This window comes from Gymnogyps californianus, chromosome 14 (assembly GCF_018139145.2).
Source record: "Gymnogyps californianus isolate 813 chromosome 14, ASM1813914v2, whole genome shotgun sequence".
Lineage (NCBI taxonomy): Eukaryota > Metazoa > Chordata > Aves > Accipitriformes > Cathartidae > Gymnogyps > Gymnogyps californianus.
This window is the reverse complement of record NC_059484.1, coordinates 3,822,225-4,828,632: the sequence shown is the minus strand read 5'-3', so window position 1 is coordinate 4,828,632 and position 1,006,408 is coordinate 3,822,225. Positions and strand designations below refer to the sequence as shown.

At 38.2% G+C, this 1,006,408-nt stretch overlaps 6 protein-coding genes and 1 long non-coding RNA gene across 15 annotated transcripts; 3 read left to right on the top strand and 4 right to left on the bottom strand.

Annotated features, from left to right (window-relative positions):
* Positions 1-5,819: 5,819 nt before the first annotated feature.
* Positions 5,820-31,751, bottom strand: PANK3 (pantothenate kinase 3). Of its 2 annotated transcripts, XM_050905135.1 has the most exons (7): positions 31,636-31,751; positions 21,641-21,993; positions 19,547-19,800; positions 18,724-18,900; positions 16,990-17,113; positions 13,709-13,834; positions 5,820-12,315 (listed from the first exon to the last, which is right to left on the bottom strand). In XM_050905135.1, the coding sequence occupies exons 1-7, from the start codon at positions 31,661-31,663 to the stop codon at positions 12,265-12,267; spliced, it is 1,113 nt and encodes a 370-aa protein (XP_050761092.1). In that variant the 5' UTR covers positions 31,664-31,751; the 3' UTR covers positions 5,820-12,264. The 2 variants fall into 2 exon arrangements, with proteins under 2 accessions (XP_050761092.1, XP_050761093.1); XM_050905136.1 differs by lacking the exon at positions 18,724-18,900.
* An 8,055-nt stretch (positions 31,752-39,806) lies between these two features.
* Positions 39,807-576,901, bottom strand: SLIT3 (slit guidance ligand 3). 3 transcript variants are annotated; one of them, XM_050905039.1, is made up of 37 exons: positions 576,203-576,901; positions 548,718-548,789; positions 544,708-544,779; positions 519,518-519,589; positions 300,611-300,682; positions 274,847-274,918; positions 253,317-253,388; positions 247,924-248,087; positions 231,017-231,158; positions 214,442-214,513; positions 208,245-208,316; positions 197,911-197,982; positions 185,842-185,985; positions 182,996-183,159; positions 169,120-169,270; positions 167,838-167,912; positions 158,515-158,658; positions 155,213-155,356; positions 149,537-149,700; positions 148,632-148,634; positions 147,222-147,354; positions 137,694-137,762; positions 136,511-136,582; positions 136,256-136,327; positions 129,560-129,631; positions 124,174-124,337; positions 119,802-119,926; positions 102,565-102,662; positions 95,669-95,808; positions 82,356-82,449; positions 76,852-76,989; positions 68,589-68,829; positions 66,073-66,203; positions 49,154-49,308; positions 46,747-47,032; positions 44,337-44,545; positions 39,807-43,211 (listed from the first exon to the last, which is right to left on the bottom strand). In XM_050905039.1, exons 1-37 carry the CDS (start codon positions 576,385-576,387, stop codon positions 42,973-42,975), a joined length of 4,566 nt encoding a protein of 1,521 aa, XP_050760996.1. In that variant the 5' UTR covers positions 576,388-576,901; the 3' UTR covers positions 39,807-42,972. The 3 variants fall into 3 exon arrangements, with proteins under 3 accessions (XP_050760996.1, XP_050760995.1, XP_050760994.1); XM_050905038.1 differs by lacking the exon at positions 148,632-148,634 and adding an exon at positions 120,151-120,172 and having other exon boundaries at positions 119,802-119,925; XM_050905037.1 differs by lacking the exon at positions 148,632-148,634 and having other exon boundaries at positions 576,203-576,455; positions 576,782-576,901.
* Positions 576,902-639,757: 62,856 nt separating this feature from the next.
* Positions 639,758-653,449, bottom strand: LOC127022080 (uncharacterized). 2 transcript variants are annotated; one of them, XR_007767299.1, is made up of 4 exons: positions 653,187-653,449; positions 652,223-652,366; positions 643,803-643,901; positions 639,758-640,651 (listed from the first exon to the last, which is right to left on the bottom strand). It is a non-coding gene; the product is annotated as an uncharacterized LOC127022080 (long non-coding RNA). The 2 variants fall into 2 exon arrangements; XR_007767300.1 differs by lacking the exon at positions 643,803-643,901.
* A 5,215-nt stretch (positions 653,450-658,664) lies between these two features.
* On the top strand, positions 658,665-682,450 carry SPDL1 (spindle apparatus coiled-coil protein 1). 4 transcript variants are annotated; one of them, XM_050905180.1, is made up of 14 exons: positions 659,112-659,154; positions 659,789-659,872; positions 660,680-660,727; positions 662,606-662,781; positions 665,000-665,176; positions 665,493-665,687; positions 666,584-666,733; positions 667,395-667,493; positions 668,367-668,477; positions 671,111-671,251; positions 672,813-672,922; positions 674,077-674,264; positions 675,227-675,572; positions 681,566-682,450. In XM_050905180.1, exons 4-14 carry the CDS (start codon positions 662,623-662,625, stop codon positions 681,714-681,716), a joined length of 1,827 nt encoding a protein of 608 aa, XP_050761137.1. In that variant the 5' UTR covers positions 659,112-659,154; positions 659,789-659,872; positions 660,680-660,727; positions 662,606-662,622; the 3' UTR covers positions 681,717-682,450. The 4 variants fall into 4 exon arrangements, with proteins under 4 accessions (XP_050761135.1, XP_050761136.1, XP_050761137.1 ...); XM_050905177.1 differs by lacking the exon at positions 681,566-682,450 and having other exon boundaries at positions 675,227-675,777; XM_050905178.1 differs by lacking the exons at positions 659,112-659,154; positions 659,789-659,872; positions 681,566-682,450 and adding an exon at positions 658,665-658,721 and having other exon boundaries at positions 675,227-675,777.
* Positions 682,451-696,813: 14,363 nt separating this feature from the next.
* Positions 696,814-899,295, top strand: DOCK2 (dedicator of cytokinesis 2). Its single transcript, XM_050905599.1, has 52 exons — positions 696,814-696,877; positions 697,541-697,624; positions 700,622-700,662; positions 701,989-702,044; positions 702,203-702,299; positions 703,929-704,077; positions 706,177-706,312; positions 708,532-708,686; positions 709,325-709,406; positions 709,867-710,002; positions 710,581-710,656; positions 711,656-711,732; positions 712,068-712,193; positions 713,050-713,174; positions 716,267-716,365; positions 717,830-717,902; positions 717,978-718,081; positions 720,402-720,585; positions 720,688-720,785; positions 722,115-722,204; positions 722,460-722,560; positions 725,305-725,439; positions 729,461-729,569; positions 738,161-738,231; positions 738,906-739,012; positions 755,493-755,641; positions 768,099-768,194; positions 817,429-817,527; positions 819,210-819,304; positions 835,968-836,046; positions 846,335-846,435; positions 846,537-846,595; positions 851,083-851,231; positions 860,327-860,412; positions 867,386-867,542; positions 868,707-868,747; positions 870,227-870,317; positions 871,407-871,526; positions 873,286-873,375; positions 874,721-874,825; positions 877,031-877,172; positions 878,866-878,947; positions 881,965-882,049; positions 883,594-883,680; positions 884,012-884,188; positions 885,537-885,620; positions 889,883-890,020; positions 892,278-892,405; positions 894,133-894,313; positions 895,809-895,929; positions 896,984-897,126; positions 898,504-899,295. The coding sequence occupies exons 1-52, from the start codon at positions 696,814-696,816 to the stop codon at positions 898,576-898,578; spliced, it is 5,535 nt and encodes a 1,844-aa protein (XP_050761556.1). The 3' UTR covers positions 898,579-899,295.
* Positions 775,839-784,657, bottom strand: INSYN2B (inhibitory synaptic factor family member 2B). Its single transcript, XM_050905184.1, has 3 exons — positions 783,321-784,657; positions 780,337-780,411; positions 775,839-776,019 (listed from the first exon to the last, which is right to left on the bottom strand). The coding sequence occupies exons 1-3, from the start codon at positions 784,640-784,642 to the stop codon at positions 775,839-775,841; spliced, it is 1,578 nt and encodes a 525-aa protein (XP_050761141.1). The 5' UTR covers positions 784,643-784,657.
* A 12,405-nt stretch (positions 899,296-911,700) lies between the features above and the next one.
* Positions 911,701-913,868, top strand: FOXI1 (forkhead box I1). 2 transcript variants are annotated; one of them, XM_050905519.1, is made up of 2 exons: positions 911,701-912,271; positions 913,585-913,868. In XM_050905519.1, the coding sequence occupies exons 1-2, from the start codon at positions 911,701-911,703 to the stop codon at positions 913,857-913,859; spliced, it is 846 nt and encodes a 281-aa protein (XP_050761476.1). In that variant the 3' UTR covers positions 913,860-913,868. The 2 variants fall into 2 exon arrangements, with proteins under 2 accessions (XP_050761476.1, XP_050761475.1); XM_050905518.1 differs by having other exon boundaries at positions 911,701-912,274; positions 913,306-913,868.
* Positions 913,869-1,006,408: the final 92,540 nt, after the last annotated feature.

The window sequence follows — 1,006,408 nt, the reverse complement described above, 5'->3', positions numbered from 1 at the left end:
TTGGAAAAGACCTTTAAGATCATCGAGTCCAACCGTAAACCTAACACTGCCAAGTCCACCGCTAAACCATGTCCCTAAGTGCCACATCTACATGATACAAAACCACACGGGGTGAGCACCTAGTGTCACTGTCATGGGCTACAGGCAAGAGGGCACTCCCACCCGTCCTGATCAACCGTATCCAGCTGTAGGTAGGGGAAATCACCACAGAGGCAGCGCCTATAGAGCCATGGGTGGGAAATGAGGCGTTACTTTTGTGTCAAGATTAATTTTGGGTTTGTTAGTTGATACAGAGGAAATGGACACAGAGCCGAAGCGAAACCACAGCTAGTGAACTGTTACCAAATAGCTTAAAATTAATACTACATTAATTTCCCAGGCTGGAACATGCTGTGGAGTGTTTTGTAACCATATCTGTGTGCTAAGGGAGCCTCCCGCATACTGCAATGTTTGCCTAAAGCTCCTCTCTTGCTCTGGCAGCGGAGCTGTTTGCATTGGCAACTCTCTGCCCCCCTTCCCCATGCAAGGTCCCAGTGTGAGGGAGAAGAGCAGCTGAAAATGGAGAACTTGAAATCACACACCTTTTACGAGATCCCCCGAGCTCCCATTCTCACCCCATCAGAGCAAAGAGCAGCAGTATTTGGTGTGAAAGACGCTTATAACATCTACAATACATTCCTGGTGGAAGCTGGAACTGATTTTTTAAAACTATGCCGTAGCAGAACTTAATATCTATTTGTCTGAAGGTTTTTTTACTCCATCCTTCTCCATGTCATCAGTTTTCCTGTGGTAGCAGAATCAAACCCTAATCCTCAAAGGATGTGAGAACTGAAGGACTGAGGTGTTTTCCTGTCTCATGTAGGTCTCAGTTTGAGCTGACAAACAAATACCCATAAAATGCCAGAGACAGCTGGGGTGTTAACTCAGAGGTAGTAACGGATTAATTGAGAAAAGCTGAAACAGCTATGGCTTCCAGCTGTCAGCCCTACACCTCACGCAAATGATGGCTAAAGAGGCTGGAAGGCTTCTGAACTGATCCCATTTATAAGTTTATAAGCAAAAGGTCTCACACTGTTGAAATTCATCACCTTTCCCGGCAGATCAGAAACTGATGTGAAGCCTCAGCCTAGTGCAGGACCTCTGGCCAGAAGGCCCTGCCTGCGAGTCACCCACACCGACACCTGTGAGAGAATGCATTTGGGAAGGGCAGGCAGGTAATGGAAAGCAGACTGGTTTCCAGAGGATGGTGAATGGTGGCTTTCAAAAACTGGCTGCCATTAAATACCTCAAACTGAAAGATTAATCAATTTCAATTTTAAAATAAATAAATTCAATGGCCAGAAAAGAGATCGGATTATTAGATGTTGAACACTTGCAGTTCCCCTGGTACCAACTTACAAAGTATGGAGTCTTACTGACCATGGGGTTTTTTTGTTTGTTTGGGTTGTGGCTTTTCCCCCCTTATCCTTTCCAGTAAGAACAGTTGTGCTCTACTCTTGGGGTATTTGTGCACACCATTAGTTCAGCAACATGCCTTTCATGAAAGGTAAATCCTTTACTAATATCTCTGCTTCACCAGGGACAAACAACTAACAGCAACGTACTTGGTGGGAAGAAGGAAAAGAGGCATCCATGAGCAGGTTTGTGTTGTCCAGCACTAACCTTGTCACAAGTCCCAGAGTTGGCTTCAAAACAGCAATTCAGCATTCACCATACCCTGTGTGCAGCTCTCCAACAGTGACCTGAAAAGTCTTTCTTAAGAAGTAATGTCTTTTCCTCTTAGTTTTAAATTACTGATGTAAATCCTTGTACTTCCTACACATTCCCTGGGAAATCTGTCTACTGTCAAATGACATCAATAACTCTCCACAGATAGCAAACCAGCAAAAGCCTGTGATATAAAAAGTGCATAAACTGATTACATCAGAGACAACTCGATAATTTGCATATCTGGACACATCTGGGTTATGAAAGACTCACAACCTTTTATGCATTTAATACAGCCCCTTCAGAAAAGTGAGAACACTGTATTACTCACAGATGGCAGGCTGATCTCCAAGCTAATAAGCAGCCACAAAGCTGTAGATTTTGGTTAAGACTTTAAATCAGATTCTCCCATTGTAGAGTGTTCCTTAAGTGAAACATAATTCCATGGAAATTAAATGCAGAACGGAGCAAAGCCTCTCAGCTTCCCCGTAGAAGAGGTTACACTTCTCCAGTGTATCCATCAGCCTGAAACGCTGAAACAAAACATCCTTTCTAGTAAGAAAAGTTACAGACAGGTAGGTGATAGGACTGCTAGGGATTGTCCTGGAAAGAGGTATATCTACCCAAAATGAGAAAATGCAGAATGCTCTGGTTCCTGTTGTCATGAGCGGACTATAGGGACGCATGGCCTCTGGCAGGACTTTGCCAGGGAATTCAAGAGATGAGCTATAATAAATTGATCATAACAGAAAAGCGATAAGAGGCTGTAAACTCAAAACAAAGTCAAATACTGCAGATGACAGTTCTGGAGTTAACAGCTAGCGACTGCTTCCAGGTCAGCGACACTGACTTAGAGTACTTTTTAAAAGCAGCAAACAGTTTGCTGCAGCGACTTCCTCCAGTGACACCTCTCTCCCCCACATCTCTAATACCACCGATTTGGATATTAGCTCTTCGCATTTACTGTGCAAAGCACCTCTCCTTGCATTCCCTTGCCAGCAACACCTGCTCCCTTGCTGCTTCCAGGCTTGCATTCCTCTGCTGCCACCAGTCTCTGATAACCAGTCCCTGGCCAAAACTCAGGGCCATTCGCCTTGATACGCCTCACCCCGATATATTGGTCTCCTTCAACAGAACCATGCCGTGATCCCTAGCAACAAAATACACAGAAAAGGCTATGGTAGTCAGTACCTTCTTTGCCTCAGGTTCTCACTTCTAAGGTCTGCCCTCAGGCTTTCAGCTCCTTGAGCCCAGGAGCAGAAGTGGTGGGAGTGAGGCATTCCCCACGGGAGAGGAAAACAGTTAAGGAGCCCTGGAGCTGGCTGGGCACACATGATGCCATGGGACCAGACAGGCTCTGTCCGAGGGTGAGGACAGAGCTGACCACTGGCAGGTCACAGCCTCCAAGCAAGGTTCCTGATGGCAGAAGACAGACAAATATCGTACCCATCCTCAGGAAGGTGTACGTGGGGTACTACAGGCTGGTCAGCCTCACCCCAGTGCCCGGGAAGGCTACGGAGCAAGTCTTACTGGAAGATATATCCAGGCACACAAAGCACAAAGCATTGATTAAGAACAGCATGGCTTTACCAAGGGCAAATTGTGCCTGACCAACCTGATAGCTTTCTGTGATGACTGGCTCTGTAGCTAACGGAGGAGCATCGGATGTTGTTTATCCTGACTTTAGCAAGGCCTTTGACATCATCTCTCAGTTAACTTAGAGCCAAATTGGTGAAATACAGAATGAATAGATGGACAACAGGGTAGATGGAAAATTGGCTGAACAGCCAGACTCAAAGTGTTATGACAAACAGTACAGAAACTACTCAAAATTTAATTTGCAAGTCATTTCTTACGTGCTTACTCTGCCTTAAAATCACATGGGCTGCAGGCCCTTTACCTTTCAGGACTTGCAGGGTTTGGAGTTTGGTTATGAATCTTCACTCTGTATTTCCTCCCCCTCAGTTGTTGGAAAGTATTTTATCATCTGCTTGAAATACGCTGTCCTTTTGGGTCCCTCTTCCTTTGGGGTTTCATCATGCAAAAATCTGCTAGAACACTTCCTCTAGTCATTGCTCAATGTGTAAGCTGTTTTAGGGCAAAGAAACGATGTGTAAATCTCCTTTATAATTATGTAAAGAAAAACAATGCAGAATGCTGCAATAAACCATGGCCAAAGGCTTCTCTCAGTCAACACTGCTCAGCCAGAATCTAAAGGCTTGAGAGGATAGCATTCGTACACCACGGAGGTATCTGTCCCCACGTTAAAAATTTGCCAAGTTGCTCATCAACTCAAACATGTTTCTGAGACCTTAAGCACTCTCAGTGCACACATTTCCTTTCTGTAGGGCATAGCTTTATGTCCTTCCCAAGAAAGGCACCTTTAGGAACTGAAGAGCTTTGTTATGTCCTTGGAAGAGAAATTTTTACATACAGAAAGTTGATACTGCTTCTTCCGTAACTGCTTATGACCCTGCCATAACAGAGCTGCTCTCATCATTCCCTTCCTGCCTCCAGCTTCCAGGGCCCCCACTAGGAGACTGGGCCAGCCACACAGTTACTGCAGCCTCCTGGAGGCAATTTGCCCCGTGACCCTGTAAGGTTACAAAGGAACCACCATTGCCAAAATAACTCTGAACTACATACTTACAGGTTGCATAAAAATTGCCTGCAGACATGGAGCAACACCGATTGCTCTGTAGCCCTAATGATGCACCTCCCCGAGGCACAGATGCTTGTGGCGCAGCAGACGCCGTGCTGAGTCCCCAGGGAGCGGTGCTGCGTCTGCTCCCTCCAGACTGGAAACAGGAGAGCGTGGTCGACCACCCCGGTACCTCCCATGCACTGTGCACAAGGTGACTGCTGCTACTTTTCTGTGCTATAGCCTGAAATGGCAGAAAGTGGATATACTTTTTGAACATCTGTTGATGGACAGAAATGCCTTTAGAGCAGGGGGGTTTCACTCTGGGACAAAAGGCAAACTTCAATTTTAATCTCTAGTTCTAAAAAGAGGGAAGTTACAAGGATTATTATATTAGAGGTTTGCATTTCTGAGTCCAATAAAAATTCAAATACAGCTGGCTGAACAGTCTTACAGTAAGAGGAAGTCACTTGTTTCATACAAACTTTTAAATCAGATCCACAGATAAGACAGAACTAAATGAAGCTCACACAGCTTACCCCGTCCCCTGAGCTTGCACACAGGCTGCACCAGGAAGCAGTTAAGGACCCCAGCTGCAATGCAAACCAGCCTCCACAAAAGGCTACTACAGTTCACTCAAAGAAAGAAGACATATTTCTGCATTAAAAAAAAAAAATGGCAAACCAAACAAATCAACACCCCATAAACTTGCAAAGGAACTTGTATTTCTTGCAAGCTCATTTCCCCTAGGTAAAAAGAATCACTGTAGTGCAGAGCTCCTCTTTGCCAGACTTGATGGAGATACAACACAGAACAGAATTTTCAGGGTTTCATTTTTGGCAGTTTAAAGCAAAGATTTGTAGTTTGGATGGCTAAAATATTTGTACAGTGAACCTGAAGAACAGTCTCTGACACAGCAAGCTTGTCACAAGATGCATTGCCAGCATGCTGTTGTGGCATAGACTTCATTCCTGACAACTTCTTGCCCGTTCGGCATCCAGTCAGAACAACTTCAGGACAATGTAATTTGGCTTTCCCAAAACATAAGCAAAGAACAATTCCAACTGCAGTTTACATATAATGTGCACTTTATACATAAAGTATTTTATTCAACAAAAAAGTATCACTCTGAGTCACCTGTATGCATGAATCAGCATATGCTCTCAATTTGGAAGGCAAAAACTTACGGTAGCTTCACAGCATGCTTTCTACTTCAAGACTCCAAAACTAACGTTCTTTAGGACATCAAATGTTTTTAAAAACGGGACCTGAATTTAAGAACTGTGAAATATAAGCCTTTATTAAAGGACAGGAAGGAAAAAAAGCACGAAAACCATACCAGTCATGTTTCCTTAGTATAAAATGTTACACAACAACCCCCAGTATCAAGTATCACAGCAATTTATGATGCTAAAGGAAAAAAACACACCCAGAAATCCCTCCCCCACAACCCACAAATGTAAGCAAACAATGAACAATCTCAAATTATTTATTAGGAAAAGACAAAGTACTGTTTCAACATTCATACAGAACAAATGGTAATAAAACCAGGAAAATAAACTGTAAAAAGTAGGTCCATCACAGAGGAGTTGGGTTGTGACAAAGTAAATGAAATCCAAAATTCATTCATGCAAACAAGCAGTAAAGAATTATTTACAGTTTTGATGGGATGAATTACAGCATTGGCCATATTTGCGCCCCAATCAAATTACTCAGTGACATATTAAAGGGATCTAATCTGTACATTCAATAATGAGAATCTATAAAAAGAAAAATAATTTAAACAATTTACAAGAGCTGTATTACAGATGGCATAAAGGTATCATTTACAAGAGCTGTATTAACAGGTGACACAAAGGTATTAATCAGTAATTTATGAATAAAAATTTGTAGCACATTTTTACATCACATCTTCAGTGTCTGAACAGTAAACAAGAAAGTGGAGACATAACATGAGTGCAATGTAATAGAATAAGGCAACTTAACGAAATGGCTCTTCGGAGAACTTCCATCCTACAAGGGTTTACGATTTATAAATTTGCCTGTCCATTTTGCTAACTAACCAAAACAAATATTTGAAGACAGCAATTGGTGATTAGAAGGCCTGCATGTGACGAGACAGTAGATGGAAAATTAAATACTTGTTTGTTAAAATGCCAAAACTCAGGAATGTAAAAAAGCACAGATTATCAAAAGCCCTCTATATCCTATCTCTATAACATCAACACACTAATTTTCGTGTTCTAGATGTCATAATTTAATGTCTCAAAATACTAATTCACTAGTCTTATGATTAAATTCTTTTGTAATGCACAATCTGAAACTAATATACCTCCTCCCAAAGCTTGTATTTACAACGTTCTTAAACTGATGCTAGAAGAATTGTGAAATAGTAGCGATTTATAGCCAAGATTAGCAACTGACACACCGTATTCCAGTTTGTTTTACAGGCAAGACTAATTAACACATTTAGCTTTTAAAATTATTTTACATGGGTACTTTTGCATTTTCAACAACTTCCCCAAATGCTTACAGTAATGGCTAATTTTCTTGAAGTTTTAGCAGAGAACAAATGCCAATCGTGTTCTACTTGATACTATTCGTTTAAACAGGTACAATGACAAAACAAGATGAAGGATAACACTGAAATCCAGCAATGAAGTCATCCATATCATAATGCACAACGGGAATGTTATGGGCCTTACAGAAAGCAGCACAGGAAGCCAAACCTGCCAATGACTCGCCACATTAACAAACACAGTCCACATACTCTAGAAAAAACAAAAGGGAAACTTGAAATAAGGCCAAAAAATATTTGCAAATGATAAATTTTAAGTCTGTCAGAAGGACCAGGCCATAAATATTTTATTTACAACTTCTATTTAGAATCTTTATTTTCAACAAATGATTTAGCACCAGCAGGAATATGCAAAGTAGCATTACTGTGTTCCCCACGCCGAAGACCTTGAGGCCAAATCTTGCTCATTAGTTTAAAACAGTCCCTGTTTAAGAGAATCATCTACTCAAGTAACTAAAGTGAGCAGGATTTGGCACTCATTTATGCAAACCTAGACTGCTCAAACATATTCCATTAGCACATTAATAATTACAAATATATTACAGCATCTTTTGAGATGTTGTCAGAAAGTGTGTTTTTAAGAATACTTAATATGCTTTACATGGGTGAAGTAAACAAAACTAATAAAACAGGCTTCTTTGCAGACTTCTTTTAAACTTAAAGAATTAGTAATTATCACAGATGACAGAATACTGGCGATGTAGTTCGGAATATATCAGTAAAATTTAAAGAACGTAAGCAGGGAATTATCCCTCTATATTACGATAAAGCATTTTATCTCCCATGGTCATGTCTGAGGACTTAGTTCACCCATTTTATCCACAACGATTGTAAGTCTGCCCCCTCTCACTGTGCGTTAATGGGAAATGGAAAAATTAATACAACCAAAACAGTAACTGTGTGTGTCAAGTGTGTTCCTAGCTCTGCACCGTGACCTACAGGTCTTGTCAAATAGTTCTAATCTGACCCACAGATTTTTGTTCACTTTTTAACCTAAGCAAAGCTCTATTACATATTACATGTTTTTTAAGCCTACATAATCCAAAAAAAGGATGTAGAAAGCCCTGTCACTAGGAAAACACTGACAAGGGAAAGAACTAGTCTCGTTATGTGTGCAAATGGACTCAGGATAAAAAGCTGACCACAACTAGCTCAACAGAACTGCACTGACCTTCATCTCCATTCTGAACAAAACTAAACTGTTTCCTCAGGATTATAGCCATCTAGTATCCAGAATGTGAATAGTGAAAGTGATATTTAAAAATAGGTTGAATGTAAATTTAGGCATTAATGTAAGTTAATGACTGAATGCATAAGACATCATCTAGTCTAAGAAGCAGAGAGTTGCTCTAGATAAAAGACACTTTAATTAGTTCGAAATGTTAAAATCCCACTGCTATTCTGAAACATTTAGAAACGAGAAGTTACTGCAACTTATCTGGAAGTAGGTATTTCCTGAAGACCTATACTGGATAGAGACAGAGCGTTAGTATTACAACCCTTAAGGGCAATATAATCACCTTGCATGTATACTACCAACAACTAAAATTCAAGTAGGAACCTCACAGTACTACTGAAAGAATATTTAATCTGTTATGAGAAGCCAGAATGGAACTTTTGTTCTTAATATACAGGCTGAGAGTAAGTGGGACAGCATCTTCTCATATTCTTTCCAAGCTGTAACTCTCAAATTATGAATGGAGGTGTTGGCAGAATCACACAGGTGCTTGCTTGCAGAACACTACAGAGAGAGAGGGAAAGATCTTCAAAAGGCAGGTCAGACATCTGAGCACTTTTGAAAATCTCAACCAAACTATAAGACAAAGAAAGTGTATCAGTGCTGCTTCTCTCTGAACTGTTAAATTTATTGAGGCTTTACTAAAGAATGAAAAAGTGTTTATACTTAAACCTCTGCTAGCTTCAGTAAAGGACACTGAGAATGTATTCTTCCCAGCTTGCTAAACATTCAAAGTGTATTGTAGAAAAAGTTCCCTTCTCGTTCAAATTGCAGTTACCCTAAGCGAACTAGAAAGGTGAAAGTGGTTAAGTTTAATAGTCATACCAACTTGGAATAGCTTCATCTAAAAATGAACTTCTTTGGCCAGAAGTAATCTATACTTATCTGACTAAAAACTTGCATGATTTCTAGGGAGATACTGATACAATAAAACTGTGCGTAATACTTAAAAACACCAAGCTGGAGGAATGAGACCAAGAAATGCAAAAGCATCACCCCAAGATAAGGGCTACAGGGACAGGAAGCCAGAAACCTGATGCTCTTTTCCTGGCATCTCTAGCTCCACTGGATTGAAGGGATCATCTCCATGGCCAATAAAGTTATCTGCCATTTCTCTAGTAAGCAACACTGGTTAGGAAACCTCATGGATAAAGTCCCAGTACCAGCAAAATTGGCATTATATGAAAAAATTAAAAGGCACTCACATGGCTGATTGAGCTGGAAATGATTACACATTCAAAATGAGCTTTACATTTTACTTTGGAAGTATCATCACACAACTTTTCTCTAGAGAAGTGGTACCACTTGAGAAGACAACAGTAGCCCTGAGAAAACCCTGAATTTTCTCTACTGTAGTACATTACATTGAATCAATTCACTCTAAAGCTGCTTCAACCAGTTAGCTTTGAGGAAAAGAAATGGCAAGGGTGAAAGCAAAAACAGAGAAGATGAGGAAAAAGCAGGTTACTTCAGTGATCTGTATAGAAGAAACAAGCCTTTTCAACCTATTTAGAAGAGAATTTAGATGAAAAGACTTTAAGGCTTATCTTGCAACTATTTGTGATGCCTAGCATTTCTACTGGTGGTAGAGTCAATCTCTGGAGACTCTAGTAACAAGTTCTAAGCTGAGAGAAAATGAGATGAAACCCAAAGATGTGGCTTAAATACAGGACCCCTGGGCTTTACAGTAGGGCTTGAAAACTTCTCTGGTTGCTCTTGTAATGAAGTAACAATTGTGCTGATAAAACTTGCAAAAGGAAGTCACTTCTTTAAGAAGCTCAAGGGAAGTAAAATAGAGGTAGGGCACACTTTTTGATTCTCACAGTAGTTTCTATACAGTACAGCTATTCAAGAATTACTCCATTGATTTATTCTGTAACTCTGTACAGTTTACTTTAAAAACGTATCTTAGGTCATACCAACTTCAAATGGTTTAAATTAACCATGGTCATTAGGTAATCATCTTCTACATGTGCTTCTGGTTAAATATACAAGTAACTTCCAACTACTGCTTCAAAGCAGCTCTCTTTCAGTATCACAAAATGAGCAGTGAAGCAGGAATAAATATGGTCCAAAGGAACTGTTTCTCATCAAGCTGTAGTATGCGTCTTAAAGTACCTCACTTTGCAAGAAAAATACACAGTTGGTTTGCAAAACTTTCAGGAGGCTGTCAAAACGTTCAGAAAATTAAGTTTTTATGACGTTTTATAACCAAATAAAGGTTACTTTCTATAGTCAATTGTAACTTAAAAGGAACAGTATACAGCATTTATAAAGACATTCTATAAAAACCATACTCATTTTCTGAAGTGCGCTGATTTAGCATTCGATCAGTTGAACTGTGAGTGTAATTTTTGTTTGGTTTTTCATGTCTAAAATGAAACATCAAAGCAAGCACAATGGAAATGTAGTATGACTACCAGGAAAAGCAACACTAAATGGAACTGCATTTGTGATTGGCATTGGGCTTAATTAATTGGCTACTCTAAGTTACTGTACTCTTAAAGGACCACAGAAAATTTAAAAAAAAAAAACATATGATGTTAGTATGGGGCTTTGAATTTTAAGAAGAGAAAGAGAAGACTGAAAATAGCACACAGAGGTTTCTAACACACTAGGTGGATGTGTTTGTGAATACAACACAGCCATGCTGTGGAATACTTGAGCAATCAGTTTTAAAAATACCTTAAAACCCAAGATATGAATGTGTTCTAGTCTGGTTGCTCCTCATGCACTTATAGGAAATATTTAACATTAAAACGATATCATAAAATCGGGTAGCTCTTTAGTCCACAAAGAGTCATATAGCTAATGACTGTATAATATTCTTAGAAGTTTAAGATCTCATGCCCTGGCTTCAGGACTAAACTTACTACAATGATCATAACTGTAAATTTTAAAAGCATACAGAAAAACCCAAAGATCAGTTCCAGAGTACGGATTTTATCCCAAGGCCACAATTTGATGAATGGTTCCATATTGCAAGTGCACTAAGTATTGGTTCGTTTGGTGCTGCAATACAAACTCTGATGCTGTCCTCAACTTTCAAAAACAAACTTCCAAATCCAAAAGCAAGCTAACAACCTTTCATTTTCAACATCTAATTAGATTCTGATCAACTCATAAAATTAAGGAGAAATCACATTTTCAAATTAGTAGGATGGGGCAGAAATTTTCCAAACCTCCACAGAAATGAGCCAAAGCATCAGAATTATGAGGTCCCATATTTAGTCTACTTTACAAGGATTTCTTCAATTCTCTCAGGCTTTGTGGTACCTTTATAAATAATGATGCATGATGTCAGAATTTATAAAAGAAACTAAAAAAACCCAGAAGGCATTTTGGAAGTCATGTCCTCAAAACAAAAAACCAACCCCCAAAACTTGCCTTCATTAATCATTAAATTCTTTTCCAAATCCAACCAAAGACAGAGGGAATCTTCCCAAAATACCAGCTGCATCTTCAAATAAATGAAGAGGGCAACTGAATATCTTCACAAAACCTTCCAAACATCAACTGCTTAATCTGCTACTTTGGCTGATTTTTTGTGTTTCTATTCTTCCCACTGAAAATTAAAGCATTAATATTATTTCCATTACACATAAAAATAAAATAATTACTATTCTTACTGTGGGAAGCAATTGCCTACAGTTTCCTCATCTTGTAAATAGTACCTTACTGTTTTTAAAGTTGTTTTCTCTAAGTACACATGGGAAATTGTGCTCATAATATAACTACTGAAAATAATTTTTCATTCATCAATTTTATACAAAACTGAGGGGCCTAAAGCCTCAGGAGTAAACTTGCTATATTTTCAGGCTGAGCACTTAAAGGTTTGGCATTCCTTCTTCTGGAAGCTTGTTTTCAGAGGATGTATTGCATATTAAAAGTTCAATACTGGCTACATGTACCAAAGAACATAAACGATATCCCCAGAGTGAACCCCTTCCTTACAATGGCAATATTCAGTAGCTAATCACTTCTTAAAAACAGTTACAGAAAATCTGCTATTTTCTTCTCCCCTCCCCAGATTTAGTTCCCATTGCCATAAACAAGTGTCATTCAGGTGGAAAATAGTTCAGTGTAGTGACATCTGGTATCTCAACTGAAATTTGGCAGCCCAAGAAGAGCACCAACAGCTCCAAAGTATCCCTGTTCAAAACAAACAAAAAATATTTCAGTCAAGTGGGGTATTAAATTCTGCACTAATCACATTTCAATGACAAAGCAGCATCTGGTGGACCAATGTTACAGAAAGAACACTGTACACTTAATATATAATCTTTCATAATAATTTTTTAAAGCTTTGTGAAACAAACATTCTATCCTTCTCATCTAGATTAACTTTAGAAGATTTCACCCCAAGCCTCCCCATACACTGAAGGACTTCTAAGACATGTATCAGTGACTCCTAAAGCACAGAAATCAGGTTTGGTTTGTTTTTCCTAGACGAGCTGCATATTTTGTTTGCCAAAGGACCTTCGATATCCATAGAAACACTATTCCTAAGGTACAAGTCAAAAATTTTTTAAACTAACTGCAGCTCACATTTTTAAAGAATTAGGTCTAAGCTGCAACACCATTTTTTGGACTGTGTACTTACCTGCATACAAAGAACCACGTTCTCCTGTTGGATTACTTTTCCCCTCTGAGGAAGTGAGATGTTCCACCCCCCCATAACTATGAAATACAGAAGTGTTTGGAATCTACACTTGACCAAATGCAAGAATTTAAAATTTATCCAAGAAAAATCTGAAGGGGTAGAGCTAACAAGGAACCATTCTGCTATTACTGCAGACACTAGCAACAGGACAGGCTACTGTCAGTCTCAGGATAAACAATCAAGGAAAAAAGTTGTGAGAATCAACTGAAGGGGAATAGAGGTAATGCTGTAATATTTGCAGACCAACAAATTGAGGACAAAAATTGCCAGCCCACTGCCAAGAAGCTACAAGTCTCCCAACTGTTGCACCTGTAATTAATACTGGTTGCCTATATTTTAACCAGAACAGTTCAACTCTCTCAGCATTACATGCTGATCCAGATTGCAGAAGCTGCCCAAAAGCAGGTTCGTCTCAGAGCATAAAAATCACTACAACTTTAAGGTGTATCTGTGGTTGTATGAAAGCAGTCCTTGTTAAAAGCAGTCTCGACTTTCAGGATGTTGCTCAAGCTCAGCTGAGAACAATACAAGTATTTCAAAGGCCCACGCTTTAGATCTCTCTGTAATCTTTTGAAACACAATACTTACTATTGTTTCCACCCAAAACCAAGGAAAGACTGTTGAACCTTAGTGCAGAGCTTAACATTTTCTTGTCCCTCTCCAATGATCTATAGTGTGAACTGAGACACCCCAAAGTGACTGAAGTACTTCCCTGGCAGAGCGCGCTGTCCCCGGAGAACCAATACAGTATGACAAACGTCCTCTTATTTTCAGTGTTTACTGAGTACTTGGAGTCTCAGGATATCACACGAGAGCTACTCAATACATGCATTTTTGATTTATGGTAAAACAATACATATGGATAAATGAATCACAGCGTACCTCATGTTCTAGGAACAAGGCCTTCAGCTGGCCTTTTGACCAGTAATCCAGTGCATATGCAAGAAGCTTCATTGACAAAGTATTCACACGTAAAAAATTGCCAACAAACACAACTCTGTTTATTTTCTAAAAAGAAGAGAAAAACAGCAAAGGATTAAGTCTTTTCACTGTTTAACACAGCTTTGAAAAATTAAGCTATGAAAGAACAGACTGTCTCAAGCAAGAAAAAACAAAAAACAAACAACCCACAATTAAAACATAGTTCCAAAATTTAAAACACAGCATACTTGGGGAAAAGGAAAAACTGTGCAACCCTCAAGAATTAAAGGACTTAATTTACAGAGAAATAGCATCTGTGTTTCAAATTAAGTGAGCATTTTCAGTAAGCCAAAGAAACAGCCCAGCTAAAAGTGAAATTAAATGAAAAATACTTATATTTGGTAGAGAAGACTCAATGCCTTCATAGCCCTGTACAATGCTGCTTGATCCATATGCAACAAGGCAGCACTGTAAAGAAGCCGAAGACAGTAAGACATAACAGATGTTCCTTTTATCTTCAGACCTCAATATACCTCAGCATAACATTAGACTAAGACTTAAATACTAGAAGTGAGCTGTGAATTTTGATCAAATGTAAAAAAGTGAAAATCATTTAATTTTCCCCATTCACTGAAATAAATCCAACATTAAGTGGAAGCAACATTAAACACTGGTTTAATGGTATGAGAGCAAGAACCAAAGAAAATTTAATTGTGTTTGTGCTTAACATAGTGCTTAAGTAAGTGCTTAATTATGTTAGATGAATACTCGTATCCAAGTTGTTACAAAAACTAGTATGACAATTCAACCTGTAGTCAAATGACTAACATGCAACTGTTTTTCACCTTCTTGATTAGTTCACAGTGAAGACAAAGTAAACACACTGTTAAGGCACCCAAACATAATTCTGCTCTGTAGCAGGAAGCCAAAATAATTAAATCCATTTTGTCTTTATACATCAGTACAAGATATTAGTTTGTGCATCCTTATTAACTAGTTCTTATGATTTGTAGTTCTGTGACATAGTTGGAATTAGACCAAAAAAACTTGGAATAAAGCTAATTTGTGCAGTTTATGAATTCTGATTTGTACTCATTTACCCCCACCCTTAAATATAAATTGCATACATTTGCCTCAGACTCAGACTATTAGTATGCACTTTCAACTTAACCCTCATTTTAACTCTTTTGTTATCAAGCTTTGCCATAAAGCAAAAAAGCCAAAATTAACTTAATACCCACAAAATTAACTTTCTTCTCCAAGACAGACATGAGAGAAAGACAGAGAAGGAAATTGAGGGAGAACTTGCAATACTAAAAGCAGAAAAATATATTAGTCTGGCTCCTAAGCAAAAGGAAGGTTACTGCAGCTAACAAGGTTGTTGGTATTTCTAGGACTATCATGTCCATAGATTTTAAGCAGAGTGCTAAATACAGTTACCTTTAGTCTTCTCTAAGAAAGCTGTTACTAAGCCTCACTTTATCCGAAGTTTGTTGATAACGAATGAGGAGATCCCTGGCGCTCAGACACCCATACCTTCTATGCCTAAATTCAGTATTCTTCCCTAGGTTCTTGACTGTCCATGCTAATCATATTGAAACTGAACGCACACTGGTTCTGTTTAGCAGAGCTTTGAGAAATAGAGGATGGCAGGAAACCATCTCTGTATCAACCAGTAAGACAGGTGTCAAACCAATTTCTCCAGAGTTGGTAAAAATTAAAAATAATGCTTAACTAGAAGCAAGGCTTTCTATGAGCTTTAATCAGAGAATAATTTCAGCTTGAAGAAACTGCTGGAGGCCATCAGGTCCTACGCACTGCTTAAAGCAGGTCTTTCAGCAACTTAAAATGTTGAAGTTGCTCAAATCACATGTTTTGAAACTCTCCAAAGACAGAGTCTCTACAGTCTCTCTCCGAGTCCATGTTTCAGGGCTTAACCACTCGCATTGTGAGCATCTTTCTTCCCTTATACCAATCAGAATTGCCTTAGCTACAAGTTGCATCCACTGCTTCCCGTCCTTCTGCTGTGTATGGCTGTACCTGGCAGTGTCTTCCCTGTAAACCTCTCTAGATAGTGACAACCATTCCAGGCTTCAGCTTCTTCTTCAGGCTTAACTCGGATCCTTCAGTGTCTGCTCATACGTTAGGTGCTCCAGGACAGGGCCCTGTCTTGGCAATCTGTCTGTTAGACTAGTTATAGTTTGTCAGTGCTTCTCTTTTGGTGATGGTGGTGGTTGGGGAGGAGGGGGAAAGAGGTCATGCCCAAAGTATCACCTCCTCTGACCTGCTGGCTATGTCCTTGCTAATGCATCTCAGTACAAGGTCAGCCTTCACCACTGCACATGTACGCTGCTGATTAACGTTCAGTTCAACTTGTCTGACAGCACCCTCCTCTCTTCTGCAATGCCACTCCCTAGCCAGTCTGTATCCCACCTTTTGCTTTTACCATGAGGATACTATCCTGCAAGATCAACGAGCTATTCTGGGCTCCTTATGCCATTGGGACCACCTCCCACAAGATCTTGCTTCCTAAATCCCCCCCAAACCAGAATCCTGTTCTACTCAAGTCCATCTAGAGTCTCCATTCTGTTCCTTGCCTTCTTCACTTTCCTCAGGATCTTAAACTCTACTATTTCAAGGCTGTCACCGAAATCCCTGACCAGTTCTTCACTCATGAACAGCAGGTCCAGCATCATGCTCGCCTAGTCAGCCTGCCTAGCACTTGTGTCAGAAATTGTCCCCAGCACACTGAGAAGTATGGATTGCTTATGATCTGCCATGTTACCCTTCCAACAGAGGTCAGGATAGTCCCTCATAAGAACCAGGACTTACAGGTCCTCTTGTATCCCATGCTGCACGTGTTTGTGTACTGAGACTTAAGTTGGGCCCACAATTATCCTGTTTTCGCAAGGGGACTTCAAGTCTTTTCATCACAACATCCTGTGCTCCCCTACTCCCTCACTTATCTGCAGCCTTTGGGCTCCATTCCCTAAGAAAGCTAGTGTGAAGCCCTCCTCATCAGGTTACCCTCCCCACTGGCAAAGATATCCTTGTCTCACTTCTCCAAAGACAGTCAAAAATATTCTGAACCAATTCCTAGTTCTTTAATACTACATGAATTTCTTTGTTTCATTTGAGAATGTACTAAAAGGTTTAAAATGATACATCATTTTAGCAGTCATTTAATCTGAAACCAAATAATAGACCTATAGATAGATCATTTCCTTGTCAGAAGTTTTTACCTCATTAACTGCACACATCCGGGCAATAGACCCAATGTTATTGGTGATGGTGACCAATATTGCTCTTGCAAGATCTTCTTTACTAACAGACTCTCTCTTCTCTTTGTAGATCATATTCCCAAAACTAGAAGAGGAAAAATTTCCATTAAGTACAAAGTGATTCATGTGCATTTCAAGTAATTTCAGAATGTAAGTTCTGTTATAGCGTAAAAATTAAGTCTCATGTTTGTTCTTGAGGAGCTCCCTTTTTAAGTCTGTATTAAATACAGCAATTTGACAACTGACACCACAACGTGTGTATTTATTCCTTCACAGGAAACAGCCAATCTTGTTACAATAACGACCCCCAACAAAATATTTTTCTTTAGATTGTTGACTTCCATGAAGAAGCATCTACAGCAAAAAGTAGTCTTATTCTTAGGCAAGACTACTCTGCAAATCTAGTCACTGTAAATTAAGTCTCACTGGTGAATCCTCCAACTCCTCATGCTTGCTTCCTCACTCACAATATCTATCCAATGCTCTATTCTCAAAGTACAAGTAAACCAGAGATGAGTTGAATGGTTTCATGATGGAACACAATCCTCTGAAACAGAAAATAAGCAGCTGACAGACTGCAATTTAGGTTGTATAAATGAAGAGTTCTTAGATTAGAAGGACATTTCTGTTACTATACAAAGCAGATAATTTCTTATGAATTATAAAAAAGAAAAAACAGGACAAGAATCCATAGCTATGCATGACGTTTTACCACTATGGACTCTGTGCCATATCTAAGTCAGTTTGGAGAGCCAGAATCCTGATTATTCTAAAACCCAAATAGTCATTAAAGATCCTAAGGGTCTTAAAAAGTAAATGAGAACAAAATGTACCTATATACAGAGCGAGTTAAGATGTATTGACTAAAAGTGTAAAGTTTGCACATATTAAAACCTCTCAGCATATGCTCTCTCACAAGGCTTGGACTCAGCTGGCTGGAGAGGGAGAAGAATTACGTTACTGTGAATTAAGACCTCTTACCACTGAATAAGAGCAAAGATTTAATGAACTCTTATGTACATATTAGTTTCACTCCCAAAGTTTATTCTTCTTACCCTTAAGAGTAGAGAAGCTGTAACATCATGAATAATCTTCCCCAATGGAAATAAAACTTGCAGCTATGACAAAAATCCTCTGTCATTGGCAGTAAAATACATTCATTCTCATGGTGCAAACTGTTTATATTCAACAGCCTTCATAAGTGAGAAAAGTAGTTAAAACATTATGCCAGGTGCCTGTACTGACAACCACGTATAAAAAAAAAAAAGCAGTCTTTCCAAAAAGATGAAGAGGTACTACTGTAAGAGCAACACAAATGCCATCTTCCACTCACCTTCCCTCTGGACAACAGCCCTACTAAAAGATTCTAGGAAGTCAAAAAGTAAATTGGTTTTGTTTTTCCTCTGCACTTTGTTCTTGCCACTCCTGTGATCACCTCACGTTCTCTGTGACTCATGTAAAGCTGATTGTGAGATACCACATTAGGTTTCTTCAATACCTAGCTAGCAGGCACCTGCAGTTCCATGTGGCTTTAAATCTTCAGGAAAACAGAGTATATATACTTTTAGGATAAAAACGTAACTCGACTACAATAAAAGTTTGCAAAAAGCAGTTTTCACTGTATTAGTAGTTTAAGTCTTGTTTTTGAAGCCCGCCAAACCAGCAAAACAACGAACAAAAAGATCTCTTGCTTACCTGGATGCTACAGCCCATCCTGGCAAGCCAAATCTTTCATAGTCTCCTCCATAAATATCTCGAACCAGCTTGTCGGCGTGTGTGCTGTCTCCTTTGGATGCCATTTCCAGAGCTTCTTCAAAACTTTCACAGCCCGTCAACAAACTGCATAAACCAAGAAAGGTCCCTCCACCTAGACTAAGAAGAAAGAAAACTAGTTGCTTTTAAATAGTATTTCCTCACATCAAAGATTCTTATGTCTGACTAACAAAATAAACAAATAAAGCCCTCCAACTTAGATACGAAGCTGTCTGCTTTCTTGCTCAAGGTTCACTACACAAACAGCTGTCAATCAATTTAACATTTATATGTCACTTACAAGAAGCTAACCATACAGTAAGAGCTAATAAATAGTTACAAACTCTCAAAATGTAAGCTGGAAGACTTAATAGACAAAATCCCTAAATACCCACATCATGTCACTGACTCTGATCCTTGATCATTTACTGTAAAACGTGTGGACATATTTATTCTCATGGAGCAACAGAGACACAGGTTCACTGGACACAATATCAAAACTTAAGACAAAACCTATAAAACTCTCACTACGGAGCACTTCTAGCACTCATCGATTGATAAATAAGATACTAGCTAAATCTCCTCAATAACAGAACTATGGGAATGGGCTTCAATGAATGCAGCTGTAAATTAAAGATAAAATACTTTTCCATACTACAGAATGAGGGAAGGGATAGGTGGGGGGAGTCAGGGAGAGGAACCACTTTGAAAACAGAAGGCTCATTGTTCCATAGAGTAACAAGCTCAATTTAGGTTTTTAAGCTACCTTGTTCCAGTTACTCTTTTATAGTTGTCTTTGGAATGGACTGATAAAATACTGACTCCTGAACCAATGTTAACAACCAGCAATGGGTATGGATCATCCAGGTTAAAAGGCATCTTTTGGCATCTCTCAGGATCTGAGGCATTTTCAAAATAATAGCACTCTGCCTGGCCATTGAAGCTGACAGAATCTATATACAATAAGCCTTTGACAAGGCAGTCAAGCTCATCCAGTTTGTGCAGCTGGAGGTTTCCAATCTGTGTTAAAAAAGAAAAAAGACACTGTCAACATGTTCTAACATTGCTTAAACATGCTACAAATTTATGACTATATTTGTACTGCCTAACTTTAAGAAGGTACCTCAAGCGACTAATTCAGGAGCTTCAATCCCACTATAAAGCCAACAAAGAATTCAGAGGTAAACTCTGACATCAATTAGCAAATTACTCTGACTACAGATCTAGATCTCAGACTTGAATCAAGAACAGACAGGCAGTATAAATATCTGCTTTTGTAAGCCCAAAGATAACTTTTGAGATACTCAGACATTAATCCATTGAAAAATTAGCAACATTTTTCATTAATCTAAATCAACAAAAGGTCACCAAATACCCTAGAGGCCCCACTCATGTGATCTTGGTGAAACTCACACATCTGCATATCTTTTCAAGGTTTGTGGGTTTCCTCCCCCATCTTAGAAGTCAAACAGTCATTTCTAAGATGTCAGCAGTTAAAAACTTAAGATAAAAACCTCAATGGCATTGTACTAACTGTCCTTGCAACTTTATTAACACTCCAAGGATCATAAGAAAACCACAGGTCAGAAATTCTACAGGACTAGGCTCGTTACAGTTCTTCCTCGGTTTTGCACGACATTTAAGCTGCCATTCTCTCATAAAGCAGAAAAACAATTTAACAGGTGCTGTGGATTCCAGGAAGGCTGTAATTTCACACCATACTTAATCCAATTGAACTCTGGGCTTTCACAAAAAGAGTGATCATGCTCTCTCCCTTACTGCAGCAAGGAGTTCCAACAGTTAAAGAGTCCAATTAGGCAGCTAATCCAAGAAAACACACTCAAAAGTCTATCTCTGAATGAGGTGAGCTCACGTGTAGAAAGCAGCCTGCAGTTAGATTACAAAGTTGCACAATCAGACCAGACTGCACACTGCTGACTGACATCAGTACCAGATCACAGCACTGCCAGTCCCCTCCTCTTCCCCCAGGTCCCTTCAGCTTTTCTTGCCATGGCACAACTGTGAAGCTTCACTGTTGAGCTGATCAGGGAACTGTTCCAACATAAAAGATTTCCGTGCCGTTTTAGATAATGAATTGGTTCTGCTGTACAAATTGTGACCCTACCCACAAACAGTGTACCAGCTCAATGCAAGACTGGCACAGGAATGGAAATACAAGCAGATTTTTGAAACCAAACATTTTGTGCTATTGAAAGTCTTCTTGCCTCTAGAAGCACAAGAGTTCTGCAGCCACTTTAAAACTAGGACATGTGCACACTGGATACTGTGATAAGATTCTCAGTTAGTAACAACTATCTTCATATAGAAACTGCATCTAAACAAATGATCAATTTTGATTGTCAAGGGAAGAGTCAAAACACCTCAGGAAAATCCCAAACCGCTCTGCAGTTGAAAAAAGACTGTCTTTGAGATACATGTTTTGTCACGGATCTCTAAACAATGCACTGGACTAAATGAGGGTAATTTCCCCCCACAAACATTGAAAACCTATCATCAAAGACTGCTTAGGAAAGAAAATCCAAAGTGACTCAAGCACCTCAGCAGTTTAAGCACGTTTCCCATCAGAGAAAACACAGATTCGAAAATGGTTAACTTCCACAAAGGTGTCCTGCATTTCACTGCATTAATGGAAGTGTCTAATTAGCTGTTAGCATTAGATCTTCATGTTTATTATGATGTCAGAAAGCATTTCTAGATTATCATACTTGAGACTGAAAAACAAATTAATAATTAATAATCTTTGAGCATTCCACAGTTTTTCAAAACACTGCTTATTTTAACCCATCATCAGCAATGCTTTTAGCATCAGCTTCAGTACAAGGAAAGACAGGCTACCTACTGTGCGAAAGTCTTCTTCAAACTTGTAAGCGCCACCACCGGTGGCACAGAGCACCGTATGTAGTGTTGAGAAGTTTTTATTTCTTCCCATTTGGATAAAAGTAGGCAAATCATGAGTTGGGAATCGAATAAAGTGCAAGTTTCCTCTTCGAGCAAAAATCGTTAAGTCTTTCAGCTCAAGGTGGACATCTCGAATGCCAGTGGATCCATAGGCTACATTGGAAGTCAGATATTTGCGGATGCTCTTCAAGCTTTCAACTTCCTCCTGCTCCTCCTCTGCAGTGATATCAATAGGTTCAAAATATGCAAGTTTCACCAAAGTTCCCCCAATGTCCATGCCAAACCAGGGAAAAGCTGTGAAGATACAAGAGTTGATTGATCAGCTTTGTTAAGGAGCAAAAGCAATACATGTAACTTAATACTAAACCAACGCTATACTTTTCAACAAGACAGACATTAACAAAAATCCTCACAGGAACAAAGAATTAGTACTCATTTCCATTACATGATCTTAAATATCCCTCTGGCTGCAGGTAAAAATGGAAAAATGAGCAACTCTATTTACACATTTAAATGCTGTCACATGTGCTCAGAAAGCCCAACTAAAAACTCCCCAAACCATATCATATCTTTCATACCAACTCATAAACAAAATTCAACCACTTTTTCTTTTTTTTTTTTTTGAGAACAAAGGATTAAAATAACCTTCACTCCTGAAATAATAGTTTTGACATAGTTTAGCACAAAGACTGCAATGCACACTTGTGAGAAAGCAGGTTATACATTATAGCTGACAACAGCAGCAGGACAGGTATTCCTCCTCTAACAGCTATCTTTTGCTGACATAGCATGTTTTGTTTGAGAGGGGAGCATTAATTTATTTGCATGTATTTTAAAAATTGACACCATTAAGATGCCCAATTTATGGAGCTGAAGAGAGCTGTTCATATATCCCTTGAAGTTAAAGGGCTAACAAAAAGTACTATCAAGAAGTACATGCAAGATAGAAAATTAATATTACTGAACTCAGGTTCCTTTTTTCTTTTTTTTGCATCTTGGATAGGAATGGGGAATTTCTGTACTACAAAACAACACTACTAAACCACAAGTATTTTGTCTTTGTCAGTTTTGTGGGATGACTGCAACTCCTAACAGGGATTCTATGGTTTATGTCATCTAGGACCATGATTGGAATATGTCTGTATCAATAAATCCTCCTAACCATGTACGGTGAAACAGATACTCGGCAACCCTACAGCAAAGACAACATCTTCATCTGAGAGTTTCCCCCCTGTCATCTCCCAGAAACAGTGTTTAAAACTTAATTTGTAAGTTTAAGATCCTGAACATCCAACTGGGAAGCTGGTATTTTTATTTCCTAAATGACACTATAACTTGCTGGGTTGTTTTTTGTGTTTTTTGGGGTTTTTTTTAATATTCTGTAGAGTTCCACTTTATTTCTTCAGATGCAATTCATATGTTATAGAAGCATGAAACTCAGGAACAAAACCAAAAAGATGTTAACATGTTCATCATGAGTAAGATGTAATTATGTTGGATTTACATTACCAGTGGGATCCACCCTTGAAAAGAATGGCCTACCATAATATTCTAATGTATTTAGTTAAGGCTGGCTGTGTGCCAGTTCATTTATAACATGAGTGCAAAAGTTAAAAAGAAAAGAAGCTTAAAAATTGCCTCAACTTTCAGGAATGGCTGTCCGGAGAACATTGTCAGATATTAACAAAAAAGATTGAGTCAGTAACCTTGCTCATCTTGAAAAACAAAATTTAAACACAAGGATAAATTCTGTGAGTAAAATCTAGCTCCAAGTGGGAATAAAGAAGTTCTATAAACCTGACATCTGTTCTATAAAGCTGAGATCTAAGCATAAGACTAAGCATAAAGTCACATACGAACTGACTTTACAACTGCATACCCAACTTCTTTGCACTGTGACTCTGGACATAAGAAAATTTGTCATCTTACTGTTTGACCACAATTAAATAATGATTTATTAAGCAATCTCACTAAGTTTCAGGCTCTTGCCATAAACAATGTCACAAGACCAAAACTGAAGAAGGGAAGTTGATTCACCCAGCAGACCAGAAAGTGCCTGTAGGAGTCAATCCAACCCATTCAGAATTTAACTAGGACACAGCAAGCCAAGTACTACCTAAAATATTTGGGATTCTTCCTGCTCAGTGGACCTACTGAATAACTAGGATCTAGTCTTCCACAACAAGAAAGAGGGGGAAACAGCTGAAAGTTCAAGCGATGAGCTTAAGAAAGATTTGGTGCAAGTCATGCCTGTTTGTCAGAAGATCTACTGCATCCCATGTTAAATGATCCAAAATGCTTTTGCAAATATAGCATTAGTCACATCTCTAAAAATCTTAAGGTTTATCAATCTTGTATACCAAGTAAAAAACAGGAACAGTTGAACTGTAAAGAAGTTTATTCCCTAATCAAATGAGAACATATTTTACGCTGAAAAATGGGATCATGCTGTACAATATCCATTTTCTGGGTTAACAGAGTAATCTTAATAGCAACTTAAGGATTTTGAGACTGAAGAAATAGGTCAGTTTTCACCTCTCTGACAAACCCCCAAGAAGTTTCACATTTTTCTATTGAAAATTTGTCAAGATTTGGCTGGTAAGTACACTGCTCAAGTTTCATTTGCAAGGTGGAGGAGTTCTGACAAGCAACTGGGCCCACGTACTGTTAACTTACTCCTTATACCAGCAACCCAGAAGAAGATATTACACAAGGATTCCTGTGTATGTAAGCCACTCTCGATTTATTTATATACAGGTCTAGCCAGGAAACTTAAAGCCATTTTGTTTTCCAAACACAGAACGGCATACACATACGTATATATGACAAGCACACAATCAGTTGAACTGTAGCTGCGATTTTGGGACTGCAAGGATACAAGATTTATCCATGCTTGAGCTACCTTTAAATATTAGAAATACACTGAAATACACAGAGTTAGAACATAATTGTACGTGGACACAACATGGAAACCTTGTGAACTCTCCTCCTATTGCTGCAGCCTTCAAATCAGTTTGCTTTGGGTGGATCTTGGCTCAGGATCCATCCTATCTGGATGCAGGGGGAATGGAGAAAACAGGAACCCATGTCAAAACACCAGTTCCTCTTCCAATTACTCAAAAAGTTGCTTCATTTGCAGGGTTAAAATAAGGCAATAGAGAGATTCAGGATGGAGGACTACATAGAAAATATACTATGGAGAGCACACTCGAGTTTCCTACAAGACTTGCCCTCCAGAGGGCAGCCACGCTAATCGTGGCAATGGCTGAAGATGACACACCTACTTTAAGTCATGCCATACATACATGGAGCCTGTGCATTACTTTACACCACGTATATGAGCACTCTGCTTAAGGTGATGTTGCTACTCTTTGAGGCACATTCGAAGCACAAGACTTTTCACTCTTACGTATGGTATCTGCAGCATATATACCAGCATCTGTAGCTGGTATAGTCTCTCAAATCCACAAACAATTTAATTCTGAGGCAGTCTTGTATTTGAAAGCTGTCTTGAAACAAGACAAAAATAGCACGGTGCGTACCTTGGGCTGAGAATATATAAATGATTCTATAAGAAGTATTTTTATACTCATAACTGTGGGTCATGCGTCTTTGAGTGAGAGATTTAGAAGCAGAATGACAGCAGCACAATCTTTTGAAAAAAATACCCCCATACATCAGCTTGATCCTTACGGCAGTCATAGTTAAAGAAACGTGCCTGGATGAGACCAATACCAATTGTACAACCTTCGTTCCAAGCCTATAGCTCTGCAAATACCAGGTTTGAGGACTTGTGCAACTCTAACCATCAATCTGCAGCTTCAATTCATAAGAAGAGTCAACGCACCTGCATTAAAACTGGACTTTTTCTGCAGCTCTATGGGGATTTGGGTCATTAAAAGATTTTTCTCAGCTCTTCCTCTTTATAGCTGTTCTTATTCCTAGGAAGACTCTACAAAAAGTGATGCACAGCTCAGAAATATTCCTTGCTGAGAATTTAACTGCTATTCACAGAACAAATCCAGTGCCCTGTCTTTTCAAAGTTCAGCTGCTCTCTGCAGAGGTCAGCTGCAATTTGAAAAAAAGAAAAGCAGGGATCAAGCTTTTTACTCAACAAGCCCAATTGCCTTGGATAGACTATATGAAACTGCTTCAAAAACATGCATTCTGCTTTTAGGAAGTCAAGCCAGGCTCTATTTAAGAATACGTAAAATACGTATTTTTACTATCTGACAAGAGACAAATATGCAAAGTAGAACACAAACTAGGAAGTCAAAACCCATATGGTTTAATGTGATACTTCACACCAAATTGAACCGTCTCCAACAGGACAGCAAGAAGAGTATCATAATATCCAACCTCCGTAATTCCAAATCCAGATGTTCTTTTGCTCCCCAGCTCTGCCAATAGCCACTGTAGTCCCTACGTAGACACAGCAACCCAGAACCTTTGCTATAAAGCAACAGATTGTTCCGTAAATGCCGTGAACACAGCTTTGAGAGGCAACCTGCTCAGAGTTAAAAAAATAATGATGTTTAAGAGGATTCCCTAGAACTGCTTCCTGCAATGCAGAAAAGCACTTCCCGCATGGGAAGAGTGCTGTCACAAGGTGCTGTGGTCAAGTAATGATGTAGCAATTCTGCCTAGTAAGGAAACCCATGCTGATGGCTGTCAGTTGTTTTCTAAATTATTCTTTAGAGCTACACAGGGAGGCCTCATTCTCTTGTGTTTGCACTTCTCAAGTTCCTGGCGTACATAGTTTCTGGCAGCAATCTTAAGGTTACTTATATCTTATCATATAAGGTCTTTATATACCAAAAGGAAATAATTACAGTAAAAAGTCTCTCTCATGTCAATACAAGCACAAAGGTTGAAGTGTTTTCCTTTTCTATGGGTTCTGCTTCAGCAGAGCAGAAGACCTTCAAAGTTCTCGACCCAGACCACATACTAGTATTTTTACTTTGTACACCCGTTTTGGATCCAAAGCTGCAGGAAGTACACACTCAAAGACTTAACTACTTCCCTCTTATTCAGTCAAGCATAAGATTCTTCAGTTTAACGCTCTATTTGTATTTAGCTTTTAAAGACTGAGAAACAGATTACTGGTAAACTCCTTCCTATGAATGTCATGACACATTTGAAACACAAGCACCTTTAAAATACTTCCTTCTCACTGTAAGATAAAATAACAGTCTGGGTCAACCCTGCATTAAATTAACAAGAACTAACCTTCGAAGAAAAGAAGCTACCTCCTAATTCAAGCAGGGAGCTTTGCACCATAAAAAAAAAAAATTCACAGCTGTCAGTGACAGAGGAAACAGGCTATCAGATTTTGTGTCATCTTTCTAAGAAAGCTTACGTGTTATTAAGATGTAAGACTGTTGCACTTCAAGTCCAAATGTGGCTTGAGGAACAATTGCCAAAGCATGCTGCAGTTCATGATTCTATATTGGCTTAAAATACAAGAAAGGAAATGATCATGAAATCACATGAAAACTCAAGTTTACTTCTGCCAGCACTGCAACAGTTCTTTATGAAAGCATGCAGATTATCAGTTCTGATGCACAAAACTTATCTTCTAATTCAGCTCAGTAGGTAGCCTCTGATAACAAAACTAACCTTGATCCCATTCTTATCTCATTACTGACAAGACAAATTAACTATGTAAGTTATACTGAACTATTACACAGTTAGTGTTTATAAACACAGAAACTGACACTAAATGTATCTTGCAGTTTCTCCAAATGCATCATCCTCTATGCATACGCATACATTCTTATTCTTCCAGTATTTCCCTAAAACACGTGCATACAGCAGACTAAAAATTAATGGTAAACTCTAACACCTAAATCAGCTAGCAGTCTAAGGTAGCTAACACGTCCAATAGGACAAGTTAAGAGAAAATACATCAAAGGTTGTTGAACTGCTAAATCAAGTGGGATTAACCTGATGGCTAGGCAGCAAAGTGCCTTTGCTGTACCCATGTTACATGGATGCGTGCCTATGAGCCTCTACAGAGCAAAACTGCACATCCAGTGTCATTAGCCCTTGAGACTCTGGAGAGTTTCTCTACCTAACTAGTTTTGTAACAGGTTTTTGGTTCAAATATCCCAAGTCCAGCTCAAAATAGAATTAACACCCGAATTAAATGTATCTGACATGCACTGTCACATCCTCCCATATCCCTCAGGGGAAAACTTCACCATCAAGCTCTGTAAACTCACCACACTTTCCCACTCAGCCACCTCTAACCACACTACAGAAAGGCCACGTTTACCAGTCGGAAGACAGGTGGTAACAGGCAATTACTGTAACTGGTAATTAGGTACTGTAAACTTCATTAGGTTTATCACACCTACAAGTGGATACCATGTAAAGCTAATACAAGACAAAATATCGCTGCTTTCATCTTCTCCCTCCTTGTTCATTCTGTTAATTTTGTCGACATTTCAGCAGCAATCTCTTTGGGGATAGGTGTTTTTTATTATAGTGAGATACAGCATAGAGGCATAATCTAACATTTACAGATGCAAACACAGTATAAACTGTGCCTGGCAGTATCAACCCATTATTAGAAATACATTTTTCAACTGCAGTGAAATGAGAGCCTGTAATTATTAGCCTGCTATGGGCTAATAATCAGCTTTCAAGGACTAATAAGAAAATGCTAGGATACCACAAGGCTAAGCAGCAAGTTCTATGAACAGAAAAATCAATTTAAAAGAGATTCGCCGGCAACCTGAATGGATTTTGCATCAATTTTACTACACAAATCCTGCATGGTATCACTGTGTCCACAATGACTACATGTGTCCATAGAACCACATTAGAGAAAATAAACTTAAGATTTTCATCTTTTCTTTATATTGATACAGCATTTTGCAAATCTCTGCTATGCACTTTCATACATTAATGTGTCTCAATTCGCCTCAAGGGAAACGCAGGCATTTGTTCTCAAACTATTTTTAATAAACAATTAAAAGAAACAAACTGTAAAAAGTAACATACACTGTGTACTAAATGTTAGAAGTCTTTGCCCTTCCTTCAGCAGTCCATTACACTCCAAAGCCAAGATGAAGGACTGCACCTCCCCTGAAGAGCACAGCACGCTGGCACTTTCCTCCTCTCAGGTGCCTCGCCTTCCCTCACCAACCTGAAGAGGTCTCTCTGAATGAGTAGCTCCTCAATTCCCTTTAGACAGATATCACACAGTAGCAGTTCTGCAAGACCCTTTGCTCTCACATTTATCATCTCCACCCCCAAATGACCTTTGGAAGTTTCTCTTACGAGAGCCAGTCATTCTTCCCCATAGGCATTTCCTCAAGAAGAGCTATCACACAACTGCTGGTTGGAAGGGTCCTCTGGAGGTCATCTAGTTCAACCTCTCAGTCACACTAGCAGGAAAATCGCGAACACTAGATGAGGTCACCTACAGCTTTGTCCAGCCAAGACTTTAAGACCTCTGAAGTTTTTCAAGAATCCTCCAAGGATGGAGACTCTACAACCTCTCCAGCTTCCACTGCTACAGTAAGTACTTAGTACAAGGTTTTCCTAATTTGAATTTCTGTTATCCTCCTCTAAAATGCCTACCACCTCCCATTATCTGCAAAAGAAATTTAAATGGCCCTTTATTAGCGTCTTTCAAGACAGCCAATCTCAGAAGCCATGTTCCATAAATTCAGCTACATTTCTCACAGTTTTTACAACAACAAAGGAGCAACAGCACTAGCCAGGTGAAGATTTGAAAGGAAGGACCACACAAGCATGTCTAGGCAGTGTATCCACATCAGAAATTCTGAACTTGTTAGGTGTCTCCATTTTACCCTCACCTCTCTTATGACAGACATGGCACTTAGTCAGTGCAATCATGCCTTCTTTCATGATGCTAAACGTCACAGATAAAAGTACAGGCAGGCTAAAGCAATCTTCTCAATTCCACTTTGCAAGCTCTTACAACAGACTAACGACCTCTTGTTAAATAATGATTAACCATTTTTCCCCTGTATCAAATTTGGCTCCAGCACAAATGATTAAACACTCACTTCACCTAAGAAATGTATAACCACTCAGCAATTGTATTGAAAAGTGTCTACAACTGTCTTAGCCAAAAAATTTGTAACTAGACAGTCTAAAAGTGGTATTGTGAGTCCAACTCAGCTTTCAGGTCAATTTGAGCATATAAGCCAAATCGACAGCAGTATTTGGGCACCAAAGCCCTCAAACATCAATGGACTTTTCCCTTTTCAGTGCTTTTGTGGATCTGCTCCTCTTCAAACATCCAGCTGCTCTCCCACTTCAGTCAGTGTGACTAACCAGGAGCAGAGATCTGCAAAATGAGTCTAAAGTTCATTGCCTATGAAACTAAGTGCTATCATCTTTCAAAAAGCCACTGGCTTCAAAATGTGTTAAAGAGTCAAGATGAAATAAACAACGTAGTTTGACACTGTATTCTTCCCCTCCACTGCTTATGCAGTTTCAATTGTTTCTGATTCCCATCAGAAAACCAACATCCAAGTTCAGGTTCAAGAACTGGAAGAGTGCAACTACAAATTTAGCATATTTAAGCAGTTAAAACTTCTTGATAACATTTGGCAGTTATTTAAACATCAGGTTTAAATCCACCACTACAGAAAACAAGTCTTTGAGGCCCAGCAGAGACACTCCTGAAATTAGCAGGTTTCTGCAGTAGAAGCAGCCATACTCTCATCATTTTAAATTACCAAACCACTATAACATCTTACTGCCAATTACTGCTTCAGAGTCTTGATATCTTTCCTTAAATATTGTACTAGGGAAAAAAATGCTGTCAACTGTACTTTTCATAAACATGACTACAGTCAATTCAGCAATTTCCACACACTGGTACTAATAGGTGATGGCTAATTGTGTGCTACAAGATGCATGTTTAGGGTTTCCTTAACACACCGCAAGAAACAAAGTATTTTCACAGCCAAACTCAATTTCATGTTTATAGCTATTTCTAGAGCTACACTAATACTTCCTGTGTTAAATACATTTGGTGATTTTCTTCTTGTTGGGCAGCTCAAACAACGTATTTAAAATACACGCTTTCAAAAGACTCTCTTAGTTGTATGCTCTTCATTAGACAGGCATGTCATATGACTGAGAAGCTCTTTAGGACTAGCCATCTTTTCCATACAGTAACTCACCCTGAAAAGAAGTCTTTAAGTACGATGACAAAGAAAAAATAGCCCAACTCAGTGGAGTAATACTTGCATCCCTTTCAGCTCAGGTACACCTGTGTAAGTTTGACAGGTGTGTTGACTTGCACAGCTGTGTATCTGTTACACCGGGAAAGTACCACTTGTATGTAGACTAACTTTACTCAATCCAACTCTCTCTTCCCACAAAAAAGAACCGGTAGTCTGAGACATTTTCTTTGCATTCACCAGAGTGTGAACCATGTTTGTGCCCTCCAAAACAACTATGGTACTCCAAAATAATAAATACTAAGAAATATTATTACAGCTGTGCTTACTAAAAGGGAGCATTTAGCATATTCTAATGAAAGACTTGTACCCAAATATTAACAAATATTCTCTCTCAAAAAAATAAAAAGTTGATTAGCCCTTAAAAAACAAAACTGTGGCAACTGCAGCTGCCTGCGCAGGTGTGTAGTACACTGATTAAGTGCCATCTTCATCAAACACAGCACCCCACCCCAAAAAAGTGACTATATTACTTTCTATTCAAAGAGAAACCCTTCCAACGCAAACACGGGTCTGTAAGATCACCTGAACCCTGAAACCTCCGTTAAGAGGGACGCGCAGGAGCGAGAAGGCTCTCGCCAGGCAGCTTCCAAATTCCTAGATCAGAACAACCGGCCGAACCAGCCCCCGATGTCCCCGCGCCCCGCCATGGCGGTTACGGACGCCGCCTCCCCCCGGCCCGCGCGGCGGCAGCCCGCGGCCTTACACGGCTTCTTGGCATCCTTGATCTTCATGGTGCGGCGGCCCGGTTCGCCTGCCGGCTGGGGCGGGCAGGGGTGGCTCTCCTGCTCCTCGCCTGATGGGGCGGGAAGCGGCGGCGGCAGCTCCTCGGGGCCGGCCCTCGGTCTCCTGATCCGCGGCCGGTGGGCGGCGGGCGCCCGCCTCCTCGGGAGCGGCGCTGGCAGCGCCCACCGCTACGGCCGCGGCCCGGGCAAGGGCTCGTCCAGCGGCGGCATCGGCTTTCGGGCTGGGGCGGGGAGACGGGGCGGGAGGCGGCGTGGAGCGGCCCTCACGCCCGGCCCGGCGCGGCGGCTGCGTACCGCTGCGAGGTGCCGAGCATCAGCCCCGGGGCCGCCGCCTCGCGCCGCGGGCGGGTGGGGGGTGGGGGCGGCAGCGCTTCCCGGCGCCTCGGGGCACGGCAGCGGCCGGGGAGAGCGGCCCAGGGCGGCCCCTGGGGGCGGAGGCGCGGGAGAGGCCCCGCTCGGGCGCGGCCGGCGCGCAGGGGCTGCCCGCCGCCGCCGCCGCCGCCGCGGCCCCTCTCGGCAGGAGGGCGGCCCCGGCCCTCTGCGGAGGCCCCGGCCGAGACGGACGCGGCGGGCCGGCGCGGACCCCCTCCGGCACAAGATGGCGGCCGGCAGCGGGGAGCGCCGACCGCGCCACACAATGGGGCCGAGGCAGCGCAGCGGCTCCTGCGCGCCCGCTCCGCCGCTGCCGCAGCGCTGCCCCCCGCCCCGTCACGGGGCGGCGCGAGGCGCGCCGGGAGCCGCAGTCCGGCCCAGCCCGCGCCGCCGCGCTCTGCCTACGGCTCCCGGCGTGCCACGCGGCGCCCTCCGCCCGCCGGTCACCCCATGGCCCCGCCGCCAATCGGGAGGCGCCACCGCCTGGCGGGGGGCGGGGCGCGGGCGGCTCGCGCGGGCCGGGGGGAGCTGGAGCGAGCGGGCGGGCGGGCGGAGGGTTCCTGTCAGTGCCGGGGCGTCCGTGGGGTCCCGCTGCCGCCGCCCCTCTGCCGCCTCTCCGCCGGGCGGGCCGCAGCCACCGGGCCACGCCGGTTACGTTGGTCGTGTGGAAGCGGGACGCGCAAGAGGGGGCCCCCAAAGAGGGGACAGGACAAGAGGGGCCTGCGCTGCCGTGGCAGCTGCCTCTGTGGAACCGGGATGTCAGACTGAGCCGGTGCCACCCCGGAGTTCGCCCTCTGCGTGGCTCCTGAGGTATAAGTACCACATGAACGCTCTTTGACAGTAAATAAAGAAGGAAGCTGAAGTTTGTTTTTCATTCCCCCTGACTGTGAGTGGAAGTGCTCACACAATTACACACCAGAAGCAGTTTAGGAAATTGCTCCTATTATTTGCTGGTGCCTGGACTCCATAACTACACGAATAACTTTAGTCCTCAGGAAGTTCTTCCTCACACGGTGCAAGGATAGGCTGACATTTAATGCCCTGTCACGAGGGTTGTGGAGAGTTTCTCCTTACTGTGGGCACTGGAGGGAAGCCTGCTGACCGTGGCAAGACATGGCGACGTTTCTGACCTACTGCTCACAGCTCTGAGTTTTCCAGCAAGAACTCTTAATGGAGCAGCCAGCCATTTTTTTCCCCTCTCCTTTGTGATAAAGTGCCAGGTAATTCTAGATCAATTACTGTGATCTAGGATGGATCTAAAAGCTATGGTCCAGAAGGAGTATTTGGGCATCAGCTCTGTCTTGGAAGCTGAAATTTCCTGATGTGTCTGGAGTTTTGCTTCGGCAAAAGTCTCTGTTGAAGCCACCCTTCACACACCGAGGAAAGAGTAAATCCTCAACTTCCTGGGCAGGTGGTTTACTCACGAACCTATTGTGTAGAAACAGGAACCACTGTCTCTTCATCCTCCATTCCCCTGCTGCCCATAAACAGGTATCAAAAAACCTTTTACCCCATACCAAGTGACCTTTGCTTAGTCCTGATCACTACCTTCCTTCAGGAAAGGATTTTGGATGTTGGATCCCAGAAGAGGACAGTGTTCGCTTACAGCCTTACTACAAGGGAAGATTTCAGATGTAGACCTGTCCTCAGTTCCTGCTCAGGTTCCTGCAGAGCTTTGCTTCCCATGCTGGCCAACTTTGTGCACTACAAGGGAGCCCAGATGCCTCATTTTGGGGTTCTGTGTCTGCTTTGAGCACTGGTATTTTGCTGGGTATCATTCTAAAACCTGTCATAAAAGGATTTCTTCTTAAGTTTCATCCAGAATCTTACATTTAAAAAGCTGAAATTCTCATGTGGATGCCGTCTCCCATTTATCATGTTTCCTTTCTGAAATGGCTGTATTTGGAAAACTCACTCTGAAGTCTTCTTAATGTTTACTTCTTGGCCTTTAAAGGAAGTTAAGAGTGTATTAACAAGGCTGCAGAACTTCTCTTTTCCTGTAAGCTGCATGTAATTGTGGAAATTCCCATGTGTTATTCTTAAAGAGAGGAAATTTTGGTGTGGCTTTGTGGTTTTTCACTGCAATGTAGTTTACTACTGAATTTTTAAACACAAGCATTTACATACATGTTAGGGAATACAAGAATTTAGCTGCTACCTGGAAGTTAACTTGTGCCCGTTCATAAATATACACTGTGATTGTAAGATAGAGTCTTTAATTTCCTGCCCGTCACCAGACTGTGCAGTGTGGAATGTTTTGTGTAAAATGAGCTATCCGGTGTCGCGCAGACATTTCTGGTGGGGTTGGGGAAAACAGATCTGCAGTGAGATTTTTCAGTACCTTAATCATGAGGCATTTTTTCCAGTGCCTGCACTCTGACTATGATTCCTACACACCTTCTAACTCTAGAGGAAATGAAATACCATCTCTGGGAAGTGCCAGTAATAAACATATACATGCAACCCAGAAAAACAAGAAAAACATAGTCTACAGCCTGTCAGCTGTCCCATTCCTGCTGTCTTGAAACAGGCAGAAAACTTCCTGACCCAGCCTTTCACTGAGGAAATTATAATTCTCCCTTTCCAGCAATGCAGACTCAGTGATTGCTTTCCTATCCTCTGACTTTGGTCAGGGACAAAAATAGATATTTTGTGCATGGGTTTCTTCGGAGCAAGTTCTGAATTTGAATACACTGGATGCCCACTTTAAGGTATTTTATCAAGCAAACCCTCTTAATCCAGCTCCCCATGTAAAAAATGGGAATAAATAAAGGGCTCTGTGATAATTAATGAACTGAGGGCTGTTCAATTAAAAACAAGATCAGCAAATCTGAAAGTTCGGTTTAAGTACTGCTTCACAAGAAGGTGAAATGCTTTACCTGAACGTCATCAGCTAAGACAGAATGTGTAAAAAAACAAGCCAAGCTCAACTCCTAGCTATCTTTAGTCTATCTCAGAGTAGAGGTTTAGCTCAAACTAGAAGTTTAACACAGGCCTGTGAGAGGCTCAGAACATTCCTTAATTTGCAGATCAAGTTGATTTACAGGTTACGAGCACTTTTAGATTGGAGTTATTTGTACGTCAGCCAGCACACTGCTTTGAATATACCATAAATTAGAATAAATAATTCTAAAGGTGAATGTATGATTGGCTATATAAATATAAATGTGTATATATATATTTATGTAACGAATTCCAAGCGATAGTTGTTAACGACTATCCTGAAGTACTATACAGTGTCTGTGTGGGATGAAACCACATGAGAGGATTCTATATGAATGATATACCTGAAGGCGAGGACTTTTTTTTTAAAACCAGTATTACTTACAAAGATGTTTTGGGGTGAGTCAAAAATTGTTTTATTGCTATATTAGAATCTCATTTATTTATTGGTAGGACCAACTTGATCTATCTGGATTTTAGTGCCTTAAACCATACTTTGGTATTTACCTCAACATAGTTAAAAAAGAAAAAAAAAGTGTTAAAAAAAACCCCACCACCCCAACAATTCAAAGAGTGCTTTACCCAGAAGAAACTACGGCAGTTTAAGGGATGTAAAATATGCTGGCATATAATGAAGGAAGTTTAAGCTCCTCTATAGTAACTGCCTGTTGTTCATGCCCTTATCACATGCTAGGTGAAAGCATGATAGTATCTCATGTGCTGCAAAGTCCCAACGTAAATTACCTTGTGGTATTTGGTTCCTGTAATCTTGCTCTGCATGCAAAGTGTCTAAGGCAGGGCTGAGTCATTTGCTTGTCATTAACAACCCTTCTCCGTGGAGGACCTTCAGTTGCTTGTCACTTCACAAAAATTCAGTTTCCATAAGTGAAAATTTCATGTTTATTGTCTGCCTTGTGCTATTTCTTCTGCCGTATTTTTAAGTTTCAGCTGAAACGGTTTCCAAGGATGAGGCTAGGGAATAGCCCTGCGCTGGACCAAAGCCTCTTGCCATTTTGCCAGGGTGGTGAAATCTGTACCTAAGTTCTGGCTTTTTCTGTCTTTGCAGAAATTCACCCCTGCGCTAGTGCAGGATCTGGGTCTCAGCACTGGAGACAAGGTGGTGGGGCAGGAAAAAGGTGCCAATGCAGGAGCATGGGAAGCAGCGCACGGCCGGCAGCCTGGAGTGGTGCAGGGTCCACGTTCACCCGTCCTCTGCAGGTGAGGCACGGCAGAGGAGCTGCCTGGTTAAATGCTGCTGGTGGAAGATCAGCTGGAAGTCTGGACCACGGAAAATATAATGGACTGATTCCCTGTGAGTTTTGAGCTATCGCCTGAGCACAAAAGCCATTGATACTGTGGGACTCATTTAACCCTCTTTCCTCCCTTCCACACATCTCTGAGGCAGGATGTGTACTCTTCCTCCCCAGGTAAGACACAATAGTTGTAAAAGATTATTTTTATGGAAAAGGAGTGATCCTTGTGCCATGGGGACAAGAGTCGTAGACAGTAGGAGAAGGCAGTGTCATCCCCAGACTACCCTGAGCATCACTCCCTGGGAAAGGAGAAGGTCAAGAGATCATGTAGGAACAAGATGCAAAGCTATGCAAGTCTCACAGCAACTTCTGTTCCTCCTGCTTGTGAGACTATGGGATGCCCCTACGTGTCATGGTATAAGTTTAAGCTTCCTTATACTAGTAAGTACTGCTTGTATCGCCTGTGTGCTCCGTTACATGCCTGAGGACTTTCTTGCTGCCTGCAGGGCTCTCTGAGGGCTGAAGGTGCTCGGAGGAACAGCTGTGCTTTCTTGCATAGACAAGAGGTATCACGGGCTGCAGGGGTGTGCACCTACCAGCTCGGAGTAGAGCCCTGCTGGGTAATAAACTCTGCAGGCATGCAGTGCTTATGCCTCAGCATGTGTGAGCAAACAGCTGCAGAATTAGGGTAGAAATAGCAGAATCAGTTGTTACTCCATAAGGTGCTAGCACTGAAGTAACGGTGGTACCATCAACAGCAGCCTCGTGATGCTGCTGTCATGACACTGTCCTGAGGCTGCCGCCATGCATAGGCACCAGCTGCCCCTTGTGCCAGCACACGGAGCCATCGTCCTGCTGCAGAGGGATGGTGCCAAAGAAGTGTTGGACACCCTCAGGTCTCACACACGCCCTCCTGGGGCTCAGCAGGGTCATCCTCCTGCTGCTGGTTCCTGCAGATACCTGGAGTAAACTGCAGGTCCTGACCGCAGTGACCCCATGCCAAGTTGCAGCTCATGGGGACAGCAGGGGCTCCTTTCCTCACAGGACCAATGTGAACAACACTAGGAAGTTGATGGCACAGGATCAGTGCCATCAGATCTGAGAAATTATGTAAAACTCCCCAAAAAATCTGTGTATCACATATACATACGCTCCTATGAGGAGCGGCTGAGGACTTTAGGCTTGTCTCGTTTGGAGAGAAGGAGGCTGAGGGGTGACCTCATTGTTCTCTACGGCTTCCTGAGGAGGGGACGTGGAGAGGGAGGTGCTGCTCTCTTCTCCTTGGTATCCCGTGATAGGACGCGTGGGAATGGTTCAAAGCTGTGCCAGGGGAGGTTTAGACTGGACATTAGGAAGCATTTCTTTACGGAGAGGGTGGTCAAACACTGGAAGAGGCTTCCTCGAGAGGTGGTCGATGCCCCAAGCCTGTCACTGTTTTAAGAGGCATTTGGACAACGCCCTTAACAACATGCTTTAACTTGGTCAGCCCTGAATTGCTCAGGCAGTTGGACTAGATGATCGTTGTAGGTCCCTTCCAACTGAAATATTCTATTCTATTCTATTCTATTCTATTCTATTCTATTCCACTCCACTCCACTCCACTCCACTCCACTCCACCCCACCCCACCCCATCCCATCGCACTCAGACACGCCGCTGAGCGGAGCGGGACGGGCGGCGCCCTGCGGCGCCACCTGCTGGCGGGCCCCGCGCAGCGCCGCGCCCCGCGCCGGAGCGGGTTTTGGCGGGAGGGGGGGGGCGGCTGCCCTGGTCGTGGCGTTTGTCCGCGCTCTCTTTGCGTTTTAAATAACCATACCTGCGGGTGAGGAGACAAACGACCGCAAGCCCGGCAGCGGGAGGGGGACAGAGCAGCCTCAGCTGGGGGAAGTGACTTGCCTGGGGACCCCGGCACGGGGGTCACCAGTGGCCACCCCAGCAGGGCCTGCGGCAGTGCCAGGGCATCAGGGTCAGGGCCCGGCGTGGGGCAGAGACGTGCGGTGGCAGCACGAGTGTGGGTCAGCGCTGGGTCTTGGCTAGCAGAGCTGAAGCGTGCAGGTGTGCGCTGTAGAACCTGAAGGCTCCTACCAGTACCATCTCTGGGCTCTCATCCTGCTTCAGCGGTGGGGCCCAAGGGCCGGTTTGGGGCACCTCATTTGACGTTCACCTCGGCTGTCCTCGAAAGCTATAGGGCACATCCTGGAAAACATTCTGGCTCAGCTCACGCACAGAACGATACTGGACTTGCCACCCAGTGATCCAGTCTGACATCTCTCTGGGCTGATGGGATTACTCAAGAGCACCTTGGGCTTGGCAAAACTAAGCCAATTCTGCCTGTCTAGCCCACTGAACTGTGAGGCTGTCTTATGTAAGCTGAAGTAGGAATTGGCAGGTAACTTGTAAAAGAGGTCACAGAGACCAGAAGTGACAGGACATCCAGAGGACAACGCAAAACCCACAGCCAAACACCCTGCAAACAGCAACACCATTTAACTATTCCCTGCCAACTAGAAAAAACAAAGGAATGCGGGATAGACAGTTTCTCAGCATTGTTTGCCTCAGACCAATGGCTAAAAAGCAATACTTAGAGCACTGCAAGCAGAAGCACAAACGAGCATTTTATCCTTGGGCTGCGGTTACTTGAGCGCTCATCAAGGAACCCATGTGCTGCAAAGCCACGAGCAATACTAAATAACTGTTGTGCAAACCGGTTACTTCGGCCGGTACCTAGAAATTTTTGAACAGTTCCCGCTAGCTTTTTTAGTGGGCTCAGCTGGGTTTGCTTTAGGTGAAAATGCTACCATCTGCTACAATTATATAATTAACCTTCATAGTTCAGGCTTAACGATGCTCATTAAGGCTGAGTGTTTTTATTGGCTGAGTGCTGTCACCAGTTTTGCATGGAATGGCAAAGCCAACTCTAAGGGCTGTAGTTGGAAGCATAATTAGCAATATGTGAGCGTTACACAGGGGCATGGGTGAGGGATGGCTGAGGACTAGGTGGGAGCTTTGTTTTATTCTATGCTAAGGCTGGAATGCAATGAACAGAAGAGGTCTGTTACATCTGGGTCCCTAATAATAATCAGCTACAGAGGTGTGGCAGCAAATTTGGAATATATGTGTGTCAGGACATCACAAGATCCCTGTCATCCGCTGTTGGCTGTGTGACTTCCATTTCCTCAGTCAGACCTCCTCTGACCCCAATTCCCAATATTTCTTCATTTATTCTATCACTAGTTAATGAGTGTGTTTTTGCTGCAGGCCTTTCTCAAACAATTAAAAAAAAGCAGCAAATAAAGTATTTAATTGAAGAAAATACCCAGGCTCAAAAACTATGTGGCTTAATTCATCTGTGCGTGTAAGACTCCTAAAAGATTAGGTTGTGATGCCATAAAAATATGTAACCGCTGTTCATGCTGCGTTTAACTGCAGCCATCCTCTGACTAGATTTGTCCAAGAGGAACGTGCGTAGTTCCCCCATCATTTTCCGTGAGCTACCTCACGTACTTTAAAAGGTCAGACTCAACACCTCAAATACACATAGAAATAATCTGCATCACAAGGTATGTTACAATCTTCCATAACCCAACAATTTATTTAAACTTACATCACAATGAGAATCTATTAATAAAATACATCAGTTCACACCAGTCTGCATTGCCATTTTTTAAGGGTAAGCATCTTTCTTCACTTTATATTAAAACTTTATAGAGGTAAAAACTACTGCATTGTACCCACAGTTCTTGAAATCTATCGTAACATTAGGCAGGTTACAGAGGAACTTTCAGAGCTAATTACACTTCAGTTAACCTCACATTTTTGGCACATCTGAATGCTTTTTATTTTCTTAACATAAAATAATTCTATAGCAAGTCAGAGAATCATCGACATAAAGCATCACTATCCAATGGCAAGTGCTGCCTAAAAGCATACAAAAAATTGCATCATTTGGTTACAAAATAGATATTCTTAGTTCTTTATCCCAACACTTAACATTGAAGTGCCGTGACAGAAAAGGGCCAGGAACAGGGCCAGCCTTGCTGAGTTGTTGCTGGTCACTTTGCTGCAAGGCTTCGCATAAATAAATCCCAGAGTGATGTGTTAACAAGATGTTGATGGCTTTTGCCTTGCCAGTCAAGGCCATTCCTTTTAAAGCGCCCTTCAGCAGGTGCGAGGCCATGAGTAAATGTCACCGTCTTTCTCATACGCTTTGCGGCTCAAGGGACAAAGTGAACACGGGTTTGGGTGGTGTTCAAGAGGGGCCATGTTTCTGCAGGCCTTGGCAGTTTAGTGGCTACAAACTGTGCAGTAGAGCACACGGAGGCCTTGTCAGCCACTGTTCAGTCTGGATTTCTTCTGCCTGGCACCATAGCAGCTGCTTCTTTAGAAATTAAAGTGTTCTAAGCAGGAATCAAACATTAATGGTAGCGGTGCGCCAGGCACATATTTGCCCAAGTGTCTGCAGTTACTTGCATGAATTTTTAAAACCTGTAGGTTGTGGGTTTGGGTGAGTTTTGTTGTATACCACAAACTCCAGCTGCTATGAGCTTCTGACGTTATATTCAAAATAAAAAGCAGCCCATAGTACTTGCAACCAGGGTTAGTTTTTCCCTGGCTCTTGAGCTGTACTGTTTCAATCAGGGCTTGGCACATTAACTAGTGATTGTGTTATGTTTCACTGATTGCAGGCTCCACATACTGATATTTATCTTGTGAGACGGCTATTATATTGGTTATGTCCCTTCTGCTCAAGTTGCTCTGGTAGTAACAAAGAAATATGAATGAACTGCTGCAGTTAAGGAGAGATTGACGTAGCAGAAGAATGCTAAGCATGTTAGAGCTTTCTGGTTGCACGATAGCTAGATGGTCACTTTTCTTTAATGGGAAATAAACATTTATACTTGTCATGGCAGAGTTGCATTCTGTCCATCTTTCCAAAGCCCCAGTCAAACAAAAGCCCCATTTTCTTGATTCAACTTTCCTACTCATCCTTTGCCGAAGCCCCTGATCTGAAATCTTTTTGGTGAGACCAGTGAGCATTCCCAAAAGGAGCTTACGGCTGCTAGGAATCATCTCTGACTTTACCTCTCTTAGAGAAAGAGAAATTGAAGAAAGGACCATAATACTTGCTATATTAGGGAAAGAAAGAAATTACACTGATAGTGGAACAGTTGTTGATGGGGATGTCTGAAACTTATAGTAAGAGAAACTTCAAGGTATCCATGGTACTCTTTGCACGTACTTACTGACCCTGAAAAGTAGCCCTGCCAAAAACCCTCCAAAAGTCAAACTCACTCCCAGAGTCAATTTTGCCTCACATTCACAGTGAGAATTTATCCCTGCATTAATTTCCATTTCCTATTCAGCATTTGCTCTGAACACAGCTAAAGTTAATGGGAGTCCTTTGGGAGACACAAGTGCAGGATATGAAGCGGCGCAGATGGAAAAGCTTTGGCTGAACTGGTCAATCTGCACCAAAACAGGATGGGATGGAGCTGTGACGTCTCTCCTTGTGCAGAGAAGAGAGTGCTGCTAAGGTGGACAAATGTCGGCTGAATACCTTCACATGGATATAGTGCAACTTCTGCTCATTTAAAAAGCTGTGGAAAAGTAGCCAACTGCTCGGTACCAGAGTGTGGATGAACAGGCAGCTACAGCCCAGCTTACACCCATGGCTCCAGCGACAGTGGGAGTAAAAGCCATTACGTTGCAGGTACGTTCTGGCACCTGCAATATTTTCATGCTCTTTACAACCTTTGCAAGTTAAAGTGTCGAGGCGTGACAAACTATGTAGCAGTGCATTCCTTATATTTCATATACAAAAAAGGGCTCAAGGCTGGGAGCAAGAAGGCACAAACTTGGGAAATAACATAGCTGAGGAGTTTACGCAAAAGTACTATGTCATTTATTAGGCATTACTTAGCACTTATTTCACATTTTGCCCCCAAATTTCCCAAAGCAACATATATTTCCCCACTTGCTTTCCCTTCGTCCCCTTCTTTTGGATAAAGCTGCCTGTGCTCTATAGATACAGTTGCTGAAGAATATAATGTGAACACAGATAAATACAACATACACAGCAAAAAATGTATTATAGTATTACAATAGTCAAATAATGTAGTTAGCCTCAAGCTACGGCAGTGCCTACGTGCTACGGGGAACCAGTTCAAGAATAGCAAGCGGAGCCACTGTACAGGAACAAAACAGCGTCAGCAGTGTTAGGCAGAGCAAGGGACCGAGGGGGAGGCTTTCTCAGGGCGCCTGAGCAGGCGAGATGGCTGTCAGTCATGGGGATCTGCTCTCTTAGGAGACCCGCCCAGAGCCTCGGAGATTTCTTCAGCCCGTATCAGTTCTGCGGCAGGTCCTTGGAACACCTTTACATTTGTTCATTGTGCATACATATAAAGTCACCTCCACATTTCTCCTGTTAGGCTATGTTTTCTTTATATATTTTTTTTTAACTTTTAACTTTTGAATTTTTTTTTCTTACAACTGTTAAAAAAGTTTCATGGTAAAAATAACTCACTATATGATACATATACCCAAAGTGGTGCGATACTTTATATAATAAAAGATGAAAATAGTCACTTTCCATAATAAAAATAAGTTCTATTTTTTGTTTATTTTACAATATACTTAATAATTCTTTTCTTCTTCTTCACTCTGAAAGTAAATAGGTCCCGTTTTGATAGCGCTTCTGAGTCGATTAAAGTGGCAAGAGACTGGAGAATGGCTTATAAGCATTTTGAGCAGCCGCATTCCACATGTCTCTCCAGTTCTTCTGTGAAGGTGGAGCCATCCACGCACTGGAAGAAGTATTTCCGCCTTTTGCTCCGGAGAGGAACGCAGCACTGCCCGTTGCCGCAGCCGCCGCGGCATTCCAGGCGGGGTACTTTGGAGGCAGTGGCACATGACATGTAGCCCTGCTGCTTACGGACTACTTCTCGAATTATCTCTCCTTGGCAGAGATTCTCTGGTAAGACAACCGAGATGTAAAGGGAAAAAAAAAAAAAGTAACTACTTTGCCAGATATTCCCCAAACATCAGCAAACAGCCCTGTACTTGTAATGATACTCAAGGCAAACAGATGGCATGAGAAGGACCTTAATCTTTTATTGCTTTGTACCTGCCATCAAAACAGAGCTTGTGTTACACAAATGTGTAATATCCGGCACAAGGCAGAGGCCAAGCAGGCCTGCTGGCTTTGATCAGCAGTTCTGGAAGTGCTTTAATGAATGCTGAGTGTTGAATCCTGCAACACTCCTGCAAGCTATGAATTAGTTTTACTATGTCTGCTTCTCAGGATCAAAGGTCAGCCTGCTCTGCATGACATTAGCAATCTGGGATACCTGAAAATGTCTGTGCTGTTCTGCAGTCACTTTGCAGCAGCCAGATACATTTTGGTGAGGCTGTATATGTGTATAATTTGGAAAGTCTGTGCTTCATTCACAGGAAAGGCACAACCTAAATAAAAATAATACAAGCCAGCTCCTTCCTTCTGTACAGGAACAAAAAAAGGCAGAAGGTATGAAGTTAGAACTCACTGAGTTTCCAGTGAGTCTTCTCAGGTCAGGGCAGAAGAGTTGGGCCCCCACCCTAGTAGGAAAGTCCAGCATCATCTGTGGGATTCCCCAGGAAAGCCACTCAGCTGCATCAGAGGAAGCAAGCTGAGAACCTTTACTGCCACTTCAGATGAGCAGTCCCTCCTGCCTTCCAGTCCCTGCTCATGTCATCTACAAAAGCCCTTGGTACGCAGGGTAAGACCTCCTTTCCCAGCACGGCAATTAACTGATCACTGCTTGCTGAGGGTAAACCTCACAACAACCTCTCCTTTAAACATCCCACCAGAATCCCGGGAGCAGCAAACCTTGAGGATTCAGGAGACAGAGAATAAAACTCTTCACTACAGATGTCCCCCCTTCCATATGTTTGGATAGCAGCTGTCCTCCCTGTATTGCTCTGCCGAGGCTGACTTAGCTTTACCTTCTACTATTTGCCATTTACCCCCAAGTACGAGTCACATGGAAGAGAGGTAAAAACAAAGGTGTAAACCAGAAATGCAGCAGATGAGCATCCTGGGCCCTGTGGCCAAGCGTACCTCTGTCACAATGTTCTCCACTATAGTTAGGATCGCATTCGCAGTAGGGTTCCCCATGCTCGGATATTTTACACTGCCCATGGTTGCATTTCAAAATCCTGCAGGGATTTGAGGAATTGTTCTTCTTGTCACAGTACAGGCCTGTGTAGCCCTCCATGCACTTACAGGTGTAAGCAACGTTGGCCACCATGCACTTACCATGCAGGCACCTGGAGAAAGAGAAGCATTTAGAGCTGGCCTGGGTTAGACGTGAAAGTTCCTTTTCCCAGGGATGTTTGGTTTTGGCATTTCTGCCTATTTAATTCCAGGATACTAATCCAAAAACAGCAGTTCAGTGTCAAACACTCTGAAGAAACTGTGAGTTTTCAGTGACTACTGGATAACGTTCAAATAATAGATTTAGAATTTATGATCCTAAGTGATCTCTTTGAAAAACATGAGGCTCTGCCGTGAGCATGGACCAACGCTTGGCATCCCCGCAAGACAGCTCATATATACAGCATCAGCACGTGGAACTACGTGCCAACAATCAAGCTGCATGCCCAGGCTTTCTAGGCAGAATTACTCTACAAATAATATCAGGTGATGAAAAACAGTGTGATAAATGAAGGTGCTTGTGGAAAATCTATGCACAGACTTAGTGACGGGCAGTTGTAGTTGAAGGGTTCCCTGGCTCATGTGGTTTGCAATGAGCTTTGGTATTTCTGAGGAATACCACAGGGAGGGGTGTTGATGCTTAGCAGGTTCTCTGACACCATCCCCACTTCTGGGACAGGGACAGACTTGAAATGGACTGAGGACAGGGAAGAAAGCAACACTGTCCAGCCAAGGAAAAACTGCTCAGGGCTTATAAACCTTTGCTATATCAGGTCCTACTTGACATAAACCCGTGTCTTTCTGGTACTTTAAAATTGTTCCCTGCTTATGTTGAATCCTTGTACATTTCATTTTTAAGCTTTGAACTAAAAAGCACAAATAATAAAAGCAGTTTCAGTCAGGTCAAGACATGCAAAGTACTGTAATAAAGGGAGTCACAGTCTACATAAAGCAGCATTTTCTGCCCCACTAACCAAAGGGGTGCTTGGATAGCAACTCTTGTTATCATCAACTGCCTGTTCTTTACAGTTGCATTTCCTCACTGAGATTAATCTGTGTGTGTTGGAGCAGACACCTGCCAGCAGGGCACCGTACTCCCCTGGACACAAAGGGCTTGGCTTTAAGGAAACAACCTCAAAAGGCTGAAGTGATGTAATGAAAGGTGGGACAGTATGCGAGCATTAAAAATACACACAGCTACTTTCCTTAGCAAGGGGGCTATGTTCACGATTGCATCACCCTCCTTGGATTATGAGCGAAACAATCCCTCATCACGTAAACATCTGGAAATCCCTTATTTTTCTCTGTCCAACAACAACAGCTTCATGTTGACGTTGGAAATTCAAGGAAACATTTGAGTCTCTGAGTGTTTCTTCACTTGGGTCTTCATACCTTTGGTCTGTAAACTGTCAGGTGCTTCTCAACACCTTCCAGGGTTCAGAGCTTTGCAGAATTAGACCCAGAAGCAAGTTTAAATGGTACCTCTGCCAAGTTAAATTTCTGCCCTTAAGAGTGATTATTCACTGTGTCAATTTACCTGTCAAAAGTATGTGCTTGTGAAAAGCCCCTTCCACAGATAGCTCAACCGAAGTAGCTTCTAAAACAAAAGTACTTCCATCTGCTTATGAAACAGCACTGAACTATGCAGACTGCTGGTCTGCGTTGGACTGTTTCCTTGTGTACTTGCCATAAGTAAGCTATTCATCCAGTGTTTCTGATGGAGATGTGGTTATTGAGCCTTTGAACTGTGAATGCTTTACACTCATGCTTCCTTGGCATGCAACTGCATGCTATCCTTTAAACTTGCACTTTAAAGGGGTGTTTCAGAATGTAATATTTAAGTTAGCTATTTGGGAAATTTAAAAGTGTTCACATTGGAGCACATAATCGTCTTCAGGGAGTTAGTTTGAATACTGGGTCCAATGCTGCTGTGAGCATATCCCTAAAATGTGTACCTCCTGCTCACAGGTAGCTCTGCTCTGGTTAAGTGCAGGCGCTCACCACCTCAGAGGTAAGCCATACCCATTAACAGGAGTTTTCATATTTTAGTGTGTCGAGTCACAGCTGAAAGTATGACCTGCAGTATTAACACCTTAGCTCCTCCAGGACAAAGAGCTCATGTGGAGAGTGAGCAACCTCAGAACCAGAAGTGGAAATTGAGAGTTGCCATGGATGCTGACTCACAACTGTCAGTAATTTCATGTGGGAACCCAGCACCTCCAAAAATAGTCAGATGTGGTTTTACAAGATGAAATGTGAAATATGCATTAGCTGTAAAGCTTCTGCCCTCCCATCAGCATTCCTTCGAGCTTACTTGTGGTTAAGACATGGGTCTCCAATCTCCTGGTCACACAGGGGGCCCGACCAGCCTGGGTGACATTCACAAATCACACTTGTTTTCTCTAGGGACCGGCAAATACCGTGCTTGCAGATGTTACAGGATTTGCAGCCAGGAAGGACTCCTAGTGACTGCTGTGGTAAATCCTTGAAATCCTGCAGCTCGTTATTGATGCGGACATCGTGAATACATCCATGAAAACCATTTGGTGTCTTATCTGCACCCTGGCGCAGTGAAGATAATCCAGTAGAGGTCGGGATCCCTTCAGATAAAAACAAAAAGGGAAGGTTTACTCACAGTTACAATGATAATACATAAATTAAAATTGCTAATGTTTCTTTTGTCACAGCCCCTTATAATCTTTAAAGAATTAATTTGCATAGGACTCTTGTAAGGTAGCACAGTCTCATTGTCCTCATTCTGGAAATGGAAAGAAACAAAAATAAAATCACTTGCCCAAGCTTATGTAAGAAGTATATGACAAAAAAAAGAAAAAAAGAAAAGCCCATGTTTTTTTGGCCGATGGCCATGCGTTCTTGTCCTTAGACAATGCTCCTTCTGTCTATAGTTTAATAGCAATTATCCTTCTGAAAGGTTTAAGAATGTCTTTACTTGCCAGCAAGTAGCTACCGCCTCCGGGATACAGCGAGATAGTTAGGCATTACTAGATCACAGCGTTAAGACAGGGGGTGGTAAGAGTGCACCCCATCAAAACTAGTGCAGGAGAACTCTAGAGACAGGGAACAGCACTTCAGGAGGTAAGGCCAAGTCTTTGTGGCGAGTACCCTCCATCTTGTTCAAGGGTTTGGAAGAGTTCACACGCTCAGATGGCCAGCAGATTCTTTTGGATGTTGTGTTACGCCCTCCCCACTGACATCTGCTTGGGCTGTATAGCTTCATTAGCATAGGCAAGTGCTTCCATTTTCAATCACGTAAGGCCTCTGAATTTGCTATCCATAAGTAACTCCACTGCTAAAGATGGTCTTAAAACAAAAACGGCGTCTTTGTTTAACCGTGCGTTAGGAGAAAAGTTGCTAGACCAGGTGATGTAGTTGAAGAGATGGACAAAATTGTGGACACGTGAAGGCTCAGGTCTGTCTTAAAGCTTAGGGTAGGTTAGGAACAATTGCTCTGGGGTAATTTAATCAATTACTTGATTACTAAACAGTCTGCAGTGGAAGGGCAGCTGGCATCCACGGGAATGCTACACGCAGAGAGGTGGCACATGCAGAACAGTGAGAGTTTAGAAAGAAGAAAGAAAAATTTTAATGGGCAATAAAAAAAGTCTCCACTGAGCCCATGGCTTCTGGTATCCAACAGTCCTTCATTTCAGGTCTCAGGTTTGTCCTGCGAATGCATTTTTGTAGGTACCTTTTGAGAATTAGCATTGATCCACAATGCTCATCCATTAACAAAACTTTTCCAAGTGATTACTTCCCAAGTTCCCTGTGTATAAATTGCTGTGGGGTTGGTATCTTTTATGCTGTGCTAGAGGGAGAAATTGTGATGGCCTCACCAGCAGATTATCTTTGATGCATAATGCTCTTTAATAGCCTGTGACATTCTTAATAGGAACCAATTATAAAAGTTCAGCTCTGTACAAAGCAAGATTAGCCAGTTTTCTGATTTACAAGGGCAATATTCAGGGTTCTTTTAGAAAAGTGTTATTAAAGGGGATTATTTACAAAAGGCTTGACCAGCACCAAGTGAAGTTGGTAAGAGTTTCTACTATTGGCTTCAATGAGCTCGTTAGAAAAAGCCCAAAGACCTTCTGAGTCTATTATTGTTCTGCTGACTTTTCTATTTAGAATAGGCTGACTAAAAATTGAAGAACTCCGTGTCACTGAAAGGGAGAGATTTCAACATTCAGTCCAGAATAGAGCTGGGCGGGGTTCTGGCAAAAACAAATCAATTGGGGAGAGCACAGCCTTCATTCTGTCTCTCATATCCAGACACCTCATCAGTGGGACACTCATTATTCTGGGCACCTGTTCCCCACCCCACTTGGCCTCTCCTTCCCCCAAAATTCAGTACTGAATGTGAAAAAACTTCTTAACTGAAGTTTGGTCAATTCTAATATCTTTCTAATACTGAAGCTCTAGCTTCAGTTTCCAATGAGAAAAATACTAGCCAAGAAGTTCTTAGTCAGCTTGTGTGTTAATATGGTTTGGAGGTTTTAATCTTTTTTTTCCCCCCAAAATTTTTAGACCTCTATAAGAGGTGTGGTTTCCAGGCTCTCTGTTCAGGGAAGCAACCTCTGGCAGAGGGGAAAGGCAAACTGCTAGTTTCCCCCGGCCCCGGCGAGTCCTCTCCATAGGATGGAAGATGATTTGCTTCTGAGAAGGCATGTTAAAATCTCCAAGTCCAGAGCAACTCACTATACCTCCAATGTAGAGGGGTGTGTTGAGGCTGACAGAAGACTGTTTCTGGAGTTTTCCTAGACTCTTGGGAGTCCCCTTGTCCACCACTAGGTTCAGAGTTTGATTCAGCATCACAAGCTCCACGCTATGAAACTGCCCATCGTTTACTGTTTCCACACTAGAAGTGAAAGAAAGAAAGAGAATTAGAAGATGACATTAACAATGAAAAGCCTCTGCTTCTGTGACATCCTACGTCCCGGTACGGCACCTTGCAGGGCACAGCTCCCACTCCATGCTCCTTTATGGTCACTGTGTTCTCAACATTTCCTCTAGCGTGAGCCTCCAAGGTACAAGTTTAAACACTGCTGATGCCTGTGCAGGCCGTACCTACACATATATAACACTTGAGAAGACAGCTAATCAGGATAGTAGCTACTATAGTTGGGTTTCCCAGGGCAGAAAAGCAAGGGTGTAGCTACATGATGTGTTGGCTTTGGTGACAAAATTACTTGAAATGCCCTGTTCTGTGCTCTCAGCCACAGCTTGCTGCCCCTCTGGCACACTGCTTCGTGCCCATGTTGCAAGCCAGATCACTGAAATGGTTTCTTCTTGTATGGTTAGTTTAAACTCCAATTATTTCACAGGGGCAGGGAGAGACTGCAGTTTGGGGCAAGAGGCAGCAGGGGCCTCTGAAACCAGCGTTTCCTCACAGCAGAAGTATCTTGTAACTACATGCTGAGGCATAAGGACAGGCTGAGTTTCTTAAAGCCAGAGGAGGAATTCAAGCGTTTTTGGCTTATAAATGACTGGGGTACTTTGTTCAATACAATGCAGTCCTACGTGAATGCAAGGAAAACTGACAAATTGCTACTCCTCTTTGAGAAACATTTAGGTATAGATTGAGGCTTGAGAATAAGACAGCCGCAATTCTGGCAGGGGGACAGGGAGCAGGTAGCCATCTGAGCAGACAAGATATTAAAGGCACCGTGTATTTATTGCTCAGGTGTTTTTAACACTGATTTTTCAAATCCATGAAGCCTGCACCGAGTCAGATAATTCAACAGCTCTTTGCTAGTCTGCACCACATACAATCTTCACTTTCATCTTCAGTTCAGTCTCCCAGAAATTAAAAGGTGCAGTGATACAATTCAGTTTGCATCACACTATCATTTTTTATTTTCAGGACAGCTTCAAGCTCTCAAGCCTTTATGCTGCATGTTGCAATTCTCTAAAACAATCCGATAGCTTCATGCACTCCTAAAAGCAGGGAGGGGCAAGGGTGGGATTACCTGCTCTTGAGCAAAGAGGGTTTCAAATTAGGCTGGTAGTTACGGACATGATGGGACTTTTCCATTGCTGTAGATGTAATTAAAAGGTGCAGCCTCTGTTCCATATGCATGCAAACACCAGTGCATAATGAGAATCTAATAGCAGGAGAGGTTACAGCCGAAATTAGACTGTGGGCTAAGTAAACTGCCCACATGTGCAGTGCTGCCAACACATCTTAAGCCTGGCCTGCGAGCACCCTTCTCCAAATTCCTGCTGGCAGGCTCGTTAGCTGGGTGGTGGTTGTGTTACATACAGATAAAGACAGAAAACACCAACTGTGGGATTTAGTCATCCTGAGATACTGCTTAGCCAACAACCTGGCTTTGGGATTGCTGCACAAGTGGTAAATACCATATTAAAATGTAAAAGTTTAGTTTTAAGAATGGGTTTCTGCTCATTCAAATGGCCCATAAGCTCAGCATCCTCTCTCAGTAAGTCACAAAGTCACAGGTCGGATTCCTTTCAGGTGTTTTGTAAAGCTGCAGTGCAGATGTCTCTGAGCTATTTACCCAGATTTTCTTTACTATCAGTGGAGAGGAACAGGCTCATTTCAGGAGTGACTCATCTCTAAGGATGAATCACCTTTTAGATGCGTCCACCTCTCAACCCAGATCACATGCTGCCCATCTTTAGCGCCCAATTCTGCATAACTGATGGGTAAGGCCATTGTAGCACGGAAATAGGACTTCAACTTCAGAAACAAATTACATGACTTGGAAATTACCAGAATTCAGTTGTTCTGGAAGAAGTTTCATTTTTATAGTGTTTTACAGTAGACCTGACATAACCAATTATACATGAGCAATGTCAGGCAGAAAGTCAGCACTGCAGGCGTTTCTGAGGATGTGCTTGTTTAAGAAGAGCGCACCACTGTTTCAGAACTGAGCTAATGTGCCTCTATAGTGCTGCTGTCCCCACAAGTTTTTGGGATGAATCATGAACACATATGCCTTTAAAAGTTTACATAAGATTACACAGGTTATAAGATGACAGCAGTATATGAGCGCCTTTACTGTGTGGCTTTACATAGACACGAGGTAAGTTAGTTCTGCCACAGAACAGCTCCCAGGAAAGCTCTGCTGGCTGAACTGCTCATCCCTGACCTACAGGAAAGCGGCTGGGCAGTGGTTGCTGCCCATCCTCAGGATGGCGAGAGAGCCCTGGGGAGCCAGGTCTCAAGAACCTGGAGCTGATGGTACTGTCTGAAGTGTTTTTAAGAAAAAAAAATACAGGCTTGACCTTGTACAAAAATCCAGATCCAGCTGATCCAGTAGACAGTCTGGCTCAAAATACAGTTATATCAGGGCCACTGCAAGGGCAGTGAGTTGTGTGGTGTGGCCTGGGATAAGAGGCCGAGGACTTATGCTAGACTCATTGCCAAAGGTGATGTAGTGCGTGCACCTCAGAAAAGCAAGCCTATCATCACTGTACCGGAACCCGCTGTATTGGGGCCCACACCTCTAGCAGACTACTTTATGGATTGACAACTCAAATAAGTTTGAAAACAGCTGGTCCAAACTTTCTGTTTAGATACTCTTGAATTCTGCTAAGTATCTGCCACATTACAAGAAATAGCTGTGTTACAGCAATGCGCCAACTGTGGGATCCCTGTGTACCCCCTGCGTATCTAACTGTTGTGTTGCGATGCTTAATTCATATGGGTAAAGTACTTAGACTTCCAGCTGAAAGGTGCGAGATAAATGGACATGCATAGTTGTAATTGTTAGTCTATGCGGAAGCGCCAATGAAAGGCAGAAGTATAGCCAAAACCCATCGGCTCTGATTGCTGAGCACTGAGGAGGTGGGATGGATGGCTGTACGACAGGGGACCTTTCCCTGGTGGGATCAATATCTGAAGCTAACGCACAAAACTACATTGTTATCTGAAGAAGGCCAAGCTATGGCCATTTGTCAGAGGACAACATTATCACGTCTGGCAGGGCTGGCTCTTCCCCGGGCCAGGATTTCACAGGCATTAATCACCTACTCCTTCACAGCGTGTGCTTTTTCCACATTATGCCTCGACTAACAGGCAAACAAAAGTCTGTGTGTCCTGGCGATGGAAGCAGCCACCCCAGGTGGTGCTCACGCCTTTCAGCATACCCAGGGCTGGTATTTTTGCTGGAAAGGGAGTGAGAGGTCCCTGTCTGTAGGTACACGTGGGTGAGAATTACTCAGTTCTGCCTCTTTCAGTTTTCAACTCTGAATTAAAATAATCTGTGCCTGGACTTTGAGAAACAAAGTAACTTACAGCCATCACCCAACACTGCAGTTTTGTAAAGCAGATGAAGTCAAAACAGGCAAAGCACTCATTTGCTTTTTGAGAAGACGCAAACATATGATAGAAAAGCTGAATGTGGACAGCCAGGATGGCAGAAAATCCCCAGCCAGGAGATACTTGTGTTAAAGCACTTATTGCTGTTGCTGACAGAAAGACGTTACGATGCCTTTGGATTTTGAGAGAGATGGAGACAACACTGGGGGAGAAACCAGTGGTGAGAGAAATGCTACATGAACTCTCCTCAGAGCCTCTTGTGTAGCTGGGCCTTTAGGAGACTCAGCAATCGTCTGAGACAGTTGGAGACAGTGGCTTGGCTGGAGATGAAGGGAGGAAAGCCACAGACGCTGAACAGTGCATCACAACGCAGCTCGCAGCACAAACTTGCTGCGCTCGGCTTTTTTTCAAGGGGCCTCTTCCTGACCCAGCTCTCTGCAAGGGTTTTATTAAAATCTTAATTGAATTCTTATTGGGGATCAGGTGGTCTTACAGAGCTCTGCCTTCTGAAACAGCCTGCAGTACGTAAATACCTGCCTCGGAGTCAGGGATTATTGTGTTCCCTCAGCAACGCCGCGCTGCAGCGCTGCCGTGCGCGGTGCCGGAGGGCGCGGGGCCGCCGGCTTTAAACCTGCCGGGCCGACACCGGCAGCGACGTGGCGAAGGCGAGCTGTGGGATTAGGACAGGGACGCTGAGGCGTAAACACCGTGGGGCTCGGGGAAGCCCGGCGGCAGAGGCGGCGGCGGCGGCGGCGGCGGGAGCGGCGGCCGGGCACCAGAGGGCGATGGCGCATCACCGACAGGACCGGGGAGGCCGGCGGCAGCGCAGCGGGGCTTGCGCCGGCCTCCCTGCTCCCCCGAGCCGGGAGGGATGCTTCCAGCTTCATTCACAACCGAGCACGGCACTCGCTTACTCACTCAGGATACTGAGTCAGAGGAGCTTTTATAAGCTGATACGGCAGGTTTATTTTGGCTTGCTGCTCAGAATTTATTTACTGAAACAGATCTCGCCCTGTCACACACCTGACAGCTGACTTGACATTACCCAACTCCTTCCTTTCTGCAAAGGTTTTCATGCTTTATGGTTAAATCAAAATAATATGTCTGAGCGAAGCAGGGGAGAGGGGAAAGGAACTGAAGGAAGAAGCCAAAGGGCTGCTAGATTTGAGCCAACTGCTTTTCTCGGGGGCACTAACAATCCAAGTCCCGGCTTTTGCGATTTTTCCAAGCTATTAAAAAAGACAGTCATGAACTTTTAGCCAACTCCCGACTGCAGTGTTTTGGGCCACCACCATTGGATATTATATAGTTTACAATATATTCTTGTTGAAAAAAGGGAAGAATTATGTTTGAAGTGTAAACATTTGAAGTGTAAGCAAGGATTTTCAGGAATTTAATAATTAAACCTGCTAAAAAGTAAGCAGTAAAAGGAACCAAAAGATCAGTTTTATACAACACAGAAAGATTCTTCAGGACCGGGGAAATGCTTCTTGTACTGCAATAAGCAGTCTGGTGAGGGCTCATCTCGTCAGACATTTCGTAGGCTGTATTCACAGTCTCTACAGGACCTTCACTTGAGTCTTGTTACAAACTTGATGCTGAGAAACCATTTCAGTTCCCTTCCAAGTGTAATCACTTCTGGTCCCTTAAGGTACGTATCTGGAGGGAAAGGAAGCAATGCACAGCCAAATGCTGAGGGTTGGCAGGAGGATTTCTCTAGATCAGCAGTGCAGTGAACAGATCCCAGTCGGAGCTGGCTGCCCCAGGAGCCCCCCGGGTGCTGAGGAGGGGTAGCTGCAGTCCCGCAGTGCCCTGCCACCCCAGCAAAGGGGACACACTTGCTGCTCCCCAACCAGCAGCACCCCTCACCTTTCTCTTCCCCATTACACTCTTCGTTTCATAGCCCAGGTTACATGTCTTGCACAATCCATTACATTGCTTTGATCAAGGTTACCCTCACTGAGAGCCGGCCGTGGCATCTGATCAGATTTGGCCAAAAAGAAGAGGAAAATCCTGGGCATGTGAGGAGAGCCCAGCTTCCAAAGCTCATGAGAAGGCCCTGGGTCCAGCACCTTCTGTTCCCTCTGTGCCCAGGTGGGAAGCTCGGAGCTGCCCTCACAGGGAAGGGAGGCCACTAGAGAGGGCTCTATGAAAGAGTCATTAAAATTTCGTATGGCAGGGAGCTGGCCTCGTCTGTTGGAGCAATTCCAGCAAGATGAGCCAACAGACCCATTGCACAGGGCACTGCACACAGGCCATGGACATGGCCTCTGCTGGGGGCTTAGATTCCAGAACACAAAGAAATGAAGGGAAAGGGATGTATATTAAACATAAAACCCCAGGGAATGTATGAAGGAACTGATTTCCACTCTCATTTTTCATCTATTTCTCTTCTCCCTCCTATATTTTCTTTCCCCTCTACTCCAGCCCCAAGCACACACAGATGTTATAAACACTGACTCCCCTTGCTCTAATACTCATGAGAGATTTAGAGCTGAGCCACTATAAATATGCCAGTGAACAGAAATGCATTAAAAGATTAAAGCATTCAATTTGAACTTGTAAAATTTGGGCTTTGGGGTTAGTTTTTTTCACTGACATGTAATATACCTTTAGTGTAGACAGCAGAAAACAGGAGGGCAGAGAAGTCAAAAACAAAAATAGCTTTAAGTATCACAGCAAACCATGTCTCTGAGGAAATGTATAACCATCAATTATGCAAATGAGGACATCAATTCATTAGCTACAGTCTCCAGCTTTTCCTGACCTCTGTCTTAATGGGGACATGCCTTATTTGGAGTGCAGAACAGAGCAAACGCAAGGATGGTGAGTGACTGGGGAGTGAAGGCCATGGGGAACACTGAACTTAGATAATCTTTGAAAACATTGGAAGTAGAAGGGAATAAGCAGAAATACACGTCCAAAAGAGCTTAAGGAGCTTACAACACGTGGGAAGAGCAGGCACCAGAGAAGAGGCACCAAAATCAAGAAACACAAGGTGAGAGCTGCAGGGAACCGCACTGAGATGTTAGCAATTTGGGAGCTGTGAAACTCATACTGTGCCAGGCTGACTTCAGGTATCAGTGGTGATGGTTTTTCACCTTTCCAAGCTACAGTTACCTCCTGCCCTTAGTTCCAGTTATAATCAGTCCTTGGCCTAAAATAGATCTAAACTTCTCCATGGCAACAAAGGCAAAATCATAATTGGAGTAGTATTTGTGCTACCTCTACAATAACACATCACGTCAAGCACTGTCATCTTCAGAAGCCAAATAAAAACCGCATGTTGAGAAAAAAGTATGAAAAATGCTAATGAAACACAAGACTAGGGAAATAAGAGGCGAGAGATATATTAAAGCAAGTTCACTTTCAGCTTAAAATACATTCTCTTTTGTTACATTCAATCCTGTTTTACATGACTCGAGCGTTAGGTCTCCTAGCCTGAGAGCACTTGACATTAAGATTTTTTTCCTTGATACCTCCATTTTCATTTGCTTGGTTTTATACCTTCTCTCCTACTTAGAACTCTGTAGACCACCCAACTAAACCATCTTTCTCTTCTTGGTGTTTACAGCCCTTAAACACTGGCAGCTGATTACCGTATCTCCCTTAATGATCGTTTGGCCAGGCTATGCATATCTAATTTCCAGTCATAATTCAATTCCTGCAGCACCCCTGCCAACAGTGAAAGTTACTGTATTACAGACCTTCTAAGGGAAAAGCAAGGACCTTTTTTATACGCCTGCAACATGCAATTAACACAATCCTGACCTCTTTCCCTAGATTATTCATAAAAGGGTCAGATTCATGGCCAGGGTAAACACTCCTTGTTTGCAGTGAATTCTCACAGTGTCCCTGACATGGGCAAGAGGTCCGACACCTCCCTGCAGCCCCACTGTTGGGGAGCTGAAGCTGCGCTGGTCTCCTGCAGTATCGCCACGTCTCTGCAGAGCTGAATACTTCATTCGACTACCCGCGAATTTGTTAAATGCAAGCGTAATGGCAGTAAAAATAGCTTGAATGAACTCTTCAAGTCCAAGGCCTCTCCTGAATGACAGATCACAGTGTTCCTGCCTTCCCATCTTACTCCACCAGAACGAGTTTGCACATCACAGCACACAGCGTATTGCGGTGCAATGAGCTATTGCATCTTGGTGTCTTTACTGTAACATGCATCATATAAAATAACAAACCCAGTAAATACCGAGTGTAAAAACAATCACATATAGATTCTGCAATGCTACTGGGACTCATTAAATCAGTTATCCTTAAAAAAAATGACACTGCAAACAGCACAGAGGAAGGCAGGCCCTGGCACAGCAGCAGGGCCAGTGACAGCACAGAGTGCCACATCCCCTTCGGGGCACTCTTCGCCTCCCCAGCGAAGAGGCGGCACCGTACGTGTACAGTTGTGGCACACACCAGGACGTGCTGCGGCACAGCCCCCCTGGCCCGCCAGGACTCGGAACAGAACAGGGTGCTTGGGTTAGCTTTTTAGCACCAGTATCAAACACTATTGAAAACAGCTCTGCCATTCAACTGGATATCAAATCTCAGGTTCTGATGAGGAAATCCATCCAGTGTCTTCACAGTCATTTCATCAGGGGGAATACTTTACACCATCTATCCCCTTTTCAGCTCTGGAAAATATGAAGGTATCTGCCATTTAGCAGCAGGGAGCAGGGCCACTACAGAATACAATTAAAAGGCTTCCAATTAGAATGACAGCGAATGATGGGTTTTATCTGAAATTGGAGGCTAAGCTCCAAGAAAAAAAAGCTGTGTCTATTTAGAAACCTGATGCACGGTCAGGAAATGAAATTGTTTCCACCTTATCTGTGAGAACATACCTACAGTTGTATGCCCCTCCTTCCACAAAAATAAACAAAATCCATTGCTATTTGACAACCAGGATAGCAGCTGCCATACCCACCTTTGCCAGCAGCGTCGGGGCATGCTGGCCAGTGCAGAGCTGTGGGTCACGTTTCTAATCAGGGAAGAAGCACTGAAATAATTGTGCACAGAACCATGCCGCACCTCCGTGATCACCCTCAGTGCCAGTTCTGCATGCACTTCTTCTAACAGAGGCTGCATCTATTGAATCCAGAGCCTGGCACTTGGTATAAACGGGATATAAATCTATCACACGTGGTAGACATCTAAACTCTGTGTTAGTCATCATGTTTACATGAAATTTACAGGCAGAAAAAAATAAACATGTTATATTAGCTTGCTACATGTTGTAAGGCAAAAACCTCACAATTCAAGACATGAGCCAGTCATTAGTGTATAGAAAGTTTATGAAGTCATTTTGACCATGCTTAGGTTTATTCCATCATTGTCTATTATGAGAATACTTCAACCTTCCTCTGATGTAATCAGTATTAACCAACTTCGGCAATCTACTACTGGACTAACGACCTATGGTATAGCAAGCAAATACCTTTGAAAATACATTTGCACACCTTTCTCCTAGTTACTCACTGGAAACAGAGTTCAGCGCAAGAGCACGTTTCCAACATGCAGAAACCAGACTGACTGCTCAGAAAGCGGACTAACATCAGCACTAGTTTACGAGGGCTCAGGAGCTGCCAGGACCACTCTCATGGTTTCACTGATGCTCTCACTAGAATAAACAGGGAGGCCATGTTACGGACAGACTAATGACTAAATCAGGTTATCTGCTGGGGTGGAAGAAATAGTTCTTATTTCACAATTGCTTTTGGTTTGGCTGGGCAGTTTTAAGGCTTGAACCGAACTGGCTAAAACTCAACCCAGCTACTGGCTTTAACAAACAGGGGGAAACCTTCATTTATAATGTGAGTTTCTGCATTTTCAGCAACAATTTTCTTTTGATGATAGAGCTATATTATTTTTAGTCATAGTCAAATCACTGTGGAGAACAATTTTGGCTTCACCATTCATTTTTACATAAACCCAAGACTACTTTGAACATGAAAACCAGCAAGTACCTGCAAGGCGCTGAGCTATGTCTAGAGTTCAGCAAACTTCCAAGAGCGGACATCGTCCTTCTTGATACTCTTGAAAATACATAATGGTATTAACTGAATGGTTAACACTCTCCACTGCAAAGTAAAATGTCATAACTGTGAAGGATTTGCTTTCCATCTTTAGGCGTAATCCTCTGAAGTGTCCAATACAGTCAGGAGAGAGAGGAGCTGCTTGGGGCCAGGATGCTGTGAAGTTAGACTCTAACTAGAGGCCGAACTCAGAGTATTTTAACACATTGATTCATTTTGGATGTTCCCCTCCCCCGCTTTTGTTTAGTTACAAACTATCTCTGTTTCATCACCTCTCATTTCTTCTTGGGATTAATATTGGCATCTTGCTGACTTCATTACATTTCTATTATTACTCTGTGCTGAAAGAAATCAGCATTATAATGTTATTGTACTAAAGTTCTATGTACATGTGTGTACTGCACTCCTCTGTTTTGCGTAACTCTTCCTAAAAGGCTGCTGATCAACAGAGCAACCAGCGGGGATGGACACAGCATATCTGCTCCAGCTCCCCTCCTGTCCCCTTCAGCTGGCAGAGAGCTGCCGGGAGATACAGGAGGAGCCGTGCAGAGGAGAGGTACGCAGTGGCTGAAGTAACAGGGTACACACCAGCTTATGGGCGGCTGTTTTAGAAAACAACATCAAATCAAGTTGCTTAACAAAATACACAGACTACTGACAATTTGCTTGTATGTTGCCTATACATTAAAGCCAGCACAGTCTGCTTAAAAAGTGATTTCGGAGGAGGAGGACTGTCTTTTGCCATCTGCTTGAAGTTGATTTGGGTCTGCAGCAGTATTCTGATTTTTTTAAAAAACAATGATAAAGGTGATAGTGATGGTGTAGATGGCCACATTTCTAATCAAAAGGATACAAATAACATCTCTGCTTTGACTTCAAGTGGTCATGATACAAGTTAGTTCAAAGAATGAGTTAAAATGGCATGAAACCCTTCGTGGCAGAGGAGCAGCTACTGAGTTTATTGCTTTCACAGACTGTGGCTTCACTTCTCCAAAGTTCAATGGTGAGCGCCGAGGGGAAGACAAAGCCAAGCATGCGCCTGCCTCAGTCACGGGTCTTCCGGCGAGTCAGCAGCCCGTGCACGCTGGCAGCACCCCTGTGCACTGGTGCAGCCCGACCTCTGTTGACAGGGGACATCTGAGTGCAACTTAGACCGCCAGCCCCAGATTTTGGGCCCTGAAGAAGGTGACCTGGCACTCAGAGAATGTAACTTCTATTTCTGTCACTACCACAGGGCAAGTGGCTTTCGATGACCTATTCCTAACTTCCTGTACCTGGCACACAGACACGCCAACGCTGACTTGCTTTGTGAAAGGTTTTGCCGCCTTCTGATAAAACACCTCACTCTGAAACACCCTACACATACGTGTAAGGTTAGAAATAAAGCTGTGGGTCTGCAGCACAGTGTTTCTGGGTACTCAGATATTACGCTGAAGAGAATGAGCTGGGCGGAGGTGAGGAGAGAGAGAGGAGAGATGAGAAACTATCATTCTTGCCAGAGATACTGAAGAGATTTACAAAGAAAAAGAAATAACTCACCTTAACAAGATTTTGCCTGCTAAGTCCTTAGGCAGCCTGAAGGACAAAACTTTACCCTTCTAAAGCTTCATCTCAGCAGAAGAAAGTTTCTGAATTTCATGAAAGCAAATATTTGATTCTGAGCCTAATGATAAAAGTTAGATGATATTTTAAGGTCTTGGCCTTACATTTTCACTGTCCTACTACACAAAAATCCAAGAAGAACTAGGGAAATGTGATGTTTGTAGCTTGACAAGAACTCACACACTTGGTTTTTTTTGTCCCATTTAAATACACCAGAGCCCTTTATAAAGGCAAAAAATAATTCATCTGTCCTTTGCCTTGGCTCATGCAAGATGTATAAATACATTCGAATTTTACAACTTTTACTGTGCAGGTCAGAAATTAATACCGGTTTCTTTCATTATATTTGATGCAAAATCCCTAGGGAGTACCTGAAAAAATAAGAGTGTGTGATAGAGAGAATAAAATGAATTGCAAATATGCAGAATTGTTAAGAGCTCAGCGATGTCTCATAGAAAACTCTGAAAAACACTCTATTTAGAGACCATCCAGAAGTATCAAACAGGAGTCCCACCAGGGACAGGCACAGCACAAGCTGCAGACTATGAAGGTATTAGGAAGAAAAGGACCAGTCATGCAGTGAGCTCTGCAAAGAGACTTTTGGTAAAAACTGGGTTTGACAAGCTCTAATAATGATCCTAAGAATAATTAATGCTTTCACTCCTCCAGCACATTCCTCCCTAGAAGGCAGTGAATTAATGGTGAAGCCTCCCAGGCTTTTTTGCGGATAAGCAATTGCAGCTAGAGAGAGGCGATTACACAAAAATCCCATCTCCCATATCTTTGGAAGATGTGGAAGTTCTTCCATCACCAAAGCAACTGTTCAACCTCAGCACCAGAAGAGCAGAGGAGAAGTCTATGAAATCCGAGTAGAGGACCAAAGTCCTTGACTACTACCGAGTTCAGTTCAGGAGCGGCATGGCCAGGGACCGGTTGTTGGACAACGGGTGCCGGTGGCCACACGGGCGGCTCCCCGGGCGCCAGCTGCCACGGGCAGAGGCTGAGCGACGTGGAACGGCACGGGCAGTTTGCGGATGCTGCCGGGGTAAGAGCCTTGTGCTGCTCCACAGCCTGGAGGGAGACGGGAGAAGGAACCTCACCCTCTGGAGACCCACAGCACATTTCTGAAACACTTTCTATTTTTTGTGCATTTCTGTACTTTTTGTGCACAGAGAACCAGATTTAATTTGTCATCCCGCAGTCATCACATGAGGCAGATACAGTAACAATTTCAGCTCCCTTATTTCAGGCCTTTTGCTTTAACCACAAGAACATCCCTCTATGCTATGTAAGAATTAGCCAGACCATGAGAACTACATGATACAATCTATAAGAAATATTTTTAATGATGTAGCATTTTTGAAAACAGATTATGCAAGGATACTTCTAAAAGGAATTATAACGTAGTTTGGGTGTAGGCTCTGCAGAAAGACAAATACAATTAATTCTTATGTTTTCCTAACTGTCTCCTTTTTCACTGCTGTCAGGAAGCCTGCATGAAAACATATGATTTTACACCAATGACGTCTGCATTTTGCTCTCTACCAGATATGACAGTCTGTATGCAACATGGCAATCTGGGAACTCTGGAGTTCATCACAATTTACATCACAAATTACATCAGTAGTTTGTGTCAAATTTCTATTTTCCATTTCTATTAGGAAGGATTAATTTAGCATCCAAATCAATATGACTGTGCAATAGCATAAAACCTATCAGAAAAAAAAATTACAAGTCAGGTCTTATCTCTGGTTCAAGGAACAGATGTAGGAAAAGAGACTGAAAATAGGAAGCTCTCCCTGTAGAATACAGTTAAACAGATACCAGTATCAATGGCTGAATGCTGAAACTACAGAATTAGACGGTCTTTGTTAATTCAAACTTTTAACAATTGGACCATGGTGGTAAATAAAAGCAGCACATTCCTCATCAGTTGGTATTTTTAAATTAAGGTAGGGTATCTGTGTAAAAGATTTACTTTATTTCAAGAACTCACTGTTGGCTCAGTACTAAGTACTGTCATGGCATGGAAGAGTAACTCTTACCAGTGCAGAAACCAGGAGGTCAATAAAGCACTCAGAAACAGATTTCTGTTCTCATTTGTGCATCTATGGAATAATTAAATAGAATAAAAGAAACAACAAATAGGAATCCTACTTCAAAAATGGATCTTCTGTAAGATGTTTACAATGACGTCCAGGAAACCGTTATTCTGCAGCTTACAGGTGAGGAGTTCCAATAACAGACCAGTCAGCTTTTCTTTTAAAAGGGCGAGTTCAATCATTGCATATTCATGCATTAACTTGTACTTCTTTCTAACTTGATGATAAATGACCATGTATTTTAGGTAGCCTTTTCCATTGGACATTTGCTGACCTTTATCTGACTAGAATGAAAGAAAAGTCCAATGTCAACTTTAACCTTTCTATCCAAACTTACCATAGGAATGAATACACGTAAAGCAAATCTGAATGTACAGCGAGTTAATCTTGCGCTTTTCCAGACTAACTTTGTACTGCAGTTCTACTTAAATCTGCTCAAAGGAGCAACTAAGATACAGGAACAAGTCCACTCCAACAGCCAGAGACAACCTGCCTTCACGGAGTAGATAAAGTGAATTGCTCTTTCCCGGCGTGCCTGCAATCCGCTATTACGCCATATCCCTGCCCTCAATCTCCTAGAATAGCTTTGCAAAGTGAGGCCACCCGCAGAACACACTACAAGAGTAAGCTCAGAGCACACACCCCACGGGTCTGGTACAAACCTTCATCCTGGCTGTACGCTAAGGGGCTGGGGGAGAGTTTTGCAATGTAACGCACTGCGTACTTCATCCTTCCAGCACCCTTCTGCTGAATGCTACTGAAAACTACCACCAAGTATGCCGTACTCGCTGCTGGCTTCCCAACCTGTCTGACGACGGGTTTTATCTTATCCCTACAGGATATTACCTGTATTAGCCAAGTACTTTGGTAATTTTACTCTTCTTAAGTACTATTAATAAATCTTATCATGGAGACTGTGATGAAGAATTACAGATGATGTGGCTTGCCAATGACTTCCCACATCCCATCATGGGAGTACCTGAAATAGCCACCAAAACATCTCAGTTACAACACAGGACCAGGTCAGTTATAGATTTCCTGCAGCTGTAGCTGGCACAGTTCCCACCAGGCAGTATTTTAAGGCCGCCTCCTCTTTTAGCAGACTCTTCTGAGGAGAAACAAGAGCCCAAGCACTGCTCATCTCTTCTGAGAAGTGGACCCCTTTGGAGGATAGCAGCACCTGATATTGCCTGTGCCAATTAATCTAATGGTCTTTCAACAGAGCTTCTCAAAGGCAAACAGTCCACTTCTGCTGAGATTGAAATTTAAATGAGGCATGTAAACAAGACAGCAAGGAGTAGGAGATAGAGAAGGCAAACTGTTTTACCAATGGTGAGGCTGAGATTTGAAGGTTTCAGGTTCTCCTAGTAACCTTATTTTTAATGAAAAATGAAAAATTGTAGAAGTTGCAGAAAACAGTTCCCCAAATTCTTAAGGTTTAGGTAAAATTCATCACACTGAATCAGCTATTCATTTCATCAAAACGCAAGTTAGGAGACAACGCAATTAAAAGTACAGATAAACTCATGGGAGCCAGTACCAGGTATAAAAGGACTTTCATCTCCCTGGAGAAAGCCTCTAAAACATCCAGAAGGTATTAGCGACACAACTTAGAAATTATGGCCAATGCCTGAATAATGGAAATGACTGACAATTGTCCAAGCTACTAAAGGAAATGCGGGATTTTCCATTACTTGGTGTTTTCCTGTCAAAACTCGGTGCCAAGCTGGAAGTCATGTGTTAGCCAAACAGAGCTTACGCCTTAGCTAAAAGTCAAACAGGATATATAGGGAGGTCAAACCAGATCCACTCACGCCTTTTACCCTTAAATCCTATGATTATAAGGAGAGAAGCAGGTTTCCTCCCCCTTCCTCAGCCCTTAAGGAAAACAAGTCTTTTAATCTATTTAGAGGCCTTTTTTGACATTCTTTAGCTGCAGTTTTTCTCAATCAACCTAATCTTTTCCCATCAAGCTCCATGCTAATCCCATTTTGCTCCACTCCCTAAACTAATAAAAGATTAGAGTGACATTTCAGAAAGGGCATCGTATTAAGCAGCTTCTCTCCCATCTCAACAGATCACACAGTACAAAATGCAGTGAACAGGCCATTAATCTTATGGTAATGAGGTGTCAGTCTGAATGGAGACCTCCTCCTTGATCAATATGAAGGGCGCAGGAATAATGAGGACACTGCCGCTCGCCATCTCTGGCAACTTTGCCAGAAGGCAGCAGATCCATAAAGTGTTGTTGTGATGGTGGCAACAGCTCTTGTCACCGCACCGCTCTGCCCTTGACAACGGAGAGCAAGCATCCACACCGATCTGTCACCCCCTGTGCTGCCCACACATAATGAGCTTTTCCCTATGTTCTAATTAGTGGCATAAAACTGTTTAACAACTTCAGCTTTGCTCTATCATGAAATCAATTAGGATTAGCAGCCACACACGGAGAAATTTTTCACACCTATCCAGCTGGTGAAAACCACTAACAAACTACTTTCTTCATTCCCACAGTGGAGAAGCCATTGCTCTTCCTGGTGACATGCCTGCATCGGTATTACCCAATTTGCTTTTATACAGAAAGAATTTTTTCATTTTCTTAAACAAGTCACCATTCCCCTTAAAGAAGACTCCCTGGAAGACTCAAGTTTTACCAAGTGCTGAGAAAACTTTCCAGAAAAAGTACAAGGCCTGTCCTGGCTAGCGATACTTGGTGGCATCCTTTCACTTGCTCTAATAGGATGCTCTTCCTTAAAGAGGGAGCTGGGCTGGGAAATCCAGCTCTTCTGCACACACAGTGCCATGAAACTGCACTGAACCCGAAAGGGCTCCATGCGGCCACAACTGCATGTTTACACAGAACAAACTGGAGCAACAGGGCTTAAAAAAAATCAGAAGGGAGTTAACCCTGGGAGAGGGCTGCTAAAGGAACAGTGGAAGACATGAGCAGCACATCTCTCTTTCCTACGGAAACATCTCTGTGCATGGTTTTCACTTTTACATTTGCTTTTCTTTCTTGAGACTAATGAAGAAAAACTGTGGGTTTGGTATCCCCAAAAGTCAAGTGTCTGAAGGTCAAATTGCCCTACAATTTACCTTTGTATTTTGTGCTTTTTCATGGTTTGTGTAGTTACTGCTAATATAGGTAAGAGTTCTTCCAAAAATATTCACCCTGTAGAGGAATTCAGCCCTTCTCCTCCTATTTGACACAGTGTAATCCTGTATTTGCACAGTCGCTGTTCTGTCTTGGTACAGTCAATTAATGCTAAATAGCAACATCAAAGAAACTGATTATTTGGAACTATTTTAAGGACAACATTCAGCAGAAACTAAATCTTTACAGTAGATGAGAAAACACATTTTTCTGCAATCACAGTAGGACACAGTATCACTGGTATTGCCAATAAATGCCAATTTTTAACCATGTGGCCTCTAGCTAAGTCTTTATTTGGGTTTTCTTATCTAATTACATACATAAAAGAGATACCTTGAAGTAAAATAAAAGGTTCTCCTCCCATGCACATTTCTTAGAAAGATCTTACCTCTCCATCTTTTTTGGAAATCAACTGTCTTGGTAAAGCTTAGCTATTTACCTGTATACTGTGGTAGGTGGAGAATTCAGTGTGTCGTAGATGAGCCTCACGTGTCCTTGGTACAACTCCAGAGCCAAAGGATCATTGTCTCCTTTGTATAATAAGATGCCATTGTCCTTGTCCGTTGCTACCTGTGAAACATTAATAAACAGGTAAGGTTGCTTGAGAATGATTAAAGAAGAAATAAACCTATATTAAAAATCAAACCAAATCATATATGCAATTCAAATATGATTTAATAAATCATATATATGAACAACGAGAGCAAGAGCCATGAGACACAAAAAGGTCTTAGTGACATTGAGTGGGCTCATACACAAACAGGTCGGCCTCCCACTAAGGGATGGCTCCCTTGTTTCAAATGAGAACTCGTTTTCAGGAGGTGAAAGCTGCAATTTATTTGATCCCTGTCAATAGACTGTTGCCGTATTTTTGGTGACACATGAATTTATTTCTCAGCTACTACCCCAGCTTGAAGTGGAGGTATAGAAAATCAACTCTGGCAGTAGGAGGAGTGTGTCACAACTACAAGCGAACAAATTCCAGCAGGCGCTGATCTGTTCACAGACTTTCTATGAACACAAAGAAGGAAGGAAGGACCTGTCCCCACATCTAGCATAACCATGAGGTATTCACTCAACCCGAGTTATTAGCAAGTCATGCTGATTTCAAATGGGACATTTAGAGAGTCAGGAAGAATGGAGTAGCCCTCGTCCCTCTAGCTTTGATGTACATCAAGGAAAAAAAAGATCTTGAACACTGAATCAAAAAACAAGGACTCTCCTTTCCCAGTCTCCAGCTCTCAAATATCCCTATAGTACAAAAGAAAAAAAAAAAAGAAGAGACAAAATAGGATTTTTGGATACAACCTGCCTGTTATTTTCACAGTACATATTTCTTGAGATTTCGTGCTTATTTTTTTATGATGGCTGTTAAATGCCAAAACTAAACAGTAAATTTAAAAATCTGTTTGCATTTTTATATATATTTAAATACTATCCTTTTGCCCTTAAAAGATTTTTTTTTTCTTGAACACTTTTTAATAAGATTTCCTCTATCTGTTCTTAATAATCAATGTTGTATTCTGATTTTAATTCACTAGTGATTAATTACCAGATGCAAGAATAATATTCAGCCTGGGAAACAAGAAGTGAGAACGTCATCTGCATGTGCTTTCTGTAATCATCAGTTTTATTCTTCAAGCTATGGCTGATGTAACGTGTTTTGTACACTTAAGAAGACAATGTCCAGATATTCAGCTTTAAACTTGACCTACAGTATTTGGAGCCTTTGGGGAGCCATATTTTAGAGTACCCATATTTTAGAATCTCTTTTGTGATATTAAATACAAGAGGATTTTGAAGAAAAACTGGAGTTTCAAACATACATGAACCAGCTTCATTTTCATATGAACTGTATACTCAAGCTATTAAAGAAAAGATAAATATTAATTACGGAATTTTTTCATTAGAATAAACTTTGCAGGAGCCACCCTTTAAAAATCTATTCCTAATGTGGAAATTCGGTCCTCTTTCCGATGTCTTGACATTGGTATTTTAATTACAACCAAAATCCATCAAGTAAGTCTAGAATATGATTTCCAACTGTGGAATACAATCTTTTCAAACTGAGAAAATAAATGCAATAAAATAAACATACAGGGATTATTTTTCTTCTCACATCTTTTGAAATGTTATGCTTCATTTGCAGGGTGAATCTAGCATAGAAATAATCCAGATTAACAATCAGTGGCCTAAGAAAGAGATGTATCATGTCATATATGTGCTCCACATATCTCTTTATTAGAAAACATATAAAGTTAGAAATTACTCCCTCATTTGCTTTGGAATATTAGGGGGAAAAAAAAAAAAAACAGTTTTATGCTTACTAGATTGTGAATGCAAATAACTTCCAAATCACTTAAATATCATATTGGACTAAGTATCCAAAATACCTTTGAGGCACAACCACAAAGATGACAGTAGTGGCACGGCACCTTTGATATCTATTTTCCATTGCCTTCTGAACCTTAGACCTCAAACCAAATTTAGGTGTAACTACAAGACTGTAACAAAATCCCAGGCCTTTTATCTACTGAATGTGCACAGTAAAAGAGTAAGCAAAATATTGTCTGGAAAGGCCATTTAAAGCAGCCTCTTTTAATAAGTGTCCTAATATTAAGCACTAATTTCTACAGGATGAAAGACAATGCTGTAAATCAGTAAGAAGACAGGGAGGTTTCCTGAATCATCTCTAGTTACATTGCCAGTCTGGGAATAAGAGAGTGGTGAGATTCTGGAAGCAGGGTATGTGCCCACAAAGGTACAGCGGTGCCTTAGTTGCTCCTTAACGTTTCAATAATTTTAGAGCAGACAACTGGCTCACAAGTTGACTCTAACTTTGTCAGCATCTTGGCCAACAGACCCCGCTCCTTCAGAATGAAAAAATATATACATGTACATGTATTATTGCTTAGAAGAGCACTGGGCTGGCGACTGATGTTCTGCGTGACATACCTGGAGGGAAATGTTTGCCTGAGGGCGAATTTTGGCTGATGGCAGCTCCACATAGGAATCCTTCCCAACAAAGTTGACTGTGATGAGCTTCTCGCACTTCTGCCCAGCAAAGCCAGCGAGGCAGCGGCAGACGGGCTCATGGTGCGCGACGATGCACTGGGCCCCATTCTGACACTCGTAGTTATCACATGGGCTCGTCTGGAGAAGCACCATCGGCGGAGGAGTTTCACAGAAAAGTCCACTGTAGAAGGTAAAGAAAAGAAAAAGCGGCCTCAATTATCACCATTTTTTTAAGGAAGGAAATATTTTCAGATGCTGACCTTATACTACTACTGTGGTATAGCAGCTCTGTGATTCAGCTACCATGTGCCTGCTTTACTGTGTGAAAGCTATACAGCGTAGTGCTGTACAGAAATCCCCACGCTGGGTCTGAACGAGCCAGTTCAAATACTGAAAGCAATTTGTACTGGACTTTGCACTGGTTATGTAGCTCTGCAAGGTACAGCAGTCTGTCTAAAACAGCTTCCATCCCACACTGTGCCATGCAGAGGTTCCCAGCAAAAACTGGGAGCCATTTAAGCCCAAACCTGAGATTTCCCCATCCTAGGCTTTGTGATTTGAGTCTACCTCTGCTGTTGTAAGTGGCAAGCGAGGGGAAAATCCTCTATTTTTAGTGTTTTTTAAAGCCTCCTCACTTGGTTTACTGCATATCAGAGAGCGTATCATCAACAGATGGGCAACTGCTAAAAAGTCTCTGAAGCGATGCACTGATACCACACTATTTGCTGGGCAGCTTCCCTGAATTGGTTGTTTGTAACAGCATCAGGATCATTAACTTTATTTTAGCTGAGTTTGTGGTTGGCAATGTCCTGGATCAGAAAAATGCAAAGGAAATGAAGCTCTCCCAGAATCAGAGGTAGCTGAAAAACAAATGCCAGGTCTGAGTACTTGTGAACTCGAATCATATTCAGATCTGGAGGAAAGCACTGTGGTTCAGTCTTAACTATGTAAGAGGCTGAGCAAAACCCACATGCGGGAACCTCTGCCCTCTGAGGCCTGGGCCACATCGCCCAGGAGCAGCGATGGCTCAGTCCCCAGGCTGCCTTCCTGGGCTCAGCATGGCTGCACGCCGCACAGGTTATTTGCTGGAATGACTCAGCTACACTGAAATATCGACACCAGCATAGACAGAGCAGGGAAAAGGGAGAAAGTGCAAAAAGCTGCAGTAATCTTTCACAGTGATGTCATGTGTCAGACTAAAATGCAAAAAGTAAATGAAAAATCTCTGCCCAGTATGCCCACTGGGCCTGTGCAATCAATGGGTACTGCAAAGGGACCGGGCCAGGCTCTCTGGCTGGCTGTACACGGTATGCCCCTGCACCTATACCCCAAATTTCTCATTAGAGCCACTGTCCAAACCCAACAAACCTGTTTTGTACTTATGAGAGAACATAAACTCTTTGCATCGAGTTCTGTGACTGCTTGAAAACGTGTAGACTGTAAAATGATGAAAAATTCATAGCTGGTGAGTAGGGAGCGCACGCCAGGCTGTGCTGCAGGGAATGCCGTGGGGATAGCTGCGGCGAGGGCTGTGGGCTCAGGCTCCTGCACCATCTCTCTGTGTTACACAGCGTTCGTCAGCACAGGGGCAGAGGGCTTTCCAGGAGAGGATTGTGGCAGACCCATTCACGCAGTGAATAACCCATCAGCCCAGTCCTGGAACAGTGAAATCCCACTTGTCCCACTAGGAATTTCCTGCCATTCAGGGAGCGCTTTGTGGAATAATAGCACTCTTACAAAAACAAAGCAAAAAAATGCCAAATGCCTCACTCCTCTCCAGTAAAGCAGGTGAGACTTGGAAGCTCAGTGAATTTCTAGGCAACCTTCCTAGATACAATTAGAATCGAAACCCAAGCCGTTACTCGGCAGTAAATAGTACCAATACAAGACATGCAGGAACAGCAAATAAAACAACCACAACATACTCAAGACCAATCTTCCTTAGCCACAGAGATCAGAACCTGCTGCCTCTGTAACAGAAGGAAATGGAGACGACTGCTTTCCATTTTCCCATGTGAAATTCTGCACAGAGCACGATGGCTCTATCTTTAGCGCTGTGTGGAATGAGAGCCCAAACCTCTCCCTGTCCCTGTTCTCCCAACACACACCAGTCTCTGGTCTGCCTCTGGGAAACACGAAAGAGAGAGAAATACACAACAAAATATGGATGGGCTAAAGCCTGAACTGCATCAAAAGCAACGGAGTTGCTCTGCTTTTCTATCATGTCTGAGAGAAGAGACAGAGGGGTTTACGTTACTACTTTTACAAAAGGCAAACTTCAAGAATGCCTTGAAAGATGCAAACATTTGAGATTTGCACCTGGGAGAAGGCCAGAAAAGCTCTCCTTTCCCCACAGCTGCTGTACAGCATGGAATACCCTAACCAGCTTCCTAACTTTGCCCAAATCTGTACGTTGGCCTTGTACATGGTAACGTGGGTATGGCAAACAAAAATGTGTTCCACAGGAATACGCATGAGGAGGGTGAAAAACACTGCTGGGGATTTCCAAGGCCTAAAGCACAGTGCTGCGCTAGCCCCTCGCCGCTGCCCTGTGAGCACACCCTGCAGGGACTGTCCTGCTCCAGCCCTGCTGTCACTCGGGGCTGGCTGTGCTCATGTACACAGACAGACAGATGTTTCCTTCCCAGCCAGAGCCACCTCTTGGTACTTTTCAGGATAAATTGCATTTCAACACTTTTCTCATGGCATTGCCCTAAACTTCTTTTATTCACCACAAGGACGCAGTGATGTTTCACAGCCAGCCTCCCCATGCCCGTCCCATTGCTACCTCGCTGCTCTAAGGGGCAGGGAGCTGTGGTTAACAGGGACCCCTTATCTTCCCTCACTGCCCGGGTGACACTTAGCGCTGTATGTGGGCACAGGCATAGGCTGCTAATACTATCAGCAAAGGGTTTGGGGTGGGGGGAGCAAACCACTCCCCAGCAGCCAAGTGGCAAATAACCTCTACCAGAAGAGCATCATCTTGCATAGCGACAAGCCAATCTATTCATTTAGACAAATGTATCTCAAAAACGTAGTCTGGCAGGCAATACTGCTGGCAATCAATAAACCCCATTTACTTTGCTCCAAGGAGTATTTGGAGGAGACGTACAGGGTCAGTACAGTGGGCAGCAGTGGAAATGGGAGCACGGCAGGCAGTACAGCACGGGGGAATAACTGCATATGGCTGCATTGGGTTTGCGTGGCAAGGTTTTGGTAGCGGGGGGGCTACAGGGGTGGCTTCTGTGAGAAGCTGCTAGAAGCTTCCCCCATGTCCGATACAGACCATGCCAGCCGGCTCCAAGATGGACCCGCCACTGGCCAAGGCCGAGCCCATCAGCGACGGTGGTAGTGCCTCTGGGATAACAGATTTAAGAAAGAGGAAAAGTTACTGTGCAGCAGCAATTGCAGCCGGCGAGAGGAGTGAGAAGATGTGAGAGGAACAACTCTGCAGACACCAAGGTCAGGAAAGAAGGAGGGGGAGGAGGTGCTCCAGGCGCCGGAGCAGAGATTCTCCTGCAGCCCGTGGTGATGAAGACCATGGTGAGGCAGGCTGTCCCCCTGCAGCCCATGGAGGTCCACGGTGGAGCAGATCTCCACCTGCAGCCCGTGGAGGACCCCACGCCAGAGCAGGGGGATGCCCGAAGGAGGCTGTGACCCCGTGGGAAGCCCGCGCTGGAGCAGGCTCCTGGCAGGACCTGTGGCCCCGTGGAGAGAGGAGCCCAGGCTGGAGCAGGTTTGCTGGCAGGGCTTGTGACCCCGCGGGGGACCCACGCTGGAGCAGTCTGTTCCTGAAGGACTGCACCCCGTGGGAGGGACCCACGCTGGAGCAGTTCGTGAAGAACTGCAGCCCGTGGGAAGGAGTCCCGTTGGAGAAGTTCGTGGGGGACTGTCTCCTGTGGGAGGGACCCCACGCTGGAGCAGGGGAAGAGTGTGAGGAGTCCTCCCCCTGAGGAGGAAGGAGCGGCAGAAACAATGTGTGACGAACTGACCGAAACCCCCATTCCCCGTCCCCCTGTGCCACTCGGGGCGAGGAAGTAGAGAACTCGGGAGTAAAGTTAAGCCCGGGAAGAAGGGAGGGGTGAGGGGAAGGTGTTTTAAGATTTAGTTTTTATTTCTCATTATCCTATTCTGATTTGATTGGCAATAAATTAAGTTAATTTCCCCAAGTTGAGTGTGTTTTGCCCATGATGATAATTGGTGAGTGATTTCTCCCTGTCCTTATCTTGACCCACGAGCCTTTCGTTTTATTTTCTCTCCCTTGTCCAGCTGAGGAAGGGAGTGATAGTGTCCAGCCAGGGTCAACCCTCCACAATGAGAAATGGTTTTCTTTGCTCAGTCTGATATGTTTCTCAAAGTAAATTTGTTCATGGGAACACTTCTTTGTGAACACATCTTAAACTACGAATTAGTTATAGACTAAGAGACTTTCCCTTCCTGAGCGAGACCCTTTGCTGCAGCTTCTTGGCAAACCCCATTCCTGGAGGGTGAGCGCTTCGGGGGGCATAGCACCATTGAGCAAAAGATGGTTTGGATTCCCCTTTCCAAGAAAACAAGGGAATATTAGAAAAATAGCAACAAGCTCATGGGGAGATAGATACACAGAGAGCAATTCTTGCCAATTTAAGGTAGTTACTGCAGCAGCTGCCTATCAGCACAGCAGTCAGACCCAGCCAGGGTTGATGAGCTGAGGACATACCAGCGCCACGTCCCCATTGCAAGCCAGGCATTAAAGTGGACTGTCCCATTGGAGCACTTTCCTGTTCAAAGCCTGGTTTCATTAAGTGTGCGATCTCTCTCTCCAGTGCAGGGCTTCGTGGCTGGCTGGCAAACATGTCAGGAGAGCCGGCAATGGGATCAAACTAGGATCGACCCCACAGATGGCTGTCACCCCTGGCCTGATGTCAGGTGTAATTGTTTTCCAGAGGTGACTAGCAGAAAGGAGCACTGCTAACCCAGCCCATTAGCTTCGTTCTACCTAATACCAATCATTTTGTTTTGTCTGTGAGCGACAAGTAGAAAGCAGAAGAAAAGTCAGTGTATATAATTCTAATTTCATGGAAGTTAAAAATAATAATAATAAAAAATCCACGCGACCCGCAACAGCCTCCACTAACAGAAAGCAAATGTTGCAAGAAGCCAGTGTGTCTGTGCTTGGTGCTGCTCTGAAAGATTCCCTGAGCTCCCAGTACGGCTCCTGCACAACCCTTCCTTGCTGTGAAACCCCTTCAGTGGGTGGCTTTACAAGTGCAGCTGTCCTGCTACTGGCATCTAGAAGTTACATTAGCAACAGTGTCTGTCAAGGCTTTTTCTTTTTTTATTTTAAAATATTTTTTAAAATATATTTTTAGAAATAATTAATACTATTTATTTCCCTGGTAGTGGAATGTGGAGCACAGCCTAACTTGCATAGCTTGGCCAAGTCCATTCTGCCTGGTATGATCTCATTTATTTAAATAATCACTGCTGCTCTTCTTGCAGCAAACTATCCCAGTGGGGAACTCTGAAGCATCTACACCATGGAGGAACAGTGCTTTCTATCAAGCTCAGCAGCCTTAATGTGAGCATCCCCACTAGAACAACATTTATCAGGACAACACTACTGTGAGGCTGATTGCTAGAGGGAAGGTTTGATAAGTTAGGTTTTATCCAATGGGGCTCACAAATTCTCAAAAATGTTTTCATCTGCAGGGGGTAAACAAATGTTATTTTGGGAAGAAAACACTGAAAACTTTTCAGGAAGAAAGTGTATTATGTAATTGCAAAAGGTTGCTGAATGATAAGGAAAGGTGCTGCGTGAAGCACATGAACAGTAAATAGGAAATGCTAAGATGGGAAAACAGGCGTGTGCGTGTTGGTACTATTGCTTTTTGGGGCTGTCATCAGAGGCGCGTCATTGTGCGCATGAGGCCCTACATATTTAAGAATTACCGGAATGCCATTTCTTCAACCATGCGAGGATGTAAGTTTTAACATCCTCATTAATGTGTGATTCCAAGTGGCTATGATGTACAGCATAGTGACAACCATAAAATCGTTATAGGTCTATGCATTTATTACAACAGCATAAGCTCCAGATGACTGGGAGGTCACTCTGCAAACTCACTGCTGGGAAATGATTCCTGATACTTAGCCAAAAAACTTTATTAATCGTCATCTTAGGTCTCCTAGTTACTTTTGTCAGACCACCCCTTGTGTTCTCTCCTTTTCATCAACACTTGCAGCCTTCAAATACTTGCAAAGTTTTCTCCTTGCCGCACAGCCCAGTGCCTGAGGCATGCTTCGTGAACAGTTGAGTCTATAGCCCTGAACATCAGAAGGCTGAACTCTGTCAATCAACATCTTTGCAATTGCAATCTTAAGAGGGGGAAAAAAAAAATCAGAACTCCCTTCAGAGCAGCAGGCCTTTAAACTACAAAAGGCTAGAGTCATGGAAAGAATAATGAGCAGATCATGTTTTGTTAGCAGAATTTTAATCCTGAAATCAAACAAGATCAGGGACTATTCCGCATGGAGAACACAAGGGGCTTCAGCTTGCTCTCCGCCTGGGCAGAGGGAGCCTGTTAGTGCCCACTGTGATGTTTTTCTCCTAAAAGACCCTTGCTCCCTTGCATCTTGCACAGGAAATTTAGGGAGGTGGCATGTACTAGTGCGAAAAAAAGAAAGCAGACAGGAGACCTCAAGTTAATCCTGGCTCTGCTGTTGACAGGCAGTGGGATTACTTTGCTTGCACAAGTCTACCTTGGGCTATGAAGTGCTGTCTAAGCTAGTAGTTGAGTTTTGGAGCTTTGTGTAGAAAGTTGTTTCCTCTTCTTGGAGGACTTTTAGTAGAATGAAACCCCCTCATCTGAGCGAGGGAGCAGGCTGGGCTGTTCCAGGTTCTGCTCTTGAAGTCGCTGGTGCGAGATCAGCCAACCCGTAGGGTTGCTGCTCCGCTCAACTGTGCCACAACTCAAAACATCTCTGCCAAACACTGTGACCCTGCCTTCTTGGGAAAAAAACCTGACATTCATCACTGCCTAGTACTGACATGCCTTAAAAATCAGGGGACCTGCAGCAGAACTCTCCCAGTCACTACCATCTGATGACAGGCTTGAGATACCCTTGACTCCAGATATGGCTTTGCAATCCCATTTCTCAACTCTAACAATAAGATAACATTGAGCATTTACAATTCCACTGTGGGATAGCCACTTGTTATCCTTACTAGTCACCAATTTGCAAGATCCCTAGGGCCATCAAAAGGATTGAAGCAGAGAATGAAACATGGCGAAAAGGGTATGAATTTGAAATTCAGAGGATATCTGATATCCTGTAAATAACAAGTCTGATTCTGTGAAACCACGGGCTGACATCATGTTATATATCAATGCCTATTCAGGGAAGGCTGTCTGCTTTGCAATAAAAATGTGTGTTGAGAGGGAAAAAACCCCAAAAACCAGCAAGGATGAAAGCAAGAAGAATGAAAACAGTTGCAGATACAAAGCAGAGAAAATGATTTATAAGTGTTCGTGCAATTTCTGCTCTGTCAAGACTGATCTTTTCAGGTACTCCTTCTTTGTCTCATGTGTGTATTTCAAACACAGAAAAGGTTTAGCTGGAAGGAAGCCAGTATCCAGCCTCAGGCAATGATTAGTGAATCCATTTGGAGCAGCACACTTATCTGTGACAGACAGAGAGATTTCCAGGAGTCAGATATATTGGCCGCTGTCAGAATCAGAGACTGGAAATTTACAGCCCAAATCGTACTGAGCCATCCACCAACAGGGACAGAGATACTGGCACAAAATCTTCAGACTCGTGTTTTCTTGCAGCCAGGTCTGAGGGTTCATATATGTAATTTTATTATCCTTTGCTCACTCTTGCGCACGCAGAGTTTATCTCCATATAATTTATGTGAGTGTATTACCTAGTGTTTTACCAGGAAAGGCTGGGGCAGGCAGGCCGGCAAACTAACACAGCACTGCACAGAAGGCAAATTGCTGTTTTCAAAGCAAGAATTGTCAACCCCCTGTATACAGTTAACTCGTTAAGACCTACTTCAGCTACAAGATTTGAAGCACTGAGCCATCCATTCACGTAGGAATGACAGATCGATACCACATCTAGAGGCTGATTAGCTCTGAGGATGAAAGCAATTAAAGAAAGTGCCCCAGCACTATGTACAGAAGCCAGTCCGAGGGGGGAGCTGACCCTCACGTACCTGAAACCCTGAGGACAGACGCAGGTGTAGCCATTGACTGCATCTACGCAGACAGCTCCATGGCGACACTTATGGCCCACACAGTCATCATCATCTATTTCACAGTGTTTTCCGCTGTAACCCGGCAAGCACTCACATCTGAAATACAAAGAGATCACTGTTAATAGCTTGTTTCAACATTCACAACAATAGCGCACACAGGCAGCCTAGCACCAATCTGTTTTGAGATGGAAAGGTGTTAGCAATTATTCCTGGAAACATCAAGCACAATTCCTGCCATCAGAAATGCTCAAGTCTCTCCTGTCTGTCTGCAGTTGAGGTTCTGCACTCTGCTTAAATTCAAGCCGAGCAAAGCAATACCATACTACTGCTTTTCCTCAGCCAAGTCTGTGGAGAAGGGTGATCAGATAGTGGTCTCCCAATTATGTTAAAGATGACAACATCTTCCCTAACCTTGCAGACTCAAAGGGCAATATTCTGCAAGGGCAGTTGCTCTGATGTCTCAGACTATGATTTTGCCAATCATAGCTGCACACTGCTGAGTGTCTGAGGTTGGCCCTGTGCAGCTCCACAGAGCACAGTAAGGTTCCACCTTCCAAATGGAAGCAATCTCCAAGCAAGCCATAAAACTCAGCAAATTTAAAGAAAATGACCATCAGTTTTGAGACCACTACCTGTTTGCCATTCATTTGCAAGACAGCAAACTATGCAAAGTTGTCTTTGAAGCCTGTCCTTTCCTGTGGTGATACTCAGGCGAAGCGTGTACCTGCTGCTATGGGGTAACACCATTCATAGGAGCAACACAATAGGATGCACCCAAACCTGCAGACATTGGCTTTTTTTTTTTATTTTATACAATTCTCAATTTTGTTCTACGAAGGCTGCATCAGCATTTCTATTATAAGCCTTGCAGAAGTTTATAACCTGACAATAGAAAATACATCCCAAAGTCTCTGACTTGGAACAGATCTTTTGGGATTGCTGAACAGCCCCTTTTTGAATCTATAGTATAGACAATGTTTAGTCATGAACACGCTTTAGTCCATAAAACACGTTTTAGTCCTCCCAGCTGGATGTTACTGCACATCTGGAAAACAAAAGGCGTATCACTTCAACCAAAACAAGGCAAGAGCTACAGTTAACTTCAGCAATAAAAAAAGAGGTCTGTGCTCTTGCTAGAGTCCCTTGTTTGGACCCAGTGTCCTTGCCACCGAGAGCTGGAAGAGGAGAGATGTTATGAAGTTGAGGGAGGCGGCATCAGGAGAGAAACTACTGCTCCACCAACCTATTCTGCTGGCTGCTTCCTCCTCCTCCCTGCCAGCACCCTGGCAGGGTAAGTGCAGGAGAAGGCTCCTTGTGGAAAACCTCTTCAGAGGAACTGGACACTTGGGGCCTGATGAGGAAAGATATTTCCGCTTTCCAGGCAGCAGTCATTGTGCTGAATTTGGTTCCGAGTGACAGTGTGGTTTGGCTCCTGGCTGCTCCCCAGCTCACGAGGGCAAGGCAGCGAGTTGGGTGAAACTTGCCAGAGTGCAACGGCAGGTCCTGTGTGTGCTAATGACCAGTGAATGGCTGCCACAGCATCAGGGCTTCAGTAACCACCTAGCTCAAGCACTGAGAAGAATGTGGCCTTCAGTCTCCATTTCAAAACATGGCTTGTGACTGGCTAAAAAAGGAGGAAACAGGGCAAAGCCTATTAACCTGCGGGCTGTAGGATGGATAACGTTATGTAGATGCATATACTTTCTTTCTCCATCCTCCCTACGGGAGAGGCCCCCATCATGACCCTCCGCAGCCACAGGATGGTTGATGTTCCAGCTCTGCATGCCTGAATGGCTTTTTTACACCTTGGTGGCTCAGGGAATACTGTGATTAACATAATGGAGATGACAAAACAGAGCAAAAAGTGTTCCTTCCCCAAACCATAAGAAGTGGGCAACATTTTTTGGCAACATTTTAGTCACACCTGCAAGCAAATAATGTCAATCAAAAGACTTTGTGGGGGGAATTGGCAGCATTTAATCCTGTTGCTTTTTATTGATCCCTGCAGTCCTAATATAAAGTGATGTAATAATGAACGATGTGCAGTTCCTTATTCAGGGCTGCCATGCATCAATTTTATGATGTGTATTGGCTATCTCAGTAATGACAGAACCACCACTTTTCTCTGCAGGGCTGCATTAAATCAGCATTTTAAGCTGTCAGGTAATAATTCCAAGCTTTAGAATAATAAAGTATATTTATACCATGCTCCAACATCAATACAGTGAATGGAAAAACATGCTCCTTTCCTGAAGTTATTTTTTTAGAAGTCATTTCATTGTGTTAAATGGTATTTTTTCGTTGATTTTTGTTTTGGTTTTTTTTCTGGCATACAGAAAGCTACTCTTCTTCTATAGTAACAGCACAATAAAGATGTGGAGGCTGGAAGTGAGGAAAGCCACCTGCAATTTTAGCTTAGAAAGCAAAGAGCTCTGTGCAGCCAAACACACACTGAAATTGTCCAGTTTGCTTCCAAGCTTGGCTTTCCCTTTAGAAACATGGAATTCTTTTTGGGTCAGTCATCTCTGAGCTCTTAGTGTGTCACAGCTAGGCTGAAGCTACCAAAAAACACATGCCCGGAGTGTAGCAGGTGAGAAAGTCAGCCACGAGTGCCTCACCCAGCCTCCTCCTAGAAACCCAAGGTCTCCCCCACCAGGGAATGATGGCATTTTAGCTACATCCCTATCCCACATAGTGCCAGCAAGTGACTGAGTATCAGTAAAAGTATGATGCAGTAAAGAAGGTACAAAGAAACTTTCATATTCAAATCCTGGTAAGAGAGTAATTTACGCGATTAGATCAGTTATCTCATTTCCCAGTGACTATCTGACACCAGTACAGTTGAAATCTTGTTTTCTGCTACAGCCTTGTAGAGATGGCAACATTCCCAGTATCAGAGAGAGCCTAAAAACATGTCTAGTGGTATTTAAAATGTTGGCCTATCCGAGGGGATTTGCATCTGCATGCACTCAATGTCTATTGTATTAAAGCCGTGAATCATGGCTTCTATTGCAGGGCCAGAATGGAATTTCCCTCCTCATATCAATAAATAACTTGGCTTCCTATTTTTTTTCCTGTCTTTGTCATCTTTTCCTCCCTCTGCAGAGCTGCAGACCGACTAGAGCTGAAGGCAGGACAGACAGACTGACTGGTGTGCTTGCTGCTACGATATTCTTCACTGGTGTGTCCTACTCACATGCCCAGGGCACAAACCTGACAAGTGGATGGTCAGCTCAGGAACAAGCCTGAATCCTGCCATTAATATTCTCCGCCTCTGTAAGCAGAGCGGAGGACTGGTGCATGAGCCTGACTCATTCGGCATGTGGCATTATACTGCACCATTACGTGCTAAGTATGGTACAGCAAAGGTCAGGAGATCAAACTGGTCAAGGCATCAGCACCAGCACAGGACCGGAGGTGGTTGTTTTCAATGAGACCCAGCAGCAACCACACATCACTGCAAAAGCTGCTGAGGGCTCTCAGCCCATTTCTGAATGGTTTGGTGCAATTAAAGTATGAAAGAAAAAGCAATACTTGGACAAATCTACGTTCAAGGCTGGGCAGGCTCCTTCATCTCTCAAGTCTGCCTGCTAGAAAGCAAAATGGGACAGAAGAAGTAAAGAAATTCTGGATTTTTGTGTAGCGTTCTATGAATAGTGGGAAGAATAATGCAACAAACAGTAGTAGAAAATACTTACAAGTAGTCATTTAGGCTCCCCTCAAGGGTTAGTGGCCTCACTGTGAAGAACACTTTTCTAGCAAGCAAGCAAGCAAAAGTACCTTATATACTCAAATTACTCGGGTGGCAGGTATGAAAATGCTTCCAGCAAGGGTAAAACCATTCAGGACCACAGCTGTCTCCATCCCTTCATACATTTAGCAACACAAGGTAATTTGCATGATGTAGCTACTGGATTAGCTGAATGATGGATGAACTAGGAATGAAAGCTGGAAAGTATGTCAGGGACTATTTATGTACCAGTACACACCTCCTTACCCAGTCCCTGTGCATCATTTCAGGAACTGTCCTAATCATTTAATAGTTTCATCTTCCTCAAGAGTTGGAAACATTTCTGTCTGGAGGTTTTTCACCCAAAAGAAAGACTTGAGATGTACAGACTGACTGTCTAGCACAGATTCAGCTGCCCTCGAGACAGCCAGCATCTCTAAAATTTTGGTTCACTTCCTTTTAACTATCCTGGAATGTTATGTGTATCAGTTTACACTATTCTGACATGCTGGTTGCTTCACAGGACACAATCTGACCCCAACTGCAAGTTACCAGGAAGACCAAAGAGTGCTACTGTCTCTCCCCTGTGACATGCTGGGTGTGCTGGGTGAGGGCATCCCTCGCCAGAACCCCAGTCCTCCCTCCCAGGAGGGAATCGGTGAGCACCCAGGATTGCATCGAGGCTGCGAAAACGGCCTTAGGTGAAAGTGCAGAACACAGCTCACACTGCACTGAACTCTCTTGAATTTGTCTTCCTTTCTTACTTCTTTGATTCAAAGATCTTTTCTTGACAAGCTTTCCATAGAGCTTGACTTTTCAATTGACTGTCTCTATTTGCTAAATTGCTCTGAAATTTCCTCTTCAGGCAAGTGATGAACACTGCTACTATGCACCTCTCAAAACACCCCAACCCCCAAATCTCCAGATGTTTTACTGCCATTTAAAACATGAGGCTTTATTTTGCCCCTGTGAAACAGTCAGTGTCATTCCCAACACGCAAATGCAAACACAGACTTCACAAAATCTGATGTGAGCTGAGCGAGGCTTGCCTGGGCAGCCAACGAAGAAGGTGGCTCCCGAGTGAGAGCCGTCCAGTTCAGCTGTTTCCTGCCGCTGCCCAGGCGAGGAAGTATGGGGAGAGGAGCCCCACTGTGGTCAAGGCCGGCATCTGCCAGTGCACCTCAAGACTGCCAGCCGTCCCGGAAGGCAACAGCTAAAGTGGGAATACAACAGAAAACTCCTGACCTGCAGCTTTATGCTCTGGCCACAAGTTTATCTTTCCCTTCTCAGTAGTTAGAATGGGGACTGGATTTTAAACACCGAGCCAGCACGGGCTGAGAGCTGACTTACATCTGTTAAGGCTCCTGTTATGCTGCTTGAATTGATGGATGCTCTAAGGAACACATAAGGAAACTGTCCTTAGTTTCTGATGCAGGATAAGATACTTTGCAGTAACGGTTCCAGAAGTACTCCTTTTGCCATGCTCTATTCCAGAATAATTTCTCTGCTCTGGGGGTACAACCATTATTTTCAAGTAAACCACAGAAAGCTAGAGAAGTATGTATGGTTGCATTAAAATTAAAATGTGACATGGTCTGAAGGATATATAGTCTTGTGCTATTTGCATTTAATTTTGATGATTTTGACCCCAAATTCATTGCTAGTTCAACCCTAGTCAAGCCAATGGATGGATCTGCCCAGTGTGTGGAGACCAACATACACACACGCTTACCTGGTTCCTTTGTCAAGGGGAAGACATTTGGACTCATGTTGGCACGGATTTAGATCAGGAACACAGTGGTTAATCACATCATCACACAGCTCACCTGAGGCAAAAGAAAAGCAATAAAGCTGTAACACAACTTGGATAATCCTGAAGCAGCTCCAGCCACGATGTTCAGGGATGGCAAATCTCCCTAAATGGAGACAGCTCAGTAGTTCAGCAGGAAGCGACAATATTGCTTGTGAGAGCACATGAGACTTCATTAAATTGGGCTCCGTTGACCTATACTGACTGTACTGTTTCTATCACGTGAATTTGAAAGGCTGGTATAAAAAGTACTGACATATAAACTCCACTTGAAGACAGACTAAGGATCAAATGGGCAGTTCCTGACCCAGAACCTCCTATATCAAAGCAAGAAAGTGACACAAAAGCAAAGTTGCTCATTAGACCATAACATTTTCACACTGAAACATATTTTAGCCGTAGTTAATACTCTACCAAAGAAGCTGATTGGACATCATTCTGGAAAAGAACAACAACCCACAAACCCTCCCCCCGCCCCCCAACCTCTGCAACTCTCAATAATAGGAACCAGCTTTAGGACTGCATGCAATTATAAAACATTCACTATTTATAAGAAAAGTACTAGCTCTATTGTGCTCACAGGAGATGATGTCTTTTCAGAAAAAAAATCCATCACGTATAAGCTCAGCTCAGCTGTTTCTAGGTATGGTGTGTTACATGCCATGCACCTCCCTGGATTTGTATAAATTTTAATAATTAATAGTTCTAGAATGTTCAAACCCAGACAGTTTATTTAAATACCACCCTTCTCTGAGTCCTAAATTATTAGGTCACACTTCAGTACCCCAGGATTTGAGATCCAGCCAAAGACCACAGAAATCTTTGCCTTCCCAAGAAACCAACAGAAACCTACCCCACACCTCCCAAAGCCTTGCAGGAAAAGCAAAGGTCAGGTACTCTCAACATGGAAACCCCCAAAAGCTCCAGTCCCAAAGTCCCCTACGCAGCTATATCAGAAGACCACATCTGCAGGGTTTCAAGGTTATGCATACTTTGTGTGCCTATACATGATACATACCATCACATGAGCAACAAGCCACGTGGACAGTGTGGGAAAAAAGATAACATGGGAGGCACTGGTGGGCTGGCAATGTTTTAGCAGTATGTTCATGAAGCTGCAGCTCCACCTGTCTTGGGAGAAACTCCATTTTCAAAAATCCTGACATTTCTAACTCTAGTGGCTACTGAGAAACACTTGAAAACACAAGCCAAGCAAACTACAAAGATCAAAATTCAGATGGAAAATGCACATCAGAACCGTCCATCTTTTATCAGTCTTGTGATCTGGCAGGGATGACTGAGAGCACAATTTTGAGGATGACTCTGGTGGTGACAGGTATGGTTTAAGTTGCTAACACCCCCAGCTCGCTCCTTCAGGTTATTTCTCCCACATCTCCAGCCTCCCTACAGTACAAGCTACATAGCTCTTTATTTGACTCTTCATATTAGAATGGAAGTATAATACCTATTTGCAAAAATTACTAGATTTTTTTTTTTGTTTCAAACATGGAACATCTAATATATCTGCTTTTGAGAGTTGTCAAGCATAAGTGAGAAAGTGGAGCAAGAATACAAGCCCTGGAGCCACGAGAGAGGGTACTACCAGCATAAACCCTGTACTCATGTGCCATACATACCGTCATGACCTTTAGTGGGCTGGGTTTGGCAATACCGGAAAAGTCTGGCATGGCAATCTGCAGTGGACAGTTTATTGTTCATAGTATTAGTTAAAAGACAACCAGTTCCATCTGGAGCCAAGGAATCCCAGGAAGCCACCACTTTTAGATACTACCAAGTCTTTTTACAGCCCCCTGGACAAATCTTGGGCAAATGTAATGAATGTATCCAGCTCAAGAAGGGCGACATGCCAATGAAATTGAGTGCTGCAAATCCATGGGAACCAGGGAAACAGATCATTCACTGGACTTGAGGTTTGCCATTGTACTTTGTTACTCCTCAAAAGCAACTAGAGACGTTCGAGTCTTACAAATATGAACATAGCTGTCATTGGGGACAGCTATTAACACATTTTTGAGGTGGCAGAACTGGAGATAGGTCTGCTTACTAAGCAATCTCCAAATCCACAGCCCACCAACCCTCCCAAATACTAACAAGCAAAGCGACTCCCTTGGCCTTTGGGCAGCAGGAACATGAGCAGGTCAGAACTTGCTACGATGCCTGGACAACTGCCAGTTCGTCGTCTTGGTATTCCTCATGTCCCTTGTGTGCTACGAATCTTATGTGAAAATAAACAGGAAAAAAAAGTAACTGGCTGGTGACATTAGAAGAACTCAATGATCTAAAGCTGGAAATATTTTTGGAAGACCATTTAATAACTGAATATAGTGTGGATAGATGCCTTCAACTATCCTTTCACTAAAAATGGTCAATACATACTTTTGAAGTTTCTATTTCTTTTTGTTGTTGTTTTGAAGAAAAGGAAACAGGCTTTAAAAAAATAAGAAAGAGTTTCATAAACTCGCAAAGGAAATCATAATTCTTCTTAAAGTATTCTTCTCAACAGTCTTGACAAGTGCTTAGAGATCCAGTGAAAATCTCCCCAAATGTCAAATATTATGACTCACTGTGTCATTCTGAAGGCACCACAATCAAAATGTAGGAGAATTCTAGGCTAGGTACCAAACATAGCATCCAAAAAAATTTATCATTTTTCATGCAAAACTTGGAACATTTAAGGATCCTTCCTGTTATTTTTCCCATCTATCACTCATTAGGGAGCTCGCTTGGGAATGCCTTGCAACTAGAGCAGCTTCATCTCAGGAAGAAAATTCTTCTTGATACATTATTTCAGGCTCCACCGCTGTTCACTAGATGTTGCAGAAAGCATGCCAGGGAATAAAACACTTTCTGAAAAGCAAACCCAAGGCACCAGCTACACAAAGACTTTCTCATATTTTATTCACTCAGAAAATATCTGGGCCAAAAAATCTGCCCCCAGACCTGGGAGTGCAGTATTCATTGGCCGCTTTAATGTCAGTATCAGAGGAAAAATCTGATCCTGTTTTTTTGGAGTGACACAGGGCTGCTTCTCTGTGCAGCAATTAAAGGTCTAGTCCAAATTTCTCATTGGATAGCTATGTGAACCTAAAAACAAACTGGACATTAATCTTAGGCCAACTTCTAGCAGCACTGATTCTCTTTGTGGAAGACATTTGATCATGCTAAAACAACAGAGAACTTCAGTGTAATGCTTTCCCAAATGTAGAAAACAATCCAAACTCCCCATTCTCCTCTCTCCTATGTATTCCCAAATAAGAGCTCCAATTTGGGTACACAAGGGTTTCTGAAGTGCTTATATAAAAGACAGGAAAATGACAACTATATTTCTTTTCTACTCAGTTAAGCATTTTTTTAATCCCAAATAATGTTTTTTGTTTCATCAAGGCACACTTACTCTCTTTCATCAAAGCCAAACAGAATAGATCAACATGCAATGCATCCCAATGAAGAACACGTTAAGACTATGTCAGATTTACAAGAGGAAAACCACTTATGCCATCAGATTTTACTTTTCGTAGTAGCCGGAGGCATTAGGACAATAATGTTCTGTGGTCTGTAGAACTGAGGTATGATATGAAGAGGGTACCTTTATAAAGATAGGCACATCCTCAGCTGTGTGGGCACTGCATTTCTTAAGGCCGGTGGTAATGTGCTGGTAATTAGTGCTTGTTTAGGAGAAGGAAGCATTAGACAGATGAAGGAAGCAGTCTGATCTGCCACAAAACCTGCAACTTTCAGACGGGAACCACGTTGTACTGACAGGTGGAACACTAACAGGTGGCTCTCCCATTGCTGCTGTCTCATGCATTTAAAAAAAAAAAAATTAAAAAGAGAGAGAAAAAAAAAATCCCGAAACAATAGAAAAGGTATTCTGCCCCTTTGAAACTACTTCCCTTGTCCCCTTCACCAGCATTGCTTGTTGCTTTTAAAAAAAGCACAGCAAAACATTTTTTTGTCTCATGCAACATTCTCCTGGTCTTATTTTTTCAGCAAGATCATGAATTTCATGGGGCTTTCCACATTCACTTTTCACAGAGCTCACTGCTTATGAAAAGCTGCCAAGAAACATGCTTAGGCTTTTCTGTAGCCTTCCACACGTCTCAGAACGAAGCCAAAACAACAATAGAGCAATAAAGACGACTTTTACACACAGTTTAATCATCATCTTTCTTTTTTCCGTTCTGTGCTGTCACGAGAGCTATTTATTTCAGGCCACATTAGACTTTTAGAACGAGGATCCAAGCTACGCTATTTCTCCTTAACCAGTAGAAGAGAGTTTGGATGCAGTAATAGTATTTTACTTATTTATCTGTAACTAAAACTGCAGTTCTGAAATGACAATCTAGACCACCAATTTGCAACCAATGAGTCTGATGATTGTTCCTGTGTTTCATAAGTCAGTTGGGTGATACTTTGTTCTCTCATTCAGAGTATTCATGAAATAATTGATAAAGCAACATAGAAAATATTCTCATCTTTAATGTGAGAGAAGCTTTTGTAAGGCCTGGAAGACTAAAAGCAAAAATGCTGTCAAGAATTTCACAATATTACTTGAGAAAAGGAAAGTGCTTACAGTGAAGAAAGGATGAAGAAAGCCTGGCCTTTATCCACAGAGAAAACTTTTACAGGCTGCACAGGGAGAAGATAAATATTTGAGTGGTTAAATAGTATGTTGCAATTTTCTGGACTTTGCCAGGTAAGTCAGAATGGAACTCTTCTCTTTACTGCTAATAAAAAATACTGTACTGTTTTTCTCATAAGAGATTACTCATTTTATATCTAATAACTTGTATCGGAAGAAATGTGTTTTGTATTTTGTTTTCCCCTTCTCTCTTTTCAGTTATTAAAAAGAAGTCAGTGCCAATTGGAAATTTCAGGAGAACACGGAACCTAAAAATGGTTGAGTGGAACAGACAGAGGATGTTCCTCCAAGAAAATAATTCAGTTAGGAATGTTGTTGATGTTTGATGAAAAAGATTTGAGGCTCATCTTAGAAAATAAAAAAAATGAATTTTTTACTTCCAAATTGTTTCAACTTGTAATGAAGAAAGGAGAAACTTGGTGAAAATCCTTCAGTAGCAAATGCACTCGGCTGCCATGTTAGATACCAAAACACAAAAGAAATTACCTGGAAGGCACTGTAGCAAAATCCTCTTTCTGCATTATTCATGAAGTTTGCTCTTGCTTGACAAACACTGCCCACAGTACTCAGTAGGCAAAGAACTAAAAGTTACTTTATGCTTTTTATTCTGTGTTAATGCTTTAAAAACTCATATCTGAGTTTTCACGTATCAGGTTTTGGCCTACTAAGTGGGAACCTGAAGTTAGACTCCACATTGAGATTCCCCAAGTGGCTTGTTTTTCAGAATTAAGGGGCAATTATCTCTAATCTTGAGGTTAAACAAAGGGATAACTGATTAAACAACAAGATCTGGGTAGAGAAATAATGATCCTTTCACTAATTCTGAATCTTGAAAAAGGAATATGTTCCAGTTCTATGCACTGCCAAAGTACAAAAAATCATATTCAACATCACAAATGCCACAACACCACAGTATGTAAAACATTAACTAAACCAGACCAATTTCCAGTGCTCTTACGAGGTGGTAACCTGCATATAGCATTATCCCTCAGAACCACTGTGTCTGGAATAGATCCTAATTTTGCTGGACCCCCTACATTTTTGAGCCATATTATTTCATATGGATGTTTTCCAATTATGTGATTTGTCTGGAATCTATTAGGGATCAGTTCAGTTATTCACACAATCTAGTGCATCCAGTCACATCTGAGATGCCATGCATTTTCTGAGACTTCCTTTCAGGGCGGGCAGATAGGACACCAGACACACTGTAGACTAATGCCGGTCTGAATGGGGGGATGGGGAATGGGGGTTGCGGTCCGTTCAATACACTTTGTCTCTGCCACTCCTTCCTCCTCACGCCGTTCCCCGGCTCTAGCATGGGCTCCCTCCCATGGGATACAGTCCTTCATGAACTTTTCCAACGTCGTTCCTTCTCACAGGCTGCAGTTCTTCAGGAACTGCTCCAGCATGGGTCCTTTCCATGGGATACAGTTCTTCAGGAACAGACTGAAGGGACACAGGTCCTACCAGAAAACCTGCTCCTACATGGGCTCCTCTCCATAGGCTGCAGCTCCTGCCAGGAGCCTGCTCCTTGCGTGGGCTCTCCGTGGGCTGCAGCTTCTTTCAGGGCATATCCGCCGGCTCTGGCATGGGGTTCTCCACAGGCTGCAGTGTGGGTATCTGCTCTGACGTGGTCTTTCATGGGCTGTAGCGGGACAACCTGCTTCACTGTGGTCTCCTCCATGGGCTGCAGGGGAATTTCTGGTCCAGCACCTGGAGCACGTCTTCCCCCTTCTTCTTCACTTCACTTGGCATTTGCATAGTTGCTTCTCTCACATTTTTTCATCAGTGTTGCTGATGGACTCAGCTTTGGGCAGTGGCAGGTCTGACAGGGGAGCAGCTCCTGATCTCTTCTCACAGAAGCCACCCTTACAGCCCCCCTGCTACCAAAACCTTGCCACGTAAACCCAATAGGGTCTTTGAACCAACAGAGGTCTTCGAAGAATACTCGATATGCAGAAAGATTTACTTATTTCCTACCGGCAGTTCTAACACGGCCATCACTGTGGTGTCGGAGTGCTGAATACACTGACTGTCCATAGGCGGTCCCTGCTCCCCCCAGCTTTATTAACTGTGCAGTATGCACCACCTGCCAGTAAGCAGGTAAGTAATGGGCTTGTGGTTAACTTCTAATCCTTTGATGTGTTTCTTCACAGACTGGATTTAATGAATCATGAATCCCTTCTGTGGATGACATTCACTCCATCCATCCTTTAAGACAGTAGTAGTTGAGATTACATTTTCTTAGAGATATACTGTGGTCCTGATGAACAAAGAGAAATTCTCCAGTGTATCTCGTTCCCCAAACATGATGCATTACATTTTACAAGTGGGAATCTGACCAGAAGAAATCCTGGAGCTGAGAGCTCCAACATGACAGAACACCCATACTGAGACTAAAGACAGGCTGCAGAACTGCCAGTTACTGTGCTATTTCCTTCTCCAGTCCCAGTACAATGAGATAAAGTCCAATCTGATAGCAATGACATGTGGTTCTCTTAATAAAACAGGGCTGGTGGGCCTAGGCTCTTGAACAAAGCTAAAAACTTCCAGCTCTTCCAGCACTTCTCATTCATAGTCATACAAGTGGGAAATGTGGGTGCCTTTTTATTTTTTGCACAGAAAGCAAACACACTTCACATTTGCCAAGTAACTAAAACTGAGAAACTTCCATGTAAGGCAGAACTCCTTCAAATAAAAGGAAGAAACTACACCAAACTTTGTCCCCAATTTTCTCTGTTTGTCTTGAGGAAATTATGGCTAAAGTTCCAAAGTTTTAGAAGAGGCTGATAGTTAAGTACTTGTTTAAGCCTTCAGCGTTTATTAGGCAGTCCAGATCCTCGTGGAACCACAAGGCTAAACCACGCTATCTAAAAAATTCCTGTTCCTGTATCAAACACGTAGTTAAAAACTTGCAAGGGGGAAAAAACAACCTATAGCGCAATGATCCACTTCAGCTTCACTCAGCTGTCACTGGTGCCCATCTCAGGGATTGTTGCAAATCAGCCTCACAATGATTAGTGATGGGAAACGGGCTGGAGAGCTCCAGCAAAGAGTGTCAGCCACAAGTCGCCACACAACTTCTTCCAGAGTTGTTTGGCTTGACTAAGTGCTTGGCTTTAGCCATGCAACATTACCACACTCAGATATGCCAGAAACAGGGACCATAATCACTAACAGTGAATAGCGTTCTGTCTAAAAGTAGCATAACTGCAACAATCTCAGATACCATCTACCACAGGACACCACAAGGTCCCCTAAGGTAAAATAGATCTTAGCCTTCTCTTCCAAACACATAAAACCAGAAATAGTTTCTAGCTTTTTTTTTTTTTTGAGATATTTTTTTTCTGTGATACAAACTGCTTGCAGCTTTTTCCCAGGGAAACAAACTATTTTAAAACACTTGCTCCCCCCTCTCCCCGCCATGGGATGCCATGTATTTTAGAAAACACCTATTTTCAGTAGTAGAAGCCACTAATTTTTTTTAGGTTTCAGAACAAAGAGGTGTGGCTATTTGCTGAGGCTTTTTAGGATCCTTAGCAAAAACTGAAATATTTCCTGGTTTTTTTGTGTGTAAGCACTACACATTTCTGCTTCTGGCTAAAATCAAACAGATAGGAGGAAGGAAAAGTCACAGCAAACAAACTAACCAAATAAACTAGCAAGTAAAGCATAAAACCATTCAAAGTACATAGTACGTGTTTGCTACAGCCCATTTGGTCCTTTATGTATGTTTGGACACCTCTTCAAATGAAAGCACAGAGGACAGTGAGACTGAGGAGGGGATCTCTTTTTGGAGATATGAAATTCTATATTTGAATCCAGAACTATAAGCAAAACAGTGACGGCTCTCAAGAAGGTCTATGACAGTAGTGAATAGAAAAAAGGAATGGAAGGGAAAAAATGTATGAATTTTGTCCTACATTTCTAAACCACACAGCTAGGGAGACAGCGGAATGTTTATATTGACAGCTAGAAATAAGCCATGTTAAAGCCAAGAAAAAAATTAGAAAAATACAAAAAAGAAAAGAACCAGGGTGACTGATCTAATTCATAGCTTCCTCTTTCAATGTTCCTATGTATGCTTCTTCTTGAAGAGGAGGAAAGTCTACAAAACTGTAAGGAGGAGCTGTAATCCATTAAGGGGTCCAACCAGGTTACAAACCAGCCCACAGACTGCTCAGGCTTTACAGCTCGCTGGACTTTGGGTACACCATTATCCTGGAGGAAGTATATGTTTATAATTTAGCTTTAGTATTAAAATAACCAGTTGGGGAGAGAAAAAATAAGACATCAGCTGACAATAAAAGCCATCAGGACTCTGCTACACAGAATGAGCATTGGTTTGGTTATGTACATACAGGCAACAAACTTTGAAAATATTGACTTTAAGAATGGTGAGGAAACCTGGTGGTGCAGGTAAGGGCTTGAATCTTTTCTATGGCAATCAGCTATCTGCCTACCCTCCCTCTCAGTTTTGTCTTCTTTAACTTATGTTTACCTATTTCATAGAATCCATTTCTATTTGTACATTGTTTTAAAGTTATTAGATGGAAAGGAACTAAGAAGGAGGTTATTGTGTGAGTGTGGGTTGTTTTTTGGCGTGTTTTTTTTGTTTTTTTTTTAATGGAAGTGAAATGGGGCTGGAGTGTGGGAAATTCCTTCCCTCAGCAGTCACTTAACAAATTGGCCATTTTTCATCTACTTTGCGTGGGGGAAAAGACTGTCAAAGAATTTTAAAGGAAAACACTGCAAAAAGGTATTAATTGAAGAAAGATCTTTGGCCTTCATTATTCCAACCAATGAAAGCAAAATTTATGCATCATTATTTGGGATACTGTTTCCTAAAAAGGCTATAACAAGTAAAACTAGACAGACAGAAGATAAAGCAGGAAAATACTAAGGTATGGAAAAAACCAAACCCTGGATACTGCAACTCTGTCAATAGTCAACATTTCCAACACATGCATTTTTAATTTGCATTTCATTTAGGAACATAAGATTTACTATCATGATTTAACCATTAGTCAACTAAACCAAGGGGGATCCTAAATATTTCTTACAGAACAACACACATACACGCTTTTGGATCTTCTTCCTCCCTGTATTCAGACTATTCTTTGTATTACAACATACTTTTATTTCATACATGCAGTATTTACTGCAATATCATTGCAGTCTTACCAGTATTATGGCAGCCAAGACCACAAGAGTGATGAGGGATTCAGACTACCTATTTCACAGCACAACCAGAGCCTGCCTGCCTCTACAGTCGAGAAAAGAAGGAATCTGCAATAGCTGAGCTGGGCATCTATAACCAACAGCCTGAATGGTACTCAAAACATCACAGACTATCAGTACAGAAACATTGAGTCTGATCTCCAGTGTAACATAGACCACTCTTGAATTAACTTGTGTTTTAACCACAGCATCTGCTGAGAAATCCAGTTTGCACCTAGAATCAACAACTCTTGTGTAATTACATTAATAAAAATGTATGGTCTGGATTTGTTCAGCCACAAAGGCCAGCCAATGAACCTTTTAAAGAAATTTCTATTCTCCATACAAGTATTTGTAGGAAAAAAAGGGGGGGGGGGGGCAAAAAAAAAAAAGCTTGCTCTGTCTGCCTACTCTTTGTTAAGCCAAATAAGATTTTTCTTGAGATCTTCACGATCTGTTCTCAATCCCTCAATGTTTTTTTTATGTTTCACTTCTAATCCTCTTTCCCATCTCTCAACTTGCTCCTTGAATTCTGAACAGCAGAACTAAGTATAGTATTTGGGCACAACACAAAGAGATATTACCTACATTTTCTGTCCTACTGGATACACCCTGCCTATGGATATCACTGCCCTTTTAGGCAAAGCACCACATTGAGAGCTCATTGTCCCCCAGAGTACTTCACAGAAAAACTACTTCCCTGGAAAGTACCCTCCATCATCCGTTCTTTGTTCATATAAATATAGACAAAATCCATACACTTGGCAACTCCAAAGCACACACAGTTTGCTAACACAATGTTTAGCACAGTCAGCACCTGAGAGGGAGTCAGGTACTTCAATGCACAATTCTGAGCACAGGAATAAGTATTCCTGACTCCTCCAGTGACCCGCTTTCTCTCTGAAATGTTAGCATTCAGTATTCTTAGCATATTCAACACAATATAAAAAAGTCATCTGCACCAACTTTTTTTTTTTTTTTTTTTAATAGCTACTGCTATAGTAGCTTCAGGTATTGCTTCAGTATAAAAAGGTTTCTTTAAAGAGAACATACACAGAGATGCCCTGGATGTCACAGGAGACTTCACTCAAACTCTTTGGTGAATAGACCCCTCTCTTTTCAGGTCAGGCACACAAATCGTTTCAAAGTGCTTCTTCATGACTTGCCTATGTGCTTCCATGGCATTTCCTTAGCTGCTGTTCATTCAGTCAAGCAACTTCAGATGATGTCCAATTTCTTGTGTTTGGATTCAACTCTTCGAGGACCCTCAAAACCATGGCTCAGATTTGCTTGGCTTGTATGTAACTTTTCTCTGGCTGATGGCTTCAACTCTTCCAGCCATTTTATGCTGTTCCCTGCCTTTCTGCTCTGAGAGGGCCAGGTGTACCTCTGAGGGATATTTCAGCTGAGCCAGCTGCATTGCAGTGAGTCCTTCCAGGTCACTGATCAGGTTTGATGAAATATCCCCCTCCAAAATGGAGGTAAAGCAGGTTAAGGCAATTTTTTTAATCACAGTTCACTAAACTCTTCCTATTTTTAAGCAACACGAACTATTGTAACCCTTCAGATTTCTAACTTAAGCAACACCCCTATTTTTGAAACCTTTTTCACTTATGATTCATATTATATTTTCCAGAAGTATTTCCTGCTCTTCTTCAAAAATTCAGTTTGTTTCAACTGTAGTCAAAGCTATTGCCTGCATTGTGATAGCAAATGCTTATTGTGTGGCATATACAATTGTGTGTATCCCACGTTGCAAGACTGGGATCTAGTATTTGACAAACTCTTGCTAATAACCATAAGCACAGCACAGACAATATTCAGGTAAAAAAAAAAAAAGCTGGAAGTTGATTAAAAATATTTCAAAACTGATTCTGAAGTATCATATCAGTTCTCTGGCCTCCATCCAGACTGCCATTTGAGAAGAAATCCCAATCTAGTTCTTTCCTACCTTTTTTGTCTGCAAAAAAAAATAATCTGCAATATGCCTGTGAAAAGGAAAGCACATTTGCATATATACTGAATTCAGTTCCGTACTAGATAGGTCTTTTCTTGGCTGGGCAAATATATTTCCTCTTGTAAATGTAAAGACTCTGCCTCCTTGTATAGAGTTTTGTTTGAAACCACCCAAGAATAGCTCACATAAATAGTGCACAAGTAAGCACAATGGGCTCAATATCCTACAAGCAAAACTCTTTACTCTGCTAAGCTGAAGTTTTTCAGTTTTTGGCAGAAAGATCATTTTAGAACTCCAATAAATGTACATTCAAGTCACAAGGCTTTTCTCAGCTAAAGATTTACATGGGCCTCCTTTGTATCAGCCACAAAAGTATTTTAAGAGTTTGGAAATTCTAGAAGCTTTCCTCCTGCCTTACTCAGCCACTCAAGCTTGATCCTCATTAAATCCCCTGACATGTAATATATTCCAGTGTACAAGAAGCCCTTCATTACTTCTCCATGCTTAGAAGGTAATAAACCCATTTCAAAGGATGGAAGTAGGAACTATTGCAGGTGTTTCCTTACCACTCCATGCCGAGCCAGGAAGGCCGTGCTAACGCAGTTCGAATGAGTCACTGGTATGCCCCAGTAATGACTTGAGAAAAAGCATTTTTAGATTCCAGTTAGGAGGGTTTCTGCTCCTGCAGAAGGTTTAGGAAGGAATTTATCTGAAATGCAGGATGGGCGCTGGAGATACTAATTCCATTTCTACCTCACTTACCAACTTCTGTCACTGTGGCCTTGGCAGGTGACTGCACATCTGCTGAGCTGGGCTAACTGCCATGGGTGCACACTGAAGACTACAACTGAGCCTACAGTTTCTTACACAGCCTTTGCTTCTTCACTTGTGAAATGGAGATAATGAATTTAAACAGCACATTGTCAGGCTCATTTTACTTAATAAATGCAGACCTCTGAGATCTCAGGTGAAAGCCATGCCCCAAAAGCTGTTTTCCTACCATAATTTAAACAGGAACTATTTATTTTCCAAGATTCAGAACAGATGTATATCAAACTCAGCTCAGTACTGGGCATATTTCTGAAATACATTTAGAGAATGTGCGTGCAGAAGTACAGATTTCTCTGACAGCCTAAACTTCACTATTTTTGAAAGCATTTTACAATGAGACATCAGTGTTTTGACTCAGAAAAGTGGCCATGTTTGTGAGCACGTGTACTGCAACATAAATGTCTTAAAAATAAGACATCCAGGTTGCTTTAAAATGGGACTAGATTCTTGGTTAACTATACGCTCATGGACAAAGTAAACATGCATTTGGACCCTTCTCTTCAGGCACTGAAGGGACTCCTCATGGATTCCTGTTCTTCTTTAGTTGTGGCCCTTTCTTACCTGTGTAATTAGGAGGGCAGAGACAGACATAGTTGTTGATCCCATCCACACATGTAGAGTTATTCTCGCAGTCATTATCTTCGCAGTCATCTGGGTTTATTTCACACCTCTCCCCCTCATACCCAAGGAGACAAGAACAGCTTTGGAGAAAGAAAAAAATTAATACAAGTTAGCATGGATCTGAAGGGGCAGGAGGTTTGAGGTATAAAACTGAAATCAGAACATATAAAAGTGAGTTGCTGGAGCCAAATTCACTGCTGCTGTGAAGTACAGAGCACTTTAACCCTATATGTTTGGTGAAGGATGCAGTCTGATGGTTCATGGGGTCATGTAATTAGTTACGTGAGACATAAAAGCATCAGCAGGAGACAGCCTCTGTCATGCTTTCCTTTGCTTTCTTTGTTGATAACTGTAGCCCTGAATTGAAGTAACCAACTCCAGGGCAGGAGAGTAAACACTTGTCACCGTATTCAAATCCTTGGCTTCTCTGTTAATGATTTTGTGAGTATGTGGATACTTGCCTACTGAGGACTGCACAATCATAGAGCAACTTGGCAGCTTTTAGATAGCTCGCTTTCTTTAAAGAAGAAGGGCTTGAATTTACAGACATGAACGTTTTCTTCTTATTACTACTTTGTCACTTGTCCAAACAAGAAATGGTTGGGAATGATTGCTTTTACAAGTGCAGTAAGGTTTCAGTACTTCTGCAGCTCCTCCAACATCTATTTGTAGAAGAGCTGATGATGTCTAGATAATTCAACTAAAAAACAAACAAACAATGTTACAGCTAGTAATGGTTCCGTGAGGATGTGGACATTATTGAAGAATAAGTGCACTGAATATTTTATCTCACAAGATTGTGATGTATGGTCCCTAGAGGGAGTGTAAGAAACTAAGTGGTTGAAGAATGACTTGAATTCTTTTTCATTCTCCGTTTCCTCTCTAGATCTAGAAGTTATGGTTGCTAAGAGAACCTTTATATTTTAAACTAGCTGTAAGTGATGAAGAGGTGGAGGCCACAGTTCCCTAAAAGAGAGTCTAAAAACATGTGCTAAGTGCTCCAGTTATTTCAGTGGCTTCTAAGAAGCCAGCAGTGATATTTGAAGCATCAGTTTTGAAGTGTCAGTATTGCTGGTTCACTAGTCACAGAAAGTGTGTGTGGAAGGGAAGGGTTGTTTCGAGTCCCAGTCCAAACTACACATTCACTCAGCTGTTCATTTCCTTTCCCATGCAAGTTCTGGTGGCAGAAAAGGAACTGAACAAATGTAAAGCACTACTGATTGATGAGGATGAAAAACAGAAAGCACCAGAGCAGTCAACACTAATTGCCATCCACTACTTTCTGAAACCAGGAGAATTTCCAATGCAGAGGTAGCTGCAGGGTACTTTTTTTCAGCTCATATGGACAAAGCAGACATGGGGTGGTTATCCTGCTTTATGTAGGTGTCATGGGGTTGAGGTGGCGAATGCCCTGGAGAAATGGGAGATCTTCAGAATCTGTGAAGAAAACTGCAGCACTTTTGGGCTGGTTGCTCTCAGCATGACATTTGCTTCTTTTCCTCCTGTGGGCCGCAGCCTGAGCAGAGTGCAGGGACTCCCAAGGGAGGGATGGCACAGAGCTCTGCGTCCACCTTCAGTAGGTCCGAGGTTGGACCCTGAGGATTAGGTTAGATTCTTCATGACATGTGCAACCTCAGAAACTAAGGGAATAACAAAGAGGAAGAAAAAAGGGTAGGGAATGTGTCTTGAGCCACCACAACAGTAAGATCTTCTAGATGGGTACAGAACAGGAATATAGGTCACATGCTAACAGTCATCTTCATTCAGTTCTGCAGGGACCATTCACAGGTCATGAGAGTTAGAAAACCTTCACCATGAATAACCAAAACCAAACTGCTCAAATAAATCCAATTTAGGACACAATAAATCAATAAGAAATATTTTCTTTTCCTGTCTCAAGCTCATTATTGCTAATAAAATATGTCCTCTTGCTGACCCTGCAATGATCCAGAGGATCACAGGAGGCAGATGAGAAAGAAGAGCTGGCACACCATCTTTTGTGGCAATGGAAGTGTCGGGGAGGGGGTTAAAGACATCTAATTAAATACAGTGACACATTCATCATGTCTCCTTTTTCGATTACAAAACCCCATTTTCAGGGGTTTATAACTCAGCCATAAAAATATGCTCCAGGCTGCAACTTGGCATCTGAGGTCTCAGTTTGGGAGCACAAATTTTTCTCCCCATTTAAAGAAAAGCAACAAGAGTGGCTTTGTGCTGGTTATTTTTATGTGAATGTAACACCATTTTCCTTCCACAAAAGGATTGGGACAGCTTGGATGTATGCAATTAAAAATGACATTATTAAATACTATCACAGTAATGGTTCAACTCAGTAGAGTTACCATTAGTAACAATACATACGGGATTGTTAACATACAATTGCTCAGTATTAGGACACATTCCATACTGAAGGAAATGTCAGCATAATTGATGACATTTGGCTACTGGTCCCTATGTATTATAGGGAGTCTTTACATTATTGCTTATGTATGATTCTTTATTTTGATTTGCATTCAAATGTGCCAAATATGAGGACTGAAATTAAAAGATAAAGCATACAATTTGGGACCCGGATTGAACCATATGTTGAAAAAGTTGCAGTTTGGGACTGTTTGTATGTATTTTCCCAGAAAAAGCTTAGAAGAAAAATGGAGTTTGCAAGAAAAGTTTGTAGAGTGACTGAAACGTCATCAAACTTGGGTTCCAGCTGACCAAGAGAGAAAATTAATTCCAGAGACAATGATGAAAACTTAGTACTGACTAAATAGTGAAGCAGTGTGAGACAGCACTTCATTTGGACCTTGGAAACAACAGAGCCATGCAGGAAAGAACTATTTCCTACGACGCTGTTTGCTATTCCTCCAGTTTAGGGATTTTCTGTTAGTGTTGTGTTTTCCTAAAAATAAAGGACTAAATAAAACCCCATTATCCTCACGAAGGTCCAAGAGAACACAGAACTTAATGACAACATTCTGGGGGTAAACTTTTGGAGCTGAAGTATACTGACAATTTTGTAAGTTTACGATATTCGAATTTTTTTTTTCATAAACTCTAATGAAACAGTTTAACATCTGTTTATTAAAATAGGCATACATACAGCGTATCACATTTCAAAAAATCAACTTTTAAATAGAGATAGTAAATTCTTTCACGAATATTACAGTTTCTTGGTAAAGGAGCTTTTTACATCTACATCCCAATGGAGTAGCCTGTAAGTCTGGAAGTGCAAAGTTTTTCCTTGAACTAGGCAGAATTAACACTAGGGAGTTAATCAGTTCCAGGATTTTACATTTATGAGGAAACTTTAAGTTTGTGGAAAATGCTAAAGAAAACGCTCTGGAAAACGGAGGGGGTTTTATATGGAGAAAAGTTAAAATAATCCAGAGACTTTGTTTCCCAGCACTGTAAGTTATCAAAGATCAGCTGGTTGCCTGTGGCTAACTGAAGCAGAGCTGACAGCTTTCCCTCCTTTGTCAAAGTCTCACTTACAGGCATGCTAAATGACCAGGACATGTCTGATTGACCACCTTTTTTATCAGCCTCAATAAGCACCTTTTTTTGGCAACCTTTTGTCAAAGACGACATAGATTAGATTAGAATGAGCAATTCAAATAGAGGAAGAACTTCACGTTTCTAATCCCCTGAGCCACACGATGTCACTTAACTATTCTTTAACACAGAAGTCATCCCTACCTGAAAAAAGAGAATGTGAAAATTACTCAGAATTGAAAAAGTGCAAGAATAAAAGATGCCAAGAAGGACTGAAGAACTCCAGCTGAACCTTTGCCCTTCAGCTGCCCCACCAGGACCTGCTATTACAACAAATCTGAGCATCTCAATCCCCTGCTGCTGCGAGCCCTTGTGGGTACCAGGCACAGGGGGCGAGTCAGGCTGGAATCTCATAACTATGAATTTCCTGTCTTTGCCTGGGGAACATCACCGCCTTAGCATTATTTAAAAGGTAGTTTTCTTGTCTAAGGCTACAGAAACTTGAGAGTTAAACTGCTTGGCATTTCATAGGGAGAGAGCTTTGGCTTAAGTTTCCTTTTTACAAGAGTAAAGATTTGACAAGTTTGGCAGCAGAGCTTGTGTATGAATATATTTCCCTAGGGAAGAGAATATACAGAAGATATAATTTCTTTTACAGGCCACACAACAGAAAAATCCAAGGAGGCCTCTCATGAAAATGTTTTTGACATCCGCTTCCTCACAGCATGTATTCTAAGGCAACGTTTTCCCATCTTGATGAACACAATTTATATGCACGTAACTCTGACTGCTGCCATCCACTGGAGAGGAGATTTCCCACCAAAAAAAGCCAAACCAACAAACCAAACAAATTCAATCTCAAAATGTTTCTTTATCTTCCCCATCACTGACTGTTCCATCCCCACCCCACATTTCTGTACGACATGCTAAAGCTCCACGCTCCTCTTCTCCAGAGCAGCTGGGGCTATGGACTGACTGAATTGAAAAACAGAGAGAGAAAATAGAGCAATGCATAAGCTGAACATCCAATTTTATGAAGCAAGATTTTGACGAGATATGGTTTTATGTGTCTTTTATTAGACCAACTGAAACTATATAAATAACCATAAAAGCAGAAACCTTCCCTAAAAAGCCTCAAATGTTGTTAAGCAACAAAACCACCCCTGTAGTTTTATAAAGGATCTCAAAAACGACGTTCATTTGGAACTGAAGCAAAGCCTCTGAAATTGTAAAATTCTTCATGAGAAAAATTCAGAAGTAGCTTTCATTTCAGGTCATTCAAAACTTTTTACTTTCTACCATAAAATAAAACAAAAATGCTAAAGAAAAATCTCATCCAAAATATAAGCTGAAGCCTTTCATTCTAGTATTATGGATATTATAAAATGTTTTACTAGCACATTTTTAGTATCAGCGAGATTTTTGAAAAATGACTACTGAGTGACAAAAACCAGATATTCTACTATGGTACAATTTTGCTTTGGCACAAGCTGGAAAAAGCTATCTAAACAGTATTACACGAGGGTGACCAGAAGGGAACCCAAACCGAAGACCACCAGACCTTTATTTCTCTCAAGCAGAAACTGAACCTGAACTTTTACTCCAAAAATTGCTGGGCCTGCTGAAATCTGAATGAAGAAGAGGTATATCAGATCAGAGTAGTGGTTTCACCAAAATCTAGGGGGTCTGTCAAGCAGCATGACCATTTGCACATGCTATGATCTGCAGACCCTCCTCATCCTCTTCCACCACCACGCACCGGCAACACCCTACAGGCGCATCTCTACCCAGGAGATGTGCTCTTCTGCTCTGCGCAGGGCCTTGTCACAGGTGCTCAAGCTGAGCGCTAAACTGCCCCTCATGGAGACGTGGCTATCTGTTGTACTCCTGTTCTCCCATGCTGGAAAGCCTCAGGTTGTTATTCGTAACAGAGCCTGACAGCGTCCCTTCGTCCCCATCAACCTGCACTTTTCCATTGTAGTATCATCAGTGCCCTTCTGTGTCCAGCATGTACTGGATCTGCTTCTGTAAGGGGGCAGTTCTTGAGGGTGGGCAGGCACAGAGACAGAGAGAAGCTTTGGGGCATTTCTTCTGTTTTCTGCTTCCCCATTCATCCCACCCACAGGGCAAAATGGAAGCTCTTCTGTGCCTCATTCCCACACGAGGGATTTGGGGAGTCTAAAAGAAGCCACAATGCTTTTCTGGAAATATAAAAGGCATCCTACCATTGGTAGGGGAACAGGAGGGGGGTGCTAACCCCCCACTGCACCTAAACTCCTGTCAGTCACCCAGACTTTCACCTGGCCCTTTCTATTTTGAAAAAAATCCTATTTTCTGACATAAGATGATATGGGTTTGCTGACTTGGTTAACAAACAGTTAACCTCAGTTGGAACAGTCTTAATCACAGCTGAAACCAAACTGGAATCAAACTGAAAAAATGTACTGGTTTGACTCCCTGCTTACACCATTTATAAACCTTGCAATTCTGTGTCTCTCTCCAGCTGTCATTGATAGGAAGCTATATATAGAAGACAAAGCAGCAGCCTCAGTAATGTATAAAAGCTTTCAGAAGTGAGGCTTTCATATATGCAATTGAAACAACAGCATGGTGTACTTTTGTACGTATTTTGTGCAAGAAATAGCGTAAATACTGAGGACCAAATCTATGAAAATTTCAGCAACTCTTTTCTAAAAAAAAATTTCTATCAACTTTAATGACAACTAGTGGCCAAAGCCTCAAACTTGTATTTTCTTAGCTGTAAAGTAGTGCCTGTAGCAGCACAAATCTCCCAGTTACCTCATGAAAATTTCTGGACTTCTCTTGGAGTATATCCACCTATGGTACATCTTTCTTATATGGGAAAACTGAAATCCGTAATGTCCAGCTGTAAAGGTTACTCTCTTGCAGGCACAATGCTCAAGACGTGGCAATCTCTCTGTTTTTTAATTGTTTCTTTAAAGCCTGTTTGTCTACAAGATTCTTCAATATGAAAACATTTTGCAGCTGGTTGTCCAGCAACAGATGCTTACTTTACAATTACAAAAAAGGGTATATGTGAGTTCGAAATGCCCCAAGGAAAATTAGCATACAGATAACACAATGCAGATCAGGGAGACCACTCAAAATAGCTCTTAAGAGTATATTCCATTATGAGAAAATAAGGAGGCCTGTTTCAGAGGAAACAATATGTCACACCAATGAAACCAGATTAATTATTTTGTATGGCAAATAGAAGTGTCACATGCAGCAGCTTTTATAAAGTAGCCATTATAGTTCATTAATGCAAAGTAGAAACACATTTAATTTTATCATCTCATTTTAAATGAACGTTGTGTTACTACCTGAATCCATCTTTATTTGCCTCAGTGAGGTGGCAGGTCCCTCCATTCTGACATGGATTTTGAATGCAAGAATTAATGGGCACACTGCAGTCTCGACCCTATTTGGGAAAATTCAAAAGAAACAAGGTTAGTAAGGCTCATGTCATGTGAATCAATGTCTCTTGCTCCCTCACCCTAAGCGTGGCACCATTTACAGGAGGTCTGTGGTCTTCAGATCCATCACATCACCTGATGTTCTTTATTGATGGTCAGATATATTTATCACTTAAGTGAGAATTTGGGCAGGGCAACTGTTCTGACCAACAGGACTGGTGGGTATCATGGCATCATTTCAGTTTCAAGATTTTAGTTAACTGTTTCATTTGACTGTTTTAAGGAAACAGCTGGTTTCAGCATTACTCTAACACACTTGAATCTCTAAAGTAAGTTACAATGAAAAGAATTAATCACGACCAAAGGTAAGCAGAAGGCCACACACAGTCAGCACAAGACCACATAGAGTCAGCACTCATTCAACCGCATCTACCAAGTGCTCAGTTAAACACTGCAACAGTACACCACACTCATTACTACGCATTGTCAAAACCTAAAGGGGAAAATGCATTTTTATCGTGGGAGCTGAGTTTGAATTTCTGTACAGAACACACCAATTTCTGTTTGAGATATCATCATTGAAGCAGTTCTCTTCTTAAAGATTGCCCTAAAACATACATCAGTTCCAAGTGAACTTCACTAGCTTGAACAACCTCCACTGTTACCAGCTGACTTTTTATTGGCTCTCCAAGGCATAGACATATTTTCTGATCATTATACTCTGCTGATTAAAACAAGCTATTTGTAAAATGGGCAAATACATCAAAGCGTTTGGTCTTGCTTTCCAGTTACTCACACAGTAGGGTGGAATAAAGACACCTGAAAGCCTCAATACTCAAGGGATCTGCGCAATCACAAGAAGTTCAAGAGACCGCTCTACTCTTCCTACCAAAGACCCCGTTAGCAGTGGCCCTCTGCCAGCTCATCTACTGGAAAGCTGATACATGACTGCAATCAAGATGAGAAAAATATCTCAGGAGATACATTAATTCAGTCAAGGTTGCTGGGTTTTTTTGCCTTGGTTTAAAAACCATTATTTACACTGTACTTCAGAGGAATAACAATGGTATATCTTTTTGTAAGTTTCTAAACAAAGAGGGCAGCTGCCAGCCCATGACATCGGTTGGTAACAGCTGTAACGTTTGTGTATGAGTATCGAACACTACCCTACCACTGCCAACTTCCCTTGCTGACAACACTTATCAGAAATCATTCCTTTCTCCACCAAATTTGCAACAGCTTCCAACCCTTTTCAGACTTTACATACCTGGTGTGATGTACTGGAGCAGGGGACTCTCCAATAGTTTCTATAGTCTCATTTTTTTATGATGGCCGTGTTGTCAAAATGAAGCATCTTGATGCTTCAGCCATATACTGCACATGAGCGCATCAACTGTTAGTTGTTTTTCCACATAGCTTTGAGACTTTGTTGTTCTCACTTAAGATATACTATTACATTAGAATGAAGAATGGACTTTGAGAAGCCTAACACTGTACTTGGCAGATACCTCACAATGATTTGCGTGCCTCAGGATGAATACAGTGGGGTTAGAAAAGCCATAGAAAAGGAGTACCAAAATGTTCAAGGAGATGGAGCAAGTACTTTAGAAGAAGATACTATAAAGACTAGGACTCTTTAGTCTGGGGAAAACTGATGGGAGCAATATGATTGAAGTTTACAAAATCATGGACATGGTGAATGCAGAATTTGTCACACACTAAATCCCTCAGCAGTAGAGGGACACTTACTGATGTCAGAAGATGAGCTTAATACAGATAAAAGAAAATACTTCTTCCAAAGTATGAGCTTCTGGGATGTTTTTGCCACAGGAGGTTGTGAAGTCAGATAGTATAAAAGACATTAGACAAATTTATGTACAATCGATCCAAACCAGATATGAAAGGCAACAGGCAGACATCAACATCCCTAGTTGGATGATGCTGGGTGCTGGGAGGACTGGAGAGGAGTGGTGGCCAGGCTTGTGTACTCTCCTCAAACAGTAAAGATTTGCTGCTGCCCCCATGACAGACAGAATGCTGCAGTAAATGCACTACAGACCCATTATGGCATTTCTCATGTTCTTATGTCAAAGTTGTTTGAAAGGCTTATTTGGCTCTCAACAAGGAAAACGTTCCCTACCTTTTTTCAAAAGAACCTAGTTGCTCCCTGAACCAAGACTACATGGTTTTGTGCATTATAAGGGAACAGATCTCTCAGGAAAACCACACCGGGATGGGTTTGATCAGTTTGTCTATGGCTGCATATCTGTTTGGGATATCTCGCTCTTGAGTGAAGAACAAATAGGCTGGTCACATCTTTCTAACCCTTGTTCATCATTGCCCACCTCTCTCTTACCTCCTACATTGATGAGGAGTTCATCAGCTCTTGACTGATGTGCCCATTTCCAGCAATGTGCCAGCCTGGAGGCGACAAGCTAGCAGGACAAGGACTGTGCTGGTTCTGTGACAGCTCAAGCTCCACTCATGCTTAAGTATTGTATAAATAATAGTAGCAATCTTAATTTGTCTCTGGAGTGCTTATCTTGAAATTGGTGCAGCCTCAGTTAAGCCTAATGAAGGCATTAAAAAACCCAAACCAGCTTATAAGTGTGAACTTTTCTACAGAGTTCATTTGATCCAGTCTGTCCACTCATGGTGCTAGGCTCTCCCATTCACATCCCATACAGTTCAGTCCTCCAAGTACTACTGAAATCTTCAGTATTTTGTCAGGTAGGACATACTGCCATCGAGCTGTGACAAGAACTGAGACACACAGTAATTATACTTTCGTCCAACACCACAGAGGAGCTTTGTTACAGAAATGGGAGATAAAGCTGTATTTCTTGAGGCTCTGCCCCAGCATTCCCCAGAGAGAGGAGAAGCAGCTTTGCATTTTAAAATTTGTGCAAATACAAGGAAACAGGAACATCCGTTGCCTTGGTTGAATCAGAAGAGAAACACTTCCAAAGAACAACAGACAGACCTGGCCAGCCCGCTGCCTCACTGTGAGTTCATTCCCCCAACACAGCAGTGCAGGCAGCATGCGAAGACCTCACCCAAGACCTGGCAGAGAGGGTTTCTGCTTCATCCATGCTGCGTTTGCCAAGCAGCCTGTCCTTCTCCATTTGAAATCCTGAGCCCCCAAATGTCTCAGGGAAGAACTGGGAAAGTGCCGAGGGAAGCTCATGCAGGTTTTATTTTGGCACCATGTGGTCCGCAGCACTTCACGGATGCGAGCCATGCAGCATTAACACTAATCCGCTGCCACCCTTCTGCAACACTGCCAGTGTTTTGTCCATCTGTGTTGTGAATCCTGTGTGTTTACTACGTTATCCAAGTGAAGCTGGAAGATGCCATCTTTTATATTTCTAAGATCACAAACACTTTTCCTGTGTCCCTGAAGAATTTTATAGATACTTCACTAACATCAGTTACTTCTGTTTCATATGAACTCTTCATCCCTGTATCACTAGAATGTTAAACCCTTTGCAGCTAAGCATAGCAAGAAAGAAAGCAGAAACCATAGCATCTGTTTTTCTGAAGGTTTTTGTCACAGTTGAACACTGTGTAAAACAGTCCCATCACTTCTACTGTAATTACTCAGATTATTTTGAATGTTCTTGTAAAAATTTAATAAAGATAAATGTTAAAATGAGAGCAAGGCATTTTCAGTCTCTCTCATTGGCACATGAAATTTCTCATGACTTAGACTCAGCTCTCATTTCTGTACTGAACATGGCTGAATTATTGGCTTCTTGGGCCTCAGGCACCATGGAAACTGATTAGTATGTGCTGCTGAATCACACTTAATTACAACACTAAGTTGCTATGTGGCTTTAGGAAAATTAGAGTCTCTCTGACTCAGTTTACTCACTGTAATGAATCGGCAAACAGCACTTAATCCTTTTCTGAGGATTATCTTCTCTGAGTTGACTTTATCAATGGCACACTGAGAGCCCACCAAACAAGTACAATTTCTCTAACACAGAAGACTATGAAAAACAAAGGATTCTGACAGGAGAGAAGCTGCAGAAATATTGGTACTAATAAATCTACAGCAAAGCAAGGCCATTTTATTTCTGTATAAGACTGTCACTACCCAGAAGAGCCTAAAGACATTCTAGAAACATCTTTCAAATGAATAATGCAATTCTCTAGTCTCAATTTACAGTAAGACTGTTCTTACTGGAAAAATGGAATTGCTGTCAAGCATCACTAAAATCAATTAACCTGTGAGTTGGGAAAAACTCTTTGAATTACACTCCCTGGAAATAACTATTGTTACAAAGGAGAATATTGTATATTTGCTTCAAGACTGAAGACCCTTTTAATGAAGTCTGAATCAGAAAAAGAGGTGCAGACTTTGTTTCAAGGACAGGCAAGAAGATAGGGCTGTCTCAGCAATTCACAGAAAGAGGATGAAGGTCCCTCTGTGTGCAATATTTTATTTCTAGAGCTTTTTTAGGCCGCAATAAATTTTTGTCTAGTCTGATAGGAAAGCATCAGATCCAAAACACTTTTATATAATTTCTCTCATTTTCTGTAGTAGAGGAAAGGATTAGGTGTTGAAACATAAAATTTCTGCAACTAATCGGAAGACATATATGTTTAGAGTCCGGCTGCCTTTTTAAATCTCAAGTACCTCAGCTAGTCCAGATTTTATCTTGGCTGCTCCAGCTCCATATTTCAGTGAATGAGAACAGAAACTATCCGCCATACTTAGAAAGTGTCAGTTCTTCATTTCATACTCAACAGTAATTAACCGTACTGGGCATTAGCGTATATACAAGCTGTTCCTCAGTACTGCTGTGCCAAATTCTAGCCTTTACAAGTATCCAATACTGGAAAACATTACATCATGATTAGTAAAACATCCAAGAACAAGTAGCAAAAACTAATAAGGACCTCAGCAGGAAGAACAAAGGATAATACGATAAAAAAGCACTCATTTGCTTTGACACTGTTTCAACCACTGCAATGATTTTTTTTTTAAATTATTTTTCACAAATTAGTATTGTCTATGGAGACTGAAAGCTTCATTCAAGATTGCATGGCAGAGATTTGACCTCTGTCCATTTTAATGTGATCCTTCACCCGTTTCTAACGGCAGTGGGCACAGATAAGAGGCAGCAGCATGGAGCTTGCCACAGGCACAAGGTAGAAACCTCCTGGTGTATAAAACTATCACTGCTGAGTGCAGTAGAAACATGATCCAGCCAGTGATGAAGACACCTGCAGACAGGCAGAAGTCTATCCAACTTCAATGGTTTGTGAATAGGGAGACTTCTTTCCAGCTAATTACAGCCTTCTTCAATGACTACAGTATTTTAAAGCATGCTGGAAAAATGAACTCTACAAAAGAAATACCAAAGTTTATTCGAGTTGTTAACAATATACAATGTGTTCATAATAAATTTTATTTAGATGGTATATGTAGAGAACAGATGGTAGCGTTCATGTGTTCAGTAAAAATACTAGACGAAGACAAATATAGTTGATAGAGACTTTAAATTAAGAACTAGGAAATGTTCATAAACAACTTAATTATCAAGCTCTAAATACAGCTAAAGCTTTTAGGAAAATCAGACAAAATTACCAGCTACAAAGACACTGTATTGCAAACCTAGTCCTTCACATTCCTCATAGTGGAAGTAATGCATCCACATCCAACTCTCAGTCTCACAAACGTTAATAAACTTGTCTTACGGGTGTCCTGGTCAGAAGTTAATAAGCAACCATCATATTAAGGGAAAAGGCTAAGTAAATCTTCCACTTCATGATAGGCTTGAAGGAAAATTCACAGAAAGATAAACTGAGAAGTACACTGTGTTCTATGAGTGGCTATTCAGGAATGTTATTCAAACTTAAAAGTATCTGCCAGCTTTAAATTTTTAACCTCCTAATGTTGTGAAATTAAGAAAAAATGGACACTTACAGCCACCAGGTATAGCTTTGCTCTGCTTCCACAGAGCTTGGGAAGTATTTTATTAAACACAGTTTTCTGAACAATTCTGATGTATGCCGATTGCTTGAGTGTTAAAACTACATCTGCATCTGCCAGTGGGACTCGTTCATATATTCAGACCTGCAAAGGTCTAATAGCAGAGTGAAGGGTTAAATGTGGTGTGTAAACAAGTCATGACTCCTGATGCTTCATATAAAAGAATGAGATAAGATGGGATAAGAGGGGGAAAAAACATCCAGAAATAATAGAAGACACAGACACTCAGCACCGAAAGAGAATTCACTTTGAACTCTTGAATGGATTTTTTACTTGAGTTTTGCTTCTTTCATGCTTAGTAAAGTGAGAACTATGATCAAAGGTTTTCCTGAAGTTATGTCATACAGCTATCCAATAAGGTATAAACTGATGCTACAGTCTTTTACCTAGTGGCATCTTTACCAGTGTCTTCTTTCACCATTTGAAACCTTTATCCTTCTGTCATAAATAGTCAAAATTGGAGAGTAAATTGAAATATTCCCAGGGCAGGAAGGGAAAGAGATGTCTCACGAACAAACTTTTATCACATAAACCTCAATTCCACTAGAAAATTAAGCTAGGAAATAAGAATGAGGTATTCAGCAGTTTCCCTGTAATAAATACGTTTAGCAGCCATAAATACAAAGGAGAAACAAGAAGAATTTTGCATAATTGACCAAGGAAACACGATGCCATGACTTCAGCTACACAGCCAATACACCCAGTTACAAGTTTGGCAGGAAAAATTCTCTCAAGTTCTATGCATGATTGTGTATTTCAGAGCCTTTCATTGCAAAGAAACCCAGTATTTGCTGTAATGAGATAATGAAAAGGAAAAGTTTTATGTGTACTGCAAATCTTAAAGCAAGTTATGAAAGTTAGTGTGCCATCGCACGCTAACTGCAGCATGAAGGACTTGATGGACACCTCAGTGATCGCTGCAAACACAGCTACTCAGCTTTGTGAAGGCAATACTTAGTTATCAAATAATTAGAGATGTTGCAAACTGGGTGAAGAATGAAACTAACTTTAAAATATAAAATTAATCTAAACTCTTTTGCAGGAAGAGTTAAAAAATACAGCATTGGGAATTATTGTTATTTCACCAATGGAACCATTTGAAACTGATTTCCTAATTGATTGCACTGATATTAAGATATATGTAGACAGCTTACACACTGATATCTATATACAGTAGTCTGAAGCTCTTCAGCAGATCCAGGTGATACTGTTTCCTTGTTTATACTCTTTCTGGCCATGGGCATAATGGCTAAGCCTCAATCTGGGAAAGATGTAGATGACGCTCATTGGCAAGGTCAAACAACTACAAGAGCTGGCAGGGTGTATGTTAGATCCATCTGCTTAGGCATATATACAAATTATTTGGCAAGGCATGGATAATATCACAGTAATTTTGGATCAGATTGCTTTTAGATTGCCAGGTGGAAGTTGAAAGATTTTGATCATATGTTGTTCACAAAAATGCTGTGACTCCTTCTGAATGCAGACCTTGCTACAGACATCCACGCCTTGGATGACTCTAGGTTAGGGTACTCACAGTGGTGATGAATTAACTATTTCTCTTTAGTCATCTGTCCCAACGGGGTAATAAAAATGTACCTTCTAAGGACTGCTGTTTACAAGCCAATTAATTTAACATGATAAAGTAATTAATTTCATCCATTTCTAATTTTGAAAAAAGTTTTAAAATAAATTTGAATTTACCTAGACAATTCTGATTTCTTTTTTTAGTTCAGTATCGTTTGTTTATACAGCTGTACTTACATTGACACAACAACACAACAAAAAAGTTGCCCACTGCTCACAAGCATCATGAGAAATACTATTTGCTAAATGGCATAGAAGCTAGGTTTTGAAAAGAAGATACATTGATATTGGTTTTGTTGCTACCCCCGCCGTCATTTAGCTGATTTAACTCCGTGAAAGTTGAAAATTTTCACGTGAAAACTTTCACAGTGTTAGTGTCTGAGGTAAAAATACAGATAATAGTTATTTATACCCCACCATCTTCAGCACTGTACAGTTATCTTCTATGCCAGTCTAACTTCATCTGCCACCTGATTAAACAATAATTGGGCATGGCAGCAGCACTTCTTAGTGACTTCCTTGTCCTTGTTAATAAATCACAATTGTCAATTTATAGCAAATTAGGCGAACTCTGCTCTCTTAAGCCTCATTTTATTTAAATCAGAAAGATTTATGATCCTCCAGGGTATAATACACCTTCCATTACCTCTGTAGCTAGTAATCAAGAATATGCCTGTCAAAGTCAAAGTGCAAGGATTCATCATATTATTTTTTAAAAACTCTGGTTCTTCTCCTATGAGTATGAAATTTAATTCTCAGTGGACATCTGAGGTTTATTTTGCAATTATATTCATTACCACGTAAATCCTGATTGTCCTTCTAAACCTCTCCTTACATAAGCACTTTGGGTTTCAATGATCTTTTGGGCTTTTAATCAATGACAGAAGATATGTCATTAATCTATCATGGAGTCAATTCACGTAGCACATATCTGAACTGAGTCCAGAGGTGCCAAACTGGATGGAGCAGGTGCTCTAGAGCTTCCAAGGTTACTTGATCAACTGGCTGATGCAGATCACTGTGGAATGCTTTGGGAGATGTAGAAGAAAATTAGGGACACCGAAAATAGTTGATTTTGCCCAGCATTGCCTCTGTACATAAAATCCAACCCAAAATATTTGATGTAAAAAGGACATTGAATATTTTCTATGTCTCTAATTCAACCAATATTCATGAATGAGAACAATGTTTTCAGTACCTTCAAAACACTTAAGGGCCTATTTATTTTAAAATACATGTTGCAGTAACAGTGACAACAAAACTTTCCTTCTCAGGCCATCAAAAGCCAGTGCCTCTTTTTTAATGTGAACACTGTAGAGAAAGTTATGAAGACTGGACATTTGTATAGCAAATACAATTCCTATTAATAAGAAATAAGAAATAAAAGAAAATATAATTGTTGTATTTTAAACTTATTGCTCAAGGCAATTAACCTATGCCTAACACTTAAGCTATTGAACGCAGCCTGCATAAGAGAAGAGGAACACATTACATGCAGGAACCCAATGAAACCTAACATGAGGCAGGGCGTATGTGATCAAAAAATCTCTCCAAAGAACTCACTAGATTTCTGAAATAAATAGAGCTAAAGATGCTGGAAGAGTCACAGTCCATTTGAAGAAACTTTTGCAGGTGTATCCCTGTCTTTTAAGGATGCAGGCTTTTGGTTTGGAACAGTTCTGTACTGACAAAAGGTCTCACACTGAAATACATGTCATATCAGCAAAAATGCCAGTATAATCTGTTTTGCTTGTGGAAGCTCTGTAAAGCTTCCCCTACAAGGCTTGCCAGTTCAGAGATACCAGCAATCCTTTCTGGCATAAACCAAGACTGTAATTTGATAGTGGGTTGAACTGTGACAGGTAACCCAGGCAGGCAGCAATGATTTGAGAATCAAACATGCAAATGAATTTTTCAGACTGCTAAAGAAACCAAACGTGCCCCTTATGATAATGAGCAAGAGCACAACATTTACTTCAGAGGCGCTCAGAAGTACGAGGAGGGGACCCCCGGGGGCCATGGAGGCAGGCATCTGCCCTGCACCAGCTCAGCATTGGAGCCTGACGCTCAGCAACAGAGTGCAGAGAGCTTTGGTGCAACTTCACCTGCAGTGTATGTGCACTTACCCCTACACAGTAATCTACTAATTCTCAAGCTAGTCTGGCATTATATCATTTCTATTAACAGGAGAGAGTTTACTCTCACATGATAAAGAAGGTTTTCTTTTCAGCTTAGCCTGCTTACAGCAACTTCACCAATTCCATCATCCCCAAAGGAAAGGGGAAAATAAGGCAATTAACTTCCTAGGACAATCTCTGTTCATGTTCTTGGACAACAAAAGAAACCCAAAAGCCGTATCGTCAAGTACAGTCAATGCCAAGAAAGCCTCGAGGATAATAGATGACAGACAATCACAAGAAAATCTAACAATAAGGATTTTCAGCTGTGACCAACTACTTCAACTGATTCAATTATGCGGAAATGGTGGGATGCAGAAAATTAAGAGCTGGTTAAACAGAACTTGATTAAGCAGAGTTATAGCAACCAGCAATCACCTGAAAGACAGACAAACCACAGAGGAAGAAAAATTATTATTTAGTGTAATAGGACCAGGCCAACATAAGAACAAGAGCCTGAAATTCAGACTAAACACCAATAAAAACTTCTCCTTTACCCTGGGAAAAGAAAGGTTGGAAGTCTGGTCTCTTAAGGCATTTAGGACTAGACCAGAAAAACAGTAGTAAAAACAAAGCAGGGGGTAATAACCCACATTGACAAAAGAATGAATATGATGGTGCCCACCTGTGGGTATGGCTTACTATTCACCTTAACTGCTCAGCTACTTCTCCTGATGCAGCACTGAACAAACATAGCAAATGCCTGAAGCTGCTCAACATCTGCTTTCTTGTTGGCCTAACAAAAATGGAAATACTTCTTCAGACTTGGCTTTATTGTTAAGAGCCCTCATTAGGGCATGACACAATACATTACTACGTTTTTTACAGGGCTTGCGGTGGGTGTATACATGCCTCACCACCTTTAGCCAGCAAATGTGGCGGTAATCCCTCCTTAAGCCTTTCATTTTTATGCTCTTCTAGATGTAAATCTCCATTTTCTTCAGACCTACTATAACAGAGAGGGCAAAAAGAAAGAAACACACGTCTGACTGATGCATGGTAAGTTTTATGGAATAAGCATAAACAGGAAAATATTGTGATTTCTGCAGTTTTTTTCTGCCCCAGGAGCATTATATGAAATTATAACCACCTACTGCTGACACTGGTGTTTGCCCTAAAAATTAATACATAAATATAGGTCTACTCATTTTACGTGGCCACCCATTACCTCTCATCCCTAAAGGCTTTCTGCTTTATTTTACTAAGAGTGGAAAATGCTTCTTCAACATTCGTTAATAAGTATTTTAAGTATGGTTAAAACAAACAAACAAAAAATAAACCATCCCAGATCACATAAACACACGCTCCAGGAGAATTTATTAGCATTAACGTTCAAGGCAGAATCACGTCACACAAACACTATTTTGCTGCACTGATTTCTTCATATGAAAACTTGGCATTGAGCTTACATTCCACTGCCCGTCCCCCCGACCCTGACACTGGGAGAGGAAAGAGGCCAAGACAGAGTAACATGTGAAGGCTGAGACGTTTGCTCTCCTGTCTCACGTGGATGAGGCCAGGCTGGTTTAAGAGTTCCTTCCAATTTCTCCTCCTTTTGCAATTCCAACTTGGGGATTTATTTATTTATGCACTGAATGATGTATATGGGGACTTATATGCATATGTTAATAGATCCAAAGAAACAAAAGCACAGAGTTGCATTTCCAAACAGTATTAGCCTAACAAACTAGGCACGGACTCTCACACAGCTGGCATGCATCAGCAGCCAAACTCTACACTCGGTTACATTCATATAACCCCACCCAAATCAGCATAACTGAGAAACTGGCCCATTGGAATAAACTTGCGCTGTCTCGGCCTTGAGCTGTAAGAGCTGGCCAGAATATCTGTACATGAGCAAACACTACCATATCTACGTTTTAAGATCAGTTCTGTGTTGAATACTCCTCCAACAGCCATTATTCTAGGACTCTGACAGATTATTCACGTAATGCTACAGAAGTACATCTACATGGCAAAGTGCAAATACAGCAAACTTCATTTGCCTGTGCTCCAAGCAAACGCAAGGCCATGCGCACCCTCGTGAGCGAATGACACAGTCAGTGCAGCACTGAGTCCATGCTAATGGTATGAAATCTGTGCTGATCTAACCTGCTTATTAGCCCTGTGCTGAGCAGTCACAGCTTCTGCTCAGCTACATTTATCTGCTCAAGTGCTGGCACATTAGTTATATCTGTGTAGAACATGTGATAGACATGAATCCCGCATATCCGAGAGACACTCTGCTCTGAGATTCTCAATTTCTAACCCTGTTTCCAGGGATGAAAACCTGGCGCAGGGGGCGGGGAGGAGGAAGAGCCAAATTCCTAGCAGAACTCTGGAGCCAGCTTCCTCACTAAATATCATTCTGGCTTCACTATAATGCCTCCCACCACAAGAGTCTGGCTGCAAAGAATACTGTCTCTCCAAAGCCCAAGAGCTTTACCCAGGATTTTTCCAATTGTATCTGTCATTCTGGATGACTGGTGAAATTGCTTGAACCCTCAAGATACTGCAGTGCTGCTAGAAAAGTCAGGACACTGCCTGAACTCAACAGGGAGGTGAATAGATTTGGATAAAAGTTACAGAGCAACTCTACCACAGGCACACATCAGCATCTGTTGCCTGAAGTGTGGGATATGTGCTATACTAATTTTACCTATCTTCACTTTCCCTTTCAGACAGCTTTCGGTAACAGCAGAACCCAGAGCTGACAAACATCCTGCATCCCAACAGCTCAGGCTCCCATTTATCTGAGCAATGAAAGAGGCTGTGGTGATGCCTAGGCAGGTACTGCCTTTCATATTTCAGGTTGGCGATGTTCTTTCATTTCAGATAAAACACAGACATATTTTAAACTCTCTTTCCCCAGTTCTACAAACAACTCTGTTTGGAAGAAAGGAAATTATTCTCCTTTATTTGTTGTTACCTCAGTTTTCAGAAAAAAAAGTATGAAAGACACAAAAATCAACCAAAAAATCCGAAAGGGCATTTTCAGAATACAGCAACGGCAAAATACACTGGGTGTTGGTTTCACTCACCTTAGTTTTTACTACAGCTATTCAAGTAAATCCTTTCTCAATGGCTTATTGATTGCAAGTTTGATTATTCTCTTGAATTCTAACACCCATAGACTCGATTTTACAATATCAATGGGAATACATAAAAGCCACACACTCTGCAGGATAAATGAATTAGTACGGTACCGTTATCTATTTACCAGCCACCAGCTGCACTCACACACACTTGCACTGCAGGTGGCCAGCAGCATTTAAAGCAGAAGAAAGCTTCATTTCTCTACTTGTAATCATACTTCACAATCTAAACCACACATACTATTTAAATAATCTTTCAAAGAATGCTATGGAGAAGAGAGGAAAAAAACCCGCTGGATAATTACACCTATGTCTGTGTTTAATATGAAAACATAGGTTTCATAACATTAAGAGACATTTCCTGCCAGCATTGGTGGCACCCTGGAGCTCAAGCTTGCTCAGCCTGCCAGTCGCCATAGGTGGCACTCTCACACCATCTCCCACTGTCTTTGGGGCTTTGTCCCCAAAGAGCAACCACAAAAGCACTGTTTCAACCATGGCTTATCTATAGCAAACACATTCATCACCCATTTTAAGGCAAGAGCAGCAGCAAAGATAGCTACCAGCACACAGCCTTCCCTGTTCCTAAGCGAGCAATCTATACTTCTGTCCTCATCAAACACAACCGCTCAGCCCACTGGCCTCTCAGCTCAGGTGGTCCATGAGCCATCTCACTTTCAAGTTTACTCAAACCCATCGTTTGGGTTACATTACACACTGCTAAAAGCCCCATAAGGTATACATTCAATAGCAAAAACATTTTTGTGATCATGAAAAATAAGAGATTCAGTCATCATCAATGTGATAGTGAAAGATACGACTATAGGCTTTTGCGACTACAGTTAACTGGTAGAAGTTCCTGATTCCATCAGGCACCAGTTTGGCAACTGGTAACTTAGGTGGCTTTCTGCTAGTTGGCCTATTGTTTTTTTTCTGAAGGCTAGCATGAGCAGAGGAACCCCAGAAAGCGGTCTGTAACTGTCTGTCCCTTTCCAGGGAACATTATAAAGCCGTCAGCTTATTTGAATGAGCTTACAATTGAAAAAAGGGTGGGTTTTTCACTTTATTGATGCACTCTTCCACACAGGATTTTTTCAAAATCTACATCAAACAAGGGAAAACAAATGCTGAGAGGGCAGATTTAGGGCAATTTATCAAGGTCTGGGAAATAGCTTCCAGATGGATAGAGCTGTTCGGTGCTGGCTGGTGAGAAGGAAGCAAGGTATTGTTATTGAATTAGCATGAATCTCTGGTGGAGAACTGCGTGGTAGATAGAGTGCTCCTTTCATATGGTTTGCATTTGGACCTGTCATATTTCATTTTTATTCAAAAACCTGTGGTAAAGACACGCAGTTCTTTTTTGCTTATTAAATTTCCACCAATTCTCCCTGTACTGTTATCCAGTCAGTATTTTTAAACTCTGCTGTAAGTGCCATGCCTGGGTCTGTTTGCTCTTTGCCATGCTTGGATGACAGCTTGGTGCTTACAAGCTCACAAGTGGTTTTAGGTTTTGCATTCACACACTGAATGTTACCTGAGAAAGTGTGTGAGAGAGGAGAAAAGCTGGATGCTCTGAGGTGTTTAAACTGAGTCACTTCAAGAGTTTATCAAAGCCCTTCTAAGTTAAAACGATGCATACTGAGGTCTAATGCACACTAGAAAGTGATTGCTAACATAACTAGAGGATTATTCTTGATTATTCTTGCTAATAAATCCTCCCTTTGTAAACATGTCTCCTAGCAGTATAAATGCATCTATGCTAGTGCATTTGCTAATACAGAAATATTGTAAAAACAAACAAACAAACAAACAAACAAAAAACGACCCCAAAAAAATCTAAGGGCAAAAAAAAGATACGCTCGTAACCAACAAATTTCTACTTTGAATAACCTGGATACCTGTTCCATGATACATGCTTTATAGAGTAAGACATACACAAAGATTTACGTATTTTCCTGCTAGTTTTGAAAGCGTTTAGTTTTCAAGTTATCCTAACAGTCACCTAGTCCCATCTGAAGAATTCAGCCTAGTTTATGTTAAACATCAAATTAAAATGAGCATTCTTTTATTAACCTGAGGAGATAAACAGCCACAGTTTCCCTCATTGCAAAGACAAATCAATTGTTACCAAGTAGTTAGTTTCAGTTAAATGAATTTTTGACAATGTGGTCTTTTAAGATCCTAGAAAAGTTGCTGGTTGATATGCCAACGAGTAGAAGGATTTTTAATGAGAGGAAATTTCCAGTGGCTTTTTCAATTATTTAGGAGAATTGTTATTATTCTTGAGTACTAGGCGTGGGGGCACCGGGGTGAAATAGAAGAAATGAGCTTTACATGTTCCCTTTTTCAATGTTTCAGGGATCCACCACAATTTGTTACCATCTGGGATGTACCCTAGGCAAACAGAGAAGGCAAATGGTGATATCATCAGAACCAACTAATTCCTAAATCCTACCTGAAATGTAAGACATGGATACTTGTGCTTACTTCCCACACGTATGTCTGGTTTTGCTCTTCTTTTTTTTCCCTATAGTTCTTATTACTCTGTGTTTTATGAGCATCTGCTTCAACTGACCAAGACTCTGTAGGAAATATCCAATGAGGCAAATAAAATCACTGTCTACAGGATGCAACCTACTTCTTTGGCCATAACATCCGATCCCCCCCAGGCTGTGAACAGATCATATGCCTCATTTATTACTTATACTTAATCCTTCAGCTACTGACTACTGAGCTAGGTTTCCAGTTATATCCACTCTGAAACAAACTCTTGGTAGCTGTAAGCTCTCATGATGCAGTGTTAACAATGGGAGTTATACATCACTAGTGAAGAAACTGCATTACTCAATGACACAATTTTCCGATTTTCAAATGTGTTATCAAGAAACTGACACTGCATGCTCACAATGCTTGGCATCTGCAGGATTTCACATTTGCAGATCACTCTATGGACATTAGTGCTCAGAAGTCAGAGACAGCTGAGCTAGTGCTTGTGTCTGATGAGTTACCACCTTTCTGCTAATCAGTCTGTGTAACATGGATGTAAACTAGCAGGTATCAACATTCTGTCACTGTGGACTAAACTGGCCCTTAATTCTCATCTGAACTGCCTCCTCTTTGGCCTGGCAGCCTATGAAATAGTTATCTTGTTGCCAGCAAAAGAAAAGAAATTAAAAGGAAGATAAGAATCATAGAATCATAGAATGGTTTGGGTTGGAAGGGACCTTAAAGATCACCTAGTTCCAACCCCCCTGCCATGGGCAGGGACACCTTCCACTAGACCAGGTTGCTCCAAGCCCCATCCAACCTGGCCTTCAACACTTCCAGGGAGGGGGCAGCCACAACTTCTCTGGGCAACCTGTTCCAGTGCCTCACCACCCTCACAGTGAAGAATTTATTCCTAATACCTAATCTAAATCTACCCTCTTTCAGTTTAAAACCGTTACCCCTTGTCTTATCACTACACTCCCTGATAAAGAGTCCCTCCCTGTCTTTCCTGTAGGCCCCCTTTAGGTACTGGAAGGCTGCTATAAGGTCCCCCCGGAGCCTTCTCTCCTCCAGGCTGAACAACCCCAACTCTCTCAGCCTGTCCTCATAGGGGAGGTGCTCCAGCCCTCTGATCATCTTTGTGGCCCTCCTCTGGACCTGCTCAAGCAGGTCCATGTCTTTCTTACACTGGGGGCCCCAGAGCTGAACGCAGTACTCCAGGTGGGGTCTCACCAGAGCAGAGTAGAGGGGCAGAATCACCTCCCTCGACCTGCTGGTCACGCTTCTTTTGATGCAGCCCAGGATACGGTTGGCTTTCTGGGCTGCGAGCGCACTTTGCCGGCTCATATTCAGTTTTTCACCCACTAATACCCCCAAGTCCCGTGCAGGGCTGCTCTCAATCCACTCATCACGCAGCCTGTATTTGTGCTTGGGGCCTGTATTTGTGCTTGGGTGCATATGGATGTCTACATCACAGAATCAGAGAATGCCCAAGGTTGGAAGCAACCTCTGGAGATTGTCTAGTCCAACCACCCTGCTCAAAGCAGGGTCAACTAGAGCAAGTTGCTCAGGATGATCTGTATAGTCACAGCACAGAGAGGAAGAAATGCCCTTCTGATTGTACAGGATAAAATTTGTAGCGGGCCACAGTTGAAAGGTCACACACAATCTGCTTGAGTAAGGGATCTTTTGAGCTCAGTTGCCTGTAAAATTGACTTCTCATGATACAACAATTAAGAAAACAGAAGGGATGGGGAACACTTTATTGCTTTTCGTGTAGTTCATTTGTAGTCATACCTTGAAGCCAAAAGGGCAAGTGCATTGATAAAACTCCACTGGATCGTTGTTGCATGTCCCATTGTTCTTACATGGATTGGAGAGGCAGGGGTTACACTTGGACACAACACTGATATCTACCGGCTCTGGAAAGGCAAAACACAGTGTATCAATAGAGAACTGGATTACAAAATTAATACTTCCCGTACTCACACATACATTTTTTCCTAATGCAGTATTCACCCTGTGTTGGCACAAACGCACATGCTGCGGGTGCAACTTTACACAACAGCATGGGATTCCCAGGGATCAGAGAGGTTTTAAGTACTTAAATCAAGCGCTAGGCAAGCCTCAATGATGCTTATATTCTCCTGGACATGCAAAAATCAGCTCTGAAAAAACATGTTGGGAATCTCCAGAGAGTGGGCTTATATATATGGCTTTCAGCAATTTTTCCTTCTCTCAGTGCTGGAAACTCTGCAACAGCAACCCTTAGGGAACTATAACATGACTTTTCTGTGGCTGGTAACAAGAATGAAAGTGCAGATGCAACAGCAGAAATAAAAAACATGCATAAGAAAGATTTAGTTAGAGGCTTATGGGAATATTTAGGTGCAAAGTGTTCTACCATCCTTAATTTTAACAGAGTTCAAAACTTATTTTCTTCCTGTTCTGCCCAGAAGAATGGTTATCAACGTTCAGCTATCTTGGCAAAATGCAACAAAGACAAATATGCAAAGATGCAAATGTATGCAGGTAAATACACGTTTATAATGTTTATAATAATACACATATTTAAACCATTTAATAAACCACATTTTTTAACAGAACTCTTCCAGAGAAGTAGTGATGTCTGTGGGTGAGCAGGAAAATGACCACAGACCAAAACAATACTAAGTACATTTGGGGTACCAAGTCAATCAATATTTTATTGTTGAGATTTTACAGAAAGCTAATTTAGGCAGTTATATTTACAGTTAAAGAAATCATGATTTTTGAAACAGCTACATTTCAAATATTTATGAGTTAACGGCTTTTACATGTAAAAAATAAAACCTAACACTTTAAAAACGCTTAAATTATATCAGACAGTAAAGATCCTAAAATAATTTTATTTCATTTTTAAGGAAATACATTTTAAAATAACTTAAAATTGGTCCTGTGCTAATCAGAAGTGGGCACAGAGCTTCTGTTATCGCGTGATAAATGATAAGAAGGAATAAATTGTGAAACATCCTGAAAGTGAAGAAAAGAAGCTTATAGTTGATGTTAGAGAGAACGAGGAGCTCTAGAAGGTTACCAAAACTAGGGATGAAAAAATCCCTTCTAGTCAAGGATTTGCTTTGGACCATCCTGTGTGAGACATAAACCTTCATTATTAACTTTGAGTACTTGCACAGCACCAACGGGGGGTAAGAACATGACAGAAATGCGTACCAAGGAGTCTCAGCTGAAAAGCACCTGCAATGTAAAGGCTATATCCTGATCCTATACTGATGGTGGTGTTATCAGGGCCACTGATTGCAGAGTGCAACATGCAATGGTCTGTTAACAGGGCACAGCTGATTGCAGAGTGCAACAGGCAATAACAAGGAAAAAATACACAAGAAGTAACAAATCCAAAAAATGAAATAAAAGACTGTTGTTGTCCTCTTCTATCTTTGCGTTTATGTCTAAATGCCATACACGTTTTTAACTTTGATTTAGGACAGCAAGAGGAAATAACATCTGAAATAACATCTGAATTTCTGGCACTGACAGGGGGTGGAATGTGACATATCTGAGCTACTTTTGTCTTGAAGGTAGAATATAAGAAGAATATACGAAGGAAGCTCCTCGGAGAGCTCATGAGACAGGCAGCAGTGCTGCTCTTCTAGATTTAGAGGTCACTAAGCCAGAATTTGTTCTATTATTTATTTATTTCATAATACACATGCGTACATTTTCCATTTATTCCTATGGCATAGATCAAAGCTAATCAGTGTAGGAGCTAATAAGAACAGTGTTAGTTCCTAGCAGTTAAGTAGTTCATTAGTTTGCCCTTGTGGATTTGATTTATAAATCCATATAGCAAAATGCCCTCAGCCCAGCACATTCCTTTCCTCTACTGCATAACTAGGAGGGCAATTTAATAAAAAGCAGAGCTGAGTTTGCATGACTTGCACATTATATTTATTTTCTTGGCTCTGCTGAGACATAACCTTCTGCTCAGTCACAGGCTGAAAACATAATTTTAACAAGAATAAGTTAAACTCGACTTTTTTTTAATGTAAAAGTTACTGGAGGTCACAGAGGACATCTATGCACTACCTTTATACCAAGCATCTCAAGGTACCAAGCGCAGCATGGGCTGACTTCCACAGCAAGGACTCAGGCTTTTAGGGGGGTGGGGGGCTCAGCCCACCCTGAGCTCCATGCTAGCAGTACTTGAGCTAGGACTGAATCTACACAGGCAGAAGTACAGACATATCCTTGGACACTCTGTGTCACCCCACAGACAGTCTCGTTCTTCTGCTGTCAGGCACGTCACAGCTACAGCTCAGCGATGAGAGGGCGATGCAGCTGCACGACAAACCGAGGCCGCACCGTACCCTGTCACAGGCCATGCACATGGCTCCAGCCCGAGGGTAAACCTGCACTTGACACTGTAATAAATCCTGTTGCTTTACCGTAAAAGAGCATCATCAATGTCCAGGCACAATAGCACGAGGCATTGGATCTTAAACTTGCACTTGGGAAATGGGTTCAGTTAGACTACCAAATCATGCATTGTTTTTCAAAATATATGTACTGTGATGAGAAAAGGTGACTTTTTCTAGGGCCTGGAGCTTCTTGGAGTATACTGCCACTCATCCAGACCATCAACGGTTTCTGCTTGTCCAAAGACCACCTCTGAATCAACACTTTTTTCTCCTTCTTCCTTATCTTCAGATAAAGCGAGCCATGGAGACAGTTGGGATAGTAGAAAGCCCACCAGCTTTCTAGTGGACCAAACTAATATTTACATTAAAAACATCCAGCTGTTTTTAATAGTCTGTATCACAGGTTTACTTATCTCTTGCCTAAGAGTTGCTTGCTTAGTTTTGAGAGAAAGTGAGCATAACTATTGATATATCACAGTTTCAGAATGAAGAAGTCATCTAGCTTCTCTTTCTGGATTAATTTTCAGACCCTGTTAATATGTAAATATGATCATTTCCTTTGTTTCACTTCATGTGAACAAGTACATTATTTGGTATTTTTGGTATTTAGGGTATATTTGTACTTCACACTTGAAAGACTATTATAAAGTCTGTAGTTCTGATAATTACAGTCAGAGTTCTGATAGTTTTGAGACTGACATTTCAAAGTAATTAAATTATAAGGTTACAGTTATTAAAAATATATTTGAAAGGACATAAAATTCAGCTCAGGCTTGGGAACCTGTGTTCTAAACCCACCTCAACACCATCATTTGTTTGTTCAGCAGTTTAATCCCAGCCTCTATAAAATCATGCTGCCAAGCAGTACTGTAAATGTGCATGGAACTCTGAGACATAAAAACAGGCTTTATGCCCTCATTTCCATTTCTAAGAGAGGCTACTGACCCATCTTTTCCACTATAAATACAGCTCCATCTTCATGTACTTGCTGGTAACCGAAGCGAACCTCCAAAACTTTTTTTACCATAAGAACACACAGGTATATCCTAATCTACATTCAGTAATAAGCTACTTACTTTAGCCACAAAAAAGTGCGCTCCTTATCGTTTGTCTAACTGCTCTCTAATGCAGCATACTCCTATCATTGACTACCGCTAATTGTTAATAGCTGCACCTCAACCCTCTCCTGAATGAATGTACACCGTATTCAGACATGAAATATTTTCTATAATCTACAGTTTCTGATACAGAGCTGATGAGGACAGTGTGCAGATCTTCAAATGAAAATGTATTTTTGGTAAATATTTGCTTTCTGGAAGAATTCTCAGTTTCTCAGTTTTCAAGTAGATGTACATAATAACTGAAGTGCTCTATATTTTTAAAATAACCCTTATTTTAGCAAAGTTTTCTGGGGTAGGTGGAAGGCCAAAACCAATTTATTTGCTCAAATAAGTTCTAACAACATCCTGTATGCTAACTTGCCATTATATAATCTGGTGTGAGCAACAGGAATACTAACTCGTCTGAGGTTTGCCGGTTTTTCTTCCAGTGGTGCAGTTAACTGCACTTTGTGGAAGAACACTTGAAAATGCAATTTGAATGCAATGTGATGGTTCAGAAAACGAAAGCCAAACACAACTCTCCCCCAAACTCACTTTAAAACCAAACAGCTTCCAAGAGTATAAAAATAAAGCACCGTATATCAGGAAAAGCAACAAGGCAGAACAGAGAGCCTCCCAGCTTGCTCCTACCTTTGCACTGGAAGTGGTGAGTCGGTGTTGTGAGCAGCAGCCTGTCCACCATGGTGTCCGGCCCGCTGCAGCGGGCTATCCCTGGCTCTTTGTACCCTGCCTTTACCCACTCGGAAAGCCAGCGGAGGTTGCAATCACAGTGCAAAGGGTTGGTACCTAGAGCCCTAGTGGTGTAAAACAATTAACAGCAGTTATTTCAGCTTGCAAGGCAAGATAACATCCCTGATCTCACTGAGGCACATTTTATTCTACACTTTTACAGGAATGCTTTACTTCAAAATGTGGGAAAGATCTTCTGAGTATTCAGGAACTCTTTTAGAGTTATCTCCTCCAGTATTCCCACTCTTTTTCTTTCTTCCCATCATTAGTTAGGGAGGTTGTATAAATACCTAACAACAAATCACTTCTTCAAACAATAAATCACTTTTCCAAACAACTGTTCTTGAGCAATGTCGCCAGACATATTGCTTTCATCAAATTTATCACATTGGTTTCCTTTATTTAAGTCTTTGGCCTTCATGAGCATATTCTAATAGTGAATTGTGTAATTTAGTTTGGATCTGATGACTCATGTTAATGTCTCCTCACTAGATGAAACATACACACAGAGGACACCCCTGTTTTCAAAACTGTAACCTGGTGTCTGCTAAGTTTGTTTATGGCTTTGAAAACGCATTTGCTGGTTAACCCATCACTTGAGTTAGGTCACATGGTTGAAGTAGATGCATTCACATAGTGCAATAATAATTCACAGAACTTTTTCATTATTCATGGAGATCTATCCACAATAAAACAAACCTTTTAACCTTAAATTTAGGTGGTGCCTTGACTCATTTATACTATTTTTTTCTCTTAAAGAAAGTGTCTTTTCAGACAATCAGTCAATTACAAACAAAGTCCAGACTTGAGAAAAGTCAGTTTGAAAACAATTAATTTTTGGAAGTGTGAAGAAATGCATGTTGGAAGTCTGAATTTAATTTGCTGAAAGTAAATGTAAGGCTTTAGCTGTACAACACCTGAATTGCCATGGGAAGAAAATTAACTAAACAAAGGTTAGCATAGGGAAGAGATATTAAAGAAACCAATAATTCAAATTGAGTTTTAGACTTCACTATTTCTGCATAAGTTATAAACTATTTTTTAAGATGGTATTTTAAACTCAAGCTTCTTTCAAATAAAAACATATCAGACAGGATATTAAGACAGAACCCTCAGTAAATTTGTTGATACATTTCTATTGAAGTGACTAATGAACCCACTGTGCCCTAGACAGATTCATAATGAGAGTTCATAGGTTCAAAGCCTGTCTAGGGCTCATTCATCAAAATTAAATGTGTACTGCAGCACAGTATTAAAAAATATCCATCCATTCCTTCTGTAAATCCATTGCTTACAATAGAAAAAAATACTGGGTTGACTTTTTGACCCTGTAACTGTGATCAACTGGCTCACTTGTCCAAGGTCAAACAAAATGTAGCAGTGAAAGTTGGACCGAGAAATTAACTTTAGCACTGAGCAACTGCCATATATAAAATGGGAGTGGGAGGACAACGGAACGCTAGTTACCGTGTTAATTAATCTTTATAAACTACATTAGAAATAAAGCTGCTCTACAGACACTAGAAATGATTACCAATAACATTGTTGTACAACTGCAGAAATTATCACATGTATCTTTCCGTTCTTCTGTTTGTGGTTTTGTTTGGGTTTTTTTATTCATTTCTAGGAACTATAGTGAATTCTTGTATTTTCATTCATAAGTTCTAACATACTCTCTCTATTTCTTTGCCCATTATAGCAAAATATTTCCAGAAGGTAAAAATATCTTGTGCTGTAATGAAATGCCACCAGCAGCACTTTCAAAATGTTGTGCAGATATTTCTGTTCAGACACTTTTTTTTTTTTTTGAGGCAACTTAGAATAAAGTCAATTAAAATAACTCTAGCCATGATAATGTAAAGAAACAGAGGAGAGGACAGCTTATTTTTATAGGTAACTAACATAAATTTGAGTAAAGATGAGATGATTCAACAGGATTAGGAATCTGAGCTGCTTATCAAAAATATGCCTGACAGAAATACCTGCTGTACACAGCATCCGTTACCAAGGGTTTCTTTGTGGAGTCCCTGGCATGCCGAGGGGTCAGTTTGTGCGTGGGCAGGAACTGAATCAGTTACAGAGCTGTGTGTATCAGTGAATGGTGAGGACAGCAAATGCAGGAACTGACCTAACTGAGAAGGTCTCAGTTCCACCCCAACGGATTTTGGGTCCTTTTTAACTATTAACGTGCGTGATCCTTCAGTAGCGCTGTAACATTTTTATCATTGCCCTGGACTAAACAAGTTAGTAGAGTCATGGCTTAAATAGACGATTACATGATTCAAGTAAATAAAGTAATAAATAGTAAACAAAAACAGTGTGCGTATACACCATATACAAACCTTCCTCTGTCTTTAGAGAGGTATATCAGCTACATAGTTTGTTGTGATAGTTACATTACAACAATATGATGTTTACAATGTAAAGGAAATTTGGTGAACATTTTCTTGTAGGCTTTAAACAGCTATGGAAAAAGTGATTGAAGCATCTAGATCTCAGTTTTGTTCCTCCAATTACAGACCCACTTAAAGCTATTACAAAAGATTCTGACTAAAATCAATAGTTTTGTCTATGCTACACAAATATTTCTTTGCAATTCTAAAGGTTAACTTGATACCCTCTCTCTTCCCCCTCCCCGCCAAACTGTACTGATGCAGAAGGCCCAGGCTGATCATCCTGCTCAACACCGCGGTAGTCAGCTTTCTCCAGCCATAATACCTATCCTACTCTTAGCCACACAGCTTGTAAATTTAACATAAAATTTTGTTCTCCTATGCATTATGAGTTTGATGAGTAGCAACGCTTTGTATCATTTTCAAAATTATTCCAAGCGCATGCTTTCTCCTTGAAGATCTATATATCAGGAAGAGCTCAAAATGAATTTATTTTCAATTATGTATGACTTCGTTTGAATAAGCACAGCTTTTTCTGGCACGTGAAGAGCAAAATCATTGTGGTTGCTAAAAGTTTCAGAATCCCCTTTAAGAAACTGGAGAGCACAATTGCACTGTAAAATTCAATTGTTCAGCTGTGCAAATTACACCCCAGACAGGTCTTATTTATTTTATGGATCCTATTTATTACTGTTCATTTGAGCTTTGTGTATTTTACATTTCTGGCAGCACATATATCTAAACAGATAGACTGCAGTGATTGTATTGGGCCAAAGGGGTTTTTATCACTCCCTAAGGTGAACAGTTTACCCAGGAAAATTGTGTCTGCACTTCATTTAAAGTAAACCCCGAGGAAAATCCAAACAAATGGGGCATGATATGTTTATCTCTTGAGTTCTAAAAATACCCTCAGAAGCCAGATTCCCAGTATGGAAGGTGTCACTGCACTTCCAAAAGGAGGTACAGGGCTTCAGCTCAGTCAGACTTTCATTCCAAAACAACATACAAAATGACTTGACTATACTGGGAACATGAAGAAGAAACACATTTTGTGCAAAACAAATATTTTCTCTGACTTAGATACCAAAGTGTAAGCTTGAAACAGCTGAAGTTGAAAATTGAAATAATTGAAATTATTTCTCAGCTGAAGTTGAAATTGTCTAAGTTGCTCACATATGATTTCTGTCCCTACCAATCTGAGATATCTTTATTTTTTATTGTCCGGAGAGAAACTGAGACAGAAAGCTGTTACACAGAAATAAACGGTCCAAGGACATATTTGCTATCCAGAAAATATATAAATATGAACTGAACCTTGTGTTCAGGTAAGTGTTCTGGAGGGCATGTTTAAGGTTGCAAAGAGAGAAACAGAGATATAAAACCTATGTTAAATGCACACATATCTTTTTGTATGTCTCAATGTGTGTATACATCAACATCAACTCACGTGCATAAGGGCAGCATCAGAGCAGAAAATATCCGTACCAACTTGTGAACTAGTCACTTCACAAAATGACCAAGACGTACCCAACACTCTGATTACTTGAGGACAGCAATCAAGCAACAGGCTACACAAAATGACTTTTCCTTTACATCTATTGTCTAATAATGTGAAGTATCACACATTATCTCAGTGAAAAAACATCTTCTGTTCATTCTTTTGGCGCTGTCCTGGTTTCAGCTGGGATAGAGTTAATTTTCTTCCTAGTAGCTGGTACGGTGCTGTGTTTTGGATTGAGTGTGAGAATGATGTTGATAACACTCTGATGTTTTAGTTGTTGCTAAGTAGCGCTTATCCCAAGTCAAGGACTTTTCAGCTTCTCATGCCCTGCCAGCAAGAAGGCTGGAGGGGCACAGGAAGCTGGGAGGGGACACAGCCAGGACAGCTGACCCAAACTGGCCAAAGGGATATTCCATACCATAGAACGTCATACCCAGTATATAAACTGGGAGGAAAGCTGGCCAGGGACCGCTGCTCGGGAACTGACTGGGCATCGGTTGGCGAGTGGTGAGCAATTGCATTGTGCATCACTTGTTTGATATATTCTAATTCTTTTATTATTATTATTATTATGGTCTTCCTTTTCTGTCCTATTAAACTGTCTTTATCTCAACCCATGAGTATTACCTTTTTTTTTTTTCCCCAGTTCTCTCCCCCATCCCACTGTGTGGGGGCAGTGAGCAAGCGGCTGCGTGGTGCTTAGTTGCCGGCTGGGGTTAAACCACGACAGGCACCAACTGTTACACTTCAAGTTTATTTTTTAACAATTGCAGCTATTTGTCTTTACAGTTCTTTCATCAACTGAACTGCATTTAAAAATATTCTGGACCTCCACCAATACAATAGTAATTTCCTGAAATATCTGAAATGTCTAATAATTTTTGCAAATTATGGAATGAAGTATTAATGCTGTAAAATGACCAATTTCCATATGATTAAATATATGTCTGAAGTAGTGATTCATCAACAAGTTCATATACTGACAACATTTCAGTATGCAGAACATATGACACTTATTAAGCAAAGAATTCACATTTGCTTAATATTTGCTCTTTGTGGGAGGTTTCCTGTCTCACTCTCAGACCATAACACACTCTGCATTTCACATAGACAACGCTGAAAGAAAGCCTTAAACACAAAGTCCACAGAAGAGGAAACTGTCACATTTGCTCATTTGTTTTTCCTTAAGAAAATATTTTGGTAACTAATAACAACAGGTTCTAGTATTTTTTTATTTCCTTTGAACAGATGCACTGTGAATGTCCAGAGCAGAATATGGAAAGCGAGCAGGAAAAACAGAAAAGCTATACAATCTTAAATTTCTAATAATATGTACTGTTTTATAAACCTGAAACTGTCAATCAAACAGATGAACGCAGACAGAAGTACTTACAGATGGGACAGGGATACCAGGTCGTTGAAAGAACCTTCAGGAACACTGGAAATATCGTTTCCATGGAGCGTCCTAGAAGAAGGGAGAAGCAGGAAGGTATCAAATCGCAGTATTTTATCTGCTCCCCACAAGTGAAGGAATTGGTGCTTAAGAAGGATATTTAATTTTGTTTCTTTGAGAGTTTCTATGAGCTTCACAACTCATGAGCTTCCTTGCTTTATTACTTCTACTTCTAGATGTTGGCATTTAAAATAATGATATAATTGGAATTGTTGGTGACTAACGTTTTAAATTAAAAAGGTGACATACTATTCATGCTATTAAAAGTGTATTGATGATAAGCAGACCCTCACATACAGACCTGTATTCTTTTATTTCTATAAAAGAATTCCCATTAGCCAGAAACACAGAAAAAACAGAACAGGGAAAATAGGAACCGTGAAAGTTAAATTTAATATTGACTTCACAGAGATCCTAGGAGAGAACAAGGGTCCATGAGGGCAAATATAGCTGCACTTTCACATTCTAGTTTCCCATTCTTACAGTAGGAAACACCTCTTCATGTAGTGTTTTTAAAATCCATTTGACAGATACATTTATGCTACCCAGGAAAATACTTGAAATTAGTTGTTTTAGGGCATTATTCACCCTGCGCAAAGAAACTAACATTTTTCTAGCAGGGTTTTCAGCATCCTTGCGAAAGAGTTCTCCACTGTTTCCAGGACAATTTAAGCAGCCACTTTATCTCTTTTCTAAAAATACATTTGCGTGTGTGTTACATAGGCAAGCATAAATGAAAGGATTTTTCTTGCAGCTTGTAGAGTGCAATACTTGTATTCAAAGTGGCAGACACAAGAGTAAAAATCATTATTTGTGATTACTTGTGGTTTTCATTGCAATTGCAACTGAAGGCCCTGCTACAAAGTAGAGCACCACCACGAGAGGCTGTGACAGACAAATAGAGAGGAAGAGCACTTCTTGCAGCCCCAAGGCTATGATCAGACAGGAAAACATGCAGCAACAAGTGAGCGTGCGGGAGGGCACAGGATGCTGGGGGTGACAATTGCATAAAAACTATTCAGAAAATGCTCCAGAGAAGATACACAATCATGTAAGATTTTATTTTATAAATAAATAAAATCAGCTATTCAGCTGCTGCATCCTCTGTCTCACTAGAAAATTATCTGGCAAAAAATAGCACAGAGAAAAATATTTATAGTTTATTCTAACTTTTCTAGTTTGCATGTCACTGAATACCAGTTTACTACTTCACTTAGTAACAGACAGTAAGAACTCGTAACGACCCAATAGGAGTCGATTCCACTGGATCTCACTAGCCGTTTCTTAAACCAAAGTTGGTAGAAAACTTGCAAAGGAAAAGGATATCAATATTTTAAAATTATATTTTCTTTTGCACTTCTCCCCAAGCTGGTTCAGTTATAGTAAACTGCTGTATTCTTTATGTCCACTTTCCCAGGTCCAGGAACGACTGTCAGTGCTCCAGACGTGGCAGAGAAGGGTGGAAAACAGAAACCTGCTGTGTGTCAGTTTTGTAGCAGCTCTTTCCCTCGAGTCATTTATTTTCTAATTTACCTGGTGATTTGCAGAACACAGTAATCACATCTTATTTTTTATTTCTGTGACTGTACAGATTCTTGAAACGGTGCACACTGAGTTTATTTAAAACAAACCAAACCTCTGGGCCCATGGAAATACACAATAATCCCAGATGAAAATAAAAGCATCTCTTTTTGCATCCTTTCTTCCCTAACACCACTAGAAGCTTCACCAGGATCTACATGATGCCTTATAACTCTTATGAATTCTACGTTTACGCACTGCCTTACACCAGCATATACACAGCAAGGAAAGCCAAACTTGCCAGGAGAAGACACACCTTTGTCCTGTCTCCCGTGAGGCTGGGCCCTACCATGGGGCTGTGAACCATGTGAGCGTAAGCAATGTTACCATGATCACGTTTCACAGCTGCTCACTGCAGCTGCAGTTTCTATCTTATTGTACTGCAAAGTTTTTCTACAGAGCATGAAACCCCAAAAACTACAGCAGAGTTATCCTGCTGGCATCTCTCTCCAGTTCTTGATGCCAGTATACCAAAAACTTCCCCTTCCAACATCCTGACTCTGAAATTTTCTTTTAAGCATACCTAGGTTTTGGCTATTAATAATAATACTTGGCATACATAAGGATGGATCTCCAAGCAATTAATCCGAACAGGAACAGGAAGGATATGAGCTCCCACACAGTAACTCCAGATAAAGCACACTCACTAATTCTATACAGAATGACCAACTGACTGAGACATACCCCACAGCTATTAAATAAAGAGTATTTTTGTTGGCATGAGGATGCAAGATAAGGCCTGGTCAACAACTTGTCATCCAAGTGTTCCCTCCTTCAATGGAACGAGCATATTTAAATAAGTAGCCACTCATAGTGAGCTTATCTTTTAAACTACTTGAAGATGTGCAAGACAATTCTCTCTGGACAGACAGCAGAACTTATATTTATCTTAATGTCATATCAGCTGTGTTTATTCTGTGAAGGGGTGCATTTTCTTTCTAGATGTCTTGCAAACTTCTTCCAAGAGAAGCTGAAGAATGACAAAGCCATTTAACTGTAAGAAGGTAAAACCATCAAAAATATAAAACCATTCGGAATGAATGGCTTGACTACGTATCTCAGACATTGAGGCATGTTTCATGGATGCAAAAGCCTGCATTTCAATAAAAAAAATCACATCAGCAACTTCATCACCCATGCAGCTAAACTGAAATGATAAATGCTAAAAAACTTAAAACCCACAATAATAAATAGTGGCAAGAGAATTCAACAGTGCAATAAAATCTTCTTCCTCTTGGGTCAACAACAGGAACACGTTTTTATACTGAAAATCCTTATAAGCAAATGGTCAAATACAATCTTGAACATTTGGACAGTTAAAGCACACACATTGACGTGTGTGTTCTCCCTCAAAAGCACAACTTCTAGGTATCCTCTTGTCTAAACATTGGTAAACAGCAGGGGTATGAATTTAAGGTGATGTGGATCTCCTCTCAGAGCACAGAGTAACAAAACACTTGAATTCTTGAAATAAAAACTTTCTTCTACATGTAATCTCACTAACTTATTACTTTGTCTTCAGGTAAGGAAATGAATTAAACATATCCTTTTGGGTTGGTTTTTTGGGGGTTGTTTTTTCTTTTACTAACTGTTCCCAAGTCCTGCCTCCTAGCCCATTGTCTCATAACATTAGGTTACCATAGACACAAAGGGGATGCTTTTTCAGTAAACAATGATCTGCCCTGTAAAGACAGAAATGTGGCTAAAAGCTTGGCTGAGCTTACAGAGCCACATCCCATCAAGGGCAAACACCTAGAATGAACCCCGAAGGATGCCAAACCCTGAAGGAACTAACACAACTCAGATGTCAGAGGAAGTGGGAAGCCACAGTGTCACTGCTCAATGCTCGTAACAGCAGCGCCTTTTGCAGAGTTACTGGCTAAGTACAAGTAGTCATTCTGATGAAAAAAAAAAGAAAAAGAAACAAAGCCAAATAATACTTCTGTTAGGTCAAAATCAGTGCAGCATCCAACAATGAAAGTATATTGCAAAAACTGGTTCCAAGGTTGTGCCTGAGGAGTATTAGCGGTACCTTTATCATCACACTTATTACTATGTTTGTATGAGCTTTGAACTGCAGGAAATATCCATAAGTTTTCAGTAAAACTAGAATATCTCATGTTAGTAGAATATTTTGTAGCTCATTTTATCATTTTTTTCATAAATATAACATGGAAAATTGTTTAGCGATCTGAGAAAGTATTTTTATTTCTGGACTTTGCCTCTTAATTCAATCAAGACAAAATGTCAGAAATTACAACATTGTCACACAATAAAAATAATCTTTAAAATTATCAGTTCAGGTCTACCAGAGAGTTCTAATATTTATAATTACTTTTTCTCAATCGCAGCTTTTTTAATCTGTTTACATTTAGCTTCTAAAAAGACGAGCTTTGGACAAAAAAAAAAACAAAAACGAACCAAAACCACAGTTTTTCACTGCAATAGCTTTGGTGCAAAAACCTACTGATATCAACTTTTGCTTATTAAAAAAATTCTTAAGACTTGATGTTGAAATTGCTCCCTAGCACACTTTGGCTGCCATTATGGATAAGCCATGTGAAGACTGAAGATTAAAGGCCTGATTGTGTAAACACTGACATATATTCAGGCTGAAACATAAACATATTGACTCTGCAGTTTTCTCAGTTGGGCTTGTGCTGAAAAGTGTAAGAGAGAGAGGACAGAACCAGGTATCTGTCAAAGATCAACTTCATCATACATCTATGATTATTCTGATTTTCAAATACATATTTATTTACTATAGAGAGGCAAAAAGTGAAGAAAACATAAGGAATTTGGAAGACACAGAAGCCTGTCTGAGAAGGGTCTGCTACCTTCAAAGGCATGCACAGCCAAAGGTAATGAGATCTCTATATTCTTTTTATAAAAAATAAAAAAAGTGGAAATTGTTTTGCTGATGTTTTCTCTTTTAAATTCCCCTGAGAATATGGATAATAAATGAAAATAACAGATTGCACACTGTCACTCGGAAGCCACTTTCTCTCTGGAGAATTGATTTTTAATAACACCACAGATGACACGTGGCAAAAGTTGTAGCTGATACCAGAGTTTTGTGGGCCATAATAAATCAAATCAATCTGGAGGCTTCCAAATGCATGGAGCAGAGGCAGAGATTCCCATTTAGGCTTCATTTCACTTGTGCTGCTCTGTGCGAGACAGGGAGGGCTTCTCCCTTGAAGGAGGAAGATATTTTTTCAATTCGATTAGCAGATCATTTAAAAAAGCCAAAAGATAACAGTTGTTATTAAAATATTACCCTTTGTTTCTGTCCATACGTGGCTTGTAAGAACAGAATTGAAAAGACAAATTGTAGCTATTGGAAAGAGTCAGGCATGGTATATCTACACTGTAATTCAGGGTAGAGAGTCCCACACTAGCTTTAATCAAGCTAGCTTGCATATCAGAAGCAGGCCAGAAGACAGCTCCATACGGAATAATTTATTTGGCCATGAAACAGAATATATTCATCTGTGGCTGAATTTCAGGACTCATGTAACAGCTCAAATGTGACCATCCTAGTGAGCTAGAAATCAGAGTCCCACGCCAAACTTAAAACAACAAATCCAAATCACGTCTCTTTCTTGGTTTTACTAATGAAAACTGGGAATCTAAAGCTGTCTTGTAAGTTAGGAGGCTGAAACCTAGATATCTATTTTACCACTCAAACCACAGTGAAAGAGCTCGGCCAAACAGCATTGCCTTATTGCTTCCACAGTTGCAGTACTGCCCATGGTGACACCTTAATTCCACACTTACACAGTCAGTGCACAGCAACCATTGCTCTTTAAATTCACAGAAACTTCTGCATGTGAATGACATCTAACTTTTTTAAAAAAGTAGAAAATACTAATGTGAAGTTTCAAAGCACTCAGGACATATCCTCAACTCCTCTGTCCTGATCTTTTAGTGTTCAAAGTTCTTTCTCCTTCAGCACACTGAATAATCTCTTCACAGATAAGCTATTTAATTTATTTGCTTTCAGTTTACTGTGCAAGTAATGATGACCCACTTGTGTTGCTGGGCTGTGGGGAGGAAGGTGGCTTCTCCACCCTGTCCTGACAGCTGCACATGGGGTCATGTGTCCCCACAAACAACCGAGCAAACCCAACTCAGAGTTTGTTTCTGAAGGGGCAGATGGGGAGCGAGAGACAGTAAATATGAGACTGAAGCAGGAGTCAGTCTAGCGGATGCCTAAGAAAAGCTGGGGGTGGCTGCTTGCTGCAAGGAACAGGCCCACAGCCCACACTCCGAGACGATATAAAGAAGATGACTTTCAGAAGAGATTGTAAGCAAAGTGTTCAATCCAGAAAGCTGCTGAAAACAGCTACACTGGAAAGAAACAGTGCAGAAAAGGATCTCCGAAGAAAGAAACCACACATGGACATCTCTGAGTGCACCACCAATCAACATGAGGTGACATTTCATTCACAACTTAAAGACATTTGAGACTGGCATCTCAGCATTACTGGCACCCAGCCACTGGCTTGACTTACTCATTGTTTTAATTGGGGACTTCTAACTTCCCTTCAGATTGCATTCTTTTGTGTAAAAACTTGCCTGCAGAAATCTAAATTAATAGAAAATATTCTAAAAATCACAAGTTTTCAGTAAAGACACTCTTGCTGAAGCATCCAATGGAAACTTACACTCCAAAATATGATCAAGTTTTTACAGACAAAGGGAAAAGTCCTTTCCTGTGGGGCACCCAAACATTGTTCAAGTAGAAGAGACAAACAGACTCTCTGCAGTCTCTTGGAGGCCTGTTTTCATGATAGTTCTTGTCCCTGAACTCTCAGAGAAAAGTCATTCATCCTGCAAATATGTAATTGCTTCTTTTCAAAGTTTAGCATGCACCTGCTCTAGTCATTACCGGACATATTGCACCTAAGTACAAGTACATTGAAGCTAATTGTGTGAAAATATTTATGACTACTGGATCAAGTGAAAGCCATCTGCTCATTAAAAACCTCCCTGCCATCAACAGCATTCTAATAAGCTGCAAGTCAGCTGCATCAAAGAAGTGGTACTTACAGCACTCGAAGAGACCTGAGCCCATTGAACGCGTGGACTGGAATGCACCGAAGTCTATTGTAACTCAAGATGCTGGGAGAATGAAAGAACAGAGTTACAACATTGTATTTTCTTTGATTATTTCACTACTCATTCAACCCCAAAGAAGCATGGAAAGCCATGTGCTTAAATAACAAGATACATACTAATTGTTCAACATCTAAGATGGTGTCTGAAAAGCAACTAAAACTGTTATCAAAACTTCGGACTACTTACAGTGTTGATAGTTGAGTCATGTTGCTGAAGGTGTAATTGGCCAATACGCTTATGCTGTTGTTGCTCAAATCGCTGAAGAAACACACACAGAAAATATCATTTATACGTATGAATTAGAAAAGTCTTTTTTTAAAGATTACATATCTGCACAGCAAAATGCTTGAAGCAATTGAAAAGTCACATATTATCAATTATTTTCTAACCAACTTTGAATAAGCTCTAAAAGCAAAGTACATCAGACTCCCCTAAAAAGCCTCAGACTTGGAAAAATTAAGGCATATTTCCAGCATATAGCATTCAAAACAAAATCATTAAATACAAGCAAAATTTTTGAAGAAGGATAAATTAATAAATGATACAAGCACGGGTGAATATTTACTGTACCAACTTGTTTTGCAATGTATTACAGGCATACCATTTCCATATGCTCTTTACACTGACAGCTACCAGAACAAAATTTCATTTTTCATTTAAAAAAAGTCTTTTAGGCTCAAACAGAACATTTTGTTTTGTTGTTGTTCTCCCTTGAAAAACAAAATTAGAGATGTTTCCAAATAAAACACTCTTTTAAAACAGAGGATTCCAGTTTTCCCTCCATGTTGTTTTTGTCTGAGGTTGTTCTGCCCATTTGACTTGAGTATCTACACAGCTGATTCAAACAGCATTTGAAAATTTCTGATAAATAGTTCAGCCAACAAATTTCACTCCTGTGTATTTCAGGGAGCAATTTACTGAACAAAGTCTAGTTGTGTCTCTATCTGTATGACTGTTCATAGCAGAAACTGCTATGCAAATTTTCATTGCCTTAGCATTATAAATGCTGCCTCACCTAGAACAAATTAATGCTGTCTCTTCTGTTAACGACCTTTATAGCTTTGCACAGATAAATCTGCCAAGTGAAACTGTAGCAGCCTGCGTGAGAGTTTAGTCCTCTTGCAGAGGCTGGAAGCTCCTGCAGAAGAAGGGTCTCTGGTGCTCTCAGTCACCTTACTCTTTCTCCACTCTTTATGAACACTTATTGGCAGCAGTGGCCACTGTGAAATTCTTTCCAAATTCACATTACAGAAGGTGTTTGGGGTTTGTGTTTTTTCCCCCCCAAATACTAATTCTTTATTTTCCACCTACAACATAGTGCAGAAAGAGTAATGCAATTTTCTTGACATTGAAACCACGTGTTTCTTACATCAGTGTCAGGTGTCTGAAGGTGGAGAGCCCCTTTGGCACAGCAGTCAGGTGGTTTCCTTCCAGGTATCTGAAAAAAGTCAGATTTGACAATTACACAAACATGTTAACAAGAACTCCTGTCACTCAATCTGCACCATGAATGAGGAAAAGATAAAGTCAGTCACTAAGGAAATTATCTTTGATTCATTGCTTTGAAACTATAACAGTTTCTCCTTTATAAGTGAATTATCCCACATGCAAAGCATGACAGTAGCTTATTGATTTATTTATTTTTTAAGACTTGGAAGCAAATAAAGGATCTCTGGCTTACAGCAAACAGAAATGACCATTTGGTTCTTCTATGACAGCAACTGAAGAAGGGGAGAAAAATTGTATCGCTTCTGCCCTGAACTTAAAGTTACCTTTAACAAGTTTCTATAAGAACGCTGAGTGCTGACTGACCCTGTTAGGGAAGTTTTTATCTTGTGCATGTAAGTTCCTTGTACAGCCAGAACTGGAATAGGAGCTGCACCGCCAGGTCTCTGTGGTGCAAAAAGTCTCACTCATTCCAGTGTCAACACAAAGATCCATGAGTTTGATGCCACATCCATTACAGCAATTCCTGCTATGGCATATACACCCTCCTTACCTTTCCTTTTCAAAGTATGCTGGTACAGGAGGAAAACTTGGTACAAATTGAAGACCAAAGACCAAGTTCTCTTTGAATACAGGCTCCTCCTACAAGCACTAAGTGTATTCAATAAAATAGCTTGTGTTTCCAGGGTGGAAGTTGTTTGAGACACCACTGAATGTGTCTCTATTCAGACATACGCACAGTAGGGCTAAAGTCTTTTGGGATAATCCTATGTCCTCATACAGGCATATAGTGCCTGTACTTTGCAGTTTTTCTCCACTGAAGAAACATGAACATTCAGTAATCAAGGGAAAAACCCTGAACAAACATAATACTCTCCAAAAGTTTGCCCAGAAGAGAGCATGGGTACTCAAGGCTCCACAGCTGACCTGTGGTAGCAATGGGATGTGGGGCTTTTCCTGTTTGTTACAAAATAACAGAGACAGAGCTGGAATTCTTTTCCTTAACCTTGGCTTTTGGGTGAAACTGCATCCCTGGAAGATCCCAAAGTAATAAGGTCCAATGGAAATTGACCACTGTGGTGCCATGACACTGTCAAGGTGATCCTCCAGACATCTGCCAGAAGCCATATCTACCTGGGAAACAAATCCAACCTTCTCAGAGAGTACTGTGTAGGAGGAAGGCATTTCTCCCTCCGCAGGTGAGGATAAAAGATGAAATGATACTTCCCTTCATTACAAGATACTTTGGGGGATTTTTCCTAAGGTAGACAGGAGGCAATGCAATTGATGTGGTATGTTTTGAAAGATAATCAAGCGTAGCCAGGAAATGCAGCCCACAGGCACCAGAACACTTAATGTGCTGCCTCTACTGCTGAAAATATAATCCGATAATCATGTTAAGAATTTTTATCCCACACATACAATTTCCTTTTCTTTGGCAACAGACCTCCTTATTCTGCATTTGCTATAGCAAACAACAATAATAATAGATTATTACTGTGCTATATGTTCCCTCTCTACATTAACTGTAACAACACAGAGATATTTGTGTAAACTAAATCCAAGAAAATTTTCCCACAAACTTTATTTTTACATCATTTAAAAATAAAATCTATAAACACTAACAGAATTTCTTATGTAATACATTTTATAACTGTCATATTCCCCCCCCCCCCCCCGCCCCCTTCTATTTCAGCATAATGCCTTCTCACCATTTTCTGCTGTTTCAGCTCTCTTTTCAACTAAACTACTCCAACTAAACTACCCAGCCTCATGGTTATCCATTCTGCCTGTGCACAGGGTCCCATCAAGGCAGAGTTACCTTCGAGCGTGTGGTGGAGCTGACCTAGCTTCTGCTAGGATTAGGCCGGACGAGCGGGACTACAGCCTTTTGAATTTTTAACCAACAGCAAAATCCTTCCTTAATGAAAAAAGCCTATTGAACAAAATAATCTCTCCATTCACAAAGATCACAAGCATGGAGTGACAGTGTTGCATAGTAAACAGTTAGCCCTTGCAAAGTAGTGACAGCTGCTCTGCTGACGCAGATTATCACAAACCAGAGTACGGGTTAGTTATGTCACATTTACACCTCCCATGGATATTCATATTCAGCAAGTGTAAAGTCACTTGCTTCATTTTGACTAAATTTGTTATACATTATTTTGAAAATGGAGTTCCTTGGTGAATTCACACCATAAATCGTTATGTAGAAGATCCTCAGAATTCAACCATGTGTTACTATTTAAACAGGGCAAATCATGTCTCATTTCCCCAGTCATGGTTTGCTATGGACGTAGCAAGCCGCTGGGAGTCAGCGCCTTCTCTTTCATCCCAGAAAGCTGCAAATCTTAAACCTATGCATAAGGGTAGGTTAAGGTTCCAGTCTTTATTCCAAATGTAAAATCCAAAGGATTTCCAAAGGAAATCAAAAGCAGGTCATGTATTATGTATTTGGAAGCTATATAGGATTTTCCTTTAGGAAAGGAGACTCAACTCTTGCAATGTGTTGAAAACTTCAGAAATATATTTTCAGGATATTCTCTTGTTGATCCCAATATGAAACAGCCTGCAATTTGAACAAACTGATGATGGCTAGCCAGGGTTTTTCCCCCATTTTGCTTTCTGGTGCAATCAAAAGTCAAGGGCCCACATTTTATCCAGTGCTTCATTATTCAGACTAACATAGACATGCAAACCCCTGGAGTTAAACTCCTACAGAAGATCTGCTTTGAATAGCTTTCGATTTGTACTGCAAGCAATTTGATGGTTATATAAATGTGCTAGCAGAAAGCTGCAATACTTATACCAGTGGTATAATTTCTGAACAAATACAATTTTACACTGAAAAATTACTGATAATATACTTTTTATGTATACATAAGAACAATTCACCACTGTTAAACCTTTCACCACATTATACAAAGAATGGCAGTATTTTCTAAGCAAAAGGCATTCATTTTGAAAGCACATTTAAGTACAATGAATTTGAAATAACCAGAGGTTTTAGGGCATAAGAGCATGCCAAGAATCAGGAGGATCTGAGATGCATCATTTGAAGAAACCAATTGCTGCAGGTGAGCTGTTGCCCACTGCGGGCCAGGCCTCCATCAGAGCAGGAAGGGGCTGCAGGGGCAGCAGCTCAGCACCTTGCGGGGCTGAAGATGATGTGTGGGGGCAGCAAGAGGGCTGGAAGCTGGACGTAGTGAATAACAGAATTATTCCTGAGGGTGAAGTGGCAGAGCCCAGTTACAAAACTCTGCGTATTTATGTATGCGTATATATAAATAAAAAAACATGGATGAAGTTACAGACCCCCTGCCCAAACAAAACAAAACAAGCCGTAACAGAGTGATGTGGAGGGAAGACTGTATTTTCAATTCTTTTCAATCCTTAGCCAAAGGAAGATGATGTACATGGCATCTGGTATGCAAAGAAATTCTGGCATGAATGAAAAAAAATGTATGTCTAATTTTAATGCTCAGAGTCAAGTTATTAATACACAGACAGTCAGAGTCAAGAGTGGGTGTCAGCTGCCTTAATATAGACACACTGACTAGTATCCAAAACAACCTCATTTGCTTCCTAAAGTCTCTAGACCCTGTAGTTTAAATATCAGATTGGAAATTGTTTTGCACCCCATGAATGCTGCTGGGAATCCTGAAGTCTCAATAACGACTTATAACCAACAAGCACTTACCAGAGCAAAAACTGAAAAAAACCCAAAAACATGTGTTCATGTTCTCATAAAGTGCCACCAACTACCTGCCAGGAAAGGCTTCTTCTAAAACATGACTGAGTGCTGGAGACAGGTAACTGTTTGGCCAGGATGGCTGGCACTGCAGAGCATGGCCATGCCTCGCTCTGTGCCTGCACCAACCGCGCCGGCTCTCGGAGCCCAGTGCCTGCAGCAGCCCCGGGGCTCATCCAGCACCTTCCACACACACTAACGTCACATATAAAACATTTAAAACTATGCATAAAAGATGACAGCTGTTCTTTTTCCAACTTGTCTATTTTTATACTGAAACCACTTGGACTGGAGGTGATACAACCAGCACAAGGTGCCAAAGCATCATGTAACGATTTGAATCACTTGGAACCTTTTTTGTACTGAAATGTCTATTCAGCCATAAAGTCAAGCTCACAGCAGCAATCTGTGCTAAGAGAAGAAACTAGAGAGAGAAATCAGTTCTCAGGCAGTAATTGAAAAGGCACAAAGCCTTTCCTTTAATTTCTTTAAATATTTCATATAGAATGTTACATTACAAAAAAAGATGACACTTGGTAATTTTATGCAGCTCTAAAATTAAGTTATAGTCTAAACATTTTAATGCAGATACCCAATATCCTAAAATTTTGAGGAAAGTTTCATCTCCTAAAAACGGTGGTCTAGAAGAGAATTGGACTGTGAAAGATGAAACATCCACAAAGCATGAATTTTAAGAGCTTCAATTACAGTTTCTCAAGAAGAAACAAAATCCAAGTATGGACATAGGTACAAATCTGGATCTTGAACTTTAAGTTTTGGCAAATTTGGACTCTGGATTTTGCTGCATTTGTATGTCAGACCACAATCTACAGGTTTGACACACAGAAACATGGCTGTGTTTGAGAGAAAAGTGAAGGCCCTAAAGTTAAATTTACCTTTAGTCTCTATTAGTGCCAAAGTCACCTTTCCGATATGTACTCAAACTTCATCAGTCATTGAACACATTATTTAATAATACTGATACTATTTACTTTTTCTAAACTATCAGATTTGAAATGCAGATTTAAGTCCTCTATTTCAGCTGTTACTAAAATATCCTTCTACAGAACTATCCATTCTCTCAATGGGAGAATTTTCCTCCACAGTGAATTAAGCAGGCTGTAAAACCTTGTACGACACAGGACTATGTAAGCCTAAGCTTTGATCTGAATTGTTTCTCTCCTTTATTATCAAAGGAAAATTCACTGAAGTCTGTGTTTAAGGGACAGTGTATAAAATAGTGCAGATTGCCAGACAAGCAAAAGCATTTGCATTCTCAAGCAGATGATTTTCATCAGATATCTCACTTCAGTGATATCCCTTTGATCAACAGCAATATAGGCATACTGAAAAATGGCACTAAATTGTTACAATATTCTACATGTATCATAACTAGCTGCTTAGAGCCTATTTATTGCAACAATTTGCATGGCTCAGGTACGAGCCACTATTTTTAGTCACAAGTCAAGAGAAATCACAAGTGCCTTGGAAGATGCAAAGGAGGGTTGAGATTGGTGGTAAATACCTCCAAGTAGATGTGGCAGCAAATGTATGGGAAGCAATTGTCAAAATCGACTTGGCAACTGGAGATTCAGCTGAATAAAGGTGCCATGCTAAGGCCAAGGCAGCGGCAGGCAGCAAACTAGAGGTGGGGAATAAAGAGCTAAAAGACAGTTCAATGGGATCCCTCTGCTAGTAAGCAGGTCAGCGGCTTGTGAAAACTCTTGTGCCAAGTACTGAGTGAGCTTGCAGGCTAAATGAACCTAACACGCAGAACAAAAAAACGGGAGAGAGAAGGTTTGTGAGGAGAGAAAGAGAAATGGCAAAAGTAATGCAAATATTAATATGTATTAATATAAATGGAAAAATAATCACTAACAAAGATGTATGGATGAAGGTTTTCCCAACAATCCTATCAGTGCTATCATATAGCTCAGCGTCATGACAACATTTGGAGTCTAGAGATGACATGATTAGTACATATTTATTCTAAAATACACGATGCTCATTATGTTACAGCTTATGCACATGCCGTCCACATAATTGCCTCCAATGTTTTTCCCCAGTGCAAAATATTATTTGCTGTAGGTCCATAAAAGCAGCTGGATGCTGTCAGATAAGACTTTATTAGAAATAGACTATACTTTTGTGAAAAAAAGAAAAAACTACTGTTCACACACTGAGGTAATATGGGAAAGGAAAAAGAGCATGGGAAACTTAGTTCAAACAGATTTGGGGGGAAAAAAAAAAAAAGAAGAAAAGGAAAGCCTAAAACACTAAGCAGCAGCGAGGCTAAGTTCCAAACTAGCTATTTGCATGAACATTTTACTTCTGAACATCTGGACTAGAAAACTGAGTATGTTCAAAAAAACCAAGGCTCCTCTTCAGAGCAAGCAACAGTGGGAAAAAATGTAGGCAGGATGTAAATATACAGCAAAGGAATTTGCAAGAAACAACATAATATTTCCCTGTTCCCAAGAAGCTGAAAGAAGGCTTGCCCATGACGACGGGGTTTTGTGAAGGAATAGCTGGGAAATAGAAATTTCTTGCATCATCATCCATTTAAAAAGCCAGGAGACTTAGTGATCTTTTCAACTCTATTCTAGATGGAAGTCTTCCCTGCCAAGGTAATCCCTCCTCCCAAGGGTGGTACAAACCAAACACAGGGATGTCTCCTGTCATTCCAAGCTCTAAATATGAAGGAGATAATGGTTTTCACATGTTTTGTCTATACACACATCCAAAACAGAAACTCAGGAAGAAAGTTGGAAGGAGCGAGCCTATGTCTCCAGTCCACCATGTAATAAAACATTGCTGGTGATCTTTTTTGCTGAGCTTAGGTACAGTGAAATTTGACCCAGCAAACGGTAACATTTTCCCTATGTGCCTGTGCAAGAGGTATGTTCATTTTTGCACATTGCTATTTAATACCTGTTACAATGAAATGATTCCTGTTTTAAGACTATTTTAAGACCTCTAAAAGAATTTAAAAGAACTTCTGAGAAGGCTATATTCAGCCGTAACAGACTGGTTTATCTAGATACATAGCAGTTCTTTTTCTTAAACCATGTTGTGTAAAAACACACTGCAGTTTAATAGAAAGCGCTGCAGCTAACGTGCCTTGTAAATCAAGACATCAATAATGGAAGTTTAATAATGTCAGACCGGCGCATTCATAAAAATTCCACTAACGTGCTCCCCTGCATCCTATCACTGTTCAGGCCTCCCGCAGGGAGGGAGCTGTGGGCTACCAGGACAAGAGGCTCTTTACGCGCTTGTCCTCCCCTTGCCATGACCTCTGTCCTTGGTGACCATGGTTTTGTGCGAGCGCCTGGTGGGAGCACGGAGACCCCAGCACACTGCCCAGAGGTCTCTGACAGGAGAGCGTGGAAGGGGAGAAAGGCAGCACGGGCTGCAGTAACAGGGGGGAAGGGTTTCTAATCTATCTGAGCACCTGTGACCGCCGTACCAGCGAGAAAGGTGAAGGCATCCCTGCCCTGGAGAGTGCTGTGGCTCTCTCCAGCTATGCAAAAGCCGTGATATCTTCTGCAGCAGGTAACTTATGTGCTTTCTGGTTTCAAGTGCTAAACAGATATCCACTGCTACTACAGAAACAAAACAGCTTTAAGAAGATACTCCAGCCTTAGGACACAGTTCAAGGGATCTAGGACTGCCCCAGGGAAATGAGGGTATTTTGGTGTTAGGAGTGTAAATAGATTGAACAAGGTAAATCCTTTTCGCTCTGTGCCCAGAAAGCTATTGGGTTCTCTCTGCCAAGTTTTAGCTGTCCTCAAAATGAGGCAAGAGGTGGCATTCCACAGGAGATGCTGTTTACCACAGCAGCAATGACAATTCGCAAACACAGAACAATAAAAATACTTAAATTCACACCAGCAACTTGGGACCTAGTTGATATAGTCCCTTCTAGATTATGGGCAACATCTTTATCTCAATCTGGAAGCAGAAGGAAGGCAAGTAAGACTGATTTTTTTTTTAATTATTTCTTTCATTCTTGTCACAGTTTCCAAAAACACATGAAATTTTTAGCTTCAGTACCTGCAGCTCATCTTTTGGTATAGATACAAATAAGGAGCTCAGTTTACGTTGGTTGAGAGTAGAGTGAGATCAGGACTGAATTTTGAGACAGCTGGGACAGATTCAAGGTTATATTTGCAGAACATGAAATATTCAGAGCCAGCCAGTCCATGGCTGACTGTGTTCTGCTGACACATTTCTGGATTGAAAGCAGAAAGCCGAACTAGAAGCTTGCACAGCCAAGAGGCTCCTACTGAAGAAGACAGTCACGTAAACCCCTATGAACCCAAACTGCTCAGTTCCAGGCTACTGCCTCATTTGCCAAGAAATAGCTTAAGCAATATAGCAGTTTTCAAGAATGTGAGATTAATTTCACTCTTTTTCTGAAAGTTATGTCATCAGTGTATCAGATAGTATCAGTAAAACTCAATATGCAAAATTTAAACATAAAAATTCCTCAGTGTGGCAGTGGAAATCACAGTAACATCTGTGATATCTTCTTGTTGGCAAGTCATATTTGAATGCAATGAAACCTGAACAAGAACAGAGCAGAAACCACCTTGCAGACTTTTTATCACTGATGGCAATATATAAGGGAATATAGGCCAGGACTTGGCTTTTAATTCAAACCACTATTAACCATGCCCTGGCTAACAGTGTTCCAAGGATGTGTTCATTAATGCAAAATTTCCATGTTAATTTGAGTTACCACATACACTTTTAGTACACTCCTCATTCAGCAACAAAGTCTTGTATTTGACTACAACACTGGTAAAAACAGTGCAAACCCCATTCTGCCACTGTGAAGGGAGTAAAAAGATGTGTATCTCATTCATCAGCTGCCTTGTTACTAAATAGTAAAAATAATACTAGATACTAAAAAATAGCAGAATCAGATTTTAATTTATTACAAAAGTCACTGAACATACTAACTCACTCAACCAATTACTTTCACATAGAAATGTTGATGAGATTGTAACAAGTTTCGGTAACGACTCACCTGGGTTAGATCTGAATAAGGACCTAAAGGGGAAAAGCTCAGTATTTCTATTGCCAACTGTCTAAGCCAAGCAGTTCCACCAGTGTATTTTCTTTCCATGGAAAGAACCAAAATCCAGTATAAAGTCATAGCGAGGGGTAGATGAAAAGACAACTAGAAAGATGGTTCTCAACTAGGATGAATTTACTTTACAATTTAATCTAATTATCTGTTATTTTAGCCATTTCATGAGGTTTGAAGAAAAGAATTCATTGTTTGTTTCCACCACTGGCTTTCATTTTCTTTTTTTTAATCTCCTCAGAGGATAATTAGCTTACAGCTGCGTAAGTCAGGAACATATTTTCATCACCCTTTCAAACTGCCTGTTGAGAGCTTAGGCTTCTCAGAAGCACTACAGGATTATTTGATACTAATATATTCATTTGTCCCCTACACACAGAATTAATGGGTACAAGGATAGACAAAACTCTGTTCCCATTACACAGCAATGTATTCAGTCAAGGGACAAGTAAGTATAGAAACAGCAGTCAAAACATATGGAAAGCACCAAAGCACAAAAAATAGTCACTAAAGTCAAAGGCAAAACCCCCAAGGACCTACAAAGCCTCACTATGATGTAATTTCATGAACTTCTCATGAAAGGAGCTATGTAAAAGGTAACTTACAGCTCAGTCACATCTTTGGGAATTCCTTTGGGCAATATCCGCAGCCCTTTGTTGCTGCAACGTACCACCGAATCCACACAGGTACACTGGGAAGGACAAGGAGGTGAAAGCAAGCAGCTGCTTTCATCATTACCTGCAGAGGGAGAGAAACGGAGTATTAGGAAGTTAGCTTTACAGCCCAAAGTCAGGCACTTTGAAGATAACTGCTCACAAGGACCAAGGAGGGACATCCCTGAATCCATGGTAACCATCACAATATTTTAAAGTAGATCCAATGCTTTGGATCAACCTACTTTCATGCAGGTTCTTTAGGCAACATGAACAACAGTTCAAAAACTGAATAGCAATATTTTTAAATAAATATTTTTTTCTAAGGAGGATCTACTTCCTTGTAATTTCGCTAATTACAGTAAAATCAGTTATGTGAATCCCAAATCCTCCCCCCACCCCCAATGTACTAGCTGAAATGGAGAACTTGACCAGAACATTGCCCTTAAATTCATCTAGACAGATGATATTCAGCACTTACACTGCTTTAGCAAGATTTTTTTTTAAATTCAGCTTTTAGATGTTAATTTTTTACTTTTTAAGGTCAGCCTGGCACTTCATTTATCATCTGAATTGTAAAACCTCATTGTTTTTGACAAGGATAACCAGGCAAACAACAAACTGAGCAGCATACTTCCAACTGCTGGCGATCCATCTGTGCACACAGAAAAATATCTACTTTCTCCAAAAATGGTTTCAAAGGTCCATAAACAACAGATTAAATCTTGTAATTGAAGAACAATAGGGTTTCTGCAGAAGAAACCAACTCTTTGAAGTTAAGAACATTAAAGCATGGGTTTTCCCCAAAAGCACCAGGCTTTGCAAAACGTAAGGCAAATGCATGCTCCAGTATCACGACATATCTGAAAGGAAACACTTAGTGGCACATTCTTTAGATGACAGTGAGAGGAACCACACAACTGTTTGTGAGTACAGGCAGCCTGAGCTGACCAGCACGGAGACACAGTGCTGCAACCCAAGAGCACACAGCCCGCTGTCATTATGTGCCGCTTTTTTTTTTTTTTTTTTTTGAAAACTGATCCAAGGACTAATTGAGACAGATCTGTTTCTTCTCTCTGCTGGATGTACCCATGAGCATTGAGATTAAAGAATAAGAGTGGAAGTCCTGATACAAGATAACAAAATCACCCATAAATGTACGGGTAGGGAATCATTTGTATTAAGAGGGATGGAGAAGCATGACCAGCCTACAGAAGAACAGGGAAGATGTTTTTCTTTGTCTCCCCAGCTGAGCTTAATGACTGGAAACAAAATTCAAAGTCTTTCATAAACCTGCAGAAAGAGCATGTGTCTTCAGCATATTCAATTTTCCCCTATGTTCTGTGTTTTACACCCTGCCACCATCTACCTTCCATTCACCACGGCTGTCTGAGTGACCGTATGATACAGAAAGCTCCCAAGCGTGGAATGTCATTTTGTGGACCAGGATTTTTTTTTTCTCCCAAACTAAAAGCGAATTATTCTTTAATGACTAAACTTGGGTCCCTTGAGCTCTGAGCCCAAGCACCTGGGCCTCTTGCCAGATTGCTCAACTAGGACAGGAATTAATTTCTACTCTAAGTAGGAAACTTCTATCACTCTTACAGTCTCTTTAGAGGTATGACTAACTGCAGCTCCAGCATATCTGGTCTTAACAGGCAATCACAGCCTACAAGTCAAGTTAGCCGTGCATTCATCAGTCAATTTTTCCCCTTACTATCTTCTCTAAAATCTGCTTGATCAGAAGACGAAGAACTACCTAGAGAATGAATGAAATGTCAGGCTATTTTTTTTTTTAAACCTATATGGGCCTGGCAAAGCATTAAGTATCACTGAGTCATTTCAAATAATATCTAAGTCTTTTTATTTCCCTGTATTCATACCTGTTATTGGTGAAACTGAACAGTATCGAAAACGAAAAGACTTTCCAAGTAAGCACTGTTCCCACTGGCTTCAGAGTGTTAACTAAGTGTGTGAATAAGGAAGTGGGAGGAAGGGCCAGGATTATACTAGGATTATATAAAGCAGAGCATTTGTCTATAATAAATTCATTCTTAGATTTAGGTGTAGATAGTAGAAATTCAGAAACTGGAAAACAAGAATCCAAATAAACTCCTGATAGGGAACAATGATCTTCAGCTCTAGATGGCTGCCTTCCTCATCACTAAACCGAAATGTTTACCATGCAGTATTGCTTGATAGGAAGGGAGGTCCTCACAGAGGTGCCAACATTATCATAAATGCCAAATCAAATTGGATTTTCTTACCATCGCAGGTGAAGTCCTGGACATCTACATCTTGGATTGGAATATCCTTTAAGAAAAAGGGTTTCAAGCAGCGTGGATTTCCACTGACAATTCTCTTCTTCCTCAACCATTTTCCCAGCCAGGCCAAATGGCAGTTACAATTAAAGGAGTTAGCCAGCAAATTACTGAAACGGAACAAGACAATTGCATTGCACATGAACATACAGAAATACTGAAATAACTACAAAAGATGATGGGTTCCAAGTACAGGCTCTTTCCTGCCATCTGTTTCTGTGAGATCCTCCTCTGTTCTATAGATCAGGGAAGTTCTACGCAGGTTTTATACTAGGACTAGGGTTGTAATTAAAATATATATATATGCATACATATATATGTTTATAAACCAAAGTACTTACTGCTACAGCTATTATTTAGACATACTTACATCACTACCAGGGCTGTATTTATAGTGGATTTCAACCCCAGCTACAGCTCACACCCAAGTCTAAACTCACCTCACACACTGCACCCACATCTGCATGATCTTCAATGTCATTACTTCGGGTAATGCCACGGAAAAGTTCAGCACTGCTAGCCCTTAGCACAGACCTCCATGTACCACTCCCTATGCGTACAGCCAAGCTGGCTTAGCACACTGTTCCTTGCCCCAGTATGCTCATGCTTTCCACTCGCCTCTGTTACAGTCTATACAAACCAGCGCCAAGTGGGAGCCAGTGGCGACCTGAATTTGGGTTTCCTACTGAAATAGTAAGGATAGCACTCTGTATGTACATATATAAATATATAAAGCAGCACTGTCAGCTTGAGCCACTTCTTATGAAGCTTTCTAAGGTCAGTATATCTGCAGTGAAAAGCATCTGCTCTACTGCCTTGTGAACTTTGTGAGGTCTGCATCAAATCTTGCTACAGCTCCCAAAATACCTTTCAAATACAGTTGCAGCCTAGCTGCAGTACTGTGGTGTGCAGTACCCAAAGCAACCATCTGACAGCCTCTGTGAGGGATGGATTCTTAACGTAGCTTGGGTTAGCAGCCTTTAAAAAAGGAAAGCCCTATCCATCCTGTTGTTAAGCCATGAAAACATAGATATATAGCAATTTCTCAGTGGAGCACCTGTAACGTAGATAGTCAGTATAGAAAGATACTATTCATTTCTGTTTCTTAATAGGTTGTGATCCTTTGAATGAAAGGAGTGTAAGGTGACAGTTATTTTAAGCAACCATCTTTCTAAGCTAACTAGAATTAGTGCTGAGAATCTTGGAAAAAAACTTTTTTCTGGAGTCCTGTACTGAAATGCCTATCCATAATTTGTGTGTAAGCTTTTTTATGACTAAACTTCAGATGAAGGAAAGAGGCTGATATCCCTGGTAAAAAAAGAAGGCTACCTATCTTACGTACAAGCACAGGGAGAATCAATAGCCTCAGTCTGAGGTTGCCTCACTGAAGAAAAATGAGCTGTCACAGCCCCATGTATGGAAAATGAAGTATCTAAACTAACACTGATGGAATTCTCACATCATATGTGAATATGTCCAAGAGTTATTATTTTGGTAGTACAGAAAAAAAGATGATAACGAAATTTCTTTAAAGCATAGCATATCTTAAAGACAAAAAAATTTAAGGCCTTAAAGAAACAGGCACTTCAAATGCAGGTGTAGTAGCTGAAGACCTTGTAAGTCTTCATTTGCAACATACTTTTACAAACCTAAACACGTAGTCAAAATCACATAAGGTTTTCAGCCAAGCAATTCCTTCAGAAAACAATAGTGCTGAAGACAAAAACATATGGCACAGTTGAGGTGTGGCAGCAAGAAAACAAACCCAAACCAATTCCTAAATTATATAAGTTCTAGGCCAACATCACATACCCACAATATGATTTACAGCTGCTCTCTGCATTGTAAAAAAGCATACTTCAAACGCTGCGCTAGCCTGGAGCTCTGGGTGTGTAATTACATGTGGATCTAGCACAGACTATTGCACATGGTGTAGAGGGAGAACTAGGGTGTGGGGGAGAAAACTCAGCATAATGTTCAATAATAAAAATACTCAACCTACTTCATGCTGACTAGGATTCAAAGGCAAGGCTAACTTGCTGTATAAAGGTGAGAAAACGAACAGGTTACATAGGAGCTTTCAGACAGAATGTGCAGAAAAGCACGGAAAGCATTACTCTAATTCTAGTTACTTTCCTTCTGAATTGTTTTCCATTTTCTTTAATCCATAATGGGACCACATGCAGGATGCCTTGTATATTTTCCATACTGACATACTTTGGCATGAACAGAGTGTTTAAACCAAATGTTTAAACCTCCAACGCTAAGTGAACCAATGCTTCAAAGGCCATTTGTTCCACTGATGGAAGAGAGTGAGATCATATTCACAGAACAACTTCTGTGACACAAATCCTCAGAATGAAATAATCCACAATTGGAAACAAACAGCAGGTGTACATAATCAGGTTTCTGGAAAACCAGCAGCTCTGAATGTAAAGAACATTTTGCACATCTAGAGAGCATCTTACCGGGCCGTATCAAAAACTTTCAGAAACATTCAAATATTCAATCTACAAAATGCTCCCATCAAAATAGTAATTATCGCTTTCTACAGAGGAGAGGCTGCTTTGACTTACTGTGTTACTGCTCACTAGCTGAGCAGCAGTAACTATCCACAAACCCTCGTTTTCTTCTTGGCAAACACAGGTTAACGTATGACCTAAAATGTACTAAGTCCTTGGATTAGAATTTGGATTATGCCTTTCTTAGGAACTAAGAAAGAAATAAGTTGTTACATATAAAATTAATGCATAAACAAATGTACTGTTTTGAAATTCAAATAACTCTGGGTAAAAAAAGACAAATTTATCTCGTCACGCATTACACACATCCTCCTGCCACTTTAGCAACACCTAAATTTTGTCCTTTGTCCAACTGTAGAGCAGTGATTTTTTGCTTTAATGTATTACGAAGTTCATACATGTCCCTACATACATGCTCTTTCCATGGCAAGACTGTGATGCAACTTTTGGAAAAAAATCTAAGATCAAGGCTCTCTATAAAGTATCATGTGGGACAAGAGATTCCCTACTTCACTTGAAAAGCAATTGAAAGTCTGGAAAGGCCAATTATTTGCAAAAACTTTATTTTGGAATCTGGCTATTCAGGTGGAGTTCTCAAATCACAAACAGTAATGTTGGGCAGACAAATTGTTATAAAAATTCTTAATTAGTAATCAGAGTTCCTACACGTAAGATAGTGATTTAACCACTCAAACAGAAACAAAGCAATCAAGCTTTTAGCAAAGATGTCATACTAACATTAAATTCAGAAGTGTTTACTTAAGGACATTGACATTTTTAAAATCTAGGGGGAATAGAAGTCTTGAGGAATGAAATATGCATATCCTACTACAAGTGTCTCTTAAAAATTGCAAAGAAGCCGTAGAATACTAACTATTTAAATGGATTCTAGTGACCTGTTAGAAAAATTTGGTGAAACACATCTGGATATTGTTGAAATTAAGCTGAAAATATCTCCTGGAATTCAGGTTAAGTTTATACTAGAATAGTTGCATGTCATTCTGATGAAGCAGTTATCATTCTAGCATTAGCTCCATGCAGCTATTATAGTAATAATTCATGGAAAACCAGTGCTGCTTGCAAATATGCTCACTTGACTGTGTAAGGACTGAAAGACACGACTGAACTCTGTATGCAGAAGTGCAAGCACACTTCAAATTAGGATGCTACAGTACCTAGTTTGACTAGTAACAAATAAAAAACTGCTATTTTTTTACCAATAACTTACAAAATAGATGTTCTTCCTCTATTGAAAACCATTAGTCAGGGCATTATTTTCAGAGCTGTCCGTGTTTTGATAATATCAATGAGGCTGACTCACAAAGAGTAATAACAAAAGGAGCAATATTTTTTAGTGCTGTAAATATGCCAAGATAAAAATGGAAATGTTAAACTTCGTATGAATTTCTGGCTCACATTAATAGATGCAAAAGTAAGTCATTACAATACCCGATTAACTCACAAAGTGTGGGTTGAACAGGAAAAGCAGTCATACTATCTATCTTCAGTATTGTTGTCATTTAATATATCCACCTACAATGGAGGACTGCTAGGAAATGAACACATCTGAATTTTGCATTTATATGTGAAATATCACTATGGCCTTAAATCAATGTCTAAAGAAATCAAAAGCACACTTTCTCCTGTCTGTAGATCAAGCACAGAGTGAAAAATATGTCAAAGAACAAACTTTTTCATCAAGACACAGCTAGGAACCTGCCATGACGGACACGATTATGAGTCAGTGCCAAAGCAATGCGTTCTAATTAGCAGCAGCTTTAATTGCTGTTGCTAGAAGTTGTAATAATCTTTATCCACAGCTGAAAAAAGAAGAAAATGGGCTATCTTCTAACAAAACATGACAAATATGCTTCTATGCAAACAAGGTAGGGACTTTATAGACTGATTCAGGGAGTCACAGCTATTAAAGGATCCACGGAAGGAAGCACGGAGACAATTCCACGAGAAGCAGGCAGGCATTGCTTGCAGCACAGTGAGAACAAGCTTTCAGCAAGTACCACTCGCTTTGACCAGTGACTTGAAAACAGTCAATAAAAATAATCTGGTTGTGTTTCTCTCTTTGTCCATCAATTTTGAGGAGGCTTTTGGGACTACAGAAAGTAAATGGAAGAAAAGTCTGGGTTCTTTATGCTGCATGGAGCTAATGCCAAAATGATAACTGATTTGGTGGTGAAAAGTTGTAACAACAAAATGAAAGCGTGAGCAACTAAACAGCTGAGATTCAACACTTCTTTCTTCCCCCAAACATGACGGAGAATGCTTTCAAAACCTGAAATGCAATAGCACCAATAGTATATTTTGACTGGACAATTAGGATTTATTTTCAGGGCAGTGTGAAGGGAATTAAGCAGACAACTTCCATTAACAGCAACATCAGGGTCCCCATTCACAGCTGGAAACAAAGAGCAGACTTTCTTTCCGTATATATCAGTCTGTACTTTATTAAAATGGACACACTACAAAAAGCATGTAAACATATTTAAGAAGCAAGGGAAAGACTTCAAAGAAGGGCTGAGAAATATAAGAGAACTGTCAGAAAAGCTTAGGCTGGGATTCTCAAATTCACATTCAATAGGACTTGTGTATTTTGTCCTCTTAGGCTCTTCTGAAAATCTAAGCATTAGCTAGTAGATTTCTTCTGATATTAACTAATTTAACTGAAATTCAAGAAAGTTGTTCTTACAAAATTAGAATCTACTGAAACTAAAGCAGCTGCAGGGAGCTAAAGTGTATGATAAGCTATGCACTTCTGGATCTGCAGAGACTGTTTTGCATGAACTCCTACTGTGCACTGCACTAGGCTATGACACGGCAAAACATACAGTCATCCTGCCTGAGGCTGGCAACCTCAAAGTTTTTTCAGCCACTCCAGCTGAAGCAATTCAAATGTTTTTCTAAATCATACCTTGAACCCTCCAAACCTGCGATTTCAGTAGAATGGGGTTTTCTTTCCCTAAATGAGGTTTTCCATATATGAACAATAAGTAGTTTGATTTTGAAACTCAAACATTGTCCTCTTAAAAGGAAAGTACGGAATAACAGCATCATGCCGTGTTCGTACCATAAAAAGATAACTTACATTGTAGACAAAGAGACTAATGTGCTGAAGGCTCCAGGGGTGATAGTGCTGATGTGATTGTCATACAGAGAAAGAAGCCTCACTGAGCTCAGTCCAGCAAAGGTGTCATTGTTTATACAGCTGATAGAGTTGCTCCTCAGCATCCTGCAAGGATTAAAAGAGGGAATTAGGAACTACTGGGAGAGGGTATAATTTCAGGATAGGAGGTCCTTTATCTAGGGCATCAACAGATGCTTTGGCAAGCACTGTACTCTGTTTTTACTGATTGCTGAAGTACAACACAGTCATAGAAGGGCTAGATTCATGTAAACATTGTCTCACGAATTTAAAACGCATTTCTTTCACACAACATTAGAGGCTGATGGGAGCTCCACATCTGATAGTAGTATGCAATTAAAATTATGACTGCTGGCAAACTTGAAATAAAAACTAAAGTCTTAATTTAGTAAATATCTGAGAGTAAGTGAAGATGTATTTCAGAGATCAATTGAGAAAGACTGCCAGAAATGTGTGACAATAACAATACTAGCTGCATTACTTCTATCATCAATTTTTTTTTGCAATCCACACTGCAAAAGTACGGAAGGAAACGGCATCCTCAGCAGAAATCAAGGAATAGCTTAGGAAAGATTTCCAGACCTAACACGAGCTCTGAAATGTCATTATAGTAATTAACTGACAAGACAGAAAGCAGTAACCATCCTATAAAATGGTCTTTGCTCAGTGCTTGTACCAGATGAATCAGTGCTGTGTTTTGGAAGATACATCTCTCTGAGTTGTTATGGTAACAATGAACTCAACGATAAAGCCCAATTAATCTGAAAGACTGTAGTATCTTGTTTCACTCCATAGCAAAAAAGGCTCATGTGTATTTGTTACACTGCATGCCAATCAACATCTGGGTCTGTAAATATCACCACACAGTTGTGATATTTGTACTTAGGTGAAAAATTATTCAGTAATTAAAGCATACTACCAAAAATCCACAAAATATATACAGCTCACGCTGCTGTTCCAGTGAATTGATCCTCCAAATTGAGGAGGGTTAACTCCTTGGTATCAAATTCATGCAGTGAACAATGAAAATTCAAACTCCATTAGAAGTCTGGATTTAAATCTCAGATTGGTATCCGCCAGTTGGGCGTTTAGATGCTACATCAATAGATACTTGAAAAACACCAAAGAGAGATTAGATACGGCTGGGAAGAAATTCACAGTGTAATCACAAACACCCAGTGTTTAAGATCTGAACATCACATTGCTTTTGTATTGCTGTTCTCTGTGTACAGTTACCATCAAAGGCACTATGGTCTCAATAGTTTTGGTATCGCAACTGGGGTGAAACTGCGTCAGAAAAGAGGCACAGGGCACAGAGACACACACCTTATATGTGGAGTACCAACCTGCCTGAAAGCTGGGTCCGGACTACAAGCTCTAAAATTAATAGGGTAGTAAATAAGGCCCTTAGTGGCTTAGTAGCAGTAGGAAACATTTTCTCAATTCTGTATGTAAAGTATCAGGCAGCAGTACTGCAAGACAGGATGACCAAATTTGGATGCCAATATATATTGCACAGCGATTTATTACATTTCAGGAAACATATAGTCTTCGAAAAACTGGACCATGACCCTGTCCAATGTGGTCTCTTTGTAAAAGATCACAATTTTAATGCTCAAAGAAAGTCAATTAGTGGATAGAAATATACGTCCCTCAAGCCAAAACCTTTGGTTTTGTATCATGGTTGACCATGCACTGTCTGCCCTTCCTGAAGGAAAACATATACTTACAGATCCTCATATCATGCTGTGTATATTTAGACTGCTTTATCAGCTAGGGGGAAATGCAGGTCAGGTCAGCAGGATAGCTTGAATGTTAAGCATCTTTTTATTAAAAACTGCTGAATTTTGTTTAGGAGCACTGCCACAGGCTGCTTTACAGTATAAAAATTAATTTAGTATCTACGGACAGTATTTTCAAATCCCTTAGTAAAATGCATACATTAAATTAAAGAACAGATTGCTGTAGCCCCAGAAAAAAAATGTTAAAGGAACAGCAGAAGAAAAGTTCCTTATTTGTCATTACAGGCCAAAGTCCTTGACATGAAACTTGAATTTCTTTTTACACTTGAGTAAAGACTGAAGTAATTGTGCTGTGATACTTTGCAACATAAGAAGTATTTGCTGCTAATGAATAAATAGCAGATTTTAAATTGCATTTTGATTCCTAGAGTCTATTTACTGACAGCATCCACCTAGTCAAGTGCTTTCTTTCTACAGCAGGGAAGACTATGCAAGAGAGGTATTTTTCACGTACAGATCATACATATCATCTGGCATGAGTCTTTGCTGTCACCAGAAGCCTAGTCCCTGACTGCTTCTCAGGATGGTGGATGGGGTGGATTAGACACCATCTTGAAATCTTGTCTGTGGTCTTTCTTCCAATATAACTTTTAACATGAAAATAAATTGTTAGGTACTATGAGTTTATGTATAAGTGTTAGTTCTCAGAAATAAATTACAAAGGTTGTCTAAGCGCAAACGTAATACCAAACTGATTTCTTATGCATTTGGGCTCTATGTCTCCTTCACACTCTCCCCAGCCACAGCCACATTAGTAGTATACCCACACATAATTTTTATGGTACTTGGCATGGGCAAGAAAGAGCATGCTGTGGCTAGTCCAAAGCCATGCCTGTGCTCGTGGACTACTACACCTGGTGCAGAGTGAGTGGCCAGCTACATTCTGTCAGCAGGACTTGTAACAGTTTGGTTATGCCTACCTTAAAGTTGCTTAGCTATACCTGTTTTGGTGGCAGCAATAACTTGAGTCTTTTTTCTCTCCCTACCTACTGATTTCATATAGTTTGTAGGATATTAAAAATCTTTTAGGCTCCTAGCCTACTCCGAGGTTTGGTTTAAGCAGACCAACAATTCCAGTTTGGGTGGAGGCGGAGTGGGAGGACGGACTAATAGATAGCAAACCTGTTCCTACATGCCTTGTTTCCATAGGAAATAACAAAATAATAAAAGTATTAAATGATTAAAAGTGCCCAAATTTGACCCATGTCAGGTTCACCATCATATTACTCCTGAAATTCTTGAAAATCTGTTTTTTCACGGAAATAGCAGATAAATCTCAAACCTACCCAGGACTAGAAATATATTGAAGACTTCATGACAGTGATAGAAGACCCTGCCTTAGAGCTTGTTGTCTAGTAACAGATATTTTAGCAGGCATTGCTCAACTTGAGCACTCCCACTCAACTTACAGAGGAACAGAGAAAGACAAGTCTTTGTACTTACAATGTCTTTAGCCCTGTCAGGCCTCTAAACATTCGTCCATGCACTGATTCCAGTTGATTCTCTGTCAGAATCAGTTCCTGCACTCCTGAAGCTCCGTCAAATGTGCCTTCTCGGATCTCCTTGATCTTATTGTTGCTTAGATTTCTGGAAGGACACCACCAGTCACAATAAGAAAATTACTAGTGTTTTATTCCAAACATACGTCATCACACTGGAAAGAGGACGACAGGAAGAATACGTGCCTTTTAGTGGTTATCTAGAGAGACATTCATTCAGCAAGGAGAGCATACAGAAGTTCAAAAGTATACCTACTGTACTTACAAATAGCTCCCCTTCACTCATCAAAACCACAATTATATCAGATATATCAAGAGTATTTAAATTAATGGAATTACCACCTCTTAAACCGCATGTCATTCTTGCTTGTAAGGGTCTCAGGGATACAATAAGGGGGGTTTCTAACATCTGATTTTTGTCCATGAAGTTATGGACCATGCTTGGGAGTGGATGCTCATCTGGCAAGAATCAGTTAACGTTACTACCATTGAAATAGGTACCACACATTGAAATATGGACCAATTTTATTTAGTGTACCAGGACCTTTACTCTTCTTAAACTCATCACTGGAGTAACATACCAAACTGTGTGACTGCATGTATCTAATACAAATTTTAATATTTGCACACATGAACTCCCAGGCACTTAAATTTAACACCATCACTCTAAATGAAATGAGTATCATTTAATTCTCAATTCACAGCTACTGCAACGTACAGCATTATTTTCTAAATATTTACTCTGCCTATACAGTCTCAAGATGTTTGCTTATAGATCAACATTGGAAAACTTCAATCTACAAAGTCAAATGAAGTTCTGATGAAATGCAAAATTAATCTTTTGAATATTTCATATTTGTGAAAAACCCAGTGAATAGAAAACTTCTGAATGACAAAATGCCATTAGAGATGCATAAAAATAAATGGCATTTAATTATTTAAAACATTTACATAAAAGGCCTTAAGCACAATAAAACCTTGGTCTTTAGTCCTTCGAGCATCTCCTATGATGCCCTGTATAGATTATGACGAACAATCCTGTTTGTTTAGGTTTATGACAGGAAACACTATTCTTTGTTTTACTGTCTACAACAAAAAAGAAAGTAAAAGATACGCTTTTGCTCCCAAGAAGATGCCAAATTCCAACACTAGTACTCATACTGAATAGCACATTGTTCCAGAAATGATCCCAGTACATACGCAGCATGAGTAATAGTTTCAAAATCCAATTCCAGGTGATATAAAACAAATGACAAGGTATCAGATTAACACCTGGGCTACTCTGCTCAGAAGAACAGGCAATCTTGTTGGGATAAAAGTTGACAGAAGACATGGCAACAGGACAGCTTGGCCTCAGATAGAAATAATGTGGGTCTTGCTCTTTGCAGAAGTCATCACTTAATAAAAAAAAAAAAAGTTGAGTCTTGGAGATATGTTTCATGTGGGAAACTTGAGTATGCTGGTTTATGTCTGCTGAACAACTGTCAGATAGTGGGCCCTACAGCATGTGGCCCATCACCTCTTGTGCATTCTGTGATCAGAAAGAATAGAAGTATGCCAGCAATCAGCCAAAAATAACATAAAAACATACAGAAATACTTACATGCAGATTTTCCTTTCCAGAAGTTTAGTACTTTGTGCTAACACTCACATGAAGAGTTTATGTTCAGTGTCAAAGCAAGTCAGGGAAGGATATTCTGACATATGCATTTAATTTTGGGGCTCAGCTATTTCTCTAGTGGAAATGTTTATAGCTCAGCATCTCTTTTGAATGCTGGCATAAACAAATGCTCCCAATGATCCCTTTCCTGGTAAAGATCATGCCATGATGCATATTTGCACAAAAATAAATGAATAAATAAGTAAATGTTTGTGGTGGGAAGGGAGGGTGAGTTACTATAATACACAAAGACTTTGACTTTCAATTCACAGATTGCAAACTGACCTATACTTGTAGTTACAAAGTTTTATTAGTTAGTTTTTACCATCTAAAAGATATTTAGCCACATATATTAAAACATGGGTGCAATTTTAACAGATTATTAGATCCTCAAGGCAAAAAAGAGCAAATATTGGAGAAAAAGGCTGGCCATAAGTCGCAAAGGAATTGGCACCTTTATACAATCCAAACCATCTGAATTTTAATTGCTGCCAAAGAACTTCTGTAGATAGGGAACTTCACCCATTTGAGTTAATAATGTCTCATCATTTCGACAACACAAAATTATCCAAAACTATGCTAGCAGTTTCAGCAGCAGCCAATTATATATACCTTTCCCATGCCAAAGATTTGAAAATCCAAGATTAAATGCTATGGCGAAATCAAAGTTGAAAGGCAGAGAAAAGACAAGCTTTACAATAATAAATAGGTAAAGATGACACTGCCCTGCAATCCTGCTTGGAGAATTGTCAAAGCAGATGTTCTGCCAACCTGGATTTCTTTATTTGTCTTCCTGAATTAAAGCTTCCCATATCAGAATGCAACAAAAAAAAATGGTAGATGACAGCACTCATTCACTTAAAAAAAAAAAAAATTGTATCCTCCTTAAAGTCTGACTTACTAGAAAAATAAACATGAGAAATTACATACTTTTCAGTCTAGAATTACCAGCAAAAATAATCAGCTGATATAAACCTTGAAAAATGAAAGCAGAGAAACTTTTGCCTGCTCTGCAACTCAGAGAGCTCTACTCCATCCTTCCCAGCATTAAAAGAATCTTTCATATATGATCATAGCACTTGACAAGGAATTTATTTTTTATCATAAAAAAATTTCTGACAGACTTTACAGCAAACTCCCATTACAGAAAAGCCCCATCCTCTTGCAACGCTAAGCTTCTATAAGGAATTCTTCTTGAAATAGCGGAAGACGGTAGAAAAGAAAATGAGTCTTGAGTATTTCCCAAGATACCTATGCCCTCTGGCAAGACCCAAATGGGAACCTATAGTCAACCTGGTCACTCAAGAAAGGTTATTGTTTCCGTAAGGACTCCTTGATTTACCCTGGTGATAGCATTTAATCCTATTTCCAGACTTTTATTTCGGGCAAGAGGTCAAAAGAAATTTTCAGAAAGCCTGGATTTACTTTATGTGGGGCTGTGAATAGGAAATGAACAAATCTAAGAAGCTATCAAGGTGACATTGTTCACACGGCTCACTTTTCAGTCAGATTTTATTTACTTTATGGCTAAAGTTTATACTAATATTATTTCTGTTGATCTTAGAACTTCAACACAGAACAAGCTGGATTCTATTCAGACTTAACAGAACCATTCATCCTGCTGTACCTGCTGGGTCAATTTTAAAATTCCAGCGTGCTATTCATCGCTGCGTTACCGACACACCTTCCCACAAGAACAACCACCAGAGTGCAGTCCAACTGCTAAGGCTCTGCTTGGTCTCATCCTGAGCCTTGCAGTTTTATCACACAAACAGCCTGTTCTGAGTGTGGGTTTCCCTAGAATATTTCTGTCTGTCGGTGATGTGTTTGGAATTTTGAAGTATATGTTAAGAGGAAAACCCCAATGATGTTGCATTCTTCTGGAGGATGCTGAGAACGTTTTACAGCTTTTACCAACAGTCTGGCTGGCTTTTATAGAGTGAGTTGTTCTCAGAAGCAGGATGGCACTGAAAGTCTTAAATACTACAGACAGACAGTGAAGTACACCCAGTGACACTCCTACATTCATTCAGAAGAGCAGACTGATGGCCTCACTGGAAAAAAAGGGAGGAAGATGATGAGCCCAAATGCCATGTACCACAACACTCTACACTATCATTTCCAGAAAATAAAGTCCGTTCCTATATAACAAGTGACAGATGACTGCAACCTCAATTGCCATGGCAAAATTTACGCTTAGGGGAAAGAACAGCAGGTAACAGCTGTTTCCAAGGACACAAATTAGTTTTACCTCCCCAAAAAAACTGAGATTCTGTTTTTGAAACTGACTTCTAGTCTGCAAACTTTATCATGATTCAATTTTATTTTGCATGTAAAATGTGTTAAATCCTGGGCTGACACTCCATACAATTCAATGTAGGAGAAGCATTTACAGACAAATTAAGCCTCCAAAGGCAATTATGTACTAGAGGTGGGGTTGGCCGTACCAGCTATTGCCAAGACAGCCTGACACTTCCTATTATAAGACCATATTTTATGTTCACTTTGTAACTTTGGCGAGATTTAACAGAATGAACAGTTAGATGTCCCTTTCAGGTTTTGAGGTAAATATTTCTTATTGTTCTTGTTCTCTGAGAGAAGAGGTCAGTCCCCTTTCTCCCCAGCAGTGCATGAAGTATGGCAGTTCACCTTTTTATTTTGAATGTGAGCTCATTGCCATTTTTTTCCCTGCAGAAACAGCTGCTGGGACCTCAGTGGGAATGGCCAGTCCCACTGATTTCCTGTAGGCACTGGGGAGTGGGCAGGCTCTGGAGCTGACATCTGGGAGCTGCAGCCTCTCCCTATGGGTCAGCATCCCATTTCAGCAAGCAAGGGTATCTCCGTGCTCCCACTGAGTTAGGTACCCAGAGTGTTTTGGAGCTTGAACCTGTCTGCCATGGCCAGAAGACCCCTCCACGCTCCCACTGCCGTGCACTGGAGGGTTTTTTCACTGATGAACAACTTGAGGTAGTCCCAGGGAGTCTTGGGGTCCCCAGTGTTTGCTTCATGTTGAATTTGGTAGTTGCTGCGAGCAAAGAACTGCTCCCTTCCTCAAAAGTCAAAATCTTACCTCTGTGCATGGTAGTGTCGCCTCTTACCCCTGCCTGATGTGAGATCTTGCTGTGTTGAGTGAGAAGATCTCCCACTGGCAACATACTCCTCTGTGAAAGGCAGAAGCTTCCAGCTCCCAAGGCTGGAGGGCAGCAGGTCCTGAAGCCTTTCTATCTCACAGGGGTAGGATACTCCCAAAAACTCAAGTCATGGAGCTGCTCCCACTCTTATGGAGCCCAGAAACGCACCCTTGTATTTCTCCTACACTTCAAGCAGATTCGAATTGTTTCTTTCTAACCACCCTGCAAAATACTAGCAACACAGTTCTTGGAGCCTGGAGTCACTGTAACGTGACTTTAGCTTTCAGAGACAAGTTGTCCCTTTACACTTGCAAGATCAGGCGAGGTAACATGGTAAGAATGCAATGAAAGCAACACAGAGTTCAGGGCATTTTGCAAAACCCACTGGAGAACCCCGTAAATTACTTCTGGATCGGGTTAGATCTGTCTACAGAAATCTACATCAACCTTTTTATTCTACTGTAAAAAGCATTAAACATAAAGATGGATTAAAATTTAGGTTATGAAAATAGCATTATGCATATGGGATTTTGCAGCTAATTATTGACATTGATGTTTTAAAAAAAAAGGCATATGCAGACATGTTAACCTTTTAAAAACCAGCAGGGTAATCTAAGCACTTTAATTCCTAAATAAAATGTGGCATAACTTTGCATTATGGATCTGTGACCTTTAAATTTCTATATCAAGAATTCAATTTTGTTTTGCATTAAAACATATTAAATCCTGGGCTGACGCATCATACAATAAGATTCAGCTTAGGAGGAATATTTACAGACAAATTACACCCTAAAAGCTAATTATATATTAGAGGTGGGGGTGGCAGCACCACCTATTGCAAAGGTGGTCTGACACTTCTCTTTTTTTTTTTTTTATGTTTACTTTATAACATTGGGAAGATTTAAAAGAATGAACTGTCAGATGTCCTTTTCATGTTTAGAGGTAGATACTTTTTAGTTTTTCTTTTTTTTAAAACAAAAGGAAGTTCACCTATTCCAGGAAATAAAGCTAACCACAAAATACCATTTTTCTCATATCTCAAAACTCTAATAATCTTTTTGTGGAAAGCCCAAAGCACTCAAATTCTGATTTCAAATTTGTTAATTGGTAACTACCATGTAGGTGTTTTATTCAAAGGCTACATCTTCCCTGTGAAAATCTGTTAGGATTTGGTGGAATTCTTAGTCTTTAACAAAGAGATTTAAGATTCCTGCCACAATCCAAGGAGACTGCAAGACATATTTTTTGGAAAATGTGAATTTTAGGAGCTAATTTTCCAGAGATTTTTTCACTTCAGATTCTTCTTCAGATGACATCTTCCAATGTCTCTCAAGAGAGTGCAGGACACTGAGCTACAGACTGTGCAAAGTTTGGGACTAGGCACATTTCTCTATCCAAGTATCTACTCTACCAACCCCAGGCAGTATTAAGAAGTAATGTCCTTGGCTGGATAGAGAGGGAGCCCCAGGGAGACCTGTGAAGGCTATAAAAACAGCTCAAGGCAATGCAGTGGAGTAACTGTGCGTGAGGGCTAGGAAGGGTGCCTGAGTGAGACGAGTAGGAGTTTTGTCAGTGGCTAGAGAGAGGTAGAGAGAAGAGGGACAGGATGCCGGCCTTACGCTGAAGCAAAACACGGTGAGAACAGAAACCGCACTGAATCAGGAGATGAGGAACCTAGCAAGGGATTGGGACAAAAGTCCAACTGAAAACTATTATGTGAATATATAATTAAAGACAATTTTCACATATACACACTGGAGCAACCCTAATATGTCAATGTCAAACGTATGACCACTTCCCTTTGGAATCTTACTAGAAAACCCAAGAGACTGTGATATGCCACAACACACACACAGACAACTGACGGAGCTTGAGTGACAAAAGAACAAATGTGAGCGTACACCTAGAATGCAAGTAAAATCTGAATCCTCCTTAAGGTCCAATTTACAGACCACCTCAGAGCATTTATGTAATAAACCAAAGCTACACTTAAGCATAATGTAAGATGAGGAGGCACCAAGATGAAATACCCGTCAAGAGGAAGGAAGAGCTAATTCCTCTAATCTCTGGAATTATGCTGGAGCGTACTAGCCACAGTGAAACCACGGTACTCTTCAAGTAGTTTCTTTGCAAATTTCCTTGACACTGATCTGTCACTAGTCTTAAACTGAAGTGAAGGACAATCAGAGGGCAGTAATTCAAACGCCCACTCAGATATCCAGATTCCAGATATTCAGATTCAATTCAGACGAAAGAGAATTACAGAGATTAAATAAAGAAAAAAAGAAAAAAAGGTGATTTAGGCTAATGGTCTGCCACTGCAAAGCTCTGAACTGTTTTCTTAAGCCCAGGAAGCAACGCAATTTCCAGAGATTCCTCCACCTGCTGTTTTCCTTTAACACTTGAACAGACAAAGAATATGATGAGACAGAGTCAATATTGCCTAACAAATAACAGTAAAATTTCTTGTCCCTTATACACACTGAAAAATGGGGGTTTGAGCAATATTCTTCCTCCTTAATTTAATAGCAGCAGTAAGCAGTAAGGCTTAATGAAGAGCACATGCATCACATTCCTGCCACGCACACAGAGCTGCTGCATTAGGACCATTAGCAGCAGCAATCCCATCCACTGGTATTTCCCTACATTTCCCTTCTTGCATGATGGAGAGAGGCCTATTATTAGCAGAAGGGTACTTAGTAAAGGCCAAATAACAACATAGAAGGAAAGGGGGGTGTGTTTGCTTGTTTGTTTTTTCCTGGTAACCCCTTCCCTTCACAAAATGGAACTAGAAGAATTAGAATAAAGAAGTCTAATCTGGCTTTTTAAGGATCAAGCTACTGAGTAAGGTTATGACTGAAATGTTGCTCCACTTATATGAAAAACCACCCTTTTTGGAAAATCTCTTTATTCAAATTGAGGTACTTCTTTACAACGTCAAGTAGAACACAAGAAATTAGCTCAACTACAAAGATTACCTAAAGAGCCTCTGCTTGGAGGCTGCCACTAAAAATCCATATGAGAGAGACTTTTTATGAGGTGTAAGGCACAACTTCTTTTTGCCATCTGTTTGAACTGCACCTGTACACCTCAGTTCTCATCACCTACCAAGAATAGAGCAGAAAGATTTTTTTGTTTCACAGGAAATAAACTCTTAAAAAAACCCTTGTAACTGTTTCATGCTGCATTTATGCATCACAATACAGCCCTGTTGAGGCATCCCTCCCACCTGAGTGGCTGATGGGAACAGGAAGGACAGCACCATAACTTGCCTACGGTAAGTTTTAAATAAGAGGAAAGAAATGATTCCAGCTATCACACCTCTCCAATTTTCAAAACATAAATCTTGAAGGTTTGATGAGGACAGATGCTTTCCAATTTGTGTGTACTTTTATATACCATGCATTTTTCATTCCCATTTACTATCTACTTACATAGAAAACAGAACACTTCAACAATGTCAACAACTTTTTCTAAGTGCACTGTAGCTACAACTTATGGATCATTCATAAAATACGAGGCTAATGTATATGATTAATTCCCCAAGCCTGGTGGCCTGTACTGGCACAAATACAATCCCCACTCCCAAACCTGCAGTGCTGCATCTGAAACTTTTGCGGAAATAAAACTGACATAAGAATCCCACTACAGTTGTCTCCAAAGCCCCTGAGATCTTACATGGATTCAAATGGCTAGGAAGCTCCAGATTGCAGAAACCACGTGAAATGAATGCAGAACAAAAAACCTGGTTGGTTGGTTTCCCAAAATTACTTTGACTCTAGCAATAAAATCTTACTAAAAGTAAACAGTTAGATGAGACATTAGCAATGGGGCCATAGGGTTAAAACTTTAAATAACTTCAGAAAGATCCATTTAGAAGACTATCATGAGGTATCTAACATATTATCCTCTTTCCAAAACACAGCTCTTTTTAAATATATACATTGTACAGTGCCAGGACTCAGGCTGTTAACAGAATTATACAGATATATTTGAATGACTGACCTCTAAATTAGCTAATTGATTCTCCTCTCTAAAACATCAATAACCAAAAGAAGCTGCCATCATCTATATCGTGTAATATTATTTTCCTTTGACTATTTGAAATAATCACACTAGTTGGAGTCGTACAATACATTCAAAAGACAAAGCCAAAATGCCAAACTGTAGCCATCTCTAACAATAAGCATACATCTGAATAAATTCCGGGACAGAATTCCCTTCAGTCTCCATGAGTTGAAGACTTTAAGAAATATAGCCTAAAGAATACTGAAATGTCAGCCTAGGGATCTTCATCTGACACTGTGGTTTAACTGGGCCTGTCCATCTAACAGGCAACTCATTCAGTTTCCTTACATTCACATTAAAAAAGCGATTTCTGCTACTGCAGTTCTAAACTACAAAAAAATCATCCCTTCCTCCTTCCTTATAATCCAAGGCAGCATGTATTCTAACAAGCAAGTGACTCAAACTTACATTTTTCTGAGGTTGGGCAATTTCTTGAAGAGTCCGATAGCTTCCAAAACAGAAATATCATTGTCATTCAAACGCCTGATAGGAACAAACAAAGAGACATTTAATACTTCACAAATGTCTATAGATATATCTCTGTGACATACAGGGCTGCCACACAGAGAACTATGACCTTTGTTAAGCAAGACACTATCTGCCATCTCTCTCAGACTCCTAGAGTGAAAAGAGTTTAGCTTTGACGGAAAGGGAACATAGAAGAGTATCTACAGTAAAAGCTTAGAATGCCTTTAAGAGTGTAATGCCAAAGGACAGTGTCAGAATGCCTTCTTCCAATGCACAGAATAAGGGATTATTAACCTTAACCATTACACAGCCTTGTTTGCGTGACTAAACCTCCCTCATGCATTCTGCTACAGAAGACATGCAAAGGGATCTGATTTCAGGTCCTTTCCCATCAAAGTCTACTGGTCTTCAAAATTAATGCAAAGGCCACTGTCTTGGCAGGCTTGGGATGCAAAATTCTTTCTCTGATTACATGTAGCTCCATTTTTCTATGTAGAGACTTTGCTGTGTTTCTGGATGTCTCTCATGTTTTTCTATCTTAACTTCAGATCAACAATTTTTATGAGGGTTTAAATAGAATACCTTAAGTACAATAAATAGACTACTAACACAAAAAGAGAATTGTGTTTGAAGGGGCTACTAATACAACAAAAGAACCAGATTCTTCAGTTACTAAGTAATAAACATGTTTTCTCATACTCTCTTTAGCAGTATATTATGTTCATAATTCTGAAGAATCTCTAAAAGCAAATAAATTTCATAAAATCACTGACAGCTTAAAAATACATTAGTTTTAGTGAGAGCTATTTCACCCAAGTGGTAGGCACTGCTCAGGTGGAATGAGCTCCTGATCACAGATTTAACTCAAAAAGGTTAATCCATTTCTTAAATAAAAATGACCAAATGCAAAGACAAAGGACTCAAAGCTAGAATGGAAAGGAACCATACAGCCTGGGCCACAGAACAGGTCAACACTTCAAGAAGACACAGAGAGGCAGCTGATGCACAGGGCCATGGCTCCTTTCTCATCCCCACAGTTGGCATGAATGCTAAGGAAATAAGAGAGTTGCGGTGCTCCTTTGAAATAAAATTGACTTCCCCTTTTTCACACAGGGATTAAAGTAGAAGGTGCCTTGAATCGGTCTGAGTCCCTTTTACAGCCTTTAAAAACTAGGAAAACCAACATGCCCTGCTGAGCACATCTTGGAGAGCCAGCACTTACAGGTCAGTAGTATATTCAGGAAGGTGACTGGGTAATCGGGTGAGTTTTTGGTTAGAGCAGTCTACAATTGTTCCCTCGCAGCGACACTTCTCAGGACAGACAAGGTCCATGAAACACTTCCCGGTGAATTTACTTCTGTAATCTTCTGACCCTGAAATAAAAGGAAAATATATTCCAGCAAACAGTTCCTGATAACTGCAGCAAGCAGATTTTATGGAACCTATTCTCAACACTGCCTCCTGTGAGCTCCCAGTTCCTGCACACAATTTTAATACTTGCCAAAGATTTTTGTTCAGCAATTTTTCAAATTAGTCCCAAGACTAGCCTCTGTTTTTTCACTCTTCCCTTGATAGATTAATTCCTTGTCTAACAAGACTACCTGTTAAGGGTTTTTTTTGAAGCACGTCTAATTAGCCGTTGGAGTCTGCTTCAAATGAGCTCCAGCAAAGTCACTTTTTCCCATTTGGAACTTAGTCCAGCAATAAGGAAAAAGGATCTCATGAAAGCAGGAGCTGTCTTGGTGCATTCAAATGACAAAAGATTTTTAAAGATGTCATTAAAAAGCCCAAAATTCTCAGACCTCAGCTATTAGAGTTATTTTTGAGAGCAATCTTTTATGAGAGAACCTTGTCAATTTTCCAACAATTAGATACCTTTATTAACCATGTTAAACAAACAGCAAAGGAAAGTAATGGCAGTTTAAATCATTTTCATTTTAATTAAGGAACGGGTAGACCATACTTAGTGAGAAGCATTCCCTAATGTACCATTATACCATGATTGCCAGACCTCTTTGACTAGGTTTTTGACCCGTTCTAATGAAATGCTTTTCCAATTAGGCTCAGTGAACTAATCTGTCCTTTTCAGGTTTGGTTTTTCTCTTTTAATAACAGCAGGTTGGAAATTTGATCTCTGTGCTTCAAGGAACCAGGAGTATTAATAAATGCGTATGTAAGCAAAGTGTTGCCAAGACCCCGCCGTGCAATACCTGCCCACTCACTTCATATTTCATAATGGAAGCACCAGAATTGTCTCAGGAACCTTGTGTAATGCCCAGTGATCATAACTACCAAGAAGTATTTTTTAACTTTTCCAGAGTTTTAAAAGTCAATTGCAAGGCTTTCTCAGGAATGATCTTTCAGTTTTAAGAACCTGAAAACATCAATAAAAACTTAAACCTGAGCTGAAATTTGTTTTTAGAGACTTGATGACATTCATCACCTGCTTCCCCTTCCCAGACTGATAAATACACCACTGCTCATTTTATGACCGCATGCTATTTTCTGTAAGAAAAAAGAAGTCACCTAAACCCACTATTATTTTAATTTATGTTACACATTACCTCCACAGGGTGATGCAGTGAAAGCAAGCAATTCTGCAGGCAATCTAACATTTTGATTCCACAGACACACTTTGGTTTAGTTTTGTAATTCCGAACTAGATTGTAAGAAACATCACATACAGCTTTGTACATTACCACTTCTGTGGTGCTAAATACTTTGCAGGTTATCATGCTTATTGTAAATTATACATCTAAAGTGAGACTTTGCTACTGTCTTTTAGCTTGACAGCACAGCACTTAAAATATTAGGACCACTGGGCATTTTAAAGTATTATAAAAATACAGTCCAAGCCTTTCCCCACACCACCATCATTTAAACTCTTTATCTTTTAAAAAAAAACTATCTGATTTCCAGTCCTAAAAATTCCAGGCTTGGTAGTCAGGCTAAAATGTCAAGTGACAAGCATATTATGGCTTGATTACAAGAACATACAGCTATTCTTTCTTAGGTCTATGAGACAGTACATCTGGTTGTTTATGATTCCTTGGAAATAATGCCAAAGTTGAACAGTTATCAGGACCAGAGTTTATTAAAACTGCTACAATTACAGTACGCCTTGAAAAATCCACCAAAATTTTTCAGTGATCAGAAAGTGTCTTGGAAATCCCCAAATTAACCCTTGAAGAAGCACTTCTAATATTCATTCCAAAAGCTTTCTTTGAAAGAATAATCACAAACATGATGAAGTTACATAGGGTAAAAATTTATTAAGTATAATTTTTAGTCTACTGATGGATGCAAGATTCATCTTCCTATGGGAAAAAAGAAAGGTGGGAAGTAAGTAGAATGTTTTACGAAGCAGAAAAAGGGGTATATAACATTAGAGGGTGACAATCAGTTTTTGGTTTTCTCTCAAGCTTTCTGGCAAAGTAAATAATGAATATTTACCACATTTTGACTTAGCAGCCTCACTCTTTTGATGGCGTACAACTTTCCACAGTGCATCAGCTATAAGAAGTTGATCTTGCCTGGGTGTCAGTCCACTGCCTCCATGCTTGCAACAAGGGAAAGCCCTCTCAGCTCAGCAGGAGAGGAAGGGAGCAAACATCACCTTCATACTTCTCTTTCTTTCTCTCTCTCTTTTTTTTCCTTTTCCTTTTTTTCCTTCTAAATGAGTTTAAATAAGAGTTACCCAGGTAAGCACTGAGTCAAAAGTAATCAATAGCATGTATATGCTTAGCAAGTACTCAGTCATCTGTTAGACTGTGAGACAGCAGGAATCACCTGCCAGAGACGAGATAAAATTTACTATTTGACATGAGCCTTGAGATCACTTGGACAGGTGGCTGCTCTATTAAGATATTCCCATCTGGGATACTAATGTGAAATTCAGCCATCTGCTTGCAGAACTATTTAAGTGCGTATATCCATTTCTACACACAGGGCTTTATCAGTACACTACTGCAGGGCTCTGAGTGAACATGACAGGACTCAAGAAGTACAATTAACCATCACATGCATATAGTACTTCTTGCACACTATAAAATCACCTGTGGAAAGCCATGGAAAAGAGATGCAAGACAGGCACAGAAGAAACACTTGGCTTCCTTTTACCATTCCAGACCAGCCATTTGGTCATTTTATTGTACCTGAAAGCATGTGTGCACTGTAGCCGAGAACTCTGTGAAGCTTGGCTGAATGTAAAACATGACCTGGGAGTTTCTAGTAATTTCCAAAATTAAAAAGAATTAAGTTTGCTGTAAAATGAGTAGCCAAGGCAACAGCAAGGCCCATGTTCAACTGAGGACAACTGTGTTTATCTGAATTGCTCGTTACTCTGATAACATTTTCATTTCACAACCTATGTGACACCACTATCAGGTACCAGGGTATTGCAACTCCTCAGTATCATAAAACAAACACACATGCCATTCTACAAAACAGCAATATTGAGATAAAGAAACACCACGTTTCCAAGTGCTCAAAAATTTTAGGTGCCTTTCTAATATCCACATGGAGAAATTAAGCAACAGAGACAAATAACTTTTTGTCCTATTCTTCTTTTTAAGCATTGTTTAGCAAACCTGATTTCAGTTTTTAAAACTTAGCTTTGCCCAAAGAACTTAAAAGGAATGCTGGATGATCTGTTCTGGAAAAAATCAAGCTGTCTCCACAGGGGCTTGAATACTGACCTGATACATTCATTCTAGAAAAGATGGATCCAGCTGCCTCAAATCTGCCACCAAAAATATGATCACAGAGATCACTTGGTCTAAAACTTGGACAAAAAAACAGGAATCCTGAGACTCACTTCATGTAACCACTAGATCACAATTCTCATAGGTTTTCAGGAAAAAAAGGAGGTACATTATTTGTCATAATTTCACATCGCTAGTATTAATTCTTATCAGTAATTACAGATAAAATCTAAGAATCTCAGATGTCCTTCTTCTGATGGCTCCACAGCAGATATGTAACAAATTTGCAAGATGAGGCAGTATTTCTGTATAAGAAAACTGTACGAGGCTCTCAAAGTCCTTTATGAATAAGTGTAATTATCTCTACTTTCCATAGGGGGGAAGTTAGGTAGAAGTATGTTAAAGGTCTTATCTAAGCTGTCAAAGCTAAAATGGCCCATTTGGGTATGCTGACTCAGCTTTGTGCTATGTAACTATTGGATAATACTGTTTTCATACAGGCCATGTTACCCATGTCATTTCAAGAGATAAAAGATAATGCTTTGAAGACCCTTCTGAAGTTCTTTTGCAGTATACTTCTTCATAATGAAATGCCAGCACATTAAGATTGCTCAGATCAGGTCCAAAGTTACATTAAGTCGCAGGCATCTTGTTACAGAAACGGCATCCAAAGTGTACCTCAAGTGGAAGGACTCACTAGACAGCTCAAATAGAGAGATGTAGCTTACATTATTTATAAGGTAAGAAGACAAAAATGATTTTTCGTCTCTGTAGGTATAGCTGAAATCACCCTTGAATCATATTAATCAACAGGATGCCTAACTTCTTCATTCTAAAAGCAATTAAACAGATTAATTACTTAGAAACGGTTATTCTGCATGCAAGCCCTCTGGAAAGTCTGTCGCAAACATCACTAGGGCCCCCCCTGCAGTGCCCGGGAGTCTGGTTAAGCAACACTTCACCTTTTTCATTTTTCCTGTGAGAAAAGGGGAATCTCTCACCTTTTGATGCTTCTGAAAACAGCAGAAGTATCCCAGCATGCCATGCGGCAGGGAGTATGCAGCCTTCCATGGTGCTTGACAGAACCATGTTCAATTTGTATTGTTCTACCACATGGTTAGATCAAGCACAAAGGAAAACCCCATGAACAGCCAGAGTCAGAGTTAGGCAGCGCCAAAGAGAGAAGAGCGTTGAGAGGAAGCAGCATGGAGAAGCACAAGCTGAAGGTTCACGGAGAGCTGCTCTCCACTCCACCCATGCAAAAAGGTGCTGGATACAAGAGGTCATCCTTTACGCTACAACTGCAGGAACACCCTGGAGCACAATGGCGGTTAGTGTACAAGAACAGAGCCCAGACGAATTCAGAGACAGAGCTAATATGATAGAAAACACTACCAAAGGACTGCAAACAGCTCCTTCAGGAAGGATGTGCAACTTCCACCACATATTGAATGCCCAATCTACGCTGCTCTTTATTAGCTACTTACTCTCTCCCGGTGTCTCCTTTCAGTATAAATGCCATTTTGGGTTGCTCCAAATGGCATTTATTTAAATGCAATCTCAGAAATACCACAGCTCATATTAATAACAGTAGGTTCTGAGCTGATGGCCAAGCTCTGGCATTAAATGCTCCCCAAGCTCCCTTTGAGCCTGACTTCAGCTCCCAGTGGCCTTTCATGCTGGTGACAATCTGTAATTACAGCTGCCTTTTTTTTTTTTTTTTTTATTTCAACTGCACTTCACAGCAAGGTAGCACACACATGCTACTACAGACGTATTAAGGCAAACAGGAATATTTTGTTATTCTGTTTCTCGGCATAATACTTGTTGGGTTTTGTACATCATTTGCTGATGGAAGTATTCTCTCTTTCCGACATCCTGGATTATTTCAAACAGCTTTACTTCTTGTTCTCATTCCTGCATCTTTGACATATGAAGTAGGGCATTCAGTTTTGGCTTGACTGCTCCTACTGAAATAAAACTCCCATTGACTTTAATGTCTGCAGAGCTACGCCAGTGAAGAGTGCTTTTGAAAGTCACATCTCAAATGTTCTTGCAGGCTTCACGAATGAGAGAGGAAGTGGCTGTCCTCTGCAACTGCTCAGAACATTTTGCTGGACTTCAGTGAAGGTCAATGCTTGTGCTTTTAAAAAAAAATATCACTTTCCTTAGTAAGGGGTTTGCATTGCCCAAAGAACAAAGTCAGCATCAAGCAGATTATTCACTGCCTACATGAAGAACAATGCAAGTACTTGAGCAGAGATGACAGATAATACAGCAAGGGGCTCTGCTTCACCATTTTGCTATGAACCAGCATTGTTATGCAGAAAGTCAACACACAATTACTTGGGAACTCCAGAAAATAAGTACAGTGTTAACTTAGTCACCTCATACTGTGGGTTTGTGTACAGCAATGAAAGTAAGACCATTTATCTTTACAATCTAAGAAAGAAACTAAAGCAGCTTTTTAGGGGAACCTAACACAATAAACCTTCAATCCCCACAAGCTGCCAAACTAGCCAGAGTCCTAACTGATACAAAAAATCAGATTATTAGTTTTCTTTTGTGACTCATGCAACATGGCACAGAGACGCATTAATTTCCTTCCACGATTCATTCAAATTATGCATAACCCTGGAATCCACACCTCGTTTATTTAGAAATTATACCTATAAGTAGCATTCCTGCCAATAATTTTGTATGGCTCTAGTGAAGAAGGATGCAGAGTTCCATATCCTTATTCCTATACTGGTTTAATAATGCAGCAATTCTGGCATGGGCTCTTCAGATAAATTCATCCACAGTACTTTGCTAAGCAATGAGAAGCAATAGTTCATAACTTCCAAAGGCTTTTATATTATATACTGATTTTCAGTATTAAGTGGAATATCTGTAATAAACTCAGTAATTTCAGTGTCAATGAACTCTTTCAGTCCTACTGGAAACAAATGCAGTCAGAGCCCTGCAAACGTCTTCCTGAGAAACCCCTAGAGAATATTTTGAACAAGTCTCTATTCCTCTGCTGCACTAATTAAACACCACTTACAATAACTGCCTAAGCTAATCATCAACTACAATGAACAACAGGTACCAGCACACAAAGAACAGTCTGCCAAAACCCTAATTTATGTCCCCCGAATACATGAGAGGCAAAATACTCCACAGGCACATTCTGGCCTTTCTGCTTGTTGCAGACTATTGCAAAAATGTGCAGGAACATAGCCTCCTCCTTTTTTTTTTTTTTTTTTTTTTTGACAGAACAGAAAAAAACAGGGAAGCACACTATTTTGTAAATTATATTTTAAAAAAATTTTCCATAAGCCTTTGGATGTACATAAGATCATTTTGGATGTACATAAGATCATCATTTGCAAAAAAAAAAAAAAAAAGTTGAAAAAGGAATGATCGTATCTCCAGATATTTGCCAGTTTTCATGAAAAACCCCACCCTTTAGATACATTCTACATCCAAGCAGCATTGTATGGTTTGCTCATAGTGTTAATTCACCTCTGTTAATCCAAGATCTGTTTGTTTATCGGTCACTGAATCTGCAGTTTGCTAAGAATTTGTATATAGGACCCTATTTTTAACTGTCCCATCAAGCTGTAACACCTCAGGAGACTGCCGCAGTCTCAGAATAGTCAGATGAAAATTTATTGTCCAATTGCAGGCTCCAACATTCTTGCACTGGTTTTAGCTGACTAGCTCTCTTCATGCCATTGCCTCTCCAATTATTTTCTTTATCCTATTCAAGTGACCGCTATACACACAAAAAAAGTGCTAACTTTGCATCTCTGGCAAGTGTTGCTCAGCTTAATCTCAACACATGCAATGGCAATGTAAGAGAAGAGAACAAATTTCGTCCCACCTTACTTTTTGAGGTATCTGAGTTACAAGAGTAATCACTCAGCTTTCTGCTATAGCTAACGAAGACACCTCCAGAGGACAACTCAGATCTCAAGTGAGGAATCTATATAGCTCTGTACTCTGCCTACATGGGGAATCCAGGACAACTATGTCATTTGGATGCCTAAGTGATATGGATGCATCTGTGACTCAGCATTCATTCTCCCTCTTTTCACTGCCTCTTTACTATAATTGCAAATAAGGATGTTGGCTGGTAACAGAGCAGTTCAGGCGTTCAGTTTTTTTGAAGACTACTTCAACGTAAAAATAAAATGAGGCACAGCCTTAAAATAAACTTTTTAACTGGGACATGTCAATTTACTGTCTTATTAAGAACCATACTGTCTGCCAAAGACCCACCTGCTCTATGTTAAGCTCATGCTTCCTTGAGTAAAATGGTTTCCATTCTGCCTGTTTTCCCCCTACTGCAGTGCAGGAAACTTTCACCATAGTGTTCATTATGAGCTAGTGAAGTGTTAGAGTAACTGACACAAATATTAACATAAAGATCTGAATTACTATCAAAGATGTACAGAAAAAGGAGGGCTATAATCAGTATACAGCACAGCCAAATTACTTTTTCAACAGGAACCTTTCTACTGTACAAGGGAATTTAGCTCCATCACTAGTAGTCATAGCAGTCGTGTTGTGTTCTCTAATGACTTCAACTTCAGAAAAATTTCATGCAAACCAAAGCTCAAATATACTCAGTTATGGTGTACGGTGAAGACTCCAGGTTCATAATTATGAATTCAGTCTAGGATTTAATCTGCAGGTGATTTGTTGCTGTTAAGGAACCTTCCATTCAGATAGAATTATTCTTATGCACAACAAACGCATATCCTCTGTTTTGCTATATTCAGAGTTCCTGAAGGTACTTGTGCTGAGTCTTTGTGTCTTTCAGGGGAAAAAAAAGTAGAACGCACAGCATTTAACTGACTAAAACCAAAAGAAAACACACAAAAAAACCCCACAGAAAGAAATCTGAATGCAGTTAATTTTCCAGTTGTCCAGATCATAGGCAATGTTTCATATTCCTTTCCCTCACTCCGCTCACGCAAAAGCCCTGGTGAGCAAAAGTGCTGGAGCTTGGCCTCAGACAAGATTTCCCACAAACGTGACCAGGCGTAGAGCATCCTGTGCAGGACTGCCAATCCCCATCACTGTCACCTCCAGCACGCACAAACCTACAAGCTGTCAGGGCTTGGTACCTGCTCAGGCAGGAGCTGCTGGAGACCAGCGTACTAAGGGCAGGCTTAATCACGAATCCCCGAGCACATGTCACTGCAGCACTGTAACAAGGCAGACAAGAGCAGGTGGGTATCAGTGCTTTTCATCAAACAGAAAATGCTAAGGGCAGGAATATGAGTATATAAGTCCGTAAATGACTATTTGCTTACTAAAAATGGAAGGAATTTGCAAAGTCATCATCAGAGTGATCGGCAAATTACGGGAACAACTGGACAGTGTTTTCATCAGATAAATTATGTAAGATCTGGATTAAATTCCCTTGCCTTTCATGACTTTTAAACACTGGTTGAGGAGTTACAATACGCTGCACCTTTCATTTTGAGAGCTCAAAGAGCTTAGTGATTACATGTCACTAAGAGCAGAGAAGGGGATAACCTAGGGAGACCAAGGGAGAAGAAACGTGTGAACTGCCACAGGGACCAGACAAAAAGCCCTGAAGTGCAGCCTGTGTTCTCCTGACTGGGAACCCTCCATCCATTGCAGTCCTATGCTTCTATGGCTGAAACAATGCAGGGAAGAGAGAAGGAAATTTCAGGCGATCACAAGTAATAGGAACTTTGTTCCAAAGTAGACAGGTAACCCAAGAAAGGTGAATATGTGTGAAGACAGAGACTGGAAAAGACACATAAAGATCAGGAGAAAAACTGCAATTAGTAAGAAGAGGTTTTATCAAATGCCTTTGAATATTATGAGTGAACAAACAACAACCACTTTACTATCTAATAACAGGGGATAACACAAGAGATACGACACCAGCCCTAAATATGCAAGCTCTGGATCCATATGTACCGCAGAGGCTGACTTTGATTTGGGTTGGGTTAACAAGAAGCAGTGTCCAAAAAGGAGAGAATTGTGCTGGCAGATGGTTCATTGTCCTCCTCCTATTATTCCCTGTGCTTTTGATTTGTACAGCACTATCTGGAACTGAAGCAACTAATTAAAATCAGTTAGATACAATGTATGCCCCAATGCAAGAGGAAGCACGAAGACAAGTTTACTTCATAATATTTCAAATAGTAATCTTATTTCTAAGATTCTTATTTCTAAGAATTAGAAGATAAAAAGCTTTCGTGATGTGATGCTCGTAGATATACATACGCTTTGATCATTATCAGAAATGGTTTGTGTCGGTACGGCAGGTGGAACTTCCATTGCTTTTGAAATACACAATATACTGAAAAACGCAAACATACCATAGGGGAAAAAAAGATATACAGCTGAATACAAGGGCAGCTCTCTGCAAAAGCTATTTCATACACAGTGTCACACAGCAATCAAGGATCCTGCCAACTCTTGAAGTGACAATAAGCTACCACAGAGACAACACAATCTGCTCATAGATTCATTTCCCTTCCTCTTAAAGCCCAGTGCTGCTTTAGAAAACAAAACTGCTGTGTAGTGAACTTAATCAAATGCTACTGGGCAGAAGATTTTTGTTGTTCTTTTTTCCTCCTATTCCTACGAAGAATGGGAGCCTCTGGTGACCTAAGGCTGGCAAGTACCGTTGGATCCTTAGGTGGTCATAGTGAGCAGATGCAGCCAAAAAGAAAACAATCATCAGAATTTTACTGTTGCCACTGAAAATGACAGTGTTTCCCTTTTCTAAACAGAAGAGAGAGAGAATTAGTCACAGCCTGTTCCACCAATTTCTTTTTCAAGAAAAACCTGTTTTAGTCTCAGATTCTATAGCTGTGGGGAGAGAGCTGAGCAAGGGGGAGGTTTTTTATTATTTTGGTGCATCGCATTAAATGGAAGGCAGAAAAACACAGGAAATAGTATCTATTGCAATCTGAGGCTTAAACGTATTTGATAGTATATTCAACAGCTTTGCCTGTCTCACAGCCCTGGGCAAAAACATGCCCCTTTCCCTGCTGTTCCTTCATTTCATGCTATAATGCTTCCAATTCTCCTTTTAAAAAGAATTATGTACATTATCTACCTGTTGCGCAGAATCTCCTTCCTATGGCCACTCATAACCTTTGCAGATGTTGCTCCATCATTATCAGTAAAAGCTGGAGTCATTTGGTTCAGGGAGGAAACGGCATCTGAGAAAAGTGCCTTGATGATGAATTAAAAAAAGAAGGCAAGTTCTTCTTGCTAAATACTATCTAAAAGGACGGTGGGGAGCTGGAATAAAAACTGAAGGAAACAATATGCAGAATGAAGTTTTCTAGATTAGATTTTTTTTTTTTTTTTTTACTATGCTGCACAGTTTTGTCTTCACGGTTTCATTTAATTAATCAAATACAGTTCTATTTAGCTCATCTGCATCTCTGAATGCGTCCTCTTGACATTACCTTCTTGATGTTCCTCTACCATTTCAGACTGATGAAACTTCAAACATCTCAGCTTTTCTTTGCTATTCCTGCTAACCACTCCTCTCCTATCCTTGTACAAAAAGCCCTTCCCTTTCTTCTCTTAATTTACTGAACAATTACATTCTTTTCTCATGCCAGGTCCTTCCTGACAGTCCCCTTCATGATACTGTGTAGAATCCAAATGAATGTGGAAAACACACAAGTTGCTTCAGGACAACCTCAGAATTTTATGACTTCAGAAATGGTCCTTTCCCTGACGTCAAAGTATTAAGCTCACCTAAGTTTAACTACTCATGAGTGTGATCCTGATGCTGGCTGAGTACCTCTATTCCCACAGAGCTCACACTTTATGTGCATCCTCACGACTTCTCAAAGGTCAAAGACCAGGTCAGGATAAAATCCCTCACATTGCTTCCTTAACCAACCCCTCATACTCACTGCATTTTCCCCCACAAAACCATCTTTCTGGCCATTGACATGTACTAAATCTATTAAATAAACTACATGAAAGTATCAGGATCCCGAAACAAGAATCCTTTGAGGAGAGAGATGCACATTTACAAAAGGATTTAAAATAAAAATTTTCTTCTCATACACTGAGCAAAAGATGTAAAAACTAGACAGGGAGAATCCCACAGCCAGCAAGGACACCGACAAGTTACTAAGCATTGCCATCCCAGTGGGACTGTGCAGGCTCATCCCTGGATAACACAAAGCACTGCTCAATAGTCTGACTTTGAATGATGAAGATTCATACCTCATGGACTTTTCTGCACAGAGACATGCTGCGTTAAATCCTGGGATGAAACATATTCCTCAAAATGAAAACGTGGAAAATTCCTGCTAAGTGCCAAGTCTGAAGCAGTCATGATTCAAAGGGACAACTTGAGCAGAACAGGTGCCAAGGATGTCTGTTCTCTGGATTGATTTACAAGCTAAGATTCTTCTAAACCATTAGACGTTCCCCCTGTCTCATGTGAGCAGACAGGGAGTTGAGTTCAATGTATCTCATCGCCATCTGGAAACTCTACAGGCAAGAATATCTTCTCTATTGAGCTTTTGAATAGAATTAGTTTTCATCCAGCTGAAATCTTTGTTCTGAAGCTGTACAATCCCTGCTCTCCTCCTTCATAAGTCAGGTTTATGCCTTTTCCATGTGGTTTTGATATACTCATAGAACTGGAGACCAAGGAAAAAACAGCCTAATGCCTCAAGGAAAGGACCCCCAAGATAAGAACTCACACAAAATATTATTCTCAACGTCACCAGGTACTGTGTTCTGCATTGTTGCTCTTCTTAGCTATGACCTTTCATAAATGATATCAGATGGTGTTTGCCTTATCCAATAGCCTGTACCATTGTTCAAGGCATGCATGCACATACATAACATTAATTTCTCTAGCCTATTAATAAAAGCAGAAGAAAATAACAATGGCAAATTGGGTACAGACTTATACTGATCTGTTTCTGCAGTCTGCCTTCCTTTCTAAATTATATTTATGCATTTTCATTTCCAGTTTCTTTAAATATGAGTATTACTGACTAATTATGTTGTTACTATGATGGACACAATCCAAAACCCTAGATAAGAGTATGTCATAATTTCAGTTCTGGTTATAAATTTTGTGGCTTGAGTTACAAGTGATTGAAGACTTTAACAAGCATGCCCAAGAAAACCTGACTGCAAATGAAGTTATCTTTATTTTATTTTCCCCATAAAGAGAAGGTTTAGCTCAGCATATTGCTCGCAGAGATACACAAAGCACAACGGCTTCTTTTGGGCTGCTGCCATTCAGTTTCATGCTGCATCCCCATCTAGAGTCATTAATCTTTTACCACCAGGAACACAATTAATCATGGTTTTGGGTTTTTTTTCAGAGGAAAAAGACAAAAATCATAGTAATTTATACAGAAAACACTGCAAGGTACTCCATCAATAACAGTCATTTTTCTTCTCAGTACACACTAATAGATTTGCTCACTGCAACCTGCTTGTCTTTACAGTATACAAAAATGCAGTAATCTAAAATACATATAACCAATAGAAAAAACACATGAAGAAGCAGTCTGCTTAGTTGTGCTGTATAAGGCAATAAATGTCCTTTTGCTGATAGCTGGACCATAAATGAAGAATGGATAGGGTTGAGAAAAAGGTGTTTATGTTACTTCGGAGGTTATTTTCAGGTGGAAACATTTTTCCATCTAGCTCACAACACAAAACCTTTGCCTAAACTATGATGCAAGTTTTGATTCAAAACTTACTAAAATCTTACCAAATTCGATGGCAGTTTTACCTGAATTAGTGCATGTTACTTGTGGATGTAAAAAAAAAAAAAAAAAAAAAAAAAGTCTATGAAAGTATGTGAATCGATGCCATCCCCTCACCCCCAGCTTCACTCACAGCCTAGGTCAGAAATGCCCGTTGCCAGTTGTATAAAAATCTCACTCATACTGTTCTCAGCCTTTTAGGTCTGAGAACTTACTTGAGCTCAGCTCTCATTAAGGTCAATAAGAGTTCTGCCTGAATACAAATGACAATCCATACACCTTCCACCCCTTCAAAATATAACATTTGCCACATGGATTCATACACATCTTCACTGTTTTCCTTAGACGTTTTATAACCTAGTAATTCTTTAAAATTAAATGTCACAAGCTTTTCTCTTTTTTCTTTTCTTTGTTTTTAAGAGACACACAGAAGACAGCTATAGACTGCCCTCTTTTTTTTTTTTCTTTTTTTTTTTAATCCATAAGGTAATTGGTTTTCTGGAGAACTAACTGAATTTTCCAAATTTAATTTTAAAAGATGCTCCATGATATCCATTATAGCAAACACTGTCCTGCAGATTCGATTAGTAGGCTCTCTGGACCTGCTTATTTCTGAATTGAAAGTGCAGTACAGCCTGGATAAATGAATTACCTGAGCAGCGGAACTTCTTGCTCTTGATCTGGCTGATTCGTTTGTTGGCAAGGCGACGCGGATTGCTGCATCGAGCGCCGCTGGTTTCTATCGGATTATCCTGCAGGTAATCAGCCAGCCACTTCAAATGGCAGTCGCACACAAATGGATTCTGAGCTAAATGTCTGCGAGAAGGATGGGATGTTTAATCAGAAGTGACCTGTGACACTGTACTCCATCACTGTTTTTCACCAACGCAAACCTGAAGAGTAGAGTAATTGAATAAGCTTCCAAAAACCCAGGCCTGGCGGAAACCACACAGAGCTGCACATGAATGGGAGAATTCTGTGAGCTATCACATTTCGTAGCTCATTAAGCCTGCTGCAAGTCCTTTCACAGAGGAAAAAAAAAATTAAGATAGCAAAGCCTGCTTTAAAGGACACAGACCTCCTGTCTATGAAGTCCAATGTTTTCTCCTGAGAGCCTGATATGCTGCCTTTTGAGAGAAATGGACCTTTTTAGATGCACCTGACCTGAAGATCATTTTGTATCCTGGTTTAAAAGAAATTTTATTGGCAAGCTCAGTTTCCTAGGGATCAAAATGCAAATTAGTAAAGTGCCTTGGATCTGTGGGCAAAGCCAGCAGTGATCCAGAGGTCTTTTCTCAAGAGTGAAATTAATATTTGCATATACTCATCATGCGTAATAGTATTTCCCTTATATGTATTTTTTCCTGGAGCAAAAATTTTTACTTTTGAGACTGAACTGTTTATGCAAGGTAGAACTTGACTCTATCGTTCACCAAAATTTGCACAACGTATTTCCCACACAATTCGAAACAGGTATTATAGCATTGATTTTAACTGGATATTTAGACTTTGTTAACAGAAATCTGCTGGAGTATCTTAGAGAGAAACAGCATTTCTCTGCTGCTGTTATAATTCATTCTGCTTGACAAAGTTGAGCACTATAACAGGAGGGTTTGTCAGGTCTTTCTCAGAGCCTGATTCTGATCTCAGTTAAGTTAACTTGCACCAGTCCCTCTAACTTTCGAGGGAGCAGGACACGACTCCCCAATAATTGCAAAGACAGTTTAAAAAAAGACAGATGTTCAAATTTGGTTTGGACAGAGGTGTAAAGTTATAGCCTCACGAGGACTCTGCTCTGTTACTGGTAGTGTGTTTTTTCTACCTGTAGAAACGTCTTTTCTTTTCTGTTTACAGTTATATTTATGAACTGTCACTTAACAAAATAAGTATAAAATACAACAGGGCAAGGGCTGTCAAAGAGTGGGAAGTGAAAGCATACATAGCAGAAAGTGCCTGAAGAAACTAAAGATTACTGTTGTAGTAGAGCCATTCCTGGTGTGAAAGGTCCAAAGAACAAACAAGCATATAGAGACAGGGTACGGGACTGGTTTTGTAGCTCTAGAAAAAAGGCAGAAAACGGCAGTCACTTGGAGTACTTAAAATGGGAGAATGAATCAAAACGTTTCATGAAACAGTGTCGCGGTGTGAGGCAACAAGTCCATTCTAAGTAACGGCCACCAGGAGTGCCAATAAAACCCCATGGAAACCAAGGAGAAATTTTTATACCTTAAGGGTGTTGCCTGTTGTTTAACTTGACAAATCTTATATACCTCTGTAAATGAACTTTCTCTGTTGCTCTTGTTTAAACGTATATCTATGTACATATATAGCATGTTGCAGCAGAAGAAAGCACAGTAGAGGTGGGTGGGCAGGACTGGGGGAGGGTTGTACATGATTATTCTAATGCGTTAATGGTTTGCGGCAATACATACTGACCAGATATCTGTTGGAAATTAAGGTTGTGCTTGTGGCTGCCTGAGGAGATAGCAGGTACCCTGCTGCTAGAAATCATCCCTGTTAGTTCATTTTTATATGAATTAAAACTTTTATAAAACTAATTTGGCCAATGCATTTCCAGTATCAAAATATATATGTGCATGTGTATATATAAATTTCCAGTACTATAGTATGTGTACGTATATATATAATGTGCATATATATTCCAGTATGTACATATATACATACACATACATATTTTAATACTGGAAATGGATATACTTATATACTACATAGACACAGAGCCTTATATCTATACATGCACACATAAATATATATAAACACACATACAAAATATAGGGTGAGGGGCTTCTTCCTTGTTTTTCATTTATATCAGGCTCCCAACTCCCGCTCTGAAGGAGTACTATTTACCTTATTATCTTACTACTCACAGCTTAGGATGAAACCTTCTTCTGTAAAATATTGAGTCATTTCTGTACTTTTGCTTCCAATTTTGCTTCTGATCCCTCTTCTCCTAATGCCTCCAATTCAAAGACTCTCAGAAAATGTTTAGTGGATTTTCTTAATGGATCAAATAATACAACGTATCATTTCCCTTTAGTGGAATGTCAGCTGAAATATGGTTTCAGAAGTCACGAACTGTACAGCAGGACTCAGACCCAGTTAGGAGAGATGCCAACTCACTAGCTCATTAAAAGCTGTTAGGCTATGGTTTTAATAGAATCTGCTGTTCATATATTGTGCAGCGTCAAATTTACGTATTATCTTCCCAACAAACAGTGTGAATGAATTACTCTGGGAGGTTAATACACTTATGACATTTATGTCACTATGGGCAGGCTGTATCGATAGCTGGCTGTGCTGAATTTATGCAATATTTCTTTTTCTTGCTCCTTTTATTTCTGTCAGAAAAGGAGGGGGTACTATGTTGGGGTCTCTTCCAAATTGTCTTAATGTCAGATGCAAAGCCTTTGCAAAGACAGGCAACATCTTTGGGGGAAAAAGACAGAGCTGTCATTTATGATATGCCTGCATACTCACAGAGTCTGGATCGATCGGAGTGGTGCAAAGAGGCCCTTGCTGATGGTCTGCAGTTTGTTGTCATAAAGAGATAGCAGTTTGAGATTATGCAGACCTTGGAACGTGTTTACCCTCAGGCAGTTGATCTTATTGGCATTGAGAAGCCTGAAAAGAGAGGAAAGGTTTATAATTCATTAATCTTGTAATAATCAAATAAAGATAGACTGAACTTTGGGGTTAAATCTAAAAAAATATTAACCCAGTCACCAAAGCCAACCCACATTTAAAAGTCTTCATTTGTCTGTTACATTAAAAAGCTGAAAAAAACCCAGTCAACATTAGTACTCTCATAGCTGGGGAATATACAGACATGTAACAGTGCTACCTATCTTAAAATACTTAAAAGATTTTTTTTTCCTTATGCTCAGCCCCCCCCCCCATTTGTTCAAAATTCTACACAAATATTTAAAGAAGTCTTCAGCTTAATATACATAGAAATGGCAAATACTCCCCACCTTGCTATTCCATGCACACACTCGTACACAAAATCCACAATGAGAAGAACCTTTTCTCCCAATTTTCTCTACCAGCAGCTGTCTTAAGTCTAACTGAAATTCTGGAAGTTTGACATCTTTTGATAAGCAGTGCAGGGTTAATTTGATCATGGAAGGAAAGAAAACGTGATTCTCCTCAGAGACAAGAAGAGAGAATTGTAGGGTCTGGACTAAAACTTACTGAAAGGCAAGCTCACTTCATACCTAAGGCTAGTCAAGCAGTGGACCAGGTTGCTCAGAGGAATTGTGCAGTCTCCATCGTTGGAGGTTTTCAAGACGATACCAGATAAAGCCATGAGCAACCTGCTCCGACCTAATAAGGTGGCTCTGCTTTGAGCAAGGGTTCTCCAGTCTCATCGGCTAGTGATCACCTGAGGTCCCTTCCAGCCTCCATTGTCCTAAAATTCTATGAGCCTACTCCATTCCAGTTACACCAGATGCCTGTGCAGTTGTGGAAAAGCAGCACAAAAGCAATTTACATCCTTTTTTTTTTTTTTTTTTTAATATATTTTGCACATCTACACAGCAGCCAGTTGGCAGAACTGATTAGTTCAGCCAGAAAATCTTGGACAGTACTTGTGCAAATTCTCTTAGATTATCCAGCCAGAGTTCTGTCAGGTGTAACAAGTATATACAATCCCAACAACAAGCTGGATCTCCTGAGACAATCAAACACAAGACCACTTACATTGTCATTGTCATCTGCATATGTAGTATTTTACACTTAGAAGGAAAATAGGCAGGAAATGACCTATTCTTCTCACAGAAGACAAAATCCACATCTTTTGACTACTATCAGCCTGAGAAAAATGGTACACTGCAAACAATACAAGCTGTTAACTCAGTTCTCTTGGTCACAAAATTCTTGCTACTTTGTCAATGAGTTTGAAAGGCTTAATACCGCAACATTCTGGCGCTCTCTGAGGCACCATACTAATACTAAGCCAGAAGACAAATGTGTTTATAGGTGTCCTGGCTGCGTGGTGCTTAGTTGCTGACTGGGGTTAAACCATGACAATAGGTAAAAAGGAAAAGACATCCTCCATTCCTCAGCAAGCAAATACACCATCTTAAACACACCTCTAACAGCACAGGAAGCTTCCATTTTCAACAAACTGCACATACGCCACTATAGACAACAGGGCAACCTATCAGGGAAGAAATGTACGCTTGTTAGCTGCACGTGATGCTTTTCTTTTGCTCCAAAAAATAACTTCAGAAGGCGCTTCCTCTGCGTAGCACCCTGCCTTTGCATTGCTGAAACCTTTGGAACATTGTACACTCATTACAGCTCTCTGCTCCTACTGTCATTTTGGCAGAGCCTCATTACTGCATTAAATGGCTACAGTAATTGTGATACATAAAAGATGGACGCATACTTGAGTAGAGCCCTTTTCTCAAGGAGAACAGGAATGCAGTCCCTTGGGATGAGAAGGCGTCAGAGCAGAACTCGCCTTTCTAGCCTACAGAAAAGTCAGTATCGATTTACCTGAATTTTCTTCTTTATATGTTGTGGAAAATTAAGTTTGACATTAGATAAGAGAAAGCCCCATAGATAGCAATGACGGATAAATGAGGTTAAATTTTTGCATGAACTAATAGCTAAAATAATTTTATGAAATCATAAGCAGCACTACTATGACCCCTCTGGAATCTGTATTTCTGTGACTGATAATTATGTGACACCTAATCCACACTCCTGTTGACTCCACCAGAAGTAACAGGGTAATTTTCATATTAGGCTGCAGGAACAGTTCCTCCCATGCATTCGACTTCTGAGATTTTGCTCCAACAGCAAACATTAATGTCATCTCCTACTACTTCCTTCTTATAGCCATTCATATGTCCCAGCCAAAGCAATCTTCATTCTCTCTTGGTTTTCGTGCATTATGCATTTCTCTTTCAAGCTTGCACATTATCTTTTCCATAAAGAACAGGTTAACAAGTTATTAGAAGGCAGAATCAGCTACTGAGTTTTGAACAATATCCCCAGACATGCACTTAAGCATTACAAATCCTTGGGTTTCTACCTCCCGTCCTTGTGCACTGGTCCCACATTGTTTTTAGGTAATGCACGTTAGCTTAGATTGGTCGTTCCATGACAGAGGCTTGGTACCTAAGTTATACAGGAAGAAAACTGCAAGCAAGTATGTACTTCAACTTATTTTGCTAGATGCTAATTTTTTCCTAATATTATAGTAATATTTTATGTTGCAAGCAGTACTTGTAACAAAGCACAAAGCAAAAATGAAAATAATCTCAGTAATAAGAGAATTTACAACTGAACTACAGTTGTATTTGTATATGTGGACAACCAACATGTCTTTCTTTTTGTGATGCTTAAGAAGTGCACACGCAGCAGAGCTGCATTGTGCAGATGCTATTCACTCCTCTGCAAAGAGTGAGCTTGAAGTCTAACCACCTTTGATCACACTTAATAAACCCTCAGAGCAAAGCTGACCTAGAACTGCAGTGAATACACAGGATTCGAATTCATTCTCTGATTAGTTTCTACAAAACATGCATGAAACCAATGCTGGAAATTAGAATTTACAATGTGACAAGTTTTCCTGGCATGAATTTTCAACGACTAGATTCATGGTGATATAATCTGTGACATTTCTGTAAGAGCCAAATACCAAAAATGAGAGAAACCGATCCTATATATAGCCACAAATACAGAGGCACACTCTCTCCTTTAAGCATCAGAGAAAGTCATTTGGAACTAGAAAGTGCTTGTGCAGACTGTTTAGAAGAGGGAATTCAGGTACTACACAGCTCTTCTGAGGTGATAACACCTCTTCCGTATATCACCTATGCAATATATGTGCAGTACCTAAATCTAAAGAGCACAGACAGTATGCTCAACAGTAATACAGATGTGGCCATACTCCGTGGATCATGAGATAGATTAATGTCCTATTTCTGATCAGAACCGGGGCGGGGGGGAAGTGAAAAACTGTGAGAAAGCAGAATAAATCATCCCTAAAAATTTTTTCCTCCTACTTACTGAGAGGTAGAGGATGACTTTCGGCCAGAAGCATTAAGGTTTATATTCCTTTCAAAACTCTCAGTTATTTTAAAATATCTCCTCTATGGATATTCCCCTATATAAATTCCAATTCTTTGCTTAATCTTTCTTCCCTATCACAGCTCCTCTAATGGCATCTAATTATTAATTAGGTATACAAGGTTGGCCTCACACGGAGTTAAAAGTGGTTATAAGAATTTTTTTTTTAAACTAACACAAAGGCAGATGAGAAAAACATATTCTAGGAAGCAGAAACACTGATCTTCCTTAAACACTGAACCATACTGTAAAACATATTAAGGGCTCCTTTCATTGGACTCACACCAAAAGAAGGGACAATATTATAAGCTGAGTCTTACTTTAGCAAGAGTTACATGGTATTTATTTTGCACCAATTTATCGTGAAAGTAAATTCCACTAATTTTCCTATTTTGTTATCAGCTTGATTGGATGAGATTTACACACGGCCTCCAGATGCGGTGCTGCATTCACAAGGAGGTTAAAAATACAAGTAGAACTAAACCCGCCTGCTACCCAGAGGTATGGTGGGTTATTAAGTCTCCATTTTCATCCCTCTGGATATGTTAAAAACATGAAGAAATCTCTTGCAAGCCTAGGACCACCACAGAATACAGGAGGATGGTTAAAGACCTTGTGGTTTACACGCCATTGAAAGCAATGAGCAGAGCAGAGCAGTATTACAATTCCATGAAACCATTTCCTGAAAAAGTGAATTTGTCCACACACATTGAAATAATAACGTGTTTCGGCTAAGCCCTTTGAACGAATGTGTACTGAATTGGCACTGTAATTGTATCAGATGCTCATAAGCACCATCTGCATAATTAAGATGGTCCCATAATTGAATTATATGCCCAAGCACAGTTTCAAGTGATTAACATTTAAATAACATTTTGAACTCCAAACCCAAAATGATTGAAAAAATTGTTTTCTAAGAGCAAATGGGGATGTTTATATGGCTTTTACCCTTAGCAATGTTTGTATTGTCAGCTCAGTGAAGTCAAGCAATCAAACTATCAGCAAATAACTACATAACTTGGAGAATGAAACAGCAGCCTAGTAACCTTAACACATGCTGGAGACTGCAAGTTGATTTCTGTTGCTACAGGATGGACCAGAAATCATCCTAGGTACATTAATGAGCCAAAAGGAAAGTGTCAGGGAGAAAAGCTGCACAGAGCCACTGGAAAAGTTCTCTTTCTTTTTCACTAGCTTTGTGTTTTGACAGCGACGACAACATGATGAGAATGAAAATGTTTGGCATCCCATGAACTGGCTGGCACATCCCACATGCCAGACTCCACTGGGGAAAACGAGAACTCACCAGAAAAAGGCAGATGTAAAATGCATAGGAGACTTGTATGGAAGAGAGGAGAACTAGGTACCAGTTTCGCATGGGTAACAGCAGAATACAAATTGAATACACATGACTTTTATAGAATATCAATAGTCAAAGGCTTCACCTACATTCAAAGGCACTATAGGGCAGCAAAGAAAAGACTCTTGGCAGAAAACATCCCTTAGGATACACAACACCTGTTACAAAAAGTCAAAAAACTTTTTGGCATGTTTTTTCCAGCATTTTCTCTTGAAATTTATAGGGAATCAAGCGTCATCTTGAACACAACTCATCACGGGAGAAGAGCTGAAGTGCCAATATGGAAGTATCTAGTCACATACTCCGTCATCCCAGCAGTCAATGACAAGCAACATCTAATGACGGAACTGTGTGTGCCCCTGCTTACTTATTGGCAAAATAATTATATTAGGTTCCAGGAACGTTTTAAAATGGCCTGGAGTGTAGGGGAGCAATGTGATTGCCTCTCGCTGTGTCAAGATATTTAGACATCTACTAAAATTTAAATTTTCTAATGTGATGACTGACCACTGAAGAGTCTGTCAGTGTTTCAATTGATAATAACCAGTGTGCAATCATCATCATGCTTGCTTGAACCAGCTTCAAGTGTTTCTCCATGTTCAGGAAACTGAATGATGGTGATGGTGATGACAAATTTATTCAACATAAATTAAAATGGAAAAGTCACGAGCTGATAATGAGTCAAGAAGGAAGCACAGAGCACAGTCCGACAGTCCTGTTTTGGAGAGATTTTAAAGCCCTCCTTTCATTTCTGATCCAAAAGACTGCAACTTCAGTTGAACACCATCCACAAAACAAGCCTGCGGTACTTGTGTTACTACCTGGAGAATTATAAGCATGTGTTGTCATAGCATCTGGACTTCTGTTATTCAAAATTCAATATTCTCTAACTTACGCCTGCAGATAAGGTCATAGCTGATTTTAGATAACCACATGATAATTCAGATGCACAACAGAACAAACACATTTTCTCAACTTCCTGCGCTATCAGGAAGTTAGTTTCTTGTGTAACAATAACTAGAAAGTTTCTGTCAGGTGAGTCCAGCTTGGAGCAGTGGCGTCAGAAGAGCTAATGAATTACACACTGACGCATGAACTAGCGGTTGTTTTGGGAAGCTGCATGCAGACAGGCTACAGAAGTGACACAGAAAAGGCAGATGCTGTTGCAGTCTTTCATTAGTGCTTGACTGTAATTGTATTTCTGTGTCTGGCAGATGCTGCTACCTCACTTTAACAGCAGTTATTGAGTTTAGTAATATTATCACAATAGCAGCCTAAATGCAGAAATCTGAAGGAAAAAAGCTTGAGGCAAATGGCTTGAAAACAATTCTAAAGCTATTAAACAGGTCTGTGCAGAGAGTATTCTGTTCTGGACTAGAAGGATGAGGGTTGCATAGTATCTCTGCTGTAGCCAGCAATATTTTGCTTAATCAAGGGAAAAGTTCATATGTGATTTTGCTAAGAATTTAGAATCTCAGAACCCAGAAATGACACAGGTTGCAAAGGACCTCCAGAGGTCATCTGGTCTGAACCCCACTCAAAGCATGACCAATTTATAGATATTTAATGCAGATATTTGCTTTATCTGAAAAATAATTATTTCACCAGATCACAGGATAATTCAGAATTGCAGGAAGCTTGAGAGGTTTCTTGTCCTGTTAGACTGCCCAAAACAGGGTGAGCTATAAAGGTCAGACCAGGTTGCTTGGAGTTTTATTCAGTTTGGTCTTTAAAATCTTCAAGGACAGAGAATGCACAACCTTCTGGGCAGCCTGCTCCACTGCTTGGCTTGTCATTGTGAAAATGTTTCCTCTTACTTCTAGTCAGGTGGTCTCTTTTTTTAATGCCTGTTGTCTCTTCTCCATGAAAAAAAATGAAGAATTCCATGGAACAATAAGATATTATACATTACTTAAAGCTCAGAAGATTGCTATAGGGAGGAGGAGAGACTACTGTGCTATAAAGGACTTGGAAATGGAAAACTGAAATTTCTTTACTCTGGCATTTATATAATGTTTGCATCACTGTTTAATGATTGTTATGTATATAACAATGTAATGTATACAATACAAAATATTGGAATTGATGTATATTCTTTAGAGTAATTATGTATTTCTCTTTTTTAAAATACTTTGTATGGGTTTGTGCTTCACTGGATTTTCTCTGACATTCTAACAAGCTCCAAAAGTATACAATAAATAATTGGTAGATCCTATTTTAAGCTCTTAAGTACTGGGATTCAATTTACAATTACAAATCAACACAAGCACTTCAAACTTGGCAAATTTGCCATGGAGATACTTTCCAAGCAACCTCACCAGAAGAGCCATGGGAGTACCAAGTATCTCACTACTCATCCAAGGAGAAACAATATAAAAAGCAGGTTAAAAAGGAGAATCACTCAAAGCAAAATTTGACTGGTTGAATTTTGGGAAAACTGATAATAGCAGTTTCTGAAAGTACACACATGACTTGTCACTTCATACAAGTCTATTTTAAATAAAGGTCAGTTGAAGTTGGAAATATTAGATCTAGTTCCAATTTTAACCCAGGTTAGATGATTGGATCTGGAAGTCTAATTTTTCACCACTTTTGAAGTTACTTTATCTGTCAATATGTCAAACTCCAGGCACCAATATGATTATTGGTCTTTTCCAACTACAATGTTGAGTTTTCCCTAATGATCAGACATTAGGAGAAAGAGAGGAAGGGTGTAAGCTTTTGGTTTCGTTTTATGAGAGAGAAATACAACAAACCTCTGATTTCGACATATATGTACCCCAGGAGTACGTCTATTTCTAGCAACATCAAAACAGAGTCCACTATAGGGATTCTTTCTTGTCCAGCAAGCCATGGGGATCTCAACCTTAAGATTCAGGATCAACACGCCTGAGCACTTGTATGATTAGTAACTATGCAAAGTAAATTTCCTCAAGGAAAAGGATTTATTGAAAACTGATACTTGCCAGACATTTGAAAAATGAGATTTCATCCCGCTATATTGTTTTGCTATCCAATCTCTTCAAACCATAGAGATTTTATGATACCTTCTTGTTCCAGGAAATAGAGCACTGTGAAGCACACAGTGTATAACTGTAATAAAAAGGCTCCCAGAATGTCTGTTTTAATATGGTTGCAGGGAGGAAAGTGTATTACTTAGGTATGAAAAATACTGGTTAACAAACTTGGTGCCCATTATCCACAGCTCACTGTCGTGAGCCACTCGACTCACTGTTTCACTGCAGACTGGCTCTGCATGTTTGCTCATTTGGGAGCAAGCAGAGCAACCGTCAGGTTCATCTGTCACAGGGCTGCTGAAAAAGCAAGAGCTGCGCAGTGTTATGTTGTGCCCCCTGTGCAGTGACTGGCAGACAGTTTGGCAAACTCAAGTGCTCCTGAAAGAGCTTGTCCACATTCCAGGAAAACTGAAAGACAGGTGAGAAGGACACTGAAATATATTCCAGTTTCTAGACAGACCAAGGTTAGTCTAAGGCCTCCTGGACAGGAGTTCAAACTGGCCACAGCTAATGGTTACTTGCAAACGTCCACCTTAAACTGAAACTCTTTCCATTCTTTCGATATTCAAATGCAAATTACATAAACAATGATAATTAATCAAATACTATTTCACAGCTTGGACAGATTGTTGCCCCAATGAAACGAAAGTTTGAGTTTACTGGGGGTGGAGTGGGGGGTGGGGGAATCAGACTCCAGTTATCCCTTTCTGGAAAACAGTACAGCTCTCTCAAATCCAAATTGACTTAAAATTCTCAGAAGACACTTGATCCAGCCTGCTGAAAAGAAGAATGTATGAGGATGGGGTACAGTAGCTACAGTAGCTTTCCAGCATCCTCTCTCCTGGCAACTTGAAACAGAGTAAGGAAAATGACATGGTCCAAGAAAAGCTTCTGTTCCACAGAACAGATGTGTAGTTGGACTTGTATAATAATGTTTGCTGCTGTGTTGGTTACAATTGCATATTTAGGAAGACATAAGATTCATGAAATCTACAATTTAACAGAAATCCAATTGTGATTATTTATGTGGGGAATGTTAACTACTTAAGATAGCTGATTATAATGAAGACTTCAGATGCAACATTTTAAATTAAACCAATAGGGTTTAAAAAAAAACCTAACAAAAACAACACCCCACACCAACAAAAAAACCTTATTATCTAACCATGCCTGGTTATTTTCTTGCCAAATATAATACAATATTGGCTTACCCACGTCTGTCTTACATGACAGAAATACAGAATTCTAATGCTAGCCAGGTGGTCTAAAACTTGTTCTGAATTCTTCATTTCCCATACACCAAAGTCAAATGGGGCAGTTTAAGATGCTGTCATGCCTGAGCTGAGCATTACTGTACCTAGCTACACTGTTTCTGACATCAGTGGTACCGTCTGCAGACGTAAGGCACTTACACAAAACAATTCTGCGAGAATGAAAGTGGAATAATCTGGGCCTATATTGTGACAGTATATTTAAACAGAAGGATAATGACATGTCTGAGAAACCCTGATGAGTCTTACCCAAAACAGTAAATAACAATATTATCTGCTATGTTATTTCATAGTAATTATTTTTTCCTTCTAAACACAATCTCGATTTTATACAGGACCCATGACTCCCTTTTTCTGATTGTGTCCTGCTTTACCATAACGCCAGTATATTTTCAAAAATGCTCCAGCTGAAGCTTAGGAAATTATACGGGCTACCAGGATAACTTAATCAGAGCGTTCTTATCCGTGTGTCTCCAGACTAATAAGCAGAAATCCAATGTAGAGCCCATTGAACGCTAAATTAGATCTAATCATAGGGCACTCTTCCAACTGTTCAACAGCAGGTCTAAAACCAATGAATGCCATTTATTTTTTTGGTATCCATTAAAATACTACACGCAATCCCATAATAGCTGCTTCAAAGCCACGGTCAGAAAAGTGTGAAGACATTTGTTTGCATTTAAAGCATGATAATTCAATGCTCTCCTTGCCAAAAGCTACTCTACACTGAAACACTTTCAAGAAGATCCTGAAAGGCTCCAGAGCCACAATACTCTGGGAATCCCATAACGGGGCAACCTACTTACATCTTCGCAGCTTGACAATGTTTAAGTGGTTGAAGTACAACACCTTTTAATGCTTCTCTGGCATATAGATTTTGCCCCCTTAACAAAAAGGCATCACTTGAGCTAATTCAGACTGGAAAATTACTGCATCTGGGCTTAAATATGTAATTCATTGAAAGCCTGCACTACATGCACACAAGGACTATAGTATAAAGGCGTTGAAACCTGCTTAATGCTTTATGGAAAAGTTCTAGACCCACATTTTTATAGGACACTGTGAGCCACGTGTTGAGTGATTTTATTTTTTTTTTTACTGGGAAAGATCCTATCCGTAGTGTCCTGGGTTAGATAGAGCAACTGTGTATCATTTTGAACTTGTAACCATAAAATTTTCAGAGGGAGGACTATGATAAAGCTCAGATTTTTTTAATATAGTTTCTTTCTCAGAGGACAGTGACAAGTTAAGTTTTTAGGTCTCCTTTTGCTTGCAGCATCTTCATTGTACCGAACACAACCTGAGTCTGACAATGACTAACATGCCGGTTATATCAACACGTACTGAGTCCCAGCTTCTAAGCACTTTCATGCTTATTGTTCTCACACATGGCAAACTACCTCCCCCCTAAATACACAGTCTTTTATTGCGCAGGCTGGCCGTGAAGACACTGAAGTACTAACTGGTGAGGTATGGGACAGGAGAGAGGAAAGGAGCTGCCAGAAAAAGTACATGCAAAAGGTGAAGACAAACTAATTGGCTGTGTGCAGGAGATGAACAGCTTCCCACCATCGCAGCTCAAGGATTGTCATAACCAAACCATATGCGCTCTTGCTTGTCCTTCTCTAGAATAGGGTGGTCCATGTTTGCAATTAAGATCTTATAGATAAATTACAAGTCTGAGTAGTCCTTCACTTAACACATAGAGCAATTTCAACTATTTAATATTTTAGTTCTTTGGCTTTGCTCATGGATTTCTAATCTAAATCTATGATTATTTTTATATAGCATATAAGTGCAGCAAAGATTGCAATCATAAAGTGACACATCCAATGGTAATCATGAACTTTTAGATACTTATTTCTGGTTATGTCAAGACAGTCAGAAAGGCTTAAAATAACACGTCTAAAAGAGCTACTTTTTATTTTATATTTTATATAATTTATTGTGTGGGGGTGGAGGGTTGTGTGTAATATAAGCCAGAATTGATTAATTTATCATGTATCATCTTTACTTTCTGAGTGCATCGTTCATGATGGTAATCAGAACGTTAGGAATACATATTAAACTCACTTCACTTCCACTCCCTCTACTGACTGGCTGAAACAGTAGCTGATTTCCTTCTCTTTGAAGGAGTTACTGGTTCCCAATGTGATTACGGAGACAAGAGTGAGTGAAATTTGCAATTTCACATTTGGCTTAGGAAATTTTTTATGCTACATTAATAAATACTGAAGAGTATATGATATATATCTTACCCCTGATCATGACTGTGTGTTAAACCACACATGGCATAAAATACTCAAATACACAACATATTCTGAAATAATTTCTCTTGCAACTAAGCCACATTTGGCATAACAAGAATATGGAACTGAGCATGGCTCGCAATGATAAGATCTTCCACATTGCCATTTTGCTTGCATGTGCAGGTACTTGCAACACAGTAGCCATCAAGGATCTAGAAATTCAACCACAAACGCTAAATGTGTAAAAACAATCAGATGGCATCCCCACCCACACATCAGCTGGTGACCAAATTTCCCTTCTTGGACTTCACTGAGTCTCTCATTTCCTCCCCACACTTAAATCCTCTGTGTCTATTACCCATTATACACACTGTGCTATAAAACTGTTGGCACCCTCCTTTTTTTTTTTTCCCCAGCCCTTGCCTCCCTCTTGCCTGACACAGAAACAACAGACTAGCACGTCCCAGTGAGTTTTCAGTGGAAAAGGTGATTATATTAATGTCAGAAGTTGAAAAAACAGTAAATCTAGCTAGTCTGTAAAATAAAGAAAAGGAAGGGATCATACTCACAGCAGCTGCAGAGACACAAGATCATCAAAAAGGCCCTGGGGAATCTCTGTGATCTTGTTTCCATAGAGCACTCTGAAAGATTCAGGAAGACAAAATAAATCTTAAGTAACAGACCAGTTTAGTGTCCTCCTACATCTCTCCATTATCATCTTTATTGATCTTGTGCACCATGCCCAGGATCTGTGGGCATTTCATTTAACTACTGATCTCATTTTCTTTTCAGAGAGCACATGGTATTAAATGAGTCGTTATGATTTAGGGTTCGTCTGGTGTTGGAAAGCGTTTTTAATGTAGAAACTGGACATCATCCAAAAACTGTATCTGAAATATTTTTCATTCTGTTGAGGGATTTTTTTCCACCCTTTTTAGAACTATTTTAACCACTGAAAGGCACACTGTCTGATGCAAAACCCCAGCATTCTGCTCAGTGATACTGAATTTAAAAGCCAGGGAGCACAAGCTGGTTGTAGATAAAATTTCATATAACTGAATCTCTTACGATATAATAATTGGCATGAAATGTGACACAGGCATCATTGGCTAAAATATTATGGCCTCACCAGCTGCTGTTACCATTTCAACTAGCTAATATAAAGAAATTTAGCCTGAACTGGAAATAGACGTATATTCAGAAACTCAAAAATAATTTAGGTATAGTTTAGTTATAAAAATCAGTAAAGATTTAATAACACAAATGAGAGTCACTGTATATATTTATTCAACCATAAATATATACCACTTGACATCCATGATTCAGTTTTAATATTAAAAATATTTCCTTTTTTAATGGAAAAATGCACATATAGTATCCTCAGAAATTGAACTAAAGGGAAAAACAGACAAAACCACCATTATGCTAAGACGTGTTACCTAGCGATCAGAGCAAAATCATATATGACAGGAACACCTGAATTTCAATCACAGCTAAACTATTTACTCATGTCATTTCTGCGAGTTGATAAAATTTGTCAAAACCAGAAAGTGAGTTAGGAGCTTATATGGGTCCTGGTAAAAGGGAAGAAGATTAGGCTCCCTCTGAAAATTTTACACCTTACCTAAACATTTTAATAGACTTCAAATTGGGAAAAATAGTATTTATGTAATTTCTATGCTCTACATAGGACACGGTAAATGGTTATAAACCAGCTCATGCCAAAACTTTGTTGCTTATGTCTCACTAAACTGGTTAATTCCCTAACTTTTTAATCTGGAATAATATGCTAGCAATGAATCAAATAGCCATGTGAGGCTTGGATGCTGGCTGAAATTCTGGCTCACCCTGTCTTTCAACATTTAAAATATTATGGTGAGTTGAACATACTGAAAAACAAACACTTAGGATGACGGACCATTTACAGTACCCTCTGGCCTTCCCAGAGTATCGCCACGTCAGTTTACTCTTCATCAGTCATTGGAAGTATATCACCTCTGTGGGAGAGTTCCCAGATCAGCTCATTTCTGAGCCTAAATAAAATGAATCTAAATAAAATAACACCACTTAGATATGAAAATCTAAACTTGAAACTTCATTTTTCATTACTTTTGTAGTTTAGCAGGAACTGAACTGCTACCCAAGAAATTAATGATCATCTAGCATTACATTTTCTCTAAACAAATGTAACATAATTTCTCTTTATCTATTGCAGAGTTAGGAGGTTGGCTTTTAATGTGCTGTTACAGTTAGTGTTTTTTGTGAGTAATGAATGCTAGGACCACTAAATTTTTCTAATTGTTTCCTAATTTCAGCTTCAGAAGACACACACAATTTCCTACTTCAACAAAATTTCGTGCAACGTACATAGATTTTTATATTCCACCCAAAACTAGACAGAAATGATGGCTGAACTTTGAAAGGTCTAGCAGGTCCATTTACATAGCAGTTTCAAAATATGAGGTAATATTCAAGTCACTGAATTTCACTGGGCTCTAAAACAACATCCGAATGGCTGACTCACAGACTTCTTTCTGAACAAAGTAACTGAGGTGAGCACCTGTATCGGGAATCAAAAGCAAAACCTCTGCAAATAAAATATTTACAAAAAGCTGAAATATTAAGTTAATACCCACAGAATCCAGTATATTTCCATTTCAGTTTCCACTTTTTCTAAACAACATTTCTTTAGCAAGTGCATCATCTGTATACAAAGTTTAGATTATAAGCTCTGTGATGTTAGATGAACGTCTTCGGTAGTTTTGTGAAGTAGCAGGATCATCAATGCTGATCAATAATGCATAATACTATAGCATATAAGAAAGAGTTCAGAAGCTAAGCTTTACAAAATGCCCATGGAAAGAAGTAAAAAAGATCCCCACTCCAGACTAAGGGTTATTCTGGCTGTAGAGGTAAAAATACTTATGTAAAGTAAAACTTTAAAGAAATCTCAACACTCACACCCAGTGCACTTGTTAGTTATGGTACTACTAAATGCAAATATCAAAATAAGACTCTTATTAGAGTAATTTTACATTTACTTTTAATTTAAGAGTCAGAAGGTCACAGTGTAGTGTTCCACTGAATTTTAAACCTTGGATGTGTTTATACATCCTCTTTTATTATTTTGAGCAAAATAAAACAGATTAAAATAGCTTATAAAATAAAACAAAGCTTCAATTTTTAGAAGCCATGACAAGAAAATAAGCATTTTCAAACCTAATTGGGCTTATGTGCATGTGGCACATTAACATTCGAACAAATTAACAGCTAAACAAAAGTCAGTATGAGAGCTCAGGCACTTGTCTCTAATTCATATTCATGTTCACCACTACACAGAGCCAAATTAGCTAATGCCATTGTCTGCCTGCCATGCCAGAGCTGAAGTCAAATGGTCCTACAGAAAGAAGCCAAGAGGAGGGGAGGGGAGATACATAATGCATTGCATCTCATTTCTTGAGTTCCTTATTTCCATTTACTCTAATAAAAAAGCACAGAAACTTTTACTTTCCTGAGAGTTCTCATTTTTTTCTGTTTAAGACAGGAAAGCAAACTCATACCAACAAATATGAATATTGGTCAGGTTCGTGATCCAAGATGCTTTTGTTCTGAATGTACCAACTGCTGCACTCCTAACAGTACTATGAATGAGTTAGCCTGCAGAAAAGCCTGGCCAGGTTAGGTACACTCCATTATTGCAGCCGCTTTCCTCTACGTCCTGTCATTCTGCCCATCTCACTAGCATGCACTGCAATGTTTCCAGAATAGCAGCTTTGGGGAAAAAAACAAACAAAACCAAACAAAAACCCCAAACAAAAAAACAATCACAGGAAACTCAGCCAAGTCAATTCAAGAACTTCATTTAAATCTCCAATGCTTTTACCAACAGAGACAAATTTTAGCACATTTGCCTATGGCATTGCAAGTTCTAAAAATGTGTGTTTACTTACATCCCTCACTTATGTTGCAGGACATGCAGGTGTCCTGGCTACTGTGCAAGCCTGGCACAGGAATACAATCCTCCTTCTATCCCCTAGCACCTGAAATTTTAGACCCAAAATATTTTTTATTAAAAATACACTAAAAAAATTAATATGTAATAAAAATAAAATCAGCTCAGTAATTGCTGCCAATAGACAGCGAATCAGTGAATCAGAATGACATTTAGTAGAACACAAAAAAATTACTAAGATTTTTATTGTGTGCTCCTGATTGTTCATTTGCTTCTCAACTTTGCTGGGAGACCAAGTCAGCCACAGGTCTGACAAATACCATTTACTGTCAGGTGGAGAAGATATTACCCTAAACATGATGTACATTTTGGGAGAAAGAGAAAAGTGAGCTATAGCTTAATTCTATATTCACAATGCTATCTTAAAAGTAGCAACTAGAGACTAAGCCAAAACTGACTGAGACACCAATAGGTATCCTTTTTCTTACTGTTCCTTTCTTTCTCTTCTCACCACACATGGGAGTCTCTTTTACAAAGATGGAAACCAGCCTGAATGGAGAAAACACTCATAAAGATGTGCAAACACATCAGACTTGCCAGTGCATGAATTTCATTCCTGTCTTTTCCACAAGGCAGGTATATCTAATACCAGAATGAGCAGAATTAGCAGTGTGAAGAATAATTTACTGTATTTTTAACTCAAGCAAACTTTTCTTAGATTTTTTGCAGGTGGCTTTCTAACATCAGCAAGTTGCTGTTATGGCTCAGGTGCAGCTGAGCCATCTGAGGGCTATATTCTTAGCGGCACGTAGAGCCATCAGCTTGCCAGCTCACAGCTAAATGCTTTCAGCATGGCCACAAACCACAAGCTGCAGTTCTTCAAAAGTACCTGGCAGATTGGCTCACAACTTGCAGCAGTTTTCAGGCTGCCATCAACCTTCCAAACAATGGGAAGGACAACACACATAAAGCACAGACCCCTGGCTGCACTGCAAGCATTGGAGGAGATCCCTGGAAGAAGCACTCTATTCAGCTGAAGAGTTATTATGGATCTGCAATAAGAAATTATACAAATATATAGAAGTCATAACGAGGTGTTAGGTTTCTTCAGCCTGATTCTGGCATCATATTTTAATATCCCCCCCCAAATGGATCTATTCCAAGACACAATTAAATATTAAATTTCCAGTTAAACAATTAATTCTTACTACTAAACTTCAGGTTTTGCAGATTAATCCAACTGATGTTCTAAGTAGTTAAAAATAAAGATTAAACAGTGAAAATAGTCACTGCATAGATTAATCTAAAAGCTTGGGACATACCAGACAAAGAAAGCATTGGAAGCACACATAGCAACAAGTATGTTACCTTGGGTGAGAATGTAATTAAGCATGTAACAAACCTTCAGTGGCAGGGTCTTGAAACATAAGTGTCTCACTGATTCTTCACAGTCTCTAGACATTCTGACCTCTTGAATAATTTTAAAATTAAGGAATTTGCAAAGAGTTTACCAACACACGGCCTTTCATATGCAGTGAAGTTTAGCATACACCCTTCTAGGGGTGTGAAACAACAATTGCTGTGTTGTCTTTATTTTACAGTTAGTCGGCCTACCTTACTTGCAAATGTAGTTGCAATTTAGCTGCTTCATTAAGTCAGATCCCAGAATACAGAGATTTTTCCCTGGAAGGTGACACAGAACTTTTTTGGGGCATGAAAGCCTAGCATAGAATCCCTTACTCTAGACCATATGGTTTCCAGCTAAGTGTTCCTCTATTTTGGCTTGGCTGAAACATTCTTACTGAAGTGTCAAATTTTGACTTTATGCAATGTCTTTTTCAGTCCTTAGAACGCTTTTAACTTTCCTTCAGACTGTGAAAACAATTCTTGCTAGGAAGAATTATATTTCCCAAGCTATGTGCAATGGCACAGGCTCAATAAGAACTCAAGTTTTCAAAAGAGGAGGAATTGATAGGGGTAAAAACAGCAATAAATTTCTAATATCTGAAAGACAGTTAGACATGTAATTTTTTTTTCCCTGCACTATTTCATATTTCTTCAGAACAAGTTAGACTAAATAAATCACAGTAAAACTATCCAAAGCAATTTGTTACCTTAAAATAAGTTTGGCAGTTATTGCAATAGACAGTGTTTTATTGCAGATTTCAAATCACCATGAATGACACCACATACATCATCACCCAGGAGATGATGGTCTAAATGGGACTGCTATGTCAAAATCTAAGCTGTCTCTTGTCTTTGTGCCCAGGCTGATCTAAGCTTTTAAATTGTTCACTAGCTTAATTCAGTATATGAACAAAAGCAAAGGAATTCTCGCTCTGCAGTGGTCTAAAATTTATTCATTCAGTTTAACACACTGAAGGCTTAGACTATTTTGTCATATCTCATAAAATGTCCCCAGACAGTCTGGATATGGCCTTCCAAACCTACATTTGTGGGAAGTTTACTGACCCCAAGAATAACATTTATCTTTGATACTATTAACAATAACCAAACGCTGATACAATCCTCTCACTGCTATTAGACAGATTTTGAGTTCATTAAATGAAAAATTAATTTACTTCAGAAAGTGCATGCAGCAATCTTGAAATACGAAACTATTAATAACTTAGCCCCCATGTTCTGTGCTGAGTTATTAACCACTCCAACTCCAGCAAAGTGCAATTCTAACTATGTAATGCAAACACCATGTACTACAAATAGAGCATTTCTCAAACTTTTGCTTAAAATTAAGATAACACATTCTTTTGCAGCAACCAATTTTGCCACACTTCTCAATGCAGGGGTACTATTTGCTCTCATGTTTATATGGAAAGAAGTATTGGATGGCAAGACTAATCCCTCCAACACAAAAGCCATGGCTACATTACCACGGCTCGCTCACATCTGTGCTGCTTACTGTTTTTTCAGATTCAAGTAATTCTAAATATTTGTTTGTCATCTTGGGTATTTCATATGGTCCCAGGTACTGCAGTATCACTACATCTCACAGCCTTCAATGTATACACCCCTGTATCATCTCTTCAAGATAGAGAAATAGTTCCACCTTTTCAAGAGGGGAGACTTTGGTATAGACTAGCAGTTTATTTGTCCAACAGCTGTCACTGAAATTATGCAACATGACTTCTTCCTCCCAAATCCCACAGTAGCATCTTTAAGACTAAAGACTCTTTCTCTGGCCTTCATCCACAACACCCTCCATTCTCCACAACAGCTTTATAGCAAGCTCTCCACAAGTCTGTTCTCTCAAAATCAGAGGCTGGGTCTTACTGTATCTTCAGTTTTGTCCAGAAACAGGTTTGAAGTTTGGTTCATACAAAAAATATGCTAAGGATCTAAACCCTAGTGCCTAAATACTGAAAGGGAACTTCAGACACTGTAACAGAATTAAATCCAAAGAACATACAGAGCCAGAGCTGACCAGTGACTCACAGTGCCACCTGCATGTGACACAACAAGGGGAAAAGGAAAAGCCAGAAAACTCTGGGAAGAATTAAAAACAGTTCTTAACAATTATTCTGGTTCCTTAATTGCTGTCACAACCAGGAAAAAAAAAAAGGTTATGTAAATGCCCAAATATTTCTAAGAAAAGCGGAGTAGAAATTCCTTGTTCCACACACGCATTATATGAATAGGGAACAAAATCCCACCGAAAAATGGGCATGGACAAAACAATTTTTTTTTTCCTGTATGTGGGGAATGGAGAAGCCTTGAGTCCTTACAAGAACAAGCTTGCCTTTCTTTTGATAAGGCAGAGAAAATCTAAGGTAGAAATGGCTTATTTAAAGTGTTAAGATTTTGTGACCTGTTTGACTCCCATAGGTGGATTTCTTGTTAGAGAAAATATATAGATTTAAAATAAAAACTTATAACTTGCTAGCATATGGATCACTTAGTACTTTTAAAAGATTTAAGTTTTATATATTTTAGGGGAAACTGCTTCTGTAATAAACATTCCTGTGTTTTGAAAACTATGATACACGATTTTTAATTCCATCTCTACATAGGTACAATAGGCAGAGTACTCTGAGAAACAGTTCTGCCTGGAAACACTAACCTAAGTTAACTTCAGAAGAAAGTAGAGTAGCAACCCACTATATATAGGCCTCCATTAGCCAGCCAGACTAACAATGTTGGCTGTCTTCCAGATAAGCACTTTCACTCTCTTAGACCCATAGGGAGCACTGCAATTGCATGCAAGCAGGGAGTAAAGGGAGGAGCAGAAAATGGAAATAATGCAGGGGGAAAAAAAGCAAGGATTTTAGGCAGTACAGTAGTACTTCATTTTTAATGGAAACAAACTTGCTTACTTTCATTTGTGCATTAATATTTTCCCCTCCTTTATTCTTAACGCAGCTAGCTGAAAAGTCCAGCTGCTCTGTGCACAGATTAAACCTCAATGGTCTCTCATTAAAATTTATGCCACCAATCACATTTGACTTACATATATGAAAAACAAAAGTTACTCTCAGCTGAGCTGAAGCATTGTATGCAGAGCAGCATTCCTTCAGGGCATGCAGCTGATGAAAGTTATTGGGGCCTCAGGCACCAAAAAGACTGAGCCACTTAAAAGAGAAAACACTAGCAAGCAAACTGTCTTACTTCATTTCTACCTCCTTGTTCTTTCCCCTTTGGCAGTTTCATTGGAAGGGCTGGCACTTCAAAGGAGTCATCTTCTCTTGCACGTACTTCTCTTTCTGCGGTTGACAGAACTGGACTGGTGGCTATAGCAGAGATCAGATGAAAGAAGATCCTCTACTTCTCAGAAGTAGAAACCTGGCGGAGGTTTCTTCAGAGAAACCCAGATTCTGCAGAACAGCAGATAATCTTGCTCCATAAAGACATCTAGGGCTCAGAAACTGAGACAACTACAGAAGTGACCAGCAGGGAAGAACCTGCCAGAGGTCTGGGTGACAGGTCATGAAGGATGAGGGAACTAACTCTTGCCTATCAGCCATAGGGAAAACATTTGTAAGACCTACCTGCAATGAACAGCAGGAGTAAAACCTTTCAAAAGAAAGTAAAAGCCAATGGCAAGCACAATGGACAACTGAATCTAGAGGAGGAGGCTGACAATTTCAAGGCTGGAGTCAATACTGTCCTAGAAACCAGTCTGCCGAAGACAGGAAAAAAAGACTCTGTGTTACAACAGCTTTGTATGCCTGCAGTAGAAGGAAACTGAGGCAGAGGCAAACACTGAACAAAGGAAAGACTGCTCAGAAGCAGTTCCCTTACTATAGCCCTGTATGTGCTGCATCTCATCTCTCTGCCTTCTCTCTTCCCCCTTGTAACCTCCTAGCATTAACTTAAGCACTATTTTACCCACTTGGATACAAACATATTTAAACATCATTTACTTAAAATATCGTTTTGGATGACTGGGCAGAGAATACACAGTCATTTCACTTGCTTCTGTGTGCAAGTCAAAACACTATAAATTTCTGCCCAGTTTATATTCTCATTTCCTCTCTGTCCACTCTGATGTGTTCTGTCCCACTCCTGAGGCCACCTGGGGGTATCTGAATTAGTTATAGCTAAAGCTGAATAACTTCTGAGTTGGGAAGTCAACGCCAGCAGAAATGTCTTGCCTGTCCAGCTTGCTCCTAGCCAGGAGGTTTGCCAAGACCAGAAAGCTGTAGCATTGCAGCATCAGCGGTAGTTTTATACTAAGCCAAAACTGTAGTGTTCAGTAAATGTCATTCTCTTACTGAATCGTTTCCAGACAGCATTGAGGGATTTGGCCATTTCCACAGCATGTTGAATAACACCGCCCTAACTATTCAACAAAGGCTAGAAACACTTAATATATATTTCTGGCATTCTCCCAGCTGGATTCAGCACACAAAAAAAGGCCCATCCTTCTGCATTCTGGCTCAGAAGTTTACTGCAACATATAAGTTTAGTACTGAATAACCTTCTAATATTAGCACTAGTCAACAAGTTATATAGGTGGTTAGAATTATCCAGTATTTAGAGAATAAAATTACAGCAGCTTTTAGAAATAAACTACACTCTTAAAAATCAAACTGTGTTATATGAATATCAATGAGCTAAATGTTTTAAAACTGTCTTTAAAATTAACGCAAGTAAATATCATTCCAGTTGAGCTTACCCTCTTCTCTCAACCTGGGGCTCTTTCTAACACTCTATTCTAGTTCATTCTCCATATGCAGCTTCTGACCTTGTATTGCTCCTTTTACCCATTAAAAGCGCCACTGTTTTAATAGTGCTGCGGGTAGCTAGGTTGAAATATAGCTGCATTTAAATTCAACTTGGTGCTAAAACAGTTTCTGTGTTCTATAAAGAGAAACGAAGGGTTGTCAAGAGGTCCTACCTTCCTTTTATCTTCTCTATGAAGTCATATTTTAGTCCCCTTCCTGCTTAATAAAGTAGTAATTACAGCTAAGAAATATGAACATTTTATTAAGAGCTTAGGTTCTTCCCGAACTAGTTTGAAAAAAACCCCAAAAAACAAATAAACCAAAAAACTCACAAGAGCGTGAAATCTCAGTTCTTTAATAGAGAAGAAAAATTCAGTATGGAAGTATTTCCCCTAAGTCCTCCCTGACTGACACCACCAAATAGTGTCTGAAGTATGACGAGGTTTTTGTGTGCCATGATGAGTTGGGGGGCATTGATTAGCCTGCAGGTGCACATGTACAGTAGACCAACTAATGGACTGATTTGAAGAAGTGAACAAGTCAGTAACCTTGGGGGAGTTCATCTATAAAAGAACTTACTAGAGGTGTGTAAACAGTTCCTTCTTCTAACCTTCACGACCAATTTTTCATTTATAAAAGATCAGATGCTTCACGCAAGTGGGCAATTGCACACAGAAACATAAGTTCTCCCAGGCAACACATTATCATTTTTATTTCTCTTACATGCAAGCTCTCCCCAAATGCTCATTCAGTTCTATTTTCTACTTACAATGAAATGAGAGATTTCAAGCCTTTGAATGCATCAGGCGCAATGTCAGATATTTGATTCTTGCTGATGTCTCTGTAAAGAGAAGGGAGGATTAAAAAAATATTTGTAAACAGGAATTTGATGAAAATATTTTAGCTGTAGTTTATTGGAAGGATATACTTGATACAAAAACAGAACTAAAAGATCATATTACCTCAGAGAAATTATGAACTATGTAAGGACATAGGCAAATTCAAGGAATGATCAGAAAACATCAGTCAGTATGACAGGCCATAGCCTCAATAAATCGGCAGCTCCGCTGTTAATAAGGTCTTTCGTTTCATGGACATTGAAACAAAGAGTTTTATGAAGAGCTTTGAAGAACAACAGTGAGGTAGCCCATTGAATAAAAATGGTTGATAAAACCATCTTAAGAACTATTAATAATGGAGATCGCATTGTGACTCTGTAGGGTGGCCCTCAAACATGAGGAGCAGCCTGTGATAAAGCATAAAGGTTGTCTGAATGTTTAAATGCAGGCATGGAAGGCTAACTTTATAACAGTACAGAAGACCATATTTTGATTATAAGTGAAATGATAGACAAGGTGAGGAGAGGTTCCAAGATAGCTGGAAAGTGCTGGCAGGACATGCATTAAGGAAGACGGTGGGATTAGCGGTGTCAGTATGGTGTAGGCACCAGGGGAATGGCTTCTGAGGCAGCAAGACTGTGTTTGTCTAAGAGAAGAAACGTTGTGGTAAATGAGATGTAAAGATGAACATATTCATAAATACCAGAAACACGTAGCATAGTCAAACAAAATTCCCATGAAAACCCTAGGAAATTCCACTAAGGGTTAGTCTCAATTTATATGAAACAATATCAATAATTCTTAGGATGATAAAATTCTGCTGAGGCAAGACTTTTCCCACACTATCTCTGTTTAATACCAATGGGAAAGGGGATGGGAAACAGACCGGGGGAAACAGCCCCCGATCGCAAAGCAGGCACCAGTGTCACTGAGGAGTTCGGCACTGTACCAGTGATGTTTGGTTTTTAATGGCCTAGAGAAAACAAGCAGCGCAAAATTCTACCATGATCTTGATCTGGTGAGGCAGGTGAGAAGAGGGTCGACACAGCACTGGCAGGTCTGCCTAGAGTTTTCAGGCACTAGGGAAAGCCTTTGAGCATCTGAACAGAAACCGTGGACCTTTGAAGCCAGCAGCACTGCGGGGAACACCCAGCACGTTGCAGACCCTGTCAGGGAGCCCCAGCAAGATTCCACCCTTTCAGCTATGATGTGAGTGGAATTCAGTTACAGCCTGCTCTCATTTTCAAGGGAAAGCGTGTTCCCAGTTTGGAAAATACCCTTCAATTTTAATCACAACCAACCAAGTACACAAAGATAAATATAGCCTATGCCACAATTTCTTTATACATGGAGCCAAATTTACTACACTTGGGACCCAGATGCTCAGAACTGGGTGCCTTATCATGACTGTCACTGCAATCCAATCTTTCTGTCAATCCGTTCAACCAGGTGCTTAGCTGCAGGCATAACTTTCAGCCACCTCATTGCATTCACTGACATTTGGTATCAGCTTGTATCAGTAGTATCAAATCTTTTCACTGATAGCTGAAGCTGGAGTAATATGGTATTTCGTGTACATCTTCACTGTTATTTCCACCAGGGCACATGCTAAGGATCCCAGTCAGACTCTAAATAAACATCACTTGAATGAGAACTCAGGAATCAGAAAGTAAGAAGGTTTTCCATTCTATCCATGTTTCAAGCTGCAAATTCTGTTGGTTAAACTTTTAATGAAGTCCTCTAACTGTTTTCAAATCTAGCCACATGAAGTGGGATTTTCTTTGGTCCTTTTATAAGGTTTGGTTCTTTTATAAGGCTCATGAAACAACTGCTCTGCAATCTACTGATGTTTTCTATTACAACATCCTGCCTACAAGGACAGCATTCAGTGAAGGTGTCCAGTTCTTCAGCTCAACTCACAGCAGCCGAATTTGTGACAGTGAAAGTAGGAATATTTATTTTTATACAGGTTTTTGTGAAACTTGTTTAGATTGCCTGGTAGCATTTGCTGCTTTTTATCTAGTAATTCATATGTAAGCAGAAGTCTGATGTGAATCTGTGCTATCTATTTATTGAGGAACATATTAAAACCTATTACAATGACATGAAATCGTGAGTTTGCAAAACAATGACAAGCATCTGAGAAGGGGCGTCTAGTTTTTGAAACAAGTATTTCAGCACTGTTTTATTGATTTGCTACATTTCAACATTCCCATCCTTTCTCTCTCCCCATGTCCGGACGCTAATGATTGTATAACTAATGGTGCCTGAACGTGCATAAATGCCATGCTGGGTGATGACACTCACTCACTTCATGCAGATGCACTACAATCAGCATTAGAAGATAATTAGACACATTATTTCCTTTCCATTAGAGCCCAAGCTCCACTGCTGTTGGATAAGGAGGCTCCATCTCCTTCTGACTTGACTGAGGCAAAGGGATTCAATTATGTCCTTATACTTTTGTTCCCTTCCTTTGGTCTGCTTTGGTAAGATCATCCTATTCTGTGCTCGATTTATATCAAGACAAAGAGACACAGGTTTTTCTAACCTGCACAACTAAGTCCATTTAGATCACATAAGGCTCATTTTCATAGTTTAGGGTATCTCTGAATCACTCAGTGGAAATGTGGCTCTTCAGCTGGAAATGTAATAAACTTATCAGGATTCCACCCAGGCAGGGAATACATCAGTCACCTCATACTGCTCTCCCTGCACCTCTGACAGCATGGTAGAGATCTTCTTTCAAAAGGTTGTTGAACACACCTTGGAGGGTGGCTGTGCTTATTTACCAGTTAGGGACATAAATTGTTTTTGACTTTGCACCAGGGGAGCGAGGATACCCTGTGAGTCACTATATAACATATGACTGTATGGCTTAAATGTCTTTACTGTAAAAGGTTTTGAAACAAAACAGATTTATTTTTAGATGCAGCCAAATGCAAAAGTATTAACAGCAGTGGACGAATATTCTCTTTGTTGACTAGCATTATTAGAAACAGATTACTTGATTATCTCTAACATGTAAAATGGACTGTTCTCATTTGACAAGAGTACTCAGCAAAAATCCACGTCATATATGGTTTAGTTTTTAGAAGCTGCTTAACAAAAGTAGCAATGCCACAGAGCTACTGGGAAGACTGCGAAATCTCAATGTGTCTTCTGTCAATATATGGTAAAATTAATTTGACAACTTGAAATGCCACTACAAGCATCAGCGCTAGAGAGGTACAACCACATCTTTCAAAGTGGCTCTATGTACTTGGCTCTTAGTCTTGTGCTACAAACTTGTTAGAAGCCTCAGAAAAGCAAAGACAAAATGGGAGGTAATGCCATAAACTTTGGAACTCGTAGGCTAGAAGTTACAGAACTATGGTACAAGCACAACTGCTATGTAAATTAATTTAAAATGGCATGTCTGGGCTTGGATACTTCATGCAATAATGACAACAACTTCTATCTCTGGAGATGGGATGTATCTCCTTCAAGCCCCTTAAACCTCTTCTAAAGCCCTTGAATAAATGAGCACAGAGCTAGGACCTGTTACATTCACCCCAAAATCAGGGGAACCATCATCCCAGATTATATCATTCAACTGCATACTTGAATCCTACAGGTGCCAAATCTTCCTTCTGAGGCAGATACATTTAGCTTCATATAACTAATTGTGTGAGAAGATGTAGGCAATTATGATGAAGTTCAAGACACAAAAGATTTCAACTCCTTTGCTAAAACCCAATCACCAAAATAACCTTCCCATCTTGGAAGCTATTGAAGAGATATTCTAAACAGCAAACTTCAGCTAGATGCAAACATAACACTTGAATTAATATACATACATCTTCTGCTATTATCTTAAACTATTAATATCAAGTCACATAAAGATTATCTTAGACAACCGTCTCTTACCTAAAAATTAATCTCAGTTATACAATTATTTAAGAAAAGGAAACTGCATAATCTTGTAGGAAATACTCAGTAAACAATCAAAATACTGAGCATTCTGCAAGTGAGCAGTCTACTACCCCTAACATTCTTGCATATTTAGTCACCAGGAGAAAAATACAATACAATTCACAATGTTATGCTAATACTATCGTCTGAATTATATACAATTATTATAAATAATAGTTAATAACAACAACAACAACAATAACAATAATAATAATGTTCTTCATTTGTACCCTGGTAGGGCATCAATTAATTAAATCAATAATCTTCATGCTATTGCACTGCTCATTGAAATCAAAGTGACAGAAATTAAGAAAGGCTGATGACTTCAGTGATATCAAACATGTCCTTCCTCTATAAGGAAAAGGATGGATAATTCTTTTGTTTTAAGAGGCAGTCTTTTGACTAAAGTATATTTTTGTGTTAACAATACTGGGAATGTTGCACACTGAAAAGATGATGTCAATAATCCCTTCAAATAGTGGAACAAATATCCTCAATTAAACTTTATGTAACAACAGTGATGCCCAATTTAGAGCCTCACTGTCCAGCAGGAATAAAACTTTAACAAGGAGACAGGTCAATAACCAAATGGTGAAACATCATGTTTGTTATGGGACATTCTGCAGCCTAACTATCTATCCCAAGTTCTTCCACAAAATGCTGTCACGTTAACTAAGCTTTCCTACAGATCATCTGGCACAGTAACTTATTATTTAACTATGAGTTCAGATCTCAATGAGTATGCCAATTATACTCCAGAAAGCTGTTAACACAACTTGCTAATGGAATTCTGCTGTGAAATTCTAACATTAATCATTTCACATAGTAAGTGCTGCATTGGGTTGAGCAGCTAGTCAAGTTAAAGAACATTTTTTTGGTCAACTCCCATAAAATCAGAGTTCACCAATCATGAAAAATGAAAGGACAGTAAAACATTGCCAAAATCTAAAATTAGTCATACCTCAGAAAGAACTAAGTTGTGACTTTAATAATGAAAAAGTTACAAGTTAGGTCACTGGAAAGGGATCCATCATTTTTCACTGAAATTACCATCTTGCTATCTAATACAGTACTTCTTTAAAAATACATACAGCCATATTGAAAGTGAGACAGAAGAATAGAGACTCTGTAAGATTGATGATTTGACCTGTTAAATATTAAGATCCATATTTACAGCTCTTCAGCTCTCGGAACGTGATAAGTTTGGACTGGCAAACACGGTAATTTTACCCTTAAATCCAAAGGTACAGCGCAAGCTCATTTCAGTTTCCAAAAGCATTAGCTATCTGTTAATCCAGTGTCTTCTGTGAAATGAGCGGACAGTTTCTTAATTCCAGTAAGTATTGTTCACATCAGAAAACAAGAACTGTAAAGGCACCTTTTCAGCAGTCTTAGCACTGACCTACAAAGCCTGAATGACTTCTGGAAGTTACTGGTCCAGTGGCAACCATCAACATCTTGGTACTATGGTGAAGCAGGAGTAACTTGTTTTACCATTGTCTGTATCATTCTACTATTGTCACAACTTCTCTCATATATCACTTAAAAATGAAAAGAAAGAGCAACCAAAGGGAATGCCCAGGTTATCTGCATAAGAGCTCTGCTACAAATCAGGATTTTTTTTTTTTAAATCCAAAGAGAAAACACAAGAGCTAATAAGAAAAGAATTGTCTGGGTATATACTGGTGATTAAGAAACAGAGAAAACAAACTCCAGCAGGTTTCTTTGTTTTCTTGTAAACAGTCAAACCATTTCAACATCAGGACATTGAATGCACTACAAAAAAATCCTAACTACTCTGCAAGAACATGCACTCCTGCTATAATGGGGTCAACTAAATTGAAGTGGTGCAAACAGATACCAGAATGAATGAGAAAAAAAATAGAACTTAAAATCTTTTCTGAGGAAGGAGATTTGAAGTTTGAACAGACTAACAACTAATTAGCTCACATCGTTTATAATAGGAAGTGAAATTAAGCATTATTAAGGATTTCATGCACTGTTAGGCATCCTGAACCAAATTCCATTGTTACTTACGCTTTGAAGAGATTATTTGTGCAATCCCCAGTGATTTCAACATAGAAATTGCCAATATGTTTCTAAAATAAAGATACTGAACTTGAGGCTAGAAGATTCATGATTGCTCTTGCATGTTGGTCTTATTAAAACTTACATTCTCTTAAGCTTCTTGTACTGGGTAAAAGCTCCAGGGGGAATGATTTTGATGAGGTTTTGTTCCAAACGTCTGAAAACAAACAAAGTAATATACATGTTAACTACACAATTATAGGACAGAAATAACATTAAACATGATAGCAAATTTTTATATAAATATAAAACAATTTATAGAGTTTTAATGTGAAACTGATTTTTCTTTTGAAGGCCACTAAATGGAGAAAATGTTGAGAAAATAACTTAGAAAATAAAATAATCTCATTGATTACACTAAATCTGTATAGAAAAAAGTCACAGGCTATAGAAATTGCACCTTTAAAGCTCATGGAATTAATAAAAAATAGTAGGTATATTTTATCACTGCTTAATCAAAGTTAAGGTGGAAAATACAGATGCTTTCCTTGACTAGCTGTTGTAAACAGAACATAGCCATCTAAACTAAAAGCTATGCTATGCTGTGACAGCTTAATAAACAGATTAAGAATACTATCAGAGCGACTCAGGAGCAACAATCTGTGGGAACATGCTGAAAAACAAAGTGGAATTCACTGCAATATGAATCCAGATTTTGGGGGGGGTGGGAGGGGTGTGTCTATGCTAAAGCAGAGCAAAAAAGGACTGTATCTTCCTATTTTAACTACCAAATACTGAAGGTGCTCTAAAATATAGTCCAGACTACATGAAAATGCTGTTGTTTTAATTTCTGAGATTTGGTTTGAAAGAAGTATTCTTTATGAAGTGTCATAAATGCATGTATCACTAACATAAAATGTAAGCAGCTTTAAGATACCTCATACAGTAACCACCAAGATTAATTTCTGTTCCTTCCCAGAAGTATTTTCAAGTCTTTGTCAACAAGTTCCCCGAATTCCTGCTAAAAGGACTATCTTCTCCTCAGATGAACCCTAAATATTCATCTCAATTAGAAATGTAAAAGTGGATCCTCATACAACAAATTCAAATGACCATGGCAGCTAAAATTCTACAATCAGAGTTGGAACTGAAAGCAAAATTTGATTTTACCTAGCTTTTACTTATTATTCAAACGTTGTCTCTTTTTTCCAAAAATGTCACAAAAAGAAACAGTTTCAATAGCAAAAATCTGTGGTTGGAAATGGTTTAGAATTGAAGTACAAAAACATACTGGAATGATGGAATGAATCACTCCAGTCATTTAGAGCTGCTGCAGCAATGCAGAGGGGAGAAAAAATTTTAAAACCAGGAACAGAGATAAAATGAGATGCAGGGAGAAGTAAATCATAGTTTTTAAAGGACTCGGGAATAATGTAGAGAAAATGTGTAAGGCCCATCAGCCTTCTATTGCACAGTGTATCCTTCTGTTGATCTGTGCTTTCAATAGACAAAGGAAAAATCCCCTTGAAAATAAGATATTTTGCCAGCTCAGTTATACTCTAAGAAGCTATTTGTCATGAATATTGTGATACTTGCACAGTCAACTTGTACAGTCAATGTGCATGCACTCTTTTATTTCTGTAGCAGTCTGTTTTAAAGGTTGTGATCAGAGTTAATTCTATTCCTTGTTTTGTGATTTGAATTAGTGTCTGAGATTTCCCTTGCAGTTGGTCTAAATATAAAGTGCTTCATTTCTGGCAAGTCCACAGTGAAATGCAAATTGCTGTAAGCTTCAGCACTCTACTATTGTTGGGTGTTTGTCACCAGAATTAGCAGTACACATACTCTTCCCATAAAGGCTTTTTGTCAGCTTGCCAGTTTGGTGTTTAACTCCTCCCAAGTATTTCTATGCAGACACTTCTAGGAACAAAAGAGGGCCATGCCTGTCCAATTCCCTTGCCTTGTGGATGGAAATTGGGGGTTCACATATGCTGCACATAGGTGCAGCATAGCAGTCCTTACAGGGAAACTCAAATATAGTGATGGGGGGAAACTCCGCGGTTTTTATAATCACTTAAAATTCCAAGGAAATTTTAGTGACTCAAGGGTAGAAATATACACAGAAATTTTGCCCCCCAAAGGGCAGAAAAATCCAGAATTGGAACAGTCACTGATCCCAAGTAATAAGAAAAAATGAAATTTCTAGAAAAAGTGGAGAGGAATACGGAAAAAGAGTTGTTTCAGAGAGCTACGTTCTGAAGCAGTACTGAATTCTTCACCCTTTCCTACAAAATTTGCAGCAGATGGCCTGTACAGAAATAGATGGACAAGGCTGTTGTCATCTGCTGCTATATTTTCACCTTAGCACCTTACAGTTTTTTATTGTATGAAGCTCTTCGTAAACAAAGGACTAAAGATGACACGTAACACATTATGCTTAGCGCACTACATTTTGCAGATGCTACCAGAGAAGCAACAAGCAGTACTGAGCGCTCTCATCAGGGTTTTTTTGTAGGTGGATTCCAACTTGGGCACAAAATGCAGCTGATCTTGGAGCATTAAATAAAGTGCAGCATTAAATAAGCAGGTATTTTAAAAGTATGAAGTACTAATCTGACTTCCATTTATTTTTCTCATAAATGTATGTTATAGATTGGCAGGCATAGGCTGAAAAACACAATGCAGTTACACAACTAAAATAGTAGAAAAGAAATTAATTGTATTAATACTTTGTGCTTTCACCTCATCTGACCTCATAAATGACATGTGAAGGACAGTACAGGATTAAAAATCTCTAGGAAACACTAGGTTTTGGCAGAAGGGGTATTGGCAATTTCAAGGTGATGAAGGCTTAATTATAAACCAGTGTTATTCATGATATAATGGGAAACTGCTGCTAAAGGTGCCATCTTTCAAATAAAGTGAAAAACAGAGTTCTTACCTAGTGGTGTAATTTTTTTCTCGAAAAAGTGAAAAGCTAATCTAAATTTCACAGCCATGTTTTATTTCAGAGAAAATTACATAGTTTACCTAGAACATGACCTCTGGAAAACTGAATTTTTCATGGTCTATCCCTGCATACTATGAAGTGCTGTCATACACTATAAAACCACTAGTGCTAGTGCAAAACAACATCAATGAGTTCATTTTTTTTGTGTATCACCAGAATATACTACAAAATAATTTTACAACACATTTGAGAACTCTGTACAAGAGACAGTTCTAAGGCTAAATTTTGATCATTTGAACTACTATCCGCCACATTTAAGATTTCTTACAACTTAATAAAATTTTCCTCGATTTGCCTCTGGTATTTCATAATAAGATCTATTTAAAAGACTCCACAAGTAGAATTCACAAAACTGATAAAATAAATTGGCCATGTTCAAACCTCTCAGGGGCTTTTGTTCCTCCTTTCAGTTACCCATTTCACTGTGCCATGTTGCCTGCTGCCAGCTGTACTGCTTAGATGAATTGAAGCATATCTCCCCCCTTCTGACATGCAGCAATGCTCTGTCTGCCTCTCGAAGCTTTATTTTAGAGTCTTTGACAACAGCATCAAAGGACAAGAACAATTTCCTTTCTCTTCTCTAATATATTATCAGAGATTGGAAAGTATGAGGGCCCAATGGATTCAGACGCATTTTTCTTGTAAAAACATGATGTTAGATAGGATAAAGTCCTCCTTCTTCCCACTCTCTTTAAATGACTTTGCAGCAATGAGAGCAAAAAGTAAACATATCGGAGAAAAAAAATAAAACAAACGGGGCAACTATGCAGTTAAATATGAAAACCTGTCCCAGAGTAAAGAATAAGCACTCAAATTCCCATGCTAATCCATCTCAGAGTTCAGAGGTGCAAATCTTTTCACCACCTCCTCATCTGGTGCCTGTACTGCTCACACCCAGGATGGCAAAACACAAAGGATAAAAAACTCTGCCTAATGCAGCCTTCGTAGAGCCAGCACACACTCTCAAGAGTGACGAAGCCATTCGTCTTGAAGAGTAATTCCCCCTGCAGAGTGGGGAAGACAGACATATTAATTTGGGTCTTAACTATCTCTCTCTCATTGAGGGAAAGAAAGAATTTGTTATTTGGTTCTCTAATGGAGCAGTTTGCTAGCAATTTTCCCATTTCAAACACCATCTCAGCTGCTAATGTGTAATGTTTTGTCAAGCTTACCTACCCATAACATAGACAAATCACTAGCTTGGAGAAAAAGAAAGAGGGAGTGAAGCATCAGTACTGATAATTCTTAGCTGTCAGATGAATAGAGCCTACAAATGAGACAGCCATGCTCTATTAACAGTGCCACCGAGCTCTTGCCTGAGACGTGTCAGAAACGTCCCTCTGCATTGGGCAGTCATGAACTTCCCTGCTGGGAGAGAGAGAAAGCGAGCGAATGAGCCAGATTGCTCCCTGCATCGTGTCGCTCTGCTCCCAGCGCCGGGGCTCTTTCGGGCTTGCATTACTCAGGCAGCCAATAACCAAAAGCAATCTCCGAGAGAGAGAAAGCATAAGATCAGATTAGTGTGCAGCAGTAACCTGTAGCACACTCACGTCGGGCAGGACGCACACAACCTGCGTGAAGGTTGTTGGGAAGGGCAAAACCCTTGCTTTTCTCCTGCCCTACAAGCAGGGCTTTGCAGGGAGCTGGTTAAGGACTGTTTGGGGGAAATAAGCAGCATGTGCATTCCCCACAGTGACAAAGCCCAGGGCTGGGGAGAACCATTTATATTAGGAAGGAGGAAACTTTTAGAGCACATAACAATCAAGAGAGAGACTGTTCCTCCTTGCCAAGGAGTGAGAACAACTGCATTATAAAAGCTGCTTGGACCATTATCTTACATTTATCTCATATTTTGGACTTACATATCTTATCGTACATTTTGGACTCTGATGAAGAAAAGTCCACAGATATTTTCAGTATTTAAGAGGAATAAATCATACTTAACATCTGGTCTTCTTACTACAAATATGGGCTAGATCTGATCCCTGTCCTGACCCCTTTCTTGCCTCTTCATTTGAAATATAAGCTTTATTCCTACCATGCACAACAGGTTCAGGTGGCTGCACTGAACTATTTACCCAAAGACAGCCCTGGATAGGGGCACCCTTGTGGGGAAGGAAGGAATCCTGCCCTGCAGTTATGCAGTCAGAATCTGCGACTTATTCTGCAGTGAAAAACGCAAAAGCCGCAGTCATCGCCCTTTACACGACAGCACTGCAGCACTGCACAGGGCACTTCTCTGCATAGTGCAAGGCAAAAAACCTGCAGTCCTGTTGCTTCAGAAAGTGTTTATGGACCTACATTACCAAGGAACTGCCTTTTTGTGGCTCTGTCTCTCACCCCTCAGTTCTCTGACAGGTAGAAAACAAAGTGCTTTGGGATGACATTCAGCTTTTTAAATATCTGTGTATACTGCTTGTTTTAACAGACAGTTAAAGTCTTCAACCTCTACCTCAGCCAAAGACTCTACTACCACTATAAAAACCCTAAATACATATGTTTCTCTAAGACTTTGATACTGCTGCCTTTCATCACAGTACCTGAATGACTTCCAAATAAAATTAATAATGTGTATTATAAATCCCTCTCCTTGAGTCTGCCTTTGGAACTGGAGAGCTGAGAGCCAGTAAACTGTCTGCCTATATTAATACAAGGTGACAACTAGAGTTTCCCTTCATAATCCGACGTTTGATGTTGATTTTTAGGGTCTAGCTGTCAAGCTCCTGCTATAGTTTTAAAAAGGACTGCTTCTTAACTATTCACCCAAGGGCAGATCTTCAACAGACAAAATCCTATCAAGAATGAAGTGACTTTTCAACATAAATCTACCTAGGAAGCTACACAGATAATTCTGCTCACCAAAAGACATCTTTCAGAATGAAACCAGATGTTTTGATACGTTCCCTGATACCATGGTGTTCATCTAAAAGTAGTGCTAGTGATATTAGATCTTCCAACGTACTACAGTGAATTTAATTTAAGCTGACACAACTCTGTAGTTGAGCAGTTGGTCAGGTATCTGCTGATAAATGCTGAATTTGTAACGGCAGTCACATTATGAATCCACCAGCTCTGTTGTAGTATGTTAATTTTGCATCAAATGCGGTACAGACAAACAGGAAGACACTAGAGAAATCTGTAGACTGGTATTTTGCAAAACAGTTTTTGACATAACACCAATGTCTTTATCAACATAACAGCCAGAATGCAGTAATATACTGCCAAACCTCAAGGTTTCTCCATCTACCACTGTGATACTCCACATTCCCAGGTGGAATTTTTGGTCCTTCTAATCACCTTTCATTGTTATTTCTCCTGCCAGTCTCATTCATTTATTTTCTTTGCTTCATCCTTGGAGTGAGGGTGCAGGCATCCACCGTGCATGCTGCTGGTGCCTGAGCCCCCTCTCACTGCAATGCCACAATTGCACAAACTGTTTGTGGGTTGTGCCCAGACATAAAAGCAGACACTTCAGGTGAGCTCCCCTGTGAGCCATCATCAGTGGGTACAACCAGTGAGGATGTTAAAGGTTAAACAGAAGCTGTTTTGGGGTAGAATACAAAATAATGTCTCCCTGCTCTTATTCTAGACTAGACAGAGATAATTTCCCATCTCAACAGACTTTATCGGGTCACATGGACTTGGGATCAGAGTTTGCAGGAAGAATTTTATCTGTGTACAGGCATGTGGCTGTGAACACAAATCTAGGAAAGAGAGAGTCATTACGTTGGAGAGATTTGGCAATTTCCAACTCCCTGCTGCTGAAATGCAGCCTAATTGCATAGTTCATTCAACCAGCACGCGTGTGTTCATATGCATTTGTGTTTCCGAGGTGTTGTGGTGTAAGCAAACACAGCAGAAACATGGATTCCACTCCTGGATTTTTGTGACACCCAGCGATTCCAGTCCCGACTCAGTGATTCCAGTTCAGAAGGCTCCAAGGAGACCAGCTACACAGAGGATGAGGTTCTTGCATTCACTTCACTGCTCTGAGGCTGACTCAACCTCAGACCTCTGCTGAGCACTTTTTGTTGTTATTTTTTGGATTGGGTTTTTTGGGGTTTGTTTTGGGTTTTGGTGGTTTTTTGTTGGTTTTGTTTTTTTTATCTGAAGCTTGAAGTCTATATTCGGGAGACACATGGAGTCTACAGTGCCTACTGGACAGCAATAGTTGGCCTATGGTTATGTTTCATAAATGTAAACAAGTAGGAATGTTTTTTAACAAACCAGACGCAGAATGTTTGCTTTACTGAGAGTAAGTTTTTGTTCTGTTAGGTCCCAGAAAGACTAACCCCTTAACATGTCACATTGCTATTTCATTATTACTTTAGTAGGTCAGTCCTGCCCACCCTCTATTGACTTCCAATTACTTCAAGAAACTTCCAGGCCAGATCACTTTCCAGATTTTCTAACAATGCAGTAACTAGCTCAGGGATCTGAGGATTTCAAGTTGGTTTGCATTATATTTGTCAAGTTGTAACACAAAAATATATTTTTAGACTTAGTGGAAATGGCATCAGTAAACTGAGAGAAAGGAAAAAAGGTAATTGTTTAATCTGTAATCTAGCTTATTGTGAAGAGCTCTATACATTCTGTAACATCTATTTTTAGGACACATTTACAAATACTGACAAGGAAAAGGTAACACACAAGAAATAAGTAGGAAAATTAAATAGCTTTCTGGTAGTTGAAGTTCTGCCACCTGTACTATTTTGTCAACAAAACAGATTCTATCATTTGAATATAAACATTCCTCAAAGCCTTTGTTCTTTACCTAATTTTTTTTAGCAAAATAAACAGAAGAACATATGTAAGCCAAAAGACAATTAGTATTTCATGCAGTAAAAAATCTGATTAGTATATTTTATTTCAAAATTACAATTCTATGCTATTTTATTTTCTGTGATTCCTTCTACACTTTCATAATCTGCCTTCAGGATGTATATACTCATTATACTTTACAATCTCCTCATTTTGCTTGGCAAAACAGGAGCTTTTGAGTGACATTTGTATTAGATAAAAAACATATATGCCTTTTTGTTCATACCATTCATTTTTATTAATAAGGCTAAATTTATGTTCCTGCTGGACTGAAGTGATGTCTCTGGAAAAAAAAGAACACACACAAAAAACCCCCAAACCAAAAAAAACCAACAACCCCAAACCTACAAACCTTGTAAGGTTACTAACTCCTACACAGCTTGCCTGAGTAAAATTCACCTCCACATACTTTTTTTTTTCCAAAGAAATCTCACAATTATAAAGAGGAGAGAAGGCAAAAAATGATACAGCCAAAATGAAAATTATCATGTGTATGAAATCCAGATTTATCAAAACAAAAACATCTTCTTATGCCTATAGATGACATTACACTTAATTTTACAAACAAAAGTAAAGATTTAAGAAATAAATCCTGTCTTGATCTTACAGCAGAAACTCCCTGCCGTTACTGGTTGTTTCTAAAACTGTGAAACACAGCTTCCTGTTTTCCTTAATCTGTCTCAGAACAGAAAACACCTTTATTCTTAACATATCCCATATGTTTATACTTTCTCTACTGACTCTCAATCTAAAATATTTTCTTTATTATTTATTATTTTTGTGTCTTGCCCTCATAGAAGGTTTTCTACATATTTTTGGCCTGACAATAGAAACCTGTTTTTTATATTGAATGCAAGGAGTGAATGACACAGTTTACCTAGTGAGATCCAGAAAATAGTAGTCAAATTCGACATGTGAAGCTGTCCAGAGCCAATTTACAGCAGTGAATGAAAATCATATTATATGATTCAACTACAGGAGCCAACCTGATTCCCTAGCCAGAGAACTTGCCACCAGAGGCAATTATGGAACATTTACTACAGTGTTCAAAAACACTGTGCTGGCTTCAGCTACAGTATTTACTGGAAGCCTGGGAAAATTATTATAATTTGCTTTTAGGAGGAAGAACAACGTTAAATGCAGAACCGTCATTCCTCTGTCCCCAAAGTTTATAGTTTCTACACACTTGCATTCTTGAAAAAAGAAAAACCTCTTGCCTTTAAAAAGCTGAGAACTTCAAAGCCAATTGTTAATATACATGAAATTGTTATGGTGCAGTTAATCTACAATTTATATACGAAAAAATTAATTTTATTACAATAAATAGAGTCACCAGTGCCCAATCTTTTTGTAATAGCTTTTCTGACTTCATTTTCATTGGTGGAAAATTGATTTTGAATATACCAGTAATTTAAATGCCTAGAATTTGTTGATCACCTTCCTCAAATCACAAAAGCTTCATCAAGATTCATAACTGAAGTCCCAGCTCTCCTATAATACACACTCCTACAGGTACTGAAGAACAGAGAAGGTAATTTCTTCCCAAGAGAATCACTGAAGTAACAAAAGCAACAAACTCGTCTGTCTACAGGTCTGTCTGTAACACTGCCCAACACAGTGGTACCCTCATGACAGCAATTCTCTAAATATTAAATTTGTCAGAAAAGCATTAAAGGTGGAACAAGTAGAACATTATATTTCAAAGTGATTCTCTTGCAGAAAAGCAAGTTTGTTTTTATTTTGACAGAACCACGAGAAAACCAACAGTTAAGTGCATTAGATTTTTCCTTAGTGCTCAAACTCTAGCATTTTTCCTAAGAGTAGAAATTATGCACCAAAATCAAGCACTACTCCTACCTACAAAAATATCAGTCACCAATTCAGCTATCAATAGCGAGAATGATAAACTAAACCAATGTAGAACAAGTGACTCAAAACTGACCTGAAGCCAAACCTAGATGCTGGTAGAAGGGCTGCCATCCTATTTTACTCTGCTCAGAAGCCAGATGGGAAGCTGTGGTTACCATTTCACCAGACACGGGTGCCTAAGCAGCACTTTTCCTTGAGGGACTGTCAAGCCTTTTTACTCTGTCTGGAGCAATTACATCAGCATTTAAACAAAAGGTCCTCATTTCTGATTTAGATACATGCTATCCAGCATTACTCTTGGTTTATACAATTATATTTCTCTTAATCTCACCAGACAGAGTGTACTGTAAAGGTTAAGTAACAGTGATAAAGCAAGTTTGATATGAAAAAGCACAGGCTTGAAATCTAAGATCAGTTTCAAGATCTAAGGATATAGTTTAGATTCTGGAGTTTAATTTATAAGTCTGCAGATGATTGGGACTTGGCTTTTCAAAGTAATTAGCGTTGCACAGCACAACGTGTTCAAAGCACAGCTCCTATTGACTTTTGCTGCAGCTGTGAGTCCTCAGCACTTCTGAATATCTGAGCTGAGTCAGCCAGAAACCAAGGATTACATCACTAGTGACCACCCATGAAAAGTTTGTGCAAGTCACTTGCCCAGAATCAATTAATAAAACCACTGGCAAGAAGAGATACAACCCAATTCTCTGAACAGCATTCATGAGATTATCTTCCCCACAGTTCCCATTTTAGAATTTTCCTGTTTCTGCAACAAATAAACAGATCCTATATACACAGGCTCCCTCACTACACAACCCTGATGCATCCCCAGACAACAAGAAACGAATCCAGTCTTTTAACAGCAACATGAGACTATGCTGTAATTAAAGTGCATACCACAACAAATATATACAAAAGCATTGAATGAAGACTGGAGCTACAAACATTAACTTCGGCATTTTCTAATTTTTTTTAACTTTTTAAAATAATATATTTAATTTAGTGGATTCAAAAACAAAAGCTGAAATAACTAATTCCATCACAAGGAAACTCACGTGTAACAAAAGTACACCACCCAGACCTCTGCATTGATGTCTAACTGGAACAGCAGCAGTTAAAACAGTAAATCCCTGTGTAGTCTAATAGTTAATCTCTGCGTAGATGGTCACTAGTGCACTGGCACAAAGATACGCAAATTGTTGTTGGGTTTCTCAAGTACATAGTGACAAGGCAGGAAGGCTCTGGAAGATACATGTGTTTTCTGGTCGGAAGAGACTCCTCGGCTCCATCTTCACCTGCGCCACTCTGTCCTGGCCCCGCAGCCTGCCCAGCCCCCATCCATGCCACCCAGTGTCCCAGCCCTCCTGCCACATCCCAAAGCCCATCCTGCAGAGCTTGTGTCCCAGGCTCACTCCCAGCAATCTCAGGCCTTATCACCAAATATTCCTCACTTTCTCAGACTCATAGCACTTTTATCAACTTGTCTTGATTTCCTTTCTTCCCAATCTTTCCCATCATACATTTTGTTGTTTCCTCATTTGAGTTCAGACCTCTTTTCCCAACAGTTTCCGTACTCGGCCCAGCTAGTCTTTATTCTCTCAGGTGTCTGTCCCAACCCACTATCCAGCCCTTAGCACTAGCAATTAATCAAATCCTTCTTTTACTCAATCTGAAGGTCCTTCAGAGAAGTAGCGCCCAGTGCCAGCACTGGTGCCAGTGGTTGCTGCTCCGGCAGCCCCGGAGCCTGCCTGCCTCCGGGCGCCACAGTGCGAGCACCCCCCCACCATGCACTCCGGACCAGACAGCAGCAGGAGGGCCAGCCTTTGGGGGGCTGTTCCCTGCTTTCACTCAGGAAGGTCTTACAGAAACTTTTACGCAACACAAAGGCAGAAGTAGTAGTTGCTGCACTATTGTTTTAAGGTGTACAAAATTCTCAGACAAAAGCTGTTCAGAATTAATATCCTAAAATACAGCCTTGCTCGCAGCAATAAATACAAAAATGAAGTAGATCAGTCTGAGACAGACAAACAGCATGAAAACTTCATTCTAAAGAAAGGACAGAGGAAAAGTGTAGTGAGGTGGGGAAAAGATTAATAGCGAGTTACTGATCACTCTCCCATACTGGGATGCATCAAGCGAACCTGGGAGGCAGCACGTTAAAGCAAATACTGTTTGAAACACCACAGACAGGGCTAGCAATGCCATTATTCCCAAGTGCCCCACATCTGCAAGTGCAGGAAAGCTGTCCTTTCCCTGGCATAAAACCAGCCAAACACTAATGATTGAGAACGGGCAGGCAGACAACACCAGAGCTCAGATCCATCCAGCCCAATGTCCTGAGCCAACAACAGCCCAAATCACATGCTGAGTGAAATGCGCTGTTGTGGCAAGCGTGTTTCTCCCAACATCCTTCCAAGCTCCCACAAGCTGCAGGGTAATGACTCTCACAGGCACAGCTGGTAGCTTTGGATTTAACAGGTCTCTACTATATCCTGGCTTTGCTGTCTTTATGGGCTGAGCTGTCATTCTGTCTGACAGGCACTGGTTGTGAGGCTGCAAACAAGTCTGATCAGAAAAACAGATTCTTTGGAGACTTTGTCTCCTACTAGTTTGTAGGTCATCCCTCCCTCCCTATATCCCTCCAAAGTCAAGTCCATTCTGCACTCACACTATGTTCCCTATTTATCTTGCACGCATTTCCTCTCACCTTTTCTAAATAAATGCAAACTTCTCCTTTTATTGTAGATGCTGTTCCAAGGTAGTGAAATGACTATATTGTTCATTTACCAGCAAACCATCAAGCCATATTTGTTTTGGTATTTCTTTTTCAGTAAATGCCTCCAGGTGCTTAATGACTTTTGTTTTCATCCAAGTATTCATGCAAAACTTTTCTGTGCTTATTCTCATGTGTTTCTCTATAACATACACTGTTCATTTCTCCTCTGAAAAACACAAGAGAACCACTTTGTAAGCAGAGAATCTTTTATAACATTCAACACACAGTCTGAATTCCTCAGCTTCCATTTCTTGTAACTCATTTTTCCTCAGTCAATTTGGCTGCTGATGTCAGCTCCCCACTGAACAAGAAGCTTTATAAAAAAATGAATTGCATTCTGTACATTCTAGCTACCTATTTTATGAAATTATGAAAAAGCAAGGCTGGGATACAGATTTCTAGCTTTCCTAAATTTCTTTATTTAATAATAAACATTCTTGCAACGAGAGCCTTCAGGATAATGCACCTTGGGAGAGGTGTAACAGAGTAACAAAACAGACTTCTAAGTCACATGTGGCAGAGGTCAGAAGCAAGGGAAAATTAGTGTCATATGATGCTTGTTTTATGTTCCGTGACAAGCGAGTTGCCTGTTTTGTGATTGGTTTTTATCAACAAAAACAAATTTAGGACTTGTTGGCAGCTTTGCCAGAGAAGGTTCTGCCTACCCATGTTAATGAAGAAAGGCAGGAAGGCTGAGTAAAAGATCTTTAATTAATACCGAAACACAGAGTGAAATGTAGGTCACCTTTAATAACCATGTTAGAGTAACAGCTGTGTGTTTCATTTTTGTAGAACAGTTTGTCAGTCAAGGGTTCTTATCGGATACAATTTGGCTTACAAAGAAATACTGAGTTAAGGGGAAATACAAGAACTAGAAAGCTGTAACTGAATGCAACTAATAACCAAGCAAAGGAACTTGGAAATGTCCAAAGTGGAACTGAGGAAGGCACAGCATTTTAATACTATCACATAAATATTATGAATGGACTACAGTCTATAGGAGGAAATGTATTTCAGTGGAATGAGTATTTACAATGCTAGATAGCAACAGCTGAATGAAAAATATATCATCTCAAGTAATATCCCTTAGGATTCTATGTAATAGCAACCCAGCCATGTCAGTACCCCATATTCCATAGGAGGAATCTCATCTCCAGTAAGAGTTAGATCTCTCAAACATGTTGAGGATCAGATCATAGGATTACAGAGTCCAGAAAAAAGTGTTCAGGCAGCACTACGACATAGCCACCGTTTATACAAAGGGTCTGACTAAATGCCAACCATGGGGGATAAATCCCAAGGGAAAAAAACCAACAGTGCTGCTGTGTGAGAGCAAGAGATGTGGGTTGCAGCGTGTAGAGGGAATTTACTTGGCCCCGTTGCTATAACATTACAGCAAAAGAGTATTATTCTGCCTATCATATCAAATCAAAAGACAGTCATTGTTCCATGTGTAGCTGGAACCAGACCTCTGGATGGATTTTATATTGAATAAGCCCAGAGCAGCCTCAGACAAACTGAATTTCTGAGCAGTGTGACAGACTTCTGCATAAACCAGAATGGCTATCTTGGTCAAAAGAATTTATGTTGCCATTTTTTCGGAAAAACACTGTGGCAGCTTCTTTCATCTTTCCACAAACGTTTTTCTATGTGACTATATCCTTTACTCTATGTGAGAATATACCCTTAGATATAAGGTTAATTGCTCTTTTTTACTAGTACTTTTACAAAATGAAAACACCATTTTACGAGTAGGAAGAACCATATGTAAGTGATGTCACTTGCTAAGACTTATTCTGATAGGATCATAGAATGATTGAATAGTTTGGGTTGGAAGGCACCTTTAAAGGTCATCTAGTCCAATCCCCCTGCAATGAGGAGGGACATCTTCAACTAGACCAGGTTGCTCAGAGCCCTGTCCAACCTGGCCTTGAATGTTTCCAGGGATGGGGCATCTACCACCTTTCTGGGCAACCTGTGCCAGTGCCTCACCACCCTCATCGTAAATAGATAGAACTACTTAAATTTCTTAATATATATATATTCCATAAAAATGAAATCTTCACAGGATAGATTCCCACCGAAAGTGAGCAATAAATGTTTTCACGAGGGTTACACTCTGAAGTTCTGCAGAAGTACTCCCACCTGAAGTGTCTGTGAATCACAAAGGATATGTGCAGGATTAGAGTGATATAAGAGGTTTATCTACAGACAAAGACTCAAATATGTACTGCCTAAAATGCAAGAAGTCTGACAGACCTCAATCATTAAACGGTGTGCTAAGAGCTTTATGTGGTGTTCTATTAATCTAGAAGGTTTATAACCTCCAGGTTATGAAAGTTTCTTAAAATGTTATATGCATCTTGACTCGCTACCTCATCATCTAACTTAAATCTCCAAGTCTTCCTTCACTTTCTGCTCTCCTAAGGAGATGATTTAAGTTGCTATGACGACAAGTTACAGGGGCTAGGTTTGTGGGCCGGAGCAACCAAAACGGAGACAGGACTTGGATACTCGATGCTATTACAACCACACTAAAGGTGAACAGTTTCACCTGCTTTCTCACACTGAGGTGCACTGCTGCCACGAGAGTGCCGGAGCACACCAATCTCAGTCTTCCTGCAGATATTACTCTTCGTGCGACTCTGGCACGGAGCCACAAAGATCGTCTGATTTCTGCTAGCATTTTCAACACTACAAAATAAAATTTTACAATTCTCCTAGCCCAACCCTAATTTGTGAGCAAGTCTGGATCAATTTCATCCTCTGTCTCTTATTATTGAACCATTCCAGCCACTCCTGAAAATCTGTACTCCATCTGACAGAACTGGAAACAGGACTAAACACTGAATATTCTTAGTATGCCAAACACAATTTATATATTCAGGATAATTTTAACTGACTTTCATGCACAGAAAAACAAGTATTACATGCATATTTTGTGTGCCACAATATACTGGAAATGAACACAACGAATACATTCTGAATTTTGTCAGGAGGCGAGCAAGCAGGTAATGGGCATTCAGAACAGCTTGCATAAGAGTTTATATTTCCTGTAAACATCTTTCCATGCTCTAGATACATTCTCAACAATGTTAAAGATGTTGTTTATTTTTTGCAATTACCAAGCTAATTTTTTCATTTCTAATATATCTTTTCTGTGGAGATGCACAATTGAGCATAAGCTACCTCTAAACTGTTGTGCTGAGATAGCAATCCAAACAAATTTGAGGTGAATCTTATATTATAAAAGCAACTGATAAAGTGACTTAGAGGAGTGGTGGTGTAGAGCAGATCACCAGCAAACAATGTAGCACATGATCTTCATTGGCCATAACTGTCACATTCCTGGCATATCACAGTGGGCCAGGCTACATATGAGCAATTCAACTTATGCTTTATCCTAGTGAATTTTGCTATGTAGCAGTATTTCTACAGCAACCAGAAGCTGAATGAGTCCAGTGACCATACAAATATTTGAATCCATGCTATGTAGACTGTAAAAGCTGGTTGGATGTCAGTAACCTCTGTACAACAAGCACCTAAATAGGAAAAGAATGGATCTGCATTTCCTATGGATTAATCAAAAGCAACTTGGTTTAATGTAACAGTATTTCGGGACCACAGTAGCATGAAGTCATGGACACAAAAATAGATTATTACAATTCCTAAAGGTAGTAAAGACAAACAAGGCCATAAAACCAGCATCTGATTTCACAACACAAAAAAGTCACAAAAGTGTTAAAAGAATTGGGAATAACAAAATGTGGGAGACAAGAAAGAGAAGGTAAAATCAGCAGGGACAATGTGTTCTGATGTCATACCTCGGTTCATTACAAATGCATCCTGCCAAGCTAACAAGAAATGCCTCCATCTCTTGGGGAACTCACCAACTAAAAATAAAACAATCCCATTTCAAAAAAAAAAGGACTGTGTATTTCTTTTTCCTGACTATATAACTGTAATCCCAGATTTGTGAGATGTAAACACAATCTGAACATAATGCGCCAAGAACTTCATCTTGCTTTGAGGTAGGGCAACTTCAAACAATATCTTAATTTACATTAAAGAATGGTTTGAGCCCTTAGATCAAAAGAACGAGAGCAAAGAGGACAACTACAATATACCTGATAACTGCTTAGAACAGTTTTCTAAACATGTGCCTTTTTTCCACACGGGAGGCTATGACATGGACTAAAAATGGAGAGACATGGAAAAGAATGGTGCATTACACTGGCACTTACATTTCCCAAATGTCCTCCGGTAGGTTAGCTGGAATTTCTGTTAAGCCTCTTCCTCGACAATCCACTACATTGTTGCTGCAGGTGCAGGCAGATGGGCAAGTGATGGAACTGGCACTGCACGACAGAGGTTCAGACTGGGAACCTGAGACATAATGAAAATATTAAACGTTAGTTTTGAAAAATGATCGACTGAGATTTTAACAACAAAATACATCAGCCTCTCAGTTTTCTAGATCCTTTTGCTATATTAAGTAATAATTTATTTGAATTCAGTGAATATAATATGCTACAAATCAACTGCAGAGAAAATGTGTAAAAGATTACTGTGTTCTTATTCTTCCTCAGTCTCCACTCTATCAATCTCTTTCCCTCATGAACACTTCTTTGGTCCTCTCCATGATCAGCCATATCAATTTATTCAAAGATTTAAAAAATAAGCCTTAAGATCAAGTAGTATTTCCAAAAGTTATCTTTGCCTAGAAGTTTCCATTACACAAACACTCCTTGAGTATTTTTACATACTGAGAGAAGACTGTCATCACGATGACTTATGTTTTTGAAATGAGGTAACATGTTATGGCATAAAGACTGGAAATATAAAACTAGTTTTTTCAAAATTATACAATGCAGTTAATGGAAACACAAAAGGAATTTAGAAAAATATGAGTTCAGACCTTCAAATCCTTGCTTAACCTAATAATTCCACTGAAAGACAAGAAGCTACTTACAGAGCAAAGGTTTAGCATGAGGACGTTGCTCTCTATATATTCTAGTCAATCCATTAGATTCAGGTTTAATTAAGCGTCATTAAGTTTTTTTGAAACTGTAGCAATTGTGTCAATTTTACTCAAATGGTTATGATTCTTACATTTAAAATTTTGATACATACATACACTTAGACACAGATAAAACGGTTTTGCTACACTAATTGAGGTTATCAAGATGCAGCAGTTATTGACTTATCTATGGTGAGTCATGTTTCCAAAGTACATGTAACACAAGAAACCTCAAGTATCTTTTTGACCAGACACAGAGGGCTGAATGTGAAGCCTTGTGTTGGTAAAAAGTGACAAAATCATAACAGAAACAGGAAAAACTGGTATTTTTCTAGATTACAGTAGATTATAATCACAAAACGTATTTGGTCTTTTGGCTGGAAAAATTAAAACATCATAATTGTCAAATCACAAATACATGTGAAAACATGGAAAACTATACACAGCTATACATTCTTTGGGTTTGTCTTGGAAAAGACCCATGATTGACACTGTCATAGATTATAACTGCAGGTGACAAAAAGTCCAAAAATATTTGTTTGCATCAATTTGCAATCCAATATCATTACGACAATTGGAATTTTATAACAATGCAACACTCTTATAAATTCTCTCTCATGATTTATGCCTACATACCCTCTGGTTTAGCCCTTAACTATGCAGAACAATGTCAACTTGTATTGCAAGCCTACATATGTTCCTATGTTCAAAGACTTGTAAACAGCAATGAAAAGTCAACATCAGAAAGACATTCAGTGGCACCTCTAAGTTTCATTATTTTGAAAGGCAGATACAGTTTGAAAAGATGTCAGCTGAAAACTTCCACAGGCTGACGTTACACTTGCAGAGGGAGCCCTCCTGGAAAGCAAAAGACAATTACTGCAAAATCATGCCTTCTGTTAGAGAAGTACTGAATTTTGATGTGAATTCGTTTCTGTTTGTCTGAATTTCCCCTTAGTTGAAGCAAGCGGTCATTCCCTTTAAATATTATTTTGTAGCCAGGGATGACAGAACTGCCTTATATTAAGGTATTGTGTCGAGTTTCAGGATAAGATCACCATTTCAACTGTGTATGAAATGTTGCCAAATCAAAGTATTGGGTTTGAAATTTTTTTAATTGGGTCATCCCCTGACTTTCTGTCAGGACAGCAGGAGAAAAATGTGGGTTTCATAGCCCTGTGTGTGTTTTAAATATAGCTTTCATTGTTGCTAATCAGAGCTGTGAGTAACTGTATTTTGTCAGACCAGACCTCAGAACTCCAATTCAGGCATCCAGAAATTAGATTTTCAGAGGTAGTGACCATCTTGGAAAAAATGGATCTCACAGGACATTTATGGCATGGGTAGGAGTCAAATTCATTCTTTATGACAGTGGGCAGCTGCTTTCATCATGAGATGATCCTAATGATCCTTTCTCTTTGCTAAAATATCCCGTCTCATTTATAGTCCACTTTCCAACTTCCATGACAGTTGCGGATAAGGATTTTACCAGCAGCAGTCTTTTATCTCAACACAGAGATGGTTTCAGTACTAGAGCAGCTTCACCCTACAGAATCAACTGGGCAAAAATCTCCTGTAAAAAAATATCTCAGATCTAAATCCTACCGCATATGGCCCAAGGAATCAAATTCATATTTATCAGGCAACCTGAACTTTGACTTGTTCCAGTTTCAAAATCTTATTAGATGTTGTCTTAACATAGTCTACATATATGACCACGTGTGTAATACAGTATTTAATTTGTAGCTGTTTGAACTAAACAACAACAACAAAAAATCTTCACTAGTTAAACATGTACATGTAAAACAGGCAGGACAAGCAGCTCTCTTGGGTCTGTCTTCTGGCTATAGAAATGCAGGGCAGACATACCATCATCATGAATTAATAGAATTTCTTCAAAATTAATGGAGCTCTGCCACATACCACCAACAGCACTACCAGCTCTGCCTTTCACAGAATCTAAGGTTTCTGTAAGATTTTAACTGTGACTACTTCCAAAAGTACCTTATATTGCCTCAAAACGCAGACAGGCCTCTGTTATGTTTGCATAAGAACAAGAGGTTTGTTCTTACAACCTGATTACATAAGTTTTACATTTTCTCTTTGTCTGCCTACCTTGTGGTGCAATGCCCAAAACAAAATGAAGAATGAGGGAAGTGCAAACAAGCTATTGCAAGCTTTTAGGGATAGGGAGAAATTATCAAACTGGGAAGAAACACTTCAGAGCAATTCTTGCTCTCTGGGAGGCAAAAAGAAAGCTGGCAGCAAGGTCAAATCTTCCACACACCCTTTATCATCACATGTCTGATGTGCTTTCTGAAGAGGCTTAGTAGTGAGGGGAAAATGCATTTTGCACAGTTATAACACTACAACATATCACTGTGGCTTAGAGAAGCAGTACTACACTCCCTTTTCATTAGGGCATAACATCAAAAAAACTGACGTATTGCCAGTTGGAGTTTTGAGAGTCTGTTCCTGACTCTACTGCATCTAAATCAGCAGTAGAAGATTCAGTGGAACTCAGCTCATCACCTCCACATTTTGTGTGACGCAGTATTGCAGAGTGCTCTACGCTAAAGGAATGGTTTGAAAGGAGGTTATTATATGAAGTGCTCTGAAAAGAGAGAGAAAAGACAGAAACACCAGTCTTCCTTGCACTAAAAGCAGGTAGCAACAGTAACAAGGTGATAATTAATATCATACTACAGTTAAATATGATGGAACTTTCCAGCAACTTTTTGAATGGAAAGGCCAAAAGGTAAATCAGAACATTATTTATGCTGCCACTAAGCCTTTCAGATCCTCTCCAAACACGTGATATATAGTTGACCAAAGCCAATAGGAGTCCTTTTATTTACCCTGAGTTTGGATCAAAAACCATTTACCTGTGATTTTCCACTAGGAAGGAGGAACTTCTATGTGAACATAGCATTTACTTGATTTATGGCTAGTGAGTAAACCAAATAACCAATTAGTTAACCAGGGAGGTACATGATGTCAAATAGAGAGAGAAAGCAACATAATGTCTTTATTCTTAGCACAGATGCAACTGAAACACGATGAAAAAATAACAGCTTAAGTAAGTAAAGTAAGAAGTAAAGAAAGAGGCTGTCTTTGTGCGGACTCTTTATTTTCCACATATAATGAGTGATCAGTTTTCTCATTTCACTTAAAATATGATGGAAAAAGGAGTATTCTTATAAACTTAATTTCTTGTTATAAGCTTGAATTCTCTGAGTGCCCCAAAATATCCAGGACTCCTGCCACTTTTGACTGACATTTTGTGCTTAGAGCAAAAATACTTTTGATTCCATGCTGAATACAGCCCTTTTATATTTGGTGAATTCCTTTCTTCTTCATGAGCAAAAGCAGATCTAGACTGTAGATTTCTGAAAACTTTAATGAAATAAGACGACTTTGTGCATGAATTGCTATCATTATTATCAAATGCTTTTGCTTATGTTTTTCCTTTGCAAAGAACAAAATACTGTGTTACACATGCACACTCAACAGACATCTAGCACATATTCCATCAGGTCTTAAACAGTCATCCGGTAAGGTAAAGTTTTCTTGAATAATGCTATAAACAGAATTTCAAATCTGATTTGGACTTAACTGCTTCAATTAAATGAGGATCTATTGTTATCTCCATAGCAGATCTACAGAATTAAAGCACAAAAAGATCCAAGAGAGTTTAATCAGTTTAATGTTTGTACAGTTGTGGGGAGCTGGTAAAGAAAGGACTGGTCAAGAAAGCAAGTCTAAGTAGGCTACAGAATTTAAAGTTCTTAAAATTTAAATTTGGGTATGATTTTCATAGGTATGCAGAGTATAAGCATACAGATAGATCAAGGGCCCCAAGGCAATGCAGCCTCTAAAGAAGGATATATGAACTCTAAAAATGAATTTTCCTTCTGCTGCCAATACTTCTTCAAAAGAAAAGATACAGGAAAAGTAAAAATACTTCAGGATTCCTGTTTGTGTCCTCACAAGTGCAGTAAACTCCTTATGGCATGGATGCAACCAAAGGAAATGGCCATAGACAAGCTGGTTGCATTTATATTGTTCCCCTTCTGAAGTTGTTCTTACTATCTGTCATCTTGTTATTTCAGATTTTTTCTGTTACACAGCAGCACTAGTTCACCATGTTAATTATATTTTTTTCTAAGACATAAAAATCATCAACTCAATGATACATTTTGCTATAAAAAAAACCCCACACTAACAAAACGCAGAAGCTAGGATAGCAACACGATTAACAAAAATTACTATGCTTTTTGTGCCTGATGTAATGGAATGACAGCCTCAATGATTATGGTCATTAATATCTGGCATGCCATTAGCCTGGACCACTTTATTTTACAGTCTCAGACTATGGGTTAGGGGGAGAGAGGAGACACCGGAGAGACTTAGGACCCAGCAGTTTACAGAGAAATTAAGTGCTTTTTTCAAATAAGCATCTCATTGGCCTCTAGCCTTTTAAAAGCAGCAAATAGACTGATATTACAATTAGACTAGAATGGTTGTGGTGTATAAATGAACAGTTTAAATGTCACAGGCATTTAAAGAAATTTTACAATGACTAAATAAACTAAATCTCATTTGCACTGACACCCAATTACAGCACACTAAGTAGTGTGCTTTATTACCTCCTCACCTATCCAATTGCCTTTGCAGCAGTTCTTTTCCACCAGCAAAATGTTAGTTATTTGTAAAAAATATTAATGGATTTTAAGGTAAATCTGACAGGATTTACTGGTTAAAATCTGTGGTGACTTTAAATCATTTTAAGTATAGCAGACATGAAATTATTGATCAATAAACAAAACACTACAAGTATTGCAGATCTGTGGAGATATTATGACCTTTTGTAGTTTAATTAAATAACCCATTGGAACTTCTTACAATGCTGGGACATCTGAAATCAATTCCTACTACATGAGCTATAGTTTTCACTAGACTCCCAGTAATACATTCTCAAAAAGATACCTAAGGCAGATGTATTGCTCCTGATTGGTGTTTGCATCCCAGTATTAAAATACACTTGAGTGTGCATAGTCCTGCAGAGAGATATGGGCAAGTCAACCACAACTGACTATCTGCAAAGTTAACATTCCTTATTGGTGGCAAGTATTCCACTAATGGAGAAAAATTTGAACAAATGTGTTTATTCTACAGGAATGTGCAGCAAATGGTTTATGCAAATATTTCCATCTATGGTTGTTCAACAGCTTTTCGCTGAACACAGCATTAAGTATTTATGATTAGTGATTTGAGCCCCTGATTGATGATGATAATACCATCAAGTTCCTCGTATGCAAAAATTTGCTAGTCATGAATATTCTTTATTTGATTCAAGTTCACTGTTTTGCTGAATGTTCCCAAACAGTAAATTTATCTGTTAAAAATTCATGGCACGTGAGCACAACTGTTCTGTAGGCAAAGTCAACACCAATTGGTCTACAAACAAATATTAAGGAATAAAAAGGAAATATCCAATTGCAGTGAAAGGAAGGTCTGGTGTAACGAACGAAGCCTACTTTATTCTACAAAAACCTACTTTGCATGTTTCAAAATATATCGGTAAAGTTACACCACTGTAAATCAGACCTTACTTCACATTGTCTTATCCTAAAAGCACTAATATTGCAATTATTTAATTAACAATAATAGCACCAAAATTGTATGGAATACTTATAAAAAAAATGGAAGAAAGCAGAACAAAGAAGCAGGCTCACCTGTAACAACTGAGGTTTAATAGGCAGATTTGTTCTTCTGAAGGATTAATAAAACAGAATCTGTGAGAACTCAACTCCTTTCAAAACTGACAAAGTTGTTTTTCTCTCAGGAAAATTTATTCCAGCTAAGTCTTCCATAGGAGGGATTGAAAAGTTAAGAGTTTGAACATCTCCTATGCCCTGTGCCCACTCTGAGCCTTTCTTTGAAGGTCTTTCTCCAGCCTTGTCAGCACAACAATTTTCTCCTAAAAGCGGCGAGAACTTAACTTTCTGAGTATTGAAACATAAGGAAGACTGTTAGCGTGTATTTGGTTCTCTGGGTTTGTATACTATTTCCTCTTCTAAAACAGGCTAAAGACTAAAAAAATAACGCTACTAGAAAGTCTTAAAAGATGTAGTGCTTCTGCAGTTCAAATGGCATCTATGCACAGTAATCTCATTAACGCCACAATTTGTATCAGCAGTCTGGAAGGTTCATATGAAGTGACATTTAAAAATAGGTCCAGAAATAATACAGTGAACTTATAAATATATTCAAGCACAAAAATGAAGAGGAAGATAAATTATTTAAGTGAAAGGATACCACCTGTACAAGGTTAAATGACAGATAATGGTCATGATCAATTGTAAGCCTATGAAGGGAGTATAGTTCTGGAATGGCCTTCTAAACAGGCTATCCATTAAAAAACCTGAATTGTTTCACAACGAAGTTTGATAAAGTTATGGAAGGGACAGGAATAGTTTAAGACTATGCTTTGAGTCCCTGGGGTTTGATTTGCTGGTATTTGAAAGGGAGTTGTAAACACGACTTGATTTTGTTTGATTGCACGTTTGTCTTTGCTTCTGCCTCCCCCGCCCCCCGCATCCTGCCGCAGCTAACACAGAACTTTCCCTGCCTTAGCACAAAAGCTGGTCTCTTCAGGAAGAGGAGGAAGATGGGATTCACTTCAATCAGAAGCATTACAGATTGACACAGCTATTCAGAGGTTGTTGGGCAGAATGCGACATATCTCCTGATAATGACACCCAAAGGGTCCAGCCTGGTCACGAGCTCACCCAATGGCCAGATCTGGAGTGAGGAAACACTTCTTTCCAGATGAGTGGGCAAGGACTGAAGAGCGAGGCATCATCCCCTTCCCTGAGCTGCCTCAGAATTCCTTGGACGAAATTCTTTGGCATTTGGGACATGCTAAGGAACGCAGGGCAATAGTGACCTTTCTTGCCTTCCTCCTGGGACAGGCTGAGGTGGTGGCCTTTGGTCTTTTGCAAGAGACCTCTGGTACATTCAAGCTCTTTATGGTATCTAGAATCTATAGAATAAAATTCTTACGGATCTTCTGACCTAAACGTGTTTGCCTGCAATTACAAGGAATTAATTCAATGAGCCAGGAGATCCCTTCAGTTTTGGTACAGGGTGTCCGTGCCCAGGTGCTGGCAGCAGGGCTGCAGGGTGGGCTCTGTGAGGAGAGGCCAGGCCTGCCCCGTGCCGGGCACAGCCAGTTCCACAGCAGCCCTGCTGCAGGACACAGCTCAGCCTGTCAGTGAAGCTGATAGTGCCTCTGTGGAAGTGGGTTTGAGAAAGGGCAAAACAGTGCCAGGCAGTAAGGAGTGAGGAAAAAAATGTGAGAAACAGCCCTGCAAGCAGCAAAGTCAGAGAATAAGGAGGGGAAGGAGGTGCTGGAGCAGATCTTGTTTTCTCCCCAGTTCTGTTGAGGAGGGGGGGGGGGTGAGAGCAGCTGGGCGGGCGCCTGGCAGCTGGCCATAGTCAAACCACCATAGTTTTAATGCAACTATATAACATCACTAAGTTTCATTGTCAATAAAACAGAAATTCACACGAACCTGACATTGATAGTATGCAACTTTGTATTTGCCACCTATTCATTTATGGAGTTCTGTAGTCATTTTATAAGCATGTCTATGCTTTTTAAAATTACTCTTATTAATTGAGTATCCATATATGTGTTGCCAATCACATACATGTATCAAACAGAAAAAGTCTACAGATTTCATATAAAGGCTTGGCCACATTCTCAAAGTCAACCCTGTTCCTTCATATTTAACACCACTGCTCTCTGTGAACTAGCTCAGAACAAGGCTGTGGTACTGATCCACAGCAGGACAGACCACCATGATGCATCTCCATTATATACCAAAATACTACCAACATACTAGGAATAAAACAAGCCACTGGTTTTGGACATTAACATAAAAACTAATCAGATCATTATTCTTACAGCAACAGTTCAAAAGCTCAGCGGCTCAATAATTATACCCCAACCCGTCATCATTAAATAAGCATTAAAGAGCTACACATACTGCCTTGGGGAAAAGAAAATTCCAGAAAAAAGGTAATTATACTGAAAAGGTAAGACATCATTTTTGGACAGTAAAACTAAATTTACTGTAATTTAAAGCCAATTTTCAGCTTTGGTCTTCAAAAAAATATTAAGTGCCTTAATAAATACATATTTATACCTCAGATTTGCAAGATGGTCCCCCAAATAAAAAACACCATATGTGGCATCTTATGTACGAAGCAATTCGAGAAGTAAATTCTTACAGTATGAAACAACATAACTGCTAGTGCGAGAGTATATTTAAATTTGTAATAAGAAACCTAATGGAAACAGAAAACAAACTCTGATAAACAGCGATTAGTATCTCCAAACCTCCTATAGGATTTCATTTGAAGAGCAAATGCATAGTATTGAAATGTTTCTTTAGACTAGGTGTCAATGTTAGTTTGTGGTAGCAAATTATAACAGGAGGTAAAAATTCTACCAGAGTTCCACAAAAATTATCTAAGACCAAATTTAAACCACAATTTTTACCAAAAGGCTTTAAAAGTCATACAATGCTGAAAGTCCTCCATAGACTCCATTGTAAGAGCACTTACTGGGTCTGCTGATGGTCACAAAAAGCATGAACCAACTTAACAGTGAGAAAAAAGATGTTATTCGTCTAATATGACTCACAGGCCACTCTTCTGTGAAGGCTAAAGCCCTGATAGAATTAAATCTGGCCAGGGATGTCAAGGGCAACAAGAAAAGCTTCTATAGGTATGTCGGTGATAAAAGGAAGACTAGAGAAAATGTGGGCCCCCTCTGGAAGGAAAGAGGAGACCTGGTTACCTGGGACATGGAAAAGGCTGAGGTACTCAACGACTTTTTTGCCTCAGTCTTCACCGGCAAGTGCTCCAGCCACACTGCCCAAGTCACAGAAGGCAAAGGCAGGGACTAGGAGAATGAAGAACTGCCCACCGTAGGAGAAGATCATGTTCAAGATCATCTAAGGAACCTGAAGGTGCATGAGTCCATGGGACCTGATGAGACGCATCTGCGGGTCCTGAGGGAACTGGTGGATGAAGTGGCTAAGCCACTATCCATCATATTTGAGAAGTCGTGGCAGTCTGGTGAAGTTCCCACTGACTGGAAAAGGGGAAACATAATGCCCATTTTTTAAAAAGGGAAAAAAGGAAGACCTGGGGAACTACAGGGCAGTCAGTCTCACCTCTGTGCCCGGCAAGATCATGGAGCAGATCCTCCTGGAAACTACGCTATGGCACATGAAAAATAAGGAGGTGATTGGTGACAGCCGACATGGCTTCACTAAGGGCAAATCATGCCTGACAAATTTGGTGGCCTTTTACAATGGGGTTACAGCATTGGTGGATAAGGGAAGAGCAATGGATGTCATCTACCTGGACTTGTGCAAAGCATTTGACACTGTCCCGCATGACATCCTTGTCTCTAAATTGGAGAGACATGGGTTTGATGGATGGACCACTCGGTGGATAAGGAATTGGCTGCATGGTCGCACTCAAAGAGTTGCGGTCAACGGCTCAATGTCCGAGTGGAAAGCAGTGACGAGTGAGGTTCCTCAGGGGTCAGTATCGGGACCGGTGCTGTTCAACATCTTTGTTGGCGACATGGACAGTGGGATTGAGGGCACCCTCAGCAAGTTTGCCGACGGCACCAAGCTGTGTGGTGCGGTCGACATACTGGAGGGAAGGGATGCCATCCAGAGGGGCCTTGAAAGGCTTGAGAGGTGGGCCTGTGCAAACCTCATGAAGTTCACCAAGGCCAAGTGCAAGGTCCTGCACATGGGTTGGGGCAATCCCAAGCACAAATACAGGCTGGGTGATGAGTGGATTGAGAGCAGCCCTGCAGAGAAGGACTTGGGGGTATTAGTGGGTGAAAAACTGAATATGAGCCAGCAATGTGTGCTAGCAGCCCAGAAAGCCAATCGCATCCTGGGCTGCATCAAAGGAAGTGTGGCTAGCAGGTTGAGGGAGGCTATTCTCCTCCTCTACTCTGCTCTCGTGAGACCCCACCTGGAGTACTGCGTTCAGCTCTGGGACCCCCAGTGTAAGAAAGACATGGACCTGCTTGAGCGGGTCCAGAGGAGGGCCACAAAGATGATCAGAGGGCTGGAGCACCTCCCCTATGAGGACAGGCTGAGAGAGTTGGGGTTGTTCAGCCTGGAGAAGAGAAGGCTCTGAGGAGACCTTATAGAGGCCTTCCAGTACCTAAAGGGTGCCTACAAGAAAACTGGAGAAGGGACTTTTTACAAGGGCATGTAGTGATAGGACAAGGGGGAATGGCTTCAAACTGAAAGATGGTAGATTTAGATTAGGTATTAGGAATAAATTCTTCACTGTGAGGGTGGTGAGATACTGGAACAGGTTGCCCAGAGAAGCTGTGGATGCCCCCTCCCTGGAAGTGTTGAAGGCCAGGTTGGATGGGGCTTTAAACAACCTGGTCTAGTGGAAGGTGTCCCTGCCCATGGCAGGGGGGTTGGAATTAGATGATCATGATCTTTAAGGTCCCTTCCAATCCAAACCATTCTACGATTCTATTCCATGATTCTATTCTTTTGGAAAGAGGTCAAAGTTAGATGAAATGGTTAAGCTCACTTCTAAAAGCAATGAAACAGCTGTATAATGAGGTTGTCCCGCACGAAAGTGACCATTCACATGCGCACACACACACAGAGCAAAAGGCCTCCTCCTCCCACTTTGTTTATCCAGCTTCCTGTGACCTTTAAAACTGAGGGCCATTAGCAGCCCTTCTCTGCATGAACTGGGATGGACTGAATGGGGAGAAACCACTCTGCTCCCTCAGGAGCAATAGCTATTGCCCAGCACTAGCAAAATCTGCATCATTAGCAAATAGTCCTCCCCCCTCTTTAGTTTCCAGGGAGCACCAATCTTCCGTGCTGGCAGTACCTTCATGTCCCATGTTGAAAGCAGCAGACCTGCTGCTAGTTATGCAGATCTACTATTGCACAGAGTCTTTTAAAGAGGAGCAGATGGGGGGGAGTTCCTTTCCCCACACACTTTTTGTTTGGCATCTTCTGAATGTTCTCATTACGATACTAAGCTTGAGGAGTGCTATTTTATTAGTTACTCATTGTTGGTTGTCTCCTCAAGAATATGCTATGAAGTTAGTATGAGAAAAATGGAGCACGACAATCTACTGAGTTTTGTGGTCTGGGCCAGAGAGTAACAGCTATGTTTTAAGACCGTTTGACCTCACCTAAACAAATAAATCTGCTTCCTCATTAGGGCTTCGAGTCTGCACTAAGCAGCAGGAAGCTAACATATTTTGCTCTTTATTATACCTCAGCTGCAGTCTCACTGTATGAATCAGAAACTCTAGATCGTCAACTGAGGTTTGGATCAATCCACTATTTTCTTAAAATTAGTATCAGTTTATTTAGCCAGAAATCACTAGACACTAGGCTCTGGTAATGATTTCTCTCTTGCATCAATTTCAGACTGAATTTTAACTTATTTAATCCAAATTATGCACCTTGATTTTCTTCAGGTTCTTGTAGATCCTCTGAATGGGAACTAAGGATCAAGAATCAGAGAAAATGGTTTCTAATGAAAAAGAGAATGATGTATGGATACAACTTCCTTCTCTACAATGCTTGTTTCATTATTAAAGAAAACTGTCTTAGAAAAGTGCTTAAAAATCACATATTTTACACTTAAACTTTGCTGAATTTCTTATCGCAAGACATACAGGACAAATCAGCTCCAAATTAACGTCAAGATTTTAGAATCTGGTGCTTCTTACATGAGAAAAGCATGAATTCATTAACTGTTAGAAATATCAATCTCTGGTCTATTCTAAGAAATCTCATCCAATCTTCATACTCCATTGTAAACGCTGTCCACTGTAAAATACCTCAAGCTACTGGCCAAAACTGTAACAAATCGTATCAACCTGCACCTTCAGAGTCAACACCAAGTCCTAACATACTGTCTCAGAATCGGCAGCAACAGTAGAAGAGAAAAATCAGCTTCCACCACCCACTGAAATCAACCCACAGTCTCCGCCTGCTTATCTACCAGAGAGTCTCCTCTGCAAGCAAGCAGTTGAGAACTGATGACAATTGAGCTGTACTGACAGTAGCTAGCTGAGGACAGCAGTGGCTGAAGTATGCTACACATCACAGTATGAGCTACAATGCTCCTGAATGCATCTGCTTTGTTCTTAGATATGCAGTTCAGGTGCATATTTATTTTCTCGTGTATACACTTAGGAAAAACAGAATGATTCATCATTGTAAAAAAATCCAAATGAGGTCACCCGGTGGGTCCTGCACAGAGCAGAAAAGACCAAGGTGCTGCTGATGGCATAACTTCATGAACCCACTCTGCTTCAGTTTGCAAAGCTTTACAGCCGCACTAACGTAGGTGAGAAAACACATTATGACATAACTGATCAATATGTAGATTAATTTCAACTTCAATAAGTAAAGAGCAGGTAGAAGAAAAATCAAAGCGCCATAATAAAACTTATATGAGAGGAAAATGAAATAAAATTACTATCCTAAGGAGGTCAGAGGAGGACAAGAGACAGACAAATAGGCAGAGAGAGAAAGAGTGTGTGTTTGAGACAGACAGAGTTAGAGAGACAGAGTTAGAGAAAGAGAAGCCAGTTCAACAGTGAAACATCTGAACATGGGAAGGAAGCTGAGTTTGATCCAAGCAAAGCCTGGAAGGCTCTAAGAGGTACTGAGCATAAGCTAGCACCCCCAGAGGCTTCTCTGCTAGCTAAGGGAATATAAAAATAAACAGCTCCCAAGGATCAGAGTACAGGTAGTATTTCAACTGACGTAAAGTCTTTGCTTAGTGTACTGTTTTCTCTTGTTACGGCAATGTGACAGTGAATTGCAAGGTTATGGTGGAGATAGAGGAGAAATACATCGTGCTCTCTATGTGTAGCACATCAACAGGGGCACTCATCCTCTGGTGCCACACAATTTCCCCTTCTACAACTTACTGTCTTGTAGGAGACTGTCTCACCAAACACATCCCAGAGCTCAATAAGCGGCTGTGCAGGAGGAAGAGTCTGTTTGGAGATTTCTTTGGGAACAGATGGCTTTAAGGCAAAGGCCCAGGAAGGCTGCTCTGTCAGGGGTGGCTCTGGAGCAGAGACTCTCCTACGAGGAGGGGACAGCTTGCTGAAGCAGCCAGCCAGAAGGCTCTGGTGGGTGACAGGACTGCCAGCAGTACTCAGCACTCTCCCCCGATGGTGAGGGGCCATCTAGTCCCAACCCTGCTCAGTTCTGTTAATGACCTTTCCCCTGCCTCCTCAGTAACACAAATCCAATTAGACATATTTGCAAACCTATCTTCAGGCAACTGCGCACTATTTAATCCTACACATTTACCTACAGTTCTGAGCCAAATGCTCATGGGCATGAACAACTGAAACCTGGAATAGCTTTTCCGCTGCTCACAATTTGCCTAGAAGTGCCGTCTAAATTAGCATTTTTATAATTTATGTGCACAAGCTGAACAACATTTTTGAAAGACTGACTCTCAGTTTACACAGGTATGACTCAGTTTACACAGATATATCTGCACATAACTCTGACTTCAGCAACATTATCTTGAGAGACCTAATGCTTATAAACATCACTGTACAGGACTGGTACCATAGTGCCCAGAGGAATCAAGCAATTTGGGTTCCAGTTATGGCACTTCCCTATCAGTGTTTCAGTTTTTCTTTTCCAACTTACACTATTCCTTGGTATGTAGCATTCAAAATTGGTTTCCAAAGGAACATTTGTCATAAAATTATAAAAAAGCTCTATTTTTGCATAGGGTTCAAAGAATAACCAGAAGTCAGTTTTTCAAGGATGTTTTTCTTTTTTCCCCAAATTATTTGATTCTACTCTTTCTGCTTTGAAGCATGCAACAGCACAAGTTTTGAACTGGAATGCTCTGATGAAGCCCATTTTACAGTGGAGGAAAAGCTGAGTTTTCTTTTGCTGTGATGATATTCCCATTGCCATAAAAACACAAGTGCTTGAAATGCTGAGCCTATACTTAAACAGAGTAGTTCACCACATTGTATTTCAGCTCTTCATAACTATGATGCAAAAGTGGCTTTCACTGCCAGCTTGAGGCTAGTTACAGTGATTCATATAAGCTTAAATTGTATAAAATTCCTTTGGAGAGGGACAAGTTCAGTTCACTATTCACCTCCTGTCCTAGTTTGACTTCATAGTCAAACACGAACAAATTATGCTGTAAAATCAGGAATAAGAACTGTAATAAGGCGCAGGAAAAATTTATATCCTCTTTAAACTAGCTGTCTATGTAGGTTTTTGTCAAATTAGCACGTACTAAGATGAGTTCTCTGCTAAATCCTCCACTAAAATGAGCTCTTCAAATGCATTTCTTTTTCAGTATATTTCATTTCCCAAATGAGGGTTAGGGGATACAGTTGATGGACTGTCTCACTGGAAGCTTCTTTCCTTTAATTTTTATTAATTTATGTTTTAAAAAAAGCAGGCTAATCTTGAGAGTTCTTTTATATGTTCTTGGTCCAACAGGCAACTGTTAAAAACCTTTTCTCTTTTGGAAGTCATAGTCTGCACAGAAAACTCCGTTTAGATGAGTTCTGTCCACGTTACATTTCTCATTCAGCAATTATTATCTCTTCTCCTGATTTAAACAACTCTCCTTCACTTCACTATATCATAAATCCAAATAGCTGAACTCATGCCCCATCTGAAGCTTCATTTCATAAGAAAAAAATGCTGTGGTTACCTCTTTGGTAAAATTAGATTCTGCTAACAGCTTAATTCATTTATCCATTTCTTTTATCCTTCCTCTCCCAAGACTGTTAGATTTCTAAACTTTTCTTTTAGTTAAACTTTTGATGTGATTTATCAGATATTCTGGGCATTATCAAATCTCCACAACTGCGTAGAAGCTGCTCAGCACTCTTGAAAATCATGTCACAAAGATCACTGGTGCACAACTTCATTTTCCATGTACGCATAACACTTCCTGCACCCCTCCAGGCCTGGGCATTAATCTACCATCCACGATATAAGTTAAGCAGATCAAACCCGTCTTCTCTAAGTACAACCATTTCTTTGTCATGTGTAAATGAAACTATAGAAAAAAGGCATTCCTATAAACATTTCTAGCACGAGCACTTGTACTGTATTTCCATCAGTCAACCCATGTACCAAGAGGATAAAGCTTTAGGGCTCACAGGCTGTGAGAGATAAAGAACACAATACCACAAGACTCACAGTCTATCAAGATTAGGACTCACATCGGCTTCGTAACAAGCTCCCTGTGTTACTTACCATTTGGCCTGCAAAACTATCTCCAAACTTATGTCTGGTACCTCCTTTTTTTTTTTCACAGCATACACACTGCCATGCCTCTCCGCCAGAATTCTTCCTTTCAGCCAAATTAAGAGATTTCTTTTTCCAATTTTTCTGTTTTTCTCTCTCTCTTGTTTTCTTTCTTTCTTTTTCTTCTTAAGAAAATGCATTTCTATCACAAAAGAGCCAAGTGCCATTCCAGAGACTTGATGAATAGGCCCAACATATAGACACATGGTTTGTGAGTTGGCCGCGTATCATCAGCCTCACTTATCAGTGTGGAAACTTGTAGAACAGCGAACTGCATTGGCTCCCTAAGAATCCTGTTTCAGTCCCTGGGATAAAATCGACTCCTCATGTTCTATAGTCCAGTCATTTATCAACAGACTCAGATTAGCATTTTCTATTTCCTTTCTTTTGTATTCCAGTCAGCTGTAGAGCTCTTCCCTTGAGAAATACCAAATTATCCACACTTAATTGATTTCTTATGTTGATATCATTGGCAATGCTAAAGTAGAAAAAATAATTTGAGAACTGAAATGTTAACTGGAATCCAATAATTCTTATAAAGCTGAAAAAATTAACAATTTGATCTACTCCCATACAGTTTAGCAATGACAAAAACAAAACAAGACTGCTACAGAATGGCATTCAAACACAACAGTAATTTTCCACTCACTGTTTTTATGCGAATATCAATATAAAACCATCAGCTGACAGATAAATGAGTAATTGGCATCATTACCAGAGCAGACAAAGTCCTTCTTCTGAACCTCCGCCACAAGAAAACCCCGCAGGTTTACAGGTGCCAAACAGAAGGTGAACTGCCCGATAGTGCGCCTCTGCCGCAGCCAGTCAGACAGCCAAGCCAGGTGGCAGTCGCAGTGCAGGAAGTTGGAGTGAAGCCGCCTACAAAAGACAGAACAACCCTGAAGTTATTAGTAGCTTTTTAAAAAGAAGACACAAACCAGAGCAATCAAGTACACATCTGCCTGGCTCTTCACTACAATTTAAGTCGGATCATTGCAGGTTATTGGTTACAGCTGAGTCAGGTCTTGACTGTCTACATTGCCATATAATGTACAAATGTCCGCATATAAATTAGTGCTATTATTTATAATGTCTTGGAAGAATGAAGTTAAATAATGACCCGCCTACAGGTAATCATGAGCTGGCTGTTCTAGAGGAAAGAACATGCAGAATTTAAGATTCCTCCAAGTAATCACTTTGCCTGTGATTTCATATCAGAAATAACTGCATGAATGTGATATCTTTGAGTGAATTCCAAGGATGGCTTGTATAAACACGAGGCCCAGGCTGAAAAACAGGATGATAGCTGATTTTCCCCTCTTCTCTCTCCTTTAGGGACAGAGAGACAGAGAGAAAGAAACCCCCCACACCAGAGGCTATTGATACCTTGTATGTTCCTGTGTTGCCTGTACAAATTCATCAATGCTCTTTTTACTGTGGCAATTTAACACAAGTATGCAGGTTCTAGACAGGAATTTTCAACTCATGACGAAGAAGGGGACCACGACAGGGTCGTGCCACACAGCAATGCTGGGGCCGTTCTTTGTAATGGAAGATCTAGCCACACAGCTCCCTTCCCAGCCTGCTTCATGCCTGGCACTAGAGACTTGCAGAAGCATTATCACATCGTGGGGGGAAGTCTGCAAAATGACGATGCATTCAGGGAGCGAATCTGGTAATTTTAATAGCTACCAAACTTTAGGTCAAAACAAAAGCCTAGGACATTAATTATTTCATTTCTTGTAATGAGTCTTACTTTTGCAGTGTTATACCAAAGCTGAAATGATAAAACAGATTGAAAATCCTGTCAGAAATGGTTAGACAAAGCATTATTCACTAATATTACAGGCATTCCATTTTAAAAACCCCACGCAATTGGTGTGCACAGGATTTAGCCTTGTCCATCCACCGAAGAAATTAACTGTCTATCTGTGAGATCTTCATATTGCACAGCAGCAGTGCAGGTCAGCAGTGGCGCCCAGGCTGACAGTCCCCAGATTTGTATGTCTGGGGTGGGCAGTCACAGTAAAAGACCACAAATCTGGAACTGAGAGTTTATCCTGTAGAGATGGAAGATGCTAGTCTCCTGGGAGCACTGTAAAACATAATTGTTTTCAAAGGATGGCTAGAAGACCTTGTGTTTAGGGATTATGAAACTATTTAATTGACACTGCAGTAAGTTAGATTTCTAGTAAAATGTTTTGTTATTATGAACCATTAATCTGCCTGGAACACTTTCTGTTGATTGGAAGAAGAAATAAATACATTTACAAAGAAAAGAGTACAAATATCATCTAGCCAGAAATCATCCTAAGTAAGACTTTGATCTAACTTAGAAAGTAAGCATTTCATTTAAATCCTCAAAGTATTATCCCTTCCCACCACAGAAGTCAACAATGATACTCAGAATCGTCTTCCTTCAGGAACTGAAACAGCTCATTCCATGCCATCCCCTGCATCCCCTGTGTGGATGTAGGCAGGCAGGAGTAATAAAACCGCAATTTCACAAAAAGGGGAAGCTTTCCAGTTCTGTGAGTTGTTTTTTTTTCCTCACTTAATTTGTATAGCTAGTTTCTGGGTTTTCCCATTTTAGTAGTGCAAACTGTCACCTCTTTGCCAGCTTGCCTGCCTCAGCAGAGCCCTACCTTGTCGCTTGTTCAAGTTTTTTGTGTGGATATTCTACAGTTTGCTTCTGAGAGGAGACCATTTAGACAGCCTACCCAGCTTAACAAAGCAGCCTATTAGAATATATTTTTGATAATTATATTAATGGATACAGCCACAGAAAGACTTTTAACCGTACTTCAAAAGCATAATACACCAATTCCCTGTGAACATGAAAAGCACTGAAGTGATTTGGTACATTTTCAGTTTACCCTTAAATAAAAAAATTAAAAGAAATTATGCAATTACCTATCTCAGCAGTCACTCACACATGCAGAGACAACAGGACACTTACCATTAAGCAAATAGGTATGGGGGACATGCTTTAACATAAATAAAGCTGTTTCAAGCAAAGGAAAGCAGATCAATAAAACCTAATTCCTGTCACTTCCAATCAAGGCTAAAAGATCAATGAAACTTAGCAACAGAAAAGACAGCTAAATAAAAAAGGTTAGCACAGAAGAGCTGATTTTTTTAAAGAATTCTTCAAGTGCTTCAAATCTTACTAGCACTTTTCTCTCTTTTTTTTTTTCTTTCCCCTGAGAGGTCATGTTCAAGTTGAATATGCTCTCTATTTTTCCTTCTCTGTTCTTCTTACATGAGCAGATTGTTTTGAAAGCCATGAAGAAAAAGCTATTTATCCACAGAACTATCACAGCAGATGCAGCTGCGGCACAAGCAGCCCCCCATGTCCTGCTAATGGATCTCACTAGTGTGTAAAAGAGACACATAGGGAAAACACTATCCACACCGCACTGGGCCTCAGCTGGATGGGAGAGGGCTTGTCCCTACTTAAGTAACATTCAGACCATGGGCTCCCTACAAGAGCTTCTAAAAAAACCCATGTCTAAGTGTGAAGCTATTTGAGAAGGTGTACAAACCGATGACCATTTTTTAAGAAAACAGTAGAGTCACCAAACTGTAATGAACATCATTCATGATCCATTTGGGCTGAATTTGCAACAACAACCAAGAGATTAAATATTAGATCTTATTCAGCCATTATGCCTCAGTTGGCTTTCTCCTTTCGTGCAAACTGTTCATTGAGGTTGTATATTAATGCAGGAGAAACAGGTTTTCAAGCGAAATAAAGCTCAGGAAACTAGAGAGAATATTAACATTTCCCCCCAAATAATATCTTTATATAAATATTTCACATGGGTGAACAAAAACTGATCAGTTTTACATGTGCTTAGGTGTATGGTAGTTGTTAGGGTATTACTATCCATTTACTCAAAACTTGGTTAAATCAAAACAGTATTAGCCTAAATTCTGAACAGAAGATATTCTGAAAATAGTAATATGTAGCTATGCAAATTTGTTTTGTTAACAATTATAATTAATAAAGTATTAATTGTGAAAAGTGCTAAAATGACTTGGGGATAGAGAAAGAAGTTTTAGTATGAAGGGGCAGCAGAAGAAATTATGAAATGCTATTTGATTCCTGTATTTATCTTACATTAATTGCTATTTTGATGACTTTTCTGCCTCTGTTGAAACAGATGGAAGGAAACAAGAAAACTAAACCATTTTACTGTATTTCCACCTGTCTATGTAGGATTTTTTAATTCCTATATTGAACTGCTAAGAAGGGTACTGCGTGTTATTTGGCAATCTTTGGAGACTGAAACACGCCACCTGATATTGATGAAACTACCTTTACAGAACATGAGGTGAATGAATACGAATGCAAGTTTGCAAAGGTGCCCTTTGAGCCAGAGACCCTAAATTAAATTTCCAGCAAATCCTTTTAGAGCGGGTCAGCATTCATGTTCTATAAAACGTGGCTCTCAGAATTCAATATAAAAGCTTCCCTTTATAAATCCTATTTATGACTTCCTTCCCTTTTTTTTTTTTTCCTTAATTACAGCAGAGGGGGATTAGTCAGTGTCAGTCTCCAGGGAGCTATATACAAAGCCATCTCCAAAATTAAACTAAAAAGAAAATGACAGAAGGCATTGAGCTCTGGTAACAGACAAGACTGACTAATCTGAAGAAGCCAGGCAAATTTTCTGGACCACTGTGACTGAATGAGAAAAGGCAAACTCCAGGAACCTTAACCCTACACCTTTATCTTTATCCATTCTCTTCTACAAGACAAACATCTAATTTCCATTTAATTACTTACATTAAGATCTATGAATGTCACCATTTAATGAAGAATGTAAATTTAAATCAGAGGTTATCTTATATAGATTGACATGAGTAAGAGCCATTTTACTTCAGTTCTGTTAACTTATTTAATACGATTTTACACAGGCATATGTAGCATCCTTGAAGTATTTTATTTTTTCAGTGCCATAGAAAACTTTCAGGCTAGCTACTATTTCCCTTTCTTTGCTTTTAGGACTAAGTACATCTTGGTTGAGTTTGAGATTTTGGAGGTAAAAAGAGAGAGACATTGTTTAAGCATGACTTTTCCTGAAGTTGTGTATTCCCTAAAAAAATTTAAAGGAATAATTTATGTAATGAAAATGTTTTTGGTAGGCTATGGCTAAATTATACAAATGCACACAGTCTAATTTCACAGTCTTTGTATTTTGGTCTACTAAAGCCAATCAGAGCTTTTCCGGTGGAATGGTGCCCAGCTATAGAAAAATGGATTTGACGTAACAGAAGCTTTTATAAAAAATGCATCAGAATCAGTGACATTTTGTTTCAGAAAGTATCTGGAAAAGCAGCTTTTTTCAAGTTCTTTAAAAAATTTCTTATTTCAGAAATTAGTATTCTAAATTTGAAAAGAAGAAATAGGATTTAAACACAGGAGATTAACAAAATTAAATACCTTGATCCATAAGAGCAGTTTTCATAATATTGGTGATGTTCCAGCTTGGAACACATTGCACATTATGGATTTTCCCATGGGAAAAAAAATGCCAGTTTCACCTCTTGGTAAATTCAAAATCTTGGTAAAACTGAATCTTACTTAACCCTGGGTAAATCCAGTGAACTCGCTGTCAGGGCCCTGAGGGCACCAGCCACCTTCACAACTCTGCCCAGCCCCACCAGGGGCTCCCAGGGCTCTCCTAGCCCTGCCGTGGCCCAGGACTCCAACAGAGCCCAGGCCGGGGCTCTCAGCCCCTGCCCAGCGACGCCACAGCAGTGCGGGTCTCCAGCCCTGCCTGGCCACGGGTCCCGTTCGGGCTGGTCCCCGCCCATGGGCTGATGTCCCGGCCTGGCCTCAGCTGTCCCCATCCCCACAGAGTGCCTGAGGCTGCCCCCGCTGCGGGGGGTCCCTGTGGGACAGGCCCAGCTGCAAGGCCCTGCCCTGCCCGCCACGGCCCTCACAGGGTCAGGCTTGTTCAGTGACCGTCTTCCTCAGGAGAGCAGGGTGCACTGTTCACATCAGGAAGACACTGAAATAAGATTATCACAAGATGACAAATATCCAAAGAGTTGGCTTACATCATCATTATTATTATTATATTCAAAGATATTACTCACAGAGTCCTGATCTTTGGCATGTGATTGAAACTGGTAACAGGAATGCGGGTGATGTTGTTATTGTTGAGAGTACTGTTAGGAGAAAAAAAAAAAAAGGAGAGAAAAGAGAATAATAGATTGATCAATTATTTATATTTCTTCACCAACACACTATTTACAGAAACAAGCTGCTAAAACTCTTGGTAATAAATCTGCCAGGCTGTGAGCAGTAAGACATGCTGACCGGTACCTCAGACAATTTGTGACATATCATGAAAGATATTGTTAGGGCAAAGCAACCAACAGCTGCATAAGAATGGATGAAGGTTACTATTTCCCATGTCCGAGTAGCAAGCAGTACAGGAGATGTACTGGAACGGAACCAGACTTTTTGGTTAAGCAGCCACTTTGTTTGAAAACCTGGTGCGACTTGAGTGGAGGAACATCAAACTCGCAGACCGCAATATGAAACCTTTGCGCTTAAAGTGCTCTCTCTCACACAAAAAGAGAGCTGTTGACTCTCACAGGCTTGTTAACACAGCCAGCTTACACAGACAGACAGCTCAAATTGCCCTTTTGAAAACACACGGACAGATGGGTACCCTTTCTTTGGTTTCCTTATGAAAAAATATATGGGTAGTGGAACGGACCGTAATAAAACATGTCATGACCCAGGCATGTAAGGACTTCTGGTGCTCTATCAAAGCAGAGCTTAAAGAGAAAATTATCTCAGCTGCTGGTAGGGACCCCCTTAGCGCTTCTTACGAAAAACGAACAGACTCGATTATCATCAGCTGAGTGTGCTGCTCCCATTTATGTAGCTCCTAATTATATCAATGACTCTCTAGCAAATTAGAAGCTATAAAGTTTATCAAGATGGCACAGGAAATGGAAAGCACTCCAACAGGGCATAATTGCCATGCTCCAAGTGCACCAAATCTGCAAATACAGTAGCCCAGTTTGTCATGAGAATTGATGGTGCTGGTGATGACTCCATGTCCCAGTGTGGCCAGTCCTGCTGCTGGCTGCAGCTGCCTATTTGAAATGTGTGGTGTCCACAGCACCATGGCACGGAGCAACCTCTGCTTTATACAAGGGGCACAGCACTCCACAGGATCACTTTGGTAGAAGAGAGTGCTTTTGTGCGTTTGTGTATGTGTTGAAGAAAATACCTGCTGAAGCAACCTAAAGGCACATTACCCTTCCCTGAACTACTTAGTTGTTCCAATATTATGTATTTACGTAGGACATTTAATCAAAAGCTCTTGAAGAGTTTTACAGAAGTTAACTAGCCCTCTTCGTCATCTGCCAATTTAAAAACATTTTTACAGTTCTGCCTAGAAATCCCTTGGCAAAACCATCATCTACAACATCAGCAGATTATAGCTGATTACACCCTATTAAGGCTGTTTTTCTGGTACACAGGAAGACACGTACGCATATTGGCAAAGCCAGGAGGTTGCAGGGTAACACGGCTATGCGCAGGCACACTCAGGAGAGGTGTGTGAGCAGGCTCTGACACTGGCAGCAGTGTGTTTGTGTTGCTGCTGCACTGCATCCCAGCAGGACAGAACATGACCACTTTATTAGTAGGATTGTAGCTGGTATTTCAGCGTAGTGCTGCACCAGATGGATGCACTATCGATCGGGAGCCAGCTTGGGGGCTGACATACCCATGACAGTAAACTGCACCAACAGAGGAAAATTACCCTTCCTTTCCAAATCTGTGAGCAGAGTGAGTTATGTCAGTAAAAGCAAAGTTTTGGAAGTCTGGAATCTGCATGTGAGATCTGTTGCCAGAGATCTGTGTCAGTCAAGTCACACACATTCACACACCAGGCTGATAAGAGCTGTAGGCCTTAGTACATCATAGCTTATAGTATAATATATAGTATTCATTCCAGATCCTCTGGAAAACCTGATGCTGCCAAAAATTGGACAAGAAACACATAGCTAAATATTGGGACCAATGGGTATACAAAATTACGGGTTTGTGTATTTGGTTTCTCTATATGCAAAGACTCAGATGCAGTCTATTATAAATTTACTGGATAAGATGAAGAGGGAAATACTGTCAACTTCAGAAGTAAACCTGAAAGTAAGCTTTTACAGCTATCAGCCATGTCATTTTGTCAGCTGTGCATCACAATCTGCACATGCCACTGCCTTACTGTGACTTCAGCGCTGGAATTGAACACAATGAGTATCAGTATACATCTGTAGGGCTGAAAAGCTCTACCTTTGAATTCCTGCTAATGTCATGATGACAACACAAATGTCCCACTGTGGCAGTTTATACAGTGCAAAATGAACCTCTCTGTCATATAACTGCTACTGCTTGATTACCTTATTTAGCCAGTGATGCAAACCAGTGTCTTTTGTGGACAGCCAAAACAAGCATGTACAACAATTTCAGAAAGTGAACAAAACCTCTTACAAGGTTGCATATGTATATACATCAATACACCCACTCCTCAATATCTATATTTATTTGCTATTTGTTGGGAAGTTCAAACAGGGCTCACAAATGGAATTTCTAATTGCACCACCATTTTTTTTCTGTAAACATAAAAATATAATTCACACTCTGCCTCAGTTGCCTGTTACATAAAAATGAGCTATGCACTTGGTTGGAAGATTTTAGGTGTACACTGATAAGTAAAAGCCACATGTAAAGTCAGCTCACAAAAATTAAATCACATACATAGCTGATGTCTGAATAGGTCACACATGCCACTATAGGAGTCAATGGAAGCCATAAGAATTCAAGGGAGACTTTCTATTGATTTCAAAAGGACGTGGATTGGATTCAGGCAGAACAGGACGTGACAGCAAACTTCCTTCTGCGCTGAGGGTACAGAACACATCCCTGTCTCCCAGTGAAATTCTTCATCTGGATGCGGAAAGGTCAGCCTTTACTGTCTGATTTGATGATTCAAAAATATTTTTAAATTTCTTAAAATATGTCTGTTTAACAGACAAAGCACTATTCCAATAACACAGTATTTCTACTCACAAAATATGAGATGAGAGTGGCTCAGGTTTTGCCCCTAATAAGCAAAGGTTTCCTATAATTCATCAACAAATATATAACTCTTCTTCTAAGAATCCTAAGTCAGTGCTGAATTAATGTACTCCTTAAACACAAATTTCAGGGATAACTCTAGCAGATAGCTATTGCGCAGATGACTTAGTAGCATACTATTTCATTGATATTTAAATGTTAACCATAATGAAGGCAATAAACCATCTAAGATAACAGCAATTATTTCAGAACAAAGAAGGCCAAACACTGCAAAGGACAGTAATTGACAGTGAACTGTCTGCATTACAGGCCAGTTGTAGCTGCAGGAATTTAACCCTGCAGCTCTGGTTGTGCAGAGCACACAGCTCCCACGCAGTAGGAACTCTTTGGCTTTTGAATGGGGACGTTTTCAGGTAGAGGTGTGCTCTAGAGGCATTCTGCAAAGCTTTCTGTCATGCACATGAAGCCTTCCCAGCAATGATTTTTATGAGTGTGTGTCCTGGCAGGGGTAAGCACACAATATAGTGGTATTTTTAAGACATGAAGGGAAAAAATAAATTCTGCTCCAGTCATCTGCTAGCTTCTCCAAGGCCCCAGTCTCATTTTGATCCGACTAAGATTCAAATCCACAGAAACAGATGCACAAACACCAGGAAGCTGTGAGAGACAGAAAAATTCCAGAATCTTCTGACTCCTCCAACATCATATGGGGAAACTTGTATTCTGCTGGGTTCTCCCCAGCCTCATACCTCCCACCTCTTCCAGAATCCAGTATAGCCTTGTCCCTTGAAAAAGCACTGTCCTCTCATTTAGAAGTCCTCTCCCTGTAAACTATTCACATCCAAAATGCTGAATCAGGAAACTGAGGTTATAGACAATATTATTTATGCCAGCAAACTTCCCACCTTGGGCCATGATCCTTGTCAGATCTTGCAAGCTAAGCAGAAGCAGACTGCAGCAGTCCTAAGGATCCTCCAAGGACTACTTCGAAGACGCATAACATGGGATCAGCAGTCTTTGAGGTGGTACATCCTCCACTGGTACGAACTGTCATAGTCCCATTGACTTCAATTTACAACCCCAGAGGAACTGCTCTACTAACTCACTCCTCTGCCAGTTGCCCAAACTTGTTAGAGGCAGGCATGGAACTGCTTCCTGCCTTCTGAAGAATAAAGCTGATTTATAGCCCCTACTAATCAGAATTTTTTTAAAGGAAAGAATGCTCACTCTGCAATCCTGTCATGATTTGAAAACAATTACCTATCTCCTTCCTCAAACTTTTTGTGCAAATTTAACTACATGCAGTTGCATTTCTGTTCTGACTTTCTCCAAATTCATGTACACCACTGTAGTTCCCTGACAAAGAGTTGTTAATTCCAGGCTCAATGGAATTACATTAAAATCATTAACCTGTAGAAATGACTGTCGTGTGTGTGGTTTTTTAAATAATATTTATGCATTATTCTTTACTCCTTTCCCCACCCTCTTGAATAGCAATACAGGTGTTCAGGACTAGATGAGAGAAAAAGATTATACTCCTAATGCTACAAGAAATCACACAACTTTTATGGAAGAGACTTTGGAAAAAAAAGAGAAGGATTTAAATTTTGAACCCTACTAATAATACAAGCATTTTATTTTAAAAACTCAGCAACTCTAAGCATCCTTTCATGTTCCTTGGACTAATTCAGAGAGCAGAAATCCCAGGCTGTCAGATCAATATTCAAACACTCTCAATTCTGTAAATCACAGAGTACACAGAGATTTTGTTTCTCTTACTTGGAATTCAATTAATGATATAATTAAGAGCATATAATGAATATCAGAATGCCTGGTGACTTATTAATCTGAAATAATAGTAATTTCATTACAACTTATCTACCCGCTCTGTTCCAGTTAAGTACTAGTTATGAACCAAAAGGATCTTCTGGCAATGATGTCAGAAAAAGTTATACAACATAACAGAATTATCTGAAATATTAACTATTTAATTTCTTCAATTAGTACTTCAATAAGTACATTGTAAAATAGTAACTGTCTTTATGTTTGCCAGTCACATTTCAAATGGGAAAATACATAGGAGGGTTGGGTTTTTTGTTAAACACATGTCTGATGATAATACCACCTGCTACATCTCAGCTGAAAAAAAGTTATGGTATCCTATTTTATCATTGGCAAAAGGAAAAACCGCTATGCAGATGTCCATTTTTCTAAGTACAAGGCATTTTCATATGTACATAGACTACTAGCTGTGCATCAGTACAATACCCACAGTGAAGCTTCTTGTTTACAATCTGAGTGGATTAAAATGAAAGGGGAAGGGGAGAACATGTCATATGCTGAAGACGTCCTTTGTTTTTTGACGGTAACAGAAACTGATTTTCTTTCACATTCCATTTCTGCAGCTGATTAGCACAAACAGCTAATCAAATTGAGAAATTATACGGTAGATTAAATTTTTGATTAACACTTTTCCCAAAGCCTTAATAAGCATCTACCATAGTTACTAAAGGTCTGCTGTGCTGGCCATTCAGGTTTTTGATACACGTCAGGCTGCTTTTGTGTCACATTTGGCTGATCACAGGACATTGCAGCATTTGCAAAATTCTCAGTTAGAAAGAAATATTCAGACCCATTTACTGAGAGGTAAATGGACAAAGAGATCTGAAAAGCCACCAGCTCATTTATGATATTGCTGATTTTGAATGCCTTTTACATTTGGGCACTAGAGATTCTTTACAGGCTTCTAACATACACGATTTGATAGCAGGAATCCTGCAAACAACACTCCTCATTTGGCAGCACATGCTTCTATGTGTCTATGGGCTACACTCTAAGTTAAACAATGACGTTCATTTCCTTTCCCTGCTCAAAACTCTCGCAACACACTGTGGAAAAAAGGTGCTGAGTTACCTCACTCTGTGATAAACCTATATTTTGAAAGTGAGACTTTGAAACGGAGCAGAAAAGCAAATGGACAAGGCTGGTGGGGAACAGCCGTATCAGGCACTGCAGCACTAACAAGTCTAACATTTCCTTCTGTCTCCTTCAATTACACCACTGCTTTATCACAGTGTGCTCCTTGCCTGTGTATGTAATCCGTGTGTTGTGTGTCCATAACACCATGTAATTGGGCCTAATGCAAGATTATTATCTATGTGCATGCAGTGGATAGCTACAAATGGTGCATCTGCAGGCTTGTAACATTCCCAAGAGTGAATTACTGTCATACTCCCCGATTACTGCTTCTCCCACAACTGCCATGGTTTCCAGGCTTCCTATCCCCAGTGCAACTATACATCCAGTAAATGAGACCAGAAAATTTATTAGACTTAACCAAGGCATCTCTAAGCATAATTAAGCCTCTCATGTAAATAGTTTTCTTGATAATGTTATTTCTGTTCAGAAGTGGGTGAGCTGATGCAAAAAAAGATTGAGTAGCTCACCCCAAGTTGCCAGTGGAGCTCAGAAGGGAACACAACGGTCCAGCCCTGGCAGTGACAGAAAGACAACTCCTCCAAGACCCCAAAGCTTTGGGTGGAAAGTGTTGGTAAATAAAAATACGTGAAGGAATCTTTTCACAGTGTACATGTGGACTGAAACTGTTGGATCCATGCAGCATTAGACATCTCCATCAGTATTGCTCATAAAGAAGAGGATCTTGGGGTCTGTCTGAAATACTAGAGATGAAACATGAATTTGGGTGACTGCATTAGCAGCAAAATTTAACACTAACAGTGACAGAACCTTAGACCTCTATGTTAGCAGATTCATATCACTTACTCTTAAACCTCTCTCCAACCATATAAAAAGCCATTGCAAAGGGAAAAGAAATTCTCTGTTCCTTTTATTCAGCAAGGGTTAAGCAAAGCAGTAACAGGTTTAAATTTCAGAAAGGGGAATTTTGATTCGATCCAGGGGAAAAGTTTCTCACAATAAGAACAGGAAAAACACAGAAAAGAGCTGTTACAGAACGTGCAGCCATCAGCAGCGGAAGCCAGTAATATAAGACTAAGCGAATCCCTGGACTCAATGGTCTTGCCTTAGGGTGGGACAATAGATGACAACTTCAGACCCCTGCCAGCCCTTACATACCACCTAATATAACTAACAGCAGGGACATTTTACCAATTCCAAAAAGTGAATCTAAATCTATTTTTAGTAATAAAACCAAGACTTGAATTTTATACACTGCCATAATTAACGTTTGTAATTAACTTTGCGATTGTAGGGTAAAAGGAGCTATATTTTCAATAGCTGTAAAGAGCTATTTTTCACACAGGTCAGAAGGAATTTGCATTAAATTAAATATTTACTGCTTCTCATGGGCTCTGAGGAAAAGGCAAAATGGCTTTGGCACACTATCCCTCAGCACTGAGCACAGTCCTCACCCTCGACTTTCAAGGCATCCAAGATTTGCTCATTAGGCAAGGTCCGAAACTCAATTGGATCTCTTCACAGTTTTGGTGAGTCCTGAGTGCCTCTTCTACTCAATCCTTTGATCTCCCCACAGACTGTTTAAGTCAAAGCCCACAACTACCGTGTGGGCATATAATGAAAGCAACTGATGCTGCACTGATTAATCCATTACTCTCAACTGTTAGAAAACATAATGATCTCACAAGGGGCCTTATTCACTGACATACAGCAGTAGAGCTCTGATCTGACACCTCAAATTAGCAGCAAAAGCAATAACAGCTGGGGTTTTGTCTCAATATTTGTACCTAACTCTAAAATGAGTTGACACTATACAAGTGCTATTTTTAAACACAATGTTAGCCCAGGCAAATAATCTTCTAAATAGTCTCCAGGTGACACGTAAAATCCACTGAAATAAATAAAAATAACTAGTTGCCAATTTGTGGTTTCTGTTCTAGTATTAGTCTTTTGCCGATGTGTTCACAAATGTTCTCATCACAGCAACATGAGAGGCTCTAGCATTGTTAACTTGGGAGGCTGACATCAGAAATATGACTACTCTCAAGGATACAGAGGAAAGAAAATGTTCTTTTTAGAAATGTATGACAAAATGAAATAAATAAGCTTAGCATCGAATTACGCACAAAACTGCCAGCAGTGTTTACTGCTACAATTGCCTGATTCTTCCCATTCTGTGGCTGATTTTAATTTGCATATAACTGTCAGATTTTAACTATTTAAGCTTATTATAAAGGCCAGATGTTTATGGCAGATTTTTTTTTTTTTCCCTTGAAGGACTGAGAATACTTTCAAAAACATCAGGCTTTGGGGAAACTGGGTTATTAGAGTAACAAATTCTTTGTTTAAAATGCCTGTTTTGTCACCTGGCAAGAACCAGGGTGATCACATTTGCCTATAGCGATAACTTTAGGGCATATTAACTTAAGTCCTGTAATTGCTACATTAACTCTCCCTGGAGACTGGCTGTACTTTGGCTGGAGTCTCTGGGACTGGCAAGTTCAGGATCTGAGGCTAAGAGCAGAGGAGAGGGAAAGACAGGACCCGCAGCTAAGAAAATGGCTGGGCAAGCTATCTGGGTAAAGAGATTGGGACTAGGAATCAGTGCAAATGGGTAAGAGAGATCAGAAAAAAATCGTACAGGCTTGTACAATCAAAGATTGTATTGTCGTATGTATACAAGCGGGAGCAAAATTAAGGATTCTGGTGACTTATGTCTGGTAACTGATGCTCAAACCTTTCTAGTGTTATCTTTAGCCCTGCATTTATGTTGTATGTGTACATATGCATCATTATGCCTGAATTTACCTACTTACACTGACACACAAATAAATAAAATATGCTAAAACAAGATAAATAAATAAAACAAGAAAATCGAATAAAAGAATAGAATAAAATAAAATTAGCTAAGCCAAGATAAGGTAAAAAAAAATATAATAAAGGTTATACAGAGAACGAGGGTACACAATTCATTCAGGTTGTGGACTTTGTTAGATGTTAAGTCAAGAATGTCATTCACATGGTCTTACATGAAACGCCTTACCACTTCCCCTTAAGGAAGTCTGCTCCTTCTATATACATGAAGACATATCTGTTTTCCCACATAATCAAATCACTTCTATTAGCCGTACAAAATACAGGTACCAGTTGCATCCCCCAATCCTTTCTAATGCCTATGCCTAGTGAGAGTTGAAAAAGCTTTTTAGAGAAATTTCAATCAGCTTTTCAATCTTTTACATGACATTCTAGTTCTATGCAGAAAATACAAATTCAATTAATCCTGAATGGAAATTTTAGTTATAAAAGCATTGGTGCAAAGACAAAAGAACGCAGGCTGAAATTATTCTGCTACCGCTTCATTTTTAAATTAAGGATTCTCCAATGAGTTATTTTTCTAAACTCAAAAATGGCACAAGAAACACTGCCTTTACTTTTTTTTGAATCAAGAAATTTTCTCAAGTCTTTGCCCAAAGGCTACACATTTTTCAGTACACTGTACTGGGGAACGACTGCTGTGGCTCTAAGTCCCAATTACAGCCATAATTTTCTGTAAGTATTTGGACTCAGAGAAAGAAAAGTATTTCTGTAAACGCTGAATAAATATTTTACATCACTAAGGTGGTTTTGATGTTTCTCTATGGTACCCAGTTTCCAGGGCTGATATTATTGCCTAGAACCACCGGGAACAAGTCCAATTATCATAATACCCAGACCAATGTCCACTGAAGTCAGTGCAAATCCTGTTGCTGATTTCAGCAGGGAGTCAATCTAGTCCCTGCAATCTATTTATTTAGGCGCAGATTTTCACAGGACCCACAGCGATCAAAAATACAATTGTATTCAATTTCAACTCACCTAAATTTTGTTTTGTAGATTCATTTGAAAATCTCTTGTTCAATGAATTAATATAATTAAATTAATAAATAGAATTGTATTACTTTAATATAAATTAATTGTGAAATAGATATGCTTTTAAAAATTATTATTTTTTTTAGGTTATACAGAGATCTCTTACTAAATATGGCTCTTGGTATTACCCAACTGCATGCATGTCAGGTACTGTAGTTTATGGATTCTGTGCTACTCCTGCCAAAATCAATGGAAACTGGATTGGGCTCTCGATGCATATAGAGGTCTGAAAGCCTACCAGAGTGTATTTATGGAAAGGATGAAAAAGAATTGAGACGACAGACTCAGATCATACAAACCTCAAGTTTGACGCATCAGTACTTCAGCAAAATAAAATGGTTTCTCAGGTTCCTGCCTGAACAGTTGTTTCTGTTTAGTCCTTTCTGAAGCTAAAACAGTCTTATAAACATAATCCAATTGAAACTAACGCAGTCCAACTCTATAATTTGAAAGGAGGAAGCAACTTTCGCCGTTTGTTCAGGCTGAACGCATTTAATGATGGAGATTTCCAAGGTAAAAGGTTTCAGCATTCAGCCAGCTGAGTGCCACGGTTTTCTTACAGGACTCTACCAAAAGAAACTCTAAAGAAACTGATTAAATTTGGATCAGAAAGAAACAGTATCATTCTTCAAAACCATGTTTTAATTTGTCCCATCCTGAGTACACTGCAACCTTAATGCTATAACCTTATGGTAAAAGCCTCTGTTTTGATAGACTTCCCTACCATAACAAACATAACCTTTTCGTACTTGTCGGTGTAACACACCGAGGAACAGAAAAGCCATTCCAAGTGGCAGATAGAAAATAGTTGTCTTTTCAGAGCTAGAGAAAGTGACAAAAAATGGACTTCTGCATCCATTGTAAGGGGTTATGTGACAATATTCAATCTCTTTGAGACGGTCATTGTGCCAGCCTGTTGCCACTTCATCAAGTGCCGCAATGCGGCACTGCCTGCGGGACTGCGGATTCCTGCAGGTCCCATGCTGACCGCTAGGACCGAAGGAGGGACGAGCTGGCAAACCCCATGTATGCAGCAGACAGCTGCTTGAGAAGCAGAAATATAACAATGAATAGAAATGGCACTGGCAGCAGTTTAGCCTGAGCGTCTGGGGTCAGTGTAAAAGGTTTTACAAAAGCCTTTTAGGAGGCAGGCGACTGGCACCCATGGAGAGTGGGCTGCCAGAACCCCTGGTTTCCATTTCCCTCCAATGGCAGACCTACCAGGTCCTGCAGGCAGAATGATGCCCCTATTCCTCCTGCCAGAGCAGCCCCGCTGATTTCAGGAGCCCAGTGTCCCAGCTGCCCCTCAGCTCCCAAGGCCATTGGCATTCCCACTGTGAGACGGCAGTGGGAAGAGATCTTTCATAGATCTCTCTCTCTCTCCCCCATAGCTCCGGCAATATGACAATGGGCACGGTGCAGCACGGAACCGCAAAGGCAATTCTCAACTTTTAGCAGCAGAGGAAGGAAAAGAAGCAAATCTTTTAAAGAGGGAACTTCACCTTTACTGTCAAAAGTGCCTCCCCAAAACACAAGAGACGCAGACCATATTGGTGGAATAATTTTATATTCTAACAGTATGTGATGCCCCTACCTGCAATTCATACATGCTGGAAATTAAGGCTAATACATAGGCTAATAGAAATCCACATGAATGAAATAGGGAATGTGTGATATACACATTCTGTGAATTTAGACTTGCATGTATGAACAGTTGTTATGGAAAAGTTACATTTATAGAGGAAAGAAATGTTTTGAAAGAACAAAGACAACACATAGTTCCTAGACAAGGGCAATTACGTGTTTCTTGGTGAAGCTGGAAAGGGATCTGCTTTCCATCAGGATTTTCTTTTAATAATACATTAGACAGCGCTTGTGTGCATCACACAAGAAAAAGGTCAATATGTTTAAAAACACCTATCTTTCAAATTTTTAAATTTCTCCCAAACACCACCTGCCCGTGAGAAGCAGCAATACCTGCTTATATTCATGCATGCGTATGCAATACAGCTAAGAAACCGTAACAATTTGAATAGCAAATACTCACAGTGTTTCATTTGCGTTCAGTCCACAGAGTGAAAAAGTGCAAAATAAAATATACACAGAAAAAAATTCGAAGCACTCATGATCTGTTCAGGAATATTCTACAAGCACAAGAAGTAGCTAAATAAAAGGAGTCAATTGTTCTCCATACGTGGCTGTTTCTCTGTAATATCTGCATGCATACAAAATAAAATATAACTGCCATTGTGGATGGTCTGTCCTAACTGTTTCAGCCTAAGTATTAGCTGAAGTGCTTCACCTGATTTCTAACGCCCTAGTTGTGGACGGGAAGACGGGGTGTCTCGCAGATAAAATGGACCCAACCCTTTTAAGACATCACTGAAATTGCCCAAGGAGCCAGTAAGAAGCTTGGGTGCTCGCGGACTGGACTATCCCCTCCCCAGAGCCCGCCCAGCCCGCAACCTGCTCTTGCACCAACGGGGGCTTCTCAGCGGCCTTCAAGCGTCGTCGCAGAGATGCTGCATTGCGGCAATTTATCGATCACAATAGCCAAGTCCAAAGCTGAAAGCCATGAACAAGATCTGCTTTCCCACCCTCCCTTCTCCCTACGAAGCACTTTTGGTGACAGACACAATCTAAGATTCTAATGGCAAAGGATGCAAAAGCAAATCTAAATTACCAATCTGGTGAACAAAGACCTTGTTCAGTATATGCTCCTACATCCCTTCATTACAGCCATCAACTTGTCTTCCACAATGTTCTCTTCTATTTTACCCTCAAATAAATCCCGATCTCAGCTACAGTCTGGCACTTGCAAACCACAGATACCTCATGCCACCTAGCACCACGAAGACAAGAGGGATGTGTGCAATTTTTAAAAATAAAGGGCACTACTGTTCATTGTTTCCTTCAATGGCTTTATGTAACCACCTCATTTGATGCTCTTTCAACTGACGAAGCTATTTTCTGAGGTATCTCTAAAATACTCAAGAGCAACATGGTATATCACAACAAAGGTTTCTGGATGACCGTACACTGTTTTAAAACATGTTTCTACGGATCTGTAGATGTCCTAAGCGTGGCCACCCATCACTCGTACATACTAAAACAATGCATTCGGATTGTTCACCCCAAAACAGAAACTTAAGAAATGTAATTCTGCTTCAAAAGTATCGAACCAGTTAACATGAAATTGTTTCATTTATGATAACTAAATTAACATAGAAATTGTGATTATATGGCTTCAAATTACTTTAAAATTGTTTCATACTTCCATTCTTAATGCAGCTCTTCTATTTTCCTTTTTCTTAAACACAGAACTGGATACACAACATAAAGAAAGTCTATTTTACACTGATCATATGCCTTTCTTTTTAAAGTTTTTAAAATAATTTTTCCTGATTTAACCATAACATACATGCTCTTTTCATCATATATACTTACACACATATATACTTAGATTACAGGCATAACCTTGTGAACAGCAGGAAAAGAAGACACTATTTGATTTTTAGATCAGAAGAAGCTTCTACCTATGCATTTTTTTCAGGTGCAGATGTAATTATCTATTTCACTTGCAAGCTAACTATCTACTTATTACTGTTTTGATTTCTAATTTACCATAGATACAATATTATTGTCCCAGCTAAAAATATCGGATAATGTTGATAATAAGTAATGCATAGTACCCTGATCCCAGCAGCTACAGTTTAAGGTTAAATATCTGACACAATGCTTGAAGTGGCAGACCAACAATTCTGGTATACAGAGGTCCCATCGTAATTTTACTCTCTCTTTCCAGAGAAACCAGGCTTTTGAGTCCTCTCTTGTATAAAGACTGACTACAGTGCAGAGCCTTTGTCTGTGTTGTTCTACCAGCACACCAGAGGGACAAAAGCAGCCTCTGAAAAAGACAAACCATTAATACCCCTATAGGTCATAAACAAAACCTTTAACTGCACACCAAAAAAAAGAAGGTAACCATTATGTGTTTTGAAACATTTTTTGAAATCATCATTTTTTTGCTGTTGTGGTGATTGACCCCAGAGCAAGCAGGAGTTCCTGCATTTACCACCAGTTTTGGACCCCAAACGGTGTCACAGAAGGGGTGAGGACGTCCTGGTATATTTGATATTGATACCACGGAAACCTGTGCCACACAGGCATGCAGCCTCCTCCCCCAGCCAAAGAGGCCTTATTAATCCCGATAGGATTACATCCAGCTACCGTAGTATCATCATCCAGCTGCTTTGGGGAGTCATATAAACAATTAATTGCGAATTATGGCATAAAATGATGACTCATCTACCTTGAACTTGTTACTTTCCCTCAGAACTCTGTCATCACCTCAACTTTATCTGCAAGGAGTTTTATTCCCATCATAGTCTTCAGCTCAGCTTTTGGTTAAGGTGTTGAGCCGCACGTCTGCATTAAATATACAGTTGAGTGTCCTCTGGATTAAGTCGTTCACATTCATTTGACTTTCAACAGTCAAAATGCTTGTTCTACATCTTTTATATTACTGATGAAGAAACTATATTAGTCAAAGGGGAGGGAGGGCAGGTCACAAGATGAGCAGAGCATGCAAATGAAACCATTAATATCATGGGAGAGAAGGTTTGCCAGAAATCTCTGTGTCTCCTGGAGTTTTGACTTTGGAGTCTCTCGGAGCAGGGACTGCCGCACCAATAAAGGGCTTACACTACACAAGCCATAAAACCGGGCTTCCTCAAAAAGCATATTGGTCAGTGATTCATGAAAATAGTAATTCTAACCCGGCACTGCTCTTATCTTGATAAGTTCTGCAGCCTGCATGGCTCCAGGCTATTCTTAAAGGGAAAAAAATCTCGAACCTAATGGGAGCAGGAAAGGAGAATGAGCACAGCATTCAACTACTACATATGCTCCAGGAGGGGAAAAATCCATCTTTTCTAAATATGTAATGTAATTAGGCATCCGCATTGAGGATTGATAGAAATGTTCATCAATTTTCTGGGACATGCCTGGAATACTGCAGGATTAGCAAAATCATTGATCAATGAATTTATGCAAATATATTCTCCCCATAAAAAGAGAGTTACATTAAATCTGTAACAGGCATCAGTGATTTTCAGAGGCCCTCTCTTGCCCGCTTTTATTTTATCTCAGCTGGTCTTTGATATAAAGCCTGTCACCACGGTGCCATCTGGATAGTGTTCCCTTCACTATGCTGCACTTCCAACCTCACATTTTGTAATATGTTATAGAACAGAGGTTATCTCAGATTTCATTTCCATATCTTGAGCAATGACACCAGATCTCCCACCGACATGTATCAGCAAATAAAAACATTTCTTATCAAGCAACCATGTAAGCACCCCATTGTTCCTCCAGCAATTCTTTATGCTAATTATGCATCTCATTTCACAAGGGTCCACTGGGGGTGCAGTATCTTTCTAAAAGTTCTCCAGAAAAAGGCATTTCTGTAGTTAATCTTATCGCCAACTGATTTATATAACAGAAACCTTGTAATAACAGCAGCCAGGTTCTTCAGGAGCATTTCTCCTTCCCTTAAAGACCTACAGCGATACAGGAGGCAGGAAGAATGGGAAGGGTATAAACCATAGGACAGTCTAATAAGTAATGGAGTAAACAAAAATGGAAATCATCATTTGTCCACTGATACCTCTGTTCTCTGGATGCACCATTTCTCAATTGACAAACCGATTTTTGTTCTTCCTGTGGCATAACTTGATTGCCTGTGATACAAGCTCAACACGGATACAAGCTCTCAGAAAACCCAAACTCCTTGTTTTTCACTTAATTTCACCTAACTGGTAGGTACTTCAATTACTCATATACTGCCAATGGTTACTCCCTTCAGTTTTGTTTTTATGACATGTATTATGCACATGCTGACTGATGAAATAACTAAAGATTTTAAATTCATTTTATTAATTTACATATATTTGAGCTAACATATACCCTTGGGTAAAAAAACAAAACAAAACAAAAAAAACAACCCAAAACCCACCAAACCCAACCATTTTAATTTTACTGTACTCAAGTATGAGTAAGCAAAACAGCTATGCACAACATTTTAAATAGAAATCTCATTTTCATTATTGTATTTAGGTATTTTGGTATCAGTTATAGGAACACAATTTACAGAGTTCAAATTTGATCCTGATTGCCTCCACCGATCATAATTTCCAGCAAAATAGAGGAGGAAATCACATTTATGTGGCATTTTCAGGCTTTCATTAAGCTATGACATCTCATATATTTAGAATTATGTCATGACTTTCACTCCCTGACTCTCCAGGTTGGGAAAGCAAATAAAAATCTTCTATCTAGTTAAGACATGCCCAGAATAGCATTTTGCAAATAAGTAAAACTGACTATATAACTGAGTGCTCAGCATACAGAAGACAACCCTAGGAACAATTAAATTCTGGCTGTAGCACAAAATAATGATTCATGTTCAGAAAAGTTCTTAAAAGTTTGCTAGGTCAAAAGGTAGTGTGTATTATAAGCACACTCATCCATGACATCTCTATCAAAAATTGTACCGATTACTAATTTTTTTTATGAAACAGAATCTTTTATAACATGAACGTATGAGATTAAAAAAAGGAAAGCATGAATAACCCTGTTCCACTTGTAAAATGCTTGCAGCGACTGGATGTGTCAGACAGGCGGATGCAGACCACAACTGGTCTGACAGATCGCGCTGTGTCCCACTGAACATGACTCGGCGCCGAAACAGAGTTCGAAAGAAACCGGTGTGTGGGACCTGTAGCTGTGTGCTTTTCTGGGCAGTTATCATGGAGCAGGAAGAAGAGTGAGGCACACATGTTTGGAGAGAAAAGGTTATATATACAAACACTGATAGAACAATTTTAATTTCTAAGACTCCTGTTTATTTTCACTTTAAGATTTCAAGGATGGAAGGGTGACGTGTTTTCATTTATGTTTACATTTTACAATCTGAAAAACTAACAATTTTTTTTTAAGATCAAATATTTAGGGCTCTTTTGGAATTGAAGTTACAACTTAAAATTGCGGTGAATATTTGGGTGACTGTACTTGCAATTCTTCAGTATTACTTGTGAGTGAATTATCACGACTTTTCACACTAAAGTTGAATGGTGGATTCCTGTGTGCATAGTTTGTTGCTACAGACTCAATGACAGAGTTCAGTGCTCATTCACTTCAAAAAGCAGGTGAAACTCAGGGAAGAGGATTTTCAGGCTCAGAGATATTATATGAAAGACCTACAACAATTAACATGACTAACAACAAACAAAACCCCAAATCATTCCGTACTAGCTCTGTACAGCAAGAACTCATTTGCCTTCTCTAATAGAATACTATCCACAGACCACCTAGGATTAGCTCTTGGTATGATAAAATCTTTTGGGGTTGGGAATGTTTTTTTACAGAAAATCTGCAATGAACAAAATGTGTTCAAGCTCCAGTCCTTCTGGCTATCATTATAAAGTAGAAGGAAAAACAGCTTTTACAATATAAACCAAGGTAAACACTCCACCTAAGTTGCCAACAGTGACTCGTAATTCTTTCTGTCCTGTCCACATGGCACAACTGCCATGTCACCACACAGTTCTCAAGCTACCCCACTGAGGCAAAACAATAATAAATAAATTAAAAGGGGTTTTTGCTAAATTAAGTTCTGTATCTTACTGAGAAATGGATCCTAAAAACACAAATATTGTTCAGCACTTCCAGTCTAATGACAATAGCATGTCCATTCACTCAATAGTTTATCCAGTTTGACTGAGCTTGTTGAACCACCTTGAAATTAATTCCTTTTATTCATGTACCCTAAGAGACTGAAGGTGAAATTCTGAGCTCTGAAAGAGTTTTATCTCCTATGCTTCATAATTTGGACATCTGGAAATAAAACTATGGACTAATTTCTAATCTACAAAGGATATGAACATCGTATTGCCACACACCATAAGAAATACTGGACAATTATTTTGAAGAATTCTTTGGGGGTTTTTTTGGTTTTGTTTTGTGAGGTTTTTTTAATAATCTTTAAACATGCTTACAGCTATACTAATACATATTTCTCAATAATACTGTTATTGCCAGATATTGCCACAGGACATAACTAAAAATTAACTGAGCAGAAAACCTTCACCTACTAAAAATGACACTTTAGTTAGTGAAAGTTTCACACCAATTTTCTTCAACTTTTCTGCGCATTTCTATTACAACAGGCCATAAGTTAGTTAATAACTTTTGCCACCCCTTTACAAATACATGCCCCTTTTACATTTTATTGCTGTTTCAGTGGTTGCACACACCTTTTTGTGTCTTGGAATGCAAGAACAAACCCACTGAAATATGCTTTATCGTCTTACGAAAAGGGGGAAAGGAAGTATGTCAACCAATCCCTATTTTATCAACAGATTAAAAACAAAACCTTTATGGGAAGCCATACAGAAAATCTGACACAAAAATGAACAAAACCAGCCCCAAAGCAAAACTACCAAGAAAGGATGTTTAAGTAAGCATGTCAGTTCTGCACATAATTTCTCAGACATTATTTTCACCTTGCTGCAGGAGCAAAGACAATCAACAGAAGGCACCAAAGCGCTTTATACTCAACATCTTTGTAGCTTTTTAACCCAAAACTCAGAGTCATCAGTAGCAGTTGGCACCTGCATTATGGCCTACATAGGTCAGAACATAGGACCAGGGACGCCTTTTGGGACATTCAAAACACGGAAGCTCATAAACAAAGAAGTGATCAAAAGACTGTGTTTGTATTGGGAGCTGCAGTGAGTGCCTTGGTCTGATCCAAGCTTCAGCTGAAGTTAGCAACTCATTGCACCAGATCAAGTACTGAAATTAGTCACAAATTTCAGTCTTGTTTTCATCTTTGCCTCTGTGCTATTTGTTGGTATAGGAACGTATTCATAACACAGAAAAAGAAAATAAAAGTAGTAAATGAAAACAGCTTTTTGATAAACAGAAATAAGTAACATGGACCATAGAGTGCTCTTCATTTTGAAGGATAACTGCACAACTTCCTTCTCTTCCTACATCTACCGAATCACCAAGCTCCTTGCACTCATGTTTTTTGAGGAATTCAAGGTGAATGAAAAGTGCAATCCAGAAACCAAAGTGCTTTTAAAGAAAGTGTTCTTAATTTGATTTTTTGAGTAATGCTAAGCATTTTGTCTCTGCCCTGAGTTATCTACAGAATTTAGAATTCTGTAGACAGGCGGATGTGCAGAGAAAAGATGCAGAAATGTAAACGTTTGATATGAGAAAGGTCACAACATTTCACTAATAAAGAAGAAATAAATTATTTGGTACCCTTGCAAACTGAGATAATTAGATTAATTTTTGCCAGAATCACGAAATATTTTCTACGTATTGCACTACAGGTTAAAATATATCTGCATAAAATACATAGTGGGTCTGAAATGATGAAATTTGGTTTCACTTGTTAATATTCTTTGATGGTTCAAATCGCTTTTTTCAACATTTATGACTGTTTTACAACTGAAGATATGATATTCTCTGGGGCATTAAGCAAATTTATTTTGATAGAGAGATTAAATGCTCAAACTTTCTTTGAAGAAAAACTTGGAAAAAAATTCAGATTAGGTTGGAAGTATAAAACTCACATTTCGTGAATGCAAGAAAAATACCTTTAGAAATAGATACTATCAATCTATTTTCTCATCTTTTAGAATTAAGATTGATTCTTCCTCTAGCAGTATGTCTGTGCTGAAAACTAAAAATGCATTAAAGAACTGCTTATGATGTATATTATATATCCTCCTCTTCTCCCACCCACAAATAACTGGCATAGAATTAACCAATTAAAAGCAGAGAGGTAAACAAACTAATTCAACATTTACTACATCCCGGGGAGAAGGAATGCATTCCCAGCAACTTTTTCAGAGCCTGCAGAACTCAGTATTTTACAAAAAAGGCTCCATTTATTGTCCAGCCTATTTTAGTGAAAGTTATAGCACAGTCTACTGTCAGTGGAGGACTGATTCACTCTCTGCGGATATGGAAAATCAGTCCGTAAAAAAAGAAAAAAAAAAAAAAGTCAATTTTATAGGAGTTCATGATTTTTTTCTTTTCTTCCTTTCTTTCACCACACAGTAGACTTTTCAATCTGACAGACAAGTAAAACTTTATAGTGGTAACACATTACTTCTCCTGAAAAGCACTATTAATATAGAATTCAAACAATACTCTTGATAACATAAGTTCCCAGATAAGAAACTCTGCAGATACCTACTGTTAGCTCAATATGAGCAACACACACTATCTGATCAATATCAATGTCCCAGCCTGGGAGAGAGAGGGGCCAAAGGTATCTCAGCTGACTGTGACAGACAGACACGCACAGCCACCGCTCCCAGATCCCTCAGAAAGCTGAACTCGCTTCTGCTGAAACTGATGGCAAAACTCCTTTGAGCATCAGTACAAGGTGGGCAGGGCCCTTCGGGAAGAATTCCCTGTATTATCACATGTGTATTCAAAAACACTGTGGTGCATGGCACAGCTCTGTCTATAAAGCCCGTTGTTCTGCCTGTTCTCAGAAGCCAAAGGCAATGTCTTGAGTCTGCTGAATCTCCAGGTGCCAGGACTGTGGGAGGCAGGTGCTTACTTCAACCATCTACCATTTGCTGTTTCATACCATGTAATTTAAGGGCAAGCTTTTCAGCAGTCTGAGCAGGCCATCCCTGCTGTATTTAAGTGTATACTGTTTCAGTCCTGGACCAGTATTAACTCCAGTTCAGATGTTGAGGGTTTGAATTTTGGAGGGGTCGTCCCCCCCAGCTCCCTCTCCATTTTGGCTTAGGACTGCGTGCTTTCACAAGTATTAACACTTTCAGCTTTGCAGTATTAACTTTCAGGTAACAGGAAAAGCTTTATATCAGTTCATATAATCAAAACCTATTCCAGAAAAGGTCTCTAAGTGAACAACCATTAGTAATAAGCAAATTATCTGCTCAGACACTGAGTTCTGGGTAATATCGGATTTTACATTACAATGACGGTGCTCTAAATCTAATGTGCTTTTCTCTGTTAGAGTCAGCTTTCACTGTCAAATCCTTTTTTTCTTTTTTTGGTCTGTGCTGCAGCTTTAACAGCCGATGTGCAAAGTTTGTGGCACATGAAGAGCACAACGTGGTGTTATTTCAGCCCTCAGAGAAGGATCCTCCCCAAAAGCCAATGACTGCACTGAACAAGCCTGCCAAACGCCCGTCTCTCCTCCCTCTTACATACCAAACACCTTTTAAACAGCTTTTTGTCTAGGGCAATTGTCAGGTATCTCATAATATTGTTCCCCACGAACCTGTTACCCATCCGCTACTCGACATTATGCAGACCTGGCCAGGTTTCTGGCTGCAGAGCATACGTCGGACGCACTTTGAATACTGCTGAACCCCATCTGTTCCACGCAGCAGCGAGCACGGCAATATCCCTGCTCCTCAGGAGCGGCAGCAGAGGAGTCGTCTATTGTGGTTTAATTAGCAGTAACCCCAGCCTGGGGGAAGTGTGAGATTTCACTTTGCTACCTACAGCACCGGTCTGAGGTGGGAAGGAAGGATATCAAGCCCCCAGATTCGCCTAGCACTGCAGCACGGGGAGAGCCACCCCCCCGCCGCCCCAGCACAGCACCAAGTCAACTCACAGGATCTCCAGGTCGCGCAGGGCTCGGAAGGCTCCATCTTCGATGCAGCTGATCTGGTTGTTGTCCAGTTGCCTGCAGAAAGGAAGGGAGAGGATGAAGGCTGGCCGGTACGGGCAGAGCTGCCTCGGAGCGCCAGGTTGGGGGCTTCCCCGTCACCGAGGTGTCCCTCCACCCCCTCGCAGCGCCTGCTCGCCACCCGGCGCAGGGCTGCTCAGCTGCCACGCTGCTCTGGCTCTGCTCGCTGCTGTCTGACAGCGCTGCACGCTACCGCACACTGAAGCCTGTCAGGTCTCAGTAAATATTAATTGCGCCTTTTTTTTTTTTTTTTTTTTTTTTAAAGGCAGAAGGGAGTAATTTCATTACATTAGGGCATCCAATCCATTATGAGCTTTTACCGTCATGTCACTGAAACAATTTCATTAAGCTAAAGGCCTGTAAATCATTGGAGGTCACTGTGCTGCCCTCCGTGACCTCCCAGAATGCCTTTTTTTCTTTTACTGGAAGTTGGAGTCCTCTGTCCTGACAGTACTAAATCTCCAGGCTTTATCTGCCCAAGAGCTGTGAGAGTGCATAGGGAATATACCAATTCCAAATTAGACTCAACTAATCTAATTTTATAGTCTTTTTATTATTCTAAGCACCAAATGTCTGTAGTGGTTCGATGCCTCTCTGCATTGTTACTGGTCCCATCTGGTAGCCCATTCTATTGAAAGATTTCTGACTAAATACAGATTCTGTCTAACTGCATCAGGGAGAGCAATCCAGTGACAGAAAGCATTATACACACATACACTTAAAACACTATTTTGCTATAAAATGTGTAATTTAATATTTGGATGGTGGAGTTCTCTCATTTGTCTCCCTGCATACACATGATTTAAATATATTTTACAATATACGTGGATACAGCAGTACAGCTACATCTGTCTCTTTTGCTTAGAAAATTAAAGTTGTAAGTTGTAATTTAAAATTCAGTGATTACATTTTCTGACATCTGATCCCTTAAATTTTACACTTGGAGAAATAAAATTATGTACCTACCCACGTGTAAGTACAATATCTGCATTTCATAAAAAAATAGGTGCAGGCTCCCGACTCTATATTATACTGTCCTTTGCACAGCATAAACTTTAGATTTGGTGAGGCAGGGACCATTTGTCCTGTGTGTGTAAAGTATCATGAACAAAGATACCAAGATTGCATTGCAGTTTGTGGTTGCTATTAAAAAATAATAAATATATATGTAGAGATAGCAAATATATTACACCCATGTATAATATATACTTTTACCAACTTGAATTATTTGCTGTACCTAATTTTTGGTCTAAATAGACATTTGTCACAAGTTTCTTATTATACAACAATAAAGCACAGACAGAGCAAATATAATCTTTATGCATCCCTTTAAAGATTGAGTCTGATCTACTAACATTGAGCATCTTGAATATGTATATATTTGATGACTATGGGAAACTTATCCTTCGTAATGTAGTCTGGTCTCGATGAACATCACGTTTTTTATGATTTAAAGTGCATGAAAAACCATACACACTATAAGGTCTACTAAAAAGCTTAGCAAGCATAAAGCCCAGCTAAGGTTTCTCATAGCTCTCATAACTTTGGAGAACATGCTGAATTTGGCAAAACATCAGCGATGTCTCCTATACTGACAGATACCGGGATGTACAATCATCCAAAATGGATTTTTCTGTAGCATAAGAGTTCATGCATAGTATATGCACATATGTATATAAGTATATACATACATGTTTGTTTATGTTCTCTCTGTTTCTCCCACCACCTAGCAAAGATGCTAAAAACTATATATTTTTGACTGCTGGGAGGACCAGTGGCTGCTAAGTGGCTTTTTCTGAGATCCCTGTTTAATTGTGTGGGTTGTTAAAAATTTGTTGCTTAAACAGAAAGGATGGTGTATTTCAGGAGGAATACACTTAAAATGAGTTAAATATAATGCTGGTTGCATGACTAAGTACCTTACACTTCAGTTGGCTTTATTAAGCATAAAGTTGGCACATGCTAGCATGACGAAGATAAAGCAGGCGCAACTTGAGAATCACCTCTCTCTTCTTCTATGGCAAGTACTATATATTGCCTATTTTTATTTGAGTTATACTATAATATTGATTTTTCTGCCAAACACACTAAAATAAGCAAATAAACCCAGTGTGCTAGTCACAAAGCCTTCTGATGAAAGGGCTTCATATGCGGTGTATTGGTTTTTTTTAAAAACGCTACTCTCATAGATTGACTTTTGTTGAAAAAGTGTAATGACAATCTTAATCATATTTCTATAGGTCCAGTAATGCTAGCGCTAACAACCAAGTTTAGTCCGTGTGATTAATCCACAGGACCACAGCAAAGGAAACCTCTAGATGCCCAGAAGACAGGCACTTACCGGGATAGTCAGTAAACAGGGAAAATATTCATTAGAGATACACCCTGATTCTGCGTGCCCCATAAACTAAATCTGCGCAGTCTCTGGGAGACATCCAAACGTTTAATGCTTCTTTGTAACAGAGCTCATGTCTCCTGATATCTGTCATGCCAAAACATTCACATCTGTGTTCAACTCTAAGCATGAGAATTTCTTCTCAAAAGGCACAGAATTATTAGTTGTCTTAAAATTAGGCATAACTATTTTTAAGACCCTTCACCTCCCCATTTATTTCCCTACGTGTAAAGATGGAAATTCTGTTTCTTTGCATCTGTACAGCACCCTGGTGAGTGGTTAAGCAGAGACTAGAGATTTGAGAGTTTAAAGTCTAAACATCTTCCTTCCAAGACAATGTGTTAGTTTAAAGTTTTGAGAAAACTTCAGGTAAAGCCTTACAGAAAGGCAAAGACAGGTGTTCAACACATACTTTTATACCCATGAAGACAAAATAAAAATCCTGTGATGTGGCTAGCAGCCAGATCACATACTCAAAGTGGATAAGCTGTGCATGCAGCTCTTCAATGCGCAGAACAGACATGCCTAACATTTGTTGAGAGGAACATCTCACCTGAATACAACTAATCATATGCAGAGAAAGTAAAAATTCAACTTGAAAACAAAGGAAAAAGATCAGCATTTCAGAACAGGTGGCACATACATTTCCTTGAGGAACATGCGACACTGCTCTCATTCCTTCATCGCCGCCTTCTGAATGGAGCACTCACACACACACGGAGCACTGCTACCTGAGACACAGATCAGCTGCTCCAGGCTTACAGGTAAATTTAAAAAATGGTTTCAGCCAGCAGAAGCATTTATTCAGATTTAAATGCCTTCTCTATTTGTCAGTGTTCATACCCTTTCTAGAAGATCTTTTTCTCCTCAATATTACAAACAGGATGTTATGCATGTAATGGTGTAATGTAATGGTGAAAAAGGGTCAGACAACACAAACTCAGATTTAAGACACAATTTTAAAATGGACAAAGTCACTTTTTATACCTCTGTTTACTCCTGCCTTTTGAAGGAATACAGCACTAAGCTCAGACTTTATCTAAAACTACCAAGTGATTCAACTGCCTCTGAAGAAAATAAGGGTTCTCATGCAGAAAAAGTGAGCCTCTATATTTAAAAGAGGCTAAAGGATGAAGGAAACCACAATAACCGAGCTGTGTGAAATAGCCATACAATACATATGGCACATTATAAGATCTCCAAGCCAAGGCACGAACAAATAAACACCGCCCAACTTTGAACTTCCAATTTTTTGCTAAGTTAGATATCTAACTTTTATTTGGGCGAAAATGTTTGGATTAAATGCCGAATCTCACATGCATTAGACACAAAGCACTGGACTTGGGCTCAGCGACGCTGTCAGAATGGTTCTTGCTCCAACGTCAGTGAGCTGAGATCCCAGCCTGGGAAACCCAGCAGCTCGTGTGTGATTGAATTACCCACCCTGACCTCACCTAAGAGGTTCCAGGGATCCGAGATCTCCGTGACAGGCAATTAGCAACCAGACAATACTAACAGATACAAAGAGCAATACCAGAAGATCTCAGAGAACAGAGCAAAACACTCGAGCAAGGAAAATATTGAATGGGTATATGGGATTTAGGTGAAGAGACAAATGCTTCTAAACAATGAGAGAATTTACAAAACTACTTGGAGAAAAAGGCATCTTTCATATGCTAGAGCTACAATACGTAATGCCATATGTGTTATTACAATCTGACTCTAACCATGACTCAATAGCTAGTCTCAGTTTTTATTAAAAAGCAGGAAAATTACGTGACTAAATTATATGCAACTGATTGATCATTGTCTATCTTTAAAATTGATGTTTTAAGGAAGAAAACTTAGACACAAATTACCTTCTATGAAATGAGAAAGAATGCTGCATCCTAATAGATTTGTATCACTGGACAGTCTATGGTTTGGCCAAGACACCACTTTAAGTGTTTAAAACACAATTCCCCTGACAGAATATAACTCCGGCTTATCCATTTAGATTTGTACATCATCTATCATACATGATAGTTAAATTTCAAACAACATTTGGAAGGAATAGGATTTTACAATGTTGATATTCTTTTGCCGTTTGAAATAATCCTCTAAATAGCGAGGCTTGCAGGTTTTGCTTACAACAATAAGGAATATTTAGTTTTCAAATGCATTTGAAAGATTAAAAAAACCAGCAAAAAAGCTGATATAATTTTTATCATGCTACTAGATTTAAGCTTTAAAAAACACCCAAAACTGTTCCAAAATATTAAAGAACTGAATTCATCCAGGGTGAAATTTTCCAAAACCAAAATAAGCTAATCTTTTACTAACATTAAAAGTTAGTTAATGTTTAAAACCCCACATTTATATTACTAGCAATGTTTCCTCACAGTACACCAAGTAACTTGATGCCAGATATAAGAGCTTTCAATATTTTTTCTGCAATTAGCCATACTCACATTCATGAAGAAGAGGTCCTTCAAGCATCAACATTTCACAATAATGAACTATATAATCACTGTTTTGTACTTTGTTTCAGTGAGGGATTTTTTTTCCACTTACAAACACTACCGAGGCCACTGCAGAGCTCAAGTGTTGATCTGTTTTTTGATTATACTGTGACAGTAGTTTAATTACTATAACCTCTTTCTATATTTTGTCCAGAATCTAGTTAAGTATTTGAAAAAAGCCTGTATTAACAAGTACTGTAATAAATACTTTTCAGATTTGTTTCTCATATTTTACATGTTTAGCATAAAAAGAAGTGTTAGAATAGTTGGATATTTAAGAAAGTTCTACTGTTACAGGTACGAAATTACTACTGTTATAGATATCTACTGTTATAGATTCAAGATTAAGCAAGAGACATTTCCTTGTTAATCAAAGACTTGCATATTCAACCAGAAGTATCCATATTAAAGGTATTGTATTACCAAAGTATTTAAAGGAATTTTCAATTGCCATTTCACAGGAAGGTAAATTCACTGTAACTTATTACAGAATTGTTGTTAGAAAAAATGGATTTGTTAATTACATCTCCAAAAGTACCTCTGGACAACATTTTTCCCAAACTTTTTCCATTGTTTTTCTAATACAAACTGCTGGGTCTATGCCATCACTTTCCTGTAAAGTTTACACCCTAGTACTGAAGCTCTTCACTAACCTGTAAGAATTAGACGCTCTATAACATTTATTGTCCAGCCTCCAAACCAGTCCTTATATAACTTTGAGAATGTTAAAATTTCAAAGGAAAGTGACACCAATACATCTACGTAAAATTTCTCACATATCAAACTAAACTCCTTATCCTTAAATTGATAAGGAAGCACCATAAATGGTAATAGTATTAAGTTTTTTTTATTACATTAACTCACAATTCAAAATGTTGCTGTCAAAAAATAGACATCTTATTAGCTTAATGAGAAACTTAAGTGGCAAACAAACATGTAGGCTACTCCTGCTTCTTCCCACAAGGACAAATACACACAAACCCAAGATTTCCTTTCAGTATCAGGGGGTTTAGAACAATTTTTTTTTTAACTCTCTCTGGTTGCTGATGTAACAAATAGTGCATACCAAGCACAGAAATGGCTGTCTCCATAGCAATTGGGGCAGGTTTTGCGGTTTCCCTAGTTACTCTTGACTGATAACCATCTGTTGTTCTCCTCTGCCATAGCCCCAAAGGGGAAAAGGGGAAGAAATGAGGAAGATAAAATGGGTGTTAGAGAATATGAAAGTTATTTACGAAAGTGGTTTTCACATTTTCAGAAGGTTTGCACTTACTTAAATCTTTATTTATTGTTATTTTCAGTTGACAAGTATCAAATACCACATGTAAAGTTCTAATTCCAAAATGTTACTAATCATTCACCTTATTAATAGAAAATCATACTAGGGAATCACATTAGGAATATTAATAGGAAATCATATCATTAGGGATGTTACTACAAAACTGTGGAAAATCTGAAACTAAGGCACTTATATAGACAAAAATATGCAGATATTTAATCTAAATAATTAGTAGAAATTTGTAATGTACAAAGAGCATGGGGTAGAGAAGATGCAGAAGGTTAGCATCCACCCAGCTGCTGCAGGTGGAATAGGATCACTACTTAACTGCTACTTTCCACCCCCGACGTGCAATAATGGCTGGAAGTTACCTCTGTTTACACGTTTGTGGCCATCACTTCCATCAAACCTCGAGGCCCTTCCTCCCCTTCAGTGTGCCTCTGTGGTGCTCTAAGGGAGACACAGGCACAGCGGGCCCGCAGGGACCAGCCTCCTTGTGCCCCCATCCCTCCTCGAGGACAGCAGCACTGCTGAACTTGCACCACGGGCAGCCCCTGATGGCCCTACTGCCCGAGGCATGCGTCAAGATGCGTACTATAAGCAAGGTCAATGTTTACATAGGCTTATGTACCATCATGGTATTACTTACACGGAACTAATAGCACATAAGTCATGCTCATTTTGAAGGAAAACCAAATAAGCCTCCACAGGCTAGCTGTTACGGCAGATCAATATAGCAGCACGCATCTGGGGTTTGGGTTGTTTCCTTGAAAATGATTCTGTGCGCATGTTCTGTGTAGTAACAAATTCATTACAGGACCAAAACTTAAAAAAGAAAGACACAGGATGCTTCATCCCTTAATATTAAAATCTGTATCAGCTGTCAGTTGTCAAAGACAGACAAGCTTTGTTTGGAGCTACCAGTATTTCTAAAACGTAGCTTCAGTAGGCCAGAGAAGGGCAAGAAACTCTATAGAGCGACGCAACAAGGCAGGGTTATTGCTCCGCTGGTTCTTAGCCACAGCGCAGGACAGGAGACACTCTGGACACAGATGACCCTACTGCTGCCGTGAGGACAGCACCGAAGGGCTTCCCTGGGGCTGCCCGCGTGCCCAGCTCCTGCCAGCGGGAGCTCAGGCAGCACAGGGCTGCACAGAGCTTACCAGGAAAAGGGGCTAGAGATGCCCACGTGTACCGCCAGGATAAAGGGCGGGATGTAGCAAAGCAAGGTGGTTATTTAACAGGGTTGCTTAGCGAAAATTGTGTTAATTCTGGTGTTTCATTGTTTACATATTTTTATTATTAATAATTTACTAAATTCAGCTTTGGGAGGAAAACTAGGGCTCTCATGCCTTTAAGAGGCTTAGACTTTTTCAGCAAACATGAAAATTACATGATAGAGGCTGTGGCAGAGAGCAAATGCAATAGACCTCGGCAATTAAGTGGAGGTAAACGCGCCGAAGGGCCAGACACCAGAAGCATCTATTTTACACAGTTAGGAAGATGACAGAGCAAAAAGGAATCTTGACATTCGATCTCCAGACATCTGTCCCCTTTGAAATCACATATTACATTAGATTAATCCTATCACCCGCAGTCATACAATGACTTATGTTTTCTAGCTCTTAAGACAAAATTAGGAGGAAATAATACCAAAACAGTAAATGTTGTGAATAAAGTCACAGCATAGAGTCAACCTTGTTACATGGCTGGTAAATTTCAGCAAACCAGTAAAAATTCTTGTGTTTTGGTGACTTTTTTTTTAATTAGAAAATTAATATTAATACCTAGTGGATGAATACCCAAACAATTAACATCTTGCACTTATGAACTGTAGTATGTTAGTATAACACACCAATAAATTTTTCAATTAGATCCTGGTTTATCACACTGTTTTACAAACACAAAATCGGCCAGTTAAAACTGGAGAGGGAAGAACAGTCTTGAATATCTGAGTGCCCCATTTTGGTTTGGAAGATTTTTTTTTTTTTTTAAAAACATGGTTATATTCAGTTCCTCAACATCCAAGAAGTGCTAAAATAATAATTAAACCCCACAGTCACTGGAGCATAGTTAATGAACACTACATATTTCAAGATGCTGCATTAGTTTTAAATCGCTCTGATACGGGTTTCCAGTACTGATCCTGCTTAGCACAGGCTCAGAAGCTTTTCTACAGGGTTCCAAAGAGCAAGCCATTTCATCTTTAATACAGCTGTGGGCTCCAATTTTAGGACGAGTAAGTGGTACTCTAGATGATGAAAGGTGGTGGGGGCTGCTTCCAGGTTTTTTGTTTGGTTTTACCTCTTTTCTCTTATACTGATCAGGCAACAGCAACTCACCTTTGAGACATGAAATCAAAATTATTCTAGTAATTTCTGCTGTAAAATTGGCCACTGAAAAATAACCAATGAAAATTAAGTGTTTTCAATTACTTTAAGAAAAGGAGCCATTTGGCTTAGCTACAGCTTTGTCTTGTTCACTGCCTACCTGTCTGGGCATTATCAAAGTCAGAGATTTTGTTTCTAACAAGAAATGCTCCTAAATGGCTGAGGTCCACATGCAGCTCCAAATTCTGACTCCTCACTCTGATTACATGTTTCTCTGCTTTGCAGGTATGTGACTTCTCAGGCCTACTGAAGAAGAGCAGCAGACCTAAGTACATCATATAACTATGCTCCTATGGCTGTTGCCCTCTTACTGATACAAAACAAGGTCAGCAATGGATACTATAAAAACATTTGAAATTTGTTTTCCAGTGGTTGTTTCAATGCACATGCAACATCCTGATCCTCTGTTTTTAAGAGTTTTTATATTTGTCATTTCTTAGCATCGCATCTCATTTTGCAAGGCAGATCTGTGGTTGAGTTGTCATCAATACTACGTAAGCATATGGGGAAGTATAGATGAGTTCGTGCTAAGGGTGGGAGAGAGACATTAGAATTCAGCCTGAAGCTTCTGAGCTTTTAAGGCATTTACATCAAACTTCATTCTCACTACTCAAGGCAATGAATTCAAGTTCCACATCCAAATTCCTACTGGAATTACTTCTTATGGTCTGACTCTATACTTCATTGCCCAAAATTTGCTTGTTCTCCTACGTGATTTCAAACAAATAAGTTAATATAGTATGTGCTTTGCTATTTCTGCATTACCCACTTATGCTACAAAAACTTTGATGAAAGGGTGGGTTCTTGCTGTGCACTTCTATACATTTACTTGTATTTGTGCTATGTTCGTAAAAATAGTACTCTGCACTTCTCTGGGCACTCTGTATGCTTATATATGTAACTTATGTAGTTACATAAGTACATTTGCTTACTCATATAAGTACTTACATATATACTTATATATGAGTAAGTAAACAACACTCCTGTTACTCTGAGAAGACTAGTAGAGGGTTCATATAAGCACTAAAATCTGCTATTTTGTTACTGTTACAAAGTGGGGTATCCTCGGCAAACACTCAGAGCGTAAAAAAGAAATCAGCATTTCTGAACCAGGGAAGATCCTTCAGTGCAAAACCAGTGACTGTCTGAGAGTGGCTTCAGGACTGGGAAGGTGCTGGGTTACCACCTTACCTGGGAGCTAGGAGACTAGTGACGTGAAAGCACCTTTGTCACAGAGACCCCAAAACATTCGGAAATCGTTTCTGTAGGGAAGGGGTAAGCCATGAGCAACTGCAGAATGGAAGACCTTTGACTGGAGGCTGCTCTGGGCCATATACTTGTATGCACTTAGCTTTAACTGCTGAACTTTCAACAAACAGCCTTCTCCAAACTTACAACCTTTCGATTCACAGATGTGAGTGTTGTCTTGTCCTATCTGCTATATGATGAGGTCCATGGGGGAGGAAGCTGCATTTCTGTGTGCATTCAGAGCCTCATGCAAGAGTCCTGAGCAGGCCAGCCTAAAGGTGACTTCTCATTATCAGCATTGCCGAAGTCCACTCATAGACATGAAATGTTTGTTGGGCAGTTATACGTGAATTTGAAGACCCATTTTTCTTCCTTTAGTAGATGTCCATATTCAACTTAATAATCTCATGACATATTTCATAAAGAAGATGTCACACAACCTATGCCTCTGTGACTTGTGTTCTCCTCTGCCATCCACTCTTTTGCCCAAGTCTACACCAGGTCTGGAACACTTGCAAAACTCACATATGTTGTCAATGAAATACCTGCACATAACAAATGAAAGCCTAACACTTAACAGGGTATCTACAGAACAAGAAGTTTCAGGAAAGAATAACTAGTTTCTAGACAGAAAAAAAGAACTTTAAAGAAAAGTAAATCAAAAGAAAACCCAGAAAAGATTGTAGGAAAGGAAAGCAAATAAATGACCTGATATATTAAATGGGAACCAAAAATAATGTTGCTCTTGGTTATCTGGGGACCGAGTAATTACATCAATTTTTAAATACTTTGAAAAGTGCTATGGAAATACACAGCAAACTGGATCACAGTTGACAAAAAAGCCATTTTGTTTTATTGTTTTCAAGCCAGCCAAATTCATGTCATCTGTGAAATATTTATCACCCAGGGTAAGGACAGCAATCCATCCTGCAGATTTACGTTTACAAGCATTTTGGAACAAATGTTCCTATTTGAACACCCACATGAACCATAAGCATCCAATATGTTTGGATAGCTACATCCAGTTTTTGTTAGCAGATCTTTAACTTTCTGAACAATGTTTTACCAAATCAATGTGGCACTACTATATATCCCGCAGGAACAGGGCACAGAGCATATGTGACAACTCTTCCGCATATTCACCAGGGAGTGTTTCTTTCCACCTACATGAAACCATAGGTCTATTTCTTTTAATTCATAAAAGCAAATGGCATCCATCTATTTTTGGCATTTATGTGATTGCTGTAGTATTTGAGTCCCTCACCCTTTAATACATTTATTCATTCACCCCGCAGATGCACAGCTGTCAGCAGCATAATGAAGTTTTACAAAATTTCAGGAACTGATTGCAACACTTCCAGTTCCACTAACCTACATCATTTTTAAATTAAAATATGCTTCCCTGGCCTCAGGACGTGTAAAGTACCAACCTAAAACATAGAACAGGGAGAGTTTATATCAAAAGTGCTGAACGCCACTCACTGCAATAGATAGTTATTGATAATGTTACTATTGTCACAAAGTACATTTATAAAGATATAGGTAAAACATGTATAACAGCACTAATGTTTTATTGAATTGCAGTACTTGAAAGTAAAAATATCATAAAGAATCCTATTGGTACCTGATATCCTCACATAAGCTTAGTTCTTGGGTAGAACTGAAAAGCAGCCTAACAGGTGCTGAAGTCTTTCTTTAAGCTTTCCTTGTGGATCACTGTTCGCTTGGAGAGATTAACTGCTGGACAAGGAATAACTTGACCCTCGATCTCAAACTTCACAGTTTAGAAATCCTAGTACCAAGCGACAACCATAATCTCCAAGACAACACGCACTGCAAAAACAGAACTATAGGTTACCTCCAAAACACTTTATTCCATCTTGCAGGCGACTTGAGTAAGGTAATTTAAAAGTCTGTATTTATAGATAAACGTAGGACTTCTAATGAACAGAAATGTGAAAGAATTATTCCATTTAAAACTGGTAAAAACAGCAGCATGAAAGAACTGCATCCCCAATTTAAAAAGAAAAAAGATAGATATAGATAGAAGATGGCTTATTATTAGAAATATGGTTAGTATTATTAACTAATTTTTACACCTTACATCTAACATCAACAGGAAATATTGCAGAGGCAGGTTTATATGCAGAATTTCCTAGAAGTTACAGATGTCAATATTTTCCTCTGCAAATTTCTAAGTTTGCCTTTTTTTAAGAAAAATATTTCATTTTGAAATTAATAACATCAATCTTCAGGTCATCTTAGACATTGTGATTTCTTAAATATAAACGGTTACATGTCTAAACTGTTCATACACACTTACTTACTAACCACTGAATAATGATTCTACAAGCCTTACAAACTTGAACCCATTAACAAAGAATCTTAAAAGTTAACTTAATCCATATGACTTTGAAATTTTCTTGCTAGGTGGTATTTTTTTATTAGTATTTTTTCCTGACATTAGTCCATAAATATATTCATAGCAGAGCCAGCTGCTTCCTCTGTCAGGATGGTCATAACAAAAAGGCAGTCATGTGCAAGAAAACTTTTACTTCCTAGTAGGATTAGGCAGCAAGTTTGGATCAAAAGAGCATACCAGTTACCTTACCTGACCCTTTAAACAAAATCTCAAACATCTAATTCATACTGAAATGTGACAGCACTTAAATAAAATGGCCAGAGAAAAGCCTTGCCCCAAAGTTTTCTTTCTTGCAATCAAAGCAACAAATCTTTTGTAAGTAGGTAAAGAGGATACCTGCACAATTGGCTTCACAGTACATTTCTCTCATCCTTCTCAGTCATTCTCCTGAGAGTGCTGCTTGCCTTACTTATTGGCAAGAGCTTGCTGCTTATCCCCCTCGCCTGAACATTAACCCTTAATTATGCTTTCCAGCTGCTCCACAAGAAGTGAGAGTGCCACATCTCTGAAAAGCAATGTGAGCTCAAGGCAGAGAGCTAAAAACCAAACAAAACCCCACCACCACCAAAACCCCCACCAAAATGGTTCAGATAACTGCAGTGAATCATTCCAGGCAAACCACTTGACCTCCTAAACCACCTTCCTTATAAGACTGGTTTTAAAAGCAGGACCTAATCAATAGCTGATGCTGCATATGACCTGAGCTTAAGCATATAAATGAAATACAAAATAAAGCAGGTTCAAGGGTGAAACTCATATACAGGGCTACTGAGGGGTCACAAAAGAAAGTAGAAGGAAGAAGAAAAAAGGAAAAAAAAAACCCAGCTCATTTCTAAAGCTAATTTTCGCACTAGAAAGATCCATTTCGCACCACACGTCACGACAAGCAGTTTTTAATGTGTATGAAAAAGAATAATGTTTTGCTGCACTGAGAAGTAGACTGGATGCAGTGACTCGTATGTTGTGCACCTGGAAATGTAGCAAGAACTGCTTATGGGGATCTTAATGCAAACTGTTTGCCTTGAGAAATCTTGTGTGCCACATCACAGTTTTATATAGCCTATTAGCTTACCTGTTTAAAGGAGTTAAATTCTAGGGTTTGGTGGGGGGTTTTTTTGGAAAAGCATCATTCTATATTCCAGTATTAACATATCATGACTGCCTTATAAGCAACTTCTGATTGGCAGAATATTGAGGCAGAATTATATAGGGAAATAATCTTGATCATTCTTGAAATTATCATGTTCCTTCAAAAGAACAATTAAGAAATCCTCACTTTCCCTACTAAAACAAGAGAAAGGAAGAAGAATTCCAAGCGTGAAAATTACACCTTGGACAAGCTGTGTATGCATATTATTGTAACACTACTGTACTACTGTTCAATGATTTGGAAAAATAACTCCAAAAAGGGCTTTAAAAAAACCACAAAAGACTGGAGCAGAGGTTACTTCCACATGAAGATAGAATTCTCTCATTTGTTTCTTTGACATTTATGGGACTACCAAAGGGTAAACAAAAGCAAAATTAGATCCCACAGGCTTTTGGTAGGAAAAAAGTGGAAGAAAATAATATTCAGTAGCAGAAATCAGTTGTACAAATGAGACCATCATCTAGCAGCGCTTTCCGACGTTGCTATCTCATAGTCACCCTATGCCATCTGGTCTTAAACAAAAGGGTTTTTATTCTTCCCTACCTCAAAGCTATTTTACTAAAGCCGTTCTCAGATTTGCACCTAGATCATCAACTTTATGCTATTTCTATTAATCTCATAACAGATATTTGAGTGCCTGAGGATTCCCTCTGTGCTTCACTTACAGTTAGATCCTTATTTTACATTGAAAGAAAACATTGCAGACCCAAGCACAAACACGATTTTTTAAAATAAAACGAGGATCCTCCACAGGATCTTAATATCCACGTAGGATTTACATGATCTGAGCTTCTTTTGAGGAAATTTTCAAATGATGCAGCAATTTAGCTGTTTAAAAGGACTGTATAACATCCTTTCCTGTATAAACACAGTGAACATATGTTCATATAAAACCAATTTATGATGAAAAGACTGTAAAATACAATTATACCATTACAGTTTAATTCTTTTTTCCTCCAAAAATATTTTCCTTTCAAGGCATAACAATTTTGGATTGAACTGAATTGCAGGTGGCTTCGTTTTCCTACGGCCACTTTACCTCATGGAGCCACCCAACTGCAAGATAGCGAAGCCATATAACAGACTGAATCACTGAATGAGAAACATAATCGTTCCCTTCTGTTCTCTAAATGTGGCAAGAAACTATACAGGCTTTGTCGTCGTCGTTGTTGGTTTAGATACCCGGTTCTGCTCTCGCACAGAAAGCTGCAGCTGAGTTGAGGACTGACAATAGCCAAGCAGCAGCCTGGCTGAGGTGGGGTCAAGAAGGGGGGACATCCATCTTATTTTGTGGTCAAGGAAGAGCGGTGCAGGAAATCTAGTCCCCCAATCAATTACTGAAATTAATTTTTGAGCCTAAGTCATTGTCTTCTGGAGAAAACAAGAATCCATCTACTTACCTGTTTTGCACCAGTGTTTTCATCACTTTTTTTTAACGAAGTTAGATTAAAAATAATAATTGTGTTATCCAGAAAAAGTGATGCAGTATTAATTAAGAACTGAGGAAGTTTTATTCACCTTAAAAGGTACAACAAATCCAGGAACACTGTTGCCTATTTACAAAACTTAATCCCAGTGAAATGGTAAAACAACTGGAGACTCCAGAGACCCACAGTATCTCTGCCTTGAAAGCCAAAAAGCACATTGGCTCTTCAAAACTGATTCTGAGCAGCAGGTCAGCACTCCCTGCAGATCCCTTCGCTGTAGGCAAGATCTCCATTTTGCACAGAACCGGTCCTGCCAGCCAAGTCCCACGGCAAAGCGTGGCATTGCCACGGAACAAGCAGGCACTGCCCGACTCCTGCTCTTGTGCCAAAAGACCCGTTTTCTCTCTGGCTAAAAGACATGTGTCGCACTGACTGAGAAGCCGAGCTGAAACACCGGCGGAGAAGCAGGGGGGGGGAAGAGAAGAAAAAAAAAAAGACGACTCAAGCTATGGTTTTAACTTTGTCCAGCTGGAAAGGTCAAGAGGAGAAGGCAAACTTTGTTCTGCTGGTGGACAGTATTTACAACCCCCATTTATTCATGGAGTCTGCACTAAAATGATATTGCTATGCTGTTTTGGCTAGAGACTGCATACGCTGACCCCTCCGTGCCCAGCACAGCACCGGAATAATTCCATACAAAAGGTTTGCATTAAATGTAATGAAGCAAATGACAAAATCAATAAACCTAGAATGGTGTGGCTATCATAAAAATGATGTAAATTCAGAGTTCACAGTGGTTATGAAGCTATTTAGAATTATAATTAAAACCAGTACTATCTTTTTTTCAGAATAAAAGCTCCTTTTGACAATCATAGATGAATGCTACAGGAAATTTTCAACAAATGTATTCAAAATCAAGGTATTGCACAAAGACAGCATAAATTACACAAAGATAAACTGTAGGCATAGGTTAGCCTAAAAAAGTACAAAATAAAGAAAATCTGATTTTCATACTTTTTCAACTGATGTCACATCCCATTTTAATCAAGTTTTATATCAAAAGGACAGTAAGAATACCACACAGCCTGTTTTTAAATCATGGTATTTTCTGGAGTTTGTTTCTGTCAAAGAGACTTTTGTAAGACTATTAAAACAGAAAAGGGCCAAATCTGCTATTCATTACTCTCTGTACAAAAGCAGTGCTGCAGCATGAGTGCTGCATCAAAATTTATCTATGCTTTATTAGGATAAAAGAATAATAAGCCCAGAAAGCACCGAGCAGAGCTCAGCGAAATAAGTAAGCAGGTAAGTAATCTCTGGAAATACCAATAGTCACCCTGACTTTTTGTAGCAGGTTTCAAACCCCAGATAACAGATCCCATTCAAACTCAGGGGTGAGGTTTTCCTTTATCAAGCTCTGGACATGGAACTTGTGGCCTCATTTAAAGATTAACACCAATGTCCCATTTAGGCAAGTGAATTATATACAACTTAAATCTCTAGATTCCCGAAACTGATTTTTTTAACTGCTTTTCACCTAATCAAAGAGAAAATACACTACAAATTTTAAAAGTGACCTTCAGGCCTGGGGTTCTCACACCCAAGTACTGAACTTTTTCAGTCTCCTGTGCAAATGGTTCACATCGCTGTGTCAGACGTGCTGTTTTCCTGACGGGACACAGCACATCCATGTCACTCTTCAAAACCCCCACTGATGACCAACTTACAGAGCTGCATTACTAATGGCTTTAGAAGAAGCCCTCTTAGGCAGTAGAAGGCAATAAATTATGCAAAATACAAAGCACAGGGAAGATCAGAACAGAATTTGAAGTAGATGGAAAGGACAACTTAGGCCTATGTGGTACACTTCATCTTTCTTGTCATCAGCATTAGGATTTTACCATATGACCAAGGGAAGTGCAGCCTTTAAATGATTGTTGAAATACATTTCCAGAAAAGGAAAAAAAAATTGGTATTTATGCTTGTCTTACGTCTACGAGAAATATTTAAAAATCTATGGTTTGCCCAAAAATTGATATTGAAAACAATATATATTGCAGTGGATACACTGAATACAGAAATTGGGTAAATCAGAATTATGTATAACCTTATTATGGACGTAGTCAGCTCTGATTCGCATCAGAAAAATGAAAATTTTAAAAATATTAAATGCCACCATATTAAATGCCACTAAACATACATCCTCTTCTACTAAATACTGCTGGCTTATGTACTTTTATTTTATAAGTAGGGCACACTTAAGAGATATTTCAGCTTTTCTTTATCTGACATTTTACTCAGGGGAGAGCAACCCTTACAGTGAGGAAATCTGTTTCTCAGGAGTGATGGTTCGGCTTTTAATGAGTTGTTGGTGACAGATCCCTTGTGGCCAGTCGAGCCCACAGCTACGGGCATCCATGAAACAAATACTTCCTGAAATGCAACTGGACAGGAGAACAGAGCAGATATCCACTCTACTTAATGCAGGTGTTTTCATAAAAAAAAGAATCAGCAGTGCATTTTCGATTTGTTAAATCATTCTCAAGTGAAGTACAAGTGGTAGTTGAGCACATTCAACAGATTTAAGATCATTCTGTGCTGGTTAGTCCACCTGGTGTTTTATTTATTAGCGAGTGACATGGGAAAGGGGATTACATATACCAAAATGTGTTTAAAAAATGCAGGTATAGTCTAATCACACCACCAAATATGACATACGTTTAAATACTTCATGAAATGGTTCTGGAACTTTCCAGTATTTATCACGTGTGTTGCAGAATTTGCAGGTTATTAGTCTGCACATGTTTCTGCCATTGCTTCCTGATGCATTTGGGACCATCCCAGGTTGTTCAGGAATAAAGCAAGGAAGCAGCATTCCCTTTAGCAGCTCTTCTCATAAAATACAGGAATATCCTGCAGGTTGGGACCAAACCTTGCAGTTCACCGTGTGAAGAGCTGACATAACACTACTGCTGAGCATTTGCAAAAATGTGCTATCAAGACTGAAATTATCTCACTAGCTAGCAAGATTACTGCTGAACTGGCATCTTTTAGGATCAGTGGACAATACAAAAATCCCACGAAACCTTCTTCCCAAGAAGGTAATCTTGAATAATGACTACTCCTTATGATGTTAAAAGAGACATATGCAAAAGTTTCAAGATTGTAATGACACTTGAAAAACACAATATTTCTTGACAATCACGATAAACTGGTAGGGAGCACAGCTATTCAGAAGGCACTGTCTATGTGTACCATATTCTAGAAAAATACAGAATTAACTCCTTATTCAAGACACTTTGCTCATCCTCAGCCATCCTGCACAAGGCTCTTCTGTGAGGGAAGGGATATAGGGGCAGCCTTCCCCACAGAGAGGGTGTGCACCCTTGTGCCCAAGATGCTGTACCTCTACAGACTGTTAGGAAGTACAGCTGGTGTACGCTTTGCCTGCGCTTCCCACTGCAGCACAAATAAAAAGAAAAAAGGCTATGCCTATTCACTGGAGGCAGAGAAGAAACTGTGATTAAAAGGATGTGGTTTCTGAATTAAATTTAAAGTTTTAATCTCCACATTCCTAACAGGTTTACTCTTGGCTATGGCTGCAGCAGCTATGATGTTCCTGATGGAAACAGACAGGGCGAGCAGTAAGGCACCTTCAGCTGGGGGCTAACGAAAATGCATTCTGCATTGTGTAGGGAACATGCACGTGCATTTCAATCAATCATATCTTTTTAATGAGTTAATTGTGAAATATATGCTTTTTGCATTTATTATAAGGGGTAGAACAGATGGCAAAAGCTCAAAGTAATATATTTATAAAATTAACTTATGCTGCAGGTGATGTTTCTCCATTGAAGGTGGTAAGTCGGTAACGTGTTATTTTAATGTTATAATAATGCTGCATTACAACGGAATTTCTAGGAAAGCAAATGTGCTGGCCACAGAGATCTCTCTTGAATTCATTATGGTCACTATCACAATGAATACCAATTACAGGAGATAGAAAGGAATACACTGTTGGAATACATTGAGTGCAGTGTGAATTTACGGATAAGGAGGGGGAAAATTATTTACAAATTTTTAAGGTTGAAGTAATACAATCTTTTCACCCCCTAAAGAGTGCAAAAGGCTTGTCTCTAACGAGTATTTTCAAATAGCTGACTGTTTCAATACCTCTGACCTGTTTTGCCAGCTCTGAGAACACCCAAAAATACCAGCTGAGATCAAAGCAACCTGAAATCTGTTCCATAATAGAAATTTATCCTTTCTTTAAATTTTCATGTATTCATATTTAAAATACACTGTGCCTTTCATGCACATCATCAAATACAGACACATATTGTTCATTCTATTGAAAGATACATAAGCAAATACACAAGCCAACATGTAATAACCAATTCTCCTCTAGCCATTTCATTGCTTTTATTTCAGACCAACCACTGACTTTAGTAGACTTATTCCAGATTTTTACGCCAAACCAGTGGAAAATCTGGCCAACTGTTTATCTTCCTCCTTTTGTTTTATTTTACTGTAAACTGAAGTAGTAACACTGAATACTGCACACAATTGTCAAGAAACTAAGGCCAGGAATTTCAGAGGGCTCTGGATAATAGCTTCCCTTAAGAACCCAGACTAAAGGAGTTAAGTTTTCTAGTGTAACATTTCATTAAGATATACTGCATATTTATGTACGGCAAATAATTCACAATCACTTGCTTTCTTTCTGCTAGTGAAATGGCTACACACAAATCAATCATTATTTCCTTGGGTTTATTCATTACTTTAACTTGACAAGTATGTTTAATTATTTCTATTCTATGGCTGAATGGCAAAAATTAGAAATATGCTCTGCAGTGCGGGTTGTGATGGATAAATAAATGACATAGAAACATTTTTATATTTTGTTTAGGTGAATGCAAAATACCTCTCAATGTAAAGAGCAAGTTCAGCTGTTTCCAAAACCTGAATGTGCAATCTAGATATTTAATTTTTGTAAAAGTCACATGGATCGATGCTAATAGTAGATGCATGCAGAAAAAGTAAGAGTATCTTCCAGGAAAAGCCATTTAACAAATAAGAAACTGAAACTAATAGTCACAAAAATATTTTACAGCACTCACACAGCTCTGATTTTTTACATTGCATAGGTAATGCAACCACTAGGAAAATAAATGTGTACTGACTTACAGAAGTGTTAAATGTTACATATGTGCTGATGTATTTCTGCATTTTTTTTAAAAATCTAAATGCTTAAAATTTCTTCCTCCAAAGGAACCTTTAGGGCTATAAAGAAGGATATTACCCACAATTTCCTAAGTGGTCCCAGGATGCAAGGAAAGCAGCTTGCAGGTCTAGTAATATGAGCTATTATCTTATGTGTGGCTGAGAAATATTTAGACAGAAATGCAATGAGCCAGTATTATCATGAGATGAACCTGTTAGCTTGTGTTCTTCTGAATCCCAATGCTACAAAATTCTATCTTATAGTCAAAGCCCACAAAAGGAAGAATACTGAAGATGAATATGCACAGAACTGAGTTCCAGTGAATCAAGAACAAGAAATGGCAGCAACTCCTCACAGAAAAAGCAGTCATTGTGTAATTTCACGTGGCCCTAGCTCTGTGTGGTGTTCAAACAGGGTGTCTACACTGTCAGGTTGGCTCCCCCTCTGCTCTGCTGCTCTGTCATTCTCCCCATGCATCCACACTGCATACGTATTCCTGTTTTCTTTTCAGTGAATCATTTAGTTTCCTTCGCTAGGAGATGTTGATTTGAAAGAGAGGACCATGCACAGCACAGCTTGAACCCTACAGACAGTATGGTCACGGGCCACTTCCTACCACCCAGCCCTGCTACCAGCACTTGCTCCTTGATGTGGGTCATGGAGGCTGCATTGACATAGACACTGACACCAAGTCGGTACACTCTGTATATAGGTGAGATGTACGTTTGCACTCTCACTGCTTACAGAAGAAGCTTTTCCTTCAGTCTGAAAGGTGCAAGATAGGAATGGCTGACAAAGGAGCAAAGGCTTAGGGAAACAGATAACCAGATTCTTGCCATCTTAGTCTCAGACAGATCTCTGCTTGCTGGTAAGTCCTGGGCTGTTGATTTTCCTTACTGCAATGATGCAAAACAAAGGAATAAACTTCTGTCAAGAGATGGCAAAACGACACAGGGCAGCAACCTGCCAGGAAGAGTAATTCTTTGAAATCTGTCCTGTGCATTTCTTTTGAGTGAACGATTCCTGCAACACAACAAGCCCGGATATCATCATGCCTCCAGGAATCACATTCCTACAATGCTTTGCAATCCCCACACAGCTCAATGGGTTATGTTCAGCTTCACAGACCTGAAGAGAGCACAGCGAGAGAAGGGCTGGGAGCATACTGCCAATAACCACAAGCAACACCTTAAAAGAACGGTTGCTGCTGTTACAGGATCTTTATTTGAGTCAACCTCTGCATATTCCTACTCTGAGAATCTGGCTGCCCTCAATAAGGTCGGCCGGGCAGGCTAATTCAACAGAAACTGCAGGAATGCCTCACCAGAGAAACACTTATCTGAATGCCAAGATGTGATACAAGCAGGGTAAACGTGCAGAAATCCAAGAAGTGGCTCTATATATTTTTATGATGGAAGGCCATGGCCGACAGTGCTGAGTTAGCCCAAAGCTCAACAAGACCCAAATCCATATACTTTAATTCTTGAAATAAATGTGCTTACTTGGGGCTAGATTCCTGCAAGAAAGATTTCCTGTTCTCTAAGTAATAAGTAACAGAAATTGAATACAGGTGTGCACTGCAAGCTGGCCCTCTCTTGCCCTTTCTTGTTTTAGGACTCTTTTAGGACCACTGAGTAGCATTTATGCATCTATTCTACAATACGTTCAAAGTGTCAGTTTACGCCAAATTCCCATATAAGTTCACTATTGGTAATGGACATTATGTGTTCATGAAACTTTCTAAAAGCTGTATAATTATTTCTATATTTTAATTAGAAATAGACTTACTAACTTATTCTTTGTGTGCAGATTCTTCCTTTGATTTTGTAGTCAAACAGCAGAAACCACTTCATATGAAAATAATTCACACAACAAAATTTCCCCCACTTGGGAGTTTTAAAACCTCATCTTGCCAGCCTCTGCTTTGGCTTTGTCTCGGGCAGAAACATTGGCCTCCCTGGCACTTAAAAGCTCTTCTTTAGCACTGCCCTTATGGGAGCCCATTTTCCTGGGCTCACTGTTCTGCTAAGAGAATAACAAAAGATAGAAAGTTTTTACCATTTAAAAAGAAAGGCATGGTGAAAAACATCCTGAAACGCTGCTTTCTATAACACTTTTTTTTCTTTCCTATCATTTTAACATTTGGTTTTTTTAAATGACCAAAATCGTATTGGTACCAAGCCAGTTCTGCAGTCCTGGTGCTCGAGGGACACCACCAAAGACTCTCATTGCTTAGCACATGCAGCAGCACCTCTTCCCTTAAATTCAGGAATATATATTTTTTTTTTAACACCAGTATGCTCCAACTGGACACAGCCTGCCACTTTGTGTTGCTTACTGCTATGGCCATGCTGAGATAGGGTAGTTCTCACAGGGTTTCCAAATAGCACCCACTGTAATTTATATTAAGCCCTTAGGCCGCGTATTTCAGAGCTTGTATCCAAGAGGAATTCATGCCCTGGCTTAGTCTATTGCATCAGCTTCTCTGCATTTTTTCCTGAGGGAAGCTTTTCAAGCTGATGTTAAAGACAGTATTCATCTGGAGACTTTCACATGGTCTAGCACTTGCTATGTCCCTATTATAATATCTACAGAGTTATTATTTTTGCCACGACGTTTGGACACTTTATGCAGAAACTGGAAGAATTTGAGGCCATGTTAAATGTCAAGCCATGAAAACAGAGACAATTCCATGCCAGCCTTTCCCTATATGAATTTTAAAGATAAACTGGAATGGGCTGGGGAGCGTGGGAGAATATGTAACTTTATTTCTTATGTTTAAAAAGTCTCCAAGATCCCTCAAAAACGTGCTTTATAAGGTGGAAGAACTCTGAGATAGTACAATAAATCTGCAAAGTGATAACCATAGAAACGGCCAACCCTGCTGCTATCACGTTAGTGCATATGTGTCAGAGAGTCACCGGGCGATTAGCAGTGCAGGTGTTTGAACAGCTGAATGGCACTGAAAGGCAAAGACTCATTCTCTTCCTCTAGGTGCTTGAACACTTGCGCTCATTGGCATGGTCATTTCTGTGACTCAGAAGGGAGCGATTTGGCTGCCAAATCTAGACTGAGAATGGGAATCGGCGTGCTTAAGCTGACTGCTTAAAGCTTTAAGAGCTCTAAATATTAACTTGGTTCAACTTGAATCACACCCTTATAGTTATTGCTGCAGAAATTTTAATGCGTTTCCAGCAGCATGTTGGCTCAAGATTTTGTCACGTTTTTCTCAGCAACTCATAGGCCACTAGTCTGTGTTTGGAAGCAACAGTCATCTGATCTAACAAACCACCCTGGGTACACAATTCATCCATTCCTTAGCAAGAAAAAACGACTAAAGATCTGAGTGAAAAGTCTGCTTCTCCTGCTATTTATCTAAACAATCAGTACTCGTGGCTCACATCAGCAAATCTATTAATTAGACTACTAAGCTTCGTACTCCTGCTGAGCCAGAGGTTGGACTAGAGGTCACTTCCAACCAGAATTATTTTATGATTCTGTGATAACTTCAGTATTCCTGAAAGACAGAAACAGTGGCTACAGGGAAGCACTTCTGATACTGTGTCTTTTACAGCAAATTAATAGATGCTGCCTAACTTGACAGTCACAATTTTTTGTTAAAGCTTTAGATCCCAACATTTATAGAGTTCCTGTAAGCACTCCATCCACCCATCCATCCATCCCTTGATATCGGCTCATGTAACAGTGAGTCTCTGGTTCCTTCTGCACTGACATTGGGTGCACAAATCAAAGAACACCTGTGATTTTTCTGACAGCTTGCCAGAGGTGAAATCAACTCTGAATGCAAACTTTGCTATTTTAAATGAAGTTAGACAGCTAACAGTGAATTATAGCTGGGAAAGTTAGATTTTCTGAAAAAAAACAACCATCTATTGTTCCTCTAGATTACACAAACTAAGTAAAGTTCATGCTAACATAACCAAAAAGCCACACTTCTGTCTAAAATCCATACTTCTGTCTAAACTTCTTCCCACTATAAACTATATTCTCTAGTATTTTCCTGTGTCTTAAAAACTAGACCTGCTCACACAGGTCCTCTGATGCTCCTCCACTGAAGAGGAACATTAGAGTACAGGCTCAGATGAGTTTAACTGGCTCCTCAAGATGTGTTTTCTCAGGCTGATATTCAGGTAAAAGAGCCTTCATACCTGAAAAGCTAGAGTCACTGTTGAATATACACAACGTAAGTAACAAACCATTGAAGAAACACAAGCTTAGTATGCTGAATGCCTGCAGAAACAGCCGTAAATGTTATATGACGTGTAAAAGTCTTCACATTCTGTCTATCCCAAAGTCTCCAAAGGAACCTAGCACAGTGCTCAGAGAGAGCAGGGGGCATGTCACAGCGCTGCTCCTGTGCCTATGTTTTCCAGTTTGAGGGAAGTCCTGCTTTGGTCTTTTGCAGTACTGTCTCCCTTGCACAAGGCCCAGTGATGTGATATTCCCTGCAACACAGCATCACCAGAGAAAGTACAGGAATTGTGTTTTGCCCTTGGATGCAGATGTGGTCATGCTCTGACTCATGTTGACTGCCCTTAACAGTTTCCATGCTGCCTATAGAAAAAAATTTCGTCTGGACGCTAAGGAGGTGGTTCATTGGGGCAAGAAATGAAAAGAGAGCACAGGTATGTTGCAAGACTGTTTATAGAAAAGTGCTTCTTTTTAGATCTCCTTTAGCTGATTCTTCTACTAAATAAACAAAAAAAAATCCACACTATTTACACTATGCTTACAATATTTAACATGATGGGGTATCAGATTTCAGCTACTGGTGTGGTAACAGTGCTAATACTACTGACTCTGAAATGGTGCTGAGAGTGGCTGCAGGTTTTCTCAGGAAATCCTGACTCTGCCAACTTGTTGGCTGTTATTTCCTTTTTCAATTCACCTTGTGTTAGCTCTAACAATGCCAATGGTGCGTTAGTGCGTGGGTGCGCACAAAAATGCACTTCTGGTACGTAACATGTAAGAGCCTCTAGCAGATCTGGAAATATAGAGCTGAAAGTCTTTATTTACACATATTTCAGACTGTATGTTATAGAAAATGGCTAGGACAGACGAACTTCATTAGCACAAACAGCAAAACCCGCTTTTCTCTCTTTAATGGCTTTTAAAAATTATTTTAATTTTCAATACAAACTGTCAAAGCATGCACAGTTAATTTCCCACATTATTTTTTCATTTTCTGATATTTGTGCTCAACTACTGTGCCTGTGTGCCACATTTTGCCATATTTACTTCCCACCCAAGTGGTGGGACAGAAAGTTTAATCTAAGTGAAATATTTTGATTGCACCCCCAAACTCTACCAGTTCTTTTCCTATGCATATCTTGCTTCAAGGCTTGGACTGTGATTTCACTGGATTTTGCAGGACAATACTGCAGGGAGGGGTAAAGTCTTTAAGTATACTTTTTTTCTTTGCTCAAAACTTGCCCAGCTGTGTTGCACAGTGTACATGCGGACCAAGTAGCACTTGAGGCCCTTGGTGATAACCTTCTGTACACAGCAGGGACCACAGCTCCCTTTGGTGTTGCACAGAGCTAACCATGTGGTACTCAAACGAATAGTAACAGCCAGATGTAACCTAGGGAGAATGTTTTTCACCACACATATTAATGAAGTTGTCACTTACAAGTTCTTCACATCAATGATTCCTCGAAAGGCCTTTCTAGGGATTCCTTTTATCTGGTTTTCACTCAGGTCTCTGAATAAGGGAAGAGAAAAAAAATACATTGTATTAACAAAGAGAAAACATTTCTCAAATCTACATGAGATAATGGAACATACACATGCTTGGGAAAGTAGATGTTTTTGGATTTGTTACACCACACGATGTTTTCGATTTTCTTTATCTCCTCTAGAGGTTTGTGGCATGAGCTGAAATGATTCTCCAACAAAAACCACCAGAATTCGTGATACAAATGACAGAACTTCCAGAAAACATCACCCAGTTGTGGTCATGACACTGGCACAATGCCATGATTCGCTGTCAGAGTACCTGCAGCCAAATCTTATGCCTTGAAATCGCAACCCTGTAGCGTAAATGTAATAGTCACCATGCTCCTGTTTGTTTACCAACTGCAAAAATACTTGGCTACCCCTGCTCAGATTACAACCCCTTATTTGAAATTAATATTCAGGAAAAACATGACAATCATGCTCTTGTGAGTTTCGTAAATTTAGTGAAAAGATCTTGATCCACTGCATTGTGTATCAATGGGAACAACAGAATTTTTAACCTTGTTTAAAAAAAAAAAAAATCAACAGCAATTCAAAATGTCTTTCTAGTACTTAAAACATTAGAAAATGTTTCCATTTAAATCATTACATCTACATTGCGAGTGCAGATAGAGCAACAAGCACTGCAGGTTACAGTTTTCTGTTACACAACCTGCATTCAGTTGCTTTTTCCTTTGATGCACTGTAAATATTTCCACTGGAATTTCCACTCTACCAGTGCCAATGGAGGCAGGAAGGAGGGCATCAAGAATGGGAGGGAAACGGACACAAAATCAGAAAGTTGGGATGTTTTCAGGCTACGGAAAGGCAGCACTCACAATGATTGCTTTGCTGGTGCCCTGTCAGCATGGAGAAGAGGGAGCGATTTTGGTTTAGGGTACAAAGTGGAGGGAAGAGAGAAGTGTAAGAAGATGAAAGGCAGGCAGAAGAGTGGGAAAGAAAAATGTAAGAAATAAGTAAATGGAGGAAATGGAGGACACAGGGATGGCTGGACAAAAGGACAAAGAAAGGAGATACCACGGCACAGGATATTACACAGTGCATCATTTGGTGTTACTGTGTCCCTATGTTATACAAGCCCAAGACTTTGTCCCGTTTTCAGAAAGAAACTCTGGCTTTCTAACGACTATTAAGACGGAATGGCAGTCATCTGTACTCACCACCAGATACTGTTTTCTGTAAGTACATTTTGTGTTGCAGCAAGCCTCCTTTCTAGTCTCCACCAAATTGGCTTTATCAAATGAGAGGCCAGAAATCAGAGCCTGTCACAAAAGCCCACATTGACATTGCGGGTCAAGACGTGTCACGCAGGGCTTTCTTCTGCTTTCCATCAGGCAGATAGAAAAAAAAAGGGGACTATGTCCTTGTCATGAGACTAATTCAATTTATACCAGTCATGCAGTCTACACTAAATTCTCAAAGTAGCCACAATTGTCCATTCAGGCCATCACAAACAAAAATGTGCTGCTGGGTACAAGTCTCTTTTTCAAGCCAGATTAAAATTCTTTGTGACCTTCACAATTTGTTTAACACTGATCCACACCCTGACCCTTCCTTCACCTCCCCTTTCTTTTGCCAGCAACAAAATATTAGTTCTTTAAAGACAGACCTTCAACCCAGACAAATGATCAGGCAACCCGGACAGAGAAGAGTTGAAAGTAAAGTGTATTTCAGACCTATAAGAAGGAAGTCTTTTGCTGAAGACTGATTTCATGACAGGGAGTCACTTCAGTGTGACAGTGAGGCACAGCAGAGCTACAGCCAATGGTAAAAGCATGACAAAATGGCTTAGAAAGGCAAAAATTAGTAAGATCTGAAAGCAAAAGACACGCAAAGCAAAACAAAAAGGGCTTGAAAAAGTAGAATTGTGTGATCAAATAAAACCACACTAAACTCACCAACACCTCAAGTTGCATTTGTGCAGCATTTTATTGTGCATTATTTCAAATCAGGTTTAAAAATAAATTAGGTTTTCAAGTATTTTTTTCTACTATTATTGTGGTCTAAAAGGGCTAATTTATATTTTTGCTTTCTGCTTTGTCTTTATGCTCAGCTCTCACTTGCAGTCAGGCAAAACCAGGGGACTGTAGGAAATTCATCCATTTTCTATGACAATCTTCTTGTAAATTGTATTAATTTTATTTTCTATTTAGGCATTCTCTAGCTAACAATACTGCCTCTCTAACTCTCCAGGATCATGGATTGATTTCATAAATATCTCTAGTGGTCTGAAGAACTGACAGCCTGCATGGCATTAGTGACGCAGCATGGAAGAACATGCACAAATGCATGCTTCATTTTCTGCAACTGCCTTCTCACAGTTATAATCATCCCTTTTTGAGATGGTGAGGAATAGTGTTCATCTCTGCTTCCTAACACTACGCCAAACTTTTGTTAAGCATCTTTCATAAGCAAGCAAACACCAACCAGGCTCAGCCTGTGCACTTCACAAAATCTGCTCTGAAGGAGCAGAAGGCTGTAACGAGCAACTTGTCTACATAGTTTATCTTAAAGATTCAGCTTTTCATTCCCTACGTCTCATAACAGACATAATGGGAAGCTCTCACTGACAGTATGTAAAATAAATACTAGTTATTAGTAGTAACTGCAGAAAAACAGATAAAACTAATGTGAGGCCAAAACAAAACCCTAAAAAAACAGACAGAAAAGAAGAATTGTGGTATTCAAGAAAAAAATAAACAACAAATCTGAAGAAAAATAAATGATGATGATTAATACATTTCCTATTTCTTAGACAGAGGTTTCAAGCCACCTATTTCTGTAATGGAAGACAAGTCCAATGCCTGGGTGCATGATGGATCCTAAGGAGGAAATCTGAAAAATTCCAGCTTTAGAGAAACATACACTTCCAAAAATCCTCACCCTAATAGACAATGTTAGAGAGCTGACCAAAAGCACTTGACCTAAGGACCAACTACAACGTGCTAGTACGTCAGCAGCACCCTCCTTCACAAAGGTTCCTCTATACAGAAAGCAGCAAGCCCAACAACAACGGAAACATGTTCATTTGCATCCTGATAAAACAGACATGTTGAGTTAAATGAATGTTTTTAGATTAAATTATTCTTCCTGCTATTTTGATAAATACAGGCAAGTTTCATCCAGTTTAATCTGCCACACAGCTTTCAAGCAGTGCAAATGCCACAGAGATTCTGCAAAGAGCCAGCCTCAGTAAAGTGCAGTCTCTCTTTGGAAGTGTCTCCCTGCCTCCTTCACACAGGGGTCCTGTCCGATGGAAACACACTTGAAAAGGTCTCGGCAGCAGGTCACAGAGGAACAAAACTAGGTGAAAAGCACAGCAGGCGACAATACTGGATAAGTTCAACCAACAGCTTCCACAGCCAGCAGTGTGTGGCGAATGCCTCTAAGGAAACAGCATTCTCTTTTCAGAGATGGGGAAACAGAGCCACAGAGATATTGAAGAACTTTGACTTCAAGTTTGCATAGACCAGAGATGCAGGAGCTAACAAAATCCAGCAGCTGTGGCTCACATGCCCTCACAGCACAGCAGACCACACATTAGTCTAACTCAGAGTCAAACAAGAGTTGGCACAAGTCAATAGATTTTTTAGTTTTTATTTTAATTTACCGAAAATGGTTTGGACACAGATTAACTCCCCCTACAACTCTAATATTGTTTTCCTGATCCTCAGATGTGAATTGCAAGAGCCTTACTGATAAAAGGATTGGAAAGGAAAAGAAACGCACCCAAAACTGCTGACGTCTTCTAAGTGCCTCTGCAGTCTTCGCCATAATGCTGGTTTTAGCTTCCTGCTTTAACGCTGATTATTGCATCCTAAGTGAAATTTCAACTATCTAATACAGCAATAAAATACATTAAGACTCTTTTTTTTTTATTTTGCCAGTGACAGAACATAAATCAGTTAATTGGAACACAGAACCTATGAATGTTCATAATATAAGAGTCTTCAATTGAACTACAGACCTAAAACATTAAAATAGCTACTTTAATACAACTTGCAAAGTTACAGTGGTACTGAAATGTATTGTATGAAAGATGTATTGTATGAAAACCAAAAAATCAACACTGATAGCATTATGTTTAGGTTGTCTCCCTTTTCAAAACCAAAAAAACCCCTTTGAGCATTTACGAGTTATTTTCCAGATGTTTTTTGGCATACAGATCCTAAAATTTAAAAAGACTATTTTTAAACAAAGAACTGCCTGAAAAACAGCTTGATTAAGAAGTATTTATTGTGGTTGAACACTACTCTTATTATTTCTCCCACTCAAATGGGCTACAAGAGAGATCACCATTCAGTGTTATCCAATAAAGAACTGGACTTGCCTTTAATGTCTAAAAAGTTTAATGCGAAGTCTTAAAGAACTAGTCATCAAGAGCAAATGCTTCACAGCCAAACATGTATCTTTCCCAGTATGTTACTGTATGTTGATCCCATAATAAAACTGTAAACTCACAGAGTTAACCATTAACACATAGAACCAACGTTCAGCTAAAACAAAGGAAAAATCCAGAATAACTAACCTGATTCCTTCAAATACCTTCTAGCTTATCCACAATTCAGTTGCTTCTTGGAATAAGAAAGGAGAGCTCACACACAACTCACTCTGTAGCAGCTGATACAAAACCATAAGACAAACACCGGTTGATTCAACTGTATATGGGGCTTGAGAGTGCAAAATAACCAATTGTTTCCCATCATCTCTTCCTGACACAATAATATCAGAAAGTTTATGTTGCTTGCTTGCTTTGCAAAATAAAACTAATGGAATGGTATGAATACTGATTTTAAGAAAGTGTCAGCTGCGACCAATGCTAAAAAATAAGCACTTTGCCCACTAGCTTCACTCCACCTACAGAATGTGCAGCTGAGAAAAATGAGAATTAGCTAATTCATGTTGGTAGCTTGTTTACATTTGCTTCCCAAATAGGATTTCAGGGTTAAAAACATTTCAGTCTTATGCATTTACCAAAATAAAATAAAATAAAAAGTTCTTGAGGTTTTGTGCACTATTAAAGTTTAGTGACTATTCTTCAACCCAACATTTCTTCACAACTGGACTAAAACGAGTCTGAACTACTCTGCAAAAGGTCACATATTTAACACAATCTGGTCACTGCAATTTGTCTCATTAGAATTAGTTTTAATTTGTAAAGCATGTTACACAAAATCTATCCTACAATGTTTTACTGAATTAAATAACACAATTAGGGAGTTAAAGAGTAACAGATGGGGGAAAATTAGAGAGTATAAGCCAAAGACAATAGGCATCTCTAAGTAACACGTACTAAAAGATAAGCAAGTCAGTGAAGTGGGGGATGATACAAGTCAGCTTTTTCATAGAGCAAGGGCTGGAGGGAAGATAACTTCTACAGTCAGTGAAGAGAGAGGGCCAAGGGACCAATGCTTACTAAGGGAAGAGTTTGCAAGACAAAATGGGGTAATATGCAAAGAGGTAGAAAGACCAAGGAAATCCATAGGGAAAAAAATAATTTTACTCCATTACATCTGCAACAATTCCAGCACAGAATATTAATATTCACGGTGTCTTTTTCTTTTAACTAAAGGCTTGACATTCCCAAGGAAGCTTTGTTGTCTCCCAGAGTTTCTATTATAATCCACAACAACTTGCAATGCCTCAAACCCTGCTTAACCTCAAGCATGGCATGACCGGGATCATAAAACCAGCAGCAGAACGGCTGCAGCACAGATTCCCTTCCAATTGCTACAATTTCTTCTTGCCCACCAATACAATGCCCCTTCAAAGACGTGAGCAATATTACAGTTAATCTGGTCACATCCTCCAATGCAGCTCCAGCCACTTATTCTCAAGAAGTAGTGCAGAAGGATGCAGATCTGTCTCCTTTGCAATAAGCGGGCACTTGTAAAGGCTGCCGTGCCTTACAAGTGTGTTAAGAAGACTGAGCCAAGAGACTAATCACCATGCTTGAGGTATGCAAGAAATGGATCCGAATTAATTGCGTGGCAAATGTATCTGGAGATATAGGTGCCAGTACACACAAGCTCAAGGATGCAGACATTGAAATCAGGTCAAAACAGACTCCGTAAATATATTCAACCACATTTTTTAGAATGTCTTGTATCACATTAAGCTAGCATTTGATTTACAGCAAAGAATAGAAGAAGAGTTTTTCCTGCTCTGTCAAAATTGCATGGCAGTTTTTTAACGGTTAAAATTAACATTTAACATTTTCAACAGCTAAATACTGTTCTTATCTAGGAGCTATTGTCCTAGTACTTCCAAAACTGTTCAATATTAGAGTTTTTCCTGTTCTATAGATGGATTAACAAATAACTGAGTTAGCTGTTGAGGACAATTCAGTAACTTTGAGTCTTGTAAATATGCAAGATAAATTCAAGATATTTATCATCTTCCAGGTGGGAAAAGCATTGACCAAATCAGCTCACTACAACAGTAATAAGAACAAGGCATGGCAAGCCTGACACTTACATCAGCACCTCTATACTCAGGAGGGGCCTTACGCACTCAGTGAAGCAATGGCTTCTCCTTTTCTGTATGTTCAGTGTAAAAGACGGTATTAACCATAAAGTAGCAGTTACAGCTCTCCGTCTAAAAGGAAAAATGGATAAGTCTTGTTGCCGATGGGCTACAAGGCAAGAGCTGAAGAACAATAGTATTGTATAGCATTACTGTGTGGAAACTTGGCATCACTGCTGATTTTCTAAAAGGAAAAAAATATCTTCCTGCTACTACTGCAATAAAGGTATAGATGTTGACAACATTCGAGTTCTACAAAACAAGAGCAGGTCCTACAAATGTTTTGTACCCTGAGCAATGCAAGGTGATTGTGTTTTTGCTAAATATAATATAGCTGGATATCAATTCATGCTCTGGGAAGCCGCTGAAAAACTCCTTCTACTTTTGTTTTGTTTTAAAGGAGGGAATTTAGCTCAAAAATTCCAATTAAACCAGTCCTCACTGCTTTCACGCAGTCACGCACTACTGCACAAGCACTACTGCTAAGCTTCCAGAAGATAAACACCACAATTTCTTTGTTGATCGAGTTTTACTGTGAGGTGATAGGTGGTAACTCTATACTTCAACATTCACTCAAAACTTCATGTAGTCTAATTAACCCAAGGAACATACACCTACTCTCATTCTGAAGAACAGGACACTGAACGCAGGCTGAGCTTAAAGACTGGGGAAGGGTGTTCGCTAAGCAATCAAGGAGGAAAAAGATCTCAGCAGTAGATAATTATTTTAGCATCATCATCTGCGTTCTCCAAGGCCAAATTAAAAACCATCTACTAATAAAGACCCTTCAAGGGATCCGACCTGCATGAACTTTGACAGATTCATGACTTCTGTCCTGACACAACTACAGGGATCACTCAGTACATGGTGAAGTCTTTCTAAATGTCTAAAAGAACAGAGGATACACATTTGTGCACGCTTCATAAGAGGTTTTTAAAAAATTTTTAGTCACTTCAAACAAAAATATCCTCACTCTGTTTCACTAAATTAGACACAGTGCTACAATATTTGGCTGTCAATGCGCCCAATACAAAACCAGAAAAAAATTAAATCTACCAAAATATCTGTTACAAGGTTAGTAAATATTTTTCTATTATTTTAAATGAACTGTAAAAATAATTTATGTGTCAATGCCCAATTAAAGGCAACATTTGTCTTTATGACTTTTACAATTCTTCCTCCCTCCTCCTGCCATTTCCAAAATGCCGAGCAAATAGTGATCAGAAAGCATTTAGGAGACTCTTATTTTAAAACCACCCATCTTGAGACAGATCAGAGTTTTCATTTTAGAAAGCAGCATCTGTTTTGTCTTTTGGAACACATGCACAAAAATTAAATTTTACCTCAATGTCTTTACCCTCAACTTTGGATATGTCCAGGAGCAGGAATTGGAAAGTAACTGACAGTGGACTCAGAGGAAACACTTGAAGAGAAGCACCCCTCTAGAAATACGATAAAGCTTCTAACTAATAAATGACAATAAGGTTTCTTTATTAGTAGTACTTAATATAGGTTTTTAGTGCTTTATAAAATGCTATCAATATAATTAATCCTTCCTTTTTATCGAGGGGACAATGAGACACAATGAGAGGCAGTATGTGACCAGAGCAAGGTACTCTAGCAGGATGCGGGAAGAGACAAAAAAACCCCTTGAAAGTCATATACATTAGGTATTCCATTTTATACAATTTATACACTAAGTCTTACCGCATGTGGTGAGATTGGCCTACCAGCAGAGAAACAGCATGCACAGTTCTGACAATGTATTTAAGAGAGATTCGTTTTGATAGAAAAATCTCTTTTACTGTGGAATTATCCAGTACTACTATACACGTGCAACTGGATCACTGACAAAACAAAGTGATCCCAATGTGATGATGTTCCTATGCAATACTAAATCTACCAATGCATTTCTATTACACTGTTCTCCGACCAAGTGAGATTACAACACAGAGGCACTAAAATGATTTAGTAGGAACAACATACATCTCAAAGACATAGGAGTGAAGCACTGACATCAGTGGAAAGAAATGATTCTCCCTGTGATTTTCCGTTTTTGTAAATATTTGCTTGCTGCTAAACAATGCGAATTCAAAAAGCTCTCTCGCTGCTTGTTAATGTTAATACTTTCTAAAGTGGAAATTCAGCTATATGGAGGCTCCTTTATTTTAAGCTAATTTTAAAAACCCACAAGTTTTATACTGTTAACTTGTTGTCTGTTTTTTACTTTTGTCTGTTGAGATGTATTGGAAAGAAATCCTATGCATTTGCAAATTCTAAAAATCAGGAGACAATATTACCGTCCTCTGATCTCCACAGACCAAAAATGAACCCCTGTTTAAGCCCAGCCTGATCACTTAGCAAAAAGATATTTGCAGTTTATTGGCTATATCTTTTACAAAATATGGTGAGCTTTTATTTTAGGAGATAAATATGTGAAATCATAAAGTCTGAAACATGAGCTAATAAACTGCACTGTCACTGGACAACTGATCAATGTCTGGAGGAAGACTTGCTCTTTAATGGTCTTTCTTGACCTAATTTTGCCTTTGTTAATGATGAGTATTTTATAGTAAAGAATTTTTTGCACTTTACTGATCTATTCAGAAAAATACCTCCCGGACCAGTTATATTCTGGTGCACCTAACCATCACACAGTAGAATGAAAACGATGCTCATAATAGTATTTATTTAATTCAGGCTGTGATCCTGTACTTTAGCTATGAAAACAGACTCTTTTCGTAGGAGTAAGTAGCAATTGCATGTGTAAAGATCTAGGCTTTATTTTTTACAAAGTTCTCCTGAAAGAGGCCAATTATTTAATTTGTTTGCATGATCACCATAGGCATTTCTGTGGCTATATAAAAGTAATAAAAATTATACAGAATCCATAGATAGTAAAAACAACTACAGTGACATTCCATTTATTCTAGTGAGGCAGAAATGAATTGCAAATTATTTGAATGCACTGCAGTGAGAAAAACAACATTCTGGTTATAGCTAAGCCCTGGTTATCAAGAGGCTATTATTCTGTGGTAAAAAGTGTATTAGTGTAAGAGGGGCACACTACTGCTTTAGCTGTAATAGAAGTTTTAAAAATAAATTATAATATTGGACCAGTAATCTCTATTGCAGTGATATTCAGTAGTCTGTACTCCATTAACAGCTACTGAAGCCCTAGACAAATGACAAAAGCGTTTTATGCATCTTGTCCCTTCCTTCTTTCATACTATTTCAGCTTCTATTTTTCTTCCACAACTTCACCTTTATATGTCTCTCCTGCTGTGAATCGTTTAGCCCCTGAAAGCCCCAGTGAAACACTGCAGATGTAAGAAGATACACTTCAGACTGGTTTGTAGCCTTAATTCATTTTTCTATGTGGATATGACATCTAGATTTATTAGACCAAGATGTAATACCACAAAGTGGTTAACTCTATTGGGGATATTCATGCAAGACGCAACTGTTTAAGTAATAGTAGCTTCTCCTTTTTACGGTAGGCTCCACAAACCCACAAGCTATTCAATTATTTCAGAGCAGGTCCACCCTGGCCATTACAGCTGAATGATACCTACAAACCTCATTCTGCTACCTTATCCACACATACAAGAAAAGATTCACTGAAGTATAACCAAATCATTTCTTTTTTTCAATGACTATCCAAGTAGGCAAAGCACCTTCAAGCATCCCACTCCACGCATAGAAAGTTTATCATTCAATAGTGCTACGCTTTAGAAAAAGGCATCTAAATAGAATAGAGGTGTTCTAAATACAGAAAATAAAAATAAAGTATACTAGTAGAACTAACATAACATAGATCTAAACCTAAGTTGCCTTTCAGCTAACGTGCACACAAAATGATAAATTCCTCCAAAAAAGAAGTTAAAGTTGTAATCATGCCACTCAGCCTATTGAGTGTTTTGTTATTTTAGTACTCTGGTAGATCACCTACCAAGGAGCTAAAAATTTATTGAAGACTAAGCTAAAGTCAAGACAATTCACAAGAATTAACAGTCTCCCTAGGACTTCATTGCCACTTACAAACAAGCCTGGCCTGAATAAGTTACAAGCTGAGTTAAGTTCCCTGAAGCCAACCAAACACTGTGTTACGAAAACCTCCTGATTCTACTTTAAAAACAAATTCATTTTTTATCCCCAAACACCCGAAATACTCATAGGGAGATGTGGGCATGTGTGAATTGTTTACAGTAACTCTCAAAGATTCTTGTGGCACATTTGGAGCTTTATTGCTGAAGACGACAAGGAAACAAGGGCACTACTCTGATTCATCAGCAAATGCCTTGCTTCAGCGATCTGCACGAGGATTTATTTGCATAAAGCCACTTCCAAAAATGAACTCGGCTTTCCTCCGACTCGCTGTCAAGCATGTTGCTGAATTTCAGATTGACAATGTCAGCTCAGAAAATTAAATTAAATGTAGAAAAGCTGACCGGGGAGAGGGAGGAGGGCCTCCTGCACAACAGACTCCAAAGAGAAGCAACAAGAAGTCTACACATTGCTGTTTCATTGTTGAAGCACTCTCAAATCAAAGAATATAAAATTCCAGAGTGATTTGATTTCATCACTGCTGGGAATGATGATGACTTTCTCTAAAGTCCACTACAGCTATGCGAGTCTCCAGGAGAAACTATGCCTGACAATAACATTTGACTTTCAATTATCCCAAAAGTTTCTTCAATTTATAACACCTCTGTTCAACTACTTTAGCAAGCTGTTGAAAAAACAATTAGCTAAGGGAGTGTCATGTGTCATATGACACAAATAGTTCTATCTTATCAAAAAATAAATTTAACTTCATTATAAAACTTGGAAAGTTTATATTCTGATATTATTTATTCACATCATTTCTTCCAGATGTACATACAGAAAACCAACAATCAAGAGGCAGAAACTAAGAGTCAGTCAAAAAAAATACAATTTCTGCATCGCAATTCCATACACAAAGGTTTTTGTTTGGTTCCAGAAAGTAATTCATAGTGGAATCTGTTTTTATCCAAGGTCAGATGCAATCACTCTCCCTTTCTTTGAAGAGTTAATTTCTGGAAAGACAACTCTAAATACTGGGGAACTATGTCTAACCCAGAAAGTGGTTTTCTAACTAAACCTATCCCACTCTGTTAAACTTGTATGATTATGATATAGATTATATACAGCTATAACACATATGGTTCCAATGTTGTTTCTAGCTTGCACTCTTTGTTCAGTCTTTCTAAATCATAGAACATAAGAATGATATAAAAGAAGAAAGGCAAAACCAAATACTAAATGGTAGGTTTGGGATGCATTACCAACACTTTACTAAAGACAATAATACAGCAGAAGTATAGTTTTACATCCATTAAATATTTTTAATTTTCACATGTAACACACATGCTTTGATTAGTAATATTACACAAGAGCCAAAGTATATTTCTCCATATATGAAGCATATTTGGAAGTATTAAACACACCAAAAATGTGTGTCTTCTGAAGAAAGGTTCTATATTAATACAAAAATAGAAACAAAACCAAGTATTTTCAGTAAATGCTGAGATTAGCTACTGGAAGACAAAATGCACTATAAGACAGAGGAGACTATTCCTTCAGCTTTTCCACCGTGCCTGGTAATTAGAAATATTTTAACCAAGTCAAAATCATACATCACAGGAAAATATCAGCGCCATTTTCCTGCAATAGCCCAGAACTACTGCTACTGATTATTTTAATAAGTTCTATACATTAATCCATATGCTACCTCCCTGTGGGTTTACATGATGATTTTGTTCAGTTCATATGGTAGACAGCATCTCTCACAGAGAAGTCAGCAAAGAATGGTCTGATTGAAATCTTCCATTCAGATACTGACCCCAGGTTATGGTCATGAGACATTCAATAATCACTGCATGCTCAGCAATGACTGCTGTTCAGCCCAGCACATCTGAGTTTTTAAAAATGAGAAGGCCCAAATGAACATGCTCTAATTCCCTCAGTTTTACCTCATCGCCTTTAAACCAACCCCGAGAAGTGTGAGAGGAGAGCAGGAAGGAGCCCAGTGCCGGCCAGTGAAGCCTGCAAGCAGGAATGCTCCACTCTCCACCTTCATTGAGGGCTTTGGCACACAACCGCTCACGTCTGGACCAGAGGTGTCGGTGTTTTTAGCAACACCACGGTGCCCCAACTAAATAAATGGTAGCATATTTACACAGAACAAGTTCTAAGCTGACTGAATAACCTATTAATATTGAATTAAGATTTTCTTTACCTTGCACGCGCCTCCTTTAGTTATCAAAGTCAGGTATTCTTTTAAAGCTGCAGTATTTACTTACAGAAACATTTTTCACCTTATTGTACTGAAGCCTTAAAATGTAGCTAAAAGGTAGGATGAAGTGGTATCAGGGCATTGCAACAGCACCTGAGGGAACTTGCTTCCTTCAAAGGCCATCTGCATGTTATAGAAATAACATCAATGCCACAAGGACAGCAGAGTTTGCTTGTCAGAGCAAAATAACAATGTGAATCTGTGACTGAGACCTATGATTACATTTCTAACAGGGGTAGGTTTCCATAGCAGTCAAAAGTCACCCAACTCATGTAGAAATCTCTCTCCCAGCTCTGTCTGAGAGGGTTTCAGCAGGGGCATGGCAGCATGGCCCCTGTGTGCTCCACCGCTTGCCCCTGCACCCATCGGGGTGGCTGCAGGCCATGCTGCTGGAAAAGGCTGAAGAGCAGTTGTCCTTCTGACCGAAACATACAATATATTAGAACTAGACACGCTCACGAGTGGCCAACAGATTTTAAAGGTAATTTTTAAGATTTCTTTAGGGTACTTTCTTCAAAAACAAAATAGGTGACCTATGACCCTTCACTATCACTGACAAACCCTTACTTGGCAAGTTTCTCATGCACGCTCGTTCTCTGGCGAGGCTGGAATAGTTCAGGCAACTCGGAAAATACCTACTTGACTGTGTCCAATCCCAATCCAAAAGAAAGCATTTCCAATGTGTTTGTAGGAATGAAGTCACAGAAGCCAAACAGATCCAAGGGGTTTTTTGTTTGTTTTTGTCTAACTTGATAAGCAAATCCTGCACAGGATGCTTAGGAGCTTTCTGCACTGGGAGTTTCTGTGCATCTGAGACTTCCACACTGCAGGCATCTTTGCTAAGATAACATAAAATTTCAGAGCACACAGTTAATGTTCAAATGGCAGAATATATTGATTCTCTGCCCATCCCCTAGTATCTTAAGTTTACCCAGAAGACTATTTTATTTAATTAACTTGGTGCTTTATTAATATAAATATTCCACTATTGATCATAAGAGAAGCTGACGCATGTTTGAGTCAGGCATACATCAGATCCATTTAATGGAGCTCCACTTAGAAGAGTAGTTGGCTCTAAATCAAGGTAAATGGTAGCAAGTGCTCCTTTGGGATGACAGGGCTTAGCTGAATCTATAACATTTTTACGGAGCTAGTTTTTTTAAAAGCAGAAAGCGTATGGAAATTAGATATGAAAATGGTCTCTCCTTGTACGTATCAATTAAGCATGTCAATACCTTAATTAAATTGCTCAACTTAATGAGGTTTATACCAATGAATATGTTTTATAGTTATAATAGCTTTTTTGGCTACTGTTCAAGATGTCAAATAAATTGTGAAAAGAGGATTAAAAAAGTAGTAATTGACATTCTGAACTGAAGCCAGTATTTTTTTCTCTCATTTTTTTCCTTCATTCATGTGATTTTGGAGAACATATAAATAATGAACCCTGTAATAGCTTTGCTTTTAAAAATGTCTTTCTTTTCCAGTTCTAATCCTTCTTATCAAATTCTCTGTCTAAGTAGCACACCATTTGAATTAAGAAGCACTTCAACCTAAATGATTATAGGCCTTTTTCCCCTTTGAGGCTCACTATTATGCCTTTCCTCCAAATAAAAAGGAAGCAAAACTTTTCTATTCAGACATGTAGTTACTATAAAGACTTCTGTATCAGACTATGGTAGCATAATGCCTCGAAGTGCATGGATCTTACCCCACCAGCAATGGGGACTTCTACTCCCATCCTGGACTTGCTTCAATTATGTATCCACCATCTCTGGCCAAACATAACCTTCCAAAATCTAGACCACAGCTGAAGAAGTTGTGCAGAATTGTCAGAAAATATATTTTGGAGAAGAAGCTCTTCCAGTCCTTTGATGCTTCACAGTGTTCTAACTTGATACGGCAAGCATCAATAAAATAAATTAAAAAAAACCAAATACTAATCTACTACTACTAAAACATATCTCCAAAAAGAAAATGATATTTAGTTTGCAAGCTGCCACCCCAGGTCTCGCTGGCCTCACTAGCTTCCCAGTGAAACGCACATTTAAGTAACACTGATGAGAAATACCTGCAGTATTGGAAACTCTAGAATAATGAATCCCAATTCTGCATTTTTGCCAGCTCAGAAGTACAAAAATATACAACACAACCTTACAAAAAGACAGAACCAAACCAAATGTCTCTTGCAGTCAGCAGGATGGACAATTCTCATCTAGGGGTTAAAGAAAAGCATTAGATGCTGCATTTCCTGGCATAATTCCTGGCTCCATCCTAAACGTACTTTTGCAACCTTGACAAAGTCATCATCTGTCTCAGTGACTCAGTTCTCCAGTATATGACAAGGAACACATGCCTTTATAGGTGAGAAATACCTGACTCACATGTAAAAATGCATATGTATTCTCAAGTGAGAAGTGTTACAAAAGTGCCTTCCCTGTAATTGCTAGCAGACCCCCCCCGGCAGGAGTGCAGGCGACCAGGCAACACAAAGCACTTTTTCCTGTGCCAAAAACAGACTAAGGAAAAAGTTCTGTTCACATGCGATTCTATCATTGCCTAGTAACAAATACAGGAAAACCTGAAGATAACAAAAATCATCCCGGGGAGCTTCACGTACAAACACCCTACGTAAAATAAGAGCATTTATTATTCCTTCATCTTTCCTTTCAGCTGAACAATTTACTGAATTTTATGAGAAAAATAATGTCCAGCTCGAGTCTTTGCATAATTTAAATATCAGGTTTCTATATTTTACACTCAAGCTGGGAGATTTTGCCTGTAAATACTTCAAGAAAGTATTTATTTTACAGTCATTCTATGATCTGTACTGGGTTTTGTAAAAACCTTTACTAAACTGTAACTAAAAGCCAAGTATGACTTGACAACGGGCATTCAGAACTAAGAAATGTAGCAGCTATATGCTTTTTCATGTCAACCAACGCCTTACTTCTGGTCGGCTTCCCCAGACTTTCCCCACTCTAAAGTTACCAATAGTATTTTAAATGATACACTTGAACAACAGTAAGAGACATGCATTGTGCTTTGACTTTATTTCTTATCCTTATTAAATGTTTCTCTGTAATGCCAATCTAATTTTTCTCCTTTGTCAAAACATTAAATCGATTTCTTTAGCTGAATTCCATGGCAGCATCTTCTGTGACAGTGAAGGATAAACTCCTTGATACAAATCAGTTTGTTAGGTTAAAAAAATCTTAAGAATGATGGCTGAAATGTCAGGAAAGAAGAGAAGGAATAATTTGTATAAGCCTCATCCTACCTCTCTCCACTATTCTTACAAATATTTAAGATCTGAACTGATTTTCAGTTGGTTAACACAAGCAGAATTTGCTGTCTTTATAGCAATGTTTCTCATATATCAAAGTACCATTATTTAGATAAAATAGAAAATAATTTCTTATTTGATTAGGGTACCCACTGTTTTCTTCATGTAGTTGAATTACAACCAATTGTTTTCTGTTGAAATGGCATTATTCCACTTAGAGCGTTCAATTACATTCTGAACATCACAGCTAATCATTTCAGTGTAGCTTTTTATCCCTTTACTGCCGTATTCAACAGGTAAGGCTAAAGAATATCCAAACACTAATTCGTCATACATTTCTACATTTATATGTAACAAACTGCATTTCAGGAAAAAATAACGCATTCCAGCCAGCTGATGGCCTAAAGATGTTATAATACAAAAAAGTCAAAGCTTTTCCGCTTGATTTATCTGCTGCAACCTCTCCATAAGCAAAGTCTCTTCCTTACAATACACGTGTGAATGTGTCTAGAGCTGCAACCGTTTTACACCTAACCAGAAATCAGAGATCAGTGTGTCAGAATTGGTGTCTTACACTGTTGCTTACTTTCAAGGTGAGTCTGCTTTCTCTGCAAATGAAGAGCAGCTTTCTGATATTCTGCTTGCCTAGTTAAATGCAAAATTTGACAGATGAGCAAAGTGTCATTAGATTTGTCAATAGCAGCAACAGTTTATGTGCTATGCTGTTGCTGGAGGCTTTCGGCTAGGGAATTGAAAAAATGACAACACTCACATACTATTTGTATATAATGCAATTCATGCTTTACAAAGGAAAAAAGTTCATTCTTTTCTTTAAGGGTTGACTTCAAGCCCTAATATACTATTTTAAATACTGCTTCCAAAACTCAGACCATGATGAATGTGTTCTTTTCTCAATATTCTGAATTGCAATTTTTTTTTCTGTGTCGGCACTTATGACATTAAATTGGTTTGTTATCTCATGGTACGTTCTTGAAATATCTCCCCTTTTTCATTTATGCCTAAATTTCATTCTCATGGTCATTGGTGAAACTGCAGACAAAAGGGTAATATTTTTAAATTAAATAAAAACTATTAGAGTTTTACTTTTGACTTCATTTAAAACTAAACTTCATTTCATGTAAAAAAGGCTGACAGATGTGACATCTCAATATATCGCTACTAGGAGACAGCAGTATCTACATGATTATCAGAACTTACTTTAATTTTTAGCTTTCCTAGGGAATGTCGGAATGCAAGAAACAGAATATAACAAATTGACAGGTTATATGTAACTTTTAAACAGGCATTTATTTCCCAAGTTTTTCATCCACTAAAAATGAAAAGTAGCACTAGTTTCAGCTTAAGCAATACTACGAAGCGAAGCTGAAACCTCCTGATAATTAGTGAAGTGTTCCACATTTATGAATAATGGGGGAGATTTGATTGATTATGAGAGAGTAAATTTAATTTTTCTGCATGGTATTTGCTCTAAGCCAACTATACAAGTTTGTTATAAAATATGCTGCGTTCTTCTTGGAAAAGGATGCACAGAGAGGTACATGTATTCAAAGAAAAGAAAAACACCTAATCAAAAGACCTTATGCAGAACCAAACCATCAGTCATCCTTAACAGGAAAGTCATATTAGACTATTTAAATGTTTGACTGATTATACCTAATCATTTGAGAGAAAGATTGATTTTTCCTCAGTGTTAATGAGACTGAAGTTTGGATAGCTGACTCCAAATCACAGAAACTACAGAATCAAAACTGGAATGCCCTAATGAGTAGATTTTCTCATTACTAAAGAAGCTGCTCAGGTTTAATTTTTTATTTTTTTTTTTTTAATAAAAAAATAAGTTACGGGGTTTTTTGACAATTCAAATGGCAGACATGACTGCAACATGAAGCTCAACTACTTAGATGTTACAATATTTTATGCTGGTATCTCAAAGGCAGTATTCTTGGCAAATGACAAATTGCAGGAAACTCACTTTTGCTGCAACACCAAAATACACTCTCCTTGGTGCAGAAGTGTTAGAAAATATTTTCTGAAGAAGTTCTTCCAGTCCCTTGATGCTTCACTGTACTCTAACTTGCAATTGCAAGCATCAGCAATATATTAAAAAAAATACTAATCCACCTTTATTAAAACATATCTTCAAAAAGAAAATGATACTCCATTTGCAAGCTGCCTCCCCAGGTCTCACTGGCCTCCCTGGCTTCCCAGTGTACCACTGCTCATACCACTCAACAACTTTGCTGCAGTAAACTTGAAATTAAGACCTCAGAATGGAACACTTCAATTTTATAAACAGAGAACACGGTTAATTTACTTTAAAACTAGGCTTACAACACATTCCAAAAGAAATAACTGTTCTTCAAATAAAACAGAACTACTGCTTTAATTAGTTATTACTTTAAGTTTTACAAGATGAAGAGGTATATTTTACTTAAATGCCAAATTATTATTAAAAACATACTTGCCAAGGGAAAATAATTAGAGAATATGTATCTTGTGAATACATTTATATTTAAAACAATAAAGATGTTTCTTCAAATCTAAGTGTGCTATTATACAGAAAAGAAAGTCACAGTAATATGCAGGTTGTTAGCATATAATGCTCTATTATTCTTTCACAACTAGTGTTCTGTAGGCTGAAACAGAAAACATATTACAAGTGTTGTCTAAAACTAAGAAAATATTTTAAATATGTAACAGTAAATACTAAATACTTTATTTTTAATCAAATCAGCTAAGATTAAATGAGCCAAGGATGCATACAGTCAATGTCTATCAGATAAGGGATTGACTTAATGCTTACTAATGTAAAAAGGAAGAAGATTACCCGGTATGCTCCACCTTTGTGGTGGGTCTGGTCACAGTTAGTATACGTCAAAGAGTTTCTCCATGTACAACATGGGTATAACTCTTGCCTACCTGTGCTAAAGTGAGGTCCATTCTGTCTTACCATCACAACAGTAGCACAGCACATCTAAAACTTGGATAGTGTTTCTTATTTTCCACTTCAAATGGGAACTTTTAGTATTTAAACCAGAGTCAGAAGTGTAAGCCCAGTACTACTCAGCTTGCATTAGAGCAGTATATATCAGGGTACCTTAAAATAAAACATGTCATTTTTTCAACATGCAATAAAGATGTTACAAAATACTAGACAGATACATCTAGTGGTTACCAGTCTTTTCATGAGCTCCTGGTTATGAGCAGAAAAGATTTCCTTAGATACCTTCAGCAGGCCTAAATTAAAAAAAGTTCAGCTCCTTCTGTGAGAGAAGGCATAAAAAAAGTGCACCTAATTAAAAAAAAAGGTCTTTATAGCAGGTTGACCTGCCACGTTCCACTTCAGTGGGGAATAAGAGGTCAGCATTTGCACTTCTTTCTGTCTCCTCACCCTTTCTTTCACAGTGCTTATAAATCAACCAACGCTAAAGCAGGCTGAACATTTTCTAAGGGCAAGGCTGTCTCCCACCCTGCGATCATAACACTAGAAACCTCCATATGTGCTAGGCCTAGTTTAAAGATGGTGTTCTTTAAGGTCCTGAGCTTTGTCATCTTACAGACAGCTCAGGCTTAGGCAGTTTCATTCAGCTCCACCGCACCCCAAGTCTGCTTTAAGCAGAAGCACATCACATCAGGAATGCTACAAAGCCTCCAAAAGAAAGAGGAAATGATCCCTGTGTCTCAGGAAAAGAGCTTTTCGGTGGTAGCTGCTGGAGAACAGAGGCCAGGCGAAGTTTGCTGCTTGGGTGGTGGCAGCTTTTCTTTTCTCTCTCCCTTTTGTTTTGAAAGGGAAAAATATGAGTCTGTAGGGGGTTCACAATTGCTTTTTCAGCTTGGTCTAATGACAAAAGTTGGCAAGCCTCATTTCCAAAAGCAAACTTTCTTTTCTCAAGGAAATGGATGATTTTCAGGTGACTTTACATTTAAAAATAAGATTTATCCAAAATGACCTTTAAAACTTCCATCCTTTTGCCAACATTGCCATGGCTCAATGAAATCTCAGTGGTCAACTTCTATTGTTTTTATTTGAAATCTGTTCTATTAAGAAAACAATGTACTTTCTAAAGTCTGAATGCCTACTATCTTTACGGTTTTAATTTGCTGACAATGCTGATTGTTTGTGTCTTCTAGTGATTTATCAAAAAATGATGATTTCATTCTAAATGACTATTGCATAGCAAGGATGGAAAGGAGGGCAAGAATAATCCATGTTTTTAGGTGAATTTGTTAGGACTATGCACTTACCTAGTACTTGAGGCTAAACAAATTTTTGCTGAAGGTATTTTCTCTAGGCAAATAATATCCAAGTGCAGGTAGGAGAGACAAACAATGAATAAAAGTCACTCAAATATGAAACTCATAACTTCATTTGTTCTCCATAATTTAAAAGCAGCTTACATTCTCATGCTTAAGTTAGGTCCTTATATCCTTTCAAGGAAAATTATACTGAAGAGTTATTAGTTAATATTCTTTGAAGTACATGCAGCTATACATATACACATTTTTAATAAACTGAAATTAAATAAGTGAAATTTCATGTTTTGGGACATGTTAATTAGAAATATTTCATTATATGAGAAATCAACAAGAACAACACCACCATACCCATGCCCTATATACATACAAAATCTCACTGTCACGTGAATAATAAATTAAGGGGAACAGAGAAGAAAATCAAGATAATTAAAAATTGTCTCAGGTTGAATCCAACTATGGTGACAGATAGGGAGTGCAATATTTTATTCTCAATGACCGCTATCATAGATTGAATGTCTGCAGCCTAGAATATGCACTTTTTTTTTCCTCCTGTACTTTCATCATGTATGAGCCAGCCCGATCATTGCCAATATCATTTTTAACTGAAGACATTGGGACTTCTCATTATAAGAAACTAAACAACGTTAAGGGGGCTCAGGAAGTCATAGAATGAAGAAGCTGATTTCACTTGCTTCTAAAGTTCTCTGGGCTGTAACCAGCCTCGCATCCCGCCACAGAGGAACAATAACAATAACTAAGAGAGCCACAGGGATGGCTTAGTCCCATCCCACACGCTCGGACAGTATCTATGTATTCCTCTCTGGTCACCTTTCCCTGCTTCCACCTCTTGTATACTTCTTTTTTATATTTGAGTTTTGTCAGGAATAACTTGTTCCTCCTTGCCACCTTTGCTTGAGTTCTTGCTCATTGGGGTGGACTAGTTGAGCTTGGAGAAGATGATCCTTGAATCAACACATTGTGCTTCTGGTACACTAAATGTCACCCAGAGCCAGTCTGAAACTTTTTGATTAACTGGAGTTTAAAACATTTTCATGTAAGGGCGCTCTAGAAACATTTTATTGTCTTTTATTTCTTGGTAATATCTCTTTATGACAGCAGTCAACTAAACTCCTTATGTGGTTAGGCAAACAGAGTTTGTCCTCTTTTCTGTAAAGAATTATAAATTTTGGCTTATGTTTTACCAATGAGAAGAGGGAGAAAAGGGAGAGGAGGGAAGAAGGAAAATGGAAAAAGTGGAACTTCAACACACTGTAAACTAAAAATATTTCCAAAGCGGTCTCGCTGTTGTTAGTATCACTGCTCCCTTTTATCTTACTGGAACCACGAATGCAGTGATAGTGCCAAGGTATATCCCAACACAGCATGGAGCAGGGGACGTGTTCTCATCTGTGTATATGCATCATTTACTGTACTCTGCACAAAGCATTACTGACTGCCCTTCATTACTGCTAATGGAATCTCAAGGTCAACAACCAGTCATAAATGTCCATTCTAAATAAAATGTATTGAAGACATGCTGCCCAATGTCTTTTACATAGGTTTCTGGTGAGACTAGCAGTGTCAGAAACCCAGGTGACCTTTCAAGATAAAAAACATTATCAACTGCATGGATTTAGATTTTAATCTGTTTCAATTAAGTGTACCCACTGAGATTATATATATCCTGTGGGCTATTCACAGTTTGTGACATGTTTCATCAATATTCATTTTCTCTCCCCCATGCTCATAGTATTTCTCCCACGTGGTGGTCTCCTATCATGCATATGTATGAGGCCTCTGCTGGGAGTACTGGTATTATAACAGTGCTGTAACACTCTTTGGCATTTTGTTATTAAAAAAAATATATCTTTTGTATGTTTAGTTTGCATGTCTCTCCCTTCTCACACAGAACAGCTGTAAGTCATTAAGAATAACCCCAAAATCCTCATCGGGCAGGATGAACAGCATTTTTCAATTCATAGATAAAGAAGGAAAAAAAAGACGATTTGACAAAGTAAAAAACCAACCAACCAACCCACCCACAAACAAACAAAAAGATCCCCCCCACCCCCAACTCTTCTGCTCAGAAAGCTGCTGCACTGGATCTGGATAGACTCAAGAGCATCAGCAGTGATACAGCAATGTGTCCTCTGCGCTAAGCAATATGGAAACTCATCCCAAGGTCCTAGCAAGCACTGATTTTGATGACACTCAAAATGAACTGCTGTCTCAAACATTTCATAACTTTTTGTTATCATAGACAGGAGCTGATTTTCTGGAAGAAGGAGAAGAAGGAAGAACTGAACAAAGTTACAGGTTGCCAGGATAGAACTGTATGTTGGTTTTCTCCACTGAAAATAAGTAATATGAAAATAAATTTTTGTATCAAATTGAAAGCGATACTGAGTACCTATCAGATCTTCCCTTCAAAAGGAAGGGCCTTTTAATAACAAGTTGGCTTTAAACTCTAAAGAAGGGAAGCAGAGAAGTGGGAAAGCACCAGACAATGGACCCTGTGATGGAGCACATGAGGCCATTACAGCAGACAGCCAGTTCAAGAACAAATGAAGAAGGGATATCTTACCAACGCCAGAACACAAGATTAGAAAAAAAGACAGGTTTACGAAAAACAACAAACAACAACAAAAAAACCCTCCAAAAAACCACCACCACCACAGAAAAAAAAAACCCACAACACCCAAAAAAGAGGCACATCCTAGAATTACATGGGAAAAAAACGAATGCTATCTGTACTTCTGATGGGATGGTCAGTCTAGCTGTAGGCCATTCATAGGCTGACACATTACTTTATGTATTTATAAAAAGGGCATGAGATTATACATGTAGAAGTTTCTATGCTCTGACCATAGGATAATGATACTTCTGGTATAGTTCTTATTGCCCATTTGAAAACCAAATAGCTATCTGCTAGCAGAGGTTGCAACACAGGGTGCGAGAATGCCATGAAACAGTGATACTAGCTGACAACATAGAAGAGGAAAGCTGTAAATGGACATTGAATTAAATATAATCTTGAATTGTTCCTGAATGCTCATCTGTCAAATTCCAGCCCTTCTGACAGAAGCTTTAACCAAACAAAATAACCTTTTTCTAGTCACTAGCTTCACTACTTATTTACCCCAAGGTCAGTTACTTCAGATAGAATAATGAAGGTCCAGTTCCAGAACACAGCAACTGGGAATTAGAGGCCCTAGCACATTTGTGCTACTCGATCTTTGATCACAGGTATAAATACTTGATTTTGTATGACACTAGTCACTTCTGCATGAACATACTGTATTCCTCTACGTTACATTCAGAAGTCTGACTAGTTTGGGTGATATTTAGAACATCAGCAATTGCATAAGGATTTATAACTTCCCCTAGAACATAAGTTATAGCACAGGGATTTACAACTTTCCCAAACAAGACTCAAACTGCTTTATTTATATTGCAGATCTGCAAAGTTCTTTTTAGTTCTTTTTTTTTTTTCCTCTTCAGTGTAAGAGAGAAACTTCTTTTGACAGCAGAATGTACTGGAAGATATAAAAATACTGAATTTAAAACTGTTTTGAAAACGTTGTTAAACATTTCATACATTGGATGGGAACAGGTTAACAAGAGAACACAGAAATGTTTTCATTTGGCTAAGTAATTTTTACAGAGCAAGAACTACAGTCATACTGTATATTACCAGTCTGTTTAGACCATAAGGGTTAATTTTACAGGGGTTTGTTGAAGCATATTGTTTGTTTCAAATGAGCTACATTAGCCAGATGCCAAGCTGATACAAGAAACAGCCATGCCAAATCTAATGAATTAGGAAAAAGAGAACCACACGAAGAAATTTTCACATGAAATCAGGTGATGACAGGAAAGAAAAATTAAGATATATTGAAATAAATAGAAAAAGTTCAACATTCAAGTTGTAGAGAGATTCTAAACATGAGGACTGATATATTGCTGCCTTTATCATACCTATGCATTTTACTCTAGTAAGTAAAAAATTATGTATTTTAACATGGAAGCACTGGGGCTTTAAATAAAGCCATATACCAGTAAATATTCCAGACAAAGGATTCATTTTCTGTTGAGGGATCAGAATAAATGACAAGATTAATTAAAATTTTAACATACCATTTCTTAGAACAAAATTTTGCATTTAACTACATTGATGCAAGCATTAACCACACAGCAAACAGGCCTGCAGAGGCTTCTTCAATAAAGGCAAGAAAAGAGCAGAAAAAGGATGCCTGGGCTCATTACAGATGCTAATGCCGTTTAATGACCAATTTTTTTTTAATTTTTTTTTTTAAACAAGGTAAAAGTGATGTAGGAGTCCAACCGTGTTTGCTAACAGAAGCTAAACGAACCGCAAAACGATAGAATTGTTGTGATGTGCATTATTAACCCAGTGCAAGATAAGCTTCTATCAAGAAAAGTATTAACGGTTCAGAAAAACTCACTACTCTTTCAGCTTGAGCTATCTGAAGTTATTTGCATTTTCAATCCCTTTTCATACAGATTAGTTAGCAGTGGATAAGTACCTGAAAGAAAATAGCCAGTGAAACAATACTGTATATATTGCAAGGAGCAATATACATTTTTTTCAAACGTTGACTGCACAGTCGTGCTTCTCTTTACATGAAGAGAGGTGGCTCTGCTGAATGTTACACTGACGTATTCTACTAGCTTGGGTTGATCTAATATGGGCTTTCTTGAATTAACAGCCCTGCTGCTAGTGTAGCAAAACTAAAAGGGACCATCATTACCACCACAGTAACCAATGCTTAGAATGAAATGCTAAGCAGCGGGATAAATGATACCGTTAACATATAACTTCCTCCTGCTTTCCAAGATGCAAGCCGAATTTAAACTGCCCCAAAATCACCAAAACTCAGTAATATGAGCCCTCCACTGTATGTTACAACATTATTAGATGGTGACAAGATGATTACAATTCAGGTCAGAATTGGATCAGCTCAGTAACACTAGCTCCCACATCTTCCCTCTCTACCTGTAACATATATGCATGTGTGAGCATACATAAACATAGTATTACATATTTCAAATACTATCACTAAAACACAGACCACATTTGATTAATTAGTTGCAGAAGCTCTAAAACACACCTATAACATATTCAAAATAAACATGGAACAGCTACATTTCATGAAGGAGTAACCATTATTTAGAAAAACTAACAGTCCATTACTAACTTTGCAGGTCTAAGCCTAAAGATGCTAAGAAAGTTCAAATAATTACTATCATCGGAGAATAACTTTTTAAATCAAGAATAATCATACCACATTATTGTAAGATTTCAGAGTAGATATAACTATGTCTATGTAAAAATTCAGCTCTGCTATACTGGAACCACTGGGTTATTCAGAATTTTGAATCGTGAACCATCCCCTTTGGAATCAGGTTTCATGTGTAAGAATCATTCAGTTTTTTTCAGATTTCTTTTGCATTTTACAATACCAAGCAACTAAAATAATACAGAATGGAAGGATGTCTGCAGCTGTAGTAGGACAAAAATGTATATCAGTTTGGCTCATGTACTGTACAACTACACCCAAAATGCTTTTAAAACGTATATGCATTTTGTAACTTGCAAATTTAGAAATCAACTAAAATATATTTGCCAGAATGAGGCGGCTTTTCCACAGAGTGGCTGATCTCCCAGCCTCTGACATTACCATAAAAGCCCTATGAAGTTAAGCAGTTGCACAGTGCTGTAGTTTGAAGAAACAATCTCTTCTCTGTATGTATGTGAACTTAGAAATATCTCATGGAAAACAGATAGCTCACACCTCAGCGTTAACCACTTAGTGTCTTTTGCAAGAATTGTTTCAAAAGCTAATACAAGGTCTGTACGAAGTTTCTCTGTTAAAGATTACATAACTTAGCAAAAGAAATGGCTTTGTCCTACATAACAGCACAGTATAGATGGTTTAGAAGATTCATTTGAAAATTCCAATGGAATCACTCTTTTCCGTTCTAGCAAATCCATACCACAAATGTCAGCCAACAATCGTACTGTAAAATGTTACCTGGTTTTCTGCAAAGGAGGCAGCCAAAATACCAATACACAGTGCAGAAGTCACTGCACTGAAATACCTTCTTAATCTGCAGTACCACAACACTGATAATGAAGTATATCATTTGTGGGTTTGATATTAGATGGAAGATAAAAGTAAATTGCAGCACACAAAAGGAAAAAAGATATCTTCCCAAGGAGTAGATGTTGTTTAAATTCAATACAGTAATAAAGAGTACTTGTGTAGCAAGCAGGCAAATCCCTAGTAAATATAACAAATGAATCACGACACAAGTCCATCTAATATACTCTCTCACATATCTCTTTATGCATGATCTTTCTGCTAAAACTCCATTGTGCTGATCTACTTTAATATTACCTTCTACTGAAACTACTGCCCTCAGCTGTGTCTTCCAGATAATTCTTAGGAATTGGGCACTTTGCTCATCTGCCTCTTTGCTGCTAAGGAATAAAACAGAAAACATTTTTAAAAGGTGATTCTAGAAATATTAAGGTTTAAGCATAATCAAAACCATACCCTTTAGTGTTTGAGAAGTCTGCCTGGGGATGTCATGAAGGAAAATACAAACACACCTTGTAGACCAAAGATGTGTGAGAAAATACATTAACCTGTTTTGGAAAATGAAGGGGCAAAGTTCCTAAAATAAATGGCTGCTCTTCCTCTGTAAAAGACCCTGTAAGTATTACATAGAAGCTACATTACAAAGAAGTCTATTGAAGGAGAAACTACTACCTTGCAAAAACTATGATCTTTACCCACGCTGACATCCTTTGCCCTAGTACGTTTTGCTCACAGAGAATGTGAAGAAGCTACTGAATGCAAATGAGATGGATAGAACAAAATGACCTCAAGTTCAAATCCTATAAAATACCTCTAGCTACGTTTTTACAAGCTCTTCTTCGAGATATGTTTAATTAAAATAAAAGCATGATATATGCTACTGTGCAAAGCTATTCTGATAACCAGCGTAGCTAAGAAATAACGACATAAAAGTTCCCCTTAAGACAGTTATTTTAGAAAGGCACACAGATTACTACATCTGCGGCTTGTGTCCAATTTATCATATGCCTACTAATTTTTCCAATGCTTGAAGTGTGTTTCAGGAAGAGTTTATGGAATAAGAAAGATAGGGCTTTTTTTCTAATCTCTGCTTCACTGGGAGACAGAAAAAGGTATTATTCATGATATCTTTTTGTTCGGAGGAAAATTTAAAAAGGAGAATCGGTACTTGAGCCTGCTGAACTTTAGCTGATGTTCAGTATGGTTTTAGTTAGAAAATACACATTTCTTATTTGCTTGTGAGTTTGCCAGGACAGGCTTGACATGACAAATTATGTATTTTCTAAAGAAAGTGGTTGCAGATAAGTAGTATGTGTGACACTAGATGTACCAGTATCTGCTCCTTATCCAAAGGCTGTGACAAAGTACATGGGAAAACGAAGGACCCTCAGCCTCCTTGTGGTGATAGCAAAGTACTTCACTGCCCAGATCCTAAACATTCAAGACACTTTTCTTTAATCTTTTTATTGAGGGGAAAATGGAGGAAGATGGATTATATTATCTATGTAAACCCTTCAATAGATGCTATTTTTGTAGACAGAAAATAAGTTGAAAACCAAGTAATTGTCATCTAAACCCTTCAACTTAGTAACATACTGCTTTGGGATGGTAAGCAAGCTCCTCTCTGGTTGGTAGGATGGAAACGGAGCAGAGCCACAGTCAATGTAAACCAGCAGGTTTTCCTCCAGCAGGGTTTGCAGGCCACAGGGCTCCTCTCCATCTTCTTTCCCTGCAGTGTGTTTTCAAGTCCTGACTTGGTCTTTCCTTTCCATATTTTGCATTCACTGGAGAGGAGAGGTTATTCTTTGCTGCTCCCTATGCCATCTGATTATTCTAGTCTCCTTACCTTCAGCATGCCTTCAGGAAATCAGACTGCAAATAACAGTTCCTTCACGAACACCACAAGAAGGATTGCTTTACGAGACTATTATGGATTGCCGACTATTAGGTATAGCTTTCCAAACAGGGGTGGCCCCTGACCCTCACAGCCCTGGCCACACAACAACCTCGCAGGGCTGTCACCACCTCCTGGCAGTAACTAATGTGCTGAAGTCACAGCTGGAGTTCACAGGTTTAAGCAGCCTCCTTTGCACAACATAATGATGTCCCACAGTAACTGTAGTGATGCATTTTTTAGAGGAATGCCTTTTAATACTATGAAAGACCATTGCAAAGGCATACATCTGAATAACTCCCGCTGAAACTTAACAAATACAGAGGTACTAATTAATAGCATACACAGTGCAGCCTACTGCCAACCTCAGCATTAAGAATCTTTCCTTTGTGCTTTGTCAAGATTTCCAGCTTGCTTTATGACAACTCTGACCTCCATAAATTTGCCACGACCACTGCACCTAGTTATGAGACAGGTAAGCAGATGTTTTTATGCATTAATTACTGTTGTGGTGAAGACGGACACAGAGTGAGGTTCATTTCTTCAACAGCAGCAGTGCTGCTCGCTGTTGCTGTCCCATCAGAGGTTACTACCCCTGCTGGAATGCCACCAAGGTGGTTCAGGTAAGCTCTCCCAGACCTGTGCCCATTGAAATGAGCCAAGTTAGCACTGCCATTATTTATACAGGTTAAGCTAACGGTGCTGAATCAGGCAATAGACAAATTCCATGAACACCTTAACCAGTGGACCCGAATGCACCCTAATGGGCATCTGGAAACAGACTTTGAGGTGAAGAGTAAGCAAGGGTCATAAGATTGCTACAAAATCAGGATATTTTTTTTTTTTTACAGAAATCTTAGGCCATCAGCAGGAGTTATACAGCTGGTGGCTGTCTGAACACAGAAGGACCATTCTTGAACTGGCAGGCCAAGCTTCCCACTCTTCATCAAGGCCACAAAGCAATAAAAATATTTACAGGAGGACTCCTTAGAAAAACAAGCCTTCAGGGCAGGAGATATGGATGACCGCTGATTAGCAGCATGTTACTACATGTCTTAGGCCAGAACATGACCACAACACATTTTTCTAAAAATAGCACTGAAAGGTGAAGAACAGACAGGTGTAAAGGGAACATAAAAATATTAGCAAGTATCCTTGCATTCATTACAAAGAGCTGGATACACAATCACAGACTAGAGAATCATCTCGGTCACAGGTGAGTTTGGAAGGAACCTCTGGAGATCATCTAGTTCAAACTCCCTTCTCAAAGTAGGGTCACCTAGCACAGGTTGCTCAGTTTTCAAATTGCTAAATTTTCTGTATTTCAAATTGTGCCCATTGCACCGGGCACCACTGGGAAGAGCCTGGCTCCCTCGTCATTACTCCCTCCCCCGCCATCGGGTATTTATACACACTGATAAAATCCCCCTCTGAGCCTTCTGTTCTCCAGTCCCAGCTCTAAGCCTCTCCTCTTAAGTCAGATGCTCCAGTCCATCATCTTTGTGGCCCTTTGCTGGACTCGCTGCAGTAAGTCCACGTCTCTCTTATACAGGGTCACCCAGAACCGGACCCAGCGCTCCTGATGTATAACACCAGTCCTTCCATCACCTGCAAGCTTGCTGCGGGTGCACTCTGTCCCACCTTCCAGTTCATTAACGGAGATGTTAAACAGTACTGGATCCAGTAATAACTCCTGGGGTACCACCACAGGCTGACCACTGCCAGACGGATTTTAGGCTGCTGGTCACACCCTTTGAGAGCCTGGCAGTTCAGCCAGTTTTCAAGTACCTCACTGTCCAGTTCTCTAGCCCATACTTCATTGGTTTGTCTGTAAGGATGTTATGGGAGACAGTGTTCTGTTACTGATAGGAACATCACTTAATTTTCCTGTGCTAGGCTCTTTGAACTTGGGGCAAAGTTTCATAAGCTACGATAAGAGCAAGGGCCAGCCCTCTGAGACGACGCTGAACACGGATGTGTGTTTTTAAATGGAACCAGAGGTTCCAGTTTCTCCCAACAACTAAAGGCCAAGATATCTTTGCTGTCCTCTAATCATACATTTCCTGCATGTATGGATGTCCATGTAGGCATCCAGCTCTACAGATCAAGAAAGCAACAGAGTGTTGATGCCCAAAAATTTATCGCATATGTTCTATCAGTGACCCTGCTATTCTTTGGGAATCCCCTTCTCTAAAAGCTAGATAAATTTCAGACACAATTTTCCAGTTTGTATGGCCTTAGGAAACATATTCTCTTAAAACCTCAAGCTCAATGCACTATAGTACACAAGCACAGTATGTGTATGGCACTTGTGCTACTAACCTTGCTCAAGCCTGTACTTAAACAAACATGCTGTAATTCAGAGATACTGACGCATATTCCGGGCAACATTCCAGGTCAGATTTTTCATTTTAGTTAGATTTTGTCTTAGTAATTTGAAAAGTTTTTCTTCCACCACTTCTGGTTGAGGCACGTCTCAATTTTAATCCCCAACTGTGCCACTGCCTCTACCAAAAAGACTTTGGAAAGTCACTAACCTTCTGCAAAATTATTAATAAAGTTTATATCCTATCAATATAAATACACATTTATACATCAATAAAAATGATATAATGGCTAGGTTACATCAATTAACTCAAAACAAGAATGTCTTCAAAGGCGCCAAGTATTCTTAAGGAAATGGAGGCTTCTAATACATGTTCTCAAATACTGTTGATCTTAAAGCCTGACAGATTATTGATATAAATTGCACGTAATTAGCCTTATTAAAATCTATCATACAATAAAGCTGTTATATGAAGGAACTCACTACATTAACTGTCTTTAGCACTCTTAAGTCATAACCCATACTTTTGCAGATTTCCTGGTCTGATACAACAATTTGACTATGTACAGTCCTGGGTCTTGCAGGAAGACAAGAATCTGTCCAGAGACAGTCTGTCAACAGTTTTATACCAGCTCCTTTCTGCTGCAAGGCAACATACCTGTATGGGACAGGATGCAAAGACTACTCCAGCAGAATAAAATTAGTTTTTAAGCACCTTCTATGCTCAATGATATCTGACAGAAGCCAAGAACATATACAATAAAATTTTGAGAGTTAATGCGCACTGAACAATGTGTGTATACATTATTAGAAATTAAGATACAAAAAGATTTTTCATGAGGAAAGGAATGCTGTCTCTCCCTCCCACATTTTGACAAATGAGGATCATTAGCTACCAAGAAATCAAGAGAAACCTCAGTTGTTACAATTATTTTCTTTGCTCCCGTGGGTATGACAGCTTCACACAGAACATCTCAAATATAGCAGTCAGTTTTCCATTCCCCGATATCTAAATGTAACACTATTTCAAAGATCACGTGTGAGCTTATTTATAACTAACCTGTGGCTTTTTATTTTTATTGATAAGATTCAAATAAAAAGAGGTTTATAACAAAGCCTGGTTACAAATTCCAGTTGCGCGCCACCTTTCCTGTCTTTTCCTTTTACGTTTACCCTCCATGTCTTCCCTTTCAAACAGGAGCAAGCACTCTTTCAGCCAAAGGAGAAGGCAAATGAAACTTTCCACTCTTCCCTTCTGTAGACAGCTTGGAAAGCAGGCGACTAGCATCAGACACTGTCTTCTGTTTGAGCGGGTTCAAAACCTGCTTTTCCCTATCAGAAGAGGGAGTCATTAACATCAAACTAGTGGCTACGCTGGGGAGAGCAGTCTCTTCTAGCCTCCCTCTTGAAGTTGTGCCATTGCCAGAAAGAAAAATAAACTTTCCAGAAAGAAGCAGGACGAGAGAGCAGCAGTTAAAAGAGTTGCCTGGAGGAAGGAAAACCTGGTTTGCCAATCCTTGCTGTAAAGCTATTTATATACTTTATCCATTGACATCGATGCAAAAGTAAAATGTGAAAGTGATCTCTTGGAGCAGAGAGTAGAAGCCGGTGGTTTGACAGGCACTGAATTTAGCCCTCATCTCCCTACTACCAGTATAATGATTTCATACAACTGACTTTGAAGATGAATTGCTTCTGATTCATGCCTGTGTGAAGTCAGAGTAAACCACTTAATTAGATTAACTGATCTAATAAGCAGGGAGCTGCACAAAGATCTTAAAGCTCCAGTTTTCCTCCCCCAGGGATATCCTTCACACACATACACAAAGGGACTTTTTACCATAATGACAAACAAATTCTCCCAAAGATGCACCCAAATCACCTCAGCAATAACCTCTCTAGAGGTCTTAAAATCCTTTAGCATCAATATTCAGGGTTAAAAAGTTAAAAGCCTAGCCAGTTACATGTATTTAAACATCAGATGTGTTTGATTGTAGGTGAAGTACATAGTCCATTCCTTTAAATTTAAACAAAAGACATTTCCTTCCCCTCCTTTCCCTGTTCCCTCTCCCTTTAAAGGGTAGGATAGGGCATACTGCTTTTTCCTGAAGAAGCACATCAGATTTCCTGTCTTAAACACACTCTATAATTAACAACCAGCAAATAATGAGTACCCAGGATATATAAGTCTATTAGAGTGCTGGCAGTGCTAAAGACTCATGCTGTTTCACTGTGGGCTCCACTTGAAGAGGTGATTTATGGAGGACATTTTTTCATTAAGTAATAGCAAATGGTTTCCACCCTCACAGTACCCCGCAATCTTCTGGGAACAGAACAGCGATATTGAGTCCTTTTCTGGAGAGGAACATTTCAAGGACTTTGGCTAGAACATAAAATGACAATCATTTACTCAAGGTCAGGAAAAAATAAGGGCAAATACAACCAGAGGTTAAGCATAAGGCGCTTGATTGCATAAAATCTGTCAGTTAGAGAAATAATACAGTTGCTTTCAAAACTACCAAGGGCTCTAACTATACCCTTGCAGGTAGGTAAGAAGAGGGCCAGATTGTCACCAGGTGTCTCAAATGATCATTGCTATTGCTACTTCTTCTGTAGTCATTATTACCCCTAAACAGCTAAGCTCTGATTTCCCTTAATTACTCTAAATACTTCTACCTGGAGTGAATCACACAGAAAGCTCCACTATAAAGTGACAAAGCTTTGAGTACTGCCTGTGTGCCAGCTAACACCACAATAATATTGGTACCTCATCATTTCAATTACCGCCTTCCTTCTCCCCTAGGAGTAACCGTACAGAAGAACAAAATATAATTACACTGGCACTCCTGCTATTGCACATCTACTTTCTCTGCAGTTCTCCAGTGCTATTTACTACAAGACTGTGCCTGCTAATAGGGATTTCTCCAGTGTACGGACATGCAAGAATCAAAATATCATAATTCTAATACCTTGCCTTCCTCGGCAACTAATTGAAGGCATTCAAATATCGTAATAATATTAAAATAAACTTTATGACATTCATGGGAATTGTTCTTCATATATCATGGATACAAACGCTCAATTATCAGTGACAGCACACCAAACCACTGGCAGAGGTAGGAAAAGTACATTGGAGTCTTGGCTCCCAAAGATCCAACACTGATTTTCTCAAGTGTTTTCTCCCCCTTGCATTAATTAAAAAACATTGCCTACATTGAAAGATCTCAGTTCAGGAGTCCAAATAAGTATGTACACCTACTAACACACCTTAATTTTCTGAGTTGCCAAGAACAGATTTTGCTGTGACCTGGTCCCACAAGACAGGAATACCAGGCAAAAAATCACCTCCATATATTAAATTCATTTAATACCCCTTTTGTGTTATAATACAGGTTTTTCTTATGAATCAGTACAGTCTTACAATAAAGTATGACAACAGGATAGAAAATCATAAGTTCCTATGTAATTCAAGGAGCGAGCTGAACACTGGAAAAGTATTTTATCTCAAACACCCACTGGAGCCTTGAAAGAACCTCCCTCCCTATAATACCACTGTACCATAGCAAAGGGGAGAATGAAAACAGTGTGCAGGCAACAGCAACACACAGAAGTACAGTTATATGGTTGTTCCTTGACCAAGGACAGGCACTTCTGCAGCACTCACTGGAAACACAGGCAAAGATACAGATTCATCCCACTCCTGAAAGCACCATAAATTGGAAAGCACTGCTGTAGTGATCTGTATTATACACACACAATTTTCTCTCAAATACATAACAGCTGGCTACGTGCTTACTTTTCCATTTAAATTGACTTTGTAATAGCCTGAAGATGAGAAGAAAGCAAGTACAGAGCCCAACAATTTGTTCAGTCATCGTCACTTTACTACTTCTCTTAATTTCTTTCCTTCAGTACCTCATATAATGGAGGAGATTTTGCAAAAACTACAGCTCCACTCTGGAACAAAAGCTGTTTTCTCAGAGTTCAGAAGAGCATGAATGCTTAGTTATAATAAAAGAGGTGCTCTGCTTTCTGAGCTTGGTGAAGAGGGTGAAATCGGAGGCGTTCCATATCTACGCTCACTTTGAGAGATGACAAGCAGTTCCCCGGGGGCTCTCTGAAACACATGGCAGGCAGGGCTCCTCACGTGGGGCATGCCTGGGGGTTGCCTGGGAGATACGATGAATACAATGAATATATGCATTTTGTGGATGTTCTGATCCCAAGAGCTCTTTGACCAGTTCTACACACTGGGCATCACCTCCTGCCTTCTGGATATGATAACATAATCCTCAGAGCAGAGAAGCACTCTGCCTGTCACTGCTATAGCTGGGATTTGCTGTTGAAATCCAACAGGCCCAAATCATACAAAACACTTAGACGGTTATTATAAATCTTACATGGCAAAACATGCTTTCCGTAATGTATCTGTGAAAACACTCCCAAACTCTTCAGTGAGAATCTTAATCTGTCTCTCTTAAAAACACAAAAACTGCTCTGTGTGCTCCCTAGGAAAAAAGGATCGTATTTGTTGTTGTCTTCTGCTCATTTTCCCATTTGAAAGGAGCCATATTTTCAGAAGTCCAATGGATTTTTCCAACTTCCACCTGCCCAACTTTCTCCTTAACACTACGAAATGCTCATGTTGAGGCATTTGATAGTTTGCAAAAAAGATATATATTTAAAGATATAAAAACTGTCCTGCAAAATAATCAGTTTGCAAAAGCAATTCCTTCAGTTTTAATACATTCATTAATATCCTGCCCTTCACAGTAATTTCTGTTATCTAAAACAGTCTGTACTGCTCAGAAAATCTCTCAAAAAGAAGCAAAAGAGTAGTTAGTACAACTACATACATTTATTTCATGGGAATCCATGCAGTACTCTTAATATTCCTTAAACTGGACAACTGGAGATACAAGCAAGAGTTCAGAGTCTGCACGTCTTCTCTTACACTCAGAACTGAATTCTATTAATCTTAATTACTTTAACTGATGATGTTTAAAGCTACAGTGTAGATTAGAGTGAAAGCTCAGATGTTTCAGTGGTGCTATATTGTAATGCTGTCTTTGGGTTTTAAAAAGAAGGAAGGATTTGGAGAATTCACTTTTAGTCTAAGTTTTCAAATACCCAAGAAGCCTGGATTACATCCTACCAGAAGAGTCTGCAATACTCATTTTACTTAGATAAACAGGGAGATCCCTGCTTACAAAAGCCAATGCCTTTCAAGATGAAGAGTTCCATTTATACTGTTACTATGGTATAACTACTCTTTCAAGATGAAGAGTTCCATTTATACTGTTACTATAGTATAACTACTATTTGTATTATTTAGTATAAATACTATAATTAACAGCCGAGTTAATAAATGCTATTTGTTAGCTTAATTATTAAAAAATGCAGCTTAACTAAAGTCTTGTGGAAAGTGTATTTCCATAGAGTTCCAATAAACAGTCTGTCTTCTCAACATCCACAGCTTAAGAATTTTCCTAATACTTAGCAATATTGCAAAGGGTAGAGAGGATGCAAAACATCATTTTGCAACTGCCACATAATTCTTCAGCACTATCACTCCCTTCCACTCAACTTGATTCTGCCTAATGTTAAAGAAGAAAAGAGCAAAACCATCCATTATCGCAGGCTTGGTTCAGCATCTCTATAATTTTAAGTACTTTTATGTGACACAAGTCCACGTACGAAAAAAGCTGGATTTGTTTCTATTTATGCTGATACATAAACATTTAAGGTCTTTTTCTCACTGTTACTCCCAAGACAAAGAAAACTAGGAGTTTGATTGGGATGTATCTTTAGTGAGTGTTACTTGATGAGAAATCACTAAACTATATTTGAATATTCACATAGGATGGAACAGTCCCTCCAAGCAGAATGACTGCGGGTCATTTCATAGTGGGACACTTACCTTGGTGGTAGGAGATGTGGTTTAAAATTTGCTCAGTCAAAGGGAGGTCTGATGTGCATGTCCCACTCCCTACAGTAGTGCCCTAGCCTTTTGCTTAAAAGGAAGAACTAGTCTGAAAAATTCTGCTAAAATGAAGTTGAATTCTCAAGTAGTTTCAAATGCCTGAATGAAGCTGGTGACTAAAAAGGCACTGTGGTGGAATATTGACATTGGTTGACACAACTGTACATGAGAAACAGTTGGAGCCAATCTAAGGAGGTTGTGTATCACTGATCAGGTATCAGCTTTGTAAGGTGAACGTCACTCAGCTTACAAAGATGTTTTTCCATAGAGCTGTTGACAGTGTAACATGACTATAGATGATGGACATATTTAACAGAAAATTGAGTTTCACATCAAATTACAAAAGAATATAATTGTATTATTTAGCAGCTACATGAATGACCTGTTTTGCTGCAAGATTATGCAATCTATTTAGTTTTCATGTATAGTATCTAAAGAAATAATTTACACAACACTACCTAATCAAGGACTCTGGTCAAGCAGAAGACACATTAAGTTTAGTACTTCCCAGTATCTCGGACATTTTTTAGCTGTCTGGATACTAAGAATCCATCAGGTAAATAGTACTGTTTGGAATGGGTAGGATTTGTCAATAAGGGAATCCAGCTCACCTTGGAGCAACGCTGGGCTTAGGCACTCTCATTTCAGGGAAATGAAAAGACAGAGCGTGATACTAAGTGCCAGGAGGAGCATGGTAAAGAAAATTATAAATTCTATCAGTGAACCAAGTAACAATATTGGAAATCATCACCATTGGTCTCTTTTTTCGGTATTCATCTGAGTATTACTGACCTGGGAAAGATTAGTACGAGCAAGGAGTTAAGACACAGCATCAAAAGCAAGCTGTTGATACAGCACTGACTGTCCTAGCTGACTAATGCAAACACTGTATATGAGCTACAGGAAATCAAGAGATTGGTCACAGGAAAAGGCTGAAGATGTGAGGCTTTCACTATATCAACACCACTGGCTTGCAAAAATCACAAAATAGGTTTTATTACTGTAATGGAACTAACTTGATATTCACCAGGGGCTACACCACTGAATCACCTGTACCACATTTCCAGCATGCTTAACAAGAGAACAGAAATAAATGACAGTGTCAGACACTTAGCTGGAGGTACAGGAATGGGTTGGTAAACTTGCAAACATTTGAACTGACCCTGAACAAGAAACAGCAAAACAAATGGTATTATTACACATAGTAAAACATGATCTGCAGCCTATGAACTCCTAGATTAAAAACTCAAACTGTTACAGTGAGAAAACCAAATAAATATTAATAGTTTGCTTTATCATATTAAAATCCACTGTAGCTTGCTCATTAACTACCAGCGGTCTAGTTATTTAATAGTGTTGCCTCGTCTATTTGTCATGCATTACAACATTTCTATGGTTTCATTTCCTCTTTACTGCCTTTAGGAAGGGACACAAAAAATTACTTAATAGTTTATGTCATTCTCTAAAAGTTGTCCATAGCTTAAGAACCAAAATCATGGTATTAAATCTATGCTGGATGATGGAACATTATTCTCAATATGTGCAAAGTTTATATTGAATGAAAGCTGTTGATATAAAAAATACAAACTGATGTCTCAAAGAAGTAAGTCTTAGTCTTGATCAAATCTATCAAGTTTTCTTTGTCATTTTAACTAAAATAAAGCTGTGTCTCAAAGTACTTAGATGCTTCTGGGACCCTTCAAAATATGTGACTTTGAAGGAAAATCTCTGCAAACCAGGTAAATAGACTGCAAATCCCATTGACACCTCACAGTCAACATACTTCCTCTTCCAAAAATACTCCAAAAGTCCCTCGTATACAAAAATCATGGAATGCCTTAATTCAGTGCTTAGCAATAAAGGAAAAGTTTTATGAAAATGAAACTGCTGAGATACCAGAAAGGATTAAGTAAGATTCTCAGTAATAAAAGGTTGCTTGATTCATTTCTTTGATTTCAGCATTTCAAGTTAAAAGTCTCTACTCTTCCAAAAAGTTTTGATTTCATATAAACAGTAGATTGTTAAATTGCCCTTTAACTTCATTTCTTTATATCACTCTGTTAACTTTCAGTGAAATCTCATTAGAGATGGATTTTCCAGCAGTACAATATGGTTCAAACATTCAGCCATGCAGCGTATTTAATACAAGAATCACCCTATTAAGCCAGATGATTAAAACATGTACGCATCCACTAGATTTTATGGCAAAGCTGCTTTAAGACCTGCAGCAAAACCAGCAATGGAGTGAGACAGAACAGTTTTAGAACATGCTTTAATGACTCCCCAGAAAGTAACCTTCTCCATACAACTGGCTGAGGCTGGGCAGCCTGAGAGGATACTTGTTGGCAGGGCTCTGACACTGGCTAACAGTGAAACAAAAGACAGCGATGCCTGTTCTGGAAACAGGCATATTCCCTACTCATTCATTACTTTGAAATTTAGGGAAGAGATGAATATAAAATTACTTCATTACTAATGAAAAGAAGAAAAAGGAAAAAAAAAGACAAAGGAAGATTTCAAATGAACACAACTATACTCGTTTCAGACATGCATAAGTTGAGAAAAAAGTTACACAAAAATAGCATATAATATTGTAATGCAAAATACTGCAGTAATGTTACACTGGGAACCCATGAGGTCAAGTACCACATTAGATAGGAGGACCTGCTCACTAAAGCCTTACTTCACCGGTGGAAAAATTCTTTTCCACACATTTACAGATCATAGAGCATACCAATAGCTGCAAAATGTTGCCATCAAGCTTGTCCATCTAATAGCCTTAAAAAACCAAAAAGGCTGGTTTCTCACAGAAATGAAAATTCCTCATGGAGATGGAAAGTTTATCCAAAAGTAGAGGGGAAATTAACTGATACATAGGAGTTGAAGTTCTGCACCAGTATCTACTAAGGATGACCACCTCTTCCTTGCAGAGTCCTGCTGGCCTGGGAAGAGCCAGTGAGAAGCAGACCAAGTTTCCCTCCAGGCTACAATCTTTACCCAACTCCCCCTCACGCAGTGGCAAGGCTGCTACATTCCCCTTGACTATCCTATAACACAGTCATGAGACGATAGCAATAAGATTACATGGTGCAAAACAGCCAGAAAAGTACATGACTTGGGGTGGGGATGGAGGAGGCCTTTACCAAGCCCCTGGCCCAGGAGCAGGAGTGACAGTCATCCTCTAGCTGCCTCCTGACAACAGCCTGTTTTTCAAACAAGCACAAAACCATGTGCTACTATTAAGGTGAAGAGATCCTGCTCTGAATGCTTTCTAATCCACAGTCTTGAGACATCCAAATACTGTTATCGAAGATAGCATTTTATAATTTATTTTAGGAATAATAAAAGCTACTATCTGTTTTTCAGAAAAGAGGGTTATTAAAAAAAAAAAATCACATTTTATATTCAGGACATAACAAATTGAATTCAGACTTTCAGCTGACTGGGTAAGCAGCGAGCTGTAGTGACTCCATTAAATAAAGTCCATTAAGTACCTCCTCGAACAAAAACACTCCTGGAAACACTGCTCTCTTGAATAAGCGTAAGGTAATACTTTGTGTTTGCATGCAGAAGTGCTATTTTCCTATTGGCAACAATACTACTGTAAAATTTTAAATGATTTTTTTTAAAAGCATTTTCAAAGGAGGTGTTTTTTTAAAAACTTATTTCCTAAAAGCCAAAGGTGGTGTCTGTTCATATTTAAAATAAAACTAAGCCAAAATAATGTGGAAAAATATGAAGACTAAAGGATGGTAAGAACTCATTCTACTTCCAATTACTTTTTGTGATACCGCTAAAATTTAATTCAGCAGGTGATATGATTCACACCTCAGAATCAAGGAGCTCCTTTTAACACAAGGATAATCTTTTGCTGAATGGAAAAGATTAAAACAAAATTAGTTTTCTGTATCAGCTACAAAGGTTGACAATATAAATACATGCATCAATGGATAAATCCAGTTCTCACAACAACAAAAATCCTCCATAAAAAGTCACATGTATTCATGTGTATTTTTTATTTTGCAGCTAACGAGAAATCTGATTATTAACCATCTATAACATTATGTAACACCTCTGATTTCCTGTGATCAAATATCTCTGAACATGATGAAATTTAAGTGATCCCAGTGGAAAACTTTTACCTTTCTCCCACTCTAGTGGATCATTCCAAAGTTTTCTTGTGTATTTTTAAAAGAAAAAATTAAATACCTTTTGTCATGATATTGTACCCACTGAAACTGTATTGTATATACTGAAACTAAAGCGGCGTACAAACACGGAAAAAAAGGAAAAAAGTCTTATTTTCATGCCACCAGAGTAAGGGTGATACAGCTGGTTTTGAACCTTGCTTTGCAACGCTTTTGCAAACTTAAAAAACATCATTGCTTTGAGGAAATAACTAGTATTGCACATGGGAGAAATGCAATGTGCATGTGGGCTTAGACTCTGCAGTGCAGCTCTTTGGGGTTGAAAGATACTGCAAGTAACTAGAAGGAAAAGAACTGCTTTATAAAAAGTTGCTGTAAACGTCTGAGCAAACATAGCATTGAATAAAAATGCAAAAGGACAAGAAAGAGAATGTGGGCCACTGTTCCTTTAAAACAGGACACAAAAGGACACATGCTACTTGTAGCATGTAATTTCAACATGAATATTAATGTATGTTTTGAGGGAAAAAATACAAGGAATCCCAAATAGCTCCAGAAGGACACATTTTTATCACTACGTACTAAAATAGGAAACTTCTTAATATATAAAAAGCATTTATGCAGGCCTTAAATAAGTAGGATGCACATAGTGTCTGGGGAAAACAGTGCAAATCAATCATGCTGTAAGACTATACTGCCTAAGTCTTAATACTCCAATAGCCTGGGAAGTGCTGAGCACCCTGCCTGATGCAGTTTGTTGTTGTTCTCAACTGAAAGTTACACACGAAGGGAAAAAGGTCACATATATGAATTTACTAGTATCAGTCACACTGCAGATGACATCACCAACACCCAGTCAGGCTCATTAGCGTACAGAGCTCTCATGTCATTTTTTAATTCTTAATATAATTTGTAGGAAGTGAATACAGTCCTTTAATGTCTTTGTTTTATGACTAATCAGTATTAGTTTATGTTAGAAAGACTGGAGCTTAAAGGTGTGAAATCAGAAGATATACTACTCATACTGCAAATTAAATCAGCCCTAGAATGCTGCTTCTGAGTTTTAGCAGAAATTAACTTTTAGAGCAAAGTTTGTGAGTAATTCTAATTAACTTCAAAACATTAACATCATATATGGTTCAGTATAAGCATCCAGCCCAGGAGCAACTAAAAGTATTGCACAAAATAATTGCAGCATGTTCATATTCTCATAAAAATATTTTAACATCAAGTCAATTTTGCTGAAAAGTTGAAGTTAAGAAGACTGAGCACAGGAATCAGGAAGATGTGACCTTACTCTTAAAGATTTAACTTTTTTTTATGTTGCCTTGGACAAACAATGTACCACCTATACCTTAGTTTAATCCTTCTCTAATAATGATCACATACATCAATCACAAATACTGTATGTTATACATATATGACATAAATACAGAGTAACAATTGTCAACACACTTCAAGAAACACAAAAGTATCATCAGCTTATGTAAAAAATTAATGCTATAGTAGCAGGGCAATCAACTACATTATTATTTTTAATTAAAACAGAAGATATTCAGTTTTGAGATAAAAAGTGTTCATTGTAAAGATATAAAAGTTGAGGATAGGTGCAAAAGTACCTGGAATTCTGAGACCTCCCGAATACTGTTTTTCTTTGATTCACTCTTAAATTTACATATACCTATGCTAACCCTTCTCAATTTCAGTGAAGAAAGAATTATACTTCAAGTTTTCCTCCCTTGAAATAAAAGACTTGCAGAACTGAATTACAACCCCCTGAAAACAGAGATTTAATAGAACCATCAAAGGACCACAGCTGCACTATTGGATACCACCCTAATTAATATTACATAATCCATACAACACATGTGATCAATTTAGAGGTCCCAGGCGGTTCTTAAGTGAATGAATGCAATTTGTAAGCTCTGATCTGTCACTTCCACTTAGAGCAGAAGTGTCTACATTTCGTATTACATTGTAATGCAGGCTGTAAGCCTGTATCAGAACTCCAATTACTCATATAATGATCAAGTTCCACGGACGTAATTAGGAAATGGGGAAGACAGGACCTGTAAAACCACGAGATGATGGCAGAGGAGAGGTAGGGAGAAAGGTAGGAAAAAAGTTAAAAAAGGGTCAAGTGTAACCTGCTTGGAAAGGCTACAGTTATTGGCCATTGGTTAGCACCGCGAGGAGGAATTTCTCAAAAGCTGCTTTACTTTAGCGTTATTTTGCATGAAGGGGAAAAATGTAGCAGCTTAAGCTGTATACTTTAAAGGAAAATTAGGTGCTGAATCTGGGAAAACTTCAACAGAAAGCTTTCTGCATGTCTTATTTCCTACTATTCTATTACAGCAGTTAAAAGGAAGTACAGTTTCAGTCCTTTAGCAATTCACCTAGTAAAAAGAAGAAATATGTATAAATTCAGTGCTGATTGGCTTTGATCAGGAAATGAACTTGCCTTACTAAAGCACAAGCAAGAGCTGCAGTTTTCACAGTAAATTTTATAAATTCCAAAATTTGAACTACTGAACTATAGTCCCATTTAGAAAGACTAAAAGGTTGCACTTAGTTAAGCTTGAAACCTGTCTCCATAGCAGAAATTGGAAAACTGAAATGTAATAGATCTGAGATCTTCCTAATAGGATAAGCTTCTCATTTTAAAAAAACCAGATACAACAGGAATGGCTTCATTTTGGCAAACTTCTTAATTAAAACAACAAAATAAGTGTTGAAGCACTTTTAAAACCTACTTAGAAATTTCCCCAAAAAATTATATGGAATGAAAGATTTGGAAATGTCTAAATTTCACAGAAAAGAAAGCTTACAAGCCATTTTTGCTAGTGAATCAAGTCCAAACACTACCACCAAGGAAATCTCTAGGACAATTACATTTTTTTCCCCAGCCAGACTTCACATTCAAGTAACATTGTTTTGAACTAAAGCCAGTTACAGCACAAGTCTGGGAAGGAAGGTTGCGGGCCGGCAACCCTGGCTCTGATACATGCACAAAAATCTCGTGTGCAGCTATTAACCTTTTTTTACAAAGTATAATACTTACTTTATAGGATGCTGAAACAATTAATGTAATTTAAAAATCATCTAGTATTGCCTACAGAACAGTAAATCTTATCCAGAACTAAAATAAATCAGATTTAACGTTTTAGAGTAAATATATATGAAAAAAGATACTATAATTACACTCACTAAATATGGCTCCAGATAATTATTATGCCGGCTTTCATTGAAAGAAAAAAATAAAAATGAAAGAAGGGAAGAAAACCATTTTAGGAAGGGGAGGGGAAAAGCCAGGGCAGTGATGTTAGCAATGTTCCATTATGTCCTTATTTAAATCTGTGGCAAAGATCCCATTGACTTCAATGAGAGTACGATTTGGCAGGAAATAGACAAGCAGAATTAAATAGTTTCAAAACAATTTTAATACACTGTTTTCCTTTCTTAACTCTGACGAGCCCGTTTCCTTTTTTTTTTTCCCCTTCTCTTTTTTTCTTGTTGTTGTTGCAGTTCCTGTACTTCAATAGAGAAAGTGGTTCTTCAGCAGCCTCTGATACGCTGGATTTTGTGCGGAGAAAACGCACCAAGGCCCATCATGCATGGAAGATCATAATAATCAAAGTAAAAATGTATTCAGTGACAGTGTGGTTAATATGAGTGAAGTGTAAGACTGGAAATGGAAATCTGCACAGTCTGACTGGTTAGCAACAACCACCACTCATAATGTTTATGCCAATCCAAATCGGAAAGCAAGAAGAGAGAAATAAAGGAAAAAAAATACAAGTGAAAAAACTGTGTGTTATGGAAGTATCAAACCTGCTGTGAAGTAAATAACTGAAATGATTACTAATCAGTCTAATATTTTTAAAAGCAGATCTTTCAGAGAGAAGGCATAGCATCGCACCAACGATTATACGTAACATGAATTCCAATATTTCAAATACAGAAAGATTTAGGATGGTTCGTTACTCTAGAAAATGGACATTAACTACTGTGGCAATGTAGATGGCAATAGGCAGCAATTGTAAAGAGAAAATGGTCAGAGAAACACTTCTCTTTTCCACTACCCTGAATTATTCATTAGAAAAATCCATCTCAAGGATGCACAAGATTTCCACAACACTGTCACAGATTTTAAATACTTTGTGTTATTCTGTGTAGTGAGTTACTTCACCACCCGGCCATCACAGGGTGCCGCAAGCAGCCGTCCCCACCGCCCCGGCCCGCAGGAGCTGTGCGTCCCCACCGCCAGGCCTGTGCAGCGCAAGCGCCTCACTCCGTTGTGCTCAGCTCTATTCCACAGCTAATCTTTTTACCATGAACTTAATCCAGTTAACGGCAAAGAATGGTGAAATGTCAGAGTAATTGGATAACAGCCTGAGATTCTGTAATTATTTCATTACGGCAGCAGACAGTGTTTAAAGCCGGGGACGCCCACCAGCACTGATGGGGCATGGCAGCCCTCGGCCACTCCCTGCCCACACTCCTGAGGGCGACTGGCAGAACAACACCAGCGGCCTCACAGAAATTAAAACCATATTTAGGACAAATTTAATTTGCATGACGTTTTTGTTAACTACAAGCCAAGTAGCTTACCTTACCAGCTTTGGGATACTACACAATATCCCAATAGACTTGTCTTTCCCTCACGTTTTCTACCACCTCTTCCAGCTCTGGTTCCTCAGCAGCCCTGGGACTCGCCAGTTCACCTTCCCTCCTTTTTGTCCCTTTGCTCTCAGCTGTATCCCCTCAACAAAGAGGAGAGGAATGCCCTGGCCACAGTGCCGGGAGCCAGCACCCTGCCGGGGGTCTGGCACCTGAGGGGACTGGGGTGGCGGTGGGGCCTCCCCAGGGAGAAGCAGCTCTGTGCAGGGACCCAGCTGCATCCGCAGGGACACAGCAGCCATGAGAGCGGCTGCAAAGCCTTTGGGCCCTGCTCTGCACCACCCAGTCTCTGCTGAGAAAGGGAAGCACGCTGCCCTGCGTGGTACTGCCACACGGCCGCTCAGCCTTTTGAGGAGATCAGTACAGGAGAGTAAAGGTGGCCTGGGCACAGCCAGGTACATGAGGTCCCACCTCAGACTCAGATACTTTTCCACAGCTCCTTGATCTGCCTACCAGTTTTGTCGGAAGTTCAGTTCTGGGGCAGATGGACACTGAGAGCGTTTAGGAATGGAAAACAACACTTCTATTGAGCAGAAGAAGAGTATTGTCTCAAATGTATAATAAAATACCCTGCAATATTTCCATGGCTATCACCTAATACTGACCAAAATGCTAACAGACGAAGTGCCCTGTCTCAGATCTCTACCAACACCTGCCTCTATGCCACATGCACAGGTACGCCAGAGGTGATAAAGCCAGATGAGTGGCGTCTGGTCCTCACTCGTGTGGACCAACAGTGACACCTGGGGGAGAGAGAGGCGGGAAGAGCAGAGCTTACTCCCTTTCCTCAGGTATCGGGAGCAGCTGAGCAGATCATCTGTAACCAACCACGCACTCTACACACCGGGCTTTTCACCCTTTGACGAATTCTAACTCATTTTTGAAAAGTAACTAACTTCTTAAATTTTAAGCTCTGGCTATCCATTCATTGCCAGTGGATCTGAGCATCTTGTGTGCAATTGCGGAGTGGCGTTGGCTTGCCGCGAGGAGCCAGTCAGGTCACCCACAACCGTTTCACACCCAAAATAAGAAAAGAACACAGATATTTGTATTCTTATGAGTGGCAATGCAAATTTTAAACGCTGCTTACTACAGGTGTAAGATCCTTTTCATGAAAACATTTATATTTCCTTAAAAGGAAATAAGGAGCCATGAGAAGAATTATAGTATCATTTTGGACTAAAATAATAAGATTTTACAAAGAAAGAATGAGATTTTTTTAAGTTTTTTTTTTTTTTTTATTTAAAACTGCCCATGAAAAACTCTGTAGTTTGTGTTAACTACAGAGTGAAAATGCAAACTTAATGGTGCACTCAACAAAGGAATAAATGACCTCCCACACTTTCTTCTTCCCTCCTCCCAATCTGCACCAGGTTCTCAACTCCCACACTTGACTTCTTGCCTCCCTTGGGAACAACCTGCCTCCCTGACCACAGTGTCACTATTTATTTTTTCATTCTTATCTTCAGGGCAAAGGGCTGGAGAGGGTTCCTGCCTGCACTGAATTATCCCCCCCCACTTTCCTCCACTGTAATGGAAGAAGTGAAAGCAGCTTCAGCGGACTTGGAGATGGGAATCTCGGCAGCATCCTCTCTCCACGGTGCTGTTGTGGTTGGTGCTGGCTGGGCGCCCTGGTGGGGCAGTGGCAGCTTCTGGGGCCTCGCACACATTAGAAATAAAACAGTGAATGAGCAGTTCCAGTTAGTCACTGGAGTTGCTTCACTCTGTGGGTGGCCCTAACAATAAGGTCTAATTCTCTGAAAATAAACTGTAGATCTTGAACAACTATTTCAGCATTCCAATGAATTGCAGAGATACCCGTGATAACGCATTGTCATCTCAAATGTTTATCCTGAGTTACTATAAATCTGATTAACAAAAATCATAGTGAATTGCTCAGTAGTAAGTTAACTTGACAACAGCAGTTTCCTTCTCTATGACTTGATTTGTTGTCCATAGCTCAAAGCTATGTTGCTTCAGAGGTTTTGCATAAAGCATTTAATTTTTTTTCTATTTTCAAGTGAATACCAAGTGGCTCTCAGGAGCCATTACTTTTTTCAACTCAAGCTCCTCTGGAGAATATTTTTGTACAAGCACTTAAGAGAAGTAGCTCATTGCAATCCTGTAACATTTTTGTTCCCTCCAACACCTACTTCCTCTCCCTTATATGACTATTCTGCTATTCCCTCTCTGCAGAAATACACTATTCTGCAACTCCAGACCATTGACTCTTTCTAGATGAACTCATGAGATCAACACTTCAGGGCAGGTTTATGGTGCTGCTCAAGTTGCATTACATGACATCAGAAGGGATTTGAGCAGAGCACTCCTCCAAGAGCAACAACCACAGCTACCAAACAGTGCTGCCACTCTTCCCTTCACAGCCGCATGAGCTGGACACAGAGGGGAGGTGAGCCTGACCACAGGTGCTTATGGCACACAGGGCTCGGGGAAAGGACAGGCCAATGGCATAGGACTGAATATGAGCAAGAGAAGTGTGAGGAGGAAGCTACCGAAAGATCGAAGCTTACATGCAATAGGAAGTACCTGACAGGTTGTGCTGCTTATTGCTGTAGCAGCAACGTGCAAAACCCTTTGCTCCTCCTGAAGATCATTCTTCTGTTTTAAGACTGCCTCTGCTATATACTTAAGGTTACGAAGCAGAAACCAATGCAGGTAGTTGAAAAGTTTCCCAGACAGAATTAGTGATTTTATTTTGCATGCAGTAATAGCAAGGAATCTCAAATCACTAACAAGAAAATTGACTATTTCTGAAGCATGACTCAAATTTGAATTACTGAACATGTTTCATGTAATCAGTGTAGAGGAGATAGAATAAGGAAATCTACTTGAACTAATGGATTGATATACCTGTAGAACTCAAATTTCAGATCTCATTTCGTCTTAGGAGAGGAGTATATCTCAGAAACAGTGACCGTGTGGTTACTCGTAGCAGCAAATCAAACTGTCACAGGCAAAACCAACACCTAACATACGCTCACATACAAGCAAGCAGACGTAATCTTGCTGCTCTCTACATCTCTTCTTGACAGCAACACTTCTCATGTACAGCAAGTATGAAATGCTGCTGCAGTCATGCTAACGGTACACAGTCATCTCAGTTAATATAGCCGAAAGCAAAGCTGAGTCCTTCCTCATGGAAACAGTCATAATGTTTTGCCGGTACATTAGGATATTTCCCACTTGAATGCAAGTAAAGGATACAGTCAACAAGTCAGAACAAAAGAAGATAGGAAGTATTTATGCCATGATAAGGACTGGAATACATGAATGAAATGCTGAAGCTGAATGGAACAACATCTGTCAGATGACAATCTTACAAGCTTCCTTACTAAATAAGGAAAGGACTGAACAACATTGTATAATAATCAGGACTGGAAATTCCAAGCACTATTACAACTTATCCACTCTCTGTAAGTTCAGAGTATAGTTTCACAAAACAGCTTATTAAAAGATATTTCCCTTTAATCATATATACAAGAGCCCATAAAGTGAGAGAAGTGTGGTGCAAACTTAGTGAATCAACCCCGCAAACCATAAAAGGGCATACTTTTTTGCACAGTTACATGCAAAATTTACAGCTCTTACAACAGCCAGATGACTTTTTAGTCATTCACACTCAGGATGTATTAGGACTGCACTAACTCACTAGGCTGATGTGTTGTAATTATTAGGGAGTCCCAAAAAGCTATTGGTCAGGGAACAACTGAAAGTCCTGAAAAATTTCATCGTTAATAATAAATGATTCAAATGCTATTGCATTATTAAAGCTAGGAAGAGTCATGGGATCAATAGAAAACCCTAATTATCAAATACTGAATCACTAAATTCATAACTAGTGAAAAACAAAGCTTTCTGCAGGCATGGATCACTCCATACACTCTAGGAATACACAAATTCAACAGCTTTTTGAAAAATTACATTTGTAAAGTAGAGCTGCATATAAAAAATAAACAAACAAAAAAAAGTATTAGGGCTCCCTGTTCCTACAGTTGATGATAAAATAAGGTTTGCCTTTAAAATGGTCACCCTGTTGTCAACAGGTTTTACAGTCTTGTCAGGGAAGAGTACTGCATATCTTGAATAGAAGACAAGCAATTCAAAGTCTTGGCCAGGTAGACCATGGGAGCCACAAATCCACTGGAACAAGATTCACTGGCAGACTTGTGGCCTCCTGGGTGGCCTACATCTACTTTACCAGCACTAGTAGACACTGCAGATAAGAAACTGTTATACAGTAGAGGAGAGACAGCACATGCATGCACATGTGTTTGCAGGTGTGCACAGGTCTAGTCTTAAGCCTTACATTTTCTTTAATTGAATGGGATGAATTTTCAAATACTTTCATGCACTTAGAAATTTAATTGGTTGTGAAATATTCTGAAGAGTTCAAAAGTGTTCTTTGATATAAATAAAATCATTTATTGTGAAAGATGTTGGCAGTATTGTATTTTATTTTTATACAACATGCTGGAAATGGTCTCTAACAAATTTTAGTGCAGATGGATCACTGTTCTAAAAGGATGAAATGGACAAGGGGAAAAATAAATATAAGTAGAGGCCAGAGCCTGATATAGCTGAAGTTAAAAAGAGAGACCTCATTTTTCTTTCCATCCTGAACATTACAGCTGTAACAGCTTTATTACTACAGCTTTATATATGTTTACATTTTTTGCTGATTGTTGGCATTACAGCCACATCTGGTATCGTTTTTCTTAACTTGCCTTATTACCATTTGTAACATGTTTCCCCTCACTCCCTGAGCCTCTCAAGGATCAATCTTGCCTTGCCATTCCACCCCGTCTTGCCCTCCTACCTTCTCCTCTAAGTGTCATACTTTCTAAGACCTTCTTTCAAGAGGTAATGACAACATGAACAAATCTTTTTCACTCCTTTTTTTTTTTTCCTTTTCTTTTTTTTTTTTTAAAGTAAGGAAGAATGCAAATAGAAGGGCTGATTTGACAGCCTGACTGTTTGGCTGTGCTAGCTCCACTCTCATAACCCTAATTCCAACTCCCACTCTGATCTGCTAGCCAAACAACATATTTAATTATACCATGCGGGTAGTACCAGGCCCAGGTAACTGTTTTGCTGGCAGCATTTTCCTAAACTGACCCTATGGCCAATATCTCAGCTTCCACAGCTTAAAATACATTTCAGGCTACACAGTACAAATTTATCACCTGGGAGACGCCCCGCTCCTTCATTCAGCACTGAGTTATGGGGAAGCTGCCATTCTCTGAAGCACGTCCACATCAAAGAAAAATTACAGGGCCACCTTTCCTTCTTCCGTGTTTCTAGTTTCAAGTAGTTAACAATCTGTGACATTTGCACACTAATTGAGAACATACAAAATAAATTTTTATCTTAAGTACAGTTTTAAAACCTGAGGGAATCTTCCTCTCCTGGTATTAATGAAAAATAAAGTTCTGGATTTTTTTTAGGGTTGGAGGATATAGTTTACTTACTGGCTAAAACAGAAAGAAACAAATTGTTTAAACTGTCTCTGTTAATCAGAAAATAATTGTTTTACACTAGCATTTACACAGGAAAATGAAACGAAATCTTATAGAGCAAAATGAAAAATACATAACTGCCAAAGGAATTGTCAGGAACAGAGCATGGGGAATGTTCCTATCAAGAAGGCAACAAATCTAAATTTGGAAAATTTTATTCTTCTACTGTCCTTATAGGCATCTAATAGATATTTATTCTGTTAAGGAAGAAGATATCTAGTTAAAGCCACTGTGTAGGAAAAAAAACCTGCTAATGCTCTCTAGCAAGACTACAGAAAATGGGGCACTTTCTTCTGGGATGGTTGTGGTATTGTCTAAAGAGAACTGTCACTTCGGGGTGGACTCGTAACTGTTGGAGAAGGTTGGATTTGGTGGCTAATGGATGAGATCATAGCATCAGCACATGAAATCAGTAATCCCATCACAAAACTAAGTATTTATATCACAGTGGAGGTTTGGAGCCGTGGTAAAGTGGAAGGACTCCACTGTGTGATAAGTACCAAGCAGAAGGACCCTGTTCCAAAGACATTCTCGTGTAAAGATGTACTCTGTCGAGGTAACAGTTACTGAGCCCACAGAGTTTTCGAAGGACTTGACTTCAATGCCAACCTCCCCCAGGAGCTGCCCATTATAGAAAATTTACTGAGTGAAGAGTAGGGCCATAAATTACAAAAAAAGTAAGTAACAACCGAAAGGTTAATAGTTTTGTTAATACATTTTGCTCTAGTCTATCACAGTGTTTAAAGGTCAATTAATATGAATATTTCTAGGGGCACTGAAAGACACAGGTGTGGCTTCTTACACAGATTTGCTAAAAATGGGTATGTTTGAGGAAGTCTTGAAAGGTGGAGAGAAGACAACTCCACCTGGGGAAGCCGCAGCTTCTCCTTGTGTTCACCTCACAGTCAATGCCTGCATATTTTTTTTTTTTCCCCCTCCAAAGTGTGGTAATTCCAATACAAGAAATTACAAATGGAGAGATCTTTTCAGCACAGATTTGTTGACATTTAATCCCATTTGGAGTCCACTACATAAAGTTTTAACTCTGACAATCTATTTACTCCTGCCACTTAGAGGCACTCATGGTCTTTGAAAAGATGTGTCAGAACAGGCAGGTGGTTTTTATTTCATTTTGACACGCAGGTTTTAAGAAAAAGAAATTATGAGAATGACATTGTCTCTGGTGGTATGCATGGTTTCTAAAGTTGGACACGTGGTGCCAAAGCATAACAGATTTCAAATAATGATGCTTTTTCTTCTTTATTATGCCTATTTGGTGAGAACTCAGCTCCAGCATTTTCTTTTCTCTCCACAAACTGTTATGGCTCTCTGATACCTATGAAGAAACATTCTTTTTGGCACACTATATTGAAAAAGAAGGTGTAAAAAGCACAGTAGTCACTTCACTTTCCAGTGCCAAGGTTTAAAAAAAAAGTATGTTTTAAGAAAATGGCAACTGTGCACCTATGAAAAAGTTTTGCACTGGAACAGGCCTTTCAGCTTTTCCTTCTGGATCAACAAATGTTTGTAGACTCCTATGACATCTTCAGCTCCCTGTTTTCTTCCTTGTACCTGCATACCTTTCACCCTAGCAGCACTGAAATGGGTGCAAGCTCAGGCTATCAGTTTTGCTGTGCACTGAAGTCACTCTAACTATGGCAGTGCTCATTTGCAACTGAGGCGTTTCACAGGAAATTGAATATTCAAAGGTTTGTTGTATAGAGTTTGATTTTGAGTATAATATGTATGTTTATAGATAGGTATTATATACACATTATATATAATACATGTTGTATGGTACCCTTGCTAAAATGATCAAGAAAAAACCCAAGCGAGTAGAAGCCCTGCATGATTAGCTATTTCACACAGCCTCCAAAAATCTTCAGTGCAGAAAAGGTGGTTCTATGTAGAACTAACAGAAATAATTTATTTTTGATTAACATTTTTGTTAACTGCCTTTTTATCCAAAATGTATTTTCTCTTTTCTAACTCCATAAGTTTTGTTTACACACAAAAATGAGAAATCATTGGCAGCTCTGCAAGAAAGTAATTATTTCGAATTAAGATAAAAATATGCACATAGCTGATCAAGAGGATGTATTTCCATTTCTCCTTTCTATCCTGTACTCATGTACCTGTAAACCTAGAGACCAATCAGTTCTCAAGAAAGCGAATAATTATTTTTTAAATAGCACATAAAATCACCAATACTGGGAACTCAAGTACCTCATTTTCTGCCTCTGTTGAATCAGGCAGCAAAGTCAGCCATACCATACAGGGGACACTGTGCAGTCCAGAAGCTGGAACTGGATGCTAAGACCAAGATACATACATTTGCAAGAAACATGTTCCATTTTTCAGGGTTCAAGTTTATGGCTTTCCTGTGACAGAAGGGAGATAGTATTAGGTTTTTTTAAATTGTTATAATTGACTGTGCTTTGGAGGGGCATTGGACTTCATGACCTCCAGAGGTCCTTTCCAGCCTAAATTATTCTATAAGTTCTAATTAAGATTGTTAGACATTTTTGTCCTCTTTCTAGCTTTCTAAATTTCAATACAAAAAACTGATGTAAACTCTAACCTAAAATAAACAAGGTCTAATTTTTGTGACAGTTTAAGGACAAAGGTAAGACAACGTTTCTAGACAGATAAAATATTATTCATGAAACCAATTCACACAGTCAGGAAAACAAGATAATTTGTCTGGCCTGAAGAAGGGTCTGCATTCTCCAAAGCCTATCTACTTCTTCCAGCTCTGCCAGTTAATCTAAAAATAACAAACTTAGGTGTGCCTTAAAAAACTCACAGAAGGGATTTATTTCCAAGATCACGCCTAAAGAAGCACAGCTGTACATGGCTGTGTTTTGCAGATCTGGGTCAGTACAATCTCAAAACACCAAAGACCAGATGCTTCAAAACACCAGTGACCCAGCCGCTAGCCCTGTTACCGGGAGTCAGCCCAGACTCGCCTGATCTTCCATTCAAATACTGAATGTGCAAGCTCTGCTTAGTTTGAAACATCAAAAAATCTCAGCTTAAATTGACATGGTTTCATAAGGCAGAAATTAAGAAGCAAATCAAGTGAAACTTTTGAAACAACTGAGGAAATAGGAAGACAGGCTTTTTTTTCTCTCTCTCTCTCTCCCCCCTCCCCCCAAACACACTACATTTGGAAAATTTAGAAAAGAAAATCAAGGGGTATTTAAAGAGGATTGCAGTGAGTACGCATATCAGTAAAAGAGGAAAAAGAATACAGAAGAGGACAACAGTTAGGACAGTTTTCTCTATGAGGTGTTTAATGTCCCCTGCCTCGGCACAGGCATCAACAGAGATGGGGGAACTACAGTACTACAGCTGAATGCAATCATTCAACTCGCAACGTAAAAATGTGCACAGTTCTGACCCCTTCAAACTTTTGTTCCTGTTGCTTTGCAGTAGATGTGCGGTTATATTTTTTGTTTTACTTTTAACCTCTTAATGAAAATAAAAAGTAAGAGTTACCCAAAAAACTGCAAAGACGCTTTTTAGAAAGTCCAGTTATCACGAAATCTAGAAAGCCATTGTGGCTTAGACTCACTGTGCCAACCCTATAAAAGGCAACAGGTGGTGTAAATAAAAAAAGCTTGGCCTCGGTTCCACATGCCTTCATCAGTTATTCTTATTTTCTGAATTAGTGTCTGGAGTTGGACAGATAAAGGCCTGGGACAGCAGACAATATAACTGGCTAGTGGTAATGACAGCTGTTATCCATATGCTGACAGAAGGAGGACTTTGTTTCTAGCAACTGGGACCAAAAATGTGGTTTTTTGTGAGTACCTAAGGATGGATAGGTAAGAATTAGCGGTCCACTGAATAGGAAGTTTCTTACAGTCCCCATGGCAAAATGAGATACTGTATACATTTTCATCAGGAATATAAAGGTTCTTTTTTTTTTGGGGGGGGGGGGGGGGGGAATATTTCCTCTTGTAGATTAAATGTTTTAAATATCTTAATATTTGTGCACCCAGGGGAATATGAATATTGTACTGACACAGTCCCAACCAATCATGCAATCTAAAGAGCATGCCAAGTCTGGAAGGCATATTGAGCATGTTCTCCGACAATGATATCATAAAGGTTCCCGCAATAGGAAACACATGGCACCAATTCCTCACATTCCCTAACCTGTATGCATGAAGCTTCATTCAACTCTGATCATTTCAGTGACAAAAATCAAAAGACTTCAGGACCTAAAATTAAGAAAACAACAAACTTGGGGCACCTGAATTTCACACACTAATCCTATATTGGGATACACATTTTTTCAAAAACCCAGGTGTATTCTCAACTGTTAAATAGCGTTAGCCTGAAATTCAGCATAACATTTTGAGTTCACTCCTGATGCAAAAATGTAAGGTGTGATCTGGAGTTGTTTATTACCAAGCGTGTCTCGGAAGGGATGACATTAAAGCAAACTCCTTTCTCCAATATAAACATACATATGTTCATTGAAATACTGAAAAATCTGGCAAAAGAATTCTATAAAAGCTAAGTTACCAGATGTAAGTGCTATTGTAGCTGCTACAGCTCTGTGGAAGCACTTAATCATGCTGAGAAATGATGCCTCTTCCCTATGAGCTGAAGTGCTATCTCCTTTGTCTTCCTGTGTGTTGTACACCCTCAGGAGCTATTCATCGTGTCTTCTGCTACTCATACTTGCTGCAGTTCGTATGCTTTCACATTCATCTTTGACAGAGTTCATGGGAATTGTGCTGTCAGTAGGGAGCCATACTAGATGAAGATTGAGACATATTTGAAATGGCAGAGAATGAATCCCTCACACCAAACTTTCTGTACCAAGGGTTTGCTACATCGTGTTTTAGAAAAGCATATTCAAAGAAAGCCATCCATGTCTATGAGATATAGAATTAGGGAATATAGGGGATGAAAAGTGTTTGCTGGCAAAAATTACGGATGAAAACAGCTTCCATGAACATGGTCGGAGAATAAAATTCTCTCTTCTCTTCCTGCTGAGAGAAATCACACATCTCTCAGAAAACTTTTAAAGCCATTTTTTGTCTCTGAAATTTACAAAATACCTTCAGTTCAGACAGCATTTTTTACTATTTTGACAACAAGATATCTGATACTTCCACAGGCATCTTATCCAAGTTGAGAAGAAAATTCTCAAGACAACTTACTTAGAGAAAGAAAACAGGGAATGCACCTTAGTTCACTAACACATAGATTTTACTTATTGATTTTCAGGAAGAAATTTCTACTTTACTTCAATGGAAGTCACAGTATCGTTATCCCCACTTTATACACGACATGAACAGAAACGCAGACAGATAAAGTGACTTATTCAGGAGAAAAACAGAAAAGAATAGACTAAGGATAAAACCCAAGCTGTTAAGAGTATTGGTTCAGCGTGCTGTCCCCAGGGAACATACCAACATCTTACAGATTAGAAGGGAATAAACAGCACTGGAAAAAAAAGAAGCAAGCCTAAACTTTCCACGCTGATATTTCAATCTTTTCTTTAACAAAGAAAAAAAAAAAATCTGGAAGTTTTACTTGAAATTTAACTGCAATTGGTTAGAGTGTATAAACTACTCTCATATGAAGTATCATACTGTGTCATTCTAAATAAAAGCTCACTTGATTATTAAAAACTTGTAAACAAAATGAAAGTCAAAACCAGAAAAATCACACAGCCAATGTATCTCAGAATAGTCACTATGATTTAAAAAAATGTGTCATACGGTTTCAGCTCCCCATATGTCACCTTCTATAGAAGGTCCAGACGTGCTGAGAACACAGCCGCTATTTCCCAACTGCTGAACATGCTTTGCAGATACACACACTTTTATGTCACAAAATAACGGTCTCTTCTTCAGTGACTATTATGATCCTGAGTAGCAAAATTTTTTTTCAATGCCAGAAAGATACAGCACAAGAGAGGACTAAACCAGAACTAACCAGCACAGTGAGCTGATCTGCAGCATCAGCAAATTGCAATGAAAAAGCTGATATCTGCAACAAATTAAAATCAAACAGGTGATCTCATGAAAACCTTTAAAACATTCTCAGATAGCTTGGAAACCTTTTAGATATGTATCAAACCTGTATTTTTTACATATTGAGATGTATGTATATGGAGTCACTTTTCTCCATCTGGCAGCCTCTTCTCAAAGGATTTGGAGGACTGGGCAAGCATGTGTGGCTCCACATGGGAAAGCTCACATTATGTCTGCCTTCAATTGTTTGGCTCTAGCCAGAGCTACAAATCCAAATGTGTACGTATATACACATACAAAAATATATATATACACGTTTTTATATAGATGCATATGAAATGATGTCTTTACAAAAGAAATTTAAAACCTTTTTTTCAAAAGCTCTTTTAAAAAAAAAAAAAATCTCTTTGCTCTTCCTTGCTATTAAGGAATACATGAGCAAAAAAAGTATGCATCTTTCCTTGAGGCACTTTAACAACTCCTCTTTCCTTTCCCTTTCCTCTCTTTTCCTTTAGTTTCTTCTTCAATGTTTTATGTGTAGTTTCCCATAAGAAAGAAATTACTATGAGACAAATGCTCACCTTCATATCTGGAAACATGTTAACAGGATGCTTGTTCTCTTAGCTGTGTCCCACTGGTGGATGCTGCAGCTCCAAGTATGTTATCACTGTAATTACAGTATTTATCCCGACAAGGAGCTTCCTTACTGCCAAATCAAAATGGTGCGTAAATAATAAATACTGGAGACTTCATCTTCTAGAGACAGAGTGATTTATGACCTGTTTTCTCACATGCCATGACCATGTTTTCTCACATTCTTTCACTTCAGAAACATTTGGCATGTGGTTTTACGTAACCTGACATTTTTCAAGGACTCTGTTTAACCCTTGCTTTGCTTGGTCGTATCTGACAAATAAAACATAGCTCAGGGCTTTCTACTTCGAGTAGTCATAGAAAATTGACTAAAATATATACTCCAGTCATCAAAAAAAATCTCTAATAGCAAAATAAAAATACCAACTCGGAGAAATTTCCTGTTCTTCAGCTGAGCTTCATAACATGAGGTGGTTTTGAGAATTATTTTTTTTTAAATGAGAAAGACCAAGATCATTCTTTAGTTCCTAAATACGTAAGAAAGATAAATAGCCCACACAAAGTTTCTCCTTTTAACAGGCAGTTTCACAGAAGAAAAAAGGAAGTCCAACTTTTGAAGACACTTTGGATGCAAACACAAAACTGTAGGCATCATTAACTCTGATGCATGAGACACACGTTAGTGCTTCAGCCGTAACAGCAGCTAATGACCCTGGATACTCTTCCTGAACCAATTGATGTTGGTTCTTAATAGACAGAGGCATAAGACCTGCTCAATTTCTCTTTAAAGTTTCTTGATGACAGATGGCATAGCCCTGGTTAACCACTGATCAATAAAGCATTTGAGGAGCCTCTTTTTTATACAATAACTATTTATCAAAATTGCCAAGTCATTTTAACACATTAATAACAGTGTGGAAGTATTCTAGGAAGCTCAGTTCTACCTGGCATGAGTGTTTCCTTTCTGTTGTTTAGAGATAAAACCCCAAGAACCCCAAGGCAAGGGAGTTTTCTGACTTTATTAATGATTCTAAGTTTTCTAGTGAATGACCAAAAAAATCCCACCTGAAAAATATTTAAAACAAAAGTAACTTATCAGGAACAAAAGATTTTCCCTTTCCCATATGTGATTCTTAAGTCAGAGACGCAAAGGCTAGGATTTGAACTCCCAGGTATAAGCTTCTCCAATGTCAAGACTGCAGTTTGCTCTTGTTACTGAACAACTTGAGAAGACAAATGTATGTTGTGGAATGAAAATGCGGCTTCTACTTCTTCACAAACTCTTCTCACACTCACTGATCATAAATTGCAAAGTTTAAGGGAACTAAGTGATGCACTAGACAATACAGTATTTAAAAGATACAAATGACATCTCCAAGTTGTTTTCCTCCCATCATTTTCAATGTGAGTAGAGTTTTTTGGAAAAACCTCAACCTGAAGTTTTAAAAATAATCACATTTATTTATTTGTTTGATCCAGCACAATTAAAATTTAGGTAAGGAAGTCACATATCAAATAAGGGAATACAATCAAAGCTAAAAAAAAATTACACTAGACACCATTATGTTGAATGAAGCCTTATGCAAGTTCTGAATGTACATTCACCAAATGAATGTACAAGAATAAGATGGCTGACACGAGCCCTTGTAAAGTCTGACCTGCTCCTCATAAAACAAGTACTTCAGGCACCAGTAGAGATCTATATCAACGACAAACTGGACCAAATGTGTTTCTCCAGGGATCTTGAGGGGACCACACCATGGAAAGGGCAACATATATTGTCCTGGTTAAAAACAATTTAGATACAGACAAGGCTTCATAATCACGAGCTTCTGATCCATAATACCAGAGGAACACTCAAGATCAGGATCTAGGAAAGGCTAGTTATTATGCAAACATCCCTCACAGGATCTTGCTGGCAGCTCAGTGTTAGTTGATATATCTGAGCATCTACAGAAAAATAATTAGATTTCACTGTCAACATATTCGGTCTGAAATGTTTCAATCAATTCCACTTCTAAGATGTGTCTTTCCATAACATTCAAATACAATGGAATTAAACCAATGCTTTATTTCCTTAATGATTTGTCTAGGTTTCATTTTGGATTTATTTAGCATGAGGAAGTCACGTAATTTATAGTCAGCATAACAACTTCCCGTGGCAAATTAAAGCATTGTTTCAAGACACGTTTACACCTTGACATTCACATTATCTATTCAGAGCATGTTGGATGAAAATGCCTGTCTATATCAAAAGATTTAGTAGGAAAGTACTTCTTTAAGGATTCAATTTATGTGTTTCTATGAAAGATTGCATTTTATATTCAGTCCTTGAAATACTGTAAGTACTGTATAGGCTATAGTTTCCATTCTGTAACTCCTAATATTAAATTAATATTTGTTTAGCAAAATGTCTTAAAGGTGTAAGAATTCTCAAGTCTATAGTTCAAGCCAGCAGTCTAAAGAAAGAGTAGAACTGCAGTATAGTAGTTGGTAAATTACTTAACTAACAATTTTAATCCCATGTCTAGCCTACTGCTCTCATGACAGTCATCAGTGGGTGTAATACAAGGAAAATAAAATTTCAATTGTACTTTTCAGCATTAACTTTTAAATTAAACCAAGACTTAAAAATAGATTTTTTTCTGTTTTCCTCTTAAATTTGCTGACGTCTTTAACTGAGACTAGCACTTTTCAAAGCAACACTAATGATTTTTTAAATATAGTGATGCAGTAATATATCTGTATGCTTTAGTTGTAGCTACCTGATTTATCAAAATTGTCTCTGTAACTATGCTATAGAATATTCCATTAACAATTAACTGGATTTAGCATTGTCATAGTTTAAAAATATAATTTGATGGGGAAAATTTGCACAGTTATGAGACTGAATCAGACAACTGATTATAACCAACACTAACAGAAGACAAGACAAACTCTCTTAAAATGGTTCATTATATCAGTAAGTGAATGATCATTTGCTGATGGCAAAAAATAAACTGCTTAGTAATCAGAACTCTGTTACGAAAAGCAGCACATTCATAGAATGTTTTCAGATAGTTCATCCATAAGAAAAGAGTAAAAAATCCTTCGTAATATGGACAAGTTTACAATGCATTAATAAAAAAAAAAAAAACAGTGCACAACTATTCTAGGTGGTTAGACCAAAACATCTAAGATTAAGTCAATGGAGCTATAAGTCTGCATAAAAAAAGTCACATAAAATTGTGGGATTTGCAGGGAGTGTTGCGAGCGACCTTGAACAATTAAACATAGCCTTGAAAGACAGAGAATGAGGGAGTAAGTGATGAAGCAGGTGCGCAGAAAAGAAGCTGAAGACTGAAATAATTTGGAACACAGATATGGGACCGAAGCCAGAAGACGTGTGTCTTGCTCAACAGCACCAATCAGAAGCTTAGCCACGGCGCGTGAACAGAAAGTATTAACTAATCAAGGAACAAGCCTGAGCGCGTGGACAGCTAGTGAATCTATATAAGCACAAACTTGTAAACAATAAAGGTCTTTGGTTTCACCTGCACCAGAGTCCGTGAATCAATCCCTACATAAAATCACTTACATTAGCCATATACCGAACAGGCCTAAGATGCAGGATAAAGGGGATGCAGAAGTCCATGTAATCACTGTCCAGTTTCTGGCTCCAGTAAAGAAGGATATCAGAACATGTAAATGTGACCAAACATCACTAGTCAAAGCATGGCTTTCCTCCTACTGGAAACATCATCTAAACATTGATGGGATAATGTTCTGACACCTTCAGAAGAACTTTTTCCTTAGACAGAGCCAGAAGTAGCTGCATCAGACTACAGGTAGGGTTAAAGACTATCTGTAGGAAAGACTAACCTCAGCCATCTTAACATAACTGGAGAGAAGACAAGACCCTAGAATCACCAGCTGGAAGCATTTTGACTTAGATTTGCCAAAGGTGGACAGATATTGATTCCCTCAGATTCCTAAGGAAACAGTTGCTTTCAAAAATTATAAAGGAATTGGAACAGGTGAAAAAAATCTAGAGCAGAAGCCACAGAAGCAGAAATAGAAGAACAGTCTGGGACGTACAGAGTCAGAAAAAGCTTTCGTGAGCTGAAACACCTGTCCCTTAGAGTGGCCCACAGCAGGTACCTAGAGAGGAGTATATGAACAGGGCACACATGCAGTGATACTTATCCAGCTAACACACATTTGCCAGTAAGAAACAAACACAGAAAATAAATAGTCCGTTGACATCAACACTTCATTTAATTAGATTTAAGAATAAAAAGGAATTAATGGAAACAAAGTAGATTATTTGGAAAGAATTCTGAAGAGAAAGCTCTCGGGAAGACACTTGAATATTCTTTGTTCAACTCTTTTCCTTGCTCTTAGTGCATTCCCCACAATCCTAAAAACAAGTAGTGAAAATCAGTATGTGCGAAGCACAGCTAAAATTTGCTTTAAAATACACTGAAAAACTAAGAGTTGGAGTTATTGTTCATTTTAAGGTGGATTTTGAGTTTATTCTCTATACCATCTTCAGTTTACTCAGAACTAACTTATGTCAGTGAAATAATACCAATGCCAAACGAAAATGGCTGGAACCTTGGCTTTGAAACATTTACGGCAATATGCAGCAACTGAAGCCATGCCAAAAGGTCTATCTTTTGCTTGGATAATTAATTCTGTTTACCACCCAGCCAAAATGAATTACCATATATTCATCCAGTGCAGAATATTTTCCTCTTCCTTTTTTGCACTGGTACAAATCATAAATTTATTTCCAAAGGGATCCAGATGCAAACCTTCAACATTTCTGTAGGCAAAATAAACTACGATGTATGTTCTTCTTGGCAAATACAACATGCAAAAGGTGCCTGGAGATATGCTATACTGATTATGAGATATTATTGAGAGGTTTTATTATCCTTTTAAACAATAAAACAAGAAAAGAAACCAACATAAAAGCAAGCAGTTCTGCGCCAGATGTAAGAATTTAATGCTATCCATCCCTGACTAGCATTTGGAACATGTGCTTCAAATATGAAACTTTTGTAAGTCTCCCCAGGTGAGCAGTTGATCTTATCTTGCAATTTCTGCTTCTTTTCAAACAGTGCACAGCACAATCTAGCAGCTGAGTCGTCCTAAGAACGTTAAAGCTAAAATAAAGGGGGGGATTTTTTTTCTTCGACACCATCGTCCTCAGGTAAACATTACATTCAGAAGAAAAATTTCATTGCGGTATCAACTCAGAATCTTAGCAGGGAACAAAAGAGTGTGGAATACTTTGGGGCTTGTCCTCCCCCCACCTCTTTCATTTTTAAGAGATCTTTCCTATGATCCTTCTTGCAGTTAGCATAAAATCTTTACTCAGTCTTAAAATCCCAGAATTTAAAAATACTTTTTGGTCACATATGGTGAAAAAGGTTTTCAAAGAGGTAGTAAAATGGTCAATCCAAAAGATTGCAGCCAAGCTCCTCTTCTTCAATAGGTCTGAATACATTTCTTGCAAACATCTAGTTCTAAAATTGGAGTTTTGAAATCTCTGAAGGAGACACATATACAAACATAACAACTTCCTACTGTATTTATGGTGACTTTAACATAAACAAAATGATATACAAACTCATGAAAAAAGAGCACTTCCTGGAAAAGTTTTTCAGATGGACAGTGTCTTTCCTTTATTAGATTCTCTTGCATAAAGTCTACCTTGAGGGAAGAAAAGCATCTGTAAAAAAAAGTTATTTTACAATCTCAGCTTATTATTTTCTTTGAAGTGGGCATGATGGAGACAGTTAAATGAAAGTAACCTATACATGAACAAGTAGCAAATCAGCTTTCACTTGTGATAAATAAATTATGAAGATGTTTGTTCTCCTCAGCTGACATCTGTAAAGGCTTAACTGCTAAAAGGTGCATTTAGCTCACTTCAGAGAAATCTGAAGTATCCTGCCACTAAATTCAGTTTTCCAACTGGTTCTTATTTACAGTAGAGTTATTAAATATTTATTATAGCAGAAAGCAAGTATTTTCAGTTGTCCTAACTCGATGTCTTTCAGTGAAGTAATAGGTTGTTTAGATTTTTTACATGAACCTACAATGTCATTGCCAAGAAAAGACACAAAAGGGCCTCCACCACTTGACAAGGCCTGTATACAAAAATACATTTGCCTGATTTTCTGACAATTTACTGGTTGACAGCTTGCTAAATGAGGAAGAGCAACATTACAATAATAGTTGACAGATGCTGTTTCCACTAACTTTCAAATTCCTTAAATCTTTCCAAAAACACATGCAGAAACTGATCTGCTTGTCTGTCGACTTTCAATTCCAAGCAGTGATGTTCTGATACCACTGGCCTATCAGTTTACATGGGGTATTTTTACATTATTCAAATGCACATGAACCACAAATGACAGAAAAAACATTCAGCAGAACTACTTGTATTTCTGCTTACAAAATATACTACTTCAAAGTGACACCTGTAGAAAGTTTCTAGAATCTAAGTTTAAAATATGAGCAGTGTTAAAATTACACTTGCCAAATAATCAAGTCTCTTCCATTTTCTGGCACCTAGTTATGAGAAAGACCACACCATCCCATTTGTCATTCTGTGCTGATTTGTATCTTCCTCGCTTTTTTTTTCGTTTTATATGGGCTAGCCATATTAGAACGAAGGGTAAAACCGCTACTGTTGAAGAACACCTAACCCAGCCAATAGGTCTAAAGCATTGGTGTTGATTTCTTATAAAATGAAGTGCCTTGTCTATTAGGTTTCGATTTCATAAATGCCATATGACACAGAAGTCATGCTCTTAATGCCATTTGCACAAGCTTGTTGGCAAAATCTACAATGTTTGCCTTCAGCAAAGATTTTTTTTTTTTTTCACTACTCATATGCTTTACCCTTTGAACTGGAATGCTAGTAGATTTTTCGCTATTTATTGGGAAGCTGTAAGCAAGAACGGATCCTAAACTGTATGCTCCAGCTTATGAGCTGTCGATGTCATTTCTTTCTAATGACTCACTGGAATTCAGTACAGAGAGATATAATTAATCTCATCTCAGCTACCTAAATGGTGGGCACTTAGTAAATAATACCAATTTTGGGGATCCTAAGCAAAACAAAAAGCCCTCCATTTTGAATCACATCTTTAACATAACACTGCAGTATTTGCTGGTTTTGAGAGTCGAGATCTGTAAAGATCTTAGTACTTTAACAGAGAAAGAGAAGATGCCAGACTCACTGTATCAAACTTAAGATGACCAGTGAAGCTGAAATGTCATGGGGAGACTGCCCTTAAATGCAGTTAATGCAGCACATTACTAAGAGAGAAAGAATGCACAGCAGCTGAACACATGGAGAGGGTGATCTTGATTAAAACCTCTCCACACAGCCAGTAGCGGTGTGAATTACTGTAGCATGGGATAGAGTAATTTTGAACTTTAGTTGCCTTCTCCTCAAGTCTAGGACATACACACCTACACTACATGATACTCTCTTTAAACAAACAGATGTTTTTCTCCACCTCGCTCACCGACTTGATTTTTCCTTCCACATTACCACCACATATAAAATCTCAGTAGTACCACACATGGAACTCACAGTCCAGGATAGGCAATTGTATCCCGGGGTGGAAGAGGGAATATCCTGTAGGAAACATACAGTATGGATGCTCTGATATTCAAAAAACAACGGACATTTATATAGATGTTCTCGACTGGCACATGAACCAGGACATGGGTTAACAAAAAAGTAAAAATACACTGGAAATATGTACAAACCTGATTGTTATTGTTATTCTCCACTGAGAATCACAGCACGAATATTTTCTCATCCCATCCATTACTAGATAAGTGGCAAAGAAAAAAAGCAAAAAAAATCAGAGGAGAAACCACAGGATTAAAAATATTTTTTCCTTGTTTCCCTCTTCTCATATTGATACTATAAGCACATGCATCACTGTGCTGCACTTCCTTTTCAGGCTATCCGAAATCCTTTCTTCTGGGGAAATATTAATCATGGCCCAAAGGTAAACAAGTTTTATAGGTAACGTAGCACCTTTGGGAAGGCAGGAAATAGTTTTTAATTTGATCTCTGGTATTCAGAGTTGGTGTGCAGTTGGCAGAAAATATCTCTGTGCTTACCTAAACAAGTAGTTCATAAAAAAAGGTCTGCAAGACTTAACACTCTATAGCCGCTCCACAGAACCCTTTTGAAGAGTAACATTTAGCAGCTGATCTGCTCCATCTGGCTCTACTGATGTTTCATGAGAAACTCTGAAGGATATTGTGGTCCCCCAGTTACTTTAATCATTGTTTAATTTCATTGGGCAAGACTTCAATGGCCTGACTACTGTAGGTAGGCAAATATTAATTTTTAAACATTATTCATATACTGGGGAGTGGGAGAGATTATGTACTGGTATCTTAAGCAGTTTACATGTTTCAGTCACCGACTTGTTTCTGTTCGAAGCAGTCAAGGAAGAACAAATAAAATTGTTTTAGGATAAATCTAGAAGCTCTACAGATACAGCATACACGATTGCTTAATGGCCAGTGCTACACAGTGTAAGATTTTGTAGTCTTCAACTTGCCATAAACCTCCAGTGCCAATGTCACACGCACTAAGAATGCCCTCCCGCGCCAGGACTCAGCCTGCTCTTCCGCATCATGAAACATGACTGTGCTGGTTTTGGCTGGGATAGAATCAATTTTCTTCATAGTAGCTAGCATGGGGCTATGTTTTGGACTTGTGCTGGAAACGGTGTTGATAATGCAGGGATGTTTTCATTACTGCTGAGCAGTGCTTACACAGCGTCAAGGCCTTTGCTGCTTCTCACCCCACCCCACCAGCGAGGAGGCTGGGGGGGCACAAGAAGTTGGGAGGGGACACAGCCAGGACAGCTGACCCCAACTGACCAAAGGGATATTCCAGACCATAGGACGTCATGCTCAGCATATAAAGCTGGGGGAAGAAGAAGGAAGGGAGGGGACAGAGTGATGGTGTTTGTCTTCCCAAGCAACTGTTACACGTGATGGAGCCCTGCTTTCCTGGAGATGGCTGAACACCTGCCTGCTGATGGGAAGTGCTGAATGAATTCCTTGTTTGGCTTTGCTTGTGTGCGCGGCTTTTGCTTTACCTATTAAACTGTCTTTATCTCAACCCATGAGTTTTCTCACTTGTACTCTTCCGATCCTCTCCCCCATCCCACTGGGGGGAAGTGAGGGAGCGGCTGTGGGGTGCTTAGTTGCTGGCTAGGGCTAAACCATGACAATGACGCTCAACAAATCCTGTATCAATCCATGCCACTCTGCTGAAAAATATTTCCTTAAGTGACAGCAGTGAAGGAAGGGAAGCTGACAATATGTACTTCCCACAACTGAACACAAAAGTTATTTTCAAACACCTAGTTTACGTGGGGATTTTTAAATTTCTGAGGCTTTAACCTTCTGAGAAATCTTTTGAGAGGAATAAAAGGCAGAGCAGAAGGTAACCTATAAGCATAGAAGGCTGATCTAGGACAGAAAACAGGTTTTCATATTTACTGTAAGTGACAGCTGGATGAATTACACAAATCATCTGTCTCTCTCCATTTCCTTCTACCCATCAGACTGTATTTATCCATCTCTTCTTCTGCATATCTTCAGCTTTAGAAAATACATACAGTACAGCTTAAATTATTAATTTTCTGTTCAGTTCCTTCTAACATCAGTTTCAGCTCATTGACCTGTATAACTCATTGATTTAACTAATGCATTATCTACAACATTATGTATTATTAACTAAGTTTGGTCTTTTAAAACATTTCCATGACAACGTATCAAAATAACATACTCACATTTGTCTGGCATATCAAATGATTTCTTCCTTTTCATATCATCCTCAGAAAAAGTAAATTAAATATAGATTGCTCTGTTCCTGTAGCAGTAGCCAGATTAGCAACTGATACCCTAATCTTGCCCTCCCTGAATAAACTGCAAGTCTTTCAGACCCTGTATTCCCTCTGCCATAGGTATTATTAATCAAAGTTTTCTGCCACATTGACATACACTAGTAAAAAATGTAAAATCCCTGAAGATATAAAATGCTCTCAACTTTCACCAATTCCAAAAAGAAAGGCAAGAAGCATTTCATGCAAAGACTAAATAAAAGGCTTTTTCAGAGTCACAACAAATACAGAAATGCACTGAACCACTGCCAGGAAAAACTGCAAACTCTTTGCCCTCTCTCACCTAACTCAAATGTCTCGTACCTCCAGGGAAGGGAATCCCAGCCAACATCATATTCTATGTTTTCTGCAAAGTCATCACTGAATCTAATGTGTAGGACTGTAACAGATTATAGAAGAAATGAGAACATCATTAGTAAAGCTATAAAAAGCTTGAGAAATTATGTGGGGTGATGCACTCTGGTAAAAACATGAAAGATAACTGGTGCAGTTTTAAAAACATAGCTGATATCTGTATCTTCACTGCCTACTCTTCCTTTCCTTTCTTGTATTAGAAAAGCTCCAACATTTTGTTCCACCAAAATAGTAATTTATGTCAGTTAAATGCTTGCATGGCCTTTAGGAACAGTAAGAAGAAGCTGAGGACATTCTGCCGTACTGTGAGAGGGAAGGAAGGATTGTGCCACTGCAGGGCTGGCACCTTCCAATAAAACCTGTGAGAGCTTCACTCATTAAACATTTGTTTTCCTAATCAAACCATTTGTTTTCATCAATCTTTTTTCTTGCTCTTTCAGGATTAATGTCAATAAACTTAAATTTCTTTGCAATTCTTATGGAAAAGCAAGCCAGAAGCTAGTGTGATTTTTAGAAAAGCCTTGCTCATTTATTTTCTGATACATTTCCTCATGCAGCAACTCTGGCAATATGAAATTAATACCATCCTCACTCTCCAAACAATCATCTCCTGCTGCTCTGTTTCGACCTTTCTCCGTTAAAAAAAGAAAAAAAGTAGTGCTTTTTCCCTTGGTTTCAGAATTTTAAGTCATAACTGAATAATTTTATTCCCTCTGAAATCACAGAGCAGATCAGCTGAGCTTCCAAAAGCTATGAGTACATAGCTAGGAGTCCCACAGCCTTTGGAAAGGAGATATCGGAGCAGGTTACTCACCTGAAATTTTCTTTTTAACTGTAAGATTGAAATAATGTTTACAGTCCAAAGGCCTTAAAGGAAAGCATGTAGAAACCATTAAGATCATTGAACTTCAATCTCTGCTGAAGATCAAAGTCATAATGCAATTCTTAAAATGTGGTAAGGCAAACCTGAAATCATCCTCTCTTTCACACAGGTAACAAGCTTGATAGGATATGGTGCCCTCTGCTGATCACTGAGTATCTCAGCCTAATAGTAACCATAACTGTCCCTGCTCCCTTAATTGTTTTTCCAGTTGCTTTAAGCATACAGGACATGAATTGGTGTCCTTTTAAAACAAGTTTTAATGGTCCAGATGCATGCTTCTGCATCACTCGGCTGCCACGGAGCCTTGTGCACCTTTCTGCTCTCGTAGTGAGAAAGCAAGAAAGACGGAGACAGCAGGCATCAGTCCTCCAGCGAGTCCCCACCAGTCCTCCTCACTTTCAGATGCTGCTGAGCCAAAGCAGATTAAAGCAGCCCAGTTCCAACTACCGGGACAGAGCAGCGCTGGCCTCCTGCAGCTACTTAGAGAAAGAACAACCCTGATTTGCTGTTGTAGTGCCACTTCTTTTCTGCCAGCAAAATGCTGGGGCTCCTTCCCTCGTAATGAACTCGAATGACGTCTCATTAAAGTACAGCACTCAGACTGCTGAGGACAACTGATCAAATGCAGGGCTCATAGTTTTCATCCACTACTGAAATCTGGACAGACTCATTACTCACAACCACTACTGTCACCCAGGGTGCGAATCAAAGCTAACAAAATCCGAAAGCCATAAACCAACATATTTTTAAGCCCTTACTCTACTCTACAGATAATTCTGCTTCCTGAGGCTAAACAACCAAAATGCAAACCACCATATTCACAGTATTAAACTGGCAATTTTTTCAGACCTCATGATCTACAATGACTGGACTCTTTCATTCTCAAGAACAAATGGTTCCATTGCAGTAGGTTATAAAGGGTCCTATCAGCCCTGACAACAAATAAATTTTCTGCTATATTTCATTTCTATATGCCCAGACTATCAAACAGAAAAAAATTGCCAATTACATTCCATAAATAATAGTTTTGATGCTGACATTGTTAAATGTTGAAAGCATTTCATCAAGTGCTTCAAATATTAAAAATTTAATCCATACATCATTTTGGCTGGAGCCTGTGAATGGCTCCATGGTCAAAAATTGGAACATCTCCTTTAAAATTACATTCTCAGAACAAATAATCGCGTTTATAAATTCTTGAGTATTTGTCTTCAGGCGTTTTCTAATTTGGATTAACATCTGTTCTTCACACAAATTCACAGTAACAATTTTAGTCTAAGAACACTTGCGTAAAGTGAACATCTCTAACTCTCAAATTAAGGCTTCTACAACATCTTGGTTGTGTTTAAGAAAGGTATTCCACATGTATCCTTTGTCATAGCCATTTTAAAGAAAAAGACTGTCGTATACTGTCTTGATCATTGGTAGAGTTAAAAATAGGATTCTAATATATTTTGGGTTCGCTTCTGTAACCAGAACACTTAAATATGCAGGATTATTGCATAACTATTTGTCTGTATCATAATAAATACACAATTTTGCCATTAGAAATCTCACTCTGAACAAAACACAATGTTTACCTACTTACACCGCCTGAAAAAATTGACAGTATGTGGAGTTTCAGAGAGAATGATTTGGCTTGCCGTGCCACAGAAAAAAACCCATGCCTCTTGCAGATAAGTATATGAGATTCATCTACAACAATGTGTATGCAAAACAGTACTTAGATTCATCTTCTATTATTTTAGGTTCTGTCAGTGAAGGAAGCAGCCTTGCTCTGTTAGATAAAGCTAACATCCTGTTCTCACCTTGCCTTTTCCAGCTCCCAACCATGAGATGCTGCTTATCCCACGAAACAAAGCTCATGGTTAATGTCTGATTCAAATCTAGCTACAGAAATAACTTGATAAAACCATCACAATACAATTTACATCAGTGGTTCATTCGGTTTTTTGTAAGCAGAATGCCACCCCCTTCCTCTCCAGCAATGGCAGAAGCTCAGCCTCAGCACACCTTTCGGGACATCAACACACTGAGAAGAAACGAAGCTCAGGTCATGCCGGACACATCTGTACTTATTTTTTGAGTCAGTGCTCAGACACTTCCCTTTCGTACATCACACATTTTGGAGCAAGCTAGGTCCAATGTACCATCATTCAAATGTAATATGATATTTTCACCACCCAGTTTGTTAAAGAAAGGCTCTGGGATAAATGAAAGGTAAAATCCTTGGAAAAATAAACTCAAGTCTGTAAAATATTAGCCAATGTTTTCATAACTTTTCCAGCAACTATAGCTTCTAATAGATCAATTGTGACTACATAAAGCTACATGGAGAAGCCTGAGTAACAGAGATGGACGTATTGCAACTTTTCCTATAACGCATAGATATCATATCCTCCAAACTTGCTGAAAAGTACTACTTTGGTTATAATTTATATTTTATATACTTGAAGGTGAACCACAATGGGAAACTTTCTATCAAGTTTTTCAGCTGTGTTATTTCAGGGAAATTTACTGACTCCTCTAGTTGTGAAGGTATGAAACAAACGCATAATTTTCCCATGTTAAAGCAACTAAAAGCATCTTTTTCATACTAGTGACTGAAATACACAGTTAAAACTGAAATATTTTTTAGGTAGTTCTCACAGAGAGCATAGGTTCACTGTTCACTATATATTCACTGCAGAAATAATCTAACTGCTGAAATAATCTAACATCTACAGCGATTACATTGTTACATGCTATTTGCGTTTACTTCTTTTTTTCCTAATTCAAATTATTTTTGCACCAAGAAAATGTTTATTCTCTGCCTGCCTTGCACTGTTGGCCATAGCTTTATCTTTTTCCTTCCCTTCCCCAAGTTACTATTTACACTCTGCACTATGTTTCCCATTATTACTATAAACATAGAATAGTGTTTTAACAAAAATAATTTAAATCAAGTCCATGCAGAGGGCCCACAAAAGATTTGAAAGAAAAATTGAACGAAGAAAGCTACGACTGACTGGATGGCTAAGCGTATTAGCAAAAATAAGGTCAGTTTCTCCGTCCTTTCAAAACCTGCAGTTACCTTCTTCCATCCCAGCTCTCAAGAGAGCTCTTCAGCTTGTGATGAGAAGTTCAAGAAGGAGAACATGAGGATTAAAGAGCCTGTTGCATGCAACAGTTATTGCTCACAAAACTGCTGGTCCCTGTTTATCTATTGAACAAAACCACAAACCATTTATTCTATAATTTAAATAAGAAATCACACTCTGAATATTATGCTTTGATTTCAATCATGTTTACAGTGCTCAAGCTGTGACAGCACTGTAAATACTGTCACAAGCACATGTGAACTGACATAAGCAAATCAACCATGCATTTAATATGGTTTCAGATCATACTCTATACATTACCTTGATGAAGCTGAAAGACCCTCTAAAGGAGACCAGCTTCTCTGTAAAAGCTGATGATTACCTTTACATTTAAAACCTTGCTGAAGATAGGCATTTCTGTAGAAAAGAATATCACTTTGGGGTTTTTTTGATTCCTAGAAAGTGAATATTCAGCAGCCGTCTGTTCAAATGTGGTGATTTCACATGGCATAGAGAAAACTCCCTGATTTTTGGGCCTCATTTACTTTTACACTAGGATCCCTCCACATTGCCAGAGAATTATGAAAGGGGCTTGGTGAGGAAACTCCTCCTTCTAGGTAACTGTCAGGGACAAAAAAGGACGAAAGACAAAGGTAACGAGGAGCTCTCAAGCCAACTAAAGTGCAGGTATTACTTTACAGTGCGTGGATCGTAACTACCGCTAGAAAAACCCTTTCCAAGTGGCACTAGTGAAATGAGTAACAGTCTTTCTCAGACTTCTAGATTTATTTAAAACTCTAGACTTAGAGATCAAAATGTTAAAACCTCTTCAGCTTTAACACACCCAGAATACAACAAATATAAACTTTGGAAGAAAAAGTTTGTAAAGATATTCAAAATAATTTACCGTTCCAGTTTAGCCCATGACCTCTTTTAATTCTGGCCAGCCTGAAGAATGATTTATTGCTATTTAAACAAGTTTCAATAGCTTAAAAATTTAGAATAGAATAGCCCAAAACTCCGTCTTACAGAGAAAATCTCTGCAAAGTGACATCTAGCATGAGGAAGACATCAGCCTACCCTGCTTCTTCTACTTCCTAGTAAGGGGAAAACCATAAAGCATAAACCACTTTGCTCTCCCCTCCTGCTGTAGAATCAGTCAAATAAACCTTCTGAATGCTAAAATGACATCCTAGCTTATGAAAATACACTGCAAACTATATTTCTTAAGCCCTTCATAGTATTTGTAGGGTACATCAGGAATGCCAAGTCACTTGCATTTGCTTCCCTCTTCAAAAACCCCGCGTGCTTCAGTGTGTTACCCAATTAATTACAGAAGACCAAGCAGGGGAGCAGAACAAAACCTGCTTGAAGGTTTTAATATTTTAGGCACTTTTGCTTGGCTTCTTTTGCCTTAAAAGAATTTAAGAAAAAAAGGAAACAAAAGATCTGCTTTTTCTATTAGAAATAGGTTTTGATTTTGCCTGGATAATAAGAATTTATAGTGTTGTTGAAAGGCCCTGGAGACAGTCATGGAGACTGAAGTCATTTATTTACTTGTAGAACAAGCACAAACTATACAAGCACCTGCCCCAGGAGCCCAGTTAAAAGCCCCTTGGACCTGATCTGGAGAGACAACTCGCAGAGGTGAAACAGGGTGCCTCGCTTCCCATTCCACCTGTGACTTCCCCCCGTGTCCCCCCCCCCTTTTTTTTAAGAAAGACAGAGTGTGTGAAAACTAAGTTTACCATCTAGCAACAGTTCAAAGAATTCTTCAGAAATGTGATTTGAAAGTCTGCCTACTTTGAATGAAGCATCAGACCTCCTTGAGGTCACTGATATGGCTTTAGGTCTTTGTTACTAAGCAAACAGATAACTTTGGAACCTTCAGAAAAATGGGGAAAAAAATAGAATATGAATTCACACAGACAGACAGCAAACCCAGAAATAATAGCTACATTCATGAGAATAGCAGTTACTATTTAGATTTATGGAGTGTGATGTACTAATGTGTATAATGAAGCAGACAATTTAATGACTCAGAGTGCTAAAAAGGGGGGGGAAATAAATCCACAGAAGTCACAAGATTGACTTTCAAGATTAATGGGGATAAGCCAAACATTCCAGATGTTCTAATCCAGTGTTCTTGTCTCTACGCTACAGAAAATCACCTTTTCCAACAAAAAACCACCGTCTTTCTTTCAACCTGTGCTTTTGTTCCCATTACCACTCATGAATAGTCAATTTTCAGCTATCTGCTTTTTCTTCCACTTATACAATCAAAATGAAGGAGCAAATGTACTTTGTATATAAAACATTTTAATAAAAGTCTCTCTGAAGACAAAATACTATATAGTAGAGGCATCCATAATATGTAATTTATCAAGATGAAGCAAAACAGTATTTTTTTTCATAATTGCTGTTTAAATTATACGAAAATACTAGTATCAGTTCTAAAACTGCCACTGTCACCATTTTTCTTCTGCTGTAAAAACAACAGTATCACAGCTAAGTACATGCTCTATTTACCGGACAAAATTTACTGTTCTAATTACTGGACCTGTTATAGCTAATGGAAAATAAGAGTTATTGGGTTTTGCTCTGAAGAGGAAAGCTGTTCAACAACAAGGTAACAGTAGGATATAAAAGAGACTGGGGAATCTGATGCGTCTATGACTTGCTGTTACTATGGAAATCAGTGATTATAACAAAATATTCACATTTTAATCGTGTTCCCTAGAGGACTGACATCCCTAAATTAATTCTGTTTTTAAATCCAAGATTTTGTTAATTTACTAATCCAATGTCAACCACAAAAAAGTCACCTAGAAAGTCACAGAAGAGCCATGCTTGTTCACGCATGCCCAACACACAAAGCTCACACTGAACAGCCAGTATCAAGTAGCACAGTTCCACTTCAGTTATTGCAAACCCATCACTAGCTTCCCTGAGCATCTGGACTCCAGCATATGAGTATGCTAAATTTGAGTTCCATTTTTTCAAAAAGAAAGGACTGTCCTCTATGTTAATACTAGTAATTTTAACTCTCAGAATAACGTGCTGTATTAGCTATGTCCAGGTTTTCTAAAGCACCTTTTTGAAAAGGATCGAATAACATACTGCATAAACTGTGCAATCACACTACAAGGTAGTCAAAACTCCCACACCTCAGCATTATCTACAAAGCAAACGTAAGTGTCCAGAACATGAATTGAACATAGGATACAGCAACTTGGAAGATTAAAAAGAAAGTAACCACTTCAAAACTTAATAGTTTCAAGAGATGCCTGCTTAGATTTGAGCTTCTGGGAGGCATGAAAATAAGTTCTTAATCACTGCCAAGACTATAGTTTTATTTTTGACAGAAATCTAAGAATTTGATTGCATGGCTACCTGCAAGGCCTGCATTACTCTCTCTAATTCAGTCTCTAAAATTCACTATGACGAACCTGAAACTCATCCCCTGTCATGTTTGGTCCTTTCGTAATACAAAAAAACAAAGTAAAAACTCTGGAGCTAAAAATAAGTTCTACGAAAAGGCTTTTTATAGAAAGAGCATGGTAAACAGGCTTATGTAGGAAGCACAATCTCAGAAGTGCTTTGAATATCACAGATGCACGTCTGTGATGAGCAGAGGCTGGTCGGTTTGCACTGAAGGAGCTTGACTGCTGCTGGAGACATCCTTTGGACAGAGGTCCTTAAGAGATGCCAGTCCTTAACACTGCCTTAAGAGACACCTAAATTTCAGACAGACCTTTAAGGAAAGGGCTTGGGTTTTTTTCCTTTTGTATTTTGTTTCTAAATTTGCAGTCAGAAGGCCAACCCTGTACTTTGCTATATTTTACTGACTCTTCCTTAATCAGGTATAGCAAGAAGACAGATCTCTGCATGACCTGCCACCATGTTCCTTGGGAGTAACAACTTTTCACAGGCCCACAGAGTGATTTATAATCAAAGCATGTTTTGGAGCTCCCCAAGAGTTGAGGAGAGCTTTTTCCAACAAATTGCAGAGGACCAAGTGGCTTGGCAAAGTCAATGGGTCAGGTCAGTGGTGTGGCACTTCCACAGCAGCTGTAATCACTGCCACATGAGAAGCAGCCGGTTGGAGGGAGGAGGACAACTTTTGTGATTTTATAGCTAATTATGCATGTGGTTACCACATTTGAAACTCCACTCAGCTTCCCACATAACGATCATTCCCTGCTACAGAAAGTCACACGCCAGCTTTAGGTCTCCTGCCTCTGTCTACCCCAGTCAGATGGAATCCGGTGACGATATGGAGCCAAGAATGTGCAAACAGCATGCCTGACTCTGCTTCTCATCTCTGCATTTCAACAGAGATGCTAAGAGATAAACAACTGTGCTCTGAAACGAGGACTATAACAAATACTTTGCAAGTACTTTATTATCCCCAATTAAATAAAAACCCCAATTCCATTTTTAAAAACCTTAAAATGCAAAATCCTGAATGGTGTTTTTCAGAAGAACAGTAAGAACAAGTTTAATAAGTCAGCTTCCAAATAAAATAAAGAAACCAGCCTTTATTAAATTATATGGAAGGGGGTCAGAGATTAAAAATCCTCTGCCTCTCATTATTAGACTTGAGATGACAGATTCATTCCAGAGCACAGAAGGAAATATATTATCCCAAAACAGGATATGAAGTTCAGTCCCAGTAGATTAGTCTCTGTTAAGTAAATTTATTGTCTAATCTTTTAACTCTCCCCCCAAACTGCTGCCCAAGATCCTCTTCCCTATCAGTATTAAATCCCCTTTCCTTCCCTCTACAACCCTACCCCCAAAGCTCCCCAACAACATTGCCCTCTGGTCTCATTCCCACTAGGACTTTGACGGTGCATGAACCTCATAGAAAAACAAGAAGTGATGGGAGTAAAAGGGAAAGGGCTTACAACTGCAATCAACCAACTAATAAAACCATGCTGTGCTCTGAATTGTTAGGCAGAAGAGAAAAGCAGGATAAATGTTTTGCTTGCTTTAAACAACAGCAGAAAGCCTGGTGGTGAGCTCTTTCTGTGTATTTGTGTGTGTGTGTGTGCCTAGTAACCACTTTGTAATTTGGATACAGACATTGAAGAAAACCTTCAAAAGAGCTGTATTAGTACGAGAGTACTTTCTGGGAAGAATTAAATGTACTATGTGAAGCTAGAAGGCACATCAAACAAAGAGCAACTCTATCCTCTTTTTGTTTACCAAGGCAGAAGCAATCTTCCATACAATGATACATTTCTAATACACTGTTTAGTCTAACTTTAGACTCCATGAAATTATTTGCAAAGACAGGGATTCCCAAAAAATTCCAGTAGAAAAAGGCAGTCTTGCCCTCATCCGCCCTTTCCCTCCCTTTAATCGCATGAAATATAATTGTATGATTTAATTGCATGAAAGAGACACGCTATGACAAAACCAAAGTAACAAGACGACAATGCACTTTCAGAATGGTGCAGCTAGAAATATTTCTATATGGGCTCTAAGATGGTTCTGTCACCAAGGAGGACAAATATTTCACAAAGATCACAAGTACAATACGCAATACCCCTAGAATCACTGATTGATTCAATTTGTAAGATTGCTTGTGTTTTCTTCCTTTAACAGTAAGTTAAAAAAATACTATCAGGTACCTAACCTCAGCCCTTTGCATTTTTTCATGTAGAAGAGCTGTGATGTACCATCTTTACGCATAGAAAAAATTGCAAAGAGCTTGGTTTCACCAACAGAGTGTGCTGTCAGTTCGTTATTAAATTGAGGGCAACACCATTAGGAGAGACTTTTTTATTGTTTTATCTGGAGATCTGTTGCAAATACTCGGTTCTATAATAAGATGTTTAAATAGCTATCTCCACTTAAAACAGTTGATTTTCACAGCATCTGCTACAAAATGGCATTCTTGGCTACGTCTTGCATCGCTGATGATGTACAGTCCTGAGCTGCACAACTGTTTCTTTGCAAATCCTTCTCTTATTTACTTTGGGGTTTTTCTGTTTCTCTTTAGACTCTGGATGGAGAAGGCATAGGAATCACAAACATCACATTTGGCGAGTCTTCACATTACTAATGGTTAAGATAACCATTCCTAGCCATAAAAGTATCCTTACTTAGACTATTTGTTCCTCAAATTGAATAATTCTAAGACAGTTACTCCCTCGACTTGCACCCTACTATTTCAGTTCACTGTATTTTCACAGTGTACAACATGCTGATTTTTATTACTGCAATTTATTTCTAAAACAATCACTGTGGAACAAGTTCAGGTTAAAAACAAATCATTCAAGGAAAGAACCCTACTCTATTTTCTGTATAGCTTTGGTTTTGTTTTAATCCCTAACTTCTTTTTAATGTTTCTACTGATCTTTAATAGATTTAATGTTATCTCAATGACAGACAGAGAAAGTGTTACTCATAGATTCATTTTCAATGAACTCAACACCACTGTCCAGAAAAAGAAAGCTCTGTATTCTTCTCACAGCACCTGAATGAAAATAAGAAGATATACATATAGCAAAGCCTGAAGGTCTCCAGCCAGAAGCCCGCATAACCCGTTATACATGTATTCAACTTCCCTTTCCTTGCAAATTCATTCTTCAAACAGTTATGCATTTGTAAGTAACCAAAAATACATTTGTTTCTTTCTATTGATATAAGCCACGCAGCAAGCAGCTTCCCTCTGTTTTGTGTACTCAAGCACCACTTTGAAAACAGGCTTCAAGTCATCTGGTGAAAGAGTATATGGGGCTACAAAGTAAACTGATCTACCAGACATCTGTAAATTACTCCCAATGCAATATACAGGAGACGCTTACATCTGCATAGAAATATTTATGGGGACATACAAAAAAGGCGTGCACACGCACCGAGCAAGCTCCAGTGCTGCTGGGGTGGATCAGCTGAGCAACTGGGTCAAGATCCTCTTAGCACATTTCTAATCTCCTCTGATAAGCCTTATGCTCAGTGGAACAAGCCACATAGGCTCTATCCACAGAAATCAATGGGTATTCAGAGCACTGGAAGAATTGAACACATCTACTGTTAAGGTAAATAAGATGACGTTAATACAAAACTAAAGCAAGCTACCCAACTGGGCCTTCCGGGGGAAGCATGCTAAGGACGGGGTCTATCCCTGTCCAGACATATCCAGCAGCACCACACAGTTCTGCCTGAACTAGAAAAAGGCTGAAATATTTCCTTTTGTCAGTTAAAAGAGGAATACTAAGAATTGTCTACAAAATTATATAAAAGGAAAAGATAAATCAGGACAGCAGTCCTAGTGCCTGCCTGACTCCCTCTGCACCTCCCAGAACCAAGTCCCCCAGTCCTAGTTCATGGCAGAATCTGTGAAATGAATCATCATTTCCATTAAACACAAGCAAATGAAACTAATTTTTCCTTGTATTATAATTATTTGGCTAAACTAATCATTTAATGCAAGAATTCTCAGATTACAAGGGCAGGAGAAAGGAGAACAAACGCTAACGCTACTTAAGTCAAAATTCAGGTGCATGACACGAACCAAAAACCCAGAAACCGAATGAGAGTCTATCCATAGATTTTAGACCAGAATGGACTACTGTGTTTGTGAAGTCTGATCTCTTCTATAACACAGACTAGGCTTATGTACTACTGATTTATACGAACTATTAATACTACAGCTTATCTATTCTGAGCCTTTAAAAAGGATATACATTCTATATTAAACACTAAACAATCATTCACACATGCAGGATAAACAGTGCATGATCACTGATATTTTTATCCTATATTAAACTGTACCCTCAAATGAGCATTGCACCACGGTTCAGAGGTGGCCAGAAATACAAACATCTAAACTATGGAAAGCTTTAGTCTAACCAGCTTGAATGGTCTCGCTCATGGGACTGGCTGCTTTCAAAGGTGATATTGATATCAGTAGTATTACGCTATCATTCAACCTAGCTGCCTGAAGTAAAGCCAAGGTCTTGATGCCATGTGAACACTACTAAAACTCAAATGGGATTTTCTGTGGAACGGTCCCCATCACCCCGAGAAAAAACACACACAAAGAAAAAACCAAAACAACCAAACCAAACTGCCACTCCAATGAAACTTCATTTTTAAATCACTCATTTTACCCTCTTCATTAGACAAAACTTGATTTTACTGCCTCCTCTTGATCTTCACCTATTGTACCAGACTGCAAAAGTGAGTGCAATTACAGCAAAAGTATTTAAGGTGACTCATTAACACACAGGAATGTGGCCCAAATATGACAAATTCTCCATTTAATCCCACTGGAAATTATGAGCGTACAAATAAGTAAAGAATTTCATCAGATTGTAACGCCTGGAGTTATTTATTGTTTCCCTACTCTTAAGCACAATCAATCACTGAATCAGATACTCGTTTGAATTTCAAATGACTGATATGTTCTAAATGATACATACTGCACCGCCCCAACAAAATGATCATGGTATAAAGTACAAAGTTTGCATGCTACGTGTAAGTGTTCAAACGTGCCATTCTAATGTTGTAATCTCCAGCGCAAGTGTTCCTTCTAATTGTGTGCCTGTGCATTTGATACACTGACTCAATCAGTCAGAACAGATAACCATCATGTATTTGAGTAATTCTTTAAACAAAATTTCACAAAACAGATGTGGACAACTTACGGAAAAAAGTGAAATTTATTTTGGAAGTATCAAAAACAAGTTATCATCCTACTAGGTTTGGATTAAAAAATTAAGAGTTCTAGTTTCATAATGAAAGCCAAACATACTGAGAAGGCAAGGCAGAAATCCTTACTGAGAAGGATTGCTTTAGAAATCAGTTTCCGAGTTCAGAAACTAATTAGTTCAGAAACTAATTTAAAACCTAGTGCATTATAAATCCAGATTTACTGGCCATTTCTCTGTTTCTCTCAGAATGAAAACGTGTCATTTCAGAAGGGTCACAACAAAATAAGCAAAGAAAAATGTAAGGAAATCTCTTCATACAATAAAAATGGAGTGACTAATGTGGATGACTCAGTTAATTGCATGACTTTCTACTAAGCGTATTCACAGGGACAGAAATAACACTAAATCACAAGGAATATATGGGAAAATTATTTTGGACCAGTAAAAAAAAGTTATGCCAGAACAAATGTCTGGGTCTTCAGAGCAGTATCTTCTTGTGCATACTGCAGCTAACAACGGCAGAAATAGGGTCTCTGTCTCCTCCCACTCTTCACCCAAGACCCTAGAGTCACGGGATAATTCAGATTGGAAGGGAAGCCTGGATTGTCCCTAGTCTAAAACAGGGCCACCTCTGAGGTCAGACGTGGTTGCTCATGGCTTTATCCTGTCTGGTCTTCAAAACCTCCAAGGATGGAGACTGCACAATCTGTCTGGGCAGCCTGGGGTCCACTGCTCAACTGTCTTCATGGAAAACAAGTTCCTCCTTATATCCAGATATCAAGATACAAGGTGTAGCATACAGAGCAACAAAGCATCCTGAAGATGAGTCTATTTTTGTAGCAAAATTCAGAAGTTGATTTTTAAACTCACGACTTCACATAACATCTAAGAGTATTTATGCTATGTTGCTTACAGAAAGTTATCGTTATCTATCTTTTGTAGATAACATCAAGAAAAGCTGCTCATGTGAGTCTTCAGGTGCCAGATCTGAGTAGAAGCAATCTGGGATTGAGAACAGTTGGTGCAGTAATAAGAGCTGAATTAGCACTAATTTGGGTCTACCTGACCTCTTCACATGGCTTAATGGAGAGTACAAACCCCAGATCTGTTACATCTGTCCATCCCTAAGCATGTGAACAAGAAATATCCACCATGTACCCGAGAGCTTTCAATGCCATTAGGAATAGCGGAGTTCCCTGAAGACTATCATATCCTTTTCAGTCTTTCAGTAACACACACAATTCTGCACCAGCACTAAGGAGAAGGAAGGGAAAGGAAATTCAGGAGTATGTGGTTATTGCCATAATATTATACATATGTTTATAAATTTATTTCATAGATATTAAATATATTTCTATATATAATAAATATGATGAAATAGCATTCCAGCTTCCTTTCAAACTCTTTTGAGATGCTAAAATATCTGATATCCAAAAGAATTATGAAGCAGCTCTTTTTTTTTTTTTCCCCTTAGTAGCTACCAAAACCTGGAAACATTCACCGTTTTAGAACAAACAAATAAAATAATTAAAATACAGCAAGATACTAGAAAGCCATGACCATAAATTCACAATCCTCATAGCTGTTGCATTTGGCTGCGTGCACTGCAATGTAAAATAATGAAATTGTGAATGTTACCATGAATTTGGTAACAAATATAATTGTTAGTCCTAGAGAAAACTATTAGAGTGGTAACTTGATTTTCTTGTCATCCCCGTTCTGTATTAAGCAAAAGAAAGAAAAAATAAAATGCAATTGATGTAATGATTTTTGCAACACGTATCTAATTGATTTTTCTGCCGCTACTATAATTTACAAATAGTCCTATAGTAATTGTTTGGTTTAACTGAAAATATCACACAAATGCTCCTGTAGTGATATTAATTATGTCACATTTTAACCATAGAGAAATTATTTAAAGCTAGACAATGTATTCTATAAATGAAACACATCTTACAATACAAAAACTAAAATGCACTAATAATACAGTAGGAAATAGTGCCAAATAACCTATTTTAATTTTGGATGTCACTCTTGCCTCGCTAAAATTTACCAGAGCACCAGTAGGCAGTACAAATCAAGTAGTGGATAGGCTCAGTGCACTGTCAGGATAAGTACTTTCTTTTAGGTTTCAAGAGGTGATTTTCCTTGCTAATGTAGGCATGCATAATATGACCCTCCATCCGTTTTATTGCTCTTCCAAGAAAAGCCAACTGATTGTACCATTATTCATTTCTTACTGAGATTTTTGCATGAGAAGTTGGGATAGCCTTCCTCTTTACCCAACTCTATAGGAGACTAAGTGGCCATGAGAAGTTAATAAAACACTGAAGCAGTCAGTTCCTGTGTTCAGTCCTTTGAAGCCAGCACCATCCACCCATCTGCCCACTGTGCTGCCCTGCTCCATGGTCCTGCCAAGGGGAGTGCCCTGCTCTTCCAGAGCCCTGCTCTCCTGAGGGTAACACTCAGTCCTCCCCACCACCACCACTTGTCATGTTCTGAAGGAGATACTTCATGTCTTGAGCCTAAAAATGAGTAATGCTCATGAACAATGGAAATTTCTGGTCAGTGACCGGAATACAGATCTTCAGAGAACCTTCTGTCACAACCACATGAAGGAATTATCTTTCTTAACTGACCAAGAATTATTTATTAACTGAATTGAACCAACAAAACATTAGGTTTTGGTCTCCATGCAAAGAATTATTGGTGTCTGGTTTCTTTCAATATTTATTTAGTGAGGCTACTGCCATCACGGAAAGCAAAAAACGATACATTTCTGTTGGTTTTATCTCCTTGTTCTAGCACACGGTGGTCCATGACACAACATGGGCAATATACCATCTGATCAGCAATGACTACAAATGTTGGAGGCCACCTGTTAATTAATAACCTTTATCACTTGACAGCTATGGATCTCTCTCTGCTGGAGCCCCTCTGGAAGGAGCAAGCTTGCTCCTGATAAATGCAGTGTTTCGCATGGAAAAGACAGATGGTGTCTTTTCTATCAGAATCAGAAGCTGGTGATTATTTAGTTCTGCTTACTCTGTATTTCAAACACTGGACTTGCTAACTCACTGTTAGGACCTGAAGACACCTAATTCAGGTGCTTACACTGTGGCTATAGCAAGTGTATACATTCGAAAGAATGATTTAAACAGATAATTTTGCTCCAAAAATTCTTGAAACAGTAGTAGTGAGGCATTTATGCTCACATATAAGTAAGAAGCTATGCAACAGAACACGGCACTTGACGCTGACCTGTAAAATGACCAAGTAACTGCTTGCAAGTCCAACAGAAAACTATTGGTAATTACATGAGCAGACTTGCTATCTAAGCTCGGCCTAGCTTTTGAGTCGTATCATTTATTATGTCAAGAACATCAACATCTTTCTCGTTTCACATTTCTCAACTTTTCAATTGAGCCAATAACATGAAAGAACATTAAATTTACCAAACAACTGGGGCAATCCCAAGGAAAAATGATGACTCCAAACCACAGGCTAACCTCAGAGATTCATTTTTGTTTGTTTACCTTAAACGCATCTAAGATCCTTCTCATGATACTTTGCTATAAACAAATAAGTTTTCCAATTGTATTATGTTTATAACAAAATCTTGACCCCTTATAGCCTATAATAATTACAGAACTACAATAATTACAGTACTCCATCTTAACTTATCAAAAGGGTAAGAAAATAGCATCCAAGTGTGGACCACATTTGTGGAAAGCACCTGATATAACACATGTTCAGCTCTGGTTCCACAAGTTTTTTTTAAAAGAACGAAAACCCTGGGGGTTTTGTATGCGAGATCTATTCCTTGATACACACTCGCATATGGTTGTGCAAACAGCCAAGCCAGTGCAACACTGAGCAAAATGCTTCACAAGCAGCAATGCCACAGAATGTGAAATCACAGTGTCAAAATGACTTTCATGGTCCATATGATCCATTTTTTTTATATTCAGAACCATGTTTTATTTTTCCTTTAGGAAAAAACATGTAATTTAAAAAACACATTCCTGAAAGAAACCATTCTGGCAAACCACAGCTTTCCTGACTCAGTTTTCTTAAACCAAAGCATTGATGTTACACCTTTTTCAGACAGCAAGACAGATATAAAAATGCAAGAAAAGAATAAAAAATTGTTTGTGAAAACAGCTCCACTTCTCTCAGGGAAAACCCTTCCAACACATCTGCCAATCTACTTACACAAGAAGGAAATCGAAATCTTCAACAGGTGCAGAGAAAAAGATTTTATTAGATTATTCTGCACATTTTAGATTTTTTGAGAGATTCTTAAACACAGGAAGGTAAAGAACTGTCCCTGAACCCACTCTGGGATCCAACTTTCGTTGCTTCAGCAGCCTGGTAACTGACAGTGACTGAGACTAAAATTTCTAAACTTTAAAACGAGGTCTAGCGGCGATTTTCAATAGCTAAGTGTGCTGCAGCCAGTACTCACTTTAATTGCTATTGAAAAGTCCTTGGAAAAACTACATGGATTCTGGAATGAAGTATTAGGGTGTTAGAACAATTCTACTGACTGCTTCTTCCCAATAAAAACCATATAATTTCCCTCTTTTTAGAAAAGATCTCATCAATACAGAGCATTTATTTTGCCAAATGTGGACGTTAGTCAAAAGTCTTTCCTTTCATATAGGTGTAACTAACTTTGTTACTTAATTAGCTCACTAGAAGGCAAGCATTACTGACACCTTGCAGTGCTTGACAAGTGAAATACAGCAAATAGGCACATCAATAGAGGACAATCGATATAAAGTAAGTTTTCCCAATATTTTCTTGGAAGCGTAACACGGGAGGGAAAGAGATTTTGTTGTTAAGGAGAAGAAGGATTGCTGAAATAGTTATTGAACAAACAACTGTTTTCATTTACTATATAACTACTTCACATATGTTTTAACAAAGTCTAGTTGCATGCTAATTATACCTGTCTGTTTTGCATTACCCAGTTAACATTTTCTTCATGCACATCAGCATAGCAGGCCATAGATAATTCATAATACTTCATCCACAAATATTAGAGGTTACATTCAAAAACCTGTATCGAAATTATTCGACAATTATCATTTCACTCCTCACTGAATGTCTAGGTTAGTGTCTTCATCTCCTCTACCTGATTAACAGCTAAATCAGCAAAATCTAGACACACACTCACAGCAGTTGCAGTGCTGAGAAGCTGCCCTACAGCTATGCTCTCGGTTGCTTGTTTCCTTCGATAGTAGCACGACACCACAAGTTATACCACCAAAGATCAACTTATTGTATTTATATAGTCTTTCCCCTTCCAAACCAAAGTTAAACGAAGTTGAAGGCAGCATCTACAGGACAAACCATAGTCACAGCCTTAAAGGATTAGAAGAAGCCATTGTTTTCATGTCAGACATGTTTTTATAATATAGACCATGTCTATTCTTGTTATTTCATTTTCATCATCACACCAGCTTTTCAGCAGTCAGCCGACCCTTTCCCACACCACAGTTTTAAAGGCTCATAAACATTATCTTTATTATATTAAGAGAGATTCAGAAATTTTAAAACAGATGTGAAGTCACTCCTGCCAAGAGCCTACACACAGCGTGATTCAATAGGATGTGGGTGCTGTAATGTACTCAAGACAAGTCATTCTAAAACTCTGAGCTCAACTTGCTGAACAATTATTTTCGTCTAGGAAAACAAAAGCTTAAAATAAATTAAGAGATCCCATCTGCCTGGGACTAAGAGTGATCCGATGACCTGACTATGGATGCTCCTCAAAGATGCTTCCATTGATAACATCTGCGGACACAGGAGTGATGAAAAAACAAGGATGAATTTTTTTCTTTACTTCTTAAAGAAGCTATATAAGGCAAAGAGTGTCCATCACATGCCTCCTCGTGAAGAGAGACAACAGAAATTCCATCACTCGCTGTGTGTAGCTACAGGTTGGCCAAGTTTTTCCTTCACGCCACTAGCAGGCTCACAGGGGCTTAAATTACTGTCACGTACCTAGCAGCCATGAGCCCAACTACAGCGGATCAGCTTTTCCCGGGCCGTGTGCTGCTCAGATGTCCCCTGCCTCCCTTCCCGGGGTCTGCTGTAAGCTCTTTCCTTCGGCGCCGCAGCACCTGGAGTGCTCCTGCCTTCTTCCCCTCACCATGTGAGGCTAAGTCAACATTTTTCCCACAATGCAGAGTTGATCCATGTGGCATCAGTATTTCTTTTTCCACTTCCTCTCAGCAGCCAGTAGCTTTGGTTTTCTAACTTTTTATGTAAAATCTCTATGTGGTGATATCTGCAGGAGTTTTTCTGCGTGTGTCTCTTGGAATTTACCACATTAATCTGTAGGCGGTCAGCTTAAATTTTGAAACAGCTGAGAACTTTTATATAAAACAAATACAGGGTAGTCTCAAGAAACAGCCTTTCCTCAGATAAGGATAAGGTCGGTCTTGGTTATTGGGTTGGGGTTTTTTTTTGTTTTTTCCTTTACTCCAACACAATCCTGTGCCTCTTGTTAGTAGACAGAGAACATCTCCCAGTTCGTGTCCAGGAGGGGGCACCTGCTATGGCTGACACATTGGGAGGGCTCTGTAGATAAAGGTGCCACAGCTCTGCTCTGAGACACCTCACTTGCAAGTACAGTGGCACAAAGGGAAAGTGAAGAACAAGGAGTTAATGAGTGTCATGGTATCAAGTGTCCCCCTTCAGAGGCCGTGATTCATTCAGATTGCCTCCTCAATAGGGACCCCAGCAAGGCTCCCCAGCTACTACGCCAAGACCCCACACCAGGACAAGCTGAGAACATAAAGGGTTATTATAGTCCTGTTCTTGTTGGCTACTTAGAGGTATTAAGCTCACAGTTCATCTTTTTAACCACTTATCTCTCCCCCATGTCACATTCCCCAGATTTCCTCTTACCATTGCAGTCTAGTCTGCAGTTGCATTCAAGCAGTTAAGACCACAACTACATGATAGTAAAGGAAAAGGAACTATTTTCTCATTTCCACTATTTGTCTAATAGATAACACAGACAGTATACACAATGAGGTAGTAAGATGCGAAATCTTGTAAACTATTCCATATATTCAGCTCTTAAATACTCTGAGTGGCACTGAGCACAAGCAATCATATCCTATGTGGATTGAAAACTAGCTACAGCTCAGCAGTATTTGCCATCTGGACAGATAAAGTGACGTAGTGAGCAGGAGCAGTTGCCAAGGTGTTTAAGTTGGCAGTGACATGGCAACACGAGCTTTCCTGTCTGCCAGGAGAGGGCAGACATTCCCACAGCCTTCTGCTCTGAAAGTTCTGCGGGATATAAGAGGACCTGCGCAACTACATGGACACCTGAACGTAACATGCCAAAAGTGAAAAGAAATTCACTTACAAAACAGGATTTGCATTTGTAAATACACAACAGTAATTTCAGAAGGAAATACTGTCAAAAAACCACTGTAAACAACACACTCTGCATAGTAATACACATGCAATAAAGGCACAGAAAGAGACTACAGGAATTATTCCAGGCCGTGGAACGGGCGTGTGTCCAGGTCAAGTACTCCCGGCTCTAGGGACCCACTACCCAGCTAACACCTCAAGTACTACGTTCTATCGGCAAGGTCTTTTACACAAGTTACAACAAAGATGAACATGTAAACACAAGTCCAGTATGTTAACTAGGATTAAAGTTACATAGTGCAGGCAAAACATACGCTCACTTCTGTACAACTACAAGGTACCCAGGCAAATCTCACCCCTGAAACGGTTTTAATTGTGTTGGAAGACAGGACCTGCTGGGCTTCTGTTTTCACATGCGTGTCAGGAACAGGACCATACAGAGAAAGGGACCATACAGATCACCTCTTCTGTACACTGAGGACAATACAGACACTAGAACTCATGATGCCTCACCAAGCAGCTGGCGTTTGAAGGCTACCATCAATGCTATGTATGACACTACTGCCCTCTCCTGGAAGCAGCTCAGCTGCATGTCCTTAGACTTCTGTGATCAGCCATCAACATTTTTTTTTTCTTCTAAAATTGATAAAGATTTCAATTTTCCAAGCAACAGTATACAAATGGGATACTAGACTAATATTAAACAATGTGATAACAATGCAGTTATTTATAGGTTATCGCAACCAGTATTTTGTATTTCAGAAACAAAGATATAGTACTAGAAAGTTGATACAAACTTTCTCCAGAACCAGCCAAAGTAACTGGCCCTTGGACCAGTCAGTATAACTTAAAACACTTCAACTAGGAAAGTTAAATGCATACAAAACCAGTAAAGCAGACGGTCTACTCTGTGGAGCACCCTCCAGATATCATGTGACACTAAAAAGCGGCTTTCGTTTCTTATTTAAAACCAAGGTAAACAGCAATATAAAATCCCAATATAACAAACTCACTGTGCAAGTAGGGATGTGCCTGGAGCAAAATCTCCTAATTTTCCTGAAAACATGCATTTTGCTCTTTGGACTAATGCCATCTCTTTTTCTGTTGGCTCTGCCCCCTCAGGGCCACGCACTATTCAGCTGAATAACTGTAAGGTTCTCACTTGCAGGCAAATAGGAAGGTGTTTAATGAATCACAACATTTTGTTCATATTTTGCTTGGAGGAAGCATTTTCCACATTTTCTCCCTCTTAGTGAAGTTCAGAGAAATTCCACCCAAACCCTGTATAGCTGCTTTATTGAGACCAAAAGTTCACTGTCAGATCCTAGGGTTTCCCTACCAACCAAAAAGAAAGAGAAAAGGGGGCAGGGAACATAAATGCTTGTATGGAGAGAATTAACTAATGAGCTTGCTGAGGCTTACTTATATTTCTCCAGAGACCTATGAAGACTAAGGCTGTGAACGGTGCTTGCGCATACGTACAATCACAGCTCACATGCTGTGGAACGCTCTTTCAACTATAAAAAAATTCTTTTGAAATTCCTTCTCAGTGATACAGGATTCATTGGAACTCAAATTCCCATTGCAGTTCAATGTCAAATAAAGAGAAAGATACGTGGGAGAAAACAGAAAAGATCTGTGCGATAGAAAATTTGACTTTCAGCTGGCCCGCCAGCAGAGTAAATGACACAGCCCTTGCCAATTGCTTTTATCATCTCAAGTAAAGGTTGGCAAAATGGAAATCAATGCACCATTACTCACTGTTGTTGCTTTGATTTCTGCGTTGCTCTTTCTCGGTTCAAAAAAGTGTAAGGGGTTGTTGGGGGGAGAGCTGGCATTTCTAGCCCCCCAAATGGCCATTTGAGATAAGCATGGCCAATGAGGACAGCATGGAGCAAAATTAGTTTGGCTTCTGAACTGGGAACTGGACTTATGGAAATAACTTTACAAAACAAGAATCATTTCAACAGTAAGAGGTCCCTTATTTTGACTCCAGGGAGTTGAAAGAAAAGCTAGATGTAGCACAAATTCACTGAAGAGCAACTGTACTACCTCTGCTAAAATGGGATGGTAAGGATGCAGAGATGTGTACAGCTTAATATTTAGATATTTGTTTTTACATAAAGACATTAATTTACTTATTTTACTTATTTCAAACTTTTTAATTAAAAGTTCAGCAATGTGGGATCTTAAACAGAGGAAATTAGCTTGAAGGCACGTTCATTTCTAATATAAAAGGGTCTTTCATTAATCCCTAATTAAATATTTCTCCACATTTAAGTCAGCTAAACATTCAAATAAGAAAGAATGAAAACACAAATAATTTCCAAGGAAATGCTATATGCAGCTCAAGAAAAAAAATAGTGTTCAGTTCTACTTTTCCTTCTTTTTTCCTCCTCTAATACCTTTCCTTCCAGGCAACTGCTCCTGAATGCCCTGATGAACAATTTACTCTCATTTCCAAAAAACCATTAAAAATAAAACAAGGAGATATTGGCTACTTTAAAAATAGCTCTTCTCTCCAAATTTACTAATGTACTTTCAGAAAAAAGATCTTAGACTGAAGGAGAAGAAAGGGCTATTATAGATGTATGTGAAAAAATATAAAAACAAAGCTCTAGATGGGTGGAACAAAAGCTGCTGATGTTTACACATAATTCATATATTAATTTTTTTAAAAAGTAGTGAGAATAGAGAAGCTAAAAGAGGTATAGGAGCTTCCAGGAAATCTGTATTACTAGTAGTTTTTTTCAAGCATAGCTTTTCTTAATAAAAGTACTGTAAGGGCAAATTACACTCAGTCTTTACCAGACAAAAACACAATCATCAAAGATGATTAAAATACCAACCCTTCTTTCACATTTTTCCATCTTGCTTTTACCCCAACAGATCAAACAAACTACATTAACAGCATTATGAAGTTACCCAACAAACAAAAAGCATGAAAAAACATGTTATAAAGAAATACATTTTATATTTAGAGAACAGCTTAGCATATTAGTGGGGTAAAGGAAAATAATTTTTTGCCACAAATTTGATGCAAAGAGAATTCACAAGTATAAAACAGTTTCATATTATAAAAATTAATGAGACGTACAGACATCTTCAGCATGAGTCTCATCTCTCAGCTTCTTTTCTTGCTTGGGCTTTTTTTTCCCCTTGCAAAACTTTGATCTTGTACTTGAGATTCATGATATGGATTTTATTAATCAGCAAAGCAATCTATGACTGCTGCTCCCTCCCGTTCATACTGTTAGGGAAGACAGACAAGTGTAATGGCAGTAACCAGTCAGTGCTGTTCAGGCTACACCATTGGGCTGAAGTGTCCGCCTCTGTAAAATCAGTTAAAAGTAATTATGCTTTATAGGAAAATACAATTTTAGATTTTGTCTTCTTTTTAAGGAAAAATTTCAAAATTAAATACAAAGCTGCGCTCATCAGGAACTGAAAGTGTAAATTTGTTCTGGTTTTAATTGCAAATTACATTCTTCAGTTCCTTCATCTGTCCATCGAAGAAAATCTGTGTTCAGATTGTGTTTCCTAGTCTGTCCCTCTTGAAGTTTGTCCAACTTTGGAAAGAGTTGCAAACAGCAGAGAAAAATAAGCAAAGTAAATTATCACTCCTATCTTCTAAGCAGGAACGCAAGGCAAAGCAGAAGCAAAGGCAGCGTATTTCTGTGAGTAACAGAAGTTAAAACACCTCTTCTCCTGGCCATGACTGTGTCCCTCATGACTGGCTGTTTTTGCTGCGTTAGCAAGCCAGACTCAAATAAACTTTTTTCAGCAGTTTTAGCATTTAAAAAGTAGATCCCCTGTTGCTTAAAAAAACCAAGCTCTGGATACAGCCCTGTCCTTATTCGGGTAAGTTCTGAAGCCTGTCTTCCAGCTGTCTCCATGTTCTCAGGCTCTTTTCTATTAGAGGTGTCAATCCCTCTGGGAGATGATCAGAATCAACCACTGTCCTCCCACACAAGCGAGGATATGGCAGCGTAAACTTGGCTTCCACAGACAGCCATGTTACCAAAGGTAAATCAAAATCCATAAACAGCATTACACATATGCAATATTTTCACAAACAGGTAGGGGAAACATCAACTTTATTAAATAATGTGCCAATTAAACAATATAGTATGCAGTACAAACTGCTCTGCCGAGGGAATACTGCATAGGCGCACCCACGGGTGCCCAGTACAGACGGGGTGGCTCTACACCACAGTCCCCCACATTCGGGGAAATTCTCCTCCTCCTTCATTCATCTCCCTCCCCATCTTCTTTTTTCCTGCATCACACGTCTATTAACTTCTTTGCAGATTTCTAATGTGTCTTATTTAGCGGCTCATACCCAGCCTGCCATCACATCACCCCCAGCTCACAACACAAGACCAAAAAGGAAGGAGGCTAAACTCCCCCAAACCTGCCCGTGCTCCGCAGCACTGCAGAGTACTATTACAGGAAACACTTACTGGCAGTTGTAGTGTTGGGTAATGCTGATTCACGAGCAATGGCAGCACTTTTCAAAGTTGGACATGCAACAAAAGTAGAACGAGATTGGGGAAGCACAGCAGCAATCACTATTTAGACATGAGTTATCAGATAATTCTGCTATTTCCTATGTTAGGGAGAATGTATGAACGTGTCCTGTAGTTTAACTTTAGCTAATATGCACCATCTCTTACTTAAATTTAAATCTTTTGAAAGCTCCTTGAAATGCAACCAGAGTGTACCCCAGAGGTTCAAGTCATATATGGCTTTTTCTGGATATTTTTTGAAAATATCTGACATTGCTGTGCCAATGGTAGCAACAGCAAGCACAGAAATAGAAGCATGTAAGTAGATACAGGAAGAAAGCAGAAATGTTGCAAAGGATGAAAACACAACAGTAATGGGAGCCTTCCATTACCTCCATGGAAACTAGACAACGTCACATCAGGGGGCACTGCAAAGCCTACATCCAAGGATATGATTAGCAGCAGCTTCACTGAGCAGCTAGGCAGGAAAGCCACAAACAGAAAAGCAACAGTTCACTTAACCCTGAGCAGTGTGTGGTACCTGGGTAAATGTCAGCATCCAAGAACTGCTCTACAATACTGACCACAGCATACTCAAATGCAATATCCATGTAGGAACAGCAAGAATGTAGCTTAGTGGATTTTTTTTGTTTAACTTCAAAAGCAGAAACTGCAGGAAAGTAAGAAAAGGAGTTTCTTAAATTCTTAAAAAGGAGTTGAAAGAGGCAGTTGACACACTAAGCCCGTGGTAGACAGCACAGAAACTATTTAAAGACACCACACTGAAGATTCAGAGAAAATATCTCTTATCAAAAAGAACTTTAGAAGGACCAAGAGAAAGCTATTGCAGCTGGAAAATATGGTAAAGGACACCACAAAAAAAAAGAAAACATTTTTCAAAAAGCATCAGAAGGTCCAAATGACACAGGAAGGATCATGAACTCCAACAGGTTAAGTGCAAAAACACAGTTAGGTGGGGTTAAAAACAACACAAAAACAACACTCACAAAAGAACTCACAGAAGTCCTCAAAACCAGTAATATACTCATTTATCAAAAGTGAGAACCCTGCCAGAAAGCCTAAAGGACGATGAGATGATCAAAGCATACAAGTAACATTCAGAGATAATGCCAGAACAAAACCAGAAAAAACTTCCTTTGTATCCATGCTCCTGCTGAAGGGAAGTTCTCATTCCAGGACACCTCTGTTTGGGGAATGCCTCATAAGCATCATTAGACTACGGAAGATAGCAATGAAGTGAACAGCAAGATACTGTCAGGACGAGACACTGTCTACCTAAAATTCTAAAGGGTTTTTAGGATTAAATAGTCAAAGCCATGGCAAGCAGCTCAACAGCATTTTATTTTTAAAAAAGGAAAAAAAGAAAGAGATATTATCAGAATTCAAGCAAAACACAAAGAATAAGTCATTATATCACTCTCTAAATCCCAGGTGTGCTTTCCACCTTCAATGCAACCTTTAGTATTGTTATACTCACTACAGAAAGAGCTGAAAAACAACTGGGGAAGATCCTACTGGTAGAACTGGGAAAGGTTCAGAGAAGGGCAACAGGGAAGAAAGAGCTTCCGCATCAGAATGACAAAGTGAGCCAGGACTATTAGAGACAGAAAAGAAGCAAGTGAGAGGGGTACAACAGAGGTCTATAAATTCATGTGTGACACAGACTGATAGGGTATAAGCATTCACTGCTTCTTATCCAAAGAACTAGCTGCCAAACGAACCAAAGGCAGACAGGGCAAAAATAAACAGTGGAAGCAGTTCTTCAAACATGGTAAAGCTGTGACATCTTCTTGCTGAAATGTATCTAGATGCAAAAGTTAACATGAATTCAAACAGGCACTGGTCAAACTAACGGAAGAAAATTCTCCTGGAATTATTAGTAACTATAAAGACACCAGCCGCCTCCAGGAGCCTGGGACACAAAAGGGCTGGAAACTGGCAGCATACGGCAGGGACTGCAGGCACTACATTCCTGCTCGCCCCTTACACGCATCTCCAGGCACCTACCATGACCACAGGCAGAAACACGATGATGAGCTTGAAAAACCACTGCTCTGATCTGATCTATTTTTATATAACAGTCATTAAGTTAGAGTGGAGTGGCTGCTGCTGCTTTACATACTTGACTGAGTAACCTCTGAAAAGGATAAAAAAAAAATATTAAAGCATCTGAGGCCTTGTCTATCTGCTCTGAAACGTTTCGCACTGGACGCAAAGTTAGCAAAGAAGTATTAACAAAGACTGCCCTACATTACCTACTCCATCAAAGTTGGACAGAACTACCACTTCAGTGTTCCTATGATAGTGTTGCATTAAAATGAAGTAATAGCAAAAATGTATAGAGAAAGTTAATCTTTATCCCAAGCCAAGTAATTTAGCACAAACTTTAAATCTATAGTTACACAGACACACCACACACTTCCCTCCTTAGTTCTTAAAAAACACCCAACAAGGCTAACCAAATATTGAGAGGAGACTCAGATAAAAACGTGACCCAAAAATCAGTTCTCACTTGCTCAGGATTCTAGGTGTTACTACATTGTATCCTCACTGTGACTATAGGTTTAGACACAGTGGTACAAGTTCGAGTGCATACAAATTATACTAACCATATGAAACCACAGGACAGCTAAAATCTTCAAGTACAAAAGGGGCTTGCATTTGCAATCCCTCTGATGCTCTCAGTAGTGTCTTCACACCACATTTAAAGGTGAGTGGGAGGAGGGAGGCCCACTCAGAGTAATGGTAAAAGACGACAGATTCAGCAAGTCAGAGAGAAGGGCAATGTTTCATAGAGGACAATACATCAAAATGCAGTGAACAGAAGATGGTAAGACTGGCAAAAAACCTTGTATGATTTGGTAGTCAAGTTCCATTATTTTTTAATGCCATCTGTGTTCCTCAGTTGCATCTGAAAATCCCATCCAGGGAGAACATGAAACAGGGACAGAGATAAAGTCAGAAGATTCTGGGAAGGAGAAACCAAAAACTGTGGTTCAGCCAAGTAAAGCAGATTTTAAGTTCAAGTGAAGGAGATTCAGCTTGACTACACTTGAGATACTTAAAACAACTGGCACTTAGATGAGAATTAACTGAAGAGTATTTGTTGAATTTTACATTTGACTTCAGAAAGAAAAAAGCCCTCAAAAAATAAAAGACTTAAAAGCTCACTCAACACATATTCCACCATACTTAAAAAAATAACAACAACAACCCAACATCCCCCCCCCCCCCCCCCAAAAAAACAACAAACCACCAGAAAAAAGAACTTCCTTTTTACACAGAGAAGTTGACCTCAGTCAACCCAATCCAGCTGGCTGGATTTTGACTGAAAATATGATTTGAATGACATCTTCCTGCGGGTTTTGTAACCCAGAATTGCCAAATTCTACTTCCAAATCAACACTACCAATACTTGAGTTTCACTGCCCAAAATCAATGGAAAAGTAAAATGACAATACAGAAATATTTTCCTACCATGAATGAGTATTGTGAGTTTTGGAAGCATTTCTTCTCCTATATAAACCAACCTGGTGTGTTCTCTCTTCCCTGCAACTAGTTTTTTCTCAAGCCATACATTCAATGGAGGTGACACCATTTCTTTGTAAACATCCTTGCAGCCAGTGATTCAGGTGCAAATCAATCAGCAACTCATCCTACAAATCAATATTTACAAAAGGCTTAGCACTATGAAGCACACAGGAAAATACAGAACTGCCAAATGAACTGGGCCATAAGGTACATGAGAACCGTGCGTGTCATTTAGTTTTCATTCCTCCTTTCTTTTGCAATTTAATTTCCTAAATTGTATAAGATGCATGAAAGGAAGTGCCAGAAACCCTACCCGCCTTTTGGGCAAGGGAGATGAAAAAATAATGATAACACATATCTATTTTTCTACAGAGATTAACTATGCAAATCATAATCCAGTATTTTCTACAGATCATCTTGAAACCATTTCATCATTCCAAAGCAAAGGTGTAATTTTTGTTCCGCTTACAAAGATTTAGGAAATTTTGAGAAAGAACATTTGTTTGATTTACATTCAGTGGGGACTTACAACACCACTGTGTGTACAGTGCGCGCTAATTTGCACATTAACATATAGTGACTAGAAAAAAAGCCAGCAACTGAAAAGCTGACTGTATCCTTTTTCCTAGTCTCGTGTTTTGCTGCTGAGAAAATAGCTCAGTCTGGCTTTAGGCCTGCGAATACTCTGTCAAATCAATCAAAGGAACTATAAAGATACTGAGTCGAGCAGCACCAACAGGGGACTTCTTAAGGCCTCTTGCCAAATATAATAAGAGTAAATATGAAAAGTTTAATATTCCAGGAATGAACTAGTGTCAAGTTTGCAACCAGTAAATACCCAATACCTCGCCAGCCTCAGACCCACTCCGCGGACCAAGGAGCCTGCCCTCTCTCCCTGGAAGGCTGCTTCCATTGGAGTTATCACATCTTGCTCTCTGGGAGAGATTTCTCAGTCAAAAAGCCATAGCAGCCTGTAACTACTCCCTGCTTTAACAAAACTGCTAGATTACGAACGTAATAAGTACTCGTTTTTGCACTGCAAAATTCCACTTATTTGTTTCTTTCTTTCACACTGTAGCTATCGTGCTACTTTGAGCATAGTCTTGGTATTGAGACTGTCACCAATACGAGGAAGAAGGGAGAAATGGAGTTTGACCCGATGGCATCCCCACAGTCCCTTCCAACCTGAACAACTCTGTGATCTCTCTATTTTTGGTAGCAGCGTCTAGATTTTGTGATGTTATTCCAGTTAACAAATGAATTACCTTTCAGCTGTCCTTCAGAGTTTGGGCTGACCCTCACTTTAACACCTATATTTTGCCTGTCTCCACACCAGTCCAGACTCATCTCACTGTTACTAGTGTAAATCTTCAACACAGAACATCAACAGGTTAGACCTATAACAAAGCAATGGGTTTAGTAGGCTTCATATAAAATTTTCTTCATTTTTAAGCTGTTGCCTGAAGTAATGTTCTAAGTATGACAACTTAAAAAAAGAAAAATATTATGAGAAAGAAACAAAACAAAGCTTTAAAGAAAAGCATAGCCTGGAAAAAGTTACCACTGATTTAACTGATGTGGTTCTGGAAAAAAGCAAAAGAACCCAAGCCAGCAAGACGCTAATGTGAAAGCGGAATGATAGCAGCCCAGTGACAGAATTACTGTGCTTTTGACCAGCTGTAAAAGTGGCCTTCCTTGTTCATGGCCTATTCTTCTAATCTAAAATCTGAACTTCTCCTTTTCATTTAAATTGAATTACAGTCTCATTCAAATACTCAAGTCCTAAATAAAGACCTTAGAGTAAGCAGAAGTTCTATAAAGATTTTCATCACTCTACATCAAAGAACTAGGAATATTTCCTTAACAATGAAGCCATTTACCCTTCAACCACAATTCACACACTACTATCAGTCCACAACCTATTCCCAGCACCTCTACCACAGTTTCCAATTAAAGAACAGATAGTAGCATAGGGTAATACTTACTAGGCTAGGGCAAAGGATATGTCATAACTGAATGCATACAAGAGGGGGAAGGGAGGCAAAAAATGACAGCAATTAATGATATACGCATTTTTAAGGAGATCAAACACATTTCTAATATATTCTTAATACATTCTTTCATCTTGGTCTTTGGAAGTCTTGTAGAGGATGATCCCAGAGAACAAGGAGTAGAATTAGATGGTGCTGGCAGTCCTCTCCGAGATCTATTACCTGGGAGCACAGTGAGATGAAATGCAGGCACTGTTTTGTGATACCACAACAAAAGAGCTTATTTGCCTGTTACAGCTGGAGTAGCACAAAACATGGTCTTGAGCAGCCTGAGGGGATTAAACTGCATGGGGCTACCACCTCCAGGGACTATGACCCAAGAGGTTTCCTGGGCACGTCTAACAGGGGCTCTACACCTCCCTCAGAGCTTGCTATCAACTATCATACCCCTTACCACTGAAATACAGAAAAACTGCAATTTTACTTGTTTTAAGCAAACAAACTATTTCATAGGTACTTCTTTGTAAGGTACAGCCTAGTTCAGCCACGTATATAAGCAGTGAATCTCCTCAATAAAAAATAAAACCAACGAGATACTACATAGATTTCTTTTGATTGCTCTGTCATATCTGTAATTCAGAAAACGTACATCTCTTTCCCTGCTTCCAAACAGACCTTCCCTAGCTGGGAATGAGCTACCCAAGCTTCCGTCTCCTGTCTTTCTCAAGGCTTCCTACATATCACAAGTTATGGTGACAAGCAAAGGAGTGACTACCTTGAAAGCTCCTGCTCATGACGTCTTAGCTCTAATTATGGCCTACAATAACATTTCATTGGGGCCACGTCTATAGAAAAATACAATATTTTACTTAGTAACTGACACAATTGAGGAAAAAACCCAGACAACTTTTATCCTTCAAAGTATCTGAAGCTCAAAACTTGTGTTTTTCCCAGCGGTACTAGCTTCCTAGCTTGCATTTTTAGACTAGCACAGTTATAGCATAGTAATACTTAACTAGGATAACATTAATCATTTGCTTTCATACACTTAAAAAATATTTTCATTACCTTTCTAGTAGGAATACAAACATCATATACAACTATGGGAGAAAAAGATTTAATACATTACGCACTCAGTGGTGCAGAAACCTGAACAATAATGCAAGAACAGGAGGGATCGATCTCTTTCCATACAACATTTAAGCATTCCAGTTTCAGGAAGCGCCCTAATCATAACCCATATAATACTGTAGGAGTACAAAAGTGAGATTAGAAAGGATGTATACAGACTAGCATTAAATTTTGGTCTAAAATATGCTGGGATATCTACCATAAAAACAGTAACCATCAATTAGATTTGCCACAAATGTCAAACATATGTGTAAGCCAAACCAAATCCTATCATAACTGTATAAAAACTTGGGAGCAAACCAGTCCAATTTTATATAAAACTTAATTCACACGACTTGTGATGCTGTCTGAAGGAGCTTTGTAAAGGAACATCTACATTTCGTAGAAAGTTAACTGAACGTATACCAAATTCCCCCCAATCCCAACTTTAAAGTCCCTCTCCACAGAAGGACTTTAAAAATCCATGTTTTCTCAGACAGAACCCACGTGTTCTGGTGCACTGGTGTTTGCAGGTTTTTTGCACTGATGCATGTATGTGCATTTTACCATGAGGCACTACCATACATGAAGAGCAGCAGCTGTCGATCCAGAACACAAAGCAGTATCGTAGGTTTATATACAGACACATTGGTGTCATTACGCCCACTTACACACTCATGATTGTGAGGCCGCATGTTGCCAAAATTTGTCTGTGCTTTTACTATCCGCCAAATTGTGTTTTCTCTGTGTAAAAGCGAACTAGTCTGGTGATGTGTTATTCCAGTAATAGCGCAAAACTATTGCAAAAATGGCTGACAACATACATAAGCACTTTTATTAAGTTATTTGTGATAAAAGTTTGAAAGTTGCAAATCATCAGCATCAGCTGCTCATTTTTCTTCTTTTAGGAAGCATTAGAAGTATTTGGTTTCCATACCATTCCCACTGCAAACCAACTATTTTCTTTCTCAGTGCCAGATCCAACATTCCTTGCAGCCTTTGAGGATTAAGTCACTTTTACTCTTTATCCAACACAGGAAAAATAAAACCAAAATTAGTACAGCAAGCCAAGCAATCAATATTTTAGATAAAGCTTTATGAATGATGCAGAGAAGAAATAAAGTGCAAAATAAATTCCAATAATGCATTAAAATTACATTTAAAAGTTCTGGTAATTGCACATTCATGTTTAGCAAACATTTCTCCCAGATACTCTTCCAATCCCATCTTGCAACCGATGTGAAAACTTCGTCTAGGAATCTCCAAAGTCCCACAAATGGGGACTTGGCTTTGTGTGTTGTTTATTGAATATAATAATAGTCACCTAATAGTTCAAAAGTATCAAACCCAGGACTGAAGAATTATTAGACGTCTCAGAAAAATTCTTATTATTGATTTTATACCATCTTATTCACCAAATTATTTTTCAACCTTGGCACATGTAAGCATTCAGGTTTTCAAGCTTCTTACATCCATTAGAGCTTTAAAGCTTCAGTTTTTCTTCCAAATGAAAGCTTGATTCAGAAGTAATGATTTGATTCTAGTAACGAGAATTTTATGAAAACTACTTCTGTGAGATTAGAATTAAGATCATCAAATGGCTTTTAGCAATAACTATCCTTTTCTACACTAACGCAGAGAGTTGTGTCTAATCTCATTGAGCTAATATATGTCACACAGCCAGCATCGGCAAGAGGATGGACTTCGGACTGTAGGAGATACTGCCCCCACCACTCGTAAGCACCTGGTTGGCTTCTGCTCTTTCTTTCCGCCTTCTGGGGCCAGGATTGGAAAATGACTGTCTTCTAGCTGCGTTCCTGGCAAGATAGCGGGGATTATTTCTGAAATCAAGGGTATGGGACTGTGATAACATGGTCACGTCTGCCTTTATTATGGGAGTCGTCACATTAGGAACTCCGACTCTGGCTTCGTTACTCAGTATCACGACGCTTTTCTCTATTTTTACTTGGAAATAATTCCAACTTTACAACTCTAACTACAAGAATGTTTCAATCGCACACAAACATATGATGTTAACATCGGATTTTGCAATTCTAAAGGCTCATTAATGTGATTATCAGAGTACAAGCCATGTCTTGCAGCTTAGCACTTATGGCTTACCATTAAAAGACTGCAATAAGTATTTATAAAAGAAAGAAAAAAACAAAACCTCAGAGCACATCAATTCTGAGGGACCACATCTTGCTAATAATACTTACATTCAAATACTTCATACAATGTTTTTCTATTATTATTCTAAAAACCATACTCCAGAAACAAACCTAAACTACATTTCATATAAATAGCATTTGCCAGCTGAAGACCTCAAGAGCAGGCTGCTCAGGAGATGCTGAGACTGATATACTGCTATGAAAAACCAACGAATGTGGTAGCTTGGCAGCTGGAAGACACCTTTGCTTCAGCTGAGATAGTGTAAAGAAGCTATTGAGCAATGCACATTCACTGGTCTGAAAATGTGATCGTTAAGTATCTGTATCGCAGTCACTGCTCACCCATGCTTATCAGTCCAAGTTACTAAACAATTTGGGTGGGCTGACTTCAAAAGGGAATCAGAAACAGATTCTTCTTTCTCTTTTATCTGAAAAGGAGAGGCTGCTCACCTTTCCCACTACTAAACTGAGCAACCTGCTCAGAAATGGGAAGGAAAAAAGCCTGGGACTGATGGGGGAGCAGGTGCAAGAAGGGCTCAGACCGATTCCTGACCTTTGTCTGTTGTGGGTGAGTGATAACACATTGTCACTGCAACAACTGTCTGAACCATGAGCATATTACTCAGCTGCAAGCAAAGCATGCGTTGCCAGAGTTGATTCTTGTTAAATGTATTGCTCTAGCACTGCGAGAAGACAGGCTCAAAATGATCAAGATGAAATGAAGCATTCTTGTACAGATACAGTTTGATGTAAGTATCTGGAGAAAGCAACACTTTTTTCCTCATAAATCACTGAACCTAACTTTTAGAAATTGCCACTGCTTTAACACGGATTACCAACTCAACAGATTTGTTGCCATATGCTCAGTGAATCACTGATCTCTTTAATAAGGCGAAAGACCTATTGGAAGCAGAAAAGGAAGGGAAGAGGCAATGTACTTGTAAATCCTTTTTTTCTCTCTACCCTCGTATTCAAACCTTTTATGAAGTTCATGAAACTGTGGTTTCAGATTTAATAATGACTGTCTTTTGCGAGGACAACTGAACAGAAGTCTTCATCATGCTAACTCTATTGTCAATAAAATTACCAACTGATGTAAAAAAAATTCTCTTCATCCAAATGTGTTTGCATCTGATTACTGAAAAGACTAACACTGTACAAACAACAAGATTCACAGAGGCCAGTACACAGCATTTATAGGATGGTCCAAAACTAACCTACCATCATCTATAAGCTTTCAGTCTTCAAGCCTCATATAAAGGAAAAAAAGATGTGTAAAACTGCCTTCTCTAGAAGTGTATAAAGAGGCTACCAGAGGTTTGCAAATCCCACACTATTACCCAGGCAGATATTTGGCTATGGGCTACTGCAGGGGCATAATACTGAAATCTTTCACAGATGCTGCTGAAAGGGCTGCCATCCCAGCCGAGATGGATAAAATGCATTGCAGAAGGTCAAAGGATGTAGAAAACAATTATTTAGAAAATTTAAAAGGCACGATACATGGAATGATATTTAGATGCTTAACAATTAAAAAAGGAGAGCAAACCAGCTGATGAAATCTGCTTGAGGCACTGCTACAGACAACTCAGCTGTCTTAAAAGGGCTGTGAAAGCTGACACGAGGATCTCAGGCAGTCTCTACCAGCCCAGCAGTAATTTAGATACTGCCTTCTCTCAGGCAGCTCCTGAGGCTGGGGCTGGAAAGCCAAAACATGCTGCTGGACCCAAGTGTGCTCTACCGCTTGTCAGCCACCGAGCACAAAAGCAGTTCCATAAATCACAACCTGCCCATTAACTCAGAGGGAATATTCTGGCATTTAAATGTTTTAATGGTGTAAGAGCAAAGATGTTGCTTGCCATTACTGCAATTTCAGACATCTCATTCTGAATTCATTTAAGGCAGTATACGTACTCGCTTCTAGCCACTTTACAGTGCATATCCTTATTTAAGTCTCAAAGGTTAATTTATTTGCCAGAACTTCTGCATAAAAATTCTGAAAATGATCGTCTTTTTCCCCTCAGCAGAAATGCTTTGAGATGGTTTAAAAATTATATAAGTAAAAAAATGCATTCCTCACTGAGTAACTACCGTTCCCTGTATTTGTTCTATACGTGTATCCATTAAAGCATCCAGACTCATCTGGCTGTGGCAAAGTCTAAGAGGATATTTAGAAAAATATTTCCCTGAAGGCACAGGTGCAAATGGCCAAAACAAAGGGCTCCAGTCTAAATATTTAATAAATACAAAGCCACAATAAACAAGACTTCATTCACCATAGTTTTTTCTGTCAATTTGACGAAGGAGAATAAATACATCTTTTCAGATTTAAGTATCAGATGCTGAATCATCCGGAAAATGAGTGGCAATTTACAGGATAAATTTATAACTCAAATCGCAGATATTATAATGATTTTCCATCAAATAAAGTAAGGACTGTTTTCGGTAAGAATGTACATGGATTTCTCTCATGATTTCCATTTCCACTCAGCATATCCTTCTCCTAATCTCCCCCACTGTACTTTTACATACTGAAAAATTCTGAATTGATTTTTAATCCTAAAGAGTGGTCATCTTTAAAGTTGGTGTGAGATCAATACAGCTCACCTACTCCCATAAGTGGAAGAAGGGGAAAACAAACATTCACCACTTAGAGAAATAACACTCCTTTACTATTAAATATTTACTGTCGGTATTCTAAGAGGCTTGCAAGCTGAATTGCAGTGGAAGGTATTTTTTATTACTGACTAGACAATGAAGTATTTTCATTGAGAGATCCAATGCTTGCCATTAGATATTTGTGTTGCAATAAAAAAAATGGCCTCCACTTTTTTTTTTTAAACAGGTTATATATTTTTTGCCCCCTTTTTTTTTTGCTTTTTTGTTTTGCTTTGTTTTCCTCTGTTCTGCTTTTTTCTGTTTCTTTGTTTTGGGGTTTCTGTTCTGTTTTTACTGTGCAGTGTCCCTTGTCTCCTCATTTATATCAACCTTGTGATTGCTACTGAATGCTTTACAAGCACTATAACGTAAACCTTACACAATGTCAGAAGTATATCACAGTGTATCAGAGCATCACTGCAGTTGGACATAAAAGCTCAGGAGGTCTCTAGTCCAAGCTCATGCTCAGAGCAGGGTCAGCTCCAAGGTCCAGTCGGTCTGGAAAACCTCCAAGCTGGGGGATTCTCCTGTCTCTCTGCACAGGCTGTTCCAGCTTAATGATCCTCACAGTGACATTTTCTGTCCCTATATTTAGTTCAAATCTTCAACTGATGACTGTTGTAGCTCATTCTCCCCTCCCATTTCCCCCAACAAAGCCCCTGGCTCTGGCCCTTTGGGAACTGGCAGGCTGTTGTTTGGCCTCTGAAGCCGCCTCTTCTCCAGGCTGGATGAGCCCAGCTCCCTCAGCCTCTCCTCCCAGGGCAAGTGCTCCAGCCTCAGCCATCCTGGGCGCCTCCACTGGCCTCTCTCTAGTTTAGCAACATCTTTCTTGTACTGGGAGGACAAAACCGGACCCAGTATTACACTTGGTCTAACAAGTGCCAAATACAGGCCAGGAATCACCTCAATTTACTGATTATGCTCCTCTTAATGCTGTCAACCTCCATCACCGGCAGGGCACACAACTAGCTCACAGCCAGCCTTGTGTCCAACAGGGCCCCCAGATTCTTGAGCAGTTCTTCAGCAGAACTGCTCCCCAAGTGGTCAGTTCCCAGCCTGTGCAGGGCATTATGCCATCCCAGGTGCAGAACTTGCTAAAATCCAGGTGGACAATGTCTACTGCCCACCACTCATCCACAGATCCAGTAACTTCAGCACAGAAGGCAGTCAGGTTGGTCAAGTGTGATTTACTCTTGGAGAATCTGTGGTGGCTACTCCCAATCACCTCTTCCTCTTTCACATGCCTAGAAATGCTTAAAGAGGAATGACCTCTCCTCTGATCCAGACCTGTGCACACTCTCAATGAGCCTCTCACCCAGTCCATAGAGGAGCTCCAGACATTGGAGCCTTTCCTTCACATGAAGGGCAAACTCTCCTCTTCCCTTCCTGTCTTTACTGAGAACCTTCTATCCACCCACCACCAAACACATGAGCTATTCTCCTTCTTATTTATTCCCATGGCATCATAGTTCTGCCTCCACCGGCAGACTTCATTTTGAAGAAGAAAGCAGTACCAATCCGACACCTCACATAGGCCAAGAGTAATTGAGTTCTTGTCTCCATTTGATATCTTCTTGCTAACACAGGCTGCACATATAAGCTCGAAACCAGTACATTTATAATTTAGGAAACCTGAGATCTGGGGATCCTACACAAAGCTTAGTGTTCTACTAGTGTTCTACCGTGCAAGTTTGGCGAGTGAACCAGAAACACAAATAAACCTCAAAGCCATAAGATCCCTACAATATCTTCATTCCTTGTTGTTTCTGGAAAAAGCATAACTTGTTGGGCTACTTTTTTTGGTTCATCATCTTTTTCTGTACCATGGACACCCGCTAAGAGACAATAAGCTCACTTGGTTGACGAGCTCCTAAGTTGAAATGCTGACACTGATTTATGAAGCAGCAAGCCGTGCAAAGAGTGAGAATGTCCCCTTGTGAATTTTCTCTTAAGCCATGGAAAAATGTAATTATAAGGAATATATGTTAGTAGGAAACTGTGGTCTGATGGTGCAATTATTGCTTTTACTATGGCATGCTACCATAGCACATCATCATATGTTAAAATTTCAGCAAGAGAATCAAAGTCATGTGACAAGTTTTGTTTATACATTCTAATTATGCAATTAATAATCTTGATAGAACTGTTTTAGCAATCACAGCAGATATTTGCCATATGCACACCAGGGGATCACACAAAGAAATTCATAATCCTGTAGGAAGCAGAAAACACCTTTCCCCTCTATAACGAAAATATAGAAATCTGTGTTAATGCCATTTCATGTGGTCTGTGCAGGAGATGGCTATTGTAAAAACAAGACAACAGCTTCATGTCTCATTACAGCCAGTCGCCCGCCTGAGATTAAAGGGAAATGACTATTGCTCTTAGACATCTCCAGTTTTCGGTACTTTAGTTACAGTTCAAAACAAACATGAAAATACAGGAAGGCACAACCTTCTATTTTTAAATGTTGCTTGGAACTGGTTTGAGCATCAGATGGAAGAACACACTGAGCTCAGTAAGTAAAAACGAAAATTGTAACTACACTGCTTATGAAACTCAGCTGCTGACCTCATTTATTTGATAGGCAAACAACCACTTTTTGCACAGTTGAAAATAAATGTTGACACAGCAATGAAATTTTACCTGTGCATTACACAAACATAACCTCCAGCATAGGAGATATAAAGATCAAACTGATCTGACTTCAGCAAAGGTCAACAGGTAATAATGTAGCACTAGAATGGGACAAGCTGTAGCTAGAAGCCAAGGCAGCAACAGGTAACTTTTAAATGAAGAGCCATTACTAAAAGAATACTCACGTTTTGTTAAGTTTCATTAAAATTTACATCAGCTACATCAAGAGAAAGGTAAAGCAGGTGAAAATTCTTTTCTGCAGTTTATTTCTAAACCAAAAGTATCTACAGGATGCACTGAACCAAGCAGTGGCACTTGATCCAAATTTGCTTTAAAATATTTTATCTTGGTACTAGAGGTCAGCAGCAGAACAGCACAAAGCTGATCCTTACAGACAAATTTTCCAGAAGCTTTGCAACTCACAGGTAGCATGGTCTAGTCACTTATGGGCATATGATCCTCAAATCTGCATGTGCTATTTTGAGAGCCCATGTAAGTATTATTTTATATACATTGCTAGATTGCACAGAGATATTTTTAAGATAATTCTGTTTAGTGAAATAACAAAGATACGATCATGAAATTATCTAAATAGATAATTATACACTCTTCAATTGATTCTAAATGTGAAGCATCCTAAATTAATAGGTCCTGAAATTTCCAACCACTGAAACAATTTCTTTGACCAATGGACATTTCAGCTAGTAATTCTGCAGCATCCTACTTTAATATATAGTCAAAACGAATAAGCAACAGAGGAGACTAAAGGCAAGTACCAGTTAATCGCTCATTTAAGAGCAAAATTACCACAAGCAACCAGACCAAAATCAAAAGCATGTTCATATGTACACTGGCAGGAGAAATTATCCTAGTATAGATCAGTTACATTTTGTGATGGGAAGTAATTTTTAGACACTATACATTTTTAGATATCATAAATTTAAAAAAAAAATAGATGTTTCAAGTAGCATAAGGATTGATTAAAGACATAAGGATCTCAGAGAAGAGAAATACCATCTTTCCAATAATAAATAAAAAATAATGAGGCAAGCCAAGACAGATCCTGAGGAACAACTTGCTAAAGGTATAAAAAGTACTATTATATTTATTTTCATAGACTTCAAAAGCAAGAAAACTGCCATAGAGAATTAAGGGCAAAAAGTTGATAAAGATGCCATAGATACGCAATAGATATGCCCCTGAGACTTAAGGCCACAGCAGAAAAGTTAAGTATAAATAATTACACCGGAGCTTAGTAAGTTCCCACTCCGGAGCCTTTCCTTAAACTAGGTGAGAGTCGGGGGAACTGTCAGAAATGAAAGAGGCAGGGGAAGAGGCTTTACAACAACCAATAAAATTCACAGAAAAATCACCTGGAATAGGTGTCAGTCAAAGAGCAGTTCAGACACAAAGTGACAGATACCTTTTCTTTTTGTTGTGCTACCTTGGGATAAGCTTCACATGTTACTCTACCCAGCTGCTTCCAGTTCTTTAGCATAAAATCTCTCCATTAACAAATACAGAGCAAGACTGATTTCAGCAGAAAACAAATAGGAGGTGACAAACGCAAGGACTCCTAAAAACTTCATATTTAATTGGGATTAATATGAATCAGGATTAATAGACTTATATATTGACCTAATACGGTACAGACCTGCTAGCATGGCTTCTATCGAGCTCAGTCTTACCTCAAACTAAAAAAATTATTTGAAGTAGCCAACAAGTACATTATTCAGGGTGACCTTGTTGTTACAGCGTATTTTAATTTCTGAAAAGCTTTTTGCAAGGTCCTTCACCAAAGACACTTACAAAGACTAAGTAGTCACAGGATAAAAGGAAAGGATCTCTGTGTGCATTAATAATATTAAAAAAGCAAGGCACAGAAGATGGGAACAAACGGGCAGTTTTCACAATGACGGGGAGTTCGCAGTATGGTTCCAAAGCTGCTGGTGCTGGTCAATGTATTCATGAAATGAGGAGAGTATATGAGGCAACAAAGTTTGCAGATGATTCAGGTTTTTTCAATGTTGTAAAAACAAGTGAATCGCAAAGGGCAGCAGGAAGCCACCTCGTACGAAGTGACTAAGGATAAAGTGGAAGATGCATTTATCAAAGTTGAGAAGTGCAATGTAACACACATCCAAAAACAAGATAATGACAAGAAAGCCCAGAAACATGGAACGCTCTCTGAACAAGGACAGACACAGCTGTGGACCTCCAGCTTGGATAAGAGTTAAAGAGTGGATATATTGAAATTGCATGAAATATTAAGCAGAAAACAAGAACAATTTTTTACCAGAGAATTAGAGTATGTCAAATAAAATTGCCAAGAAGCGCATCTGAAACCAAAAAGATGTGCTTTTTGATATAGTATATAGTAGCGTGGAGCTTCTTGCTGGACGACTTTGTAAAGAAAAAACTAAAAAAATAATACTTGTTCTCAAAACCAGGAATGCAAATATTTGTGGGGAAAAAAGTATACCAATGAAAATTAAAAACCAAAACCAAAACAAAACAATGAAACTTGCAGCTACTACTTGTGAGTATGGAATATCTTCAGTATCGTGCTTGTGGATGCCAGTAAAGCTGCCAGCCGGGTAAACAGTGCTCATGTGCCCCATTCTGACACACTAAACACATGGCACTCAGCTTGCTGGACCAGAACGATCTCTGGTCTGACCAGTTGGACAATGCTTACAGTTTTGTTTGCTCAATAAAGCCTTAGCCACACCAATCATCCCCGATAGCAATATTTTAACAGGATCAATTCAGCAAAACAAAATAAACTTCAAATCACTTGCTGATTACTGCATACTTTGAAATATAATTAAGGTTAATACTTCAAAGTCAGCACTTGAAAAAGATTTTGTAAGTGCAGGCAACTGTTTTGAATGCTTTATTCTTTGAAACACCTATTCTTGAGATGCCATAATAGTTTTATTAACAAACCAAAATACATCAAGATTTAACCAAGCTAACACCTTTTCTGCTTATATTTTGTATGTAACGTAAAGCAAGGACAAATCTCTAAGATTTTTCTTACTTGCAAATCACCTACGCAGTGGATTTCCAAGCAGAAGACATGCATAGCTGAGGGAACCTCACATTCAAAAATTTGTTTTTTCATGATGGGATAAGTTATCCTAAATATTCTAGAACGGAATAATATGTAGATTCAAGGTTGAACTGTGAACCAAAGGAGACTCACTTTCCAGTGGAAGGTCACATGGGGCAGATGTTGTTACACCTCAGAAGTGCACATAAATCTCATGATGTGAGGGAAAATGAGAATAAATGATTATCCTATCAGTTTTTATTATGGCACCATTCTGATCTCTTGGATCTGAGGTGCAAAGTTATCCATCACCACTATAGCTTAAAAATTGTAAATTATACACAAAGACTCCAAGCAGCTAAAGATAAAAAACTTGTTTAAAAAACAAGAAACTTGTTTAAAAACTTCAAAACTGAAGGAGACTAAGTCTTGTATCACAAGCTAAGTGGATGATGGACTGCACCCTCAGTTTTGAGGATGAGTTCTGCAACTGAAGACAAACAGCTTCTGCATCACACACATCGAGGGATTCCACCTCCTTGTCACAGCAAACAAATTGTCACGTGTGAAGCAACAGATTTTGAAAACAACCCTTGCAGCAGCATCCTGGATTGATACCAGAAAGAAAAACTGTATTCTTCAACCCTAGAAAAATGAATGATGCAATAATAAACATGGAAATCTCAGTCCAATCAGTATTTATGAATGTGAACCTAAATAAAAGGCTGAATTTAGAAATATTACATACACATAATCAGGCTTAAGGATATGCAGGCATAGCACCCAAGTCTTGTTTGCTCTTTTCCTTTGACTTGGTAACATACACAGTCTAAATCCTGAACATGTACTACTTACACTGCATGCTCTTTAAAGAAGTAGGTCAGTAGCCTCCAAAACAACAATTTTTAAAATATTTTTAGATATTTGTCTTTTTAATCTGTACCTGAAGGACATTCTCACATACAGAATCAAAGCTGAACACAGCTCATTATACCTTCCTACAGCTTGCAAAACACAAGGATAGAGGTGTCTCTGGTTTCGTAATTAAAACTGAAAGACGAACCCTTTCTTTCTGGAGTCTCAACTCCCAGCTCCAATTTCAAACCATTTACCTTGATGTTTATTAAAATCTCAACATGTCCAAAGTATTGAATTACTCAACACTCAGCAGCTGCTTGACCTCTCTCATTTAATCTCCTCCCTAGGTGAATACCCAAATTGAATTAAATGTTTACTAAATACATGACTCAGGCTGGAAATCTATGCCAGTTCTGAGCCTTATGCTATGAAGGATGTTGTTGGTGACCAGCAAATAAGGAATTCAGTTTTCTTTACACCAAGAGGCAGTTTTGTTGTAAGAAATAGAAAACAATGTGCCAAATGCATGGCAGAATAAGCTTCTAAGAAGCTTAACAGATTCTCTTAGAACGTATTTAACTACCATATTTCTATGCTTTGTTATTTTGACTTTATATTAGCACTCTTAGTACAGAAATACCTATAACTTCAGTACCAAACCTTCCAGAATGTATCAGCATTGTTACTGAGCCTGCTCCTATTAAAGTGGCTCTGTCCAGGTCCTAGCCTTTTATATAGTTATTCATCCAATTAAGTCTCAAGACCTCTGCTACAGCTTTTCTGCTTTTCTTTTAACCTTTAAAATGAAGAAATACCAGCTCTGTGAGCTTGTGATTCTTGAGTTCACCAGCTAATTTGCTTCATTGCATCTACATCTACACCTTTAAATAGAAAACTTCAGAGATGATCTCAGCCATACTTCCTTCCCGTATGCTGAGTCAACTCACAGAGATGAAAGTAATCCAAAGAGTTAATTTCACTGACAATGTTCCTATAACACGTTCATTACATAGCAAAACTCAAGTCAGGAGAGCTTCCTTTTGTTTTGATTCATTTTGCTATTTGTAAGATCACCTGCTAGTTGCTGCATTCAGGAACGGTTAGGCCATACTTTTAGCTACCCTTTGCTGTTCCCCATGATATGTCAGGGAACATGAAATCTCCTACAAAGCTACATGCTTCTGGCAAACCTTATCGCATAAGGTCAGACAGTGCTTTATCCAGGCCCATCGATATCAGACCTCTAAAGCTGTACCAGGAGAACATTTTTTGGGGTGTTCTTCCTGTATTATTTTACGCACATTATCATTTCTTATTTCTTTACTCTTTACATTATCAATTGAAATATGTTACTCCACTCACTTTTTTTTCGCCAGACTGGCACTAGTCTCAAGTGCAAATACTTACGGTCATCCTACCATCCTCTAATCCATTCCTCCGTTGCCATTAAAAAGGAACCAGTAGCTACATCAAAACAGGCAAAAAGTAATGTGATGTTACAGCAGCAGACCAAAATCCCAGACCACACACATCTACCCTGGCAGCTAACAACGAGCCACATGCTGCCATGTATTAGGTCCCCTATTCTCTGTATAGGCCAATGGCTATTCTCAAATACAAGCCATGGTAATCCCCAATTTTATACCCTCAGACCAAATTAAATAACTATTCTGTCCTTTGGTTTGTAAGCAATTCATACTCATGAGTATGAAAGCCCTACTTGCAGTTGTTAGCCAAGTTAACATGCTTAGTTCCTTTCTCCAAATCAAATTACAAGCTAGCTTGGACTCATCAGTAGCTTTATTTATAACATTGACATATAAGTCATGGCAAAAACACAGAACAGAAAATACTACAAGAAGATAATGAAACAAAGTACATGCACACTAACTAAATTAAGTTTAACTGAAAATGGATCACTGACTTCAGAGAATTCATATGATGGCACCTCCCAGCCAAATATTAAGCATCCATTTGGTACACAGCATCCCAAAATTCTGTAAGAAAATTCACAGCTCCAGTCAGAGACCTGCGGAGCTCTTCTGCGTTCCTGCTGCAGCACATTTTCTATTGATGAAATTTAAATTAACAAAGCAATGCCATTTACCCGACATTTAACTTTCCAAGGAAGTCACATGCCACACGAATTCTGACATAAGATTAGGAATATAATAAATCAAGCTAACAAGAAGTCCAGTAAAATGTGGGCAAGAGGAAAAATCTTGGAATTATTATATAGAAGTGCAGATGCTAGAATGCTTATACTAGAAGAGGAAAAATTAAAGACATTGGTAATTCTAATAAACAAAACAGACTTCATTCACAGAATTAGGAGTCATTTGGAAGCACCCACTATATCAGAGCATCTTTATAATCCAGACCTCAGCTCAGTCCTAGCTCTGTTACCAAAATTATCCAAACTGAATAAAAGGATTTGTCCACCTCAAAATGGGGGGGAAGATCATTTATCTACCATTTTTCTAGCTATACCATGTATTGAACTTCTATTTCTCTCACTATCAAGCTGTTGGGTGGATGAGCAAGCACATGCATTGAGAAAAATCCAACTGCCTTCCAGAATTTCTTAAACAATGGGGAATCTGGTATGGGGTGCTGCTCTGCAAGCCTTAGCAAGGCTTCTGTTCCTGCCATTTCACTCTGTCCTATGACCTCTCTAAGTGCAGAAACCCTTATCCTTTCTCTCACTCTCCCTGTGTCTGGAAAACAAAATATTTAAATCTGAGGCAAAGCTGGTCACGAACTTGAAAGAAGCCAGGACTATTAAATGTAAAGTTGAACAAACACATCTGTATTATTTAAATAAAAACTGCACTCTTTGAACTACCTTGATAAGTCTGTCAAAATGGTGCAAGAAATAATAAAACACTGAATTTCAGATGCTTCCATTCAGAGGAAGCAGTAATTCAATGCACAGGGAATAAGCAGATTCATAAACTGAGAGACTAAATCCCTGTGTATCATACTAGCAATTTATCTTAGCATAAATCACCACAACAGCAACTCTGTGTTTAATATGTTATAATGTTAAAGGAAAGCAATAACCCATGGAATGAGATTTCAATATTGTAAGCTGGGCTAATGTGGAGGTCAACAGTTCTCAGCAGCAGTGATCGCTAAAGACGCGCAAACAAATTTGCTTTCCTCTCAGATTGTATCAAAGGAACAACTTCTGCGAAACCAGTTCCCTGTCCACCGTCAGCAACATCATGAGAAGCTGACCCCGTCAACCTCCGCAAAGATGCTGGCAAAGCAAAACCCAGTGTTACTGGGGAGGGACACGGAGCACACCTAAGGATAGACAAGAAATACAAGGACACACAAGGCAGGAGACAAAGCCGCAGTCACACATGGCGATGCCAGTACCTGACCTTTAGCTGTAGGCTCCTCCCAGTGCAGGGACAAAACGCAGCAGGACAGCAAGAAGCCAGGTCCCTAAGGTAGCCAGGCAGGACCCAGGCTGCGCATCAAACCTATCCTAGACATTGTTTTACCAGAGCAGAAGAGAGCGGGGCTCACTGTGGTGTAACGAGTGAGCCCCAAGATGTCACATCCACCCTATCACCCCACAGTGACCAAAAAGCTGGACAGAAGACATCACTTAATCCAATTCCCCTACATGTTTCCAAGCAAAACCAGCCAAACTGTAATCTATGTTCCACAGCAAAAAAAAAAAAAAAAAAAAAAATTACCATCAGGTATCTGTCTCCTCTTCTGCAGCCGTGGCAAATGTAAGAACACACCACACCTCTCACACGGCAACATTATCTAAGCTGTCTGCAAAAGACATTAGGTATCAAAGTTAAAATTCTTCTACATTTGAAGCAGTGACTAACTAAGCATATGCTAGATTATCCCACAATGCTTAAAACAGAGCAACAGACAGGGAGGCTTTAGACTTGCTAAATTCTCTGCTTTCTTCATCATAAATTACACTCCAGGACACAGGCTGTTACAAACTGCCATTACCAACAGTCGTTTTTCAAGCTATAACTTTTAAATCCAGCGGAGAATGGGCAAGAAGAAATCTCACATACTTAACTACAGTATTCATCCCAGATAATCCCACAAACCATTTCAGATTTGTACAAGTCTTCTAGCAGTTTTCTGAAGTATGTTTAAGAATAACAAGGCTAAGAATTAAGTGGGAGCCAAAGGAAAACCAAGCAACACCACTTCGAGTTTTCTTTTCAAGACAAGCAGCAGGCACAGTAGTAAAAAGCACCCTGTGAGCTAACAGATAAACATAATCCAGCCCAGGTTTGGAGCACGAATCCTATCTGAGGTAAGAAGCACTGAAAAGTCCCAGGGTTGCCCAAATGACACTCTTCATTTGTCTAACACAGGAAGACATGTCTTCATCAAAAGCATGTACAAACATTTCACTGCCGAGGACCAGAACACAACCCACGGCCCATACCAGGCTCTCGCTGCAAACACATCATCTGTTACTTGTGACTGCACTAAATAACACTGTGGGATACATTCCCCAAGCTGAATGAATAGCAGGAAAGCTTTACAAAGAAAACAGAGCTTTTAAGACTTGGGCTACTAGGGATATTTAACAGCACTTCCATCTGGCCTTACTTCACTTTTCATCTAGGCTTCATTTTATCCTAAGAGTACACGTGTAAGCCTTTCCACCACTTCTCTCTCTTCAGGCACAAAAAAACGCCTAATCCAGCACCAGCTGTGGTTTAAGTCAGAAGTTGCTGCTATGTGAAGAAGCCCAGAATTGAAGCTAAAAATCCACATGGAATTAAGATGAGGGGAATTAATTGTTAAGGGCTGAAGAACAGCATTTGTCATGGGGAAAAGGCGACATAATACAGATATAACGTGTATCTTGAATCACTCAACTGACTTGCTACGTGGACATCCTTTATACTTCTGTTAATCCTATAGACTAGGAACACCCTGGGGACAAAAGCCTGTTCTTCATATGTGGCTGGAAAGTATCTATGGCATAGGAAATACTATTTCTATGTAAAAAACTCATAGCAATAATGTCCACCTAAATAGACCGTACACTGGTCTATCTTGGTGGACCAGAAGGACGTCTTAACAAGCATCTTTTCTCTTACGCTGGCCACACGCAGATGGATCAGGAAGAGACAAAAGTAGAGCAAAGGAAGTTAGAACAAAGTCAAAGATTAGAGGATTGGTATGAAGAACTATCATATACAAAGTGGTACAAAGATTGCAAAGATCAGAGACCCACAAAGCCAACAACAAAATTTTACTTAACAAAGTGGCATGGCACCAAAGCGTTAGTAATCATGAAATAATTACAAAGTAAATTACTTTAACAAATTGCCAAGTAAATATGCAAAGCTATCAATGCATGAAATCTGTACACTCACTGTAAATAAGATGTTAGAAATTACTGGCTTTTAATTAAATTTATTCTGTAAATTTAATAAAATTCTACTCCAACAAAAAACCCACCTCTGCAAACATGGCAGTTGGCTGGAATTCTTCAACACTGTTTAGCAGTATAATCATAACAAATTCCATAAATTTGCCAAACCTAAGCAAAATTGCTTTAAAGCAAATAGCACCATTTTCAACTTCAGTAAACCTAGGAAGACTTAAAAATCATATGCCTCGGTGTTAGACCACCCAGTGTTAAACAACGCCCTATTTTCGGGAAATGCTTGTATAAAATCCCACCAATACTACCATGAAAAAGGCGGCAAACAAGTCCTTATGAATTCATTTTGATGGCAACAGATCAGGACTGATTTTCCCAGGTTTGCATCAAGGTGAGGACACTGCAGCAGGCCATGGCTGGTGAGGACCGTGGGGGATCCACTCAGGTTACCACCCTCCCCGCTGCATGAACTGTGCTTCTTCACAAGATTATCATTTTGCTCAAGAAATCTTCAACAACCACAGAATAATCTGGCTCCTCCCTAAGAAGTGTAAAGCCACTCTGAAACGTGATCAACTACAGCTCCCTATAAAGGGATGTATTTTATTAAGGATTTTTCCACATGTATATACTCCAAAGCTGAACACAGAATTTTCTTTGCATGGAGAAGGAGGTCAGAAATTAAGTGCTGGCACAAGATGTGAATTCAGGTGCACAGGTAACAAACCGTGATCTCCGACATGCCACAGTCCAGCCTCCTGTCCTGCACATCTCCAGCTGCAAGCATCCTGGTGACCGTCCTGGTGACCCCTCCGGCGGGCACTGTGCGGCTGCTGTGGCCTCGGCGCGTTGCCAGGGCAACGCGGCAGCGGATGAGGATGCGGCAGGACGCGTGCGCTGACCGCGCAATCCGGGCAGGCAAAGGGGGAGGAATAACTCGTTCGCAAACACGATGCTTTTCATTTCCGTAGCAGCGCTTGGGTTTTGAGCTCGTACAATGCAGCAGGAGTTCAATGGTATTTGATATCCGCATCTGGACACACCATTATTCCTATGTCAGATTATAAATTCATTGTCCAATCAACATGGCAAGAACATGACTGCACTTTATGCTCAAATACTTTATAGGAAAACGTATATTCCAAAACCCAGTAAAAACAGGATGGTTAAAATACAGCACCCAAATATTTAGGCTGTTGGATAAGTTCAAACACAGACAGTAGATTAAACACTGAATTCAGAGGCAGTTGTAGATTCCTAGAGGCATATCTAGGTACATCAAAGCTGAATTGCTTGCTATTTACTTATTTCAATTCCTGTGCTATGTAGTGTTGGCTTCCTAATGCGTCTTGAAGCTGTTTGCTTTTTAACAGTTCAAATGAATTAGAATTGGTTCATCAAGAGCAGGAAGAGCCCACAGCTAGACTGCATGCACCGAGATCTGCTGGTTACGTACAGCAATTCTACTGCAAGTCTCACAGCATTTGACGGCTTAAAACTTCAGTTTCAGGAGTCATGAATTCACATGAAATTCTTGGCTTTCATTTTAAGAAAGACTCTAGGAGTCGTCGTTTTTTTACATGGAAAAGCTGAAATTTAACTAACTCATGAAAAAAATAAAAGGAATGAGAAATAAAGGTAAGGCACATTTTATTTTTGGTGCTTGACAAGCCAATCTTATGTCAGTTCAATGAAACGGTAATTTTTCATTTTAAAAGAGAGTGCTTATACACGAAGTGCTAGGAAATTCTGCAGCTGTTTTTCCTATCATTCTCCTTGAGATTCAGAATTCAGTTCCCTGTTAAGTTTGCCTCTAAAGAGCTTTGAAATCCAACAGCACTTCGATCACGAGCTCTCTCTTCTTAAGCCTTCCGTATATCGTAACCATAGGTGTCACAAAGGCAGCTGCTACGCTGATCAGCAGGGAAGCTGTAAACACTGAGCCCCAGAAGCCAGTTTCAGCGAGTCCTATCTGTGGCTGCTATTTGTCTGAGAGGGGAAAATATTGCAACACTGGGCTGGCAAGAGGAGAACTTTCTAAACAAATGTAACATACAAAAAGCTAATCAAGGCATGAAGAATTTAATTTCAAGAGAAACCCAGTGGTAGCCTGGTTACTGAGAAGCTTTATTGATAGCCAGTAATTCAAAGAGGATTTTGTTTGTTTGTTTGTTTTGCATATACACCAAATAGCAATTTTGTTCTAAAAAGTATTTTAGAATATATGTTAAGACTGCTTTCCAGGCACACTGGGGAAGGTAACACAGAAAACAGTTGCTGAATAACAGGCTACCAATGCAACACTAGCAAGAATGTGCCGGAATTGCTCCCGTAATTATTTTGTGTTTAAGTCAGTAGTTGTGAACTCCTTGGAAGCTGCTGGGGTACTGAAGAGTCAAAAGGACCTGCCTGACCCCTCCCCTGGATCTTCCTTTGCTTTCATGTTTTGTTACACCTATGTGAAGTGAATTTCTCTCACCTCCGTTCCAGGCTTCCCCACATCCACCACACAAACATCGCCATCCCATCAGGCCTACCTGGCATCCCCTGGCGCCGTGCAGGCCTGGACACAGTTGCAAACCCCAATGCCTTTCTTATCAGGTCACAGCATGGTGGCGGGCAGAAATGGGAATGCAAACAGTCATTGCTTTCTCACAAGTATTCAGAGCACAATGGCAGAATTCAGTCTAAAAAAACCTGCTAAATTGAACACTTTTTCAAACGAGGTTCTAATAACATTATTATAAAAACCGAAAGTAAAAAAGTAAATGTTCAGCATTTGTTTCACATTAAACAGCTATCCACAAATATTGTCAGTAGCAAACTTGATTAAAGAAATTAAATCCTTAGAAGAGATAACTTCTAATGATTTCCAATAATTAAAAGTGCATTTTAAAGTCCAAAAGTTGTTTGTTTTAATGGGAGAGAGGCTTTAAAACCCCTAATTTATGACCTTAAATAGAACTTACTAAATGAAAAAATAACCCTCTCACAATAAGAAGTACTAATACTGATGCTGAAAAAAATCCATACTTCTAGAATTAAAAAAATGTTTTTAAAAGTTGTGTGGCACAACCAATGCCCAAGAGCCACAGGCAAAAAAGGAGAACGGACTGCAGAAATTCCCAGCTCCAAATTGTTGGGTTTGGGGTTTTACTTCCATTTTAATACCAGTCATTTTAATTCCCATTTACAAATTCAACAGTCAACCATGGAAAAAAAAAAAAATCCTTGCACAAATGCCAGCAGTTGTTCCTGACACAGACAGGTTAGCATGCTCAAACAAGAGGAGATACTTCAGAGCAAGGGAAGATCTCTCTTCACCATCACCAAGACTTTCCAATACAGAGACAGAGGAGAAGAAATGAAACGCAGACATTTTTCACTACGCATTTAAGTCGTCCTGGTCTTTCCAAGTTAAGTGGAGTTTAATATTTTCTCTGGACTGCCAAGTAACTCCTGTCAGAAAACCACATGCACTTCGACATAATAAGCAGCCTCTGCTCAAGATCTCTTCTCCGAGAAAGAATTACACACCTCACCCACGGGCAGGGTGGTCTGTCACATTAATGCTGAAGTCTTTTTGGCAGGGCAGAGAGCATGGACGAGTGCCTGGCGCACAGATAAAAATAAAAATACGAAAAAGAAAGAATTCCGCAGCACTTCCAGCACTCCATAGCCCAAAGCTAAAACATTAAAAAGCCCCTCCCAAAAAAAAGCCCTCCTCTTTGGTGTCTGCAAACCCCCACTCACCCTGCTAAGTATCTCAGAAATGAAACGTCTTTACTAAGCTACATAAACCTGAGTGAATGCTGAACTCAAGATATTATTTGTGACTGTAAAGAGAATATATAAAGCTTAAAAAAAAAAACCCAGCTGTGGAATATATCACAAACTGTTGCATCGTGAAATCTTGGCTCAGTTGTCTCACCCTGGGAGAGACCCTCCATTGGGAAGCTGCCAGTTCACTTAGGCTTTTCCTCATGGTTGCCTGGCGATACAGAGCACCCATGTAGGTTCTGTAGGGTCCTTCAGCTGCTCTCCCTGCTGCACGGGTACAACACGGCTCTGATGGGCAAAGGCATGAACAGCCTCTGCCCTCAGCAGGTCAGAGCTCTCAAACACACACCAAACCACACCACCCTGCCTGCTTCACTGCCTGTCTCCACTGTTCTCTGCCTGCCTTGTGAACACTGTGATAGTCAAACACATTCAAAATATCCCTTTCTGAACGTGTGCTACTGTGCAACATTATCACATTTCCCTCAAACAAGGGCTCCACATGAATAATGTATCTTCATTTCATTATGACTGCTCTCACTTAGAGGCGGTATGAAACAGGGCTGGGTTTCCTTTGCTTGCTGAACGCGGAGGTGTCCAGATTGGATTCAACTTCAGAAGTCTACTTTTTCCTCTGAAATAAATGGATACTAGATGCTACTTAACTACTTTTCTTTTTAAAAAAATCTTGCTTTCTTAAAGATAAAAATCACACAAAATCTATTAATCTTAAGTGATAATACGATTCAGGATACTAGGGGGTAGGATACAGCTGGGACCTACAACATTAGACTGCTTCAGAAGAGAAATTGCTGTTTACAGACTCCCACTAATAAGCTGTGTAATTTAGATTTAAGTTTGTTTCAACACTTAAACAGTGGTTTCAACCAAAGTGTGGTTGTTCATATGCCTGTATCCCACCACAGAAACCGGGTGAACTCATTCAGTTCTCTGCAGCAAACGACTGCAGCTTCTGCGTCAATCCACCACTTGGGCACAAGAGCAAGTGCTGTTCTAAAAGACGCTGATGAGACTTCCTACAAAACACTACTTACAGTTCTTGTCACCGCACTGCTCAGGAAAGAGCAGATACAGTCCACTAGAGAAAGCTGGGTAACATAACCAAGGTTACATGAATTACACAGCCATTTCACACTCAATGCCAAACAGCAGAGGGTTTGTGTTAAGAGATCAGAACAAGTATCCTAAATTCTGTGGAATGATCAAAGAAATATAGCAAGGGGAAAGAAAAGGTGAGATTAATTTCAAAGCCCACTGAAGGAGTGAGCACTCCCTAAAGCTACTGCTTGGCAAATTGCAGCTACGCCAGTTCTGCCAAACACTCTATCATCTTGTGGTGCCTGACCTCTTGCAATTTTACCTTGCTGTGAATGCCTGTATTTCCAGTCTCCTGCCATGGATTTAGAGGGATGCAATAATCCACAGCATTATCTGAATGATGAGAAAATTTCTCACAGAAAACTAGATCTTTTTACCCTGTTACGCTTCCAGGGAACCAAATCAGAAACTCTGAGCATCTTCCACTCATTTACATCCCTTAACTCAGACTCAACACTTCCTTCTTGCCTTTTTCAGTCAAAAGCATATAAAATTACATATTCTAATACATCATTCACAAGTGGTATTTGGAGGAAGGAGAAGCAGGCAATTGCTTTATGGGACTAGGAGCTCTCTACGCCATTTGGCTAGGAGAGCAAAGTACCCAAAAGAAAGCCCCTGCAGTAAGGCTACAGAGAATTAGCTGGGGAAGCAGGACTTCAACCTGATGTGGAAGAACTATTTGTTCAACCAGCTGTCCAACACACACACTATTCGATTGGAGCTCATCAGAAATTTCCATATAAAACAAGCCTTTGTTAAAGAAAAAGGTAGTGGGTTGAGTTACAAACTTCTTGGTTTAAAACACTGAGTTCAGGATGTGTTTCTGAAGCCCCAGGCAGAGTCCCAAAGGTGTTGGAAACCTGCTTAGGTGACAGCAGGCCCTGGGGATGCTGCAGCACTTGCAGCTCTCCACTGAAAATGATGCTCACTGACCCCGTCAGGACCTGGGAGCTCCCAGCTTCTCAGGCATTTTAAGAAGGTATTTTTTGATCAATCTGGAACATCACTTTTTAAGTACATTCTGTGCAGAATCTAAAAAAATTTAATAAACAGTAACTTTGCACAGTATGCCGTAATTTCTGATAATGCTTACGGATAGCCTGGAGCCAGAGTAAGGGCTCCCCAGGAGACAATTCTAGCTGACCTCAGGGAAGCCCCAGGCTATGAGAAGCAAAACTGGAATAGGAACAGGAAAGGAGAGCACTCACCACCTGTCAACAAGAGGAACGCAATCAGAAAATATCAATCTGAAAATGTTTTTAATGTACATGTAACAGTAAATAAAGAAACCTCACTTTCAAGAACAAGAGATTGGCATTGCAACCATTTACTGTAAAATTGTGGACTCTGACTCAAAGTGCAGGAGGAAGAGTTGAAGTGGTTTATTTCTATGAGAAAAAAAGTTCAGGCATTTGGATGCATAACATTTTTATGACTGCTAACACATGGGAAACCTACTTGAATGTATAGACGCATTGAAAAACCTGGGGTCATCCCTTAAGCATTTGTCTATACGCAGTTGAGACTTCTTAATATTGATAACAATAGAAATTTTTATCCATCACACACTATCGAAGGAAAAGACAAACAGGAAGAACAAACAATTACCCTTTAGTTCTCGTTACTTTTGTTGTGTACTCTGACATGGGAACCTTTCTATTTAGTTGTCTTTGTTCCTCTATATTCCATGGTAAAAAACACAGTTACACTTCCGCAAGCATTGCTGGTTGTTCACTGGCACTTTTACAAGTAGTAGAAATACACATAACATTTTAATTAATCACATTCTTCTTACAGTTAAGAAATGAAAGCTAGGAACACATACTACCCTATTTCCCAGAAACATCCAGAATTTCATAAAATATCCTCCAATATTACAGCAGCTAATTTTTTGCAGCCTTCTGGCCCTTATTGATCAAATAACAAAGTTGTGCTTTCCATCCTAAAATGTTCCGACACAATTATTCAATTCTTATATAAATCCACATTTTTATATATATATATATGCAATGAAGATAGTTGTATATATATTATTAGTATTATGTACACATATTTTTATACAACTATAATAGGACTGGGAGAAAGGAAATGATAACCTATATCACGCTGTCTCATGGCTCTGTTAAATAGGTAAGAATTATAAGCATCTCATGGAAATCTCCACAATTTGTAAAATCCCAGTGAGCACTGAAATTGCCTCAAATACTCCAGGAAATAAGCAGTCTAAGACAATACTCTACACTACTTCAGCAGAAAAAAAAATTACACAGTAAGACTTCCTTCATATCTATTTCCTACTCATTCTGTTCAAACCACAATACCAAGAAGGGGTCAGAAGAGAAATATATAAAAGCTTTATTACACTTTTATCAGTATTTGTAACAGGAGCACTTCTGTGCCGCGCAAGTATTTTCATCCGTGCAAAGACAGTGCTGTTATTCAGTTAGATTCTTGGATATCCTACATGTAACTTTTTTTGACAGGAAGCCTCTGATCTGGCCAAACGCTATTGAAATAAGCAGAGAGATCCAAATCCAACCACCAGGTGTTTTTTTCAGCTGCTGTTTGACTGCTGTAAACACAAGCAGCTTACAGCTGGTTTTGTGTTGATCGTACTTTGGGCATCTCTTCCCAATGCTCCCAGATTCTCCAATAGACTCTGAGAAACATTTCAGCTGCTTCTTCATACACTCCTGTTACATTACACTTTTGCCTCTCTGTTGTACTGAGGACTCTGTCCAAAGACTAGCACTAATATTTCATTTTTCTGTTCTTGTATTTCTGTATGAGAGCTCTATAAAAACGCATGACTACACGGGCCTCCTCCATGAAAATAGGACCCATGCCACAGAATCCCTTCTACTGTCTATTTTTACAAATATTGATGCACTGAAGCAAATCATTGTATTCTACACTGGTATCAATGCATTTTAGCTTTCTCCAAGTATATGAACACAAAGGGACAGATTATTACAATCTAACCAAAACACGTGAATACAGCAGAATAGATTTTGTACTCACTTATTCTCAACATATTTCGCAGCATCTAATTTTAGAAAAGAAAAAAGATACAACTCTTCTCCTAATGTGTGAATATTGGTTTTCAAATCTATTCCTTTTTTAATGCTTCTATGAAAACCTCTTCAGATTTAGTTTCTTTTTGTAATTTCTAAAAATAGGGCAATTGTAACTTTTTGCAATAGAAACAATAATAAAATGATTCTGCAGAGAGATGAATTATTTACTCTGCATAAAGTTCCTCCAAGAAGCTAAGAATATTGTATTCCTGGTTCACCAGAGGAAATGACAATAAAATATTCTGAAGTCATCTGAAATGAGTTACGAGAACAGTTTGCTTAAGCCCCTGTGAAGACAGCAGACATGAAGATTGATTAAATCAGAAGGCAAGGAAGCCACCTTTTTTAAATACGGTTTATGAAATAACAACAACAGCTTCTATCCAAATTCCAGGCTTGGGACATAAGTAGAAATAAAATAACGTTGTTTAAAGTTGGCCTCTGGCTGTGGTGGTGTCAGCTCAGTACTGCTGAGAACCCTCAATACTCATTTATGTCAACAAGCATTAACAGTTCTTAGAGTAGGATTAAGTGCTCCTGGCCTCTTTACCATTCAAACATCAAATGCAGGATGTTACAGATTGTATGTTTGGTACACCTTAAGAAATAACATGCTCATCTACGTGAAAAAACAGGACAGCTCAGATATTCAGCACTATAGTGCTTGGGTCTTTTAAAAAAAAAAAAAAAAAAAAAAAAGCCCTCCAGTGTAGAAATTTTGGGCTGTGCACTCTCGTGCCCGCCCCAGTTCTGACAGTTCTGATCTGAAACAGTAGATGAAAAATCTCCACAACATGAAAACACTTCCTTGGGGAAAAAAAAAGTTAGAAAAGAATCGGGTGGGGTTTCCCAGCCTAAAATGCAGTTGCCTCCCAGATTCTGATACTGTAAGTGCTGGTCTGGACTCCAAACTATTTCAAAACTATGCATCTCGGGCCTCTCAGGGGCCTTGCCTAGATCACCACTACCAAATTTCTTGGCATAACAGAGATCAAAGTGCTTTATAACATCTGCTTATGCTTTCTTTGTGCTCTGATAATTTAAAGATGGCAGTCTCAATCGTTCTCAAAAACTCCACTTAGTGTACAGTTTGACACAATTTTAGAGTCCATGCAACTAAGAAAAACCCTACAAAAAAATAAAAAATTTTGGCTGAAGTCTGTAACAGTAAAAAAACAAACCAGAAAACAAAACAAAAACAAAAACCCAAAAAACCCAACACCCAATCTTCAACCCTTGGCTGAAGATCCAAGGGAAGAAATGGATTTCAAACATGCAAGGGAAAACAAATCTCTTTATCATGGAAAACACAACTCAAGAGTTGACTAAAGAGTGTGAAATCAAATGTCAGCCAAGCAAAAAAGAATGCAGTGGAATGACTTAATTCCTTCTTGTTTCATAAAGAAAATGTAAATATAGAGCATTTAATTTCTCAATAGAGAAATGTACTTTTTATTGAAATGTTAAGCAAGGATTAAAGATACAATAGGTTATAACTCAATCCTTAGTTATGTTTGGTTTTCTTGAAGCATCATGGGATATTTAGGCATTAGTGGGTTTTTTTTTTCCTTGGTTACCTCCTCAAAATCAGGTTCCTTTAATTATACACAGTTTTGTCATTCAAAATAAATTCAGTTTATTACTGTCTTTTTAATGCTACTTGAAGTACAGTTGAACAATACTCAGAAATAGCAAAAATCACAGCTTTGAATTGCTAGATGACATGTTCTCACAAAAGATCCGAGGGTGCCAGAGGCCACACATTCAAAGACCTAATATTAAGATAGGCATCTTAGTCATATGAGTCTTTATACGGCTTACTTTTCTTTCTCTGAGAAAATACTCTCAGAAGCAAAGTTACACCCTATGCAACATCAAACATAATGTGAGCCTTTTCTGTAAAAAACTGTGCATCCAAGCAGGTTTTAATACCTGCATTGAGCATGTATTGCTTTTCTAGCTGATCCCGACAAATGCTACAGCAAAGCATTTGTACGCCTCCAACCCAAGTAAACACGTCAACAAACTGAGTAGAAAATAGTTCCAGTGAGTTTGCTGTTACCACAGAACATCAAACAAACCTCCTGCTAACTGCAAATATCAAGCTGTCAAAGCAACTGGGTTTTTTTTTTCCTGTTAAAATGGTCATGCAAAACACACTTAGCAATATTTCATGAGCACATTCAGGCCAGACAAAAGATGGGAGCAGGGATTCAGGCAGGACACTTTAATTAACTTGTCACAGTAAGAGCAAAAGGGCTGTTCTGAGACGCAGTGGGTACAGTCCCAGTTTCAGGCTCCCAGTATGGTGAGTCAACACATCATCAGAGAACTGGGGGCTGCATTTAAACAAGTCACCTTCCAGTTTTGCTTTGGTTTTTGTTTCTTCTTTGGCTGTGACAGGCTGAGTGTGACAGCACCTACGAGGGGGAGGTAAAGAGGTTTGCTGAGAAAGTTTAAGCCTTTCTTTAACAAGCCCATGCCACATAGCAGACGTGCTGCATGCAAAAGAGGGACAGGCCTATGCCAGGAGCCAGCATGGAGTCCCAGCCCAGCTTTCTACCACAGCTGCCTGCCCCTGCACACAGCAGCTTTCTAGTAGCTTTAACAGTTGCTGTTACAGACTCTTTCTTATCGTTGGCTTCCTTAAGCAGCTATGTTCAACTCAGATAAAAAATTGCAATGTCCCAACCTCAGCATCATCCGCTCCCAAATCTGACACATTCGTGGACAATTTCTGAATTAAATGGTTTCTAAAAGTCAAGGCTCATAGCTACTGCTTTTTGGCTTAAAAGTCCTGTTAGTAAATCAAAAGCATTCTCTGGCAAAAATACCTTCTGTGGCCACCATTTTCTGGTACTTCAGTTATTGTGGTGGCTAAAATCGAACACATCTCCTGTAATATCCTACTAAAGGATTGGAGCTGTTTAGCAGAGTGGGCTGCTACTTGGTGGCTTCATAATTACACTACATGATTTGCAGATGCTTTTCTCTGAAAATGAATCTTTAACCACACTAACAGTGAAAATGTTTAACAGCAAATTGCTGTCACAGTTGCATCATTATGAACACACAATTTTGTGATCAGAAGTCAGGTGGTTCTCAAGAGTCAAATGACTTTATTATTCCACTCTATACAGTGAAAGATAGGAGACGTCAAAAGGACGCTGGAGTAGTTAATCTGAGTAAAGCCTCAGTAAGGAACCGGAAAACCCATACATCCCAAAATTGTAAACGGGTGTACAAAGCAAACAAGAAATAGATCGTAATAGTTCTCTGAAAGCACTTCTATCAGACATAGATACCCAGGAGGAAAAACAAAGCTCCATCAGCTTCAGTAACCTGTCTCCTCTAGTGGCCAGGAGCACTTGCCTCAGGTATTTCCCTGCAAGTAAGAAAAATATGGAACATTCCTGTCCCTATGCTAAAGGTTAGATCTAAACTACTATGATTAATACCCCCTGACAAAGAGAACAGAACCACCAAGCTAGCATTTAGAAGGTAATAAATAGACATAAAGACCTAGAAATAGTTGAACAGCATATGACCTATTACATCACCTATCAAAGACATGCAACTAAATACCCAAAGAGAAAAGGAAGGTCAACTTAGACACATTTCAGGTGTTGAAAATCCAAAGTAGTCCTTTGGCTGTAAGCACAGTCCTAATATGCTGTTCTAAGGACAATATTAAAAATAATCAACTCTACTAGCCACGGTTTATGAAATACTGGAAATTATAGACAAAGTTGACAGCAAAACAGATAAGGGACAAAGCCCAATATTTTGAACGAGATAACTATTTTCAGTTGCTTTTCTTTTTGGCAAAACAAGCTAAAAAACTTCAGCAAAAGTGATTCTACAATTTCCCAGCAGGTTGCTAGAGAGAAATAGTTTGCCCACACGACGCATTCTTCTACAACTCTCTTGATATGAACCAGTTGGACCCATGCAGCCAAAAGACCTGTGCACCTCCAGCAGTTACAGAACCATATGAATAAAGAGCACATACTCCATCAGTCATTAACAGTGCACATTTACGTCCCATCCCCCTCACTCCATCCCAAGTTTATCCTCACGTTGGAATTCAGAGCATAAAATCAGAGAATCCCTGCCTCAGCACCATCTTTTCTTTTTGCCTTTAAACTTAGCAAATACAAGAAATAGCTGAGCCTCAAAAAGATCTCAGCGTACACGTGTTCACACATCTGTTTGGAGTTTGTCTGAGGAATGCTCTGAAGGCTGTTTGTACTGGGCACTCTTTAGCCAAAGGCTGCTAGAATGAATACCATTTCTCCTGCAACTGATGTTTAGCTACCAGGACCCTGGTCCTTCTGCTCTCCTTTCCAGTGCCTGAGAGAGCTGTGGCAGCATCGGCTGGACAGATAACACTTGCAAACAGGGAACACACTTCAGTTGCTCTTGTTCCAGTGATCGCCGCTATGACAGATTACCTCTCGCTGTAGTTTGCAACCATACCGAATTCAAAAGAAATGCAAAGAAAAGAATGCCATGTATCAGAAGAGTTTCTGCATCTTTGGCAGAAATCTTCCAACCTGCTTTTTTGTGTATGTGACAGTTTCCTAACTAGGCCACTCATTTTAATATGTTTTCACATAACTAACACTAACCAGAAATTATGTAAAGCTCAGCTCTTCTGAATGCATGTAACATCAAAAAATGTGTCAGGTATTTCAACAACAATCTGTTAGAAATAGCAGAATCTATATATAGTTTAATATCTCCCGAGCTCAGCTTTAGCAGCCCGTTTTAGCTGTAACTACCACAGGATTTATCATATTGTCGTCAGAAAGTTTGCCCACTCTTTACATATTTGGAATTTTATCTGTTATCTGATATGATGTTTGGGGAACAGTGGATTTTATACACAGTGTACACTCCATCACATTCAACAATTAATGCAAGCTGCTATAGTATTCCTTATTTCAAAGTTAAAAGTCCAAAGAACAAAATGTTACACTTTCAGAAAGGAATACTGACTTGACTTGGACTATTTTCACAGGACATCACTGAATAAATCTTGGAGCTGATTTACAGAGACATCCCTTCCACACAGCTCCTATCAAAAACAAGCAAAACATAAGCCTGGTTTGGTCCACACTGTTTATATTAATTTCCAGTTTGCATCACAAAAATAGACGATCTGTAATCATGGCCTGTCAGCTTGGTTCAACAGAACGAACATTTCTTTTAGTTTGTGTATACCTCCACCATCTCTGTATATTGGTTTAATAAAACAGTAGTTAATCTAAATAAGAATGTTAGCCTTCTCTCTCAAAATAATACACCCAAGTTTCAGGAACGCTTAATTTTAGAACCTATATGGATGATGAATGACACAAATATTTACAAGTTTCAAAATAAATTAAACTGGAAAAAAATACTTTGCAACTGAGCTGTTTGATCCTCCTCACATAGCCACAGTCTGTGTTTTTGTAGGTATACACTTTCTCTCCACGCAAAACCTCCTTTCCCTCGACACTGTCATTTCCTGCACACTTTGAGACAGAAGATGAATGTTTAGTGTAGAGCATGACTGTGATTAAGCTCCCAGTGCATTCTTCATCTGTAGTCCAGCTGGTAGAGCATCTCCACTGCTCCTCTCTTTCCTACGGGAGAAGTCTAATTGATGTATAGAGCTTTGCAGAAAGGTGTTGGATTAAAAATCTCAAAAGACCCTCCAAAACTTATGATCTCAATACATTATCCCTTATTAAGGGATACAAAGTGAAAAGTGTTACGACTCTGCCCAATCTCAGGAATTGTCTTTTACAGAAAAATGCATTAAAAGGGAATTGAGCTTTTACCTGTTTGCTATGTTTTGATATTTAATTCATAGTTGAGAGAACTGTTTCTCTGAACTTTATGAAAGAGCAAAATATGTTTTTATAAAGATGAAAACAAATACCTATGTTTTTACTGCCTCTCACTAAAATCGTCTGAAACAGGCACCACAGTCACATCCCCTCATGCAAAACTCAGCAGTAACATAGCAAAGCACAAGGAAGCTCTGTTTCTTTTCATGTCAGTATTTACCCTACCACACCACAAACAGAAGAATAACTTTTACAAACAATTGGTAGCACTCAACTCTCCCATGTACCCATCACAAGGTGGCAGTAAGGAGTACTAAAGGCAGAGTAGACCTATTTAATTATTTCAAGCAGCACAGGAGAAACAAGTCCCAGTTAAAGTTCTCAACCAGAAATTAGCTCATCCTGTCTCCCAGAACTACGAGCCTTTTACAGTCTCACATAAGTGGATTGTAAATTACCTTAAAACATCAGTTTTCAAAAGCTGTATGTTTTTTAACCTGTGCTGCCCGAGTAGCACGTTCCACGGCCAAGATATCAATCATCTACATAGCTGTCTACACTGAGGACAAGGGGTACCCAAGTGCAAAGTCTCTGCTATCTCTGTGTGTCCAGGAAAAATTGAAGTCCCTTCTCAAAAATCTCCCAAACATCTGCACATTCTCAACTTTGACCAAATGGTTTCCTTCTAGCAGTTGTGCCTGTCACATGCTCTCTCTTCTCTTGCTAGTTTGGAATCCTTGCAATTGCCACAGAGTCACGGGATGGGTGACACTGGAAGGGACCCCTGGAGATGTAGTCCACCACCCTGCTCAAGCAAGGGCAGGTGCAGCACGTTGCTCAGGACTGTGTACAGTCAGGTTTTGAATATTGCCGAGGCAATCTCCAACACCTCTCTGGGCAGCCTGTTCCAGTGTTCTACAACCCTTGTAGGTAAAAAGGTTTTTCTATATTTAAATGGATTTTCTTGTGTTTCAATTTGTGCCCATTGCCTCTTGTCCTGTCACTGGGCACCACTGAGAAGAGCCTGGCTCTGCCTTCTTCAGTCCCCTTTATCAGGTATTTATACACACTGATAAGATCCCCTGAGCCTTCTCTGCTCCAGACTGGACAGTCCCATCTCTCTCAGCCTCTCCCCATGTGTCAGACACTCCAATCATTTCATCAACATCATGGCCCTTTGCTGGACTCATTCCAGTAAGTTCATGTCTCTCTTGTACTGGTGACCTCACCACTGGACACAGCCCTCCAGATGTGTCTCACCACTGCTCAACAGAAGGTAAGACTCACTTCCCTCAACCTGCTGGCAATGCTCTAGCTCATGCAGCCCAGGATGCCTTTGTCACAAGGGCATGTTGCTGGCTTACGGTCATCTTGTCGCCCAGGACCCTCAGGTCCTTTTCTGCAAAGCTGCCCTCCAGCTGGCCAGCCCCAGCATGTACTGGTGCAGGGGGTTATTCCTCCCCAGGTGCAGGATGTTGCCGAGCTTCATGAACATGTTGGCCTACTTCTCTAGGCTGGTGAGGTCCCTCTGAATGGTAGCAAAACCATCTGGCGTATAAACCGCTTCTCTCAGTTCTGTATCTGGAAATTTTCACCTTCTGAATTTGGAGGCTAAAGCAAAGTTAGATTCACAAACTAAAGGGACATTCTGTTAAAGAAAAGTAAATCTGTAGTCTGCAGCTCAACATATTTCCCTTCCACACTATCAGAATGTCTTTCACAGAAATGAAAGATTTCCTTAAGCTTAAATTCACTCATATAACCACTCAACTTAAGTGTAATCACTAGAATAAGATTATGCTGAGAAGTCTCCCTTTGGGTCTAGCTTCCATCTGGGATTTTTGTTTTACATTTTCCAGTTGTCTGCAGAAGGAATATCTGTTATAGACACAGAAGAACTACTTCTAGCAACACCCAGTTATTCAACTAGCAGACTTCTGCTTTGCAGGAAAACAGGTTAGTGGTAATCTAGATAACATTTATTTTATGACTGGCTACAGTATATTCTATGCAGAACACAAAGACTATCAGACACACATTTGTATTCCCCAATTAAGCTCTACAAACTACCTACTCCTTTAAAAAAAAAAAAAGCTTAAAATTTCACCCATCCAGTCTGGATTTTCCCTCCCCCTCGCTCCTTCTCTATCGCTAGTATGTTAGAGCTGTCAAATACTCCCTTTCCTGATGTTTCCTAATTTCACAGACTCCTACTGTCTCTGATCTCCAACCATTTCCCTTACATTTGCAGCCATGCATCGCTATACATGTATAGACCTTACTTTTTGAGCTATCAATTTATGCACAGATGTCTTGCAAAAAAGTTTCCACATTTGCACCTGTCTGCTAAAGGGTCTACCATTCACAAGCTGGAAGTTTTCCTCCTTATACAAGCATGTATCCAAAGCTGCAGTACAGCAACATTGCAGCCCAACCTAAATTCAGTAATGGAGACTGGGGCAGCCCAAATTCCACTACAGAGCAGAGAATGCCCTATTTAATAAGCCACAGAAAATTTTCTTATTTAGGCAATCCATAACAGACAGCAAGATCACCAAATCACAAGTGTTTCCAGCAATACTGTATAACATGCAGCACGAGTAAACTACTGTGCTAGAATGCAGCCGACTTTTCAAAAATACTATTGCATACAAAGTTTCTTCTCTTTTTTTCACACTGTCTTGTGTGGTTGCATAAAATCTTTCTGTGAAACTGAATCTAACACCCCTTCCATCCGCCCGTTAATTAAGGAAAAACAGAAAATGTGGAAAGATTGCATTATGTTAAAGCAGAATGTACCAGTTGTATAAGAGCCTTTGGAGAATTTCCAACTCTTTTGAAACTTCCCTCTTCAGAGGAAGGGAAAAAAAAAAAGGGTCAGAAAAGGCCTAAATTACCTTTCTGATTATGGAAAGGCTTTACACAATTCACATCACACATTAAAAAAAAATCCTCAGAAGCTAAGCAAGGTTTCACAGGAGCCTGAAGCACTGTGAATTCATGAAAAATGAATTTAATCGTCAAAGCTGAGACTAGGAAGAACTGTTCTACATAACAAAAAAGTTCTCAGCAGCATTATTAAAATCATTGCTTAAAAGATCAATTTATTTCAGAGTTGACTCCCTGCATTAGAAGTTATCAAAGACACATGATCTAAAAGCAGTCTTTATCAAGCACAGCGCCTGTCTGCTAAAACTGCAACTTTGTTATAACTGAAATGCTTACGATCATTTTAGGTATTTGTGGTTTTATTTGTATCTAAATGTAGACATAAGATGGCTGCAAAGCCTGTTAAAGCCAGAAAACGGCAAGATTGATAATACCAACAAACGACTTGCCTAACAGTAATAATGTTTGTATTTCTTTAAACTTTTGATATAAACCATTAGATTCCATTTAGTCCCCATTCTAAGCCAAAACCTGTAACCTGAAGCACACAAAATGAACTGTACATACCCAACAGCTTTAATCAAAATACACTCTTCAACAGTTTCAGATAGGTTCCAGAAGACTAATACCAAACGTGAAGGTAGGTTTGAAAGTGAAAAATCACTCCTCCCCTTACCAGCAACAATTTCTCCCCCACATGGAAGGAAGCCTATGCTACATATGCCACGCGTTCTGCACGATGCTCGTGTAAGAATGAGAATAATTAAGGACTGAAGCCGATTCCTACACCTCTTCTCAGAAAGCATACAGAAAACCAAAGAATCAGAAGGTGTAAGAGCTTTGCTTCTCAGTACCACACTTCTTTCCCCTCCCCTTTCTCATGTTCTGCTGATAAGAGGTCAGTTAAAAAAAAAAAAAAAAAGAGCCAAATTTAAACAATTATACCCAACTGGAGGAAGACATAAAGGAACAACAAAAGGAAAGAATTCCCTCCCCCCCCCCCCCCCGACTAGACCATAATAAGATTATTTGGCAACTCAGTTTGATAAATTTGGGCTAATTTGGAGATGTGTGCACAAATCTGTTTACTTTCGTAATTCAGTTTCCTAATAATTAGCTACAAGTGAAATGCTAGGAATGCAACAATGACAGAAGACTGCAAAGTTTTTACAGAATATCGTTTTAATTGCCCTCAAATAAGTACACAGAGATAAACCTGGAAACGACAAGTGTGTTACTATCTACCCATTTATAAAGAAATTTTCTCCTAAGTTCATACTGAACAACAGCTCCTTCTCCAAATACTACCAGCCTGTTTCTTCTGGTTCTCTGGTAGCTACTCTCTGAATTGGAAAGCTCCAATAAAGGCTGCCTTTATTTTAACATCTGTTATCAAAGTTTGCTAGCCATAATAATTGCAGTCATGCTCCAAAAATAACAAGGAAAAGAAAAATTAAAGGCTAACTCCCCATCCTCAATTTGCTGCTTCTATGGAATACATTGCTTGGATAAGCTACTATAGACAGTGCATTACCTTCTGTTGTGAAATACCATGGCACAAGCTAGAAACTAAAATAAACAGCTGGACTATAAAGAATTCCAGTTAAACATACAGAGTGCTCAAATGCTTCAGATTCACACCTTCACTGCTCAGCAGCTAAGAGTGACAATTGCAACCGAATTGCCAGGGATATTTTCTGCAGGATTGGCTGTGAATATCCAGGTATTGAGTTCTACATTCAGGAAGAGGAAAGCCTTTTATCTCCCATCACAGCATTTAATTCACGAATGCTGATGCAACAACCATTCAAGGTTAGGCCTAAATCTAGTTTCAAGATAAATGACATCTTTAATTTAACTTCAGTTTTCAACTGGGAATAACAAAACTTAAAATTTATGCAAGACCACACTTAGTCCAAGTAAACAATTCACCTTGAATTTCACCAGCTCTTGAAACACAAGCGACCGTTCCATAGACTATTTTTTGCAACCAGGAGTTTTCACATGGAAATTAGAGACAAATGGGCTTGTAGGTAATAAATCTTTCATAATTTATAACAACTTTGTGAGAAACTAGGAGACAGAGCAGAGGAACTAGTTAGCAAGACTCAGTTTGGAGACCGATTGTGTAATGTGGCCCTCATAATACATACACAATAGTTTATTGTATACCTGTTATACATACTAAGTATGGTCAAGCAGGAAAAATAAGCCAAGTAAAATTAGGATGCTTGTTGTTGTTGTGGATGTCAAGATGTGACGGAAAGACAAAAACATAGCAGACGGCAAACTAAAATGCATAAAACCAAGCAACGGTACCTAGGCTGTTAGTATATTCTGGATTTGTTTCTCACACAGTGCCACTTGGCTCGAGATTTATGAAACTGCTTAAGTAAGGTAAAGAAAAAAATCACTAGAAAACAACATTTGCATTGACAGATCAGGTCCTACAGTAGTGAGCATCATTCCTACACGAGTACACTAGAGCTATACATTTAGAAAAACAAACAACGCAGATTTGTAGTTTATACAAGGAGCTGAGCTTCGTGTTTAACTAGAAACTTATTAAAACCCAGCAATTTTTACCTCCAGAGGGGAGTATCAGCCTTATCTGTGGGCTCAGCAGTGTTTTCTCTTTATTTGCTGCTTGTCACAATTACAAACTTTCAGTAAGGAACTGGACCAGTCATGGTAATTTAGTACGAGATAAAGATCTATGAAGCCAGATGGTAGCTCACATTCTAAACAGCTACAAATTGCTAAATTGGCATGGGAAATCAAGATAGTTATCAATTCACTATTATTATTTCAGGTTTCCCATTCCTTCTCTATTTCTATCTTAACTATTTAAGCCAACCTAGACAGACATTTTAGCCCATAGTTGCTAATTTTCATGGCTAAAGCTAGGGCCAAATGCAGTGATCTAAGCAGGGACGGCTGTTTCAGACAATCTAAACGTGTGCTGAACATGTACTGCTGCCAGGCGTGACTGTTTTGTACTCTGTAGGATATTCAGTCATTTCAACTACAGTCACCAACTTCAGTCTATGAATGTAAACATTTTGTCCATCATACATACTAATGACTTCGGAAAGGCTCTACTTCAGTAACCTTTATGCTTCTACCACCCCAAAAATAATTTTCTAAGACATTCATGTTTCACATCCAAAGCACAAATATAAAAATTGATGCCACCATCACTGCCAAAACCTCCCATTGTTTCATTTGAGTTACCACTTGGCTGAAAAACACATTTTGACCAAGTCTTATGACCTCTTCCAGCAATCAATAATCAAGGTAGAAGGAAAAAGTGGTTTGTTTGATCTTTCAAAAATGTATCAGTTTTATTTGATCAGGACAGTTTTTAAAAAGCTATTTTAGTTTCCAAGGCTCAGACTTGTTGCACAGACTGGACGTGCCTGCGCAGTGTCTGCATTAGTCTCTTTAAATGCTCAACTGAACAGGACAAGCTCAGAGGAGGAAATGAATTCACAACAGGAGATCCTCTAGTTGATTAACTTCACCCTCAGTGGTGGCTGTCAGTCATGTTAATTGGAATCAATACACAGCAGTTAAGGGGGCACAGGGATAATCAGGCAGGGCAAGGCGACAGGCCCATCAGTTCTTAAAATAAGCTATCTGTTAACAACTTACAGTGGCATGTGACAAACCTTCCCTGCAAAGGAATGCAAAGCATTTCTAAAATTCCAATTTAGCACACAAATAAAGATAATTTGGCAACACTTAGCTTACAATATAGCAATAAAGGAAACAGTCATTACAAATTAAATCAATGTTAAACTGATCAAAGTGGTAAAATGAGAAATTAGGCTCCCAGAAAAGCTTATAGGAAATCCTCGATCCAACTTTTACACAGAATAAAAAGAGAAGTTAAAGTCTTAAAATCCTGCCATAGATAATTTTAATTATGCCCAGTTGTAATTTTATTGTACACCTAAGGCTGAAATTCATTGCACAGTTTCAAAAGTGGTAACATGTTAAAAGATGAAAAAGGAATAAAATCCCAAAGATTTTCTACTCTTTAGACGAGAAATCACTCGGGACGCCCATTAGAATAGTCACGTCCTAAGCATCTCTTTCTCTCTTGCATCTACCGTCTAGCACCACGCCTTCTCCCTCCCACTCTGCAACCCAGCACGCTATCTTGATCTGCAAGGGCAAGATTTGCAATGTCTGATACACGGGGTGTTGGAACAAGACACGTCTGAGTGTTATGCCGTACACAGAAAAGCCTCTTGGATGGATCTCACGAAAAATTCCTGCAGAAAAATACAGTCCTGTCCATGCCACCATTAGTTACCCTTCCTCAAAACACGGCCTTGTACTGGCACATGGGTGTGATACACCAGATGTCAATCCCTGCTGCATAACCTTACATATGAAGCTGAGAAACCTGTTTCAATACAATCCTAAGACAAATAATGCACCTGTAAGAAAACATATCTTCAATTCTTTTAGAATACAAAAGACCACTGAATTTGAGCTTCACCAAACAATTTTTTCCTAGCCTTTTAAACACGATACAATACAAAAAGGAGCAAATTAAGCTTTGGCCAAAAGCTTTTGTATGTTTCCTCTACTCCTTTAGGGAGTGAAATGAATGCCAGATGTTTTATTGCAATGTCTTCATACTCTGAACTACAGCAAATATCTCCAAGACAGGATCAGGGTATTTTATTTGTTATTATAAAGGCATCAAATCATATTTAACAGATTTATACAAAATCTGTAGCCATCTACATACTATCACATCCTTCCCATTAAACTTAAGCTAGCATAACCAATTAAGTGCACAGATTAAGATCACAGTTTTTTACCTCCTCGGACCTACACAAAGACTTTGTAAAATCTGGTTAAGCACTTGAAGGTGGGAGGTTTTCTGTTAGCCTCCTTAGTCATTAGAACGTGTAACAAAAGGAAAGGAAATAAGGGCATCCTATTCTTTACTGTCAATATCAACTGGTCATCCCCTCTGCAAATAAACATATTTTACAGAGTCTAAAGTTGTTAAAAGAGCTCTTAAGTGAACAAAAAGCAATGATTTCCCCTTCAAAATCACAGCTCTGCCTTCTGAGTTTCTGTCATCTGCCAGCGCTAAAATATCGACCCCATTATCGAGCAGGTCAGTCCTGCTGTTGTAGATGATGGTGTCAGTCCATCCACCATAAGCTCCCTTGGATATCAAGGGAAGGAGAGACATTCCGTTTGCTAATGCAGCTAAAGTGGCTTTTTCAAGCTACCAGGCTCAAAGCCATGTGCACACTGCAATGAAACCTTGTTTTAAATTAATTAGAAAGAAAGATTACTGATATCACTCTGCATTTTGAGAACTCCAAAAGCATAATTTCCCAGTTCACGGGGGTTATGCATCAATGTGTCCTCTGTTTCTCTAAAACTATGTATCAGAATAGAAGCCTTAGGAGATAAACCCAATGCATGCGAAAGACATTCCAACTGTATATTGGACTATTCAGGGTTCTTGAGGCTTTTCTTAGGAAGTAATCTTCCCTCACCACTTTATGCAAAGCAGCAGATCTGGTGTTGAGCTTTTTTTTAATCATACTATTTGCTTAACTTAAGGTGCCAGTGTGTTTTTCTGAAAATGGTTCTATCTTCAGTAAAAACGTGAGCACAAAGTGTGGCAGAGCCTCTGTAGGCCCAACACCCATGAGGAGTTACACTACATCTTCCTCAGAAAAGGGTTTCCAGGCCTGTATTACATGGTGTCTGGCCTGATGTCAAGTTTCTGAGTGCTCTGGCCAGAATAACCCACTACCTGATCTAGTGAAAGTCCATACTCTGTCTTGACTTTCAGTTTCTTTGTATACAAAAAACACTAAAATTACCACACCCAACTGAATACTTTTTAAAGTTTATGATCTTCAAAAGAAATGTTGTACTTAGTATATATCTTACAAAAAAAGGTCTGTCCACACAACAGTAATATCTGAATGTAAACCAGACATTACAGCACTGTATTTCTTTGGGCATCTAGCTTAATTTTATTCACATTCCCACATCAACTACCTCAACAACAGACAGAATCATCACTTGCCAAGGGAAGACTCAGATGTCAAACCAAGAGACTTGCCTATACAGGCTACATAATAGCACTGAATGTACAGGGTATAATATAACAACGCTGACTGGATTTCATCACCTCACTACAGTCTTAAACTTCCAGCAAACAAAGCAGATAGTTGGACACTTCTCAAGATTACTGTTAAGTATTGGCATAGCTGGTATGATTTTTTTCCCTGATTAGATGAAGTATAAATGAAGATGCATTGGCTTCAGCAAATAATCTGCTTTCAGACAAAATTAATATGGGAGAGTCTCAATATTCATACTACTTATTTTGTCCTTTTAGTTTAATAACTGTTTTCATCAACTAATAGAAGTGATCTGGTAAGTTAAAGTAGCTGGGCTGATATTGTTAGCAGTCCTTTGGGTGAAAAGAACAAAAAAAATATCCTTTCCTCCTCTGGAAAGCTCATTTATTTTCTTGTATTTGCCTAACTCAAAATCTTCAGGCATTTCACTCTAATAAGACCACATGCAAAGCACTACGCTATATCCTATACCCTTTCTTTGTCCCAGGGATAGGCAAAGCAAAGCATGACAATCAAGCGCAGTACAAAAATTCAAGTAGCGTGCTCTATGGTGAGCATGTTGAAATCCCTACAGCAGATGTGGGATCCTGGATGCAAATGGCACTCTATATGCTGGTAAGAGAATCAAATGCCTTCACTTGAAAACATCTGTCGGCCCCTGTGCTCACTGGTGGCCACACTTACATTTTCAAGCTGCAGAACCCACTGAATTTCCATGCACATATTGATGTACTCAAACGCAGGCCTCCTGTCTATCCTGTGTTATTTCCTGATTAATACTGGTACGCTGACTGACGCTTGCTCACTTCCAGAGGGCAGCCACTGCAAATACAAGTCAAGCCAACTTAATATAAACTGAGAAAGTCGAGAGTATCTGTATGATTCTGGATTAAAACTCCAGTGAAGTCTTAGACCTGTAGCAATTCAAGCATCAAGTTAACAAAAAAATATAAAAGATTCTTTTTTCAACAGTTTTACATTAATAGTTCCAAACAATATCAGTTCAACTAGAAACAGAGAAGAGACCAAGGAAGTAGTCTTGACACAGGACAGCAGTACAGTTGAGTTGAATGGGATACACTGATAAATGTAATAGCTTCAGAAATGACAAATTAGAGACATAATTTGAATTTCAGCTAGCTTCTGAAGCAATGAACTTCTCTTTTAAAACAAACCAAGACTAAGGGAATGTTTTGGCATTTTAGTCCTCAACTTGGAATACTTTAGTAAAGGTATACCTGGATGAAACTAAAAACGAAACATAAAACTTGTATGTTATGAGTATAGGATACTTTTTTGTATTATTTTCATACTTTAATCATAAAAAAGCTATTGCAATTCATTTCTAGAAGAGATATTTGAACTTAAGGGATATTTGTCAACTTACACAAAATGGTAAAGAATTTTGTTCCACCATCACAAATGGTTTCACTCAAAACTCGTGTCTTGTTTTGACAGCATATACATTTTTATATTAGCTGTATCATACCTAGAGTTTTATATCTAAACCTTAGAACTATTTCTATAGTTGGTTTCCATTAACTGGAAAGGATTAATACAAAGCATTTTATTATTACAGCAAGTTCAAGTATGAATGTTCTATGCACAACGAAGACAAGCTAGTTCCAACAAAGTATAGTTTAACTCTAACTGCACACATCTTGGTACAGTACTGAGACTGCCTAAGTCACCATTATGGGTCTTGACCACCTGGAGAGACGTGAATAGACTTATGGGGTAAGCAGTACCATGGCTTCTTCGGACTGGAAGAGTGAGAATTAGCTGTCATTACTGGCTGCAAACATTTAAATTACCTTGGGAACTGTTAAATTCCTGTAATTGATGGATGAAGCCTGTTTCTTCCAAGGCAAGGGGCATTTGCACCTCTGGCCTATAACTGCATTGATGTTTCAGTCTGGAGGAACTGAGCCTGTTACTGACATAAGGAATCACACAAAAGCAGTTAACTGAGGCATTCCTACTCTCAAAAAAAAAAAAAAGAAAAAAAACCCAACAAAAAAACCCCAACGACCAACTTGAAAAGCACCCGATTAGATGAGCCATGTTTCTTATTAAGTGAATCCACACAGTATGAGCAGTCACTAATGTAAAGTACATTAAACATTTAATTAAAAATTGGCAAAATTATTCTAAGTCATCTCACATACACAAAAGGCTGTAAACATGAATAAGAGCAGAGTCTCCCAGCAAAAGCATACCTGAACGTGGTATTTCCTGGAATAACATTAAGAGGGCTGCTCCTAGCATCATGTGAGCAAACTGCCAAACACCACTTAGTCCAAGTGTTGCTGCTGCTACATACTACGACCAGGCAGTGTTTCTTCAGGGGTTCCACATAACAGAAGACTATATTTAATTCAAACTGAGCAACTTGAAAAATCATGATGTTACCTTTTTAATCAATAAGATGAACACACGATTGAGGTCTAAGGCTGAAAGGAACAGGAGCCTTCTCATTGAAGCAGTTGATGGGAGCGCTTACTTGAGAACTTTGGAGTTTTTTCCTAATTTATTTCCTTGGGACACAAACCACATTTTTATTGAATACATATGGTACTCCATTCTTCATTAGAGTCTCTAAATATAATCTTAATAAAAGCAATACAACTAAACCCAAATATGATTTTTGTAGTTGTTCTGAAATATATGAGAAACCAGCTCAAGTATGAAGAGCTGCAAAATACAGGATTACCTGGGATTCAAGTGTATACAATTTGCATTCTTACAGATTACAGTGCATCAGCATTACAAAGATCACATGCCCTAAATTGCTTTTTTAAAAATTTCTTTTTATCTCAGCATTAATATGTCAGCTATATGTTTTAGAAACAAAGTGAATCAGTCAACAGTTAAGTATTGTCAGGATTTCAGGGCTTGTCTGTTGTCTTTTCATTAAATCCCATCCTTAGTTCTTCTTTTGGGATTACAAAGTTTCTCTGAATTATTTTTGCCTTGCCCCATATTAACTGAAGCTAAACAGAAACAACGTTAACTGACAGTCCAGAATACAACAGACTCAGCCACTCCACACCAGTATCACTCTTCTTATACCCTCTTCTCTCCTGTCAAGATTATAAACCAAGTTTTACAGAAAGACAACTGCAAGGGATAGTGGCCTAGAAAGAAAAAAGACATACAGAAATTTCCTCAGTCAGGTAGGTAATATGAGTTAGACGAAACGGTCTTCAGGGAAGGGTAAGGTACCTCTGAAAGTAAAAGTTGAACACATTCCTCAAACAGGGAGTCCAGCAGGAAGAAGTGATGAGGAACAGCAATATTCCATGTAAAAAGCTAATTGGGACTGCACTGAGAGCTGGTAGGAGAGAGAAAGAGACTGAAGAAAAGCAGAAGCAGCAGCTCAAGCCTATCTAGTAAATAAATCCACAAATGCAAGACATCAGCATTTAGAATTCCAATCTGTTGTGGTTTAACCCCAGCCAACAGCTAAGCACCATGCAGCCACTCACTCACTCCCCCCACCCAGTGGGATGGGGGAGAGAATGGAAAAAAAACCCAAAACGAAACCCAAACACTCATGGGTTGAGATAAAGACAGTTTAATAGGACAGAAAGGAAGAAAATAATGATAATAATAAAATGACAATAATAATACTAAAGAATTAGACTATACAAAACAAGTGATGCACAATGCAATTGCTCACCACTCGCCGACCAATGCCCAGTTAGTTCCCGAGCAGCGATCCAACCCTCCCAGCCAGCTCCCCCCAGTTTATATACTGGGCATGACATCATATGGTATGGAGTATCCCTTTGGCCAGTTTGGGTCAGCTGTCCTGATGGTGTCCCCTCCCAGCTTCTTGTGCCCCTCCAGCCTTCTTGCTGGCTGGGCATGAGAAGCTGAAAAATCCTTGACTTAGTATAAACGCTACTTAGCAACAACTAAAAACATCAGTGTGTTATCAACATTATTTTCCTACTAAATCCAAAACACAGCACTATACCAGCTACTAGGAAGAAAATTCACTCTATCCCAGCTGAAACCAGGACACAATCCTAAATTCAATTAACAATTCTTTGTAAAGAACAGGAAAATTGAGAAAATCTGACTGCATGATAACATCTTGTAGTCAATCACCTTTCTGCACCCTCAAGAACTCATAGGCTGGCTTCTTCATGCCTGCAAGACAGCATGGCTTCAGCACACACACTGAGGCTTCAGCACACACACTGAGGCTTCGGCTTCTGCAAGGATGCTGGGGCAACACAAAGAGAACGGAGCAGCCATCTCACACCAAATTCAGAGATTTTCCTACAGACACCGGGAGGGCTGGGGGTATCAATACCTGGTATGAGAGAGAGAAGCCAACTGCTGGAAACACAGACTGGAGAACTGTCAGGCAAAAAAGAATCATGTGCATGTGGCAAATCCAGTTCCCACATGCTTTTGGTCTGACAAATTCTAGCTTAGATGCTTTTTTATCACCTGTGGATTAGTAAATCAGACAAATGCTTGCCCTGTGACAATGAGATCTACTTTTGTTATCTCTAAATATTCTCCAAGTCCAGTCAGCCTGAAATAACATACATTAGAGTTGTGTTCCCTTTAACACGCACATTTTCTCTGTGAAAGATGGATTGATGGCAAAAATTGACGTAGAGCATCCTAGGACTACTGCTGAAAAGTGTTTAACCCCAATACCAGGATTAGAATCCCTTAGAGCCAAGACATGAATGTCTTGTAGAATCTGCTCAGCCAAAACCACAATAATTACACTTTATACTTGAAGAAGGATCTAAAAGAGAAAAATGATGCTATCAGATTACTGATACACTCATCATCCAGTCAAAACCAGATGCCTTCTCCTTACCTAGATGCAAAGGCCTGAAAGAAGGTTAAAAAAACAAAAAAGTTTTCAGTGTGGCTTAAGTAGTCACAGAATTCTTGCATGCACATCATTATTTTATTAGCTACAGCTCAACCACAACATTAACTGTTCATGTCTCTACCTGGTTATTCATGACAATGTGCAACTAAATATTAGATTTTACTCACTGCCTACTTTCATTTTTGTACTCTGCTCCCGCCAATTTAACAATGATGAGTTAGTTAAAAAGCAAGACACAGCAGGCTGAGCTGGACACAAAACAACAACCTACAACACTTTGAAACCATAACAGAGGAAAATGTCTAAACTAGACAAGGATAAGTGTCATTAAAACAGCCCAAAAAGCTATTTTGTTTCTCTGATTCAGATTGTAGCTCTTAAAGCATAGAAATTTGTCTGACAAATATGGAATACATACCCTCTCTCAAATGACCAGCAAATTTGGGCCTACTAAATACAGGTAATGCTCAACAGCTGAATTCGTAAAACTCCCAAATAGCTAAACTCTTTCAAGAGTGGCACCCACTGCAATGGTAGTCACTGTAAATGACATTAAACCACCGTTGTATCTAAGAGCTATTGACAAAGAAGTTTGTTAATTCCAGTGCTTTGAAGCATGAAATAACTTTTATATCAAACTGAAATATTTTAAATCAGTTGAGCATTGGGGGGTTTTTTTGTGGGCTGGGGGGGGGGGGGGGCTTGTTTTTTAAATTAGACTATAATTCATTTTTATTCAAGTACTTCATATATTTATTATTCCTTAAAGGTAAACCTACTTATACTCACACAATATATTTGCTTAAGAGTAACAAGCACTTTATTTTTGAAAGATCACCAGTATCAACTGCAAAGATTAGGAGACAATGAAAATTGGAAGGGCTCAGCCTTACTAAGTACTTGAAGTTCTTTAAATAGTTTTCTTGCTCCTACAAACACTTTCCTGGGGCAAGCGGGGGGTGGAATTTCTCACACTATTTAAGTACTTCAGTATTGATAACTTCAGGAGAATTGTTACTTTCCCCTCCATTTGATGCCCAACCCTATTACACACTGACTTGGACTTCTTGTTTTACGGTAAAATCCACTTGCAGCCAAACTGGATACATACGGCATGCAAGAACTAGTGAGAGTACTGCATTGAAAGTTTTGTGTGATGTCTTGCATTGTAAATCTGAATCCCTGTCAATGTTTAAACCTGTGAAATGCAGAGGGAATTTAAATAATGATTCAGTTATGGGAGCAGGTGGTTGTTCAACTTGCTGAATGTTCATCCTGCTGTTAACAGCTTACACATTTATACTACAGTACATGAAACAGTAAAGCACTAGAAAGAATATAAGGTGTTAACAACCGCTACAAAATATTTCTGTAAGGGTACATTTCCTCCATTTCCCATCAACATAAATTCTGACAACAAAAACCCAATATTAATCCATGCATTCATTCATCTTTAGCATCTGCTTTTAATTTACACATTAATAGAAGGCTACATATCATTATTAAGTTTTTCTTATTAGTGATTGAATCAACATTTCTGCCCCTTTGGTAGTGTCAGTTCATTAGTTTCCTGAAGCTGATTAAGTTTATTCAGATATTTCAAAAGGAGACCATATTCTGTTTAAACAAACAGACAACATAGAACATGCTGCTTCACAGAGACTTCATGGCACATCTGCATCTCCTTAAGTAGAATCACTTCTTCATTAGCAGCATAGCCTTCAGTTCCCACCTAACAGGCTGAGCTAAGTTTAATCCACAAGTAGTCACACCATACTAGTGGGTACTCAAGTACACTCATGTAACCAAAGACCATTTAATCGGAAAAAACACACAATGCCCATGACAATGCAACAGTCCATATTCTGTCACCCAAAATAATTTTTTTCTACCCCTTACTGAAATGAACTCTACACTTAGGACTATAGGTGCAATTCTCCATAGTTAGAAAGTCTTTGGTAATACCAAGTAGCACTTAAATTTGCAAGCCTCTCAGATAGCACATCAAAACAGACAGGTTCATATTTATTAAGACAGTGTAAACACAGGGGTGTTGTGAAAGCATTTTTCATCCAAATCTGAAATAAGCAAAACTATCACAAGCAGTGGAGAAAAACCCTGACAGCAGCATTCCTTACTAGGGCTCAACTGGTATTGTCAAAAAATAACGCAGACATATTTTGCAGCCAGAAAGCCTTTAGGCAGCAGCTTTACACTTAGGGGCACGCGGAACTGTGCTGACATACATGTTTCATTGACCAAGGAAATTTTTAGGCTACTCCTAAATTCCTCTACAGTTCTATGAGTTAGGAAAGAAGTTGAAATACAAATTCATGATGATGGGAGGGATTGAGCACCTGATCCCTTTGGAAATAATTTGCAGCAGTTAGATTTACTGTCCTTTTTCCCCTGCCAGAGATTAGAGCCCTGACAGCCAAAGTTATCATGAGAGCACTCCATAATCCCTTCCACTGCACAGACAACTGGGTTTGGTCTAGTCCTCTTTATTGGCTGACTTTCTACTGAAGTACAGTAGGGAACACACAAAAAGTCCTGCCTCTGCTGAGCCTGGCATGAAAAACAGAAATTGCAATGTCTTAATCATGATGGCTAAGTTTTGAGGGGGAAAAAAACCCAAACCAACAAAACTTTCTTACTATGCTGTATTACAAGAGCAGGAACAACTATGGGCAAGCAGTCCTCTTTTTCCTTTCATCACAAGATCTGCTATCAGTAACCTCCCAGGGAAAGCAATCAGGTGTACACTGCATTGCATTTGGGAACATGTAGATACTACAGAGTATTATACTGTGATTATTCATTCATTTCTTTGCAGACAATTTTTCACCTAGCATTCTAACTCAGGAGTTCTGAGGGGTTTTGGTGGTGGGTTTTTTTTTTTTAAAGAATTTTCATAGATATCTAAATGAAAGTTAAACTAACCGAATTATTGCATTTGTCAAGCAAATAGTGAGTGTAAACGATGAACAATATTCTTCAGTAACTTTGAAACCTGGGAAATATGTGAAAGGCAGTTTATACAAACAACAGCTTCTGTAGCTGCATAAAGGGAGTAAAACAGCTGACAAAAACATATCACTTTTGTACTTTCAAATAATCTGTTTTGACAGTATCACAGTAGAACACATACATTAGTGATTTCTCATTTGTATCAGCTTCACTGGTGGAGAATCAGGGTTAATTTCCTAACTAAAGAAAACCACATGCGTGTTTTACCACTTCCTGCCTTTTGGAAAAGCCTAAGTCTACCTACGATTCCCAGCTCATGAACCAACTTCACTGTTTCCTTTGGAAGATGACAGGAATCCACTAATGATGTTAATGACTATAAAGTTTTAAAAATTGAGACAATTACCTCTTTCAGTCTCTAAACAGGTAATCAGTTGTGACCAACTTTTCTCAATTTGCTAACAATCAGTAAGTCTTAACTAAACATTTAAAAGCATAAGGACTTCATTTAAAAGTTTAAGTAGAATCAGTATAAAACTTAAATGACACCATCTGTTCTTAGCAGACCACATTCTTTAAGTGTCGTAAGTAGAACAGGGCTGTATAGCTCATCAAAAAATAGAAAACTGCACGCTAAAATTAAGAAAATCTCTTGAAATTCAACTCCAGAAATATTCTGAGGCAACTTCTTAATTATTATCTACCACCAAAAGGCAATGTGTTCATTCATTTAGTGCCTACTGCATATGCCACTGAAGGGCATAGAAAAAAAATCCCACTGGGATTATAGAGTGAGAAAAAGAACTATAAATAATGATGTACAGTAACAAGAAATCATGGTTTAACTTCAACTTGCTCTGTAAGATCAGAAAAGGTGTACAAGGATTTAAATATATGAAAATATAGTGTTTTAATAAGCTGGTAAGCTTTTCTAATAAGCTACAGTGAAAAGAAAAACATTAAAACTAAGTATTAATCTAAAAGTAAACACTATTAATTCAGTAAGTTAAACATTATTTATTCAAGTTTCATAAAAAATTATAATCTTTTTTTAAAAATATTGAACAGTTTTCAAGATGACATTATCCTTCATGTTGATGTGACAACGGGTAAAGGAGTTAAGTTTTTCACAAAATGGAGACATGTTACAACATCAACCATAGAAAGATGGATACACTAAAAATGAAAGTTATGCACGTTTGTACTACAACTGCAACACAAAAACATGTGGTGTATTCTATAACATTACCACTTGATGTTTTGAAAAATAGTCCTGTATAAGCCACAGTGAAAATAAACTGCAGCGTATGTCCCACATGAAGTAGTCAGGAACTTGCATGCCTCCTCTATTAGGGTGAAAACTCGTGTGCACACACCACAAACCATTCTGCTTCTACTCATTAAGATTTTACTTAAATGAATATGGAAGTTCAAGTTCTAATGCCAGCTATAGCCTTGTTGTTTGTTACACTAGTCAGACTAACTGTTCCATTATCCAGAGCACTTGCAGTGCAATACTTGAATTTGTTTTCCCTCTAGTATTTCTTCTCTTATTTACCAACTTTGTTGGAACATGGTTTTGGGCGGAAAAAACCCAATCATTCTTTGCTGAAAGTTTCTTAGAAAGACTGCCAACCAGGGAACCTAAACCACTCATCCCTTACCTGAAATCATCACGCTAAATACTTGACCTCAAAGGAGAATTTGCAGCTGATGATAGCAAGCAATGCCTTTCTCAAAAATACAAAACCCTGTCCTGTTCTTTCAGTGTTTTAGTGAGAGCTTCTGAACAGAGTAAACCACGTAAATCACGACTTAGAAGGCTGGGGTGAGAGGGGTGAAGATCGCAACAGTCCCACTGGAGCACCGAAACATTCCAGGGTAGTTTGGGGTGACAGCAGGGGCAAGGGGCTGCAGGTGCAGTCTAATTCTAGTGACTCAGGAGACAAGTCACTTTATAAACCTTTGCTCTCACTCTGTCATCTGCAAAATTTGTACAAAAGCCTAAGTGATTTTCAGTACAGTGTTAGGATACACACTACATCCCAGTTACAGCAACTGTTATTTCTGCATAAATGGAAAATGATCTGAAGACACATTTGCAACCTAGAAGTGGTTTGTTTTAGATTTATGAACCTACCTTACGCCACTGCAAGGCACTATTGCATTCACATGTATAAAGCTTTCCAGGAGCAAAAAGTCTCAAAATAAATGAACAGTACAAAAATTTGTGCTATCAATGTGTATTTAATATTACAGGTTTGATACCAACTCAGCCAAATCACAGTTTGCAATGGTTTGGGTTTTTCCAAGTAAAGCCTTCTGAGTTTTCACCATATACTCATACTGGAAAACCTCCCATACCAAAATTATGGAGACTATAAAATTGACTTGAGTCTATTTTAAATCACTGTCACATCTACTATCATAAAGAACTACACACTTAAAATACGTCAACACCAGCACTCAATACCCATCTAATAACACTGTCTTTAGGCACATCAGGGAAGCTGGAATAGGGAGAGGTTTATTAACCTCAAGTAACCAGCACCAAATTTCCATCCAACCAGATCCTGAAACTACAAAATCTCACAAGGCAATTATTCTCAGAAAATCTGCAGACTACACAAATTTAGTACCAATGTGTTTAAAAGCCCCCCTCTCAACCTTCAGGTGGCAAGTCTGCACATGCACATACACACACAGAGAAAGAACAGTAACAGACAGGCGGGGAAGCTTCAGGAACAGCTCTTCCACAACTTTTTCCTGCCCTCACAACTTATCTATGAAGCATCAATTTCTTCCCCATATCAACAAAAACCTTCCTTGCAACCTCAAACTTGTCTTTTCCACTGGAGAGGAAACGAGTCCTTGCTGAGTTACCATGTTTCTTTTACAAACATGATAATCTATTATTGAACTCTTAGTAACAATCACAGCAAGAAAAAACATTATCAGCTCCACTTTTGAAATACTTTTGATTTATCTATGGTCCATTATATGAAAACAGAGTCATTTAATCTCTGCCTTGGTTTGTCATTCTGTACCATACAGACTTTGGGAGCCAAGAGACTGACATTTAATTCTACCAAGTATTTTTGTTTCTTGGTTTTCATTCCAGTAAATCTGAAGATACCAACTGCTATAGAAAAGTATTACATTCTCATTCAGAAATGGACAAGAACAAATTTCATACTCATTACATCATTTTCAATGCTGGTATACCTATATTCTTTATAGATGACATCATTGATTTTCACTTCTGTTTTATAGAGAGAAAGACATTTAAGTTACTATCACTTCATTTGTAAAAAGGCTATAAAGGAGACACAAATGAGATGCGTTGTCTGGAAACTGCTAATATGAGAATCAAAATGTGCTGAAATACCTGAATGCAATTATTTAGCTATGATTGTAATTAGCTGCTTTTAAATCATAGTAATGAGCTAATGGAGTAGTACTCATGCAGAGGAAGTCGATGGGAATCCATTATAAAGGTAATTAAAAGACAGTATTTTAGAAGAGTCATGGCTTTTTTTCTCCCTATTAGGTCACACAAACTAGTGAACTGTGCACTTGGAAAATTTCTGCCAGCAAGGCCGGGAAGAACCACTCCCCTTGTGCCTGTAAAACGACAATAAATTTTGCTTTAAGGGAACCTACTTCAACAAGAGACGGGAAAAGATTTTGTTCTATTTTATGTGTGAATAGAATAAAAATAGGAGAGGTGTAATTAAGAGTGTATAAAGACACACACTGCACTCATGCTTACTTGCTGAACATCTATGCTGCACTAGCAATGAAGATAAATGCCGAACAGCTGGGTAAGTTAGAAGTTAGTCAACCCTTTCACCGTTACTTCAGTGCTGCTCTTCCTCCAGCCCCAGTGGCCCATTCACACTGCTTTGCCAGCCAGAAGCAAAACTTCAAGAAAGAAAACAACGTACAGTCGTTCACAGTTTAACAATATTAACTTTACTGAAGCCTAGAATGAATTATTTTAGTAATGACTTGTAATTGACCCGACAGATAAAGATTTATGGAAGATTCAACAAGAAAAGTAGAAGCAAATACCTGAGCAAAATTGCATTGCTATTTTGGGTTAAGGGGGAAAGAAAAAAAAAAGGAAAAAAAAAAAAAGAAAAAAGATGCCTAGAAGGAAAACATAGCTCCGAACACATTGGTTACAGCAACGAGCAGAATGATGAATGACTATGCTGTGCTGAAAGGGCACATGACAAGAGGATATTGTTCTCACCTGCGGACCTCTCCTTCACTCAGATTTTAATGAATCATAGTCCTTTCAGTTCACTTACAAGTCTCAGCTCTTTACTCTCTGTACAAGACTTTAACATTTCTGTTCCCAGCATTCGTAGAACTACTGTTGACTGAAGAATTTATTACTCAACCCAGTTGACAGTATGCTGGAAACAGAAGAGATTTAGTCTGTCTTTCTATACATTCCCAACAACATCTCATTTTTACTCAGGAAATATTCATCATTTTCTAAACTGTCCCCCCTGCTCCTTTAGCTGCAACTTGGCCAAGGAGTCAAAGAACAAAACTGTGCTCCATATATAAAAACACATACTTACTGAAAGGCTTTATTTAAAGCTTTTATTATAACTGTAGTCACAGCATGACAAGTAAGTTCAGTATACCATCACTAATGCAAAAATTCAATTTCAGGGTGCAATAAACACTTTACACGCCTCCCCTTTAAACTGAATTTAACAGACACATCTTTCTGCACCTATCAAAGTCATACCATCTAATGGGGACTTTTAGGTTTTGCCATTCTATTGCACTTGACAAATAAGCAACTGTCAGATAACCCAACAAACTACACATAGGTGTTTAACCACCCTCAAAGGTTAATTAAAGACAAAGATTAAAGGCTGTAAAGCAAAAGTAGATTTAAGCTTTTCCTTAGTTACTAATAAAAAAAGAATTGAGTAACTACCGCATCTTTGACACAACAAAAACATCAACTTTTTATTTTAAAAATCTATGCAGCCGTGTACAGTCAATTCCATGCTATTCACAGAAGCAAATCCTTGCTTCCAGGTATTTCCCTGTATTCCAATAGAAAAGCTGCAGCTTTGCAGCAACTTGCAGTGTTTCATGCTCAGTATATGTTGCCAGTGGTCACAATTTTTATTATACCAACAGTAGAGGTTCCAATTAAAATTTGTGTAAGCCAAAGAGATGCTCTACACTGAAGTATTCGATAGAAGAATAGTAAATAATGATGCAACAACAATTATTAGTTACAAATTTTTGCCTGTGACCACACAGCTAAATACCAGCAAATCTATAAACAAAACAAGTTTTCTGAATCCCAGTACAGTGCCTTGTATTGATTCAAGTTGCTTCCTACTTTATATTTGAAGACTCATGACTCCTAATACCTCTTACATTGGTACTGGAAGGTTTAAGTACACCTTCCTGGTGGAAGCCAGGCATTTTCCATGATAAAACCCTGTTTTTAGAAGGTTAGAACTTCATTAAACCTAGAAGGTTAGGTTCAGACTCCAGAAATTAAGCCTTACCAAAAAAATTCAGACTGAAACATTTTAGTTTGAGAACTGACGTAATACACGCAATTATGATGCACGTGCTAATGTGCAACTTCAAGTGATTCTTCTGAATTTAGTTTTTACTTTTTGAATACAAAATAGTGTACAAAATGGTGACATTCTAAGTCACCAAATGAGTCATCTCTTCTCTCATCTGGAAACAACACAGTGACTTAATTAAAAGTGTAGGGGGGTCTTCAACCATTATACTCATAGTTTTATGGTTTTATATTTTAAAGCTGAAGACATTTGTTTTATTCTAACTGAAGCTTTTGGGGGCAGGGAGGTGGGGGATGTAATCAAAAGACCAAGCTCTCAGTAGTGGTAATGTTAAAATACTTTCACCACTTGTTAAAGTAGATTTTCAAAAACCTTTTGCATACAACTAGAGATACTTACAGTATAAGCTGTACTTTGCGACGGCCATGCTAGTTGATTCCTTACGCAAAGGCCTTTACTTCAATGCTTAAAACTCATCTGATATCAATAAATCCTCAGGTAAACATCCTATATATAGTAGCTTTCAATTCACAGACCACTCATACAAAATATATTCATATACTACATATTCTCAGGACATAACAACGATCAATATTAGATAAATTTTCTAAATAAATACTGTAGTCGTTTTGTACTTTATTTTTATACCCCAAAGGCCTTAACTCAACATTACAGTGGGTAGCAATGCTAATGGCCTTACATCTGACAACATACAAACTGGGCAAAAAATCCTAGAGCAAAGGTAAGTGAAAAAAAATAATCTTCGGCTAAACGTACCTGGCAAGAAAATGAATACATGTGATGGTGAAAAACTTTTTCCACAAAAAACTTAGCCACCAGTGATGCTTGTACTACAGTCAGGGCCTAGTTTCCTATCAATCATCCTCTAACTCATGTTTTAATTTCTGTTCAACACACATCCAAAAACCTGATTTGAAGAGATGAATTTTTGGGGAACACACTGGTTCTTAGAGTCCAAATCCCTGTAACAAGATCTGACAATCAATAATCCTTTCTGATTTTTTCTTTTAAACCAACTTCTACCTACCTTAGCTTAAAAACTGATGGATTTTTAATTCAAACCATGCTAAATACTTGCCCATCACGAAAATAATGCCACTCAAAGACTTCATATGTCAGTTCACACATTAAATTTGTAATGTATTTTTATGCAGCTACTGACCCCTTAAATCAATAATCTGAATTTAAATTGATTGGAATCACTGCTTGGTCTGTCTGACACTTGTAGCATCTGGAATAGCTTTGGCAATTGAAAAGTAAACCACGGGACAAAAACTATCAGAAGCAAGACCATGCTTCACATGAATACATCACTTAAGCACATTTAAAGGTAGGATCAGGTATGAGATTTTTTTCTCAACTGAGATTTATCTCCCTTTTTCTTTCCAGCATACTTTTAACTGCATATAAGACTACTTTGATTCAAATCAGACAATCTGATAATTCCACGGCAATCTTTTTAATTCCTCTTAATTAAATTCCAAAAGCTGGAATTACATATACACCATTTTTACATGTCCTAGAATTTCTTAGCACTCCTATGCACCAAAAGGAAATGTGACAGGACATCACTCACTTTTAGCTTCTAGTTCCGTTGAAAAATTCGTTAGACAGTGGGGAAACTCAAAATTATTGTGTTCTTAATCAATCTTACTACAGGAGAAGTCATATATCTGAAGTCAAGTTTCCTGTGGACAATGAAATATTCTCGCTTTAAAATTACTGGGGAAAAAAATATTTGCAAGATGTCCTGCAATTAGAAAACCCCCAAAGACTGCAGAATTAAAAATTACATTTTGAAAATATTAATATCATCTCTGAATTAAAACTCACGTGATCATATATTCACCTCCAATAGCCACCATACCGGTGTCTTCCAATTTAAGAAATGCTCTTCAACATAGCAAAGTTTTTCACATTCTGAATAACCAGCACCTCAACCCCATAAACTGACTCAATGCTTTCAGCAGTCTATATCCTCTACAGTCTTGAGTTTCAACATCACTCAAATTGGCATGTGCTGTAGTCAAATTACTATCAACAGTAAAGCTAATGAAGCTATCACTATGAGCAATTCAAAACAAGCTTTGTGAACAGGCAGGAACTTACCCATGCATGACTGTCATTTCTCCTAATACAAAGTCATTCCAGAGCCTTTAAGCAGTTTCAGAGATGAAGTCACTGAAACAACTGACTGCACTTCTATTTCAGAAGGGTGTTATTTAGGAAAAAAAAATTGTATCTTCTATCAATCTGGTATTCCAAATGAATTTTTTTTGACAACAGTCTCAAAAGTAATTATATATGCCTTCCTACCATAATTTGGAAACACTTCCTTATACTCAACCTCATAAAACTCTTTTCATGTTACTAAACCTGAATAACTGCTCTGTTCTGAAACCACAGAGTTACAGCTCACTACAAAGCATTTAAGCAACTGAACCGTATGAACTCAAAAATATTCTGACTTTTGTATTTTGTTGAGTTGAATAATTAGCGCTTTTCTTTTGGACCTTTCCATGTTACTTAGTGTTTTTAAAAGGACAATGCTTTGGTCTACTTAATCAAAAGGTGAGCAGTTACTTACCTGTGACTGTAATCTTTCCTATTTCCACCAAACAAAAACCATAGATGGATAATTCTGCAGTATGTTACCACCTGCAACATGTGCTAATGAAGGATCATTTCTTCTGCCATCCTCAAATAGTAAGTGTATGACAAGGGGCTATGCCCTTTTTTTTATTTACTTGTGGTGTTTTTGTTGAAGTAGAGAGGGGAGAATTGGGCCCAGCCAGCAGAAAACATCATCTCTTGTGTATCTTGTCTTGGCTGCCATATTCTGGTTCAGCTGGAACCTTCTAGGGAAAGTGCAGAGCCTTCTGTAGGCAAAGAAGGGCACAGCAAGAAGGCACAAATACAGATTAAAAGAATCCTGAAAGGACCATCTAAATCCTTTCTAACAACCCTGTCTAATGCAAAGAGTAAACTGAAAATCTAGTATTAGAGCTGATGAAGAAAAGGAAACTTTTCTAAAGGATAAGAACAAGTTACATGACATTTGTGGAAAGGCAGGAGTTCTCTGACAGAACTACTGAAGAAAAGGATCCGCTCAGCCAGGAATAAGTAGTGACAGGAGGAAAATGCCTTAGTCTCAAAGTTAAATGGAGCTCTGGAAATAAGATTCCAGGGTATATTACTGGTTATGTCAGTGAATCTTAGTGTGACCTTTACAAAATTTCAGGCCAAACATTCAGATCTCCTGAGCAGCTGGCATTACCATTATCGTCAAAGGTAGAGGGGCACATAGTAGATCTGAAATCAGGACCGTCATTTCTTCAGTTTATAAACTGAAGGACACACATTAACCTCAAGTATTTTATGCCCTTAATTCATTCTTGGAAACACCACTGCAGTAAAGGATAATTTATTATCATGTCTACTACAATTACTTAGATGTCTCAATAATGTTTAAAAACAATGATTTTTTTTTCTACTAAACGCATTCCTCAGTTATCAAAAAGTAACCATGCATTAAAACAAAAGAAAAAAAACTGCATTTAACAGTGAACTTGGATAATATTGCTATGCTCAGCTTCAGAAGGAGGCTTATGTTATGGTGAAGCATGGTGATGTATGTGCACATGCAAATAATTTAGTCAGAATTTCATACCATCCTTGTTAATCTATTACAGCTCACAACAGAAAGTTTTCAAATTTGTGTACCAACGCAGGGACTCCTACCAGAGTACAGCACTCCAGGATGTTACGCAGCATTGGATTGCCAGGATTACAGTAGTGCAACATCCCAGCCACGTACGAAGGCAAGCAGGGATACCTGCAGGAGCATGTACCAGCCTCACTACTGGAAAAACACGCAGAGTTTTACAGGCTGCAAGAGCTAGTAATGTATAGGCTGCACACTGTAAATTCTTTTACTGTTATGGAAATTCCTAATGCTGTGTGGCCTTGAGAACTAATATGATTCCCTTTTAAAGGCCTTTCTTCAGAGTTTCCAGCTCTGGCTTTTTCCTACCATCTTTCCCAGCTTTTCTGAGTTCACCTTTGCAGAGCTGCAGGACTCCAGGATGGGGGGGGGCAAGAAGGAAGGAGTTCCCCCAGAGTAATGCATTCCATACATTTTACTTGGGTAATGGCACTGTAGTTTGCGTTTGGGTTTAATTCCCTTCCGCCTCATTTAAAATATCAATTCTTAGCTATGTTCCTGCAGAAAACTTGCAATGTTTCATTGTCAATTCCCTCAAACCCCATTTCTCCTGAGCACCAAAGAGAAAAACCCTAACTGGCTGGTTTTAGTCACAGCTTTAATGTTTTGTGAAATCCTTCAGCTGCAAACCTAATATTTTATAAATAGCTTGGGAGAGGGTTCTCAGGTAGTAAAAACCACTGAGTGAAATTTAGATTTCTTTCTTTCCTCCCACCACCATTTTCTTCTTGTTCTCTGTTAGAATGGTGATCAGTCATCTTCAGACACCCTGCTTGTGCACCAGAGGTGATTTCAAAGTACTTCAAAGAACAAAACCCAAGAATAGACTAGATACATTAGACACACCCTCATAAAGAGGCACCAGTTCAGTGTCTTACAAATCCTGTGCCTGATTTCAAGCTGTTAAACAGCTGATATTTTAAAAGCTAAGAAGATGCTTCACTAAATCTCTATGTTCTGATTCAGAATTTTTTTTTCCTTCTAAGACAATCTTCTTATGCCCAAAGCCAGGTAGAGGATAGTATGTTAGTTCCTCTGAGGACTTAATAATAGGCTTTGAAAATCTTAGGCTTTAGATGTTTAGTGATTCACTTTTTGGGGGTTTCTGATCCTTGGTAAGTAACAGCGTCTTTGTCCTCCATTCATACATACAAAAGAAGAAAGCTATATTACACTAACAAGCTGTCTCTGAAAAATTACAAAGGAATTGTAACAGAAATCACATACTGACTAAATAAACAAAAATCTAAAGAACTCCAAACCTTCATCTGAGTGCCCATCGCCATCTCAAAAGAATAAAATTGTATTAGAAAACATGCAAAAAGTTTAAGCACCCAAGATGCCACTACTCTATTAAATGAGTTTTCTTACTTAGATCTTTGAACATTAATTTTAAATTAAGTCTGCTGATTTTTTCCTACTGGTATTTTCAAATGCCATGGAGGATACCTCTGCAGTATTCATAATTTGACCCATATACTGAGACACAATAAAACCTAAGGATGCATTTCCCTTCAGGTTAATTACTGTTTGCCAGTAAACTGCTTCTTAGCTGAAAAAGTGCTCAGAGGTTAAAAAGTCTTTAGACATTAGGAGGTCACATCTTGCCTTGAAGTTAAAAAGGAAGGAAAAAAGAAAAAACCCACTTGGGCTATGAAATTCTCTCATTCCACCCCAGATACTAGACAATTATCTCAACCATGCAGTAAGAAAATAGATATTTTCAGCTGAATCAATCCTTTAAATGAAACATACTGAAGGTGCAGTATGGCAAGTGGGCACTACTGTAATCACTTTTTGAGCACAAGAAATTTCATATGGTACAATCTTGAGCCTGTTAATGTTGTCACTCTCATCTGCTTGACGCTGCCTGTCTGCTTACTTCTCAGAGGGATAATACTAAGGACATTTGCAGCCACCACCACCCACTTGCTCATTTTCTGAAACAAAAAATCTCAAGCTCCGTGCTGACTTGCTAATTGCCAGAGGGCAATGGCAGGCATTGGTTTTACACTCAAACCACAAAGAATTTCAGGCCACACTCAAACAACAAAGGGTCAGCCAGGTGTTGTCCCATACAAGAAAACAATTTTCTGGTTCTGAACTTTACCTTCTGCTCTCAAGTCCTCCCCAGGGATATTGTTTCTTTTTGATTCATTAAAAAAAAAAAAAAACCCACACCACCAATGGAAGGCAGAAGAGAACAGAATACAAGCCAATAGAGCTCCGTTAAAACAAAGAGATTATTCTTATCTATACACAGTAAACGTGAGCCAGGAAACTATAAATTCTTAATGAAAGTTTACTGTGTACCCTCAAATTCCTTTACAAAGTCAGCAGGAAGCATGTGTTAATCTATAAAGACATTTCTTTCTACAACATATTTCTAAGGGAGGTAAAAAATTTTCTGACATATCTATTTATTATTTGGAGAACGATCTTCCTGATATTGAATAATACAAAACTTGGTAAAACCTCAAAGTTCACAATAGTAAACAAAAATTCTCCACTTGGATCCAAAAATAATTTATAGTGCATTTGGACTGAGCAGACTGGCCTTCAGTACTGGTATTTTCATTTAAGAGTTGTTATAAAGTGTGTGTGCGTACGTGTGCACGCGCGTGTATATATAAATGTGCACACAGAGTATAAGTATGTTTGAAAGTGTACTTTACCGTCCATACAGAGAATCACTTCTGTGCAATTACTCTGTTACCATGACAGTATTAGAGAAATATTAGGGGTAATGAGTTTTGGATGGTAGACTGTCTACTTTGACAGAGATCATGATGTTACCTGCTAAGTGATTGTCAGGCAACATTTTCATATATAAAGCTTCATTTGTATGATTAAAGTAGTTACATTACTATCAAAAAGTAAGACTGCATTCTACTATTTTTAGACAGATTTGCTCCCAATTTTGTCCAAAGATAAAATAGTGAAAGGGTGTGGGTTCTACTAACTATGAATTTAGAGGCGTTAATCCTAATTATGTAATATAGGCAAATTTCATTTTGTAATATTTGCTAAAACATAAAACAAAGATCATTGGAAAAGGGAATATATTACATTGCAGTACAAATCACCCCATTCAATTTAGGAAAAATCCTCAATGAATTTGACCCTAGTTACAAAAGGATGAAAACATGTGCTCATGTGTCATATTTGCTCATCACACAGCAATCAAGTTGCTGCTGGATGCCAGGAGGGGGCTTAGTCTAAGTTAACACAGTTGAGCCTCCACTTTAAGCTGTATCTGAAGCAAAGCAACTAACAGGAAATTGTTCTTGTGATCTCCTGTTCTTCAAAGCACCAGCCTCTCAAATCTGTTTATTGGTTCAAAGTTTAATTACCCATCTATATTCACTCAATCCGTGCACAGCGGGGAAGACAAAACACTGTCAAGATTGCACTGAAATATCACAGGCTATTGGAGAACACAAAGCCTGTCTGATGGAGCCTCCTGCTCTGATGGGGCAGGCCCACATTCCTCAGCTATTCCACGGATACCTAGGAACTCCTCCAAACCAGACATCATGCTCCTTATCTTAAATCCATAAGATTTCCATTAAAATTAGAATGCCAACTGCTTATGTAACAAACATACCAAGGGAAAACAACATTTTATGTATCTATAATTTGACTAACCTAAGAGCTCTAAAACTAATCGCCAGGTACTTAAGCTTCTGTCTCTAGTGTCCCAGAAGATTTTGCAAAGCAGCAACTCTGGTTTCTTCCCTTCTCAGTAGTGGAAGGAGATCTTCAGTTCAGGAATTAGTTGATAAAGTAACAACATAATTTCATGTCAGTAAGAAAAATTATGAGCTTAAATTAGTTGTATTGGACTAGCAAAAAATTGTACAGATTAATTTTGTGCTAGACAACAATACTCCAACAGCACAAATGTATTTTAGTGGCTAAAAATATACCAAACTTTTGGAAAAAAAACAAGTACAGTCCTAAAAGTTTTTCCAAAGTTTGTGGGAAGTCATACAATTGAACTGCATGCTACAGATGAGAGAGGTGTTTTCAAATCTACAGAGAAATTAATCTAAAAAGTAGCAGCAAAAGAATTAAATTTACTAGAAGTTTTAAAACATATTTCCTGTATGCAAATTGTGAGGGTGAAAGAAGAAAAAAAATCTCCAGACTCAAGTTCCATAGAATTAGCCCAGCAAAAAGTAATTACTATTTTGATGGCATCACCTCAGCTTAATAAAAAATAAAGATCATGTCCCATATCTTATCAGCTGCTCTTTTTAGGATTTCGATAGATCTGTATACAATTACCCAGAGCAAAGATAATGACAACTCCAAACCAAGCCCATATTTATGTAGCAATAAAAACAAATTTCCAGGTCAAGATTGACAGAATTATTGCTATGAGTTTATTAATTCTAAAGCTGTATAAGAGACACCAAGGCTGTTAGCAGCTTCTCTGCAGAGATGTTTCCCTCTCCTACACTCATTACCTGGCTTCTGAAAAGAAAAAAAGACTAGTAGAGGACTGTGGAAATAATTTGCTGACCTGGGTGCTTAATAGGAGAGTTTCATTTAGTACTGAATCTCACTACTGACAGTGAAAAGATTGCTGTCTAGTTGCCCTAGTCAAGAGAGATGAAGGAAGCAAAACAAATTAATTACATAGCTCTTAGCGGCATTGATACACCATCTGGCATAACCAAATCCCATATATAGAGCACTTATGCACATCATCGTGCATGACAAAAACCTGATTTTTTTTTTTTTCAAAGACCTACTTGGAGTCTAACACCCAAGTCACCTATTTTGGGAGCTGACTAACTCAATTCCTTGCACAAATAAGAAAAATAAATCTTCAGAGTAGGGAAGGAAACTTTCTTACTAAACTGTCTGTGTACTTATCAACTGACAGATCCAGAAAGCCTCCTCCCCCCACAAACTGGTATCAGTTTTTGGGATGCCCTACGTGAGGACAGGGATCTGCATGAATCCTCAGAGTTAGCATTACGTCCATTAGCTTGCTAATGGGAAGAAATGCAGAAAGCAACTGAAGCCAAATTAGTTGCATGTACCTGTAACACACATAAAAAGGTAACTGAATAATCAAAAAAGTTCGACCAATACTGACTGCCATTGAATGAACTCATAAACATAAGGACTGCAACAGAGCACAAACGTAGTAATGCACAGTCAAGTTACATGCAATCTCAGCTGCACCATGGTGCTAAGGATAACAGGGCTTCACTCATCCATCTACTAAAGACCAAAAATCACCACAGAAAAGAAAAATGCAGTTTAAAAATGTATGTGCCATCAAAGTTTAGTAGTCCCTGGCTTTTTTCCCCCTGTATCCTCAACTATTACTGTCATTTACACACACAAAACAGTTTTTGCAGTCATATAAAATAACCTCAAGATGCGACTGAAGCTACTAAGCCTGCTACTACAATGGAGCATTGATGTACATCCCACAGAACTGAATGGATTGGTTCCCAAGAAAGAAAAGAGAACAAAGCATTAGGTCAGATGCAACAGCACACACGGCTTTTCTTCCAATTTCTCTTTCCAGTGACTTCTCATTTTAAGATTAAAGACCATTCAAATACTTTACTTCATGTTTTAATTATTTTTAATCAACTATAAATCAGTCCACTGATGCATCTAACTTTTTCACGACCTGCAGATGCATACCACCTTAGAGGTCTCATAACCAGAGATGAGCACGAGGTACATAAACTATAATTATTCAACAGCCATTGAACTGGCCTTAGGGCATAATGTTTGGGAGTCGTAGCTAACTGCATAGGAAATATGCACCAGACTCAGATAGTTTAAGTCCTGCTTTACTACCTGTTAAACTGCACTGATAATGCACAAGCTGAAATGAAGCTAGTATACATTCATTCACGTTTTAATAAATGTGATTTCTGATTAGCCAGCAGAGTTTACATTAAACAAGAACATATAAAAATCACAAACATACAATTTTTTTTTTCCCAGTCTGTAGATGGTATTTTAAAGGTTTATCAACTACGTAAGCTCTCGGGGCTAATGGAAAAAAAATCAAAATAGAGATAACTCATACTTTTGAATGCAAAGGGAGGAAAGCAGGAGAGTTTTACGAAATGATATCCCAGAAAGGCTGCATTCCTGCCTGAAAGAGCACACCTGTGCCACTGCTCTGCTGTGCAACAGAAACTTGGTGTAGAAAAGGTCAAGAGGCAAGCTTGACACGCATACAAACACTGGAGGTAAACCAGAAAGCAATTTGCCACCTCTACAGGGTTGTAGATTTTCTAAATTCATAGCATACTTTGTTATCAATAAGGCCTGGAATAAAGACCAGATGCCAGAGTGAGTCAACGCAGATAGCATTCTTTCCTTATAGATTTCCAATTTATAAACTAAACTTAGCACCTTAGAAAAAAACTCTGCTACTGCCCAAGGAAAGCAGAAAAAGAGATTGAAAGATATTATGATGTATAACTTATGATTTCACTTAATCACCACTAAATTTACACTTGGCAATTTCTGAGTACATTTACATATTTTTAAGCAACATACTATAAAGATTAACTGCTTTGCAAAAGAACTGCCATTCAATATATGGCTAATTTTTCATTGCTATTTTGGAAGGAGAGAAGTATTTTACAGCGCCACTTTGTTTAATCCAGCTATCAAAAACTTCTGTGGCAGTACTACAATTTAAATCTTGCCAAGCTGAAACACATTTCTGGTATACGTTCAAGCAGCTTAAGAAATTGTGAAATTGCAAAAGAAATATCTGCATTACAGAGCAATTTCTAAAAAGAAACAAATTTTAAGCAGCAAAAATTCTCTAGAACAATCCATCATCTCGATTAGTAATTGAATAAACGTACCAACTTATTGATACAACAGGAGAACATCAGGGTTATAAAGGGACCAACATCAGGGTTATAAAGGGACCAGGGTTATAAAGGCAGTAAAGGTCACGCATAGAAACAGCTACCTGCACAGCACAAACACACACCAAATAACCAGATTGAAAAGAGATCATAGACTCCATTTCTTACCAATATCTTGCTATTTTGTTCAAAAAAAATGGGGGGCAGGGGGGCTTGGTTTTGTTCCAACATAAGACTACAGGCTTCTGACAGCAGGAAGGTCATAATCCTTCCTTAGGAATCCCGCAGAAACCAAAGAGCCTCACAATTCACAGGCATGTTCCCACTCTTTTGGGTTCCTGGTTCATTACTAAAGAGTACATTGCCAAAGAACTGTTAATTTTTTAATACTATTCCCCAATTTTGTACCAAATAAATCTTCCTAGAGTCCACAGCTGTGAAACAAAAATATATAAATACATCTGAAATATGAATGAAATTTCTAGAAGTGTTGTTCCTCTCTCACTATCCCACCTACCAAAAAATGGAGGGGAAGATTGCTGCAACGTACTTAGTGGTATGGTACCTTTTTAAAGTCTACTTTTCCAGGGAGAAAAACCGTACTCGCACCCATCTCACTTCTAACAATATTTCCTTCTAAATCTAGGAAGCAATTTGGACAGGGTAGAGTGGCTGTTGTATTTTGCTTTCTTCTTCAGCCGGAAGACTCAATAGCCAACTGCGCAATCTGAGGACGCCCCAGCTGCATACATATTACCTCCTTTTCTGCAGGAGACATGACTTCAGTTTATTTTGGAAGGGAGTTCTCAGTTACACCAATGAAAGACATTCCATATATTTTTTGCCGAACTGGTTTAGTTCTGACAGGTGTAAACAGTAAAAGAAAGATGAGGGGGAAAAGCAAAGTTTTCTTCTATGAGTCCATGTACACAGCCTTCAGAACAGATACAACTGACTTCAGTATTTTTATGATATTCTAGAGTCTAGTCCGAATTATGAAATGACAGTTTTTCATAACTTGTCACATATTTTGCTTCTCCAAGATCCTCTTCCAAAAATAACACTAGACTTACTATATAACCCTGCATTGTGCTTAATTCAGCTATTATACATGATGCTTTGAATTCCCATCATTCATTTTGCAGCCTTTAACCTCCAATTTGTTGAATTACTGTTCTGTACATAAGAGTTTTGCTGTAGCACTAGACACACTATGAGGAGAAAAATACATAATAGATAAGAGCTTTTTGTAATTATTTTCATTTCCAAAAGAAAAGTAACAGATAAAAGAAATAATTCAATATATTAATATGCCTATTAACTTTAAAAATACTTAAATACTGCTAAACTAATTTTCATTTATTTATTCATCCTTCGCACAATTGTTGGGGGTTTTATCTTTTTTAAAGCTGTAAGCAACTATGCTTTCATCAAGCTTCAAGCATTTATTAAATCAATTAACGTTGGACTAAAAGTGTCTTGCACCCAGATTTCATCTCCACTGATAAATACAAATATCTGTTTAAGTTTCCAATGGTACTTAGTTCATTTAAAATCAACAGAATTTGTACTATGCTGTATTTCATAATAAAGTTGCGAAAGTCTGGTCTACAAACAAACTTTGTGCTTTCCTAAATAGACCAACAATTAAGTAAGCTAGCTGCTGTCTGCAATGATAAACAGCTGCAGTAGGTGTTCTATAAATAAAGACAAGTTGCACCTTGGAACTCCTCTCCCCCCCCCCCCCTTTTTTTTTCCCCTAACTACATCTTTTCTGGTTCTAGAAGACGACTTGTTTCATCTAATGCACAGAAGCAGCCATCCTGAAGTCCTCCACACACCTCCCCTTTCGCCCCCACTGTGCGAGAGTGGTTAAACAGGGGCCAGGTTTCCCAGGGAGGCTATGGAGTCTCCATCCTTGGAGATGCTCAAAACCCTACTGGACACAGCCATAAGCAACCTGCTTTAGTTGATCCTGCTTTGTGCAGGCAGGTTGGACTAGATCTCCAGGGGTCCCTGCCAAGCTCAGCTGTTCTATGATTCTGAACTGCCAGATTTCCTCATATTCTAATTGTCTTCCCATCCTCCCATGTAACAATATTATTTTTCCCCCTGCAAAAACACTGTGGGTCATGGGGAAAAAAACCCATATTTTTTCCCCTAATTCCATACTCAGTTGAATACAGCAGTTTTGAAAACTAAATTCTAACTTTCACTGTACTTGCATTCTGCAAAGGGGAAATGAAGAGAACATTAAGAAAAAGCAGAAAAGAGATGGAAAGAGCAAAGAAATATTCTGCGAAAAAACCAAAACCAACTCCAGCTGCTATGAAACATGACACACCTCAGAAATTTGTGCTAGCACATGTCTCGAAGAGATGTGGTATTCTCAGTCATTCCTCTTCTGTTCCTTCAGGGAAAGCTCTCTGGACTACCATGGGCAATATGTCCCTCAGGATGTTTCTTTCTTTTTAGTTTAGTAGAACCACGCTGTATGTGTCCACATAATGTGTTGCATCATTCCACAAAACATAGACCCACACAATAAACTCTCCAGTAGTACACTTAGAAAACATTTTGTCATCTTTGCTTGCTCTTAGCATATTAAGTGCAACCTAAGGCTAGAACAAAGCAATATTAAATCCTCACTGGTCTTACCACTGGGTTGTTTTAAAAGAGAAAAAAAAATATTAGTATGTCCCACAGTTGATAATTCCCTCCATAGAGAACTGGGAATGAAGCTCTGAATCTTGGTCCTGACCTTCAAAAAAGCTCCAGACTAATCCTGTATATCTTAAAAGTCTATATGTAATCCAAAGTGAAGACTGTAGTCAACATCTTTGCTACTGTAGCACATTGGAGCTCTCTTATTCAGAAAGAGAACAGGATCCCTGATCACGAAACAATCTCAGGATGAATGCTGAACTGCAATCACTGTTGAACACAATGCACTCTATTGCTAACATATATGATTTTGTTTAAAATATTCCTCAGACACCTGTGTTAGACTGCTTGAAGACAGATGTTGGCAAATCAACAATTCAAGGTCTGATCTCTGTTTTCTCAATAAAAATGTGAAGATAAGCAGTGGGAAAGTTCTTAAAGACTAGCAGTTCAGATCAGACTTGCCCTTTAATTTATTTCAGTAAAGGTCTTAACATGTCTATGAATTAAAAGAAAATTCACTGATTTAATTTATTTCAGAAGTTTGGCCCTTCAACTTGACTTCAGAACCTAAGAGCCAAGAAACTGTTCCTTCACTCCAAGAGGATTTAGGTTCAAACTTTCCTTAAAATTTTTATTAAAAATTAGTAACTGAGTATAGGAAATTCCACAACTGAACACTGAGACGAATGATAAACTTCCTTTTTATTACACTTCAGGAGGCAAAAAAGAGAGTGCTGAATGCTAGCTGGACAACTTTGGCTCTAGAGTCAAGTGAAGCAAAATATCATACATGGAAAATGCACACATATCCTAGCAATCTCTCAAGGAGAATTTAGAGTAGCTTGACACAGGCGGTTTGAAGAGAGGCTGCAGGTAAGCATACAGACTCCGTCCTTTATTAGCTCGTGGATTGTTGCAAACAAACTGATACACAGTTACTAATGCACTGCAGTAAGACTGCTCTGTCAAGCAGACTGACAGACCAGCCAGTATTTCTTCTAGACAACCAGTAACAGTTGTTTGGAAGGAAAGCTTAAAAATGAGCAGGAGGTAACTTTCACCTTATAAGAAGCATCCTTTTCGTCCACAATAACTTTCTTAGAATTCTAACTCAGGCTCAACACCTTCAGAATAATAAGCAGCAATACATTTGAATGTGTTTCGTGTTAAAAGCATCAAAATATAACTATACAGTTTGGCGTGTTACACAGAACATTTCTGCCTCGCTGTTGCATTGTCTCTCTAAAGCTGATGGCATTGCAGCCTAAATCAAATGTATTAAGCTTTCATATCTTGACAATCTTGACCAAGCTCACTTTTATGTTATGTATATCTCTCTGCATTAGTCAAGAATTTATCTTCCCTTTCCCAAAATATTTGAACAAAACTGTCAGCTATATCAAATACACTTCTTAATCCAACTAAAATACGTCAAATAAAGTTCAGCAGGTAATTATCCCAGGTTAATACAATTCCACATAGAGTGACAATTTTTTCTTTGCTTTGAGTCTTTTGGTGATTTGCTACTGCACAGAATAATGAACAACAGTGATAAAACCACAAGAAAAACAAAATGTATAGACAAACTAAACTGCTTAAAATTAATACTATGAAACTAGAAACAACTACCAATATGAAGCACACTATGTGCCCATTCTGCAACATACTTTCAATATATTAATCATATTCTGAGCAATTACAGAATCTAAAAATAAGATTGATAAGCTGTGCAATCATTCATATTCTCACTTCATTTCTAAGTATTAATTTTATTTATTTTTACATTTTATTTTTACATTCACAGTCCCAAATACACCTCTCCACACCTTGCAATGCTATGTTCTTAAGACTTTTTTTTTTTGTTTTTAACAGTAACGTATGGGATCTTTTTTCTTCTTTATCCCCTAGAAGTTACTTGAAGCATCACTGCCTTAAATGTTCGCTACAATATGAGCATGAAATGCAGTGACTGAAGATCAGTCCTTTTTTGCACTAGTAGCAAGAAAGATGTCAGGAATCTTTCACTGGAAGATATTTTTCACTTCCTACTCTGTACGTTTGCTTGCTAAGAAGAAATTTTTGGGAGGAAATCCGAGTGTTACCACATCCGGGGATGCATATGTATCTGATGTTGTTTAGAAGAATATAGTATTCATCTTCTGCCAGAGTTTAAGATCTCATGTCGTATTTAAGTGAAACATCAAACTGCATTTAAAAAAAATGGCTAGAACATACAGCAAGAGTTTATTCCTCCAAATTATACCCGTGTTATGCCAGAAATAGTCTTTGCCTCTAACTACCCTTGCTCGGTGACTGAACAATCAAGGGAACAAACTATCAGTGTTTGCAGCCTTCTTTGTATGTGTGGTTTCTGATCACAGGGAGCTTGGTTCCTTGCCTAACCACCTGGGAAGGAGACTAAAAACAAACGAACATCTCCCAGATGTACAGAGTTGCAAAGCTCTGATTAAGCCACTGACATGACAACTGGCAACCACTGCTCCTGGCACTCTTTAAAAGAGCAATATGGCAATTTTACAGCCAAATTCTCCCAATTAAGCAGTTAGGGGAACTTCATCCACCCCAAAATATCAGTGCTAAAATAGGTGGAAAGGTTATTTCACTGGATTAGGAGTTTCTTTGTCTTGTCCAAAGCAGCTCTAACAGCTCCGAGTACAAGCAACTCAACTCACTGTCTGTGCAACAGGCATGATAATGGAAGAACAGGCTCCATGGGAAGGGGATAGGAGGCCTGTAACAGCACTTTAGGGGGGGCCTTGCAAATACCCTCATCATTCTCTCAGAGAATTGCTGTCAAATACTGCAAGAGCCACGTATGAAAATCAATTTTTTTTCTTCCTAAAACCAGCTGCATAATTTATCCTCTTTCATTTTTGCAGCTCAGAATTCACCATTCCTACATTTTCTAGGATAACACAACCAACAAGGCGGGGGGAGGGGGCAGTAATTAATATCCAACAGCATAGCCAAGGTGGCAGTTCAAAATCCTTCAGGATGTTTTTCAGGATTCACTATAGAGGTTCCTAATAGCACTATGCTAACTCCCGAGCACTGCTCACAGTAATGAGAGTAACTATTTATTTTCTCAATGAAGAGTCCAAGCAACTGGTGAAATAACCAGAGCACAAAGTTATAACCAGAATGACTATTCATGGATTACAGCATCAAGTAAAAAATTTTGTGTTTTTATGTTATATAGCACTGAAAAAAGTTCTTACAAGAAACATCTGTCTCCTTCCTTATAACAAACAAAATCCATTTACAAAAGCCTGGGTTGCATAATGATTACACAAACTGAAGAATCATTTTATCAAAACCAGAAGAACGAAACACTCAAAGAATCCTCACTTGTAGGAAAACAAGCACAGAGATTCCCATTTTTTTTACATACCCTGCACAGGCTGTTTACTTTAGCTGACAGCGAACTGAGCAGTACTCGGTACAAGCAAGCGAGGCTGCACTCTGTGGGGATCTGTCCTCTCGTATCACCCTACTAGGGCATTTTAGATGGCACACCGGACTTCACATGCCTACTAGCATACACTGACCAACACACACTGACACAAGACACATTCTATGTCAATGCCTACTTTATGGTATTTTACATCTTTTAAACAAAACTTCTAAAAATAATGAGCAATCCAGAACTACGCAATGACCTAGTCCACAAGTCTTGTGGCTAAGTCATGAGAGGAGAAAGTATCTCCAACTTCTAGCACCAGGGAAAACAGCAGAGGTAGACTAAGATGGAACAAATAAAAACAATGCAAGAGGCTTTTGCTGAACTAGTTTCTTTCCTTCCTGAAGTTGAAGAACCCCCAATTCACCCATTTAAAAAAAAAAAAAAAAAAAAAAAAAGTCATTATTTTCATACATCACAGATTTTCAGAGTGCTACACTCATGTCTGCCTGCAGATCTTTTGTTGCATTCAGGTAAAAAAGATTTTATGCAAGTAAAATACAATACCCACATTACTTACTAAAGAATCAAGCTACACTCTCTGATTTTTGGAGTGAGGAACTAGCCAGTCCACCAGCATGGATTTGAGGTTTGGCTTGGGGTTTTTTTGTTGGTTTGGGTTTTTTGGGGGGGAGGGGGGAGGGGAAAGGTGTGTGTTTGTTTTTAATCCATAGTCCTGAAATTACGTGAAGAGACAACTTTCATGACCTTTAAAAGCCTGAATGGCAAGCTTAAGAGGATTCAATGCATTTTGAGCACTATCTCCATGTATTCGTAAAGTTGGACTTCTAATGACCAAATTACTTGATTTACAAGTTTCAGGCTCCATTGAGTCTTAAGAATTGTCCTTTTTGTGACACAATTGAATTCTTGGAGGACTTAAGTGCCCTATGTATGTTCCATTGGGATATATGCCTGATATTCAGCATCAGTAAAGATAAAACTCAGACACCAATCTGTTTCACAAATACTCTCCTATATTGCATGATGCTGTCATCTCACCAAAACATTCCGTCAGTATGGATGCAATGTCCAGTCTTCTTCCCAAACACAAAAATCCTCCAGCACAGAGCTAAAAGAGGAATATTTGAGATGTTTGTACCTCAACTTAAAAAAAAGAAAAAAGGAAAGAAAAAAAAAAAGGGAGAATTATACTCTAAAATTAACTCACATCTCACAGAACTTTCTACTTCTCCTCCTAATGCTTGCTCTTTCCAGAAAAATCATTCAACAGATTTTTTTTCATCATATGCATCAGTTTTCTTATGTAGATTGCACATATTAATTCTTCTGGAACAACCTAAAAGACTTATGAAGCAACTCAGCAAGAATGTACATCAGAATAGCAGTTTATATGCAAATATCTAAACTGGAAAGACATAAATTGTGTTTAGAAAGTGAAAGACTTTAAAATATTTTCTTCAGGGATCACGCCTGCAGCAGTGCATGTCAAAAGTCCTAATTAACAGCTGGATGCAGATACCAAAATACCACAGAATAACAAGATTTAAATTAAATAACAGTTGTGAAATAAAAGGAATGTTTACTTTGTAGCTTCTTCAATATTAGATTTATATTTGGCTTCTACAAAGCCTATGTATGCTTCCAAGCATAAAACTAGAGCAGGTATTTGGGACTCCATCCTACATGCTGCAGAGCTGAACTCTAGGTGACATTTCAGTCTTCATAGAACTTGGTAATCATGAACTAAAATACGCTTATTTTATAAAAGGTAATAAGCATTAAAGAATTCACACAGATGTGTGAAATACACAGACTGGAGCTGGTTTAAGCCACAACATGCACTAGTGAACCTTCTGCCAAATTTTATTTACCAAGAATACTGCTTGTTGGATTGCCTTGGCAATGACATCGGCTAAAGATGATTCTGACATTCAGGGCCAAATTTGACAGCCATTGAATTGCAAAACAAATCAGTTAATAGAAATCAGACTGGATTAGATGTATCCCAGAGACACTTTTACAAACATTTGATTTCAGTTAGTGATACGTTGGTTTACTCAAGTTAGAAACAAATTTCATACCATTTACATAAATTTTGTTCTTAAAAACAGATCTGTCTTTTATACACTGAAGTTGAAAAGATGCCTTCAACAAGTGGGGGATTTTCTGGCACGGGTCTGTGCTGAAAGCCGATTGGTAGAATCTTCTACTAACTAATTAGTGGCACGTCCTATTTTCCTATTGATTTATAGCTTCTGATTAGGCTGGTTGTGGAATGCATTACAAACAGCATCACATCTGAAGTTTGTTTTATTTTGGGCTAGCCTGTTACTCATTTTCAGATAGAGATCCTCTTAAATAGAACGTAAAATGAAGGCTGTCATAAGTATAAATTTGTGTACAATCGAGTTCTATTACATGTTTTGATTACAGAAACGGAGGTCTTACCCCACAATTTTCCCTGCTCAACTCAGACTGCCTATTTTATGCTCTTTACGTGGTTATTATTGCAACCACTGAAATTAAAACAAGACTGCCTTAGCGTTCAATGTAGTATTTTTGGGAGCTTATTTTCTTCAGACTGAAATCTCTCACACACACAAAACCCATCTTCCTTTCTTTGATAAGTAGTCTTTGCAAAATGCAACAGCACAACCTGGGTAATGTTTTACTGTCTACTTTTGCAAATAAACTAGAGTTCCTAGAGACTCCCCTTAGATTTTGGTTGTTCTAGTGAGATTTTGTTCATCATCATAGCTTCGCATGAACAAGACAAATCTTAGAGAAATTTAAGGCTATGAGAATTTACACAAACATGCCATTAACATAGCAAGCTATAAACATCAGGCATTAACTAACACTGCCATTGTGCCAAAGCAGAATAAATTAATAACTGCAAGTAAATAACTTTTCCCAATATTAATCATAAAGCCAAATGAGAAGTGCACAAACATTTTAAAAAAAAAAAAAGCGTCCTCTGACTGTATAATCCTCATGAGGCTTCCAGGCCACAGAATGCAGGATAACTGCATTCCTCCCATACCAATCCCTTGCTTGAAGAAATCAGGCCTGGAATCAGTTTCTGAAACTCATTTAGCAGACCTGCTTTTCCCAAAGTTGAGAGAATAGACTAAAATTCAAAGAAATCTGCACGTGAAAAACAATGGATGCTCCTAATTAATCAATCACTCCCCCAAAAAGTTGTCTCTGTATTTTAACAGAAATTTTTAAACGTTTATAGATGTTAAAATACGATCATTTCACACGCATAATACTGAATGAACTTCTTTTTAGAAGTCATTAACTGTTAAAGGGTTCGTAGTGGTTTAGCTGGAAAAGAATAAATGTGCACAAATAAAATGCATCTCAAAGACAGGAATTTCAATTCCGGAACATTACATTTTACCTAAATCCACATGCAGCATGCTATTGTCAGTCGCAGAGGAAAAGCATGGTGGCTAACCATATTATACAGGGGAAGATATATTGTAAAATTTTGTGGCAGAAGGAAATTCCATTTAGAAAAGGACTTAAATATCTTGAAATGAACTTCTGTTTAAATGTAAGTGAAACCTGTATATTTTCAGATCCTCCAAAATCCCTATAAACCAAAATTTTAAAATACTAGTACATTTAAATGAAAAAAAAAACTTCAAAAAGCAACACCATGTGAATGCAAACAAGCCTCCAAATAGCACATAGCTGATAAGAATGTCAAAACATGGGCAAGTGATGACACTGAAGTGTCCATCAACATTCCTTTCTGAAGCAAAAAAAATGTTGGTGAAATGAAGCCCATTTCATAGAGTATTTCATTTTGCCAGATCTGGCAAAAGTGGTCTATCACAATTATCGTCCATCCATTCACAGCAGTCATTTTCAAAACTATTTGTAGTCTGAGCTTAAGTTTTCTCCATTTTGCTAAATGCTCTCTTCTCAAAAAAAAGAAAAAAAAATTTTTTTTCAAAAGCAGCTCATCATATTTGGGAGTGATTCAGATGTGTGTGTGCATGGCCTGATGCTATGACTCCCCTTCTTCAAAGCTGTCTGTGTGTACTTAAGGAAGACTGCAAATCATACTTGATTGTACACATACAAAAATGCATGCTGCTGCTGCAGATGCGCAAGCCAACTAATTTACTCATTTGGGGTTAAAGTCTGTAAATGAGCAAAGCATTGGCCACCTTGGGCCTCTCCTGATAAGTCTGTATTTAATACTGGCTGCTACTTAGATGGTACAAGTTCAACTCAGGAGAACATGAGTTTTAGTTTGCCTGATAAACCACAGTTAATAAACCTATCACTCTTGCATCTATCTCTTAAACTGATATATATCATGTTTGTTTCTACGTAATCATCCACATATTACTTTTTTCAATCCAGAGAGTTCACTGACGAAGTGCTTGCTTCACATTGGCTTAGGACTCATCCTTCAGTGAAGGCTATCTAACAGCACTTCCACCTTCATGCATCTTAAAGTCTGTATTTCCAGTTTCTTTCAATTTAAAACATGTACTTTAAAGCTTTAGAGAAAAGAATAATCTGATATTTTGTTAAATATTAATTCAAACAGACAATATGTTGAGTTTTTTCATAAACATATTTTAGAACCTCCCTATGATTTCATTCCTTAAAATATATTTTATTCAATTGGCAAGAATAACTGCAAGTAGCTATTCTGAGAAGCTGTTGCTCTTACTTTTTTTTTTTCCTGTCCTCTCTTGCTACACGTGAGAGCTAGTCTCTCTGCACCATGCTTAGTTGCTCTCACAGATGGACAAATTTCTCATGCCACTGAAGGGCTTTACCTGACCAAGTCAGTCTGTTCCAACAAATCAAGACAGATCACGATCATTACACAAGGCAAATTCTGCTATTCTGCTGGACTTCGTCCTTGTCTTCCACTGTTTGTTTCAGCCCTTGCAGCATGGTATAATGCCTTGCACTTGTACCAGCACATGCACTTGTGGAACTGTGCTGTAAACTAGATCAAGTAGGCTTCATTATTATTTTATTAAGAGAACATTAAAGTCAGTTTCCCATTGCAATTCATCACGTACTCCTGTGAATACTGCACAGGCACAGTGGAGGTAGATGCCCTATTGGCAAAACCAGCTTTCCCAAGCACACAGCTCAGGACACACTCATGCCTCTTCCTGCCCATGCACCACAGTTTAGCACTGCCTCAGCTGTGCCAGTATGACTGGGGGGGGGTGGGGGGTGGGATTCAGCTGTAATTCATATAATCAGATTGACAGGAGAATCTCTTTTCCAGAAAGAGACTATCAATAACGCAGATGACTTCAGCGAGGCCCACAGTCAAGTGTATCAACAAAACCAGGAGAGCTCCAACCTAGCAGAAACAAGAAATCAAAAGGAAGGCTGATGATGTATGCAACCAGCCTTCTTGCTCTCAAGCCAACATCTCAAGAAACTGCATCCTTACACCCAAGTCAAGCAGTCACAAAATAAACCTGCAGGAAATTGGTACTCTTTCTCCTGCCGCTCATTGAATGACTTAAAATTTCAAGGATCTAATCTCTGAACTTCCCTTCTACAGTGCACATCTTTCCCATCTGTGCCGTGCACAGTCTGATTCCACAAGGATTTTGCACACAAGTAAACCAGAGCTATGTTTTGAAGGTAGTTTTATATTACTGGATGTAAAACTCCTTGGAAGAAAACATTTTATTATGTAACCATGTGAACCACATATCCATGTACAGAGAAATCAGTCTAAATGTACTCTCCTTGAAATGTAAAATGTAAAAACATTTGCCAGTAGACACCATTTTGGTGCAGAGGTTGTGAGGCAAGTGAAAAGAAACAAGGGAGAATGATATAACTTCCTTGTCAAATCACACATAACATACAGACCCATGAGCATAGATCCAAAATTGGATCCTCTAAGGCCACCACATTTAAACCTTGAAGGTGGCAAGCCCAACAAAAAGAAATCTACATGCCCAAAATCAGAGTTTAAATTTTACACCTAAGGACCCATAAAAAGCCCAAATGAAGAACTAAATATCAATCTGAGGCTAACTTCCTGGTTTGTATCATAAAACATTTTGTTCTTACATATTCATTAGTAAACATTGCTTGTTTTCTGTAAAACAGCATCAGTTTACCTAACATGACAGAAACATTTAAATCCATTTTTCTACTTAGGTGTCTATGTTAATGACACATTTATCCTAAGCAGGAACTAAACCAACCTTTTCTTTGGGGATAGGCTTTATGAAAAATCGCAGCCACATCTCACCTCACCAGATCCAATTTGACTGAAGTCAGCCTCATCATTGATGACATCTGAAACGGTGCCTATCACCACAGTGTCTGTGAATACCTTAAATATATCACTAGCAGATCCAAAGAAAGGTGTAATATGTGCAAAAGCAGATGGTGTAATAGGTCTGGCCAGTTGGATAAAAGCCCAGGTTTTCATACCTTAAAATCAATTGAAAGCTTGAGCAAAATGAATCCAGCAGCTTTCTGAGTACATCCAGATTTGCACTTCAGCATAGTTTTTACATGAGCAACCTTTCTTCACGGTCTGGAACAGTGCTTAACAAGATAAATGGAGAAAGCATGTTGCCATGTAATGAAAGTAAAACTAGAATCTAGAATACAATCTGATGACTGGTATATAGCACATTTAAAAAAAAAAAAAAAAAGAAAGAAAGAAAAAGAGAATGAGGCATACAGCTTCAAAGGACAAAATATTCCCCAAAAATGTCACAGTTAAATCCATGGCAGAGAACGTTTATCAAAGGAATTTTCCTGTAGCATGCTATTTGTGCTCCTACAATCTGAAATTTGGATTTGTATGTTTTCTTCCACGACTTCACACTCAAAAGCCTCAAAGGAGCATCCAGAGTAAACAGAGACCGCACGAGAAAATCCTTGTGACTTTAAACGTTGTAATGGACTTTAATGTTCATCATTTAAGATGTAAGCCTACAGCACGGTTCCTTAGAGTATATCAGCGCACCAATATTTCTAGCAGGAAGAGCCTCTCAAAAGCATGAAAGAACTTAACACAGAAACTGGATTTTTTTTTTTTTTTAATGATTTTCCTCAACATTTGCAGTGGGACTGCTATCTAGAGTTAACTATTTCAATATAAACACCTGCTTTTTCAAGAAAAAAGGCACTCTGAGATGTGTTCACGTAAACAGATTACACCAAAGAGGACTTCTTTATATCATTGATTTCTCCAACCACATAAATCAGCTAATTCTTCCATTCGATCAAAAAGAGAAAAACATAAATGATCTCCTTGTATGCTAAAAGTTTGCTACAGAACTTTATACAGGAACCGAAATTTGTTTGTAGCACCCAGAGACAATTATTGAACATATAATAGCCCTGTGGGGAAGCACGATGTAGTTAAATGTTCAACATTACAAGTAGCTGTCAACACTTGCTCGCCTACACTCACACAACGGCTAAAATCAAATCTCATGCTCTAAGGCTTTAGTTGGTCATCTGGAAGAGAAGTGATATCTTTTTCCTCCTCTTGAACCCCAATTAGATCCAACTTCTTTTTATTTCTTCTTAGTTTATTGATTTTTATTAATTTAGTTTAATTTTTTTTATTTCTTCTTAATTATGATGGATTAGCCACAACTAGTGACAGGATAATAGAAGGTACAGATCACTGCTTTGAGATCACATATGCGACAATGGTTTTTTTCCTCAGATGATCAGAGTAAACTTACTCCCACAAAGAAAGTGGGCATTGTTTCTGAATAATTTTTCCTGCCTGTAAAATAAGAATTGGACTAATTCTTCATTCTACCTCTTTCTGTAACTGAAGACATAACTAGTTCAAGGATGGTGTAGCACTTTTCGTGCAGATCTCTAAGACCTTGCAAACTAGTGCTGCACTGGTCTCTGCCTGTGGCATACAACTTACTTTTCATGATCAATAAAACATTTAGCTGCAGCAGCTTAGGGTTTAGTTAAGTGGGATCTAGGTGAATTGTAACAGCATGGCATACACATAAATTGAAATAAAGATGATTAAATAGTACCTCAGGGTCTCAGGCACCATAAAACTACAAAGCATTCAGACACTGAATGGTGTCTCTTGGGAGATGATCATTCTCATAGAAGATTAGATTTATTCTGTTACATCTCGTATCTCTCAGCATCATCTGAGCTTTTAAAAGTTAGCCTGAAACATGTATTCTCTTCTTTGCAAGGTGCTGTCTTCACATAAAGATGTCCTCTGAATCCTGTTCCCGTATTTTGATACTGCTCCCTTCAGCTATCAAATACTTCGAACATTTGCAGACTGAAACCCTGACACTTAAATAGCGTAATCTTAATCATCCACAGTAAAAACTACTTGAGCACAAAGTACCACTGTTTGTTTTTGTAGCTAACATTTCTTTATAACGTCATTTAAACTTAGGTTTTCTCATTCAATGCAGTATTCTTAAATTTCTGAAACTTAAGGAACCATAAAAATGTATAATAATAAGAAAAATATATGTTGCATTTAATAAAAATATTTTGGAAATTGGATATTTGAAAGATACCAAATTGAATTAGTTGATGGTCTCAGTGATCTGAAGAAAAACTAGTAGACTTTTTGAAGCGGTGGCAAGAAAAGCAATAGAGCGCCCTGCAGTCTATTTATTTTCTGAACCAACTTGAGGTATACTCACACGTAATTTACAAACCCAAACAACAAAAATAAACATTATTTGTTTCACAAAAAATATTTCCTAACAAAAAAAAAAAGGATGACATATTACATCTCAAATCTCTAAGCTAATTTAAAAAAAAGGAAGCAGATACTCAGCTCTAGCTAGACCTCTTTAACAATGGCTTTTTTCACTTGTTTCTTTGTTCATGCACACTTATATTAAGCACAGAAACCCTCCTGCGCTACGTCAACTCACTCAGTGCTCTGCCATAATGTCATTATCTCTCGAGTACCACAGCATCTTTGTGAGAAGTTTTTAGCATCTTTCATTCATTTTAGTAATATTAATTGACGTTTCTGACATAGGAAGGTTATGATTCTTCTAAGTCAAGAGTGAGATTTTATAACTGTGTGGCACTGAATTGCCACTTTTTCAAGATATTGGTTTTCAAGGGTCCTTCCCACTCTACACCAACCCCTTCATCACATGCAGGCAGCAGCTCCAGGAAATGTAATTATTGAACTGCCTTCTATGTTTTGTAACTCGAACTGAAGAGCTCTAGTCATCTAAACTCCCCCTAACCAATCTTTAGCACAAGTAAACCTTCTAATTGGAGCCACCAAAAAAGGAAAAGTCTCTTATTAAAAGGTAGACCACACAACAGAAAAGGACAACACAGATGCTGAATTTGATTACAGTTATAGCATACTATTGATTTTCAAATGTTGTAGTTTTGGTTTTGTTTATTTTTTTTTTAATAGACTGCAGGAATTTATAAACCCTTAAAGCAGACTCATAACAGTTTGTTAAACTTATGCTATTCCTGTGCTAGTCAGTATTTCTCTCATTATTTACCAGTTTCTTTGATTTAAAAAGATAGTCCATACTTTGATCCCCAAGCAACAGGCATACTGAAAGTCATGTTTAAGAAGAAAATAAACTGAAGACAATATCCCTAAGGTCTTCCTAGCAATATGACCACAAAAGACACTAAACTTAAGCTTAAATATGTTAATTTGTTGCTATAAAAGGGATTAATCAGCTAGTACATAGTACTAGTAGAGAACATTATAAAGGCACATGCATGTGATATTTGCAGATGCAACTACAGCTACTAAGTAATTGTCACTATTTACACAAGTCCATTACAAAAGTTGTACAGTCAGTGCAATGCTCAGGGCGATCAACATGCCATGCTTAGACCGTGGGTGGCTCAAAATCATACATGCCTGCAAAATATCACCTAAATTTACACTTTTTTCCTTAGTCTTAACACGTTTTTGTTCTGTGGAATTTCAGCAGCCACAGGAAACAGGACCTTGTAACATCTAAAAGAAATGGAGCTATGAAGTCAGGTTTCAGGCCTGCAAGCACCTTATTGACTTCACAAATTCATCAATAGCCAAATGCTTACCTTCTCAGAAGTTACAGTTCAATTTACAATGCAACTCTTCAGGAAGATACATCACCGTCCTCACTTTTCAGCTTTTTCCTCAATTTAACTAGATGCGTCTACACAGCTACACAACTGTACCACTCTCCAAGCACTCTCCAACCAGCTTTCTGTAATCATCAAATCATTCTGCTGGGTGGTTACCTGCATTCAAGGTTCCCCTTAGCAAACTGTTTCTCTTGCTACAGCTGCCTTTCTCAGCATGTTCAATACATAAGGCAAACATCTATTCAAACATCACTGTCTTTTGACATTTCACTTACATGCTAGTACCTCAAGGACCTCTTGATGTTTTGTGTTGCAAATTTTGTGTTGCACAATAAGTTATTCTCAAATGAACTTCAATCCAATCAGCAAAGTACAAAAAGGCTTCATAGTCTTTTACACCTATGTCAAGACAATGGTAAACATGGAAGAGAGCAGCTCAATGAAAAGATCACTGTGCATCACGTTGAGGTGTTGTAATCAATTCATGTTACGAATTAAACTCACCATGCGCATAATTACTTTGCTCTGTTTTTGCTGTCACTCCACATTTCAGGCTATTCTCTAACTTGCTAAAGCCTAATGACAACAGACTTTTGACACTAGTGCTTTCCAGGCTTCTCGCTTTTGAGACTGCAATAGTCCTTCCAAAATGTAAAAGATCTTGAATCTACAAAAATAAAAGGCTTAAAAAACAGTCAATTATTTTATACACTGCAAAGAGCAGCATTTTGACATAATACGGTACAGTCTTTTAAAACTACGTTTAGCCAAAGTACTCAGTGACACGATACAGAGATTAATTTTTTTTAATTGGCAATATAATATGTTAGATCACAGAATATTTCATTTTCTTCAAAGTCCACAGACAAAAAGGAAAAGCTATTAATTCTACAGCAGCGTTTTAAAAAAAAAAATCTTCTGGTGTTTTGCCTCAGAATGACTATAATTAGAATGATTTTGAACAGAAGAGCTCGTGTGTCAAATGCTTTTCTCTGAAATAAAAGAACACTTAAAAGAGACTAAAGTGCTTCAGCTTTTATCCAAATTGCAGGTACTGTTTTCATTTCTTTGCAACCAACGGCTAATGCCCTTGACAAGTGACTGACAATCAAATAAAGCTCATAATTCTGTGACAATTTTATTACTTCTTCATTTACAAACTAACAGGCTGGTTGATCAGACCAACAACTCAGTTCTCATTCAGGTTTTTCACTCTGAAATGACTACCACTTGGAAAAAAGTGGTATTCGTCTCCCTATAGCTTCAAACAGCAGAAACCTGAAGCAGAGCTATTTTCTCATGAACATCGGTTTTAGACTTCCTTTGACACTGATCCAAAATGACCACAACAAAGGAGAAAAAAACCTCTTTCAATGGCAGAGTAACAGACTCAATGAAAATCAGACACTTGTTTTATCTCATTTGCATGGCACTTGAAGGCCAGACTTCGTATGTTAGCCTATATGTAGCCACTAAGGAAGGGAGAGTTACACTGGAAAAGAAAGTTGTACACACCATGCCAATATATATCCTCTCATCAATTATGTCATCCACAACTTCAACTCTAGTACAAAGCTAGAGAACATCAGTAGCTTTTGAAGCATCAGTATCTAGCAAAAACATACTAAATTTATCCTCTAGTTAGCTTTATAATCACACAACAAATAATCATCTTTTTTGCATGATTACACATGAGAGTAGTTTAAAGACTACAAGAGAGTCTGAGACATCTCCAAAAGCATGCAACATCACCCAGAAAAACAAAGGCAAGATATCTAATCAGTGAGATCAGGAAAAACTTATCTGACAAGATTATGATCATATTGTAAAATGACTCCAGGTACAAACAGAGGACATCATCATGTGCCACAAAGATCTCCAGATACACTTTACAGCTTTGTTCTAGCTCAAATATTTAATCTGAAATTTAAGATTGCGAAGGAAAGTGCAAGATAATCTTTGTTATTAAGAGCTTTAATTTTCTGAGAGGTTTTTTAGCCCAGAGACTACCATGTTTTAAAACAGTACACAACATGTAATGTTATAAATGTTTAAACTTGTCTTCCAATGATCTGGTTGTATTTTAACACACTTAAGCGTGTTATGTCTTAAACTTAGTAAGTTGACTATTTTTTCCTATGCTGTGAGACTTTTTGACTTCAAAAATACTTTGAGTCTTTAGGAAAAGGTACTGAGAAATAATTCCCACCCACTTTTAGAATTGCATAAAAGTGCCTTTCAGCAGAGCCCCTGCCTGCATCCCGTCGCAGTCCCAGGTAAGCTCTGGTCTCTCCGCACAGGCAGTAAACCCTAGGAGCACGTCATGAACCAGCCCCACACATACATTGAACAGAAAGATGCTTGAACACAGCAGTTGTGTGGGAAAATGAAAAATTTCTCAGCAGTACCTTCTGTTTTAGCCTTAAGAAAAATCCATAATCAAAACAATCTTTTGCACACGCATTTTATACAGTTGTGCGCTGGCTTAATTCTGCTGCAGGGATGCCCTGGAGTATTCATCCTTTACCTGCCTCCTTGCAGGTGCAAATCAGGCAGATAGCCACTATTCACATGTGCACCCAACGCAAGGGCAAGATCCAACAAGCAGTTCTAGAGCTACCAGTGTCAGGTTGTAAAGAATCATGCCTTACAGCTTTTATTGTGAGCATTCGGTGATAGCCCTTTATGCAATATAATGCACTGTCTCTCAGGTTTGGATGCCAAAGTGACAGAAAGTTTTACAGTTGCAGCAATCCTTTGCTAGCTGACTGCTTCATTCTATCATACCAGGCCATGTTTTAGATAAAAGTTTTCAGCTGATGTATTTATCATTTAATCTAATGCTTATTCCAAATTTTCAAACCTGAAAATACAATTTCGAACACAATATATAAATGGTATTCTTTAGGGGGGAAGGGAGTGTTTGTGTGGGATTGCTTTTTGTTTAATGTCTGCTTATGGATTCAGATACATCATAATAGCTGCTGGAGAACAGTAGCATTAATAAAAAGATGGTTTCCATGGAGAACAAAAAAGGTCAAATCGTGATTTATTGAAAAGAATTCAACTCTATCAGCTAAAACTGATACACACACATTCTTAAAAAGAATAAAAAAACCTGGCATCTATGTCAATTGTTTACATTGTTTATCATCTGCAACTCGAAGGCAACATCTCAGGTAAAAGCTGCCATGGAAATACATTTTTATTGCAAATGAGAAATTGACTGGAAGATCAAGCAGGTGAAAAACAGCTAAAGGAAAGAGAGCTACATGTCATGCACTCATGGGGTGAGGTGTGCACATAGAATTTAATTTCTGTAATTAAATGTCACGTTACAAAAAGCAAAAATATAATTAGTTCAGCATAATTTAGTGCCATTCAGATGGAACTGGAGCCTGTGTACTCACCAAACAATTTGTACTAAAACAACACAAGCTGTTCAAACAAATTGACATTTTTAATTCCTACTTATAACAGACCTTTATTATCAGTTTCTCAGATACGACGTTTATTACGAATACAAAATCTTTCAAAATACTTTGGGAAGGATGAATCTAGAAAATGCCAGAGCCATTCACCACAAAATAATCAAGTCAAGATAACATTGCAATAATATGTATCCACTTATTAGGATCACCTAGAGAGAGGTAACACTATATGAAAAAAAGGGCAAATAAAATTCTGAACTTAAATTAATAATATAATTGGGTTACCCAAAACCTTCTGCACTGAAGAGAGATTTAGGTATTTCTCTATATGGAGGTGGAAAATACAAGGGAAATCTGCTGGTCTTGATATTGTTCCAAATACTCCCCTTCTTGCATTATTAAAACATCCTTTCCTCCAAGCTACTCAAGAACCGAACTTTTTTTAACGTTTAAGCCCAAAGTATTTCATACCAATATGTGTAATTAATAGGAAATATTTCTATAAGACCCTTATGTTCAAAGAAGATGCACTAAGTACCAATGGTCTTGAAATTAGTCAATATCTGAAATCCTTACTCAAGGAAAAAATCTCGAGTCTTCAGGGGTAAGGATTTAGACAAGAAAAAACCCATAACCCAAGCTTCAAGATCCACCCCTACAAAGATGAAAATTTTGTTAATTATTGCAAAATGTGATCAAGTTAGCATTTACCTGTTTTTAACTTTACTCAAAGCATTTCTGCATTAAAATATATTCCAAAATTTGCATTGATCCTCCTTTAAAAAAATAACCTTATTCCTCATCACAGTCAAAGCAAGTAATCCTGCATTTTATTCATTTATTGCTAATTATATTCGGAATCTGAATCATGTTGCTACCCAGTCTTAATGTCATGTAAGAAAAGATTAACCTTTCTTGACTTTTCACCACAGAATCAACTCTTGAGAATTACAATGTGAGAACAGACACGTGACACTCATGCATCCTGTGTCATTAAAGCACATTTCCAATTACTCTTATATTGCCTGTATCAGACTATATAAACTATTTACAAGAGAAAAATTCTGTATTTCATGAAATTCTAATTAGAAAATATCAAAGGATGTGTCAGAACAGTCAGTTTCTGTATGAGACAGAAAATGTTTTGATTGCAGAACACAAAGTAATTACTTCAATGCTGCAGTAACGGAAGATGCATAAACACTCTGGTAGCTGAGTAACTGAGGTAAAACCTGGCTAAAATATTAAAATAATTTAAAATACATCTGTAGAAAATGAGCATTGCTGACAGTGAACATGACTTAGCTGAATCAAGAAGAGTACTGTTCCCCTCCAGAATGATATTCCCAAAGGAGTCATTTGAAATTAGGCTTCCTATCTGACCAATACTTAGGCCCCATATATATTCATGTATTTTGAATAACCCACAAAAGTTCTTAAGCTTCCCCCTTCAAGACTGAGTTCATTTTTATTTTTAAATATCTGCATGGGGGAAGGGTGTGAAGGAGTGCTTGAAACTGGTTATACAAGCATATTAATAAAAAGGAAGGAATTCTTCCAGAAAACAGTTCACACACAGATGCCATAGCCTTGAATTTACAGGAAACCCATAATCATCGAAGAGGACTGTTTCAGAGAGCCACCAATGGTCAGAATGTGAAATGGTATACCACCAGTGATGCAGCTTGCTCAGACGATTTCATATTACAGGAAGGAACTGGTAAACCACGTACTGTTAAATGCATGAAAGTCAGCTTCCTCCTCACTCAGCGGGCTTCACCTATAAACCAATTACAGCAGCAGTACAAAACTCTTCATTCTAACTGTGTATAATTCAGACAGTAAACACCAGTGCTTGGCAAAAATAATTGTAAAGAAACCTCTTCTTTAGAGCTGCACATAGTACTTGCAATCCCAAGAGATTAAGACATATCCATATGCTTAAAAGCGACTTTGTGATGACCAGTGAAAAGTGCCTAAACACACATGCACTAAGTAAGGTAACCAGTTGTGTTTTGTACTCTCTCACTGCCAGATACTTTCTTAAGCTAATATTGATATTTTAACCACAGCTCAAATGCTCCGAGGTAAATACGCCTTTATAGTGGATTGCTTTGTCTGGACATTTGCCACTCCAGACATTATCCTTTGTTAATGACAGAAAGGGGACTAGCCCTTGTCAAGAAACTGCTTAAGAAAACACATTCTTTTTTTTTCTTTTTTGGAACACAGAATATGGAAAACATTAACTTATTGAACTATATACAGCAAATATTCCTTTAAAAATTAAACATTTGAACTTCTTTTAGTACAATTAATTCTCATCTCTAGGTATTTTTTAAAGTATTATTCTTACTTGTCCTTGAAACCCGACTTTATTTCATCTCTGCAGAGCTACCAAGAAGCAGATCTTGTCAGACAGTTATTTGACTCGTCACGCTACAGTGAGTGAAATGCATTATATCACTGATTTTACAATACTGAGTGAAATGACATGTTTGCTGCACATTATGAAACTATATATCAATACTATGCACAGCCTCTATGGTGCCTTCATATACAGACAGTCTCTGGGATTCCTTCTAGCCTCTTACTTCTCAACTTGAGCATTTCCCTTAAAATTTTATTATAAATAAAACCTGATTAGCCTAACTATAAATATATTATTATTATAAGTATAATACAGAGATCCATTGTCTGTTTGTGGGTTTTGGTTTTTTTAAAATATAGCTCTTTTTCCATTAACAAGAGTATGTCAGCTTTACTAACCGTATGCAAACTGTCATGCCGATGCAATCATTTAATCTCCAATAATTCAGACTAAGAAAACATGCAAATACAGTCACAGCTCATCTGAGGTGACATCCTAACAATGCATCAGCAAAGAAAATCAAAGACATCGTGGCTACAAGTCATGGTGATGCCAAGACAATCACAACAGCTGTTAGTAAAACCTTGAAGGAACATTTTTCTTCAAGCAGCTGTTATTACACATTAACATGAAAAAGCCTAAAAGCGAATAACAATTTTTCTTTCAGAGAACAGGACAAAACAATACCTCATTCTTAAATTTCATAAGTAGTTAGAAGTTAAGGAGTCTAGTGCTGTTTCTTTAAAGACAATTTGTAACATCATGTGTTTCAAATATTCCCTTACTCTGTTTTTTATTACTAAAATTGGTTGACAAAGATATGTCAGAAGCAGTTCCTACGACAATCATTACAAATAAGCAGAGTCTTGAAGAGCAGACACTAAACTCTGGATGGGAGACGAACTCTTCTTCCAATTATGCCGCGTCTCTATGATACAAAGGCAACACAACTCATTTGTGTTCATTTTAATTACTCAATATTTATCTTTTCTCCTTGGACAGTACCTTTCTATAAGCGTATGTAATACCTGGCAAGAAAACCAAGCCATCATGTACTATATAACACAAAGTCTAGAAGAGACCAAGTGAGATCTCCTAACTGTCAGCAGTTAATGGTCAGCTGTATTTGAATAGGTTTGTAAAGCTGTAGGTAGTTGAGTTCAACTAAATTGCTGAAGGGGATTTGCAGTTGGCAAAATCCACATGCAGAAGTTTCACATGTTTTCAAGATTTGTTTGCAAGTAGTCACAAACACTGAATTTCCATTCATTTTAAAACTCTATCAAGATTCAGATTCTTCATGGAGTTAATTGTATGACTCTTTGAAAAGGGAGGAGAAAAAGAAAGATGAAACTTTGCAAGCCATAGATACTCTCTCATAGCTCACAGTTAATTTCTAAAAATTTGTGTTGGATATTTAAAGACCAACCAATGCACAGATTCTTAAAAATGTTCTTAAATTGCAGCATCCGTAACTATAATAGGCAAGATTTAAAAAACCATTAGGAAGATATACACAGCACGGGGCTTGGATGAGAGATAGTCAGGAAGAGATTATTTTCCATTGTGGGATTTTGGGTTTGGTGAGGGGTTTTGTTTTGATTTGTGCTGGTTTTTGGGGTTGTTTTTTTTATTTATTTGAATCAACTGTTGTAAACACAATACTGGATAAGACAAGTCACTAGCCACTTCTGTTCCTATTGCATTATTTCTAACGATTATTTAAGAACAGCCTTTTGCAAATTACTTTCATTTCAAAAATGATGGGAACTAACCTAATATAACTCATTCACGTATCATTTTCTCCCTTACCTTTTGCTCCCTTCTACTCTTTCATACATAACCTACAGTGAAGTGAAAAAAACTCAAAGTACTTCTATATTTTTGTTCATTCAATTAGAATTTAAATTTCAAAGATACCAAATGACAGTATTACATTCACAGTCCTCTGAGGAAAGAAAAGGCAGTTATTGAAACTATTCATACATAGAATATAGAATATCACTTAATTCAGCAAGCAGCCAAGCAATAGTTCAATGCACAGAAATGACTTAAATTCAAGTCCTGTTCTCCATGTCAGATAGCCAGAACTTCCACTACACGGAAAAAAGTGTCATTATGCAACCTGTTGTCGTAGGAAAGCACCACCTTCTGCATATCCAAACTTCCTAAACCCTATGCTGTATTTCTAGATCTCATTAGCTGAAGGTCAGTCTCTACCTTACAGACCTAAAATATTTAGTGATGACTGATGGGGGGGGGGGGGGGGGGGGAGAAAAACCAAGAGATTTTGTTTGTCTGCAAAGAAGAGGAACTAAAACAAAGTTCTTAATTTACAGAAAAGTTTAAATAAAGATTCTATAAACCAACAAAAATTAGGATCATGTTATCAAATGGTTCTATTTGTGAAACAAAACAAATAACAAAAATTAGTCTTCAATGAAATTACAAATTCAGTTACAAACAAGTGCTGAATTCAGATAATGGCCTAGTTACCAGTCCTACCTATTTCCTAAATGCAAGAGTTAGTTTCTCATTCAGAGCCGGATTCTCATTACCTCCTTTTCAAGGGGACTTTCTCTGAACTCTAACCTAGACATCAGTTCATCTTTCAATTAGTGTCAGTTTTTGAATTTCACTAATAACTTGTAAAAAAGGAAGCCGTTTCATTATGGTTCAACTGACTCTGCAAAATCTTTTGGAATATCTGAGAACTAATCTTATTACTCATTTAATTGAATTCTATAATAATTGTATTTACAGAAACAAAGACAGGTAGCTTCACAAATATTGATAAATATTTAGAAGTGTAAAAATTAGTTACGTGCTATTCACAGCATATAACTGACTTCACAATTCAGACCTGTCAAATATCACTGACACGGCTTTTGAAATATTCATAACACCCTAACCAAGCAAAAAATTCAATAAAACGCAAACTCAATCCGTTAAAAAAATACACCCATTGCCTGATAATAGTAAATAAAGTTTGCTGAAGCAGTTACACACTATAAATTGTTCTTCATACGTTATCCAAGGACAAGGAGGTTTTATACATCAATGTTTCAGGTGTCATATAACCCAACAACTAACATAAATTGAGTACAATCAACTAAAGTGGCTGGTTTTCATTTCAGCTTATGTGAGGTTATACAGAAAGGTCCCAATCTACTTAATGGGACTTTTCTGCAGCTAAATCTCTGGCTTGAAGGTGGTATGACAGCAAATAGAAAAGTGAATTTCTCTCACCAAAAAACCAAAGAATAAAAACAGAAAGAGGAAGAAAGGAAAGCCCAGAGGAACCAGCTCCTTATTACAGCAAATTGTATAATGAATATTGATCTCTCAAATACTATACTGAAAAATTCACTGATAAAACTGTGCTTGCCTACATACCTCCAGATAACACAAGTTTTGAAAATTCAAAAGAACCTCCAAACCTAAAGCAGTTAAATATAACCACGCACATTTGTAACTCTGCTTGTTAGCAAACAAACAAGCAAAAAACCACCATTTCCTCTCCATACAACCCGCTCCATCCTCTCCATGCGTGCATTTTGTTTGTTAGGGGATTTGTAATCTTCTCAAACCTTGAATGCTGTTAAGACACGTCCGGCACCTCTTCCGATTGATATGGAGGAGAACTGACAACAGCAAGCTGGTGGGCACTGTGCTTTCTTCTAATTGAATAAGAACTTGGCAATTTTCTCACTACTGTGGTATACCCATAAGTGTATCAAACAAGCAGCAGGAGCAATCTTCCATGGCAAAAAAAGAGATTTAACTATTTAAATGACAGCACCTCCTGCTGACAAGCAAAACAGCTGTTTATTTGTAGAAATTACCCATACCTACCCCAAGAAGCTTATATTTAGCTTAACAGGTATCATTTTACAAACTTATTTCAACTACTTTTCTGTTCACTTAATAAATCTTTGAGAATTAAGATCTATTGCATCTGCAGTTTATCTGTTCTATATTCTGTTATTTCTTATATTTGAAACAGGATTTCTGATGTGTCTGTATTCTGTAGCTTATAAATTGCAGCATATTTCTGACTACAACTTTACATGGAGGTTACACAGCTGCCCTGTATTAAGCAAGTAGCTGTCGATACTACCTGTGATGAGACAGCCAAAAGTAACAAGTTTCACTTCATGGGATCAGCCACCCCCTTTTTAGCAATTCTGTTAAGACTGAAACTTTGTGACAACTTCGTAAATGCCAAAGTCGGGCTTCGGGACTTCTTTTTTTTCCCTTCCCCTCCAAGACACAAAGAGCAGGCGCAAACACATCCTGTCCTTCGACTGATTCTGGAGCATGCAAAAATAAACAGCTTGAGCATCACATTTACCTTCCAAATAAATACTTCTACTCTCTTTATTTGGGAAAGATTTTTATGAAGTCAAAAGGTGACAGAAGTAGCAGCTTTTGTACAGGAAAGAAAGATGCACTGAACTAAGAGCTTTCAAAAATAGCCTAGGCAAAATACACGTACATTTTCTTCTGCTCTTCATAATCAGCAAAAGTTTGTCCATCTTTACACACAAAATAATTACATTTAAGCAGACACCTTTGTCCAAAGGTTATAATTATCATTGATTTGCTCTGAGCTGCTAAATTAATTGTCCTGTAATGAGGCAGTTTTTCTATTAGAAATTGTTGATCTATAGACAAAAGCAAGGCTAACTTAACACTTAAAAGGAATTAGTTTATTAACATACTTTGTACTTCAAGAGAATGAAAAGTACATAGAATATTTATTCTTCTAAATTCTCAGATAGTTAATATAGACAAATTTAACAGCTGGCTTCCTGCCTAAATAAGTACAAGAAAATTGTTTGGGTTATTTGACTACCTGGATTTTAAAAAGCCCAGAAGAAAAACATACATCGGTTTCCAACAGCAAGTATTCAGAATATTTACATTACACGGCTCCATGTCCCTACTCACCTCTGAGGAATGGTCATTAACTTACCTTTCTCCACTTTAACCACCCCTGGATGCCACTGTTTTACACTCATCTCTGCAATTCTTTGCTAGCTTTGAACAGCAGTCATTTTTCGACACAATGAAGCATTTGCTCAATATTTAACAGGACAAGCTCATTTATCCTCATTGTTTGGCTGGCAGAGGAAAGATTTCATTGCCTACAGGCACCCGCAGAAATATTTTGTAACTGTACATAACTTGTACAGTTTTATCCAAATACTTCCCATTTTAATTTCAGCACGAATACAATCTGTCAGCTATTTAAAAGGGCATATAGGCTAAGTGTGGGTCACTGCTAAGTGGCATAGACAAAATTCATTCTTATCTGTCCCTCTGATAATTCTGCAAACAAAGGGAGAAGCTGCAGAACTAGGCTTTAAAGTCTGTCTGCCTTTTTAGGATAAGAAAAAAACCAAACCCAAACAGCTGTACACTCTTTTCTATTTAAAGACTGCATGAAGCCTTCTGCATCACAAGTTCACCAACAACATAAATCCATTCTGAAGTAAAGCTGATGAGCAGTCCTCCTAAAATGACTAAGCATAAGTCAGAGATTTTATTTCATCTCCTTTTTAAGTTTATATTTACTTTTCTATTTCCCTGCATAATCTCTTTTTGCAGCAAGCTAAGAGGGTTTTTTTTATCATACAGTCTGTGTCTAAAAATGCAGTGATTACTGATGTATTCTTCCATCGGATGAAATTACAATTAAAAAAATCATTTGGGAAAAAAAAAAATCAGACAAATCAAGTAAGACATTGTATATAGAATCTGTTTGATACAGATCTATGTATATTCTGTAAAATTCATATAATAGACACATGAAAATAATTTTACACCAAATTACATGAAGTGAAATGGTAAGTTTATCTGGCCACAGATTACTTAAAAATTAAGCAGTCAAAATAAATGTTGCACACTCTCCAATCCGGAAGTGAGATACTACGGTAACTGCACCTTTGACTTAGCATTTCTATGGTACAGTCAATGCATGCTTTACCTCAGAGTCCAAACTAAACATTAGAAAAAAATAACAAACAAATATTACAACCAAGTCAAAGTCAGGATAAAAAACACTTACAATGGAAATAGCAGAGAGAACACTTACACACCCATCTGAAAGAGTAGACACATTTCTTACTTCTGAAAGACATAAAGCCTTATAACTTACATCTTAACAATAAGAACAGGCTCCATGATAGAACAGCACTTTTTTTATCACCTATATAAATATTTTCCCATTTTCACATTTATATTTGAGAACATTTATAAAGACAGGTTAGCCCTAAGCTGTTAATAACCAATATTCTAACACTTCTAACACTATATAAGTCTTTCTTCATTTTAGTTTTGCAGTTTTAAAAAATGCTAGTTATTTTAAATTTCCAAAGCAATAGAGGTTAATGCTTTAATCAGTCTGTTAACACAAATTCACATCTATCTGTCTACGATTTTGCAAAGATCAATGCTTTAAAGCTCTCTTCACAAACAGGCTAACATACTTAAGACTCCAGAAGACACATCCAGTCAGTCTCCACTGAAAAGTCACCACCTCAATCCGTACTTGAGTTCTGGAGCTTGAAGGAGTACCATGTACCATTTAAGACTAAAATCCTGGCCCTAAATGTTGCAACCACAGACATGAAACATAATTAAGATGGAAATGTTCCATAGGAACTCCTAATCACCTGCATGCAGTCAGCCCTAAAAGCCAAACCCAGGCAAGGAAAGTTCTACACAAAATCCACCTCTCTTGCTCAATCTCATTCATCATCCAAACTCCTGATGTATTTCCAAAGATTTTTCCCACACTTAACTGATACTGCCAGTTATTTTATCTCTAATTTTATATCTACTGACAACTATTTTCTTATCTGCTGCAACAGTTCTGCTTCACAAGATTTTCCCAATGTAGACTGATGAACAGCATCACATGGCTCATTCTCATTACCCGAACACAGTGAAACGGACAAAGAAAACCGTGAGCTTACTAAACTTTAATTTCACAGAACATTTACTGAGACATAGGACATTGGCTCACAAGCCTATGTTTGCTAGCAAGAAGCCAACTGAGAAGAAAAAAAAAATAGCTAAAGTGACAAGGAATTGACAAACTCATGCATTTTATTCAAAGGTAGCCAAAAGTTTTCCAAAGCTTGAAATGAGGATCTTGACTCAGCTCAGCTTCTCTCAGAGAAAACATCAGAGCCTGTGGAACCGTGCATGTTACCTGCATACAAAAATGTTAGCAATAGACCGGTGTACAACACCCGGACGAGTTTAATATACAATGGTCTGTATGGTGCGGTTGCAAGCATATCATACTTGAATCAGAAAGCAAGTTTAAGCTCTAATATTATATCTATATATAAACATGGAAAATATGATTGTAAAATGAACTTCTGGGTTTGAACCAGGCATACCATTTTTTGTTGTTATTGTTAAGCCTATGTTTTATTGTACTTGCATTGTGTACATTCCTATTGCAAGAAATGTACTCCATAAAGACAGATATGACTTTGAACTCCTGCCCAAATGCTAGCATGAAAAGATTTTCAAAGTGTAAAACAGTTAAGACTTATCAACATAAGAGTTAGTAGGCTACATCAATAAAATCAAATCTAGAATTAATAGAGAGGCTCCTTTGTTTTCCAAAACTTATTCAATGATCTTATTAAAAATGTATTTCAAACCTTTCTTACAAAAACAGGATCACTTAGTGGGATTAAATACTATTCTACTCAGTTCTTTGCAAATTTTTACTCTCGTTACCAAATTTTCTCTTTGTCTGAATAAAAGACTAAAACCTTAAGTACACTTCACCACTAGGCCTAGGCTACACTCTACATCAAAGGAAAATTCAGATTTACTCCACAGAAAATTTCTGGATTGGTACAGTCTGTTTGTCTTCCTATAGCCCAAGTACCACTCAGACAACATTCATGTGAATTAAATACTATGTTTGATTATGTCTTGTTACTATAAAAGCAGCAGACTTCTCTGAATTCAGCATTCACAGTCCCCATTCTCGGGAGATTTTTTTAATCACCAGAGAGAGAAATTTCTGCTTAAAATTTCATGGGACAGCTTAGAGCCATCTGAGTGCTAAATTCTCCTCCTGATCTTGTCTGTCAAAGTCATCCCCAGAACTTTTATGAACACCTTAGTAAAGCTCCATCTGTTTTGTGGCAAAACAGCAGAACTTCACCAGAAGCACTTCAGCTAAGTATCATTTAGGCTCTAATCTGCATGTCTAACAGCTCACGTTAGTTTAGAATAAAGCCACTGAAAACCCACGACTGCCTTGCAGAGCATGATATAAAAGTACAGGCAAATGCACCATCTAGGTGCAAACCCCTGCCAGTTTCTCTCTCATCACTGGCTCTCCCCCTTTCTGCTGGCTATTACTTGGATAGCAGCTCTGATTTGGCAACCTTGGCTACCTTGTTTCAGTAGCAATACAGAAAACCTACACAGCAATCCAAATAACTGTGTCCTAAAGAGTAAGGTGCAAAGCAAAAAACAGCAACAAATCAGTCCCAGAAAAATCAAGACAAGGTTCGAAACAAGTATGAAAACAAGTAAATGTCCAAAAAATATATATAGTGCATCCTGTTCACAGAAACACAATTCCCTGACTAACAAAGTTGATTTGCCCAGCACTTAAGAACATCGTCCAGGTGCAAATCACAAACTCACCATTATGGAGTCTCTCTCTCCACGCTCATTCAACAGTCCTGTTCCACCAATCTCAGAATGGAAACTGACTCTAGCCTCTCTTTTTAAGGTCTTTCTTTCCATCTTTAATATTGTTGTCTTGGAAGGAAAGGGGGGGAATCTCTTTTCATCATACACTGCTTCTCTGCTTAAGAGTACTTTCTTGAAGCCACACATGCAAAACAGTTCTCATGATTTGCAGCAACTGCTATTGAAAATTAATTATCTTTATCAGGTTTGATATGGAAGTAGGTCACCAACTGCAATAAGCTTTATACGTTTCCAGAAGTGACTAGAAATTGTGAGTATTTGGAATGAATATGCCATAGAACGGCAGGGTTTCCATGAGGAGTCTGATGGACACTGACAACAAGCCTGCTGAGCAGACCGACTGGGAAGTACTGCATGGTGCAACTACAATTACAGCAAGGCAGCTACAGTGAAGTAAAACTCTGTATTTAAACAGAAGCAGATTTTTCTTAGTTTTAAGTGGTACACTATCCGTTTTCTACAGGTCTAGTTCTGAGCCCAGCATGCAATTTCATTAAAGGTGCAATTTATAGCCTGCCTCTCTCTGTGAACTACAACCACTCCTTCCCATTCTCCCTTTTGAAACTTTTCATGAGTTTCAAGCCACGTATTTTCACATCAAATAGTTCTTCAAGCACACCTCTCCCTCCAGCAACTGAACTTGAGTAATTTCGTTACTTTGAAGACACATTAGTCTGGAAATTTAGCCTCACTTTAATAACGCAGCCAATAGGAAAAATACATACGCTTGGCTATTAGAACAACATGATCTGATCTCTGACAACACAAGCCTTGCCCATCAGAGGTTAAGACAGTTCTTCACTGATAAATTTCTGGAACATGAGCTTCTACACTTCCAGTATGTTAATTGCCAGAAGACAGACCACACAAATCACAAAACACAGCTGGACAGAGTTTTATAACTGTGCTAAATTTTGACAGAGACAATAAGTTACCATATTTATGCATTTGCTTTATGATTTATTTTGTGCTGTTAAACTATTGCCAAAGACAAGCCTGCTACATACATCCTCTCATTCCTCCTTAACACCTTCAGGGATCCCAAGAACCAAGTCATCTTCAAAACATGCATGAGTACTTTACATATGGAGATCTTCAAAGACAGAAGATTTCTTACCATGTTCTTTGCACAACTTTCAGCAGTTGTACATTTCCTTTTCACGTCTGAGTTGATGACATGGAAAAACATGCCAGTTTCTCCAGGCACAGAAATCTGCTGAAAAGCTCTCACACCATTCACGCAGTTGTTACAGACCTAACTCTTCTTCCTATGTGAGATCAAAATATTTCAGACACAGTACTACTTGAAAACAATGTAATTAAAAACATACTTCAAAGTCATTGTGTGTGCCAATCACTATGGTATCCATACATTTAAACTACAAATCTTTTTTACACATCTGGGCATTTTTATGCTTTCATCTTGTTTTAAGAATGCAGAAAACTCGGAGCTATTAATATATATTGCCAGGTGGCTCTGTTACCTCTCCATCCTTTGAAGGTTGTCCCGCCATTCCTACCTGTTCTTCCCTTCACCGCCCAAAATTTGCCAGAAGCACCGGTACATTTTGTCATTGGTTACAATGGAACACATTCATCACCACAGCATAGCACTGCCTCATCCTCTGACTCCAGCATTACGTGGCTAGAAGTTCCTGTGGTGACCTCTTAATCCTCCTATTAAGATGTTAAGATTTCTTCTGAAATACCTTTCAGATCCTGCATATCACCCTATGCAAACAGAGTCCACAATGGAGGACACTGCTGACAATACAGAACATATCTGCATTTTATGCTTATCAGTTCTGTTCATCCTTTAGGAATGAAACATACCCAAAATCCAGATTCTCCCTCCAAACCAGAGACTCAGATGTCACCACAGGTGAACAACTTTATTTCACTGCAGCTCCTGGCTATTACTTCTACTTCTGGTTTAGCTACTTCTTAGTGAAAAAATTCTCATTTAGGAAATTCGTGTCTTGTCTCAAGAAAAACATGAATCTCAAGCACTAACAACAGCCTACTAGACTGCTGATATTATTCAACCTAACCCTGCAAAAATATTATACGAAAATCAACACAGATTCATTCTGAAGACTTTTTATATATTACTTACACTTTCACAGGTTTGGTTTTTTTAAGCAACGCAAATGCATCAGTATTATCACTGTGAAGACTTAAAGTGTGTCCTCCAGCCAAATGCTTCCTGCTTCATGTAAGCTCTCAGTTGGTTAGCAAATAGTCCCTCGTTCAAAACTGGGGCTGTGGTAAACAAAATCCTGAGCTTCCACAGCAGATATTAAGCTCTGTGTCATGAGTCATGGACAATACTGCGGCTTCTCATTGTTCTGTGCAGAGAAGTGGGGGAAGGACAGCTCTGTGTGGGAAAGAACTCCAAGATCTAGACAGCGTTTGGCATAGAAGTCTGCAAACCTCTGCTCATTTACAGTATTATTCTTGAAACATTAACCAGTAAGTGCTCTGCAATTACTAAAGAAATAGGCTGGACAGATTAATTCAAACAATCAGATTAATATAACAAAATATAATTACTGACATGTAAATTGCAGGGACTCACTTTTAGGGTAAGTTTTCGGTAACTTTCACATGAGTAAAGAATGTGGAATTGTATTTACTGAAAGTTGAAACACATAAGGAAATGAAAAATCAGAAAGATCAACTGGAAATGTCATCAGTATTGTAAGGGGACGGAACAAGAAATAAAAGAAGTCCAGTCATCAGAAAATAAATCACAGTACTATGTAAGGCCTGACACACAGGCACTTTGGAAACAGTTTGATCAGCATTTCTTTCAGTTGCAGTTCTGGCATAATCAGCGTTCACCATTTCAACTGCCCCTGCCTTGGCTGGCATGCTAGAAGTACCTACACATGTGATCGGGAAACAAGGCTGCATAACTTAAGAGTTAACCCAGGTAAAAGGAATTTCCCCCCCACCCCAGTCAATTCCTTCCTCTGGTAACCACGCAGAGCAGCAAGTTCCACAATCAGCTATCGGCATCCTGATGCTCACTAACCACAGCCACTAAGAGTTACCACCTAGCACACCAGGCTGACTGACAGTAAGGGCAGCATGAACACAGTCATTTAGACTAAAACTTCAGATAGGAAGAACGCCAGTGAGTCTAGAGCTCTGGCACCCCTTTGGGATGCTTAACAGAAAGCACCCATGCATTTCATTGTTTTTCAGGGAAGTGATCCAGAAAGGGCCTGCCTAACTCCTTACACTGTGGGTTCCTATAGTGAAACAAGCTGGTACAATCAATGCAATCTACAGCCTGTTCCTGGAGTAATTCAGAAGTATTAGAGAAATGGGGTGAGGGGTAAATGAATGGTTTTGACTGTGTCAGGAACTGTGGTCAGCCACCACCTGTCTCAGGGACCAGTGGCACAACCTCACTCTGCCTATACCTTTGCAAAAGAGCTGTTCCAAGACCCATGGCCCTGCGGTTGGGGAAGCAACCACAGAAGTGCGAAACAAAACGCCTGTTTACTTAACTGAGGTGAATGAATAAAGAGGTTTGACTTGGAAAACTGCAGTGTCCCAGAACCAGGAAACTTCTACTTGAGTGCACTCACAAATCACACTCACAGCAGGTCTGACCGATATAGCAGGTATTTACAACAGCTTGCCTCACACAAGAAAAATTCAATGCATTTTAGTGTATTGAGAGTAGTTTCAGTTTCCTACTTTGCTTTTAGCCTACAGTCATAACTAGTGTCCTTGCAGAATATCCTTCTGATATTTGTAAAAATAAAAAAAAAAAAAAAATTGGTAAAATACTTTTCCGTATTCCCTCAATGCCACATCATTTCATTCAATTTAGGATTCAGAAAAATCAGTTTAAAACCATTTTGGGATCACTGATACATAAAAACTACCCTTGCTGTAGGTAAATTTTGTAAGACAAAAATCAGTGCCGATTCATGAGAGAATTCTTTTAATCCAAAGAAAAAGCAGCTGAGTAGCTATTAACTTCTCTGATTTCCTCAATATTTTCAGTATTTAAATGCACTTGTTCCAGCCCTTCTTTGTCCCCATGCATTGCTTAGGATGTATGTGTCAGCAGCACTAAAATGATGGCATGCTTGACACCCAAAAAGTAATCTGCTTTTTTGTTGGGTTTTTTCTTCTTTTTTTTTTTTTTTCCCTTCTCTTTTAAACAAAGTACAGCAACAATTTGATAGCCCAGCACTGTTTTGCCCTCCTGAACCCTGGCAATGACCCAGAGGATTTGCACTCTACTGCTAATCAGAAGTCTGACTGTGGCCATTTCCCATGACATAGCTGAAATTCTCCAAAACTTGCCCTCTCAACTTCACTAGCCACGCCACACTGAAACTATTTGCTGTATCCTCAGGCTGTCAGTCACAATACCCATCCCCTAGACTCTGCTGCAGTAGCACAGCCTCGTATGGCCCGCAGTGTCAGGGCTGCAAACCTTCCACACTTACTATTGACCTGCAATCAGAAGTAAAAAATCCCTCCGGGAAACAGCTTCTTCTGCAGACCTGCTTTTCAAACTGCAATATTACAGCAGAAGCAGCAGGTGCTCTTATCTGACACACTTTAAAAGGAAACCAAACATTTTATTTTGAAACTTAAATATAAAAAATATACTCTCTGCACATACTTAAATGAAATTTTAAAATTTCTCTCTCAAGTTAATAAACCTAAGGCCTGTTTCCATCCAACAGCTTGGCTGCCATTCTAGGCTCAGCTAACCTATCACACATTCTCTTCAGTGGTGCATAAAAATGGCTCTGATTTATTTTATTCTTTTCTATTAATATCAGGAACCATGGGAAAGATACAATCCAATTTCTGATCTGTCCATGTCTTTCTATTACGCCATAAAAAGCGGACAGTATTAGTAGCTTTGAAGAAAATTACAACAAGAATTAAAGTTGCTTAGATCACTCATTCAGGTTTTAAGTTCATAGTGTTTAACCAAGAAATTCCATGACTTTTCAAGGCAAGGCACAGCTAAACTCTTTGTTTCCTGTCTATATACCAAGAGAGTATTTAAGCACTGTATAAAATTAAGATTTACAACTGATGAAAAACCATTAGTACTTCAGGAACAGGAATGATCACAATTCAGTCTTTTTAAAATTTACTTATTATTCAACAATTTAAGACAATTCAAGTAGTGTCTGATTTTCCTAACCTTCCCATTAAAAACCAGAAGCAGCAATTTTTAAGCCTATGAAAATTTTCATTCAAAAACTCCCAAGTATCTCAATAGTTAGCTATTTATATAATATCCCAGTACTATAACAATCCCAAGGCAAACGGTAGCATTATTAGAACACTTTAATGAAATCTATAATAGTGTGCATATTTATAATGTGTTTTGGCTGTCGCACTACACAATGTTTTCATTAAGCATTACATTTGCTTGAAAAACAGTTTGAATGCCCCTACTAAGAAATGATTTCCAAGAGCAACTCAGCATCAGCACAACATGCAACATCAGTGATCGAAAAAAGTAACTACTAAGAGGGTCAGTACAATATATGCATATGTGAAACAACCATCATACAAAGATGTTTGGTTACCTAAAAAAAAAAAATAAATAAATAAAAAATCACCAACTCTTAACACCAGCACTATCTAACAGTAGACTAACCCACACAAAGTTACTCAATTAAAAATGTCATCCAATTCTTTAGAATACAAGGCGTTTAAATAATGCACTTACTTCAACAACTGAAAATCCCAATCAGGACACTGAGTCTTGCTCACTGCATTCCAAAATTCTTTGCCCTTATCTGGTAATTCTTTGCCTTATTACCTGATAATTAATATTTGCCAACATGACTTCAAAAATCAGTCCAAGCACTCAACTGGTAGTTTCTGAAGAAACAGTTTTTCCGTGCAAGATTTTTGTTTTCCCAAGTTATTACCTAATACAGTTAGAAATGCCGAGCAGAACGATAGGTAGATCTACAGTAGATGGACTGTGCAGACACCTAAATCAAATTCAGTGCAGTGACATGCGCTCAAATATGCAAGTATAACTGCACCTCTGCACAATGGCAGCATTTAAGCCCCCGTTGCTCTTCTGACTCTTTGTAACTAGGTATATTTAGAACATGGACTCCAAGCTGTGTAAAAACAACAACATAAGACAACTTTTTTTTTTTTTTTTTAAATTGTCTGGGTTGGATTTTTTTTGTTTGTTTGTTTGGGGTTTTTTAACAGTCTCTTAGTAAAAGTTTCAAAAGGACTATGTCTTCTCAAAGTTTTATAACGATACCATTTATTGCTAGTTTTTATTTCAGGTAGTTAAGTAAAGCATGCTTTCATATTAGTTTACAGTGTGACCCACAAACGTGGAGCTGCAGTAAATCAGCAGGTGCTATCCCAGACTAGTAATAATGCATATTTGCACTACACAGAGCCTCCTACTCAGAAATCCAGCAGGCCCTTGACCTGGCTGCTACTGGCTTTTATTTAGTTTGAAGACACCAGAACTGCAATACTAGAATAAAACCACTGCCACAAGATCCTCCTATGATTGCCTCTTCCAGGCTGTCAGACCCTGATTCTGGCTACTGTTTTCGGTATACGGATCGCTCTTTTGTCCTCTAATATTTTTACATCCAGGCACAAGTGAAATAAAAGCTACCAATTATTTCATACCTACATAAAATCCTGCAAAAAAGAGCCCAAATTCCCATAAGAAGTCTCTAAACGTATTTTTTAGTAAGTGATAATAGTTGATGAAAAGCAAAAAATACGTTACCCATCCTTTTATTCACATACTGAAGTACATTACGGGTAATTCAAAGGAAATAAGAGCATTGTACCTCAAATGCCATTTCTACATTTTCTCTTATGAAATGTTAAGTAATACTTAAATGTACTATTTTCAATAAGCATCACAGCTACATACTAAAAAATGGGATGCATGGAATCATGAAAAGTTACTTGATAAAATAAGGACTCACAAAGTTATTTGCAACTCCTTCAAAGTAACCAATTAAAGAATAATTTAAGAATTAAATAATTAAGGATAATTATGCTATCTAGAATTATTTAAGATAAAATTATCATTGACTAGAGTTTCTGAAAAATCAACACACTTTATTTTCAATAGCTAGTCATTCATATACTGACAAAATGGCAACCTGTCTAAGATCTAACCCAGGGCGGTAATAGGGACATAGAATTCTGTTACAGGGAAATGTAAGGAAAAAGCAAAAACCTTGTAAATACAGTAGACCAGTTCAAAACTATTTTTTTTATTGGTTTTTTGTTAAAAAACAAACAAACAAACAAAAAAAAACCCAACAAGGCAGTTCACATATATGCCCTGAAGAAAAGCAGAGTAATACAGCTTTCAACCTTCCTGACAATTATCCACTTCTCTGTGTGGGGAGAAGAACTACAGGGCTATGAGGTGATGCCTAGCTTCAGTCTATGAATATGTAAAATGAGGAGCCACTAAATAATATTAAATGGTTTTACTCAACTCACAAACTAACTTTGTCTTTTATTACAAAAAAAATTTTAAAAGAGAAAACCATTTCAGATATTTTTTTATTCAAAAATAAACCTTCCCAAAATTCAAGTCCTTGTCTCATTTACATCGTTAACAATTACTTCACACATTACCTGTCACTGACATATCAGTCTAAGCAGCATAACTCATTTCTTTGGCTGACTAGCTGAGAACTCTAAACTAATTAGTTAATCTGCATGACACAAATTTTAGGATTTTGGAATATTTTTGCTGATTTTGTACACACATGGCTCCCACAAAAACTCCGTCAGAACTTTTTTGGGGGAAAAAAACACTATTTGAACAAAAAAATCTTTTGACTTACACATTTAAGTAAAAGTATGTAATTCAGTAACCAAATTAAGTTGAGTAACTAAGTTGAGCCTTTCTGGAGGCACTATCAAGAAGTCACTCCCTTCAGTATCGGATGAATTGATAATCATGCAAGAAATAGTGTTCTATTTTCCTTAGCTGGAGCTTTACCGCAAGTTTCAAAATATGGATGCTGGAAATAACGTGTTTATCTCCAAAACACCAAGGAATACACTTTATTTTTTTAAATAAGCACACATGATATTAAAGATTACAGACTCAACAACATTTGCCTCCACAGGGTCATCCCAGCTCTGCCACTTCACCATCTCATTTCATATATTGTTTGGGCCTATTTGAATCTGCTTATCTTATACTTTACTTACCAATCCCACTTGTGACACGGGCATAATTTTGAAGTAGCTTAAAACATGTCTGAAATTCAGCATAACCCAGTGGACATTAAGATAACATCTCCTTTTAACCATCCTTTTAAAATAGTTGGGATTTTTAAGTAATTTAAATAGACTCCTGACATTGTAGTAACATTACCTTATAGGCTGTTTGGAAATAAATTTGAGAATTAAATCAAGATAATCAGATTAAGATCAGAAAGAGAACAATCTTACTTCTGTGGTTGCAACCTGAAACTAAGTTAATATCATTTAAATTCAAAAGCTATGTTCTTAGATATTGTGAGGTTGAGACCATTTTTACCATTAGATACATACACAAAAATGCCACAGAGCAGAACTGAAAATCTTGCAAGATTCAGTAATGTGTGTTCTGAAAACTGCATACTTGTATTAGTGATATAGCCATGAGCACCCAGACTGTGGCCAGGAATTGAAATGGGCTGGTAGGCAACTTGCAGCTGCAATCTTTACCGCGAGACCCGCAAGAGAAGCTACAAATTGTATGAGCAGTACCAATCCCAAGCAACATCCTTCTGGGGATCTCATGACTTTTGCTCTTGTACAAGGCAGGAAAACATGGGTCCAGCAGAAAAAAATCTGGAAATGTCTACACTTGTAGGAACACTTCAAGCCTCCATGCCAAGTCCACTCTGAAAAGGCTCTCAGGAAGGAAAACTCTGAGGACATGATAGGAGCCGTCTATACTATACTCCCTTTTTTCTTCTTTTTTATTATTATTTTCTAGGAGAAACTAGGAAGCACCTCTGTGCATATGTTGTATAATAATCCTAACACAGCCTACTACATAAGTCATTCTGTTTTTATAAGGTGGTTTTAAGCAGAGCAGAATCAGGTGACATCCAGGAAAGGGATATAGCAAATAACTTTCTCCCACAGTGAGATGTTACAAGATAAAATGTAAAAATAGTGAACACCAAGGCACATCCTACCTCTGAAAGCTAACATTACAAGCAGCTCTGAACAGCACAATTTAGGGTAGGAGATAGCTAAAAATTACTTTCTTTAGCAATTCATCAATTCTGGCTCCTGCTGACTTTCAAATTTTGTGGGAGTTGAGAACCCTTATCTCACACTCCCGCAAGATCCTGGTGATGAGCGCAATCTTGCACCTCTTAGGTACAGTATCTTCCAGCACCCACAAAAATCCTGTCTCCTACATTTAATCTTTAATTTGGAATAGAATGAGGGGAAAAAAAAAAAAAAAGAAAAATCATCATAGAATCATAGAATGGTTTGGGTTGGAAGGGACCTTAAAGATCACCTAGTTCCAACCCCCCTGCCATGGGCAGGGACACCTTCCACTGGACCAGGTTGCTCAAAGCCCCATCCAGCCTGGCCTTGAACACTTCCAGGGAGGGGGCAGCCACAACCTCTCTGGGCAACCTGTGCCAGTGCCTCACCACCCTCACAGTGAAGAACTTCTTCCTTACATCTCATCTAAATCTACCCTCTTTCAGTTTAAAGCCATTCCCCCTTGTCCTATCACTACACTCCCTGATAAAGAGTCCCTCCCTGTCTTTCCTGTAGGCCCCCTTTAGGTACTGGAAGGCCGCTATAAGGTCTCCCCAGAGCCTTCTCTTCTCCAGGCTGAACAACCCCAACTTTCTCAGCCTGTCCTCATAGGAGAGGTGCTCCAGCCCCCGATCATCTTTGTGGCCCTCCCCTGGACTCGCTCCAACAGGTCCATGTCCTTATGTTGGGGGCCCCAGAGCTGAATGCAGTACTCCAGGATAAAAAAAAAAAAAAATTCCCATCCACAGTAACTGCAAAACCTTGAATCAGCTAAAAGCTTCCAAACTCTAGCATTTAATACTGTAAATAATATCCTTAGCCACAGAATATTTCAGGTTGTAGGAGACCTCTGGAGGTCATATCGTTCAACTTCCCACTCAAAGCACGGCCAGCTTCAAAGTTAGATGAGGTTAATACACTCCATTCTTTCTTAAATGACAGCAAGAAAACCAGAAAAATCTCTTTCTACAGGAGAAAGAAACTAATGAGCTTGCCAACGTAATACTAAACATGAAATCCTTAAAAATTAAGCACATTAGTGGGGAAAAACCCCTAAACAACCCAGTAACTGCTGATTAAAGACAAGCCACTACCTCTATTTCTACAAGTAATCCCCACAACCTGTACAGATGAAGTCAGTTGTGTTCCATGGAAATCTACTTGAAAAAAATCAGTCAAGTATCTAACTGTTGCATAATTTAAAAAGTGCAGTGTAGAGTTACACAGAAGTATTGTCACTGGCTATTCAACTCAGCAGAAATTTTCACTGTAGTCACCGATACCTCTAGCATCCCTAGCATTCCTCTAGCATTTGAATACTCACTGGTAACTGAAAGAGCTTGTTTCAGTATGAATATCTGAAATTTTAATAGATAAAAATTGCTCCCCCACAGTTTTTAACTGTGTTATCCTTCCAGGTCACCTTACGTAAGGCAGATGCCAGGCTGAAAGCCTAAAGAACAGCTTGCTTTGGCATTCTTCCTTCCAAACTGACATTCAAACGCTGGTGTACACACACAAAAAATGCTACAGAAATTCTCTACTAACTGAACTTCTTTCTCAGTTTTGGGACAAGGCTACAGAGTCATGCTAGAGTCATAACTCCTCACTTTTCCATACATCTTGGCATGCTCAATGTGCCTTAAAGGAAGAGAGAAATCCTTTTCCCCTTTTCATTTCTTTATTTTGAAAGGAAGGACTCTACAAAGTGAATTAAGAGAGATAAAAAAAAAGACAGGTAACAAATAAGTCTCAATTTTTAAAGGTGTATCATTTATGCTTTCCATAAAATTGTATTTATTTACATACACAACTTACAAACTTTAACTACAAAGTTTAAAATAATCTAGCTCATATTTTTGCAAAGTTTGACATCAGATACAAGGCCTGTTGTAAGCCACTGCTATCCACAGGCCAGACAATCTAGTGCCTGGTTCTTTGTTCATGCACTTATTTAAACACAATGAAATTGGTTTACCTCATTAAATAGGAGCTGGAATAAGCTGCAGCTGCAAGAGAGTAAGGTGGTCCTCATTTTTAAAAACTAGCAATGCCACTTGGGAAAAAGAGTAACAAGCACTGAAGAAAAACAATTCCCTTCAAGCGATTGAAATACCAGTTTTGAAAATAAAATAGTGAAAAACCCAAGGCTGGTAAAAAAGAAACATTGTTTTCCTTTGAAGTTCACCACCAACTGGGGCAAGTGGCACGTTGCATTCCCCAGGCTTATGGGAAATTTGTTTCCTGTCGCGTCAGGAAAAAAATACCATTATTGCTATGGTCCCTCTGGAGCCTGTAATTACTGATGCACGTAAATTACACTTTATCAAAATACTTGACAAATGTTGCCTTGAAAGTCAAAACTAAACAGTCTACCTGAGCAATGTTAGTCTAATTCTGTTCTCATTATAGGAAGGACTAGTAGAAATGGAAACGCTGTACCACACACGTGCATTTCCCAGTCACATAACTAATACCAAAAAAGAATGACAGAGCTTCACTAAATAATAATTCCCTTAGGTGAGTCATTGCCTTCTGGGGCAACACGCTCACTCAGGCACAGATGTGCCACTATGTCCTCCCAATAAACCCAGTAAAATGACGTTGCTAGATTTACGTGTTTTATTGCAGCCAATCTTATTGCAATGCAAAATCCTAGGACTGATATTTCAAGTGTACTCACTGGCAGTCACATAAGTACTTAATATAGCAGAGGAAATACAAGGCCTCTAGAGTAAAGGAAGGGAAGTTCTTTAACTGAAGTACCTCCTACTGACCAACAAGTACCCAGATCAAATAACACCAAGATCAGACATTGGAACAACTGCCGCTTCTGGAGAAAAAGCTCAAGTGCTAACAAAAACTTAGCACAAAATCCCATCAGCTCTGCTCCCAATAAGGGAATGCAAGGTACGGGGTTAATCAAGCAATTATTGGGAAAAAGTAGAATAGGATGGTATGAGTACAAGTGACTCAAGAAAAAAAAGCAAAAATCCCATTCTAATATTTTCAAAGATACAGTTACTATGTGCATACACTAGTTGTAGAAAAATCAGTTTAGGGCTCGGAGACTGATAACATTCTAGTGCACTCAGCAACTTTCTTTGCTTCCAGTGGTACAGGAAAGATGTTGAGGCAGGGCTGACGCAGTGATGATTATCAGAACTAACACAATAGGGAGTACTATTCACATGATTGTGTGGTAGGATGCAAGATTAGTCTCTCAACAAAAGACACTAACTGTATAAGCATAACATTTGGTTTCATATCGGATACTTTATTTTTCAACATTTTTCCCCTCACAGTTCACTAAGCATTGATGTTGTACCTTGCACATAAACCACTCAAAACATTAAACTTAACATTCCTTCATATATCAATAGGAATGAAGTAAATCCATATCAGCTGTTTCCTGAAGAAAATCTTTCATAGATATGTCTCTAGTAACAGCCCATCAGGGAGTTTAACAGAGCAAAGCAAAAGGTACTTAATTCCAAATATGCTTTGTTCAATTTTCTCAATAGTATTTGTATTTTCTTTGTAGAACATCTCAAACTTCAACAGTGGCAATTACTGTATATTTGAATAACCTCACTAAGTTCCAAAGTATTATGTAAGGGAAACATATTAAAAATCAGCTCATGGACTTTTTATAACACAAGGTTCTATAAGCCTTTGTTTTCAGCATGTTACAATGAGTTAAGAAATAAAAGCAGCTCAAAGGCACACCTTGTATGACATCCTTGTCTTAGTCATGAGAGTAAGATGATAATAAACCACCCTTGCCAATCTATTCTTGTAGCACCATAACATCTAATGACTTGCACAAGTTATTTTAATTTTGTTTCATAAACTTTCTACTCTTGTAAGTTTTACAATGTAGACTGCACTTGGGACATGAAACTGCATCAGAGTCTGGATCAAATAGCTCCTGGTTCAGCTCCACGATGACCCTTTTGACAGGCACACACATGCCTCAGGCTACAATCCCATGGCTTCTCTCAACTGAAGGAGATTTGAATCATAATGAAAACCTGGATCATTTATGACTGTATTTCAAAAGCAAACATAGTGCATTTAAAAGTAATAGCAGTATTCATTTTGGTGACCTTTAAGTGTCTGAAATACTTCAAACAGGCATGCCCCATTACCCCTGTGAAACATATTGAAAAGTTCCAGAAAGCCTAACTTAAGCTTCCCATTGTACACATAACAGACTTCAAGAAGAAAACCAAATGAGAATTAAAACAAGGAAGTATTTGGTCTTGCATCGTTTTACCCACAATAACCTTAACTCATGGGGCACTCTGAATACACAATAAATCTCTGCAAGTAAAGCTGAGTTCTGCTGCTGTGAAATGGCAAGCAGTAGAGCTAGATGCCAGAAAACTGGTGATGGGAAATGGCCTTTTGTTTTGAAGCTGCTGATCAAAATCAAGACTTCATGTGCAGCGCTTATAATTTAACCCTCATTAGTACCTCTAGAACAATGATCATGTGCCCTACTTCTACTATCCATTTGCACACCAAAAGAAACTCTCATTATTTGCAATGTTATTTCCAAAGTATTTTGAAAGGATTTTTACAAGACAATGAATGTAAACTAATCTTAAACCTCAGGATGACAGCCTATTGTGGAAAGCAACAGAAATATTTACATTATCATTATTATATTTTTCCTGTTACACAGATGAGATGTCTGTGCTTCAGGTCACCAGTTCCATCTGTTCCTACATTCACCTTGTGTAAGAAAACGGCCTCAAATGTGAAAATAATGCTAAACACTCCTATTCTAATCTCCTGTTCACCAAAAAAAGAAAGTTATATTTATTCTGCAGTTTCTCCTAGTTGCAGTAACAAAAATTTACAAGTGAATTTGCCACTACTCATTCTAACTGCAGCCAGGACTCTAGCAGCTCTGGACCATTTACTAAGCTGAGCATTTGGCAAAACACTTTTCAGCTCCTTTCAACGTACAGCCAATGGGGAAAGTGCAAAAAAAATATGCACGTATGAATTAACCAATTAAAAGGAAGTTTTTAAACAAGAAAAGCAATATCCATATAGCAATAAATGATGTGTAAGTACACCATGATGTGCTGACATTTGCAGACTAGCTCTAGTAGCGAGGCCAAAAAGCCATATTAACAAAGCAAATGCAGGAAATCTGACCCTGACAAACCTAGAGCGTGTGCAGTCAGACTAAGAGGGTTATTCAGTTTCTGGAAAACAAACTGCCTATAAACCATCAGATCAGAATACCTACAGTAATAATATACTTGCAGATATAACCTAACTATTCTCCGACTGCAATCTACACAGCTATTCAATCCTCTGTCAAGTTTAACAAAAGCAGCCCATGAGTTCAACAGACACATCCACTCTGCAGGGGCCACCAGCAACAATGCCTCCCCAGCCTCGCCATCACCACAAATCAAGCCGGAGGAACCAGAATACAACACTGTAGGGAGCTACAACACTTGAACTGGTGCTAACAGAAGCAAAAGACCAAAGTTCTGAAGATTAATGTAAGAAAATGGGAAGCCAATAACGCCCACCCACAATTATTGTATTTTGAGAACTCTATAATAGCTCTTAGTCATGTGAAAGCCATCATAACAAGAAGTTGAGTCACTGTGTTTTTCCCCCAGTTTTAACTTGTCACTCTAAACACAGAAGTTGAAGCCTGTTAAAAAGGATGCATTTCAGAATTGGCAGAGCATACATGACCACCCTCAGAAACCATGTCTCCCACTATCTAGGTGATGACTAACCAAGGAGTCCTGATCAAGTTGTCTTTGCTGGAACTCACTTCAGCAGCAAAATAGCCTGTGGAAGTTGAGAAAAGCCTAATTTTGTTAAACATCTCCAGGATGTTCTCAAATATCCTGGTTGTGGAGAAAAGAACAAACTCTGATGGGAATTAATTTCTAATTGGATAAAGTGACTACATACTGAATTTTATCAGTATTCCTTTTTCGATACTAAGAATAAGAAGAATTTTAAGAAGCATCAGAAACTATTTACAACAGCCCTGTTGATGTAAAGTCCTGGGCTGGACTTAGTAAGTTTACAAGGCTACTGTTGGTGTTAGTAAAATAAACTAAGCATTTTCCAGTTCAGGATTGTGCTGAGCAGGCAATAACAGTATAATCATTTTTAATATGTCATTTCCAAGACATGTGATTTGAAACTAGAATATGTTTGAGTGCTTTAAAAAAACCCTACATTCAGGAAAACTGACACCCAGCAACATGGTTAAGGCTACCAAATAACTTAGGGGCAAATTAATCTCACAAATTGGGAGCTTCCCGATTTCTTGAGCTGAACACAAACCAAAAGAGCATGTCGCTTTTCTAACAGAACAGGAAAAAATAGTGAGAATGGAAGGCAGTAGTTACTCAGCTAATACAGTAAAACAACTTCTTTCCAAAGCAGACTTATGCTTAATCTGCATGTGTGGTATTTCTTCTGGCAATGTATAATCCTTTGCCACAAACTACCTTAAATGGCTCATTAATAAGATGACCTGATCACAGAAGTCGGCAATAGATGTCTTCCTAGAAGACACCACTAAAACTCAGAAGTAATTTTTTCAAAGAGCACCCTTTCTTCTCCAATCATGCCTATTTCCCCTAAGAGGGGAAAAAAAAGACATATGCACAGTATAATTTCAAATAATCAATTTCACACAGGGGAAAAAGTAGCATTGAGGAGGGAGCCTTCTAGCTTTTTGACATGTCTTCATTTTTTTTGTTATTGTGAGAGTACAAAACATCTTTTATTCCTACTTTTTAAAATTAATCTTCTGCACTAATTTAGACAGGAAAAAAATCCTTAGACTCTCCAAATAAAACCAGTGTATTTGTATTAAAAAAAATTGCTACATACATTATTTACAACCAGAGCCAAAAAGAAGATATAAAATGACTTCAGCTTGATAAATGGTGTAAATGTCATCCAGCTATCTGCAGCACAAGCCTCTGACTTAATCCACATCTTTCTCAAGCCAGAAGTGCACCCTAGAGACCAGCAAACACTTACTGTAATTATTTACTGTCTTCTAAAAAGACCTGCTGTGATCTATACACAGTAAAACTACAATTATTGGATGTGGATAAAACCACAAAAACACACTGTTACAAGCCCATGCTATTTTGTCATGGCAACACCATAACTCAAACTCATATAACAATTGAATTGTCAGGATCCTGCTTTAATGTGAAATGATAATGGAGCTCTAAGCCAGCAATCTGTGAGATTTTTCATTCTAGAAGGAGAACAAACAGAAAAATAAAGAGGACGTTAAGAAAATTTATGAACTGGTTGCTTTTCCAAACACAGCTTCTGATGACATCCACAAGATAAAAGACTCTGAATGTGATCAGGAGTCATGATTTGATACTTCGAGCTTGCTAGGCATCAGGCTCAAAAGGAAGGTTTACAAGTGACAGTTCTAGTAAGGCTTTCAGCAGCAAATTCTTGGCAAATTATACACATATGAAACAACCTCCTAGCTACAACAAACATCTTGGCTATAAATGCACTCAGAGGAAAGCAGACATTGGTAAAATCTAATACACTCTACACTTGTCAAATTCGAACCCGGAGACACTGACTTACCAGGGCCAACTTCTGACTGCAGGCACAGTGTGTGATAGAATGACATAGTATCACACAGTGAATCTAGAAGTTAAGTACACCTTTATGTACAAGGTCAGCTTCATAAGCAGTAACTAAGTAGTTCCAGCTACTCATACTAGGAATTATCTAATGAAACTACTTACACAAAATCAAATATACACACTGCACAAACACTACAATCATAAGGAAGCAGACAAATCAAGAAAAGAGATGGCAAATAGTAATGTGTAAAAATAAAACTAAAAGTCAACATGATAAACAATTAAACAGACTTCATAGGTTTTCAGTGTCTAATTTATCATTAAAATTGCTTTTAAGTATGCATATCCACACAATAATACACATTTCTCACCAGTATCTTCAAAGCGCATGAATTACAGGATAAACCATTATTTCTAGGCAGTTTTAATGTGGTTTTAACACCTAGCTCGAGGAGAAAAATTGAGCAATGAAGGTATTAAAGCCAACAAAAGAAATAAAACTTTGCCTGAAAAGTCTTCAGAAACATTTGGTATATTTTATGTATGTTTATGTAGTGCTTTCTTGTTTCTAATCTAGCCTTAAAAAATTAATAACAATAACAAAGGTCAAACATATTCAGTTTTTACTGGTGCTCCTCCAGGTCTGATACTTATATTTACTTATTTGACTGTTTTACAGAACATACATACCTTATTAGCTATTAACGTGCATTTATTGCATACTAGACTAGAAAACTTAGATGATCTAATATAGTGCACAGCTGTGGTTATAAAAAGCAGATGACATTCATATCTGTTTTAAATAAATTATAAACAAAATTAGAGGTAAATATTTGTCTTATTTCAGGAAGAAAACATTTTAAAAGTAAATTAAATATAATCAGATAAAACACAATTTTAATTTCATTACAAATGACAACAGATCAGTGCAAGTTAACCAAGTTCAACATATTATCCTCTTTCATCCTTCCAAAAGCAGCAGTTCTATATGGAGGCAGATGCCAGATAACTCCTGACAACCATTAACCTAAAGGAACAGCAGGGTGAGCACAAGATTCCCCATATCATTTTAGCAGTTAGCTAAGTAGCCCCTTTTCCCATTTTTTCTTATTCCATCTTTGAACATTGAAGTGATAACGTTTCCCTTTCCAATTTGTTTCAGTGAATTATTACCTAATTAATGGTTGAGTAGCACTTTAAAAAGCAAAACATAATTACTGATAGTCACTGGCATCTCCCTGGGAAACATTAATTTAAAATTAAGAGATACATACATCAATAGGAAACGATAAGACTTATTATAAAAATCTTACATTTTCATGACTGAAATTCCATGACCTCCAGCTAAGAAATCAAATAACAGCATTCAAGCTTTGTTCATAATGCATTTACTGCAAAATGTTTTTCTCCGTCTAAAATTCCGTTTGCTTCACTATATGTGAGTTATTTGGCACTACGTATTGTACATGTATGCAACAAAACAGTTTCCTGTTTCTGCCTGAACAAAAAGAAACACTTTTTTTACTGTGAGGGTGACTGAGCACTGGTACAGGTTGCCCAGGGAGGTTGTGGAACCACTATTCTTGGAGATATTCGAAAGCCATCAGGACATCAGCACCAGTCTGCTCTAGATGACCCCGCTTGAGCAGGGGGTTGGTTGGACAAGACGACTTCCAGAAGCGCCTTCCAACCTGTATCGGGTTTGCGTGGCAAGGTTTTGGTAGCAGGGGGGCTACAGGGGTGGCTTCTGTGAGAAGCTGCTAGAAGCTTCCCCCATGTCCAATACAGACCATGCCAGCCAGCTCCAAGATGGACCCACCGCTGGCCAAGGCCAAGTCCATCAGCAACAGTGGTAGCGCCTCTGGGATAACAGATTTAAGAAAGGGGGAAAAGTTGATGCGCAACAGGAACAGCAGCCAGAGAGAGGAGTGAGAAGATGAGAGAGGAACAACTCCGCAGACACCAAGGTCAGGAAAGAAGGAGGGGGAGGAGGTGCTCCAGGCGCTGGAGCAGAGATTCCCCTGCAGCCTGTGGTGATGAAGACCATGGTGAGGCAGGCTGTCCCCCTGCAGCCCATGGAGGTCCATGGTGGAGCAGATCTCCACCTGCAGCCCATGGAGGACCCCACGCCGGAGCAGGGGGATGCCCGAAGGAGGCTGTGACCCCGTGGGAAGCCCGCGCTGGAGCCAGGCTCCTGGCAGGACCTGTGGCCCCATGGAGAGAGGAGCCCAGGCTGGAGCAGGTTTGCTGGCAGGGCTTGTGACCCCGCGGGGGACCCATGCTGGAGCAGTCTGTTCCTGAAGGGTTGCACCCCATGGAAGGGACCCACGCTGGAGCAGTTCGTGAAGAACTGCAGCCCGTGGGAAGGACTTGCATTGGAGAAGTTCATGGAGGACTGTCTCCTGTGGGAGGGACCCCACGCTGGAGCAGGGGAAGAGTGTGAGGAGTCCCCCCCCTGAGGAGGAAGGAGCGGCAGAAACAACGTGTGATGAACTGACCCAAATCCCCATTCCCCGTCCCCCTGTGCCACTCGGGGGGAGGAGGTTGAGAGAATCACAAGTGAAGTTAAGCCTGGGAAGAGGGGAGGGGTGGAGGGGACAGTGTTTTAAGATATAGTTTTTATTTTCTCATTACCCTACTCTGATTTGACTGGTAATAAATTAATTTTCCCCAAGTCGAGTCTGTTTTGCCCGTGACGGTAACTGGTGAGCGATCTCTCCCTGCCCTCACCTCAACCCATGAGCCTGTCGTTATATTTTCTCTCCCCTGTCCAGCTGAGGAGGGAAGTGATAGAGCGGCTTTGGTGGGCACCTGGCATCCAGCCAGGGTCAACCCACCACAAAACCTCAACCATTTTGTGATTCTGTTAGAATTTAATATTTAGCCTTTTTAAGGCTACTCACGGAATTTCTATTGTATGCCACAAGTACTTACCCACCATTTCCACCCATCTAGCATAATCACCTTTCAAAATACTCCACTATACAAGAAATAAAGCAGTCCTGCTAATCCAGCTTTATTGACAAATCTCACTGTGCTACAAATACTTACACCATGTTAACAACAAGCAACTTGTTATACAATGGCTATTCCTGATACTAAGAGGCTGTCCCATTTTATTAAAACGAGTAATTTGTCTACAATATCTCCATTCTGTTGATCTTGCTACTTTATTCTACTTTGGAAATAATAATAGATGAATATGATAAAACATTGGAACACCTGTAACTACAAAGTTTAAACACCTTGAGATTTAGAAGGTATTATGCATGCACAGCCGTGAACCAGTTTTGTCTCAGAGTTCAGGATCCCAGGGCTCTGCTCTCACACTACAATGTTCAGCTTTAGTCAGAATTCTAGATTCTGGTACTACCCTAAAAAGTAAACTAAATTTCAGAGTCTAATGGATACTTCCACTAACCTGATACTTTTGGTATCAGATTTCAGTATCTTTCAGTTTCCAGAGCCTGGTTTGTTTTGTCAAGTGACAACTGACAGTTCATTAAAAGCAAATAGACTTTAATAAATTCGGTGGAGGTATTAATTCTCCCTGCAAGACTTGAGTTTAGAGCACTTTTAATAGTTTTTTTCATCCACACAAATGAACTTTACTTTACCTTGACTACTTCGCAGCTGGCTTTAGGTATGGAAGTTTCAACAGTGAAACAAATATATTCTTACATGTTCAGGTGTTTGGGGGGGTGTTTCCCTCTTTTCTTTTGTTTTTAAAGATATTTATGTATCTCATAGACCACTAGCATACTTGGCCTTTAGTGAAAAGCAGATGCACTATGATCATTTTATATACCAGCTGTGCACACGAAGGAAACTCATGATTCCAGCATGCAGAAAGCTACGTTTACAAACTTTGCCAATAAATTTCACAAGTTGTTTTGAATACTAGAAAATAATTACCCTGGAATCAAAACCTGGGTTTATAGCTATTAAATTACATGTTTTGGTTTACTATACTTTTTCTGTGCATTTAATCACTTCTATTAAGATTAATATTACCTTTTTCTTTATGGCTAGATATTAGTAAATAGTATCTGAAATGATATAAAAAGTATCATTCTTCATTCCATTTCTCAATTTATTGAAAGTGTCTTTTCCTTGATTCAGTTTTTTCATTAAAAGTGCCTGCAGTTTAAATTACTAGACACTTAATTATTTATCCCAGATAAAACATTTAAGAAGCTTTAAAACCTAGGAAGTCAAGGCAACAGAGCAACGGCAAACGTTTCCAGTAGAGAATCCAATCAACTGTTCATTCACCATCCAACTTACACTTAAAACTCTTATCTAAACTAAAGCAAACAAAATCCATGAGTCTCAAAGCCACTCTTTCTAGAAGAAAAGGCTCAAAACCTTATGAGAAACTCCTTTTGTGGGACGTTTCACATTCCATCTAAGGTTTATTCCCCTATATATATATTCCTGCTTTTAATATCAACCAGATGTGACAACGAAGTCGAAGGAGCACTGTAAAAGATGCAAGGATATCCTGTAGTTAGGCATTTTGGGAGAGGCTTGGAGAAAAAAGGCAAAGGTACTTGGAGTTTAAGTGATTGAGGAAGTAGTTATAATCTGAGAAGCATTTTAAATTAAATTTTATTAGTTATCAGAAAGACTGCATTTCAGCGAAAATGCACAGTGCCCTGACATAAGTACGCTACGGTGACAAACAAGGAAACCATCAGGGACAACAGCATAGCTGTCCCAAACTATGCAAACAGCGTGCATATGAAACAAGAGAAGAACCCAACATCGCCAAACAGGTTTGTTCTCTAGCTTCTCAAGCACATCACTGACAGGAAAACTTAATGTTCTACATTTTAATTTCCAGCAGCAACAAGACTGAAGAGATTCTGCTGATACTGAACTACATAAAGTCTGGTCCTCCAGTAAACTCACAGGCAGATTTCAGCCCAGCTGACAGAACACTGAGAAAAGTCTTCACATTTGTTTTGCAACCTTTAACTATTCCTGAAACATTAACAGGTCTTCCCTGCAACCCTCCAGCACACAAAATTCGTGCATGTTTAAGCAGGTCAGTCACTCCATCTCCACCAAATTCTATCAATGCTAATAAATATGCCCAACTTTCACACTATTAGCAAGTTATCAAACTTAAAATGTCACCTTTGTGTTTTATATTTTTAAAAAATTGACTTTGGACCTTCATTAGCAAAGTTGTAGGCTGTTATTGTTCACTGCATGCCTGCTAAAGAGAGCAGCTGTAAGAATCACTGCTGATTTCATCTGTATTGGCTATGTGGACAAGACTATAAGCTCTTCATTTTCAAGGAATAAAACCCAATTTTACCTTTTGGGCACACTGCATAGCAATATTTAGTCCTTAAAGTTTTGCATCATTCGAGCTATAGAAAGCTTACACAATTAAAATACTCTATTTTGGACTTTCTAGTTTATCAGGATTATAACTATTAAAAAAGAATAAAATAATTGACTAATAGCTTAGTAGCCCAGAGGCAACAGTTTCAAAATATGGTAGCAGAAATAATATACCTATGCTATGGAAAAATTAAAATTAAGATCAGTATTACCTACACTTTTTAATGCTCATTTTAATTCACTCCTCGTAAATTCCACAGAATCTACATCATCCATGTATCAGTCCCTCTTATCAATTTTTGCTTCACTTCTTTTATTCCCTTTCATCGCTTTCTCAGCTATGCTTTCTTCTTGAAAGGCTAAGTCAGAGCAGCTGCGGGAGAGGAATGCAAGCATCACGCCTCTTCATTGAAGCGTTTTACCCAGAAAGCAAGTTGTGAACAAAGTAGACTGGCACTGCTGGACAAGTCGTAACACAAGTGAGAAAGAACAACTCTGAAATCTACTAGAGTAAGACCAAGACAGTAACACAAAAAAAAAAAAGTAACCAACCATCTTAGACACGTACTTTTATTTTTCTTCAAAGTATAGGAAAATATGTGTGTGCGTGTATTTTTATAGATTCTAGTAGGTAGCAAATTTCTCGTTCTTATCCCACCACCGAAAAACACACAACCAAACTGCATTTGGAACCATAACAGTTCACTTAGCTAAATAACTTAAAATATACACTATATTTATATAACACTTGTATCTTCAAAAGAAAAAGCAAGCTTCTACTGACAAACAGTGCTAAATTGATCTAAAGCACTATTAAACAGTAAGCAAGACTTTGAATCAGTGTCAATGAATAAAGACAAATGTTTCGACAGCATCCATTGGGAGGCATTACAGAATACAGCATTCATATTTATGTGATTTTATTACAATCTTTATATTCTAAAAGCAAAATTATTACCCTTGCTGTTAAGGACTATAATGTATCATGATTACATGATCTACTAAAAAATACACACTCTGGTATTGAAAAGCTTCAATTAATTTCACTTAGTTTCTTTGTGCAAGGTTCCTTAAGACAGATGCATACAAGTTATCAACACACACAACCTTCCCTTGAAACCACAAATTACCAGAAAGTTCCTTTCAGCCTAATGATAGCAATGTACAATGCGACCCCTCACAGAAGAAGTTTCAACATGTTAAACTGGAATTTGTATTAGTGGATACACGTAAACTCTATAAAAATTTTTATCTTGAAAGCATCATCATTTCCTTAGACAACCAATCTACATGAAGCAACTCTTCTATGAAATAAATACAACCAGCATCTTCTGGAGACCAGATAAGGATATCTGCAAGTAAGTACCAGCTCACGCTTTATACTCAAGCGGAGTTTCACGATGCAAAATTTCAAAAACACGCAAAGAACATTAGGAAATACAACCAAATCACTCAGTCCCAGCAAATCCATTGAGCAAATATTTTCTAGTGCATTCAAAAGCTACAACAAAGCTTGCAAAAACAAGTCCAACAAAGATTTTTCAAACAGATTTTAAGACTGAAAGACAGCTATAGTTTGTAGTTATTTATATTTTTTTTTTTTTTTTTAATCTCCAGAACAATGTCATTCACTTATACAGTTTTTCATGAGCAAGTTTGGACAACAACTAAGTTCATTACAGAAATTCTCCAAAACTGTATCAATATCACTTGCTGCACAACACTCTCCAATTTGTCTGCTTTTAAAACATCAACAAAAAGCCTACTTTTTAAAATAGTCAACTGATTCCAAAATTAATCTTCACTATTACCATGTGTTTTGTATTTCCACAGGAAGAAAAATTCACTGCACTGCCTAAATGGTTTGTTTGGTTGCATATAGAGGTATTAAAAGAATTATAAAAACTCCACATGGATGTAGCGACTTTTCAGCCATCCTGTAGTAACTTTACAATTTCACTAGCCAAATCATAAGTCTTACTATCTGGTCTTCCATCAACAAACTCAAGCATTAAAAAAAAAAAAAAAAAAAAACCCACCAACCAAAAAAAAAAAACCAACCCAAAACAACAGTTTTACCATATAACACATCTTTCAAAGAGACAGTCTGGATCATAAGTTTAACTTTGGCAGGATCTAGAAAGCGATTTCAAACAGCTGTTGACTACTCCTTTAAAAAGGCAAATGATTCTTTTCTTGACAGTAACTGTGCAGGCACATGCTCATCCATTTTACTTCTATCCACTTTTTTTTTTTAAATACATTTTACAAATCATCCAGTCATTGTGTTAACAGCACTCTCTCCCTCCCCCCACCAAAAAAAATAATGCCAAGCTCATTTTAGTCTTCTCTTGCCGTTCAAACTGGTCTTGATGCCATCTAAACATCTTATAACACAGTTTTCATATTTCAAGGAGATGAAAAATTCTTTACCTCTCCGTATTTCCTCATCTTTCTGACTGATGAGGCAGCAGCCATAACTTTGTTGGTCTGCCTGGCAATGCCTTGACTTACATTAAAAAGATAATTTTTAAAACTAAAAAAGTTGTAACAAACTGTATTATGTCAACATGCTAAATTTTAAACAAGAGTATACAATCTCTCTTTGTGGACATCTAGACTATACTAGATATGAGAAGTTGCCACTTTTCATGGTTTCTATAACTCTACATAGAGAGTTGAAAATAATTCACCTCGAAGTCATCATGCTGAATATATGAGGAACAGAAAAATTTTGTGGTTTCTCTTCCCTCTGATATTTATGCTCCACTGAATTACAACTACACACATGCAAACATAACACATCATCTTAAGAACCCTTACTATCTAGTAGTTCTAATAACACAAAAATCAAACCTCTCGCCACAGTCAAAACACAGATGTGCCAATCTATAATAAGGAACATACAATAGAAACATAGATTATACTTACAATCTAGTTAACTTCTGTGTGTTCTGAAAAAGCAGCTCTGGAAGAACTTGCAATTTATTCTTGTTCAGACGCCTAAACAGTTACAATTAGAATAAAAAAAAAAATTAGATTATCTTCCAATTTAAGAAGCTTATTCTATTATGCATAAACACTTGAAGCTCCCATTGTATTAAACCTCATGCTATCAACTCAGCATAGAACGCATTGTGTACACTGTTCATACACGAGCCAAACAGATCATGCCATCTGTAGACCACCTGCCTACATTCTTGAGGTAGGGAGTCAAGTGACAGTCACCACAAAGTTTGAATGTTTTAATATGGATGAGTACACAAATATTTTCTTGTAATTTTCCTCTGGATGCCTACTAACAGTAAAACATATGGCCCCCATGGTCAGCTTTCACTGATCTGAGGAATAGTTATCAGGAGTTATCTGGATTTTCTCTCTCCTTCTAAAAATGTAGGCACAGTAAATTAAGTAACTTGACCAACCGAGATTATTTCCAGATTAGCTATTATTTCTACAGTATACACACAAGTTGAGGTTTGGGTTTTTTTTTTTTTTGAACAATTTTCTTAAAACTTCACTTTGAAAGTATGAGCACTGTTGTAGAACATATGAACGTACAGGTAACCAGACAACTACATGGTGATTTGAAATAGAATCTTAGATTCTTCCAGAAACATTTTAGAGAACAGCTTAATGTTTATACATTAGTCCATTTTACTCACTCACCATGTAAAGTTTATACTGATGACCCCAACTTGTCAATTGTAAGAAATCTGTTACAAGTTACTCCAGCCTAGTAGCTATAAAAAGCATACTTCCTCTCCTTTGTAAAATGCATGACAGCCCTGCAAAATCTAAAAGCAGTTCAACTTATAAAAACCAATCTTTTTCTACTATCCTTTTTCTGTTGTCTGACAATAAAAACAGTCACTTGCTTTCACAGTCCTAATGTTATTTACATAATGAAGTTGACCTAAACTAATTACAACTCCTGTGTTCTAAATAGGGAGCTAACTTCTCATATATGTTCATATATAAGCCTGTATTTATGCCTCTTTTGTTCCCAAACTACCTTAAAAGTTAACTTTGATAACAGATCTATTTTTGCTAAAGTTTTGATCTCAGAAGACACCTGGAACTTTTAGAAGCCTACTGACACTTAGCGCCCAATATCTGGTTTCCAGTTTTCTTGCACACTGAGTCATGTCACTATCAGAACTCAAGAATTTTTTTGAATTGAAAGGCCTTCCTTAGATCAAACTGATGTTGTGGGGTTTTCATATGGCAGAGTTTTCATATGGCTACCATATGAACATGTCTTGCAAGGTAAAGGGGTGATGGAGGAGAGGGGAATATTAACTTCTCTTTCTGACACCTAGAACAGATCAAAGGCTGCTTTTGCAAGCTTGCTTACAGAGCCTAAATGTTATGCATTACGCATGCCACATGCTAACTTAAGCAGATACAAAAATTGGTTATTTCACAGTGCTTTCACCCACTACCCAATTACATTTTTGAGATAAATGAACAAACCAGTGAAATGAAACACTGAACAAGAACATGAGAGATACTAAGCGCTAGTTTGCATTTGGGAAAGTACATAGGAAGATTTTAAACTGGATTCCCTTACTCATGTGAAATTTCACACTTTTATTCCTAATTAAACTTAATCTTAACCTTGTTTAATTTAAGGTTGATAGTAATGTGCTACTTAATCCTCATCAAATTCATGTTTTCAGTTCAGCATGTTTATATTCTAGAACAGTTGATCTACTTAGCAGCATGAAATACAAAGAAAAAAATTACTTATGGTAATACAGGGCTTAGCACTCCTCAGTTCCATCCTCATTCATCAAGACTACCACTAGTTCTTGAGAAATACTAAATATGTTGAACTTATCAATCAGAGTGTAAAAGACTGCCAGTGAAATGCATTTATTCCACAAAGTTGTCTAACGTTTATTATCGTGTCTGATTGTCATTTCAGCTCTCACAATGTACATGCAATTTATCCATGGTCAATCCAGAGTCACCTGACTTATCTCAAAGCAACGTCCAAGGAATATGTTTTAAGAATATTCTTATCTCTACTTGCAAGGATTTCACAAATGCTGAGCTTATGCTTATTGTTTTAAGCCACAGAAACTACGCAAAATCAGACTAAGTTTCTAGAACAGGAGATTCCACACCAACAAGCAGACAAAAAAAAAAGTATGTAGTAACAGAAAACTGTATTTTCAAGGTTAGAAAGTTTGCAACCTGAGAAGTCAAACATTTATAATTTGCAGTGACACAAACAACTCAGAGGAAAAAAAAAGCTAACAAAAATTTTTCCCTAACTTATTATCAAATTAATCCAGAAGATCAGATATTTTAAATTATTTCCTATTATTTGTATGGGCCAACACTGCCCTACCTGTGATGGATAAAGGACCAAACTCTCATTTGTCCTTTTAAATTGTCCTAAGCATCTTAAGAGTTCATCCTGATGCTACCTTAGTATTGATTTTCTTTCAAATATCATACGAATTAACGTCCACACAAGGATGCTTTTGAAAAGCTCACATTGTGACCTACTGTTCACTAGCACTAAATATTTCATATTGGTCTAAACTTATTTAATATTTTTAACACTATATTGTTATAAACGAAGTATTGGTCTTTTTCTATTGCAGCAGTAAGCAACATCTATCAAGACCAATAACTTAATGACATTCTTCCTTTGCCTTAACTCATGTAAGCTTGATTTTCAAAGTAACTCATCAATACAAGTTAGTGCTCCTGCACTGTACTGCACATGATACTGTCCTCAACATATTGTAAGCGCACAGTACTTCTGTCACAGAGCTTGCAGCTAGTAAGGCAAGACTATGTTAGTAATTGACACCTAAGTGAATCTGAGGTAGCAACAAACATTTGAAGAGTCCATGGCTACTGATGTCTTGGTTCAAGCTATGGCACTCTCCAAACATCCTTTCCATCACTTCCTAAGATTTACTTCAAGTTGGAATTCCTGCCAAAAGTCATTTTATTCATAGTTTGATTCTCAGGGGAACTCAGGGAATGAACAGGGGTTTCTTTCTCTTGAACATCACCTACTGTATTTAAATAACTTCTGCAATACTCACCTAAATATAAGACTAGATCACCTCATATAAACTTAGACATACTTGACGTAGGATACATTTAACATGCTTATATTTATCATGTGCCAGAAAGCCACCAATAGCCTAGGAAAAATCCCAGTTACACTTATTTCTCTTCCTGTGCTTGAGAAAAAGGCCATTAAGAAAGTTCTCAATATAGAAGTATCAAAGTACAAGACAAGATGTTTTTAAATCCTATAAAAGAGACATAGAAGTGTTTAAAAATTATTTAATGAAAACAGCACATGTTCTGAATGGTCATTTATAAGCACTGTTTCCTTCAGTTTGACAGAGAAGTGTCAAACATGAATGAAATCTAGTGGAATAGTTCCTAACATGCCATTTGACAAGAACTTCAGTTTATCCTCATCTATCAGTAAGCTCTAGGACAAGTAAGGAAACTTCAAGTGCAAGGTGAAGCAAACATTAGAATGCCAGCACAGGGCAGGGCAAGCTCTAATGTAGCTGTTCCTAAGGGGAACTTCAAAGCACAGGCTGAGCACACTTTAAGGAATCCATTATACAGCAGCCCCTTCAGACACAAAAAGGCCCAAAGAGCAGTACAGAAATTCCCTATGCTTGCCTAAGCCTGTTACCTGTAAGAGCCTTTCACCATCACGTTACCGCCTGAATCTTAATCCTGTCAGGTGTTTAATTCTAATTACAACAGTATTTCTGTTTTTATAACAAAAACCTTGGAAAAGGTGAAGCCATATAGTATTACAATAAAATAAAAATGCTCTGCAAAAAGTTCATAAACAAAATGAGCCAAAATCTTGTAAAATGATTTTGTGGACGCTGTTCTTGTGACTGCACTGTATTAAGAAATATAGATATCCCTGATTTTAAATTAGTGACTTAAAATAGAAATAACATTAAGATATGATATCTGGAAATTGTATTTAAAAGCCAAGCCATTTTTGCAACTACAACTAGCTACACCATGAAGGAATGACACGTCAGTTTTGTGAATGTGAACAGTAGACTAGAATTAAAGAAAATATAATTTACATTTTTTCATGAGCAAAATCAGTCCAATTTTGATTGTCACACCAAATCCTTTGCACTGTTCAAACTGGGAACGCCACCTTGGACTCATAGCACACTACAACTAAAAACTTTGACCTGTCCTCTTATGTTAGAAACACATCCACCATGCAATCAGCACATGTGCATGCACGTGTGCGCACAAACATAGCACCAACCACCACCACACCAACATTGAGGTATACCCAGAGGAAGGAAAGAATCTGGGGTGCAAAGCCAGACAAGATCTGGTCCAGGTTATTTGACCTGGAACTGCTGGATGAGAACACAGCTGTTCAGTCTCTGAAGTATTTTGAACTGGATGTTTTACAGCTAATAAGACCTGCAAAGTATTCCGGGAATTCAGAGCACTGGGCAGAATGATGCATAATTGTCTAATGCCACAGAACAGATTAGCTCCAGTGCTGGATCAGAAGTAACTCTGGATGTGCACAGCATGGAGTCCAGACTAATAAAACCCCCTGGAAGCTGAAGAACTGTGCAGAGAGGCTCTCCAGGAGTCATATCAGCTCTGGCAATACCTGCATTGAGTCAAACTTATTAAGTCTGATTAGACACATGCTGACTGTACAGTCAACAATCTCCATGCACTGCAACTCCCTCCATCTTCCAGATTACTTTAACCACCACTATGCATGGGAAATAGAACTTTGCACATTCTGTTTTGTTAGTCTGCTCCTCAAGTCCCCATAAGTGACCCAAAAAACCACCAACTGCTCACAATAGTTCTCAACACATGAGCAACGGGCTTCCAGGAGTCCATACGTCACCTCCGAGGCATCCACGTAAGACCACCACACTAACACAATGTCCTCCCGCTAGGCTCAAGTGTATATTCACCTATGCTTCTGTTGGAAGATGTTTAAGGAGCTATAAATGGTAAAGGCTAAAACCCTGTATTTCTGTATGCAGGAATTCACTACAGAAGTGAACTACTGTTTCTTCTGAAATTATCATAAATCATTGGCACACTTCTAGTAACTAAGATTGCAAAGTAAACTGAAAAATTCAGTCTAGGGTATAAGCTTATCTAGAGTTTAATTATGTTTGGATACAATATGGTTTCATCCTCTTAAAATCTCTCATATAGAACCAAGTATATAAGTGATTCAACTCTTCACCTCACACAGGTATACAGAGTTAAAACTTCAGTGTATGAAGTACTGGGGTAGTGCAGGAGCACTTCTACAAAAAGTTTAACATTATATATAATAATGTTCATAACATCACATAGATGCATAATACCTCTGCCCACCACAATAGTTATGAATGATAGCTTTATGTAATAAAACTTTATACTTACTACATGTGCCCATGAGTTTTTATTAAAAGAAGAGTAACTCCTTTCTTCAACATTGCAGACAGCAAGACACGTCAGCATTATTTTATAAGATACATACCTCAGGTTACTTGTTGACTATTATTCTGTATATCACATGACATTATTTTCAAGGCAGATATAAAATAAGATAGGTATGAAACAAAACAAATACAATGATAGGTTACCTCCAAGAAGATAACTAAATATACCTTTAAAAGAAACTGGTGAGCTGTGCACTGAGAAAGACTCACCTGCTGTTAACAGCCCAGTTAGAAGGGTTACTTTTCTGAAACAGTACTAAACTACTTAAAAATGGAGGGGGGGGGGGAAGACCAAGAAAACAGAAAACAAATAAAAACATTTAAAAAAAATTAAAAACCAAGAGACTTGCCTATTCTTCCCCAAAGACAGCCAGAGTCTTTCACAGCATTGTCAGGGACTGTATGTGGCAGCTAGAGTCACTCAAGATTTTTACAGGTGCTGGGCTGCAAGTTGGACACAGGCACATAAACCCAATTATTTTTAACCCTTCCTCTACTTTCTAACCTCTTAACTCTACTTCACAGGAGTGATCTGAATTTGTTACTCAGCTAATATTTAGATCTGCCAAAGACTGCCTTACAAGTATCAACTGCAGCTGGAACTGGAAAGAGTAAGGTCACCATCAGAGGCAAAAAAGGACTTCTGTGAGGGCCCAAACTGTTCAGCATATTCATAGGTGACCCGAAAAGGTGGAAGTGTAGGGGATGACACAACTTGTTAGTGATATGAAGTGAAGGCTGATTACAAACTCCAGAAAGAACTAACGGTATTTAGTGCCCGAATAGCAAAATGACATCTATAATTCATTACAGGTAAAATTTAACAGATATGCAAAGAAACAGATTTTTAAGTTCATGCATACAACAGCAGTCTCCAACCTGAAAATCACTTCTCAGGAAGTAGACCCACAAAAACATCAACTCACTGCTCTGTAGCAATTCATAAATCAAGTGTTACAAGTTACTAGAAGAGTAATGGATAACATGATTATTTCTCTGTGTAAATCCATGGTGTATCCACATGTCAAAGACTGAAAACTTTTGGAATTGCCACCTCAAAAAGGATCCTGTAAGGTTCGGAGAAAGATGGCAAGAATGATCAGAGTTACAGAGCAGCTTCCATGTTGGAACAACTTAGTAGACAGAGACTCCCCACAAGGAAAAACAGCTGAGGGAGAATATGCTAAAGGTCTGTACAATTATGAATCAAGAGAAAGTGATAAGAAAGAGTTGTTCTCATCTTTAGTAATACAAGAAAAAACTTGGAAGTATCAAATGTTGTTGATGGTAGCATCAAAAAACAAATGGAATTATTTTTCCCATACAACATGCAGTTAAATTGTGTAACAACTGATTGTGCATCATTAGTTGCTAGTTTATGTGGGTATAGAAGACAAACAATTAAGAAAAAACATTAAATAAAATTAATTACAAGTACCCAATTGATGATTCAAGTGATCTCTGCCACAATATAATTTATATATTTGCTTTTTCTTCATTTGCTCTTCCTTAGAGAGTTTCAACTGGAGACATGATACTGACTTACTCATACTTCGGGTCTGAGCTGGTATGGCCATTATCTTCTGGCTTTTGGTACTTTTTTTTTTTCTGTTCAGTTTCATCAGGAAAGAATTTAAACTCAATACTAGAAATTTTAATTTATACCAAACAATACAAATGCAGATTTTAGGCCTCTATTCAAAGCACTTCTGCAAAGTCTCTTTAGACTGTGAAGTTTGCCTGCTGCACAAATTCAATGTGTTCCCAATGTAAGGCTTAAAAAGACTATTTGAACATCAAGGAGCAAAGTAAAAGATTCATAATTACAGCTGCAATCAAGAGATAGGTATATGTGTACATAGGCATATCCATACATCTACATATACATCTCTATGAACATTACTTCCTTCTCATTTTATTTCAGCCAAAGCCCTTCTGTTCCAACTCTGATACCCTCACATGCCTCCAAGTAAGCTCTTTTGCTCCTCCTGGTTATATTGGATGCTGACTTCTATTCTCATATAATATAAATACATAAATGTCTATACTTCACAGCTTTACTGTGTTACAAACTGCATTTTCTTGCTTTATGATTCAGATGGCCTAAAATACAGATTTATAGAATTTGTGTCCTTTAAAAGTCACAAGAAGTATACATGCAATGTTGTCCTCCACTTTATTATTGTTTTCTTTAGCGCAGCCACATATAGCATCAAACATATTGTTTCAACAAAGGGCAAACACTCCCTCTCACCTCCCAAAAATACTTTGCTCATATACATAACAAGTGCCAGTTTCTCCCCTTCCTCCCTCAGCCTACTGCCCATTTGGGGCTTCCTGTGTCCTGAAGGCAAAGGGATAGAGGGAAACAACATCAATGTCAATCACGGACTATCAAGGGCCCTTAAAAAAACAATGGAGAAGTTATTAACTGTGAAATTCCTACCTTCCTGGCTCCAACCAGGCTAATAATATTTCTTCCTCTGTCTGAAGCTGGGATAGGAGAGAAACTTAACTATTAAGATTCCCCTGCCTATTAAAAAATACCAGCCTAGAGGTAGACTGAAGACTTTTATCAGGACCATTCTATGAAATAAATGGAAGAGAAGACCTACACTTTAAAAGGGTTATTTTTACCTTTATTATATTTTTGTTTTATTCCTTTTCTTGGCTTCTGGATAACTTCTGGATGAGTAAAGAACCTCGATTTTGATAGGAAAATTTTCAAGTTCTTTTCAAGCCAGAGGTCATGTTTTCCTGGAGTAGAAACTTTTCTTGGGGTACTGACTTCAGCAGCATCCCCCGTGTTTACACAATTGGAAGGGTCACATCCAGTTCAGGTACTGTTGTCTTATGGAGTTCCACTCACAAGAAAAGCAAACGGGAGCTAAATCTAATCTATATCAATGGTATGATCAGTGTAGATGGAAAAGAACAAGATGCATATGGAAGTGCAACTATAACATAGCAAGAAGTCTGACAGCAATTTCCCAGGTCTTCACCCTTTCCACCATGGGAGACAGTTTGCATTATGGTAAAATTACTATTTTTTTTTTATCTGCCACTTCAGCCCCATGTATTAAAGCCTTTAACTTGCTCTGCTTGCAACCTTTTTAATCTTTTTTCAAGAAGAATCTAAACCAGATTCTTTGCTACTACAAATTATGAAGGAGGAAGCAATTTCAACAATCACGCAGTGTAATGCCCCTTACATGCAGAACATGCCTTCCTTCTCAAGGCCTGTATCACCATTGGAAGACTTGTGAAAGTTCAGAAGAATTTCAGGGTTCAGAAGTGAAATAAATGGGTAAAAGAACATTTTAAATCTCAGAGACCTATGCATTCATTATACAATTAATTTGGAAATTGTTTAATGTAATCACATTCCTTCTTGCTATTTTTCAGCTCACATATCACTATTTCTCTGTGAGTGAATATAATTTTTTATAATCTGCAACATAGCACAGGTCGGTTTAAGGTATTATTTTTATAGTGACTTCTCTCATTTATTTACACACAAGGTGTACAAATACATGCTTAGTGTGGGTCTGACAGAGTAGCAACATTAACAGAACATATCAAATACAATTGTCTCTAGTATTTTGAGAAGAAGCATTTTCTGCTTCATGCTTTGTTCTTGCGGCTGCAGAACAGTTTTACTTTAAGAAGCAAACCAAGGAAAACCCAAAACCTCTTTTCTGCAAAGTTACAGTGATGGGATGCCCACTAACTACATGAGAACTTTCCTCCATGCTCTCTTCAAAGCCCCCTGAGAGGCACCCACCTCCTTCCAATGGAGTATGTAATCAATATAAAAGCCCAATGTAAAAGCAAGGCAAGTGTTACTTATTCAAACTTGGGAAATTGTGCAATTTTCCAAGGCAATTTCATTTCTCGTTATGCTACTGACTTGGTTTGAAAATTTTGAATACCATAACATAAGTAAAGCATGCTTCATGCAAATGAAAAACATTCAAGGCATGAGCAGAAATCACCAAAGTTACATGGCTGTGGAGGAAAAAGGAAAGGACCTGGCTTCTAGAAGATCTCGCAACAAAAAGCTCTTATACACATCTTCGTTTTCTATTTAAAATGTCGTGCAGTATTATACTTAAGAATACTATTCTTGTATATTACTGAACACATTCCACTCAGAAATTTAAGTTGATACACAGGCTATGATATAAACTGTCAGTTGTCTCTTTGAATATAGCCATTATCCAGCTTGAACCCCATGAATGTGTGTGATACCCATTGGCCTCCAAATTCTGTGTCTGCTTTTCTACTAAGCATTGACAGCTTCACTACCAAATCAAAGTACTGCATATTTGTCATGAAATAAGTAGTACTCCATTCCTTTCCACACAACTTCCACAACTTTCAAATTTGATGTAACATCTATAGTCACATTGTTACCTATTATACAACTCATTCTCCAACAGAAAATCAAAATTACAGTGGTTTTAAATTTTTAAAATGGGTAGTTTTAAGGGAACAGTCCTGGTACTCCAGCCTTTAATATCCTGAAGTTATCCAAGTAACTTTGGGTTCACTCCCCAATTTGCTCATTTATTTTACTTCACACTCAAAACATCTGGGCCTCATTTTTGGCAATAAACAAGCTAGCTTTTTCTCCTTTGTTATTGAGAGCTCTATGGCATTGTCCTTGGAGAACAACCTCAGGGAACATGATGTAGTTGAAGTAGTTTCTAAGAGTTACTTTAAGGGAGAAGCGGTTACATCACAAGCTTGGGCGTAACCAAGAAGCAATAAAAATGAATTAATGTATAACAGGAGACTCAGAAAGACATGAGTTATTGAACTCTAAGGAGTTACTAAGTTTTGTCTTTTAAACAGCACTGACTTGGGAAACAGTAAAGCAGGAGCACAGTCAATTTCATTCAATGGTTTCATCAGAAAATCCTATTAGCATCAAGAACTATGCTGTGGTCATTAATGTAACTTCTTCCCTTGCTTTGTATCACTTCCTTTTTGTAAGGGAAAACAGTCAAGATACAGCACCCATTAAAAAAGTCAACCTTGTCCATTTACTTTCTGTCAGCACCTCTTCATATTACTACACTAGGAAATAAAGCCAGACGATATATAATGGAATTTCAATAAGGTTGCTATGAGGAAGCTCAGTACAACCATATTACAGGATTATGGTGTGGAATAAATGAACTTCTTTATTTATGTGACATGTTAGTACAGAAGCTCTTCCAAAAACTGGGAGACATACCACTCCATGTCACTAAGGGACTGTTTTTTTGAAGGAAAACTGTTTACAACAGTTACAACTTTGAGATCCCTTATTACAAACATAGCAGACTGGGTGGTCCTGGTTCACATTTTCAAAGCTGTCAGAAGCAATAACCTTTATTAGTAACTTTTCATTAGACTGAAAAAGATTATCTACCCTCTATCAGAAGCAGACTACATTTCTTTGTACAAACCAGCAGCATACGAACTGGTAGCTCTATAACACTTTTTAGTTTTCAATGTAAGAATCCTTCCTTTTTTTTAGGATCTCTTCATTTGAAAAAATCTGACATTAAGATGGAGGATAGAGCCAGTATGTAAGCATTATACACAGATTTCCTCTGGCTAGGAACAAACTAGTAACCACAGGCAAAAAAAGTATGAGGAAGAGGTTTAAATTTCAACATTTTCCCAAAGCCAACATGAAGAAACAAAAAAAGTCTAAGAACGTTCATGTATGCATTAAAGACTGAGATCAATGCTCTACATCATACAGAAATGGACAGAAGTGTTAGTACCAACTTAACTGAAGAAGCGATAGAGAATCTTAAGCACCAGAGAGCGCTTATTAATGACAATGTCAGCAGCAAGAAAATCCTGTAAATCTAGAAGTAGTAAGCAAAAGTACATGGACAACCTCTTAACTCAGTAGCATATTTATAAAACCAGTTACATTCATGCAGCATGGTAGTTTATATCTGCCTTTATCAGCCTTTAACATACAAGAATTTACAATTTCTCTTAACTATCATTCAAATAAATCCAAAAAAGCTTGATCAATAAACCCTCAAACATAGAGACGCTCTCTGCAGAAGCTGTCTCTCAGTTTCTGCAATGCTTTTAGCAAGTTCTCTTATTTCAAATCTAAAAAAAATTCAGGAATTCACACAAAATCTTCCAATTTGTATCTTCAAAACCCTAATACAGAATGAGAAAAAAAAAATAGTTACTTTCTCATTATTCCTCCACAGACTATGTGAAAACAATAGGACTTTATCCAAGGAACATAAAGAATCTATTGCAGTATCCCTAAATGTCCACCATTTTTAATACTTCATCAATTTTTGTAAAGGCAGTAAGAGTAAAAGAGATGTGGTTAAACTGTTTTCTTACACCAGAGAGTAATCTCTCCAGGTCAGGGCTGAAACCCTATGAAGAAGAAAAAAGTAAATTTCAGCGTGCACATCTCCAAGCCACGTTGCCCTTGCTGACAAGTCTTAAAAGTTTATATTAATCAAACTAACCATTTCCAGAAGTCAGAAATAGCTGTGAATAATTAGCAAGAAAACTTGCAAGTAGAACTATTATTGCAATTTTTACCAGAAGAAATAGAACACTGTTCCTATTTGATCTGTTTTAATAACTCGGTACCAGCCCAGCTCACCACGCCTCTCCATATATAGTAAAGAATGCTTCTGTGGCAATGTTACTCCTTCCTCCCTGGGGCTATATGCCAAGCAGAACTATTAAAAAAGGAAGACTAGCAGAATCATCTCCTGCCTGAAATCAAACTGGATGCTTAACAAAGGATGCATCCTCCAAAGCCAACAGAATGAATATAAGGAAATAATTAATTGGAACAAAGAGCACAGTGTACATTTGTCTTAAATTTGAGAATAAAAAAAGCAGGTCTTGTGACTGCTTTATCACAAGCCTGTGGGAATTACCTATCACAACTCATTCAAAGGACATTTTCTCACTAGGAAGCCACAAGGGGTAACCAGCCACAAAACCCCACTGTCATTAAAGAAGCTCTTATCTAAAAATTGAGCACACTCAATTTCTGTGATAATTACCTCTGATCCAATTCCACTTTCCCAGAAAGTTATCAAATGCAGGGGTCAGTTTTTCTAAAGCGCTTCAGTACCTAGCAGTTCCCATTTCTCTCTTGTATTCCTAATATACCACATCACACCTACCCCACTCAGAATTATCAAAGACGAAAATTAAAATGTATACGTAGTATCCATAACACCTGCATGAACCCTAGAATCCTCTCTTCTTGTGATCCTCATACTATAACACCTTGAGACAAAGATCGAGAGAAGAGATCATCTCCAAGCAACCGAGAACATAATACTAAAATAAAGTTAACTATAAGTCAACATGAATTAGTTTGCTCTGTTCTATATGGAAGGCTGCAGCTTCAGGTGAGCTCCAGTTCAATGGACACAGTTAAAATGGAGCGGTGCCAGAGGAAAAGCAAGATCAAGACTGTACTGGTCTGACCAATGACAGAAAGGCTTCGAGACCTACATATTCGTATATTCTCCAAGAACAAAAAGATGTTAAGTACTTTGAATTCATCATCTTTTCACTCAGGAACAGGATTATTTAAGGATTGCTGTGCTTAACAGCATGAAATTCAGCCAGTAACACTTATGGTATTTCTAACATGGCAAGCACTATAATCCTTCTAATATGAGGAAGCTCAAAGAAGCAAAACCCTTTTGATAAAAATATTTAAGCTAAACAAAGTTCATCCAAATTATTCCAGACGAGCGATGCAGCAGTTCTTACCCAACAGTAACACAGACCTTTAAGTATTTCCTACAGATCCTGGAGAAATGACTGCTAAATCCTTAAGTGTTTTGCTTAAGCAAATACTCCCATAAATCTTCATCAAGTATAAAAAAAACTGGTAAAATCAAACAAACAAGCCACAGAAAAGAATAATGTTTAAAAACTCTGATGTAATGTTCAACGCTGATCAGCTATTCCAACTGAATTATGGTTACATTGTAGTGGAAGTGTCGTTATTCCATTTGCTTTGTAACCATTGCTTTCAGAAGCTTAGGAATCCTGTGGTTACAGAACCTCTTGTCTACATAAATGAGACCCAAATTTGTTTTTCCATGAGTTCTTATGGGTCAGTGACCTACTATGAAAATGTTTTTGATGAAATCAGGCTCATTTATTTTCATGTTGTTAAAATAAACCTCTTTGTTTTGTAGCCCTGGTCAGATGTACTAATGCAAACCAAAACCAATTCACTGAAGCATGCATCCTGCTTTCTTGCTAGCTGCCCTTTGCCTCTCTTGCACTTTTCCTGTGTTTGGATTCCTCCTGTGCAGACCTATTGACAGAGCTGCTAATGGCTTCCTTCAGAAAAGAGGTGCCAATTTTTTTTTTTTTTTTTTTAATGTTTACAAAAGAAATAAAAGGTTCACTCTGGCATCAGCAATAACAAAAAAAGTTCAGCTGTCCAGCAATAGCTGAGTAATATGTAACTATATAATTATGTGCTACAGACAGACATAGTGAACGACGAAATCTGAGGATATTAGTGCCCTCTGGGAGCCCACAGTACATAAACACAGTTATCGGGAACTATCGTTTCCCCAAATGCGTATACCCAATTAGAAGATATAACCACTACACACTGACAAATCTACACATCTTCAAAGAATCATTATAAGTGGTTTCTCATAACTGCTTTATTCACTGAATAGTCCCCAAAGGGTAAGAAAGTGACAGCTACTGCATGATTTAAAAATTTATTCCAACAACAGTCCCATAAAAATAAACACATAAAGATAGTTCTTGTTCACTTGACTTACGGACGAGAGAGTGGGATGGATTAATCTTTGAACTAGTTTATCACTACTAAAGGCTTAAGAAATTTTTTGCTAAATAAAGATGGTCCAGTAGAAAGACAAAGCAGCAGGTAGTGCAGGGGACTCAAATCATCAGTTGATCAAGACATACACTTGTTCCTTTCTACCTGTTCTTTCCATTTTATCTCCAGATTGTGTACACAAGATCTAGCTCATGCAAGGTATTTATCAATAGTAGAAGGCAGAGGATGACATTTCTACTGTTTGTTTGTGCCACTCACATCAAGTACAGTTCCAAAAAAAGTGTCTTTCTGATGTGCAAGGACACACACATTATCAAACCTACAGTTGATAGATATGGAGTAAGTTTTATCAAGCTGACCATGGATTTCTTTCCTGAATTAATCTGCAACTACTTTTTCAGTCCTGAAACTTCAAGCGCAGCAATCGCAGAATTTTGTGGCAAACTGACAGTTTGTTGTATTTTTAATAGAGTAATAGAAAAGGACAAGGCAATTTTTACTTCTTTCTCAAATGATCATAAGAAATATAAATTATTTCCAAGCATATAACCTGTATGCACGTCAAACAATGGCTCATCTGTGTACGAAGACAATTACACATATTTCAATGCTTGAAATAATGCTTGATTAATTTTAATGAAAGCTAAAGTTATACACTTTAAAATAAGGAAAAAACCCAACATCAAGATCCAAATTACAGATGCCTCTCATCCGAGGTAATACCATGATCAGAGTACATTACATGGCTAAGCACTACTGTTTTTCGAGTATGCAATGCCCACAGAATGACAAAGTACACCTCCAAAAAAGCCCCAAATAAATTTTTGCATGTTAAAGCTTTTTCTTACTCTTCTATAAGAGTCATGTTTCCAGTAATGTCTCGTTTCCAGGGATGTTTCTAAAAATTATCTGAACTTTTCACAATGTTGCTTAAACTACTTAAATCTAATGCTGGCTGCATTTCTGTTTCAAAGTACTTAAGACACTAAACAGGAGACTGACTTTCTCAGAGGCAAAATGCAGACTGGGTACCTCTCAGAATTCACGTTTCGTTTCTACAAGTTGTTTCATGCTTATTATTTTTTCCACCACAGTCTTACTACACTAGTAATCTATACTTACACTTGAACCACTGTGTCTCCCAAAAAAACCAAGTTCTACCTGCAAGCCCCTATTGACATGAGAAGGTAAACGCTAATTAGAGATACTGGGACATGGACATTACAGAAGCGCATATATATATATATTGCATGCTCACTGTGTTGTACAATTCCATTACATAATATCAAGTTCTAACCTTGACTACTATATATATTCTTAGGATTTTAGTAACTTGCCCCAAAAACACTTTCTATTTTGCCTTTCTGAAAAACAGCGTGAATTCTTTAGTTTCAAAGTTATAGTGATACCTCAGCCCTGTGCTACATCTTTTGAAGAAAATTCAATGAGTTCTTATGAATAACTACTGACCAAACTTGTGGCTACAGCGTTTTTGAACATGCATTGCCCTGTCTTGCACTTGGGACCAGACAGCTTTTCAGAGTTGCAAGAAGTTGCACTGGCATCTAAAGTGGTCAACAGCTAGTTGTCAGAAAGCCTGCTATGGTCCTGGTCCATTAAATCACCATCACGCACAGCTGGACTATGCTGTAACAGTTAACAGCAAAAGATTCTCAAGGAAAGGCTAAAACTGAAAGTTGCACTAGATATGAAATCAACAAAATTCAAAAGGAAATTCATGTATTTTGGACTTCAAAAATGTTAAGATGATCTTAGAACTTTAAGTACACTTCACTTTGGGATGTGCATTTACTACTCACACTACATATGAAAGACGATTTATCATTACTGGACACTATCATTCTACTAGAGCCAAAACAAAGTAACATTTCCCTGAAAATTTAATATAAATGATAGAATACATTATTCACTATATGAACTTGGTATCTGCATGAAATAGGCCATACTTGAGTATCTTCTTCAGTCCTTAACTGTTGAGAGATGCTTGACTCTATATGGAAATGTATGTACTGGAGATCTTACAACATTCCTTTCCAACAAGAACAACTTTTTGGACTAATAGTTGCAAATTCCCCTCCTCCCACAACAATTTTATATTGACTGTATATTTGAATTGTGGGAACAGCAAAGAGAGAGCTCTTTTAAATAAAAAAAATAAATCTTTCCTGACCATATCTGGTATGTTATTTATACAAATGACTAACGTTTCTCTAAATTACTACCAGTTAAGTAGTGTAGGAAAAATACATTTCAGTGAAATCTTCCAGAGTAGCCAGTGTACAGTATTGACAGATAAGTGAAGTATGTGAGCCATATCTTGGGAACATTTATTTTGGCTGTTTGAGCCAAGAGCAGCACATAAAGCTGAATCAAAAGCAATATAAAATTAATGAGCTTCCTTCTTTCCTTCCAAGAATTAATAAAGGTGAGCTGTCAGTTTGAGCCAAGATGTGACTCGATAAGGTACAGTACTTACATTCCTCCCCAATGATTTACTGAAGTGTACTATTGACACTCAAGCTGTCAATATCTATTTTACTATTTTATTTTTTATTTGTAGACACACACACACATCATATATATACTGAGAACTACCACGTTCTTGCTACTGTTTTTGTCCTGTGTGATTCTAAATGTAAACTGAGGTATCAACCACACAGCTAAACCACCATTTCCATCTTGTATAGCAGTTTCCATCATATCTCATGAATAAAATTCGTACCTATTATTTTATCTTCTCACTATCATTCACATTTCTCAAGGAAGCTACTGATTTTGCCCGGGGTTTTGTTAAGCAAGTCTTATTGGACACAGGGATTCCTTATTGGTGACTTGACAGCACTCCTTTAAAGTCAGATATCCAGTGTGAGCTTCTTAGTGGGGTGAAGGGCAGCTGGAAGACCATTAAATACCTCTGCTCTAGACATGAAAAAGCAGCAGAACTTTCCAAAGTGTCTCAGCCCTCTCCATGAAAAGGACTGCATACCCCTAATACCTAAATTGTAGGCAGCTAGTTCAGTAGAAGTAGAATAAGATTTGAAAAAGGTGATAAGCAGTTTAGTTTCTTGCAACAAATGAAGTCAGAAAACTTCCAGTAGTGGAACTGACTTATAGTCTACCTAGATCAGTATCCTGTTTCCAACAGTGCCAACATGCCGATGCATACAGAGGCATAAGCACAGGGCAAGAATGTATGATACTCCTCTACCAGCTTTGCTAGCTGTCAAGCTTTTTCAGCTAGACTTCTTAGCTGGATGAAGATTTTCCATATTTAGTGGCCCTCAATGGATCTCTCTTTCACAAACATAGCCAGCCTTCTGATGACCATCTGTGAACTTCTATTTTAGTCTTTTATGAGCTCCAACATTTTAGGATGTCCCTCCCCAACAGTTTAGGACCCCCACTCTCCCCTCCCTATTTCCCTGTTCTTCAACCCTGAATTGCATCTACTGTACTATTTCACAGTCACTCAATCTCATAAGGTGCTTCTACAATTCCTCAGAGTGGGCATTTGGATTAAAACTGCCCATGAAGCAGTTTTCTGGAAGGCTATATAAGGGTGATGAGAGATGGAGTGGCTTGAGTCTCAGCCACTCTGCTAACAGAGTTGATCTTTATCATGCAGGTTATTTTACAGATAACTCCAACAGCACAACAGGCAAATTCATACAAGTTGCTCTTTAAAAAGGAAGGGACAAGGCCTGAGGTCTTGTAAGTCAAATGAGTCAAGCCAGTTCCAAAATGTTTCGTCTGGCTGGAAATGATACCGATGGTTCGGAGGACTGGTGAATCTATCTACCAGTAATTGGAAAGATTTCATGGAGAGCTCCAAGATTATATTCAGAGAAGAGACCGTCAGCTCCAAGAATGCGTCTTAAACATCCCAGGTTTAAAGTGAAGGTGTTACCCAGCCCACGAGCACAGAGACACAACTCTTCCCCCTTGGAAGAAAGGAAAAGCATTGGTGTAGACTCACTCTGATTTAGCTATACACAAAAGACAGCAGAACAGCTCTGTGGTAAGACATCGGCTGTGTGGGGAACAGCAAATCACTCTGTTTTTACAATACATGAAAAGATGGCACAAGGTAGGAGATCACAGCACTCAGACTAGCGCTGCATGGTGGAATAAGCATGGCAGAATAACAAGAAAGCAGAAGTAATGACAGAGACCAGTAAAACCTGTAGTAATCCAGGCTCAGAAAAGAAACCCAAGGTGGCACCTCTTGTGCAGATGCCCAAAGAACTGCATGATACCACAGGAAGATGCAACCTATCACTGAGAACGAATTTGTACACAGCCTCAACACGTGAACACTTAGGGACTCAACTTTTTTCTTCACATGGACATTAGAAACCAAGAGCTTTTGCTTAGCTTCTGCCACACAAGATGAACCAGAACTCAAACACGGCTCTCAGGATGTCACTTTGGGACAGCCATTCTCTGCAACTAAGACAAAAGGTAGAGACAGGGAGTATGATTTCCTGTACTCTGTACAAAGAGTAAGTGCATACTCCTCCAGAGTACAAATGACAGAGAAGATCTAGTCTTCCTCTAGACTTCTGGTTCTGAGTCAGAAGCAGGATCAAAATGTGGAACTCTTTTTGTGCAATAAGTTGATGAAGGAACTCATGAACTTAGAAAGCTGCTATATGAGGGTGTTGCTGCTACTCTATTGCTATCAGGGTCAGAAAATTATGCAGATGAAGTACTTATAATAATGTGGTCCTCACTCAAGCAGTAAAAACTACATTATGGTCACTTGAAAGGGAAGACCCACAGTCCAACACAACACAATTCTTGAAGAAAGTAGTAAGGCTGTACCCATGCAAGTTAAACCAAATAGTCACTCCAAATAAATTCATAATTTTCCCATGTATTTTTCAGAGACATTGTCTGAAAGGGAAGCCTTGGCCAAATTCCAAACTGGAGAGTAAAAAGCAATGAAAATGACTCAAATAATACTAGGAAGATTCTGCAGTACAGCATGCTCCATTCTCTATGATTGTCCCATTGCTATCCAGCAATAAAACCAATAGCATCCCTTCAGATACACCCAAAACATTCTAGCTCATCACACTGGACTTCTCACAATGTAAACAGTCACACAGACACTCATTTGAAAGGCAATGCTAAACTTTTCTTGAAAATGCAAGGTAAAAGAAACTGATTTTTCAGAAGCTGGTTATAGGATTCTTTTTTTTTTTTAAACTGGAATAATTTCTCAGAAGATAAGGGACAAACATTATTAAGAATATTAATTAAATATTAACCAACATCAATAAATATTACTTGAACTTGCGGTCATTAGCCAATGCAGCAAGGAGCTTCATACTCCTCACAGAGGCAGGCAGCACAAGAAGTAAGTCCTAGTCTATTCTTCAAATCAGGAGAACAAGAACACACCTGAAAGCGTCACAAACTGAATTTCAGTTTTTTATATTCTTTACCAGCTCCCACAAAGAGCTGTTAAGTTTACAACTGGTCTCTGTTAGAAAGTGGTTTCCCCCATTTACAAAAGATTACATCACTGACACACAGACTGTGATCTGGGATTAGACACCACAGGTTCATTTTACCCTACTGACGGTGGGTTGTTGCAGCAATAATTCTGCCCAGTATGAAAGAATAACCCAAGTTTTAACATATGCTACACCCAGTTCCTCAGGAGTCAATAGCGGATGCTACCGTCTTTGGTATGAATGCACAGAAATCCATCCCTCCCAAATGCAAAGGCACCGTAGCTTCAAGATGCCTCCAGCAGCCCCAATTTACCATTCAGACCCTCCTTAGAGGGGAAAGGCCAAGTGTAAAGAGCTGTCTTAGGAGCAGAACACAGGCAAAAGGTTATCCTTTCTCACTCCTAAAGCACCACCTGTTCCTGGGGAGTTTGGTACCAGGCAAACCTGGTACTACACCAACTTACGCATGGTAGTTTGAGAAGAGGGAAGTATGCAAGTAATCAAATTGATTAGATATCAGATCACAGCTCTAAATCCATTTTAGTGTGTCTTTGTTCTCCAGCATTTCCAGATAAGCATTTTATGATTACTGATTTCCAATTAGATATGTTATCCATAACGTCATAGGGAAATGGAGACACAAAACAACGAAGCTTTTCTCTGAAATGTAACATTCAAACTGCCTTACATATTTACAAATCCATATGGCTTCATAAATATGTGTAGTGTATGCAGTTCCAGAAAAACATCTAAACTGCACACACTGCAAACCTTGTATAAACACTATAGACTTGTCCATGCCAAAGATTTGCAAGAAGCTTTTGTTTACAACAGCAAAGAGCTGTCCAATGCTTTTATTATTTTGCCCGCTACTCTGAAGCACTTAGCGGTCTTTCCACTCAGCATGTTAATTATGGAAGATGCTTTTTGTATTACATGATTTATTTAAAGCCTATTCAATCTCAATTTATGAAATCCAGATTGCGAGGCATCACATAATTTATTCTTCTCCTTAGCATCTTTGGTCACTAATAGCAATTTTACAGTACACTATGCCAAATAAATATACTTTAATACCTTCATCAAGCATTTAGGAAGCTGCTTACAAAGTCTCAATGAACAGTAGCATCTCCGCAGTTAAAGGTCAAATACAATTTCCATTTTCACCCCTATCTTAGCATGCACAAAAACCAAAACCATACATGTATATGCTAGGGTTAAATTCTAGATTCTATTTTTTTTTCTTTTCTTTCTTTTCTTTTTTTTTTTTTTTTTTAAAGCTAATTATTTTTCCCAACTTCGAAAAGATTTGATTTGGCCATGCTTATACATTCCCCCCCCCCCCCCCCAAACAACAAAAACACAGTTTTAGTGTTTTCAGATGTTGAGACCTTTTATGCTAGCTAAAGACACTAATTTGAGTAGAAAGAACCAGCCATCAGCCAAAGTCCAGTCTTTTGAAGATAATACAGCTACGTGACAATTTCTGGCAGTTGGCCGTGGAAAAGTCAGGATTGGTTGGTGTCTTATATCCTGCCTCATTTTTCACGTAAATGTGTGACATACATCTGGCTCTGGAAGAAATTTCAGTTCATCTTCTAGGCCCACCAGTATACCTCTTTCTTCTTGATCCTCTTTGCGTATGAAATTTCATAATCATTTTACCTTAAAATCATACACTGTGTTAATAGCAAAGCACACAGCTGAAATGCTAAAATCCAAAATAAATTTGGATATAATACATTGTGCCAGTATAGCACTGTGTGTGTATGAGCATATGCATGCTACTTCAAACCACAGAAAACAAAACCAGGAAAGAGGATCAAAGTCAGACCTTTTACAGTTAACTATTAGGAAAAAACTTCAGAAGGGAACTAGAAAAAAAGAACTACAGTTTCTGAAACCTTCCGTACACCAACAGGCACAGGTGTTGTTCTAAAATTGTTACCCTGCTACTGGCAAGGAGGGCAGACTATCAAAATTTACGACTGGCACTTTCAAGTTTTAGCAGAACGTTTCCATAGCTTCTTAAACACTTATTGAACAGATGCATATCTCCCCTGCAAAGTCTATCATTCAACATCAATCAGCAGTATTTTTTGGAAAGAAGCACTTCAGAGCTAAAGGAAAGGTGATAGCTAGAGAAGCCTGGGAGAAGCTAACAAGCCTGAGAGGAGACACACTGAAGTCCTTCTAGCACCGCAGATATACAAGTCACATTGACACGTAGGCTCCACAAGCTTTACAGTATTACTCTGCACAAGAGCACTGTTGTTTCATCTGAGGCTCAACAACAGTGCAACAAGTAGAAGGCAGTAAGCTGTATGCACCGATTATATCTATTAACATTGTCTCTTAACTGCTTGACTCTTTATGGTCAGCTACCTCACCACTAATCTTTATGTTTTGGAATAAAACTATAGAAACTTATTGGAATAAAACCACTAGAAACATTTCCGGTTTTCCACTATGGTGAGTACCAGTGGTCATTCTCAAGAACGCTGAATCTTAGGACTCAGCAGAACAACTTATACTAACAACACTGAATTTTGCTAAGAGGCAATGATTAAAATTCCTGCATATTTGGAAAGCTGAGTACAAATATGCCAAAGTAAGAAGTGGCTTCTACCTTCCACATCACTTCATTTCTCAGCTTTGTACTGTCATTTTAACATACCTTGCATTATGTGCTTCCTTCAACTGATATTGCCAAACTTTAATAATCTCCCACAAAAAAAAAAAAAAAAATCAGAGTAAAATCCAAATAACTGGAGAACCATCATCATGGTGCTTTTGGCAGCAGTGGCTAACAGCTCTACCAACATTTTATTTAAAATTTACTTAGATTGTTATGCAGGACATTTCAAACAAAATTCTGCTAATTTACTCAGTTAATAATAATGGATTTGCTTCAATATCCACACAAGTGAAAATATATTGAGCTAAAATAATATTCACTTAAGGTTATGCCCTTTGAATGATTACCACAGCGTGGGGAGTAGAACAATGTACTTCCACTGTTACTTAGAATGAAAGACCTTTATATATGGTATTTTGCCAGGAATAGAAATTACTGGTGTTTTCTAAAGTCTGACCCAATGCAGCTGCTTTGTTCAAAAAGAAGTTAATGATTACTTTTGCATCCCCTTCAATAGATCAAAAAAGAACATTATTCCAAAATCGAAGCAATATAAGCAATTTTTGTTATTTGAAAGAAATTAAATGGAAAAAAGCCAGTTTTTTAAAATTCAACCAGCATACTTTCTTCATTAACATTTTGCAATGTTTGACAATACTTAATAAAATAGCTTTAATATTACCTAAAATGTTGCAATTTAGCCTTTATAAGTTACGCCAAACTTTCCACAGTTCATTCTCCAAAGCCTACTGACTCATAGCAAAGAAAAAAAAAAACAACAGATTTATAGTTTTGTCCTAAAAATGATTTAAGCTAAAATACCAAAAAGCTGCAAGCTTCCAGGCCTCCCTTTCATACTACATTAATTTAGGAAATATTTTAATGACAGGCAATCCTAAAAGAGAAGCAGAGATGCAGTATGTTTAACAGGCCAAGTTAAGAGTTCACACAGGAAAAAAAAAAAGACTTTCAAACATCACACACTCAGAGAGACACTATTAAAGGTATCATATTTCCTAATTTCTGGTTTCACAAAATACATTATTTTCATTTGCTAACAGAGCAGGCTCTACAGAAAAACAACACACTAAGATGACACTTGAGTATCATTTCTGGTTACTAATAGCTAGCCCTTCTCCCAGATTTTTTCAAAACTCATTTCATAGTTTAACTAAATCGGTCTTTAAATACAGATATGAGACAGATTTATTTATATATACACACACATACACATATATATATATATATATATATAAAATGAGCTTAAACCTAGGACTTAGTAGTTCGGATACTGACCCTCAAAGATGAGCTATAACGTCAAACTGTTTTCTAGTGTCAGGCTACGCTTAATTTTGGAAAAATTCAGCTGGTTATTATTTTTTACTGCCCAAGAAATGTGAAATAAATCAGCTATGTAAAAACTCTGATTCTGAAAGTGCTTTCTAATTGAATATAGGTAAAAAAATGGGTTATAATCAGAATTTAAAACTCATCTCCTTTATTGCCATAAATGGAGCTTTGTAATTCAAGACAAAAATCCTGAGTAAATTCATTTTAGAAGTTCAACGCACTAGTTAAACAACTTAAATGCAAATCTAATCCTGAGATCATCTGAAACAGTTTTAGTACAGCATATGCTTGATACTCCAGACTTCTCTTGAACAATCGCTAATGGGAACTTAGCTCTTAAAAGCTGCTTCAGAAAATATCAATTAGAAAATACCAAGTCCTGCAACAAATGCCTTGCAGATAACGGATTTAACAATCAAGCATAAAAAAACCCTGCTTCTCCATTTAACAAATAGGCATTCCAAACTAGCATGTGATTTTGTTCTAGCCACCTACCTCTAACAAAGAATAATTCCCAGAAGTATTTCAGTATTACAGAGATTTTGTTCTGCTCCTATCATAAGCAGACAGAATTAACCTAGCTTCATGATAATGCTAAACAGTACACCCAACTAAGAGTAGCAATTGGATATAGCATTACTTTTGTACTTTTTGATATTTAAGTTTATACTCTTGCAGGGCCAGTAGTTTTCCATAAATCAGATTCTGGATTAAGAGACCTCTTATACTCACCTTTAAAAAAAAAATAAATTTAATTGCTATCAAAAGCAGAGGAAATCTACAGTCTTTTCTCCACTAAGTCTTGCACAATACCTTGGAATCCCCTGGTATCAGTGGCATTATGCAACTTTAAAGGAAATTAAGCTAATCAGAAAATTAAGTCTAAAGGCAGTTTTAGAAACACTGTGGTTCTCAAAGGAGACAACTGTAACTTCCATTAGCATAGATTTATATATATCAATACAAATATAATATACAATATGAAATTATTATAAACAAATCTTTTTTCAGCTACACATCAATTTTAAGAGTTGCCCAGATAATGTCCTTTTGATAATGTTATTAAGATTCTGGTGTCACCAACAGTTCTATTTTCTTGGCAAGCAATTGTACATTTTATTTCAAGTATTAGCTATCATGCAATACAAATTCAACTGTGTTTAAAAGCATACTTTAATTTAGGCAGGTACTCATCTCTCTTTTTCTTAAAGGAAGTTAATTTTATGATCATGAAATATTATGAATTACCACTAGCAGCGAGGTAGAAAAACCATAGATTTTTCCATAGGTATATAAATAGAGATACTTACAGCCGCTCAAGTTGTTTTAGATCCTGAAATGCTCCACGTTCTATCACACTAATCTGATTTTCTTCCAAGTGTCTGCAATTCCAGAAATACCAGTTAATTTTAAGACAACAGAATAAAAGAGCTTCCCCACTTCTCTTCACGCATGCTACAAAATTGCTTTTCACAGAAGTACCAATATCAGTTATAACTAGAGATTATTTAAAAAAATCTGGACAGAACACCACTGTTTCTCTTGGTCACTAACAGGAAACTGATTCAAAAAATGCCCCCTGACTGCCAGATTTGGTAAACGTTTTTGTTCCTACACTTTTATAACCATTATGCTCAGAAAGGTGTTGGTCTAGATGCTGATTGTTACATCCTTAGTATATTACTCTTAGTTTATGTAATGTAATTGAGCTGACTCCTACAGCCCATAGCAGGAACCCACTCAACGTCAACATATTTTTTTGTCCAGCCTTTACATTCTGCAAAGATTTCAGGCTTGCCCCAGAGTAAACCATTAGTAAGTAATCCGAAGGGGTTCAATCCCTCCAGAAACACAGACATGGCAGCTATGTGTCACAACTGTATACAGTCCTGCTGTACAACAGGGTGCAAAAAGGTAAGGGAAAAGTCCCAGGTTTCCACTGTGTCTGACCCTGCTTTTCTTCACTCCCTGAGACTGAGACAAGGATAATTATAAGCAATGAAGACTGACTTCTCTTTGATTTACACCATGCAGGAAACAAGTATTCATTTACACAGCAGAAATGCTCTTTACAGCTAGAAAGCCAAGGAACAGATACCAATAGTCCCATTTAAGCCAACCTTTTTCCTCTCTCAGTGCTGCCTTCCAGCACACACCCATTTTCTGCTTCTGTAAGAGCACTCAGACGCACAGACTAAATCTCTAGGCTCTCTGAACATTTTATGTGGCTTCAGCTAAAACACAGAAAGGAAGAACTCAACATACAGTAAGTCTGGGCTCAGCCAAGACTAACTAGTGAAAAAGCACTATTCTTGCCTGTTCTCAACAGCCACTCACTCCTCTGCACTCAATCCTATGAGGATGCTCAGAGCTGTTCAACCGGATAGCAGTTGAGAAGACAGACAGCAAGAGAGTATTCCACAGCTAAGACCACATACGAAGATCAAAAAATAAAGTTAAAAAACCCCCAAACATGTGAACCAGAGAGGCATGTTCCTAAAAGGAGGGGGAGGAAAAACTGCATGAGGAAAGGGAAAAAAAGGTGAAGTTATAACAGATAAAAGGAAAAGGTGCACAAAGGAATATTTTGCATGTATGTTGTCAGTTTGAGACTGGAAGCTTTTTTCTGTTGTACTGTTCTACCAGTTTCCAAATCACTTGTTTGTTGTCCTCATTCTGATGTCTGAGAACAGGACTAGACTACCTTTCTAGGAACTATGGGACAGGTTTCATGTTTCTGTGCTTCCCCTATACCCCCTTCACACATGGGGGAAAAAAAAAAAAAGAGGAAAAAATAGGGTGTCAGTAATGTAGAATAGCCAGAATTATGAAGAGACCATAAGAAAAAGCAAAGAAAAAATAAGAAAAATATGAAGGATTTCTAGAGAGTGAAATTGCACAAAGTAAAAAAAGCTGCACAAAGTGAAACAAGAAAAACCGCACACACATACCAGATACGACAGGAACATGTAGAATGGGGAAATACACAACAATGAACAAAAATGGGTATGTTAGCAGACAATGAAATGGCACATCTTGGGTTTCAGATGGTCTTCATACATCAGAAGACAAAACCAATATAAAAATATATATTTTTAATAGGTATATTCTGGTTTTATTCCTAATGACTTCTGTGGCAAACACCACACTACTCAAAGGCTGAACAAACATGTTACATAAAGCTGTAATGAACACAGAACAAAAAATTTACGTAAAGATGGCAGTTGCATATTTTGCTTATTGTTAAGGGCATTCAGTATAAATGACTGCAGCGGCATTAAGCAATGTCTGACACTATAAAAAAAAACAACCAAAGCAAAACAACTACTGACATTAATGATGGTATAGTACATGTATTTTAACAGAGTTGTAAAATGGTATTGACAGTTGGGATGGGAGCCAAGGAAATCTAAACGACTCCACTGCTAGAGATGAGAGAAACACTACAGGAACGAAAAGTCTTCCAAAAGATTTTAAATGTTTTCTTAGTATATGACAACTTGTTCAAAAGTGTTAAGGTAGCAGGAGAAAAGACGTGCATTTTCACTGGCAGGATTAAATTAATTCATTAATAGAATAATCACTAAGTAACTGTAACAGTTCAACAGTTGCAGTTTTAAGGACTTATTTTAGAAGATACTCAAAGGAAAACATTGACTGCAGAGGGCAATGTTAAGAATTACAGAAAGGAATTTTCAGAGGGTGCTGGTGAGATTACTTGTGTGTTTCTTAACTTCTGATAGCTGTTTGTTTCAGGAAAAGGGGTCAACAGAGTACTAAAACCAACCTGCCTCTGCCAGTATTGGGACCCATTCAAGACTAGGTTTTTGTCTTGGTCACTAAAACTTGGAATTAAGCGCAACAGTGTAGTAGAAGACTGCCAGTGAACTAGATGGCACACACGTGCAGAATGTAGTCACTATTATGTAAATGGCACTTGATAAACAGAACTAGATATCAATCTTTTTTTGTTGTTAAAAGTAAAATTAGAAATTTGAACTTTATGCATTGGTTACTGTTAACATAAATAAATATCTTTCATGTTTCAGAAACATTTTCAATAAAAACATCTCAGCCATTGCTTTTAAACATATAGATCTACACACATGCGTGTATGATCTTCCCAATAACACAGCAATGTTTCTCACTGAGGAACTTGGAAATTCGCATCGCTACAGTAGCACTCAGTGCCCAAATACAAGCCCAGTGAAGGCAGAAACCAACAGTTACTTTAAATGAGAGCTCCAGAAATGCTAAGAACCTAAGAGCTTAGCTGCAACTAATTCAGTATGTTGCATTCAAAACTACTTTGTTTCTCTCATCTGGCTACGTTTTTTTCCCCTCTCATACCTACCCAAATATTTAAAGCATAAAAATAATGCAATGAACTTAATTTCCACAAAGCAAATACCAGATCCTCACAGTATTTCTGGTAGAGGCGTCAATATCTATGTCTGCTTCTACATTGATGTGAAGGGGATCTAAACTACTTGATGTAATTCAGAAAAACTGTTAAAGAAATTTCAAGGGGAAAAATGGATTCACTTTAAATAGAAAGAATGTCCAACTTTTCCTGAAACGACTGAAACAGCTTCAAAAATCTATTTCTTGTTCTTTTAACTCAAGATTATCTTCTTAAGAAAAAAAAGGTCTATGTATAACTACAATAAATGTCTATGAAGTAGCCCTAATTTTCATCACTGAATTAGTGGTGCCATTTGAGGTTCATAAAGAGTAAATAGGAAATCAGGAATGACAAATTCTGTAGACTGATGTTTCCCCTTTTGTTCTTCAAGGTCCGTTTAGAAGTACAGTTAAGTTCTTGACTACTACTTTTAGATCAAGAGACAGCACCACCTAAAATTTTTTTATTTATTACTTCATATTAGACTAATTCACAGGTTTCCTTGTGTACAACTTCTACAGCTATCCTTAATCAAGTTCTGCTTAATCTTCTGCAAAAGTGCTATTAATGGGACTGGACCTTAAAGCGACCAAAATCTGAAAGTCCTATTTGCTAGTGTTTCAGTCTAATTGATTTATGCATAAGTGGACAAAAAATTTTACCACAGTATTTATTAAAAGGCAGTGAGAAACACAAACAGTTAAATAGCTCTGAAACTACATTCAGACTTTAGCATGGAACTAAAATTCACTGTTTCACATCACAAACTGTTCCAGTTGCCTTGTTTAAAAGAATACTAATAACTGATTAATGTGCAGAAATTACTAGCATTTGATCTCTAGAATTGTGGACATTCTTAGTACTAGCACCCTAAAATAGTCTTGTAAAGAAAGACAAGTTTTGGGTTATACTCACAAGACACGGAGATTCTTCAGTCCTGTAAAGTCCGTCTTCGTGATTCTTGTGATATTATTTTTTTCTAGATCACTGCGGAGGAAAAAGAAACCAGCATTCAGACACCGTACTGACACTCAAAATTCCGTTAGCAGAAAATCTCTTCATCACTGGAGCATCCATCAGCCGCTCAAATTGTACAAAGTAATGTTTCCATTAAAATCTCAAAAAGCAAGTCATCAATCCTGATGCATTTTGCCTCCTCCTTTGATACGTTGCTCTCATACAAGAAGTTTCTTCCATTTTTATTTCTAGTGTTGGTGCTCACTATATGCTTCTTTCTCCCTCGAGACTACAATCTTGTAAGAGGCTAAATATATTCAAGACCCAATTGGTATAATACAGCTGAAACAGAGTACTCAGCCCCAAAATGAAGATCAAACTCTGGGGTTATTCTAAACCCAAGTGAGTCTAGCCTGCCACAGAAACTTAGGCTACATAGAGCTTGAGGAGAGAATGACTTACTTTAGTGACGCCTAAGTGTGGTCCTACCCAGATGATCAGAAGATTTGCAAAGTTATAGAACAGCTTATGGTTTTTTTTTTCCCCAAGAATCCTAATTGGGCAGCCTCCTGATCCCAGCTTTTTGGAAATGCTGGTTTTCAGAAGATACTGTTAATCATACTGACCTGTTTCCCATGTGTGTTCACCCTTTGCCAATTCCTACCTTCTGTCTTTAAACTCTCAATTTCCTAATACCTGTTATGCACCGACACATTTTCCTCGTGTGGTCACATACCAAGTATGACCTCCTGCACTCCGTTTCAGTCTGTGCTAATTTATGATCTAGATTCAAAATTAATAAGTAACTGGCATCTTTTCCACAACAGGGAAAACCCACTGTAACCAGACCTTCAGCTGCCCACTTCTCTGCAGCTTTTCTTTGGAGTGAGCACACCAAAAATACAGAAGAATTTCATGTCTAAACTTACGTCTTAATAGAATAGGCATCAAAATAAAACCCTCCAGTTCGAGACAAATTCTATTTAATTCAAAGTTGAGTCAAATTAAAAATAAAGGAATTTATAAACTAATCCTTCTTGCAAGACTGATCCTATACTTAAAGGTAGCTCTCAGTACACTAACTTTGGTGCCTTTAGACTCACAACAAACCAAGAATAACTCCTTTTGTTTCCCAACATAATGAGTCTTTCTGTCATTTCATTTCAAAAGGGTGCTATAGGTTCTGTGCTGCCGCTTTGTCTCCTCTAGACTTGCCTTTGCCAGGTACCCCTAAAGTTCTCCCTGTTGAGCACATCCCATTGTTTGGGGTTTGGTTTTGGGGTGGGTTTTGGGGGTTTTTTTTCTGTCCAGATCCTTCTACCTGACCTAGTGCTAACCAACAGGAACAAGACAAACACCTAGTCTTTCTTCCTTGTCTTCAGCCATGCTTATTTTAATATATTAAGCAATACGCAGCAAACTTACAATTAATAAAAACAGGTATACTCTCCATCACATCACCACAAATTTGTTCTGAGTGTCAGTTTCCTAGATAAAAGAAGCCTTTTATGAAAAATAAATTTTCTAATATTAGAGTAAACTTTTTTCTTCTGAGTCACATTTTATGTCTACCAAAAGCTGCTAAATATCAAAAACACAAGCCTTTGGGGTAACAGTTTTCATGCCAAAAAAAAGCATTCAGTATTTTTCTAAAGATCATGAGATTGTAAATAATGCATTCTGATAAATTTTGTTGTCTATTGCCATCGAATGAAAACAATCTAATATGAAAAATTAGCCATGAGGCTAGACATTCATTTTCTAAAAGAGAATATAAGATCACAAATCCACAGCACAAAGTAGAGGCTTTTCCTGTGCAATTAATTTTTACTATAGTTCCTGCATTAATGTGCACTGGGATACACCTCTTTTGTATTTAGAAGGTTCAATTTCTCTCCCATTTCTAGTAAAATTTAATGACAAAAAGCAAGATTACAGTATTAAAGTAAATTTGGCAATAATTTGACACCTGCACAAACCTTGACCCTGAAATAATTTTTGAAAATCAGATGGGTGTTCCTAAGTGCTGTTTCAAGTTGACTATTTCTCTGCGTACAAAAAGGAATTCAAGGAAGGAGTAGAAGTCAGAACTTCCAAGAATGCCTCAACTATCACATTTGTATTCTGAAAGATGCTGCATAGATGGCTGTCTAGGATGGCTTCTAAGTGCCTAGCAAGTAATACTGCAAACAAAATGCAAAAGCTCTTGAACAGGTTAATCATTTGTAATCATTCATATACCATCCTGCAGGGGGGGAAAAGTGCTCCTGGCTGGCACAATTTCCAGTAATTTTCTATCATACATGCAGTTCCATACAAGCCTTCTGGTATGGCTGCTACTTAAGCCAGTCTTTTTTTCACCTCACATGAGATCCTATCAGTAGGACAGAACTACTACTAAGAAATATGTGAGTGTTCAAGCATAAATGATTATTTCTTTTGAATCAAGATCCCTTTTTTCTGCCAACATGAAGTAATACTCTTCTAAGGCATTAAATGAAAAGCAATTGTCATGGTAACAAATTTCATTTTTCTAGTGTGAACCACACTGTCAAATAAAGGCAGTTATGTATTTTGAAGTTTAAGCTTGTTAAAAGGTACATTTTCAATATTCAGAGAAAAAAACAGGACTGATATTTTTAGTATATCTACTAACTTCCCCCAATGCTTCTAATCATGAAAATAAAGTTTTTTCCTAATATGAACACTATCCTCCACTTATCAAAAATGTAAATATTTAGATGAGTACAGGTAATTGTAGCCATTCATCTGAGGAAATAACTCTTCATATTCCTAACCACAGACAATTGTTTTCTCATGTGTTCCCTAAATCTCAGATGTAAACAGATATGGAATTAAGCTCCTTTTAATGTCATTTTTACATGCTGGTGTATTCACTTACTGGAATTGAAAAGCTAAAAAAAAAAAAAAAACAAACAAACAAACAAAAAAAACACAACACCAAACCCCAAACACAAAGAACTGAACTCAATACAGTAGGAGCCACTTCGTAACTGAGGGTAGTCTGGTACTTAGAAGTCTACAGTGATGATGATTAAGCTCACGGTTCATACTGACAAAAAATCCAGCCTATGTGTCTACAAGATTTGTGCCAGGGACAAACGAGCTACAGTTTAAGATCTCCACCTTTTCCACGGCAACTTAATTTGCCATAGACAACAGGAAGAAAGAACAGATTAAGGACTAAAAAAAAAAAAAGAACCCACAACCCAAACCCTAAAATTTAGACCAAAAATTCTACACATCGTCCATAATGATAATTTTTTACTGAATTCTGCCATTAAAAATAGAAGCCATATAGGCATAGAATACATAATTTTTTTTGCTTATCTTTTTCAAGCATTTGCATCAATCTTATACTGAATCTTTCTAAGGTATAAGGAAGATATTAACAGGATTCAAGCGGTATGGTACACTAGAGTGCAGAAATAAGTGGTTTATAATATTGAAATCTATTTCTGAGGATTATTGATAAGTGTCAAAATAATACTAATAAAATTCATAAGACATAAAATGGTTTAAAAACAGATAGAATAAACTTTTAAGAGTTAGTTTATGCATCTTAGCACAGGACATACTTAAAAGAAACACATTCTCCTGTCAGGAAACCATTTTCTTTAGCACAGATAGGAGCTAAGGATAATGATAAGGAGATGAGGGGAAAAACACCCATACATTTCAGCTATATAAACAAGACAGACAGCATCCTTGCTTGACTTATGTCAGCTACGTTTAAAAAAGGTCCATTAAAGAAAAAACCCACGAAACAACTACAGGGCACTTTCATTGCATGTCCCAGCCATTCTTTCCATTTGCCTTTATCCTGTTGATTGAATCGTGCTTTTCTCCAAGAATACCTTTGAATCACTGCCTACATTTTTCAGATTTTCCAGCTTAATTTCCTCTTCTTTTCTCAGTTCAGGTCTTCCACGCTGATGCATCATTAACTACTCACTGGTGCGCCAGCGTGACCTGATTGCAAGAAGCATTGGAAAGAATTAAGTCTGGAGTAAGCAATGCATAAATAGCTTGTGTTTTACTTGCATGTTGTTTCCCATCTGCTTTTCATATCATTCCTTCAGAAGTTTTCCCTTGTCTGTATCTCAGAAAAGGTCTAGCAAAGGACAGTATTAAGGTGGTCAGAATTCTCCAAGGCAGATAGGAGTCAGCTAAGGTATATGGTGCAACACAGTGTCATTGGCCCCGCTTTTTGTCCATTTTGATAAGACTTAATTCTCAGCACAGCTTTACTCAGCTTGAACAAGCATATGCAGAACTGCATTCCTGTCATATACATAGCAATCTCTCCACCACACCACCCCTCCCGCCCAGTCTGTGAGACCAATCCCACACATTAGCTCTATTCCTCTCTCCTTTCAGCCTCAAGAACACTCCTGCTATTCAACTTTCTTCCCCTTGTGAAGTCTGCAGCTCCCTATTCTGAAAAAGACTTTACCATTCCATGATCAATACCTATCTTGAGATTGCTTTTTCCTCTACTCCTGCAGATTGGCACAGCCTATATTGTATACATAATACGAATCATTCTATTAATCCCTTCTGAAGGTTAGTATCCAAGTAGAAAGTTTCCATTTCTCTAAGTAAAATTACTTGGACAACGTTCTAACTTTGAGAACCGTTCTTCATGAAGTTCACTCTCCTCAAACCATTTAGGATTTAATTGATAACTGCTGCCTCTGTCTGTTTTAAAAAGCAGTATTTACCTTCTGAACATTTGCCTGTTCCAGCATGCTCTCCCTCAATGCTTATCTGCCATTTGAAGAAAAACAGACTAAAACCTTGATGAACTACTACGTAACACTTCCTCCTCCTGTTCACAGTAGGTCTAACACTGCTGCAAAGAAGCAGGTTGCCACAGGTTACCCCATCAGTCAATTAAACTTTGTGACTGTGAAGTTACTGAACTAATGCAGACATTAGTGGTTTACAGCTGGTATTTGCGGGCAACATAATATTTTATGTTTCCTTTATAAAGTTTGGCAGCTGATTATGGGCTCACTAGTGGGTTTCAACTACAAAAAGCTAAACCTTAACATCTAATCTTGGTTGGCTTTCAAACACATCAGCATTCATAAGAACTGCTGGAAGCAAACACAGCTTTGAAAAGAAATCATCTGGGTCAAAGACATGGGGAAAATGATACTGTAAAGGTGAATTTAATTTATATTTAATTTCAACAAATACCTATGTACAGATACATTCATGCTACATAAAAATTCTTATTGTGCAGAATTCCTGCATTTTGCATAGTATATGTGGCCAAGCGGATCTTAGATCTTACTCAACACATCTATCTCACCCCACACATGCACAAGCCCAGCTACTAGTCTGTCATTTCACATTCAGATAATATTATCCCATCATCTAAGAACATCTAAGAAAACTCCATTAAGGAATATAGGTCTCTTCTGCTGTGTCAGCAGCAGCAAAGTTGATACCACTCACTTAAAAAGCAACTGAAACTGTCACCTCTATCACCTTTAGTAAAGCTTTTTGGTATTAGGTCTCCCTTGTCAATCTATTTTTCTTTTTAGCATAAAACATGTTAAGGACAATGCAGGTGTAGTGGCAGCTTTAAGAAAACAGACATGGAAGGAATTATTTCAGTGGGAATAGAAACATGAATTGGACTAGAATGGTACAAGACATGAAAGTGAGTTCAGATGAACCATTAAAGGAAGCTTTACTCATAAACATGTCCTGCCATGTTCTAATAACAATTTAATTCAATACATATTTTGTAGATCTTGAACACTAAGTCATACAATGTACACACTTATTACAAACAGGGGTAACTGGAGCAAATCCTGCTTCATAGCAAGAATTCCTCTGAATTACTTCATCTTTCATTCTTCTCTAAGGACAATTTAGTAAACTTAAGACAGACTTTTAAATGTTTTAAAGCATCGACATTCTCTGGAGCATGCCATTATGCAGCTTCAAACAGCACTAGGAGTGCATAGATTTCCTCTGTTACATTACTTAAATTTCAGTTGATAATTATTCTGCTTAGCCACTCAACTCTTCCAAAACATCCAGACAGTGTTCTCAATCCCCACCCTCTTTCTTGGACTGTATAAAGTTTATGACTTGAGAAGTAAATCCACTTGCCACTTAGCACTACGTGCTTCTGTCTTCTAGACTCACGTACCTTGGCAAATATTCACAGTCATCTTAGACAGCTCTGAGCCTATACTTCTCTAATATACAAGATCAGAATTGAGTTTGACAACACATCACCCGCACAATAAACATTACAACTCTTACAAAAGAGCCAATAACAAAGGCAATCGGATGCTGAAGTCTTGCAACAATCTTCAAATCAATAATTCAATACTTACATATAAATAAAAAATCCTTATACAAAATTCAAATCCTTTTATATACAAGGGAGCAAAAATTCAAAACAACACTACTAGATTGTAGCAAGTCGCTATTACTCAGATGTCATTTTGCTACCTGCTGAATCCTCTATGCATTGTAGTCTCCAAGATACTCCAAAGCTTGGGCCCTTATCATAGCTGTGAGTCTTGAACAAACCCAGGTGGATCCCTAACTTAATTCCTCAACTCTTCCAAGACTATAGGTGTTTTTTAAATCAGCTGCCCATTTTGGAGCTAGCTCTGGTTGTCTACTTATGCTTTTCTAGGCATATAGAAGCCAAAGTCAAAAGCCTTACTAAAGCATAAAAATCAGTTAGCTGTCAGTACAACTCCCTAATGGTTTTGTTTGCCTTTCAAGTCTGTGAGGCATGGGCACCATACAAGTTCACAGGCACACAAAAGACTCTCGGCCTGATGGTCTTACTGCAAGTGGTGTATTTGCTTTAAGACAAGCTTCCACTTAATGCATTTTTTTAAGTCACAATTTTTTCTGATCTGGAAAACTATCAGACTCCAGGCCTAACCCTGTTAGCTTTTGGTCATAAAAGAAGTTGCTTAAATTTAGATCTCTTTCTAGAAGAAACACTATTATTTCATTTGCCATTCACTGTCAGTAAGTGTTCTAGAGCAACGTCGTGGTTTAGGCCCAGCCTGCAACAAAGCACCACGCAGCCGCTCCCGCACTCCTCCCCCCCGCACTGGGATGGGGAGGAGAAAATACAACAAAAAGCTCATGGATCGAGACAAGGACAGGGAGGGATCACTCACCACTTATGGTCCCAGGCAAAACAGACTCGATTTTGGGGGAAAAATAAACCAATTTGTTACCAACCAAATCAGAGTAGGATAATGAGAAACTGAACTATATCTTAAAAACACACCTTCTGCCCACCCCTCCCTTCTTCCAGGGCTCAGCTTTGCTCCCAATACCTCTACCTCCTTCCCCCCACCGCGGCACAGGGGGACGGGGAATGGGGGTTTCGATCAGTTCATCACATGTTTCTGCCGCTCCCTCCTCCTCAGGGGAGGACTCCTCACACTCTTCCCCTGCTCCAGCGTGGGGTCCCTCCCATGGGGGTCAGCCCTCCATCAGTTTCTCCAACTCAAGTCCTTTCCACGCACTGCAGTCCTCCACAAACTGCTCCAGCGTGGGCTCTCCCACAGAGTCACGGCCTTCTCCGGGCCCGGCCACCCGCTCCGGCGTGGGGTCCTCCACGGGCTGCAGGGGAATCTCTGCTCCGCCGTTCACCTCCATGGGCTGCAGGGGGACAGCCTGCCGCCTCACCACGGGCTGCAGGGGAATCTCTGCTCCGCCGTTCACCTCCACGGGCTGCAGGGGGACAGCCTGCCGCCTCACCACGGGCTGCAGGGGAATCTCTGCTCCCCCGCACCTCCTCCCTTGTCTCCTTCACTGACCTCGGTGTCTGCATGGCTGTTTCTCTCACATCCCACTCCTCTCTTCGCTGTAGCTCCTGTTCTTCTTCCATCTTCTTCTTCCTCTCCTTCTCTTTCTACTGTAGCTCTTCTGTCTTCTTCCTCCTCCATCTTCCTCCACGTTGTTACTCCCTCCCCCAGCAGTCTTTTTCCCCTCCTGAAATACGCTGTCACAGAGGCACAATCACCGTTGCTGATTGGCTCGGCCTTGGGCAGAGGCGGGTCCGGGTTGGAGCGAGGGAAGCTTCTAGCAGCTTCTTCCCGTTGCTGATTGGCTCGGCCTTGGCCAGAGGCGGGTCCGAGTTTGGAGCCGGGGAAGCTTCTAGCAGCTTCTCACAGGAGCCACCCCTGGAGCCCCTGCCCCGCTACACAAACCCAGGAGAAGGAAGGAAGGAATTTTTCCTCCCTTTCAGAGAGCTCTCAGGTGCCAATCTGGCAAACGCAGTGACATTCCTAACAACAAAACTGAAGATCATCTTTGATGTCCAATAATTTCATGGCAGTAGCTGATTTTGCATCTCAATGACAAACACAAGTCCTAGATGGGCAGTATTTCAGAAAATATTTATTAATCCATTTGTCTTTAACCTAGGAAGACATTACACAAAATGAAAATACATACAAAGTGAAAATAACGTGCTATCTAAGGAGAAGGCAGTCTAGAGTACCAGTTGCAACTTATTCAAGTCCTCGGATGTTTGTTCATTTATATTAATAAACAAAGAATTCAATAAGAGCAGTAGAGAAACTGCATACTGTATTTAAGAAAAAATTAACTGCCATACACTTCAAAAGACAGCTCTTACCCAAGTTACACAGCACTAGGATTCTTTCCTGTCCAACTGCTTCATAAGGAAGGTAAGTATGTATTTCTAGTCATAGAATCTCAAACATGAAATTTAGTGTCTGTTCCCGCTAAGTTTTCAAAGGGGCTACCACATAGCAGCTCAAAGCAATACACATTTGTGTCACATTTGGGACAAACAAATCAGCATAAAACCCAATACTCTGAAAAGAATCTTGGTTAAACCAACACCCCATGTCATCTACAGGGAAGATGCATTTCTCTTCATCTCATTTTTTGGTATTTTCCAACAAGGGATGCATAAAATCTGTATGTCACACAGAACGATGCACTTAGGATTTAATAAAAATCTCTCTTGTCCCCTAAGAACCAAACAGGTCAGGATCCAACACACCATCTAGAACTTGCATCAAAACAAGCCTCAGCTAGAACACAATTCATGAAATTTCCAAAAGTTCATGAAGAACAGAAGAGAAATAATTACCCCACAAATTTAAGAGCAACTGTTTTGAGGATATAGCACACATTCTTTGTTATGATTAATTTGTAATACATTCCAACGGATTTATTTTTAAATGATAAATCAATTTGGCATGAACATTCAAAATGTGGGAGCTAAAATTCAAGTGATAACAATTGAATCCAGATTCCTGAATCTAAAGAGTTACTGATATTTTTCATTAGCCCAATTCCTCCAAATAAGTCAAGCAGCACACATTCTTGGGAAACAAGACTTTTATTGTTTTGCCATTACACTGCTAAAGGACTTTGTCGATCCAAACCACCTGCTAGAATGACAGCTGAGTCATCCCTTTAAAATTTTCCTGTTTGATTTGTTTTCCCAGCCCCTAATCACTATGCAAGGCAACCATGAACACAAACACACAACACCTGAACTGGAAGAAACATGCATTTCCACAGGGAAGTTAACCATTCACTTGGCTACCTATTGCACTCTAGAAGCTTAAAGCCATGAGGAATACCTTCTTGATTTTTATGAAAGCTACCTGCAGGGTTGGAGGCAAAAGGTTGTTCAGTAAAGCCCTCCTCTCTTTACAAGTACTTATGTTCTTAGTTTGGGAACATGCTAACAACCATAACCATTAAAAGAAGAAAAATCCACTGCCATGTGTGAATGTATCCATAGAGTAGCTTTTGGCTACCCTTTGCAGTCTTTACACACCCAGTGTCTGTTTTATTATTTTAACCGTTTTCCCGGACTTCTGCTATGGAGTTAATTTGTCTTTAATGGGTATGGACTGCCGCTAGCCTCTTAACCCTAAATGACTATAATTCCCTATAGAAAGCACTTGGCAATTCTCTTATGCCTTCAATCCAAGAACTTCAAAGTTACTATGATAAACTACTCAATTATAACACTACCCTGAAGCCCTCTGGCAGCACAATCTGCATATCTTCAGATTTAACATATTTCCATCTCAACTTTTGCAATGTAGGAAATAAAGCCCTGGGACTGGATTTTATGAAATACACGAATTCCATTAGTTTCCAAATCACTTGGGCAAGTATGAACATCACTTATAAAGAAAAAGACAAAAAACTTCAAAATTATGTTCAGCTGAAATAATTTCTTTTTTTTTTTTAAGATGGTACATTCCATATAAGACCTTTTTTTAAAGTTTTTTTTCCTTCTTAAAACAAACAGTTGACTTTATAAAGGAGCATGAGAATTTTTTTTTTTTTTTTTTTTTTTTTTACACTGACTTCTAGGAAGACTAGTACTCTAAACATTTCACATCATCTAGTTCAATAGAAAATAGGAAAAAAAAAAAAAGTCCTCCACCTGGGAGAAAATAAGCCTATGCAACAATTACAGGTGGGGCACTGACTGACCAGGGAGTTGCTTTGCAGAAAAGGATCTTGGAGTCCCACTGTGCCACAAAATTTCAGCAGTGTGCCCTTGCTGCAGTGAAGGCCATCCTTGCCCAGACTGTACTAGCAAGAGTGTAGCCAGAAGGGTTTAAGCATTTGAAAGAATTGACTAATCTCTTGTATTCAGGATTTGTGGCAGTTCATCTGCAATACTGTATCCAGTTTCAGGCTCTCCAGCACAAGAAAGGCATTGATACATTGGAGAGGGTGAAGTAAAGGGCCACTGAGACTATCAGGAAGCTGTAGCATATGACATAGGAACAGAGGCTGAGAGAGCCAACGTTGTTGAACACAAACAAAAGGTTAAGGGGAGATCTTACTGCAGTCTACAACTACTTAGTAGGTAGGAGAATATAGACCCCCTTCTCTGATCTGCAGTAAGGTCAAGTCTTATGTGGAGGAACATTAGTAGAGAAAAAACAATCCCCGCCAAAACCACCAGTTCTTGAAAGGATTCAGAAATATTCTGCATAGCTTCAATAACGAGTACTGCACCCAGTGTATTAGCATAGTAAAATTGGGATCCAATAATTTTGGTATTGCTTGCTATCCATGTCAAACCAAAATAACAATAAACTTACAATCTAACATTTAATAATTGTTGTTGTTGTTGGATAGCACCACATGTATGACACTGGATAGTTTCAGTCTCCAGAATAATTTAAACAGTAATTAAATAGCCACACAATAGCTGGAATGTACAAATTCTGTGCTGCAGTCCATCATACTTTTGCAACACACCTACACGATACAGCTTTTAATTCAAAAAAATTAGATCATTCCTTCTGATTACAGAAGACTTTCAGATATGACTCATGCTGTTTTCTTTCTGTCTGAACAATGAGAAAACTGATCTTAGAGGTTAAGTGCCCTAGTTTTGTGAATAAGCTATCCATTCTTAAGCCCATTACAGTAGTGCTTGGTTAATAACCCACACTAAGTGTCCAAATGATCTGGAACTGCTTGCAGGCAACACACTTCTGTCCTCATCCTTATAAACATACGAAAAACGACTTGGCAAACTATAGGTGTTAAAAAACACCAAGAAAAAACTACCTTTTGCAACTTGTGCAATGGCTGAATTCCCCATTGAGCAGATTGCTGTTGAAAATCGTACCTGAGGCCTGCAGAAAGCAGCATAATGGACTGAGTGATTCAAGCACTCTGTTTCTTCCAAGGAAATACACATTTGTCCCAGCCTGCAGGAACTCCTGACTAATTATTATAGTTTGCAGACTTTATTATATATAAAGGAAATGTTATGCTGGCAAAATAATGTTTTAACAGTACATTTTACACTCCCATGCCCTCCACCTTTGTCCCCAAAGTTTTGTGGTTACTCTTGACAAGCTCCAGATCTCCCTTGGTAGTGTCATCTGTGCCCTTGTGAAAGATAAAGAGCCTGCAGGAAAAATGAAACAGGTTGAGAGGTTGTATTGGCACAACCTCATGTGCCAGTACACAAATACAAAGCTTTTGAAACAAGCAGGAAGAGATAATGTTTTGACTACAGATGCAGAAATACACCACCCATTGGAATAACACAGTGGGATAGCTCTTGTAGTCATATGTATGTTTGGTGATGGTTGAATACAGAGCTCTCAGTAAAGACAGGCAAGGAAGAGGAGGAGGAGAGGCTGCCCTTCACGTGAAGGAACAGCTCAAATGTCTGGAGCTCCTCTATGGACTGGGCGAGAGTCCCATTGAGTGTGCAGGTTAGGATCAGAGGAGATGTCAGTGAAGGCGACATTATGGTAGGAGTTTGTTACCAACCACCCACTCAGGGTGAAGGAGGGACCAACACTCCTCTTCAAGCAATGGGAGGAAGTCTACAGATAACAGATCCTGATTCTTATGAGGAACTTGAATCTCCCTGGCATTTTCTGGAAAGGCAGCACAGGGGCAGGCAAACAAGACAGGAGGTTTCCAGAGGGTGTCAGACATAGCTTCCTAAAGTAGATGCTAGATGGGCCAACCATGGGTTAAGTTTTCCTGATCTGCTACTCAAAAATCATGAAGTGGTTGGGGGTGAGATATTCAGTAGAATCCTTGGCTTTAGTGATCATGAAACAACGACATTCAAAATGCTGAGGGGTGTGAGGGTAAGTAGCACAGCATAGACCCCGGACTTCAGGAGAGCAGAATTCAGTTTTGCAGAATTCTGAAATTTTTCAGAATGCAGGGGATTGATGGGGGACATCCTGTGGGAATCAGCCTAGAATAACCTTAGCAGAAGAACACTCCATCCAGATACTGAGGAAAATGAGCAGGTGTATCAGAATACCACCTTGGCTAACCAGTGCCGAAGAGAGAGTATGGTACACAGGAGTACAGAAACATTGCCCAAACGTTAAGCGATGGTATTAGGAAAGTCAAAGCTCAGCTAGAGTTCAAACTGGCCAGGGTCATCAAGAAAAGCTTCTAGCAGTACATTAGTATAAAAGAATAAGGAAGATATGATGGTTTAGTGACAGACTGAGGTGCTCGATGCCTTCTTTGCATTAAGTCTTCACTGACACAGTCTCCCAAGACTTTGCGTCTAAAGACAAGGTTCAAGGAGGAGAGGAACAGCTAGTAGTGGCAGAGGATCAAGTCAAGCCTCTATTAAGAAATCGTGACCCATACAATCCTGTGGGAACAGATAGGATGCATCTACAGGTGCAGAGAAATCTGGCTAATAAAGTGCAGCCTTGCTGTGACATCTCTGATACAGGTATACGTTACATTTGTCTTCAAAAAAGTTGAAAAGAATGATATGGCGAAGTGCAGGCTGGTCAGCATCAGCCTCATTTTGGTCCCTGGAAAAGTCAGTGCAAATACTATTGGAAGCGATTTCTGGGCACACAGAAGAGAAGATGACTGAAAATAGCCAACAGATTTACCAAAGTTAAATCATGCTTGACCAACCTGACTGCCTTCTATGCTGAAACAACATCTGTGGATTAATGGACAACAGTGTCTTTCTCAACTACATGGGGAATACTGTGTCCAGTTTTGGGCCCCTCAGTCCAAGAAAGATACTAATAAACTTGAGCAAGTCCAGTAAAATATCACTAAAATGATCAAGGAACTTGACTACATGAGTCTGAGGAAGCTTAGCTTCTTTAGCCTGGAGAAGGGCAGGCTTTGGGTGACTGAAGAGCAGTCTTCCAATACCTACAGAGAGGTTACTCTGAAAACGGAGCAAGGCTCTTTACTGAGGTACGCAGCAAAAGAGATACAATGATCATACATTGAAATAAGAGAGATTCTGGCTGTTTATAAAAAAACCCATGTTACTATCAGGAAGTAAGAAGCTGTGGAAAAGGTTGCATAAAGGTGCTGTGGTTTTCAAGACCCAACTGGACAAATCCCTGTGTAACCTGGTCTGAATTCCATGTTGAGCCTGCTTTGAGCAGAGGCTGGACTAGCAGACTTCCTGAAGTCCTTTCCAACCTTAAAGATTCTATGATTCTACATTTTCTACAAAGAAAAGGGTAAAACATTTGTTTGTTGGTTTTTGTTTTGGGAGAAGGTGAAGGGTTAGTAGAAAGCTTTAAATCTGAAGCACAAAGAAAACTATGGAAAATACTTTAAAATACAGTTGCTACAGAAACATGATTTAATATGAAGAAGCCAGGATGTGCACATTATAAAGAGAAAGAAGTACAGTACTGTGTCATATTAGCTCAAGCATCATTATCATTCATTTAAAAAAAAAAAAACCCAAGGTTAACAGCTGCATATACAAAAACTTCATTTTTTACTTGTTTCTTTTCAATTCTTGATTTTATTTAACCATTCCTACTTAACTCCTATAACTGTAGCTCATCTTTCATATTCAACATGCACCAGGTGGTTGTATGGACATTAGGTGGTTACATCGGTCCAGTGCTATTCCAACAAAGACCCAGCAGTTATACAGGTAGAAATCAGACAATGTCAAACATTCTTTGGGCCATATTTTCACTCAAGTATCAAATGGACAATCTGATCAGGATATGAATAGATATGTGCCTGCGCTTCAATCTTCGTCACTTTTGGACCTTAAAGGTTACCCAAATGAATTCATGTTCACCATCTCAATTAGGAATACCTTGTAAATCAATGTAAAATATAACCTGTGATAACTGAACTTCAGAAAAATCTTCTAAGAAGTATGAGCTTTCTTCAGCGTTAACGTCATTACTACAATTTATGGCAAACACTTATACTTTTCCAAAATTTTAATAATTTCTCCAGTGTGTTTAATGCTAATTTAATGTTAATTAAGGACTTCTAGAACAGAATGCAATCAAGTGAGAAACAAGGGCTGATAAAAATTACTGTTTTTCATGAGATTGTTTTTTGCCCTGACTCTTCTACACACTTGTCTTTTTTTTGTCGGCTTTGTTTTTTTAATTCTGTACACAATCAATCACAACAGGCTCATCTGGGGAAAAAAAAAAAAAAAAAAACACAAAACAACATTGCATGTAAACTTCAGCAAAATTCACATTGCTTTATTCCACAGAGACAATATCTGATGTTTGCATTTAAGTCTGTATTTCACATAACCATATGTGGTATATGACTGAATATAACGCAGTGAAGAAACTGCCATCTGCCTAGGTGCTCTTCACTAATACAGATAGTTTGATGTTTAGGACTTGAAATATTTCACACCCGCTTCTGACTGCTGTAACTCTTGATGACTTGGGAAAAGAGTTCTACCAACAAACAAATGATTTTAGTGAAGCCTGACATGAAAATCAAGCCTCGATTTCATCTCCTTGCTCACTTTCAGACATGTATGGACTAGAAACTGTTCCCAGGAGATCTTTTCCTGGAAAGGTAATAGAAGTCTTTTTTTGTGTTTGGGCTTTTTTTTGTTGTTGTTCAGGGGTTTTTTTTTAATCTAATAAACATCCAATTTCACCAACTCTATCCCATCCAAGAAGTACCACGCTGAGTGTACATGTCTACCATAGCCACTACAGAGCAGATTAAGCCAAGAAGTTGCAGTAAAAGATGTAGGACAGTTTTAATATGTAAAAGGAAATTTTGAAGAAAGTTGTGTATTGACTTGACCAAGTTAGCATCCAGATGTTACAACTACAAGCAATTTTTTCATTCTCAAGTAGATTCCCACCTTCCCTGTCCCCCTCCAACTTCTGGTTTTCAACACTTGTCTTGCTGGAGTGAAGTTGAATTGATTTCACAATGTTTGCTAAATGAACACAAAACTCAAGTTTTTCTAAACAAGACTTGGCACACATATTTGATGTTTCAAGTTACTGAAACTACTCATGCTTATAAACCCACTTTGCACTAAGCCTATTATATACCTAAGAACTATGGAAGAACAACCTTGGAAAATATCTGTTCTATAAAATGAAGTTAACATCAACCGGGAATAATTCATTTTCAACTTCTAAAAAACTTCATAAGCAATTAGCTAAAGAATTTCGCGGGGGGGGGGGGGGGGAAAAGGACCAACCAAAAATCCAAACAACCCCCCAAAAAATTCATAAAACACTTTTGATTGCTTCTTATCTTTTGCTGCCTTTTCATATGTTATCTATTAAAATTCACAACTCCAAAGGATCTTTGGATTGTTTCTTATACTTTCACTTTCTTATCTGAGAAACTTCTATCCAGATGTGTGTTTTCGTCTCACTCTGAAGAACCAGCCTTTGCCTTAGGGCTTTATTTCTCAATATCTGCTTCCACTTCTGGAAAACAAGTTTTCCTTGCTCAAGGATTTTACTTCTGTGATTTTTTTTTCACCACTGGATTCTTGTCTCCAGCTTACCTCCCTACTGCATTTATTTAGGCATTTCAGAAATGCACAATTGCTTCCCTGTACTGTTTCCTTACGAGTTGTCTTTTTTGCTCCCCAGCTATATTCTTAAAGCACCATCTTTACCACTTCAAGAGGATGAGACGGCTAGCCTCTTCTCATCATTCTACAACTATTTCAGAGAAGCTTATGAGCCAGAAGTTCCCATCTCGCTAAGTGATGCTGTAGCCACTGCCACCCTCATCAAGCAAAGATGTTTCATCCAGGTTTTTCCAAAATTGGCATTTCAAAAAATGTGCTTAATATAATGCCTCCCCAGTCTAAACAAAACCATCACACAGACAAAAGATAAATTTGGGGAAAATCCATAAGTTAAGGTCCCACTAAAGTCCAGGCAAAACATGCTTTATGACTAACAGGAAGGCACAAGACATTTAAACTGCTTTCAGGATGCAGCTTTTTCTTGCTAAAATTTCTCAGAGTCATATTTAAAGAATACAACTGTTTTAATTAAACATTAGTGTCTCCATATCTGTGGACGACCAGTACACATATATGCAGTGATTAATTTTAATGGGCTTGATGCCATGTGACCACATTTGTTATCTGAGCTTTATATGCTATGTATTATATTCTAAAACAGACAGAATGAGCAATCAAACCTTTGGCAGACAAGGATTCTGTGCTGTTTGCTATTTTCTTACTGTAAGGGGGAAAAAAAAAATCATTGATGTAAAGCTAAATTATATTCTCACATAGAGATTTGGGTAACAATTGAGAATTTCTTTGGCCATCCATCTTTGACAAGACAGTATGTCCCAAGGAACATGATTACAAAATTCTAGGGAAATGTCTTCCATTTTAGGATGAGCGTTTCAGAATCTCTAAAGAAAAACTGAAGTTAGGAAGCTGAATCTTTTCTACTTTGGGGCGAGCTGTTTGTGGAAAAAGCTTTTCCAAGTCATATGAAACTACGTTACTGCTAATGCTAATAATCATTTTTGCCAGACAGACAACCGAGTACTTCTTCAACTTCAAGAGCTGCTAAAATATCTGAAGAAGTGCTCATTATTCACCAGTGCATACCCAGAGAAAACGTCAGTAAAAACAATACAGTAGGACAGTTCGGCTGAACTGACTTAAGACATTTAGTTTTACTATGACCTGAGAAAGTCACTGTCTGTATCTTTTGAAACTGTCAGGGTTATTTATTAGGGTCCCGTAACAACATATGCCAGTAATACTTATTTTGTCCAAGTTAACTAACACATTCCTTACCAGCCACAGGAATAAAGGAAAAAGACCAATTGAAAAACCAAGGATTAAGAAATAGTCCTCTAACTATTAGTATGCACAAGAATGCACTTATGCCTCTGCTTTCAGCCCGTTATTTCCATAATAGTTAAATGCTTATCTTTTGAAACATTTCATGAGAATGTTCATTCACATACTCTTCCCCTCCACGCTGCCCTCCACCCCAGTCAAGCAGCCAACCTTGACAGAATCTAGCTCTTGGGAAAAAGAGCTCGGAGCCAGCCATTAAAAATTGCATTTTATAGCGCTGTGATTTTGGAGATCAGAACCTCAGATTCACTAATATGAAATTTATTAGCATTTCTGTTATCATGCTTAGGAACACCCTTACGATAGCTCAAAATTTCTTCATGTTTAGCGTTGTACAAACAAAGAAGTCCCAAAAGGCTTTCAGTAAAGACAAAAAGAGCAAAGGGATGAAGACAAGCAGATGAAACAGTACTGATCGGTACAGCAGGCACTGTCTTCAACGCTAAAGTAGCCTAACTTGCATTACATATTTTTAACTGATATCATGAAAATTACAGTAAATTTAAAATTTTGCAAAGCAACTTTTCTTTTTTTTAAATGAGGACAGTTCCTCCCAAGCAAAAGCATCAAAATGGAAAAAAAATAAAATTTAAAAAAAAAAATCTATCAGAAATGGAGTTCATCACCATCCCCCCCCATCTTCTACAAGCATGTTCACAGGCTGTTAAAATGGGTTACTGATCTCCAAATCATTAACCTCCAGAGCGGTTTATCCCTCCACTTACATGGAGCCCTGGTCGAAATAGAACCACCGATCTTCTGGCTATGTAGACAGGAACGACTGTGAAGGTACACAGAGAAAACATTCTGAAAAATTACAGGCAACTGATTTGTCTTGTTCTTTTGGGTGATTGCCTGTATGTACCGTCACAGCATAATGTCACTACAGTATCCCCCACACAACAGAAGAGGGTTAAAGTCTCTCCAATTAAACTCCTAAATATAGCATCACTGCTAAAAGCCTTGCACCTCAAACTGGAATGAACACAGGCCCACATAGCAGCCAGCGAGGTGTCAATGATAAGAACGCTATCTCCCAAAATTCTCAGTGTTGCTTGGACTCTAAATACATTTAATAGGTGTTTGAGGGTCTTCATTAGTAACCTGATACTACTTCCACAAGGTTGATTCTTCACCATGCAACTGAAGTAGGAAGGCAGTCATACTGACCTCTCTGCAGGAAGCATTGAGGGCTCTCCTAATAAGTCCCTTCGACATAAGAAGTTAAGAATCATTTCTTACAGTATTGCAAGTTTTCAGGAAAGCATAGGTAAAAGTGAGTTGGTGAGCCATACAAATTCTGAAATCAATTTAGAAGTAAATTTCAGATAGGTTTTGCAGATTGCTTGACGGAAAGTCAAGACAAGACCAGCTTTAAAACACTGAGTTTTCTTCCTCATTTTAACTGAACTGATGTTTATTGAAAACGCTCCCTTCATCAGTGACAGAAAAGGAAAGAATATAGCCATCGGTTAAAGTGATTCCTACTTGAGGGACAAAATTAAATTAAGGTCTCAGAAAAAGAAGGAACTCACAGATCGAAAGGTAAAAATCTAATTAAAAGCTCCAGAAATCTATCAATCATAGGATTAAAAACATATATTGCAGCCAAACAGATGGTGTAAAACCGAAATACAAGACAATTTTTTTCTGACAGAGACAACTGACAGACCAGATTCAGTTGGGGTAAAAAAAAAAAAAAAAAAGAAAAAAGCTGAAAATAACTGGCAGAGAGGTAAGAATCAGCCTCTTAAACTCTCTTTTCTACAGAGATGGCCCTCAACTCATCTAAAATTTACTCTCAGTGCGAGACCACAGACCTGTTCCCCTTATGTAAATAGGTAGATAGATCTTTTGTGTATTTAGTACCATTAGAAAAGACTGTCAGTTGCTTACAAAGCCATTTCTCAATGGGGAGGAAGTAGTTCTTGCCATTGATGAGAGCCATTCAAGATCTTAAATGATATGTCTGACTGGACAACATTGAAAACAGATTTGAAAATAGACAGAGCATTATGGATCTCTGGAGAAAAAACTTTAAAAATACTGAAAACAGAATAGCTTAGACCATGTTTCAACCAGAATATTATTAGAACCCAGCCCTTTCTTACCCTGAAAATCACTTAAAACCAAACAAAAAAGACAAATTGATATAGCCTTACACTGGCAAGCGAACCCTGAACATAAAAAGGATGGGAGTGACAACAGCAGTCCCAAGCCAAAATCCATGTAATATTATAAAAATGCACTTGAATCAACACGAATTAATAGAAACTCCCTGTCACCCAAGGAGCAGAAAGGAACTGAGGACAGGAGGCACATTCTACCAGCCTATCTCAAAGACCTCACAAGAGGATGGGGCACAAAATTTACCTCTATCGTGATAACATTTTCTGAACACCACTGCTCATCTATACATCCCTGTAATAGGAACGTATGGATAGACAATCACCTGAAGAAGTCTTTGCCACACATTACTTCTAGTCATTCTCCGTGACATCGCCAACATTATTTTTCTTCCAAAAGCTTTGCCATTTGAAGTTCACTTTAGCTTTTCTCCCCAAAGTTATCGTGACTCCTTCCTTCCTCATCTGAAGTTAGAAACTTGCTTTGGCTCAACTTGAAGAGGAGAAACAACACTGCTTTGTCTTGCAGGAGTGAAAAATAAGCCAAACAGGAAAACAGAAGCCCCTTTAGGGAGCTGTGGAACTGCAAGACAGAGGACGTGCATGTTGATTCCTACAGCTGCCATCATCAAGCCTCCACCAGAAAGTTGGCTCTACTGAAAACTAATACATGATCTGCTAGCACTGGAAAAGCATACTGGCTCACAGTCACACTTTCTCCCCCGCTGCAGAAGATCAGCCACCGTTGAAAGGGGTTTCAATACTGAGCCACAGAAATTCTTTACCTGATCCAGGATCTGTCTGTAGTTGCAGAGAGCAAACAGGTGAAAGAACTAAGAGGTACTAGGTTACTTATGAACATTCCACAACCTCTTCCTGAGGTTAACACAACATTTGAGATAAATCAGTAGTTGTCGTATTACAAGACACAGTGAAGCTTACATCAAGACCGAAGTCCAGCAGCAGACCTGCACTTCATATAATGCATTTGAGTGTTTCAGGTTAACTTAGAAAGGAAGAATCACCCCTTTAAATCACAAAGAGTTTGCTACAGTGTAGTACCTCATAAGGCTGGAGGCACTTTTGAAGACAAAAGAGGCTCCAGAACGTGCAAGTTAACAATCATTCTGAATTGGAAAGAGCTAGTTATGTTACTTCAGTAACAAGACTTAGTTAGATTTTGTAGGTTCAAATTTGGAGAAAGAGAGGCAAGTAAGGAAAAAAGATAAAGGAAATCAGGAATTACTGGGGGGGGGGAGGTGATTTACCTCTTAGTCAGATATATTTTTTAAAAATCCACAAAATTATTTCATTTGCTTGAAAAGTTACTTGAGTGGTCAGCTGCAATCCTCAGCCAAAGGTGAAAGAGAGCTCAATTCAAGTTCAGTCTTTGGAAAATTTATCTGAACATTACACCATTCTTAGCAGGTGTAATATGTGGAAAACAAAGAGCAACACAGTTGTGACTAGGAAAGGATCCTGACACATTTCAACTTTGAACTCAAAGCAAAACAGTTTTCCATTAATTTCTAGTGAATCAAGTATAAGCCAGCATAACTACAATATTAACCAATGGCTTCTATTCTCCATCTTTGTTCAGGAATAATTAAATCTTCTAATCAAGGAAAAATGGATGCCACTGGACCACCACCAGACAAAAAGCTATTCATTTTAAAAGATCAGCTGCAGCAACAGGCAGCCAAGGGAAATCAAGCACTGTGGGCACCACAAGAACTATATCAAGAGTTCTAGAAAAATTAAGCTTCAAGTCATTTGAGCTATTAGTTCCTGGGAGGGAACACATTCTGATTTAAGTCTCCTGAACAGTCTCCAGTAAACAAGCTCAATTGTTAACATACAATGGCTGAAACTTACTCACTGCGTATCCTTATTAGAGCCAAGTTCTTTTCCTCTATCATCCTTATAACTCCCCGAGCATCTTATGAGGTTTCTGTGTAAAAACCATTTTCTTTCTGCTCTGTGGAAGCTGAGGAATAGCTTAGATACTACTGAAATGCAGACAACAAATCATATCAAATGTTAATGTCCATGCAGGACAGGTTATTTTTGTTTTGAACATAACTGGAAATGCTTGAACTAAAAAAAAAAAAAAAAAAAAAAAAAAAAAAACAAACAAAAATAAAAGCTTGGCAGTGACATTCCAAACCAAAATATTACTGATAGTACTCACTATGAAGGTCAAATGACTTCATAGCAGTCAACTTACAAGTGACAGACAGTGTACAACACAAGGATTTTAATACAGATTACTGTACGAATAAAAAAGTATTAGGATTTACTTATTTTTGGCCTTACAATCCATCTATATGGGTAAGCTATACCAACTTTGGTACACACTTCTCCAAACTCATACACACACAGATTCCAGGGGGAAAAAAGCAATACTCATCACCTATATTTTAGAACTTCCTAAAAGACAACAGCTGTTCTTTAGGGGGGCGACTTTCCTTTCACCTAATTCTTTTGCATGAATCAATACTCAGCTACAAAAGTAAGAATATGAAAAAAGTGAATAGTCTCAGAGCAACTCCTTAAAAAATTCTGCAGTAAGTAGTCTGGTCCCTTGGATCTTAAAATCTAATCCAAATTTGTGCAAACAAATACAGACAATATGACAATGGCCACTATTTACTTCTGTAGCTACCAAATTACAATGGCTAATTTCATCCTCCTTCCTGTTTCCATCACTTCAAAACGAGGTAACAAATTTAATAGTGCAAGACACTGACCCTATACAAGTGCATGTCCATGCCCAATCAAGCACAAGTAGTCAGCGTTACGTCAGCAAAGGGAAGTATCCAAATTAAATTAAGCAACTCAGTCAAGTTTTCCCAGGATCAGTACCCCTCAGAGCAAGCTCTTCGAAGCCAAAGCCATGTATGCCTACTTATTGACACATGACCTGGGGTGGGGGGGAAGCTTCATGCAAGGTTTTGGAGACTATTACTACACAAACAAATGAGTGGTAATCCCTAGTGGGAAGAATTCTAGAAAAACAGAATGTCAGAGTCAGTATAATTATATTTGCATGTGTTTAACATTGCGTTCTGCAGTAATATGGAAGCATTCAAGACAGGAGCTTAGATTTAATTTGGAGACAAAATTGAGGAAGTTGAAGACTTATTACAAGCCAGTGCAACTTCAGCAGCTACATGCACCTAGGCCAAAAACACCATAATAATATATTTGTATAACAGAAACCCCAGACCACATGAAAACTCCAGAGTAAGCAGATGACTAAGCTTCTAAATTGCACCTAAATGTGGACACACTCAATTTAGCTACTCAGAAAAAGCACAGAACAGATTAGTCTTGCAAGCTTTATCAATTTAGCAAGGTAAAGAATCCTTCGAAGTAAAAGACAAAACAAAGCAACAATTAACACAGGAGAGCTATCAATTAAACAAGATTCTAAGCTACCAACTATAAATTCATCAAGAATTCAAACACGCCTAAATTCTCAAAAAAAAACCAAAACCCAACAACCTTTTATACATATATAATGTGCTGCTAACAGACAGGGAGATAGCTAGACGTGAATGGAAGGAAAAACACAAAGGCTCATGCTTCATACTCAAACAGAAAGCAGATATTGACCCAGAAGACTTCTGAGCAGTTTCTCCATATCACTTGTTCCTTTCCGAGCTGAAGAGTACAACTGTCAAGCAGGTGGCTTTGATCTGCTCACTGCATTTACACATCATCTCAAACTAAACTTCACTATCAGCATTATTAAGTGTTATAAAAAGCCACATGTATAATATTTCACATATATAGAAATCATTTCCATTGAAGAAAATCACATAAATAGAGAGTCACATATAAGAACTGAAGTGCTGCTAAGCAAACTCTGATTAGAGGAGTTTGATGAAGCAATCCTAAGGAACTTTTCTGAAAAGGTAAAAGATTGAAGATTTTTTATGGATGTATTTACATATTCTTAATTTCTAAACCCTAACTTCTGCTTCCTTTACTAGCACAAAACATCTTATCAATTGCATAGCTTAAATAAAAGAACCACTGTGCCCACCTCCAAAAGTTAACTATTAAATTATTAGTTTTCTCCACAACAAAAAAGGTCTATAAACTTCTTTTTTTGGTAGGATGTTAAGTTACTCAGCAAATGTGAAATGGACCAGTAAGTGCTAACGACAAGCCACAAGGTCAGCTATATCTTCCTGCTCATGTACAAGGTCCTCTGTGGAGCATCACATCTTGCAATTTGGGGAAAAATCTTAGACCTAATTTCATGTCTCTCTCTTCCTGTGTGAGATGATGGCTATTCTGAGGGTTCCTTCTCTAGAACAAAGGTGAATGGAAGTTACTCCTGGAAGTGACAAATATTTGTTTCACCACTTATTTTCTCCAGACTGAATCATTTCTTTGTGCAGTAGCATACAATATTCACCTCTTTTTAGCTCTTCATGAAACCTAACTGAGCAAAAGCTTCAATCTATACCACACAATTAGAAGACGATCATAGAATGTAATAACAAGGTAAACTGCAACACAAACCTAATACTACTTGCTATATTCGTAAAGCTACCATTAAAGATGCATCTGTGCAAAAAAAGTTTAGGATAGTTTTACAACTCTGTTTCTGTGATCACTGGTTAATCTGTGGATTCCTCTCAAGACAGAAATCACAGGTACGACTCTTTACAAAAACTACAGCCTCAAAGCATCCAAAAGAGAAAAGAAAGCACGCATCGCATTTCTCATGAAGAATCAGTAATCAAAGCTCTGGTGATGCCCATTTCTTGGGGTATCAGGAGATGATCACTAGTTCATTTAACAGAACTTCTCAATAAGAGATTTTTTTCCCCCTAAAGAGATTTCCCATTTTTTCCTTGATGTTATATTTTCAGTTTTCCTGGGGTTTCATATTAACACAAATTTAAATAATATTTAAGTTGGCTCCACTAGCCTAAACAATCTGTAACATTTGTACAAACATAACTCTAAAAGCTTAGTGGCAAAATATTTTAAGTGGTGCCATTAGTTCTCTTATTAATTAAAGCAAAAAGTTTCCAACTTGAACAGGTATGCAGAATTTTTAGCTCAGGAGAACGCAGAAAGAAGGGAAGACCTTTTCATAGCATAAGAGTCTAAATAGTCACTTGGTGTGTGGCCATCAAGAAACTTGCTAAAATTATTCTCCCAACACATAAATATTTCTCTGAGATTAAAAATATCTTCATCATTTCAGATATCATAAATTTGGCTTTATTTATAAGTTAAACAAACTAGTTAAAGACTATACATCAACCCAGTGTCATGTCATAAATAGTTACAGGTTGCCGTGGACCACAGAGAAAAAAAGAGATACTCTGATATATCCAGTGGCTGACTGATGTTTCATTAGACTCGGAGGAATATAAAGTCTTTTTCTCTCTACTGCTTACATTAGAAAACTCAAGTCAGTGCAACCAGTAGAAATTTAGATTTGAAAGAATTGATACAAGCTTTAAAACACAGTTGTAATGAAAACTACAGCGAACACTATAAAAACAGTGAAAGGCTCATGATGGACTAACAGAATGAAAAGTGAAGACAGTATTTAAAAATATGGAATAATGTGTTACTACGTAATCCTCTGTATGCTATTTCCACAAGGCTTCAGCCACTGAATGCTCCAATAATACACTATTTTAAAAAAACAAACCAAACAAACATCCAAACACAGCTACATTTCATCTTTATCAGTAGTATATCTCTGAGGTTAAATATTCAAACTGAATATTGTGAAATAGCTACTATTGTTCTTCATGCAGCCATTAATCTAAAATTTAAATCTGTAAATAACACCAAAAATTATCAGGACCAAGAGCACAGTGATTACACTCTCTTTCATTCTTTTTAACACTTAACATACCAAGGCCGAGAAACTTACTCTTTTGGCTTAGCTTCTTACAGAAGGCAAGGAAAGTTAACATCTCTATTAAGTACGTTCTCACAAATGAAACCCAGTAACAAAATTAATTTAGTCCCCCTAAAACTTAGGCAATAACAAATTACCATTTTTAAATTCTTCTCAGGTGGCCAACTAACCTTGCATTTGTGAATAATTTTAACCTGAAATTTAAAACTTTAATTCTAGCCTTTGACTCTTAAAACCATGCAAACACACCTCACCAATGAAGCATAGAAAATATATTAGTGTTACCATACATACTTACTCTGACTGGCTTGGTATACTACTTTGGTAGTTGTTTCTTGTGAGGTTTGTTGTTTTGGGGTTGGGGTTTTTTTGTCTCTAAACTGCCAGGTTGCTACCCATCAATTTTAGAGAGCACACAGTTTTGTGCACAGAAGCTAAGCTTTCTATAACACTGACATCTGAAAACTATCGTTCACACAGCTGGGGTTAAAAGGAAGGCCGATACGGCCACAAAATATTAAAGATGGTAGAATAGTGTAGTAAGAAATCTACATGTTGCTATCATTTAAGAGCTCTCAGCACTATAAAATGCATTTAGAAATATTCAAGGATGCTACAAAATTTCATTCTGGGACAGAACTTAGCCTTTAAGAGGACCCTATGCACAAAAACTTTGCTTGCTTAGTAACCTCATCTAGCTTCCTTTCTTGGAGGAAAAATTGCTTGAGAGTTCGGAGTTTCCCCAACTCTATGACCCAGAAGGAAATAAAATAGGAAGCCAGGCCATACAATCTACAGCATTTGCTTACAAGTTCAAAAACATTTTAAGTTATCAGCTAATCCACATAAGGCACAACTAACTGCACTTTACTGAGGTCATCCGTGGAGCCCCGTGCAGAGGTGCACTGAAGCTCTGTTTAACATTCCGTTCTGGACATCTTCATATCTAGCACCGGGCATTCTCTGAAATATGCCATATGCTATGCATTAAGCAATGTCAGAGATGCCGTCCTCTGCACCAAGCAAGTGCCAGAACTGTATCAGAGAACTGAAGTTTGCTTTCAGCTTTCTCCTTAAAAACCTATTAAGCAACTAAAAAGAGGCAACTAAAAAACTCAGGAGAACTTATGATACAGAAGATTTACTATGAACACATTCATTACATTCTCCCGCTCTGAGGCTGGAAGCACCCAGCAACATTACGCTACTATCAAAAACCCTGAAGTAGATTAAAAATTAAATAACCAGCTTCTCCACAGCAGTTTAAGACAGAAATTAGAGGCTGCTTTAATGTGACTTCTTATCCATTTGAATTAGTTTATGGTAGTAGTGGATTTTTCCATGGTGATGAAGTCACCATGCTGAGAAAGTAAGGAGAAACTGCCGCCAGGTGAAAACATCCAGGTTTCTAATTGCATATTAAATTGGCGTTTGCATTGACAATGATTATTGCTGGGAGCACTCCAGGTAGAGCTCTAAACTCCATTACAAGCAAGCCACTGCAAAACCCTATCAGATGGTAACTGAAACTGAAAAAATGTGAAACTCTGAACCTGATGGGGTTTTTTAAAAACAAGAACAGCAGCAGGATGACTTCTGAAAAGCTCCTCCCCTTCCCTCCTGAAAACATTAATCCGTGTTTGATTACTGAAATTGCTGTTAGTATGTACTCTGCACTGATAGGCAGGTGTTGAGAAACTCATCCCAGGTGCTTCTACAAGTAGTTGAGGAGCCCTTAACGGTTTTTACTTACAGTCTCTCTGCGTTCCTGGGAATATCCCTCGGTACAGTTTTGAGTCCTAGTCCATGACAATCCACGTTGGAAGCAATACATGTACATTTATGCGGGCATCCTCCAACAGGCATCCAACTCATGGAGCTCCAAAAGCTCAAGATCATTCCAAGGCACAGAAACGCACTTCTTCCACCAGACAACATGGTTTCTTGATCACTTCGGTGGGTATAAAAGTGTGCGCAAGCAGCCGGCCCTTAAAGATGAAATGCCTCTAAGAAGAAAGGGAAAAGAAAACAAGAGGCTCTTAGTACAGCCCAAGGGAACCCACCACTGCCATCATCGCCGGAGCACCAGCAAACCTTCAAAGGCGCCTGAAAAGGTTATGTTAGGTGGAAGAAGGTGAGGAATTGCCTCTCGGGCTCAGGTTTCTTTCTGTTATCTACGAGCGGTACCAGAAGGCAGATAGTTTAACAGAGCTTGAGCCAGATGCGTCCTCAGATGAAAGAGAAACCGGGAGCGGAGGCAAACACACACAAAACATCCATCAGAAGCGGCGGCAATCTCCAAAGCAGCCTCCTCCGCTCTGCATCGCCCCACCTGGGCCGGGCAGGTAACCCGCGCAGGAGATGACTGGGAATTCAAAGCGACCCCGCTGCAAGCTCCTCAGGCGCTCCCTCCCTCCCGCCGCTCGGCTGCTGCTGCTGCTGCTGCTGCTGCTGCCGCCGCCGCCGCGGGCCCGCACCCCCGCGCTGGCGGCCGGCGGAGCCGGGACCGGGAGGCGGCGAGGGGAGGCGGAGGGGGGCGGAGGTGGCGGCGCTCCCACCCGCTGCTGCGCTCGCCGCCGGCCGGCCGCCCGCTCGCTCTCCATTCACTGTGCATGGCAGCCGGGCGAGCGCCCGCGGCACGGTGCCACCCCTCCCCCCTCCCAAAATATCACCCGCAACGCCCATTGGCTGCGGGGCCCCTGACGTCACCAAACTGCTGAACTTTCGGAGCGGAGGGAGGGCGAAAGTTTGGGGGCCGCGTTGGCCCCGGCGGAGCGGCGCTCGGCGGCACTCCCGCGCCCCGGCTGCGCCCCGCAGCCCCTAACCCGCCCGGCGCCGCGGCGGGGGGGGGGGACGCGGTTCCCGTTGTCGGGGCGAGCCCGCCCCCTCCCCCGGTTGGGGTTTCGGAAAGGAATGTGCGGGCTGCAGCACGGGAACCGCCGCCCGGCGCTCCGGCGCTGCGTGGAACCGTCTCAAGTTTCCCCTCTGAGGGGAATTCACCTCCTTTTGTTTCCCGCGTTTCCACTCCCCGAGTACCCTCTGGCGGCGGAAGGAGGACGGTCACCGTCCGCCGGGGCTCCTGCGAGGGAAGGACGGGGCGGCCTGGCTCACCGGCCCGGCCCGAGCCCCGGCCGCGGGGGGCCGAGGCTACGCCGAGCAACTCCTCGCCTCTGTACCTCACACTGCTGTCGTTGCTGTGCTTCGAGCTCTACCGTTCAGCGCCAAGTTGAACCTCAGCAACGTTTTCTGGGTATAAGACCAAGCAGGCTGCCTCCACGTGGTAATTCCATTCTGATTTGATGTAGTTTGAGGCTCAGAACATTTTACCTCAAGTGTACTAAAAAAGCACAAAAAAACGCAGCACGCCCTGAAAATCTGATAGCATTTAGAGGCTACTTGGAAAATTGCGAGTCCTGGGAGACACACAAGGCAGCATTTTTTTAAGGTGAGTCTTAGCCCGTTAACAGGAAGGCTCTCCCTGTAGCACACCACACACGTCCAGTGACCTCCTGACCCAAAATAAAGCTGGTGCATGCACGTCATGAAAACCCGTCTGTTTCAAAATACCCAGTTCCTTATTTGCACACTTAAAAATAATTCAGAAGGCACGTTTATGCATAACATACTCGGGAACACAGATAATCTGTTCTTCATCTACATCACAAACTCTTGGTCCATGACTATGGCTCTCTTCCTGCAGGTAGGGAAAAGTTTTCCTTCACAGTTCAACAAGGCCCATGGCCAGCATTACCATGAAACCCTCACAACCCCTCCAAACATTTAACAAGGCTAAGTTACATTAAGACTCAAGTTCTCGGGTTGTGCTCAAAATATGTTCTCAGCTTTTTTCTATGAACATAAAAATTTAGTATTTTAAGTGAAGGGCTTGTAGGAAGAAAACCTCTGTAAGGTGTTCACCATAAGATATGGACATGGCATTCCAGTGTGCAGTAGCACATCTTAAATACCTGTTCATTTCTGGCAACAGTTACTGCATGTTTTGATTACTGAAATTTGTAATTACCTGAGGCATTCCTGCCCATCTCGATAGCTGGTTTTGCCCAAACCAGTGGAATGTCCCCCATTTACAGCCAGCAAAGCAGGTACTTGTCTACTGCCCTCCCTAACAAGCAAAAAGTTGACACTCTAGAGCATTTCCTTGTGAAAAGAAATTTGCGAAAGAGCACATGCAAGACCACAAGTCAACCTTCACCTCTCCTGGTCTTTGTCTGAAAAAGCAATAAAGTGATTTTCTCATTTTATAGTGAATTATTTACCTGAGAAATTTCATTTTTATATAGAAACCATTTTGATCAAGCCTTAGGATTGAACCACTTAAATGACTAGACTCAAAGCTCAGTTAAGTGGTCCTTATATAGCAGTATCCAATGCAGAGAAGGCTCAGTGACAAATGACACAAGGTTTGAAAATGCACAGAGGGACTCAGCTGTCACCCCTTTAAGTGGCTGCTTTATGCTGCTTCAGAAAAGATTAGGAAATACTATTCTCCCACCTCTCCCAAATCTACAGAAACCAAAAGTTTGGGAAGATGTGTGCAGTTCTGTCTGGATCCCCAAATGAACCTCTCCTTTCCTGGAGCAAAAGGCAGAGGAAGATCACTTTAACCTCCAGCATTAACAGATGAAGTAAGGGGCAAAGCCACAACAAACCCCTCTCCAGCCTTACAGTACCCAAAGCAGCAATAATAACGGCAGGAGCTTGAACCGTGTCCCTCTCCTTTACCCTCTTGAGAGGGCAAAAGCACAGACAGCTCCAGGCACGTCATTGACACTCATCGCTATCTATTCTGAGGCAAGCACCCTCAGTCAAGTGTTAGTCTACAAGAGATCAGCTCTTGAAAAAGGAACAGCTGGTTCAGACCAGACAAGACAGAAATTACACTGCTTAGGAAAACAAAGTAGTCTGAAAGCTCTGAAGTCTCCTCCACACAGACTGAAGGTATACATCCTTAGCTCATTCAAGCAGTGAAAATACTTTTGTTGGAACCTAACTTTCCTTGGCAGCCAGGCAACATCATTCCAAAGACAGATTTTTTTTTCCCCCCTGTTCTAGTTTACTAGCAAGCATCTTCCCAGCTAGAAAGATGGCCATACAGAGGGAGAGGCGCGCACCCCTCACCTCAGGATGGAAGTACAGAAGCTGTTGGATACTAAGTAAATATGATTACAGGTAATGCAAACATCATAGCCTGATGGTTTTGTTTTTTTTTGAGTTACTAATGTTTAGCTGTGATGAACTTCAAATTCTAAGAAATGCTGAAAAAACTCCCTAAAACCTTTTCAACACTGTCATCCATGGCAGTCAGCATATTCCATGCTTCACTGCTAACCCCTCACAACAAAATTTCCCTGAAAAGGACAAGTGAACCAGACAAAATGGCAGAAAAATAGATGAGCCAAAAGTCAAGCCTATCCTTGAAATACATTTAATTACTATAAAAACTAAGAGGCATGTTTTCCTACATTCCAGTTAAAATAGCTCTTAAAAGGAGATGGTCGCATATTCTCAAGAAATGCCACAGTGAAGCAGAGTGTTGACTCCACTGTTTTTCCTTCACACATCTACTATGGCTTCTGGCTCCTGGCAATTGCTAGAAGCTGGCAAACAAGTCACTATTCATCACTTAGTATGGAGTTGGCAGAGGTCAGCACAGCATGTGTTACACAAAACTGCACAAAACAACAGATTATGGAATAATCTGAATGTATAAAGCGTTTCTTATTTGTATTTATACTAATTTAAACAAGTTATTTTTATGAATCTATCTAAAGCTGGACGGTTTTTATCCATACTATTTCCTGAAGAATTAGAAACTACCAACATTTCCATATATGTAAAACTCCTTACAAACAAGATTATTATCAAAGGTGTGCTGTCTACTCAGCAGGGATTTAAATCTTGTCTGCTGCTTCTGCAATAAGAAATATAGTCGTCTCTCTTAGAAAATGAGTAGTTCACTGTATTTAGAACATCTTTGCATCAATTTGGAAACTGACTATTTAATACATAAATATTTTTATTTAATCTATTTGTTTTCAAGTAAGAAAAAAGTAGTTTTGCTTTTTTCTCTCCCTATGGAAGAACATTTACTAAACAGGTGTTCAGAGTATATTTACATTCAAGCAGTGCTGTCACCTAAGCAGTTCTGTAACTGCCTTCTCTCTTGAACCTGCCATCAATATCCTCACCAACTCCACTGCTACCTCCACCTTGCAACAGCACCCTTAATACCACTTGCAGTCTAGATGAGAGCTGAGTTCTGGGAGCAGCGGAGAGGCAGGGTGGACAAAAACAGGAGATCATGGCAGCTGCTTGGGGAGAGGTAAGTGAAAGAAAATGACTTCTCTAGACAATTTTGAACTTCCAACACCTTCTTCACAAAACGTGCAAGCACGACGAGTGTTTTAGAGTTAATTTCAAGATAAATTGCATGGTGTGGTATGCATAACGTCACCATATTTCTCGTCAGGGACTTCCTGGGCAGTTATGCACACGCATACGCTGTGTAGCAAGTGTGACATGTCTGAGAAACAGGACTCACTGCACTTGTGTTGTCCATGTGGCCTGCACATGTGCAGTAAATCTGATGGCTCCCAAATGCTCATACTTTTTGCATGCACAATAGTCAGTTGTCTAGAGGCCTGATGGGAGCTGTAGCAGGGCCTGGTCAGCTGGCTGAAGTCCTGAAGTCTGAAAGTTTATGGGCAAAAAATAAGACCCATTTAAGGAACCCAAACGTCTGATACTCTGGTTCAAGCAACAAAAGACCATCACGGAACCTCATACTGCGGGACTACCTGCACAACAGCACAAAGCCTCCACCATCACTAGCAGTAACTAGGAGGGCGGAGAGGAAATGAGTAATTTTGATCACTTCAAAGGAATCAAGCCTTGAATCTTATCATTTAAGTCACAAGTCTCCCTGAACAGCTCTAAGAGGAGCTCTCAAGCACATCCACCACATTGCTTAATGCTTTGTCACATGATCAAGCTGATGTGTGCATTTTAAACATGCTAAGTTCAAACTCCGCTGAATTTTAAAGTCACTGATGCAATCATTTGGGAAGAAATGACATATACCAAGTTAAATAAAGTATCTCAGTACATTACCTAAAAAGGACAAAAAGCTAACACTTGAGCACCCTGTCAATGCTAAGGAATTTGAACTTGATTTTTATTAGAAGCTAGAAATAGAACATAGGTTTAATATGACAGATGTCAATATTGCCACGCTGTTTCAGAGCACATAACATCTAAGCACGTAGTTAGGCTCTCCATAACCACCGCGCGAACTAGACGACACCTATCTGAAAGGCAAGAACAGGACTGCAGCTCTGCCATCCCCAGCAGGCCGAGCCTGACTTGTGTCGCGATGCCCTCTCGCGGCTGCGGCGCTCGCCCGGCCTCCCGCCCAGATACTCCTTTGCTACCCTGGGCAGGTCTCTCGCACGGGTCTCAGGCTGAGGGGTTCGCTCTCTGTTGCACATAGGTCATGTGAAGAGGTTAAATACTCTTTGAACCTGTGCGATTTTAAAATGCGTATGCAGGTGTCGTCAAAACTACGGTCAAAACAAACAATAGGAAGATGATAGCACCACGGAGAAGAACAATAGATTCAATTGATGCTGAATCAGACTACGTTTTTCACTATAAGTTTATCTGAGCCCTCAGAGGTTTAATGCCACAAGTTTCATAAGGATATTGATATTTTCTACTCCCCTTTCAAAAGAAAAATTATCAATTAAACACTGAATATTGGCTTTCATGAAGATATTTTCATGTTAATTATTTTGTTAACTAAGAAAACAAGGCTGTGTGTTCTTTCTTAAGAATGTGTTAGGCTGAGCAAACAATGTTTTTACCTGTGCCTTTGTTTTTAAATATTATGCTCATTGAAATAAGCATTAGATGCTCTTAAAATAGTCAAACTATAAAATGAAAACAACCATCAGAACTAAGACACTATTAAAGGCTACTACTTCGTATGAAACATCAGATGGATTAGCAAGTCTAGCAACTGAAGCTAGCCTTATATTCCCCTCAAACAGAATACAAACATGAATATTAGCAATCTGTACATCGTTACTCACAAATCCATTCCCATTTTGAGATGTGGTAATAAGGAAGGTGACTCCATGCAAGAAAGCTTATGTCACTGTGTCACCTGGCATACCACGATTCACCACACAGTACGCAAAAAGAGCAGTAACTTTGAGCAGCAAAGAATTTAAACAGGGTTTCTTCCCCTTAGAGTGGGGCTCCCATTCATAGGAACTATGTAGAAGATCGTGAATGAAACTTAATAAACCATCTATTTTCTCTCTTGCTTAGATTCAGAGACAGAACTGCAATTGTCCCTGATTTGGAATTAGTTTATTCTGTCAGTTTAAATCTAATAATGGATGGTATGGAATTTACCTGTTCCTTATTCTAGTTCCTAATATGCTATTGCTCAGGTAGTTGAAGTCAAACTGGGAAGTAGCAGAAAGCTAATTGACTAATATTGAGAAGGGATCACGCACCTTTACTGTTGCTGAAAACAAAATGTGTTACAGAATTTTAAATTATAGCTTATGAAGAAAACAAAAAAGTAGTTCCACTAAAAGCTTAGTAAATTAAAATAGGTTCTTTTGTATTAGATTTGTATCATACAACAGAAACAACCTAGAAAGGCTTCAACATTATATTCCCTCTACTACTTACTGCGCCATATATTCCATCGACTATAAAGTTTTAACTATTGAGTTACCTTTGTCTTACACAGTTCACATCCACATACAACTTTCTATATTTTCTTCTGCTTCATACTCAGCATTTAAGTAAATACTAGAGAAAAGGAGAAAAAATGCAGAACAAGGCCTATTATTGTATGCTTTTAGTGCACAAAAGCTACCTAATAGATGAGCATTTTATTGTTAAATTAAGGTCTGTAATCAATAAGAACATGGCTTGCACATAGCAGGCAATATTCAATACATTTCATTCTGTTTCCAGGGCATATAGGCTTCTGTAAGAAAGCACTGAATTAGTTGGAAAATCTAAATAATTTAAATACTGGTTGAATATGTGAAAGGTTAAGGAGGCCACAGCACAGCATCCTTTCAGGCTCAAGGGTGTTACTTCTGATGCAAGGCGTAGCAAGTTTCAGCAATGGTTACAAGAGGGATTGGAGAGTCAAAATGTATAATCCGTGACCTTCACTGCTGTATGAAACAGTATTTCCTTAGCTTTATATTGTTCTGCTTCAGCCAGAATCTGACATTAAGCAAGTTTGAGAGATTCTGCATCAGAGGAAATTTGTGGTGGTTTTTTTTTATTATTTTTTTATTCAAGGCATAATAATTCATAATTCATGGCTGTCTACACCAGCAGTTGTTAAAAAAAAAAAAAAAAATCAGTTGAAGGGGCACTATCATAGCTACACTTTACCATCAACTACTAAGACAGTCTAGAAACACTGTTTTCATATACAAGGCATTACCAGTTTCTGGTGTAAACGTGCTTTCTCTCTTTGTACTTCAGCATACAGAATACTAACAATCTTTACACATGTGACAATGCACAGTAGTTTCAGTGGTGGAAAATGATTAAAAATAGTACAATTTAGGAGAAAGATTATGGATGAATATGCTCAAGATGCTCTGTTCATAACAATACAAACTTGCCACACAGAAAAACTTAATAGTTTCTTACATTTAGAGGCTACTTGCACATAGATCCAAAACAAAAGCTCCCACTGAATAATGGATTTGCATTCAGAAAGAAGTCATATCCATTTTATCACCCTAGAAAGGTATTTGAGAGGTAAACAGAGAAAGTGCCCAGAAAAACAAATTCAAATACAGGCTTCTAGCTCAGCAATTGAAGTGTATTAAATGCAAAAGTTTTCAGAGCAGTAGGCTCAGAAGTGAATACTCCTCTTGGACAAGAGCTAACAATTCCATTACTTAGAGACAAAGCAATCCTTTAGATAGAGACTATCATCTTCATAACCTAAAATAAATGTTTGAAGTTTTCAAGATTTGACTAGTTCCTCAGTTTGAAACCCAAATCAGAAGAATGGGGCAATATATACCTATTACCCTAAATGAGGCCTTTTCACATTAAAAAAAATATTTATTACCTTACACTGTCTTGGAGGATGAAGCTAACCTGAAAGTCTTGGCAGCTTTGGAGAAAATAAAGCAAAGCTGTTATAAATAACTTCTGTATTTTGATATTTTGATTGAATATTATTAACACTTGCACATAGAACGAGCAATGCCATTGCCACAATGTGAAACATTTCATTATCTCAACTGTGGATGGTTCACGTTGCTCAATATGTCAAAACAGAACAGTCTTGTTTTGAAGCATAAGTAGCTTCCTAGAATATTTCCTTCAAAGATGCAGCAATAGAAGTAAAATATCATTTAGCATGTGCTGCATCAGAGGTCCATGTCTTCATCTATTCACAATATAGTGGTTCCCCATCCCTGATGATGAAAAGTTTTCAATAACCTATCAGAAGTTTAAAAATATGTTCAACGTAAAGCTTAGGCAGCTAGATCTCCATTATGTCAACACACTAACATTAAGAAATTCTTTTGACTACAGAAAGGAAATATCTAGTGCTTAAAGCAGGAACCAGAAAACCTGGATTTTGTTTCTGTGTTACTTACAGGCTATGACCTTGGCAAGTCAGCCTTCTGGCCTCCATTTACTAGTTCATAAAGATTTATAATACACACAAGGTTATATAGCAGTCTGAGCTTTACAAAGCGTGTTTCAAGTATTATTTGCAGTCTAAGTTAAAGTCTACATTAAATACCAAGAACTAGAAGTATTTTGTAAATATACAATATTTTTATTAATGTGAACATTTTGTGGTCTTTGACATTAGAATTTTTTTTTCCCCTTATGGATGTCTTTAATGGATATGGTAATTGAAAGCAAAGTACTAGAGAAAACTTCAAACTTTCCCTGTAAGTGTTTACATGCATATGTATATTGATCTGGATGGCTGTAGAATAGTATTTTTAACAGTACTCTTCAATATCTACTCTGCATACTGTATAAAAGGGATGGAAAGCCAAAGAACGAAAGATCTGAAAATGTTTTATGCAAAACTTTTGAAATGGAAAATCTAATATCTAGTTCATAAATTTTGCGGGTTGTTTGCTTGTTTGGGCTTCCTGATTCCCCCCCCCCCCCCCCCCCCCCCCCCCCCCCCCCCCCCCCCCCCAAAAAAAAAAAAAAAAAAAAAGAGTACAAGAAATGTCCCAATGAAACCGTAAACATCAGAACAATAAGCTGACTAGCCGCACTGGACAGAGAGCAAAAAGGATTTGTCTGATTTTCTAGGGCGCAGAGGCTGTCTCGCATAGTTTCTTTCAAGCCAGCACTCAAAGAAAACTGCAAAACTTCATAATGGCTTATTACAAGGTACTTTGCATTGAAGTTTTCAAGCTTGATCTTTCACATGCTATAGAAGATTACTAAACTCATTGGAATGAAAGCAGTCTTTATCCAATATGGTTACTAATTGGAAAGCCAAATGCTGTTAATTTAATGAACTCAATGGCCACAAAAGAGTCAAAAGTGTTACTTTGACACTTGTTTGCGCTTTCAGACACAAAGAATGATCTGCTCAGAGTTTTGGAATTTTAAAACAGTTAAAACATTTTAAAAGTACAAATGAAAGCCTTAAATGTTAACAACATTCCTCATTCTAAAAAAGATAGTTATTTCTAGGGCAAACACAGTATTTGCCAATCCTCCTGTTGGTTATAATTGTCTTTTCTCAAGAGAAGTCACTTGAAATTGTCTAGAAACATTGTTTTTAAAGTGCAACTATGCTTCCTTTAATCAACATGCAAACATATGGAAACAAAAGAACAAATTTAGAAAATAAAGCTTCTCCTTCTGGTGGCAACTCTTACAATTCACCTTGGTACTGGTGGAAAAAAAAAGAACCATATTTCCCCGTCAGCCACTCTCAGATCCGTCAGACTTGTAGAAGCATGCAACTACTGAAAACATGACTTGAGTACATTTTGGGGTCATAAGCTCGTAGTTATGTTCCACAAAAGCAGTCCTGGGTGACTAAGCCATACTTTTCTCGCCTCAAACAAATGGAGAATGTATAAAAGTACAAAACAGGACAGGGGAAAGAGAATGACAGAAGAATGAAGTAGCAATGCTCGGAATCGAAATATCACATCCCAGCAAAGGTCTAGCACATAAATGACACTACAAAAAAATGACGTAATCATTGGTTCACTGTCCAAGTGAACCAATAGTCCAAGTTAAACTAATCCACTAATCCAGGAGTGTTACGATGAATCTCCAAATCCTGCAGTACTGTGGGATGCAAAGAGGGTAGAACACCTTTCAAATTATGATATGCCATGATCCTACCCTTGAAACACCTTTCAGAACACTCCAAAAGATAGTGTGCATCTATCACGCGTCTAGTAGGCCTAATTTCAAACACATTTTAATTCATGCACATATGACCTCATTCACTGTCACTGTGGAAGAAATAGCAGATAAATCCTGAAATTGTATAACTTCATATATGAACTATCTCAGGATTTCATAAACTAATTCCTTTTTCTATCATTTTCTCTTCAAGATTTACTGAACCATTTTATGATTCATCTTCAACAATCCACTTCACAAATAGAATCCAAATTACCAATAAAAGGCCTTATGCAATTAACCTTTTAATTCTTTACATTATTACTAAAAAATTGTCACTGAATGCCAAAATACCAATTTGACCTACAGTGACTCTAAAACCTGGCTCCATATCCAGGATGATTTCCAAGCTTGAGGTTTTATGCCTTAGAATAAATACCCACTATATATCATTTAAAAGAAGTCTAATGCTATTGTAGGTTACTCTTTCATTAGGAATAGTCTAATAAATTTACTTTATTGTTCCCTTTCTTTAAAATGTCTTTTACTGGACCTTGTGCCTTCTTTACTGACTGTCATATATAATCATGTGCCTTTAAGCACCAGGAAAAGCAAAACTCACATCACAGATGGAATTCTTTTCCAAGATGCTGTGCAGAAAATGTATTTATCCCCTGTCAGAACATCATCCTCACAATTAAGGGCTAAGACAGGAAATTATGTTAGTAAAGGTCATGCTTCAGTTTCCACGTATGTTTAAAAATAAAAATTGAGATTTTGTCTAGAAAAATATAAAGAAAGATAAGTTAGTTAATACAGTCCTGTAGGTTAGAATTAGTATTTGCTGATTACTTTAAATGGAATATACATACTCAAAACACAACACCACAAATGAAGAACTGATCCAAACAAAAAACCAAACCCAAATCATATACATGCAAAACTGCTAATACTAATATTGAAAATAATGCAGTTTGTACAGACTCACTAGACACTTTATCAAGATTTTTCCAAGCCATAGTTTTATTATAAAGCAACATTTTTCCCATTACTTTTATGCTGTAAATATTAAACTCACTTTTTAATAACAGTAGTCTATTTCATTGGCTTTATGCAGATTATTTGAGAGTAACTTCATATACTTTTTTTTTTGGTTTGGATTTTTTGTTTTATTAACCCAAGTAATTTCCCAGTGATTTTCTGGGTTCATTACAAGATTGTTTAGCACTCTGAAAACTGGAGAGAAAATCTGGACTGAGGGCAACCTTGATACTATGGAATCATTTAAGCACTAAATTATTTTTATCCTAAAAAAAAAAAACCTCAAAGACATCTATCTGTTCATCTTGTGCTGGTCAATCAAGTATTGAATTTTAAGTTTCAATATGATTATAGCTGCTGAATGTCTAGCAATAGCCTTATGCCTCCATAATCACTGTCAAATGTAAACAAATATTCACAACTTTACCAATCGTTATTTTCATTTGCATTGTTAGTCTGGTTTTTAATTATTCTTCTCTCTCATTTTATCTCGGCCGATGGGAATTTTGGTTACACTTTGCAGGATTCATTGCACATGTCTCCCATTCTATTATCCACAACTGTTTTGTGTTTTAGGGAACATAGCTCACCACTGATAAACAGCCAAACTAGGACACTACACAGCCTCACGATTAGGGTTGCTTGTGCCATAACAGCTTTGCCTTTATTCTGCACCAGGTGGTGAGTAAAATACCAGCTGGTCCACTTGTTCTTGATATTTAACTATCATCTGAAGTAGATTGAGTAGGAGACTATAATCATGACAAGTGCCTAAACAAGCATTAACCAGCTGAAGATTTGAGGGAACAATAGCAAGTTAGCTTTTCATCTGGGTAGAAAATAAAAAAAATATGACCACAAAAAGCAAGCAATAAAGTTATTCTGTTACTAGATCATAAAATGAACTAAGAAGGTGGAAAGTAGTTGCTGTAGGAAGCCTGGATTCCCGCTCACTCTCTACCAGCTTGAGTTTATAATTAAGATTTCTCCACTTTTTAATTTTGATACAACTGCTTCCTTGTGCCAAAACGTAAGTGATTTCAGGAATTAGGACAGAATTTGTCTTTTGTAAATATACAGCCTTGACCGGGTTCAAGCTCAGGCCACCAAGTGCAATTTTATCTGGCTAGTGTGAAATTTTCTGACAAGCTAATTATTAAAGTAGCATTTTTAGAAGCCAAAACAGCCAGGAGAAAGATTTAGCCCATTGCCAGACAAGAGCTTTTAAGTTGCCCTTGGAAGTCTAAACTCTTCACTTCTCAATTTCACACAAACATAAGATTTTTTTTTGACCCAGCATTTTGGATTTGAAATCTTTTCAGTATGATTAGGCAGAATAAACATGCAGGGGAAAAGGCTAACTCATGGAACAGAAGAGGATGGTTTGGGGTTTTTTTTGTCAGAACAACATAGCCAGCTGGAATATTTATCTTGACTATAGTTATGATTGACATTACTGGTTATTTACACCTTAAGTCTATTCCTTAGAACATAAATCATTACTGCCCAAGTATAAAAGGCCAAGAACTCTGGCTGTTACTTTTCAATGTTGTTATTGACTTCCATTATTAAAACTCAACATTATCTTTACTTACCTTTCCTGTGGCACTTTTCCAGTTTTCAGCTAACTTCAACTCCTAAAATATGTGTGAAATACATACTAATTTCAAAATTATGCTTTAGGCTATTAGACACATTCAAATTCCTATACAATCTGGTTGCTATTATGCCAATGGCTTTCTCTTAAGCATGCTTTTAGTCAAGCAAGCTTGATCTGTTAAGATTACAAACTTTTCTGCAGGGCCTAGCGTCCACCATCATATTTTAATACCATCACATTTTTTGTGGTGTCAAATTTACCACGTCCACATAAAGACAACAGGAAACGTGCCTTTTGTAGGCATACATATTTTGAGACAGCACTCAGGCAAGTGACACAGCAAGGCTTCCCTCCCTGCGTGTCCACCCTTATCCTCACTGATGTTCTAAGGTGCTTGCTATGTTGCCATTTTAGAAGGACATTCCCAGCAATGCCAGTGCATCCCTGCATGCTCACTCACTAATTGCTTGGTCAATGTATCTCACGTAGCTATGTCAACCGGCACTATCACTGCTATTACCTGCTTTATAAGCTCTGTATTTAAAGCCATTGTCAAGTAAAAGATTCAATCCAAGTAGTCAGGGGCTCACTTGCAGTTTTCCTTAGCTGACATTTATTAGTGCCTGACTAAACAAGCTGGTGTTTAATTCTGGGCTGTTGCCAGCCTGTTGTTTCATCCTATAATGTCTGTGATTTGATTGATTGTATGAAAAAGAGTTATTGAAGACTGGACTGAGTGGCAAAAAAAAAAAAAAAGGGGCTTCTGAAAACTCAAATGAAAGGCATACTGTTAGGACCATTTTGGAGAGATGTATGATGGCTATAATGCCCTGCTCTACTTCATGCTTTTCATTAGAAGGTATTAAATCTCTCAAAGAGAGCAAAATATTGCTGTACCAAAGTCACACATGGAAAAACAGGTAGAAACAAGGGAAAGCTCAGAGCAGAGGGCTTCTCATGCACATTCAAACCTCCATACATGAACAAAAACTATTGTATTTTTATAAAATTTTCATGAAGTTAACCATGCTGATACCATGCGTTGCTGCCACAAAGCCATTTTTTCATATTTGAAAACCAGTTTTCCCTAAGCTATCCACCGTGGTACAGTTGGTATTTTTTTTCATCTGACCACCAGGACAGGCTTTAAGTGTTCTAACATCCGGCTCATTTTCACATTTTGCCAACTGCAATCTAGATAGAGAAGTTACTGAAAATAATGCCTCACAACAGAACAAAGGGCCACAATGAATTTTCAACTTCAATAAGGGTTGCAGCTCTGAACCAATCTGTACAGTTCTTTCAACAGCTTCGTGACAGCCATCTTGAGATGCTGATAAGCTCCAAAAGATGAGCAAGATTGAATTCAATGCAATTAAAGTTGGAACTTTCACCTCTGAAGGTAACTTCAGTGCCTTATTCTATGCTGCTGCAAAACTAAATACCAAGTAGTTCATTATCCTCTGACTATGTGGACCACTTGTCAACATCAACAGAAACATGAGATAAACTACAGATTATTCAGTAATTTTAAAGTCAGTCAACAGACTTGGCAACAAATCAATGCCATGACAATGATATCTTACTAAGTTACATCTAGGCAAAAGAAGAAAAGACTATTTATATATAAATTATTTATTTACTATATGCTTGTCCAGATCTTCAGAAATGGTTGATCATGGTTGACTTTGGCAGTATATGCAAACTTGCTCATCTGTTAAATCTCATTTATCCAAATTTAGCATTGTAATAGACTAACTGTTTACCATTACAGAACCCTTCTGCTAGCAACACAAAATAAGAAAAGTTACTGAAGTTGAAGGTGTAGCAACTGTAAGACTGTTAGACAGGTCTTACACAGTACAGATGCTTTTTTTTAACGCTAGAGGAAATACTTCGTTTTTGCTTATTTTCATGGCAGAGTGCTGTTCTCTTTCATGTACATCCTTTTTTATGTAGTAAATTAAATATATTCAAACCTGAAACATCGTACATACAGCATTGTTTTCCCGTATGTAGGATAGCCATAATTAGCAGGAAATATTAAGCGCAAGTAGAAAGTGACAAAGAAATTGCATCAGTAAGAATACTTTCCTTGCATCAAACCCAGTTACAAGTGGGGGATTAAAGAACAATCAAATTTTTCAGTTTTCACAAACGGGCACAAACACTAAGGTTTTAGAAGGCTTACAGCACAACATAACCTCCAAAATATTCCCCTAAAGAAAAACCAAGTTACTGCTCGTGTGCTTGAACTGGTAATTTTACAAGGAAGAGCACAGCCACAGAAAAAAACCAAACTTTTACACTGATACTGAGAAGAGCTATGATTCCCCATCTGAGGACAAGAGCAAAAAACCTGCATACGCACACAGTAACATGACAGAACAGAGCTGAATAGAAGCCTACAGAAAATGTTTGACAAGTGTCAGATACAAGGTGGCATCAACAAATCTAGTGAGACCACATTCCCATAATAAGAAAGGCAAAACAGTGAAAGCAAGCTGTGACAATACAAATCTCTTCCACCAAGAAAGGGTCCAAGTATTTTTTCACTTCTGCTTGTTTGCACTGCAAAATGTTTTCTATTAAAACCTCAGTGCGTGCCTATGGTATGTTTGTTTCCAGTGAATGCCAGAAAACCCCAACAGTGGCATGCTGAGTTCACTTCAGTGGTGAAATGAATATTGTTACAGCTTTTTCTGCCAGTATAATAAATGAGCACAAGGACTTGGTAAATCTGTTCGTGTACTGAGAACTAACACACACATCTTACAAGTTGTGCTCAAAGCATACAAAGTAATTTGTACACAAAAGTTAGCTGCAAGATAACCAAGAAATAGTAATGGATGATTGGTAAATGTTCATAGAAGACTTTAAGCAGCAATAAGTTGCAGAAAATGAACAGCTAGTCATCAATGCACAACATTCATACAGTCCACAGCTCGCTCTCTGATGAGCTTTCCTGAGATCTCCTTGCACTTGAACAGGACTATGGGAATTGTTCCAGTGGCCCACAGTGCTACACTGTTCCATCATAACCTGGATACTTTGATTTAATTTGCCCCCTCTGGACAGGGGTTGAATGAGATGACATCGATGAATCCTTTGCCACTGATATTATTCTGATACTCTAACAACAGGCCTTGTTAGCCTTTGGAGAAAACTCAGAAAGATAAATGAAAATTGAGCAGTATTTTCAGTATGTACACAAATATTAAAGAGGAATCATCTGGCCAGCAAGCACAAGAGACATCATGGCTAAGCTCAGGATGTACTACATAGATTCATAGTTTTCTTTTTACTATTCGAACCATCATCTCCCAAAGAAAGAAGGAACTGGATGAATCCTCCCCTCAAATCTAGGCAACTGTATGAAGACTAAATTTATAATCAATGTTTGGAAACATTGTTCAATCTTCTTATTAATGCTTGTTTAGCCCCACCTCAAAGAGCTTTGTAGATAGAACTTTAATTGTGTAAAATAAACTTCTGAAATCACTCCTCCAAATTAATATGTATCAGAACTGTAGGGATTTTTTTTTTTTTTTTAACCCCAAAGTTTCTGGTGTTATAATCAAGGAAAAGACTTGCTCTTCTTGTTGAAAGTTATTACACATTCAAGTCTCACTTAAAATTCTCAAGCACCCTGGCAATAATAAAACTATTCCAAGAAATCACAAAGAACATTTTTAGAGAGTAGCACAGTTATGAAATGTAGTCTAAGAAGAATTTAACCATGATCAAATATGTTAAGCTGTATACTTTGAGTATTACTTGTGTATACAGATACAGAAATACCCAGATTTTGTAGTAGGCCTTCTGACCCATTCCATGGAATTATTGCCAAAATCTCTCTTAAGTGTTCTGGATCTGCTTAATACAAACATTTTGGTTGTAATTATTGACTACTTGACTTTTTTTTCAGCTCTTGGAGACATATTTTCATTAAACATCTTTAAAATGATTAATATTAAGAACTTCTACACCCACAGGATTGCCTTTATCCAGAATGCCAATACTTTTAAGAAGCAAAAAAATAGTTTTTAAAAGTTGTGGGGGGTTTTGTGGCTTTATGGGCAGTTTTTTGGTGGTAGTTTTTTGTTTTGCTTTTTAACTATTGAAGTCGTATTTTACTTTGTTAAAGTTTCTTTATCATAATTTTGTTACCAGTTCACCGTTCATCTGTCAAATTAAATGCATTACAAGAAATTCCTATTCAGATAATGAATACCAAAAGCATTCTTTGAACAATATATTAAAAGCTCATTGCATCTAAATTACTTGCTTCATAAGTATGTTGACTTTGAAAATTTTAGGCTCAAACTAATGAATTCCTCCCTATGCACATTATTTATTTTTACACACAAAAGGAAGAAAACTTCAACCATTATTCATCTCAAAGTGCTTTCCAACATTGGATAACAACCGCTTACGATGTCTACTGAATATCAGAGAAAGCTATCAGCCCATTTAATACACTAACCAATATAAGTCTGCGTAGTTATTTAACCACCCTTCAAGATTAGCTTTGGAAGTCTCCGCAGATGGAAAAAGTCTAATGTAATTTTGACTACGTACTGCTAAACTACCTTTTAAATATTTACTGTTGTATTTATTCACTGTACAAACCAAAGCCCTTAGAGTCATTGTAAAATAAAAAAAAGCATCACCTATGAGAAAAGAAATCAACATCTTAACTAGATCTTTTTACACTTTCCACCAAGTTATTTTTGCCCAATATAATGAGGGGGAAAAAAAGAAAAAAGCAGAAATATCAACTTGTTTCTGAATTTATGCACTCACTGCCCTGATAATGATAATTTTGATCTATTTTATTATGCTCAGTACAGACTGTTTGTGGTCAGTGCTTGTGACAGTAATACAATATAAGAAATCAAGGATTTTTCTTCACACTAGAAGACCTAAAATATTCAGGAATCTACAGAGACTCAAAATACATGATAGTTGGCTCTTAAAGGCTTATGGAAAGGAATGACAAGATACTAACAATAGTGAACAACAAGCACCCCTCTCCACAGATATTTTGTAATCCATCACAGCTTATCAACAATGCTCACTGAACTTAAGAAAAAAATAGTTGTTCAAAGTTCCTTTCAAATCCTGAGACCAACAGCTATTCTCACCACAACAGAGGTCCCTCTCAGCTCAAGCTTGTTCCCTTTCTAGCATTTTGGTTAGCACAAAATCCAGGAATGACTGCAGCGTTTGATATGCTGCCAACAGCGTGTTTCTCTTCTCTGCCTACATTTGCTAATTCTTTAGCCTTACTGCCACAAACCTTTTTGAGACTCAGTTCACTATACATGACTCTCCATTCTGAATTTAGAAATTACAAGGTTAGTCATCACCCACTCAAGGTACTGTTATAAAGTTTCAGTTATTATGACACATTATGCAGCTATTGCTCATAGAGTGTGAGTGTGCGCACACATGCCCATCTGTGTCTCAGAGCTCTGGAATCACTATGCCTTTGCAGCTCCTCTACATCTGCACAAATACCAACACAGCTCAGACCCAAAGCACTTAGTCTGTGTGTCATGAATTCAGATTTTACAAACCCATTTTTGGAACAGGAAATTTCTAGAAGTTAGCTGTAACAGCTCAATATGCTGAAATATACAGGCAAAGTACTTCCCAGATGTAAGCAACTTGGTATCTTCCTATCACAAGTAAAGATTATAATTTGTGCTACTGTGTGCATCCCATCTATAAAGCTTTAGCCTGCAGTCAGAAGAATGTCACAGCTCCATGAGCACAAGCTGTTTGATGGATGTCTTCTTACATCATTCCAGCTTCTTCTTGAAGAGCAACACGCGTTACAATAACACAGAGCTCTTTTATGCCTTACATGATTTCATGTTCAGGGGACAACTGGTATAGAAAAAACCTGATGCTAAACTGCTTTAGCGTGTAAATGCTGTTTAAACCAAAATAGCCTGTCCCGATCAAAGCTGCACAACAGTCAACTGCCTTGTCACTTCTTACCTGGATAGTACACCAATAAGGTTAGAGACTTACAAAACAGTCAGAGATGCCTCAAAGTGAAGAAGTGGAATAATAGCATGCAGAACGACAAATTCAAGAAGCACACAGCAGGAGTTTTGCACATTGGTTCTCTGGGGCAACTACCATTGAAAGAAAATCTATCATACAAGGAGAGACCTTCAGAATGACATGATTCTTACAGCTGAATAACAGAAAACAGTTACTGAAAGGCTCAGCTTTAGCGCTAAATCCTGGCCCAAGATAAAATTAACTGAATATATTAATAAAGACCACACCTTCTGTAATAACAACCGCACCAAAACCAAATCATGATAATGACATTCTGAAAGAGAGCATTTGTACTGACTAAATATTGCTGTGAGGTAACTGCTCTTGGGGAAAAAAATGTTATGGTAAGGTGTTTTCTTTCAAAACACTCAATTCAAAATAGATTAGATACATGCTACACATTCATTATTCACACACATCTTTCAGCCTAGGCTCTGATGTCTTCAGATGTATTTACTTACCCTTATAAGAAAAACTTAGCAGGGAAAGGAGCTAGCTATTCAGTAGACCTTCATTTAATGACATTAAACTTGGCAGAGTAGGTGTTGGAAATTTCAAGGTAACAAAAGCACTTTTTCTTGTGATTATTAGTAGTCCATTTATACTCCTGTCAAATTAAGACATATCTGCTTGAATACATGTTTGAATACATTATCCTGATATTCAGAATATATACAATGAACCTTCTGGAGATATGCAGATGGAGCTTTTTTTCCTTCATTTACAAGTGCCCTTGCCATCATGAATTTAACTGAAAATAAAAATGGTAAGATTATTAATGCTGAATTCCAAGGAAGACGTAGGGAAGCTTGAGGTAGCTAGCATGAAAGGATATCAAGCATGGAATTTATCCAACTGTATTTAACAAGCTATTAATTAATGATTAACACACCTGAAAGATCTATCATAACAGCTCACTGTCTGTCATTGTTTTCAGTTGCTGCCACGTGCATTGGAACTGGGGGATCTTGAAGAACATCCTTATGAGTCAGATCCCAACGTGTAAGGCTGAGAGATATACCAGAAATTGCTTATCTGCTTACCCTTAAGTAAACTAGAGGGCGAAGTAGAGAAAGATTTCCCAGTCACACAGCAGTGAAACTGTTTTCCAGTCACATGTTATGTTTTACCTGAACTTAGAAAAATGTTGGGTTTACATATAATATTGTGTAAGAATGATAAAGCTAAGACAAGACTACATTTCTCAGTGAAACAGTCACGTGCCATAACTTTTCCTGAGCTCCTCTCCTATGACCTTCAACACTATTTATTAAAACCACTTCTCAAATGTTCCTCTAGAAATATTCTGAAAGCACAGACTTATCGGTGAAGTGACAAGTTCTTCCATAGAAGGTCCTCAAGTTCTATTCCCTTCCACCTTACTGTCAGAACTTGGTAAATCCAGTATAATCCAAAACCAGGTAATTTCAGAACAAATACTTCACATGCACAAAAAATTAAATATTTCTTTTTACTATGCTAGCTTCATCTGCGTACTGTTAATGGTTTGGCATCAGCAACTAAACCACTTGGAATTACATTCAGAGGAAAGCTTTTGCTTGCCCTTGAAAGTTTCACTGTTGTTCTGGATCAATGGCATTAGCAGGCCGCCTGCTCAGTCACTGGGCTATTGACATAAACTTAAAAATTGGGCTATGCCTTCCCCTCGCCCCGCCATCTTTCTTCACTTATTAGGTATTCAATCAAACTGTTGGATTTGAGCAATCCTTCAGAGCAGTTGTAAAAGTTCATGTTGTAATACTCTCAAGCATAGTCCATGAAGTGCAAGTTGTAGCACAAAGAGCTGAAGCTATAGTTACAACACAGCTAAGTATTCTACCAGAAGTTACATGCTAGACCATCAGGAACCTTACCACACAGAGCTATCAGCAATGTGTAAAATGCCCTGAGTATTCACTGGTACCTGAAAAAAAGTCTGATTTCCATCAGGGAAGAAAAACTAATACCAAAGGTGGTTGGGGTTTTTTTTTGTTGGTTGGTTGGTTTGTTTTCTTCTTTTATCTAACTAATTTAGAGTCAAGTTCATTTAATCAAAGAGATCTTTAAAAGCTCCTGTGATTCTTTAAATTATTCTATTATTCGACCTTAGTTATCTCAGTAGGTCAAATTATGGCAAAGTTTCTGGATGCCATATTAACAACTCTCTACAAAGTTATGATTAGTATTGTGCAAGCAGAAGGAAGACGTGCAGCTCTGATAAGCCTGGGAGGAGAGGCTCTTTCAGTTCAGCAAGCTATAAGCATGTGTACTTTTACAGGAAAGTACTTTGTATTCTCAAAACACTTTATGGCAACCTGTCACCTTCCTAAGAGACAAAATTAGTGCCATTAAAGCAGCCAATATTAGGGAAAATACCCATTCTGGTTTTGACTCTTAAACCAAAGCAACTAATCAGAGTTGAAAGAGTCCTGCTTCTCTGCTCTGCTGGTATACAGGACCCTTTCATACTGATTTTGGCCACCAGAAATTAGACCTGCTAATTCACTGTTATATTCCAGGATTTGGCCAACAGCTGGCTGCCAGAAATGAGTTCTGTCACTCTGTATTCATGGGCTTCCTGACTTGACATTTTTTTTCTCCTGTTTCAGATGTGAATTTTTTTGTAGTCATAAATGAATGTTTGGCATAATCAAAACATGACTTGTATTTCTGATGAGACTTAAATACATACATGAAATCTAAAACAATTGTTACTGACAACCCACAGACATATCAGAAAGACAAGACTGGGAAACATTCCAGAAACATCCCCGTGAAGTAGACAGAAAATATACATTAACAGGATGAACGAGGTACACACATTTGCTATAGAGAGTACAAACTTGTCAGAATATTTTGACTTTCCTTTTGAAGCCAGTTATTAAGCCACTAAGGTATCAGCTAATTCAAAACCAGTCATCAAGAGGTATGTTTAAATAGGAAACATGTTTGCATTGTCTTCAGTTTTGTTATTAAAAAGAACTAAGGATGGGAAACATTTATTATCTTGCATATGTCTTAGTGTGATACGTAGAAGTAGTTTAAGGCTAAGTCAAAATAACTATCTGAAATTCTAAGCATCATACACTTAAGAGGTAATCCAGAATTCTCATTTTGGAAAAAACCCTAACAACAAAAAAACCAAACCCCAAACTATTCTTGTGTTTTCTTGTTAACACATAATAGTTCTTGTGTTACTGAAAAAACATGTGATCATTTGTTAATGATGCTACTGGAGGACACTATTAAGGTAAAATTGTGCCAGGTGTTCCTTAAAAATATTTGTCCCTTCCTGCACCGAAAAACATACTCGGTGTGCTCGTCAAATCTAGGGCCAAATTATGACATATTTTATGCAATGTAAATATTTAATAGGATCACTGGTGTCATTTATGGAGAGAGATACTTTGCATATGGAATTACATCTACATGAATTCCAAAGTGTATCTTTAGGACTCCATTATATTTTTAAGGTTCTAACAGTGAAATTTCAGCTTAAAATTAAAACCAGCTGGATTACTATAGACTGGAAAATGCTTGTAAAATCAATACTATCATGTCACATTGCAGGACATACACCAAACTTAATCAACTTCCAATGTTTTAAGATTTACACAGATTCTAATTAATTACTAGGGAAAATAGCTTGTTTTGGTTTTCTTTAAATGTCTAGTAACACCTAAATAAGTGATGAGTGACGGAAGTTTCCATCAAAAAGGTTTATACAATAGTCTGGGTAAGAGAAATTATCCCAAAAGATTGTAGAAGAAAGTGACAGCAAGAGCTATTGCTTCAAGCTTGTGAATAGTCATTCAACTCCTACTAGTAACAGTATAAATTAGTGTTTCTTCCATCTAAGTATTCCATCTGAATAATGTACCTCTAAATCAAAGTAAGGAAGGAATGAAAGAAGCTCCAGAAATGCTGGGCCTAAAATTCCTCTGGTTCCACACCAGAGATGCTGGAACTAACAGTGGGGGAATACAACAGGTGGTGAAAGTGGTCCAACATATGACAATTAGAGGTGTTGAAATGTTCTGCATACTGCGAATGTATTTTTTTTGTGTCTGTACCCAATTCAGATGCCTGACAACCTGCTTCGTAATGAAATCCCACTTTTGTGCGTGTGTCTGGCAGTCTCTACCCTGTAGCAAGAAATGAAATTTGACTCTTACCCAGCAGAATCTAAACTTTCTGCTAACAAAATACATCCATACAACCTACTGCATGTGAAGTTGATTGTTGACTGGCACAATCCCTCCACAGATATGTCTCCACTCATCACTTGCCTCAAACTATTTTGTTTTCAGACTAAGCCTGTGCAGCTGCCTGAGGGACAGACTCCTCTTGCTTCACACCATGTCTGACAGATCTGCAGATAGCTTCACCAACTGATTAACTTCCCAGAACCATGACTAGCTTTGTAAGATGGGTCCTGAATTAGAAGCAATGGCCGCATAGGTGCTGCACTTACATCTTAGTCTAGCATTTCACACCTGTTAATAGTGACAAGGAGAAGCAATCACTGCCTGCTCCTCCCCTTTCTCTCTTACAGTTGAAACATAACTACATCTGAACTTCCTAAAAAGAATGCCAATAAAAATTAAGTTCCCTATACCCCAAGCCTTACTGCTATGGAATGATCATGCCTCTTTAATCCTACTGTGACAGAGACCAAGATGTACCTGCTAGATTACTGTTTTGGTTTCTCCGACACTGTCCCCAACAACCATAGTTTGATGGTGAGGGCTGCATCTCAGTCTCACATCCATGCACATTCTATTGGAGAAACCTGAAGCACCTTCTTTGACAATGCATACCCTAGTGAGTTTTAAAAGGCGGGCTAATGTGTCGTTTTAGCTCATTACTCATGACGTAGCTATTAACTGCATTTGTGCTCTTAGCTGCTTTCTGTGACACATCAGCTTCATTGTTTTTATGGCGGAGTACAAGTTCCCTCATTTTTGCTGTGGAATAAGACTGCACACAGGGGGTGGGGAAACATGAATTGCTTTTAGTTTATTACCAGAAATGAACACAGAAGGTCATAGAAATTCAGAAACTAGAGGTGGCATGAGGTATTTATAGCTCCTCCAAACCCCTCTGCTATCCACTTTGCACTAATTGATGAAGTCGTTCATTTGGTAACATATTTTGGTCAATAATCCAAAACAATCAAACATGGACAGTTGAGCATCTCTTGGACTCCTACTTTCTGTGTGTGTTATTGGTAAGTTTTCTTTTTAATTGCTTCAGCATTTACATTTAAATATAACTGGTTAATACACTTTCTTCCATAAACAGGAAATAACTTTAAGATACCTAGCATTCTTGTCAGCTTCAGTGATAAGGGGAAGTAGTGAAGTTCTCAGATCATTACATTCCTCTAATTACTGATGAACATGTTACTGGTACATCTTGGTTAAAAAAAACCCAAAACATTTTGTTTCTTTCAAGCTCCCTTTCCTTTCTGAGGAACACCCAGAAAAGCCAGCTGGCACTCACAAACTCTCACTAGTTATTTCAAGACAAATGTTTACTTCCTTTATGGAGTGCTAAAGTAGCACATCAGTGACAGTTTAATACCAGAACCAAAAGCAATTTCCTGTAGAAATCAAAAAAGTAGCCTTGATTAAAACAATCAAGACCCAATTTTGAGACACTAAGCTATCAGCTAAAACAAGAAAAAGTCTAGAATTGAGTTCTGATTTATTTTCTTAGGTAGCATCCTAGATTTCACTGAACAGAAAAATGAAGTTTCTGTTAATTAACTACTTGAGAATTTAACTGCTGTATTGCAGCTAAATAACACTCAGTGCTTATTCAGAGGTCACTGTGGGGTTTTTTTCCTAACGTTATGTTGTGAACAATCAATCTAGTTCTCATTCTAATAGATGTAAGTTTTTTTGTTTTTCATAATAGTCATAAAGCAATGATCATCACCTAATGTTGTAAAGATTTCTATTGCCTTATCTTTTACTATAATTTGGAGTCTAATTTTGAGAACCTTCTTTTATCCAGCTTTGAGCTCATAAGCTGCTACTCCAAGCCAGATAAGAAACTTATGTTCCATGGGGATGAAAAAAAAATGACAGTGTTTTTTAGTGTAAGATATTAACAAAGAATAGATTTCTACTAAGGTATACCCAGCTTAAATATGATATCTTGTAACTGATGTACACATACACTCCAGTCCATTTTCCCAACTCTGAGAGACTTTTCCTGTACCAGAAATAGAGTAAGCCTACATCCAAAAGTAGCTGCAAAACAGCATAGTTTGATTTTATACATATTCCAAGATAGTAAATTTACAGAGTCAATAAAGACAAAAGCACCCCAAAATATTAAACCCTGAAACTATTCACACTTACTATTTCTTCTGTGGCTTTTTGACAGTTTAAGGCTAACAGTTTTTGAGAAACTTTGATCCCTTGCCAATTGCTTCCTTTTCCCCTGATACATGCCAGCTTGCTGCAACAGTTTCCTTGGTCTTCCAACACCTCCCCTTTTCTTAACTTCCTTACCTTTTTAGTTCAAGGCTTGCTTTGGGATATGGAGACACACTATATGCTTCTATTCTTGCTCCATAGCAAAACTATTTAGCCACCTTTTCTGTAGCAACTCTATTCTTTCATGCATTTCATGTTTACAGCTGTTAGTCAAGTCTTCCTCTTCTGTTCACCCTGAAAATTACTTCGTTTTGATATACAGGGTAACACTAGCTGTATTCCTACTGCATGCAGCAATATCATCCTACAGAATCACAAGTTCACTTTGAAATGTACTAATAAATGAAATAAAGATCTGAAAATATTAAATTATTCCTTTCATTTGTATTACCATATTGCCACTGTAACTAAAACAATTCCATTAAAATAGAATAAGACTTCCTTGTGTTATCTTCCCCTTTATTGCTCTCTTCTGATTTAGGATTTCTGTCAATTAATAGAACCAAATAAAACAAGATTAACAGATTTGAGGGTTTTGTTTGATTGGTTTTTTTAAATAAACAGCTGAAGGTATGCCTAGATAGCTGTCTCTTATGGCCTCTGCTCAAGACAGTAAGGACTATATTAAAATTTTTTTCTCAGCTAATTTAAACTTATCCATTTTCAGTGCACCCAGTAATCAATTCTCTTCTACTCAATACAGGCTCATCAAAATCCCAGGAACTCAGAACTGACAGGATTATGTTTATATTTACACTTGTAGACTGTTTTAGATAATTAGAATATTAGAGTAAAAATCTATCAGGGAAGGTTTAAGGCTTCAAAACATTTATTTTTTTTAAAGGTATTTTGTCCATATAGAATAAATTACAGATACTTCACAGAAATGTGGACTAGGTTACCAGTTGTGTCACTAACTACCAAAACTAGACAGTAACACACGGTTGGCAGCAAATGTTTTAAGGGCCAGCAACCAATATAAAGTGAGGGTTGACAGCATTTCAAATGTAAACCTTAACAGGGACCTAACAAGAAAAAAAACAACCAATCGTTATTCTAAATGGCAAATCTTGACAAAGATGAGGAAACACCTATTCTTTCAAAAGGCACCTTAATAGGATCACAAGTACAAGCACAATATTCTGTTCTGAGAACTTAACATCAGGAAGATAACACAAGAAAACTCATCTAAACCCTCAAATAACAACAAAAATGCGTTGGAGGAATAGCAAGTTATCCTGTAATCAGTTGTTAAGTAGCTGAAAGATCTAAATAGGTAAACTTTGCTTACAGTTGAGGGTGTAGGCTAATCAGCAACCAATAAAATGATTTCTAAGCACTTCTTCCTGTGGCCTCAGGACACAAACTAAACCAGGCTGAAAATAATTTTAAAAACCCTAATTAACTCATTAGCTTGAAGTAAAAAAAAAAAAAAAAAAAAAAAAAGAAGTCTTTCCTCAAACAGCTGTACAAGTCACAACAAAGCAAGCATGTACATTTTTCTAGAACTCTACAAATTCTGTTAGTGGGAAAGGATTTCAGGGAACCAAGTTTGTTAAATCCATATATCTGCTCTCCCACAAAATCACATTTTATGGTGACAATTCACCTTTCATGGATTGTAGCTAAATTATGTACTACTAGGGAACACCTACTCCACATTCTTTAGTAAGACTATGTGGACTAGGCCTTCAAAACCATAAAAATCTGTAAACTGTAGAAGAAATTAGCTTTCTTGCAATACTATTTCATTCCTAGAGAAAATATTTTTAGAGATAAGGAAATTGTATGAAGGTAGGGGAGAATCTATTAAGATTCAGCCCGGGCATCAGACTGCAAACTACCAAGACACAAAATATCCTTGAGAAACTTACCTTGGATAGTAATTCCTATGGATTCTTCTCCTCGCTTAAGGATTTTGACCTTGCGCAATTAAACCTACAGCCCCTAGAACTCACCTAGCTACATATTGCTCCACTACCATTGTAATTTATTTATTTCTCTTTTTTAGAACTCCAGATAGTTCCAATATTATTCAATGTAGTCATTATTATTTTCATTCAACTAATTATATAACCAAATATACTTCATAAGCATGCAGCTGGCAACATGTGGGATTAAGTAAAAGAATGCTGGAGAATAGGACTAAGAGTCAAAATGAATCAGATATAGTCTGGAAAAATATAATGGCTATTCAGAAATGATGAGCCCAGATTCCTGCAGACCATTAGTCAGTAATTTAGGCAAAGGAAGGGAACAATATTTAGGGGCAACAGTGGATTACAAACCCTGAGATACTCCTCTTGAGAAAACAGCAAAGGAACTAGGATGTTGCTGGAATACAGTCAGGCACCCAAACCCGAATATAGTCCAATCAAGCTCATTAGATAAGTGAGAACCACTCCCAAAGAGGACAGAGAGAATGAGCAGAGGCATTAAAATATTACTTAGGTAAGACTCAATGAGTTGGAGTGTAGTCTAAGGTTAAAAAAGTTAAGGGGAGACAAACTTAAGTACACAAAAAGGTAACAAAAAGACAAAGAAACAAGTGTTTATTTCAGGAAAGAACAGAAGAGTTGCTTCTCTGCCTGGTGGATAGAGAATTAACACTGGACCTGCAGTTACTTCTTGCTGCCACTGCAGCGAGAAATTCTTGTCTGATGTTAAGAAAAAGTTTCTAATATGGGTAGTGAAACACTAATTACTTCCAGTAGTTACTTATCACTAGGGAACAGTATTTAGGCACATGGTAAACACCTTTGGAATGGTGTAGAAACAGAAAATCAGACAAAGGCATAGGGTGGTCTATTCCAGCTCTGTGATACAATGGAACAGCTTTTATTAGTAAGATATCCATAACTTCAGTTAACTCAGATTTAGTATTCTTCAACAGTCTTTGCATTTGCCTCATTCAGCAAATTTTGAATAAGCCGCATGATAATTTGTATTTCTGAAAGGTATTATAGTTCTAATGAATTAAAATTACCCTTATTCAAATGTCAATACTTCTAAAGGTGCACCAATTAAAATTCAACTGCATTTATCTAACAGTTTCAAAAAGTCCAAACATCTGCCAAATCTACATAACATTTTATTAGCAGAGGCTTGCTATTGACTGGTATTGCTGACTTCACACAGAACCTCCTTTAGAAAAAGATTTCAGCAATCATTTCCTGGAGAGTTTACATATTACAGTAGCCTGTCCTGAAGGAAAGTAATTTAATGCCCTCCTGTTTATTAGTGTGCTTCTAAAAGAAAAAAAACGTACAAACAAAAAGAAAAACTGTCAGTAGTTCCACAGAAAGGACTGCAACAAGTCAGACCTACTAAAACACCCACATGAAAACTAGTTTGATGCCTGGTAGAGCAGATGATGTAAAGTGACCATAAAGTACAGACCTTTTCTGAACTGTAGCTGTCCAAAATCTTTTGGGACTTTTTTTTTTAGGGCCCCCCATCAGATTTACAGTTGTGATATTTGCATATCACACAGCAATTCTGTAGTCACAGTAGGGAGGTTAATAAAGTTAACTCCAAAGTGTTATCCTTTTAGTCAAAACAACTTGTTAGCTTAACTGGTTGACTTAAAGAACAAAAACAAAATAACATTACAGCATCTCAGCTGGACAACTCATTGCATTGGGTTGGCAAATAGCAGCCAAAAGACCCAGTAGGAAAGAAAATATCCTTTCTGAACTGGCTTGCAGAAAAGCTTGAATTACTCATGATTGACTAAATCTGCTATTAGGCAGACTCAGTATGTGTTTTGCCCCGTCTTGAAGAATACATAGCTGAACAGGTCATGCTATTGAAAAACTGCAGTCATAGGAAATATATCAAGGGGGAAAATCAGAAGCTAGCTAGTACTCTAAGCATGATAAAAGGATTAAATATAATTTTTCTCACCCTTGTCACTGGTAATATGTCAAATGGATCGTCTATCACATTTTTAGAAGTTCGTTGTGAAACATAAGTTACTGACAACATTTTTACATGAAATTAATGTTAAAATGTAACAGGGTGCTAATGGTGAATATTCCATGATTAATGGAATGTATGATTATGATTAAAATTTATGGTTAATTTTACTATTAAAATTATTAATTTTCAGAACATGACATGACACAACATCCTAATTTGTAGCTTTTACACTTGTACCACTACAATCTTCCCTTTTTTTTTTTTAAATGGTGTTGCATAAGGGCAGATTCATTTGACTTAATCAATTAAGACTTTTTCCTAGATTATGTCACTAGAGGCAATTTGGAAGCTAAAGACCACAAGCTTAAAGGTCTCATACTGATACCAGTATGAATTTAGTAGAAATAAATTTTTAAATATATTTATTTCAACTTAAGCTATCTACTTAAAATACTGATTTGCCTCTCTTGCTAACTCATTTTTATTTATTATTAATGTGGTAATGAATGTTCATTAATTCATTCTTAGTCTGTCTCTTTATCTAACATCCAGAGTATACTACCAAAGTGAAAAGGAGAAAAATTGGCCAGCACTTGAAGTGGCCATGTATTTTTTTATGAAATTTTTTTGTGTTTGCATTTAAAGTTCAGAAAAACCTACCTAAACTTTCAGAGATAAAAGGTGGAAACAGACCTACCAAGTGGTACTGCGTACATTTATGCCCAGCTGAAAAAGTAGAATTGAAGTGGAATAAAATTAAGTCCAAAACCACAGCTGCCCCATGTAGTTTTAACCTATGGAATCTGTGTTATACAAACTAATTTTGTATTTTCCTGGCACAGTTTCAAAGCAATTTTTCATCTATGGCAGATAACAAAACCTTAGACATGTAGTTTGTTCCTCCTGGGTTATTACTAAGCATTGAAATTATGGTAGATGAAAAAAAAGTCTGTTGTCCCTTAAGCGGAGCCTGGTTTTGCCAGCAGAAATGGTTGAGTTCGGTTATTCTTTATGAATGTTTTACTTTTATGTTGTAATGTTAATTCCACAAAGTTTAAGTTTACCATTGACATCAATTATGATCGCAATAAAATTTTTTTGAGATAGAAGTTTGAAATGGAAGTTTGGCTCACCATTTGTTCAAAGTTTCAAGGCTCAGAACTTCAGGGAATATTGCCACAAAGCTTTGTCACTGCCCAGAGGCAAGATTTCCTTTTTTGCATGAGCAAAATAAGAGAATGAGTAAAACTTTTGGATAAAGAACACAAAGATTTTGATGTATTTTTTAATAACATAAATACTCTTTTATTTAGCACTGTGTTGGGCTTGACAGTGAAATTGCTGGCTACTTATTCCCATGGTCTACCAAATCCCAAGAACACCAATCCCAAGGTACCAAGAATTTTGGCAATCTTTTGAAACTTCATGTGTACTACACTTTATGATCCATTCTACTGTGCTAATAACTAATTCGCCAAATGGGAATAATCTTCCAGATTTCAAGTATCATATTTATATCTTTGCTGAAATGACACACTCCATATGCAAGTAAGAAGACTTACACATAGTATAGGTATTCTGACATGGCAGAATGAAACCGTTAATATCGGCCTTAGAGAGAACTGAATAATTTTCGATAATCATGGGAAAATGAAAGCTAGAAAATGGTACATATCAGACAAGACCTTACAAAAACCTGTCAGTCTCTACAAAATCATTTCAGCTTCTTAGTAGTTTATAAAACTTAAATATTTAATATGAAGAACGGATAATACCACTAGGATAGTCAAATTCAATTAATGCATCTATTGAAATTGATTGAAATTAATAATAATAATGATGAAGTATTTCAAATTAGTTGCCATTTCTCATGGCCATTTCTGTGCCAGGTAGTACAAAGAAATTAAGAATTTGTTTCTTCTCGGTCACTGTAACTCAGCATATATACTGGTTAAGACTGAGGGTGATTTCACGAAAACACCTTAACCTACAGTCCAGGTGAAAATTCTGAGCTTCCAATTCATGCGGTAGCATTGGTACATATGAAGTAAAGCAATATGTTTAAATGTTCTCCCATATACCCAATTTGAGAGTGGATCAGTGCACTGCTTTACTGAGGCATTCAATCTCTGCACAAGATGCTTAAAAATTGGTTCTGAAGTCATCTTCAAGACAGTCAGCACCACCTATGCAGCTATGAGATGCATTAGTATTTGATAAAGTCCTGCCTATAGCATGGTTGGGGTTTTTTTTCCTTTGTTTTTTCTTTCTGAAACGTAAACTTCATTTGCAACTTCCAGTCAATGGGAAGTGCTCAACTGTAACATTTTCACCCTAAGTAAGCCTAGTACTTCATTGTTTTTCATCTGTGTAGGTCTATGTTAAATGAAATTTGATCAAATGCTGCCTTAGCTGTTTCACACTGTCTGGCCTCAGCTGGTGCCATTTAAATTGGCCATAGTTCAGGGTCTTCCAGTCTCATAAAAGCATTTTTTGCTTTCTGTTTATCTTAAACTGATTATAAAATTGAACTGGTGCAAGCGTAGAAGCACTGAACTATTTGACTTAAGGATAATTTAAAAGATGGAGACAAAGATTAGTTAACAATGCTTTTTCTGCTAGGGTAATATAAACCGATTAAATGGTTTGTTACTTTCTACTTCAATAAAGCCAATGATCTAAAATAATGCTACTAATAGCAATATTCAGTGGAATACTAAATTGGCTTTTCAAAGTATTGATCACATATTTACAAAAAACTTAAAAGCTCATAATTCTCACTGTTCGCTATTTGCTTTTATGTTCCATCTATTAAGTCACTGAGTCTTCCATTCCACAGAAAAACAGAGTTGGATGTCATTCATACAGAGCTGTTTTACTAAAGTAAATTTGGTTCCTACATAGCCAGCATGTCAGCTCTCATAGAAGACAATTACACCATGCTGCAGCTGTCAGACACTGCGCCTGTACAGTTTTCTTGAAAGCTGCTAAGCATTTAGCTTTCTATATAGGAAATTCCATATTCATAAAGTTAATTAGAAACCTAACTCCCTCTGGACACCTATATACCTTTGCCGATCTGTTTAACTAGTCCCAGATCCTCAAATTTATTTAGAAATTTCACTCCCAATGGAGCAAAATATTTCAGTGTATATCTAGTCTTCTGCTGAGTTCGGCTTATATTTGGAACCAACCAAAAGCTTTGTAATGACAGTTAATACAACACTGAGCCCAGCTAACATGATCAAACTCTCAGCAGAACTGATTTGAATTCAGCTCTGTACTAACCACAGCTACATCGCTTCCATTCAACACACCTGAGAGATTATACATGTCTGCTCAGAAAGCAAGCCAAGGGATATATGCACATTCATTTTCAGACTAATTTCTGTCTTCTCACTCGTCCTGTGGAAGTCCCTCTATCCATTTACTATATAACTCACACTTCATATCTTCTGAATTATACCTAAGTACCCATGCTTAAAAGCAGATATTGTGAAAGACCCAAACACAAGGTGGCTTCCGCCAGCTGAAGACCACGAAATATAAATGTATATAAAAACCTCACTAAGTTAATTTCTCAGATAATCTCTTCATTTTGTGAACTATCCAGCGACCTCTGATTTAGGGACTGAGATCCAATCCTACAAAGCCGTGAAGCAAAATCGTTAAAGTATATGGTCAATTTTTAGTACTGAAAATAGCATCAAATATCTTAAGTTTAGTAGCATTTGTACTGAGCATGACTATATCACACCAGAACTGAGGAACAGAAAATGTAGGAGATATCTTATTAGTCAGTTTAGTGGGAAAGCAGCAGATTCTATGACAGCAGAATACATATTTTTTTACTTTCCAATTACAGCAGCTAGTCTCTCCCCAGTCCACAAATAAAAACTTAAAACATCTAAAAGAAGAACCACCACAGGTTCAGAGGATGCAGCTTGCTTCCCACTACTACTCCCAGAGAAGTCTAAGAAGCCAAAGACTTTTCTAAGACATATGGGGGTTTCGTTTTGGTTTTTTTAAGGAAAAACTTACTTTGATAGACCAGGTGTTATTTCTGTTAAGCCATTGCCATTATCTATGGAGTTTTCCAGACTTAGAGACATTTAAGAAAGTTAGAGTCTTTTCCAAAATTACATTCAGAAGACACCCTGGTTGAACTTTCTGTGATCACTCCAACTTGGAAAGCCCTAGATAATAAACTTTTAAGTATTTCAAGAAGCCCGTCAGTGTGCCTGAGAGGGACAGTATTTTTAGTATTCAACACTACACACTGCTGGGAGGTAAGAAAAAGCACACTGTCGTCCTTCCTGTAATTGTCATAGCATTACATGTCTCTCCTGTAAATGCATCTTTTCTCTAAGCAAAGATTTAAACAGAAGCATTAAGCATCTTCAAGAAAAGTATTGAAATAGATAATGTGGATGCTAGGTTTTATTAAACATGCCATCAGTGGCTACATTTATCTTCAGCCAGGCCCAGGTGCTCTAGCCAACGCAAAACATTCATTTAAGTCAATAGCAGCTTTCAGCAGCAACTAGAAGATTACACTTGTAATAAAGCTTGAGAGATTTGCCTCCTGTAATTGTCAAGCTACAACCCTTGCTGGTGGAGCAGCGCAGGCTCACTCCGCATTACCACTCTTTGCAGTATTCAGTTTAAAGAACCTGCGTGTCTGTGAGGACAGTTGCACTGAAGTAAAGAGGGATCATAAATGCAGTGAGTTTGGTTGTTCTTTTAATTGTGTCTGACCTAAAAGATAACAGAAGCCATTGCTGTCACCAATACAACAATTATTATTCCAGTTTAAAATTGCTATGATTTATTACCGCAAGAACCTTAAACGAATTACGTAGTTTTGTTATGATTATGTGGAAATAAAATATTGTTTCTGTTAAGACAGGATTAGCCTCTCTGCTCAAAGAGAATTGCCTGCAGCTATTAGCGTGACTTGGAGTGTGACCACTCTTTATTCTCTACTTTACAGTAAATAGCCGTGGGAGGTACACCACACTCATTGGCACCATAACAGTGGCTTATTCTAAGCCAATAGCAGGGCACTAGAGTGCTACACATAGGGAAAAAAAGCACTGCCAAATTAACTACATTTCTGGTTTACTCGGGTTTTGACTCTAACTTCATGACATCTGCAAAAGCATCCTATTTCTTTCAGATATTTCCCATCATATGATGAGGGTGGCATTCAGACTTTTACAATCCTGTTGCACAATAGCCTAACAGTTCAAACAAATAATATTTTTAGTGGAAATAAGCTGCTTATAAACTGAACAAATTACTCCAAATTACTCAGGTATCTGAAAGTAAAAACCAGCAAATAACTATTTTCTGTAACAAAAATAGAACACATGAAGAATGTGAGGAAAAGAAGTTTGTCTTCCATCAACTCCTGCATGATGGTCTCCAAGTATCTTTAAGGAAATTCTGCTCATGTTAGTTCCAAAAAAGTATCGCCATACCAAACATACCAAAACAGTAATGTGGGCTTCATTCTTTTCAGTTCTCAACTACTAAAGAATCTGGCTGCAAGGAAGCTTATCACGAGATTCTGCTCCTGTTAAAAACCTCTTCCAACAGTAGTGCCCGTGGATGGTTTTTAGTACTAGATGGCCATCCAGAAAAGAATAGTGACCCTTCATATTTGTGCTCACTGGAGATTACTGAAAGGAGTGGAGTGTGTGAAATCCTTAACCCTTAATGATTTCAACTCCTCTTCCCCTCAGTTCCATTCTCCATTCTTTGATATGATGAACATATTTCTTAAGAGCTGGACAAAACCCATCATTCTTCCCTGCTCCAGGAAATTAATTTTGTTAACCCCACTGTGTGGTCACTATGCTTGACATGATTTTACAATACACTGGTTTTGCCTTCTCTATGGAGTTTTTCTAAAATGAATTCTACGGAAAGCAGTAGTGACCCTCTACAACACTCATTATTTGTTTCTCCTCTAAGTCTTAACATTTATAACACCATTAACATATAGAAAAGTTTGAAGACCCAAATCTCCATTAAAACTGCTCATTTACAAATCCAAGAATAGCCAGAGTAAAACCCACATTTCTCCATGTGACCTCAATAAAGCACATTTTCCTTTAAAAAATAAAATATTTTCATGTTAATATTGCATCAGCCACATGCTCTTAGCTGACCCCATAGTCATACTTTCCAGTTAAACATAGCACTGGACTAATTAGACTGTATACTGACAACAATGCAACAGAAACAGGGTAGATGGCACAGGATAACCACCAACATTATCTGTGGCTAAAAAATACACTATACTGAATTTTTTTACCCATCTCAAGCTCCATCAATCACTATTTTTATTTGATTTCTGGTTTTATCAGAGACTTGTTGGAAACCCCCTGCCCTGGAAATTTTTTACTGATCAGATGTCAACCTACCTCCACAGGCAGACATTTCAGTTGTACAAGTAAGCAGTAGCAGAATGTAGCTGAAAGTAGGTTTCCCAGAAGTACGGGGTACTGCAGTTCCTGGTTCTGTCTCAGGAAGTGGCGGGGGAGGCCTATTTTTTTTCTGGATTTCACTGGAGCAGAAAGGAATTAATTCACTCAGTCAAGCCTGTACTTATATCTAAGCTTGAGTCCTGAGCTGCGAAGTATTAAAATCTTATGTCCATGTGCAAAACCCCCAGGAAACAAAAGGTTAGAGAAGAACAAGAACATCATAGGGGCAGCTTGAGATCTTTCTTTTTTGCAGGCAAAACAATAAATCACACAAATTCTGGTAAGTGACTTGTGACAATGTTCTTAGTTAATACCTCCCAGAATAAACCGGTTCCCGGCTTTGCCACTGCTTCTCTTCTTACATAACGTACAATTATGTGAAATTCCACAACTTTGTATCACTAGTGTAGAAATTATGAAGGTTAGCTTAAACCACAGATGCCAGAAGTGTGACACTGATGGTTTCTGTTTTACGGATAAAATTGTTTTCTGGCTATAGAATGTATTTCTCCCATTTTGCTTCATCTGTGCAAAGCCACAGGATAGACTAAGCCACCATTCAACTGAATCAGAGAACATATGTATAGATAACACTAATGTACAGGAAGGAAGGGAGAGAATACATCGCTAAAATATATGCCTGGCTACAGGTGAGGCCCTTGCTGAACATGCAGAATAAAGTAAGAAAAAACAGTGTTTCAGAAGTAACAGATGAACACATAAACCATAAACTAGTTGTCATTATTGACATTATTTGCATATATACAGAGGAAGTATAGAATAAGTTATTTAGTTCTACTGCACAGAATAAGTTATTTAATTCTGTTTGTCCTCTAGGTTCTGGGTGATTCCTCCCATTTCTAGCCTCGTACTAAATTTGAGGGTGAACAATACAGAATTTGAACAATCGTTGCCGAATCAATATTTGAAGTGAAAGTTAATGCAAACTAGAATATAACTGAAAACTAAGTAGGCCTTTGCAAACCTAACCACAATTTTTTAAAACTCAGAGCTATTAACTGCAGCAGACATAGCAACTACTAGAATTTCCCCACTAGATGGCCTTATTTAAGTAACAACCGAGCATCACTAGTTATAAAGGTGTATGAAGCAGCGGACAGCACGTACACGTTACCCAAATTCCTTTTCTCAGGATGCAAGATAATTTGACACTGTTGCAAGGAGAGTTGCAACAGCACCACTGCTCAGCAAAGCAGATGTCCATTTTCACCAACGCAAGTAGCTGGAAACCCCAGGAATTAACAGTTTCATCTGAGGCCTTGAGCAGATCATAATCATAGCATATGAGACAGAAGTTTGATCTCAGCCCTGCTAATGTCTAAAATAGTGGGCTTTCTCTTTCAGACTGTGTGTGTCTGTTATCAGTTGTGATACACCAAGGCCTCAAGAAATCGGAGCTGGATCAATTCGTATCCTGATAAGTCACAATTTCTGATCCCCCAAAGCAAACATTTTAGACTGTTCTTGACCTCCAGGTTATCTCAAAGTAATTTCTTAACCTACCTATCGTTCTCTGTTGCATTTGAGTCATAGTTTATGTGCCTCAGTATTTACTAGCAATATTATATCTTGAAGAGTAAAGGAAAGACAAACTTTACCCTTAAGGTCCAGAACCACAGAGACTTTACCTTACTTTATAATAGTACCAATGCCCAGATGAGGGCAAAAAACTATGAGTAAGAGCTCTGATACAGCCTAAACTCTGATGAAGCTGGAATCATTAAAGAAGAATAAAATTTGGAGATTTCTATCCAAGTAATTACAGGGTTGGGGAAGAAGTCTAAGAATGTCCTTCCCCGAAAGAAATACTCATGACAAAAGTGCTTCTTAGGAACAGGATCTCAGCTACCAAACAGAGTAAGCATTCCGAGAGCTGTTTTCTTGATGCGCATTTAATATATAGGTGGCTACATTTGTGTTTGATTCAACCTATCCTCAATAGTGATCCTCAATCACTAAGTTGCAATTCTTTGTTAACTTTTAATTTAATATTTATTATTAAAAGCAATTTCACCCCATTTACTATGAAATCATAAGGCATTCAATGCCTATGATACTTCCCAAATCTTTAAACCCAAGTATTTGGTTACCCTTGCAGAACTCAATGCAATAATACGAATAGTCCAGAGGCAGCAGAGTTACTCCCTCAGAGGCTACACAGGCCACTTGAGGAGCCAGTACATAACACTATAAAGAAGCAGGAGTTAGTGTGAAAGAGATGCTCCCCAACAGAAGATTTTTTTTGTTTGCAGGAAAATAACATGAAGAACATTCAAGTGACTTGCACCTCCAAGTGAGTTTGCAAATTCATTTATAATTGAAATGATACAAATTATCACAACTGCATCAGAAGTATAACCCCTGTATAAAATCTACTGTAAGCTAACATACCAGTAAAGAATATGGATCACAGTAGAAAGCCTACTAGCTTAGCCTGAAAATTGTTAAACTAGTATGATAGAGTTCATTCTGGCTTGGATTAGATTTGAAACAAACAGTCTTAAGTCTTTCTTAAAATTCCTAATGATTTAATTTTAAGCATCTATTTCAAAAAATATTATGCTTAGAAAAACAAATGAAAAATAATTTTTCTTATGAGTAGTTTTCACATGTCACTTGATATACATAATAGACACAAAAATTGAGAACTGAGCTGTAAATTAGAAGTAATCCATTCACTGTACAGGTGGAAACTTCAAGATAGACACAAGAAACTGAAGTAATAAACAGCTTAAAGAAAAACCTGTAAAATTGCAGTTGGGATGCTGTTAAAACCTCTGAGTATGGCAATGTGGCATAACTCTGCAGAAAATAACTTCTTCATCGCCTACCTTGCAGTGATATTTTGCAGATGCTTTCAACCACAAAAAATTCTGAAAATTGTTCTTCTGTAGCCTTAATGTTATACAGAAAGGTTTAACTCCACCCCATTTGTCTTTGGAATAAAACCACATGATATCTCTGAAGCTACAAAGAAGTAGCAAATGGTTGATTTTGCTTTTCTGATGGACTTGCAAACTGAGGCAGGATAAGAATAATCTACAAAAACCTGAAATAAGCAAGATCGCCATTTCTCCGTTATCTTCCATCAGTGCTTAAAGAGCCACAAAATTTGTGAATTTCAGTGGTCAAAAGTTACCTGGAAATTTTATGATACACTTGATTTAAATTGCTTAAAACATTTCTTCATTTTGTTCTTATGCTCTAAGATGTGGCAAACTGATTTAAACATGGTAAAAAAATGGTGAAGTAAGTGAAAGTATCTTTGCTGAGCACTCAAATCTGTTAAGACACAGTTCTTCCATCACTTGTAAGGAACCACAGCATGTACAATGTTCAGTGAAAACTAGAATCTTCCCAACTTCCATAAATCTGAGTGCCTTGATGTTGCAACAACACCCCCATCTCATCAGTGTTCTGGACAGGTAAGAAAGAACATACCTGGTTGTATCTAACATGACTGGGCTTCAAAGACACTTTATAAGAAATGACCAAAGAGAAAGTTCAGCTTGCAATAACGTAGCCCAATTCCCTAGTATTTGTTCAATTCACTGCTGGCAGTTAGGTATGTTTGTTTTAGAATCTGCTCAAGTTAGTTTTTCAACTTTTGCTAGAAAGTCTACCTACCTCTCTCATACAGTATTTTTCTTTCTGACATTTCTGTTATTTTATTAACTGCTATGCATTGAAGTGGCAGACTGCAAGAAAACAAATAGACACAAAGATGAAGCACTGCCAAATTTCTGGAACGCTGGCTAGTTTGTTGAAGGTGATGAAGGAAGAGAGGATTGCAAATGACTCTTCTGCAGAGGAGCATAGCCAGAGCTCAGTGCTGAGATCCAAGGATATTGCCCAGAGCCATCAGCAGCAGACTCCTTGGAGGATCACTTGATCAGATACTTCTACTGAATGGGAGTTGCCAACACTGTAATCATCATTACAGTGCACGTTGCAGACAGAGTTCCTAAATACTTCCTTGAAAATTGACTAATGGGCATTGGGTTTTGGTCAGTGACTGAGAAGATCAATTTCAGAAAAAATATTTGGGGGATATATAGGGATAATTTGCCCACAGAACATATATTAAAATAATCTTTTCTATTTCACCCAATTGCTTGAACTCAGCAGCTGTTGAGATTTACAATTTACTAAGCTTAGCAGTTCATAAATTGTACTGCTAGTTACAGAGAAGAACTTCCTCTGATTGATAACATTTTTAAGCTCCAATTCACATCAACTAAACCTAAAATGCTTCTAGATCAACACCATTTTTCACAGAAATAAAATGTATGTATTTGGTTTAGGCATGAAGATATATATTGCAAAAGCTAAACAGAAAGTTCCAGTGTTAAATATTGTGTGGAAGCCTAAAAGTACAAGGGCACATACAGATGGTGCCTAGGTTGGGAGGAGGAAAGGGGAAGGAATATCTGTCAGCACGCATGACAAGAAGGTAGGTTATGAAAGAGCTCAATTGTCTCTCCCTGTCCCTCCCATAAAGAAGTTTCAGTTACGTGAATACAATGGAAGCAGTCAATAAAGCTCCATTTTATTTGCAGTTAACTTCAGAAATTAACTGCATTATAATTCTGTACATTAATTCATTTTTAAAAAATTGTAATGCAAAGATATCCACTGCAGTCAATGGCACATTTTGGGACATTTAGGAGCCTATTGAGTACATGTGATAAGTCATGTAAATCTTTTGATTTTCTGAGAGCAAATGAGTCAACTCAAGTTTCTCAACATGAACTGCAATATTCAGCTACTCTAAACAGCAGTAAAGACTGATAACTAAGTGCTCAGCATTTAGAGCACTGGGGCCAACTGGATCCATGTCTCTATTTTTGGAATTAATATGGATTTATTTCACTAAGGGTATTCCAAGAATCACTGAAGGAATTTCAGACTTCTGGGAATAAGGCTTCACAGCTGAACTTTTCAATGTTAAACTATTATAAGTGAATTGTTTATATAGCTATGAATTAACTGCAATAAGTGCAATGATCCACTAATGTTATGAAGCATACTGTCCCCCAGACTTGGTACGAATTATTTTTGGACTCCTTTACTAAGAGGGGAGGAGGGGAGCAATATCAGAGAACATTAAAATCAGTAAGTTCATACAGTTACTAGCGCTTATGTATTTTTCTGTCCATTTGACTTAACTCTACCAAACTTACTCAGCCTATACTCAAATTCCAGCAGTTAAAAGTACCATCTTTATTGTTTTACTATGACATAAGAGTTTTACTATGACATAAAAACACTCATCTCCTGTGACATTCCTGATCATCAAGCTATAAATGACTATCCTAAGGAGAATTTCAGCATTTTATACCCATTCTTGTAGTTCATAGAAACTAAGAACAAAGCAAGCACTCCACATACCTTGGATAAGTAACTTGAGGGGGTTAAGGGGACTGAAGGATGATCCTGTGTTACAACACACTCTAATTCCAACTACATTGTGAGGTATACATTTTTCAAATGTTTATATATGTTTTTATCCACTTTGACCTTTCAGATGAAAGAATGCGTCCCACTTGCCCCAAAAGACTGTGAGCTCAGAAAAGAGCTCAGAAAATACATTTCTGACAATACAACATACTTCGTTCCAACACTCTGAAAACTACACACAACCTCGGAAGTCAATGTATCAAAGCCAAAGAAAATAACCACTACTGTCATTTTATTTATCTGAAATACCTCAGTTTCTCAGCATGGAAAGTGATGAGCACTGATAACAACACTGCAAAATAGTCATGAACTCTCCCTAGTAAATGCAGAAAGAATTTTTGCATTACCTTGTAGTTCACTGTTTTTCACCAGCTCATATTCCTAGCCGCAGCATCTATTTCAGTGTAACTGATGTTTGGAGGAAAAAAGTCTCTTTCAGTGCTTGCACAGAGGTTCAATAAATACAAATTAATCTTGAAAATGGTGTACCTAGGGGTACAGAAAACAAAAGGAGAAAAATTTTCTCAGTCAAGATCTAGTACAGCCATTTTATAACCGGGTCCAAGCCCTAGCTTATTTTGTATCCAAACAAGATAAACAGTAAAAATGAAAGAGCTGTTTATGTTGAAGAGGAGAGCTTGCTAAAACATGAGACACTGAAGCCAGTGACTGTTTCTAACACTTCTGCAAATGAATTCTCAACATTAGTATTCAGGCAATGCTGTAGTCAATGGATCCATACCAGAGACAAAATTTTGGTATTTGCAAAACTAACCTAAGTGATGACTGCTGTATAGTTTGCAGGGACTAAGACCTCATAAGAAACAACTGCAAGTAATTCTTTAAAAATCCACAGTATTTCTGCATTTCTCTGACTCAGCATCAGAGCTGGTATGCTTCCTATCGTACATTAATAGCTAAAGAACAGCTACTGCAATTAAAGTATAATTCATTTAAGAGATGTAATATTTTACCTACTGTAATATGTACATCCCTCAACTGCAGAGCAGAAGACACAAAGATAGCTTCCTATGTTTTAAGCCCAGTCTGTCTATCTTGTATTTTTATATTGGTGCAAACTAAGTGACAGAAGTAGCAGCAAAGGGCATTAGAATAGATGATACTTTATTACGCGTATGAGGATAAATGGCTTTCACTGCTTCTTTCCCACACATTATGTGGGGTTTACCCTCTGCCTTCTACCACTGCTAAAAGGATTTCCTCTCTTTTTTTCCTTTTTCTTTTTTTTGGGGGGGCGGGGGGGAGGGGAGGTGTCGGGAGCACACTTCCCACAAAGTACATTTTAACACCTTAAGATATGCACAGACTTGCTGTGTATTCAATATACTTAAATGCTTAATAAAAGGCTAAAATGTTGTGGGTTTTAAAAAAAAAAAAGTATCTCATGGTAAGATCAGTGAACAGCCAATTCTCAGGTAAAAAGCAACTACTACAGCCAGTACGATGATTTCAATTATCCAACCGCTATCTGTCTGTGACATTATCTGCCTAGATTTTATTATGCTTAATACTTATGGAAAAGCATGCACTTCAGTCTTCCAAACAATGATTCTTGAGTATTTTAAATCAACCTATCAAACCTAAGGTACAAGGTTCATAGCTCTTTCTTTCTATAGTTGAAAGCTACCTTTGTAGGTGTAGAAGTATAGTGCAGCATCAAGAACTTTCAATACAGCAGCTTTCAAAATAAAAGTAAGGAAGACCTCTAACTTGCATTTAATTTGGTGACTGCAGTAATTCAAACACATTCTTCCATATCCAAAACCACATACCTCCCTCTACCACTACTAGTTTCATCAGAAACTGAAAATTCCTGGGAATTGAGTAAGTCAACACCCAGCATGTTGAAGATTTCAGTTATGGCAATATCCATTCAGCCACAGCTGGTAAATCTGCCTGGTCAGTTGTTGACAGTTTTTAGGTCAATAGCTACTTTAACTGCTGTAAAAGCCCCTGTCCTGGTTTCGGCTGGGATAGAGTTAATTTTCTTCCTCGTAGCTGGTACAGTGCTGTGCTTTGGATTTAGGGTGAGAATAATGTTGATGATAACACACTGATGTTTGAGTTGGTGCTAAGTAGCGCTTATCCTAAGTTAAGGATTTTTTCAGTTTCCCCTGCTCTGCCAGCAAGCAGGTGTGCAAGAAGCTGGGGGGGAGCAGAGCCAGGGCAGCTGACCCGAACTAGCCAAAGGGATATTCCATACCATAGGGCGTCATGCTCAGTATATAAACTGAGGGGAGTTGGCTGGGAGGGGCGGATCACTGCTCGGGCATTGGTCAGTGAGCAATTGCAGTGTGCATCACTTGTCTTTTCCTGGGTGTTATTTCCTTTTTTTTGTTATATTCCTTTTCATTACAATTATTATATTATAGCCATGTTATAGCCAGGAGATATACATAGACAAAAAAAATTAAAGAAGATGCTCTAACAGGTGTGTTATTTCTTTCTCACTGTCATCACTGGGTAAATCTTTGGTCTGTTATCATGCTAATAGATTCACATCATTACTGTAAATGACCACCTTCTCTGAAAGCACAAGCCACCTTGTTTCATCTTGCAATGGAACTGACTAAGCTTGCTCCTACTCAGAGAGTCAGTTACAGGAGTGGTAAATCAAATAAATTTCTGTTTGCTTTTCATTAGTTTTCAGAGATTTGAGTTAATTAAATTACTGATTATCAGAATGAACAAGACTCCTAAGGCTAAGATTTTATATGAGTCATCTCACTTTCAACCCAGTGAGCCAAAAACCGTGGGGCCTACATATTGTTCCAACTAGGAAGATAATGGAGTCTGGCATCTTTGATGCCATCCTTTTCTTTATAATTATAGCACACTATTATATTTCCCTCAACACAGCAGAAATCAAAAAGGGCAATCTTTGTTTATAGTTCCAAATCACTTCTAATAAGACCTTGAACCACTTTTATTTTTGGCAGTGAGAAGTGGTGGGAGGGTGGAGATGGAACGTCACACTGAAAAGCTTTGCTCAAGGTACATTTACAGGTTGCTCGATCCATCCTTGGGGCCCTTTTCTGCAGCAGTTCTTCCTGTTGATCTCACATCTCTTCTGCTGATACAGTACCTCCCAGAAGGCAAGCCTCCCTTCCTCAGATTCGTTGAGGGCTCTACTCTTGGAGTTACAGTCTCCTAGCTGAAGCATTTGAATTCAGTTTACTTCAGGGAGAGAGGCACGGTAACAGCTTTTGGTGTGTTATATATGAATGTGTATAAAACCATGGAGTATCACAGTTCCCCTCTTGTGCAGGATAAAAACAGCTCAAGGTATTTTTTTGGTACGTGCACAGGACCTTTTACATAGATGAAGTTCCTGTTACTGTAATTCCTAGCATGTTGTACAGACACTATAGAAAGCAAGACAAGAATTTCACCAACGTTTCCCAGGTAAGAGAGCATCTAAGCTAGCAGTTGCTTTCAAAGAGAAGTAACCCAAGGAGCCATGCATCTAAATTAGCCAAACAGCCTGTTTCATTTCCTAAACATGTAATTACCCTAGAAGCAATACAGGTGAGAACACCTTAGACATTCCTCTCAAGAGCATAGGTGAGTGGTGGCTTAAATGCTATCTTAGTAACAGGTATGTAGAACAAAAGGCAAAACTCTTTTCCACTCCCCCTCCCCCAACACTGCTGGCCCCGGGGAAGAAACAGCGTCAATTCTATAAATTCCTCAAACCACTGAGGTGAAGAAATCCCTACTAGACATCTGTAATCAGTTAGTAAATAAGTGATCTGCAAGATAAGAGCCGAGCTCTCAAGGATGATGGTCATGTAGCAGTCACATGCTACTTACCATGACTACTTGTCTGTCCAAAGAGGCTAACATGCTGCAGCCATGCTTGTTGGAATACAAGTTAAAGAACTGTTCAAAGCATTTGAGAAATATATATGAACTCTTTGCATAAAGTTTTTCTTTAACTTGCGTGAGCTAAATCCATATCAGTCATGTTATATCATTGCACAAGCAGCATACAGACAGAAGCCAGGGTTCTGATTTATTTTTTGGTCTTAACATTTGCAATTAGCACCTTCTCTTCTAAGATTCAATTTTTTTTTTTTTTTACAGTCATTTGGTGTTCAAAATTGGAAGAGTTGGTGTCACTTGAAATACACATTCTATAGGACAACATAAATTTCAGGATATTCATTTGTCAAACTACGGTTTACTACATCTCTCTGGCATCAAGTGACAGCACTACATCTTTCTGCGGAGAAAACAGATCATCGAAAATCGCTTATCTTTCCTTTGATTTGCCTAGCAATGTTCTTTTAATTGTTTTCATTGGCAATAACACAGAAGATACGAGTTCTGCTCCCCACTGGATGGAGAACTGTAAAGAAAGAAGCAAAGAATTCAAATGCTGAGCACATCCCAGAGCACTGTCACCACTGCATGACCAAGTCTTCTGATAGCCTAGATTGACTAAGACATAGCACACTGCTCCATAAAAGCCTAGCAGTTGCCAAGTTATGTCAAATTATGTTACGCGCACAACACAAAAACCAGGATCATCACTAGACCTAACTGCTTCATTAAGTGCAAGATTAATTTCAATGCTCAAATTATAAAGTGATTCTGGATCTGACACCATTGTGTTTTTCATAACTGTTTTTTTAAAACAGGTTTCTTTTCATTTGCCTTCATTCTGTATCTGACTAAACTAGTTTTACATTTAAGTTTTAACACAAACCACAAAGGCCAGCAGTTTTCCCTAAGAGATCTGATTCTCAGTCTTCTAATCCCAGCAGCTCCAGGAAAGCCACAGATCAGTATTCAAGTAGTCCCAGTCAGAAGGATTAATTAATGGAAGATGAACATAGATTTCATTTATTTATTAAAGAATATTTGACCAGCTTTCAGTACAGATCAATTACTGGAATATCAGGATCATCCAACGCAATACTATCATGTGCATTTTATCACCATTTTTTTCAGCCAGATTTGCTAATCATTATCAAAGATCAAGTTACTATACTTCAAAGAAAAAAGTACATTTCCTAACACTATACAAGAGAGCACCCTCACAGAACTCAGAAAGGAAGAGCTGTGTCTACTGTAGGATAATTTTAATTTCATCATTGGTTCACTAATAGAATTTTCTTTCTAGTTCTTGAAAGAGAGTTAATCCAGTAAACAAGGAAATAAACCTGTTGATCCTATAGACTATCTGTATAATCCATATATTTGTAGTGCTTAAATTATGGGTCATTTCTGTGTTTTTCACATAGTTTATATTAATGGATAGTGAATTAGTAAGCACTGCAAGGACTAGAATTGGTCTTCAGATTTATTTACAACTCAAAGCACAGACTTTTATTAGGAGTTCACCTGGTCAGCATTGTTTTCTGCTATAGCCTGTGCCAGAACAAGGCTCCATAGTTCTGAATAGAATTCTCCATATATTGGAAACTTGTGAAGCATAAAGTAGACAAGCCCATTGGCTGAACTATGGTTCAGCCTGGCTCACTGCAAATTAATAAGTGATCAGCTCACTGCTAACCTCCTGCTCCAAGATTTCTGCAGGCATATTAATTGTTCTGGTGACCAAGAGCCTGATGTGACCCAAGACAGTATCTTTTCTGGAAGCTATTTCTCTTTATATGACCAGACACTCCTACTAGATACATAAAAGTTAGTCTCAGGAAGCCACGTACGTAACAGGTCACAAAGCCTGATTTGCAAGCACACTCATGTGATATGAAGTAGCAAGCCAAAACATGTCCTCCAAGTATTCCACAAAGCAAAAGGCTTCTTCATGGCTGGTCGAGACAGGAAGATTATAATCACAGGCCAAATGGGATCCCTGAAGCTGCTGTTGCAATGTGAAAAACTCTCGTGTATTAAGGCCTTTCAAGAAAGCAAAATGGGAAGAGAAACAATCACCTCATCACTTCAGTTTCGTATCTTCTGTTTTATTTCAAGGCTTACTAGTGAGGGCTTTCATGTGTCTGGGGGACTTCATTTTGTTTAAGTTTCCAGTCTTAATGTTTGCTTAATAGATACTATTTGTAAACTTATAGCATTGCTATGTCCAATCTCTATTTGTATTTGTTTCTCCAGCATTTTTCCTCCCTCCTGTGTTTATTTCTGCATTGACACATCAAGGGAGGGCCTACTTTTGGCACACACTCTTGCCAAAACAAGTTGTTTTATGCACAATTTCCTTTCATCAGAACTTCAACATATTAACAACTTAGTGTATTGCATATAAGAGTATATCAGGGTTAAAAAAAAACTGATGGGAGGAAGAATGGGACACATGTTGAGGCAAGAAAGATTAAAGGAAAACATTTCTCTGAACTAAAGCCCTCTTAGCAGTGCAGTTGAAACACTACGCCCTAAGTTTTGTTTTGTCCTTAGACAAGTTCAACCCTTGATTAAATCATGTTTACAAATAATTTGGGATCAATCCTCTTCTGCTGGAAACAATCAACAAGTTTAAAGCAGAATACTTTCTCTTTTTGGTAGGGGAGGGAGACAGTAGGGGGGCAGGTGGTTAAAAATTAAAGTTAGTAGAAGAGTAGAACTAAAGCAATTAGCTATTAACTGTCTCAAGTTTGCCTATGAACTGGGAAGTAAAACATATGGCAGTTTAAGCAAATGTACTTTGGTGTATTAGGTAACATTGATCCAAGTCAAAACCCTCCACAGAGCCCAGTTAAATGTGTACATTAACTTCTGTGATTATTTCCCAGACACAGATTTGCAGATGTTAACTAGAATAAACAAAATGAGCTTAGCACTTCACATTCAAAATTGAGATCGAATATAGTATATTAAGTAATCTCTATTGTCCAATTTAATTGGTATTTGGCAAAAACATCTTTGATAAAGGGTAACTGTCAAAAAACATTTTCTTGCAGATCCTGATCTGAGATAGTCCATGCTTTGTTTAAAATTCTGTTCATTGTCAACAAGTTCTGCACAGTAAAGATGACAGGCTTTATGTCATCTAGATTATTTTGGAAGACGTATTTCTTGAGTAAGTGGTAATGCAATGTCAAATAAGCTGATGCTCATTATGAAATCAGTGTTGTCACACAAGGTTAACATATATCCAAGCAGGTAGGAACTGCCCTCAAACATACTTGACTACATGTTCCATTATTCCAAAGGCATTCACTGTGAACTATTAGCCAGTGCATACCAAATAGCTATGGAAAAGTAGGAAGCTTGTATGTGACAAGTTCACCTTGCAGCATAAGTAGCTTGTACGTTATTGACACTTTTTACAACTTCGATACTTATCTCATCTCACCAGTACTATCCTTTAAGAACAAGAGATTTTGAAGAGAAGTCATAGCACATCGTTCACATCGTAGCATTAGCATTTCATAGTTCTCTATCAAATACATGCAGCATGCCTTTCATTGCAATGTGGGCAAATTTTCCAGACATAGTAGCACAAAGGAAGGGGATCAGGGAAGCAAGAGGATGATGCATTGACAGCAAAGCTGACATGTAGGCTGCTTAAAAACAACTGAGAGGCTTGCTTTCATTTTGGTAAATTTATGGATTATCATTTACAGATAAGTTAGTGGTGATGTTTGTAGGTGGGTGTGAGTTCTCCCCCCCCCCCCCCCCCCCCCCCATTTATTTTAATACTTGTTAGGTAAAACTTGACCAGTATGGAAGTTGGTTTCAGGTTCTTATTATGACTGAACTTTAATAAAAAACCCAACAAAATCAAACAAGTGTTATGTCAATGAGATCTTGAAAGCAAAGACACATACTAATGTAAAGCGAGAGGAGTCAGTGATACAAGTACCTAACATTGGGATGAATTTGGCTGACTAACCTCTAAGATTAAAAAAACCCAAAACATAACACACAAAATTTACTCTCTGCTTCTTCAGAAGAATGTTTGCCTTGATCATTCAAGTGTGTACAGGACTATTTGCTTGGATATCACTAAAGGATATTGATAAAATCCCACCCCCATCCTTCTTTAAGCCTAAACTAATGACTATTAATTTACCAAGTTCAGCTGAACATCTTTATGTATCAATTACATTTCAGTTAATCAACTCCATTGTTATCTATAAAGCAGCTCTCCCTTCAGAAGCTACAGATGAACAACATTAGTGTTTCCAAACATTTCTTTGACTTTTCAGTTTTAGACCAAAATGACATCTGAATGATGTTCACACCCATGTGCCAGGATAAGAGGAAAGCTCAGATTATCAAGATCAGCAAGATCTAAGGCAAAAGGCTATAAGCACTGCTCCCCACCATCCATGACTGAACTTTCTTTCTTTTCTGAACTTTAAATGAGAAGTCTATCTCTTTATAAGACAAGAGATGAAGATGATGCATCACCCTATGTGTAACAAAATGTCTGGATAAAGTAATTTCATTTAGGAATATAACCATTTAGAAATATGGCTTAGTTTCAGCTCAAAGTAACCCTACTAATTGTAACGAAGCAATTTAGTTTGAATTATTTGGCTGATACAGAAGACTCAGCACATACAGCCACTGCCTCGCCCTGCTACTCCTCAGTACCGAGAGTACAGTGTAGACATGCTGCAAGAAGAGTGCAATCCATCTAATATAAGCCAAGTTTTTGTCATGACTCAATTAGTGGTATTTAAGGCAGAAAACTCCTTTTATACATGTATCCAATGCAAAAGAAGTTGGCAGAATTAAGGAAAAACCTTTGAAGTATCAGAGCAAGCTTAGAAACTGACGAATACAGCTGAAGGAAGGTTACGTAAAACAAACATTGTGAAGCAACTAGCCACAAAACTGAGTTTAAATGAAATTGAGTCCTTTTTCTTTATGCAATGAGTCATTTTCTTGAGATTAGAGATGACCAACAGATCATATAGCTACATTTCATAAACCCATCCATCCCATGTCTGGCCTCACAACAGTCATACAGGAAAATGGTCAGAGAATTGTCTAGTCAAAGTCTCCTCGGTTTTAAGCCAAGTTAATCTATGGATAGTTTATATCCATGTGATGTAGAATTTATACACCTCTTCCCCCTCAAATACTTGTAGGCAGCAGCCTTCACCCTCACTGATCAAGCTTCAGTTTATTCTGCTTAAAAACCCATAACAAGCTTTTGTGGCAATAGGTTACCTTGCCTGCAAGACACAGCTAGGGAAAACAAGGGAAAAGATGGTGTGAAGCTGAAGAGATTTTCAATGGAAGCAAGACATTAATCAAATCAACCAGTTTCAGCATTTCCATCCTTTTTCAAGCAAAAAGTTAGCTTTTCCCCACCACCAGTTTTCTCAAAACAAATAAAATAAGGATAACTGGTGGACTACAGAGGGAACACAAAACATGTGAAGGTGAAAGAAATAGAGGACTTCCGTAGTACCATCACATCTTTAAAAGAGAATAATGTTAACATACTTTGCCTAAGTTCTACAAGCATTGGTGGTTCTCATTAGTCCTAACATAAGGACAAAATTTGCCTTTTGATTTGCAAGGAAATTCAAGAACAGTGTAATATGCATTTATCATAATGGTGCCATATATTTTATCAATAATACCTGTTTGATAACATCCAGTGGAAGTCAAAGTGTGCCCTCATTTTCTTTCCCTCATTTCTGAATAATCTGCTGTTTCTTACGATACATTCTTACAGTGTTGAAATTACTGACTCTTAACAACATGACAAGATTGTAACTGAATGTCTTAATAGTAAGCTTTAACAGTTTCAACTTATATTAACCTCTTTCTTACAGAATTCATCCAGCCACCATGATACTGAACTGCATGTGTTATGACAGCTATATGTAGTAGCAGAGAGCCCTAACCTTTTCAAGACTGGTAGGTTAGATACTAGCGAGATTTTAAACTTACTGTACAGATATTAAACAACAAATGAGAAGAGGTTATAGTTCCTTCACAGGGTTTAATATTTGCAAAAGAACTGCAGGTGTCTACTGCATAGCCTGAAACAGGGGAGCTACGGAAAAAGAAGTCTTAGAGGGACTATGTTATTCTTTAAATTTTCCTGAACAATCTGTCTGTAATGTTCTGGTGATGTTAGCAAAACTTTCCAGACTTAACGACAGCTATAATGCACAGAATTATTACCTCACCCAGTTGCCTATTTGTAAATACTTTCTCCGTGCACAAATCCACTCCTGAAACATGGAATACAAACCAAAAAGCTTGATGTGAACAAACATGGTTAGAAGATGCTGATTTTCTGTTGTTTTTTAAAGTAATTGCATTGCGGTACATGCAGTGTTTTTGACATTATTTGTTGGGTGTCCAGCTTGGAACAGAAATTGAAGAACTGATGATAAATTCTTAGTACAGCTCTAGAGTGAAGTATCTGTTATGATGTTAATACAATTCATGCTATCCTCTTATATGATCTTGCTATTTTTATCCTCAGTTTTTCTCCACCTTAGGCGACTCCTACTCCCCTACTATCTCTAGGCTACCTCTCCAGGCTCTACACTGCTCCTTACAATCTCTGCTTTATATCACTGTCCTGCCCATAAGTATGGCATTAATTTTGCATATGGTCAAGGCTTCAGTCATAACAACTAACGTAACTACTACCTACGAACTCTGATGAAAGGATCATTCCACAGACACACACAGGCAAATGGCTTTGGACCCCCCACTAACAATAAAGAAAACTTGAAGGAAGGAAAATTCAGGAGTTGGCAGACCTAATTACATTTTCATAAGATGGATAAGATCTTAAAAATTCATAAGCATTGGAACACTTCTGTATTACGTGTTTGAGACCCTAGTCACATTTACTGTGATTAAAGAGTCTGTGAAAGAAAACAAAACAACAAAAAAAGAAAAAACCCACCCAGGCCCCTAGAGGATCAAGAGACATCTGCCAGTCAGTGCATCTCTGGCATTGAAAAAAAGATTTTGATCTTGCCTGATTTTGATTAAGCAAGATAAAGCTTCAAAAACATAAGTATTGCTATCTATCAGGCCTCGCCTTAAAACAAAAGTTCAGATGCACATGAGACCCTGTTGCCTCCAGATTGGCTTTCACCTACTACGCAAGAATTGTTCCAGTCCCATGGGAGCTGATCACATAAAAAATGATCAGGAATCAGGGATACACTCTGAAAAAGAGAAAAGTAGAATTTGCCAGAAATGCTAAACATCTCCTTTCAACAATGACAGGTGCTCTAACTTTTTGATTTGGGGAACCAGCAAATAAAGCTTGTTAAATATAACAGCAGCACAGTATCCGAGTTCTTAGTTACTATGCCATTTTCCCTGAATTTCATTTCAATGAAAAGAGACCCAGTTGTGAAAATTAACATAGAAGCACAGAATGCAGGGCAAGCATAGGGATATTTGGTGGTGCAACACCACAAATTACTTAAGCAATATGAATGCAACATAAGTCTTGCTTTAAAATACAGCTACCTATTTGGTATCCCACACAAATATACCAGATGAACAGTGATAAGCAAGATAGGTGCTAGTGATGTTGCCTTCACATTTTTCTACTCTAACCCCTTTTCCACAATTGCACATGCTTTTAAGTGAGCCAGCTACAGAAACAGCTGACATCAACATTTTTATTCAGTTCAGGATGTGGTAAACTGCCTGATCAGTTATTACACCTCAATTTTGCAATGCTAGCTTTTCAGTAACTTAGCAACATACTATTGAGTATTGCCTTCAGAACCTGGAAGAGGTAATTTTTGCCGGAAGACAGTATTATGACTTCATTGCTGGAAGAAAAGGTTTCATTGTTTAAGTTACTGGCAGAATTTCATAGAAGAGAAGGCAGAAGATAAGCTTTCAGCAGAATTTTCCATTCAGGCACATATCCATATCTTTACCTGTCTTTGTCTTAGAAACTGCAGTTTGTCTACGATTTACCTTTCAGCTCTTATAGTTTGGATAGCCTGAAAAAAATTCACCCCATTAAGGAGTCAAATCATTGACAGCTCCTAGGTGAAAAAACTTCAACCCTTTAAAATCTATACCAGATCTGTATCAGACTCAAAGGATACTGGAAATAATGTAGTGAACTGTCAAGAATAGACAGCTAGTCCTCTTGGGTAAAAATCAAGATTGTTGTATCCTTTGAAAACATGTTTAATGATTCTAGAATGAAGATTCACGTGAACTGGTACATCTACATGGCACAGGAAGAGCTATGCAGAAATAGTAGTTTAAGGCATCATTATGTACTACCTGTCTACCCTTCGTAGCAGTACTAGGGTCAGCCTGGGTGACTGTCCTGGTTTCGGCTGGGACAGAGTTAACTTTCTTTTTAGTAGCTGGTACAGTGCTGTGTTTTGGATTTAGGGGGAGAATGATGTTGATAACACTCTGATGTTTTAGTTGTTGCTAAGTAGCCCTTATCTTAAGCCAAGGACTTTTCAGTCTCCCATGCTCTGCCAGCAAGCAGGTGTGCAAGAAGCTGGGAGGGAGCAGAGCCAGGGCAGCTGACCTGAACTAGCCAAAGGGGTATTCCATACCATGGAAGGTCATGCCCAGTATATAAACTGGGGGGAGTTGGCCGGGAGGCGCAGATCAGGAACTAACTGGGCATCAGTCAGCAGGTGGTGAGCAATTACATTGTGCATCACTGGTTTTTGCCTTCCCCCCCCCCCTTCCTTTTTTTGTTGCATTCCTTTCCATTACTATTATTATATTTCATTATTACCATTGTTAGTATTATATTTTACTTTAGTTATTAAACTGTTCTTATCTCAACCCACAAGTTTTACTTTTTTTTTTCCTTTGCTTTCCTCCTCCTCACCCCACTGGGGGGGGGGGGGGTGTGGAAACAGCTGTGTGGTGCTGAGTTGCTGGCTGGGGTTAAACCACAACAGTGATGATCATCTGATTTAGCTATATTTGCTCTAGTCTGGGAAACTAAGCTGGTCCTGAACCAGCACAGACACCACTACAGAAAGTGGAGTCAATGGAACAACTTTGGGACATTTAGGATGAGATCCATGCCAGCTACTATAAAGGGTCAAGGATTTTTTGGAACTCTTAGAAGTTATGTTTCAATCCAGCAATAAAGAAGAAAATCAGCACTGGGAAATTTTATTCTAGTAACAAAAGCAAGTGGCTGAGACTAGATACCCACTAGGTCTGACATAGATACCCTGGCAAACCACTCACCGTTATATCAGTTTAACATTGTTCTCCTCTTCAAGTTATTGCCAGAGTGAAACAAGATGCCAGCACCAGTACTTATGCCAAAAATTGTACATAATAAGGCTTTTGGTAGCATAAAGATATAAGAAACTTATACCCCTGTTATGCTTCTGCTAGCAATTTTTTTTCTACTGCAGTGGCTGTTAAGAAATTAATAGAAAAAAATCATTTTGAAATGCTGAGAAGTTTATTTCTACTCAGCCACACATTATCAGTGATGCTCACAGAAAAGGTTTTAGGCTAGTGTTCAGTCCTAGTGATTAGCTACGCATAGCGTTAAGCAAGCTTTGGTACCACTTCTTAACTCTTTAATGAAATTGGAAGGCTACTTTGCACATGTTGCAGCAACAGCAGTTCCTGCATGTACCAGAAACTTGACTTCTGTCAACTTAATCATAGACCATATGTCACATGAACACAAATTTGTTAAGTTGTTCAGTTCCGGAACAATTAAGTTTGATGAACCTGCCAGAAAAAAACCCCATAAATTCCTCTTTTCAACATTTCCCTGCCACTCCTTTAAAATATTCCCAACAGACAGGGGTAAAGTCTTACTGTCAACAACAACACAGCAGAACCTGTCATGCACAAAGTATGACCTGGAGCCAAGGCCTACCCAGGGAGCCCAGGCAGCAGCAAGAGGAGACAGGACCAGAGATAGGGCTGGAGATGAGGCTACAATATATGGCCGGGGGTCCATGCAGGAGGCAAGCTACCTACAGAATAGGGCTGAGGTCCCTCCAGGAGGCAGTGCCAGAGACAGGCACTCCTATGACAAAGCTTAGGCAGGAATTGAAAGCCCCAGGCTGAGCTTAGATGAGGCTCCTAAGCATACAGGCAGGGTTATGTGTGGGTCCCAGGTGAGGCTGGTCTGGATCATTAAAGCCTGTTGGTGCCCTAAGGGCCCTGACTTTGAGTAGTTCTTGATGAACCAAGTTTAACTATTTACTGAAATACACAGCTTCAGTAAAAGAATCAGGCTGTAGAAGAGGTTTGCTCTTCTACCAGAAACAGCCAAAGTTCCAGAAGTACACATGAGACTTAGGATTTACTAACATTCTAGTTGTATTATCATTACAAAAATAGTATTCCAACCCAAACTCCAGTCTAAATTTGACAGCAAAAAGGTCTAGTTTTCAAATTTTACAGGCTATCAAACATCAGCAAAGCCCCCACCTTGAAGTGTGGGAAAGTTGATGTAAAATACATGATTCTGAGTGAACTAATTTCCCTAATTGCAATTGATAAGTTAATTAATTTAATAAACAGCACATCATCAAAAAGGAAAATACCAGGGCAAAATGAAACATGATTAAATAATCCTTTTTCTCCTCTGTCTACAATACTCAGATTTCTTTGTACAGCAGTCTGCACAGACAACTGCTTGAGTCCCAGCCCCTGCCTCATGCATGACAGGGCATATATGAATTGCCTATGTTGTGAGCCTGCCCTTTGCTCTCTTCCATTCTTATCCTTTCTTCCCACCAGATGTTCATATCCCTTCCTTCTACCAGCCATCCCCTGGATCTACCTAGAAGAGGCTGCTTTTCTCTTTTGGGCTTCAGCCATCAAGTTCTTTTGACAAGTGCTTACCAGCTCCTGAAAGAAAATCTGAGTATGTTCTGTACAGTTTCAGTTTACTTCTGCTGCCTAGAGTGGATTCTTGAGGACTGCAAAAAGTCACTCAATTACATGTCAGTGTACACAAGCTTTGTTGGGCAGGGTTATACAAGAACAACCGGAGTGGCATTCACAGTTTAACACCTATAGCACAGTTTTGGCTTTTGTGCAGGCCCTTCTTTGCATCCCTCTAGAAGAAACACATTAAGCAACTCCAGTATATACAGACAAATTCAACACAAGTTCATGATTTCCTGTTGCTTTGCTTACTTAACCCATTACATCAGGAAACATTCCAAACCATCAGTATCTACAATATGGATTCAATACACAGCCAGTTTTGTAGCTTCAAGCAGCATCACCCCTAGAGAGCCCACCACATACCTTGAAATCTAAAACCAGATATAGTTAACCAAGGCATAAAAACCTCAAAATAGGTTTCAAGCCTGATAATTTCTATAAACACATGCTGCAGCAATGATGTCACTACTACAGCTGTCCAAAACAGAAATACAAGTGTATCCTTCAGAGGTGACCAGATGACACCGTAAAACTAAGATAACTCTTAATTCTAAACAGTAAAAACTCACACATGTACAACAATGTAAATTACTTTTTTATCCAAGTTCTAAATCTTTGGTTTCCTACTCTTAAGTCCAGCTGCTTTGTTTAGGTAAATACATGTGGCATTTCATTACTCAACCTTGATCATTCAGAACACTATTTTGTCCCATGTTTGGCATTGTTGCTAACAAACTTTTACTCAAGAGCTTTCAGAATAGTGCATATGCTGTATAGATCAGGCCCACCACTCCACTACTTCTGAAGACAGGATGTAAGAAAGTTTATGAGTAGATATACCTCTTGCTGCAAGATCTCACTGTAGAAGGCAAAACAGAATAGTTAGATGACAGCAGTATCTTTCTACAGTAAAAACCAGCATATAGATAGTGATTACCATTTAATCACCAACACTGGAACTCACAGTTCATGGTCCACAGGAGAGCCATTAAAGGAAAAGGAATCATTATATTTCCTTTTGAGACTATTCCCAGACACAGAGGTTAGGAAGTTGTAACAAAGCTTAAGAGATATTATTTATTGCTCAATACCACAAATGGCAAGCTGCTTGATATGTTTCCATCAAGGTTAACTTTACTACAACTCTTCCTCTCCAGCTTTATCGCAGATACTCTTATTACTTCAGTAAACAACCGCAATTTGAAATGTTGTCTTTTTCATTGCAAAATACATCTATGTAAGTGATATGGAAAACAAACAGTTGATTTGAAGATGTCTTTCCTGTCCATTACAGAAAATTCAAACATTGCATGAGGTTCTATGTGCATCTGATTAAGTGTATAATACTTAATAACCCATTGTACACACTGTATCCATTTGGCAATCTGTACAAGTGGTTAGATTTGAGAAATACAGATTTGTGCAAGTATTTGCATTTACTGTGTAACAGTTTTGGTGGCAAATTTGGTGAGCAAATAGAATCAAAACTGGTCAAATCCTTAACATGAAAAGCTTATATTATTCCCTTCTGGGAACAGGTATGTCAAAATTTTCCCCAAATTAGTAAGCAACAACTAGAGCAGAACTGTCTAAATGATGCATTTGTTTTCCAAGATATTTTTCAACTGGCAAGAGGAGTTACCACAACCTCTTCAGTGTAATAACGGCACACTGCATGTGCATCAATGCTGGTAGAGGCAAACAAAGTGTACAAATCCTGCTATGGTTTAGACAAGACAGATAGTAAATTGCTGAATGCTGTCAAGACTCCAAAGGTTCCAGCCATGTACACTAACAAACATTCACTCAGCTAGCAATTTTTCCCTGTTAGAGACCTTGAGAAAATTTAGGCTGACAGTTCTAGATTCGGGGAAACTTGAAGTCTGCTCTTCATGTGCCACTTAAGTGACAACTATGTGTCCTCTCTACTTCTGTAAATCTTAGTTACAGTAGTCTCCTGCTTCACTGAGGAAACTTTAATGAAGTTTTCATAAATGTGGCATTCCACAACACAAGTTTATCCAAAGACAGGACAATTTTCCTCTCAAAGTTGACACGCAAACTCATCTGTCTCTAACAGGCATCTTGGGGACTTAATAAACCTACTTGGAAAAAAAAAATAATCAAGCCTTATAGGACAAAGTAAGTGGAAGTTGATCAGTAAATAGTGTATTCATACACCCTTTAAAGTTAAAGCAACTACTTCAGGACTAAATTTTTGCTTGTTTGCTCCCATCATAAGAAAACTGAGTTCTTTTCCACCTGAGGATATATCCCAAGTCTTGTTGCAAAGTTATGCTCCACTTGCCAGGATTAATTATTTATACCCAAACAACAAATGATTAGTTATATAGCATTCAGGAAGATTCATCAACTAGATAACTAATTAAATAGTTACAAGCAGAACTTTTACCTCCACAGAAATTGTTTAAGCTATTTACTGACTGAATGTGGCACATAGCTTATGTCCCAAATGAAAGAGTACTTTCACCTGTTAGCGAAGTAGATAAAAGGAAAAATTTAAGATAAGTTACATAAACCACATTGTTTGACTTATTCCTCCAGAAGTTGAAATACACTATTAATTTTCTTTGGGTTTGGTGAAAATGTATTGTCACAGTCTTCAGCACAAATACGTGCTGGCGAGGCATCATTTCTCAATAGTGCCTCTTACCAGAGAGAAAAATACAGTAAGGTAACAGTTTTACTTTTCACTGGAAACAAGTTACAATCCATATTCTCTAGGAAAGATCTATGAATCAGTAAAATTATCTCATCTACCACAATTTGACAACAGCTATGAGGCAGATTACTAAAGGCAACATTTTCCAGATGAAACAGTCCTCTAATTAGGAATAAAGAGTACTTTTTTCTTCCTTTTTCAGAAAGGACTGCTGTGAGGCAAGACAATAGAAATGGCACCATCTGCTAATAATCCAATTAGAGAATTTCAAAGCAACAGCTAAAAAAGCTAGCTGTTAGTGATTTATTTTTCTAAACATATTTTTCAATTACACCACATGGAGGTCCACATGCTTTCTAATTACATTCTGCTTGGAAACTACAACAATTCATGGGATCAAGGAGAAATCACATCATGGGGTAATGCAAAACACAAGCTTTTCCCAGTTATATTTTTATCTCCAATTGTGACAGAATACATCTATGGCTTTACCACTTTTTCTCATATTCCCCCATGGTATGTGATAGTCAAGCATGTCTCAGACATCACTTTTAGCAGAATATTCTCAGGAATGATCTAGGATACACCCTCTCTTCCCACTTGGTTTATGGTCAGAATTTTTATCATCAGATGCACAAAGACAATGCTAACTTGCCTACTGTGACTAAATGCTCTGAATTCTTGTATTTAGGAAGCAATTGCTGCTTATCATTCAAGATTACTTGAACAGAGATGGGAACTTGGCTAACATTGTTTAGGTGGGCCAGGTGTTTATCAATGCCAAACAACTAACTGGCTCTTGGCCTCTTGCTGAAGATAGCCAAGTTCAAGATAGCCAAAAAAAGAGACACTAATGTTTGAATATGTCTTCAGAAGATACTGACAACTTCGGGAAAAACAGTTTTATCCTACTTACAGGAGATGCACAAATTAAATTACTTGCTCAAGGCCTCACAACAAGTATCTCAATGAAAAACATACAGAATTAAATGCATATCCTGAAATATTAAGGTATGCTTCCTCTAACACCACAGCAACTCATTCTGTTATATGCATAGATATGGCCAATAAATTAATATGGCCACATGTGACAAGGAACATCGAACTGCGGCGGTTAAAAGTGCCTAAAGATTAGAAACAACCTATTGTGACAAGAACTTTGCTGAACCTAGATGTTTTAGTTCTCATTCCATCTCACAGCATGCTTAAAGAACCCTGTCACAGACCTATGCAGGCGGATACCAACTGCAGTAGGATACAGCTGAAAACTCAGTGTGGATATTTTCAGTTTCCTGAAAGCAAATGATCAGTTTCTGCCCTTCAGTGAATACACTATGCTTTATTGCTAAAGGAGGATATACTGATAGCAAGGAAAAGGGCCCATCATCTCAGTTTGACACCTCCCCCCCATCATTTGATTAACTACTTTAACAATTGATTCTTTTAAGAATACACATAAGATTTGATAAAAATACAATGTGCTTCTTTGTATTCCTGGTACATAATAATCCATGAACACAAGCTTTATCTACATCTAAAGAAAACATAAGCACAGCCAATTCTTTCTGCCTAACTTGCATTCTTAGTCATCCAATGTTGCACTTCTTTAAAATAAGCATTCTTAAGTATATTCTTATACACACTAGACACTGTTACTCAAATAGAGGGTGAAGTTTCTCAGAAATGTGTCTAGTGCAGGAGCAGGCTGAGAAAGAATAGTTTGTGATTTATTTGAGGCTTTAGGTTTCATCCCATCATCAGTTGACTGCAAACAAGCCTAATTCACAAAGTCAGCAGCATCCTGCATATTTGACTGCATACTCTATCCTTTAAAAAATTACAAAACACAGCATACCTTACATAAACGTCCTACATAAAATTTTATTCCAAAAAAAATCAGTTACACACACCTTTTTAAAAAAAAGTTTTGACTGAAAGTTGTTAGATAAAGCACAGTCACTTCATACAGAAAACTACCACAGTCAAGTGAAAACAATTTTTTCGAGTGAGTACTAGAGTCAATGTCCTGTTGAGAACAGCCTCAATGAAAGCCACCCACACTGAAAAGAATTTCTGAAAACATCCTTTTGACTTAGAATCCATTTGAATAAATAATTCAAACAAAGTTATCTACTAGCAGTAAGTAAAAAGATCTATTGGAGGGAATTAAAACCAATGACTATGATAATAACCTGAACCACTCTTAAGTAAGGACACTAAGCCTCCATTGCCCCATCTCACATGCAGATCAGCTTACACTGCAGATGCTGGTAACCAGGATTCTTCACCCACAGAATCTTTTGGCAGGACTTCAAGATGATGTTACAAAAAAAAAAGTGTGAAATAATTAGACCTGTCTTTCAGTTACACTGCCTCCAAAGGAACATCACATCCAAGTAGAATGTGAAGCAGCATCCTGTTTTAATCAAGGAGAAGTTCTTCCAAGCTGTAGAGTTTTTGATCCAAAAGTGATTTTATAGCAAAAAAACCCATCTGTTGAAAGAAGTATTTGTCCGGAAAAACTTCAATAGATACATGTTCTCCTGTGGCCAACAGCTGCTAAGCTGTAAATCATATGTCCACCATAACTGCAGTGGGCACAAATCTTTAATTTTTCCTCTCACTATCTTTCCTCCAGATTAGCCTCAAGACAAAAGCACAAAACACAAAAGTCTCAGCTAATGAGCTTAACATGGTTTTATTAGGCCTTCAGAAGCAGCAACCTGCTAGCTAAGTATTTTCCTACAATGTATTGAATACCTTGTTGCTGGCATTATAAAGCCATTTCAAAAAAAGTAGCACATGTGCATTTGAAAAATAATGTACCATCTGCACACAACAGGTCTGAGTGTTGTTGGGTTTTTTCCTTCAAAAAAAAAAGGTAGAAGAGGTGATAGCTCAGTTCTCAATAATGAGCATTACATTATTTCAAACACAGAGCAACCATTCACTACTATTATGCATGCATATTCTCACATATGAAAGAACCGCAAAGTGCTTGCTGGGCCCCACACTGTCAGAGAATCAGAAAAGTCACTTCACTGATACTGAGCTGGTGGTTGTGCTGTAAAAGAAGCTACTGATAGCCACAAGTAACCACTCCCTGAATACCTCATTTAACTTGCCAAGCCACTTAAGTGCAATGAGTTGACAAAAATGTCTCAGTTTTCCTGAATTTTATAAATATACGGCAAATACTTCACTGTACAGCAGCTCTTGAAGAAATGTTATGGGCTGCATATGGGTTACTGTTGCACAAGAAATACCTAAATGCCCAGATCTGTGAGGACAACAAAAAACTGACAGCATTTGCTGCTCCCACTCCAAGAACGGACTCACTTATGTTGTTCTGTACAGAAAGCTTTCAGGCTTTTTAAAACTTCAAAAGCTAAAATGAAACCTTTGGGGGTTGATTAATCCCCCAATGTTGCCCACTATACAGAATCTATGAACAATACTACTTTCTTTTTCATTCACCTCTAGTACTCCTGCAGGGTGGTGGAGCACAGGTTTTGCTGGTAGCTTAAAGAAAATTTAGAATTTAACCACAGGGGGTCTTCCTTTTGTTTCTTTTTAAACTTAAGGTGCCTCACTCATGCCTGGCAATAGCTTACAGCTGTGCCATATCAAACCAAAGGCTGTCTAACCCCATATCTTGTGTCTGACAGTAGCAAACAGCAGATGCCTGGAGTGTGTCCAATGAGACCATTCATGTAGTTAAACTAGTGTAGATATTTCAAAACCATCTTTAAATTGCTTCATTTAAAGTAGCAGAAGCACAAAGCTCAGTGCAGGCTAGCCTACTGTGCAACAGTAGGCAAGATAAGATGTAAACATAGCCTGAGTTTCATCACCTCCTTGCCTGACAATATACTTTCATTGAATAACACACAACAAAAATATTCTGCAGTTACATCCAAATATTCCTATAGTTGCTAAGTAATAAATACATTTATTTAGTCAAAAATCACAAGCAACCTATTCACTTAATGAGTAATCACACCCTATGTTACTTCCTATTTCTTTCCTATTCAGATGCTCTGGGCCAGAGGTTAATATACAGCTTCTTGCTCCTTCTACTTGCTGAAGAAAATCAAGGCTTGTCTAGATAGCGTCAACATTACTGAGATAGTATCAAGACTTGAAGCAAAATGACTTGGACTGCTTTTTCATGTACTTCTGGATGCCCCTGTGAACTTGTTCCAAGCAGTTATAAGAATTCTTAGATTCTGTGTTCCTTCACTCATGAAAAGGAAGGACTTCTTTTCTTTTTTTATCTTATGAATACATAAGCAAAGTATTAAACCTTTCCCTGTGTGAACGGTTAATACATCACAAGTAAATTTCAAGGTGATAAAAAACAAAGCTTGGGCTCAAAGTATTTTTGCATGTACAAGTCATTGTATTAAACTTGTCATTCCCAGCATCCATAAGATTGATTGCTTTGATTCATTCCCAATATCAAAGTATAGGCAACAGTTCCAATGGGTCCTAAGATTTATTTGTTGAGATTACTGACTTCAGAGAACTTGTGTACATGCCATGACATGCATTCATTTATAACATAAATTGATAGCCTTCATCACCTGCCATAGCAAGCTTTTAACAGTGTCCTATTTCTAATACTGTGTTCTGGTGCACCAAGTAGCTAATGAGGAAAAACATGAACTGGGGAAGGCAGAGAGGTCTACTAAGAAATGAACTGTACAAACAAGAAGTGCTTTATAGAGTGGGCAGCTACATAAAATCAAGCTTGCATTACTTACAACCACATAAGTTCTCTGAAAACTAATGCCCTCCTAGTTGAATCTGTCTAATAAATCCTTGAGAAACTCCAATGCTCTATCAAATATGAACAAATTGCCTTTTCTGGTTTTAGTTTCTTTGACTTGATCACAAAGGCTAAGGCAGAACATGAACCTGGGGTAAGCAGACTTCATCACTGTGTTTGGAGATGCTCAGAACTGAACAGATATTCAAGGAAATCAGTCCAAACATAACGAGCTGCAGATGAACCCTGTATGGATGAGAACATTATGATATCCAAGCAAAGCCTCTGACTCCTCACAGAATTCTAAACTAGTCACTGTTAGATATACAGTACAGATACTGAATGTTAAGAGTAATTTTACATACAAGCAGGCTGTATGGATTGAGTGACTGACTACCGTCAGCCTTATGCCATCTGTATTGAGTTCTTCATTGTTCCTGTGGCCTTCTGTTAAAAGAAAACAAATAAAAAAATACCTTTTGAGTAATTTATCTGTAATGACATCACTCCTACCTACAGTATAGTAAATAAACCACTTATCACCTTAATGAAGCAACTGGGACTTTATCTTTTAAGGTTTTGATAGATTTCTTCACACAAAAATAGGAATTTGTCAGTCAACCACCTTAACATCAACAGTTAAATGGCATGGTCCCAATATATAACCACTGTGAGACAAATATCTGACCTTATCTATTGGCAATTAATAGTGAAAGAATGTCAGAGGATAACTGATAGTGAGCTGGTACATATAAAAGCGGAAGTGGATTGCTGAAGGCTTAAGCAATAAATGAATAAGTTAAAAGAATCAAATGAGTTAGACTCAGTGCAGTCCTTTTTTCCAAATGGCAGTCAGATAACTCGATACTATTACATCGGGCAAGATGAAAGACATCTTCAACTCAAAGTGGTATTAAAAAGTCCTGAATCACCATAGTCCACAAAACAGTTACTGTACTTGTCTTTCTATAACCAATGGGCAGAAAGGCTCCTCTAGAGACCAATTTAGAGAATGAGTGCAACTTATAAACTGTGAATTCATAGCATAAAAATTTGTCTAAATCAGCCTCTAAAGGAGCCCATTGTTTTTAGATGGAACCTGAAGAGACTAACATCCCTAATGATGCTCCTACTCTTGCATAGGAGCTTCTTCTGACAAAGCTGCTTAAACGAACAACTGCATTCTGTGCACACCTTGCAAAGGTGAAGGGATTGAGCTGTAGAAATATTTGGAATGTTTAATAGTGAAACATTGCATTCCTATATTTCTGAAAAAATACTGAAGAAAAAATATCAAACAGCATTTTTATGGGATGGTTCCCTAGTTTGCATCAATTCTTCATAACTAGAATGCTTGAAATTTTGTGGGTTTAATGCTTGTGTGGCCGGACATTATCTGCAAGTTAGTCGAATGCACTGTGAAGCAACGGCAGAAAAGGAAGCAATTCAGGAAAGATTTTTTTATCTACTCGGCAAGCGTATCTCAGCCTCGATGGTGGGAAGCGCCAGTGGCACAGCGAAAGCCCGCAGGCGCGCTGCGGCAGCGGCGGGCGGGCGGGGGCAGCGGCGCCGCGGGGGGAGCGGCGCCCCCTCGCGACCAGCGCCCGTTGTCTGCAAGGCGGCACCCACGAACAGCGTCATCTGGGAGCGCCGCAGCGCGGGAGAGCGCTACGCGGTTGTGCACCCGAAAGCTACGACAGTGAGATGGGAGTTTAAAACCTATTTACAAGAACGAGTTCGATTTATGTCACGTTCGTGGTTTAAAAGGCACCGGCCCAGACATGAACTCGCATGTCAGGTCAAAGCATTCATTAAACTACACTGGACGATGCCAGGGAAGATATCCCGTAGTACCGTACACTACGGAGTAACACCACAATGCATTTTCTCTGCTACAAGTTCAGCTTCTATATGCGCCTTAATGTTTTACCTAGATTCTTCCCTCGGAAACTTGTTGCATTTGAAAAAGCTAAGTAGAGCTTTACACAGATTAGGCTTGCCTTGCTTGCTTCCAAATTTAACCTGTTTTTTTCGTAGCAACTGTACTCCCATCCCTCACTTGAGCATGCAGTATGCTGAGATATGAGCTCATAGTGAAGTTTTAAGATAAAAAATACCTTCATGACATGACACTAAGATCACATTTGATGGACAGCTATAATTTCTGTTTATAGCATGTAGTTCAAAGGAAAAGATATCTTTGAGCAGTTTAATTTCAGTTTTACTCAGCTCATTTGCTGAGAAAATGAAATGGTGCGATAGCACCATATTTTAATGCAATCTATATATTCAGTATGTGATAAGCAAATATGTGATCACATATCATGGAATATCTAATATTCACTTCAGGCTTTGACTTCTATTTTCCATAACTAAATTATAGAAGTATAGAAAAGCACAGCACAAATTTCTGACAAAGATATACTTCAACTGGAGGTAAAGAATACTAACAACAAAACCAAAACAAACCCCAAAAACTCAGCAGGACAAAGCTACTGGATATTGAATATGGTTTCTTCTGCCTTGTTTGCACATTTAATATTGAGAAATAAGGTGTTTTTAAATGAAGTATTAGTGAATGATCAAAAGATCACCAAATTCTACAAGAGTTTTACTTCAACATTAGTTACTAGAGCCATACCACTTTCTGTAGAATAGACAATCAATTACAGACTCTGAAGATAGCTGAGCTGCTGCTTCAGGTAGTAACTATTTCCATGTTCACTGGGCAACATATGCATTTCACTTCCCATTGTGAAAGTCATTGTCTGAAGACTCACCACCGGTCCCGAGTAAACCCTTCAACCAGACTAGGACACAAATCCTGACCTTCATTAGGAATCCTCCATTTTACAGTACTTGCAAATTAGAAGTTTCATTTCCCACCTTTAGTGCTTACATCCAACCAACTGTTGTACTGAAATCTGGACTGGACATAGACTGTCAGTATAAACTGATCTCTAATGCTTTGGTACTTATATAAATATAAACATCATGTAGGACTCCAGCAAAATTTCTGAAGAGACAGCTTGTGCATATAGCTACACTTCCCTTTGTAACTGTAGCTATCCATTAACCTTTTGGTAACACAACACACTTGAGGAAAAATACGTAATAGCAAGCTATTAAAAATATTAATAAGAACTAGGTTTGCCAATACAGGCTTTATACTCAGTGTAAGCACAGTATTTCCCAGCTTGGTATTAAAGTTATACAAGACCTATACATGCATTCTGGTCATTCCAAGTCATATCCCAAATGCCTACAAACTAAAGTACATCTTGATTATTCAAATAGCTGTCTGTTGAGACCTGTGTTAAAGCAACAGAAGCTTCTGTACCTAAAAAACCCAGCATAGCAAATTATGAATGGCAATTTAAATACAAATTGTCCTCTTCTTCATTCCCCACTATAAACTAATTGCTAATAATCTGAGTGCCTTTCACTGAAAAGTCTGCTATGTTAAGTATATTTTAGGTCCCTCTCCTCAGCAGTTCTATCCCCAAGAAAAACAAAAATATGTTTCTAATGAAGCTAAAGTCCATCAGCTATTAATGGCCGCTTTTCACATTGTACTTTTTATACTTGCTTCACTCACCTGTAATTCCAGAAGCAAGATGACTATATGCAAAGACAGAGGAGGCAGCTCTAAGAGCTAATGCGAGTTCTATGCTGGAGATCAGTTACACATAATGGGCTTAAAAAAAATAAAAAAAAAATAAAATCAGAAAACAACAAGTTGTCTGGTAGCCAAGATATGTCAGGATCTAAATGACTATACTAAAGGCTGGGATCTTCAGGACTCCTGAGGAGAGGCAGGTGCTCAACATGTAGCTATTTCAAACACTTCACTTGTTTGAAGATGCCGGCCAAAGAGATTAAACCCAATGTGCTCCAATTCATTTTAATTCATATTCTGTTGGAAGGAGTATTAATTACATAAACTTTTGCCAGTTTTCTGCCTAAAAATTAAGCACATTTGATTCTATTCCCCTGAAGGAAAAGTAGGAATAAAGTAACTCTCATTACAAAGTTGTATAAGGAGTCAGCATAAGCCCTCTCAAATAAAATAAAACCTGTGGTAAACAACTGACTCAGTGGATGAGTCTTCCTACTCCTCCCATCACATTTAAAGTTTGCCTAAGGAAAAGCCTTAATTGGGGCTTGCTTTCTCAAACTGGGAAGCAACTGCCAAAACAGTTTGTGCTAGAAATTAAAGAATTTTTTAAAATTTCAGAAGTAACTTATATAAGTGATCTAAGATCATGGAAGCTGTTAAATTTACGGTAGGATCTAAGTATTACTTAAGAGTTAGGTAATCTATGTTATTTTTCCAGTTGGTAGCATACTGTACTTGTGTAATACGACAGGACAGAAGTGGGGACAATATACCCAATACCAACTTTGTGAAAGTTTTACCATGAAAGTGTAGCTGGTGCTATAGACCCATCCTATTCCCTCACTATGGGAAACAAAGCAATGGGCAGCAGAGCGATTGCTGAAATCCATGCACTGTATTTCCAGAGACATGAATCTTTCAGAATTCAAACCAACTCTAAGCATAGTGACTCTTCTAGTTCAGAAGGTTTCTAATACACTGAACTTGAGCTAAAAAACTTCATTAAAGTCATATATACAGTATAATGTTCATAGCTGTTCTTTTATTAGTTTCATATTTTGTGCTGAGAAATTTATGAATTTAAGTTTAAGCTTCATTATACTTTTCATTAATTGTCCAGCTAATCAGCAGCATTAGAAAACCTTGGAACCGTAAGAGTACACTGAATTGAGAAAAAGCATAGGATAGCCAAGAAATTAATTTTAGAATCATATATAGTGATATGGTTAAATTCAGAAAGATCAAATTAGGCTGTCCGTCTTCCAGAATTATGGCTAGAGACCAAGCTGAGCAAGAATATTAATGACAAGTGAGACTATAGCAGGGAGATGTAGCTCAACATTTAAGGCAAAGGTAACTGAAGTCATAGATAGAACCCCTGGACTGAATTGTCCTGTTAGAAATTTAAGTATGAAGAACTTTTTAAATGTGTCTGTTTCTTCAGGGCTCAAATTCCTTGCAGTCACTGAGCATCAATATGGTACAAATAGTAAATTAGAGAGCCAGAGCAGAGATTCAGATAAAATGCATAGGGTTTCAACTGAGCTTTTGTGCTTAAATACAGGTTTTAAAAACCTTGTAGTCAAAGCTAGAAAAATAATGAATAGCATAGAATTAGATAACAGATTGCAATACTCAGGTCACACTGTCTTGCTAGTGAACTTCTTAGGTAAATTAATGCTGTCAGCAGTAAGGACTCTATGCCTCTCAAGTTATGTTAAAATCTTAATGTTAAAATCTGCTAAGTGTGTAAAATAAACAACCTCAGCAGAAGGCATTAGGTAATGGATGTCTGCCCTAATTAACTACATGACTTGCACGCTTTTTCCCCCCCAGAAGTGATGGGAGCTTTTCGATGAGCAGCTTCCAGGTCAGGTACTGCAAGCAGCCAAATGAATCATCTCTTCATCTAAACCTGGCAATTGATTATGATTCTTCTTTTACATCTGGGTCTAATTAGTTTTTGCTTTCAAAGTTGGTGCACAGCATAGCAGTTTCAGTATAACTTTTGACACAAGGCTATCTGGCTTCAGAGAACAACATTTTAGGATTGAGCAAACCTCTAAAAAAATGTGTTAGAGCTTAAATTCACAAGAGATGGATACTAAAGACCCAGCTTGAGATCTGTGAAGACTAAAGCTTTACACCTTTGATTTTGATAACCTTGCCTTTTAATTCATTATGCAACTAAAAGAAAACAATAATACTTTACATCACTGATCAGACCTCAAGGCAACAGAAGTGCCTTACTTCCCTTGGAAGTGAGCTATGCTTGCTCACTTGCTATGCAATACTATTTGTAAAATGATGAAAAAAAGTAATTGTTTGTTTTATGCAAATGTACTTTTTTCCTCCCCTCTTCCTCCTCTTTTTCGTACACTCTTGCAATTCCAAAGACAGATCAGAAAGATCACATTAGTCTGTGAAGACCATTATTTTGGAACAAGTCAGTGGCAGAGAAATTATTGTCTGATTACCCACCTAAACTGTGAACAGTGTGTGTGTGTATATATATAATGCTTTATGGCTAAATAACAGATTTCCACTAGATTTAAGGTTATAGGAGTCTTTTCTGTCAACATGTAATTTAGAGAATCAGGAGATCTTTAGATAGAGAATAAGCAACGGTCAAGTACTGATTGTGTGCGAAGACTTAGCAGAACAGATTAAGAAAGTAGATTACGATTTTAAAAAATGACCAATTACTGATAAGAAAGTAGCTTTTGCTGAGAGTGAAGAGGCTGATAAAATGCTGACAGTAGCTACAGAAAGTTTTATGAGATATCAGAAATATCCAAAATATATCCAAAAGGGCCTTTATTCAAAAAGGCTTTATGGAAGGAGAAGCTGTTATAAAATTAAGACTTGGGTAAAACATCCCACTTGATCCATTATTGTCTTCTCTTGCAAGAATTACTGTCCTGGGTATATGGGAACTACTAACATTACAATATTTTTTAGCATGCAAGTGTTAGCTTAGCAATGTAATTTTGCTTCTTATCCAAGTGAACAGCAGTTCAAAGTAAACTAAATAAACATGAAGAAGCTGTTGAATTTCACTCCAGTGTGGTCAAAACAAAATTTGACACCTTGGAGGAAGCTGCACTCAAAGTGAAAGGTGCAGCCAGCCCATTGTATGCTGCAAGTATGAATAATTTAGTGAAAGTAATAAGTAAAGGTACATTTACGGCAAGTAAACTGTCATATACTTCAATACTTGCTCTAAGGCTAATCATACTTGCAGGAAAATTTGAAGTAAAAGACCTATCAGCTTCCATGAGATGAGGTAAATGCTCCAAGACAATATAATACTATGCTTTAAAGAAGAAGTCATCCTAAAGGAGCCTGTCATCCTAGATGTTGGAGGAAGGCTAATGTAGTGTTCTTCATTTCTTGTTTTGACAATATTTGTTGCAGTCATTTCTACCTCTGCGGAATCCATCTCTACTATAATAATAAACTGCTGGATGGAGCAAGAACAATATTTTAAACCAGCCTGGTTCCAATGGGTTTGACAGAAACAAGCACCCTTTAGTGGATGTCTAATACTCTTCTACTTCCAGAAGAGAAGGAGAAACACCTCACTGGATAATGTGTTATACTGATCAGCTGAAACAAACACACAAGCTAGACCAGCAGTGCCAGTCTAGATTACAATAGAACTATACCCTATTTGGTTGTCTGGGCCTATGAAATCTGAAATGGAACTTAGTTATAACGCAATTAGCTTACCTAGAGAAGTATCTGCTAATGAATAAGCAGTTTTCAAATATTCTGTAAGAACATGACTAAGTCCTGTTTTTTGCTCTATGGGTTCCTGCCTTAATAGGAAGGAATGAAGGGCTTATCATTCCAGAACCCTGGACAACCCACAGTTCTATACAGATCGACAAATTTAACTCAGAGGGTCTGACCTATGGAGAAATTTACTCATACAAAAGTGTATTTCAGCTTTGGTTTAGTAAAACTCTTCCACATCTGTTTTCTCTTTGAAGGAGTGAGCAAGTATATTAACATGTCCAAAACTTAACTGTAAACAAATCTCTTCAACCGATAAGACATAGTTTGATTTCATATAAAAGCTTTAACTTCACAGCATGTAGTGATTTTCTGCTACGCCACACTGAACAAAACATTACTCAGCTCACACAAAATACTTACATATCACAACTTGCAAAAAACCACAGCGTACTGCTCAGGGAAGTTACTATTCTACACATCTTGTATTTACAGAGAATAAAGGTCTTGTATGGAAGAGCTTTGACTTCCATTGTTGAAGCCTGAATTAATGTAAAACATCAAGAATATCAAAGTCAAAGGAAAAACTTCCAATAAGTTTATACGGTATATAATTATTTAATGTGAAAAACCACCACCTGCACTGTATTCTGATTTCCTGCAAGTCATTTAATGAAGTCTAAATGATATAGCAGTGAAGGTACAGCTTAAAAAGGCATGATCCAGAAAAACCATTATCTTTGCAATCAGTCGTTCAATCAGAAAGGAGTCATTACAGTTACACAGAACCTGACACTGTATTATGATTAAAACTAATCCAGCCTGAAGTGGTAATGTAAATCATTTCACTGAGGAGCTACAGAAATCTTTTACCTATGTTGTTGAAGAAGCAAGCAGGCAGGAACAGGAAAGAGAAGTGACCAAGTCCTTCAGTCACAGCACAGGTTTATGCTGGCTTAAATTGTTCACAGAACCACAGCACTGGCATCTTTACTCCCCTCGCCTCAGCTACTGACTATAACCTCAGCTGGCAGACCAGTAGGAAAACCAAGTCTGCAAGTTCCATGAAAACAAGCACCAAGTTGGAAGAGAAAGCATCTGCCGTTGCTGGGGAAAACCAGCTCTAGAGCTGTACAGGAGTATATATGTCCCAAACATACATGAGAGAAAGCTTATAAGCCATCATAAAAAAAATATATACAGGAAACCAAAATTCACGAATTTTGTTGCTCATGCAAATAACACTGCTTTGAATCTGTAGCTGTCAGCATTTAAAAGCATCCAAAAAAACCCAAGAGAAGAAACAACCCTGTGGGCAGATGAAGCATCTTGGCTGCAGGCCAGAGAATATGAACACAATCTTTGAATTGCCTTTATCACCCATTTCTCCTGCAATTAATATAAGGATATATATTGAAAATGCAGGTTAAAAGCTGGTTAGGCTAATGAAGCTAAGAAGTGTTTCATGAACACGTACAAGATTCAAGGAGCTACACAGAAGGGGGAGTGCAACTAAAAGTGATGTGGAACTTACTAAAAAGTTAAATGGAATTAGATTGATTCAAGAAGAAATGGTACCAGTTCTACTAATCCACCTTGCCGTATTTTCGTAGCAGAGGCACAAGAGAGAACAAACACTATCTTCAACTTGAGGTCCAAATCATGCTGAACTTCACTGTAATTTGGGGAAAGCACATCTGCTTCAGCATCTAGCGTAGATAATAGACTCTGCAGCAAAACAATGGCACATTCAATGCTTTCTTCATGATTACATCTGTTTCTATAGCATTTAAACCATAGTAAAACTTCAGGTGGCAATTCTTTTGTGTGACCTAACAGGCTACATTTTTTAAATCAACATGAAAAGAAACAAGATTTCACTTCATTTGCATCAATGAGGCTGTCTACGCAGAATTTTATTAAGAGAAACTTCTCTCTGAAGTTATTGAAAACTGAGTAGCACAGACCTACACAGGCAGAACACAGTCTTTCCCCTGTTCAACTTTAAATAATAAAATAGAATGAAATAAAGTCTAAAGGCAAAGGACAAACCTGTCATAAAAGCAGTTCATTTAAGTAGTACCCAACATACAACAAACACTAAGATATTAAAAGACACAACTGTAACTAAACAGTACAAATGCAAACTTCATGAACAGAAGATATGCAAAAATATGTTAATGATAAAATACACAGAAGTTTTCAGAAGAGACTGAAATAGAGTGGTACTTGTATTCTAATTTTAGATTATTCATATCAAAAATGAGAAAGGTAAGGTCCAGTTCAGGAGTCAGCCTTTCTGTAGGAATCTGTCCCACTGTTTCCTATACAAACTCTAGTTTCCTAACCAAGTTCCTTACATTGGGCACTTCAGGTCAGAAAATATGAATGGTTCTTTGCTATTTTACCAGTTAAAATGTCTTGTCTGTAACCATTGTTAACCATATCGCCTTTTTCATAATCCCTTTCTATGTAAAGCCATGCCTATCAGAAAAGTCAAAACCAGTAATTGCCTACCTTAATACTTTATCATTGTATCAAAAAAAAAAAAAAAGGCAGCTTTGCACTTGGAGAAAGACAGTGACATCCAGTGGTTCATTGCTTAGTCAGTGACGTGTTTTAAATCAGGAAATATTTCTGAAAATAGCTAAGTCCTATTACTCATCTAAATACGATCATTTAAGCCAAAGCCAGATCCCAGCTGCTCAAATCAGCACACACTTAATTTAAAACAGATCCTGAGACATTACAAAAACATTCTGCATACCACAGGAAAAAAGTAGGCTTATTGCAATCTTAGTATTGCTATTCTTTGATATGATCAGTGTGAAAAAAATCTGCTAACGCTTAAAGAGCATTTGACCTCAAGTGTCTAACAGAAGTTAGCCATGTTCTCATTGCTATGATCAATAATAAACAGTTATTTAATGAACACATGCATAAAAGTTTCTGCTAATTTGTAGTTCAAGTTTTATATGTGTATATATTATAGGAATAATATATGAATATATTAATTGTTGCTAAAGGAAAAGACCAAATAACCAAAAGCTTTTCACTGTGCTGCTTAATTATACTTGAAAAGGCAACTTCAGTGCTTTATTTTGACCATGTGAGAAAGGGTGCAATACCTCTGTCACAGGACTGTTACCATGTTTGTAAGGTTTACCAAGATCATCAAAAAGTTTAAAAAGTAGCTTCAAAATATATAAATATGTATTTTATGAATCTGGTACTACCCAAGATGAAAATACAAGAGAAGCAATAAGGAAATATTTCAAAAGCAATAAAAACTCAAGGAAATAACGTTGAAATCAACCTTTTGATAGTACTATTTCTGAGCTACACAAAGTACACTGTCATGATAAGGAGGAGAACCCAAGTAAATCACTACATTTTAACTTTGGTCAGGTTTTTTTTCTATTGCATTCATTTATGTTTTAACTTCTCTTTCACCTTACTCTTCATTAGTGAGAATCTTTCAAGTAGAACTACTGCTTCCCTTCACACTGAACTGATTAGCAGAAAATAGCACCCCAGTAGTTTGTGTTAAGTTGGTATGTCTTAAGACATTCTATAATGGGGCAGACTCAGTCCACCAAAAATTGGTCCCGAGTGCTGAACAATATAACCATTTTGCCGCTTTCCTAAATCTGAGTTAATCCCTAGAAGGAAGCCTATATATTTTAAGAAAAGTGTGTTTCAGTGCTCAGAACTGCTTGCATTTCTACTTTAACTGAAGGAAGCATTTACATGTCATTGCTGCTGAGATATTCTATGGCAATTTGCACAAATTCATACTGGCATTTTCTAGTAAACGTTGCCCAAGTTAAGACTTAGGCAAGAAAATATATGTAACTTGATATTTTAGCATGACATCACAATTGGTATAGAGTGATATTGGTTTTTTGAAGAGGTACGTTTGAATCTAAAAAAAACCAGGATGAATCCACCTAAGTCTAAGTAGGTTATCTAGGCTAAGTTTGGCTAAAGTAAGACTTTGTAAAGGCTGATGATACACTGCTTCACACTAAATGACATAGTAAGTTTCATAGTCGGAAAGCTTTGTGCACCACACATTTCAGGACATTCAGTAACGTAATTTGTCTGTGGAAAAAGATAAATTGTATTACTAAAGACACTATAATCATAAACACAGAGCAGCAAATATGGTTACAGGCCATCTTCACTGAGGCATTTTGTGATATCTTGCACTCAAGAGTAAACGGTTCTGTATTTTGAGATACAGCATGAATATTTAATAATGAAATAAGAGTCAATTGTGTTTAGACTTTAAAATTAAAACTAGGGTCTAAGCTGTTGATCTGCCAGTAAAGCTATTAATTAGTATAATTATGTAGCAAATGAAGTTGGGACTAGAAGTGTCAGAATATTTTACCAGGCTAGGCAAATACGCAACAAACATATTCAAGTGATTAAATCCTTCTGTTTCATTTTTCCACATTGTCTCATTTTACTCTGTACTACTCACTTCATTGCTTCTATTTCTCATTTTGTTTTCAAAAGTAAGTATAAGGGGAAAACAATTACACTGGGGGGGGGGGAAATCACAAAAAAGTTGGGGTTTTTTTTGTCTGGTTTTTTTGTTTGGTTTGGGGGGGGGGGGGGGGGGGGGGGGGGGGGGGCGGGGAGGATCCACAAACCTTTTCCAGAAGTATTAGAAAACATATCTGCTTGCTAGCAAGAGTTCAACAGGTCAAGTCATTTTCAACCTGCTAGTCCTGGAATGAAGCTATTCAGTTGATGGGGTTGATGATACACTTGTAAACTGGTAGCCAAGCAGGCAGCTGAAAATAAAATTAGTTAGTGCATGAAGTACCCAAAACCCCACAAACTCTCAGTCTGCTAATTCCCCATATGAGCAGACAGATACCAGATACTGTTAACTTGGTTAACTTTTAAAACATCAATTCCTGTCCGATTCATGCGGTCTTATGTCATGTTATACAGCTTTACAATCAGAACAGGACCACTTAATCCCAAACAGTATCGTGTAAGTTTTCTTAAGAGTAAGAAAGCATCCATTAGTTTTATCTAATAAAGCATTTGAGTTCATCTTTTAAAGGGGATAAAGGGGGACAAGGCTTAGCATTAAAAGTAAAATCACAAGTATTTACTCTGACAAAGTAACAAACTGGTTTAAAACAGTCTTAAAAATGGAAAACTTAGAACTGAAACAAAACTAAACAACTACAGCTGAATTCATTACTCTTTCCTATTACAACCTAGAATAAATATACTCAGCAAAGCTTAAAAAAAAAAAAAAAAGAGTAATACTTCACAGTCCTGATCCCAACTGTGTATTCTACAGTTTAAACTTTTAGTTAGTTGTAGAACAATAAGCCTCAATCAATGAAAACATGATTGATTATGTTTCATACCTTCCCATGTAAGATTGCTACAAATTATCCATGTCTCATATAGTTTTTAACACCAGTTTTTGCATAACATAGGGTCACATTTATAGCTTAATTTAGACCCCTTAGGAACAATCTTAGCTTGAACATTTCATGACTCTATCTTTAAGTAATAGCAGACCTTAAAAATAAAATACACTCCTTGAGCCATCAAACATTTATGTACTGAAATACAGCTCTTATAACTTACCACACTTGATTTTTCTTTTTGTTTCTATTCTTCTTTATTGTCATAAGCGTTAGAGCCATATAATCCCTAATTGGCATTTTCAGAACTGCTTGGTAGATAATAAATTGATGAAATATAGGCTAACAAGAAATCTAACGCAATCATATCATCCAACATTTTGAAACACTGTGTAAGAATAGCTAAGATAAGAAAAAGCCTACAGTTTACATATTTCAGATAAATAAACACTACATATTGTTAACAGTAAAGGTTAAAAAAACAAAGGAAATAATTTACTTTGGTTTTCGTATTCACTTGCATAAAACACCTACACTGCTATATCTCTGGGGAAAGTGAAGATGTTTTATAGTAGGCCTGAAATGAGGTCCAGGTGAAAGCTAAATTGGTTTTGATGGTGAAAAAGCTAATGACCTCCAGCTTGCAAAGCTGAGTAAACTTTTTACTCCATTTTATTAGAAATGCACAGTAACAGTGCTAAAATTATTGTCCAGCATGTAGCTGATGATCTGTATAAAATTAAATTCAGCAAAATTAAAGATAATTACCCTGTCCAACTGTTTATTGAAAAAAATGCCGTCATGTAAATGAATTTGAAACATACCTTTTATCAAAATGAAGCTATATTACTTCATTAAATAACATTTTCTCATTAATATTTAATAGCTGTTACCTGCTTCTTATAGTACTTGTCTTTGACTAGCACAAAGAAAACGTCTATAGTGGCAGGAAAGGAGTGCTGTCCCACTTGCACGGGGACGGCAAGCTCGGCAAGGGAACGGTAATTCAGCGAGGTACCCACAAGGTGGTGCTGGTGATTTAGGACAGCCGGGGAGGAAGCCGGCAGGGCGTACGCCTCCCGACACTACTGCTCCTGCGTTTTGAAGGAATGAGAATCTGGGTTGTAAAAGCTACGTGGCTAGGAGAACGCCAGGTATATTAACTACCATACCAGCAGGGATGTTAAAAAGGAGATGACTGCATTAGGGAAGTTCTGCTGTTAGTGAGTATAGCCAAAAAACATAAATTATAATAGTTTATAAGTAGTTTCAGAGAATAGTAAACTGTTTGGGTTAGTTAATGGTTGTACAATTAGAAGTGTTGATGATGATGTCTATACGTATATTTCTATACCACAAAATGTGGCTTTTAAATACTCATTTGATGCTGTTACCAAAATGCTTTCCTATTGAAGAGGAGAGTAGCGTTTAAATACTGAATTAACTATATATTAGTGCAATAGATTGAACGAAAACTGGTGTCAACTAATTAAATTCATAATGCACAGAAAAAAAGGCAGTGGGGGTTCTGAACCACCATTAAATTACAGATTGATAATAATAGATATTTGAATTTATACTGGATGTGAAGTTAAAGCGACTTGTCTAGGTACTGCTTAAAGAAGGAAAAGTTGACATTGAGTTACAGTACACTCCAGGTTCTATTACATGTTGATTTGGTAAACTTGTTATGAGATTGACTGATCTCTTCAGCTACCAGGTATAAACAAACAAAAAAACCAGCCCTCTGAAATTAATATTATAAAACTTGTATCATTATCTTGTTGATTTTAGCAAAATTTTGCAATTGTGACTTTAACTATGAATATTTGGAAAACTTGAAATACACATCCAATTTGACCTGGTATATCCAAAAAAAGGATGAAAATCAAGAAAAAGGAAAATATAGCCTACAAGATGCTAGTTGAGTCATAATGTAAATTTCCACCATAGGTTGGCTCTGGATTTATACACTGAGGAATGTATATTTTCATAATTGGACTCTTCAATTGCATAAATCCAGGGAGTTTATTGTGAAGCTCCTGACTCATTCAAGCAAGTAGTAAAAAATGTAACAAATCTAAATAAAAGTAATAGAAAGTTTTCATAAGGGAGTACCTGAAAGTTTGTATTTGAAAGAGACTCTCACACCTACTTGATAGATTTTGCCAAGTAATCATGTGAAGCCACAGAAGGCTAGTTAAGGTTAGATTGGTAAGAAAAATGCGAAACACATCTTTGTTTAGCTAAGATGACTGAAATAGTGAGATGAAGTGATTTGGATGAGGTCAGTCACTAATAGTTTAGAGAGGATTAGAAACAGTATGTTACTGGCCCTCAATCTGTTGCTGTAATTATTGAGCTACTTGAGTTCCTTGCAAAAGGACTTTGGTATTAGTATTACTGCTCTTGGCATTCACAGTAATAAATTAAAACATATAGACTTGTGCATTTTATTTAATTGAAGGTGAAAGTGTCTCATCTCAAAAAAAGCAGAACAGTTTAATGTTTACCAACTGAAAAATGTGGAAGGGGTTAAACCTGGGCTTTTATGAAGTTGCACTAGCAAATAAAGTAACGTGGCTTTACATTGTGTAAAATTAAGTGTTCTTAAATAATGAAGAGCAAGAACATGTTAAAAAAAACCCAAACAACCAACCAAACAAAAAAAACCCCAAACCCTAATGCTCCAACAAGTTTTGATTATAATGAACTCTGGATCTGTTGTGCCAAAATGACTTACGTAGCTAGTAACCAGTTGCTTCTCAATAGGCTGCTATTACTTGCTTGCTTCGTATAGCATTTGCGATCTTGAGCACAGTTAGTAAAACATTTGTCTACTCATATGTTACACTGAGTAATTAGCAGGGAAAGACTAAAGGGGCTTTTTAATGTCATTTGTTTTTATGTAGATAAAGGTAACAAGCCTCCTCTTCAGCGGAAAAAAACCTCCAACACATCTACTTGCTGTAATTACTCCATTACTTATATGGAATTCTTGCCTGCTAGCATAGATAAGATTTACAAAACACACATTTACATTTTATACAGTGTCAGCAGTGCACAGATTTAATTTAGTGATCTAAAATGTCAATAAACAAGAGTAGACAAACTACACACTTAGGAAACATTTATGCTTCAGTAACTACTGGATTTGTAGAATCTCTACAGGAAAATAGGTGTTACTGAGGTCACAAGCAGGAGAAAAGTTACTAAGAGTAAATACATAGTTACAGTGGCAAGCTAGGGACTAAATACAACCTAAGCTGAAAAGAAACATGAAAAGTGAGAGTCTTCTCACAGCTAAGTGGGACAAAAGTATTTGTCTCCCATAAAGCCAAATTTACTACAAACGATGGATTTAATGACCTTGTCATTCTATACTCTTCTGCAACCTCTTAAAGTAAAGTCTAGCTTCAAAGCTAAGTACAACTCAAGGAATTCTGGTATATAGCCAAACTGTAAATAGTGGTATTATGTAACTATTAGCTATTACAACACCAGGGAATGATCTTGTAGCATTCTAACAAGATGGTCACTCCACTTGTCAAATCTGTATTGCTAATAAGTTACTAGCAACCGATGCATCTATTTATATTCACAAGAAGTAGATGTGATCTGTAAAACAGTATCCTAATGAGTGCCAATTCAGTAAGGAAAAAAGAACAGTGCTGAAGATAACTGCATTTTTTAAATAATGAATCAGTTACTTTGTATCTAAGCTCCTAACTCTGTTTTAAAGGCATAAATGGAAGTTCTAAGCTGAGGAAAATATTACAGAGTTTGCTAACATATTTAATGTATTAAACATCAGCTGTTATACATGACTGTGGAACTGAAGGCCGGGGGAAGCAGCAGCTATTTTAACTGTTTTATGATTTAGCATGCTATGGCGGATAACTGATCTGGTGGAGTAATCATGTTAATACTTGGCATTTACAATGTATTTTATATTTTTCCAAGATCTACTCAACTAACTGTCCGGAGAATTATATGGATTTGTTAATTAAGTCACTATTATCCTTGTTTTAAAACAAGGGGGTTTAGCTGTGGGTATTTGGAGTGGTTAATCACACAGTGAATGCAGCAGAATCAGGATTAGAACAGGATTCTCTTGTGTCCTGTCCCTGTTTTAATCAACTTGGCATTCTTGCCTGTCTAGACCATTCTGTATTTAATTTTTAATCCCATTTCTATTGACAAAAGCTAGACTCACATTTTGATAGAAGAGTAGTAGTATCATTTTGATAGAAATAGTAGTAGTAGTTTTATTGGCTTCCTCTGTAGAATTTTACACTATGTGCTTATTTTCCAAGCCCCTTTTATCTTAAGACATCTATTTCTGTCCTGGTTGCTCCAAATAGGATTGTTATCCTTGCATCTACTTACAGCCTGTTGCTTGAATTTAACCTTGCATTACTTGAAGCATGTTTCTTTAAAGGCAGAATTTGCTTTCGTATGTTTCTATGCAGTGGCTTTTGTTAGGTATGTCACATTAAATATGAGAATAAACCTTCCATACTCGCTAATGTGGTTAGAGAAAGTGCAAAAATATATGAATCTTGCAGAACAGATTAAAAAATTAACCACTGCTTAAAAGGTAAAAACTACTCAGGTTTTCTTTCGGGGCAGAGAAAAATGTACATAGACAACTGTGCTTGGACTCTCTAATAACCATCAGAACTGCAAGGTGACATGCTCCAGCTGATGAATTTTGCTCTTTTTTGTGGATATTATTCAGATCTTCACTGGTTTAGGAAATCTATGAATTCTGGACAATCTAACACTATGAAATCCCTCCCTGGTACAGCAAGTGAAGGTGAGCAGAAACTAAAGCAAGCTAAGGAGAAAAATAGGAAGTTAGAAGTTTAGTTGACAGCTATGCTGCAAGCACTATAACTTGCTGTGTAGCTCTTGAAGTTTGGATGGTAAGCTCCACAGAATCTAAGGAAAGGTTTGGTTGAATAAGAAGACAGTGATGTTTCCTCAGGGGCAGGCAGCCTCAGCAGTCTCTGCTGAAGAAGGGGATTTCCTTGACGAGGAAAGCGAGTAGTGGGATAAACCAGACACTTATGGCATTCTACTGTCAAAACCAAAAACTCTCCTGTAGATACTGCACGGGAGGAGCAGACTGCCCCTCTACTTTGCAGGTTTCCTAGATAATACGTAGCACTCTGTACACTTTGACTCTCATCACTTACTCTGTGTGCTTTCTTTCAGCGAGGTGGCATTGCCTGTGGCTCTGGAGCCAAGCATATCCGTTGCACCCGCCGTCTCCTGTGTTCTGGCTAGGTATGGCCAGAGAACTAGAGCTGAGCTGCTAACTTTATTGCCTTCCCTTTCTTTTCCGAAAATTTCCCGTAGTCTCTGCGCAAACACCCTTCCACACCGGCATCACCTACACACCTACTCCGTACCACGCCAAGCTTAAAGGAGCAACTGCTCTTTAACACGTACGAGAGGAGCACGGCGACGCCGGCTGAGGAAGACGCGCGCCTCTCACACGTCTCCTCACAAGCGCCCTCCCGCCCGGGTCGGATACCGCCCCCGCGCCCAGGCGCATGCGCTGTTCCACTCCGCGGGCTGGCGGCACCGCGCACGCGCGCGCCGATGTGGAGCTGGGCGGAAAAGGAGCGGGCGGGGGGAGCGGGCGGGCGGGCGGTGGCAGCAGCGGCAGGAGCAGCTCTCGCGAGAGCTGGGGCGGCGTTGAGTTTGAACCGCAGGAGCGGCGCCGGTGCGGAGCGGCCGGTGGGGCGAGGTACCGCGCTGCGGGGGGGGGGGCGGGCGGGCGCTGTGAGGGACAGAGGAGCGAGCTGTGAGGCGGGCTTTCCTCGCTGTGGGGCTGTTGCTGTCTCTTTGCCGCTCCTTCTCTGCAGAAGGGCGCTGTCAGGCGGCGGGGCTGTGGGGTCGAGGGGCTCGGGCAAGGTGGAGGAGAGCTCCTGCCTCCCTCCACTCCTTTCGTGCTGCAGTGTCTGGGCCTCTGTGGTCTTCAGGCCCTTCCCCTCGCCGGGGTCGCGCTGCCAGTGCCTTCCCCTGCTGATTCAAGTGGGAAAGGCTGTTTTCTCTCCTACGGCCCCCGGAGATGCTGCGTCAAGTGAAGTGGGGGGGAACCCTCTCCCCCTCTGCCCTTTTTGCCCGTTAGGGTTATCATATGGGCAGGGGGCGTTTTCCTGCGGAAAACAAAACCGACGGTAAGGCATTGCCTGTATGCGTGTGTAACGTGTTGATGAGGCTCTTGTTAAGAGCGTTGTGCTGGGGCGAGTCATTTGTTTATGTTGAAGTGGGTCAGGAAGGTGTGCAAGCAGTAAGTGGAGAGTACCATGGAATGACTGGCCTGAACTGCAAAAGGGTTATGTCCTGAATTAAAGAATAGATATAACGCTGCACTACACTGTTTAAGCAAAGTGCTAACAGAGCCAGTTGCTGGTTTGCCGAGTACTTTATTGTGACTGAAAGATCAGGTTGTAGTCTGGTTTTTTTTTTTTTCTTTTCTATAATACTTATCCACCCAAGAATGTGTTTTGTGGAAGGCGATTAGCCCTGAAAATAGTTCAGCTTGAGTGTGCAACTTGGTAGGTGAAGAAATGGACTTGTTTAAGTAACTGAATTGCACTGTAAGGGGAGTACCTGGCCTAAGGGAGAGAAACTATCTTGCCTGTTATGTTAGTGATCAGAAAACTATGTAGGTGCTTCTGAATAGATCAGCTGTTACATATCACCCTTGGGAATAGCAGGTTAGCCAGAAGAACAGTTACAGAGTGGGAGAAGAAAATTTGCATGCCCGGAGAGTGCCTTTTTATCTCCTACCCTATTATTTTTATCAAGGAGTACTTAAATGGTTGAATAATGAAGGTCTGGAGCACTCAGTACAGAATCCGTCATAAAATGTTTGAAGATAATTAGCCAAAAGTGAGTAACTCTCTTATAACTCTTGGTACAATAAATGGAGACTGATTTCTATTATTTCATCTCCTACCTGCTCACCTTACTACCCATTTAATTTATCTTAAAACATTATTTTCAGCATCGTTTACTTAATGTCATGTGTTATATTAAATTGCAGGCAATTACTTTCCTATATAACAATACAGGTTTATGAACAAGCTACCTGGACTTGTCTGATGAACTTAATCCAAAATTGACAATGAAGAGTTGAGGAATCTGTGCTCCGAAAGCCATACTTGCTGTTTTCCCTAATAGTTAGCAAGGAATGTGTGACTAGGAAAACTATTTCTCTTTTCCTCTGTACTTCAACTATAAAAGTCAAGAAATGCCTAAGATCTTTTTTAATATTATTCAGTAAATGATTTTTTTAAGATCTCAAAGATCCAGATAACAGAGAGGAGCATGCAAAAGAGATTGAAGAAGTAGGAGGGAGCAAGACAAAATCCCCAAACAATGCTTAAAAATTCTATGTGTGCTAGAGGACAGTGACCCTGGGTGTAGCCTGTTTGCTTGCCCCACAGGCCAATTGCAGAGCATCTATCCTTTGGCAACATTGCCTGATCTGGCTGTTTCTAAACTATCTGACAGCTGCCTCAACTGAGATTCGAATAAGATTTGCATTTCTATGGGGTTTTAGTTTGTGATCAGCATTTTCATGAGACGGCCACAGGCTTTAAGCCTTTTCAGAAGAGGACTGCGACGAAGGACTGCTATAATGGCAGCTTATAGTCATCCGGACTAGACAACTGTTGCCTTTTTCCTCTTTTAAAGGTGGAGTATGAGAATAAGGTCAAGAAAGACTTAAATGGACTTCTGAAGGTGAGTTAGATGTTACTCAAATTTAACTTAGTAAGCTAGGAGCAATCAAATTGGTATGTTGCCTCTATACTGTTGTCTGATCAGAAAATAAAGCTATTTTTAAAATTCTGTTTATGAAGTGAATAAGGATTAATTCATCCCCTTTACTAATGCAAATGCATGCCAGGAGTGGCTGCCTATATGCTTGTATTGCTACATCTACTGTTAAACATTTCATTATTAAATTGTACACAGTGTACGTGTCCTTGCACTAGTAATAATATTGTTTATTCTTGGTTATAGGTATGCAAAATTCCTGTCTTTCACTGGCTTATTTTAGCATAAGTGTGCAAAACTAGCGTTTCAAGCATTGCAATGGTTAGATGTGAAAAACTGAAGTTTCAGAGCCTGGCTGGATAAAGTCTCTTTGTATGTGTTAAGCTTGAATAACAGCAAGTGATGGAAACTGTGAAAAACAGAATTTGATAATTTCTGTCTCTGAAAGGAATGAGCACAGTTTCGGCATGATGTACTTTTGCATGTTAAAATTATTTTTTTTCTTTTACAGGAAGCTGTATACACTTAGTATACTAAGTAACTCTTAGTGGAGTTAACCATGTTGAATAAAAATTAGCAAAAAAAAGTTAAGGCATTACATTACAATAGTGACTCTTAACATAATCTCTCCTGTGTTGAACTGTGAAATTTGCTCTTGATTAAGACCAGCATCTTGCTAACATTCCTAAGTATAATATATGTGCCAGTAAGAAACGGCAACAACTAAATTGTTTATGTAAAAAGAAAAAGCACACAATAAGATCTCCAGTGAAGAATTACTTTAATCTTGAAACTATATAAAAATTACGAACCCTGGCTTTGAAAAATCAACTGCAGATTTTTTTCTGTTTTTTGTATATCATTGTTACGGCATACTTTCTGAGAGAACTCTTGGCTCATGTTGTTCACAAGCCTGAGCTGCTTAACAATTTCTGTCTTAATAGAATTTTTTTGCAGTGTGCTGATTTAGTAGATTTGGGAGCAAGCAGTTATACAAGCTTATGGTGTTAGTTTGACTTGATTTTTATTTTTTAAAGTATTTTTTTGTTTGGATTTATGTTGACTAACATTTTTCAAAATTCAACTTTACTTGTGTCTTATGTTGTGATAGGAAGATAGAAATGGATGAATTTTCCGAAACACATGATGAAGAGATGGTTATTAACAAATAGGTTACCCGCAGTGACTTAAGTTTCAAGTGGAAAACAGTCATGAAGGACTTCATTAAGCACTTAAATAAATAAAAATTCCTGTGTTTAAAATTCCATATATTTTAACGGGGTTTCTATTTTTGACTCTTTCCTTCAACTACATTTATCTGTTTCTATATCCCACATAATGTTATTAGGAGTAAACTATCCTGCTAATACAGCTGCCTACATGAATCTTAAGTGTTATTTGTGTACACAAGAAATGCTATACTTAGTGTGGCTTTGTTTACAATACCACAGAAAATATTGTCAGCCACATGCATAAAAGTGTTTTTACAAGGTTATTTTCTAGCATTCTCTTGCATATGGCAAGATAGCTATATACTAGGTTAACTCTGGTTCTAGTGTGCTAGGAAACCAGGCTGGGTACACAGGAGTTATTTCGCTGCATGTTATTACTTAAGACATAGTCAGGAATAAGATGTTAACCAAATTTATTGAGAAATAGCTGCTATGTTACTGTTCACAGGACTGTTTGTTTGTGAGCTGTCTTTTTTTTGTGTCTTGTATTAATGCAAAAATATATCCTTGTATCCTGATTAAGAAAGGAAATCCAATAACTTGTTTCAGATTAACTACTGTAACTTACTGCAACATATTTTTTAATCATTTTGTGTTTGCAATGTTGAAGTAACAAAAGGAAGAAAAATGGAGACAGAGACCATTTTAAATCTTAGACACCAACTCAAGGAAGCAGAGAATGAGCGAAGAAAGGCAGCACAATATGGCTTGCATTTATTGGAGTCCCAAAGTGAAGTTCAAAATCAGTTGGATCAAACACGCCGTGAATTGACTGAGAAAACTGAGGTGATGTTTTAAACTTTGAGTAAAAAAAGCAGTCAAGAACTTTAACTGTTTTCTGAATGTCAGAGGTGTGTTAAATGCCTTTTAGAGTCTAGATTTATTTTAATAAATCTTTTTTTAAACTCTCCTAAACCTAATAAACTTTTCTAGTTTAAGTATTTGTAGAGAGGGCTTTTTATCTCTGCTCTAAGATATTGAGCATAATTTTCTCTAACTGGGACAGGGTTTCATAGCTAATTATGCATCAAGTGTTCAGTACCGTGTAGGATTAATTGCCTTTAATGTAAAATGAATACTAAGTGCTAAAGTAAATTTGTTTTAGAGCATGTGTTTTGGGTATGTTTAGCAATTCACTCATGTTATGCACTCCATGCAAGCTTTGTATCACTTAAAGCTGCAAAAAGAACACTAGCAGCAAGACTGTAAAATTGATTTCTTCTGTAGTGAAGTTTTCAAATTTACTAAATACCAAGGGATTCTGAATTTATTAGTACATTTCTGTACAGCTCAGAAAAGAAAGTAGTGTAGTATTGAAACATAGAGGTATTATTTAGTCAACCAGTTTTCTTAGTAATTGTGCAAGAAAATTCCAATCAGGAAAAACCTCTTCCACTTTTCATAAGCACTTTAATTTTGATGTTTGTTTGTTTTCAGTCAGCCCATGCTTCAGATATACCATTTGTCTTCATTTAGGCTGTTTCTGGCTGTGCATCTATCCCTTCTTTTGTGATAGAGCTAAAATGTTTGTGGTTTTGTTTGTAGTTTTTGTTCTGGGTTTGTTTGGTTTTTTTACCACCTGGAGAGTTGTAGCACCCTGCTGTTCTGAATGAAGCCTAATAACTTATTTTGATCGGTTTGCCATTAGTAAGCTTAGTGCAGGAGAGGCAGCTGGAAAGCACAAGTGAAAAGGAAGGCAGGGCAGGATCATCCTTTTCTTCAGACAACCTGAGATGGTAGCTACTATGTTGTAAAGCTGCACCTATAGGTTGTAATCCTATGTTACAGGCTGGAGCAAAGTTATGAGCTAAGCTTGTGTGAACCAGATGAATTAGTAAGTTAGATTCCAAGGGCAGAGGGAAGAAATTGCGTGCTTTCATACAGTAGAATAACATCTTGTGTGGGAACTGTGGTTATCCAACAGATTCTTTTGAGCTTTTGAATCTGTGGTTCTCTTCTTTGGAATCTGAGAGCCAAAGCAATTACTGTGAACACAAGTGTAAGTTTTAACAGTAGGCACAGGAGTCTTTCAGAATAATCTGTGTACGCTTCTGTAAAACTCTGTGTAGATATATCATGCTAGATTTTTGCCTTTCTTGGGTCTGGCCAGCAGTGCACTCCCAAACCTTTTCCATGCACTGTCTTTATCTTTGAGTTAAAACTCTTGTTCTGTATATTTGAGAGCTAAGCCTGTCCTTGGTAAGCCGGTGTCTAGGCCACAGAGGTCAATTTCATACCTGACAGCTTCTAGTTTTATATTGCTTTTTTAATTCTGGTTTGTGTTTTAACAGTTATTTTATTTAAAAAAAAAAAAAGAAAATCTTGCATCTTTAGACTGATTTGGTTTTGGTATTTACCTTTTCTGCTTTCAAGACTCTCCTTTTTTTAAAATTTTTTTTCTTCTCCTTAATTGCTAGCTGAATGGAAGAGTAAAACGAAGCTGCCTTTTATAATTAGCAAACATATACAATCGGGCATAGAGGGAAGCTGATTAAAAAGTCATTCTTCAATCTGGAAGGGTTGATGGGATTTATTACGAAGAGGTAGACAATTTAGATGTCTTTACCAAACGTTGAACTCGGCTGTTCTGCAGCAGGGGAACACTTGATGGACTTCAACAATTTTTAACATAATCGGGTTCTACGGTGGTAGAAAGGACATGTAAGCTCTCACTAAATTTCTGTGTTACGCTTGCAGAAAAGATGCCCACACCCTTCATGTTGGGTGCAAAGAGATATACAGTTTCCATGAAGAAGAGAATATTACACAGCCAAATAAGTCATAAAAATTTCAGAGTGGTTTTTTGGTGTGGTGTGGTTTTTTTTTTTTTTTATTTTTTAGAACATGGATATGACAATTCCCTAATTGGGACTTCAACAAAAGGTTGAATGAGCTACAAGTTTTAGGCATTTAGTGTCTTCGTTCTGAGCCTGTATTTAGTACATTGTTCCCCAAGCATTTATGAATATTACATCTAGATTTATTAGTATGTTATTTCTTTCAGAAATTTGAACAAGAGAAATACTCTCTTCAGAGAGAAATTGAACTCAAGAATCGGATGTTGGAAAGCTTGAGTTTTGAATGTGATTCCCTTAAGCAACAGCAAAACATGCAGCTGGATAAACAGAAAGAACAGCTTGCCAGAGTCTATGGACAAGAAATCAGTGACCTTAAAAACAAGGTTTGGCAACTAATATACAGCTAAAATGTTGCTAGTAGCATTTTAAAGAATATGTATTTAACTTGTAATCGCACACTTACTACCAAAACAAATCTAGTAAATAGTTATAATGTGTAGGAGCTTGTTTGGTTGGTTTTTAATAAACATCTGCATAGTTACATTGTGAATTACATTAGATTTCAAAGCTTATTTTTAAAAGTTTACTCTTAAGTTCTATTTCTAAGACGTTTCCTGTAATTAGAACACAGTCAAAAGTATTGTTCTTTTCAAGAATTTATTATAAAATGGTACTACTTAGTTGTCAACTGTCTTTAAGTTGGAGAACCTGAAAGCAGAACTAGATGAAACCCGACTCTCAGAGAAACAATTGAGACACAAAGTGGATCATCAGAAGGAAATAATTGCTGCCAAATCAGAAGAACTACATATGATGTCTGAACGTGTGCATGAGACCATGTCTTCAGAAATGCTCAATCTTCAGCTAGAACTCACTGAATTAGAAAGTGTGAAGGTACGTGACTAGCACTTAATTATTAGGAATGTAGGCTAGTTGAAGATAAAATTCTGCGCTTTTGCTCATTTCATTTTTAGATGCTTTGTGTATACTTCTACCTTATGATTGGCTTACTATTAAGACAATATGTGTCCTGGTTTCGGCTGGGATAGAGTTAATTTTCTTCCTACTAGCTGGTACAGTGTGTTTTGGACTTAGGGGGAGAATACTGTTGATAACATGCTGATGTTTTAGTTGTTGCTAAGTAGCGCTTATCTTAAGCCAAGGACTTTTCAGTTTCCCCTGCTCTGCCAGCAAGCAGGTGTGCAAGGAGCTGGGAGGGAGCAGAGCCAGGGCAGCTGACCTGAACTGGCCAAAGGGGTATTCCATACCATGGAACGTCATGCCCAGTATATAAACTGGGGGGAGCTGGCTGGGGGGGGGCGGGGAGCAGATTGCTGCTGGGGCATTGGTCAGTGGGTGGTGAGCAATTGCATTGTGCATCACTTTGCTTGGGTTTTATTTCTTTTTTTGTTATATTTCTTTTCATTACAATTATTGTTATATTTTTATTATTATTGTTAGTATTATATTTCATTTTACCTTAGTTATTAAACTGTTCCTAACCACGAGTTTCACTCTTTTCCCTGATCCTCCTCCCCATCCCAATGGGAGGGGGGAGCGGCTGCATGGTACTTAGTTGCTGGCTGGGGTTAAACCACGACAACATGCACAGAAAAATAAACAGTAGCCTTAATAACTAGACTTCAATACAACCTCTTCTTCAAGATAATATTTTGTCTTAAAAGTAATTACTACTAACAAACCTGTTTGGTTCACTTGGGGCTGCTTTTCTTCAAATTGTTTTAAAAACTTTTTATTTCATACTTGATTTTTTTTTTTTGTCTGTTTAGGCCAATGTTGAAGAAAAGCTGAATGAACTGCAGTACAGTAAAGAACAATTAGAACTCATGAACAGTAACTTACGTAATCAGCTGGAGCGTCTACAGGGAGAAAAAGAAGAGAGGGAAAAAGAAGTTGTTTCTTACTGTAATGCATTAGAGGTATTCTCTTAATTTTAATTAACAGTGGTAGATAATCCCTGAATTCTACAAGTTGTAGTACTAGCTTTTCAGTGAAATGTGAGGAGTTTTGAGAGAGGAGTTCTGAGGAGAGGGGGGCGGAAAAGAGAAGGCAGAGGAAAAAACAGATATTGGCTAGTCATGTTTGGTATTGCCTGTTGCTAAATACTCTCTCTGTTGGCCTTCTTTTGTGGAAGGCTGTGTATGGAGATCCTTTGCGCCGCAGTATTCTGCGTCATAACAGGACCTTCTCACAGGTCACTGATATAGTTCTCATTTTTATTTCAAGTTCCAACTGAATGCCTCAGAAAATTTTGTACTGGGGAGTAGAGGATTTGTGACTAAACACAGCAAGGCTAATAGTCTCAATACCATTAATCCACTTGATAAATAACAAAGTTTTCCTTTAAAGGTTTTAGTTGTGCTCTTGTCCTGAAGAACAACTGGAATATTAAGCCTTTTAGTGAAACAAAATTGGTTGTCTCTTACTGACTAGAACTGTATGCACAGTTAAGTACTGCAGTACACTATAATCTGTGCTAAAGGCATAGGAAATGAAAAAGAGGTAAAACTATCTGATTAAATTCATATATGGAGTACATCAGATGCTTAAATGACTCATATCCTCTTTGCTTTAATCTAGAAAGCTCGTGAAGCTAATCAGGAGCTTCAGGTTCAGCTGGATCATGCAGTGCAACAATCTTTGGACCCTACAAGTAAAGGCAATTCTCTCTTTGCTGAGGTACAATTATGCCACAGACACCTGAGAATACGCGGAGAAGAGAAGAAATACTTCCGAATTTTTATTTCTTACATTGCATTGACACTATTAGATATCTGTACCTGATCTGGCCAGCATGAATCTCTATTCCTCAAATACTACTTCAGTGTTGAACTGTCTAGGAACTGACCTATGGAAAACAATTTTTATGCACACTCTGAAGTTGAGGAGTTAGTAAACTTAATGGAATCACTTAAAGTTACCTGGCTATCAAGATAGAAGGTGGGACTGAGGGTTCATGACAGTTCTGTCTGCAGCTCTTAGCTCTAAGTAGTTTTGTTCATCTGGTAAGCCTTCTTTAATGCAGAAGATAGTATGTGAAATATTAAAAGATGCTGATAAAAGCTGTCTTTTAAAAACATGCTGAAAATGGCTGGATGTTTGAGCATTTGGGAGAGTTTTTCAATTACTTTTTGAATAAGAGTTCTGCTGCTAAATGCATAGGAAGTTATTTTGTTTTCTGACAACACCCAGGGGATGCATTAAATTGGTACACAGTTCATATTTTTTTTTAACTATTTGTTCTGATGCCAATGGACAAAATTATTCTACAGCAACACTGAAGCATATGAAATGTTACTTTATTTTGATATCAAAAGAACAAAAGAAAAATCTGTTGTGCTTTACTGATTGGGCTTCAGCTGCTACAGCACTATCTACTCTTATCTCAGAGGTAATGACAATACTGCAAATTTTCAAGTACTGTTGCTGGAAAAGCAGTATTTGCAGAACCAACATCAATTGCTAGGCAACATCTCCTTGTTAAAACTTGTCATCCAAGTGACAACAAGTGTTATAATTTTCATAGTAATAATTGTTAACAATGTTCTGTAGGTGGAGGACCGTAGGGCAGAAATGGAACGACAGCTGATCAGTGTGAAAATAAAGTATCAGTCACTACAGAAACAGCATGCATTCACTAGAGAACAATTGCAAAGAATGAAGGTATGACCATTACTGTAATACTCCAGGGTTTCCTTGGGGTCTGATAAGGCAATGCTTTAGTACACAGTCTAGGGGATTTGATTATCTTTAAAATATGATACAGTAGTCTGGGCGGAGGGAAATGGGATTAAAAACCAGTGAGATGTCATTTGTGCTATTCGACTTTTACAGTACATCAGCATTTTTCTATTGCTACTAGTGCTACTACTTTATCCTAGAACTCCAAGTTATACTGAAGGCGCTATGTTTGCTTACTTTGGCAGTAGTTGTTAAATGCATAAAACACAACTCCTGTCAGTCAAACTAGCATTCAATTTGTCTTGGCAATTGCTTTTTCTTTTCTTATCAAATCATTCACGTAGTAAGAGAATTTGTGTATTAATTGTGGTTGTCAGGAATGACTGTAAAGGGCAGGCTTGTACTCTGTCCTCTGATCACACTGGGGGTTTTTTCCCCTCTGGGTTGCTCTCTTGTTTTTGTGTTTGTCCATATTTTTCTTGCTTTTCCCTATCTTTAGTGCAAGAATAAGTCGTAACTTTTGTCATAACTATTTAATTTAGACTACACTTCTATAGGATGGGAGCCTGTTGGTTAATACTGTTGAGAACTAGTTAGCAGAAGCTGATTTACAAGATAATGTAAAGGTCATGCTGCAAAAGTGCCAACTGTTTTCACGTTGGTCGTCTAATTTTTTCCAACACAAGAGTGGATCCTTTCATTTTGATCAAATACTTGATTATGCAGTTTGAGGAGAGTGCTTAAACATCAAGAGTGATGATGAGGAGTAACACTGAAGATACAGGTTTGCGTTACCTAGCTTTTGTGGAGAAGTAAGTTGAAAATAATTTTAACAACATACTTGAAGGACAAGAAAAGAACTACTGATGCAGCAAAGGATTTCTCTTTTACTAAAATCTGACCTTCTTGAGAGCTAAAGATTTGAGTGAGTAAAGTTATTGAACAGGATCAGTTTCTTCAGAAATTTTCTCCTTGTAACGTGAGTGTAAGTCAGTCATACTGATTGAAGGTACAAGAAACATTCCCAACACTGAAGATTTTCACCAAGAACTGAGGCAAATTGGTATCCCTGTTCTACTACTTAATGTTTTCATTTGGAATTTCAATTTGTACTCATTTGTCCCCATAAAATTTCTTCCGGTATCAACATTGGAGATACGTAGTTTGTTAGGACAGCTGTTTTGCTTAAGCTGCTATCTTAGATCCCTGTTAGGATCCTCTCTGGTTTGTGTTGCATTGTGATGCTGTGCATTAAAGCTCAGTCTGTAGTTAACAGATTTCTTCATTCAGCAGCTGATTCCCACAGTGTAGTGAACTGTTGTTGCAGCTTTATTTGTCAGAATGTCTGAATGTGGTATTTACTGATGACTTCTGAAGATCTGACTCCTGAACAGAATGTAAGCAGTATTCCTGTGAAAGTTTTACCATGTCTGGTGTATTTTTCACAGCCCACAGTATCCCTTCCGGTTTCTTAATGTTTCTGTTCTTTGTTTTTATGTAGATTAGCTGCAATTTGCAATTCTGACAGTTAGCAAGTGGGCTTTTAAATGAAAGGGGAAAAGGTTAGGTGTCTACGTGCTTGGGAAATGTAAGGATAGTTTTAGTCAGCCAGTGGGGGTTAAAATTTTGCCTCCCTTATGTCCTGTAGAAGCTATGAGGAGGAGATGATTGAATCTTTCTTTAGCTCTAGTTTGTGTACAGAATCACATCAATATCCTTTACTTGACATAGGACATTCTGTAGGCTAAATGCTCTTCTCTTGCCTTCTCTGTTAATCTGTAGTCTAATTTGTTTCAGTTGATCCTTTGCCTGTAACTTCTCCAAGTGTCCTGCAGTGTTACCTTATCCATACTGACTAGACTGGTAAAAATGCTACAGTTACCACTAACACCCTGTTAAGTCTTTTCCATTATTGCATTTCATGTTGTTTCAATGTCCGATGCATCACTTTTAACTGAATGTATTAAGGCCCTCATACTATGATATTAGGATGTTAACAGCATCAGAAAAATCTGCTATAAATGCACGACTTCTTTGATAAACTTCTCCTTTTGTAATGACAAAGGATGTCCCTTTGCTTGAAAGGATGCATTCCACTGAAGGAGTAGAAGCAGCTGAAATTCTTGGATTAATATTACAGAAGGCAAACTTAGTGCTTTCCACACCTCAGAATCAGAACTGTAAAAAAAGGGTTTTTAAACTTGATGAACTAGAGTGTTTTTTCCCAAGTGAGAAGTTCTCGATAGATGCATTTTTAGCTCTGATAAACAGGCCTGGACTATAGTTTGGTTCTAGCTGACTTGGTGTTTACGGTTTGAATGTGAAATGTTGTGTGTGTCCTTAACAGTATATTTATAGGTTGCTTGGTCAATATGGAGAAAGATATGCCACCTCAGGACTACTGTTCAATAAGTTTTCAGCTGTCCTTAAGATTTTTAGTGTCAACCTATGGTGATAATTGTGAAGACTACTGAGTTTAAACATCCAGTGTGCTTCTATATTCAGGATTAGAATTACAAGGCTTGAGTACCCTAACAGTTCTGGGTAAGAGGCTGAGGTTTTCAGTCACTTAACCCAGTATTTGTTGCAAAGATTTTTTTTTTCCTTTTTTCCAGCTGCAGATGGCTACACTGCTACAGATGAAAGGCTCTCAGGCAGAATTTGAGCAGCTGGAACGCTTACAGTCGATGTTGGAACAAAAGAACGGTGAGATAGAAGATCTTCTTATGAAAGTGAGACAGCTAGAAAAATTTAAGGTATGTGGTCTGTAATTAAGTGGAAAAGTAATAATCAGAAGCTAAAACATGAGAATAAGAAGAATTATGAAAACTGTCTGAAGTCCATGCTCAGGTTTGAAAAGGGATCCAAAGGCTATCCATACCTTTATTTGACCAAAGTTCCATTTTACAGCTGGAGAACATATACTTCTGAAGTTCAGAGAAGCAGAAAATTCTACACCACCCAAGCCCCGGTTTGGAGAAACAATCTTTTCTGAGTTCCTGTTTGTAGCACCTTCATATTTTACACAGTTACCTGTAATGTTTAAATTCAATTACTTTGTCAAAGTTCGCTGAGCTGTGACATCTGATTTTTCTCTTGGAAGACATAACCATTTCACATTTTTACTGTGTGTACTTAGGCTTTATCACTTCTTAGTCTCTCAGCTATATTGGATTTCTTGGATATTTATTTCCTTAATGTGACTTAACTTTGCAGTTGAAGCATGCTCTTTTTCAGTTTTTTAGAAAAACTGAATTGCTTAATCATCCTTGTAAAGCAATTTCTTCAGTCCTCTTATGCAACTTGATAGCATCTGGTCAATATTTTGGAAGGTGAGAAATACATGAGAACACCGGTATGTGCTATTGTAATGTTACTGATGTTTGTGTGTATACAGAGTGAAGAACTGTAGCCTTTCTTACATACTTACGAACTCGTTTGGCCCTTTCTTATCACAGCTTTGGAATGTAAACTTAGGTATATTAGCTTATGCATTAGGATTATGCTTTCCAGGATAGCGTCCTCTATTCTGCATTTAACCAAAGTGGCATAAAGCTAGGCTTAACCCATTTTAGTAAGCAATTGAGACAGCTTGATTGCTTTACCAGTTTTGTCATGTATAAGCTTGATCAGTATTTATTTTTGTCTCTATGCCATAAATAAGTAGTGTCAGGAAATTAAATGACTGATGCAAATAACCATCAAAAGTACCTGTAGTCAGTGACTGACAGAAGCCTATGAGATCTGTGGGACAGTATTAAATCTAGTACTGCTTGTTCAGGAAAAAAAACACAAAAGAAAAACCCCAGAATGTCACATGTTACTGATGTATTTTATAGAAAGTTTATTGCATTTATGGCATCTTTACTATGAGCCAAGTTTCTCATCTAAAAGAGGCAACTGATGTTGAGATTTTGGACATTGATTAACATGGCTGGTATTCCTTTGGGGTCCAGCTGCTGAAGCCTAGAAATAAAGGCTGAAACCAATTCCCTGTGGGTTAACTAAATATCCTGTATTTTCAAGTAAAAAGGAAGATAACTGTTCTGCAATGCTATTTGAAAACCTTCTGGAATTGAGAACTTGCTTTTTTATTTCTTTTTCTTTCAGTGAATGAGAGAGAACTGTCAGTTTCAGTGCTATTTGACATTTGTAACAGATGAGGAAGTACTCAGAGCAACTGAGCTCTCTTGTATGTTTAAATGCCCCTCTGATGAGGCTTCTCCATAGAAATGCATGGAAAATTTTACCTAAGGACTAAGCTAATGTGCTTCTGAAAATTCACTGTTTGACAACCTGACATTTTTTCTTTATCAGACTTTATATGAGAACATGGAAGAATCCAGAGCTAGTAGTAGCTCAAAAGGAGGAGAGTCTGAAGATGGTTACTACGCAGATTTACTGAAAATGAAACTTGACAACTCGAAGTACGTACTTAATGGTCTGAGGCCTAGAAATTGGTCGTAGTCTGGTTATCTTCTAGCTACTTGTTTTTATTCTCCCTTTTTTTTTGTTACTGTTTGTATGTAGTCCACTGACTGTATGTGCAAATATGCTCATTGTCTCACTTCCTAATGCTGTGGAACCATCCTGTCTTCGATATAGGACTGACAGTTGTTTTGTTTGTCGTTTTACTTACTGTTGCAAAAGATAGCAGCAGAACTATTTTATGTTATTGTTGCTTTCTTCTGGAAATGTTGTTAATACTCCTAGATACAATATAATTGAGAACTTAAAAAAAAAAAAATTAAAAATTAACCTGTAAGGGAACTTTATGAAGCTTCTTAAAGTCTATAGGCTGTATATATTTCTCTTCTAAAAAGAGCCAGATAATAACACTTGAAATGTTTTATTGGACTATTTAGGTGAGATGTGTTCTTTGGCTAGTGAATTCCATACCTATTAATTAGAAAGCCCATAGTGTTTGGCCTCAGGACTGTTTTTAAGCCCTCAGATGGAAGTATTGCACTTCCAGCAGGAGGCAGTGGCCTGCTGTGGGAATTCCTGAGAGGTCTGTCACCTCACTGTTGTTGCTATTACAAGAAACTGGCATGATCTGAGTACCTTAGGATCACTGAGGAATGGTGATTCAGTGCTTATGATGTGGAAGTTAACGGCCTCTGAAACAGAGGCAAGGACTTGCACTGAGTATTAACATAATTATTTTTGTGTTGGTCGCTTAGAGTAACACCTTTGTGTTACTTGTATTGTCAGTTATAGAAGTAGTTATATTAACTTATACACAGGCTAGAAAAACCCCAATGAAATAGTGAATTTGTAGGTTAGGGAAGGTTTCTCAAACCAGTTATGTATGCATGGGTGTGTTGTTCAGCATACAGCTTTGTTTTTAACAAGCATTCTATCTCCAGTAACTAAAGTCACTGCTCTGTCAAGTTCAAGTGAAAACTTTCATTGTACTGGAAGAGGTCTCTTTCATTTCCTACTAGTGTATAAATATGAATTTTATGTGAAGTTGCTGAATGCTTAGTTGACTTTGTATCTGCTGCTTTACTGTGGGGAAGGGCGGGGGGGGGGGAAGAAACCAAGTCTGAGTGACTGTATAATTTTCTTCCCACCGCAGCAAGGAAACTGAAACCTTGAAAAATGAACTATCCTTGCAGAGGATGAAAGCTCTGTATGAGAGCCAAAGGGTTCTGGAAGTTGAAAGGAAACTCTTCACAAATGAGAGGCATTTGCAAGCTTGTCAGAGTGAGAATATGAACTTGCGAGTTATGCTGGATGAGCTAAAAATGAAGTATGAACCTGAAGGTAAATACTACTTTTTCATACAGAAAAAAATAAGTATTTGGTCTTCTCAACCTTCACAAGTTGAATGACATTAAACAGGAAGACACTGGGTTAGTTGCGGATGTAAACTGATGTTTAAATGGCTGCCTTTTTGATAGTAACCTGGTCCAAAACCTGTTGAACTGAAATAGTAAAGCCCTACCTTGCTCAAGGACCTTACTTCAATATGTATACTAACACTAATTTCAGAAGACTAAAGAGTACAAATTAGTGTTCAGAGGCTTTATAGAGTATAGCTGGATAACCATAGTGAAGTAGGTGGGAACAAATTCTCAGGAGGTGCTTTTCATAACAGTAGCAGTATTTTTCTGTTGATGAGAAGTATCAGCTTTCTGAATGTAGGCAGCTGATATGAGCTTTGTAATAAGTGCAAAGCTTTTAGAGGAAAAACTGTTTAGTAGCTGAAGTTAATATGGATTAAGTTTTGACAGCAGGGGCCCACCTGAAAAACAGCTGATACCTGGGTATGTGCAGAAACAAGCGAGTTGTAGTCTGTGGAGGAAGATGAATGGGGAACCAGATGAGTGAATTGGTTTTGGTACTTGTCCATACCCAAAGAATTTAATTTTTAAATCTTTGTTGTGGAAGCTTACCTCAGCAGCCTCCAAAATGGAAAAAAAAAAAAATAATTGAGCATATTCATGTAGTTCAGAGCATCTAATTAAAAGCCTTGGTAAAACGGCAGAGTGGATGGGGAGAAAGAGATGTTGTCTCTTTTTCAAGCTAACTTCTATTGGGATGCTTACTTGCTGATAACATTATATGAAGGGACATTCTTTAAGGGATGTAAACTGTCTATTAAGAATTATTCCAAGGTCTTTAGTCACGTGAAATGTTCTTTATTAGTTTTATTAAGAATATGTTGGTGGACAAGTTAACTCCAGCTTCACTTGTGTACAAAAGGTATATTCCTTTTTTCTTAGAATTACTTAAAGGCACTAAAATTAAAAAGAAGAGGGAGAAGATTCCAGTGGACACTACGTGTGAATACTTGGACAGCAAAAATACTTCAGTAAAAGAAGTTGCTCTCACTCAATTGCCAAGTAAGGAAGAAACAAAGATGATTTCCAAGAACTTGGAGCAAAGTGACGCTTCTCCAAAAAAACATGCTCTTGAAGCACCACCAATAAATATAGCTCTTCAAGCAATGCAAAAAGTAGTTGAACTTGAAAGAGAAAGAAAGAGAGTTAAAACTAAAGATGAGAATCATGATGCCTTTACTTCGTATAGCAGAAGTGGAAGTAATTCCTTGACTTCAGCTGCCCCCAGGTCAGTGTCAGCTTCTGTCTATGGTCAAGGCAATCAGCACAGACCTGCATCTCTTTTCTTTCGCTGCATGAACTATGCTATCCACTTCTTTATCTATTTCCTCAGTATTGCATGCAGTGTAATTCCTCAGCTCCGGCTGCCTACGTTGAACCTCTCAATGCCTTTTAGAAAGACTAAAATGATGACTAATGAAAAAGACTCTTGAAACTGTAACAATCTTTGAAATAACTTTCCCATTATTTGAAAATGTTTAAGGTGTGCAGATAGCATGACAGCTCACTCGGTTTGCTCTAACTTCAGAAATAGGACTGTTTTCTTCGTCCCTTCAAAGCTACCACACACCTGTGTTACATATCACAGTAACAAAGGCAATAGGTATCATGCTTCGGTTTCATACCTAACTTCAGCCCTCATCAACTTTCGGATTTAGCTAGAAGCCTAAAAATTATTTAAATGAAGTAATTATTAACCTGAATTGGGTTAACAGAGCTTACATTGTACAAGAAAATAGACAATTAATTATGCTATTTGTGTTGTCACACAACTGACTGCCAGAATCTGGATGCACGATAACTAGAAACACAACTGCTAAACTAAGATCAGGTTTTTTCCCTAAACTGAGAATTTAAGTTACTTTTTGATAGATGGTAAAGTAACTTAGAACAGTAATTAGCTCCAACTTTTTTATCATGGTAAAAGGAATGCTGATTTTTTTTCCAGCTGATGCTTTTGTATTCTGTTCATAATCTTCGTAAACACGTGTTTGAGTGTTTGGGGGGAGAAAAAAAATCTGGGATAGTCCTAGATGTTTTGAGCTTACAACTTGCTAATGTCTGCCAGTAAAAATTGCTTATTGAATTTAGGATGACAGCAGCTTCAAAGATGGAGGAAGGCCTAACACATGGAAACCTGTACAGTATATCCAAAATGAATGGCATTCAGAAGTAATTGGATTGATATTTTGACTCTTGGATCAATTACTCAAGGTTGCATTGGATGCAATTAACAGATCTAAAGTAACCAAACAGTACAATCTTCTGAAACAGTCTGGAAAGAATGTGGCAGAAATAGCAGTTTAAGGAGCTATATCAAAATATGCAGGGACTGTTACTGAGGAAGAAAGATCAGGGAGGTCAAACATGAGTGGTGAAAGTTGAGAAGAAAGATTGGATAATTTAGTGATGGTATTGTGTTTTGACAGTGTTCTGTACACATGAAGGAACAGATAGCATGTAACCTGGGTGTGAAAAGTTTTAGCTTATTTCCTCATATTTCCTTTGGAAAGGAAGAGACAGTGTCTGCCAACAGCAAGCTGTTGGAAACAGTTTATGTGAACTGAAGGGGTAAACCTACCAGAGGGGGGGTGAGGAGAGGAAATTATTTTATGATATTTGAAAGCGGAGCGAGTGGAAAAAGTGGAAGAGGAAGTCATAGTTCAGAGGGAGGGTTCTAATCTTGCACCCATTGCCCTTGCTTCAAATAAGGAACAAAACATAAATCAGTAGACTTAAAAAAACAAACAAACAAACCCCAAACAAACCGGAACAACAACAACAAAAAGCCACAAAACTCCATATAAGCTTTTCAAGTTGTTTTCAATGGTAGTATGAACCTGTAAAAGGCAGGTTCGATTCATGTTTCTGATTGTGTTAACGAACTACTAAATCCCCAATTAATGATGTTGTTAAGATAACATTGAGGATTTACTTAACCCTGATCTGTTATGATTTGCTATGAAATACTCCGATTTTATCATGACTTCCTATTTGAGAGGTTGGATTTCTAAACACTAAAAGACTCTCTGGACTGTTCTGTGATGGATGTGGCCAAACCCTATGTAGGCACACAGCTAAATGCAAAGGCACAAAAAATACTGGCAACTTGAGCAGGAATGTGGACCTGAAAATGGAGAGTTTGGGGGAGGAAAAAATAATTGGCATGCCCATGGTGGATAATTGTCAGTGTTTCACCTTGTGTTAAGTAAAGTGTGATGCTCTGGCTGAAAAGGCTATTGTGGTCATTGGGGGTTATTGTTGTAACTGGAGTAGTTTTTGTGCAATAATTAGTCTAGCTCTGTCATTATTGGTCGATGAAATGTGGCAGTGAAAAAGAGCCATAGTAACTGTGAAAGGATTGCAAATTTCATTTCTAGAAAATGGTGTTTGAAAAGCTTTGTCATCTTAGCTTAGGAGGCAATGAAGAAGCGGTCAGAAGTGATCTGTATGTACTTGTATGGGTGACAAATTTCCTTGTTGGAGGAGTCTTGCTTGCTAATGTGATTTAGCAAGGTAAAACTAGGTAACCTTGAACCAATAGTGTATGTATGTATCTGCAGTGCGTGTGTGTGTATACTTAGAAAAGTTTAAAGCAAGTAAACATTGGAATACTTTATTAAGCGATGGTACTGATTAGGTTATGGCATGTGAGTGTTGAGAACATACTAGTTGAGACTAAAGATTTAAATATTTAAGTGATTATTGTTAATTGCTATCGTAATTCAGGCAATGCAAAGGTTATAGGTAGTGATATCTTTTGTTAGGCCAACTGATCAATAAAAAGATACACTTCTTTATTGAAATGCTTTTTTTCACTTCTGAAACTGAAATAGCAAATTCCAGCCCTTGCTGCCCAACTTAGTTTGCATTTAGATTTAAGGTTGCTTGCTTTGGTTTGATCTAAAGAAGGGCTTGTGTGCCTAAGAGCTTATTTGCTCTTTTAAATTATTTAGTTGGATTACATATACCAAGTCTACCTCATTTGGACTTTTGTTCAAATGCCTATAGCCATTCGGCTCAGCAGGAGATCTGGATAACTAATACTCTCTTTGTGGTTTTAGGCATGTGGCATTCATCCTCAGGAAGTAAAGCTCCATCTGATGAGACTAGTTGATCTTCCTTAAATGGGCAGAAGGAACCCCCATTACATCTCATTTTTGGAGTCTACAAAGTCAAAGCTTGATAGAATCATGTTATAGTTGCCCAAGCATTTTTTTTTAAGTGGAAGTGTTTAACTGTCATCTCTTCTTTATGATCCATCTATTTCCCTGTGCTAACGCTTCATGAAATATGACAGTGCTATAAGGGGTGGTCTATGAGCTGGCTTGGTATGAGGACTGTGGTGGGTTAACTTTGGCTTGCTGCCAGATGCCCACCCAGCTGCTCTCACTCCCCCTCTTCAACAGGATGGGGGAGAAAATAAGATGGAAAAAGCTTGTGGGTTGAGATCAAGACAGGGATCAATTAGTCACAGGCAAAACAGACTTGACTTGGGGAAGATTAACTCATTGCCAATTCAAAATAGTGGGATGGTGAGAAAAAAAGAAAACCACCTTCCCCCTACCCCCAACCCTTTTTCCCAGGCTCAACTTCACTCCTTCATTCCCGACTTCTACCTCCTCCTCACCGAGTGGCACAGGGGGGATGGGGAATGGGGGTTGCAGTTAGTTCATAACACTTCATCTCTGCTGCTCCTTCATTATAGTGAAGGTTGGTAGAAAACAATTTTAAAAGGGACTGGCTGCTTTTTGAACTCCATGAGACTTAATTTCAGAACATGATGCGCAGCTGTTAACTTTGGAATCTGTTAACTGAACTCATTCATTTGTCCCTTTTCTTGTTATATGTAGCAGCCTGTAGACATGATCTATTTACACACTAGTAAAACATGTATTTCTCAAAAAAATTTAATTCAGTATAGTTCAACAACTTGTTGGCTGTAGAATAAACAGTCCTGAAGCATTTGCAGGCCAACTATAAGATACTAAGAATGAAAGAGGAAAAACTTGTTTGCTTGGATTGTCCTTTCATTGTCACATTGAAGCTCAATTATTTGAATCTTCAGGCATTTCTGAATACCTCACTGCCATAAACTAAGGTTTTCATAAGTGAAGCAAATTATGGCAATCTATTGCTGATCCACATAAAAGCTGTAACTAACTTAAAAGTGTAGCTCACTAACATGAAATGGCTCATTTATTTCATCTGCATAAGTCAGTGTCAGTCCTCTGATAAATTACTTAGGTATTGATTAACATTGTTCTAGTCTGAGGAAGTTAGCTTACTTTATGCTGACTTGCATAAACATTTTGGTGTGCATTCGAAGCATAAAAAGATGATTTTTTCCTTTCTTCAAATAATGAGTTCTAATAGCTCTTTACTTTTATGAAACTGTGATGTTTCTGATGTGAATTTGATTTCCAGAGTTGTTACACTGTACGCTAACAGAATTACGTAATACTGTAAAAGGGGAGTGTTTTGTATAAATCTAATTGTGCTGCTTTGGAACATAATTTAAGTCAATTCAGTTGTTCTTTGGTCTTTTGGTTTGTTTGAGTTCTTGCTTTGTTCTGTATTTTTATAGGGAATTCTTGTTGGAAATTTTGGCCACTAGAGTAATGTTTTTGGTGGCCTTGGACAGAGGTTGTTGTTAGGCAGAAGAGTGGAGGGACAAATGAAGAGAATCTCCCATAGGAACAGATGCATAGACACAAGCTATCCATCCCTAATTACAGCTGCTAGGGAAGCATAGACTGAACTGCAGACTGAACACTTAACCAGAAGACAATTACTAAGAAGACACTTTTTCTCCTTCCCTGAATAATTGGTTCTTGTTGTAACCATATAATTATTTGGCTACTTGCAAGTAGCAGCACATCTAAAATGGAGGGCAGCTGGGGGAAAGCTGACTACAGACAAAAAATGGTTAGCCATCAGAATTACGGGTGTGGACTTACTACAAAGCAAATGGTGGAGCAAACAATGCTGACCTAGGGCTGATGCACAGCAAAGCATAGTTCTCTTTAGTCTATTGAGACAGTGCTTATAGGAAATAATATGCAGATTGCTTGCAATGGATAAGAATAGTTTATTTGATATATTTGTGTGAAGATAGACTGGGGGGACACGAATCTGTAGCTAAATTTCCCCAGACTTTTTTTGTTACAGCTCCTTTCCTAGTCCTTCAGCCGTATCTCTCTATATTGCAAATAAATCTCTAATAACTGGGTAGCAGCTATTCTTGTTTGGAAAACCATCATTGAAAGCAGCTGTAGATTGATGTGGGTTGCTCACTGGAGGCTCTTGAGACCACTAGAAATCCACAAGGTCACTAGAGAATTGCTTTAACCGATGTGGTGATGAATCAGCATAGAATTTGTGTTGGTATGTAAAGCAATGTTTAATTTGGAACTTAATTTTCCATAATATGTTTTGCTGTGGAATCGTGTGTAATAGTCAATTGGTTGGTTGTGAGTGACTTGGTTGAGTAAATACCACTATTTATCAATTTGTTCTAATGACACATTTGTATGTTTATTAAGTAATTCTTAAATAATCAAAACATCTGATTGTGCTTAGATGTCTAAATCTTGTTTTTAACTTGCCTCTTTAACAGTAATGTGGCAGTTGTATTCCCATTTGCATTCACAGCAGAATTAAAACATGTCAGTGGACAAACGATGTAATATAGAGCCTGAAAATAAATTTTTTCCAACAACTTCTTTTCAGATATTCAGGCATTAAGATGAAGGCAGTAGTAGTGCAGAACTAGGTTGGAAACTAGCATATTGCTTTACGTGTAGTTCTTTTTTTGGTGGGGTTAAAGCAAAATGCTTGACTTCGTCATGTTTCTGTTATGTTGCTGGGACTTTTCACTTGGAGTTGTGCTTTTGTGGACTTGATTTTCTTTATGTGCATGGCACAGTCACTGTTTTTTTTAAAGGCTGATCCCAACTAGTTAACAGATTCAGTGACCTTTTTTACCAAACATTTCAGCAGATAAGAGGAGGGAAAGGCTATACTTTTAAGTGATGAAATGTGAATAGGACTGATAGAAAAATGCTTTATTTTAGTCTCATTCTTAAACACTGCTTGCTCTGTCTTTGCATATGGATGGTCTTGTATGCCAGTTGGCTTGTTGATTTTGCTTAAAACTCTTATTTTAGCCCTGTTTTTTATTAACTAAATATGTATTTAGAATGGTTGCTTTGCCTATAGGTTAACAGCTGAATCCAGATTTGAAACTACGGAAAAAGAAGATAAGAAAGAAAATAAAATCACGACTGAGAAGAAAACACAAAAGAAAAAATATACAACGTTGTATGTATCTTCTAAGCCAACTTCTGAAACACAGTGTGCTCAGCAATAAAACTTACATTTCTGGAAGGAATCTGAACAGTTTGGAGTCCTGCTTCAGCAGGCAATACCGAGTAACTTATGTCACACATAAATGTACAGGTTCCTAACTTAGATATTGATCTGCCTTGTTTTATGAAGAGTGTGATTGTGTTAATGAGAGTTGCACTTTTGATGTCTTAACTTCCCAGAGGGCACCTGTGAAGTTCCCTGGCAATATGACCTGAAGTGTTGCCTTGTCTTGAATCTTGGTTAAGTCTCTAAACATGTGGTAATCGTTATTTGTTTGAAGCACAGTGCTATTCTGAAAGATAAGTACTTGCTACTGAAGTTTTATTATACAGTAAGACAGGGGTCCACCCTGAGCAAGACGGACTCGACAATGTTGATGCAGAACTAAGTCATGTGCTCCTGAATTTCTTCCAATTCCTGGATTCAGAATTCTTCACATTTTTCCCCCTAATGTGTAATTGTTCATCTTTCAGACTGACCTGATTGCAAAGGCGCATGTGAATCTTTTTATGCATTTTGTGGGATAGTATTCTTTTGAAACGCTATATATTCTTGTATTTGTACTAATAATTAAACCTTTCTTTCTCTTCCTTTCTAAAATGTAGTCTACATTGCATTTGAGGCAAAACATTTATCTAAAGCTGTCCATTTTTTGATTGAGAGGTAAGGTATTTTGTAGACAGGGTTTTGTTTAAAAAAAAAAAGTACCACTCAATAAAAGCTAAGAAATCGTGATGCACGGGCTGTGTGTCTTTGTGTTTTTAGAAGACAAATCTTAACTTTCTGTAACTTTCTGTTGATACTTCATGCAGAATAATTCTAAGAACATTTAAGCTAGTTCCATTGATTTTTTTTTTTTTTTCAGCATTTATATGGAAGTTTAAGATTACTTCATTTGAGTCACTATACTACAGTTTAGCCCTGTCTAGTGAATCGGTTAGCTACTTTCTAAGTAAAAGACTCAGTATTTAAGGTTGAAAGCTCTTTAAGACTTCTCCTTTTAAATCCATTATGAAAAAATGTCTTGGGGAAGAATCTTATAACCCAGTCGGTTTTAGATTTGACAGCTTGATCTGCTATATGTTAACTTCCATTGGTACTTTGGAATCCAAGACTCCTAACATGCCTCTGTATTTTAAGAGATGCAACTTCAAGCTCATGTCAGATACTGCTAGTCAGCACCAAGAGACAGTAAAAGTAAACATGCTATATAAAGAAATTTTTTTGTTGTATTCTAGCTTTGGTCAAATCACTGTTTCATTTGCTAGCTTGCACTGTAGAAGTGATGCTGACTGTAATTTTTCCACCATCACCAGAACACTTCTAGATAATGTACAGATGTACCTTACAAATCCAGTGTCTTAAGTCATCTTTTGCAGAAATGTAACGGTGTTTGTTACAGGTTTACTTTTAGAGAAATTCCTAACTACATGTGCCTTTATGGAGCTGTTGAATGTACCTGTCGAAGACAACTGTTTGGATATGCTTGTTTACAGTTGTACCAGTTCAGAAGTGATGCCTAGAATTTTGTTAACTATGACTGTGCACATGGGTGGCTTTAGCTCGTCAGTCACTCTCTCAACAAATATCGAACTGTAACAGTTTGAGTGACACCAGAAGTGACTAAAGATGTGGTGAAGTAAACTTAAATGCGCAGGTGTGGCTTCTCACTCTCCGATGCAGTTTGAACTTGTTATCGGTCCATTTCTACATAGTTAAATTTAGGCACAGCCTGGTGGCTGTTACTGCTGTTGTTGAACAAAACAGTCATAAATCCATGTCTCATAGAATCTATTTGTATTACTTCATCAATCTAAGAAATATAGTATCTATCCAAATCCTTCAGTCTCCTGTTAATGAAGTCTATATAAACTGAGACTATCTTATTTCTTCTTAACTTTTAAGATATTCCATGATATTACAGGATGCTAACACATATCCATGAAATAGTTCTTACTCTTCTTGACTTTGACCACACATGTGAACTTAAATAATACTACACTGAAGAAATCATGCTTTTTATGCTACAGAATGTTAGAAGACAACCCATTTTATGCAAATGGTGAACTTTGTTTACTCTCACTATACACTGAAGTGTAAATAGCATAAAACAACTAAAGTACATAATTTTTTTTTAGTTAGAGGAAAACTTTCAGTAACTTGACATTGGATGCATGTACTTTAAGTGGGAGTACTGAACTGTAGATTGTCTACTAAGACAGTTTATGTTGAGCTACTTGGCATATGAAATTTCTAAATGTTTAATTGAAATAACTTGTTAATTAATGCTACAAACAAAACTAGGATGTCATTTCAACAAATGAATAAAACTGATTAGGGTTATCTGTGCCCCAAAACTACTGCTTTACCTGTACTGTTGTAGTTTACTTAGAGCATGTAGTCTTTATCATCTTAGATAATACATGCATGCTTACAAGTCTTTTGCAGAATTACAACTAGCAGGTGTGGGAAGATGCCTGGAATAGAGGCTTTTGTTGTGCCATAACATACTTAAGGTATTGTTCTTTAAGTGCATGAAAATATTTTGCATATTTTCTTTCTAGTGCATCAGTTGCTTTCCTGCAACTGTGCTGACAGATCTTGGCATATAATAGAATTTAGAGCCAGGTAAATGCAACTGTTGTGTTCTGCTTAAATTCTTCTGTATAACAGAAGTTAGTATAGCTAAAAATTGATAATTAGATAGTCAGCATTTTACAAGATCTTGTTTTCTGAAATTGATAGCAATATTAAAGGAAGCAAGAATTCTCTCCTTTCTTCTTCTGCCTGCCCCCCCAACCCCCCAAAAGGTAAGTTCTACCCATGAATTCCCTAGGCAAAAAGATTTTTATCTTTTGGGGAAGCAAGGAATTTTCTACTTGCCTGTAAAGACCTTCTGCCTGGAAAAAGACTTAAGGAAAAGATGGTAAGGTACGTGAGGGTGATGAATGATTACCTGTCTGCTATTTTCTGTGGAATAGTAATGTGGAATGGTAATTACACAAATAAACCAACAAATACTTGGAATAAAAATCTCCGCTGACAAAGGGCATAACTATTACCCGCCTTAATTCTCTAGACCAATGTTGGGGTTTGTCCTCTGCTGTAGGAACATAGGATTTTAGGGTTGCCACGCACGCTTTACTGGCTGGATGCATTTTCCTCTTAAAGCTGAAAAATTATTTTGTTGCTCAATCCATTTTAGAAGTTAGAGCTAGGACTTTTTCAGACACAGTCAGATGAGGAGATGGTCTTAGCTAACTTATGGGAAAGTGGTTGTAGGTGCTAGTAGCTAACGAGTTGAAAAAGCATCATCATGAAAGTTTGACAGGAGGAAGCCACAGCAGCTGTGTGCAATGCTGAGAGCTGGGGGCGGGGGCCGGGGATGGGAGGTGGGAAGCAGCAGTGACTGCAGAAGTTTGGGTTCTCAACGCAGGGCACTTGTGGTGAGGTGGGATGGTAAGAAGGGAGGCGTGTGCTCTGAGGTGGGGACAGAGCTGGGTCCAAATGTATGGTGGTATTTAGATGTCTTGTACTCTGCAGAATTAGATCTCTGAGATGGAAGAGATCCAGGGCATCAGAGAAGTATTGCAAATAGGATCCCAGTTTGGAGGTGAAATTTCTGTATATCATTTCTTCAGATCATTTCTTTTCAAAATATAGTATTGTATTAATGAGGTTTATTAGACCTACATGATGAAGCATGTTTTTAAATGAGTGCTAGAAAGGAAAGATTTTCCTCAGGACTTCTGTATTACAGGGAAACATAATGAGGAAGAGCAAAGTAGAACAAGAAAATTAATGCAAGTCATGACCTCTAGGCCAAATAGTATATGGGAAGGGGTGGTTTGCTGCAGCAGGGATTCAGAGGAGTAAGGAAGATAGTTATTGCTGGTTAGGAAGTTATTAAAATACATAGTAAACTAAAAGATGAAATGGTTCAGCCTCCAAATCTTTTTTTTGATAGATAAACAATATAAATTGGATGTTCCATGGAAAAGATTTAGGACTCTTAGATGAACCTGATTGTCTGTAGATGGAGATAATCTGAGTTGCTTAGCATCTAGCTCACTTTAATAAACATAACATGAATTTCAATGTTATTTGAGGGAGGAAAATAGCTAGCTAAAAAAATAACTAGCTAAATCCTTTTGCTATGCCTATATGTGGACATGGTTAAGATCAGGGCAATTCAAGCAAATCTGTGGTAAAGTTTAAGGTGGTTTTCCTCCAGAAATAGGTATCGGAATTCTATGTGCAATGAGACAGACTGGCAGTCTGTGCTTCTCATGATTGCTGGTTAAAATCAAGAACTGACATGTCACGTGTTATCAAAAGTATCCTGATGGATGTAGCACAGCACTGTTAAACAGTTTTGATAAACAATGATTGCTCAGTTGCAATGTAATCTCCAGAGGACAGGATCATCATATGACTTTGTACTGAGCAGGAGATACAGAAACAGTAAATCTTTTAAAGCATTTTCTGTTTGTTCCGTTTTTTTTTTAAATTCCAAACTATAAGTAAAGAACATGAATGAAGGTGACAATTGTCTTCAATTTGGTATGTTGTCCTTAATGCAAATTACAAACAACTTGGCTTGATCTTACACATCCAAAATGTCATGATGGAAGTTAGCTCACACAGCAGCCCGTGTGAAAGTAAAGGCTGTAAATACACAATAAATTACTTTTTGAAGTTTTGTCTTTACAACATGTCTTTAAGAAAGTGCTGCTTTGTTTGGAGAATAAAGAGAAACTCTCCTACTTTTTCCTCCAGAGGTAAAATGACAGAAATAAAAAAGAGTGGGTGCGGTTTCAAAAGTTGTGGCTTTGTCCTCATTTCTTTTATGAGGGGTAGCTTATTACGAAAAACAAATCCCCTCTCCAGGACAGGTTAGAAGGAAGTAGTTTTTAAGATGTAGTGTCTTGTGGAGTCAAATCTTAAAAATCTGGTTTTGGTGTCCTTTAAGAAATAAGGCCCCTTGACGTTTCGAAACTGAGCTAACCAATGTTTAGAGATTGTTACTGTAGCTGGGCTTTGCACACAGTAGCCTTCTAGCTAAGTTCTTAAGTTTAGGGGTGGTGCAGGAGAGGACTGGGGTGGTTTTTCTCCTTTTTGCCTGCTTATGTGTTACAGCCAGTGTCATGCAACAGAAACACCCAGTTTGGGATTCCCCTCCCCCATGCCGCTGGGGTACGAGATCTTCAGAAAAGAGGAAGGAAGCTCAGAACAGCAGCAAATCTCACAGAACCCTTGCAGCTGCCTCAGCCTGCCTGCTGCTCCTCGCTGACAGCAGCTGGGAAAGGGATCTTGCTTCCAGTGCCTTTGTTACCTATCTTGGAATCTGCATCCCGTAAATCTTGGTTTCCTTGGCGGTGGGCATCCTTCGCAGCCTCACGGATTCGTGTATGATGGCGAGATGGCAGAAGACAGACAAGAAGAGTGGCGTGGGTATGTAACTTAGTAAACTGCCATTTGAGTTTTGTCTTCATAACTTCTGAACAGGATGTGGGCAGGTGTCTTCTCTAGTGTGATGAGTTAACACCCTCCACTTTGCCACGGTGGCTTAATTGAAATGATCAATGCGTACAAAGTTTTAATCTTTCAAACAAAATGACACGAAGTACACGAGTGTCAGCTTGGGAGATGCAACACTTCCACCCCACCACACACACCCACCCCTCTCAAATCTTGAACTCTCACAGTAATGCAGCTTTTCCCACCTCAATATTTTAGAAACGGATTGAATAAGTATGTGTTGTATAACAAGTAGCAGCTAGAAGTTATGGGGAACAAATGTAGGGGAAGGGGAATCCTGCAGTTGCTTCTGAGAGACCGTCACTTGAGGTTAGTGTTCCAGAAGAACCTGTATGTGAGTTGATAAGTAATACTTCTTGGAAGGAAAGTCATCTTCAACATCAATTTTTCTTAAAATGAATGATGTTAACTTGCATAAAGGACTGAATTGCTGTTTAAAAAAAAGCCTTAAAATTGGGAATCAAAGCTGAAGCACTTGAAAAAGTGTCCTGCTGAAGTTAACTGCAGGTTCTCAGTACAGAAGACAGTTAATCTTGTACTTTTATGTTTTATTTTACCTACTAGTGCAGAGTTATTAATCTGGAATCCCCAAAGACATTTTTTATTTTAAGAAGGCCGTAATATTTTGCGATATGCATTAAAACCAAAAAAACCCACCCAACTGGCTTCATGAAATAAAAGGAATCATCAAGGAATTAATAAGAGGAAAAGAACGTCTTCCTGTTCAACTTCCATGTGCAGCAGTGGCAGGATTGTGAAATGGAAGTAGCCTGTTCTGGTGGCAGTTTGTATTACAAAATAAAGGCTGTAAATATTTTCTGTTTCAGTTTTAGAAATAGTAGAAAGGACTTTATTTTTACACTTGTTTTTCTGGAAGCTATTGATTTGGGACAACATGACTGGATTTGTTGGATGTGGTCTCTATATACTAGTGATGGATGTTATCTTGCATATGGATAAAAGTACTAGATACTAATCTTATTCACAGGAATAATATAAAACAAGTTTCACTTGTAGCAGCTTTTTACAGGGAGCATTTTGGGTCAGAGTGAGTTTCATGTAATTAAAAAAAAAAGCTTGCTCTTCTTGCACTATAATTTTTAATGTTATGGGGGCCAAATAACCTGACTTGCTGTTAAGTGTGATATAGGCTAGTGATTTTTCTGCACATACCCCTGCAGTGGACCGACCTACTGGGTCTGACCAATGCATGTCCCCTGAAAAGGCCCTCAGTTGTGACCTGTCTGTCCTTTGTTCAACAGTCAGCCCGCCATGCTTTGCTTACAGTGAAGTTTTGCCTGTTTGTAACTTCATAGCTGACATGATCACCGAGTGTACAAAAAGCTAGTATGATATAGTAGTCTCTATGGTATTTAAAAGGTACAGCAAACCACACATAATAAAAACCATCTTGTGAAATATATTACTTCACAAACTAATGACCACCCAGTGAAGTTTTTCATGAAGACTACAATGCATTTTGATTGAACAATTCACCGCACTGACTTAAAATACGATATTCAGAATATGCAATTTTGTATAGCAGTAGTCTTTTCTACTTCTGATCTAAGAATATTTATTTCAAAATAGTAAGCTTTTAACTGAATCACTTATGAACACTTACTTTAGTGCATAAAAAAGAAAGCAAATAATAGAAAATACCATTTAATGGCAGTATTTTAATACTGTTAAGTTTAAACTGTCATACAGACAACACAAATTCAGGAGTTTTTAAAAACTCGGAAGGACTAGGTTTTATTTGATCTGGCGGTGGCCCCATGCTCTTGCTCTTCAAATATTGTCAGCTCTAACAACTATGGCACTCTCATTTTAGAGTGAGTATGTACTGTGTGTAGCTTGTAGGGTGGTATCAGTGCAATCACTACTATGTACAGGTACTGCTTTCTGAAAAGTGGTCTGCTAGAAATACTGCTTCTCCTTCTCTCACCCATCTCCCTGATAAGACTGTTGTCTCCTTCAGTCTGGTTATTTGAGTTTACAATGGAGACTGGAATTCTTGAAAAAGGTCTGTTAGCATAAGAAGTCTGATTGTTACAACTGCTCGTGTGCGAAAGACACATTCGGATTACTCATGTTCGTCACTTCACTGAATACTCTGCAACCTGTTGTATCATGTGGGTGAGGAGTCCTGAGACTTGGAAAGTTTCCAGGTGCCAGCACAGTGATCCGTAACTTGTGGACTAGGGGTTAGTACTAACTGAAAGACTAACATGCTGTCATATAAGCATTTTGGACATCAGTGGTAGTTTTGTGTCAGGAAGAGTGAAGACAAGGGCAAAATAAAACTCCTTTTTTTTTTTTTTTTTTTTTTTGTTTGCAAGGTTTTAAAATTAATTTCCTGCTGCAAATTAAGAAAAAGCCAGTTAGCACTTGACCTACTGTTGAGATTAGCTCAAGGAAGCAAACAGCCACTGTTTGACTAAAAGAAATCTGCAGAGAGTGTGAATAATGAGAAAGGATTATCAAGTGCACCAAATGAGAAATGGTGCAATTGATTATCTGTATCTTTAAGGAACTTTGCTAGTGTTTAAAAGCAGACAACAAATTTATCAAAGCTTTGGTAAATTTCCTTTAAATAGGTAAAGAAAGTGATATATCCAGTTTGTGAAGCAGCAGATAGACTTGGGCTTTACACTCTGATAATTCTCAAAGATGATACCTTTTCCTTTGTATGCATTAAAAAAAAAAAAGTAAACCTGGTTAGCCATGAAGTAATTTGCTCAAGAACAAAGACTGTACAACCTTGCCTGTGCAGGACTAATAACAGGCCAAATGAGATTAGGCCTGCTGTTTATAGAAATCCTTAAGTTTTATGGCTGTGAGGCTTAGGGTAAATATATTTAGTTTGTAAAATTTGTGGCTGGCAGGTATCAGATCTTAAGGAATCCATGACACAAAGCATTTCAAAACTGGAAAATAACAGTAGCTCTTTAATGTTGCCATACGTACTTTGAATACCCATTCCCTCTACTGCAGTTGCCATAGCCATAACCGATCATTGCACTGCTCTACAAATTGTTTTAGATGTGTCCTCTATGCATATTGAACTGCTCCTTGAAGAAGGGTAGGTATGATTGTGCTTTCCAATGGGAAGTTCAAAACAGAATATCATAATTTAAGATCTAGAGTAGGTCACTGGGGAGAACTGACACTGCAGACCTGGTGGTATTTCCTTTATCCTGTGCTTGCTCCTCTGCTGTTCTACGCTATAAGCACATATGTGATTTTGATGTAAAAGAGAATCTCTGTAAGCTGTGTCGTCATGTGTGGTAATAGTATTACCACTTGCTGTTTCTCTGCTTACCCCAAGTAAGCCTGTTTCCTGGGTTAAAGAAGGTTTTTCTGTTAAACATTGTATTATAAGACTTTTTATACTTGTATGTAAAAAATCACAATAGTAGCAATGTCTGCGGTTTAGTCTGTTGCAAAGCAGAATAGGGAAAATGAGAACAACAATCAAATGGACTTTCTAACAATAATAGAATACTACTTATGTAAGTACTCACACACGTAACTTTCTTGTAGGTTGTCTTCAGTAGAGAGCGTTCCATTTCTGCTTTTGCATAATTGTTTTAAGTTAATAGATAACTACAAATTTAATAAGCTATAGCTTATACCCGGGAGTTCCTTTTCTTAGCCAAGCTGTTGGCTCACAATCTGTTTTATTTTCTTTTATTTATCTTGGAAACTAAATGTGTTTTCTTTCATTATATAAGTTGATAAGAATAGTGGGAGACTTTCACCCAATAATAATTTAAAAAACCAAAACAACAAAACCCCCAAGCAAACACACACATATAGCACCCCCAGTTGCCCTGTCCCGTACCCCCCGCCTGCCCCACCCCCACCCCCCCAATCATGGAAATAGTCACACTGAGGATTTAGTTTTGGAAGGGTGTTCAAAGAGGCTTTTGGAAATTAAATAAATTTATGCTCTTAAAAATTGGAGGAAAAATAGTGTAAGTGCTCAATTTTAAATATAGGAAACTCATGGAGTAATGAGGCCTGGAATATGGGGCATTGACACCTATAGTCACAAAGTGCTTTTTGAATTTAAGGTCTGTTGTAACCATGCCTCTTGCGTCTCAGGAAAATCAAGAAATATGGGCAAACTGAATCTACTGAGACAAAGTCTGTGAAAGTTGACAAGCTTTTGGAATAATACAGACTGGAAGTTTTTGACCATATAGAGCTATTTTGTCTTCTATGTTTTCCGAAATTTTTGTTTTCAAGTCTCTGATGAATCATTCTCGTGTTGAATTTCTAAGTCTTTTATTAGAAGCATGCCCGATGCCTTCAGTTTCCACTGATGAGCAGAGTTTCAGCTTGAGAGTGTTTGGCCCAACCTTTGGATGAGCAGTAGTACGCTGAGTAGATTTGGAAGACCACACAATCCCAGCTGGGATTCCTGGTTATGCTAGAACGTAGGCTATGTGCCCACTTTTGTATTTTAATTAAATAGGATACTCCAGGTAGCTGATATTCAGCTTTGCACTTGGAAACCATAGTCCTGATTTTACACATGAAGCTTGTTCTTAGTCTTGAAACATTCCCAGCATAAAGGTATGCTACTTCTATGGACGGTACAAGACAGAAAAGTCATGGTAGGCTAGTGCTTTTGGATGACAGTTTCCTAGTAATGTGCAAGATGAAAAGTGTTTGAAATCTCAGACCTTGAGGAAACTATCACATTTGTGAAAAAGTTATGAGCTGGTGAAATACTATGTTGGCATTCTAAATTCAAGTGTCAGATTTACTCCTGTACTGCTGAATCTGAAAATGGGTATTTGTCGATTTGAAGCATAAGTTGGGGGGAGGAGAGGACTGGGTGACTTCTTTGAAACTGTAGAAAAGCACATGCTCAGCCTGAGTGCAAAGGGCTGTGACTGGCTTGTCTGATTTCATCTGCTGAAGACCTTTGAAAATTATTTTACATCTATGTGAAAACTATGTAGACTGAGCTGTAAAGGAGGCATAGCTTTGTTCAGGGTAGGTTGCCTACTTCATGAAATGCAGCCCCTGAACCCGACAGACTATTCTAGCTGTTTGGGGAACAACAGCAGTGTTGTGAAGCATAACTGACTGCAGAAGGCAAACTGAGGATGAAGACAAAGCTGGGAAAGGAATCTCTTTATCCACAATCTTTCATGAAAAGGAAAAAGCACAGTTAAATACTCTATTCTTCATAAAGACTTCTAAGAAAAATGACCATGCTACTATTTTCTACAAAAAGGTACAGTCAGAAACAATATCTTCATATAACTAGTTGAGTACGTTAGAACTTCCTGGTTCTTATACTGGCTTTATTGTGTTTAAGAAGGAAAGCAAGTAGCTCAAGTCCAGCTAAAACCTCCATCTGGCCCCAAGGTTAAGCATGTGAAGAAATCTGTATTCAATTGTTATCTGAGATAACAGTTTGTTATCCGAGAACTGAAGAGTTACCCTTCGCCGAGTATGATTTGCAATAAATTAAATTAGCCTCTAACCCACCTTGAGCTTTGGTGCATGTCTCTGACCTGTGAAACATTCAGTAGAACCGCATCCATGTCATGTTCATTATAGCACACTTGCTCTGCGAGATTTAAGGGGAGAACCTTAACTCGGAATACTGGAACACAAATTTTATAGGTTTCTTTCCAGTAGTCAAGAAATCCTGTTAGGACTGCATAATATTTTCACGTGAGGTTTGTCAGTGTTCTTGCAGAGTAATTTCACCCTGTTTTCATGAGAAGAAAATGGTAACTGAGCACAAAGAATTGATCTGTAAGGGAAGAAGGTACTACTTTTACATTACTACTCATAAAAGCAGAGCTATAATATTTAAAAAATAAAATGGAACAGGATTCTTGCTGAGGCTATTCATTAGAAATTGTTTGAATATGCAAAACACTTTATGAGTTGTTATATAGAAATCATTTCAGATACTCCTCCTATTATGGTAAAGTGAAATTAGCTGGTTCAGCAAAACCTCAGAAGTTTTTTTTTTCAAATTCTGTTTAAGTGGAAGGGTGGAAAGTAGCGGAGGAAACCAACTTGAAACATGGCTTATTACTAAAAGGTGAGTCTCAAAAATGAAACAAAGTAATGCTTGTATTTGTTATAAAGAACAGGGCAGGGACTTCACATGAAGGAAAACAGGCAAGGAAGACAGGTAGGAAGATTAGGATAATAAATGGCTTCAGTGTTGCAGGTCTGTGGGATTTTTCCTTGTTCACCATTCCCTTCTTGCATTAGCTCATAGTCTAATCATGTGAATAGCAAGAATCTGGGTTTTTAAAGTACATGAATACTGAGGAAATCTAGCTCTTTGAGGAAGGGATTCTGTTACCTGGATTACTGTGAGTTTTCTAGAGTGTTTTGTGTGTGAATGTTCCCAAATGAGGTACAAAGTATGATTTTTTTTTTTATTTTTTCCACTTGTCATCTTCTAAATTGAGGACATATAATTTAAATTATAAAATATTAACTGTGCTTCTGTCTCAATCTGTGGTTGTTTGAATTTATATTTTAACAGGAATCCTACTCTGAACAGAGTGACTGTTTCATTTACCTTGTGTCTTGGAATGTCAAGAGAAATGTCCTCTACATATTTTCATTACTCTGCTTTGGAAAACATGTACATACCTATGTGGCTTAATGAAACAGGCTTCATAGCCATGCATATATTCAACAGCATACACACGTATATATCTAGTGTGGGGAATGTGCATATCATATCCGACAGCTCTGGCTTTAATAGATACGTAGGAATTAAATGGAAACATAGGAATTGTCTTCAGCCTTCATACTCATTTTTTGCTACTGGGATGAACACTGGTAGATGTCTTCACTTATGCTCTGGGTGGCTGAATGTGTGAGAGTGATAGCAGAATTAGAAACGGAAGCTTCTTAGTCTAAGTGTCTTTACAGCATGTATTGTTTGGCTGAACAAGAAAGGATTCTTTGGGCATGCTTCATGGAAATGATGGGAATCACTTCCATCTTCCTGAGGTACAATTCAAAGCCCACTTGTGCTTGAGCAGAGTTCAGTTTGGAGAAATCTTTTATGTTAGCAGTTTCACCTGGTATTTCTTAGGCTTGCTTTCTGAAGCGATATTGTTGCTGTGGTGTGCTGGCTTTCAGCTCATCTCGTGAAGGAGCTAAACAAACACCTGGAATCAAAGGGGGTTTTGCATTGGTTTTTTTGTTTGTTTGTTTGCTGTGTGTCGTGTGTGTGTCCTGCTATAAAAATACCACTGAGGTTATGGTGAGCTCTAAAAAGACAGGTTTTATTCTTTGCTGATCTAGGGGGAAATTTGGTAACTGTATTCTCAATGAACTGTAAAGTCCATATTTAGGAACGCTGTCTTAAGGCTGGAGTTCTGGGCATTCTCTGTGCTATTCTGGGAGAATCTGACAGCATCTGTGTACAGATATGCTATTGATGGGAACACCTTTGCCTGATGCTGGCTGCTGGGGAGGGCATATGCTGTCTAAATCTCTCCCACTAATCTTATTGCCATGACATCAGTTGCTCCTGAGGTCAGTAATTGCTATTGAGATTTAGAATGAATACTGAGCTCTTCAAGCAGGCCACCTTCTGTGCCTTGAGGATACTGTCTCCTTTTGTATTTCCGGCTGGGATAGAGGATGCCAGGGAGTGGAGTGGCAGAAAGTTCTTCAGAGTGATTTGAAAGGGCCTTTATTTCTACTGGCCAGAGAGTTTATTTAAAAATAAAAAAACAAAATAAAAAACTAAAAAACTGCTGTGAGTATCCTACCAAAACCCTTTAAGTCCATACAGGTTTTTCATATACTATTTTTGAAGAGCAAAATAAATGAAATATGTCTTTGTGCGCACAAAACCACACTGACACAACCTCGAAGATCTCAACAGAAGGTGGAGGAAAGGGAACCCTCCTCTTGGCTGGTGAACTCTGAGGTGATACTCACAATGTAAGAGGGTCACAGTTTGTAAGGGAAATGATATCAGTTACAGCTGACAGAAGATCTAATTGGATATAATAGTCCAATTTTCGTTCACAGTTAATAATTCAGAAATTAGCAGATGTGATAGTTAAGCTGTCTGGTGCTGTAGATAATACATCTGGATGTAACTGATGGTATTAGGTTGTTTGATTGTTTACAGAGTTTTTTTGCAACGGTATATGGGAGATAATGTCTTATCATAAAATGTCTGGATAGGTCTGTAGCTTAAAACTTTGTAAAGGAATTTGTCATCCTACCAAACAATCCAATTTCTACACTAAAATCTCTCTCGTTAAGTTTCCACTTACTCATTTAGAAATTCTTAGCTGATGTAGCCACTTCCTTTGTCAGTTTGTTACTGCACTTGTCGATATATTAATTGCTGTTCAATGAAGTTTTTGAGAGCAAACTCAATATGCAATGTGAATACACGACTCAGTAATTTGCATCTGTATTTTGAGAGAAATACAACTGTAAGTAGAGCAGTGCCTATTTTGAAATATGAAGTATATGCTGGTCAATGGTAATCTTATTCTGTATGGACATTTCAGGAAAACAGTAAGAGCGCCCCCCCCCCCCCCCAACACTCCAATGGAAACATCTCTTTAATTGTCATGATAACTTAGGAGGGTTGTTTGCCACCTTCCATTTCTTGAAATCTGTGTCAAGACTAATGAAAGGAAGCCAGTCAGAACATAACTACACATCTACTATACGTATCTACTACTTAAATTCAATTTTTTGTTGAGCTAAGGCAGTTCTCTGAGGATCAATGAGGAAGTATCTTCAAGATTCTCGTGGCTGAATCTGGACAGCAGAGCTTCACTTCAAAGTTGTGGTTTTTTTCTTTTTTCTCCCCCTTTATGTTTAATGATTCAAGCCCTGCTCTACCCAACCAGGAGGAGGAACTGGTGGGAAGGCCTCTTCATGTCAACAAAAACAAGAACTTATTTTTGGTCCAATAAGCCTCTTAATTAAATCTGAAATTCCTTCTAATTCCTGTTCCAGAAATATAATGAATATAATGATGGCAAAAGAAACAAGAAACACAATTAATGGAACACTTGAAAAAGTAAGAGGATCAATCTATTTAGCTCTACACTCCTACCTTAGGCATTTTCATTAAAGGCAATTTAATTTGAGACTTTAAACATAATTTTAAGTAAAAACCTTAAGTAAAATGTGTTATTAGTATACATTTTGGCCTAGCAGAAATGAATATCCTGCTTTTGAAGCCTGGAGGGGGGAGCAAAAGGAATGCAGGAATATACTGAAGGTAGGTTCAGCTTTCTAGATCAGTTTTCCCCTAGTCCAAAATACTGCAAGTTTGGATGCTCTGTATGTCTGGATGGATTGGGACACTGTCATGAGAAAAGGAAGAAAACCCTGCTGACTGATATCTTCACTGCACAACAGAGGTCATGGTTAGGAGCTAGCATACTGTTCCTACTTGTACAGTTTAATTGTGGTTTCAGGCTTACGTATTTTAGTCAGTTTCCCTGTGTGATACTAGCTTCAATAACCACTTCTACTCTGTAATGCTATTGTAAAAGTCTATAACCAAGCCCATGAAGAAAAAATATACAGAAACAAATGCTTACCATAGCAGCCCACATCCTGTAGCCCTAGAATGTAAGAACTAGTGAAGAAGCTTATTTTCTTGAATTCTGTCTGAAACTTAGCTGTTTCTTAACCACATATAGATAAGCTTCTGATTAGAACACTTTTAAAATCCGCTGCTCCTGTGTTCTTTTCAGAGTGATTAAATACAGAAAATTATGAAACTTTCTACTGTTTCCATATAAAACACAGTTTCATGTTAAGATGAAACATCTAAACCCAGGAAAGAATTCAGTAAATTCAGTTTTCATATGCGTCTCTGCCCCTTCTCACTAGCGTCTCCATAAATTTCTGTAAACTGTGCACTTAAATTCTTAGTCAGACCAGTAGACTAACAATTCTCCAGCACAATCAACATGTATATATTGAAGACCTGCATCTAAATGAGTGCTCTTAAATCCTGTGCAGAGCAGTTGCTATGAATAGCTTGTTTTCATACATATGCTGGGGTGTTTTGTTTTCAGCACTGGCCATTTTCAACACCTTTGCATTTTCACAAGAAAAGAGATTAAGTAATGGTAACAGATGAAGCTTCTTGATAGAATTATGGTTCTGTTTGTTTATTCTAGTGTATTTATCCTAGTATCAGAATCTTAATAACCATGTGTGTTTTTCAGTTTAACTGTAGTGTATGGCTGTATTGAAAAACAGTGGTCTTGTCCTTTAATTTTTCAGCTATATACAATTTCAAAGGCACAGGAATACCACAACTACCTCTACAGATTGGTGATGTGGTCCATATCTTGGAGTCCTGTGAAGGTAAGTCAGTTGCCTTCGGCTATAGGTTTCTCTGTGTGAATAAATTAATCCTTTTACTTCACAGCAATTCCCCGTGTTATGTTAAGTAGTTGTCTAATGCTCTTATTTGTATTGGTGGTGTTCTATTTTGAGGAAGAACCTATTCATTTTTGGAGAGCCAAAATCAGAAATCTTACAGTACGTGTGGTTTGTTTGGGAAGCCATTACCAAATGAGGAAGTCATCAAGGTGAATGTAGAGTTTGTGAAGTTCATGCCAGCTTGTAATATACCTGATAAAAGTTACATTAGATTTGATTGAATTTTTAATGGAGTACATTTTTGCCTCTAAACAAAATATTTGTTGCTAGGAGATATTCAGCACCCTAGTCATCCTACAGTATAATATGGAATTCTAGTATGTTAAAGTAGTCTGTAGGTCAGCATGGTAAAAACATTTCTGAAAACCAACTTACGGAACATGCTAACAGCAGACATCCAAGTCAAGTCATGCATGACAGATAGTCAATATGCTGATCCAAACTTACGTAGTCAGTATGTGGAGATATCTGAACAACTGGCATAAGCATAAAATAAATACAAGTAGCAGAAGAATAAGCAAACATAACATTTTGTACATTTATGAAGTTGAATTAATTGTCAGTACTGTAGTGATAGCGTATTCCTCCATATTGATTTGATCTGTACCTTCACAATCTGACTGAATTCTCTCCCAAGTCTGCCAGAACTACTAAAGTTTTTATTTGTATAAAGCAACAAGGATGCAATTACTATTACTAACTCAACAGTTAGGTATCTGCAAATGTCATTGTAATAGTAACATTTTCAATCTGCAGTGATGCTCTCGACCAGGTAAGAGTTTAAAAAAACCTGTAAAGTGCTTCAAGATTTGCAAAATGTATTGTAAAATTATCTTCTTCAACCGACTTCCACTGTCTGTCACTTGTGTCTTATTAACTGTAGCTATGTTAAAGAGAAAGGCCAACTGCTGCATTATGCAGTTATAGAGACAGCTCAGTGTTGAAAGACATTTTATGTTGTGATCATAAGGCTGCAAAGAATCTGAAGCTGTTTGAGCCCAGACCATTCCACTTCATAGAGCTCTAGGTGGTTTTGCATGGAAACAACAAAGTATTTGAGAGAAGAGTGCCTGAGAAACCATACCTCCAATGTTTTGGAGCACAGAAGCATATTTTTTTCCTTCTTCTATTTGTAAGAGAAATTCGATATCTCGAAGCATCAGTGAAAATATTGATGTCACTCATTAGACTATTAGTCAATAGATGCATCTCTCGAAGTCATGAGTAATGATTCATGTCCTCTCCTAAAAAATGAAAGGTCTTCATAATTCTTTAAGCCTCCATTCTAAACGCTTTGGCTAAGAAAAAATACATTGGCAAACCAGAAACCTCCTCATCCCTATATTGTCTCTGTTAATTGCAGAAAAAGCATTTCAGGTTTGACTCCTGTGGTACATTTGTTGTCAGGTCATCAGCCCAGCCTAGAAAGCTGAGTGGTGATCTTATGGGGCTAGTTTTTATTTAAAAGTCTTTTCTGAATCTTCTGCCCTTAACACGTTATGTCATAGCTTGCTTTATGAAATACGTTTTGTCAATGAAGAAGTGGAATCTTTCGTATTGTGCAAGTGAGGAAGTTCATCTTTTATCAGGTATCTTAAAAATATGCTGCCAGCTGCGGCTGAAGAGTAACCAACAGTAACAGGTTTTTTTCTGCACTCATTTTACGTGCTATTTTAGTTTGTTTTGCATGCACAAAATATATGCACAGAACATACATGTGCAGTCACAGCAAATGGGATGAAATAGATTATACATATTTGCTTGTAAATTGGAGACTATGTGCAAATAATTCAGTTTTAGAAGTTGGAATTCTGTTGTTGAGAAGATACTGGAAAAAAATCCCAGTGCTGAAAAACCTGAAAAAAACCCTGTCCTGAGTCTTTCTTTGAGGTCAGTGATTCTCCTGTGACTTTTAACATTGCCTTTTTCACAGTACTGTTTGGGGTCTGGGATTTTTTTTTATGCTTTTGTTGCATGGCTGAAATACCTGTGCTGCGTTAGAAATGGTGAGAGAGAAAAGGTGGTAGGGAGGAGATCATATCTGTTTGTGAAACTATAGTCAGAAAATGTACACTTTTAGTCAAAAAATGCATTCTTTGGGGTGAAATAGAAGTATTCAACAGAGTTGAATACTGTTGCTGTGCAGGTAATGTTTCACGATGGAATGTGTGCACAGTGGACGTGGTTTCTGCTGTAATTTAGTAGGGTTGAACTCTTCATTTTATGTTCTTTGTAGAAGTTTATTGTGACTTAACTGAGGCATAGATGGAACAAAGTCTGAATTAGTATTTTAATTGCCACTACTGCAATACTGCACTCTTTTCTTTCAGAAGGGGTTTCTAGTTATGAATGGAGCAGAAGCCCTTCATTTTCTTGAGGTTCTAATTTGAACTTTACACTAGGAAGCTGCTTATTCAAGTTGGGTCCAAAAGCTGTAAATCCTCATGGCAGAAAGATGGCTTACTCTGCTTACTTTCAAGGAAGATGAATATATAACAACCATGTCCTATATTGGATTAATACTTTACCTAGAACATAATTGGAAGAGCTTCATGGGTTATCCAGTATCATGAGTGATCTTGGTTGAGAGAGATATATGTGTGTGTGAATATATTATGTTACAAAACAGCTTATCCTACCTTTTTTATGTGAGTGTGGGGGTATTAAATTCTGTGTAAGATTATCTGTACTTACTATGCAAGACTTGAAAGTAGACCATATAATCATACTTGCTAATGTGCAAGTCATGCTAAATATGCTTCCTGATATTCACTTTCATCTATGTATTTTTGAAGTAACTATTAATTTTTAAACATCCTATGCTAGATAGTTCTTACATGAAATAAAACCCATGACTTTATTATATGTTTTTTTATGCATATATTCTGTCATACTAAGTGCACTCTTTCTTCCTTTTAGATTGGTACAAGGGTTATCTAGTAAGACATAAAGGATCAGAGGTAAGATCATGCTATTCATTCCTATGAGACTATTTTTAAGAAATCAACTCCTGAAGTGGGTTTTTTAGTACCTCTTATCAGATAGTCGTATTCTGATCTCTGATGTCAGCTATTTCCATTCGCTTTCCTTTCAAGATGAATAAAATGATCAGCATTTGTCCTGGACAATGTTGGTAAATATTAGAAGTGAGGACTGGGAGAAGCAGATCAATGAAGAAAAAAATTACTGTGCCTCCAGGTTAACAGACTGATGAAGACATTTGAAATAACTTTTTGAGTTAATTTACTGCTAGATGTGTCTGTTTCTGCACTTTTTTCTAAGGATTCTTTAGGCTACATTCAACCTCAACAACTCCCATCAGGCTTAAATTCTTAAATAGATCTCTAATGTACAAAAATCATATTAATAAAAAAAAGTCAGTATTCTTATACCTAAAGATGGAAAGCCACAAATGAATAGTTTTTACCCTGGGTATGACAACTCCTGAGTTAGGTAGCAAGAAAACTACTTTTTAGTTTGAAATGCACTTTTCTAGAAGAAAAGCATTTTTTCAAACTTGCTCTTAGTATCAGATTTTTTTAGGGAGCAGCAATGCGAAGGCATTTGGAGTTAGAGACTCATGCCTATATTATAGTAAAAATGTTTGGAAGTTGCTTCTCTGTAGCCTGGAAAAAGGATGTATAAAATCTTCACAGCCACTTCAAAAGGGATATCTGGGGAGCAGAGGGACAGTTGTTGGCAGCAAATATGCCATCAGAAAAAAATCAGAACAGTCTTAAGTTGTCTATTTCTCATTTTTCTTATTTTGTATTCAATGGCTTGTAGGTATTAGCAATAACTTGCATTAACTCTAGAGCAACTAATTTGTGTCTGTTTTCAAACTGTATGTGATAGTAAAATATTTTAGTTTCCTTTTGGAAGTATTAGGTGCTTGATTTACTATTTCACTTCATTGCTTAATGACTGCACATCCTAAAAGACAGAGGAATGAATAATTATTTGTGGTAATTATGCATAATCGTTTTCTCCAGACTTCTACCTGTTGTTTCTTACGTTCTTCTTGTGAAGAAATGTAACTCTATGCATTCTATATTTGCAGAAAAGGATATGACAAAACATCTATTATTTGTCTGTCAAACAGAAATGCATCTAGCTGGACAGAAAACTAGATAGGCAGCAGTTAATTTGGAGATTACAGTTTATGTTCATAGTCATAGTTTTATGAAGAAAATATAGAAGTGGGTTTTAGGAAGCTCTCATTTGTTACTTAAATGTTCTTGGAGAATAAGAGTGGATTGTATTTTTTTTTTCCCCTCCTTCAACAGGGAATATTTCCTAAATCTTTCATCCACATCAAGGAAGTTACTGTTGAAAAGAAAAGGTATTGAATTTAACTGTTTTATTACATTAAGGATCTTGTCTGCTAAAGAATGAGTTTTAAGGCATTTCTATGCCTTAAACACAGTAACTATAATATAAACCCATGAAACTCAGATACTCTTTTTCACTTTCATTGTGTTTGATTTTCTTCTTTCCTAGACATACGGAAAATACAATACCTGCTGAAATTCCTTTAGTTCAAGAAGTTACCACTACTCTCTGGGAATGGGGAAGCATCTGGAAACAGCTCTATGTGGTATGACATTTTTGCATGCCATGTGTGGCCTGCTAATTAGTCCTATTTATGCATATTGAGGCCTTGTTCAAATTAGTGTCTTTTCTTAAATGCGGGGCAGGATCTGGGGGGATTTAAGAAATTACTTCTTTACTGCTTAGATGATTACCATTTTCTTCAATGGCTTTAAATTAGAAGGCTGACTTACTGCTGAGGAGTGGTGTAACTTCATGCCTTTAGTTTCAACCTTGAGTATCCTGTACATGATAAATTTTTCATAATTTTTCTTTATAGAGTTGACAAGTTTCAAGATAGGAGTATCGAACATAAGATGCATTTGAAAAAGTTTCACCATGTTCTTGGGATGCTACAACAAAAGTTGTTCAAGGGTTACTGGGAGCATGTAGCTATTAACAATTGGCAACTTCAAGAAGTCAGTCTTTTTACTTTCAATATCTTCATTTTACATTTCTTAAAGAAAAACATATTTTTTTCCATCTTGGGGAAAACTTTTTTTCTTCCTGTGAGCACTTTTACCAATACATAAAAGTGCAATGAATTTGGAGGTATTAGTTAAAATGGCCACTGCATCAGCATCTGTGTTCCTGGTAAGAAAGCAACCTGTAGTCATGGTGGTCTTTTGTATATGTTTGTAATGCCCACAGTGTAGTACAGAACTGTCTAGGTGATTCATGATTTTTTAAAATTATCTTTTTATTTTAATTAGACCTGAAATATTTTTGCAGGCCTCAACTATCCTTTATACAGAGACCAAACCTTTCTTATAATATTATACCTATCCTTGGACTACTATCTGAGAGAGAAAATTTGAAGAATAGAAGGCTAATTTTTACACTTGCATAATCATAGGTATTTTGCATGTTGTAACCCTACATGAATCCCTACTGAGTCTAGTGACTTGTTTATGAATTTTTGGCCGTCGGACTTAGGTTAAAGTGTTGACTGGAAAAACATCACAAGATGGTGAATTCTCTGGTGCCCGAGTAGTCTCTTCTAATGGATAACCTGTTTCAACAACTTGCACTGACTGCTCCAGGATCCCAGCCATTGGATTTTGCTTTTTCTCTGTTGCGGCAAAGAAATCTTGAATATGGTGTAGTTTTTTCTCATTAATATATCTTCTGAAACATGTCACTTCTTAGTTGTCGTCTTGTTAAAGTCAACAATTAAAACTTTTCTTGCTTCAGTGAATGACACCTGGAACTGTTTTAGGGACTTCTGTGCATTGTCTCACTTTTCTCTTAAACGTGTTAATACCACAATCAAATGTTGTTCCCAGCATGCTCTTATCAGTATCTCATACAGAAGTAAATTGCTTCTATAATGTTTTCTCTTGATGGGACTTAGTTAACGAATTTTAAAACAGCACAATTAAATAAAACAAAAATAACGTAATTCCCTATCCCCATACAAACTGCTTAAACTTCATGTCATTTCTTTATGGTCACACGGGAGATCCTGTCCTTAACAATTTGTGGGATGAGAGAAGGAAGGAAGCCAGGCTCAGTACTTGGCCTAATTCTTGCTCCTGCAATCATTTAGCATTAAATGACACGTCCTTTAATTGTCAAGACCAATGTTTCACTTCAACTTGAAGCTTGAAACCTATTGTTTTCTTTTATATCTTAGACAAATAAGAAAGAGCGGTTCCAGCAGGTGCAGTCTATGATGTATGACTTAATGGAGTGGCGGTCACAGCTTCTGTCCGGGACTTTGCCAAAAGATGAGCTCAAAGAACTCAAACAGAAAGTCACTTCCAAAGTTGACTATGGTAACAAGTAAGTGGCCTATGTTGCTTCTGGAAAGCATGATTTATTTTATAGCACCTAGCTAGAACAGAGATGATGATAAAGTTCTTCTGTTTGCAGTTTTGTAACTCATTAATGTGAGATGTAGGCATATTTAATCTTCCTTTTCGAACTTCTCTGTTATTCCTGTGATAATAGTAGATACCATGTTGAGGCTTCTCATAGCAAATCCCTTTTTCGAAATATTAATTCATTTGTAAATTATACATATATGAGCTTGTCAGTCGTCAAGATTCAAGGTCAGATAACTGGCCTTTAGATACATATAACATCAGTGTACTCGGGACCCAAAACTTGTCCATCCTTCACAAACACAGCCTACCTCTAGTAGTGTTACGCTACCACTTCAAAAGTGGTGCTGAGAGACCTTACTGTGGTGGATGAATAGCAAAAGTCTGAAAAGTCTGAAGTGTACACAGCCTTTGCTAAAGGCACCACACCACCATCCTACCCTGCCTGACTCTGCCCCCCCCCCCCCCCCCCCCCCCCAATTTACTAGGGAATTTCCAGGCAGAACTCTGGTTCTGCTAATAGAAGTGAAACTACCAGGGATAGAATAGTTATTTGACAAAACGCCTTGTCTGCTTCATGCTAATGAAAAGTCACTACAACACAACAAATTTTTGGCAAAAATGGGGTTATGTGGGGTCAAGTGGTGTTCCACCATCTGATAAAGGGGGAGAGAGAGCTCAGTAAGCAAATCTTCATGGTATTGGCTTTATAGGCATTGGAATCTGTTTATAAACTGTATTCAGCTATTGCAAGTGACTGTGGTTATTGTGGCCTGAAGGCCTATATGCAGCTGAAAGTCTTCAGTTACCTGTGGCTAGACATAAACCATGACCATGAGATGTTACGAAACTCTTAACTTGTTCACTGTGATTTGGATGCACAGATTTCTGATAAATTGTATTCTTACAGAACATACTATGGGAATACACGTATCCTGCTACACTATGCGGAGCTGAATGGTCACTCCAAGACAGATTTTACTTTTAAACGCTCCAATCAAAGAAGCCTAGCTCTGATTAAGACAACACTAACCTTTCTTTGCTTTCAGACTTTTGTTTTCACACTCTTTTCTTCTTTCCAAGCTATGAGACAGTAAGCCTCTTCCTTTAGAGGAGCAGGGGTGGAGGGCATGTTTAAAGTGGTTTGGGATTGTATAGAGGAAAAGTGCAAGTTGGATAGTATTTGTAAGTGCCTGAAAGTGTGGGGTTGAGTTGTGATGTGTGAAGGAAACTTGCAAAAGTGTGGAGAAGGAATAAAGGGGAATGACAATGGAGGCTGAGTGGGTCATCATTGGAGGGTACATTGAACACCAAATCAGGAGAGGTGGATAATCATGTAAGGTGATGAAGATGGCTTGCAGTCTGATACAGACTGCTTCAAACAACATTAACAGTGACAGAAGGGCAGCCAGTACACTTTACAAATTGTGAAAGGTACAGTTCGGCACGAAGCTGACCAATTTTAGAGAGGGATGGAGGAGTGAGATCCTGGATAGGCAAGAAAGGGTATCTCTTGGCTGAGGTGACACCATGACATTGTGGGCAAGAATACATAGGATGTATGGAGGTAAGACTGGAGTTTTGAATGTTGAGGGGAGAAAAAAAAGAGCGGAAGGAAAAAAGGTATGATTAGTATGAAAGCAAAGGAGAACAGAGCATAGTAGTTAGTTAAGTAACGGGACTGGGAGAGTAAGAGAGCAACATAAAAGCAGAAGGTAACAGGAAAAACCTACGCATCTTGACTACAAAGGTTATATGTTAAAAAGCAAAAGAGATGAAGACTGCTTGAAGTCATTGAACATGGTGAATCCATATTAGTGATAGGCATTTAAATGCTTTGGTGACATTACTATAAATTCCGAAAATGGATAAATACTGTACAACAGCTTGAAAAGAAAATCGTGGAGTTTAGTTAAATTTTTCTTCAAGTACTGTTGCATGTATTTAAACTTACTTTATTGCTTTAAAACTTGAAGCAGCTCCTTGTGCATTAGATTTCTAAGCTTTATTTTTATAGAAGGAAATAACCTTGCCATTATGCAACTTGTATTTTCACAGGATACTTGAGCTAGATCTAATAGTTAGAGATGAAGATGGAAATATCTTGGATCCAGACAAAACCAGTGTCATCAGCCTGTTTCATGCACACGAAGAAGCAACTAACAAAATCACTGAGCGAATTAAGGAGGAAATGGTAGGAATGACTGGCCAAACTTAATGCTGCCTTTGCTAAAATAAAAATGAAAAACCAGTACAAGGGTTGAAGGATGTAACCTTCTACCATAAAAGCTGGTGGAAACTTTTGCCTCTAACTGAACTAAGAGTAGATTCACATTCATGTGCTGTAAGTATGGCTAAGCCTCAAATTGAGTTAGTTGCATTTGTGCACTGGATTCAGGCTGTGGGCTAGGCTGAAAGCCTGTGTCTAAAGCTGGTTCTAAATCCATTCTTGGATTCCTAAATAGAAATATGTCTCCTCATTCCATCTGTGGGCTACTCAGTATGCTGATTTGCATAGTGAATAGTTGCATACTTGGAGTTCCAGCTGCAAGCTATGACTAACCAAAAGTCTTTTTTAGAAGATCTTGTGAAACCACTAGTTGTTTGCTATGTGTTGCTGCTTGTTGGTTAGTCTGATGGCGTTGAAGAATTTAAGCTCACTAAAGAGGAACTCGGGTGAACTCAGCGTAATCTTCTGGACACCAGAAGTTAGTATGCATAAGCAAAGCTGATGAATGCATAGATTTAATCTTTTAAAATGCAAAGCAGGTGACTACACTTCCTTGACCTTTTTCTATATTAAATCTGTTCAGGGACTTGTAAGATATTTGGGTTATTTTATTCATTAGAAAATAAACAGTAATAAAGCAAGTAAAACACGTGACAAAAAAAAGTTGGGCTGTCATGACACTTCAATAATGCCCATAAATCACTGGAAAACACCTTATGAGTTGTTCTCCTCAGTGTCACTAAATAAATCTTGCTTCCCAGACATAAAAATGTAATTAACTGACAATATAAGGAAAATTAAACTTGGTAGTTTGCAGTAGACTGTGTTGACTTGTTTTAAAAATAGAGCCAAACAATGGATAAAAAGAGCTTTAGGCCATCAAATGGTAAGTAGCTCTTTCTAGGTGGTTAAAATGGGATGTAGGTAGAAATTAGGAGCCTATTTTTGAGTCAGTGAACCTGCTCAGCTGTGTCCTGATCTCAGAATGTGTTATTTGCCTCCTCTTCAAAGAGGTGTATTTTGTTTTGCTAGAGTTCCTAGCATACTGAAACCCCATTACGATGTGGATAGTAGGCCTTCTGCTCTATCTTACTGTGTTCAAAAATAATTTCTTTCAGACTTGTAGGCTTGCCTATGTAGTGACAGCTTGATACTTCCTCTTCTATTTAAAAGTGGTGATAATGTTTCACCCTCTATATAATTGCCCAGTGGCTGAAGAACTGGCCTAAGATATGGAAGTCATAGAATCATAGAATATCTCAAGTTGGAAGGGACCCATAAGGATCATCGAGTCCAACTCTCTGCCCTTTTCTCCTAAAGGGGTTTAAGTTCTTACAGCATGGCAAAACCATTGTCAAATCTTTTAGGCACAGTCTTTTACCAAAATTTTAGTAAAGGACTTCAGAACAGTTTCACTGAAAGCAGCCTGATTTTCTTGGGAGGTAAGGTTTTGAATACATTCGTATACAGGAGGGAAACTTAACCTGGCTCTTTTCTCCTGAATAACGGTAAATGTAAGTTTTTTTCAAGAAAGGACAGTTTCTGGAGGAGAAGGGAGGAGAAACAGCTTAACTATTGTGTTCCTTAGAAATATTAATTTAAAAAAGTAATCCCTGTTCCATTTCTAAAAGGAGACACCTCCCTGGAAAGGATAATGTGCTTAGAATCCCATATAAAGGCAGTTCTTACCCTACTGAGTAAGTTCCCTAAGTACTGCAAAAGATGGACTTAAGGCATCTCTGTCATCAGCTTTTTCATTATTTGCACACGGAGGCAGCTCCCTAGTCTGGGTGCAGCGTTTTGAAGAACCCAGTCTGAGCTTTTTATCTCCTTGCATACAGTGAAGGCTCTGGAGAGGAAGGTGGGATCTTCCATACTTATGTCACTTCTGCACCTTCTAGCCTGCTAACTTTCTAGCTTCATAGTAGAAAAGGGTGTTAATACACTGGTGAAGCATTGCGGAGGGTCAGAAACGTACTTGCTAGTCATGTCTGCTTTATCAAGCAATGTCTTCCAGAGGAATATACAGGGCAATGCTTATTTGCTGGAAACAAGTACTTTTATCCAATTTTTCTATGACTTTTCAAGATTAACTGTTACATACGATAAAAATTGAAACTGCTTGTAGTATCCCACAATTTTAATTCATGGATTTAGCTAATGATTTTCCTCCTCCTGAGCAGTCAAAGGATCAACCAGATTATGCATCGTACTCCCGAATGTCTTCATCCCCCACCCACAGCCTATATGTCTTTGTTCGGAATTTTGTTTGCCGAATTGGAGAAGATGCAGAACTCTTTATGTCACTATACGATCCACAGAAATTAACAATTATAAGGTAAGCTTTCTTTTTTTACTGCAAAAGAGTGAGTAGCAAAAGGAGGTAGCCAAGATGAAGTAAAATAGTTGCCAACATGTTAGTAATGCAGAGAATATATCAATAAAAGGAAGAAAACAAAAAGGAAAGGGATATGTGGACAGATCTAGTCATTGGCGTCTACTAAAGAATTCTAGGGTAAGGGATCCCAAATATTTTGATAGGTAATTCCTGGATTGAACATTTCAGAATTTTGGAGAAGCCTGAGACCACTTAAAAGTTAAGAGATTATTCTTGATGGGGAATGTTGTGGTGCCTGGAGTAAAGTGCTGAAACAGGGGAAGGGGGACAAAATGGGAGTAACTTATAAATTCAAAGAGAGATTAAGACTCTGTTGAGTAGTCCTGTCAGACTGATGATGGTAATGTTTCCTCCAAAAAAGGTGCTATTCTGTTTTATGTTCAAGTTATTTTTCAAAACTTACTGATGGTATTTTGTATAGCATTCTTCTTCTCTTTGTAGTCTGGTATTAGATTTAAACAATCGCCACAGACTATTGTCTGTTACGCAACCTTTGTTATGTACTGTGGTTTTTAATGTACTGTGAAAGGGAAGAATTTCTAAATCACATGACAATAAGATATTTATCTTCAAAACAGTGAGAACTACTTGGTGAGATGGGGGAGTAGAGGCTTTCCAAAGGAAATTGATATGCTCAACAATCTTAAAGTAGTGTTCACAGTAAGTGCTTTCCAGTTTACCTTACTTCATATTTGCAAATTGGATTGTCTCTTGTCTGTGGTCACTATCAGAACTCCTGAAGATTGAGCAAGATGAAGAAGGAAGCAGAAGTAATCTTAGAGCAAGATGACCCATCATTGAGTGCTTTAAGGCAGTGACAATGCTTCAGTGTCCTTTCTTCAATTTGCTGCCTCATAAATTTACTGATGACTTGATATTTTTTTTATCTGCTGTACCTCTTGATTACTACTGTTTTCTCTATTTATCTTACCTTATACTTTCTTCAAACTTTAAACTGTTGGGTTTTTCATCCTTTCTGTGGGCTTAGTTTGGTGGTTTTTTGTTTTTGTTTTTTTCTGTTGATTAGTGAGGCTCAATTTACTACTGGAGCTCCTGTTTAGATTTCACAACTTGGTTCTTTCCCAAGTAATGTTTCAATTCTTTTTTGTTTGTGTCTTAGGATCTTGGAAATAAAGACCTTAGCAGAGACAAAATTTATTTAGTTTGTCAAATAGTCCGAGTTGGAAGGATGGATCTCAAAGACAGTAACTCGAAGAAATACACACAAGGACTAAGGCGGCCTTTTGGAGTGGCAGGTAACTGATGTCTCCTGTGCTGTATCTGAAGCAGGACCCCAGTGATACTTGCCAACCCCGGCCTGTAGAATCTCTACCAAGACCTGTCAGAATACAATATAGCTATAGCAACTATCTTCCATATTTAATTTTTTAAGTCCATAAAGACTTCACCTACATTAGCATTTTAGTTCAGGTCAGAAATGTGCTTTTGAATTTAATTTCCTAATAATTCATACTTACTGCTACGCAGTGCAAACCAAAGCACAGTACCAGAGTATAATAATAGAATTCCTTGCAGATGAAATAAAACTAATGATTATGTCCCCAGAGCACCACCAATACACTCATACTTGTATTCACAGGATTAGACCAAAACTAGTCTGCAGTAATTCTCCCTTTACATAGTGTCATGTTTGTAGTGTGGACTTTGCACTAAATGTTCTGCCCCACAAATCTGCCCCTATTAGGCTACACTGCTTGCTAGTAAAAAAATCTGTATTTACCTTGAGGCACAAGAACATTAATGCACATTATTCATAGATAAGAAATATTTTGCAATGCTGTTATGTCTTGATTTTTTTTTTTTACTCTTCTAGTTATGGATATTACAGAGATCATAAAAGGAAAAGCTGAAAGTGATGAAGAAAAGCAGCATTTCATTCCCTTTCACCCGTAAGATAGTCATAGATATCTTCTTTATATGCACATAAGTGTTTCTATATTTCTTTGGCTGTAACAATCTGAAATGTTTTGAGGAAAAAATATTTTTTCCTTTTAATAATTTTATAATAGTGCTAATTTTTTAAGTATCAATTTAAAAGGCATTTAAGACTTGACAGAGGTTACATAGCATGTTAAATGAATGTATGTTTCTATGGACGTGCTTCTTCAGACAGCTGGTAACATGTCCTATTTAACAAAACCCAAGTTAAATAGTCATGCATACTCAACAGTAAGCTTTACAAGTATGGATAACTAGTAATTTATGTGCTTGATTCTGTTCTGAATTTGAGAAAAATCTGAGTAAAAATTGGGTTTCAGTTAAAAAGTAGTTAAATTGTCATACATTAACTGGCTTCAAAAGAAATGCCAGACCAGCTGCCTAAAAATGTCATACTTGCAGATCAAATGCATAGATGCCAGTACTCACTGGAAACATGTTTGTGCATTCTACAAAGCACTGCTGCTATGTACTATGGAGAATAAATTTAATTCTGAAAGACCCAAGTATGACACACTGGTTTATTATTTCACTTGTTTACAACTTGATCCAACACATTTGTTATGTGAGAATTTGTTTCTAATTTCAAAAGTAGCTGAAAAAAATTCATTCGTTTGTCAGGCTGTTTATCAGGGAAAGTGCACTGGACTGGCATGTTGGTGAATGCATTCACGTTGTGCATTCCTACAAAATTATAAGCTTTCACATTGTCAGTCTGTCACAAAATGCCGTTCCTAAAGTTGTCAATTTAATCTTTTTTGCTTCAGTGTACACATAAGCTTAATGTGAGTGGTCTGCAGCTCGAAGTGAGAGATAATGAAATTACAGAACATATCATAATAAGGTCAAGTACAGCAAAGAGGACTGAGGCTGTTTGTCATCTATGTTCTGAATGGTGTTTGATATATCTAGCACTTAAGTCCTAGTAGACATTGTTTTTTCTCCTGCAGGGTAGTGGCAGAGAATGACTTTTTACACAGTCTCCTAAGCAAAGTGACTGCATCAAAAGGAGACAGTGGTGGACAAGGTAAAGTAGATTTTTTTAAATTTTTTTTTAGTAAAGTAACAAGGTCTTTTTGTGGAACTTCATTTTATATTGTTTACATTTCAGAGAAAGGCTGTAGCACCACCGTGGAGGTGGGTCAACTCTGAAGTGAAGAATCATGAGTTTGTTGCAGAATCTTGAAGGCTATTTAAATTAGCAGCTAGAGTTTTGGATTATAGAGCTTTTCCTTTCAGCTAAAGGAATTGGGGGAAGTGAATTCTTATCACTGTTTTGGTGGGTAGAAGAGGCAATCATCTGAAGAGAGATTTTTTTTTTTTCCTTGCCATAAATGTAACTTTTTTTTTCTCTCTTAATAGGTCTCTGGGTAACTGTGAAAATGCTTGTTGGAGATGTGATTCAAACTAGGAAGGACTATCCACATCTTGTAGACAGAACCACAGTTGTAGCCAGAAAGCTAGGATTTCCTGAAATAATCATGCCAGGTAGGAGGTGCTTTGTTCTGTAATAGGAATGCATTTTTTTCATTCCCGAGGTTAATGAGCATCAGCTGCAGCCTTATTTGCTTCTGTAATGGGTAACTCAGATGTTCTTTAGAATTCACTCTTCATGGTAAGTTTTGTTCCAATATAAGATGCTTATATAAAATAGTGAAATCCTTGGAAAGTATTTTCTAGTACTTAAACAGAAAAAATAAAATCAAGACAGTGAGGGATAATCCCAGCTCCTTGCACATAGCTTTCGTGTCTTCTAAGTAGATTATGGCAGATGCTCAATTGAATTTTAAATTAACCTTATTTTTATTGTAACTTGTCACTGTCCTTTAATAATAATAAACGTATGAGTTTACAATCTCTTGATTTTTTTTTTTTTTTTTCAATTTATGGTCAGATATTTTCCAGTTGAAGTCACTCACTGTCTTCAGTGCTCCTTTTTTAAAAACAAACAACTGCCCCCCAAACCCTTCAATTCAAATCTCGATACTTCTTTTAAAAAGTAATTAATTTGTTCACAGGAGAAAATTAAAGTATGAAGCTCCCTCTAGAAAGAGCTGTGTATTTGGGGAAAATTCAGTAATGGCATCATCGGTCACCTCACCAGCAGGTGTCAGTGCAGGACGAGAATTACTTCAAGTCACTTTGAGGACTCCCATTTGGTTCGGTCTCACATCACACCGTAGTATCTTCTTAGCTAAGAATAACAGATGAAAATTTAAGTTCAGGTGGAAAATAAGACATTTTAATCTGTTTCACTGCAGAAAAAGAGGTACACTTGTGAAGTTCAGTTAACCCTATGCTCTCACAGCATTTTCATTGATCTTTTTAACCTTTCTTTTTTTAGGAGACATAAGAAATGACATTTATATTACATTGCTGTATGGAGATTTTGACAAATACAATAAAACAACTCAGAGAAATGTGGAAGTGATAATGTGTGTCTGTGATGAAGAAGGAAAAGTGATGCCAGTAAGTTTTCTTTTTTTCTGTATGATGGACATAGAAACATGAGTTACATTATAGAAGTAAGCCTTAAACTTCTTCAAATTTTTATAAAATACCATTGTGCAAAAACTTGCAGTTCCCTCAGTTGTGTCATCTTGTGACATCTCGTGACTGATAAGTTTTATGATGTTTAAAGTGACCTATCTATTAAAGTCCTATAAATGTCTTGCATAAAACTGTAACGAGAAATAACACTGAATGACCTAGTTTAGCTGTGCCAAGGAACAAATGCTGTTTCTGACAATTACTGCATTCTTACCCTAGGGTTTTTCTTCTGGAAATTCCCAGAAGAATGCAATTTGTACATTAAAATGTTAGAAGTACCATTTCTGCTACATAACAAACCCTTGATTTGTGCCAGGAAGACTGTGTCATTGTCCCTTGAATGAAGTACATGGCAAATAACTAAATTAGTGACAACAGAGGAGTGTGGACACTGCACATATGCAGCATAAATATTTACAGTGTCTTTTTGTTTGTCTATTTCTGTTTTGAGGAATTTTTGTATTTTCCTCAGGGCTTTTTAACACCAGTTCAGTATTCAGGGGGATTTTTGGCCTTTCCTTTTCTGAGCTTTATACTGTTCACTAAATCAGTACTGCGATCCTGAGGGTGAAATCACAATGCCACTTTTTGAAATAAAATAAAGATGGAGTAACTCATTGTGGTTCATGACTTGCTGAAGTATGTTTATGAACTACCATTAAATGCTTGACATAAATTTTAACTTTAAAGCTTGAATGAAGAAAATCCTAAAGCCCTGTAATGCTTAGGGTCCGCACAACAAATTGTAACCCTGATTACAAAACACTACCTGTGCATATGAAAACACCTAACCATGACTTGCCTGCACAGAAGTTAACTCTGCTGTGAAATTAACTTCAGCAAGCTCTATTCTGTCTATTCACAAATAATATGCTTAAAATACATATACCAAAGTATTCCTTAAATAAATTAACCTATTGCAATGCATTAAATCTTGCATTCCAATATTATGTATGTTCAGTTCTGCAGATGCATTTCTCCAAATACTAGGAGAAAGTGGATTTGTCATTTTGTCTGTCATCTGAAATATATCTTCAAATCATACCTGCCTTCCGTGGGTAATATGCCTTAGACATGTTTAAGCAACAATTTTGAGGAGTTAATCGAAATGCTGTTGAATGCAAGTAATAACAAAAGTAACTGGTTTTCCCTTTTAGCCTCCAAAAAATACATGAATACCAATAAACTTTCAAACCCATGAATTTATATTAATTTCAATGTTTCTAATTATCCATGAATCAAAACAGGTATATGTTCACTAAACAGGAAACTGGTTGGCTCTGTTTAGGTATCAAACTAGTTTCAGCTGAAGAGCTAGCACTAGATTTACTGTTGCAAGTAAAAGGCCTTTTGTTCCAAGTGAATGTCACAGAATACATTCAAACAAGTTTGTGCATAAACCTTGAAAAATCTCCATTCAAGCAGATGAGACATACCTTTCCGCAGTTAAATCACTCTGACTAGACCTTACAAATCATCTTCAGGTATCAGCATCACACCCTTTTTGTCACAAGACATCCTGGTGTTTGAAGCAGACTTCTAAAATTCACTGGGTTTCAACAGGAAAATTGCACCTTTGCAGTAGTTAGTGTAGCCTATATAGGGTTAGTTTCGTCTGTGCCTTCAGTAGAGAATTTAATGTTTGCTTCTTTCATGCATTTCAGTTTCATGTCTGATGCCTGGTGTCAGTGATCTTGCTTCTTCAATGATCAGCATTAGCAGTTATTCTGCATGTACAATCCTCAATCATAATCAGCTAGGAAAGACGGATGTAGGCCAAGTCTCTTCACAGATTCACTAAACAAACTGAATTCCTAGGTTATAACAAATTTTGAACTTGATCAAAACTTTAAGTTGGATCTGTATTAGTTCTGATAGTATTAGAGAATGGGAAATTCTAATGTTGAAAAAATGCAGGAGGGCATACTGTTGGTGCCTCTACAACGTTTAGTTTGGAAGTCACCTCTGGTATGCAGCCAAACACTTCTGAGATTTGGCTGGAATAGAATATTTGAAAGTAAATGGAGAAATAAATGGAACAATGAAGCTACCTTATTTTCACTTTGTATGTTTCTTCTACTAATTGAGATGATGTCTTGGTTACTTAAGTTCATCAGTTTGAGAAAAGATATTAAGTCTACGTATGTTCATCACCCAGCTCTTCTTAGAGCCTGCTGTGTAATCCCTGTAAAATGCAATCTATGGGTAGGTCCAGTATAATTATGGAAAATGTTGATTTTCTTTATGTTCAGAGGCTTGGAAAATGCAGTATCTTGATAGTAATGCTTCCTCTCTGTTGGTGCTTTCATTATTATTTAATTTTGAATGATGCCATATCCAAATCTAAAACTGCTTGTTCAAGACAGGTCTTCATGCTGCATGATATATGCTGGTCCTGAACCTGTAGCTTTCATGGAGTGTCTCCAAGGCTCCAAGCTGGAGTTCTGCAGGGCCTTGGGGGCAGCCTGGCCCAAGTGCTGGGGCCTGTTACCCGGGTGTCGTGGTTCAACCCCAGCCAGGGCCCCGGTACCTCACAGGCAGCAGCTGCGCCCTCTACGCTGCTCCCAGCCGCCGTAGTGGTTTTATGAGGGCGCAGAGGCACGGACCTGTGCACTTACCCGGCCGGCGCTATGGAGGCGCTGTGGCTGCGCGGCTGAGGGCGGGAAGCGAAGCCCCGGCGAGCCTGGGGCTGGCCTCGCCTGGCCTGGCCTGGCCTGGCCTGGCCGAGGGTGCTGCGGCCGCCATGGCTTCGTAGCCCAGCGAGCGCGGCCTCGCGGGGTTAAAGCGGGCGGGGGCTCGCGCCAGGCGGCTGTCGGTCGGTCTCGCGCGGGTCTCGGCGGTGCGCTGAGGTAAAGCTGCTGCCCGCAGCCAAGGGCGGGATTCCCGGGGGAGGCTCTCGTTTGGTGGCTTTTTTCGTTTGCCTTGCTTGTTTGGTTGGTTTTGCTCAAGTCATAAAAACTTACGGAAATTAATGAGCCGCTAAGCACTGTTTCTTCCCTTCTTTTTGTAAGAATGCTGTTTGCTTGGGAGCGGGGGACAAACCCGTGAGTGAATATAGATCGGTTCTTTACTATCAGGTCAAACAGCCACGTTGGATGGAAACATTAAAGGTATGGTGTAGATACTTTTCACTTGCTTTTTTTCCTCTTCGTTTCTTGGTACCTCACACAGAAAAGTTGCACAGCATCAGCTTTTGCTAAAAAATAACTTGGGCCTGAATACAGCTAGAAAGATGGAGCCTTAGTTATACATCAGTTATGAGAGAGATGATTACTGAGGCTTAGAACTTGGCTTAGAAAATGACGTTAAGACTTTGTTTAGCAAAACAAATGGGGTCATCTTAGATAACCTTATGTCCTAATATGGCTCATCAGAAATGAAATATTGCATTTGTTCTGTTGTGGTGAAACAATGGAGATGAGGAGCTTCAATTGCATGATTAAAAAAAAAAAAAAGCCCCCAACCCCCCAAAAACCCACCCCACCCCAAATATTACGATTTTAGAGAGAAAAAACCTCTTGGATTTCTTTAGAGACACACCAATAATTATCTAGTTTAGCTTTAATGTCTTTGATTGGAAAATGCTCAGAAGTTTCCAGAAGTAGTTCTTATAAAGCATGTCTCAGGCTTGCTAGCAAGCATGATTTTTCTTGAAGATGATATTGCCATGTATGACAAGCCTGCAATTATTACACTAAGGTGTGTTGCTGAGATCGGGCAGGACAGGGAGGGAATGGAAGTGTGAGTTGAAACAGAAGCTTATTTGTTGTTTTGAAAACATTGACCCATTCTATTTTTTGCTTAGTATACTAGTTTCTTTTTTAAATTATTCTGAATTTCAGACTTTTATACAGGATCGTTGACAGTAGATCCTTTTGAAAAGTGTAGTTAATGTGAAGGAGTGTTATGCAGTAAGATTTGTAAAGGGAAGTAGTGAATGAACACAAAGGAGTACAAGTCTTTAAAGTTTTAGAACTATAAACTTGATAATATAAAAATTTGTGCTTTTTCTTATGTAGTTGGCCTCTTTTGTGGCATATTTGTTGTAAGCAGGTATGCTACTTTAAGAATAAAGCACTCACAAGTTCCTGGGATTCTCCTCAAGGCTTTGAAACTGAATTTAATCGTAAAAATACGCTTAATTTATTTTGCTAGAATTTTCATACCTTTTTCACCTGTTCATTAAATTGTTCATCAATTTATGTATATGAAACGTGGAATTTTTGTAGTGCAGAGGTGTTGCATAATTCTATATGCTTAATAGGGTAAGTAATAAGATTGCAGTATACTTATTTTCTGATGTACAAGCACCGGTGTGCTTTAACTCACTGGGTTCAGTGCTTCATTTCTTTAGTGGTGCTAGACTTTGAGCAGAGTGTTACAGGTAATTGCTTATCAGCCACCACTTCTGCTACTGTGATCAGGCTCAATAGTTTTAAATGGTCTGTGAAAGGCATTATGGAGCCAGCAGAAGTGGTACTTATTTATTCTAAAATAGGAGCTCATTACATGTGAAACCACCTTCCGCCCCTGCCCCCCGTAACTCTATTGATTACTTTCTGATTCTACAAAAGGTAGCAGTCCCTATTGAAGACATGCAAAGGATACATCTGCGCTTCATGTTCAGACACAGGTCATCTCAAGAGTGTAAGTAGGGAATTTTTACTCTAGTGAATTTTAATGCATTGATGGATAGTCAACTGAAAATATTTTGCTTTGCAGCTAAAGATAAAGGAGAAAAGAATTTTGCAATGGCCTACATCAGACTAATGAAGGAGGATGGAACAACTCTTCAAGATGGCATCCATGATCTGTTAGTCCTAAAGGTATTGGATCAATTTTTTTCCTTTCCCCCATGAGACACCTTTTTTTCACACTGTCGTCTTTGACTGCATTGTTTATTTTTATAGGGCTAGATTAATTTTATTATTCTATCAAAGATAAATATTATGTTTTTTGTTTGAACAAAAAAATGATGTAACTTGTTCCATAGTCAGTAAACATTGCTCTAAATTTTAATTAGAGAGAGACGTTATCTAAGCATAACGAGAGATGGTTATGCTTCCTACTATTTTTACTGAAGTTTGTGGTTTTGGTCTTCTGTAGTATAGAGGAAGTTATGCTAAAGCTCACTGCCTGGATGTGTACCATTATTCTTGCTGAAGAAGGGGAAAAGTGTTGTGTTGCTTCATTTAGAATCTTTGTCACATGAATAATCAGGGAATGTAATTGTAGGGAATTGGTTGTTTGCAACTGCTCTGTGTAGTTACTCAGGTACAAGAGTGAAAGTTTCAGGAATTTGATTTTGGATGTGAAGAATAGTTTTGGCTAGCCCTGATTGGACACAGCTAGCATTTTTGACTTTGTGCACTGAAGCAGGGAAGAGATGTTTCAAGACTTGTTTCTTGTTGCATGTTTTTTTCTCCCCCTTGGAGAATAGCGTCTAGGAGGAACTAAGAACCAGAAATCACTTCCAATACAGAAGAAATTTTACTTTAGGTATTTCTTAGTGCTCTTTTTAGTAAACTAGTTCGCCATAACATTAATGGCAATTGAGATGCATACAACTAAATCAAATTGTTTAGGTAGTCCAACAAAGATTAATGGCAATGTATAGTTATTTATCTTCTCTTCATTGATAGCAACATTGGTAAATACTTAGACCAGAAGGAAAATAATGATCACGTTGTATGACTGTGTGGTTAATGTTGGTTATGAAATTCCATCTAATTCATTCCTACACCAACCTGGTAATTTTTCCTTAAGTGACAGCATAGATGAGAAATGCTAAACAGAGTTGACCTAGCTTATGTTTGGGAGAAATAGACAGATTTTTCTGACATATGTTTGCCTGTTCTAGTACGAAAAATGGTAATTGTAAGCTGTGTTTTAAACAGTAGTACATCTGGCCTCTCAAAATAAGTAATTTGAAAACTGTAAAGTTTAAACAATGTACTTTATTTTCACTGCCTTCAGGCATTGAATCTTTTTGAGAGACTTTTGGATCAAAACTTCAAGTCTTTTCCCCATTGTCTGTCTAACATGTCTCAAAAAGAGGAAGTCAAGATTCTCTTCTGGTTCCAGAAATTGAGAAGTAATTATTTGGCAAGCTTGATATAATCATAAAAGTTAGTAATGCTGTCTGTTTTGCTGGATAAGGATTTTGCCTTTTGTCTGTCTAGGTCTCTTTATAGTCAATTTTTAACCTTACTTCTTGTTTGATAGGAAGTAGAGACTGCACACCTGCAGTCACTGGATCAGATACAAACCGGAAACATTAGAAAATCATTCTAGATTATGGTTTTTGTAACTCTTTGTTTATGCACAATTGTAGATTAAGGGTCTGCAATTGAGTCAGATCTGTAATGGTGTTGTAGCTTTAAGTGATAGAGCTCATAAACTCACTGGGGAAATTTTCTTGAGTAGTTTTGTTAAGAAAAAATTATCTTCTCTAAGCAGCAAGGAGTATGATTTTTATTGTCTTTGTCTAAAAACTACTTTCCTGTCTGGGGTATGAATCAAAAGCTGAGAGACAAAAAAAATCTGTGAGGGTTGTGGCATGCAACTAGATGAAATAGAGGAGGGAACAATACCTGTTGGCTCTGTTTTTGTACTGTTCATTCTACTGAAAAGCATAAATTCCGTGATATTTGTGTCAGTTAGTGCAGCACACTGTCTAATTTAAAATAGAATCTTATAATGTACTTATGACCTTTTATGTTAAAGGTCCAGGTATTAAGTGATCGTAACCGTGTTGTCTATATCCTGTGTGCAGTCTTCAAGGCGATGCTCGGTAGTCTGTCGTATTCCGTAGCTATTGACATTTTAATGAGAAATCGGCTCTTGCATTTACTCTGCCAGTGATGTCACCCCTCATAGTTCCTTACTGCCTTAAAACACATACCTTTATAACTTCAATGTAGTATTTTCTCTGCATGTTCGTTGCAGCCTTTCTTGCTGACTAACATTGACTCTTGGCTTACCTGTACAAGCCACGCTGGGACTTGGGTATTCTTTATCCTTTAGTGCATGTGTTTAAGTCCATAGAAACATAGCTTTTTGTTTACTTTTGTAGAAAGTACAAAATAAGTCTAATTTTAAATCCAGTGGTGTGAAATATGTAATAAACGATATGTTGTTTTTCAGGGGGACAGTAAAAAAATGGAGGATGCTAGTGCTTATTTGACATTACCTTCTACACGTCAACACATAGAAAATAAAGGAGCAACCATAGTCAGGAACTCAAGTATTGTGGGGGGGCTTTCAGTAAGCTCACGAGATGCATTTTATATTTCAACTCTTGTTTGTTCTACAAAGTTAACTCAGAATGGTATGTATCTTCTAAACAGGTATAAGTTTTAGAAAGAAGACGTTTACACAAATGATAAATCACATTTTACTTTTTAATGCCTGTCCCTTTATTTTCTATTAGTGGGCTTACTGGGTCTCTTGAAGTGGCGTATGAAGCCTGAGCTGCTTCAGGAGAACCTGGAAAAACTGAAGATTGTGGATGGAGAGGAAGTTGTGAAGGTATATCTTTATATAGGTTTTTTTTTAATAATAGTTATTCTTCATGTCCCTTCATATCATGGCAGAAAAAATGCTAAATAGTTTCAAAAAGAAAAAGAAACTAGAGGGTCAGTTACCGTAAACATAGGAACTTCAAGCTGCCTGTCAGTTATACTTTCGAGTCTTGTTCAATGTAATGCCTTTGTTAGTGATAGTTTGCAAAAGACACGAGCAAAGCTCTTCATTAGAGGGAGCAAGGAAGCAAGCACCTGGACAGGATTTTTCATAGTATTATCCATCTTTTTTCTACATGTTGCTCCCAAACATCTCTGGTATTGACTACTATTAAACTGTGGAGATTTGCAAGATAACTAGTCAAATCTGCCTGCTTTCACTGGTAATTAATTTATTAGGATCCTTTTCTGCTTTCTATTGTTTTATTTTGCTGGAAAATTTGTACATGAATGGAGAATTCAATACCAAGAATATTATTTGGAGTCATTGCTGCTTTGGTCAGATGCTTACGTACATGTCACAGGTAAACTTTAATTTTGAGCTTGCACAGAAAATTTTATTTAAAAACTTGATAGGATATGAAGGCAGTAATGGTAAAATATTTTCTACAATCTCTGTTCAACTGTTTACTTTTGTCTATCTGAAACATCACAAACAGTTCCTACTGCTTTCTTTACAGTTCTTAATATTAATTTACATGTTGATATTAAAAAAAAAAAAGTGTATTATGTACCTAATGAAGTGCTTTGTTAATTTAATGAGTATAATATGAATAAAAACCTGTTAATATTTTGGAAAGTGGCGGACACTATTACATTTGTGTTACTCTAAATATAAGCATTAGATGCCTCTCTGGAGAGAAGAAGGGAAGACTTAAAAAAAAAAAAGAGGATTTTTTTACCCAAAGGTTTGGGTCCCAAGTCACGGGGGTACTTTCCTTTGATTTAAAGTGGGTTTTGAATTAGCCCACAGAAGTATGAAGTGTGTTTTTAATCACCATGTGTATGTGAAAATAGCAACTACTAACCTGTATCACGAAGGAACTAGGAATGCAGTTTTAGATAGTTATGTTGTTAGTATAATGTTCTTAGCTCTTCCATAAGCTTTGAGCTAAACATGTATTATTGATTGCTCCTGTGCCTGAGGATGTAGGTTCTTAAAATTAAAGAAACTAGAGCCTAAATCCTCGGAAATGTTTTCTGAATTTAAGTGATGTTTCAGTGAAGGCCTTTAAAATTCTAACTTGAGAGAAACCAAGTCTGCTACCTGAAAACTGACTTGTGAAATTTTCGAGTTGAATTGGTTGCCAGTTTGTCATTTCATGTTGTTCTATAGTTTCTCCAAGATACGCTGGATGCCCTGTTTAACATCATGATGGAACATTCCCACAGTAATGAGTATGACATCCTGGTCTTTGATGCACTGGTAAGAATCAGCACCGAAGGATTTTATTTGTCAAAGTAAAGAACCCTATAATTTTGAATGAGCTATCAAGTTGTTTATTTCAGGGAATTAGTCTTAAAATCTCTACAGAACAGGTGGAATATTACTATTTGACTGAAAAGTGAATTTCTTTAAAAACTCTTAAATAGTGGATTATCAAAAATATTTCAGAAGACTAGTATTTAAATTTAAAATGTGACTTTATGAAAAATGCTCTTTATGTCCATGTCTGTTTAGATATATATCATAGGACTCATTGCAGACCGTAAATTTCAACATTTTAACACTGTTCTGGAAGCGTATATCCAACAGCATTTTAGTGCAACATTGGCATACAAGTAAGTTTGTTTTCTCTTCTTCTTTCTCTTTTTTCTAAACCTCCACCATCACATTAAAGAAAGTAAATCCTGTTTGTGACTTTCCTGATGTAATTAGTGATGACTTGTTTTGATGCAAACAGCATTTGCTTATCTGGAAACAAACCTGCCTGTGAGAGAGACCTATGATTATAAGTAGAGTTAATTGACAAACAGTAGTTGATTTGGGGTTGAATGATTCTTTGGCATTAATTTTCTCCTGTCTGGATTTTGCTGTGTCTGAGCCCTTCACCTGTATCCTGTCAAATTTGTCAAAAGATACTTTGCTGTAAAGCTTCTCCCTTTGCATTCCTGGCCTTAACCTGAAATGCCTTAAGTGAGGACTGAGAATGTCCTTAACCCATTTATGTAGGTTTCCACATATTCTTTTACAGCAAACGAACTCATGGGGCAAAAAATTGTTGGGGAACTGTCAAGTCTTCATATGCAGTTCACAGTCTGATGTTGCACCAGGAGGGTTTCAGTGCAGTGAACTGTAATTTTGGTATTTTTTACATAGTCTGCTGTGAACTGGAGTCATCTTATTTGTCACGTGGTCATGCCAGTGGGCAGGTGGACAGTCTTTTGGTGTATTTTTGGGTTTTTTTTTATTTATTTCTGGAGCTTCCAGGTAATGCCTAGATGGGAAGACATGGATTCATAGAAGAGAATAAAACCTATGGAGAAATGTTATACAGTAAAATTAATACTGGATTCCTACTTTATTTAAAAAAGGTTTTTGCAGGTGATGGTAGGATAAAATCGCTTTGAATTATGAAGAAAGATAACATCTTCATTTAGTGCTGATCTTGGGGAAGTGCTATAAAAGGATAGATGTATTTTTTTTCATCTACCTGAAGTCTTGTTCTGGCAGCTTAATGGGATGGCAGATTGAAGCAGGACTTTAATTTGGGATATGAATAATAGATGGAAGACCTTAGCTGAAGGTTTGGAATAGTTGAGGATATCTTGTAGTGTCCTGTGCTGAATTTGCATCAATTCTAACTCAACACGAAATGTCACACAGATCATGCATTAGAACATGAGTTTGCTAGAGTTGAAAGGCAGTAGTGCGCAATCAATCCTTTCTCACATTCTAGGAAAGTTGAAGTTAGTATTATTGGGCTCAGAAAGCTCAAGTGCAAGCTACATGCTCTTCTTTAATCCTCCTTCACTCCATGTGTAATAAGCACATGGAATTTAATGCTTTATGTTACTGTGAAAGAAGAGAAGGTTGGGTACAAAACCTCTCAGGACAGCCATATTTGCTTAAAATATTTCTAAGACTTACGTGACTGGGAGTTTCTGATGATTTAATCAAAATGACAGAGGCAAAATACCGTTTATGATTGTTCCCCAAATCAGGAGTTTTCTTAGCATCATTGGTTCCATGCACATCATGGAAGATGTACTCTGTTTCAGGAATCATTTATGAAAAAACAAATAGCTGTATGTGGCTTAACTTGTAGTTAAGAAGGAGGTACTGTGTCCCAGACACATGATGATCACATTATGATGCAGTATTTTGGCCAAACTGTTAGGTATTTACTCAGTTCCTTATTTAGTTATCCATTTGTACCTAGCTTTTGTAGAGTTCTGAGGGGACTTAACATTGACAGCTGAGGGACGTTGAGTGAACTGCCCCTGCATACAAGTTGGATAAATTTTGTTCCAACTCAGTACAAAGCTGTGAATTCAGAGAAGCTATAAAAAGGAGTAAATGGAAACACACAATGGATGTAGTGCCCAGAAGGCTGAGAGGCTGAAAGCATGATATTTTGGTCCTGAAATGGGAGTTAGGCTAGTGGAGCGGGGCTGAGCATGTGTCTATTAGTTACGCACACAGAGAGAGAGAGAGAGACAGACAGACATGTGTATATATATCTATATATATTCTGTGCAGTAGCAAGCAGTTCTTGGAGCTATTATTTGCATGCAAGTATGTTCCAAATATCATAGTGATCACTTACTGATGTTTCATCAGTCCAGTTGGTGAACTGTTAAGTTTCATCAACATGCAAGTGCTAGTTTGGTTTTTGTTGTGTTGGTTGGTTGATTTTGTTTGTTTAGGGTGGGGGATAGTAGGTTTCCATTTTTGTAGTGATGTAAGGAAAAAAACCCAACCACCCTTATTTTAGTTCTTCTTATGGCTACTTGAAGTTCAAGATTACATCTTTAATATTATTTTAATCATTTAAGATGAAACTATAACTTAAGGGCCTTATTTTTAGATGAGCTTTTGCGCTTTTTCAGCAGGTTGTGTGTTTAGGAAAAAATTGCCTTTGGATACAAAGAAAGGAAGTGTTTAAATAAAATAAATACTTCAGGCAGATATTGCTGTGTACCAGAATATTGTACTATTTACATGCAGTTAATTTAGAGCATGTAGTGGTGTTTAATCACTGCTTAATGTAGGTAGGCAGAAGTAACATTTTGTGTTACCTTATGCATGTATATTATAAATTTCTGTAAAAGTGCTTCCAGAACTGTGTAAAGTTATGCTGCTGTTTTGAGATTTCAGATTGCTTTCTTGCTTGCACAGTTAAGAATTTGCTCCTCATTTGTTTATACTGATAGAATTTGTGCAACAAAAATGCAAAAAATATATGCAGTACATTTTGTTGTGCGTGCTTGACTAAGCATAAACATTTATTTAGAGTAGCCAAACAAGTTAGAGAAGTTAATTTAAAAAAAAAGATTATTTTAAAAATGTTTTTTAACTTCAGGAAATTAATGACTGTTCTGAAGACTTACTTGGATACCTCCAGCCGAGGGGAGCAATGCGAACCTATCCTAAGAACTCTGAAAGCACTGGAATATGTTTTCAAGTTCATTGTTAGATCAAGGACATTATTTTCACAGTAAGTACCCAGGCTATTGCCATGTAACTAGCAGGCCAATATCAGAAATAGAAATAGACCTGAGAAACAGAAAAAATTGATTCCAGAACAGAACTGTATTTTCTGTTTTTACGAATAAAACATAAAGCTAGCAACTGGCCTAAAGTACAGACATTGCTGAGATATTTTTTTGGAGAGGGAATCTGCAAAAATCTGCTTTCTGATTCACAGTGTAAGTTCCAGAAATGTATTTAGTAATACAGCCGATTTCAAAGGGTGATTATTCTTTGCATTAGGTGGCTTGACCTAAGACCAATGGATGGCCAAATGTTGTGACAGATGGCTGGAAGCTGGATGCTTGTCCTTGAGATCATGGTGTTCAGCAGCCCAGACTGTGCATAGAACAATGTAATTTTCAGTAATCGTTGTCCAACTGAATTTAGAGTTTCAGATCTCCAGTGAAGGAATTTATAGGGAAGGCTCAATGGACTAGATATGTGTAACTCAGCCAAACAGATGAGGCATAATATTTACAAGCAGTGGTCAGGTTTAGGGAAAAGGGAGATGGGGAGAATGAAGGTAGTGAAAGCTGGAAGGAGAAAAACTACACTACGGTAACTGTATCCCCCACTTCCTCCCCTAGCCCTTAGGGACTCTCACCATATCCCACAGACCCTGTCCACATCCTCTGTTTCCTCTCTTCTTTTCTGCTTAATCTTTTTCCATTTATCCTTAGCTGGTTTCCCCCTAACACTTGTTCTGTTGTCCCTCTGCTACATGGCTGAAGGAATGCAGTGGCAGAAGATATGCAGTGGCGAACTCGGGCCTATAGGTGGACCAAGTGGTTGGATGTTGTGGTTGGTAGTCAACAGAAAAAGGTGTTCTGTTTTATCTGTCTTTTGCTCAGTGGGAGCTCTAATACAATTTTTCTCTGTTATTCCACTGCCCGTTTTTTCAAAAAATCCATGTAGGTGTATAGTTTTGTAAAATCAAGTATATTTGATAAATTATGAAATTTTGGTTGAAGTAGGAGTAGACTCAGAAGTTATTTGCTGCTGGTGGATAGTCCCTTAGAAATATTCTTGTGTCTAGGAATTTACTATTTATAGGTGGATACAGATACACAAAGTGAAAAGCTGTATAAGGAAGGCAATGGTGCTCATGAGAATAGAATACAGGTAGTAGTTCAAAAGCTTTATTTTAATTTTTTTTAATAGGTGTCATGGCAAAAGGGGACATTTAGAGTTTTGGGAAGGAAGCATTGTGTAGAGGATTATGGAAAATTTCTTGTATGGTTGAAGGTCAGAAGGCATGGTTTTGTTGCGGGGAGAACTTAGGTCTCCATTTTAATCCTTAGTATTAGCTGGCAGCAAAAGGTGTACGTTGGACAGTCTGTGGTAAGCTAGGTTATTGCGATATGTTGCATATTCAAGTGATTAGCTAGACATATCTAGTCCTTTTAGTTTTCCCTATAAATGCCTTAACTGGAGGTCTGAAACTCTAAATTCACTTGGGCAATTATTATTATAGGCAGTAATAGCTCTTGCAAACGGTAGCCTCTGGCAAAAATAACCAAACAGTGAACAGTATCATCTGATACTTTATATCCATCTTTAGCTGTTGCGATCTAACTTTTTGCAGTCAATTTCCTATTGTCAGACTGGTCATGAAAAAGAAGAAAATATGGAAAAAAATGGATTAATGTATTTTCTTCCCATGAGAAAAGCTAGGATTTACAATTAAAGTACTTCACTTCTAAGGGCAGAGATTAGCCTTCTTGGAGACAAATATTTTGAATTAATAGAGCTGAGACAGATCTTTAGATCATTCTCTCATTAATTTGATGGGCTGCTTAAGAAACTAAGATGCCTTGTTGAAAGGTAAGAGACATAACAAAGTGAAAATTGTGTAGGAAAGAATGACTTCTAATGCTAGACATAAAATCGGAGACTTCTTTTTATCTCGTTGTGAGGCAGATACATTGAAGATAACCAAGTTCTACTTTAATTTGCATTCATTCAATTCTGTTGAAGCTATAGAGATGTAATGAAAGCAAAAATTTTTTTTACTCCAGTCAGCTGAACTAAAGTTATGTCTTGCAGCTGTTTGTTCAGTGACTATGTTTTGTAGAAAAGTCATATATGATTGTAACTCATGTTATATGATTTACATGTGTATAAGATGTACTATGTAAAGCCAAACGTTTACATAATACAGACTCAGAAAACATTAAATGTTTGCTCTCCTCCTTTCATTGGCCTAAGGTTGTTTTTGGTGGTGAAATTCGTGTATACTGTCGTAATGAAGTTGTTTCCAAGCAAATAATTAGTCATCTTTTAAAATTTACTTTCAGAACAAGTGATTATAATTGAAATTTAACACAGAAAATTGTGTCTAAATGGAAGCTAGATGATGAGTCAGGAAATAGAATTATCATTCTACCTGGCTTAAATTAGTCCTGGTGTGACTTTAAAAAGCATGTTTAATACATGTTGTGTGATGCTTCTGCCTCCCTCCTTGCCCCACAGGTTTAGTCAAGAAAGCTTCAAATTTCCACTTGCATAAAAAAATAGGTTTAAGAAACTTCATGTACTTTTCCAGCAATGTTCTATAGTCAATAAAAGCTGTATCAGTGCATTAGCTGAGTAACTTCAATAAACACTTGGACTGAGACATTGTTACAACTTACATGTACTTCATTCCCATTGAAAAATAATTTTAAATAGCTCCCACATGCCACAATCTCCAGTATGTTAAAAACAATTAAGTCATTTAACCAAAAACCGAGCTCCTAAAATACCGCTTGATAATAAATAAGATGACTTTTCTATGTAAGTGTGGTTGTACTAAAACTTATTTTTTTCAAGATGCGTTTCACATCCAACTTTTTCTGGTATGCATTTTTTATACAGCTATCACACCTCAGTAGGTACATACCTTAAGTAGTGTGCATCATGTATGTTGTATACAAGTATATATAATTTTTTTCCTCTCCAGATAATGTTTTGGATCTTGGGGTTCCTTTCCAATAACTGACTTAAATCTCATTGACAAGCGTTCACCTAAACGGTGCAGAGGCCATGGGCCTGAATAGTGTAGCTCTCAGTGTTTTCTTTTCCTCAAAGCTTCTTACCAGTCACTGTATGAATAGCAGTTTTGATTTTTTTTTTTTCTCTTGCTGTAGACAAAAGCTCTTAATTTGCCTTTAGTTCTCTTAAGGACTTAAGTTTCAAGATGAAAAGAAAAGCACATGACACTGGAATACATGACTTTAAAAATTGGGATTTTTCTTTTCTGATAGAGAAGGCAGTACATCAGAGGTGCAGCATTTAGTTCACAGTATCCTACACGCATTTCAGGCTTCTCTTGTTGTCTTGGCTTTTTTCTTAGCTTGTTTTTCCTTAACTTCTGACAGCTGTTTCAGGTAACTAATGTCACCAGTGTTTTTTACTGTTTATGTAAGCAGTATTTAGTATTAATAGCCAGTATGAACAATACAGGAGAGAGAATCTAAAAGATTCAAACTTTAGGACAGGGAATGAAGAAATAGTGGAGTGAGCTTAATTTAAATACACTTTTTAATTTTCAAGCATCAAGTAGAGACTTTTTTCAAAAAGCAGAGTGGTTAATGGGGACAGTAAAACTAGCTCTTTGAAAAAGTGGCAATAACAGCAGAAGAAGGAAACAGTGATAATATGTGAAAAATATCCTAGAGTAGCTAATTTGTAGTAGAAAAAAAAATTAAATTTTTTTTGCATATAAGTCACTTTGAAAGTGAAATGACTTTTTTAATAAGCTCAAATCAGGGAGATGTCATTCTTTAGAGGCTTTAAAAAAAATTAAAAATGCTTATGTTGTGTTCAAGCTGAAAAATTTCTACACAATACAGTGAATAGCAGATATAACCCATTGGTGAAATATCTATGTACATAATATTGGATCAGCTTATAAAATATATTTTTAAGGTAATGTTAAATCTGGTACATTTAGGAATATGAAACTTTCTGCTTTTGAAAGGATAATCCAAGGTGTATCTCAACAGATTATATGAAGGCAAAGAACAAACAGAATTTGAAGAATCTATGAGGAGACTCTTTGAATCCATCAACAACCTGATGAAAAGTCAACATAAAACTGCCATTTTGTTGCAGGTTGGTGTGTGCTTGGAAACAAGTTGGTTTAGTTTTTTTATATGGTTTTGGTTTGTGAGCTTTTTGTTTGTTGGGTTTTTTTTCTTTTTAAATTGATAAAAAGACACTGTTAGGAAATTTATCCTTTGTGTCTCTTTTGTAATTACCCTTTATTGGAAGACCAAGTTGTCTAATAAAGTTTGAAGCCTAGGTTGAAAAGGTCAGGAGAAGATGCATTTATGTAATTGTATAAATGTAGTGAGTGAAAGAACCAAAACACAGATGCTGGAATCTTTCAAGGAGTCTAATGAAGTGAAGCCTCCAGTGGGAGCTGAATGTTTAATTCTTGAGTTTCTTCAGATAATGCTGAACAGGGATTCCACCGTCTTAGTCTGAAAAGTAAACTTTATAGTATCAGCCTTTTTGGAGGTGTGTTATTTAAACAGCTGAAAATAGGATCAAGGTTTCCCATTCATGTCAATCTTAGTTATTCTAACACTGTGGAATCCGATGTGTTAAGAAAACTAGAAAAGAAGGAGCTATTAAGATAGTTAATATCAAATAATTGGTATGTAGTTCTGTATTAAAATAGAAAACTATCAAGGCTTCTTATGAAGTAGTAAGCAGAAGATTTTATCGGACAACTGCAATATTGATGCTTCGTACATTCTTTATTATGAACTCATTGTATTTATTGGGCTTGACTTTTCCTCTGGTTTTGTGTTTTGATTCCTTTTGCTATGACTTATACTAGAAGTGGAAGCCAGTGGAAAAAGTCTCTGTCTTGAATAAATCCTCAGGTATCTGACCTTGAGATTTGTATTATCTGACACTTTGCATGGAATGTTAATGTGCAACTGCAAAAGAGCTAAAAAAGTAAATACTGCTTTAATTGTATAATACCGTGATTATAGTAATGTTCTAAGTGCATTTGAAAATCATTCAGATACTCTCTGTTGTTATTTGCCAGTTCTGTAGAGGCCTTTGTGGGAATAGTTTATACATTTGAAAGACACTGCCATTAGAAGCAGGAGAAACTTTGGAAGAAGCAAAAAAGTCTTTAAAGTAATACTGAAAGAGATAGTTTATGTAATAATGTTTGTTCTTTTGGTACTTGTACTGTATTAATATGTTAATTAACAAATAGATCTGGGAGGCTTTTATGCTCCTAGATGGTCTTTAAGGTCCCTTCCAACCCAAACCATTCTATGATTCTATGATGGGTGTGTTTAAAAACAGGTGGTATTGTAACACTAATGGCAGTATGGCACTGGATGTACTGGTGAATGTTGATTTGTGCTTACTGTGATTTCCGTATTTCCATATTTAATGCTAGTTCTTAATATTACATCTGTTTAGCAAAAATATACTATGTCTTTGCTGATGCTCTTAAGAAATAGCAGAACCTTGAAAATATAACTGAACATCTCTGAGAAGGACTAAATAAAAGAAGTCTATGCTAATTTTAATGGGCATGTAAACATATTTCAAATATAGACTAGCTATTTAACAGTTATGTTTTGCTCAATACCATCTTAAACATGAATATTTTGGTTTTCTAATGAGTGCTGTCAGTTGTGAAAAATGGATCATATTTATTCATAACCATGGAGCACTAGTGGGCTTTTGAGTGTCTAAATCTGCACCAGCTACTGTAAGTTTTCTTTTTAGCTGAAACATTTCATGGCAGATCTGAGATACTGGTTTACATCATAACTTTGCTGTTGTCCCCGCTACTGATAACTCATACAGACGTGTTTCTGAAAGAAACCTACAAAGAGGTTGCTTTACATAGAGTAAATAAGAACTATTGCATTAATATTATAAAATTCTAGTAGGAGAGGCATGGAATGAGAAGTGTCCCACTGTAGTTTAGTTCTTGCCTAAAACCAAGATTGATTTCCAGCCCCCATATTGAGTTTTGGGATGACAGTGATAGATGTTATGATAGTACAAAGTTAACTTTGCAGGGTAAGGGACAGGTGGTTATTCAGAGATATTACAAACACACAGGACTCCATAGGTGTTATACTTTGCATACCCAGAGAGGAAAGTTCACAGCATCTATTGGGAAAATAGACAAATAATCAGAATATCAAAACAGCTTTAAATCTGTCACATTTGAAATTATCATTGATGTGAATTAAAGTGGAACATAGATTGGTAGGATCAATTGAATTGAGTTCAAGTGGATTACACTCTGAAGATATCGGAGAAGAAAGTTTTAGGAGCCCTGAAGAAAGTTAAAGTAATTGGGTTTCTCGGGATATTGAAACTTAAAATGAACTAGTTTGCAGAGCTTCGGAATGTGAATTCTTAACTCTTATTTCACCCTTGGTTGTGTAAATACCTATGAGGTTTAGCTTTAGAAGATTTAAAGAATTATTTTGAAACCTGAAATGTCTGTTGGTCTCTGCTAATGATTTTTTTTTGTTCCCCAAACTTGGAACTCAGTATTTTAGTCAGCAGTAATTTCCCAGTCATTTTTACTGATAGCAATCATACTCAGACTTGTGTTGAATATTAATTCTGTCAGGAAAAGATTGTTTATAAAATTACATGTCATATGAAACAGCCTAGTCAGTGCCAGAAGCACTTTATTGTTTCAATTTAACTTTATCTGCTGAGTGATATCTTACTTCCTAATCTGTTACATGCTGTATAAGTTTACAAAAAGTTAAAAATCTAGCTTTTCAATTTCTTGCTCTAAAGCTGGCTGAAGTGGATAGATGTTTTGACTTATTTTACTGCCTGAGCTCTGAGAAGGGTAGATATCTGGTTCTGCTTTGCAGTACTGTTTATATAAGCTTTAGCTGAACAAGACTTCAGCTTCAGCTGAAGACTGAATTGTTAATTTATTGTTGGTAAACTGGAAATTCACTAGTACAAGTATCAGTGTGTATGTGCAAGATAAGGATTCCTCCTTTTAAGAGACTTTTCACAGATTTTTCTTGTAATTACTTAAAACAATCGTTTCAGAACTTATACTGACTTACTGGTGGTGGCACTGATCTTCCTACATACTAGACTTAAACCTTTTTAAAATTTATTTTGGCAGGGATGATGTTACAGCTCTGTTTCATTTATCAGTTGCTTCTCTGTAGCCATTGCAGATGAATTTTTGTAGTTTTTAGAGATAGTTTTTCCTGAGGTCTGTGCTTCTGAGGATAGGCTTCTTGAAATCTGGAGACCTGGAAATAAATTTCCAGAACCTGCAAATAATTTGGTCAAGGGAGAATCTGGGCGTGAGGGGGAGTAGGGAGGTGTTATTACCTTCTTTCTGTTCTCTGAGCTCTCAGGGAAAAAACATCATTTTCTGCAGATATGTTTTGTGTCTGTATAAATCAGCCTGTATTTCTGGGGAATAAAATTTTATGAATTATTTTAAAATTTCAGATTATGTGTTTTTATAAGGTGATACCGTTGATGTCTGATTTGTAGTCTGTGAGTGTGCACTTTCATTGACAAGCTTGTGCTCTCAACCTTAAATTACAAATCAAGCCCCAGCTTCTTTTCCAAAAACTGTTCTGTCCCCCTATTGACACATCACATTTGACCTACAGATGGTCTTGTCTGTTGTAAATGTCAGCTATACCTAGCTTGCTCCTAGGCACTGATTTTAGAAAGTAGTACTCCCAATTCTATGCGTGCTTTCACAAACCTTATATGAAATGTTCTCAACGTCATGGAAACATAGGAAGAAGAAATTGTCTGTGGCATTGAAAAGTATGAAAATAATGTAATATGAAGATGCTACCTTTCTCCTCTCATTCTTTCCCACACATTTTTGACCCATCCATACTGCTGCAGTATATTCTAAGAACTTAAAACTGTACAGAGATGCATAGATTACTTGAGAGAATAAGGCTACAAAGGTACTGACAATGATGCTTTGATTGTGGTGTACGATAGGGGATGGCATAGTAACTTGTTAAATTTGCCTTGATAGCAAATAAAATTAGACTAAGAAACAGAGCACCGATGATTTCTTCGAATGTTCTTTTCATCTCATGGGTACTTGAATTTCATGAATATGTATAATGTAATGTTGCAAAAGAGGACAACTAATAAGCTTGGTCAGGAGTAAAGGTTAAAATAAATTTAACAGTATATTGTATATGTAGGAAATAATTTTCTGCGATGCTGTGGGTTTATCTGTATCCCACTTTAATTAATCTCTAAGGTCTGAAGAATGCGGAACATCTTGTACTGCTTACTAGGAGATTTTTATGTCTTCATTAAGGGCAGTGCTCAATTGTGTCCATAGTGCATCATTTGAAGCAATTACTGCAGATGAAACTTGGGAGTTTAAAAGAATGCAGGGGATATACTTGTTATTGTACTTCAGTTAGTACTACAGATCTGTAGAGAAATGGTAGCTATATCCTTCCCATTTCCCTCCTCGTACAAGTGCAGAATAGGCAATATGTGGGAAGGCAGACAGCACAGTAAGACCAAGTGTCAGTGGAGTACTGCTTGAAATATTTTGTGGCCACTGGTGGCCCTATCCTTTATCAAACATCTTTCATAGTAATTGTGAATTGGTGTAAAATGAAATTCAGATGCTGCTATTGTATAGTATCTTCATATAGCATTTGTTGTGTGAAGAGCAAGGAACAACACATTGCTGAAGGAAAACTGGGGCTAGGACGAGTTTCTAGCCCACCACGGGTATTTGTACGGGTGTTTTAAATAGCGCCAGTGTTTCACAGTCTTGTTTTTTTTAAAAAAAACAAAACAAAACTTTTTTCCCCAGCCTATTTCAAGGAGCTGATAATGGCTAAGATCAGTAGAAGATACAATCTTTTTGTTGAAGTGGCAACAGCTTTTAAACACTCCTTTGACTTTCCCAGGTTCGTGCATGAATGTGGGGATGAGACCTGCAGAGGAATGACTTTATCTGAAGGCACCTTAAGCCAGCATTGAGCCAGGTTGAAATACTGTATACATCCTTGCTGCAAACTAAATGACTAAATTCTTTCTTTTTGAATCAACACCTGAATAGTTCGTTTGTTTTTTTTTTTTTTAAGTTGGCTACGACAGTGGAAGCTCATGGAAATAAAATGATAGCTTTATGGTATTTAAAAGGTCTAAATGAGAGCCAAAGAAAGCTGTGCTCTGATTGTCTTTATTCTAACCTCCCTACCCCCAATAAAGAAGAGACTAAGTTTTTAACAAGGAGTTTGCATTGTAGATATAGAGACGTATTGAGTCTAGAAGGGCTTCATTCTAAGCCTCTTCCTGAGTGGCTGTTTCATCTTTGAAAGTTTCGGTATAAAAGCACTGTGATGTTGATAGCTATTGAGGAAACAGCAGGCAGCTTCTCATTTAGTGACAAAATCAAAAGCTTGTCAAACCATCAGCACATTAAGATTTCAAATTGGTAACTGGAAAGAAAAATAATACTTGGTCTTTGTCATTTCAACTGTATATTCATACTAATATTCTCCCACTGCTGATTGTGGTTTTGATGTGCTTCTCAGTTTCCTGTTGGCGTTGCCATGTTCCTTACACTCCCTCTCACTAGAAATATTTGAGTAGGCTCTACTTTATTGTTGTATGTCTTAATGCACTCTATCATAACTGTTTTCTTATCATTTGCGTACATATATTTATTGTCCTGAACAAGCTGAAATATTGATGCTCTGGGGTGACTAGTGTGTATTTCAAATGTTCAACTTGTGCATTTGCAATGCTCATTCATGAAGTTTTTGTTCAGACTAATCTTTGTATGATAGTTCAAATGATTTTCCTGTTGTTTGAAACCAAGTTATAAAATCCTAGGAAATGCAGATTCTAATAGTTTTTTTAGATGTTTTATCATGTTTTGTGCCTGAGATTCAATGACTTGTTGACTGCATACAATATGGTTCTGATAGCTATCTATACATTGAGTTAAAATTCACTGCACAGGAGCCAAACATTAGATATTATTTCTGGTCATTTCAGTGTTGCTTACCCTTTTTTCTTCGGTTAGGAAAAGGATGAAAGTGGTACAAGAAATTACAATTGGTCTGTTTTAAAAGGATAGCAGGCATATGGTAGTATGATTTCTTACCCTGTTTATTGCATTTTATAAAAATCTGGACCAGTGTGACTTTGCATCAGATGGAGCACTCGGTTGATGTAGCGTTCAGGTAGGGCTGATGTAGGGCTTCTGCTGTTCTGTTGTTCTTCATGATGTAGTGCTTCTGCTGTTGGGAGAATTGGTTCTGTGAGTTTTTATGGACTCCAGGCAGTTCTCTAGATTTTTTTTGTTGTTGTTGTGTAGGTTTATATAGGACAAAGATGTAATCTCGTAATTCAAGAAGGCTTTTGGGACTTTACTTGCAGACTTCCTCTTGAGTTTCTTCTACAGGAGAGAAGCAGTTGGCTTAGTGGTTAAAACAGTAGTACTGAGCTTTAGTCAAATGACAGGAGAATCTCTTGTGACATATAGCCATACGTGTTTATTAGCAAGATGTAGCTTTTTGCTCTATCATGCGAAAATCATTGACTTTTGCTGTTTCTTCATAGAAACTATCAAATCACTTTACAGCAGGGGTTTCTGAAACCCAGTATGAGAGATGGAACCTGATTTTATAGTATTATTTTGAAAGCATATAACTGTGAAACCTGAAGTGTTTTCACTTAAAAACAATGCTAGGCTTGTGTCTAGGCAAGTATTCAAGAACTTACCTAGATGAGTGCAGTGTGGAACACTTTCTGGTAATTTTTGGAATTAGTAGCTTACTCTAGGTTTAAATAATTTGTTTTACCTTATAGTAACTTAAATTACTTTAAGCTGAATTTGAGACATAAGTAGTCAAGAATTGTGTTCCATTGGTTCCAGGTTTACAGTCTTTTTAGACTTCCTATGATGTGTAGTGGTAGTTCATAATTAAAAATCATATTTGCTTGTACTTAATTCAGTTTATCCCTTATTGTAGTTTAAAATATGTACAGACTTCAGGGGCTAGTGAAAACATACTTCTGTTCAGGCTTTTTTTTAAGTTAGTTTGGGTTTTGTGGTTTGCCAGTGTGAAATCGTGTCCTGGTTTCGGCTGGGATAGAGGAGAAATGGAAAGTGTGATCTTTACTGTTTTGTTACAGTCCCTATAAACAAATGACATAAAGCAAGAGTTACTCCTGTTTTCAAGGTGGGCAGTAAACTCCACTATTCTGAGCGAAAAGAAATTGTGCAATTTCAGCATGCATTTATTGGATAACTTGTTAAATCAGTCCTGTAGCATACACCGTATTACCTTGAAGAAAAGACAGTAAGCATCTGTGTAATGCACAGTTTGGGGATTTGTTCTAATGTTTTTACTAACCCAGGATGTATCGTGGGTGGAACAGGCCTATTATGAAAAATAGAGCTGTATCAGTAGTAGAAGACTTCACATTACTGTAACTTGGTTTTCAGCAAAATGTTAGTAGAAACTTACACCCTAAAACTGCACAGTGAAGTAAAGCTGTTATTACCTTTGTAATTCTCATAATCTGGACCAAGAAGAGGTTAGTCAAACATTGTAAATTGATTCTCTTTACTATGGTTGGATTTATAGCAGCATGCAAATGTAATTGATATGATTAAATCTGTTTTCTTCAGTTGTAAATTCGTAATGGCAGCAGACTTACTATAGTTTTTTGCTAAGAATTTTTGCACAATAACCAAAAATTGATGCTGTGTTCAGATTTTTAGATAGGCAAAAATATTTTTGGCAAGACGACGTTCTGGTTTTCATCTGAAATAAGAAGAGAGAAAACAGCTAATTTGTTTTAGATAAATAACTATCCCTAGGTGTTGTTTCTTTTGGCAATCAGTGATTGCACAGCGTCTTTATGCAGGTTTGAACTTCCATGAAAAGCATCTACTTTAGGTGACCTATTGAAATAGGAAGATGGGAGGGAACGTATATACTTTTAACCTACAAAGGAACTTTATGACACAGAGTACTGCAAGTTAGTCTTTAAGGACGTTAGCCTTAAATGTTAGTGATGATTTTGAGCCTGAAAATTACCTGCTTAAATATTCTTGTCCATGTAAGGATAGTAACATGTGTCTTTTTCTTACCCTTGTCATCTTTTAAGGTTTGATTATTCCACTACACTGTCAAAATATACGTCAGAAATCGATAGGACAAGATAAACTGCCAGATAGCTTAGCTGCAGATGATTGGTTAGGGAGATGACGCTCCATTTCATCTATTCCAGGAAGTGTAGCTTTGGGGTGGATAGATGACTGTTATCCTGACTTCAGCCTCCTGCATGGCACATTTCTGGGATGGAATCGCTATGAAGTACGATCAAAGAGCTCCTGCTTTCATCAGTGCTTGGTTTACACATTTGCATCATAATGACAGTCTTAGTGGTCTACAAAGAGAATATGATCCACTTGGTACTATTGTATTTAAGTTCCTCTGCATATCCTCAGCATAAGAGCCCTTGTGTGACTAGTACTCTGTGGAGAAATTAATAATCAAATGTGACGTAAAATTTCAATCTGAGGAAAGAAGTCCAAATTTATCATTGTTTTGTGTGCATCTGTTTCAGTAGCATGCTCTGTATTGTTTGTATGCTGTATATGTAGATAAGCAGACAAAATTAACACAATCTATATATAAATTCAGGTTGCTGCCTTGAAGTACATACCATCAGTTCTTCATGATGTTGAAATGGTCTTCGATGCCAAGTTACTGAGGTGAGCTGCTTTTGAACATTTACTAGATGTATCACATGGTGTATACAATGTATCGCTGCTGTCAACAGTAAATTCTTACTGATCAGTTTAAGTCAACAAAGCTATGCCAGTTTGTACTGATCGAGACAGTGGTGGACCTCTGGACATACGTTTTCACAGGGAGTTCTCATTCAACTTACGTAATGGCAGAATTCATTATGGCGGCCCAATACTTAAGTAGTGACTTCGTGAATAAAATGAGCAAGTGGAACAACCTATCTTTTTTTTTTTTTTCCCCTCTTCCTCTCTCCCTGCCCCTCCCTTGAATAAGTCCTATTCAAGAAAACCAAATCTGATTTTAGCAGTTTGAAATAAGTATCTTTATTTGTCAGACAAAGATAAATTGCCTCCACCACATGCAAAAATGTCTTTATTCCATTGAAAACAATGGAAGGTAACGAACACTTGTAAACGTGGCCAAAATCTAGTTCATCCTCATCTTGTTTCTCTTGAAAGTTTTCTTTCTAACCTGCTACTGATGTCTTGTCAATGTTTGTGATATGATAAATAAATCTAAGTCTTAAAAAGAAATAAATGTTTAGAAATATATCATCTTTTGCTCTTTCTGTCTTTCTTTATTAACACATGATGAATTCGTCTGTACGGTATTTATGACACTTCTCCTTTACATGCAGCCAACTACTGTATGAATTTTACACTTGCATTCCACCAGTGAAACTACAGAAGCAGAAAGTGCAGTCCATGAAGGAAATAGTACGCAGCAACCTTTTTAAAAAACAAGGTAAATATAAAATGCCTTTAAGGCTTAAAATAAATAGGTGTGAAAATGTTGACTGATTTATGTTTTGTGCAATCCATGTTTGAAATTGAGTAAAACTGATACTGAGAGAGTGTGAATGCCAGAAGTCTGACCTCTGGAGAGGATTCACCTCTTTCTACAAGATGGCTATTGTGCAAAGCGTGATTGCTAGCCTAGAACAAGGAACAGGTGAGTCTCAGAGGAACAGTTTTGTGTGTTTTTCCGATGATATAGTGGTTAGATGGATGGAGCTATATGTATCCTTTCAACCCATTTGTAAGCTCTATAGTGAAACAGGAACATGAAGTGAAACCTTGTGAACACAGCTTATGTTATATAAGGCCTCTGCCTGGGCAGAGGAAAAAAAGTCTGATTGTGCTGTAGTATAGCTCAGCTGCAGCGCAGCATCTCCATTTATAGGAATTACGATGTTTCTTAACTTTTATCGGAACTTAGTGCCTTTCTCCACTCTCAGAACAGGAGTGATTAGTAGTACTGAAATGTCTTTATCGGCCTTGTGCTTAGTTTTCCTTCATATTATCACAGGAAGGGAATTTTTGCTGAAGGAGTCCTAGCAGAGAAGCCCAGTTTTGCACGGTTGGCTTCATCTTCACTGTTAGGTGTTCTGTCTCCTCTCTTGTGGACTGGATGGCTTGCTTCTCTCTCAGCATCTTAGTGCTGTGTAAAAGACCTCCAGAACTTTGAAAGGCACACGAGCTACTCAGATGGATGTCCATTTTGTCAGAATTTCATGTTTCTGACAATTTATAGATAATGATTCTAGGAACTTGACAGTACAACAGTTGGTAGCAAATAATACCGAGTATGAGTAGAGTGAGAGAGGATTGCTCTGCTCATCTCGTTCTTCTGTGTTGCCAGAAGAGTAATGCAGTTCTAACTAGCTAGGACAGATAAAAATTCAACTTTATTTTAAGACCTGTGTTGCATTCTATTGAGACTGAAATGTATATTGTAAGCTATAACAATAATTAGCTGTGTCTGTTGTGTTTTGAGACAATTATAGATTTCCTGGACAAAATCAAGAAAATAACATAGTTGGTTTTATTGTTTAGATTAAATTAGATAGTATTTTAACCTGTATTTATGTTGTTAATTTCATGGTCATCAGCTGTGATTTTTTTTAACTGTGTAAGACTCAAGGTTGCTTGAATCAGTGGAACTTAAGTAGCTATGGCTTGGGTATCTGCAGACACTGATCCAAACTACTAAGAGCAGATCCAACTAGTTAATTTTCAAAAAGATCTAATTCTGTATTCACAATTTTTTTCTGGTAGTTTACCGTATTTCTATTTTACAAGTACAGTCTGATGTATAATTGCATTACCAGTTGCTTTTGCTGCTGCTGCCTCTAAGATCAGAAGTGCCGGTCTTAGTTTTATCTCCGCTTCTTGTGGTGAGTAGCAGTTAGACCAGAAGGAAAAATATCCTTTCATAAAACTGAAAGACTCTTGGGTTAAAATAATGCGCTCTCTTGAACTCTTGATCTTACTAGAATTCAGTCAGTTACCTTGACTGTGTTTAATACTGAGAAATTAACTGTAAGCTATAATCTTTTTTTTTTTTGGTGTATGTATGCATTAGTAACAATCTTCTGTGCAACCTGTAGATAATAAGACAGCAGTCTAAACTCTCAGATTATGAAAGTTTTCGTTCATCTCCAGCAAACCCACTATCTGCAAGAACAGTTAGAGACTTAAAGCAGCTGGGTAATTCTAGTTCTAATAGTACTAAGGATATTACTTGTTTTAATCTGCCTTTTGCTAAATTTTATGCTTTTAGTGTGATATGTTAGTCTCCAGTCAAATACTATTTTTTTGGAAGAAAAACTCAACTTTTTATCGCTCTGTCTCAGAACTTTAGAAGACAGATAATAAGAGCAGGCATTGCTGTGGAATAACAATGGTTTGATAATTTTTCTTTAAAGAAACTTGTCTCATTGAAATATGTTTGTTATTGGTTTATATATCAGGACTGTTGGTCAGGACAACAGATCCCATGCTTGTATAATAAGGAATAAAGCCCTAATAAAGATCCAGAAGAAAAATAGTTGAGCATACAATAACCTGTGTGCTTTACAGTTCTATGGACTTGCATCTTACTCCTTTTAGTGTACATTCCACAGCTTCTTTCTTCTATATCTATGTATGCTCCAGAAGAGAAAAGAGTGGGGTTTTGGATTCCAAAGAAGCTACCATTATAGTCTTAGTGTGGTGTTCGTTTCATGTGTTTAACAGGCCTTTGCTTTAGCTATGGTCTGTTAATGCAAAATGTTCTGTAAAACTTCTACTGCTTGCAGATAAATAATAATAAATTGCTGCTTGCTTGTAAATGCAGCTTGTCTGGTGTCTTGAAATATATAGCTGGTATATCATGAAAAATGTCTGCCTCGGAATATGTTGTGAATTATAAAAAGGGTGTATGTTTTCTGTTTCTGTATTTTCAAGGTAATGAATAAGAAATTTGCTAAGAGGATTTCCAATTCTAAGGAGCTTTTATAAAAACAATAAATGGTGTTGTTTGTATACTGCTGACCAGATAGTCAATACATTTTCGTTTTTCCCAGACAGGTAGTTAGTGGATTCATTTAGTCTTAAATTTATAAATTAAATAATGTCCAAACCCTCTCTGTGCTATTTTTTGCTAACATCAAACACTTGACAGCAAAAGCAAGCAGCTGAGACCATAAAGGCAGCATATAATAATTAAACCATTTGCCAGCCTAGCTGCTTTGCACTGCATCCTGTATATCTGAATAGGTCATTGTGATCCAAACTTGCACTAGTAATTGGCAGTTAAAGTGCATGTATTTGATAATATGTAGAAATTAACAGCTTGTTTATATGCTTATGGTGATTACACATGCAAGATCTACCTTAAAGTGTTTTTACTGTAATACATGGTATATAATTATATAATAATACTTAGATGCTGTTGTTTTTAGAAGAACATGGGGAAATAGATTGATCTTTTTTTAATTATTAGTTTAAAACAAGAGGCAGTCCTCTGAAGAAGCAGTTGCCCAAAATAGAGAAATCACGTTGATGTCATTTTAAAATAAAGCTAAAACATGCCCAGTTTGTTTTAGCTTTATGATGACATTGTTTTAGCAATATCATGACTTATGTCATGATGTTGCTAACCAAAGAATATTCTTGTAAACTAGAGAATATTTGTTTACAGATTTTGTACTTCAGTATTTCGATGAAGTGACAGAATAAAACTGCTTCTTGCTGTTATTGTAGAGTTTTTAAAATTTATACATATCTGTACCTGACAACTTACCTTTTTTTTTTTTTTTTTTTTTTTTTCTCTTGGGGGGTCGGGGACTGGGGCAGGCATACCTTTTCACCATCCTCAGTGCAACACAGTCAGGGTCAAATAGACTCTTGCAAGTGTATTTTCCTTTTCATGAGACAATTCCATGATGAAGTTGTCATTCCTCTAACACTTAGTATGGCCAGCTGTCAGTGTTACTCTTGCCTCAGTGGTGTTACCCAAGTATCTGTTAGGGCATTTAGTCATAGAGTTTCTCTTTTGGGTGATGATCTTTATAACTTTCCTTTGACTCAACCTGCTGCTACATTACTAATGGCAGAAAATCAACCTTGGGATAATCACAGGGTGTTTTATATCTAACTGATATTTTATGATTATTTGCATTTATGTTTTGTTTTCATATTGCGTGGATTCAACCTTCAAGTTATAATTACCATAGGGAAAAGTCCACAACATGTCTAAGTGCAGGCACTGAAGAATGTGAAAAGGCCAACACACAATTAAGTATCTCTGATATTATAGTAGTATGAAAAAGTTTCTGTACTGTGCTATTGTAATATTGTGCACAGTAAATGGCAAACAAATCCTTTTTCTTGTACATTGCCGTGGTTAAAAATAGAAAATTCCAAAGGTGCTTTTTTGCTCTACATTAAATACAGTTGACTCTAAAATTAATTGGGTAGAGAACCAACTGTGTGTGTAGGGTGTAGACAATGCCTGATTCATTACTCCAAGCAATGAGGTAGAAGGTAATTTACAAGAATGAAAGCATATGTAGTGTATCACAAAATAGGATGCAGCATGATAATGAAGGTAAGATGCCAACAGTATCATTAACTAAAGTTCACATTTATCTAGAACAGGTAGTATTTTTTTGCCATGAATATGGAATATATTTAACTGCATTGCTAATTACAATGAAGTCCATTAATTTACGTGTGTTTCAAATTATCCATTTTTCCTCCAGGCTTTCGTATTTAGTCTCTTTCCATGTGGTTCATTACAGTTCCAGTTCAATTCATTTACTTTCATTCCCAATGGTATTGTCTTTATAATTCAGTTGGATTTCATATATTGGTATTTCTTTTCCTTTACCCATTGATGTTCACAGCGTTTTCTAAAGAAGTAGACTTGTGAAAACATGAAAATGTGTTTTCAAAAAATAAAAAAGCCAGTGAAATTTGTTTTTATTAAATAAGTTACACATGAACCTGAAGTTGGAAGCCTTGATGTTAAGCTGAATTTATTGGTAGGTATTCCCAGGCATTCAAAAGTTTTCACTGTAGACTGTCATGGAATGGAGTGCTTTCGTCAGATAGGATGCACAGTCCTGTTGACTGCTACTATAATTGATCTTTAAAAGCCCCACAGCGCTACAGCACTTTTACAAGCCTTTAAATTACATTGACAGGTTTTTTTTTTTTTTTTGTTGAGGCATTGATTTCTTGTTCCTGCTCTGTAACTGTAATACAGCTGAGAGGGGTTATGGTGGTTCAGGTGTCTGAGTGGCTGAATGTAGGAAGGCATGCTTTCAACTGCTTGTGCATTGAGGAACATTCTAACAGGATGCATGAGCACATGCGTAGACATTTGTCTAGTTTTGTCTTCAGACAATATTATGTCCTTCTTGATCAGAGGACAAGAAGTCTTCTTGAACTTAATTTTTGACGCTTTCCTTTTAGATCACTCTAATTCATTATTTAAAAATATCAGAGGGAAAGAAATGGTTGTCTTGTCCTGCAAAAGCACCCCTAATGGGATTTCAGTCTCATTTATGATGTAAGAAACTGTCTCCTGTCATATATCTTTCCATTTGTATAGTGGGATGTAATGGATTATTCTCCCTCTTGTGAAATTCTCTATTGGACCTACCAAAGAAAAGTTTCGTTAGAATTGCTTCATTTCTATGTAAAACTACTTTTGGTGCATCGTGGGTTTTTTTAGGAAACCTATTGCCAAAATTCCCTGACCACCTCTCCATTTTTGAGAGATCACCAAATTAAGACATAGCTGTTTACAAATTACATGCAATTTTTATTGTAGTTAGTGTTTCTGAGCTTATACTATTTGGAGCTAGATTTTTATTCTAAGCTGACCATGGAATAGTCACTGACATTATGCTGAAATTTGTAAATCAGTTAGCCTTGGGAGAACTGTTTTTTATTGGTGTGAAATGAATATAAAATGCTTGAACATATAATAAAATGTGTATGTATTCACACTGCTGATTTTGACTTTGTATTCTGTAGAGGTCCCCTCCTGATCAGGAGTTTGTGCTGTAGCAGAGCACTGAGATCTACTCCAAAGAATATAAACTCTAAGTAGGTCACACAGATGGTCACTGACAGGGGTGGGAATAGAGTTTCAGTCTCTTGGCTCGAAATCCATGTCCTCTGCTCGCTGTGGCTGTAGACATAGTTACCGCATGTTCAGCATATGCAAACCACTTGCTGATTTTGGAAGAACAGCAGCAAGAGACATATGTTAGCAGTAGGGGTTAATTTGCCAGATGCCAGAAGAAATGCTGAGACTATAGTAATTTTTTTTTCCCTAACTGAAGAACTCTTTCTATTGTGCTATTGTTTAAACAAGATAGGTACTTGCACACACCCATAATTAGACTGGTTTCCTAACATTCATGTGTACGTTCCTGAGTTTTACCTGTGAAATATTCTGATTCTTTCATTTCACTGCTTGAAAAGTATTGGTAGTTCATGTGTTGGTGATCTAGAAGAGCAAAGATTTAAGTCAGATATGAGATTTATTCCTTAAGTAATGCACATATAAATGTGTCCTAAATTTTTGAGGTGCAGCTGAGGAAAACTGTCAATAGGTCAGTCCTGTGCTATGAATATTGTGCTTGTGTTATTAATTATACATAGGTTAAACTATGGCATCTTTTCAATTAGATTGTGATCTTAAATACTGTAATATTAAGTTTAAGCAGAACCAGTAAAATAAAATAGGTGAACTGTAATATAGCAAGTGTAATGTAGCATGATATGAATGCAAATGGGTTTGGTAATGTTAAGTTTTTGTACAGTAGAGCCTCAGCAATGTAAGATTGTCCTGCTAGACTCTTTAATGAACTTTTCTGTCTGAAAAAACCAGGAAGATAATGACTTGTACTTTCATGTTCTTTGGAATTCTTCTTTCTAAAGGTTTGAATTTGTTACGTGGGCTATGATCTGTCAGGAAATGCAAGTTTGTGTTGTATAATGCCTACATTTCACAAGGAATATAACGTTTGATTCCCCCCCCCTTGAAAGATCTAGCTGTAAGTCCGTGTTGTGATTTCAGATATGTGCAAGTCAGGGTCAACAAGGAAAAATTTTAGAGTTAAAATGGTGACGTATGATCAGCATCAAGTCTGTGTTCTCTCTTCTGTGTAACCCAATTAAAGATTTAGCAACAAGTGTATTGTTTTTACCTTCAGGACTGTTAAGAAAAAAGTTTAAAAAAAAAAAAAGTAGAAGGAACACTTAAGCATCTTTCAGTTTAATTATTATTACCGGAATTGAGTTATAGATACTGATTTTAACTATTCTTGTAATCTTAGGTTGTATTCCTACTGATACGAGTTCTTAAGCTGAAGTTTTATTTTTCATTTTCTGTGATTGTTTTCCTGCACTGTTTTCAACACCACTTCTCAACATTTTAAAATGTTTGAAAGTAGGAGATTATTAATGCATTTTACTCTCCCATTTTTCAGCTACTGGGAAAAAATTGAAAATACTCACTGTTCATAAATTCCTTTAAAATAGTTCTCTATTGAAACACAAAATCTTTCCTGTGGCTTCATTCTTGAATTTTGTACCTAGCTTTGAAAAGGTTAATTTAAGAAACACACTTCTGAGAGTTAGGGATTTTTTTTTCTTTCCTCCTTTTGTAGTATGCAGTAGTGTTTTTAGGGGTATGTTACCTTTAAAGCATCACTTCAAATCCTGTATTCATTTTTTGCCAGTTCTGTTCCTGCAATATTGTGATATGGATAAGGATGGCATATGCATATCTGTAGGTATTTATCTGCATACATTTGTGATGACCACATGTAGATTAAAGCCATTACTTTCTTCTGTTTATGGAGGGGTAGGTGACATGCTCGATGTCACTGGTAACTTTTTGTTAGACTTGACCCATTGCAGCAGGTTTTTTTAGGTGTTTTTTTTTTAAATCTTGATATATGGAGGGAAATCTAAATCAAGTTAGTTGAACTAGTTTTAACAATGAACTTCTAAATGTATGTGTAAAAAGTCTATGTTTACAACTACTTCAAGTAGAAAAGAGAGAACAAAGACATGTTACAGAAGTTGGTATGAAGCTGTTACTTTAGCAAAATTTTGTGTGTCAGTTAAATGAAATGTGAAAACATGCAAGTTGGAATTCATGAATATTCCATAGTCCAAACGCAAGGCAAATTTTTAAATCTGCCAGAGAGGATATGCTGACAAGCATTTGTGGCAGGCTGGCAGACTATAATGATTGCAAGCTGGAAAAGGCACTGAACACTTAAAGTGTTGTTTTGGCTACAGCAACGACAGTGTTAGATGTCGCTCTGGCTGAAGATACGCCTTGAAGTTGGGAAGTGGATGGATTCTGCAGTGTTATGCTTGGTCGCAGTGGTGTGCTGCGACCGTTAATGCTGTACCTATTCTGTATCTAACCTTACTTGCTGACACTTGCTTTGAATGGTCAGCAACAGTATTGTGTGCTGGCTTCACAGGATCAACCATTGTGTTTCTCCTTCCTATGTTAGTACTAGATTCCAGGAGACAAAAAGAATTTGAACCGTACAGTGCTGTCAGAGTCTGTAGGTGGCCTGTGGTACCTCCCCTTTCTGTGGCTCTTATCTAAACTGTGAAATTTGAGTTTAGATTTAGCAATGAATAAAATATATACAGTTTTAAATTCATGACTTTTGGGCTCCCAAGAAAGAGGAAACCATTAAATGGCAAATAATGAAGAGGGACGACTTTTAATAGAAAGATGCCTGCAGTTGTCAACAGATGTCCTTTGTGAAGAGGCATGGCGCTTTAATTGAGCACTGACTGCCATCAGAAGTCTCTCCTCGTTGAAAGAATGTTGTTCACTGATTTTATTTTTAAGGCTTTGCTCTAAATCTGTATTCAGATGACACCTATGTCCTTATTAAATTGGCATGCCAGTTTTTAAGTGGGCATGAAGCCATCCGAACAGATGGATATGACTACAGGCATGCCAGGGAATCAAGAGTAGTGTTTCCCAAGGGACACAAAAGTGGTGTTAAATCTTTATTACCATTTTGGCTGCGCATACGAGGCAGTCAGGAATGAAGCCCGTCTGTGATTTTTGCTGAAGGAGACCCAAATGTCTTTTTTAATGACATTATTGCGTTTATGACTTAGAGTTTGAATTTCACTTACCTGGTACAGAAAAAATTGTTAGATATCTTCTGAAGGAGAATAAGGTGAACAGAGGGGTTAAAAAAACACCAGCCAAACCCAAAACCGAAAACATGTAACTGCTTAATCTTTTACGAGAATGAATCTACCTGTCCTTATTCAGGAAGGTGCTACGAGGGAACTTCTCTCTGAAAAGTGTGTTGGAATTTGGGGTGGATAAATACGTAGAACAATATGTCTTTTGACAGACCCTGATGAAATAAATGCAAGATGCTCAAACTGTTGATGTTTTATGCGTTCAAATACAGTTTGGGGCAGCACAAGTTTTATTCTGGCTTCTAGGAAAAGCCAGTCAGAACAGTTGGTTTTTTCATGGGTTTAAACATTAAGAAGGAGTATATCTGTCTTTTGGCAATGTTATCACATAATTTATCAAGCAAAAAAGCAGCTAGTACTTAAATAGGCATCTGCCCCACCACCATGTCTCTCCCCCATCTGTCTTCAGCTTTCTTGGGGTGGGGGGGAGATGTGTGTATGTGGATTGCTTAATCATAGAATTATAGAATGATTTAGGTTGGAAAAGACCCTCAAGACTGAGTCCAACCATGAACGTAACACTGCCAAGTCCACCACTAAACCGTGTCCCTAAGTGGTACATGTACATGTCTTTTAAATACCTCCAGGGATAGCGACTCAGCCACTTCCTTGGGGAGCCTGTTCCAGTGCTTGATAGCCCTTGAGGCAGTTTCTTCTTGTCCTGTCACTTGCTACTTTGCAGAAGAGACCGACACCCACCTTGCTACAACCTCCTTTCAGGTAGTTGTAGAGAGTGAGAAGGTCTCCCCTCAGCCTCCTTTTCTCCAGACTAAACAACCCCAGTTCCCTCAGCTGCTCCTCATAAGACTTGTTCTCCAGACCCTTCACCAGCTTCACTGCTCTTCTTTAGACATGCTCCAGCACCTCAATGTCTGTCTTGTAGTGAGGGGCCCAAAACTGAACACAGTATTCGAGGTGCGGCCTCACCAGTGCCGAGTGCAGGGGGACGATCACTTCCCTGGTCCTGCTAGCCACACTATTTCTGACACAAGCCGGGATGCTATTGGCCTTCTTGGCCACCTGGGCACACTGCTGGCTCATGTTCAGCCAGCTGTCGACTGACACCCCCAGGTCCTTTTCCACTGGGCAGCTTTCCAGCCACTCTTTCCCAAGCCTGCATGGGATTGTTGTGACCCAAGTGCAGGACCTGGCACTCAGCCTTGTTGAACCTCATACAACTGGCCTCGGCCCATCGATCCAGCCTGTCCAGATCCCTCTGTAGAGCCTTCCTACTCTGAAGCAGATCAACACTCCTGCCCAGCTTGGTGTCGTCTGCAAACTTACTGCGGGTGCACTCAGTAATGAGTCCAGATCATCAAATAGTACAAGAGAAAATTTTACTTCGGCTATTTCTTTTCTCGATTACTGTCTTCCATAATTTTCTTAATTTTTTTCCTCCTTTTCCCTAGCCAATGAGTTGATGCTCAAATGAGCACTTTGCTCATTTTGCTTACTTAACTTGTGCAATGATACCTTAATATTATAATCTGGAATTTATGTACCCATCCAATAAACTTTTCTTTGTCCCGGGATAATAGAGGGATTTCGTATTTTGTATAATGTTCTAGTGAAATGGTTGTAAAAGGGTTTTTAAAGATGAGAAGGCATGACTACAGTTTTATGTTAATACTAGTCCACCTGCAGGCTCAGGGTGAGACCAGGGCTTGTTTGCTAACAAATGCTAGTCTTTTTCAGTTACTTTGATTGTATGTGTTCATCAGAACATCTTGGAATTGCATCCTCATATGGGATGACTCTAACTGGTACGGATCTTATAAAACTTAATTCATTTTCCTTTTATAAGACAATGTCTTTTGTTTAGAGTAATGTCCTAGAAGTACATTATCTGAGTTGTTTACTACACACAAAGTAATTCTCCTGTATTGCCTTAACTAACAAGCTGAGTTTATCTAGCAGCCAGTCTCAAAATACAAGCCTATAACCTTAATCTAAACCAAAATAATTAACAGTAAAAAATACAATTTGCTTATAAAAATATATGGACCAATTTTTCCATTAAGTACAATTGCAGGGTGGGGTTTTTTCAATAATATAGCTAAGGCTACTTAAATGACCTTTGAATTTCCATGTAGCTTGACACTTCAACACTGTTCACATCTGAAAATGCACTGTAAATAATTAATCAGCTGCATATGTTAAGTCCTTTTAATAGATTCTGTATGTATCAAATATGGATCAAATTTTAATTTATAATGCAAAGTACAACTGGGAGTAATGAAGCTTCCAGAGTAATTAGCTCTTAAAACTGGAGGAAATCAATTTTACCTTGTGCCTCAGCTGTCTTCTCAGTACAATAGGAAAATTTTGTTTATGCAAGAAGCCCTGCTTTCTTAATGTTTAAGAAGTATGGAAGGGCTTTATGCAGAAGAAAAATTATGTCAGAGGCTTATTTCTTTTACCAAAATACGTGTGTGTGTGGTTTTTAAATGAGTTGTAGACAACAGTGGGCATTTTGCATTCTGGTAGGAAAAGTTTTAAATGGCCTCCTAGTATGGAGGAGTTTTAAATGCAATGAAGTTTACTTCTGCTCCTCTTTAAGGTGTCCAGTGCAACTTGTAGCTCATGATCTCCTCTACGCTTCCCGATTATTGGTTACATGGGTATCACTGGCATGTGAAGTCAGATGTAATTTAGTGATTAATGTACACATAGTACCTACCTTGAAGTCCTAGCTTTTTTCTATGTGAGTACAAATTTAAAATGTACTTCAGCTAAAATACAGGATTCCCCTTGATCAATGACTTCGTTCAGTCTAGTTTCTTACTTTACTTTTGAAATAAAGCTCGTTAAATATGGATTTTTATTATGATTTATTATCTAGTTGCTTCCTGTAACTTTAAAAGCTACTCAAAGAGAATTTTTATATTTGCTGGCTGTCAGACATTTCAAGGGAGATCTTAATGGCTTAAAAATTGAGCTGGATATTATTTTGGAGGAGTGGGTGCAATAAGTATGTTTATCCTGGCAGATGTGAAACTGCTATGTGCGTATAACATTCCATCCTGTTTGAGTGGTGAAAAGTGGCTGAGATGTCATGTAATATGAAATGACTTTAAACTTTGTTGTTATGAACAGGCCTGTTAGCAGAGCAGTCCCTACTGATTTTTTTGAAGTGAAAATGTTTTAAAGGCACTATTTTTAAGAATGGTAGTTATGAGAAAACAGTTGCCGGCTAAATTCCTTATACGCTGTTGATTTGGAATCTATATTCCTATGACATGTGATTGCGGATTAGTTAAAGGTTGGATGTGTTTGTCTAAATATGTCCATCTTCATGTTGTATTAATTGTAGCTGTTACTGTGTCTATTGCAGAATGTTATAGTTATGCATCCTTATAAAAAGTGGAGTTTGTACACAGCAGGTTTACAGCAGAGAATTTGTGACACAAAATGTTGCTGTGTGTAGACGTAGATATGACTGCAGACAGGTATGCACAGTGATACTGTATGTAGATGAGCTTTATTGCCTATCATTTGGGTTAGTGTATTGGATCCATAATGCTGTAGGAAAGATGGGAGGTTTAGTCTGTGATGAATCATTCCTTCAGCATATATTGCATGCAGTTAGAGAATCTGAAAAGGAATACAGGGATGAGGCAGAGTGGGTATCAGAAAAGAGAAATTGAATTTTTGATGTCCCTCAGTGCTTGCTGCATATGTATTTTCATACAGGTTAAATATATGTGAAGCAATTTTTTTTTTGCCTCTCTACAGATGCTATACAAGTGCTACGGACTGAATTGACAAGAAATAGGTCTCTCCCATCTGTCTAGAGTAATGATTTTGGTGTTGTCTCTTCTGGTATAGAAAACGTTGATGTTTGAGTTTATGGATGTGTTGTGGTTTAACCCCGCCAGCAACTAAGCACCATGCAGCTGCTCACCCCTCCTCTCTCCCAGTGGGATGGGGAGGGGAAAAAAAAAGTAAAACTTGTGAGTTGAGATAAGAACAGTTTAATAACTAAAGTAAAATAAAATATAATACTAACTAATAATAATAAAAATATAACTGTGATGAAAAGGAATATAACAAAAAAACCAGAGAAATCAAACCCAAGAAGTGTGATGCACAATGCACTTACCACCTGCTGACCGGTGCCTGAGCAGCAATCCGTGCCTCCTGGCCAACTCCCCTCAGCTTATATACTGAGCATGGAATATCTGGAATATCCCTTTGGCTACTTCGGGTCAGCTGTCCTGGCTGTGCTCCCTCCCAGCTTCTTGTGCGCCTGCTTGCTGGCAGAGCATGGGAAACTGAAAAGTCCTTGGCTTAAGATAAGCGCTCCTTAGCAACAACTAAAACATCAGAGTGTTATCAACATCATTCTCACACTAAATCCAAAACACAGCACTGTACCAGCTACTAAGAAGAAAATTAACTCTATCCCAGCCGAAACCAGGACAGGATGAAAAAAATGACAAGCCCTAAAAATGTCATGATTTACTTACATAGGTATATATGTAGAGATGTATCTTTGTTCCTAACTTTCTGAGAGTCTCCATTCATTTTCCAAAGATTCAAGATCTAGCTGTCTCCTGTAAATTTCTTGCTGTGTGCTGGTACTTGTTATCCGTAGTTGGCTACTATCTTCTGTTTCCGAGGATTAGCAAGTGGTCATTTGCAGTGCACCAAGCTACTGCTATGCTACCATTAATTAGCAATGTTTGCAATAAAAGATCATAGAATAGTTAAAGTTGGAAGGAACCTGAGAATGAATCTAGTCCAACCTCCCACTCAAAATGGGATCAGCTGTGAGGTCAGACCAGGTTGCTCTTGGCTTGCTCCAGTTGGGTCTTGAAAGCCTCCAAGGCCAGAGACGGGGCAACCTGTTCATTCCATTGCTTGACTGTCTTCATGAGGAAGAAGTTTTTCCTTCTATGCAATCTGCACTGCTTGTTTCAGTTGTAAGTCCGTTTTTTAATAATTTTTTTAATCTGATCCACTCTAAAATCTGTTAAATGCATGCCATCTTTCAGTAACAGACTGGAAATCCATTGCAGTCCCATTTTAGTTTCTGTTTTGTAGCTTCGTAAGCAAGTTCCTTGCATGTATCTTGCTGAGGTGACATGCAGCTTCTGTGTCTGGCAAATAACTCTTTCAGCCCAACTCTGCAGTGGGAATGAAGCAGTTATTGCTGTTTTAGAGAAGTCGGTGTTTATACTAGTAGTTTTAGCAGGTGTTTAAACTAATATGCTTATGGTCTTTTTCATAACCATCATGAAATGGAACTTGGTTAGCAATAAATGTTATGACCCAAGGAAAAAATATTTTAAATATTTTTGGAGTGGTCAAAACCTTGACGAATGAATCCTGAACTGATCATGCTATGAACTGTTTCCCCCCTGAATAACCCTACTGTTGAAGGACAGTTTCCACAGATTGTAATGAAAACAGAATTAAAGTTTGTTTTCTAGCTTTTTCAAAAGTAGGTAGGTAATAATCTAGTTTACAACTTGTACTTATTTGTTGACTGAATATGTAAACCTTTTCTTCATATTTAAAAAAAAAAAAACTATCACATTTCAGCAAGTTTTAAAAGTATTGCATATAACTTTTGATGTTGCTAATGATGTTTCTTTGGTTTCATTTTTGGTCAAGAAGCTAATGGCACTGCATTTGTTGCATTTCTAGTTAGTTATTAGAAGTGGTTCATATGAACAAATCAAGAAAGAATTTGCAAATTATCAAATTACATCTCAGTTTCAGAAAACTGTATAATGTTTGATGTCTACAGCTGGTGACTATGAATCTATCAGTATCGATGACTTTTGGAGCAGAGTTTTTCTCTGTCTCCATGGACACAAATCCACACTGAAGTGTTTTAGGAGTATTAGTATGCCCTGCTAGTATGCTCTACTAAGTGCTTTGTAAGTGCAGCTATTTGGTTTCTGAATCAGAAGGGTAGTCTGTGGCCTGCATTAAGTGCAGGAAGCTTGTCTAGATGCGGAATTGGTCACATAAATGAACTGTAAGCTGTGTGAAATTCCTTTTTATGCTGCTCTTTGAACAGGTCTTGTGTTGATATGTGTTCTTTAATTGCTGTTTTACTAGTGAGTTTGTAATTTAGTCATTGAGTAAGATTTCTCTTGTAGCTTGGAACAAGGGTTATAGAAAATCAGATAAATAGGTCTTTATTCATGTTGTGGCGTTACCAAGAGAAGAGATACTTTCTGAGGCAAGAAATTATGCTGCCCCTTAGACATGATTAAAAGCTCCTGGCTTTATATGGCTTGGAGCTGTTACTTGAAATAAGAATAATCTGCATGGATAGCTTCCGTTGCTTCATCTGCAAAATTCAGATTTATAACCTATTTCCCATTCTTTTCCTCTCTTTCTTTCTTACCCTCCTGTCTTCCTGTACTAGCATCCTCATTTTGGGGGGATTCTGAGCCCCTGGCTTGTTTTAAATCACATTGGATACAGTTTCACAAAGTCTCACACTCCACTTGTTTATCAGTGAGTATGCTGTATGTCCGGGTGAAGGTGTTCTAAGTCATTCTTAAAAGAAAAAATAAAAAGCCACATTTTAATTTTTGTTTGCAGTAATTAAGAAGTTTTCTAGGTTTGTTTATTATTTTTTCAGAAACTGTGATATGTGGTATTGATAGAAAATAGTATCCAATTGGTGATATAAATATTTTTCGAAAGAGTTAAGACAGACAAGAATTTTAAGCAATAAGAAATCAGTTGAGTGGAAATGAGTAGGGACTTCAACTCACTGTCTGTGACTAGAATGCTTCTGTAGTTCTATACAAATTTTATTCTGAGGTGGAACCTTTGAAACTACATTTAGCTCTGTTTTCTTCCCGGCTTATCTTCATAAATATAAGAAATCTTTGAAGCATCAGCTCAAGGTTATTGATGCTGTTGTGCTGTACTCTCTTTAATTGCATAGCACTTTACAAGGAAGTTGCTACTTAAATCATTCAGTGGCATGTATCAATTAAATTAGAAGAAAAATCTTCTGTATCTTTCATTCTTAGATAGACAGTGCCTTCATTGAAGTTATTTCAAATTTGTGCATCTTGTCTGCCCGACATTTCCTATAAGCACCTCTATCTTAAAAAGTCAATGTACATGTGAGATTGAAATGTAACTTACTACTTGTTTCAGCTTCCTTAGATTTAAATAAGGATGAATGTATGCATAGCTCTCACTCTCATAGGCTTGATAGACCTTTCATTAGTGTCTTTTCCTTGTCTGCATTCTTTTATGTGTTCTTAGAGGGTATGTTTCAAAATGATGCACTTAGAACAATTCTGTTGCTGTTTGTGTCTTATTTTCAGAATAATTTAATAAGTATAGTATTTTTGTTACATTAAAATCCTGTCACTACTTAAACATAGCTTATTTCCAGGTGCTTTGTATGTAAAGTGAATAATTTGTCCCTAAGTGTTTGGGACAAGCTAAACAGCCTTCAGAATTTAACTGAAACAAATTATTTTTATCAGGAAGTTGTGTTTTTCATACATGAGAAATACTGTTGACTTACAAAAGTATCACACAAGTTTAAGAGTATCCCTGAGACATGATTGGACAATCAACAATTCCACTTTGGAAGGGACTATAGCTGTTAAAGCACATTGTGTTTCACTGTTTGGAGGGGGGTTTATTTGCAAGTAGTGTTTGATTTATATTTGTTCTTAAGATAATTTGCTTTCTTTCAGAATGCAGGGACATTCTGCTTCCTGTGATTACAAAAGAGCTGAAGGAATTACTAGAACAGAAGGATGATCAGCAGCTCCAGGTCCAAGAGAAGAAGTACTGCGTTGAATTACTCAATAGCATCCTGGAGGTTCTGAGCTGTCAAGACCCTGTAAGTATCGATGATGATGTAGATGGACCAAGTCTGTAGTAAGCCTGAGCTGATTAGGTAGTAAATTATTGATACTGATGAATCTAATTTAAATTTTTAATACAAGTCAGTGGCAAATTGAACTTTTCTCCTATTTTTCAGAAACTGAAGTTAAAGGGCAGTTGAGGTATTAAAGGTGAAATACTGAAATCTATGCTATCTTTTTTTTATTTCTCAATTTTATATTCTTTAAATAGTCAGCTGCTGTAAATCGCCGTAGTATTATTAAAAGCTGTGAGGCTGCTGTGCTTTTTCCTAGCGGAGGTTTAGGCACTTTTAGTTTTGACTGGTAAAGTTCAGTGGAATACGTACTGAAATGAATTAGAATATTATGACACCAAGCTGAGTATCAATGGTATCGATGACAGCAAGCTGAGTGGTGCAGTCAACATGCCTGAAGGACAGGATGCTGTTCAGAGGGACCTGGACAAGCTCGAGAAGTGGGCCCATGTGAACCTCATGAGGTTCAACACGGCCAAGTGCAAGGTCCTGCACCTGGGTCAGGGCAACCCCTGGTATCAATACAGGCTGGGGGATGAAGAGATTGAGAGCAGCCCTGAGGAGAAGGACTTGGGGGTACTGGTAGATGAAAAGCTGGACATGAGCTGGCAACGTGCACTCGCAGCCCAGAAAGCCAACCGTATCCTGGGCTGCATCAAAAGAAGAGTGGCCAGCAGGTTGAGGGAGGTGATTCTCCCCCTCTACTCCGCTCTGGTGAGACCCCACCTGGAGTCCTGCATCCAGCTCTGGAGTCTCCAGCACAGGAAAGACATGGACCTGCTTGAGTGGGTCCAGAGGAGGGCCACAAAAATGATCAGAGGGCTGGAGCACCTCTCCTGTGAAGAAAGGCTGAGGGAGTTGGGGTTGTTCAGCCTGGAGAAGAGAAGGCTCTGGGGAGACCTTATTGTGGCCTTTCAATACTTAAAAGAGGGCTTGTAAGAAAGATGGGGCAGACTTTTTAGTAGGGCCTGTAGCGAGAGGCCAAGGGGTAATGGTTTTAAACTAAAAGGAGATAGATTCAGACTAGATATAAAGAAGAAAATTTTTACAATGACAGTGGTGGAACAGGTTGCCCAGAGAGGTGGTAGATGCCCCATCCCTGGAAACATTCAAGGCCAGGTTGGACGGGGCTCTGAGCAACCCGATGTAGTTGAAGATGTCCCAGCTTATTGCAGTGGAGTTGGACTAGATGACCTTTAACGGTCCCTTCCAACCCATGATTCTATAATTATTCTGAATATTCAGAATAGTTTTCAAATTTAATCTTCTTTCTTTTATAAAAACCTTTGTAGTTTCTCAAAGAAATGTTTTTCAATGTACAAATGTTGTAGCTTATGGTTTCTGCTTTCAGCAATGTCTGTGTAAAACAGATTGCTCTCTACTATACTTCACTTGGAGTCTGTAGTTTCTTTCTCAGGCTCCTGAAGTTTTGGAGCACTGTAGGAATTGTGATCTGGGTGGTTGCTTTTCTCATTTGAGAGGACATTGAATTGACTTTTTAGTCACTTACTTTTTAGTGAGCAGTAGGTTATTTGATGGAGTTTCATGATCATTTGAGGAATTTATTCTGAGAGAACCTCATAATTAATTACATTAGGAAAGTTGTAATTTCTCCTATGAATACATGCTAATTTCTCCTAAGCTATAGTTTTCTGATATAAGTTCAAATTTTGCAGGCTTTGGATAAAGGCATGTTGTCATTTTTCACTATGGCTCCTTGGATCATTTTCTAGTCATGAAATCATTACAGCATGTTGCTTGGTTTCATAAAAATCTTTGAGTTTGAAACTGAAAAGGCTTGTCTGTTTGCACAGGGCAATCTTTACACGTGTATTATGAACATTTTCGTCATTGTTTTAGACATAAGCACTTCAGGAGGGATTGATACAAGGTGATACTTAAGAGGAACGTTTGAATTTCAAATGGAATTCATAAGAGAAATGGTGAAAGCATGATAGGGCACAGAGTGAAGTTAGAAGTTTATGGGGCTATAACATAAAGTAAACCAATTTCATTACTGTATACTTTAAAAGGTGAAACACAGTTGTAAAGCAAGATGGATTAATACCTTCTGCATGTGTACCATATAAATTAAGTTTATTTTCAAACTTAACAGTTGCTGTCCATAGTAACAGTAGCTGACATGTCAAAGACTTGTTAGCGCCCACTGAAAATACGGGTTTGTAGCTCATGTTTGCATGAGTGAGAACATTGCTATATGCAGAACAGCATGAAGAAGTCGAATTCTTGTTGCTTGGTATGCATATATGTAGCCCCATGCCATCTGAAGACTATTTTGTAGATTCTAACTTGTCCAGTTTCCGAAAGTAGGAACTGATATATCCAGAATGATGTAGAAACATGATGGGCTGTTTTCCAGAGAGGAAACATTTGAAAATGTAGTTTTTTTTAAAAGGCATCCCATTTTATTTATCTCTCAAATTACTGTTTCTAAAGAAAACCTGCGTCTTATTCATATTTTAAGTGTGACTGTTGGCACATAACCAGTTATTAAGTAGAATTCTTGCTAATAAATATTTCTGTTCATTTTTGGAAATGCTTGTAAGTTTCCATCTTGGGGAAAAAATAATTTTAAAGTGTAGATAGATTTTTTTTTTTTTAATTTATTCCTCAATATTAGTAAAAACATAAAGCTTGAGGGATGGAAGATTACCTGTATCTGAACTGATACATCTCCTATAGAAATGTCTATAGCAATAAGATGTAAATGAAGTGCAAAGATGGTTGAAGAAAAGCAAGTGTTTGTTTCAGTAAATTCCATGTTTCAGAGGTTTGTAACTGCTGGTTTTGGATGGTTCTATGAATGCGTTAATGTACAGATGCCTCAAGGACTTAAAAAAAAAAAGTAGACAAATACTTTAGGTTTCATTTGGGAACATTTTAGTTGAAAACTACTTGGTTAGTGTGATGCTGCCGAGAGCTTTTGAAAAGCTCTTATTTTTTTTCCTTCAGATGTTATCCCTTGATATTAGGCAAATGCTTAGCTGTATTTAAAATCAAGTGCATTTTATCATTGAGGAGAACATGTTTAATAATAGGATTTTTTTTTTCTCCTTCCAAAAAAAAGCTGGAGACCAGAGGTTTAATGGGTGATTGTAGTCTTCACAGGTTTGGACTTCAGTCTTTTAACAATCTAATTAAAATTGTGTAATTTGTATAGAACGATGTTGTTTAAAAGCATGTAATGCATTCTGTGCTTTTACTCCTATTGAAGGAGGTAGCTAGGGAAACCTTTTTGCATTATGACAAACAATGGCTTTTTAGGTAACATGTTATCCATTATGTCATGAAAATTGCTGAGAATTTAAAACACATGCATTTAAAAAAACCCAAATACATTCACATTTGTTTAAAACAAGTGGCATTTCTTCAATAGCTTCTTTTAAGGAAGGTAACCTGTAAACTGGAGATTCTCTGAGATGTTTGGGTGGCAGGTATCTACAGATTGTGTTTTCAATAAATACTGATGAATTTCTAATACAAGGAGAAAAGTCCCTTGGAGTAGGTTTAAATCCAGTAGCGATATCAGCATATGATGACCCCTCTGGAGGCATCATATTCATGAGTATATGAAACATTGTAGAATAGTTGGGACATTAACAAAAGAACCAGATGCTGCTATTGAGAAAAATACATATCCTGGCATGCCTTCTGGCAATACAATTGCTGATCAGAGACAATATCGGTGTTAGAATATATTAAGGTATATGTCATTAAATAGAAGACTGGTTTTTTAACTACAACAGCAAATGCATGACTATCACTAGTAGTTTTTTCTTTCCTTGACAGAGAATCCATGGGTCATGGTCTCATTTTTTTTAGCTATGCTAAACACTGGTCCTGCTTTAGTACTAAAAATCTGCTTTTGAGATGACTTATCTGAAGGAGAAAAAAAGACCAAAGGAAGGGAACACCTTCAATACAGCAGTATCTAAGGCATCAGACAGTAATTTGTCTTTAAGAGACAGTGCAGATTTCTCGAGTGCAACACAGATGTTTACTTTCTAGCTAAAGTGAAAAATGTTGTTTCCAGGATATACAGTTTTGACTTGCAGTGGGGAATACTTCATATCCCATACTCATACGGGCAAATGGAAAAGGTTCACTATATGGCCAGATTATTATGATAGTAGTATTTAGGTGGTCTCCTTCAGAATGCCTTTATTCAGTGTGATTTACATATCGAGAATTGTTTTGGTAATTAACCAAATTATTTCTTATGGGATTGCACTTGAACCTTAAGATTAATGCAATTTTCTATTGGACAATTCATTTCCTATATCTCTTAGCATCTTTCTAAGAAAATGGGTGGTTTGACCTGCTGGAGGAGAAAACTTCAGGCATGAGTGGCAGACTCGCTTTACAGTATTAATTGTAAGCTTAACTCTGTCTTGAAAACACCAACATCTTGTCCCTATTTCTTCTGTTTTTCCATCTCAATAGAGAAATCTGGTTTTGGATTAGTATTTAAAACTTTTTGTAAACTTAACTTTGATATTTTTGCGTAGGATTTATTCTGTGAAAATCACCAGAAGTAGAATATTTACAAAGGACAGAAAAGAAGCAGCAGTAGTTGTTCTATGTTTTGTGTGGTCAAAATTTATATTGTGAGGTGATCTTTGAAGTTGTTACAGAATTTTTGAAGAATGTATTTTCTTTGTCAAAGAAAAAGATATTGTGATATTACCAGCTCTGCTCTACTGTTTTGCCCTACATTGTTCGGTGCGTGGGAACGTGTGAATCATCAGATCCTTGTATTTGAAACACTGTTCTCTTCAGCTACTGTCTAGCTGCTGGGTTCTGCAGGTAGCAAGTACACTGTTAAGAACACTGGTTTATGTTTAGAACTTTATTTTTCTGAATAGGCAGTCATTGTTAGGCATCTGGGTGAGATGCTTATGTTTGATTTTAAATTGCCTCTACAGCAAAAAAGTTTTGGACATAGATGACATTGTTTTGACTGAATCATGTCTAAAATCAGCTTCATAGCTTGAGACTGTGCTTTCAGCACTTGTGAAATACAGTTAAAGCTGCAAGTAAGTCGTTGACGAAGGTCATGGTGAAATCCGTGACTTTTTGTTTCTGTTTTAATTAAAACCACTTCCCTTTTCCCCCTTTGCAACAACTTTGATGTGTGCAATCTGATAGCCCTTCATAAGGTGACTTTGTCTCTAATCTGACGCATATCCTATAGTTTAATATTTACTGTATCAGAACAAGTTTTTATTTATAGTGCTTACACAGTTAAATGTAATGGTAAACTCTCTTGGAATCTAAAATAAAATCTTGGTTGAGACTACAAGTGGAAGTGAGATGTATAATCTTTTCCTGTTCTGTATACAAAGTCGGTAATTGGCAGCAGCTGCATTTTAAGCTGTTGATTATGTTAGTAAACACGTCTGGAAGCATTTTAGAATTGTACAGGAATTTGTAAAGCATTTGCCTAACTTATGGCGGATCTTAAGACTTTAGCAAAAGAGAATTTCAAAGGAATTTAGTCAGGGAACCTGCATGTTCTTTTAGGGCCAGTTACCTTAAGTTCTTCTGCAGACAATTTTCAGTCAGAACAATGCATGATTATGAACTATGTGATTTTCAAAACCAAAAATCTTTATCCTTTTATGTGTGTTCTTTTTGTGTGTGTGTGTGTCAGAGGAGGAACACAAAGCTATAGAACTGGGTGCGTAAGAGAGCGAGCATACTGGATCTAGTTGGTACAGAGTTCCATTTTCTTCATGGCAGCCCATATGGTACTGTGTTTTACATTAGTGACCAAAACAGTGTTGATAACTAAAATTTTCATTGGTGTGTTATTTCTGAACAGTGCTGGCACAGTGTCAAGGCCTTCTCTGTTTCTCATTCTGCCCCATGCCAGGGAGTAGGCTAGAGTTGGGCAAGAGTTTGGGAGGGGACGCAGCTGGGACAGCTGAAACAAATTGACCGAAGAGGTATTTCCAAGTGGATATCTCAAGTACAAGTTGTGTAATATTATAATTCTGAAGGAGCCATTCAGTTAGTCCATGTTTGCCACTGTCCAAATAAATGAGCACTCTACTGTATTCTGAAGTGCATGGTTGACTCCAAGACAATGGAATTACTCTAATTTTTGTCCCAACCCTGCAAAAGTTTAAATAGAACATGAAAGCTAAGTCAAACACTAACTGCTATTACCCTGCACAGGTATTTTTAGAGAGAGTGAAATTTTGTTTGGTTTGGATTTTCTATTAACTAATCTATGTGTACCAATGTGTGCCATCCATCACATCAATGAATCTGAAGGCATCTGAGTTCTGTGAGAGAACTTCCTACTGCTAACCTGCATACCACGTATGAGCTCTAATTGTTTCATGCCTTGGTCACCTAGGAAATCCTTTTCGATGGTGAAGACAAGCATACATTTTTGATGACCGTATTCCATGAAATGGAATAATACAATTCATGTTTTCCAAGGGAGCATTTATATATGGTACAAGTTGTTAATTTAGCTTCTGAAAAGTCTTATGCTTAGCCAAATGGACTGCAGCCAAATGGTGGGTTTTCCAGGTTTCACTAAAAAACATGTCATCCTTGTGAAGTGAAATATGATCTAAGAAAATGCATGTTACAGTGGGTTGCTAGACTGTCTTCTGAAGCTGGAAACTGTCGGTTAAAATAAAAGCTGAAATCTTGTGTACAGGCAATGTGTGAAAACACTATTTTTAAGTTAGCAATGTCAGTATTGAATGCCTAACTGTTTCTTAGATTATCAAGAAGAAAGGTAGTCTCAGTTTCATAAAGAAACCATTTTAATTCATTTGCTAATATTTCTCTGAAAATTCAAAGGCTTGGCAGAAAATAATCTTTGCATGCTTGAGCGTGTGTTATTTTTTCCGGGAAAGATGTGTTATGTGCTACTTCGGAATTCAGAATAGAGCTCATCTTTAATAATGGAGTCAAGGCTAAATGTTAAAACCATTATGTAATGTTCTGAACTGTTACTAATAATGGTATAGCACGTACTGAAATGTGGAAGGAAGTAAAGTTAGATTACAAGAGCCCTTATCTTTGAATTTAAAAAAAAAAGGCAAACTAATGAACAAGTGACTTCCCTGTGCCCAAGGAAATTGTATGAAGTGCAACTATGTAGTTTACAAGTTTTGGCTGTTGATTTTTTTTTTTATTATAGTGGTAATCAATATTATAAGAACAGCTAAGATTAATGAATATATCTTGAATTGTAACAGAGGCCAAATCATAGAATCATAGAGTATTTCTTGCACCACTGCAGATAACAATTCCAGTTATTGAGATTGGCATTGAGATGCCAGTTTTTATCTCTACATTTGGTATGGCAGCTGCATGGACAGAGTTCTAACCAGAAAGCTATTTCAGTGTTGCAGTTCTTGCAGTGAGACACAGTGTCTTTCCTGGATGAAAAGAAGATACTCTCTGCAAACTACATGCCGTGAGTTTTAGTGCTTTCAGAGACTATTGTCAGAAGGTAGCCACTGTTATAGCAGGTGGCTTTGCATACCTACAAATGAATATTAAGTATCAGTAAAAAAAAAAATCTCTATACTATGTGTACTTTGTTTAATATGGCTTCCCCTTTAATAGTGCTTTTTTTGCCTTGGCTGTGTAGGATGTTTTGGTAATGTCTGCATTAGCAAGGAATGTGTCACAACACAAGTGTACCACTAGATTCGTGTGGTTTGTTGTGGGGCCCTGATGAATCTGTTGTACATGGCTTGGGAGATTACATTGGGTAGGATATGGTCTGATAATGTGGTTCAACTATCTCCATTACGCGTATGGCTCAGCTTTCTGAAGGCAGACAGTTTAGAAACATGCTGGGGGACCTTATATTGGTGTCACCCAAACATTGATCAAGCACCTAATGTCTTCATTTCTAGCACTGTCAAGGAGCTTCTAGTTTACCTCTATCTGGAATTAATCTATCTAGTTCGTGTGCAACAAAACCACTCAGAAGCAGTGCATGGTAAATGGAAGTGATCAAGGGATTTGCCTCAAAATTGTTCTGAACCAAATTGCTGATACAGGCATAGCCATATAAATTTAAGGGGCCTGATTTATGCTTAAGATAAAGGTCTACATAATGGCTGTATTTAATTTTTGTAGTTATGGGGAGGAAGTTATACAAATAATGTAGTTTCTTAGTTTGATGTTTCTATTTTCCAATTGATGTAAATAAGAAATGAAAAATTTGGGGGAAGGGTGTATAATTATATAAATGTGTTGTACTCTAGGTTGCTTCACCTGTCCCCTACTGCTGTGTTAACTGGTAGCTTGAAAAAATTACATATTTTATAGCAGGTGGCTTGCATAGGTCCTCTGCTGTCCTAGGATACATTCTTTCAACAGCCAAAAATGCTTGTTTGAAACAAAATGCTAAATTTTGACTGGTACCCCAATGCACAAGGATAACAAATGTTCTACACTTCAAAGCAAACCTTGAAATTATTTAATAAATGCAGTACTCTGGAATAAGAGATGGCAAACTGCTTTTGGACAGAAGTGCACAACTGTGGTGGGTTGACCCTGGCTGGATGCCAGGTGCCCGCCAAACCTGCTCTATCACTCCTCTCCTAAGCTGGACAGGGGAGAGAAAATAAAACGACAGGCTCATCGGTTGAGATAAGGACAGGGAGATCACTCAGCAATTACTGTCACAGGCAAAACAGACTTGACTTGGGGGAAAAAAAAAAATTATTTATTACCAGTCAAATCAGAGTAGGATAATGAGAAATAGAACCATATCTTAAAAACACCTTCCCCCCACCCCTCCCTTCTTCCCGGGCTTAACTTTACTCCCAAATTCTCTACCTCCTCCCCCAAGTGGCACAGGGGGACGGGGAATGGGGGTTTGGGTCAGTTCATCACACATTGTTTCTGCCGCTCCCTCCTCCTCAGGGGGAGGACTCCTCACACTCTTCCCCTGCTCCAGCGTGGGGTCCCTCCCACGGGAGACAGTCCTCCACAAACTTCTCCAATGCGAGTCCTTCCCACGGGCGGCAGTTCTTCACGAACTGCTCCAGCGTGGGTCCCTTCCACGGGGTGCAGTCCTTCAGGAACAGACTGCTCCAGCGTGGGTCTCCCGTGGGGTCACAGGTCCTGCCAGCAAACCTGCTCCAGCCTGGGCTCCTCTCTCCACGGGGCCACAGGTCCTGCCAGGAGCCTGCTCCAGCGCGGGCTTCTCACGGGGTCACAGCCTCCTTCGGGCATCCCCCTGCTCCGGCGTGGGGTCCTCCACGGGCTGCAGGTGGAGATCTGCTCCACCGTGGACCTCCATGGGCTGCAGGGCGACAGCCTGCCTCGCCATGGTCTTCATCACCACGGGCTGCAGGGGAATCTCTGCTCCAGCGCCTGGAGCACCTCCTCCCCCTCCTTCTTCCCTGACCTTGGTGTCTGCAGAGTTGTTCCTCTCACATATGCTCACTGCTCTCTCCGGCTGCAATTGCTGCTGCGCAATAACTTTTCCTCTTTCTTAAATCTGTTATCCCAGAGGTGCTATGACCACCGCTGAGGGGCTCAGCCTTGGCCAGCAGCGGGTCCATCTTGGAGCCGGCTGGCATTGGCTCCATCGGACACAGGGGAAGCTTCTAGCAGCTTCTCACAGAAGCAACCCCTGTAAGCCCCCCTGCTACCAAAACCTTGCCATGCAAACCCAATACAACAATCACGAAATGTATTGCTATAGTCAAAAGTTCAAGAAAAATATACAAAAAAGGTTTGAAAACAAAACAGAAAAGCTGCGTAGACCTCTAAATAAAACAACGTTCATCAAGAGTATACTCTGAAGTCGTATCAAAAACTTACCCAGTGTAGTTTAGCTAAAGCTAATTATTTCCTGAAAGTTACATTTGACATTACAGTAATGCTAGTGAATATGTAAAGCATTCAAGTTCAAGGAACAAATAGGATGCCTTTCACAGAAACACAAAATCCTGCTGAAAAAAGCAAGCATCTGTAGCAGGCAGATGGTTTTCACTGTAAAGCTACCAAACAATTCCACGTCTGTGTACTTGACACTACTGTTTCCTCCATTTTTCACCACGTAAGCTGTATTTGTTAAGTAGAGAATGTCTAAACTCTAATGAAGACAATACTTGAATATATTTTTTTCAGTAGTTTTCACTAGTGTTTCCAGTAGAAGAGTAGGATTTGAAAATGTGTTGCATTTTAGGTCCTGAAGGCGGGGGATAAGAGATAGCTCTTCTATATGTTTTTCTAGTCCAAGAAATTATGCTACTTCAAGCACCTTGGTGGCATTTTTCTTTCTTATGGTTGGCTCATCTTTTTTTGACATCCTTTGTCCCCTCTTCCTCATGCTGTCACCATCTGTCTGCTTGTTTTCCTTTTTCTGGCTTCTTGTGAGATGCCATCCCTCTCCCTATTTCTTTCCTATTATGCTCTGCTCCTTGTTCTCAGTTTCAAGCAGGGTGCAGTAACTATTATATCGTATGGTGAGACAGTAGTGAAGAATCTGTGATCCAGTTAAATGCATCTGTAGTGCATTAGTACAGTCTTGGAAAGAGAAATACTTGAGATGGTAAGAGTGGCTTGTGTAGCCTCTTAGTCCAATAAAATTTATACTGTTTTACAAAGAATGTTTCAAATGATGTCTTGCTTTCTAGCTGAAAAGTGAAAAGTAGCTGAAACACCCCAAAAGTGAAAAGCTTGTGAAGATACTGTGGTGCCAAGGACTGCCACTGTTCAACAATCCAGTGGCAAGGCTAGAGTTTCCTTTTTCTAGTGCGAGGTCAACTGTGCCAATACATTCATTAGGAGGACTAAGATATGCTGCTTCTGCAACATAGAGGCCAAAAGATTCTGGTTGTTGCTCTTTGAATTAAAAGTGTCTTTCTGATTACAACTTTACGTAAGCCTGAAGAATTTGCTTTGCTGTGTGACAAGGCGCAGTTATGTTTTACTGGAAGAAAGTGCAATTTTATCTCGAAGTTTTTCAGGTGATTTAAAAAAAAAAGAAGAGAAAAAAATAGACAAGAAGAGTATTTGGTTAATTATTACAGTTGATATGGGGAGAGATGCACTGTAGGGTTTTTTTTAATTTCATTGTTATTTCCAGTGCATTTAAAATAAAGATCCAATGCACTGTATGGTTTTCATATTATTTGATTGGCATAAACCTTAAAGCTCACAGTATGCATGTTGGAAAGTGGAGGAGATGGAAGAGAAAGCAGCTTTGTGAAAGCACTCCAACAAATGTGTCTTCTGTGCAGCAACTGTCAGGTGTAGTCTTTTTATAAATATGGGACTGTACCAGAGAAACTTAACACCAGCCACAAATTGTTCTGTGAATACATTGTTCATTTATAGAATATAGTAGCTGTTGAAATGCTGTGACAGGCGAGAAGATCATTAAACTTGCATGTGTCATAGTCAAAGGACACAATAGTACTAAATGATAATAGTAAATAAATGGCTAGATATGAGGAAGGTCTCTGTTGCAAGGGATGCTGGGCTGGTCCAGGTTAATCAAAACAGGAGAAAGAAAGGAGGCAATGTTGGATGTCTCGGAGGAAAAACAGAGTCAGAAGCAGTTTCTCCTGGGGTGATATTGGAGCTCAGCCACCTAAAATACTGTTAAGAAATCACCATGGCTTCTGTGATTGTGGTGTTCTTTCCATACTACATGTGATGTTAAAGAGGTGCATTGTTTGGTGTAAGCTAATTTTTTTTTCTATTAGAAATGTGTTTAGACTTTTTCTTTCCTTCATTATTGCATGCTAGCTTCCAAAGTTGTCTAGTGATCAGAGTAAGGTCAGTGAAATTGGTGAATATAAGGTTATATCCCTCTGTTCAGTGTTTTAAAATAAATAATCAAATGTCCTTTTGCAGGCGACATGACCAATACTTTGGCAATGGGGCCAAAGAGCCGACCATCTTCAGTTTATGCCCTCACAGAGCTGCAAAGTAAAATGAAGATAACTTTCTTCTTTAATAATTATATACTTTGTGACTGCAAGCTAAGGGTATTACTGAGCTCCAGACTACCCTGAGGGCCATGGACAGATAAGGAGAACTATGATACAATTTGCCTCAATTATCTGTTACCAGGGTGTTGCTATTAAGTTATAGACTACTCAGTTACTGGGAAAACACGGGTCCCTTGAGTGAGGGATGGGAAGTGGCTATTTGAAACACAAAGCAGTTATGGAATAGGTAGGGCTAAAATTGGACTGTGCCACTTGAAATGAGTATTCCGCTGAGATTGCTGGAACTAAGGAGCAGTGTGAGCAAGAAGAATTAGTGTTGTTCTTTCAGTAGGGTGGTTATATTATACAGCTTGAACTGTCAACATGGAAATAATTGGTTTCTTCTTTATTTTACAAGAGATACGGATTTAATACCAAAACTGTTTTTTTTTCGTTTGTAGGCATCAACTTATCACCATATTCAAGAAATAATGGTACAGTTATTACGCACGGTGAACAGAACTGTTATTACAATGGGACGAGATGATGCCTTAATTGTGAGTAATATTTTAATGTATTCTTAATGCTTTGAAAGTCATTTTGTAGTTATCCTGAAAAAATGCAAATGTGGTATTTGTGGAGTCCTTCTTTGCAGACTTTTTTAGATTCAAAAAAAAGTCTAAAGCTTTACTCTTTTTTTCATTCAGCTGTGCCACTGTAGTGATACTGCGAGATTTGTACGTTCTTTAAAAAACCAAACACTAAATCTAATGTTAACTGGTGTTTGCAAAAACAAGAATGTTTTACAAACCTGCATAAAGGGCACACTTTAACACATTGAAAATAGTGTTTCTACAAATGATAATTGGAAGTGTCTGAGTAAAACTAAAAAAAAAAAAAAGCCATTCTGAATAGCTTATATAAATAATTGGTAGATGCTCTGTTTCTCCCAATTTTTCTACGTGCTTTACTTTTTAGTGGGTTAGAGTAGCTATGGAACAGCTGCCATTCCTGGCTCTGTTTCTGGTGGGGGAAGATGATGTCCTGTGCGCACAGGGAAAATATCTCGGGATGCGCTGGCACAGAGCACTCACCTGAGATTTTTTTGTGGAGATTCCATGGTTTGAGAGTTACATTTAAGGACAGATTCTGCAATTTATTCAGATTTAAGTACATATGTCATGAGTACTCCTATTGATTTAGACTGTGAGAATGCAAGCCAGTTGTGTTCAGTGGGAATTACGGAACTTGCCCTTCAGACTATGCGCTTAAGAGAAGATGTATATTAATTTTTAGTCTTTAGAGACTTACATTATTCTGCAAAATCATGAGCAGCATTTACTTCATTGTTTTGGCCACAAGAGGTACATTGTGTGTCTTTTAAAATATACTTTGTTTCCTTGTTCATTTCTGTTGGAAAACCAAAATAACAGTTTTAGATCATTGCCAGTCAGAGCATGTGTGTCTCCTGATTAGTCTCCTGATAATTGAGTTCTTCAGAGGAGATACTTGCCAGTGGTTGCTTCAAACTCACTGGTGGTAAATCTGCAAGTTTCAGAAATCATATCATTAACTGTTTGTCAGAACTCCAGTCTGTTACTTCTGTGTGTAACCCTCTGGCATGTATGCATGGTCATAACAGGAAGAGGCTTTGAATGAAGACCCAGTGAACCTTTCAGTTCTCTACAGTGTTTGAAAATGTTTTCTGTATTTGCAAAGAAAGCATCACATGACTGTCGTGGATGATGTAATCAATGTATTAAGGAGTATTTCTGGATACCATAAGCAGTAGATGAAGAAGCAAAATGAAACAGCAGTAATCCTGCAGAAAAGATTCTCATCATTAGGAAACCATTAGGAAACAAGCTGGTTACAGTCAATTGAAATGGATTGGAAAATCTGTTTGGTTTTCTTTTTGGTTTTTTTTCTCATCTACTGTAATTTGTTCAGCTGTTTTTACCTAAAAAGATCAAATCCAGTGTGAATTTTGAAATGCAGATGTCTGAATGCTAATAATGCTCACAAGCATCTATGCATATGTGTATATTGGGCATGTTAGAGGTTTTTCAAAGTAGAATTCCAATAAATTACGAAGTTTGCTAGAGCTAAGGCAAGATCTCTCAACAGAGTAGTCTTTTACATGTGATGTGAAGAAATTGTTTGTAATGAACAAAACAGTCTTTTGCATTCAGAAAGAACTGGCAAAATAAGCTCGTTTCATGCTCTGTGTACTACCTTTAGTTCACTCAGTTAATTTGCAGGTTTGCGTTAAAACTTCTTGAGAGGGCCAAACTTGTTGAAAGCCTGAATGCTGAATCTTTTAAAAATGAAGCAGATAGTCAGGAATTATGGCCTTCTGCAGAATGCGTAGGTGAGCTAAAGTCGCTAAAAGCATGGTGAACTCTGCAAGTACAGGTGGGACATACGGAATAGCTGCAGTCAGACTATGTAGCTGATGTTACATGGATATAAGTGGCATTTCAAATTGGACTACATCTGTTATTTACTTCCAGGAGAACAGAAGGTTACTCTTTAGATTCTTAAATCTGTTACTGTGTTTCTGAATATTGCAAGTATTTTTATTATCTTCTGCTGTGTAATTTTCTAGAATTTGAAAGTGGTGTGAAAACAACACGAATACTATGTTATACTAATAAAAACAATGGTTACAATTTACAAGACCTGTAATTCCTTGCAAGTTTAAATGTCTTGCACGTGATACGAGTACTGGATTTTGTTTACCGGAGTTTTTTTGTTTTCTGGCAGGGATAAGCAGGTTAATTTTCATATTCAGGTGTCCTTTTCACAGTCTGCTAGCTTGTTGGCAGAGGAGGAGTTAAAAGGATTTTGAGTTACAGTTGCCTTTATCTTTTCTTGCTACAATGCCAGTTGAATCTAATGGAAGGTGCTACCTTGTGCTCGGCTGGTAATAGCATGCTGTGAGCTTTGTTCATGTAATTACTGGAAAGATTCAGGCTAAGAAGGACATAATCCCTTCAGGAGGAGGTGTTGGTGATGGAAAAGTGATTTGGCTCTCTGAAACTACTGCAGAGAAGACTTAAATGCCACTCTTGCCTTCATTGTGGTGTTTTGGCAGTTGAAGGCTTTAACAGCCGCTTGGTTATTTTCACTATTAAAAAAAAGAAAAAGCCTTGACAGTTTGTAGTTCTAGAAGTGCTTCTAAACTGTAATAAAGAGGGACAAGTTTATTGTCTGCAATTGGCTAGTCAAGCTTTATCTTGCATACTTTATGAAATTTAGACTTCTAGTTAAAGGGCTTCATGATGCAGTAAAGTCCTATTACAGTAATTATAGAAGAAAAACGTATAGAAGCATGTAGAATACAGAAGTACTTGTTTTCAGTATTGGCTTGGTTAGGCAAACAAAAATATCATGAATCCACCGTATACATTTTAAAGCTTTCCTTTGGTACTCCCAAACTTGATTTTGTTCACAATACCAGTTTAGCATGATGAAAAGAGTGTAGTTATGCTACACGAAAAGTTTTTAGACAATATTTATATGATATTGTACAAGTAAAGACTTTGCTGAAAAGAAAACAGTGTGCTCTGTTAACCAAAGCTACTCTAGATAGCATACTTTTGCAAAAAACAATACTCTTTGGGGATATAATGACCAGAGAAACCATTTTGCAGAGCTGCCATGGTTGGAGAATATGATATATTCAAATATACACACAGTCAAGCTAAAAGTTACAGCTTTTTTTTATTCAGTATTCAAATTGAAATCCTTTCTTTACCTAGAAAAGCCGCAGGATGATTCCATGAAAGACCTGTTTATCCATTTCCCATTCATTTTCCTTTTCGAAAGAACAATTGTTCACTTCCTTTGTAATCTAAATGTTGTTTGTTATTAATTGACTCCTGAAACCTAAGAAAAATATCTCATTTTATTGCAAAAGATAACATCATATTTAAAGAACCTAGAAATTTACAAAACATACATTAGATATACATTTCATTAGGAAGATGTTTGGTATCTAAGCTAGCATAATTACTAAGTATTGTGGCTTTTTCGAAAGAGCTATAGTGCACAAAACTATAGAAAGCCCTAGAGGAGCTGCTGTTACATGACAGAGAAATCAGTATTTTATTCATACATTCTGAATTTTTAAAGAAAGTTAGGTTGACTCCATAAAACAGCAATTTCAAATGCAGTTATTTTGGAATATGCCATGTTCTGTGCAATGTTTTATAAATAGCATATTGTAGTTGTCATTTAAGTATGTCTTTCAGAGAAGCCTACAATATTTTGTATGCAAGTGCTGTCAAGTAGCTGTGGTTTTGGGGTTTTTTTTGTTGTTGGTTTGTGGTTTTTTAAATTTTATTTAAGACCATGTTTGTATGTATTTCTAACGTTTATTTCCTACTCTGGGAGCTGGTTTTAGGCATTACACTAATTTTCTAAATCAGAGAAATTTTTATAGCCCGTACTATTATCTTCTAACAATCTACCAATTTCTGTTGCTTTTCCAGTCTTGACATCATAAATTGCATAGTGTGTATCTGGTAATTTTTTTATTTCCTGTATGAATTAATAATTCATTACTAAAATATTTTAAAAATATTAAACAATAAAACAAAAAGCAATGCTTATATATTACATTTTCACATAGCTTAGATTCTCCACTCATGTGTTACAAAGCTATTAAATTTCAGGTATTTTGTGTTGATAGGATATACAAATTTCCATGCTAAATCTAAACAAAACATAGAGCAGCTAAGCAGTCTTACCCTCTTGCTGTTGCTGATGCATACCATGACTGACACTTTCCCACTGTTACCTTTTAATGTAACAAATAGACTTTTGCTCCAATGTCGTCTTTAAAATTTTATGTAGAAAGCCTGTTGTGTGTGATGTACTGTGGAGAAGACTGGGTATAATAAATTCCCGCATTTAGTAGGTGTGGTTTTATTGTGAAACTATGATGCTTATTCTTTTGTAGGAATAATTTACTTCTGGCATACTTTATTTTCAGTTAAACTATTGCACTTTTTTTGTTCGTGGTAGTCAGAGCCTCGGCAAGAAGAATGAAGGAGTTCTGTCTGTTTCAGATAAGCTTTTGTTTGGATCTTAAATAAGTATTTTAGAACTTGGCTGGCTGTTGCTACCACTGCTGACTCAAATCTCCTTTGTTGTACTGAAGTCCTGAAGTAGAGAACTCTAGGGGCAGCCTTTCTGAAGGACAGTGCTTTAGCAGCACTGTAATTTCATATTTTCTTTCAAGGAGAACAGATGTCTTGAAGGGGGTGAATTTGAAAACACTGAACAGAGGGTAGGCTGAAAGACAAGTGAATGTTCTTAAATTGCAGCATTGGGAGCTGAGGGTCGGCTGGCCTAGATACCTTAAGTGTTTCCCTACTGCTGTGTGTGCATATTTTAAAAAGAGAATTTCATATCTGTATATGGATAATCCATACTGTACTGATTGAGAGAGAATTGAAAAACAACTGACTGAGGAATATGGAAAATGAAGGCTAATTTTGACTGCGAGATTAAGGATTAAAAAATGTCTACAGTTCTGAATTCCATCAAGATCAGACATTAAAACCTGTAACCATTAAAATCAGTATATATCAGTTTTTCAGAAGTATTGATGTTTGTTCAGGTCATAAGAAAGACTTAGAGCCTTACTTTACAACTATCTTTGGTTGGACTTTCTTAAACTAAATAGAGTATTTCTGTTCTTGCATAGTTCTACTGTCCTCAGGAATTGATTGATGCTATGTGGTGAGCCAAAATACTGTGGTTTGTTTAAACTGAATAATCTGGATCCTTTGAAAATATATTGAAGGCATCGTATTCATTATGTATGCAAAACCAAAATCAGGCAGCTTAAAATGAGCTTTTTTTATGCTTATTAACAAAAAGAAAGACAAAAAGGTTGCTTTCATATGATAACAAATTATTGAAAATCAGTTCACTACAGAAGAAAACTTACTGGTTTTGCTAGTGTTACGCCTGTTGGTATGGATTATTATTATACCTTTACTACAGAGGATATTAAGCTTAAAATGTTATTTTAATACACAAGAAACATTTACACACTAATAAATCCTTCATTATATCAATTATAGAGGCTAATGCAAAATAGGAATGCTGTTGGCATACTAGCATAAGCAGTACATGTATTTGAGTGTAATATAGCGACGTGTTCTGATGTAATAATTTAATTCTTACCTTTGTTATACCCACAAATTATTATTGAAGAGCTTTTCTGTCTCACTAAAGGCATCCTTTTTGCTAGTAAAAATTCATATAAGGTTTTTCTTCTGAAAAGCCTCTAAAATAATGATAATTTTGTGCCTGTCATTTCCATACTGACTGAACTTAACATGGAAATGTTTTTTAAAGCTGACAGTCCTTTAGAATTTTGATAAATTAAGCCATGTCACATAGCATAGTCTCTTCTAAATGAAGACTAGTTTTGTCAAAAAACTTAGTTATTCCAGACAAAATTCTTCTTTGCAAAATTGTTTTTAATGTGTTTTCAAATGTGTGATTAACCCTAAGAATTCAAGGAACACAGAAGTGTACAAAAAATGTACAGACATTTTTAACTAACATTGCACAATTAATACAATTTGATTTAGAAAAATAGGATCCAGGGGTTAATCTATTGAATACCCTGGCACCATTTAAACTAATTAACCAGAGTCAGTTCTAAGAAAAGGTCTGCAGTACATTCCACTAAACATAAAATACATTATTCGGGCTTTACAGTGTGCCCTTTAAACTTGCTTTGGAAAACCTTTTCCCCTTTGCCCCCATATGAAAGGTGACCGTGTTTTCATGAGCAAAATAATAGTATCATCAACCCTAAATTAGGTTACATTGGCATACCCTGTGCTAGCTGGTAACTCGACTATTTTTGAAGGAATGAAATAGCTGCATTGACATCTGATAAAATCTTTTCAGCATATAATTTTTTAATATAATATGGATACGTTCATTAAATATTATTTTTTATGATCAATTTTGTATCATGTATCAACTTACTTATATCTTAAGGCCAAAAAATGGCATCTTGGGATATTTTGGTATAGTGACAAAGGTCTTAAATGGATAAATTGGGCAATTGGTTTAGCAAGACAGTAGCCAAAGTGGTTATTCCCCTCTATTCAGCAATTATGTGATGACATCTGAGGCATTGTGTCCAGTTTTAGGCTTTCAGGTAGATGAAAGACGTCAGCTTACTGGAGGGAGACCACCAAGATGACTGTGGGCTGCAGCACGTAACATGTGAAGAGAGGCAGTGAAAATTGGATTTGTTCAGTCCTTAAGAAGTGAAGGCTTAGGAGAGAGGTTGTCTTATCTGTTTAATTCTTCTTGAAGGTGTATTTGGATAGGGGCAAGATGTAAAGAACATAGGAAATTCAGATTAGATGTTAGGAAAAAATTTGGAACAGCTTGCCCCAAGGGGCTATGGATTCTTGTCTTTGGAGATACGCAAACTCACCTAAATGGACCTTGCTTGAGTAGGGGGTTAAGACTAGAATTACTGAGATATTCTATTGTTTTATGGTTCTATGATTCTTGTCAGAGAAGTCTATTAAATGGCTGAAACTTCTAAATGGTTGCTTTTTAAATTGAACCAATAAAAGTACAGAGTAAAACTTAACCTGAAATCCTTTTTTTGTTGTTAAATATTAGACGACAGCAACAAAAATATTTCAGTGGGGATGTGAAATAATTGTAATGGTCTCCTTTGAGGAGAGATTTGTTTGAACAACGTAGATTCCCCTGAATTTGTTCTTGATTATGTGGTTTGTTTAAAGATCAATGAAGTTCTTTCCTTTTAGTCCATGCTGCTTATAAATAGGAAATGAAGACTGTGTGACACCCTTAGCTTTGTGTACCATTGTTTTTTAAAGTAAAGATTTAAACCTCATTATTTTTGGGAAGTTGAAAAAGAAGTCTTTACAAAGCATATGAAAGTGTCCTTGGAAAAAATGAGAAAGCTTCCTTCTGAAAGAAACAATTTCTTTTTGAAAATAGCATCTTCATGTGCCGTTATTTAGTGAGATGATTTAAGTAAACTCAATTCTTTTGATTTTTCAGATACTCCAATGGAACATTCTTTAGCTTTGTGATTTTGTAATAGCGCCTTTTCAGGTGTGTGCTCCCAAACCACTTTCTGTTCCAGTGGCTTTTGAAATGTAAAAGGATCCATAAGGAAGTCAAATCCACCAGAAGCATTTTCTTTTCACCTTTTTTGTTTTTCTTCTTAACTCCTTTTTCTCGGGAGCTGGATGATCAGATGGTAGCTTCTGAGGTGAAGCTGGATTTTGCTCTGCATGATCCAGCGTTTTCAAAATCTGATGAAATCTTCCTTCTTGTTGTCTGAAGTCATATTCTACACTATGGAAAAATGAAGAGATTTAAGCTAGTAAGTGAGAAATTCCCTCTTTAAAAATATATGGAAAGGATGCTTACCTCATTAGAATAATTTGGAATTATTCAATATTAGAGCCTCGTTAAAACACAAGGGTGTGTAGGTTACTGTTTTGAAAATAAGTTCATCTCTTAATCTTTTCTGAGGGAAACCTTTTTCTTTATATGAGTGAAGAACTCCAGCATTGTGCCCAAAACAATGGGACAAAAATTAAGGGAGAAAAAAATGAAAATGTACTAGGATGACCTTTCAATGCATTTTATTCAATGGTCGGATTTTGATGCTGTAATCTAACTCAGTCATATGCTTTGCATGAATTAAAAACTTTCACATGCTTAACTTTTGTTAAATGTGAATGTCTCCCACTAGGAGACCTGCTAAGACCAAAAATATATGAAATTAAGCAAATATGTAAGTCTGAGATAAGTGGTGTTAGTTAACAGGAAAGTAGGATGTAACACATTTTCTCTGTTGAAACCCATAATTATTACTGATGTCAAATGAAAGCCAAGATGTTAATTAGATAAGAGCAGATATGTGCACAGAAATAAACGTAAGGTTCAAAAGAATTGATGTGGACAGTGATTAAGCAGTCTGATGTTAACCAGCAGTTAAACAAAAACAAACAGAGGAAAAAAAAAAACCAACAAATGAAAAAGATGTAGTGCTGTATGTTTTTTCTTTATTTCAACCATCTTTGCTGGGCAGGAGAGTGGGAGTTGTATCAGCTATGTCTGTTGCGGAGGTTTTAGTAGGCAGAGGGGAGAATAGAAAGGAGCTGGTTGTATTTTCCATAATGCAAGCTTTTTGGGAGGAAAAAGGCATCATCAGAGGGATGTTGGGATGTCACATTAAGGCCCTGAACCTGGTTTGTGCACTGAGCAGAAGAAATCTGTAAAATTAGTAAATATGCATATCTTTAAAGACTGTTAATTGTGAGTATCGTATGTATATAGAAATCCATGAACATTGTTGAATAATATGTTAAAAATAACTAGAAGCTTGTTTCCCTTATAATTAATATGTTTTGGGGTTTTTAATGAAATAAAATAACTCAGCTGGCAAAAACAAAGCAATAAGATTATTCTAATTTAGAAGAACTGGAGAGGGATCTCTGGACAAGGAGCAATACATAATAAATATAAAAGAAGTAGAAGGAAGTGATATAAACGACAAATTTGACCACTGTCTCTTCAATTTTATTGGCTTATTGCTAAAACTGTAACTTTATACTTTTCACTAGTCACAGATCACGAGTGCTGGAGAATTAAATGTTCAGTTTATAGCATATGTAGGATAGCATCTGCTCATGTTCCTTTTTTCTTCCCTTCTTCAAAGTTTCTAATTTAACGTTGGAGAGATCATCTCTAGAGGCAAGAGGTCAATTCAGTCTTCATTTAGGACTGTCCCTTATACGCTGAGATGACTGGTTTTGGTTGCTACTTGCATTTGTTTATTATAATACAAACATTTGTCTTACAGGATCTGGATTGAAAGTCCCAAGTAATCTCACATAACCCTGCTGGATAGTTACTAAAGCTAAACTTAGAGTCACTATATACCTGGTCACTGCTGGACTGAAAAACTCTTTATTACTTTACCAATCAGTGCAATCCACACTTGGATTGATATGAGATTAGTATATTGTTTCAATCGGGTGCTGCCTAAAATGTGCATGTTAAAGATGGTTCAGTGACAGTAACCCAACATTCTGCTTGTACAGTGTTTGAATTGCTGATGAGCTAGGTTCGTTAAGAGCAGGAAAACAGGGAGCGAGATGAAACACTTGATTCTATAATTAATGACAACAGTGATGCTACGTTAGTGGAAAAAATACTTGCATGGATCTTTTAGACTACATAAAACACAGGAATTGCATGGGTTTGTCTAGAGCAAAACCTGATAACAATTACTTCTTTCAGAATGTTGTCTAATGAATATGTTATGAACTTCAGGTATTAGGTACTTAGAATGCTTTTTTCATAACCACGTCTTGTGGAACATCTCTGTAAAGTGAAAACAATTATGTTTCCTTGCTGTCTCCTGTTTTGTCTCTTAAAACTAGAAACTCTTAAGAGGAACTGTGTTCTCTTGTATGTATTCTTCTAATCGTTGCACTGTAAACCTCCAGGCACCATTATCATTATAAACTACCTAGTAAATCAAAAAGGCACATCAATGTTTTGTTACTTCCTCTGTTCTTTCCTTCAGATACTTGTGCTTGTTGCTCAGGATCTTTCCTGTATTGAAACTGTAAACTAAAAATGCAGAGTAAGCATCGTAGTTTATTATTCTGAAGAGAGAAAGCATCCTGTGGTAAAGGGTAGTTTGTACATAAATTCTAGAGAGTGACCTCTGTTCCTGTATAGTCCAATAAAAATGCATAGAGATTGTTTGTTCAGAGACAGCAACCAAGTAAAGGAAACCTGTTTTGTCCTGGATCTTCCTTTTTGTACAGATTCAGTCCATGCTCTTGGGTAAGTCATGTAACTTCCTGGAGTATCCAGTGGACTGTGGAGAAGACTAACAACTTTGTCTCAGAGGAGTTGCGGTGTTTAATTTCTGACTTGTCCATTACTTTGAGATTTCACTACCAGAGGTTTAGGACATCAATTCTCAACTGAGTTGAATGTTGAACAATAGGTTCCAATGCTGTGTCCAGCCCTGACTTTACCTAACAAGCTTATTAAGCTCTTTAATAAATTTGGCTCACGTAGAAAATGCGTTGTGAAAAACACTTCCATATGGATATAATCTATTCATTATATCCATAAAAAAATTTAAAGTCATAGTGCTTACGAACTGGTGAAGCTAATGGTCTGCCATATTCTTTGAAATGAAGGAAAAATTTTCAACCTAAAAGAGAAATTCTCTTACCCTTTATTTTTGTAAATGGAAACATGTTTAAATACGTAAAACTTCTGGAATACTAATATGTATGAATATCTTTGAAGGGATAAAAAATTTCTAGGAGATGTTTCAACTCAACTTCTCCTTAATTTTGCAGCATAAAGTCTAACTTCAGTACCTGATCTTCACAATATGTGACTGGCAAGTTCGTTTTCCACTGAGCTTTTTTAAAAAAATAAACTTTAAAACAGTACAGCACATCAGAAATGTGATATGTATATCAAGGAAAAAGACCACGCGATTTAAGTAATTAGCTCATCTACTGCAAAGTCCTTTAAGTAAAGTGTCCCTCACAAAAAAGGAATGCAAAAAGACAGGATTAAAATAGCAGTATTATAATTTCTCCACTCCCTTTGGTTTGAATACATATTCTCTACCTCTCCAAATGAGGCCTAAGATATCATACGTAAGTTTTGACCATGCATTCATCTTCCTCTTCATTCTCTTAAGTCTGCAGTGTATGGCAGTACTGGAGAGGAGCTAAAGTGGTGAAGTGTGAGCTCCAGCTCCGATTATGCTGCATTTGTGCCATGTGTTACTTAATATTCTGTGAAGAGCCCAATGACTCTTATAGAATCAAATAACCGGTGTGTGTGTTCTGCCTCATAACTGAGGTTGCAGAGATCAGATAATGTGCTTATAAATTGGTGGAAGCCCTATAAAATCCCTTGCTGAGTGGACAAGCTACATGTGCAGTATAACCAAGACTTTGTACCTGCTAGCTTTTTGGTTAATGGCTGGCAAGCTGAAGACTCTTACAATGTGTTTGTATAGACATAGCATTTGAAACATGTACAGCTTTCGGAACACAGTACTACAAAGTTTTTTGGTCGTAAGAGTTTATGTTAAACTGCAGTTTAAATTTGGAGTAACCTACACTCAAATTGCACTCTCTCAAAATAATAACAAATAAACATTTACTGAAGTGAGAAGTGTGGGAGTTTTGTTTTGCACATAAACATGAACTGTAGCTATAGCTTACTGGCATTTGGAGAATTGAATGTTTATCTTTTCCAAGATCTAAATTTATTACAGAAATCGTAGCTTTAAAAATGTAACACACAAAGGGAATTTCATCGTCAGAAACGGCATCAAAGGTTTTCAAAGCATGCTAGTAATAATAATGCTGTGAAGCATTAGAGTGAGATTTCTATTTGAATTCTCAGAAGTACAGTACCTCTTTCAGATAACACCAATATTCATTGTTTTCTACTTGGGAAAACAAACAAACCACCTCACACATACCGCTTGGTCTTCTGTTAAAAACTGGATTAATAATAGTTGAAACCTTTTATAGGTGTGAGCAAAACATTGTGTTGTACATTTGTGAGAGATATACAGACAATACAAAATTGTGTGAAGGAGTGAAGTACCTGTAAATGATACATGCGGTGTTCTGACAGGTGCTGCAGTTGTTGAGGTCTTGACCAGTGTGATAGAAGTTACGCCTGTAATAGACAGTTGTTCATGTAATGTGTATTTATAGATACATAAACAGATCTCTGAATCTTTTATGAATAAAAGTAATTCTGTTCACCACTTCTATTATCCTTACTAAAAATTCTAGTGTCAAATTCTAATTTAGAAGGTTGCTTTAAAAAACCCAAACCCTATGTTGATTTATGTTTTTGTCTTGCATCTTTCCCACCTCATGCTGTTAAGATTCTGTTTGTTGGTTCTTGCATGAATATTTGTTATGAAAACACTTAGACATGCGACTGCTTCTTATAAACACACTTGAAAGTATTTGAATATCCATGCTTTTGGTGAATGAATCTGATCTCTACCCTTATGCTTTCCATTCTTTCCCCTTTTCATGTTTCTTCACTTGAGTATAAACAAGTCAGATTTTTACTGCTGACAGTATACAAATTTGGAGCATTGAGAAAACAAGAAAAGTGACTTTCATACTTAACACCAACTAGAGTTGAATTATTTTTATGATGGAGAGATCTGCATTAGAAACAGTTTGAGGTCGGTGGCTCATTACATCTGAAGGATGCGTAACACATTTAACGAGTTTTATTTGAATTAGGGGAGTTCAGTTGGTACCAAAATCATTGTCTGATTGCTTTTGAAATTAAAGTGGAGGTTCTTCACATGCGTCGTTGTGCTACCTCCACAAATACTTGGAATGTTCAGTTTTACTGCTAGATGATTCTAGCAAGATGGATTGGAGCTTATAATTGAATCTCAGGGTGAAACTTTGGCAAAATTTTTGTTTTCAGCCATGTGGTTACTGAACAGAAATGGACTATAAATATTGCTGAATAATCTGACTGTGCTTCACTGCAAGTTACTCTTTGTAATGGTCAGATTTGCAACATACTTGAAACTTGTCCACTCTGTCACACATAACTACATGCAGGGGAGGAGTGGGTATTTTTTTCTGTAATTTCCTAAGGAACCATAGTTGGGTGGTAGTTCTATGAAATATACTATAAACAAGTGATTGCTTAAGCTTGACACATACTTGGATTCCCACCCCACCCTGCCTCAAATCTTGCTTCTAAACCGAACTTTTGGGTTTTGGTGTTTTGTAAATGTTTTTGCATTTTTGTTACCAGTATGTCTACGTGGATTTTGTCTGTTGTGTCTAGGCCATTACAAAGTTGGTGCTAGAAAATCATATGGGCTTTTCAGATAGAGAAAAATGACTCGGAACAACCTTCTGAGAGAGGATAGCTGGAGCTGAGTTATATGGGAAAAATGTTACATGGAATAAAAATTTATGTGGGCACAGTGGAGACTAACAGAAGTATTTTCATGCTAACAGCCAGATGGACATTACTGGTTAATGTTTCCACATAGAAAAGGTAATCTGTACAAAGTAAAATTACATGTTAACTTGATTTATATTATTTTAATTTTTTAAATGAGTGTAAATTTGTCTTTGGAGTGTGAGTTGGAGAATTATTCATCAGAAATGCAAGAAGGTGTGATTTCAATTTCCAGATAAAATACTTTGAGAAAGAAAGGATTCTTCAAAATAGATTTATTTTTCTTCAGAAGTTGTAAGAAAATTGTGGCTTCAGTTAGTTATATCCTGACAGTTTTTGCACAGCCACACTAACCTTTTCTGCCCACATGGGAACAAGTGCAAAGACCTGGTGCGGAGTCACGTGAGCAAGTCAGTGTCACGTTCTGTGCTATTTCTGTGCAACTGAACCTACACAAAAATCTCAATGCAGCCTTTTTTGTGGTGTTTGCAGAGTTTGTGGAAATGTGGAAGATTATCAAATTTATTCCTTAATTGTAGTCAGTAAATACTATCGATAAAATAGTTTCTAGATATCTTAGATGCATTTATTGTAAGTAGGAGCTGCTGTTAATGGTTTGGAAAGCATTATTAGGATATTCTAAAACCTGTTTTCAGCACAGAAATAATTTGTAACCTTGTCCTAGAAAGGTGTCCAATCTTTAGACATTAGTTGCATTTATAGTAGTAGTGTTATTACTTATAATGGATAAATAAGTTGCATAAATAATCTGAACACATAAATAATGCTTGCAGCCTTGGCTAATAGTCACTAAATAAAGGTCATGCGTTCTTATGGCAGTGCAGAAAGCAGTCATTCTAAAATCTGAGATTCCGAAGTGAGTTCTTGCCTAACAGTCTTCACATGCTGTATGTTCATAGTTTTAATCCCTTTTAAGCACCTACCTCGACCTCCCGTGAAATCTTCCTGACATACTGAAGCTCTTGAAGTTTACCTGGCATTGTGCCTTTTCCTGTTCTTAAGGCATTTCTTTTAAGCAGCTGTGTTTTGTGGTATTGTGAAATGTAACTAGCGATGTGGTCCCCAAATGTCTGCAGATGCTATGCTTTAGACACTAATCCTTTTGCTTGCTTATGAAGGCAGTAATAATTTATTGAACAGAAGCATGTTTGTGCTGATCTCAACTGTTTCAGCAATAGGACTGCTTTGGCAATAAATGCATCTCTGACCTGGCTAGTAAGAGATAGTTGGCTTGCCATAGGTTTCTGTTACACTACATCAGTACATTAGAGTGCTGGGTTTTGTTGTTCTACTGCGTACAGATTTTAGCTAGATGGAGACTGCCAACTCTCAGGTGTCAGTGGCTTTGTATCTGACACAATAAATCTCAATAAAAAAGGGAGTTAATAAACTATCTCATACTGGCTTTAGTAAAGGCAGTGTCAGCTAAAGCCAAACTATAAAGAGACTTGCTTCTCTGCCGAGGCCCAAATACCAGGAAAAGGGCATAAGATACCGTTTTTGCAAGCTCATCTTTAAATATTGCAGGAAAGATTTTTTTCAGCAGCAAAGGTTAAAAGAATGCTAACATCTACTTTACACTTCTGATGAATTACTAGTATTAAAATGCACCATACCCTTCACTGAGGGCTCTGGATTTTTCCAGGTCTTGGATTACGTTCAAAAGGACTTTAATCTTCTCCTGGTTCGACTGCAAGGATTCCTCTACAGACTGCAGCCTGCCTTGTAGGGCACAGAGTTCGCCATGTGCCACATGAATTTGATTTATTTCGCTAATCTCTTTGTTGGTTTGTGGTTTTATTTCATTCCTTGGCAGATAAGACTTTATGTGAAATCCTTCTAAACAGCTGTTACACTGGGAAACATCTGACTGGGTAGAATTTTTCTCCGTTTCAGTATTATATGACAGAACAGATTTTGACGCATTAGTGCTGGTTGGTGACATTATTGTGTGATCATCATTTGTTAATGTCACACAGCTGGAATCTGTTTTGTGCTCTCCTGCCTGTTGATAGTCTCTGAGGAAACAAGGAGATGAACTGTGATTTGATGGAGGTGATAATGGAGTAGTTTCCTTACTGCTTACTTCTTTGCTGGCTACAAGCGACTCAGAATCACTTTTGTCTCCTTCACAAGAGTCAGAATGAGGATTACATTCACTGCAGTTAGTGGAATTGCTTAGGCAAGGGTATGCTTTTTCAGAATTAGATGACAGCGTGCTGTTTTCATTATCTTCATTGCTACTTATGACCGTAGAAGAATGCAGTGAATTACTTAAATTCATGGTTGTGTCTGGTGCATCCACGGAAACATTGCTGTCTTGTGGAAAACTCACATGTATGTATTCAGGCACCTGTGTAGAAACAGTTGTCTTCTCTGATACTGAGAAATCATCTGAGTGGATAGGTCTATTGCTTTGTGCTTTTGATGGTCTTTGACTTAACTGACTGTCCACCTCACTATTCCTAAATCCATCTTCCAAATGATTACTTATTCTTAAGTAACAGAGATCTGAAGACATAATGTCTTGTTCAGAAAGATTACCATTTACTTTGATAGAATTTGCAGGCTCAGTTGGCATTTCTGTTAATGATTTGCTTACTGTCAGCTTTTTCTTTTTAAAAACCGGGAAGTGTTTCCTGAGGCTAGGAGATGTTTGTATGGCAATATTCTGAAGTCCCTTCTGAGCCCTTGGAAAAGATGGAGATTGATGTAGCAAAAAACTGTGATCCCTAAATATTTCTGTTTTTCCAGTCGTGAATGCTATATCTTGGGCAGGATTAGTATCCAGTTCTGTCTTTGTGTTCACACCATCATCCTTGAATCGAACTTGCTGAGATTTGGTCCTGCGGTGGTATGGCTGTCTCATAAAATCAGCTGAATCCAGACTGTTCCTTTTCAATAGTACTGGGCGCATTTTCATGTTTTGCTGGGCCATAGAATCGCAATTTAAAGTCTGTAAGTAACGTGTTTCTTTGCGACCCATTTCAGTTGTCATTTGAACTGTGTATTAAGATTGTTCCTAAGATGCAAGTGAATACCTTACTCCTGAAGAAGCTAATCTTTTCATTCTTCTTGTTGTTGTTATGTATACTTTTAACTGACGTGCTCTCTTTAGGGATGCTCTTTCAAATTTAATTGCTGATTAGACCAAACACTAAGATAAAGAAATTAAATAATCAAACTTAAGGAAAGACTTCTTGTAGCTAGGGAATGCAGAAATCCTTGCGTTCTGAAGCTAACGTGATCTTCGTATTACAAAATTGCAACAGGCCGTTTTGCTTACAGTTTAACTAATTTGAAGGTAAGATTAAGTCTATGGCTTTTCTGATGGCTCTTATTTGACAGTCAGCTCTCCATTAGTGATCCAGCTTTTTTTATGATGGACCAGTCACATATGTTTTATTTGCATGTTGTCTAAACAACAAGCATAATAACTTTTGGGGGCATTTTCATTTCTGATGCATAGTTTTACTGATGGAATATATCCATTAATACCAAACTGAATTGCTTTCTTTAGAGAGAGTTTTTCTTCTTCAGCCATCTTTTTAATGTTGCAAATGAAACCAATCTTCCCAAACAGTTAAGCAAAACGTAACCACTTCTGACCAGGCAAAAATACAGCATCCAGTGGGTTTCAGTGAGAGAAGTTATTGATGTGTAGTTGTTACTTCAGTTCATGCAAATACAAGGCCAGTCCTATCCAACAGACTGTTTCATTTGGGGAAGTTCTGTAAATACTTTGGCATCAGAAGAGTGGTCCAGACCGAATAACCAGGAAATGCAGAATAACAGGAAATGTTTCCTGAAAGTAAAAAGACAACAGTTGTAGGTGAACAAACTGCCAAACACTGTAATTTTCTTCTGCTGTCTCCTAACAACTTTTCATCTCCAGTGGTTTTGTAACTTTGACAGTGAGATACTTGACAGAAACTGAAAAATGTTTTATAATTTTGAAGTGCCTAAAGTTTTCTTCATATGAAATACAAAACACCAAAAACAGATGTAAAATATTCAGAGTAGTAGTTTTCTCTGTGATCAGTACTCATGTGCAGGCCTGAATCTGGTCCCAAATATACATCTTAAAACTTAAATCTTCAGATTTGAAGATGGCTATTAAATCTTGTTATGGATGAAATATAAAAAAACCTGAAGAATACAAATGTGAGCTCTTAATTTGGAGGCAAGCTGAGGTTCTAACAAAACTCAGAATTTTAAAATTTTTTTAGAGTTCCTCATTTTGAAGTGTTCAGATTTGAGTACAACTCTTGGTCAAGGAAAAATAAGTTTATTTTAAAATGCGATTAGTGCAAATGGAACCTTTTCTGGGGAGATGAAATCTCTTTCCTATACAGTATCAATTATTTTGGAATCAAGACTGAAATTGTCTGCACGTACGTCTAAAGTGTTCGACTCAGTTTGCATGCAGGAGACTGGCCTCTAAAGCTGTGGTTTGTCATGCTTGTCCAGAGCTCATCATAAAAAACCAAACTTTAAACATTTTGAGTGACCACTAAAACTTACATTTCTGAAAAACAGTTAGGACAATAATATAGTCATAACGACCACGTATTACATTAGCAAGACTGGAGGAAAGTAAGAGAACATATTTTATTATGGAGCCAGCTATTATCAAAGTTTTACTTGCAAGTATTTTAGTCTTTTTCAAGTGTAATATAACTACTAATCTTTTTTGTACCCCAAAAAATAAAGCTTCAACCCATTTGTCACAGCTGGCACTTCAATTATGAGATTGTTTGCCACAGACACATTTTATTCATAGGTTAAAGTGTAATGAGCATTGACCACTTTCAAGTTCTCTGTATTTATTCTATAAAAACAGTATTATTAGTGAAATTTGAAGTGCTAATGAATTGTCGCTCCAAATGCAGATGATGGATGTACCCCCTGCACTGAGTACCAGGATGGGTCGTTTGTAAGTTTGTGCTCAAATGTACACGTGGATGATTCCTTTGAGCTAGGCAGTCACACCCAGGCTGTTTAATGGTATGTTTTACTGATTGAAGGGTTGGAGAGTGTATTGTTTCCTCTTTCCTGGAATATGAACCCATATGCTATGATGTGTTGACCAGTGGCACAACAGGGTGTGGGAAAGACATGTAACAATGCATTGCTAATGAATATGTGATGTACTGGAGCTGCAGTAAGAAAATACCAAGGCAGTAAAAGTGAAAACTAAGTCTTGCACTTCAGCCATGTGAGTAGACAGCTTCACATATGACTAGCGATCACAGAGGCCAAGACTAATCTTGTTGCTTCAATATTTTTATGTCAAAATGTAAGTTACTTTGATAGAATTTTGTTGGCAACCATTCTGTTACAAATTTAGATTCGTTATGGCTTCCTGAGATAGGACATACAGATGAGTGTATGCCATATATAGTTTGTTCCAGTTATGTACATTTAACTTGTATGCATTTTAGCCAGGACTTCTCACTCCACGTTTCTACAGCGTGAAGGATGGTTTTGCTGTTTCTTACCCAAATAATCTGTGGGATAGACTTCATCACAAATGTGAATTCTCCTACCCAAATCAATCCAGAATAGTTTGAGCCAAAATTTGGTATATGCAATGAATAGTGCTGGACTAGTAGCGGATTTTAAGCTCTGAATTTCAAAACTCGCTTGTGAGATGTACCTGTATGTAAAATGTCTTTCCTGTGCTTTTAATAAGTTATGCTAAATCTGAAACCAGCTGCTAGAATAGAATAGAATAGGGATAAGAGGAGAAATTTATGCAAAATACGGGAAATATTCTATGGGATTTTTAATAATCCAACATAGTTTGCTTTTAGGATTACAGTGATTTTTTTAAGACTGGGGCTAAATTCCCAGCATAGTGTTAATTTACTATTAATCCTGTTCCCTGTTAATTTACTGGTGATTTCATTCGCTGTACTACTTCCATTATCTTAGCGTACCTTTTATTTAAGCATTGTACAAACTTTACCATATTTAATTTATAAGAATTGATGAGATGGGTGTAGTGGGAAAGACCTTGTTACAGAATATAGCAAACTTATGTAGCCTCGTGTAACATTTAGGCAATGTAATATAATTTAAGCTAAGCAATAATGTGATATTCTATTACTAAGTTTTAGAAGAAAATGAGTGTTGGATGATTTCACTGCGGAGAGAAATGTTGCGTAAGATATTGAGAAAAAAATTATGTACATTAATACCAAATTTTACTTTCATATATACTAGCATTAAGTCGCTTAAATCACTGTACTGCTCGTTCACTGGAAACAAGTATACACGATAAACAAGTCAAACAGTTTCTGCAAATACGGTTCCAGTGCCAAGTTCTGAATTCTCATAACATCCACTAATTACTGGAGGCTTTTTACAGTTTTGTTTGAGAATTTATCCAAATATTGCAGTAGCATTCTCCACTTCCCATCACAGCTGCTGTGCTCCAGGCAGGTGGACTACTTTAAAAGTTATAGTTGCCCAATTAAATTCAGAAAGAAGCTTTAGAAATCTAATCCTTTGTGTTTTAAATACAAGTAAAAAGCCCTTAAGGGTTTTAGGAGAGCTCTCTACTTTGGCTATAGAGGCATATGGGCTAGATTCTTGCATTCTTAATTTGCAAATTGCTGTTTTAATTCTGCATGACTTTTAGCTGCCTTGGCATCCACTAGTCTGGGGTTCATATGAATTGTTGTAATGAAAGTTTTGATGCTGTTATTTATATTAAATCAAGCTGAAATAAAAAATATATGGATAGGAATGCTCAAATATTTGGCTTGAAAACCCAAACCAGTGAATTTCAATGAGTTATAGGTGTCTATATTTAGATTAACAAATCAGTGTAACATGGCCAATTTCTAAGTTTAAGTAACATTTTCCCTTGCCCAGGATATAATTCTTCATTCTTTTCTGGCACAGCAATTTACAGGTCTTGTTTTGCTCATTATTTCACATTGACTGAAGTATGAAAAATTCTAAGAATCTGTTTTATAGAAATGCTTTCAATGTATTAATTTAACATGTCACTCACAACAAAGAGAGTATGTCAGTTTTAAATTTATGTCTTGTAATAATAATAACAACAACAGTTTTGGTAGGAGAAAGTTACTGGGATTTGATGTCTGCCAGGGTTCCCTGACCTCGCATCCAGCTATCCAGCCTCTTCCTCCCTGTCCCTTCCCTGGGCAGCTGCTCATCAGTCCTGAGGAAATGCCTTGTGCCTTGGTTGTTTTGCTTAATTAGCACTGTGGATTTGTTCCAATCTCTTCATTCACTGGTTGTTGAAGCAAGTAGCCTATTAGGTGCTTGATAGTTAATGTTATTTTTAAATGGTGCATATTTCATGCTCCTCTCTGCAGTGTTGTGAGTATGTGAATCTGACTGATAGATACTGTTGCATTTTTTTCTTTTATGCTTGGCTTATACTGTTAAAGCAAATCTTGATTTTTTTTAAAGTCTGTACATGCTTTGTGCACATGCTTCTTAATGGTGATAGTTACTCTCCAGTGTAAATTTATTCTAGCTCAATTGTAATTGTATTCCAGGGTGTAATAAGTTAATTGCCTGGAAAAAACCAAGGTGCAAAGCCTGCCACCCCAAACAGCAATGGAACTGGTTTTCCAACCTCAAGATTGTGTTTTTGAGTTCTTAGAAATGCACACACAGTTTAGTTAGCCAGCCAGGCAGAGGAAATTTGACCTATAAAGAGAGAGTTATGTCTTTTTGTAATTATTCTTTCATCTTTCCTGCCTCTGCCTTCCTGATTTCTTGAAGAGAGTTAAACACATTTTTTGGTTCCTATTTCAGTTTAATGACTGAAGCTATGAGTAGAGGAGTGCTGCTGGTAAGGATAAGTGGAGATTATGGGAAACTGCATGAATTGAAAAAGCATGTAGTAAAGGGCAGTGGGGATTTTGGAAGAGTGCAGATGTGAGAGTGTGGTGGTTCTGGGGGTTTTCTGCACTTTGTGGAAAAAGCTAAATATTTGACATGGTTTTCAAACTCATTCAGTTGCAGTTTGACACCTTAATTTTCCATTTTACTAGTTTGCTCAAAAAAAAGTAGTGTTTTTCCTTGTAGTGAAAGTGTGGCATATATTTGTAGTATTTTGCTTTTCTTTTATGCATGTGTTAAAGCCAGTATTTATTGAAAAACAAGTTTGGACAGACCCTCTTCAATAAAGAAATAAAGTCACTAGGCTAAAAGCATTTTGTGAGGGCTTTCAGCAGGAAGATGATTAGTGTAATTTACCTTGTTGAACTTTTGAGCATCAGCACTTTAAACTTCCTGATTCCCTCTAAATTTTTGCCACTTCCAGATGATCTATCTACCAAAGATTAAACAGCAGATAAATTCAAGCATTATAGATACAATGATAGCTGACAGAACTGTAATAACTGTAAGATAATATATTCAGACTGAGTAGTTTTATGTCATGTCTGATTTGTGTTTTATCCTGTGTAATATAGATTTTCTATGATATGCATCTAGATGGACATTTTTGTTTTAAAGAGTCATCTTGATTTATTTAATTATGGTTTGTGTTTGATGATAAGCTGTTTCCTAGGTGGGAGAACCATGATCCTCAGTTTCTAAGAAATTTGTGTGACTGTCACTTTCCCTTCATGTTGCAAATCTCTCCAATATTCCGAAGCTATTGGCGGGACAAGAGGCTGCATGTGTTGCGGCCTTTCTGAACTGCGTGCTTGTTAATGGCTGGATGACAGACTAAACACTGCAGAGGACTCATTCCATATGCAGGTTCACCCCTGCCTTTCAAAAAGAAAAATCAATGTCTGAAATGAATCTTTTTTGATTAACAAGTATGAATTCATGCTTTAAGTGCATTGGTTTGGATGTCAGCTGTCTTCATGTTCATTTTCTATCTCTGTCAAGAACTTCGACAATAGATGTTGGCCAAGCTGTTTAATTTAGCCAAATCTCTACATTTTATAAAGCTCTTGTTGGCTTTTTTCCTCAAAATAATGAGAGATGTTGAGGATAAGTTTAGATACACTTCTGAAATCCCTGCAGACTAAAGTGAAACATACATCACCAGATAGCATGAAGAGCTAGAGATGGATTTAAAACCATGGGAATTGGATGATGCTAAGAATTCTCTCCTTTCCCCTTTTCCTGCCCTTTTGTCACAATAATACAACCTTAGCTGAACTGCATTGGGTTCCCCTTGTCCCCAGGCCTAAATGTAAACAATAGTTTGAAGTTGACTGTCTATGTTCTCCCTCCATCTGCAGACCTGAGTCAAGTTTAGTGCTTTGCCTTCTTTCTTCTTTTCAGTGCAGCACAAGTTTTAAAACATGCATGTTGGCAAAAATATGATGAGACAGATTGCTACATATTTTTCTTTTGAGATGTAAAACTTACAGCTGGGATGAAAAATATCTATCCAGCGTGGAAGCAATCTTTAAAATCTAAAAGTATAAAGCAATTTAATAATTTAGTGGTTCTGTAACTGTCAAAATTCTCAATGTTGTTATCCAAATTTTTCTTTGTTCAGTATTCTCTCAAAGGTAACCTCTAAAGCAACAATCACAGTAAGTCATTTTAGGATGGTTTATAATGAATATCTTACATTTTTATAACCTAAGAAACCTCAATGGAGTTTACAGTCCTATTTTCTGCAAACTTCTAAGTTCAGTAAGGCCAGAAAGGAATTCATCACAGTCTGGTGGACTGCAGAATGGTTTTTAATAGTTTCACCTTTAATTTAAGGTAACCTTCATGTTTATAGCAGGCTCTTGTATAGTAGCATCAGGCTGTTGGGGGATTTTGAGAGTCTGGAGTAGAATGATAATAGAATAATAGAATGCCATTGTATAAGCAACTTGTAGCATTCCCTTGATGTGAGTAGCTTTAAAGATAGAATAAGTAAGGCTCATACTTCATTGAAAACTTCCTACTCTTTTGCATCATGAAAGCATTCCTATGTTCTTCTCATCCTAAAATGTCTATTGAGTATTTTTGAAACATTATTTGTTTTCACTATTGAATTAATCAGTGATAGATTTTTTTAAAATGCAGTTTGTAACCTTATCAGTACATACTGCTAGGTTAATGTTTTGGGGAAGAATAAAAGTTGTAACTGAGGTTTTCATTTTATGAGGGGAAAAAAGATCAAATTGCTTTTGAATAGGTTTTTCCTCTGCATATTTTCCTGCATTGTCTCAGGTTGCAGGATGTTTTCTAATGTTATCGTAGACTTATTTTGGATTGGAGCTGGATTTGGATATTTGTCAGGTTAAGTCAGAATAACATCTCAGCTATTCTAGCTATCTGAACCATTGCACATCCAGTTGCGTGTTTTTACAGCATCTGTAGCATGGTTCTGCTCCACTCATTTCATGAGTGTCCTGACAACTCCTGAGGCTTCCCCAGTCTGAAGTAGCGATAGAACATTTCCAGACTATGGAGTTGGTAAATTGCTGCTGTTGGTTTCACCACAAATCTGTAGGTCTGGAGTTGGTGCCATGTCTGCATTTGAAAAAGGTGATACTTCATTTTAATGTTCAGTCAACAGCTGTAGCTGTACTATGGACACTGCAGTTAGGTGCTATCTTTCATCTGGCACTTTCACCAATTAGTTTCACAGTATTACAGTTTCCAGATTGGAGGTAACCGAAATGATTGTTTGTGGCAGTCCTTTAAGAGTTCAAGTGAGTCTTAAGAGTACCCCCATGAAATGGCGAACTGCACATGAGAAGTGAAGTTGTGAACTATGATCATCACCATAGGTGACGACTGGATATCTTGGGCCCGGACCACTGACTATCTCTTCAGATACACGTTATTAGCTACTGGGGTACATAGCATGCTGTTCACATCAGCGTAACAATTCTGTTGGAAAGCTTTACTCCAGAATTTGTTGGGATGGTACTATTCGTTTCTGTCATAGCTGAGAACATTTTTACTGGCTGTCAAAAGGGTTTGTGGCAAAGTACAGACAAAAACATATCCCACTTTGCAGTTACCTGATGTACCAGTTATATTCTTTAGGACACAGACATAATTAGCAGTTGAATTATTTTAAAGTTGTTAATAGTAACAAACTGAACTTTGGCCCTCAAATTTTTATTAGGGTCTGCAAAGGACTGTCTTGAAAATTCCATAGATGTGTCCTTTCTTTTCTCTTTCAAGATTTCCTTTATTCATTATGATGTTACTGAAGTACAGCTATTTCTGTGATATGCTTTGGTTTGTTTCTTGGATTTAACTATTACAATTAAGTTGTGTAGTACTTGCCCCACTAATAATGTTGCTGTAAGAACGGATTGTGAGAGTCCTCAAACTAATTCTTTTAGTTTGTTTTATTTCACTGTTTGCACCTGTGCTGCCAAATATCCTCTACGTTACTGGCCCACATTTTGGCACAATCTTAGTCCTCTGTTTCCATCTGTGTGCCCTGGTTTTATGCCTAGCACCTGGGCAAAGAGGTAGCTGTGGTGAGCTCCCACTGGATCATTGAGGGTCCAGTCAAGCACTACAGATGCAGCCACAGATTTCTGCTGATTCATTCTCCCTGGTCAGGACAGATGGAGTGGTGAAAAACTTCTGTTGTCAGGAGGTATCTTTCTAACATAAGTAGAAACTGGGTGAGTTTCTTGGAGCTTTTAAAAAACATAAAGGAAGTGTGAAAAGGAATAAAAGCCAAAGTCAGAGAGAACCTTTTTGGCTTCCTTTTGTATTGCTCTACATGAAAGCTTCACTTTTTAAAAATCTTGCATAAAAAGCCAGTACATCTGCCTTTACAGGAAGAATAGTGCACGCTCCCAAACCCTGCCAAATCCAGCCAAGTACAGCTTTATTTTCCTTGATGTGGCCTCTTTAAACATAGTGTGAAGTTTTATGTTTCTGTAGTGATTTTGTTCACAATACCTCAGCTAATTTAATCTTTAAAAAGGTGGATGTATTTATTCAGTTAGAGCATCAGGCTTAATTTAAAAATGGCAAAATTCTGAAATGGCAAGGTTTTAATGTTCAGAAGACTTATAGGGTATCTTTCTGACAGCTTAGTTAGACACTCTGAACTAAAGCGCTTTTTCCTTGCCTTTTGAACACACAATGTAAGCAGTATCTACTGAACAGAGACAGTCACCAGCTTTATGCGCTAACGTTAACATGAAATACTGTAGTCTAATTATTTTCTGATCACGACTTTTCTTCGACTTGCAAATGTCCAAAACTTGTTGAGGATGTCAGAGACTCAAATGAGACTCAAGTTCTTCCTTTTATGAAGCAGCACATTCAGAGGCAGCACATGGCGATCACAGGTATTTGTTGCTAGCAAAAAACATAGAGCAAGGGCAGTCTGTCATGCAGTGAGTGGCTTGGTATGCAAAGCTTGATGATTTCACAAAATTTTCTTCCCAAATCTCATTGGCACTGAAAGAAAAAGGTTTTTGCTTTTGAAAAAAACCTTTCAGACTAGAAGGAAGAAGTTTTAGCAAACAGATTTTAGATAGCGTTTCTTGGAGAAGGAAATGGATGCAAATGTACTGAAAGTTACCGATGCATTGCAGGCAGGCTTCTGAAGGGAATATTTTCAGATGAAAGTGGATGAAAGATGCAGAGCTTATAAAGTAAAAACAATCCCCCAAAAGTGCAAATTTGCATCTTATTGTGATACACAGGAAAAAGCTGCCAGAGAAAAGGAAAGATGAAGCTGCTGAGAGAGATTTTTAAATGGCCTCTGTGTACAGAGGCCAATCATTGATCACAACAAGGAGTCTTATTGCTTTGGGTCCCGCAGAATAAAGCAAAAAGCTATTTATGAAGGTATTTATAAGATGGTGTTTATTATAAGAGATGGAATAATTTATGTAGCATAGTTTGGTATCTGGAGTTTTCTCCAGTGCACAGGTTGTCTTGTGTAGCATTCTTCTATTACTTATTCTCATTGGCCAGTACACTGCATATCCTGTTCCAGTTGTGTGCACTGCCATGGGAGAGTTCCGTGTATGTTCCTGTACGCGCTCAGATGTTCCCTACTGCAGTGGTTTGGGTAATGCTGAATGAACCTTGCTTGAGCACCTAAGAAATGAGGACCTAAGAAGGCATGAACTTTTTTACGAATCCTGCCAGCAGGTTTTGTGAACCACCTCAAGGTGGGATCAAGGTGAACGGAGAGGAGGACCTAACACAGATGAGTAATACAGGGTAGGATGTAAGCTTCTGACTTCAGAAACGGAACATTTCAGTGATAGAAGAGATTATTGGATTTTATCTCTGAGTAATATTACAGCAAGATTTGAAAATTACTTCAGGTTGGTGAGACTGGGTGGAGAAGATGCTGCGATACTTACTGCAGCAGAAAAATGGACTTAGCTAAGCAAGTTTTAGGAATTAAGATTGAGTGTGGTTTGGGTATACTTTGAGATAATGCAATGCCATTCCATGTGAAGTGCTGAAGATGCACTGAAAGATAAAAATCATGATGATCTTATTTCTGAATATAATTTTCAGAACTATGGTACTTGAAATTCCTTTATTCTACTCTAATAAAAATAAAAGTTCAGCTGTCTCCTTTGAAGAGATGATACCTTCCATTGGCTGTTTCAGAACAAAAGGCTTCATGGATTAGAAAATGTTTCTATCTCAATATTTCTTTTGGAGCATATATTGGAAATTGTCAGTACAAGGTTTACTGTCAGGACATAAGATATGACACATACTTTTCTCTTGAGTGAATAAATTCAGTCACACATATATATATATATAGTACACAAGTTGGGGTTTTGGTTGGGGGTTTTTTTTTTTTTTCAGCGTTAGTTTGCAAAGACAAGTGTACTTAAAACTGAGAAATTTCTCTTGAAGAAATGCTTGAGTGCCTACAGGGAGATGGAAGTTATCCAAGGTGACAGGTTGGTGAGCTGGAAAGTGTCCAAATAGCTGGTTCGTAACATAAAATTTCAGTGTTCTTTCTCATACAAAGCTGGTATTCTGCTATTTTCTTGCTAGTTGGAAAAAATACTGAGAAGTACTTGATGTTTGTGTAAAGCTATGCATACGTATTACACCTTAGATTACTATAAATTTATATCCAGGCTTTATAAAATGTTAACATATCTATATTTAAATGTAGTTACAGTTATATAGGTAGCCTGTGCATAGGCAGGTATACACATCTCTGTGTATGAGAGAGAGCATGCTGCTTTGCAGGCCTTAGCAGTTTGATTACAGATGTATTAGTTCATGAAACATACCTTTTGGACTTTCTCTTTGGTTGTCTAGTTATAACAACTATGCCTGTTATAACAACCAAACTTAATATTTTTCCTGAGTAGCAAACTTAAAAGCTACATTTACATGGTTCCTGTGGTGACAGTTTGCCACTCCCCACCACCTTTCTTCTGTGTGTCTTTGTTGAGAAGACTGCTATAGGAAATGTATGCCATGTATTTAATATGTGGGTTTTGGCAGCTTTGTTCTGCTATCCTCTACCTTACCTGACACTTTTGAGCTCTGGCTATTCTTCAGATGTCAGCTGCTCATATATTAACAAAAGCGTCTTCTCCATATATCGAGGCGGGGGTGAGAGGGAGGAGTTGCCTTTTTTTTTTTTTTTTACACCTTCCTGCCAGTCCCTTATTGTCCTTGATATTTCAGTCCTATTTCATAGTGTATGTTGTTTTTTCCAGTACAGTATCAACAATAACTAAAAGTAGCAACATCTGGTGATCTCATGTGTTTATTGTTTGAATTTTTGGGCTTGTTTACACAAAACTTTAGTGCGGGTGGGGAGAAAGATCAAAAGTGTGTTTTTTACTCCCTTGGACTTCCAGGAGGTTAACCTTCCTTTGTAATATATGTGCTGAATTTATTCTTCCAGTGTTTACCACTCCTGTTTATTTCTGAACATAGGTAGTCTGCATCTTTTCTAGACAGAAGATGAAGAGGCCAAAGCTATCTGAAGTGTCTCACGGTGATTCTGCAACATAATCCCTTCCCATCATCCCACAGGATCTTGTTTGCTATCCTCAGAAGAACAGAAATTGATGGACTTTGTTGTTATGGCACAGAAGTAATGTCATTACAGAATTCATTTTTCCTTTCAGTGCTTGTCTCACACTAGTATTTTTAAGAATTCTTTCAATGTGGGCGTCTCATGTTATGCACAGATCTGTAGTATTCTTTACATTCATATGTTGGCTGTAACATGCAGTGATAACTTTCACCTTTTAAAATGCATCACAGTGTAGTTAAGTAAGTATCCAACTGAAGCCACCACCTGCATAGAGAGGGGTAAACAATAAGGGCCCAGGCTGTGGCTGTGAAATATTTCCATTCATTTTAACTTTTACAAAGTATTCGCCAAATTTGAATTTCATTCCATTGCATACAGAGAAAAGATATCTTTAGTTTCAATCCTAGTGATTCAGACAAATAGAAACCATTTATTTCCTTATTGGAATTATTTATCTTCCTATAAGTAAAGCTCCTTTTAGGAAAAAGAAACATAATCTCTGCCTAGACTTTCATACACTGAACGTGACTCTTCTGTCTTCATTTGTAAGCTGCAGAACTCTTTGATTTGAATGTATATACTCCTCTCAAACTGAAGTTCAAACACTAGCAAAATGATGTTGCATGCTTTGTTAAGTTTCAGTCGTTAATGAAAGGTTATGAGGATGGTTGCGTGCCCTTGAGAAAGATATCCATGCAGTGTGCAGGAAGACTTTAAGTATGTAACGGGAAAAATTTTGCCATCTTCTCTAACAGTGTTCTCAAGTTTTACAGAACACTGCTGTGCTTCTGGATTTTGAAAACATCATTATAAAATTCATATATTTTCCTACAGTAACTATATATATTGGTGTCCTGGTTTTGGCCGGGGTAGAGTTAATTTTCTTCTTAGTAGCTGGTACAGTGCTGTGTTTTGGATTCAGTGTGAGAATAATGTTGATAACACACTGATGTTTTAGCTGTTGCTAACTAGTGCTTATCTTGAGTTAAGGACTTTCCAGTTTCCCCTGCTCTGCCAGCAAGCAGGTGTGCAAGAAGCTGGGAGGGAGCAGAGCCGGGGCAGCTGACCTGAACTAGCCAAAGGGGTATTCCATACCATGGAACGTCATGTCCAGTATATAAACTGGGGGGAGTTGGCTGGATGGAGTGAATTGCTGCTGGGGCATCGGTTAGCGCGTGGTGAGCAATTGCATTGTGCATCACTGGGTTTTTTCCCTTGAGTTTTTTTCTATTTTTCCTTTTTTTGTTATATTCCTTTTTTAAATTATTATTATATTCCCTTATTATTATTGCTAGTATTATGTTTTACTTTAGTTATTAAACCATTCTTATCTCAACCCATGAGTTTTACCTTTTTTCCCTGATTCTCCTCCCCATCCCACTGGGCGGGGGGGGGAGTGAGGGAGCGCCTGCGTGGTGCTTAGTTGCTGGCTGGGGTTAAACCATGACAATTGGGAATGCCTAGTTACGTAACACCATCTGCCCCAAGTTGTGTAATTTTTCATTTTGTGCATTTATGAATAATTGTTGGTTGATATAACATATCACTTGATTATTGAAGACAATTTTGCTTTTTCTAAATAGGCTGTTTGGTACAGCAGTGTGCTCTAGTTGGGAATATAGGAATCTTGGCTAAAGTCCTAATATTAGACACTGTGATTCCATTTAAAATATGTGGGCCACTGCATTAACAGTGCAGTTTAAGCCTCGCTGAGAGGTAGAGCATTATTTCTTCCTGCAGAGCTCCCAGCTGACCTGAAAGTATGATTTATAGGTCAGAAGTGGCTCTCAGTGAACCTGTTGAGAATATGACTGGAACGACTGTGATTTGTCTTCTCGTGTCCAGTGAGAAGGCCCAGAGGATACTAGGGGCAAAGAGAGGAGTCCAGCATTAGGCTTGTATGGACAACTGGGGGGAAAAAAAAATGTTGTCTTTGTTCCATGACTCTGCTATTAGTCGTCCTTGTTAAAATGGATGTGCAAACTGTAACTAGAGTGAACATTGTTATTCAAAAAAGAGTATTATGCCTTTTGTGTATGGGCTTATGTACTTTAATTTTCTGGGCAGATTTGTTCTGAATTCCTCAAGTAAGAAATTACTGTATTAGGTGTTTTTAAAAGTATAGCTATATTTACTTTGTATCATGCATGTCGTAGTATTTGATGGAGTGTTTTTTCTGTTCCTGTCCACTTGGAGGGTACATGATGCATTCTTCATATTAGAGTTGTTCGGTGAATACGAAAGGAAGACTGTGGGGGTAACACTGCTTTTGTACATTAAGAGCTGTTTCCCTTTTTAAATATGGATACATGGGAGGTATCTAAGAGATCTGAATTCCAGGAAAAAGGCTGTTTCTAGCCTAAACCATTTAAAAACAGAATAAAGCACTTGCTGAAGAGTGACTTCTACACTTGAGTTGTTTTATCATTACAGTATTTATTTACTTTCAGAAAACAACTTTTGAGTGTACTTGCTGCAGCCCCTTTGCTTTCAGTTGGTTTCTGTATTCTGTTTTTTCAATTAATTTATCACTTCAGAGCAAGAAGAATGACATGGCAAAGCTGAGTCCAAAAATATTTAGCAGTCTGCTGTGCTGCAGCTGTACGTAATGCCTCGTAAGCATCATGTTTTCAGTTGTGATGCTTCAGGATCTCCACAACTTAATATGGTTTTTGCCACTTCAGTACGTGGGAGTATTCAGTAAATGTAAGGAGTCTTCTGTTACTCGCACTTATATTGCAGACCTTCTGGATATACTGGGAGACAGTGAGAGAAGAAACCATAGCAGGTTCTTGCTGAAATACATTCTCCCATGGCTTCTGGTTTTCCTACGGAAATATTGAAACCTGTGTGGAAAGATTGTGCCAGATCTCATCATGGTAACAGGGCTGGCATTTAAAATCTGCATCTTGAAGCTTTTTTACCTGTATTCCTTCAGGCCAGTGAATGACATCTGAAATGCAAGTGGCAGTATATTTCATCCTCATGAGATGTATTTTGTGTACTTAGCTGAATATACCTTGCTGTATCTCTTTCCAGCTGCTGGTTTTGAAAAACATTTTCAGTGTGAGGGAATTGAATTATGGCAGTTTAGAGACTGGGTTACAAGAAATTGGCTGACAGCAACCGCTGGAGTGACTGAAATTATGCTTATTGGCTTTGGCAGGATATATGCAGAGAATGACATTTCCCATCAGCTCCCTACTTCTGGTGCGAAAAGCTGCGGTTGCAGAAAGAATGTAGGTTGAGATATAATGAGCTGGGGACTCCTCTGAGAAAATTTGTTATCAATTGTGATCATGGCTACTTTTCAATATCAGAGGAGTCTTTTCTCAGGTTTTATCATTCTGCAGTGTAGTCTGCTAAGACAGTCTAATGTATTGGCATGTCTTTTCTTTGAATGAAGCAGTGATATAATTGTCAATAAGGTTGGTAGTTTGGGTTCTTATATGAATTCTGTTTCATTCTGTCCTCAACCTGCCATGAGCCAGAATTACCCATTCTTGAGGGGGACTGGTGAGAAGAGTAGAGCAAGAGAGAAAACTCTGTTTATGATGAATTCCTGCTACAAGTCATTTTACTTCAAAATACAGGAACCTGATGATGTTGGAGAGTTCAGTGACATATTTTGAGGGATTACAATTAAATACATGAGAATTACATGATAGAAGAGTCTTTGGGCATGCTTGTTCTCTTCCTTTGGCTTTGCATTTGCAGATTTCAGGTCTGTTTCATATTGTCCATAGTGTAGGCATTAGGGAAACTCAAAGTTCAGATTTATAAGACTTAAAAGAATTTGTTAAAAACACAACACTTAGTATTCTGACCAGCTATTTAACAACCCAACAGCTTGATGTTGCTAATAAATAATGGGAAGTGACAACACGGGTATATTTTGCTTTGCTTGCATCTGATCTGTTGTGCAGTACTTTCTTTCAATCCATGAGAAAGGTTGCAGGTTTAGTTTCTTCCATGAGCATTCTGAAGGCAGTTTTTTTCAGTTGTGTTTTTAGTCTGGGACACCAACTTATACGTAATTCTCTGTGACTTTATTCTGTCATTTTATAGACCACTTCCGTCCTGTATATTTTAATGCTTTGCGGTTCAATGTTTTGTGAGGTGCACAGATTATTATGCAGGGCAGGTGCCTTTAAAATTGAATTATAGCATCATTATTGCCTGACTGCCTTTTCTAAAGGTAGAGAGAACTTGCTTTTCAAAAGCCTTGCTGTTTGTGAGGAGAGGATTTGAAAAAAACCCCCTTCAGTTAATTATTTGCAACCTGAAAAATAATGTGGCCTTACAATTGCTCTCTAAGCTTTACACCACTCCCAACGTTAAGAGCCCCAGGCATTGAATGTCAGCTTCTCTGCAGCTCATTCTTTGACAGGGATACCAATTCTAAGTTACAGCGTTATTGCCATGTGTGGCATTATTTCAATATGTTTATGGCTAAATATTGTTCTTTCTTCAAAGCAATCGAATGACAAATCAGTCAAATCTAGTCCCACTGGGGTAAGACAAACAACTCGATTATTTGTTCTTCACACTTTATTCAAATACTATACTTATATCTTTTTTTGATTATTATTGCTGACTTAGGACAGGTTATGAGAGTTTAAAATTGTCTCAGTACTAAAAGATACTGAGGAATGTAGGAATATGGAGTGTTCAAAACAAACAACTTTGTCCCTTGGTATTTAGAAAGCAAATGTGCTTATCTTCTTTATCCAAAGCTTGTTTATTTGTCAATGCAGTAAGCTGGAATAAGTCTGAGTTACATAGGGACTGGACACTCAGCTGGAACCCCAATGCCCTTGGTGACTGAAGTGCTGGGAGTGACATGTTAAAAACAAACAAAACCTAGGAGGATACATTTACAGTTTTTCTGTTAACCTTGTACCTCTGTGAACTAATGGCTTTGGTATAATTCAGCTCCAATCTTGATAATATTCGCTATCTCTTAATATTAGTTTTAAAACGCCTATGTAAAGAAGATGAGACTCTGCAGTTAGAGGTTATTGTCGAGATGTCACAATGTTCTAAAGTTAAGGGCTGAGATTCAGTAGCTGTGGGTCTTTTGGCACACTGCATAACTATGCATATAGAAACAGAGGATGAAGCAAATTCTGTGCAATTGTATAATCTTAGGAGGATAAAATACAGTAAGATCATGAATTTGCTTTAGTGCATGTAGTGAGATAATAAAATCAGTATGATATTTAAAAGGAAGCCAGTACAATGGCAGAAAAAAGTGAGGTGATACTTTAGTATGTGTTGAGATGGGAGGAGAGAGAGATCTCAAAACATACTGAAGTATCATATATCTATATCTATCTCTTCTGCTGGAGGCACTTAGAATCAACTGGATCTTTTGCCTAGTCTGTCCTGGAATGCTTCCAAAGAGCAGAGCTGCAATAACCTGGTGTTTTAAAAAAAAAAAAAAAAAAAATCACAAAAGCATAGATAAGCATTTCACTGTCCTCTTGGGAAAGGCGATGCTTAACCTTGTTGAGTTTCTAAGATGACAGAACACAAAGGATGGTAGGTCATCTTTTAATGATCTACTGATGTGGTCACTAAAGGAAAGATTAAGATCTGTGAACACACCAAGGGCTCTGAACCTTCCTGAGGAAATTAAGAGCATGTCACTTCTCTGGGCAACATAAGCAAATGTCCCAGTGATGTCAAGGGCAAAAGAAAAGCCTGTTTCCTTGCCTTTTCTCATATCAGATTTTTCTTAATATCTATATCTTGTAACTGATTTTATAACTTGTATAAATTCAAATTTTATTTTTAGCTAGCAAAGTTATTATTAGATAGTCAGAGAAGTTAATTGTTGATAGACATCTCTAATAAATCTGCACTGTCCTGAGCTGCGTGGCACTTGCTTGTCACTCAGTATTGGGTTTTTTGGTATTCAGTCTTTACTCAGGCTGGCATTTTGAAGAAGTCCAGAAGTTATATGTGGGAACTGAAATAAGCGTAACTCAAAAACTACATGGAAATAAGTATCCTCAAAAAAGTCTTGTATTCTGAAATTAGTTTTCCACAAGTGAAGGCAGTAAACTTCAAAGGAGACAGGAAGATAGAATGCATGTAGTAGGCTCTACAAGTTAATAGAAAGTCCTGTTCCTCCTATGTTGTGAAATATATGAAATCCTTAAAAAGTACTATGTAAGTTAATCACATAAGTAAATGCATATTGCCTTAAAATCACTTTCCGTGTGCTTTCTGGTGTTCTTTTAAGCATAAGAATGCAGAATGGCTTGTGTAATTGAGTATTTTACATGATCGTAGCATCTCTAGTGAGTTGGAGAAGAAAACAGCAATCTCTGCTCTTAAGTGGCTACATAATACGTAATATGGCCTGCCCTGCTTCAGTGTCTCTGGAATAAAGAACAGCTTTCTTCTTTTTTTGTACCCCTGGGATGTTCTCCTGGGGCCTGTTACGGTGATGTCAGTAATTTTATAGAAGTTATTTCCTTTCTTCATTATGCCATACAAGCAGTACATTGCCTTAGTGGCTCTGCAGTGAAGTTATTGTCACAAAATTGTACTGGTTTTTATTTTAAACAACAATTTCATTGTGAAAGGTCTCCTTGGGAATAGCTTCAGGTTTAACTTGGTTAAGTAGCAGTCTGATTCAATGAAAATTTTGAAATGTACTCCTGCATTATTAACAAGACAGATAAAACATAAAGCATGTAGGCGTGGTTTCTTTGTCTCATTTCAGACATGACTGGGCATGCAGTTTTTCCAATGTCTTCCAGATAAAGTTGAATGAGAGACCAAATGACTACCTTGCTACAAAGTTGAGCAAGGCAGGCAACCCAGAATCTGTTACAGAAGCTTGGGTTATCTTACACTGTGTTAGCAAAAATAATTAGATATGCATTTCAATTTCTTTTGTTTGTCTTTTGTCTTGTAAAATGAAAAAAAAACCAACCACAACACTTTAAAAAAAAAAATTGATAGAACTCACAGGAATGTTGCTGTGTGTAATCTGTCAATATTGCTATGTTATTCTCCTACCTAGCAGCCCAGATAAAGCCGTATAAGGCAGGAATATAAGGCTGTCTAACTGGCAGCCTAAAGGCATGTATATTGTATAACAGGAATGACCTAGTTCAGTGGGAATAGCTTATCTTTTTTTTTTCTTTTATATTTCATATGTTGATAGAGATGTTAGTGTTCCTCGTATTATTTGTTTCAGAATAGCTTCAGAAAACCATAGGATTCACATAGTTATGTCTGGTGCAATAATTAAGATTTCTGTTAGCAGACTGTGAAGAAGTGTATTTTCATACACTTTGCAAGTCCCCATGATACTACATAAGCTTGTACATTAGGTTGTTTCCTCCTTTAGCTTGTCTTGAAATGCTGATGTGCCCCAAACCTGTGGGGGAGCACCAATGATAAAGGAGGAAGAGCCAGCAACAGAGAAATGCATTTGAACAAGGGCTAGGTTTGGGGTTTTTTTTCAGCTGCTAACAGTTTAAACTACTCTGCCAGCCCACTGCCATATCCTACACATTTATTTTCTTCAGTTTCTCTGCCACCAAAGAGCCTCTTCCCTACACAGTGCTGTGAAATCCTGAATAATATGTTCTTGAATTCAATAGAGTGTAAGTTCTTTTTCTCTCTCCTCCAAAATCCTGGTGACTATATTATTGGTTTCCTGTTTTCATGCTTGATTACTCTGTTCTTCCAGAGCATCTGCGACTTGAGCTGTGCAACCTGCTAAGTCCGACCTAATGTCCTGGAACTCTCTAATTGCGGCACTGTTATTTAGATTTTTGTGATAATCTGGAAGGGGTAAGGGAGCTCCACTACTGTTCCTGTATTTCAAATTTGCTCCTTCTACTGCCTTATTCATTTGGCATCAACATATATACGATATCCTTTCTCCTCTTGTTTGGTTGTAAACTCCTTTTTGTCTTTGCATTTTTTACAAATGATTTGTAATTAGCTGCTAGAATTATTTACATGTTTAAATGTTTGTTGTATTTAGCAATTTCAGAGGTCAGGACATTGTACCAAGGAGAGATTAAATAAAAGTCACTTATCTTACGTGACTACAGTACTGCTTAAAAAAAGATAAATGGCCTTGGTATAGTAGTAAATGCTTTTTTGCAACATGTTTTCTAAATACAAGAAATTCTGTGGGAAAGACTGTATAGCATCTTGTGCTGTCTTCCTTTTCTTTAAGAAAAAATACGTTACTGAATTCCTCGCACTAAGCTCTGCGGTCTAGTAAGTTCTGGTTTAAGCTGTAAAATATTAGTAGTATCCTTTAAAATAAAAACTGAGCAGAACAAGTTACTTTTTTTCTTCTTAATACAACATGCCTTGAAAACTGATAATGATCCAAATGGGAAATTTGATTCCAGTCCCCTTTGACATTAAATAAGAGCATGAGAATCACTTCTAGCTTTCCAAACTCTTTTCTTAATATTGTAATGTTACAACCATAATTCTCAGAGGGCTTTGTTTGAATAGGAACTGCACAGTAGATCACAAGACACAGGTTTAGGAAGCTGTAATGTAACCTTCAGCTCAATGGGTTTATGCTAACTTATATGAGAAACGAATTTGTGAATAAAACATACCATAATGATGTCGTCAAGAGGTTAGTCCTCTTAAAATATCTTGAAAATTCTTTTGAATATGTGATCGTATAGCATCTACCAAACGTTTGTTCTGTCCTTCAGTTCTATAGAGGTGATTGTATGTATATATATTCATTACTAAATTAAAATTACAAAAATACCTTGCTTCATAAACAGGTCCTTTTGTATCATTTCAATGGAGTGGTATAATAAGGATGATTCTACATACCATGACCTAATGAGTTTTTATGAACAGTTTCAGTAGTATAGTTCTGAAACTGCTTTTAAAACTAATAGCATTAATATAGAAATGTAATTAGTGGAGGTGTAGGCTGCAATAGTACTAATCATAATCTTTTTTTATGTATGTGTTGTTGGGTATGTACTGATGTTCCCACACATGCTGTATTGCAGAGACTAATCATAAAAATAAGAGACTTACAAGACTGTTTAGGAGATACATACACTAAATATCAGAGGCATAACGAATTGTGTTTTTTGTATATGCCATTTCTCTGGCACTCTGACTCATTGATCAAGCCTGCTTATATAGGAGTGGGATTCTGATTTTGTTTGTTTTCTGCTAGGAATGCAATTCCCTAACATGTATCTATACTCATTATTTCTGTTTGCTAGATTCAGGAGAAGGTGTTAGCACCCTGGTTTCTTAGCAAGACAGTCTATTTAGACGAAATCCCAGTTTAGTGATTAGGAAAAATAAATCGCTGCAAATAGTCTGACGTGGTTTAACCCCAGCCAGCAACTAAGCACCATGCAGCTGCTCCCCCATCTCCCCTCCCAGTGGGATGGGGTGGAGGATTGGGGGAAAAAAAAAGGTAAAACTCATGGGTTGAGATAAGAGCAGTTTAGTAACTAAAGTGAATAAAATATAATACTAACTAATAATAAAAAAAAATAACAATAACAATAATTGTAATGAAAAGGAATATAACAAAAGAGAGAAATAAAACCCAAGAAAAGACAAGTGATGCACACTGCAGTTGCTCACCACCCACTGACCAATGCCCGAGCAGCAAGCCACCCTTCCCAGCCAACTCGCTCCAGTTTATATACTGAGCATGACGTTCCATGGTATGGAATACCCCTTTGGCTAGTTCAGGTCAGCTGCCCCGGCTCTGCTCCCTCCCAGCTTCTTGCACACCTGCTTGCTGGCAGAGCAGGGGAAACTGAGAAGTCCTTGGCTTAAGATAAGCGCTCCTTAGCAACAACTAAAACATCAGTGTGTTATCAACATTATTCTCACACTGAATCCAAAACACACTGTACCAGCTAGTAGGAAGAAAATTAACTCTACCCAGCCGAAACCAGGACATAGCCCTGAATATTTTGGCAGAAAAGCAACACAAAGGAGCAAGTGTCTTTTTGGCGTATAGTTGTCACCCTCTGAAGGAGTTCGTATGGTCAGATGACATGGCACTACAAAACATTTTGATACTCGTGTTTGCTAAAATGCTGAAAAAAGTTTGAAAATCAGTTTGTGTTTGGGAAGACCTGTTGTAACACAATGCTGTTATATCTATACTCACCATTTATTCTGAGGAGGATTTATGTTTGGGTTTTTTTTGTGTGTGTGAGATGAATTTCAGAATGAGGGTATCATTTGTTGTCTGAAGGATTTTATGCCAAGGTAGCAGAGGTGTCGCCTTTGAGCATGGTTATGTGTGTTACAACAAAACCCAGGAACAGGAGTTCAGTCTTGTCCTATTGCAGTTTCATGATTCGGAGGCTCCTAGATTACAGTCATTGAGCAACTAAGGGACAGTCACAGTACTGATGGAGCATAAGCCGAGGCTTTCTGCAATTCCACGTGCTCTTCTCTTCATTGGCAAAATTGCTGTCCCAGCTTCAGAGAGCAGCTTTAGCGGTCAAATTTAGAAGCTTCCCAAGTAGATACAGTTTTAGAACTGTTCAGAACACATATGAACTAAGCTAGTTCCCTAAACACCACAGTCAAAACAAGTAACTTCATTAAAAATAAATTCTAACCGTTTGTTGTTGCATTTGTCTTAGGAAAAATGATGCCCTATTCAAATTCTCAGCAGTTTTCTTTATTAACTTGTAGCTGTGAAACACAGTGAATGTTACATATTTTCTCTCCTGTGTTTCTGCAAGTGTTTTGTATATATGTATGGTTACGTATTTACCCTTAACTGTATAATTATGTGGTTGTTCATCTCCTGTACTAACGACCTTGCCTTTTACAGGCTTTTGACTGGTTTCTCTTTTCCTCATTTGAAAAAAAATGGAAGAAAAACCAAGAGCTTTAAATATTCCCTGATTTAGTTATTCAAAGACATTTCTACTCCCATCTTCATCCTAGTTTTCTAGTAAGTACCTAATAAATTCAGCTCTCATTGGGCCAGTGTAAAGAGTTATTAAAGGACTATTCCTTATTCTGCCAGAGCCCAGGTATAATGTGTTAGTGTGACACAGTCCCTCCAAAAGAGATTAGCATGTGTACAGATTATTGGTGCAGACAATGCTGTTTTGGTAAGTTTCTCTCTACATTGTCACAGTTTCAGGATTCTTTGTTTCTGTGATATTATAGCTGAAACTAAATCAACTGGGACATCTTAGAAGTGACACTCCTTAAAAAGAGCCACACTTAAGAAGGATGCTTATTTGGCAGTAGTTTGCGGAATACCCACTACCAGGTCATTCTGTAATTTTTGAAGCTTTATCCTTCCATGTTTATAAATGTGTTCTCATGGGGTGTCGTGGTTTAACCCCAGCCAGCAACTCAGCACCACGCAGCCGCTTCACCCTCCCCCTCCCAGTGGGGTGAGGAGGAGGAAAGAGGGGAAAAAAAAAGTAAAACTCGTGGGTTGAGATAAGAACAGTTTAATAACTAAAGTAAAATATAATACTAACAATAGTAATAATGAAATATAATAATAATAATAGTAATGAAAAGGAATATAACAAAAAAAGGAAGGTGGGGGGAAAGAAAAAAACCCAGTGATGCACAATGCAATTGCTCACCACCCGCTGACCGATGCCCAGTTAGTTCCCGAGCCGTGATCCGCGCCTCCCGGCCAACTCCCCCCAGTTTATATACTGGGCATGACGTTCCATGGTATGGAATACCCCTTTGGCTAGTTCGGGTCAGCTGCCCCGGCTCTGCTCCCTCCCAGCTTCTTGCACACCTGCTTGCTGGCAGAGCATGGGAGACTGAAAAAGTCCTTAACTTAGGGTAAGTGCTACTTAGCAACAACTCAAACATCAGCGTGTTATCAATATTATTCTCATGCTAAATCCAACACAGCACTGTACCAGCTACTAAGACGACAGTTAACTCTGTCCCAGCCAAAACCAGGACATGGGGTTTTCTTCTTTCACTGAGTATTCCCTATGATACCTATTAACCAACTTACCCAAGATTCAATATGAAAAGCTCTCTGTCTTAGAATTATTTTTTTTACTATAAACTTTCTTTTTTAGCCAGTTACTCTGCTAACCACATGCCAAGATTTTTTTCATGTTTAAAAGTGGAGCCCACTATTACATAAAAATTAAAGGCCTAATATAAACCCTTATTGGATACAATATAAATATTTTTCATATTTCAGATACATAATAAAACTGTTCCAACAGTTGCTAGTTACTCCTTTGGTTTTACTTTAAAATGAAAATATGATTTCTGTGCACTTTGTCCCTGCTTTCATCTGTGGCAGAGAGTATCAACTTCACGGAACAACATGAAGAAGTTCATATAACATCTTTCTACAGCCTAGCTGGCTTTAAAAACTGTATAGTATTTTATTTTATTCTGTGTAAGAGTTACATAGTTAGAAAATTATGTGAAATGTTTGTATGCATGCTGTGTTACACTAACCAAGATTTATGTCAGTACATCTTCCTTCCTTGATGGAAAAGTCCCCGTTTATGCAGACTGGATGCATTTTACATCATTGTCTGTTGATGTAGTATGAATTCTTTTTAAACTCTGTGGGTAAATTCATATATATATTGGAGCTCCTGTGTATATGCATGCTTGAATCTATCTCAATTCTTCTGTTTTCCCCTACTGTAGCTGTGAAAAAGCAGAGAGCAACATTATTCTAGTGAGAGTCCCTTGGCTAGGGTAGTGTTGGTAAACAACAGAGCTAACAGGGCAGCTTCAGGGCAATTACCTCTGCATCTCCATTTATTTCAACTGTTTTGTTACCAGAATCTTGAGGATCCTTGTGAAAGCTTCAGGATGTTTGGGGATTTTTTTGGTGTCCCTTCATTTATTCATCCTCTAGGTCCTGGAAAAAACTCTTTATAAACATTTGTGTAATGTCCTGACGAACAAAGTGACAAGTTAACTTCTTTTTTAAGGCAGGCTGAGTGTGAAAGATTGCTTTAAAGGAAAGCATTGAAAGTTCTCCTGGCTTTAGTCAATGTGTATTTGCAGGGTAAGCTGAGTTTGCCTTTTGTTTACCCTTCGCCACCACCTCAGGCCAGAATAGACCATAGTTAGACAGCTTTCAACCCGCAAGAACAGTAGTCAAAACAATTTTAAAATATGGAGGTAAAGAGAAGTCATTATTCTTTAAAAGAAGCTGTAAATACAACAGTATCTTATTAACTCTTATCATTTCCAGCCTGGTTTTATTGTTCTTTTTACAAAATTAAACAAATTACCAGAGTACCAATACAATGCCCTTAATGTGGAAGGGGAGAAATGACAATTAGAACTGCCAAATTAAAAGCACTTTGACAGTAGTGTACATTTAAAATATTGAAAAAGTACCGGGCTCCTCACATAAAAGTTTATCTGGTTGTTACAGCTGCTAAAAAAGGAATAATGATTTTAAATTAATTTTAATTTCTCAGCAACTTGGATCTTATGGCTTTCTTAGCTATGCCTAAGTAAAAGGGCAGACTCCGACCTAGCAAAAGGGTCATCAACCAGGTAAGGCATTGCTGATTTTAATCTCAGCCTAAGAGATGGTTGCGTATTGGTGTTTGCAAATGTTTCAATACTGGATTGCACGTACTTTGACAAAACCAATATTTATTCTTCAACAAGAATGTCTGGTACTAAGCAGAGTTAAAGGTTTTTTCATTAATATCTTCAGGATTTGGTGAGATTTTGATGGCCTGGTGACAAAAAAACATTGTGTTTTTGGAAGCTCAAGTGCAGGTGCGCTATTGCTCAAAAAGAAATAATAAAATCCCACATAATTTACAGTAAAATGTATTGGTGGATTCCTTACAGCTTGCTATTAATTAATCCTAAAGATACACAGTTGGTAGATTTGTTAGTGTAATGGATGCTAGTTGTTGGAAAATTATCTTTATTGGGCCTTATTTTCTTTGTAAGATCAATTTAAAAGCAAGAGGAAAATTTCTGGAGCAATATGACTTTCAGCAGTTTTAAGCAGAAATATTACGATAAAGCTTTGTTTTAACCATTCACAAATACATTGTATTAGTCTCATCTCTGATCATGTAGTTTAAGTTTAATTTAATTTTTCTGTCTTCAGTGAGTGCAGCTGAAAAAGAACAAAATAATTAAAGAGTGGCTTAGTTCTGGGAATACAGGAGGTGGCTCTGTTTAGTTTTAAGGAAGTGAATCAGCATCCAAGACATTCATCTTCACAATATGTGTAAATTTAAAATATATGGCTTAGAAATAAAAGATGTTACTGCACTTTAATGAACTTAAATTGCTCAGTTCTACCCTCTGCAACCCAGCTGTTGATCTCCCTTGCAGCTAGTGTGTTTTGCTTTGTAGTCCTATATAGTTGGCAATCCCATCTGGGTTTTTTTTCTGCTGTTAAGTATTATACCTCTGGGCAGGGGACTAGCCCCTGTTCATCCCAGCCATTGTATCACTTCCTTCAAGTTCCCAGTTTGGTTTCCAGTCCTTTTAAATGCAAGAGACTGGCCAAGCTTTACTACAGTAAATAAACTGGGGATAATATTTTTAATCTTATTCTTTGCTTGTATTTTGTGTGTGTGCTTTTATTGTTTCTATGGAATACTGACTGCATCGTCTTTAACGTGGGAATGAGTGCACTGGGACACTTGCCAGGACGAAGCCATGCTTTGCCAACTTGACTGACCATCTGGTTTAGTGGTAACAGGGAAATGGAATAGCACTTCGAATAAGGAATTAGTGAAATAAGCAGCCTGACAGCACTGGGATATTTGGGATTCTCAGTGGATATCTCACGTACCAGGGCAGGAAGTTTTCTCTGGCCTGCGAGACCAGTCTGGAAACTAGCTAAAGTAATTGTGGTGAAGCAATTAGTGGATTGCAGAGGAAGGAGGGAAGAGATGCAGCATGAAGGTACATAGATCCCTGATGGCAAGGATGGAAAACTTCATCTGATACAGCAGAGCTGAGATTGGGAGTGTGGACAGCAGTGGTTAAGTGAGAAGGTGAACCAGCTGATTTTTTTTTTTTTGGTAACTGTGCTCTGGACAAGCTAGTTCAGTTTTCAAGCAATGATTGCTCATTCTAAATGATTGCTTTCTCACTTCATACTAAATAATGTTATCCGTAATTTATTTGTACATAGACGTTGAAGATGAACACATTGTTAATATTCTGGGAAAAGTAGTAAATTACACAACTGTGAGCACAGACTTAAGCACAAGTTAAATCAATTACAGTAGAGTGTTCATCCTAGCCAGAGACTGTAGTAGAAGTTCTGGGGTGGATTTATGGCACAAAACCAACCAAACAACAAAACCCAGCAGCAGCAAAAACATTGCAAAGACTGGAAAATCTTTTTTTGGAATATTGCTGGGAAATCAACACAAAGTTAAAAATAAATAAATAAAAATAGAGGGCAAAGGATATATTCTAAAAAATCATGCTACTTTTGTCATACCATAAACCATTGTCTTACTGCTTTTATCTGTGTCTGAAAAAGTCTTAAATGAAATAATTTTGAAATAGCCTTGATTGTCTAACTTGTAACAGATCTTTAAATCTTACAGAGCAGCTGCTATTACTGTTTCGTTGTGTTATAAAATTGTCCTATAGTTTTCCATCTGGTAGTCATCTGTTTTTATAGTTGTATATACTTTTGGCTAAATCATATGAATGTAAAGAAAACAGTAGAACAAGCTAAAACAGCCCAGCATGTTTTCGGTCAGAAATCAAAAGCTGTCAGTAAGATGTAGAAACAGGATGCCTAAGCTTCTGTTCAGTCATCTACAAAAGACAAGACGACAGAACCAATGAACTATGTGAATGTATGAATGGAAAATTAAAAGCTCAGACCTACTAAGAGTAGATGAATCTGCTATTGTAAATTAATTATTAGTAAGGTGTGCTGATGGGCAAGCTACAAGTCTGTGGATAAGGAGCTGTTTCCCATTTCAGATGTACTCTACGCATCTGATGAATGCTCTAGGTTGTTGCATAGCAGCCTATTCTAATGTTTACATTTTTGTGCTTTTACAGCTAGAAACAGTACATTTTAGGACAGCACGTGCATTGGCAGTGACATCTATTTCTGGAGAAGAAACAGAACTACTTCAAAACAGAACTACTTCATTAGCAGTTCACTTCAAATTCTGCTTACTGTTTCATTTCAGAGTGGTATGGTTTAGTGTTTGCATAATATGATAAAGATGTTTGTGCCAACCTCTACATATGCCACAGTTCTCAAGGCTTAATGTGGTTTTCTGACGAACTGTGAGTTCAAACCACTGTGGTTCTTCATGGCATCACTGAGCATCTTCCATACGTTTCTTTTCTGGTAATTATGTTGCTCTTTAGCTCATGACACTAAACAGGTGTGATGACTCAATAGTTCTGTGAAGACAGTATTTTGGGAGGCCTTCTCAATTATGTGCTTGTGCTACAACATAAATATTGATGATTTTTAACATTAGATTGAAACACTTGATTGGTTAACTTTTCTTTAATTACATTAAATATAACATATTTACCACTTTTGCTCCAGAAAGATTTTTGCACTTGTTTCTGAACAAAAAAAAGAGGGAGCTCTTTGGCCTGTAGAAATTCTTGGTCACCCTTTTTTTATGCACCATTTTTGCAATTACTGTCACAAACATATGATGAGTTTTGAAACTGCTGGCTTAACCTGAAAGGGATTTCAGAATTAAATCTAACCTATGTAGTATGATAGCTTCATACACCACAAAAGTGTTGGATCTTCTGGGTAAGATTCTTTGCCCAATACAGAAAACGGTGCATTAATCAAATGTAAACCATCATTAGTGAATATAGGGTTACAGATTGTGAGGATGGTGGTATGTAAAGGAGTCCTCTTACCTTACGTTAATTGTGAGGGTAAGTAAAATGAGCATTTGAAACATCCAGTATTCTGCTAAAAAGGGGATATAAAAATAACTATATCATCTTTGGCCTTCAGAAGTCTTTGAATTATTAGGAATTACTCATGTTTCTATTTTGTCTGCTTTTTAATGATGTACATGTGGTTATATATTTACACTTGGGCTCTATGTTGGTAAAGAGCTCTATTAATGAGGATAAATCTTACTTAAGTGCCTGTGTGAAATAAATATCCTCCTTAGTCCTTCTGGAAGTACACCTGCATGAAGATTACCCACCCTACAGCCACTGAAATACTTCTACTAGATTAGAATCAAAGTGTAGCTTCATTCTACATTATTTCTGTTGCTGTTTTTCCAGTGCATTTGCTTTATTTATTCTTGTGGTGCTAGAATTTGAAGTTTCTACGGCAACCTGTCACCATCTGCTATTATAAAGTATGCTGGGATTTAGTTGCTAGGTGTTGAAGTTTGTCATCTTACTCATATGACCCTAATATTTTTCAGATGTTTCTTTTCCTGTATGTGTTGCATCCACAGCTAATGTGCACTTTAACAACAGTGGAAAAGATTCCGCATTCTTTCTGCTTGACCTTAGAAAGCCCTATTTTTTTACAGAATACATCTATGATCCCTTTTGATGTACTTTGTATATACTCAACCAAAACAGCATTTCTTTTACCTTAGCCACTATTTTGCAGTGTTTATACTAAAGCCAGCCAGCATTATAGTGCATTTAAATTTGATATTAATTATGCTTTTTTAAGTGGACAGGGAGTTTAAATGTTTCCTGAGACATTTTCTCCTCTGTCTCATTTTCATTTGACTACCTATTTACTTGTGTTCCTCCTCCTGATAGAAGTGCAATGTTCATACTATTGATTTCCTTATTTCTTTACACATTGTTTGAAAGGCTGTCAGCCAATTGGTTAATTAAAAAAATAGAATTCAATGCTGTTTCTTTTCCGGGTTCTTTTACATTTAAATGGAAATGAATGTTTTTAAGTTGGAAAACATATATTTTATTAGATCTCTTTAGAGTAGTGCAGTGTATTCAGAACTATTTCTGTTAATTTTTCTGTTAGTATTGTCTCATCAGTCAAGTGTTTACTTTGATACATTTATTTTTTATACATTCGACCTAGTTCTAATCAACCTTTTCTGCTGTAATTCACAGCAGAATCCTAACAAGCCTAAGCACAGCTGAAATGACTTGTTAGGATTCTGTCTGAAGAACTTTGCTTTCTCTGCCACAACCTTTCTTATACTATTCAATCCCTACATACAATGCTTGACTTAATGAAATAAGTTTTTGAATTATAAGCATTAGACTGTTGTGTTTGTAGGCGGTGCTTGATTCTGAATTTTTTCTGTCCATCTAGTGGGCATGCAGTCTGCATTCAAAGTGTAATAATCGTTCTTTTGCAGAACTTACTGTATTTTCAAGCAGTTCATGCTCTTTGCACATTCTAGTAAGAGGTACTTAAACAGCGTAGGAGAATTTAAGTGAATGCATAGAGATATTTGCAGATTTGATAAGAGCTCTCTACAGTCCTATATTACACTTAAGTTCTACCAGTGAGAATGGTAATGCTGAGAGTGCATGAGTACTTCAAACATCTGAGGCTGCATCTGAGAAGTGAATCTTTATTGCTGGTGTTTGGGGATTAGGAGGGAGGGGCAAGCTTTTAACCTATAAAGAAGCTAGCACTTAATTTCTAATAGTTGAGATGGCTGGCAAGAAAATTATTAAAGATCAAACAGAATTCGTGTATTTTCCTGCTTTACAGTTACATAGAAATGATGGAGGAAGTTTTTGTAGCAAACCAGCTTTACTGTCACCTTCCGTTTTATGTATCATTCAGTCCTACTGATGTGAGTTTGACAGATTTGGTGTGAGGTACTGGCTAGCGATATGTGATCTTTGCTTATGGCTGTTTTCAGTAATGAAGGCATATCATCTGTTAATTTTAAAATCACCATACACAGTTACTAAGAATAGGCATTCATGCTGTACCATAATCACAGATATAGCTAGACACATTTTAGAAGTTGGTTTCAAGAAAAGAAATAACCTTCTTAAAGTCTTTATGCCTTTAAGCAACATAATACATCTATTCATTGCTTGTGAAGAAATGCTGCTTATTTCAAGAAGTGATTATTTAACATAAGTATAAAAAGGCATTCTGTGGTGAATGTTTAACTACTAAAAATATAAGCTGTTTTTCATGTCCAATTCTCTAACTTCTGTCAGTAATCCTTTTTCAAAATCAAGACATCAGAAGAAACCCCCCCCACACTTTCATTACTGAATTCTTTGCAATTCATTATTACTTTCAGCTATACATTCAACGTCACAGAAAAGATTTGTTTGATGCATAACTGTAAAAGTGAACTGCTACAGCAGGAAAACCAGCATTTCTTTTTAGAAGAGCATCAGTACCCGAGAACACACGATTCCTTACCTGAAAGCTTTTGGTTTACCTGCAGAAAATGTGTCTTCTTAGCCTTAAAAAGTAGGCAAGCCTCTCACTATCACTAATGTTACTCCAAAAGAAGGTATAATAGGTCCTTTATATTGTAATTTTCACTGTTTATATGCAAGAAGTGTGCTGGGTCTGCTCACGTAGGAATAAATAAATAAAAAAAAAAAGGCAGTACAAACGGAACAGCAGCTAACATATGAAAGTAAAAGACCTCTAGTGGCCATAACCTGAAGTTAAAGAAGGCTTCCCTTCTCTAAGTGGTAGACAAAATGGTTGGGTACGACAAACTGCAGCTGATACTTTGGTAATGTGTGCCTTTGTTGCCTTTCTGATGTAACAGAAGTATGAAGTGAATCAGATTTAAACACAGAATCTGATCAGTACCAGGTGGACATTAAATACTGGTCAGCGGGGCTGGTAAGTCCCTTGTATCAATTCTAAACCAGTATGATGAAGAGATCCAAGTAAATCTCAAATTATTTTGCATGCTCATCTACTTCATAGTCTCTTATTTTAATAAAAGCAAAGCATTTAAAGCAGGTTCACTTTTAAAACAAGAATTAAAACTTCAGCAAATTAAAAGGCATCAATAAGGAGGATTCTTCACTGTCTTAAAGGAAAACTGCAAATCATTAAGCTCACTACTATTGCTTGAGAGATAAATGTCTTTGTGATTTTTAGTAAATTACAGTGAAAACCTGGGATTATAAATCATTTTATATCTTTCAGCATTTCTACTTTAGGAATGGAGAAAAATAAAATATTTCCTTTTGAGAAAGTTTGAAAGAAGTTTTGAGAGATGAAAGTAACAGTATTCTATAGAATTTTTACAGAGTTCTGTAATAGCTACTTAAACACTTGCAGAATGTAACAAATATCCCTCTTGCAATATTTCTTCCTGTGAATAGCCTATGTTTCTAGAATAATTAGAAAATTTTGATTCTAATATATTTTCTTCCTATGAATTCCTCATGGAAGAATCCTAGGCAACATCATATGCCTTTTAGGAGTCTTAAGGTAATACCGAGTTGTACTTTATATATAAAGTTTTCTTGTCACAACGTGTGTTTCCATGCAGTGTTTCATAAATGATGCAACTTTCTCACCAGAGCCCACCCCTTGCCAGGGTAGCTTTTGGATTATCCTTTTCAAGTTCTTAGTATGTTTCTTTCATCTGGGCTTGCAAAAGCTTCAATATTATTTTATTTTTAAAGGATTTATATATATATATATATAAAATATATATATATATATATTTATACATAAAAGGATTTATCAGGCATTTAGAGCAGTTCAACTTTAGAAAGAATACATCCAATACCTTAAGTAATCTGTATGTGTTGATTTCTGTCTGGTTTTCTTTCAGAGTCATTTTGTGGCATGCATGACAGCTATCTTAAACCAGATGAACAACCAGCATTATTCAGTTTACATTGAAACTTTTCAGACAAGTTCAGAACTAGTGGTGAGTACAAAATAGTCATGGAGGTGATAAATAATTCTAAGTCATTTATTTCCTGTGAAAAATCAGTAGTATTGTTTTGAAGTATCTTGTCTGATTCTTCCTAGAATGAAGTCTGTTTCTGTATGTTTTCTGCTTCTGTGTCATTGTGTTGCCTCCCTCTTCCAATGGTGACCTTGGGCAATACTGTAATCAGAAATGTGGAAAGACATAAATATCACTGTTGTTAACCCTAGCATCGAGATGGTAATATAATAATCAAGAACAAGTAATGGGATCTTTGTGTTATACTGTTCTGAGGAGAAAAAAAATCCCCACAACAAAACAACAACAAAACCAACCGTCAACTAATTGAACCCTCCCTCCCCACTTCGCACACGATGATCCATTTCCACTTTTCATTTTCCCTATTGAGTCTACTCCTGGTCCAGATAATGTTGCATGCTAAATGCAGTAAATGCCTTATTCTTGCAACGTATCATTTTATGCCAGTTGTTTCTGGCGTAATTTAGTGATACTTGGGATATATTCTAGTTTGTACCAGGGGTCACTATGTTCTAGAAGGTTTCAGTAGTCCTGTATCTGTCCTTTTATACTCCTGACATAACTCTGACATAAGTCTGGGTATTGGCAAAGGTTTTGATGACGCCATCTACAGTTTGTCCATGGAGGTAATATTCTCAATTGGCAAGATTTTTCCATTTTACTTTCTTGAAGTCAGAGTGGTGCCATAACTGGAATGCTAACAGATCAAATCTAGGGTAGCTTTTGCAATTCTTCATGTGCTTTAGTTTACTTGAAAATGTAACAGTATTTTAACGTAATTTCAGCTTCCAGGCAGATTGGGTCCTTGGTCCTAGAATCCTTAAACTACTTCAACAGTTCTGCAGAGGAAAAAAAAAAAAGACATCAATATATTCAATGAGTTTTGCTGTTTTTAAAGGCATTGGTTTGTTGTCTTTGCATTTTTTTCCATACCATCAGTATATGTCAGTGAAGATGACAAAAGATTGGTTTTCAAATAATGCTGTTGAGAGCTATTGTTCCCTTGGTTCTCTGTAAGTAATATGACAAGAAAGAGTACAAACTTTGCAGAGAGCTGCTTGTGAGGTTTTGGTAATAGACGATGACAGCTTGCTAGTCTCGCAGACTTCTAGGTGGCTTGCTCGGAAGTTCAAGGGTAAAACCGCATATATTCAGACCTGAAATGATTATGTTCATTTTATTTAAGTTCATTATACAGTGATCTCTAAATACTTCTAGGAAAAGTAATGTTTGTTTTGTTTGAAAACTTTCTGTCAGTGCCTTCAATTTTTAATTTAGAATACTAAATTTGGACTAAATGGACTAAAAAAATCCTATATTTTTCAAATCTGTTAATTCTTTATACATAGTGAGACTGTTTTGCTAATTAATAAAAAATTCAACAGCTTTACTCCAATGTACTATAACTTTTTCTTTCCATTCATTTATGGCTTGTCTTTTCTTAAGAGCCCAACGTAATGACTTTCAGCTTTCATTTGGAATCTGAGACTGCTGTTTTACAGGACTTCAGTTCCAATCTTGTGCTTACTGATATCACCATGAATTTTTCCATTGACTTCACTGGAAGTTCTTTAATCACAGCAGGAATGCTTAGACTTTGTGTTACACAGTCACAGCCTTACTGTATTTTGTTGTTCTAGGACTTCTTGATGGAAACATTCATAATGTTCAAAGATCTCATTGGAAAGAATGTTTACCCTCCAGACTGGATGGCAATGAGCATGGTGCAGAACAGGTAAAATGGGGCTGGAGGATCAGTGCTCACGTTCCATGTGCTTGTGAAAAGTGAACTGGTTTCATATCTTAGAAGAAGTTTTGCCGTGCAGCCTTAAGATGATTGTATCATTCCAGTTTGGTGAATGCCAAGAAGGTCATCATCTGAAATAATTTACTGATAATACATTAGATAGCTAGCTGCCTGTGCTTTAAGTCCACTTACAATGAAAAGGAAAAAAAATGTATTTAACAGTAAAGGGGAAGTACATAGTTGGTCTTCATATTGACAGTCAACAGAAGCCAAACTGTAAAAGGCCTGTTGAATCTTAAATGTACAATTTCTGCACAGGGTTAGAATGTCCTCACTAATACGTCAGCAAGTTCATTGTGATGCAAGAGTTATCAAACACAATTTTCTTTCTGAACTGATATGGTTGCTTGGATTGCTAAAAGGTCTGATGATAAAGACCAAATCTTTGAGCGCAACACACTGTTTGTAGGAAGAGGTTGGATCCATGTTGCTTGCTGTAGCTAACATCATTGAGGAAATCTGTTGCTATACTGTAGATCATTTGGGGTTTCATCATGATTGATTACTTCAAACTCAGGTATATTGCCTCTGTAGATCAAGATGGCACCTAAGCAAAAGTTTGTATAATCAAATTTATCATGTCCCTATTGTTTGCTCTATGAGAGCTTGCTATTAATAAGAAACCTTTGAGTATTCTTATATTATAAAACTGACCAAAGGAAATATCTTGTGGACATAAACTATGCAGATTGTACACCTCTACCCACAGCTATAATCTGTCTCTTTTGGTGTTACCATATATGATGGTGGGATAAACAAAGTATTGCTTGATCTCTGTTAAGCCACAGGAGTACTGTTGTCTTGGTGTTAGGAGTACAAGTAGTGTAAGTGAAATTTCACGTCTCATAGATTTTGCTGCCACATGAGCTCTGTTCAGTTTATCACTTCCATATCATGTGATCCTGGACTGGAAAGAAAAGAGAAGTGATCTTTGTGCACCTCCACCATTGATAATGGTTTCAGACAGCTGGATTGGGCCAGCATATCACAGATGGATTCCTTCAGAGTATCTTTGAAATATCGCTTGTTTGAAGAGGAGGGAAATGTTCTTCCCTTGATGTGTGAGTTTTGTTGTTTATTATGATCATCAGTTAGAAATGAATGTTTTTGGCAACAGGGAAAGGCTAGTATATAGGGTACAGGATGGGCTATGTGAGGATTTATTTCCTAATAATTGTTCCTAGCCATTCTGAGGTACTGACTTTTTTCTTTTTGTGTCTCTAGTCTATAACAGAGGAAAGCAAGGGAGAGTTGGACTGAGAATGCAAAGTAAAACACATGGCTGCTCTAAACAAAGTTAGTTGGTTCAATTTGTTTATTTGTGGAACTTGTAGGTGAGGAATAGTTTCCTCAAAATTGGAACACGTAGAGGTTTTACAAGCATCTGCATATGTAAAAGAAATTGAACAAAAAAGTAGCCGTGAGCATGTGACCACCTTACCTGGTGGATTTTTTATTTGCTGGATTTCCTCCTCTTCATACTTAGTGGAAACCATGGCTAAAAATCTCACTGAAAGAGATCTGGGTTTGGGGAAAAAAGTTCACTTAATCTATATTTTTTTATTTATTTGGTTGTTACCTTCAGGGCTGAATTTACTCTTGCTTCTTGTTCTCAAAGAAACACTCTGAGTATATATGCTGGATTGGATTATAAAGTGAATATGCTTGCTTTTTTTTTTTTTTTTTGAGCAAGACTTCTGTTGGCGAGGTGGATTTTGATCACCTGTACTATCATTATTTTAGTTTTGTAGAAATGGCAGTAACATTGAGTTTTCTAGAAGTCACAGAGAGACTAGTCTAAGAATTAAGTCTCAAAGATGCATAGGTTCCAATTAACTTATAACTCCACAGATGCTGTTTATTTGCAATGTCACAGTTATGTAATTTTACTCTTCCAGTTTTATAATATAGAAAAGGAGAGAACAGAGGATACTTAATAAAGTTGATAATCTCCTGGGAGTGTTTGGTCTTGAGCAAAAGATTTGCTAAGAAAATTTACAGCATTATGATATCAAGTTTTGATATTGGGTACCTTTTCATCTAGAATTTGAATGGAATGATGTTAAATGAAAAGGTTTTCTTTTTTGTGTTCCATGATTCAAAGCAAAGATTATGGTTCTAGTGGGTAGTGACAATGGCAGCGAGGCCTCAGGTGCCTAAACCTTACTTTCCGTCACTCATGTACACTAACGTTCATGCAGAGAGATCACTAACCCCTCTTCTGAGGTGAGCAAATACATATATGCTGGTGGATGTGTTCATTCCAGGTAAGATTTTGTAAATGATAGTAGTTTCATCCTGCTTGTTTCTCTGTCTGAGTCAGTCTTTGGCCTATACAGGTAAAATATAATTCAGTGCACGTTCTTATGTTGCTGCTGCTGCAATTTGCAATGATTTTTAATACAGCAAGGATTACTCTTAGAAAGTATCAGCTTAGTACTAAAGTAACCTAACAGGCTTCTATTGTATGTAACCATATCAAACCTTTCATATGTAAAACTGTTTCTCTTATCTAGAAAATGCTGTTAACATCTGCACTATTCACAAGTATAGGATTTTTTTTGATCTATGGGCGCCAGGGAAGTGTCAATTCTTGTTCAAAGAATATGCCTTTGGGGCTTGGAGGTTCACCTGGTGGTATCTATATTGCCTCAGTTACTGACAATAGAAATTCATTTGTGGCACTGTACATTTGTTGATAATGCCTCCTAATGACTCTGAACTTTGTACAACAGTTTGGTCCAGGCAGGCTTTGTTGCTCTAAACCTTATCCTGCATTGGACAAGTTAAATGAAAATATTTAAAGAAAAAAGTCAGCATTAAAAAAAAATGTTTAGAAGCTATTTAGCAGTGCTTCTGTAAACACATTGCTTACCTAAATTGTCTTGGCACTGTTTATACTCTTTGATTATGTTGCTGTTCCCAAGATTACATAAGGAAATGAGTTATTGGTCTTACTTTCATGTCTTAATTTTATGTTATATCAACAACTGGGAGGGGGGATTTTTGTTACCAGTCTTTATAGAAATTTGATTTTGGTTTTTTTTGTTTGTTTGGGGTGTTTTTGAGGGGGCGGGTGTTCTATGAAATAAATTGAAGACTAATTTAGATTTCTAGATTTGTCTTATTAACATGCTTTACTCCAAACCAGAGAAGTAGCAGAGAAAAAGCCACAGGGGTCTCTTACAATAACTCTGTAAAAAGGCTGGGGTCTCTTATAATAACAATGAGAGAAGAAAATAAAATTAAAAAAAAAAAAACACTACAAAAAGTGTTAGCACAGCTAAAGTTTTGCATTCTTAATTCACCTGTTCTGAGCAGGAGGCTACATGCAGGCCTTTTTATGCCCTGAAGGAGGTATTTTACCTTAAGAGTCTTCCCTTTCTGAATTTGCAAAAATATTAGTTACAGGCTGTAGGGCATGTCTATTGTGTAACCTAGCCAATGGCAGAATGTAGTTGGCACTTCTTCCCTACGGGCATTCAACAAAGCCTGACAGTCTCCTCCAGACGATCTCTTGTATTTTGTACCTAGCAAGGAAAGTGGGCATTGGAGGAGTTTTGCTATAGGATACACTGCAGTACAGAAAGGTAAAATCAGAGTACATTTACTTAGAGGCAGAGGAAAGGGAAGAGCATAACTAGTACTGCAAGTACTTCGTCCTATTTGTGAGTAAAAGGTGTTCCTAATGAGCAGGACACTCTAATTACTCTTATACATAAATAAAGACGGACAGTGCATGTATGATATTGGGGATATTTCTACTAAATTTTAGATGTCTGGCATACAGAAGGGGAAAAGAATGAGAGAATGACTTCTTATAAGGTCCAAAGGAAGGGAGAACGGACACAGTCATGCCCAGGAGAAACTGCAGTAGGCGAGTTGAAAGAATGGGAGTAGAAGCTTAAATGACTAAACTTACTTAGTCAAGCTTTGCCTGTATCAGGATGGAATGATTTAACTCAAATTATTTTAAATCACTATTATAAATAACATGCTGTTTGCTCTCAAAGCATGTTCTGATTCCCAGAGCCCATTTGAAGGAGGCAGAGGCTGTGTGTACTAGTCCCACTGGACTGGGAGTATTCTGTCAGCAACTCAGAATCAAAACCGGGCATGAACTACTTTTTTTTTTTTTTTTTTTTTAATTCCTCTTCCATTAACAGCAAGATGGGAGGAACACTTTTTTGTGCCATGCTAGGTGGGACAGAACACTTTGGGAAATAGTAAAATCCTCATTGAGGTCATGAGGATATAATATCTGAGTTATTTTTGTGATCCTCCATGGTAGATTTAATTAACTTTTGTTCTAATGAAGGTTGCTTACTGCACACTTCTTACTGGTTGCTACTGCTTGTATTTGCACTTTATTCCACTTAGGGTACTTAGACTATTGGCTATTAGCTTATTAAAAGCAGTAATTCCTAGTACATGGCATTTGTGGGGAAATGTTTTGCTGGTTTGGGTAATACCATATAGTCTGCTTATCTCTCAGGTTTTCATAATTTTAATTTAGAGGCACATAATTTCTCCCAGGAAGTTTCCGTACCTTATTGTCAACATGAAGTGCATAGGGAGTCAGATTCGCTGAATAAAAGAAATGGTTAGGGGGGTTAGCTACTAAAGGGAAAGTATTCACATCCCTCCCTTCTCTTCCTCTGGGCTTTGGAATGGTAATTGCTTAGATAGAGTTTGAAAGCACTTGATCTTATCGTAATTAGTACCTGGAATCAGTTTTGGTTGGTGTCCAGTCTAAAGCGGCTTAGTAAGCACTTTCATTGTTTGTGTGTCCATTTGAGCTGTTTTTTGAACCTTGTTGACGTTATATTTAGGTATTTAAAAATAAAAGGAAACAGTTTTTCACCAGTACATTTCAAGGCCAGATCCTATTTGCTGAAAAACTCATGTGAGAGAACACTGTAGGGTATTTTCTAACACCAGTTTTTAGGCTTTTTCTAAAGTACGTTTTCATTACCTGTATATCTGAGTGTTTTCAGACATCTGTCGGAGTCAAGTGCTCCCCAGCCCTTTTTAAGTCTAACTTGAAAGGTTTAGCGCTGCAGGTATTTGGCAAAAGAGATGGAAATGTTGCCAATTTTCTTTCATTATACATACTAAAAATAGCTGCTTATTTGTTGATGAACTGCTTTGTAACACCCTCAAGACCTGGTTCTCATGTAGCTCACATGTTGGAGCAGCATTATTAATTCAGCAAAATCTCATTATGGCTTCAGATCAGTGCCACCTGCATCCCCCAGTACCTCACCATTTCTCAGACTGCCAGGAACTATAGATTCTGTTGGTATCATTAGGTCCTGGCCAACCAGCAAAATGAGGCAGAATAAGTTCCTATTCATCACCTAGCAAGGGACTGTAGGGATTTCTTTTTAAGGAAAGGACAGTGGGGATTCCAGACCTTTTTTTTTTTTTCTTTCATAGATCATCTGTGAATGGCTCTGCTAAACATGACTTCTGAAAAACATGCTTTCCACACTATACATATGCATGTTTCTGAACAACTGTGCCTTTGAATAGAAAAAGTCTTTTCAGAAGAAGTAGCTGCGTATAGTATTGTCCTGTGAAACTCAACAAAATGTTGCTTTGTGCATTATGGGGAGATGGCATTTTTAAAGTTGTAGTCTCACTCTTTAAGTAACAAGCACACATAACAAATTCAGTGGCTGTTGGACTGCTTTTTCTTTTAAATTTTCTGAAGAGAAAACCTGAACAGCTGGTAGTCACAATTTAAGCATATTATTCAAGAATAGTATTTATAATAGAGTTTGGGAGAGAAGGGAAACTGAACACAGTTGGCAGAAAGTAGGGAAACATGCCTTTTTCAAGCAAGAAGCTGAAGTATTTATGGGAGAGATGCTACAAACTGTATTGCTACTACCAACTCACTAGATTTCATAGAATCATAGAATAACTCAAATTGGAAGGGAGAAAAACCCCAAATTAATTAAAATACTAGAACTGCTTCTCGGTCTTCCATCTATCTGTTGGTAGAAATGAAAGCTTGTCATATTTTCATGTTTTGGAAATATTTGATACTGTGATGTTGATGTCAGCGGGTATTGTGACTATTCACAGACACTAATGGATCTGACTATACACAAGGTACGCAAATTCAGTTGATAAGAGTATGCGTTGTCCTTTACTCCAGCTGGTGCTGTAATATGGTGTTCAATTTATGACAATTGTGATGAGATTTTAAAATCAAGACTACCATTTTAATTGTGAAAACAGGAAAAAAAATCCTCCTTTAATTCTTTGATTATTAGTATGGAGTGGTTCTACTCTCATAGGAAATGTAGAAGAAAACTCAGATTTATTCTATCCAGCTATGCTTTAACAGTTTGCTTAAAACATTGCCTCGCTCATTATTTGTCTTGCAGAGAATAAAAAGGGGCTTTTATTTATTCCTAAGAGGAAAAAAAAAATAATACAAGTAGTTCAGGTTAGTTTTACTCTTGTTTTTCAAAGATGTATTGGGATTTAAGATTCATTTATGTAACTAACGTTGGATGATGGTGTTGCAGTTTATTTTGCGCAAATAAGGCAGAATTTAGAAGTCTGATCTGTTGTATGTAAGTAACTCCTTTCTTTGATCTCATTTTCCTCTGGCAACTTTTGACTGGCCTAAGCATACTTGACAGAAATGCAGTTGTTTTTCTTAAGAGCTTGAATTTTCAAGGGGTCAGAATGCATTTACACATAGGCTTATGGCATATTGCAGAACTTTGTAATTTTAATATATAAGCAAGTATTTTAAGCAACAAGTACAAATGTCTAATGAAAATATTCCTTTATGCACACGTGCACAAAAGGGTAAATGTAGTATTATAACAAGTTCAAACAGTTTGTACTGTTTAGTCATTGCTTTAATGATGTATAGTAATAAGATGTGTCCTTGGACAGTTTGTTTTTGCTATGAGACTAAAAATGTCCTTGCTGAAATGCAATTTCCCTGTTAATATAAAGTCCCTTTGAGAGGCAAAGGACATTTTATTTATTCATTGATTTTCTTGCTGGGGTATTTGGTATACAGTGTCTCAGTATTCTCAGGTTTGTATCTCCTTTCCGTTAAATCTAGGTAACTCTGTTTCCTAGTTGTCTTTCCCAGTCCCTACAAAAGTCAGTACTTGTAATAGGGCAAATGGCATAAGGTTAGTCCTGGGAAAATGGAATAAGGCAGATAAAGAGAAGAGGCAGTTGTTTCACTGTGGGTTGTAAATTTACTTCCACAGAGAGTTACACTTCCAGCTGTGGCTGATATGTCTGACTGAGTCATTTAATGCTTTACTGTCAGTTATAAGCCTAGCGGAGAGCATCTCTTCCATCTGTAGGTGTTTGAGTCTGGTTGTGCCTGATGTAACCCTACTTTTCAATCACTTGCATCTTTCTAGCACCAAATACTACAAGATGCTTATTCTGCACTAACTCTGCATGTTGCTCGTTGCTACCCATGTTGTGGAATTATCTGCTTACCAAGAATCTAAACACTTAATTGTGTGGTGACTGCAGCAGATCATCTGCTCAGCAAGACAGGCTGTTGCATATCATGGTCGTGGTACACAATGGATGCCTATTACGTTTTGACTGCAGTCATTTAGTTTTCTATCTAAAATGCAGAGAGAAAACATGCTGTGAGACATCGCTTTACCACTCCCACTGCAGAGTATCTCATCTTTCTTGGTATCGACTGCTAGGATGCTCCTGCTTCTAGAGTATGAGGTCTCCTGAACTAAAAGCAAAGTCTTCAGTGGAGGGAACAGCTCAACACAGAAAACCAACTTGTTAGTTTGATGTTTTCAGAAAGTCAGTAAGATAAACTGTTATTTTTCAAGATGCAACTTTGACTTGCACACGTATATATATATGCATATATATAAGGTTCTTTACTATGTGGCCTGTTATAAAATATTTTTTGTGTGTTTTCAGGTATTTTAATTTTCGTAAAACATTTGGGGATTAAGACAATGAGTAGTATTTTCCACTCTGTAGAACATACATGCAAATGAGTAAAATAATAATGTAGAGATTACCCACCTAAACTGTTCTAAATATGTCACTACAGAAAAAACTGAAAATACAAATTCAGTATTCATAATTTTCATCAGGTGTTGTAAATGCTATTGAGCAATCTTTCTGTGTTCCCCTTTCTGATGAGTAACTTTGGCCAGCACTTCATATCCTAAGAGATTTTCAGGAAATTAAATATATACAATTTTCTCATATTTAACATTATTTTGAACATTATTTTTAAATAGCAACATCACAAAATAACCCTGCTGGTGTATTATGCATTTGCTGCACAACGATCTTTTCTTGAAGTCATAACCTGCTGATTCAATGCAACTTCTTCTGTATTGATACAGTTTTGGCTGTAAAGTGGTAAGCTCAAGTGAGCAGTAATTAGACAAGAGGTAGATGCATAGTTGTCTATACCTGTAATTACAGATCGTATTCTTAGCTTCAGAAAAAGCTAGGCTTCCCTGAAAGTAAAGAAATTATGTATTCTAGACAGAAGGTATTCACTTGCTAAATATTTTCAACAAGAATATCTGAAAAATCAAAAGTACAAAAATATAAAATGTGTATGTAACAAGGAGAAAGAAAAAGCAAAGCCCAAATACTACATTTTACCTTTAAAGTTTTATGGTGAGATTGTAATAAAATCAGAGCTACTTAAAAAAAAAAAAAACAAACACAAAAGACTGAGATACCATTATCCACAGTGTTATCCATTAGCTTCATGTAAGTGTCCAATTTTAATCCTTTGACGTGTGAAATAATAAAAGTATTTCTAGAAATAGGCTCTAGAAACACCCATGAAAATATGTTTACCAAAGTATCACCCCTGCACCGTTCTTCTATAGAAATGAAGACTCAATGATATGTACAAATATGACAGTAAGGGTAAATTAGTGTCAACAGGTAATAAACGAAAATCAGTGGAAGAATGGAGAAGTAATTTCACAATATCGATTCAAATTTCCTTCAAAGGTGAAGGCCACGAGAGTTTTTATTAGTGTATGACATCCTGATATAACCATGTTAAGTCATTACAGTCATGTATATTAACTGGGTTTCAGCTTTGTATCTTATTCCCAGACTTGATCTAGCACCAAAGACACTATGTGATTTTTAATTTTTTTAAAAATTAGGAATATTTCTACTCTGCAAACAATTAGCTGGAATGCACAAAAAAGGAGAGTAGACTAGAGTGAGAAGATACTCACAATATAAGGAAAATTACTGAAAATACCTTTCAAACTAAGTTACTTACATCAGAGTCCATTATGACAGCTTTTTGTATGCTTAGTTTTCAAGCTATGAAGTTTCTTAAAGCATGCTAAACATCACATTCTCAAAAGAATTTGGCATAAATGTGTACCTAATATGCAGTTTTGAAAATATATTTTGATTCCCAAATGAGAGATAAGCAGTCTTTAAAACATGCTTTAGGTAGATGCTGAAGGAGAAGCTACGTACAAAGAAACTGTTGGCAAGTCAAGAGATCTCAAAAGGAATCTTCACTTGTATGGCATCAATGCAATTGCTCGTTCTTGTCTTTCTCTAGGTGTTGCTTTTGTACTGCTGTCAAATTAACGCTGATACATTATAGCGTGTATTATTTTTGTATGCTTGGCATAGCTATTCAAGGTAAATTTTCAGCTAATACTAGTAAAGAAAATGAATTGTACATAAACAATTTATAATTGAGACAAGAGAAGCTGGATAGCAGTTATTTTTAAGCAGTTATTTTCTGACCATGCTATTTGGATAGACTCTCTGGCTGTAGATTGAAAAAGAATTTAGGAAAATGACAATTGGTTTATCATTAGAATTCAGTATGAACGGTACAAAAAATTGTTCTTCAGTCTATAGTGATACTGAGTTGACACAAGGGAGAAATAGGATTAAATTATACTACTTTCTTTGCACCACTGGCCATATTTTTCCAGTTACCATGGAAGTGGGTTGCTTCCTAAGCGTTGTCATTATTGTGTTCTTAATAACTAGGTTTCACATAGCTACAAGGTTTTTAAATAGTGTTTCTATCTTGCATTGCCCTTCATTTCTAAATCAATGATAGCTTGCCACATGATTAGGAGATAATTTCTGCTGTTGCTTTGTAAAGATTTTTGTTATTATCTTTTCACCTGTTTTCTCAGGCTTTCTCCTGCTGCTCTGTTTTGGTCACTGGAATAGTAAATGTGTATTTTTAATCTCTCCTGTCACACTGATTGCTTGTCTGATCTCTCTTCTGTGTTTTTTTATATCTTCCGGGTTTAGTTTATAATCGCTGATCAGTGTTTCAGTCATTGACAATGATCAGCATTTGGGATTGGGTCTGACCCGCTTTGCTAGTCTCCTCTTTACTTAACGTGCCGCCTTCTAGCTTTGCACGCAAGAAGGAAGAGGAAAGGTGACAGAAGCCTGCAAGAGAATCAGTTGACTTCAGCTGCTTTTCCTTTGTGCTTGCTTCATGTTAAAATACCTATCAGGTGTCTTCTGCAAAGCATTTTATGAGGATGCTACTATCAAGTCAACATAAATTATGTGGGAGTATTATTTCAGCTCTGCTATTCCCTACTCCAGATTTCATATAATTGGCATACTGGCAAGACCATGTCTATCAGAGCTCAGAACAGATCTTCAAAATAATCGTCAATGCATCTCCTAGGCTTTGAAAGAACTCCCCTCATGTTCCTCATCTGCTCAAGTGGAGGATTCACTGATGAAAGTGCTGATTGATCAGCATTTGAGGATTACAAAAAAACACCTGCCAAATGGAAGTTAGTGTAAATCCTTCTGCCTTTAATTTGTGGACCAAATTCTCTGAAGGAAAAGCACTTCGGGGTTGTGGGAAGAAGTTCTGAGTTTTAGAAACTGTCCATGTCTTCATTGGTTTTCAGATGTGATTTTAAAAAAACATATATTCTAGCATTTTAATGGGTTCTTTCAGTAAGAGCTTTCACAACAACACAGGAAATAATATTCTTTTAAAGCTTATCTCTATTTTTCTGTGACTGATTATCCAGTAAAACTTTGTGCTCGATTAATTTTTTCTACCTGTCATTACACCAGTGTAATCACAGCTTTAGAAGACATCGCAAACATGCGTTTCAACTGATGCTCATAAATACCTAAGTGAATTAATTCAGCCTTCACCTCAGTATCTGGATGACTCATGTCAAAGTTGAAGCAATGAACTCTCAATTTTAGTCTTGTGAACTTGAAAAGACATTGAAGAGCATCTCACTACTGTTGGACCACTGCTTTAAAAGAATTCATGTGTAAGAGTCTGAGGAAAGGTCAGTTCATGATTTTGGGAAGGTTTATAATTCTGTACCTGATTTAGGCACCTTTCCCAAAATAATTTTGTGGACCCAGAAGTGTTCTATGTAAGAAACTAGGTGCAGAAAAAGGCCAGCTTTTGCAAAGCCACCTAAGAACAGGTAATGCCAATTTAAGGTTTTTTGGGGTTTGTTTGGTTTGATTTGGGTTTTTTTTACTGTAATCATCTCTTTGTTTTATGCTGCAAGGAGCTGATGCACTAATTCTAACTTTTTTGCTAAAAATAACTTGGAGTTCCAGATCTATATTTTAGGTTTATCACCTATTTGCACTTCAAAAGCAAGGACAATGTGCAGACCTATTTTACTGTTAAATAGAGTCATCATCTTCTAAGCAATAGCCTTGAAATCCTAGTTTGATTAACAACGTGTTGTTTATGAATACAGAATTGTTTCTTTGCTCCATCTTAGCCCCTCTGTTTTATTTTGTTTGAGGGAGAATCAATATGAAATCAAATTTTTATCTTAGGATGACTTATAAATTTTCAGCTTGATCTGTCTTATTTATATATGTTACTTACAGTATTGTTCTATCCCTATTTAGAACATACATCTAAGTATTTGAAACTAAGTACAGTTGCACAGGGTTCTATTCATCGGGCTTTCTTTCAAGCCAAAATTTGAAAGAAATTTATCTGACAATACAATAAAGCAAAGCAGAAGCAGCAGGAAATTTTAAACGGTGAAGGAGATAGCAGCAGTTGAACCATGGTGATTCTGTTGCTGTCCGAAGCCAAACCCTTGCCTTTTTATACCCAGATTAAGCCCAGAGACTTTCGCCTTTGAAGATCATCCATAAATCTTCAGGCCCAAGAGATTGGTGTGAACTGTAAATTAGAAGCATCAATCCCCATAAACTCAAGAAATATCATGGAAATTATTGTGGGTAAAGGAATTTCAACAATTTTAGATCACAATTATTTAAACTGATGAGAAATTAATTCCATATGAAGTAACTGTAGAACAGTTGTTATAATTAAACACCTGAAAGAACATATTTGTAGCCCTGTATGATGATTAAAATTAAGGGAAAATGTGACAAGAGGAGAACGTTAAACAGAAAAAGCACCTAATGACATTATCTGTGTGAGAAATCAAGATCCTGTCCTTTGGTCAGTCTAGATCAGTCTAAACTTGCAAAGCAAAACTGAGGAGCAGTCCCCAAGTTCAGAGAAAAGGTAAGCTCCAATGATCTCATAGAAGCAAGAGAAATTAAGTTATGTTACACTGTGACAAGATAAGCCCTTTCAGTAATTTTTCTCAATAACTTCTTCTGAAGTGAGACAGTACATACTGTGTTTTTCTGAGCTGTTCTGGGGCACACTTTTTTACCATCTTGTTTCTGGCTGTATCTTTTCCATTATGCCAGTTATAATTAATAACTGATGTTATGAATAATCATGTAAGGAATGATGACTTCCCCAATCAAATGACTTTAACTCTCTCCTCTCGGATCAATGTTTAGTTCTTTAAATAGGAATATGCTGTCAGTAATAATTAAAATTATATTTTCTCTTGTTTTCATAAAAATCTCAAAGTGTTTTATAAATATCTGTTCAGCTTCGTACTTGTGGCTAGTTAATTAATACCCCTTTTTGGTGAAAGGGGAGACCGAGGCATATAGAAATGAAATCACTGAGGGAGGACAGTGTGGCATTGGCAGGAGCCAGGAATAGAATTCAAACCTACTGCCTAAGTGACTTGCAATGACAGAAATAGATACACCCTTTAGGCAAAATACAAATGCATGAAAATATTTGGAACTTGACAGCCTGGAAGTATTGCATGCTTCCTGCAAATGTGTCATTCCAGTATGTCAGAAAAAAATATCTGGGAGAATGAAAGGGATATTCACAGAAGATAACTTACATATAATTTTATACTACAGAATCCTGTAAATATTTTTAATATTATCAGTAATTTTTACTGGACATTAAGTACGTCAGTATTTCTCAGTTGTCCTTGGGGCTTTTTATGTATGGCTAACATTAAACCACAAGCTCTTCACAAAAATTTTGAAATACGACACACAAGAAATACGTCCATATCATGAAATAGATTTGCCCTAATAGATTTCATGTGTGTTTAAGTTAAGATTATTTCTGCTGTATCTTGCATGATATTTCTGTGCTGAAAGACAAAGTACCTAAAAGTGTGGTTGGTTTTTTTTTTAGTGTAAGACAAATTATCAGCACCATACCCGATTCTGCCCAAACAGGATATTTAGGTGGCATGTTTCACTGTAGGTGCTGGAGTAGTATGTAAATACACAGAAGTTGAGAAATAAAAAAAAGTCTCAGAAATGGAGGACACCCCCTCCTACTCCAACAGAAGACTTTCTGAGTGAAGGGAAATGCTACTCTGTGCAGCTGGAGCTGAAGAACTTGATTACATGAGTTGGCAAGAAATACACTTTGTAAATCAAAGGAGAATCCAGAGCAATATAGTTCTACAGAAAAGACATGATGCTAAAAAGGCCTTGACCCAAAACTCCTACTCGGAAGAGTAATGGGGATGCTGACAGACAGAATAACATGTGGGTGTCCGTGATTCTGCCTAACTGTGTATTTTTTTTTTGTGCTATCTAAAGTAGACCATTCTTTTTAGAATCCCCTTTTTTGCAAAATCTTAAACTGTTTGTGTCAAGCATCAGGCAGTTTTGTAGAGATAAATGTACCCATACGAGTGAAGCGTTAGGGAAGAATGTGTTTATGTTCTTGTGGGTAGTGTGGGGCAGCTTGCAGAGGAAATCACATTTTCCAGAAAAAGAGTTGATCACATAAAAGGCCGAAAAGTACAATAGCCTGTTCAGACCAACATAGGCTAAAATTGCAGTGGATACACAGGGCAAACCTGTGATTATACAGAGGTAGTTTAGGAGAGTGGTGATAGCCTGCAAGAACAGTATTGAGCAAAATGAGGTCTCTTGAACTTGAGGTGATTTGATGACACTCAACATTTCACAGATCAGACCTGTAATTCAGCTGGCAAGATTAGCTGAGGGAGTGTTAGCAGATTAGATCAGACTACGCCCTAGACCATTGGAAAGCAGCTCATCTGAATGTGTGGGATGATGCAGTAGAGCAACACAGCACCCTTACAAGTCCATTACCTTCCAATGCCACAGTTACTGTAGTAGTTAAAACTGTAGTGTCCCTCTGACCACATTAAAAAAAGGACTTGGCAAGATGTAACACCATGTCTAAATTACTTTATTTCCTTGATCACATCAACATTACAGAGGAACGTTATGTGGATGGAAAGAAAATACTCTTCAGGTTTTCACGAAGAATTTTTTCCCCGTGGAAAACCATAATCGTAACAAAGAATTTCAATATAAGCAGTCAAGTTGTTGCCTTAATGAAGCAGTGCGCTTCTTTGGACTATTGCTTAGTGGTTAAATAGGATTCCCTGTCATAAGCCTGCCAAAAGCTGAACTTTTGCTTTACCTCCCTCATTAAGAAACTGAATTTAGCCCTTGCAAAATTTTTTTTTTTTTTTTTTTTTGGTGGCGAGACTAAAATTCATTTCACTATTATGAGCCACTGGTAGTGGCTCATAAATGGCTGCCTAGGGAACGGTGTAACAGCAGAGCTGGGAAGAAGTAACGCTTTGCTGTGTTCTCCCAGCCTCGGTGACCAATGACATTTAGTAGTCCTCCCTTCAGTTTTGTCTTTGATGTGTCTAATCACTTTTAAGCCAGTATAAAATTCAGGCATTCACAGCATCCTGTAGAAATGAGTTGCATAGCTGAGCAAGGCTAGCATAAACACTATCTCTTTTTGCCTATTTTGAATGCACATTCTGATTTTGTTCAGTGCTCTCCAATGCTTGTATGAGAAACGGTGAACAGTAAGTCTCTCATCTCCATGGTACTTTCGATTTTATAGATTCTACCGTATCCCTTCTCAGTCACGTAGTGTCCCCTGATTAAAAAAAAACAGGCACAATCCATTAAATGTGTTTGATCATTTCTTTGTTACATTTATTTGCTTGGTTCCTTCTCTCTTTTTTTCTTTTCGTGTTTATCTTTTTGAGATGGGAGACCAGACCACCACACAGAAGCCAACACAATGACACAACATTCCTTTGAGAGTAACATATGGATATCCTGTGGTCTCAATCTTTTGCTAGTAATTCTAATTATTGAATTATTGCTTTTTCTGATGCTACTAAACACTAAGATGGTGGGGGTTTTGTGGACCTGTCTGTTATAACTATTAGATCTTTTTCCTGATTGGTAATAGCTAGTGGACAGTCAGTCATGGTATTTGAACAGTTAGGATTGTTTTTTCCTTGTGTTCACCCCTTTCAGGTTGCAGTATGTTTGTCCCCACAGTGTTTGCCATAGAAATATTTCAACTTAAAACTTTTAAAAATTTTACCTATAAAGCAGAGGGAAATGGGTCACTTGTTTTCAAAATTGTAAATTGAATGAAACTGAATTATTTAAATAAACTTTATAAATATTTAGAGATACAATTGATTTTTTTGTTTTACAAATGTACTGTGCTGGAAAGTCAGACAAAGAAATTAGCTTTAGAAACATGACTTAATCTTGCTGCATTAATAATGAGCATAAATAGGTGCTGCTTTTCAGGCTAGAGGGATAATGTTCACACTCTTCCTCTTGGAAGAAATAACTGTATATTAACTCAGCTTTGAATGTGTTTTTATAATCAACCTGAGGAGGAAGATGGGCAGAGGTGTCATCCTCCCCCCACCACCTGTGAGAAAACCAAAAAGCTGCACATAATATCTTTCAGCTGGGAAACTGCAGCGGCAGCTCCTAACTAATAATATAAGCACAGGAACTCTTTCAGCTGTCAAACCCATGAGGAGCAGGCAATAACACTGTTGTAAATGATTCGGTTTTATCACATAGAAGGTAAAATTGTGTTTGAAAGAATTGCTCTCTGTTTTCTCAAGAATGCAATGCAGTGTGCAGCAGAGGAGAAGAAATTATGTTGTCTGAATTTTTCAGTGGAGATCAAGAAACTTCTTGACAATTGTGTGCTTAAATTTTTTTTTATGCATAACAGACTATAAATAACATGCCGTTGCATAGAATGTCATCTGCTGTGTTCATGTATGTGTGAACTTTGCTTCTGCTAGTGTGTTCAGTGTTTAAATGTGTTTCCATCAATATCCATTCATCCATCATGGTTGGAATAGATTCCCAGAGATTACATTCGTTTATCTGTATCATTGGTTTTCTTTTTTAGGGTGTTCTTGAGAGCCATCAACAAATTTGCAGAGACAATGAACCAGAAATTTCTGGAGAATATGAATTTTGAAGTCCAAGTAAGTATTTAGGCTTTTTAGCTGAGTCGAGGTAGTATGTGCAGGTACGATCACTCTGGTCTGTCAGAGCCCCTTCTGGTACTTTGTATCAGTGTCAAAATGACTGTTGATTTGGGTGTGGCAGGATTAGGCCATCTTTGTGACATGAAAATCATACTTTGATTATTTATGATAAGGCACCCAAACAGAGTATTTTGTCCTGTGATTCTCTCAGAACTGGCAAGCAGAAAACTCGTTTTTTTTCTTAGCCAGCCAAGTGTATTCAGAAAGGCAATCTTTGATGTAATGCACGTAGCCTTTACAATGTCACTCCTATGTATGTAGGGCAGAAAGAGCTTAACTTTGTTTGTTTGATTCCTAGAGTATTTAGCACTTAGAATTTATTTTTATTTTTAACTTGTAGTCTTTCCTGATAAATCTATTTATTTATTTTCCTTTTTTTAGCAGTTCTTTCTGAAATAATTTTAAATTAGAGTTGTTTAGTTTGCTCAATATAATTCTTTATAACTTAACTATTTGGTCACGCATTTTACCATATGTTTGGCTTGCTCCAGATAAAAATGAACATGTGTGTAGTTTTCACATTCCTTAAATTGTTACTAAAATGTAAATACAGTTTTAGAATCCAGATTTGTCACTACATGCTGCCTGATTATGGTGTGTGCTATAGATAGAAAACTCACTAACACAGCATAGTATGAAAAATTATTCTATTTCACTCTTTATATTAACTGCAGTTAAGAGTAAATGTTTTAAGTTCAAAAATGCTTCCTGATTACAAAAATCTAATCTGTTCAGTAGATAATAACTTACTGACCCCAACCATGAAGTTCAGAGAAAGTTCAGGCCTCTGCCTTCTTGGTATCTTGGGGCTTATATTTTATGGTTAATCTTGCAACTTGCAATCTGTTTTAAGTCATTCTACTCTACTGCATGTGAATGTTTAGGCTTACTATGCTAAAAACTGTTTGGGTATTGGTCTCTTGGTCCTTAACATAAAATACCTCGGTCACAAACAGCTACAGAGCAGTCACGTAAGTGGTTACACAGGAAGAGTTTGAAAGACAATAGTAAAAAGAAAGGTGAAACATTCAATTGCATACCTTGGAGTGCCACTTAACCTCAGCTCCTTACATTGGGCTCTCTTTTCAAATTCCAGAAGAAAAATGTGATGTTGAAATGTGCTTCTGCTATTGCTGAACCTCAGAGATTTCAGTGAGCTCATTTGATGTGTTTTACGAATAATGTCCAGCTGTTTCATTTGGTATGAATCAATAATAGGAGTTGTGCATCTAAATTTAATCTAACTTTTGAAAGGTGCTGTATGCCTGTGTTACAGAAGTGACTACTACAGATCTAAAAACTTAAGTAAATTATTGCATATAGAGTTTCTGTGAAACAAACGGATTTTCATTCCAAAAAAAAAAAAAAAAAAAGCCCAAAACAAGAAGTGGTTATTCAAGGGTCAGTGATTCAGTATGCAGCAGCCTTCAGGCAATCTAGTCTCCTGTTAGGGGTGTATGTACTGTTGATTTCTGGTTTCAAAGAAAAAGGATGAGTAAAGTTCAGATCGTTACTGAGCATATGCAGCAAGAACAATGTGTCAAGAATTTGGAAGCTAAAACAGAGGCAACTATTTTAATATTCCTGCTAAGGGTAATTTAAACTATAGAAATAGAATATATTGGGATGGGGAAAACAGAGATGCGTATCAGTGAAGATTTAAAAAAAAAATGATGTTACATCTTTAAGTTCTTTGTAAATGAGTGAATGCTTTATACCGTTTGTAGGATGGTGGTTTCAAATCTGATTATTAACAAATGGTTGAAGAAAAGTCTTAATTTTTTTTTTAAAAAAAGCAATTTAAAGCACAGTGAAGTAGATCTGAGGATTTTTCACTTGGCTGAGTGATTACATGACAATATATAGCAGACAACCTAACCAAAAAAACCAAGCAGACTGTGAAATAATTGAGCAACAAAAAAGGGGTATTTTAAATCTAGACAAAAGCAATGAAGAAATTTTTGCTACTCTGTTGAAGCTTGTTAAATGGAGGAAAAAAAGGTCCCTGGCCTTTTTCTTGTTTCCAAAGCAAAATTGCTTTTTTTTACTCATTGTGTGATTCAGGCAGAAAGGAAAGAAGTGGTATCATTTAGGACCTGTGAAAGGATGTGGTATATCTAATGAACAGTGGTTAACTATGCGTAAACTCAGAGCCATAGGTTCAATGGTGAAGCTGTTACGTACCTCAGAGACAAATACCAAAACTATGCACAGCACAGCAGTGATGTGCTGTTAAATTTTCTACCTTAGTATGTACTAAGTTTGGTTCACTGAGTCCATTTCTGTAGAGCGCCCTTTTTTCAATTCCAGTGCTTTGGCACTGAGATTGTCATTGCAGTTGTCAGGCAGGAAGTGCCAGAACTGCTGTTTGGGTTGAGAACCGTTATTCTTAGGGGTAATTAAATAGTCATCTGGTATCTGAGGTTATATGCCTGCTGGGCGAGGGGGTGGTTTTCTTTGGGGTTTTTTTGAGTTTTGCCTGCAGAGTTTACATGCTGGCTGCACTCAGATGTACGTCAATCACTCTCAGAAAACAAGCCACAGTTAGAGATTGCGTACAGCAGGTATTCTCCAATGCCATAATACAGCAAAACCTAGAACAATAAAGAAAGGACTAGCTAAAAGGCATCTGTTATAGAATATTTACTATTGTGCTGATAAGACAAAATTGTTAGCTCCAGAGCAAATAATTTTACAGGAGAGAAGGGAGTGAATTTTCATTAAAGTGATTGACAAAAATAAACCATGAAGCAAGAATGAACAAGGGCTCGCAATATTGATGGTACCTTAAGCTTGTGAGTGCATACAGTGCAAACAGGGAAAGAATCTTGCGTAATACATTAATGTGTGTTCTTCAGTACCGAAAGTAAACTGGAACATGAAGATTTAATACACAGAAATCTGGAGTTTCGGTGGGAATTATTGGAATAGGTAAAAAACTTCACTATTTAGCAGTTTGTATTCTATTTGTGTCTCTTTATTTGAAATAGGTTATTGACTTGCATTTATGTTAGATATAAATACAGTTGTGTATTGAAACAGATTATCTAGAAAGGCTAGGAAATACTTCTCACTTAAAGATTCTAAAGACTGGATTCAACAGACATCTGTCTGAAGCAGTTTAGCAGATCTTGCCTTGGGGTATGGAGCTGGGTTAGCTGACCTCTTAGGTGTCCTTCCAGATACATGGTCTATGTTTACAACTAGAAAAAGTTCACTGAAGTGTAAATCATGTCATTGAAGGTTTGCAACTATGGAAAGTACAACAGTTTAAGAATCTTTATTCAGACTGAGCATATTAAGGTAGTATAAGGAGATATATTGATGGTATAAAAGAAAAATACAAAAAATAAGTTAGGAAAGCAGGTCCAAGGTTAGACTTTTTTTCTGAAGACCAGATGGTATATGTCTTAATGGTGTTTAGTTTTTTCTTTGACTTCTTTGTTGCATTTTGTGTCAATAAAAAGTCTTATCTGTGTGATTGTAAATTGCTTCTGTTTTCTCTTTTCACTCTTATTTTTTTGTGTTTGCTCTCAGTATTATACTTAGTTTTAATAATATTCATAAGGATTCTCTTAATGGATTGCAGAACTGTCTCATCAGCCAGCCAGTATCCACACCGCTTGCGACATAACGGTGCTCACTAGTCAGGATCATGTTATGTAGTTGTAAGAGGCTTTGTGTGGTGGCTTGCCTTTGGTGGTTGGGGTTTTTTTCCGGGGGGTGATGGGGGGGTGGTGGTGGTGTGTGTGTGGGGGTGGGGTAGGGTAGGGCTAGCTCTTTTTCATTGCCAGCTTCTGGTAGTAAAGACAGTTTTGCTTTGGAAATACAGCCGTTGAAGGTGATTTCAGATGTGTTCAACATACAATTTTAAAGGAGATTGCAATGTTGGCATTTTTGCTGTTTTGTAGCAAGTAACAGTTTTTTAAGGATTTGCCAATTTCAAATGTGGAGATCGGACAACCTGTCCACATCACTGTTTTGCAGCTGGGCTTTTGCAGGATAGCAGAACAGACACACCATAATAATGTGTAAATTCTGGTTTTAGGATGTATGAGTTGAGATGGGTTCTTCAGAAGAGACTTAACAAACAGAAATATTAAAAATTGTAGAATATATTTTGGAAAAAACGTTCCCTGAAAGTCACCCTGGTTTCTTGGGTTTAATTATAACAAAAACTTTTTGTGGTTCTGTGCTTACACAATGTATACATTCATGGTGTCCTCAATAAATGTCTGAGAAGTATATTTCATTTGTGGTAAATAGGACAATTCTGGGACTTCCCAGTACACTTCTCTTTTACCTTTTATGGTAATTGTACCATCTGATTCAATCAAAAAATGCTAATTTCGTTTGACTGAAAACTTGGGTGTTTCAAGACAAAATATTATCTGCATAGCTCAGGGGTAGCCCCCAGGGTGTTAAATAAGGGTGAATAATCAGGGGATAACGTGGCTTTCTGTAAGCAGTCTAAATACCTCTACCCCAAAGAAAAAGTGTCTTTGTACACCCGTTTCTATTTTATACTGAAGAACAACCAGCTAGTTCATTTGCCATTTATTTGATTCACAAGGATTTTTAAGGAAGCAAATATTGGACAGTAGTTCAATTTTGAAGCCGAATATTATCTGTCCATATGGATATATAGATGTAGGTATGAAATCAAAAAGTAAGTTCAAATGTGAATTAACATTTTCTTTGTTGTTATATAGAAATACAATAATTAAATGACCTTTCTATTTACCAGACATGTCTTCACTGTCAGCACTTTCCTTATTTTTATGAATGCAGAACTAGGAAAGAAGGTTTTTATTTCTTTTTTTTTTGGCACCAGCAGAAATCCCTTTTTCAATTTGCAAGTCATGGGTTTTTCCCTCTTAGTTTTATTTAGTTTGAATGTACTGTAAGCCAGTCTCCCATCAATAGAGAAATAAAAATAACAATGTTTAATGGTTCACTTGAGAATTGCAGTTGAATTTTCCAATGTGCATATTTACTTTTACAGAACCTATTTAGACCTCGTATGACATTTTTTTGTTTCTGTTAGTAGCTGATGTCATTAGCTCGGTGTTACCTTTGTCTAGGAGAACAGAGTGTTTTCACTCTGTTGTCACTGTCAACTTATGGCTCCATCAGCTTTGGTTTTAGAAGTCTTGCTCTGCGTAGTAAGTATTTCCATTCAGCAACGGATCACAACAGCACTATAGTGCAGCCAGCATCCATTGCCACTCTTAATGCCGCTTAATTCATTGGAATGACTTTTTTGTGCAACATTCCTTTTATAATGTTTCTGATTGGAGATGGCAGCTTCTGACATATTAGAGACAGGGAACAAATAGAAACCATTTTGTTGTGGTCAGGCTCTATCATAGTGTTTCTATTTTGGAAAATACAGTGCTATTGATTCCTGTTCCTTCCTGCCTTTCCCCTCTGTTAGCAGTATTTTTTACAGGGCATTAGAAAGGATTATATTTCTAAATCTGTACTGTTATAGCAATTATAATTTCATATTAATCATCTATATTCTTGCCACAGAATTTTATTATAAAAAGCGTAGTCCACATTCTATTATAACATCAGTCTGATTTAAAAGAAAATGCTTATTTTTCATGTTTTTCCTGTCTTTCTTGCATGCACTAGGCACCATCAATAACTCAGCAGTAATGAAATGTATTTTGGCATCAGAAACAGAATTGCACAACTTATTTTTTATTTTTAATTCTTCGGTTAGAAACCCCCAAATCGAAAGCTTCTCTGCATTACAAATGTACAGGGAAAAATACGCGCTATATTGTGCAAAAATGTATGTATGATAGTGATAGACATTGTAGAAAACCCTGGGAGATGGCTGATGCAGAAGTGAATAGATAATGCAACCGTTAGAAAATTTAGCTAGCTGTATTAACTATACTAGCAATATTAGAAATGTTATATTTAACATTTGTTAATATGTTATATATCATATTGTGCATTTGAAAATTATCAAACATCAGAGTTTAAAGTTCATCTTTGATCCTTCTAACAACATATAGCTGGGTCTTCCCAGAGTGACCTGTGGTAAGTAATTGATTTTTTGATGTTCATCTGCAAATTTCTTTGGACTTTGGACTCATTGCTCAGAATGGAAAGAAATACACAGGATATAAATTCTGGAAAATTTTGCATACACGAAACTGATTTTTACTGCATTTGGGAGTGCCTTATTTCAGAGGTTTGGGATGCTTTCCAACATAGGAATGGTAGATGTCTGGAGTAGAAACTATTTGCAAGTATTTTTCTTAAGTTGCATCATTAAGCAAGAAGCATATGACAAAAATAAGGAGAGAATGGGATTATGACATGAAAATCTTTAAAGACTAAAAAGGAATAAAACAAACTTTTGTTGGTTCATATAATGTGCTGTGTTCCTTCAAAGCTTCTGTAAACTTATTTTCATTAACCTGAAAATTTTCTACCTTTGTTCTGTCCTTTTGAAATACATAACCAATACAAAGAAATTTTGGCAGAAGTCCCAAAGGATTTTCATAATTCTCTACTTTGAGATGCTTAATACTCTCTCTTCCACCTCAAGGAAAACACTACACCTGTCATGAACCAGTCTGCATACCATAGGAATAAGCCCTAAATATTGTGCTTGTAACTTCCCGAATTGATGAATGAGCTGTAACTCTGAAAATTATATTTGTTAAGACTCCACTTAAACAGCATGCAATGCTTACTTTACTTAATGTTTATCAGTTGGTGAGTTATTCTGAATTTTAGCCTTCACATTCCGCTTATGCCTCTGTTTAGCAATTTGCATTTTTCTAGTGTGATATTCTAAAAGACAATGCAGAATAATTTGCATGAACGTTGGTTCAGAATTTTAAGACTGCATGATGCAGCTGTGTGTGCTATCTTTGTGACTGAATTTCAGTATCTGTGGTTGATCCAATTAGACAATTTATTTAAAACACAAGTTGCTATTCATTTGTTTAAAATTGTTTGTACTCAAAAGGCTCACAAAAATAGTAAAAAAATAGATGTTTCTTTTAAATTATTTAGTTTTCAGTGACGAAGAAATGTATTCCAGTATGTGAAACAGAACATTACGGAGGTAAAATCATCACATAGTGAGAATGTCATATATCCTGGAAATCAATGGATCATTTCTTATAAATGTTATTCAAAGGTTCAGAAAGGTTATTTCTAGCTAACCTAGCTCAATACCTGTGGTAACTACCTGTAGTTTGCAATTATGCATACATGCAGAAAGTTTCTAAGTGCCATTTTTCTACAAAATCAAAGTAAAGAACCCAGTATCTATCTGAAATATATTATGTTTGCTGGTCTCCAGGGGCTGAGCTTGCTTTCATCATAATATTTCAAGAAAAAAAAAAAACCAAAAGTGTCGTCTTGTCTGTTTTATGAAATGCTAGAGTACATTTAGTATCTGCAATAATTTGTCAGAAATTCAAAAGTCTTCCAAAGACTTCCTGTTTCTCCTACATTATCAAAAAGAACTGAGGAAAGACGTCTGTAGAGAAAACAATGGCTAAAAGGTGGGCATTAGTGCAAAAGAGGTTAGTGGTTTCAGGGGGTGTGCGAAGGAGGAGGCAGCAGTGTTTACTTTTGGCAGTTATCCTGAAAAATCATCCAGATCTCCTCCTCTTTGTGAGGTAGCTAGGAATTTCTTACTAAATTGCTTCCACATTTTCCAATACGGTAGCTGTCTCATTTTCTAGGGGGAAGTCACCTTGTGTTTTCTGGAAAAAAAAAAAAGGAATGAGACATCCCCTTCTTTTAAGTTCCCTTAGCCCTTATATAGAGGGGTATTGACAGACCTGAAGCGGTCTCGGCGTGTGTGGTTAACACCGTGCTCAGCCAATTCAGTTGCCATGTTTTGAAGTGTTACAACACACCCAGCCAGCCTGTGCTGTTACTGTCAGGTGCTGCCTCTCAGTAGGAGTTTGCAATGAATAATCGATAACAAGTTACAGAGAAGGGTCATTTCTCAGCTGGAGCTTTGTCTCCCAGTACTCTGTCCCTAGCTGATGACTCAGCACTGGAGTTCATGTCAACAAGCAGCAAAGCATGAGAGTCACCAAATCAGAGCACGAGAGCTCTGGTCCTCTCCTGTCACTGTGCTACTTCACTTCAGCCCTACCACAGGCTAGATAACTGGATGTTCAAATGCAAAACATCTTGGAATGTTACTGCGGGCTTAAGAGAAAACGAAACAGGTCTCATCAGCATATTTTTTTCCATTTTTAAAATCTGTTTCTCTCAGCTTTTGCCATTTTTTACTTTTGAGAGACTACTTTGCCTCGCAGGGTTTTAAAGTTAGTTTTGGTACTTAAAAGCTTGCAAGTCCTTAACTTGAATATGCTATTGAAATGCAAAGGATCATATTTTTTCAGCCATCATAGGGTACTCTGAGGATGAAAGGAAACGTATTTTATAAATAAGGATATTGAGTCTTTAGGATGTGTGTCTGACAAAGGTGGCATTGAACTTGGAGCTATTAAGTGAATAAATAGACCGTTAACTGTAGTAAGAAGGCTTCATTTTTCTCCCCATAATGGAGAATGATTTGAGAAATTTTCCATGTTACTGGTGTAATTGACATATGCAAAGTATATTCCCTACCCATCAATAAATACAGCTTCTCAAGGGACTGAAAACTCTAAATTGGTCAAATTAATCTTTTAAAGTCTTTGATAAGAGGGGAAAACAGGCCTTTCAGGGCATAAATAATATTTATCCTGGGGAAGAAGGCTCTGAATTAGTATGTACTATTGGTATACTGTCAAAAATTAGATATGAACGTAATTTAAATGTTTGTATTAAGGGGAAAAAAAGCTGCTGCTTTAGTAGTGCTCATATTCAAATGTCGTTTTTAATAAGGCTGTGATTGGTTTGGGTGAATTCAGAGCATCTTTGACTGGTGTGATATGTAACAGATTAATAACTGTCTCCAGTGAAATGCTACTTGAGTGTGTGTATCTGCACCAGGGATAACTGTGCTCTCTGGACTGTAAATACTTAAAGACAGAAACAGCCCTCCTAAGGGCTTTTAAATAAGCAAGTCTGCTAAGGAGGGCTTTAGTTGGGCCTTGAAGGGAGGAATAAATTAAATGCAGGATCTTCTTCACATTATAGAGAACATTTGAGAGTTGTATTTATTATAGGAAACGTCTGTATTTTTGTGTGTGGTTGTGTGTGTTGGCATCTATTTTTCCTGGTTATTTGTGCTCAAGAGAGTTTTCCAGGTTATAAAGGACAGAGGTCACTTAAGTTTGTGATGAAACATTATATTTCTAGGCTATTTAGTGTGGGTTCCCAACCTAGGGTTGTATTTCACCATACAAAATTAAGAGCTCTGTAATAATGTTATATGTTTTGTTTCCATCCTTTAAATTACTACTGAATACATTTACCATTGCCTTTCTACTGTCTCAGTGTTACCTACCATGCATATTTTTAGATGCAGCTGTGTTTTTAAAAGAAGTGTCTAAAGCCATTGCTGACTGCTTAGAAGCTTCTGAAAATAGTATTTACTTCCTTGAATTTGCGTTTCCTGGTGAAGTTTCTTTTTTCCCTTTCCACCTCCAGCATGTGAGAGAAGTACTTCATTTTGATTGTCTGGAGAACAAGTAATTTGCTTTCAGAAACGAAGGGTTGTGCACTGGAAATATAAGGGGTTTTCTTCTAGTTAGAGTACATGACTCAGTACCATTAGTGGTTATTTAGGGATGTATTTTGTCCTTGTTTCATGTAGAGGGCTCGTAACAAAATACACTGGACTTTCACACAAATCGTTGAATTAGAATCCAAAGAGAAGACAGCGGATGCCTTTTGAAGTAGTTCTCAAATACAGTGTAATTACATTGGATGCCTTTAGCTCCAAGTTGTTAAGATTCACTGGCATGTAACACATTTCACTAGTCCTGCTGTGGTTCACGGTTTAATGTTGTTAGCTAATGAATCTCATATGAATCTTTTTTAGCAATATTTATTCAGCTGCTGTGTTATTAAGAGCAAATGTGTAGTAGTGGTTATTAAAATTAATCTTTCTTGCTCTTCTGCTAATTGCATAATACTAATGATGTACATCTTTGCATAATATAAAAATCTCATATTGCTTGCATCATTTGGTTTCATAAATTATTCAGCATTATGCATAGTTTAATATTATTCTTGCTTTTCTCAAAACTATTATAATTTCCTTATATTCGATTTACAGCTGTGGAACAACTATTTTCATTTGGCTGTGGCTTTTATTACCCAAGATTCACTACAGCTAGAAAACTTTTCCCATGCAAAATACAACAAAATCCAGAACAAGTAAGCAAAAATGTATACTTCAGCTTATGTCTTTAATTTTGTAGTAAAATGGTGATAAAGATAATGATAAAGATATCTTTTTTTATTTATTTTTTTTCTAGATATGGTGATATGAGACGTTTAATTGGCTTTGCTATCCGTGACATGTGGTACAAACTTGGTGAGTAGGCAAAAGAACCTAACTGCAACTGAATCCATAGCATATTGCTTGTTTGGTTGAAAAATGTCTGACATGAAGTGCTTTTGTAAATATTTCTGCTATTTGAACTTAAAATATGTTTTCACTCCTGTGATTAAACTTGGAACTGACATGAGATACTGTTTGACTATTGCCTATTTTTTATTTCTAAGAGAATTCACAACCTTCTCTCAGATTTCAAAGATGGCTGAAATCAGATTTCAGAAACTTTATTTTGCTGAAATTGAGAACCAGATAAATTTTCCCTGAGAAGGTTGCTACTCAGTCTGAATCTACAGTTCCAGAAATTAGTAGGCTCAGCTTTGGAATCTGTTTGGATTAAAATTCCAAAATGTTTTTACATTTGTTGTACAGCCATGTTCTGCCGCTGCTCCTTTGAGAGTTCATAATAAGGGCAACAATAATGTATTGTTCTATGGAAATATGTATTATAGAGGTTTTTGAAATATACAGCGAAGACAATTATGATAGCTATGATTATACTTTGAAATGCAAGCTGAATGTCAAATTTCAGACAGTTAATCATGAAAAGACTAGATTCCATCAGTTTATTAACAGAGAGAAGACAGAGAGAAAGGCTTTTACAACCGTTCTGTCTGTTTGAGATCTCTTGACCACAGGCCAGTTCCAGTCTTTTGTTCCTATGTGCCACTTTAATGGAGTGCTGAGCATAAGCTGATAGCATTTTTCCCTTTTTCCTGAGGTCCTCGTTGTTCTGACTCAGCTAAAATGCAGTCATTTCATCCAGGAAAACTTGCGTAATCTCTATGTACCAGAAATTTCTATTTTAAGATTGGTGTGGAATCTTCTCAGTGCCTGCAGTAATTTCCAGTAGTATCAATATTTTTTGCGTGTTATTAAAATTTTAGCCAAAATATACCCACACTATCCAAAATCTGAAGATACTTGAATAAAAAGGGTCACCTTCATGAACACAAGGCAGGATTTAAAGGGATTGGCTGGGAGTGAATGGGAAGGCAGAATTTATTCTGAACTAAATAGCAAGTAGTCACAAGCAGAATATGAAGAATGTTAAGAACTGCATAACTACTCAATTTATTGATCTCAAGGACCTGCTAGGCAAAGTAACTGTGTAGAGATGGACCAGATTTTTATGTTCTGTTCATTCTGTCAGTTGATTGAGGAATTTTCAATTTAAATTTTTAGGCAAATTTTTTTAAAGTTTTTATTTCAATTAGACTTTCCAGGAAAGTTTCTGTTGATAGAAGGATATTATTTTCTTTCTGTGGGCTGATGAAGTCTCCAGTTTATGATTTGCACCAAATAGGCAATAACCCAATAGTTAAGCTATTTTGTAGGACAATGAAGATGGTTTTTGTGATTGATTTTAAAGATGAACTTGAGCCTTAGCTTCTCTGAGGTGTGGAAGGAGAGATCCATCTTCCTTTTCTCTTCCAATGAATGTTTTGTTACTTATGCAAAAATTCCAGCAAGGCATTGTCAAGACAGAGTGAGGAAAAAAGTCTTTTGAAGGCTCTATTAGGTTGAAGAGTAAAAAATTATTCAAAAATTTATACCAGAATGCAATGTCCAGTGGGATAGTGTCAGTGTTCTCACTGAAGGACAGCTCTTCAGCTTTGAGCATGGAATAAGCGTACAGCTTATTCTATACAGAAATCAACATACAGAATGAATGTGGGTAGTGCATTGTATGCTTTCCTCTTCCATATAGCCTACTGTTTTATTCATAAATACAATGTAGTGCAGCACACATCCCTGTCTCCCTGATATACCGTATTTATTGCAAAGAAACATTATCTCAAAATGGGGACATTTTCTTCCCTCGGTGGGGTGGCAATGCCTGCTGTAGAGGCAAAAGTAATTCCATGTTTCTCCTTTTAGCATGTTCACATTCTACTAGTTACCTTTTCTCTCACCCCTGAGTTGATCAAGTAAGTTTTGCAGTGTGTTTGAACCTCTGGCACAGCAATGCTGCAAGGCAAAATAAGCTGTGGAGAGGCCGTCATATCACCCTATATTAGGACACAAGGAAGCCAACTATGATTTTCAAAATGCACTGAAAGGGATTGTTTCTTATTAACTGAACTTACGTAGAATAATTGTTTTATCTTGGAAAATTTTTGCAAAGTTCTTCTATTAGGACATATGAGATTTCGTTATGATCTCTATTAAACTTTCTAGTTTCCTAGGTGTACCAGCATATCTGTGCTTGACTGGAGATTTTGAATGTTTTCATCACCTTGCACATGCTCCTTCCGGTGATACATACCCCTTTCAATCTTATTTTTCTTAAATTTTTTCTTTTAGTATTTTTTAGTAGAAAATTTTTTTTAATGCATCAGTATACTCTGATGTATCAAAAAGATGTAGTCAAGATTTTAAAGGATTTGATACTTTTGCTGATTAATTGGTGAACTCTCAAGCCTGTTTTCAGCATAGTCATTAATCTAGTTTAATACCATTGTCGTCCTTTTTAATACTGGTAGGTGTAAATTTGAAATTAATTGTTTTCACATGAATTCTTGATTCTAGAGCCATTAACATCTGTTTCTTAAAATAAACTTTCAAGTTTTCATTTTACTACAAAGTACAGCAAATCTTGCAGAAGCACTTTTCCACTTGTGTGTGTTTGAGATTTGCTGTTTGCATCCTACTCGTGCTGAATCTGAGAGTCTGTGTTAAAACCAGCAAACACAATGGCTTTATAAAAATCTAAGGGCCTTTAACAGTTTTGTCTAGCATAAAGTTGAAGACCAAAGGATTCTTTTCTAATATCCAAATGCGTTACTACTTTATTTAAATAATATTGTCTTACATACCCAATGGAAAAAGCGAGGCATACAGCTTGAGAAATGTTTCAAACTAATATGCAATAATTCTCACTTAATAATAAATGCCCTTTCCATTTATTTTCTGTAATTTTCAGGCTCCTTCTGTAGCTTTAACAAACAGGAATCTGCATTCTGAAAAGCAGTAGAGCATCTGAAGTATAAGCCACATTTGAGGGACACATGTGCAGCAAGATTGAAACAGGCAAATGCGTGTCAAAGAATGTCATACTGTGACCTCTAGAGTGCCTTTCCAATTATAAATTGAATTGCCTTGTTCTCTGGGGCAGATTATCTTCCTTTGGCCATTTCAGTCATTCAGTCATTCTGAGGTTTGAGCAGACGTTACTCTTGATTCCTGAAACGGAAATAACAGTTGCTGATGGCAGGATAGTTTTCAAAAAATTTTTTTAAATTTTATTTCTTTATTTATTTATTTATTTATTTAAAGCTGTGTGCTAAGCTCTTTTGGGTTTAAGTGTAAGATTAGTCTCTTGGTCAAGCAATAGGTATTGCTGTCATTGAGCTGAAAGTTTCTCTCTCTTTTTTCTACTCATGTAAGAGCATTGCTTGGGAGAGTGAAGATTTTGAGAGGTGCGTGGATCGCTACCTGATACATGAATTTCTGTGGTTTTCAAAGATTACAGACTTGTAAGGTCTAATACATCTAGGTATTGGAAGTTATTCAGTCGTCATAAGATTCTTTTCAATCTTACTGACATTACTGATTTAACTAGGGTTAATAATGATTTTAATCAACGTGAGTGGAAGAAGAAATAATGTTGCATAGAACTGTTGAAGTCGTAGTTCAGTTATGCTTAGAGTTACACGAGTATGGCATCCATATGAGAGGAAAATCAGAATCAGATTACTTTTTAGTTATGGAACAAGTCTAGTCATATTTGTTATGAGAATATTATATCTCCTTACAAGCTTTAGGCAGTATTGACATTCTTACACTGGTCATTGGATTTTGATGGTGGTCTGCTCCACATACCACATATTTTTCTTCCCCAAGAAACAAGCAGCATTTGAAGCACATCTTGGACCTGGTTGGGTTTTTTGCAGATTTGGATGTTCGTTGGCAGCTGACGTAACAGTTGCGCTACAAGATAATTTTGTGTGGTTTTAGGAGTTGTGCAGACAGTGTTTCTATTATTGCTTGCAATGTTTGATGCATTGGTTGGTTTGATTTATTGGTTGCAATGTTTGATGTTATTCAGTAATGATAGCAAGTAATGTTTTTCTCCTTCATAAGCTACAAAGGTGACACCATGTGACATTACTGTGTGGCACACTCCTACTGATAGAATTGGGGGGATTCTTAGGTTTATTACTCGAAGTATTTAAAAGGAGATGTCAAAAGCTGAAAAACTGAAATGTTCACTGAGAACGTCAACTCAGCTGGCATACATGCCTATTTCTGGCACTGAATTCTGGCATCTTAGCATGAGACTACATCCATTAACACGCTTTCAGCTTTTGAGAAGGAATAGAGATGAGTGACTAAGTTGTAAGACTTTACCAACATAGATGGCTTAAAACAGTGCTTTAAATAATTGCATGTCCTAAATGTTTTCCTGAAAAAAAATTTTTTTTTCTCTTCTCTCAAGTACCCAATTTGCATTTCTGTTTCAGGCCAGAATAAAATTTGCTTTATTCCGGGGATGGTTGGGCCCATCTTGGAAATGACTCTTATTCCAGAAGTCGAACTACGAAAAGCCACAATCCCAATTTTCTTTGACATGATGCTGTGTGAATACCAAAGGACAGGAGAATTCAAAAAGGTAATTAAAAATACTCTGTGTGAAAATTCATTAAAATGTCATGTGTTCAGTTTATTTCTGGTAAATATTTGTTGTGTGGACTTTTCTGCTTACAGAAAGTAAAATCCAAAGTATTAAGAACAAAAGGAAGAGCTCTTGTGCAAGTGAGTGTAGGCTCTCCAGAGTGTTTTAGTCGGACTTAAGTAAAACTTTCCTCACAGTGACAGCAATAAGGCGCTGGAATAGGGGCCCAGAGGGGTTGCAGGATCTTTATCACATTTTTCAAAATTTTACTGAAAAAGGTTCTGAGCAGCAAGACATGACATTGAAGTCAGCCCTCAGTTACGTAGGAGGTCGAATTAAATGACCTCTAGGGGTCCTTTCGAATCTAAATTTTTCATTATATCCCTTCCTTGTGACATAGATATTGATAAGCAAAAACTTCGAATTTTTAATACAGAATATCTGACGGAAGTAGCAGTGATAGTTAATATTATCAGATTTCTCAGGAAACTCTAACTTTTCTAAATATTTATGGTGAGAAAAATAACCACTGTGAAGAACTGACATTCCTAAAGTGTTTTCTACAGTAATTTTGAAAAGGATTTTTAAATCACAAGTATTAAATATTTTTGATTGATGGAATAGAAATAGGGATGGTGGGATAGAACATTTGGGAATGTAATCTAAATCTCCTGCCACCGCTTGCTGCGTCTGCCTGGGCAGTGCGTATCTGTCAGTTTCTTTCCTAGCTGACTGTTCCGCTCTCCGCAAGCTCTTTGGGCATGGACTCACCTTATTCTGTGTTTGCACACTGCCTTTCACAGTAAATTTTAAATTGGAGATTCGGGCTTTGTAGTTACACAAATAATTAATTCAGAACGATCTGTGTAATGGTAAGTGGCAAACAAAAAGTCATAATTTTAGACATTCATAGGAAAGTAAATATAAATATCTCACTCATATACCCAGCTATGTAGAATGCTTTAAATCACGTGGGGCATTTCTGTGTCAACTAACTGTGGAAAAAACAAGCAGATGGAATTTTCATTTTGGTCGGTATTCCACAGTGCAAAGCTTTTGGTTCAAGGCCAAGATTAAAAACCACTTTGTTTCTGTGCATCTGTTCCCTCCATGTCCTAATAGTCCTATATTTGCCTTCTTAAAAATGTTTTCCTGCTCTTGGCTTATACTTCATCTCTTGGGAGAGATGCACAGATCCGTACAGACCAAAAATCCTGAAAACTCATCAGTCATACTGACCGATTAATAAGAACAACAGCTTAGCAGCCTGGAAGATGCCGGACACTTAGGTGACCCTTAAATCACTTCTTATGCTATTATAAATAAGTTTCAGGTGATATTTTTTCAGTGCTGAGGAACAAGGACGTTCATTTTATTGCAGCTTAAAAATAAAAGGCAATTTTTATCAGATGGCACGGAAACTATTTCATAATTGAGCAGTTGAGTCTCATTGGATTCTAATGTTCTGCTTTAGAAATTACGATCATTTACTTGTCAAGAATTGTGGTTTTTATTCTCTCCTTTCCTATGGATGAGGTAATTTCTTAAACTTGCATCTGTAAGTTTGGCAATTCTGGTAAGTTTTTAAAAACATATATTTTAAAGGAAAGGCACATTAAGTTTTATTACTCAAAATTGTTACCATCTTAATTAGAAAGGGCAAAGAATTAATATGACTGGAAACTTATTTGACACACAAACACGTAAATCCTAGCTTTTGCTAGTAGACAATTCTCATATACAAATTGGCGTTTAGTATTATAAAGGACATTTTCTTAAAGCTTTAGTATAAAATTTTGAGAATGATAACATGTTATTTCAAGGCTGCCTTACGCACTCAGGAGTGTAGATTTGACATTCAATTAAAACTTTAAAAATAAATAATTTCTTTTTAATCTCATCTTCTCTAATCAGAGAGGGGGGGAAAAAGCACAGACACATCTTTACTAGTTGAGTCTGTACCGGCACTGGAACTAGAGCTTGTCTGGTACCTGCCACATGATTTAATAAACTTTACCAAAACGATTGATTTCGTTAACTTGATGTGGTACTGTGCTGAGACATCTGCGTGGCAGTGCTCCATTCTGGGGGTGGACACACGTTATGTTGGTGCTAGCTCAAGAGGCTGTGTCCTGCTTTATGCATACAATATATATGCAGTAAGGATATAAAGTTATTTAAATTTATCAAGCAGGAATTTTATTTTATTTAGCTATTTGTAGGAAATCAACTAATCCCAGAGGAAACAAAATTTCGCCTCTGGTTATCTCGAGAATGACAAACTATACGTATATATTTAATGGAATGGAATATATACGCAGGTGTATGGCATACTAAGGCATTTTCTTCGCGAACCTTCCTTTTACTTTGCACGTGACTTCCATTCACCCAGAAGAAATGTTATATAAGCTTGTAATTTTAACTCTAATTGAAGATGTAGGGAGGAAGCCATTAATATCTACTAATTAGCCATCAAGGCTATGTCTATCATTAGCTCAGAGCGCTAAGAATCTTGGAAAGGCAATTTATCCAACTTAAGTTCGGCGCCTGTGGATAGAATTAGTCCTGCAAATATATCCCCTTCCCCTTCAAATATAAAGGGAAGCTAGTTGCCTATGTGTTGGACACGTGATGTTAAAAGAATCCCATCCTCCAAATGTTGAAAACCCATCTTTCCTTGAAAGATCAGGTTATACATTTTATTAAGACTTCCCAAAGAAAGACACATCGTCAAGCAACCTAGTAATATTTGTTCTAACTGATAATCTGAGGCCAAAAGCTAGAAAAGACTTACTTAAAAAAAACCCCACAACCAAACCAAACTTAAAAAAAGAAAAGATTAGCTCCTTGCAGAGTAAATGAAAATATTGAAATAAACATGGATTCAAGTTATGGTAAGGGTTTAACTTAGCTTAGGAAAGATTAATTCATCTGTGTTTATATTTTTGTTCACATAAGTCACTCTGTGTTTGGTATTTTCAATTTAGTGTCTCTCATTGGTTCCACCAATTGCTGAAGCCATCTGGGGAAGTTTTCTGTATTTGCTTTCCTTCCTGAACAGTTATTGGGCTGGGACAGAAAACAGTGCTGACCGATGGTGTGTTCTTCGGCTTACAGAGCTATTGGTGGGGTTGGAGGATAGATGCTTATTCTTAGTGAACCTGTTGGAGTCTTGTATCTTTCTGAGCTAACAGCTGTAAAAGGTTACTAAGTGAGTGAATATAGGTGTTCTCAGCAAGCTCCTCTGGTGCATGTGATTGATAATTGCTGTAAATACCCATATTTCTTACTCTCAGTTCTTGAAATTTTATTGTGCATAAGGATTTCAGAAGGATGTGAGATCATCCCATTTGCAGAAACCAAGTTTGTATGGCTTGGTGCTTCAGCCAGGTCCGTGTAGAAAAAATGGAGATGTTTTGTGGTTTGGTATTGAAGTGTGTTCAGAGATGTGGAGATTTCTTGGATCTATTAGATAGATAAGCAGGTGGTTTTAAAGCCAAATTGGTGCCAATGACAATTAGGAATGCTCTGTTTAAGCTAGAGGAGCGATATCCTTTCCAGGGCTTAATTTTGGCACAAACACGTTAAAACTTTATCCTATATTTCTGCCAGCTTTTTTATTTATTTTAGTTCAAGCAACTGGCTTTTTTTTTTTGCAGCTTGTTGTGAAACTGCAGGAAAGATGCTTAGGAAGAGGTTTTTTGTTCAGATCCAGCATCTGTGAAATTATTGCCTCTTAGAGAAGTAATCAATTCTCTACCTGCTGAATAAGTGCTAGGAAGGATTTCAGAGGTGGTTGATTTTTAACTGGAGCTTGGCTTGCGCTATATTCACAGATTTCTGTCTCACTGCAGTAAGTCCACCGACTTCAGCTCTGGAAAATGACTGGATTGGATGTTTTTGCTTAATACTGCCTCGTCCTGAAACTGCCGTGTACCTATGCTACCTAAGTAACAGGACAAAGAATTGTTCTGGATCACAGAGTCTTGGTACTCCTAACAAACCAAAATTCTTTGTGGTCTCTAAAGAGGAAAAAAAGGTTCCCTCTTATATGACACTCCTATTAAAAAAAAAATAAATTAAGAAATAGTACTAATGTAGTAGTCCTTTTCTTCTACTCAAATCAGAAAATGGGATTGCTGTTTCTACTGAACAATTTATAGTTTTCTCTGAGAACATTATGGGAAGTCATTCTTAGATGGAGACTGTGAGATCTGAAGTCATTAAGTATTTCAAGAAGCAGTGTAGAGCCTATTCAGCACGCCACAGAGATGAAACATTTACTGCCAACTTGTGTTGAAATACTGGATGACTACATGCTGCTCAGTTCTGCTGGAGTTAGTCCTATACTGCTATTAATGTTTCGCACATGCATACTGTACATGTTTGCAAATTCACATTCAGCAATGACCTTTTATATGTAGGCATCTCACTGATAATAAATAGCAACGTATTTTCTCAATTTTCCCCTTGATTCAGGCAGCAGAATATTTTAACCATTCTATGTCCATTTAAAACAGTGCTATTCATGTTTTCATGAGCTTTACTTTCCTACTCAATCATCTTAAAATGTGCTATACCTGGTGCTGAGCTGGAGAAGTTGCCTATGTCATTGTGTAGTGTGTACACAACTTGTATCCAAGTTGTTGTGTATCACATCGACCCCCTGTGAAGTGTTTAAATCTTTCTATTTGAGGCATATCTGCCTGGTGCTGCATTATAATCATACCAGCAATTCTGGTTTCACACATTTACAGCTGTTTTGACTTGGTCTGAGAAACATGAAGTGGTTGAAATTGCTCCTTCCTCCCTGCCCCTTCTAGAGAAAAGAGGAGTGTATCTGTATCGCCTCATTTTCTGCACCTATTTTTTTGCTTTTTCTGTGATGAGTGTAGAAGTTAGGCCACTCAAGACACTGTTTCAAAGCTCCTTGAAAGAAGCAATGGCCCACTTCAGTCTTCTGTCTAAAGAGCAGTTTGCAGCATCGGGATGACCCAGTAGATCTGGGGTTGGATGCATGGCTTCCTGCTGTCTTGGATGAATGCTGGTTGAGTAATCCTGTTAGTTCTTCTGTCTCAGTATGGAATTGTACGCGTTGCTGTGAGAAGGTGAAACCTGAGAAATTCTACAGTGAATGGGTAGCGAGCATGTAACATCTGTCAGTTATCTTAAAACTTTACATTTGAATAGAATGTGGATTTTTTTTTTTTTTTAGGTTGCTCTCAGGGATAGATCTAAGGATGTTTAAATAGAGATTTTTACATATTATGTAGCTTAAATCTGTTTCTTTAAGAAGCGTTTTAACATAATTGCACTCACTGATTTTAGGGGCAAAATCATTTGACTGGCTTATATTCTGGAATAACTTTGATCTTTGACATTTGCTGGTCCTGTTTAGCTGAATCTCAGGACAAAAATGAAGGACATCAAATATTCTGGAGAAAAATGGGGAATGCTTGGCCTTTGTTCTTGAAAAATGCTGAGTCATTTTTCTGGGTGGAGAGTTTTAATCATGACCTACTTGAAGAAAGTACACGTAGTAACACGTTTTCAGTTAGAATGTCATGTTCTCTACAACTGAAGGAGTTGTCCCTTCCAAAACATTAGTCTGAAGATATGCATGACCTGCTTGGTATTCTAAAGGGAAGAACTCTTTTCTTATATGTAGCCTTGGGCTTGGCTTCTTCAGCTCAGGGCTGAACTTTTTGATGAGGATATATTTAAGTAAGGAAAAATAGCTTGCATTGCAGTTATCTGATAGCACCGCATCTCAAATACTGTAGTACATCTTTCTACCATGAAAGGCTTCCAGTTCTCTGACAGGATGATCTGGATCCCAGTCTGCCGGAGCTCTCAATTACACAGGAACATGCCAGGGAGAAAACAGAATTATTCATATACTGAAAATTGTGTGAAATTTTTTGTGAAAGAAAAATGTGAAAATTTGCTGTGTTAGTACAGTAGTGGATTCTGTCGTTTTTACAGTGCTTTTAATAATTATATCTATGTAAAGCAACAGAGCTTTATTTCAGTGTAGATCTCCTAGTTTTCTAATGCTTTCTCTGTGCCTCTGGATGTGTTAATGGCTTGTCTAGAACCTTGTGGTAGATCTTTCCCACCTTGTCCTGAAAATACTATGCCAAGATTTCTTTTATCTGAAGCTAGATCTTACTAGGACACAAATTTTTCTTTAGCACCTGGAAAAGTCTCTTTTAGACTTGCTTCCTGCTTTTCTCAAATGTCTTATCTGCACTCTTCTGCATGCTTCTCTCGCTAGCATGTGTGCTTACTCTCAGAGCACGAGCAATCTTTCATTTTTAGTATGCCTCTGCTTGACTCAGGGCAATAGAACAGACAACAAGCAGTCTTTCCTTTCTGCTACCTCACCACGCTGTATGTAACAACATGAAACATTCAGTATGTATGATATGTACGAATATATATTTTTATATATACATATGAATATAAATTTTTGCCACACCTGAGTAATTTATTCATATGATACTCAAAGATTTTAGTAGAAATCTTGGGGTGAGGGGATTGAGACATGTTGTGACTGCATGAAGAGGACATTGACAGCCACATTAGAAAAGTTTAAAAAAGTGTTGGCATTAAAAACTTGTGATTCTCTAACTGTGCAGATTCTTTACAAATCTATATCACGTTGTTTTCTCATATGGTGATATCCGAACGTGATACGATTAGTTGGATGAGAACAAAGCACGACTGTAGCTGCACTAAGACTTTGAGATTCATGTGTCACACTTCCTTGCAGAGGGCATACCCAAATGAAATGGAAGCTTAGTGAAAGCGTATGTCCAGGCTTTCAGGAGTGCTAAAAGCCCAGACTATGAATCAAGCTGATGAATCTTGGAATGCTTTTAGAAATTCTAGGATTTTCATATAACTAGCCAAAAAGAGATGTCAAAGAACGAAGAATCAAAGAAAATTATCAGGCAAGAGACTTAGAAGCAATGAAGGTATTCAGTAAAAGCTAAGCACAGAACAAGGTCAAACTGACTTAGGTAACCAGAGTATAAAAAGTATTCCCATTGTAGTTAGAGCTAGAAACTGGTTAATAAAAGAATGATTCTGCCTTGAAGGGGATTTCCGTTGGTGTTGTACTTGTATTTGTGCTGAGTTTCCAATCTGCAGGTGCAAAAAGATACCTGCGTCTTCACAACGTAATATTTAAAGCTTGGGAAAAATTATGCTAATGGGTTGGCTGCTTTTTAGTGATTTTTTTTTTTTAACATCTGAAGTCATCTTAAATATTAATATTTATTTTTGCTAAGCTTATTGAATTAAATTATTTTCTGCCATGCAATATTTTTGTATTACATTAATTTTAATTAGTTTTCTGTTTTCCAAGATTGATATATCAGTTAGGTTATCTTAAAACACTTTATTTTTTGAACATTTTTTGTTTTGTTTGTTTTTTAATGTTCCCCTGGTATTTTTCATTTTATATTGAGGGAAAAAAAAACCCACAAAAAGCCCCTCATCTTTCGTATTTCTGTTATGAGTATGATACATGAATGTCAACTCTTTGAGGACATTTTTTGAACACACAAATCTTAATGCTCTAAGGTGCTTGGAAAGGAGGGGGGCGGGGGAACTCAAACAAACCATATGCATGTATTATAGTTTCCACAGTTTTAATTTCCCAGACCTGAATGCCCTCTGCATAATATATGGTAAAGGCATTGCAAACTAGTTACAAATTCTGTTCTAAACATGTTAGATTGGATTAACCCTTTCAAAATGATAAAGCAGTTTCCTGTGTATAATGTATTGCAAAGGCTTTGAAATGACAAATCACAACTGTATATTTATATTGCAATAACACAATAACATTTTAAAGAGGCTTTATATAATTAAGGTATAATCCTGCAGAGTGCTGGGTTAAAATATAAAAAAAATCCAACATGTACTTCCATTTCTTTAAGAGGTAATGGTCTCTTACTGTGATGTATTAATGGTATGTTACCTAGAAGTTCTCCAGAGATGTTGCCGGAGTTTATTACACTTTAAAGATGTCAAGCTATTGTCATTGACAATTTGCATGCATATTTGTAACAACAATTTCGCAGGTTAGCATTAGTTTCCTGGATAACCTTTCCTTTACCTGTGTGACAAACTTCAAAAATAGGCTTTATCTTTTTCTGGATATTGTGAGATATTGTCCCCTTGCTTAATTATGTAAAACTACCTGAAGAGTATATGAGAGATTGTTACAGGGTGTAACAGGAACGGCAAGTAAATAATATAGATAACATCTTCAGATAACCAGCTTCAAGAAATTCATTATGGGAATGACAGAGCCCAGTAGTTAGGCTGAAGTTTCAAGGGCAACTCTGCAGACTGGGATGTAGTGCTTCTCTGTAAGCTAAGTTTGGGATAAAAGGAAACCTAGAAGCCTTGGAGTTTTAAGAGTTGGCTGGTTAGTGATAGCTAACAAGGTGTGACCAGTGGAGAAATATTAACAGGTTTTCTCCCTTTGTATGCACACAGGCTGCATAGACTCTTTTTGAGTTCAGAAAGGGGAAGAAGGTACTTTTTGACCTTACAAGTAGAGAAATAAGGCTGCTGATGGCTCCAAATGAAGCGGTGTCATAACTGTAAAGTAAAATTGAAGAAATGATGCAGTAGAGGAGAAAGAATTGTGTTAACTACAGAAATAGCTTGTTCGCTGTCTTTGTTTATATGCCACTGTTTCCTAATTAGGATCTAGATAGGCCTAACAGATAGCAATTAAATAAGGTATTGCATACTGTAGGATTGTTCAGATTTTATCTCGGTGAAAGTGATTCTACTTACCTGAAATGCAGCATTTCAGATTGGAGCTGTTCTGTGAAAACCCATAATACAGACACTGTAAGCCTGTCTCCTCAGGTTATTTTGTCAGTTTGTACTAAGAAGCAGGTATCTGGAGATAGTCAGATGTGCATTATTCAACTGGAATACATTCAAGCATTTAACCCTTGGGCGTATGTGATATAACTATACAAAGATATTCTTTTGATGCCATATTGAAATGTGTTTGACCTCTGGATATCTGCTCAGTGTTTTGATTTCTCTTTCTTTGTTAGTTTGAAAATGAAATCATTTTGAAGTTGGACCATGAGGTGGAAGGAGGACGAGGGGATGAACATTATATGCAGTTGTTTGAGTCCATGTAAGTAATGCATGAGAATAAATGCCTTCAGGTTGTGTTTTTATCTTATTGTTCCCACTTCTCAAGTTGGTAACCTCACTTAAAAATAAAATAGAATCTTAGCAGCTTTTTTTATGAAGGGACTGGAAATAGCATACTGTTTCAGTAAACCTGGTTTGAATTGTAGTTTTGCTCATTGAAACTATTTTCCTGGTTGCTTTTCAGTATTTTGTGCTCCAGCCAACTTATGAAGAAATTATACCTAACCTGCATTTCCCTGTCCAACTTTGAAGCAAAGATAATCAAATATTCACCCCACTTTTTAGTCTTTCCCTGTTTTTCTTTATAACCTTTCCTGGTTTTATTTCAAACTAATATGACGAAGATATTTTAAAAATGTCTTACTTGCTTTTCTCAATGTCTAGATTGGACTCCAAAAGATAATTTTCTGAACTTACATAAGGTGACTGTTCTGGAATGGGAATATTGCAAAGTGCTACATTCTAATAAAAATATTTCTATATTTCTAACAATCCCAAAGCCTGATATAGCATCTCCTTCTCTTCTTGGCTGCCCACATTCAGTTTTATTCTCAGACTTAATAGCTGTGTCTTCACTTGTGGCAGGTTGCGTGTGTGATGTCTTGGGCAGTGGTGGAATCCTTGCGCCTACCTCTGAAAACTTATTCCTAGCTTTGTGCCTTAGACTGTAACAGTGAGAAAGTACATCGCTGCTCATACTCTTTCTCAAGCGTTGATAACCTAATAGTTATGAAGTATAAAAATGCTGTAGCACTTTGGCTACCTGATAAAATCGATATAGGCTTTGTGACATTGAGTGTGTATGTTTTTACTTTCTCAAAGCCTGCACCTTGTATGTATTGTACTTTTGTGTAGGGGGTAGCAATCTTTGCAAAGTCACATCCCTCACCAGATGAAGCATGAAATCTTTGTGTATACCGCAATGGAAAAAATCTGCTTTCAGTGAAAACACAATTTTGTGAAAAATAGTGAATTATATAATCAAATAATAATATGTAAATGTTATCTTACGTAAATAATATGTAATTATGTTCTAATTAAATAGTAAAATTTAAAAGAAATATCATTTAATTCAAACATAATTTAAATGTTCGCTATGTCAGTTTAATTTCTGTCCTGTGAGGAGGCAGATAAAATATAGAGAGGCAGACTTGAAAAAAGTAAAAGTACTGACACTTTTTAAGCAATACAAAACTATTCTTTGAAACTGATACACTGTCAAGGACAGATGAAGTTTTTAAAATGTCTCTTTCACTTCCTAACATGCAATGACTATGTAAACTGAGAACAACAAACTAATTTTTCAATTTTGAATGTTTACTGTTTGGCTTCAAGTCTTAGGATAGCTAAGAGGTGACGCAGAGATGTTCAGACTAGCTCTTGGTATGACCGAAAACAGGCCTGCAAGTACATAGTTTTCTTAATCGTGCTGCTGCAAAGCCTAAACAGCGATGCCTGCCTAAACTGTCACTACAGTTCATCATCTCTAATACTGGGGATTCAGCTGGCACAGTGGACAATGATGGCAGTGCTAAACTTTCCTTGCTGCTAGTAAGTTTTGGTTTTGGTTTTTTTTTCCCAAATATCCATACTGAATCTTCCTTGCCTCATTTTAAGCCACTTATTTCTTGTTTTACCCACGGGGGACATAAAGAATCATTTATTCTGTTTCTCTTTGCAGCAGCTTTTAACCAGTTTGAAAGTTGCTGTCAAGTTTCCTTTGGTCTTCTCTTTGGGGTAAACACCCCAATATTTCAGTTTATCATATGGAATGCTTTCTGGACGTTCCTACAATGTCTACATCTATTTTGAAATACTGCATTGCCTTAAAGCTGGAGAGAGTATTCAATCTGAGAGTTCATCAATGCAAAGAGAAAAGCTTTCTTCAGATCTTGTGTATGAGACTCTTTGAAGTTTACTTTTTCTGAGCTGTGTAACATTGTTTGCTTGTCTTGTTTGCAGTTTACTCTTGCATTCAAATATTTTTGTAGAGAACTGGTACCTATCCAGTTAAACCCCCTCTTCCAGTAGTGCAGTTAAATAGGCTCATCAAACATACTACACAGCATTTGATCTTCCTGCCTTTCCAAGGTACCCCTCTTTCTTTGACATATCTGGGTTTTTTTCCCCTTGATACTGTCCCACATCCTATAAGACTTCAAAGTTTCCACATTTCTAAAGATGTCACTTCATATTATCTCCAGATAATATTTTTTGTTCCATCCTTGCAGTTGTTTAATGATGCCCATAGAGGGACAGTTGAAGCAGAGGCTGGTGACCTGTCTGTGGTAGGACCTTGTTGTCTTCTCTCTGTTGCTTGTTTGGTTGGTTTGGTTTGGTTTAAATCTTCCTACCTTCACACCTTTCAAAGCAGGGATTTCAAGCCTCTGTTCCCAACTCCCTGTTCCAACTGGATAGAGACCCAGCTAAACTGGGCTCCAGATTTAGTCATTTGGTCATATTTTCAGCAGCTAATTTCCTGTAACTGTCTGCATTCCTGCACAGGTCCAGTTGCCACCTGAATGCAGATATTTAGCAGTAGTCAGTGACTGACTTGCGTGTTGATGCTCGCCTCTGCAACCAACGCTTACCCACGCTGGTTGGTTGCTGGGAACTTGCATGTGCCCAGTAAACTAAATAGGTTCAGCAGAAGTTTAAGCGCTGCCTTGCATTTGTCCATAGTCCTAAATGTTAGCATGCGCCATGGCAGGGTTATGACCTGTGCTAATGAATGCTGTCCTAGACAACACCGAGGAGGACTTGGGATAACATGGAACAGATGGGAGGCTGTTCTCAACAGGCAGAATAGACAAGGCTACCCTGTTCTGCGAAACGGAGGAGAACCTAGCTATATGAATACAAGTTGTGCTATGCCACTTGTCCTCAGGCTTAGAAAATGAATTCTTGCATGTTTTAGTTACTAATATAGGCACAACAGAAAATAGCATTTGGAAGCTTTCCAGTTCCCCATCATTGCAGTGACCCGTGTTATGCAGTTGTTTTCTCGAGCTTTGTTGAAAATATTTTTTATTTTAAAACTTCTATTTTTTTCAAGCTCTGTTTAAAAATTCAAAGGTTTCTTGCTCCCTCCTGGGGAAAAAAAATCTTCTAAAGTTTTATGGGTCCTTTTTATTGGGATTATTGTATAAAGCTGAGCAAGACAACTTTTTAAATCTTCTCTCATGAGACACATATTCCTCTCTCCTGTTAATTTTGTAGTTCTCCTCTATGTGTACTCCAGTTCATCTTTCTTTAGTGACTGGAGTTATGTACTATATCCTGGGTGAGATCGAGCAATAGCTTGTGTTTTATGTCAACATTTTTCTGCTTGTATTGGGAAGAAATGTGATGTCTTCTTGACTCATGCTCATTTCACAGTCAAGTAATGTTCATAGGTCTGCCTTGTTTGCTGTCACTCCAAGTGAGCCTATGGCAAGAATTCATAATAGTCACTTAAATGATGACTGTACTTTCCTTTGTTAGCGTCTTATCCTGTTTCTGATACTTACATATGTAAATTAACCCCATTTTTCCTCTATACTATTCCAGTCTCCTATATGATTCTGAGGCTTTCTTACTTTCTTTTCCACAAATATAATTTAACGCGCTCCAGCCTTTTCTGTCGGTTGTCAACTCTTCAGACCCTTTAGTATTTAACATACCATTTGCAATGTTTAAAGTCATAAGCCACGTTTCAATCATTTATTTAAATATTTCAGTTATTGTTTCAGACTAGTCAGACAACAGCAATTAAAGTATTCTATTTTTATCTGTTAGCCTCTGTCTGTTACATCTTATACAATATAAATGTTCTTTCAGACATGCATGTACACACTCCCTCTGTCTCAGCAAAATAACTCTATGTTGGAGCTGTACAATCAAAGGAATAAACATTAGGTGCTGGTTTTACTTTGCTTGAGTTAGAACTTTGAGACTGGGTACTTTGCTGAGGTCCCATTCTATGCCAAAGCTTTCAGGATTTCTTTGTAGTTGAAATTAATATGAATATGTATTTTCTGAAGAAAGTTTAAATAATTCTGAGGAGTAAAAAATGATTTTTGCAATTAATTAAAACAATACTTTATAATGAAAGTTTAAAAAACTATAGTGTACATAAAGATTAATAATTTATTATTAATCTTTATTTGCATATAAATTGAGTGCTCTTAATGAAACACTAAGAGGTCAGAAATTAAGAATAATGTGTCATTGAAACTGCTCAGCTTAAGCACACAGCATAGTTTCAGGGATAATTTTGCAATTGCTAGTTTGTTTTTACTATTTTCCTGTGAGAATACATGGTGATTTTGATATGTTATTAATAGAATATGCCAAATATACATGTAATTACTTCGTGCATTGTGGTGGGTTGACCTTGGCTGGATGCCACGTGCCCACCAAGCTGCTCTGTCACTCCCCCTTCTCAGTAAGACGGGGGGAAGAAAATGAGATGGAAGAGAACTCATGGGTCAAGATAAAGGCAGCTTAATAAAGCAAAATCCGTGTGTAGAAGCAAAGGAAAACAAAAGATTTATTCTCTACTTCCCGTCAGCAAGCGATGTCCAGCCACTTCCCAGCAAGTAGGGCTTCAGTATGTGTAGCGGTTGCTCTGGAAGACAAATGTCGTAATAATGAATGCCCCCTGCCCGCTCGTTTCTCTTAGCTTTTATTTCTGAGCAGAGGTCATATGGTATGGAACATCCCTTTGGTCAGTTTGGGTCAGCTGTGCTGGCTGTGGCCCCTCCCAAGATCTTGCCCACCCCCAGCCTACTGGCCTTTGGGGGTGAGAGGGATGTTGGAGAGACAGCCTTGAGGCTGTGCCAGCACTGCTCAGCAGCAGCCAAAACACTGGTGTGTTATCAACACCTTTCTAGCTACCAGTACAAAACACAGCACTATGAGGGCTGCTCTGGGGAAAATTAACTCCATCTCAGCCAGACCCAATACGTGCATCTGTAAATATATATGTGAATATATATATAAAAAAATGCAGTTTGTCATAGAGAATCCGAATGGAAGACCAGAATGCTAAGTAGAGGAAACAAGCTCTTAAGCAAAGAAAGAAAATAATCCTTAATGAGATGCTGGTAATCATTTCATAATGTTTAAACAGTTAAGCTTTGAAAACAAAGCTGTATTGGGTTTGTGTGGCAAGGTTTTGGTAGCGGGGGGGCTACAGGGGTGGCTTCTGTGAGAACCTGCTAGAAGCTTCCCCTATGTCCGATGGAGCCAATGCCAGCCGGCTCCAAGACAGACCCGCCGCTGGCCAAGGCCGAGCCCATCAGCGATGGTGGTAGCGCCTCTGGGATAACAGATTTAAGAAGGGGGGAAAAAAAGTTACAGCACAGTAGCAATTGCAGCTGGTGAGAGGAGTGAGAAGATGTGAGAGGAACAACTCTGCAGACACCAAGGTCAGGGAAGAAGGAGGGGGAGGAGGTGCTCCAGGCGCCGGAGCAGAGATTCCCCTGCAGCCCGTGGTGATGAAGACCATGGTGAGGCAGGCTGTCCCCCTGCAGCCCATGGAGGTCCACGGTGGAGCAGATCTCCACCTGCAGCCCGTGGAGGACCCCACGCCGGAGCAGGGGGATGCCCGAAGGAGGCTGTGACCCCGTGGGAAGCCCGCGCTGGAGCAGGCTCCTGGCAGGACCTGTGGCCCCGTGGAGAGAGGAGCCCAGGCTGGAGCAGGTTTGCTGGCAGGGCTTGTGACCCCGCGGGGGACCCACGCTGGAGCAGTCTGTTCCTGAAGGACTGCACCCCATGGGAGGGACCCATGCTGGAGCAGTTCATGAAGAACTGCCACCCGTGGGAAGGACTCATGTTGGAGAAGCTCGTGGAGGACTGTCTCCCGTGGGAGGGACCCCACGCTGGAGCAGGGGAAGAGTGTGAGGAGTCCTCCCCCTGAGGAGGAAGGAGCGGCAGAGACAACGTGTGATGAACTGACCCAAACCCCCATTCCCCGAACCCCTGTGCTGTGCAAGGGGAGGAGGCAGAGAAAATCAGGAGTAAAGTTAAGCCCAGGAAGAAAGGAGGGGTGGGGGGAAGGTGTTTTTAAGATATGGTTCTATTTCTCATTATCCTACTCTGATTTGACTGGTAATAAATTAAATTTTTTTTTTTCCCCCCCAAGTCGAGTCTGTTTTGCCCGTGACAGTAACTGCTGAGTGATCTCCCTGTCCTTATCTTGACCCACGAGCCTTTTGTTATATTTTCTCTCCCCTGTCCAGCTGAGGAGGGGAGCGACAGAGCGGCTTTGGTGGGCACCTGGCATCACATGATAGTAATGTGAAATATGTACTCCTAAATCACTTCAGCACTTTACAGAAACAGCATATGCTAATATTTTGTTAATGTAAATTGGAACCTGCTGATGATGTATAAAACTCACTTTCCTATATTTTTATCAAAAGAGAACTAATTGCTTTTTTTAATCTGCAGAAAGTTTATTGTTTGGTTTTGCTTATTTCTCAAGGGCAAATTGCTCTGGTGAGGTCTTCTTAGTGAATATCTTTTTTGACTTTGATTGTAATTTATGTTAGTTTGAACTTTCTACTCACATGTAACTGTACAAAGAGAGGGAAATAATTGTTGCATTTTATGTTGTGCGATAACAGAGGAAAGGAAGGTGTGGTGTTTATTGCAATAGTGTGGCTTTCCAGAGACTTGAGTTTGTTATACCATGGGTGCAGGTTGTTCCGTTCTGAAATTGTGGGTATATCCTTGAATTTGAAGTCATTTACAGACAGGAAAAGTAAATGTTCCATTTTTTTCTTTTGATTTATATCCTATCTGTCTTCTGGATATCTAAATTACCAACCCACAAAGGGAATTTCCAGTGCATTCTGCAGTTGCTTTAGCCCTAATTCAGTATTTGCCTTCAGGTCCAAACAGTTTTTCAGCTGATGGGCCACTAATTTTCACAGTATTGTAAAAACATTTTTTTTGTGTGTTTGCAGTCTTACAGAGTGTGCGTGTCAGTATCCCAGCATTTTTAACTTGGTTGAAAGTTTTGTCAGCCTAGTTAAAGGCCTCTTGGAGAAACTGCTGGATTACCGAACTGTGATGACTGATGAAAGCAAGGACAATCGCATGAGCTGCACTGTGAACTTACTGGTACGTTCTCTCTTGTAATTCTTGTGTGAGAAAGGGGAAGAGCTTTAGCATCCATTTACTAAAGATGAAGATAAATCTTCCTGGGGACAGGAGTGGTTGACGGTGCTCAGTAGTGGTTTAAACTCTGAGGCAAGAGGGTTTTATATCTATTTGCATGGATATATGCGTAAACCTGAAAGCAACGCCCACTCAGTTCTTTGGTTTTGCTTGTATGTTTTATCCATTTTGATTCTGTGGATAAATAAGGAAGTCTACTGCCCATATACTTTTACCTTTTGATAGGCTTAACGTAACAGTGGGCTTTTGCCAGAGTCAAGGTTTGCATGAGGAACTGACCTACTTGCTGCTTTAACAACTCAGCAATTATGGTTCTTAAATCTGGGGAAGAAACCTGCAAGACACGCTTGCAGTAAGGTGCCAAGAAGATGCGAGACTCTGATCTGGTTCTAGGCCATCCTGTCTTTTTTTTCTATTCCTATTTTGTAATGAGGATATCGCATATAGAAATTCCTCCACCACCAGGAAATTCCTCTAAGCTGAAGAGGAACTTTCGTCAACTTTAAAGGTTGGAAAGAGAACGTGGTTAATGTGTATTGCACTCACATACTCTCTGTTCCTCAGTAATCGCTGCACAATGTGGTATAAATTTCTGCAGCTCTTCAGGAGGCAATTCTTGTCATACATTTTGTGCAGCCTTAGCAACTCATATACCTGCAAAAGTGTTATGGTGACAAAAATGGGCTTTGTTCCTGGAATTAGCCCCTTCAGAGGTATTGCACAACAGTGTTACGTATCAACAGTGTTACACATCAACCTCAATAAATACCAGCTTCTTTTCTGGCCATCAAGTGTAGCCAGAGCATGTAGTTTACTATGTTAATGCATTTGGATAACCATGTTTTCCTCTTCTCCAACAGAAAAACTTTCACTAATGATTTCATTAGTGAACTAGGAAAAGTATACCTATGTATGTATAATAATAACACATACTAATAACTAATTAAAATATTAATTGAAGTGGTAGTGCCAGGAAGATGGTCTGTAAATAATGTATTTCTTATGCTGTCCAACTAGCAAGAAAAGCAAAACCTCAGTATATATATTTTTATCTTGTGTTTTAATAAAAGACATTAGGAGATAACTTTTAAATGTTTGTGTCCCTAGAATTTCTACAAGGACATTAACCGTGAAGAGATGTATATCAGGTATGGCAGTTGTTCTATGGGATCTGTTTTGGAGAGGGCAATAATGTTCTCTTATGAATTCTGTTTTTATCACTGTACTTGAATTTCTGTTTCTTAATGTTAGTTTACCATCCACAATGACTCTGTTGTAGCCCTGGCCTCGTTTATATTCTTACTCCATTGTTTGCTTAGCCTTCAGCGATTTGGAATCTATCATATGTATTCAGCAGCAGCGTTTTTTTCCCCAAGAATCAACTTATAGTTGATCAAATTACTCAACATTCATTGCCTATTTTTTTAAATAAAGAAAATGCAGCTAGATTTGAGGTTTGATGGAGGGTGTATGATACATTTAAAATGGCAGAAAAAACATTCAAGTTTTGTAGAATTGTGTAGTCTGCCAAGTCTGTTTAAATATGCAACACTACATGCAATGCAGAATTACTAGTAAAGTATTTTCCTGTAAGAGCTATAGCTATACTGGCAAATGCTTTCAGATATGACATGGCCTCTTACTGTCTCCAAGAGTTTTGCATATGAGCTGCAGCAAATCTTGCTGTTCAAAAACTATTTCCTGCTTCTCCTCTCATTCTGCAAAATCTGCAGAACCACCTGCACCTCAGCCACTGCAGTACAAAGCCCAGAATCTCAGCTGAAACGAGCACTGAAGGTGATTCAGAGCTAAACCTGGAGCTATGAGCTGGAGGGGCCAGGGAGAAACAGCGCTGCCTCTGCGGGCATTGCTGAGGGGGACACGTTTTCAGTTGGGTTGACACCTGGGAATGGTAATGCCTTGAACTGCTACAGCAAGGTGTCAGAGTTCCTGTGTCAAAACTCCTGTTGTGTGTAAGAGGATGGGATGCACTTTTTCGTTCTGGCTGCTGGAAAAGATGTGGCTTGAGTCACATGATGGGCAGTGGTTGTGCTGCTGGCAGCAATGCTGCCCTAGGGATCAAGGAGAACACTGGCAACAGATAACTTAGAACAGCTCTCTGCCCCTGCCACCTTCCAAGTTGTACAGGGACTTGCTTTGTCTTTCTGGGCTGGTGTTTTCTGTTTTCTCCTTTACTTTGTCTTATCTGTTGTGCTTGCATCTATTTACATGGGAAGTGTTCACTTGCGATCGAAAAGTGCTACAGAGAAAGGCAGCTATCTGCAGTGACAGTCCAGAAATAATGGACTCAGAGGTCCAGCTTAGACCTTGAGTCTAGTAGTTCTTTCTCTTCCTCTTAGAGGTGGAGCTGACAGCAATTGACAGGAGGAGGTTAGATCTTTCTCTTCCCTTTGTGCACAATGTTTCAGCATACAAAGAGAACACAGAAATGTCTGAACAAACACACAGAGCTTTAACCCCTCTCAGAGTGTCCTTAAAGACTCTTTGGGTAGTGATTGAATGACATCTATGAATTTTCCATTACAGAGTTTATCTAGGATGTTTTTGACACTTAGTATTCCAGTCATGTCAACATCTAGTCTAATTCTTGTTTTCTGCTCTAACAGATATTTGTATAAATTGCGAGATCTTCATTTAGATTGTGAGAATTACACGGAAGCAGCATATACCCTTCTACTCCATACGTGGCTCTTGAAGGTTAGATTTTCTAAACTCAATATATAAATAAGCTTTTGCAATTTTCAAATTTATAAATTAAAAAGTGATTGTCTTAATCTCTGATTTACTGCATATTAGTTATTTTCCATAAGGGTATTCAAGTTTCTAGTTAAAAATAATGCAGTAGGTCATACAAAATTAACATTCATTGCTGAAATTGTATTTTCAATAGGTGATTAAAAGCCACATATTGGTAAAACTAAATATTGTAGCAAAAATAGTTTTACTTTATAGTGAGAATGTTGTGTGCAAATTCGGAAGCCATTTAACTTCCATGTGGTTTTCATTTTGCTAATTTCTTGCTATCCCAAACATAAGTGATGAGAATTAAACACAATTTTTTCCAGCTATCACAGGGGGACATCTGACTTTTCATTTTAAATGATACGGATCACTCTGCCAAATTATGCTTGCTTGCTTTTGTAGCTGGTAATTATTTTTTGCTACAACTAATGTTTATTCTCTTTGTAACTGATGTTATCAGTAGAAATGGTCAGTAAGATGCATTTCCATTTCAAGGGAAAATTCAAAATTTAAATGTTCTTCGGCAAAATTTTGAGATTTCTTATGGAATTTCTTTTAGTGCAGAACCGTATAAATTTGGCTTTTCACAGTGCTATTTTGCTTAAACTTCATTTTGAGTTTTCTCATCACACAAAAATATGAGGTATATTGTATGTATTGGTATAGACGAAGATAATATTATATGCAAATATTTTAATGCAAAGAATCAAAACCAAATCAGTCAAGATGACACCACTGAAATAAAATGAACTACTTTTCTCACATAGATTTTTATCCAAAATTTTTGGGTGGCGGGCAGGAAGGAACACAGGTTTTTAAAATGTTATGTCTAGTCCCGGTTACCACATGAAATACAGCACTTGTTTGAAGAGGTAATGAAAACATTCCCAGTGCCTTTCCCAGTTTCTTTGTGGAAGGGTGAAAAAGACTGGGAAAAAACCACTTAGAGGCGCCCAGAGGACCAGACCCTGGGGGAGAGGGGATGTGTGTGTGAAATTTTGAACTCCAAAATCATATGGTTTTTTAATGTGTTTTTATTCTCAGTGGTCAGATGAACAGTGTGCACCTCAGGTCATGTCAACAGAGTTCCAGTGTTCACAGACCTATCGACACTTGAAAGAGAATTTGTATGAGAAGATCATAGAATACTTTGACAAAGGAAAGGTAGGTCTGTAGAGTTCTTCCCCCTGCCCAATCTCTTCTTACTGTGTTACTTTGTATAGTAGTATTTAATAAATATTCTCTGTATAAAACATTTGTGTAGAAAATCCCCTTTGAAATGTGGGTCAAGTAAAAATTGTGTCCTGAAGGCTTATTCACAGAGTATATCTCTTCTATATGAACATATTCTTTCAATAACCACATTCACTAAGAAAGAGGGCTAATGTTTATACTGGTCACAAGCATCTCTGTCAGGCAGTAATAAAATAATAAAAAATGTTGAATGTACTTTACTAGGAAAATAATGCGGACTACACAAATTGCATTTCTAAAGCATTTGGTCATTATCTCCCCAAAACCCAGACAGTTAAAAATGGACATATTTGTTTCAGAGAAGTCTGAGAATTGCATCCCAAACTTAAAATGTAGTAGTTTGATGTTCAGTACCTGGGTTTAGTTCATCTTTTTTAAAAAAATCTGTTAAATAAAATTGCCTGTCAATACAATGACAGTAGAGCTGAGATTTTTGGCAATAAAGGACTAGAAAGCAGGGAACAATTCTGCAGTGCTAGATAATGAATCTTATGACCCAATAAGGCCTTTAAGTCATTATGTCTTGTTCCGCTGTAGCCAAAGGTATGGAGGAAGGCAATTCATTACTGCTTCTTGCAAAATAAAGGCATAACTCCCCCGTGAAAGTCCCTCCTATAATTCAGAAGGTAGAAAGGTTTTGGTGCTTTGGCACTGTGCAGGAAAATGCAGTGCTGTTTACAACTTCTCAGGTTTTTTTGTTGGCATCTGAAATAACTACAATGTAGCAGTCCCCCCCCCACTATCAGAATAATCAAGTCCTCATGATTTCTGATCTACCTAGCATTCAGGTTCTCCTCAGATACATCAGAGGAGGTTTGCAGGCAGCTGAATGCAGCTGTCAGGTTCAGAACTACCTAGCCTAGGAGTACATGGCACCATGTAAAAGTGGTCGTAATGCGTGTGACCACCAGTGTCCTTACATCAGTAGAGAATTCTGCTCAGAAAACCCCTTTTGTCTCCTTTATTCTGACTAGATGAGAAGACTGACAGAATTTGAGCAATATCCTCAAGAGGGAGTTTCTATCTGCTTTAAGACCACTTTTGTGCTGCATACATTAAGTGCCTATAGCAGATGAGAAAAACTGTCCTAGTCTTTCCAGTGCAGCTCTGTAATTCCTCAGAGTCATTTTCAGAGGTAGCTATTAAGTTGTGTGGAAAGAAACAAGCTGCTACTCCGGGCAAGTGGCAATTTAAGTGAAAGCCTTGTACTTCTTTAGCTGACTAGGAGAGCTGTCATATGCAAGGCTACCTATGATTACGTATGCTTCAGAATTTCTTGTCAAGTGACGTGTGTTTGTTTTAGAGAGGCAGGTGTCAGTCCCCTCATACACTGCTCCTATGCTTGGGGTATATTCTGGATGTTATGCACCTTAGTGATTTACTCTTCTTTTTTAATGTATCTGAAAGGTTAGGTGATTTTTAATTATCTTATTGTAAGAATAAAGTAGGTTTACTTATTTCTTCCTATAATGAACCATAAACCACTTTTTTACATTAATCTGCTTTCCTAAAGTTTATGATTGCCTTGAGTCTTCCATTCTAAATGTACAGTCAATAAATGACTGCAATTTAAAGATAGCAGAATCAATAATACTAGTTAAACAGTGATCCCTTAAAACCTTGTTTGTTGGTACTGGATTTACTTTTTGAATATGTGGTTACATTGCAGATGTGGGAAGAAGCCATATCTTTATGCAAAGAACTCGCAGAGCAGTATGAAAAGGAAGTTTTTGACTACGAACTTCTAAGTCAAAACCTGGTAAGATTATATACAGATCTTCAAGTTATTTCAGTCACAGAAATTAGTACTTTTGAGCTATCAGATGATAGAGCTGCTTATAAGCTTGTTGTCTACAATTAATTTTTAATTCGTTTGTCAAAGAGTTGCTATGTTATATTGTAACATTCCAGTGGTAGAGATTCATAAAGAACTCTTTGTTAAAGTTGCATGGATATCTGCTTATTGAGATATTTTGAAACTCCTGTAGATGAGATAAACATGTTCTGAGTTAGCGCAATTTAAAGGCCATGTATAAAAGAAATATAACAAGTTTTTGAGGCCTTTGTACTGCTTTAGCGTAGAAAAAGCACCTGGATGCATTTTTTCCCTGAAATTTTTCTTTAAATTTTAGGAACTTGAATCTTGACAAGCCTAAAGAATTCTGTCCTCATCAGGGACTGGGGAAGTAATACATCACAAGGAATTAGAACTAGGTCCAAAGGCTAGAAAGAAGATTTTAAAGGAAGATTAAATGTTTAATTATTTGTTTTCTTTAAAATTAAATTAATCTAAAAAGAACCCCCTCCCTCACATACATTCTTTTTTTCCACTCCCAAGATTCCACATTTGCATGATCTTTAACAAATGTTTAGGGCTCATTCAATAGATGTCCCTGAATCTTCCACAAAGAAACCATGGGAATCAAAACATGATGTTCTTGAACAGTGTTGTGTACAAAGAAAACTTCTTTTCATCCCAGTCAGTCTGCTTTTATCATCAACTAAAAGATAAAGACAATATTTTTGCTGATTCCATTTAAGTTGCAGTGTTGCATGTCTCGTAGGTATAACACAGGAAATAAAAATAGTAAACCTAAATGACATTTAGTATTTTATGGAAGACATTGTTCTAAGCCCTTTCCACGGTGTGTGTCCTTAGCATGATGCTAGGGCAAAAGCTTGAGTTGATCCATACCTCAGAAAACACTTGAGGCAGGGACTTTTTCCAAATGTATTATTTCAGTAATGTTATCAGTTAAGTGTTTAAAGTGTTAAGTGCCAAGTATGACTTCAGTGTTTGCTTTTTTCTTTCACGCTAGTAAATTAAGGGTGAGCCTGATTCTGAGGTCAAATAATTGAAGCTGAACCTATACACATTTAGCTATGTATTATATTTGCGTACAAATGTAAACAATATTTAATGTACCACAGCAGTGTCATGTGCATGTGCATGCTAACTGATTATTGCTATAGCTTACCAACTGATAGCTCTTGCATATCCACTAATAGCTGTAGTGCATAGCGTAGTACTACTGTAGACGTTAAAAAATAAATGGAAAAAAAAAAACCGAAACAGAAGTAATTGCAGTTGGTTTTGCTTTCAGATTCAACAAGCAAAGTTCTATGAAAACATCATGAAAATTCTGAGACCTAAACCAGACTATTTTGCTGTTGGGTATTATGGCCAAGGATTCCCCACATTTCTAAGGGTAAACCTGTTTAAATTCTTACTTTTTTCATCTATTTTCATATGCTTCTAAAAATATGAGCATACTCTACTAATGCAAGTGAGTCTCTGGGGATATTTGCCATGGATTTAGTTTTGCTTGGATGCAGGACTGTAGTCAGAATCTGATTTGTTACTTGTAAGAATATGTATGAAATGTTTTCAGATGTGTTTAAGTTGATTCTTTCCCTTGATTTGCTTGTGGAAACTAGAAGATGTATCAGGTAGTGCAGGTGATATATGAAAGTCAAATGCAGCAATATGATGTAATTTGGTATGGGCAGCTCTTACGGGACATATTTCTCAGATGAGTCCCCACACAGGTTATTGATAACTAGTAGAATGTCATTAAATAACTTGTGTTCAAATTAAATCCAAAATTCTGTTTCACATGAGCTTGGTATTTTTACTCATGAACTGACAAGAGTTTCAGATTTATATTGCCTCTCAGCTACAGTTAAAATACATTACAAATGTAGAAACAGCATATTTTTCAGACTAATGGACTCTGTAGCCCAATATTGTGTCTTTAACAGTGGGAAATAGTAGATAAGTAGGGTAGGGAAGAGTATAATATAGAGCAGACATGTTGTGATATTGACCTGGTGTATATTCCCTACTTACCTGATAAACAGCTTCCTGGGTTGGAGGTGACACTTTTGTTTTCTAGCCTTTCATGGATTGTTTGAATTGATCGCGGTGAATTTGTCCAGTTGCTTTCTGACCTGATGCCCTCCAGAGCATACTGTGGCCTCACAGTATACCACTCTGTGTGCTGGAGATTTACTGTTGCCTTGTTGTTGTCACTGATAATTTCTCTATACTAGTTCTTACAGAGAGACTGAACAGTTGTTCTTTAATCACCTTCTTCATGCCATTCACAACATATGGTTCTCTTAGTTCTAGTCTTGGTTTGTTTAAGCATTGCTTCCACAGCAACCATTCCATATGTTTTAACATCCTGGTTCCCTTGCTGTCCATTTTCTAGTTCATGAGATGGTAGGACAAAAAGTGTACATAGTATTTGAAATGTGGATACACTATGCATTTGTTCAGTGTGATACTGATATTTCTTCTGTTGTTCTCCTGTTTTCCTCGTAATGACTGAAGTTCAGATTGTTTTTTTGATCTCTAATATGCGTTGAGCTGACATGTTCATACCAACTGTCTTGTATTACTCAGTTTTTTCCTGAATGGTAACAGCTAGTTGATATCCTAGGACATTTATGGTAAGTTTGAACTGTCTTCATTAAACAGACCTCTATACACTGAATCTACTCTCTCAGTTTTCTTTACTTTTCTCCATTTTTGACTACCATGTGAGAATTCAAGAATCCATAGGGTCTGTTTTTTCAGGAAACCTGCCAAACTGAGGAAGTCAAGCACAACCGGCTTTTACTTTAGTTTTTTAAAAGATCATTGCTTTCTTTTAGGCACAGTAGTGCATGTCTTCAGAGCATAAAACTAACCCTGAATATTTGATGTTTTCTTGTAGAAAAAAAAAAAAATCTTTTCTTGCATACTACAATGAATATGGTAGCTTTTCTCACACTTGAAAAGCAATGAAAGACCTCTCTTTCCCAGTTTTAAAGGCCAAAGTTGCCTTGAGAATGGAAAAAATAGTGAAAAGATATGCTAATATTACACCGAAGGAAGCATGCACCTTTTGTTTCTGGTATTATAGAAGTATCCTGTTAAATGAGGCAAACTGAACCACGAATGAGCACATTTGGGGTTAGACTGTATTGTAAATGAGGACATTTCATAATACCAAGGAGAAGGAGCAGGCAGAGAAAAACTATATATTGGTATTAGAAAGCTGTGAAACCTGGACCCAGAATGTGTTTGAAAGCAAATCCTTTTGCTTGACAGACAAGAAGAAAAGGAATTTCAGTACTTCTCTTACCTCCCATTCTGATTTTATTCTGCTTTACAGGAGCATCCTCAGTGATGATGCCAGTTTATCTTCATTCTGTCTAACAGCATAAAGTGTTGTCTCTGGAGAGTCAGTGCTATATTCCAGCACCTGATCAAAGGGGTGTCTTGCTTTATAGTTAATATTCAGAAAACAGTAACACTCATTCTAAAATTTGGAGACCCCACTGTGTCTTTGTACTGATGAACATGCATCTATAACTTCTGCCTCAGCATCGTACAGCCCAAGAAATCAGCTATTTATTCCTTGCAGAACAAAGTATTCATCTATCGTGGGAAGGAATATGAGAGGAGAGAGGACTTCCAGGCACAGCTGATGAGTCAGTTTCCCAGCGCAGAGAAGATGAACACCACCTCAGCACCTGGAGAGGATGTGAAAAACTCTCCTGGTCAATGTATCCTTGAACACGTAGGAAATTACAGAATGAAGGAAGGTTGGGGAAACATTGTTTTTAGCAAGAGTTTATCTGGGTGGAACAATCATTTCCTAAAAAGGATGAAAATTTATTAATGTGGCAGCTCAGTTTGCAGTTTTACTTCTATGTCCTGCTTTTATTCCTAAGATGTTTGCTCCTGTTTTTCTCACAATTCTAAGGAGTCTGTCTCTTTCAGTCATCATAGAATCATTTAGGTTGGAAAAGACCCTTAAGATTGAGTCCAACCATAAACCTAGTCCACCACTAAACCATGTCCCTAGGTGCCACGTCTACACATCTTTTAAATACCTCCAGGGATGGTGACTCAACCACTTCCCTGGGCAGTCTGTTCCAATGCTTGACAACCCTTTTGGTGAAGAAAATTCATTCAAGTTCATACATGGTTTACCTTTATTTTCTTCAAATGGCAAAAACAGTGATGAACACTTGAATTGGCTAAGTTTAAAGCAGCAAATTGTCTATTACCTCACATTTCTAGCTGTTGTGTCTTGCTATTAAATTCATGTCTTCCTTGAACATTGTTCTGACTGGCACTGCATTTGGGTATCACCTGTATTTCCTGGCAACATAAATATGCCTTAGGTCACTCTCAGAAATTTTCCTAGGAAAATTAACTCATAAACATCATTAACCACCTTTTAGAATGCCCTAAATTATTCTCGTTTAGAAGTACTCTAACAGTTGCTTGCACGCATTATCTTTTTTCTTCATGTTCTGATTTAAATCATTACTGGCTGAGCAGCTATGAGATCATCTCATTGTATCAGACTTTTTTTTTTTAACATGTTGATTTTCCTTTATTAATTTTCAAGGTAATATTGTAACACTTCACATGCTCTCTTGAGTCTATTCTGATGGAACCTGCTGGAGGACAAAAGGAATACTGCTTTCTTTTCACACTGTTGGGACTGAAGCAGAGAGTATTACAGGCTTTTCTGAAATAGTACACTAAGCTTGAGAGGCAAGCTCTCATAAGTCTGTCTTGTGTCTTAACTAATTTTTTTTTGTTTGAGATCATTTGCTTCAGTCCTTTCTTAAAGTAGAATATGCTTAAGTCTATTTGCAACTAACAGGAGATGCACTACTTACACGCTTAAGAAAAAGCTACGGAATCTAACCAGAGGGCATGAGTTTCAAATATACTGAAATCTGTAAGAATATGATATATTTACTTACAAATACAGTATTCAGATTAAAAAGTAACACTTCCATAGAAAAAGGAAATCTTAAGTAAAAGGGCTGCTCAATTACAGATTTCAAAGATGAAATGCTAAACATCATGACATTATGCATGCCTAAAGCTAAATAGTGAAACTGTTAACATCAGATGTTGTTGATGTTATTTTTGGAAGTTGGCTTGGCTTTAAAATTTAATGAATGATTCAGTGTGATAAATTCAGCTACAGATATTCAAGCTTAGTAAATAATAAAAATATGCAGTTCAATATTAATATTAATATATATTCACTGGTTACTACTGGCAGATTTTTCCTTTTTTGGCCAAGAAAGCTCCACAAATGAAACTCTGAACCCTGCAGATTTTTCATCAGGAAATGTCTTTTTTTTTTTAATTTTTTTTTTTATTTCCCACGCAGCCTACAGTATTTCACACTGATAGTTAATAACATGCCCTTAACTTTCATGATTTCAGATATCCAGTGTTTTACAGTGCAGCCAGTCCTGGAGGAGCAACCTAGATTCAAAAATAAGGCAGTACCTGATCAAATTATAAAGTAAGTGAATTTCTGTAATAGATAATATAATGAAAGTCAGTCCATATTCCTAAATTAACAACCATTATTTTGTGAACTCAGTCATTTGCCAATGAATCTTAGAGCTTCTATTGTCTTCGTTTACTGACTTATGTATTCCCTAGGAATTTCATGAAAGAACATCTACTCATTTACCACTGCAGGAATAGCATATGGTTACAGGGTGGGGAGGTGAAATCCATGCTTTGGGTCCAAGTTATTGAGTTTTCAACACAGCTTCTTAGACAAGTGATGGAGAGAGGGGTCTTAGAGGTGACTGGCAGTATGAGAATGGTTGCGTTGAAGGCTCTTGTATAACAGAATCTTGTTGTGACTTATCTTGCCAAGTGCAAAACACATGGCAGCAAAATGGTTTCCATTGGTACTACAGTCAAGATTTTGTAACGGAATAAAGGAAATGAATTGTCCAAAGTATTTTGAGAACAGACTGGCTAACATTTCCGAACTCCTAACCCAATGTAGAACAGGTTGAACTTATTACATGCTCCTAATTAAGTGTTCTGACTACATGTGTAAAAAGTGATGGTCCCTTCTAATGGCTGATGCCAAAACTGCATACAGTACCTACTGGAATATTGGCTGGCTTCAGGCTTGTGAGATCTTTGGCTCCAAATCCATCAATATATAAAGGGGGATTATAAGAAAGATGGAAAGAGACTTTTTACCAAGGCCTGTAGTGACAGGATGAGGGGCAATGGTTTTAAGCTGAAAGAGAGTAGATTTAGATCAAATATAAGGAAGAAATTCTTTACTATGAGGGTGGTGAGACACTGGCACAGGTTGCCCAGAGAGGTTGTGGCTGCCCCCTCCCTGGAAGTGTTCAAGGCCAGGTTGGATGGGGCTTTGAGCAACCTGGTCCAGTGGAAGGTGTCCCTGCCCATGGCAGGGGGGTTGGAACTAGATGATCTTTAAAGGTCCCTTCCAACTCAAACCATTCTATGATTTATATGGTTGCAAACATGGTCAGTAAAAGCTGTTGCTTATCACTAACACTTGAATGAAAAATTTCAAGATAGTATTTGTTAGCTTCTAACTTATGGACAGCAAAAAGTACAAGCACCATCAGTTAAGGCAGGCCATATTTTCTCCTTACTCTTGCTAGTGCCTTGTGAAAGCACAAAGTATGACCGTATCTCCCTAATTGTAACTGGTTAAAACAGATATCTTAAGCTAAAATTTCTCCAGGTAAACTGAGGCATCTGCATTTTTAATGCAAGAGAGGCTTTGCAATGCCTCCACACTTAAACAAGCAAAATCTCAGACTAAACCCTCTAACAACACTTATATTATGACTTTCCAAAAAGAGAGTGAAGATAGAAGGCTTCTTTTTATCAGCTGAGATGAGTTCATTTCTAACCGTTCCACAGCTGGATTCAAACTAGATGTCACCTTTGTCTGCGGCCTTCTCTATAGAATCTTTACTGAAATTGCAGTTGATTCAGAGTGGAAAAATAAGACTCACCTCCCCACATACACCAAAATAAATGAAGCAGATACAAGCACAGTTGTACTGCAAGATTAAAAAAAATTAAAAAATAATGAACTGTGGTCCCAACTTCAACTTGAATTCTTTTTAAAATCAGTAACCGAAAGACAGCTTATAAATCTGGTCCTGGACTAGATTTCAGTGTAGTGCCAGCCACATTTTGAACTTGTAACAGTTTTATTTAGCGAAGTGCTCTACATAAAGTACAATCTCTTGTCATGTGGGAGATTTTGTAATTGTTTGTCTCAGCTGCAGAATTCAACCAAACTGCTAATTTCATCTGGGCTTAGAGATTTATTTTTATGAGTGTACTTTATTGGGCATTTAATTGTTAGTTACATTAGTTGATGGCAAAGCATTTATTCTATCAAAGAGCTTCAAAATATCTGTCCTTTCAGATGGAACTGTATAAAGTGATCTGACTCGGTATAGCAGTATTTTCCACTTTCTTTTCTTTATTGATGAAGATAATCTTAGTAGTTTGGATCAGAAATCATCGGTTCCTATGAACTAACATACCAGAAGTTTGTTTAGCTGAACTGTTTGGAGTGTCTCCATTTATTTGTCTCTCTATGCTTCCAAAACATGACTTGGTTTTACTGTAAGATATTTCTGAGATTTTTTTTTGCTCTGCAAAATTAGCTTTTACTTAACGTGGCTTTAAATTTAAATAATCTTTAAAACAAAAACTAAAAACCAAACGAAGAGATTTTTCTGTGGACAGCAAAATACTTAGCCAAAACAGTGCAATCTCTGTTCGTTCAAATTAGCCAGTGCTAAAAGCAGAGTGCTTCCGAGTTTAGTGGAAATACATGCTCACAGTGACTGGGAATGATTCATTAACTGAATAGAATAGACCCTAACATGAATTTGCAATAGATTTCTTTACATTGGTGTCCCCCTCTACAAGTGTTTATATACATTTTCTTATCTATTACAAGAAATTATTAATGGCTTCAAATGTTTAGTTTATTGAATAACTATTGTTCTGCATTGTGAACAGAATTGTTAGACATGATTAAACTGATTTGGCATGTGCCATGGATGAAAAACCCACATGTATTTCGGTCCAGGTGAATATATCCGCTCTGTTCAGTCAGTTATTTTTAACAAAATGTGCTCCTTTTGTATGCCATTATAAAGCAGGCAAGCAGTGTGCATGCCACAGCAAGAATACAGGAAAGTAAAAATCTTTTCTAGACCACCTTCTGTGGGTTTTAACATTAATCTGGAAGTTGTGGAATTTTTATACCTGGAAATTACACCCAGTCACAAGCTGAAGCTTAATATTTGTAAAATGCTGTGTGTTGACCCTGATCTATAGAAAAAGTAGTTGTCTCCTGAGTTTTCAGTAACGTGCTTTTTTTCTGAGCAGTAAATTTGCTTTTAATTAAAAACTCAACTGACTCAAAATGAAATATTTCACTGTGATAACAAGATCCATAGATTTCTGAATTCTGTATTTTACAATAGTCTTTTTTGAATCTTTCAGTTTTTATAAGTCCAACAATGTGCACCGGTTCCACTATTCAAGACCAGTCAGAAAAGGATCTGTTGACCCTGAAAATGAATTTGCTGTAAGTAAATGATAGAGAGGGTGATGGATGCAGTTCTGGTAGCTGTGATTGAATTTTGATCTAGATCCTTTCTTAGTCTCAGATTACTCATTACAGACACCCTAACTTTAGGATCTAGTTCAAAAAAATAAATACAAGATTTCTCTATTTCAGCCCTACTCCTATGTACTTACTCAGTGATACGTCACTGTTTCAATTGCAGGTAAACATTATGTAGTTAAGTATGTTCAACACATTTGTGTTAAGCAGTAACATTTTCTGGTACAGATTTTTGTTATGAAACAAGGTGACATATAAATAAATATTAAATGGTTTGCCTCTTGTAGTTTACAACACTTTTGTCAGCTGTCAGCTTGGCAATGAGAGGTGTGTGTTGTCTGCTTTCATCAGTCCTGTGAAATCTTGATAGCCTAGAGTACTACCTATGTCATTTTTATTCCCATGCGTAATGGTGTAATGCTGAGAAATAGTCTTCGTTGTTCAAATATTCTAGGAAATCTGCAACACCATAAATTATTTTTCAGTGTCATGCATAAAAATGTGGTAAGTTTCTATATTTTAATTTTACAGATATCTGATATTTTATAGTTTGTCGTGAAAACCATACCATCCAATCTTTATGGCTAAAGCTGTGCTCTTGGGATACAGATGGGAAAAGCCATTTATTTCAAAAATGTACAATTTCAGTTACGTGCATGCTGATCGGTAGTGTCAACAGTTTCATGTAAGGAGCTTCTTAGCGGCTGTTAAATTAAATGCTTCAGATGCAAACTCTACCCTGACATCCCCGCTTTGCATTGTATTATCAAGACTCATGATGCACATTGGCTTCCTTTGCAAACTGGAGAGTTTTGAAACCGTTGATGAATATACCTTGAAATGGTTTTACAAAAATGAAATCGTTAATGTTTTCATTGCTGATGACAATCGATAATATGCATACTTAGTTCAGATAGGTGGAAATTGGGATAGCTGGAGTATGTCTTCATTGCATTCATCGTTATGTTTCTCAGTACTGGCAGTTTAGATGAGCTGATATTGGTAAAATAAGGAGCAGTAGGGTAAATGAACTAGTGGCATTTTAAAATACCAACAGCTAGTCTTGTTCAGAAGAGAAAGAAGAAAGGAGAAAAAAAAAGTAAGAATGCTGGCAAGTTGTTATAGGGCTATTACTGCTTTTAATTGCAAATATGTTTCAAAAGGGGAGGGAAGAAGCATAATCTGGGTAGAGGTGAGAGTAGGTCATTTAGTCACAGTCATTCAACCTGTAATGGCAAAGATAGGAATAGATACTAAAAGATTCAAGGGTAATTTTCTTTTTCCTCTGCTTTGTGCAGGCTTAGTGCTTGAAGATGACGTAATCTGAAATCAGAAAAATTATTTGTGCAAATTGCTGTGCTAGATTCATTTTGCAGTGTCCTTTTATGCAAAAATGTGCATGTGTTTTCCATCTATATTCTTTTCACTCTGACATTTCAGAAGGCAGAAAAGATTAAAGTTTAAATCCTGAAGTATCATTTTCTCCCTGTTATATTTTTTAATAGTCTATGTGGATTGAGAGAACATCATTTGTTACAGCATACAAACTTCCTGGAATTTTACGATGGTTTGAGGTTGTCTCCATGTCACAGGTGTGTATTAACATGCTAAGAACCTGTAAAACATGTATCTATATGAATCCTCACATACAAAATAGTTTGCAAATTTATCACACAAGGCTATTGTTATTTACTTATTTTTACACATACAAAACTGTTATTACTTATGTTTTATCTTTCTACTGCTGGGATCAATATATCTTACATCTGATTTATAGTTTCAGGACCAAGTCCTAAGAGAATTGAACAAATCTGTGTTGGTTTGCTGAATTGTAAGAATGTTGTTTGTCACGTGAAGTTTTATAAAACCAAAAATACCTTTTTATCTCTTTATAAACCTTAGAAGTCTTTTGTTTCTTTATAGACTACAATTAGTCCTTTAGAGAATGCTATTGAGACTATGTCCATGACGAATGAAAAAATTTTGATGATGATTAACCAATACCAGAGTGATGAGAACCTTCCTATTAATCCACTTTCTATGCTTCTGAATGGAATTGTTGATCCAGCTGTTATGGGTGGCTTTGCTAAATACGAGAAGGTAAGAGCTTTTAAGTCAATGCAAAGAACATATTCAGATATATTATTTCATAACCCTCCTACATCCTTTGTTCAAAGTGGCAGTGGAATGTGGGCTGGGAATATGAAAGCCATAACTCCACCGATTAAGAGATCCTCATATCCTGGTCACATCTGTCTTTGAAAGCAGAAACTAGCAAACTAGAGTAACTGAAGCGCAATATTCATTGCAGTTATGAGGGTTTTCGTATACGTGTGAGACGAGGTACCCCTTTTGTAATGAAATAGGCTCTCACACATCAAAAGACTTGGTCTGGAGTAAATGAATCCAGTATATCCTACAGTAGATCTGGCGTATTTAGATGTGGGTTATCAATTAAACCGTCATCAGGTTTTCTCAGTAACTGCAGCCGTTCTGCATAGCAGGTTTTGTTGTCAAAAAATCAGAATACAAGCTGTTCTGGCAATACTTGGAAAGTGGAATGTCTTGAGGAACTGAACTGTAGAAAATTTGTCCCTAAGGCCACCTTGTGAAGGCAGGGCAGGAGAGAAAGCAGGAATGTTAAAAACTCATATAAATTTAAATTCTAAATTATTAATTATTAATGTTTTGGATGAAAATTAATGTGGGGTTACCCCACAGCTGTAAAGCTCTATTATTTCTGCCTGCCATTTCCTGATGAAAATCATGTGCCATGCTCAGTAGGCTCAGCATGTCAGATAGACGCAGATAGTGCTGAAAAGATGCCATATATATGTATGTACGTATATATGTACACACATAAATTACATGCAATAAGCATGACATATTCTGGAGGAGTATGACTTATGCTGTGTTAGTCCTAAAGTATCATTTGTTTAGATATTTGGCAGTCATGGACAAATAGCTACATTCTTCTTTTGTACCTGAGGGATAAAATCTTTGGGCAGCAAAAGGCAGTGTGTATGCAATAGCTGGCTCTGCTTATCTATGAAAGAGTTCAGTTTCTTCATTGTATAACACTGGCTAATGTCAGTCAGTAGGGTACTTGAATAAAGTGATCATTTATCAACGTAAATCATGATACTCCAAATCTGTGCTTTTTAGTTTCAGTGCAAGCTTAATTAAAAACAACAATAATTGGGTTTCATAGTAAGGGCCTCAAACTCAGAAGCATTGGATAAAGACTGAATACCTTTTAACAAAAAAAGCACCTCAGTTCTCAACTGATATAATAAGGAATTATCACTAGCAGCATCTGGTTAAGGAGCATGTGTATGTGTCTCTTATTTGATGACCAATCTTATGGTCGCCAGCTGGAGTCAGTGGTGTAATCACTGATTTTTTTTACCTGTCGAAATGATGGACTAAATTATTTTTTTTGTCTAAGGCTTTCTTTACAGAAGAATATATCAGAGAGCATCCAGAGGATCAAGAAAAGCTGAATAGACTCAAAGATCTAATTGCTTGGCAGGTAACGTCTTACTGACAGCAGTCATCTGAAGCTTCATCAGCTATTCCTTTTTTCTGTTCCTTTCTAGCAGGAGAACATAGCATTTAGATGATTGTATCATTTTTACCAGGGTTTTTTTTGTGGGTTTTGGGGGGGGTTTTAACTGTTTCACCAAAGCAAGGAGGGGTAGAAGAATGAGAATATTCTTGTTACAAACTTCCTGCCTAGTTCTGTGGTGAATTCATAGTATTTTTTTGAAAAGGCACTCATAGTAAAATACTCTCTCTTAGACTAAACCTTCTGTTTCAGAGTATGTATAGTTGTAAAAGGACTATATTTATTATCCTATTTAGATATTAATAGTTTCCCTTAAGTAGGAAAAAGGACTTCAAGCCCTTCAATTTTAATGTGCCTAACAGGAAGCATGTATTCCATTACTAACCCACTAAGATCACTGACGAAACAGCATAGCAATAATTCCTTACCCTCTGATGTGGCATGTGATTGATAAAACATTCTTGGGGATCTAAGCAATCCTGTCTTTCAGGTTTTTTAAAATCTGTGCCTAAACTGGAGAAATGGCTTAATTACAAAAATCACATCATATTTCCTGAGGAATGTCATCATTATAGTGTCCATTAAGAGTTAGATGAAATGCTACCAGAATCAGGGGAGTTACCCACATATCTCCTTATGTCCTAGGGAAAGCAGTAGGCCAGAAAAGTACTTTGTAGAAGACATCATTTGGAATGGTTTATCAAAAGCCACATATAGTGAGGTACATTTATGGTTAAAAGGGCCAGGATTTCAGACTCGGGTTGTATTCCTGGAGACAAAACTGAGAGCATGACAGAAGTCATAAGGACTTCATGAATTGCTGGGAAAAGAAGCATTTGCGAATGTCAGAAATTCTCTTGGGAAATAACTCTTTCCTAGAGGTGGGTGTTCGTTGTTGTTGTTTGTTTATGGGGGTGTTTTTGCATTAGAAACCTTAATGGAATGCTAGTTGCTCACAGGAGTTATTTGCATGCTCAATGAGCCTTCAAGATTGCTGCTACATGTCTGTTGTGTGGCAAATAGCATGGAAGACCATTAGTAAATATTTTTAAGCTATATCTTCAGAGGAAAACTGAATATTCTGCCTATACTAGCAGCACACCGAGGTTATTTGGTTTTTTATTTTTAGTGTACATGTGATAAGCCAACCAACCTGCAGAACCCTTTTGTCCTCAGAGGAAAATGCACCTACGGGAGGTGGTAGCAGAAAAAACTCTATTTTTGCTGAGATTCAAAGGAAAATGGCTCTTTTCATTGACCTAAGCATTTGTTATGATAATGGAGGGAAGAAAAACATGACCTCAGAAATTATCAATTCTATTTGCATTATCTAGTTCAAATAGAAATTATTGCCATCAATATGTGGCAAAGTTAATGACTATGAGAGAAGAGACTTACATTTTTGCACATAGGTAGGTTTTTAGGATACCACTAACCACTAAGTCCTCTGAAATGTGGATGATTTAAGTGAGAAAGAACTGTTTGCTGTGTAAATGAATGGGCATAGTAATTGCTATATCAAAGCATAATATAGTGATCTCCCTTTCAAGAGGGATGTTATGAAATAGTGTGAGTTAATCTGGAATTTTACTATCAGAAGTGAATGGCTCAAGATATTTCTTGTCATATTCCATGTCTCATTCTTTGTACTAACTCACTAAAAAATTCTTCCTCATTGATTTAATCTTTGCTGTCGTTGTGAGAGGGCTACAGTATCCTGGGCTGCATCAAAAGAAGCATGGCCAGCAGGTTGAGGGAGGTGATTCTGCCCCTCTGCTCTGCTCTGGTGAGACCCCACCTGGAGTCCTGCATGCAGCTCTGGAGTCTCCAGCACAGGAAAGACATGGACCTGTTGGAGCGGGTCCAGAGGAGGGCCACAAAAATGATCAGAGGGACGGAACACCTCTCCTATGAAGAAAGGCTGAGGGAGTTGGGGTTGTTCAGCCTGGAGAAGAGAAGGCTCCGGGGAGACCTTATTGTGGCCTTTCAATACTTAAAAGAGGGCTTATAAGAAAGATGGGGCAGACTTTTTAGTAGGGCCTGTAGCGAGAGGCCAAGGGGTAATGGTTTTAAACTAAAAGAAGGTAGATTCAGACTAGATATAAAGAAGAAATTTTTTACAATGACAGTGGTGGAACAGGTTGCCCAGAGAGGTGGTAGATGCCCCATCCCTGGAAACATTCCAGGCCAGGTTGGACGGGGCTCTGAGCAACCCGATGTAGTTGAAGATGTCCCAGCTCATGGCAGGGGAGTTGGACTAGATGACCTTTAATGGTCCCTTCCAACCCAAACTGTTCGATGATTCTATGATTCTATCTCTGTTTCGTAGATGAGAAACAGTAAGAATTAACCATTTATTCCTCTCTCAGCCTTGAAATGAATCTTCCAAATAGTTTTAATGGAATTTTTTTGTACTATTTTCTTAGTGTTTTTGAAGTTTCTTCCTGTTTCATTTTGATTCATGTCAGTTTAGTTATTAGTTTGAGTCACCAACCTTTACAGCTTTCTCCTGTATTGTTGCCCACCACAGGCTCTGTATATGGTTGCTTTCTGACCATCAGAAGTACTCAGTGCATGCAGTGGTATAAATTGACTGTAATACCATCTGGCATTAGAAAATAAAGTGGTAATTTATATCTATCCTTGTAAATCCCTCTAAAGAAGATAAACAGATCTGTTTGTAATAGATGGGCTTTAATACCATGTTTTTAAAAGTTATATTGAAATTGAACTTCCATAAAATATGATCAGGTCAATGGAGGCACAGATGTATACAATATTAATAATATTTATAGGGTCAGAATACAAAAAGGAAGCATGGAATCTAAGTGGATTTTACAAAAAATCCCCAAACATTAATGCAAAATAGCTAAAAGTCAATGGTAAAGCAGTTAGAAAAGGCTACTGGCAGAAGGGTAGCTAAAAGTATGTTGCACAAATCTCATAAATCACCATCTTCAAAGATGGAAGAGTAATGAAATGTCTTTATATTTTAAAGAGAAGCACTACAAAGTTTCTCTTTGTGAATACGTTTATTATTAATTAAACAGCACATCAAAGTGTGCTGTCCTTTATCTTTGAAGATAAGAGTTGTTTTGTTTGCTTTTAACTGGATATTATTACACTAATATAACAGCAAAGATGATAATAGCAATATAATAGCAATGGAAAGCCTTATAGGGAAGAGAAGTTAGAAAGGTAGTATTACTATCATATATGCTTCATTATAATTTTTTTATTATTATTTGGTAGGCAAGCCATTCCTTCTGACAAAGGAGAAGGATTTTTTAAGAAATTCAAGTGGAGGGAGGTACTTAATGAACTGATAGACCTTTTCCGAACCTTTTTATCAGGTGTTCTCCTTTAAGGGAGTAGGTATCTACACTTCCCCCCTCCTAGGTTTTAAAAACTATTGTTATGTACCTTCTTTCAACTCTAGTAGGAAGAATCGGAGATCTTAACCCCTTTGGTTACTTGTCACTGACCCCACCCTAAAGGATGAGCAGCAAAAAAGAAAAGCACAAGGGTAAAATTGAGCAAAGTCAGCCTGTTTAGTACAAGCTGCCTCTGTTCATGGCTTGAGTTGTTCGTTTTTGTATTGAATCATTATCTTACTGAATTTTTCTTAAGATGTGGGCAGTACAGAGGAAGTCTACAGAGTAAAATCGAGGAGAAAGGAAGAGGTCACCTTCAGCAACCAGGCATTAACATATTAAATTGCTGCAGCAATTGTCAAAGTGATCACATGATTAAGCCCCCAGTAGATGGATTTAAACCTTTCCCAGTCACTTCATCCTCCATTTGAAAGAGAAGAGTTTGAAACCACCTGCCTGGAATCCACTTAGATATTTTTTCATCCCTACCTTCCTTCTTGTAAACTATGGCAGGCACCTTCAGAAGCAGGTGGACTAGTAGTCTAAGAATTTTTTAAACTCGCATGGTGTGTTTAATCTCATAAGGGATTAACATTAAAATACATAGAAGAGAGAAAACAGTCACTATGAGCCAGCCAACATTCTTCAAAAATTTACTGAGCAAGCTCATTTTTCAAGAGCCTTTTCCATCTAGTACTTGCTGTTAAAAGCTGAAATCAACTGACAAATCTATCTGCCAATCACAGTAAGAGTTTTGGAGTTGTCTTAGCACGTACATTAAATGGAGTTAGAGGGGTGGTCAGACCCAGTTTAATATTCTCACTTTTTTTCTTCTTTTTTTCCCTCTTCAAGATACCTTTCCTTGGGGCTGGAATTAAAATTCATGAAAGAAGAGTTTCTGATAATCTTCGTCCTTTCCATGACCGTATGGAGGAATGTTTCAAGCATTTAAAAGTTAAAGTGGAAAAACAATATGGAGCCAGAGAATTGGTATTGCTCTCCTTTTAACCTCTCCTGCACTTTCTCTTTTCTTAATACACATCTTGTTCTCCTAAACAAAACCACATACTAAACTTTTGTTGCTTGTGGATTTTCTTGTGATTTGAAGGTAGTAAGACCTGAGCCTTATAGTCAAAGAGTTGATTCAATTCTCTGACGTATCAAATATTCCTCATTCTGGAAGATTTGGAATATTTTATTATGTCTATTAAAACTGCCATTCTTTTCCGCCTTATTAAGGAAGTAAAAGCAAATTCTCATGTGTCTCCTCTTTGTAATTTTTCTTAGGGGTTTAGGGCTTTGATCTGCAATTGATGTCTCCCTGTGCTAGCCACTTCCAGCTGTGTTGTGAAGGAAAACCTATCATGTGTATAATACTATAAATATTAGTTGAGACCAAACTGAAATATATGGGAATTGAAGGGTAACTTCTAAACACAAACTCTCCAGACAATTCTTGAATAAAATAGTCTATCTGAGCTTGTGCAGACTAGCAAGAATGTTGTCTGGTTTTTGTGATTAAACACCAGTTGCTTTGGAAATTATTTTATGTTGCTGCTCTCAGCGTTGATGATTTTATAAGAGGATCTATTTCTTCTGTTATAGGGGAAAAAGTAGCAAGTTTCTAACCTAAATTTTGGATATTGTGCTGTGTTACGCACGTATATGATGAAAATTCTATATGTTTATCTCAGTATGTTTTTCTCATTTTCAGTCCCATGCCACCATCCTTGCAATAATAAAGAGGCTGTAATCCACAATTAGCAATCTTGCCTAATGCTTGAACCCTTCAGCACTCTTACAGATCAGCACTTCAAAAAAGTAACCTGTTTAAAATTTTGCAAGAGCAGAGAATGTACTTTGTGAATGGCACTACTGCCATTTTACCATGTCTGACTCTCTCTGGTGGCTGGCCTGAGCTTTTTTAATAAAAGAAAAGAAAAAAAAACATTATGCAGCTATTGTGTCTTTATCACAAGATTCTCGCCATTCAAAGGATGAGCAGCATGTAAACTCATTGCGTGTAAACTCTGCAAAAAACTTGAAAATAATTCTTGAAACTACAAATGTTTCCAAGTCTTCTGCTAGACATCAGAGGCTTAGTGAGAAATGACATCAGAAGCAAAGTATTTGGGAATTTGGCATATGAAATTACACACAAATTTTTAATATTTTCTGGATAATCGGAACAAAACCCTGTGCTTTAATATGAAATGTTTTTTAAAAGTTGTTCATGTCCTGTTTATAGGATAGAAATTGAAGTAGGCTGGAAAAGTAGTTTATGGTATGCACTCACTGGGAAATGCTCAAAAACCTGCCTCATGTCACAACACTGTGAGGAGCTAACTAGGGGGAGGCATGCTTATCCCAGGAAATACTTGAACAGAAAAAGAGAGAAGAGCTAACTGCGCTCTACAATTTTAGATCCCAGAAGTCACCCCTGAAGAAAGAAAACAGTTCTAGAATTAGCCAAGAAATGTGATCTTTGTCCCTACCTTATTAACAAGAGTAACAGGAAAGCATTTGGAAATAAATCAGATTGTTTCAGTTAACTTTGTACCAGGCTGAAAAGCCTAAATAACCATCAACGTTAAGCTGAATATTTCCATTACGATAGCTACATCTTCTTCAAGAGGATTTGGAGTGAAGTCTCCTTTTTCTCCTGCCGCTGCAGAACATATTAATTTCAAGCTTTGCAGAGAGAGATGGTGCAGCATATATGGCTTTGTGCAATATGGATACACGATGACCTGGAGAATCCTCCTGTTCTTCCTGTCTCGCTATTAGGAAAATATTAGTTTTGTCCAACATTTGCAAACCTATAATTAAAAAAGGCTATATTAACATACAGAGATGGCAGAACCTGTTGTATTGAAGATGGAGCATGATTAGTGTCTTGGAGCAAGGACTAACTAAATACCCAAGCAAGTACTTTAATGGCCTGCCCCAGGTCTGTACAAAGTAAGATCAGCAGACACTGTTTCTCTTAATTTCTTTTTGAAAATTACAGTTAATTATGTCAATTGTAGTTTATTTAGCTACTCACTGTACCATTGAGTTTGAGAGGTCTTAGAGTAAGAGTGTATCCAGACAGAAGAAACAATCACAGTAATTAATGGTAGCAAATAACTTCTTTCATGCCAAATGTTAAAATATCTGTGCTATCTTCAAGACCTACTGAAAAGGGATGAAATGAGGTTCGCACAAAGTTGTTTGACAGAATGTATTTCTCTTTTCCGTCCTGTAGCCAGATTTTGATGACAAGAGAGTAGGACGGCCAAGATCAATGCTGAGATCCTATCGTCAGTTATCAGTTATTTCACTGACTTCCATGAATTCAGACTGCAGTACTCCAAACAAAATTGCTTCAGAAAGGTTGGTTATGAATACAATACAAATTTTCTTTCAGTCCTGGTTTTTAACCAGTTTTATGGGATGAAACTAAAAGATTAAGAAAAAAAGGCATTCAAGGATAAAGAGCACTAGCAGTCTTTTCAGACTATGCCAAAATTATTTTTAACTGTAGCTATCACTTCCCCAGGCTTGAAGCTACAATATTTCAACCTTAATAGACAAAATATACTCATCTCTCACTGAAAAAAGTGGCATTTCATTTTCAGGAAACAAGTAATTTAAAATTTAAATGATATTTCAAAAAAATACAAAGATCTGGGTTTTTTGCAAGTTTCTCTTTATACAGCTTTTAACTTAATTAACATCTTTTTGCTTGTAAAAATTGGAGAGGAAGAGGACAACCTTTACAAACTTACAAGTAAGGAGGTGGAACATTTTAGTAAAGCCTTAGTAATGTAAAATGCTTTGCCTTATATGCTTTCTTAACAGCAGCACGGGGAAACATAAAGACTTTGAAGTTTGAGAGAACAGTTATAGGTATATTGATTAGCTTTTTCATCCACAAATTGTTTTGATCACTTTATAAATTATCCATTGGGTGCACAGAACTTCTTCCCAAACAAGGTACATATAAAATTGATCTCGCTGAGCAGTGTTTGAGTGTGATTTTTTTTTTTAAACATCTGATCTCCCTTTTTGAGTAGTTCACTTTTAAAAACTAAAAAGTCCAAAGGTGTATGACCCTAACTTGGAAGTGTTTCTTAAGATACCCCTCTATTCTTGCATGTTTGACTGCCAGTTCATTGTTTAACACTACTTACTTAAATTTTTTGAGTTGTCTAACAAAGATGTGTAGTATCACACGTTATGAGATGCCCCAGGCTGCTCTTCCTGCCCTTCAGCTTCCACTCAAGAAGGATGTAGCAAACACACACGATTTGTGTCATATCTGCCAGCCCCATGTCTCTAATAAAGCAGGTCACCTCCTATGGAACCAGACAACTATACTTAAGCAGCTGAATCATGCACCTATTTTTAATTCTTATGATGCTAATTTGTTTCTAGGAAGCACGGGTCAACAAATTCACCATACTACTTGATTTAACAATTTTTATGTTGTAAAATAAGTTCAGCCCCATGTTCAATAGGCTAATTAAATCAGCAAAGAAGGGAGTAAAGCAGCACCAATTTCCTATTTGTTTTTTTTAAATGAAAAATAGCCCAATTTTTAAACTATAAAAATTAGAGGAAGAGAGGAGGGAGATTTTTTTTTTAATCACTGAATATGTGTGTTATTGTCCAATATAGTGAAATAAATAGGAGGATGCATTTAAAACATGGCAATAAATAGTAATACTGTGTTCCACTGTTCTCAACAACCAAAATAGCATGTCTTGCTCTCAGCACCATCATCACTGAGCATAAACTTGCCATATGAGCTCTAACTCTGTTTAGTTTAGGAGTTCTTAAGCTAATGCACAAATCTTTAAAAAGGGATTTGCACTCAATATTTTATGTTCTTTGCAACATTTTAAGATGACATCATACCTCCTGAAGGCATCTTATTTGTATCTATAGTTGTCAGCTGACGCACACAATATACTTTTTGCCAACAGTTTGCAAGGCTGCATAGAAAGTCAAAGGAAAGGATGACCTGCATTTATATTTCATGGGGAAATGACATCAGAATACCAGTGGCTTTTAAAATACCACTCAGCAACTTGTACTTTTTTCTTTTTCTCCTGCAGCTTTGATCTGGACGTAGTGCTACCAAAGCCAGTAAAAGCAGAATCAGAGGAGACTGCTCTGCAAATTAATCCTCACCCTGAAGTAAAGATGAGAAGGTCCAAAAAAAGAACAAAAAGAAGCAGTGTGGTGTTTGCTGATGAGAAGACGGCACCTGATATTTCTATCTCTGACATGAAATGTGTATGTTACTGATTTAGAGTAGTATTTTATAATCCATAAAAAAGAGGACATTACTCCTTTGCTTAGGAAAAGAAAAATACATCATATAGAACTCTAGCTGACATAAAGGGAAATAGGCAGGATGCAGAGACAATCTGCCCTGCCATGAATGAAACCTGCAAGATGCTGAGGAGGAAACAAATCAATGGAAACATCAGAACATCTCTACTTGCTTATGATGACAGATAATATAGCCCTAAAGTTGCAATTTCTGAAGCTTGGTTAGCTAAGATGGAGTACTGTATTGGGAGGGTTAAGCTAGCTTTCCTGTGGAGAGGCAATTGACTGTGCTGACATTTCATGGCAGCTCCTTGCAGTCGGGGCTATTTCAAAAGTGATGAGCCCTGTACGTTTTGTACCTTGTTATGGAACATGCAGCTGTTAGGAAATTGCAAGATTGCAAACAGTGTTCCTTAAATGGTGCCAGACTGAAGTTTGGAAGCACTGGCATCTCTCGCTCCATATATCATCTGAGTGCTTTTATTGCATTGCTAGATCATTAGAATGACTTATATAACTTACATTGTGCTTGCCTTTTTTTTTTTTTTTTTTGGTAGTTTAATTCTCAGGAGACTTTTCTTCTTTTAGTATAAAAAGAAATAATTAAAAGATGTTCTCTTGATACACAAGCCCTATCAGTTAAAATATCAGGCAATAACAGATTGTTGAATTACATGGAGAGAGCATAAGTCATTTGATCAAAAAATTTTGGAGGAATCATCAAAGGCAAAGTGAATTCAGTAGAAAGCTAAGATTCTTTTGGGAAACAAGGAGAAACTTATGGAGGATTATGATTGTCTTACACTACATGTCCTCATACAAAAAAAAGGTATAAAGCACAGTCATACTCTGAGAAGCGTTAATATACAAAAATAAGGAACACCTTTGTCTTTTGATTAAATTAGATAACACATACACCTAACTGTGGGAACCTCACTACATATTGAGTTACAGGATTTTCTTTTGCTTCAGAAAAATAGTGACAAGTCTTGCAGCAGCCGAGCTGGCTATGTTAATGCAATAGGGAAAAATGTTTTCCAAACTTCATTTTACTTTGCAGATCACAGTCAGAGCTGGCTGATGGTATTATTCCAAAGATATGGTAGACATACCATCCTACAGTTCCAGATTACAGAATCTCTTCTAGCTAGCTTTTTTGGAGTAATGCTTTTTTCTATGTAGAATGAGAAGTATTTATCTAAATATAAATGATCTAAAAAAGCATTACATGTTTTTAGCTAGTGTATAATATTATATGTGGACCTAATTCTAGTGCTTCTAGTTACTTTTATTGTTTCCTCAGCAAACAATCCCATAAAGAACTCAGGTTAGGCACGATAGTTTGTTTATTAATTATTTTCTTTTATGCTTTTCACAAAATATTATTTTGCTTAGATCTTTGTTGCTTATGTCTCAGTTCATCATTAATGGCTTTTTTTTTTAATTTATTAAACAGCTGTCAAGGAAACATGAGTTCATGAGTGACACCAACCTCTCAGAACATGTAGTGGCACCTCAGAAAACATCTGTCCTCAAGCAGATGAGTTCTGTCAGTCGTTCTATGCCAACTATCCCAGGTAAGCTGCTTACAGTAAGATAAGCACTTCTTTATTGCTGTGTTAAGAAAACATAGCAATAAAGGGTTTGCTTCAAGCAGAGCAGGTAGCGCTCTCTATGTGGCTCTGTGCCTCTGAGACAGAGATTACAATTTAAGTGTGTATTGTGCATGTGAGGCTGGATGGCTACTACTGCTTGATAACACTGTGCTGCCGAGTGCTAACATGCAAATTCTAAAAGCATTACTTCTGGAGCTCCGAATTTTGCTTCCTTGTATAGTGTGGGCATTCCCCCTGCCTTGAAAGAGGCAAGGTTTATTCATCTTCCTTGCTTTGTGGGGTCTCACTTGCAGAAGCAAGGGCTTCTGCAGTCTGCCCTCACAGCTGAGGTAGTGTTTGAAACAGGAAGAAATGCTCTGCACTTTGCTTTGGCAGATGAATATCCCCAAAGGTTGCCCCATGGTAGGGTTTCCACTTCTGCTTTTGACGTTAGAGAGGAATCTCATGAGCTCCCTCTGAGCAAGACGAAGGAGAAAAAAGATAACATAACTGCCCACTTGAAAGACTGACAGTTGCATGATAGAGAAGGGGAAAGTGTAACTGAAGGTGGAACTTGTTTCTAGGCCAGGGTATATAGAGAAAATGTGCCCTATATCAATACCCTTTACCCCCTACTTCTTCCATAGCATGTCCCATTTCTTAGCCTGCACTTCATCTGTCCCTCTCATTGTCCCTATCTTTCCAGATGCCTTTAACAGACATTTAGCACAACACAACAGACTGTCATGGCCCACTTCTTTTTCATGTATTTATCTATTTATCTATTTTTTCTTCTTCGACCAGATCGGTTCATTTCTTTCACTGTTCAGTTTCAATGCAATGAAGTTTAGTGCTTCCCCATTAACAAATGGGGAAATTTTTACTTATTTTTGTATTCTAAGGATATAGTTAGATTAAAAATGTCTCATTTCTTTCTAGTAATTGCAGTAGTTCATTATTTTGAATTCTGCTTTATCTTACACTCTGACTCTCCTTTTTTGGTTTTGTTTTGTGCAACCAATGTTTCTGTTCTAAGGATTAACTCTGTCCATCAGCCCTGTGGCACCTGATGAAACAATTGCATCACACAGGTTGAGTCAACCAGTGTTTCCTTCCACCTCAGATGGTGACAAGAAAACCTTCAAAAAAAAGAAAGTGAACCAGTTATTTAAAACAATGGTAAGTTCTGTGTGTTTATGGGGGGAAAAAAGAAAGTGTTACCTCTTTAAAAATTCTATGCTCTGAAAATTAAGTCATTTTAAAATACCGTAAGATCATAAGTCAAACTCTTACTTCCCCCCCCCCCCCCGCCTTACTTCTCTCATCAGAGAGAGGAGTGGAAGCTCTGTGCGGAAGCAAAAATTTGCGTGTGGCTGTGCTTTCTGGAGTACGGATGTACATCTGTGTGTGTGTTTAAAAGGCAGGCTCAGATGTGCAGTTCTGCCTCTGTACCACAAGAGGTCTCATGTGACCTACTGATTTTCTCTGATTTGCTTTATATAACATTTATTAGCAAAAGAGGAAAGCAATTATTTCTTGTTCGATTTAATTACATAGGGCAGTTAGCACTAGCATCAGAGTAAGGTAAGCATAGCATATATGGCAAAACATGCACAGTGTGATTCAATGTCTGATGTCAGAGATGCTTTGAAAGTAGAAATTGGCATACACTGGAGTCATTAATGTTGCTTAAAACAGGTTGCCTTCCTTTAAAGTAGGAAACCTTTCACTGATTTCTGTGGAAATTTCACAGAATTAAAACTATTGAATTTAATGTAGTGTTCGAAAGCAAAAAGTGTATATTCAATGGTGATATTACGATTCAAAAGTTTTAAAGTTTTCGTATTTTTTCAGGTAGTGGGAGGGTGACATTTAATGCAGGTGCTGGTAGCTACTGATATGCATAAGCATTCTGAGACACTTGTAATGTTTTACATGTCAAATCTTTGCTGATCTTTCAAAGCGAAGGTTGGGTTTTGTTTTGTTTTTTACTTTTTTCTGGTGAACAGGTTTCATTTTCATCCATTAGTTTCTGCAGTCTTTTAAAAAATAGAGATAGTGCCTTCAGGGACCATAGAGCAACATTTAGGAAAATCTGCATTTAGGTGTGTTCATAATCATTTTTTTCTGGTAGGAACAAGAATAACCTATCAATTTGAAGTCTGTGGGATTTCACTTATATTCAATTTATCACAACAGACCCAGGAGTAACAGCTTTTCAGCATGATCTCATCCACTCACATTTAAACCTAAATAGCATATAAAAAAAGGAGGACAAAATGTCCTATTCTACAAGTCTGAAAAAGGACTGAATAACGCTAAAAATCCATTTGTATAATGCTTCCACAGCATGATTGGAATCATGTGGACAGGTTTAAATACAGGTTTATGGTTTTGCAGGGTAGGGAAATTAATTCAAAATATCCAGGAATTGGTCAGTGTCTCTTTTTCTCTAGCCACAGCTTAAGGCCACAAGCTAGTAATGAATATACATATAACTGAATCCAATACAGTAGTCATCTTAACATACGGCACTCTGTTCCTCTTTTTTTGCAGCGCATTTCCAAAGTTCTAGAAGATGGAAAGCAGTCTGTGGAGCACCATTCCAAATCTTCATCTACAGATCTGTAATTCGTTCTGTTACAAGACCACCTCTCAACCAAAAATAATTATATATACATACATATCCTATTTTAGACCACTGTCTACTCTAAAGAACGGCACTGATAACATAGATGGCTAATAGAGAATATGAACAACAATATTCATGGGCTCTGATAAGTTACTTGTGATATAGATATAGGAATAACATTTGAAGAAAATACTACAGGATGTGCCCACCAGGATATGGAACAGAAGTTTATTGAGCCTCTGGTTATACAGGTCAACGGGCATTGTGTGTTCCCTGGTGACAAAACTTGTTCCTGGGAGGAAAGATGTATTAAAAGGCCATCTGCAATGCTTACTATATAATGTAAGTCGGATCCTGTTCTTTTCAAAGAGCATAGAAGTTACCATTTTGTGTAGCTTGTATAGACACCCTCCAGCTATCTTTAAACTATGCTGGCAGTTTAGTCAAGGCAGCGGATGGCTCAGCACAAAATAGCCACTGACAATTTACTCTGTGGCTGTAGTTGGATTTACAGTCCTCAGATCCCTCTGCTGCTCCCACCACACTGCTCTGTATCCTCAGTCTTTCTCAGGGTAATGTCCCTGACTGTGACACCGTATGTCTGAATTATTTTCAGAACAGCGGCTATTATGTTGAAAACGTGCAAAAGTTTGTTTACACATGTACAAATTGATATTACATCCAGCAGTATGATAAACAAAAGTTGCATTTTCTCCTGTTCATCAATAAAATGTTAAAAATTTATTTGCCTTGAACCTTTCTCCCTGAAATCCCTAGATATTATCCTATATAAAGTAATAGTTTCTTACTGACAGCAAATGGAATTCTACAAGTCCAAGTCTTCTGCTTTCAAAATTGATTTTCTGTGTCTCTCCAACTCGTGAGGTAGAGTTGGAAGATAATGCCTTATTGGCATGAAGCTAGACAGCACTGCAGGTCAGCATCTTGGGGTTTTTTTTAATAACCTGTCAGTTCTTTCTAAAGGCAAGTATGTTATCCAAATATAAAGGTTTCTAAAAGGTGAATAATTTATTTCCTTCACTCATCCTTTTATGTTTCAGACACCTACATAGGTTTATATTCATTAAATAAAATACGACCATGTATAGTGTTGTGGATGGGAGAGACTGGCCTTGTTGCCATTTATATGGACATGGGAAAGACAAAGAGGTTAAAATTACTCCTTGCTGAGTGGTTGAATCAATGGAAAGACATCTTCAGTTTGTTCTAAGCCTAACGATTTCTATAAACACTTTTACGTTCAGCATGAATAATTTATTTAATGAATTTAGACTCTTTGCAAGTTGTCAGTGTGAAGCTGTTTTCTACAGAAATAATTAGCGATTGTTTTCTGTGAGAAGTTTGAAATATTTGCCATTGGAACTAATACTGCACCAAGAAATACTTTTCACTAGAATAACCATAGACAGCAAAACAAAATGGGTCCAGTTTTAACACTAACTACAGTGTTTGGCATGGATACTGATAGACTTTTTGTTTCATTTGCTTTTCACAGCAACTTGATACTGCTTCTGAGGAAGCACAGAGGAAGAACAAGGCTTTTCTAGAAAAAAACCTCAGTTTAATAGAGTAGGTTATCTGTGAGTGGGAGAAAGTGAAAGGTTGAGGGGTGCATGTTTAACATCTTGCTAACGTGGGGGAAGAAAAGAGAGGGTACCCAGCTTGTCCTTCAATATTATTTGCAGATACATTGAAGAAATACTAATATCACATTTTAAAAGAAAAGGTTTGGTTCTACTGGGAACAAGTAAGAAAAGGATGATTTAGCAACTGTTTATTCTTTGTAAAGATACCTCTTAAAGGTTATCTTTTGCTTATTGTATCTTGCAGCTATGTTTTCATGTGAAAGTGGAATAAAAGAGTTTTAGCTCAAGCTGTTACTAGAAATTATAACTAGAGTACTATGATTCAAAATTAAAAAGTATGAAGAATGGAAGGGAAGGAAGAGCTCAGAAACAAATACCAGGAAGGCAGGAGCACAATGTCCAAAGGAAGTTTGTTGTTGAGTGTTTAGCTAGTGGTTCAAGATTCCTGCTTGTGTTTTGCTCAGGTTTTAGTATAATTTTTGATGAAGAGTTTAGATTCGCACTTAATTTACCAAATATCAGCAAAAATCTTATTAGTTGTCCCACATCACAGATTGTCCTCTTCTTGCCAGCCCAGTTTTGAATCTGTTTCAAGCCTGAAATCATGTAAATCAACTCTGAGCAGAAAAGCAAAATTAACTAAGAAAAAAATAACTGCCAAGAACAGGGCATACATGGAACTGGGATTTTAAGGATGTTTGGACAACAAGCTCCAGCCATTCACAAGTTTCCGGAAATATTTAGTCTGAATAAACAACATAGCATGAAGAACAAGTGATGCCCTGGGATAATAAAGTACAAGTATGTTAATCTGGCAACATCTGTTTAAAAATGTAAATCAGCACTGATTATTGTCATTTGTCACAAGCTAAACAGGCCTTTAGTTCACATATGCAGAGGAAGATCTACTCAGGTGGCACAGAACCTGTGTATTTGACATTCTTTGAGGTGAAGCACAGAGGGCAGAAATTTAGTGCAGGATAGGGTCAGGCTTTGGCTGCTGTCCCAGGGAATTAAGGAAGCAGGGCTAGCTTCACCTGTAATCTGTGTAGCCCTACCACCTCTTGCCAGGCAAGGTCAGAAAAGCATTTCTGGACACAATGTTTTCATGTACTTTTTGTACCAGAGTTCATTTCACTTCTCTCAGACGTTCCAAATAGTCTGGACAGTAACAGTCTGGCTTTCTGGATTGCATGGCACTAAGATAATGATTGGGTAGTGTGAGTCTGTAATAAATAATTTGTTTAGCATGGGGTAGGAGTGACTGCGTGTGCAGCTAAGATTTTATGTGCTGACCTGTAGAAAGCTATTACGCTGCAACAATGTAAGATGCATTTAAGCTGCATGTCGTGTATGTTCAGTTAGCTAGATGTGTGAATTTTAGACACAGGCACCTGGGCTTTTATCTCTCACAGAGTGCAACACTGTGTTAGTAATAATGGTCTAGCTCCAGAAGAGCTGCTGTGTCAATGCAGCATAGGGTCTGGTCATAGACGGCAAATGTTAGCATTCTGCTGTATCAAGTTATTCTGGAGTATTCTGTAACTAACTAGGGTATCCAACCTGCCCTTGTTTGTGCCATGTAGTGATACTGTCCAAGTCCTCCTTATGAAATTATGACTTAATTATTCATTTGGGGGGGGATTTAATGCTCTTAAAATGTCAATAAAAATTAGCTGGCATGAGCTATAGGAAGGTGTTCAGAGTGTAAGTCAATAAGGATTAAGTTTCTGAGCAGGAAGGGGAGTTTTATTAAAGATTTTACAGACCTTAGGAATGCGTTGTGTTCTTGAACTGAGAATTAACGTGTGATAGACCTGTGTATTTGTTGCAAGTACTGCTTGACATTGAACTTTTTATCTGTATCACATGCAGTCTGTAATCTTTTTTTATTAGACAATGGAAATTGTGGATGAGTAGAAGCATAGAATGGTTTGAGTTGGAAAAGACCTTAAAGATCATTTAGTTCTAACCCCCAATGGGGGTAGTGGGTGCCATATTGGTTATTCTGTGTGGAGTCCCCAGACACATTAGGTATGTGTCTTGTTGATATTGTCTGGTCTGGCTTTTGGCTTTTTCTCTAGTTCTCAGATTTCTTTCATCAAGTCCCTGACCTCTCTTTAAAGACTCATTAAGGCAGGATTCTTACTCTCTGTCTTGGGACACCACAGTCTTGTATGGGAGAGAAAAAGGATTGAATTTCTTCATAATTTCAGAAGTGCAGAATTTTAAATTAACAGTTTTCTCCTTTTCTAGCCTTTTCGTAGTTGATAGAAGGTTACAACAAACAAGTTAAATTAACTCAGACCAGTATGTTAGACTAAAGGCAGTACAACACTGTGTAAGTAGGTTTTCCTGGATGTGTTACTAATGCATCACATGAACGGTAGCCTTAGTAGTGTAGAAGAGTCTGAGAGTCTGGAATGTATCCAATTTCATCATGTTTAAATTGAAGGAACCTTGTGCCATCCTGGTCTCTGAAGAACAGAACTCATTATAATCGACGTGGTGGACTATTCTGCTTTCCATATGAGATCTGAGATGCAGAGGCAGTTTGCTCCCACAATTACTAATAAAAAGAAGCTGTAATGGAATAACAATGGAAAATTTTCCTCAATCTGGAGGATACAAGTAGCCAGAGTGGTGATGAGGAGTTTTTAGCACGAGCTACTATATTCTACTCAGTGTTTTCAGGCAGCAGCCATTTTACTGTAAAAACTGGCTGAAGAGCAGTTCCTAACCTGAACTGGCAAAAAGCAATAAACCTGTGCCAAGCACTTGTTCACAGCTCTTAGAAAAGCAGGGAATCAGTAGACAGTTAATGCTTTTGTGTCATGTTACTAAAGTTACTGAAATTTCAACAACAAAATGGATTCAGAGATTGAGTTGCTCTCTTTAACCTATTTGATATTCACAGTTTTTGTTGTTTGGCTATTTTGCTGCTTGCTTCATTGCTAGTGGCAATGATGGAGCAGACTCTGTCATTCAAAATGAGCTGGAGGTATGTGCAAGGAATCCTGCAATAAAAAAATTTTGAATGATGATGGGAAACTGCTGAGAAAGTGAAGTGGACTTAGATGATTTGACTTTGATCAGTTTGAATATGAAGTCTCTTAGCAATTCAACAACTGATGGCTGGTAAATCACACAGTACAATCTATACCCAGAGTTATAGTGAGATTTTACATGGATTGCACTAATGAGCATAAATTTCTGCTTTGGACTAGGATAAATCCATAAGTATTTTATTGTACTTACAACTATACAGATTCTGAATCAAAGCTACTCACTAATGTCACAGTATTGCAGCAGCTGTATCATGTCTGGCTGATTATCGGGGATTTTTATTTCAGCCCAAGTAAGAGCAATGGAAGCATCTTTGAAATAATGATATAACTTAAATCACTAAAAGCTTGTCAAGCTCCCAGGTAGGTCTGTTCCACCCTGATCATGGGATGAGGGCACTTTTAAACAAGAAAAGCTGTTAAACACGGTTTTAAAATAGCAAGGTAGGACAGAAGATGTTGTTATTAATCTGGTTTCTGTTTAAGTCAGCTGAGGTCCAGGAGTTGCATTTAAAGCCATCTAATCACATAATTCTCTATGCTAACTTGCTCTTCCATTTTAAAGAATTTTAGCTTAACTATCATGAAAAGACCTAAAGATGCTTTTTTGTTCCAGCTTCAATGCAATGCTATTTAACAGATGGAACATTTATCCCAGAGACTGGTTCCGTATATGCCGACATCAATGGGAATCATCTAGACCTAGGGCATTCTGTTTGAAACAATAGCACAGGTCAATTTTGCAGAGTGTAGGAAAATAAAAAGAATGACTTAGCCAAACACAGCATCCTTCTCATGTAGAAATCAAGAGAATTCAGCCAGTTTAAAGCCAAATTGTCTTTTGTGTCATCCCTTTTTTAAAAAACATTTCTGAGGAGGGAGGAAAAATAATTTAAGGATCTTTTCCCTCATTAATTTTTTGGAGGTGGATACGTCCATCTTGTTACATAAATCTTTTTTCGGAGGAATATGGAAGCCTCCATGAAGAAAGCTTGCCGCCATCTCCTATCCTGGATGCCTTGGAGTAGTCACTAGTATTATAGTATTTATTTATATTTCCTTCCCAGAACTGCGTTCCTAGTTGCTCTTAGGTATTCAAGGCCCTTTTGAGAGGGAACATTGAGCAATATTCCAGGGGCTGTCTCAGTTGTAAGGACTTCAGCATTGGCAATATTTACTGCTATGGGTTGAGGAGAGTAGTTGTTCTTTATTGACTCAGTCTGTAATTTTCTATTCTGATTTGCTATAATGATGCAGTGTGTGCTAAAGATTAACAGTGTAAACGAATAATTGCTCTGCAAACAAACCTCAGGTAGGCCATGAATTTCATAAACTTTAAAATGTTAGATAAACTTAATCATGGTTTTAAAGTGAGGACAGTTTGATCTGATTGGTTTTTGGATAGAATTATCCCTTTTCAGTGTAGTTTTTTGTCTTCCAGGATAGCAGAAGGCTCCACTGTGCCATGAGTGATCTTTCATATGGCTGACCCTAGAACTAGACAGCCACTATGAGTGCCTGTGCTGTAACAAATACAGTTTCTGTGTTAATGATTTTTTTCATGAGTATTAGTGTGTGCTGCAGCTCAACCTGCATTTACTAACAGGTTAATGTGAGACACATGAACGATCTCTTATTCACAGTTAACACTCCATAGGCCTTCCCATTAACTGGAATTAGTTCAGCTGATGGTAGGTGGCTGTTGATAGTGTTACAATGGGTTTAAGTGGTGATTGATTCAAAAGGCACAGGAAAGGTGATGGGGATCAGAAAACAGTCATTTAAGGTATCTGTGCCCTGAGTTGGCAGGCCAGCAGCCAAAAAAAAGAGACTTATCTAGGTGAAGTAGTAGGAATCTTGCACTGTTGTAACTAGAAAAAGTCTAAAAAAACCTCCATGTTTGACAGGTATTTTGAGGGAAGATTTTCCCCAGAATGTTTGCTTGTATGTTTTATACATAAGAAAACAGCCCTGGATAGAGTCGCTCTAGATGCAGCTCTTTTAGCCAGGAATATTGTATTTTATCATACAATAAAGCATGTTATGGTTGGGTACCTGGATTCTACAAATACTGAGGAATGTGAAGTCTTTGCTACATGACTTCAGTTGCTTTGACACACTTAGCAATGCTTCAGTAGTGCTTTGACACACTCAATAGTACTAATGCACAATGCCTGAATTTGTAGAATCTGTCTTAACAACTGCATTTAGATTTCTTTCACAAGACAAGACAACTGTCCTATCAGAGATCAGTACTGGAAAACAAAAGAGCAAAGGAAACAAACCTAAAAGAAAGACATAAGTCTCTAAACTTACCAGAATTTCTGCACAGAATTTCAAAGCAAATGAAGGATTCTAATATGAAAAAGTAAAAAATGTTTACATATACCATTGGTTATTTTTACAGATCTCAGAATTAAAAATCTATATCTATGCAGTATTGCTAAGGGGACAGTGATCACGCCAGTATAAAAACTTGTTACTAAGTTATCTCTAGGGCAGATCTGGACTAATTCGATACATTTTGAAAAATTGTCACTAGGGGGAGATAAGTAGTTGCAATACTTTGCCCATATAATAGAACTGAAACTACTAATTTGTCTACCCAGATACCGGGAAACCAAAGTGGAGCAACTGGAAGTGCAAGGATTATTAACACTGTAAATGATCCTATTCACAAGTTAGATGATCTTAGTTTACTGCAGTTAAACCCTGGTTACATTAAAACAACCTTAAGTTTATCTGTGACTGGGTGTGTCCATAGAGTAGTTCACTGCACTTGTACCAATTCACTTATCAGTTTTAGTTGCTAATTAATTTTCCCCAAGTGTTTGTGTTGTGCAAGTACCAAAGGGTGTAGAACACTGAACAAAACATAAAAAAAAAGGAAGTTATGTTTTCTGAAAAATTCTTGGTTCTAAAATGTCTTTTCAATAAGCTCTCCATTTAAATTGTGGAGTGGGAGGAGCTGATTTATCCATACAAGCAAATACCTTGATGCTGAAATCTGACTGAAACAGAAGTATTAGCATGTAACTACTTTTGCTTTGTATAAATCCTGTTAGGCATCTCATTGAAATGCACAAGAATTTAAACTTTGAAGGGTTTTGGAAAGGTGTACAGATTAATCTCCTTGGTAAACAAAACTGATGTTCATACAACACCTCACTTGATTTTAGCACCGTTTATTTCTAGTATAAACAAACATTTAGTGGCAAGCATAGAAGAATAAGCAGATAATCTGAAACAGGCAAGCATTTCAGCTGTTCGGAAGCTGGTACCAGCAGTGAGGTTGTCAAAAGTATGATTGACTGAAGTATCTGTATTTGTACTAATTTCCCATAATTGAGAGACATCTCAGATTCTAACATGAGAGGAATTTGTTGCAGAATCCCTTTATGTGTGGTTTAGGCTTGAGGTATCCCTCCATTGCAGGGCTGAACATGTCTGTGTATCTAAATGCAGCAGATCCCATGGGAGCCATAGGCAGCCGAATGGAAGCTATGGATTTCTTCCCTGCGTAGGGCCTGTCATGACTAATACATAAGTCAGGGGACGCCTAATCCCCTCTACCATATTATATGTTGGCAAGATGGTGGAAGGCCTTTGTTGAAGCAGGAGTTATGACTACTTTTATTATCATAGTTCTCATGGTCAGAAAGCAGCTACTAGCCCTTATAAGGTTTTACAGTCTTCTAAAACCCCAGTTATAAAGTTGCTTTAAAAATCCACAGTGGTTTTGTTCTGAAAGACTTAAAAAGTCTAAGGGCATTCTAGCATTGCAACACTTATGGCACAGATCCAAATGATACTGCCTTTTCCATTAATTTAATGTTCAACCAGCATTTCTAGAAATAAAGCTCAGTTCCTTTGTTTTGCAATACTGTATTTTACGTTTCCTATGCTTTTGTAATGACCTTGAGATGACATTGTTTTGCCTGATACACCTTGTTTCTTCTGATGGTGTGGTTTATTTTGTGCATACACTGGGCTGATAATTATTGGAATAAGACATGAAGACTTCTACAAGTAATCTACTAGACAACTGAGAATATAGATAATTTGTCATTAAGTGAAAATGTCTTATTGATGGATACTGACCTGTTTCTGAATTCAGTGTGTGAATTGTTTGAAACAAGGTGGATTGCTTGGTATACTGAGTTGTAAATGAACTCTTTTCTTTTAAAAACAATTTTTCCCTCTTCTTTGTGACCACATGAATAGCTTGTATGAACTTTTCTTCAGCAAGGTGTTAAACTGTGATAATACACCATGACTGGTGTTACACACAATGTTAACAGTACAGCCTAAAGCTTCATATTCATTAAAAATAGATCTCTGCACCATGGGATTATCTGGCAATATGTATCATGATCTGGATCAAGGGTAAACAATTTAATTTTTGACTAATTAGCTAAAGTACATGATGCAGAGTGCTTTATGTTGGCTATATGAGGGACAAATGATATGCAGTATGTTATAAGGTTTGCCAGGATGAAGTTACTACTGCAAAATTTTGAACCTGTTTGAGCCATTAGAGTGGGTTTGCACTATGCTGTACTTTGCATCACGCAGGCATGGTGCTTTAGATCAAAGTTCTCTAAAACTGTCACACATTGTGAAACAGCTTGATGACCTAAAGGTGCTTGCGAGGCTAGCAGGTATCATGCTTTATTTTGCTTTATCGTTTTGAAAGATCCAGTTAAGAAGGCAGTTAGGAGTATCTCAGCCAAAATATTACAAAAGCATACAGAGAGTTCCCCATATTATTCTCTACCTTTTGACCCCTGTGCTTTTTGCTTCCTACTGTGTGCTGGTGTGTATGCACTTCTCCCAAGTCACTGCATTTCAAAAACACTGAATGTATAGGTTACTTTGCAGTATAAGTGAAAATGCTGAGGAATCCCAGTTTTAATGAAATTAGCTTGAACTTTTCATAACCCAAGATTTCAGACAATTATGGTTTCCCTTGTAAAAGGGCAATCAGTGTGTAGAAATATTACTGTTGGCTGGAGTAGAGGGGTACATAGGAGCTGACCTAAAAAACCTATGGAGAACAACGGTTCTGCAGGGGCTCAGCCTCAACCTTGCAGATTTTGGAGCTTCACTTAAGAAATCAAGAGGAGCAAATATTTGTATAACACAAAAGTTGACAACAATCTTTGGTTTGACAACAATCTGTGGTTGATCGGGCTTCCAGCTGGTAGAGACGTGCATTCAGGGCTGTACAGTACTGTACTGCAGTAAAAAGAAATGTTAAAAACATGATGCATCCTGCCTAGAAAGACCTCACCAAACCCAATGCTTTTGGAAGTAATGACCACTAAAATATGACTCCAGCATCAGCCTCCGTTTTATTTCTAGAGTGTTTCAGCCCTAAACATGATGTGTTAGCATCGCTTGGTCAGCATATCACCTTTTCCCAGCCTCTTTATATGGAAGCCTCACCATTTTTCCTTCTCCTTTCTCCACTTCTGGGATTGCTACCTTCTCCTTCCAGCCCTGCCAAGAACAGGAGTCTCAGTGGTGAGGACCCCAGGGCAGTATTCCTGGCTAGACTCAATTAACTCCAGTTCTGACCAGCCCTGCTCAGCAATCACAGCTTGAGCAGTTTATTCTTTCCTTGCTGCCTTTTGCCTGCATATGAGCATCTGCACCTGAAGTGCCATACAGGAACAGGTATTGCAGTGATTCTCAAGCAGTAAGGTGTGCCCATAGTACTGACAAAGTACCATTTTTACTGGCATTGTTTATACTCCGATCTGAGTAAATCAGATTGGGTACAGTCAGTTGGAAGAAAAATGTTGCTGATCGGATCGCGTCTCTGCTAGAAGCTGTGCCAGCTCACACATGCCAGGGAGGGATCAGACCTTTGCACTCTCTTTCAGAGCTCCTTAGGCAGAAGCCTACAGTTGTCTTTATGCTTCATTGCTCTAATAGTAGTACTTGCCATTCTTAACCTCAGTCCTTGCTTTACTTAGTTCTGTGTGATACTTTGCTCAGATGTCACATCAAGGTAGGTCTGGTAGTAACATGCATTCTCAGGCAGCTGCAGAGCACAGCCTTCATCAGTCTCTGGTTGCAGAAGTAATATTTTTTTCCTTTGTAAAGCCTGGCATATTTTCAAAGCATGTATTGACTCAGCACCCACTTCAGTGTATTTTAACTGTAACTATGCATGCAGAGCACCTCAGGGAATAAGTATTTAGATGCCACTCATCAAAGTCCATGATGCAGTTAGCTGAATTTTTACTTCTTGGAATAAAAGAACCCTGAGCAGTAATAAATTTGCAAGTTTTTCTTGTTTTCAAGGGGTTTTTTGACAAAAATGTGATTTGTTGAGATGATCCAAAATTTATTTTTACTTTTCACACTATGTTCTGGGTCTTAGTTCATTGTAAAAGTGTTTTTACTCATTTGAGCATTTATTAAACATTTTGTTCTATTGACTCTTCTGTAAATAATGAGGGTTTTTATTAGCAATATTTGTAACATTAATATTTGCAGGACTACAGATATAATTGTAAAATATATCTATATGTTAGTAAGTGAATTAGGAAGCTGTAGGCAATGTTGCTCAAACAGCTTTTTGCATGTTTGTAACTCAGATTCTTATGGAGAAAAAAATTATTTCCGATAGCTTTCTTGAGGAGGGAGGTACTCACGTTATTATTTCCTAAAAAATTAATCATCATTTCGGTTTTTTTGTCCAAGTCACCCTTTGCACAGCAGTTGTCACTTACTTAGACAATAAGCCAGCCCCACTATGTTCCACTTAACTTTTGTCTGTTTAGTGTGTATCTCTGCATAGGCTATTTAGCATTTGCAGACTGAACTCTCAGTCATTCAAACTAAAATAGCAACTTGTTTGTCCATAGTTGCAGTACAAATGATTTTATGTGCAGTGAAAGCATGTATTTTTTTAAAATAACAGCTGTAGAGATGCATTTCTGAGCTGGCAAATTGGCTAGCTTTGTCACTCTGTACTCAATATTTCAGTTGTATTTCCAGTGAAATTTTTTTCATACCTTTCAAAGCAACAACAATATGAACATGACATTGGTGAATCACAAATGCCTAGGGAGGGGGGAAATCTTGGTGGTGCTGCAGCACAAAAGATTAAGTGAATTGATGTATGTGTGACAAAGCAAAAAAGTCTTTGGTACAGCCTGGAATTCAAATCTACAGGTCAAAACTCATGTTTCTGCAGAAATTATAGGACTAGAGCCATCTTAAAGGCCTTGTCATATCAGGACTTTCTTTAATTGCGTGGGTTATTAAGGCTGAGTCAAGTTCCAAATGTATGTATGTGCCTTAAACATAAAAAAAATATGCAAATATCACTTCTGAAGGGAACTGCAACTATGCTTTTAACTACAGTGCAGTCTTTCATGCAGTGGCACAGTCATTAAGAGCTGTCCTCGTTCTGACACAGGTGTTGGTGAGATTGCAGCTCTCCTTTTTCCTCCTTCGAAAGTGCAGGGTGCCATGCAAGGCAATAAGTATTTTTTCAAGTCATAAAAGGGCTAGAGGTTTTTCCTTGTTACTTAATTTTAAGGAATCACCTTTTGTCTGTATAGATACAAATGAAGTTATTGGAACATAGCTAAAAAGAGCTGTGCTGAACACTACCTCTTTCCTGTTTGGAAATTCTGCTAAGAGGTTTTATGAGCTCTCTGCACCAATCTTGCAGCAAAGAGGAAGCAGCAAATAATGACTTCCCATCTCAGTTCACCAATTTAAGCTCTAAAGAAAGGTTTGATGATTAAGCTTGAAATTTTTTTCTCACAAGATTAATCCTTACTTTAGGGAGTAATTCCATTTATATCAGTAAGATTACTCACGTGAGTAACCAGCTACAGAATTTGCCGGTAGTACTGTGATTGCCTAGGGGGAAGTACAAGCAACTCTGCAATTAAAATTACAGAAAGAAAAAGAGGTTTGACCTTTTTTCTTTTTTTTTTTTTAAGTATATATATGCCTACTGTTTCATTGACAAGTGACAATGGCTTTTGCATTCTGAGGTGTTACTAGCAGCAGCACAAAATGGCTTTTCTTTAAAAAGAAAGAAATACTAAATGCTAAAGCTTCATTGTGAAAGGTAGAAAAAGGAGGATCTCTGATGAGGAGTTTCAACTCCAAGGCACCTTAGGCTTTCTTTATGTGCATCACATTAGTGGAAAATTCCTTCATTCATTTAAGAAGATAAACAGTTGTAACTTTCACGTTTGGTTGATGTGACATCAATGACTGGCCGGGACTGCCAGCATTCCAAAAAGGATATCGTCCTCATCTGCAGCCACTCAGGGCTGTGGGGTGGAGCCTGCAGCACAAGCTGAAACATTTACAGGTGCATAAGTAGTAGGGAAAGGCACAGGTGATGCACCTGTCTCAGGAAAGGAGCACTAGCACAGGTGTGTCATAACGTATCAGCTGCCTGTGTTAGAGCATGAGCTCCTTTGATCCACAAACGCACTCTCCACCACGCTGCAGCCCACAATTTCCAAATATTGGTCAAGAACCTCCAGAGATGAGTATCTACTATGAGAACTTTTTCCATCCACAGAATATCCCTAGTCCACAGCGACCGAGCACCTTTGAGACAACGGATTACAACGCCACTCCCAATCCTTACCTCTGGCTAAATGGACCTTCCATTACCCCACCGCCATATCTCCCAGGATCCAATGCCAGTCCCTTCATTCCTCAGTCTTACGGGATGCAAAGGCAGCTCTTGCCTAACATGCACGGCTTGGGAGGAACTGACCTTGGCTGGCTTCCTCTCCCGTCCCAAGAAGAGCTTATGAAGTTGGTTAGACCACCTTACTCCTACTCTGCACTTATTGCCATGGCTATCCATGGAGCACCTGAAAAGAGGCTGACTCTCAGTCAGATCTACCAGTATGTGGCTGACAACTTCCCGTTTTATAACAAAAGCAAAGCTGGCTGGCAGAACTCCATACGGCACAACTTGTCTCTCAACGACTGCTTCAAGAAGGTGCCCCGAGACGAAGACGATCCAGGTATAGCTCTCCCCCTCTTTTTCCCCCCCTCTTATTAAACTTGTTTAATTTAAAAATGCCTAATACATTGTAAAGAGACATAATAGCCTAGATACAGGACATACACATAGTTGCTCTTCTATTTTCGTAGGTCTGAACCAGAAGGCAACTATTCATAGTTGAGGTCTGAATCAGTGTTGCTATTAAATCTCTGCAGGGAAGGGGATTCTCTGCTGCTCTAGGTTTTCCTGAGAACTGATCAATGATGTGCTGAGCATGAGGCTCAGCAAGCACAGGAGCAGCCTAACTGAGCAAGTCACATTCAAAACCCATTTGGTGTAATGCATGTGACTTATGTCAAACTTAACTGGGAATTCATGGAAAGGGGATAAGGCAAACTCAGATTTGTCAAAGATATCCAGTAGCTTTAGGGAGTCAACAATAATTCACAAGAGGAGAGCAGGCTGCTTTTATTTTGTTTGTTTCAAGTAGCGTTTTGCTTGGAATCACACCTCTGCTGTTTTCAACCCTTTGGCTGATATGCTGTCAGATTGTTCCTTTATTTATTGTTTTCTGTCAATAGTTGTTAAGAACCATTGGGAACATTTAAAAACCATTCAATTATGCTGCCACAGAGGGCCAAAAATCTGGTTCTGTCTTGTTAGAAACCTATCCTACCCCACTGAAGCTGGAGGAGCAGTCCAGTATGGGATTTGATTACTCTCTGCTGTAAATTCAGAGGACCAGCTACATACTGAAAACCTCCTTCCCTCACCAAGAAAACAAAACAAAAAGCCCTCCCAGTGGCTCCACTTGTAGTTTTACCTGTGTGAAGGGTCATGGCTAAAGGATACAGCCCAAAACTTTTCAATTTTTTTCTGAATTCAACAGACTGCTGCTTTTGTGTGATTGAAAAATACATATGTCTTTTGCTCATGCAATTGTTCTGTTTCTGTGCAATGAGAGAAACGTTGTAAAGCGCTAGATGACTGCTCTTTGCTGTCTGTGTGCATATTTTTAAACTAAAAATGTGCTTTTGTCTCCTTTGACAGGAAAAGGGAATTACTGGACTCTGGACCCGAACTGTGAAAAGATGTTTGACAATGGAAACTTTCGCAGAAAGAGGAAAAGGAAGTCTGACATTGGGGCTAGTGCTGCCACTCTTGCATCTGAGAAATCAGAGGATAGTGCCCTGACTGGCAGCCCCAAAGCTGTAGAGCATCAGGATATCTTGGAAAACTCATCATCCGGGACTGACAATTCACCTGAGAAAGGATCTCCACCTCCATCTTCTAGTAGCCCATGCCTCAGTAACTTCCTCTCCAGTATGACTGCATATGTTAACGGCTCTAACTCAGGGAGCCGGTCAGTGCCTTTGGGACTCAACACTGAACCCATTGACAAAATGGGACAGAATATGGTAGGCTTTAATTCCTACTCTCCACTCTCTAATATCCCCAGTCATGGTGTGGGAGAGTGGTCCAATTCTATGCCTTCTAGCCACCTTGGCTACAGCAACTCTGTGCTCAACCAGTTTAACACTCATTTTTACAGCAGTATCAGCACAAACAACACGCTGTATTCCAGGGAAGGAACAGACGTTTAAATGAAGGATTCTAAGACACCAAAGTATAGCTATTTATGAGAGGAAATGATCTGTGGGCAGATGATTAGTGTTAGCCTGTTGTCTCTGGGACTCACACTGCATCCTGCCTTCTGACAGCCGCAAACTTGTTACCCATTATACTTATTCAAATCACAAACACTCCACATGTGGCAGCTCCACATAAAAAATCAGGGATCATAACAGCAAGAGTAGTGAAGAGTTCTCCCGAGACGCTGTGCTTGTATTGCTGCCAACCATGGTCCTCCACAGACATCCCTGAGAAGTTACTGTTTGCCTTAGGCATGAAGCTTTTTTCTGGCATGGTACTAATATTGCTATGCTTTTAAAGTGCTAATAGAAATGTGGTTATATCTCTAAATAGAAATGTGGTTATATCTCTAAATATCCTCTGTTGCTGATATAGGCTGCCTGTACTAGACATGCTTAGCAAGTTCTTATTTGGCCAAAGCTATTCTGAGACACTGAAGAATCTATAATAAAAACTACTGTATAGTGAGTAACAACAAACACTTGAATAGCGGGTGCTGTCTTTGGTTTTCTCTCATACTAGTGTACACATTGTCTAAATTTTGATCCCCTTTCAACCCCAAGGGGAATACGGCTGTGAAGCAAGCTAGCAGCATCATGAACGCAACAGTCATTTTGAAACTGAAGGGAAGCATAACAAAATATAATGGAATTGTCTTCTGCTGGTGCAGCTGGATCTTAATGTTTTCAATTCTAATTACAGGGTCAATTTTTTTTTTTTGCCTTACACATGCAAATCTATTCACAGAAGGAAAACAGGATCTGTCCTGAATATATATATTTAATACATGTGTTTTCTAAGACGAAAACACATTTGTTCTATCTTAACATTGTACGTGAATCATTTCTACTGAGTAAAGAATTTGAATACTGAGAGTGGGAGAGGGAAGAAGAAAGGGGAGGTAGAAAGTTTAACTGTCTCTGAGTTTCAATTCCAAAGGCTGGATCTTTCAAAGTATAAATTGCAGATATTGTAAAAAGTCCCTGTACTGTATTTTTTTTTTCATTTTGTAAAAGTCCGTGCTGTTTGTCCTTGTGTAAATATTGGAAATAATGCTTATTTTCCTACACTCCACTGTAGCCACAAACAAAATTTCAAAATATATATGAAGTTTTTTCAAACCAAGACTTGAATCAAGTTCCACATTTATGTAGAGTAATATCTCAAACTGGATATAGCCTGCAGCATACATAGATGGCAAGTTTAACTGTTCACATCTGGGCACTGGCCAGACTTCTGGAATGACAGAAAACATATTAATGCGTTGTAATAGATACCATTTTGCCTTGATTTTTTTTTTTTTTACTCTACATGGGCATAGTTTTGTTACAGGCCACCCTAGAAGCATTTTTAATAAAGTATTTGTATAGAAGAGTGTGTACCTGTGTGTGTACTATACTAGTTAGGTCTTTAAAAGTCTCCTTAATAGTTTGAGTTGAGCAATTTGCCTGATGAAAGAGCAGTATAATAGTCACAGAAGGTCAGAGACTGAGATAGCGTATGTCTAGGCAATCAAAATTTGCATGCCTGAGGAATATAATTGGCTGCTATTATGTAAAATACTATCACTAAATAAAAATTATCCTTTGAACTTCCCTGCTGGAGCTAAGTGGTGCCGATCATTTAAAATTTCAGAAACCAGACTGTATTTTCACATGCCAATTGGCCAATATGACTGCAGTCTTTTCTGCATTCTTATTTATTATTTTATTTTTTACATTTAAACATTCTATCAAGGCTGCCCTGACTATTCATAGTTTTGTACCCACTATCGTAAGTTCTCACTTGGGAGTTGAAACCTACCTACCCTGCTAACATTGTTGCTTAAGAAAAAAATAAAATGACCTTCTGGTGGTGTCCTTCTGCCATGATTATAAGGTTCTCTGAAGTCAGGCACGTGCTGAGGCCTGAGCTGTAACTCCTGCCCTCAGAATTTTACAGCCCTTCCAAGAATCGCAGCCCAGTAGGTAGGCCATAATATGCCTGCAACTCAGCAGCTGGCAGCATTTTTTGTAGAGAGACTTGCTCGTGTGACAACTGAGAAATGCATTCAGTCAGTGCTGTTACGTCTTGGATTCAGCAGACATACAACAACTTGCCCAGAAATATAGTTCCTGTGGAGTATATGGTTCACAAAACTGAGAGGAAATGGATTTCTTTAGTGCTGAAATGGAAAATGTTCCATTATGGACTTACAGAGCAGAAGTGTGGCGAAAAATAAGGTACAAATTATGCTAAGAAGAATGATGTTGCTAAACAACAGCAGACAGTAAAAAGCAACTCCTTTGTCACTCAGCATTTTGTTTGACTCCCCTAGTTCCCAGTCCCAAATAATAAAAGGAAATCCATACAGTTATACAAAAGGACAAGAGTTTGTGCCTCATTGCTTCCCAGATGCTGTCAACCAAATACCAGTTTTGGCTTATGCGTAATGAGGAAGTGCTGCCAAAATGCCAGTTCTTCACAGACAAAGGTAAGTTTTCCAGTGGGTTCCCTGACCACAGATACTAACTAGCTCCTCTGCAACCATTCAGCTGGCTTGACACATCAGCTCAATTGATGAAGCTGCTGTTCAAGGAGGAGTGGAAAGATGATCGCATGCGATGTAATCCTATTTCTCTTCAAAACAGAACTACTTGGTAACAAAATAAATTAGGAGCGCTCTTCTTCATCTGTATTTTTGTGTTTTTCAGAGAGAATTGGTTTTGATAACCAGCCATATTGATACGTTCCTGGAGCTACTGCACATGAGTCTAGCACCTGCAGGGAAACTTAACTACCGTTCTTATATGAGCAGCAGCACTGCTCTGTCAAAGGTAATGCTCCTATTTGTGTATTTTACCAATATGGTAAACATATGGCTTTTGGAGGGCAAAGCATCTGGTTTTTAGGGGTGGTTTTTTGGCTTTTTTTGTTGTTTTTAAGTATGCTATTAAGGAAGCCGTTAAACTAGGACCTATAACTAAAATATATTTAAAACATTGCTGATCTTTACGGACCTATAGTCTGATTTACAAACATATTTACTGACTGATGCTGCTTGAAAAGAGAATTTAGGCTACAAGAACTCGGAGTAGTTTTGTCTGTAAAGATTCTTGATTGATTATTTTCATTCTTAGAGTGTGTTTTGTGTTGAGATGCAGCTATCTTCACATACCACTGTGGACACTGTGTCCATGACTCTGCAATTATTTGTTCCTGGTTTAAACGTCGAGTTAACTCTTAAAGGCTGCTCCCATCTTAGCACAAATGCATCCAGCCCTAAAGTGGTCAGAATAGGTTACTGTGCTTTCCTTCTGCCATAGTAAAACTGCAAATATTAGAAGCCTTCACTGGCAGGCAGTGTGTGTTGACTAATCATGAGTTAACGAGTTCCTACATATGTCTGAGGTATACTGCTGCTGAATCCCTGGAGCAGCTTCACTGTCATTGACCTTGTTAGAAACACCTTCCCTGGGTTCTTATTCCACAGTTTCCTGGTTCCGTGTCCTGGGTCTGCAGCAGTGGAGTCTGTGACTCTTCAGCCCTGGCTCTAGTGGCAGGGAGGGTGTTGAAACCCAAACCGTGTTAGCTATTTGGGGTTTCACAGCAGAGATCTGGGCAGCCAGGGATACCTTCTACTACAGCCTCAGGGTTGTTCCACATAGTCATGGGATCAGTTGCAAACCCTGGAGTCCTGCAATACAAGGTGCTGCTTTAGCTGAGAACATGGAGCTTTCAGGGTCCTTCATGCCCCAGCAGTCCAGGTAGAGCCCCATCTACAACTCAAGAAATTTTGCTAAACCTGTTACGCTGTGAACATGTTTTGTAATCAACAATCTTTATTTAAAAAAAAAAAAACCCAACCAAACAAAAAAACCCAATAGATTTAAGCAAAATGAAGCCACAACAACATAACGTAAATGTGAGACTCGCTCATCTGCCAAATCCAAATCAGTTTGTTGATCAGGTAATGGCAGGCAGCTTAGGAGAAAAGTGCAGAGGAGCAACATTAGATGCAAAGTTTGCACTAATGATGAGGATACAATGGAGAGCTGTTAGCAGTAAGATCTGCTAAATCTCTTGTTACAGTCAATATGCAGGAAATGTAATCTGCATGGCATTTTACTTTGTGCTTCATATTTATTTTAAGGGCCAAGCTTGTTGTGGAGCTTTTTACTGGATTAGGCAAAGAAGTCAAAGATCATTCTATGCTGGTATTTACTTTATTAATGGTAATGGTTTGCCTAGATTATGAATGCAGGGTTTAATATTCACTTTGAAGCTGCTGCTTCACTGTTCTGGCTGCATGTGAACTTTCCACCACTCATCACTCCCTCCTGTAGGTGGTTAGTGCCTTTCGCATCCTAATAACTCTACCTGCACAAATGCTTAAGTAATCATTTCTTACTTTGATTCAGTCAGACTGAACTCAGCTCAAGAAAAATGCTACTAAGACTTGCTAACATTAACCTAAATAGTTTGGGCTGAAGCAATTTTGGGGTGATTATGATGACAGACTTCAGTGTGCAGATGCATCATACTTTGTGACAGACTGCAGGGCCGGGGGACAGAACCTTCTCCATTTCATCAGTGGCAAGTGACAGCCAGCGCACACTGCCCTGTGAAACCATTTTGTAAGAGAGAGGAAAAATTTGGTGTGGGTATTGCAAACCATGGTTGCTTTCTGTAAACAATGGGAGACTTCTAAATCACACACCAAAAAAATCTAAAATGCTGCAGCCTCTTGAAGCAGTGATGAACAGTCTTTCAATGCTCGGTAAACAATTAGCAATATAAATGTCTGCTTATTGTTTACCTAGTTTTCCAAATGTAGCATGACCTTCTTAGTTCTTTGATCATGTATGAAAAAATATTAGAAAAAGAAACTGCAGGACACTGTGCAAACTATCATAAAAAGAGTTTTCAATAAAATAATGAACTTCTTCCCAGTAGGCTTGCCAATTCATAACACTGCCAGTTTATGTCACTTCACAGCAATCCTTACAACCGTTTCCAATGGATCTTGGAAACAGCTGACCCGGACCCATGTGATTTTTTTGCCTAAGTAGCCACACCTCAAGATCTGTAAAGTATGAACCAAGAGCCTGCTGTACGCTTCTCATAACCTCTAGCTTTCCCTGCTGACAGCTGTAAGAATCTGTATCGCTGTAGTCCTGGAGGTATTGCTGTTAAGCACATCTCAGCTGGTACTTGTCATGTGCTAGAAACCTGCAGGACTGTCAGTACCTGCACAGAAAGACACTTAAGTTTTTCTTATTTACGTTGCGTATCTAGTTGTAAGGTGGTAAGGACTTTCATCTACCCAAACAACTCTTCCTGAGGGACTTGCACAATGTACTGCCTGCTGCTATCCTGTGCAAATGAATTTTCAGAATACCTCTCTAAAACTAATTTTTGCATGTCTTGTGTTGGCTAAATTGCAATACAAATTACGCTTTACCTCAGCTTGGTTTTGATTCTTTTTAAATCCTAAAAGCATTCCTCTGCAAATCTCTCTGCTGCAAACTATGGTTTTGGCCTTGTGCAGCATATGATATCCATTGCTCTTTAAGAAGCAAGGCAGCAAGTCAAGCCAAATCTAGAAGTAGCTAATCCTAATTTCTAACCTGCATGCTACTCATTTCCTATTTAAATTAATTGGTAAAAAACTGTTAATTGTTCCTTTGACAAAGATTCCTGATAAAATATTCTCTCATGGAGTGGTCTTCCAAAGTACCAAGAACCCCAACTCCTCTCTATTTAAACTGCAACTGGAGAGCTCAACATGTGGGCCTCAGAACTCCTCTTAATGCTCTTTGGCTTCAGAAGGCCTCTGCAAGTACACAGTAGTTTGCTAGATTGAGGCCTAAGGCAGTGATTAACTGATGGATTGTTTTTCCTGATTTTTCTTTTACAATGGTATTTGTATATACCACTCTAAAATGCTTCCCCACTCACCGAAATTTTTCTCTGCTCAGAGAGATAAATACTGTCTTTTGTCAGAAACGACCATCAGATGAGCAAAAATTGAACCTGTTGCCTGCTAAGTCCTTACCAAAATCTAGTGTTGGAAATGGTACGTGGAAATCAAATACTTAATTTTCTATTTGTAGTAGCAGAAACTAAATGAATGGAGAGCTGAAGAATCTTTACAGGCCTCTAAAGCACTTGTAGGGTGTGGGTGTGTGCAGCAGAGCATATTCATAATCCTGTTTTACATTAATAAGATCTTATTTTCAACTGCTTTTGCTCTTTCTTTTTCTCTTCTTGCTCCAGTAATTTTACACCCACCAGCTTTTTAGTTTACAATTTTATGTCTCCAGTTGATGTTAGGCATCTGATATTCTTAGCATACCCATGAATCAAGCAGGCCATCTAACTGCTTTGATTTAAATTAGTAGCACAAAAATCAAGCCAGAGTTGATCTGATCTTTTATCCCTTTTTTAACTTAACAAACCCCATTTTTTTAACCTATTATCATCACTGGAACAATCAACAGAACAGCTGAGTAGCATAAGCCTGAGTCAATTTTTAAGATTAGCACATGAGTAAACATAAACATGCAAGGGAAAAAAAAAATTGTTGAGGACATGCTAAATTACACCAGCATCTTTTTGGTTCATGCCACGATCCTTACATTTTTTCCGAAATTATTTGTATCTGTCTCCCGTCTGTCCCTCTAATTGTTCTCATTCTCTTACTGTTGATTTTTAGTCTCAGGTTTAGCATAGGATGGATGACAGTTGCTAACCTGCTCCTCTTAATTCAAAGCAGCAAAGCACTTGCTAGTACATAGGCTCTTAGGTGCTGCTTAGGAAATGAGTGCTCTCTATGCTGCACAATTATAACCTTTCTGCTAGAACAGATGTGCCCATGTTAGTTGTAATCCCATGGAATCACATCTCTTTGACAACCATGGAAAAGGAGGTATTATAGGTATATATTCTTCTCTGAGTCAAAAAGATCAGTGTGAGCAGGTAATGATGCAATCCTAAACTACCAGAATACCTTATAACTGAGCTCCTAATCATTTTGGTCCCAGTTTAAAGTTTGTGATCCATATAATTGAATTGCCTATACTGTCCTTGCCATATCTTAATTTACCTAACAGTATTCTAGGTCCCTGGACGGGTTTTCAAATTTAAGTTTAGGAGCTATGCTTATTAACATCATGTCCTTAAAATGTAACATGGCATTGCTTTCACCTGTGAAACGTCCATTTCATACCAGGTACAACTGTAGTTCAGTGGCAGATGAAGCGGGGAACCTGAATGATTTAAATATTGTTGTGGGCATGTAGGATTGCCATAGTAGACTGAAAGAGATCAGACCTGCAGTTGGTAGGGCAGCACATTCACACAACAGCCAGAGTCAAAAGTCACAAGGAAAAGTACAGGAGGCAGTGCAAAATCAGCTACCTCAGTTCATACAATCATAGAACCAGGAGGCCAGGAAATTCTGTATGCATGTGTTTTGCTCATAGGAAAATAAATAGCTTTATGCAGTGTAAGCTGAGTGCATTTTAAGTGGAAATGGTTGCCAAAGCAAATAGTGAAGTCTGTCTGCTGCACAGTTTCTTAATGTTGGAAGTGGTCCTTCATTTCTGCTAAATGTTTCAGATGCAATCTGAAGGGAGCACCCTAACCCTAGGATGACAGAAGCTCTCTGCACTTAATGTCTTTTTACATTTTTTTAAATGTACTTTCACTGTGTGACAAAGACTGCCAGCAATATTCTTCAAATGTTAGGCACGCTTTGGTTAGGTAACTGCCCCGAACTGTTACTACTGCTCTCATTCAATCCTTTCCAGCCAAAAACCTCTCCTGCTGTCTCCTAGTTACTAGTGATGACTTACAGTAATTAGTTCCCCTTACTTCTGTTCCTCTGACAGATTCCAGAAGATAAGTAAGGTAAGCAGGCACTGAGCAGGTGTTAGCATCAAACTCTGCATGTGTAGTTCCAAGAGGTAAACAGAGCTAAACCTTGGCATGCTGATACTTTCCATGAAGAGCTGTCAGAAGCTCTGATGTAACTACATGCCACGTCAAGAGAGTTTTACCCCGTGTTTGAAATTGTGTCTAGGTGACCTATGATATCAGCGTGTCCAGCTGGACTAGTAACATGCTTTTACTCCTGCGAAGTCACCAGTTGCAGAAGCAATCTGCTCAACATTGTAATGCCAAAAGTTTCATGGCAACATTACACAGATAGTAGCTAATTATACATTGCCCAATAAATGAACTGCTGTATGCTTTCAGGCACATTGAAAGAGAGGGGTAACATTTGTGTCATCAGGGAAAGCTTTTTATACTTACATATTCTGCATACACGTTCATCTAGGACTCAGAATTTCCCTCTTGTCAGGATGTGCCACAAAGCAATTTGGACTGCAGCACAATGAGAGATACAAAGCTGCTGAGTTTATTTCTTTTTGTTGCCTTTGTAGAGGTGTAGATTTGTTGTGGCAAAGTATCAGTAACACAGAGCAGTAGGCTAATACTGATGTGCCTTACAGCTCAGTAGCTATTTTATGCTGTTGTTTGAACAATGTGTTCTGACATGAGCAGCTTATTGTTTGCTAGTTCATGACAAGAGTTTTGTGTATGCAAACTTGCATGCAAATCAGGCTTAATTTATTATGCTTCCTTCCAATGAGAATGAAGGGAAAAAAAACCCCACCGTTTAGCTTCAGCAATACATTTTCCTATGAATAGGGCAGCTATTAAATGATTTATGGAAAGAATGCTAAGAATGCAAGAAGTTCAAAGAAGGGGGAGGGATATCTTTTTTTTTTTTCCTTGTCAACTGGGAACCTGGTTATTTAATGCTTATAATGCCATCATCTAACTCAACTTAAACTATTGTGCCCGTAAGACATACCTGCATTTCACTGTATCACAAGTGAGCAGATCTCTAATTATAGGTCTTACTTTTATTTAAAAAAATAAAAGTTTAGCACAATTCTTGCATGGAAGAAGAAAGGATGAGGGGTTTGATATTTACTCAGTCTCCCTGTCTGTTGCTTTGTAGGGGACACTGTGGCTTCAGCTGCAATGAGGGTATTCTGAGATCCTTCCCTACCCTAGGCCTGCCACAACTGTGAATAGCCCTATTTAGCTCAGGTCTGAGGAATTCTCCTGGACCTGCTCTTTAATTTTGGCACTGGAAACAAGTGTTCCTTCCCAGATTGGGGATGTCTTTAGGATGCTCAAACTTCTTTAACCCCTGAACTTGCATGATGATTTCACTTCTGCAGTGAAATAGGTAACATTTCCACAAAGGTGAGATTTTTAGGGTCTTTTTTTTGTTCAGATGATATTACATAATCTAATAGAAAGTATCTTAACTACAAAATTCTACAGGATGAGTTAAAATTAATACTAATAAGCTGGCCTTATCACAGATCTTACTTTGAGTTAAATTGGGTAGACCTACTTTAATGAGCGATAAAATGAGCATTATTTTTCATTTAAATTTATTGGGTTTATTCCTACGCAATTCTATCAGGTTGACAATGCAAACATGGATGTTAAAGGAGTCATATGTCTCTTTATGTGGACTGAATACCACTTGTAAAAGATGGTGAACAAACACACATCCTGCATGCAAATGCAAATATTGAAAACTACCGATTCCTGGCATGCTACATGATCCTCACTCATTTCCATCAAATATTTAATTTCTTTCCCTCTCTATAACACGAAAACTTTAGAGCAAAATTTATCTGACACTTCTCTTGTCACCTATAGAAAACTTACCGGGTTGCTACAGGGTTAGTCTTGTGTGTTCTAAAATGCCAGGTTCTTTGATAGGACTAGCATGCCTATTTAATTGTTTCTCTGAAAAAGTATCTCACTTTGCACTGAAAGCCATCTCCATTCATAGTGCTGTGATAGACAGCATACAGAGTTACAGCTCTAAAAGATGTTATGTACTGAGACTATTTTAACTTATATGTCATCTCACATATGGCCTCATTAGTAAACAGGTGATGTTCACTTCCTATTTGGTGTAAGCATTAAGTTTTATTGATCCCAGATTTGTTCTAAGGAAAAATGCAAAGCTTACAAAACCTGAACATATTTCCAGAACCACAAAATCATCTCCAGTTCTGTTTGGAAGTGGCAAATATGACCTAACTCTGGCTAGTTATGGAGCAATATACTCTTCAAATCTGGATTTATCGAATCCTGTCTCCATACACCGTAAGTAGATATGTGATAAGCAGGCATGCAGAGCAGTTATTTTTTTCCTGGTATACCATGTGTATCCTTCAGTATTTTTAAACCATTTTGGTATAAAATGGATGCAGCCAAAGAGCATGACAACCTGTAATCTTCTCCCCACAAGCAAGGATAGGACCTTGCAGGCAAGGATAGGACCTGCAAGGATAAGACCTGCAGGTAAGTCATCTGCAGGTTCGCTTACAATATGTTATTTCTGGTTTTCATATAGAATGTTATTTAAAGCAAATATTGTAAATTTATGCAATTTTGGATGTTGATATTAAAGCAAATAAATATGCAAAGAGGCATGGTCTTTTACCCCCTGTCAAGTTAGTAAGGTAGCTCTTAAAGGCTGAAAGCTCTCAGACTACTATCAATCAGGACTTCTTTTTTTCCCCCCTCTATCGAAGTGTATTTAACATTCCTAACCCTGCGCAGAAGGGGAAAAATAAGGTCATAGCTGTGGAAAAACCTGTTGATGATAACTGATAATATGAAAATGAAGCAGTCAAGCAGGCTGTGGATAGCATAGGTCAGGTCTACTTAAGCAAAAGCAAAGTTAGAAATGCAGTGATAGAAACATGAAAATTCTGGAACATGAGTGAAATAGAAGCCACCGGTTGCAGTCAGATTAATCCTTTAATACTGCTGTTATTTCCTTATTGCCATGTGGGACAGGTGGTGGCTGGAGTGGCCTGTTACCCCAAATAACTGCTTAGAGGGGGAATAACACCAACAAACATGACAGAGAAAGGGCTGACCTAAACCCTGGAGTGTGAATTCAGAGCACCAATGAGCAAACAAGAAGTCTGCAACTTCTGAATTTTCCAAGTTTTTGTTTTAGACACACGAATGACAGCAGAAGTATTAACTACCTCTTGTAGTTTGTGAACATTAATGTTACAGTGGTTTCTGCATGACTTTCAGAGTTCCTTGGGTGGCTGGGGTGTCATTATTCTTACCTATGTGATCCAACAGTAAAGCTGTCCACTGTATTACTACATTTTTACAATATATTTATTGAGATTATTCATCTGCTAACTAGTTTGGGTTTCCAAATTATATTTGGAAACGACATTTTTCACCTAAAATTTATAAAAAGGTTTGATATTAGATTTCAGTTGTACGTACAAAAAACACAGGTCTGTGGTACTATGTGCAAAGAATTCTGCAAAAATGTACAGGCTGGATTTGAATCATATAAGGTAAAGCAGTTAAGCAAGTGCTAATCTTTAAGTACTCCTGAAGTTCTATGAAAATTAAGTTTTAAGCCCCAGTACACTGTCTCCGAGTTGTGCTTATTAAACTCAATGTTTTCCTGGTAAGGAGAAAACCCAAAACAAAAAACAAGGGTGGTACGTATTTTACCCTGTCTCCATTCACTGCTTCACACATTCCTGTAACAAGCTGGAGGATTTAATGGCAGGAGCAGTACTTTGTGGAGCAAGGGTGAGACTGAATAGGCAGAGGCTGGGAAATAACTCAGGAACTTCTTAAACTAACATTGCTACCAAGGCTTCTGTCACAAAGTTTCATGCATGGTCTCACATAATTGCAAGCAAATTCTGTATTTAGCTAAACTGCTCTATGGCACAGTTTCATCATATATTCCAAGAAAGAATGTATGAAAATTCTAAGCTGTTTCAAATTCTCAAAAGTTTTAAAAATAAGTGTGTGTTGGGGGAAGGGAGATGGGCTGCATTATACAACTTTCAACATGGTCCTCCTTGCTCACTACTTTTTCCCAAAGCTCATGAACAAAGGAGTATGATTTACACTGAATCAGGGTTCATATCTGATATCAGAACAGCTTATACTCTAGATTCACTCAGTCCTCTGGGTCTTTTGCAAGCTTTAACCATGTACTGTAGATGCACACTTGGGTTGAAAAGGAGTCACTGGCACTTTGGACTTGGCAGGTTTTTTTAAGAGAATGGGATAATTACATTGATAGAACAGAGAAAACGAGCCATGCACAAATTAAAAATGAAAATTAAATGCATGTGTAATTAAATACAAATAATGGAACAGCCCAGTTTTAAAGGTTGCTTACGAAACTGCATCAGAGTTGGTGAAAAGGGCCAGAAGTTACTCCTGGAAGCAGGCTTTTGCCAATTGCTGGTTATTATCTCCCAGTGTACCTGAATCTGCATTACAAATTTAAGGTAGAATTGTGAACTAAAGTGAATGTATCTGCTTGTACTCCACACAGTGAAATACACTGACATCTGCTTCTGTTGCCTAGAGTTTCTGCAGAGTTCTAGAGCCTGGGAACCTGTAGTATTTCACTCATTGATATTTGTTGTAGACTAAATCTAGGTGGAGTATGTCTGCTCCTGCTGCAATAATTCTGTGGATTCCAGTTCAAATGACACTCAGATGTGTCTCCAGACAGAGTCCACTGTAGTAACTACAGCACCTAATTGTAGTCACCCTCTTCAGTCAATAACACAGTTCATCTGCTTCCACAGTTGAAAAGAAAAAACAAATCCTCCTTCTTTAAATTACTCCCTAAAAAGAAAATGCACCTGAAAACCAAACAGTTTTTCATCACAGAGTTTTTGGACTACTTTTTCCAAATTTGCCCACACTTAAGGCATAGGAGTAATTTGTCTGATATTGTAGAGAGTGACCTACTGAAAAATCTGCCAAAGTTCCAGTTTTTAGAGTCTATTTCATTTTGAAACACTAAAAAAACCACTATTCACTTTTGAAATCTATTGTCAGTCTGTACCTTCTTCTTAGGAAAGGGCAGGCAGAAGGTATCATGAAACCATTACAACCATTCACCGTGCTCACACAATGCCCAAACAGAAGTCTATGTTGATAGTTCAGTGAGCTTTCCTAGTTCATGCAGGTAGCTAGTTGCTAAGCAGAACAGCTATTCCTATGAAATCTTTCATTAGAAATTGAAAACACCAACTTGGCCATCCTGACCACAACAGAAGAAAGAGTTGCATTATGCATCCGACCCGTCCTGCCCAACTTTAAAAGCTTATGGAATCAATTTGAACCAATGAGTAAACAAATGCCAGTAACTGAGGGGAAGACAGAATCAGTTTTCCCCATACTGTGAAAAAACAAAGTCCACTTGATAAAGCCTAACAGCCCGGTCTTTTGCCCAGATACACAAGCTTTTAATTAATATCTTACAAAATTATTTGTATTTCTTTTTCTAGAGGAACCTGCCTGGCTTGTATTGAAGGGGACTGAAGCGAGAGATGGCCTGAACTTGGCAGCACAGCTCAATTAAGGTAAAGAAATCCACAGAAGTCCATTTGCCTGGTAGAACTGCAGTGAGAACAATTAATCTCTCACAGCAATTACGTAATTATGTCGACTGGCTTCACAAACTTGGTGCTTTGTCTGCTTTATACTTACATTTGAACACTGCTAATATGTGACAGAGAATGATTTTGTCTCTATTAAATGCAGTCTGATATTTTCCTTTGTGTCCAGTGTATGTTTTGCTTCCAAAGGAAGGAAAATGCTTTATAAAATTATCTTCATTAGGCTTCCCTGTAAAATATCAGTGTCCTGCAAATTATGCATTTATTTGCATTTTGTTGATTTGAAAACTGAGGTTTGGAATGAGTGGACATATCTGAGGTGACGCAGTAAGCTGGCACAGCCTGCATGAATGAAGTCTGAAATTTAATGTGATAATTAACAGGGTTTTTTCTTATGCTATGGGTGTCTTTTTAAAGGCCCAGATTGAGCTTCTCTTGTCTGTTCAATAGAGCAGCTTGGGAAAGTACAGGGAAATTCATCATATTTCTGCTGCTTACTGTCTAGAAAGATTCAATGTCATCAACAGCAGAAGACTAAGGTTTTCCAGTCATCAGCCTGAGTTGTAGGAACCATTGCACTTCATAGTAGTGTTCAACTAGATATAATAACTCAGAGGAGCGAGATTTTGTTCTGAATTTCTCAGAATTAGAAACAGAATAGTTCTGGGTCAGATTAACTTTCTATTAGCAGTACATAATAGTGTGGTCTATATGTGTGGTACATCAGGGTCTATATGGCATCACTGGGAGTAGCAGGATTGCAAGAGAATGACCTGCTAATATTAAAGCACTGTTTCTGCTTCACTCGTGATTTGACTCAACGTGTATGTTGAACAGAAATGAGACTGAAAGAAATTTACAGCTGAGATGTCTGAATTTGACATGTAATGCTAGCAGTCATTCTGAACAATAAGTGTGCCTTCTGGGCAAGGCAAAGACATGCCGTGATTTGCCTAACGCTCCTCTGAAGGATTATCTCAATTTCAAAAGATATCAAAAAATAATTCACTAATGCTATGGATTCTGTTTAATAGTGGGTATATGTTCACTTATACAATACTATTCTTCTGAAAAATTCAAAATTCATTCATTCATTTAAGCCTTTTAACTTTATTATGAACCCAGTATCTAAAGGCTTTGCAGACCAATAATCTAAAAGTAAGAACAATTCTCAATGACTTTTCCAATTATCAAGGCTGTTCTAGAAATCTTGAAGAGATTTCAAAATTGCCATGCCCACTTCTGATTGTGGGACCCCATTATCCCAAAACATAACCCCCAAGGCCTGCCTGGTTATTTCTCCCATTTAAGAGACTTTAAAATCCCTTCCCCTTTGGTCTGGACAGCAATGTTGTTACCATGACAGCTGACAGTCACAGAGAGGACAAGAAGGGCACAGCATACCTGGGTTGTTATGTGCTTGGTTAAAAACTGTAACACGATGCAGTTCCCTATACCACAATCAAAGGTATTAGTAGAAACATCATCATCCTGCTTTGCCCTAAACTCCTTATTCTATCCGTGTGATTATATCTTACAGCATGTAATTATCTCCTTGGTGCAGCCCCCTAAAGAAACAATAATGCCTCCTTACCTCTTCTGCAGAAAGGAGTTAACATGCATTTCCAGTGAACAGACCTACTTAAACTGAATTGTGATGGCTCTGTAAAGAATTACAACATCAGACTTTTAATTACAAAATATGTATATATTTTTTAACCTCATTATACAGATTTTTAGACTCAGCAGGAGCTGTCTTCTCTTTAACCTTCTGCATCTGTCATTATTTAGTTAGAAAGCACTCTTATAATGGACCAGAATTTAAACAGCACTGATCATTCTGCAGTTACTTCTGATCAGTGCTGGTAAACAGGTGCACCCTACACCTGCCATGGTATAACAGGTGCACTTTGCAAGAAATATAGTCCTTAATTCAACCTGTTTCACATAATAGTTGTAAGATAAAAGCAGAAAAGCTATGGAATAGCTGAACCCCGTTAGGACATTCCTCGCGTGTTGATGATGCACATTTATAAAGAGGCTTTCCACTGGCTGAGTTGGTGATACAAGCATAACTGCATTTGCAATTTCCCAGTGTCTATGGCATATAGTTCATGACTGCATTAATTCTGTTACCATGCAATTTGTAGCACTTGTGTAATAGAAGATCACTTAAGTAATAACAAGTGAAGACACTGTACCTTCAAATAAAATAACCTTTTATACCACTACAAACATAAACAGCACATGAAACCTAAGAATCCAAGCACAAAAAGATATAATCATGCATATTAATGATCTTAGAATGTAGAAAATTACAGTGAAGCATGCAAAAATAAACACTCTTAGTTATGCATTATTTTCATCATGAAAATCTCTCTATAAATCTGTAAAGTTGTGTTCTGAAATAATTTACTTCTGTCTAGATTACTTTTATCAGTTTAATATTGACTGAACAACCTAAAACCATTATGAAGTTAATATTTGTTGTGTTCAGTTTTACTTTTTGTTTCCCTTCTTGAATGGATTCTTCAGAAGGCATATTTGAATTGAAATTATTGTAGGTCTTAAAGCCTCTGACCTTCTACTCATAATGGTATGCAAAGAAGCACATGATATCCCATCCCCATATGTACTGTTAATGAAAAGGAAACATGTATGAAAAGGGGTTTCATAGTGTCCAGAGATACAAACAGAAGAGCAAACCCTTGCACACCACTGCAACTGCAATACTGCTGTTAGCTTTTGCAGCTAAACTGGAAACAAAATTTGAAAGCCACTCAGGAAAGAAAGAAAGCTCAACAGTGCAGTAATGATTCTGCTTCTTGTGCAATTGGAGGTTGAAATCAAATGCAAATATGTCTCATAAACTTGCCTTTCCCATTTGTCTGCATATGCTTTTTTTTCCTGTAGAAAGCCCACAAAGACATTCAAATTCAAGTTTTCACTGGTATTTTTGGAGCAACTAAATCAACAAATTTTACGTTAACACAGACATGTTTTCTCTACGAATAAGTAGTTCAAATTTTTCCCCCAAGACTTTTGAGTATCCTTCCAAAAAAAGAGCTTCTAGTGTATGATTTATTTAATTTTACAGGAACTTAAGAAATTATGTAAATGGTACAAAATGTTAATGCTATGAATAAGAAAACACAGTCACATATTTTAGATATTGTGTTTCAAGTGTGATGTGACAGTACTGAAATTACCTCGTAAAATCCTGGACAGTTTGAGACAATGTGGAGAAGGATCCAGGCAGCAATAGCAGCTCTCTGTGGTGATGAATTCTGAATCTATAGAAGGAAAAACAATGGGGAAAAATATCTGTGTTAATGCACATTTAGATAGAGGCATTTTCAGGAAAAAGACACAACCCAGTAATGTATAGAATAGAGAAAAACAGAAATAGTCATTCTCATAACACTGTCAAAAAATGTTATATTCATTATACAGTATGGATATATAATAAGGCATTGAATGGAAAATTATGTAAATAAATATATTATTTTAATAATTTATGTTTGCATCTTGCTGAAAAATTACCTAATAATTTTTTTTAAAAAATTGTTTATATTATGTTAAACAAAACCCACAAGTAATATCAGTACTATTGAAAAGCAAACCAGAGTTTTACCCTAATTTCATGCATGTATAAGTCACAGGTTCCTGCTATATCCACCTAAAATTGGTAAAAGTGAGATCAGAATCAGGCCCAAAACACAATTCTTGGGGGAAAAAATCGTAGATCTATGTTTATAATATTTAGCAATAAAATTTACAGCCCTGTTATCTGCTAGCTATGCAAAAACAAACACTTGTACAGGTGGAGTGTGCCACATGTTTATATGTAAACAAATGGCCTAACCCTGCCTTAGGGCATTGCAATGTTATAGCACACAAAGCTCCAGTGAGATAGCATTGGTTTTAGAGAAACCAGCCCGCACAGGAGAAAGTTAATTTGTCTAAATCACCTAGAGGCAATGCAAGGTGAAGTTCCAGTCAAAGCTAAAGTTCACATATATAAAGACTGTTGACTAGGCATAGATCAGTGCCAAGTGAACAAGTAATACAGAAATCTGAGCTTGCCCAAATCATCTACATGGGAACTCTGTTTCAGGAGAGCTGCATGATGCTTGCACGGCCTGCTGCCAGTGTGTCCATGCAGAACAACATTTGCTCCGTATGCCTTCCTCCGGGGTCTTGCTACCATCGGTGACTTCTTTGTGCCACTTTCCAGTGGTGAGGGGAGGGTAAGCCTCTCCAGGCATGCTACTCTAATCTAGGAGATACTCTCTCTGGGATCTCCCAAACAATACAAAGGAGTGAAGGTCATAGAAGGTTCTGTGTTTCTCATACTTTTCTGAAAAGTTGTTTCAGGTCATTCATTAAATGTGGAACATAATTTATACTACACATAGCATCCTCAAACTGCATTTTTAAACATAATAGATAATGCTTCCAGTTACCTTTTCCAGTTACAGCTAGTGAGTTTGATAATAAAATTTAAATTAAAGATTTACTGGCAGTCAGGCAGGTTTTCTTGATATGGCTCATCTGGTACAGAGGAAACTGAGTCAAATGAATGGTACCATTCCTGGAAAGCCAGCTTGTGAAAGCTTGACAGGCTCTCAGCAGTCTGAGTTCGTCTTCACTAGAGAGAAGGCTGTCTTTCTGCTTTGAATTTTGAGATTGGTGTTGGTCAGGTGTCAATTTTGCTACACAGCAAGCTGTAAGGAAATGACTGTCACTAGGGGACAGGACGACAATAGAGAACTAAGAAGTTGCATCCTTTCTGCGGCGTGGATTTGCTTCCTGTGCAGGTCAAAGTGGCTTATGGCCTTACCCTGCACGCAGGAGGAGGCAGCTGGTAAGCTTCATAAAGCTTATATCAGAAGTTTTTGTGGGAGCTGTAGAAAACTTCCGATTAAAAGCCCACATTTATTGTGAAAATTAGCCCTTTGGTAGAAGTTATCAGACAGGCCAAGGTAATCTAGGCCTTAACCAAAATAATAATTCATTGCATGAGGCATCTCACGCCTATCTTCACTGCTATAAAAAAGGAGTCATTTGAGTCATTATTTATCTCAGACATGTGGTGCCCATGCAACAAGGTATACTAGTTTGCTACAAAGCAAGAGACAGTTTTATTCTGTGGTAAAACTTGAGGGTTTTGGGGGGGGGTTGGGATATGTTATGCTCCATAGTTTAAAAAAAAAAAAATCAGAAAATTAAATAAACTAGGAATGATAGGGGAGGAAGATAATGACCAAAAATCAAGTGATGAGGTGGTAGACTGGGATGGCAAGCAAAGGATGCAGGGTGATGTGGATAGGAGAGACCTTGTAAACAATGATACAGGGCAGAAGGGGGACCACGTCAAGCATATGCACTTAAGATAGTGATCTTATAAGAAGACCATAAATTGTGTTACTGATATAGCTGGGAAATGAAACGCTTGTTATTTATGAGGAAAATCAGACCCCAAAAATTCCAGTCAATCATATCTATTTTGTATATGCATAGACACTGGAATTCTAAGAGTGCAGATGTTTTTTCTAGATCTAATCTGTATTTCTTGTGCAGATAGCTATAACTATTTTCATCAGTCCTGCTAGTCTCCTACGCACCGAAGTCAGTTCAAAATCAAAAGATGTGCAAATTTGTAGAAGATCTAAGCTGAGTTGCTTTTACAAACACAGAAATCATATTTCTTATATTTTTAGATATCACTTCAAGTGCTGCTCACTTAGAAACTGAAATAGGTAGTTAAACCAGTAAAACCTATTTAAGGATGTGTTCATTCGTGCTAAGCGAATTAGTCATTGTCTGTTAACTATTATAAACAGCAAAACCGTAGCTGGCTTTAAATTAAAACTGCTTCCTAGTTAGTGTTTATTGTACAGGAGCAAAATGTTACATATTATGATATTCTCAACAGGATCTGTAAAGCTCAGTTGGAGATAGGCAGTAAATACTGAAGTGTTCTCACAAATCATGTTTTTGCATATCATCACTATATGCATATAAAAGTAAAATTTCAGCTTTTCCCCTGTTACCAACCAGCTCTTGGTCCAGGAATTGATCCAGCCTACCCAGCCTCCACTTTCAGGGTCTCCACAACACCATTTGTTCCAGCAACTCAGATTTCCTTCATTTCAATACTGCAAACAGTTTGCACCATTTTACATCTTAAGTCTGCTTATGAAGTATTTTTCTGCATCTGACATTATGTGATGAAGAAAGTCCAGTCCCTCCCTTGTAGCCTAGATCACACTTTATGTACTTCACAGTATCCTCCCTTGCAAACCTTACTTTTCCATCAGGATCCCTGTATTCATTTTTAATCAGTTTGTTCTCCAGTCAGTATTTCGACTACAGCCCTCTTCCAGCAAGTTGGATTACAGCTGCTGAGTTAGTTTTGTTTGCATGAAGCCAAAATGCTGAGGTTGTAATAAAGAACACTGGTATAACAAAACTAGTGGACTAGTTATCCTAAAACTAGTTATCAAAAGCTTAGCAATTTTTTCTCATAGAAAATACAAATACCAAATATGAGAAACTCTGGCTAAACTGAAGAAAGAGCAACTTAGGTTGCACTAAGATGAATCATTAAATTAATAAAACCTGACAATTCATTCTAGGTTACAACAGAAAACGGCTGAGGCATTGCAAAGGCTGGAAAGTACACACTTTTTTCCTTCTTCTTCTTTTTTTTTTTTAAGAGAGAGGGAAAGAAGAAATCTTTCATAAGTCAGCCAGCTAAACTGAATTCCAAGAAAAATCCTTTGACCATGCTAGCAAATACGTATCTTTCAAATGCCAAGTGAAAGTTTAAAACAGCTAACCTGAATTTGTCAGGAAAAAAAGTCATGCCAAACCAGTCTAACTGCCACCTTCTTGACAGGGCACCATTACCATCGTAACAGAAACAGCAGTAACTGTCCCATAACTGGACTGCAGCAAGGCTTTGGGGACTACAAGTACTGTGGAAGACAGACTTCAAACTTGGCCTGATGGAAATGAGGGCAGAGAGGTAAGATCTCACCTGAAACACTGTGTCAATCTTTAGGCACTATTCTGCAGAGAGCAGCGTTAAGAGATGCTGAACTCTCAAAATATAACCTGTGTCTGCTCTCATATATATATATACATAAAATAACAAGAGTAGCAACCACCTAGAATAGATTTCCAGGAAGGTTCTGGTATCTCTGTCACTGTAGTTTCAACGAAAAGTTAGACCAAGAGCTGTTAGCCGTGACACGGGTACTGTCAATCCTGCCCTGAGCTGTGGAGGTTCACTGGTGTCCCCGAGGACGGACTCGGGCCTCACTCCCCCCCCACTCCAGGCACCAGTGGCCCCCGCAGCCACAGGACGGTAAGGCTTCCGAGGAAAACGAACAGGCGACTCCTAATGCCCCGCGGCACAGCAGTGCCGGCCGTGCGCCTCGCCGGGTCCTCACCAGAGCCGCCATCAGCCTCAGCCCTCCCTCCAGTCAGCGTGGCCGTGCCTTCTGCCCTCAGCATGCGTTCCCGCCAACGGCCGGCGCGCGCCCCCTCCCAGCGGTCCCCTCGTTCCCCGCCGCCGGCCTGTGACCGGTTCCTGTCAGCAGGCCGAGGTGCTGCAGCCGGGCCCGGCGCTGCCCCGGGACCCCCGAGTGCCCCCCCGACGCCCGTTTTGGAGCAGAAACGAAGCCAGCTCTAACTTTCCGAGCCTAGCTGCATATACTGAGGTACAGAGCCAGCCCTGCCTTTCACCGGGGTCATAGATGAGCCTTGTAATGCTCCTGAAACCTCCAGCTCTAAAAACACACCTTTTGCATAGAATGCCTCAAACAATAGCGTGGTTATTTAATGTGGCAGTTCCTGGCTGGAGGGGAAAAAGAGCAAGTTGGAGAAGGGAAAAGAAAAAGGTATTTGTGCCGCTGGCTGGGTGATGAGTGGCTCAACACTGGGCAGATTGTTCTGAATATCCCTAAGCTGCATCTCCCTTCTGCTGCTGCGCCTTCATTGCAGTTAGTTCCTCACAGGTGGGGGGAAGCTTCCTCCAGGTGCTATCCTCCCTTCTTTCACAAAACCCTTCCAAGAGGTGAATTTCAATCTCAGCCAAGTTGTCAGTACTGTGCCTGCATCATGCACTTTAGGCTATAGACTTGTACTCTTTTATCATTACGCTGTTCCTACAAAATTAATGAAACATTTGAATTATTCACTGTTTGCTTTTATGGAGCAAGTGTGAGCAAAATCTGGCTTTACTCTAATGGGGTTTAAGTGGAGTTGAGTAGTGCTTTTCAGGTGCAGCTACTGCTGTTAAATTCTTCTTAAACAAAAGTGCAGCGACTGCATATCTCTGCTTTTTGGAGCTCCTGATTTGAATTTAGATTGAAAACCTTGTGATGGTATCAACTAGCTTCACAGGCTGCAGAGACAGCTCTCAGAGTTGAGAAACCAGAAATAATTGAACCCTTGTTGTACAGGAATCTCAATGCTCTCAGTTAGTTTGCACAAGCCAGACATTTTGAAAACTTGGTGTTGGTAATCTCACTGCACTTAAGGACTTTGAAACACTGTGGATATTAGTAAGGAATGTTTCCTGCCCTGAAAAAAAAAAGAAAAAAACAAAACAAAAAAGCCCAAATAAAAAACCCCACAATTCCTCATGTTTTACAGCAATGTCACCTACAGCACTGTGGTAAGGGTAAGATTGGAAGTCTCTCCTGTATTTCATAGTATGGGAAAAAGAATCTTAAGCCATATTTCCCTCTCTTGTATAGTTTGCCTATTTCAACATTAATTGCTAGCATGCAAGTAAGAGTCATTCTCTCAGCTATGTGATTAGATCTTAATATACCTACTAGAAAGTCATAAAGTTTAGTACAGTACACTAGACATTTCTCATTTTGATGCAAGAAACCGAACTGACATATTTTGAAATGCCGTATTACCACAATGTAAAGCGATTTGTTATATAGGAAGAATGATGTCAGTGTCTGTATAAGGGCAGTGCTGCAAAGCATCTTCTACTGTGATGATGAGCAGCAAGTACCAGTGTGTTCCTCTGTGTCTTAAACTGCCCTGAGATATGGTACCTAACATGAATGAAGTAATTCAGCCTCCTTATTTATTGCTAGGGCCAGTCTCTGAGACTGGAAGAATGATTCTCTGGATTTCAAAAAAAAAAAAAAAAAAACAAAAAACCTTAAATTCTATTAAGTTTTTGTAAAACTTTGCATTGCAAATTAGGACAAGATGTTGCAGACCTGGAAGTCTGCTGTATTTCATTTCAGAAACTGTTAAATGAGAACATTTCAAACATTTCTGAAATGAGATGCAGTTTCTGAGCTCCAGGCTTAGTTATTTCACAAACTCTTTTCCTTCTCTAAAGTCTTAAAGCTAAACAAGCTTGGAGACGCCTTGAGAACTGGAAGTTCTGTGGCAATCCACAGAACTGAAGAATTCAAAAATGGCTGTATTTATCAATTTATTTTTCTCTACAGTCACGCTTTATATTCAGCTAGGCATAAAATTTGTGTATTGTGCCAAAAAGCACTGATACATGTATCAAAACAATACTGTAGGATACATTTGTTTCATGTAAATAGAGATCAACAACTGTAAGGGGGATTTAATCTCATTTGGGTGGGGATATGAGGGAAAGTGGAATGTGCACGCATATTGGAAGTGACATGAAAATGTTTTACGTAAGTCAGGTCATACCTAGCTCTTCTGCCAACCTCCTTGCGTTCAGAGATCGGGGATGTAACGCAGCTGCCATAATGCTGAATACAGGCAGAGCAGGCTATGCATGTTCACGGCTTCTGTGAAGTAGGTTTTTTCAATTACAAACTGAGTTACAGATGCTCAGGGTGGTGAGCTCCCTTCCTTTAGGTGTAAAAGCAAGAGTCATTAAATAATATTTTGAGGAACTATTATGGAGATAATAAGACACGGCTGTCCAAAAGCACAGAGGTACATGGCAAAACTCAATGCAAGAAATCTGCTTGATCTTGAGGGGTTTGCCTTGAATTTTACTGCTTACAGCTACATCTGTCTGTGATGGAAGAGACAGTAGACTGTGAGAAAAGCAGGTGCTTCTGAGCAGGGTGTGCTCAGCTTCTGAGCTGTTTAGTTTTCCTGTATTCAAGGAAATGGGGTTTTATGACACATATAATAAGTTTTTCCTCCTAACGTTAACAATGAGGCATGGCTTAGATTTTTGAAGTGAGGAGATCGGATTCCTGAAATATTTATATGTAGATGTTGTGCCCACATTTGTTTCTCAGGGCAAATGTAGCAGCATTTTCCCTGTTGGTAGCCAAAAGACTTTTTAGACTTCCTGCCAGTCCTGGGGCACAAAGCAGGCTTCCAGTTCAGAGTCTATATGACAACTCACAGAAAACAAATCTTAGCTGCTGTTTTCATCTGCCTGTCTAGAAAAATAGAAAATTATAGAAAACATGTAAATTTCAAGAAGGTGAAGTGTTTGGAGGCAGCTCTTGATGTTTTTTCCTCTTTTTCAGCCATTAACACATCCTTCCTTGTCCCAAGTGAGTGTAAATTCCAGCAATTTATTTCAACCCCCGTACCCTTTAATCCTTTCTTCCCTTCTCCTTTTCTGTCCCCTGTGATAAATACAGGTATAGCCACACTCTAAAAGCAACCCAGCAAGCAGAGAACAAACTCTTGAGACCAAAACCTGAAAACTGGGGTTTCTAAGTTACGAAAGAATAATAATGCAGGAGCCTCCAGTCTCATGATTGTGATGGAGTAATTATTGGACAAAGAATGCAAAGGCAAAAGAAAGGCCGAGACATCACCTGGAAAACAGAAAGCTTTAATATTATGGCTTTAAAAGGAGTTTCTGTGTGTAAGACTTGAGATTTGCTACGGAATTCTTTCAGAACAAGTATTTAGTTTTAATTAGCAGGGTGGTATCTTGGTTAATGGCATTCTTTGAATTCTTCAGTGGCCATGAAATGCTGAGGCCTTATTAAGGAAGAACACAGAGAAAAAGGAGCCACGGGAAAAGAACACACTTTCTCAGTTTCCCAAATTGAATGTTCCAAGCATACATGTTCATGGTTTTCAACTTTAAAATATATTGTTAATTGAAAGAACACAATGAATGTTTATGGAAATGCAGTGGCGCATTCAGGGGTGTAGCCCATCTTCTCAGGTTGTGGATATGCTGCAACCAGCATAACTCTGAGCTTTGATACAGGTGTGCAGCTCCTTGTACACGCTCTCCAGCTGATCTGAGAGTACTTTTTATGGGATTATCTTGGCTAGAACTACTTGATGCTTTTGTGAGTTTATCAAACAAATAAGTAGAAGATACTTCTAAGCCAGCATAAAAGTGCTGTGCTTGGAGAGGCAACGGTGATTCACCTCATATTTTCAACTAACTCAGCTACTTAACAATACTTTTATGACTTCAGTCTTCTTTTGGAGAATGGAGGATATTCGGTATGAAGCAGAGACCTGCTACTACAGAGTGTAAATACCTTATATGGTCTTTATACATGAAATAAATGTATGATGTATAATAAGCTACACTGACTGAGACTGGTGGTCCATGTAGCTCAGTATCCTGCCTCTAACAGTGGCCATAAGTGGCCAAGGGAAGAGTAGAAAGTCAACAGTCTCCTTAGAGATCCTAAAGGAGTCTACATTCAATATGCAAAATTCTAAAAAACCTCTAATAGCCCTCCATAAAGCTGAACCAACTACATGCTTAGCTGACTCCCAGTTCCTGGTAATGCAAATATCGATATAATTCAAAACTACAGTCTTCTGGAATTAACAGATTAATCTGATTAAATGAATAAGAAATCATCTCATGTTACCCCTAACAGTAACACATTTAGTATTTGCATATGGTTTGAATGAAGGTTGTCAAAGACATGCAAACTAGAGGTTGAGAAATAAAGTTTCTAAATAGATAGAGATCTTGAAATATAAAAGGTAATATAGACTTGGTCTTTGCTGACACTCAAACTGCATTTATACATTTCTCTGTTTAGCTTCCCCTGCCAAGCTTTCATAATCCCTTCAGAAAACCTTTTCAGACAGTTCATAGAGAACTTCCAGTATCACATTCCCTTAGTCCTCAGAAACAAACTTGTATCACTCATGAGATCTAGTTCTTATGCTATGTATACACTCAAAATACACACTGTAAACTGAATAAATAGCTCTATAACAAACTGTAAGTGGTCACAGATGGCACTGTGGTCTTAAAAGGGGTCATGTCTACTCTTTTTTTATTTTAATAGATAAATACTGTATTCTACGGTTTATAATTTCAAGACGGTTCAAAAGAATTTAGTCACAGTGAATTCCAGTGAGAGATAACAGCCTAAATGCTTAAAAATACCCATTCCACACAGTTACATTTTTTCCCTCCAGTGCTATTTGTAACAATTGTGTTGGAAGTCTCTGTAATGTGTGCATGTTGGAATTCAGTCCTAGAAACAGAATTTTAAAATTAATTTCGATGCTTGAAAAATGCTGTGACTTTCTGTTAGGGAAAGTAGCATAAACAGAAAATATAAAAAGGAAAAATTCAGCAACAAGTTGAACCTATGTGTCTAAAGCCTTGTTTGGCTTGTTTATGTCCCCCCACCTACACATTTAAATCTAATAAGCAATTTGCCCCCCTACTGCCAACCTCATCTCCCCTATTTCCTTAAATATTTGCAGTTACAAAAGCACTGAAATTATAAAATTATTAAAACTCAACAATGGGTTAATTAGCATCTGTATAGGAACATTAACTACCGGTACAAACCCAATTATTTCAGTAAAAAGACTATTCCTTTATCCTTATAGCCAAATAAATCCTGCTCTTTTATATGCCTAAATCAAGCCAGTCCTGTGCTATGGCTGCATTCTTCATTTTCTGAACTAAGGCTATAACTAATGTGCCAAATTGGGATTGTAGATACATTAAGCATTTAAAACCCATAGCAACTGGTGAAAACAGAATACCTTTAAAATCCTTTTCTTGGTCTTTAACTGAAAAATAAAACAGTACATAACCTATTGAAATAGTCTAAATTTTTATGGACAAAATTTGAAACATGCTTTTAGATTAAAGATACTCAGAGTTCTGAACAGAATAAATTCATATGTTCACTGCTAGTTTAAAAAACATGCCAATTAAAAGATTAGTCTTTTCTTTGATATCGGACTCCATTCTCATAAGCAGATATTCTAGAGTACTCCTCAAGAGAAGGGACTCTTAGCACTCCTTGGTAGAACCACTACCTAGGAAAAAAAAACAAAACCAAAAACGAAAACCCAAAGTGCTCTCTTCTTTTATTTTAATAACTGTTAGACTAGACTTACAAGTGTTGGAGAGTGACTGTTTGTAAAGCATTAGCTTAGCAAAACAAAGGAGCAGTTATTTGATTGGCATAGCCCTCTTTCAACACAGTATAAAATACTCTCTTACTATTACATTAATATCTCCTGTTTCAGAGCACAAAACCCAATACATTCAGACTTTCAGCAAGTTATTCCCACAAGCATCCCTTGCTGATACCCTGACTTTTCACTAACCTCTTCACAACCCCTGTTTCTCTGAGGGATTTTGTTTTGTTTTGTTTTGGACAGAGCTCCTAGTTTAGCAGATCTACTTCCTGAAAGACTGTAATTAACCCAGTAATTCTACTTCCTTGTCGTGTCCATCTCTCAGGGAATGAGTGCATTTCAAAGGCTGTTCACCCCCTGTTTGCAGTGTCTTATATATGATTTCTGGTTTTGTATACAATAGCCGTGCTATCTATTTTCAGGAGCCTATGCTTTAGGAATGCTGTGCTTTCATCAGAAAACTTCTGAACTTTGTACAAGTTGAGACAGTAACGATACTATCCAGGGAGTGCCAAACAATGTGCTGAATTCTTCAGCTCAAGGATAGACCATTATGACGGGAAAAGTCAGCATAGGTATATCTAATTAGACTAAGTAAAAGAACCAAAAGGAACTCCTGTGGCATTTGGCTCACTAAATACGGTTGTAGGATGCAGAACGGGTACAACTGCTTTTCTCCTGAAAGTGCCAGCGAGCTTTGCTAAGAACTTCCCAATATCATGTCTGTAAACACAGTACAGATATCTGTGAGAATGACGCTTGGCTTAGTAGGGTTGATGCTTTCCTTTATATTTTGCCGTTTATCTTTAAACATGATTCAACCTCAGAGATTTTACAGAAGTCGTCTTTTTATAAGAAAGGCATAAAAAAAATCTCTGAGGTTCCATGATGTCAGCACTTCGACAATCAAGATGCATGTGGTGAAGCAGCCAGAGAGAAAGCATAAAATAAGTAAATCCTGATATAAAACACATAGTCTTGAGTTTCTTTTGATTGTAGGGTTTTTGTTAGTTTATAGATTCTGTTTAAAGCTGCAGAAGCCAAATTGAACGCAAGTTTACATAACAGCTAGGCTGGGTTCCTGGGCTTCCTCATCTTCCCTGAGTCAAGTCTGTTCTGGATGCTTTTCTTGTCATCTACTTTTCTTGTAGATTTTGAGAGCAAGAGTTACCAATCAGCAAGACTAAAGAGCTATTAAATGTTGAGAAAGTGACTTTCATACGAATATGGTTTGCTATCATCCATTTGTCCAGTGGCACTTAAACTATTTTTAGCTTCACTGGGATTCAAAGTCATGATTAAGCTGCTGAAAACTCCTCTCACATATAATTTTTGCTTTTGGACTGGTACATTAATAGTGCATTAGGATTCAACACAATCTTGTTACTTGAAGATCTTAAACTTTTTTCCCCTAGACTGTTAATATCTGAATTTAGCACTGAAACAGAGAGCTTGATGATTGCATCCTAAACCCACTGGAATAAGTAAAATTTTTCATTGGGCCTCACTAGTTGCAGGACTGGTCATTATACATCATTTAACATTTCCCTGAGATTTAGCAGAAAAGGCCGAAACTTAATCCTAAGTTTTCATTCTGACTGACAGTGCTTGCCTGGTGCCTAAGTAGCATAAGACCTAGAAGTTCATAAAGAAGCTATTTGTTCAAACTGCTTGGAGTGGGGGTTCAGCCTTTCAAACTAAAGTTAGCACGCTCTATATTTTTGCAAGCAATTCCTGGGTAATCTTGCAGTCCAGTGAGGCCTAGTTTTCCAGCTGTATGTTCTGTGTGGGTTTTTTGAAGGAGGACAAGCTGTAGAATCTCCTTTATTATGGTCTGATCTTGTAGAAGAGCAACTTTTATTAACAAATATGTGATATTTTTATTGTCCAAGTCAGTGTTTAAAATACTTAAGGGTATTGCTTTTTTTTAATTATAAAAATGTATGAAAATTAATATATAATAATTAAAAAAGCCCCTTGAGGTATCATAAAAATGTATGAAAATTAATATATAATGATACCTCAAGGGGCTTGTTCCTCCAGCCCTTGCTCTATGGAGAAATCTCACTTAAAAGAGGGATCTCCCTGTGTTCAGTGGGATGTCCAAAGAAAGTAAGACAGGTTCTATGATTCGGAACACTATACTGGGAAAAAGTTGTCTTGAAAGATGTATGCTTCTTTGCAAATACTTTATAAAAAAGAAAATGTTAACAATACTTATGTTTTAGTGATACTTTTGGTTTCTATATCTTTTTAATGTCATGTGAGAACATGTAGAACACAAGGCACACATTATCGTGTCTGCACCAATACTAACATGACATGTTTTATGTCACTATGCATCATATTAAAACAACTGACTGCTGATTCCATGCCAGTTAAAGATTTTTTGAGAGGAGGGGGCTTAGGTGAATTATGGGAATTTGGTTTCTTGTTTTAGAGGTGGTGCTTATTATTTTATTACTGCCCAAGTGACAGCGCTGTTTGATGACTGTAAGCCATAGTAGCTGAAAGAGTGCCACTGATGAAAACAAATACATTTGATGTAAGTAGTAAATGCAGCCTTGTATAAGGTATTTATTGCAGTGTTAAAATTTATGAATACATTGCATTGTGCTTTTCTCTGAGAGGAAAACAGAAAGGTGGAAAGATTTGGAAATTTCTGTCATTTGATAGTAAGCATTTAAGGAGAAGACACAATTTTCCAAAGGGGGAAACAAGTAGGGATGGACTCTCCAAAGACACTGAGTGGGTAGTAAAAACAGTCCTGAGAAAGGAGCTGTAGTCCCATGCTGCTGGGTGAAGGCATCTATACTTTTTCCTCATATCAGTAGCAGGCTGCATTAGGTCTTTATCAGTGAGACTGAACACAGCTTTGCAAGAAAACAGGCTGTGTGGTTTCTTCAGCTTTCACCTGTGTGTAAAATTGTAACGTGGTTCCTGATGTTTTGCCAAGCAGCAGCCCATCTGAAAACTGTGTCTAGAAGGAACAATGTGTGTTTGCAGTCTCAGCTTGGAGTGGGGTTGGCTGCTGATCACATCACTCTTGGCAAATTCCAGGAGGTGTAATATGGCTCTGGAGTCCTGGAGCAGGAGCATAGAAATAGGCATCAGCAAGTTAAGATGATGATCTCTTTTCTTGTTTAATTAATAAAGTTCTTGCTAAGCTCCCTATAGGAAAGGGAGAGATGCGGGGAAAGAAAGATTTCCTTACTCAGAGTTCAGTAATTAAGACAAAATTTTCGAATTTGCTTGTCTAAACTTCAAGGGTGCAGTACTAAGAAATTCTAGGAGATCAGGATACATTTGGGAAGCCAGAAGGGTCCAGGGGCTTGGTGATTAACAGAAAAGTCAGAAAATTTGAATTTTGCTCCCTGACTTCATAGATGATTTTCTTTCAGCAAGTCACTTCATGTCTCTGTTTTCTCACATTAACGTGTTAGAGCTGGGCATTCTTTTCACTGTTCGCTGAGTGTCTATCACAACAGGATCTGGTAGTTTTAATGGATAGTGGGTTCTGCTACAATATATACAAAATAAATGAATAAATACAGAATCAGGCCCAGCCTTTGCGCACCAAAGTGTAAAGTCAGATTGTTTGGACTCCTGTGTGCACATTCTTAGGAATTAGGTTTCAAGATGAATGAATCTATTCATCTCTCACAGCCTTTTAGACACTACTTACCTATGGAACTTTCCAGTATCATCTGAGACTTGCAGGATGTTGTTGATTAAGATGAAATATTTTTTTGTGAATACTTGTGCGTGCAGCATATGTTTTTTAGTGCATGTTAAATATTGCTAAGGTTAAGTTGAAATGAGGAGCAGGCATGCTGCACCATGTTATTTTGCTGTGAAGTGATTTAACAAATGTTTGAACAGCTGTTGCTGAGTAGACCCTGTTGATATAAGTGGAATCATGAGAGCTGGTGTTTTGGTTGTTTACAGTGGAAAAGGATCAATCAAATAATTTTCTGCTTGGCTAAAGGACTCTATATAAATGTAATCGAGAGTTAATGTAATTTACGATAAAGTCTGTCAAATCCAGCTTTGCATGTATAGTGAGTTTTATTAAGGATGCACATTTCTGATCTTCCAGAAAAGGTGATGATAGGGTTTTGGCTACTCCAGTAGTCAAGACAGGAAAATTGCCTTGGAGAACAGTCAGGACAGTTGCTGGTCTTTATATTACTTAACAAAATTCTTTCAGTTCCAGAAATGAACAGTCTCTGAACCATAATTCTAGGTGGACCAACAAAGTGACTGCCACAAAGATTGATCATTTGTAGCAGAAAAACAACACTTCTGTAGATAGCACCATTTGCCATGGAAAGGTTCTGCTCTGCACTAATATTAGCTTGCCAATGAGCTTTAGTAGTAATGTGGTAGGGGAAAGAAATATAGTCTATATACAGTAATGAATGGTATTAAATGAACAGCTAGCATTCCTGGCATACCGCAAACTCACCAAACAGGAAAAGAAAATAAGGGTAGAATATTTTAATGGTCTTTACTCCTAAAAATGGAAACCAGATATCCAGATCCCAAAGACCCCACTTGAACTTTCTGCTTGTGCTCTGACTTCTGATAAGAACTAATTTGTAAGGACAGATTTGACAGTGGGCAGCCACTGTGACAGTGGGCAGCCAGTGACAGTGGACTCTGGGTTTTCAGCTTCCAGCAAAATGCACCAAATAAAGACCCTGAATTTTAGCACGGTGATGAAATTTTTGAAAGTCTGAATGCTGATTTTGGTGCCTGAGTTGATCCTGAGTATCTGATTGCCAGGACTCAGGTTTGCCTGAGAAGACTCAAAAGGTTTAGTGGTGGCAAGCATGGTGAGTTGTTTGCAAGAAGTGTACGCTTGTGGTTAGCAAACCTGAAGGTCTTGGAGGTGAGTAGGGACAGTGATAATGCAGTGAATCCATCCTCGTCCTTTTACTAGGTTCCTTTGTACTGCTGTTCTCACCAGGAAAGGCAAGTGTAGAAGAGTCTTAGGAAATGAGTTGCTTTCTTACGGGCTTCATGGAAGGGAGAGCTGAGATGTGATGACAGGGAGCTGCTAGTGTTTATGCTGTACTTCTTTGGATGATAAAAGAATTTAACATCTGCAATGAAACACTTATTAAATTTTTTTCCTTTGGTGTCCCCCTGTATCCCCCCCCCTTTTTTCACTACAATGTATTGCATTGCCCTGGCCTCTGAGCAGTTCCTCAGGCTTTTTATAAAGAAGAAAACATGTAGCGGAACATAAAAAGGACTTTCTTATGTTAAGGAAAATGGCATACTGAGGTATGCTTATTGCCAGACTGATCTTATAAGAAAGCAATCCTTTCCAGGAGAGTAAAGAGTGAATGAGATACCTTTATTGCAAGGAATGCTATGTAACAATAAAATATTCAGTAAAGTTTATATTGCTGCTACCATAACTGAGACATGATATTTAAATAAAATAGCATTGCTTTTATGAGTGCACACTGTGATATGAGTTATCAACCAAAAAGAAGAGTTTAACTGGTTTTTATTTCTTCTGAAGGATAAAAGCTATCAGATTGCATACTGATAGCTGCAAGGGTATTCCAGGTAGCTGATTACTCGAGACTAAGATGAAGCAGTGGCTGTGGCTGTAGAGGTATTGTGCTGCAGCTCCACTAGTGATATGCAATGTGTCTTCACAGTTCTTCTGCTTTGGAGGGCAAGCCATCAGAACTTCGTGCTTTGAATTAATTGTGTTTATCTCAGAAGCCTGGAAAGAGACATAGTCAAGGTATCCCCATGCCTATTGCCATGAAGGCAAGGCCATGGTGGATGTCACAGTGGGCTTGAATACAGTCAGTGAAGAAGCTTGTGCTGCAGATCTCTTGAGGGTGTCCCACTTGGCTAGCTTAAAAATGTCTATGTGTGTTCTTTTGTTCCTCTTTTGTAGTATAAGTAAATTCCAAATTGGAAACATAGTGAGATTTGATCTTTGACTTTATGGCTTTGACCATTGGCATTTTCAGTCTGTCTTAAAGATTTCTGTAATTTTCTTTTAATGTTGCCAGTACAACTTTTTCTATGTCACCTTTTTTTTAATGACTGTATTTAAGATAAGTTGTTTTAATTAACACTTAGTCTTTCTAATGAGCCACAAAACTGGTCATCTAGACAATCAGTGGAGAAATCAGTAATATTAAGGTAAGTGGTGATGCGCATGTCTTGATGAACTTTAATGGTAGCAATTTCAATAATTCTTTTACTGATAGATAAAAGCTGGCCTGCAGATAATGAATCTGCCTTCAGGAAAAGCTGAGATGTAACAGACTGAAAAAAGCAGTTGTCTTAATTATGGTAATTATGTTAATTTAGGCTTTAAATAATAAGAGACTTGCACTTTATATATTTAATATTTCCATTAACTATGGGCATTAAGGAAAATGAGACATCTCAGAGATACAGATTCAATCCAGCATTTGATGTAAGAAATGATAAAAAGCTTTCTGGGAAAAACAGCAGTATGAAGAAATGAAACGCTGGGGGAAATTGGCTCTTACATCTACCTCTCTCACAAACATACAGTGTCTTAACCAGGGGAAGAAGGATCATATTTGCAGGTAAAGCACCGAAGCCCATCTATTTAGAGTAGCTGAAGACCTGACCCGTAAGTCCACTGGAGACTGTATCTTCCACTGATTCCACCTTCTGAACCAGTTGTCTTAGCTGCTATCCTGTCAAGTGGTGTGAATCTGAGACTTATTGTACTGAATCTCCCTGGCAGGATTAGGGCAACCTCAAGGCTATTTCCTTTAAAATCAATCTATGAACAGACCTTTCTTTGCAGTGAAATGTCAAGTCTTTATGAATTCAGAAAGAAGAAAGTCATAATCCTGTGTGACTCTGTATACCCAGATGTGCCTGAATGTCCTGGAAATTATTGTTTTTTCTGCTCCATAGATAGTAATGATATTTGCTCAGCTAGTTTTGCATGCTTTCCAAAACTTCGTTCTCAAACTGAGCAAAAGAATCTTCACATTCACATTTCTTTCCTGCACAAAACATAATGAATGTTTAACTGTAACATATAAACTGATTGGATACCTGACTGATTAAACATAGCAGATTCCATCCAGAAATCTTTATTTCCTAAGTAAAAACACAGCCTTATTCTGTAGTTATAAAATAGACTTAAAAGACGTGTAGACATGGTGCTTAGGGACATGGTTTAGTGGTGGACTTGGTAGTGTTAGGTTAATGGTTGGACTTGATGATCTTAAGGGTCTTTTCCAATCTAAATGATTCTATGATTCTATGATAGGTAATAATGCCCTAGAGAAGTGTAGCCATAATCCCCAAAAAACAAAAGCAGTTATTTGTATATGCAATGGCTAGTTCCATAGAGTGAGAACTATGCTATGGTTGCATTTCTGCTACTCACTGAAAACATCATTCATTACTCATAGGCTTTTTTTAAAGTTTTGGTGGGTTTTTTTCAGTTTACTTCCTTTTTTACCTGGGCAAACAACTGTCTTCCAAGCATCAACCTCATATAAGATACCTTCTGCATATCACATTAAAAGATGGTAATTGTTAGTATATTATTGCTCAAAATCACAGTAGGAAGGTAGTGCCTCGGCTCCTAGGAGTACAGAAGTCAGGGGCTATAAAGAATGGTGTGGCTATTGAAAGGTGAAATCCAATTACCAGTGTCCCAGCTAAGAGATTCCTGACCTAAGTTTCATTTTTGGATGCCTTGACTGACCAGTATGTTGTATCTGACCCTGCATATGAAATGAGTTTCTTGTTATGGAAACACCAAAAGGAAGTTGAATTGCCTTTGTCCCTCCTACACTAAGAGCCAGACTATGTCTGGGGTTCATGCTGTACAGGAATTTAAACTCAGACTGATTCTATTGCTTTTAAAAACATTATTCCTGGAGGTAGCAAGTGTAAGTGAGGGTGCAGTATGTACTGACCCTAGAGAAAAGAGTGCACTGTGTCTGCAGTGCAATATGAAATAAAAAGAAAATAAGTTTAAAACCAGTTTGCTTTTCCAGCCTTGACAAATGCACTAAGCAATTCACTCAGAATATTTAAAATGCAGGGAAAATGTGAGTGCTGGGCTATTTTAACAACAATGGTCCAGAAGTTAAAAAAAAAAAGAAAAAAGAAAAAAAGAAAGAAAAAAGGGTCGCAAAATTGTATGTCAGTATTCTCTGAAATGCTTTCAATAACCATCTTGAGAAGGACAATGAGAACACTGAATCTGTGGCTGAATTAAGCAGGTACTTCATTCTAGATATCTTGATATTTGATGATTGATCTGATCTGATGATTTGATTTGATCTGATTAGCCAGAAACATCAGGTAAGGAAAGAAAAGAGGAAGTGTGTGAATCACAGCATTTGTTACTTTCAGGTTTGAAAGACTGTAACTTTTATAAGGTTTAAAGTAAGTAAAGTATGTAAAAAGTATGAATTGGAAATTGCTGGAAAAGACCCTGATTCATACATCTTTTAATCACTGTCTAACTAGATGGCCCACTGCACCACCACTCCGGTTGAATATCTCAGAATCATTAATTGATTTTATCCTCTCAACATTCCTATACAATACAATCTAATTTTGCAAATGATGAACTAAGAAAGTATGTGACTTAAATGACCAAAGTCACAAAATAAATCTAGGTTTAAGCCAGCAATCGATCAGGTACTCTGAGATCATGTTCCACCAGGAGGACATGCCATGCAGGACATATCCTGTACTTGTAGTGCCATTGACACCCACACTTCCAATTAGGCTGGGTCATCTCTTCAGTAGAAAGGCAGCTTGAGACCTGCCCTGCCTTTTCAGTGTCTTGCCTGGAAATGTATTTCATATTGCTCTTCTTTGGAGACAAATTGGTTTAGGTCAGGCTGTTTTCATAGTGGAGACAGGAGGTATTACATGCTGCATATTTGTGCAGACTTTTGCAGCTATCTTTGAACTAGCTAGTTCCAACACACTTAGCAATGTAGCCACAGCACCATGGAATACCAAAAAGCTGAGGACTGCTTTCAAGTACACCACTAATAGTGCCTATATCAATTTGGACTCACCTAGACAAGCTGCAGTTATTATAGCATGTATGCCCTCACAAATAATTTTTAGGGAGGGAGCTGAAACTACAACAAATGAGGCTCAGATGCATGATCAGCTGTGCAGGAAAGCAGTAAGGAAGCAGTGACTGAGCAACTGCACAGCTGTGATGGTAGCAGAGGATGTCACTAACTTAATTCTCTACACGTACGACAACCTTCAGCTACCACACCAAGACCCATGTTGCTTTACATCTCTCTGCACCAACAGCTGCCTGATTCCCTGGCACATTCTTCCCCAAGCAAACCCTGTGGTTCCCCTCAGAGGGTTTCTCCATCACAGCCAGCTGCAATCTATCTTAGTCTCTAATCTATGCTATAAAGCAGGCCCATTTTCCAGGCAGTGTTTACTGAAAACAGAGGAGTGTGCCTGGCTCCCTTAGCCATACCTCCTCCTTCCTTCCCACTCCCTGGCAGGCAGTATGGCTATGGAGGTCAGGCTGCAGGACTCTCCTGCTGCCTTTGAGAGAACGTGGAGTGAAATCACCAGCGTGTAAGACCATTAACCCTGCCAGGTTTACAGTTGCTTCCTCTGAGGTTCAGAGTTCATTATGCTTACAGCTAGTCAAAGTGGTTGACAGTAAAGCAAAGAGTAACATGATTGAAATCTTCATTAGAGAGAAAACTGGTGCATTAAAGGACAGGTTTGGAATAGGAGAACACAGTGCAAGATCAAGGCTTTCAGTGAGATCAGTAATTTAAAAAATGAAATGTCTAAAAAAGCAGAGAAGAGATAATGAAAAGGGTCAAAAACAAATAATAAAGGATAATTATGAGGTTGATGTTACTCACATATGGCACTGGAGAGCTGAAAAGAAGAAACTGGATCTTGCTGTAGTGCTTAGTACTAGGAAATGTTCAAATCTAATGAAAAAGCACATTTGAAATGGTAGCTTCCTTGTATTTGCTGCTGTAGATTAATTATGGCTAAGACCCGTATATTCTGTAGTTACACTCCTATTTCTGTAGGGATGCACCAAGTTTTAGGAAGTAGAAACCATCTGGTGCTGCCTTCAGCAGCATTTTTGTCCCTATTTCCTGACAGCTGGGATCGTGGCAAGATAATTAGGGACTTTGCTTGAATAAAATATTTCTAGATTTCTTTGCCGCTTGTTCTGAGCTAATCTGCCTGTTCCTATCCATCTTGACAGGTGACCTGTCTTATTCTAGGGGTGAGAAGAGCTATATTCTTTGTCTTTTCCGTATTGCATGATCAGACCATCAACTTGTGTGACATGTCCCAAATGGCACCCATCATCAGCATATGTCAGGCTGACTGTACTTGGCTACTTTTTTTTTTACCTGGGACTTAAAGGGAGTTAGAAAGGAAGTGGGCTGTCTGATTTTTTTTCTTGATAACAGCTCCCTTTCTTGCCTGGTGTTGTCACTAAAGCTCCACGGGCTGTTGAAACAGTATTGTAATGGCGCTATATTCAGCCTGTGAAATGTAGGGTGAGCATTCATGTTTTAAGAGAGAGACATTTAGGAGCCTACCCTACTCTTGTTAAAGCCAGTGGGCATGCCTGCACGTCAGTCAAAGCGAGATAAGAGTTCAAGTCATATCTTGTGTTGTACATGTTTTCCTGTGTGTCCAGAAGTTTCAGTTATCTCCACTCGTGACTAGAGATCATGATAGCTGTTTGGATTTTTAGTCAAATAAGACAAATACACCTTTATTCTCTCTAGTTATATATTTATTCAGTAATCAACACAGCTTTAAAGTTCACAAACTCGTTCTGTGTTTCTTTAGATGTTTGACATAGAGGTTAGGAGCAGTGATCTCCAATGGAGATGAAGAGCCACAAGAGGGGTCAGTCTCTCACGCAGAATGGCCAGGAGCCACTCCATAGTCCCACATGAATGCCAAGGCTGTTTTGCTGTACAGACGTGTCTAATGTCTGATGTTTTAATATCCTTGGGCACTAACAGGATATTTTTGCATATAGTAGCATGTTTGTATTTTCTATCCAATGTTTCTGGTAACAAATGAGGAGACAACATATTTTCTGCTTAGGATTTTGTTTTCTTGTCAGCAGTTTAGCACAAGGAAGAATACTTGTTCCAAAAAAACCCTTAAAATGTGTTCAACTGTGGCCTGTCACAACTTTATTCCTCTGTGTTGTGTTTCTTGGGCTGCAGTGTGAATACAGATGAGTGTCTTGTCTGGGTTTCAGCACTAAATTGCCCCAGTTAGGGAGTATCACAGCTTTTAGACGCGTCTGGCAACAAGGAAAAGAAAACCCACTGGCCTTCTGCATGACAAAAGGAAAAATCTGATAATCTAATTTGATTTGCTATAGAAGTTAACAAAAGGCTCCGAGGAATCTGGATGACAGCCACAGTGAAAGTTGGTATGAAACTCCAGAATATGGGCACTTCTACTTGAGAGTAACTAAAATAATTAAATATTGATCAAAATTTATATCAGAAGAACTGAGAAGCCTGGTTTTATGTACTGATCTATTAAAAAAGAGACATTTAGAAGCAAAATAGAGAAAAATTATAATTTTAAAATGTAATTACCTATAAAACAAGATCACCAATCTGGAAATAAACTATTTGTACTTAACTGGAAAGCAGTTGCCAAGCAGTTTATTCCATGAATTAATTTTTATGCATTCTGTATTGGAAACTTATGCAATATAGCTGAACAGTTTGTTCCTTTCTTGACAGGAGTTATGATAATAAGTGCCAAGAGCTTGAATGTGTAGGTTTTTTATCCTCCCTAGGGGGTCTTTCAGAATTAAGAACTTTTGGCAACTATTCTTTCCTTTCTGTTTGAAGCGTCTTTAGAAAAATGAAATGGTAACATTTCACTTAAAGAACAAAATGTCTAGAATTTATTTCACTCCTATTACTAAAATGATTGGATCTTGAACAGGATGTTGCGAGAAAACTCATTTAACATTCCTGTCAACCTTGATAATGTTTGCTTCTCCTGCTGGTCTCTCCTATTTCTTCTTTCTTTGGTTTACAGCATAATGAACTGATAGAGTCAGAACTACATCTTACTTTAGACAGAAGAAACTTAAAATTGGGCAAAGCAAGCTACAAACTGCCCCACACCTATGAAAATCAATTAACTGATTAAATGGTCCAGTTTTTGGTATTTTGATTTGGCACAGTTGAACATTTGCCTGTAACATCTGCAGAAGTCTTGGAAATTAAAACATATACATTATAAATTATATTGTTTGTATCCAATTTAGTATTTCTGAAATATGAAAAAAGCCATTTTGTGGTTTGACTTTCTGTTGCATTCAAATTCAGGGATATGTATGGACTTACTGTGCTTTTTTCAGAAGTTTATTTAATCGTTAGAAAACTCTTTATTCAAAACAAAATCACAGGTACCTTGCCAGGAAAGGAGGTTATCTTCCACTTAACATGCAGTGTTTCTCATTCAAGTGGAGCATGAATCATAAGGTTTGCCCTTGCTGTAGGATGATGAAAATACAGCAAAATGCTGACAGAAATTGAAAGCAATTTGTGAAATGGTTTGAAGTTTTATGAGGCATTGGAAATGTTAATTATTTTGTCAGTGGTTGCTCATTAGAGATCACTACATGTTCTGAAACTTTTCTGACACACTAAGGTCTGTGGAACACTGTAAAGCCCACTGAGGTGGTGCTCACACACACAGCTGGCTGCTTGCTCGGTGCAGACCTGGTTAAGGTACAACAGCAAGCTATCCGTGGAGCTGGGCATCCGGAGTCATCAGGCCCCGCTGCGCTCTGTGCCTGTGTGGAATCCTGTTAGGCCTTGCTTCTGTGCCCCCTCCACTTAGTAACTACTTCCCCTAGCTTACAAGGGGCAAGAGCTGGATTTCTTTTCTTCTCTGAAATCAGTTCTTCACTTAGAGAAACATTTATTCATCTGATGGTGCACCTGAAGCAAAGGTGTATGATATGCTGATATTGATGCATGTGTAGCATTTATTAGTGCAGGTAGGTGAGGAAGAGTTAAAGTATTTTTCATTTCAGTTTCTTTGAATAGTGCATTAGAGTGAGGATGCTCAGATCATTTTGTATATGCATTTTATTGTACAGTTTGTGTTTTCTCCTGAGATACGCATTATTTCAATTTCAAGCTTTCAGATAAGCTCCAAGGAGAGAGTGCTGTTATTTTAGAGGAATGAAAAAGAAGAATTTGCTGTATATCTTTGCTGTCCAAAATGGTACTTAAAAAATCAGACTGTGAAAAATGCAGATAATAGACTCTCTGCTCTGTTATTCAGAGGTAAAAGATAAAAGACAAGCCTGTTGGCAGCCAGAAACCTATTTCAGCAGCTTCTGAAGTGTCACAGACAAGTCTGCAAAGACATTTCGTAATATCACTGATAAAGATCATGTAGTATTGAACTGATCTGCAAACATGCAAACACAGACTAAACTTGTGTGTGTCATTGTGTGTATGTATTCATCTAGATTTGTGATCAAGTGGAAGGATAACTTTTCAAGAATTTTGTAGTAAAGTAAGAGAAGTTTATTGCTTGTTAACTGTTTTCCAGTTTTCCTTTTATGTTGGCTGTTTAGCATTTTCAGTGCATGAAAATGAATGAGATACTACCAAAAATGTTTCTGACTCACCAATACAGCCATTACACGACAGAGTAGTAAATAACTAACATTTCCAGCTTTAAGGGTTAAGACTTTATAAAGGTAAGGGTACAAAAGATGGTGCAGCAATTGTGCTTGACTTCCTTTTTCACTGTCAGTGCCTTATTCTAGAATCTGTATGTTGTTACTGGCTGCTTATTAACTTATTCAGTGGTTATTTGAAAGTCAGCAAAGAAGGATTTTCTCTGAATCTAAAAACAATTATCAGTAATATAGGAGTGGATAGGATGGTGATGGGAGATGCTTTCTCCATTCAAACAGTAGCTCCAGTCTCCCAGAGCTCGCATTTAATCCTCCTTAACAGTTTTAAGTTACCAGCCATTCTGCTCTGTTAGAAACATGGTGACTTTTCACATTTGTGTTAATAGTACCTTGGATGTAAATCTACTTCCTAAACTGCATGGATGTACGTTCTTGACAATGCTTCCTCTTTGGTAGGACAGAATAGACTTTCACAGGAGATAAAAGTAGGTTCATAAGGAAACAGGATAAAGCAGAGCAATAAATGAATGATTTGCTAAGAAAACCTACCTAAAATTTTAAAATCTGAAAATAGCATGTTCTAATTTTCCCACCCTGGCACCTTTGTGAAGGGTCCTATCAACTATGCCGTTTAGTCTGTGACTGGCAGTGAAGCCTGTGCCATCATCACCAAGAATAACCAAGAATTTGGGCTAGTTTTAATTGAATATTTCTGGTGTGTAATAAAATACAGGATAATTGGGATGTTGTTTGTTGAGCAGAATTGGGTAAATCTGACAACACCCAATGAAGCTTTGTACAGGAGAGTAACTGCTGTTGCCTGCATGTGATGGCACAGTGATTTATGGAAAGAGGAACCCTGGTATGGAAGGAGCATCTTGTGCACTGCTTCTGTTGTGAGCTCAGAAGCAGGGATGGCTTATAGGGATCTGCAGCTTAAGAGAAAGAAATCTTTTCCCTGCTTTTCCAGCATCTTGCATAGGTCCTGTCTGTGTCTTCAGCCCTGGCATCAAATTCAACTACTAGGTCTTCTTTCAAAAAAGATTAGTGGAACCAATAATAGCTAAGTGCCCCAGTTGAAGTCAGATCTGAGATGCTAAATATGTCTGTCAGAATTTTCCTGGAAGAATGCAAATTTACAGTAAATGCAGCACTGAAAGCAGAAGTATTATTCTCTAATACATTTCTGCACAGATCAGCAGATAAAGCAGATAGATACATTATGCAAGCCTGGCAGCAGAGACAGACAGTCTCAGAGGCATTTTATTAATTTTTCAGGAATCTAAATCAAGGTGATTTCATCTTGAATAAAGAATAAAATATTTTTGCTCTCATTTCCAGACTCTCAGTAATCATTAAGTACATTAAAAGGACTGTAAGGGAATTAGCTTTTTGACTCAGTAGTCACCAGTAGTAGATCCTGCTAACAGTGGGAATGGTCTTAATGAGCAATTTGCAACAGAAAGATTTATATGTTTACATTATAGGCAGATTTTGTAAGATTTTTAACTTTGTGGCCTGAATGGAAGCTTTGAGTCAGTTACTAAGAAAATAGTAAGACTGACTATGGTACATGAGGAGATATAATGCCTTAGAGAAATGGAGATTTGATTAGCTTCCAGGTCTTAGTGTTGAGTTTCTTCTGAATGGCATGTCATCTTGCATTTGCATGCATTTCAAGGGATCCCTTCGGCTCCTGTAAGATCAGCAGAGATGAGATGAGCAACAGCCTTTCAGAGTTGAGACAGAAGGTAGGTGTAAATGCAGATGATCATATATATTCAACACATTCTAACTCCTCTTGATAGTTCCACAGTTCCAGGCTGCTGAGTCTGCAGAGCACACATTTGCTGTACAATGGTTTGATTTTTTTACCTTGCTCTGGGTGCCAGCTGGAAATAATCTGTTTAGCTTGATCCCTGATCTGTCTTTGCATAGGAAAAGGAGGAAGGGAAACGTAAAGAGGAGATAATGCACTGCTGCTGTTCTAGAGTGTACCTCCTACAGGGTCCTAATCTCAAAGGACAAAAGCTGAGAACATCAAGCAACTTCAAGTGAACAAGAGGAATGCTTGGCAGTCCCCCTCCATCAGGAATCAGATGTTTGTATATAGCTGTCTCAAGATTTAACACGTGGGTATGCCTCCTCTGCATAACCTTATCACATGGCCCATCCTTAACTGAGTGGAAATGTCCCATTCTGCAAAAGAATTACTTTTTCTGTTCAGCCTCAGCAGGGGCTACTCATTGTCCTGGCTAGTGAGAGGAATAACAGAGATCATTTGCTTGAACTATTGTAAGAAGAATGCTATGCAACATCTGCAGAGACAGGTAGGATGGGAGCAGGGATCCCATTAGATTCTTCAAGGGCTGGCACAGCACTCGACAGCTTCCAATTTGAAGCAAGTGTGCTTCAAATCACTCAAAGACACAGTATATCTAAGAAGCTATAAGGCTTCTTAGTCCTCCAAAACTCTAGCTAAGAATTGGTGGAAATCAGAAAGGAGGAAATTATAAATCATTGTTAGTTCTTGTGTTTCACTGTTCTTGTCAGAGAGTGAAATTTTCCTTAGTTATCTTTAGATGAATGTCTGTCCTTCAGGTTCATGAGAATTTGCTGTAGCTTCAAACTGAAGATTATTTTTATGTCTGTTTTGGTTGTCATTCTGTTTCTTCATAACCTTTAACAAGTCTATGATTATTTATTACATACCATCTCTCATCAAGAAGGGACTCCTTTTATAGTAAGAATCTCCGCACAAAGCTCTCCCCCAGAAAAAAAACCCATTAGTTTTTTTCTATATTAAGTGGGGGTAAGATAAGGAGGCAGAAAGTAATTAAAACAGTTGATGGTGCTCAGCTCTCAAAAAACCCAAACCTTCCATTGTATTCTATAGGTGCTTAGGATTAAGTATTTACTTTCATTCAAGGTGTTTCAGTCTGAAACTTGTCTTTCTACAGCACCTAGTATAGTGGCATCCTGTTGCATGAGTGTTACTCCCAGATTCTATACCATAGGAATTTACATTATGAAGAACAATAGTAATAATAATAGTGTTTTCAGGAGCAGGGTGCCCATGGAGCCATCCCATGACAATGGTTCATTGCTGAGTCTGACAGAAACATACACACTGCTGAATTGCAAGTACAGCTATTGATAGCACCCTAGATGAAATTTAGGTATGTATATCTGAAAGCCTGAGCTAGAATAAAAAACTAGCATTTTTTGAAAAACAGTAATTGTGTGATGCTATGGAAATGGATGTGGCAAGACAGGCTAATTGGACAGCCAACATATTGCACAGTGTGTGCATAGTGTTACCTAAATGCTGAGTCATGCTTACTATATGCCCATTCCTTTAGAAATTTTGTAGTAAGACCAGTCACATGCCCCTTAAAAAAAAAAAAAAGTATTTGATCTTTAATATGAGAATTTTTAATAATCTCCTTCAATAAAACTGGTCTGCAAAGTTAAAATATATTCTGTTGAAGAATCTTTAGTGCCACTTCACTGAAATTCCAGAGTGTGTCCACTTTTCATGACCTGCCTCGTACCTGTGTCTTCTTTAATAGAATATCCTGTTAACATTGCCAACACGGGCTCAATAAGGTAATAGGAAATGAATTTAATTTAAAATAAAAAAGCTATGAAATCTCAAGGTGAGCTTTATAAAGACCGTATTGCCAGTAAGTCCTGGGAAGATGACTGGATCTGCTTTACTTGATGGGAAATTAGAAATATAGGACTTTCTCCTGAGACTTACCACAGTGCATTTGGCTTCCTGAATTTGAAGCAAACCCATACTGCAAGAGCAAATGCAGAGATGACTGGAACAGAATCAATGACTTAGCTAAATCACTTAAACCAACATTCCTCTTTCATGTTAGAGCAAAACAATGTTACAGCTTGAATTATAATAAATTGCTGCTTAATAAGGCCAGAAGTAAGTCATCTCTTTTTAGGTAATTCCTGTTCAGCTTCCCCAGCTATAAAACACTTATTAAAGAAAGTTTAGCAGCTGTACTGTTCTCTGAGGCATGAAAAATCTTGATTAAGGTCGCTATACTGGAGTCAATGAAGCTTAAACCTTGATATACTGGGACATGGGGAGGGGCCAAACTAGCTTTATACTCCACAGCGTCCTGCTGACCAATCCACAGAGGACTGTTTGTTTTGGACTCTGAAAAGCAGCTTGCCAAACCTCTTGCCTATAAGATAAGCATCATGTTATCTATGCCTATCTGCAAGGTTAAGAGCAGCAAGCAAAAAGCTGTGGTCACAGAAAAAAAGGGCAGGATAGTTTAAGCAAACTTCGAGGCTGAGCTTCTGGCATTCCTGCTTTTGACAAAGAAGAATGTGTCTGTGTGGGGGAAAAGATCACCTTTAAGTTTTTTAGACTTTAGGTGTTGGATTTGAGGAGTGTATTTCAGTGGCCTATTATAGTTGCCATAATAGCTCTAAGGAAAGCTGTGCCTCACAGTATTATTTGAATCACCACTTGAAATATACTTGAATGTAACTTCATTAAAAGTGTTAATGAAAGGTGATTAGTGATCGATACAAGTTGATTATGTTGATGGGTGAAGTTCTATACTGAACCACACAGGTAAAAATCTTAATAAATTAGTTATCCGTCATGGACATAGTCTGGTCTTTCACTTATGTAACAGGACAAAGTTTCAACTACATGATCTTTTCTCTAGTTATTACAGAAATGATTGTTGAGCTCACTATATAAACAAGTCACTGACATAAACACTAACCAGTTTAGCACAGTATTAATATTAGCATTGTAGGGCTATTTCCAATGTCAATCAGAATGTTTCTCTTTAGGCCTTGAGTCTTAATTTTTATCTACAGCTTTTCTAAGCAAGAAGGCAGGTTTCTTGGAATAAATGTCTGGTTTTCCTGGACCAGATTCTGTACTCAACTACACAATATAACTCCACGGACAAGCAAAAACAAGTGGGATTGACACAAGTGGGGTTATACTTGTTTATATGAGTATAACTGCTGGCAGTGGATCACTGATCAGCCTGAACTTACGGTGTTCTCCATGCAGTTCATTAGCCCTGCTCCAAGTCCGCCTGATCATATCATACCAACCTGCTTCTGTCATGGATGTCAGAGTTGGAGAATTTTACCCTCTGTAATGTGTAAGTCGTCCCACCCTTTGGGAGATGATGTTTCTCCAGCTGTCATGGGTGTTAGTGACTTGAAAGACTTTTCCGAGAAGCTGCAAGGAAGTAATTCAGATGTGTGAAGTTTCTGATGCCGATTGTCTTCAGCAGCTGTCTTGAGATCTAGGCTTTCCTGGGGCTGAAGCCTCTTCTGGGTGGGGGGAGCATGAGGCCAAAGAAGGAGGATCTGACATACTCCTAAAATTATTCTTTCCACTTGATTTTTTCCTTTTAGATGTTTCTGCAAAGAAATTATAACCTGGCCTGATTATACCATTGTACCTGCCTTAATTTAATGCATTTTTGTCTAGAATGAATAATAAATAAGACACACAAGTTTTTCTGGCTGAATTAACATTTTTTCATCCTAAAACCTAAGAAATTACTGGTTATGTCACCTGCTAGGATATATCTTCTGTAATTGTTAACCATTATTTTCATAGACAGATGCAACTGCAAAGGCATTGCAGTGAACAGGTTGTAGACAAAGGTAAAAATGGCATCCAGAGCATGAGCACTGAACACATTTGTTGTTTGCATGCAGGCTGTTAGTATGTGCAGATTTTACTCCTGGTTTTGTTTTTAATTACTTTAATTAGTATACATTCCTTTCCATTTTTCTGTGTCTCTCTTAGAAGTATTGATTCCATTGTATATAAAGAGGTTTGAATAGTATCATGTGACTGAAAGGAATAAAACCTAGCACAGAGTTGGAATGCTAGCTGCTACAGATACAATGGTATTGCAGTCACAGGATTAACTGAGTTCTGATTCCTGCGTTTTTAATATTGATATTTTTTCCATTTATTCTGGGGTTTAACATACAGGACTGAATTAGATCTGAAAAGTGCGGGAAAAGCTTCATGTAGAGTTTGATTTTTGCTTTTGCTTAGTTTTGTTTGTCAGTCCTTGCAACAAATGAAATATATTTAAATGCTTTTCCATTTGTTTTCATTTTGTACTTACCCTAAAAAGTATTATAAAATACATTCCCACAGGTAATGAACTGCTCTAAATGTTCTGATGAAAAGTATATAAAATGTCTTTTGATTTCTTTGTTGATAAGTGAAAACTTTTCTCATCTCTAATTATAAAATTTAAGATTTAAAAAAACCCTGAAACATCAAGATAATCTGGAAGAGCTTTCATCTGTAGTGTAAGCCTAGAACCTCTTTCTGTAACTCTCACTTATCAGCTGCTATTGCAAAATATCTTAGCAAGGAAAGAAGGGATAGTAGCTGGACCAAGGCCGCCTCAGCAAAGCAGTGATTGGGAGATTGCAGTTATAGAATCAAGAATCATGTAAAAACATTTTTTATGATTAATGAAGATTGGTTAATGAGTAACTGGCAAAGAACAGTCCACACCTCTGTATTGTGGTTATTTAGATGTAATTGTCTTTAGTGAAATCACACGGCTATTGTATTTTATTTGTATAACCTTGTCTGATTTACTAAAAATCACTTGAGTGTTTTTACAAGTTTGTTTCTTTTTTTATTAAAGCAGAGAGGCTGACTCATTGTTCTTAATCCATGTGTACACAGCCTCTGATGTGCATGCCAGCATCCATATTTAGGGAAAGGTTCAGAAAGAATGAGACTATGTTTCTGTGAGTGTAAATGGCAGCAAATTCAGGCCTTTGGTGTCATGCTGTGCATAACAAATTTTTCTGATATATGTTCTAATTGTAAATTGACTGGTGTTTCAATGTATTGTCTTGGGGTTATGGTATAAAAGGTTCAAGGCACTATTGGTTTTAAATGTCATTCAGAAGTTGGGTATTACTGCTGAAGCAATGTCAAAGCATGGCATTACAAAAGTAAAGATATCTTCCTCTGGACTGTCAGCCTGCTATGTGCTTGTGCATTTTGATGCAACCATACATTCTGAAATGCTGCAAAACTGTGTTCCTTGACAGCTTTTGTGGATGAGGTCTGCAGCAAAAGCAAATGCTTGTGATGGTTAGCTAGGTAACTTTTGTCCTGGCCATTCCTTTACTCTTATTTTATTTATTGTTTTGTTGCTAACATCTATTTGGTGATTTGCTATTTTGACACGTACAAGTCCGCTAGATCATCTTACTTGGAAAAGTCATCAGTAGCTAGAGATCATGATAACCTAGTAGTTCTGCAGTTGCAACTCATAAGGCGTATAGTCACATTCTCACGTATTTACTGATCCAGCTACCATGTATTTTGAATTCCACCAAGGATGGAGTTTCCCAGCTGTATCTATCTGCATTGAAGCAAAAGGTAAAAAAGAAAAGAAAAAAAATGTAAGTAGATCTACCATAAAAAGATCAGGCAATTCAGTTAGGAAGAAATTTTTAAGTGCACATTGCAATAACTAAAGACACAATGCTTAAAGACATAATACAGACGAGCTTAAAACCAATTAACTTTGGTTTATTTCCCGGAAGAGAAAGCTAATATTCTAAGCTAGTTTGGTGGACCTATGAATATCCTAATTTCACTCTTTCTCTTCGCTGACCTCTCTTCCTTCTTCCCCTTCTCCAAAGATGTTAGAGGACTTAAGTTACTTCCAAGGACTCCAAACAGTCTACTGTAAAATAATAGACTTGCTTTTTGTTTTGTTGTTTTGTTATCAGTATATTTTGTAAACAAGTAAGTGTAGTTACATGGGGTTTGCTGGAGAAACCAAGCTTAAATTATCTCCCAATTATAGTCTAACGTGAACAGAAATTGATAGCCCAGTTCTTTTAGCTCAAACATACACTGCTTTACATTAAGGATAAATTCTATTGGCTAGCATGGACTTAAATGTGCCCTATATGTAAAATGTATCCTCTGTGTTCATAGGCTCATGAACATGTATCATGGTAGGTCATAAAATATATCATCTTATTTTCCTTTTTCCTTTCCATCTTCTTTCCTTGTAGTTTGCTGTCAGTTCTTGCTATACCATTTGTTTAATGTCTTGCACAGTCATCAGAACTGAAACATTTACACTGCAAAGTACTGCCACACTATTACTCCCATATAAACATAGTAATATTAAATATGATTGATAATAGACAGGTAGAATTGGAAATGTAAGCCACTGTGTTAAAGTGTTACGTGTTATGAAGTAATGACATCCTCTTTGCATAAAAAGTATTTTTCTTTTATGATAGACTGGGAAGTTTCTGAAGAGCCTCATGTCACCTTCTATAGTCACGGGTACATGAGTATGTGTTTTTCCAGTTAGGGATGTACCCAGAAAATGTAGATGGAAAACCAGAAGTTAATGCATAGGTTTCACTAGAAAAAGTAGCTGTAAAAAGCAGTATCTCCTTATTTGATACTTCTGTTTCTTCTCTGTCAACAGTTCATATCTATTTAGGTGAGAAAAACAAGTTATTGCTTCAAAAAGTGTTATTCAAAGGAACAGTGTGTGGAGGTGAGCCAGACTTAGTGTTTACCTATTCATCACATAATTTTCAGCTCCAGTCTGAGTTTCATAATCTTTGCAGATATCTGGAAGACAGAAATAAAAATTTAAAACTCAAATCTCCCAAGAAGCTATAGCAGTAGTAGAGCTAACATTGTAAGGATCAGCAAAATACTGAAGCCAGGACTTTGAATATTGAAAAATTCCTTGCTTAAGACACTTAGATGGTGATTGATTTTTCCAATGATCAGGCTTCTATCAAACATGTTAACTTGTGCATCTAAACTCTTTAAGTATGCAGAATCATCAAATATTTTTTAAGTTTTATTACTTGAGGTACACTAATATTAGCTAGTATCAGCAACAATAGATCTACCTGCCTTAGACAAGCAAAGAGAAGCCGCAGCAGGCATAGTGACATAATTGCCTTAGGTCTTTGAAATTTTTTTGTTAGTCTAAAATCTAATTCACTGACCCTTTTCCACAAGTATATTTAAGTTTTTTAGGTAACAGTTCAGGCAATAATAACAGAATTTTGGTGATTTGAGATGAAGGAATTTCTTTAGCACTGACATCAGTAAACCAGGAACAGTTTGGCTTCAGTGGGAAATGTGGCAAAATTAGTTTAAAAATTGTTAAGGAATTGCTTTCTTATTGCTCCTAACTATTGTCCTGTGCTAGAGATCATAGGAACTAAGAAGAATCGTTATTCTAGCATTTGTTTTCCTCTGGGATATTTTGTTTGTAGTCATACAGATCTTAAAACATTCATGTAGAAAGAAATAACAAAATCAAATATTATTTATTATTCTAGGAGCTGCAGCTGTCACTATCTTTCATTTACTAAACACTGTTCACAATAAACTTACACCTTTAGGGTGAACCTGCAGGACAGAGGAAAACTAAAAGATAACTTGAAGAATAATGAACTTAGAGATTGAACGCAAATTCATGTAAACACCAAGCTGGACTAGTCTAGTTCTTACTAGAAAACTCCTGTTTCAGGCTGGAGAATGCAGTATCTACTGGAGAGATATGAACTTAACTACCAAGCAGACATAATTAACAAGTCCTGCATTTTCCATCTATCAGGAAATCTATCGCCAAAGTGTCTAAAACAAGAAACTGAAATTTGTGCTTACTGTAAGTGCCATGAGAACTGAAGAGTACCTGCTAGCACTGTTCTGTTTCTGTGACATCCCACCGTTGTTTATTTCAGCCCAGGCTATTCTCTGCTACTGTACTTGTGGGCAAAGAGGGAAGAAGTGTGAATAAAACTGGATATAGCTAAGAGACCTGCTCCCAAGTAGACCAGAGTAAAACTAATTTACCTGGTATATTTATAATTTGCACTGAATTCATTACAGAGACTAATGAAGACACGCATTCAAATGATTTCTCTTCAGGCTGATTTAAGAAAGCAATTTGGAAGCTACGCTTAGAGGGGGAAAAAAAAAAGTAATGCCTAATTCAGTACAGTAAAGTATTATAGAGATTTCTGTGGTAATTTGTTGTTTGTAGACTAGTATGTGCAGACCTCCCCCGAGGACTACGTGTCATGTCCTTTGTTATACTCAACTCTTAGAATAATTTTCCATAATTCTGCAGCACAAATGATTTGGTCATCAGGCAGGTACATCCTTCTGTGTAACTTAGAGTATACAATAATAGAGACACAAGGATTACATTTATCATTGGTGTCTCCACTGAGTTTAATAGGTCGACCTCAGGGATTTTTTCCATTGTAGGAGATAAAGAAACTATATGTGAACAACAGGTTATTTAATCAGTAAAATGTTTTTAAAGTAGCCTGTACTTGATGGCTCTTTCAGTCTTGGATTGGTACCTCCACAGCTGCCTGAACTGCATTTCTCTGATTTACTCTCCTTTCTTGGAAATATGGTCAAAGCTTTAAACGTGGGGATATGAGAATATAAAGGTTATGATTATCATCTGTAGTAATGCAGCTTTCCTGAAAAGAGTAGGTCACATTTGTTAATATTAGTTTAAGACCCGTTACCCCACCTAAACAGTGCCATCCTACCTTCTGAAGAGGTCCCCACAGGTAGTGTGCTGCATGGCACAGATTAGCAGAAGTACAATGACTCTAAATGTTTGGAGTTCTTAGGTACAGTATTGAGCTGTGAGCAGTTTCGGTCAGAACAGTGTGTGCAGGGTAGCTTGTTCTCAAGAGGGAAGGTTGTCCCAAGAGAGCTATTATATAACATAACCCATAAACTAGCAGTGGGGAGAAGAAAAGGCCTGCTTAAGGGCTAATTAGATCTGTGGTAGGTTGTGCACTTACACACCCCTCATGTTACCCTATAACAAGATGAGCAAGTGAATGTGCTAGTGGCTATACATTTATGAAGGGTATATATGGCACATGCACAAGGAATTCCCTAATGCCTTACAGGCATTCAGCACGTACTGTTCTGAGTGCTATACTATAGCTATGAATGACAGGAATCAGTAGTGTTAAGCTGTTGTTGTTCTTACTACTATTCTGTGAAAACTAGCAACTGGATCAAGATTGCATTCTTATTTCTCAAAAGCATCCAAGCACCCATCACACATTGTTTGTACTTATGGCCACAAGTTGAATTTTCAATCAGAAGCCAGATGGATGGTTTCGATCTGACTTGAATCCACACTAGGCATCCAGTCTTACAGCAGAAATATACTATTGCAAAGAAACCCAGTGCTTTAGGGGATTCTACATTATGTACAGGGTTAACAGGAAAGCAGCAGGCCTTATTTATGTGTAGTACAGGAGTTGCCAGAGCAGCAGAAATATTGTTTTCTTTCAGTGATTAATGTGCTCAATAAAACTGTAGCATCTGCTGCCAGCTTTCATTAACAAATAAATGAAAAACAAACCCGCGTGGTAGGCAGTGTGTCTGGGGACAGCTTAAACAGGACTGAGCTGCTTTAGATTTCAGCTATTTTCTTTAGCACAACAGCGTGGAGCACTTTCTTGTTTATAGGATAAACACATGGGATTGAAGTGATCTGTGTAGCACACAGGAGTGGTTGCCAACCCATAACATTCTGCAGAATGCAAAAATTCCATAGCTGCTCCCTTGGGAGTCATAGGCTACAATCTTCTTGCATGTTGGTTAACTGTAAATAACAGTTAAATCATCAGAACAGACAAGCTGCCAGTAAAACTTTGAATAAAGTATTAGTTCATTTTCCTTCCTTCATAATACAAGTTCAGCAGAAGTGGAGCTCAGTCCTTGTATTGGTTCAGGAGATGTGGTATTTCACACCACATTAGTACAAGTAATGCATAAATGTAAGGCTGTAAATGTGTGCTTCTTTAGCTTCCTCCGCAACAAAGTAGACTCTCTGAAATACAATAGATAACTTTATTTTTAGCCTTATTTTCTGTGGAAACAGGGTTTATTTGATCATGGTGTCTTTCTCTTCCACCTTTTGTCCTTATGACTTCTGAACCATATTGGCCAGTTCCACCCTTTTTGACAAGGAGAAAAAGGGAAGGAGGGTTTACATACAACGGTGTCTCAACATAGTGGAAGTTCACAGTGCCTCCTTGTAGACATCACAGAATCCACACAGCAGAGAACCATTGTGAGTATGCCATCTTCATGGAAGTTTTTATCAACAATTGCTGACTGAAGCGAGTCCATGAAATAGTAAGAAGCCGATCTTTCTCAGCTCTGGTACTGCTAAAACAGCTTTCCTTCATGGAAGTTTGGGAGTGATCACCCAAGGAGATCTCAGACTGGATGTGACTTTGCATCTGTGACAAGAACTTCACTGAATCAGTCTCAGGATGTGTAACAATTGGAGTATTGCTTTCAGCATTTCCAGTTTTTTCAGGCTTTTTTGTATAGAAATTAAGTTCTTTTAAACAAATAAGCAGAGACTATTTCCAGCAATGATGTGGGTGTCCTTCAGACACATGGAAGCCTAGCAATCTCCAGAGCCATCTGTTTGCGTATTTGCAAAATACAACGTATTAATCCATAGTGGAAATACATCACAGAATGGCAAAAACATTTCAGTACTGAAAACAAAAGATACAAAACCATCATGACCTGAGGGAGGTAATGGAGCAATCCCTGCAGGTTATATGATGAGGGACAAGGATGGCTTTGGGAATCTAAGATATTTGTTCTAAAACCCGATGAGTACTCTAAGCTTAATGGCAGTACAGAGAAACTAGCTGTACCTTCAACTGTACCTGTGAGCTATGCTGAAACCAAGGAAACCTTCCCTATACATGTTAGATAGGAGACCAATTCATCTGCATTGCTGTTGCCCGAAAATCAGCCTCTCCCAATTATCTTCTCTGCAAAGAGCAAAATAACTCCAGATAGAAGAGAATAAGCTAGATTTCAGCATTCACAAAGGCTAAGCTAACATGCATCAAAAAATGTGTACATGCCAAATAGATGAGATTAGATTTACAGTTTTCCTGTACATGACTTTGGTGCTTAGTACAAACTTGATACTCATGTAGCTTGTATGGTCACACACTGAAGAGAATTTCATGTTACTGAGAACAGAACCTAGTCCTCAGTCATGATGTACTGTAACTATCATCACCATGCAAATGTGATTATTTGCTAATGAACAGACATCCCTCTATATTTAATTGCATCACACTTTTCTGTCTGGTATTCTTTCTATGGTGACTATGTTCCCTGTCTAGCATGAGTCATCAGACTCTTCAGGTATGTACTGTGTGTGCTATGCAGAATGATGCATTAAGCAGGTGTGGCAAAGGACAGGGCAGTTCAAGTAAAAGGAAATCAAAATATATTTTCAAAGAGAATGTACAAATACCTTGTGTTTGATTTCCAGGGTGGTGATTAATTGCAAACTGTAAGATAAGAACATACAGGACAAATAAGAGCAATAGCCGTTTGTTATATCATGTAGTAGATTCACCTCTGGTTTAAGCTGGCTTTTGGTGGTATGAACCAGAAAGCAGGGACTCTGGCAGCGTAAAAAGAAGTGAAAGCCTGGATTCCCTCTCTCTGGTGAATTCTGGGGGCTGGCAAGCTGTACACAGAGGACACTGATCTCAGCAGTCTGTGCGGGCTGAGATTCTCTGGCACTCTGTGAGGCCATTAAAAATGTTACCCCTATCAGATATGATGGTGAAAATTAAAATATGGCCTGCCCACATGAATGTGCAGATCATACCCATGCTAAAGTTGATCCTACTCATTTACTTGGACTTGTGCTAGAGAACAAATCTTGGCTTGCATGTGCATTCTGAGTTCAGGGAATAGAGAGTGACTGTATTTAAACCCTGAACTCAAATGCCAGCAATGTGATCTGTAGGCTCAGGAGGTGCAGTGTGTCATCAGACTTTGTCCAAGTTATACTTGAGTTAGGCTAAAGAGCAAAAGAAAATTGGAGATTTTACCTCTTTCCCTTGTATTTATAAAATCATTGTACGCTTTGGTACAACTTGCAGTTCCAGCTAGAAGCTGTAAAAGTTGCTGTGTTCCAGGTCATAAATTGGGGTGAGATGGCAGTGCTGTGTGATGAGGCTTGCACAATACCCACGCAGCTTATATCTGACTCAAGGTTTTGCTATTAATTCCTCACTTTCATGAACACAAAATTAACATCCTGTTCTTTTTCCACTCTCTGAAGAACACCTCCTATTACATGCCACAAGCAGAAATTTCTTTCTAGACAGTATAAAATTCCTCGAGATGTAACGCAGTGAAGCAAGATCATCTCTGAAATGAGGTTATGCATTTCCCTATTACCCAGTGCCTCACATCACTGGAAAATAAAATGAGTTCCTGGCCTGAAGGTTCCTGCTGTTATCTAACTCTCACTGTACTTCATGTCAATTATTAACATCAGCAATGATAGAAATCTTAACACATGTTAAGAAACAGGACTCCTACATAATTTTTGTTAATCTGTATTATTTTGCCCTATGATCTTTGTTTCGGAGCATAGCTTTCTCCATCTCCTTTTCCAATGTGCTCTCACAATTGGAGTGTTTTGGGCTGATATATTGCTTTCAGTCTTTGGAGGACAGGGTGCAAAAGCTGTTTACTATCTCTTTCACCCTCCAGCCAAAGATCTTGTTCATCATATATAAGCCTTCAGTTTATGAGTTAATTTTACCCAGTAATACCACAAAGATTTTAACGGAAGACAGTAGACACCACTAAATGACTTAGCTGAGCTCTCCGATCAGAACGTGTTTATATATATTAAGGAAGTCACTGAACATCTGCCTTAAGTGTGAAAAGTGGGGTTTTTTGTTGGCTCACTTACTTAAAGTTTTTTCAGTGAATTTCGGACCCAGTGATGATCCTTTGATTTTCCTCGAGGTAATAAATAATGCAGTGTAAAACCTGCTAACAAAGTTAACACCACAGTTATGTAAAGCTTGGGGTTGGGGGTGGGGCGCAGATAGATGTACAGTCCAGGCACTTGGAATAAAGCATGAATACAAGGGGCTGATTTGGCTTTGCTCTACTTCCAATGCAGGTTTGAAACAATACATACTGACCAGAAAGCACTTAGGATTCTCCAGCTGGGAAGGCTGAATGTGTATCCAGTCCCCAGGAAATACTAAACATGGTACAGCATGTGTGTTGGGGATGGAGGAAAACGTGACTAGAGAAATGTCTTTCTGTTATTTCTTTTCAGAGGATACAGTTTTAAGCCTTGCCATCTGGCAAGTGTCAAAGCAGATTTCTATCTCCTTTAACCTTCTCCAGGTTTGGGTCTTGGGGAAGAGATTCAGGGAGCCATAGCTTGCCTCTTGACAGCTTCGCTATCCCTGCCTTTCTCCAACAGAAAATGGTTACACCCTGAATCTGACTCAGGAGGAGTTTGGGGAGTGGAAGAAGTGCAGGACTAAGCTCATGGTATGCGGGCTTCTCAACGGGATATATGATGATAGTATCCAGTCCTGGATAATCCCACCCCCATGTTTTTTCACTACGGTAATGTAATTGCATGTGTGTGAATGGCATCGTATGTGTCTCCTTTCTTTGTATAATTGAATATTGCTAGGTAGTTGGGACAATGAAATCTAGAGATCAGCTAGAAAAAAGGATTCTAGAAACCTTTACAGCTGAAGTTTCCCCAGCTTCATGGAGCCGTATCAGAAGAGCTGTTCTAGCACTGCAGGTGTGAGCTAGTTATTTATTCTGAACTTTTTCTCTTTTCCTTTCTCAACTAGAAAAAAGCTGCCAGGAATAATCCATAGATGTGAGTGTACTGATCCTTCTCTGCAAGAAAACTGACCTCTGAATCAGAATTCTGAGAAGTCAGCTAAATGTCGACAAGGCTGTAGGTTACATCTGTACAGGCCATACATTACAAGAAGCAGTAGCGTTAAAGAGTACCAGAATGAATCAGTGATCCAGGCATGTAGAAGTGCTACTTTTAAATTCCTAGGAATTATGTAATTGCAGAGCCCACTTGGATTAGAGAGCAGTATAGGTCAGTCATGAAAATAAGGCTCTTTTTTTTAGTCATTAGTATGTTTTATCCTTTCAGCTGTAGGGTGATTCAGTCTGGAAGCTTTTTTGTGTTTGCTTTGTTTCACATCAAATAACTTATTAAATGTGTAGAAACCTTGTAAAATCAAGAGCATCTAATTGGATTTTTATTTTTAATGCAGAAGTCTTAGAACAGATTGCCCCAATAAACTTTAGGAGAGCAGGACAAATTCCTGCTTATAAAGAGAAGAGGCAGTGTTAGGTTCTGATAGACAAAATGAGCTTGCTAATCATCTGTTGAACAAAGAACGTCAGAAGAGTAACTTGCTATTGCATTTTCTTTTGTGTTAACTGTGGCTAGCTGGTGAACTACATAGCATACAGGAGATAAAATATCTGCCACCACTTCCTTGAACCCTGTTTTGAATTCTGTGGTTTGTGGAGCTCTCTGTGTTTCAGTATGGCTGGAATTGGTATCTAGCTTCACTGAGCTTCTAGGCCAAGGACTGAATGAAACTTACTCTGTTTAGGATGCCGTGCAATGCCAGATACCCTGGATATTGTGTTGTTTCACAGTGTATTATTTCATGTTCGCAGGCAGAGGGAAAATTGATTGCTAGATGTGAGCATAAAGCCAATGAGTGTGGTAGCTCTTCTTCCCCTGTAGCACTGCTTGTCTCCACTCAAGTCACAAACACAAAGTTGTGTTTAATAGGATGCTGGCTGATAGGGCACTAAATACATCTCACCCAGAGATGCACATATCACCAGCGCACTGGCCTCTAGGAGGGGTTTAGCACTCACCCAAGTCCTGCCAACACATGTACTGCAGTGTTTTGATGCTATCTGAATGTCCTCCATTAGGATTGGCTTAGCCCGGCCATAGATAATTTGCTGCAGGATCAAAATATGCAGTGCTAAGTACAAATAAATTTGGAAGAATTGATACATTTGGGATGGACATCAAGTATGAGATCCTGATTATATGAGAAATGTTGCTGATTATTCTGTTGTGCAATCACTGGACACTTTTCTGATGCCAGGAGCAGTCCTTTGTCTTTCAGGTCAAATGCTTTCTCAGAAACAAACCCAAAACTAACAAAAAAATATAACCTGCAAAGAAATCGGGAAGAAAGTAGTTTTTATTTTGTAATGTACTATAATTGGGAGAGAGAAAGATGTTGAGCAGCAGTGGTCATAAAAGTGCTGTTAGAAATTTTCTCCTTAGTACACAGGATTTATGATGAAACTAATCACACCAATTTCAAGAATAATTCCAGAAGGCATTCTCCTGGAATGAGAGAGGTTTTATTTTAGAAAATTCAACTGAAAAAAGAAATTATTATAATATGTGAACTACTATGAGTTATGCAGTGATATACTAGTATCAAAGCTCTTAGCTGACCTTGGACAGATCACTGTGAGAATTACAGCAGATATACTCCTTTAGTGAGCTGAAAAGTATGCTATTAAGTCATATGGTATGTATTAGATTTCTATATAATTTTGTAGTTGTGGTATCAGTTATATAGTAGCATGGGTGGATATTATCACCATTCTAAAATGAGGTACCTGAGATGCAGTCTTGTTTGTCTTGAACTGCTGCACAGTGATGGCAGAATTGGAGGTTGTACCTGCAGCTAACTCGCGGGTTTATTCCTCCTCCAAGTCTTCAGAATACATGCTAACATTGCCATCCCAACTCATCAGTGCTATAAAAGGCACATGTGGTGACATGATGAATTTCCAATAGACTTGAAGAAGTATTGAGGCCAGTGATTCGGGGATTATTCATCTGGAATGTAGTTATTATCTATCATCTGTGCTCAAGGAAGGAGATTAAAATGGGAACAGGCAGAGAGAATTGTTACTAAAATGATCAAGGAATTAGAGGGTTTCGTCATAGCATAAAAGATAGAAACATGTTTAATTAAGCAAAACAGAGGCTAACAGATAATGTTGACACAAGAACCAAAAGATATACGTTGGCTAAGAATCAATCTGGAGTGGAATTTTTATATAAAGTCAGTTAGAGCAAAGAAATTCTCAAATAGTCTTCCAAGAGAAGTAGTGAGAGGGAAAAATAATCTAATTTTAAATGGTACATAATACTTTTGTGAAAGGATGAAATGATGCAGTGCCATAAAAGGCAGCGGTAGTCAGTTACTCATGAGATCAACTTGCAGTCAGTGTTCTTATAATCCTAAATTTCTATGTACCATTTGAAAGTATGAACAGAATTATTACCACTCGCAGGCAAGAATTTCATTATCACAGAACTAGGCTGTTCCTTGCCCTAGACACAGTGCTATCACAATTTTGAACAGATTGCTCGTAGCAGGTGTTGGTTAAGCAAGAACTGGCATGGAGGGCTATGCTGATGTAGCTGCTACAGCATATGGGACATGTATCTGGAAACTGCAATCCTGCATCATCTGCTACTGTGAATCATGTGGCACTACATGGACAGCAGCAGAGCAGGTGAGCTAATGATACTACCATGGACTTACCTTATTTTTTGCCTTTTTCTTTATAGTTAATGTCTACAACAACCTTAATTCTACACTGTCATTAGAGCCTGCTGTTATGCTAAGGCATTATTACCTTTTTGTAAGGTGGTTCTTGAAATACCATGCTGCCCTCTTGAGGTTGCATAATACATGTTTTGGGTTTGGGGTTTTTTAGCCAGTTACTGGAAAGAAAAAGACACTTTAGTGAAAATTTGTTTCTTATGGAAATAAGCAGATTAGGCATGAGCATTTCAAAGCCATCTCCGTGTTTTGGATGTTACAAAAGGAACTGAGCGTGCAAGTCCTTGCAAATGCCTTTGTCTTAATTTCTCCACCTTAACTCCTCAAAAGATCTAGAGGATCGTGTGCAGAAGTGCCAATGGCTGGCAGTAGAAGTAGGGTTGCTTGGTTACAAATGTTGTTCTGTTTAGATTTGAACGCAGAAATAATTTGCAGCAATGGGAGGAATCGCGTTTCTAGTACTCTGGCATTGGCCAACAGTCTTGCATGAGTTTGGTCCTGCTACTGTCAACAGTGGTAAGGCATACAGTGACTAATACATCCTCTACTGCAGAGATCTGGCTGCCTCATAGTGTCTTCCAACTGTGGTGTCTCATTTGAAATGATTGCTTAAAAGAACTAAATGTGTCTACATTGCCAAAATGAGGAATGCAAGTGGTTAGAACAAGTGCTGTAAAGCACATGCAAAGTATAAGCACAGAGGAGGAAGACAGTGTAACAGAAATTGCCTCTGATAGGTTTTTTTAACGTTAAAAAAGGTAAAGTTACTGGAGTGACTGTTTAATAGTCTCTCTTAAATGAATTGTTTAACATGAGACCAGGTGGACAATGGTGGGAATAAGGTTGCCTAATTGCTCATTTTTTATTCATTGCTCTGGGAATCAATTTATAGTACAGTGTGTTCATCAGAGACAGACAGACTGGAACAAAAGAGGAAGGAGCTGTTAGGTCCCATGTGTTTCTCTGCCACTGTAAGGCTTGGATTTGACAGGATATGAGAAGACGTTTTAGCCATCTGTCTTCTCCCCTTCTGCTCCACAGTGCCTGTGCCATTCCAAAGGGTTCCTAGAGAAGATGAATCATAGCAGGTAGAAGCAGAGGTATGCTGGGAGTGATTTCTAGGGGCAGAAAGTTTGGCAGAGCTTCTGCTGCCTTGACTAGAGGCAAAGGTTTCCATTTGTCCATCTAGTTTTAGAATATTTGCTGCCTGTCCCTAAGGGTTCCTTTCAAGCCTCAGCTGTGTTAACTTGAGTGGGACTCAGAGCCAGTGCAACGTTTGGTGAAGCTTCTTTCAGACTGGCTGCCATGCTTGGCAGACAACACTTTGTTGGCAAGGAGGGTGGGAATGACGGGCAGTTGTAATAGCAATGCCAAAGTGAATGCTAGCCTTTGCACTATATGTTTCCATTCCAGCTGCTCAAACAGGAATCATGGGTCCCTGTAGTGCATCTCCAGTCTGCCTGCCTTGACTAGAAACTAGTAATTATACTTCACTGAGCAAATATCCATGGAATGACTAATGCCAATGAACCTCAAAACCATCCCCATTACAGGGATTAGTGTTACTAAATATAGGAGAAGTATGTATTCTTAATATCATATAAAAAGAAAGCCAATGCCCTTTTCTGGTATATTCTAAAATTCCTGAAAAATAGGCAAAGGTCCATGTATTTATTTTTTCAAGAGTAGATATAAATGCTCCTTAGCCAGTCTTTTCATATGCAAAATTTCCAGGCCCCAGTACTGTACTTCCTCATACATATTTTCAAGTGTTCTTGTATTCTCTCTGTAATGATTGGCACATATAATGAGTAAACACCACTACAAATAAGAAAAAACCAAGTAAAAAATGAACTAGAAGTGTTTATAGCTGACTATGAAAAAGAACTTCCTTTTTCACAGCTTGCCTGGTTGAAAGCCAAATATTTACATTCACTTTTAAATGATCAAATGCTTATTTCCAGATCAGGATATACCTGATAAGGCCAGCAACCATGCAAAAAAACCCAACAAAACAACCAAACCCAAAAGACCCCAAGACCTTGACAGAGTTTTATTTCAAGTATGGAATAATGTATTTAGAAATAATTTGAAAAGCAGGACTGCTGACACAAAAAATCTAAGTTTCTTCTTGAAAATTAATCCTATTTACTGACACTGTGATTTTTCACAAACGAAACTTTTTTTATTTTGAGAGAGCTTAACTGGGTACAATCTCTTTCCTTTCCCTAATGCAGAATAGCTATGCCTTGTTCCTCAAGGCAATGTGACTCTTCAACAGTTTTCCTGCCTGATATAGCATGTCTTTTCACTTGTGTTGTTCATAACTTCTTAGAGACCTGCAAATTGAAAATACATCTGTCCTCATGCCCTAGGATATTGGTGCATAATTATAGCAAAATAAATGCTGAATGGAGAAAAGACTTATGTTCAGCTGCGTCCCATCTTTCTTGTGACATTGTTCTTGTATGTTCCCTTTTTAAAGGTCTTTTTACTGGAGAGGGGAGCAATAGATAAAAAGAATCATAGAATCATAGAATTGTTTAGGTTGGAAAGGACCTTTAAGATCATCGAGTCCAACTGTTAACCTAGCACTGCCAAGTCCACCACTAAACCATGTCCCTAAGTGCCACATCTACTCATCTTTTAAATACCTCCAGGGATGGTGACTCAACCACTTCCCAGGCAGCCTGTTCCAATGCTTGACAACCCTTTCGGTGAAAAAATTTTTCCTAATATCCAATCTAAAGCTCCCCTGGCGCAACTTGAGGCCATTTCCTCTTGTCCTATCACTTGTTAATTGGGAGAAGAGACCGACTCCCATCTTGCTACAACCTCCTTTCAGGCAGCTGTAGAGAGCGATAAGGTCTCCCCTCAGCCTCCTTTTCTCCAGGCTAAACAACCCCAGTTCCCTCAGCCGCTCCTCATAAGACTTGTTCTCCAGACCCTTCACCAGCTTCACTGCTCTTCTTTGGACACGCTCCAGCACCTCAATGTCTTTCTTGTAGTGAGGGGCCCAAAACTGAACACAGTATTCGAGGTGCGGCCTCACCAGTGCCAAGTGCAGGGGGACGATCACTTCCCTAGTCCTGCTAGCCACACTATTTCTGACACAAGAGGAAAGGAAGTTAAGGGGGCGTTAGAACTGTTAGTCCCTTTTTCTTGATACCACTGACATCACTGTGACATGGAGGAGATGGGGCACATAGTGGGCATAAAAAGGCACTCTGAACCTGTTACTAGTCCCACTCCTATTGCATAATTTCGAACAGGACAGTCTACCCTTCTCAATTACATCTGGGCTACGTCTTCACCATTGTAGACTGCAGAATTTTTAGGGTAGGATTTGACTTTGACAAAGAGGGGCTTCAGTCTGAAAGAAGTCCAAAGTGTTAAATGGGTGCAGAGGAGATGTCCCAGGCACTAAAATGCCTCCCTGTAGTCCTGAAGTTCCAGGTGCACAGCTTGTGTACCTCTGAGATTCAAGTAGGGACAGATTACTGTAATAGACCCTGTCTAGTCCCACTCTACTGCAGCCAGCCATGGTATGCTCAAGCTCCATCTTAAAGCTAGCAAGGTTTTTACCCCTGCTATGTCTACTAGAGTGCTCAGCCCCTCATTTGAATTTCACATACTTTCTTCTAATTTCCAGCCTTATTTGCCTAATCATTTTTAAGCCAATGTTCTCCTTGGGCTTATGTGTCTTTTCTTCCTGCCTGCTCTTATCTATAGATGTGCTTCTGTTCCTTTCAACCTTTGCTTACTAGGTTAAACAAGGAAGGATCTTTCAGCTCATCAGACGGTTTTCCCTAGTGATCCTTCTCTGTTCATTGTCCCTACTGTGACCATGGATGTCTGGAATCATCCACAGCTATGTAGTTTCCTATTTCATGAAACTGAAATTGGTAAGTGTTACTTAACGTCACACAAATTAGACTCCTTGACACACTATTAGAGAGACTTTTTCAATGTCTGTCAGATGAGAAAAAGCTCAAAAGGGACAATGTGCTGCCACAGTTTATCCAAACACAGTGACCTTTAGGGCTGCAGAATTGTCAAAAAAGAATCTTGAACTTTTAATATAATAATACCTATCATCTGAAACAATTTCTGTAAAAACTGCCAATTCTGACAAAAAAGGGCAGCTCCAGGCTGCTGGAAAGCAGTGTAGATCTTTGGTGGACTTGTTCTGCCCATTCAGGACTCAGCCATGCCCAGAACATCTCCAGAGCGAGCAGCATCACTCCTCTTATGCAAACACGGTATCTACAAGAATATAGCCATGGCATCCCAGACTGCACAAGCTTACCTAACATCTGGGGTAAATATTTACGAGCAGGAGACCTTGCCAGATGCGATATTCTGCTCTTCGTAGTACAGATATGAAAGTTATTTTCAAAACATAAATTGTGACATGTCCACAGTTCTGGGATAGCTTTTAAGAATACTGTTGCAAACATGGCCAGAATGCAGAGCTTCTTTATAAGCATAATTTCTGGAAGAGCTCTCAGAAGTAGTACTAGGGACATGATGAGAACTGGTAACAAATAGGCATTTTTAAAAATACCTATCCTATATTTTATGTCTCAATGGCAGCTCTGTTCTTCAGATATTTCTTCGAGGCAATGTATATGCAGACAGATCAATGTGTAACTTTGTAAGTCAGGTGTGCTCTTGATGACATTTTGCCTATAACTCTAGAGCAGTGCTTTTCAGATATTCTGTGGACCCCAAGATACTCCAGGTGAAAACTTGCTTAGACATCTCACATGCAAAAGCTGTTTTAGAGCTGTTGTTGAGATTCATGCACTTTTTGTACTTGCTTTATTGGTTTCCAGAAGTTCATGGAAAGTCATTTTGTAAAGTTCCTAGTTTTCCTTTCATTGTTGTCAAATTAACATTAAATAGAGACATTGCTCATGCATGCTTAGTTTTAATATCTGCTGTTATCCTGGTGAAACGTCTGACATGAAACCTAAGCGCACACTTAGTAGGAGCTGTAAAGTATCTGTATATTTTTGTGCTACATTTCATCTATTTTATTCTGCTAACCTCCATCTGTATCTTGTTTCCCTGAACTAGTGTGTTACAGCCTTAACACAGGAAGCTCAAGCTTTTGTATGCAGTAGAAATATGCATCAGTAAACAAAAGCAGCAGCTGTGAACTCAGCATCTGTAAACTGCTGTTTTATATATTACTTTTCTTTTTAAATGGAGATTATACATAACATTCAGCTTAATGACTAGGCCCAGTTCACTTTGCCTGAAGCCATATGACCCTGAACTCCGACACCGTCTGATTTCAGGCTAAACAAGGTTGGTCTGGATCAGTACTAAACTGTGAAGAAAGAGGAAATGACCTTCAGTAACAATGCTTACTGCTGGTTCAGAGAGGACATATGATCATTCCGTAAGGACACACTGTTTCCTGGGTTGGTACTGAACAAGGTGGGAGGCAAAGTGTCGTTATTAAAAATGCTGGCCAACGTACAATTTCATCAAAAACTTACATATTCACTCTTGTTCTAAATTATAAATAAATCTCTCTTTCTATCCTTACATTTTTATATCCAAACTAGAGAAATGTATAGAATATGAAACAAATTATATGGAAAGTATTACTGTATTATTAACTAGTAACAAGTTGTTTCTGTCTCAGAATTTGAGGAGTGTAAACAAAAAGAAATTTGATCTTGACAGAGCCAAATACATTTTTTGATGAAATCTTATGTAGAGATCCTATGAGAGCAAAATTCTAATTTACAGCACAAGTTCCTGTAAAAGCACACATCTGCAAGGATGTATGCAGCTGAAAAGAAAATGTAATGTGACTTCAGCAGATTATCTGGGCTTGTCGCATGTTTTGGAGGTCTTACTGATAGAAGCGTCCTTAGACATTGTAGGCTTGAAAGCAGCCAGTATTACATTACTAGAATTTCTTATGCAACTGTTTTTATCGCTTTGTTTAAGATAAGATATTTTACACTGCTATAGTAATCCTTAGATAAGTGTAATTAATAGTAGTAAGTTATACAATTTGTCATCTCAGATTCTGTTTCTTGGCAACGGAGCATTTTGTTTTACTTGGTTTCATTCTGCTACTGTATACTCGTTGCTTCTGAAGTGGCACAAGTCTAACCCTTTCAGATATCCAGACACAGAGTTAAGTTCTGTTGTTTTATATGTAGACCTGGAACCCTTGCTTTTCAGACAGCTGAGACAAATGATAAAAGATGATGTACATAGCAAATAGAAAGTATTGTATGTTCTCCCTTAAGCTGTCACGGGCATCTTCCTAGGGAAGTAATGAAGGAAGTTCCTGAGGACCTTAACCACAAGCAAAAGGTAGGAAGAACCATTTGCACAATCCAAAAAAGTCTGTCTTGGAAAGAAGTTTCTGTCTATGGAGGTAATTAGAGAAGTTGCTGGGAAGATCTTGAATAGAGAACTTGCCCTATGGCTTCTTACTCATTCCTGCCGCACTGAGGCATGAGAGGAGTAGTTGTGAGTTTCCATATAATAAATATTCTGTACATATATAATACTGAGAAATTTGAAGTCTTGCTTTACTCTGAAAATGACTACAAATTGTACTTCCTTATCAATCAGATCTTCGTGATGTGTGTATTCAGTTATAACTTCTTACTTTAGATGAAGAAAAAGATTAAAGAAACATTGCTTCAAATAATAGTCCCGCTGACCCAACTCAGCTAAGAATTAGGGAGCCGGATTCATTTTCCATTGCATCAGCAGCATTTCTTATGAGGTTCTAGATGTGACGTGTAAGCAGAGACCCGCTTGGATTAGAAAGAACTCATTTGAACTGACAGTCCACAAGACTGGAAATTAAAGGGAAAAAAGTGTGTGACATGATCGTAGTAACAATTTAAGCACTTTAAGACACTGTTTGAAACAGAAAATGTGTTGAATGTAAAAAGAGTACTAACAAACCTGATGCCTTTTCAGAATCTTGAAGAAATACATTATACAGACTGCATATTTTTTTCTCTTTCCTTCTAATTGATTCTCTTTATACACTTTTCGCTCTGTGATTATGAGTCAGCCTTGGCTCAAGTGTCCTGGAGAACATGTAGTGGTCCTTAACTAAACAAATATAGATGGCTATCTAACCATAATTTTAAGTAAGCATTTGCAGTCATATAGATAATCCACCATACAACCTGGCATATTCATTATTTGGACAAAATGGAACCTATTTACATTAAGATCAGATTATCAGTGAAAAGCTTTCTGCAGTATAAAGCTGTTCAAGCTTCGTTATAAGTAAGATTTAAAGTTTTAAATTCAGGAAAATGTTTTGACAGCATGAAGGATTTCTCTTTAAAAATATGTTTCAAATATTAGATCATGATGAAACATCATCTGTATGTGACCTTCTGAAGGTCATGATGAAGAACAGACTTTCAGGTTGTTTTGGTAACAAGCGTATCACCAACAATGGCAAAACAGGACAGACTGAACTTATAAACATTACATCAGACCTGTTGCTAGAGATAACATGTTTGCTAAACTTCTCAAAATGAGCTGATACCACAAGTCATCTCATGATCAGCACTAGGACTATTTCCTGCTAAGACTGGCTAGCAGACTGGTATATTATTGCTTGCCCAAAATATTGAACTTACAAAGTGAAGCTATCTTTATTTTGTGTAAATAAGCACAAGCGTTCTCTCCTGGAAGGACAAAAAGGTTGCTAGCAAATGCAAATAATGGAAAATACCAGTATGCTAATGATGAAGACATTTGAAGTTAATCTATTTTTAAGGAAATCTTATTATTACATTGATAAGTGCAAAATTTATACCTTTCAGTCTTTTCAAACAACATAATGCTTATATTTTGAATTCAGCAAAATTGGGCCTTGATATTTAGATAGGTTCTGTTATCACGCTACAGGATGTATCTTAAATTTTGGAACTTCAAAATGCACTAGACTTAGTACTCCATGAAATAGGATAGAAATTGGTTCAGGTTTTGCTGTGTGCTGTTCATTGTCTTCTCAGGGATCGCTTCACGTTTTGGAAGTTTCCAAAAGCTAGGGAGAACAGTGCAGAGTCCACTTAATTAGGAGGGCAGGGATAAAAAGAAAGTGGAGAAATAAATGCATAGAACTAGGTCAGAGCACTTGCCTGCATTTCAAGGAGGAAGTAACTTGAATTGGTTTCTGGTATTTATGTAAAAATTTGTAAGTATTAAAAATATTCCGTAGATATTCAGGCTAATTTTCAGTGGACTGTAAAGCCAGATTGTACTGTTATGACCCTGTATGGACCAATGATGAGTCTGTGGGAATGAACATAACTTGGCAAATAAAACAGCAATCATGTTGCAAAAGTCATTGCAGTTGCTGAACAGAAAAGGATGAGTGTTTTGTATGAAGAAAAGTGTCCCTATTCCTTGCTTTTCACAGAGATAGTAGCACACAGCTTAAACATTCTTATTTGCTTTATCTCGGTTTTAGTAGACTTGCATGGCAGCCTTCTACACCAGAGCAATTGAGCTCCTCAAGCATAGATTCACTGAGGGTCTCCCAGGTGACACGCTCTACTGCTGCAGAGCCCCAGTTTGACAGTAGCTCTGTTAGCAGAGAGAAAGTCACAGAAAAACAGCACCGGCTTGTGGATAATTATTAGGGGGCAACTAATGCAAGTCAAATTGGACAGATCTTTCAATTTTTTATTTATACTGTATGCTGCAGGCTGTTGGGATCCTGAGCCATCTTTGGATCGACTTATCTGGCACTGAAAAGCTACTGAGGAAGTGAAGACTAATTTACTTTGCTGAGAAGCAAGATAAAATTAGCTTTGTTCTCTGTGCTCTGTGGCTAGATTCTATCCACTACCTCAGACACCTCTACGTTAACACAAGTGACACTTTGAATGTGCCTTTCCCTTGGTTTTGTTTCATAACTTGGAAGCTTTCTTAGCAAAACAAAATGTCATTTGTTGTCTAACAAGCAAAAAACATATTTCACGTATTTCAGATGTACAAAGGTGCTACTGAACAAAATTACAAGCTAGACATTAAATTTAGCACTGCTTCTGCTGAAATTTATGTCATATCTCTTTCTAATGCAATGCACAGCAGCTCTCTGCGGTGATAGCAGAACTGGTTCTATTATGCAGCAAAGCAAATTAATACTTTGCCTGAAGGCTCAGGTCAAAATAGTTGATGGCTTGTTGTGTGCAGAAGCTATTCTGTTATGTGACTAGTCAATACTGTAGTATATAAGTGGAAACCTGAACACATATTCGTATTTATTTTCAAATTTCAATTGGGACATTTTTGAAACCATTTGTTTTGAGGATCAGCATTATTAACATTTCTTATGTTACAAGAGAATCCCATCTACACAGAGAGCAGATGACCTTTTCTAGTAGCATATGCTGAATATGTTAAATATTTTAATTAATTTCAAATAAAGAAATGGGTCATATTATTTATCTGCGACATAAAAATTCTAATGACCTTGAAAGAAAATTAAGATTATGTCCAATTTTGTATTACCTAATCTTTGCTACTTATCAATATTTTGTTTGTTTGTCTTAAAGGCTGTAAATTTAACCAAAATTTCAGATAAATATCTTTGAAAGAGAGTTGAGCTAAAAACAAGATAACTATTTTTATATCACAGAGCAGAACTCCTGAGTACTTTTGGAAATGTCAGTGATAATCAGGGAATTTTCAAATGAACTTTGAAGTGTTGTAAGCAAAATCTTGCCTTCCCGAGGACCTCATGAGTCAGTTTTGATTTCTGTATCTATTTCTGCCTGTGAAGAATCATTAAAGAAAATATATTTGCCCAAATTACTTAGAAGGAACATGGGCTAAAGTCAGGGTTGAATTTGCACTTAAATCCAAATATGTGGTTCTCTTTGACTTGAAATTGGAGGAGAGCAGAATTTAATCATGAGCTGTCGTTATGTATTCTGAATATGTTGAGCAGTTACGTTTTTGTCTCCAATTATCATGAGACTATGACAAATGGAAGTATGTGCTGTATGTATGCAATCACAGCCAACTAAAGTCTGCCTGCAGTTACGTGTCTTCATCTTCAAGGAAACAAATGGATTGATACAGAAGAAACATTTTGCCTCATGTTCTCTTATTTCCTAGTTGCTAAAAATGGTTCATTTAAGAAAAGTAACTAGTTTGAATTGTGTGGCCTTATAATGATTATCTGCAGCATTATGTTGCCAAAATCTTGTTTGGCAAAAGGTGTCAAGTTGTCAAGAAAGTCGTTTGGCATAATGGAAATAGGACACTTTTTTCCCTCGGGGTACCTTTTCCATAGGTATGGGATTTATTTACTTGTAATGAAATGACACCACAATGGTCTTCCATGTTTCTAATAATCAAATAATTATTTGAATTCCCTTGTCTATGTACAAAGTAGCATTTTCCCCAAAAAAGCCCTTTCCCTCTTAAAAGAACAGGAAAATAGCACCATCATTTTTTTCCCTGCAACTAAGAATAATTACTAAGTAGAAATCTAGGCATGTTGTCCTGGGTTTATAGTCAAACTCCTTTGTGTATTACTCTGAGCCACATGTTAGCACAAAGGCTACACAGCCATAAATCTTTAAAGTTATTCCATATTGATATCACATACATATGACAATTAAGGTCGCACTTATCTGGCTGCTGATATGATTTTAAATCTTTTCTTCTTCCATTTCAGAATTCAAAGAAATAATGCAATAGTCTTGCAGTAAATCCACTGGGTAGAAAGGCTTCACTATTTCAGTCACAAACAAATTAAATACTTCTGCATTGTCATACTAAAAGAAAACATTGCTGGCCCTGCAAAAAGGACATTCTTCTTCTCATAAGGTTCCTCCAGTTGACCATTTGTCCAAAAATGAGTAAAAATGTTTACAAAGGCAGCTGTATGTTACTTCCAAAGGCACCAGTGTTCCATCTCCATGTTATCCTTATGGTGCACACATTTTATTAGTTGCTTACAGATACAAATGCTAGCTTGTATTTGTCAGTCCTTACAAGTATCCATTTCCTTTATTTAATTAAACTTTATGTTCAGAAAAGACACAGTATTTACATTTCAAATCCTATCATACTACTTAATCCATTTTTCTAGTGCTAGATTTGCATTTAATTCAGGATTTGAATTATGCTCAACCTCATTGTTCCAAGTAGTAGAGTTTATTAGGATGGATATACACAATACTGCACATAATGAAAATGTGGGAAACAGAAAGCTAAATTGCAAAGCCAACAGTGGAGGAAAAAAAGACTAGCAATTTTGGGGGACTCCATTTTGGAAGGCCAATGTGTTTCCAAGGCCTCATTTGCAAAAAGCGTCACTGAAGTTTCCCACAGTACCGAGAAGATCTGTCATCATTTCTTACTAATCAGACTAAGTCTGAAAAACACACTCTGTACATTTATAGAACCGGTGTCAAACTCCTTGACTAATTGAAAAGAAAATTAAAATCTTCCATTCTCAGAAATGTTTTGGCTTTCTTTTCATATTTTCTACACTAAGATAAGACAAACTGTCCTAGAACTTACGTTCAGTACCTTCAGGAAACACCTCTCACATTAATACAACTCTAATAAACCTTGTGAGACTGCCTTCTCAGTTGCTTACATGTATGAGAGATTTTTGCCATTTGGTGTTAAAAATAGGCTTCATAAAATAGGAAGAGGAAGAAAAAATCTGTAAAAATTATCTAGAAATTGATTCTTTCATTTAGTGAAAAATGAGACTAAAAATATGAAATGAATGAGCTTTTAAGGTATCCTTACACAAGAGGATATATTTTTAAGAACAAATTAAATAACCAGCAGATATGGATCAGTATTTCTGTAAATAAAAATTAACTTCTTATTTCTAGGTACGTGGGTTAAGATTGAAGAGAATTTCCAGCTACCTGTCTTATGCATCCTAAAATGTAAAAGTAAGTAAAAACAACTTAATTACACTCATATCTTCATGCATTAGAAAACATTTATTAGCTGGAGCACAAAATGTGCATAACTCTTCCTTAAAAATAAATGTTTACTAGTCATTTCTTATTCTGTCCCCCCAATGCCACAGTGGCTTTGCTAAATCCTAAAATTACAAGTAGTAAGAAAATTATTTTCTTGCCCCCCCTTCCCATCCTTCCCCTGATTATGTAGTAGATCTAAAGCACTAATTAGACTAAAATATCTAAAGATTACTTTGCGTTAGGAATATTCACACTTGAAAATTATTCGTATTAAATAATTCAACTAAAAAAGATCACTTAAAAATAACCTTCCTGACTTGTACTGCAAACTTATATCCATAATTCTTGTTGAAATAACTTTCCCATAGATTCAGCCAGTAAACCATATTGAAATGCCATATGATCACCTGTGTCACTGCATGATGCTATCCCAAGAAACGGGGCTTTCTCAAAGTGAGCTTAGTGGATCTCTGCTCTGGGATTTATACAATGCAATAAAGAATGACAAAAAACACAAATGCAAATATATTTTAAAATATAATATTAGCATTGTCAACATGAAAGACTTTATTTACTGCACAGAAAAGAAAATATTCAGAATAGTGTAATTTGTTTCGGGGAATGCACAAAAAAGTTTCAACAACTAACACACAGTGTTTCTTTGCAAAATAGCCCTTTGCATGATGCTGAAGCTGAAATGTCTTTTGCCCACTGGTATCTACATTCTTGTAAAAGAAGGTCATTAGCCTCTATTGTGACTGCTCCTTTTGGATTACCTGTCTTTGTCTTTACACAAGTCAAACAATAAATAAAGGTAGTCTGTTAATATAGATTAGAGGTTAAACTGTTATTTATTGTCACATTTTATGGAGAGATTCTGTAGAGACTGTTATTGACCTTCTCTGCCTACAAAATAAGAGTCATGTATTTATCCCAGGCAATCCATTTGCAATGAAAAATAAATTATAGTCTTCCTGAAGAGGTACAGGCATGCGTGCAGAAACTGAGGTACAATGATAAATCCCGATGAGGAACAGTTGCTGAGTTAAAGTGCATCACAAATTCACATCATGTTACGTCTCTGAGCATATTAAATGAGGAAATAGTTGAGAAACAACAGGTTTCCTCCTGCAGTTTTTGAAGTCTTCTTTTAAACGTCATCTGGGATTTGGATAGAATTGAGCATGAGAAAAGTATATAGCACATTTTCATGCCTTTCAGTTTACGTCATAAAGAGAGCTATAAAAGTAAACAAAAAAAATTAACATTCTCTTTCATGTGTTCCTTTAAGTAGAAATAGCTGAAGAAAAATCAGCCACCCACTTATTGTGCCTTAATGACATTTACAGCATGTCCTGACATTGGTTTGTGACAGTACTTCTGCAACATACCCTAAATCAGAACGCACCTCAGAAATGGGTCTGCAAGGGTTGCTATAACCTTGAAACCATGAAAGTACTTCCTGACTGCATATAGTATGGAAGCTTCTCGTTAGAATGAAAAGAAACTCCTTATCTGAACATCCTAAATTGTGAGGATGTCAAGAATCCAGACTAAGCCTCCCATAATGCTAAAAATGGAGAGGAGAGAAAGAAAGAGAAGGCCTCGTAAAAATGTAATTTTCTCTTGTATAAAGCATCCACAGTCTTCTGCTTCCTCACCCAATGTGTCTTTCAGGCCCAGACCTGACCAAATTCTGACCATTTAAAAAGCTTTAAAAGCCACTTGCTTCGATGGCCCTTCCAGGCTGCCTGGTTGTCACTTCACCTGTGACCACACCACAGTATTACAGACAGAAGTAAATGAACCATAATGCCTCTTTCTTTGAAGACTAAATAATATCCATCCAAGACATGGCCGCCTTTCCTAGCCTGACTTGTCAAAGTGTGTGAAAAAATGCTCAGAGGAGGCAGCAAAGAAGTCTTACAGGCAGCTGGATAACTACTCGTAGTATAGCTCTACATGATAGCAAAAGCACAGTAGGGAAGGGAGTGCTCTACAGCCAAGTATGAGGTAGGTTAGAAGCGGTGGCAAAGAAACTGTCTAACATTGCTTCTGCATTATGTCTTTGCAAAGGATTACATGACTGTATCATTCCCTTGTTGTCCAGAACTACGCAATCTGCAGGACACTGGTTGGCTGCTCAGACTGACAGAGGTAAGAGGACAGTCATTTTACTTACTGCATCTTCTTTGTTTCAAAAGCAAAACGCTTAAAAAGATTAAGATATTTTAAACGCTTGAAGTAAGGTCATGGTTCATTTCCCAGCTGATGTCTGGGCAAGTACCTCTGAAGTCTGCTGTGTTTAATTACTAGAGAAGCGCTCTGATTAGTTTAACATACTCATTTATTCTTCAGAGTAAACCCCAAATTCTGAAATTCATTAAATAAGACACATAGAGAAGTAAGTCTTTATCCAATGCTTTCTTACCAATATCTTTACAAAAAGTATATGAAAAACAGCCAGGAAACCTCATAAGGACAGGAAGAAATTGTAGCATAAAAATAAGACAACCACATTTTCCAGAAACCTCTAAAGTTCTCAGGAGGATGTTTATCTGGAAAAAAATATTGCTGTAAAGGAGAGTAGGATAGATCTGACTGTACTAGCCACAACCCTGGAGATAATACAAGGTAAGAAAAATGTGAGATAACACTTCAGCTCCTCAACAGCATTTTAATGGTATGCTCCTGCTAACAACCTTGTTCTACCTAAAAGTTTGTTGAGTTTGATTGTGTTGCCCTCCTTGCAGCATGTACTCTAATTTGGAAAGAATGTCTACACATTGGCAAGGTTTCAGTAGTCACGTATTTTTGAGACAAAACCTACCAAATCTAGTACTGATATTTTGTTTGCAAATGGATTGTTATGAAATATGTATGCCTTGCTTTTCATTTTTATAACTGCCTTCTTGGAAAAATCTGTCATTTTAATGACTGAAGTTTTTCTTTTTCCCCTCTTAGTCTTGGAAAAGACCAAAATCTCCAAAGGAATTCTTTTCATGATAACACATTGGTTCAGATTTGTGCTTTCTCTTGTTTTTAGACTCCCCAAGGCAGGATCTGCTGAATATCTCCTAATTTTGTTTTTGTTTAACATACAACGGATTTGTTATTTCCTTGCATATCACACTTACACTTTAAATTGAATCCTGTCTCCAAACACCTTCCAATGTCCCCCACAAATTTCTGGACAGTTCATCCTTTATATAGTTCATCCTTTATATATACACCTCTCTTTCTCTCTGAAGTATCCAAGCATTTGTGAATAAGTAAATTTGATCTAATTTTTCAAAAGTATATCTTAATTTAGTCAAACTGCAAGTCCTATACCTGACAAGATGTTGACTGAGGAATAAAATAAGCAGAAATGCTTTAATGAAAGTGATTACTTCATCTAAAAGTGACAAAAGCTTCAACATTTTTGTGAGGTGTATGTGGTTCTACGTTTCAAGTTAAATGGATGAGTTGTACAATAACATTGGTTTTGGTGTAAAATAGGTGGTGAGGGACATTTAGTGAAACAGTACCCCTTGCTGGGAGTTTTGTGTTATTGTTCCTGATTATATTGGTTTTGAAATCTCATGTGGAGATCAGTTTCTCATTTTAATGAGTTCATTCCTGGAAGGAATATTAAACACATTATTGCTAACAATAAGCACCACCTTGCTTATGTCACTGAATTATTTTAGTACTGGCTATACAAAGAGGTGCATAAGATTGGGAATGAAAGGAAATAATGTTTTCAGTGACATTTTCATATCCCCCATTCACAAGCATACATGTTAGATCTGTCAAAGTGTGCATCTGTAAAACTGAGTTTCAAATGGCAGTATGGGCTTCTGCCCTGACTGTGCTACAGGAATCCCAGACTGCTTGTCTCACCAGCTCCCAAACAAGACCATTTTATGCCTGCCAACTTGAGATTCAAGAGCTACAGTGAGTTCTTCTCAGCTTGCAAATCATGAACAATAAAGACACTACAGTACAAATGTTTTCTTGAAATAATTAATCCTGTCAGTGATGCACAAGCTGGCACAGAATCCAGTTTACATGCTGGTTTTGCAGGGAACAAAAAATAGGAAAAATCTATGTTAATGAACAAAGAGCTGATACGATCCTAAATTTCAGCAAGGAGCAATTTGTTGGGTGAGGAAGTATGCTGTTTATATAGTTCATTTCAGATGGTAGCCTTGCTTTCAAGGAAGTTTCATTTTGTCTTAGGTGGCTTGGATACATTGATGTAAAGAGGTTTTAAAAGTATAATTAATTAACTTCTCCTGCTGTCACAAAAGACAATACCTACTTCTCATTCTTTCTTACTTTCTTTATTGAGGACACAGAGGGAATAATCACTATTGTGAGCATGCTTTGAAAAATGCAGAATAAATGGATGGCCTTTCTTACATAGGAACATAATCCCTGAAAAATTTTAATTTTTTCCCTGAAATCCCTGAAAAAGTTTAAATTCATAAATCAAATTAACCCCTTTTCTTTCTGTGTGAGAGTCACAGTAAGCCAGACTGCCATACTTAACTGTTTCTGGCCCAAAATCTCATTGTTTGCATAGCTATCCACATCATAGTGTTAGAGTGAATAGTCTCAGACGCAGTCAAATTAACATCTAAACAATTCAGTCCAAAGTGCTTCCATTTATTGGTCACACCATTAAGGCTTAGACAAATGAATAGAAACAATAGAACTGCTAATTGTTAATACATCATATGTCCTGGCACGTGTATTCCTGAGTAATGTGCATCGTATTTTATGTACACCCACATACACAATGAAAACTCTGTATTTTTCAAACCCAGCAATATCATTTGAAATATGACCTTAAGACTCACTTGTTCTGCTGTCCATATTATATCCATATCATAGTTAAATATGGATTTTTTTTCCCCTCAAATACATTTTATTATTCAGTTACTTCTAATATAGCTCAGCCTTTCTTTGACCTCAAATACGGAGTCACATTTTACTGGCAAGTTACTGCTACTACTGCAGTTATTCAGATTGATTCCTTCTAAAAACAATTAAATGGGTTGTTACTAGGCTTATTAACCAGGTTACCATTCACATCATGAGCTGTTTGCATTGTCCAAAATTTTTAGCCATCTGACAGGTGTACAGAGCTTTACTTAAAGTGACTGTATGTCACTTGTCCAGCTACTGTATCCTGTAGTCACTATGTTACTAGTGGCAGACTTGCTAGGCTCACAAGCTCTGCAGAGAGTCGAGGTGTGAATGCATCAGTGACTCATGCTCTTACTCACAATCAAGCTTCACCTTAGACTGAAGTACATTGGTAGGTGGAAGTTTAAATTTCTTCTCCAAAAGCTGTAATATTTTATTTGCTTATTTTCAGGTTGCCTATTTGCAGCCAAGTAAAATTAAATTCAGGGAGCTTTTTAAACCAAGATTTGAACTTACGTATTTCAAGAACTCGAGAGCTGCACTACACGGAATGTTAAAGATGCTTCATTGCTGCCAATTTTGCTTCCCAGCAGCAAGGAAAGAGGGATTTAATCAGACGAGAGTGCCTGGGCAAAGTGGTAAATCATGCAACACTTTCCAACAGTGGGCAATGCCAGTCTGACTAGGCACAGTAGACTCTACATCCAAAGCATTTAAAAGACCTAACAGACATATTTTATTGCATCAGCAGTTGCCAACAAATCCTTGCTAATGTGATCAAAGTGTTAATGAACAATGGCATGAAAGTTGCTTCTTGCAGCTTTTTCAAAAAGTGACCAAGGCCGTGCCACCATGCTACTTATGCACTCATGTTCACCTGCTGGTAGACCTTTGTGTCAGAGGAACTTTTAAGAAGGAAGCAAAAAAACAATCTTACATGAATCATCTTTGTGAAGTAAATTAACCTCCTTATTTTGGAATGACTATGTACTTGTCTTTATGAATATTTTATGGCACTTTTAGTCTTTTTCCACTGGTACAGTTATGTAAAATAAATGTATAATTGTTAGAAGACGAACTTCTTGAGAGTAAAACCAACAAGTAGGTAATAAAACATTGAGTATCAGAGAACTGATGAATTTTTGCTTCACCAAAGGTTGATTTGCAAGAGGGACTAGGATTTGTTATATGTACACAACACACATTGCTGTGATGAGATACAATGATTGAAATAAGTCAGCGTGGGATTTTACACTTCTAAATTCCTCTCTCTACTGTTTTTTATACTTTTCTTAAACACTTACATTGAAAGTTCTTCTTAAAGGAAAAAGCTATGAAAAGCAGCCACTGAAGCAATATAACCTAGGTGTTATAAAAAACTTGGGCAGTAAAATGTCATCATTTTTCTGCAGAAAATAAATGCTCTCATGTCTTTCAGTGAAGGCCCATTGCTTCCTTTAAGTAATAAGGTGGAGCCAGGAGAGCATGTGGCTAGTGAAAGGAGATAAAAAAGTGATGAGCACAGAGCAGTGACACTGAAATGATCCTAAGGTTTAGTGATCGGTTATTGATACCAGCCATGCCAAGGTAGCTAAGACCACAACTTATGATCATATGATAAGGCATAAAAATTACTATGTAAATTACTGAGGGATATGTACCAGACTAATGTAATTATCTAAGCAGAGCCCTTTTATGCCATGATACTTACTCTTCCTACTTTCTTTTTTGACTTTAGAGACACACAGATTTTAACTGTTCAGTTGCTGAAATAACGCAGTACTTTAGCCCTTACAGGCCAACCTTTTTGTTGTATTCAAAGCTAAAAAGGAAAATCTTGTACTTCTCTTTGAATACCATTTTTGTGCTCTCACAGATTTATTTCCAGTTCTTCCACTCTTTAGCAGAGCCTGGATTCTGAGACAGCTCCTTAGGGTCCCTCTGGGTGTCTCTTTTTGTAGGCAAAGCCCAGGCTGGAGTCTGGGTCCTGTTCTGGGTCCAGGCCTCCACTTCGAGATAGCAACTAGTTGCCGTAACTTTTCAAGTCACGAGATTTTGTAGCTTCTTGGACCATTTCCTAATTCAACCACTGGCTTTTTTGGCCTCTCTCTCACTTGTGCAAGAACGGAATACGTTTGTTAAAAGTATAGCTGGGCTTGGGTCATTCTTAAAAGCATTGGTTATCCTGTGGCAAAAGATGATGTTAATTACCTCACTGCTGTGTGATGTTTGCTTGGCTGTTACATCACCCACTCCTCATGAAAAGGGTGTTTGTGTGAATCTGCTCTGCGCGCTCTCTCCTCTCCCTGAGACACAGAAGTGGACAAAAGTTAGCAGAGCAAGATCTCTGTTAAGTCATATTCAGTCACTATCTGTAGTCTTTGTGTGATTCCATTTAGAAAATAAAAATACAAACACACACCCTGGAATCTGTAGGCTTGCTTTCTGAAGGGAGGAAAGTTGCTGGGCAGGAAATGAATGTCACAATGTCACAATGAAGGGACTGTCACAACGAATGAAGGAAATGAATGTCACAATCTTGATTTCTCAAGTTTGTGAAAAAAAATCTGATCTAATTGGGACAAAATTCAAAACCTCAACCAAAAAATAATGACTTGACAAATCATGACCCAAAAAAAAAAAAAAAAAAGTGAAAAAGTGTTTATGTTAGAATAATGAAAACATTTACTTGTGATACTTTAAAGATGGCAAGTTGAGATTAGCTTTTGAAATTCGGATTTACAGGTGTTGATTCAATTTTATGAACAGTTTATATTTGAGTCTGTGCTTTTTAACAGAATAACTAGGAGGAAAGTTTATAAAAAGTTCTTGATCAGCTGTCCTGATTACCTGAAAAGAGAGGTGGCTGATTCTTTTACAGCATTTGTAACTTGCTATAATTATTTTCAATCTACTGTGATGTTTTAAAAACAAACCTGCTGTCAGTAAACGTGCTTTTGTTTTATGTACTATTAAATATATGTCCCATTATACATAGCCTGCCTACCACTAACTGGTTGTGGGGAAAGGTAGCACAGAGTTCCTCAGAAGTATATTTCAGGAAAGCTTTGCAGGTGCAGGATGTAGAGCATGCAGAATGGAGTATATTGCAGAATACACTCATGAAAGAATTGCTTGGGAAATCTAAAATGAGACTAGACACAAAACTGTTAAAATGTATAAAAAAGCATGATGGCACTGTCAGGGAGCTAGAAATTCTAATCTGAGGCCCAGTAACCTCTGCAGTTCTGTAATAAAAACCTGCAAGGTGAACAAGGAGCCTGACCAACAGTGAACAATTTATTTTGTAGCTGCTCATTTTTTTTATAATCTCCATTGCAAGAGTGTAAATTCACAAGAAAATATCTTTGTGTGATATTAATTCAAATGAAAATTACAGGAGGGATTATGTGAATAAAATATTGAGATAAGTTTGCTCAGAAAAAGTAAATATTTACACAGATAAAGAAGCTTTCAATTTCATAGGTTATTTATTTATTTAGATTTAGCTCTTATAATTGTCAGCAACAAAAAGCCTGCAATATTATGCATAAATTGGCAATTAATGTCAGAATATTCTTACCATTTCTGTTTTACTTAATTTCAGTATATCTCATTTAACTTTAGAAGGAAATTAATAGTGATTTACCTGTCCCAGGGGTGACGAAAGATATATTAAGCAATATTAGGCATAAAGAAATAATCCTGGTTTATTTTCATTCCTTCTGTGGACTGTGCAGAGGGATGATGTGAATGGATTAGGAAATTGGTGTAATAGCTGTCACGTAATGTTATGTGTGAATGTCTACGAACTCTCAAAAGTTAAACTAACTATTTTACATTAACTTCCTCAAGTGCTTGAGGAAGAAAGGAACAAAAATAACCTACTGTCAAATTGGCTTGTAAAGATTCACTTTCAATTGGCCATTTTTATTTTCTTGGTGCATACAAAGCCAAATCCAGTGCTTTGTAAACGTGTTGTTTCCAGCTGAACCCACGATTCTTTACTGCAAGGATCTTTCTGCATCTTCAGTGAAAGCCAAGCAGAAAAGGGCACTTTGGACATGTAATTTCAGTCTTTGCAGCCACATCAGAGTGCAAATGTTTAGGGGTACACAACTGCAGTGGCACACCCGCTATTTTGTGATATGCTCTCTGCAAGGCTGAACGACTAACCCTATCCAAGCACGTAGGGAGACATTGCTGCTACTGTTGAAGGTTGTAACTGAGTAAGCTAATTTCAGGAATCAAGTCTTGTCTAGATGTAATATACATATAGCAAACAGAGCACCCTTTTATTTAAATATAATATCCCACTTCCAGAAAGCCTCACAATGTAACTTTATGAAGGTTCAGGAAATGTACTTGTCTCCTGCTGAGGGGTAACTAAAGCATCTGCCTGGTCTGGAATAGGATATTTTGATTGCAAGCATTCAGACAATATGCAATTCTGCAGAGGATCTAGACATTGTGGATTTTAGAGTATCTGTGATGAGGGTAGAAGGTACGGTGTGTAGGTATTAATTAGTTCTGGATTTTTTGAAACCCAAGAAAAGCTTTTATTGATCCTTTTGTTGATGTCAGCCCTGTGGTGACTCCAGTAGACTCCAGCAGAAAATGTTTTTTGTGAGTTTACTGGGGTCACTACACAGCTGACATAGTTACAGAAAGCAAAGAGACAGTTGGTATGGCTAACATGCCATAACTTGTACCCGATGATGACTGGAATCTCTTTATTACCCTCCTGGAATGATACACAGGTCCATCACATGCAGGGAAAGAAAGAGGTGAGGGCTCTGAAAGGATGCCTGGATTCATAGGACAAGTATATTGTCAGCTGTTAATAACTCTTGACAGCCTTATTCCACATTCCACTTTGTTAAATTTATATATGGTGTTATTTCTTGTTCATACAATTTGCAAATGTTAGGACTGACTTCCTTTATTTACAGCGAAAGCCAGCTCCTGCATTATTTGTGGGAACTGGAAGCACCTACCATTTCTTTGTGCTATGATGCTATTCGAGTGTGTGACTGTAGCATGCATCAATCTGGTAACCAAATTACACGGATCCTTTTTATGATTTATCTAGCTTCCAAACGTCTTGAGAAATGAGCGTAATAAAAAAAGATTGTGAAACATTTCTGTGGTTAAATGTCAGTGCTTATATATCAGAACACACAGAAATGGGTATTATGTATAACTGTAGACATTTTGCTGCATTTAAATGTGCCTGATTTGTCATAAAATAATTTCTCTGTGGTTCCAAAGAAATCTAGTAATGTCATAAGAGATTTCACTCATTTAGAGTTTACAGGAGAAATGATCAACTCTCAGACTGGTTCCTGGAACAGTTTTCCAAATTCTCATTTTTGTCTTTTTGAGGGGTTTTGAGTTCTTTTTTCTTTTCCTTATACAGTTTGATGGTACATTTTTAATTTTTTCTAATTAGAGGAAAAAAATGAAAGCAATGGTATTTATGTAAAATTTATCTGAACAGGACAGACCCTGAAAAGGAGCATAATTTTAGCATTAATTTTTATTGAATTTCTTAGCTATAACCCAAGTGTGGTGAAGCAATGGGGAGAAGGACCTCACTTCCCATTTTTGGAAACATGATCAATAATATTACAAAGAGATATGTAATTGTTCACTTTACATTTTAGTTTGTGTATGAACCTCAAGAGAAACCTTGACTTTGCCATGTAGAAATATTTGTTAAACACTATCTGCCTATTAATGCTCATCAGTGGAGTCTGAAATATTGGGAGGATGATATTATCATAACTTAATTGGCCTGTGAGCCAGACAGACTTCTGAGATGTTAATGAGTCCATTTATCCTTTGCAGGGAGTTGAAGCTTGATTAGACTTTTAAATATCTCTTTTGTGTCTTATTTCAACTGTTTTTCATGTTAACATCCTTGTAAAACTAAACGATAACATGGCATACTTCATTGGTCATGATACATCCAGCAGACAAAACTAAATTTTTCATCTTTGCTCCCATCTAGACCCACCAGGCCTGGTACATTATGTGTGAAGTTCATTGAGTTGGCACCTGCAGCTCAGTACATTAATCATGCAGCAGCACAGTCTCTCTCTTGCTCAGTGATCCCAGGTGCCAAATGCATGAGAGAGAGAGAGAGGCCATTGTTGTTATTTCTTTTCCACATTCCCTCCTCTGCTAAGTGATGTACATGCAGGTACAACCCCCATAGCATGTGCTTCAGCTTACAGAGTTTCAGATATTGGGTCAGAAAAATGTTGAGAGTTGTATCTACTGCATTTGTACAGGTATGTTACATTTCTTTCTCCACTTGTCACATATCCAGTTCCTCTCTCTCTCACTGAAAGTATTTTTAACATAAATATTGACTTTTATCTCTGTTAATAAGTTCTATTTTTATGCTCTGTTTTGTATATTTGTTTTCAAGCTAACATTCGCATTCGTACCTGTCCTAACTCATTTAACACAATGTGGCCGTTGTCATACTGTGAGAAATCCGAGCCAGGACATGCAAATGTGGGGAGGTGAGGTCTTAGTCTTTGATGCTAAGTAGTTGCCACAAAATGATCACAGCTAATAACTTGTTCACTTACTTATGTTATAGTTATTTCAGAGCAGTCTTGTTCGTGTTTGAAAGACTGTTAAACTCCAGTTGAAATAACTGATTTCACACATTCTCTCTTCTGATAAAAGAATCTGAACAAAATGCTAGTATTTCAGTTTACTTACTTGTTTCAGAAGATTATGCAACTTTGTCCGTGTCTGCATGTACAATATGGCAGCTCATCCAGGTAGACACATGATGATTTTTGTGCAGACACAGACACAGCCAGCATATGTAAATATGAGATTTTCCACAAGATAAAGGCAAAAGCTGGAGTCAAAGACTAGCAACTCACAATTTGTTAGAGCCAGCAGTCCTCTAAACTTGATGCTGTTTCCTGAATTCAATAAAGAAAACAACCTGGATGACAGGTTTGGTTTGTTTTTTTTTTTTTACACTGTAAGGACAGATAAAACACGGCAAAGCACATTTGTGTGGGACATGAGACCTGGCAGAGTCATTCATCAAAAGCTAACTTCAGTAAGGGGAGGTGCAGTTCTCTCAACTGCCACGGTAGTCAACAGAAAGGAAAAGGCTTCCTTTTGGGTTATTTGAATAAGCCTGAATTCCCTACTGTGGATGGCACTGTGAGGGATAATCACTCTGGCAGTATAGAGAGAGCCTAGTGTGAGTAGCTTTTGTGAGTGTCTTCCTTCCTCTTGCTACATCCCTTCCCCTAGGATTACAGTATCACTGTGTGGGAAGCTAACGCAATATGCTATTAAGGTAGTGGCCTTAATTATCTGACATCTATTACATACTTGTCCTTTTCACGTTTGGACTACATCACCAACCTTTTCAGCCAAGCATGTTGCTGCTTTCAATCTACTTTTGCCTAATGCATTTTAATTGTGGGAAGGAGGGCCTCTAGTGGCTTCTCTGTTGTTGCTCTGTAGTTCTGCCATTCCAGTTTTCAGAGATTGTAATACTTACTGAGAGTGCATTATGTGGAATTTGTGACACAGTTGTATTTATACAGCACAAACATCATTGCAAAATTAAGTCTTTTGTGTTTTTTTTTATTCCAGACAGCCAAATTATGAAAAGCCTTAGTTACAGGGAAATACCCCAGTCAAACAGCTGAGACAGGAATTGTTTCAGGATCTTTTGTTGTGCCTCCTACCGGACAAGCACTTACTAAATTAAATGCAGGTTTTTACATGGTCTGAACAGTTGTTTGGTTTTTTAAATGTATGCATTTAATATAATCAGTTTCTTAGAGCAACACAGACTTAATTACATTGCTCCTGTGAACTGCTGTAATGGTTTTCATTCTGTAGGTAGAACACTAGTGTTTTTAATGTTTTCTTAATCAAGTATTATTAAAACATTCTCAGAAAAGTGTATTATGTGTTATATAATTTCTTGAAGTTTTCTGGCTGAAAACTCCTCAAGCAAAGGAGTTTCACAAATCAATATACTATGTCGCAAATATATATTTTAACTCGGGGTTTACTCCTCCTGTGTCATGAGGATGTAATAAGACGAGAGAGTTCACTTAGCAATCTTTTCTACCTGTCACTCTTTGCCTCAGCTAATTGGATTGTAAACTTTTCAAGACAAAGTGTGGCTTTTGCTTTACTGTTTTGTACCATAATCTGATCAGGCTTTTTTTGGCCTTCAGCATTTACCAGTTTTCGTCCGTGAAAATCCTACATGTGCTCTAAAGCTTATGAAATACATTATTTCATCAGGAATAACTGTCCTATGTTGAGGCTGCATGATTTTTTGTGTGTGTTGGTTTGGTTTCTATTTGACTTTCCTTGCAATCTGGATTAACATTTTTTATACTCAAGCAGTGGTAAAAAAGCAGTTCCTCTTTTGTTAGAGCTTTTCATGTGAAAGTTTAATAACATGCATTGAAACTTCAAACTCTGCTATTAGATCCACTACAAAATTTTTATGAAAGCTAAAGCTTTCAAAGTAACAGCAAATGGTTATATTTTCAGTAAAAGTTTATTTCCTTATATCTCATTTCTTATGTATTGCAGTGTTTGTAAATATGATTTCCTTAGAAGAAAGACTATTAATGTTTATTAAGCCACTCACTAAAATATTGTCTTTGAAGTGAATAGATTTTTTCTACTTCCCATTAGAACAATTTCTTTAAAATATTTTTGTAACCGTGAGATACAACGTGAGATCATGGTCTCTCTTTTTACTTCACCTCTGATTATACAGGAAAATAAATTTTTATATCCTTTATTTTGAAATCCTCCTGTTCAATGATTATGTATTTAATTGTTTTATTTTTGCCTGAAATTATATTCAAAGTAATTTTACTGCAGAGGTGAGGAAGGCAATTCTGTAAAGTGATCTGCACTGTTTTAGTTGCCTGCAGTGCTTGCTGATTCACATCGTTATCCTAAATTCATGACCTAAAATATATTTCTAGTCTTCACGATCTTTTTTCCTCCGTAGAGAACTGGTTTAGTAGTAATTCTGTCTTTATCTGAGATTCATAAAGGTGGCTGAACGGCTTCACCTTCCATAACCGAATGTGTTCTCCGAAAGACTCCAGGGAGACAGCAGTTTCATGTGTTAAAGTAGCATACACAGCCAGATCAGCCCATGATTAAAAAGAGTTACAATCAACTTCAACTGCATGTATCTTTGCACGTAAACCTGTAGGTTTATTTCAGGCAAAGCTGAAACTGCAGCTCATAAACTGACATGCTGATATGAAATTGTTAGCAACACTTATGAGAACACTCCTCACATAGAGGTGTAACTTAATAATTTCAATTATTAATTTCAAATTTTCATTTTGAAATATTACCTTATAAAGAAATCCAGAAAGTATTTCAGTTCCAAGTAAATTTGATTGTAGAAATTAAATATCTCTTACTCTCTTTTTTTCTTCTTAAAAGAAAATGCCTTGTACAATCAACCTCCCACACTGTTGGTGATCTTGCTTGTTAATATCTCAAATTATTGAAGATTATTTTTAGAAAGGCCTTGCCTTTAAAAACCACTCTACTTGGTTCGTCCAATTAGTTCTGGCAACTCAGTTTATTGTACATATTTTGAATCTAATTTTTCTGGTGGTTACAATATTCTAATTTTCCTTCTACAGTTAGTTCACAGAAGAATTTAAGTATGATGTGAGAGATTATTTATAGGACGTGGAAAAAACCCCACATGTAGAAAGGAAAGAAATACAATATTTGAACAGAGGTCAATGTGGAACTGCCTCCCATCCCTCGAACAACTCCCCATTACTTGATAATTCACTTCTCTTGAGGTCAGCTATATCCTTCCCCATCCCTAGTACCATACTAGGATACTACACCTGTTTTTCCTAGCAGTCTCTACAGTAAAGCAGGTGCCTGTTTATCTTCATTATAGCTTCATCTGCTAACCTCATTCCTGGCAGCCATTTAAGCATTCTCCTTTACAGGTTATTGAAGAAAATAACTTCTGCTTATACTAACACAAATATTTTCAGGAACTGGCTAGGCTACTGTTTTACTTTTTTGTACATATATTTTATATGCACTTTCATATAGTCTTTTATGTATAGGAGATATATAAAAACACCTTGTTGTATATTTTCTTTGCACACACCTATACTCTAGTATTCTGCCAGCAAAATCACCAGCCTCTGCAAACCACGGAGGACTTTTTCCTTAAAGGCATACAGAAAGAGCACAGCTAACTTGTTTGCACTGGGGTCCTTGCATGACCTTATAAACTGAAAGACTATAGTACAGGAATTAGTGCATGTGTAGTGTTTCCTGCTCTGCATTTCTCATCTTCAGAAAGCCCCACAATCTAAGCAGTGTATCATGTTTTCTCTTTGAATCACAGTTTAATTGTGCCTTAACAGAAAATGCTATTCTGAGTTGCAATTTAGGTTCATCTGTGGTCACAAAGCAATCCATTTACAACGCTTTATTTTAAAGAAGTTTTGTGAAAGCACATCCCTGAAAAAGACAGAGTGCGGAAGAGTAAGTAAATGGCAGGCAGCTGACTTCTCTCTCCGTCTGTCCTCTACAGCACATCCAAGTAATTGCACTCTCCTCTGAGGTACTGGTAACCCTCCTCTACTGGTGCCAAACAGCAAGTTCAAAATACAGATGAACGCTGAGCAGCAGGAAAAGTCGTTGCAGTAAATTAAATAAAAGCGCTGACAGCCATTCCCTTGTTTGGTGTCCCTGGCTTTAAGTACTATGGGGCACACACTGGGGAAGAAATGAACCGTTCCCAACTCCAGGTCATTATTTAGCAGTTTTTGCTGATTTCAACTCAAGTCAGATATGTCCACCTAAGGGCAGTGTTCATTGTTGTAGCCTAAATTGATATATCTGTATAGCAAAGTGCCTTTCTTGTCTTCCTTGAATTTAGGTTCATTATTTGATATTTACTCATCATAAATTACTCTTACTCCATGTGAATTTAAATCGATGACAAAAAGGAACTGACTGCTTATAAATTGGTTGCTGCAACATGCAATGAGCGCTCCACAGGCAGGGCCTCAAAGGACAAGAGGAAATCACCATTCACCACTCCCCCGTTGACACCTCAGTCCTCTCTTCTCCATTTCTTCTTCAGCTCTTGCAGCATTTGTGGTTACTTTTTACCTCCCACTCCTAAAATCACAACTCCTACGGGGCTCTTGCAACCTACCGACATTTCATGTGCTGGAAGAGGGACACATCATGGGGCTTTCCTTGCTGAGCAAAGCAGAAGGCAGCGAAGCACTAGGGCTGCCCGTGCACGGGGGCATGCGCTTCCTCCTGCCTGCATGGGCTGCTGCCTGCCCCAGGCCAGGGGAGCCGTGGGCAGCGCCCCGGGGATCGGTGCCTCCAAGGGCCGAGCTGGAGTGACCAGCTCGTCCTGCTGCCTGCTGGGAGGAAGCCATGGCGCAGCCAGGCTGTGGTAACGGCAGGCTCCTCACCTCTGGCGGACAGGGCTGCGTTGCTGCCTGCCTGCAGACCCTGCCAGCACTTGTGAGGTGCCGGGGGTCAGCCAGGCTGCGGTTTCCTCAGGCACAGCCCTGCTTGCCTTCACGGCAGCAGGGGAGGAGGAGCACAATCACACTGCGGTATCTGGCATTCTGCGAGTTTTGCTGCTAGCACCTGCTGTGCATGCTGGGGAACGGGGGCAACCAGGAGGCCTGGCTCTGCTACCACCTCGGCCTTCAAGAGCAGAGGGGCTATACCTGCAGGCTACACCTGGAAGTAGGGCCTTGGGCACCAGCGCCCTGGGAGGTGTGAGGCTTTACACACCTGCATGCCTTGGGGGGGTTGGTGCCGATGGTTCTGACTCACAGCAAGCGTACCTGCCCATGAAGCATCCCCAAGAACAGGAGAGTGCTGTCACCATGGCCTGACCAGTCTGTGAGGTAGCTGCCATAGCTCTCTTTCAGTCCTTGGGCCTTCTGGTGAGGCACCCCTTCTGCACTACTGCTTCTTCAGGACAGCCTCTGGTAACAGGGAAATCCTCAAGCCTTGTGGGGCTCCCTCATCGCACGCTTCATGGTGGCCCCTGCGGACATCAGAGCTGGTGCCCTCCTGGGGAGGTGCTTCATCCTGAGCAGTACGCTGATCCCACCCGCCAGCCCCACAGAGGGCTTTGCTCTCACTAAAGGCCATTTCTGGGGGGAGTCAAAGAGGGGCACGGTCTTTTGTCTCCCCTTTTACCTAAGAGCAGCGTCTTTTCCATTTCATTGCACCCTTTCTGAACATACATGACCAGGGTGAAATAAAGCCTTTGTTTTTTCCCTTTTCAGTGTTGAAACAGCTTTCCAGTGATGTCATACACTTAAACTTGCCTGAGGGTGTCCTCGTGTAAGGAGAGAAGAGCAGAGAGAATGGGGGAAGAAAGAACCCAAGGATCTGGTATTTAATCTCAGCTCTGTTACTGACCAGCGGGCATTCAACACGTGACTTTTTTTGTGTGTGTGCTTTAGATTCTCCTTCCATAAATTGATGATAGAAACCAATTGCAATGCCTTTTTAGATCTTTTATAAAGCTTTCAATTAAAAACAACATAGAATTTTGTTTGAGGAATTATTCATCACTATTATAAATATGCGTATTCACGATCAGTAATTCAATGTTTAACTCCTAAAAATTTCTGAAACACTGTCTCTAAAAGAAAGTAAAATAAATAAAGTCCAAGATTTTATTCTTCCTCAAGAATTAAAACTTCGACCCCTTAGACTCTACTTTCAAATAACACTAATGAAAACAAGGTCTAGTCCTTATATTTATCAAATGTTATTATATATTTGATACGAGATATATACATATATATGTATTATACTTTACTTCGTAATAATCTGGGGTTTGTCCTTTTAGGATCTTTGCCCCTGGCTGATGACCTCAATGCAAAGGCGCTGTCTGAAGGGAAGAGAGACTTGGACAAAGAATCTATGTTAAATGTATGTTCAATTTTTTTGTCATATTTCTCAGTGTGCTGAGGTGTTCTACGTAGTGAGCATTATTTATGAATAACCCAGAGTTTTTCCAGATTTTAGTTTTTGAATTTCTGAATGACAGAGGTCTCGTAACTAGGCCACAAAATATGGCAAGTGCAATTTTCTTTAATATTTTTCCAAAGAAAAAAAAATCCTTAAAAAAGAGTGTAGTATAAATTTAAAAATTCAAATTATACTTAATTTCAAACTGTTTCTAGTCTTGTTTCCAGATGTTGATTTTTTTTCAAATTAAATGTTAAAGGGAGGGAATATGATCTCCAAAATAAGCAAAAAGATTTTGATTATAAAATAATTACCTATACAGACATAAATGTTCCTGGGCAGGTATTAGCAGATTCATTAATATTCGTTGCTAATAGTGACATTAATGTCTTTTATGCATGTTAATGTCACAATAGCTCCATCTTGTGGTTGACTGAATATTACTTGACGATTAATTTTCATTTAGCTTCTATAGGAAAAGTAAGGTCGAAAAAAATGAAAAAAATGCTGGTGAGGAGAGGAAATTTTAGATATGATTAATTTCATTGCAGTTGTTTGTAAAAAAAAAAAAGAAAAAGGAACAGAAAACAAAAACAAAGCCTGAGTGTTTAGTAGTTGCCTTCAGTAGTTGCAATTTGCCATATCTAAGTGGGTAATTATAAAAGGGGGGAAGTTTTAGTCAAAATTTTATTTAGAAAATCAAAGAAAAAAATTCATAAAGGTTATGATTAGCTGGATTACTGAGTTTATAAATCTTATGTAAACTGCCAATTATGTTTTGTTTCTATTTCATACAGGCGCTCCAAAATGCTGCTGCTGATCGGCAGTTTAACCTTGAAGCTGCGATTAAAAATGTTGACAAAATGTCCAATGAGCTGAAGAAACTAAACGGTAATTCTGAGTTCATCGCCCAGCTAAACAAGAAGCTGTTTAAGGCATCGTTTTAAATAGTGTGCAGTTGTGAATGGCTTGGTTTTCTATGCCATACAACTGGTTTTTAATCTAGTGACACAATACAGTTGCTCTTTTGTTTTGAAAAATTAATGGAACAGTCGTTACATAGAAATGGAATCATGTTAGCTAACCAGGGAAAAAATCTGCTAGGTAGGCAAAGTCATTCCTTAGCAGGAACAATAATAGTCTCCTAATAGAAATATTACCAGTGTGCTAATACCAAACTTTATTTAACCGTCTTGAAGTAAACAAAACAAGGCAACCCTTCAAATTTTTGAAAGAGTTGATAGATGAACACTTCAAAAAGTGCTGTATATGAATTGCCATTCACTTAGCATCTCCCATTCAGTAAATACCATGATACACTGCCCTTTGTCTTTCAGTGGAAAGCCAGCTACTGCTTTGTGACCTTATTTTGAATTTCAACCATCCTATGAAGGCCAAAGATTTAAGAGAAGCTGAAGAAAAAACTTGGCGTTTGACAGATTAAGTAAAAACATCCATTTTCATGCATCGTCTTCTATTAATACTGCTTCAGTTTGACCTGTAAAATGATAGTATGGTTTCCTGCAGCTAGGCTACTTTTATTTTAAAGTGAAAATGTAGAGTGGAAAATGCTATAAGTAGGTTATTTATTTTGAGAGGGTTTTTTTTAACGCAGATTTCCCAAATTAAGCCCACGAGGGCTGGAAAGACTGATACAATTAACTAGAAAGGTCAGGAAACCGGGCATGAAGTTTTTCACATGTGGTTGTCTCCTTTTAAACAAAGACATATTGGAACAGTAACAAAAGATCTTAAATTACTTCAAGTCAAGTCATTGCTCTCTTATCTCAGTTGTGCTCCGGAAACTGGGATGAGAAACAGTCAGTAAAGGAGGAACTGAACTTGTCATTTGATCTGTCTTCCTCATTCTAAAAATGTTGCTGAGGAAGGGGGCCAAATAGCAGATTACTTCTGGAAAACCGAAAGTACTTTCATTCTAGTTTCTGTAGTGACTTTCTAATGTGCCTAGCTACAAAAGAAAGAAAGAGTTAGTGGTCTAAATACTCTATCCTGAAATCTTCTTGGCCCAAAATTTGAGTAGCCAGTATTTTCATGTAGTTCATTACAGTTAATATTCAGTCATACTTCACTTGTGGACATGTTTGAATGTTGAGGTGTGTTTTTATTCATGTAAAAATATATTTATCTGAATAATTAAATCAAGATTTACTCTGCTGAAAAAAATATGCAGTATTATAGGTTGTTATATTGGTTTACATTTTGTTTCTCTTTCACTAATGAAATGATTTAAAACAAATAAAACACAATTCCATAGGAGGTATTTCTGGGTTGTCAGACTTTTCAAGGCAGGGCAATGGAATAGAATTAGAACCTCCAGCTCACAGAATCAGTGGTGATATGGGGGATGTTGTTCTTAATTTTAGCATCTTTTGAAAAACATACATTATAACTGACTTTTCTTTCACAAGATTAGTAGTGAGCTTTTAAAAAATATTGGCTAGAAACAGGTTTTGTCAGCTGAAGAATTTTTAAAATTTTATTTTTCATCTTTTTTTTTTGACTCATAGTTGCATGGAAATGAAATTCACTAACTTGGAATTCCAGCTCCTAGCTAAATATATTAGAAAGGAAGATAACATTTACAAAACATGTATATTTAAAGTAAAACTGCTTATGAAATCTGATTGGCTTAGCTGAGAAGCTATACAGATTACATGGAAGATATTTGAATTTTGATTCAAGTGTTTCAAGTGATATACACACAAATGGCTTTAAAGGAGAAAAAGTGTGACAAAGTCTAACATATTTATCAAACCAAGGTCTTTTCAGAAAACAAAGGTTACTAAAAAAACGAGGCGAAGAGTTGGATAAATCCCACTTAAAAAAGGAGAGGGAAAAACTCTTGATATAGTATGCTTCAGTGGTCCTCAGTTGCAATTTATATTTTAGAACCGAGAATGTTATTGTTTTTCTTGAAAAAATACAGTAAAAGCAGACAGCAGTTGTATAAGAGGAACTAAGTTTAGCCTGATTGTGTCCGTCTGCTTTCTAAGAGATCTGGGTGTGTTCTGCCAATTAAGAATCACATGATGATAACCTTGTTGATGTGCCTCCTATAAAAAAGTTGTTACTTAATTTAGAGTCAGAAAGACACAGCTAAAGAGAGGTCCGTGTTAACGGAGAAAAACGTGTTTCTGAGTGAGGTTAGAGGATCCCAGGAGATACATAGTTCCAATCTGTGGGCTAAGACATGCCGTCAGTGAATCATCACTGGTATGGCAGAGAGAACACGATATCTGGATATTTTATTTTTCTAGAAGACTGTGAACAAAGACAGTTTCATAGTTGAATAACACAGACACAGATCTTGACAAGCAGCTGCATATCCAGGGTTGGGGGGTTTTTTGGTGTCGCTGAAACCTAGGTGTCCTTAGGATCCAGGTCGGAGTCCCAGTCTTTTCATA

What these genes read in the sequence shown, in the direction of transcription:
- PANK3 (XM_050905135.1), bottom strand. Translation starts at nt 31,663, where the DNA reads ATGAAGATCAAGGATGCCAAGAAGCCGT. An exon ending in GGATGGGCTGTAGCATCCAG is followed by an intron (nt 17,114 to 18,723) that starts GTAAGCAAGAGA and finishes TTCCTCTTCTAG; the next exon opens with TTTTGGGAATATGATCTACA. An exon ending in GGATGTGTGCAGTTAATGAG is followed by an intron (nt 13,835 to 16,989) that starts GTAAAAACTTCT and finishes TCTTCTTTTTAG; the next exon opens with AAAATAAACAGAGTTGTGTT.
- SLIT3 (XM_050905038.1), bottom strand. Translation starts at nt 576,387, where the DNA reads ATGTTGTCTGGTGGAAGAAGTGCGTTTCTGTGCCTTGGAATGATCTTG. An exon ending in ACACAGAAGTTAACTAGATT is followed by an intron (nt 300,683 to 519,517) that starts GTAAGTATAATC and finishes TCCCTTATTCAG; the next exon opens with AGACCTGAGTGAAAACCAGA. An exon ending in TCACCACTTCCAGTGCAAAG is followed by an intron (nt 120,173 to 124,173) that starts GTAGGAGCAAGC and finishes ATGTTTTTTCAG; the next exon opens with AGCTGATTTTTGCATGTCCA.
- SPDL1 (XM_050905178.1), top strand. Translation starts at nt 662,623, where the DNA reads ATGGAGACAGAGACCATTTTAAATCTTAGACACCAACTCAAGGAAGCA. An exon ending in AATTGACTGAGAAAACTGAG is followed by an intron (nt 662,782 to 664,999) that starts GTGATGTTTTAA and finishes TATTTCTTTCAG; the next exon opens with AAATTTGAACAAGAGAAATA. An exon ending in TCAGTGACCTTAAAAACAAG is followed by an intron (nt 665,177 to 665,492) that starts GTTTGGCAACTA and finishes ACTGTCTTTAAG; the next exon opens with TTGGAGAACCTGAAAGCAGA.
- DOCK2 (XM_050905599.1), top strand. Translation starts at nt 696,814, where the DNA reads ATGAAGAAAAAATATACAGAAACAAATGCTTACCATAGCAGCCCACAT. An exon ending in AGTGCAACATTGGCATACAA is followed by an intron (nt 722,561 to 725,304) that starts GTAAGTTTGTTT and finishes TTTTAACTTCAG; the next exon opens with GAAATTAATGACTGTTCTGA. An exon ending in ACCCTGAAAATGAATTTGCT is followed by an intron (nt 882,050 to 883,593) that starts GTAAGTAAATGA and finishes ATTTTTTAATAG; the next exon opens with TCTATGTGGATTGAGAGAAC.
- INSYN2B (XM_050905184.1), bottom strand. Translation starts at nt 784,642, where the DNA reads ATGGCCCAGCAAAACATGAAAATGCGCCCAGTACTATTGAAAAGGAAC. An exon ending in TCCAGAGCCCTCAGTGAAGG is followed by an intron (nt 780,412 to 783,320) that starts GTATGGTGCATT and finishes TGTCTATTACAG; the next exon opens with GCGTAACTTCTATCACACTG. An exon ending in ACCGCATGTATCATTTACAG is followed by an intron (nt 776,020 to 780,336) that starts GTACTTCACTCC and finishes ATTTTTCCATAG; the next exon opens with TGTAGAATATGACTTCAGAC.
- FOXI1 (XM_050905518.1), top strand. Translation starts at nt 911,701, where the DNA reads ATGAGCTCCTTTGATCCACAAACGCACTCTCCACCACGCTGCAGCCCA. An exon ending in CCGAGACGAAGACGATCCAG is followed by an intron (nt 912,275 to 913,305) that starts GTATAGCTCTCC and finishes CTCCTTTGACAG; the next exon opens with GAAAAGGGAATTACTGGACT.